General features: G+C 42.1%; 4 protein-coding genes, 3 long non-coding RNA genes and 1 other non-coding gene across 14 annotated transcripts; 3 read left to right on the forward strand and 5 right to left on the reverse strand.

The window, feature by feature from the left end:
* Window positions 1-63,723: 63,723 nt before the first annotated feature.
* LOC125153087 (non-histone chromosomal protein HMG-17-like) lies at window positions 63,724-69,507 on the forward strand. The gene is made up of 2 exons (XM_047835991.1): window positions 63,724-63,852; window positions 69,196-69,507. The coding sequence occupies exons 1-2, from the start codon at window positions 63,724-63,726 to the stop codon at window positions 69,505-69,507; spliced, it is 441 nt and encodes a 146-aa protein (XP_047691947.1).
* A 53,461-nt stretch (window positions 69,508-122,968) lies between these two features.
* PTPRG (protein tyrosine phosphatase receptor type G) lies at window positions 122,969-836,473 on the forward strand. 4 transcript variants are annotated; one of them, XR_007150245.1, is made up of 31 exons: window positions 122,969-123,790; window positions 301,228-301,332; window positions 536,015-536,194; window positions 549,410-549,558; window positions 618,792-618,887; window positions 669,801-669,867; window positions 691,796-691,953; window positions 703,652-703,844; window positions 727,285-727,469; window positions 730,652-730,760; window positions 737,227-737,276; window positions 739,024-739,801; window positions 754,629-754,761; window positions 767,922-768,008; window positions 781,254-781,345; window positions 794,584-794,675; window positions 802,356-802,452; window positions 806,987-807,069; window positions 807,258-807,392; window positions 808,395-808,529; window positions 810,514-810,686; window positions 812,502-812,637; window positions 813,208-813,354; window positions 815,764-815,857; window positions 816,750-816,826; window positions 817,316-817,444; window positions 820,618-820,764; window positions 821,502-821,644; window positions 834,603-834,738; window positions 835,331-836,178; window positions 836,295-836,305. XR_007150245.1 is itself a non-coding variant. In XM_047849347.1 (30 exons), exons 1-30 carry the CDS (start codon window positions 123,706-123,708, stop codon window positions 835,475-835,477), a joined length of 4,338 nt encoding a protein of 1,445 aa, XP_047705303.1. In that variant the 5' UTR covers window positions 122,969-123,705; the 3' UTR covers window positions 835,478-836,473. The 4 variants fall into 4 exon arrangements, 3 of the variants coding, with proteins under 3 accessions (XP_047705303.1, XP_047705304.1, XP_047705306.1); XM_047849347.1 differs by having other exon boundaries at window positions 835,331-836,473; XM_047849348.1 differs by having other exon boundaries at window positions 754,632-754,761; window positions 835,331-836,473.
* On the reverse strand, window positions 200,241-200,343 carry LOC125161353 (U6 spliceosomal RNA). The gene has a single exon (XR_007150568.1). It is a non-coding gene; the product is annotated as a U6 spliceosomal RNA (small nuclear RNA).
* LOC125160413 (uncharacterized) lies at window positions 810,091-813,254 on the reverse strand. Its single transcript, XR_007150247.1, has 4 exons — window positions 813,170-813,254; window positions 812,425-812,547; window positions 812,142-812,254; window positions 810,091-810,208 (listed from the first exon to the last, which is right to left on the reverse strand). It is a non-coding gene; the product is annotated as an uncharacterized LOC125160413 (long non-coding RNA).
* On the reverse strand, window positions 813,251-816,733 carry LOC125160412 (uncharacterized). Its single transcript, XR_007150246.1, has 3 exons — window positions 816,453-816,733; window positions 814,813-814,930; window positions 813,251-813,336 (listed from the first exon to the last, which is right to left on the reverse strand). It is a non-coding gene; the product is annotated as an uncharacterized LOC125160412 (long non-coding RNA).
* LOC125160414 (uncharacterized) lies at window positions 820,913-822,936 on the reverse strand. Its single transcript, XR_007150248.1, has 3 exons — window positions 822,831-822,936; window positions 822,393-822,503; window positions 820,913-820,993 (listed from the first exon to the last, which is right to left on the reverse strand). It is a non-coding gene; the product is annotated as an uncharacterized LOC125160414 (long non-coding RNA).
* Window positions 836,474-866,422: 29,949 nt separating the features above from the next.
* On the forward strand, window positions 866,423-881,161 carry CA2H3orf14 (chromosome A2 C3orf14 homolog). Of its 4 annotated transcripts, none has more exons than XM_047849015.1 (5): window positions 866,423-866,576; window positions 867,157-867,268; window positions 869,280-869,403; window positions 878,771-878,845; window positions 880,759-881,161. In XM_047849015.1, exons 2-5 carry the CDS (start codon window positions 867,189-867,191, stop codon window positions 880,879-880,881), a joined length of 402 nt encoding a protein of 133 aa, XP_047704971.1. In that variant the 5' UTR covers window positions 866,423-866,576; window positions 867,157-867,188; the 3' UTR covers window positions 880,882-881,161. The 4 variants fall into 4 exon arrangements, with proteins under 4 accessions (XP_047704971.1, XP_047704970.1, XP_047704972.1 ...); XM_047849014.1 differs by having other exon boundaries at window positions 866,423-866,511; XM_047849016.1 differs by lacking the exon at window positions 866,423-866,576 and adding an exon at window positions 867,889-867,972.
* Window positions 881,162-920,160: 38,999 nt separating this feature from the next.
* FEZF2 (FEZ family zinc finger 2) lies at window positions 920,161-923,056 on the reverse strand. The gene is made up of 4 exons (XM_047850648.1): window positions 922,193-923,056; window positions 921,705-921,839; window positions 921,381-921,513; window positions 920,161-920,460 (listed from the first exon to the last, which is right to left on the reverse strand). The coding sequence occupies exons 1-4, from the start codon at window positions 923,054-923,056 to the stop codon at window positions 920,201-920,203; spliced, it is 1,392 nt and encodes a 463-aa protein (XP_047706604.1). The 3' UTR covers window positions 920,161-920,200.
* Between the last annotated feature and the right edge of the window lie 25,501 nt (window positions 923,057-948,557).

Here is a 948,557-nt window from a genome sequence, read left to right on the forward strand (position 1 = left end):
AAAATTAAAATTCAGTTTTTTCCTTACCAAGACTATACCCCAAATCATCAAGAAAAAATAACATTTATTAGGTCTCATGATGATTGGTAACACACCTGTGAGAACTAAGAGTGAGGAGAGTAGTAGCAAAGATTCCAGAATTAAGGAGGAGTGGGAGGGATCCTAAGATAGTCTTTATTTACATTTTTAATTTTTCTCACTGGCCAGGAGAAATAGAAAAAGCAGAAGGGGAAAAAAGGAAAAACAAGCTTGTTATTGGGTAATTTGGAAACGTTACACAGGAAGGAAAGATTCCAGTGAAAATATTTTAAATGCGTTATTCTGGAGTCTTCTACTTCCGGACCCATTTTATTTCCCTACTCATCTGTATACATTTGTTTCAGCACCTCTAACACAAACATAATTTGTCATAAATTAAGGTCTGTTCAGGAAATTTAAAAATCTTACCATAAAGAATTAAGATGAAAAGAGACTTGAGAAACCAATCACAGGAGACTGTCTCATGCTGTTTCTCAGCTGCTTCCAGCCTCAGGTTAAGACCCTCCAACTCCCAACCAGGATTAATGCTGGTGCCCATTGGCCACTTGAAATGGGGAAGGTGCCAGCATGGCATTCTTGCCCTCCCACACCTCCCCCTTTCTCTGCCAGCACTGGAAATTCGGACTGACCTGAAGCGTGGGTGGTGGTGAAATGGGAGGTGTGAACCCAATCTCCCTCCCCCACCTTCTGCAGGTGCCCAGGGTACATTTCAACACGAAGTGGCTCCCCACACCAGCCAAGGGGAGAGATAGAGAGGGAGAGAGAAAGGGAGAGAGAGCAAGCATATGGAGCTTCTCCATGTGTTTTCATTCATTTCTCCCTTCTTTCTCGCACTTAGAAGGAAATGGGTAAGGTTAGATAAAATTGCTACTTAATAAGGGGTTACTGAGTGTGTAATTGCTCCCAGAGTGTCTTTAAAGTGATAGTCCGCTGGTAGGAGCCAAGCTTCCTTCAAAGAATCTCACTAAACTGCCCAAAGACTGCAATTCCATTCATTTGTGGTTCTTTGAATAACACGCCAAAGATCAAGGAGCATCATTTACTAAAAGCCTTTTCCACTCACCTCATCTCAAACAGGTCAGCAAATTCAGAAGTCCCAGGTTTTAATCCTTGAGTTGTGGCATGAACAGGTCTGAAGTTAGTCCAGAACCTTCTTTCGCACACATGGAAATTTCCCAGCAGGCCAATGTGATCTTTGACAGGGTTGTGGGCAGATCACGGCAATATATAATCTTTTTAGAGCCTAAGAGACCTTAAGGATCACGTTCATGTGCCCTATTTCACAAAGTAGGTCACTCAGCTGGGAGTGGCAGTTAGTTCTACTGAGTGCTAAGCTACTGGTCTTTCTGTTTTCTCCCAGGACACAGGCACGGCACGACCAGAGCTAAGTGCGTGGTGGTCCAGGAGGGATGGGCACAGTCTGACTTGGTAGGTCGGCTTCTACTCAAGTTGACACGATTCCCAAGTGGTATGAGTGCTTCTCTTGATGAAAGCTGTGCCAGTTTTCCTACTGTCCCAGAATCGGTGAGTTCCTTCCCCCCCACCACTCCCCCACACCTTGTTCTTGGCATGGCTTTCCCTTCAAAGCTATGGCCTGAGGCTGCCAGGTGGAGAGAGTGCAGGCCTCACCCTTTTCACCTGGATGCTCACGGAGTCAATGCAGGGCCGCCATTAGAATCCCTGAGCTGTGCATTCTTCTCTGATGTGGTTAAATTACCTGAACTCCACTTCACAGTTCTACCAGAGGAACTCAGCTCACCCCAGAAGTGAGTGCAGCCAGACTTCTGGTTGTTACCTCACTGACTCTTGGTCGTGGGACGTTCACTTCTTAAGGGAGGCAACCTGGCCAGTCACATCCAATTCAGCTGTCTTCCCAGCGCCATTTCCAAAGAGCTTTAGTCAGTAAAGCAACAAAGGCAAGAACTTTTGGGGTATCTGTGTCTCCGGGTTGGGGTGTCCATGAGAAGTCTCAGGTTTTGTCCACTCAACAGTTTCTGGGGAGCCAGACAGGATTAGGGATTGGACACCCCCCACCACACACACCCCTCCATCTTTCCATTCTCTCTAGAATCTTGGAGGGGTTTTTCTTGTTGTTGGGTTTTGCCTTTGGTTTTGTTTGATTTGGTTTTTGCTTTTTATTTTGTTCTGTTTTTCCCTCTGGAGCCACCATTCCAGGAATTTTGTTACCTTTGCTTAAGCTCCTCTGTTTGGTTGTTATAGGTGAATTGCTGTTGTTCATTTTTGCCATAATATATTCTTTGGGCCTTGGGGAAGGAATTGGCTGTGGGTCAGCTCCTAGGTAGCCATCTTTACTAGGGCACCATTCACAAGGGAAATAATACCATCATGTGCCTGATGAGGCACAATAATATCATCCTTTTTCTTGTATCCATTCTGTGAACCATCCACATACATTTTTAATCCTTCTCTGTGACTTGGTTTGACTCTAGACTACCACCCATGGGAGAGCTCACTGAAGGCAGGGAACCACCTGTTTATCTCATCTTTCCAGGATAATGGATACTTTCTGAAATAAGCAGGTAGTCAACAAGTGTTTGTTGAATGAATAATAGTGAAATGTTCAGAGGATACAAATGTTCAGAGGATTGTTTTCTCAACGTTTATTTATTTTTGGGACAGAGAGAGACAGAGCATGAACGGGGGAGGGGCAGAGAGAGAGGGAGACACAGAATCAGAAACAGGCTCCAGGCTCTGAGCCATCAGCCCAGAGCCCGACGCGGGGCTCGAACTCACGGACCGCGAGATCGTGACCTGGCTGAAGTCGGACGCTTAACCGAATGTGCCACCCAGGCGCCCCCAGAGGATTGTTTTCTAATCAGTACAAAGGGAGCTATGAAAATTGATGGGGTGCTTATCTGGCTCAGTCAGTAGAGCATGTGACTCTTGATCTCAGGGTTGTGAGTTTGAGCCCCACACTGCGCGTAGAGATTATTAAAAAAAAAAGAGAGAGAGCTATGAAATTTGAAAGGAGGAAGAGGTGATCTAGTGATTTGGCTTACACATTTCACTGTTTACCATTATTAATATAGAGAATTAAACACTATCTGTGGGACCATAGTAAGAAAGAAGTGATAAATTATGGTCACTTGGAAAGGCCTATTTACAATAACTTAAGAGTGAGAATGCTCACAAAATGATTATGAGTTAAGAGGCATGTGGGTATCTCAGTAGGTTGAGTGTCTGACTCTTGATTTCAGCTCAGGTCATGATCCCAAGGTCATGAGATTGAGTCGCACATTGGGCTCTGCACTGACAGCATGGAGTCTGCTTAGGCTTCTCTCTCTCTCTCCCTCTCTCTCTCTCTGTCCCTTCCTGCCCAAAATAAATAAATAAACACTCTTTTGAAAAAAGGTTCTCTCTCTCTCTCTCTCTCCTACTGCTCCTCCCTCCCTCTCATGCACTCTCTCTAAAATTAAAAAAAAAAATTTTAATTTTTTAATGTTTATTTATTTTTGAGAGAGAGAGAGAAACAGAGTGTGAGTCAGGGAGGGGCAGAGAGAGAGGGAGACAGAATCTGAGGCAGGCTCCAGGCTCTGAGCTGTCAGCACAGAGCCCTACACGGGGCTCAAACCCATGAACCATGACCTGAGCCGAAGTCGGATGCTTAACTGACTAGGCCTCCCAGGTGCCACCCCCTCCCAAAAAATTTTTAAATGATCATGAGTTAACTTTATAGCCTTTTTCCTCAAAGCTCTTTCGATTATAAGCAGTGGAAACCTACTCAAAGTAGCTCAAATGAAAATGAGAGGTGGGGGTTCATTGTAATGCTCTAACAATCGCACAAAATCCGAAAAGAGGAAACAAAGTTTAGCTGGGCGTTATGCAAACCGGAGCACAAAGAAGAAAACAACCAAGAGTTCTCCACCTGGCTTTTCTCATTTCTGCATCTCAGAATCAGCTCCACCCCCTTGCCGTGGCCTAGCTTCCTCCACCTTCTCACCTGAGGCACGGTCCAGCAGTGACATCCTCAGACCCATGAAGTCATTGCCCATCTTCTATGACAACCTCTCTGAGAGGATATCTGAGTAATCAAACTCATGTGACTTTGATGGTGCCTTAGCAATGGCAGGCAGGTGGCCTGACAATGTTGTGGGCCAGGTGCTGTTTGTGGTCCAACGTTTAGTGGCAGAGGGCATGGAAGGAGAAATATGTATTACCTAGAAATAGTCAAATGTGGGAAAGGCAATGTAATATATCTAGGCCTTTTAAACTTCTAGTAGTCTATGAACTTCTCAGTGTTAAAGATGCTGCTTCACGAAATAAGTCAGTCACAGAAAGACAAATACCATATGTTCTCAGTCATATGTGGAATTTAAGAAACAAAATGAAGAAGCAAAAGGGAAAAGAAATGAGAGAGGCAAAGCCAGAAACACTTACCTATCGAGGACAAACTGACGGTTATCAGAAAGGAAGTGGGCAGGAGGATGGGTGAGACAGGTGATGGGGATTAAGGCATATACTCATCACGATGAACACCTGGTGATGTATGAAAGCCTCGAATCACTATCTTGTACACCTGAGACTAGTATTACCCTGTATGTTAACGATACTGGAATTGAAATTAAAACTTAAAAAAAAAAAGATGTTGCTTTATTCTTGTTCAAACACTCGGTGCCTAGAATAGGGACTAGTACATAGTAAATATTCAGCAGTTGTCTGATGAATGACTGAAGGATGCACGGGTGAGAATGAATGCCCCTTAAACTTTATGAGAGACCGTGTTACTCGTACAAGAATATCTGTAATCAAGATGACACACAATAACCAGTGTTGACAGGGTGGAGAGAAACTGGAACCCTCACACAGACTGCTAGTGAGAAGATCAAATGGTACCGCCTCTTTGGAAAACAGTTTGGAAGTTTCTTAAAATGTTAATTATAAGTTTACTGTGCGACACAGCAAACTCATTCTTAGGTATCTAACCGGCGGAAGAAAACGTATGTCCACATAACGGCTGGCACACAAATGTTCATAACAGCATTATTCATGGTAGCTCAAAGGTGGAAACAACTCACACATCTCTCAACCGGCGCGTGGATAAACAAAATGTGGGGTGTTCATACAATAGAATACTATAAAAATGAATAAAGTATTAATAAATGCTACGATGTGGATGAACCCAAAAAATACTGGACTGAGTGAAACAAGCCAAATACAAAAGACAACATATTGTATGATTCCCTTTATGTGAAATGTTCAGAAAAGGCAAATCTGTAGAAACAGAAAGTAGATTAATGGTTGCCTGAGGGTAGGGTGGAAACAAGAAGAGACTGCAAATGAGCATTTTTGGGTAGTGATAAAAATATTCAAAAATTAGATTGTTGTGCTGGTCACACAACTGTATACTGGTTAAAAATCACTGAATTATATGCTTTAAATGAGTGGACTGCATGGTTTATAAATTATACCTCAATAACACTGTTTTTAAAAATCTATGAGACTAAAAATGGCTATATAGGTTATGTTAGATAACCAAAACCCTTTGACTGATTTTTAATTTTCTCTTCCTCTGTTTTCTGAATAATTCGCACCCAATCCACTGTTAGTTTCACATCCTCCTGGCAATCTAGCTTGTACAAAAATGATCTAAGCAGCATCAAAGGGGTCAACCAATTCATTGTGTAACAGAATTGTGTCCAGATAACATCACTGCTAAAGCTAAGATGATATGGGTTGTAGTCTCCTCCTCCTCCTCTCCATGGCCTGGATGACCAGTAAAACCATTCCCCTCAATATAGACAATTTACTCCTCTGGGGAGGTATTACACACTGTTATATGGGCTGTTTGCTTGGTCCAGAAAATAGAGCCAGCTGGTCGTTTTAGGTACCCATAAAAACTGTAATGTAATTGTTTAATACAGAATGTAACATCGCTGTATGGAGAGTGACTCATGTTGCATTCTTCAACAATACATATTGCCATGCTGCTTCTAAAGTCCCTTGAACATAATCTTGCCATATGGAAGAGGTTAAGGCTGGAAACAACATGGGGATATAGGAATAGTCAAAATGTTTCTCAGCCACCAGTATCCTCCTGTCTCCCGAGTGATAAAGAAGGGATGATGTTGAGTAAGTAACAATTAAAATAATAACAGGGGTGCCTGGGTGGCTCAGTCAGGTGAGTGTCAGACTCTTAATTTTGGCTCAGGTCATGGGGATCAAGCAGGCTCGCTCCACATTGGGCTCCACACTGAGTGTGGAACCTGCTTAGTATTCTCTCTTTATCCCTCTGCCTCTCTCCCCCACTCATGTGTGCTCTCTCTCTACAAATATAAAAATTGATTAATTAATTAAAATAAATTGAGGTTTACATTTAAAAACAATATCATAGCTAGATGTTTTGTAGATACTTTTCTAAGTCAATATAAAAACTAATCTTATACATTTAAGTGACTATAATTCCACCCTGGCCATTAAGATGTTGCTTGAATACATGATTTGAAGTAATGAACCACCCAACTGGTCTACCATTTTCCAAAGAGACTTGTGCTCTAAAAAAAAGGTTTATGTTTCGCCCATCTCCTGGATGGGTCATAAATAATGTAAGCTATGATTCAAAAAAAAACTGACTTCTTTATTTTTTTCTAATAAAGAAGTGGATTACCTAGACAAGCTGATTGGTTAGTTAAAAATTTTTATGCATGTATAAACACGCATTAAATATATATACGTAAATGTTTGTATTTTCTTTCCACAACTGCTCCAATTAGTTTGATATGGGTACCTTCTCTGATGATCAAATTGAGCCAATAAATGTTTGATTCATCTCTATGGCAAACCCTTAGCACAATAAAGTACAGTCATAGACAGGATAATGATAGGAACTGCTAGTCAAGGAGATTTTTCAAGGCAATAGAGCAGGGTCTAGAGTCAGGTAATAGGACCAAAAGAGAGTGAAAATCCAAAAGTAGTGGCCATAGTTTCTAGAAATTCACAGGGGAAAAAATGGATTAAGGATTCTTAAGTGCAAAGTCAAATGATAAAATGTTTCCCAATTAACCAGAGCACCTTGTGAGTATTGAGTATAACTTACAAAAATAATAAAGTTGTGCATCATAAATCAGGCAGAACATATTCCTCAAGGCAGGATGGATGGAAAACAATGGGTTGAACTTATTATTATTTTTAAACTTATTGAATAATTATTTTTAACAGTTCATTAAAAAATGAAACATTTTCTATAGTAAGCTGTTCATACTTCCTGTTCATCATATGATCTTCCTAAATGAAACAGATCTTGAAACACATTTTTCAGAAGCCAAGATACTGATCTTTCTGCATTAATAGGGAAAAAAAAGGGGAAAAAACATCAATCAGTCCAAAACATGACATGACTCAATGTCTTAGGAACATAATGGGATTATAAACAATGAGGATTTGATACTGTTTTTTTTTTTTTTTTTGGCTGCAAACAGAAAAAATTCTGGAATTGAGGTGTCTGTCTTTAAGGGTTTATATGCAAGATATTTATCTTTATCTTTGTCCATTTAAAAGATACCTGAACTTAAAGTGGAAGAGCTGGAAATAAGCACACTTTGGGAACACTAATGTAAGAAAACTGTTTTTCAACAGTGTGGGAAGAGAAGAATAAGTATTCAAGAGTGTGTGCACTCTCAAATGACACTAATTTGTATTAATGAGGATAAGACTGGTCAAACTTAGTAAAATATAAACCAGAAAATATTCGAAAACAAAATAATTGTTGTTGGTTTTCTAGTACCTGCCCCTGAAATGAAAAAAATGGCTAACAAAGTCCTGGACCTGATGTTAGGGCCAGTTTTAATTGGTGAATGAGAGCCATTTGTAAATGTTCATTAATTGCTTCTTTTTACCTGTATTAATCAACAAGGTTTTAGTGCTCCTTACTGCATACCCACCCGTGTGCAAAATGCTGAGGAAGACACCAAAGGAACACAAAGAGGACTAACAAATCTGGCTGTCTTAGAGATCAATTAATTTATAAAGCAGCCTACCCAATAGAGGCTAAATATTTCTAAACAGTCAGACACCCCTCTAACATTGTGAAAGTACATCTTTCACCAAGAATGCTTTTTATGGGCATTTTCATGGTTGGCCCGTACTATCATTCAAGGATACTCAGGAACTGTCAAGGAGCAAAGAGTTCTGGAATATTTTCAGTCATTTTCACTGACCATTTTCTGTAACTACTGCTGGTCTGCCTTCGGTAACAACCTTCTTCCTTCTAATTTCCTGCTTCTCTTCTCCAAACTTCTCTGACAGGAAACCAATTGTTTCCCATTTTATTTTTATTTTAATCATTTCATTATTTTAATCAAACCAGGATTCCATGATTTCATGATTTAATTTCTCTTTAATTTAATCATTTTCAATGTAATCATTATAATAATAATAATAAATAATTCTCCATGTTAACCCACTTGTGGGTACACCTACTCTCTGTCTACTGGCATCTATTTCCTTTTCTTTTGGAAATAACATCCAGATTTTACTTTGAAGAGCTTCTTTCACTTCCCATGCCTACACACATGCACACACACACACACACACACACGCACACACACACTTATAGTCCATTTGGTTTAGCTGAGTGGGCATGTGATCCAGTCTGGGCTTCTCAAAATACTCCATCTCCCTGACTATTGTCATTGGTCAGGATTGACCCAAGTTGAACCAATAAGAACTGGTGATACTTTGGCTGAAACTTTTGGGAGGAAATGGCCTCTTTCTTCTGTGGTGATTAGCCCTAAGGTTGATAATGTAAAACTGGAGAGGTCTCTTAAGAATGATGCCAACACAGAAAGAAGCAAAACCTAGAGATGGAAAAAATAAGCTGAACCCCATGATATTAAGTGTCCTGGATCCAGCTATCCCTGAAATCCACTTCTAGACTTTCCAAGTATCTGACCCACTGTAGCCTCTTTTTTGCCTTGTGCCATTGTTTACTCTGTGTCTGAACCTTGCAACTAGAAATACCCGCTTAATTCACTCACGGTTTCACCTGATTTCTGTCACAATTCTCTGGAGAAGATATTATGCTTCTCTACATTTTATGCCTCAGAAATCTGAGACCACAGAGATTAAGAACTTTGCCTAGCAACCTAACCATTAAGTGACAGAGCCAGGACTCAAAGCCATGTGCATCTAACACCCATGTCCATGCTTTAAATCTGTGAGGTCATCTTCTGCCATGCCTCTTTTCTCTCTGTGTCTCCAGCATTTAACACAGACTGACTCCTGCTCAGCGTTCTGTTAATGTTTTATTAATTGCCTGGCACTAGAAGACAAAGGAACAGGATTTCCTGCCTAAGGGTCAAAGACATATAATAAAATAACATGGAAAAAATACACGGGGGAGTGGGGACCATAGCAGGTGGGAGAGAGGAATGAGACAAATTTAGACCAGAAAAAAAGAAAGGGGGCGAATGCCTGGCAACTGGTCCAGTTAAACCATTTAATAGCAGTTGATTCTCAAAAAGTGGGTTCAACATTACCTGAACTCTCTTATTTATCTGATTCATTTACTTTATAACCCCATACTTCATAGATAATACAAAGGTAAACTTCAGAATGGTTAAACCGGCCCAAATTTCTAATGAGGAAAGACAAATCAACATATTCTTCTCTATAGTTAGGACAAGCTTTAACATTTTGCTCCTATATCATGACATAGTTTTTTTTTTTTAACTCACACTAGTTAATGATCTCAAAAGGGCCTACTTCCTGCTCATGTTCCAAGGGTTGTGATGCTTATCTGAGGACAGACCTCTCGCAGAGTTCAACGGGAACTCTGCCCTCAGATACGCTCTGTGGAATTGTATAGCAAGACAAGAAACAGCTTCCTAAATGGGCATGGAGACACATCTGTCCTAATTAAATAATACCCTGTGCAGCCTCTGCCTTAATCATATCACAAAGCACACCCCAAATATCATTAGCCCCCGTGTACACACAGACATACAGGGACCAGCACTGCAGTGCGAGGCAGAAATGCGCGGTATGAAAACGGCTGCTAAATTATATCCGTGTCGTGGATCTCTGCCAAGGATGGCTGACAAGCCTCACCTGTCTAGCTCACTCATCCTTTGCAGGTCTGAGTCCATTAGGCAGATGATGGGGGAGTGAGGCTAAAGCAAACTGAAGATATTAAGACTCCATACGTCCATGAAAATGGATGATTGCACAGAGATTCCATCCCAAGTGATAGCCCGGGAGGCAAAGAACCCATTGAGAAACTCCATAAATTGTACTTATTATTTAGCATATGTAAAATATGTGAAACCACACTAATGGCTTCGGCTCACAGAAGGCTTGCTGTAGTCCAGACACTTTGCCAAGCTTCCTGCCTTCCTCATCTCATCATGATAACTGCCCATGACGCTGTCACCGTTCATAACCATGCTGATTCCACAGCTAGGGAGAGTGAGACACATTGAAGGACGTAACTGGCCCAAGGTCACATAATTCATAAGTGATGAGGCTGGGGTTCGATCTTATGGCTGGCTGTCTTTCTCTGGAATGAGGGTACTCAACCACCATGTTATACCACCGCTACAAGAGACTGCACAGAACATTAGAGATGTCCTCTGCAATGCAATTTGGCTCAACAGCAGCTCTTGTAATTTTTTTTTTGGTGGTAAAATACACAAAACATAAAATTTACCATTATACCTAAAGTTAACAATCCAGTGGCATTAAGGACATTGACTCTGTTGTGCAACCATCACCACTATCCATCTTCAGAACTTTTTAAAAAATTTTTTTAACATTCATTCATTTTTGAGAGACAGAACATGAATAGGGGAGGAGCAGAGAGAGAGGGAGACACAGAATCCGAAGGAGGCTCCAGGCTCTCAGCTGTCAGCACAGAGCCCAGTGTGGGGCTTGAACTCAGGGAGCATGAGATCATGACCTGAGCCAAAGTCAGAAGCTTAACGGACTGAGCCACCCAGGTGCCCCTCATCTTCAGAACTTTGTATCCTTCCACACTGGAACTCTGTGCCCGCTTAGCAATGGCTCCCCATTATTCCCCCCACAAACCATGATAACCACTCCTCAACTTTCTGAATTTGATTTCCCTATGTATCTCATGTAAGTGGAAATACACAATAATTGTCCTTTTGTGTCTGCATTATTTACCTGACCTAATGTCTTCAAGACTCACTCATTTTGTAACATGTATCAGAATTCCATTCCTTTTTCAAGGCTGAATAATATTTGACTATATATATATATTTATATATATATACATATTATACATATTGTATATAATATATACAATATATACATATACATATGTATATACATATACATATGTATATACATATATACATATGGTATATACATATTATATATATAAATATATATATATTATATATATATATATGCGCCACGTTTTGTTTATCTATTCATCTGTCAGTGGACATTTGGGTTGTTTTCATCTTTCAGCTGTTGTGAATAACACTGCTATGAACATCAGCAGGCAAATACTTATCCAAATCCCTGCTCTCAGTTCTTTGGGGGATATACCCAGATGTGAAACTGATGGATCATATGGTAATTCTATGTTCAATTTTTTGAGGAACCATCCTTACTGTTTTCTACCATGGCTGCACCATTTTTTATTGCCACCAGCAATGCACAAGGGTTCCAATTTCTCCCCATGCTCATCAATACTTGTTATTTTCTGGGTTGTCTTTGTTATTTTTTGGTTTTTGGTTTTTAAATAGCCATCCTAATGAGTATGAAGTAGTATCTCATTATGGTTTTGATTCTCACTTCCCTAATGATTAGTTAGGTTGAGCATCTTTTCATGTGCTTATTCACCATTTACCTATCTTCATTCAGAAAATGTCCATTCAAATCTTTTGTCCATATTTTAGTCGGGTTGTTTGTTTTGTTGTTGTTGTTGAGTTGTAGGAACTCTTTATATATTTTGGATATTAATCCCTTATCAGATAGATGACTTATAAATCTTTTCTACTAGTCTATGGGTTGCTTTTTTACCCCGCTGATAGTGTCTTTAGGTGCACAAAAGTTTTGTGGGTTTTTTTTTTTGAGAAAAAGAGAGTGCAAGTGGAGGAGAAGTAGAGGGAGAGAGAAAGAATCTCAAGCAGGCTACACGCCCAGTCTGGAGCCCAATGTGGGGCTCGTGCCCATAACCGTGAGATCATGACCTGAGCTGAAATCAAGAGTCAAACACTGAATGAACTGAGCCACCCAGCAGCCCCAATACACAAACGTTTTTAAGTTTAATTGCATGGTAATGAAAAAATGTTTACCTCCTAGGCATACAGCAATGTAGTCAGAAAGTGAAGCTAAGGCAGGCAGGGGGGTGGGGGGGCGGGATGTGACTGAAATTTTCTGCATCAGGGAATGAGGCATACAGGAGACATTATATGATTAAAGCCATATGTGGATATTAAAAAATTATGGAAGTCATGGTACAGAGAGAGTGATGGCTCATATCAACAACAGAGACCTGGAAAGCCTTGTAAGAGTCATCTCAAGTAGGAATTATTGCCCAAGAAATGAAATTCCTGGAGAAAGTACAGGTCCTTCATGACCGCCTGGTAAAACAGGACCCAGCCAGGGAGACTGAGAAGTTAGAAGAAAAGGAAGAGATGGACTGATTGCTATAAGAGATCGGCATTTACACTGAGCAAGAAGTCTTAGTGTCAAAAGACTAGCAATCAAGTCCTAGCTTTGTTGGATATTGAGGATGTAGAACTGTGAAACAAGTCACTTAACATTTCTGAGCGTCGGTCTCAATCTAAAGTGGGGACAACAAGACCTACCCTTTCTATCTTCACATTTGCGCTAAGGATTCAGTGAGATAATGTAGTTGTCATAAACTGCAATGCACTGCAATGCACCTTACAGAATTATGAAAACCAAGAAGAGGCATCAAGTGGGAGCGTATGCTCAGCTTCTAAAATTTGGTGGCCTATTTAAGAACTTAAGACAAAGATGTAGCAATCTGGAGATTCTTGGTGTCCAAGAAAGCCTCTTTGGTGACAGAGGAAGAGTAGAGATGCCAAATTGCCACTGGCTGTAAAGGAACTGGGAGCAGAAGGAGTCAGCTACGCAAAAATGGAGAATGCCTTCGAGCTTTTGGGCAGTGGTAATTTGAAAGAGAAAGGACATGGGAAGGTCATGTGGGTCTGATGGGGATGGCAAGTTTATGGGATCCACTCTCCACAGCTGCCACAGGAGTACATGTCTCCAAGACTTTGCCCTGGCTGACTAATCAGAACATCCCACCTATTTATCTACAGTGGTTGAACCATGGTAAACACGTAAGCCAGATCCATACGGTCCAACAGGATTATAGTTGAGATAGTAGAAGACAGAAGAGACACTCTTTCCTCGGAGGTAACCAAATTAGAGTGGTAAAGTGAGAATTCTCATTGATCTTACTCCTCATCCCACCTCCACTCACCTGGTCATGTGGAGAAGTCTATCTATAGTTAAAAAGAATAAGATCAACACCAAAGGAGGAACAGAGCCATGTGGGAGAGAAACACGCACACTGACACCAGGACCTGATAATGCCTTCTGGGTCTAGAACATGAGTCATCAAACTGATATCCAAAGGTCAAATCCAGCCCTCCACCTCTTTTTGAATGGCCTGTGAGCTAAATATGACTTTTACAATTTTTTTTAATGTTTCTTTTTGCAGGGAGGATCTCCAAGGGGGGGCAGAGGATCTAAAGCGGGTTCTGTGATAAAAGCAGAGAGCTCAATGCAGTGCTCGAACTCATGAGATCATGACATGAGCCGAAGTCAGATGCTTAACCAACTGAGTCACCCAGGCACCCATAGCTTTTACATTTTTATATGGTTCAGGAAAAAAATCAAAAGAAGAATATTTTGTGACACATGAAAATTTTATGAAACTCATATATAGTGTCCATAAAGTTTTATTAGAACACGGCCATGTTCATTCATTTGCATCTTGTCTGTGGCTTTTGTGCTTCAACAACACATAGGGCACCTGGGTGGCTCAGTCAGTTAAGCCTCCAACTTTGGCTCAGATCATGATCTTGTGGTTCATGGGTTTGAGCCCCATGTCGGGCTCTGTGCTGACAGCCCTTCTCTCTCTGCCCCTCCCCTGGTTGTGCTCTGTCTCGCTCTGTCTCAGAAAATAAATAAACATTAAAAACAAAACAAAACACAGTTGAGTAGTTGTGACAGAGATCATAAGGCAGACAAAGCTGAAAATATTTACTCTCCTGCTGTTTACAGAAAAAGTTCACAGATTCCTGCTCTAGAGTAAGGCCAGTGTCAGCCCTGGACTGTTTCATGAACCCCCCCAAATCTTCAGCTAATTGGAGTTGAACTTCTATCACTCACAACCAAGTGTTTCCCCAGAAATATCTTTTTTATTTTAAAGATGAGAAGCAGGAAGTTTTGAGGGAATAAGTGACTGGGTTGGTCATATAGTTAGTGACAAAACTGGACCAGTGTCCTGGTATTCTGTCTCTAGGCTCATTGCCACAGAGGCTGGCCTCATGGGTGTGCGACTTGAGCAGTCATACAAATCTCCCCCTACCCACCGCCACCCCCACTTAAGAAGGGCTCTGCACTGGGATTAATGCTCTGTTTTGACAATCTTGAGATTCCTTTTTTGAAATATTCTTTAAGTTTGTTTATTTACTTAATCTCTACCCCCAACGTGGGGCTCAAACTCATGCCCCTGAGATCAAGAATCACATGCTCTTCCAACTGAGTCAGTCAGGCACCCTGACACTCTGGGGGTTTTTAATACATTTTGAACAAAGGGTTCTACCCTTTCATTTCGCACTGGACCCAGTCCTGGTGCCAGCTACCCAGCCTCCCCAACCCTGTAAGATGTAACATTTTTTATTTTTTATTTTTTTATGAATACAATTTATTGTCAAATTGGCTTACATACAACACCCAGGGCTCATCCCAAAAAGTGCCCTCCTCAACCCCATTGCCCATTGTCCCTCTCCCCCACCTCCTCAAAACATAACATTTTTAAATCATTTTCCACATCCACATTGTAATTCTGTACCACCCTAGCACATTCGTATTAGAGAAAGTAAGATTGTAACAGCATGCATGTTTTAATTCCAACATTATATATATATAGTTAAAAGCACACATTTGCCCACTTTTATACCACAATTAAGTTTCTCCAAGGTTCAGATAAAATAGCAATAATTTTATTTTTCTTGTGATTTAGTCATTATCCTCACCCTAATTGTTTTGTATTTATTTTTGTTTTTCACTTGTACTCCAGGAGTGATATGGCACAAGGACTGGATTCAGTAATTCCACAAGTTCATAAATTGTGAACAGAATTTCCAAAATGGTGCCTGTTATTGAAGCATCTGGCTGTGATGATAATTAAAGTGAAAACATTCATGAAGTGCTTCGATATCCCCATAGCAGAGCAAGGTATGGGTCAAGAAATTTATAGCACAGGGCAAACCACAAGGCTTAGTTGCCTAGTCAAACCTAAATCTCTGTCTAAAACAACTGGGTCCACAAAAGAGGAACCAAACATATACAAGAGAAAGGAACAGTTGGATCACATCATATAATGTTGCTGTCCATTGTTTCAAACATTAACCTATTCAGGCTATGTTCAGTTTTTGTTTCCTGTACTCAGTTGACTTAAAAGCCTTTAACTAGCTTTTCCTTCCTTCCTTTCTTCTTCCCTTTCTCCCTCCTTCCCCCCTCTCATTCTTTTCTCGTTCTTTTCTTTTTTTCTTTCCTTCCTTCCTTCTTTTCTTCTTCCTTCATTCCTCCCTTCCTCTCTCTCTCCTTTTCTTTCTTTCTTTCTTTCTTTCTTTCTTTCTCATACCCTCTCTGTCTCCTATCCTTTCTGGCTCTTTATCATAAATTTTATCATTTTTGCAAATTACCAAAGTAATACATGTTTATTGTAGGATATTTTTTTAAGTAAAGGTAAGAAAAATTAGAATGGAAAACCACTATCATTTCACTACCCCCAGATACCCATGGCTAACATTAATTTTTGTCATTGCTAACATTTAGAATACGCCTTTCTTAATCAATTTTCTATGCATACACAAAACTTTAAAAAATAAAATTTCGCTGTATTCCATGTTAGGAATTTGCTTGGGAGCATTTCCCCATGTCTTCATTATTCTTCCTGTTTGCCATTTTAATGACTACATTCTATATCCGTGTGATGATTAATTTTATGTGTCATCTTGACTGGGCTGAGGGATGCCCAGATAGCTGGTATAACATTATTTCTGGTTGTGTTTGTGAGGGTGTTCCTGGAAGAGATTAGCACTTGAATCAATAGACTGAGTGGAAAAGCTCCCCCTTCACCAATGTGGGGGGCATCATCCAATCCGTTGCAGACTCAAAAAGAACAAAAAGACAGAGGAAGGGCAAATTCTCTTTCTGTCTCTTTCTTTTCTTAAATCTTCTTTTTTTCACCATAAGTGCATTCATTCCTCCCCATCTCCTAGTTCCCCCATCTTCCCACCCACCTCGCCTCTGTAACCATCAGTTTGTTCTCTATAGTTAAGAGTCTGTCTCTTGGTTTATCTCTCTTTTTTTTCCCTCTGCTCATTTGTTTTGTTTCTTAAATTCCACATATGACTCAGATCATATGGTATTTGTACTACTCTGAGTGACTTATTTCGCTCAACATTGTACTCTCTAGCTGCATCCATTTTGTTGCAAAAGATAAGATTTCATTCTTTTTGTGGCTATATAATATTCCATTTTATATCACCTTTTCTTTATCCATTCATCTGTCAGTGTACACTTGGGCTGCTTCGGTCGTCTGGCTATTGTAAATAATGCTGCAACAAACATAGAGGTGCATGTATCCCTTTGAATTAGTGTTTGTATTTTTTGGGTTAATACTCAGTAATGTAGTTCCTGGATTGTAGGATAGTTCTATTCTTATTTTTTTGACGAAGCTCCATACAGTTTTCCACAGTGACTGTGCCAGTTTGCGTTCCCACCAACAATGCAAGAGAGTTCCTTTTTCTCCACATCCTCATATTCCTTGACTTGTTGTTTCATGATTTTAGTCATTCTGATAGGTGTGAGGTTATACCTCATTATGGTTTTGATCTGCATTTCCCTGATGGTAAATGATAATGAACATCTTCTCATGAGTCTATTGATCATCTGTATGTCTTGTTTGGAGAAATGTCTATTCATGTCTTCTGTCCATTTTTTTAAAAAAATTTTTTTGGGGCGCCTGGGTGGCACAGTCGGTTAAGCGTCCGACTTCAGCCAGGTCACGATCTCGTGGTCCATGAGTTCGAGCCCCGCGTCAGGCTCTGGGCTGATGGCTCAGAGCCTGGAGCCTATTTACGATTCTGTGTCTCCCTCTCTCTCTGCCCCTCCCCCGTTCATGCTCTGTCTCTCTCTGTCCCAAAAATAAATAGAAAACGTTGAAAAAAAAATTTTTTTTAATGTTTTTATGTTCATTTACTTTTAAGAGAGAGAGAGAGAGACAGAGCATGAGCCGGGGAGGGGCAGAGAGAGAGGGAGACACAGAATCCAAAGCAGGCTCCAGGCTCTGAGCTGTCAGAACAGAGCCCAACAAGGGGCTCAAACCCACAAACTGTGAGATCATGACCTGAGCCAAAGTCAGACACTTAACTGACTGAGCCACCCAGGTGCCCCTTGTGTCCATTTGTTTAATTGGATTATTTGTTTTTTAGGCATTGAGTTGCATCAGATCTTTATATATTATAGACACTAACCCTTTATTAGATATGTCATTGGCAAATATCTTGTCTTATTCAGTAGGTTGTCTTTTAGTTTTGTTGATTATTTCCTTCACCGTGCAAAAACTTTTTGTTTTGATGTAGTCCCAATAGTTTATTTTTGCTTTTGTTTCCCTTGCCTCAGGAGATATATCTAGAAAAATGTAGCTATGGCCAATGTCAGAGATTACTGCCTGTGTTCTCTCCTAGGATTTTTATGGTTTCAGGTCTCACATTTAGGTCTTTAATCTATTTTGAGTTAATTTTTGTGTGTGGTGAAAGAAAGTGGTCCAGCTTCATTCTGTTGCATGTAGCTGTCCAGTTTTCCCAATACCATTTGTTGAAAAGGTTTTTTCCCATTGTATATTCATTCCTCCTTTGTCAAGGTTAATTGACTGTATAACTGTGGGTTTATTTCTGGGTTTTCTCTTTTATTCTATTGATCTATGTGTCTACTTTTATGGCAGCACCATACTGTTTAAATTACTACCACTTTGTAATATAACTTGAAATTTGGAATTACAATACCTCCAGTTGTGGTTTGTTTTGTTCTGTTTTGTTTTTTCTTTTTCAATAGTTCTTTGGCTATTCGAGGTCTTTCATGATTCCATGCAAATTTTGGGATTGTTTGTTCTAGTTCTGTGAAACATGCTGTTGGTATTTTGATAGAGATTGCATTAAATCTGTAGATTGCTTTGGATAGCATAGAATTTTAATAATATTTGTTCCTCCAATTCATGAGCATGGAATGTCTTTCCATTTCTTTTTTTTTCAATATATTAAGTTTATTGTCAAATTGGTTTCCATACAATGCCCAGTGCTCATCCTGAAAGGTGCCCTCTTCAATACCCTTCACCCACCCTCCCCTCCCTCCCACCCCCCATCAACCCTAGTTTGTTCTCAGTTTTTAACAGTGTCTTATGCTTTGGCTCTCTCCCACTCTAACCTCTTTTTTTTTTTTTCCTTCCCTTCCCCCATGGGTTTCTGTTAAGTTTCTCAGGATCCACCTAAGAGTGAAAACATATGGTATCTGTCTTTCTCTGTATGGCTTATTTCACTTAGCATCACACTCTCCAGTTCCATCCATGTTGCTACAAAGAGCCATATTTCATTCTTTCTCATTGCCACGTAGTACTCCATTGTGTATATAAACCACAATTTCTTTATCCATTCATCAGTTGATGGACATTTAGGCTCTTTCCATAATTTGGCTATTGTTGAGAGTGCTGCTATAAACATTGGGGTACAAGTGCCCCTATGCATCAGTACTCCTGTATCCCTTGGGTAAATTCCTAGCAGTGCTATTGCTGGGTCATAGGGTAGATCTATTTTTAATTTTTTGAGGAACCTCCACACTGTTTTCCAGAGAGGCTGCACCAATTTGCATTCCCACCAACAGTGCAAGACGGTTCCCATTTCTCCACATCCTCTCCAGCATCTATAGTCTCCTGATTTGTTCATTTTGGCCACTCTGACTGGCATGAGGTAATATCTGAGTGTGGTTTTGATTTGTATTTTCCTGATGAGGAGTGACGTTGAAGAGCGACATCTTTTCATGTGCCTGTTGGCCATCTGGATGTCTTATTTAGAGAAGTGTCTATTCATGTGTTCTGCCCATTTCTTCACTGAGTTATTTGTTTTTCAGGTGTGGAGTTTGGTGAGCTCTTTATAGATTTTGGATACTAGCCCTTTGTCCGATATGTCATTTGCAAATATCTTTTCCCATTCCATTGGTTGCCTTTTAGTTTTGTTGGTTGTTTCCTTTGCTGTGCAGAAGTTTTTTAGCTTCATAAGGTCCCAGTAGTTCATTTTTGCTTTTAATTCCCTTGCCTTTGGGGATGTGTCAAGTAAGAAATTCCTATGGCTGGGGTCAGAGAGGTCTTTTCCTGCTTTCTCCTCTAGGGTTTTGATGGTTTCCTGTCTCACATTCAGGTCCTTTATCCATTTTGAGTTTATTTTTGTGAATGGTGTGAGAAAGTGGTCTAGTTTCAATCTTCTGCATGTTGCTGTCCAGTTCTCCAAGCACCATTTGTTAAAGAGACTTTTTTCCATTGGATGTTCTTTCCTGCTTTGTCAAAGATGAGTTGGCCATACGTTTGTGGGTCTAGTTCGGGGGTTTATATTCTATTCCATTAGTCTATGTGTCTGTTTTTGTGCCAATACCATGCTGTCTTGATGATTACAGCTTTGTAGTAGACACTAAAATCTGAGATTGTGATGCCTCCTGCTTTGGTCTTCTTCAAAATTCCTTTGGCTATTCGGGGCCTTTTGTGGTTCCATATGAATTTTAGGATTGCTTGTTCTAGTTTCGAGAAGAATGCTGGTGCAGTTTTGATTGGGATTGCATTGAATGTGTAGATAGCTTTGGGTAGCATTGACATTTTGACAATATTTATTCTTCCAATCCATGAGCACGGAATGTTTTTCCATTTCTTTATATCTTCTTCAATTTCCTTCATAAGCTTTCTATAGTTTTCAGCATACAGATCTTGTACATCTTTGGTTAGATTTATTCCTAGGTATTTTATGCTTCTTGGTGCAATTGTGAATGGGATCAGTTTCTTTATTTCTCTTTCTGTTGCCTCATTATTAGTGCATAAGAATGCAATATTTCTGTACATTGATTTTGTATCCTGGAACTTTGCTAAATTCATGTATCAGTTCTAGCAGACTTTTGGTGGAGTCTGTCGGATTTTCCATGTATAATATCATGTCATCTGCAAAAAGTGAAAGCTTAACTTCATCTTTGCCAATTTTGATGCCTTTGATTTCCTTTTGTTGTCTGATTGCTGATGCTAGAACTTCCAACACTATGTTAAACAAACAGCGGTGAGAGTGGACATCCCTGTCGTGTTCCTGATCTCAGGGAAAAAGCTCTCAGTTTTTCTCCATTGAGGATGATGTTAGCTGTGGGCTTTTCATAAATGGCTTTTATGATCTTTCAGTATGTTCCTTCTATCCCAGCTTTCTCAAGGGTTTTTATTAAGAAAGGTTGCTGAATTTTGTCAAAGGCCTGTTCTGCATCGATTGACAGGATCATATGGTTCTTATCTTTTCTTTTATTAATGTGATGTATCACATTGATTGATTTGTGAATGTTGAACCAGCCCTGCATCCCAGGAATGAATCCCACTTGATCATGGTGAATAATTCTTTTTATATGCCGTTGAATTCGATTTGCTAGTATCTTATTGAGAATTTTTGCATCCATATTCATCAGGGATATTGGCCTGTAGTTCTCTTTTTTTACTGGGTCTCTGTCTGGTTTAGGAATCAAAGTAATACTGGCTTCATAGAATGAGTCTGGAAGTTTTTCTTCCCTTTCTATTTCTTGGAATAGCTTGAGAAGGATAGGTATTATCTCTGCTTTAAACGTTTGGTAGAACTCCCCTGGGAAGCCATCTGGTCCTGGACTCTTATTTGTTGGGAGATTTTTGATGGCTGATTCAATTTCTTCACTGGTTATGGGTCTGTTCAAGCTTTCTATTTCCTCCTGATTGAGTTTTGGAAGCATGTGGGTGTTTAGGAACTTGTCCATTTCTTCCAGGTTGTCCAATTTGTTGGCATATAATTTTTCATAGTATTCCCTGATAATTGCTTGTATCTCTGAGGGATTGGTTGTAATAATTCCATTTTCATTCATGATTTTATCTATTTGGGTCCTCTCCCTTTTCTTTTTGAGAAGCCTGGCTAGAGGTTTATCAATTTTGTTTATTTTTCAAAAAACCAACTCTTGGTTTCGTTTATCTGCTCTACAGTTTTTTTTAGATTCTATATTGTTTATTTCTGCTCTGATCTTTATTATTTCTCTTCTTCTGCTGGGTTTAGGCTGCCTTTGCTGTTCTGCATCTATTTCCTTTAGGTGTGCTGTTAGATTTTGTATTTGGGATTTTTCTTGTTTCTTGAGATAGGCCTGGATTGCAATGTATTTTCCTCTCAGGACTGCCTTCACTGCATCCCAAAGCGTTTGGATTGTTGTATTTTCATTTTCGTTTGTTTCCATATATTTTTTAATTTCTTCTCTAATTGCCTGGTTGACCCACTCATTCTTTCATAGGGTGTTCTTTAACCTCCATGCTTTTGGAGGTTTTCCAGACTTTTTCCTGTGGTTGATTTCAAGCTTCATAGCATTGTGGTCTGAAAGTATGCATGGTATGATTTCAATTCTTGTATACTTATGAAGGGCTGTTTTGTGACCCAGTAGGTGATCTATCTTGGAGAATGTTCCATGTGCACTCGAGAAGAAAGTATATTCTGTTGCTTTGGGATGCAGAGTTCTAAATATATCTGTCAAGTCCATCTGATCCAATGTACCATTCAGGGCCCTTGTTTCTTTATTGACCGTGCGTCTAGATGATCTATCCATTTCTGTAAGTGGAGTGTTAAAGTCCCCTGCAATTACCACATTCTTATCAATAAGGTTGCTTATGTTTGTGAGTAATTGTTTTATATATTTGGGAGCTCCTGTATTCGGCGCATAGACATTTATAATTGTTAGCTCTTCCTGATGGATAGACCCTGTAATTATTATATAATGCCCTTCTTCATCTCTTGTTACAGCCTTTAATTTAAAGTCTAGTTTGTCTGATATAAGTATGGCTACTCCAGCTTTCTTTTGACTTCCAGGGCATGATAAATAGTTCTCCATCCCCTCACTCTCAATCTGAAGGTGTCCTCAGGTTTAAAATGAGTCTCTTGTAGACAACAAATAGGTGGGTCTTGTTTCTTTATCCATTCTGATACCCTATGTCTTTTGGTTGGTGCATTTAGACCATTTACATTCAGTGTTATTATAGAAAGATATGGGTTTAGAGTCATTGTGATGTCCGTAGGTTTCATGCTTGTAGCGATGTCTCTGGTACTTTGTCTCACAGGATCCCCCTTAGGATCTCTTGTAGGGCTGGTTTAGTGGTGATGAATTCCTTCAGTTTTTGTTTGTTTGGGAAGACCTTTATCTCTCCTTCTATTCTAAATGACAGACTTGCTGGATAAAGGATTCTTGGCTGCATATTTTTTCTGTTCATCACATTGAAGATCTCCTGCCATTCCTTTCTGGCCTGCCAAGTTTCAGTAGAGAGATTGGTCACGAGTCTTATAGGTCTCCCTTTATATGTTAGAGCACATTTATCTCTAGCTGCTTTCAGAATTTTCTCTTTATCCTTGTATTTTGCCAGTTTCACTATGATATGTCGTGCAGAAGATCGATTCAAGTTACGTCTGAAGGGAGTTCTCTGTGCCTCTTGGATTTCAATGTCTTTTTCCTTCCCCAGATCCGGGAAGTTCTCAGCTATGATTTCTTCAAGTACACCTTCAGCACCTTTCCCTCTCTCTTCCTCCTCTGGAATACCAATAATGCGTATATTATTTCTCTTTAGTGCATCACTTAGTTCTCTAATTTTGCCCTCATACTCCTGGGGTTTTTTTATCTCTCTTTTTCTCAGCTTCTTCCTTTTCCATAATTTTATCTTCTAGCACCTATTCTCTCCTCTGCCTCTTCAATCCGAGCCATGGTTGTCTCCATTTTATTTTGCAACTCGTTGATAGCATTTTTTAGCTCCTCCTGGCTGTTCCTTAGTCCCTTGATCTCTGTAGCAAGAGATTCTCTGCTGTCTTTTATACTGTTTTCAAGCCCAGCGATTCTTTTTATGACTATTATTCTAAACTCACTTTCTGTTATATTGTTTAAATCATTTTTGATCAGTTCATTAGCTGTTGTTAATTCCTGGACGTTTTTCTGAGGGGAATTCTTCTGTTTCGTCATTTTGGATAGTCCCTGGAGTGGTGCGGGACTGCACCACTGTGCTGTCTTGAATAACTTGCGTTGGTGGGCAGGGCCGCAGTCAGACCCGATGTTTGCCCCCAGCCCACCGCTGGGGCCACAGTCAGACTGGTGTGTGCCTTCTCTTCCCCTCTCCTAGGGGTGGGACTCACTGTGGGGTGGCATGGCCCGTCTGGGCTACTTGCACACTGCCAGGCTTGTGGTGCTGGGGATCTGGCATATTAGCCGGGGTGGATCGGCAAGGTGCACAGGGGTGGGAGGGGCAGGCTCAGCTCGCTTTTCCTTCAGAGATCCGCTTCAGGAGGGGCCCTGCGGCACCGGGAGGGAGTCAGACCCGCCGGAGAACGGATCCACAGAAGCACAGCGTTGGGTGTTTGCGCAGTGCAAGCAAGTTCCCTGGCAGGAACCGGTTCCCTTTGGGATTTTTGCTGGGGGATGGGCGAGGGAGATGGTGCTGGCAAGTGCCCTTGTTCCCCGCCAAACTGTGCTCTGTCGTCCGGGGCTCAACAACTCTCCCTCCCGTTGTCTTCCAGCCCTCCCGCTCTCCTAGCAGAGCTGTTAGTTTATAACTTTCCAGATGTTAAGTCCCGCTTGCTGTCGGAACACACTCCTTCCGGCCCCTCCACTTTTGCAAGCCAGACTCGGGGGCTCTGCTTGGCCGGCGAGCCGCCCCTCCGCCCCGGCTCCCTCCCGCCAGTCCGTGGAGCGCGCACCGCCTCGCCACCCTTCCTACCCTCTTCCGTGGGCCTCTCGTCTGCGCTTGGCTCCGGAGACTCCGTTCTGCTAGTCTTCTGGCGGTTTTCTGGGTTATTTAGGCAGGTGTGGGTGGAATCTAAGTATTCCTCAGGATGCGTTGAGCCCAGCGTCCTCCTACGCCGCCATCTTCCCAGGATCCTGTCTTTCCATTTCTTTTCATTGTCTTAAATTTCTTTCATCAGTGTTCTATAGTTTGCAGAGTACATATCTTTCACCCCTTTGGTTATGTTTATTCTTAGATATTTTATTGTTTTTGGTGCAATTGTAAGTGGGATTCTTTTCTTAATTTCACTCTCTGCAGCTTCATGATTAGTGTATAGGAAGGCAACATATTTCTTTTTTTTTAATGTTTTATTATTTTTGAGAGAGACAGAGAGAGAGACAGAGTGCAAGCAAGAAAGGAACAGAGAGAGAGGGAAACACAGAATCTGAAGCAGGCTCCAGGCTCTGAGCTGTCAGCACAGAGCCCGACGCGGTGCTTGAACTCACGACCCGTGAGATCACGACCAGAGCTGAAGTCGATGCTTAACCGACTGAGCCACCCAGGCACCCCAACAACTAAAATTTTATTGAATAAATGAATGAGTCCATGTTATCAGATATTGCCTTTGACCATTAACATCCAGGACTTTTATTTCTTCCCTTTATTTACGATCACCATTGATTCATAACTTCCCTTGGTTCCCTCATCTATAAAATGGGAACAGCAACAGAGCTCTGTACGATTGTGAGGATCCAATAATGTCATGGACAGAAAGCATCCAGCAGCAAGCATGGAACTTGATAAGCCCTCAACAAATATTAGCTGTTCCCATTAACAGTAGCATCATCTCATCATTATCATTCTGGAATGTGAATGCCATCTGGCCTGCTCTCTCTTCATGCAGGCATGGGCCTTATTTTTTCCTTGAGAAAAAGATGTTTACTACAGTTGAGTGTCCAATGCATTCCCCACCAGAGGGTATGATGTGGAAGGGAGTCAGAGTGTGAGGGCCGGAGGAGAAAGGGAGCCGTTTAATTTAGAAAAAGCAACATGTTCCAGAAAACCTTGGCCTAGTATATGAGAAAAATGGACTTAGCAATTACAACTGTTATGAAACTTGTGTTTTATGAAGCCAGAGGCTGGGACTGTACAATGAAACAACTAAAAATATCAGAAGACCACTTTGGGTGGCCTGCCAGTGGATTATAGACATGACTTTTATATTGAGAGGGATTGTCTGGCATTGAATCAGAGGAACTATACTGTTTGAGCAGCGGGATATCAGTAGCTAGTTTGGGCTTAAAAACAAAAATCAAAAGTGGCAAATCAGTACAGCATAAGCCAGACCTAAGAGATTTGTTATGTGCAGTGTAAAGGAAGAGGGAGTTCTCTAAATATCCAATTCTGGAAGAAAATGCTGCAGGTTTTTTTGTGTGGTTTTTTTTTTTTTTTAAACCCTCTCTCTCAGTGCACTGAAACTTTTAAGGACTTAATTGATTTTTAGGAAGACATTTAACATTGGAATCTGTATGGGAACATTCGTCAAGTTAATTTAAGAACAAATTTATCATAAAAGCTCATTTTTCTAATTATGAAGGGAGAGTAAAAAGATTACAGGTTGGAGAGAGACATGGCAGAACCCGGGGGCGGGGGGGGGGGGGGGAATCTCTCCAATTTCCTCACACAAAAGGAGAAGAGAAGAGGACAGAAATTGTCCTTTGCTGAAAACCACACCTGCAAAAGCTAATGAGAGCAAGGCATAGATAGCTCTGTCTGTCAACTGCCGATGGTTGATAAGTAGCTCATCTTATGAATGTTGCCGGTTGAAAACGGAAACAAAAACATATGTGAGTTTTAGCTTATAATTGGTGGGAAAGACTACTGCTGTTTCTAGAACTCAGCACTGGCTGCTCCCTGTTTCCAAGACAGATTACTGAACCAGGTGCCATTCAATTGCTAAATTCATTTTTGCAGCTGCTATGGCCATTTCTCATCCACTAATGTGCAACATAGACCAATGTGCAAGGCGCCAAAGTGGAGTTTTAGCATTTTAGGATGCTTGGGACCCACACCTTCCGTTAAAGCGAGTAAATAATGAAACAGAAGAGGGCGTAAGTGCTGAAACTGAACACAAACAACCCATCATTTCTCCCTGGAAACTTTCAAAATGATTTTGCCGATGAGTTAGTCCATTCTAACAAAGAGGACGCTTCAGGGCATTGTAAATAATGTCACTACATGTGCAGAAAGCCATCTTCAAGAAATAGATTTTTATAATACTAATACATTTTAAGTGTTCATAATTGGAGTCTGGTTTATCTAGGGGGTTAAAAATAGAAGGCTTCTTTGTGTTAGAATCTTGTGTAGTACCCGTCCTACAACAAAGCCCGTTTGACTGGAGATCCGGCCATTGGCCTCCAGGCTTTCTAGAGACCATTTCTGAATGCCTCCTTGATTGCAGCTAATTATCTCAGCTCCAACCAGTATTTATATACATATCTGGTCCAGACTGTACTATCGGTCTAGGGAAAATCAGAATTCTCTGTCTAAACTGACTAATCTTGCTGTCACCAACCGTACCTTATTGGATCAAGCCTCCACAGAGACACCTTTCTAAAACATAAACCTAATATTGTCAGGACCCTGTTTTAAAAATCTTGAATGACAAACTGCTTTCCTACTGGATTAAGTCCAAAATCCTTATAGTAATCATTAGAAAAACCTATAGGCTGAGCATTGTATATGCAATTCATTTAACAGCATAACAATTACAACATGTTATAAATGATTAAAGATTTTTAAAAATTTCTCTTCAAGAATGTGCCCCATGGCGTTTTGTCTACTGAGTGAATGGTTTCAATTTTTCCTGAGTAGAGCGGATAGATACACAGCAGAGCAGGGGTTTCCAACTCACGACAATGTGTCCCCCAGGGGACCTTTGACAAAATCTGGAGACATTTTTGACCATCACAACAGGGAAGGGATGTATCTAGTAGGTGGAGGTCAAGGAAGCTGCTCCACATCCTACTGCACACGGGATGGCCCCCCACAACAGAGTTACCCAGACCGAAATGTGAATCATGCCAAGGTTGAGAAACCCTGGGCTAAGACAGTAAAATATACTGCTCAGCTATGACCATGAAATTCAGGGTTGGAGTCTTGTGTTACAAGAGTGGATCTCAGAGGGGCACGTGGGTGGCTCAGTCAGTTAAACGTCTGACTTTGACTCAGGTCATGATCTCATGGTCCGTGACTTCGAGCACTGCATCGGGCTCTGTGCTGACAGCTCAGAGCCTGGAGCCTACTTCAGATTCCGTGTCTCCCTCTCTCTCTGCCCCTCCCCCGTTCACATTCTGTCGCTCTCTCTCTCTCTCTCTCTCAAATATAAATAAACATTAAAAAAAAAAAAAAAAGAACGGACCTCAGAGGCTGAAGTGTGGGTCCTTGTGGGAAGGGACCTTCACTTCAGTCAGGGTTACAGTGAACACTAAGGAAGGAGTCAGGACTGTATTGCTCCAATACGTATGGCATACCTGGTGTGCCAGAATCTCCAGATAAGGCAGGCAGGATAGAACAGACGAGCAAAGTGAAAAGGCAGAGAGAGAGAGAGAGAAAGAGAGAGAGAGACATCAAGAAACAGAGTCTTAATTACAGAGAACAAACTGATGGTTACCAGAGGGGAGGGCAGTGAGGGACAGGTGAAATAGAAGACAGGCACCCGATTACAAATGGCACGATAGTGACAGTATACACCTGAAAGCAACAAAGCACTATGTTAAAAAAAAAAAAAAAGGCAGGAAAAAAGGCTAGAGGAGCTTAGAGAAAAAACAAAAACAAACAAACAAAAAAAGAATGGCAAAAGAACCTCATACCTGGCAGAGTCCTCAGCACAGGTGATAAGTTTCATTGCTGTAGGTCCTTATGGAGGACTTCAGGGACCGGAGAAGCCATCCCACCAAGACCCTGCAGGAACAAATTGTGCTATAACAGTCTGTCTCTATATTCTTTGCCATTTAAGATTCTTGCATTCTCCAACTTCATCTGTTGGCGTTTCTATTAATCACCATCTCTTTAGGACAATGACGCATTGTGAAACAATGATTTTGGAAGCTAGACTGAGTGGAGAAAGAAAAAGCGATTCTAAAATCTCCCTTGAATATATCAAAGGCAAAGCTTTAAGATCTGAATGTACTTACCCCCCCCCCCCCCCCGCCCACCACCACCACCGCGCCCAACACTACCACCACCACAAGCCAGAGGAACCTGGAAATCAAAGTAGGACAAAAGGAAATTTCCCACCTGCCCAGGCAGGAAGCAGAGAATATTTGCTCGGTAAGGGAGTCTAGAGCAGACTGTGCAGGAAGAGGAAAGGTGGCCGGAGGTCAGGCACAAGGATACTGACATCCCTTCAGGGTCAAGAGCTTGGGTGGGCAAGTGAAAGACAGCAAAAACACCAGAAAGCATGAGATGGGAGCTGAAAGCCTCAGAGATTTGAGCCCTACCTTCTACTTGTAATTATGGAAAGAGCCCATGCTTCCCTCTAACAAATACGTAGCAACAGAGGAAAAGGAAGCATGGCCTGTTTGGGGCAGAAGTGGCATGGGAGGAATCCAGATGTTTCCACATGCACCTCGTGAGGAATACAAAAAGACTGAGAGTCAGCAATGCACTGAGAGGTGACTTTGTCGCAGAGGCTAGGGGTGGACAACCAGAGTGTGGGCTCAGAGGCAGGATGTGGCTGAGATTCACGGCATCTGCAGCAAGAATGCCCACATCAGCGTGGGAGGGGAGGAAAACACACCGAAGAAAACTAACCAAGAAAATAAGTCTTGCCATCTCTGAACTTCAGTGGCAGTTACCCAGAGGGACCAAGGACATGTTCACAAGGCCAGTAAACACTTGGAGGTGTGGACCAACAAGTGGTCCAGGCCCCCGGCCCTGGCAATACACGTGATTTATATACACAGGCACCAGCTGAGGAGAGAGAGAAAGAAAGGCAACTCTTGGAGAGCAGCAGAACTGAAGGTCTATGCAAATGTGTAAGCAACGTTTAGGGAAAGGGCACTCAAGATGTTTAGATGAGGTATGGAAATAAAGAAGCTGTAATTTTTGGCACATCGAAATTGTAGTACATCAAAGCGAGTTTCAAGAACCACTGGCTCAGTTATGATCATGTGATGTTCAGCATCACGAACGACTCATATTGCAAGACTTCACTCATTTATCAAGTTAAAACGTATTAGAAATGTTTGCTCGTCTTGCAGAACACTGGCAGAACAAGTTACTCGCCCCCCAAAGTTTTACTGAATTTAAAATGTTGCTACTCATTTTAGTAGGAAATTCCTACTTACAGGGGGTGATTACGAGGAAACTGCAGCACAAAAAGTAGCAACTCGCCCCAGTTCACAGAGCCAGCAGGTGGGAGGGCTCCGGCTCCAAAGATCACAATCTTTCACTGTGCCTCCCACTGTCACCACATTCCAGCAGACCCTGGGCAGTCCTGTCCCATTTACCCGCCTCATTGACCACTACCTTCCTCATATGCTCTTTGTTTCAGTCACAGGATTGTGTCCCAAACGTGCCCTGCATTTTCCCCCTTCGTGCCTTTAAACAAGTTTTCCGGGCTTCTTCAATCCACATCCAAACCTCCCACGCAAATGAACACCTCTGGCTAGGCTGCACCCCTCTTTGCTGGTAGCGAAAGGGGGGAAGTCCCGAAACAAGCTGACAAAACTCCGTTAGCCGAGCCAATTCCCGGAGAAAGAGTGCGACTGTCTCGGCCGGTCCTGCTTCCCCTGCCCAGAGGCTGCCGGGTCCACAGGCAAGGGCAGCCTGGGTTTACAACCACCTTCTGGATTTCTGCTGGCCGCCCCGGAGTCAGCACTCACGCCACATCCCAAAGCGCTGGTAAGTTCTCCAGCTCAGAGCCTTCGTTCGACCACTCTGTTTACTACGGCCCCACTGCCCCCCACTGCCCCCTGACGCGTCATCTTGCTCCTCTGGCACGCAACCCTCCCCACGTATTCCCGCAAATATTCCCCGACTTCCCTCTGCAACCAAATCAGCCAGACCACACACTCTTCCTGTTCATCTCATTTGCATGTGACTTTTCTCCCTACTACGTCATTAACGGGAGACCAAAACCCCCTCCAGTGCCTCAGGCAAATCCATTGCGATCTTTGGTTAATCTCCAACTGGTTTAGCTCATTCGTTGGTCAGGAGAAGCTGAACAAACTACGACCTCTTCTCTTACCAACCCTTACTGACGTGTTCCTAGAACTACTCTGATCAAATCATGTTCTCCTAAACCCAAGTAGGACAGCACTTTCCAATAGGACTTTCCATGATGAGGGAATATTCTATGTCTGTGCTGCCCAGTATGGTACCCACTAAGACACCTGGGGCTATGGAGATTGTAGAGTGAGACTACTGTTGCTGAGGAACTGTGTTGTTGTTTTTTTAATTTTTAGTTAATTTTAAGTGATGTAAATATAAACAGCCATAAATGATTGATGACTACCACACTGGACAAACACAGGGTTAGAACATTCCATTTCAAACAATGTGCCGTGCAGAACTTTTCCCAGCATACGCTTAAAACATACATGATGTGGGACGCCTGGGTGTTTCAGTCGTTTGAGCGTCCGACTTTGGCTCAGGTCATGATCTCATGGTTTGGGGATTTGAGCCCCACGTCAGGCTCTGTGCTGACAGCTCAGGGCCTGGAGCCTGCTTCGGATTCTGTGTCTCCCTCTCTCTCTGGCCCTCCCCCGCTTGTGCTCTGTTTCTCTCAAAAATAAACAAATAAACACTTAAAAATAAATAAATAAATAAATAAATAAATAAATAAAACATGCATGATGTATGTATATTTCACTAGCCAAATACGTCTTCCATACTTCATATTTAAACTAAAATATTTTCTTCCTCTAATACAGATTTCCTTTTTCTTCAGTTATAACTCAGAGCTGCCATAACCAAGCCCAAAACGGCCCCCTCAGCAAAGCCTTCGCTGTCACCTTCCCCATCACCTCCCTTTCCAAGGCTTGCACATCATTGTGGACACAGATCTATCATACAACCCACCACGGTGCATTAGTTCATTGTTCCTATTTTGATCTCTCCTCCTGTCAGTATGTGCTCTCTCTGGAGGAGGGAAGAGACTTTCTCATTCATCTTTGGCTCCCCAGCACCTAGAGCAAGAACGGGCATAGGAAGAATGAAACTGTTGGATAAGTGAATGAACGAACAATCACTGAACGCAAGATGGGTAGAACAGTCGCAAATACTTTTCTAAATGACCATGGGAAGGATTAAACCTAGCTGGGGCCGAGAGAATCGAAGTATCATCTTTTTTTTTATCTTTTTCTTTCATGTTATAGAAGTCCCTGTGATCTACTGGGAAGATACAGGAACCTACCTGCTACCGAGGCCTCTGCAGAGCCCAGCATTCAGCAGTGTTTGAGCTGTCAGCTCTCAAATGTGGGTGATAGACGGGAGGCGACATGCCTGCTGGGACGGTTCTTACCACACTTGTCATCTGCTACACACACCAACCCGAGACATGTCTCAGCAGAGTTCTGAGTCACAATTAATACACCGCAGTGTTGCCATCACCCCCGCCCCTCTGATCCTCTTTCCAAGCCACAGCTTCACTCGTCTTTTTAAGCGCACATGGTACTGGGTCACGTCCATGATCAAAATCCATTGCTGACCAAACTCCTTAACGTGACCCGCAAGACCCTGTGCGATCTGGCACTCGACCAACTCTCCAGACGCAACCCACACTGCATTCCTCACTTCGCTGCTTCCGCTACCCTGGCCTTTCCTCTGTCTTCCACCGGCAAGTTCCTTCTGACCTCAGAGCGTGCACACATTCAGCTCATGCTCCCTGAAACTCCCTCTCCTTTTTGCCAAGTGAATGCCGGCCCATCCATCAGCTCTCAGCTCAAGAATCACTTAGTGGGAGAAGACATTCCTAATATCCAGACAAGACCAGAGCCCCTTTTACAAACAACACATACCTCTCTTTAATAACAACTCATCACAGTTGGTTTTATATGTATTTGTGAGTGTTTGATTCATGTCAAATACCAAACGTTTAGTTCCACATGGACCTGAGTGCGTTTACTTTTTCTCAAGTCGTTTTATTTTATTATTTTTTAAGTAAACACTAACACCCAACGTGGGACTCAAATCCACCACCCCGAGACCAAGAGTCACAGGCTCCACTGACTGAGCCAGCCAGGCACCCCGTGAGTGTGTTTACTTTTGTTCATCATGTGACTGTCTGGCCGTCAGCACTGATGCTGGCACAAAGTGGACACTCAATAAATACTGGTTGGCTGAATCCAAGAATGCGTGAATGATTGGCACAAAAAAATCTCCCTTAAGAGTAGAAGCCCAACAATTAAATATTATTAAAGATCACAACTCAAGTACCTAAGGATCATAACTCAAGTATCTAAAGATCACAGAGATTGGGTCCCTGATAAAGAAGCAGCACATCAACCATGGCCTGACTTCTGTATAGTTAAAAACAGCAATCATAATGACTCTCAAACAAAAGATAAGGTGTGAAGATGAGCTAACAGATTTCATTCTAGGAAGTGACCCATCTAGCAGTCATTAATTCAGTGCCATTAGAAGCACTGATGTTAAAATGTCCAGAGATTATCATTAGGGAATTTACCTCAGGGGTCAAGGATATGAATTTTTAAAACTATTTCCTAATTGTTAAAACAAACAAAAAGCAATGGTAAGTTTCACTTTTTCACATTTTATCTGGTTTTATCCAAAACTATACTATGTACTTTATAAATATACAATAGAACACATTGATTATACAATAACACACACTGATTACATACTCATTCATTCATGCAACAACTATTTAGTGACTTACTGATATTGTCCACTAGGGGTGGACAAACACAGACACAGCATCTGGCCTCATGGAGCCCACACCCCAGTGGATGGTAACAGCTAATATTTATTGAGTGTCTAGTCTTGTTCCAAGCCCCACGCAAAGAGCTTAACATACGTGATCTCATTCTAATGCTCACAAAAGTCATGTAAATTCATACAATGAGCATTTTTTGTTTGGGGACCACCCCAAATCTACAATTCTTAACATTCGCTCTTTTCCTTGAGAAATTATTCTTCTCAGGGAATACTCTCCAGCTGAGACTTTTACACAAAGGCTCAGGTGTCAAGGTGTATGCAGCCCAGACTTCTAGGCTAAGCCAGTGCTTCCTAGAGTCTGAATATGGGGCAGAGACAGAATGGGACTGAATTCAGACCGGATGTCTATGACCGGGAGACCACTGAGAGCTGCCTTCTTCCTAACATTCCATGTATGCTGCCTTCAAATCCATGAGCCCCTGATAACCTTCTAATTACCTATTTTTGCTTAAGCTAGAGTCAGTTTCTGTTGCTTACAACTCATGAATATTGTCACTGAAAGGATGACAACATGGGTTGAGAAATGCATCCAAAGTCATACAGCTAGAAAATGGTCGAGTTGGATTAGAATCCAATCATGCACTCTGATTCTAGAGTTTTCCTCACTACTGAAAAAGAAGAAATGTCCACAGGTGCCATGGCTCATAGGGTAAATTTAGCAGATGCTGTGCTGCCCCACCTTGATCTAGGCTTTATGAATGTACTACTATCAGCCTATAATGAATCCATGTCTCACATTCTTTATTTGAAGTGTGGGAAGAGCCTCCTAGAGCAGAAACATGGAGGTTGCCTACAAGCAATGGCTTGGTGAAGGTTTGTGTGTAGAACTAGGCAGAATTTCTAGGTCACCTGGAGATTTCACTTCAAAATGAACACATTGGCAGACAGGCTGGCTACCGGTACTTAGGGGTTTTGCCTGGATAGCAACAAAATGACTTCAGAACTGAGTCAGCTTCCAGTTCGAATGGTGCCCCCAGCAGCTCTCCCCTCTTCCACTTATCTCATTTTGGGGAGTAGGAAAACTTACCCCAGAAACCTGCATTTAAAATCTTTGGGCCAGAAGCCTTTTTCTCTGAGTATTAAAGTCTCTGTTGCAGCTTTTAAATTGAATGACTCAAGCCTGGGGGAAGAAAAAGGCCCTCAGATAATCACTGAGAAAGCACAGGGGGAGGGAAAGCAACAAACTGGGGTTATAATTCTGCCCCATGACCTCGCTCCAAAGAAGGGCAACGGTAAATGACCCCTGTAAACTCACGGGAGAATGAAATGTATATAAATACATTGTTGGAGTCCAGTGAGTGCAAGAACGTTTCTTTGACTGTGTTGGTTGTGGATTTCTCACACATACAATAACAAGTTTCTGGCTTCCCTAGCACATATGCTTGAGCAATGTGTTGCTGTATCTCTGACAGTTGGTGACATTTCCTTTGCAGTCAGCAAGATTCATACAGAGGCTGTGTGTCCAATGAAGAAATTAACATCCCAAGTCCCTCTAGTTTCTACAACTCATCATCTGTGCCTTCGTCCAAACACCATTTATTGAATACCTACTGTGTGCTCAGTCTTAGGGGACACAAAGATGAACCCGAAGCAGGGACAGCTTCATCCCTTAAGGACGAACATGTACTTAAATAAGTATATCGCCCAGAGATATTAATTAGAACAATTGCAGTAAACATTTATCTGAGAACTAACATCGTGCCAGGAACTGTTCTGAAATATTTTACATGCCCTATCTCCTCTAATCCTTGCAGGATTCTGTTATTTTATGCACTTTAGAGATGAGAAGCATGGAGAAATTATATAATTTCCCCAAGATCACATTAGTAAAATAAGAATGCGGGCAAAGTACTTCTGAATTCCAGAAGAGCAATGTTAGGTGCACAGAAGAGTACCAGGAAGGTGTTGTAGAGAGACGGTGTGTGAGTTGATGCAGTTACTCTACGGTCTATTAAGCTGATGTTAAGAAAATGTGATCATATTTCTCTTGTAATTCCAACCCGTAAGTATCATTCTTACACATCCCTCGTCTGAGAATTGCTTATGAATCTGCAGGTACTGATAACAGACTTAACATGAGGACCTCAGGCTTATATTGATCTCTTTTCAAAGCTTGAAAAAGTTCATTCTATTGGACTGTTGTGTTTAAGATCTGAGAATTCAGTAAGTCGGTTTAAAAATTGCCGCAGCGTTACAAGATCAATTGAAGAAACTGATATCTTGATGGATTTACCTATTGGCCCAAAGGCCATTAAACAATCAGAATTTTTCAACAGAGTGAGGCTTTGGACGTAAACTGATCTATCACTTTCAGTTTAGAAATGAAAGGACGAAGACACATAGAATTAAAACAGAGTTGTCTAAGGGCACACACAGACTTAGGCACAGGGGCTGGTATGGCACCCTTGCCTTTTAATTCCTAATCCAATGTTCCTTTTTATTAAAACAACAGCAACACCTTTACTGGAGTATAATTGAAATACACTCAATCACATAGGTTTAAAATGTGTGATTTGATGGGCACCTGGTAGCTCAGTTGATTATGCCTCCAACTCTTGATTTCTGCCCAGGTCGTGGTGTCACAGTTCATGGGATCGAACCCTGTGTTGGGCTCTGCACTCACAGTGTGCAGCCTGCTTGGGATTCCCTCTCCCTCTCTTTCTCTCTCTCTCTCTCTCAAAATAAATAAATAAACATTGAAAAAATAAAATAAAATGTACAACTTGACCCACTTTGACATATGTATTCACTTGTCAAACCAATACTGGAATAAAGACAAATATTTCCATCACCCTCAAAAGTTTCCTTACGCTTCTTTATTCCTTTCTATACTCCTGTTCCAAGGCAACTGCTGATCTGCTTTCTAGAAGTTTGCACTTTTGATAGTGTCATATAAATGGAACCATACAGTATGAAAGTACGCTTTGGGATTGGCTTCCTTCACTCACATAATTATTCTGAGATTCATCTGTGTTATGTGTGTCTCCATAGTCCACCCCTTTTTACTGGGGAGTAGTCTTCCCTTGTATGGATATAACATAGATTGTAGCCATTTATTGTAGCCATTCCAGTTTTGAGCTATTATAAATAAATCCTTAATAAACATTCTTGTGCACGTGTTTGTGTGGACATGTGCTTTCATTTCTCCAGACTAGATACCTAGGAGAAGACTGGCTGGAGCGTGTGGTAAGTAGATGTTTATCTTTTTCAGAAACTGCCAAACTACTTTCCAAAGTTGTGTCATTTTACATTCCACCAGCAGTGTATGTAAATTCTAGTTACTCCACATTCTCCCCAGCATTTAGTACCAGTTTTCTTTTCTCTACTATTTTTATTAGCTAGTAATGATTCCCATCACCAATAAGCGGTACATTCTTCAATGCTGCACTGGTAGAGGAATGCCTTTCAATGGTCTGAGGTTGAGGTGACTTTCTTACCCTCACACCCTCTTTGGTTCCCCTCCTAGCCAGTTTTGGTGGGAGATAGTCTTTGCTCAAGCAGAGCAAAAGAATAGATGGTTTTAGAGGAGATGTCAGTGTAAAACACAGGAAGGTCTGACTTCCTTAGAGACGCTCCCTTTGGTGACTATGGAGGATGTGCCATTACCGCCAGGCTGGAGGGGAGCAACACTCAGAAGACCAACGCCAGGACCCCAAAGGGTCCAATAAAGGGAAAGAAGACTGAGGGAAACCAATGAGAAGGCTTTCCTCTCCCTTTAAGGCCACATGTGGCTCCTTTAAGACCATATGTGACCTTCTCATTCTTTCCCTAAACTCTTTGAGAATGGACATGTTCTGTTGGTCACACCTGTAGGAAATCCACAAATACCTCGTCTTACTTATGGAATCATCACAGCTGCTATTAATTTAGCAGAGACCTTGTGCCAGGAACTGCACTAAGAATTCACATCCATTTTCTTCATTTTAATTCTCAGAACAGCCGTGTGAGGTTGGTATTACTAGTTTCATTTCACATGTAAGGAAAACGAAATGTAGAGATGTTAAGTTATTTGTCCCATGATCACCAAACTAGTAACTGGAAGAATAGAATTTGAACCCAGTTCTGTCTGATTTCAAAACCCAAACTCTCATGCACTCAACTCTACCACCTTTTCAATGACTGAATATGAATGTTGTGAGTGTAAGTGAATAGTGAATGAAGGGGAAAACCCCTTCCAAGCCTAACCCTCAATGAGTCTATTCTGTAATATCACGGACTGATTGCAGGCATTGCATGCCAAATATTCAAGGAATTTCTGCAATCCGTAAATGTTCGCCAAGAGTAAGTCCTTCATGCTCCCTAACAGATTCTGGAGGGAAGGGGGAATCCATATTTAGAATTTTGGTTACAAACTGTACCCGTCTTTTCTGCTCCGCCATTTGAGTTGATGTTACAGCAATTGCTACAGGTTTTTCAGATGTGTGTACATGCACGTACCCCTGCCCACAGTGTCCAGTGGTCATCCAACCTTGGTGTACCTTGGGAGCTGGTTAAAAATAGAAATGGCAGGGCTTCGCATTCAGACATTCTGATTCAACAAGATTGGTTTTGAACCCAGCATCTCTATTTCCAACAAGCATCCTAGGGGGAAAGATACTTGTCCCTCTGCAGCTGCCCACCATCCATTCCCTGACCTAAAGTCAACCCAGTTTTCCCCGGGGGGATTGCCCCCTCCCTAGTTGGACTTGATCCTGGGGGATGGGAAATTCCAGGCACTCACCTCCACAGAAGCCAAACCCCTTTCCCACCAACTGGTTTAGCCAAGGGACTGGCATGTGAACTACGCCTAACTAACCATATGTCCACAGACCGCGAGATCATGACCTGAGCCAAAGTCGATGCTTAACTGACTATGCCATACAGGTGTCCCAAAGAGATATTCCTTAATACCTCAGGCAGTTCTGATGCAAAATATCCAAAGGCCAGCCTTTGAGAGACACTGCCCTTAATTTTCAGTAATTCTTTACTTCACTATTCCGGGAAAGGGTACATTAGCAACACTGGTTCTCTCTAGTCATCATTCCCACATGAGTAAACTTGTCAGATCTTTTCAAAAGCATAAGGAAACCCTATTTTCACAAGGTTTTGTTGTGTATATTTTATTCTCCCTCTATTGCATACCACACTGGTAGTCTCTGCATGTAATAAGGGTGGGGTTTTTTTTTTGCCCCTCTTCATGATTAAATTAGAGCTCCAAAATACTGTTCTCAGGCTAGCAAACTCTGAATTACCAGCCTTTCTTTATATCTGTGCACCTCAGAGGCCTCTGCTAGTCCAAAGTACCACAAGAAGTTGCTAGAGCCAACTGGACATCTGACAAGCCACTAATTAGCTGCTTGGTAATGTGTTGATGCCGGCCATGACCTCAGGGAACTGACTGCATAGGAAGATCCATAGGAAAGCGTGGAAAACCAAAAGAGCACCATTATTAGCAATTCCTGATGAAATGATGACATTCCAATGATAACAATAGATGCTAATCGTCCCCTCCAATAAAGTTTCTATTATAATAAGCCTTTGGTCACAGACTTCTGGCTAAGGAGTTAGTCACTGTAGAGCAAACTACAGCAGAACAGGCTAAGGGCTGCGACCCCCTCTTTTCTCTGCTATGGCAATCTCATGTACTTTGTTGTTATGTAGTGTTGTCAACAAACTAGTTCTAGATGCTGGAGTTATCTTGATCTTTGGAAGCGTGGACTTCTGGTGGGAGAGGAGACCTCTGTGGCTTTCCACTGGACAGCGCCATTATCGTTCCCCTTCTCTGAGGATGGCCGCCCAGCATGCCTCTGGGAAATCATTTCTCCATCTCAGTCTGCATAGTTTCAGGGGGGGTTGACACCAGTTCCTTAGCTTCAGAGCACAGAACGTAGGCCTGGCCAGTCAGGACTTTCAGTCTTGCTGGCCACAGTGTTAGATCCCAGATGGACATACGACACAAGCCAGACCAGCAAGACTCACACCCAGATTTTTGCGGGAGCCACCAGGAAGAAGGTGCTTTCTGCCGAGTTTTTAAGGTAGTTAGATCCAGGCCATTTTTGCCACCATTAAGGGACAGCCAGTTTAAGAATTGAACCAATTCAGAGGAAAGCAAACTAAGGAAGACAGATTCCTGATGTCCCTATGCGAGCCCCTGAATCCAGCCATGACACCACCCACTGGGCTTTTCAATTACAGCAGCCAATAAAGTCCTTTTGGGTTTAGCGTAAGTTATTTTAGGATTGGGTTTCTGTCACTTGCAACCACAAAGATCTTGAGCCATACCTATGGGAAGCAATAGATTGACCCCCGCAAAGATTACTCCATGAGTTTGTTAATCCATTCATCTGACACTTTATAAACTACTCTTTCTGGTCTAGGAGGGAAAGTGATCAGGCATAAGGGAAGGACAGGAAGCCCTTATAATTGAATCCTCCTGCTACAAACACGTTCCCACACATTTCCTAAGCTATGCGGCAAAAATCTTGTTTCCTTGCCTTCCTTCTGCACAATGTTTTCAAATTCAGAACATATGCTGCCACATTCCAAATGAACTTGACTTCCACTGTTTCTCTTTCTATAGGAAACCATCTCACTTTGTGTGGCCTCCCCTATCACCTTGATGATTTTCTTCCAGTTGTAATTTCTTTAAGAAGCAAGAACACCTCCATACCAGGCCAAGGTCATTAGCCCTAGCACTGCCATCCAACACCTGGAGCGAGTTCTTCATCAGAATGAATCACAGACAGAAGACTCAGAGCAGGCAGGTCAGGGTTGCCTCCTCGAACTCTTCCCATTGTGCCCATTGTGTACACTCTACTTCTTTATGCCTTCACACCTCAGTGGGGGACTGTGGTCTATTAATATTTAATGGCCTTTCTGATGTGATTGGATGGAAGTACTGAGTATCCCAACATGCCTCACTCGTGTGAAGTTATAAAATCCTTATCCTTATCCTTATCCTCATCCTCGACTCCTCACAAGTAATTTATTGCCTAATGCTGTGATCTCTGTCCTCAAGGAGCTTAAAAATGAAACTCAGATTGCTTAAAAGAAAACACACAAGGATTTTCAACACCACTGCACCAGGATGTAGATACCCCAAAGATCCTCTGCTTTTAAATACGCGACAAAAATTCAGGTCTAAAACCTCACAGAGAAAGACTAGAGACAAAAGATGGGAGGAAATGTGAAGGAAAAAATAGTAAAATCTAGCAAAAACTGAACTGTGAATACAGAGAAAAAGACAAATTGGAAATTGTGTTAGAGCTGCTTGCTCAGGAAGTTAGACATCAAATAGAAAACAGCCATGGATTAGAATCAGTAAATTAAAAATTATTACTTTTTTTCTTTTACAAAAATAATACTGCGAATTGTAGATATAGGACCTGTAACGGTTGATGAGCTCAAGCCCCACATCGGGCTCTGTGCTGACAGCTTGGAGCCTGGAGCCTGCTTTGGATTCTGTGTCTCCCCCTCTTTCTGCCCCTCCCCACTCATGCTCTGTCTCTCTCTGTCTCAAAACTAAAATAAACATTAAAAATTTTTTTAAGTTTATTGTGTTCTTTTTATACCTAAATATTCATTGATTTAGAAAAGTGGGATTTTATTCATATTATTTATTACAACCCATTTATTTAAACACAGTATTTACAATCATTCTTCTACATACTTATAATTCTAAACTTGATTTTTAAAATTTATTTTTTTCAGTTAATTACTCAATATTTCAAACACAGGAAAAGGTATAAGAAATAATATCATGGGCACCCTATACTCACCACCCAGCTTAAGAAATAAATTATCACATGGGAATGCAAGCTGGTGCAGCCACTCTGGAAAACAGTATGGAGTTTCCTCAAAAAACTAAAAATAGAACCACCCTATGACCCAGCAATTGCACTACTAGGCATTTATCCACGGGATACAGGTGTGATGTTTCGAAGGGACACATGAACCCCCATGTTTATAGCAGCACTATCAACAATAGCCAAAGTCTGGAAAGAGCCCAAATGTCCATCAATGGATGAATGGATAAAGAAGATGTGGTATATATATACAATGGAGTATTACTTGGCAATCAAAAAGAATGAAATCTTGCCATTTGCAACTACGTGGATGGAACTGGAGGGTATTACGCTAAGTGAAATTAGTCAGTCAGAGAAAGACAAAAATCATATGACTTCACTCATATGAGGAGTTTAAGAGACAAAACAGATGAACATAAGGGAAGGGAAACAAAACTAATATAAAAACAGGGAGGGGGACAAAACAGAAGAGACTCATAAATATGGAGAACAAACTGAGGGTTGCTAGAGGTGTTTGTGGGAGGGGGGATGGGCTAAATGGGTAAGGGGCACTAAGGAATCTACCCCTGAAATCATTGTTGTACTATACGCTAACTAATTTGGATGTAAATTTTAAAAAATAAAAAATAAAATTAAAAAAAGAAATTATCACAAACACGAACACAGTTGAACCTTTCTGTGTGTAGCTCTGGAGTGACACTCTCCTCCCCACTTGCCCGTTAAGTTTGATTTTTTTCCTGGATGACCAATGTTCCCTTATAGAAATGTATCATAATCGACCTAATTCTTTATTGTTAAGCATTTAGACTGTTGCAAATTTTTTTAAGTTTATTTATTTATTTTGAGAGAAAGATAGCACAGGCAGGGAAGGGGCAGAGAGAAGGGGACACAGAATCCTGTGTATTTATTTATTTTGAGAGAAAGAGAGAGCACAAGCAGGGAAGGGGGCGAGAGAAGGAAAGACAGAATCCCAAGCATTTGTTTATTTTGAGAGAAAGAGAAAGAGAGAGAGAGAGAGAGAGAACGAACAAGCAGGGAAGGGGCAGAGAGAAGGAAAGACAGAATCCCAGGCATTTGTTTATTTTGAGAGAAAGAAAGAGAGAGAGAGAGAGAGAGAGAGAGAGAGAGAGAACAAGCAGGGAAGGGGCAGAGAGAAGGAAAAACAGAATCCCAAGCAGTCTCCATGCCATCAGCAGGCTCCGTGCCATCAGCACAGAGCCCGATATAGGGCTCAAACTCACCAACTGTGAGATCATGACCTGCGCTGAGATCAAGAGTCAGATGCTTAAACCAAGTAGGCCACTCGGGTGCCTTGACTGTTGCCAATTTTTCATTATTATAAATAACACTGCAAAGAAGATCATTACATGTACATTTTTACACACACATCTGTGATTATTTCCTTAAATCAAATTCCTAAAAGTAAAATCGCCCTTGCCGTGTTGCCAAACAGTGAGAACATTTTGTTACATATTGCCAAGTGACCCTCCGTAAAGTTCCAACCAAGTACACCCCATCCTACCCCAAGCATTGTTGGGCAGAGCTTAGGAAATAGCTGCACATGGCGCACTGGAGAAGCTTCATAAAGTTTGTTTCTAGTTCATCTTTGCAACCAGCTGCCAGGTGTCCGTTCCTGGGTGCGGGCTTTGTGCTGGGCACTGAGGGTACAGAGTCCAGCAAAACCCCGACAATCTAGCCAAGAAGGATAGGTATACAATGTGTGTGCTGAATAAGCAGACCAACCAAGTGGTTGGATCACTGCTGTGGGCGCCAGACTTACCCCGTGGGCAAGGGGTTTAACCTCTCTGTGCCCCGGTTTCCTGATCTATAAAACAGGCGTCGTCCAGCACAATCCATAAATGGAAAGCTAAAAAGATACGATGCACGGTGCCGCTCGCTTGGAAGGCAGTGTTACTACCTCAACTACACGCACGGTATGTGATGGGGAAAGCAAGGGATAGAAAAGGAGGGCAGAGCCGCAAGTCAGAAGATAGAAACAAATAGGAGAACATGGCAGCAGGGAGAGCAACAAGGTTTGAGCTCACCGAACGGAAGTGCAATTAGTCTCCTGAGTAAGAGAGCCTGGGAAGGGCTCTATGCCTGTCCTTCTTCGTCCCTGCCTGTGCAGCTGCCCCCAAAACAGATTAACTAAATGCTTTGGGACTGTGATCCACTCCCCCTGCCTGAGGCTACATCTGAGCCATTTAGAGGCAAGTTACTACAAGGGCCTTGGATCCCGCAGAGAGGGGTGTGTTTTCTGTCGCCAAGAAAAAAGGAAAATGCTCTCTCTCATCACGTTGTCGGCATAATCTCAGTGTATTGATGTACCCGCTGTATCATGTAGAAAAAAGCATACTACAGGGGCACCTGAGTGGCTCAGTCAGCTGAGCGTCCGACTCTCGATGTTGGCTCGGGTCACGATCCCTGCATCGAAGGATTGAGCCCCGCATCGGGCGGGGTCTGTGCTGAGTGTCGAGCTGCTTAAGATTCTCCCTCTCTTAATCTCCCTCTCCCCCAACTCTCTCTCTGTCTCTCTAAAACAACAATTAAAAGCAAAAGGAAAGAAAAGAAAAAAAGCACACTACAGACAGTATGTTGCATGAGATCCCATTTTTACACACACACATATATAAAACTATGATTCACGAAAAGGCTTTATTGAAAAACAAAACAAACGAACAAACAGAAAAACAGAAACAGATTCCTAAATACAGAGAACAAACCGGCAGTTGCCAAAGGGGAAGGGAGTGAGGGGATGGGTGAAAGGGGATTAAGACCTTACAAACTTCCAGTCATAGAATAAAAAAGCCCTAAGGATAAAAAGTACAGCACAGGGAATATAGTCAATGATATTGTTTGGTGACAGACAGTGCGTGCACTAATCGTGGTGAGCATTGCATAATGCATAGAATTGTGGAATCATTATGTTGTACGCTAGAACTAATATACCATTGTATGTGGGGAAAAAAAAAAAGTGTTTGAGTGCTGATTCTGTGCCAGGCCCTGTGCTACAAGCTGGGGTATGTAATGAGGAGACGGTCAGTGCCATGGGGGAGTTTCTGTTCCAGCAGCAGAGACTGGCATTGGTTATATCATATGCTTCCATATTGTTTGGTTTCTGTAAAAAATAGTGGTTAGGTATTACCAGACTAATAAAAAAAAAAAAAACTAACTTTTTTGGTTTCAGAATAACGAATGATCTGTAGCAGCTGTAGGACAGAGACAGCTAAGCAAATGAAAACACAACAAAGCAAATACGAAATGAACCAGGTCAAAAGAAAGCACTGAAAACCACGGTCAAAAGGAAGATCACAGACGCTTCAAGAAGGACAGCGGACTGAGAGGAAACTGCTGTTCCTAAGAACCTCATTCAATCTGTTCCAGAGCAGGGGTCGGTAGATGTTTTCTATAAAGGGCCCAATAGTAAATATTTTAGGCTTTTCGGGCCACGTGGTCTCCGCCACAACTACTCAAGTCTGCCAACGCAGCACGAAAGCAGCCAGCGACAGACAATACATTGATGAATAGGCGTGGCTGTGTGCCAAAAAACTTTATTTATGGATACAAGAGTTTGAATTCCATGTGATTTCATGCATTGTGAATTACTCTTCTAATTTTTTTAACCGTTTAAATAAAAATCATTCTTATCCGGTAGATTTGGCTCATGCACCACAGATCCCCAACCCCTGACTTAAACAGCTATGTAAGGGGCACCTGGGTGGCTCAGTCGGTTAAGCAGCCGACTTCGGCTCCGGTCATGATCTCGAGGTCCATGAGTTCGAGCCCCGCGTCGGGCTCTGTGCTGGCAGCTCAGAGCCTGGAGCCTGTTTCGGATTCTGTGTCTCCCTCTCTCTCTGACCCTCCCCCGTTCATGCTCTGTCTCTGTCTCAAAAATAAATAAACGTTTAAAAAAATAAATAAAAAATAAACAGCTATGTAACAGTCCATTCCATGGATATTTCAAACTATTTTTTTAGTGTTTATTTATTTATTTGAGAGAGAGAAAGAGAGAGAGAGAATGCTTGTGCATGCGCACAAGCAGGGGAGGGGCAGAGAGAGAGAGAGAGAGAGAAAGAAGAGAGAGATTCCCAAGCAGGCTCCACACTGTAGCACAGAGCCAGCCCGATGCAGGGCTCAAACTCATGAAGCCCTAAGATCATGACCTGAGTCGAAATCAAGAGTCAGATGCTTAACCAACTGAGCCACCCAGGCACCCCCCCCCACCCCGCCCAAATATTTTTAATGAATCCTCAATGGGGGACATTTGGTTCATTTCCAAATAGTTTTTCCCTATGACACACAGCACTATGATGAACCTCTTTGTACGTGCGTCTTTGCATCCTTGAGTGTAGAAATGACTATTTTCTACCTGTCTCTGAATCCACGCCCATGGCCCCAGCATGAGCCCATTTGAAAAAACTGTATGAGATGGATTCTTGAAACAGTCCTGCTGAGCTCCCAATGCAGAGGATAATATCACCTCTTTCATTCACCAACCTAATAATTCTATTTATAAAGGGCTGTCAAATTGCCTGCTACGAGTTATTGCATATGAACCCTGCTGCTTGTTTTCAGTGATCTACTGTGCTCAGTTTTTGAAGAATTTCAAGATGGCCTTCGCAGATTCATCCGGGAGGCTGTCAGAAACACTCAACAGTCATTTGCCAGGCCACCCTGCCTCGCTGAGAGACCGCTGCTCCCCATGTCCCTCACCAGTTTCCTTCCCTATCTTTGTTTTAGACATTCAGTCAGTTTGATGTGAGATTTCCTCCCTACCTCCCCTGAAATGCAAACACTTAGATGGGGGGTGGGTATGTTTGTAGATTTTTTTTTTTTTTACCAAACGATCCTCAACTTCTATTTATACATGGCTATCACCATCCTGTCTACACAATTCCTACTTTTTCCCTTTGTTTGTATCACTGCAAGTTTGTACAGAAAAGGTTTGTTTTATTTTTTGCAAAAGGAAGGTAGGCTTACTGAAGAAAAACAAATAGAAGCTCATTAAACTCTATAAAGTAGACTGTGAAAGTCTTCCCTTGTATGCCCCCACGCCCAGAGGTAGCTATTATTCTCAGACAGATTGGGGCTCTAGCTACAGAATTGCTTCTCTGTATGGCCTTAAACAAGTTACTTAACTTCTCTAAGATTTAGGGCCCTCCTCTGTAAAATGAGGGCGATAATTCCTGTTACTTCAGGTGGAAATCATGCTCACAAGCATTTAACGCTTAGCACAGTGCCTAAACATAATAAATGCTCAAGAAACACTTGCTAGGTTAGTCTTATTATTTTTTTAAGTTTAATTATTTTGAGAGAGAGAGAGAGAGAGGCAGTATGAGCAGGGGAGGCGCAGAGAGAAGGAGAAAGAAAGAATCCCAAGCAGGCTCCACACTGTCAGTACACAGCCCCATGTGGGGCTCGAACCTATGAACTGTAAGTTCATGACCTGGACCAAAGTCAAACACTTAACTGATTGAGCCACCCAGGCAGCTCTGTTAGTCTTATTACTAACAGCTTTGTGTTATCATTTCCTCTGTGCAAATGCAGTCATAATTTTTTAACATCATGTAAAACTGGTAACATATATGGCATCTTCCTGTATATAAACTTTTGTAATTTCTTTAACCGATTAATTTATCTGGAACATCTAGCTTATTCTTAAGCTTATTCTTGTAAATAAATTTATGGAATTCCAAGGCATTGGTATCCCATTATTTGTGTAATCATTTCCTTATTGCAGTTTATTTAGGTTTGCAGTCGAGTCTCATGCCTACAAAAAGTAAGTGAAAGAGCCTCCTTGGTATAGCACTTTTGCAACTTTTCTTAATTTTACAGATCTTTCCTTTAGTCTTATTAGAGGTGATCAATAGAAAAAGGTGTGTGATGCCTCAGCTACTTACCAAGGCTTTCTTAATTTCACCTCCTTATTTATTAGGAAGTCCCATTTTTTATTCAGAACTACCCTGCCATGCTAACATACAACTAAAAGCCCCTCTCATGTTCTTTAATTGTTTTTTCTTCCCCAACATTATCTAATTCCCTTTTTCTGGCATCATCTTCTGTTCACCAGCTTTAACAAGTGTGCCATAATCCCATTCATGTTTTGCCTCACCATCTTGATTTCCACAAGAGACTTTTTCCCCCTCATAGAGAATGAGCAGTCACTCTATTTCATATGCAATTATATTGACTGGTCCCTTTGAAAAAAAAAAAAAATCACATTACAACTCCATATCTCCTACCTTTATTTTTGACAAGGGGGGGATAAATGTAGGTGTGGATTCAAAACCTGCCTTTAGCTTTAAGAAGGAGCTTAAATGCATGTACCTCACGAAGCCGGCCCTCATCATCCTCAGCTCAAGGTCATGACTTCCTCCTCTAAATACCCATGTACTTTTCCACGACCATTTCTCAACATTCACTTTGCAGCATGGCAGATAGAGGGATCCGCTTTGGGAACTAACCTTTCTGGCTTCACTTTTACAATCACATCCTGCATTTATTTGCAACATAGTTTGTTTGCTACCATGAATTACAAAGTTATTCATTGGGTAGCAGCTCTCACTGGGTGTCTGGGGACCATGTGATCAGAACACCACTGTGAAAGCAAGACCTTCCGAAAAGGTGTTTGGAAAAAGCCTAGAAGCCTTAAAATCTGAATGCTCAAACTCTCAAACCCCTGATGCATTACTGTGTTTGTTTGTCTACAAGTTAAATGATTCTTCTACTGAGAAAATTCAGGAAGAAAGGAAACAAGGGATGTATTTTATGATAACCATTGGCATCTGAGCAAACTCTCTACTGGGACGTATCTATCTTGCTTGGAAGGATGTAGTATGACAGTGTGAACTGACTTGGACCAGTCTGGTTAAGTACAAACTACTAGGTTTTGTTTTGTTTTGTTTTGTTTCCAAGATTTTATTTAAATTTGAGTTAGTTAACATATCGTGTAGTATTGGTTTCAGGAGTAGAATTTAGTGATTCGTCACTTACGTACAACACCCAGTGCCCATCCTATCAAGTGCCCTCCTTAATGCCCATCGCCCATTTAGCCCACCCCCCACCCGCTTCTCTCCATCAACCCTGTTTGTTCTCTATAGCTAAGAGTCAGTTAGCTGCCTAGCAAGCATAAGGCAACCAGCATCCTCCAACTTAGTGAATGGTGGTAGGCTCATGTTGGAATCAAGCCGCCATTCCAAAAGTGGGAAGGTAAAAGGCTCACTAGAGTTGTATGGCCCATTCCTGTAAGATTGAGAAGTAAGTGTCTCTAAAAATTCTTAGTCAATCTACAAATCTTGAACACCACTTTACCAATGAAAACCCCTGCTAACATTTAATATGAGATTAACAAGACCTTTGGTATTGGACAGGATAAATATCATTGAAGCACTTGTGGTTAAATTCATCTGGCATGTGGTCTTACCAATGAATGCAAACTGGAGCACATTCCTAATCAGAGAGACTGTCCCTGGGGTGTAGCTTAAAACTAATCAGCCACATATTTAGTTCATATTATCTCTGCTAGCATAATTTAAAATCAATTGCGGACATCAAAACACAAGAGGTCACTCACATAAAGAGTTTAAAGCATAAAAATTAGGATGTTTAAGCCAGCCTTTGAAGCCTGGAGTGGAGGTGAACACTCAGCTCAGTAGACACCTCTCTGTGTATCTCTGGTCATACCAACTTTTGTGGCAGTGTAGTGCAAAGAATTTGATTCACCAGGAAGACATTTCTCCTGGTAGACTGAGTGTACTTAGTGGGAACAGCAGAGAGGTGATGTCAGCTGTCCAAATTTGTCAGGGACACCCTGCCCCATATGTTTCTTCTCACCCCTGTCTCCTTACAGGCATCTAACAAGTTCTAACACACCACTCTAAGATGGGGCCTAAACAGCAAAAGATCCTTCACTCCTTTTTGTTGCCTTAAGAAGAACACCTAAGAGGCAAGAGCTATTCTTGGCCCTTCACGCAACGGCTCCTTCTCACCCCCATCCGTATCTCACTTCCACAGCACAGAGGTGGAGTTGACACAGCCGTAGAGTTGAAAGAGGTGACCCTGGATGGTCCTCATTCCCCTCTTTCCTCCTCCCCCTTGTCACTGCTCTCATCTAAGGATACACTTTTTCTGGCCCTGGTGTTTTGTGCAGCATCTCACTGTGTCCCTGTCACTCCTCCACCAAGCCAAGGGGCAACATTTTAAGGTACAGATACTTGCATGTGGCCTTTTATTATTCCTTCCGTATTTACATAATGTGTTTTAAGTGTTTTTGAAATGTGTTTTAGGTCAGTGTTAATGGGTAAAAAGTGTTGAATGATAAAGTTCTGAGTACGAAGCTCGATTTTTTTGTAATAATTCTTATGGAAATAATTTCCCATTATAAGTCTTTGTACTGCCAGTTGCATTTTTCCTGAGAGGTAGCCTTGACACGTGATAAGGACTCCCCGTGTTTGCAGACCTGTTTATCTACCCCATTAGAGCACACCAAGCACATGATCAACACCTCTTTCGCCTTTGTATGCCCAGCAGTCAGCTCAATGCAAAAGAACAGAATAGGCCTTCGCTATGAGTTCTGTAAGTAGGTTTTTACGATGGGTGGGTACTTCCGTGATCACAAACAATTAGCGGTTATTTGTACATAGTTTCACTGTAATCCTGGCTGCGTACAGGCTTAACTTTGCTCGGAGATTATTTTTACAGCTCAATGTGTTTCATTGTATCCTGAGTACACATAGAAGAAGCTTAAAATGTAGTTTATTTTATTTTTTTTCCCTAGTACTATTTCTACATTTTTACAGAAGGATGGTAGGCTTTGCACCAACCCTACAGAATTTTTGCATAAAATTAAGTCAGTAGTTGCCATTTTTTTTAAAGACTCCAAATTTTAGGGACGATTGGTAGCTAAGCAATTTTGTAATTAGAATAAACCTTGGAGATAACTTAATAATCCCGGTGTAAATTTATTGTATACTTACTACATGAAAGGCTTTGAGCCAAGTACCGTACAAGCATGTTCTCATTTAACCTTTTTATTTTTTTGGCCTCAGACTCCAATGTGTCTTGGCAGAGTGCTCTCGCTGATCCTGTCTTCATTGAGAAGGCTGATATTTTGTTCATCGTGAATTTTTTTGCACTAATTTTGACTTTTTACAGATAGGGTATTAAAACATTATTTATCTTGAGGGCTGAGTTTTTGGCATCCCCTTAAATTTTGTACCCTATTTCTGGCAACAGCTTTAAAAGATCGGGGCTATTCTTTTTCTCCCTTTAGAGATGAGAGCACTGGAAGTCAGAGGAATTGCATTTGGCCAAGGCTTACAGATGCCAGTAACGGTAGAACCAAAATTGGAATCCAGATGACTTGATACATCAGCTCTCAGCTCAGGCACTTATTTTCACAGATGGAGAAAATGAGAAGCAGAGGGGTGTGAGGATGCCAGGACTCATTCAATAGCTCTGCAGCAGAACCAAACTAGAACCCAGAGTTCCTCACCTGTCATTAAAATAGCACCATGAGCTTTTCATTGTGGATGCATCATACTTATTCTCCAGGTTGCACCAAGTTGCAGAAGGCATTATTTCGGTAACTGTGTATTAAGTAACTCCTAGGTGCTACACACTATGTACTTGGTATAATGATGGCTGACCTCCTGGGCATGGAAGCTGGGAAAAGGTAGCCTCAAAATGCATTCATTCATTCATTCATTCTGCTAAGCTCTGGGCTACAGGGAAGAATAAAATTCCAAGAGGTCCATGGCGAAGAGAAGTATGGAGGTACACAACTAAAAATTTGGGATAAAGTATAATGTACTCAACCATGGAGAGACTCAAAAGTTACAGAACCTCTATCCCAGATTCTGAAAGCTGGGTAGTTTTGGTTTAAGGAGCACCTCCAGAATTTGAAATGTTATGTTATATGCTGGCAGAAGAGAGAAATTAAAGTAAGCTTCCTGCCTTTTAGAAGTTCATAGTCACCTCGAAGAAAAGGATCATGTGCACAAAACGTGCCCCGTATTTACCTCACTCCTTAATTTGGTAGTTGACCCTTTTAAGGATTCTCATAGTTTATAGCACTTTTTTGTCAGGTAATCATCCATTCATTCCTTCAATAATTAAGATGTATTGCTACCTACTATGTGCCAGGCATTTTTATACATGTTGGAGATGTAAGCATACATAAAATGAGCAGGGCCTCTGTTCTTATGGAGCTATATTAACAAAGAAACTAACTTTGCATAGCAATGAACACCTAAAACAGGGTGATGGGACAGTTTGGTAAAGCAAGTCTTCTTCAAGTCATTGGCATTTGAGTGGAGACCCAAATACTGAGAGAATCCATCAAGCAATGATGTGGAGCAAGAACACAGGAAGCAGCAAAGGGAAAGACCCTAAGTAGAATGGCCATGGCTGGGCTGGTAAGAGAAGGGAGGAGAGTTCAAAACAAGGGAAGAGATACAAAAAACCAGACCGCAGGGTGCCTCATAGGCCAAGGTAAGAGGTTAAGATTTTATTATTTTTTTAATTTTTTAAAAATGTCTATTTATTTTTGAGAGGGGGAGAGGAGCAGAGGGGCAGAGAGAGAAGGAGACACAGAATCCGAAGCAGGCTCCAAGCTCTGAGCTGTCAGCACAGAGCCCGACGCAGGGGTTGAACCCACGAACTGTGAGATCATGACCTGAACCAAAGTTCGACGCAGACGCTTAACCAACTGAGCCACCCAGGCGCCCCAAAAAGTTAAGATTTTAGCCAAAACGTGTCCATCATGTATTTATCTCCCTTCCAAACTAGAAAATAAGATGTGTGAGGAAAGGGCTTCTTTCCTTTTGTTCTCCATGGTATTGCCAACACACAGAGTAACAAATGGCAGACAACAGAGTAGAATTGGTGCTCCATGAGTATTGCTGGAGCAATGAAGAATAAACAGAAACAAGTCTTTTAAGTACGGTGTCATTCTGGATGAATTTTGGATAGATATTGTCTCTCTTAAAGTTCATTTTGACATATTTATTTTTAACGTCTTTTTCTTCTCCTCAACTCCCAACTTTAATTATCCATCTGTGTCTCTCTATAAAAGATGGATGGTGGTAGGATAAGGGGTCCTTGCTGGAAAGTTTGTCTTCGAATGTGACCTAAGTAAGGAAATGGATAGTTCTCTCTAAGGTTTTAAGAGTCTAATAAATACTCAGTCCGTGGGTTAAGGTAATCTAGTGTAATAACGCCCCAGAGCTGGGGAGTCAGAAAGATCTAGATATATATCCTGGCTCCACCGCTTGGGCAAATTACTTGACCCTTCTAACTCACAGTTTTTTTCATACAAAAAGTGAGAAGATTGGGGCACCTGGGTGGCTCAGTCAAACATCTGACTTCGGCTCAGGTCATGATCTCATGGTTTAGGAGTTCCAGCCCTGCATCAGGCTCTGCACTCACAGTGTGAAGCCTGCTCGGGATTCTCTCTCTCCCTCTCTCTGCCCCTTCTGCTTGCTCTCTATCTCTCAAAATAAACAAATAAACTTTAAAAAAAGCGAGAAGATAAACGGCATCCAGCGTATAGACCTGTTGTGCCGATTAAATCCAATAACTTACCACAGTGAACTTGGCAACGGGCTACCCGCAGCCCCCTTCAGGGAAGAAGTTACCAGCTGGCTGCAGGGAGTGCCCGCAGCAGACGCTTCCACTGTTGCTTCCCTTTGAGTTGGCCTCAGAGCAGAGAGCCCCTCGTTCAAGGTCATGCCCTTCCTGGGACAGCCCACACCTTGTGACTCAAGCATGGAGCTTGGCTACTTCAGCCTGATGCAGGAGACCGTGATGGCTAATACTCACCTCAGAACTCTCCCATCATGTTGGCTGAGAATGCAGGGTTGTGGGGGCGAGGGGGAGGGGGACTTCTTCCTCTGCACTGTCCTGCTTTCCTCTCCTTCCTTTCACACTACTGATCCCTAATAAACATCTTGAACCCCAAAATCCAGCTTAGTGTCTGTTCTGGGAGAACTGAGCCCGAGGCATATGGCAAGTGCTCAACACTGTCCCTAACATCTGGATCGTAAACACTCAAAAATGTTGTTGTTTATTGTTATTATTATTAATAGTAGGAGTATTAATGGCCCTAATGAAGACAAGACTAAAACTGCTTGCTTGTTCTCAATATGATATTCTACAGTGGTACTGAGATTAAAATTTTTCAGTGTCAAGGCTCCTGGGTGGCTCAGTCAGTTGAGATTCTGACTCTTGATTTCAGCTCAGGTCATGATCCCAGGGTCGTGGGATTGAGCCACGTGTCCAACTCTGTGCTGGCAGCATGGGGCCTGCTTGGGGTTCTCTCTCTCTCTCTCTCTCTCTCTCTCTCCTTCTCTCTCTGCCCTTCCCCCACTCACATCAGCACTTGCTCTGTCTCAGTCTCTTTGTCTCTCAAAATAAATAAACTTAAAAAAATTTTTTTCAATGTCATTGCTTTCACTTTTGAACCTAATACTCTGTCTGCCTGTCTCTGCCTCATGCATGTGGATCCATTCATTTATCCCAAATCATGAGTGACTACAACGGGCCAGTCTAAATTCTGGGAATGAGAATAATATAACCAGCATCGCAAGAACATTTTAATTGGCCTCAGCTAGCCACGAAGGTAAGGGTGGGACTTACTGCCCCTGGTAAATGACCTTGCAAATGGATGGCTGTCTGTCCCTGTAACAGGGGCTACATTAAGGAATGGGAAGGAGGAGGCAATCCAGGGGTCCCACAGAGCCTGGCAACAGCAAAACACCCCGTTGGCAGAAAGGGAAGAGTTATAGTCAACCGACCCTGGTGCATCTACTCCCACTCCTATTGGTTTTTCTCTCAAACTGCTTCAGAGGTGACAGGAGGGGCGCCTGCGTGGCTCAGTCGGCTGAGTGTCTGACTTCGGCTCAGGTCATGATCTCACACTCCATGAGTTCGAGCCCCACATTGGGCTCTGTGCTGACAGCTCAGAGCCTGGAGCCTGCTTCAGATTCTGTGTCTCCCCCTCTCTCTGCCCCTCCCCTGCTCATGCTCTGCCTCTCTCTGTCTCAAAAATAAATTAAAAAACATTTAAAAACTTAAAAAAAAAAACTTCTTCATAGGTGACAGGAGAAACATGTGACTCCCTGAGGGGATGGAAATTCTGGCTTCAACTATGGCCAAAGCTGATGACGACTAACACGCGAATAGTCAAGAACACACAAACGCAACAGGGAACCAGAGACACTTCTAAGGTCATTTTAGTCAATCATTTCCTGAGTTTGCTGGATGCAAAGCCCAGCTAGATGCCGGGAGCGAGAGACACAGAAGGACAGTCTCTAGCCTTCGAGTAGAGCCTAATACAGGCCAGCTATATGGAAAGTAGAGCGTTCTTATGAGTGTTGGTGTGAGACACCACATGGGCATGCATATAACCTCATTTTTACTTTCTCATTTTTCCACCAGAAGAAGAGATTTGCCTTACCTCTGAGTCCTTACCGTTTCTCTCGTTACAGGACAGAAGCTCAAATAGCTTAATTTGAAGAATGAATCATTGAACCAAAACCGACTGCAACAATGCTGGTTTGGGATAATGACAGAGGTCACCTGATATTGCTTTAAAAAACAGATAAAAAGAGAGATTTAAGACAGATGCAGAAAGTATTCCTGAATGTGTGACCTCACATACCCACAAGTCATATTATTTGTAAACAGACCTTAGAAAGACCATTTTAGAAAGCAATTCAGGACTTTCATGTCAGCAGGGCAGACACTAGATAAACACCACTGCTGAACGAGACAAGTAAAAAGCTGGATTAAAAACATAAAAATGTCTGTTTAAGTGCTTTGCTGGGCTGGGCCGGAAAGAAGGATTCTCCAGGGGCCAGGAACAGAAGAGCATGCTTCCTGGGAGACATTCTTCCCACACTCGAGACCTTGAACTTAGGCACTGGCAGCTGCTCCAGAGTGGGTGCCAAAGGGGTAGGGTTGAGGGTTCAGAGGGGTGCTAATTTGGTGTTCTTACATAAAGTAGAAACCCAGTTTGTAACCTCGGTGCTAGAAGCAAGGAAAATAAACCTCCTGTACTGAAAGCAATCAGAATAAAACAGCTCCGGATGAAGGCAGGGGAAAAAAAAAAATTCCCCTGAGAATTTGTAACCACAAACCAGCCTTTGCCTGGGTTTGCAATCCGAATTCTGTGTGATCACACAACATTTCCAGAATAAAATTTAATACAAAGGAAGACAGGATCATTTAAAGGCTGTGTCTTTTCATCCATAGAACTGTAACCATTTTTTAAAAAGCCATTTAGGTGCCTGGGTGGCTCAGTCAGGTAAGCATTCGACTCTTGATTTCAGCTCAGGTTGAGATCTCATGGTCCTGAGATTAAGCCCCACATTGGGCTCCGTGCTGAGTGTGGACCTGCTTAAGATATTCTCTCTCTCTCTCTCTCTCTCTCTCTCTCTCTCTCTCTCCCCTGCCCCTCCCCCAGCTCTCACCCTCTCTCTCTAAATACCCCCACATCATTCATCTCTTTATTATACAGGTACACTTAATTATCATATTTAAAAAAAAATACAAAAACTTAAAAAATTTTTTTCAACAAACTCTATGTATTCTACTGTGAATGAATAAGAAATCATAGAGAGTTTTAAGAATAGCAACCAAAGCTAGCTCTGAGGGCAGAAGACTTCCAAGGAGGATACCGTAAAACATGACTTGTTCTAACTAATTCGTTTAACTTTTACTTTTTTTTTTCTTTTGCCTTTCTGTGAGAATATTGAGATAAAGCTTTGGAAGACATTTTGGACAGAACAAAGTGATATGATGCTACTGTTAATTTATTCAAGAAATGACAGCCAGTAGCTTTCTTTAATTGTATCAATATCGAAGCTTACCAGGAATGATATTAGACTTCCCCTGGATGGCAGGGGACTTAGCCCAGAAGATCTCAAATGCCTTTACAAGACAAATTAGGAACAGGAAAAAAGTTCTTGGTACTGGTAAGTATTCAGGTAACCAGGGAAAAGTAGTATAAAGACAATAATTGTCTGGCATGCCAATGTTTTCCTCTGGTAATCAACCTCACTCTTCCAGATGTTCAAATCTGCTTTATTTGATCAAAGGGAACCAAAGAAGGCCACAAAGCACAGGGCTTAAATAGTCAGCCTCCAAATTTCATCCAAGTTGTTTTGTTCCTCCACTATATGATTTTTCCCACCCCTCAACATCCCTTTTTTGCAGACATCCCTACTACATATAATTTCAAATAATTCAGACATTGCCTGAAGTTTAGCTATTGACAGACAATGAGATGAGACTACTGGTCATCAACGCCTAAATAATTAGTAGTAGCTCTACTATGGGAACAGGGCTTGGTAGTCAGGCTGGAACTATTTCAAATCCCAAATCAAGATGTCTCAGCATGATTCCCTTCAACCTATGAGAATAGATCTGCATAGTATTTCATTAAACAGAAAGGTACTTCCTTAATGAATCAGAAATAATCTCATTCTGATAGGTGTCTCCAAAAAGAAAAGCTAGAGCCTACCCTGTTCATCCATTTCTGAGGCAGTCCGTGATGAATGAATAGAAGGATGATTGTTCTCTCACTAAAGTCAGACATGTAGCTGCACTCATCCAAAATTGGCAAAAAGATGACAGTGCATTGCAATCTAGGGAAGAATGTAAAATGAGTATGCCTTGAAATAAAAAGAATGTTGGAGAGGACATTTGTTGGTTGTCTCCCCTGTCTACCTTCTAAGTCTTTTCCCTTTTTAACCGGACCTCAGACTTCTCAGGCATGAGGTTTGGCTAGAATTAAATTCTCCCAAGAGTCCAAGGTTAGGCCCTGACTGGCCTTTGTCAGCAAATGTTTCCCTCTAACCAGAGTGAATGGCTTTTTGGAGCAGGTCTGAGAAAGAAGTATCCTCTCTTCTCTGTGAAAGCTACCAAAAGAATTCTTTCTCTTGTCCACTAAAACGGAAAAGTGTCGCCATTATTCCTGATGCTAGCCTTTCGTGGCCATGAAAGATGCTAATCTTTAAGTGAAACTGATGACAGAGAAGTATGTGTCTCAGAAGAGAGTATGGAGAAACAAAAAGAAACAGGGCTTCTAGTGACATGGTTTAGCCCCTAGATCAATACATACCCGAAGCCTACCATACCACAGGACTTTTCAGTAAGATAAGATGGTAAATTCCCCTTATTGTTTCAATTACTTTAAAGGGGTTATCTGTTACTTGTAACCAAATGTTTGTAAATAAAAGATACTTGCAACCTCGTTAATTATTAATGGGAGCTGGAATTAGACTAGAAGATAAACATCCTTGAAAAACCAGACTTGAATAAAATTATCCAGATATCAGAGAGTCACAGCTTAGACAGGGTAGGGCATCTTACTGGACAAGAAAATGTAGCCCGGTATTTAGTAGTGAAGTTGAATCCATTACAAGGAAAAGGTTTTAACATTAACATGTAGAGAAGTCTACTGTTGCTGATAAAAGTGGCAGATTTTGTTAAAACACTTCAGTTCACTGTGGAAAAAAGAGCTGAGGCTAATACCTCAGTCCATCCCTATGCATAGATTGTGAAGAAAAAAAAAGACTGAGTGCATAATTTCCTCCATCGTCTCCATGGCAATTTGCAAAGTCTCCATCATGAAATGTTTAATCTAAGAACACGATTTTGCTTTGCTTTGCTTCGTGTTTTAGTAGAAAGATGAGAATTCAGAGATATTCTTTGGACATCCCAGATAAAACAAAGATTGGGGGGGGGTTGTTTCATTCTTCTTTGGTTTTCTGGTTTTATTACTGTTTTCTCCCCCCTTTTCCTGTTAAACACCACTAAGAAGAAGCACAGTCAGAGGTTCCTGACTGTGTGTATTGTGTGTTCCTCAGTTTGTCTGACCAGTGTCTATCACCTGTTCCCCTTTGCTCCCTCCACGTGGTTATAACAGTGGGTGCCTGGCAACCATGATTAGTTAATAGGTCCCTGGCTACTGGATTCAGTTTGTCAATCCAGGATGGATGCCTATGCCACTAAGCCAAACAATGTCTTCTCTACAAATGTGGATTGGGAACAAAGACAGTGTCAGGTTAATTTGTTCCCTGAAACTGGGGTCGAGTGGCCATTCTTAACGATGTAGACTGGAAAGTTAGGAAATCAACTCTGCAGTGACATATTGCAATAATAAGGAGGATATAAAAACTAACAGTTATTGAGTGTTTACTAAGTAGCAGGCACTGTGATAAGTCCTTTAAGACTCATTACTGCTTAATGCTCAGAACCACCTATGAGGAAGCTGTTGTTATTATAGTTATTGTACAGATCAGCACAATGAGTGGGTGAGTAAATTGTCCAAGAACAGAGGGCTCATGTCAGAGCGAAGATGCAGACAATCTGTCTGACAATCTGTCTTCAGAGCATTTGCTCTAAACTTCCAAAACCCATCCCCGATGCCATTTGGTGCCTAAGGTCCTCTCTCTTTGAAACCTGTAAAACCACCCAGTATTTCTGTCATAAAGTACCCCCCCCCAACTTTTTCTTTTCTTAGTTGAAGCTGTTTTCTGTTTCTTACAACCAAACATGTCTTCAGGAGCACATTAGTGACAATCAGGAATCAACCTTTACAGCTCCTAGGAACTCCATAAACAGTGAGTAAATGGATAAATAAGCAAGCGAAGTTCTCATTACCACAAAGCTGTCTCTGCAGTGGGCTACTGGGCATCTTAATTCCTGGACCACTTCAGATGCAGATTCCCTGAGCGATGCCTCTCATCTGCACCCTGTACACAGCAGATGCTCCATCCGAGGGCATTTTGGTGGTAGGTGGATAATTTCCTGGAAATGAAGCAAGTTCTTCATGTTCTTGGGAGGTAACACAGACAACACCCTCCTTTGCAGTCTTGGCATTTTGAAGGCCAGATGTAGAACGCAAACAGTAGTTAAAATTGAGGGGGGAAATTATGCATTTAGGTCGAATCTATGAAAAATAAAATGTATCACTTATGCCAAGATTAACTCAAGGCCGAGAAAGTGAGTTTTGGAGTCAAGCAAATCTGGATTTGACAACTGCCAACCCTCCCCTCTTCTCTGCCCCCCCCCCCTTCGCCCCCCACCAAGGACTCCACTTCTCACTAGAGGTGCTTTGGGACACTGGGAAACTTTCTTAATGTTTCTCTAAGTTTTAAAAATTTTTAAAATATTACCTTGGGGATTGAAAAGTATCACAATAAAAGTCCAAAAAAAGAAATAACAATTGACCTTATTTTCTCCAGAATTAATCACCATGATGGCCTATTTGCCTCAACCTTCTGTGTTTGCTTATAGGCTCATTGATTGGTTTAAGAAAAATCACATAAGATGTTCCTAAAAATCGGGGTGCCTGGGTAGCTCAGTTGGTTGTGAGTTCAAGCCCTGTGTTGGGCTCTGTGCTGACAGTTCAGAGCCTGGAGCCTGCTTCAGATTCTGTCTCTATCTCTCTCTACCCCTCTCCTGCTCGTGCCCTCTCTCTCTGTCTCTCTCTGTCTCTCTCTCTCAAATATAAACAAACATTTTAAAAATTAAAAAAAAAAGATGTTCCTAAAAATCGTGTGTTCAATATAAAGAATCCAAGCAATGCAGAAAAACATGAGGGAAGCTTGTTTTAATCAACCCAAATTCCACCATCTAGAAATTCCCATTATATACATCAGGTGAATATTATCATGGAATTTTTTCTATGTATGTGCAGAAAGAAGGTTGTCTACATAGGTAAACAAATTTTTTGATAAATAGATTAGATTGATGGGTTGAAAAGCATTGGTAAAGACAGATACTTTTTTTAATTTTTTAAATGTTTATTATTGAGAGACAGAGACAGAGCACGCGCGGGGGAGGGGCAGAGGGAGAGGGAGACAGACTCGGCAGTAGGCTCTAGGCTCTGAGCTGTCAGCACAGAGCTCGATGCAGAGCTCGAACCCACAGACCACAAGATCATGACCTGAGCCAATGTCGAACGCTTAACCGACTGAGGCACCCAGGCACCCCAAGACAGATACTTTTAAAATCAACTGGCTTTCTAAAAGATCAGATGGTTGGAGGGTATTATGCCAAGTGAACTAAGTCAGAGAAAGACGGATATCATATGTTTTCACTCCTAGGTGGAACTTGAGAAAGTTAACAGAAGACCATGGGGGAAGGGAAGGGGAAAAAATAGTTACAAACAGAGAGGGAGGGAAGCAAACCATAAGAGACTCTTAAATACGGAGAACAAACGGAGGGTTGGTGGGGTGGGGGGCGTGGGGGAATGGGTGATAGGCAATGAGGAGGGCACCTGTTGGGATGAGCACTGGATGTGGTATGTAAGCAATGAATCATGGGAATCTACCCCAAAACCAAGAGCACACTGTATACACTGTATGTTAACCAACTTGACAATAAATTATATTAAAAAAATAAAATAAAAGAGCAGATGGATTTTAAATAAAATATTAAATTTATTTTTATTTGACTTTAATAGAAAAAAAATCTGAAGGACATTATTCTTGAATGTTTTAAGATCTAATATTCTTAGATCAAGACCCCAAGCTCCCGTTAGTGCTTATGCAAATATCACCATACCCACTTACATCCATGTATCCTAAATTTCATAAGATCATCCCATGTTTGTTTGTTTGTTTCAATTGTGGTAAAGTACACATACCATAAAATTCACCATCGTAACCGTTTTGAAGGCTAAATTCAGTAACATTCACAATGTCGTACAAACACCACCTCTATCTAGTTCCAAAACATTTTTATCACCTTGAAAGAAAATGGAGCATTCACTCTTCCCTCCCTCCTTCCCTCAGTCCCTGACAACCACTAATCTACCTTCTGTCTCTATGGATTTGTCTGTTATAGAGCCTTCCTAAAAACTGAATCATGTAATATGTCGCCATTTGTGTCTGGCTTCTTTCACTTAGCGGAGTGTTTTGAGGTTCATTTGTGTTGGAGCATGAATCAGCACTTAGTTGCTTTTTTGTGACTGAATACTATTCCCCTGCACGGATACCCCACGTTTTGTTCATCCCTTTATCAGTTGATGGGTATGGGGCTTTTCCACATTTTGGCTCTGGACGGTAATGCTGATCAGAATGTTTGTGTACAAACTGCTGTTGGGAGACCCATTCTCAGTTCTTTGGGGTATATACCCAGGGGTGGGATTGCTGCATCACGTGGTAATTCTGTGTTTAACTTTTAGAGAAACCACCAAACGATTTTCCATACAAGCTGCACCGTTTCATCTCGTTTTAATTCTCGTCACTCACTCCACATCTTCAAAGGCTTCCTTGTGAAAGAGGTTAAAACACCCTAAGGCCAGTTCTAATATCTTCCCAACCGTATTCTGCCAGTTGCTCTGTATTTTGCCTGAAGGATGCAGTCAGTCATACAGGCAATTCTTACGTGAATGCATAACTCTGCGTCAGAGTTCCCAAGCTAGAACCACAAAATTAAACATTTTGTCCTCTTTGCCTTAAGCCTCCTCTCATCTCTTATGTGCATAGGCCATCTTGCTAACTTGGAAAAGCCTACCCATTTCCATCTCTGATGGCTACTCATTTTTAAGACCCAGCTCAGACCCATTTTCCATTATTCTAGTTCCCCTACTGTGAACTCCCAGAACTTATTGTCAGTGCCCCATAGTTTGTGCTTATTTTGTATTGCTTGTTATTATCATTATATGCATAGAATTCTCTCCATAGCTCATATGCCCCTTCAAGATAATGGGTGAAAAGCACACACCGTCGAATGGACAGAAAGTGGGTCGTGTAAGTCAGACAGAGCAGGCCTGAGTTCACACTGTATTTAGCTGTGAACTCCCAAGCCTACCTCCATTTCCTCTCCTAGGGAATCAGGGGAAACGCTGATATCACAGGCTCATTATGATGATTAGAGATAATGCCTATAAAGCGTACAGGAGGTGACTGGTAAATTGCAAACATACAGTCTACATTGTTTTGTATACCTCATATCTCCCATGTGTCACTGACAAGCACTGCACGTTGTAGGAGCTCAGAAAATGTTAGTGGATTGTTGTTTTCATTCCACACTTACCTGTCCGCTTTGAGTGAAGCGTGAGCACCAGGCAGAAACCTTCCTTTGTTGTATTTGTTAGTATTTTGTGCATATTCATTTTCCTATCTATTTACACTCACCACTTTCCAAAAAGTTGTTGAGACATATTCTCTTTTCTAGATAGGCTCTGCCCCCCAAATCCCCTCAAAATAGTCATGGACACAGGAAAGTGCCAGAAGGCCTATTTTTACACTCATATTAGCTAATAGATAATAATTCAATTGGACAAATGTTAGCTCCCCTTTACTAAGTGGTCAGTGTGGACGAGGCTCTGACTCTGCCTTTCACGGTGTTCTCCCTGAACCCTCACCATAACCCTATGACTGACAGGTACAATTATCGTTCTTCTCAGGTAAGGAAACCAAGGCACAGGGCAGGCACAGAGCTTCTCAGTGAGTGACAGAGGTGGAGTTTGAACATGCTATCTGATGATTGCCAAATCCATGCTCTTAACTCTGATGTTACACACTCTCGCTCCAACCCATAACTGACCTTCCAGAAGGAGCAAGTTTTAAATCCCATGGGTGTATCAAGCACCTATGAAAGTGATTAAAAAGGCCTCAGAGAAATTGGGTTGAGTCTATTAACAAGGAAGAGCTGAAATAAAATGCCATACAAGCTTCGCCAGAAGTTGGCGGGCACGGGTCAAAACGCATCGTCCCCAAATAAATGACAAATGAAGCAACCAACCGCTTTCAGCCCCATCTCCTGCCATCATATTTCAACATAATAAAACCTGATGTGATCATGGCAGGCTTCAATATTCATGGAACACTACTCTGTGCCAGGCACTGTGCTGATTCACGTGATGCTTTCGAATCTGTTGAAAGAGGATTTATCCCACATGTTTAACCGTTAGATGTGTTGTACATTTCAGGACGAGCACTGAAGCAGTTTTGTCCTTCTGCACAAACCTGGTAATTAGCTACTCAGAAGGAGCTTCAAGAGGAACTTGAGTTTGTGTGAAAATCTCTATCACTTTCTCCATCAATATTACTATAATTTGAGTAATTCTTACCACTTTGCTAATGTGAAAATTAAATGTCAGCTAAGCCTAAGAATTTCACCTGTTTAAAAACAATGAAGTCAAGATGGAACCATTCAAGCATGCTGTCGGAATGAGACGGCACATCCCACACGTGCTTATACTCTGGCTGTGGGAAACAGAGTAATGACACCCTCCCCCAGAGCTGCCCATCCTAATCTCTGGAACCTGGGAATAGGTCACCTTACATGGCAAAGGGGACTTTGCAGATGGGATTAAATATCTTGAGATGGAGAGACTGTCCTGGATTATTCAGGTGGGCCCAAAGCAACCACAAACGTCCTTATTTAGAGAGCATGCTCATGCATGAGCAAGGAAGGAGCAGAGAAAGAGGGAGAGAGCGAATCCCAAGAAGGCTCTGTGCTGTCAGAGCGAAGCCCGATGTGGGGCTGAATTCCACCAACCACGAGATCATGACCTGAGCTGAAATCAAGAGTCAGAAAGGTAACTGAATGAGCCACCCAGGCGCCCCACAAGTGTCCTTAATAAGAGGGAGGCAGGCAGAACACAGAGAAGAGAGAGGATAAAAGAAACAGGTTCAAGTGATACAGGGCCATGGGTCGAGCATGCACATGGCCTCCACAAGCTGGAAAGGCAAGGAAACAGCATCTCCCCCCAGGGTCCCCAAAACGAAAGCAGAGGTCAGCCCACACTTGGATTTTAGTCCACTGACTGTGAGTCTCCAGAACAGTAAGGTAAGCAGTTTGTATTGTTTTAGGCCACTAATTTATGGTAGTTTTTAGGGTAGTCGTAACAAACTTGCAGACAGACCTTTTAGAATCATGGGATGGCCGGAGAGTAAATTACCTCTGAATGTAAAATATGGCATCGTTTAAAAAGAGAAAAGGATGTGTCTTTTCATACCATTCTTTTTTAAATCTTGAGAAAACTAGGCATGTTCCCTTTCAGGAAGGCAAAGGGAAGAGAGAAGGGAGAACGGTACACTGTGCAGCCTGACCTTACGGAGAGGTCAGGGTATGGTTTGTAAGAAGGAGGAAAATGCAAATTCAAAAGACTGTTAGAAGCGTAATCCTCATGAAATCTCACAAACCCTTACTATGTGGGCCGGTTTCTAACCCACAATCCCATTCAAACAAACAACAACCAGGTATGAAAAAGCATGAGTCGGAGAATCTCGATCCAAACTTTCAAGAAAATTATAAAGGGGAACGTTCATTCTTGACAGATAATTTCTCAAAAATCCTTTTGGGGCTTCTCTCATTCTCTGCCTGTAGCAGTAGCTCCAAACCACCCCCCTCCCACCCCCACCCCTGCAGCTTGCTTTCTCTCTCTCTCCCCCAGGCAAGCCTCATCCTTTGAACGTGTATAATATTCGACTCTCAAGCAGGGACTGCTAACTAACCATCCTACAATGCACAGGCTAGCTTCCCAAACAAAGAATGATTTGCCACAAAGTATCAAGGTGCCAGAGGGGTAGATGGACTGAATGTCTCCATCTTGATTTTCATTTAGGAACACCTGGATCTTGCACAATAAAGGTAGCTCTTTGATGTATCAGCAAGATGCCTTCCTTTTTAGAAATGAAGGAGGGAAAACACTTGCTATCTCTCATAATTCAATATATTGTTCCATCCTTGTGTCATAAGAATTAAATGCAATAACATATACAAAGTGTCCAGCATGACTGCTAAAACCATGGATGCTAATAGGTGCTCAAAAACAAGTTAGTTCCCATCTCTTTTCCCAGAAGGGAATGAAGAATCCAATTTATTCTTAATATGGTATCCCCAAGATAATAGCATCTCTACCTACTGTGTCCTCCCACTGCATAGAGGCCTCAAATTTTTGAATATTGAAGTTATAGAAATTGTTCACCTGCCGTAAGAAAGTACTACATTCCCCAGGAGAGTTGGGTTTTAGAAATAAGAACATCAGAAAAACAGCAAAGAGGATTATTGAAACCCAGTGTTCAACTGCGGAATATTGAAGGTTCCAATTAATGTTTCGGTGTTTAAAATAAAATTGTTTATCAAGTAGCTTGTGCCATGTCTAAGAAAGGAAATGACTTCTACCTGTTTTTCAAAAATAGCTCATTTTTATTATGGTGACCATGGAACCCTCTGCACATATGTATCGAACATAAAGGATTGAAATACTGAAAATTGGAAATATAGGTTGTGTATATAGGATTTCAATTTTTCCGTACATATGCTTTTTCAAAACTGTGGTAAAATACCCGTATCATAAAAGTTACCATTATAACCATTTAAGCGCACAATTCAGTGGCACCAAGTACATGGACTTTGCTGTATAACTGTGACCATCCTTCATCTCCCGAACTTTGTTCATCTTGCAAAACTAAAACTCTGCCGAGGAAACAGTAACTCCTCATTTCCCCTTCCCTCCAGCCCCCAGCAGCCACCATGCTACCTTCTGTCTCTCTGAACTTCACTACTCTGAGCACCTCATGTAAATTGAATCATACAGTATTTGTCCTTTTATGACTCACTTATTTCACTTAGCATTATATCCTCCAGGCTCACTCATATGGTAGCATGTGATAGGATTTCCTTCCTTTATGAGACTGGATGATATGCCATTGTACCTCTCCATAATATTTTGTGTATCCATTCATTCATCGGTGGACAAGGTTGCTTCCATCTTTACCTATTAAAAATAATGCTGTTATAAACATGGGTGCGCCATATGTTTTTTTAAATGCTCAAGTCATGGCGGCTAACATGTTCACGTTAGATTCGTACATGTTTAACATGGAACTCATTTTACTTCTACTGGCCTCTGAAAATATTGCAACAAGTTACACTTCCTAAGGTGGCATTAAATAAAGCAACAAAAAAAGATGACATAATCACTGTAAAGCTGAGATTATCTATACAGTCTTATGAGGGTTGAAAGCGTGGTGCTGTGGAACAAGCAAGTCTGGGCAAGTAACTTAATATTTCAATAATAGTTTTTATCATTTATTGAGTACTTACAAATGTAAGTACAGTACAAATGACATGATCACAATAATGCTATGAGAGGTAGACCATTATTATTCTAGTTTACTAGGTACTAGTTTAGTATCTCGCAGTTGAGAGTATGTGCTAAAGCCACATTGCCTAGCTACAAATCCTGGCTTCTCGAGCTACTCGCTACGGTACCTTGGTCAAATTAATTAACTGGGCATTAATTTCCTTGTAAAATAATAATGATAGTATCCACTTCAGAGTGCTGTTAATAAAGATTGAGATGATGTATGGGAACTTTCACTTCAGGACCTTGCATGTAGTAAGTACTCAATAAATATTATATGTTAATATTTGCATCTACTTTGTACTCAAAACAATCCAGGTATGTTTGTTCCCCATTCTTAATGGTCATATCTGAAGAGTGAGTACCGAATTTGCAGCTAGTGTTAGTATCAGCTTAAGGCAAACATAATTAAGAAATGCTGGGGCACCCGGTTGGCTCAGTTGGTTAGGAATCCAACTTCAGCCCAGGTCATGATCTCACAGTTGGTGAGTTTGAGCCCCATTTCAACTTCTGTGCTGACAGCTTAATGACCTGGATGGAGCCTGCTTTGGATTCTGTGTCTCCCTCTCTCTCTCTCTGCCCCTCCCCTGCTCGTGTGTGTGTGCATGCTCTCTCTCTTTCTGTCTCTCAAAAATAAATAAACATAAAAAAAAAGAAATGCTATGATTCACAAAGTTGATATTTGTATCAAACACCAATCATCAAAGCTATATCAAACCCATTTTTTGGATAGCTCTTCACCTTTGGGTCCAACGTAACAAGATCCTACTTAAGTCGGTTCCCTCAATGCTGTTCAACAGACAGGAAACATATGCCCACTATATTATCTGCATGCAAGGCAAAATCTTTGATATGGATTAATTCTACTGAGTAAACTATTTTTTGAAAAAAATCTACTTAAAAATTTTTTTAATGTTTATTTTATTTTTGAGAGAGAGAGAGAGAGAGAGACGACATGAGCAGGGGAGGAGCAGAGAGAGAGGGAGACACAGAATCTAAAACAGGCTCCAGGCTTTGAGCTGTCAGCACAGAGCCCGACACGGGGCTCGAACTCACGAACTGTCGAACTCACGAACTGTCGAACTCACGAACTGTGAGTTCATGTCCTGAACCAAAATCGGATGCTCAACTGACTGAGCCACCCAGGCACCCCTGAAATCTACTTCTAATAAGAAATACCTAAGTGGCTTCTGTACAGAGGTGACTTTTGGCCAAGTATATCAACTGCTTCCTACCTCTTCACCATTATGAATGAAACAGCTGACATACTGAAGTTTTGCTAACCAGAAGACCGTGCACATAGTCCATGACGGATGGATTTGGCCCCTTTCTGACTTTCTAATTTCTGGGCTTTTGCATGTACCATTTTTATCCACCTGGCATATGCTTCCTTCCCAATGGAACTATAATTCATCCTTCAGGGACTAGTTCAAATACCATGTTCCTCCATGAAATCGTCTAGAGTCTAATCAACTGTATGTTTCCTTCACCCTTCATCTTCAATAGTATTAATTCATACATTTTTAATGATCCTTATCATATATTTCTTTGCTTTATTTGCATACCAATGTCATGGAAACTTACCTTTTTCATCTCTGGAATCTTTGTAGCACTTAACACTGCCCAGGACAAATGCTCAACAAACACTGACCGGTTGGATGCTACCTACAGCCTATAGCATGTCCCTGTAGATGCTACCTGTGAGATTGAATCTGATCATTTAAAGTATAGGCCATGGTTGTGTCTCCCACAACCACCCTCAGAGTGACAATGTTGGATCAATTTATCTGAACAGATAATTTTTTTGCCTTACCTTCACAGTATTTCAATACTCTAAGTCAGAAAATGTGAGGAGAAACCCAGGAAATCAAAGAGAAGCAGCTTTGTTTATTACAGAAGGACAAAGCTACTTCTTTTTTTTTAATGTTTATTTATTTTTGAGACAATGCAAGAGACAGGGTGTAAGTGGAGGAGGGGCAGACAGAGGGAGACACAGAATCTGAAGTGGGCTCCAGGCTCTGGGCTGTCAGCACAGAGCCCGACACGGGGCTCGAACTCATGAACCATGAGATCATGACCTGAGCCCAAGTCAGATGCTTAACTGACTGAGCCACTCAGGTGCCCCAGAAAAAGCTACTTCTTATACTTGATCCGGTACTGTCCTTAATGACCTAATAGAAAGAAAAACAGGTGTTGACTGGGTCGACTCCAATAGTGTGCTGTGAAGTTTCCCAAAGATAAACAATCAAACAAAAAACAATTTCAAAAGCCATTATGGAACACTAAACTGGACCAAATCTCATTGCAAACAAACAATTTTGGGTAGGAAGAATAGTTGGAAATACACAAACATGGACCAATACCAATTTGCAACTTCTGTGAAGAGAAAGCAGATGGACTTTTGAATTTATCAAAGCTATTTGTAAAAGTCCACAGGGCTGTGGATTAAGAATAAAGTGTTCAAGAACTGGTGAGATACAAAATGGCTGATGTAACTGGCTGATGTTACTCAGAACTAAGGAGTTCACCTTAAATGTTGAAAGGGGTCCCTCTGTTTCACCTTGAAAAACTGAGTGATACATATTCAGAATCATCGGATCCAATATAAACAAAGATGTCAATTGGCAAGCAGTATTTTCTAGGAATAATTAATCTGGGACTGGCTAAGGCCAGACTCCAGGTAATTCCTTGATGTAAAACCAAACTCATTGAATTACCTCCAGGAAAGTTCCCCGTGTGTTAAATGGAAACCAGAGTTCTAAGATTCTGGACCTTGCTCTTGGAAAGACAAAAAGCTGGCTACATTTCTGATGTTATCACCAGAAATTCCTGCCCACCTGCTTAGTGATTTACATGCCCCATCTTTCTTTCTTTTTTTTCCTCAAATTTAAGTCATATAAATATAAAATGGTCATTATTTTAACTAGCTCAACACATTTTACCAAACACATCTATGCTCTGTTAAGACAAGAGATGATTAAGACAGAGATGACTGGCGCAGTGTGAAGAAGATGAGAGAAGGACCCCTGGACCAATAAAAGCCGGCATCCCTGTGTCCAACGACTCCATGCTGTGTCCCTCCATCACCACCATGCCCAAAAAAGGCTGAAAGTGATGCTACAGGTGATAAAGCCAGGGTGAAGGATGAGCCACAGAGAAGTTCTGCAAGTTTATCTGCTAAAACCCACTCTCCAGAGCCAGAGCCCAAGCCTAAGAAGGCCCCTACAAAGAAGGGAGAGAAGGTACCAAAAGGGAAAAGGGGATGCTGCAAGGGTGGGAATAACCCTGCAGAAAACAGAGATGCCCAAACAGACCAGGCACCGAAAGCTGAAGGTGCTGGAGATGCCAACTGAAGTGTGCACAGTCTTGTACTTCTGGTGACTGTACAGTTTAAAATTCTATTCTTAACAAGTTCTATAAATGTGCAGAATTTTGTTTGACTTTTTTTTTTAATCTATGTTGTTAGCACACAGAACACTTCACTGGGGGAAGGGCATATGTCCCTATTAGAATATCACTGAAGCTAGATTGATACAGGGGGGAAACACCTTTCTCTTCTAGTTTTGAGAGACTTCTTCTTGGTTCCCAGGAGGAGGGATTCCTTGATGTGGAAGCACATTAGCCACCGTAGCCCAAATGCCTTGTGGTGCAGAAAACCTAAAATTCATTTTTTATGTCCCCTTCTCCCCTCTCTGCCTTCACCTTAGACTTGACTCCCTTAAACCCAGGGAGCTGTGGGAACCTGACCCCCAAACACAGTTCCCAGTATGTTGGGCAGTCTGGACTTCACATGGAGATGGCATCCCTCAAAAGAGCTCCTTTTTTAGCTTGTGGAGCTTCAGACTGATAATTCTGCTATCTTCATTTCATTTCCTGAAAATCGGGATCCACTTGTGAAAAGTTGTTGAACAATATGCTAAATGGGAAATGTCAACCCTCACTCTAAACTTTCCCTGTTCAGAGCATCAGAAGAAGACTTCATCAGGTTTTAGAGTGGCTTTCCCATTTTGGTAGTCCATCGAAGAAGGGAGTTTGAAAGTTGTACACTGTTAACGATTGTCTGCCCCATGTCCTGCCTGAAATACCATGATTGTTTATGAAAAGTATCTTTTTTTAAGAGAGAGAGAGAGCACACAGGTGGGGAAGAGGAGCAGAGGGAGAGAGAGAGAATCTCAAGCAGGGTCTACGCTCAGCGAGGAGCCTCACATGAGGCTCGATCCCATGATCCTGGGATCATGAACTGAGCCAAAACCAAGAGTCGGATGCTCAACTGGACTGAGCCACCCACCTGCCCTGAAAAATGTCTTTAATAAAGCTGGATACAGCTGGAAAAAGAAAAGACAGAGATGATTAAGACATGGTCCCTGTTCTGAAGGAGTATATATTATAGTAACAATTATTACAGTAAAACATGAATACAATAATAGAAATAGCATAGAAGCACTCTTATCCAGTGAGGAGTGAGGCCTCCAATCTTGGTGGGTTTTTTTTTTTATTGCCTTGACGACTCTAGGGCATTTGCATCAACATTTAATTTTGGAGGAGTGTTTATCAATTTCTATAAAAAAGGGGACTGAAATTTAGATTGGGATTTTGTTGAATCTGTAGATCAACTTGGAATGAATTGATATCTTAGCAACATTTAGTTTTATAACCCACGAATATGGTATATATATCTGCATTTACTTGGGTCTTCTTTAAAATTTCATCTATATTTTCAGTGTAAAAGTCTTGGATATCACTGGAAGATTTTTAAGTATTTTGTGTTTGGAGCACTACTATACAAGGAATTTAATTTTATTTTCTTATTTGCAGCTCACATATAAAATACCTCTTACATATATAACATATATTATAAATATATTTTATGTATTATATACTATATATTATAAATTTATATTAAAATTTTTCTCTAATAGTTTGTTGATAGTGGTAGATTATATTGATTAATTTTCAAATGTTGAATCAGCCTTGCATAACTGGAATAAAACTAGCCACGAAACGTAATTATTTTTCATATATATTGTTGGATTTGGTTTGATAACATTTTGCTGAGGATTTTTACATCTAAGTTCATGAGAGATAGTGGTTTGTAGTTTTCCTTTTTGTTTATATCTGGTTTTGGTATCAGGTAATATTGGCCTCATAAAATGCATTGGGAAGCGTTTTGTCTTCCACTTTCTGGAATAGATTGTATAAAATTTGGGTTAATTCTTCTTCAAATGTTTCATAGACTTTTCCAGGGAAACTATCTGGGTCTGCAGATTTCTTTTTCAGAAGCTTTAAACTATGAGTTCGATTTCTTTAATGCTTACAGGGTTATTCAGATTGTCTAATGGTTGAGTTTAGGGTTATTCAGATTGTGTAATGGTTGAGTTTTGGTGGTTTGTGGTTTCTAAAAATTGGTCCATTTCTTCTAAATTGTCAAATTTTTGAAGATAATGGTGTTTGCAGTATTCTTATTATCTTTCTAATGGCTACAGGATCTGTAATGATATCCCCTTTTTCATTCCTAATGTAGGGATTTCTTTCATGCACACACACACACACACACACACACACGGCTTGAACTCACAATCCCAACTTCAAGAGTCCCGTACTCCATCAACTGAGCCAGACAGGTACCACTCTTTCTTGTATATTTTTATTTTTGTCAGTCTTAACAAAGGTTTATCCATTCTGTTGATTTCTTTTAAGTTCATTTATTTATTTTGAGAGAGAGAGAGTGTGTGAACAGGGGAGGAGCAGAGAGAGAGAGAGAGAGAGAGAGAGAATCCTAAGCAGGCTCAATGTTCTCAGCACTGAGCCTGACGCAGAGCTCCATCCCACAAACTGTGAGATCATGACCTGAGCTGAAATCAAGAGTCAGATGCTCAACCAATTGAGCTACCCTGGTACCCCCATTTTATTGAGTTTTTAAAGGATGAGCTTTTTCTTTTTTTCATTGATTTTCTCTATTGTTTTTCTACTTCCTTTTTTAAAAATTTTTTTTAATGTTTATTTATTTTTGAGAGAGAGAGACACAGAGATAGTTTCCAAGTGGGGGAGGGGCAGGGACAGAGGAAGATGCAGAATCTGAAGCAGTTCCAAGCTCTGAGCTGTCAGCACAGAGCCAGACTCAGGGCTCGAACTCACAAACTGCGAGATCATGACCTGAGCCAAAGTCTGATGCTTAACCGACTGAGCCACCCAGGCACCCCATATTGTTTTTCTACTTTCAATGTCACTGATATCTGCTCCTTTTGTATTTGCTTGTATTCACTTATATTGAGTTTATTTTGCTCTTTTTATTTGAATTGCTTGAGGTAGGAATGTAGTTTATTGATTTCAGACCTTTCTTCATTTCTAGTATAAATATTAGTACTATAAATTTCCCTCCCAAAACTGCTTTATCTTCATTCCATATGCTTTGCTTTGTTGTTTTTATTTTCATGGAGTTAGTTTTTTTTTCCCCTTTGAGACTTCTTTTTTGAGTCATGAATTATTTAAAAGTGTGTTGTTTAATTTCTGCGTGTTTGCAGTTTTTTCTATGTGTTTGATTTTTGTTTGATTCAGTTATGGGCAGAGATTACACTCTGTATGATTTCAGTTCTTTTAAATGTGTTGAGGGTTTTGTTTTGTTTTGTTTTGATTTGATTTGTTCTTAAGGCCAAGATATGGCCTCTCTTGATGAATGTTCTATAGACTCTTCTGCTGTTTGTGGGTAGAGTGTTCTCTGTACATCAATAAGATCCTGTTGTTTGATTATGTTGTTGAAATAGCATGTGTAGCATTTGCCAAAAGGGGATATAATCATGGAGTTGTCTATTTCTCCTTTCAACTCTGTCAGTTTTTAGTCCACGTGTTCTGAGCCTCTGTTGTTAGGTGCATATACAATTGAAGATCATTATGTCTTCCTAGTGGATTCATTCATTTATCAGTATGTAATGTCCTTTTTGTCTCTAGTAACTTTCTTTTTCCAAAATCTACCTTATCAGATAATATTGACACTCCTGCCACTATTGATTATTTGCATGATATAACTTTTTTCATCTTTTTGCTTTCATCCTATCGAATGGCAATGTTTTGAAATGAGTCTCTTATAATTGGCTCCTATACACTCTACCAATCTTTTTATTGGTGTATTTAGATCATTTACATTTAAGGTAATTATGTTATCACATAAGTCTTTTTTTATTATTTCTTTATGTTTCCTCTAGATCTCATTTCTGTTTCTTGTGTTTTGATTTCCTGTGCATTACTTGAAATTGGGGGCGGGGGGCAGTCAATCCTGACTCATTTACAGTATTTTTTAATTTGTACCATTTATAGTTTCCTTAATGCTTACTCTTGGTATTTTACTATACATATGTGATTTATAACATTTATCAGTATCAATATTTTACCTTTTGGAGGGCAGAAATCTTAATTCATTTAGAAACTTTTATTTCCCCCACTTTTAAATATCATTGCTTTGGACATCATGTGGTGTAATAATTTTTTTTCAATCATCAAATATTACTTATTAAACTCATGAGGAAAGGATAGTCTATTGTGTGTATTTCTGCTCTGTCCTTTCATTATTCTTCCTTCCTGATAATCCAAAATTCTTTCTTTTATCATTTCCTTTCCATCAGAAGAAATTCCTTTAGCCGGTAGGTCCTTTAAGGGTAGGTCTGCAAGTCACACGTTTGTTTTGTTTTCCTTTGACTGAGAATACTTTTATTTCCCCATTAATCATGAATGATAGCTTCACTGGATCTAGAATTCCTGGTTGACAGTTGTTTTCTTTCGGCACCTCAGAAATAATGACATACTTCCTTTTGACTGCCATGGTTTCAGATGAGAAATCTGCTGTCATTCAAATTGGTGTCTCCCTATATATAAAGCATTTTTTCTCACCAGCTACATAAAATTTTTTTTTCTATATCTTCAGCTTTCAAAGTTTAATTATATGTGTCTTGGAATGGATTTCTTTGGGTTTGTCATACTTGGGTTTCCTCAACTTCTTGCATCTTATACAAATATAGTTTGTGTCTTCAAATTTGAGAGGTTTCCAACCATTATTTCTTCAAATACCTTTTCTGTCTTCTATTCCCTTTCTCCTTATGGGCCTCTGCTGATACAAATGCCAAATTTTTAATCATTTGGTGAATCCTATTGTTTTGTCCTCACGTTCACTAATTTTGTTGTCACTGCCACTCAACTCCTGAGCCCATCCAGCAAGTTTTTAAAATTTGGGACATTGTATTTTTTTAATTCTGTGATTCCCAATTTGCTTAATATTTTTTTTAAAGTTTATTTATTTTGAGAGAGAGAGTGGAGAAGGGGCAGACAGAGAGAGATAGAGAGAGAATCCCAAGCAGGCTCCAAACTGCCAGTGCAGAACCTGACCCGAGGCTTGAATTCACAAACCGCAAGATCATGACCTGAGCTGAAATCAAGCCTTGACACTCAATCAACTGAGCCATCGAGGTACCCCTCATTTTGTTTTCTTATAGCTTCTATTTTTTCATTGAGATCTCATATCTTTTTATTTTCATTTGTTTCAAGAGAATTTGTAATTGGTCGTTGAAATCTTTTTTATGATGAATGTTTTAAAATCTGATTTATCTCAGTGTTGGTGTCAGTTGGTTGTTGCTTCTCGGTCAAATTGTGATAGTCTCGGTTCTTGGTATATTAGGTGACTTTCAGTTGTATTCTGCACATTTTGTCCATTTTATTAACAGACTATAGGTCCTATGTCAATTTTATTTTGATAGTCAGTCGCCTTAATTAGGTTTAGTGTGTGGGTCTTGGATGACATCTGTGGGCTGTGCTTTCAACGGCAGTTTAATTTCCGAGAATCTGTGATGTTATTTTGATTTGCTTGGTTTATCAGGTACCTCTGGTGCCATCTGACAGGACAAAAGCAGTTGCCCCAGGCCAGGCCACCAGATAGCTACTAGTAAGTGAGAGATGTGGTTAGGATCTCCCTATTGGTGACCCCTAGCTACCTTGGTGTCTTTGAGTGAGGGAGGAAGGGAGAGTTTTGAGCCCATGGGGGACAAAGAAGCTTCCTGAACCAGGCCACCTGATGTATTTGAGGCTCTCCTGCAAGGCTCAACCTACTTGCGTTGGTATATCTTGGCAGAAATGGAAGATATCAGGTCTGGCAAGAAAAAAGAGACATCAAGTAAGTTTTAACATTAAACCAATCTTACATTCCTGGAATAAACACTACTTGGTCGTGGTATCCCATCCTTTTTATGCCGTTGCATTTGATTTGCTAATTTTTTGCTAAGGATTTTTGTATCAGTGCTTCTGAGCTTTGCATCAGTGCATCTGAGTCTGAATGTTAGGGTTATACTGGCCTCATAAAATGAGTGAGGAAGTATTCTGTCCTCTGTTTCTTAGTAAAGATTGTGTGATAGTGATTTTATATCTTCCTTGAGTGTTTGGTAGATTTCACATGCGAAACCATCTGTTCCTGGTAGGGGTTTATGTGTGGGAAGATTTTTTATAATGTATTTAATTTCTAATAGATATGACTCTAATAGATATGACCTATTGGTTTAGGTAAGTTGTATATTTTAAATTTGTCAGTTTCAGCCACCTTGTTGAATGTTGGCATAAAGTGGTTTATAACATTATATTGTCCTTTGAATGCCTATAGGATCTGTAACAAAAACACCTATTTAGTTCCTGATATTGGTGATTTCTGTTTTGTTTTTTTCCCTTGATCATTCTAGCTAGACGTTTGTGGATTTTGTAGATCATTTCAAAGAGCCAACTTTTTGATTGGTTAAAATCCCTTATTGTTATCTGTTTTTATCACCTTGATCTGCTCTTACGCTTATTTTTTTCTCTTTCTTCTTCTTATTTGGATTTACTCTGCTCTTACTCTAGCTTCTTGTAAATGTACAACCTTTGGTCACTGATTTAAGCATTTAAAGTTTTATGTTTCCTTCTACATGCTGTTTTAGCTTCATCTAACCAATTCTGACACGTTATATGTTCTTTATCATATAGTTCAAAATATTTTCTAATTTTCCCTGTGATTCCTTTGATTCACGAATTATTTAGAAGTAGTTGTTTAATTTCTAAGTGTTGAGGGTTTTTTCTAAATATTTTATTGTTACTAATTTTAAATTTAATGCCTCTGCAGTCAGAAAACAAACTTCGTATGATTTAATTTCCTTCAAACTTATCAAACTTGTTTTATGACCTTGCATATGGTATATTTTTATGAACATATCATAAAAAAAATATGTATTCTGTCGTTCCTGGTATAATGACCTGTAAATATCAATCAGGTCAAAGTGGTTGATAGTGTTGTTGAAGTTTTCCACATCTTCACTAATTTTGCTTTTGAACTAGTTTTTCTGTCAGTTCTTGTGATGGGCTATTAAAATCTAGCACTGCAGTTGTGGAATTGCCTTTTTCCTTGCAATTCTGTCAATTTTTCCTCATGTATTTTGAAGGTGAGAAGTACGAAACAGCAGGACATAGTCAAGAAGCCTACATTCAAAGTTATGGAAGGCTGGGCACGAGGTAATGCTGGAGCTATTATTTTTCATCTTTATGAAATAATAATTGTGTGGGTAGTAATAACAACATTATCATGCTGTTCCCAGCTCATAGTGTAAGACTTTATTACGATAAAAATAACGTTATCAGGAGAATCTACAGGCATTTTCAGAACAAAATATCATCAGATGGAGTTTAAATGAGATCCTTTATGGAAAATGATCTTAAAATGTATAAACACAAGTAGGAGTTGTCATAATCATCATCATTATAAAATCATAAATAGAGTCTTCTTATACCCAGTTCCATGCTAGAGAAGGTTGTGTTCTATTAAGACATTAGTACTCCTAAAGTTTATTAGAGCTGTGTTAAAGACTCTTTAAAAAGTCATTATGAAATCTTTTCGATGAAAGTCAACATGAAATCTTTTCTATGAAAAAAAAAGGGGGAGTGGGGAGATGAAAATACTTTGAAAATTACAAAATGTACATTATATGGAATATAATATGATAAAAAATAAGTCTGGAGTACCTACGTGGCTCAGTCAGTTGAGCGTCCGACTTTGGCTCAGGTCATGATCTTATGGTTTGTGAGTTGGAGCCACATGTTAGGCTTCATGCTGACAGCACAGAGCCTGCTTCAGCTTCTCTGTCTCCCTCTCTCTCTGCCCTTCCCCTACTCATGTGCACACGCTCTCTCAAAAATAAATAAACATTAAAAGAAATTAAATAAGTCTGTGCGTAAGCATATGGAAAGTTGAGTAGAGCACATTGTTAAATGAAAAAAGTTGTAGAACAATGTATAATAAGGGGTTTTTTTAATGCATAAGTGTATAGCTGCATATGTTTATTTGTACATGCCTAGATCCAGAATGAAATTGTTAACTGTGCACAACTCTGGGGAGGGGTATTCCAGGATAGGGAATTGGCTGGGCGGTGGGGGTGGGGGATAAGAGAGGGGCGTTTTCACTCTGTACTTTCTATAGTGTCTATCATTTGTATCTTCTTTGAAAACCAATGTGAATTATTAAACAGCATATATTTTTAAGTCTGAGCAAAAAACAACTGATCGAAAAAGTGGAAACTATGCAAAAAAGAAATAAAGGTTAAATTTCCTAATATTGGGACAGAGGAGAACAGTGAGAAGGAGGAGCTCGCTGGAGAATTGGCCTTTATAATGTAAGGCGGGGTGAGATTACTGGAGTATTTTTTTTTCATAAGTGCATGAAAATAATTTTCTCTGAGATTAATGATAATTATACATTGTAACTTGTTTGTTTTATTGGATTTTTAATCAAACTTAAAAAAAAAAAAACTAAGCAAATACAAAGCTACCTCCAGGGTACTGCAACACAATAGCAGCCTTCTTCTGTGCTGTCCTTTATGAGATTAATTAAATTAGATTGCCTCTTAGGGGATCAGGAATTCTCCAGAAGCCTAAAGGAAGAAGACACATAGGGCTCCCTAGCCACAGCAACGTTGAATCAGGACTCAGTTTGAGGGGGTGGTCAGTGAGACACATGAGGATTTGCTTACAGCCTGTAGCATTTTTAAGAAAATTCCTTTTGTCCTAATAAGATATGCCAGCCTGCTCAAGCGTGGTCATTTAGAATGTACAGCTATATGTACATAATGGAAAACGGCTTTGGGTCTGAAAGCAGACACTTTTAGTTGGCAACCTAAAAACTATTTTCTTACCCAAATTTTCTGCCAGCATAGCCTTCCTCACGTTCCAAGAAAAGTTGAAAATCCCCATACTCAATTTCTAAGCCTCCTTGAAGTCAGGGTGTGGATATGTGGCCCAGTCCTGTCCAATGGGAGTTGAAGGGGAAATTTCCTGGAATAAAGAGAGGCATGAGTGAGTGAAATCTCTTTCTCCCTTCTGCTTTTGGACACTGTCGCTTTTTGCTACTGCAGCAGCCATCTTGTACCCTGAGGCAATATAAGTCCCTGCTAACACTGTGGATGAGAGAGCAGAAAGATGGAAAAAATCTAAGTCTATCAGTCACCTGGGAACCCCACCAGGGAGTCCCCTACTTCCGTACTATTGCTTCTTTGCCTTGGGGTCTGGAGGGGTCTGCTCTGGGGTGGAACAGAATATGGGAGCAAAGAAGAGAGGTCAGGTGTTATTCATATCTTTGGCATAGCCAAGAGGATGGCAACAGTTGCAGCAGAAATTTTAGGCATGTGAACAAGAAAACATTTTTAAATCATCCACTGTAGTCTCAAAGGTACTGGACCCATGAGAGCTGGAAATGGACGATAAAATCCCTTTGGGAAGCCTACTGCCCCGTCCTCAGGCAGAGTCACATTTATGTGGGGGGTTGAGGGGGGGGGGGATTGCATCTACCAGACCAATCAGCAGTGGGATAGAATCTACCTTCTTTGTTGTTAAAAGCAGCTGCCTCATCCACCCAATTTACCTCCTGTGCAAGTTATTCTTTGTGCAGAATCTCTCACTGTTAGCCTCAAGACTACGCATCCTCCATGGTTCCTGTCAGAACTGTTTTTCAGAGACTTCCTCTGCTGGAGTCCTGAAAACTTCTTGCCTCACTCTTACTCCAGCTGAGGACTCTAACGCCTGGGCAATACTAACAACATAATAATGAACAGCTAACATTCATGGAGCACTCAGTCTATGCCAGGTGTTATTTTAGCTACTTTCGTGTATTTACTCATAATAGTTCTGTAAAGAGGATACTATCCTTTCCCCCATTTTATAGGCAAGGAAACTATGGTGCTGAGTGACTTGCCGAGCTCATATGTAGTAGGAGATAGCAAAGCTGGGCTACAGTCCCTGACAGTTTGGCTCCAAAGCCTGTGTACCCAATCCTTACATAAAACAAGTCACGATCTCACCGTCTGTGAGTTTGAGACCCACATGGGGCTCTGTGCTGACAGCTCAGAGCCTGGAGCCTGCTTCAAATTCTATGTCTCTTTCTCTCTCTGCCCCTCCCCCACTCACACTCTGTTTCTCTCTCTCTGTCTCAAAAATAAACATTTAAAAAATGTTTTTTTAAAAAAAGGATAATTAAAAAAAAAAAAAAAGAAACAACCTTCCTGAAGAGGCTAAGGGAAGAGGCAGAAGAAAGGAATTAACCTGAAGAAAAGATGTGAAGAAGGGACCACCTGGAAGAGGGAGAGCACGAGCCGAAGAGGAACCCTGGAAAGGTGATCGCTAACCTGAGAGGCTTTCCTTGTGCCGCCAAATCATTCCAAACCCAGTCTTCCTGTCTTTCCATCTTTTTTTCTGAAAGCTTCAGTGTAGTGAAAATACCTCCCTCACTGGCTTGCCAGGGTTACAGACCTCTTCTCTCAAACCCCCTCCTTTCACTCTGTTCATTTCTCCGTGGCTTCTTACTTGTTCGTTAAACAGTATGTTTACTCCCTGACAGACTTGAGCTGTGGGTTTTTGCTTCACTTGTCATGGCTTTGGAGACAACAGACTGTGTCACCCTGATGGTGGCCTCTAACAAGGACTCACTGTCACTTTTCTTAAACGGAAAGGAGCCACAGAGGTAGGAAGATAGATAAGAAAAAATAGCCCTTTTTCCTAGTGTTCCTGTCACCTAAAGGTGCTCATAGTCAGCAGACGACTGTGTTCCCAACATGACATCTCCTCAGTGACATCCCCCTCATAGCCACCTTTCCCAGTGAGGATCCTGAAGGACCAGTGAGAACAAATCAGAAGTGATTTCACTAGAACTTCCCATAATACTGTGATTCTCAACACTGAGGGCAGTTAGAATCACCTGGACAGCTTTAAAAGAAGATCCAACGCCCACGCTATGCCCTAGACTAATGACAGCAGAATCTCCATTAAGTGGGACCCAGGAACAGCTTTGTGTAAAGCTGCCCCAATGATTCCAATGTGCTGGAAACCACATCCCTAAATAATTTGTGACCTCATTGTTATGATATAATTTTCAAACAGGTAACATAAAACCTGTACTGTATGCAGATATAAAATGTATGTGTCAGATTTGTTCAACTCCTCAATAAGGGAGCCAGTAATAATGGTAAAGCCAGTTCAAAGCACATTTGAAAAGATAGATATTTTTAAGTAATAGTAGTATAAGACTGTTGTGTTAGAATCAAAACTAGTTTAAGGTCACTCCCCAAAGCAATCTGTAGATCCAATGCAATCCCCATCAAAATCTCAATGGCCTTTTTTTTGCAGAAACAGAAAAGGCAATCCTTAAGTTCATATAGAATTACAAGAGACCCTGAATAAGCAAAACAATTTTGAAAAAGAAGAATACCATTAGAGGACCCATGCTTGCTGATTCTAAAACGTACTACAAAGCTATGGTAATCAAAACAGTGTGGGGCTGGCATATAGATCTATAGATATAGATATATCATGGATATATATATATATATATATATATCAATTAACTCAAAATTGAAGCACCTGCCTGGCTTTGTCAGTGAAGCATGTGGCTCTTAATCTCAAAGTCTTGAGTTCAAACCCCACGTTGGGCACAGAGTTTATGTTAAAAAAAAAAATTAACTCAAAATGGATCAAAGACTGAAAGACTAAAACTATAAAATTTAGAAGAAAACAACCTTGGAATTTGAAGTGATTTCTTAAATATGACACAAAAAGCACAAGCAACAAAAGACAAAATAGATAAATTAGACTTTATCAAGAGAGTGAGAAGAACAGGAGAAAATATTTGCAGATTGTATATCTGATAAAGGTTATCTAACATTCAGAATATATAAAGAATACCTACAGCACATAAATGATGAGTCGTTAAATTCTCCTGAAATCATTATTACACTATATGTTAGCTCACATAGATTTAAATAAAATTAAATAAAAGTTAAAAAAAATACAACACAACAATAAAAAGAGAAGTGATCCAATTTAAAAATGGGCAAAGGACTTCAATGGACATTTCTCCAAAGAAGATCTACAAATGGCCAATAAGCACATGAAAAGATGTTCAATGTCATTAGTTATTAAGTAAATGCAAATCAAAACTATAATAAGATCACACCCATTAGTCTGGCCATAACAACAACAACAACAACCCCCCAAACAAACAAAAATGGAAAGTAAGTGTTGACAAGAAGGTAGAGGTATTAGAACCCTTGTGTGTCACTGTTGGGAATGTAAAATGGTATAGCCACTATGGACACCAGTTTGGAGCTCCATTAAAAAGTTAAACATAAATTTCCTGTATGACCCAGCAATTCCACTCCTAGGTATATACCCAAAAGAATTAAAAACAGGTATTCAAACAAATACTTACATAAGAATGGTCATAGTATCCCTGTTCTCAATAGCCAAACCATGGAAACAATTCAAATGTCCATCAGCAATGAATGGACACACCGAATGTTGTAAATCCATACAGTGGAATACATATTATTTGGCCATAAAAAGAAGGAAGTACCAATACCTGCTACAACATGGATGAACCTCAAAAACTTTACGCTGAATGAAAGAATCCAGACATGAAAAGCCATATACTGCATGATTCCAGGTATGTGAAACATCCAAAATAAACAAACCCATGAAACAGCAGATATGTGGTCACCAGAAGCTCAGAGTGTGGAGTGGAGAATAACTGCCTAAAGGGTAGACTTTCCTTTTGGCATGATGAAAATGTTTTGGATAGCTAGAGGTGATGATTGCACAACATTCTGAATGTACTAAATGCCTCTAGACTGTACACTTTGAAATAGCCAATGGTTAATTTTATGTCTTGTGAAGTTTCCTCATTTTAGTTAATGTCCAACAGAATCATAAAAGTATAACCTTTATGGTTACCTATTCCACCAGACAGAACTTAATTTCATCTGGCTAAGCCCTATCAGACAAAAATCTACAAGTTAACCTCTGCCTCCCATGAGTTATAATAAAATGGAAAGCTGACCCAATACTGCATTGAAGAACACCCAGCAAGCTCTTGCTTATTTTTAAGTTTTGGATATTTTTTTCTGACATCACATAGAGTCTGAATTACCAGTTTGGACTTTACACTTCCTGAGGGTTACTTTCATCTTTGGAGAGGGTTCCCTTTTTTTCCCCCCCTTTCTTTCAGTCGGCATGCCTTATCCATCAGGGACTCCTTCGCCCACTACAAATGCTGTATTAAACTGGAAAAGAAAAGTGGTGGAATCTAGATGTCTTTCCTTTCTGGAGATTTCTTAACCCTTATGCCAATTTGCCAAACCATTCCCAGCAATCAAAGCCATGTGCATGTGGGTCTGTCAGTCTACTTCCTTATAGGGTATATTTTATCTGTGTCACCAATGGGAAAGCAGTAAAGAATAGTGTCCTCTCTGCTTACAGAGTTGGATTTTCAGCCCTTTGCAAACAAAGGAAACCGAAGTCCCTACCAACCCCTCTTGCCAAAAGATTAGAGAGAGACAGAGACAGAGAACTTTTCTGTAGCACTTCAATTTGTACTAAACGTTTTGAGGGGTGTTGAAGTTCAAGAATTTCCTGTCCCTTTCATGATCCTTCTTGCTGGATTAAGAATCAGATTAACATGAGACAGTTTAACAGGAGAAAAATCAAATCTAATAGTGTGAGTACAAGGATTTCACACAAACATGGAAATTCCAAAGACAGGCATAGTGAGGTTAATGTGTCATTCTGAACTAAGGACAGGGGTGTTGGGGTCTGGGAATGCAATGGGAAGGAATGCAATTCACAGGAAGATGAAAAAGAGGAAATGTTTGGTAAATAAATGTTTGCTGGGCCACTCGGAAACAATGGGACATAAGGGACACCTGGGTGGCTCAGTCAGTGAAGTGTCCAACTTCAGTTCAGGTCATGATCTCAGGGTTCCTGACTTTGAGCCCCACATCAGACTCTCTGCTGTCAGCACAGAGCCCAGTTCAGATCCTCTGTCCGCCCCCTGCCGCCACTCCCCTGCTTGTACTATTGCCCTCTCAAAAATAAATAAAACATAAAAATAAATTTTAAAAAGATATTTTAAAAAAAGAAACAATGGGACATAGAGGACTTTGATCAAACAGGCTTCACTAGGCTTCTCCCTGTTTCCTACACCTATTTTCTATCATAATGCAGTTATCTGTGGTGATAGCTCTTTTCCTGGAGCAGGTTCTCTATCTAAACTTTTTTTTTTTTTTGGCAGTGGAGAGGGGAGGTAAAGAACTTTTTCCTGAATCTGCTGGGTTTCAAATTGTTTTTTTTTTAATCTTTAATTTTTATTAGAGAGAGAGAGAGAGCACATATGTGAGCAGGGGAGAGGGGCAGAGGGGAGAGAATCTTAAGCAGGCTGCAGGCTCCAGGCTCAGCACAGAGCTGGATGTGGGGCTTGATCCCACGACCCTGGAATCATGATCTGAGCTGGAATCAAGAGTCCCATGCTCAACCCACTGAGCCACCCAGGCACTCCTCAAATTGCTTTAAATTTTTTTTAGATGTTTATTTATTTTTGAGAGAGAGAGAGACAGAGTGTGAGTGGGGGAGGGACAGAGAGAGGAAACACAGAATCTGAAGCAGGCTCCAGGCTCTGAGCTGTCAGCACAGAGCCTGATGTGGGGCTTGAACTCACAAACTGTGAGATCATGACCTAAGCCAAAGTCAGACGCTTAATGAACTGAGCCCCCCAGGTGCCCCTCAGATTGCTTTTTAACTCAAAATAATCTTTGCACCAAAGGGGCCATCTTGGGCTGCCTGTCCTCGTCTACTGTAGGAGCGACAGAACTCTCTGAAAATTCGAAGAAAATAGAGGACTTTGGGGGCATCCAGGTGGCTCAGTCAGTTGAGTGTCCAGTTCTTGATTTTGGCTCAGGTCATGAACCCAGGGTCATAAGGTCAAGCCCTGCATGGGCTCCATGCTGAATGTGGAGCCTGCTTGGGGTTGTCTCTCTTTCCCCCTCTGTCCCTTCCCGGTTCGCATGCTCACTCTCTCGCTCTCGCTCTCTCTCCCTCAAAAGAAAAAAATAAAAAATTAATTTAAAAAGTAAAACTGAGGACTTTTTCTGCAGGAAAACACACATAGCTACATAAACCCAAAACTTTGCAGACAGCTTCTACATTTTAGATGGTCTTGTACTTCCAGAAAATTTTCCAGCTAAAAAATTCCTACTCTGGGTGCCCCAAACCATCAGAAATGGCCAAAGTAAACCATTTTAAAATGTTCTGTGTCATCTAGCTAACCCATCTGTATACAAAGCCTCCAGTCTGTAGCTTTCATCTTTTTGTAAAGATCCGCAGAATATATGAAATTGCTTCCTTTATTTGTAGGTTCCTGAAATGAGGAAATAAAATTGTGAATAGGAGAAAAAAGGCATCAAAGAGGAAAACTTCTTCACAGGCTTGCTTTCTGAAGTTGTTTGTTATTTTAACTAAGTAGCCCACTACTGTTAAAAGAGATTTATTTTGAAAAACTTCTTTATTTTGTTCTACCACATTTTATTTGCACGGTGTCACTCTTGTACACAGATCACGGGTCAATAAAGTCTAGAACAGCCTTCTTCAGCATGCATTTCTCTTTGAGGCTGAAAATGACATGAGCCCTCTGTATCAGCTTCTCACTGAAATTAATCTTTACTTTTGTCTCAGCTTGAGTACTTTTTGTAGGCCTTTCCTCCTCTCACACTCACAAACTCATTATTTTCATCTGCTAATTTGCTTTTTAATTACTTACTTCTATCATACTATACAATTGTATTCAGTGATTCCTGACTTAGTAAACTTTGGCCCATTTCAGAAAAAAAAACTGTCAGAATGGTACATTTTCTTTCTGAATCTACAGTTGAAAATAAGATTTACTTTGCATGCACCATTAAAGGTGATAAATCTCCCAGCTTCAGTTAAGAACATAACAGCGTCAAATGTCATAGAAATTCCTTCTTTATGCCACTTATTTCATTATGAAAGTTAAAGTAGAATTTAAGGTCTTTTTAAAAATGTCATAGAGTCGATGAACAATGCTTCTGGAAAGATGAGGGAAAAGCTTTAATACCAAGGCTTCTAATCAGTTGCCAGGCACCATTACCCAGTATGGCTTTTTACATCAAGTATCCCTTTTCATTGGGTCAGTATCCATTCTAAATGAGCAGGCATCTCTCTTTGCATTGGGTTTCCCGTCTTAGCACTGAAAAGTCCAGCCTCCTGGAAACCCTTTCAGTTCTAGGGACACTGGAACAGCCTGTCACCCCAATGAACCCTTTCAGCGAAATCCAACATTATTCATTTAAAAGCACCTCGAGTCCACATTTTGTAAACAATTCACCCTCTTCCGGTTTGTAACACACCCCAGAGCTTTTTTGTTGTTGTTATTGTTTTTAATATTCAACTTAAAACATATTTAAGACCAGAATGGAAATTACATGAGTATCGTGTCAGAGAAGCCTGGTAGCAGAAAGACTAATTTGCATTGGCATTTATAATGGAGATAATTTACATATTACTTGTGAAATTGAAAATAAAGATTTTTTTTAAAGGAGACAGATTTGGAAATATGCCTAAAATGTGTTAATCTGAGAAGAGTATAGAATTTCTTCTGCAGCTATTTGTTATTGTTTTTAAACTTGAGTGTTATTGGTTGGAATAGGTAAAAATTTGAACAGAAGTTCAAGAGGAACAAAAAGTGTTCGTGCAATGAAGTACCTTTCTCCCACCGTGTCCTCCAGCCATTCAATTGCCCAAACAATGGTTATTAATTTTTAATACATTGTCCAGAAACCTTCTGTGGAAATGTAAACAAAGAAATAGAATTTTTAAGGAGTAAAGTGATCATTACTGAAGACGAGATCAGAGGGGTGCAGAGAGGCTGAGTTTGGAACGGAAGGGAAGGAGTCAGCCAAGCCAACAAGACTAGGAAGAACAAGGGAACAGCAATGGGTAAAGGCACAGAGTATGGAGTGGCTTGGAGCATTTGTGGAAGGACAGACAATACAGGTCAGAGCTAAGGATGCATGAACGGTGGGGGCAGTTGAGAGAGGAACTAAAGAGACAGGGCCAGCACAATTTTTTCAAGATGGAAGCACAATTTTTCTTTTAAATCAATGGGAGTCAAAGAAAAGCAAATTAAGCCTCCAGGGCGGGGAGATTTGGTGGAGGGGGAAGTCAAATCAAAGGTCTTGATGCGCAATTGTCTTCACACCAAGCCCCTTTCGAACCAACCTCTGGATAATGGTTTAGATCACATGGTTGGGAGGGGAAAAGATACGTACATTCAAGACCAAACTGCATTTCTTTGAAAACCTATGTTTCATCTCTAGTAAGTGAACCATAAGCAAAGCTTTGACAAGGGTAGACTTTAGAGGGAACAGTTTCGGCCAGGGCCCCTGCTTCCACCTAGTACTGCCTTGAGAAGCTCTATTTGTCTTTACATTGTTGGAAAGTTCTGCTTTCGACAGCCCTCATCAGTCCCGCCTCCCACAAATCTTAGCTCAACAGATGTCATAGCTTCTAAGAAGGCGTTCTCTGTGGCTGAAACTCTCTCTACTGGAGAAGCCTAAGGAACACTGTCCTCACTTGTGCATTCCTTCTGCGTGTCAGTAAACTTCTGGCAACTGTAAACATGTTCCCAGTTGCTGAGCCAATAAATAGAAATACCCTTTCTAGAGAGAGAAACTTGCACTATCACATAGTAAATTCTAAGGAAGAAAAGAGACAGTGCAAGATAGGAGTTTCCCAACATGGCTTTTGAGAATTAAAAGAGAGAGAGAGAGAGAGAGAGAGAGAGATTCAGGACACCAACCTTGACTTATTAGGTCAGAATGGGGAAGAAATAATAACAGAAACTGAGTTTTTTTAAAAAGCACCACAGGGGTTGTGATCAATAAGGTTGGGGAGACTCCATTTGCTAATCGAAAAATGGGACAGAACCCTCAATGTTTTGTAATCATAGACTCCTTTCAGACGAATCTAATTGTATAGTGAGTGTTGAAAAGTTTCTAATCACTCCACTTGGGAGACTCTTTAACTCCCTGGCAGTTTGTTAGTCTCCAAGCAGAGGAAATGGTCGGTGGAGAAGAAAGTCCTTATTGAAAGCCATTGGCAATGGGTCATTTAACTGTATTGGTGTACCTTAAAGCAGTAGATGTGTTCCAAAAAGTGAATAAATCAGATTTTTATAAATGGAATGTTTTTAGTGTACTAGGAGACCCAGAGGGATCTTGTGAGGGCAGTTTTCAAATCAGTATTTTATTTTAAATGTACTGCATGCTCGTAGTTTAAAACAAATCCACACATGGCAGAGAGGAAAATAATATGAAAGGTAGAATCACTCCTCTCTTTCCTTACTCCACCCAAATAATCACTTTCTACCCTTTCTTGTCCCCCAGCCATTTTTGCTACATATTCCATCATGATTTTATAAAATGTTTGCCCTTTTTTTAAAAAAAACTTATCAATACATGATGGACTCTACTCCGTGTTACAACATAGAGAATCCCCCTCATTCTTGCAATCGCTGAATGGAGGTACCAGGCATCTATGATCTACATAAATATTCCTCTACTTATGGAAAATTAGGTGATGTCTTCTCTTCCTCTCTCTCTCTCTCTCTCTCTCTCTCTCTCACACACACACCCCAATATTCCAATGAACATCTCTGCACATATATACAAGTGTATCTGTAGGGTAATTTCCAAGTGAAATTTCTGGGTGAAAGAGGATATGCATTTTAATTTCGGCACAGAAGTATTCCCTAAAACAGTGCACAACTTCCATCCCCAACAGCAGAGTGTGACAGTGCCTCACTCCCACTGCCTCATCTCTGCTCCATATAATCCAACTGCTTCATCTAGGTCAATCTCATTGGCAAAAAAAAAAAACAAAAAAACAAAAAAACAAAAAAAACAAAAAAACAAAAAACAAAACTACAACACAAAGAACAAAAACAAAACTGTACCTCATTCTTACTGTAACTAGCATTTATTTTATTATAAGGGAAACTGAGTAGATCTTTCTGTGTTTATTGATCGCTTGGATTTTTTTTCCCAGTCTATTGAGAATTTTTCTGCAAAGCAGAGAATCCCTTTTCATGGCAATCCTTCATCGGCCACGATTTATCCCTTTCTGAATTGGGGTCGTCAAAAATCAGCCTGAACAAGTCATTTCCAAAGGATAGCCATACACGGGTCATTCTTATTTTGAAAAGGCCATTACTTGATCCTGCTAGCATCCCATTTCTCTCCTTTGCTTTGCTGTCAACAGATAGACTCTTATTTCCTCTCCATTCATACCTTTCTCAGTCCCCTAGATTTGGTGCCTGTCTCCACCACACTAATGAATGTGCTCTCTAGAAGTTCGCTGAGGGCCTCCTATCACTAAACCCACAAACGCTGCTCTGTAATCATTTTCCTCGATTTACCGGGTACTTAGATGCTCCTATGCTTCCTATCTCCTCTGCATCTCAGATTCCTGGGGAGATACTAATAATGCCCTTTCTGTCTTGGGTTTGTTGGGAGGTTTAAATGCAAACCTATGGATGTATTTTGTAAGCTATAAATTACTACCTAAATACAAGTCGTCACTATCGTTCACTGTGACCCCTGGAGTCTCCAGCATAGGCTTCCTGCTGAAGAAGGGATCCCTCATTCTTACTGGTCAACTCATGCATGGCCTTCTGTAGTTCCTTCTCTCTGTCTCTCTCATCCTGAGAGATCGACTTTTATTAAGCACCTACTGTGTGCCAAGCAGCATTCAGGTGCTGGGGAAACAGCAGTAACCACTTTGGGGAAAACTTCATTAAGTGTTAACGGGGTGCCAGCACGGTGCATAGAAAGCCCTCAGGAATAATAATGTTTCATTCTCCTATAGATTCTCTGAGGCAAGTATTATTTTTACTTAGTTTTAAAGGTAGGAATCTCAAACACAAAGAGGTTGAGTAATTTCTCCAAAGCTACACAGCTGGTAAGTGGGAAAGTCGGGGTTTGAACCCAGATCTCTTCAGCTGCTCTGTGTAATGCTCATTATATTACCTCCCGTGTCACATGGCTATTGGAAGAGTTAAGCGAGATCATGTAGATACTTAATGAGATGATGTAGATGGGGAGGTGGGTTAAGGGGGTGCTTAATAAAGACAGACTCTTATCACTGCAGGACCAAGAATGTCAACACGGTCAACTGGAGGAAGAGCAGAATCTAGACGGGACTGATACGAGCCAGGCACAGGCCTCAGGGTGCTTTGATTTTCCAGGTGAGCACAACAGCCGCCCTGCATGATGATCAGTCTTACCACAACCGAGTACCTATTTCTGCCTTCGCCCCAGGGGTCCATAACAACTCTGTCTCATCCACTCATTTATTGGCCTCTTGCTGGAGGGAACACCAAGGGATTAGGTGTCACATCACAGTCCTGAGTCCCAAGAAAGACTTCTGAAACACGTCCCTGCAGGCAGAGAACAGTGTGCTTTCTTGGGAGAGGAACTAGCCCTTCAGCGTGTGGATAGTATTCTCTTGAAGCAGGCACCCACGATTAGGAATTCTGGGTCACCTTGCAGATTCACCTGATAGAGCAAGGAGAGACAGAGCTCACTGGCCAGCCATGATTCCAAAGCATTTTTTAAATGAACTACACGTTGCTAAATGGTTTCATCAGAGAACACACATGGTCCCGTGGTACATAATCCAGGCGCTATTATGACAACGATGGCTACTGCCATTTTCCATTCTACCAGCCGGGCAGTCTTCCAGGTGCTTTGCGTACCTTGTGTTATTCAGTCTTGAGAACCTCGTGAAGGAGGCTCTCCTCCCTCTTGTGCCAGGGCTTGGAAACCTCCCTACTGTACACACAAGATCACAGAAGCACCGCTGGAACCCAGGTCTGTCCAGGCCCGGGTGCAATTTCTGTCACCACCCTCCATCAGTTCAGAAAAGGTCAGCGTGTCCTTTGCAGTGCCCAGCAGGCAATGTGGAGTCTCTGAGACCAAGCTCCATAATAAGTGGTGGTGGGAACCGTGCCCAGAGCTGCCACCTGCCAAATGAGCCTGGGATGTGAACTGCAGAAGACATGTGTGGTTCCCCAAATAGTTTCACCAAGGTCATCTAACATCAAAGAGCATGAGAAAAGGTCAACACCAGTGCTGGCATGGACTTTACCTAGGGCCATTATTCATCTCAAGCAATGAGCTGATAGAACGAGGGTGACAGGCAGCACAGTGGGTGGGAGGGACTCGCTCAACCCATCCTACCTTCACTTACTGTAGCTTAATTCTGGAATGTTAGGAGCATCCACAGACGAGAATGGCTGGCCAAATCGGAAACAGAAGGAACAGAATATTCTCTGAGAAACCTCCAATGAATGCTCAAAAAGCTCTTGTCAAAATGTGAATGCTTTTATTATTTAAAAAAAAATATTTTTAATGTTTATTTTTGAAGAAGAGAGAGACAGTGTATGAGTGGGGAGGGAGAAGAGTGAGGGAGACACAGAATTGGAAGCAGGGTCCAGGCTCTGAGCTGTCAGCACAGACCCCGATGCAGGGCTCGAACCCATGAACCGTGAGATCATGACCTGAGCCAAAGTCGGATGCTCAACTGACTGAGCCACCCAGGCACCCTTGAATGCTTTTATTATTAAACACCTACTCTTAGCTCAACCTCTTCACACCCTTGCATGGAGCCACCTTATCCCCATTTTCACAGCTGAGAAAATACACAAGAACAAGGTCATCCAAAGTCAGCCCCCGGGCTGCCCAGTCCCATCCAAACCAGTCTGTATGGAGAAGAAAACAGCTGGATATTTTTACAACGGAAATCAGTGTTGTGATTAGTAAGGGACAGCAACGCCCTCAGGCAACGCTCCCAACCTGACCCAGTCTTAGGACTCCCTTGCGGATTCTCATTTAAAATTCTGATGCCAGTACCTCTCTTCCCAGACATATTAAATCAGATTATCTAAGAATAGATCCAAAATTTGTATTTTAAAAAGTGGCATAAGTGCCAGATTGTTTGGAAAACCCTGCCCTGAGAGCAGATCTAATGTCAATGTTTGGAGAACCATTGAAATAGATATTACATGGGTGGGTGAGTTGCTGGAACACATATGACCCCTTGAGACAAATGGATAAGTGAAAGGTTATTGGTTCTTACCTATCATTTTCTCTTTAAAAATCATCTTTCAGCCAATTGCCTGGACATCATTGAGGATGAGTTGGACCCTTGGTGCCTATAGTATAAGAGGGAAATTGAAGACGGCAAATCAGAGATGTTTTAGTTTCTATTGTTAATCCATGAAAACAGTGGTTGGTATGTCTGTAATTATTCCCACTTTACAGATGAGGATTCCAAAGCCCAAATAGGTTGGTGATTTGGTGAAGAGTCAGGTATAAATGAGACCAAGGGGAGCCGAAGAGGTAGCAAGGAGTATAAGGGTGAACTTGGCATTTAAGGAAATCTGATCTCAATTTAGAAATAATCTCAGGTCTTTTAAAAATCATTAGGCTTTGAGTTCGGAGGAATAAATCCTACTCGAAAGGAAATTAGGTTCCAACTTCTGCCATTCAAACTCAACTGAGAGGAGTTATCAAAGCCCAATATCAATATATCCGGGTATTCCAAATAGTCTACCACTGTCACATGATGAGATTTAAAAAAAAAATTAGTCCATTGCCTTATCATCCTTATTAATAAGGATGGAAAAAATATTTCTTGCAATTCAGCCACACCCATTTGTGCTTCTAATTGCAAAGGGACACACTTACAAGAAGGACCTGTAACTGCTACACCAATCCAAACAAGATTACTCCGTCCTTGTGAATGTCATTAAAACAGTTCCCTAGTTCTGTTGATCAAAATTCAGTGGGCAGGAGAGCCTGTTGTGTGGCTTGTTAAAAATGCATATTCCTGGCCCCAGTCCCTGAGATTTTAATTTAATATATTAGGTTTGGGCTGAGGCCCAGAAATGTGCATTTCAGTAAACTGCCCAGTTGAATCTTGTACTGGGGACCCATTTATGAGATTCTGTCTTAGTAAAACTTATTTGTATCTACTTTCCATTATTACTGTTTCTTTTCACTGCAAGGGTGCTTGTTTTTTCATTCAACTCAGAATTGTCAGAGGTGGCTGACAGAGCTCCGAGTTTCAACAAAAACAGGTGAATTAGCAGCAGAGTGATTTATGAAGTGAAATAATTTACTCATTTAGGCAGATCGGCTCCCCCTTGTGGAATGTGTTCTATGGCAGGGACGGACCTCACAAATGAACCAGAGGTCTTGGGGCTGAGCTTGTCGACACAACTCAACCAAGACTATTCGTGTGGTTGTCGAAGCTGAATTCTGGGAAAGCCATTTGGTTTCCTGAGTCCTGCTTCGCTTGATTTCTTGCATCTGATATGAATGCTCGGAGTTTCTGTCTCACTGATGGCATGGGTAGAAATTAATTGAATTAGCCAGTCTCCAATTTTCATTTTCACAAACCCTCTTAGAATTTAATTCTGCAATGTCTGCTTTCCTGAAAGCCCTGTCTTTTTAGAGGTAGAATCCCTAGATAAACAAACCACCAACAAAAAGTTTCTCCCTTGGTTATTTCCAAAGATAGATTAGCTAAATGAATTCTGTAGAATAGGTTTCCATCATCATTTCTAAAACCAATATTTTTTTCAAAATCTCTTAATTCTATGATAATCTCTTGTAATGTGTGTTTGCTGTATTATTTAAGATTATTCACTTCTGCGATGGAAAATAAGAGAAGCAAATAGGGAAAGGAGATGAAACCAAGCAAAGAAGCAAGTAGCTTATGAGTCACATGAGATGTAGATTAGGTAGAGGAATACATGTGCCAACATAGACAGGAAAGGTTGGAAAAACCAAGAGGCACCAAATATTTCTGCTATACACATTAAGAATAAGATTTTTTAAAAGGATATTGTGTAGGGAAATTACATTAATGCATTGGTTGCCTCCAAGTACGTGAATCATGTAGTATTCAATCTATGAGGTCTTACATTGGCTCCCACTGGTGACAGTCATCCTGATACCAGGGTTTCTGCCCAAGAAACAGTAATGGCTGCTCATGTGGCTTTGGGCAAGGTACAGATGTTGACCAGGGGTACTTGCTGGTGTGTCTCCAATAGAGCAAATATGTGTTATGATTGCACCTTGCTCAAACCTCACTTCTTGTCCCTGTAAACGCACCATCACTGGGAAGACTAATGTGGCAGACAGAGAGAGAATATGTGAGCATCCCCAGAATTCAGATAGTGTGGGCATCTTGCCCCAACGGTACCCTGTATTAAATATGTTAATCTCTTCCATTTCTTCTTCCTTGCTTTGCAATGAGGATTTTAAATTGCCTCAATAAACCATATGATTTGAACATCTTCATTTGTCTGTAAGCATTTCAGGTAAGTCACTTCTGAGTTTCCTTGCCTGGTAGTTTCCTTGGAGGCTATCACTGACCACCTCAGAGTGTTTTCTCGCACAACATCTCTTATTTTTATATTGTCCATAACTTGTTTTAAAATACGTCAGCAGAGATATAGCGGTGTGAAAGATTTGGGCCCAGGCTCTGGGGCAGCTTTTGGAGGGAAGAGGAATTTTGAATAACAGCCTCAGACATCAAGAAGGAAGCCCCAAAGACTCAGGGCACAACAGATATCCTCCCACATGAAGAGGGAAGCAGAAGTACTGAGAGCCTAGAGAGTGTAGATCGAGGGTACTGTAATAGCGTTACATGGTGACAGATGGTACATACACTTGTGGTGAGCACGGCAAAAGGTTCAGACTTGTGGAATCACTATGTTGTACACCTGAAACGAATGTAGCATTGTGTTTAAATTATACTCCAATTAAAAAAAAACACGTAATAAGATGAAACACCTTTGCCTGAAACACAGGGTGAATACTGGAAACATATATTGTTTACAAAAAAAGAACACCAAGAAAACCCCTGGAAACCTATTCCTTCTCAAAAGCGTCCATAGCGGCTCCTGGGTTCTGTCTCTATTCTTACCAAGACTGACTTGGCACATACGAACAGGGGCCATTCTATCATTTCTTCACTGATGGCCAAGCTTTCACCAGGTGGACTATCAGAGACAAACCTCCCTACTTTCACCAGCAGCCCAAGACCAGCAGGAGGATTCACAGTGTTCCGGACAGCATAGTGAGCCATATGGTTTCCTTTTTCATCTAAGAATATGTAGTCCCCAGCATTGTTTGTAAATTGGATTTCCTGAGAAATGGGTGAAGAGACAAGTGAGGTACAATTTAGAAATGAGAAATGCATTCAGATTAGAGGTGGCAGGTCCATATTTACCAAGCTAGCCTTACTCCCCCCACCCCCCACCTTTTTTTCTTTTCAGCAGGGACTCAGTTTTGTTTGTGTGCCCACAGTGTCATGAACTCAGCGAGGCAAACTCCTTATAGGAGCAATGAGGGAGTAATCTAATGGAATCAGCAAGAGTCTATGGTGTTGCCAAGAGAATGGCTTAGACATGGGTTCTGGTGAAAATCTGAATGAGGTCTTAGGAACAACAACAACAAAACCCAACAACACTATCTTACACCACACACACACACACACACACACACAATAATAAAAATAAATAACTCAAAACCTAAAGACTTGAATGTAAGACCTGAAACCATAAAACTTCTAGAAGAAAACATAGGTGGTAAGCTCCCTGACATACGTCTTGGCAACGATTTTTTTTTTTAATCTGACGCGAAAAGCAAAAATAAACAAGTGGGACGACATCAAAACTATAAAGCTTCTGGGGCGCCTGGGTGGCTCAGTCGGTTAAGCATCCGACTTCAGCTCAGGTCATGATCTCACAGTCTGTGAGTTCGAGCCCCGCGTCAGGCTCTGGGCTGACAGCTCGGAGCCTGGAGCCTGCTTCAGATTCTGTGTCTCCCTCTCTCTCTGCCCCTCCCCTGCTCATGCTCTGTCTCTCTCTGTCTCAAAAATAAATAAAAACATTTAAAAAAATAAATAAAATAAAAAGCTTCTGCACAGCAAAGGACACCATTAACAAAACAAAAAGGCAACCTGAAGAATGGGAGAAAATATTTACAAATCAGTTGTATCTGATAAGGGGCTAACATCCAAAATATACAAAACGCAGTAGCAAAAACCACAAGCAATCTGATTTAAAAATGGACAAAATCTGAACACACGTTTTTTCCAAAGAACACATACAGATGGCCAACAGGTACATGAAAAGACATTCTGCATCATGAGTCAGCAGGGAAATGCAGATCAAAGCCACACTGAGATATCACCTCACACCTGTTAGAATAACTATTATCAAGAAGACAAGAAATAACAACTGTTGGCAAGGTTGTGGAGAAAAGAGAATGCTTGTGCACTATTACTGGGAATGTGAATTGGTGCAGCCGCTATGGAAAACAGTACGGAATTTCCTCCAAGAATTAAAAATAGAACTGTCATATGATCCAGCAACTCCACTTCTTGGTATCTATCCAAAGAAAACAAAAAACACTAACTAGAAAAGATATCTGTACCCCCATGTTTATTGCAGCATTATTTACAATAGCCAAGAGAAGGAAACAACTTAAATGTCCATCATTGGTTGGATGGATAAAGAAATCGTGGCATATAAATACAAAGGAATATTATTCAGTCATAAGAAGAGGAAATTTTGCCATTTGCAACAACATGGACAGACATTAAGGGCACTACGCTAAGTAAAATAAGACAGACACAGAAAGACAAGTACCATATGATCTCACTTATATGTAGAATCAATCAATCAATCAACAAATAAAATAAGCTCGCAGATACAGAGAACAGATTGGTGGTTGCCAGCGATGGGTGTGGGAGGTAGGAGGATGGGAGAAATGGGTGAACTTTCTTTTTCTTTTTAGTTTAAATAAATCGAATGTAAAAAGACATAACACAGAGGATGAACTTTGGAGTAAAACAAATGTCATTTCAAATCCTGACTCTAACAATAGTTACGTGAGTTTGGGAACGTTACTTAAGGAAGAGAAAGAGAGACATTGAGACACATGTGTTGTGTATGCGCACCACATTAGGTGTGGTGCATTAATAGTCAAAATGTCCTAATCAAGAATCTACATTCAGTCACCGTCTACAGGACCTCAATCAGGAATCAAACACAGCAGAGAAGCCCCTTCCCCAACAGCTTCAAATATCTCTATCTGAAACTGCACCAGAAGTTTTATTAATTAGCATAAAAGATGTTAAAAATAAGTTTCCATGTGTGAAATGATGTGAAGTTGGCAGGAAATTTTGTGCAGGCTTCTTCATTCTGGCATGGATGAGGTATAATTATCTGGTGAGCCCAGAAGCCTAACGCCTCCTGAGTGACACCTAAAGTTGATAATTCAGTTCAGTTCTGTGTCATCTCGACTTAACTTACTAGAGGATTCTTTCACCTGATTCAAGAAGGTTAGTAGATCCTGCCATTGCAACATGGTCACACTTGCCTGGTAAAGAGCCTTTTATGCACAAAGCTATCAAAGGGCCTAAAACATCAGGGTCCTAATGGACTTCATGAGACTAGGGACGTGATTGTTTTGTTGTCTGCTTGTTTGCATAGCAGAATGAGATCTGACACTTGCCGTTGTTTTTTCATTCAGTGATAGTGTCAGGAAGAATCAGAGCTCTCACCTACCCTAATTCCTGGAGGTTATCAATATCCATTAAAAATAACATACTAATTGTGAATAACCACATTGACTTTGGTTATTTGAAGTCTGTATTAGTTTCCTATTGCTGTATAACAAATTAGCCTAACAGTGGCTTAAGAAAATAAGCATTTATTATCTTACAGTTTCCTTGAGTCAGGAATTCAGGAGGGGCTTAAATGGGTGGTTCCGGCTTAGGGTATCTTATGAGGTACTCACTACCTAGTTGTCAGGGTGAATATGGTCTCAGTATATCCAGAACTTCTGATTTTTCAAGAGAAGGCGGGACATATGTACATGCGTGTAAAATTTCCGGAACATAACACTATGAGGGAAAAAGAAAGTCACTGAGCCTCGTTCAAAGTTTGCCATTTTACCATGTCTAAACTTTTCAGAAAAAAACAAAATCCTGATGATTCCAGGAAAGTAGCAAAAGTAAGGAAGCAAGGTCTAAAAAAAAAAGTAAGGAAGCAAGTAAGGAAAAAGTAAGGAAGCAAGGTCTAAATAATAAAGTAACGCTTAACTAAGGGTTGAAGGATGAGACCTTCACATATAGATATCAAAGAGACAAAAATACTTACCGAATGCTCCACTATTATCTTAGTGTTACTGATGAACTTGAATACTAACAGATTCTGTACTTTAAAATGATGTTTTAAGGCTTAAAACAAAGATCTGTGAGAAATAGAGTGGAAAAGAAAAGGTACAGTGGAGGAAGTTGGAACTGTCGGCATTTAAAGAAAATGAACTTATACTCAAGTATGAATTATCCTGGATAACTTTTGGCTGTTTCCTCTTACTGAAAAGAAAGCAATTTTTGTGTTAAAAAAATAGACTGATATATGGGAATAAAAATAAAGATATTGAGATACAGATATGCCCTAAACTCAGCTTATTGCTTTTGGTGATTTAAAAATAAATGCTATCAGGGCAACGGACTGGCTCCATCATAGAGCATGCAATGTTTTGTTTTGTTTTGTTTTGTTTTGTTTTGTTTTGTTTTGTTTTGTGTCAAGTTTTTATTTAAATTCTAGTTAGTAACATAGAGTGTAATACTGGCTTAAGGAATAGAATTTAGTGATTCATCACTCACCTGTAATACCCAATGTTCATCACAAGTGCCCTCCTTAATGACCATCACCCATCTAGCCCATCCTCTGCCCACCTCCTTCCATCAACCCTCAGTTTGTCCGCTATAGTTAAGAGTCTCTTATGGTTTGCTTTCCTCTCTCTCTTTCTCTCTTTTTCCCCTTCCCATAAGTTCATCTGTTTTGTTTCTTAAATTCCACACATGAATGAAATCATATGATATTTATCTTTCTCTGACTGACTTATTTTGCTTAGCATAATACACTCTAGTTCCATCCACGTTGTTGTGAATGGCAAGATTTAATTCTTTTTGATGGCTGAGTAATATTCCTCTGTGTGTGTGTGTGTGTGTAAACATATATACCACATCTTTTTTATTCTTTCATCAGTCAATGGACATTTGGGCTCTTTCCGTAGTTTGGCTGTTGTGGATAATGCTGCTGTAAACATCAGGGTGCATGTGTCCCTTCGAATCAGTATTTTTGTATCCTTTGGGTAAATACATAGTAGTGTAATTGCTGGACTGTAGGATAGTTCTATTTTTAACTTTTTCAGGAACCTCCATATTGTTTTCCAGAGTGGCTGCACCAGTTTGCATTCCCACCAATGTCTGTTGTTTCCTGTGTTATTAATTTTAGCCATTCTGACATGTGGGAGGTAGGATCTCACCATGGTTTTGATTTGTATTTCCCTGATGATGAGTGATGTTGAGCATCTTTTCATGTGTCTGTTGCCCATCTGGATGTCTTTCTTTGAAAAAATGTCGATTCATGTCTCTGCCTATTTCTTAACTGAATTATTTATTTTTTAGGTGTTGAGTTTAATAAGTTCTTTATATTTTACAAATTTATATCTATAATGATATATATTTATGTTTATATTTTGGACACTAACCCTTATGTCCAATATGTCATTTGCAAATATCTTCTCCCATACTGTAGGCTGCTTTTGGTCTTGCTGATTGTATCCTTTGCCACGCAGAAGCTTTTTATCTTGATGAGGTCCCAATAGTTCATTTTTGCTTTTGTTTCCCTTGCCTCCGGTGACGTGTCTAGTAAGAAGTTGCTGTGGCTGAGCTTAAAAAAGTTGCTGCCTGTTTTCTCCTCTAGGATTGTAATGGCTTCCTGTCTCACATCTAGGTCTTTCAACCATTTTGAGTTTATTTTTGTGTATGGTGTAAGAAAGTGGTCCATGGGGCGCTTGGGTGGCTCAGTCGGTTAAGTGGCCGACTTCAGCTCAGGTCATGATCTCTCGGTCCCTGAGTTCGAGCCCCGCATCGGGCTCTGTGCTGACCACTCGGAGCCTGGAGCCTGTTTCGGATTCTGTGTCTCCCTCTCTCTGACCCCCCCCCCCATTCATGCTCTGTCTCTCCCTGTCTCAAAAAAAAATAAAAAACGTTAAAAAAAAAAAAAAGAAAGAAAGAAAGTGGTCCAGGCTCATTCTTCTGCATGTCGCTGTCCAGTTTTCCCAGCACCATTTGTTCAAGAGACTGTCTTTTTTCCATTGGATATTCTTTCCTGTTTTGTTGGAGATTATTTGGCCATATAGTTGTGGGTCCATTTCTGGGTTCTCTATTCTGTTCCATTGGTCTATGTGTCTGTTTTTGTGCCAGTACCACACTGTCTTCATGACTACAGCTTTGTAATACAGCTTTAAGTTCAGAATTGGAGCATGCAACTCTTGATCTTGGGGTTGTAAGTGTGAGCCTCGCATTGTGTATGGAGTTTACTTAAATAAATAAAAATGAGAGCTATAGATACTCATAATTGATCAATGCCCTTGTCTTTCATTTTATTCCCAAATTATTTATTCTGTTTTAAGTTGCAGATTACAACTGAGAAGTAGAAATAATGATGTAGCATGTCTTGCTTTAATAATGTGAGCTTTAAAGTCAGTAAAACTTAATCTGCTAGGCTTTCATATTTAAATAAGAAATCATGACTAACGGTCTTGAAATGAAGCAGAGCAGGTGTGGATATTTGGTTTAAGAAGGTGAATGACTTCTGTAGATATAATCACACAGTTAACATCAGGAGGGTATTGAGTTTTTAGTTTCAGATTCTTGGTTCAAATTTTAGCCTTTGATCTTAGACAAGTTATTAGATCTCTCTAAGGTTTTTATTTTTTAATCTGCACAATGGAGATAATAAGATACACACTTTAACATGTTAGAGAGATAATAAGATCGTATAAGTAAATTCCTATGCTTATGGTCTGTGCTCAAGAAATGTCGTCCACTTGCCTTCCATATGGCTGCCTCCTGGTAGAGAAGTCTATCTAGCTCACACAGATCTCCCTCACCCTTAAAATCCACAGGGTTCCTTGTGGGCCTCAATTTGGGCCAACAGCTGCTTTCTTCAAAGACAGTTGAACATCACCACGTGGGTATTTGTTAAATTCCTGAAAAATTGCCATCATGGTCTTTGTACAGGTTTAAATCCCGGAATTCTGGCCATGACCTCCTCTTAGAAAGGGTAAATCACTTAAACTCTCAGCTTGTTTGCCTGGAGAAAAGAATAAAAAGTCAGTTTCCCAACTGTGATATTAATTAGCAGAGGTAAAGTGTTTGGGAAATGTAGACTATGGTTAATTTTTAAAGGGTAAAATATAAATGTTAAGTGCAAGGGATTTTATCACGCTGTGGAAGAAAACATTTCAATGTTTTTTTTTTGCGGGAAAACATTACACGGTGATGATAATGCTTAGCTTTCAGAGGCCTGAGTTCATTGTGAGCAAAGCTAAGAAGAGCCTTGGGAGATGAGGCAAGTTTTTAAAATTGGAGGGGAAAAAAAAGACACTAGGAATTTTATAGGACCACTTTCTCCATGAGATCCCTTTAGTGAAAATGAATTTGTTTCCAGTTTCCAAAGATTTCCACTGCAGACTATCTCTAGCTTTAATACAGGTATAATAGCACTCAGATTTTCTCTTTGTCACGAAGGGGCTCTCTGTTGAGTATTAAATTGCTCATTTCACTTGTGGAAGTGAGGGTCCTTGAGTCACTAAATCAATGTAATGGATTTTACGAGCTGGTTTAGATCAGTGAGGTGTTCTAGAATAACGACTTGCTTAAAGAACTATTTAGCTTTTCAAGATGGAGGTATTATCCATTTGACCAATAAAGTACACATAGAAATCCCAAACAGGGGAATAGTTGTCATGGCCCACATTGGAAATAATGTTCATGTCGCTCATGAACAAGGAAACTGGCTTGTTTTCTGGTGTTCTAAGGGTGCTGACTTTGTCTTTGTCCCAGTCTTTAGAAATCCTCGGTGGGGGTGGGGCACCTGGCTGGCTCTGTTGGTGGAGTATGTGATTCTTGATCTTATGTTCGAGCCCCACGTGGGGTGTAGAGATTACTTGAAAATAAAATCTTTAAATAAATAAACATAAAATAAAATAAAATAAAATAAGATAAGATAAGATAAAATAAAATAAAAATTGTCTGTGGGGTAGAAGAGTAACATTGTCCCCCATTGACTGGAGGAAATTGGGGCAGCTGGACTTGACGACTTTTTCTGAGCTTGTGACTTAAGCTAACAAAAGCCAAAATTAGAATCACTAACTTCCTGCACCTTCTCCTTCTCCACTGGACCCACTCCATCCCAGGCAAGAGCATTTCACTTCCCTGTTTACTGTTTGGTCTTGGAGGAGTTCAGCCCTTCCCTATTCTTTTTTCCTTTGTCTGCCCTTCCAAAGACAGGAACATTAATAAAGTCTTCTCTCAGAATGACCTGCCTGGCACTCGCCATTTTCAGACTCACCATAAAGAACAGGCTGGTGACACCCCAGCACTTAGTGAATTCTTTTGAGGGGGACAGCATGCCTCCAAAAAGGTGGCTGACCATGATGGGAAGAGCTTGGAAATGGTTCCTATGAGACATGGATAGAGTCAGATGAAAATAGGGCAACAAAATCTGAAGAAGGCCTGGAAGAGGAAGCATTAAGGGAAAGGACAAATAGTAACGGGTGTTCTGCAGTGATTGAGAAGAGCCGGAAGGCAAAACACGTGAACTGCAGGAAGGAGGTGAAATGGGGAGGAATCTTCCATCTCCTGGCTATGCCCAGAAAGGTGGGTAACTTGATGATGGGAGCGATGATGGACTTAGAGAATCTGAGCGCATTGCTGTCTGGAGCAGGGAAATGAACTAATAAGTTTGTTGGGTCTCTTTGAGCCACAGTGTTTCAGACAATGCAAAAAACTAAAGAAATCACAGCCTGAAAGGCAGGCAGAGTCTGAAGGATCTTAGTCAAATGCAGATTTTGACTGAGTCCTAGATGGGGCTCAAGTCTACATCTCTAACAAGCTCGTAGAGGACACTGTTGCTGCTGGACAGTCTGGATCATATTTTGAGTATCAAAGTCCTAGAGTTACAACATTAAATGGAGCTATAATACGAGCCACAATTGTAATTTCAAACTTTATAGTAGCCATCTTACCAAAAAAAATTAATTTTAATAGATTTTACTTAACCCTATATACCTAAAATATTATATTTTACCATGTAATCAATATAAAAAGTATTTATGAGATAGTTTACTTTTTTCCCCTAAACTAAGTCTTTGGAATCTGGTATGTATTTTACACTCTACAGAACAAGTAATTTCTATATTGGGCAGTACAAGGGTAGACAACCCCAGCAAAAACTTACAAGGGCCCAATGCTATTGGCAAGCTGAACCCACTTGAGTGAGAACCAGCAGAGCCCTGGGCATCATTAATTCCTTGCTATAGAGCAGGAGACCTCAAAGTTTAGTTATTCACCAGGATCCCCTGTAGACAGGGTTAAAATGCTTTAACCTGGGCTTTAACCCCAAAGACTTTAAAAAAATCCTTTTAATTATTTTTAAAAATGTGAACATCTGTACCCTAAAATAGAGAAAGTAGAATATTGCCTGTCTTCTCCTTTTTTAATGCCTTTGATGTGTTTGTTAGAGAAACTGGGCCGTGACTTTTTGATTTGGCTTATTGCTTCCCCATGGTGTTATTTCACTTGTTCTTCTGTTCCTTTTATTTCCTGCAAACTGGCATTTAGTGCTGGAGAACTGATGAGATTCAGGTCCCAGAGATTCTGATTGGAGCGGGAGGTTTCCATCCTGGCTCTACATGGGAAACACGGGAGGGCTTTACCAATGACAGATGCTGGGGTCCCTCCCCCTGAACTTCCAATTTGATTGGTATAGTGTATGCCCTGCACATCAGGATTTTTAAAAGCTTCTGATGGGAAAACCACCAGATTAGACAAACACTGTCTTGAAAAAGCAGGGCGCCTGGGTAGCTCAGTCGGTTAAGCGTCCCACTCAGTTTCCACTCAGGGTGTGATCTTATGGTTTGTGAGTTTGAGCCCTGCGTTGGGCTCTGTTCTGACAGTGCGGAGCCTGCTTGGGATTCTCTCTCTCCCCCCACCCTCTCTCTTCTCTCTGTCTCTCAAAATAAATAAACTTAAAAAAAAAAGGATGGGGCGCCTAGGTGGCTCAGTTGGTTAGGCGACCGACTTCAGCTCAGGTCATGATCTCACAGTTCATGAGTTTGAACCTCGCATCAGGCTCTGTGCTGACAACTCAGAGCCTGGAGCCTACTTCAGATTCTGTGTCTCCCCTCTCTCTACCCCTCCCCTGCTCACACTCTGTGTCTCTCTGCCTCTCAATAATAAATAAACTTTAAAAAAAATTTAAAAAAAAAAGGCAAGTACTCAACCTCCTTCTCGCTCTGCCCTAAACAACTTTGCCAAAGGAGCTTCAGTGACTGCACCTGCTAAGAATTAGAGTCTCCGGAGGAGCTGAAAACACTACCAATGTCAGACTCTATGCCCCTGCCGCCTGCAAAGAATCTGATATAATTGTTATGGTTGAGCCTTGGTATCTTTGGTTTTAAACTCTCCCCACTGGTGATTCGAAAGTATAGCAAGGTTATAGATAGCAAGGACTGGTGGTGCTTCTCAAATTTTCAAGAGCATATAAATCATCTGAGGATCCTGTTAAAATGCAGGTTCTGATTTTGCAGGTCTGGATTGAGCCTTGGGTCCTTCATTCCTACTGAACTTCCAGCTAATGCCACTGCTGCTGGGACCACCATTTGAGCAGCCAGAGTGTAGATGGACACTGAGCTTATGGAGTCAGAAAAAACTGCCAATGAATTACTTTTTAGCAACTTACTAGTTGTGTGGCTTTCAGCAAGTCACTTCACCTCTGAGCCTTTTTCCTCACCCACAAAGTTGGGCTAATAAAGCCTATCTTTAGCCCATCCCATGCCAGTGCTCAGAAATGGGGCCTCATCATTGGCTGATGTGGACAGCACAGGAGATCTAGGTGGACGTAGAGACCTTAGGTTCTTTTCCCATTGATGCTACATCATTTCCAGGGATATTTGACCATCTAGCCTATCCTTTGTTAAAACCTGACAGATCGGGGCATTTAAATCAGTATTCTGAGGCCAGCATCCATATTCCCCTGCTTGGTGCCAGACTTTCTGCTTGGCAAAGCAGAATTTGAGGTTATCTGTGACCTGTCTCCTCACTTCTAGTCCTCATTACCTGTGATCATTTCCCTCCCACTTTGCTTCCCCCGGTGCTTTGGATTAATTGTCTTTATGCCGTCGTAAATCACAGCCAGCACCACGTGTTTTTACGACTATGTTGAAATAAAAACGCTCTTTTCTCACCATCTGCCTGGCTTGCCCCCACGTCTGAACCTCAGCGGGATCCCCATGCTGACTTTCAGCACTCAGAGCACACGCCAAGAAGAAATGCATCTATCCTGAAGTTGAGAAAAGAAACTCTCCTGTTAACATAACGTATGAACTACAAGTTCACATCCTCTATTTTTAGCCATATGGAACAATTTGGAAGTCTATAAATCACATGACTCTGCAAACTAAACCAAAACCACCTCTTTTTTGCATTTTCAGAAAAGCTTATGTTTACTGTTTTCCAAAGTTGACAGACAAAAACAAAACACGACAAAAAAAACCTGTTGGCTGTCGCTTCCTGACTTCACTAATGTGTCTTCCCGGTGCTTTCAGCATTGTTCTGAGTGTTAATGGCACACAGTGGAAGCTGATTAACACCATTAATAGTTTTCCAGTTCAACAGCCCTCTCCTAACTGAATTATTTTCAATATTTGTCTGTTTCTTTCTATGTGCTTCTCATTCAGGCACCTAACTTCCTCTCAATTTCAAGTTCCTGTTATGTCTTCTGAGGATCAAATAAATTAGAGAACTTTTTATTTGTTTCCCAGTAGAGATGTTCTCATGCTAAGTAAAATGACTGAAAATGCATTTTCTATTCAAATTAAAGGGGGAAAAAGATACTTTCCATATCAGTATTTTAAAAGCAACTATTTAGTCATTGATTCAATAAGCAATTATTGGGTGTTTGCTGTATTAAAAACACCATGCTGAGTTCTGAGGAGGGCACCTACAGAGATGAAAATAACGAAAACATAAAGTCTCTGTCTTGACGGGCCTGAAAATCTAGAAAGGGAGAGAAATCTACATATATGAGTGCCTATGATATGAGCACAATGTGAAAGATGTTTTTCAAAGCCTTCCCAGGTCATTGTACCCTGAGCTCACAATGCAACTTTATCCGTTGTCTTATAATTTTAATTAGTTGCCTACTGTCTGTCTCCTTGGCAGGGCTCTAAAGGCTCTCGGGCTAAGCAGGGCCTAGTACTCAAAAGGCGCTTGATGAATGAATGAAAGGGAAGAGAAGAAAGAGAGAGAAAGAGAGACACAGAGAAGGAGCATTAACTTGGAAATGATCTTAAGGCTAAGAAATGGTGCCTGTGCTACAGACATTCAGAGCCTGTAGAGGGAGGTGACATTTAACTCAGATCTTCCAACCTGGTAAGAATAACATTGGGTATAAATGAGGCAGAAGAATGGATCTAGAGGGTGTAATGCTAAGTAGAATAAATCAGAGAAAGACAAATACCATATGATTTCACTCCTATGTGGAATTTGAGAAACAGAAGCAAACAAAGACAAAAAGGAGACAAAAAAACAGAATCTTCACTGTGGAGAACACACTGATGGTTACTAGAGGGGAGGTGTGTGGGTGGAATAAGTGATGGGGACTGAGAGTAGACTTATCATGATGAGCACTGAGTAATGTTGTTGAATCACCATATTGTACACCTGAAACCAATGTAACACTGTATATTAACTAGAATTTTAAAAATGAAGCAGAAGACAGACTTCAGAAATGATATACGGTGAGGGGTTGAGGCAGGAAAGGCAGGCCAATCTGAGGAATAGTTTGTGTGTTTCCTGCTCCTCCTAAGTCCGAGATAGGGACTCCGAGAAATTTTAAGAGGGAGAGTAAGGAATAGAAACCCTCAACAGTGGAAATGACAATGACAGCTGGTAAAAGGCCTGGCATCAAAGCCATCCCTCTTTTGTGAATTAACCTAACATGTTTGATTGTATGTATTGAACCCTAGTTATGTGCACATTCTAATCCACGTTCTGGGAACCCAGCAGTGAGAAATGCAGATAGGTAAGCTTGCTGTCTGCATGAGGCTCATACTCCAATGGAGGAGAACCCAGTGAGTGACTGAAGCAACAAAAACATGCACATATGCGATGTAATAATTTACTAAGAAGGGGATAGTGTGCCGCGATAGAAAGTGACCAGTTGGATAAGGTGGTCAGGGAGAGCTTCCCCGAAGCTGGGTTCAGAGTGATGAAAATAGTATGGCCACACCAAGAGTTGAAAGAAATGACTCCACAGAGCAGTGATCTCAACCTGGGGTGATGTTGCCCCCCAGGGGGACAATGGCAATGTCTGTAGACATTTTTGGTGGTCACCTCTAGGTAGATGGGGGAGTGCTACTGGCATCCATTGGGTAGAGGCCAGACATGCTGTTAGACATCTATGGTGCATAGGACAGTCCTTACAGCAAGGAATTGTCAGGACCCAAATGCCAATAGTGCCCAGGTTAAGGAACCCTGAGCTAGAGGGATGGGTAACTGCAAAGACCTTGATGCAGGAATTAACTGTTAAGCCTGAGAAACAGACAAAAGGCAGCGTGGATGGGATGTTCTGAGACCTGGGAGAATAGAAAGTGACAAGGAAAATAGAGCCTTGAGGGGCAAATCATGGGAGCATGTTGGCTGTGGCAGTGAATGCACCTAAATTGTGATGCTTCAGAACAATTAACCTGGACCCCATAAGCTGCTTCAAATGATGATATTAGGCAAACAAAGTACTTCCATTAATAAACCCATCACTGTTTGGGGTTGCTTTTTCTGGCTCACTGCTATCTCAACAACAGAGCAAAAAGTGATTTCAGTACCATCTTCTGGGAGCGTAAAGAAGAAACTCCCAAACAATTGGCCCCTTCATCCTGTGGATCAACAGAATTCCTGCAGCAAAAACGGACCCAGAAAATGGAAATCTTGTTTAACCTTGTTTAATCCAATTCACCAGTCTTCTGTCATACATCTTTATGGCTCTTTTGCCCACCCAAATTGCTAATGTGGAAAGAAAGACACCTTCATTACCGAGAACTCAGACATGATGGATGATGATGTAATGATTGATTTGCCGTTGTTGGAGAACTGAGCTGTACGTGTTAAAACCTCAGTAGAGAGAAGCAAGATTGAACAGGAACGTGGCTATTAATGTGGTTGCAGAGAAACATGAAAAAATGTGTCTTTAGAGGCTTTTGATGTATGTACACAAATGTATAGTTTTATAGGCATACCCATATATACTCAGTTATCACTTACTCTATCATTCATGCGTGCTGCTAATACTATTGATCACCTACTATGTGGGGAAAAATGTATATGGCATTGAAAACTAAAAAAAAAAGTCAGTCTTTGTTTGCAAACATTTATGGTTTGGAGGTAAAATATCACATAGTCAACAGAGTATAATATAATTCAGAATTAAAGAAATATTAGGTAGAAGCCACAGACACCCATTGTTTCTACCCGTCTAGCATATATTCCTTTTATTCTAGGAACAGCAACCTGATTTTTCTAGGAGCAACAACATCTCCCACATTCTTAGTCCTGTGGCTTGGATCACTTTTGACCCTGGGGGAGGGCGGAGGCACATAACCCAGGCCTGAACAATCAGCATACCCCGTTTCTCTGGCCTTGATGGGTGGCACAGTCCAGGTCCGCCATGCCAGGATAGCACATGACTAGAGCTGGTGCAATGAATCAGTTCCATCAGTGCAAAGGCCAGGCTTGAAACAAATCCAGCCAAGAGTAAGAGACACAAGAATTGGGGAGAGGCTAATTATTGCTGACATTGTTTAAGCCCCTGAATTCAGCTATTCCTGAAGTTAGTCAACATGAACCAGCATTTAAAAACATTGTTTTTATAATTTACATACAGTGGGGTGCCTGGGTGGCTCAGTTGGTTATGCCTCCAACTCTTCATCTCAGCTCTGGCCTTGATCTCAGGGTCCTGAGGTCAAGCCCAGCCTTTAGCTCTGCACTGGGCATGAAGACTACATAAAAAATAAAAATTAAAAACTAAATAAATAAAATAAAATAAAATAAAATAAAATAAAATAAAATAAAATTTTATTGAAAATTGACTTTTTGGTGCATAGTTCTGTGTTTTAACACATGCGCATTAATATGTATAAACACCATCTCAATCAGGTTACAAACAATTACATCACCTCAAAACCTCTCTCCTTCATGCTGCCCCTTTATAGTCAGACTTTCTCCACATCCCTCAGCCTTGGCAATCACTATCTGTTCTCTATCTTCACAGTTTTATCTTTTCCAGAATGTTACTTAAATGGAACTATACAAATGTAAATTTTGAAACTGGCTTTTTTTACTTGGACTTTGAAATTCATCCAGGTTGTAGCATGTATCAATAGCTCATACCTTTATATTGATGAGTAATATTTTACTGTTTAGATGCACCACAATTTTGTTTATGCATTTTCCCACTGAGGGCACTTGGGTTATTCCAAGTTCTGGTGATGATGAATGCAGCCTCTATAAACATTCATACATAGGGTTTTGTGCAAACATAAGTTGTATTTCACTTAGGTAAATACCTGAAGTGGAATTGCTAGGTCCTATGGCAAGCATATGTTTAACTTTATAATATTTTCCATAGTGGCTGTACCATTTTATATCCCTACCAGCAATGAATGAGAGTTCCATCTGCCTTGTATCCTACCCAGCATTTGGTATTGTCTTTTTAAAAAAGCCATTCTAATAGGTGTGCAGTGATATCTTAGTGTAATTTAACTTGCATTTTCATAATACCGTATGATGTTGAACAACTTTTCACATTTGTCATCCATGTATCCTCTTGGTGAAGGGTCTGTTTATATATTTTGCCCATTGTTACTTGTTTTCTTATTGTTGAATTTTGAGAGTTTCTTTAAATATTTTAGATACAAATCATTTGTTGGATATGGGATTTGCAAATATTTTCTCTGCATCTGTAGCTTTTCAGTCTCTTAACAATGTCTTTTGCAGAGCAATTTTTTTTTTATTTGGCTGAAGTCAGATATATTGTTTTTTTCTTTGGTAGATTGTGCTTTTGGTATATTATTTAACACTTTGTCTAACCCAAGATCATAAAGATGTTCTCCTATGACTTCTAATTTTTAAATTGTTTTATGTATTAAATTTAGATTTATGATTCATTTTCAGTTAATTTTGGGGTAAGGTATAAGGTGTAGATTGAGGATTATTTTTTTGTAATGAATATCCAATTGTTCCAATACTATTTGTTGAAAAAAAATCCTAATTATATTAAATTGCCTTTGCACTTTACTAAAAATCAATCGGCCATATTTGTGTGGGTCTGAGTTGTCTTTTCTATTTCATTGTTTTATGTGTCTATACCTCCACCAACACCATATTGACTTGATTGATGTAGCTTTATAGTTTGTCTTCCCATCATGTAACATGTGAGACTTCCAACTTCATTTTTTCATAATTGCTTGGCTATTTTAGTCTTCTTTCTTTTCCATAAATTTAGTATGAGCTTGCCTCTATCTAGAAAAAGTCCTCCTAGGATTTTGACTAGAAATGCATTAAGTCTATAGATTTACTGAGAGTTGACATCTCATCTATAATGAATCTCCCAATCCATTGACATGGTATATCTCTCATATATTTAGCTCTTCTTTTATTTCTTTCATCAGCGTTGTATAGTTTTCAGCACACTGATCCTGCACATATTTTGTGAGGTTTATACTTAAGTATTTCTTTTTTTTTGGATGTATTATAAGTTAGTTTTTTGACTTTCAGTTTTCAAATATTTACTGCCTATATATAGGGCATACAAATTATTTTTGTAGGCCAACCTTGTATCCTAGAACCTTGCTAAACTCACTTATTAGTATTAAGAATTTGAGGGGCGCCTGGGTGGCGCAGTCGGTTAAGCGTCCGACTTCAGCCAGGTCACGATCTCGTGGTCCGGGAGTTCGAGCCCCGCGTCAGGCTCTGGGCTGATGGCTCGGAGCCTGGAGCCTGTTTCCGATTCTGTGTCTCCCTCTCTCTCTGCCCCTCCCCCGTTCATGCTCTGTCTCTCTCTGTCCCCCAAAAAATAAATGTTGAAAAAAAAATTAAAAAAAAAAAGAATTTGATAGGGATTGCATTGAATCTATAGTTGGTTTAGGTAGTATGGACATTTTAACAATATTAATTCTTCTCATCCATGAATATGGGATATCTTTCCATTTACTTGTATCTTCTTCAATTTATTTCATCAAAGTCTTATAGTTTTCAGTGTACATATCTTTCATCTCCTTGGTTAAATTCGTTCCTAAGTATTTTATTGTTTTTTATGCTGTTGTGGGTGGGATTGTTTTATTTCTTTTTCACATATTTCATTCTTAGTGTATAGATATGCAATTAATTCCTGTATGTTGATTTTGAATTCTATTGGTTAGTTCTAACAGTTTTTTAGTGTAGTGTTTAAAAATTTCTATATATGAGATCATATATAGAAAATTTTACTCTCTCATTTCTGATTTGGGTGCCTTTTATTTCCTTTTCCTTTCAAACTCAAAGTGTGGTTAACATACAGTGTTATATTAGTTTCAGGTGCACAATATAGTGATTCAACAATTCCATACATCACCTAGTGCTTATCATGACAAGTATGCTCCTTAATCCCCATCACTTATTTCACCCATCCCCTCCCTCCCTCCCTCTGGTAACCATGAGTTTGTCCTCTACAGTTAAGAGTCTGTTTCCTGGTCTCTCTCTCTTTCTCCTTTTTCTCTTTGCTCATTTGTTTCTTAAATGCCACATATGAATGAAATCATATGGTATTTGATTTCTTTCTTTTATTTCTTTTTCATGTCTGATTGCTCTGGCTAGGGCTTAGAGTACTATATTTAATGGGAGTGGTAAGAGTATGAACTCTTTCTTGTTCCTAATCTTAGAAGGAAAGCTTTCAGTCTTTCACTGTTGATTATGATGTTAGCTGTGGGCTTATCATACATGGCTTTCATATATTGAGGTTTGTTCTTTCTATGCCCAATTTGTTGAGTGTTTTCACATGAAAGGCTATTATATTTTGTCAAATGCTTTTTCTGTATCTATAGACATAATATGATTTTTATCTTTCCTTCTATTAAAGTGGTGTATCACATGAACTGATTTGTATGTACTGACCATCCCTGTATCCCAGGGATAAACCTCATTTTATCATGTTGTATAATCCTTTATATGCTATTGAGTTTGGTTTGCTATTGTTTTATTGAGGGTTTTTGATTATATTCATCAGGGATATTGGCCTATAGTTTTCTTTTTTTGTATCAGGGATATCGGCCTATAGTTTTCTTTTTTCGTGATGTCCTTATCTGACTTTGGTATGAGGGTAATGCTGGCTTTGTGAAATAAGTTTGAAAGTGTTCCATCCTCTTCATTTTTTGGGAAGTGTTTGAGAATGATTCGTGTTAATGCTTCTTTAAATGCTTGATAGATATCAGAAGGAAAACCATCTAGTCCTGGGCTTTTCTCTGTTGGGAGGTTTTTGATTACTGATTGAATCACGTTACTCATTATCAGTCTGTTCATATTTTCTATTTCTTCGTGATTCAGTCTTGGCAGGTTGTATGTTTCCAGGAATTTATCCACTTCTTCCAGGTTATTCAACTTGGTGTTGTACTACTGTTCATGGTAGCCTCTTATGATCCTTTGTAGACCTGTAGTGTCAGTTGTATGTCTCTTTCATGTCTGATTTTATTTGAGTCTTTCTCTTTTTCTAAAGTCTTGTCAATTTTATTTGCCTTTTCAAAAAAAAACAGCTCTTTCATTGATTGTTTCTATTGTTTTTCTGGTTTCTATTTCATTTATTTCTTCTCTGATCTTTGATATTTTTTTTCCTTCCACTAACTTTGGGTTTAGTTTGTTCATCTTTTTCTAGATCCTTGAGTTGTAAATTATATTGTTTATTTGAGATATTTTTTAAAACATTTTTTAGGGACACCTGGGTGGCTCATTCTGTTAAATGTCCGACTTCAGCTCGGATCATGATTTTGTGGCTTCTATGTTCGAGCCCTGCTTTGGGTTCTGTGCTGACAGCTCAGAGCCTGAAGCCTGCTTTGGATTCTGGGTCTCCCTCTCTCTCTCTCTGTGCCTCACCCACTCATACTCTGTCTCTCTCTCTCTCAAAAATAAATAAAACATTAAAAAAATTTTTTAATGCTTTTTACATTCTATCCCTGTAAACTTCCCTCTTAGTACTGCTTTTGTATCATCCCATAGGTTTGAGCATGTTGTGTTTCCTTTTTTTCAAGCTATTTTAAAATTTCCCTTTTTATTTCTTCTTGGACCAATTGGTTGTTCAGAAGTATGTTGTTTAATTTCCATATATTTGTGAATTTTCCAGCTTCTCTCCTGTTACTGATTTCTGGTTTCATACCATTGTGGTCATACAAGATATTTGGTATGATTTTAATCTCAAATTTGCTAAGACTTGTTTTGTGACCTATCATATGATCTATCTTGGAGAATGATCAAGGCACACTTGAGAATAATATGTATTCTGCTGCGGTGTGATGGAGTATTCTATATATGTCTGCTGGCCCATTAGGTCTAAAGTATGGTTCAAGTCCAATATTTCCTTGATATTCTGTGTGGTTGATCTATCCATTGTTAAAAGTGGGGTGTGGAAGTTCCATACTGTTCTTCATGTTTGTGGGTTTCATTACTGGAAGATTATTGTGATCCTCTGGTCGTATCATAGCACCTTGATTTTTCATGTTCCTTGAAGTTTTGCATTGCTGTCTTTGCATTTTGAGGTAGCAGTCACATCCTCTAGTCTTTACTAACTACCCATTCTAATGTGTCCAAAGTCATTTTCCCCCCTCCAGTGATGTGCTGGAACTTCTCCTCTGGAAACCTTGATTTCCACAAAGGTTCTCTTGTCCACAAGTGATTGTCCAAGATGATGTTTTTCATGGGCTTTCAGACTGTGGCCAAGAGGGGCTGGGGCCAGTTTGCAGGCCACTGCAGGGTGCACAAATGGAGATGAAGTGTGTCTATTTATCGCCCAATGCATGAGTGGGCAATTCCTTCTGGGCTGCTTTGTGTATGGTGCTGAATCCTATAGCTCCATCAAAGGCATTTTGGTGGATGAATGCCAAGGTTTTTTTGTGTGTATGGAGGAGACAAAAACAAGGAACATCTTATGCTACCATGATGTTGATATCACTGTAAATGTTTCTTTTTTTAAAATAAGTTTATTGTAGAAAATTTTAAATGTGTAAAAAATATAAAGAAGGAAATAAAAATCACTGGTAATTTTACCATTCTAAGATAACCATTTAAAATATTTTAGTGTATTTTCTTCCAATAACTTTCACGTATATATATATTTTTAAAGTTAAGGTAAGAGTATGCATTTGTGTTCCCATTTTTACACCTTACAAAGCAAGGTAAGGGGGTGCCTAGGTGGTTTTGTTTGGGGGTACCTGGGTGGCTCAGTCAGTTAAGTGTTAAGATAAGTTAAGTTAGTTAAGCTGTGCTGACTGCTCAGAGCCTGGAGCCTGCTTTGGATTCTCTGTCTCCTTCTCTCTCTGCCCCTCCCCTGCTCATGCTCTCTCAAAAATAAATAAATGTTTAAAAAAAAGCAAGGTATGGGGCGCCTGGGTGGCTCAGTCGGTTAAGCGTCCGACTTCGGCTCAGGTCACGATCTCGTGGTCCGCGAGTTCGAGCCCCGCGTCGGGCTCTGGGCTGATGGCTCAGAGCCTGGAGCTTGCTTCCGACTCTGTGTCTCCCTGTCTCTCTATCCCTCCCCCGGTCATGCTGTGTCTCTCTCTGTTTCAAAAATAAATAAACGTAAAAAAAAATTAAAATAAAAAAAGCAAGGTAAGCATTGTTTACCATGTCTTTACAAGCATCATTTAAATTCCCATGCAGTAATCTGTTATATCAATGATAGGTTTTTCAAAATGTCATTTTTATGTATAATTTCCTATTATAAATATTATTGCAAGGAACACCTTTGTAAACATTTTTGAGGGATTTTCTCTGCTGATTATCTCTCTCTCTCTTTTGTTTTTTAAATAATTTCTTTCTTCTTAAGGATGGATAACACTTTCCCATAATCCCTCATGAATTTTTCTCTATTATTTTATTGTATTCTTTATTTTTATTCAAGTATTGTATTTTATTCTTTATTTTTTTATTCAAGTATAATTGACACTTATTATCTGTTTTTTTTTAAATTTTTAATTTGAGAGAGAGAGAGAGAGAGAGAGAGAGAGCACACCTGAGCAGGAGAGAGGGGCAGAGAGGGGGAAAGAGAGAACCTTAAGCAGACTCCACGTTCAGCAAGGAGCCTGACATGGGATTGGACCCCACACACCTGGATCATGACCTGAGCTGAAATCAAGAGTCAGATGCTCAACCAAGCAAGCCACCCAGGTGCCCCCATCTCTGTTTTAAGAGATTACTAAAAGTTAAATTTCCACGCCAAAAGACATAAATATTTTTGAGGTTCTTGTTATATACTGACCAATATTTTTTCAGGACATTTATACCAAATCATATTCCACTGGCAGCATATAAGTAACCATTTCACTGCATGTTTACCAGCATTTAGTATTATCAAGGACAATTTGCAGGTAAATTTCCTTCCTTCCTTCCTTTTTCTTTCTTGTTTGCTTTTTTTAGGGGGTTAGGTTGTCAAGACATTGTATATGTGAAAAAGATCAGCCCCTTCAGAACATTTCAGAGCTTCCTTCACACAGAAATCCTAAACAGAAAACTTAAATCCACTGCGTTGAAATATTTCATATTTATTGAAAGTCCCCTTATTTTCTGCAATTGTGGAAAATAGTATGTCTGTGAAAACTGGTTTAGGTTTTAACACTTTTCATTTCAAAAGCATCGTTGTAAATAGCAGCGTAATATTCCACTGAATAGCTATGTCATTATCTAATTGATCCCTACACTTGAACATTTATTTTTTCCCCACATTTTAGCTGGAAATGCTGTGATGAAGATCCCTATTCATGAATTGTTAGCACCTCTGATTACTCTGGACCTACAAAATTTGTTTTTTAATTTTTTTTTATGTTTATTTTTGAGACAGAGAGAGACAGAGCATGAACGGGGGAGGGTCAGAGAGAGGGAGACACAGAATCTGAAACAGGCTCCAGGCTCTGAGCTGTCAGCACAGAGCCCGACGCGGGGCTCGAACTCACGGACCGCGAGATCATGACCTGAGCCGAAGTTGGCCACTTAACCGACTGAGCCACCCAGGCGCCCCTGGCCCTACAAAACTTGTGAATCATGTTACTGTGATTTTGGCTTTGACTCTAGCATTTAGGTCTGGTAACTAGGCTTCAGGTCTTACTCCCTGAGCCTAGGGTTCTCCAGAGACTGAGCCCCTCCCTTACTTCACAGTCCTTGGTAGCATCACTTCAAATTGCCCAACCTATCGATGCCTTAGTTTTTACTTCTTGAAAATAGGAATAATAACAGTTCCCACCTCCAAAGACTGTTGTCAAGGCTTGAATGAGATTATAGCTACTTTTTTGCTGCCTGTCCTTCTCCTAGTCCTTATTCTTCTAACGTGTTGAAAATCAAGTATAAGCCCGGCACTAGGTCCGGCAAGTGTCTGGCCCTAGTCCGGGCAGAGGTACAGGACCCAAGCAAGGGCAATCAAAATACATTTTGGGGAGTCATGGACATTGGGAAAGATTTCTATCTGAGAACAGGTATCACCAGGAGCCAGACAAGAAAGTCAAAGGAAAGGTAAGCAGAGCCAACAGAGCTCAAGAGGGAATTTGGAGCCATCGCTGGAGCCCCTGGATACAGTTTTCCCAAAGTCTTACACTACCCACTGGTGAGATAAATCAGTAACTTCCTTTCTTTGCTCCAATTGGTTCGTTTAGTGCTTCTGCTGCTCGTAACCAAAACAGCTTTATCGGTCATTTTTGCTGTGAGCATTTAATCCTACTTTACCATAGCGTATTAAAATACTACCACTATTAGTTCACTGAATATAGGGCATTATGTGATCACAAGTATCATTATTATTAGAGGACTTGGAGGCTTTTCTTTTGTACATTTTTTTCAGAGTAAACATATTTTGTTGTCTTTATCCTTTTACCCTAAAATAAACATTGCCCCAGAACCTGAAGTCAGAATGACTAAGTTTTCTGTTGTTACTGTTTTGTAAGGATTCACCCGTGAGGTTGGCAACGTAGTCACAAGTGTGGTTCCTCTACGCATGAGGACGCTCTAAGGGAAGAGGTTAATGGCCAATGTACAGTTTCCCACAGCTGCTGTAACAAAGTACCACAGACTGGGTATCTTCACACAGCAGGTATTTATTGTTGCACAGTTCTGGATGCTACAAGTCCAAAATCAAAGCAGTGCCTGGGCCACACTCCCTCTGAAACATGTAGGAAAAGTCTTCCTTGTTTCTTCCCAGTTTCTGCTGTTTGCCATCAATCCATGGCATTCCTTAGCTTATAAATGTGTCACTTCAGTCAACTGGCCATCTATTTCCCACACGTTTGCATATTGTCTTCGCTCTGTGCTGGTCTGTATCTGTGTCCAAATTTCTCCTTTTTGTAAAGACACCGATTGTATTGGATTAGAGCCCACGCTAATTACCTCATTTTAACTTTCCTCTGTAGAGACCGTGTTTCCAAATAAGACCATATTCTGAGGTACCAAGGGTGAGGACTTCAACATGTCTTTCTTTGGGGGGACACAAGTCAACCGACACGGTAACCATTTCGCTTTAACGAAAGCTTAACGAGAGGCTGTTTGCAAAGGCCACAATTCCTCTCATCCTTGTTTTCCTGCTCCCATTTGCAATGGAAGTTTGCTACTCTTCCCCACAAAAGCTGGAGTCTGTTTCTCCTTCTCCCTGAACTGGGGCTTTTGGACTTGCTGGGACCAATAAAACGCAACGGTCAGTCTAGATTTCAAGATAGTTTACAGCCTCCGCTCTCATTCCTTCTAGCCTGAGACCATTTTGCGAAGTCCGAGGTAGGCTGTTGTAAACGTCAGTGAACGAGAACTGAGGAGCCCCAGCCAACGGCACTAATTGCTGGGCATGTAAGTGAGGCCATCTTGGACCGGGCAGACCCAGCTGAGCTCTGGCAGCTGGTGCTATAGCTGCATGAAGGACCTCAGACGTGACCAGCAGAAGTACTGTCTCACGGAGCCCAAACTACTGGCCTCCAAAAAAAAAAAAAAGGTTATTTCAAGTTACTACATTTTGGAGTGATTTGTTACATAATAATAAATGATTGACACAGTAGATCTGAGTCCTCTTTTACTATCTCAAACACCTTGGTTAAATCACTTACTTCCACTTACGTCTAGGAGCTCCTGCTTCTTTCTTTGTAAAATGTGGGTACCTTACTGATCTTTCGCCATCAGTTCCAAGTTTCAAGTTGTTCATTTCCATTCAATAAAACCCCAACTCAGGGGCCCCTGGGTGGCTCAATCAGTTAAGCATCTGACTCTTGATTTCGGCTCAGGTCGTGATCTCACGGTTCGTGAGGTCAAACTGTGCCTCAGGCTCCACACTGACAGTGCAGAGCCTGCTTGGGTTTCTCTTTCTCTCTCCCCTTCTGTGCACTCTCTCAAAATAAATACACTTAACAACAGCAACAAAAACAACCCAAAGAGGTAAAAGGCATAAAAGGAACTTATCAGCTCAAGTAACTGAAAAGTCCAGGGGTCTGGTCTGGCTTCCAGTAAGACTTAATTGAAGGACTCAAGTGATGAAATTAGGGTTCTGCTGGCCTCTTCCTTTCCACTCTGTTTTCCTCTGGGCATCAGTTTTATTCTCAAGCAGTCTCTTCCCGAGTGGAGCCCTTCTTTCTTGTCAAAGCTTAAGGTCATCCAGCTTGGTAGGTCCAGAAGGGTCTCGCTCTCATTGTACCAAGTGGAAACAGGTGGCTGTTATTAACCGAATCAGGCCAGGGGGCTGAGAGGCTCCAAATGGTCGGGGTTGGGACACGTGCCGATGCTTCACCAGTGAGGTGGAAAGGCAGAGGGTAGCACTGGAGGAAGAAAGATCAAGACTGTCGGTAAAGATTAGCACAAAGGAAAACCAGGGTGCTGTTAGTGGAAGAAAAGACATGGGAGTTGAGTAGGCAGAGAGTAACATGTTCACTCTCTCTTGCATAGGCTTGTTGAACAGATAACAGTAATAGCTTACATTTATTAAATGCTTATTAGATGCTCCACACTAAATACTTCACTCTTTTTTCTCTATTTTTTAAAAAAATCTTTACTTATTTTTGTTTAAAAAATTTTTTTTCAACGTTTTTTATTTATTTTTGGGACAGAGAGAGACAGAGCATGAACGGGGGAGGGGCAGAGAGAGAGGGAGACACAGAATCGGAAACAGGCTCCAGGCTCCGAGCCATCAGCCCAGAGCCTGACGCGGGGCTCGAACTCACGGACCGCGAGATCGTGACCTGGCTGAAGTCGGACGCTTAACCGACTGCGCCACCCAGGCGCCCCAAGATCTTTATTTATTTTTGAGAGAGAGACAGAGACAGAACTCGAGTAGGGGAGGAGCAGAGAGAGACAGAGAGAAAGAATCTGAAGCAGGCTTCAGGCTCTGAGCTGTCAGCACAGAGCCCGACGCAAGGCTCGAACTCACGGAGTGTGAGATCATGGCCTGAGCCGAAGACGGATGCTCAACCAACTGAGCCACCCAGGTGCCCCACCATGCTCTGTTTAACTCCTTTTAATCTCCTCAATTTAGAAGTAGGTGCACTTATTACTTCTGCTTTACAAATGAGAAGACTGAGGCATGAAGTGGTTAAGTTGCCCATGGTCAAACAGATAGGAGCCAACTAGACTGGTTTGAGAGCGATCACCTTTAACGAACAGTCTCTACACACAATAGACCACCAGCACTATGGCAGGCAGAACCCTGAGATGGTCCCCAAGATTCCCACACCCTGGTGTATTATCCCGTCTTCTGAGAGTGAGTGAGACCTATAAATGTGTTGGGATACGCACTTCATTAGGTTACGTTTTGTGGCAAAAGTGATGGGATGCTCACTCCCAAAACTCCTACATAGCTGCCTGTAGGGAGATTCTCTGTCGCTAGAGACGAGCTGTCGTTATGTGAGAGGACTGAATGGGTTGGCCCTGAAGACGGTCTCCAGCTGACATCTACCTCCAGCCAACAAGCAGAAAGAAAATGGGGATCTCTGTCCTACAGGGACAAAGATCTGAATTCTGTCAATAATCTGAATGGGTTTTGAAGAGGACTCTGAAACGCAGATGAGTATGCCTGGCAGACACCTTGATTTCAGTCTAGGGAGACTCTGAGCAGAAGACCCAGTTATGCTGTACCCCAACTTTGGAACTACAAAGCGGTGACATAATAAAGGTGTATTGTCGTAAGCTGCTAAGTTTGGGGGTAATTTATCACCAACACCAGCCCTTTCTCTTTGTAGACTTATCTTCCCATGGGGGATCCCTTCCCTCTTTTGGCACTCCCACGGCCCCTCACACCCAGTATCTTGGGGTGCTCACCATATTGTGCAGCCCCCACATCTCCTGGGAGGTGGATTGTAATCATCAGGTGGGGGCACTGTCAGGTTCACTGCCTGGTCATTCTATACTGTCAACACTTGATATGATGTCCGGTATATATGAGCTGTTCTATAATTGGTTGTAGAATGAATGAATGAAAACGCATCCTGTGTGGTAGCCATTTAAAATTCTATTTTATAGGGGCGCCTGGGTGACTTACAACCGACTCTTGGTTTTGGCTCAGGTCATGATCTCGCAATTCGTGGGTTTGAGGCCCATGTCAGGCTCTGTGCTGACAGTGCTGAGCCTGCTTGGGATTTTCTCTGTATCCCTCTCTCTCTGACCCTCTTCTTTGGGCGGTCTCTTTCTCTCTGTCGTGCTCAAAATAAATAAAGTCACAAAAAAATTCTATTTTATTATGGCACCTGGTAAGGCCTGGGTTCAGCCTAGGGCCTCAGAAAAGTCACCAGCCTGGATCTAATTCAATGTTACTTTTTAGTGTGCGGCATCCTAAGGGTAGTGGTGATTTACTCTCCAAACCCACGCGAACTTTCCCCCACTAAGCCACTTCTCCCACCCACGTGTCAGTGTCTTCTCAAACCATCATTTCTTTGCCTCTGCACATGGGTGGAGGCAGACAGGCCTCAGAATCCCAGCTCTACTACTCACTAGCTGGGGATCCATTATTTGACTCCTCTGAACATGTTTCTTTGTCGATAAAATAGGGAAAATAATCCCTACTGCTGGCAGACTCTTGTAAGGACTCTATGTACTTTGGAAGGTAAACACGAAGGTCACAGGCCTTGCCTTTTTGCATCCTGGGCGGGTTCCCACCATGCCCGCACAGTAAATGCTCAATGAATTTGTTGAATGAACAGTTTCTGGAAAAAAATTCAGCACAGTGCCTGGTAGATGATAGCCATTTCACAAATCGCAGTTTTTATTACCTACATTTTGCAAAGGAGGAAACTCACCTGGGGATGTCTTCTAGCCTACAGTTCTAATTCAAATCCCAGGGAGTTTACCATTCATTCCTTAGTAAGGTAGCCAGACACACAGGGGTCATTTAACCTCTTTCGAAGCTCCAACTGACAACTGGACAGCCCTTAAATACGACACTCCCAAGAAAACTGACCCTCCAGCATTTACGGGGGAGTCAGGATTCCAACAAAACCAGGAAGGACCAAATTCCAAAGCAAACAAACTCATTACTGAGGGAGGGTGTTCCCCTCTGTTCATCTAAAGATAGGGCGCGGGCCCTCCCCAGGAACTTCCTGGCTTTTATTAGTTTGTAATCCCAAACGTAACTTTTCAAAGGTTTTTCTTTTGGAAGTGTGGGTGTGAAACTGCTTCCCTAATCACATCTTGCAGGAGGATCTCTGAACATCTGTACATTATTTGAAAACCTAGCATCCGGTTGGGATGTTTGGGTGGCTGGGTGGGTGGGTGGAGGACCCTGCGTGGTGGGATGGAATAGCAGGAGCACGTTAAAAACATGTCAAAATGGCTTTTAAACAGAGGCAGAAAAATTAGGCAAAAATTACAAATGGCAAATTACCTTGGCTTAATTACACGTTTAATCAAAAGCCTGCCCCCCCCACTTTTAGCACCCGCGTAAGAGGGGAAAATAGGGCGCTTAGAAGTCTGAGCGATAAAGATCTTCTCACCGAGAGCCAAGGGACAAAACTCATTACAGATAAGCCTAGTCCTCCCATTTCCCCCGGACGCCTCTCCCGGATTGCTAAAGAGGCAGCCGCTCCCCGGGTAGCTGCCAGGAAATCGGTCCTGCCCCGCGGCGCTGCTTTCACCCAGCCGGGGGTGAGAGGCGCATTTCCTGCGCCCTCCCCACCACCCAGCCAGAGCGCGGGAACCTTCCCTCCTCCCGCGGAGCTTGGAGTTGGAAAAACTCAGCCACCGATCCTCGGTGGCGAGGGGGAAGGGGGTGTGGGGCTCGGAAGGGCTGGATTTTGCAAGCCTCGGATCGATATCCCTCCCCTCCCCTCCCCCCCCTCCCTAGCCGCGGACTCCGCCAATGGAAGCCTGAAAGGGGGAAAAAAAACATTAAATCCCAACGCAGCCCCAGAGCAAAGGCCTCTCGGCTTTGTTTCCAGGCGGGGGAATGCGCCGGGCTGGGGGCACGAGCAGGGACTGAGGCAGGGCGCGCCCCGCTGCGGCGCTGCTAGGGCGCTGGGGCCGAACTGGAACGCCCCCCTCGCCTAAAAAGGCGGGCAATCGACTGTCCCCTTCCTCTCCTTTCCTCAGACCCGAACCAGGTCCTCCTCCCCCCAGGTCCGGGATCTCCGAGCAAAGCAGACGACGGAGGGGAGATCTCGCCAAACCCGCGCTAAGCGCGGCGTCTTTAAGAGCTCGCAGAACTGGGAGCTGGCAAAGACTCGCCAGCCCAAGAAGGCAGCCGTCCTCCTCCCTCTCTCCGAGACTGGGCCAGAGCCGTCCCCAGGCCCCAAACTGCCTCAGCCGAGCCCGCAGTACCCCTGGCTGTGCGGGGGCCGCGGGACCGCTCGGAGGCGGGAGCCGAGCGCGGCTGCTTTAAGAGCGCGGTGAGCGCGCTCCCGCTGCCCGCAGCCCGGCTGCGCGCCCCCGTGCCCGCCGCGCGCCCCCTGCTCGCGCGCCGCCGCGCCCGCCGCCGCGCGCCCCCTGCTCGCTCGCTCGCTCGCTCGCCGGCTTTAAAGTCTCTGCCAGGATCCATGCTCACATGTTACTTCCTGTATGGAGGCATGGCCAGTTTCCAGCCCCGCGCTCCTCGTTCCTCCCCAGCCTGCGCTGGAGCCACAACTTTCAGGAGCATGGACTGAAGGCGCCCTCGCCCCAGCGCCCCTCTGAGATCCTTTGTGTTTTCCTCCGTTTCCTCCGGCCGTTTCTATTTTGGGGGGCTCTTCGCTCCCCCCGCCTCTCCCCTCCCCTTCCCCGCTCGCAAACATGCCTCCTTCCTTCCCCGGGCCCTGGAAGGAGCTGCCTGCCTGAAGCCCGGAGACGCCGCGCCGCGCTCAGCCCCGCCGCCGCCCGCCGGCTCTCGGGCTGCGCCGCGCCGCCGACTCAAGTTGGGGATCTTCGGCTGCTCGCCGCCGCCGCCGCCTGCGGTCCCTGCCTGCCCCGGGCCCCCGGCATCGCCGCCGCCCGCCGACTACTCACTGGCCCTGCTCGCTCGGCTTGCTCTTTTTTTGAACGGAAAGCAGCCCTTCTCCGCCGAGGATCGTCCCCAGCGTGGCTCCGCGTTCCCGGTCACTTTTTGAGATTTTCCGGGGGGCGCTCGGCGGCTTCCCAGATTCCAGGGGGACTCGGGCCGCCGAGCGCGGGGGGCCCGTAGAGCGGGCGAGCAGGGGAAGAGCCCGGGCTTAGCGGAGGCTCACACGGAGGCAAGAACTTATTCAACAAGTTTACCCCCCCTGCCTTCCTCTTTTCGATGTGCGTTTTCGGACATGCGGAGGTTACTGGAACCGTGTTGGTGGATTTTGTTCCTGAAAATCACCAGTTCCGTGCTCCATTATGTCGTGTGCTTCCCCGGTGAGTGCCGGCCGCTGAGGGGACCCGGCCCTGGCCGGCGCGCGCGGGGGGATGCGGAGTTGTCGCCGCGGCACGGAGCTCGGGCGCCCGTCCCGAGGACCCTGGAGAGGGCGAAGGGGGGCCGGGCGCCCGGGAAGGAGAGAGAGGGATCCGCTCGGCTGGTTCTGGCGGCGTTTAGGGAGGCTGATGGTTGGGGAGGATGGAAGCAAGGGCTGGCGGGGGGGACAAGGGGCCGTAGAGGTCTGCTCTTGCTCAGGTTTGGCGGGGGGGGGGGGGGGTTCTGAGGGAGCCGGAGTAGGAAGAAAAGCTCGCTTTGCTGACACGCCGCGGTTCGGGAGAGAGCGAGCTCTGGAGCGATTGAGGAGACTGGGGCCAGGGGAGGATGCCTCTGTGGGTTTGGGGGGGCCCAGGGTGCGCCCCTCGCCTAGGAGAGGATTGAAGGAGCTCGGAATTGGGGGACTTGCTTTGCGGCTTCCCGACCCTTTGGAGAGGCTGGTGGTGGAGGCTTGGGGATGTTGGGAGCCGCCTGCGTTCTGGTGTCCGGAGCCAGGGGCGACCCCCGTTCGGGGCTGGGGGGCAGGCTGCTCTTCCGTGCTGGAGCGAGACAGCTTTCCCGGGCGCTGGGGCCCGGGAGCGGTAGGAGAGCTGGGAGCAGGCGGTTTAGGGAGATCCGTGGCTCCCCCAACCGTGACCCCGCGGCGCCTTTGCCCAGCAACTCTGCTCCGCGGGGCTCCAGTAGGGGCGCCGGGGGCGGGGGGCGGGGGGTGGTCGGCAGCTGGATTCCAGTTCGCAACGGGGCGGATTTTTTTTCTGTCTCGCGCGCCCTGCCTACCTTCATCTTTGCCCTTTTGCAGGCTGTTCGCGGCTGGCAGACCTAGACCCGCTCCTTTCTGGCCAGGTTAAGACGGGAACAATATTGGCTATCGATGACGATAATAAATCACCGCACGTAGCAGTGTGCGGCTCGGCGACCCTCCACATCCAGCCCTCCACTGGCGGACCCTTTTTCCTCTCCGGGAGAGCAGAGGCCAGCCGCCTCCCTTGCCTCTCTTGCAGGATCCCCCCAACCCCCCGCGCCCGGGGCTACAGCTACACAGCTCCGAGCTCCTTGGAGTCTGTCCGACCCTGCTCCCCGGGGGTGGAGGCCACGTCCTCTGCCCTAGCATGAGGAAGGGATGGGAAGGGGGCGATTCGCTTTTTTATCACTCGCTCTCGTAAGGATGGAGGACCCCCCTCCCCCCGTTTCTGCCCTCTCATCCATTAGCTCTTGGCTACCCAGAGGTGGGGGTTATCTGAATGAAGGAAAAAAGGAACGTGCCCTGATGTTTCAGGCGGTCACAGCCGCCTGTCCCTGAGCGGCCTGAGCGCAAGGTTTTGGTGCAGCGGGTCTCCCAGCTCCATCGTGCGCCCTGCAACAGGGCGCGGACGCTCTCGCTGCCCTCAGGGACCTGCTCCGGGAGTGGCAGCGAGTGTCCCTTTTGCAGGCACGGGGTGCCCTCGAGGGGCAGAGAGACAAGGCACTGTCTTCTCTACGGCACCCCCTTTCCCCTCTGCGCATCCTCCTGCCCCCGGAACCGCAGGGAGCTCCTGCCACTGCCCCGAAACCTAGCTCGGATGGTGAGCGAGGACGCGGGTCCACAGCTAACACTGAGGCCTGGGGTTTGCCCACCGGGGTTCCGTCTCCACGGGGCTAGGGGCGGTGCGGACATTTCTCCTTAAGAATGCCCTCTCTCTCTTAAAAGACTCCGTGTTTGTGTTTCCCATTTGCTGCTTCTAGACTTTCTCTGCCGTAGACTTGCTGGCTGAGTGGGCTCAGGTGCATAGTGGGGTCGAGCGTTGTAAGGGTCACGCTTTAATGGGGGCAGTGGGAGGCAGCAGAAGAGCAGCCCTGCGAAAGAAGAGGAATTTCTCCTTCCACTTCTGGCCGCCCCTTTGCTCGGCTGTGCAGCCAGTGGGCTGGCCGTGGTTTTCTTTTTCCTGGTGTCTCAGGAAGCTTGAAATCCAAAATGGGACCTCCAGTGATGCCGCCTTCGTTGGGCTTGGACAGTTTGCACCTTCCACGTTTTCTTTTCGTGCCCACGCGGGGAGGTAAATAGCACATTTCCTCGCCCCGGAGCCCAAGACTGTCGGAAAGGGAAGGTGCAATGGTGTGAGGCTCGGGGAAGAGGGGCTGTGGTTCGGAAAAGTACCTTTTGGAGAGGGTGCAGCAAGCAGCCTCTGGAACCAGGCAAAGTTAAAATGTCAGAACCGTGGGAGACGCCGGCTTTCGGTTTTCCGAAGGTGCCGCGACGCCGCTGGACCTCAGGGGGCGCCCCCGAGCCACTGGTGGGGCTCCTACCACCTCAGCTCGGCGGGCTCGGCCTCCTGGGTGCGGTGGGGCCGCGGTGGGAGCGGGGTTGGGGAGCACGCGGCCGGGTTCCCTGGCTCGGGGGCCTGCGGGTGCGCCCTGGGGCGAGGAGGCAGCCTCAGCTGGGAGCTTCTGCTCCTGGTTCGCTCCAAACCCAGTGGGGGCCCTCATTTGCTTTGGGGACCCCCCCCTTGCCCTCCATAACCTCGGAAGCTTTTATCTGGTTGACAGGAGGGATAAAAATGCTTCTGGTGTTTGGTAGGGTCCTCCTTGAGAGGTTTTAACCCCAATCCCTTATTTTGTTTCCTCTCAGAGTGACCAACTTTCCATTTGTATTTGTCCTCTGCTCGTGTTTCGGATGCAGGGTAGCTGTAATTTGGGAGGATTTTGGAAACAGCCCTGCCATGGATCTTTCCCCAGCTGGTCGGAAACAGTGGCTTTTTAGTCTTCCAACAAAAGTACAGTATATGGCAGGTGTGGGACCCGCATCTCGGTCAGTGTTTCAAGAGATGTTTCCACTTTCCAGAGCAGAAGTGTTATCAAACATGTTTTAGTGCCTAGTACGTTCTTTTCCTACGTGCTTTAGAAAATACGCTGTTACAGAAAGATTTATGAAAATAGGAAAATGCAATGGATCCCTGTGGGTCCCGCCACCCAGTTACAGCGATGATCAATTCAATCTTTTCTATACCCTTCCACCCTCCCTAACAGCTCGTTATTTAAAAGCAAACCCGGTACATACTTCACTTAAGCGTGTCGCATATATAGCTCATCTTTGAGAATTTAAGTGCTTGCAACAGGATATAAAATGTTACGTGAGAGGGTTAACATTTTATGTATTTTACATTTGTAAGCTATTCAGCAGAAACATAAAATTTTTTTTTTATTGATTTCTTCTCTCTTTCCACCCTCAGAGTGAAACTGTTCTCTTTGATTCTGATATGTTTTGTACCATAATTACATTACATCTAGGAGGCCGTCGTTGGAAACACTTCAGATGGATAAGCTCTGTGTACTTTGGATGTGTCAGAATCAGACGATCCGTGATTGATGTCCAGTGAATCTCCCTCTCCTGCTGTAGGATCATTTGCATGTACTTGCTTATTGGTGATGGACATCCTTTATGGCCTTCTTAAAGATACTTTTTAAAAAACTTTTATTTATTTTGAGAGAGCATGCACGTGGGAGGGGCAGAGAGAGGGAGAGAGAATCCCAAGCAGGCCTGGGGGCTCAAATCCATGAAGTGCAGCACCATGACCCCAGCTGAAATCAAGTGTCTGTTGCCTAACCGATTGAACCACCCTGGCACCCCATTTACGGCCTTAGAAAAACGCAGAGGTAATATTTGTACGCTGGCAATCTTACTCTTTAGGAATGGAGTGAGAAATCATTCAGGTCCCTTCACCCCCTACACCCCGCTTCATGTGTCTTGTTTGAACCTGAATCTTTGTCCAGTCTTGAAACTTGGTCTCTTGGACACAGTTGTGGAATACAGCCTTCCATGTTTCCTTCTAAAGTGTTCTTCTTCCAGAGTTGATGAAGTTAGAACATGAATACAAATAGGCGTATCAGGATTTTTTGGAAATGGGAAGTTGCTGCTGCCAGAGGCAGAAAGTTTTAAGGAAAAGTTGGCTGAAATGAGAAAAAAACCCCACAACTGTTCAATAGTGAAACACCTCCCCGTAATCATGGACTTGTTTTCACTGAGTAAAAGATTATATTGTTTACATGAAGCAGTGCAGGGACAGCAAAAGGAAACAAAACCCCTTTCACATTCCTCTTTGTTTTCTGAAACTCCCCAAGTTAATGTATATAATCAGTTACATATTGCTGCGCCAATTGGAATGGACTTTCTTGCCATTCAGGTAAGATCATTAAAAATGCCCCATAGCAATTGTTCCTGCGGACCTCCCTCCCATCTCCTTACCCCCTCCCTTGTTTTTCTGGAAACTTCTTGATGCAAAGGACAGTCTGGACACTTAGATTAGCTTTACCTAGGTGAAGACATTAAATTTTGCTAATGCTTTGCTGCTTTACCTCTTGACCTTTATGGTGGATGGTTTTTTTTTTTTAATTTGAATTTCCACTCAACATTTTACTTGTATAGTATGCAGGCAGTGTAGTGGTATTTCTAATCAGGTGAAGATTCTAAGATGGCTGTACATTCTGAATTGCAAGATTAAAAAAAAAATAGGATTAACATTTTCATCCTGGGCACAACTTCCCTGTGGTCACATTTCATGAATCAGAACTTTCAGGACAAATTCAGGGCATCTGAAGTTATCTAACGAATTCTGGATTCTCCCCATCTGCTCCCCTCCCCAATAAGCCTTTGATGTACCTTGGTACGGGTTGATCGCTATCAGGTGATCAGTGGTAATCACTGAAACTGCATTTTTGGCTGTATGTGTGGAAAATCAGAGGTCTGTGTATCTAATAATATAAAGGAAGCCAAGGAAATGTGTCTGGCTCCCCACCAGAGCTTGATGTAGGTAAAAAGCTAGTGAATACAGAGGCAGGGCGGGGGTGGGAGGGGCTCCAGAAAGTAAGAAATGTTCTCTTGGTAAGAGCCTGCCCCCAGCAGGCAGTGGGAGTTGCTTGTGGAATTTGTCCTGGAACGAGATTGCCTGGGCACACATTAGGTCCACGCTAAATATTTGCAAAGGATTAAAGGATCAGATACTTCAGGTTCTCTTCCTGAGAAATTGGAGTGACCACCTTGCTTGTAAAGAACTAAACCCAGGTCTATGGCAATGCTATGTGCATGTAAAAAATCAGAGGCACCATTGTAAGGAAAAGGGTTATCTGTTACAGACTTTGATTTGACATTTTTGGGGGAAAGGGGGTTGTGTCTGTGAGGAATTGTAACCAAGAAAAATCACTCCAAAAATAATGTGTTTTAAAATGCCTTGTTTACCTCTCCCTACTTTTTCCTACAGTTCCCTTTTGTCTCAAATTTCCGAGACCACAGAATTGTTAACGTTTCTTTAAAAAAAATAAATCTGGAAGCAATGTGGGTGAATTTCATTTTCAGAAGCATCTGATGGTTGAAATCTATAACAGATAAATTTGTGGTTTGCTCCGGTTCTAAAAAGTATGAAGTTTCTAAGAGATGGCTGTGTAAGATTGCTTGAAGTAAGCTAGAGGGCTCCGTGTGCCATTGTCTGCTCCTATGTCACAGGGACACCTGTGACTGGAGGGGCCCTTTCACCTGGTATCATTTGCAGCAAAATGTTTGGTGTTTTGACAGAAAAAAATATAATCTATGTGAGATGGTTTGTCAGGCCTATGCAGGTTCATAGATTTTATGAGTATAATATCTGATATACTTATTTTGAAAAACATTGTAAAAAGTGCTTTTAGGGCTATGCGGAGGAAAGACAGCTGACTAGGTTTCAGATGTGCTTCTCTTTTTGAAGCCCCTCTAATTGAATTGGGTGGTGTTACTGTTGTACCGAGGGTGGGGGCTGGGAGGTGGGAGGCAACTGTCACATTGAAGGAGAAGTTGTGTTCTCATGAAGGTCACTGTACTGTTGGGTCTGCATATAGCAAGAAGTCTTGTAGGAGCCTGGAACTTGTTAATGCCTTTTGTTTTTGTTTTTAAGCCAGGTAACTGTGGAGAGTTATACTGAATATATTGAAGTACGTAAGAGTCTTTGCAGCCAGCCCCCCTCTCCCATTACTAGCTGTGCTGCTTTAGATAAGTTACTTCACCTCTCTGTGCCCCTCTTTATCTCTCTCTCTCTTTTTCTCTCTCTCTCTGCGAAATGTCACAGTGATAGTACCCTGACTCCTAAGGTCTTTGCATGGCCTGAGCAAGAATGCATGCTAAAGGGCTTAGAACTTTGCATGGTGAATGAGAGGTACTCAGTACAGTAGCCATTTTTATTTTATGTGTATTAAAGAGAGTTGGACAGGAGTATATGGAAAGAGGACAATGGAACTGAAAAAGACAAGGGTGTGTAAAATAAAAAAAAAACATTTTAAAAGTGTTTACATAAACTTGCACGATGGGTTTTGTGCCTGGCTTTGCTGTTGAGGGCAAGGAGGAAGAGGACGGGCATGGGGACATCCCATGTAAAATTAGTGAAATGGTTACTTTGAGGTTTAAGGAAATAAGAAAGTCTCAATGAAGTCTGAGATATCTCATCACTCACAGGACAAAGGAGGGTCTCCCCGTTACCAACTTAAAAGTCTTTTTCTTTTTTAATGTTTATTTATTTTGAGAGCCAGAGGGAGAAAGAGAGGGAGGGAAGAAGGGATAGAGAGAATCCCAAGCAGACCCTGTGCTGTGAGCAGAGCCCGACCGGACATGGGGCTCTAGAGATCATGACCTGAGCGGAAATGAAGAGTCAGACCCTTATCCGACTGAGCCCCCCCCTCAGGCGCCCCTCCCAACTTTAAATGGAAAAAATGTTTTCCACCGTTTTAAAAGGTGCTATGTGAATCTCCAGGATCCATGTGTGGTGTTATCCTTGGTAGAAAGAGTTGCCTGGCCCTGCACCCTGCCGATTCTTCTAAGGCCTTCTGGACTGTGTTGTTACCAAAGGGGAAGGGTCTGCCTGTTACTGGCATTCCTGGGTTTTAATTTTGTGCTGCTAAGGGGAAGCAAGCCGTGCTATTTGGGTATTGCTTTTATTTTGTACTCATATGGCACTTGGACACCGTCACATCCCTGGCTCCCCGTCTTCATAGATTCAGACCTGCCGAGCATGCAGGGGAGAGCCACACACGGTGCGTAGCTCCTGCCCTCGAATCAATTTCTTGCAAACTGAAATCAGCATGATGGTTTTTTGGCCAAACAACAAAATGCGATTTTAAACCACTCGACTTAGCTATTTTTGGGCTGTGGCAAAGTGACACAGTTGGCTGCTAAAATCGAGCAGCTAAAAAAGAAGAAATGAAAGCATAGTTCATGGAATATGTAACACTTCCATGCAAGAAAATAGGACAACTGGTCTTATTTTTGGGTCTGTGATACTATTTTTCTAAGGAGAATGAAACAGGTTTGTCAATTGATACCGCAATGGGTATACTTTTGAGGAATTCACGCTGGTTGTAGGACTCCAAGAGGTATTTGAATTTTCACACCATTGCAGCCACGTAAGCTCCACAGTGTACTTAAATCAGATAAATGCATCATCAGTTTGGAATAGTTTGGATAGAGGAGACCTCCATAAACGGTTTACCAAATGTAAATGCATAGGCCGGATTAATAAGGAAATGTTGACTTTTTGCAGGTCATGTTAGTTACACATTGTCAAAAGGATTTCTTTACAAAGCAATTGTTATTTATAAGTGGTTTCTGTTTATTAAAAAAAAATTATTTTTCCTGAAGTGTGCCCATTCTGCGAGTGTGGAGGCTACAAACTAGGGGTGAATTACCCAACATCTTGTGGAGGTGGGATTGAGGGGCCGGCATCGGTGAACTGTCAGACCCAGACGGAGGTACCTCTTCTTCAGGAACCACTGTAGGACCCCAGAGGCGCAGGTTGAAATTCTTGTTCTATTATGGCAGTGTTACCTTGGGCAAATGGGCCTCAGTTTTTTAATCCATAAAATGAGAACAGTGGTGCTTGCCATTATCTAGGCGCTGTGCCTGAGCTTTGACCTACCTGGATGCAGACACTGTAAATATCTCTGCTTTAGGTTGAAGAAACTAAAGCTGAAGGAAGCTGTCCCTTGGCCACGGTGTCACCCCTTGGAGTAAGTGGGGTTGGCTAGATGATGCCTCTCTAATCATTTCTCAGGATACTTTTGAATTTCAGACTGGTTGCTGTTTGTTTGAAAACTGTTTTTCCTAATTGCATAGGAAGGCCAATTAAGAGACAGACCCAGCCTTGTATATTTCACCTTGGTACTTTTCCCATATAAGCAAGGACCATAAACACTAGGTGAAGTAAAGGTGTCTTTCTGTGTATTTACCACAAATAAATAAGGAAATAATGCAATTAGTATAGGACTTTCTTTGGCTTCATTGAAGAGATGACCTTTCAGCAAATTACTTTAGCTTCTCAATAAGGTGATAATAACTGTGGGCAGAGTGAGTTTGTTGGTGGTAAGTTTTTTTGATTCCTCGTCAGAATGATCTCATGTAGTTTATTGTTTGAGAACTTTTGTTTGTGGCATCGAATATGGTTATGTTAGAATAATGTGGTATTATTATCCCATATATCATTCAAGTGTGGGCTGCAGGCTCTGGAGCTCAGCTGTCCTGGTTGTGTCCTTTTTTTGACTTGATGAAAAGGTCCGAGGGAGTTGTATTTGGGGGCAAGAGATGGTGTGGGTTCTGGATTTTTCCACTGGGGTTTAGAAGTAGCCAAGGGAGCCAGCCAAGCCAGGCATGGGATCTGAGCAAGACCCTGCGCTCCTTTGGGGTTGTTTTCCCCACCCTTAACTGAAATTCGCCTGGGATTTTAGGGGTTGTTGGTGCCAGGCTGGGCAGTTGGGAAGGTTGTATCCTTTCTGCAGGATGCAAGTCAGATGCTCATTGCATATTGTGATTTCTGAGGTGTACATCTTGTTAACATTCCTCTGAGAGTTTGCTTCCTAAGGCTCTAAGAACCCTTTGATTATGTTGCTAACCTTGCTACAGAATATCCTGAGGGAACAGCCAACAAGGTGGTGAGTGGATCTTGGTTCATGGAATGCCTATAAGCTATTTTTTGTTTTTAAACATTAAACCTTATTTTTCCTGGAGTCCAGGTGAAAAATGGAGGCTTGTTGGTGCCAATGAGGTTACATAAAGGGCCTTTAAAACTAATGTGATTTGTGATTATGGGGCAGGATTCTTTGTCTAAATAGAGAACACAAAGCTAGTTCTTGATCTTACTCTGGAAAAGAGAAATAGAGAAGGACAGTCATTCGTGTTATCTGGAGTTCTGTGGGGGGCATCTGGCCATACTGTGTTGACAAGAAAAAAATGAAATGAAAAATTGGGGCATTTTGTATCTATGCCCTTAACAAGTGGATCCTGAGTATTTACAGCATGCCGGGCACTGTTCCAGGCACTTGGGGGACAGTGGTGACCCAAATGGGTGGAAACTCCTGTCCTCATGGTAGCTTCCCAGAGACGTCTCAGTTACTCCTGGAAAATTGGACGCACTGCAGCTTAGTGCCTATATTCTTGCTTGGCAACAGGGTAAGCTTGAATTAAATAGTGGCTGCCCCCTGAGATGGGGCAGTCACCGGGCCCATAGCGGTTATTTACAATATCCAGCTGGTCCCTGGAGGTGTTTGCCATCTGTGTAGGGGAGACTTGTAAGTTTCTGCCTGAGGGCAAGTTTTTTTTTGTTTTGTTTTTTTGTCTTTTTTTGGTTATTGCTTGCTTGAGGTTTTGTATTACCTGGATTGGAGGTGCGTAAGTGCGTGTGTATGTGCGTGTCATGCTGTGAGGACAAACACCACTGGCTGACAGAGTGCCTTCATTCCTGTCAGTCTGGCCTATACAAGCTGGAGCTCAGCCATCCTGGCTGGCTGTGTCCTTTTTGGCTGTGTAGGTGGCCTGCTGCTTGGGCGTTTCAGGGTATTGTGACTTCTGTGGCCCCATCTAAATTGCTGTTGGCTTGTTCAGTTTCAAAAAAGTTGTTTTGAAAAATGTTATCATTTGGTATAAGAACCAGCTCTCTTGGTCACCTCCTTCTTACCCAACTATAGAGGAAGGCGATGAGGGAAGGACGGTGACCAGTCTGGAAGGATCCAAGTCAGTTAATACTGGAGATGTCATTTTAGTGGGTCCTTTGCCAAGTATCTTAATTTTTTCATAGAGCATCCCTGAGCCATTAACTTTTTTGTGTATGATACCTATACATGGTTTAATGTATGGTGGAAATAGCACATCTTAATTTTTCCAAAAACAACATATGAAAACCTGAACTTTGAGTTAAGCAGAATGGCCAGCTTTTGGCATAGACAGAAGATTTGAGTAGGTGATTCCTTCGCCCTAATTCTAGCACATTCTTCAAGTGGCCATTATGATATGTGGTATATTCACCTGAATTCCTTATGTATGATTCAGATCCTAATTAGGCTCTTTGAGGCCAGGACGTCATTCCTCCTTCCATCTGGTCTATCTTCAGCATCGGTGGGGTGTTAGTCATTTTTGAGGACTGACAGAATGAGTAGATGCTCCCTTAAACAAGACATTACCAGACATTTGATAGCATTGTAATTGGTTTCCAGAAATCTCACATTGTATATTGTATCCTTATAAGAGGTAGGGTATTCACATTTAACGTCTTCTTTAAGAGAATTAAGAGTATACATATTTTCATGGTGTTTGCAGTCCATCCTTAAAAAGGGAGAAGCTGGGCATCTGGGTGGCTCAGTCAGTTGAGCATCCGACTCTTGATTTTGGCTCAGGTCATGATCCCAGGGTCATTGGGATGGAGCCTTGCATCCTTCTCCCACTGGCATGTGCCCTCGCTCTCAAATAAGTAAATAAATAAAATGAAAATAAAATAACATAATAGAGAAGATAAATTTGTATTTTCTGTTGCTGGCCACCAAGGTATCTTTTGCTGGAAACAAAATACATTCTAATTAGAGTTGAATGTCCTCAGGGGCAGCAGGGGTATATTTTGATGATCACAAACTTTTCTCTTTTGGAATAACTTAGGCTACATTCTGTGAGGCTGGTGTTCATTTACACCAGTAGTCCCCTTGGTTTTAGGGTTGATTAAGGAGAAATGGGTATTCGCATGTCTGCTTTGGTTCTGGTAACAGTGACATGAGGTATCCAGAGGGCTGCAGAGTTTGCTTGCACGGACCATAGAGTCTGAAGATGAATGTTGATCTAGTACCTTGTGACAAGGCTTTGGGCAGGTTGGTCTAGGAAAAGGGCTTGCCCGAACTGACCATTTTTGCTTGCTTCACAAGTATTGGTTGATCACCTTGTCGAATGGCCTTGGCTGGTACAGCATGGTGATTCTTTGCTTAGAAACGAAGTTTTCTAGAATTCATTGCTAGTCGACGCCACCCTGTTTTATTCTTCTTCCATCCAGTTGTTTTCTCTTCTAAAACTACTCATTTTCTCTGCTTACATGCATGCAAAGGCCACGTGGAGGGTGAGGACAATAGAAAAAACTTGGTAGTTTTAGGTATCAGCTCATTTTCCCAACTGATCAGATTGTGCAGCAGCTGCTAAAATTATCTCGTGGGCTAGAGGGTGGGTAACTCTGGCATTCATTTTTTCTGAACCCCTTTGAAGATGTGCTTTTTTCTTTTTAGTTGTGTTTTTAATGTTTATTTTTGAGAGAGACAGAGACAGAGCACCAGCAGGGGAGGGGCAGAAAGAGAGAGACACACAGAATCCAAAGCAGGCTCCAGGCTGTGAACTGTCAGCACAGAGCCCGACATGAGGCTCGAACCCACCAACAGTGAGATCATGACCTAAGCCAAAGTCAGAGGCTTAACCGACTGAGCCACCCAGGTGCCCCTCAGGATGTGCTTTTTAAAAGAGAAACTTCTCAGTTGTTACTGAGGCATAGCAACTGATGCAAAGGGGGGTGGTGGTGCTGCTGATTCTAGAGGTTCCTGTCTTCACTGGGGATGCCAAGTGGAGGAAAAATTGATTTCTGGAGATGTAAGCACTCTGACCAGAGAAACAAAGGAGTTTGGGGAAATAATTCTTCACGTGCCTTGGGACCTTTAAGAGTTTTGACGAAGTGAGACTTGGGACAGGTGCATTCTGATGAAAGGGGCCACTGGCAAATGCGTTTGGTTTTTGAATTGCACAGGTCTGTCCATCAACTTAAGTAAGTGGCCCACTTTCGTGAATCCTCGCTTTGTTCTTTACTTACTTGGGCCAGTTACTTGAATTAGCTTTCTCATCTATGAAATGGGGGATGATGAGAGTTTTAACCTCCTGGAGTCCTTGCGGGATGAAATGGGACTGTGAGTGCAAAGTACCAGAAAAGCATCAGGTGCACAGGGCATTATAAATGGTGCCTAGCCGTTTTTAATATCTGTTGCTTAACATTTATGAAAGAAATGCTTGCATACATACGAACTCACTTAGTGCCATGTGACCTTATGAAGAGGTGGGAGACTGGGAACTCAGGGAGAGCGGAGATCCCACAGTTAACAAAATGGCCGGATTGGAATTCCAACTTGCCTTTCTAGATGGTGTCATGTTCCCTCTCCGCTAACAGAGTAGGTGGTGGATGAATTAAAGTGCATGTGGCACCGGAACATTTTTTATTGACAGAGATTTACCAAAGATGGCTATTAGGTTTCAATTTGCCCTATCTGCCCCCACCTTAAAGGAACAGGTTTATAGTTACCCTTGGTATCTCATTACTGAAATTACCTGCGTGGGTAGGATGTACGTGTCTTACTCTCTCCCTTCCTTCTTTCCTTTCTCCTGTCTATCTGTCTATCTATCTATCTATCTATCTATCTATCTATCTATATCTGTTAATGTGGGACCTGTCCTATCCCTTGGGTGCACACGGATGGGAATACTCAGTGCAAGTCTGTAGCATGTACGTGTTCATGTGTTTGTCTCCGTGTTATTTTGCAGGTGTTCTACACAGGGATTGGAAATTGGCATTTGAGGTGAGGGTCCTCATTGCCCTAGCTTGACAGACATTGCTATTTGATCACAGAGCTTTTTCCTGCGAACACCTAAACTAGGTCTTGAAGTTCTTTGCAAGATTTGGCCTGGGAGAGGACTTCTGTGCTGTCTCTGTGCTATTCTGAGACACGTTAGCCAGCCTTAGAGGATAGCATAAGGAAAAGCATTTCCAAGGGGCTTTTATATTCTTGCTACTGCAGGGGCAATTTTTAAACCATGGAGCTCTTTTGAAATGGACCTGAAAGAGTACGTATCAATAGCAAGTATCATGAGCACAGGTTTCGTGATTCACAACATTGATTTTGGCTCATATTTGACTCACATTCATTTATTCACAAGGAAAAAAAAATCCAAATCTCTTGGTGGTGGTTACATCATATTCTAATTGGTGAGCTTTACTAATGCAGGTTTAGGGACTTAAATTTAGTTGCTTAGTTTTCCTTTTCTTCAAAGCCCAAAGGTTTTGCATCAGATTAAGGCTCCTGTGGGACTGTTTGTATTCCAAAGTGACACCTTTCTGAATTCTTAGCTATTTAAGTAAGTGTTAAGTATGGGCTTGGTGACAGCAGTCTTTAAAACTGTGACTGGCTAAATGGATCCTTTCCCCTGTTGTTTATATCTGGTAAAGTGTCTCGTGTTTACTCTGAATAAATTCATTGTTACCTTTTAGGTAGCTTGTTTCTCAAAATTTGAGCGGTCCCCTGATCAGTGTTATTTTTGCTACTGAAATTGGAGAGCGGGGATAAAAGGTGAAAGGAGTTCTTTTGTGAAGCTGATGTCAGATGACTTTTTGGTATTTGGTAATACACCAAGTACTTGGATGACGACGGCAGGTAATCCCTTATCTGTTCCCTGGATATGAGCTTTTCCCCCCTAAAGGTTGAGCCTTTGCTTAGCTATGAACTGTCTGTGGAGCTGAGCTGTCCCACATGGTAGCTGCCAGCCACAGGTGGCTAGTGACCACTCAAAATGTGGCTTGTCCGAATTGAGACACGCTTTAAGTCTAAGATACACACGGAGTTTCAAAGACCTATGGAAAAAGTTTGTAAAATAGCTCATTAAAATTGTACATTGATTGTTGAAATGATAAATTTTCAATACTTTGGGTTAAGTGGAATATATTACTAAAATTTATATTGCCTGTTTCTTTTTACTGTTTCGTGTGATGTGACCATTGTAAAACTTAAAAGTACGTATGTGGCTCGCTTTCCTGGCTTGTATTGTAGTTTTATCTGATAGCACTGGGGTAGAGTGCTCTTTCCAGCCTTATCTTGCCTTCCAGAAGAGCGTTTCACAGCTGTACCCCCCTGCATGACAATGATCACCTCTCCTCCCTTCCGTACCCTTTTGACACATGGGACCAGGAGACTCTAGTCCTTGGTGGAGAGGCTTGCCTCCTGGAAGGCTCTGTCACTAGAAAGCAAGAGTCTGGGTATCACGAAAGAGAGTTGAGATCATTTATCTCTGAGGTCATTTATTTATTTTTAAAAATGTGTATTCATTTTTGAGGGACAGCACACGTGAGCGGGGGAGGGGCAGAGAGCGAGGGGGAGAGGATCGGAAGCAGGCTCTGCACTGATAGGAGTGAGCCCCACGTGGGGCTTGAACTCCCCAACTGCGAGATCGTGACCTGAGCTGAAGTCAGACGCTCAACCTGCTGAGCCACCCAGGTGGCCCATAGCTCTGAGGTCATTTAGCTCTGCCTGGCTGTGAAGGGGGGTGTAGCAGTCCTGCTCTGTGAAGTCATTGAAGGACTAAATGAGGAGGGCTCCGTAAGGCAATTAACACAGGCCTGGTGGATAGTTAGCATTTGAAAATATTAGCCATTGTTGTTATTTTACCAGCTCCTGAGTGGGCATTTGGCAGAGTTCCTGGCTTTGATTTCTCCCTCTTCTGGTTTTAGTTGGTGATGCACTGTGGGGTCTCTGGAGGGTTTCCAGCCGGCCTGCATGGTTTTAAAATGCCAGCCTCTGCTTCCTTGGACACCTAGGACAGTGGAGGAGACCTTGAGCATTCAGACTGAGCTTGCACTAAGCAACTTGAAAGGCAGAAAGGACTTTGGAGAGCTTCAGGCATTGCCAGCTGCTTGCTCGTAGAAGCTCGTTGACCAGAGTGCTAATCCATCCCCCAATACCTGTTCCCTCCTGCCTGTGGGACCTCTCGTCATGCAACACCCCAGGCCCTTGCATTTGTCCTCCTGTGTATTTGGTTTACTGAGGCCGAAGTTTCCATTTCTAGTGAATAGCCAAGTCTGTACCAGATCCAAGGACTGCACTCTAGTTATGACCAGCGGTCCGGGCGTTATTAACACAGCTGTGGATCCAGTGAGGTGGAGCAGGTGCATCTACAGAGTGCAGAGATGTCCAAACCTTTTCTAAAGATGTTTGGTTTCTTTCTCCAACAGAATATGAAAACGAGAGGCTCTTCCAAGCAGAGTCAATATTCCAGACTTGCCAACCTGCTTCTTAACTATGAAGGGGACAATGGGGAAAATGGGAGAGACGAACACACATATCAGACGGCTCAGATCCACCTAGAAGGTTCTTGACGTTGGGTCCTGTGTGTCGGTGCACATCGGCAGGCCAAGAACTTGGGTAAGGGTGGCCGATGCTGGAAGGAAGCGGCAGATTGGCTGGGAAGGCCCATCCGTCTTTAATTGTTCTTCAGGCTCTGGATGGGAATGCTTCCTTCCCAGGGAAGGTTTGGCAGGGTGGACACACGCCCTTTGTTTGGTGCAGGTGGTAAGAATCGGAGTTTCAGTTGTTAAGTTCTTTTGCGAGGGATAAAGGAGGATGTTGAAGTCTTCAAGTTAGGGTGTCGGAGACGCGTTAGTAAGTAGGTCCTTAGGCCCCATCCAGCGTCTGTCTTGGAAACCCAGGGGAGGGGCTGTGAGAGCAGCTGTTCGTGCTCACGTGGGAAGGGGAAGGAAAGGACTTCTCTGAGGACTTTCTCATCTTCAGCACAACGAGATTTCAGGGTGACTCATAAAGGAAAATGGTCCTCCAGACCTTTCTGTCCACACAGAGCTTTAGTGTTTCTGTTGCCAAATTATCAAGCTACCTCCCTTTGCAGGTTGCCTGTGATCACCTGTGTCTGCTGCTTCTGCCAGTTGCCTCCCTCCTGGCCTTTCAGTGGGTCTGGGAGTTTTATACTCCTGCATAGTGATTTCTGCTATAATCCCTGATTTTTGGGAAGAATACTTCCCTTCCAGGCCATTCTTGGCAGGGGAGAGTGAGGGTATCCAGACATTTGGCTCTTCCTCCTTCTCCAGGTGTTGTATAGTGTTGCATCGCTAACATAAACCTCTGTTGGTTGAGCACCCACTCCGAGCAGGTGGGCCTCATGTGAGGGGCCACACACACACACCCTATCTGAAGTTTTGCTCAGTTAAGAAACTTGCCCAGCATCAGACACATTTGAAAGCAAGGATCCAAGTCTCTGACTCCAAAGCTAGGACAACACGGTGCTTCTAATAGATAATTGGCTCTGCCCATCTTGGTTGAACTCTTGGTTCATTCTGAAAAGTCAAGAGTGAGCAAGGACTGAAGGCTAAGTTGAACAGATGTCTTCATTCTCTCACACTTTGCCAATGTAAGGAGACACGGAATAGGGTCAAGTATTTATGTGTATTTCTGACTTCTGACTCAGGTTGGTGAAATGCTAGAATGCATTTTCAGCTCAATAAATGATGTGTGTGTTAATAAAAATAAGGAAAAAAGCCTTATTGGGTAAGTGTGTTTTGTTCCTGTGGCCAAGAATAAAGTCAAAGGATTTAAAGATTATTATTTTCTTTTGGCTATAGAAACCTTTCAGGAACTCTTGGTAAATTACCTTGGATAACAGGATATAATTACACCTTTCGTCTGCAGAAGTCATGTTTGCAAGGGACTGTGTGATTTGTATAGGTTTCTGGAGGTTTCTGAGTAGCTCCAGAGAAGTAATGTCTTTGGTGGAGGGAAAATACTTGTGTTTCCTTCCTTGTTATCTCAGTACACAGCAAGCACACATCTTCACTCTGACTTTTCTAAGGCTTTGGGACTCGGTCCACTCAGGTATTTTTGTCAATATTTTTGGCATCATCTGTAGCCAAGGAAGCAACCAGCTCCTTAGGGATGAATTTTTAAAAAATTTTTTAATTTCTTTTTTTTGAGACAGAGAGAGACAGAGCATGAGCGGGGGATGGGCAGAGAGAGACTCTGAAGCAGGCTGCAGGCCCCAAGCTGTCAGCACAGAGCCTGACGTGGGGCTTGAACTCACGGACCGTAAGATCATGACCTGAGCCGAAGTCAGACGCTTAACTGATTAAGCCACCCAGGTGCCCCAGGGATGAATTTTTAACTCTACTTTTTTGGTGGTGGATACTTTTAAAAGCAGAATAGGTGGACACGCTTTGAGTAATGAACCCACCTCACTGAGTTCTCTCTGTTAGTTCTGTCCTCGAGGAGCCATTGTAAATCTAAAGCCATCAATTCCCTGGGAGGAAGTTGCCAAGGTTTGTTTTCTTCTTTCTTTCTTGCCACACCTGTTAATTAGTTCCAGACACTAGCTAATCAGATGGCAAGCCTGAAAGCTCAAGGGTGAGAAGCAAGGTCAAATCAGTTGTCTTTCTCCCTACAACCGAAGCCCTTGTGTTAACAGCATTCCCAGGTTTGCAGCATTGTTTTTACTGTGTTCCCAAACTCTGTGTTTGTCATTTGTGAGTGCAGCCTGCACACAGCTACGGGGCTCTTTGTCTCCTGTGATGTTAGATTTGTGTTTATCTATTTGAGAGTATGTGGTTACAATAATGTGAGAGGGCAAAACAGTGGCCAAGAGGGGCAGAGAAGAAATGGGAGAACCTAGAGTTGCTGCTTCATCCTGGCAGTTGCTATAGCCTTAAGTTTTTTGGATAGGAGTGTGTGTGTGTGTGTGTGTGTGTGTAAATGATACAAATTACAAAGATAGCAACATAAGTGGCCAAAGTGGTAAGTTGTTTTCAATATGTCATTTCTCATCATGGCATGGCTCTTTAGATAGATACTGCTTTTCTAGGGGGTTATGGATGAGAAATTGAATAGTTTAGCTAGGGTAGTGAATGCAGCTAGAAAGTACTGTAATTTGAACCCAGGGAGCCTTTGCTTCTGTTTGGTAAGAGCAGGGTCAGTGTTGAATTTAACCATATGCCTGTTGGATGTTGGAAGGGAAGGGAAGGGTGACCAGGTTCACTGCTGGGTGAGGCTCTTGACTTCTGGACTTTACTCCTTCCAATCTATAGACAGAAACAAATGCCTGAACTGACCAGTGGGACATCATTGTTTTTACATAGAAAGGGAGGGTATCCTCTTGTACATTATTGCAAGGAAAGTAATGGATTCACATCAAATAATAGTGGAAACTCCTTGTGGGTAGCACTTGGCTTTGGCGTTCTAAAAATATGTGTGAATTGAGGAAATAAGGTGAAAGCCCATAAAACACTGTGCCTAGCTGTTTGGGGCTTAAGATGTAACATGGTGAAATACTGATTCATCCCCTAAATGTTCAGGAGCAATAGAGATGAGAAAGATACCTTCCTGGGAGATGTTCTATAAACCTGGGACAGGCTGCCTGATATTTTATATGTGCACATTCAGCAGGGGGAGCTAGTGAGCAGAGGCAGTAATGATCCTGTTAAGGTGGGTTGACTAGTGGGTAAATGGGCTTATTCCAAGAGCCAGAGCGATGCCATTCTGGAATGTGGACCCATATCCACGTGTTATCTGAGCTGCTTCCTCATGGCATAAAGCCATTGGTGACTGCTTGCAGATGGACACTGCAGAGATTTGAGAGACCTGGGAGGCAATGCTGAGGCATTGACTGGCCCTTGAATGCCAGGCTGAGGCATTTGGACCTGATTTGGTTGTTTGTGGAGACTGTAAAATTGCACAGGGCAAGACTGGACAATTTTCTCACAGTGGTCTTATAAACTGAGACTGTAGCGTCTTGCTTTGTCCTGGGCTAGCTTTGTGTTCACAGTCCCCAATTTTCTCATCCGTAAGATGGCATGATGCTCTGTCTTATAAAGTTGACGTAAGAATTAAGTGTGAATATAAGTAAGGTACTGTCCCCTGCAAACACACAGCTATGCTTATTATTCTTATACCACTCTTGATTTTTTTTTAATTTTTAAAAATATTTTAGGGAGAGAGAACACACAAGTGGGGGGGGGGCAGAGAGAAAGAGAGAGAATCTTAAGCAGTGCACAGCCTGATGTGGGACTTGATCCCATGATCTTGGTTTCATGACCTGAGCCAGAATCAAGAGTCGGATACTGAATTGACTGAGCCCCCCAGGTGCCCCTATACCACTCTTGATTTTGCCTGCCCAGCATCTTTTTATCCTTTTTGGTTATTAGTATCCTTGCTACTTTTGGGTATTGATTCCTCTGGGGCCTTCTGCTGATCAGGGGGCTCTATCCAGCCCTGTTTGACGGAGGGGCTGGTGGCGGGGGGGGGGGGGGGGGGGGCGGGTTACAAAACCCAGGCTAGGCCGGTCATGGTCATACTTTTTCTCCCTGGAATTGGAGGCTTAAGTCAAGTGACCTAAGAATACTGACATCTCTCTTAGTTCCTTCTGTCTGAATTCCCAGAGCTGCTTTGATCCTTGCCCTTTCAGAAGCTGGATTGTTTGGCTGTTGATTGGACTCTTTGAAATGTTCCAAATCCTTTCAATACATTCTTTTTCTGCCTATGTTAACCAAGGGTTGATTTTGGTCATTGTCAATCAAAGAGCACCAGTATCAGCCGGAAATAGGGTAGGTAACCAGGTGTATTGAGAAGGACTGGAAAGGTCTCCCCTGCTTGCCCACAATAGTCCTTTAATAATGTTTCATTCCTCCGTTAGTTTTTTTTTTTTCTTAGTTCATTCATTTTGAGCTTTTTTTTTTAAATTTTTCTTTTTTTTTTTTTTAACGTTTATTTATTTTGAGACAGAGAGAGACAGAGCATGAACGGGGGAGGGGCAGAGAGAGAGGGAGACACAGAATCGGAAACAGGCTCCAGGCTCTGAGCTATCAGCCCAGAGCCTGACGCGGGGCTCGAACTCCCGGACCGCGAGATCGTGACCTGGCTGAAGTCGGACGCTTAACCAACTGCGCCACCCAGGCGCCCCCATTTTGAGCTTTTTATCTCCAGGAATGCGAAGACTTTTATTTTGGTGCGTGGGACAGCTTCTCTCGAGGAGACATGCTGATAACACTTAGCCTTAACTGCTTCTCTTGATTTTATTTGTAAATGAGAATCCTAAGGATCTGTAAGGAAACGAGTAAAACTTAATTGAACAACATTTAGAGACGGAATTAAAAAAAATAATGATAAAAAGAGTCCATAATGGTAAGAGGCCCTGGAGGCTGAGATTAACGAGGAGCGGTGAGTCTGGGTGTATATTGAGCCAACACCTCATCCTCTCTCAAGCCTTAGCTACTGCGTAGACCGGAGGTCAGCAGAGTGTCTGATGGCCTCCAGAGCTCTCTCTTATCATATCTTGTCCCTGCTCACAGCCTTCTGTGCTGGCATTATTGGACAGCGAATGCTCCAGCCTAAATTAAAATCAATAAGAAGCAATTTCGTTTGTTTTTAACTACGAAGACAAGCACTTCCAGAGGAGCACTGTACTTTCAAGTAAAGTTCAGGTTTGTTTTGTTTTGTTTTCCCTCTCTCTGGCTGGGGCCCCAGGTGCATTAATTTTTCAGTATAAGACGTCGCTGGTGTTGCCCTGCTTTGATTCAAGGCCTTGTTATCATCATCATCTTTTTACAACCGGGATGGTTGGCATCTGAGTCGCATTTGTGTGTTGTAGCTCCTTGGCAATCAGAGCGCCATCGGGTTTGTCTCGCTGTCACTGGAGAGCTTGTTAGAAATGCAGGACCTCCGCCTTGCCCCAGACCGATGACACCGGAATTTCTTTCCGGCAAGAGCCCCAGGTTGATTCCCAGCACCTTTGGAGTTTGAGGATTGCTCTCTGTGTTTGAATGGGAATGTTACCTTAATGTCCTCAGAGTTCATGATTTTTTTTCTGTGGAAGTGTAACAAATGTTCCTTGTAGAAAATAGGGGAATTCATGTTCATTCATAGAGGAGAATGTAATCATCTGTAACCCCAACACCCTGTCATACATAACTAATGACTGACCATTAAGTCATTGGTCTGTGGCCTTTTGGTGGGTTGTTGGAATGAACATTAAAAAAGAAAAAAAAAAAGCAATATTAGAATCATATTGTGAAAGATATTAAAACATCTTTTATTCAACATAAAGCTTAATTCTCAGGAGAAGAGAGATGAGCCAAGATCTCCTTTGGTCGATGACAGAAGACTCTTAGAGACCTTCTTTTCTCCCCAGACTTTGCCATTTGTTAGGGACTTGGTATGTGGCAGGTACTGCTACCTGCCCATGGGACCTTAAGTCAGTAATCACAGAAGATGAAAATTGAGACACTACCTGGGCTTTTGATTCCTAACATGTGTTTTCTGGATAGTTGAGATAAAGGAAGGTTGTTCATATGGCTAGTTTTGTTTATTGAATTTCCCTCCTTTTTATATATTAATTTGTTTTGCTTGGCTACCATGGATTTTGAATTGTTACTTTAATTGCTTTCATTAGGCGGTAGATTCCTCTGATTGAGCAGACCTTTCCATCCAAAAATATCTAGGATTTGAAAGGTCGGAGAGGACAACTTCTTCAGGGGGGGTTGGGGGGGTGGGAAGGATGGTTGTCTTGGCAGCTAAATCTCGCTAATTACTCTGCCAGTTGTAATGTCTATTTATGATGGAGGCACTGGGGACCCAATTAGCAGGTCATTTTCATGTAAGGGTTTTGGGATGGGACTGTGGTGTGTGAAGATGATGTGGCAACTAGCAAGCACCTTTTCTGTGCAGGGGAATTGGGGGTGGTTTTAGATCGCGTCACCAGGGATTGCCCCAGGTCATGGATAGGAAACTACAGCCCTGCTGTTCTCTTTGTTCCCTTGAAATCAACAGTTTCTAAAGTTGTCTTGCCTGCGGGGTCAACAACACTAAAAGGTTGCTACTCTTAAGAAAGGCTGGCTTCCGGGGAAGGAACTGGCCATGGTGATGAGGCCAGGAGGATGGTAAGAATCAGCGAACTAGAAACAGAGGGATGTCAGAGGGCGTGGGACCATCTCTGTGATTTCCATTTACCATGTATATTATGGAGGGTGTTTTCCTTCCCTGGAGAGAACCTACTTGGATACTGTCACTAGTGATGATATGGAAATGACAGGGTACCAAGAGACAGACTAGGCAGCCTTTTCTACCTGTTTATTCCTTATCATTTGTAGAGCCAAGTATCACCTTGGTAGGTCTTCCTTCGCCCAGGTATGTCTGTGCCCAGGTATATCTTCCTGCTTCCAGTCCTGTGACACTTGGTGTGTGTCAAGGGCAGAGAGGTTGCTTGTGACCAGGCCACTGAAAGGGTCACTGCTAGTGGGTATGGGGAGTATTTTGCTTCTTTTTTATCTTAACCCAGAGCAGAAATTCGGGTCCCGCAGTGATATTAGACAGCGTCTTGATTTTATATAAACATAATACAATCATCAGTAGAAAATTAACATAGATACAGTTCTGTTCTCTAATCTATTCACCTCACTCAAATATAGTTATGCCATCAATGTCCTTTGTAGGAAAACAAGAAATTTTAAGGTTTTTTTTTTCTTTTGAACTTTTTCCTGGTCCAGGATCCAAATACATGATCACATGTTGCATGGGGTTATCTTGTCTCTATAGTTTTCTTAAATCTGAAGCTTTCTTTGGGTTTCATGAACTTGCCCTTTGAAGAGTATAGGCCACTTATTGCATAAAATCTCTCTCACCTTGAATTTGTGTGATGTTTATTCATGAATAGATTCAGGTTATTCGTTCTTTATTCCAGTTAGATGCCCTGTTTCTTTCTCTCTCTCTGTCTTTTTTGAACGTTCATTCAGTTTTGAGAGACAGAGACGGAATGTGAGCAGGGGATGGGCAGAGAAAGAAGGAAACACAGAATCTGAAGCAGGCTCTAGGCTCTGAGCTGCCAGCGCAGAGGCCACCTCGGGCTCAAACTCATGAACCGTGAGATCAAGACCTGAGCCAAAGTTGTACACTCAACCAACTGAGCCACCCAGGCACCCCTAGATGCCCTGTTTTTGAGAAGAACATGTAGAACTTGCCTCGGCTTTTATTCTGCAACCCCCAACTTCATGTCTCAGCTTTTTTTGATCCAATACTTGTACTGAGGGCAGAAAATTTTGAGCATACACCTCTAATGTACTTTATTTTTCTGAATATCTTAGCTTGGGCTGCTTTCACAAACTTTCATAGACTGTGTGGCTTAAACAACAGAAATTTATTTCTTCTAGTTCTGGAACCTAGGAAGTCCAAGATCAAGGGGCTGGCCAATTTGGTTCCTGATGAGGACTCTTCCTTGCTGTGTGAACATGGCAGAAAGAGAGAGAGAGAGAGAGAGAGGGAAAACGTGAGGGAGCCCTCTTACGTCTCTTCTCATAAGGGCACTAATTCCATCATGGAGGGTCCACCTTTGTGACCTAATTACCTACTAAAGGCCTCCCCTCCAAAAACTTTCACGTCGCAGGTTAGGCCTTCAACATACAAATTTTGGGAAACAGAATTCATTCCATAGCACAGATGTACTATTATACTAATGTATCATAAAACGTTTCCAAAGTACAAATTATGAAGGATGAATGAATATGTACATACTCATGTACACACACATACACGCTCACATATATACATACATGTATATGAGTGCATAGGTGTTGTGTTTTACTTCAAGTAGCCCAGTGCTGCTGGGTGTTGTATGTAAGTGATGAATCACTGAATTCTGCTCCTGAAACCAGTATGGCCTGTATGTTAACTGGAATTATTTTATTTTTTTTATTTTTTTTATAAATATTTTTTTCAACGTTTTTTTTTTTTTTTGGGGACAGAGAGAGACAGAGCATGAATGGGGGAGGGGCAGAGAGAGAGAGAGAGGGAGACACAGAATCGGAAACAGGCTCCAGGCTCTGAGCCATCAGCCCAGAGCCTGACGCGGGGCTCGAACTCCCGGACCGCGAGATCGTGACCTGGCTGAAGTCGGACGCTTAACTGACTGCGCCACCCAGGCGCCCCTAACTGGAATTATTTAAAAAAAATCTTTTACGGTTATTTATTTTGAGAGAGAGCATGTGTGAGTGAGCAGGGGAGGGGTGGGGCAGAGAGGGAGGGAGACAGAGAATCCCAAGCAGGCTCTGAGCTGTCAGCACAGCCCAGTGTGGGGGGGAAGGGGGGAAGGAGTGGGGGGGGGGGCTCAAACTCATAAACCTGGGCGAAATCCAGTCGGATGCTTAACTGACTGAGCAACCCAGGTGACCCCTAACTAGAATTTAAATAAAAATGTAAAAAGAAAAAAAAAACAGCTCAGTGCTGGAGAGGAGACTCCAGCAACAGGCAGCAGCTACAGTCTGCTGTCTACAGGCAGGAGGGATTAGTTGCACAACAGGTTGGGATTCCTTGGTCTGTTTGGGTGGTAGGATTTCCTCTAACACAGGGGTCAGCAGACTGTAACTTGGGACCAAATCAGACCTATTGCCTGTTTGTGTACAGTCAGTGAGCTTCAGAATGTTTTACATTTTTAGGGACGCCCGGGTGGCTCAGTCGGTTAAGTGTCCGACTCTTTGATGTTGGCTCAGGTCATGATCTCATGGTTGTGGGATTGAGCCCTATGTGGGGCTCCGCACTGAGCTTGGAGTCTGCTTGGGATTCTGTTTGCCTCTCTCTCTATCCCTCTGTCCCTCCCCTGAAGGCTTGCACACACTCTCTTTCAAAAATAAATAAACATTGGGGGCGCCTGGGTCGGCTCGGTTGGTTACGTGTCTGACTTCAGGTAGGTCATATTCTCGTACTTCATGTGTTCGAGCCCCGTGTGGAGCTGCCAGTGCAGAACCTGCCTCGGAACCTCTGTGTCCTTCTCCCTGCCTGTCCCCCACTCACTGTCTTTATCTCTCGCAAAAATAAACACTTAAACAAAAAATTAAAAAAAATTAAAAAAAATGTTTCACATTTTTAAATTGTTGAAAAGATTAAAAAAAGATCATTACTGAAGGCAGGTAAAAATCATGGCATTCAAATTTAAGGTCCATAAATAAAGTTTTATTGGAACACAGCTACACTCACTTTATTTTTTGCAAGCAGGAGAGTCATGTATGACCTGCACGCAGAGATGAGGCCGGAAGTCCCAAAAGTGTCCCAAAAATCCTGGTGAGTGGTAGTTGCATATGGCACAGTGCTTTGGGAATGCCTAGGCTTCATCTCTGTGTCCCGCGGGCATGTGTCTTCTTAGGAGGATATCGTTTGTTTCTGATAGAGATGATGGGTCAAGCAAGGGGTCACCTACTATTGGGGTAAGCACTCCTGGCATTAATTGTTTTCTTCAGTTGAAATCACATAGAGCATATGAATATATTTTTTCTTAGATCATTTTAGCTAAGGCTTAAATCTGTTGTCTACTTCTCTTCATTCTGCCTCCCCAGAGTGTGAAGCTGTTTTAATAGGTTTACATACAGACTTATACAAATACATAGATTATTTAAGGTACACCGTTTACTGGGGGTGCCTAGGTGGCTCAGTGAGTTACAAGTTGGACTTTGGCTCAAGTCATATGCTCACAGCTCATGGGTTTGAGCCCTGCATCGAGCTCTGTGCTGACAGCTCAGAGCCCAGAGCCTTCTTCGGGTTCTCTGCTTTAGAGTTTATGTCTTCCTTTCTCACTGCCTCTCCCCTGCTTGTTTTCTCTCTCAAAAATAAATAAGCATTAAAAAAAAAAGACAAATTATACCATATAGAGACTACTGTTTTTTTTTCCCCATAAGCACAGCCCTTTTACTTGCTGTATAGTATTCCATTTTAAAAGACTGTGCTGCAGAAGGCAGTAGCTATTTTCCAGCTGATGGTCATCAGGGTTACTTCACAGAGAACAACTTTATACGTATCTTCTGGTGCACAATTGCCAGTATTTGTTTACAGTCCACTGGGAGAATTAGAACTTCCGGGTCATGGGGTCATGGAAACGGGAGTCTTAGCTAGCGTGTTGCCCCCTTCTGGCCCTGGACACCCGAGGGTATGATTCAGTTTTCCCTAGCTGGGTCACTTAGTCTTGGTATTTGTGTGTATTGTTTCAACTTTTTGGAAGCTGAGAGGTCGGGAGGATGAGCTTGCTGTGGCATTTGCAGGCCAGGTGTTCATGAATCTAAGGATGCCCCAATTACGGCGTTACAGGTTTACTTCCCTTGGTTTGTTGCGAAGTGACAGAAAGGATGTGTTAAGTTTTCCAGCGCATCCTCGCCTTAATGCTAAACTGTCTTAGCAGAGGGGGCCAGTGGCATCAACCTCCAGGTCAGTAGTGTGAAAACCACCGCGCGACAAGGCGGTAGGAAGAGGGGAGGGTGGCGAGTGTCTGAGGGGCTGGAGAGGACCTGCCGATGGCAGGTTTTGAACTTGGCAGTGGACACGTGATGTGCTTCTATTTAGAAGCTGAGGGGCGTTTAGGTGGCTCAGTTGGTCAAGCGTCCAATTCTTTTTTTTTTTTTAAGTTTATTTAGTTTGAGAGAGAGAGAAAAAGAATGAGCAGGGGACGGGCGGAGAGAGAGAGGAAGAGAATGAGAATCCCAAGCAGACTCTGTACTTGGCGCTGAGATTGTTCAGCTCCCCGCAGGGCGTGAAGCCTACTTAAAATTTTTTTCCCTGAAGCACCACAATGTGTAGCTGGCAGGTGGTGGGGGTGTGGCTGGGGAGGGCATAGCCTTTGGAACTGGGGAGACAGATTTGGTTCGAATCTTGTTTCTAGGCTGAACCAGCTAAATTAGTCTGCTCTGAACGTGGGTTTCTGTAAGGATCCTGGAGAATATCCCTGAAGACAATGGATAATGAAGGGCTAAATGCAGTGCCTTACCCTTACTAGGTGCTAGTTGTTAAGTCTCTTTTTTTTTTTTTTTTTTTTGAGAGGGGGAGAGAGAGCACGTGCTCAAGTGAGCCGGGGCAGAGAGAGAGAGGGAAAGAGCATCCCAAGCAGACTCCGTGCCGTCAGCCTAGAGCCAGATATGGGGATTGAACTCATGAACCATGAGATCATGACCTGAGCAGAAGTCCGATGCTTAACCAACTGAACCACCCAGGAGCCCCTCTTATTTCTCTACTTTGTCCCAATTAAGTGAGTGTGGTGCTTGGACTAGAAAGGATAAGATGTGGACTTATTCTCAACAGCATTCAAAGGCTAGAAACTGACACGTATGTAAATACACGCATGAGGAAAATGTCGGATGAGCCCAAAAGAGACAGGAGGAACTGTTTGGAGTTTCCTCCGTAAGAGCCATTAAAAAAACAAAACTGGGGGTGCCTGGGTGACCCAGTCGGCTAAGTGTCCGACTCTTGATTTCAGTTCAGGTCATGATCTCACGGTTCGTGGGTTGGAGCTGACAGCACAGAGCCTGCTTGGGATTCTCTCCCTCTCTCTGTGCCCCTCCTCCATTCACTCTTGCACTCTCCTTTCTCTCTCTTAAAATAAATAAATAAACCTAAAAAAATAAACTGAAGAAAAAAAGAAAAACTGAGTCTTTCCTTTTTCTGGAGCTTAAACTGCTCGAGCAAGTAGATACTGCAGCAAACCATTTTTGCTTTTATATAAAGTGTGTAGGTAACCGAAATGATTTCAAATTTTTTTTTAGTAGTAATTGTAAGAAATACCCATTTGGGGGAGGGGCGGGGAAGGTGGTGGATGTGCGCATCTGTGAACTTGATACAGTCTCTTTGAAAGTCACCTCTTTGTCAATTGTAGCTCACTAGAGCTGGGGACGGAAAAGGGGAAAAAAATCATCCTCCGCTTCCTGAAGTCTGGTTGGTGCTCTTCGGTCCCACCGTGGACGCTGGGCGTGCAGACACAACGCAGGTTCTGAGTGGGCCTAGGGCATTTGTTCTGGGATATTCTAGATCTTGCTGTTTGAAGTGTCAGCCCCTGACCAACAGCATGAGTATCACCTGGGCACTTGTTAGAAATGCAGGATCTCGAGAGTCTCAGACCCCCCTCGGTGCCCCCTGTGCACATGGATGTAGGAGAAACCATGGGCCGAGAGAGGTCCGGGACAGCTTGGCCACATCTGTACACCCATCCTCGTTGCAGCTTTTCCTCACACACACACCAGGCACCTCTGCTCCCCATCAGGACAGATACCTTTGGAACCCTAAAGCTGTCTCTCAAGACGGGCCCCACGGTGGTGAATTGCTTTTTGGAAGCTCTCCATTTTACTTTCAGCCCAGGAATCAGCATTTCCTTTGTTAACTAAGTAAACGTTATGAGATTAAAAAAAGGAAGAAGGTGAGGGTGGTCTGCTGGCTCAGCTGGTAGTGCCTTCGACCCTTGACCTTAGGGTTGTGAGTTCAAGCCCCACGTTGGGTGTAGAGATTACTTAATAAAACCTTAAAAATAAAATGAAGAAGGTGATCAAAATTTTGCTCGCAGTCAAAACAGCTGTGGTAACATGGGTGGGAATTACTGCTGAAGGCTTAAAGTCTTCCTTCGAAGGAAGCTGTGTATACAGTTTTCCTTTCCTTAGCCAAACAAAATGAAATGGGTTTTGAAAATTAGAGATAGATGAATGAGGTTTTTATAATAATCACTTGCATTTACTCATCAGCTCTTGTTCTCTTCATTTCCTTTCAGATCGAGGCATTTTTAATGAGGAGAGGAATTAGAAAAGGGGCCAGGAAAACCAAAACACAGAAAGAAAAATTCTGCTGAGCTCTGTAGCTGTTCTCCGTTCTTTAAAGTGCTGGAGAAGTATTATTTTGTTGCTCCTAAATCTAATTAATAGCTAGCTGGTACTCATCAAGACTTCATTTCTTTCAACCTTGAAGGCAATTGGAAAGATACACAGATCTGTGTATTATCACGGCAAACAAATTCTCTTTTTTTCCTTAATCATTTAGAGCTTTATCAGCAATGTAGGCAGTGGATGGACAGCTGTGTTTAAAGAAAAAAAAAAGAGATGCATCTCAGGGTGTTCACTGTGGCATGTAATGAATGTGTATTGATTTATAAAATTACTTTAAAAAAATATAACTTTGAAACCAGAGTCTAAACTGTGTACTAGGCATGGTTCTTAACGGAGTATCCAGCCTATTCCTGAGTACTAGGGTGGGATCAACAAGTCTTTGCAAGCCTGTTCTCTGCCCAGCATGGGCTAGTCAGAATGCTGTGGACCAAAATGGATTTAAACACAAAGAGAGGATGAAAATGCTCATCTGGGAGGAGGCAACTGCAGGATTACAGTGCAGAGCTCTGCATTATAGCCCATGCAGGGTGCAGCTGTGGGCTGTGAGTTACATGGACATTTCTTCCATTCTGAGCGGACCAAGTATGAATTGACTTGTTGGCTGGCATGTTAATGGGCTCAAGTAAAGTAGGTCAAGCCTTAATTGTAGCTATCAGACATTGGGAGTCCAAGCAAAAGAGAGGCAGAGATTGCAAATGCAGCTTATGTAGAGGACAAGAGACGCTTCTGAAGGCCCTCCGTGCGTCCCTTTTATACTCTCTCCTGTGTCCAAATCAATTATTTCTATTGAAGCACACCCAAGACTTGATGATGTTTTGTGTTTGTTAGGTAGAGTGTTGCTGGCTTTGGCAAATACTTACTAAGTATCTACTTTGTGCCAGGTCCTTGGGACAGCAGTTTAAGCCTCAAATCTACCTTTTGGCTGGTGGGGTCAGTGGAGCCAACATCCAAAAGCGCTTTGCATGGCTGTAATTTATACTATGCTAATAATCTGGCAGTCCTCCTTTCAAGCCTGACTCTTACCAATAAAGCATGACAGAAAAATCTGCACAGTGTGTTTGGGGAAATAGCTTGCAGGAAGAAACACGATGTTACAACAGAACTGGTCTGATATAAGCATGGCTAAGGTCTGAAATCGACAGGGAATTGTTACAATTAGTGCATTTTTTTTCTTTTGACCGTTTTTAATCTGTTGTGGGAAAATGAAGTTTTTCTTAATCCCGATGAAAAGTGAGAAAGCCTGTCTGTTTGTTTACAGATGTTTGTCATTTAGTCAAAACACAGATGAGAGTATGGTTTTTGGTTTCCATCTGGTCATGCGGCATGTGGCTGGGTACACAGAGCAGGGATAATCTCCCACCTCCCCGGATGGAACCGAGCAAGGCATGGGGTATTTCCTTTGTACCCTGAACCTAGAAGCTTTGCTGTCTGTGTTTTTGCTGATGAATGTTTGTTTCCGCTATAGGTGGATGGTAGGATCCGCCCAGTCATATTCACATTACAATCAATTTATTAAATTGTACTTCCTATCACTTGCAGATGGGAAGGAAAATTGGATTGTATAGTGTTAACGTAGCTGCTCAAAGAAGTTGCCTGAACTAAAACTAAAAAGTCCAAGGTGTCCTTTCTTCGACCTGGGAATGTGTCCTCTACCTTTGGGCGCTCTACAAGATGTGTGAACAATGTTGCAGTTCTAGTAAAAGGATTGAGGTCAGAAGTAGGGTAAAGGGGTATTTTCTTATGGGTATGCGAGGGAAGGTGTCAGGGAATTTTATTTATAACTTGGCAGTTTGGCCCTAGGCCTTGACTCTTCTAAATGAAACAATTAGTGTCATGTTCATAAGGAGTAGGTGGAGTACCATTTATATACACACAGCAGCTGGGAAGCTGTAGGTGGGACGGAGTCTCAGATTTCCATACATGACTGGATATGGGTCTTAGAGTCCATCAGGTTTATAGCTGGTTTATACAGAGGGCAAGAAATCCAGCTAGTGTTCCTATGAGGGTCAAAGATTAGAAAATTGATATGTTGTATTTCTTTTTATACTTAAGTTTCTGTAAGTAAACAAAGTCTGAGGCAGCTACTGACTAAAATGTTAGTGCCATTGTATTCTTTAGCAAAGCTTGAAAAATTGAAAATATTTTTTGAAAAGAAAGCTTTTTTTTTAATCCACTTAATTTATACAGAGCTCACTTTTTTTTTTTTTTTTTTGAGAGAGAGAGAGAGAGAGAGAGACAGAGACAGAGAGACAAATATGTGGGGGGAGGGAGGGGAGAGAATCTTAGGCAGGCTCTATGCCCAGCACAGAGCCAGATATAGGGCTCCATCCCACGACCCTGGGATCATGACCTGAGCTGAAATCAAGAGTTGGATGCTCAACTAAGTCACCCAGGTGCCCCTATACATAGCTCACTTTTAAAGCAAAATCTATTTAGGCAGGGAGACCATTAATTTTGAAAAAATACTTGAACATCTCAATTTCTGTTTGGTTTCAGCATATGGAAAATGTATACCTTTTATTTTATTTTTTTTAATATTTATTTTTGAGAAAGTGCAAGACAGAGTGTGAGAGGGGGAGGGGCAGAGAGACTGAGACATAGAATCTGAAGCAGACTCCAGGCTCTGAGCTGCCAGCACAGAGCCCGACATGGGGCTTGAACCTAAGAACTGTGAAATTGTGACCTGAGCTGAAGTTGGATGCTTAACTGACTGAGCCACCCAGGTGCCCCAAAATGTATGCCTTTTAGATCACTTTTCGGGTACCTTTCTCCAAAAGACATATTCAGACAGAATTATTCTTCATAAGTTGCTTCTTTTGAAATGCTTAGATAGGGCAAACATTTATCTGTGATTACCTTCTTACTTGTGAACTCCCTAAAATTGGTCTCAACCCTGTTTTTCCTTTGTATGTGAAAACACTGGATATCTGCATTTAGCTTAAAAATAAGTGGAATTTTACTTTAAGTTCACATTAGTTGTGAGTGTGGAACAACATACATAATTAATTCATTTCTACAAGTAACAGGACTATTTTGGAAAAAAAAAAACAAACCCAAAACAGAAACAAAAAGACCAAATTTCACCAGTGTTTTTCAGACTTTGTTTTTTAAGCATAGAATCTGTTCTTCAAATCTGATTTCTCTGATTAAAGCACAGAATGTGCAGCACATGGAATGCCTTATTTATTTGACAAATAATTGGGGGGCAGTGCATAAGACTCTTGCCACCTTAGATTTTATTTATTTTATTTTTTAATTTTAATGTTTATTTAATTTTGAGAGAGAGAGCATGAGCACCAGTGCAAGTCGGGGAGGGGGAGACAAAGAGGGAGAGCACAATCTGAAGCAGGCTCCAGGCTCCAGGCTCTGAGCCATCAGCACAGATCCCCACGCAGGTCTCCAACCCGTGTACTGTGAGATCATGACCTGAGCTGAAATTGGCCTCTTAACTGACTGAACCACCTTAGGTTTTAAAATGAGGTCTTTGTTTTTGATGGAGTCCAACCCTTGTTATTCCTGATGAGAATACCCGTTCAGGGTCACAGTGAGTTAGTAGTGGAATGGTTTGAAATCCGTGCCTCTTGAGTTCCTACCTAGCTCCTGATTGTTTTTTCTTTGAAAGATAGAATGATGATCAAAAATGGTAATTGCATACATGTGAATTTATGGTCTCAACTGTTTTTCAGAATTGAATAATTTGCTCAAGGTTTGTGGGTTTGTTTGTTTTTTTTTTTCTGCTCAAGGTTTTTATGCTACTTAATCCAACTTTTAGTAACTGTATATGGGATTGAAGAAAATAATGGTGTAGAACATTTAATGTCAAATTTCACTTTCCCTATCTGTTAACTATAGAATACTGCCAACTGACCACATTTTCTAAGGCAGCCGAGTTGTTAAAGGGTCTGATTTATTTAGTGCTCTTACCATGTTGAGTTTGGTGTTAAGTCATTAATAAATTTAACAAGCCTACGTATTATTTGACTATATCATGTTTAATTTAATCAGTTATGATGGATAAATCTGCAAAGACATTGAAGATCCTGTATTTCTTTGACAGGTTTTGTGATTCATTTAATCATTTTATTTTGCCATGTATTGATATTTATGTGAAAATGGAGAGACAGTGGTTTGTGTTAGTTGTAATTAGAGTCATTTTACTAATAAGAACTTTATCCCCTTAAAGCATTTGGAACCATTATCTTGGAGTATAAAACAAAACAAAACATTATCCTAGCATGAAAAATCCACTTAAAGGGCACAGTTGTTGCTACAGTTTGCTTTTCTTTACCAGCGAAGATAGGGCTTTGAAACCAAGGGGCATTGGCCATGGGAAGGAGCTATTGGCATGGAATGAATAGAAATTTTGCACATGCTTGTTTTGAAACTCGGCTACTTCTGTTCAGGGTTGACTGGTCTCGGTGGTAACAAGCTTAAAATGAAATAATGCCTTTATGCCAACACCATCTTGATTCTTCTTGTATGGACTGCTTGAGCCAATGTAACACATAATGTAGAGCAAAACAAGGGATCGATAAAGCCATTAAGTGGCTCACTGTCTGGCTAGGAATGTTGATGAATGGGTCCGCATTTCCCCTTGGGTGTTTTTATTCACCATGGGAAGAAAAGGAGTGGGCCAACAAAGTAGAGGAATTGAGAAGAACGGTTTTTCATGCTTGAGCAAGGCAGTTCAGCTAGTGTCTCTTTTTAGTTTGGAGACTTTTTTTTTTTTTTTTATCTGTGAATCAAGACTTGCAGTTGGTCATCCTGTGCTGTCCCCTTCCTGTCTCTTATTTTTGGGTTTATTGTTAGTTGATGATAGGGTGGAGAGATACCAGACACGTTCCAAAAACTCAGGCATCAGTTAAGTTGTAACGCCACTTAAGAGTCATGAGACCGGTGCCCGAGAACATGGGTGCAGTGGCATCTACTGGGGCCACGGGAGAAAATGTGAGCTTCTGTGTGATATTAGTTTGCTAGGGCTGTCGTAACAAGCTACCGCAGGCTGGGTAACTTAAACAGGAATGTACTGTCTTACGATTTTGGAGGCTACAAGTCCAAGATCAAGATGTGGACAGGACTGCTTCCTTCTGAGGGCTGTGAGGGAGAATGTCTCCCATGCCTCTCTCCTTAGCTTCTGGTGATTTGCTGGCACTCTTTGGTGTTCTTGGCTTGTAGAAGCATCACTCTGATCTCTGTTTTTATGTTCACCTGGCGTTCTTCCTGTGTGCCTGTCTGTGGGTACATTTCCCCTTTTTCGTAAGGACACTGGTCATATTAGATTAGGGTTCACCCTAATGACTGCCTCTTAACTAATTACTTCTGAGATGACTCTGTTTCTAACTAAGGTCATATTCCAAGGCACTGGGGGTTAGGTACCGGGGCTAGGATATATATGATTTTGAGACTTCAGTTCCTAACAGATAGATTTTATGGCTGATTTTGTGTGTTTCTAAAATCTCAAGAGTGGTTTCAAGTCTGCAATCTACAGATTCAAACTTAGTAAACACTTAACTGCATTTTACGGTTTTTTTCTAGGTGCTTTCACATCTCTTGTGTTTCTTATCACAGCAAACAAATGTTTTCATGTTTGTGCAGGCTGTAGAGATTTTATAATAGAATAAAATAGAGCAAACCCTGCAGATGATCAGAACATTTTAGAATCTTATACTCCTGTTTTCTTCTGGGTATGGAAAATCATAAATCCCAGTCACCTGCATGAAAACTTTAATTTACCTTAATCCAGCTCAGTGGGTGGCAGCTGTTGGCATTACACAATCTGTGTACTGTATTTTGACATAAAATATAGATTGTACTTTTTGAGTGATTCAAGGGATTTGTCAAGGGTAATTTTGGCTCTTGCTAAAACCTTGTACACTGACTTTTGAACCTGACCTCCTCACTACCCCAGATGGTAATCTCTAATTAGATGAAAGTGGTCAGATGGGTTTTGTTTGTTTGTTTGTTTGTTTGTTTGTTTTGGCAAAAGAAAAAAAAATGTCTTCATATCGAGTTCTTTTCTTTTTTTTTTTTAAATTCTTTTTTTTAATGTTTTATTTATTTTTGAGACAGGGAGAGACAGAGGATGAACAGGGGAGGGTCAGAGAGAGAGAGGGAGACACAGAATCTGAAACAGGCTCCAGGTTCTGAGCTGTCAGCACAGAGCCCGACGCGGGGCTCGAACTCACGGACCGCAAGATCATGACCTGAGCCGAGGTCAGCCACTTAACCGAATGAGCCACCCAGGCGCCCCATATCGAGTTATTTTCAAGTTACCTTCAGCAGTGGAAATTATTTTGCAAATGTTGCTTAAGTTTATTTATTTATTTTGAGAGAGAGAGAGTGAGCATGAGCAGGGGAGGGGCAGAGAGAGGGAGAGAGAGAATCCCAAGCGGGCTCTGCATTGAGCCTGAGGTGGGGCTTGAACTCACGAACTGTGAGATCATGAGCAGAGCCGAAATCCAGAGTCTGAAGCCTCCTTTAACTGACTGAGCCACCCCGGTGTCCCACTTGATGAAAACTTGTAAGATTTATTCACTTAGCAATTGTCAGATACACAATACTGTGCTATTAACTGTAGTCACCATGCTCTGCGTTACATCCCCGCAATTTACTGATTTTATAACTGGAAGTTTGTATCTTTTGACTCCCTTCACCTATTTGGTCCTCTCCCTCAGCCCCATCTCTGTTAACCACCAGTCTGTTCTCTGTACCTATTAGCTTTGGGGGGTTTGTTGCTGTTATTGTTGTTATTTATTTATGTGAAGGTTTTATTTTTAAGTAATCTCTACACCCAACGTGGGGCTCGAATTTAAAATCTAAGATCGAGAGTTGCACGCTCTATTGACTGCGCCAGTCAGGCACCCCTGTTAGTGTTGTTTTTTAGATTCCATACATGTCAGGTATACCTCAAGTCAGTGTGCACGGTATATTCTTCTGTTCATTTCTTCAACAGAAGTTGGGAGTAAGTAATCTGTAAGGTGTTGGAGATTTAAAGATCCATGCGATATAAGCTCTTCCATAAGAGTTTTTAGTTTTCATTCATTCATGCATCCGTCCATTGTTCCTGCTTATTGAGTGCCTCCTTTGTGCTATGCCCTGTTCTTTGTATTTGAAAAAGTGATGTAACTAAGAATACCTGTCTTTGCGGGCTTGTGTTTGATTGCAGGGGGTGGCAGGGTGGGTGGGGGGAAACAACATGCTAGAAGGTGATGAGTGTCAAGAAAAAGGAAAATATGATTAAGAAGAATCAGGTGTTGTTGGAGGTGGGGAGTTGGGTTGGGTGCTACCTATTATATTCATTTGATTTATTATTTTTTAAAAGATTTTTATTTTTCGGTAATCTCTGCACCCAACACGGGGCTCAAACTCACAACCCCGAGATCAAGAATTGCACGCTCCGGCAACTGAGCCAGCCAGGTGCCACATTGTGTCACCTATTTTAAATAGACCTACTGTAGAAAACTGACATGGAGTAAAGCGAAGCGTGTGGTGTCTGGGACGCAGGGGACAGACAACCTGCTCTCCTGCATATCTCAGTTGGACCCAACAGTAGCCCTCTAAGAGCAGGTACTGTTAGGACCTATAGTAAGCTAAGGCTCAAGTTGTCCAGGGTCATGTGACTAGGAAATAGTGGTGGAATTTCCAGCATTTCGATGCAGCGTGAAGTTGCCTAATTGGACAGAGGTCTCTCTGTGACTTTGTTAATAAGAACCCGCATTAGGCTCCTTTTTCAGGCCCTCCTAGCCTTTTGCCAGCCTGTGTGTCCCAGAGAGGCTGTGGCTGTATCTTTTCTTGTTCTCTTGGCTCTCCACAGTGCCTAGTGCATGTCTGTGGTTCACTATACATGTGTTGGCCGAATAAGAAGGATAAAATACGGTCGCCGCCACCTTGTAAAGAGAGGGGTTCAGGCACCCAAGCCTGTGGTGGAACGCAGTTCCGAGGGGAATAAGACCACCTTCCACAGGGTGGTACCAGGCACGTGTCCAGCTTTGGGTTGGAGTCGTGGAGCGCCCTGCAGCCGGGGCTCACGTACGTGGGCTTCTAATTTTCTCTGGGGGTCACACTAAATGGTCCATTGTTCATCAAGGAGAGGGGAAATTGATTTCAAATCACTCCTGTATTGGTTAAAAACCAAACTGCCACAAATGCTTTATGGGATCAGCGAGAAGATAGGCCCAGGGTTTTAGCTGCACTAAAACCTGCTTAATTAACCGAACGCTGTCTATTACCATCTGACAGCAAGCGTGACCCCACTTCTGCAGAGGGGCTTGGTTTTGATGACCATACTCCCAGGGCCAGGAGTAGTTTAGACCTGTAAGGGTGGAAGATTCATGCTTTGTGGGCTTCTCGTGCACTCTGATAAGCAACCTTTCCCTGGTCAGGGAGCCCTTTGTGCAGGCTCATGAGAACGGATTGCTACATTACCAGGAATTTTGTGAGCTGGTTATGAAATTAAACATCATCTTTTTAAAGGATAAACTTACGTAAACTTATAATTAAGTTACACTTAGAAGTAATAAATACCTCAGACTCCTCATTTCCTAATTATGTTAATACATCTCACTGTTATATCTGTGGTCTTGAGTTTTTGTCTGTTGTATTTGTGTGGTAGAAATGCTGTACGATGAGGGGCGCCTGGGTGGCTCAGTCGGTTAAGTGTCTTGACTCTTGATTGCGGCTCAGGTCATGATCTCGTGGTTCTTGAGTTCGAGCCCCGCATCGGGCTCTGTGCTGACAATGCGGAACCTACTTGGAATTCTCTCTCTCCCTCTCTGTGCCCATCTCCTGCTCCTGTTCTCTCTCCCTCTCTCTTTCAAAGTAAATAAAGTTAAAAACAATGCTGTACGATGATGTGCTTTGGTCATCCTTTACCTGTTTCACATTTAGTGATGTCACATTGGTAGTTTGAAATGAGCTGTTCTGGGAATGTTTATACCATGGTAATCAGCAAATGGTACAGACCCACCCCCTCTCCCGGAGCTGGATGGCAAAATCTTTACAAATGTACCGCTGGTTGGGGCCCTGCTCTACTCGTTTGCTAGGGCTGCCATAACAAAGTACCATAAACTAGGTGGTTGAAAACAGCAGAAAATGATTGCCTCATAGTTCTGGAGACTAGACGTCCAAAGTCAAGTTGTTAGCCGGGTTGGTTCCTTTTTTAAGGCTCTGAGGGAGACTCTGTTCCTTGCCACTTCCTAGTTTCTGGTCCTTGCTGACAGTCCTTGGCTTGTACGTGAATCATTCTGTTCTCTGCCTTCATCTGCACGTGGCCTTCTCCCTGAGTCTGTGTGTGTTTTCACATGGCCATCTTCCTTCTGTGCCTCTTGCTGCTTATTATAGGGATACCAGTCATATTGGATCGAGGGTCCTTCCAGTAGGAAGTATGAACTCCAATGATCCTAGTTCCAAATAAGGCCACATTCTGGAATGCTGGGTGTTGGGACTTTAACATATCGTTTTGTGGGGACACAATTCAACCCCTCATGGCCTCCAGTGGCTCTACATTGAGTTTTGGGACACCTTGCATTTGGCAGCTCAAATAATAAAAGTAAACATAAGAGCCCACATATATAATAACTTAGTGGCTTACTGTATACTAGGGTTCCCCCCTCACCACATGTGTTCTCATTGAACCCTTTCAGCCACCCTGTAATGTAAGTACCATTATTCCCATTGAACAAGTTAGGAGTTTGGCTCTGGGCGAATTGGAGCTGTTGTCCTAGATAGCATATCAGGTATTTGAATCCAAATACCACTGGCTTCAGTCAACTTACTTGTCATGAATCTGATTTCCCCAGAGCCCTATTAGCTGTGCCAAATCCATGTGGAGGGTTAATTGTGGCATAGTAGGAGAGAAGAAGGATGTGCAAAATGTTTTATAAACTTTACAGAATCAGGCACCAAGGCTTGTGTAGATGAGAAAATGGGACCATAGGGTGATACAATGACTTTTGTGTACTGACCAGGAGCACAGAGCCGGTAAAGGGAATGACTGAGATAGGAGCCCATGTCCCTCTGGACCAAAGACCCTTCTCATTGCACGCTCCCATGTTGTCCTTCCAGCAAAGTCCACATCTGATACATGGGCACATACCATTCCTCATCCTTCTTGTTGGTTGAGGTGTTAGACCTGTGCGTATTCATTTTCTCATTCAGTTAGAAAGTATTGAGAGAGCCCTAGTGATGTACCAAAGACTGGGCTAAGAGATGGTTTATGACTTGTCAATCGATACTGACAGCTCAGCTCTCAGACCTAGAAGGCTCTAGAATCCTCCATGGCCAGGCTTCCTTAAAAAGTCACAAGGTCCTCTGTCTCCACCATTTTCCTAGTTGGTGACAACCCTGAGCCTGTCTGGTGTATTTTGTTTTCTATTGCGGTGTAATAAATCACCACAAACTCAGTGACTTAAAACTGAGTGACCTAAAACTTATTATCTCACAGTAACCATGGAATAGGAGCCCGGGAATTAGTTGGGTCCTCTGCTCCAGCTGAAATCAAGGAAGTGGGCCAGGGCTGTGGTCTCATTTGAAGCTGAAGGTCGTCTTCCAAGCTTGCTAATAGTTGGCTGAATTCAGTTCTTTGTGGTTGTAGGACTGAGGCCTTAGCTTCTTTCTTTTTTTAAAAACATTTATTTTTGAGAGACAGACTGAGCACGAGCAGGGGAGGGGAAGAGAGAGAGGGAGGCACAGAATCCAAAGCAGGCTCCAGGCTCCAGCTATCAGTACAGAGCCTGACGTGGGGCTTGAACCCACAAACCTTGAGATCGTGACCTGAGCTGAAGTCAGATGCTTAACTGACTGAACCACCCAGGTGCCCCTGAGGCCGTAGCTTCTAAAAGCTGCCTGCCTTTGCCTGCTCTGTGGCCATCTCTACAACATTGGATGTTTGCTTCTTCAAGGCCAACAGGAGAGTGACTGCTTCTAGTCTCTCAAAAATTCACCTGATTAGGTCAGGCCCACATAGGATAAATTCCCTATTCATTAATCTACAGTCAGCTGATAAGAGAGATTAAATTACATCTACAAAATCCATTTTCCTGTTGCCATTTGTAATGGCTAGAAGAAAGTTTTCGGTTTCACTTCTGCCCAAGGGAAGGGGATTCTGCAGGGCACAACACAAGGATGAGGTCACAGAGGCCATCTTGGAATTCTTTTACCTTATCTGGTAAAATAATTTATCCACCCTTTTGGGTTTGGACCCATGTTATTCCCCCGTATTCCCTCCCTTACCTTAGCTAAATATCTCCACATAGTTCATGAACAAGTCACAGTTTGAGTTCACTGAGTGTTCAAACTGTGGCTGGCTTTGTATGATTTTCATCTGCTTCACCAGTCCTCATGATTAGTATAAAGCTATGTAGGTTCCTCATGTAGAGTCCCAGTCCTCTGGCTTCATCTCTGATGCCTCTGTTTTCTATTATTTGAATATTCTGAATTTCAAAAAAAAAAAATTGCGTTTTCATTTGGAAGGAAGAGAAGTCAACACAAAGTAGTTCAAGCAGATAGAACCTACTAGTGCCACAGCACCAGGGTGTAGTGGGTTCAGGCATGGCCGGATACAGGTTTTCAAACCATGTTATGAGGGCCCCCTCCGTCCCTTTTTAATATCCCCTTCTGGTAGCTCTTGTGGTGTTGACAGATAGCCACCCTCACACCCCTAACACCTACAGACTTACAGTCTCCTTATTTCTGAGGAAGGAAACTTAGTTCCTGAGTCTAGACACCATATTATCATGCCTTACGCTTAATTATCAAGACTTGGGTCAGATTTGGCTAGACCAGTAATTGGCCAGGCTCAGATAATGTCCCCACCACTGTGACTGAGGCAAGAGTAAGAGCCTAAAAGGCTCTTGCAATAGCTTCCTCTTAGGAAAGAGGGGGCTTTGCCAAGGGAAGAGAGAGGGAACATTGTCAGGTGAAAATAACAAATACCCAGTTTGGAACCTGGAGTGATAGATAACAGCCTAATGGATCATCTTGGTATAATTTCAGGGGTCATTTTTGGTATAATTGGTATTCCTTATCCTTCCCTCCTCAACACCACAGCTGGTGAAACAGAAGTGGTATGGACAGCCATCGGTGACATAACAAAAGCTTTGGGTAAGTGGCAGTCCCCGGTAGGTTTTCATATTAGCGTAAAATCCTCTGTCTTCTTGACACGGGTCTCCTTTGAAGACTTCTGAATATTGTCCTGAGAAAATGCCACGTGAATTCAAGAAATCGGATCAAAACTGTGTTCTTTGGGATTCATTAAAACTGAAATGCCTGGGGCCAAATGCTAGCCAGATGCATCAAACGCACTAAATCTGAGACAGCACTGAGCTGGATCACTTGGATGTTCTCATTTTATAGGATTTTTCTTTACCACAGAAAGGCAGCTCCATAAACTCTTTAAATCTTATATGACTTTTTTGGGGGAGAGGGATCTGAGATGTGGCTAGAAATTTTTTATTATTAACCTGCCTTTCCCCCTGCTTCTCCTTGGAATTGAATGGTCCTTGAAGAGGCCCCGAGGTGGACATTCCTCCAGGTTGAGGGCTTACTTTCTCCCCTTGGTTTCTGTGATGGCTGATGTTGAGATTGCAAACGCAAATAGATGCCATCTGGGCTCGGGAAGCTAAAGTAAAGGAGGGAGCAGAGCCAGAGGGAGTGGCAGGACTATGGACATGTGCACACCACTTGCCTTTCCTCTGGGGCCAGCTCTGTTCCGCTTGATTGTGGCCCTGAGGGAATCGGAGCCAGTGTTAGAACATTCCAATGTTTCAAGAGAAGCTAGAGATCTTACATTTTACTGAATTACTTCTGACTTAAAAATTTTCAAATGACTTCAGTTTTTATTACAGCATGAAGGCTGAAGTAATTTGTCTTTTGGCCAGGGTCGTCCTCTCAGTGGCCAATTTTGGTCTCTGGTGTGCGTCTTGCCCAGGTCAGAAGGCCTGTTGTGGATGCTGTTTGATGCCTTGCAGCATCCAAGTCCTTCTTCCTAATGGAGCCTCAGTTTTTTACAGGGTCCACCCTCCTCTCTGGACCCTCAGAGCTGGGGAAAAGACAAGCTCTAGCTCCAGGGCTCGGTTTATTTGGTTTCCATCCCTTATTAGTGATTGGTTCAGGGTTGGCCATGTGATCGGACTCTGTCCAATGGGAGGGGAAGATGTGTCTGCGGGGCCCTCTCATGGAAAGCTGCATTTTACCTTGAAGCCAGAGAAGCTGTGGACTCTCCGTGCTCTGGGTAGGGTTGGGATGTCGCACCTCCTACTGCTGCAGGTGTCTTGCTTTCAGCCTGAGGATGAAGTCAGCTTTGAGGCCCTACCTGGAAAAGAAGGGAAGAACCTGGATTTTTGTTAACATCCTTGGAGGGCTGAATCCACCAGCCCTGAAGCCTAGTCTTCCACTGAAGTTCTTTTGTTTGACATAAAGAATTCTTTCTTGGTTAAGGCAGCATGACTTGGCCTGAGAGGACTAGGACTAGGGGAGAGACCCCCTCCATTTGTAGACCCCCTGAACTATTGGTCATAAAGAATGCCTTCCCTGATGCTGGGCTGGGCTGTCACTGCCTCGGGGCTAGATGATGGAAGGGGTTTCTTCTTCTGTCTTTACTCTGATCCCTTGCTACTGCTCCCTTGGAATAGTATCTTAGGAGAATACGCCATCTTTCTCTTGAGAAGGAGGGGCTCACGGGGAAGAAAGAGAAACCTCATCAATTACAATTGTCATGGGTGCCCTGAGTGGTGAGCAGACCTTGTGTTTGCTGTCAGTGGTTTGTGGTCAGATTCCTCCTGAACACGAACTGAGGCCTTTACTCTCTGTAGAAGATTAGAGAAGGATTAATAATAACTAAACTATGGCCTTGACCATTTATGAAAATTGTTCTTCAGGTCGCTACATCTTTATTATGGAAAGAGCGTCACCCTTCAAGGAAGGGCCAAGTTGTGTTTGGTGTAAAGAGTTTTAGGCTCTTAGACGAGGGCAAAACAGAAAGGAGTTCCTGCTTGACCTGTGCTCTGAAGGTAAATCCACTGGAAGCAACCCACCATCTCTAAAAGTTCCAGATGTTATTTTTTTCTTGTTCTCCTCCTCCTCCTCCTCCTCCTCCTCCTCCTCCTCCTCCTCCTCCTCTTTCTTGGTTTAATAAGGACTAATCTTGTACTTTAAGATGTTTTCTTATTTCTGTCAGTTTATGCAGATTATTCTTCCCAACGTTTTTCCAGTTGTTAAAAATTAAAGACCGCCCTTGTGTTATTGATAATATAGGTAGGCTTGCTCATGCACAATTGATATTCACACTATTATTATCATTATTATTATTATTATTATTATTATTATTTTGATTTAGCACAGAGAGGCACTGAGTAATGTGGTAAGCAGTGTGAGCCCTGTTGCCACACTTCTGGGTTCAAATCCCAGCTCTGCCACCTACTGGCTGTGGGTCCTTGGCAAATTGCTGGATTTCTTGGTGCCTCCATTTCCTGATCTATAAAATAAAAGTAATTATAGTGCTGCCCTCGTAAGGATGTTAGGATTAACAGTTTAATGCATGGGCCCTTTTAAAGCACTTGGAACAGTGCCTGACACACTATACGTGCTGTGTATGTGTGCTATTAGACAGCATCACAAGAATGGTAATAAAACCTATAATGCTACCACTGGCTGTGGCATCAGGCTTTCGTAAGAGATTTTGGAAGACCTGAACCATTTGGTAGGTGTAGTGTCAATGGCTCTGAGATTACAAGTGATTTATTACCGGGTATAAAAAATTGCCCTAGGAGGTGAGCATGGGGGATGGAGTCTCCATGGGGCAAGGATGCTGGGCTGTAGCCAGCAGTCTTCAGAGCAGATGGATAAAGATATTATATAGTGTGTTTGCCTAGATGGGTTCGGCCGTACTCAGGGTGATAGTAAGTACAGGAACTGATTGTTACTTACGAGCCCAACACCAAAGCATGCAGCATTTAATAAGACAAACATTTCTCCGTTAAATGACCATTCCTTTCGAAGGCAGGTAGTTCTCTCATTTCCTTCACTTAAATGTTGTTTATTGCCTTACTGTCTCATTCTTTTTTTCTGAAGTACAAAGACAGTATGAGTATGTGAACAGAAATTCCAAACATTTTGAAATTGTTACAAGTATGGGGTTTAGAGCCATTGAAACCTGGGCTGGACCTCCGAAGACGCCATCTATGGCCGTGACCTTGTGAGGACCTCATGAGGACCATGGACAAGTTCTCTGGGGCTCAATCTGTTCATCTGTAAAATGGGGGTAACCGTTCCTCAGAACCCGGCTCTGCGGATGAAATGGAATCATGTACACAAACTGGCCAATGCAGTGCGTTCATCATCATTTTTTATTTTCATCTTTTTCCTGCTTTGTTTCTAACCACTGTCTTGGCTACCAAGTCAGCAAACTTGAAAGCTTTTCTGGGGGACTTTATGTACGTTGTGTCATTGCTGCTGAGTTTTCTGAGAAGGGAGCCTATTTAGAAGGTAAAGAACAATTTCTTTGATTAGTAACTACATTTTTCTAGTGGGCCTTTAGTTTATTTGGAACTGTTTTCTTGAAATTTGCGGATGAATTTGTGGCAGGGTTTGGCAAACTTTGCTATAAGAGCCAGAGAGTAGACATCTTTGGCTTTGCACACCATATATCTCGTTTGTATTACAGCTCAGGGGTGGTCATGGACCATACGTCAGTGAACGGGCATGGCTGTGTTCCAATGAAACTTTATTTATGGACACTGAAATTTGAATTTCACATATTTTTCATGTGTCACAAGATATTCTTTTTTTTTACCCCAACCATTAAAATTATAAAAACCGTTCTTAGCTTGAAGACCATACAGAAAGGGGCTGTGAATTGGAATTTGCCAACCCCACCATTAAGGTTTTGATGAACTGCCTTATATAATCCAACCACCAGAGAAGGCTCTCCTTTACAAAGCTTGTCTGGCCAGCGTCTTGGAATCGGAAGCTTCTTCCTGTAACATTGGTAGTGACTTTGCAATTTGGTCAGGTTCAGATGCTGTTTTCTTGGATGGCCTTTGCCCAAAGTGAGGTGCATCCTGCTTCCGGTTCAGTGTAGCCTGGGGCCTGTTTCCAATTAGAAATGTTAATGCCTCGAGGCTTTGGTAGCTGCTGGGCATGAATTGCTTGATTGCCTCCTTGAAAAGCTGTTAACTTCTCCACTGCTTTTGAAAGGAACTTCAGCTTGATGCATTCTCCAGCCTATTTTGTTCCTTAGGTGTTTTTGTTCCCCCTCTGTCTTCTCTGCATTAAAGGTGCATTAGTGTATTCTCAGTGCAACACTTTAGAGTTCTTGGAACAGGCAGAGAGCAGTTATATCCCATAATAGCAGGATAATCAATGGAAAGAGATAGATTGCCAGGTTGTAAATCATGTGAGAGAATTTGATGATATCAGCTTGGGGGGGGGGGGAATGGGATCCTATTACTCGTTCTGAATTCTCTGGTTCCTGGAATTAATTTTTTTTTGTACTTGTAATCGTTTGATGGAGCAGCCTTTGTCGTGAACGTGAGGATGACACAGAAGGGGTCAGCTGTGTCCCTCCATTCTTCGCTGTCCTGCTCACCCCTGTATAATTTCCGACCTGCGGTGTGAAATGCTGTTTCTATTACCCAGAGTCCGCACTGCAGAGTGGGATACACTTAGAACTGTCAAAGATTTGAAAGAGCATTTATGCCTCCATATTCAAAAGTGAAGAAAATCACAACCTTTAGACCAGGACACTCAAAAAACCTAGTGGCATTCTAGCAGATGCAATTACTGGCAGTAGAAAGCAAAGAGCTTTTTTTTTTTTTTCATGTTTAAGAGAAATCAACTGTACCTTTTACTTTCTGACTTAATGCAAAGAGATGAAAATATGCTAAAGACACGTTTTTTTTTTTTTTTAAAGGCATAGACCAGAGACATTTTGGAACCTTTCATCTCGCAAATCTGGCTTCCCTTTAAGCAGAGCATCAGGATTGCTTCAATATTTAGGTATTAATATTCCCTTGTGGCTCAATTAGCTCCTTGAAATAAATTTCTCGGCACTGCTGTCACAATGAAAGAAAGACATGCTGAAGTGAAAGAGAATTTGTGTGTTTCTTAGATTGGAAGGATGTGTTGAGTCAAATGAACATCCTCTCAAGGTTAAATTATCTATTTAAAACCCTCCCAATTACAGTGCCAGGTACAATCTTTGATGAGATTCAGAGAGAACAAATGACTTCATCGGTGGGAGAGAGATTCTCTTTGGATAGAGGAAAGCTATGAAATCAGAATGAACTGGACGTTGTTTATTATGGGGGGAAATGGTTACTTAAACTGAACGTGGTGTAGCCTCACTAAAACATGAACCATTACTGGGTGACTGAAGGCCTTGTAATAGAAGAGGGTAGGGGTGAGTTCTTTGCTCTCCGTACTTTAAAAAACGGGGGGGTGGGGGAGGTGCCAGGGTGGCTCACTCAGTTGAGCGTCTGACTGTTGATTTTTGCTCAGGTCATGATCTCATGGTTGGTGAGTTTGAAGCCCTGCATCAGGCTCTGTGCTGACAGTGCTTGGGATTCTCTCTCTCTCTCTCTCTCTCTCTCTCTCTGCCTACTCTCCACCATCCAGAAGGAAGGGAGGAAGGAAGGAATTGTGAGTTGACCAGAACAGAAAACCACCGGCACTGTACTGTGACTTTTCTGTCTCTGTATGCAATGTGATCCAAGGAATTTGGATGGTGATTGCATGGTGAATACAGTTTTGTTTAAACGGAGGTTTCATGGGCTGGCTGTCTAGAATAGTCACCCAAGTGCTGTTGCCTTTACTCCAAATTATAAATCTTTCCTCTCTCTGGCCAGCGTTCTCCATCTCTTCTTTTACTGACTTTGTCCTGCCAGAATTCAAATACAGTGACAGCCTTTTAAGGGTCTCCCTGATTTCAGAAACATCTTCCCATCATGCGTGGCAAAATCCAGACTCTCACCTGTAGACTTGCCTACTCCAGTCTTCGAGGCTGGGGTGGTCCCACAGTCCTGCTCCATGCTGCCTCAGCACCTCATGCAGTTACTTGCTTGGGGTAACCTTGGTGATGTAGTTGTTGAGTCTAGATCCTGGAGCCAAGACTAGTAGGTTCAGATCCTAGCTGTGTTACTAACCATTCTGTGACCCAGGTGAGTTAGTGGAAATCTGTGTTTCAGTTTCCTCATCTTTAAACTGGGTGTAGTAATAATTCTGGTTGGTAATACTTAATTCTATGTAAAGTTGTCGTGAGGAATCAGTGAGTGAAGATATGGAAAGAACCTAGACCATTGCTTTGCACTCAGTAAACATTGTGTAAGAGTCACATGGTGATGGTACTGTTTGTTCTAAAATTAGCTTCAAAATTATTATTCCGGCTGGTTTGTGTGGTGGCTTCTTCTCTTGTACATCGCAACTTCAGTGTCCTTTCTGAGTGACTGTCCCCATCCACCTTCCGAAGGACCCAGCCCTTTCAGCAGCCTCCTTGCACCCTTCACATTACAGGTTAAAGAAGCCTTTTTTTCTTTTTTAAATTAGAAAAAAATAGCAATAACAAGTAAAAGAACTACCCCCCACCCTGAACCAGTTTGAATTCTTTGCCAACCCGGTGCCTTGTCATTTTTGAACACCTGTACGTATAGTTCCTGTATGTGTATTTCCTCAACAAGGACATCCTCCTGTAATGTCACGGTACATCCATCAAAATCAGGAAGTCAGCTTTGATAACAGCCCTCCTGTCTACTCCTCAGACCCCATTCAGATTTGCTGTGATTGTCCCCATAGAAAAAGGAGCCATTTGGGATCATGTGCTAGTTGTTAGCGTCCTTTTTTTCTGCAACAGTTTCTTAGATTTTCCCGGACTTTTATGACCCTGATAATTTGGGAGGTAACAAACCAATTATTTTGTATATTGCCCATCAATTTGGGTGTTTTGAGGCTTCCTCACAATTAGATTTAGGTTATGTGTCAGGGCAGAAATATCAACAGAAGTGATGCTCTGTTCCTTTCTCTGCACCTTATCAGGTGGCCCATGATTTCCACATGTCCCTTGCTGGTGATGTTAACTTTAATCACTCTGGTAAAGGCAGCAGGTGCCAGGCTTCTCCGGGGTAAAGTCACTCTTTTTTCTCCTTTGTACTGTTTTGTGGATAGATCCTTTAAGATCCTTCTTAAACTTTCAGCTTATTTTTTTATCATGCCACTTTTGGACACATGGATTTCAGTTTTATTTAGTAGGTTATAATATGTTACTACCATCATTTTGATCCTCAAATTTCCCCCACCTTTAGATAGTGGGAGTTCCTTTCAGCCGATTCCTGTGTCCTTTGATATGTGTCGCCATCATTATTTGAATGCTTCCTTACTGGAACAAGAAGTTCTGGGTTCATCTTGTGCTTTGCTGGCCCCAGGTCTGGATTTAGCTAAGGAGCAGAGGAGCCATGGAGCTTTGATTCCTTTTAGAGGAGAATGGCATTTAGAAACCAAGATCTGGGCATTTGATGTGTTCATTGCTTGTGAGATGTTACAGCTTCTAGATCTGTTCATTCAGCAGAACTATTTAGGGATTATGTATGTGTGTGTGTGTGTGTGTGTGTGTGTGTGTGTATATATATATGTATATATATATACACACACATATATCAGTATGTATATATGCACACACACATACATTTACATCTCTATTTCTGTATTTTTATGTATTAAAAATCACAAGTTCATTACCTCTAATTCCATTTCAGCAACACATGGTTCAACTTTGTTTTCTCCTTTATTTGTAACTCCCTGCTTTTGACAGTGAGTATCCTGGCTCCCACTGTCTTGAATATATTTCCTTAATCAATCATCCCACCCCTTGTGGGGCCACTCTTGCATGTAGACATGCTTCTCAACTATCTGAGATACACTCCATGCCAAGCCCTTCTCCCCCTCAGGTATAGATGCCCTCCTTGCCATACTTGGTGCCCCTTCTGGACAGATGGTGCTTTCGTGCAAGGAAAATGGTACCTCCTCCCCCGGCAGAGAGCAGCCTCATGCCAAGTCACCTAGCTTGGCAAGTGACATGTGTAGGCTGCATTTCACTTCTCTTGATTGACTTTTATGCTGTGTGTCAAGTACCCACATTTTTTGTGGCTATGCCGGATTGGTTGATGGTGGGCTCCTCACTCACCTTGGGACTTAGGTGCTACAGCTGCTCTAGCTAGTTTGCTGCTGTATTGAACCAAGGAGGTTTAAGAGAGGATGCTGCTGGTAGTTGATTTCCTGCCATTGGCACTGGAAGACAGAGAAAGCTTGGTGCAGTAAGAGGGACTAGGGTAGATGGACAGAGGGGATGGAGAAAGAAGACTGTTGAGACTTCATAGAAGGATTGAGAGCCTGATCCTAGCTTGTGTCTGAGGCTAGATGCATCCCTGCCCTTGATATTTCAGTGATAGGCTCACATTCTTATACTAAATTCACTCTTGAAGTTCAGCTGCCAACCTAAGCCACGTCACATGGCCAAACGCCAAGTCAAGAGACAGAGAAGTCCACCCTAGAAGGAATTGCAAAGTTGACTGGCAGAGGACCTGGATGAGGGGCCAATTATCTGGTCTACGACGGGGAGGTCAAATTGTTTGCCAAAGGCTAACTCGTCAATAAGTGGCAGAGCTAGGAATCGAATGAGGTCTGTCGAGTTAGGACGTCGACATTTAATTACTCTTCGGTTGCTTCTGGATCAAATAGGGGCTTGATCTGCGTGTGGTTTTATCACAGTGTATAGGCATAGGCAGTTTAAAAGGGTGTTCCCCTCCTTGCTTTCTCCTGCCCTCTTGTACATAGGAAGTTTACTTTCAAGAAGATGGTGTTAATCAGATACAGAGCTTCTTCCAAGAACCAGATGGCCTTCATTTCTTTCTTCCTGATTAGCTATATAAAGCTAATTGTCCAACTGAGAGAGGCTTAATTTTACAGGCTTTCATGGGAGGCACACTTATTGTTTACAGCTTTCTACCCCCCTCTTGCCTTCTTTGCCAGAGGCTCTGCTCCAGCAGGGGAGCCTGACTCTAACACTAACAAATTTTGGAAGAAGTTTGATTTTTACAAGGAGTCACTGAATAGGGGATAGATAATGAGAACCCTTCTCTTCAATCCTGCAGGTTAAAGGTGTGCCCGTATTGTTCCCAGGCCCTCCATTCTCTGTCTTCTCTGTATTTATCTTATTTTACACGGTTTTGACAGACAACAGGAGTTTGTATGGTGGTTTTCGGATAATGTCTGCATTAATGTTCTGTAGGCAGAGGGCCGATTGTGCTGGAGACCGTATTAAGGAATTGTAATATAAAAATTACACTGAATTATAAACGTTATTATTATAATTAATTATTAAGCTTACAAAGAGGCCAAGTGGTACTTGGTAAATCTTATTATTTCGTGTGGTGGAAAACTATTTTGCATCAGTGGAAATATTACACTGCAGCATTGTGCCTTTTTTGCGGAGTAAAGATAATAGTGGCTGTAATACAGGATCAGCCATGTGCTGTGTGAAAGATGGCAGGCTTAAAAAATCCATTTGTGTTTCTGGCAAATTGTCTTAACATAATCCACATGCTTTTCTAATTTAAAATATGAAAAGTTAAAGTTTATACTGAAGTTACATCCAGTAGGAAACTGGTAAAACAGTCAAGTCTCCCAAGCTGAGACTCCAGCTTTAGATGTGTGTGTGTGTGTCTCCTGCTCACACTGAATTGTGAATTCACGTTGCATTCCCTTGCAAGGATGTGCCATTTTTAATTAAGACTAAAACATGGTGGGGTATTCTAAATTAGGCCTGATTATAATTGCAGATGGCAATTGAGCTTTTGGAAGCTGGTTTCTTTAACTGTTAAATAAAAATTGTCTTTTTTAGTGTTGGTTTGCTGAAGTTCAGCAGTAGTTGTTTAGGGGGAAAAAACCCCCAAAACCTTCCATCTATCTCTGTGTTTCCAATTAAGTAAATATCACAGCGTATCCATCCGTCTTCTCTTGGGGGGTTTGACTCTGAAGAAATTTTTCTTAAGGGTTCCTTGACAAGTGAGGAAGTGAAAAATTTCGGCCTCTAAAGCTGAACTTTCTGGAGGCTTTCTGTTGATGAATATGGAAAACCTGTGACAGATAGTTTTCAGGTGTTGTTTTCTGCCTAGTCCTTGAGCTAATGCAGTAAGAGTGACAGCCTTTTTTTTTTTTTTTAAATAAAAAGAGTACTTTTGACTAGTAGTAGACTTTTAATGGTCAAAATCAGTACCTCTGCATACCTGCTTCTTTTTGTAGGCTACCTTGACTTTGTTCAGTGTCCCAGAAAGGCTTATGGGCATTGATAGACTATTACCTAGGTGTTGAGTGGATTTATGGATGTTGTTCCCTGCTTATACGAACCATATACGTACAATTTTTGGCTGTTGATGGGCATGTAGACCCAGTAGACCAGTGGTTTGCAACCAGGGCTTCACAGTTTTGTCTCCTGCAAGGGGACATCTGTCATTGTCTGGAAACATTTTTGATTGTCAGGACTGGGAGGAGGTGCTGCTGTCATTTGGTCGTAGAGGTCAGGGAGGCTGCTAAACATCCTGTAGTGCACAGGACAGCCTCCCACAGGAAAGAATTACCTGGTGCCAAATGTCAATGGTGAGGCTGTTGAGAAACCCAGCAACAAACAATGAACTCATCATGCCTCCCTTTGTCTCCCACCGTAAAAATGGTCATGGATTCACCATTGATCTCCTTGTATTTTATCCTTCCGTTACAGTGCCAGTGGGTAGTATATTGAATTAAACACGAATTGATAAAAAATGTGTTTTCTGGAAGAATTCAATAAGGAAGTCAAAGGTGAGCCACGTGTTCATTCGGTAAGAACCAGAAGTTTGCAACAGGCCAGGTAGTGGATTTGCTTATGGGCCTTGGTGAAAGCGGGTGGCTCTGTCCCACCCGGGAAGTCTGCCTTTGTTGGAGTAGATGCCGCCCTTCAGTGTTTGCTCTCGTAAGTGATAGGTTCATAAAAAGCTGGTGATGAAAACGTCTTAATAAACAACATCATGCAATTGTGTTATGCCTTCACACCGAATTCTGCCTAATGAAGATTGGCTGTGTACAGCCACCACTGCTTAATTTTGTTGCATTTTATGTACACACCTCAGAAAATTAAGAGACCGGGGAACTCATATTGAGTAGAATAATAAAAGGACCTTCTTGAATGGTGGCACTTTTGATGTTTTTTTTTTCCCCCTGCCTTACATGACTGGAGGAATAAGGGAGAAGGACATCATGGGGCTTATAAACAGCTGATAACAACAGGCTTCATTTACATTTTGTAGCTTGAATGGCCCCCCTCCTCCAAGCACATGTGTAGGGAATTGAAATTGCAGTTTGCCTATTATGTGTTGGCAGTAATCTTTCAAAAAAATTTTATGTTTCAAAATCAGGCAGCCAACAGCAGTAGCCAGTGATATATAGGGCTATTGATGTGAATTGAATTTGCAGAGGGAAAATGGGATTTGGTTGCAGTATGAACTCGTAATGAGGTGGCCCCATAGATTTGTAATGGTCAGCCATTGTTTGTGCCCAGAATCAGCCAGGAATCAAATACCTTTCAAAGAGAGACTGAAACGAAACTTGAGTTTTTGTTGTTGCTGTTTTTCTCTCCTCTAGTTAATGGAATGGTTCCAAAGTTGTGTCATTTAATTTGGTTATTGTGAGGGGACTGGAAGGTAACAGGTTCCCCTTTTAATACGTGTGTAGATCAGTGTCTTCATTGGTCATATTCACTGTCTTATCAGTAAAAAAAAAAAAGTGGACCCATGCCCCCAATATATGCATATTTATTGAATTTGCATGTGTGGTTTTATACTAAAATATTATGTAAATTCTAAAACAAAAATGTAAACCATGAAGTAAAAACTGTTATGATAGAGGGTACATTTTTTTTTCTCCCCCCAAGGAATCATGTTGTGCAGCCTTTGGGTGCTCACTGTTGGAAATGGCAGGTGCTAGTGTTGCATTAGGTGACATTGTCAGGTTATGGAGAACATTGGGCTGCCTTTCTTTCCACCTAAGTGTCTTTCTTTTTTAAATGGTTATTTTTGAGAGAGAGAGTGCACGCATGAGCGCACGAGCTGGGGAGGGACAGAGAGAGAGGAAGACAGAGGATCTGAAGTGGGCTCTGTGCTGAGAGCAGAGAGCCTGATGTAGGGCTCAAAGTCACCAAAGGTGAGGTAATGACCCGAGCCGAAGTCGGATGCTCAACCCACTGAACCACCCAGGTGCCCTCCATGTGAGTGTCTTAATCTTGAACCTTTACTGTGATTGTGTGGTGTGAACTACAGATGGGATTGGATTGATGCTAGACATTCAGAAGTGACTTTCTTCCCTGGGTGCAGAGTGTAGGATAGAGTAGAGTAAGTCAGTGACAGCTGACATCTCATGGTTGTATCTGGATGCTGTGCCTTAGAAGTTTACTTTCTGATTTATTTCAGTTATTTTTCTTCTTTTTTCCCCCCTCCCTCCCTTTCTTTTGCTTTAGTGCCAGGGAAAACTGGGACACATTATTTTCCATATATAGATGTTTTCCTCTAAGGTCTTCTCTCTGTGTGGGGGTTGAAGTTAGAATAATTATAGTATTTGAATGAGTGAATGAAAGAATCAATAGATTTATCCCTTAGTCTGAACTATACTGGTTAGGTGATCTTGGTGGGTGAGCTGAAACTCCTCTGATTCTCTCTTTTCCTGTCTGTGCAATGGGGATCAATGCTGATCCATGTTGTTCTCTGTGGGATTAAGGAGGGTACCCTTCCCAGGGCTTAGCATCAAGATAAATGCCCATTTCATTATGATGCACTTACAATCCCAGCAGCCCCCATCCTTCTTGGAATTCTTTTTTTTTCTTTTTAAGATTTTATTTTATTTTATTTGAAGTGTTTAGTTTTGAGAGAGAGGTGGGCAGAGCCTATGGGAGCGGGGGAAGGTCAGGGAGAGAGGACAGAGAATCCGAAGCGGGCTCTGCGCTGACAGCAGAGAACCTGATGTGGAGCTTGAACCCATGAGCCACGAAATCACGACCTGAGCCAAAGTTGGACATGTAATCGACTGAGCCACCAAGGCGCCCTGAAGATTTTATTTTTAAGTGATCTCTACACTCAACGTGGGGCTCAAATTTATAACCCTGAGATGAAGAGTTGCACACTCTACCAACTGAGCCAGCCAGGTACCCCTTGCTTGGTTTTCTTGAAAGTATTTCTTGGATGTCTTCACTTAACTGTGGCCAACACTGATTTCCGTGGCCTCAGAGCCCTTAGATACCACGGTGACCATTGATACAATATTTCCTGGGCCCAGTGGTATGATCATTCACTTGGGTGTTCTTTCACTTTCCTTTTCCCCAAGCAAATTTGGTTTCTGGAGGATGGAAACCAAATCTTAACTTTCTTTTGTGATTGCTTGCCTTTTCTTGCCTCCCTGTGCAACACCATGCTGAGTGACTAATCAAAGAGCTAATTCTTCGTTGACAGGTTAAAAGGCATTTTCATGCTTTACTGTGCTTTTGGTTGACTCAGAAGACTTTGGAATCAGGGAAGGTGTAGGAGGAAGAGGGAGCTGGAAGGATGTCAGAAATGAGATTTTGCTAATTGTAATTAGCGCCAAACAGAAGTTGGTACACTTCTGTAGTTTTCTGTTGTCAGTCACTTTGGATGACATTTTTTTTCCCCATTATTTGTAAGTGACAGATTGCAGTACATATTTTAGGACCTGCCACCCATTTTGATTCGAAAGATTCTGTTGTTGGAATTTTAGACACTGCAGGTAAAGATCCAATTTTACCAAATAACAGGGACTTATGAATCTTGTAAATTACTTTGCTCTTGCAACTGAAAGTGTTTTTCTCTGATTTATTATGCAAATAATTATAAATCCTGTAACTGAACAGAGTAAAACTTTTCATGTCTTTTAGAATCTGTTTTCTGGTTTTGCTCATTCTGTAACAGTCTTACCTTAATAGGCAAGAAGTATAAATTGTGTGGTTTACTGAGCAAAGATGAAAGGTAATATATTTTGGTTATTTCCAGTTAGCAGACTGCCTCTTAATGAATCAGATTAAGTGCCTCAATCACTTCCTTTTACAAGTTGTCTTCCGGAAGGCACATTTGCATCCTAAATGCAATTCAGGGAGATTATTATTTTGCTACTTTTACTAAAAGTAATAATATCCTATTTTCCTGTTCCAGAATTCCAGGTATGACCTCCTGAAGCATAAGGAGAGACTGAGTTTCAACTGTGTGTCTTAATATCAGGGAACTATCTTACATGCACATCACACTGATGCAAGAGGGTTTTCTTAATTGCTAGCAGTGTGGTGGATTCTGACTGACTTAGTTCACAATTTGGCTTTGGAAGGGTTCTATTGTATAGGTTTATTTACAGGAACCAGGAAAAATGGGATAATTTGGAAAGCGCAGGAACCAGGATAGGGGGAGCTAATGGCCAACTGGTTTTAGAATGAGTTGGGCCCAACCATGTCTTGTTTTTAGGGATGATACTCCACTCAAGAACGAGATCCTTCCCTGGTAAGATTCTGCTTTGCTCGGTTAGGGAGGAACGTTCAATGGAGCATGCAGAACAAAGTGGAGCGATTGTAACCTGGAGAAGATGGGGAAGGACCGTGAAGTTAACCATAGCCAAGATCTCTTGAGATTGTCCCTTATGTGGCTTCCAGCATGCAATGGTTGACCAAATGTTGGAGCAGGAAGGGGCTCCAGATTCCTCATGAAAGCCCCGATGAGTGAGTGATGTGTGTAGGGGGTCCTCCAACTGTGGGTATGTAGGCTAGTTTTTGTCATCTTTGCACCAGGCTAGAGAATTTGGTTCCCGAATGATGCTATCTCACATTGGGAAAGAAAATCTCTTTTCAATTAGGAGAGACAAAGTATTGACAATGAAGTCGAGCGGATGCCTATAAATATAGGCGTTCTTTAATTGGAAAGGAGCAATTAAAGACAACTTGAAGACAACTTCTAGCTGTTGTTTGTAGAAGCCAAGTAAATGACTATCTGTGAAAGCCTTCACCTGTTTGAGGATTATAAATATCACTTGAACAAACAAATACCTGAGGGGATAGTAGCAGGCAGTGTAAGTCTATTCTTAAATTTTATTGCCATGCACCAAGTGCATCCTCTAGAATTTCCTCAGAAAATGCTCTTTTGGGGCCACATCAGCGGCTCTGTTGGCCTGACTGCTTTCTTGGGTGCTCAGAGGTGCTCAGTTTATCTAGAAATATAAAAGGAGACACTGCTGTAGTCAGGAGGAGCTCCTGAGAGGCCAGACCCTCTCCAACTCTTTTTCAGTTAGGAGCACTCCTTCACAAGGTCTTGGGTTTGCCAAGGGTACGGAACAACATGGCGGTTCCAAGTATGGATTAAAATGAGACTGGATTTAAATCTCAACTCTCCCCACTTCATAGCTGTGAACTTGGGTAAGTTTTGAACCTCTTTCAGCCTCTGGTAGATTTGCTTAATCAGGATCGAGTCCCTCCTTCCTTCTAATTGGATCCTTGTATTATTGGGGATACCAATAAATCTGACTGAAAAACTATATTCCCCAGCTTCCAGGGCTGCAAATAGGGATGGTTGATGAGTTACAAACAGAATGGTTAGGGGCTTCCAGGAAAGCTGTTCTGAAGAGATTTAGTCAGGTTGGAAGTAGGCTGGTTTTTGATTTTTTTTTTCACATTTTGCATTTGAGATATGAGGTACAGATGTTATGGCTTGGAGCTACAGTAGCCATTTTGGGATCATGTGGAGAAGGTCAAGGGAACTGCAGAGATAGGGGCATCTTTGAGCTGTTAAGTATCTACCTGTAGTCACTTACCTCCGGACGTCTTGCTATATAGGAAAGAAATCAACCCTTATGTGTTTAAAGCCACTGTAATGGTCTCTGATGGCAGCATTAGAATGCAGTTCTTGATCCCAGACTTCAGATACAGTTTAAACCAGTATCCGAACATATATATGTAGCATATTACTAATGAAGTTGTATTCTTTCCCCTTTTTTTTCATCGCAAAAGTTCTTCATAAAAACATCAAATGCTTCTTTCTGAAAAATTGCCCTCCCCCCAAAAAGTATCTTGTTTTGTAAATGACTTTTAACTTACACTTTTAGATTCTAGAATCAGTAAGTGCTTGTGAAAGGGCCCTTTGTTGTAATTTTAGGGCAGTGACTCTGCTCTTAGGGCACTCTTGGATGTGAGTATTCACTTGGGTAGTTTTCAAGCCCATGGCTAAGAAATCTAAGAGTCTGTTGTTTGCTATTCCATATTCTTTAGAATTCTTTGGAGTGAAGTATTAGTGTGGTCACAGTCATGCATGTTATGGATCATTGGGTGCTGTTGGTGAGTCACATGACAGTGATGCTCAGGCATGTCCTCCCACAGTGTGCCCAGAACACAGCACCTCAGGCTATTTAAAGTGTTTCTAATGATGCTGCCAAACATCTCGGCCTCCAGTGCAAGTTCCGTAGGGTGGGACTTGTTTAAATCACATTCTGATTACAAACATTAAGAAAAAAATGCTGAAGTTTCTATTATTGGAGAGTTTTTTCAACTCTGTTTAAATCTGGAAGGAAAAAAAAAGACATTAACGCAGTGTTCTTACAGCTCCTTTCTTTTCCTTTCCAAATATTTCAAGCAGTGAGACTGTTCCCTCCTGAGTAAAGCAGAGTAGTTTATGTATTAAATAAATAACTTTCCTGTCCCGATATGTGGTGTTTTTTTTTTGTTGTTGTTTTTTTGTTTTTTTTTTTTTTTGAAGATCACTTTTAGGCAACATTATGTATTTGTAGGGGCTTGTCTTCAAATAAAAGGCATAATTGAAATACAGCCGGATAGGAATCAAGAGTGTGATTCAAGTATAAGGTAAAATTGATGACATCCCTTATTGCTTTATAGATGAATTACTTTATAGTGGCCTGTTTCCCGATAAAGCTTTTTTAAAAACCAAAAATGCATTTTTCTACACTCTAATCATCCATACTGACAGCAGCGAAAAAGAAAAGCTGTTTCCCCCCCATCCCTTAGCAGTGATAGTAGAAATTGCTTATTGCTTGAAAATCTATATTTGCCTGCTGGTGTGCCATTAGAAAGGGATTTTGTAGCCTGAATTCCATTTTTTTTATTTAACATAAGACATAAGGGGTTGCATTTTCCATATTGGCAGACTGTGGAATGGGTGGGTGACTTGATTATGGTCTTTTCCACGTGGAGTGTTCAAAACCTACGTGTGCCAGAGAACTGGGCCTGTTACATGGGAGATTGAACAAAGATGACCTTGGGGTTATTTTTCTCTGTATCCACCAAATTATTAACCTTCTTAGAGTCAGTAGCTCAGCCCAGGAAAGAAGAGGACCACTCTTGAACTGGTGCTGCTGATTCCCTGTACTGGATGCCAATCCCCCAACAAAGCCTGCAGAGGAGGAAGTCTGGTTGGGAAATCATTACATTGTCAACCAGATTATTTCACGTGGCCTGTCTCACCACCTGCGATGTATTCTTGGAAAAAAGAAACATAATTTGAGTCAGATCAAACCTCTTGATCGAATTCTGAGGATAAAGCATAATGTAAAAGGACATACGTGGAATTCAATCAGCAAAACCCAGAACGAGAGGAATTCTGTACTTCACATGACCCCATTTATTCAGTAAATGTATCGATCAGTTTAAAGAGTCAGAAAAGAACCTTTAGATGAAAAAGGATTAAAGAGACATTGCCACTAAATGTAATGTGTGGACTTTGGATCCTGATTCGATCAAATCAATGTTAAAAGTTTTTTTTTAAATTTTTTTATTTTTTAAATGTTTATTTATTTTTGAGAGGGAGAGAGAGAGAGAGAGCATGAGAAGGAGAGGAGCACAGAGAGAGGGAAGCACAGAATCCGAAGCAGGGTCCAGACTCTGAGCTGTTAGCGCAGAGCCTGACACGGGGCTCCAACTCACAAACTGTGAGATCATAACCTGAGTCGAAGTCAGATGTTTAACCAACTGAGCCTCCCAGACGTCCCCATTTATTTATTTATTTATTTATTTATTTATTCATTTGTTTTTTATTTTTATTTTTTTTAAATTTTTTTTTTAAATGCTTATTTATTTTTGAGACAGAGGGAGATAGAGCATGAGCAGGGAAGGGGCAGAGAGAGAGGGAGACACAGAATGTGAAGCAGGCTCCAGGCTCTGAGCTGTCAGCACAGAGCCCCATGCGGGGCTCAAACTCACGAACTGTGAGATCATGACCTGAGCAGAAGTCGGACGCTTAACCGACTGAGCCACCCAGGTGCCCCATTCATTTGTTTTTTAGATAGGGAAATTTGAATACTGATTATTTGACTCACGGCATTATTATTAATTACTTTTTAGGTATAGGCAAGATAGCAGTTATGGAATGATATTTAAAAAAGAGTCCTTATCTTTTGGTGATAGATACTGAGTTAGTTATGGGAGAAATCGTGATGCCTGGGACTTTAGAATTCTTTAGAGTGAAGTATCATTGTGATCACAGTCAGAGACCAGGTTGAGTCGGGAGGGAGTTAGGGTAAAAAGAAATAAGATTTTCCATCCATGATAATTGTCGAAATTGGGAAATAGTTACATGGGAATTCTATTTTTGAATGTTTGAAATTTTCAATAGAAAATTAAAATATAGGAAATTATAATAATGGCCTACCTCTGTTCTATTTTTCATCTTGAGTGCTGACTTTACCAGAGCAACTTCTTTTTAAGTATTCTTAGGGCAATAAATATTTTAATATATAACCTTTCACCTCATTGTGATCTAAATATAAATATGGTCACTGACTTGGAGCAACCAAGCCTTAAAGAATTGACAGGTTTTATTTAATGACCCATTTTCCTTTATTTGAACTCAGCCCTGTGGAATAAAAGGGGATGTTTTATTCATCAGACTTTTAACTTTTTTTTAATCTTAGAATGCCTTTGTAGGAATTAGCAGGTGTTTAATTATCAATGGGAGGATTCTTGATATGCTGAACGCGGTAGAAAGTCATTAAAAGAAGTTTAAAATATGAAAAAATCCAATGGGAGAACTTGGGGAGAAATGAATAAATCTGTTCTCCCGTGTCCTGGGTTTATTAAGGTCAAATGAGGTGCGGTTTAATGTTTTCCAGCTTCATTGTAAACTAAGCCAGAGGAAAATCTTTCTGCCCTTTGGTCAAACATTCCTGTGTGAAGAGAACACCAGCTACAGTGGAACACTGCCAAGGTTTTTTGGGGTCATACCTTAGCCCTCCAGTTTAGATAGTTGAGATAAGCCAGGATTTATGGATAGATTTATCACCGGTCTCAGCATTGAGCCATGACTTCCTCTTTGGCATTTTCTTTCATGCTACGAGAAATTTTGGAGTGCCCATCTAGGAACAAAGGTAACCAGAGTTTCATGGTTTTGTTTTTTTGTCTGACTGGAGCGTCAACTGTCCCCTGCTCCCTCTTATCTCTCCCCTAACTTTCTCTTTTTCTAGCAACATTGCCCCATCAACTTCTAATGATGTAATGCGCACGGTGATGGTAAATTATTTGGATCTGGGAAAAAGGTGTCATTAAGTTGAGGCAGTTTGGAGGTGGAGGGATGAAGGGTGGGGAGAATAGCTACCATTGATCCGGCTCTGACCCTGTGCCAGGTACTGCATGAAGAAATGTCTGGTTTATTCTGCCCAAAATGTCTGCAAGGTAGGAATCACTCCTACTTTACAAGGAAGGAAGGAAGCTCATAGAGCTTGGATAACTTGCTCAGGGTTTCATCGCTCCTAAGCATCTTTGACGGTTAATGCACCAACAAAGTTGTGTTGTAACCAACATGCCACGTGCGTTCTCCAGGGTGTAGGTAATGAGGGTAGTTTTTAGTGAAACATTGACTGTTTTCACAGCGATGTTGCTTCTTATTGACTCCATATGGGACGTTGAGGGGCAAGAGGAGGGACACTGGGAGATGGGCATTTGTGCCTTTGTGTAGTTCACATCGCATGTGTACAGACTTCAAGACTGCCTAAATTAGACCTGTAACTTAACATATTTTCTATATAAAAGAGGGCCACAGGAAGGACAGAAAGACACCGGCAGTTTGGTTACCATGAAATGGCTTTGTTGGCTTTTTGTCTGCATTGCTGCTTTGTTTTAACCTCAAAGGTGAAAAGGTCTCCTTGATGTAATCCAGAGAGATCTTTGTGAATGAAGCTGCTTAGAAGCCCCACTCATCGACAGGAAAGCAGTATCTTCTTAAAGCTTGCAACTGACATTACTTTTGTGGTCTCTGGTAAGAGGGAAATAAAAAGGGTCATGGTTTGCTCTAGATTCTTTTGAAGGCACATGGAGTTTGTGAAGTGATAATAAATGGTGGATCTCAGTTGTTCTGGAGGCTCTCCAGGTCGACCAGTGTTGTAAGTGTGCCCGTCTTTGGCTTTGGGTTCCTTTTCCCTTCAGGAGCTGTTCTGTCGGGCTGCTAAGGAGCACCATGCCAGGAGGAAAACATTGGAAAACAGTTGGAAGGTGGATGGAGAACAGCAATTTCAAGTAATGGACAGGAAATCATAGGATTGCAGAAATTACTCAGGCTGCGGTAGTGTGCCCAAAGATGCTGAGTAGGGCTGGTGACTGAGGCGTGCATTTAAGTGGTATTTCTTGGCCACGGGGCAGTGGGAATTGGTCAGCTCGATGTGTGCTTTAAATGGATGATCTTATTGGTGGGAAAGTAATGATGGGGTGAGAACTGTAGGCTTGCTTCCTGCACTCTATTCCAGATCTTTTTTATGGAGTTGTTGGCCGGGGCATTTTTTGAGATGGAGAGGTTGGCATGATCTTCATTCTGAAGAAGTTTACTTGAGCTAACTCAGTATGAACAAAGTCCAGTATTTATGGTGTTCTGCCTTTTTATATGAACAGGAGAGCCATATAGAAATAAAACATACATATTTTTCTTCAGTGTTTTAGGTTAATACCTGGTTAATACTTTAGCATTCCATGCTTTACTATTAATAGCGAGTTTTTTTCTTAGTCATATATTTTGTCCTGTCGTCCACCCCCAATCAGAAAAAAATGTTTACTGTCTTTCTTTCAAGAGCTCTTTGGGGGATCTTTTTAAAGATTGGCTCAAGCTGAAGGAATTTTCCAGTTCAGTTGACATGCTTTGCAGTGTTTGTGGTTTCACATGGCTCAAAATATTTATCATCTCAAGTTTCTTTGACAACAAGGGTAGAAAGAAATATTAGCGTCCTTTCCCCAAAGTAGTATAATAATTGTCAGATGCTTAGAAAATGTATCTTAATGAGGGAGGAGGACATCCTGCCATTTGTAACAACATGGATGGACCTTGAACATGTTATGCTAAATGAGATAACATCCGACAGAGAAAAACAAGTACTGTATGACATCACTTATATGTGGAATCTAAAAATTCCCGAAACCTTTATCTCTGTTACTTATCCTGACAAGTAATAGCCTTTAGAGCATGGGTACTACTATGTATAAGAAAATTAAATTGACGACTTGTCTATGGACACAAGTATTTATCCAGAAGTTTTAAGAACCAAGTACATGGAAGTTAACTCATGCCAGCTCTTTTTTTCTGATTCGGCCCTTTAACCATATTATACTGCTATCTTATAGGTTGTTGCTTTGCTGTTTTTTTTTAATGTTTATTTATTTATTTTGAGAGAGAGAGAGAGAGAGACAGACAGACAGACAGACAGAATTCTTAGCAGGCTCCTTGCTGTCAGTGCAGAGCCCAGTGTGGGGCTCAAACTCAGGAACCATCTCAGAAACTGTGAGATCATGACCTGAGCTGAAATTAAGAGTCAGGCCCTTTACTGACTGAGCTACCCAGGTGCTCCTGGCTTCCCTGCTTTGTTTTCTAGATATTTCTGTGTATCCTTCAGAGTGGGTAAGGACTTAACCAGGAAGTTCTGCAAACCAGATCAAGAGCAAAGGATTCTATAGATAGTGTAAAACGTCAGCTATGGCCCTTGTATCTTGCATATGGCTTCACTGAAACTTAACTGTTTTCACAATTATTTTCCTTAAAGTCTGTAAGTTCTATGGAGAGGCTATTTGTATTTATTTTTGTTTTTTGCTTTATTTATTTATTTTGAGAGAAAGAGAGAAAGCGCAGGTTGAGGAGGGGCAGAGAGACAGGGAGACGCAGAATCAGAAGAGAGCTCCAGGCTCTGAGCTGTTAGAATAGAGCCCAACGCAGGGCTCGAACTCCTGAGCCGTGAGATCATGACCTGAGCCAAAGTTAGACGCTTAACCAGCTGAGCCACCCAGTTGCCCATGGAAAGGCTATTTTTTAATCTGCATAGCACAGTAGTTCTCAAACTTTGCTCATCAGAATTGTCAGAATCATCTAGGACTCCTTATAACACAGATTGCTGAGCCCTCCCCGCTAGAGGTTCTGATTCAGTAGGTCTCTGGTGGGGCCTGTGAACATTTCTAACCAGATTACTATTGATGTTGATACTGCTGGCCTGGACCACACTTTGAGAACCACTCCTCTGTCAGCTGACTAAAACTTAACAAGTTATATGAGCAGCTTACTCCACACTGCTGTATATCCCTCAGAACAAGTTGTTCATAATTTTTCAGTAGATAGAGTGATAAACTAGTGATCTCAGGTAGGAAACTGATTCGCACACAGAACAGAGGATCAGAAGAGCTTACAGAAACAGACTGCAGGCTTTGTCTTGCCCTCTAGTCCTCTTAACCAGTTCTTTGGAAGGGAGAGGAAGAAATAGAAATGCAGACTTTTAACTTTGAAAGAAAAAAGGAACTTCCGATTTTCTGTGTCTTCTTCCTTGAGTCTTTAGGTACTTCTATGTATTTATCAAAAAGACGAAAGCTAATTTTAATTTGCATTAGTTTGGTAAATTGGATATTGTGCAGTAGGGATTAGACTTGGATCATAAGCACTTTTTGGGAACCGTTAGATTTAAAATAGTTGTCTGGGCCTACATGTAATCAAATTAATTCACTGGTGTTCAATAAGATAATTTTACATTTTGTAGTATAAAAAACTTTAAATGAGTAAGGCAAACTCATAAAAACAGAGAGTAAAATGGTGGCCACTAGAGTATGAAGGGGGGGTGTGGAGGGTTAGGGCAGGTGTTTAAGGGTACAGACGTACACTGTGTAGAAAATAAGCCTTAGAGTTAATGCACACTGTAGTGGATATGGACAATATCCTATTATAATTAACAAATTTGCTAAGAGACTAGAACTTAATTACTCCCACCACTAAAAAAAGAATAAGTAGTGTAGCAGAGGTGTTAATTATCACTATAATTATTAATTGTAATCATATTACAGTATAGAAATGTAAAAAATTACCATCTTGTATGCCTTAAGTTTATGTTATTTGTCAAAAATATTTCAGTAAAAAGGAAAATGTGTCTTGAGGATCTCCTTACTTCAAATCTTGAGACTCTTTGGGGCAGGCACTGTTACTGGGTTGAGGAATCCAGGTTAATGGTTCTGGTTTGACTGCCTTGAAATTGCACTGTGGGAAAAAAAAATGGGCGACAACTTTTTGCCAGATGTAAAGATCCCCCCAGAGTTTGGTGTGTGAGTATATTATTTTCTAAAAATTGCATTTGTTATATACAAATACATGTTGCCAAAGTTTTCCTAAGTCTTTTGTTTTTGAAAATAGTCTAAATTCTGTAAGGGTGTTTATTTTACTCACATGTTGAGATTTTCGAGCAGTAGCGAAAAGGGAAATTGCAAACACATGCAAAGCTTCCCCGTTTTCAGTGATGTGGGCACTGGCAGTATAGATAGGAAGAAGATAAGGAAACTCTTTTCAGAGGACTTACAATCTAGTGACAGAGATGGGCATGTAGATAATCAATTGCAGTAAAATGATGTAGATGCTCTGATTGTGGTGTGGAATGGGGACAGTGGAAGCCAGTAAAAGGCAGTGATCAATTCTGCAGAGGTGAGATTTGAGTCTACTGTCTAGAGGAAGTGATCAGATACACAGATAATGCTCATAATACTGAATGGAAAGTGATAAGTGTAAAAGTGCTCTTTGTTTCTAGAGAAAGAAATTCCTTCTGTTTTAGGCAGTTAGGTAAGGCCTGAGTAAGGATGATGATAATTTTGCTGCACTTTTCAGCAGCAAATTTCATTTTGCAAAGAGTTTTCAAATGTGTCATCTGGGAGGCAGTTGAGATAATAATCGGTATTGGTTCAGAGAGGTAGGGTGACGTACCCACATTCACACAGCAGGTGATGACCCAAGCATGTGTTGCGTTCAGCGTTTCTGACCATTTATTCCACAAAGAAGCCGAGTGAGCACATCTTATCACTTCCTTTCTTCCTTCTTCCTCCTTCCTTCCCTTAACCACTGGCTTCCCAGCACATATTAGGATAAAGCTTTCACTCTGGACCCTAGCCTGCAAGGTCCCACACGATTTAGGCCTCTGCCTCCCACCACCACTGCCCCCGCCCAGCCTGGGCCTGGCTTTGGCTGAGCCCCCTTGCTTGCCCTGCACTCTGGCTGTTTCGAGAACACACTAAGGTTGTTTTCAGCCCAGGATTCTTACATATGCTCTGTAGTTGTATAGAAACCAACCACACAGAAACCAACCCCCCACCCCATGCTCCTTCTTGATTTTGGTTTATTCTTAGAATATTACCACCTCAGAGAGACTTCCTTGGCCTCTGCATCTAAGGCACACCCCACCTTCCCATTAGCCTCCACCTCTCTTCTTTGTGTTACTTGTTGTGAAATAATAGCATCAGAAGTCATTGGTTTTTTGTTCCTGTTTATTGTCTCGTATGCCTAGCCAGAATGTGAGTTTCATGGAGGGAGGCAGTAGGGAATATTTTTATACACTGCCATTTCCCTAAAGCTTGGGATATAAGTAGCACTTGATAAGTATTTATCAAATGAACAAATGTGACTTTAAGTGCTTAAAGAGCAATTGAGATACTTAAATTGATATAGTTTTCTGAGAGCCAGAAATGAACATCATTGGAATGACTATAATTTCCCAGCGTATAGGTCAGAGATCTGGAATTTATTTGAGACAAAGCTGATGTGAAACGCAAATTTTAATTTCATTCTTGGATTGTTCATTGCTAACGTATAGAAATATGATTGATTTTTGTATATTCATTTTGTATCCTGCCACCTTGCCGAACTTCAACTCTGTTGAATTTTTAGCTCATGTAGGTTTTTTGATGGATTCCTAAGAATTTTCTGTATACAAGATCATGACATCTGCAAACAGAGGTAGTTTTACTTTTTCTTTTGAAATCTGGATGCCTTTTATTTCTTTTTATTACTTAATTGCCCTGGTTAGAACCTCCAGTGTAGAAGTGGACAGAAGTGGTCCCCAGAACAGAAGTGGTGAGAGCAGACACCCTTACCCAGTTCTTGATGTTAGTGGGAAGACGGATAGTCTTTTACCAGTGATGGTGAGGTCAGCTTTTGGGTTTTTTAGACGCCCTTTATTATTAGGTTGAAGAAGTTCCTTTTTACTCATTTGTCAAGTGTTTTTATATGAAAGTGTGCTGGGTTATTGTCAAATGACTTTCTGCAGGAAAATAAAGTTTTAGACTAAATTTTTCTTATTTATTTATTTATTTATTTATTTATTATTTTTAAAGACATCTTATTTTTTTATTTGAGAGAGAATGAGTGGGGAGAGGGGCAGAAGGAGAGAGAGAAAGAATGAGCTGGGAGAGGGGCAGAGGGTGGGAGAGGGGCAAAGGGAGAGGGAGGGAGTCTTCAGTTATTTCTTTGAAAAAATGTTTATTTTGAGAAAGAGAGAATGTGAGTGGGAGAGGGGCAGAGGGAGAAGGGGGGGGGAGAGAGAGAGAGAGAGAGAGAGAGAGAGAGAGAGAGAGAGAGAGAGAATGAATCCTAGGCAGGCTCTTTGCTGTCAGTGCAGAGCCCAACCTGAGGCTTGATCCCACGAACTGTGCGGTCATGACTTGAGTCGGATGCTTAACCCGCTGAGCCACCCAGGCGCGCCCAGATCTTTCTTTTTAAAGCACAGATTGCAAGGCAGAAGGTTTCTTCTTGACCCGCATGCTGGAGATGTTTGGGAGTTTCCGCCTTTCTCCCGTGAGCTCCCTATGTATTCGGAGAAGCATTTGTCAAAAGGTGAACTGTCTGAGAAGGAAGCCAGTGACTGTCCTCTTGGAACAACTCTGATGACAGGATGTTTCCCTGTAAGTCTCAGGTACAAACTGCTGGAATGTGATGCCGTACCTGACACGCGCACCATTTCCATGTTTGTTTTGCGGGTGTAATACTGTCAACGCACTGTTGAATGAGCTGATTTCAAGCTGTTGATATAGTTCAGACCTTGGCAGTTCTCTAATCTCCTTGAAGCTTTAGTGTTTGATTGCATTCGTTTGCCCTGCAAATAGTCAACGGTGTAAGTGATCTCAAAGTGAGAATATATCTAAAGCCTGTATTTATAATAGACAAGGTTCGAAGGAGAGCTGAGACCTTGTAAAATACACATATGGACTTCGTGAGCATGTAATGAAGACTTAACTTCCACTCGTTGGGGCCTGTCAAACAGCCATATTACAAGCATGATTTGGTGGCATGGGACTTCTATTCTTGATGTTAAAATAACATCCAGCAAAGGGAGTTGGTGGAAAAACAAGCTGTCAGCTAGGAGAATGAAGGGTAAGTAAGGTGGGATATCCCTAAAGTTGTATTGTGTTAATTTAGCAAGTTCAGAACTTTGAAGCATATTAGTTTTTTCTTGGGAGGGTCCTACTGTCCAATATTGTACTATACCTTCACGAAGCTATGAAAATAGTACTGACATTTCTTGGAAGTTTTGGATATTTTTATTTAAAAATTTTTTTTTTCAACGTTTATTTATTTTTGGGACAGAGAGAGACAGAGCATGAACGGGGGAGGGGCAGAGAGAGAGGGAGACACAGAATGTGAAGCAGGCTCCAGGCTCTGAGCCATCAGCCCAGAGCCCGACGCAGGGCTCGAACTCCTGGACCGCGAGATCGTGACCTGGCTGAAGTCGGACGCTTAACTGACTGCGCCACCCAGGTGCCCCAGAAGTTTTGGATATTTATTGGCAACAATGTATATGCTGGGGTCTCTGTTTGGGAGAGGGTCCTGCACCCCCCCCCTTTTTTTTTAATACTTATTTTTGAGAGAGAGAGAGACAGAGTGTGAGCAGGGGAGGGGCAGAGAGAGAGGGAGACACCGAATCCAAAACAGGCTCCGGGCTCTGAGCTGTCAGCAGAGAGCCTGACGCGGGGCTTAAACCCATGAACCATGAGATCATGACCTGAGATGAAATCGGACGCTCAACCAACTGAGCCACCGAGGTGCCCTGGGTCCTGCCCCTTTTGATCAGTGAATGCTACTGGGTGGTATTTTAGTTTTAGTTGGAAGTTACTATTTTCTGTTCCATGTGGTGTCACTAAAAATGCTGAGATGCTATGGCTTTGTCTCATAAGAGCCAAGAGTCCGATGAGATCCAGTGAGGAGGGCCTCATCATTTTGTTGTTGAATCTTACCAATTAGTCTGTAAAGTACTGATTTATGTTATTATTACTGACTCCATTATACAAGACAAAAAGCTGAATCTTGTGCTGATGGCTTCCCTAAGGGCATATTTTGAAATGGTAGAGAATGGATTTGATTGCAGGGAACCTACCGCCACATTCTGTGCTCTCATACATACCCCAATGCAATGATAAATTTTTCAGTTACTTAACTGTCATCTGTGACAAATATGAGCATTTTAGTTTCTTAGAGAAAGTCTTTTTGAACTTTTATCCCACAGGTGAAATAAGTCCCTTTGGTTGTTTTCTTCACGAAAAAGTCAGGTGGTCTCTGCTTGAATGCTTCCAGCACCAAAGAGTTCACTACTTCACGTTGGCAAACTTTTTTCTTCTTTTTTTTGTTTTTTATTTTTAATGTTCATTTATTTTTGAGAGAGAGAGTGGGAAAGGGGCAGAGAGAGAGGGAGACAGCTGTCCGTGTAGAGACCCCTGTGGGGCTCGAACACACAAACCATGAGATCATGACCTGAGCCCAAGTCTGCCACTTAACCGGTTGAGCCACCCAGATGCCCCGTGTTAGCAGACTTTTTCCTTGTTCTTCCTTATTTTGAGCCAATCTGAAGGTCAGATCGTTTTCCTAGAATTACGGTATACAAGATTCTCCTGCTTTCCCAAAGTCAGGTACTCAGAGGAACCTTTGGTAAGCTGAGATGGCATAAAGCCAAGAAGCAATTGTCATTAATTATGTGGAAAATTTTTTGAGCATTCCCAGACCCCCCAAAAATTATCTTAAGTTTTTCTAATACTTTAGGACACATCTTGCTAATGGATGCACAGAATAAATCGAGAGAAAGCACAGATGCTCGCAGACGCATTTCAAAGCTATGGCGGTTTGATGCTGAGTTGCTGAGTGTAGTTCAGGGAAGAGCTTGGTGGGGCCGCTCTTCAGCCTCCGTAAGGCTCGCTGGAGAACAGACCCTGAATGCTATTTTCGCTTTTCACCTTTTTCTTTTTTTATAAAAGTGAAAATCCTCTTTGGATTTCTTTCGGTTAGTAAAAATAGGTACTAATGCAGGTCTCTTTTGAGAGCAAAGTGGTGTAAGGCCAACTTCTAAAAAGCAGGATATATCTATATTGCTATCTCTGTTTAAACATACAGGCAACTATGGGGCGCCTGGGTGGCTCGACCGGTTAAGCGTCTGACTTTGGCTCAGGTCATGATCTTGCGGTTCATGGGTTCAAGCCCTGCGTCGAGCTCTGTGCTGACAGATCAGAGCCTGGAGCCTGCTTCGGATTCTGTGTCTCCCTCTCTCTCTGCCCCTTCCCCACTTGTGTTGTGAGTCTCTCTCTCTCTCAAAAATAAATAAACATTAAACATACAGGCAACTAAATGCTCTAGATGTTTTCTTTTTGTTTTTGGGAACAGCTTTATTGAGATAGATTCATATACCATACGGTTCACCCATCTAATATCCACAGAGCTGTGCAACCATTATAAGAGTCAGTGTTAGAACGTTTTCAGCACCCTCAAAAGAAACCCCATACTGATAACAGAAACCTCCCCGTTTCCCCTCAACTCCCCCTAGCCCCAGGCATTACTAATCTGCTTACTCTTTGTATAAGTTTTCCCATTCTGGACACTTCATAGAAATGAAATCATATAACATGTGGCCTTTTGTGACTGGCTTCTTTCACTTAGCATAATGCTTTCAAGCTTCATTCATCGTCTATGTATCAGAACTTCATTCCTTTTTATGGACAAATAGGAATAGTCCACTTATGAATATACCACATTATGTTTATGCATTCATCACTTGATAGACATGGGAGTCATTTCCATTTTTTGGATATTATGAATAATGCTGGTATAAACGTCTGTTCCAAATTATTTCCGATGGAACCGTCTGGTGTGTCCCTGGTCCTGCATTTTATGTACTTGGTGGTTAATCTGAGCCTCATATTTTACATGGTAAAATCTCGTGTTGTTGCTTTTAGCCCGGCTCCACCTCGCTGGATGTTTGGAATTTGGTTTCTTTGATCTACTGTGTGATCTGTTCATTCCAACCTTGTACACTGGGTCAGTTGATTAAATCTCCACTGAATCTTCACTGAAATCCTAGATCAAAATGCTGTTCAGTATAGGGTGGCTTCTCGGCCACATGGCTTGTTACTGTGGGGGAGGCAGGGCCACCTCCTTCCAGCCACTGGTCTCCGTACAGTTTGGGGACTAACACACTTTCATGTTAGTATCAAGTATTTTAAGTCATAAAAACACTTTTTAAAAATTTCTGCCAGCACCCAGATGGTCTGGTGTTACAGGATCATCTTTGTCATTTTCTTATCTCTTGTGAAGTTTGTTAGTTGTTTCATGTTCTAGCTCAGACCAGAATTTGAATTCTGGCTTTTGCACTAACTACTTAGTGCCAGAACGACGTTGGGCACGTTACTTGAAGTTCAGTTAATTTTCTCATCTGGAAAATGAGGATAATAGTAGCACTGACCTCACAAGGTTGCTGAGAGGGTGGAATGAAGACAGAAATCCATGCAGAGGACTCGTCGTGGGCCAGGCACACTGGTGAGGGCTGTATTTCAGGGAAGAAAATGGAGGCCAGGGAATTTTCTGTGACTTTCTCAGTGCCAAAGCCAGAGCGACATGGATCCAGTCGAACACTTCTGTTCCTTTGGCGCCTTGTTCCGGTTTCAGTTTCTGAAGGAAATGAAGCTCTTTGTGATCTTGGAGCACACACCTGTGGAACTTGAGATTTCTTAGGAATTGACCCGGCTCTGCCCTGCCTCTTCCTCAGCATTTCTGTGTGTGAGTTTAGTTTATCATTGTTGGCCCTACGCCACAAAGATGTCAGTCACATCTGAAACTGTGCTGGTCACCCGATAGAGAAAACTGCACAGGAACACAGCCCAGCCCTTTGAGGATCTGCCTGCCTAGCTGATGGTGATAAGTGACGATAGCCATCTTATCATTCAACTCTGTGAATTATTATTTATTTAGACTGGAATAATCTCATTAAGAGAACTGTGTGTAATCTCTGCATCATAATCAGATTTCAGTTTATCACTTGGAGCTGTGACTCAGTCTTGTGGAATTTTAAGGACATAATTTAAAGACAACATTCCTGCTTGCTTTTTTAGAAGGGCGTTTGTTGGACTTACATTTGTCAAACCTTTAGCTACTATTTTCAAAGTTGTGGTACCGAGTTATTATTTCCAGATATTCACATAGCCTGGCCCTTTGAGGCCTTAGAACAACTAAAAAGGCTGAGGGAAGAGCGGCATCTGGTTACTAATTCTCTTCAGATACTGTTAAGGAACGGATGACTGATATTTTTGGTATTCAAGATGAAGGATATTCAAGTCAATATTAGTATGTCATTATTTTCTTTCTGTTACACTGAGCAAAATGTCAGCACTGTACCATAGACCAGTGTTTCTCAAATTTATGTATAGACATCTTATCAAAGGGAGAAGCATCTTGCAAGAACTCTGTGAATTTATCCAAGCCCCACAAACACAAGATATTTCAGTTTTGTTGCATGAAAGTGTCTCTTGACTGCCAGTTATCAGGTTTTTTGCCTGGTTTGTATTTGGGAGTATTTTATTTTTAGTTATTCATAGAAATAAAAACAAATCTTGAACTTTTGACTTTTGAGAAGACTATACTGTTCTTCTAATTCCGTTTTGAGAGACCTTGCCCTAGAGCTGAGCCCACCCGTAGGAAGTGAGGGAACTCTGATGGTCTCCAGGAGGTTGTAGTTTGTAGTAGATTGATAAAGTTCTAGATCAAATCGTATGATGCTGTCTTCTGAGATTTTGTTTGCTTGCAAAGATGCAGATAATTTTTTAAAAATTGCATATGTGTAACTTAAATATATGTGTGATTTGTCAACTTCAAATATTAGGCAATCTTATTTAGAGTGGACATGCATGTTGTTCTTTAACACCTGGTATTTGTGCTATACTGTCCTTGTGTTTTTTTAAAGTTTATTATCTTTTAGTGATCTCTATGCCCAACGCGGGGCTCAAATTTATGACCTCGAAATCAAGAGTCACACGCTCTTCCGACTGAGCCATCCAGGTGCGCTGTCCTTGCATTTTTGCCTTGGCCCGACCTCCTTGAACTACACCGTTGCTTCGTCACTTTCTGACATGGCTTCTTACCTGGCACCTGCCTGTCCTATTTGTGGCTTTGGGACAACTTAAGAAGGAGAAGATGTGTGTTACCTGGATTTGTACTTACTGTGAGTGAGGAAGCTGTATTAGTTTCCTAGGGGTGCCACAGCAAAACGTCAAACTTAAAAGGAGAATCTATTCTTTACCTCTTTTTCCTTCTGATGGCTATCAGTATCCCTGGACCCTGTGACTCCATCTCTGTCCGGTGGTCGAGCTGCCTCTGCCTCTTCTGCCTGTCAAATCTCCCCTTGGCCTCACTCTCCTAAGGATACTTGTCGCTGGATTTAGAACTCACCTGGATCATCGAGGATCAATATCTCCTGTTAGAATCCTTAACTTAATCACACCGAGGCTTGTAAGGGAGAGTTTGCTCTTGACCATACAACGTGGTGTTCGCAAGTTCTGGGCATTAGGACATAGACTTCCTCTCTTTTGGAGGGGGGAGTCAAGGGTCACTCTTTAGCCCCCTACTGTAACCTAAAGCTCTAGATTTCTTCTAGCTGACAGAAACACCAGTGCAGAATGCCGGATGCTCAGCAGTCTCAAGAGCTGCCGCTTTGCTTTCCAGGAAACTGGGTGATATACTGGTCTGTTGCATCCTTCTCTGTTTTTTTGTTCACTAAAAACTTGGCACGTACCAGGCACCGGGTAGGCGTGGAGGGATACCCTTCAAAGCATTACAGATGCCATGTCTGTCTTTAATTGGGTTTGCATTCCACTGGAGACTTGCAGGGGGTTCTTCCTTCTTTGAACTCTTACCACCCGCTAACCCGTATGGACGTCTCTCTCCCTCTGTCTGCCCTCTCAGAGAGTCCTGCCCAGCGTCCACTGTTGACAGCTTCGTTTCTGGTTGAGCACTTTATGTGAACATGAAAATTCATAGCAGCCCTAGCGGAGGAAATGAAGCTGATGTGGTTGGTGGGCAAGGGACAGCCATCACTGTCTCGCCACTTGCCCAAAATGAAAGCTACCCTCTGGAGAACTCAGAGTAGAACGTGGGGTATGTGACATGACTGTATTTCCAACACTAAAATGGGCTATATCTCTTCATCGTGTACTGTAAGTTGATCATTGTCAGCATGACCGTCACTGTGGTCGTCATTCTCTTTGTCTTCATCATTCTCTTCCTTCTCATGATCACAACTTGTAGAGCATATTTGAAAGCTCAGACCCTGTGCCAAGTATGTTTTGTGCATTACCATATTTGATTCCCTTACAATTCCCAAAGGGAGCTCCTATTATCATTCCACTTAACAGATGAGGCAAATGAGTCCCAGAGGAGAGGTTACCTGTTTATATTCCTGTGGCTAGCCCACGTCTGAGCTTTTTGATCCAGAGCCTGAGTTTTGCCAGTAAACAGCCTGCCTCTTCACTCATCCTGCACTATGGGCTTTCAGGTTTTAAGGAAATGAAGGCTAACAACAGACGGTAGTTATTTGAAAGGCAGTGCAATGATGTATTCAAGGTCCATTTGCTTTGGGATAGTTCATGTCTCGTCTGGTTTCTTCCTAGTTCACTTTCAGAATATAATGGATCTGGAATGAACAGGGGCCCAGTGTTTGGAGTTTCTTTTCTCTCCCTTCACTGCTTTAAATGGGAAGGTCTTTGCGGATCGGAGGAGAGGTTAATGGATTGCGTGGTATCCCTCAATGTTTGGGGGTTTCCAAAGAGCTTGCTATGGAGATGTGGGGAAATCAGGGGGGTGCTCTGCTAGCTTTGACGGGAGGAGGTCCAAGCAGGTTGTTTTCTGATGAAGTGCAATTAGGGGCATATTTACAGAGAAGGAGCTGAAGCTTAACTGTTTGGTCATCTCCTTGGAGTAACCTGTTGGCTCTGAAATACCCCTGGTTCTAGTGGAATGAATGGAATTACTTTCCTCCTTCAAATAGATACAGAACACCTACCATAAAGCATTGTTCTTGGTGTTGGAGATACAGCAGTGACCAGAAATAGCTGAAATCTCTTGTGTCCAAGGGTGCTCATAGAAGTGGGACAAAATGGAAACCAAAGGAAAGCAAGAAGCCACGGCACATGGTTATCCTGTGGACTACAGCTGTGGCGTGAGTAGTTTGTTAGGCAGTGATTATTTTTATTAATGTGGGGGAGAGACATTTTACAAACGTTAATTTCCCCTTGCTTTCTGTATTAATGTATTTTTTAAAGGAAAATCCCTGAGTTAGTCCTGACTCTCATTTAGGTAAATGTTTCCAATTCATTTAAAGCTTATCAGCTTCTGTGTTTTGTACCACTGCAGATGGGTTTGTGGTTCTGTTTAAAAGCTGGGCCAGGAGTACTTATATAGAAACTTAATCCGGGTTTAGAAGTGTCAACAGATGCCTCATGAAATCTGACAGGGATTAAGAAACAAAAGTAATTTCTTTGTTTGGTTTGGGGAAGGGTGGGACCCAAATCTAGGTGCTTGGTCATGAGCAGTGGTGATTTCAGTGCTTATGCCTTTTAGAAAAATTAAAAGCAGGGAGTAAACCTTTCCTGCTACAGAGATCTGAGATTTAGAATGGATGGGTCTAATTTTGTTTTGCATTTATATTTAATGGTCCAGGTCTCTTTCCCGTGGGCCAGTGCACATTTAGCTAATGAATGCAATTCTGAGGAGACCTTGCCGGCAGTAAGGAGGTCTTCCCAGCCTCCCCATCTGGAAGCCCCAGAGGGAAATCTGGCGCAGTGACCTGCGGGCCATGCAAGGCTTACCTGCGGACTTGCTTCCGCACTCTCCACTCGCCTGGATTGTTAGTTTATAAAAATCAAAGGCCCAGGCAGAAGCCCAAGTGCCGACCCTGAGTTATTAAATCGGCTCTTCTGGCCGTTTTTTTTTTTTTTTTTTTTGTTTCGCAGCCACAGAGCTGCCCACCAGCCACAGACCCTGACCCCGTGCTGTGGTGTGTGCCTTTCTCCGCCTCGGGCCGTCAGCCTTCCAATTTGTAAAGCCATCGTTAAATTGAGTTCAGACTGTTGATTCCATTTTTCTCCTGCACAGTTTGTCAGTTCTCTCCGCTTTGCTGCCTGGTGTGAGGACTTTCCTTGGCCGGCCTCGAGGGAACTTCGGTTCAGTTCCCTGATGCCCGCTTCGGGTTTCGGGGCAGCCCGCGGCCCTCCGCTGGCGTTGGGAAAGTAACCTGGGCATGCGCAGTGAGGTGGCCTGCCACTCCCACGACAGGTGCCCCTGTGCCAAGGGCGCTGCCGGGTAAAGGGCGGTCTGAGCTCTCTGGAGGCTCCACTGTGTTGGCCTTGCTGCACTTTGTACGGATCGGGCCCCTCCTGACCTGGGGAACTCTTGAGCTCCAGATCTGGCTGGAAAATAAGGAGGCTTTTGCTTGTGGCTTCTGGTTATTCTATACGTAGTGGAAGCTTAAATCTACAAGCATGTATGTATTTAAAAATTAAGAATAGCTTTTGATCCTGAGTAACCAGGGAGCAGATGGGTGGAAGTTTTTCTTTATTAATTTTAATTTTTTTTTTTTTTTTTAAGAGAGAGAGAGAGAGAGCAAGAGAACCTACGAGTAGGGGACAGGCAGGGAGAGAATCCCAAGCAGGTTCCACACTCAGTGCTAAGCCTAGTTTGGGGCTATAGCTCCTGAATGATAAGATCATAACCTGAGTTGAAATCAAGAGTGTGGCGCTTAACTGACTGAGCAACCCAGGCATCTCAGAAGTTTTTCCTTTATGAAATTATTGTAACAACGAAAGCGAAGTGGAGGACTGCCATTTTGCATCCACTAATGAATTAATTGCCAAATGTAGGCATAGGCATTAACAGTGAGTTAATCCTATCACAAAAAGACAACCAGGTATCTTGAGCCCCCGGTGATAGAACACATTACCTCTTAGGAAATAGTCTTCCAACACCCTACTCCCTTCTACCTTCCACTCCTCCCCCTAGAAAAACCCCACATAAGGCTGTTCAAGTGTCCAAATATCCATTTTTTTCCCCTAAACTATATAAGAAGCATGGAACACTTCACAAATTTGCCTGTCATCCCTGTGCAGGGGCCATGACAATCTTCTATCATTCCAATTTTAGTATATGTGTTGCTGAAGTGAGCACTGTCCAACCACCAATTTAAAGGCATTACAGAGGTCTGGCTGGAAAACGTGGTGAACAGCACCATAGGAATACAAAAGGCAAATTCCAGACTGACCAAAGGTCTGGATTTTTGAATGAGTAAATTGCAAGGGGGAAATAGAGAGGAAGAGGAAAACCATAAAGATTTTAAAAGATATACTGGTCAAGCTCTGTGTGGACCTTATCTGGATCCTGATTCAGATGAATTAACAAGTAAAAACTAGGCATTTGGAGGGACACCTGGTTGGCTCAGTTGGTTAAGTGTACAACTCTTGATTTTGGCTCAGGTCCTGATCTCACGGTTTGTGAGATCGAGCCCTGAGTTGGGTTCTGTGATGACAGCATGGAACCTGCTTGGACAGACAGGTGCTCTCTCTCTCTCTCTCTTTCTCTCTAAATAAATAAACTTTAAAAATAAACAAAAAAACCCAGGCATTTGGAAGCTTGGGCATCGTGTATGGGATTGCGGCTTCTCTGTGGGGTCTTTGTGTTTGTTGGAAATTTTCCAGACTTAGAGATAAAAAAGGGAGCTAGGGTAAGGTATCTCCAAAAAAGCTTTTCCTAATATAAAAGCCACATGTGTTCATTGTAACAAACACAGATAATATAAACATGCTTCTGAGTTAGTTACTTTGAATACCTTAGTGCATTTTTGTATATACTTGTCTTAGATTTTTTTTTTTTGATGAAAATTGTATTCTGTTGTAATGTGCCCTTTTCATTGAAGTATTCATTTTACGTGTTTTAGGCCATTACTCTTCTAAAACCTTTAGAATTGACCATTGAGAAGTGTTTAGTTTAATGCTTGTACCATGATTTTATTTAACTATTTCTTTATTGTTAAATATAGGGTGCTTACAGTTTTAGATATTATAATGAGTTCTGTGATGAAAATCCTTCTAACCAAATCCCAACACTTGGCCTACTTTCCTAAAATAAATTCCTCGGAAATCTCAGGCAGTATTTGTCCCTAGTGTTTTGGATAGCTTTTGCTTGCACACTTTGCTCATGAAATGTTCTTAGCTTTCTTTCAGAATAGTAAGCCCCATATTTTCGATAACCTTCCTGTTTCATAAACGTGTCAAGATGTCCATGGGTATTCACACCTGCCTGTTGTTCCCTTGATCTTTGAAAGACACCCTATTCTCATTGGAGCTTGGAAGGAAGATACCATCCTTATTAGTTAGGTGTGGCCTTGTGGTGTCTGTGAAATAACATGAATATTCAGCATTTCACCAAACTAAAAACAGTGAGGCCTGCGCTGTACTTTGACATTAATTAGTCTGAAGGGGAAATTTCCTTGGTAAGCACGGTAGAGTGTTGGAAAGGCAGTAGCTCCAGACTGTGCAATATAGACATTCCAGGCAGATTTGGGGGAAGAACATAATCCTGCCCTCACTAGTGTTTTAAAATGCTTGTGTTGGGTAGCTTGGGTGTAGTCAGCAGCTAGGGTTGTTCAGAGACCTTGTAGAAACATCTATTTTGTGATCAGGGGTCCCCTCCCGTATCTCCGTCCTATTTTTCTCGTCCTCACCCTGGCAGCGAGAGACTGGACCATCCTTGAAACGATGGGCATGAAATTGCATCATGTTTCTGAATTCCATACGGGAGTTTATCTATTTCTTGTCTCTGGATGAGGGGACTTTGGTAACTAAAGAGTGAGATGTTTGGTGTTGGAGGTGGGTAAATGAGGGAGTGGTAGGAAAGGTCTTTTTGTGCCTATAGATAACAGAAATATGAGTCAGATTTTAAAAGCTCGAGGTGAAGTCGCTCATCTGATTTCACAGTGCTCATGAAAACAAGACTCCACGTAGGCCTTCTGTGAAGGCAGCAAACCGAAGTGCTTAGGACCCCCTCTTAGCCTTGTGTAATCCCAATGATGTGGAGGGTTTTTGGTACAGGCCTTGGAGAAAAGTGATTAACTCTAGCTTGGTGGTTAAAAGCAAAGGTTTTGTCATGCCGACAGGACTGAGTTTGCATCATAGCCATGCCACACGTAGTTTTGTGATCTTTGGCAGATGATGTGAACTTGTGCCTCCATTTTCCCATTTGTAAAATGGTGGGCAGTAATCTCACAGGGTGGCTGTGAGGGGTAAATGAAATAAAAGTGAAGTAATAGATATGTTTACAGTGATCAGAGCAGTGCCTGGTGTGTAATAATGGCTTAATAAATAATAATTACTGATATGCTAGCTCTTTTAGAGGCATTTTAAGGCATCTGAGCTAGCGCGATGATTGCATATAGTTGGCTAATGCTTGTTACACTGTCAGTTTGGTTGTATAATAGGTTTTATTCAACTCTTCCAGATGGACTGGGATACCCTTTGGTTTGAGTTGACCCGTTTACACCCTACAGAAAGGAACAGATGAGGCTTCCAGTTTTTCCCCTTATCGGGCTCTGCGGAATCCAATCCATTATGTATATGGCACCTACCCTAGTAGGGGATGATCACGCTCATGTTTAAATTATACTGCGCACCTACAGAGTTCGAGCAGATGTGTGAATATTAAGTTATTAATAACTAATTGGGTGCTAATTACGTTCCCTGGAGTTCTTGGAGCTGATAAAGAGGTGTCATCTACTGTGTCAGGCCTCTGTTCAGACCTGGAAAATCGTTTTTGGCAGAGGTGCCGAAGTAAACTTTGAGCTCTAGCTTTCCAACGTCATCTCCCACAAGCCTTGGTTTTATTTTTATGTGTGGCGTGAAAGCTTCCCGATGAAATTGATGTGGCTTCTGGTAAGTGGGAGCTCCATTTGCAAAGAGGGGATAGCCAATACGCAACCCTAGTGTTTCAACAGTGAGGAGATGAGCAAGAACTAAGAGTCATCTCGGGGAAGAACTAAACAGTGTTGCAGGGAATTCAGGAGTGTGTGGGTTTTTGGTGTAGTTGGGGAGATGCCTCTAGTTTTGAAGGGCCTTGAACTTGGATCTTGCAGGATTTAGTTTCAGCCCTAAGGATGTGCATCTCACACTTGCCTCCCCAAATCCCATCAGTCGTTCCACCTCCATTCCAATTGGTAATTGTCTGGCTTTTGTTAACTGGAAGGAAGCTTTGCGTTAGAAATCCTGGATGCAAGTCTGCATGCTAGGAATATGTTCCACGACATCTAACATTTATGGAACCTTATTGAGTTAAAGGAACTATTTTTTTTTTTTTTGAGAAAGCAAGAGAGAGGAATGTGTGTGTGCTTGTGCACAAGTGGGGGAGGGGCAGAAGGAGAGGGAGAGAGAATCTCAAGCAGGCTCTGTGCCCAGTGTGGAGCCCAGCTCCGTGCTCCATCTCACAACTGTGAGATACGACTTGAGCTGAAATCAAGAGTTGGATGCTTACGTGACTGAGATACCCAGTTGCCCCGAAAGGAGCTATTTTTTTATTGTTTATTTTTGAGACAGAGAGAAAGCAGGTGCACGTGTGAGCGGGAGAGGGGCAGAGAGAGAGAGAGGGAGAGAGAGGATCCGAAGCAGGTTCTGTGCTGACAGCAGAGAGTCTGATACGGGGCTCGAACTCACAAACCATGAGATCATGATCCGAGCTGAAGTAGAGAGCTTAACTGACTGAGCCACCCGATCGCCCCTAAAGGTGTTGTTTTTAATGTGATAATCATTGAAAATACTACCCTCTCTTCATTTTATCTTTCATTACGTGTCCGCGTTAGATTGCTAGAACTTTTGCCTCCTACTCTGGAAAGGCAAGATACTCATTTGTCTTAAAATCAATACAATGAGAGAAGGTGTTGCCCTATGATCGACAGAACCCATTTGCTGCTAGGGAGTTGTTAGAATATTAGGGTTGCCTGGTTTGCTTTGTCTTTTAAAATTAGCTTCATCGGGGCGCCTGGGTGGCGCAGTCGGTTAAGCGTCCGACTTCAGCCAGGTCACGATCTCGCGGTCCGGGAGTTTGAGCCCCGCGTCGGGCTCTGGGCTGATGGCTCAGAGCCTGGAGCCTGTTTCCGATTCTGTGTCTCCCTCTCTCTCTGCCCCTCCCCCGTTCATGCTCTGTCTCTCTCTGTCCCAAAAATAAATAAACGTTGAAAAAAAAAATAAAATTAGCTTCATAAATGCACACAACTGAAGAGACTCCCAAGCTTCGGTTCTTACTTTTCCTCCTACGCAACTAAGAGCATTTAAAAAAAATCAAAGCATGTCTAGACCAGGGGTAAAAGTATACTTTCAGTGATATAAGGGCAAACTGAAGATGAAAGTCAACAAATGGAAGCCTGGGTTTAGCAAATATTGACAGCGATTAACACCTCTTATTGGTCAAATTGGCAGAAAACCCCGTGTTTGGGTTGAACCACAGAAAGTAAAAACTACCCAGTTGGGCTGTGGTTGATGGCTTTGTCCACACTACACATAGCACTTCCATCCTGTGTGTTCTGCTGTCTGAAATCCCTTTCTGGTTGGGGCCTTGTTGGCTCTGAGTCGTAGTGGAAGAAAGGTGTGTCTGATGTTCAGGTTTCCAGCTTCCCTTGCAGCTAATACGGGGGCATTGACCTGGATGCCACTAGTTACATACATCTGCCTCGGACTTTGGATCTGTTTGTTGCTCATATTGCGAAGACACAGGGACAGAGGAAAAGCCATTTGGGCAGTGGCTAAAACATCCTGTTGACAGGCGGCAGTGGTGGTTGGAGGACCTCTTTTGCCTTAACTGGCTTGGCTCCTGAGCTTCGTTATCTAGCCCAGAGGTTGGCACTTATTTATTTATTTATTTTTTCTTTTGATAGTAAATATTTTGGGCCCTGGGGGATATACAGTCTTGTTTGGAACTACTCAACTCTGCCGTTGTAGCGAAAGCAGCCATGGATGATATATGGATTTGGATATAGTTTGCCAGTTCCTGGTCTAGCCTCCCTGGTGGTTCTGGGGCTCATCTACCTCTTACTTGCTGTAACTTCTTTTTCTTACATTGGGCAGAGTTGGTTTATTTTTCTTGTCTCTAGGATGCTCATTTCTACTTGGAGACTCCTTAGTCCTAATTTACTGTGTGGAGTGGCTGTAAAATCCCACCTTCTTTATATAGACACAAATAGGAGCTGTTCCTACCTCCAAAGAGATTGCAGCTCTTTCCAGGTGAAATATGGCTCACTCCTTCTCTGCAGTAGATCATTTAATTCTTAACTGAACTTCTACTCTTCGTCTAAAACTCTCCTGCCCATTCAGAAATACTTTCATTTGAAACTCCCTGCCCCCTCCTCCCAGGGTTTCTGTGTACCCCTTACTCAGTCTCCTCCAGTGGTTCCTTCTGTGTAATTGTAGTATGATATCAAAATTAGGAGATTGGCATTGTCACATTCATAGACTGTGTTCAGATCTCACCAGTTTTGCACACACTCAATTGTGTATGTGGTATGCTTGTGTGTGTATTTCTGTGCATGTAAAAAAAAACATTTTTTTAATTCTTTCTTTATTTTTGAGACAGACATATAGAGAGAGCACAAGGAGGGGAGGAACAGAGAGAGAGGGAGACACAGAATCCAAAGCAGGCTCCAGGCTCTGAGCTGTTAGCACAGAGCCTGACGCAGGGCCCAAACTCATGAACCGTGGGTTTGTAACCTGAGCCGAAGTCAGATGCTTAACCGACTGAGCCAACCAGGCCCCCCTCTGTGCATTTTTATCATATGTTTAGATTCTGGCACTAGAACAGTCCTGCATCTTTACTGTGGTAGTGGCTACATGAATCTAAAGAAGATGATGCCATGCGCTACCCCTTTATTAGCTACATTGAGCCCACCCCTAACCCCTGGCTATCATTAATTCATGGTCATTTCAAGAATATTATATGAATGGAATTACACAGTATATAACCGTCTGGGGTTGGCTTTCTTCACTCAACAGAATTCCCCGGACCCATCCAAGTTGTTGGTCCCTTTTTTTTTTTTTTTTATTAAATTTTTTTTTTTCAACGTTTATTTATTTTTGGGACAGAGAGAGACAGAGCATGAACGGGGGAGGGGCAGAGAGAGAGGGAGACACAGAATCGGAAACAGGCTCCAGGCTCCGAGCCATCAGCCCATAGCCTGACGCGGGGCTCGAACTCACGGACCGCGAGATCGTGACCTGGCTGAAGTCGGACGCTTAACCGACTGCGCCACCCAGGCGCCCCTGTTGGTCCCTTTTTGTTGCTAAGTCATATTCCGTGAGATGGATGTAGTCTGGTTTGTTACACAGTTTATCTGTTAAAGGACTTCTGGGTTCTTACAGTCTGGGTATATTCCAAATAAAGCTGCTATGAATGTTCATGTACAGGCTTTTGAGTGAATCTAAGTTTTCATTTCTCTGAGATAAACACCCAAGAGTGTACTTGCTCGGTTGTGTGGTAAGTGCATGCTTAGTTTTATAGGAAACCAACCAACTATTTTCCTTAACTGGGTGCACGACAGCATGGATTGCTAGTGTTGGAAGCGTTCTTGGTTATCTATCTTTCTTTTTTTTCAAGTTTACTTATTTTGAGAGAGAGAGAGAGAGAGCCAGGGAGGGGCAGACAGAGTCAGAGAGAGAGGGAGGGAGAGAGAGAGAATCCCAAGCAGGATCCCCATGGAGCCCCATGCGGGGCTCAGTCTCACGACCCTGAGATCATGACCTCAGCTGAAATCAAGAGTCGAGTCAGACACTTAACGGGTTGAGCTACCCAGCTGCCCCCATCTTTCATTTTGTTCTTTTTCAAACCATTATCTGGGTTAATTTTACTAAAACAATAATTGCAGCTGTCTGATATGCCTGATATTATACTAAGCACCATGCGCATAGTATCTTATTTAATCTGCATAACAACTCCTCAAGGGAAGGCCGATACAATTTCTCTAGCGAGGGAAACTGAGTCACAGTGTAATTGTTCAAGTTAACCCAGGACATTAAGAGGCAGATCCCACAATGCAAATTCTGTCTTTGGAGCTAGTGCTGTTAACCACCACACTAGATGGCTTTTCTAAAACACTACTGAATGTTTCACGCGCTCAACGTTGGGATGTTACCTTATGAAGTATTTCAGTTCTGATGATGGCGTTTTTGAAGCCTATTACAGCCTGCCCATCTGCAAGCACTGTCTTGCACCCCTCATGACTCTTCTACTGCTTTGGCTTGTATTTGCCCTCTTGGCTTTTGATATACCCGAAGCCCCAAGAGTTTCCACACCTTCATGGTAAGTGAGGGCTTAATGTTTGACTAAATGGATCCTGTGGCATTGGTCACCCGAGAATATTCTAAAAGTGCAAGTGGTGAAGGAAACTTTTGCAGAGTGTGGAGATGAAGGCTTTCTGAGATTCAAATAACCCAACACATTTGTGTAGCTGTCGGTTCATCACCATGCAAATTTGTTCCTTAACCAAGCCCTCACAATGGAATCGTAGCTGGGCTTAACAGAGCCTAACCATTAAGGAATCCATCCTTTTCTTCCTTGAATGCCTGCATGTATTCCAGGCACAGGCCTTGGCTCTAAGGATCCATCTGTAAGACACTTAGCCTGCCGCCTATCAGGGTACACACATTCACCACAAGGAGGAAGAAAACTGGGTGGCAAGAGAGAGTATCCAAGGAAATAATGAAATACTCTAATATACTTTTGTGGTATAGAGAAGTTTTCTCCTAGAGCATACATCTTGAAGTATCTAAATTCTTCTGTTCTGACACAAAAAGCATTTCCTTTTGTGCCAGTGGCTGACTGCAGGGTGTTTATTGGGGTGACCCTAGGCTAACGTACCAAGGGGATGCCTGCACCTCCTAGGCTTTTCTGCAGAAACACATACTCACGACACACTCATTTGGCAGCCATCTGGAATACACTTCTTTCAAAGAGAGGGGATAGAAAATGTTCTATTAGGTTCTGTTACCCTGTATTGCAAGAATAATGGCATATTGCTTGAATGTTTCCCAAGAGAATGTTTTCATGTGCTCCTTGTGTATTTCAAACTCCAAATAGGAAGAAGAGTAATGATGGCGGTGTGTGGGTTGGGTAGCGACTCTCCACTTTAAAGACTCTGATCTTTGTTGAAGCAATTATTTATTTACATGAGAAAATAGAAGATGTCTTTTCCTTGAATTGTCTCCGCAAGCCCACGAGCTAAGAAACGCATACAGATTTAATATAGTGTAGTGACACTCTGAAGCAGCCACATGTGAGTTTACTACCCAAGTGAAAAAAAGCCTAGTGGAAACTTTGGGCTCAATCAGAGTAACAACTAGGTTATTGTGTTAAGTGTAGTGCAAGGCTCTTTGTGTCTTGACTGCTCTCCGAAGTCCATTGCCCTATTTTACACATAAGCAAACTGACAATGTTTTACTTAAGATCACGTGGCTGATGATAGGGCTTATAATTGGCCGAGCCTGAGTTTGGGGTTTGGTCTCTGCTTTATTTATTATGTCCCAAAGCCCGTTATTTTAGCCAGCATGCCATGTTCTGTCTTGCCAAAAGCAGGCTGTAAAAAATACAAATGGTAGCCGGGAGGTCCCAATCTATTAACCCTAATCAGGGACATCTTTCTTTCTTTCTTTTTTCTTTTTCCCCCCTGATTTCTCTTTGTCCTTAATTCTCTCTTCTTTTCTTCTGAAAAGGAAAAATAAAACCTTTAGACACCAGGGGTTGCCATGCCTGGTCATTTTGGTTTTCCCTGTAGAAATGCCGTGATGGCGTGGTGCCAGCGTGAAAAGCACAGCTCTGTGCTGCTGTCAGGAAGTGATCGTTTGATGCCTGAGAGTTTCAAAACTGAACCAAGGCAGCCAAGGGTGGAGGCTACATATACCGGAATCCCGAAAACGTTGAATGCCAGCAAGGTCTTACGGAACGGGCCATTGCCACGTTCCCGGGAACATTAGTGGGAATGTGTAATACAAGATTTTTGTGGAATGAGACTCATGTTCGAAGCGCAGAGTGGAGAGCTCTGCACAAAACTGCTGAGAAGCAGCCAGAAAAGAGCTCATGAATGATGGAGCCCTGGCCAGGAGAAAGGATATTTGGCACCTGACTTAATAGGATGCACTGTCATCCAGCCATTGGATGCGTCTGCTGTTTTCACGAGGAGAACTGTGGGACCTCACTGTGGGACCTCACTCTGGGTGATCACGGAGTAAGGAAGTTTTGTGTTTGAGCCTGTGTGTGTTCTCTACTGTGGAATGAATGTTTCTGAGTACTGGTGTGAACATTTGATCAAATAAAATAAACATTCCATCATCAAACACAGTCAAGTTTTATTTTAGTTTATTAATGCAACCATTTTCGGCCGATTTGTGTTCTTTTAACTCTTGAATTGCAAATGAGCTCTTTTGTCAGATGTATGCATTTGGAGGGGGCTTTCACCAGGATTTGGCTTTATGGCCCGCTTTTCTTGTTTACGTTATGTTATAAACGAATTTTAATGACCAATAAAAGTTTTAGGAATCCTATTTACATCTGAACAATGATTCAGCAACTTGAACCTATATTTTTTGCTGTGGAGTTGTCTAGTAAAAAGTTTATATGATTCTGCTGACTCTAATGGCTCAGATAAATTATACATTTATCTGTGTGTGTGTTTATATTTCTTTCCTCACTACCTACACTTTTAGAACCCTATTCATCAACCTCAATTACACCGGTGTATTTGGACACTCTTTCTCAGTATTTTTTAAAGGAAAAATATAACTTCTATATGCTACCAGATGGGTGTGTTGGCTATAAGATAAAAATCCCAAAATACCTAACAGACCATCTGGTGTCTTGGTAGGGTTTAGTTGATTAAGTTCTTACGAACTGACTTCCAGGCTCATCAGAGGTAGCAATCTTGCCCCCTTTGGATTTTTATTTTTAAAAAGTTGTTTCTGTTTTGTCCTATTGTGAATCTTTCTTTAGAACATTCACACAAGTTATTGGTGTAGATGGTACCTGCCATTTTTTTCGTGTTCACGTAGTTACCAGTTGGTCAGTAATAGGGTGTCCTGAACAAACCTGATGAGGCTGGGGGTGGTTAGGCTTAGTTCGGGGGACACAGCTTTCTCCAGGAGATGGTAACTGGTTCATACGGGAACTGCCTTTCCTGGTTTCATTGGCATTGAACTTGAAGCTAGGCAGTTTCCATGCACAAACACGATGGAAGTTTTTGGGTATGTGGGTTATACATAGCAGTTCAGGTCACCTCTTGCAAGCCATCCCTTTGGCTCTTGTGTATCTTGGGCAGTGTTAAAAGCGTCATACGCTTTGGCCAGTGGAAGTCATATAAGAGTTAAGTATGGCCTTGTAATCCTCACTTTGGAGATGCACAGTATGTTTAGTATGTTAGCCGTTGGCAGAGCTGATCTCTAAGTCTGTCTGCATCCGACTTTGCAGTTGGAATTTCTTCCACAGTGCAGCTCTGTGTTCCCTGATGGATGGCACACTGGCTAAGCCACCTCTCTGTGCCATGAACACTGCTAGGATGAAGGGATCTTCAGAGGAACAAGTGTTCCCCATCTCTGCCCTTCTGGAAATTTGTTCCTCTGGTACAAAACATTTTAAATAAGGTTAATAAGTTTTCTTCTCCTCTTGTTTGTGTTTAGGATAAGCATTCAGGCTCCCCACAGTATGATTTTTATCCTAATGTTTTATTTATTTCTAAAATGTTTATTTGGAGAGGTGGGGGAGGGGCAGAGAGAGAGGGAGAGAGAATCCCAAGCCGGCTCTGCGCTGACAACCGGGAGCTCCATCCCACGAGCCGTGAGACCATGACCTGAGCCGAAATCAGGAGTCCGATGCTTAACTGACTGAGTCAACCAGGCACCCTGGTTTTTATCCTAATACTTACATTTTTTTTTAATGTTTCTTTTTTTTTTTTTTTAACGTTTATTTATTTTTGGGACAGAGAGAGACAGAGCACGAACGGGGGAGGGGCAGAGAGAGAGGGAGACACAGAATCGGAAACAGGCTCCAGGCTCTGAGCCACCAGCCCAGAGCCTGACGCGGGGCTCGAACTCACGGACCGCGAGATCGTGACCTGGCTGAAGTCGGACGCTTAACCGACTGCGCCACCCAGGCGCCCCTAATGTTTCTTTTTGAGAGAGACAGAGCGAGAGCTGGGGAGGGACAGAGAGAGAGACATACACACAATCCGAAGTAGGCTTCAGGCTCTGTGTCAGCACAGAGCCCGACACGGAGCTTGAACCCACGAACCGTGAGATCATGACCTGAGCCGACCGAGCCACCCAGGTGCCCCTATCCTAGTACTTTGAAGCAGGGTTTTTCAACCTCAGCACTATTGATGTTTGGGGCCAAATAATTCTGTGTTGTGGGGGGCTGTCTTGTGCATTGTGGGAATGAACGGCACTAGCACCCCGCCCCCGCCAAGATGAGACAACCAGAAGTTTCTTCAGACATTGCCTCATGTCCTCTGGGGGCCAATTCCCCCCATTTGAGAGCCACTCTTCTAAAGTAACTGCCGACTATTTGTCACTGGGTAAAAGTTCAGAAGCCCATTTTGGCAGATGCAGAATCTTCCTGTCAGAGGAGAGGAGATTTACAGTACAGCCACCGACGTCATGAAGGTAGAAATTATGTCAAGCAACAAATTTGTATTGTAGAACATTTTATAAATACATATAAGATAGAGGAAGGGCAATTTTTAAAAAGTGCTTATCAGCAAAACAGGAAAGAACATTTAAAAAATCATCTCACAATCCAGAGATAATGCTGACTTGATATTTTGTTCTTTGTTCTCGTAGTTTTTTAATCTATACATCTCACGTATAGGAAAGACATAGTATACTTATAGGGATAGATCTGCTGTCCATGATGTTTTGCTGTTTCCCTGTATATCATGAACATTTCCCATGTTTTTCATTCCCCTTCTCCAGCATGGTTCAAAATGGACACCTTCTCTGCTAGTCCTCATCCATCCTTTTTAGCAGCTGCAATAGTAATCTTCAATTAATGGAATAATATCTATTTTTGTATAATTCTGATGTTGGACATTTAATTTGTTTTAGGTTTTTATTTATTTTTTCTGTTCCAAAAAATGTTTTGATTTATTCCCCAAGTATTTATTTATAATGTGCTGTGTCCCAAGCATTCCTGTTTGAGGTCCCTGGGGTAAAACAAATGAACCAAACAGAGCCCTGTCCTCATGGTTCTGACAGTCCAGCAGATCACTTACAGGTGAGTCGTTGTATATATATCTTTGCTTTGTCTTATTGGGATTCATTGTGCCCTGCTGTGGTCTCAGATGTGTTGGCTCCCCCTCCAACCTTCTTTGCTCATCTGGACAACCTCTTCCCAGTGTAGAAATCCTAAATCGGCTTGCCTGTGAGATTAGAATTATCCTTGGCTCAGACTGCTCCCAGTTTTCTAGCAAAATCACTGTGAGCCAGAATACACTAGAAACAGCATGTGTGTGCTTTGTTAACTGGGGGAACTGTCAAGGAACATGTAAAGCTAATTAAGGAATTTAATGTTACACAAAGTGTTGACTGAATGCTATCTTTCTTGTGCTGGTTTTCGTGGCTGGCCTCGTGGGAAACCCAGTTCGGCATAGGAGACGCATTAAAGGGGTATGAGATTTCGCACCTTTCCTGAATATTTGACCTTGGTGAATTATTACTTAATCTCTTTGGGCCTCAGTTTACTCTTGTACCTCAGAGTCATTGATAGAAGTAGATCAGATGTGTGGGCAGCATTTGGCATAGAGTCTGGGGGTAGGGTGGTGCTTACTCAAGAGAATGGAGGCTGCTCCTATTCGACAGCCTTTTGAATCACTTTCTAAGCACCTATTGTATACCTCCCATTTGCCAAATAACTTGACATGCATTCTCAAGTTTTTAATAGTATGCTCAGTTGATAGATGTAGGTGGAATTCTGTCAGTTTTTGCTTCATTTGTTTTGAGGTTCCAGTTTGAGGTGAATGTACATTTCTAAGGTCTTTCTGGTCTCTTGACCATTCTATCCTGGGTTCTTGCACATGGCCTGGAATTTGCATGGCCATGCAAAGGAGAGTTTGTCTGTGCCTTGTTACCAGCTTGCTGAGATGTGGGGCAGAAGGGTCTCTACCTGCCTAGTGAGTCCTCCTGCAGGTGGGGTGGTGGAGCCTCTGAGTCCCATGTCACATCTGTCCAGAGTTGCACATGTGCTCAGCGCTGCCTCTCAGTGATAGAAATAAGTATTCTGTCCTTCTCCTGCTTCTCTTTATTTCATCACCGATGATTATCTTCCCAGCAGTCAGCCACATTTGCAAGTTACACCTTTCGTGTATTTGTTGACCTGTTCATGACCTTCCCTTACTCTGGATTAAGGTAAGATTGACGAGGGCTGCATCATTTTCATTCATTCTTACACAGGCACAGCTCATTGTATGGCGCTTCATTTTATTGCACTTGGCAGATACTGTGTTGTTGCAATTGAAGTTGTGTGGCAACCCTGCATCCAGCAAGCCTATGGGGGCCATGTTTTGCAGCAACATTTGTTCACTTTGGGTCCCTGTGTCACACGCTGGTGATGCTTGTCATATTTCAGACTTTTTCGTTATTGTATCTGTTACGGTGATCCGTGATCATTGGTTGTTTTTAAAAGAAGTATAGTTGACACATAACGTTCTATCAGTTTCAGGTGTACGATCTAATTATTCAGCAAGCCTGTGTATTATGTGATGCTCACAAGTGTAGCTACCATCTGTAGTCAGTGATCCCTGATGTTACTATTGTAGTTGTTTCGGGGGCACCTCGAGCCACGCCCGTGTAAGATGTTCCACTGCTTCACCATAAGGCTGTTCCCCCGTCTCTTTCCTTCTCCCCGGGCCTTCCTACTCCCTGAGACATAACACGATTGAAATTCGGCCCTTAACCCCACAATTAATAACACCACAGTGGCCTCCAGGTGTTCAAGTGGAAGAAACCATTTGCGTGTGTCTCATTTTAAATCAAAAGCTAGAAAGGATTACGTTTCGTGAGCAAGGCCTGTCGAAAGCCGAGATAGGTTACAAACTGGCACCAAACAGCCAAGCTGTGAATGCAGAGGAAAAGTTCTTGAAGGACATTAAAGGTGCTTCTCCAGGGAGCACACAAAAGGTAAGAAGGCAGAGCAGCTGTATCGCTGATACAGAGAAGGTTTTAGTGGTTTGGATAGAAGATCAAACCAGCCACAACATTCCTTTCACAAGCTAAAGCCTGATCCAGAGCCGGGCCCTAACTCTTTAATTCTGTGAAGGCTGAGAGAGGTGGGGAAGCTGCACGAGAGAGGTTGGAAGCTAGCGGAGTTTGGCTCGTAATCTTTAAGGGAGGAAGCCATCTCTGTAGCAACATAGTGCACGGTGATGCTGTGATGATTGTTGAAATGACACAAAGGATTTAGAATATTACATAAACCTAGTTAATAAAGCAGCGGCAGGGTTTGAGAGGATTGACTCTAGTTTTGAAAGAAGTTCTGTGGGTACAATGCCCCCCAACGGCACCACATGCTACAGGGAAATCGTTCGTGAAGGGAAGAGTCCATTAATTAAGTCATTGTTGTCTTATTTTAAGAGACTGCCCCAGCCACCCCAATCTTTTGCAACCACCACCTGATGCCTCAGCAGGCATCAATATCAAGCAAGACCCTCCACCAGCAAAAAGATTTACAACTCACAGAAAGTTCAGATGATGGTTAGCACTTTTTAGCATGAAGTATTTAAAAAAAATTTTTTTTAATGTTTATTTATTTTTGAGACAATGTGAGAGACAGAGTGCAAGCAGCCGAGGGGCAGACAGAGGGAGACACAGAATCCGAAGCGGGCTCCAGACTCTGAGCTATCAGCACAGAACCTGACGCGGGGCTCGAACTCAACGAACTGTGAGATCATGACCTTAGCTGAAGTCGGACGCTTAACTGACCGAGCCACTCAGGTGCCCCCGCATGAAGTATTTTTAAAATAAGGTGTATATACATTGTTCCTTGAGACATATGTTATTGCCCACTTAAGACACTACAATATTAGTGTAAAACTAAAACACTAATAACTAATACACTGGGTAACCAAAACATTAATTTGGTTCACTTCATTGTGGTTTTTGCTTTACTGCAGTGGTTGGGAACTGAACCCACCATATCTCTGAGGTATACCTGTATTACATGTTCCTAGAGCAATGACTAGCATGCAGCAGGTGCTTAAAAACAGATTAAATGGATATTATTATTGAAACATCTTAGTTAAGGAATGTCAGTTATACTCAGTTTTTCTTAAAGGCATATTCAGGTTGATATGTGCTAATACGTGCTTACGCAGTTTGGCTGTTTCACTCTTTTAACTGTTGATGTCATTTGTTTCCTGAAAGGTTTTCCTTTCTTTTGAGTTTGTGTTTCCTGAGCATCCTGAAGACACAGATACAGAATTGGCCTAGTCTCAGTGGTTAGCAAAAGTAGAATTGAAACGCTTGCATAGTCCCCAGTTTACATGTGAATAATTAGGAGCTGGCTGATGGTTTCACAAGATAGGAGATGGCTGGGCTGGGTCATGTTCTCAATTCTCGAATATTGAAGACACTTTCTGTGTTTTTTTTGATCTGTTTCTGGTTTCATAGCGTTTAATTTGTGCCTTTTTTCCTTTTTTCTTTTTTTTTTCCTATTTTAAGCAATATTTTTATTTATTCCCCAGATCTTATTTACAACCCACTCTGTGCTTCAGGCACCCACCCTAGAACAGTGAACAAAACATCCCTGCCCTCCTGAAGCTTACATACTTGTAGCTACCTCATTGTATATGTATCTTTGGTTTGTTTTCTTGGGATTCATTGTGCCCTAGTGTTGTTTGTGCTGTTTCCCAGCCCTCCGCCTTTCTTAGCTCAAAATGAAATCAAATGACTACACATGAAATGAGTACAGGAGGCTTTAAAGCAGTTATTCACTGCGAGCATTTGGGTTTTCCTTCTCAAAGAGTGCTGTTCACATGGCTCTTGAGCGCTGTGCACTCCTCTCTGTCCTTAGGTGATGGGGAGCAAGCCTCAGCAAGGAAGGAAGGGGCTCCTGCTTCGCGTGATAAGAAGTGGGCAGCGGATCAGCTGGGGTCCGCTTGGCCGGGCCTCGCAGCTGTTGGTGCTGTGAGGGTGCTTACTGTACTTTCCTGGGCACGCACGCTAGGTACTGACCCCATGGGCAGACAGCTCTTTGAGAAAGACGTTTGGCAAATGCAAGAGCTCCAGGCTCCAGGACAGGAGGGGAAGAGGACCTAACTAAATGTTAGGGGCTGCAAAAGCTGCCAGAATAGGACTGTTTAGCCTGGGCTAAGCACATACCAATGCCTCTGTGTTTGGGGCTGGTCGCACTGCAGCTGGACTTTGTGAATCCAGATGTCCCTCTGAGGGGGTGTTCCAGGAGAGTCACTAGGTGAGTTCTCCAGACCTCAAGACACAGGGTTAGAGGAGGGCAGCGTGTCATCATGACTAAGAGCTTGGATTGGCTCTACGGCCGGGAACCATTCTGTGTGGCCTTGGCAAAGTTGGATGACAATTTGAGCTCATTCCTCCATCTCCAAAATACGAGTCAAATGTCTAACTTCGTCCCCTGCCCCATCCCCATCACACTTGTGCTTTCAAATTTTGTTTTCTTTTTATCACTTATCACTGAGATGAAGGTTTGTTTTGTTGTGGATTTCCCCAACTAGGATGCTACTTTGAGAGTCAGGTATTTGATTCTTTTTTTTTTTTTTTTTTCCATTGCTCTATTCCAACAGCCAGAACCTAATAGATGAAATATTTGTAGAATGAAAGGGTGAGTTTACTAGAGTCTGTTCAGTAGAGTGAGTCTCATGGTCATTATCCTGTGCTCTGTGGCCTGTATTTCTTTGCCGCAGCCAGGAAAAGATCATCTCCAATTAAGAGCTCAGTGTATGTTGTAGACATCGTGGATTCTGCCCATCATGCCCTTGGCACTTAACTTTTGAGTCTGTTTTCAGACCAAGAATGAAACACTTGTTCCCGTGGTCTGCCTTGGAAGATGTCTTTGCGAATTGCTGCCGACAGCCTTCTACTTGGGATCATGAGCTCGGCTGTGTTTTTCCTGCCCCCGTCCTGGTCCTTGCTCCCCTTTCTCTGATGGTGCCCAAGGCCTGGCAGGGGTACCCTGGGGCTCCTGCAGCCTTAAAGACTGTCTGATCCCTGCTTTTAAGGGTTCTGAGCCATGGCCTGGTGAACATCAAAGACAGGATGCTGGTTGTTTTATTTTTTAGCTCCACAGCTGTCAGTTTGATTAGATGTTCTCAGGGCTTCATAGAGGCATATAAAATGTATGTTTGCTTTCATCGACAAAGGCTATGATTGTGCAAGTCCAAACAGTGCCGTTCAGCTCAGTATTTTCTAGTTCAATTTTCGGTAGCTCTTGACGGACTGCATTCTGCTTCATTGGAGAGGAAGATGGTTTCACGGTACTATGTATGCTTCTTTAAGTGAAAACGCCTTTGCAGATAGTTTCTCCAGGCAGTAGGATGCAGCAGGAAGGCGAGCTAAAAAATGGGAGTCTGAATTCTGATTTTGAGCATCTGCTACCCCCCCAAAAAACCTTTTTTTTTTTAAAACCTTGACTGTCAAGTTCTACCTCTGTCCCAAAGTGGATTCGATTCAGTGTAATATGGCCAGCAGATTTAATTTTGAGTGTCGTGAGTGATTAATGGGTTGAGACTGCTTGGATTACCGTGTTGAGAAGGATTCTGAAGTTGTGTCAGGGCTCCCTGGGAAAGCGTCGCGATCGACTTATTTTCAGTAGCCTATTTACCTAAAGCAAATGACACCATTTTTCATTCCTGGATATGTAATGTAAAATTTCGTTTAAAAATAAGTAGTTCACTTGAAAGAATTGAATGGATTTTTACAATAAGAGTCAATTGGTGTATAGAGGGCACAGCATGGGTATGGCAGATACCATGAGCATAGCATGAGAAAGAATGAAATTCTGGAAATATGAAGTAGATCAGTGTGAACCTGCCCGACAGGATTGTTTCGGGGATTTTAGTGCAGGTGGGAAGTTCATTGTGATATCTGAAGGCAGTGCAGGGGTAGTAAGTGGTGTGTGTTGAGTTTCTTTTTTTGACTGAGAGGTAGATCTAACCCAGAGCCTGCCCACGCGCTCTCCAAGACAGGCCTTGCGTGTAGGATGTAAGTTGCAGTATAGAATGCAGAAGAGTATAGAATAGAATGGCCTGTACTCCGAACCTGGATTGCCTAACATTTATATAACTAGTGGGAGGGAAAGTTATTTGGCTTCTCTGAGCCCCATTTCCTCTTCATTAAAATTGGGGCGATAGTCATACCTGGCTCATGGTATTGACACGAGAATTAAATGGGTCAATCCAGGGGAGCCTCTAAGTAGCATCTTGTTTAGTACAACACAGTATACACATGTTGATGGTGATAATAATTATTGGACGTAGAGAACTTTAAATAATTCATTAAACATGTGTTTGAATATTTTCCTCCTCATCGTAAAAAGGGGATGGCTGGACTTACTGATTGCCGAGACTACTCAGGTCTGAAGTTTTATTATTTTTATGAAGGTTTGCTTTTATTGTTTTTTAAAAGAGAAGTTATTTCTGGCTGGAGGAGTGACAAATCTTGACTTGGGTGAATATCTTATTCTTCCCCTAGTTTCTATATGCTCTTTCTTGTGCCTGTGTATATGTTATTTATCTGGCTGCCTAAGGCAGTTTAGAATATGTAAGCATTTATGCGACTGAGTATTTCTTAGAATTATGGCATCTTTGGTGAATGACTGTATCTTGGCTGAGACATTTTATCATGCTTTAAATATCAGAAACACTAGAAATTAAAAAGAAGTTTATTTCATTTTTGTTTCTAAATCCAACCCCTTTTATTTTGCAGGGCATGAAGTATTTTGTTTTTAAACTTCTTGCTTCTCCACCCCTCCCCCATATAGCAAGTCAAGGGTAAATCCTCGTTTGTGCATAGATATTAATATTTTTATGTAAAGATTGCAGCCCTAGACGCATAAAATCCCAGCACCTATTAGCTAGTTTTGAAATGTAATTGTGGAAAAGAGAATGATGATTTAAGAACACCGGTCTGTCAAAACAACAAAACAAAAAACAAAAGAAAACAAAACTCCAGTCCCTTACAGTTTCTTTCCAAATATTGATAATTTAAATTTTAATAAGCACCAGGACTAACGGCCTCATCACGTAAGGTTCTCTTTCCTTATGATCATATACACTTTGGTGTAGCTCACCTACATCTGGTGAGCAGATCATTTCATTCGTGTTTAAGGGAGCCCTGGAGCACCGCCCTGGAAGAGCAAGCAAAGCGAGGTGCTCCAGGTATCAGCCCCTCCCTTGTCATGTGATCGCATGCGGGGTTGGTCTGTCGGCAGGAGGGTGGGGGGACGGGGTTTTTGGGGGGGGTTTGCTGTGGAGGGACTGGAATCTTTTAAAATCTACCTCAGCTGTCTGGGATGCTGCCCCAACATGGGGTCTGTTGCTTCCTTTGGGAAGTCAGTTCCTGCCAATTTCCTGAGGGGTGGGGTACACTGAGAACATTCCTTAGGCCAGGGGTCAGCGAGAGGACCAATCCCGAGTGACCTTCAGGGCTCACACAGCTCTGTCAAGTACCTGGTCTGTACCAAGTGGGCTGAGCCGTTCTAAACTCAGGTGGACTCCCTGTATCTCCTCCTTGTGGAGCTTGAGCACCAGAAGGATGCCACCTCTGAAGGAAAGTCTGGGTTCTGACCTGTGTGGAAGGAATAAGTCTACCCTAATTAGAACAAGCTATCCGGGAGTAGAGGATGTACCAGCAAGAGAGGGGCAGCAGGTCGTAGGAAATGGCACCTGTCCACTCAACCTGTTCCTGGGGCCACACCCACTGGACATGGGGGAGCCTCTGTAGAGAAGATGCAGGACCTTCCCTGGAGTGACAGCCTTTGTCTGGAGCAAGAGGAGAGGAGTTGTTACCTTGGATTGTCCCCAAAATGAGAGTAGAGAGCAGGCACCAAAGCCTGACCTGCCCTCCTCCCCAGACTGTGGGAAACCGAGGTCAGGGGGCTGTCCCTGACTGAGAGTATGGAGGACTGTGGAAGGTCCTTGTGAATAAAAGGTCCCAGTGGGCAAGACCTTGGAGGGAAAAAACAAAAACAAAAACAAAAAAAATCTAAATTTACCTTCCAGGTCTAGATTTGTGGTTAATAAGCCTGAACTCTCCTGAAGGCCTGATTTCTTCTTGTTTTGGATAGAATTATAAGGTAATAGTCATGTTAAGTATACCCACAAATTCTTAGATATTCTTTTCAGAAGCTGGAGCTGAATTCTTCTGTTGATTCTGGGCTAGACTCAGTGACTCACTTCTAATGGACAGAATAAGGGAAAAGTGATAGTGACTTTAGCAACTAGGTATCTGAAGAGACTTCCTCCCTTGGGTCATTCACTCTGGGGGAAACCACCCACCATGTTGTAAGGATACTCAAGCGGCCGCTGGGAGAAGCCCAAGTGGTGAGGAACTGAGTGAGCTTCATGTGAGTGAGTTTGGAAGTACATCTAACATCCCAAGTCAGATACTCACACGACTATAGCCTGATACTTTGATTGAAGCCTTAGGAGGGATCCTGTTGCCAGAATTTCTGGCCCAGCTGTGCTGGAATCCCTGGACCACAGAAATGGTGAGATAATGAATGTTGTTAGAGGCAGCTATGTTAGGGGATAATTTTTTACACAGTAATAGATAGCTAACACAATAGGAGCAATTAATCATCACTGAAGCCCTAAGCCCGTTCCTCTACTTGGCCTTCCCTTTGGGTACTAACAGTGGTGGAAACCCTGGGAAAGGTGTTTCTAGGAACAGAAAGGGTAAAATGGTGGTGTTAGAATTGGTAGTTTCTAAGCATAAGGAAGATCTGTTACAATAGCAGTTTTTTTTTAATGTTTATTTTATTTTTAGAGACAGAGCGTAAGTGGGGGAGGGGCAGAGAGACACAAACAGAATCCGAAGTGGGCTCCAGGCTCTGAGCTGTCAGCACAGAGCCTGCTGATGTGGGGCTCGAGCCCACAAACCGTGAGATCATGACCTGAGCTGAAGTCGGACGCCCAACCGACTGAGCCACTCAGGTGCCCCACAACAGCAGTTTTTAAAGACCTCCCAACTGAGACTTCTTGATGGAGACTTGTTTCACAGGACTGTCAGTTGGCAGGAGGAGTGCGGGTAAGCAAGGGAGGGCAAAGCAGGTGCCGTAGATGTGCAATACGGAAATTGGCTTCTGATTAATTTCCAAGTCTGTTGTGACTCACTTACTTAGTTTTCAAAACCATTGGAAAGAGCAAGGACACTGGCATTCCACTAAATTTGCTCTGAAATCTGGCTTTGCCAGATCTGTGTCATTCCCTTCTGAAGGCCTGATGTTGTAGAACATGGAAGGTTTTCCGTGGATATTTGTTGAGTGAATGAATGAACATCATCGTGTGATTTGTGAGCAGATGATAATCTTTTTTGAGCCTCAGTAACCTCTCTATAATGGGGATAAATCATCTCTATCTTACAAGGTTATTGTAAGAGCTGGAGATAGTAAACATCCTAAAATGTCTGGTCTCTGGGAGGTGGGCTTGTATTTTACCAAATCCTCAGAATTAATTTTGGTTGTGGGGGTCAGAGAACGAATGTGAACGTGTGGTCAGGTCCTTTCTGTTGTGACGAAATTAGCCTGCGTAATTTAGTTCCTTCAGTTTGTTGGGGATGAATGCAGAAAGTGAAATGCTGGATTTGACTTCGTGTCTGGATCTTATGAAGTGGAATATCACCAAGTTCCCACTCTCCATGCTCTTTGTAGTCAAGCTGATGTCACACCCCTCATTTCCAAGAAGATAATGTTGCAGCTACCCAGCAGGAAGCCCCATTCCTAGGTCTCCCTGGAGTGGCCTTGAGCAGAGTTCTGGATACTGATGGACCATGACTCCTCATTTGTCGTCTGTCCAAGAACACCTCCACATTCTTTATTTCTTTCACTAAGATGGTTTCAATAAAGTGACCTAGGACAAATCCGTATATTCAATAAAAACAGTTCTCCCTTTGTGCTGTACATAGTACTTAGGAGTGATTGTTGGTGGGGCGGGGGGGGGTTGGGTAAAAGAAGCACATTGGGAAGATATTGAGTAGGAATTTTCTGTCTGTACCCTTTTTTGTGTGCCTTTCTTTCTTTCTTTCTTTCTTTCTTTCTTTCTTTCTTTCGACAAATGGAATTTTCTGATAAATCTTAGTGCTGTTATCAATATCACTCTGGTTTGGGTGGGGACTCTTGGGGAAATTCAGATTTAATGTCAGTTTTTGTTCTGTTTTGAATCTTTGCGCTTGTGGTTGGGGGTGGAATTCTGAAGAAACAAAATACTGTGTGGTAGGTGGGGCAGTAATCTTTTAATTGTTTGTTTAATGTTTATTTATTTTTGAGACAGAGAGACAGAGCATGAATGGGGGAGGGTCAGAGAAAGAGGGAGACAGAGAATCTGAAACAGGCTCCGGTCTCTGAGCTGTCAGCACAGAGCCCGACGCGGGGCTCGAACCCACGGACCATGAGATCATGACCTGAGCCGAAGTCGGACGCTTAACCGACTGAGCCACCCGGGTGCCGGTGGGGCAGTAATCTTGACCATGTGAGCCCCTACCTTCCCACCATTCAGAACTTGAGACCTAGAAGAGGTAAGAAATGGGGATCAAAAAAATACGTGGTCTGGCCTCCTGCAGTACTTGCATATATGTATTTATGTCTATAAATGAAAGGTTTTATTTTTCTAAAAGCTGAAATGTGCAGATGAAGCTGCTTCAGTGGAAATTTTGTATGTGGATTGGATAAGTCCTGAAACTGGAAAGGACTAGAAGTCTGGCTCTTAGAGACTTAACGTACTTTTGCCAAACGCAACGGCTAATTATGCTGGGAACCAGAGACAGGTGGCTGTGTATCTTACTTGGTAAATAAAGAATGATGTTAACCTCTCCAGAATGCTGGTGGCTATTGAGTTTGGGCAGAAAATCCTATAAAGGAGAACGAGCTGCAGAGTGTAATAAACTCCCAGGTGCTCAATAAAACTCCTGTTCCTCTTACGCTGGCTGGTCAAGATCAAGGGCGCTGCTGCAGCTCTGCAGAAGTCTCCTTACCAGTGGGAAGGTGATGAGATTTCTCCTCTCCTGCTATCTGTCTGAATTACTTCTGGGCCTGACAGAGACAGGGACTCGCTTTTGATAGCAGTTCAGGACTTTGGATATCTTATTTCCTTTAAGTTAAACCCACCAGTCTTCATTTGCCAAATAATTTCCACTCCTGGGAAGGGCAGGTGGTAAACCTGACAAGCTTATATTCAGTTCTCTGCTGATACTTAGAGGCCGCGGGGCCTGGAGCAGGCATCTGAGCCTCTGTGCCGTCTTTTTTTGTGTGTGAGCCAGTGGACAGAAAGGAAAACCAGCTTTGCAGAGTTATTGGAGAGCTGAAATTAAATGATACGCCCAGGGTACCTGGCTGCTGATATTCTAGCTACTGTCTTTTCCTACGTTTAAGGCAGTCAGCACAACCTCACCACCACTGCTATTTTGGACTGCGTATTTCTTTGTTGCAGGGCTCTCTCTGTGCACTGTAGGATAGTTAGCATCCCTGACCTCTGCCAAGTAGGTGCCCCTAGCGTCTCGCCCCACCTCCCTACCTGTGACACCAAGGATGCCTCCAGACACATTTGCCATTGGTAGAAAGGTACATAACAAAGCCTAATGTTAGATTTTTCCTTTGACCAAAAATGGAATGAAGGAATGACTTCAATGTAATGTTATCTCTTAAAAAATTTTTAAAAAAATGTTTATTTATTTTTGAGAGAGAGAGACAGAGTGCGAGTGGGGGAGGAGCAGAGAGAGACGGATACACAGAATCTGAAATAGGCTGCAGGCTCTGAGCTGTCAGCACTGAGCCCATTGTGGGGCTCAAACTCATGAACCGTGAGATCATCATGCCGGAGCCAAAGTTGGACACTTAACCGACTCAGCCACCCAGGCACCCCAATGTAATATTATCTTATACTTAATAAAAAATTGTATTATGATAGTGTCTTTCTCTCCCCCTTTTAACTCATTGAATCAATGCTCTGAAAGGTACTTCTTACATTGAAGCCCAGCTGTCTGTTCCTTCTTTTCGGCTTAAACCAATGTTAATCGCTTTAGGATGGGCTTGGAAACAATAGCAGAATGGTCTCCTGTGACTACCAATAATAGTAGAAGACCTCGAATCCTAAGGGAATCACCAGTGAGCTCCAAAGTTTCTGTGTGTCCCCAGCAAGCTGAATTTGGATTGCACAGGTGATGTATTTGACTTAACCCTTTAAACCTCTATTAATCTCTACAAATTTCTGTTTCGAACATGCATAAGCATTAACATAGGGATGGGCAGAAAATCTCTTTCTAACTTTCACTGTAAAGTCTGATATCTTTGACATAAGCATACTAGAAATAAAAATGTAAATATTTTTTTTTTAAATTTTTTTAATGTTTGTTTATTTTTGAGAGAGAGAGAGAGAGAGAGAGAGAGAGAGCGAGCAGGGGAGGAGCAGAGAGAGAGGGAGACACAGAATCCGAAGCAGGCTCCAGGCTCTGAGCTGCCAGCACAGAGCCCGATGCGGGGCTCGAACTCATGAACTGTGAGATCATGACCTGAGCCGAAGTAGGACGCTCAGCCAACTGAGCCACCCAGGCACCCCCAAAATATAAATATTTGATGCTGGTTGTTGGATGAGATCGGTCATATTAAAAATAATGCTCATAGCCAACTTACGGTACTTAACATGTGCCAGCTACTGTTCTAAGCACTTTCCCTCTGTTAATTTACTTGCTTCTCAGAACAATCCTATGAGGTAGGTTCTGTCATGCCTGCCACAATCTTGCATTTTATCATCAAGGAAACTGAAGCAAAGTTAAGTCACTTGCACAGAATTATCCAGCTAATAAGTGGCACTTTGGCTATTCTTTTTTTAACCTCATTTCTGCTGATTCCAAGACTTGTTCCACAAGACCCAGGCTTGGCAAATCTTAGTCCCAACGAACAAACATCTGGGCCACTGTGTATTTTTATAAATGCAGTTTTACTGGAATACAGCCATGCCTGTTGACTTACTGTCTGTGGCTGTTTTCCTTCCTAAAATGGCAGAGTTGAGTGGTCGCGACAAACACATTGGCCATCCGTGCCTAAAATATTTAACGTCTGGCCCACCCTGGCACAAGACCGTCTTCATCCACATGTGTAGTCCAAAAAGCTTGTGTGGGTAAATAAAAATCATCATAATTCTGTAAACTTGCGAGTATGATTTAGTTAACATTTATCTCATACGTTGAGGGCCCAAGTATTTGGTGTCGTTCTCAGTGTTATGGTGGATGTTAAGACATTTCTAGGACACCCCTCTTCCTTGGGGCATTCTAGCAATTCTGGGAGCCGGGAGAGGGACAGGTAAACACATGAAAAATTGGAGAGAGCGTTAGCAAAGTAGATCGAGGGACACTTGTCAGTGAACGTACAGTTCAGATGCTGCAGAGGTAGAAAATGACCGTGGACGGTATTACTCTACAAAGTGGGCTTTAACTCCTTGCAAAAGTTGGAAATGGTGCTCTGAAGCACCTGAAGCTCGGAAGGTTCCATTCTTCTTCCTACTTTTCTGTAATAGCTTCAGAATAGAAACAGAAGGGCCCAGTTTTGTAGAAGGCAAATAGCAACGTGTGGGGTGGCTCCTTACAACACAGTGGCCCAAGGTGGGGTGGGGGGAGGGGGAGAAAACAAGAAAGGGGTTTCTTTTGTAGAATCAGAAATTACGCACATTTTAAAAAAGTATTAGAGGGGTTGTCTATGGCTTTAATTGGTTTTATGGTTTTATCATTTTCTTTAAAATGTTACTTGACGAGTATTACCCTCTGCTGAACGTTGTAGACACTTCCTGAAGTTTTATGAGATCTTGGAGTAAAGTCACAACAAGTGTGATTTTCTAACATTTTCAAGCGATGATATTATTTTAGACTCTAAGTATGCTACACTAGGCTGTCATTTACTAGGAGGATTCACTCCACCACACAGGTGCAGTACCGTGAACTGCAACATAAAGCTTTTTGGGCACACCTAATTCGCAGAGTACTCAGTGTATATTAAGTCAATGGTGGCCTAGTTTTTTTAGGCTCACTGATTATGCTGAACCTTAGTTAATATAGAGATGCTTTATAATTATGGTTTTGTCCCCTGGTAAAACTAGTATTACCCATTGCATCTTTATTATTGACACATCATTCTAGGTACTCATGAGTGAAGGTGGCCGGCCGCTCTCTGGGATTGGTTATTTAAAATTTTGACTTTTAGGTTAACAGGGGACTGAGCTTGTGTAATCAAAACAGAAAGCAGCAGCAGAAGTGTTTGTTTCATAGATTTTTCAGCGCTTCATTTCCGTTGGGATTGATGGATGGTTTCTGTGGGGTGGAATCGCTCACCGAGACCCAGCATTGGGTCAGAAGGCCCAATTCTGGAGTGGCATGTAGGCATGCTGTTCTCCATGTGAAGGGCCCAGAAGGAGTATTGAGCACACTCACAGCGATGACTGCAGTCACGGTCCACGGCGTGCCCATGGCCTACAGTGTCTGTAGGGGCGCCTACGCCTGTCCTTCCTTCCTTCAGGCCTTCACAGACTCAGTGCCACAGTTAATTACAGTTTGGTGTCTATTTCAGTTAGCCTATTTTACTAGTTTACACTGGGACCTACAGTATACTGTTGAATGATTGAATGTCTTGCCCTTTTCTTCTCCTTGGAAGCAAGGGGTTTCCTGATTGGAACCACACTGTGCAGGTTATCTTCCCATTCCGCAGGACACATAGTCTTGTTTGAGGTCTATGTCCTCCATTGTCACAGCAGTCGTCTGTGCTGGACACAGACTGGCATGTGGCCCACCCTGGCATCCAGACGGCTGTTGGGGTGATGTGAAGAGGTAGCAGGTAGGACTGGGAGGGAGCTCTCAGTGAATGAAGGTAGACTTCAGCGAAAGTGGTGAGATGGGGCTGCTCCTTTTGGGGAAGAGGAAGCTTGATAGGGAGGTCACAGGTCTCACTTTTGGAGCCCAGCTGACCTAGATTTCTGTCCAAATCCTGGCTCACTGGCTGTTGACCTTGGACAACTTTATTCAACCTTGTTGAGTAGTAGTCTCTGTTTCAGTCCCTTTAGGTTGCCCTAACAGATACCATAAACTGGATGGCTTATAAACAGATTATTTTCTGTCAGTTCTGGAGGCCAGGGAGTGCAAGCTGTGCTCCTAGATGCCCTGCACTGTCTGCTGAGGATGATTTTCTGGTTCATAGTGCTTTATGGAGTTCTCACATGATGGAAGGGATGAACCCGGGTGCCAGGGTCTCTTTTTTATTTTTGTTTATTTTTTTAAATGTTTATTTATTTGTTTTCAGAGAGAGGAGAGCGAGCAGGTGAGGAGCAGAGAGAGAGGGAGAGACAGAATCCCAAACAGGCTCTGTGCTGTCAGCATGGGGCCTGATGTGGGGCTCGATCTCATGAACCCTAAGATCATGACCTGAGCCAAAATCAACAGCTGGATGCTTAATCAGTTGAGCCACCCAGGCGCCGCCCCCAGCCCCCCTTCTCTTTTTTTAAAGGCACTAATCTGGGTCATGAGGGCTCTGCCTTTTTGACCAAATCACCTCCCTGCAGCCCCACCTCTTAATACATTATCTCACCTTGGGGGGTAGAATTTCAACATAAGAATTTTGGGTGCACACAAACATTCAGACCAAAGCAGTCTCCACATTTCTTTGATGGGGATAAATACCTGGTTGTACATAGGGTCTTGGGAAGGTGTTGAAAAACTTAGCCCTGGGCTTGGTATGCAGTAAACTCTTTAAGTGTTAGCTTTTCTTCAGTTGGATCTGAATGGATTGAGTTGCACGGGGACTCAGTATGTAGGTTAGTGGCTAATGTTTAGAAACTTGGGAGAGACCCTGGAGGGGATTGACTTATCCTGAAATGAAGTTTTTTATTTTTATTTTTTGTAATTTGTTAACCTCTTTGAGGCCAGCAAGGTATCATCTAAAGATGTTAGAGAATTAACGAGTTCCCAGGGATCTCAAAATGTCACTGTGGCTTTCAGACACACCCAAGTTATTTTTAAGAGCACCTTGCCTGGTCGGAGTCCATTTTGTTATATTTGTTTAAATTATGTTACAAAGTACCGTGGACTTGTAATCAGTGTTCAAAATGGCATTATCTGCCGCCATATTGATCAGCCCCACCTCTTTTACTTGCTTATCTCTGCTTCACATATGGTGAAACTCCAAAGCTAGACCAAGTGGAGAGCCACTAAACTCATTAACCTCTCTGACACAAAATATAAACCTTCCAGAAGGGGACTAGCTGTGGGAGGCAGAGTGTTTAAAATCTCTTTCAGCCCCACTGAGTTTTTTTTCTGTGTCCCCGTCAGAGGCCTTAGTATTGGTGCAAGTTTTCACAACATGGAGGAATTTGACATTTTTTTGTGTTGCGGCCACTGAAATCCCAGCCCTCTGTAGGCTTGCCCTAACTTGGAAGAGGTGTGAAGTAGAAACTTCCTAAAACCAGAAGACTCAGGCCAGGTAAGGCAGTGCTTAAGTTGGCATCACTTTGAGAACACGATTCAATTGAGAACATGATGGATTGTGGTTTAATTACCGTGTTTCGGGTCTTAGGATTTTCCCTGATGTGATGAGGTGAATGCTTCACTGAGAAACTGTTTCTTGCAGTTCGTCCTATTTTGGAGTCTAAAAAGTTATGTCACCTTTGCAACTAAAACAGAAGTTGTCCCTGCATGGAAAGCCAGTGTTTTGTGCTTTCTGGAAGTAATTGACATTTCTGTGGGTTCACACCTTGACTAAGGTTCTTGCCAAACCTCTGGTTTAGATTTTTTTTTTTTTTTTTTGTAAATAACCAAGAACCTGAATGGTCCCATGGGATAAAATACCAGGTTGAGACTTTACAAAGTTGGGCTCCCATTGTGATCTTTCAGTCTTCAAAGTGAGGATAGTATATTATAGATGTTCCTGTAATTCATTGCTATTATTGAGTTCAAACTCAGCATTAGGCATCAGACTGACTATAAAACATATGCCTCCTTGTTCTTCTGTTCAGATATGAAGTCTGAGCAACACTTGGTTGGATGGGAGGGTTGGAGTAAGTAGCGTGTATATTCCTTAGGTTAAGTAGTAGTAGCAGGAAAAACAAACAGGAGTTTGCGCATGACCAAAATCAACCCATTGTGCATCTCTTGAGATAGACATGCAAATGTTGACTTGCATGGAAAGACCTGGATACTGAGCTCCATTTCCTTCCTGTCTCATTTTTGGATTTTACTATTACCTAATGTATTTCAAGCCATATTGGAATACCATACTGTGTTTTTTTTTTTTTTTTAATTAAGGTGCAGTAGTAGAAGATCCTTTAATTCCCCACAAAGTTAGACTGATGTGCTGCTGGATTCTGTTTGTTTAGCCAACTGAGCGCTTGCTTGTTGAATTTGTTACAAATGAATTTAAAATAATTTTATCCTGACCTTTCCTTTTTGCACCTTTCGTATCCCCTCATGAGGTAGCTGGAGAAGTCCTGGGATGTCTTTCAAACTCTGAATGGGAATTACTGTTTAGAAGTTGTCAGCCAGTGTCACTAGGTGATAATTCCCCTCCGTGTGAATGTCATGGTTACAGTCTGCTTTTTTGCCTCTAAAAGAACAATCATATTCAAGAAATTTCCTAGTGCATTTAAAAACAGCTGGGTGAAAGTCATTTTAAATCCCCAAATCCAACACATTAGTTCTTTTATGCATTTAATTAAGCAGAAGTTAAAATAAATTAGAACAGAAGACATTCAGTGCTGATTGTTGAATCAACAAAGCAAGAAACAGCCTAGCATTACCCTACCACAGATGTCTGTCACTCAGCACCGTTGCCCTATAAATTTGCATCAACTCTTAACATTTTTGGAATAATGATTTCCTTTTTAGTAAAAACTGGCACGTGATACACAGCAAGCACTGTTCTTGATACAGACTTGTGCGTGTGCATGTGTACACGCGTGTGTGTATGATTTCTTCTCTTTTATGTTAACTTTGCGTTGCTGGCTTGGATCATGTTTGGGGAAGGAGGAGCCTAGACTAGATTGGTAAAGTTTAGGAAAATACAGAAAACTGAAAAAAAATAAAAAAGATTTGGTAGTAAATGTGGATGGCTATTAGTGGAGTAAATGTGGATAGGACTGTGGAAATTGTTTTATTTTTAGTACTAAACTGTAAGGACAGGGTGAGAATGAGTTTAAGTTGTCTTTATAATGTGAGTAATAGATGGCTGGTTCATTGTAGAAGTAGTCGATTAAAAACACGTTAGCCGGAAACTTAGCTATGTAATCTTATCACCCAAATATATATTCCTGTTGCCTTTTAAATATAGAGATTTTTTTCCTAGTATGTATATACTTTTCTTCTTTTTTAAAAATAAGAGTATGTTTGGTAGGCGGTCTTCTGTTGTCTTTTTTTTTTTTAGTTTGATAGAATATCATGCTCGATGTGGTGTCCAGTGTTGACCTCCAAATAGTCCAGGGGAGAGGTGAGGGTGTGGCTAGTGTTTCCACTGAAACAAGATTACACCGTAAATTTTGGATGCTTTTTGCAGCCGGATAATGGGTACATAAGGTTCACTGTATTCTTGCTTTTGTATAAATTTTGTATTGCCCTTCATAAAGAATTTATATATGTATGTGTCAATCAGTCCTCAACATCTTCCCAGGTCTACAGATGAACATTGCTCTCATTATTCTTAGGAGCCATGTGTCATGCCCTTGCAGCATGGACCATGACTGGTAACACAGTCATAATGGAAACCATTATTCTTTTGTTATATCTCTATTTTTTAGACTATTCTTGCAAATGGATTCAAACTTGTTTGAACATTTCCTTTTTCTTTCTTTCTTTCTTTCTTTCTTTCTTTCTTTCTTTCTTTCTTTCTTTCTCCCTTCCTTCCTTTCTTTCTTTCTTTCTTTCTTTCTTTCTTTCTTTCTTTCTTTCTATGCTTATTTCTTTTTGAGGGAGAGACAGCACGAGCGGGGAAGGGGCAGAGAGAGAGGGAGACACAGAATCTGAAGCAGGTTCCAGGCTCCGAGCTGTCAGCACAGAGCCCAACATGGGGCTCAAACCCACAAACAGTGAGATCATGACCTGAGCCGAAGTCGGATGCCCAAATGATAAGCCATCCAGATGCCCCTGTTTGATCATTTTCTTAAGAATTTGTTGGTTAAATTTTGTTTTTGTTTCATTATTCAATAAGGAGTCTTGAATTACTGAAGAGAGGAGAACCAGAAACTGTTATTTAGCAATTACTAAAGTTTGTGAAATCGGTACATTCTCTGAACGCTTAGTTGTAATCAGATGAATCTTACAGCTTTGCACACACAGACATGCATACACACACACACACACACACACACACACACACACACACTTTACTCCCCCAAATAATTTTTATTGTCAGATATCTCAGTGTCTTGAAATATTTTAACACATGATGCAGTTTCCCTTGGGGTTTCTGGAGACATTTTTGGGTACAGGGGGATTGCATAGTTTGGTGTGGTCTGTCATCTTTGTGCTGTTTATTCATCACAGGCTACTAATTCCCATTTTTCAGCTGAGGGCTATTCTAGACTTTCCCCTGGCTGGGGGGCAGTGGAGCCAAAAAGAATAGAGACTGGGTAACTGTGTGATTGTGGGCCAATTATTTTCCTATCTCATTCTATAGTTAGTTAGATTGGGAATCCTGAGTGAGGAGTATTAACTGTTCTGTGAGCCACAAGTGAATTTGGGTAAGTTAATTTTGGGTTAATTTAATATCAATCACTTTCTCTTATGTGACCTTACATATAGAGCAGGTTCTGTGTTATAGCCAGTACCTTCTTTATTCAGCTGAATCTTTATAGCAGCGTTCAGTATAACAGCAGTTTCTTTTATTTTTTCCCATTTTACGAGTGTGGAAATGAGGCCTAGGGAGATAAGCTTGCACAGAGAAGATCCCACTGCTAGGTAGAGATTTTTGGACACTATAGTCATTCCATTTAGTAGCTAGGATCAAGATCCAAATGGACCAGCGGTGTATTTACTTATTAATTGTACTGCATGCCGATGGAAAGTCTTAGGTATAGACCTGGGATTCAAATCAGCTCATTGGTTATATGTCTAAATGTTTCTTTTCTATCCATGCCTCAGTAGCTGAATTTTACCGACTTTCCATTTTCAGCCCTCTTAATTTGATTTGGAATAAACCATGTTTCTTTTTTGTTTGTTTGTTTAATTTTTTATTTTAGAGGGAGTGAGGGAGAGGGGCAGAAAGGGAGAGAGAGACAGAATGAATCTGAAGCAGGTTCTATGCTCAATGTGGAGCCCAATGTGGGGCTTGATCCCACGACCCTTGGGATCATGACCTGAGCCAAAATCAAGAGTCTGATGCTCAACTGACTGAGCCACCCAGGTGCACCCAAACCTAATTGCTTTTTTGTTTTACCCCCAAACCAGATTTCTAATGTGTGGGGTCCCAGAGTGGTAAAGTGGCTTGTTTATTTGACATACATTTTTTAAGTTAGCAATTTCTGAAAATTGGCAGCCTCTTTTGTTGGGCAACACTTAGAGCATGAGTCACTTACAAAGAATGCTTTTGATTTATGGGCTGTGGCATGGGGGAGGGACAGGGAAGGGACTAGTAGAGTTTTGAAAGGTAGTTTTTGTACAGCTCTTCCGTATGGATTAGAATTTATGAAAGCTTTTTGGGGAAATTCAATACCCAGAGGTACAGACATCTCGTTTGGCAACACAACATGCTGTGTGTAGAGGCTGAGCAGAGAAACTCGATGTTGAGTAGATTAGGATGCTTTATCATCATTAGTCCAAGGGTGCAGGCCAGCCGGGAAGGAGGAGGGGGCTGTGTCAGGGATGAGCAGGCCCCACTCAGCAGCTTCCCTTTGCAGATTCATGAGCAAGCCAGAGATGTGGGTGCAATTCCTCCCCCCATGTCCAAGGAATATGGATGATGAATGTAAAATGATGGTCTCTTTGAAAGACCCTTGAAAACCAGCAGCTGAGAAAGGCTTTAGGAATACCTGAAGGGGTAGCCTGATTAACTTTAAAAACTGAAGAATGGGATAGATATTCATGTTTGGCCCAGGGAAGAAGTCATCAACATGTGTTTTAAATCGTCTGCTTAGTGGTCTGGTCTTAAGAGATGAAGTAGTCTGAATACACAAAGAAGGGGGTTCAAGAACAGGGAGGAGCCAGGTAGTATTGAAATGATCAGGTAAGACCTGATGGTATTTTCTCTTATCTGCACCCCTCCTTTAATGTTTACTTATTTTTGAGAGAGAGAGACCGACAGACTTGATAGAGTGCGAGTGGGCAAAGGGCACAGAGTGAGGGAGACACAATCCAAAGCAGGTTGCAGGCTCTGAGCTGTCAGCACAGAGCTCGATGGGGGGCTCGAACCCACAAACCGTGAGATCATGACCTGAACCGAAGTCAGACACTTAACCGACTGGGCCACCCACGTTCCCCTTTTATCCCCCCTTCACTCTGTCTTCACATCTTTGATCTCTCTAGCATGGAGCGTCCCAGACAAGATGGCCACCTCCGTGGTAAAATGTTTAGTGGCTGAGAGCCACCAAATTTCCCATCCTGGCTTCCAGGATAACTTTTAAAAATGACTTCAGGGGCGCCTGGGTGGCTCAGTGGGTTGAGCATCCGATTCTTGATTTGGGCTCATGTCATGATCCCAGAGTCATGGGATTGAGCCCCAAGTTGAACTCTGTGCTGGGTGTGGAGCCTGCTTAAGATTCTCTCTGCCCCTCCCTTGTGTGCTCACTCTTTTTCACTCTCCTCCTCTCTCAAAAAACAAACAAAACATGGGGCGCCTGGGTGGCGCAGTCGGTTAAGCGTCCGACTTCAGCCAGGTCACCATCTCGCGGTCCGTGAGTTCGAGCCCCGCGTCAGGCTCTGGGCTGATGGCTCGGAGCCTGGAGCCTGTTTCCGATTCTGTGTCTCCCTCTCTCTCTGCCCCTCTCCCGTTCATGCTCTGTCTCTCTCTGTCCCAAAAATAAATAAAAAACGTTGAAAAAAAAATTAAAAACAAACAAACAAACAAAACAAAACAAAACCAAAAACAACCCAAACTCATCCACTTTCTGAGGGTTCCTTGACTGAAACTTTGTTCTCCAAAAATAAATGCCTATTGTAGCACCCAATATGTTCTTTTAGATTGTATCCCCACCCCTAAATTTTGGGATGCCCTTGAATGCCCACCCTTATTAAGGATCTCTGTGTTAGTTAATTATTCTTCCTCATAAACTTTTCTGGAACAGTGTTTTCATTTTGTTCTGTTTTTCCTTAAGTGAGACAGTCGCCCCTAAGCTGAGTTTATGTGACCCTGAGAAGGAGAGACCATTCATGGAGACCACTAGCTCGATGTGATTGGAAAGACTGATAGAGACACTGAAAGTCTGTGCCATAGTCAGACTGGATAGTTTGGAAAGCTTGCTGCCTCAGGGATGAATGTATATACAGAGTCCCAAATGGTACATTAATTGATTTTGATTATATGACTCCAAAGCTTGAGCATTTCAAACTGTTTTCAAACTAATGGCCGCCACATTTGGCAGGCAGCCCAACTGTGCCTTGGGTTCATTATAAAAGGAGATCTTGACAGCTCATCAGGAGGACAGAATGCCTGCTAGGTTTTTGAGTAGTTGCTCAGTTTCAGAGGAACTTGTTCTTCTTCCTTAAATGGGACTAGAAATTTAGGACCCCTACCACCTGCCAGGCCAGAGTGACTCCAGTAAGCACTCACAGAACCTTAACAGTATGGTCTCAAGGTCTCATTAGATTCCAGCTACTAAAACCTCTGATGATCAGAGGTTCGCACAGTTTAATGGAACTCGATGAGAAGAATTTTCCCCAGGAGAAGTAAAATCCATGACATTTTGCCCCCTTCAACTTGTCCCACTTTTCCTCAACTGCCCCGCTCCTGGTACATTTTCTCTTTCTCAATTTCAGTTGTCCCCTTAAGCAATTTACTAATTAGACATTAAAATTTTCCAGCCTCTCACTCCCAAAGCAAAACTGATGAACACAGCAAACCAAAGCATTTGAGTTAGAAAAGAACAAAGACCTACGTGCTGCAGAGATTTGAAGCTGGAGCCCAAATTGGTAACCTGACTAGGGTGCCTTTATGTCCCATTAATACCAGCCTGTCTTAGTGCGATTATGAACAGTGCCCCCCCTTCACTCTCAAAAGCGTCCCATTTTAGACAGTTAATTAAGAGGTCACCTTAGGAATGGGTGGGATGAGTGACGGGTGGTGGCGGTGAGGGGTGAGGTGAGCGATGGGCTCTCATCTCAGGAGGTGTCTGGTGCTCCGATCCACCGGCCGTGCCTTGGGTTGGACGTGAACCCTCTGTTGTCCCAGTTGCACCTTAAGAGAAGCAGGAACTCCGGACTGTTAGGGGAATGTCCCAATTTTGAAAAGTTGGCAATTATTCAGCCTAATAATACACACTGTGGGGCAGGCAAAATAGGTGGGTGATCCATTGGTCGCTTTTGAAGTTCTTGCTTTCAAAATACAAAACCAAAACCCAAATAGGCAATAAAGGGGGGCAAAGGGTAGACATGGAGAGATACCAGCCCCCTCGAATGGGATATATGGGCGAGCAAACTTTTCCTACATCCAGTCATAAATTTCCTGTGAAGGGTGCTGGGTGGGATGACTAGGGATGCAGGGTGCAAGAGAATGATTATTGTCAACTGGCTTGTGTTTGCCGTCTTCAGCATAACTGGCCGGGTGATGGAAATCTGTACGTGGCACATGTCAAGTGCAGCATGGGATGTATTTAATGGGAAACAAGGGTGGTGTAGAGATCATTATTTTCAAATGCAGTCATGGCTTTTAGGTCATGATTTTTTGTTCTTTTTCCACAGCCAGTTTAGACGAACAGCTCTGGGTTTGAGTCAGGTTGAGTTAATCTTATATCTTTATGTTCTCCTAAAAAATGTAATAATGTCCAAGCTTCCCTGGAGCCATTTCTGTCTTTGTGAAGTAGGCAATTTAAGGTCCATCCCATCCTAAAAGCTTTTAGCTTGTGAAAAGCTTCTTTTCTGGCGTTTAAAACCTTCACTCTGTGTTTAGAAAAAATGGCATTCCTGGATCTATTAAATAGGCAGTTAATAATGCCACAGAAGCTGCCCACGGCACAACCAACCATAAAACTTGCTCAGGGGGCAAGACATGTATTGGAATATTCTATAATGATCAGATGCTGAAACATTCTAATCAGCCGTGACCCTGCAATCTGCATGCTTAATTACAGTCTTCATTTACAGTGGAGTATTGATCTACACTTAGTTTGTCCTGAGGGTTGACTGGATCTCAGTAATCTATTCATGTCAGACTGCTTGCTGGGACCAGCTTGAATTCAGCTCTTTAGAGAAGCATTGTCATAGGGAGAAGTCTGGGTGGTTTGTTTCTCCTTGACATATTTTTCAATATATGCTTCATTCCCGGGAGATGCCTTTTCATTCCTCTTTTTTCAAAGTGTGGATTATAGGGTCGCCTGGGTGGCTCAGTTGATTGGGTGTCCTGAGTCTTGATCTCAGCTCTAGTCTTGATCTCAGGGTCATGAGTTCAGGCTCCGTGTTGGGCTTTGTGCTGGGCATGAAACCTACTTAAAAAACATTAAAGTGTGGATCATAAGGACTCATGCTCCATGGAATTTTTATGAGGTTTAATTGAGACAATTCATTTAAAATGCTTGATAGGAGAACATAATAAGTACCAAATAAATGATAGCTGTTATGATTTTTCTTACTCCAGATTTCAGTTCTTTAAAATCCTGAATTTTGGGGGCACTTGGGTGGCTCAGTCGGTTGAGCGTCCGATTTTGGCTGAGGTCATGATCTTGCAGATCGTGGGTTCGAGCCCCACATCCGGCTTACTGCTGTCAGCCTGTCAGCACAGAGCCCACTCGAATCCTCTGCCCCCCTCTCTCTGCCCCTCCCCCACTTGCACTCTCTCAAAACATAAATATTTAAAAAATTCTGAATTTTGGGTTACTAATCTTGTTAACTATTGACAAGAGTTGAAAAACTATGTTTGGCTTCATTTTCTTGATTACTAAAAAGTGAACTAAAAATGAAAGCAAATGACAAAAGAAATTAGTGGCATAATTGGTGAAAGTCAAATGTGGACTGTAAATTAGATCATATTACAGCAATACTAACTTTTCTGAATTTGATTGCTGTACTATAGTTATGAAAGAGAATATCCTTGTTCTTAAGAAATTTGCTGAAGAGGGGTGCCTGGCTGGCTCAGTAGGTGGAGCATGAAACTTGATCTTGGGGTTGTGAGTTTGAGCCCCACGTTGGGTATAGAGATGATTTAAAAATAAAATCTTAAAAAAAAAAGAAAATTGCTGAAGAATTTGGGGTGGAAGGGGCATGATGCTTGCAACTTGCTCACAAATAGTTGAGGAAAAAATTCTGTGAGAGAATTAGAAAGCAGATGTGGCTAAATGTCGACAAGGATGGGTATGGGTGAAGAAAATACAGGAATTGTATCATTTCATCTCAGTTTTTCTTTCTTTCTTTCTTTCTTTCTTTCTTTCTTTCTTTCTTTCTTTCTTTCTCTCTCTCTCTCTTTCTCTCGTTCTTTCTCTTTCTTTCTCTCTTTCTTTCTCTCTTTCTTTCTCTCTCTCTTTCTTTCTCCCTCCCCTCCCCTCCCCTTCCCCCTTCCCCCTTTTCTTCTTCTTTTTTTTTTTTTTTAACAATGGCTGGTGAGGAAACAGGTAGCAGGTGAACGTTCCATATTTGTCATCAGGCGAAACTACTGACTGGTTTAGTTGTCTTAGAGCTTCCTGTCAAGTGATGGGTTTCTTCCCAATTTGGTCCAGCCATCCTCTCCCACCCTCCAAATCTTGATTCCTGGGTATGGTTATTTGCAAAGAAGAACTGCTTTGCCCAGCAGTCAGTGTAGTGCCCCTGCTGTTTCCTTTCCAACTCCCAAGTCATAATCCTTTGTTCATGACATTATAATCATCACCACAAGTGGCTAATTGTGATGTCACAAACAGAGGATTATGACTCAAATGAGGACTAAACAGCAGGGGTGGATTAATTTCTAAGCAACAGAAGAAGGTTCTGTTTGGTGCAAATGCCCCAGGGTAATAAAATTTAAAACCAGAAATAGGCAAGAGAAAGACAAAGCTGAACATATGTGATCTATTAGCCAAATTGCCTTTAAGTGGAGAGCTTCTCCCCCCTCTGCCCTCCCCTCCTTGCTTAATTTTCCATGTGGTATGAATAGCTCCTCCATGGCAGATAAATGGATTTGTTTTTAAGGTCTAACAAAGCTCAAGGTGTCTTGCTGACTAATTACAGGGATGTCACACCTGGTCTGAAAAGGGAGTCATTACGGAACCATCGAGGTGTTTTTATTTTCTGAAACGTGTCGAATTGCTCTTTGCAGTCAGCATTGCAAAAGTCAGGCTATAAAGATCAGCACAATGGCTGCTGACAGCTGGGCGGGTAATTGACAGCAATCCCAACCTGGGGACCCTGGGTGAAGCTAGAGCCGGATGAGACCAGCCTCAGTGGCTCCCGTTCAGGACAGTTTTCTGAACGGCTTCCATGTCCGTGAAGCCGCGGTAACAGCTGTTGCGATGGGTTGGGCTAGACTTCGTAGTCAGTTCTCCGTGGAACTGTAATTTTCAATTCCAAGTCAAGGATATACTTTTTTCCCCTTTTAGGAAATGTGTAGTTCCCACACTATTTGGTTAACCAAATACCCCAATTCTCTGCTGCAAGTGACACTTAACAGCTTCTTTATCCCTGGGGTTATTTGGCCGTCTCAGGAGTACTTTTGAATTGGTGGCCTTTTCTCAAACCATGGTTTCTGTAGCCAAACTAAACTGGAAATCCCTTTGAATTGTTTTCCTCTTCACAGGACACAGTGTTCCCTTCTCCCGTCTGTTATATTTAGTTCTCTCGCCTAGTGCTGTTGGAGCCCTCGCTCGACTTATGACTTACCCCTCGCTTGAATTTTGGAAGCCTTCTGGAAAAACACGGGTGGAAGGAAGACTTGAGGCTCCAGTTTGGCATTTGGCGGAGAGCAAATAAACCCACGTTTTAAAAAACATGGGAAATTTAGTTATAAGGGAGATTTCCCATTTGAGTCTAGGCATTTAATAATAGCCTTGATGCCCAAAGTGGAAATTATGTGATTATTATCTCGAGGCTGTGATTAGAACGTGGTGTTACATTGGTAGCACTGAGAGATGTGTAACTTCATCCATAGTGTAGATGGAGCCGCTTCGTGGTACCAGTCAGCACGACGGAACGTGGTCCTGTTGTTGCGCGCTGGTTTGAGGTTCCCCGGAGAAAGTCATGCCTCCATTTGCCACTGTTTTCTCCTTTGTTTCCTGAAGCCACCAGAGCTGTTTTCTGTGTTTTTAAGCATAGCTCAGACAGCAACGTTGCCTTGCTTGTGAGGCAGTCACACATGGGTGTGTGTGTGTATGTGGTGGTAGGGGAGTTGTTTTTCTGGCTCTTTCCGTGTTAGGACACTGTGGCTAGCTCTTCTCCAGGAGGTGCTGTCTGGATGCAGGTATGTGGCTGTGTGTGACCTTCCGGGACTTTCAAGGTGAGCAGACATTCAGTTTTTCCTTTGAGAATCTTATTTGGAGCATTTACAGCCCTTCAAAAATGCAGTCATTTTCGTGTGGGTTTTCTCTGAGCCAGTAATTGCCACACTCCAGTGATATTGGGAGAAACAAAAGGAACACGTCCAGGCCCAGAGGGGCTCTTTCAACATGTGACAGGAGCTCCCAAGCCTGGTGTGGTTGTTATTGTGGGAAGTCTCACACCGAGTGCTGTGGGAAACACAAAAGTCATAAAAATGGGGGCTTAGGGTCCTGGGGGCATTTACAACTTAGTTGGGGAGCCAAAACCAGACCATGTGAAATCGATTAGAGCAGTTTCAAAACCAAGAATCGACCAATATGGATTAATATAGATTAAAACTTGCCTGTATGATTTCAAGGGAGTTGTGGATTTAAGTTTTATAGTTGACTGGAGGAGGCTTCCTGGAATAGTTGAGGTTTGGGAACCAGATCTGAAAAGAACCAATGTAGTGTGTGGTGAACGTGACCGTGATCTATGTCCTCAGAGGCACCTGTGTGTGAATTGCTTTCCTGTGTGGACTGACCTTGGAAGCAACGATTTAACCTAAGTCTGGTCTCCTAGACATGGATCTTCTCTCTGACTCTGGCTCTGCCCTTTCTCTTTCATTCTTTTTCCTAAATACAAGAGTTCCTGCCTTGTAGGTCACATTTATGAGGATTAATTGGGGGCAGAGCTTATGAGGAGTTGGGCAAAGTGCCTGCTCTTATTAAATTGAGAATTTGGAATTATTGATGCAGGCAGAAAGAATGCAAGATGGGGAAGCTGCCATGTGCAAACGAGTACTGATGGACATTGGTTTGACTGAGAGCCTTGTCGAGGGCAGGATGGCTTGGTTAGAAAGGAAGGTCTGATGAGGGAGGTGAGAAGGGTTTGGATAAGTTTAAGAGTCCTCTTGATGATCCCAACATGGTGGTCTATCCACATGAGTTTACGAGGGAGGCAGACATTGAGTTATCGGGTGTAAGGGGGCTTATCAGGGGTTCATGCCCATGACAAGTGAAGGTGGTGAGGGAGGCAAGATTGGACAAGGATTACGTCAGAACATGCTGCAGATTTGACACCATCTCAGCCAGCCCCCTGGGAAGCTCTGAAGCAAAGTTTGCCCATTTTCGTGAGGTGGGCTTTGGGCAGAAACATCCAGTCCCCAGTACTTCTGAACCCTTTGTAGTCTTTGCCTGGGAGATGCTTGGGAAGAGCTTCATCTTGGCCCAAAGCCTCTTGGATTCGGAAGTTGCCTTGCAGCGGAGCAGCAAGATCTTTCCCGAAAGGAGATCCGAGTCCTTCTCCTGCCCAAGGTGTGGCCCTTACCTGTGTAATTGGCTGTCAGCAAACCAACAGGTAGAGAAGAGGGCATTTGCTGCCAGCCTGGCATATGACAGCATCAGGTCTCGCACTGCCATGATCTCTCATTTGGCCTCGGAAAGGTTGCTCACCTCTTGTTGGATTTGAGTGGGAACACGGTCATTGTGAACATTTGCTAAACATTCATGGAGGCCGTGCATTGTGGTTATCTCCTTTGGTCTTTCCTGCATTCTGGCAGCGGGAAGGACTAGCTTCGGTTTGTTTAATGGGAGGATGCACGTATGCATGCGCAGCCACCGTATGGATGAGGAAACAGCTTTTGAGAACTTAGATATTTAATATTTAGACTCTACAGGGTCTCTCGGCTCAAGAGCAGAAGAGACTGAACTTCATGCCTACGATCCTCATTACTCTGCTACCATGCTACAGGTAGAGTTGGGAGCTAGGGGAACGAATGGAAGGAGGGTTTGGCCCACACCAGGGCCCTGACCATTCTCAGTGCTTTCTGTGCCAGGTTTAATGGCCTCTTAGAATTGGTTTGTGCTGTAAATAGTTGGTAAGGCTGTGGGGAGTTGGGGAAGCCTTAGCCGTCAGTAGTGGGGACTTGAAATTGGTACAGCTTCTGTGAAAGTATTAGGCTATGTCCGCCGTAATTACACATATGCATCACCTTTGATCCAGCAACTTTGTCCCCAGGTGAGTATTCTGCAGATGAACTTCCACAAATGCCAAATGACTTGTGTCAAGGTTATGCATTGCAGCAGCGTTTGGATTTGGAAGCAATTGGGAACAACCTGACAGCCCATTAATAGGGTCTGTTTAATAAATTATGGTATGCTAAATAATGGCATATGTGCAGCTGTTATAATCAGTGAAACAACTCTATCTGAACTGATGCATATGTTTTTCTATATATCCATATTTCCCTGAATATCTTGTTAATTTGGTGGGGGAAAGGCAGGGTGCACAACAGTATCTAGATCAGGCTACTTGGTTGTGGGACACATACAGGGATATCGTTAGATTTGCAGTAATAGGTGTTGCCTTAGGAGGTGTGGGGAGGAGGTGAGGGAATAAGATGTAGTCTCCACCGTGCATCTTTTTGTACCTTTGACTTTACCTTTTATAGTATATGCATGTGTTATCAATTCAGAAAATTCAATAAGGAGATCACCTCAAACCGATGGAAAATGAATAAGGCATTGACCATTCAGACCAGGGAGAAGAGATCATATAAAGTTTACCAGTTAGACAACATCTACATTGAAATGAAACACAGAATCTCTGTTTATTTCCTTTTGAGAAGAAAACCCCAAGGAGATTTTCAACAAATTTGGAGGAGACATGGTGGGAATAGTTCCACTTGAAAATCTTACTCTCTGGCTTATCTGGAATTTGCTTTGGGGGCCTTCACGGCACCTCAAATTGGTACGTAGCCATTTGCCAGGTCACCCACTGACCCAGATTTGCGGCGAAGGGCACATGTGCAGCTGTGTTAGCTCTGTTGGGAGTGACAGCCAACAATCATTGATGTAACAACCATTATTAATTTTTCCGGGCAGTATGAGGGAATCCACCATCCAGATGTATTTGTCAAGTCCGTACTGGGACTCTGGGGCTGGACAATAGGGGACCTGGTCTGACCTGACGCAATCTGGCTTTGGGATCCTTTTGGAAGTTATTGGTTGATGTTCCTTTTTTTTCTTCTTCCAAACAAAGTGATTTGCAATGAAAAGAAAATGAAACCGTTAACTTTAATATTTATACAAAAGTATGAAAAAGAATGAGAAGTTAGGAAAGCGTGAATTATTTCTTAAGTAGGACTTTGTAGCTTCGTTGGTCATAGACATCTTTTTATTAACACATTAGACAAATTCTTTAGAGGCCAATTTGCATTCACTTAGAGAAACATTTGTGGGGGTGGTGTATAATATACAGCAATACCTGCTCCTTTTTGGGAAATCAATTTGTTAAATAGCCCTCAAAAAATGACAGCTTTATGGTAGGATTATGACTTTTTTTGTTTTCATGTCTGCTAAAGGGCTAACAGAATAAGACAGTTTAATCACATGCCATTATGTGGATAGGGGTGTGGGGGGCTGAGTTGAGCTTCCTGAAGTGGAATTAGGTACCTGTTTTTTTGCAAGCTGCTTCTTAGCAGAAATCGTTTAAGCAGAGCTCCTTAATAATTACATGGTTTGGAGGCATGCCCACTGAGCCCCTTCTAAGGGTGGCTGACCTTCCTGAGCCACGGCTGACATCACCTTCTCTACCTGGGTCCCATTGAGGTGGTTGTCAGGGAAGATGTGTTGCTAGGTAGGGATGTTGTCTCCAGAGGATGGGGGGTGGGGCGGTGGAGGGAGAGAGGCCTCCCCTGGAGTCATCCATGTTTCCAGCCAGATTTATATTATTTCCAGGGGATTAGGCAGGGACCAGGATTTAGACCAGCGTTGTCCTGGAAAATTGTTTTCTGACCTCAAACCTAAAAAAGGGTGCGTGCTGACCAGCCTAGGGAGCAGGTCTCCGCGGGGCAACCTGTACTCAGTATTCAGCGCTAGAGGAATCAGAGCTGGATACAGCATGAGCTCATCAGCGGCCCCCTTTCCTGGGCCACCTCCATCTTTGCAGAGATGCAGAGGCCCCCAGCTGCGGAAGCGGTCTTGAGCTTTGTCGGTGATTAGCTGCGCCGCAGGGAGGCTCTTTGCATTTCCCTTGGTCCTGGAGCTCTTTGGTGGATGGGAGCAGTCTAATCTGGCTCCTCACTGAGTGGGCTGCGGGCAACTCTGAGTCCAAGAAAGGAGCCAGTGTCCCACCCTCCCCCCAACCTTGTGTTTCCATACCAAAGGACTTAACACTTAGGCTTGCAAAACTCAACTTTAGTGCCCTTGTCAGCCGCTACTTTAAATTCAGTGTCCTTTTCTGTTTCTGGGTCACTGCCTGGTAAATGGTAAACATAGCCATATCCTGCCTTCCCTTTTCTAGGTTATCTTGTGTGAGGCTTGTCAGTGGCAGAACCTTCGATAGGGTGGCTTGACCTTGACTTGCCTGCCAAACTCGTGGACTGCCCTACCTCAGATCTCACCACATCAGGGAAAATATCCTAACGTGTCTCGTGTAACCTTTTACTTCGCAGAACGGGCAGAGGCTGAGGTTTGGCGATGGTCCTGCAATTGTTTAAGGAGCCCAGGCTGACGAATCAGACGTTAGCTCGAGCATCCTGGCTTCTGTTTGAGGACTCCTTTTACCCAAAGAATCCAGCACTGTGGGTTTTATGTACTAGGAATGAAAATTAGATTTTCCTGTTAGCTTACGGAGAACATTTTGCAGTTCCTATTTGGAGCTGCTGTAACAAAGTTCCCTAATGCCAGCCAGAAGTGACTTGAGGATTGGAATGACCTATTGGGGGAAGGATTCATATAACTGCTCCTCTCTCATCATATGTAGGGAGAAGTTGAAACCTCAGATGGTCCCTGACTTAGGATGGTTCGACTTAACATATTGCAGCTTTACTGTGGTGCGAAAGGGATCCACATTCAGTAGAAACTGTACTTCGAATTTTGAATCTGGGTCTTTTGAATCTGGGCTGGCGATCTATGGAAGATCTTCTCTCCCGATGCCTGGCAGTGGGAGCCTGGTTCCTAGTCAGCCCCGTGATCGTGAGGGTCAGCCACTGACATACTTACAGCCATTCTGTACCCACAAACCTATGCTGTTTTTACAACAGTTGTACAGTTGCACTGTTTGTACAGTACTCAAATTATATGAGGTGTTCAGCTGTTTGTCATAAACTAGACTTGGTGTTAGGTGATCAGACCCTCAAGGTAGGCTAGGCTGAACTATGATTTTGGTAGGTGAGGCATATTAAATACGTTTTTGACTTACAGTATTTTCAGCTTATGGTGGGTTCATCATGATGTAAGCCAGTCGTTAAGTCTGGAGGATCTGTATATGTGTACGTTAACACTTCTATGCACGTGCACGTGTGCGCGCACACACACACACACACACACACACACGATCATTTGTTTACTGGATCTTAACTCTGGAAGAATTTTCAACAAGACGATGCATATCTGTGATGGTCTAACTTAAAATGTGGACTATGTGGCATATAAGAAATTCACTTCGAAGGGGCCTAGGGAGAGCACCCTAAATAAAGAAATAAGTTGTCACTCTCTTCTAGAGCAGCTGGAACTGAGTGAGACACAGTGAGAGGCGAATGTGGCTATCCACCTGGGAAGGCCTAATCTCCATTATAGGATGCTGAGCAGCATGGACTCCTTGGAAACTTGGAGCCAGATCTGAAGTGGCAAGGGCAAGTATGAATTACAGGCATTGATTTGCATCAGATCTGCTTCTCTTGGGGGCATTTCTGTGTAGTGCGGGGGACAGCATTAGAAATACTGGTTTTCCTATTTATTGATGGTGAGTAAATTTTCTCAAGAAATGGAGAACATTCTAGCATGTCATAATAACGACAAAAAGAAATCCATGCCATTTTCAAGTACGCTTATCCCATTGTCGAGATTAGTTGATCAGAGAAATTGAGGGGTTAGCCATCTTCCACTTATTTTCCACTGGAAGAGTTCTGGGGATATCAGTTTATGTTCTGAAAATTCTCCAGCTACTAAGCTTTAGTAGAGTTAGAAGCAGTGTGCGTCTTAAGTGCTCTGGAATGAAAGCACATCCGGGGAAAGACTGCCAGTCAGACAAAGGGCATCCCTTCTAGCAAGTCTCCTTGTTCTTCCCATAGGATTGTTTCCAATACGATTGTTCTTCTCTTTTTCTTCCCACCCTCTTCCTCTGGGCACTGTCTAAGCTGTCCCCTGGGTTCTCTGATGAGGGAGCTTTGCCAGATTTTGTTCTGGCATTAGCCCGAACCCGACAGTGGACCTGACTTGTTATGACAACTTCACCAGCCCTCATTGTTTGTAGCAGATGGCTTGGGAGGCAAATGCTGTCATTGGGGTGATCCTGCTCAATTCTTGGAGGAGCAGAGGCTTCGTGGTTCTTCAAGGCCACTAAACCCGAAAAGGGAGCGAGTGTGACATGACAGAATCACTAAGGGTCACGATCAGATCCCTTTTGAGTGTTTGTTCCAGGGTAACTTGTTTCCTGATGCTCTCCAGGACAAAGGCGAACGTTTAATTGTCCCTGTGCTTGACGGAGACATGTGTTACATACAACAGCTGTTTCAGGACCCTGTCTGAATTGCTTTCCATCTCTTGGACATCTGATACATGCAAAGTGTGCACTGGATTGGGGGACAGGTTGAACAAAATGCACACAACCAGGGAAAGCCTGGGACCCTAAACATTCAGTGTGTTTGCCCTGCAGGTCTATGAAGTGATAAATTCATCTTCCCTCCCTGTCAGCACACATTAAAGCCAACATTGTGCCATTTATAGATTCCACATCCTAAGAAAACCGTTCACTCAAATGGTTTCTGGTAGTCGACTCCCATTCTCTTTCAAATGCCCTTCTAAGTATTTGACTGGAAACAAAGCTCTCTGAATAACAGCAACCCTCTGTTGGCTTTTGAGCTTGTGTCAGAAAGCTAGAGAATGTTTTTTTTTTTCCAAGGAAATTAATAGACAAGACATTCATTGCCTGGAAGTATTAGATCTCAGCACTTTCTTCCTTGAAACTTACCTTCCTTGAAAGGCACGTTAGTATTTCTCCACATGTCTCAGATGAAACTGCTTAGGAATAGCTGATTTTTGGAGTGAATTGCTGTGTATTTACATGGACAAAAGAAAATCACATTATCTGTTGATAGAGTCACATTATCTGTTGATAGAAGATTGGTTAAATAAAGCACGGCACCCCAGAAATATGGAATATTAGGTACCCTCAAATGACATAAGCCTATGTATACTGACACGGAAAAATGTTTACTATGTTGTTGGGTAATAAAAGCAAGTTGCAGGACAATATGTAGTATGATTCTATGTGGTTTTTTTTTTTAAGTTTATTTATTTGGGGGTGGAGGAGGGGCAGAGGGAGAGGAAGAGAGAGAGAATCCTAAGGAAGCTCTGCCCTGCCAGCATAGAGCCTGACGCAGGGCTCAAACGAATGAAACTGCGAGATCATGACCTGAGCCGAAAATAAGAGTCAGACACTTAACTCACTGAACCACCCAGGCATCCCTCTATGTGTGCTTTTTAAATAAGTGGAAGGAGCAGGGGAACCTGGGTGGCTCAGTCTGGTAAGTGTCTGACTCTTGATTTTGGCTCAGGTCATGATCTCACAGTTTGTGAGCAGTATTGGACCTTGCAGCGGCCTCTGTGCCGGGAGTGGAGCCTGCTTGGGATTCTCTCTCTCCCTCTCTCTAAGCCCCTCCCCTGCTTGTGCTCTTGGTCACTCTCAAAAAAAGAACAAAGTGAAAGGACCAGCCTTTATATATGTAGGAGCATCTGTGTGTGTGTGTGTGTGTGTGTGTGTGTGTGTGTGTGTAATCACTTAGGAAAACGACTGAAGAGCTATAAACCAAACTGGGTTTCCTTCAAGGGATATGTGACAGCACTGAGGGGAAGGAGACAAAGGTGACCATTGTGCTTTGTCTGGACACATGTGTGTCCTAATGTCATGCGGAGGATGGCTTTATACAATATGGACTTACAAATTCTGGAAAATATCCCAACAAGGTTAGTGCAGACTACTTTGTCTGAGGTTACCGTTAGGGTTTCCACCAAGTACAGATATAACATCAGATATTTCAGTAAAATTTTAAGACTGTGAAGGGCAGATGGGGCTTCCTTAAGGGCTGGTAGGTAGGTGCAGTGGAGTCACATTGAGTAAAGGGGACTTTCATTTGAACCCTGACTCATAAAGAACCTAGTGATGGGAGCATGGAAAGGGCATGTTTCATTATATAAGGGGTTGAAGATAGTACATTTTAGGTTATGGAGAGTAACTAGGTAAGTAGGATGAAGGGTGAACAGTCCATGCTATATTTAGTTGTATGCTTTTGTACAGTCCAGTGCTAAACTGTCCTATGTGATAAGTAATGAATTTTCTGGTATTACTCTGTGGTGTCCCGTTTAAGGGTTCAGGTGCCCTTGGGTATATATGGTGCCAGTTAATGGTTTGATGAAGAGTTTTGTGTTGCTCATACATCTCAAATGACATTTATAGAAGTTTAAAACACGACATTAGCAATTTTTATGCCACGCAGAGTAGAAGTTGGGTGGTGATAAAGACCATGCCTCAGGGAATTGGACAAACCAGTATTCAAGTCTCCGTTGCACAACTTGGTAGTAACACCTCCTTGCGTGAAGCTTTCAGCTCAAGGTATTCAGCTATAAAATGTGAATAACAAAATTAGTCGACTCCACACAGTTGATGTGAATGTTAAGTTTGTAAAATAGTGTGCAAAAGTGACCTAACTATAGTTTGTGGCACCTGTTGTTTGATAGCTGTTACCTGCTCTTACTGTGATAGGGTTCATTCCCTGAGGAATGAAGACAAAAACCAAAAAACCTGAAGGCAACCTGGCTATATACACACATGACAACATCCCTCATGACCTTGTGACATGAGACCACTTAATCGGGTTGCATGTTTGTGTGTTCCCATATATGGGAGACAAAGAAATAGAAGATGTATAAAAAACTATGCCATGTAGCTTGGGGCTCAGTTCATGGGGTACGAACCCAACCGAGCTGTGCTGGCACGAATAAAGTTGCTTCCTGGAAAGAAAATCCTCAGTGACCTGACTCTCTCTGTGAGAATCCTGCTACATTACTACCTATTATACTGTGGAAATGATCAGAAGTGAAAAATTCATGGTAAAAGATAGCCATTTCTATGTAAGCACATATAAAACTTTTTAGTATGTTGTACATTTTATTCAACATCCTCCCAACTCTTTTATGAACAGTTGTTTTTATAGCAATTGGATATGATATAAGAGCAAGATTTTTTATTAATTGGTTGCTATTCCTTGGAATAGAAATGAAAAAAAGATTAACAATGGAAGAATATTAAAAACGCAATTTGCCCATTCATTATACCAGACAATTCAGTTTTATGGAGAGGTAGGCATCATATTAACATCCAACTATTTAGCAAGATGTATAAATGATTAATATGTGAGAAATTCTGAATTTAATACCTGTCCCAAATTTGTTAGAATAAATGATTTTTATGTTTCCATTAGGTTTTGTGATGGGAAATAATATATTTTATGTAAGGGAATATTCAAATGCTTCTACTTATTACCCATGAGATGTTCTTAAACTTGGCACTGTATTCCTTTCTGCTAATGTATTCTGAACTTTTCTGGTTGAATGCCCTGGTAATGTGGTATAACCAAATGCACGCCCGTATCAGTACTGTCTGTCAGCCAGGATCCAGTAGATTCAGCTGACATTTCCTGCCCAGTAAGTCACTGGACTTAGTGCTAATGAGGACCAAAAGATGATTGAGTCCTTGCCCTGGAAGGGTATGTACAAATACTCCAAGACACGAAGACATGATCTGTTACAGAACAGAGATGTTAAAAGGCATGTGTGTTGGGGGGTAAGGAGACAGAAGAAGAGAATACAATGAAATCTGACTCTGTTTGGGCTCCTGTGTGGAGAGGAGATAAGAGAGGCAAGACTTTGAAAAGTAGGTGGTGTTTGAGTTGAGTAGGGGATGACCCAGTTGGGCCTGAAGGTCAGCATGGGCATTACAGAGAGAAGGAACAACATCTTAGGTAGAGGGAAGAGTGTGTGTTAAGATATGTGGGCATAAATATGCCAGCTCTTTAGGGAGTGGCTAAGGATGTAACAGAGACAAAACTGGACCAGGAAGATAGGCAAGAGGCCAATTCATGAGGGCCCTTGTGAGTCTTATGAAAGCATTAAGATTGTAGCTAGTAAATGGGAGAGGTTGGTAAAGGGTACAATCTCTCAGCAATAACATGAATAAGGTGTAAGGATCTAATAGAAGATACGGTGACCACAGATGATAGCACTGTATTGTACAATGGAAATTTGCCAAGAGAGTGGAATTTAAATGTTTTCATACTCTCCCTCCCTCCTCTCCCCCGCCACCCCAATTAAAAATCTGTGAGGTGATGGATGTATTAATGAACTAGATGTGGGAATTTTTTTTTTTTACAATATATACATATATCAAATCACCATGATGCACGCTTTAAATATCTTACAGTTTTATGTGTCAGTCATACCTTAAGAAAGCTTAAATAACAAAAAGTAAAAGAACTGCTTGGTAGGTAGGATTTTCCACGGTCCTGAGTGTTTACTTTGTAGTTCCTTATTCCTACCAGTATGGTAGTCTGTGCTTCCTGCAGTCTCTTCTTCTCCAAACTAGTATTTAAAAAGAATGAGAACTTTTTTTTTCTTCCTTTCTACTAAAGTTGAGTCCTAATGTACTGTTTAACCATATCATTCTAACTTTTTATTCCATCCAATCACATAAAGATTGCTTTTAGTAATTAATATGAACCCTTTTTAGACCATGTTAAAAGCTGGAGAGAACAGAATGAAGCCATAAGAAGGTTAGGTATTTATACTTTATTTCAAGCCAACAGTCTGTTGATTCAATGCTCCGTTTTACACACATACACACCAACACACACACACACCCACACACCCACACCCCTCCTACACTCATTTACCTACATCTTTCTGATGACTGGTTACATTCATGTATTCCAACTCTCCTTTTCTCTGATTTCACTTTTTCTCTTCTTATCCAAAACTGACCAGTGGGTTAAGGACTCCAAGATATCACATACACCAAGGATTTCTTTACAATGCGGTTAATATTACACATGCTTTAGTGAATCAAAAGGGCCAAAACTGATTAACATGATCTTTTTTACTGCCTTGGTCCTTAATAATAATTTAGGAAGGATTATAGCTAGTAAGGAGCCATTTTGGGAATAGGTATCATAAAGTCCCTTACATATTAAAACCAGAATGACATAACATTTTATGTTGATTGGCAGAGATTAACATGTTTGACAAAGCACCAAATTAGTAAGGGTATGGATCAAAGTACTATCTACTACTGGACCACAACCATGTTAGTGGGAATACATGCTTGGTTCAGTAGTCTTCGGAAGGCAATCTGTAAGTTTCGAAGGAAAAAGAATACATACCTTTTGACTCCCATTCCCACTTGTGAGGATTTATTCTGTGGAGAAACTTGCACATCTGTACCAAGATTGAGGTATGGGGATAGTAAATGCAGCAGGCATTGGGTAGCCTGAACTGGGAACAACCTAAGTATGCATAATTAGAATTCTTACTTGTGAAGTATTTGCATGATGGTGCATTGTGTAGCCTTTTATAAGAAAAGAGGCGACCGTATATATATTAAGAATTATTTCTGATTTGGATACTTAGTGAAAAAAGGTTAGATACAGAATTTGTATGGATTCCATTTAAGTGTTTTCCTGTGTGGGTGGGCAAAAGGAACATTCTCGTTCTCTCTCTCTCTCTCTCTCTCTCTCTCTCTCTCTCTCTCCCTCCCCCTGTCTTAGTCATTCAAACGTGCATGCACGCGCGCGCGCGCACACACACACACACACAGTCTTAGGATGTGGAAGATCTATTTCAAAGGTAACTTCTGGGGACTGGGGAGGGATCCCAAATTTTCACTGCATACTTTTTTTGAACTATTTGAAGTTTGGTTATAGAATACTCCCATTTTTTTTTTTTCAAAATTTAAAAATAAAATGCCTAGACTGGTATGAGGTTCCCTCATGTCCTAAGAGCATTGGACTGGATGGACCAGTTATATCACAGGCTGTGCTACTTAATTGAGTTTCTGGATCTCAGTTTTCTTCCTTTGAAAACAAGTTTCTCTTACTACAGTAAAGGGTCTCTCTGTTCCCTTGCCATCACTGAAACCCAGTGCTTCCATGGCCCCATGTACCTCCTGCATTTTAAGCTTTACTTTGAGATTTTACAGCTGATTTGACTTGCTTTTGTTTTGTTTATTCGACTCCTGACTATTCAGGAGATTGTTTTAAAGCCAGACATTTCTATTAAAGGCATGATGAGTTCTGTGGCCAGTATGATTTGTTCCAGGTTGCAGTAGTATAATTCAGAAAGTACTTTTCTATTTGTTTTAATAGTATGGTCTGTGCCAAATCAACAATAATTGTCATAATCAAAGATTATATGATATACAGAGTCTGTTTTGAGATTGATAAGACACTAGTATATTAAATATACATTGGTTCTTATACAAATACACCCCTAATTCAAAAACGTTAGAGAGAATGAGTGACTGGGTGTGTATTTTGGCAAAGGGGATGGTGTCAGAATTAAGGAAAAGCTTTGAGAACATTCTGTGGCACCATCAATATTAGACTGAAGCGATTGGAATGTAAATACAGGTTATTAAAACTACGACTTTGAGGGTATTGCCATGAGAACAAACCTCATAGCTGCTTTTTTTTTTCAGTGTAGTACCCATAAATTCCCCCTAATGCTTATGTGGTCATGTTAAGTATTTCTTGTTGTTGTTATTGTAAAGGGCCACAAATTGACATCTTAAGTGCATAGCCATTTAAGAAACTCTAACCACATGCTCATTTCTTTTTCCTTTCTTTTTCTTCTTCTTTTTTTCTTTTTCTTTTTTCCTTTTCCTTTTCCTTTTTCACGGTAGATGGAACTTTTATTAACCTAATAAACAGCACCTACCAAAAATCTGCAGCAGACATACTCGATGGCTAATGTTGAAGCTTTTCTTCTGGGGTCAGGAAGGATGAAAGGATTCCCGTTATTATTATTTCTACTTCTTCTGGTTCTCCCCCCCCCCCCCCTTCACCTCCTCCTCCCTCTAGCTTTATTGAGATGCAGTCGATGTACAAAAAAGCACCCAGTCATTTCCAATGTAATCCCATATTTGGTTTCATGCGGCTTTTTGCAGATGGGTTGTGCGAAGACACCTCCTTGTACACTAGGTAGGCACTTCGGTGTAAGTGTGCACGTGAGCAGGGCATGGACTGGAGAAGTAGCCAGTGGTAGAAACAACTGGAATCCTGTGCTCTCTTCAGTAGAAAATACCTTGTCTGAGTTTTGTTAGGAGGTTGTTCTTTTTTTTCCTGGGGGTCTTTTGAAAAGTTACTATGTTTATTTTTCTTGCTTCATTCAGGCCATGGTTGATCCTCCAGTCACACCTGGTTTTGAATATTGCCTGCTCCACTGGTAAAACCTTGTGTCCTGAACATCCTTGAAACTGAGTTTTAAACTTTTCCTCTGTACAATGGGGTGTGGTGGCCTTGCCCCGCTGGAGTTAACTGGGAAGATGGAATTGATCCACGTAAGGTGCTGCTGGCACAGGGCCTGGCACATGGGAGGTGGCTGGTTAAGACTGGTCATGGGTGCCACCATCCTCTTTTTCTGTAAAAGGCCAGATGGTGACTATTTTAGGCTTTTCAGGTCATACCGTCTCTGACTACTACTCACCTCTGCCCTTGTAGCAGGAAAGTAGTCGTGGATGATGTGGAACCAATGGGGTATGACTTCGTCTCAATAAAATTTTATTAATAAAAACATTTATAGAAACGGGTTGGACTTAGCTCCTATACAGTCTGCAAACATAGCTGTTTGCCAACAAAACCTTACAAAACCAGGCAGGTTGGATTCGGCCCGTGGGGCTTAGTTGCTGATTGCGGTTCTATAGTGGTGGTTCTCAAACCTTTTAATCTGTGGTATCCTTTGCACTCTTAAACGTTACGGAGAACCCCTGATAGCTTTTGTGTATATGGGTTTATGTTTCATTTACCCTATTGAAATTTTAAACAGACACTTAAAAACGATTAAATCACTAAAAATAAAACTAATAAAACCGTAGCATGTTAACATAAATAACACTTCTGTGAAAAGTAACTGTTTTCCAAATCCAGAAATGTTAGTGGGAAGAATGGCATTTCTTTACTTTTTTTTTTTTTTTCAAATCTCTTTAATGTCTGGCTCAACAGAAAACAGCTGGATTTTCCTCACTGCTTTTGCATTCATTCTGTTGTGATGTTCCAAGTCATAGGGTCTCTGGGAAACTCCCACTTTATGTCCTGAAAGCATCTTGACGACCCCCAGGGGTCTGTGGACTACACTTTGAGAATCCTTGTCTTGTAGACATCATGAAGGGAAATTGAATTAGGTATTACCCTAAAAGTACCAGCTGCTTCTACCTTCCATTTCCAAGTCCCTTTGTCCTCTTATTCTGAGCTAAAAGTGAAGGTTGCACCGTTCTTCCCTTCCCCCCACTGCAGAAGGCATATTTAGTCACGTGGTAAGAGTTTATGAAAGCAGGTTTGCTTTATTTTCTGAAATGATTGTCACCTTAGCTTAAATTGTCTGCTGCTGCATTGCAATAGAGTGTTACTACTGTAGAGAAACAAAAACCAGGAGAGAGTCTGAATTCATTGGAGTAAAGGGAACAAAAGAAGGGAGCTTCAGAACAGGAAAATGCTTCTGATGACAAAGAAGTCTAAAAGAATGATTTGCATAAAATTTAAACACTTGAAAAACTAGAAAATAAGGTTAAATGCAAAAGGAGGCTCAACCCTGGAGTGGCTGCTTTTGAAGTAAGTTTTACAGTATTTTTAGGAACAAATGTCTCATATGTTAGTGTTGAGGGCCCTTGAATTCTAGAGCAAAGATGCTTGGAGCTTTGAATTATTTGAGGGGGGAGAATATTGTCTCCGTGGTCCTCTTGGAATTGATCGCTATTTAGTGACCAGGTGTCTGTGAATATCTTTTGGGTTTCTCATACCCATGTGTCCTATTCCTTTGTATATATTCCCTCCCCGCAAGGATTGCCATCGGCTGATGGAACTTGACATTTCAACCAAGAAATAAGTTGACTCACGCTTTACTAAAACCATACTGTGAAATCCCAATATAAACCCATGTATGTGTGATTTTCCTCATCAAGAAAGGGAAAATTACTTCATCCAGATCTATTTTGTTCATAGATACCTGCAAGCCAATAGACTGGGGGATAAAACTGCACATAAGCTCAGAATGTGCATCATCAAAATTTTGTGTAGCCCTGACTCGATAGAAATGAATATTAAAGTAATTCAACACAGTGCTAAAAGCTTGTGCCTAATTGCCTTTTCTTGATATTTAGCTTAACTTTAAGGGAAATTTATAACTAAATTGGGCTCAATGAATTCCCTGGTTGCCTACTTTTATTACACATGATAACACAGTTGGGTTTAATTTACCTCTTAGCACAATGATACTTCGATGAGACGACTGTATCTGGAAGGTGGTGAAGTGAACTTGACTGCCTTTGGAGGGTGAATGCTAGGGCTTCTCAAAAATAAAAAAAAGTAAGAAAGAGAAAAAAATGAATGGCAATGCAACACTCCTCCCTTGTTCTAGGACGCTCACATTTTGGGTTTTCTGCGTGTAGAAGGATAAATACCCCTCTTTTCTCAGAGTCCTAGTCGGCTCTGTCACTTTCATTCTGTGTACACCCCTATTCCCCATTTATGACATCTGTTACTTGTATTCCCCAGTGCCCCCGTGAATCTTAAATTGCACACTTTTATACTCCGCAGGAAATACAAGTAAAACATCTTAACATGTCTGATGGAAACAAATCTGCATCCCTGTCGTTAATGCCATCAAGGTCAAAGGGCCCTTCCACGTAGGGAGCCCCGGCAGTTAGTAACAGAGTGAGACCGGTCAGGGAGGATAAGGCTCCTGGTTTTGTGGCAACATTTGTAGTGGGAGAGGAATTGCTATCCACCTTCCCCCTCCACCCCCACCCCCCGCCCTGCCCCGTCACTGCCCCCTTTGCTTGCCCCTTTGTCTGTTTATTGCTGGCTACATGTTTCTTCCTGTGTGTTCACGCAGCACTCCACCATCGCGCCATATGGGCTTTTTCCTCCGGTGATTAATCAGGCTGCATGCTGGGCTCTCTGATTCTTTGGGGACCGCGCTTCCTCCTGGTCTTGTCAGAACATGCAGAGTACCAGTGTGATACTTCTCGCATTTGCACCCACTGCTAACAAGGTACCTGACGGGCTCCTCTGCGGCACCTGGGAGGCAGGATGTGGGATGTGGCTGGATGCGCGTCTCATTTACAGATCTCTGGTAGGGCTGGGTCTCAGGAGGCCCCAGGTCACCTCTTACTTATGCTGCGTCTCGAGTTGCATACTATTATCAGAAGAATTTGTTTGTTCTCTTCGTGTGGGGTTTTGTGGGCCAGACGATTGGGGTTTTATTTTATTTTATTTTATTACATTTTATTTTATTTTTTTATTTTTTTTAATTTAATTTAATTTTATTTTATTTTTCTAAATTTTTTTTTTCAACGTTTATTTATTTTTGGGACAGAGAGAGACAGAGCATGAACGGGGGAGGGGCAGAGAGAGAGGGAGACACAGAATCTGAAACAGGCTCCAGCCTCTGAGCCATCAGCCCAGAGCCCGACGCGGGGCTCGAACTCACGGACCGTGAGATCGTGACCTGGCTGAAGTCGGACGCTTAACCGACTGCGCCACCCAGGCGCCCCTAATTTTATTTTTCAAATGATGGGGGTTTAAAACAACCAAAAGCCCACACGGACGGTTCTTACCTCCACGGCATGTCAATAAAGAAAGAAGGGCAGAACTAGCTGGAAGAGTTATCACAGTGTGGATGGTAGAAATAAAAGCGGCGATGCGTTTTGAGGAGTGGTGGTAAGAGTTCCCCTGTCCTTACCTTCTCCGCTATTTTTACCACAACTTGGTGAGAAAACGGGCTATTGGCTCCGTTTTCAAGAAGAGAAATTTGAGGCCCAGGAAGAGAGGTGTCTGGCCTTCAGTACCTGAGCTAGTTAGTGGCAGAGGTGGATTTTTGTCTCTTTACTATTTTTTTTTTTTTTTTTGAGAGGGAGGGAGGGGGAGAGAGAGAGAGAGATTGAGTGAGAGTAAGTCTCTAGCTGGCTCCACCCTCAGCACAGAGTGCAACACAGGGCTTGGTTATCACCACCATAAGAGATCATGACCCGAACTGAAATCCAGAGTGGGGTGTTGAGCTGACTGAGCCAGTCAGGCTCCCTGTCTTTTTACTTTTCTTTAAGTAATTAAAAACGTTTTTGGTAGTTGAATTAGAATATAAGTTAATACACAAATAAGTTTACATATTAATATGAACTTAGTTGATATTAATGATAATATTTACTATATTAAATATATACGTATATTGGGGTGCCTGGGTGGCTTAGTCGGTTAGGCATCTGGCTTTGGTTCAGGTCGTGATCTCGCGGTCCATGAGTTCAAGCCCCGCGTCGGGCTCTAGGCTGACAGCTCAGAGCCTGGAGCCTGTTGCGGATTCTGTGTCTCCCCCTCTCTCTGACCCTCCCCCGTTCATGCTCTGTCTCTCCCTGTCTCAAAAATAAATAAACGTTAAAAAAAATTACAAAAAAATAAATACATACATATATGGTAGATTAAAACAAACAATATCTTAAACTTTAATTTTATTAAATTATCATATTTAATACACATGCATGCATAAATCCTAAGTGTGTGGCTAGATACATTACCATAGGGGCGTTTCTGTTTTCACCTTCACCATAGAGCCCTCCAGGCACACCATGTTGGACTTCTTTTATGCAAAGTCGTGTCTCTGAGATTCGTTCGTGACGCTGTGTGCGTTCCTTGGTTTTCATCAGTGATGTGAATACACCACAGTTGACCCGCTTTCCTATTTGTAGACCTTTGGGTTCCTTCTAGTTTTAGGCTTGTAGGAATAAGTGGTAAAGAGCATTCTTGTATTTGCCTATTGGTGCATATTTCTAGATAATTCCCTTGGGTCCCTACTGTAAGGGAATCCTAAGGTAAGTACAGAGTTTGAATTTGAGACTTGGTCCTTTATCCTCAGGGTGTTGATACTTTACCACTACCCTTTGCCACTGCCTGTAGTTTAGAAATCTCCTCAGGTGATGAAGTTATATAGGTTCTTTGTCAAAGCTCACTGGATTGGTACTTTGAGATGTGAAAAGAAAAATTCCACACTCTCTCTCTTTCTCTCTCTGTCTTCAGATGACAGTTTCATGATGGGTCCCCAGGTTACCCAGAACTTCTCTCTGACTTGGTTACAAATCAGAGGTACCCCTAGTCCTTTCCTCAGATTCAGTCAGTTGCTAGAATGACCCAGAACTTGAGAAGACAGTTTACTTACTAGATTACTGGCTTATTACAAAAGGTCTATTAAAGGATGTAAACGGAGAGCCAGATGAAGAGATACCTAGGGCCAAGTCTGGCATTTCTGTCCCTGCGAAGCTTTGAGGTGCATCCTCACCCACCTGACACTTGCATGTGTTCTGGTTCAAACCTGAAAATTTCTCCCAGCCCTGTGTTTTTGGGGTTTTTTATTGTGGCTTTTAATTTTTTTTATTTTATTTTTTTATTTATTTTTGGGACAGAGAGAGACAGAGCATGAACGGGGGAGGGGCAGAGAGAGAGGGAGACACAGAATCGGAAACAGGCTCCAGCCCAGAGCCCGACGCGGGGCTCGAACTCCCGGACCGCGAGATCGTGACCTGGCTGAAGTCGGAAGCTTAACCGACTGCGCCACCCAGTCGCCCCTATTGTGGCTTTTTAAAAGTCACCTCATTAACATACAATGAGGTGTGGTTGCAAGGGGCTTGTTCATTTTTATAGCTGTTAACACTTAGGAAATTGCCAGGGTTTCGGGAGCTTGGTGTCAGGAACTGGGGCAAAGACCAAACACATTTCTTCCTATAGGTCACTGTATCACAAGACGTTTCTTAGCAGCTTGTGTTTGCCCCACGTATCCAGGCACCCAATCATTAAGCTGCCCATTATTTCAGTTTGTTTTCAGACTTGTGCTTTTTTGTAAAAATAGATAAAGGACTCCAGAAGAATGCATCTTCTCAGTATTGCTGGCTTAAAAGGTTTTGAAGAAGTTTCAGTTACGATTGGGGTTGAGAGTCACTATGTGTAACTAGGCTGGTACCTTTTCTATTTTAGCTTTATTTTATTTAATATGGAGGCTGGGTAACAAAGTTTGAGTGATCTAAATTCAGAAACCAGAAATAGCGTTTCTAACACATTCTGCAGCTTCGGGGCGTTGACACCATTTTTTCTGGGCTCCCCTTGTGTTAATTGGTTGTGTGGCTTTGGGAAAGCCACTGTCTCATGCCTTACTTTGTTTAATTTTAAAATGGGATGTATAGGATTGCTTCACAGTTTCTTAACCTTTTCTTGGTTCCTGCGATCCCTGTGGTAATCTGAAGGATCACTCTCTCCTTTGAGAAACAAATACAGATTTATGTCCAAGTTGGTATGGACCTGTTCATGCCTATTTCCTCCCGATTCCTTGATTGTAAAGGGTGTTTCCAATTGTAATACTAGATGAAAACTCACCTGTCTGCATTTTGGAGGAGGAATCTTGTATTGTGTTAGGTTTATTGTTTGGATGCTGGTATATACTGTCAGAGTCCAGATGACCATGGTACTCTGCGGTCACCCTGTAACAAAAATGAGCTGGGGGCACATTTGGTTATGTGGTAAGTAACATCTCTGTGGATTGCCTCTGTGAGATAACCTTGTGCTGTGAGGATGGAGAAGTGAGTAAGTCAGACTCCAGCCCTCCTATGAATGACGTTAGGGTTGGAGGACGGGGGAACAGGAATCAGATATGGTGAAGAGCTGCTGGAGAGGAGGAGCAAAAATCGGTTGTCTGGGAAGTCAGGTGATAATGATGGTGAGTAGTGTAGGTTCTAGAGGTAGACTGGATTGGAATCTCAGGTCTACTTGGGCCAGTTATTTAACTCTCTCTGCGTATTGTTTGTCCTTCTGTGAAAAGAGTATACGGAATGGGGCGCCTGGGTGGCTCAGTCGGTTAAGCGTCTGACTTCTGCCCAGGTCATGATCTCACAGTTTGTGAGTTCGAGCCCCGCGTCGGGCTCCATACTGACAGCTTGGAGCCTGGAGCCTGCTTTGGGTTCTGTGTCTTCCTCTCTCTCTGCCCCCCTCCCCCCCCCCCGCCCCCAGCTCATGCCCGCACTCTGTCTCTGTCAAAAATAAAGACACTTAAAAAAAAAGTATATGTAATAACTGTACCCACCATTGAGGATCGTTGGGGTTTTTAAATGAGTCAAGGCAGTGACTCAGCCTTGGCACTGTTTGACACTTCAGACCAGGTCATGTATTGTTTTGGGATGACTGTCCTGTGCATTGTAGGAGGGTTGGCAGCATTTTGGGCCTCTCTCCACTAGATTCCTCCACTTGTAGCAACCAAAAATGTCTCTAGGCATTGCCAAATGTCGTGGAGGAGGTAACATCCCCTACCCGTCCTCGCCCCTTGAGAACCATTGGCCATAGGTTAAATTTGATTTTCTAAATGCTCTGGAAAAAGTCTTGGTGACTAGTGCCTTGAAGAAAAAACTTTTTTGAATGCGCCACAGTTCCCTCCCGGATGCCCCACTGATGGAAACAAAAACAAAATGCTAACAAAACCCAGGTAACAAAGGTCTGTTTTCTTCCCTGCTTACTGAATTATTGATGTTCCCTCTGAGACGAACTACATTCATTCAGGTAGGATTAATACCCACCTGCTTCCTGAAGAACCATAGCGATTGCCTGGCTCCTGCCCCTGGCTGCTGTGATGTGACAGTTTCCGCTACCTGCCCATTTGCAGCCCAGCTTCCTGCGAACAGGCTCTGTTCTCGTGGTCCTTGTTCAGCGCGGACCTGCTAATAATGATAAAGCCAGGCCGCTCTGCCCAGAGCGCTAGCCCGCTGCAGGTGTGGGCACAGGTGCCAGGCCGTGGGTGAGCTTAGTGGGACGGTGATAAAAGACACATGCAGGAAGGGCTTTGGGTGTCCGAGACACAAGCCCGGGTATTATCTCCTCACCTGTTAATGACCACACACCCCGGAGGTATCAACTAAGAAGTGGTGTGCAGGGGTGGGGGGGGCGCCTGAGGCTCAGAGTTGCATTGGTGAGGATGTCCGTGATGGGTGTGGAGAGTAGGTGGCGGTAACCCTGCTGGGAAAGCTCTTGTACACTAGGGAGTGAGCCCAGTATCTGTCTCTAGTGGGTTTGGTTGGTGGGGGAGGGAGTTGGGGGGAGGTTGGTAGATCTGATTCTTTCTTTATTCTCCATTTCTTTGTTCTAGGGTGTTATTTGGTTTCCTGCTTTGGATTTTATGGGCCGGTTTAAAATAAAATTTGAGGGCTGATGTAAAGTAGCTGACCTTTAAATTTGTCCATTAAGGGTGTGTAAAGCAAAAAAAAAAAAAAAAACCAAGAAACCATTTACTGGCACTGGCATTGCATTAGAAAGAAAAAGATGTTTTGTCACGAAAGAAGTAGGAGGGACGTAACAGTGGCATAGAGGAGTCGTTTATGTGGAATAAATTTGGGGTTAGGGAAGGTAGTCAGTGGTCCGTCGTTTCCGTTCTTTCCCCAGGGCGGGGAGAAAGAGGTGGTGAAAGGCCCACCCCAGTGTTTTACTGCATGTAGGAGGGACTCAGGGAATGATGTTGAAGGGTGGCTGAATTAGTGAACGGTGCTCTCGCACATTTGCCCGCCCTAGTGGGGACTGGTGGGCGGGCACACGCTGCGGTGCCCCTTCTATAGGAGGTGCCCTCCTGAGGGCCTTTATCTCCTTTCTCCTGCCCTCCTTTCCCTTCCCCGTCCTTTTGACCTTCCTCTAAATGGCTGGTGAGGGCATAGCAGGTGCACAGGCATATTCCTGCTCCTAAGATGTGGTCCCTCTGGTTTGTTCTTTGTTTCCTATTGTTTCTGTGTGCCCTAGTGGGCAGGTGTGTTGTGTCTCCCCCTACCCCCCAGGGCCTGGAGAGGGATGGCTGATTGAAAGTGCAGAATGTGACTGCCGTTAATGCAGGCAAGATTAAACACTTGGAATTCACTGACGTCCTCAAATGCTTTGGGCACTAAGGGTTAAAGAGAGCTTTTAGAATTGGGGGCTCCCTGTCATTAAATAAAAGAACAACTCTGTGAAAATTAAAAAAAACCAAAAAACAAAAAAGGAAGCAGAAAGCCTGGGAGAATGCAAGAATGCACAGGACCCAGCTGGGAGTTGTCCCATTGAATAAGGGCCCAGTATGTGCTACGTCTTTAATACAAGTCAAGGCCCTGACCAGTTGCTTCTACTAATAATCAGGCAGTACTGTATCTGTAAAGCTGTCAGTGAAGGGAGCCCCTAATTTCTTGCTTTGGACAGTGAGTGTAGAAATTGCATTTTGTCAATTTCTTTCCTTGGTTTTTATCTCATTTCTGTCAGTGTGTTATTATTTTTATTTTCTTTTAGTTAAAAAACAGTAGATGAATCCATTGTGGTTTTAAAATTCTAACACTACAGAAAAACTTGACCTGCCCCTCCTAATTCTAGACCCCTTTGAAAGATAGATGTAATGAATTTTGTGCATTTACTGTGTTTTACGTGTGGGAAACGTCTAGTTTTTATATTACACGAATGATACACAGCTAACCCTTGAACAGCATCGGTTAGAACTGCAAGTGCTCACTTACATGTGGCTCTTTTGTGATGAATATACCGTAGTAGTAAATGTATTTTCTCTTCCTTATGATTTTCTTGATAACATTTTATTTTCCCTAGCAAACTTTGTTATAAGAATATAGTATCTAATACATATAACATACAAAATATATGTTAATTATTATGTTGTGGGTAAGGCTTTTGGTGAGTAGTAGGCTATTTGTACTTAAATTTCTGGGGACTCAAAAGTTATGTGCCGAGTTTTGACTGTGCGGTGAGGGGGGCGGTCAGTGTCCCTAACCCCTGTGTTGTTCAAGAGGTAGCTGTATGTGTATTGTTAGACAACCTACTTTTTTTGTATCTCATATATCTTGGAGATCTACACAGGTCATTCCATAAATAACGTCCACACCCTTATTCATGGCTGCATGGTATTCCCAATGTAGCCATGCCATAGCATATAGAGCTGTTTGTAGTTGTACGCTACTACAAATAATGCTGCGGTGAAAACATAAGACATAATACATGCATCTTCTTGCATGTGTGCATTTATATCTATATATTTATATATTTAAAGTTTATTTTGAGAGAGATTGTGTGAGTGCACAAGCAGGGGAGGGGCAGAGAGAGAGAGAGAGAGAGAGAGAGAGAGAGAGAAAGAGAGAATCCCAAGGAGGTTCAGCACTTTTAGTGCAGAGCCTGATGCGGGGATCGATCTCACAAACTGCAAGATCATGACCTGGGTTGAAATCCATAGTTGGATGCTTAACCGACTGAGCCACCCAGGTGCCCCTGCACATGTGCATTTTTACCTATGGTTAAATACATAGAACTTTACTTAGTATTAGGGTATTTTAAACTTTAATGTATATTTTTTTCCTCCTGGCAATACTATGTCACTTTGTGTTACTGTCCTCAACAATGAATGAGAAGACACTCGTACTTGTCTCACTGCTGCAGAAGCCAAGGGACACTTTTATTCACCAACAGGTAGAACATTTAAGTCCCCCAAACCTCTGCTCATTAGATCTTTTCCTAATGAGCTGGCTCTTTTAATTAAGTTGCATAGTATGTATACATTTAATTCTGAATGGAGACCGCTGGTCTGGGTTTCTTAAAAGATGTTTGGGGGAACATATTATTTTTCATGGGGCTATTTCCAAGTCACCTTTGAGTTGACTTGCCCTAAGAATACAAATCAAACAGGGTAATTTTAGAAATCGTCACAAGGTCTGGCACATTTGGATTCTGACTCTGTCAGAAGGAAGTAAACACTAGTAGAAAGACTGCAGTTAAAGCAAAACATCCAGCAGCGGGTTGGTTACCTGAGCACCGTGCATCTGTAGGGCTGGGGCCTTTGTGCTGGAAGTCCGTTCAGTGTTTAGTCCTTCCCACAGCCACAGCCCCATGGATCAGAGCTATTATGATCTTCGTTTTGCAGATGGGCCCTCTAAGGTACATGGGAAGGAAGCATGTTGGGGATACAGCCAGTAAGGGGATAAACCAGAAAATGCAGGTGACAAAAGTCAGCCTGAGTCCCAACTCCTGACTAGGGGTCAGCCAATGTGACCTGCCACCTGCTTTTCCAGTCCACCAGCTAGGAGTAATTTTTACCTTTTACTTATTTATCATTTATTTTTATTTATTTATTTATTTTATTTTTTAATTTTTACCTTTTTAAATGGTTGCATTTTAAAGGATTCCATAAGTAACTACATAACCTTGATTTTTGCCTCTTGGCCTGCAAAGCTTAAGATGTTTATTATATAGGGGTGCCTGGACGGCTCAGTTGGTTAAGTCCAACTCTTGATTTCGACCTCGGGTCATGATCTTGCAGTTCTTGAGATCAAGCCCCAAGTTGGGCTCTGTGCTGACAGCATCGAGCTTGCTTGGGATTCTCTCTCTTCCCTGGTCACGTGCGCTCTCTCTCTCTCTCTCTCTCAGTAAATAAATTTAAAAAAGATGTTTACTATTTAGCCCTTTATGAAAAAATTTTGCAACCCCTGCTCTCGACTACTAACTCAACTCCCTAAGACCGAAAAGGACTCTTTGTACTCAGATGGGAGTGTCAGGTAGGCCAGTGGTTCTCCAACATTAGCATGGGTCAGAATCATGGCGAGGCTTGTGGCAACACACATCACTGGGCCTTGTCCCTGATGTCTGCAGTGGGACCAGAGCAGTGGCATTTTTAACCACCTCCCAGGGGGCCTGATGCCCCTGTTCCTCGGAACGCATGACAAGCGTTGACTGAGTGAGGGAAATGGGAAGGAGAAATGGATGTTGGCCGCGTGACTGCAAGAATGTCTCCCTTCAGTCACTGACAGGAGCAGGCCCTGCAAGTTTGAGCCACAGGTTTGTAGAATGACAAAATTGTGCCTTAAGTGCAGAGCACTCCTGTGTTGACAGTGAAGAATTTTAAAATGCGGGGACAAAAGCTGCATGAAAATGGAGATGGCTATACTTCAGAACTTTACTTTTTCCTCTTAAATATTTTCATCATTAATGTGGTTGACTATATACATTTAAACCCATTACTTATTTAAATGGTAGTAATTGGTATCAATTATTGATAACTTACTGTGTGTCAGTCTCTGTGTTAAACTCTTAAAATAATCCTATGGGGTTAGATAATAGTACCTCCATTTTAAAAGCAACTAAATGGAGAGCTAAGAACATGTTAAGAGCTGGAGAAGTAATTTCCCATCAAAGTCACTTGGCTGGTAAGTGGCCCCCGATCATTTAGACCCTTGTTCGTCATATAATGTCCCCATTACTCTCTTCACATCCCACCTTCACCCTCCTCCATGGCAACCACATGTGAATCCTGTCTTTCTTTTCAAGCTTAGAAACATATTACTCTGGGAAAAAATGGCTCATTAGGTAAATTGTTATTAATGTTATTTTCCTAGCAAAAGCTTTTGATTCTAGTTTAACTGTCATGATTATTTTTAAAATTTGAATTATGGAAAAATTTTGCATAGAGAAAACACACCACTCACATTGGACAGATGCTAATGTTTTTATCACCGCTGCTCAAGAGATTTTTTTTTTTTTTTTTTTTTTTAAGGAGAAAACACTAGAGAATTGCTAAGTTCCTAAATGTCTTCAGTCCTTCCTTTCCCACTCAGGATAATGCCTTGCTTTGTTTATGCATACTTATATATGTAGTAAAGGTACGAAAACTTGCAAGGGAAATCATCTATATCAGCTGCAGCAGGTGACATTATAATCAGTTATGTGTTGACAATTTATTAAGTACCCTGTGGAAATCAGATGAGAGAATGGTGTCCCTTGATGTTCCTGGGGATTTGCAGGCAGCCGATTAATAACATTTCCCACCTTCAGGAATTCCTGTTGGCACTCTAATTCCCCCACTTTCATCATCCAGGTATTTGTTGTTGTTTGCTTTGGTTTGATTCTCCAACGTCTTGGAAATTCCTAGGACACGTCTTTGGGTTTGGATCTTTAAGTTGCTATCAGAGTTTGATAGATTCTTTGAAGCAGCAGATATTTTTTAAGTCTCTGTAGCAGCCAGGCATTTTGCTAGGCATGAGGGACCTAGTAGAGAAAGAGACAGATAAGTAACACTTGCCCATGGAGTTTATACTCAGGTTCTTCCTGCATGTAATAATCAATAGGATTGGTTTGTGTAAAAGTTAGTAAGACCAGTAGTTCAGTGAGCCCCAGGTTTTACAAGCTGGCCTCATCATTCATTAGTGGTTACCATCATCCCTGTGAGTATGGCAGAAGAGTGCCCCAGTTTTTGGTTTGTAGAAGGTGGTCACCTTATCTATTATGTGGCAATGAGGCATCCGCACTCTTATTAAATGGCCTGCAAAAGTTATGTGCCCATTTCCATTTGTTATTAGACAATGTGCTAATTGCATGGATGATTTAAATGTTAAAAAGGCTTTAAAGCATTTGTTGTAATAATTAACAAAGGATTGGTAGGTTACAAATGAATGATAATGCCATATTTTAAAAATACAGTGTTCCATATCTGTGTAAAGTGGTATATGTCATGAAACATTAATATTCAAATGAGAGATTTGAACTGAATGATCTCTAAAATCCTTTCTAGTGAGTTCTTTCTGGTTTTCTAAAGTACGGACGCTACATCTATTAATATATTTCGTGAAGTATCAACTATGTCGCTTCTGAAAACCTCAAGGAGAGGCCACAGCCTACCTTTTGTCATATATCTGTGTATTAACTCACCCTTGGTTAGTGGACTAAAGATTGCTGATTTTCTTCTCTTCCTTCTCAACAATAAGAGCTCAGTTTTTCTAGGTAGACACAAAGCTGCATGGAATAAAATCCAGCCTTTAGCCTCTGTAGTTCTGTTATGATTTAAATTTTGGCTGGTGGGATGTAAGTGGAAATGGCATGCAATGTCTAGGAAGTTTCCTTAAAGGGCAAGAAGCATGTCTTTAATTCTTTCTTTCTTGTTGGTTGGAATGGAGGTCGGTATTCTGTACAGAAATGGCAGAGCCACAAAGATAGAAGTAGTCTGGGTAGACTGTAGTATGTGTTTGTGTATATGTGTATGTGTAAATATGTGTGTATATATAGTTGCATACATATAGTGTGTGTGTGTGTGTGTGTGTGTGTGTGTGTGTGTGTGTGTATACACACTGAAAGGTTGATTAAGGGGCTGAAATTCAATCCGGGCTGTGCTTCCTGAGGTGTGTGTCTGGAGAAATGTTGGGCCTTACTTTCTACAAAAGCATCATGTGCTTGCTAAGCCTTGTACCTACAGGGCTGCTTTCACCCAGAGGGGTAACTTTTCTTAAGGTATTAAAGGTGCCACATGAAGCTTGTTACTGTGGATTGTCTCACCACCCCCAGACCTCCCCATCCTTGCACTTGATTAATGGTAGAGAGAAGTAACCCATTATCTTGTTTTAGCCACTGTTGTTTTGGTATTTTCTACGACTAGTGTCTTCACCTAAATATAAATAAATCACTTGTTTGCAAGGATTACTTTGGATTTTTTGTTTGTTTTCTTTGCTTCGAACAACAGAAACCATATCTGGGCAGGTTAAGTCAACTGGAGTTCTGTGGAAGGTTATCACAAGCTCATGCAATGGAGAGGTCGTGGGCAAGGAGCAAAGAAATGTCCGGAGGCTGGGCAGAGGGAGAGTCTGCTCAGAGGTGCAACTCGCACCACAGGGAACTGTGATCTCCAGCCTTGTCTTTTCTCCTTACGGAGCTCGTTGGTGATTCAGTGGTGGCATGAGACCAGAGTGTCCACTTGGTGGAGCATAGGTCCCTGTGTCCTGACCCCTTGGTGTCCAGTTCCTGTAATGGGAGCATACCCACCTGGGTTGACTTCAGTGAAGGAAGCATGCTTTTCCAAAATGGAATGGAAGCTTCTGGGAGGAAGTGGGGTGGATGCTGAGCACCAAAAGAGGAATCAAAGGGAGCTAAATAGAAGAGGAAGACAGAAGGGGTGCCGGGCTGGCTCAGTCGGTGGAGCATGCGACACTTGATCTCGGGGTCGTGAGTTCACACCCCACCTTGGGTGTAGAGAATCCTTAAAGATAAAATACCTCAAAAAAAAAAGAGAAGAGGGTGACAACAGGTGATCACACCACGGGGTTCTTTCAAAATAGGAGATGGAATGGAGTGAATACTAGTTTCCCACCAAAGTTCGTTTTTTCTTTTTGGTGCTTAATTCTCCACCATGTAGAAGGGAGTGCTGTTTCTGTATTTATGAGTCCACCCAGTGATCTCCAGATCCTCACTGCCTGCCTGCCATGCAGTACGTAAGAGATGAGAGGGACATAATGACATTATAGGTGGAGAGGGCCCTCGCTGTGGGGGTGGAGGCCAGGAGCACGTAGAAGCTGAAGAAATGGCTTTGCAGTCACCGCCACCTGCCCCTCTTCTCCCCTTTATAACTCTTTAGGGAATGGGTTATTTGCTTTTTTTCCCAGAATTGGGGCTGATGTCTCAAGTCTGAGGGTCTCACATCATCTTGAACCCTGCGGAGGTATGTGTCTGCCTCTGAAGTGCTATTTTGCGGTAATTTTATGGGTTTTCTTTATGAATAATTTACTCGTAGAGTCCTAATATCTTTGTACGACAGTGAATTTTGGTGTTCATCAAGGATATGTCTCCACTAGAAGAGAGAAATCAATTTCTTATTACAAAGCACAGCAGAACATGAGATCATCTACCCTATGGGAAAGCGGTATATTTTGTAAGCATGTAGATTATTATTATTTAAGTCAGGAACCCTTGGATATATAAACAAATCATCGTTCCTTCTCATAAAGAAAATGGTATATTTATTACTCTCCTATGTATGTGGTCACCATCTATTCTTGCTATTGGGTTGTGGAGACTGTGCTTTAAACCCTCTTGTAAAAATATCTGCATAATCTGTTTATAAAAATTCCCAGGGACCTAGATTCCATAACCTATTTCGGTGACTTATTTCTTTCTTTAACCCTTCCAGCCCTATTGCAAGAGAAATATTGGTGCTCTCGTCCACTTTTCATAAATGTTCCTTAGAATCCCACGCCGTGAAAAGTTTTTGTGCCTCTCAAATTCAACAGTCCATATTTTTCTCTGCTTCTTGTGATTAATCTCTGATTGCCCAAAGGAAAGAAGAATAGTAATAATAATAGTAATGGTTACGATTAAGTGCTTCTTAAATGTCATACATAATCCTGACCATGACGCTGTGAGGTACAGACAGTTACTATCCCCATTTTAGAGATGAGGAAACCAAGGCCCAAATTCTCAGGGCCAAAGGCAAGGGAACCAGAGCTTGCCTGTGGGAACTCAAAATCACTTTTATGTTTTCCGACAAACTGTAAATTGATGTATACTTTACTTTTTTAAAATGTTCATTTATGTATTTAAACAAAGTTTCTTTTTAATATTTATTTTTGAGAGAGACAGAGACAGAGTGTGAGTGGGGGAGGGGCAGAGAGAGAGGGAGACACAGAATCCAAAACAGGCTCCAGGCTCTGAGCTGTCAGCACAGAGCCCGATGCAGGGCTTGAACTCATGAACTGCAAGATCATGACCTGAGCTGAAGTTGGACGCCCAACTGACGGAGCCACCAGGCACCCCAGATGTTTATTTATTTTTGAGAGAGAGAGACAGAGTGTGAGCCAGGGAGGGGCAGAGAGAGAGGCAGACCCAGAATATGAATAGGCTTCAGGCTCTGAGCTGTCAGCACAAAGCCTGATGTGTGGCTTGAACTCACGAACTGTGAGATCATGACCTGAACCAAAGTTGGATGCTTAACCGACTGAACCACCCAGGTGCCCCCGTATACTTGACTTTTATAGTAGATGTTACTGTAAGGAGTGGTTTGTGTTTTCTTATAGGTATTAGAATATGTTAGCTCTTGTTTGACCCAAACACAATTTGTAGAAAAATAAGACTCAGGAAGTCATCACCAATTTTGAAATACCAAATTCCTTCTCCTAGTGTTGACCTGTTATATTCAGGAAAGAATTTGTTAGTGACATTACTTGTTATCCTTAACTACATTTTGCTCTAGCCCACTGTAATAGGACATTCTAGAAGGTGCAATGAAAAATGCCAGGTAGATTTGTACTGCATGCTCAAGAAGATGGGGACCCATGTGACATCTCTTCTTGAATGCATTTTTCGCATTAGCAAGTTAAAAGGGTGTTTGGTACTGTCCTTTAGTTTTAAAACCCATGGCTGTCTTAATATTCATTATTGGGGTTGAAAGGAAGGTGGGAAGGTGGAAATTTTGCCAGTGTCTCTGTTGCTTTGAAATAAACCAGGGAAATTCGGTGTGCCTCAAATAGCAGCTTGGGTACCAAGCTCAGTGCTCCCGTGACTTAGTAGCTTTTCTTTGGCAATTAGATACCGGGGCATTCTGGAAGCAGAGGGAACTGAAGTGTCCCAGAGACTCAATAGGGCAGCTTGATGAGCTCACCAAGGGGAGCCAGATTTTGCAGCAAGGTTGTGATAACCTTTTGGCTTGGCGCTCTGTCACCTCACGTCCTTTCCCATTTGTAATAGAAGCATGGGTTTCAATGCTATTGACTTCAAGCAGTCATTGAATCGTGATGCACACAGTGAATTTGAAGTTTGGGTCTTAAGTTGAAAGGGGATAAGCAATCCACATTGAATCCCTACCTGGTTATGGGTTTGTTGGCTTCATAAATTGTCCCTAATGATCCCTCATGAGTGGTACAGGTACCAGCCATCACCTGGTTTACTAAAAGCCATGAAAATCCCTAAACCTCATTTTAGGCAAGGATTTCCACTTTGGCTCTCACGAAAGCTTTCTCAAACAGCAAGGATTCCATATGTGAAACACTGTGTTGCTTTTCCTGCTATTGAACCATAAAATCTTACCAGAGGGAGAAAAAAGGGCAATAGAGTATGAATCACAGAAACCTTTAGGAAGGAATTTGTCTATTGACTTGTGTACATGAAGGTGTAATCGAGGAGTGGCCCTGGAGTTAGTTTCTTTCATTAGAACAAAGATTCCAGTATTCTCTAGCAGTTACCAAGTACCTGCAGCCTTGGGCCTTGACCAGAGGCTATGGGGATGACTGAGGTGTAGAGCCTTTTCCTTTCAAAGCATCTGGAGAGTGGCATCCTCAGAGCTCGGGCCCTGCTGTCTGGCCTAGCTGCTGTAGGCTCTTCTGGGCCCCCATGCCTCCTTGTCTTCCATAGTGGAGCCTGAGGTAGGGTCTTTGGTGGTCTCTTTGGTAGTGGCAGAGGAAGGGAAGCAGGAGGAGGAGGTGGAATAAATCTGTGGGGTACCCACTCATCCCGTTGTGATTCCATACCCGTTTTCCCCTTCTCAGTCTCTTATCCCATTTCCTCCTCATGGCAGGTTCAGCATTCCAGATCTGAAGTCTTGTCTCTGCATTGAGTCAGTGTGTGTGTAAGGCTTAGGAAAAGCGGGGCTAACCATTGGGTTGAGTTCGCTGATCGTCACTTTTCCAGTTCTTTGTAGAATGATGCAAAGGCGTCATGGGGCAGGAAGTGCAGCACATTCTCCCTTCGCATGCTTCTGTGCTTCCTAGTATTCCTTCCAGCACTACAAAAGGTCTGTGGTTTCCTCTCCACTGCAGTGCTTCTCCACTGGGGGGCATTTTTTTACTAAGGAGGTCTGGCAATGTCTTGACATGTTGTCACATCTCTAGGGGAGGGGCTGGCTAACGGCACCTAGTGGGTGGAGGCCAGCAATGCTGCTGTATATCCTGCAGTGTACAGGATGGACCCCTCCCAGCATCCCCACCCCCGTGAGATGTTGTCCTGCCCCAAATGTCAGAAATCCTGCTCTCCTGAAACATCTCTCTGGCTACCCCGTGAGCCCGTCTTGCCTGGCACAAGGATTACTTGTTGATTTATCTGTCTGAAATGTATCCAACAGGTTTTCTAATCCATTGACTCATTTTCCCTTTAATATGTACGGCAAACTCTTTCTCTACACAGGGTCAAACTAATCACTGCCCTAAAGGATCACAGGTTCCAAAATAGGGGAGTCATAATTAGAGATTCTGTTCCTTGGAAGTAATGCCAATCATCAACCAGTTACAGAAAGATGTTTGAGTAATCTCAGCGTAGCTCACCAGCGTTATATGGGCTGGTAGGAGTAGGGATTTTGAAGTTACGTGGTGGTCCAGCTAGCAGTTGTCATCATTTAGGTTGATCACTTATTTTGTGCCAAGCCATGTGCTATGGTTTTTCTCTGGCCTCTCTTACACCAAGCCATTTGTCTTGTGGGCCTCGTCTTGGCTATCATCACTTCCTCCAGGAAGCCTTCCTTCATGCCTCAAGCTCAGAGTCACGTGCCCCTTCCAGGTACCTGTTCCTCTGGTAACAACTCTCAACTCCTTGAATCAAGTGGCTTGTTGATATGGAGGCCCAGTACCTTCCACCTTATAATTTATGTCTGCTGGGCACGTAGTAGGGCTTCTCTAAATACTTGTGGAATAACTATATCAAGGAAAACTAACAGCCAGCACTTTTAGTGGGAAAAAAATAGAAACCCAGAGTCAGAGAACATGTGTTTTGATGTTGGTTCTCTGACTCTCATTTATCAACTAAGTGGATAAGTAAGTGGGCCTAATGAACTGATTCTAAACAGGGAGCCTCTGGGTTTCTCGTAAGCACGCTAATGTGTGTGGTGCTCTCAATAGGACACTTGATCTGTATTATTAAAAACAAATGGGTTTGTGTTGCTGTTGGGCTCACTAGCAAGCAGAGTATTGTGAGATTGTTAGCACAGATCTTGCCACTCCTGATTGACATCCCTCTTCTCATGCTAGAGTTCTTACGGGAGCATCCAGTAAGTACCTCGACATCTTTCACCTTTGCCCGTCGCTCGCTCTGCTGCAGCCACACTGGCCTTCTCGTTCTTCCTCCCACTTCTCAGATGCACACCTACCTCCGTGTTTTGTAATTACTTTTCCCTTTGCCTGGCGTATTCTTTTCCCGGAGGCTGCCATGCTTTGTTCTTGACTGCCTGTGGGTCTCTGCTCAGATGTCAGGTTTTCGTAAGGCCGTCTCTGGCCACCCTGTCTCAGATTATAGCCCATTCCTGACTTGTTCTGTCGCCTCTCCCTGATTATTTCTTTCACCAGAGCACAGTTTGGCATTCCATATATTTTATTTTAATTTAGCTCATTCGTGTTTTTTTTTTTCTCTGCACCTCTACTCCCCTTAGAATGTAAAGCACCATGATGGCAGAGGGATTTCTTGTTCATTTTTATTGAGTTGGTAACATGCATATGCAAAAGTGCAGATGTGATAGTGAACTGCCCGGTGAATGATTACAGTCTGAACACACCCATGTAACCAGTCCCCAGATCAAGAAACAGAATGTCACCAGCACTTCAGAAGCTCCCTGGCCATTTTTTTTTTTCATTTCAAGGGCTACAATTATCTGACCTCATTGATGAGGTTTGGATGGTAGGGACTTTGTTGGTTGCTTTCACTGCGGTCTATACAACTCATGCATGAAGTGAGCACTAGCTGAGCGAATGAAAACAATATCGGAAGTGAAACCAGCACATCTAACGTAGCTAGATGTCTAATGCCAATCTACTTTTGTGGATTAATCCCAGTCATTGGGAAATGCAATTAGAGGCTTTTGAAGTATCCAGTTGCATGGTACTGGCTGCTATAACTTAGCCAATTAGATTTGTCACTTGTTTCTGCTGTGTTGGCCTTGATTATTTAAGTATTTTACCTGTGATCTCTTTAAGTCCACTCTTCTTGCTCGTAATTTTAATTCATTGTCTATTCTGTTTGCTAGGCACTTAATCAGACCTCTCTCTGGTGATTGTCTTACAGGATTATTTAACTTCTTCTTGCCTTTCAACTACATTGTAAATTCAGCCAGGCATAATAAACTTGCATCAGATTTTACCTTCAGTCTTGATTCTTTCCTAGCTGGAATTATCGTACATTTCTGTTCCTGGTCACTGACCACTGTCTGAGATTCATGGAGTATTAGTTACTTTTCCAGTTGGATGCCTACATTGGAACTGCAACTGAATTGTTTTAGTGCTTTAAGTAATAGAGGGTCATCAGATTTGATTGTACTGCTAACCATTTGAGATTTGATAATGAATTTAAGGATACAAGGCTTCAATTTAAGCCACCGAGTTTGAGCTATCTCTAGCTGTAGAGGTGTCTAGAAACTCAAGGCTGTGCCTTTCACTTCAGAGACACTGTGTAATTGACAAACAAAGTTATTGGGGTTTTATCTTGGCAGATGGCAGAGAAATGTCCAGAAGAGTTACCAGTTTTAGCTCACACACGTTACCACATCATCTGATGCTGGGCTTGACTATCACGTGATGGGATATTATGCAGTCATTAAAAATTAAGAAGATGTCTGGGGTGCCTGGGTGGCGCAGTCGGTTAAGCGTCCGACTTCAGCCAGGTCACGATCTCGCCGTCCGTGAGTTCAAGCCCCGCGTCGGGCTCTGGGCTGATGGCTCGGAGCCTGGAGCCTGTTTCCGATTCTGTGTATCCCTCTCTCTCTGCCCCTCTCCCGTTCATGCTCTGTCTCTCTCTGTCCCAAAAATAAATAAAAAACGTTGAAAAAAATTTTTTTTAAATAAAAAAAAAATTACGAAGATGACTGTTACATTTTAGGACATGTTTTGTGTTCTGTTTTTCATATTTAATGCCATGCCATGGCCATGCCATGCCATGCCATGCCATGTATATTTCCCTAAGTTAGGAAGTGCCTGGAAGACTTAGTTTTGTTAAAACCCACAGAGACCACACACTGGGTAGGGCGGTCTTGTAAGCAAGACCCATGTGTTACTTCTGATGCTGTCAGCTGCAAGTGAGCAGAGACCCAACTCTGAGTGATGAGGAAAGAGAAATGTTACCATCTGTAGTAGAGATCTGGTGGTAGTAGATTTCCAGGCATCAGTGGCCAACCACCTTCACTGAGAACTCAGGTGGTTTTCAGATTTCTGCTCTGTCATCTGTGCACCAGATTTGTCCTCAGAAGGTTCTGCCCAAGGTGGCAAGATGGAGCTACCCAAAGTGTCTCATCCAGACCTGCAGAGAGGGGGTTCCGTTTGACCCATTTGGGCTACTTATCTGGTGCTGTGAATTGAGGCAGCCCTCTTGAGGCTCACAGCTGAGTGGAGGGGCCATCAGGACTGAATGTGGGTTCTGATCTGGAGGAGGAATCAGGGCAGGTAAGGGTGGGGAGCAGATACAGGACGGGCATCTGACCCACGTGCTGGAATTTGAGTTGTGTTTTTGGAGCCCTGTTTGCAAAGGGTCTCCCCTGCATGTTTCAAATTCTAAGCAACTATATGAGATATGAAAGTCAACATCAAATTCATACACCCGTTTTCTCTAAAGTTATAATGATCACAACTTCAAAGGGAAACTGTTGGTATCATTGGGTAATTAATAATGGCGAATATTTTAACATTAAGTCTGTTTATTTTGGTGAAACTTTAAAACTTTAAACAGATTGCTTTTTCCTTTTTTAAGATTTAGTATACTGTCTGGCACACCGATGCTTAATACATAGTTATTTAATGCCAGCCCGCATTTTGGAGTTATGACAGCGGCATTTTAATTTGGATGAGTTGAGAGATAGAAAAGGAATTTCTTTAAATTTTTTTTTAATGTTTTTATTTATTTTTGAGGCAGAGAGAGACAGAGCATGAGCAGGGGCGGGGCAGAGAGAGAGGGAGACACAGAATCTGAAGCAGGCTCCAGGCTTCGAGCTGTCAGCACAGAGACCTACACGGGGCTCTTAACTCATGGACTGTGAGATCATGACCTGAGCTGAAGTCAGACGCTTAACTGACCGAGCTACCCAGGCACCCTAGAAAAGGAATTTCTAAAGGATTGTTTGGGGAGGGGGTTCGTGGGGGTGGGCAGATGTGGATGATTACTTTCCAGGAGATGGTTTTGTAATCTGTCCCCATGTTAGAACTATTTGGTATTCACCCTAGGCCAAATATTTGGGACTATGGTTTTGCTCTTTCCTTTCTTTTCAGGAAATGTCTTTGTTTTAGAAATGATATGATCTGTTCCTTAATTGGTACATTGTTCAAAGGCCTGGTAATGTGGGTTAACAAACTCTTGTTTTATTTCTCAAGTATTTTATCAGATGATCAACAGGAAATTACACATTTAAAATCATGGTGGCTTTTCCACTTTTTTCTCTATCACATTGTTAATTTTCATGATGAGATTATCTGTGGGGATATCTTTCTAAGAAGTTGCTGACCTTCACCTGCTGTCCCACCCCCGCCCCCTCCCACAAATGACTATAGTAAGTGGGATGTGTGTGTAAATTTGGGGCAGAATAAGAAACGAGTGGGAACTCTCATGGTCTTATTGTCTGTAACATACATTTCTCCTGATAGGATTTCCTTATTTCCATGTGAAGTCATTAAAATGGTTTGGCTGGAAAGCAGAAATTATGGCTCTTGTTAGATTGTCTAAAGTATTCTCCTTTTGTAACTTCTTATTTTTTATTTTTTTGGAGAGAGAGAGTGCAAGCATGTACATGCACGGAGGAGGGGGGTGTGTGGAGGGAGAATCCCAAGCAGGCTCCACACTCTGCTCAGAGCCCAACGCGGGGCTCAATCCCAGGACCTTCGTATCATGACCTGAGCCAAAATCCAGTCGGACCCTCAACCAACTGAGCCACCCAGGTCTGCCTTTTTTAACTTCTAGTTTTAAAATAATTCTAGATTGATGCAAAGGTGCAAACCTGGTACAAAGAGGTCTCATGTACTCTTTACCCACTTTCCATCATTGGTTCCATCTTTTGTGATTGTAGCACATTATCAAAACCAGGAGTTTGACGTGGTACAATGTGTGTGTACATTTCTGTGCCATTTTATCGCATATGTTTATTGGTGTATCCATTCCTGAAATCGAGATATAGAATGGTTCCTTGTCCGGTGAGCATTGCATATAGAATTGTCGAATCCCTCTGTTGTACAGCTGAAACTAATGCATGGATTGATGTACCCATCACTGAAATCAAGATACAGAATGATTCCTTATCGTGGTGAGCATTGCATGTACATTCTTCGAATCACTGTGTTGCACAGCTGAAACTGATCTAACCTTGTCTGTCAACTATATTTCAATAAGAGAAATGTAAAAAGAAATTATACAGAATGATGCCATCACTACAAAGATTTCCCTCATTTTACCCCGTTATAATCACATCCCCTTCCTTCCTCTCCCATCTCTAATTGGAGGCATCCACTAGTCTTTTTTATATAATTCTGTCATTTTAAGAGTGTTACATACATCAAATCATACAGTATGTTACCTTTTTAAAAAATGTTTATTTATTTATTTTGAGAGAGAGAAGAGAGAGTGAGGGATGGGTGCAGAGAGACGGAGACAGAATCTCAAGCAGGTTCGATGCTGTCAAGGGAGAGCCCGACACGGGGCTCGAACTCACAAAACCAGGAGATCATGACCTGAGCCAAGATGAAGAGTCAGACACTTAACTGACTGAGCCACGCAGGTGCCCCTAGTATGTGACCTTTTGAGATTTGCTTTTTCGCCCCCTTTCTTTAAAAGGAATAATTGACACACAATAATATATTAGTTTCAGGTATACAGTGTTAGTGATCCTATTTCATATACATTATGAAATGGTCACCACAATAGGTCTAATTACCATCTGTTACCATACAGAGTTGTAACAACAATATTGACTATATTCCCTGTGCTGTACATTACATCTCCATGTCTTAATTTATTTTATAACTAGAAGATTATATACTTCTTAATCCCCTTCACCTATTTCATCTATCCCCCCTCACCCCAAGTCTGTGTTTTATTTTGTTGGTTTTGTTTCTCAGATTCTACTTATAAATGAAGGCATTATAATTTGTGTTTCTGTGTGTGACTTATTTCACTTAGCATGGTATGCTGTAGGTCCAACCATATTGTCACAAATGGCAAGATTTCTTTCTTTTTTATGTCCAAGTAATATTCCATTGTGTGCATATACCACATCTTTATCCATTCTTCTTTTGCGGTTGCTTCCGTATCTTGGCTATTGTAAATAACTAATGTTGCAGTGGACAAAGAGGTGCACAGTTCTTTTCAAGTCAGTGTTTTTTCTTTTTTTCAGGCAATTACTTAGAAGTGGAATTAGTGGATCATAGGGTAGTTCTAGTTTTAATTTTTTGAGGAAGCTCCATACTGTTTTCCAGAGTGGCTGCACCAATTTATATTCCCACCAAGAGTGCACGAGGATTCCCTCTTCTCTGCATCCTCATCAACAGTTGTTAGTTCTTGCTTTTTGGGTAATAACCTTTCTGACAGGTGTGAGGTGATGCCTCATTGTGGTTTTGATTTATTTTTCCCTAATGGTGAGGTGTTAGTGATGTTGGCTTTTTTTTTTTTAAGATTCATTTTACTTTGTTTTTTAGAGAGAAAGAGAGAGACAATGTGTGTGGGGAAGAAGGGCAGATGGAGAGGGACAGAGAATCTTAAGCAGGTTCCACGTTCAGCATGGAGACTGATGCAGGGCTCAAGCCCACAAACCTGGGATCGTGACCTGAGCCAAAATCAACAGTCAGAGGCTCAACCGGACTGAGCCACCCAGGCACTGCCCACTCCCCCCAATGTTGGCTTTTTTTTCTCAGCATAAAGTCCCTGACCTCTGTCCCCATTGTTGGGGGCACCAGTAGTTCCTCAGCCTTATTTTAGAGGTATTTCATGGCACGGGCACACCACCATTTCTATAACCGCTCGCCTTTTGAGGGAGGTTTTGTTTTTTTCCACTTGTTTCAAAACAAAGTCAGTTATTAATAGTGATGCAGAGTTTTTTGAATGGGCATTAGTTTTCACTTTTCTGGGATAAATACCAGGCAGTATAATTGCTGGGTCACATAGTAAATGCATGGGTTTTTGTTGTTGTTGTTTGTTTGTTTGTTTTTAAGAAACTCTTTTCCAGAATACCTGTACCATTCTACGGGCTCACCTCAATGTATGAGAGATCTAGCTTTTCTGCATTCCCATGAGATGTTAGTGGGCGCCACTGTTTTTTATTTTAGCTATTCTGACAGGTGTGCAGTGAGAGCTCATTGTGGTCTCAATTTGCATTTCCCTGATGGATAATGATGCTGAATATTCTGAATATTCATGTGTCTTCATGTCCCTTGCTCAGTTTCTCATTGGGTTTTTCTTTTTCTTTCTCTTTTTTTCTTTTTCTTTTTCTTTTTCTTTTTCTTTTTCTTTTTCTTTTTTTTTTTTTTTTTTTTTTTTACTGTTTAGTAAAGAGAGTAAGAGAGTTCTCCATATAGTCTAGATAGTAGTTTCCTACCGAATATGTGGTTTGCAGATAGTTTTCTCAGTCTGTATCCTGTCTCCTCATCCCATCAACAAGGCTCTTTACAGGACAGAAGTTCTTATTTTTGATAAAGCGTAATTTACTCATTTCTTCCTGTCTGGATCCTGCTTTTGGTGTCCTCTCTGAGAACTCTTCACTGAGCCCCTGGTCCAGAAGATTTCCTCCTATTCAATCCCCTAAAAGTTTTATAGTTCTACATTATACATTAAAATTTATGATCCATTTTGAGTTAGTATTTGTAATAAGGTATGAGGTTTGGGTCAAGATTCTTTCTATTTTGCCTGAGGACATTCAATTGCTCTGTAGAGCATCATTTGATTTAAAAAAGACTGTCCTTCTTCCGTTGAATTGCTTTTTGCACTTTTGTCAAAACTCAGTTGTCTGTGCTGTGCAGGTCTCTTTCTAGGCTGTCTCTTCTGTTCCATTGATCTTTGTGTCTCTTTGTGTCCTAGTACCGCACAGTCTTGATTACTGGATATGTATTACCAGTCTTAAGATTGGGTCAAGTGATCCTCACTCTATTCCTTTTGATAGTATTCTCTTTTGAAGACTTGATTCTCTGCCCATCCCCTGCTTTGTTGTTGCTTGGAGTGATCACTGTGTTCAATGTAAATGACCTCACGGGCCCTTCAAGAACTCTGCCCTTTTGGGGTGCCTGGCTGGCTCAGTCAGAAGAGCATGTGACTCTTGATCTTGGAGTCATGAGTTCAAACCCCACGTTGGGTGCAGAGATTACTAAAATAAATAAATTTAAAAAGAATAAACAAGTCTGCACTTTAACGTGGCACATTTTATCCTTAGGGTCAACTCCAATGGATTGGTGATGTCCACTTATAATCTGTTTTATTCTCTTTCTGGAATCCAATTTTGAACAGGACTGAGAGGACAAGGTCTGGCTCAATGGAGAGGCCTGTGAAATGTGAGTGATAATTAACCTTGGGCTGAGGATAGGCACATGATGGCAACAGTGTCCGGTGTTTGCCTTATTGGTACCATGTAAGGCACTGTTGAGTTTACCTGGAGAAGAGCCAGAAGTTTATGACTCTGGCTGGGATGGGTGGGAGAGGATAAGCCTTCCCCACACATTTAACCTAACCTCTCCAGTTTAATCTTTCCAGTGAATCATCATACTCTATGACCTTGTAACATAAATCTGAGAAGAGCTGCATTTCTGATTTGGTGGGATTTTTTTCCACCATGGATAGAGATATGCATGGATTAATGGTTGTAATATGAAGGATTTGATTGTTAGAATATATCTAGAAAAATTGGATGACTGGGGCATCTGGGTGGCTCAGTTGGTTAAGTGTCGAACTCTTGATTTTGGCTTAGGTCATGATCTTCACGATTTGTGGGATCAAGACCCCGTGTCGTCGGGCTGTGTACTGACAGTATGGAGCCTGCTTGGGATTCTTTCCCTCTGTCTCTATTCCTCCTCTGCTTTCTTTCTCTCCCTCTCTCAAAATAAATAAATAAACTTTAAAAAGAAAAAGAAAAATCGAATGAGTAATTTTTGGAGAATATGTTATTAAAATCTCAATTTTTATAATGGACATTAGTACCATTAGATGGAAAACACCAAAATATTGCTAAACATAATTATTACATATATCTTTTCCTACATAGGATATTGAAGATGTCTACAAGACCATTTTATAATCCATTAAAGACCAGTGGTGGAATTAAATCTTTTTCAGTGCCTGTCCTCCAAATCACCTGTTCTGATGCCTGAGGTTTCAGCATCAGGGTCATTATTGTTGTATATTTGCATCTCCAGAAATCTTCTATATTAGATTGTGTGTTCCCTTGAGTTCGTGGTATGTTAAGCTTCACCCACTTATTAAGGTTGAACTATAGAATTTAATTTGATTTTCCATGGCATGTTTCTGAGTGCACTTGTTTGGAAATGGAAGGGAAGAAAAGGATAGGCCTGGGGCTCAGGTTGTTTGGGAGGGTGGTTTACATTATTGCAGTGTCAGATCATCATTTTCAGAAGTTAAAAACATGACTCTTACACAAACAGAATTAGTATATATCAAGTTCAAATCATTAATATGGTAAAGCTGGTTAGAAGAGCTTTTAGAGGAACTAGGTATTTTAAGCTAATAAAGGACGCCAGAATATGATTCCTAGGTTAGCTCCAACACTGGTTAATATCCCACAGAGTTACAAAACCATAAACTAATTCTTTTGCTTCCCTTCCCCCCCCCCCCCCCCTTGAACCGCATTGAAATCTCCAGGTTAATGTGTAACTTAACCAAATCTGGCCTTTAATCTTAGTGAATAGTAAGTTAAACAGTGGTACATTCCCATAGTTACTTAAATTATTTTGGGTGAGTTCAGCTCCAGTGTGAAATTGAAAGGGACTTTCTGCATTCTCTTTACCTAATTTCTATGTTTTGGATAATTTTTCTCATCAATGGTTTGTGAAGCTTCAGGGAGACCAGCAATGCTTGAGTTTTATTTTTATCTACTTTACAGTTTTGCTTTTGGCTAGTGTTGATGGCTGGTCTGCCTGGTTGCACTTGAACTCTTTGTGATATTTTCATTGCTTCTCTCCTTCTCTGTTAGCATTTGGCACGTCCATTCTCCCCTCCCTCCTCACTTTCTTCCATCCTGTTAGAATGCATTTATGCCTTTCCTATTTACTGTGCATGCCAGCAAAAAGGAATGGGTGATTGGAGAAGACTCAATTACAGATTCCTGAACAAATTCAATTACTTAGCTGTCCTGGGCTTGGACCTACCTACCATGCCATGTCTGCCATGTCTTACCTACGTGACCTTGAGCATATCTCTTAACCTCTAAACCTCTATTTTGGCCACCTAAAATGGGGTGAATGGTGGTGCTTACTTTGTACGATGCTCTGAAGATTAGAAGATTAAAGAATAAAAATGTCCTGTAATAAGAATAAAAATGTACCTGTAATTGTATCTTATCATTTTACTTACTAGATATTTGCTAAAGGAACGCAAACCCACTTGCTTAAAAGAACTAGAGAGGCACGCTGCAAATAACTGAAGGGTCTTACAGTATTAAGCATAGAAGCAGGGACAACTGGCATCTAACACCTGGCATCCCAGCTGGGGAAAGAGTAGTGGTTGGTAGGGACCGTGGCAAGATTTACAACTGTCCATCTCAAGCCAGTTACGGTTCAGTACGGCTTTATATTAAAATTTTTTAAAGACAAGACTAAAGTCTGAATTGTGCTAAGTCATTTCCCTTTGTCAGTGTTGGCAACTGATTGGCATACTATGTTTATGGGCTCCATAGAGTGGGCCATGTTGGCTCTTAGTCAATTTAGATGATTTAAGCAAGGCAACATTGTTCACGTTAGACCATGTCCGAATTTGAAGTGACCATAGTAGTCATTTTTGCCAGTCCCCTGCTTTGATAGATGGGACAGTTTGGTTAGGGCAAAGTCTCAGGACTTTGGTGGTGGTTCTTTTAATTTTTATGGAAATGAGTGTTACTTTTACCTATGGGAGTTAAAAGGTTTAACACAATTTTGTTTTTATTGAAGTGTAATTGACATACAATGTTATATTAGCTTCAGGTGTACAACCTATTGATTGGACAATTCTGTACATTACTCATTACTCATCATTGTAAGTGTGGTCACCATCTGTCACCATACAATGTTATTACAATGTTATTGACTGTATTCCCTGTGCTCTACTTTTTATCTATGTGACTTACTTATTTTATAACTGAAAGATTGTTCTTTTTACTCCCCTTCATCTAGTTCATTCATCCCTCCATGTGCCTCTCTTCGGGCAACCACAAGTTTGTTCTTTGTATTTAAGAGTCTTTATTTTTGTGTGTGTTTGGGTTTTTTTTTTTGGATTCCACATTTAAGTAAAATCATATGTCTTTTTCTGTCTTATTTCACTAAGCATTATACCCTCTAGGTCCATCCATGCTGTCCTTAATATTGACCCTTTTTTGAAAGATGACTATGCGTTAAAAAAAAATGATCCTATTGATTATTGCAACAGAGGAGAGAAATATACCAAATTTTCACATTGGTTATGGTCATGTTTATTTTCTTGTTTATGCATTTTATGTACTGTCTTGCCTATTTAATGTACTCTGCTCATTAATGCACTTCACCTAATGAGCTCATACAATGAGTATTTATTGCTTTTCTAATCAGGAAAAGCAATAAATGCTATTAAAAACAGACTTCATTGTGGAAATGCCTAGGTATGTGATCATATGATTATTGATCAGTTTCATGGTTCCAGGATTTTTGCCAGCAAAGTAAAGGTTCATGCGTTATTTCATTTGCTCCAAGAAAATGATGGTGTGGTGCATCTTACTATGCTATTTAGATACGTTTAGACAGGTCTTCTTCAGGTCTGCAGGGATTTCTTTGATGGAATGGGTTTCTGACCACCTTGGGGCAAATAAGTTGCTGGTTCTAAGCTTGGGCAGCTTGCCTGCAAGGGATGCCGTCTGTTTTGGCAGAGCCGGGGGCTTGCCCTGCTGGGCTGGAGCCCACCAACTGTTGCAGCCATGGTGGCTCAGCTGTTGTGCTTTCATACTAACTGTTATTAGCCATGCAGACCTTTATGGTTCAAACCAGGCCACATCTGTTGTGAGTCTCATGACCTTCAAAACCCAGAGCAGAAAGAAATGCAGAACACACTTTTTAACTCCAGGCTTTCTGCAGACAGGTCTGTTTAGAGGGCTTCATTAAAAAGATTTTTCTGAAGTTATTTTGTAAAAGATTTTCATTTTCCTCGTTCTGCATTAGCAGTGGATTTACAGTATTGGAGATTTGAGCAAATTGGTGTCGTTCAGAATGTGGTTTGTTGACAACCTGTGTCTGATCCCAGAAGGAATTGGTTTAAAAATTTATTCTGGAATTTCACTGTAGACCAAGACATTCAGTTTCTCAGGGGTGTATTCTTGCAACAACAGTTAAACCAGTGATTTGGGCATTTAGGGCAGAGTGTCCAAAGGGACGTCCTATTCTCTTATAAAGAGGTGGGCACAGGGGCGCCTGGGTGGCTCAGCCGGTTAGGCATCTGACTTCTGCTTAGGCCATGATCTCACGGTTCATAAGTTCGAGCCCTGCGTCAGGCTCTGGGTGGACAGCTCAGAACCTGGAGCCTGCTTCAGATTCTGTGTCTCCTCTCTCTCTGCCCCTCCCCTGCTCACACTCTATCAATAAATGTTAAAAAAAAAAAATTAAAGAGGTGGGCACAGAGTTAGCTGATGTAAGATCAATGGTGAATTGAGCACTCCCAGGAATGCCTCGGTTTTTTAGTAAGTTTGGTTTTGGGTGTAAGGTTTTGGGAAAGGTCCTAAAATCTTGCTACCTGGAAAATGTTCATGGTCATTGTAAGATGGAAACTGTATTTCCAGTTGAACATGGTGATTTGTTTGGTTATGTTTTCCAGAAATAATATGTTTAAAATGAAATTGTTCCCTTTGTATATGCTGTATGTTCTCGAAACTTAGTCCCTTCTGTGAAATAGAATGGCCAGAATGCCAAATACTACAATGATAATTGTTCCTGCAGTGTTCAACTTCAAGCCATTAGACCTCCTGATGCATTTACGAGCCTTCTATTGCCATTGCTAAAGCAATGGAGAGACCATTGGACCATATGTCTTTATGCAACCCCCCCCCCCCCCAACCGAATTAACAGTTTCTTGAATAGAAGAATGAAAAAAAAGAAGTTGAATTTTTATATTTTGGGGGAATGAAGTAGCTAGAAAGAAGAAGGAGGGTTTCACTAAAGTATTCTAGGTCACATTTTGTCCTTCGCACAGGAGCAAAAGGGACTAAAACTGATTCTCACTGTGCTTTTGAAATGTTTAAAGCAGTACGTTTCAAACATTTTAGATGGAGCAGATTTATTTTATCCAGTATATCCAAAATATTTGAACGTGTAATTAAAATGAAAAATATTAATGAGGCGGTTTGCAGTCATTTCTTCCTACTCTGTGTCCAAATCCTGTGTGAATTTCATCCGTACAGCACCGCCCAGGGTAGCCCTGTGTGGCTGGTGGCTGCTCTATGGGACATGCTTCTTCTAATCCCCACATCTCCGTTTAAATGTGAACATATGCTTACATGGAACATTCTTCTTTTCTGTTTTAGAGAAAGTGAATTGTTTTCTCAGCAGTCAGTTGCTGTTAGTGTAATGCCTTCCTGTGTAGGCTGTAGTGTTAGAATTCTCCTTGCAAGCCTCGTAATAATTTTGAGGAATTATCACTTTTATTATAGTATTTTTAGTGGCAACTAGAAAGTTTTTATAGTGGGAATTCTTTCACTGTGAAATCTCTTAAAAAGGACAGTCAAAAAAAAAAAAACATTGTTGCTTCTGGGACTCAGGGTTGGGGCATCTAACTAACACTAAGCGGGAGACAGAATATGTATAATTAGATTCTAGATTTGTCCAGGAGAGTACTGGTTCAGAGGTCACTTGGTGTCAGTGCAGAACGTTCTGTGTTCATGTTTTATGTTTGAGCCTTTGTATTTTTTTTTTTTTTTCGGAAAGGACCTAATATGCATGTTGCTTATTTCCACGTTGCAGGCCCCCAGACTTGAGAGGGGTGCCTCAGTTATTTTTCCTGTCCGCTACCTGTTCAGGGTGTCTGAGTTTGAATTCCTTCTGCGTGGACAGTGTAATGTGACTTGGAGGAAGTACTTTGCCATTCTGTGCCTCTGGAAAGGGTAGTTGTGGGAGGATTGACCCCTCAGAGTCTGGTGAGGGCTGAGTGAGATAATCCACCTGGGGAGCCTGGCCACCCCGTATGTAGTAGGGGCTATGGACCCAATAGCTATCCTCTGCGTCTTCGCTAATTACCTTAATTTTAGAAACTGAAGCCACACGGGGGACTTTTAGGAATGAATGGGTTTCTTTGACATTGAGATAAGGTTTAAAAAAACACTTCCTTCAGGGCACCTGGGTGGCTCAGTCGGTTAAGCATTTGACTTCTGCTCAGGTTATGATCTCGCGGTCCATGAGTTCCAGACCTGCGTCGGGCTCTGTGCTGACAGCTCAGGGCCTGGAGCCTGCTTCGGATTCTGTGTCACCCTCTCTCTCTGCCCCTAACCCATTCGCATTCTGTCTCTCTCTCTCTGAAAAATAAACATTAAAAAAAAGTAAAAAAAAATACTTTCTTTTTCTTGAAACATATTAAAATTATCTTTGTTTCTGCCGTGAGGTCTTTTGCCTCATCGTTCCATTTCCTCCAGTGTCCTGTCCTGGAATTGAGCAGCTCTTCACTTTGAGTAAAAATATTTTAATAAGTACTCTGGTCAGCGTGCCTGTATTAAAGGAACTTTCAACCCCCACGTCCTTGCAGGGTGGAAAGTCCTAAATGGATTTCACAGAGTACCTTTCCTGTTTCTGAAACATTGGTTCCTGAACAAGCCTCAAATGTCATGCATGATTTCTGAAAAACCTGAAATCTGCAGCTTTTCTGGCTCCATTGTGTTAAATATCAAAGAATGGATTAACCTGAACGTGGGCCTGGCACAAAAGAAAAACCCGGAGGTTTCCAGCAGCTTCTAATACCATTCTTTGCTCTCACCTTTTCACTTAATACTCACTTACTCATTATGCAGAGGCGATATTTAAGAGCAAATGTGCTTAATAAAACTTTGTAAGTAATATTTAAAGCAGTGTTTGTTTTTCAAAATTCACTCAGAATTTCTGTAATCTGCAGTCCTGTAGTTTGGGTACATGTGTTGTACCAATTTGTTCCAGAGTTTTCTACTGCCTATGCTACATCGTTCTTATCGGTTGTCTGAAAATCAGAGGAACAATTTGTTTCATTCATTTTTTAAATTAAAAAAAAATTTTTTTTAACGTTTATTTATTTTTGAGAGACGGAGACAGAGCGCGAGCAGAGGGGGACACAGAGAGAAGGAGACACAGAATCCAAAGCAGTCTCCAGGCTCTAAGCTGTGAGCACAGAGCCCGATGTGGGGTTCGAACCCATGAACTGTGAGATCGTGACTTGAGCCGAAGTCAGACACTTAACTGACTGAGCCACCCAGGCGCCCCTGTTTCGTTCAGTTTTGCCTAATAGGGAAGCCTCCAAAGATACATAATTCCTTTTGACTTTATTATATTTATTTAAAAAAGAAAAAAAGAAAGAAAACTGTCCTTCTGTTCTCCTTCCCAGTCCCAGTTTGATTGACTGTATTGCAGAGTCGTAAAAGGATTTAAATTCAGAGTTGAAAAGTCTCCTTGCAATTGATTTCAACGCCTTGTATACAAATAGATATTGAGAGGGAAAAAAGCAATATTGAACTGAAACTTTCAATTTTAGATTTGAGCTTTTTGAAGTCATAAAACTGCTGTTCCATTTGATGCTTCAAAAGGATCTTGGGGTATAACTGGTCAGAGTCATAGAAGGCTTTAGAAAAAGCACAACCAAAACAAAAAAGGAAAACAAAAAAAACTCTACTTATTTAATAGCTGCCATTTCTTCACCAGAAAAAGACCATTGGTTAAATAGCTCCTTTTCCAAACAAGGGAAAAATTTCTCCCATATAATTAGTTTAAGCAACTGCTTTTAAAGCTAGTTAAAGCAGAATCAGACAGATATGCTTTTGCCATCTTGATGTGATCTGGTGACAATTTTTATGTGGTTAGAATTTTTAATTAAATCATTTTATTTAAGATTGTAATAGCCCTTTCAAATTACTCTCGTTGAGACTTGCATTGTGTTATTTCTAGTTAATAACTCCTCTTCAAGCAAGCAGAATGCAGGATATTTCTTCTGATTTCTTTCTTCAATTGAAGAGAACAAAGCAAACCTCATTCTTGCTGGAAAGGAAGCAAAACGAACACCTAACAAAAATGGAGATAACAAAAATGAATTTGTAGCCCTGGGATATTCTGACCAGCAACATTAAATTCCTTGGATTATTTTTTACTTTAAAAACCCCAAGTCCAGTCTAGTTGGCTGAATCAAATAAAGCTGATCGGAGGCCTGTGTCCCAGTGTTTTAGGAGGGAGAAGTCATCCTATGCACGTTGAATAACAGAGAGAAGGGTATATTTGGTAATATATCTGCCTACCACCCACAAAGCATATTTGTCCCTGAATACATTTTCGTGATGATAGACATTCCAGGACAGTTGCTAAAAACCAAAATCTTTGTCATTTTGCAGAGATGAATTAATTCATTAATTATCTTTTACTTAGGTTCTTCATTGCTTGTACGTAACTGGGTGGAAGAGAGAGGTTTCTTGTAAGAATTGTTTGGCGAGGCAGAGAGAAGTCAAATTGGGTTTAAAGCCACTCACGTGTCCATGTTTAAGCAGTAATAAAATTGTCCGTAAAAAAAAAAAAAACCCACCTAAGTCTCTCCTGACATCCATAATAGTATGCTTTGTAGTTCTACAAGTATCACGTGGGCAGATAGTTATTTTTCTTATGTGATACTGAGGGTATAATTTGGTGCAGCATATAGCTCCAAGAGAAAATACATTATAATGCGTATTCTTGCCTTCTTTTCCTCATTTTGTTTGCAAATAGTTGTATCTGGTTTGCTTCTCATTAACTGTTAATCTATTTTTATTGACAGGTACTGTATAAGCAATTAGTTGCTTCATCACATTAGTGCAAATCCTAATTCAGGTGAAAAAGGCAAAGGGGAGGGTTTAGAAGACATTAGCAAAATAAAACTAGAAGAGTCAAGAAGGATTTTGGCCAGGTAACTGTAAATATTAAGCTACTGTTTGCTCTCCTAAATGTTGCCTCCAGCAGCACCGCCCCCCTGCACACAGGTGCAGGTACACAATTAATGAATGATTTGTCTCGCCTCACCCTGGGGGCCCCGCTGATGAGCTGCTGTTTTCTGCTCTTGCCCGCTTCCAATCTGTTCCCCGCGCAGCACAGTCACCTTTTGAAAACGTTGATAAAAATACTCTAAAATTAGATTATGGTAACAGTTGCATGAATCTGTAAATACACTAAAAACTATTACATTTCAATAAAGGCATGTTAGAGGAAAGCATATATCAGACCTCTTTGCCTCCTTGGAGCCCTTGGGTGCCTCTCCAAGCTCATTTCAAAGCCCCTTATGGTTCTGTAGGATTCTGCCATTCCTTATCCTCAACCTCCTTATTATCCCTCAACTAGCTCCCCAAGCTTTGGCCTGGTTGGCCTTCTTATCCCGTACTCTTGCCTGCCTCAAAATCCTACTTTCTGTTCCTCGACCTTGGACGCTATCCTCTCGTCTTGCCAGTGTCTTCAGCTAAAATGATGTCTCCTTCCTTGACTATTCTAAGTACATTTCTTCTCTACTTGTGTTCTCAATGACTGTACTGTGTGTGTTTCTTTTAATTTTCATATTTGTTTTACCATGCATTTCACTTACAACTTTTAAATGTTTTTTAAAACTTATTTTTGAGAGAGAAAGAGACCGAGACTGTGAGTGAGCGCACAAGCAAGGGAGGGGCAGAGAGAGAGGGAGACACAGAATCCCAAGCAGGCTCCAGGCTCTGAGCTGTCAGCACAGAGCCTGACCTGGGTTCACGAACCATGAGATCATGACGTGAGCTGAAGCCAGATGCTTAACGGAGCCACCTAAGCGCCCCTAACTTGTGTGTTTATTGATTGGCCCCACTACTTGACTGGAAACTCCCAGAGGGCAGGAGCAATGTGGGGCATGCATTATTGAATGTCTTGATGTAGTAGCATCCTACTACAATGAATACTTGCCCACATCTTACCAAACTCCTGAGAAACTCTCTTTTTAGCCAGAGGAGTTAAGAACAGCCTAAATATATCATGAGTGTGAAGATGGAGTAGACACTTTGAGGATCAGAAGCAGAAAGCTCTGGCGAATAGATAACTACAGGCCACTGCGTGGCTGGCTGGCAGGATTTTACATGGTTCCAGAAGTTACAGGTTTCTGGGTTTACTAAGCCAGTCAGGTTTGTCCCCACTGTGATTGGTGTGTTCAGCAAAAGGGTGTGATGGTTCGAGTGCCTTCTGTATTTAATCCTCAAGCCCAGGACTTAGGGCTTATGCCTACAGTGTATTTTCTTTTCTTTTCTTTTCTTTTCTTTTCTTTTCTTTTCTTTTCTTTCCCTCCATATTTATTTATTTATTTTGAGAGAGAATGTGTACATGTGCACACATATGAATGGAGGAGGGATGGAAAGAGAGAATCTCCATGCTCAGCACAGAGCCAGACATGGGACTCGATTCCATGAACCATGAGATAACCACCTGAGCTGAAATCAAGAGTCGGATGGTCCACTGACTGAGCCACCCAGGTGCCCCTACAATGTGTTTTCAACAGTCTACCATGGTTACATATTATCTTCATTAGTATTTTTGTTACTGGGCACATTATGCAGGGTTTGGTTTAGAAATAGGCACTCAGTAGCATTTAAGTAAGCTTTCTTTGATTATTTATTTTTGTTCTATAAAAAAATACCCATTTCCTTCGATATTTTTTTTGATATTTCATAGGGACTGTGTGTTTATAAATGAGTCAACTACTGAAAAGACCCAAGTTAGGAGGTTTATTTTTTATTTCTCAAGGATAAAAAATTTTCAGGCAGTCATGATGACAAGTTTTAAACAAAGGAAAATATGAATGAAGAGAGCTTAGTAATCTGTATCACTTTGTTTCCCAACTCAAGTTGTAACTTCATTTCTGCCTGAATAGAAGTGACTTTCTTTTTTATAGACAATGACCAATGTTTATATAACTGTAATTGGATATTCTCCACATCATGTTAGAAAAATCACTATGTTTTCTGTTAGTATTATTGGAACGTGATTTTATCTTAGACATTTGCCAATAGTAGTGGGAAGAATAGCCTAGAAAACTTCTTTCTTTTAAAATTATTATGTTTTTAGGGGTGCCTGGCTGGCTCAGTCGATAGAACATATGACTTTTTATAAAATTTTTTTAATGTTTATTTATTTTTGAGAGAGAGAGACAGAGAGAGAGACAGAGCTCGAAAGGGGAAGGGCCAGAGAGAGAGGGAGACACAGAATCTGAACCAGGCTCCAGGCTCCGAGCTGTCTGCACAGACCCTGATACAGGGTTCCGACTCACATCATGACCTGACCTGAGCTGAAGTCGGACGCTTGACCGATTGAGCCACCCAGGCGCCCCGATAGAGCATATGACTCTTGATCTTGGGATCATGAGTTCAGGCTTCATGATGGCGTAGAGCTTACATTAAAAAAATAAGAAAAATAAAATTAGTATGTTTTGAGTTTTCTGAGACCCACGTAGAAAAAGCCGTTTTTCACTTTTGAGCAAGTATACATTAGCTGTTAACTCACAGGTACTTTTATGATGAGTAAAATTCAATTTCGTGCAGAATAATTGAAGTCTAGTGTTAATTTTGTGGGTTTGAGAGTAATGTCCAGTTCAGGGCTTTGTGTTCTTGGGTATGTTATACACCTTTTCTGAGTAATTGTATGTAAGCCACAAGGTTATTGGAAGAAATGAAGGAGCCTATGTATTTATTGATGGTGCTTTTAATAGTGTCTGCCACATAGGCAATAGGGGAGTTAGCGAAAAGCTTCTAATTGGGTGAGGCATTGGGTGGCAAACTTAGGTGGCCCTAGAGACTAGAGAGGAAATATAAATGATAAAAGAGGATTGGGTGGGGTTATGGTTCTTTGGAAAGAGCTACTTGCTCTTCACAAAACGTATTGTTGCTATTTGGGAACAAAGCCCAGAGAAACGTATTGTTGGTATTTGGGAACCAAGCCCAGATGGCGTTAAAAAATACAGATCTTGGGGTTCTTTCAGGATTTCCCCATGTTGGCAAACACTTAAACACAAACACACCATAGGTGAAACCAACTATCTGGAGGGATTGGTGGCTGTATTCAACATAGTGGCCAACAGGGTATAATCTCTGATCTGTGTTTGCCAATTCTGTTGACCATTAAGGATTCAGAGTGATGGCACGTTGTAAAATTGGAAGTTCAGATTTGTGGCAGTTGACATTACCACAGCCCTATCTGTGACTAACTCTCGTTTTCTTGATAATCTTGTAGAATCAAGAGGCTTGGTTCTTTGAGAACCAAACACTATTAAAGTGGATCAGAAGAGGCAGTTGATTTATTGCTGTCTTACGCTGTAAGATATTTGAAACCAGGAGTCCAGTTCTGTTTTAGAAGGGTGGTTCTAAGGAGGAGTGAACCTTGGTATTTTTCAGATTTTTATCACAAATGTATAAGGACCCTTTGTATAAATCTGTTCTCTAAGTGTACCTCTCCTTGGACTTGTTCAAAGCATCTATTTTTATTTCTGAAGTTTTTAAATTAGGATATAGTCAGTAGTAGAGAGATGGCTCTAATTTTTTTGACTCTTTTCGTCTTGTCTGGTTAAAAAAATTGGTTCTGCTTTGGGACACCTGGGCGGCTCAGTCAGTAAAGTGTCCCGACTTCGGCTCAGGTCACAATCTCACGGTGTGAGTTTGAGCCCCACATCGGGCTCTGTGCTGGCAGCCCAAGAGCCTGGAAGCCTGCTTTGGATTCTGTCTCCCCCCCCTCTCTCTGTCCTTTTCCTGCTCACACTCTGTCTTGCTGTCTCTCAAAAATAAAGAAAAACATTAAAAAAATAGATTATGTCTTTTTAAAAAAAATTTTTTTACTGTTTATCTTTGAGAGACAGTGAGAGAGAGACAGCGCGTGTAAGCAGGGGAGGGACAGAGAGAAGGAGATAAAGAATCCAAAGCAGGCTCCAGGCTCTGAGCCATCAGCACAGAGCCCATCACGGGACTTGAACCCATGAGCTGAGCTGAAGTTGGACACTCAACTGACTGAGCCATCCCGGCATCCCTAGATTCTGCCTTTTGTAATCAGTGTTATTTGAGAGTAAAATAACAAAGAGAAGATCAGTCTTTTGCTTCTCTACGTGACTTAAGTAGCAAGGTCATTTTTATAACCTACTTTGTATCCTTTTTTCCCCTAGGATACTACATTGCTGTGCAATTCCTCTTTCTCTTGTAATCTGTTCTATTTAAAAAAAAAAAAAGAAAGAAAAAGTCATGGCTCTATATTAGGTCTCTTTATCACTTTAGATGGTGAAGAAAATATATATTTTTGTAGCTGGGACAATAAGTACATTTGAATATGATAAAATGGGTAATCTACTGTAATATAGTCTATTGTGTTTGAGGTGAGCTCAGTATCACAAACAACTGGAGGGACCATTTGTAATGCCGTAGTTACAAAAGGACGTACTTCTTGATTCTACCATTTGGGACACTCACCAGGTACATTTTACTACGATTAATTGGAATACAGGCACAAAGGAGATGAAAGGCTGATGAGAATATTTAATTATTTTAACTATGATTTGATACTTTTGCCCATTGTAGGCACAAAAAAGATAAAGATTTATTCATTTTAGACTATTGTGTGGGATTTAATGTTCTTAAATGCTTTTTAAAATTCAGAGAAAATTATGCTTGTTAGAGATTTTGCCATCCTTGAGGGATCTTTAATTTGTTTGTTGTATGAGCTGTTATAATAGATATAAACAGCCCGCTTAACTGCTTGTCTGCCATTATGGAAATATGCATTCTGGATGTGAAAATGTGAGTGCCTGTACTTATTTTTAGTTGGCTTATTTTTGGCAGTAACTCTGGCAGAGAATTAGGACTCTTTATGTGAGAGCCATCCATCCATCATCTTAAGTAATTTTCATTCCGGCACTAGAGAACCAGAATTTCTTTGTTCTGATGTTTTCAATTTTGGATGGAAACAGACTGATTCTTCTAGGCTTCTGAGTCCTTTGGAATGACCTAGAACTGGACATACATTTAAGTGGAAATACCCTCAAGGGTCACTAAACTATTTTGCTTCGGGTACAAGATGTGTGACCACGTTGTAGGTGGAACTTTGGCCTGTTCTCATCATAAATCTTTGGTCTCACCCGCACGTAACCTCTGCGCCTGTAGGAGATCATGATAGAGCTGGCATCCAGTAACACTGTTGGCTCAGTATGGTCAGATGATAACCGTCATCTGAAGGAATGCTGCGGATGTGCTGAAATGCCTAGTGACTGTGTGTCTTTCTCGGTGGGCGTCTCAGACTTCCACTCATTTTCGGAGACACAAATGCATGTGTAAATGTATCATCTTTGTCAAAAAACAAGACGTTGGCTGTACTGTGGGATTTCAATTCACACATTTGCAGTATTGGAAGAAAACGGTCTCCATCATTACATAGCTGCATTTAGTTTTCTCCCATGTAGATTTAGTGACCCTTCTCTTTGACAGTAGAACCTAAGGAAAGACACTATGTCAGGAATGTTATTTAATGTAGTGTTTAGAGGGGCTGGTCTCTTTGTATGAAAAATGTTCTGCCTGCAAATTAACACAGTAGAGTTCAGACAGCTTGAAACTCTTTTTATTTCCCCCAAGTCAAAATTTCTGGGAAATGCTGAGAGTCAAGATTACATAGAATCCTCCTGAAGATATAGTTAAGGCAGATGGGATACACATCTGCTTTTATAATCCCAGAATACAAACATTTATTGTTATAAACTATGTCCGGTGGCTCTGGGAAATTAAATCATGCACATAGGAAACAGTTCCGTTGATATCTTCAGTGGTAGGTAACTCTTTGGATATTTTTATAGGAAAGGATTGGGCCTTTGGGTCTGGAAACATTTTTATCTTTTTTGCTTCAGGCTGGAAATGAGGTAGGCTCCGGAGAAGTTCTGAGAGGGGGTAGAGTTTATGAAATCTCCCTGATGAAAATACCTGTCACTCATTTCCCGCTCTGCATAGCAACCGACCTGACTTAAAGCTTCCTCCTGCTGAGTGAGGCGTAAGCATCATTGGCTAGTTAATGCTATTGGTTTTGAAATCTACACTTTCATCCTGTCAAAATTGAGAGGCTCAAATTCTCCTGGATGATGGGAGTAGCTGGGTATTAACTGTCTAAACTCATTTCATTATTATACCATTCAGACCCTCGAAGGCTGCGCGGGTTTGATATTCCTCTTGCCCAGGTGTGTTAGCCGTGTGTGTGTGTGTGTGTGTGTGTGTGTGTGTGTGTGTGTTGGTTGAAGTCGCACTGGAGACTATCTCTTTGAGGTGGAGTCTGCAGCATTGTGCACTATTGGATGTCCTTTTTGTCTTCTACACTTGTTCCATCACGGTGATCCCAATTCCTTGAAGCATTATCACAGCATTAAAAGCCCTCCTGAGCTTTCTGCTGACAGATGACTTCAGCTCCATTAACCATAGTGGGCTTGGTGCTGTAGAACTTGATAGAATACATGTTTGCACAACACTGACTCCTCCCTCTTATTAGTCACAGGATACCCATAGGCAGATTTATACTTCTTGTCTGTTCTGAAGAATGAAAATACATATTTTCGTAAGCATGCTCCATTTTTAATTGTGTAATTAAGTTGCTGACATAAGCAAGTATGTAATTTCGCATTAAGGTAAGGATCCGTAAAGGCATGCATTTGCATAATTTAATTTTCTGCACAGAAGATATTGAAAATCAATAGCATGATTCATAGCCTTACCATATCATTGCCATGCTGCTGTTGGTTGGCTGTTTGAGTTTAAAGAACACAAAGAGTATTAAAATTGATTGAATTTGGGGTGCTGAGTCTGTATCTTTACTTGGGAACCTCAGATTGTTTCTTTTGCAAATCTCTGCTCCTTGCCAGTAATACATTATGTTGCTTAGTATACTCAATTCACATCTTTGAGTGCTGTTCAAATAATTTCTAAAAATTGTTTTTTAAAAAACACCTTATTATATGATGAAAATACATTTGAAGAGGGGAGTAAAATTCTTTTGTTTTAAATTATAGAAGTGCCATTCGTACATGCTTATGTTCTTAGAGAAAAAGAAATCACACATTACTGACGTGGATGGAATAAAAGGGAAAACTAAATATAGTCATCTTTAATGAATAGTTTATGTGTTAAAAAGAAATCTGGTGTTGGGGTGATAAAGTCCTTTGCCTCCCTGTTCATTTCTGAGTTGCCTCCCTAAACAGTCGCTTATGAGGAACTCCAGATCATTCCCTCCAACTTCATGTTTTAGATGTTTGCTATTGTGATAACTGGGCAGCGACTAGAAAGTGAGGCAGTGGGAAGGTCGTGGTTTTGCTTCTGGCTGATATGAATACACACATGTACATATACACAGATAGACGCACCCACTCTTATCCCCCCCCCCCCCAACACAGACACTATTAGCCTTTTTGTTGTTCATGTGTGTGCGTAGTCATTCGCTCACTCATGATCGAATACCTACCATATTCCAGATGCCGTCATGGATGGTAGGTTGAGAGCTCCTTATCTCTGGGGAGCTTGGAGCCCGTCCTAGGCCACACAGCATGTCCTTCAGAAGCAGGCTTTTTGCCCATTCTTCACCTTGCTGTGTGCAGCTCACATTGTACCTCCGTACTTTTGGGGGTGTGATGAAGACGGGGTTAGCCCGCCTTCCTTGGGATAGCCCTGCCCTCTGCGTTACCTCTTGTCAGTTGGCCTGTTTCCAGCAAATACACACGGCTTGTTTTTTGTCCCAAGTGAACTCCCTTTAGACAGCTCTGCCCCTCAGCTGAGGCCCCTTAGTTCACAGTGTGCTGCATATGGATGGCTGGGAAGGCAACTGCTCTTTGGGGTATGGATTCCATTACTTTGCAGTGCCAGGGGAGGACCTTCTGACGGTTATACCTCCCTTGTTTCTTGAATTGGATACGTCTTTGTAGGTTTGCTTTTTCCACTAATAGTTCAGTGGGCTTGGGAAGCTGGCAGGTGTGGGATCCCCAAACCTGCTTACCTGACGAAGCTCTGGGCTCCGTTGCTTTGCTTTTCCTGCAGGATGGCTAACATCGCTGCCCACACGAAAGCAACACCCATGAGAGATGGTTCTGGCAGCCCTTGTCCTCCTTTGTTCCCCACCCGAGTCTTCTCAAAGGTTCTGGAAAATGACAAGCACCTCCTTTTCAGGACAAAAGGGGGATTGGTTGTAGAGATTGTGATTTCAGATAACACCTTCTGTAAAAGGTATAAATGAATATCCTTGAGGATGATTCCATTCCTCCTTTCCTTTTACATCTGGCTCATTTGTGTGTGAGCTTTCCTGGTTGAGTTCAGATTTAGCCGCATTCTGAGGTTGATGCTACACCCGTGTGATTTCTGTAGTAAGCGGTTCATCCTTGCCTGGCCAGCCTTTCCCCAGGGTTAACTTAGCCAGTCAGGTTCCTGGCTGTGAGGGTGAGTTGAGAGAATGTCAGAATTGAAGGGGGTCTCTCTGGTCTAGCTCAGCAGGGAAGTTTGTATTTTTATCTCTGACTTCAAAATTGAATCACCTGGAGAACTTCCTTTAAGAAAAGTACCTGTATGCTGTATCTTGGTGCCACCCCAGATCAAGTGAATCTGAATCTTTTTTTTTTTCCCAACGTTTATTTATTTTTGGGACAGAGAGATACAGAGCATAAACGGGCGAGGGGCAGAGAGAGAGGGAGACACAGAATCGGAAATAGGCTCCAGGCTCTGAGCCATCAGCCCAGAGCCCGACGCGGGGCTCGAACTCACGGACCACGAGATTGTGACCTGGCTGAAGTCGGACGCTTAACTGACTGCACCACCCAGGCGCCCCAAGTGAAACAGAATCTTAAGTGGTAGCCTCCAGGGCATAGATTATTTGTTTTGCTTTTATTTTGTTTTTAAAGCATCCAAGTTGAGAATTAGAGCTCTAGTCCAACAATGACCTTTTATGCATGGAGAAATTGATGATCAGGTGTAGAATTGACTCATTTGAAGGTCACCAAGGTCACCTTTATAGTGTCAGTTGGGGATCTTTTGTATACAAGGGACAGAAAAGGGAGCTTTGGCAGGTAATTTGTTCATGTAAATATAAAGCTTCCCACAGGAACAGTTTCAAATTACCTTTGTCATGGGCTTTAATTTTGTCAGCAGAATTGATCTATAGATTTTGCTTCCCCTGGTGTGGTTGTATTTTTGAGCTCCTCTCCTGATCTTCTCCTTGACCCCTAGCTAGGCTCCTGAGGCTTTCTGGATCCTGCCCTAACCCCGCCAGGAAGAAGGAAGAATCTCTCTGATTGACTGATGTCCCCATTGCCAAACATGTCACTGGGACCAAGGGCATGGTTTACAATGATTGGCTGGTTTAAGCCAAACAAGGCCCCCTTGGAGCTGGCAGGGATGGAGTGACAGGATAGACTGTCCATTACATGACTTAACAGGTAGACTTATGGGGCGTGGGTATGATAATGACAACATCAGAGTCTCTGTAACAAATTTTTTCTCTATTATTTGGTATTTTTGAATCACTCTGTGCCCAGTGCTTAGCTGCTCTGCTTACAGTATCTTGTGGTGGTGTTGTAACAATGCTATGAAGCTGCTACTTTTAGCTTCATTTAACAGGCAAGGAAATTCAGGCTCAACCACATACCCTAATGGAGGTCACATTTCTGTGTTCAAGGCAGTGTTTTGCTCATTGCCTTGACAGAAAGAGGAAGGATTATTTGGGAATAATTATTTAGAGTGAACTAGCTCTAAGAAGCATATTAAACAGATACATAAAAAAGTTTCCCACATGCACAGAAAACAAATAAGCCGAACAATTATTTATGTAGTGTGCTTTAATGCAGGGAAAAAATAGGAGTATAGGAGATGGAAAATTTTATTTTTGATCTCTAGAAGTTTAAAATGGTCAACTTCCTGGATCTCTGCATGGCTTATCTGCAAAATAGTAGGATGGATTGCATGGTGGCTACCTAAACCTTTATCAACAAAAATTTTAATTTTTGTTGTTCAGGACCAACGAACAAACATAAATGGTATCAGTATCAGGTTTACTTTTCAAGCATTTTTTTTTTTAAACCAGTGTTTGGAGTTGACATGCAATCCTAAAGCACAGATCTCCTCGACTTTCGATGGGGTTATGTTCTCATAAACTTGTCGTAAGTGGAAAATACCTTGCACTGAGAATGTATTTATACAGCTAACCTACTGAATGCCCTAGCTTAGCCCAGCCTGCCTTAAACATGTTCAGAATGCTTACATTAGCCTACAGTTGGGCTGAATCATCAAACACAAAGCCTAGCTTATAATAATGTGTTGAATGTTTCATTTAATTCATTGGATATTCTACGGAATGTGAAAAACAATGGCTGTGTGAGTACAGATGGTTGGAGGTGTGTTGGCTGGTGATCCTCGTGGTCGTGGGGTTGATTGGTAGCTGTGCCCTCTGCTGCCCAGCATAAGGGCAAGAAGATCTTACCCGGCATATTGCCAGCCTGGGGAAAAGATCCAAATCCAACGTCCGAGGTTCGGTTCCCACTGACTGCATATGGTTTTTGCACCATTAGTAAAGCTGAAAAATTGGTAGGTCGGTCCGTCGTAAGTTGGGGACTGTCTGTACTTTACATGTTTCCTAATATGCCATCATGGTGACATCATTATCATTACTTTGACAAATTCAGAATGAAGAATGTACTGTTTTCTTAGTGCCTTCCTAATCTTAAATTGAATCTTCCGTTCTCCTAACCATTGTCCCTGCTTTTTAAAAGCACACTTGATTTTGTTTGGGTGCCTTTAAATATTAACATAGATAGCTGGGATGTATTGTTTGAAGTGTAATTCCATTTCATTTTGGATTCTGGACACCTGTGGTATTTGTGTTCTTACATGTCAGTGCATTCGGGTGTGGGCTCACAAGAAGGGAAATTTACATTCATGAATTGGTTGGGAGGGGAGGAGTTTGAACACTGTAGCAGGCTCTCTGTAATGGCATAGAAGATTGGAATCATTATGAGTTTTCCAAAGATATATCATGAAACAGGTTTCTTTTCTGAGCATTGTTGACCTTGCGGGTTTCGCGTTTCATATCTTCAGGTATAACAGGTGACTGTTTAGGGTCTAAAGGATGTGGAGGATGTGTACTCACCATGGGATGTCTCCCAGGCCTTAGACTGTGATGTGTTTGGATGGCAGAAGCCGTGGCTTTGATGCAGGCACGCTCATGTTCAGTTCCCCGATGGCTGCGTGCTTATCTGTGTTACCTCGGACCAGTTACTTAGTGTCCCTGAGCCTTAATTCCTCCAGTTGTAAAAGAGACCAAATGACCCCTTGCTCTGTGAAGATCAAATAAGGCTTAGAGGCCTTTCGAAGCTAGGACCTAGGCTTATCTACCTAGCCGGAATAAAAACCGTGGATTCCAAGTCTACTAGTTGAGGGACATTGGGCAAGTTAAAGTTATTTAACTTCTGTAAGGTTCAGTTTGCTTATCTATAGAATGTTCTCATTACTGGGACCACCGGATGTATTGTCTAGTAGTGTTCTGCGGACTGTGTAAGATACTATATGTCAGGGGCTTAGTGCACCATGCTTGGTGACTCAAAGGAAAGGCTCATTGTAAACTACTCTTCGTAGTAATCCTGATAATCTGGTTATATAGGTTATCCTAACCTATATTATAGGTAATATAGGTTATCCTATAGTTGTGTTTCTGTAAGTCAAGAGGTTCTATTCCATTATCCCTGAGGTGTGTGCTTCTGGGAAGTCACCCGAGGTGTGTTGGACACCCTTCCTATGTCCAGTGAACTCACTGTGCTCTCCCTCTCTTCCAGCCTTGACAGAAGGCTACGTCGGGGCCCTGCACGAGAGCAGACACGGCAGCTCAGCGCAGATCCGCAGGCGTAAGGCTTCAGGTGACCCGTACTGGGCCTACTCCGGTGAGTTGATGTGTTCCGACCAGGATCACACAGGCCAGTCACCAACCCCGTGAAACTCACCGGAGAGTACTCTTTCAATCAGTTTCACACCTAACTTGTTTGTTCAAACCTTTGGTAGTTCATTACAAGTTGCAACACCGGAGCCTGTTTTTCCTCAAGGTTATATAAGTACCTTAATTTATCTCTCCCACCTGTTTTCTCAACCTGCTTCCCCCCCCCCTCAATTTGCATTTATTTCTGAACTTTACTTGTTAATGAGTTATTGTACCAAACATGTAATTTCCCAAAAGACACAGCCTTTTCTTTTCTGTCTTTTCAGTGGCTGTGATTTCAGAAAGCAGCAAATACAAGGCTAGTCTTCAGCTGCTAAATGTCTGCTAAATATTACAAAGCGTCACATATCAAAATGATCTGTTGTGCTTTAATCTAAAAAAAAATGCAACTTTATTTTCAAGTCAGATCTTGTTAGTTGAATATATTTCAGCCCTCTATGGCATTCTGGAGTTCTTTTCATTTTTGCTTTTAAACTTTTAGCCTTCAAGCCAGTGGAGACAAGAGAGCATTATTAAAATTATGTTGAATGTTACACTGCAAATAATTTTCTTACATTCTAAGGGGGGAATAAAAATGAACACCTACAAGAATATACAGGCATTTCTGGATGATGCTTCCAGCAACCATCAAAAGTAAGATAGGTGGATTATTAGTTCCAAACGAGATTTTGATGCTTACAAATATATGGAAAATGTATTGTAGCCAATTAAGGAGGAAAGGCTGAGGAAGATAGACAACTTTGGAAATTATGGTGGCACTGAATAATTCAAATAATTTGTAGGAAAAGGCTTGAAGGCATGGGGTATTAGTATTAATAATAAATCTGTGTTTATGCAATGTCATTGCATATAGAATTGCAAGGCATTATTTTCATCATGATGCTCTGGTTTTCAATCCTGAATTTCCACCTGCAAATCTTGTTAAATTTATGTCACTGTAAAATTTATAGGCTTGATCTTTAATTACACCTTATCTATTGGCTTTTTGCATCCTTTTGTCTATTGATAAATCTCCTGCCCCTACGGGGAGAATAGCCTATCTGTTTTGTTTTGCAAGGAACAGATAGCGATTCTGAAGTCTTCCATCACACCCAACTCCTTGTGATTAGAATTATCTAATTAGAGCCTTTTTGTCACCATCTCTGATAAATGAAGGAAATTGCGCGATGAAGGCCAGAGTTACATATATACGTAGCTTCTTGCCAAGAAACGCGAAGAAAATTTATCATTTTGTACCCTGTGGCTCCCATATCAGTTAGGAGGAGGCGTAAAGTGGCCTGCTATTTACAGTTCATCAATCTAGAATAATAATGCTGTTAGGCAGGAAATTGGAAGTTCTATCCCATCAGCATCTCTGATTGCAAGTGGCAGCGAAGAAATGAAAGACCTAAAACTTTTGCCATCACTCAGTTAAGAATGGATGCATGTGGTGCAGTCTTTGGAATGGAGCAGTTGTTGACATCCTTAACTCCAGTGGACCTAATGAGTCTCCGTTTTGCATTTCCGGAATGCATTTCTGGAATGGATCTGGGAACTGCCTCTATCAGCAGAAGGGCTAGTAGTTCAGTGGCAGGCTTTTGGCACCTCTTTTCTGTAAAAACTCCAGACAGTAAATATCTTAGGCTTTGTAGGCTACGTGTGGTCTCTCTTCCACTGTCGTGCAGAGGCAGCCATCGGTAATCCTAGATAAACTGGCTGGGTTTCCAGAAAAATTTATTTATGAGCACTTAAATTTGAGTTGTGTACAATTTTCATGTTTCAGGAAATATTATACTTCCTTTTATATTTTTTCCCCTCAATCATTTAAAAATAGAAGAACCATTCTTATTTCACAGGCTGTATTAAACTAGGTGGCCAGTTGGGTAGGGTTGGATAAGGTCCACAGGCTGTAGTTTGTCAACTCCTCTCCTAGTTGGTTTTTTTTTTTTTCCTGGGTGGGATAGGACAGTCATACGAGGAATCTCCCAGAAGGCTATAGAGTGGTTTGGAAGAAACAGAGAAGTTACTTCCTTAAGGGGAAAATGGAGAAAATAAAAAGTAAAAGAAGAAAAAAAGATTGAGACAGATATCAATTGATGGTATATAGTCCATATGCTTTAACTTAGTTCTTCCTGAAAATTCTATGGTATCCATGGTTGCTTCACTCCAAAGTGCTGGAATATCGATTTTCATGTCAACAAGACTTTGGGTCCATCAGAGACACTTCTTAGCATTTGGCCAATAGACAAAGACAGATCAGGAAGGGGTTGTTGTCTGTCACTTTGGGCACTTGAGACCAAGGCCTTGAAACCACAGTAGACCAGAGGTCTGCTCTGAGATACAGGTATATACACCTCTAGGTATAAATGCTGCTTCGAAAGCTGGTGTGCCAAGGGAAAGGCTCGTTGTTTGTAGAGGGAATTGTTTTTAAATTTAGCAAAAGTGAAGCAGGCCATTTCTAAAAGGTTGGTTTGATGGTCTAGATTTTAATTTCATGCCTCTAATTCACAGATTTGTCTTACTTCCTCTTAAGATAATATCATTGGTGCTTTGGGGGTATGGTGTGTGAGAGTATGAATTTTGAAGTCATGTAGACTGTGGCTCAAATAGGAGTTTTATCTCCTAACACTTAAAAAAAATTTTTTTTTAATGTTTATTTATTTTTGAGAGAGAGTGAGAGACAGAGACAGAGCATGAGCATGGGAGGGGCAGAGAGAGAGAGGGAGACACAGAATCCGAAGCAGGCTCCAGGCTCTGAGCTGTCAGTACAGAGCCCGACGTGAGGCCCAAACCCATGAACCGTGAGATCATGACCTGAGCCGAAGTCAGATGCTTAACCGACTGAGCCACCCAGGCGCCCCTGTCTCCTAATATTTTTGTGACATTGGGAGGACATTTAATTTCTTGTAGATTGAGGTTCTCCATTTTTGAAATGGGGATAATTAAGAACGATTCCCTCATAGAGTTGTTTTGGGGATGAAATGAGATGATATGTGTGAAAAGTAACATAGTCTCTTGCATCCAGTACCTAATATTCCTGCTGTTTTTGACATGATTATTAACTACTTTTGGTGCTGTTGATGTTGTTAATTGCAATTCTCAGTGGGTACCTGTGACGGGCCACTGGGTGATCGCTTGGTTATACTGGGAGCTGAGTAAGCTAAATTTTGTCAGTTATATTCACAAGAACTCCCCATTTGGGATTTGGGAATGAGGGTTTAAACAAACTATCCTCAACTGTACTATACAAAGCATGGCTGTTTTTGTGTATAAAGTTTTACTGAAACACAACCATGCCCACTCCTTTGGGTATTGCCTACGGCCCCTTACGTGGTGGGGTTGAGTAGGTGCTACAGACTGACCAAAAGACCTAGGATATCTTTATCTGGCCCTTTAGAGAAAAGGTTTACCAACTCCTGCTCACATTGAGATAGCTTGGGTTTTTGAGCAGATATTAGCCTGACTTATAAACAGAACTGTTCAGAGATTTGGAAAATGTATTCTTTTTAAAAAATTTTTTTCCTCCCTTGCATTTTCCCTTGAGCTGCAGTGTCCTCAGCAAGTCTAGTTAGCATTCAGAAGGGAGTCTGGTGGAAAGGACTGGGGAGGAAGAAAGAGATGAATGGAGAAGGATGTGCTACAGGAGCTGGATCAGGGAGAGGGTTGGGTGTTGGCGCTTCTGGGGCCCCGTGCCCCTGGGTTACTACGTCCTGCTCAGTAGGCTGCCTTTGTGGAGGTGGGGTTTGGTGCCTGATGCTGACCCAGTTACTCTGCTGGCATCCCACCACGTTCACTTTAGGAGAGTTGTGCAAGTTTTCGAACTGGGGATATTGTCACGACAGTAGTTCATTAATGTTAGTGTAACTTTCGCATTAGGACTAACCAGGTTATTTCCGTTTGTCCGTATCACTTTGGGTAATGCACACTTCCTCGTTACATTTGAGATGCTAAAATCTTTACTTCTGTAGGCTTATCAGACAGTGCCACTGTGAACATCTAGCATAGAGGACTGTTTATTGAGGAGCCTGGAAATATGTGCTCTGGTCCCATTGGGATCATCTGAAGATTGGTTATATCTCTGGGTTTTATTTTTATCTACTGTAAAAAGGGGGGGGGGTCATAATATCTGAGTCCAATGTGAAAGTCTCATGCATAAGAGATACGAAGTGGAACATAAATGTAAGATATTATTATTGTTAAATGTTAACAATAGCTTTGTAATTTCAAGATTACTTTCTATCTTTGGGTTTATTTTCCTTATTCCAAGATAGGGACAAAAGGGGAAAGACCTCTTTATGTATTTCAGAATTATACTGGAAAAAAAAACCCCCAAAGATTGAATAAGAGTATCTCACTGGAAATATTAAAATAATCTCTGTTAGTTTTACTTGACTAAGACACAGATATTTTTCTGTGTTACTTGAAGTGATGACAGCTCATGAATTTTGGAATTCGCCCAGAACTTCTGTAATTATTACACAAAAAGTAACAAATGCTAGGTAGGTCATTGTTGCCGGAAAGGGAAATGAGAAACAAATCTGGAGCAAGTTCAAGGGGAAATTGGAGGCATTTTTATAAAGCTATCTGTTTTTTCTCTTCCCCCTTAGAGACTTGGGGAAATGTAAGTTGCGGTTTCTTCTACCCTTTTTTTACTTACCCTGTTTGATTTTCTGCATTTCGGGTAATCCATACCTCATGTTCCTTCTGCGTAGAAAGTGTCTATCAACCAGTACAAGGGGGGACAATTCTCATTGTTAGAGGCATCCAAAATTGAGATGAGTGATGCCAAAACTGCCTGCAAGAAGTGTCTGGTGTTGTGCTGAGCAGTGGTCAAGCAGGATTATTCTAAGAGGCATTCCAGCTGTGGCCAGGACATCATAGGAGGAGGCATCCAAGGTCCCTTTTCATTGTCCTGGTTGTTGACTTACTCGGCTGTACAATGGAGACCAAAAGAGGACATATCTTGCAGGATGGCTTTTTGAGGGTTATATGTAACATATGTAAGCACCTGCTATAATTCTTGGCCCCCGCTCTGGAGTGGAATACGCATTACCCATTTGGCTCTTAATTATATGCCACCCCACTACATTCTTCATATAGACATCTTGTTTTAGAATGCACGTGCGTGTGAGTATGTGGTGCATGGAGGTGTATGTTTCATTTCCCTAGCGAAATGTAGAATCCTTGAGGATGAGGATTATAAGTCCTTTTTTTTTTCCCTGCTGTGTGCCTGAGTATCTCATTTTGTGCCTATTTGGTGCATATTTTTCAAGTGGGTGAATGGATGTACAGATAAATGAACTCCTGTCAGAGTCTGGGCTTGAGGACTCACTAAGGGGATCCTGCCATGAAATTCAGATAAATTAGTGGGTGATTTACAAAAGGCTTCCCCATTGGATCCTTTTAATCAGCTCCCCTGGTGAACTTAAGATATAATTAAATTCCTAAAATATAATTTCCATGCCTCTTTTTAATAATGCCTATGAAGGGTAAAGCAAAATATACCTGCCTGTAGAAGTCTGCTCTTGTGATTGGGAGAATGGAAGCCACATTAGAACCTCAGAGTTTCATATTAATATTGTATTGTGTGCTCTTCTTCTAAAGCCTCCTGTGAAGTTTCTGAAGGGAATCATTACCCTAGAGACATTGCATTTGCAATAGAGAGCTTCTTACCTGATGGAACCGGACCGTTGGGGAGGAATCAGTCTTGAGATTCATGTTCCAAGTCCCAGCTCAATGTTCCCTCCACTTTGATGCCTAGCCTGAACCCCCTCTCCCTTATCAGTCTCCCTTTGTTTTTCTTTTTCTTAAATTAATTAAAAAAAAAAAGCTTATTTATTTTTGAGAGAGAGGGAGAGAATGAACAGGGGAGGGGCAGAGAGCAAGGAGGAGATAGAATCCCAAGCAGGATCCAGGCTGTCAGCACAGAGCCCGATCTCACCAACCCTGAGATCATGACCTGGACTGAAATCAAGAGTCAAATGCTTAGCTGACTGAGCCACCCAGGCACCCCAACCTCTCTTTGTTTTTTACACTTTATTTCTCTCTTTATAACTCCCTATTACTCTATGTACCATTCTAAGTAGAAGATACTTATTCACTGAACACACTTATTAATTACTTACTGTATGTCAGGTGTTGTGCTATAATGGGAGGGGTCAGAGAGGCTCCCAGAATTATTGCTGCCTGATCCCAGCCGTTAAAGACGGGCAGGTGTTTTCCAGGACATGAGGAGGCCTTGAGGCGTGAAATGACCTGGCAGTGACTGGGGAAACGAAAGGAGCTCAGTAAGTGTAGAGCATATGGTAGGGTGGAGGAAGCTGAGGGAATATTTAGAGTATTGGACCATGAAGAGGCTTTCAGTATTCTACCAGTGACCTAGAACATCTATCTGAGAGTGATGGGGAAGCATTTAAAGGTTTCGTGGTGGAAATGGAGTATGTTGGCTTTATATTTGAAGAAGACCACTGGTTGTAGGGTTAAGGATTGGTCAGTGGGAGAAGTAGGCAGGATGAAAAATGGTGAAGTTGTATTCTCAGAGATTTGAGAGATAAAAGGAAAGAGTTCATGGGAATTCATTACCATTAGTATCTGGAAGAGAATGCAAAAGAAATCGTCTAGGATAATCCCCCGGATGATCGAAGATGGCATTGCATTTAATTTAAAATGAGTCAAGAGGAGTGATGGGCTGGGTATGAAGGTAAAAAATTTGGACTTGAGTATTAAGATATGGTGTAGTGTTTTGTATTTCCTGCTCTCTTAAACCTTATGTTGCTTGAACAGAACCTTTGTGTGTAATTAATCTTGGTATTTCCCAGTTCTTAGTTAAATGTTTTGAAATAGGAGGGCCTCAAGGTAGGGAACACATTGAAGAACAAACTGTTTCTTCCTATAGGTACTTTTTTCTTTTACACTTGATCTGTGATTACAAGGATAGATAGGGTGAGAAAAAAACACATATGGTCACACACTAATCAGGACTTTATGTATAAAAGAGAAAAGTGTGTTGCCATATGCTTAAGATACCTTGAGCATTTTTCAATACTTGGCCAAGTTTGGCTTTTTCTTTCCATCCCTCCCCCCCTCCACTGTTGGAAAGAGACTGTTCTCATATCTTAAAGATGCCTTCTTTTTCTTTTCTTTCTTTCTTTTTTTTTTTAAACCTTCTTGTAATCTTTGCCACCTGAGTATTTAAATTTCTTGGCATCTTCTCCCTGGAGATGGTTTCATGAGTGTTTGCCAAGTTCATGGATGCTATTGTATGCTGTAAAGGACATCAGTAAATTCCTTAGGGTCCTTGTGACCCTTGGAAAAGCCTCTTAGGAAGATGAAATATTGTTCAGTGCTGTGTTCGTGTCAAGTAATATATATCAGTGATAAACACTTTCAATTGTTGCTCTGATGGGACATTTAAAATATGGTTAAATGGAAGCCTGAGAGTGTGGGTTTTCAACTGACTCTGAAGGTAGGTTGGTGGAGCCTTTTTGGAGGGTTCTCTGGCAATATGTGTGAAAATGTTAAATATTTACAGTCTTTGGTCCAGCACTTCTGTTTCTAGGAATTTGTGTTTTAGAAACACTTGTGAACATCCCCAATGTGACATTGTGTTTAACAGACGAAGTAATCATAACGAGGGACTTGGGTAATTATACTACATTCTTACGATGAAACTCATACTCTACGCATCCACCAAAGTGAAATAGGCAGAAGATACTAGAATAATGTGGGTAATAAGGTCCTATTAATGATTAGAGCTGAGAGGTCTGGAGACTATAGACAGAAGTTAATTGTGGTTATTATTGAAAAATGAGGGATATTTCCTTTTTTTACATTTATATCTATAATACTTTAACATGTTACAGAATTATATCTAGAATATTTTAATTTCTTATACCAGTACATTCATAATATTTCCTAAAGTAATCCTTTTATTTTAGAGTAGATGGCTGAATGGTATTAAATGTAGGCAGTTGCCTTTGTAACAATTTTGAGGAGAGAGAAAGAAAGGAACAACTAAAAGGAAATCCAGAAGGGAGGTAAAAGCTCTTTTGTCTCTGTATCCAAACTTTTTAGGTGGAACAGTCCACTGGCATTTCAAATTTTGTAAAATGCTGATATGAACTGTGCAGAAATTAATGAACTGATATTGACTCAGTTTGAAAATGAACATCAAGATTTATTGAACAAAGCAGTAAATATTGAGCCAGGCAGAGATAAGGTCAATATTTGCTTTGATACAACATAAATCTTAATATTCAATAATCTATAAATTTAGTGTCTACAGAAGGCATACGGAGTTATCTATAAGTATATATCTTTTCATATCTGTGATGGATCAGAGTCAAGTATCTTTTTTCCTGGTTATAAATTTGAACGGATGATGTTCTCTCCTTTGAAACTAGCTTGTTGGGGGCAAAGGTGGGGGGAGTGTGGGTTAGTGGAAAGACATTATTACTTTAAAATTTCAAAAGAAAGATATTCCTAGCCTCATACATGCCTAAAAAAAAAAGCTAGAAAGCAATTATCCGAATGTGCTGTGTGATTTACTTAAAGGCTGGTCATCTTTTTTCTGACCTAACACTATGTGCTCATTTATTATATCTGATTTGGTTCATAAAACCCACTACCCTGACTCCCTGAATAGGGAAATATTCTACCATTCCCTTTGGATATTGGTAAGCTATGTTATGTGGAATTTCTTTTTTTCTTTCTTTTTTTTGGGGGGGGGCAGGAAAAATGTCATTGATACATATTATGATGAGTAACACTTTATTGGCCATTCTCTTTATTGAAATATTAAGTTGAACTGCACTCTTTATCTTGTTGTCTCTTTTATTCATGGGGTGGGCATGGTGGCTGGATTGTGAACTTTTATTACTGCTCATATGTAGCTGGTATGAGTGTCTCATGTGCTTAAAGACTGAATTTACTCAGTCCACAAGTTCAAGTGTAATTAATCTGTACAGGAGCAAAAAGTCTTATATGGTTCAGTTGATGTCAGGCTACCTTCTGTATTCTTCCAGTCTGAGGACAGTGTACCGTGGCAGTGTTAGCCTTGAGTGGTTTCTTTTCTTTTTTTTAATGTTTATTTATTTTTGAGACAGAGGGAGACAGAGCGTGAGTAGGGGAGGGGCAGAGAGAGAGGAAGACAACAGAGTCTGACACAGGCTCCGGGCTCTGAGCTGTCAGCACAGAGCCTGATGCGGGGCTTGAACCCATGAACCGTGAGATCATGACCTGAGCCGAAGTCGGACGCTTAACTGACAGAGCCACCCAGGGGCCGTAGCCTTCAGTGGTTTCTTAAGTGATCCTGAAATTAACCACACCTCCACCTTTCAGCTGGTAATTTCACATGACTCTTTGAAATCAGTAGCATCAAGGGTAGTACATATTCCTGGTTGTCGTTCTTGCTACTAAAATTTAACCTGTCTTCTTTTTAATTTATATTCACCCATACACATACATACCATGGAACCTTACCTTCTTATGTAATACTTTGTAGTAACTCTAGGAATTGTTACTTTTCATTAATCTTACTATAGTATTAATAAATAGTGTTTTCCCTGAGTGTAGTATTGAATGTGATATGATGTCATGAGAAATGACTCTACCCCTATATAAGAAACTGACGTTTAACATAATAAAGTCCTGTTTATCAAGGAGAACGTCATAGTTTGGTGCTAATAAATTTTTAATACTTCTGTCACTTACCAGTATCTCTTTTTAATGGAGATAGTTCTTGTCCAGAGCCTTCAGCTGGGGGAGAGTATTTTAGAATTTGATCTTGTGGGTTTTACTATATCCTGGTACCCTTAATATTTGGCAGGCTATGCTAATTTTCCATTCTGGGCTGGTTAAATTTCCTATTATATATTTAAGATTTTATAAAAAGTGAACCAGTTTGAAGAAAAATTTAAACTTAGCATTTATACAATTGGTGTTCCAATATGGCAAAATAAATCTTCTTCTCTAGGAAGTATTATTATCATCACGGAAGAATTGAAAGCCTCTTCTTGTATGCCATACGATCAACCTGTATCTGTGACGTGAAAAGTCACAGAGGGTAAAGAGTTTCTTTGAATTGGCTTAAAAATTAGGGAAAATATTCAGTGGCCTAATTTAAAAAGTATGACTCACTGTGTGTCCTGCTTCTAGCATAGCCATATAGATGATTAAAAATCTTAAAATACACATTGGGGCCAAGCCCCGTGAGTTTCTCCTCCATAACCTTCTTGGCCACTCCTCCTATTTTTGAGACCTCCCCAGGATCAAACAGTGGACATCTGTACACATCCTCCACTAGCCATTGTTACTGGCTATTGCCTCTGATTTATTAAATATTTTAAATTGATGGAGGGAATTTCATAGTGAAAGAGTGGGGTGTGGTGAGGTATGCATTATGTTCTTATATAATAAGAGCATTATTATGCTCTTCAGCCCACTTAGTGAATTTAGTTGACCTTGACATCTTTCCTGGACTTGGGAAACCACTTGATCCAGATTTCCTGTTTGTGTTGATCTACATTCTCCCAGTTGGAAGGCCATTTTCTGGGAGGAAAAGAGCTCCTTCTTGAAGCTGCGTGAAACTTTGCTACTCCCAAAGGGATCATTAAGTTGCCCTGCCCCAATTATTGTTGGCCTCTTTCCCCCCTGGAACCCATTTTTCTCTGTCCCACCCTTACCCTAGTTCCAAGTGTGAGGACAGTGTTCTTCCTTCTAGCAGGGTGTGCATGCCATTAGTACATTTGGTAGTAGTGATTGGTTGTTGAGAAATTTGAGCAGGAAAATGAAACCTGAACTTCTTCTAGGCTGTTTGAGTAGTATCTGCAAAGATGAGAGAAGCCATTTGTAGCATGTTTCTGCTTCTGGGGCTCACTGTGATAATGGAGGTATTTTCTCCTCACTGTTGTGAAATACATAGTCCACACTCTTGGGGAATGATTTTGACACTTTTTGAAGTCCTGTGGCTTTTACATTCTTATACCACCTCTTAATGAGCTATCTTACAACATCCTCTTCATATAAAGATTGCCCTTTCTCTCACCATCCACTAGGGTGTGAAAAGGAAATTTCAACACTCAGGGCCAATTGGACCACATACCCGCTGTGCCAGAAAGAACTAGTCAAGATTTGCCTCCCTTTGTCTTATGAGTAGTCCTGGCTGCTGGCAGTATTACGAGGATTTTTCTCCTATATTCACACAGAAGTTATTTCCAAGAGCATGTCTTCATATAAAGATTTGTTTTAGCATCCATTTCCAAGTTTTAGCCTCTGGAAAAGATCTGACTGTCCAGGCTTAATAATAAGGGCAATTTATGATCTAAGATAGCCCTCTAGAGGTAGGGCACTTCTGGGCAGTATCTTTTATTCTGCCGTCTTTAAAGTGTACTCCATGTTGTTTATGCTTTACCATCAATGGGCTTGTTCCTCAGAATCACTTATCTCATGACTTGAATACAGCTTGAGCAGTTCCAGAAGTCACATGCTGAGGTACAAAGGCCAGAGAAAGAAGAGAAGGTATCCTTTTCTTGTGTCTCTAGTTAAGTGCCTGTAACATGTTCCTCTAGGCACTCAATTCCTGGCCAATCAACCCTTCTGTCCCATTGGTCAGAACTGGGTCACATGTTCATGCTTAATCCAGTCACTGCAAGAGATTCAGACCTATCAGGATCTACCTAAGAATAGCAGGGGGAATGGCTGGCTGTTGGCAAAATACCCCATGATGCTTGCTACCCTCCTTACCTTCCGGATCTTGAAAGCTAAGCAACCATGTGATGCTGAATAAGGGAAGAAATTATAAGAAAGAAATTTTTTTCCTTTTGAAGTGAAAATTTGATTCTAGAAGCCTGACATGGTTGCAAATAAGATAATAAAGTTTCATGAATGTAGGGTATTTCACAGTGTTCATGGTTGCACTTTCCAGTTCTGTCACCATTGGTGATACATGGCTATTTACATTTAAATTCATTAAAGCTAGATTTCGAGTTCTCAGTAGCCACAAGTTGCTAATGACTACCCTTTGGTACGACAGCGATATAGAACTTCACTATCCTTGTAGAAAGCCCTATTGGACAGTGCTATTCAGGGGATTTAGACATTATAGAGAAGCCAGCAGGTACATTTACTGAGTACAGACTGTCTCAGACACTGGGCATATTGCTCTGTCTTAACTGATGTTCAAACCAGCAATCTGAGATAATGCCCCCCCCCTTTTTTTCCCCAGAAACCTTGGTGGGGAAGTGGCTTCCTAGGGAGCAAGTTAGAGACCTCTCCTGAGCAATGATATAACCTGTCTGTCTGTCCCCCTTCCCCAGGCTGTGAGTCACTGGAACCACGTTTGGAAAGAGGACAACCCTATACATGCAAACATTCTCTTAAATGCAAAGCGTTAGGTACACATGCTGATTTAAGATCTTCCTGAAAAACTTGTATACACTCCCAAGTATACAAGCTGCTCAATTCCAGAAAGGCCCCTTATAGGTCCCTCTTCCCCTTGGTGGTCTTGGGGAATTGTACTACTTCAGGACCTAAACATTATTTTTGCTGAGGTTCTATGTTTTTGGCTAAAGAAATCAGGGACTTTAGTGAATATTGTGTGTGTGTGTGTGTGTGTGTGTGTGTGTGTGTGTCTGTCTGTCTGTCTGTCTTCCTTCCTCTAGTCTTCAATTCATTGAGGCATTTGCCAAAAGAGTATTTGTCAAACACTGGCCATGAGGCCGGCTGAGTCCTAGGAACTAGGGCTACAACAGAGAACAAAAGAAACAAATGCCATTCCTATGTGGTGGAGGCTGACAGGGAAGCATACACAAAATAATATGTAATCTCATCAAATAATGCTGTAACAAAAAAAGTAAAATAAGGCAGTTGAGGGTGATGAAGGGCAGAGAGGTGCTATTTCAAAAGGAGAAGCCAGAGATGGCTTCTCTGATAAGGTGGTATTTGGGAAGAGACTTGAGTATAACAAGGGATTAAGCCCTGTGGATGTGCGGGCAGGCATTCTGGGTGAGGTTATGAAAGGAAATAGTAGAATTCAGAAAACTTAAATGTTGGACCTAAAATCACACTGCTGACTTCAGCTGGGCCTTATTCTAGCATCTAGAATCTTGATTGGCCCAGGTTGCTCTAACAGTGCCTACAGTGCTCACAACAGCCTCCATAACAAAGAATTATCTGGCCCAAAATGTCAATAGTGCCAAGGCTGAGAAACCCTCTGGGAGGGGCTTGCCAGAGCTCATTGCGTTTACACAGATGGTTGCCATGATGTGATGAGAATTCCACTTTCTAGTTAGTTGTTGATCCAAATCCTCAAAGTTGGACAACTGAGTCAGGTTTCTGTGGCAAGAATGCAACAGGATGAGTCATGAAGTGTGGCTAAGGTATTCCAGAGTCCATTGAGCAGCTTGGTATTCAATCCTCTGTGGAGACTGGAAGGGAGAAATGGAAAGCTTGGCAAGCTGACCATTCTAGGAGTCGAGGCATAGAATTGTAAAGGAATGAATCACAACATGGGTTGGGTGAAAAGCCCACCTCTCATGTCTTGTGAAGGCAATGAGTGATAGCCACACCACAGTAAAGAGGCGGTGAGATTGCTTTTATTATTATTGTTTTATTTTTGAGGTCCCTGGTGACTACTCCATGTGTCAACCCTTTGATCTAAGAGGCTGCTGTGAAATATTATCTGTCTTCGTATTGCTAACCATGAAGGACCTTCCAGCATAGCTGATCAAGCCATTGCAGCACCATGAGAAAATTTATAGTTATCCAGTGTGAAACTTGACAAGTCACTTCAATGCTGGGCAGGGCGTAGCACACGTTCTTAAGTGATCACTTTTAACAAAGGGAGTGGAAAGGAAAATAGAGCTATAAATGATGACTGATAGGTCATCATGATCCAACATTTTGTCAAGTGTCAGCAGCTTAATATTTGATACGAGTTATAATAATGTTATAATAGTGGCCATGGATTCCTCATCTTCTGTGTATGGATTAAACAAAAATTACATTGCATGTGGGGGAGGGTTATAAATGCATGTGTATTTATCTAGACAAATCATGGTACCCTGAGCTTTCCACAGAGCAGATGGCTATTATGTACTTTTCTGTCCCAAGCCCTCTTACACATGTTTAGATATAAAGACAGATTTATAGGGTCACTGCTCCCAGGAGCTCAAAGTTTTTTCTCCTTTCTCTTTTGAAAGTGAATTATCAATGTTAATGATGCCCATGGTTAAACATACCAAGAGGTAATATATGTATCTTGATACTCCTATGGTCCTATGGTTGGTCTACTGAGAGTTTGAAAAGTTGGGGAATCACTTTTATGTCAGACTGGCCCAGAAATATTTTTCTTTTAATTGGAATGATAGCACCTTATTAAAGTATTGACACATCCGTTTAAATTATGTTTGGATGTGTGTTATTCCAGCTCCCTTAGTCCCCACAATTTGAAGTTCAAGTCCAGAAACCTGTTGATGGTGAAGGTAATGTGAGAAGCACTTGTCTGTTCCAAAGAAAATGTGTAATTACTGTAGCTTCTTTTTCCTACCTTGGATTCACATCCCCGACTAATTCCAAGGGGCTCTCTTTAGTCACTGATATTGACAACAGACTTCATTTTTGGAGTATTTTTTTCTTTTAATTTTTTTCTCTTAGATTTTGAGTCTAACATTTCTGATTGGTTTCACATTTTCTGGGTCTCCATCTGCATATGAAAAGGAGTATATTTGGGATTTTAAATCTCTCTAGTGAAAATATAAACTGTGTTATAAAAGGGAAAGTATGTCCCTATCACAAATGTATTATTTAACACCGTTATTATACTGAAATATGTTTTCCTAATTTAAAATCCTTGATATAAAACAGCTATTCATTAAAAAAAAATTTTTTTTAATGTTTATTTTTAAGAGAGAGAGACAGAGACAGAACATGAATGAGGGAGGAGCAGAGAGAGAGAGGGAGACACAGAATCTGAAGCAGGCTCCAGGGTCTGAGCTGTCGGCACAAAGCCCGATGTGGGGATCAAACTCACGAACCTTGAGATCATGACCTGAACTGAAGTCGGACGCTCAACTGACTGAGCCACCCAGATGCCCCAACAACTACTCCTTTTTAAAATGTGACTAGAGGGGCGCCTGGGTGGCGCAGTCGGTTGAGCGTCCGACTTCAGCCAGGTCACGATCTCGCGGTCCGGGAGTTCGAGCCCCGCATCAGGCTCTGGGCTGATGGCTCGGAGCCTGGAGCCTGTTTCCGATTCTGTGTCTCCCTTTCTCTCTGCCCCTCCCCCGTTCAAGCTCTGTCTCTCTCTGTCCCAAAAATAGGTAAACGTTGAAAAAAAAAAAAAATTAAAATGTGACTAGAATAAGACAATCGACATTTTTTTTTGCCACACTTCCTTTTTTTAAATAAGTATTTTTTTAGTGTTAAAGAAAGTTACAGTGTGTACTCTTACTCTGTTTTCTGGTGGCTTATTCAAACACATAATAATTTCACTATAGTAAATAATTTCTCCTAATTTTCCCTTAGGTAGACAACCCCCCAAATATATAGATTCTCATTTAAGTAATTTGTCTAAAGGTTGTTTCACTGAGTGCTGCTCTTTGCACAATGTATTTTACAGGATATTAAGAGCATTTAAAGTATTCTTTCACATTAATTGCTTGGCATTTAGGTGGTTTAAGTTACTTTAATAAATTAAGTACAGCTATAATATAAAGAGTGGAAAGTACAGACTTCCAGGGTTCAAAGACACTCACTACATTGTTGAAGGCTTAAAATACAAGTTCAGGTGAATATTTGCTATTTGATTTTGAGGCCTCATTGTAGAACCGAATAGATTTATGCATTGGGAGGACAGGAAGTATAATAATTAGACATATATTAATTGATTTCAGATTTTTGTCTGTAAAATACTAGTCATAAATATGGTTATTAGAATCCATGTTTATAGTCTTGGAATTTGATTCAGGGAGTGAGTTATTCATCAAAAAAGACACTAGTCCTACCATTTATCACAACGAATCGTGAATTTATATCTCTGTAACTCATAGGTGTGATGTATGTCTCTTTTCGGTAGGGACGTTTACTACAGGAATTAATTTTAGACATTGGGAGACTTTTATGGCCATTTTAACTGTTACTTAAAGATTTAAACAACGTCACTGATATCTTGTCTTTATCAAGATATCTGGGAGTTGAGTTTCTGTGAGCAAAAAGATTATCATTAGAACACAATTGTTGGAGGATCTCTGTGTTTACCTCAGAACCGAGTCTCGGGGTAAGAAGTCCTCGTCAAGGGGCTGATAGGCTAAGGTGGTTGCTCAGAAAGCGTTGTTCCAAAGTCTGTGCTTGGAACATGAATGCAGCGGCCTGTTAATAGGCTTTCTATGGCAGAAGAGTCCCGTGGGCCAAGGAAGATGGGGAATTGCTGCGGTAAACACAGGGATTCAAGTTTTCTTATTGCAGGACCTATCAGAAACTTTAATATCCCACTCTTGGGCGCTTCACCTTCACTGTGCACTCAGAAGAGAAGCAAAGGTATGTGGGGAAGAGTGTCGGTAGGTTAGGTAGGACATTGGTTCTTGGGAGCTGGATCTTCTATCGTTATTTCCTAACAGCTTTGAAAGGGCTATGCTGGTATTCTAGAGTATGGTTACAGGGAAATTGGAGAGGATGAGTTTCACATGATTCATACATCTACTGGGAAGTGCAGAGATATGCTTGATTAAAAGGAAAAGCCATGCCCATGTACATCAGAAATTTTTTCCTCTTTCTTCCTTACTTAGTGGAAATGGAACATTTGTGTGTAAGAGAATTCCTTGGAGGATGAATTGCCATTTAGTTTAATGTGATGAAAATATGTATTCCAGTCACTGTAAATGAAAATATTTACAAGACATGACTACATTTAAATTTATGGACATGTGCTTTGTATAATACCTTCCTTAAGAGGGTGATGATGTATGGGAGTGTGGGATGGTTTTATTTCGTATTGAATTTGGGAATAATAGAATTGTCACCAACAAATGGGTAGATGAACCCCATAAGAAGGGAATCCGCAGTAACACGGAATTAAAGATTTTTGTCAAACCAGATGACGCGTGATTGGGCCTTAGCAGTGAAGGTACCTACAGAGTTTAAGTTTGGAAATTAAATTTTAAGACGAAAGAAGGGATGAATAGTATGGAGAGAGGAAAAAGAAGTGGGGATTGAGAGTATGGAGAGAAAGAAGCAGGGTGTCATGATTCTGTCGTTGTCCTTTTGTTTTTCCTAAGTGTGAAGAGTCACACATCCCCCACTGGGAACTCAAAACGTGTTTCCAGACATTGCCACATGTCCCTTGGGAGCAGGCAGAGCAAAATCGCTCTTGGTTGAGAGTGTGCAAGACGTAATAATAATGGGTAGTAACACTGCGCAGTAGTATAGATTATTAGATGGTAAAGTTGGCCATGATGTTTGACCTGAAAAATTTATTTAGGTAGCTGTCAAAGGTTCCCTATTGCAAGTGGGCGATTTTAAGTGTTTCTTCCCATTTGTTCTAACAAATGGGTAGCCTGGGTTTTATTTCCCTTTGATTTGTGCTTTGTCAGCCCTGGAGAGCATGGATGAAGTGGATTGTAACTCAGATTGAAGATGAAGAACATTACAGGGTTGCCTTGTTAATGGGATATATGTTTGCCTCTGATTTGTACAATTTATTGTTTAAGATTCATATTTAGGGATGAATGATTGGGTGGGTTTTTAGACCTTGTCCACCTTAGCAGGATTATAGTTCTAACACTTAATCTCACGTTTGCTAGTATAAGGAATTCAAGATGCTGCCTGAATTAAATCAAAACGGTAGACAAGGTCATAATGTTAATTAGCTGAATATGTTAGCTTGCAGAATATATATGCACACATACAGACATATCATATATAGGTATATGCACATACACACACATACAGTTTTTTATGTCTGGGGGTGTGAGGACTAATGTCTGAATGATTTTCTTAACTTCGCATCTACTTTTCCTCCCCCAGCATTCAATTTCATTCCGTTCAGATCATCTCTAATTTCTGTGGAAATGGCTTCATGAAGTATTTAAAATGAGCCGTGATTTGAGATCTTCTTTAAAAAAAAAAATGGAAATTGGATTTATCTGGGTTAGAATTTTATCGAGAATTACAGCTTAATAACTCTTCATATTATTTTCAAATTCATATCTAACACAATTAAAAGTTGGGTTGTTAAATTTCAGAGCAGAAAGCAAGCTTTTTAAACTTTTCCTTTGCCTGCCAAGGAATGTTTTTCTTTTTTTCCCTTGGCGTGGATGACAGTGTCCTTTGTCACACCTCTTTTTACCTTCTACTCTGTGTCCTGGGCTTTTAAATTCTGTTCGGCAGAGTTTTACCTCTTTCCTCTTATCTCCCCCTGGACCTAGAGAAGTTGTCCCCACCCCTGGCTTTTGTTTCTCTCCTGGGACAGCTGCCATCTCATTGGCCATGGCCTCCTTTATTTCTGTAACTTTTTGTGTTTCATGTTTGGGGAGGTTGGGGAGGTAGAGAGCGTCAAATTCAATGAAAGAAAAGAGGACTCTTATCTGTTTCACACTGTACAATGCCTTAAAAAAAACAGAACAAGAGAATAAGAGAACAAGAGAAAATAAGATGCATTATGATGAAACTTTGACACTTGATCATAATGAAGCTTTTAGTTCTCATAATGTTGAGTGGAGGCTGGAAAATCTGCCAAACCTCTTATTCTGTGTTCAAGCTCAAGTTTGCTCTGACACCTAAGACGCAGAAAAAAAAGGGTTGTGGGAACTTGAGCACTTTATCTTTTTGTCTTTAAAAAAAAAAAACTTTCTATGTCAGTGGAAAGGCATATTAGTTTCATATTCTGGTAGTTGTCTGAGTTTCACTGACACCATACAAGCTGACCTTTACATGTGACTTCTGTTTATGTGTTAACTCACATCTAAAGATCATTTGGATGCTCAGGGTTATTACTTGTATCCATTGGCTTCTCTCATAACTTACTTTGTTTTGCAGTTTAATTACCATGGAGATGATATATAAATCCAATACCAAAAAATAATTATTGTACCTACACAACTCATTTTTCATACTTTGGCTTAGTGTGTTCCTATTCCAGTGAACTTTTGGAACAGTGTTAAAATGATACCCCTTCTTCCCTATCCTCCTTTTTCCCTTGTTGAATCATAGTAAGGTTGGGCAGATGTGAAAACTGTGGTAACTATTCTACCTTTTACACACACACACACACACACACACACACACACACACACAGCATTTTCTTTTTTGAAGCCATTTGCTTTTTTGCTAACATTCTCTTAACAATGTTGAACAGATATTCGTCTGAGTCAGTACATAAAGATCATATATTTTAATAACCACATTTCATTCCGTAATACAAATATGGATGTGCCATGTTATTCAAACATTTCCTTAATAATGGACATTGGCACTGTGTCTAGATTTCGGACACTCCCAAAGGACTTCACAATTTATACCTAACATGCTTGTGCTTTTATTTTTGCTAAAGAGATCATCAAAAATAAGCGTACAAGATCAAGGAATATGGTGTCAGTTCTTCCCATGCACTTCAGCACAGGGCTTTTCAGATTTGATTATTTCTCTATCACCAAGAATGGGAGAAATGAATGGGACAACTCCATTATATATAGACTGAAAATAAATGAATTGATCAACCATGAAAGAATTTCTTTTACAGGCAAGGGCAGCATTTAAAACATCAGATGTTGGTTTGCTGAGCTTAAATTCAAAACATGCAGGTGCATATCTTAAAAAATATGTATGTTGGGGGCTGGTGTAGGGTCGGGTGTGATAGGATTGTGTTTGGAGAGAATTAATCTATTCTATAAAATCTTAAGGAGGATTTCTGGATAAATGTAGTCATGTGGAAAAGCTACAAGGACCATACTCTAACAATTACTTAAAATTAGAGACTGAGGTGATGGAAATTTACCAGATACGGTAGTGGAGAAATGAAGGCAATCCAGCGTTTTGCTTGCCCTGGTATATATTGTTTATAGGTTTGAGAACTAATTTTTGCTTGAGCTAAAGAAAGGGAGGGAGGAAGAGGGCAGATTGATACCTAACTATTGAGCAGTGATAGCAAAGTGGGAGCGGACTCCCGTGTGATGGAAAGTTACAGGGACACCTAGACTTAGAAGTTTGATACATGTGGCCAAAATGAGATACTTTGATTGGCAGTGGTCAGTGGATAAGTAATACTTTATTGGATGCTTCCTTGTATCAAAATATTTTAGGTGAATAGTTTCTTTTGATTTCTCCCATCCATCCTGAGATGAGGGTATGGCTATCATTGCTATTTATAGGTGTGAAAATCAAGGTACTTAGGGTTAAGTAAGTTGCCTTCTGCTCGCTGCTGTATCGTGAGATCCTAGAAAAGGGTCTATCTAGCACAGAGCATGTAGTTAATAAAAATTTGTTCCATGAGTAAAAATACTTCAGAGCTTCTCTACTTGTCTGTCTGTCCATCCCAGGCTTTGAGAGTATCAAGGAGATTGGAATCCGTCCCCCAAATGTGACCACACAGAACACAGCAAAACATGACACTGAAGGAAGATTTAAAAACAAAAACTAAAGACTAGGTCATTCATTAGGGGAAAGTCTAAATGAGTTTGGTGACCAAGGGGTCCAAAGCGAGAGATCTTCATGCTGGTCTGGCTGGTACACTGGGAAAAGTGTGCCCAGGACCAGACGGCATGGCTATTCATTTGTATGCTTCAGCTAATCATTTTTGCAGAAAATAGTACAGATATAAATACTCCATTTGGAATTTGTTTCCTGGCCCTTGGAAGTTTGGCTTTTTATATAAGTAATGTGACAGTTGGTGCCGGAGCTGTTGCGTAAGGAGTCCTACCCAGAGCAGAGCCAGCGGACATCAGGGCACGTGGATTCTGGCAGGCTCCCTTGGATGCAGAACTCAAATCTGTTCCACTTTGTGTTTTGCGTGTGAGACTGAATCTGTCTTGACCGCTTCCTTGGGAGATTCCAAAGTTCACGTTGTTGTTTCACAATTAGCACCGATATAATCGACTCAAGAGGAACCCTCCGTGGATTTGTGCCTACAGGCGGTGGAGAGTGAAGGGCACGTGTCCTCGGGGATCCGAGCCCCACTTTGTGTCCACGTGTGGCTGTTGAGCAGCTTCTCAGGTTACTATGAAAACACAACCCTAAGAAAGGTTATTGGTTAGGACAAGATTGAAATGGATGCCAAAGTGACCCAGGGATTACTGGGCTGACCCATTCCCTACAATGGAGAACTTATTCTTTCCTGACCCCCGTTTTCATACAGTTCCAAGTTGGTTCCCTTTCCTGCACTTTCTATAGTTCTTAATTCCCAGCAGGTGCCCTCTGTCCTTAGCACCCCAGCCCATTAGTAGTTTTAACCAGTTTGCTACTTGTGTGACATTTTGTCTTTCAAAGAAAATTCTTTGAACATTTAAAATTTTCAAGAGTGTAGTTGTGCTTGCATAGCAACATGGCCTGCCTAATTTCTTGAATATGGGTGTATCTTTTTTTTAAAGTTTATTTATTTATTTTGAGAGAGAGAGAGAGAGAGAGCGTGCGTGCGCATCAAGAGAGAGAGCATCAACAGGGGAGGGACAGAGAGAGAGGGAGAGAAAGAATCCTAAGCAGGTTCCGCCCTCTCCAGCATGGGACTTGAACCCACAAACTGAGATCATGACCTGAGTGGAAACCAAGAGTTGGATGTTTAACTGACTGAGCCATCCAGGAACCCCAAAGGTGTATGTTTTTAATAGTACTAAAATAATGTTGTGAGAGAAATGTTTACCTCATAAAGGATATCTTTCTTTTGATAATTTAGTTGATATAAAGAGAGAAACTGAGCCTTATCAAATGCCCAACACTCTTGAAAATATTTTACATATACAGCTCATTTCTGTGTAAAACAAACATTGAAGATCTTGGCTAAGAGTTGAAGGTTTTGATATCAGTAGATTACGTTGGTCTGACAAGTTCACATTTCCAGGTTCTTCTCTTTGTCTTGGGGAGTGGTTTGGAGACCAAGGGATACTATTGGATAAGGGACTGGAACTAGTCTCTAATTCAAAGGCGTTTTGCCATTTTCTTCTTTGGATGAATGAGAGCCATGGGGATGACTTGGTGCCTTCAAAGGGAGATGATTTCTTTGAGTCCAGGTTCGCCTTATTATTGGAATTTTAAATTTAGTTTTATTGAACACACGCGTATCAACACAGGTGATTTCCCCTTTGTCAAACATGAGTAGAAATCCCAGACACCACTTGATGGTTATGGAACAAACAAGTTCATGTCTGTTAATTATTTTCTCTTGACGGGACTAGTTCCTCAGCCTCACAACTGGGGGAAGCTCCCATCAGTAGTGAGCCGTCTACCAGTGGGCCTTGCTAGGGCGGCTCCACATTTTCTATTCAGGAAATTCTTTCCTTTTAACTAGAGGCTCCAATTCTCTCCATGTTCCCTGGTTGCAGTCATCTATAGCCTTATATTTGCCATACTCTCTCTGTCTTAGACTTTGTACTTCGGCGCCAGGAACATTTTTTATTCCTCAACATTCTCTGACTTTTCCTGTAGCTGAATTCTCATTTATACAGATTTTGAATCTGGGATGGCCTCTTGTTGTCTGTGAAAATCCTCCCCGTTTTTAAGCCGTATTTCAGAAACCACTTCTTTGCCTAAATGTTGCCAGATATTTCACTTTGCTCTGTCCTCCGATTTGAGTTACTTATTGTATGCTTCTATGACTTCCTTGTTTATTAGTTCCGTGCTAAAGTTTAGCTAACCACTGACTGATGGGTCTTGCCTTGTGAGATTCTGGAGGGGTGAGCGTTAGGCTTCGTTCCCCTCTGAATCTCTGTTGGGCCTCGCCTGGTATTGCACATAGAGAAGTTCCTAAATAAATATTTGAAGTATTTTATTGAATTACGTGTCTCTGTGGAACACAGAAATAACATTTCTTCTAGTCAATAAATAATAAAGTGTTTACTTGGTAGCTTTATTTTGTAAAGATCCAAAGCAGTGCCGTCCAAGAGGTCTTTACAATGATGGAAATGTTCTCTTTTGTGCTTCCTAACATGGTGGCCACTAACCAAATGTGGCCATTGAACATTTGAAATATGACTAGTGAGGCTGAGCCATTGAATTTAAATTTCATTTAATTTCAATTTCAATGTAAATAGCTACGTGTGGCTAATGGCTGTTGTACCATGCAGGCAGCAAAATGAGCTGTTTTAATCAGGATCTTTTCCTCTTTGATTTCAGCGATCTTTTTTATTTATTTATGTTTTAAGTTTATTTATTTATTTTGAGAGAGAGAGAGAGAGAGAGAGCGCGCGCGAGCACGCACACAGGAGGGGCAGAGAGAGTGAGAGAGACAGAGAGAATCCAAAGCAGGCTCTTCAGTGATATGGGGCTGGAATTCATGACCTATGAGATCATAACCCGATCTGAAATCAAGAGTCAGGCACTTGACCTATTGAGCCACCCAGGCACCCCTCAGCAGTCTTTTTAAAGCACCTGTTAGGTGACAATACATTGTTTAGGCCCTGTTGATACCAAGAATATGTGTTACTTCTAGGACTTGGGAAGCTCTCATGGTTCTGCAGAGAGACTGACAAGATCCCGGCACTCATTCATGCAGGACAGTAAGTGTGCTACTGCCAGGATAAACACAGAATGAGGTACACATCGAAGAGGGTGGTATAAAGCCAAGATTGTGTGCAGCTAAATGTGTGGAATTGGGGGTGGATCTTGCGAGATCAAGTCCTTCATCCATTTCTTTGACTCTAAGCCCTGACATTTAAATTTCCAAGGTTTTCAAGTATCAGGTGTATTTGGCTTTTCTTTGAATCTCCAGTGCCTACTACAACACCTGCCATGTGGAAGGCACACGGGAAACTTACATTCATTCATTTATTTATATATAGAAAATACTTGATGATTTGGTCGTGGCTCCACTGGATAATGTGACCCTTTTGGTCCCTGGTTCCATGAGACCCATCTTAGTGGGCCAGTCAGGCAAGAAACTGGTAAATATCAATAGATAGAACTCATCTGTTGTAGCCATGAAGGAAATGAATGGGTCTATGGTAGATAACAGCCATATGGTTCTGTTTTGGGTAGATGGTGAGTGAAGGTCTCTCAGTCATGTGATGCATCAGGCAGAAAGAATTCCAGGCAGAAAGAACAGCAGGGACAACAAAGAACATGTGGTGGGAAGAGTGCTTGGCTTGCTCTAGGATCTGGCCAGGGATCATGGAACTTGGAGTAAGGTAAGAGATGGAAGTCCTGTGAGATGAGATCCCAGAGGGAGGGAAGGAGGAAGGCAGGGGTCAGAGGCTACAGAATATTGTGGGATATAGAAAGAGCATAGAATCCTGAGGATCGTGAGAAATCAATAAAGGTGAACAATATTTACATTTATTTCAAGAAGATTTACTGAGAGAAACACACACTCAACACATTTTAAGGGAAGGAAGTTTGTAGAGTTTGAGCCCATCTGAGAAGTTACTGAACACTTATGGTCAGTTCCACTGCTATTTTGAGATCCCCTCCTTTGGGCCGTAGATTAAAATCCACTAAGAAACTGCAGAGGGTTCTATATTCTCGTGGGAGTGCTTGAAGCAAAGTAAACTGGGGGAACATCTGATGAATCCTCAGAGAGAAAAAGTAGAGGACATAATGCTGCACAAGTAGGTTTCGACGGCAGGTCTCATTTTAAGAGCGAGCCCCCCTGCCAGAGGCAGTAATTGGCCAGAAGAGTGTGATTGCTCCTAATTGCCTCCCTAATTGCACATGCGGGTGTTGGGGACCGAAGGCCTGGTGCTTGGCACTGTACATCACAAATGACTTGTCCCTGAAGACACAAGACTAAAATATCTCTCAAGGATGAGCCTTTATTTCGTAGGCCCCCGCACGCAGTGGGGATGGAGACAGGAGAGGTTGAGGGATGTAGGTTAGTGAAGGGGGCTAGGTAGGTAGCACCAGCCAGCTAAGAGAGCACACATCCCACCAAACCTTTCAGCCTTAGGAAGATTGATTTCTTAACTTATTTAACCCCTTGCTCATTATCTATAGGGGATGGCAAGATGTTGAGGTAGCACAACAAGCTGTTAGGATTCTGCCTGTATTTCCTTTTCTCCTGTGTGCGGGCACCTGCAAATCTTTGCTTGCGGGTCCCCCAGGGCCACAGAATCCTTTGCATTGCAGTCAGGAAGAGCCAAGGGAAATTCACACCCCTTGCCAACAGCTTTCAGTCGTTGGTTGATCAGAGTTGGGTAATACTTTCCTGTGTCCTTCCCTCTCGCCTATTGTTCCTTGGGTCACCTCCCAAATAAAGTATTGGCACTTGAATCGTTGCCACAGGGTCATTTCCTGGGGAGCCCCAAACTAAGATACCTTATGTTAGGAAAAGTAGGCATAACAACTCAACGGTCACAAAGCATCATTACCAGACAGGGAAGACACACATGAAAGCTAATAACTAAGTATGTTTCTGGGAATCAGACAAAGTCAGAGCTATCATATAAAATGTAATCCAGTGATGACAATTTAACTTGAAATCAGTCATTTAATCAGGAGCTCTGGACAATGACATTCAGATTTTGCTTTTTGAAGCAGGGCACACCATTTTATGAAGCTAGAAAATATCAGAATATTGAGTGGGGGACAGGCAAGGACAGTAAGGCCCTCAGTGAAATTTTTGGGAATGCTCCATGAAACTATTGCGAATTTCCTTCATGAGACTACATCAGAGGCAAATTAGATTCGTCTCTGATTCGGTCAGCAAATATTTTATTTGTATGTCTTTGAATTAATTTTCGACTTATAAACAGAGGGTTTCATTATTTTTTCAAGCTTATTTATTTCTTTTAAGAGAGAGAGAGAGAGGCAGGGAGATTGGGAGACAGAATCCCAATGCAGGGCTCGATCGCACAAACTGTGAGATCATGACCTGAGCCCAAACCAAGATTCAGACGCGTAACTAACTGAGCTATCCAGGTGCCCCACATTGGGGATTTTAATTTAAAAGGCCAGTATTAATATCTTCCTTAAATTCAATGCACAGTACACACAGTCTAAATGAAACTGTAAAATCAGGCAGTCTGGAAACGCTGAGCCCGCATTCCTGCCTGACAGTGGTACCTCCTTTCAGTCAGTCGGCTGCTGTGTAATTTCTTGCACTCTGCCATTTATATTATCTGCCTGGCCCTGTGAGAGTTGAATTTGCATCCATGATCTAAGAATTTGTTTTCAGTTCATTAACTGTTTGAAAAACTTAATTCTTAGGCAGTCTTGCCATTTAGCTTTAAATATGAAGATAAAAGATCCAAGAAATTAAACTGGGTGCCTGTGTCCATCCTCTTTGTTTTAGAGGGTGATCTACTTGATGGTGTGATATTATAAGCTAATGGGATTTTGTTAACAAAAACATTGATTAGCTCGGATCTCTCCCAGAACGTGCCTCTGGAGGGAATAGGGAAGAATTTTTGTAATTATGTAGCTCTTAGAGCATCTGACTTGGGTCTCTTTAGTTATGTTAGCTAATTTCAGGTAACTTCTGAGCGTCTGCCAAAAAGTTGAGGGGGAGATGTAGATATTAAACGGATTTGGGTAGGAATTTCTGCTCAGTGATGACCTCTGTAGGAGGAAGGATTCCCTGTCTTTGTATATCTATTAGGAAATTCATGATTCATTCCGTCCTCCCACGTACGTTTAAGAAGTTCATAAACTTTTAGTAGTAGAAGAGCCAGTGAGATGAAATTGCTAGTGTTTCATATAAAATAGGTTTATTTATGTGCGCTTTTCAGTTAAAACGTGGAAGGGTGACTGGGCATTTGCATGAATAGGGTTTGTTTTTCTAGGAATAAATGGAAGGTAAAAACTATACATCTTCAGTTTGATGACTGTCCTTTGAGCACTATTTTAAGTCTGTTCAAAATTTTTTTTCTTCTTTGAAATTCATGAGAAATATTCTGTGCTGTGTGGAAAAATGAATTTAGCTCATGTTATCTCTTCCCACATTCTGACCACTCTGTGCAGAAAATTTTGTCCATGACCATGGTAGGCTTTTGTCAGCATGCTAACACCATCCAGTTCTAGGTATGGCAAACAGTTGATTTTTGATTGGATTATTACGAGGATGTCAATTATTTAAGTGAATTTATTAAGTCATTAATTATCCTCATTTTCCTTAATAAACAGGATTTAAATTGTTCAGAACTGCTACCTCACTGAATGAATAAAATTCCACTTGTAAGCAAAGGCCACAATAGGCAGTTATTATTTGTAAGCTCTCTGTAATATTGGGAATCAAGGTCTCTTCTTTATGATTCACTAAAACTTATTTTAATTTTTTTAAGTTTATGTATTTATTTTGAGAGAGAGAGAGAGAGAGAGAGAGAGAGAGAGAGAGAGAGATTGGTCATGAGTGGGATAGGGGCAGAGAAAGAGTAGGGGAGAGAGAGAATCCCAAGCAGACTTTGCGCTGTCAGCACAGAGCCTGATGTGGGGCTTGAGCTCACGAACTGTGAGATCGTAACCTGCGCCAAAGTCAAGAGTAGGAAGCTTAACCACCTGAGCCACCCAGGTGCTTCTGTTAAAACTGATTTTAAATGAAAGAAGTGTGCCTGTTTCCTCTACCATCTCTTCAATGTCAGATGTTTATTTTCCAGAGTATCTCTAGTCTAATTTGACAGACCAACCAATGCTAATTTAATAATAGATGAGGGCAGTGCTTTATTCATCAATCGAGTCATGTGTTAAATCAATCAATAAGTGTGAACTGTCAGCCTGGCTAATGAACCCTGCCTTTACTTGGTATGAAAAACAGACATGAGGCAAATAATTTCCCCAGTTACTGATTTACAAGTGTGATGTGTGCAAAGAAGTTTGGTGTGTGGCTAAACAAGGGTAGTCGGTGAGCCAGAAACTGAGATTTTAAGGAGGGGAGTGGCATTAACTGAGACAGAGTGGTCTAGAGAGACCAGGTCCAAAGAGCTTGTTTAAGAAGAGTACATAATGTAGTTGACCTAGAGCATCATAGAGCCTTCTCTTGCCAATTAATATTTAAGCTGAAGGTTATATCCAGGATCTGCTCTTTCTTCCAAGGTAGTGATTACATGAGTGTGGTTGTGTATTTCATTTTGTCATTCACAGTTTAAAATAAATTTGTCGGTTGTCCACTTTGCGTTAAGCACTGTCTCGGGCACTTTAAACACTTAAAGGGTGCTCATTGTAGTTAGGGTATGAGAGACACAGGTGACAATTCACATAATATAATCCTGTGGTAACTGCAGTAGTAGGCAGGTGTATATTTGGTTGTGGGACCTAGCTATAATCTCTCCTGAGGTGTGGTAGGGTGGAGAGGGAACGTTTTTTTGGGCGGGTGGTGGTGCTTGTACTGAGCCGTATTCGTGTTTCTTTACCTTTTTTCCTTTTTTAAAAAAAATATAATTTATTGTCAAGTTGGCTAACATACAGTGTATACAGTGTGCTCTTGGTTTTGCGGGTAGATTCCCGTGATGTGTGGCTTACATACAACACCCAGTGCTCATCCCAACAAGTGCCTTCCTCAGTGCCCATCACCCAACCCCCTGACCCCCCATCAACCCTCAGTTTGTTCTCTGTATTTAAGAGTCTCTTATGGTTTGCCTCCCTCCCTCTCTGTTTTAACTATTTTTTTACCTTTTTTGAGAGAGAGACAAAGTGCGCGCCAGGGAGGGACAGAGAGAGAGGGAGACACAGGATCCAAAGCAGGCTCCAGGCTCTCAGCTGTCAACACAGAGCCCGACACGGGGCTCGAACTCAAACTGCAAGATCATGACCTGAGCTGAAGTCAGACACTTAACTGACTGAGCCACCCAGGTACCCCTGAACCGTATTCAATAAATCAAGGCCATGTGGCTAAGGAAGGGTAGGTGGAGTGTGTTGAGGGTAGATTAACATTGTTTGGGTTGGGGTGGGGTTGTTGATGCAGTGGGCAGAGAGTGAGCAAGGTGTGGGGACCAGACTGGTCTCGATCATTTCTGGGCAGCCCCAGGCAGATCCTGAGCCCTGAAGGAACTTGAGGGCAGGCAGTGGAGGTAGATGAGCTTGGACTGTCAAGCAAGGGCCTCCATATTGAGAGCCTTTGTGTCACATTTTGGAATTCGAAATGGAGAGCCAGGAAAGGGATCTGTGCAAGGGACTGACCCAGTTCATCTGGAGTGCTAGAGGACATCTTGCTGGAAAAGTCCAGCGAGTCACTGGCTATTTGAGCCTGTACGTTAGGGTGGGATGAAGATTGGGGATTCGCCGAGATGGCTGAAGGAGAGTTTATAGAGCAATAGACCCCTGAGAAATGCCGATTTAAAAAAATTTTTTTTTAACGTTTATTTATTTTTGAGACAGAGAGAGAGCATGAACGGGGGAGGGGCAGAGAGAGAGGGAGACACAGAATTGGAAGCAGGCTCCAGGCTCTGAGCCATCAGCCCAGAGCCCGACGCGGGGCTTGAACTCACGGACTGCGAGATCGTGACCTGAGCTGAAGTCGGACGCCCAACCGACTGAGCCACCCAGGCGCCCGGGAAATGCTGATTTTTAAGGAGGTGAGAAGGGAGTAGGAACCTTCCCAAAAGAAGGCGAGGGATGGTGTCATGTGTACAATGTGTTGAGGTGCCAGGAACTGCTTGGGAAGTTTTAAGGAGGAGAGGAATTGATGGTGTCAGCAGTGTCTCACTCACAGGAGACGGTCCCCTTATTCTCAGTGGCCAACTGGGCTGCCTGCTCCATGCTGGTGGGGCAGGGGTGGGGCCAACTGGGCAAGAGGAGGATGTCCTTTAACTATCAGTTTTCTTAATGTGTGCCACAATACATAAATGATGTCGATTCTACGAGGACATATTTTTAACCTCAGAAGTATGTGTGTGCATGTGTGAGAGAGTGTGTGTTTGCGAGTGTGTGTGTGAGAGAGAAGGAGTGTGTGAAAGTGTGTGTGTGTGAGAATGTGTGTGAGAGGGAGGGTGTTAGTGTGTGTGTGTGTGTGTGTGTGTGTGTAAGATAGAGAGGGAGTGTTTGAAAATGTGTGTGAGAGTGTGAGGATGTGTGTGAGAGAGTGTGTATGAGGGAGGGTGTGTGTGTGTGTGTGTGTGTGTGTGTGTGTGTGTGTGTAAAGGAATCATAGAGTTTATTCCTGGAGGGGGTACTCTGGATGGGGACATTGAGGCTGTGTTAAAAGCTATCTGTCAAATAAATAAATAAATAAATAAATAAATAAATAAATAAATAAAGTAAAATACAATAAGATAAAATGAAATAAAATAAAAGCTATCTGTCAGCTTCTGTGAGGCATGAGCTAGTCTAACTAGTTGATCTTCTAAGTAATCTTTTTAAGTTTCTTGTGCATGGTATTGGGAAACTGGGAGCTTGATTAATTTCATTTAGTGATCGTGATCTGTTTCTTCTGCCTTTCCCATTTTACGCGTAGAAGCAAATATCATTAACAACCAAAAGGACCTGCACGCTCTCATTATGAGATACAGTTCTTTGGAAGAATTTAGTATGCATATCCTTGACCTTTTTTGGAATTAAAAATTATCTTGAAAATTTACCTCTCCATCTGTAATTTCGGTGGTGTGCTCAAGAACAGTTTAATAGTCTGAAAACGGATGAATTTAAAATTAGAGAGTTGAAGGTCGTAACCCAGCAGTGATAACTCAGCTAATGAAATATTCATTTCCAACTACGAAGTGGCACTGTATATCAATATGTTGTCACTGTCTGTCATCGTTACGTAGCGCCCAGGTATATTTATGCATTTATAAATAGCTGAGGGGAAAAAAAAGAGGCTAATTACATGCAGAAGCTCGACAGAAATGATCATGGCTGTGCTTCAAACAGGCACTGGCTAACCATTTTTCCAAGCCATATTTGTGAATTAAGTATAGCTTCTGCACATTAACCTCTGCCGTGTTTGGTTTTTAGAATGTTGTAATTAGAGGGAGGACAGAACAGGAGATATACGTGCTTTTTTAGGTCATGTTCACATCAGGGGTTTGTTTATACAAGTGTGAAATGAAGTGCAGAATTTAGCACTTACCTAGAAAAATCAAACAGAAGACCCTTTGGATCGAATAATCTAGAAAATTGTAGAAGAGATATATATTTACATAATTAGCTTTACCAATTAAGAGTGAATTTACTTTAGCAAAAATCAATGTCATTATCCAGATAATTCAGGCTAATTAAAGTCCTTCCCCAATCCTTAGACTTTCATTAGCGGCACGTTTCTGGTTAAAGTGGTATTTTTGGGTGTTAAAGTCGTGTTATAATTTGTGTCGGTCTTGCTCTATTTTGCGGGTGTAGACCTGGCTTCAGTTGACAGTGCACACTTGATGAACCAATGTCCTTCAGGGAGAACATACAATGGGAAATATAAAATGTTACCCATGAAGTTGAAAGCGTGCTGGCACTCATTGACAAATCTTGGAATTCAGCATTTATATCCAGGTATGCATAGACAACAATAAAGATTTCAGTAGAAGTCATGTGAACAGGTGTGAACATATATGGAGAATCATGATGATAATATCCTAGTGAACAGTCTTTTGCATATACACACACGTACGCACACACATGCACACGGTTCGTTTCTCTCCCACCTCTTCCCTTCCTTCGATGTCTGTACTACCCCTTCTTATTTTGGTGACCCATTAGCCCTTTCCTAAATGGAAAGTGATTCACTAATTAGATTTATAAATAAATGCCACTTTAAATGAACATCACGTGTAGGTTCCCCAAATCATTATATGTGTCTTGCTTCCCCCCCGCATTCGCTGTAGAATTGAAAAAAAAAACAAACAAACCGTTTTTTCCCTTGTTATCTGAAGGAGGTGGAGTAGGTGGCATCAGATGTGCCCGTCAGAGTAGTTGCTCAGAAATTAAAAGAGGAAGATTTGCCTTGGGCAATTGGCACTTTATTTTAGCTCCGAAAAAATTCATTTTGTTCCTTTTCTCCTTCCTTGTTTGTTCCTAGCTTTTAATGTGAGAAAAGAACACAGATGGCAGGTTAGGGTAATCACCTCATGACCAGGAAGGCACGTGAGACACCCAAGCTTAGTTTGGCCAGTGTTTGGTGGCCGTGGGTTGACTTGATAGCTGAACCTCAGGTGGCGTTATCTCATTATCACTTTGTCACTAGATGTAGTCCTTTATCTTTAGAGAGCTTTAAGAAAAGTTTTGAACAGACCAGGGCGGTAGTCATATTTTTGTAGGAATTTAAGAGTGGTTGGAGAGTTAAAGTAGGGAAAGTCTGGAAAAGGGCAAAGAAATCCTTGCTAAAGATGGTGGGGTCAGGAATAGGCAGAAGTGTTATTTTATGGGGAGAGGACTGCTTTTACCTTTTGTGGTCTTTTTGTTATGATATTTGTCTAATAATTTTTTCAAACACTAGAAATGACATATCTATCAAGTTTTGTGAGTAATATATTTTATTTTTTATTTTTTGAGAGAGAGAGTGAGCATGAGCGAGGGAGAGGGGCCAAAGGAAAGTGAGAGAGAGAGAGAGAGAGACAGAGAGGGAGAGAGAATGAGAATCCCAAGCAGGGTCCACGCTCAGCATGGGCCCCGAGGTGGGCCCCCATCTCATGACCCTGGGATCATGACTTGAGCCAAAATCAAGAGTCAGATGCTCAATTGACTGAGCCACCCAGGGGCCCCAGAACGAATATACTTTAAAACTATTATTCTCTCTCTGATTAGATCATGTAGATTTAGAATATCCTAAATCTGGGGACAATTGAGCATGGTTATCTTTGAAATGTCCCAGTGGGACCGAAGCCGTACACACTGCACCTATGCCTAAGTGACAAGGGAAAAAATAGATGTGTTCTGCATTTTTTCTGAATCACCACTCTGGTGTTCCCCCATCCCACTGCTGGTTTTTCTCAGCAAAGTACAGTTTCCGTCTTTAATGTATATCCCAAAAGGGAAAAGAGTAGGTGACCTAATGTGCTTCTTCAAATGTGTTTTATAACACAGGCTGAAAGAATCTCTTAATTTCTTCCCAAGAGCTGCATTGTTTGTGTGGAAAAGGGGGAGAGGGGAAGAAAAAGAGTTCTTTAAGAAACAAGTAACTTGTTGAGTTGAACATTTAATGTGTCCCTCCCCGCCCCCCTTTTCTAATATGGAGCTTGTTGAAGAGGGGATCACAGTGATGAATAATTCATAGTGGCTTTTCAGTGTTCATTTATATTTCCTGTTGATGATTAAAGTTAAGGAAATTATTTTGGAAAGAATCCAGAAACAAGAAAAACTCCCTACAAGGAATTATTTAAATTGGGCGGTTACTCTCTTCTGCCTTGCTCTTAGTGGCCCTAAGGCAGCTTTGGTAGAATCACACTGTCTCAGTTTGAGAAACCTTTCCTGTGTTTGGTTTCAGTGGATGAGCTACCTCATTGGTGTTTGAAACTGGGGAGGTTGGGAGTGGTATTGCGCCTGCTTTGGTTTGCAGTGATCTCTTAAGTAAAAGCCCCCTCCCGCTCTTAACACAGGATTTTTTACTTGGACAGACAGTAACCAGATCTCCATGGTCTGCTTTTATTAGGTTCTTCTGGAGAGCTGATAATTGCTCCATCACTGACCCCGTGGACCATAAATGTCTCTCTTTGCCTGTTCTGGACCTTAATGTTCATTCCTTATTTGAAGCCTTTAATTTTTGGTGTGATGGACACAATTATATCACAATGGTTCCTATGGAGTTGTTAAAATCAATTTGTTCCTAGAAACTTCTTAAAAGGCCGATTTATTGACTTGATGGGCTGTAAAGCTATTTCCGCTTATTAGGAGAATTGCCTTTTTAGGTAGGCACTCGTGCCCACAATGGCTGTCGTAATACCCCTCGTTACCCAGTGGAGTCCCGTTCAAAGTACTGAAATTAGGCCATCGATTCCCCAAGGACACTGTCTCCACTGTTGTACTTTCTTCTTGAAGATGGCGCCTGATGTGGGGGAAACTGCCAACATGTGGGTTTGTATGAAAAAAAGAAAGACTCTGTAGCAATAGCCAGAGTATCTAAAGATAGTAGTTCCGAGTTTGGGAGCCTCCTGCCGCTTACTTCTTCCTCTGTCCTCAAAATTGGCCACGTTGGCCAACTTCTTTTCCTTTCCCAGTTTAATAGCGATTCATTCCCATGGTCCCGAGTGCTATTTTCAGCCTCCAGCTGTACTGCATGGGGTAGTTTAAGTATCCAGACAAAGACTCCCGTTTCTCCTGGGGATTAGAAAGCATTTCAGGTGCCTAGGACTACTGTATTTATAATCGCCATTTTAACTGCATGTATCAGAGTACATAGGATCACGGAGAGAAGTAATTGTTGAGATAGCTACCAAAATATGACCGTTTGTGACTTGATCTTACATGAGCGTTTTATTACTATGTTACACAGCAAGATGCCAGTAGCAGGGTCTCACGGCTGTCACCATCTTGAAGTTGCAGTGAATGTCGGTGGTGTTTTGAGATACCTGCAGCAACCATAATGTGAGTGATTTCTGTTGATAAATTCTCAGGTACTGCTCATTGTGCTGTGGTTTTGTCGACATGTGGGAACCGAAGGAAATACTGAATGCCCAGTTCAACAACCAATTTGAGCTTGTTGAGAATAAAACCAATTTCCTGGTTTCATGTCAAGTCCATGGGTCCACCAAATTCTAGCTACAGGTTGCACTAGACCAGGGGTCACACACTTTTTCTGTGAAGAGCCACAGGGTATAAATACTTCCGGTTTTGTAGGGCATCGAATTTCCATGGCATCTGTTAGCAGAGCTGCTTTGCGGGAGCACCTGTAGACAGTTCCTAAATGAATGGTCAGGGCTGTGTTCCAGGAAAACTTAAAAAAAAAAAAATTATAATTTTCAGGGAGAGAGCGAGCACGAGAGAGCATGAGCTTGCAGATGTGAGCCTGGGGAGGGGCATAGGGAGAAAGAGAGACGGAGATAAAGAACACACTGACAGCTCAGAGCCTGATGCGGGGCTCCACCTTCCAAACTGTGAGATCATGACCTGAGTTGAAATCTGGAGGCAGGTGCTTACCTGACTGAGCCACGAAGGCGTCCCTGGGAAAATTTTATTTAGAAAAAGAGAGACCTATATTTGGCCATGGGCCACGGTGACTGACTTTTCTAGATGAAGGCTCTTGCCAGATCAGCTGTCTGCCTTGGCTGACGAATTGTCACTTTGGGATGTAATCGTTAATACCCCTCTTTGTTATTTTGCATGTGTCTTTCTCCTCGCTCATGTTTGGGTGCTGTGTCTTATACTCATTGCATTAAATTCAGTTAACAGGCATATGTCTTGAGCACTGGTATGTTTGTCTTTTCACAATACAAAGATGATTAAGACATACTCCTTGTCTTTGCTGAACCTCCTCCTGGTTAGGGAGACCACAAATGGGCAACTACATATACAGTGTTACCAGTGCTACAGTAGTAAAGCATGAAACGTTCCTGGGACAATGTTCTTGGGACCATGAGGAAGACGAAAACAATACCATATTCCTCCTTCACAAAGACCTGTTAGCGCTTTTCACTTTTTTTTTATATTGATGATTTTCTTTTCTTTTCAAATGACCCCACGTATCTGAAAGTCGCCATGTCTTCATTTAAATAAGTATTTTATTTGAAAATGGCAGAGAGCTCAGAAATCCTAAATGTTTATTATGGTAATGTACATTTGTTCACAGATAACGTACTACTTCGGATATACTTTGTTCCATAGGAGCTGGTATTATTTTAGGCTTCTGTTTTAAGTGAGGCAAGGTAAAGATAATGCTGGGAAAGTAGTTCTTTCATCTGGGGGAGTGAGTTTTGTGCATAAAGTGAGTTTTTGCAAGTGGGCATGTGTTGCCCTAGTTGAGATTCTGTACATCAAGTTTTATAGGACTTCATTTTCCTGAGCTCTTTCCTGGTACTTCAGGGGTCAGCATGGTCAACGTGTTTGTCATTTGCTGCATTTACTTGGATGGATGATGCCTACCTGAGTTTGCCGAGTTCACAGACTGCACCTGTGTGTGTGTGTCCACTGAGCACTGAACCATGACTGTCACGGCCAGTGGAGGGCAGGGGGCTGCTGCCCTCTCCCCATCTCACACCCGCACCAGGGGAACCCTGAGGGCCCATTCTTTTTCCATTAATTTAGAAATTCCTTATCTTCTGCAGTTGCTCGTACCATTTTTCTCGGGAGAGCTATCCCGAGAGCCTCTTTATTATGAACTTGCATTTGAGTGAAAAATTTCTTAGCCCAGTGCTTTAGATTAAAATCAAGCTTTATGGCAAAACTCAGACCAGATGCTATTTGACTGCAAACATCAATAGTGACTTTATTTGAGCTTTTAGAGTTAGATAAGAATTGTCATAAAGAACCGAATTGCTATTGATGTGTTGCTGACCTTCATGGATTAAAGTATGGATAAAATTTCTTTGGTAAGATTATAAATGTATACTTTCCCTACATAGACATGGGACAAATATAGCTGTAGAAGCTTTGTTGCACTTTGCTTTGCTGTTGGTTTTTTCAGTTAGTTTCATTAAGGCAACTTCTCAGTCTCAAAATCCCTTCCGTCTCTAAAGTTCTTTGATTTGCCTGATTTTTTTTTTTTTTTGGTAAGTTTTTTCCTGAAATTCAGTTATTCACTTCGTGGTTTAATTATTTTATCTAGTAAAATATGCCTGAATAAGCCATTCATCTCTGCCATTGGTAGGTACAATGATTGATTTGTAGATAAGTCTTTGTATATCAATAAGATAGAATATATGTAAAATCTGATCTTTTGATCTGTTGTATATTACCAAAGGAATTCTTGCTTGAAACGAATTATAAATCAACACTGCTTTTTTCCTCTTACTGTGCTAAGATGAGGCATGGGTCATCAGTTTAAAACAACAACAATCCAATCAGTTATTGCCATGTTGCTCAATTATTCATGAAACAGGGGAAGAAGCATGATGTAATTTTTATTATTTGACTTTACTTCTCTCCATATATTTATATATAATTAATCCAGAGCTATTAGCTCTCAAGCTTTGAGGATAGTTTTGGGAAGCCAGAAACCATCGTTTCTCAGTAGGCAGGACAAGCAAGAACATTTACCTAGGACACTTAGTATGTCTTGTTTCTTAGATTTGTAATTCAGGCTTGCTCCCACAGAGGCTGGGAAATTATTTCCTCTTGTAAAGATGAGTTCCTTGAGACATGTCGTTCCAGTCTTTGATTCAACCTCATCAAGTAACTTGAGGAACTAAACTGATCCTATTATGTAGATAATCTGCTTGAGGCAGAGATTGGGCAGATATTTGTAACAGTTTTAGACACCCAGGACTGCTATATTTATAATAAATTTATTTGTAATCCTTTCTTGGTGATTATTCTACAAACCACAAATCTCTGTGCTAGCTGGAACATTGTTTAAGGTACTCTTTTGTGTTCAGAGGAATTATTTATTAATGAATTAATTTTAATCTCTTCTCACTTTTTTGGTTTTGTTAATGATTTGCAGAGCTTTAAGAGAAGAAGGCAGAAAAATACATATTTGATGCATGTTCATGAATAATAAGCAGGACTCTGAGTTCTAAAGGCTGGAATATTTTAGATTTTTTTTTTTTGATGTTTGTTTATTTTTGAGAGAGAGGGGGAGCGAGCAAGAGAGAGAGAGAGAGAGAGAGAGAGAGAGAGCCAGCGTGCGCGTGCAAGTGGGGGAGAGTGTAGAGAGAAATGAAGACACAGGATCCAAAGCCTGCTCCAGGCTCTGAGCTGTCAGCATAGAGCCTGTCTTGGGGCTCAAACTCACAAACAGTGAGATCATGAACTGAGCCAAAGTCAGATGCTTAACCGACTGAGCCACCCAGGTGCCCCTGGAATACTTCAGTTATTAAAGCTCAACTTTCTGCTTGGGTTGCTGTGACCTCAGAGCACCGACCTTTTTGGGGGGAAGGACAGGAGAGGTGAGAGGGTCTGTAGTCTTACAGTTGGTACAATGTAACCAGAGGGGCCTCTGGCAAACTCAGGGATGCTGAGCCCCTCCCCTTCCTCAGCACAGGAGACTTACGGCTTTCCTTTGCCCATCAGACTACTTTTAGGGGCCTCATGTTGGCACATGCCACATCGTTCTCAATTCTAGGCCCATTCCCACCAAAGAATTCAGGAATTTGGTTTCAAAAAATCTTAGGTGTGCTTTTCCCATTTCCTTAATTCTTTTTTCCATGGAATGTTTTCTCCTCTCTTTTCTTCTCCCCTCCCACAGCGTACCGTTCACTGGCTAAAGAGAGGCTTTGAGGGTGGCACAAGAAATATAACCCCAGGGAGGAAAAGGTCTCCAAGGCTGAACAGGCGTGAGAGTACTGGAGGCATCTCAAGAATTGTCCTTCTTGGTCCAGCCCATCCCTTCCCCAGGTCCACTCTGCACCCCACTCTACACAGTGCTCGTAGGGTTGTCCATCCCGGTGATCAGAACGGGTGTGGGCCAGTTACCCAGATGGTTGCCTTTCACATGGATGGGGTAGATGTCCCCCAGGCTTGTCAGAGTACCTGGCCTGTACCACCATAGTGGCAGTTTGAAGGCTGGCTCTGTGTCCCCAGCAAAATTCATGAGTTTCTTCCTAGGTTTGCTAGGTGGACCCCTCCAAATGGAAAGTTCTTCTTGTTCATTCATTCATTCATTCATCCATTCATTCATTTTAAGTAGGCTCTGTGTCCAATGTGGGGCCTGAAGACACCACCCTGAGATCAAGAGTCGAACACTCTACTGAATGAGCCAGCCGGTTGGTCCCAGAGAGTTTTCTCTTCTTTTCAATGTGTTTGTCATCCAAAGGGAGAGTGTGTTGCGGTTTTGGCTTTGTGAGGACAACATTTTGGTCTGAAAATTAGAAAAAGAATCAGAGCCATTATGATACCTCTGTAGTCCCTGAAGCCCTATTCCTTAAACTTTCCAATTAGTTAAGCTATTCAGTTCCTTGGTTCTTTCCTTTGTCCACCTAGATTTATGCTCCTCTCAATTAAAAGTTACCCAGGTCATACACAGGGGAAGAGGGCCACAAAAAGTCACTGATTTAATAATAACCAGAAGCTACTGTTATTAGCACAGGGCTTTAACCTCCAAATTGAAAGGAGTTGAGCTGCAGCTGTCTCAGTGCGGTCTACTTGTCTTCTCTCTGGCCCCCCCCCCACACCCTTGCCGGTTTCCTTTTAGCTAAAAGAATCAAAATTAATTCCTGGTTTGGCTACATTGTAAAAAAGGACTTGTGTGAATCATCTGTTCTCTGGTTTCTCGTGCGTTACAGAAGTAAAAAGCTTTTCGATTATTCAGTTAAAGCAAAACTGATGTTTATCCATGGCCTGTTAAAGTCGTTCCCACCAGTTAGCTTGTTGGAGTAAACTGATCAACATAGAGGAGGCGACGTCCCCCAAAGTGGATAATGACACAGTTTTGGTATATCTGCTTCATGCTAGAGGACTACTTTGTGTTTAGTTTGTTCAAGTATGAGCACAGAAAATGATTTTGGATAAATGCTTTTATGTACATCCTTTCTTCTACTTTCCCCTGATTCTATCCCCACCTGCATTTTACTTTTTAAAAATAAGAATAAGATTTATTTTGCTTAATTATTATGGACTTGTGGGGCGTCTGGGTGGCTCACTTGGTTAAGCATCCTGACTTCGGCTCAGGTCATGATCTCACGGTTCATGGTTTCGATTCCCACATCGGGCTCTGTGCTGACCGCTTAGAGCCTGGAGCCTGCTTTGGATTCTGTGTCTCCCTCTCTTTCTGCCCCTCCCCTGCTTGCACTCTGTCTCTCAAAAAATAAATAAACACTAAAAAAAAATCATTATGGATTCGTGTTTGGGGTATCTTTTTTTTTTTTCTTCCTAAGGGATATGTTAGATTTACTGTTTTTTAAAAATTCTCCTTGTCTTTATTTTCCTGTTGCCATCTGTTCATTTAAATTTTCTCAGATTGTTTATGGTTTCAGTTTTTCCCTCCATACATTTCCTGGCATTTGGCTCTCCTTTTCTGACACAATAGGTCAGGCCTTCGAAAATCTGGCCCCTATGTAATTTGACTTTTTCTGCAGTCAACACACTGCCTATGCCTTCCGAAGTTTTTCATCTCCTAGGTCTTTGAGCAGATGTTAACTGTTTAAATATTTTGTTGTTTGGGTGTAAAGAAAATTGAAATGTAGACGTCAGTGATAGCATGCTTTGTTATACCAGAAGCAGATTGCTGCCTGCTAGTTGAATATGTAAACGTCTTTAAAACATGGAGCGTTCCCCTTATGCATTTTAACCATAATCTACAGGTTGTGTACTTTGAGAACTGAGTTAAATTCATCAGGTTGTGTCTAGAGCATATCTAAAAACTGGTGTTTGTATTCTTCGAATTGGTTTACAACAGCTCTCTCGCTGGTGATGGGCTGAGTCTTCTCTGTGGCTGAGAAAGGAATCTGGTGTGCTTTATGCTGTATCATTTCTGGCTCATGTTGTATCAGTGATGGTGTTGGGACTCATTTGGTTATACCACGGATGGCTAAAATAAATTAATAGTAAGTAAATGATGTTGTAAAATCAAGCAGGAAAGTGGGGGCTTGAGTAGTAGCATCAGTGACTAGCCTGGTATAGTCTGACACCCTGCCAGGTGTCCCGTTTAATCCTTCAGCCAACTCTGGACATTGATCCACATGATGGTCCTATTTTACAGACAAGGGAACTGAGGCCGGGAATGGTTAACTGGCTATCCGAGGTCATGCGACTAACCAGTAGGGGAGCTGGGATGTTCGATCTTGGTGGTCTGAGTGCAACTGCTCATGGACTGAGCCTCTGAATTGCATTTCCTTGTGGTCTAGGCCTTAAGAGTGCAGGCTGTGGAGGTCATGAGGATTGAACATCACTAAATATTAAGGTTGTTTTTTTTTTCCCCATCCGTAAAAATAGATGGAAACAATATCTACCTTCAAAATGTTGAGAAGTCGGGGTGCTTGGGTGGCTCAGTCGTTTGAGCGTCCGACTTCAGCTCAGGTCATGATCTCACGGTTTGTGGGTTTGAGCCCCGTGTCGGGCTCTGTGCTGAGAGCTCTGAGCCTAGAGCTTGCTTCAGAGTCTGTGTCCCTCTTTTACTCTACCCCTCCCCTGCTCATACTCTCTCTCTCTCTCTCTCTCTCTCTCAAGAATAAATAGAACATTAAAAAAATTTAAAACAAAACAAAATGTCAAGAGGTTATATGGCAAAATACAGATGCCTGGCTGGTAAGTGCTCAGTAGATACCAACTATTATCATTTTTACTGAGGCCATTAATTCGTGTTACACTGTAGAACTTGAAGCTTACTGTGCTGACCCCTCCCTCCACCCACCGTCTCTGGATAGCAAACGTTCATTGTGGCTTTGCGGGTAATCATTGTTAAAAAACAAAATTCAGCCGAGTAAATGGGAAGATCTTGTTGGCTTTATTCAGTGATTCATGAATTGGGCAGCATCCCATCTAGCCAACAGAAAAAAGCTCCCAGGAGCTGTGCAAAATGATGGCTTTTTTCGGCAGAAGGAGTGTTGGGACAAGGGAATTGAAAAGACTGGATTGTTTTAGGCAAGGTTACCTTCCTTTAGGGGAAGGCAGGGGAGCTTATCAGACTGATTACCTCGCTAGTGCCAACCAGGAAATTCCAGACTGATTGGTTTAAAATTCCACCCCTTGGGAGAGGCTGAAACTGTAATTAGGGTAGATACTCAGTCTTGGTTTGCTGGCGTGGGGTTTAGCACAGCTGGCTTCATTTTGGCCCTATTGTTTCTTTCTTTCTTTTTTTTTTTTTAACACTACCTTTGGGTAGGTAATAAGTCACCACCTCTGCCTTTCGTGACATATTAAATAATTGAACAGCAGCAGCTTTCTCCTTAACTTTATTCAGGTTTCGTCCTTGGCCTACTCCCCACCAGCCAAAATGAGAAGAAATTTGTAGCTCGGGCCCTCAAGTTGAAAGTGGGCATTAATATAGCAAATTCTCTTTAATAATCATCACATTAAATTTGATAACCAGAGGGGACGTCCTCATAGCTTATAACTGAAAGTAATGTCTCCGGGAGGCGAGGGAGCGTTTCCCAGATGTTAACCACTGAGCAAGATTAAAGAGAGTGATGACCCGGGAGTGCGATGGTTGGTACTATTATTCGTGCAGTCCATACTCAGGTAACTTGACTTAGGTTTCCTGAGCATCCGTGGCCTTTTAATCTTAGCTGCAGAAATAGAAAAGAAGTTTGTGGAAACCAGTCCCAAAGCAAAGATTATCGATAGGTTTTCCTCTTAAATGACTGAAAACAAAAAAGGACAGAAATAATGAATGGCCCTGACCCTTGGGGTAACTAACGATGCGCCATTAAATCCAGCAGCCAGGAGAACCAAGAGCTGCCCGTACCAGAGCCTGAACAAGCAGAACTTGGTTCCTGGGGCAAATGAAGAGGTGTAGTTGCTTAGAAAGGATTGACACCTGCATGGCCTCTTGTGTGTGGGATGAACCTTTTGGCAAGAGCCAGAGCGTTGTTGTTCTTCCATGCTTCTTGACCATACCATTGGATGCTTGTGTGCATGGTCTTCTCTGCTTCCTTCTTCAGGCCTGAATCCCCTCTCCCTGAATCAACCAGTTACATGTTGATTCATAGGTGTGGCCCCTCCAGAGCTGTCTCACCTCAATCTGTCACCTTGTGTTATTGCTACTAACTTGTTTATTGTTTTCTCTCTCTTATTAGACCCCATAGTGAGGATTTTGTTTCTCTGCTGGCTACTCGGTTTTCACATAGGGCCTCCTGGCACATAATGAGTATTCACAACTCCTCGGAGAACAAACACCAGTGATGGGGTTACTACATACGGTTTTATGTAATCGTTGTTTTCACTAAGGTGAAGGGCTAGTTTTTGGACCCATCTTTACGTGCCTGGAAATAAGAAATCAAGAAGGACTTCAGGGAAAGGTCGAAAGCCTGCTCCTGATCCGTCAGACTATTAAAGGTTGGGGATCGTGTGAATGTTCCTATGATTCCCAGGGGCTAGGATGTCCATCGCTTACTCTTTGAGCCTCGCTTCCATTTTGTCTGAAATGCAGAGCGGATGCTTACCGTGTTAGAGGCTTACCCTGTGGATTATGTGATGCTGTAGATCTCCTCGATAGTGAGATTTTTTTCCTTCTTCACATTTTAACATCTCTGAAATCAGAATGTAATTTTCATTTAGTAGTGTTTGAAAATGGTTATTGGGTGTTTTTCCCCCCACATATGAACATCCCTGAAAATGGGATGAGTCTTTATAATCAGTGGTGTCTTCCACCTCACGAAATAAGGTCATTATGGAGGTATATCCGCGTTGGGTGTAGACTAAATGTTTCCATATCTCTTTCACTCTGTAACAAAGGAGAGGAAAGCCTTGGTACGAATATCACTGTGAGAAAGAAAGGCAGCTTCTTGTAGAAGCAGAAGCACGGGCCTGGGGACTGGCAGGCTGGGTTCTTTTAGTTCTAGTGTTAGCCTTATATAGTAGACATTTCAGCTCTCTCAGCCCTCCTGTGTCAGTCGAGGTTTTGGTTTTCTGGAGTGGCGAATAGGTTTCCTGTCTGGTGCCATTTATTGCCAGTGGCTCCTTGGAGCTTTGCGTTCAGAGTTGGTAAGCCAAGCCCTGGGTCTGTAGGCAGAGGCCAGGATCGTGTAGTGCCACTTGCTGTGAGCAAGGTGTGGAGGGGTGTCTTACCAGGATTCCCGCTCCTGCGGTCCCTGATCTTCAGTTCTAATTGTCAGTGTCAAAAAAAAGAGGATGAGTGGGGGAAGGAAGGAAAGAAGGAAGAAGAGAAAGAAAAAAAAAAAAGAGAAAAACCAGGTCAGTGGGATTTTCTTCCTAGCATTCAGACTGTCTACTGAATGAATCCAAACATACAGTTCTTCTTCCTTTTTATTAAAAAGTTTTTTTTTTTTAAATATCCATTTGTTTTTGAGAGAGAGAGCATAAGCAGGAGAGGGGCAGAGAGAGAGAGGGAAAGAGAGAATCCCAAGGGGGATGGATGTGGGGCTCCATCCCATGAACTGTGTGATCAGGACCTAAGCTGAGATTTAAGAGTCGGACACCCAACCAACTGAGCCCCCCAGGCGTCCCCCAAATATGTAGTTCTTCTTTTGGGACAATATGGCTACGTACTTTTCTTCTTTCGTCTTAAATTATTTGTCTACATTTTAACACAGACGATTGAATGAATCATTTCTCAAAGGAATAAGCTTTTTTCCACAAAGGCTCACCATGCCCAGCACTGTCAAGAGCTTTTAAAGAGTTTAGTAGCTGGGCTGTAGGAACGAAACCCATCAGATAATTGTGGAAGGTAATGGATATAACTGTAACTGTAGATTCCAACTCAACATTTCAGGCTGCTCACCCCCACCCGTAAGTTCGCACCAGAACACTGTATGCTACGGTAAGTAACCAATCGCTTATTCTTTCCATAGGTTAGGAAGGATTCTTTGGGCATTGTAAATAATATCAATGTAATGATCAACGTAGTGCTGGTCAAAATCCTTTGCAATTTATGTCTCTTTCTCTGAGACTTCTGTACAAAACAGTTCCCAGAAAAGAATGAAAATTTTCAGTCACTTTGCTTTTTAAAAAGCTTGTTCTTTACCATCCTCGTAAGACATTCAAAGTGTTCTGGTAGTTACTGTTTTTTTTTTTTTTTTAACCTTTGTATGATTTTGAATTCTCTCATTCTTATCTTTGCATTGAAGGGGCCCTTAACGAAGGAGTATTTTTGTTTTTGTTTTTTTTTGTAAATGTTTGTAGGTTTGTTTTTGTTTTTGTTTTTTTTTGTAAATGTTTGTAGGTTTGTTTTTGTTTTTGTTTTTGTTTTTTTCGTGAATGTTTTCAGTTAGTAGCTGGCTGAAAAAATACCCAGCATGATAGCTGAGATAGTTCAAGAGTGGGAATTAAATAATCTGCTTCTATCATTGAGTGCAACTAGAGAATGAAGCAGTCCGTGGAACAAAGTAGAAGCATGACAACTTTTTGGGTTCCTGTTGATGAGGCAGAGCTTTATAGCCTGGGGCCGGCATTCTGTTTCTGAGCGCAGTTCCCTTCATTGCTAGAACTGGAAACTGAAAGTTTCTTGATCTTTCACACCTTTCCTCAACTATTAGGGGCATAAACATTTTTAAAAAATAAACCATTTATGTCAAATAGTTTTTTTTTTTAATTTTTTTTTCAACGTTTATTTATTTTTGGGACAGAGAGAGACAGAGCATGAACGGGGGAGGGGCAGAGAGAGAGGGAGACACAGAATCGGAAACAGGCTCCAGGCTCTGAGCCATCAGCCCAGAGCCCGACGCGGGGCTCCAACTCATGGACCGCGAGATTGTGACCTGGCTGAAGTCGGACGCTTAACCGACTGCGCCACCCAGGCGCCCCTATGTCAAATAGTTTTAGATTTGTGGAAAAAATTGCAGAGAAAGTACAGAAAGTTTCCATATATCCTATATCCAATTTCTGCTCTTACCGATCTCTTACAGTTTGGTACACTTGTCATACTTAAGGGCCACAATTGATGCATTGTTATTAAAGTTCACATTTACTCATCATATTTCCTTAGTTTATTCCTAATGTTATGTCCTGTTCCAGGATGCCATCCAGGAGACCACATTACATTTAGTTGTCATGTCTCCTTAGGTTCTCTGGATTGTGACAGTTTCTCTGACTTTGCTTGTTTTTTGATGCTCTTGACATAAGGGGTATTCATTCAATACTTTGTAGAATATCCTTCAATTTGTGTTTGATTTTTTTTTTTTAAGTTTGTTTACTTTTGAGGGAGAGAGAGAGAGAGAGAGAGAGTGAGCACATATGAGCAGAGGAGGGACAGAGACAGAGGGAGAGTGAGAATCCCAAGCTGGCTCCTTTCTCTAAGTGCAGAACCTGACGTGGGGCTCGATCTCATAAACCGATCTCACAAACCGTGAGATCACGACCTGAGCCAAAGTCAAGAATCAGATGTTTAACTGACTGAGCCACCCAGGTGCCCCTGATTTTTTTCTTTTAATGTTTATTCTTGAGAGAGTGAGAGAGACAGAGCATGAGCAGGGGAGGGGCAGAGCAACAGAAGGACACAGAATCTGAAACAGTCTCCAGACTCTGAGCTGTCAGCACAGAGCCCAATGTGGGGCTTGAACTCACGAGCCGTGAGATCATGACCTGAGTTGAGGTCGGACACTTAACCGACTGAGCCACACAGGCGCCCCTGATTTTTTTTTTCTCACGATGAGCCTGGGGTTGTAGGTTTCTGGGTAGAACAGAGCAGATGTAAAGTGGCATTGTCATCATATCATATCCACAGGTGCATGCTATCAACACAATTTATGCCTGTTGATGTTGACCTTGATCACCTGGCTTGCGGTATTAGTTTTTAACTTTCTTTACTGTAAAGTAACAACTTCCCACCCCCAGCTTTCCCACATTGTATGGATCAGAGGATAATCACTATGAGCAGCCATATCTAAAGAGTAGGGAGTTAGGCTCTGTTCCCTCGAGGGCATGAGATAATGTTTTCCTCTCCAGAACAATAAGTGTATTTATTAGCAACGAATTGAATTTCTAATTTGAAATAGTATATACTTCTCAATTTGGAAGATGGTACATGACTCACATTGGAGTGTGGACCCTGAAGCCAGACCAGCCTGGGTGTGGATTCCAGCTCTTCTGCTTCCTAGCTGTGTACCCTGCAGAAGTTGCTTAAACCCTCCGTGTCTCCGTTTCCTCCTCTGTAATAGGGGGCTAACGATGGGAACATAGTAAACATTAAATGCAGTAATCCATGGTGCAATGTTGAGTCCGATGCCTGGCAAACTGTAGTTGCTTAATAAATATTGCCGAGATTATGCAAACGAATTAGTTTGTGTATGTGTGTGTCTGGGGGTGGGGTGGGAGGGCAGGTACTGTTGGTTTGACATTTATTTGATGTGTTTTTTTTCATAGAGCCATCTTTGTGGAAGGTGCTAGGGCTTCCCGGTGAGTTAGAGACGGATGTCCTGCTGCTCCAGCACCAATTTCAAAAATAAGAACAATCAAACACGAAACCATATGGCTTGAAACTATCCTGAGCCCTGGTAGAGGATGAAAGAGTTTTTACTAGCAGGGTCGTAGGCGTAGAGACGTGTAGAGATTCTCAGGGTTGCATTTTGGCATCTTTGTCGCTCTAGAGGTGCTCCTGCTGGATGATGTCCACGTTGTCTCTGAAGCCTGAGCTCCCCGAGAGGGTGTCCCAGGGCTTACTCCTGCCTCTCAGGGTTGGTGTGTCCGAGCTAAATGAAGAAAAGTATGTTTTCCTGAGGTGATAGGAGTGGGGAATGGAGAGTCACCTGCGGTGTGGACGTAGCTCTCAACAGTTCTCTTGAGGAAGGAGCAAGGTGGGAAGCAGATATCTGTTAAAAGCTTCATTTGCAGTGTTGTTCCGGTGGAGCCCCCGACCCGGCACTGGCAGTTTCAGTGTCCCTGTGGGAAGTGACTTCCTGGTGAGGTAAAAACTGTGTAACCAGCTGCTTCCACAAAACAGATGCACTGGCAGCTCAGGGGAGTGCTTGTGAGGTGGGAAATGGCTTCTGACTGCTTAATTTTGCTTCAAAAGCACACAAATTTTCATGATTACTCCCCAGTGGTCTGTATACCTGGAGGGTGTGTGCGTGTGTGTGTGTGTGTGTGTGTGTGTGTGTGTGTGTACACTTTTACACTCACACAGAGAGAAGAGGAGTGGGAGGGCACCCTGGGCAAGAAGGTGATGGTTAGATGAATAATCTCCATCAGGTGCAAGCAATGGAAACTCAACTCAAGTTGATTTCCACAGTAAAGGAAATGAATCAAGTTTGTGTTGTACTCGGTTTTGGTTGCGTCCGGCTGCCCAAGACTGCGGTCAGGGATGCTGTGATGTTGTTTATTTCTGTATCTGGGCTCTGCCACTCACAGCGACAGCATTATCTTAATGCTGGCTCCCCATCATCAACGGAGAGGCAGCTGTCCACAGCACAGGAGGCAGGGAGGGCTGTTTGGGAGCAAGAACTTTCTCAAAACACCTGGTGGCTCAGGCTTCCAGACTTGTCAGGCGCATCCTTGCTCTATTATGTGCGCAGCTGGTTATCTGAAGCTTATTGAGTTTCGTGCTACAGCCCTAAAGTCTGAGGGGAACCTGAAAAGATTTTTTTTGTGGATACTATGCCAAAGTAGAGTAGTGTATATACCCCGATGTATTCATTACCCAGCTTAGGTGGAACTTTTAAAAATCGGTAGTTCATGATTTGGATAGGGAAGGCATGACCCTCCCAGACTGAATCCAGGATTGTTCCCCAGGGATGTTGAAATAGAGCCTAGGTAGCTGACTGAAAAGGTGAGGCCCATACAGTGTTCATTGGAGAGATGGTAAGGGAGGTCAGCCCTGAGATAGGTGCAGTGTGTGTGTTTAGTAGTAACACGACGTGCTACAGAGGAAATGGCACGGGCCGTTCCCTTCTTTGTTTATGTCTGCAATTTGGAGAAAGTTTTCCAGTATATTTGTTGTAGGCCTCGTTTCTTTTATCAGTAGGGTAACTATACATTCTGGTGGAAGCCTGTTATCCAGATACAATTATTAATTATGCCTACGTTCGTTCTCAAGATTGATTTTGTTTGTTTGGATGATCAATTATATGGTCAATTCACTTATCAGCTCCTGATAGGAACGCCCGTGCCATGATCTGATTCTTCCTTATAATACCAATTTTACAGCCGGAATGCTGAATGCACATGGCCATCATGTGAAGGCCAGACCTGGGGAGTGATGGGGGAGCGGGGCTGTGGGAGCTGGAACCTCCTTGCCCAGGCTAAAGGCATTCACGTTCAGATTTGTTCACAACCCATGATGGATACGAAAACATAGTTGCAAGCTGAATTCATATCCCAGGACCTTGTTGTATTCATTTTCCTCTTCATCGGGAACTGTTAATGATCTAGACCTCGTGTAGGCAAACTGGAGTTCATGGGCCAAATTCTCATCTTTCTGCCTGTTTTGTAAATAACATGTTGTTGGGACACAGCCACACAGATTTGTTTACATATTTTCCATGGCTTCTTTATACCGAGACAGAGCCTGAAATATCTACCATTAGGCCCTTACAGACAGTTTGCTGACTCCTGTTCTAGAGTAGGGCTGTCCATTCAAAATACCGTACGAGTCTCATATGTATTGAGATGTCCTCAGTGATTACATTAAAAAAGTAAAAATTGGGGTGCCTGGGTGGCTCGGTCGGTTAAGCGTCCGATTTCGGCTCAGGTCATGATCTCACAGTCCATGAGTTCGAGCCCCGTGTCAAGCTCTGTGCTGACCGCTCAGAGCCTGGAGCCTGTTTCGGATTCTGTGTCTCCCTCTCTCTCTGCCCCTCCCCTGTTCATGGTCTGTCTCTCTCTGTCTCAAAAATAAATAAACGTTAAAATTAAAAAAAAAAAAGGAAAAATTAACAAGTGAAACTAAATTTAAGAGTATATTCAACCCAATGTCTCTATAATACTGTCATTTTAAACATGTCAACAAAATAATTATTAGTGAGATATTTTATGTTCTCTTTTTCCTGCTAAGGCTTTGAGATCCAGTGTGTATTACATACCGTAAGCACATCTCAATTCCGACTAAGCCACATTTCAAGCGCCTAACTGGCCACATATGGCTAGTAGCCACTGTGTTGGATACTGCTTCTAGAAGGTCTGTTTGATACAGTTCTCTAAGCATACTGCAAACTCAGAATACCTTTTCAAATGAAGTTCATGTTTTATGGCACACCTGATGAGATTTTTTCTTTTCCCACTGAAAGAATTTTTCTTCTTGTGTCTTGAATGTGGCTCTTTTACAAGAGCCCAGCATTGGGATGGGAGTGGTGGTCGACTAGGCTCTCTCTTCCTGGGTGACATGACACCCTGCACTAGCTCTCATGTCCTTTCTTTCTCAAGAGATTCAAAATTAGCTATTGGCTGTGGATCTTCCAGGTCTGTTAGAATAATTGCCAGGCATTTGGAAAGTTAAAAGTTGCAGTTCCGGGTCTTTTGTACTTCCTCTAAGACATGACTGTCAGGTGTGAAAAATCTACTGTGGCTAGATCCATTTGTTGTATTAATCACTACCTTCCCTTGAGGTTGATTTACGGTTCCGTGAGAAATTCTGAAAAACGCTTAGTGCCAACGAGACCCCCGTTCATTCACAGAGAAAGACCGGAATGTAGGTTTGAAGTAAAGAAAAATAAGTTTCCAAGGCCCCTGGGAAAAAGTGTTTGGTCACTTAAATTGTCATCAGTTTTCTGTGAGTAACATCAAACCTGCTATTCTGTGTATGGGTCTGGTAGCATCTTCCACACAAAGAACAGGAGAGCAGTGTTAATTACCACCCCCCCCCCCGGGGGGGGCACTTACTATTAAAAGTATTTGTAGGTTAGTTTTAGTTTCGCATTGTAATTTGAAGTTTGATACATAAAGACTTCTGGCCCAGAATACATTTATTCTCTTGTTAGAAAGATGTGGACTTTGTGCGTGGGGAGGGGGTGGAATCTGGATTTTATGGTTAGAACTAGATTGGCACCCTCTTCACTGGGGCAGGAGCCTTGTCCCCTGAATAACCCAACGTAGGGGACAAGGATGGTGATCTTAGGTTTTTAGCTTTCAAATTGCCAGACGTGGTTTGCTTTTATATTCCCTAAATGGTACTGGAATCTTCTTTATTCCAGTGATACCTTGTGGTAGACTGTATTCGGCAACCTCTCCTACCAAGGGGTTAAAATGAATCTGTCTCATCAGTGTCTTTTTGTTTAAGGAGAGCGTAAAAGTGCTGATGGTTAGCTTTACTTCCTCGTATGCTCATTTTTTATTTTTACTGCAGGAGTTACTGACTTTTCCCCCCTGTCTCTTTCTCTCTCTTTTAACAAAACAAAACAAAACAAAACTTCGTTGATATGTCAAAAAGATGAAAAGATGTTATCAACATACGTTGACTTTTCTGTTTCTTTGCTTTCCTGCCCACCTCCTCCCCACCCCCACTTTTAAAAATAGATCTTATAAAATCAGGCATTTGCCAAAGCTGCAGTTTTGAAGCATAAGGTTTTCCCCTTTTCTGATGTATAAATGCTAACCCTCCTCCCTCCTTTGCAGACACAGGCATTTTCCTTTTTTGGGTTTTAGTTTTATGATTGCACATTATGAAGGGTTTGACAGATCCTTTAAAATATAGGTCTATTGATATATGTGCTGGTGATCTTGGCTGCCAGCTTCATTGGTGATGGGGACACATACATGCACTGGAAACTCACAGAGGCTGGACAGACCTCTGTCCTCCAATATTGCATCATTATTTTCCACCAATAATGCCAGGGCCAACCTTAATAATTTTACAGGGGCTATCTCTTGATGTAAAGCAGTGGTTCTCCACTGGGGTCAGTTTTATCTGCAAGGAGCCATTTGGCAATGTCTGGAGACCCGTTTCCTTGTTGGCACATGCCTGGAGCTACCAGCATCCAATGGGTAGAGGCCAGGGATGTGACTAAACATGCTACACTCTACAGGACAGACTCCCACCCATAACAGATTATTCACTCAAAATGTTAGTGGTGTTGAGGCTGAGGAACTCAACGATAAGGGATGCTTTCTAGGATTGAGCTGTGGCCAGTGTATTTCTTTCTCCTGTTATTAAAAAATACGCCAACAAATGAAAAGCCACCAACTGTATTCATCATAAATGGTCTCTTAAAGAAAATCCCAGGGCTACTCTTCCCGCAAAAAGGAAAGAAAACAAAATCAAAGGGACCCCCTGGTATGAGTTACCCACTGATGATATTCCCTCTGAGGACTGTTTTCTGGGTTAGAGTAATTAACAGAGCCCAGAAGGTTGTGAAGTCTAAGTTAAAGGGTGTCAGAGATTCAGTCCCCAGATGGGCCATCCCGCTGAGATGTATGACAGTATAAACTACAATTAAATCTTGTAGTGTATTTACTTTTTGATGGGAGGAAAAGGAAGGAATGCTCTTTAGTCATTCTTACCAGAGGAAAACTCCTATTTTTCATTTTAATGTGATTTCTTATGAAGTGTAGATGCTAGATAGTGAAAAGGGGGGTGGAAATGAATTTACAAATCTTGCTGTTCGCAAAGTGTGACATGACCTTTTATTTTTATATTGTGGATTGTGTTTTCTATTAAGCCGTCGATCATATTTTCTCTTTGCCATTTCAAAAAAGGAAAACACGGCCTTTTTGCAGATTTTAGTACATGGGGACAACATTTGTTACGATAATGGCTAAGGTTGTGGGCTAGGCTTTTGGTGCTAATTTTTTTTTTCTAATTCAAAAAATTTGTTTTTATATTTTTATTTAACTTGAGAGAGAGATAGAGAGCAAGGGGGGAGGGGCAGAGAGAGAGGGAGAGAGAATTCCAAGCAGGCTCAGACCACAATGAAGGGCTTGAACCCATGAACCGTGAGATCATAACCCGAGCCGAAATCAAGAGTCGGTGCTTAACTGACTGAGCCACCTAGGCGCCCCTGAAGCTAATTTCTTTTGAATTGACCAGTATCAAGTGCACTGAACACGGTTTTGTGTGCCTAGGTCTCTGCTAGAGCTTGTGGGCACCATTTTTAGCCTGAACTTATGAGATGTGGTCACTGAGATGATACCTGAGCATTATCGTTTTGGTCCTTCAACGTGGAGGGAGAGAGAAAATCCAATTATATCAAGCATACTGGATTGAATAATCTTAGAATGGACTTTGTGGGCAATAATGGTGTTGACAAGAAACAGAGGTTTCTGAAGTTAGTGAACCCCATTCACCTGTTGGCACGAGTGCATCTGGGCAGTGTGTCCCCAGTATAATCGAAGGGTATTTGCAGTGGATGGCTTAAAGACTCTCTTTTACCATCCTACTCATCCAAGTTCTAAATACATAATGTCCTGTCCACTCTGTGACTCATTTTAGATGCACCTGGTGGAAAATTGAATTTAATGATCAAGTCCTTCTGATTTCTGAGTCGTGGAAATTCTTGTGATTTTTGCGATTCTGGATCTGCAGCGCATCTTAACGAATATCTTTTTTCTTCCTAAGTTATCTTTAACATGCGATAGCGTGGTGAGTGGGGTTGGGCCGGTTATGTCAGTGGGCAAACGAAGGAAAGGAAATGACAATCTAGGTTCCGATAGGCTGAATCTCACCAGAGTGGTAATTATTCTTTAAATACTAAAATAGAGTTTTACCTATTAGAAGGCTCATAAAACCCGCATCCACCATCTATCTGATTTTGCCGTTGATGTAATTTTAGGAAATCAAATGAACTGAGATGGAAATTAGGTTTCATCCTCAGTGGCTTGTGTACCCCTCTAAGTTCTATTAGATTTAATAGGAGTTTTGCAGGTGGAAACACAGCAGGACCACAGCTTTTATCCCTCCAGAGAGCAGGTCTTTCATAAACAGAATATAAAATCATGCCTTTTATCTCGCCATTTAAAAATCTCTGCATTTTCTGCACCCAAGTTATTTATCACATGCACGGAGAGGACAATCCAGGATTGTATTTTGAAAAAGGGGAAAGGGAAGCCATTCAGATTCCTATTAAAATGAATTGTACAAGCTGTACATCACTTTCTAATTTCTGAGACTACTTGTAAATCATAGGGAGAGAGGGCATTCTACCATTGGTCAGGGGAAAAATGGGAAATTTAATAGTTTGTCAAAGATTAATAAGAAAGGATTACCGCTTGGAAAGACCCCGACTTGGTGAGCAAGTACGTTTTGAAGTTCATCAAGCTTATAAGCAGATGGAGGGGTTTAATTAAAGTTACTTGTCATTACTCAAGTTTGCTTCTGCTCTGTCCCTGGGACAGAAGTGTATGTTATGCCAGTGCCATTGTCAAAACTTAGATGTGGCCTCGAGAGCTGGGTGTTTTTCTTTCACGCTCTCCCTATTCCTCTTTCATCATTTAGGAGCTGATGAATATCTTTTACTTGTGGTCCATTCTATGTCTTGATCAGTAGAAATTCTAGGAGTTGATTCTGTTCATTTATTGTGCCCTATTTTATGTTTTAATTAACTTTTTAGTGATACTGATTTAAGTGGAAATAGTGTAAGACTGCCAGGAATAAGGAGTGTGTGTGTGTGTGTGTGTGTGTGTGTGTGTGTGTGTGTTAAATACCATGTTGATAGCAGAGTTAAATGTGTGTGTACCTATATATGTGAGAGCGTGTGTGCACATATTGCATATGTATGTGTCTGTGTTTATATATTATTGAATGTTATCAGGATGACATTTACCCTTTCAAACTCTGAGCTGCACATTTATACCACTCTTGTAAGCAAAGCCCTTTCTTTCCCTCTTGTTCCGGCAAGAAGCTCGGAGAATGACTTTATCTGGGAGACCGCATTTTTGATCTCATGTAGAGCTAGGAGCACTCTGACATATGGTTCAACAAAGGCACCCGGGCTCAGGCATTCAGCACTTGGGGTGCTTCTGTTAACGCCTGTTTATCAGATTATTGAAAGGCAAGCTGCTTTCCTCGGAATGTGCTTCCTACTCCCTGAGTATCTGTAATCCTACCTGGATACCGGCCTGATATCATTATATAAACAGAACTCTCAACAGACACTGCAGAAACTCATAGAATGTGTTCTTTACGATCAGGCCTTTTGTGTGGATGCAACAAAATATGTAGGAGACTTATATTGTTAACAGTCTGGAGCTTTTCAAAATTGTAGTTGTTGAAGATGAAAGCCACAAACGATGACAAAATCCACTGATTTCTTTTCATGGTTGTTATTATTATTACTTTTTACATTCTTAAAGTATTTATTTATTTTGAGCAAGACAGAGAGCACAAGCGGGGAAGGGGCAGAGAGAAAGAGAGAGGGAGAGCAAGACACAGAATCCAAAGCAGGCTCCAGGCTCTGAGCTGTGAGCTCAGAGTCTTATGTGTGGCCTGGACTCATGAACTGTTGAGATTGTGACCCGAGCCAAAGTTGGTTGCTCAACGGACTGAGCCACCCAGGCACCCCTGTATAGTTATTTTTAAACTGGTAAGGTACAGAAGTATTAATAGTTGAGGTATGGAGTAGACTGGAATCCAGGGGTTCTCAAATCATGCAGCTCAGCAGAAACCCCAAGGTCCTTTGTAAGGGGTACCTGTCCCTATTTAACTGTGAAATCTATTTTTTTTCAAGCACCCCAGATAATTCTTATGCAAGTGGTCCCTTGATCCAGTTTGAGAACCCCTTATGTAGGTTATCAACCTCATCATAACCTTCCCAGGCAGGAATAAATTTCTTTGAATGTAAGATGAACTATCCTTTCCATAAAACACAGAGATTTCAAGTTAGGCCTAAATCTTTGGAACATATAGTCCATTGGGCACAGATCCACTGGCCTAGATAATACTGAATTAAACTCCTCCCTTTCCTGCCCTCCCACGTAGAAATTGGCCAGGGTACCACAGTGAAGGTTATTCTCAAAACCAAGCCTGTTGTTCAAATCTGGCAGTGAATAAAGCTTTTAAACTTGGGTCCACTCCTAATGGAACCTTTTGATCCAAATGCTTTAGCATTAGACCTTTTGTTATCTTAGTTGATGAAAACTGAGGCGTAATGTAACATTAAACATATTTTATTATTCCTTTTTGGACCTCTTGGATTCTAATCTGGTTTTGCTACCTATTGGGTATGTGACCTTAGACAGGTGCCTCAATCTTGCCCCACTTTGTTGTCTAACCTATAAAGCGAGGGTAATAGAATTCATAAAGCTAACGCAGGACTAACTGAAAGAGTGTGCAAGGTATTAGCTCATCGTCTTCCACATAGTAGAGGCTCAGTAAATATTGTCTCTTAAAATTATCACAGGGGTCAAAAAAGTTACAAAATGCATGAGTGGCAGATCTTACCCTAGTCAAGGGCTTGCAGCCTCAAATTTGGCATAAGGTGTAGTTAAATACCATAGTACAAGTAGGAAGGACAGAAGGCTATAAGGGAAGAAAGGAAAAATGATTGCAATGTTTTCAGAGGAGAACGGGATTACTTAGTACTTTCTGCTGCATCTTGATAGGAAGCATCTTTTGTGCCTTTTTGAACTGAGCCTCGAGGAAGCAGCCTAAAGGAGTAGGACAGATAGAAGAGTGCACTCGAAGAGGAAACTGGATGTAGAGTAAAATAGCATGTGGCACACAGAAAACACCCAGGAAATAATGGTTGAAAGGCGTGGGCTTTATGGAGAGCAACTTGCTTGTGAATTCTGGTCCTGTTGTCTTTTGTAAGATGGGTTTGATAACACTGACCACATAGGGCTGCGTGGATTGAGTGAATATTATCCGAAACTTGCTTAGCAGGCTATTTGGCACGTCGTAAGCACCCAATACCAGGGGCTAGTTGTGTAATTATTCTCTCCTGGTATGAACAGGAATAGGAAGATTTCAGCTGGCAGTTCAAATGTACACCAGATGATGAAGACATTTTAATACTGAGCTAAGGCGTTTAGATTTTATTCACTTGACAGTTGGGAACCATGGAAGCGTTTTGATCAGATGCACAGACATTGAAGGTATTTCCTCTCCTGGTTTCATTACAGTGCCTCAGGGAATAGCAGAAAAAGAAGTTTCCATACCCCCCTTTCTGTCAGGGAGTTAGACCTTTTCCAGGGGCTCCATTGCTCACTTCACCTTAGACCTTTCCCCTTGGGAGTGGGTCCCGTGTCTATTCTGTAGCTGCATGTGTCTGGAAATGTGGTAGCTGGAAGATGGCTCTCTGTGTTCACTGGGAATGGCTCTTGGAGTGTGGCCAGGCCAGGCAACCAGCAATATCTGTCACTGGGAATATAATGGTATGTTGGAGCCCCAGGTGTGCTCAGTAGGAGGCACAAGAGATAATAAGAAAAATAGCAGGATATGGAAAATAGAGGAAGAGGTAAAAGATGTGTGTAAAAAGCTGTTAAATTCAGCTCTCGACCCAACGTAAATTCGAGGTGCAAGTATAATGTCAAGGAAGAAGTGATCCACAGGCAGGAGGAATTTAGGATTCGACTGCAAGGCTGAAAGTATTGACTTGGTAATCATTTGCTTGGAAGGTTGCAAAGAGCTCCTGAGATTCCCAAAGTAAGGAAAAAGGAGTGAGGAATGGACAAAAACCAACTAAAGGCTAAAGGAATGATTTCTTCTTGGGGGGGCTTGTCACCGGCAGTGCCAGCCAAGGGAGACCTTATTTACCATTGTGAAAACCACCCCCCTTGGTATTCGCCATTAGCCTCCATATCCTCTAAGGCATGTGACCTTGGTGAAAACAGCCATCTGCTTGTTACACACAACCAGCTAGAAGGCAAGTTCCAGTCTAGCTGCCCACCCCTCCTCCCACCTCTTCTGAGTGGATTTCTCCTCTCAGCTCCATCTGAGAAACTGAGTTGTCTCTATGGTGGCCACTCCACTGGCAAGTGACAGTCTCCCTTAGCTTGTCACCTGCCTGTGGTAGGGACTGGAGACTGTCAGGAGGGCAAGTGTGGTGGACCCAATTATTGTGCTGATGTGATATATGCCTCCTGCAACTGCTCTAGTGCCCCTTAGCTGTGTAACTCTGCTATGCCTGCCGGTGGGTGGACACCTCACTGCCCCACTAGCTTTGGGCTGACCTCTGTGATTCTCTTTGGTCAGCGGAATGTAGTAGATGTGTGTGAGTAGAGGGCTTGAACGTGCTTGCATGGTTTAACTTGGCCTTTCTGCTCCACCACCTGCCATGAGAATAGCATGTTCCAGGTTCCCTGGCAGGTGCTGGTCCCAGAATGAGAGATGTGTGGAGCATCCTGGCCCCAACCTGCAGCTTATGCTCAGTTATCCAGTGTACCTGAACTCCATTGAGAGAGTAAGTCCTTATTGCTGTCCATCACCAAAATACTTTTACTTTTTTTTGGGGGGGGGGGGGGGTCATAGTTTTTTTTGTAGCAGAAATCTGACCTATACAGCTGCCACATGGACTTACATATTTGCTCTTCGTCCAGAAAACCTAGGAGCTAGAGTGGTCAGCAATGTGAGAAAGGAATCCATTGCTTCCAGGGTCACGTAATCAGCCATCCGTTTGACCAAAGCTGAATTCCAGGGAAGCGCCCTATTCAATCATGCCTGCGTTCAGTATTGTAAAATGATATGCTTTTTCACAAAACAACTTCAGCTTTCATATTCTGATTAATAAGGGCCATATACATTATTAGACTTAATTTAAAGGTGTAATCAGCTGTGTCAGTCACAGGAAGAAAAAATAGTACCATGGACCTTTTCCAAATTACCAGAGGCTTAAAAAATACAAAGTCCTGCAAGAGTGCTGACGGCACACCTTGCCCACTATTATAGCTCGGACTTTGTTGTGTCCCTCTGCCAAGTACCAGAATATCATTAGGTTACAAATCAGATCTAACGGTTTAGATTATTGTTCATCTTGAGCTCTGCGCTTTCTCTCCATTAGTTGTGACATAACAGAAATAATTTAATTTATTTGTAGGCCTGTCTTCAAAAGAAGCTTTTATTTCAAATGTGCTTGAGGACATACTGGGGGGAACTGAGGGTTTATCCTCTGGGTCTCAGGAGGGAAAATTGCTAGGCTATAGCAGGTTTTGAAATACATGTGCTTTTGCAGGATAAAGAGTTGCTTGTACCCTGATACAGCGCATCCTTGCTGCAAAGAATAGATTTTCTAGCAACTTCTTTTTGGTAGCTTTAGGTGTGTGTGTGTGTGTGTGTGTGTGTGTGTGTGTGTGTGTGTTTTAAGTGTGTCCTAACCGTACTTTCAGATTTACAGTCTCAAAGATAAGAGAGCAGTGGTCCTGACATTCATTCATTCATTCATTCATTCATTCATTCATTCAACTTTGTCAACTCATCTGTCAGCCATTCAACAAATATTTATTCTCTACCTACATTTCAGGGTGTGATTAATTTTCCTTTTGTATATAATAATCTTTCACACAAGGTTGAAGATTATTCAAAATGGATATGTACAATTTTTTGCATTGCATTGCATTTTTACAATTCGGTGACAACTCACCAATATTAACTCAGATGTGTTTCCGATTTGTCAGCTTAAATTTCCTAAGTTCCCACATAATGCCTCGATTAGCTGCTTTCTACAGTAGGAGCTGAGGATTATTCTCAAACGCATGTATATGCCTGCGCTTATCAACTTAAACTCAGATTCATCATTAAATTTGCTAGGTTTCAGGGTACCTCCTCAATTAGCTGCTTTCCACGGTAGAGGTTCTTCAGGGCCCGCGATATTAACAAAATGGCGCTGGGTCTTTAAAGAAGTGCTGTGCTCTTAGGGTCCTTCTGATATCTACCCTCAGTAGCCCTGTGTGTTGGTCCAGCCCTGAGGTAAATCTCGTGTTAGGAATGGGAGGATAGGAAGTATTTGAGGGCATTGTGGTGGATAAAAAATATGCTGTGAACAACTGTTTTGCTGGTGTGATGAATATTTAATGTGCACCTACTGGTTTAGGATGCTGGATTCATTTAAATGTACATACCTGTCTTAGTGTCTTAAATGCCCCATGTTTTATGGAGACATTTAAATTTTAAATCCTATAGGCAGTTCTGTTACACACAATGAATAATAGCTTAGATTGCCTTAAATAGATTTCTATCCATTATTGTTTAGCAAAAACTAGGGTCTGGAGAAACTAGGACAGGACAGTGAGGTAGACCATAGTAAAAATCTGACATGAGGTATTGCATGAGAATCAACTTAATGGCGGAATATGGTGTTCAAGCCTTCAGACAGAGTGAGGAAAATACAAACTAAAATCTGGTTGTGTGTGTGTGTGTGTGTGCGCGTGCGTGTGCACGCATGCAAGTATGTGTGTAATTATATTGGTTTGGTTTTTAGCCATCATGGTTTGAAGAGTTCTGGATGCCTTTAATACAATAGTAATAGCTGAGTTGTAGTTGTGATATTAGTAGACATTTATTGAATGCATACCATATTTGTGGTCTAGTGCTATACTCTTTACATGGAGTATCTTGTTTGATGTATCTCAACAATCTTAGGATGAACCGTTGGCTGTTAACATTCTCATAGAGTGTCCCAAATATTTATGTAGTTTTTGTTGTTTTTTTTTCATTTATTTATTTATTTTTAAAAAATTTTTTTCAACGTTTTTTATTTATTTTTGGGACAGAGAGAGACAGAGCATGAACGGGGGAGGGGCAGAGAGAGAGGGAGACACAGAATGGGAAACAGGCTCCAGGCTCCGAGCCATCAGCCCAGAGCCTGACGCGGGGCTCGAACTCACGGACCGCGAGATCGTGACCTGGCTGATGTCGGACGCTTAACCGACTGCGCCACCCAGGCGCCCCGTTTTGTTTTTAAGAGAGAGTGAGAGCATGTGCACACATACCTCAGGTCGGGGGGGGGGGGGTGCTGAAGGGAGGAGTAGAGGGGGAGGGAGACAGGGAGAGAATCTTAGGCTCCACTCCCAATTTGGAGCCCGACATGGGGCTCAATCTCATGGACCGTAAGATCATGACCTGAGTTGAAATCAAGTGTCAGACACTTAACTGACTGAGCCACCCAGGCGTACCTCATGTAATGTTTTAATATGTGCCAAGCATTCTTCTAAGTGCCTCTCAGTTGTCACCTTAATCCTTACATAAATCTTAAGAGAGATTATTTTTACAGATGAAGAAACTGAGGTGGAAAAAGTCACAGGACTTGTCACCACTACTAAGTGGTGGGGTAGGATTTGAACTTAGGCCCTCTGGTTGTAGAGTGGGCTCCTTAACTGTTCCCAGTGATAACCTGTCACTAACCCATAGTCATGGCCCTAGGACACACTCTGGAACCATCTTGCTTAGGAGCTTGTGTTCAGTAGCCATTATGTTATTCTGCTTTTTGTATAAAAGAACAGATCCAAAGATAGGGTTTGCTTGTTCTTAACAGATTGCAAATCTGAAATCCACCGGGAGAACTATGTTTGGTGGTAACTTGATTTTTGGGGTTTGACTTGGTGGTACTTTGGCCTCAGCCTAGTAACCCCGTATGTTTTCCACTTGTTTTTTTGTTTGCTTGTTTTATAATTTAAGATCTGCTCTTAGAGTATTCTCAGACCTCAGGGAACTAAGTTAAATGGAGGCTGCTTAAAATTCTGTAACTTAGCATTTAGCTACCTGAGGGTGTCTAGTCTTTATGTATGAAGCAAAAGGAGAAAGAACATGTGTAAAAACTTAGGTGCCCTTGTAGGCTATCTCTTTTGTTTTCTTCCTCAGTATTACTTTTTTCTTCTTTGTTTTATTTATCTAGGATGACTGGGAGGGGCTTGAGAAAATAGAATTCATTACATGACCGCTCTGTGTCTAGTAAGTTGCTAAGTGCTTTGCATACCTGATCTCATTTACTCCAGGCAGCAACTCTATCCAGGAATGACAGTTTTTAGCCCTAATTTATAAATAAAGATGCTGAAACTTAGGGTGACCAAAGTAGAAATGGAATTTAAACTCAAATCTGCCTAACTCCAATTCTGGTACTTTTTTTTTTTTTCTCTGGAGGGCTGCCTCAGTCTCAGTTCTATGTGACCTGCCTGCTAGTTTGGTCCTTAACGGCTACGGCTTTCTCAGATTTAGTTTTGTTTATTATTGAAAGAAATCCCATTGTTTCATTTTGCTGACTGTAATCTTGTTTCCAGTGCAGCCTAGAGATGGCATACATTACAGTGGGGATCACCATTTCCCAATGTCATCTCTCATTTGAGCTAATAGAAGAATACGAGCTTATATTGGCAAGATTGTAGGGACCCAGATGATGGGGCTTCATCGTTTTACTGAGCGAAAATAGTTTATCCATTCTCTATTGCCAGTGCTTATTGAGAACCATATTCCTCTACAGTGTCAGTCATTACCAAGCAAGATGAAAGATACAGTGACTGTTTATTAGGTTAAGGGAGGCCCATGTATCCATGCAACAAATATTTATAAAGCTCGTGTTACATGCTGGCACTGTTATAGGCACTGGGATACAACAGTGCACAAAGCAGATCAGGTTCCTGATTGGTCTTAAAACTGTAACTAGAATCGGGGATTCTAGAAGGGACCTCTCATTATTTTAGTTTTATTTAGTCGTAGGCTATTTTAGTTTATAAAGGCACTAGTTACTGACTGTTTTAACCCCTGAAAATATCACTGCAAATGAAGATTTTCAGCAGCCGAACTGATCCCTTTGGTTGGCTCAGTGTTCGTTCGTTGCCTAATGAATAAGCTTTTTTAAGTTTGTTAGGAAATCTGAAGGTTGACTTCAAGATCATCCATAGTCAGACTCTCATTGGGGAAATTGAGGCCCAGGGAGGTGAAACTCAAATAGCAATGTGACTTAGTTCCGAGTAGGGATCTTCCCTTATGTTCTTTTGTGTCTTGAAATTCCTGAACGGAATTCAGGAACCTAGAGCAAATGGTAGACTATTCACTATGTCCCATCTAACTTGTAGACAATTCCAGCTTTACTGGTGTTGACTGTATCCCCTATAACTACTAAACAAGTTATAGCTCTATTGGTTCTTAAAGTTTTGGGGGCCAAGGACTCCTTGGACATCCTCTCCCTAGAAATCTACCCTTGGCATGTATATTCAAAATGTTTATACGTTATTCGAAAATGGTTTGAAGAGGGACATAGGCTGTTTTCGCAGATGCGAAACAGATGGCTGTTTTCGCAGTGGCCATGGTGAGACATGATGAGGGTTGATTGGGGATAGTAATGCGGAGGTAGGAGTGATGAGATTTGAAGGCTTTGGTGGGACACAGTTTACACAGTGCTGTGCCAGTTGGAAGTTTCACTTGTAAATCCTAATGGAAATAGAGCCTTTTGGGGGAGATAATTTATTTTTTATTTTTATTAAAAAAAATTTTTTTTTAGCGTTTATTTATTTTTGAGAAAGAGAGAGACAGAGCATGAACGGGGGAGGGTCAGAGAGAGAGGAAGACACAGAATCCGAAACAGGCTCCAGGCTCTGAGCGGTCAGCACAGAGCCCGACGCGGGGCTCGAACTCACGGACCGCGAGATCATGACCTGAGCCGAAGTCTGACGCTTAACCGACTGAGCCACCCAGGCACCCCGGGAGATAATTTATTGATAAAATTAATTTAAATTTAGTGCTGGGAAGCTCTTGGTAAGTACATGAGGGTTTCATTAATCAACTCTCTTTTTTGCATATATATTTTATGACATGTTTACAAAGAACTAATGATAATCTAAGAAGAAAGTATTGCTAAACCCTTTTCATTTAAATCATTAAAGTTATTTCATGCAAAACAACAAAAACAGTGGTTGAAAATTTACAGAAAACATTGGTAGGTGGGACTATTTGGTTTGGGGGGAGTTGGAGTCTTTTCATGTACTTACTAGTATTTTAAGTAATATAAAAATGTTAACTGATTGTTTTGGCTCTAGAAGTATTATAAGTTGAGTTTGCAGTGAATTCTGGGAAGAGACCACCAGTGGTGACAGTTTTTAAAGCTCAAATTTCTCCATGAAAAAAAAAAAAACATAGAGCAATGGAAAAGCTAAACTCCAAAGGCACACCTAATGTCTGCATTAAAACCAGGTTGTAAGGTATGCCTGCCATTCTCAGCATACGTGTGGACAAGACAAACGACTGGACAGCTGTAAGACCTGTATAGAAGTAGTCCTAGAAGGAGGTGAGGGAAGATCTGAGCACCCCGAATCAGCCACAGATACCCATCAGAAAGTATGGAGGGCCCAGTTGGAATGTGCATCCCTACCAGAGAGTGGTTCCATAGGATGTCTCGTTCCTGGGTGAGGGCGGGCAGCCTGTGATGTTTGGGCACTAACTATCATTGTGTACTTTTAATACACTGAATGTCCCTTCCAAGGTAGAACTCCACACCCAGGAGAAAGTACTAGGAGTAGAGCCCAGACTGAGCAAGATGGGGTAGTGAGAGTCCAGGGAAGAGAAGGTTCAGATAGATGTGTGGGATCTGAAAAGACAGACCTATGAAGGTAAGTCAGTTTTTGGAATGACTCTGTGGGAACAGTGAAAGCAAGCGGAGCCAGACCTTAACAAGAGAATATCAGCTACCAACTCCCCTCTCCACAAAGTTGGGGATTATCTATTTTATGTATGTATGTATGTATGTATTTATGTATGTATTTATTTATTTGTTCATTCATTTATTAAAATTTGTTTTGAGGGAGAGTGTGCATGTGCATGCAAGCAGAGGGAAGGGGCAGAGAGAGAGGGAGAGAGAATCCCAAGCAGGCTCTGTCAGCACAGAGGCTGATATGGGGCTTGGACCCACGAACAGTGAGATCATGACCTGAGCTGAAACCAAGAGTCAGATACTCAGTGGACCGAGCCACCCAGGCACCCCAGGGAATATTTATTTTAAATAAGACATGAGCAATAGGATTATAGTTGAACTCCTCACAAATTTATTATAATTTAAAGAGAAAATAAGGAACAGTGCTCACAAGAGCTGACAACTACAGACCTGATATTTTAATTAATTAATTAAAAAAATATTTTACTTTTAAGTAATCTCTACACCCAGTGTGGGGTTCGAACTCACAACCCCAAGGTCAAGAGTTACACACTCCACTGACTGAGCCAGGCAGGTGTTCCTATTTTAAAAGGAGACAAGGGGCACCTGGGTGGCTCAGTCATTTAAGCTTCTGACTCTTGGTTTCAGCTCAGGTTGTGATCTCTCGGTTTCTTGAGTTTGAGCCTTGCATCAGGGTCCGCACTGACAGTGTGAAGCCTGCTTGGGATTCTGTCTCCCCCCCACCCCATCCCTCCCTTGTTTGTGCTTTCTCTCAATATAAATAAAGTAAACTTAAATGAGACACAAAGATTAAGAACATGGTGGGAGGTATGAAGGAGCCTTATGTAGCGGTAGTAGAGAAACTCAGAAGTGAAGATTAGAAAGGAAAGATGGCAGACTTCCGCAAAAAGTAGAAATAAAATAATGATTTTAAGAGTAGGTGGAAATTAAGAGTAGGTGGAAAAAATGCAAGAGCAAGTAAGGTAAATGCAATTGTTAATGCTTCGAGAAAAGCAGAAGAGGTGGAACATTTTACTAATCAAAAGTATGGGAATGAAAAAGATTTCAGAAGTTGTAGAGAGGCTATCTAAAAGAGAACCAACTATGTATAACAGAAGTCCCATAAAAGGTAATTGAAATTAATCAGAAAAAAAAAAGAAAACTGTATTGAAAGAGGACTCCTTGAAGCTAACAATTGAAAAGGCCACTTTGTTCCTCATAAAATCATCTCAGATCATCGCTGAGATATATAGTAGAGTAAAAGTATGGTCCTTCATGAAAGGGGAAAAAAAACCTTTGAACATCCAGGGAAAAAAACTTTATTGTTATAAGGGAAAGAAAATGAGATTCCTGTGAGACTTTTTTTTTTTTTTGACAGTAGTGCTTTATGCCACAAAACTATGGAGTATCATGTATAAGGAAATCATGAGAAAAAAAAAGTTAGCCATGAAATTTATAACCAGCCAAACTGATCTTCAGATATAAACCAGCAGACAAGTTACTGTGAATGTGCTAGAAATCAGGGAATGTTATTCTTAATGAGCTCTTCTTAGAGAATTTAGCAGAGAATAAGCTTCAGGAAGCCTTAAAATGTGGAGAAGTATTGATGATATGCATACAGGCAAGTAACTGAATGGTTGATGTAAGCTCTTTCTCATAAGAGAAGTATTTTGGGTAATAAAGCCACAGTTCTGCCTTTGAGATCATCATGATTTTCGTGTTCAGTGGGTTCAGGGAAGATTGCACCAGTGCATCTAGTGTGACCACCTTGAATCCATTTAAGGAGAATCCTAGACATGATGTACTTCTTTATAGGTGTATATACAACACTACCTGTGAAGTAGTTTTCCCAGAGAGCTATGCAACTTTAATTTGATCAGACTTCTCGGTCTATGTATAAATTAACAGAAAATAAGTAGGGTGACCTGTTAAATCATACCATGGGGGATGTAATGGGCAAAATTGACAACATCCAGACCATGGAAAACTTGACAGTACAAAAAAGGGGAATCCGTAGATGTAGGAGGACATTGATTTGTTTTAAAGTATGAACAATTTTTGGATCCTGAGTCAAACAAGCAAATACATTGTAAAATAGAAAAAACTGTAATGTTAATTTGAAATTGTGAATGTGAAATTGGATTTTTCCGAATTGACAGTTCATATTTATTAAGAGTTTTAGGTGTTTTGATTTTTATTACTAATAATGAAAAAGAATAAAGAGAAAAAAAAGGTTTGAAGGCCAATTAGTGAACATGGGATGTTGAATAACTCAGTTGAGATTTTAGAGTCTGTATTAGGGTTCTCCAGAGAACAGAACCAGTAGGATATATATAAGTCAAAATAAAACAAGGCAAGCAAATCAAAACAGAGATTACTTATATTGAATTGGCTCATGTGATTATGGGGGCTAAAAAGTCTCATGAGACCCTGTGGAGAACCAGTGGTGTAAGTTCCATCTGAGTCAGAAGGCGTTAAGAAGACCAGTGTCACAGGTCATGAGTCAGACTGAGCTGGACTTTTCATTCCTCCCCCTTGTTGCCCTAGCCAGACCCGCATCAGATTGGCTGATGTTCACTCACATTGGGGAGGGCCCTCTGCTTTAGTCAGTCTACTGATTTAAATGCTAATCTCATCTAGAAACACCCTTGCAGACACACCCAGAAGTAATGTACCAAATTCTGGGTCAGTCAAGTTGACACATCTAAAGTTACCCATCCCAGTAGAAAGCACTTTTTTAAAATTTCTCATCAGTGTGCTCCTTTTGTCCTCTTGGCTGTAGGTGATCAAAGGGTAATTATTGGTGTTGAATCACTGTGGTCTTCAAAACGGAAAAAAAGTGAGTCTTGCTGTTGAGTAGATTGAGGCTCCTGGTCGCTGGGGATCATTCAAGGAATAGCTGCAGTATTCATTTTCAGGGGCTTCGTTTTGCGCTAAGTCTGTGAGGGTAGTGGGAAATCGTTTGTGAGATTTCCTAGTGTTCTTGGCCCCTAGGAGCACTTGAGTTCTTATTACCTCTAACACCTTTTTAAGACACGACTTTGTTGTTGTTGTTTTTTTTTTTTTTTTTTTTTTTTTGGATTCACTGTTAAGTTTCATGGACTTCCTGTTTTTAGTATACCAGGCATTTCAAATGTTGCTTTCCTGAGAACTTTTAAAGGCTGTGCTTTCTTATGGACTTTGTCTCTCTGTTACAGTATTCATCTCAATATAAATTTACTACAGCCGTTGACAGTTACATCTTAGCCTTAAGCATCTTAACTTGTTTTTTTAGTAATATTAACAATAATAAATAACAACAAAATCACCCTGGTTTTGCCCTCAATCAGTTCCCATATGGACGCTCTCCTCAGGTTGATAGAAAACCTGAGAAGTTTTACATTTTTTGTATTCTTGAACCCCTTATGGTGGGTGTTATTTCTTTTATTTTGAATGCCAGAAAACCAAGGCTTCCATGATAAGTGACTTGCTATAGGAAGGTTAGAATGTCCCTACGCATGTAAGAAAGAGGCATAAGAAGAGGGAAAAGACAGAATCAAGTGGTAAGGATAGTAGAGCGTGATGAGTTGTGAGGTATGTATATGAATGACAAATGAATGATGATCGTACTAATGATTGTAAGCATGGAGAACATTCTCCCAGGAAGCCTGCTAAGAGCTTTTGTAGCATTGCACCATAGGATTTCATGGCACCTTTTTGAGGTAGCCACCACTCTTTCTTCCATCTTCTAGGTGAGTAGACAGAGCCTTGCACTGGGCCGACCTAACCAGTCAGTGTGGGACTGTGACCCCATAATTTAACTGCCTCCCACGCATCGTAGTAATGTGTCTCACTCCTTCTCACAGGGATTAGGTAACTGTACCCCAGACAGGTTAAGTAACTTCCCTCAGCACTTACGTTTCAATCAATGGCAGAGCCAAGAAAAGAATGTCTGTTTACTGACTGGGAAACGTTATATTATGACTTTGCTCAGTGAGTCTTTTTTTGTAATAGCTTCTCTAAGGCTTGTCTTTTCAGTAGTGTTTCTTTGACTTCCCTGCCTGTTTCCCATAGTTCACCCCTTCACTTTCCACCCACATTCCCAAGTATGAAGGAAGTAATGATGGAATTTCACATTATAATCAGAAAAGATAAAAGGCTGCCTGAAAATAATCCTGGCCTGTTGGGAATGTTGGCTTGATCTTTAGAGAAATTTTTACTTGTCCGTGACTTTAGACTTAACTTTTCCGTTAATGAGGACTAACACGTTAATGTTGTCCCTGAACTTTATTTGCAATAATTCACCGATGGAAGCAATCACAGCCAGCTCTGCTAATGAATGTAGAACAGCGACCTTCTGTAGAAAAGGAAAGAAAAAAAAAATCTTTTCTGTTCTCACAGGGATCCTTTCTTGTTTGGAAACACCAAGTAGACAAGAAAAATAAATCAGGCACTTGAAGGAAAGGAGCTACATCCTTGAGAGTGTTATATTTGTAAAAATTCTACTAGCCCAGAGATTTTCTTTCCAGTTTAAGCAATGAGGAATTTTCCAACATGAAAGTGGCCATTAATAGGGTATGTTTTGCTGCTAAAATAGTTGCTGGTCTGTGGTGTAGCGGTCTTTACTCTTCCAGCCATACACAGTAGGAGAATTTCCTCTGTGGCTATGTTCTTAGACCTTTCCCCCAAAAAGACAAGGGAAGGCAGTGTTTGTCTGAGATCCTTTACATGGCTGAGCATGACTGAGAACACCCTCCGTGTGTTTATCTTCAAGGGAAAACGAGGAACAAGGGGGAGACCGCTCTTGAGAGTCAGCATCCCTGTGGTGATCTTTGTGTTGCATATCTTAGGAGATCTCGAGGCTTTAGATAACCTCAGGTTGAATATCTTCCACCATCCACCCCATCCCATTTTGTGCTCTTTGCTCCTTAAAGTTTGGTTACCATAAGAGATTGATGGAGCTGGAGTTAATGAATCAATTGCTCAGGGGTTATTAATTAGTGAAATCATTATTTAATGCAAAGCGGTAAGTAGAACTCAACTGCTGTGCGTTTTTTTGTATCGGAAATCTGTAGAATTAAAATAGGATAGATTTTAACTTAGCAGAAGTAGTGGAAAACTTAAAGGTTATTGTCATTATTTATATTATTTTTATTTTGCAGATCGGTATTAAGGTGCTACAGAATGGAACCACCTCTTTCCCCAAATCTCTGTGCTTAATGGAGATAAAATTCACATGGATTCATAATACAATTAGAAATGAATAAAGTAGGACAGTGGAAAAAATATCTTTAATTCTTGAATTTGTCTGATTTACTGTTGGTCTATTTCAGTGTTTTAAAAGAATTTATTAAAAAATTTCTGCTTTGTTGAGGCATAATTGACATAAAATTATAAGATACTGAAAGTGTACATTGTGGTGATTTGATATACACATTTATGGTTTTTTAATGGTTATGAAAAATTAGTTGTCGTCATGAGATTTGGGTCAGAGACCTTAAATAGTTTCACAAGCTAGACTAAAATATTCCTGTTGAGTTATTTGGAAATACTTCTGGAGCTTTCTGTAGAAAACATTTGTCGTGTTTACAGACGAACATGTTCATTCTGCCTGGGAAGCCAGGCTGAATTTTCAATTGGTTGTTTCCTTGGCTGGTAAGATTATATTTCATAAGGCAGGAAGCCTCTTTCACCCATAAACCCCATAGAGCCTTCTATAACCAGGTTGTCCAGGTAGGATAGTTATGTAGAAGAAGCAAACCAAGGATTCCATTGATGATGGCTCCCCCTTGAAGCAAGGAAAACTAGCTGCACATTCATTCCCTGTGAGGATTTTCAGTCTCAGTGAGAAACTTAAATAAATTTGTGATTTCTCTGTAGTCAAGAAAATTTTGCACAAGGCTAGTTGAAACGCCTTGGGTATACTGCTTGTCATGTTCATAACCCATGCAATGTCTAACTGGCTCTTAGGTTGGTTTAACAACCCACTTAAGATACAACCTAGGATGAGGAAGGAACTGTACTTGGCGTCCAGTTACTTTCCTTAGGTGTGTCCCAGAGGCCTATCTATCACAGCAGGTGGAAGGAGACAGGATGGCAAGGCTAATGGAGACATTCCAGAGTAGAGATAAGAGATTGCCTTCTAACCCTGCCTCTCCATCTGCTCTCAGTGTGATTTGTGAGAAGGGTCAGAACACGGAAGATGTACCACAAAGCTTACCACTGATTTTTACGTGGGCCTGCAGAGACTTTCTGGGTTATTTGTCAGAACTCACATACCTGTCACATCCATGTGTCTCAACACTTTTGGGGATCACCAATTAAGAGCAATCCAGTGGGCTTACTATCTTTCCAGATTTTAGTTTGAAGCCCAGTAAATTAAAAACATTTTTTAATGTTTATGTTTATTTATTTATCATGCTCAGAGCGTGAGTGAGGAAGGTCCAGAGAGAGAGAGAAGGAGGGAAACACAGAATCCGAATGAAGCAGGCCCCAGGCTCTGGGCTGGGAGCACAGAGCCTGAAGTGGGTCTCGAACCCATGAACCACGAGATCATGACCTGAGCCGAAGTCAGCTGCTTAACCAACTGAGCCACCAACGTGCCCCTGAAGTTCAGTAAATTAAATGTTTCATGTAGAAGACTGATCATAGTGAACATGGAATCAATAGAACAACTACAAAGCAAATGCATGTCGGTACTGGAGGTCATTTAAGAGATTAATTTGCTTCTGATTATGATCTCTAGAAACGGGAAAGACCAGAATATACAAAGGGGGAATGTGGACATTGCGATATTCCATATGTATTGACCTTGTGACTTTATAATATATATTACATTTAAAAATATTTTTTAAATAAGAGATAATATTATGTGATAGCTGAGTTTCACAAAGTTGGGACTAAGACCAGATTTGACGCAAGTTAATTCCACGGTCTTGCTAATAAAATGAAGAGAATAGTAACAATTTTGTAAGATTCACAGAAATAATCCATGTAAATTATTTAGCTATGTGCAGGGTGCAGCTAGTGCTTAAAATTTCTCAGCCATTATTATCATTAACAACTATCTCTATAGTTTTGAGAGGATAAGAATTTGTTCTGAAGATTTCCTTTTTTTTTTTTTTTTTTTTTTAATTTTTTTTATTGGTGGGTGTGGATTTTGGATGGTGTGGCCTGCTCAGGCCTCTTCATTTATTTCTCTCCTAGAGATTTAGAGTCTGTATGGACTAAAAACATTCATCCTTTTGCTGTCAAAGGGTCCCTTCTCCCCCATGGTGTGTTGCACATGGTGAATATCAATGCAAATACATTCAAATCATGGAGGCACCAGGAGACTAGTGGGCAGTGATGCTAAGTAGATCCGACATGATAATGACATGGAGATTATTGGTGATTAATGCAAGTCACTGAGGATCATGGGAAATGCATGTGTCCTTTTACCTGACCCTCCCACACAAAAGTTTTTGACAGTAATCTTGGGGTCACTCAGCCCATCTCTCCGCTTCTTTCAGAACTTCAAAATCTCCTGTCTGTACAGTTTTCCCCCCTTCCTACTTTTGGCGGTAGCTAATTTGTTAAAAGTGGAAGAATGGCTCGATGTTTAATGTTTGTGTTAGTAGCAGCCTGGAGTTAAGTATAGCATTTTCTGAAAAGGGAAAGCTTTATTTTAGTTTTTTTTAATTGGTCATACGGTGGCAAAATGTAACCTGTCTTGACATCATTTGGGGACCAAAGTAGTCATGACTGTGCTTCAAAAAATGACTTTCACTCTCCACCTCCAGGCAGTTGGTAGTGTTACCCCGCCCTGCCCTTTTTAACGTCCATGTGGCCCTGAGACTTAGCCCAGCCAATTGCCATGGGAGTGGGTATGAGTAGTGTTACCGTAGGTGGAAGCCTTAAGCGTGAGCACACACTTTGCTCCCTGCCCTTTTCTGTCCCCTGCAGGCAGGAAGTGTGAGGGTACAGCTTCCCTCAGCCTGTGTACCTGAATGAGCGAGATCAGTCTCCTCTCCTAGGTGGTACATTTGCATCATTAGCAAGAGAACACCGCGTTGTGTGAAGTTTGTGTTTTGGAGGACTGTTTGTTTCTGTAGCATAACCCATTCCTCCTGAGAAATGTGGGGTAAAAATAAGACTTCTGCTTTTAGTCTCTAATGTAATTCAGTACACGTTTGGAGAAATGTTTTGATTCCTGGTTCCCATTGTGATCTTGTTATACTTGGTTCCTGGTTGGGTTCCATCTTCTTCCTCCGCTCACCACCATAGCAGCCCCCGGCCTATGGGAGGAGGACAGAATCTAGAGGTGCAAGGGTCACTCGTGGATCCAAGAACAGACATCTTTTGGGTGCCATCTAACCTGAAGACATTCTTCCTGTGACTTCTTGGCACCTGTGACATCCTTGAGTTGCCCTTCAGTACATGGAAATGTCCCTGGCTGTAGGGGAAGTTTCTTGACATATTTATGTGTATATGTATGTACTTATGTGTGTATGTATATATTTATATATTTTAATATATCTAGAAGGATCTATGTATTATCTAAGTCTATCAGTCATCTATCTTTCCCCCAGAATTTGATTGTATAATTTTCAAAATGATATAAATATTAAAATCAAGTAGATAAAATACAAAGATCTTCTATTCAAAAATACAGGTTGTCACCGGCAGTCCTATCTTTACATAGCTTGTTTAGAGGTCTAAGGAGGTACTATCTACTTTATAGAATTATTTCAAGAATAGAGCACATGCTGTGCTCATTAATATGGTACTTTAAGAATGCCTATATTAAAAGATAATGAGATAGCTCATTATCTCATGTGTACTGCTTGAAGAGAGGTACTTAGTCTTTATTTATTTGCAAATATTAGGTACTGTTCTTACCACTAAAATATATTTTTCCTTAAATCATTTCTTTAAATCAACCCATGACCCTTGGATCAAGTCAATTATGCATTATCTGCTTATGTTCCATAGGCGATAACTAGTTTTTGTTTGCTGTTAGGAGTGAGTCATTGCCACATTTTTGTAGTAAGTGTATGATTTTATTCTTCTACATACCATTTCTTCTTAGTATATGAAGTCATGCCACAGGGGTTTTATATTCTAAACATTGCTATGAAATAAAATAATTGTCATTCACATTTTAAAAGTTTAAAATTCTGGGCTTGCAAAGTTGTGAAGTCACTTTGCAATATGCAGTAATCAAACCTGGGTGACACGGTTGGGAAGATATTTATTTATTTTGAGAGAGAAAGAGAGCACAAGCAGGTGGTGGGGGTGGTCAGAGAGAGAGGGAGAGAGAGATCCTAAACAGGATCCATGCTGTCAGTGCAGAGCCAAATATGGGGCTTGATCTCATGAACTGTGAGATCGTGACCTGAGCCAAAATCAAGAGTAGGACGCTTAACCAACCGAGCCACCCAGGTGCCCTGGAAAGATGTTTAATATCTGTATATGCATCTGTCCATCCTTTCATAGAGCAACACGTGTTGTACTACTACAGTGTATCAGGCGTTCCTAGCAGCATCTGGAAGTATGTAAATGAAAAAGTCGTTGAGTCTTTGCTGTTCCGTGGGGATCAGCAGCTGTACTGGCACAGGGTGGACAAGGTCTGATTTGCACACGACCTGACCCTTGCACGTGCACAGTGCTGGCAGTTGGTCAGTACCAATAGTGAGTGAAGGAACGCATGGACCTGTGACTGATAGTTGCCATGCCTTCCAACAGGTGCTTTCTGTAGCCTCTCACGGGGTTACTGTGTGAACCCAGAGGAGGGAATGACTTAGCATGCATGGTTGGGGTAGGATGTGTTGGAACAGCTTCAAGTAAGGTGGTATTGGACTTGAGCCAGGAGCAGTTAGCTTGGTGAAGAATTCTAGGTGTGTGCCTGGAGTGGGGGAGAGTGACAAGTCTTGCCTGCAGTGACAGCAGCTTGTGTGAAGAGGCAGTGGCAAGGATTATGTGAAAAGAGGTGAGCAGTGGTTTTCATTTCCCCGAGGGATCTCTCTCTTTGGGCCAATATCTTCTATATTTCCTTCCCCGCCCCCCCTTGGTCATAGGTAAATATAGTTACCTATGTGACTGAGCCTCTGCTCAGAGAGGGTCAAAGCCCAGACCACTTCTCCAATATTTATGGGATTCAGTTCGGTTAGTATCTGCTTGCTTTGATACAGATATACATCCTTTGCACATCGTGTGTGGTGTGTGTGTGTGTGCACGGGCATTTGAAAGAGGAGGAACAGACTCTATATGCAGCATGAGAATAAAAGATCCTTGGTGGGGCACCTGAGTGGCTCAGTCTGTTAAGCGCCCGACTTCGGCTCAGGTCATGATCTCATGGGTTTTGAGTTCGAGCCCTGCGTCAGTCTCTGTGCTGACAGCTCGGAGCCTGGAGCCTGCTTCGGATTCTGTGTCTCTCTCTCTCTCTCTGCCCCTCCCCAGCTTGTCCTCTGTCTCTCCCTCTATGTCTCTCAAAAAATAAGTAAACGTTTAAAAAAAAAAGATCCTTGGTGTTTGTTCAGATACATGTGTCCCAACAAAGGAGAAGTAAATGTCTCCGTGGTATCCCACATAAAACACGAAGTACTAAATAATATTGAGAGCGTCTCGCCGAGCCCTCCATGAATAGTACATTAATGTCAAGGAAGTGTTGAGGAATTCCCAGAGAGCATTGTAGTTCAATAATGACCGTTATTTATCACAAACGTGCATTCTGTTTGTTCACATTGGGTAATGAATGACCTTTCTGTTTCCGTGGCCAGGGCCAAATGGACCCGTGTCTCCGCTGGTGCAGGCCGGGGGCCATTCATCACGCCTCACTTAGCCGATCACTGCCTTAAACGACACCACCAGGGAAATACTCTGGCTTAAAGGATCATTCCAAACGAAAGCCTTCGTGGGTTAACTACTCCAAAAGCAAATACTGTCTGACCCTCCCCGCTGCCTCTTTGTCTTTCTTCCTCCCCCTCTCTCTCCCTCTCTGTCTCTCAGATTTGACTCTACTAGACCTTGAATCAAATCACTTGACATTGTTGTCAGGGAGAGTGTACTAATCCACAAGAAAAGTGTATTTTCAACATTAAAAAAAATTTTTTTTAACGTTTATTTATATCTGAGTGAGAGAGACAGAGTGCGAATGGGGGAGGTACAGAGATGGAGACAGAGTCTGAAGCAGGCTCCAGGCTCTGAGCTGTCAATACAGAGCCCTATGCGGGGCTCGAACTCGTGAACTGTGAGATCATTACTTGAGCTGAAGTTGGACACTTAACCGACTGAGCCACCCAGGAGCCCCTCTAACATTTTTCTTTTAAATTTTATTTATTTATTTTGAGAGAGAGACATGGGAAGGACAGAGAGGGAATCCCAAGCAGGCTCTGCACCATCAGAGGAGAGCATGGCACGGGGATTGAACTCACAAACCGTGAGATCATGACCTGAGCAGAAACCAAGAGTTGGACGCTTAACCGACTGAGCCACCCTGGCACCCCTATTTCCAACATTGATGATTCTTGCAAGATTTTGTTATTGTTCTGTTTTTGTATGGCATAGCTTCTTCTTCTTCTTTTTCTTCCCTGAACCTTTTTACCATCCTTCAAGCGAGAAGCCTGCAGTCCAGACCATCACTTTGATCAGCCAGCCTGTCATGCTCCTGAAGGTGGCGTAAACCGTTGCCTTGCTCGTGGGGTGCTTGGTTCTGTTGGTTTAGCATGCAACGAGGGAAGGCCATTTCATCCATTTTAGTTGGTAATGCCCATGAGCTTCTCGTAGCCTCCAGATGGGGCATGGCTTCCAGAAAAGAAGGCAAAACCCTTTGCTGGGGACAATGATAATACAGCGGTGTGGAGCTGGCAGCTTGGTTACATGCAGTAGCTGTCCCTAAAAGTTAGATTTACATGAAAGGCCAGTCAGATTTGTTCACTTAAGAACGTCTTTAAGGGCCGGCTCTGAGAAGTGCTGTAATGTCATCTGGTGTAACCCCGGGAACACTGCCAGTTCTGGCAAGCAGTGCAGCGAATCAGAATTGCCGTATTTTTGGAAACATCACCGTGTGAATTTTGAGACTGCTATGCTTTGGAATTGTACGTCGTGAGCTGTTACTCTCTCATAATGCTCTCTCAACTCTCTTTGAGGTTGATAATGTTTCATTTAGTTGGCATGACTTTATTCCAGCCAGGACACAGAAAGGAAAACATATATGGATGCGTGCGTGTGTTTTAAAAGGTGGAAAACTGACTTTTGGGTCTCCCTAGGCTTGCTGATCCTCAACAGGTCTGTTGACAATTTTCTCTTCATTTCCCCCCCTCCCCCCCAACCAATCAATCTGAACTTCTTCGGAGGCCCAGTATTAAATGCTGGCTTGTTTTCTGGGGAAACTTGGATCTCTTCAACTTTGACTCTGTTATTTAAAACTGGTGGTGGTTCTCCTCATCAGGAGCTAACAGCACATCATGATTTGTGAAGCCAAAGTGAAATTTGTGCTTAATTTTACATAGTGGTTTTCCTTCAGTTTTAAGACCTAATGAGAATGTTTGAGTAGCAAGCATTCTGGTTCAACATGTGAAACCTTAATTCACATAGTCTATCTAGTATTCTCACGTTATTGAGGCAGATCAGGAGCATTATGGACATTAAGCTGCAAAGTTTTTTGTTTTGTTTTGTTTTGTTTTTTTGTGGTTAGGTACTGAAAGCTGAGGTAATGCATACATACATATATAATGTATGTATATATATATTGTGTATATATGTATAGATACACACACACATAAATGTTGTTTATTTTTTCTTTTTAAATTTATTTTGAGGGAGACAGAGAGAGAGCATGAGCAGGGCAGGTGCAGAGAGAGAGAGGCAGAGAATCCCAAGCAGGCCAGAGGCTGATGAGGGTCTTGATCTCACAAACCATGAGATTAGGACCTGAGGCAACATTAAGAGTCTGATGCTTAAGTGACTGAGCCACCCAGGTGCTCCTCTTTTTTTTTTTTTTTAAAGATAGAGCAAGAGAGCACAAGTGGGGGGGGGGGCAAAGGGGAGTGTAGAGAAAAAGAGAATCTCAAGCAGGCTCCACGCTCAGTGCAGAGCCCAATGTGGGGCTCAATCCCAGGATTGTGAGATCATGACCTGAGCTGAAATCGAGTCAGATATTTAACCAACTGAGCCACCCAGGCACCCCTCTATTAGATTTTTATGGAGGGATCAATTGATGCATAGCTCAGACTATTCCTAGCTAACGTTGCAGACTTTTACATGGAAACGTATTAATAATGCGTATAAACATCTGTCTCACAAAACTTCATGAGAGAACAAATAACCCACTTATGCTGAAGAAAAGGCATTAAAAAGTAAAGCAATGAAATGAGCAATTTTAATTCCTGTAACTTACGTAGAACCATTGGGATACTTTTTACCTAATATCAATATATCATGAACAGAATGGACCCTTTTAAGTTTCATTTTAGGTGACACCTGTTTTCTGTCCATATCACTCCCCTTGCTTGATGCCCACCACAGGTGAAAGTGGAATTGGACCCAAGCTACCATTGTCCCATGGATTCCATCCATCTGTTATCTTTTATTATGTTAATCCGGTTTTTTCCATGTAAAAGTGTTTCCCCCATTAAGAACTTGGGAAATTCAGGAATGGATGAGTTGGCATAATGCCAGTGGTCATTGAAACCAGGACAAAGTACTTCCAAATTTGGGGTATTTTTTGACTTATCTCTTTGCTGGGAAATGATATTTTTGAGGCTTTCTCCCCTATTGAGAAAAGGATTTTTAATAGGAATTGTTGGTTCGAATAGCATGTATATATACATATGTGTCTACCTGTATATACACGCACACACATCTTTATGGTGGATATTTTTGGTGGTAAAATTTTCTAAATGCTTCGGATGAGCTGACTAAAAGAATTACTTATTCAAGGAGAAAAGAGGCTAAACCCACATCCTAATTGTTTATAGCTCTTGTTGGTGGAGTATTTGTTTTAAAAAACAATTTAATAATTTACAAAGTATTTCCAGATGAAGAATTTCACCTGTGCATTGATTTATACATTTGTATCTTATAAAATATCCCAGAAAGAGTCAATCACGAAATTATATCTGGCAGAAGAAATGTAATCATGTTGTTGAGCCTAACAAGAAGGAGGTGCTCTGCATGCACAACTCCATGCAAATAAATTCGCATTTCCATGTAGCTGGAGCGGGGCATTTTCTCTCCACAGCTGTGCTTTTAGTTTTCACGTGGTAATGGAAGCTCCACTTGCAAAATTATTGGATTTGGAAATAGGGCTTGGAATATTGAATTTGCTGCCTAACGTAATGACGATCATTTTTTTTTTTTCCCAAATGTTACATGTGCCAGGCACTGCTCATCCTTGGCCTGTACTAACTCATTCAGTTCTCTTAACGATCCTCTGGGGTTGGTATTGTTAACAGTCTCGTTTTGGGTGGGAATCTTGAGGCATAGAGAGGTGGCCCATTTTTGGTGCAGGCTCACACAGCTGGTGAGAGACTGATCTGGACTCGAACCCAGGCTTTCTGGCACTGTTAACCACCTGGCACGCTGCCTTCAGGGTAGCCGGCCCTTCCTTCACATCACGGTGCCTGTTATCCCCGGTGCTACTGCAGGGGGATATTGCTGTCTTCATTGCACAGCTCACAAAACTGAAGCTCAGTGTAATTCCCCGGGACAAGAGCATTGGTATTCTTACCTTTATTTTCCTGCTTCTTTCGATGAGACAGATGGAATGGAGTTGGCCTGAGATATAGGTGGAGTCTCTTGACTGAAAGTTTTAAATGAATTCCACACAAGACCCTAAATATTCTAGAAGGCGTCCACTTTCATACCCACATTTATGCCGGGCAGTTTGCGGCATCTATCGAAATTAAGCACGAGTCTTTGGATATAGCAAATCTACTTAAAAACTAGCAGAAGAAATCATAAGAGCTTTTTAGCAGCATTTACTGGTGTAATCTAGTTTATTTCAGACATTTAGATTTTATGCTTGAGATCGTATTTGCGGGTATACTACACCTCATCGAAAGAGAGGCTGTGCGAGGTTGTACCGAACGCGTGTACCCAGGTGTGTCCTTTATTTCTGCCTCTTTTCCTCGATTCCTCATTCCTTCAGTGTTGAAGTGTTTCCCATAGAAGCACATCTATAGAAGGAGAGCTGTGTCTAAATGTTAGGTATTATTATCCCCAAGGTTATAGGTTTTTTTTCTTTCTCATCTACATTACTGCTTCAATTAGATGCTACGTGGTTGTGGCTTAATATGATTAATGATGTGAAGGTCAGCTTTAGGACTTAGGAAGTTTTTTTTTTTTGGCAAATAAACATTACGGAGAGTTTATTCTTATATTCTTTCTTTTAGCTTGTCAAAAAAGACATTTGCCTTGAAAGGAAATTATTTGTGGTAGCCTCTGCTTTTGACGTGTTTCCTCCCTCAAGTCATTTCTTCACAAAAAATATCTCCTGTGGTTACAATAGTTGGACAGAGCTTTGTTAAAAATCGGTCTTAGAGTCATCTGGAATATTTTTATTGTCAAGTTTGTTCATAAAAATTTCTCTTTTGGCCTTAAGATGATTTCTTTCTCACAAACATTCTCCCCGGTAAGGAGGCCAGTTTACAGCTCAGAACTTTCTTTACTATTGAGCTTGAATTATTTAAAAATCCGGCTCTGATGTGTGATGCTGATTTTTGGCTTCTCATCCTGAAAGTTATTCCGAATGGACATTTCAGGAATCCAGGGCTCAGCGCTCAAACGCTTGGATTTTATTTCAGCCAGATTGTCATCCCAAGCCAATGAAGGCTTAATTTATAGGCTTATTATTTTTTCGTATTTGGGGCTTTGTTTTATATTGACATTCCTTTTGACTGTCCTTTCCATCTTTAGTACAGTTAAAGACAGAAATACACCTAAGGTCCAGCATCATAAAGGTCAGGTCCCTGGAAAGATCATTTACAGTTGTGTTGTTCAGAATTATGCTAGCTGGGTTGGTACTTTCCAGGCCTCTCTTGCATGGGCAGAGATAGGCAGCTGTTTTGCTTACAGTGGTTGTATTACTGTGACTCTACCTCAGGGTTCTCTTTTGAAGAAAATGTTAAGTTACTACACCAGCTTCTGGTCAGTCCTTCCTGCGTCTGCTGTTCTAACATGAAGTTCCTTAACTGGATCAGGTCATTGCTGCCATTCAAGTCCTTGATGGTCTGACCTTGTTGAGCTCCTGAAATCTACGTCAGCGCTTCTCAAACCTGGCTTTCCGTGAGGATTACTGTCGAGCAAAATGCAGATACCCAGGCCCCGCTGCAAGTTCATGGCTCTTTGGATGTTTTCAGGTATTATTCTGAGAGCTATGGCTGGGATCCATTCATGAGTGAGACCTTCCCAGTCTTCCTTTCTTTCCAGAGCCTTGTTCTTTGTGTGTTTGCCTTTGTTTGAGTATGTACCTTTTGTCTGTTTCCTCCTCTCTGGTATGGGCACCCCTCACCTTATGTGTTACTGTTATGTAGCACATAGTGAGCACTTGGAAATAGATGGTGGAAGTGAATGTGGGTCTAGCATTGTAACATTCTGGGATCTGGTGTTGGTGCGCAAGGGTGGTAGGCTGGATTCTAGAACAGGCCACTCAAATTTCATCTCTTCTGCCTCCCAGCTTCATTTGGGGATAGTGTTTCTAAGTACAGAAGCTGCTATTTACTATGCTGTTAATATCTTCCACGCACCTTGCTTAATGCCTTTTTAGTTTTCAATGACACGATGCTTTCAGTGTTTGATTTTTGAGGGATCATCAAAAGATAGGTGAAGGAACTGCGGCTGGGTGCCTTAGCGTGCTAGGGTTGCGATACCAAAGTAACAAACACTGGAGGGCTTAATCGATAGATTTTTTTTTTTTTTTTTGCTCATAGTTAAAGGGGCTGGAAGTCCAGGATCCAGGTGTGGTCAGCTTCAGTTTCTCTCCCTGCATTTCTCTTCTTGACTTGCTGACTGCCTTCAAAGTGCTGTGTCCTCCTGTGTTCTTGCCTCAGTCTGTTCTCTTATAGGGACATCAGTCCTGCTGGATTCGGGCTCCACCCATATTACCTCAATTGTTCTTAATTAGTTCTTTAGATCCCTGTCTTCAAGTACCATCACATCAGGGGTTAGGCCTTCAACAGACACATTTTGGAGGGGACACGATGCAGTCCATAACCAGGCAAGGTTAAATGACTGGCCTGAAATTCCAGATTTGGTAACTGGGAGGGAACCGGACCAAGACCCAGGAATCTACAACGAACGGTAAAGGTACCACAACCACTGTCTTCCACTTAGTATGTGAGGAGCAGTGAACTTGGAAAGGTGGTGCTATTGAGTGTGGCCTCAGTTCAATGGGAGACTTGTTCTTTGTGTAAAACGATTAATTCTAGAGATTGGTTACATTAATTAATGTAAACTACAGCCACCTAAGTATATATACTTCTTACTTTTTCTTTGTAAGATCCCTTTTAGATTTACTTACAGAATAACATTGCCAGATTTAACTTCCTAGTACGTTTTAACATGCCCTTGAGTTTGCCACTAACTGCTTTGCAGGCCTGGCCTAACATGACACAACAGAGAACTTTGGATGTACTATGCTGGCCTGCATGGCGACTGAAACCTTTTTTTCTTTAAAACTCTACATAGAGCTGGGTGGCTCAGTGGGTTGAGTGCCTGACTCTTGATTTTGGCTCAGGTCATGATCACAGGGCTGTGGGATCGAGCCCTATGTCAGGCTCCTGTGCTGAGTGTGGAGAAAATTTCTATCTCTCTTTGTCTCTCTCTCTTCCCCCTCCTTCCCCCCTCCCCTCTCTAAGATAAAACAACAACAACAACAACAAAACTACATAGCAGTTAAGGACTATGCATCCCTTAAGTAAAGATCAGATCCCGTAAGTAAGTGATGTACTTACATTTGCTGGTGTGGACTGAACTTTTTGAACCAGATACCAAGTTGGAAAAGCTTTTTAAAAATCGTTGACTCTGTTTTGTTTCAGTAGCACCGTGATACTCTTTTATCAAATGGCTGGTCAAAAGTGAGAAATGGAGTGTATCTTACCATTCTCCCTGAGGATTTTTTTTTTTTTTCATTTGCTTTCTCCTGCTAAAACTGTCATTTGGAATTAGTTCCTGTCTTGTGTTTCTGTAAATAAAATTGATAGCATGTTATTAGTGTCTTTGTTTCCAGAATTCAGAGATTGCATTTAAAAAGGAACTATATAAAATCCAAGCTTTTCATGCTTAATGGGCTAGTCTTTAAGTGAACAATAGTGTGAAGTTAGCACATACTAATTAAAATGTCTGGGAACCTAGTGGTTTACGAATTCCATAAAGATTGAGAGAAGTATGCAGGTTTCTGATATGTACGTTATACTATCAGGGCATTTTTAATGTTGTAAGCAAATCTAAAACCCACAAGGTAAATCTTGTGTGTAAGATAATAAGTAACTTTCATTGATGGGTTTTAAAAAGCTGAATTGTAGTAAGAAACATCACTGGTGAAAGAAATAAGGATGTTTGTTTCACAGGAAATTATCATTTTTATTGGTGCTAGGAAAAACTTATTTGATGCATTCGCTCTGTTAAATACTCTTGAGTTGATTACACCTAAAATGTATTTACTGTTACTTGGATCTGGAGGGAGATTGGCCTCTGTAGAATAAATAGAAGCAAGACTGTTATTTCAGGTGCACAGACAGCAGTGGACAGAAGAGAATGTTCTGTGATCTTGTTCTGTGTCTTTAAAAATATGTCCGGCTGCTCCTGGACGCCCCAGGTCAGCAAGGAAAATAAATTCAGAAACAAACTATAGTGAAACAGTAAATATTCTCCAGCTGCCAGAAGAGGGGAATGTTGAGGATGGACCAGCTCCAAGAGCCTCGGCCAGAGAGGTTTTAAACCTAGCTTGACAGAGTTGTGGCTTGAAAGGAAAAGATAGGAATTTGCCTAACACAACTTTACCTAGCAACATGACTTTCTGGTTTGAAAAAATGCTGTAAAAATATCTTTTGATGAAGTTTATTTTTAAGATTATAGAGGCAATGTGTGCTCACTATAGAGAAGTTGGAAAATAAAGAAAAACTTACAGAGATAAAAATAACAATTAATTACATTAAGGAAACAGAATGGCTTCTGATTTTTTGTGGATTTTATTCTGGTGCTGTTCTCTGGCTGGGTCCTCCCTCAGCTCTCACCCCCATATCCTGACCTCCACATAGCGTTTCCTTCATTGTAAAACTCACTGTCCTCACACATTTGCCTTATTTTGTAATCTGAATGCATTCTAAAACCGTGTGTATTTTATGTGCTGCTATTTCTTTTTCTTCCAAAAAAGCTGCTATTAAAATGACTGTATATTTCAGAATTCATGGAGTCTTAGAATTTAGGGAATATGGCACACATATATTTATATATACACTTAACAATTTATATGCATATGTATATTTGGATATGCATCTGCATTTCCCTCATGAGGTCATAGCATTTCCTAGTTGTATTAAGGTGCTTTATTGGCTAAACCACATGAATTTGTGTGACTGTGTCTTAATTGAGAAGATTTTGCTGTGGTCATTTAGATAGCTTTTAAAATTTTTTGACTACACATAATTAATTTTCTTAACATTCTTTGTGAAGTCTCTAAATATCCAGAAACCATTTTGATCTGTATTCATTGAGTTACTGAGACTTTGAAGTTTGAATATTGAGGGTTGTAAGCTCATATTATCTAAAAAGTGAGTGCCTTACATATCGAATTATGATTTGGGCATATGTATCTTACTGTTCTAAGGCAACAAAAGATAGGCGCTCATCTGTTAAACTTAAGTGATTTAATAAGCATTTAATGAGTGTGTAATGAGGATGATTTGGGGTTTATTAGAAATGATGTCAGAGTGTGAATTGTATAACCATTTCTTGCTTTGCTCATGTTGATTTGAGCATGGGATACATATTTTTATTCATCAAAGAACCGTTGAGTGCCTAATCCTGGCCAGGCACTTTTTGGGTGTAGATGAATGGGACAGAGAAGGTGTTTTATTTTTCAGAGTTTGCCTTGGAGGAGGGAGGATTAGTGTTGAGACAGACAATATGTGAGTAAACAAATATACAGAATATAGTTAATTTCAGATAGTATCTCTTTTGTTTTTCCCATAATATCTTTTATCCATCCATTGATTGTTTTACTACATACAACACAAATGGAAAAAATAAAAAGGCATCAGCTCAAACATTGCGACTGTTATATAAGTTAAATCCAAAAGTGTTAAGGAGGTGTTTTGTATGTAGTCAGATAGTCGTAGTGAGGGTTATTAGACTTTCCAACTCAGATGGTTGTTGAAAAGACATGAATTGGGGCACCTGGGTGGCTCAGTCGGTTAAGCGTCTGACTTCAGCTCAGGTCATGATCTCACGGTTCGTGGGTTCGAGCCTCATGTCGGGTTCTGTGCTGACAGCTCAGAGCCTGGAGCCTGCTTCGGATTCTGTGTCTCCCTCTCTCTCTGCCCCTCCCCCAGTCACACTCTGTCTCTCTGTCTCTCTCTAAAAAATAAACATTTAAAAAAAAAAAAAAGAAAGAAAAGACACGAATTAAAGTGAGGACTTCCAGTGCATGCTCCAGATGCAGAAATTAAGAGCCTGTTGCTTTCTTTAAAGTGATTTTAGTTTTGGGAGTTTTTTTTTTTTTTCTTTTTAAAAGGAGGAAAAAAAAATCTTTGTCCTGTAGGTATAAAGTCATTACTCAGACTAATGGGGCATCGAACTAACTGGAGGTACAAGGTAGACTCTTTTTAAACCTTTTTATTGAATCCTTGAGTGTCAAGTCAAACATGTGATTAAAGTTAGCCCTCCTTCCCCAACCCTGTTGCCTCCGAGAAATGTTTTCATGCTTAGGAAATGGCACCAAAAAAGAAGAATTGGGTGGTTCTCTCCATTGGCGTTTTACTAATTGAAATGAAGTAAAGGAAAAGGATAAAGAGAACAGTATGGATTGGTGAAGGGGGCTCACTGTGCTAGGACTGTGTAGTCCTCCTCCCTCCTCACTGCCTCAGTGTGAGATCGAGGTAGGTGATGTGATCTCCCTGAGAAGATATTCCCAGGTGCTGAAGACAGAGGACCCAGAGCCTATGGGAGCTACCTGAGATGCAGTTTGGGGTGCATCGAGTATTTCTGGTGGACCCAAGAAGGAAGTGTGAGCTGCCACCACGTTAAAGGCAAAGGCTCTGTAGCTGGGAAGGTGCAGGAGTCCTGTGGAAGGCTTGGACCAGCCTTATGGAAGTCTTGGAGAGCTGAAAGGGAAGGGCCCAGCCCTCTGGGATGCCCCAAACTACCCTTACTCCATGCCGGCCTGGGGGTTTAGGAGCTCTGTCTAAAATGTAAGCGATAGTAATCAAAACAGTGAGGCCCACCAGAAAGTTGTATGTGAGTGTTCATAATTGTCAGAAACTGGAGACAGCTCAGTGCCCGACAACTAGCGAGTACATCAACAGCGTGTGGTGCATCCATACAGGAAATTCAGCTCAGCAGTAGGAAGAAATGTACCACAGATACGTGCAGCAGCATAGCTGAAGGAATGAAGCCAGGCGTAAAAGATGATGTCCTGTGTGATTCGGTTCTACAAAATTCTAGGAAGGATAAAACTCTAATGATGAAAATCAGATGTGTTGTCTACAGCTACCAGGGAGAAAATTAACCACAAGGGGCACGAGGGTACGTGCTGGGGTTATGGAAATGTTCTGTAACTTGATTGCGGTGCTGGTTATACAATTGTGTGATTTCGTTAAATAATCAAATTGTATCCTTAGCAATGAGTGGATTTTATCTTATGTAAATTGTATATTAAATAAATTGGCTTAAAATAAAAGTGAGAGGTAGTTAGACTTCCCACCTTCCTCTTTGAAGTTACGCCTGAAAAGAAGATTTAGAATGGTATTCCATAATAGACATGAATAGGAATTTCTTAAGTGATCCATAACATGGACATAAACCACAAGGTTATTTTATGTTGCCTGAGTTTTGCAGCATTCTAAGTGAATGGAATTGATAGGTTGGGGAACTTTATTATTATTTTTTTAAGGAAATATTCCACTTTTTATTTTATTTTATTTTATTTTATTTTATTTTATTTTATTTTATTTTATTTTATTTTATTTTATTAATGTTTATTTATTTTTGAGACTGAGAGAGACAGAGCATGAACAGGGGAGGAGCAGAGAGAGAGGGAGACACAGAATCTGAAACAGGCTCCAGGCTCTGAGCTGTCCACACACAGCCCGACGCGGGGCTCGAACTCACAGACCGTGAGATCATGACCTGAGCCGAAGTCAGACGCTTAACCGACCAAGCCACCCGGGCGCCCCAACATTCCACTTTTTAAGAGATTTTCTGCTGGAGTACCTTGGGTATCAGCTGTTGTCATCAACTGATAATGTATTTCACTTTAGTTCTGTTAGGGAAGGATTTGAGCTAAGATTTCAGACTTCTTGAGGGGAAAAAAATGTTTTCTAGTGGATGGAATCCCACCAATAAAGTAAATATTTTTGGTATGGTAATAAAGAGAGGGAAACTGCCCCAGGGATATACCTCCTGGATTAGGCAAGGGCTGACAAATTTGGGAACTGCCAAAATTATTGAAATCACCTTACATACCAGTCTAATCAGCATTTTAGCTTCTTCACCAAAACATTTTAGTTAATTTTCCTTGTGAGTTGTCTCAAAATACTCCCCGATGGTAGGTACTATCCTATATTCATTTGTATCTTTCATAGTTTCCATTTGGACTTCAGTCCATTGTTAGGCCTTTATCTAATCTTTATCTAATGTTTTGACAGTATCTCATGTTGAGAGTATTTGCATTTTGTTGTAATGCCGACCCATGATGTTTATTTTCTTTCTTTCAAATTCTTCCTGGTGATTCTTGTTCCAGATGAACTGTAGACTTAGCTTCCAAACAGTGGTAGTAAGCTGGCCGGTGAAAATTTGAATCGACATGTGTAGCAGAACAGGATTTTCACTGCAGAGTTGAGTCCCTATGAAACTGAGATAAAAGAGATTTTTTTTTTTCCCGTCTAACGTAGAGAAGTGTTCTAATTCAGGCCGGGTGAGAGAATGATACAGGGGTTTCATTAAATTTCATTTCATTAAATGTAATTTGGATTTCGATTTGCATTGCAAGGACTTGGGAATGTCTTAATAATGCTGGTGGCTATAACAGGTTCTCAAATGTCAGGAGTTCAACAGAAGATGACAATTTGCTTTCAGCTCATGTAGAGTTAGTAATGCAGGTCCGGCTTTTTCATTCGCGGACCCAGACTCCTTCTGTCTTGTAGCTCTGTGTCCCCATCTAGCTTGGCAGGATATTATGGATCAGCCCAGAAGTGGTGCATTTGACTTCTGCCACGTTCCATTGAGCTACAGGATTTCTTTTGTCTGCTCCTGCACTGCAGTGAGGGAGTTTGGGAAATGTCCCGTATTTGGGTCATCAGGAAGAAAAGGAAACACGTTTCATTGTAGCAGAAGTCTATGCTGCAGGCTGTAAGTGAATGCCTGTGCATATACCAAATCTACATTGGATTGCTTGAATGTGGACCCTCTGAATATTGCCTGTCTGTCCATGGAATACAAGAGACACATGCAGTGAAGGTAGATTTGGACCATCCTCTCTTGTTGATATTTCTGGTACCGACTAGGGTCAAGACTGAAGATGTGAGCCAAAGAATGCTGCTCACCCAGCTGGTGAGAGAATGTTAAGAGTGTGTTATTGGCTAGGTATGCACATAGATGTCGGAGTTAATCCGTTGCCTTTCAAGCGTGTGGCGTTCCCTCTAGACACAATAAGAAATTGTCCTGCTACTGAGTGATGGATGCACGTAGAATTGACAGATGTTTGGAGGGACAGATTTCTAACCTTGACTTTTTTGGATTAGATGTGGTACAGGGTATGATAGCATACTCAAAGACAGACTTATTTATCTCTCCCCATCTTCAACACTGCATTGTTTCCTGTAACTACACTTACCAAATAAAACCAGAAACTGCAACTTCATAAAAAAAATTTTAGTGATGTGCCTCTCATTTTGTGTTCACCTGGGGGGGTTGCCATTCACAACAACTGTCCTGTTCACATTTCCACACTCAAACATGAGAATTGCTACCTGGTGATTTGCCTGAAGTTATTAACTATAAGAGCTCTGGAGCAGAAATCTATATTTCATATTTATTTTGCAACTTAACATTATTGGCCAAACAGTATGTTTGGTTTGCCAGATAAAATATAGGACATACTTAGTGCTAAAAAAAGATATTTGTCTTTTATCTGAAGTTCAGATTTTAACTGGTCATCTGCATTTTATTTGCTAACTCTGATGACCCTAGTTTCTGGAACTATATCGCTGTGTAACTTAAAAAGGATATTAAGTGGCCTGATAGTTTGGAGATAAAGCCACAATAAATATTGTGATGTTGAAAGATCTTTAAGCCTGTGTAAACTAGGGTAAGGCTGTATCTGACTTCTTTGCTGCTCTCTTCCTAATCTTGTTACGGTGTTTGTCACCTAGTAAGTGCTCAATATCCATTTCTTACATGATTGTTTATGACTAAAGCGGAAATTGATCCATTCATTTTGACATTCTGTTTCTTTTAGGGTTGTCACACCTTCTCTGGCAGCCCATTTTAAGCATCTTGTGGGTAGAGGTTGTTTCATATCTTCTTTTGTTGTTTTCAAAGTAACAGTGATTTGAAAGGCACCTTGTAGGTAACTGGTAGGAGCTCCGTGAATGAACAGTTACCGATCAAGGTTTTTTAATGGGTGCAAAATGCTGAGAGAGAGAGGTCGACTATTTGGGAGAGCAGCTTGTGGTTACCATGTTGGAATTTAACAGAAAGAATTTAAGCTATAGATGAGGACAAAAAACCTAACAGTGAGGACGATTAAACTGTGGGGTGGCCTCTTGAGGCAAACTGCAGAGACTGTTGCTTTAGTTAGTCAAAGGCAAATGCCTCCACTGGGAAGTTGTCTATTGATCTTATTATCTGGGGACTTGAAATAACGTTTCAAATTTTCCCCTTGAAAAGCCATGATGTCGTTTTTTTAAAATCACATACTTCATCCTTAAACTCTCATGCAAAGCCAGTACTTGAGCTAAACCTCCCTCACCAGAAATATCTTCAAGGAACACTCTCGGTGCAAAGGATGTGTATTGTGGAAGATTAGAAAAGAAAGTGTTTTGGTTCTCTGTGGCATGTGGCTGGGCTCTTTGTAAGGTGAGCCCCTTTGGAGGCTGTGAAAAACTTCCTGTCGTACAGTGCAGTGTTTTCCATTATATTATTGGCACATAAGCGTATTAATAAGTTGTATGAAATCCTATGACAGTGTGGTTTGGGGAGAGAATTTTGGAATCTAGAAAAGATGTGAGTTGGGGACCATTCATTGGCTCTGCAAACTGAAGCCAGTCACTTGACCTTTGAAAGCCTCAGTTTGCTCATCTTTTAAATAGGAATAATACTACTAATTAATGTCAGGATTGGAGAATGTCTGCACTCATTTCAGTGTATAATGTCTGATAAATGTTGGAAAAATTTGAATTGCTATATTTTATTATTTACACATGTACTATTTAAGAGAGAATTATTGTTACATTGTTAAGACCTAAAGCTACAATAGCAAGTAATTAATCCCTATAATAGCAGTTAATATCTGAGTGATGAATTGTCTTCCCAAAAGAGGCAGCTAGGAGTGTAGTCATTCATGTGACTGTAGAGTGTCCCAGGAGAGTTACAGAAGTTAATTTGTAATGGAAACAGCTGTTGGACGAGCTCAAGGCACAGGCTTTGGAGTTGAAATATTCCACATCCTGATTCATCCTGACTTAGAGGCTCTTTGACCTTGAAAAAAGTACAAGTACTTAGCCTCTCTGAATTTAGAGAAGATACTTTGGGGCTATGCTGTCCAGTACAGTAGCTGCCATATGTGGTTATTTAAATTCAAATAAATTAGAATGAAATAAAATTAAAAATGAGTTCCTCAGTTCTTTGGTTTGAGTTTTATTTCTTCAGGATTTATATGTTGAAGTCCTCACCCCCACTACCTGAGATTATAATATTAATTGGAAATAGGGTCATCGTAGGTGTAATTACCTAAGATGAGAACGTACTGGTGCAGGATGAACCCCTAATCCAGTATGACTAGTGTCCTTATAAAAGGGGAAATTTGGACACAGATATATACACGGGGGGGGGGGGGGGGGGGGCGGGGAAGGAGGCCATGTGGATGCGAAGGCAGAGACCAGGGTGATGCTTCTAAAAGCCACAGAATGCTGAAGATGGCCAGCAAACCACCAGACCCTGGGAGAGAGGCATGGAACAGATTCTTCTAGCGGCCCGCACAAGAAACCAGCCCTACCCACACCTTGATCTCTGGACCTGTAGCTTCCAGAACCTCGACACTAAGTAGAGTTCAGTGTCTTCAGCGGTCTGGTTTGTGATAGTTTGTTACACAGTCCTCGCAGAGGACTTCAGGGAGTCTCCCTAACCATGTTCCAAAGCATGAAATAGCCCCAATGGGCGTGTGGCTCCTGTATTGGATGGTGAAGATGGAGAACGTGGCTCTCATTGCAGAAAGTTCACGTGGACAGTGCTCCTTGGAGGATTCCAGGCTGCCCACAGCCCCTAAAGTTTAAACTTTAAAAAGCTTACAAAAGGTTGGATGAGTTTTATGAAGTATGTTCTTTGTCCTGATATCCAGGGCAAGACGCATAAAGGATTTATAAGGGGGGGGGGGAGGGGGGAAAAGCTCTCCCTCAAAACTGGGCTGGTCAGACAGCCAGATATTCAGGAGGACTTCCTGTTCTGGCAGAGATGGAGAAAGAAGCCAAGACGCCCTTGTCTAATGTGCAGGACGACTCTGCTTCTGCTTCCACCGTTACACTCTTACATAATCGTGCTCTATATATAGAGCTTCCCTTTGTATCCAGCCCTGCCTTTCCCCCTTGCTGTCTTGTTCAGACTTCTGAAAGTGTTGGGATGACTGCTCGCCCCCCACCACAGGCTGTCAATACGCCGGCAGCCGCGGGTTTGCAGCTCTCTCTGGGTTTATCGCTGCTTCTCCGCGTGTGAAGGCCACAGAGCCCTTCCCGCCCGGTTCTTGGCCATGGCCTGGGACGTACTACGAAACTCTCGTGCACCCTTTGCTTTGGCCGGAGAACCTGTCCTGGGAGTGGCTCAAGTCACCCGGCTGGCAGGGGAGAGCCTCCCAGCTCCGGACTAGACATGAACACCACCCTGCCTGTCCTCCGGGATAGGGCTTGAGGTTTGCCAGAGGTGGCTGTGACCTCCGAGGGGGCGAAGTCACCATCCTTTCTGCGCGCTTTGTCCACTTTTCAAGAGGCTGTACCTTGGATGCTAGTCAGCCTCTTTGGGTCCTCGGTCAAGTGAAAACAGTCTGTTCACCTGACCTCAGAGCGGCAGCTCCCCGCCCTGAAGCGCCTCTGTTGGCAAACCTGGCCTTCAGTGAGTCAGAATTGAAGGGGAAATGCTGGAGGAATATTTGCATTTTTTTTAACCTGTTTAAGGGTGTTCTTTTAGGAGTGGGTTATCCTTTAGAATATCTTTAATACACCTTTTATAGCAGCTAATATCTTGAAAAGTTACTTTATCTTTTCATATTAGAATTGTTATTTCAGACTATTTTTGTTCATTTAGGATTTTGTTACGCCGAAGTCCTTGCAATAATGAACATAGAACATCAAGAACTGCTCTATTTTAAGTAGCTCAGTATAGCGTTTCTTGAGTTGTTTTATACCCAATCCTAATACTCTATTTATAATGATACATACATCTATGTCATAAATGAAACCATTATTGTGCCCTACTGTGGGCCAGGCATTCTGGTAGGCACAATGCATTCATTTTAACCCTTATACTAAATCCTATAAAGAGGGAGGTGTATTCCTCACTTTGTAACAAAGATGAGGAAACTGAGGTTGAGGGAAGTCTCCTAAACAGATCCGACTGGCTGGAGAACAGTGGGAAGCTTATCTGACATCACAGCCCAGGCCCCCTCGTAGAGAGCTTGCGGAAGAATGATTTCATTAAACATTGTTAAAACCAAAATTGTGTTTGTTCTTGCAGTCTTGGGAGCACACGGGGCCTTTTGCAGTCAGGACAAGCCCATTTCCTTTCTCAGCGGGAACCACTCCAAGTATTCCTCTCGAAACAAAAACGCCGAGGATTATTTTTGCAGACTTCTGTGGACTCGTTTTTGGACAACACCCTGGAACAGGAAACCACAGTTTCTCCTAAATTTGTACAGGATGGAAATAGATAACATTCTTTATAAAACCACTGCCACAATTGGTGCTTTCAAAGGAGTGTAATGGTGGATGGTTTCATTTATGGATTTCTTACCTGCATAAATTATTGGAACCTGCTGCCTGGGAAATTCATGAATAATTTTATAGGGCTTTATTTTATAAACTGGAAATGCAGCAAAAAGCTAGGTGTCGTTGAGGAAAAAGCACCATGTGATTTAAGGTATTTGGAAGCTTTCCTTGGGAAATGGCTTTGACATAAAATAGGATACGGCACCTTTAGTGAGGAGAACGTGATTTCCTGTGGCCACCTGAAGCCTGGGTACAGCTAATTTTGACTGGACTGAATGTGGAAACTTAGTGAGATAGGGCATGATAGGTGAGAGAAGGCCACACGGTAATCAAAAAGTAACTCCACTTAGACGTCAAATTTTTCTCTGTTACAGAACGGTAGCCAGAAGTATTCCTAGAACAAATCCCAGGCATACCCACGGCAGATCCGGAAGGATTGGGGTGCTTCACCACTTAACCCCAGTCCTTGTGCTGGAGTCGTGCCTCCGTAGCGGTAACGCCTTGTGTATTTTGGGTCTGTTTCTACAAAGTTCCAGTAGCTGAATTGACTTAAGCTGAATTGAGTTTTTTCTTGGGGGGGGGGGGGCTATTCTCTTTTTATGATTAATTTTAAATTATTAGGAGCAATGCATGGTTATATTCTCCTGGGGAGGGGGGAAATGAAATGTTTTGTACAAACCTCATCCTCTCACTCGCTCCCTAATACCAGACCCTTGTCTTTCTTACTCGCAAATAAAAGATAGGACTGGTTTTGTGACTATAACTAACTCCTAGGATGCATTTAATATGCATAATGTGTATCTTCATAACCCCTTGGGAAATATTCCATATCCTTGTTTTTTATTTTTAAGTTTGTGTGTGTGTGTGTGTGTGTGTGTGTGTGTGTGTGTATAGGTGTGTATAATAAATATTATACTTTTAAAAACTGCCCTGGGTGTGCCTTGCATAGGTTGTCCACATTAGTTTGTATTTGCTTGTGTTTCCATTACTAAATGTTTAGCTTGTTTGTATTTTATTAAGAATTGTACTTGACTGAACTTTTGTCTCCATGCCTCCTTGTACACTTGCGGTATTGTTTATGGTAGACACATTAAAAATTTCAATAGTGCAAAAAATTTTTAATTGTATAAAAATGAGAGCGCCATCTGGAAGCAAATTTTAGAGACGTTTTTGCAAAGTAAAACCTGCCATTGTGTGAAATAGGATATATATAAAGGTAGGACTCAGTTTTGCTTCCCCATTTAATGTGTTATCTGTAGGGATATCTTCCAAGGTTCTAAACCCTATATATACTATCTTTCTTCCTATAAATTTTTTTTAACGTTTATTTATTTTTGAGAGAGAGGGAGAGAGACAGAATGCGAGCTGGGGAGGGGCAGAGACAGAGAGGGAGACAGAATCTGGAGCAGACTCCAGGCTCTGAGCTGTCAGCACAGAGCCTGATGCAGAGCTCGAACCCATGAACCGTGAGATCATGACCTGAGCTGAAGATGGACACTTAACTGAGTGAGTCGCCCAGGTGCCCCATCTTTTTTCCTATACCTACATACATACATACTGTGATAAAATTTAACTTATAAATTAGGCACAGTAAGAGATTCATAGCAACAGCCATAATAAAATAGAACAATTAGAACAATATACTGTCCTAAAAGTTAAATGAATGTGGACTACTCATCTCTCAAAATATCTTAGCGTACTGTGCTCCCCCTTCTTACAATGTGATAAGATGATAAAACGCCTACGTGAAGTGAGCTGAATGCTGTAGGTATGGCGATGTGGTTACTGTTGACCTTCTGATGCTGTGTCAGAAGGCGGATCATCTGTTACTGGATTGCACTTGACCATGGGTAGCTGAAACTGCAGATAAGGGAGGGCGACTGTACAAGGTTTCTTAGAGCTTAACGCACCAAGGAGCTCGGGGCCACGTGAGATGGGCTTCTCAGATAGCTGGCCCTCTTGCTGTCTGCTCACTGGCAGCAGAGATCCCTGGCTGTTTTTCACCGAATAACCCTGAGTTCACAAATAATACAAAAATTAACTTACAATGTGTTCTTGTCGCAGAAACCAAAAGGCTAGTCTGGCTGAGCTTTAGGAAAGATGGACTTTATTGTAGAAAGATAGGGGAGCTGGGGAACCCTCTGGGATAGCTGAAAAACCCAGCTCAGAAAGGATTCGATTCAGGGATGCATCTTCTCCAAACTTACTTTCACTGTTGTGTCTGAAAGTCTCTTGGTGGTATCATGGGGCTAGTGTAGGGTAAGGTGAATACCTTGCTTAAGTGGTCCGTCAAGAAAAGATCTGGTTGTGAAAACATAGTCGTGCCCGAAGAAATCCGGCTGCTTTTAGCAGAAGGCAGAACACAGAGCTGGGCTGTTGGAAGACACATAGTATCTGCTGCCACTGAAGAAATATACTGATATATTTCCTAACTTATTTTATCAGTACCCACCATTTTCACAGTTTGGCTTTCACCTCGGTGAGGGAACTGGTTGTTTGAATGAAAGTATCCATTTTTCAAGAGTTAGACTAAGGTGAAGTATATGTGTACACATTTGAAATTTAGGGGCGCCTGGGTGGCTCAGCTGGTTAGGCGTCCAACTTCGGCTCAGGTTGTGATCACAAGGTTAGTGATCTCGAGCCCGCTTCAGACTCCACACTCTCTCTCCCTCTCTGTCTGCCCCTCATAGGATTCTCTCTCTCCCCCTCTCTCTTTGGCCCTCACTCACTCATGCTCTTTCTCTCTCTCTCAGAAATAAATAATAATAATAATAATAATAATAATAATAATAATAATAAAAAACGACATTTGAATTTTGAAATGGTTGAGAATTGGCATCAGGAGGCTGGGAATTATTAGACTATTTTTGATGGGTTTCTGGTTACTTATTTATAAAGATAGAAAACTATTCTGATTGGGGATCTCAAAAGGTTAGCACAATCAGTTCTTTCTCTTTTGCCTTCAGTAGCATAATTTTTAAAGTAAAAAATTAAAAGGTGTGGCTTTAAATTGGAGTCACATAATTTTCCAATGTTTCAGATCATGGTGATCCAGACACCTGATCCTCAGAAACTGAGATGTAATAAATGTTAGTGGCTTCAAGTTTCTTTGTGATGCAATAACTGATGATATACAGTATCAGTATCGATTGAGCCTGTATTTTTGATTGATGGAAAAAGATTTCTGATGATCTGGGGACTGGATTTTAGAGAATTTAACAAAACCTTCGGTATTTTGCCTTCTTTCTAAGATGTTTAAATACAGTACTAGATAGTAGTTTTCTCTCTCTGCCTCTACCCTTCTCCGAGCATAATCGTTGAAAAGAAGGCATTTTGCTTGTTGTTCCTTGTGCTTTAACAAGAGGCCTGACTTTCTGTTTTTATGGTCAGTTTTAAAGTTGTAATGAGGATTACGTTGACCTTTCGTGAGAAGCTGTCATGGCGGGTTATATTTCCAGCATGTTGTACAATGATTAGAAGATGGGCCTGCTACTTGGGTAACGACTTAAAAACTGAATCTGACATTAAGATGCAGGTCTAGACTTAGCTGTATCTAGTTCCACAATTCTTACCTCCTTACCTGAACAATTTAAAAATAAGCTCGTATACTGTCAGCTTCTAGCTTCAGTGATGTTATAAGTATTCCGATGAGTACTTAGGTACAAATAGGTTGTTCCTTATGAGCACCGATGGGTCCCAGAGAGGTGAGTGGAAGAGACTTCCGTTCTATTAAATGTCATACACTGTCACATGTGCCACTGACTACTGATCACACAACCTAGTGCCACTTCACTGTGCGAAAATACTAGCAAAGGGTGTGAAAACCAGGAGGTGAGGATCACTGGGGGCCCTTTTAAGGCTGACACACGTTACCCACAATTTCAGCTTTCTCATACTTCTGCTTTAAATTTTTCTCCTTAGAAGTTGTATCTATCTGTCTATCTCTATCTGAAGTTTATTTTGAGAGAGAGAGACAGAGAGAAAGAGACAGAGAGAGAGAGCGAACATGCAGATGAGTAGGGGAGGAGTGGAGAGAGAGGGAGAAAGAGAATCCCAAGGAGGCTTCATGTTGTCAGTGCAGAACCCATCTCGGGGCTCAATCTCACAAACCAGGAGATCATGATCTGAGTTGAAATCGAGTTGAATGCCTAACTGACTGAGCCACCCGGATACCCCAGAACTTAACACTATTTAAATTATCTTACTCATTTATCTTACTCACTGTCCACTTCCTACAGCAGGATGTCAACCATAAAAGGTCGGGGATTTTTAAAGTTGTGTTCACTGCTCTGTCCCTTCTAAGAGCAGGCCATGAAGGCATTGTGGCTTCTGCCTTAGCCTCCTGTGGAGCAAGCTGACCGCCCTATCATGAGGCATTGAGGGAGAATCGAGTCTCCCGCCAACAACCAGCCCTGTTTTGCCAGTTGTGTGACTGAACCATTTGAGAAATTGGACCTCCAGTTCAAGTTAAGCTTCGAGTGACTACAGGCCCAGCTGTCATCTTATCTGCAATCTCATTAAGAAACCCCCAGCCAGAGCCAACTAGCTAAGCCCTCGCTAAATACCGACCTGGAGAGACTGTGGCAGACCATGAATGTTTATTGATGTTTTAAGCTACTGAGTTTTGGGGGATTTTGCTATAGAGCAATTGACAACCAATATAGGGTGCCAGGAAAGCCCTTACATAAAAAAGCTTTGGGGAAATCTCTGTGCCTTTTTCTCCTTTTCTTTCCAAGTTGATGGGTTCTAGGCCATGCTGTTTCCTCTCCCTGGGCTCAAAGAACACCTGTGTGACCCAGGAATGAGCATTTAGGGTCTTATGACTGCTTTGACTGGTTCAGAGATAGATGTGTGGCCCAAGCCCATCCAAGAAGACTTGGTTCTATACTTTTCTTCCAAACCACCATGACAAAAAGGCCTTTCTATGCTGAGGCTCCTGTGCTGATAGGAACATAAGCTAGGCACGCCTGGTGGGGAAGACCCGCTCGATAGCAAAGCCAGCCCTGGGAAGCAAAACTGAGTTGCAGGGAAGAGGGAGAGGGGCTCTGTGATGAGACACTTGGATTCTGTATTTAGTAGGACTGTACACGTATACACAAGGTGTACCCCTAGACATTTCAGGGGTGTGAGTCAATGAACTCCGTGCCCCTTAGTTTTGTTTTCTTTAAGACACTTTGAAGAAGATTTGTTTCATTTTGGTTTCCTCATCTATAAAATGGGTCTCACTTTTTAAAAAAATAAATATGAGCATTTCTTTGGCACCCGAAGGCAGTAGGATCAAATCCTGGCAGTGCGAAGGGGGAAGGTTCTATCACTCAGATACGTCCACAGGATGCTGACCCAAGATCAGGACTCGGCTTTAAGTTTCTGAACCACCCAGTTTACATAACCGGTATTTATTGAGCACCTGAACTACCCCAGGCCGAGCACTGTGCTGCAGCACTATGGGAGACGTGGGGAAGTTGTCTCACACGTGGCATCTGTCTTCCTGAGTTAATAATGCCAGCAGAGGGGCACCTGGGTGGCTTGGTCGGTTGAGCGTCCGACTTCGGCTCAGGTCATGATCTCGAGGTTCTTGGGTTCGAGCCCCGCGTCGGGCTCTGTGCTGACACCTCAGAGCCTGGAGCCTGTTTCAGATTCTGTGTCTCCCTCTCTCTGACCCTCCCCTGTTCATGCTCTGTCTCTCCTGTCTCAAAAATAAATAAACGTTAAAAAAAAAATAATGCCAGTAGATAAAACAAACTCATGGAAAAATCCAGAGTATAAATACTAAGCCGTGTGTATTATTAAAGGGAAATTTTGTCCAAAAGTAGGATTCCAGCTAGAGTTGGTTTCTTCCTTCCTTCCCCAAATGGGTCTGATTGTACCTACTTCTGTCTGTCCTGAGAAGTTGGTGGGGGAAGGTAGGCAAAGATCTTCCTCTGTCCATTCTCTTTCCTCTGTTTCCCCTCCCGTAGCCCTGTACTCCATTTCAAAACATGGAGATATTTTTCCTATTAAGATCTGCACTTCTTGAAAAAGAAAATAATATGAGGCGCCTGGGTGGCTCAGTCGGTTAAGTATCCGACTTCGGCACAGGTCATGATCTCATGGTCCATGAGCTCGAGCCCCATGTCAGGCTCTGGGCTGTCAGTTCAGAGCCTGGAGCTTGCATCAGATTCTATGTCTCCTCTCTCTGCCCCTCCCCCACTCACTCTCTGTCTCCCTCTGTCTCTCAAAAAATTAATAAACGTAAAAAAAAATTGTTGAAAAAGAAAACAATATGTAAAACCTGTGTATCTATCTATATGTATAATGCATAAATATGTGTATACACACACCCACTTTTTTTTTTTTTACCTTGCCCTATTAGGAAGACTGTATTAGCACACTATAATATATGTATAGCATTAGCAATTTGCAGGTGTATCAAGAGCCATGCTAGTGGAGGGACAATGATAAGACACAAACAGGTGTTTTTCTGTAATATGAGCCATCTGAATGGGCAGTACTGACCTGAGGTTTAAATCAGGCGACAGGTGAGACCACCATATACCCTATCAATCTGTGATGTGGGGTGTGTGGAGAAAGAGGATGTTTACTGCGCTATTCGAAGGGGTACTTTGTACTTCTGGTTTACCAGAAAAGATTGCAGGCATATCTGCATGGTACACCTGTAAGTCTGAAATTCAAAACTCCATCTGTTTTAGATTTTTTCCCCCCTTTACTGACCAAATCAAATATTTGCATTTCTTTTTGTAGTAAAACTAGAGAGCTGTTGGTTTATAGGGGTATAAAATGGCTGTGATTTAGATTTTTCTTATTTTCAGTGCATTGGAAGGAACGCATAGTTACTGTACAATTTTCTCGTTTGAAGGCATGCATGCCCTTACCTGTTATGTGCCCAGACTCGTGTTTAGGGCCCTAAAAAAGATTGCTAAACTAGCCCTACACCTTCTGACCTTAAGGCATGGTCACTTAGAGGACTATAGAAGTAGTAGCATTTAAAGCTTTCATAGCTGGGCAACTGGACTCTTCTCATAGTTTATCTCTTCCCTTTTATTTCCCGTAGGGAATTTTTTCCCAAGTGGTTCTCTGAAAACCACAGGTTTTGTGATCATCTCATTGCAATTCACAAGGTTAAGTCTTTTGTAATTAATCCCCTCTAGGCTTTCATGGTGTAGATAGAGATGCTGTCATACCCCTTCTCAAAGAACAGGGTTTTTTTTGTCCAAGCCTGATGGTTTTTCCAAGTGTGTTCTGGAATTATCTGGCTTCTTGGAGTCTTAACAGAATTTTACTTTCTATATTTTGGTCTTCCATGTAAAACTTCAAAACTCAGTTTGAAGAAAGACTTGAAATAGCTTTAAAAAGTTTATGTTCAAGTAGACTTTATAATTCTGTAATATTTTACTTAGTGGTAGGGTAGACTTTTTTGAAGTAAAGCACATACATAATTATAATAATTTCTTACTTTTATTTCTCATGTATTTGGTTTCAATAGTGCTTCAGGCCTCATAATAGGAAGCTTGCTGAGGTTGAAAGCCTCAGGTCATATGAACACAGTCTTGCAGGGGGTTCTGGAAGACCCTGCGGGGAGGTGACAGGCATTAAACCAAGAAAGCTTAGGGAGAGATACCTGTTGGAGATCAGGGTGTTGTAGAACCTGGCATTGGGTTTCCCTTGAGTTAGGGAGAAGCAAATGTCTCTATACTCCTCTGGGCACACCTGGGCGTACCTCTTCTTCTTTTGTTTTTTTAAATTTTTTAATGTTTATTTATTTTTGAGAGAGACCGAGCACGAGTGTGGGAGGGGCAGAGAGAGAGGGAGACATAGAATCTGAAACAGGCTTCAGGCTCTGAGCTGTCAGCACAGAGGGGCTCAAACTCACGAACCGTGAGATCATGACCTGAGCTGAAGTCGGACGCTAAACTGACTGAGCCTCCCAGGAGCCCCTGGGCATATCTCTTCTTACCCCTGGAAGGGCTTTTAGGGTCCCTTTCCTTTGTTCCCACCACTGTGGCCTTTGTTGCTTCAAGTCTACCAGTGGTGTTACCGGTGACCGTGGTCAAGCATGATGGTCTCAATCTCTTCTACTCATGCAGAACATTAAGACCAAGAATGATGTTAATCGTAAAAATACACATCACATAAAAATTGCCATTTTAACCGTTATAAATTGTACACTTCCGTGGCATTAAGTACATTCACAGTATGATGCAACCAGCACCATTACCTAGTTCCAGAACTTTTTCATTACCCCAAATGGAGCCTCTGTGCCCATTAAGCAGTCATTCTCAACTGCCCGCTCCCCCGGCTTCTGGCAACCTCTAATCTACTTTCTAAGACCAAGGATTTTTACAGGTATTTTTAAAAATGTGAGATTTCTCTTTTCAAGCTATAGATAGCCCACAAACAAGCCAAAAGGATGAGTTATGCTGAAGCGAAGCCCACAGTCGAACCCACAATTATATGCTTCTTCTTTACCACCCCAGCTTTAGTGCTAAATATCTTAGGGTGTTTCCTTCCCCACTTTTTCTCATTGCATGCACACTTGAATTCACATATCGTTGATGCATTATCTTATTGCTTATGGATATAGGGTGATACTGAGCACATTCCCCTCAACTGGCTTTTTTTGAACATATTTGATGCATCTCTCTCCAGATCGGTGCAAACAGCTTTAACTGAGTTACTCTGCAGCTTTGTAATATTTTGTCATGTGGATAGTCCATAAATTACTCAGTCATGCTGCTCTTGGGAGCTCTTTGAAGATTTAGTAATTAATTTAAAGGAAGTCCCATGAGGAAGGGCCAGGCAGGTAGAATTAGCCTCTTTTGTATATCAGGACACTGAACCTCAGAGAGGGGTGAGATCATTTATCGTAAGTCAGGTGTAGTACTGTTCTGTGATGTGATGCTCTTACTTACTTTGAAATCTTAAGAATCTTTTTTCTTAAATTTTTTTTTAGTGTTTATTTATTATTGACAGAGAGAGAGAGAGAGACAGAGCGTTGAGTAGGGGAGGGTCAGAGAGAGAGGGAGACACAGAATCTGAAACAGGCTCCAGGCTCTGAGCTGTCAGCACAGAGCCTGATGTGGGGCTCAAACTCATGGACAGCGAGATCATGACCTCAGCTGAAGTTGGACACTCAACCGACTGAGCCACCTAGGTGCCCTGAAGTCTTAAGAATCTAATTCCAGTGTGTGTGTGTGCGCGTGTGTGTGTGTGTGTGTGTGTGCGTGCGCGTGTGTATGTGTGTGTACGCGTGCGCACTATTACATGCTTTCTCCTTGGTTTTAAAGATATGAAATGTCCTTTGTTTGTTGACCATTTCCTTTTCTCGTCATTTCTCACCCTATTCTCATCTTCCTGTGTGCATCTAATACCTCTTCTTCATATCCCGCCAGAGAGCCACAGACATTTAATGTTTTGCAGTTTGCAGATACTGCCACAAATACCTCATTACTCCAAAAATCTCACACTGTGACATCTTGCTTAGAGTTAGAATTAGAAAGCCCCCTTTAAGATTCCTTAATGTGTGTCATATACCTGAAGGAAGTAGACTCAAAGAGGTCAAGTGACTTGCTTAAGTTCATACAGCCCTCCAGTGGCCAAGGCAAGACTTGAACACCCCCTCCTGAAATCATATTGTCATGAATGCCAGATAGCATCTCCCATGCCAGTGCCAATGACTGGAGCACCACGTGAGAAAGATTCTGAAACTCTGATTCGTTAATATCTGCCATGAATGAAAGAGGCGGGATGACTAAGTGGTGGTACATGTGTCATGTACTTCCTGTCCCCAGTGTACTGTACTCATGGTGATGATTCTTGAGTATGACTAGAGAATTATGATACTTCAAGGGTTGCAAGAGTTAGTTTGGGGAGAAGTCATAAACTCATGTTGTGGTCTTATGTGTGATAAGGCTTTGAGACTAGTTATATTTGCTTAAAATTTTTTTTTTAATTAGAGAGAATGAATGAATGAATGAATCTTTTTTTTTTAAATTTTTAACGTTTTTATTTATTTTTGAGACAGAGAGAGACAGAGCTTGAATGGGGGAGGGTCAGAGAGAGAGGGAGACCCAGAATCTGAAACAGGCTCCAGGCTCTGAGCTGTCAGCACAGAGCATGATGCGGGGCTTGAACCCACGGACTGCGAAATCATGACCTGAGCCTAACTTGGACGCTTAACCGACTGAGCCACCCAGGCACCCTGAGAATGAATGAATGAATCTTAAGCAGGCTCCACACTCAGTGTGGAGCTCGATTGATTCCATGACCCTGGGATCATGACCTGAGCCGAAATCAAGAGCCGATGCTCAATTGACTGAGCTACCCAGGTGTCCCCACTTTAATTTTTTAAAAGTGGTTGAATTATAAGTTGCTAATTGGTGCTGTTACTTGTGTCTTTTTACTCATCTTGGGAAGACTGATGTAATTCCTAACATTTTTTTCCACTTTTAATTAGTATATTCCTCTTGAATGCTGTGTTTGTGGAATTTGCTTCTTCACTTTTTCCTGCAATCAGGTAAGACTTTCTTTGGAAGAAATGACACTGGTTGTAGTTAAACCTGGCTGCCTGAACCTCAGCACTGTGGACGTTGGGGCTGGATCATTCTTGATCGTGAGGGTTTGGCCTGTGTATTGTAAGATACTCAGCAGCATCCCTGGCCTTTGCACACTAGAGACCAGTACCCCCACACGTCAGTCTTGACAACTGTGAATTTCTACAGACAGTGCCAAATATCTCAGGGGCAAAATCACCCCTGTATGAGATCTACTAGCTTAAACTCCTTCCTGCGTGCTTTCATTGGGTTGTAATGGTTTTTTAAAAAGGTTATTTTCTCTGGTCCATTTGTATGTTGGGTGTTAGAACCGACAGGACAACTTGGAGGAAAATAAACTCGTTATCCTTAGAAAGACAGTAGGACGACGCTTTGCTTTACTGTAGTACTGAATCAGAACACCTCAAATACAAAAGCTCATTTTGCGACAATAGGTGGCACACTACTACCAGAAGCTACTTCAGAAAGTGGATGGAGGACACTGGTTCATGAGCCAATGTGTTTCGATCCATTTTTATTAACAACATGGCCAACTTCTTTCAACTTATTTCCTTTAAGAGGATATTCGACTATCACGGTGCTTCTGCAGCCAATTTTATTCTTAAAAAATGAGTACAAATTTGCCACTTAGTGTAAAAAACAAACCTATAATCACTCTGGTGTTTATAATAGAAAGATCATATCATCATGGGAATAAACCAAATTAACTTCGATGTGTCAATTATTTTCGCAGTGCAGTAGAGAAAGAGACAGTTTTTATTTTTTCTAGGATATTAGCGTTCCATGTATATTTTTTCAGCAGGTAAATGACTCTTTACTCTCTGTTGATGCTTTAATGAAGAAGCTTACTTTTATGTCTGGCTTCTGTTGAAAACAGGTCATGAGATGCCAGCAGTGGGTGGGTGGGGAGCGGAAATTATGGCAGCCCAACGCCTACTTTACTAGTAAAATATCCTGTTTTATTATGATGTCTTCACGTGCAGTTGCAGAAGACTATAAACTGAATTTTAAAGATTATAACCATGGTGCTTATATTTAGCCTGATAGACTAGTTCATTATAAACTCCTTTTAATAAACTGTCCACCAATAAATTTAAAAATAAATACTGTCTTTTCCCTATTTCCGTAAACATGACTTCCAATGTTTTGCGTATCCAGGCTGTGATGAGACAACAATTTTCTGAATGAATACAGAATATAGAGACACAATTTTCTGAATGAATATTTACATTTTTATGATGGTGTCCAATGACTTGATTTGGGGTTGGCTTTTAAAAACTTTATAAGTGGAGGGGCGCCTGGGTGGCTCAGTCAGTTACGCATCTGACTTCGGCTCAGGTCATGATCCTGCGGTTCACAAGTTCGAGCCCTGCGTCGGGCTCAGGGCTGACAGCTCAGAGCCTGGAGCCTGCTTTGGATTCTGTGTCTCCCTCTCTCTCTGCCCCTCCCCTGCTCACACTCTCTGTCTGTCTGTCTGTCTCTCTCTCTCAAAAATAAATAATAAAACACTAAAAAAATTAAAAAAAAAACTGTTAAAAACTTTAAGTGGAATGAAGGTTAATCTAGTGGAGACTTTCAAAAAGAGTGATAATCTTCTTTTTCAGAATAATTACACTTTAAATACATTTTAGTATTACTGTTTTAAAATATTTAAAGATGCTTGTGTGTTTTAATCATTAGAATACTATTGATAATTTATTATGTACCTGCCGTGTGCCAGGCATTGTTTAAGACCATACGGACATTTTCTTTCCGTAAATCATAGAATAATTTTGTAGGAATGAGTAAATTGAGTTCAAGGCAGGATTATCTAGGAGCTCACATCACATTGTTACTGAATCACAGAGCTGAGATTCAAACTCAGGTCTGATTTTTAAATTAGTTTTTATCTAAAATCATAGAATGTCACAGGCAAGGGAAAAACACAGCCATCATGAAATAAAATCTTGTTGTTTTTTGTTTTTTTTTTGAAGTAGAACATCATTGTCTGTTTACCCCTAAGGATCCTAACGATAGTCATCAATACATATTTATAGCATTAGGTGAAAATTTTATGGGGAACTTCAAAATGAATGTATGGATAGTGCTAACACCAACTAAGGTACAGATCAATCTTGAAATTGTTTTTATGATTTATTGAAGTATCGTTGGCATACAATTTTATATTAGTTTCAGGTGTATAGCAGTGATTTGACAATTGTGTACATTACGAAATGGCCAGCATGGTGAGCATAGTTACCACCTTTCACTATATAAGGTCATTGCAGTATTATTGACTATATTCCTTAGGTTCTACTTTTCATCTCTGTGACTTATTTATTTTGTCACTGGAAGTTTGTACCTGTTTACCTTCCTCATCTATTTAACTCATCCTCCCAACCCACCTCCCCTATAGCAACCAGCATTTTGTTCTCTGTTTTTGTGAATCTATTTTGGCTTTGTGTTTGTTGGCTTTGTTTTTGTTTTTTAGATTTCACGTGTAAGTGACATCATGTGGTACTTGTCCTTCTCCATCTGACTTCTTTCACTTAGCATAATATGCTCTAGGTCCATCCATGGTTTTGCAAATGGCAAGAATAAAATTTTACTTCTTTCCATACCTCTGTCCCCATTTTTCTCCTTCCTTTAGCTATGGAAACTTTGTTCAAGTAAAATCTTATAGGAGCCCCAACAGACAAAAGGAGAGCTTCTTGCTTGAGGCTATGGTAGGCAGTCTATACTAATAGCCAGTAGACCCCGAGGGGTTTGATTTGTCAACCACTGAACTGGTTAAGACTTTTTGGTTTGTTTTCTTTTTTTTTTAATGAGCAAGGAAATTTAAGAATGGCCAGGCTGGTGAACGACCAGCATCTTGAATAGTTGTAGAACTAATGACCTGAACACAACGATTTATCTTGTTTTGTGTCCTCAATTTTGATCAATAGAACACATCATTTGTGACTTCCATTCCTTTTAAAATTTAGTAAACTCCGGAAGAACAGGGAAACATTTCCGTTTGTAGATCAGTTCATAAAATCGTGCATGGGTGCTTTGTCATGTTACTAAAGATGTGGAGACCCAAGAGAAGATACTGTATGTCTATCTTGGAGTGAAAAATTCTGCCTCGAGGCAGGATGTGAAATTGAAACAGTTGGGCAGAGTGCTGGGTTGAGAAGAGGATCCTTTCCTACATTTTAATTATGCACTCCCCCTGCCCCCCATCATCATATCCCATCTTGTTGATATTTGGTCTTGTCCTTTCAGCTGTCACGGACTCATGATTCTGCTCTACCATTGGTTTTTTTCCCCCTAGGGCATAGAAGTATAGCTGATTTTTTTAAATTAAAATATTTGAGATAACTAATACTTCACATGTCATCGTACTCTTTTCCTGGTTAACTGAGAAATAGTTTTCTCCAGTAGGTAACATTTTTGCAGAACTGTAGGGTAATATCACAACCAGGGTAGTGACATTGATACAACACACCTATCTTAACCCAGGTTTCCCTGGAGTTGTTGTACTCGTTGCTGTGTGCCTGTGTGTGTCCACATGCACACGTGTGCATATTATATTCTGTCCAATTTTATCACCTGTGTAGGTTCATGTATCCACCACCGTAGTGAACAGTTCCCACACCAGATGGATCCCTTGTTTTGCCCTCTTTTTTATCCACACCCACCCACCTCCTATACTCCTACCCTTATCCCTAACTAACCCCTGTCCCCAGCAACCACCACATTTCTAAAATTTGTCATTTCAAAATGGTGTAGGAATAGGATCATAGAATAAGTACTCTTTTGAAATTGGCTTTTTTCACGCAGTCTGGTTTTCTAGTGAATCACCCAAATTATTGAATATATCAATAAGTGGTTTGTTTTCATTGCCAATTAAAAAAATAGGGACTGTTGTTTTAAGACGATCCATTAGGAAGCAAGCTTTCATTATAGTAGTTTCAGTGACATAAGGTGTCAAAGGCAGGTTTTTTGCTATAATTATTGTTCTCCAGAGTGTCCACTGAGCAGCCTTTTTTTTTTTTTTTTTAAGTTTAAAAAGAAAGCTGCACAGACATTTCTCCTTGAAGCTTTTGTCAAACTGGGGGCCTAAAACAAAATCCCACAAAGACATCGATCAAAGATACCATTGTAAGAGGAAGTCCTTGAGGGCAGAAAATGCTGTCTTCCTTTTACTGGCTTGCCATAGTTGGCTGTTAGTGAAGTCCTGTCCTTTGTCTTCAGAGCTTTGGAGAAATGCTCCACATAAAAGAAAATGATGCAGGGCCACCAAAGGGGCTTGTCTTTGTTTTTTGTTTATGAGGGAAAGTATTGTTCTCTGCTATTGGCAAAGTAATTTTCAGCTCCAGGTGAGCCCAGATCAGTCACAGTGTTTTTCACAGGCCTTATAGGAAGGGCTAGTGTGGTGTTAATTAGTCAGGGAGAGTGTGTGTTGGCATATTGGATCAGTTTGGAAGTTCCTTCAGTAGGCTGGGGCACTCCTCAGCTGTCATGGCATTAAAAGGCAGTTAGTGCACGTGGGTGCCTGGTGCTTTTATTGTGTTACTTAAATTTTCTGCTTCTGCTATGTATCCTGATGGTACGGTGCATTGCTGCTTGAGACGTGCATTATGAGTTGTGAAATTAGATGGAAAGAATTTTATAGGGGCAGAATTAAGATAGGACACAAGCAGAGGGTGAAGGGGGTAAATGTTCTTTAAAGTTGTATCATCGTGTAATAAATGCACTGAAACTTTTTTGTATGGTCACCTAGAATAATGGTCTCCCTTGAACTTTTGCCAAGGAGCCATAATTAGTATAAGGGTCTAATTAGAGTCTAATGCTAATTACTGGCGATATTGGTAATGCGGGTGTGGCCCAGACTGAAAAGAACGGCAGAATACTATTACCATTTACTTACCTGGGCTTCGTTTTCTAGGTCTGCTCATAAAAACCCATTTCAAGGGATTTCCTTCCTATTTCCTTAGCTTCTGCCTGCTCCCGGCTCAGTTTGTATCTCTGCAAAGACTCAAGGTGGTTTATGAGTAAGTTCTAAGCTCTTTGAGCCTGATATTTAACCTCTCTGGGTCTTAATTCCCTCCCTTGTAAAGTACAAGATGAGATTTCACTTGATGACCCCCAACTCCCCTCCCAGTTTTAGCGGTCGACAAAATCTGTGAGTCTAAATTCTAAGACCGGCCGCCTTTCTCTGGCCTTAGAGCCGTGAGACAGTGGAAGCCTGGAATTTCTTGTTTGGACTCAGGAACTGCCTGTGTGATGAAAGGGGCCAGTCTCCTTTGGTTTCTGGTGTTTAGGGTCAGGCACAGGCGAGGTGCTTCACACCAGCTGTGGGATGAGCTGCCAGTGGACCGGTGCTGTGGACTCACCTTCCTTCACCGTCTGCCTTAGGATGCTTTCACCTGTCTCACCTGCCTCGGTGATGTCAACGCAAGCATTTAGGTGGTGGGCATGGAAGTGTTCACTAGCAAATTCTTCCAACGTTGTATGTTTGAACACTTTTATAAAAACACATAGGAAAAAGATCAAGGGGAAATGTCATTGCTTACACTTCGGGAGCAGATCAAAGTGTGTGTTTCGCTGCAGGTCCCTATAGCCCCCGCTCGATTCCTGGCCTTCTCAGGCTCTTCTCCAGGGTTTTCCTGTGGAGTGACAGATGTCTACGGGGCAGGAATTTGTAGTGAGGGAGGGAGGCCCCCATCTTTACCATCTCTGCTTCTTTGCTGTGCGAGGCCGTTTGTCCCTGTTTGTCAGCATGGGGGCTTGGATTCTCCGTCACACCTTCGGCAGTATGACCCTGGGCTCCTGAGACAGGGCTCTCCTCCCTCCTGCTCTTTGCAAGCCTTGTATGAGTTTTTGTTGTTGTTGTTGTTGTTTGTTTGTTCAGGTAACCGTTCGATTCTAAACATATCACTTAAATCAGTAAAAGGAAAGGCCAGCTCTGTGTGTGTAGTGAGCACACGATTCACCTTTCCCCCCACTTGCATTCAAAGAGAATTCAGCAGGTTAAGGGAATTACCCAGAGTGAACCTCAGAGTTGCCTGGTGTACCGAGCAGAATTCATTTATCAATGCCAAGTCTGAACAAGCTGCCCAAGGTTGGGTTCATGCTGGTTAAGGAAGATAGCAGTGGGGGCAGATAGCTCAGGGTTGGAATCCGTAACCTCACCCTCTCCTAAGAACTGAACCCCCAGTTCTTCTCATTTGTAAAATGTAAGTAAAATTACTTGCCACATGGGATTTTTACGGGAACAAAATAAATAGTTCCTATAATATTCTTTTGCACCTGCACTGATAATGACCAGTAAATGTTACCTGGAGTGGTAGAATTCTTCCTGGCACTTAATTAACACCTATTCGATCATTTCGCTCCTTTATTTATTTACCTAGAATTTCATTCAACACCCCAGGAGACCAAGGTGTTCTATCTCACAGACACATGGGGACTTTGTCCTGTGACACTGATCTACAAAGATGTCCATCTTTGATTGGTAAGTAGATCGTGCTTCTCTCGACCCTTGATTGCTGGGTGTGGAGGTTCTCAGCCCAATTGTAAGCAAAAGATCTAAGCTGAGCATCTCAAGGATTCTAGGAGAATTAAGGCAAATCCCAGGAGTATTAGGAAACCAGAGTCATTTGCTTATCACTTGATCTTTCTCTAACCAACTATCAAGTTCAGCTTTGCCTGGTGAACGAAATTTGTTTCAGCTCTTAATTTTTCACCTTGTCGCCATAATCCTCTGGGTGCCATTGGCATCTTTAAACTGGTTCACCAGTCACCCAGAGTGTTTAATAACCCAGGCATTGTAAGGTTTCCTCTTCAACATCTGTGCTTTGGAAATTGAGAGGAGACCACAGTTTAGGAAATCACTCAGAAGGAGGCAGGGAGGATCACGGGATCCAGCTCTTTGTAATGTGTAGTGACTGTGTTCTCATTTTTACCAGATTGTTCCACGGCTATTTGATGGTTCTGCAGAAGCTCTGTCATGAGATTTTGGTGTCTTGGAAGGGTCCTCCGTGTCAGCATGCCACTGTCACACAGGCACATTCATTTGTTCCGTTTACCCACGCTGAGACCATTTTCCGTTTTCTCCATGCAATGCAGTGTGCTCAAGCATTAGCTGCATCTGGGCATCCAGAGACCAGAGGTCACTTTGGTGACCATTGGGGATGATGGTGCTTTCGTGCAGAGGGAGCCTGGGGAATGTGTATATAAGTAGCGTATTTGTGGGGTCAGATTTGATGCAGATCAGAATGCTGGCGTTCAGTGTCTGTTCTCCACTCTATCCTTGTCAATCATATCCGTATACAACAGTAGTGATGGTTAACAGTAATGATAAAAACAGCTACCAGTTAAAGAGCTCTGTGGTTTGATCATCTCATTTAATTCTCCAGAAATCCCATGAGGAAAGTACTATTTCCCACCCCCCACCCCCCATTCTCTAGTGGAGAAAACTGAGTACTAGCGGTCTCAGTCCAAAGCACCTGTCTTGTAAGTGGTGAAGCCAAGATTCAAACCCAGCCCGTCTCTACCTGGTACTCGAGTTTGTACTGACTGAGCATCATCCCTATTATTCTCAGCGGTGGCATAGGCAGAGTTAGGAGTGATGTCCTCATACAGATGGCCTCCTACCTGAGCATAATAAAATCATCGTATTTTGGACGTGGGCACCCCCCATGCTGACAGGGCAGGTGGCAGCAAGCTGTTTCCACCATGTGAGTGTGGCAGAGCCGCTTGCCTTGTCACTGACTACATTCTCCTTTCTTCCCGCTTGTGCGGCCCCTCTACTGTGACCAGATTTCCTAGCCCACTGCCCCACGATAAGATGTATTTCCTCCGACAGCCATGTAGCCAGAGCACTGCAGAAGGCGTGGGGTGTTGGAGCGGGGTTATTTTCTTCTGGCTTTATCTGTACTCCTCTAGGAAATGCCTTGATTCCGCAGTTGTTCGGAAGGCACTGACATCTAATTATCATCCTGTGGGCTACTGCCATAACAAGCTGCAGAGTCAAGTGAGCCCTGATATGGGCTTCCTTTGCCAGTCAGAGCCACTCTGGTTTGTTGATAGGTGTCATCGTTAACTCTTTTTTTTTTTTTAACGTTTATTTTTGAGACAGAGAGAAACAGAGCATGAATGGGGGAGGGTCAGAGAGAGGGAGACACAGAATCTGAAACAGGCTCCAGGCTCTGAGCTGTCAGCACAGAGCCCGACGCGGGGCTCGAACTCACGGACCACGAGATCATGACCTGAGCCGAAGTCGGCCACTTAACCAACTGAGCCACCCAGGCGCCCCATGTCATCGTTAACTCTTTTGATCGGCCAACATAAGGACATTGCAGAGGTCAGTTATAAATGAACGAGGAAACACCTGTGGTACAGGTGATTCATATAAATACCACCTCCACTACACCCAGACTGTCCCCCATCCCTTTTAGGGACATTGCCTCCCATTACTTTCATTGGATATCATTTTATTATTCTGCACTGTCTATTGAACACCTGTACTTCCCTTTCTCCGTTTTGATGCACACCTAGAAATGCTGTTCATTTGCCCACGGTAACACACACTTCTAATCCCACTTCACCATGGGTCTGGAGTCATGGAGGAGCAGAAGGTGACGCCGGTTTGGAATTGGAAGTCTTCTGAACCCCTATCCAGGCTGGCGTGCGATTGGGGCTGTGGCTGAGGACCAGAAGGAGAAAGGGGGAGCGTGTCCCCATTTTAGAACACCTGGCTGGGGGTTGGGGGGGAGAGGTGGGCATAGTTCCTTCTGTACAAATGACATTTATTCAGAGTTTTCCCCTCTGGAACGGGTTGCTCTTTTTTTCCTGGAGGAGACTTGTGTTTGTATGGACGAGATACCCAGGGAGTGCCAGGGCCTGAGTTCAGAGGAAGGTTTGACAGGAGATTCAAGGCTTCCTGGTGGCCGTGAAGAGCCATCTGCCTTTGAGGCAGACGTCGCTCTTTCTCAGGTTGCCCGGGATTGCGAAGGAAGCTCTCCAGATGGCCTCCTGGCCCCAGAAGTTCCTTCTGGAGCTGAGCTGGGTTTTCTTGTCGCTGTGATTCAGCAACAGCAGGACTTGATGGCGCCCCCACTGGGTGCCTGGCATGGCCTCATACCTCCTGCCTCCCACAGTCTGCAGCCCTCCTCCGTGGCCAAGGAGGGACTACATGTGGAGGCAAAGCAGCGGCCCCCATTGAGCTGCGTGGTTGCCTGAAGAGAGACTGGTTAAATGGGTAATTGACGGAAACAAAAAGCCAAGGGAAGTGGGTCCCTGCTGAGTAGCTGGTGAGTTAAGGGGCTGTGTGGAGACAATGGGGCTGAGGTTGGTAACCTTTCCAAAAGGTGAGTCTCTCCCCATCTCTCCTTTCTCCTCATTGTGTTTCATAATAATAACTGTTGGCTTTTTATGAGCTATAACTAAGCTCTTTACACCCAGTATTCATTTGATCTTTTCATGACAATTGAATTCATATTAAAAACAGGGGAATTGAGGCCCAAGGATATTAAGGGAAGTGTTCATGGTCATGCATTTTGGTAGGTGACGAGGCCTTGGGGCAGCTCTCTGGAACTCTACCCTGGCCCTCTTCCGCGTCTTTCTCTGTCGCTCTCTCTTCCTCCCTTCCTTGGAGATTCCTGAGTACCCGTCCTGAGGCAGGTGGTAAGGGCGTTCCAGACATAGGGGGCATAGGTCTTTCCTTAAGAAACTCAAGATACATTTGCTGGGGACAAACAAATGCTTCTGACCCTTTGTAAGGTGAGGGCAGCCCAGAGCTGTGTTGGACCCCTTTGGTGAATTCCCACCTGAGCCTGCTGCCTGCAGTTGGGTTATAAAGTTTGAGTGCTGCAGGGAGTCTGAGGACCTGGAACCGAGGTGGCTTGAAGCACCGTTCTCCAGGTAACCCAGAGCACGAGATGCTGGTGTGGTTCCCTTCCTCTGTGGCTGTCCTGTAGATGTAGGGCTGGTTAGGTACACCCTTGTGCTCCAGGTCTCCTGTTTCTCTCCGTCTTCTTCTCTCTGCCCCCTGCTGTCTCTCTCCCCGAAATGAAGAAGTACAAAGGAGAAGAGAAGGGACGTGTCTCGAGACCTGGGTTTGTGCCAAGTGCTGGACTGGGCATTTAAAATGTCGTGTCCCATCATCCTCGCACAAACTCTGTGCGCTGGATCATGTTCTATCTTGTCTCGTGGTGAAAGAGTCCTGGGATCAGAGAGGCTGAGGCAGCTTTTATGTCTTTCTTTGTTCCCAATCCTCTCGTGGTTCCTTGCCTCTCAGAATAGATTCCAGAATCCCCGAGTTCCAGAAGAAAGGCCTTATATAATCTTGCCCGTGGTTATCTGACTTCGTTTCCTACCGCTGTGCCCCAGCACCCTGGCCTCTCTGCTGATCCCGGATTTGCGGTACGCTTCCACCTGGGGCCTTGGCTTTCTGCACCCTCTCTTGCCTCCGTCTCTTTTTCCTTGCTCATCGCCCCGTTTCAAACTCTGTCCTCCTTCTGTTAAACGTTTCTCGTGTGAGTTTGATTTTGAAGGTTTTGATGGGCAAAGCGAACACATTTGGCTTACAGAATTACCCTGAGGCTAATTTGTAACAGAACATTGTTTGTGAAGGGATGGATTTTTTGTATGAGTAAGCACAAATAAGGCAAACAATCCAGGGTCAATGTCAAATACTGTTTCTTACAGCCTTTAGAACTTCCTAGGGCCAGGCTGTCTAGTTCTCGTATTTAGTATTTTAGATTCCTTTGGGCATCAGTCTTCGTACCTGAAATAGACTCATATTTAATTCAACATGCACATTTATACCAAGGTCTTATTTGACGACTCACTTAGGTTTTTTTTTTTTTTTTAAAGATTTCAGCAGAATCATAGGGTCTCTGGTCTTCGGGTTGGTAACCAAGACTTCTCCAAGATCTTTTTTTGGCAGAGCAAGTCTGGTCTCTTGTGTGGCCTCCCTGCTTTGCAGACTGTGAGGAAGATGGGACGTCGCTTGCTAGTGGTTGTGGCCTTTACTGCAGCAAATTTCAGTTTTGGTCCGAGGTATCTGTCTGTAGTTGGTCCGTTATCACAGCTTACCTGTCAGTTCCATGTCAAGCGATGATGCTGTTCATGAGGGACTGGGTTCAGATGATGGACATCACCCACATCTCTGTACATACAGGCTTCCCGCTTCTTTGAAGCATCTCCATGTAATTCAGAATTTGTTTTTCTGTTTTGACTTAGGGGTGTCCTTGCACAGATCCCTGGGTGTGGTCCTGTTTTGCAGGCGGCACAGAACAAAACAAACGTCTTGCGGTCCGTGTGCAGACCAATCTTTTTGAGAGATTAAATCATGTTTCGGTTTTTCGGCTGGGTGATTAAAAAAATGTCGAAACCGAGAATGGATATTTGCTTTTCAGTCAGGCGACTGCACGCTTTTCAGAGTATGCCAGTAGAGTTTTTAATGTGTTTACCTGGGAACGTTTCAGAGCTATCTGTGGTGTGCTCGATGCCCTGGGTACCATTCTTGATGTTGTCACTTTAACGTTCCTCGTGACACTCTTCTTCTTTTCTATCCCTGGTGCCACCGTAGCCCCCTCCTGCTCCTCGGCCCCTCCTCCTCCTCCTCATCGCTGATTACTAACCAGGAATTGGTCAACCTTCCCTGGAAAGGGCCAGATGGAAAATACAGTAGTCCCCCTTCTCGGTGGTTTCACTTCATCTTATCCCGCAGGGATTTTAGCATCTCACATCATCATAAGAAGAAAAGTAAATACAGTACGATAAGGTATTTTGAGAAAGAGAGAGACCACATTCACATATCTTTTATTATAGGGTCCTGTTACAGTCATCCTATTTTATTATTTTTGTTGTGAATTTCTCACTGTGCCTAACTTAGAAATTCAGCTGTATCATAGGTATGTATGGGTAGGAAAAAGCACAGTATATATAGGGTTTGGTACGATCTATGGTGTCAGGCATTTACTGGGGCTTGGAACATAGCCCTCAGGGGTGAGGACCACTGTTATTTTAGATTTCGTGCCCCCATGGTTTCGGTTCCAGCTACTTAACTCTGCTCCCGTGGCACCAAAGTAGCCACGAGACAACACATACATGAATGAGGGGGCTGGATTTGGCTTGTAGATTGCAGTTTGCTGAGTTCTGACTTGGGGGAATGAAGTAACTTATCCTAGAATATATAGCTAGTAGTGCCGGGGCTAAGATTTGAATCCTTGCTACCCAATTCTTAAGACTCTGTGTTGAACCTCTGTGCACTTTGCAGAAGACCTTTTGGACTGTTCATCAGCTCATCTGAGCCTTCCCCTTTTCTCCTAAGAAAATGTGGTTAATAGTATTTTTTAGGGTTATTTTAATAATCAAATAATACAGTATAGGAAAGGCGCTATTACTTGAATGAATAGCGCCATTATGTAGAAACTAAAACAAGTCTTAGATAACTATTAAATAAAACTTTTAATATGACTTATAATTATTGAAATGCTAATTAGTGGATGGAATTTCACTTATTAATGTTATTGAATAAAAACACAGATGTGCCTATTTATTAGCCTTTGTACATCAAGGAATATGTTGATCAAATAAATGTTTCAACTGTTTACAGAGATCTTTCTAGCTTTTCAGAGTTTATTCCTTCACTGAGCTCAGACTTGTTACCCCCTCCCTTGTCCCAGGGATCAATCAGGTAATGTAAAAATATATGCCGCTTACAGCATTCTTATGCAAATTAATGTTGTTATTATTATTTTTTAATGAAAGGGTAGCAGCTGTGTGGGTAAAGTGTCTCACTGCTGTTCAGCTCGATGAGACATATGCTAATATGTAACCACTACCCAGGTAGATATAGAGAATATTTCTAGCACCTTGCAATGATTTCCTTGCACATCTTCCTTATCTATAAGCTGCCCTCTCCCAGAGGCCACCCCTGCTCTAATTTCTGTGACCACTGATAAATGTCTGTTCTCGATCTTCCTATAAATGGAATCATATGATAGGTACTTTCGTGTGCCTGGATTTTTCTCTCAGCCTATCTGTGAGATTTGTTTATGCAGTTATGTGTACCAGTAATTTGTTCTCTCTTTTTTCTCTGTTCTATTTCATTGTATGTTTGTACTACAATTTATTTATCTGTTCTTCTGTTGATGGGCATTTGGGTTGTTTCTGGTTGGAGGCTATAGTGAATAAAGCTGCTATGAATTTAAGTGTAAATACTATTTTTGTGGACATGTGCATATTTATTTCTCTTCGATATATAAATGTTATTTATTAGAGGACATTGGAGTGTTTGTATTTGTGGGTGTTTAAGTGCCATTGTGAGAGTTTTATTCCAATTATGTCCATATTAGGGCTTTAAGGATAAAAGCGTCTAAATATGTAATTCTGAGTTATTTCAAGTATGTATTTTTTATTTTTATTTTTATTTTCTTAGAGAGAGTGAGGAGATGGGGCAGATGGAGAGAGAGAGAGAGAATCTTTTTTCTAAGTTTATTTATTTATTTTGAGAGAGTGAGAGAGAGAGAGAGAGAGAGCGCAAGTGTGTGAGCGGGGAAGGGGCAGAGAGAGAGAGAGAGGGAGGGAGGGAAGGATAGACAGAATCCCAGGCAGGCTCCATGCTGTCCATGCAGGCCCGATGTGGGGCTCAGTCAGTTCCACAGACTGCAAGATCATGACCTGAGCTGAAATCCAGAGTCGGATGCTTAACCTAGGTGCCCCTCAAGTATCTTTTTATCTTTTTATATTTATTATTTAAAAAAATTTTTTAAATGTTTATTTTTGAAGGAGAGAGAGACCAAGCGTGACTGGGGGGAGGGTCAGAGAGAGGGGGAGACATAGGATCCAAAGCAGGCTCCAGGCTCCAAGCTGTCAGCACAGAGCCCGATGCGGGGCTCGAACCCACACACCATGAGATATGACCCAAGCTGAAGTCGAATGCTTAACCGACTGAGCCACGCAGACGCCCCTCAAGTATCTTTTTTTTTTTTTTTAAATTTATTTATTTATTTTTGGGACAGAGAGAGACAGAGCATGAACGGGGGAGGGGCAGAGAGAGAGGGAGACACACAGAATCGGAAACAGGCTCCAGGCTCTGAGCCATCAGCCCAGAGCCCGACGCGGGGCTCGAACTCACGGACTGCGAGATGGTGACCTGGCTGAAGTCGGACGCCCAACCGACTGCGCCACCCAGGCGCCCCTCAAGTATCTTTTTAAAGGAGGGTGTGAACAGTGATGATGCATATTGTCTTAGTTAACTGCAATATGATATAATGATTTAAAATCATCTAAGCAAGAATATATGTGAAGTACAAAATGCCCTGCAGTATCATTTCCATCATTTTAGAAAAGAAAGTGTTCATGCTATTGTATAAATATCATTGTTTCCCTTTTGATGGGAATAGTTTTTTACACAATGTGCTTTGCTGATGCTAAATTTCCCATTGCAGAGTGGGAAAAACGATTCTTACGTCTCCATTTTGAGTATCAGATGATCGTAGAAAGTCTGCGAAAGTGCCGTATAAACCACAAAGTTCTATTGAAATGTTGGTTAAAATAGAGGCAATCATAACAGTAATAACTAGGTTGTGTGAGGCTTCCATTTGTGAAATAAATTAGATCATTTACCGAAAGCTCCACTAATGATTATGACTGTCAAGTTTTTTTTAAAACCACTGGTTAGAAATTAGCAGTGGAATATGGTTGCAAAGGAAGATTCCTATCAGGGGTTTTGGGGAAAACTGAGATGACCGTTTTTCAGATTGTCAGTCTCTCTGTGCTTCAGTTTCCTCGTTTCTAGAATGAAGGAGCCGTAAGTAGAGTATCTTGGGTTCCTTCCAGCCCTCCACTTTCCCCACATTCCCTTTTTATTGTTAAAAAGCATAAAAATGCTGACTCTCCACTGGGCATTTGATCCTAATAGAAAAAATTTCTCCTCTGGGCCCAATTGGATCATGGGATGGATTGTTTGACAGAATCTGTAGTAACTTGCTTGAAAAGAAGAAAGATTTGTTGATGTATTAAAAAATTTATTTTATCCCCTCTGCCAGGATCTGACTGTTCTGTGCAGAGCCACTGGGTTTCAGGTTAGTTACCTTAAAAGTGACAAGTTTGCACTGGGGAAAAGGAGAAAGACTTGTTTCTCTCTAGCCTTCTATTTTAGAATTCATCTTGTGCCCCACTTTCCTTTGATTCGGGGGGTAGTAGCTTTGGTAGTCAGGGCAGCAGGTTCTAGAAATCAACCGAGGCCTTTTTGGAATCACAGCTCCCAAGCAACACAGCCTGCTTGCCTTCTCTTTTGAAGGAGATAAATGGCTCTCTCTCTCTCTCTCTCTTTCTCTCTTTCTCTTTCTGTCTGTCTCTCAGCAAGGCTGTTTAACTTTAAAGGCCAGAGGCATTAAGGATCCAGGGATCTGTGTTTTAAAGCCGGGTGTTCTTGCCCAACATTTCAGAAGCCAAGCTCAAAGCTCTCGACAGCTGAAAATACCCCCTTGCTCTATTCAGCCAACGCAGGCGCAGCAGATTCTGGGATAACAGACCTTTTCTCATATACTCTGCTTACTGCTGAAACCTTGGTAGAGGGAAACACTTTTAAAATGTCTTGTTATGGAGAGGATTGGGCCAAATAAATACATTGCCTGTGGAAAATAACATACACTTGTAGTAAAGGGCAGTCTCGGTATCATAGCTGGTATTTGAAATGCAAGAAGAAGAATATTGGTTCTAGAGGGAGAATCAGTGGCTTTTCCAGTGCTTGCCTCTGCAGCCAGCTAGGTCTGTAAATTACTTATCTGAGCCCCCATCTGTAAAAATGGGGATGACATCTAGCTCTAGGGATGGCTTGCTAATGCAGGCAGTGTTTGCTTTGCCTGGCTCACTCAGCATTATCACAGTTTGCACCCCCTTGCCTATCTGTGAAATGTATCATCCTGTATGTATGTATATATATATATATATATATATATATATATATATTTAAAGGGTCCCAGAAATTTCTCCTGGGGAGCCTTTCAAGTGGTCTGCCTCAGTGAGCCCACAGTACTGTGCTCTTCCCCAGAGGTGAACAGTCTCTGGGCCAGTTTCTATGGGAGACTTCTGCACGGCCAGTCTGTGTGTGCCCAGAAGAGTCCAGAAGTCATAGCAGAACAAAAAGACCCAACCTGTCAAAACATCTAGGTTTGGGAAGGCAGATTCTTCCCTTGAAAGTCTCTTCCTCATTTGAGATCCATCTTCAGAAAATCTGAGGGGTTGGTTTTGGATCCGACTCATCCATCACTGGAATGATGAAGAGTCCAAAAATGAAATTAAATAGAATTACAAAATGCAGTTCTCACCCCCTCCCTTTCCTCAGAAGACTTATTGGATGGCAGAAAATGGATGCAGCCGTTTGGGGAAGCTGTTCAGTAAAGTGGAAGATGTATATGCTTTATGATCAGGTAATTCTATTGGTAGTTAAAAAAAAAAAAACTTGGTACATGTAGCTTGGGTGATTCGTACAAGAATCTTCATAACAGCACAGTTTGTGATAGAGAAATACTGGCTAAAACCTAAAATGTTTTTCACCAGGCGGTAGGTAAATATATGTGGTGTATTTCTCCCTTGGGGAACCATGCAGCTGCTAAAATGAATAAACAGGAACAGTTTATCAATGTGGACACATTTCCAGCTTTACCTGTAGCATTTCATATCTTTACTATTAAAAGAGATCTAAGGCAGGTATAGCAAAGCATTCAGTCTTGTTAAATAATGGTGGTGGCTGAATGGCTGTCAGTCATATTGTTTGTGCGTATTCAAAACACTTGTTAATTTTAGATAGCTGGTAAAAAAGAAAAGAACCGATGTCATAGGATGGTTATGGGTTACTTTTGGCATTTATTTTTATGCTAGAGAACATCATTTTACTTGAGGGAAATAATGGCAATGTGTGGCAGAAGGGAAGTGTTTGTGTGAACGTGGGTATTTTTTGTATTGGGGGTAGTTCCTCTTTTGACCCCTAGGTCTACTTAGCCATGAAGGCATTTTTCCCCACGTCAGCCCTCTAATGTGAGAAAAAGTGAGTGGCAGTTTAGCAGGCAGCGTATGTGAGTGGCTAAGTGGTCAGGGTGCCGAGGCGGCCTCCCTGGGTATACGTCTCTGCTCCTGTGGTGTGTGAGGAAGAGATTGACCTTCTGCCCTGTTGCCTCCCTACAAAACAACGTCTAGTGGCATAGTAGGCAGTAAATGGGTTGTTTCTGTTGACTCAAACACTAGACAGTGTGTGACTCCGAATGAATGTTAGCTGGTTTTATTATTCTAGTTTGCTGTGGCCAAGGAACTCTAGAATTCCATGTCAGGGCTGGAGCCTCAGTCTCTGTCACAGCTCCATGAATCCAGAACCTTCAGCACTGAGCCTGGCCGTTTCCTCAATATTGAGCTTGTCTTTGCACTGCAAGCTCTCCCTGGGCACTATCTTAAATAGCTGCTGCCCGTTTTCTGTCTGTTCCCTGCCTTGGGATGTGGGGTTGGCCTGGCAGCCTTTGCCGGACTCCATCTACCAACTCAGGCAAGCTCATGATCTCCAGTTTGATCACGGTTCATCAAATGTGTTTCTTTCCAGAATTTGATCTAGCCTGTGCAAATACGTTTTCAGTGTTGGTGATGGAACACACACACACACACTCACTTTTTTTTTTTTTTTTAGAGAGAGAAAAAAAGAAAAAGTGCATAAGCAGGGGAGAGGAGCAGAGGGAGAAAATGAATCTTAAGGAGGCTCCGTGCTCAGCGAGGAGCCAGCTGCAGGGCTCAGTTCCATGACTCTGGGATCATGACCTGAGCTGAAATCCGTGCTTGGACACTTGGGGCGCCTGAGTGGCTCAGTCGGTTAAGTGTCTGACTTTTGGTTTGGGCTTGGGCCATAGTCTCATGGTTCGTGGGATCTATCTAGCCCTGTGTTGTGCTCTGTGCTGACAGCAGGGAGGCTGTTTGATGTTCTCTCTCTGTGTTCCTTACCTCCTCATAGGCTCTCTCTCAAAACAGATAAATAAACTTTGGAAAAAAAAGAGTTAGACGCCCAACTGACTGAACCACCCAGTTGCCCCCCAACACACACACTCACTTTAAATTTCTTGGACTTGGTCTGAGACAGAGGGAGTTCTTGATCAGATGTTGCTATGTCCCTAGCAGATGCTTGGCAATGTCTGAAGACAATTTTGATTGTTACCGCTTGAAGTGAGGGAGTGCGCTATTTTCATCTAGCGCATAGAAGCCAGGGATGCTGCTGTTAAACACCTTAGGGGCCCCATTACAAAGAGTTCTCCATCCCCAAATTCAGTTGTGCTGAGGTTATGAAACTCTGCCTTTGGCCTAATGAGGGCTGTAGACTGAGGGTCCTCATGGAAGTTGAAAGGCTTCACGACTTTAGTGTTGTTTCAGTGTGGAAAAAATCTGGCATCAAAGACTTACTCTTATGTAGAGGGAAAGACAAAGCAGGTTGGGGCAGGAGCAAACCTGTTAAGCCCCTCATGGCCTAGGTCTCCTAACAGGTGTAGAAGATAAGCCCGAATAGAAAATTATTAACGTTTAGAAATTCTTCTCCCTCTTTTCCCTCTGCCTTGCGCCCTTATCTGGAGAAGGGAGATTCAGAGTGGATAATGATCTTGAGAAATCTGTTGCTCTGGCTTTTGATCCCTCTTCTCATTTTCTTCTTCTCTTTTCAGAGTGTAGAAATCATATGTCAAAGCACAGACCTGCTTAGAATATTGAGTGTTAATAGAGGCTGGAGCTTTCTTTTTGCTGCATTCTGGTTCAGCAACTGACACTTGAGGAAGTACTTCCTATTGATATCGTTCAGGGAACGGTTTCAGAAGGGCCCTGAGCTGCATGGGGATGGTATCAGAAGCACTTGAATCCCATCTGCAAGGCTAAAGGCTTTGAGAGAGAGAGGATCCTCTTTTAAAGGAATCATAATGTCTTTAATGTTAATTATACAGGCTACCTGATTAATCAGTAAACTCCCATCTTTATGTATAAAGGGAACCGCACGATGTTCAAAATGAAGGTTACCTAGTGGCTTGAAAGAGCTGTTTGCTCTGTTTATATTTTGGGACTTGGATAGCTAATGCTTCAGACATCTATCAGATGGAGGGCTGTCTGCTTGGAGCTGTGCCTTAGCTGCACACACACACACACACACACACACACACACACGCTTACATGTGCACGTGCACGCACGCACACACACACAGATGCACAGATTTTATAGACTGGCTTCACACTTTGCTGAAGTCCTTCTATTCCTACTTTTATTTTATTTAATTAATTAATTTATTTATTTATTTAAAAAAATTTTTTTAACGTTTATTTATTTTTTTGAGACAGAGACAGAGCATGAACAGGGGAGGAGCAGAGAGAGAGGGAGACACAGAATCCGAAACAGGCTCCAGGCTCTGAGCTGTCAGCACAGAGCCCGACGCGGGGCTCGAACTCACGGACCGTGAGATCATGAGCTGAGCCGAAGTTCGACGCTTAACCGACCAAGCCACCCAGGCACCCCTTCTATTCCTACTTTTAAAAGAGCCATCGTTTCTCGCACGGATGTAACTAGAGAACAAACCTCGCAGAGATGGTTGAATTTGTTTTCACTTCTATCCTCTGCCTAGAATCAAGATCAAGGAGAGGCCAGATTTTATTTCATTCTTGACTCACTTTGATAAGAGCCCAAGGTGAGGGACACAAATGGCAATGGGGAAACCTTAGAACTGAAATCCAGTCCCTGCTTTAAAAAGTCTTACTCATGATTGACCAAAAGCAGTTTTTCTTCACAGAAAGCATTATAAATAATGTTTAAAATTGTTACTTTTTGAGGCATCCGGTGGCTGAGGCAGTTGAGCATCCGACTCTTGATTTTGGCTCAGGTCATGATCCCAGGGTCATGGGATCGAGCTCCCCTTGGGGTTCTGTGCTGAATGTGAAGCCTGCTTAAGAGGCTCTCTTTCTCTCTCACCTCCCTCTCTGCTCTGCTCATTCTCTCTGTAAAATAAAAAAAAATTTTTTTTAATGTTTATTTATTTTTTGAGAGACAGAGAGAGATAGAGAAACAGAGCATGAGTGGGAGAGGGGCAGAGAGAGAGGGAGACACAGAATCCAAAGCAGGCTCCCCAGGCTCCTAGCTGTCAGCACAGAGCCCGATGCGGGGCTCGAGTTCATGGACTTCAAGATCATAACCTGAACCAAAGTCGTCGGACACTTAACCGACTGAGCCACCCAGGCGCCCCCTAATTTTTTTTTTTTTAAGTTTTTCAGAGCCCTATGTCAATGAAAGAGGTTTTTACAATGAAAATCAGTAATTAGGAAGAATGCAACATTACTTACCTGGCTCTCCTGCCAAAAAAGTATAATCTCATTCCAATCTTGGGATGACATCAGACACCCCAACATGAGAAACCTTCTACAGTTAACTGATTGAGGACACATTTTTTTTTAAGATCAGGAAGACTGAGGAACTGTCACAGACTGGAGGAGGCTATGGAGACATAACTAAGCGCGATACGGGATTGGAAACTGTAAAAAGACATTAAGGGAAAACCTGGTACACTTCAAATAATGTCTGTTGTTCTACTTAATAGCATCATGCCAATGTTAATTTCCTGGTTTTGATCACTGTATTATGGTTATGCAAGATGTCAGCATTGGGGGAAGCTGAGTGAGGGCTATGTGAAAACTCTGTGCTGTTTTTGGAACTTTTCTGTAATTCTGCAATTTTTTCAATACAAATTTGTTTTTTCAAAAGCAGTAATTACTATGTGTAACCAAACCAAGTTAAACAGTTCCCATTGTTCCCTTATCCTGCTAGCAGTTTAAATAGCACTTCACAGAAATAGTTTACAAGGGTGTTTTATGAATAACAAAGCCACGAAAGTATTGGTTGCACATACTAAATGGCAAATTTAGTTTTTAAATTGAGATGATACATTAAACTTTTTCAGGTTAGTACTTGGCCTTTAAAAAACTATTATAAAAGTAATTAGGCTTACTGTAAACATTTCAGTAATATAAAGCAGAGAGGGGTATTCTTCTTAACTCCTATCTCTACTTCCCCTGCCATTATCAAGGTGATGCCTCCCACTGTGAAAAGTTAGGTGAAAAGTTCGTGTGTCTAGGTCACCAAGTCCAGACCACAGAATATCTATTAAGCAGAATGTGGTCATGTTGCCAAAGCCCTTCCATAACTTATCCCGCCCCCCCCCCCCCCCCCCCCCCCCCCCCCCCCGCCTTCAACCTAACAGGAACTCAGGGCTTTCTTCAGGACATGTGTTTCTCCCTTACCTGCTATAAAATATCTTTTACATCTGCCATAATGTGTTCATTTAGCTACTCCTATATGAAAATTTCACCTGTCTTCCAGATTTCATCCATCAAGTGTTTAACATCTCCTCTCTTGACATTCCTCTTTTTTTTTTTTTAACGTGTAGCCTTTAATTCAGGCCTACATTTTTCTACCAGAAAGAGAGTATGGCGTCTGCCTTGTGCAAGCTCTGCTTTCGTTTTTTTAATTATTTTGTATCTGTAATGTAACTTCCTAGACACCAAATGTCTGGGTCCAAATATAATAATGTTTTGCGTTTAATCTGCAAAGAAGAAAAGTCATATTTAAATTCTGTGGTTTCCAGCTTGTATTTAATTTTTAGACCAGTGTGGCCCTGCAGGGAGCTCAGAAGTGTGACTTTGTGTTTGGATATTTATTCCTTAGTACTGAGAAGGCGGATGTTGTACAGCATAGAGAAGTATGTGAGCAAGCTGGCCTGGCCTTCAGAAGTTAATTTTGTGTTTTTAAACCCTGGTGTAAGTGCATCGCCTCCCAGCAGGGGGTTAATAAGTAACCCACAGAGAAGTGGCACAGGTGCCTAGATTTAGTTGTTCTGTAGTTTATCATGAGACCCGAAAGGAGGGGGAAACAGCTGAATAAACAGTTCAAAGAAGTTTATCATATTTGAGTGGTTAATAAAAATATACTAAAGAGAACGAATTTCGGTAGTTGTGTGTAGGCCTCGAGTAGAAAAAGCAGTAATGGTTTAGTGCACTTGAGAAACATGTAGGTGGGATGCTCATATGTTTACATATAGGAGTTTCTGAGACAGTGGGACGGAAATAATGGAAATGATGGCAGTACCGGGGAGAAAAAGATAAACGGGATCCTGGTTGGTGAAGGAAGATAGCTCTTTGGTTCCAAAATATTTAACCCCCAAACAAGCTGTGGGTGTTGTGGATTTATTGTGTTAGCGGTGACACCTTTCAAAATTAGGAAGAACGAGTTATGTTCTCGAATACAGTAGGCTGGCATAATTACTGAAAGTACAGTAAATGTCCCTATCATTCTTTGGGTTTAATCTTAACATAATTAGCTGCTTGCACAATGGAGTATTTAATTTGAAATGCTGCCAACGCTTATTAAGTGAGGAAAGTGCTTCCTGAGATCTCTGTTGTTACATTTGGGACTTTGTAGATGAGATCACTTTCCCCAGAATTGCTGGGGTATCAGAATTGTTGCTCATATTCTGGCCTTGGTCACCCAAACTCACCGAAACGCTTACCATTTTCAGTTCTATTGATGGCATCTTTTATGAATATCAGTGATTTTGCCCAATTGTTTGGAAAGAAATTAATTTCTGGAGACCTGACAAACCCATTTGCCCTGCAGCACCTTGCTGGTTCAGCGACTTGGTAGTAAATGGGCACCAGTAGAATTTCTTTCTTTCATCTCTTGTTTTGGATTTTCTTTGTTTATGGCTGAGTCAGGGCAAGAAATAGGAAACGTGAATATCCGTTTTCTTTGGTTTGCATGTCTCTTTTGGTTGTGACTTGACATTTCCCCAGGTTTGTAAAACACAGTGGAATCCTCTGACGACTTTGGGGTTGGAGTGCAGGATATTTTAATATGCTTTCATAGTTTGTAGATATATCAAGTGACAATAACCAATAGTGCAAGTTATTCCCTAAGATCACTCACCTGTGTATACTAGAATTCCTTGGTGTTTTTAACCTACTTCCATATAGTAATAGAATATCTAATCAAGAGTATAAAAAATTGGAAAGTTATCATCATTAAGAATCAGCATAGGTTCAACCAGGAATAAATCCTGTGTAATTTGCCTCATTTCCTTTTTTGGTCAGAGACAAACCTCGTTTGTCTAAAAAATTCCTTATAAAAATGAATGGGAAATGTGGGCTCTAGGATGATAAGGGTTCACATGGCAATTTAACAACTAGTGTGATGATTAAGAAGGCAGTGAAAACCTGCATAAGGCCTAGATAATTGCCCTGACTCAGCAATAAATACTAGGACAGTTTTAAGTCTTCTGATATGAACATGAGCTGTCTTGTTTATGTAGGTCCTTCATTTCTTTCCATGATACTTTCTAGTTTTTAGTATACGCATTTTTTACTTGTCTTGTAAAATACATTTATCTATTTAATTTTTATCTTTTATTTTTAACTTTAAATTTTTAAAGTTTATTTATTTAGAGAGAGCACAAGTAGGGGAGAGGCAGAGAGAGGGGGGAGAGAGAATCCCAAGCAGGCTCCACATTGTCAACATGGAACCCGATGTGGGGCTCAAACTCCTGAACCATGAGATCATGACCTGAGCTGAAACCAAGAGTCAAGACGCTTAACCAACTGAACCACCTGGGCATCCCTGTAAAAGATGTTTCTAAGGGTCTTATATTTTTTTTATGTTCTTTTAAAGGGAATTGTTTCCTTAATTTCCTGTTTGTTCATTGCTAGTGTATAGAACAACCCCTGAGTTCTGTATATCGATCTGTCTCCTGTAGTCCCGCCAGTTTCCTCAATTCATTTGTTAACTCTGTTCGGTTTTGGTGGTTCTCGTTGGGATGTTTCTTTCTATAACATCATGTCATCTGCAAGTGGAGACAGTTTCACTTACTCATTTCCAATCCACTGACTTTTATTTCTTTTTCTGGCCTATTGCTCTACCACCTCCAGTAGAGTGTTGAATAGACGTGGTGAGGGGTGACATTTTTGGCTCCTTAATGTATTTTAGGGAGCGTTTTCTTCTTCTTGGACTGAATATATACTCATACGTAATGCCTTGTCGGTCTTTGTATTATAATGAAACAAACTGAAATCCATTTTACAGCTGAAGATGTGGAAGGGTGAACCAGTGGTGGTTTCCACTGCAGCTCACTGCCCTTTGTTCTGAATTTGCTTGTTATGTGGTCACATGAAAACTGACCCAGTGCTAGTTCCAAGGACAGATTCTTTTCTATGGCATCTTCATTATAGCGTAAAAAAGAACTTCGTACTCTCTGGCTCTATAAAAAGAATAGGCACATCAGGCAAACGCATAATTTAATTCACTTATTCAAATATTTAATGAGTGCTTACCAAATACCAGCTGTAATTGGTGTTCTGGAGAAATAGCAGTTCATAAGAAGTTGAGAGTCTAGTTGCTTAGAGGCAGACCAATTAGCAATCAGATTGATAAATACAAAATTTGTTTAGACTATTTGTCTCCTCTCCACCACCTTTCCTAGAATTCCTATTTTATTTTGTTTTTACATTTCTTTTAATCTTTGTTTTTGAGAGAGAGAGAGAGAGAGAGAGAGAGAGGGAGAGAGAGAGAGAGAGAAGCAGAGTGTGAATGGGGGAAGGGCAAAGAGAGGGAGACACAGAATGTGAAGCAGGCTCTAGGCTCTGAGCTGTCAGCACAGAGCCTGACGTGGGGCTCGAACCCACAAACCATGCTACCATGACCTGAGGTGAAGTCAGATGCTTAACTGATTGAGCCACCCAGGCGCCCCTAGAATTCCTATTTTAAAATGCATTCAGAGACTGACATACAGCATAGTTAGAAGGTCTAAAACCATGGAATATGCAGAACAGCTAAAAAAGTCAGGGAGTGACTGTATGATGTTTAGCCAAGAGTTTTGGGATATGAATGAGGAAAGAAGGAAGTTACATGTTAATGGTTGCTATTATTTGTCCTCTGGATACAGTGACGTGTTGGTTCGCATTCAGATGGTACTCAGCCGATGGAAGTTGAAGCGAGAGAGATTTTAAATGTCTTTATACCAAGAGATTTTCACTGGATCGATGTTTCTTTCATTGGAACATGTTAGACTGGGTAGTCACTACCCCCTTTAGACAGAGCATGCATGCTGGTGTTTTGTTTTGTTTTGTTTTGTTTTGTTTTGTTTTGTTTTGTTTTTGCCACCGTCCCTAAAACTCCCTACTCTGTATTTGGCTTGTTTCACTTATTTGTTATCTTCTTGGCATCCTTATATCATTTGTGTCCTTATCATATCATTTTACAGTGGGATTCTTCTAGCAATTTGAGATGTCCATAAGCAGAATAGGGAGGAAGTCAGTGCTAGCAAAAGTGATAGCTACTTTCTTTAAAGGAAAGTTGTAGGTATTTTTCTTAGTAATATAGAGTTGGCTAGATTTGTTATTTTTAGGTACAGAACACTTCACTCAAATACTCTTTCACATCACCCTCTTTCCCCCAATATATAGACTTGAAGAGAGGCTCGGAATCTACAGCCCTATCCTCTTGGCTTCCTTTACATTCCTTAAATAGTTCCTGATGGGCCACTTAAGGACCATGGGACACAGTGGTTAAATCACTAGCTTTGATAATCGTTGGAAATCTGCATTTGTCTAGTGTTTCTCAGAACTGGCACCATTGACATTTTGGGCTGTGTAATTCACTGGAGTACCTATGGGGCTGGACTGTATGTCCTGGGATGTTTAGCGGCATTGCTGGCCTCTGTCCACTAGATGCCAGTGTCACTTCCCTTCCCAAGTTGTGACAATCAAAAATGTGTCTAGACATTGCAAATCTCCAGGGAGCTGCTGGGGTGTCAAAATTGGCCCTGGTTGAGAATCACTGGCTCTACCTTAGTTTGGTTGTATCTCTTTAGTCTTATGTACACATCTGAGAGTATTTACTGGGCTTTCATGATGACGCATCAACTTTAGAGAACTGTGTATTTGACTCCTCCATAATTTATTTGTAAAATGGGTTTTATTAAGACCTTTCTCACAGGACTTAGGAAAGTAAATGTGGACAAAAAGATGTAGCAGTATAGAGCTTGGAGACAGACTATAAACCTTACAGTAGATTAATGTTTATTTATTTTTGAGAGAGAGAGCGAGAGCATGCATGCATGAGTGGGAGAGGGGCAGAGAGAGAGGGAGACACAGAAACTGAAGCGGGCTCCAGGCTTTGAGCTGTCAGCACAGACCCCGACGCAGGGCTCCCACTCGTGAACCACACGATCATGACCTTAGCAGAAGTCGGGTGCTTTAACTGACTGAGCCATTCAGTTGCCCCAACATTACGGCAGATTAGACTGTTGATTAGAGTGTTTGTTTCTGAAGTTGTTTTGTGCAGGCTGTTTCTAAACATTCTTCTAATTCCTTTGAAATAAATACTTATTTCAGAGTATTAATCACCTTTCATGGTACCCACTGCTGTGAACTTTCTTCTTACTACCTCCTACTCCCACCCTCAATCACCACACATATAACAGCACACACATATAACAGACCTGTTGCTTTCCTCCTTAATGTCTCATATGCCAGGGGTAAGAGCTTTGTGGGATGGGCATTCCACATTTGATTAACTCTCAGATAGCATCAGGACCGGCACTGTCCCTCCTTCCTTCTACTTGCCAAATCTTTAATTTCCTGAGAATATAAGCTGGGAACAATTTTCCAAATGGAAAAATCATTTGGCATTTTGAAACATAATTAGAGAGCGTCTGAGTAACTCATAAATCGTGGGTCAGTGAACTGCATGGGCTGGTTACACAATGCCAGTGACTAGTTGGAAAGCCGTCTCCGTTGAACCAAATGGTTTGCTCAGATGGATTTACCTTCTGTAAGACGGGGTTTGTTAAAATAGGTTTATACCCTTTAGGTAATCAGAATGTCCTGCAAAATGGGCTGTTCTGATATGACGAACTTTGAAGTTATGTTAATGCACTTACTGTGGTGTTACTTCTCCTTGCATTAGACAGATGAGTTGCTGATCTCCGTCCTGAGGGTTTGGCGTGGTGCCATGTTGGTGACACAGTTGGTATGAGATACTAAGGGTTCCCAGCCATGTGCCATTTCACTTACCTGTATTTTTCCAGAGAACTTTGGAGGTCACACACACTCCCATGAATGTCAACATTCATAAGTCAAGGATTTGTGTATCTAAATATACCTCATGCTAGTTGACATCTTAGTTTTTAGAGTGTTCCTCTGTGGATTCAGGCTGCTCTGGGTTTACCTCTGTCAGACTCTTAGTTACACTGTGTTGCAATCACCTGTTCACTTCTTTGTCTTTCCTGCTAGATTGTATAGATTTGAGCACTAGTTTTTGTGCTTGTTCTTGTCTATTTCTTTTTTTTTATTAAAAAATTTTTTTCTTAACATTTATTTATTATTGAGAGACAGAGCATGAGCATGGCAGGGGCAGAGAGAAGAGGAGACACAGAATGTGAAGCAGGCTCCAGTCTCTGAGCTGTCAACACAGAGACTGACGCGGGGCTCGAACTCACAAGCCGCGGGATCATGACCTGAGCTGAAGTCAGTCGGGTGCTTAACCGGCTGAGCCATGCAGGTGCCCCGTTTTTGTCTATTTCTGTATCAAGTATGACCCTAAATAAAGTAGACAGACAGGAGATGTTTGATGGCTATGACTGGCCCAGTGTCCTCTGATTATTCCTCTAAAATCTCTTCCAGTATTCACCCTCCATTTTGCATTTCCTTTGCTGCCCTCTCGAGGATTTACCATCTTGACTGGGCGATTCTAGGAGATGCTTGATGATCACCCTATTGCCACTTTTCCTCTTAGAAGACAGAACTCATTTTGTTACCTTCAATGTTCTGATTTTGTCAAGGCCACTAATGTCCATAGGTGGTTGCCCGCAGTAGAATGCCTTGGCAATTTATTATATGGACAGGTTTTTTGAGGCTGGGCCTTCTTCTTCTTGGGGATTTAACTTTTTTTTTTAAATTATCACTGTAAAGGTAATAAAGCCTTGGGGAAGAAAAGAAAAATGATATAAAATTGACATGCTGAACTACATTCCTATCTTTTAACCAAATGATCCCTCAGCTTCTTTTTGTTCTGTTTAACGTATCAGGCTCTTTGCCACTTATGTACTGGTGAGGGTCCTTCTGTTCCAGGTTCCTGTCTGCCTTTCCCTGTGGTTCTCCATCCGGGGTGCTCTGGCCCATTGCACAAAGCCTATGAAGTACAAAAGTCCTGTCATCTGGAAATCTTTCCCTGATTTCTCCAGGCAGCATAATCTCCCCTACTAGAATGTCCTTTCAAAATACCTCTAAAATGATATTCCACATTTAGCAATTCAGAGCTCACCTTGTTCCAGAAAAGGTAGTTTATGGGATATGGAAGAGTCTGTAAGAATTCCATGGGGACAAAAACCCGTGTCTTTGAGGGTTAGGATCTAAAGGATGGCCAGAAATGAGATTAATATAAAAAATGCACATCATAAAACCGGAAATATTTTTTAATGCGTTGAAATAGTACTTTTCTTGTTGTATTCTTTATTTTTTCTTTGCTGTGTTTGGTATGAATTTGTGTATGTATGTAGTTTCCCAGTTTCATTGAGATAGGACAAAGAGCTCTAAGAACAGGTTGTATAGCATGATGATTTGTCTTACATGTATCATACAATGGTTACCACAATAGGTTTAGCTGATTCCATCATCTCCTATAGATCCAAAAGCATGTATAGTTATATTCTTTTCCTTATGATGAAAACCCTTAGGATCTGGTCTCTTAACAACTTCCCTTTATATCCTACAGCAGTGTTAGCTAAAGTCATCATGTTGTACATGGCAGCCGTAGTATTTATTTCTTTTATAACTGGAAATCTTCACCTTTTGACCACGTTCTTACATCTTACTTGTATTCTTGTCTTCACTTACAGGTTTTTGGTGATTAAAATGGTAGAAGACAATAAAAAATGTATGACATCTTTGGGACATTTGTAGCCCCTTCCCTCCTCTTACTTCCTAATAAATTGTTTTGGGAGTTTCCCATTTTTTTTCCCCCTGACTTCCCATCTGACACTTACCTGTAGGGTTGCTGCATTGATATTTATGTTATTGCAATGAAATGCTGTAGGAGACAGAACATGGATTTAGTAAATGAGTTGAAGGTGGTACCATTCAGTTACACATGGTGTGCCAGTGAGGTGTGGTGAGTGTTGAGGTTATCTGAGATGCTGGGCTGTGCTCAGAAGCTGAGAGCGTAGTCTAGTTGGAGGTGTAGACTGCAGAAGGTAAGAAACATGCATGAAATGGTTAGAAATTGTGTTAAGTCCTCTGGAGGAAAGGAAGTTTGAGACAGTTGATCTGCCTTGAATAGAGGTTGCAGGAGGTCTTTTCAGGATTACATTTAAGCTGAACCATGGGAAAGTGTGAAAACTTGAGATTTTCTTGTCTGTTGAGGTAGGGTGTTGTTTCTGGCAGAGAGAACTGTTTACCCAAAGGCCTTAAGGCAAATGATACCTTGGTTATGTTTGAAGAAGTGAAGAGTGTTCATGTAATTGGAATAATAATTAAAATGTTTTTCTTGGAAAAAGTTGAAATTGTCCTTAAAGGCAGGAACTTTTTTTCTTTTAATTTTTTTTTTAACGTTTATTTATTTTTGAGACAGAGAGAGACAGAGCATGAACGGGGGAGGGTCACAGAGAGAGGGAGACACAGGATCTGAAACAGGCTCCAGGCTCTGAGCTGTCAGCACAGAGCCCAACGCGGGGCTCGAACCCACAGACCGTGAGATCATGACCTGAGCCGAAGTCGGATGCTTAACCGACCGAGCCACCCAGGCCCCCCAGGAACTTTTTTTTTTAAACGTTTATTTATTTTTGAGAGATGGAGCATGAGCAGGGGAGAGGCAGAGAGAGAGAGAGAGAGGGAGCCACAGAATCTGAAGCAGGCTCCAGGCTCTGAGCTGTCAGCACAGAGCCCGACGCGGGGCTCGAATTCATGGACTTTGAGATCATGACCTGAGACTAAGTCAGACGCTTAACCAACTGAGCCACCCAGGCGCCCCATGAAAGTTTTTATCTTTGAAGGTCTTCATCTCTTTTTGATTTAAAGAAGCAGGTATTTATACAAGGCTACATGATGCTGCAAGGTTTCCATATGCCACTTCAACTAAACTCTAAGGGAATGATCTTCAGATTTGATTCCTGACAGATTTTAAATGCCCCTAGCAAAAGAAAACCCCAAAGGAAACCATGGTTAAAGCTTGGGAAAGTGGGATGCTTCAGGTTTAATCAGAATACCTCCTCTTAATGCCCAGAGCCGCATATAGATCTGTCCTGCATTTGTAGTCAGTAAATAATGTTGACATGTAGTGTTGGCTTTCATTGTTGGCTGGAGCAAAATGTCATTTATTTTACTCTGCCAACTTGAAAACCATGCTCTTTTATGAAAATACAAGTAGATGAGGTGTAGAGGTGGGGTTTTTGCTGTCTTTTCAACCATTTTGTGAATTTCATAGATCATCTAACAGGGTAAACTGACAGTTTTGCTCAGAGTCACACAATGGGCAAAATATGTTCTGAGGTTTGCCTGTAAACCTCAATTTTTCTGTGCTTTTTCAAAAACAAAGCAAAACAAAACAACAACAACAAAAAGACAAAGCCCAACTCACCTGTGTGGGTTTCTTTTGAATACCGTGGCGTATTTGAAAACTACACTCAAGGCTAAAGAAGCAAAAATTATTAGCCATTCTCCTGCTGCCAAGAACTAGCTGTTACTGGTCTGTTCTTTCCTGGATTCTTTTTCTCTATGTGCGTGTTCACCTTGATTTATGCAGGAACTCTAATATGTGCAGTTTTATTATCCTGCCTTGTTCTTACCTCTTACCTGTCCCTCAGTGTCCATTAATTGAGAAAAAAAAACTAGGTGTCAAATCAGACTGTCCGTTTCATCATTGGTAGTGCTGAACTGAACAGCACTTCTTAGATCTACAGTGAACCATCTTTATACTTTTTTTTTGAGTCTACACCTTGGGATGTATCCATGGGGCAATGGGCCATAAAAGGTGGTTTTAAAGCATTTAGAGGGGCATCTGGGTGGTTCAGTCGGTTAAGCGTCCAACTTCAATCAGATCATGATCTCACGGTCTGTGGGTTCAAGCCCTGCGTCAGGCTCTGTGCTGACATCTAGAAGCCTGGAGCCTGCTTTGGATTCTCTGTCTCCCTCTCTCTGTACCCCTCCCCTGCTCATGCTCTGTCTCTCTCTCTCTTTCTCAAAAATAAATAGGTGTTAAAAAAAATTAAAGCAATTAGATAGTTAGAGGACTAGCCTACAGGGGCAGGTTGCATACCAGTTAGAGTTGGGGGGGGCGGGCACTTATCATAGACAAATTATCCCTAGAGAACCTATAAGATACTTCACTGTACCCACTGGGTCCTCCTTCCAGTTCCGAATCAGAAAAGCCATCTCCTTCCTTGGGAGAATAGTAGATTAGGGGATTGAGATGGAGAAATTATTACTCCCCTCTTACAGGGAATGGAGTATAAAACCATTTCCTTCCAGGCCACTTGAGCATACACATAAAAATAAGCACTTCCTCTTTGAATTTTCAAATCTTAATGTTATGTTGAATGACTGCCTAATAGCGCATTTATTTATCTGTAGTTTTATGTCTTTTTATGGGGCGTGGTGTGTTTGTTTTATTGAATATTTTGGTTTGAGATCCCAAGGAAGCCTTTACAAAGATGGGTGTGGCCTGGCATAAGTAGGATAGCGTTCAAGGACATTGACATCTGGTGTTGGTTGTTCTACATCTTGTCCTGTGTGCCTGCTTAGAGCCCACCGATAGCTGTCAGGATCCATACAAGAGGATCTTACCAGAGGGAGAGGTAGAACACTTGAACCAGGTAATCTGGAAGCTGATGGGAAAGGTTATTTGACACAAGACATGTTGCTGGGGAAATACTTCCTAGTTAGTCATGACCCACAATCATTTTGAGCTACCTTAACTAGCCCTTCCATTTTATGTTTCTTTGCAGATTTGTGTTTTATAGATAATCTTCTTCCAAATAGAAGGGTTTTATTTTCTGCTTAATTGAGTGTAAACAATTGATTACATGTTTGCTTCACAGACTCTGAGTGTTGTGGCATTTTTCTGCTGTTGGAGCATTGATCAGCAAGAGAACTGGACTTCTCTCTCTCTCTTCTTTTTTTTTTTTAAGTGAAGTTTTGATTAGAGATGAAGTCAAACAGTGCTCAGTGTTCATGGACGATCAAGCAAAGCAATGAAGCATCCTGTGTGCTCTGCTAATAAGAGGAAAAACTCTCCAGTTCCCATTTTCTGATTGTCTTCCACTTAAACATTATCTGTAAATACTATTTTTAAAGTATAAATAACCATAACATCTTATTTTTAAATGCCATCATTAAATACTCATTTCAGCCTGGTAAAACAAATTCAGCCCTTTCTGAGGAGAGAAAGGAAAGTCGAAAACAAATCTATCGGATGAAACTCTGCTGTGATTGCTAAACCCCTGGCAGTCATTTCTTTACCTAACCAACAGCCATTAAACCAATTTTAACAAGACCTCTAGATACAGTGAAAAACACATGGTAAGAATAAAGAGTCTAGCAAAACTTTGAAGATTTTCTCACTTAGAGATTTCCCAATTCACTATTTACAGTCATGTCCCCAGTCTTAAAGTGTATTCAGATTTCTTCAGGCTAGGAAAAAATAAACACACACATACCATAAGGGAAATTTATTTACCACATTAATGAAAGTCTTGGAACTTTGGATGTAAGTTGCTCTTTAACCCGTCTGTGTGCTATGTGGCGGCACAGTATATGGTTGGACTATTGTTGTTGTGCAAATTCACCACGTATTACAAGCTTTAGTTGCGGATGATGGCTTTCAGTAAGCTAAAAACTAGTGAGAAAAAAAAATCTGACAGTTAAATCATCCATATTTATATAGAGCAAAAAAGGGGACCCCGGAGTATCTTTGCATATAATCTTTACTCTTAAACAAAAATTAATACAACCCTTATCTAAATAGTGCTGAGGTAACATTCCTGGAAATGCAGAGATATTAGAGGAACATTACTCAATCTAATTTGTCATAGGAACAATGTTAATAGATTCAATCAGAGGGTTCTGGAGAATACCAAAATGGATTAAGGTGATACCAAATAAGGGAGATACATTTATAAAGACAGAGAGAGAGTCAGAAATATAGATGATACTCAAATACGTGGTTTTGTGACTGAGTGGATTATTCATGTCTTTGTTTACACCCGTAAGAATTTTAGGGGGTAACTTTGTATTTTTACATAATTTCAAACTTCAAAAATGAGTTGAAAAAACAGTGCAAAACTATCTGTGTGTCTTTAACTCAGACTCATCAGTATTTAAGTCATTTTTCCCTCTGTATTTATTTGAGAAAGTTTCGAGCATTATGCCCCGTAACATAAATATTTCACTATCTATATCCTCAGAAAAAAGGACATTTTTTACATACCAACAGTAAATTGTCTGAATCTGGAAATTCTCTGTTGATGTGATCCTGTTATCTAAATCCACATTCCATCTTCATATCCCACCATTTTGTCCCTATTATGTCCTTTATGGTCGTTTTCGCTCAAGATCCAGGATCATGCAATGTAGCAGTTGTAAAGTTCTTGTAATGTCCTTTAATTTGGAACGTTCCTCAGTTTGTCATTGCATTTTATGAAATTGGCATCTCAAGCAGAAGGGGCTAGTTTTTTTGCAAACTGTTCCTCATATAGGTTTCTCTGATATTTCCTTATGGCTAAATTTAGGTTATGCATTTTTGGCTGGAACAAACATAGGCGATATTGTGTTTTTCTCAGTGCGTCAAATTAGGAGGCGTTGGTCGTCAAATGATATTTTTTAAAACTGAAGGTTAAATCTGGCGTCCACCGGATTTCTTAACTTTGAACCTGTTATTTTCTCATGTTATTAATAAGTGATTTGTTGGTTGCTAACTGCGCATCTGGGTAAATTTGCGCTTTTTCATCAAAACTTTACCCACTAGCTTTAACATCCCTTGATAATTGTTGATGATACTGTGACAGTTGCCAAAAAGTGATTTTCTAACTCTGTGGTTCCTTTACGTTTATTTCTCTACATTAGCTGGCATTCTCCTGGAAGGAAGTACTTCCTTTTCTCCTCTGGTTACGTTTTCTCAGTCACTGATGTTTATCATTAGGACTCCTATATTATTGCTTTTTTTTTTACGTTTATTTATTTTGAGAGAGAGAGAGAGAGAGAGAGAGAGAGAGAGAGAGAGAGAGAACGTGGAAGGGGCAGAGAAGGAAGGAGAGAGAGAGAGAACCCAAGCAGGCCCTGCTCCATCAGCCCAGAACCAAACGTGGGGCTTGAATTCACGAACCGCAAGAACATGAACTAGCCCAAGTCCAATGCCCAACAGACTGAGACACCCAGGTGCCCCTATATTCTTGCTTTTATTCAGTGGCTAAAACCCCCTGTTTTGGTGTTCAAATTGATTGTCCCAGATTTGGCTAGTGGGATCCCTTCAAGCTAATTCCTGGATCATTTGAACATGTTCCTATTATGTCTAACTTGATTAGGAGGGTTCAATTTTAACACAATAGTAGAATATTGATATACCCCGCGATGTGGAAACTTTAACCGTTATAATGTTGTTCTGTTCTATCAGTGTTTTTTTTTTAATTTTTTTTTTTCAACATTTATTTATTTTTTGGGACAGAGAGAGACAGAGCATGAACGGGGGAGGGGCAGAGAGAGAGGGAGACACAGAATCGGAAACAGGCTCCAGGCTCTGAGCCATCAGCCCAGAGCCCGACGCGGGGCTCGAACTCACGGACCGCGAGATCGTGACCTGGCTGAAGTCGGACGCTTAACTGACTGCGCCACCCAGGCGCCCCTCTATCAGTGTTTTTATGTTGCTCACATGAGAGGCTGTTGTTCTTATTTCTGGTCTATATATTTGAATTGTTAGCTGGTGTAGATATTACAGTCTACTTACAGTTAATTAATATCATCTTAAAATGGAATCTTCCAATAAGTGGATGATTCTTAGGGGGATGGCATCATCCTCTACTCAGAAATCAGTCATGCCCAGCTAAACTATTTCCATAATGAACTGTAGATGTGATTTAGTATTTCCTTCTTGTTATTTTAATATTTAGCTTATTTCCCTTGTCACTTCTGTAGCTGTCCCATATTCATAATCTAGATTTAATTAAAAACAGAGCCTTCTAATATAGTGCCATACCTGCAAACAAGAATCAATGTCAGAGACACTGAGGATTGGGAGAGTTCTCTTTAAAGCACATGGAATCAACAGCAAGTGTTCTACTAAGGGACAGCCAAATCATTCGATTTTGCACATAACTATTCTCATACTTATTGAAGAAAGATATTTTCAGTTTTTCCCACTTAAGCTTTTCTGCAGGGTATATGGGGACAGCTGTTGCATTCTTTTTAGTAGCAGAATATGATTCATTTTGCAGTCTGAAGATCAAACTGAAAATCAGACTCAATTATTATCCTTAAGGTGTTTATTGGATGGAAAATAATCCACAGCTTGGTATGTAAGGTTAACTGGATTGCCAAATTTAACTACAGGAACAGTTTAGCAAAGGATGTTATCATTTCTATTCTTCGATTCTCCTTATCTCCCTTCTCCGTTAATATGTAATATCTTGGATTAACCAAGCCCTGCATATTCCCACATAAGGCTATGGGTTATGCAAATATTTGTGGGTTTTGTGGTTTTTCTTTCTTTTTCTACTACTTCTCTCTCTCTCTCTATTTTTTTTTTCTTTCCCTTGTCATAGCTTGGTTTTGTCAATTCTCTTTTCAGGTCCTAACTCAATAACTCTGTAGTATTTGAGCTAAGACATCTGGAAGCCTTAGCAGCAATGAAATTATAGGCATTCCTTGAAATAGCTATGTTACTACGTTTCATCCCTTCTTGTTCTAAATGAGCAGAGGGTTGAAATCGAGTCTCCCTTTTCCAGCTTGCAAGTTTGAGAAAGGGTGTTTGGTATAAAAATTGGCATTTTAAATCTAAATCTGACGTGAACCCCATTGCAGCAGGAGTTTTAGGCGCAAAACATTTGTTTCTGTCCATGTGAGAGAAAATGGGGTGAGTTTCACAGTGTTTACACTGTTACTTTTCACAGGTGTCCAAAGATGGCTTAGAATTAGTAATGTACTTATACAAACTTTGACCACTTGAAAATCATTACATTGGTTCTTGAAAATTCAGTGGTTTTATGGGTAGGAAATGTTGGTTTCAGGTGTCTAGTTTTTTTTTTTAAATTTTTTTTCCTTTTTTGATGTTTATTTATTTTGAGAGAGAGAGAGCATGAGCGGGGGAGGTTTGTGGGGGGGGTGGCAGAGAGAGGGAAACACAGAATCCAAAGCAGGCTCCAGGTTCCAGGCTTTGAGCTGTCAGCACAGAGCCCAACATGGGGTTTGAATCCACGAACAGCTGGATCATGACCTGACCCAAAATCGAATGCTTAACCAACTGAGCCACCCAGGTGCCCTTTCAGGTGTCTGTTTTATCTGTTTAAAATATTTTAAATTTAATACCTCCATTACCTTTCTTGTCCTCTGTTCTACCCTGTGTTTCATACCAGTTGGCTCAAAACTACTCCCTAAAAGACCTTTTTTCTGAACCCTTCAAATGACATGAGTCTACATGGAGATTGTCAAGGTGCAAAGCATTTAATTTTTGTCTTTCAGTGTAAACATAGCTCTGTAGACTTAAAAAAACAAAACAAAACAAAACCTTTCAGTCAACTATTTGTTTTTCTTTTTTGAGTCAACCTGGCATTCACCTAATAGTGGTGAACAGATACACAGTTCAGAAAATAAAATTCTAGGTCATAAAATGTTTCTATGTAGATGTTTACCTTTTGGAAAGCACATGGAGTAACAGAGAGATTAACCAACCAGAGGTTGGTTTTACGGTAGAAACAGTCATATTGCCTAGGTTCTTAAAGAGATGATTGTAGGACAGGTCAGTGTGATTTATTACACATTAGGTACTTGCTAAAACTTCTTCGACCTTTAGCTTACTATGGTCATTTCCTCACTTCAGAAACAGTAGTTGGTGTAAGATGTTCACCCACGCACGTGTCAATCCTTCTGGAACTTAGCACTTTTCAAAGAACAGTTGTGTGATTTCACTGAATTGTTAACACAAACTGGTAATTCTTTTTCAGTATAAACGGATTTAGCTGAAGTTTTAAAATTTCATGGCTGTCACTATGAAAGTAAGAATAACTTAAGTTTTTTACTGAGTGCTGATAACGTGCTAGGCATTGTGCTATTTTTATGAAAGTTTTTCATTCAGGAGTCTCAGTTGCTTTGGGAAGTGGTGAGTATTTTTGCTATACATTTTTTAGGTGAGAAAGCATATCTCAGCCTAAGGGACACTCTTTAATCTACCCAGCTGAAGTGAAAGTAGTAGAAACTTGGGGTGCCTGGGTGGCTCAGTCAGTTAAGCGTCCGACTTCGGCGCGGTCCGTGGGTTCAAGCCCCGTGTCGGGCTCTGTGCTGACAGCTCAGAGCCTGGAGCCTGTTTCAGATTCTGTGTCGCCCTCTTTGTGTGACCCTCCCCTGTTCATGCTCTCTCTCTGCCTCAAAAATAAATAAATGTTAAAAAAAAATTTAAAAAATGGGCTAAATTAAAAAAAAAAGTAGTAGAAACTAGATTTCCAACTCCCATAGTGTGAGTGCAACGCTGAGGTAAGGACCCAGCCTTCTCTAGCTGATTATCAGTATCTGCATGTATCACCTACTGAAATAATGAACCAGGCGTATTTTGTTCAGTTTTAAACAAGATGGCTTTAAGGGTCTAGGCTGGCTAATGACTAAAGAGAGGGTCTGATACAGACTATGAACCCAACTTGATGTGCTCAAAGCCTCCATTTCAGTTTCTAACAGGGATGTAACAGACGTTATTGCATTTGTTCCATTATCTTGATAGGTGGCATGTCATTATCAGCAATAACTGATGAAGTGCTGACGGCTGCTGTTGGGAGCCTTGGGCCATCTGGGAGGGAGATCTAATCGGAGTGCTCTGAGTGCAAAAAATGGAAGAACTTATCAAGGTGTTAGGAGGTAGCATGTTTTGAGAAAGCGAGTCCACACGCTGCTGAAAGATCTTGTGGTAGGGCCTGCTGAAGAATCCGGAACTGTAAGACACGAGGTTGTAACATTCAGATTCCTTTGCTGTTAAGGATAACAACAGCACTATTAATCGAGCACCAGGTCCTGTTCAGTTGCATTGTCCGTAGTAAGTAAGTGAATCCTCACGAGAACCCCACGAGGTAGACACTGTTTTATCTCTTATTAACATTCTGAGCAGCTAAGACTAAGAGTGCTTCAGTTCTATTGATTGTAGATGGAAGAGCCGTTTGGTGTTCATGTTCTCGACTGCTCCAGGTCAGCCGCCTCTGTGGTTTGATGCCCCCTGCAAAGATGCGTTTGCAGATTGGATAATATTCCTTTTAACAGAAAGGTTTTCCTTCATCCAATTAGTTACCTGAGTGTTTTTGGAGACTTTAGGGGCAAACATTTCCTGTTAAGCCTTGAAGGAGCCAAGTTTGTGAGTTTACCGTATTATTCTTTGTATCCACCATAGCCAGGTTCTCCGTGGTGTGCCACTTTTTTGGCCAGACTTAGATTCCTGAGCTGATGTATCTGGTTTGTGTGAGGAGGGGCCAAAAGAAACATTTTGTTTACCCAAAGACCTCTCAAGGCGTGTGTGTATATCTGGCAAACATTTCTTTGGTGTCAGCCTCATGAACTACTGCTTAGGTAATGGGAAACGTGGTTGCCTCAGAGTTAAGGTTTCCCTTATATGAGTAGTAGTGGAGTGAGGGGAAGTGGCTGATGAAGGTGCTGGTCAGATTTTCCACAGAGAAAGCGACTGGCACCTAGTGTCCAGACTAATTATATCTCCTGCCACAGGAGAGGAGGCCAGTTAAGAGTAACCAAATTTAACCTGAGAAGGATGTAGAATCAGAAGTGGTTCACTCCAGGGGCACCCGGGTGGCTCAATGGGCTTGGTTTCAGCTCAGGTCATGCTCTCATGGGTCGTGAGTTCAAGCCCCAGGTCAGGCTTTGTGCAGACAGTGTGGAGCCTGCTTGAGATCTTCTCTCTCTGCCCCTTCCCTGCTCATGCTTTCTCTCTCTCTCTCTCTCTCTCTCTCTCTCTCTCTCTCTCTCTCTCTCAAAATGAATAAAGAAACTTAAAAACAACAAAAAAAGAAGTGGTTCACTCCATTGACAGCTGGGAAATAATCGATGGAGGTGAATGGGAGAGAATCCATTAACAGTAACAAAGCACCTTCCTTGGCTGGGATCTGTGCCGAGTCCCAAGACAGCCGTATCTTAAATATTTTCATTTTCCCAACAGCTCTTAGAGAGAAGAGCAGTTATGAATCCTCCTTTACAGATAGTAAACTGAGACTCACCAAAAGTAATTATCCAGTTGAAAGTCACCCAGATATTAAGTTACAAAACTGGGATTCTGACTTGGCCTTTGTGACTCCTGAATTGATACTGTTAAAGCATAGTGATCACAAAGAAAATCTTCTTTCTTGGGATGAATCAGACTTAAGAGGATGAAGGGAGTAAGAGCTTCCTTTGCCCTTGGAGGCTCACTCCACCTTAGCTCTACGTTTGTTCCCACATGAGTGTTCCTTTTATTAAACCCAACACAAGTCTTCTCTATGTCAGGGAGACTGATCGGCATGACTGATGCATTGGGCCCAATAATTCCGTGTCATGGGGGCCTGTCCTCAGTATTGTAGGAATTTTAGTGCCATCCATGGTCTCAACCCACTAGAGGCCAGTAGTGCAGCGACCCCCACTGCAGTCCCCATTTGTAACAACCAAAATGTCTCCAGACTGTATGATGAAGAGAGCAATAAATTGTTAAGAGAGGAATTATTGCATCCTGGGTTCTGAGACTTCCGTGTGTAGAAAGTCAATTGATACTTTGTTTTCAGTGGCTTTTTCTTTTCTTTGTTTCTTTTTCTTTTTAAAGGGTATCTGCCTTAGTAAGTCTGGACAGGAGCCTAGGAATCTGCAAAGTGATTGATGTGGGTTAACTCATGGACCACTCTTTTAGAGGAAGCGGTCACAAAGAGATGACACTCACATCCTTTGCTGCAAGCCAGCCATGCTTCCTACTTAGCAAGGGAATGTAGTACCTTTGTGGATATTTAAATGCTTTTCTCCCTGTCCTTTTAATCTTCTTTTGATCTGCTGGCCTATCTTGCCAGTGATTAAGTTTACAGTTCAGCTAATGATTTGCTTCAGGTTTTCTAGCTTGTAAAATCACATGCCTTGCATATTAATGTGTAGGATTTTGACCTTATAAACCAAGGAGCAATTATCCGCATATCTTAAGAAGGGGAGGCCACCTTTTGACTTTGAAAATATCACCAGGAAGCCATTTTATTTCAGGAAGTCAAGTTTTGTGTTCCCAAATATCTGTTTATTGGGCTTCTTGGTAGCAATTCAAGGCAAAGTTTTATTGTGAATAGGGGCCGAAACAACTGATAAAAATGAAGTTTGGGATTTAGTGATGTAATTTAGATTTTATGTGTTACTTATCTCTTATTGCAAGAGTTGTTTCTCTGGGTGAATTCTGTATTCAGTGTTTCTATCAAACTCTCAGTTGGGAAAGCATTGTATTGAGAGGTGATCCTTCACATTAAAAAGGTATCCTTTTGCTTTTCAAAACACTATTTTGGAAAAACAAAAAAGGGAAAACAACTCTGCCCTTTCCCCCCCTCCCCCCCGCCCCGCCTCCCGACTATTTTGGGCTTGCCTTTGCTAACTTTAAAAGTGATGCCACAGAGAGATCTCTTATATACTTTGCCCAATTTGTCCCATGGTAACATCTCACAAAAGTACAGTGTGTTACAGAATATTGACATTGATACAATCCACCGATTTTATACAGATGTCCAGAGTTTAATGCATGGTGTGTGTGTGTGTGTGTGTGTGTGTGTGTGTGTGTGTGTGTGTGTATTATGGTCTGTATGATTTCATCACCCATGTAGGTTCATGGGTCTACTACCATAGTCAAAATAACTTAACAGCTCCAACACCATAAAGATCCCTCAAGATTCCCTTCCATGGCCACACTCACCTCTTTCTGACCTCCATCCCCAACACCTGGAAACTCCTAATCTGCCCTCCATTTCTAGAAAGGTTGTCATTTCAAGAATGTTATATATATATGTATATTAGAGTATGTAATCTTTAAGGATTGGCTTTTTTCACTCAGAGTAAATTTGGGGGGATTCATCTAAATTGTATGTGTCAACACTTTTTCTCTTTTTACTGTAGGGTAATAGTCCAAAGTATGCACGTGCTGAAGTTTAACCTTTTACCAGTTGAAGGCTATCTGGGCTGATGTTGGGTTGGGGCTATTGCAAATAAAGCTGCTTTGAACATTCATGTGCAGTTTTTTGTGTGAACCTAATTTTCATTTCTCTGGGATAAATGTCCAAGAGTGCAATCGCTGGCTTTGGTGGTGGTTGCAGTTGTATAAGATAGTGGCAAATGGCTTTCTGGAAGGACTGTAGCATTTTCCATTGGTACAGCATTGTACAACTGATCTAGTTTCTCTACATTCTCACTAGTTTTTGTGTTGTCACTTTTTTTATTTTGCCTACGCTGGTAGATGTGTAGAGATCATCTTGCTGTGGTTTTAATTTGCATTTTCTTGATGGTTAATGATGTCGATATCTTTTCATATGCTTATTTTCCATCTGTGTACTCTCTTCCATGAGGCATCTTTTCATGTCTTCTGACCATTTTCTCTTCCAATTGAACTTCTTTTCTTTTTACTTCTGAATTTTGAGAGTGCTTTATGTATGCTAAATACTAGTCCTTTGTTGGAGTTTTGATTTGCAAATGTTTTTTTCCCCCACTCTGTAACTTGTCTTTTTATCCTTTTCATGTGGGCTTTCACAGAGCAAACGTTTTAAATTTTGATTAGCTTCAATTTATCAGCTTTTCCTTTACAGATTATGTTTTTCATTTCAAGTCTAAGAACTCTGTGCTCAGCCCTGGATTCCCAAGGATTTTTCTCCTGTGTGTGTGTGTGTGTGTGTGTGTGTGTGTGTGTGTGTGTGTGTTTTAATTGTTTAAAATGTTTGTTTGTTTATTTATTTATTTATTTATTTATTTGAGAGAGAGAGAGGGAGAGAGTGAGCGCACAGGCAATCAGGAGAAGGGCAGAGAGATTGGAGAGAGAGAATCCCAAGCAGGCTCCCACTGTCAGGCTATCAGCGCAGAGCCTGACATGGGGGGCTGATCTCATAGAACTTGAGATCCTGACCTGAGCCAAAATGAAGGGTTGGATGCTTAACCTACTGAGCCACCCATGCATCCCTCTCCTGTGTTGTTTCTTAAAAGTTTTAGTATGTTACATTTTACATTGAAGTCTGTGATTCATTTTGAGTTAATTTTTTTGTGTAAAGTGTGAAGTGTAGGTCAGTGTTCTTTTTTTTTTTTCCCATGGATATCTAGTTATTCCAGCACCATCTGTTGAAAAGGGTATCCCTCCTTTATCAATTTTAAGTCTTCATTAGAAAGAGTTGAGCATATTTGTGTAGGTCTGTTTCTGGATTCTTCCTTCCGTTCCATTGCTTTATGTGTCTGTCCCTCCACACTGTCTTGATTACTGTGACTAGCATAGTAAGTCTTAATATCAGGCAGAGTGATTCTTCACACTTTATTCTTCTTTGTCAAGATTGTTGTAGCTATTCTTGGGCTTGTGCCTTTCCATATAAATTTTGGAATAAGGTATTTTATGTCTACAAAAAGTTTGCTGGGATTTTTATAGGAATTTGATTAACACTGTAGATCAGTTTGTGAAGCACTGACATCTTTACTGTGTTGTGTCATACAGTCTATGAACACCGTCTCTGTTTATTTAGGTCTTCTTTGATTTCTTTCAACATCATTGAGGTTTTCAGCATACAGATCCTGTACACGCTTTGTTCAGTGTGTACCTAAGTATTTCATTGTCTTTAGTGTAATTGCGAATGGTATCATTTTCATTTAGGTTTGTTCACTGTTAGGATATAGAAATGTGATTTATTTTTTTTTGTGTGTGTGCCCATCATTTAATTCTATGATCTTGCTAAACTCACTTATTAGTTCTAGGGTGGTTTCTTTTGTAGATTCCTTGGGAATTTCTGTGTAGACAGTCATGACATCTGCAAAGAGAAATAGTTTCCTTCCTTCCTTCCTTCCTTCCTTCCTTCCTTCCTTCCTTCCCTCTTTCTCTCTTTCTTTCTTCTCTGTACGCCTTTCTTTTCATGCCTGATTTTAGTGGCAACAACTTGTAGTTCTGTGTTAAGAGTGACGATAGCAGACATCCTATCCTCCATCTTAGGGCAGTGGATTCAGTCCTTCTTCAATAAGTATGATGTAGGCTTTTTGTAGATGCCATTTTCACATTGCAGTATTTTTTCTCTATTTTTAAGTTCCCGAGAATTTTTAGCACGAATGGATATTGGATTTTGTCAAATGCTTTTTCTATAGCAATTGATACGATTGTATGATTTTTCTTACATAGCTTGTTGATAGTGGAAGATTGCATGCCTATGTGGTTTTTTTTAAATCATTCAATTTCACATTTAATTTTCATGACATTGGGTTTGTAGAACGAAAGGAAGAAGTCAGGAAGCCTACCTCTTTGGAAGCATTACACAGAGCTACACTTGCTTCGTTGTTTGCCCTCATGCCCCTTCTGTTTCTCTGTCTTCCCCTTGTTCTGACTTTATCTTTGCTTCTCTTGTTAATGTGTACAAATAATGCTTCACGTAGTCCGGGTCAAAAAAGTTGGATTAGGTACCGTTGGTTCATACATTTGAATCATCTGAGTTCATATTTAAGCCTAGTTTTCTGGGTTGGCAGTAGAAATAGGTGTGCCATATCTCATTGCATGTTATTCTCAGATAATTGTTATTCCTCAGCATATGATTTTTCAACATACTCTCTTCCGGATTGGCCAAAGCATACGGGCAAGGACTTTATATGGAAAGAGGTTCTTTTGATGGTTCATGTGCTGCAAAGTGAGTAAATACTGGGGAATAGAGAGCCAAAAGAGGAATTCTTAAAAAAAAAAACAGAGAAAAATATAAAAAATGATTGTGTTGATTCTAGGGTTAGATTAATCTAGCTTCAACCTGAGTTCTGGGAACTTAGTAATTGTAGGTCCCTGGGCAACATATTCAACCTTTTATAAGTTTTTTTTTTTTTTTTTAATCTATGAAATGGGGACATCTCTCTCAGGCGGATCAAATGAAATAATATCAGTCAACTGTTGCCTGGTCCCTAGGTACCTTGTATGCCATCCATAAATGGTGGCTAGTTCTGTCCTAGTATTGCTGGACATGGAATTGAGTAGATAATTCTAGCAGGAAAGAAGAATGAAAAGTAGAAGGTGGTTCTAGAATGAATGCCAAAATGGAATTGCTACTATCATAAGGTAAAAGAAACAAAAAGGGAATTTTTTCACAAAAAAGGCCAAAATGCCCCCAAACAGTTGCTTTTGAGAGTGAGTATGGTCAGAACCTGTGACTTCAAAGTAATATCTAATGTTGTTTTTTTTTAATGTTTATTTATTTTTGAGAGAGAGACAGAGCTTGAGCAGGGGAGGGACACAGAGAGAGGGAGACAGAATCTGAAGCAGACTCCAGGCTTCCAAGCTGTCCACAAACAGCCCCACGTGGGGCTCGACCCATGGACTGTGAGATCATGACCTGAGCCGAAGTTGGATACTTAACTGACTGAGCCACCAGGCGCCCCATTATCTAATGGGTTGTTAAAGGCAACTTCTTTCAGGAGAGCTGCCAGTTTTGGTTTTGGTGTGTTTTAGTCCAGGTCCTACCTGTGGGGGGCTGGGGGGGTGCCTTCCAAAACACCCACCAGTAGCAGATCCTAAACTAGTCGTTCCTTCAGGCGCATCTGGGGAAACCTGTTATGTGAACAGGTAGGTTTGGAGGAGGGCCCAGGAATAGGGATGGATTCTTTGTGACAAAGATCCTAGGGAATTCTGAAATTGAGCTGAAAGGGGAAGGAGAGCCACTGGGAAGAAGTCCCTACTTCAGGTGCAGCAGCTACAGTAGCTTTTTAAGTTCTGCTACCAATTTTGTGTGCAACCCCAGGTAAAACACCTAACCTTTTTGTGTGTTCCTTGATTCATCCTTTTGAAAAAGTAGGCATATGGGGCGCCTGGCTGGCTCGGTAAAGCATGAGACTCTTGATCTCGGGGTCATGAGTTTGAGCCCCATGTTGGACATAGAGCTCACTTTAAAAAAATAAAAAAAAAAGAGGAGACATAGGGGTTAAAAACTCTGACCCACTTAACATGGTTGTTGTTAACAATTCCTTAAAAAATCGACAACAACTGGAAAGCACTTTGCAAATAGAAATTGCTCTATAAATGTCTTTTTAAAGAAATGTAATTTTCCAACACGGTATTAAACACAAATAGTCTTGTTGAGTGCATTGGCTCAAATTACAAGTATCAGATGACATGGTATCTTGATGGCCGGAACCCAAAGTTGGAGGCAATAAGGAAACAACACAAGGTTGTAATGTCTTCTTTTTATCCAGAGCATCGTTTAAAAATAATGCTGACGCTACCCTCCAAAATCTACATTTGCCCATTTGGTTTGTTTTGTGTTTTTAATAGGCTACTCCCACCAAGTTGAGAATTTAATTAGAAAAATAAAAGACTTTTACCATGGCTCCTGGATTGTTCATCCTCCCTCCCCCAGTCTCTCAATTAGAGGCCAACTCCTCCTGTCACAGACACATGTGTGGATCTGTTAGAAGTCTGTAAATGGATGCACACCTTCAGAGTTGGCGAGGATTCTGTTAGTCTGGTCCCCTGATGGAAAGTGTACTCTCCTGTCATTCAGGCATCCCCATAGGCGTTCCTGAATCTGTTCCCCTTCAGATCTGCCACCGTGCGGTTCCCAAGCCACCTTTCTCCAGGGCTAGGACGAATGGAGTCCCATCAACGCAGAAGTACCTGACGTAGGTTTGGGATTTATGGATTATAAACTCATTTCTCTCCTCAAAAATCTGTGGTGGTGTTTTTAAGGTGGGAATGAAAGACAGGTTAGAGGGGAGAGTCCATGGGAATTCAGAACGTGTAATTTTAGGCACTTGTCACCATATTTATGTGTTGTAGTATAAAAAAAATGTAGGTGGCAATATAGGGTGATTGTTCTGGAGCTGGACTGGCCAGGTACAAGTCCTGGACCTCTCATGGCCTTAGCCAAGGGATCTGGTCTCACCAAGCCTCTGTTACCTTATCTTTAATCTGGGGATGCTAGTAGTAATAATCTCATAGAGGTGCTGTGAAGGTCGGTGGAAATCAGCATAAGCTTAGTTTGGGTCCTGCCTCACACAGTTGAGCATCTTATCTGCTGATAAAGGCATTGATGCCATGTAGCAATGGAAGGCAAATCAGGAGAATGGTTGTGGATCTCAGAGGTTGGAGTAGCCTGTATTTAAACATGTTAAGCCCCGGAACCAATACATTTATCTGTATGTGTTGTTTACCCTTTGTGGGATTTTCTCTTAAATTGTATTCTGTGACCCATGCTGGTGCACATTTGTACTTCTTGGTACATGTAAACCCACACAGAGTTATGATACTATGTGGCTATTCACAGTATGTTTTTATAAGGCAATGAGAAGGAAGATTGGAATGGAGTGCTGCCTCCATTTTTAATTTTTGGTGTACAAAATGTTATTGGATGTCTGTATTGACTGCTGAATACAGGAAAGTGTTGTCTTAATCAGTGGAGTTCTGTTCTGACTGCTGACGACAGGAAAATGTTGTCAGTTGCTCACTCTGCGTGATATACATTGAGATTAGGTAGAACTGGAAATAAGATAAGAAAAACTTTGAATGTGGTGCTTTAGCTCCCTTGAAGGTATAACTCAGAAGGTAAATAGGCATGATGTTTATGACACAGTTTATATACCCCCAGTTTCAACTGGAGATCCCTCAACCCACAGAAGAATGATCTCCTTTTGCATTGTCCATTGAGACTAGACTAGAGTATTAATAGCATTCCAGAATCTTCTGTCCAGGAATCTTAGAGCCTTTCATACTGCCTCTGAGATAAGCCGATTGGCCAGCTGCTCTCCGAGGGTGGCCACCTGCTCCTGGGGTCTGAACCATCCCATTTTAGACAAATTGAGGATTCAGTTTTTGTAGAATACCTTTTTCTTTCATTTTTTTTTTAAACAGTGATATTATTGCCAGATACTGGCACTATTAGAAAGCAGAAGGAATCAATTTAACAAAAATGACAAATTAAAATACTATTACCTTGTGGTTACGAGTGCCTATTTTTATGCTCCTCCTTCTTTCCTCAGTGAAGATTTTTCTCTTGTAAGGAAACATGGTGGTAAAGAACCGATTGGATGAGAAGGTACTGTATTTTCCTACCAGCTTGGTTTGGAGAGATTGAAAATGCAAAGTCTATATAGGTTGGTGGGCTATCACCCAGTGTAGATGGCTCTGTCTCACCCACCCTGGGGTATACCACATGTTGACCACTTAGCCGGCTCTGTAGGCCTGGGGAGAGTGATCCGTTCTTTTCCCTGTCTCCCGGGTTGGTTGAGATGGGAGAGGGATGGCATGGCTATCAGGATGGCCTCAGAGAGTCTTTCTACCTGCTTGGGAGGAAAGGATTATGGAGGAGAAGGTCCAGAGAGTGTGGTGTGATGGTAGGACTGCAGAGCTGAGTGCCATCAGACACAGGAGTGTGCTTGGAGACAGGTGCATCTAGACCCAAGGGGACGGACTTAGCTTCATCGAGCCCTAGTCTCCATCACCTGTTCTTGAGATTTTTGGTTGATACTTTTACTTCACCATTGTGTACAAACAATCTGTTTATATACTACTACTGTATAGTAAGTATATTCATATACTAATATAGTATATACATTCTAAACCATATGTTTATGTACTATTCTTTTGTGTACCACTAAAGAATAATTCTCATTCCCAATTTAACTATGATGTATTGCTTAGGGTACCATCAGTTTTAGGATCTATCCTCATTGCAGAGAGATGAAGATATGAGTTGTAAAATACGGAAGCACTTCTCATCATAAACATGTGAGGACTATAGTCGTTAATACCTGTGGTGTTGGAGTGGTTGTCCGAACATACAGTGAGCACCTAGTAATCATTAACTTGGTCCTCTTACTCCTGTCTCCCAGTACTGTTTTCTTCCTGATCAATTGGTGAATCTTGTCTGGGACGTAAGACATATCTGAGCTTGTTTTTTTTTTTGTTTTTTTTTGTTTTTTTTTAATTTTTTTTTCAACGTTTATTTATTTTTGGGACAGAGAGAGACAGAGCATGAACAGGGGAGGGGCAGAGAGAGAGGGAGACACAGAATCGAAAGCAGGCTCCAGGCTCCGAGCCATCAGCCCAGAGCCTGACGCGGGGCTCGAACTCACGGACCGCGAGATCGTGACCTGGCTGAAGTCGGACGCTTAACCGACTGCGCCACCCAGGCGCCCCTTGAGCTTGTTTTTTGTGTGTGGGACCTATCAATGAACAAGTGGTCATCAACCCTAGTGCTGGTAAAGCTTGTACTCTACCTTGTGGCCATCAGAAGGGACCTGCCATCATCATAACCAGCAGCAACGCCCTTCAGCTCAGCTCTCTTTCCCACCAGCAAGAGCTGCTTTTCTTGGCCCTGTCGTTGGGTTGGATGTATCAGTAGCACATTCACATACAAGATCTGCCAAACTCCTTACAGTTCCAGTACCCTCCAGCATTTTCCGTGGGCCTTGTGTTCTGGCTAAGCAGATAGCTTATCTCAGATCCCTCAAACCCTTCCATGCCCCACCTCCTGCTTCTGCCTGTGCTAGTTGTGTTCTCTCCATCTGGTGTTTCCCGCCCTTGGCTAGGAACGTGCAACTTCCCTAGCAGTGGTGGAAGTTAACCTCTTTTCTGATGCCTTTCCTAGCCCTTCCGACCCAATATAATGTATCTTCTTAGACCTCTCCCCCAGCGCTTCTTTGCATTTGCTTTGTGTTCCTCTCTGAATGCAATACAGCAGCCATTGGGATGTAGGCTCCGTAAGGAAGCCCTGTGAACAATAATTTTAGGCCAAATATACCTGTTTTTATTAATGCATATCAGCACATCACCCTGAATTACACAAATGCGTGTTTCTCTTTCAAACACATTAAGTCCAGGGCCCTCTAGTTGGGTCGTATGGCAACCCTGCCCTTGCTCAGTTATTTTTATATTTTATTAACAGGAAGCATGTCATTAAAATCTGAAGACTCTCCCCACCTCTCTCCTTTTTATATGTCTCTCTTTTATCTTCTCACATTGCTGGACCGTCTTACACTCGTCAGCCGGAAAGATGGATGTCATTCAGGTATTGGCAGGAAGAGAGGCTTCTGTAAATAGCCTTTTTCACATCTGGGTGTTCAGTTTCTCCTGCCGGGGCTGAGGGAATCTGATGAGCCTTGGGTATTTTTTTCCATGCCCGGGACCGATGCAGCCTGGGCCGCTCTGTGCCTCTGCTCTGGCATAACCTCATCCTGTTCTTCCTCGTTTCCACACCCCGTGCAGCTGTGGGGCCCTTCATCCGCTGCAGACTTGCCACTACGCACTACTTGAAACTGGGCCCTGCTGTGATTCTAAGTCTCCATCCAGAAGGAGTTGGGTTCCACCCCCCCCCCCCCGCCCCCGCCTCAGGACTCAAGAGACTGTGAATGTCTCATGAAAAGGAAGAATTTTGTGCCAAGAGAGAGAAATGCAAACACCCTCTGTTTTCTGCCTCTAAAGCCGGGCCAGTGGTTTCTGCTGCCGTGGTTTTTTATGTCGTTTGACTAACCATCTCCCTCGAGGCCCAAGCAAATATGGGCAGCGCCGATCCAGCCTCCCAGGATCCTTTGAGAGTTCCTGTGATAGAGTATTTTACTGCTTTGCAGGATGGCTACAGACTGCCTCCTTTATAGGACTGAAAACTTTCCTCTCAGATGCCCACAAGCCTCCGGCTCCTATCTACCAAGTTTTGTGGTCAGCTTTGTGACTCTGACACGATCCCCAAGCATACGGCTGAGTTTTTCACTGCATTTAAAGTCTTCCTCAGATTTGAATGTAGTCTTTTTAAAAAGCCATCCCCTAGGTGGCTTAAAAAAGGTGTAAATCCAGTCTGTAAAAGCTTCAAGAGGCATATATATATATATATATATATATATATATATATGGCTGGCATTTAAATATGTGTATTGGCATTTCACGGATGTATTCTTTTTCAGCGGACACGAATCAAGTAATTTTACACTGAGTTTTCAATCCTGGAAAGTAAATTGTTAAATATTACCAAAGTATAAAGTGATCTTTGATTTTAATCAGAAAGACTTTCTTTTTGATGCTCAAGTTGTAAATGGATAGAAAATTGTACATTTGGCTCCTGCTGTCTGCCTCTTTCAGCCCTTTGATGAAGGAAGGGCTTTTATCAGCACATAGGAGACCTCAAAGGAACTGCTTTTTTTCAGGAACAGGCCCCAAGATGGCCACACTGTAGATAATTGAAGACCAGATGTAGCAATTAGAAGGTTGTTCTGATCATCTGACCCCAGTGACCCATATAGTTTACATTACACTCACATATATGTTAGTTCATGAGAGCTAGGCAGGGCACCTAGACTTCAGTGGGGTAAACTGAGGTGGAGAGAGGTATAGGAGCCGGGACATGGTGAACCCCAGACTCCCAAGATTCATTTCCCTGCCTTTTAATGGACTCACCATGCACTTTCCACGAGTCGCATTAGTATCTGCTAACACGGTATTTAGGCTGGTTAAGTCCTTCAGGATCACTTTTCCTTAGCATCTTTTGACGCCATTTCTTCAATCCTCAGAATTCTTTGCCTTCCAGACTTCGTTTCTTGGAATGGACTTTCATCTTCTCAGGTGTAGGTGGTCTTCTCACAGTTGCTTGGCATAGTTTACTAGTTGATCCATTTCTTTTTTTTTTTTTAATTTTTTTTTTCAACGTTTATTTATTTTTGGGACAGAGAGAGACAGAGCATGAACGGGGGAGGGGCAGAGAGAGAGGGAGACACAGAATCGGAAACAGGCTCCAGGCTCTGAGCCATCAGCCCAGAGCCCGACGCGGGGCTCGAACTCACTGACCGCGAGATCGTGACCTGGCTGAAGTCAGATGCTTAACCGACTGCGCCACCCAGGCGCCCCTTGATCCATTTCTTTGATAGACACCGAGCACAAATCCCAGGACTCAAAAGTGTCTTAAAAGTAAATATTAATTTTTTTTATCAGTGTGTTTAATTTTAGGGATCTGTGAATACAGTTATTGTCTTTGTTTTCATTTACTTCCACAATTGATGCATCTTCATTAAAGTAAAGTTTGAGGAATTCTTTACCACCATGGAGAAAGTGAAGTCCTATTTGTGGAAACCGTGTGAAGACCTGAGTGAGATTCAGTAACAATGGTTTTGTATTCCTGTTGTAGAAATCTAACATACTTGAATTAGGTTTTAAAGTTCTGACTGCTGTTGCTCCTGGCTAAAACTGTAAGGAAAGCATTCAGCTCTTTCTTTGGCAAAGAGCTGTGTTGTTTTTCTTCCTTAACAGAAAACAGAATTACTTGAACCAAGAAATGAAATTATTGCACTTTTGATTTGGCCAACTTAAAACCTACAGTGTTTGAAATTATAAGGCATTTTCTGGAGCAGTTGGGTTTTTTTTTGGTGGGGTGGGTAACATTGTCAGAGTACGCTTCCTAGGTTCTGCCTCCTTCCTTGTTTCCCTCTCTTCTTTTTTACATTAATGGTACTTCAGAAGAAATATACCCATTATAGAGTATGTCTGGTTTGTACTGTTAATACAAAAAGCTCAAGGGTGACACTCAAACCTAAGACTCAGTGATCGGAGCGGCGCCTGGGTGACTCAGTTGGTTAAGCGTCTGACTTCAGCTCAGGTCATGATCTCACAGTTTACAAGTTCAAACCCAGCGTCAGGCTCTGTACTGACAGCTCAGAGCCTAGAGCCTGCTTCAGACTCTGTGTCTGTGACTTTGTCTATCTCTCTCAAAAATTAAAAAAAAAAACACAACACCAAAACTCAGTGATTGGAAAGCCTGCATTCTGGATCTCCAGGCACTCATCTCTTGCCATGTTCATGGAAGACATTGCCAATGGATCAGTCTTCCTAGTAGAGCCCAGATATGCACCCTCCTGGGTCTTTTTAGCACATCTCTGCAAGCTGCCTCCATCAGTCGTGTTAAGATGAAATCTGTTTTCTTTGAATACTCTTTGAGAGTATCTTTTGATTGTCTTTGAGAGTATCTTTACTGAAGGTCCTTTGATGGGCAAACCCCAGTGCCAAAGGGAGGTATTCTGTATTCTAGGAATTTATATTTCTGGTTTGGAAGGTTACTCCAACATCACAGCACAGTGGAACTGTATCACCATAGTAGAACCATAAGCAAAGCCTACATCGAAGCTCCTGTAATTGAGAGGATACATATGGTCGCTATCTGCCCAGGAAAATGCTGAGTTAGTTAGATTTTGTCTGAAGTCAGCCCGTCACTGGCACTTCTTTCTCAGTTGTGGTAAAGCTGAAGAATTTGTTTCCTTTGCACATTTTGAACAGAGACCCAGGTATGGTGTTGAATCGACATTTTGAGATCAATGTTTGGAGGCCACTGGCTGACTTAGGCTCCAGTGATGCACCTAAACTTTGTAGGACATGGTTAGAGTTTTGAGTAATTTAGGATCAACAGTCGAATCCTGTATAATTTAGTGACTCAGCACAGTAATAAACCCAGGAACCTTCTGCTTCTGTTTCTTCTCTGCAGGAATTAAGGGCAGATAGGAAGAATGCAAACATGAATTAATTTGATTTTATGTGCTTAAACAGACATAATGAGAATCTGTTGGTGTGGCAGAAGTTACCACCAATCTACATAAAAATGAATAATACTGACATTAAAAGAAAGAGCATTAATTATGTTACTCTGGCTGTAGACTTAAATGATTTCAGGGGCTTATGCCTACACCTAAGAGTGTCAGGTGTCTGAATTTGTTGGGACATTACGGGGAAGCTGATGCGGTGTAAGGGTTTGAAATGTTGCCTGCCTGTCCCAAGTGCAGTTTTCCTGGTGTTCCTTTTCATGGACTTCCTCTTTCACTAAATAATGCCATCTTTTCTCAGAAAGACTAAAAAAAGGCTTTTGTGTTTTCTAAGAGTAGAAATGAAATGGGTTTTCCCACCCCTTTTGATAACCAGGCATTTTAAATAGCAAGGCTATTCTTGCCTTCATTTCTTGGCCAATTTCGTGATAGTTTTTTGAGCACTTTGGAATCCACGTGCTCCGTGGCAGTTCTTCAGTAGAAAATTCAAAGATCAGTTACCAAGAATTCCAGATCCCTTGCTATAAGAGGTCAAACAAATGGTAGAAATTACGTATTTCTTGGAAGGTAATGATGCTGTTCTCTTAGGCTAAGTGTGCCCTTTCCAGCCTGCTAATATGAATCTCTGACAACTCAGGTTTTTAGATCTTTAGGACTGTACAGTTTAAATGGAAAGGTAGCACAGTCATTTAAAGAAAAACTATATACACACAACTAGCATTGATAAGACCTATTAGAAAAAATATAATTGCTAAACTGCTATTATGATATTTGTATATGATAAAATGTCAAGTGAGGTTTTTATCACTGCTAAAAATCAAAGTATGTTTAGAAATCACTTAGAAATTTTATTTTTAAAAGATTGGGCATAAGAGGGGTGCCTGGGTGGTTCCGTCGGTTGAGCATCCGACTTTGCCTTGGGTCATGATCTCACAGTCGTGAGTTTGAGCCCCACGTTGGGCTCACTGCTGTCAGCATAGAGCCTGTTTTTGATCCTGTGTCTTCTCTCTCTGCCCTTTCTCTGCTTGTGCACGTGCACTCTCTCTGTCTCTTTCTCTCTCAAAAATAAAAACATTTAAAAAAGTATTTAAAAAATTGGGCATGAGATTCAGAAGGTATTTATGGTATATTCACATCCTTGGTTTGTGAAGAGGCCCCTAATGGGTTTGTTTGTTTGTTTTTTAATGTTACTTCATTATTTTTCTCCTGTAGTCTGATTCCATTCTTTTTTTCCCTCAAAGATGCTTACTAGCAATGTCTTTAACTCACCTGGATTTTTTTGTGCTACCGAATTATTGTAGTTTTAATCAACACCATCTTTGAAAATCTATCTGTATGTTTAAAAAAATTTTTTTTAATGTTTACTTATTTTTGAAAGACAGAGAGAGACAGAACGTGAGCGGGGAAGGGGCAGAGAAAGAGAGAGGGAGACATAGAATCCAAAGCAGGCTCCAGGTTCTGAGTTGTCAGCACAGAGCCTGACACGGGGCTTAAACTCACAAGCTGTGAGGGGCGCCTGGGTGGCGCAGTCGGTTAAGTGTCCGACTTCAGCCAGGTCACGATCTCGTGGTCCGGGAGTTCGAGCCCCGCGTCAGGTTCTGGGCTGATGGCTCAGAGCCTGGAGCCAGTTTCCGATTCTGTGTCTCCCTCTCTCTCTGCCCCTCCCCCGTTCATGCTCTGTCTCTCTCTGTCCCAAAAATAAATAAACGTTGAAAAAAAAAAAACACCTCACAAGCTATGAGATCATGCCGTGAGCTGAAGTTGGACGTTTGACTGAGCCACTCAGGTGCCCCTCTATCTACATGTTTTAATGTACATCCTGTTCATTACTTTTGATATTGTATACTATTTCATGCATCTATCCGTCCCATCCTACTTACCCATTTGCACAGGGAAGGACACCTTGGTTGTCTGTAACCTGTTGCTTTTATCTACAGTATTAACATGAACATCTTCACACCTGTTGCTTTGTGGGTCTTTATCTATCAAGCTGTGTGTATATGTGTATACAGGTGATTATATATGCGTGTGGATGTTTGTGCATTTGCGTATGTATCCCTCCCTCCCTCCATCCATCCACCCAAAATGTGTTTTTTGAATTTTGCAAGTATAGTGAATTTGGTAGTTAGTGAATCCCACCAAAATCTGTTCTTTCAGCTCCTGGAATGGCTGTACCGTTTTACATCACCAGTGTTTCTGTATGGGATTTGCATGATCTTCCCAATAATTCACATCGCTTGATATTCTAATCTTTGCCAATCCAGTGGGTATAAAATGCTGACTAATTCTTTTAATTTTGCCTTTCTGTTATTGCTGCGTCGGTTGAGCGTCATTTTATATATTTAACCGTTAGCGTTTCCCCTTCTGGCAATTGGATTTCCCTTTCTTTTCTTGTGGTTTGCATGAAGTCATTCTGCTGTACTTGGAGCAGACTCCGTGACTGGGCGATGCCACCTGAGGTTACTGCTTGCGTTTCCTTTCACCTTTTAACCACCTCAAGACTTGCTTGCCCCGTGAAGTTGTTCCTCCCCAGCTGTTTCCACATGAGTCCCTGCCTCCCTGCAATGCAGTCCAGCAAACTGAAGCAAACCCTGTCCGGTCACAGCTTTGCTTCAGACCTTCATTGGCTTCCCTTGGCTTTTAGGATCAAAGCTGAATCTGCTGGGCCAAGGCCCGCCTGTGGTTTAATCCTTGACTCTGGTCCTCCCTTGTGCTCTCTGTGTTCCAGCCACAGAAGACTTCTTCCTCACCTTTCCAGGCTCAGGAAGATTGAGCTCTGGCTCAGCCCAGCCTGTTCTCTCTGCTCCCGTGGCTGCCCTTCTCTCCCTGGAGCTTTCCATGGCATCTTCAGGGAAACTTCCCTGATCTTCTTCACGCTAGGTTAGGTCCCTTCATGGCCCCTGTGGCCCCCTCTGCTCTTCTTTGAAACTTTCTCTACTGAAATATTTAATAAATTTTTTGTTTAAAAGCAAAAGGGTTGGGCAGAGGCATTTCCCTCGGGAACTCCATGAGGTCAGTATCTGTATCTATTTTTTTCTACTGTATCCCAAGCATCTAGCTTAGCACTTGAGATATAGAAGCATAAATGTATTTAATTGCATTTTTCTTGTTGGTTAAATAGACATATTTAAGTACATTTCTCTCTGCTAACATTGTCTACAGGTTTATTTTTAATAGGGTTGTATGTACAAGTTATTAGCTTAAATATCATTATATACTGAGCTGCTGTGTCATGATTTGTATAATTGTTCCCTTATTTTGAAGCATTAGGTTGTTTTCAGTTTTATTACATTATAATGAAATAATATTTCTTGGTATAAATTAATTTCTTTTTCCCCAAGTTATTTCTTTGGAATTACTGGTTTTGAACAGCTCTTATTAAAGGCTGCTAGATTGTGGAGAAAGATTGAAGTTGGTTTCATTGCTAGGCAGTATGTACCTGTTTATCTAGAGCTCCACCAAAATTGAGTTTTATAATTTCATTGTATTTTAATAGCGCTAAAGTGTAACTTTAAGGTTGTTTCAATTTGCGTTTCTTTCCCTGCCAGTAAATCTGTGCATTTTTTACCACCAATGATTTACGCCTTCAATTTCCTCTGCTTAAATTGTCAGAGTGTATCCTTTGATGTCCTCCTAATGTAATCACATCTTTTCTTTTTGTGAGTGGTATAAGAGGCAGGTCGTCAGGATCTTACCTTCCTGCTTACTATTTTTGGTAGTATTTTTTTTTTTTTGAACCTTACATGATTTGCATCTGAGAATATTCTTTGATACTCTAAGAAAATACGCAACAAAATAAAGTCAGCTTTAGCAGTACCCCTTCTTTATAAGCAATTCCCACTTAAATGTTTTGGCCCCGGAGCACTGCTGAAATGAAGCCAAACCAGTAACACTTCTCTTCATTTGAGTGAGAAATATTACATGGGAAAGACAGGAATACATGTAATGGAGAGTGTATTTCTTGGTTCCCTTTTAAATTTAAAAGTTATTTATGGATTTATATTCCATGGTGTCCCAGCATCATTTAAAATTAGGCTTTGCTTATTGAACTCCAACTACACAACTTCACTTAAGCGTGACTCAATTACCCTTTAATGTATCAAAAAAAAAAAAAAGCAAAGAAAAAAAATCCATCAGAATTTGTCATTATGATTGATTCTTGTGCACAGAAGACTGGCGGTCTTTTCCAAAACTTTCATGGCTGTTTTTTTTTTTTTGATCCTTTGCCTTTTTGTTTGATATACTTGAATAATCTGCATAGTTTTGATATTTAATTCCCCTTATTCTTGTCAACTGGGAGCTCAGATTGGGAGGTTGGCATTTCTTTATTCTCCATGCAGTTAGAGGTTTCTTCTAAAGCATTGAAATTATGCAGAGCCTAGAATTATTTTAAGAGTGGTTTGATAAGGGTAGTTTGGTTTTGGGGGGAAAAAAGGAATGCATGGTCTCAAAGCAAGTCCTAGCTTGATGTTTAGGCCTTAAGTTATATTTTTCAGTATATAAAAATATTTTCTTTTGTTCGAATTTCATTTCTCCCTACTGGTTTTTCTCATGCTGAAAATAGCATGCATTTTTTTTTTTTCATGGGAAGTGCCACAGTGAACAGCTGAGCTGGATGTTGACTGTGCAGGAGCACTGATCAAGGGCACAATGGTAGCTGCATTCCAGAGCTAGGGGTACCTTTTCCTAAATCACAGATACTCTCTCTGAGGTGGCAGTCATCTATGCTGGCACATTTGCGTTTTTTTCACAATGATGAAAGTAGTTCTAAGTAATACCTTAGTAGTTGCTAAGAGTTATCTAAGTTTTGTATTTCTACGTGGGTTTCTTTCTTTTGTCTTTTTTTTAAATTATTATTTTTTTTATGTTTATCTATTTTTGAGAGAGAGAGACAGAGACAGAGACAGAGACAGAGTACAAGCAGGGGAGGGGAAGAGAGAGAGAGGAAAACACAGAATCTGAAGCAGTCTCCAGGCTTGGAGCTGTCAGTGCAGAGCGCGAAACGGGGTTCGAACTCATGGACTGCAAGATCACGACCTGAGCTGAAGTCGGACGCTCAACTGACTGAGCCACCAGATGCCCCTTCTTTTGTCCATTTATAATCTTGCTTTTCTGATCTTCAAGAAGGGATATCCAGTGTTCTGGGCCTTTTTTTTTTTTTTCTTTTTCTTCGTATTTATAGCATATTCCTCAATAAGTCAGCACCCTTGGCTGGATCAGTGTTCTCCTGTCCATTTAAGCTCAAATGGGCATATGCCATTATGTTACTAACCGGAGGGAATACTTCCTAGCTTTTAGTTCTTTCTGGTGCTTTCTTCTCACCAATGGGAATGTCTGGGTTTTCAAAGCGTTGTAAACCTAGAAGCGTGGTCTTAGTGAAGAGCTTGGCTGTCAGAGATTAGTAGAAGTTTGCTAAAGAGTGTTCTTTTGTGTCTGTGCTATCACAAAAGAACTTCCCCCTTTTCTCGGCCTAATTGAGTTTCACAGTGAACTCGCAAAGGATCTGGTCTATTTTCCATCTGAATGGAAACCTTGGGTCAAGGAGCTGCTTTGCTTCTCATTTGGAGCTCGCCACCAGTGTCTGTCTTGAGTGGAACTGGATTTGGGGCACATGGTCCCATAACGGACGTCACGATCAGAAATCAGATGATGGTCATGATGAATACTCCACTGGCTTCCAGCTTTTTAAATTCTTTGACCCGGTTTTCATGTGTTGGAAAGATTCATCCCACTTGACATACCATTTCTTCCTTGTGATTCCGTGTTGGTGTCAGATACAAAGCTCATTGATGTTCTTGGAGATGAGCCTTTCTCCTTAAGATCCAGTTTCAGTCAACGCTGTCTTTGGGAACTTTAGATTTCTGCTCTCTGCTCATTTTTAGAGAAATGTGCCAGAGGCCCTTAGCCATCATATTTGGCATTTCCTTGCCATCCGGTAGTCATCCCTGTCTAGGTCTCTTTCATGCTATGAAGATGGCAGTGTGGGAGAGGGATATCTGCCTCATCCAAGTTTAAGCATTTGTAAGTATTCCTCATAAGTGAGCCAGAACGGTCTTTTGTCTTTATGGATAAAGACCGTGTACTGAAAGGACATTAGTTTCTCCTTTTTAGAGTGAAATCTCTGCCCCATTTCATTAGCTTAATCTGCTTCCTAACTAATTACCAAGGAAGTAAAAGGTTGATCCTACAGAGCAGGCATGATTACCTGGGTGTATAAATTAGAAGACAAGAACCAGAAGGGTATGCATAAGCCTAAGACATCATTACCTCTCCTCTGAAGAGGAGTGCCTGGGTCAGGAAGGATGTAAGGGGTGAATTGTGTTTCACCAAACGTGACTGTATTGTTTGGGTCTTCTACAATGAGAATCTGTTACTTACAAAACAGTTTAAGTGAACACAATTTAAAAAATTATTCGGTGTTTTCTGAATGTTTCAGGACATCTCTTGGTTCTGTCCTCTTGGCTTGAATATGGCAGTGGCAGGGGATTTGAGCTAAAATCCTGATTAATGTGGAATTATTCGTGTTTCTTTACTGGTTTTGAGCAAAATTGGCTTCCAGTTGGAGGAAGGCGCTGTTGTTCTGTAAATAGAGCTACAAAATAGAGCTGACTTGTCATCATCTTCTTATTCTTTGGCCTCTCGCTAGAAAGCACCAGAAAGTTTGTGAATCCTTCTTTAGAAATTATCCTTTAGCCTTTGCTGAGGGAGACCTTATAAGAACTTTTTTTTTTTCCTCCTGAGAAGTTCAGGAAGTGTTTATGTCTGGTTTGTTTTCAGATAGTCTATGTAAATGGAAATTAATTTTTCAGCAAGAGTGCTCTATCTTAACGGTATTATTAGAGTTTACGAAGCACCATGTTATCACTTGATTTAGCATGAAATATCTGAAGCTGCATCATAAAAGAAAGGCCAAATAGTGACACCAAATTTGAGACCGCTTGGGTTGCATTTATATCTCCTGGCTGAACAGAGTGAATAATTCCAGCCCGTTCTTGAATTAATGTGTCTGGGCCTGTGAAATTTAGCACATATGAGGGAAAAGTCACCATGTAAACTATTCAACTGTTGTGAATTCTTATGAATAGAAAATATACAAGGGCACTGTTAAGTCAGACATTCATATTATGGCACTTTAACCCCCCAGCCCAAATGGAGTGGGTTGTATTTGACATGGGACATGGGAGAAATTTTAATTTGCTCTTTAGTCAGGAAGCTGAAGGAACATTCTCCTCTTGAGCCATTAAAAGTGGGCTCTGTATTTTTCTTCATTGGCATTTGTAAATTGAGTTTTTCACAGCATTCTAGACTTATTTTTGGCTGTATATATAAAACCATAATATTTATTGAAAATATAGCTCGACTCAGAAATAGGGCAGTATTAAAAATTATTTTAGTAACAAGATTATCATAGTCATAAATTAATTTTGAAAATCTTAATTTTAGTGCTAGATGGCACCCAAGAGACCATCTCTCTGACCCCCTGGGTTTTTTTATAAGTGATTTCTAGAAGTGAAGCCATGGCAGAATAAATCTCACTTTCGAATTGGGTACCTTTTTACGTCTAATATGAGATAGTGATAATTTAGGCTAAAGATGGGGCTCCATAGATGCCTATTTACCTCTCTTTAAATCTGTTCTGGAAGAAAACTAATAAGTATACATTATTGTTATTGTGTGTGTGTGTGTTTACATATTTTAATCATTGCATATTTCTAATTACTTAATTTGTATTGGGCTCCATACATGCTCAAAACTCCTTTGTATATTTAATCATCATACCAGTCATGTGACATGTAGGTACTGTTATCAGGCTCATTTTTACTTTTTTAAAAATGTTTGCTTGTTTATTTTGAGAGAGAGCGAGTGCTAGTGGGGCAGGGGCAGAGAGAGAGAGAGACAGACAGACAGACAGCCCATCGCGGGGCTCCATCTTCCCAATGTGAGATCAAGACCTGAGCCCAAATCAAGAGTTGGACGCTTCGCTGACTCAGCCACCCGGGCGCCCCAGGCCGATTTTTAAAATGAAGAAAGTGAGGTACGAGAACATTACATGACCTGCCTTGGGGTCAGTTAACTGGTATGTGGTAGATCCATTTCCCTTCAAGATCCCAAGCTTTTTAATCACTGTTTAGAAAACTCTAGCCAGCGCCTTGATAAGTTTAAACATGACTACCTTCTACAAATGTCAAAATAATGGAACCAAAGCAATGGTGAAGGGTGCCCATTCTTGTGGATAATTTTTTCTTGTATTCTGAGCCGTTCTCCTATTGAGCCTTCGACCTATCTTTGTCCCAGTGACGCCGGAGCTGGAAAGCTACGGAATCAGCTGTACTGGCTGATGGCAGATGCATTTTGGGTCAAGGTGGCAGCCAATGCTTTTTGTGTCCCCCGCAGCTGTTGAGACAATATGAATCTGTGCGGTGGAGGTCTGCCAAGTTAGACTCGCAGCTCCTCATTATGCCTCGGGAACTCACACTTTCCGCAAACCTCCTGCCCTACAGCGGCTCACATCAGCGCATTGCTATGTCAGGCTGAATAATTCGCAGCATTTAGCACTTAAATTGGCTCATTGCAGACAATCCAATTAGAATAAAGTCTATTATCGTTTTGGTACCTTGGAATGAAATGGAGTGTTTAAGCGATGAACATGCCACGTTGCTGGCACTTGCTCCGTGTCTAACTCATCGTCTTGCAGGTCCTTAGCATCTTGCTGAAATGACGCCCTGCCTTCGTGTGAGCCTTCGTATGAAGTTTGGTAACACACCTGTCTCGTGCAAGTTTTCTTTTGATATGTCAGTATTTGGAGACTCCTTACTGCTCAACAAACACCTCCTAAAACCTTGGTTATGTGTCCTGCTAACAAGGGATGTTTAGTTGACATGTGGTTGCGTTTCAGATCCAAGTGAAGAACACAAGGAGGCATTGATGCAGGAGGTGGGAGCATCCTGTAAGGAGCAGAGCTCCTGAAAGAGACATCAGTAAAATAAAAGTTTGAAGGAGGACCCAAGTTAGGGAATCCTTGATTCCCCCCGCCTCCCCCTCTCATAAGGTGGCAGGTCATCAACCAGAAGAGGGGGAGCGAGGGTGTCAGGGCAGCCTGGTGGAGATTGTCCAAGAAAGATGCTGAACAGAAAGTCCCTGCGTGGAGTCCAGGGGGAATGATGGTTTCTAGATGCGGTGGTGGGTTTGTGAGCTGAAGTCGTGATGTGGATGGAAAGTGAGACATTCTCGGGGGACCAACTCAGGAGGAAACAACCATTTGTTCCTAACTGATGCCCTGAGGACACAGAATCATTTGGACTCATCAGGCTTATAAATTATGGAATGGAGATGTGTATTTTTATTTATTTTTATTGCCCTAAGATGCGTCAGGGTGCTCTGAACGTACCTCTGTGTTCCAGACCTGGATTTGAGACTTAGCTGCACCGTTTTCTGTTGTGTGACATAGCAACTAAAGACACATCGATTCATTTTTCCGAACTTCATGTGAACATTTGAGTAACGGCCCCTGTACAAATAGCAGAGAGGATAAGGAGATAGTCAGTAGATGCCACTTGCATTTAGTAAATCCATAAATGGTGACTGTTTATTTGTGCTGTAAGCACGGAAAGTACATGGACCAGGAAGGAGCCTGGAACAGCTTCCTCTGCCCCTTTAAGGTTTTGAAAGGACTGTATTTGAATTAGACACCATGAATGGATTGAGGGGCAGGGGCGGGAAATGCCCTTGCCATGCACTGAATATGGTGGTGATTTAAGCCATCTCTCTCTACCTCTCCTTCCTTTTTGTCTAACATACGTTTTATAGAGCTAGCCAACTGATCCTCATTGATTTCTTTTACACTGTGAGTCAAAAAGCCTACCTCATTTCCTGGGGAAAGCCTGGTTCTGTAAATATCCTTTTATCCATCTGCAAATGCTGTTAATGGCTTCTTGAGAACTCAGTGTGTGTGGGAATGGGACCCGGAATTCTCTGTAGTCCTCTCCCACACGGTAGGAGGCGAGTTGGTTTTTAACTTGGTTCCCAGTGGCAGAAACGCTCCCAAAGGTCTGGGCGTTAGCGCTTGTAATTCCTGTGATCGCCCGCATTTGAAGTCCCACACCTGATGTGGACTCAGTGTTGTCCTCAGTAAGCACAGCTTTCCAGCTGCAAGCAGAGTGTTGATTTTGCATCAGATGGTCGGTCGGCTCCTGCTCTGTTCCAGGTGCTGTGTGGAGGGTGCGTGATGCAAATGTGGTTGATCATGCATGGTGGAATGAGGGAGTGTTTCGGGCCTCGCCAAACGAAGAAAGTGACAGTAGTAGCAGGACGTCTAGACAAGGGTCAAACCATTCCTGTTTATGTTGCAACAAATGGAAAGCAAATAAAAAGCCAGACAATGTCCAGATTCATTTGTCGATGGACCTAGTTAGCCACTAACCTCTTAAGTTAATTAAACAAGGAGGCCATTAGACTGAGGTGACTCTCCTGTCCTGGCGGCCTACATCATAAACCTGTAAATGCCTCGAAGTTATGAAATTGGAACCTGAGGACCACGAGTCACAAGCAGCTAACCAGGCTTTAAGCTGTAGCCAGTCAATGATTTCCTTACTTTGCTTCCTCCTTTTCTATACCAAAGTGTCTCTCCAGCTGTTAATGGACTGTTCGTAACCACTTCTGGTTTGGTGTATCCCCATCGGAATAGACTTTCGCTCCAATAAACTCTTTAGGCCTTGGTTGATATTTGAACACTATCTACGTATTGTATGAAAGCAGCATCTTTCAAGCAAAAGTACTTCGGAAATGGGATAAAAATTTGTTACCCATGCTTCCCGTCACCCATCCTTCTTCCCCTCTGCAGCCTGTCCTTAGCACAGGGGCAAAGTCCTCTTCCTGGGACCTGCCTTAAGAGTGGTCACCGGCGAGTAGTTGCAGTCTGTTCATCCCTTTAGTTCCCCATGAGGAGAAGAAAAAATGGTTGTACCAGCATCACAGGCACCAGTTAGGAAATTCTCTTGATTCTCGCCCATAACAGGAGGTGCTGTTGGTGTGAAACTCAGCTATGTTCCAGCCATAGGGTAGTCAGGAGGTGTGACCATCTGTGTTGTGAGAGAGGGAGATGTTCCCTTGAGGAGGAGAGGTTTCCCTCCATAAGGAGATAATGCGTGCCTGGACATGTCTGCACATCTCAGTTGTAGAGCAGACCTCTCCTCCCTTGTCAAATGTGCTTTCCAGAGTATTTCCAACACCGTGCCTATAGGAGGCCATGTCTGGAGATGTTCTACATCCTTCATCACATACTCCTCTTCTGAGTGTGTGTATATATATGTGTGTGTGTGTGTGTGTGTGTGTGTGTGTGTGCTGCACCCAAGGATAGCCTTCCTTTGGAACAGGCTCAGAGGCTTGCACTTACTATTTACCATCTAGAACATGCTCCTCTCTCCACTCTCTACCTCAACCCCCAGCCCCAAAGCATCTAACTTGCTTTTTCACTCCATTCTGGTCTTTTCTTCAAATTTCACTTTCCCAGGGAGACCTACAAATAAGCTTCTGTAAAACAGTACTTTTATCATGTTTATTCCTTTCTCTCAGCTTCCTTTAATTTTCTCCAGAAGAATGATCCTGTTGGCCATTGTTGTCATATTCCTCCGTTAGAACTTAACCCTTGGAGGGGCGCCTGGGCGGCTCAGTTGGATAGGCATCCAACTTTGGCTCAGGTCATGATCTTGCGGTTTGTGAGTTCGAGCCCCTGCTTTGGATTCTGTGGCTCCCTCTCTTTCTCTGCCCCTCCCCTGCTCGCACTCTCTCTGTCTCTCAAAAATCAATAAAAACATTAATAATAATAATTTTTTAAAACTTAACCCTTTGAACCCTATTGTTTTCCTAGCATCTAGAGCTTAGTAAGACCTGATTAAAATTTGTTAAGTTTGTTAATGCTTACATATCAGGGGAGTCTTTTTCATAAATTGGAACCCTTTAACTATTTGCCTCTTCCCCCAGTCATCACAAAACTAACTTCCATTTTATAGGTGTGTAGATGGAGACTCCGAGCTACATAATGGCTTTACAGCAGTACTAAGAGTAGACTTAAAGATACATGATATTTGCTGTTCTCACGTATTTCTTTATTTGCTGCGTGAAGTTGTCAGGCTTTTCCTAAAAGGGGAGACCTCCTATTGCAAATGTTTCTCTTTTTTTTTCTTGATAATTAAAAAAAAAATCTCCTTGCATAATCTCTAAGACCAACATGGGGCTCAAACTCATGACCCTGAGATCAAGAGTCACGTGCTCTACTAACTGAGCCAGCCAGGGGCCCCAGCTATCTTATTTGTGTTTCCTAGAGGAAGAATATTCAGACACAGCCTGTAATAGATGGGTAATGATCAGCTTATGTACTACCTATAATATCTTTTCCATGAACAAGCAAATAGTGTAGGATGGGAAAGATTCTAATACAGCAAACAAGAAATTTGGTGTCAAAATAGTGTGTGGGAGGAGTGGTGCCTGGCTGGTTTGGTCGGTAGAGCATGCAACTCCTGATCCCAGAGCCATGAGTTCAAGCCCACACTGGGTGTAGCGATTACTGAAGAAAACTAGTGTTTGGGGAAAGGGAATTAAATTTTAAAAAGTAAAATTGTTAGGTAATGTATTTGGATGATTTTCTGTATTTTCACTTTATAATGAAACCACAAGAATACCTTATCAGCCAGTAGGTATTCACCTGGCAAACGTGTAAGAGAGGTTATTAGTATTACACCTATTTTATGGATTAGAAGCTGAGGCTTAGAAAGGCAAAATGATTTATGTAGGTCCCCAAGCTGGAATTCTAACCACGTTTTGATTCTGTGGTCCATGTTTTTTTGTTTCATCGTTGTGCTGTCCTACTATGAAATAGCATAGAAGAGGATGTATCAACTCCCAGTTTTATCAAGGAAACGCTTCATCTTTAAAAATAACTGGTAAGCATCCATTTCCACCATGCTAGTTTGCTATAGACAGTTTTATGAAATGTTTAGAGGTCTTTTTAAGATATCCTGTAGTAGCTCTTACGCTACAGGAAGTTGGGGCTTTGATTGTCCTCAGATCTTCTGCTCCCTTTTCCTTTACTTCCTTTATTCAAAATTTATGTTTCCTATTGGGTTTATAAAAGGCAGCCGGCTCCTGTGTGTTCTCTCCGCTGTGGACTCAAGTTGGCTTGAAAACGGGCTGTCCACTGTGCGTTGGCCCAGGGTCTAGGGGTCATGCAGTTTCTGACCTGGATTTCCAGGTCTCAGGGTCTCCTGCTTCTGGATATGACAAGTCCTGATTTGGAAACTCCATTCTGTCCTGCCTGTAAGCAGTCTTAAGAGGAAGGAAATGGAATTTGTAAGGGACAAAGAGTGGGTTATTGTTACTAATTGGAGGCTATAGGAGGAACTGAGATTTTTAGCATCTTCTAAATATTCTGAATGCCTTACATTAAAGAGTTAGAGAAGGGAACGAAGCTTCGAAACATCTTGATTAAAAACCAAGGGCTTAATTACAACTTGCTTAACTTGTTGAGTGTCTCCTGTATGCTTCGGACTGTGCTAAGGAGCCGTATCTGGTAATAAGCAAGAGGGCTAAGGAGCCTACTGTCCCAACCGGGAAGACACCTCTTGAAGAAGTAATTACGAGTTCTGGAAGTGCTGTCAAGGTAAAATGGAGGATGAATAATGCATGTGGATAGGTGCTTTCATGATCTAGGCCAAGGGTCAGCAAAGTTCTTCCAAGAAGGGCCAGATAGTAAATATTTTAGGCTTCAAGAGCCAGCCTTCTGCTGCAGATACTTGTGTTTGCTGCTGTAGTATACAAGCAAGCACAAACAGTCAGTGAACTCTTGGATGTGGTTGTGCTCCAGTATCACTTTATTTACAAAAACAGCGGTTTGGATTTGGCCTGTGGGTCATAGCTTCCTGACCCCTGATTTGGGCTCTGCTTCTGCTTTCCTTTTGTTGTTGTGCACGCACTTCTTCAGCCTCGTGCTTCTTTCTCTGTGCTTTTAAGATGGCTCCCTCAGCCTCCTATAGCCCAGCTTCCCATGGCAGACACCAAAGCAGGAGTTCAGGGAGTGAGGAGAGCAACTCTTTCATAGCAAGAAGTTTAGTTAACCTCCCCTTCCAAATTGTTGGCCAATGTTGGATCATCTTCCCAGCCCTATATCAGGATTTAGCAGAGAGAGACTCGGATTCCCACCACTGGCTTGGCTGGAGCATGACGCATCCCCTAGGTTGAGTACATTGCTGTTCCAGTGATATCAAGGTTCTTTGAGAGAGAAGAAAGGGGAAGGCTGATAGTGAGGTAGCCCACAGTGTTTCCCCAAGAACCAGGCCCCGGGCTACTCTCAGGTAGATCCTCTGACCAGGGACATCACAGCACCTGGAAGCATGTTAGAACTGCAGAACCTCTCACGTCACTACTGACTCAGAATCGAATCGGCATTTTAATAGGATCCTCAGGTGATCAGCAGAAGCATTAAAATTGGAGAAGTGCTAGTCTAAAGGGCCATTTTAAGGATGGTTAAACTGAGACTTGGAGAAAGTGTTTGGAATGGTTGGTAGCCCTACCTTGACTCGTGTTCATAGAATGCCATCGTAATTCTTGTTTGTAACGGCATTTCCCATTTAAAATCTTAGTACACGTCATGGTATTCTGTGTTCAAAGTGAACCACAGTTATTTAGAGGACCCATCTCATTCCCTGTCTCTCCCCAGCATGTCCTAGCTGTGTTCGTGGTGTTAGGAGATTGAAGCAAACAAAACAAAGCAAAACAAAAACCCAAAGTCCGGGGGAGTAAAGCAGTCTAAACGTCATTCTGTTTTGCCCATATTATTGTGCCTGTAGGTGACGGGGCATTTCCTCATCTTTATGTTGCATATAATCCCCCATCATTCATTATGGGCAACTGCATGAGTGCATATGACTGTCAAGTGTCCGGATTCTATTTTTGACTACAGGAAACTCTGCAGTTAGGCAACCCAATTCCATTTCAGAATCCTGTTTCTTTTTTTGTTCTTGTTCATTTGATCTTTTCCATCGGTAGGCACATTAGCTTCCAAAGCATGAAGAGTGTTTTTCTTCCAGCTGTATTCTGCTCCAAGGGCGGAGGGCTTCCCCAGGAAATAAAAGCCTGACTAACTGGAAATGTGGTTGGTCTCATGGTACATCTTTGGGTCCCAGCCAGCAGGTCTGTCTGTGCCTACAGTCTTCTGTGCGAGACCTGCCGTGCATTCTGAGGGAGACCTCTCAACTGTCCCCTGGAATTTCATTAACTGCTGCGCTGTCGTGAACTAAATACAGGGAGAGGCCTATTGAAGAGCGTTCTTGCCAGCTGGGCAGGTCTCCCACTTGGCTGTTTTGAGAGCAGTTATATCCTGTCCTGTTGAAACAGGATGAACTTGGCCACGAGTGTCGGCCAGGAGCCCTCTATCCCATTTATGCGGCCATGCTGGCTGGGTTCTGAGAAGCGCATGATTTCATTTGGGAACTCACTGTGGCTCGCTGGTAACCATCCGAGTCTGCAAAATGATGCTTTTTAAGCATGACCGGGACAAAATAACCCTGGGGCTGTATTTGGTGTGGTTTGTCTGTAAGGTTTAAAAGCTCACTATAGGATTTTCTTGCTTTATAAAATTGAGGCCTCCTTTAAAGTTGTGTCGCTTCTATGGTTTATAAATCGGATTATCTTCCTGTCGGAATGGTGGCAGCTTAATATTTCATAGAAACCGGAGATAAGATGCCACTGTAAAGATTTCATAAGTGTTTGTTTTTGGTGACGTTGGCCATTTTCTCCCTCTCCAGGTGGAGTATAACTTTACTCAAAGAGGGAGCGCCATGATGGGGTGGGGTGGGAAAGGGGTTGTCAGGAAGCCATCTGTAACTTGGGCATGTTTTCTGTGTTGGCCACGCATCTGATTCTGAAGGTTCAGGTCTTCATGACCGTGTGTAGGAAGGTAAGAGTCAGGTGATAGGTTAGACACCATGCCATCCTTCTCCTGCTATAAGGAGCATGGCACGACAGGTTAAGTGGTAGACGTATGGTCCCTTCATTTGTCAGCAGGACAGAGCAGGTTGCTTGGCCTTTGGATCTCGCTCTGATAGGTCGCACCTTCACTGCTTAAGTTACCCTCGGTGGCTCTTTCCCCCTTGTCTAGGCCTGGGAACATGCCCTAGGCCCCTTGAAACTATGATAGCCCGGGATTCCTAGCCTCACCTCCTGAATGAGGCAGGCTGACCGTGAGAGCTCAGGAAACACTGAGGCAATGGGAATGTGTTTGTTAACCACACAGAACGTGACAATTTTCCATCTCCAGTGAATGTAGAGTGTAACCCAATCCCATTCTCTAAATCAAATGTGTTCTTTTGCCTCCGTGTCCATTTTGTATCCCTTCCTTTCTGTTGAGAAGATTAAATTACATGAATTTGCTGAAAGAGAAATCATAGCAATTGTCATACTGCATGAAGAGGGGATTTCTATCTTTCATGGATGGGACCAGTATTTCTTAGAATAAGTTGCTGAAGTGTATGAGCTTTTCAGTTCGAGAATGTTGTCTGGGAGTCTCCATAAAACTAAACCTTTTCTACTCTTGTGATAATGTGACCCTGAAAAGACCATGACACTGGTGGTTTAATTGTTTGTTTGTTTCCATTTTAGTTTTTGCTTCTATTTAAAAAGTTTAAGATTTCTTTTTGGAATTGCAAAGATGTCGGTGATAAAGGGGTTGAAAATGTCTTATCTCTCTTCAGACTTGATATGTTTATGTAAAGATATCAACTAGATTGTGACAGTCTCTAGAGGTAATAAAATGCCATTCTGTGCAAACCAGAGCAATTGGAGTAGAGCACTGGTTCTCAAGTAAAGGTGATTTTTAGTCCACCCCCCTCCCCAGTGGGGGGTGACATTTGGCTCTGTGTGGGGACATTTGTCGTTGTCACAACAGGGGAGGATGTCGCTGCTGGCATCTCATGGGTAAAGGCCAGAGATGCTGCCAGCCATCCTACAATGCATAGGACGGATCCCACATCAATGAATTCTATGATGAAACACACCAGTAGTGCTGCTGTTGAGAAGCCTTAGAACAGCATAACCCAGACCAAATGTTCCGCCCCTCAGCTCTTTGTTATTTCACGTGATATTTAAGACTTCGCCAAAAACATGTCAGAAACGTGTCAGCCATTTATCCCATGCAAAAAGCATTGTGTCAAAATAACAAGTGTGAGTCTTCTGAGCCAAATTGTCTCCCAGAGGTTGTTCTCTCTACTTTTCAAAAACTGCGTTGCTTTGCACGATGGACTCTTTCTTTAGTGATTTTCCTTTTTAAACTGAGTGGTTTTTCGAATGATCCCATATTTAGTCCTGACTGGAACTCAACCTTTAATTGTAAAATGAATAGCCCATTCTGGTTCCATATGCTTTTCATTGTGCGCTTCCTTTGAGAAAAGCCCATTAATTGGGTCAAATTGTCCTTCAGTGTGGGTTTTGCATTGTGGATCACTGCCCAAAAGATGATGAATTAAATTGTTAGATTCATTTTAGTTGTGACCTGAGATGAACAGAAATGCATTTGAAAAATGAGGAACAGGTTGTTTATTAGACACACGGAGTGCCACGCCTCAGACTCATTACAGACATTTAGGGCATGCTCTTGTCTGTTCAGCCTGCAGTGTTTGAGGACAAAGAGGGATGAGTGGGTTCTTTGCAAAGTGGCATCCGTTTGACCTTGAACACCATTAAAGTTTTCATGTGTTTAGTTTCAGCTTCTCGAGTTTTAGTTTCTTTGTGTGTATCCTATGAATACAGATTCGTGTATACCCATTTCTATTAAATAAAAGGCACTGAATTGTCAGTAATGAAATATCAGGTTTTAATTAATCAGTAATGCCCTTTCTTGTGCTTGGCACTTGCATATTGACATACTTAGTGATGAATAACAGAGAATGTGGTATTTTTTTGTTGTTGTTCCCACAAATTGCTTTTAATTCTCCATGATCAGGTTGACAATTGCCAGTGTAAGTATTTATAGAGAAAGATAAAGATGGAGCTACCTACACTGTGTCTATAAATACAGCCGTACATAAGAAATGTGACGGTGACAGCCATCTTGGCTGTAGCAGATGCGTGTGTTTTTAGGAGGATTTGAATATAAAAGATTTATATTTATATAAATTAGTTCGCATAGTTTATGCCACTTCTGACTTTCAAGGGTGACTTTGATAGAAATTTCGACCCAGTGAATTAGTCCCAACAAATTTCATTTGGAGGAATGTTGGCAGTTTTCTGGAGATCAGAGTTGTTGTGCTGCCCCCCCCCCCCCCCGCCACTTTAGGAATGAGGAACGTGCTGAGGAGTTACCAGCCCAAGGAGGATCACACATCAGTTCACGTTGGGGTACAGGAATGGGTTTTTCATGATACCTCTTTCTTTTTACCCACTATTAAGAAATATTTTCCTCCTCAGTTAGGGACAAATTATAAGCAGAAAAGGAGGGAGAATATTGAATGTTATTTGAAAAACAAAAGACCTCAACACTCTGAATGTATAGTAGCCCGTGGGTCTTTTTTTTCTTTTTTCTTTTTTTTTTTTTTGGAAATGGGCGAAATGTCTGGGTGTCTCAAAAGTAAAATCATAGTAAAAAAGTAATGCTGGTAATTGTGCTCTTGAATCACTACAAAGGAGACCATAAAAGAAGGCAGTGCCAGTGTAATCCATTGCTTAGCAAGGGCGCATAACTTTCCTTTGCTCCAGGGACCCTGTGATCCATCTGGCTCCCACTGGCCACTCTGACTTGGTTCCCCCCCCCCCCGCCTCCGACTCGGTCTTCCACTGCCCTGTCTCTTCCTCGTTGTGCTTCACCTGTGCTTCCAGCTGCTTCACCAGGCAGAGTTCCGATCTGCCCTTGGTCTCTCCTGTCCATGCCTGGAAGGCTCTACTCCTGGCTCTTGCTGTGTTGAGCACATTGTCACTCCCAGTGACTCTGCTTGAAGGTTCATTTGTAGTTGTAGCTAACTCCAGGTTATCTTGTTTTGGTTGCTTTAAAATTATTTGTTACACTGCTGCCTCGTGAAGGTAAATTCTTAGAGGAGAGACCTTGTCTCAGTCATTGCTCTATCCGCTATCCCCATGGCCTACCACCACCCACCCCACGGAGTGAGCATTTAGTAAATGTTTATTGAATGGATGACTAATTTTTTTTACCCCAGTTATATAAATCATTACAATTTTAATGTTTAAAGGAGTAGACATCCATTTTTTCTGGAATTCTGCTTGACAGTATTTGATGAATAAATTATTGTTCAGCATAGATAATATTGCTTTTCCATTCCATTTTATACTACGGGGTGATGGCATGTCCACAGTCATTGGAATTTCTTTCTTAACTAAGTTGTGACTACATTGCCTTCCTTGCCACCTCTGGAGCTAAGGTAAGCTAAACTCACTGGATTTTCTTCTTATTATTATTTTTTTAAATTCTCAAGTTACTTAACATACAGTGTTGTCTTGGCTTCAGGAGTAGAACCCAGTGATTCGTCACTTACATATAACACCCAGTGCCCATCCCAACAAATGCCCTCCTTAATGTCAGTCACCCTTTTAGCACTCCCCACACCCTCCCACCCCCATCAACCCTCAATTTGTTCTATTTAAGAGTCTCTTATGGTTTGCCTTCCTCTCTCTTTTTACCTTATTTTTCCTTCCCTTCCCCTATGTTCATCCATTAAATTTCTCAAACTCCACATATAAGTGAAATCATATGGTGATATCTTTCTCTGACTAATTTCACTTAGCATAATACACTCTAGTATCATCCACATTGTTGCAAATGGCAAGATTTCATTCTTTTTCATCGCCAAGTAGTACTCCATTGTATGTATATACCATATCTTCGTAATCTACTCATCAATTGATGGATATTTGGGATTTTTCCATAATTTGGCTATTGTTGATAGTGCTGCTGTAAACATTGGGGTGCATCTACCCCTTCAAATAAGCATTTTTGTATCCTTTAGATAGATTCCTCGTAGTGCAATTGCTGGGTTGTAGGGTAGTTCTATTTTAATTTTTTGAGGAACCTCCACACTCTTTTCCAGAGTGGCTGGACCAGTTTGCATTCCCACCAACAGTGCAAGAGGGTTCCCGTTTCTCCACATCCTCGCCAGCATCTATAGTCTCCTGATTTGTTCATTTTAGCCACTCTGACTGGCATGAGGTGATATCTCAGTGTGGTTTTGATTTGTATTTCCCTGATGAGGAGTGACGTTGAGCATCTTTTCATGTGCCTGTTGGCCATCTGGATGTCTTCTCTGGAAAAGTGTCTATTCATGTCTTCTGCCCATTTCTTCACTGGATTATTTGTTTTTTGGGTGTTGAGTTTGGTAAGTTCTTAAACCCACTGGATTTTCTGGAAAGGTACTATGTGTGCTTGGTTCCAAAGGGTTACTGCTCAAAGGACAAGCCCTCCCTCTTCTGGCCTTCCCGGCCACCTCTCACCAGCTGCACACTCACTTCCCTCAGCCCAGGCAGATATTTAAGTTTATGATCTACCTTGATTATGTTTTTTGAGGACTGCCTAACTAGCAACGGAGTTGGCTCTTAACTTTTGGTAGCTCTAAGAAAGAGAGAAAGAAAGAAAAGAAAAGGAAAGGGGAAAAAAAGAGAAGAGGAAACAAAAGAAAATAAAAATAACGACAAAACAAAACAATGCCAGTACATTGTCCAAGAATGATGGTCATCCTATCATTTTTCATGGTTTAATCCACAGATGGCTATAATAACAAACTCTCATCTCTATTCACAGCATGGCGTTCCCATTCTTAGCTCCAAAGTGAGATCTTGGGGCCGCACGGATTCTAAGGAAACCCTGCTCTTCTTTGTTGTCTTCCTTTCTTATCAACTGGCAAAATTATTTTACCCCCCATACAGCAATTATTCTTCATTCGTAGTTTCATTTTGTCACTTCTTGTTTTGTTATTGGAAACATATTTCTTTGAGAAAAGTACTTCCACCTTCAAAATCTGCTTGCTTTTTAAAAATGAATACGGTTGGATTTACTCTGAAGGTCAGTTAAAGAGCTCCTGCTAAATATGTGTAAATATGGGGGCGCCTGGGCAGCCCGGTGTTTGGGCATCCGACTTCGGCTCAGGTCATGATCTCGCGGTTCGTGAATTCAGGCTCCGTGTTGGGCTCTGTGCTGATGGCTCGGAGCCTGGCGCCTGCTTCCGATTCTGTGTCTCCCTCTCTCTGCTCCTCCCCCACTCACACTCTGTCTTTCTCTCTCTCAAAAATAAAATAAACATGAGGGACCCCTGGGTGGCTCAGTCTGTCAAGCGTCTGACTTCAGCTCAGGTCATGATCTCACAGAGTGAGTTCAAGGCCTGTGTCGGGCTCTGTGCTGACGGCTCAGAGCCTGGAGCCTGCTTCCAATTCTGTGTGTCCCTCTCTATCTGCCCCTCCCCTTCTCACGCTCTGTTTCTCTCTCTCTCTCTCTCTCTCTCTCTCTCTCTCTCTCTCTCTCATAAATAAATACATATTTAAAAAAAGTTAATATATGTAAATATGAAGTCTACGGAGATAGGGCTGGCTGGCTTCCTTATTCAGCTGATAGTCTGGTAAAGATGTGCTGGCCTGGGAGCTGCATCTTTTGGTTGGATATTGCATAAATTCTTGTTACACAGTACTGCATGGAATTATCCCAACGTGCACATTGGTGTTGAACACAGCAGACCATAAAATTCCATTTCGTTTCTGTTGCATAAACATAGGATCACAAATAGTGTGATTATTTCTGGCAGCCTCGGGCATCTTAGCTAGGAGGAAGATGTGGGAAAATATGAATACTTAAATGTATTATGAGCTTCCCAGCATGAGCTGACCAAGGGCCTTTGGCACTAGCCTTTAAAAGGGTCAAATACAAAAACACTGACTACCATCATTTGCTGAGTTCTTACAGAGCGCAAGGCACTGTTTTCATGGTTTCATTTGCCTTAAAACAGTGAGTCTTCAACATTGTGGTGTGTTATATTCTCATTCTACAGCTGAGCACTTGGAGGCCCAGAGAGGTCATGAGAATTGGCAAAGTTGCACAGGAAGAAAAAGAGGTGGATTTTGAACCCATGTCCTTTGAACCCAAAACTTGGGTTTTTTTAATCTATTACTTTTATTAATTTTTTCATTTTTGAGAGAGAGAGCATGAATAGGGGAGACAGGTAGAGGTGGGGAGAGAGAGAATCTTAAGCAGGTTCCATACTTAGTGCAGAGCCTGATGCAGGCCTCAATCCCACAACCCTGGGATCGGACCTCAGCTGAAACCAAGAATCAGACGCTCTACGTACTGAGCCACCCAGGCACCCCTGAACCCAAAACTTATAACCACCGTCCCCATAGAAATCTTGGTCATGTAGTTAGAAGCAATTCCCTTGTCTCACTGTTTCTTTGATCTTCATTGGCTTTCCTTTGCAGATTTTCAGGTATAACATGTCTCAGCATCTCTTGAGAGGAAGGCTGTCCCTGAGAGCCAGGAGGAAGCCTCATCTTGACCAAGATTAGAACTAGTAGAAAATAATTACCACCCCCTCACACACACTTGCTATTTTACTTTTAGCTAAAGGAGCAAAAGTCCAGAATGGTTATGCTGGCCGTCTGGAGAGGGGATTGCCAATTATGAAACCCATATGGCTACGAATTTGTGGCCCGACAAGCAAAATTGTTTGAGCAGAGCCTCTGCTATAATTCTATGGTTGGGGTCCCAAAAGCAAGTATCCGCAGGAAGCCAGGCAGGGATCATAAATACATAAAACAGGGGAGGTATAAGATAGCAGGAGATGATGGGGCCTCAGTCCGCACAGACAGGTGCCATTCTCTCTTCATGTTGGAAGAGTAACCATAATAAAAATTTAAAAACTTGATGGCCTAGCATAATGGTGCTGGAGTATGAGTTTGTGTTCTCTGTAGTTAGAATGCCAGTCTTTGAAGTCAGAGACCTTGTCTTTTTTTTTTTTTTTCCTCTTATATGTCCTTCAGTAATTATTGTACAGGGCGCCCTGTAGGTACTCATTGAGTATGTTGTGAATAAATTGTGGGCCACAGTTTCCTAATCTGCAAAATGGCCACAATAATTACTGGCCAGTTCACAGCTCTGGTTTGTTCAGGAGATAAAACAAGATTCTGTACAAAGTGTGTTTTGCTTATAGTGTCTACTGATTGCAAGTGATAGCTGAAATGTTGGCTGTTAGTAATAATAGTTTCCACTTACTGATTGATTGATTCCTGCCATGTCCCCCCTTGCTTAACTTGGTAGCGATAAACTTTTGGAAAAGATCACCTAAGATTATCAAAGTATGATTCACGTTGACAGTGATGACCATCACCCATCTTCTGCTTCTCTTTTAGTCCTTTTGTTTCTCTACAGTTCTGTAACTTTTCAGACTCTGTATCTCGCTAGTAGCAATAGGACATGATGAGATAATCCAGCAGATTTCCCCCCTTGTCTCCTCAATGATGCCAGTCTTTTCTTGCTTTGGCATTTATATCAAACATGTAATCAGTAGATCAGCTAGTTTGAAAATAGTCTCCACTGTAGAAATTCCCTCCATTAGATATCTGTGCCATCAAGCCCAGGGAAAGCAAATTTCCTCTCTGCAAGTGAGCCACATGTGGATTGGGCTGGGGCCCCATCTTTCATTCCTGCACCTGTGTTTTCGCGCCTAAATATTTTATGGATGCAGTTATAACTACCTCGCTTTGGGAGAACATTTAGCTTGTTCTATTGGGTGTTTGATTCTTAGTGGTGGTGGGGAATGTATCCAAGTTACATGTCTTCGTTAGAGTAAAAAGTAGTGTCAGTCTTAAAAACAGCTCTCATCAGTCTAAGTTCTGTATCTGCACATACGTAGATGTGTGTATATATATTTATGTATTTTATATATGAATTAGAATCACTGACATTGCATATTCTGATGTAGGTCGGAATGCCCCCTGGTGATGGATGCTTAAGTGATCTAGCATGGATTATATACATTCTTGCATTTGCCTTACCACTGGGATTTTCTAATACCGTTTTCCCCGCTTTCTGAAATAGAATGTTCCTATGAAATCTGTTGTAAGCCAAAAGTGGCCTAAAATGAAGAAGCAATTACCATTAATTTATATGGTAAAAGTTTTTGAGCATTCCCAGACCCCCAAAATAACCTCTCTTGGGCTTTTCTGATACCTTAGGATACATCTTGCTAACAGATGCAAAGAATAAAGCACATTCACTCACGGACACAGTTCAAATCTCTGGCAGCTTGAGCTGAGGTGAAGCTCTGTTGTTCCCAGGGCGGGGGTCTGGAGGGACCCCTCTAGCTGCACGGGGTGTGTGCTGCTTAGAGTGGCTTGCTGCAGCACAAACATTGGACACTATTTTCACTTCTCACCTTTTATCGGTGAAAGCGAAAATCCTCTTTGAACTTTTTTTGGTTAGCAAAAACAGGTACTAATGTAGGTCTTTTGTAAATGGGAAGTATTGGAACACAAACTTTTGAAAAGCAGGGGATTCCTGTATTAATCTGACAGTCACAAAATCGAACTATCTTTTTTAGGCGTGTGTATTTGTTATTTTCTGGGAATTGTATTATGCCACTCAGCTGCTATGACAATGGCCCGTGTAACAGTGGCTTAAACAACATAGTGAATTTGGTTCTCATGTAATCATTTGCACTCAAAGCAATTTAGCACCGATACGACACTGTTAGAGACTCAGGCTGATTCTTTCTTGTTACTCTGCCATACATAGTATGTCTGGTGACCTCAGGTGGGTGCCCCACCTCCTGCCATCATACCAGTCTTCTGGCCAGGAAGGTATGTCAGCGAGTTGAAGCTATGCCCCATTCCCTTTAAGAGCAAGCACTTTAAGCTATCCATACTGTTCCTGCTTTTGTCCTATTGGTCACAGTTTATTTTCATGTGCACACCTGGCTGCAAGGGAAGCTGGGAAACATAGTCTTGACCTTGAGTGGCCATTTGCCCAGGTAAAACTTAGGGGCTCTTTCTTTCTTTCTTTCTTTCTTTCTTTCTTTCTTTCTTTCTCTCTCTCTCTTTTTTCCTTTCTTTTTCTTTCTTTGTTTCTTTTCTTTTCTTTTCTTTTCTTTTCTTTTCTTTTCTTTTCTTTCTTTCTTTCTTTCTTTTCCTTCCTTCCTTCCTTCCTTCCTTCCTTCCCTCCCTCCCTCCCTCCCTCCCTCCCTCCCTCCCTTCCCTCCTTTCAAGTAGGCGCCACACTGGGTGTGGAGTCTAGCAGCAGGCTTGAACTCATGACCCTGAGATCAAGACTTGAGCTGAGATCAACAGCCGGACACTTAACTGACTGAGCCACCCAGGTGCCCCATGTTATTCGTTTCTTTCAGTTGAGTAGACATAGTTTATAATCTTCTCGCTGTGAGGAATCTGTTTGTCCTGTTGAATGCCACGTCCCTGGTGTTCAGATCAGTGGCTGACATATCGCCAATACATGACATGTGTTACTTGAATGCGTGGGTAAAATGGAGCCTGTTTCAGCTTTGCAACCTGAGTGTAGTGCTCCACCCGAATCTTTCACCTTCCTTTCATTGTTTCTCTTTCTGTCCTAAGGGTTTACACAACAACCCCTTTCCCCATCCCATGTATGTGCCTTTAGTTGGTTTCAAGATAGCTGCCAAGTGCAGTTCTCCCTATCTCCCCCCACCTCCACCAGGCCCAGCACCCACATTTCTTTTTAGTGTTGCACATTTTCATAAGCTGAGGTCCTTCCCCCATACTTGTCTCTCACCTCCAAGCACATTCCAGTTTTGCTCATTTCTCATTTAGAAGTGTGATCTACAGAATGGAGCACAGCTTCTCAGTTTTGCAAGTAACAGATGGACAGAAAGCACTCTGCTTCATGTGCTTTTGATGGACACCCTGTCTTCCCCAAACTTTTCCCTGCAGCTTCTTTCTGTGTGGCACAGGAGTGGCCAAGACATGCGTGTGCATATATACCCGCCCACACATGCTGCCCCTCCAAAAATACGCATTAATTACATTTCACAGCAAGTGGAAGGTTTGAACTTTCCCGATCCTTCTCTACAAGCTGGAAGAAGCACTGCCTAAGCAGTGCAGGTCTAGGCTTAATTGGCCTGGTTCATTGATACATTTTGAACCACTGTTGGCACAGGAGCACCACTGGAGGGTTTTGACCTCCAGCTTACTGCTAATTTCATCTTTTTTTCCCCCTACCTTCATTCTCAGATGCCCCCCCCCTTTAAAATATGTTACATTCTCTACATATTTGCAAGCTGAAATCCAAGGAGGTGCTCTTTATATTAAATATGTATATCTGAAAATTGTATTAATATTTGCCACCCACATCTAACCCTTGGTCAGACCAGGGCGTTGTTCTAAGTGCTTCTTTTAGAATATTTTAATAGCCCTTTGGAGTAGGTGCCTCTTCCATCCGCAAGACAGCTGACGCTAAGGGATCACGTAACTTGCCCATTTTTCCTTTTCAGAGACGACATTCAGTACTAGGAGGTCTGGTTGCAGACTCCATGCTCTTGAGCAAACATGACTCTCTACTGTATTCCCTTGTGACCTTGAAGCTCAGCTTGTACCAAGGTAGTCCGTGGCTGTCCTCACAGTTGGGTGTACATTAAGTAAATGATGAGTGAAAGGCAGAAAAGAGGAAACTCCCTTCACCCACCCCGACGTGCATACATGAGCACGCACGTATGAGCGTGCACACAAACACACCCCGGTCAAAACAGAATCTAGCCCAGTCTGTTGGGAGATACCGGGCCGCCCAGCGTGGAGAGCTGTGTGTTGAGGTGTTCGGATTTCCACCGCAGCTGTATGTTATTTTGCATTTCTTTTCGGTGTCTGCTACAGGATGGGGCTGATCACCTTCGTGCTCTTTGTAACACCGTGAGGGGCTCTGGGTTAGATCTCAAGAGCCTTAAGTTCTGGGTGTGGAAATCACGTGTTATTTACAGCTGACTTGTGAAGAGAATTTCCAGAAGCGATACTAGGGAGGGAATTCCTTGTGTGATTTTCCTTTATACAAAAACAACCGCCATGCAAACATCCCCTTTAAAAAGCCACAGGGAGGTATGTTTGGTTTAGAAGCGAAACTTGATCCTTGAAGAAGTTCAGAGAATGAGGTGCCCTTAAGAAATTCTTGCTTTTAGCCTCACAGGTATCTCGCGAATCAAGTGGCCAGACAGCCTGAGGCTTCCTTTTTAGACATTCCTCAGCATGTTCTGAACTAAAATAGGAACCTTCTCTAAAGACAGTGCATTGTTGCCTCCTGTCGCTTAGATAAGATGTAGAATTAAAAAAAAAAAAAAAAAAGCAGTGAGGATATTTCATTTGCAAAAGCCTTTCATTGAAAGTCACCGAGTTTTGGAGGACGCCTAATCTGGGAAAGGAACGACATTCTTGGGAGTCAGCGAGTATGGGGTTGAATATGCCCACCAGAATTGCCTTCCTGCCAGTTCCTTTTGGTGAAGAATCACCGGCCCTTCCATTTTTACCCTGGGCTCAGCACTGTTGCGCACAGTCCTTTTCAATCTGGAAGGCGTGCACACAAGGCTTGCCCCGTTCTCACGTCATGGACATTCTGAGCTGCTGTCCTATAAGCCAAACTCAGATCCTGGGCCAGACCACCCTTAGAAACTGGATGTCCGCTCCAAAGTCTCAGAAGCCATTTGAAAATACTCTTCTCCTCATTGAGGATTTCCAGCTGATCCAATCTCTTTCGTTCAGAGCAAATGCTTAAAAATGCAAAACCAACTTGCCTTTGATAAAGGCAGCTGAAGAAATTTCCCTTTATGGGTTCTCTGTTCTCTTCTTTGAGGCCTGGAAACTTGGAAACATTTTCACAGCTTCTTGCTTATTTTAGAGGCAAGAAACATGCAGCCGGAGTGATCACAGTTTTAGATTTATAACAGGTGACGGCAAAAGGAGAACATGGTGCTCATGAAACCGCTGGTAGTGCTTCCAACTCCAAGCTCCAGTATATTTATTAACATCTTTTGAGTAAAGTCTTAAAATTATCTATTAAGCGCAATTTTTCACCCTTTCTGACAGATTACCGGTGCTGCCAAGAGGCTTTTAAGCTGTAAAGGCAAAGGAAAAACAATCCTGCATTCGATCTTGGGTTCCCCTCCCCTTCTGTGAATTTATCTCAGACGAGAATTTCGCCATGAGCACTTTCATTGGAATTTAAACTCCAGTACCACCCTTTCCTTCTGTCTGGAGTTAAGGTTTCCCACTGTTCTAAGACTGCATTTGAAGTTGTCTGACTTATCCTAGGAAAGGTTTTTAAAATAACGGTTCCTTTTAATCTAAATTTCTTTTCTCTGTAGTTAACCAAATCTGAATGATTCATTTTAACAAAGCTTTAATGTGGTGTTTTCCCCCCCTCCCCCTTCTGGACAGCTTTTCCATCCTCTTTTCCTGTCTTTTCCCTTTTTTTTTCTTTTTCTTTTTCTTTTTTTCTTTTTTTTTTTAAGTTTTAAATCATTTTCCAGACTTGCTTGGGTAACCATATGGTATGGGTGTATAAACTTTTTCGTATGGCCATAAACTTGGAAAATGGGTTTTAAGAGAGTATTTGCATCATCTTACCCTGAAAATCAGACACTTTATGATTTGGAAAAGGGCTTTCGGTATGCCTCCTATATTTCTCTGGAGTTTTATGTAAATTGAAATTTATTATGGATCAGGTTCTATTTTTGTTGTTTTGGGGGAATCTGTAAATGCCAGTGGAGAAGGGAAACTGATACAGCATTCGGCACTCTATGATGAATAGAGTATGAAATGTGTAACTATACATTATAAGTACTGTTAATTTATAGTCTCTAATACCCCCTCAGAAGAGCCTGCTAATGAAAGCTGTTACCAATTTTCCATTTAGGGTGTGGTCAGTTGAAATATTTGCCGTTGCTCTATGCTTTATACACAATAGAAAGTGACAATTTTTATCATTGTGATCTACTCATCGAGAAGAAAGGAAGAGGGAGCTCTCCTGGAATGAGAAGAATTATTAGCATTGGCTAACATTGTCATCATTGACTATCCAGCTGTCACTGGTGTCCAGATTATTGCTTTGGGTATGAAAACTTTTATGAGTGGCTTTTAATTCCTACTGTATTTCTATGAATGGAAAGTAAATTCAGACATCAATAATAATTACTTGAAATGGCCCACTGAAGTTCAGTGTAAATGTGTCATTGCAATGATAATATGTAGAAATGAGCTGAGGCTGTTGGCAAACCAGAAGCTGGTACAGCTGCCGTGTTCCCACTTGCCATTTTCGCAGGTGTTTGGATGCTGTGTAGGTTAGACCAAACTGGTCATCACACTTGCAGTGCATGTGAGAGTAATTTTTGCACAAATTAAGGAAACTTTCAAAAGTAAAACATTGTTTTCTGATGCAAAGCAGCTCTATATTTGCTCAGACTGGGATCACAAAGCTTCGTGGAATAACTTGACATCAGGTGCCTCTGAGCAGATGTCAAACAAGCTCTTTACCTCCAATAAGTTTAAAAAGGGATGCTTACATAGCAAAACTGAGTAAATATGTGCAGAGCTCATAAAAAGCCATAAGCGATTGAACCTAAAGAAAAAGCCAGTGCTTAATGAAATTACAGTGTGATGATCACACTGCTAAAGCTATCGTTATAACAAAGTGCCAGGCAGATACAGAAAAATTGCCTAAGATTTTCTAAGATTTTTTTTTTCTTTTTTGAAGTATAGGCTTGGAAAAGAAGTAAGGCACCACAGAGTAATCCATACTCCTTTCTGAAGTCATGGACTTCTAGTTTTTATTAATAGTACATAAAATGGTTTGAGAGGTAGATTTCACTTTGTTTTCTTGTGGCTGAGAGCAGATCTGCTGGCCAGATGCAGAATGTTGACTTCCCTTTGCAACATTGGGAGAGGTATGTTTAACTTTACTCGAAGGTGTGAGTAATGCGGACTTTTATTCATTAGGAAATAATAATTATCGATTTTGGAAAGCTAAATAGGAAACTCTGACTTGCCTTTTCATGCCGAGGTGGAGTTTATGCACCTAGAATTGTAGGTGCAGCTCCAGGTCCTGCCTCCTGACCAACATGCCTCTGGTGTGTGTCTGCCTGTGGTAGGTAAAGAAGTAAAGCAAAAGAAAATGCTGGACACCTTTTGATCGCATGAAAAGAGGTCTGGCTTGGGTCCCAGTCTTGTCTTCATCACCTGCTTGTTTTGGATGTGGTTTTATTACTTAATTCCTCTGTACCTCCTTTAAATTCTGAACAAGTCATTTTATAGGAAAATACGGAGGAAATAATATCATACAGGTGATAGGTTATTATGGTAACCTAAGTGTCATGCATGAATGAATGAAATTTGAGTAATGCTGGACTTCAGAACCTCTAACCTTAATTCTTTGAGAATACTTTGAAAGCAGTTTTGACATTGTTTTCTACACTTAGCAGTTGCTCGTTTCTGTCCTAATTGTTTCTGCATCTGATTTGGCGTATCCTTCCGTGCCTTGTGATTATTTCCAGTTTTGTTAGATCAGTAGGATTTTGCATTTTTTTTTTTTCAGGAAGAGACCAGATTTTATTTTGTTATTTACTGAACCCTGTGGATTCCACAGATGCTTATGATATGGTGGTCAAACAGATGTGGACTGATGGAAGCGATTCTGTACCTGAGGTTGGACAGATTGACAGTCTGGTCCTAACAGCAGCTATTTGTACTTCTTTGGCAAATTAATTGACAGCCCTGTAAATCCTTTGCGTACCAAATGGGAAAGAAAAGTCCTCTAGTTCACAAACTTGCAGGGATCAGAGATGACAATCAATTATGTCTCTGTAGGCACCATTGTCCTGTGATCTCCTACAGTGTTTCATTCGTACGTGACTCTCATCTTTATGATTCTCTACAGGGATTTTCTCAGGGAGCCAGATGATCAATCAAGATGCCAGTGATTTGGGGGTGCCATAAAATATGCCTTTGTGCTCCACTTAAATTTAGCCAGCACCCTCTCCCCACTTCCTGTTCTTGTTCTTCTTTTTGCCTTTTGCAGTGATTTTTAAATTGTCCCTTCTTGGCTGTTTATGGTTCAACAGTGTGGCTCATGCTTTGTTGATTTACACTTTGTTTTTAACGAAATGTTTGATAGGCTATCTAGCACATAAAAACCATAGATCTTTTTTTTTTCTGAAAAAAATCAGAACACTTTGCATCATGACACAAATTAGCCAGAGCCAAGTTGGTACTGTTCTCTTTCCCTGGATGTGTCTTCTTCTGTTAGCTGTGGTCCCCATCTGTCTCTATTGCCTTCTGACTCAGAGGCCAGATGTAAATTGCTGCTTGTTGATATTCATTTGCTGTTGTTTTCCAAATACAAGAAAGAAATAAAATACCTGCTACCTTCACATACCTATTAAATGAAGGAAAACAAAAATTAGGCCGATATCAGCCAGTATTTCCCTTGACCCTACTGAGTTAAATAGGTTTACCACATGGCCCCTTTGGTCATTTTCAGTTTATAGACATTATTTGTGGGTGAAAATCCAGCCTAACAAATATTTTGTTATTGTAACACACTTTATGCTAAGTAGTGTGCTAGGTACATTCACATATGTAGTTCAGTTTTCCCAACCAGTTTTTGAGATGATGATTATTATTATTTCTATTTTTTTTAAGAGATGAGGAAGTTAAGACTCAAGTGTTTAAATTAGCCTCCACCAACACAGCTATTGTTTAGAAGAGCTAGGCATTACACCCAGACCTGGGTAGTTCTCGGTTACTTTTATTTCAGTTTCACCAAATCTGCCCCAAATCTTGAGACAAAGATAGAGTCAGTTTTCATTACGTTGAAGATAATCAAGAAAAACATTACTTCTCCTTCCGTTAAATATATATTTTTTAAAACTGTCCCGGGGTGTAGAAAAAGTGACTTTTTTAAAAGACTTGGAGCAAGTTTTCTTCTCAATTAGGAATTCTGTATAAAGGAAGTGAAATGTCCTTCAGGAAGACACTTCAGGCTTCCAGAATATTGTTTGCCAGTAGTAAGAGGGGCAGTGATGGGAATGTGGAGGGTGGTGTGCACAGAATTTTGTCACGTGACCAGTAGCATATCTGCTGGCCAGATGCAGAATGTTGATTTTGCTTTGTAGCATCAAATATTCTAGCTGCACTGACAGATCATTTCAGAGTTCACGTGATCTGTGTATAAGCAATTGTGTTTTCGTTTCAAGTTTTTTCGTGATGTTTAGGCACCAGAGGATGAAAAATCCCCATGTAAAAAACATGCATCGAAAATGATTATTCATAGTGCAAAGAGAACTGAATTGGGGGATGGAGTTTTAGGGTTTTTGGTTTAACCCTGTCCCAGTCTGGGACTTGGTTTCATTTCATTGTTCTAAGTCTCCTTTTTATATATAAATGCTAATATATAACGTTTTTCTCCTTTAAGGTTTAATTGCCTGTGCAATATTGATGAACAAAAAGCAATTAACAAATTTTTATTTTTTAACTTATTATTATTTTTTAGGGATTTTATTTTTAAGTAACATCCACACCCAGTGTAGAACTTGAACTTACAACCCCGAGATCAAGAGTCGCATGCTCTACCGACTGAGCCAGCCAGATGCCCCAATAAATATTTAATAAAGGGTAGTTTTTGTCATGTCATTGATTTGCCACCATCATCATCTTGCCCTAAAATACTTTTTTTATTTTTTTTTAATTTTGTAATTTACATCCAAGTTAGTTAGCATATAGTCCAACAATGATTTCAGGAGTAGATTCTAGTGATTCATCCCCTATGTATAACACCCAGTGCTCATCCCAACAAGTGTCTTCCTTAATGCCCCTTACCCATTTAGCGCATCCCCCCTCTCACAGTCCCTCTAGTAACCCACTGTGTGTTCTCCATAATTAAGACTCTCTTATGTTTTGCCCCCTCCCTTGCCCTAAAATACTTTGTTCCCTTGATGGGATACTTGGTGACTTTTTATACTAGTCACTTAGTGTGTGTCCTTTTTTTTAAAAATTTTTTTCACGTTTATTTGTTTTTTTTTGAGAGCAAGAGCGACCATGAGCAGGGGAGGGTCAGAGAGAGAGAGAGAGAGAGAGAGAGACAGAGGATATGAAGCAGGCTCCATGCTGTGAGCGTAGATCCTGACGCAGGTCTTGAATGTAATGGCCATGAGATAACGACCTGAGCTGAAATCAAGAGTCGGCCTCTAATCCAACTGAGCCACCCGGACGCCCCAATGTGTGAGTCCCTTTAAACAAAGCATGAATGAAATGGGCAGACTTCCACTATGAGACAGTTGGATAGCTGATATTTAGCTCATGGGGTAGAGATCATCACCAGTCCCAGTGTAGACACTGGAGAAATCGAGAAGCAGGAGTTTCAGTGGCAGCCTCAAATCTGGGGTTATCTTTTTATATTTCCCTTAGTTCCCTTACACTAACTTAATATAACTGCTGTGTGCCCGGGAAACGGAAGCAAACAAAATAGCCATATTTCATCCGTAATATCCGGGTTTCTCAACCTCAGTGCTAATAACATTTTGTGGGTGCTGTCCTGTTCATTCTGGGAGGTTGAAACAGCATCCTTGGCCTCTACCCGCTAGATGCTAGGAGTAGTGCCTCCCAATTGTGACCATCAAAAATCTCTCCGATGACCTCTGGGAACACACAACCTTGGGTCGAGACCCACCGTATTTATGATACACAGTTTTTCTGTATTAGTGTCCCTGTCATTGGGATGCTTCTTACAACTGCTGACCTCCTGTAATCGGGAGCAGGCAGGAGTGAATTTTCCTGTTGTGTGAGTGGCTTCGTATAGGAACAAGCTGACTCTTTGTCATCATCAGCCATCATCATTTACACAGGCTCTGTTCTCAGCTCACAACAGTCTTGACTGCAGTGCAAGTCTGGATACCAGATTAAGGTGAATTTAAGTGCCTCCCCATTTGGAGAACTTTGCGACTCTATGACAGAATGAACCTCCCTGTTGCAAAGGGCCAGCTTCATGCCCCACAATAATCAAATTGCCTGATTTCAAGCCCTTTAAATTCATCAAGGGATGGTTTTGGGAGAGTTGTCAACCTCTGCCTTGCCAGAGTATAATCTTGAAAAATAAATGTTTCAGCTTGAATCTGCAGTCTTTTCCTCTGGAATGTGCTGTTAGTGACAATACCCTGGCTCTGGTTAAAACTTTTTTTTTTCTTTTTACTTACGTGACTAGTGTTTATCTCTACCTTTGGGGGCCCAGTTGGCCCCACCCCTGCTCCCTAACTGAAATTCCCTTTGGTGTTAAAGGCATTTTGTAACATGCTCCCTGAGATCTAACGGACAGAGCGCAATGGTTGCTAAGAAAGAAAAGAAGTATATTTAAGCTATGGTGTATGTCATGAGGGCTTCCATAGAGTGGATGTGTTTCTCTTGTTATCTTCACTTGGCTCTTCCATAAAATGGGTCTGCAGTGGATGGCAAAAGGGCACAGCTGAGTTTGAGACCCACTGTGAAACGGAATACGTGTATATGTTCTAAAGTATACAGTCTCGGTCCACAAATTGTAAGCAAAGTACCAGGAAAGTTTTTCCATACTTTGACACATATCTGGTGAGACGTCTATTGCGGCTGATGCTCAAAGTCCTAGAAGGAAAACCTTAAGTGGAGGGACATCTGAGAGATTGCATGAACTCACCTGAACCACCTAAGATTCATCTGTAGATTTCTCAGGGAAGCTATGACCTTGTGCTGTAAATATACATTTATTTATGTTTACAGCAAATGTAAACAAATGTGATTTGTTGCTAAATTAATAAAGCTAAGAGGGGCTAGTATTGAGCACTTAGTGTATACCCAGGCACGGTCCTGAGAGCCCTGAATATGAAATTAAAACTGACAGTGGGGGAAAAACAAAAAAACAAAAAACAAAAACTGACGGTGACCGTGGAGGACTGACCAGATACTACCCACGATTGCTATTCCTCCCTCATAGGTGAGAGGCCTGAAGCACAGAGAGGTCAAGTGGCTTGCCCATCCTGTGTGGTTAAAACGTCATTGTCGAAATGAGCTCTCCTCGGCCTAACCACCTGTTTTGATGGAATGAATTCCTTCATTCGTTGTATTTTCAGTACTGTCTCACCCCTTGTTATCAAACTCTAAATTGTTACCTAGAATACTGGGCTTGTGATTCAGTTATGGAATATTCAGACAGCACAAAATTTTAAAACCTATTTTGCTGGAAGGTTCTTAAGGTGCAGCTGGGGATTAGTGTTTTCTGGCTTCCTCATCCAGTCCCAAGGTCCACTCCACCCTCACAAGCAGGAAATAAAATCCCACTGGATAAGAAGTTGCAGATTTTTCTGTCTCTCAGATATGTGGTCAAGGCTGTGCTCTGAGAGTAATACTACAACTGGCAGAAGCTGAGAAACTAAATACATTTTTTCACACGATATATAAAGTTTATCATATTTTAATGTTGATAAATAAAAATGTTAATGCCTGTGGCACCTGGGTGGCTCCATTGGTTAAGTGTCAGACTCTTGGTTTCAGCTCAGGTCCTGATCCCACGGTTTCGTGAGTTCGAGCTCCGGATTGGAGTCTGTGCCGACAGCATGGAGCCTGCTTGCGATTCTCTCTCTTCCTCTCTCTCTCTCTGCACCCCCCCCCCCGACGTGTGCTATCTCTATCTCTCTCAAAATAAGTAAGTAAACCTAAAAAAATGTTAATGCCTGCCTTGCCTAAGAAGTTTGGAATGGGGAACAGAGAAGGATTGTAATTTAGAAATGATTTCATGAAGACTTAGGTTCGAATTAAGAAGAATGAAGGGAGCACCGTCCCGTACTTTTCTGGGGGACTATTTGATGGCGAGTCTGCTACACCTTCTCAAGCATTCTCTCTTGCCACCTGAATGGCAACGTGCCTGTTTCCCCCAGATGGGATGCTTATCCAAAGGTAAGGCAAGTGCAGGTACATTCCACTGCCGTGGAAGGGAATTAGCACTGTCTTGATTTTGTAAATGAAGAGGCCAAAAATACCTGCGCTCAGTCATGAGTACTGCTTAGTGCATCAGTGTGCTATTTTGGCACTGCTCTTTTCTTTTGCTGAAATTTGAAGTCATCTGTTTATTTTCAACTCGGAAAGACCTTTTCAAGCCTGTTAAATTGGTAAGACATGAGCTTGCGCTTACGTTAGAGTTCCTTTCGGTATCTTACCTCTTCTAGAATACTTTTACTGGATGATCGAAAATTAGTGAAAACATTTGAACAAATTTAGACACGGGATGATGAGAAATGACAGCTCCTAATACAGGCGAGAGTGTTGTGCTGAAATCCCTTCTTGGGGGGATGTGTGCTCTGGTTAAGTCAGGTAGACTTTCAGAGTTTTCAGCAGAGATCTATCCCTTTGTAGAAAAGGCTCATGTTTCTTTCAAAAACCACCAAAGTGGACTGACTAGGGTGACATTGCTTTTATTACTGGTGATAATTAGTCCACCTTAATCATGTCAGCATTTGGGTTTTTGATCCCTTGCTAATTTGTGGGCCTGTAAAGGAGATAAACTTTTGCAGACTAAAGGTCAGTTTTGTGGATGGCCTGTGTCACGAGCATCTCTTCAAGGTATGTGGAATGATTGTTGAAAAAAATCCCCAACAGGTAATGAAGCTACCTTTCAGTGGAAGGGACTCGTACCTGCAGACAGCTGAGGTACTCAAGAGAAAAATGTCAGTGATGGTTGGGAAATCTTCAAGTTGGGGATTGCCCAGATGAAGGTCAGGAGGTACATGTATCCATTAGGACTTGTTCTGGAAGATATAACAAAATCCAGGATGAATAGTACTGATGCAGAAATTGGAATTTATAGGCTAAAGTCATTGGAAAGTCTGGACTTAGTTCTGGGTTTCTGGACTTAGACTAGGTCTGTGTGCCTCTGCCTGGATTGGCTTCCTTTCTTTGTGGGTGTTTTCCTTGTAAAGGTCTTTAGCATTCAGAGGCTTAAAACATCCTTATGGTTAGCAATACTAATGGAACAAGAACTCCTTTTCGTAACATTTCCTATAAGGGTCTTATCCTTGAACCAGTCCCTCTCTGCATTCAGAGAGATAAATATCTCTAATGACTAGTTCTGGATTTCTGCCTGCCTCCTTTTTCAGAGGAGGTCCTGACACCTTGCTTGCCTTTTGCAAAAAGATGGAGTATGGATTGAAGAGAGTTCCCCCAATGGAAACCTGAGTGTGTCATCAGAGAGAGAGAATTGATGCAGGCTAGGCAAGAACAACACCTGTTCTACAAGGGATCAAGAAGGAAACTGTGGTCTGGTCATTCATTCCTTTACTCATCTTTTCAACAAAGAATTATTGGGCATTTCTTAATGGCCAGGGGTTGTTTGAGATGCTGGGAGTTCCAACAGTACACAAAACATCCCCCCAAACTCTTTCTTCATAGAGCTTATTACATTTTCATACTATTGTTGCCAGGATCAAGAATGGAGTAAGTTCTCCAAATATGGAGTGATAGTTGCTATAGATACAATAAAGGGCAGAGGAGTTGATTGGATCTGGAGTGGCAAAGGTAATCGAGGGAACTAGAGACTGCGTGTATTAGAGAAAGGGAGAAAAAAGGTGGAAAGGTTTGAATACCTCTCAAGTGGAAGCTGAGGGCGGATACCTGGAGCATTTTATAAGGCACAGAGGGATTTAGCGTATGTGTGCAAAGAGTCTTTTTGTTAATTGGGAGTGAGAGCTTAATGTATTTACCTTTGAGGATGCAGTCATGATACTGTGTTATTTTAGATGCTTCGCCTGGCCTGGAAGAAGCACTGAGTTGATGATCTAATAGCTTGTTACCCTGTTAATGTCTATGATTATCTTTGTCACAGTGGGAATACAGCTGTCAGGGAAAGAGAAAGTCATTTCTTCTTCACTTTCAGTAATGGAGCTCAACTTGCTAGCACTCCAAAGAAATAGCAAAGGTTCTGAACAAAAAATATAAGCAAAATAATGCCGTGGGACCCTAACGTATGGTAGATTTTATTTTTAATGTTATTTATTTATTTTGAGAGAGAGCATGCAAGCAGGGGTGGGGCAGAGAGAGAGAGAGAGAGGTTGAGAGAGAGAATCCCAAGCAGGCTTCACACTGTCAGCGCAGAGCCTGATACAGGGATCCATCTCATTAACTGTGAGATCCTGACATGAGCCCAAATCAAGAGTCGGATGCTTAACCGACTGAGCCACCCAGGTACCCCCATGTGGTAGATTTTAATGGCAATGCTCAAATGGTCTCGCCAGTGGCTTGCCATCCCCCCCCCCCCCCCCCCGCCAAAGGTCTCTGTTGTGTAGAGCATGGCCTGATGGCTTTACAAACAACAACTAAAACAGGTGTGATAGGGCTTTCTGTAACTGAGAAATAAAAAAGGGGGGGGGATTTAAGTGAGCAAATGGAAAATTAAAAAGAATATAGTTTTTCTTGTTGATGGAGACAGAATGAGGATTCTGGTGCTCTTTATTTTTGGAGGGGTACAAATATGGGAAGGATGTGGTATAGGCTGTCTGAATAAAGAATAGTAGCATCAGAAATCAGGTCTGTGGAGGAGAATCAGGATCTGGGCATTGTTAGGGCAGAAACAGTAATTAAGGTGAGGCTTTGTGTGACGCTTAGTTCACAAGGGCCCCGGGTATCTTAACCTTTGGCACAGCTCACCCTTCCTGGGAACCAGCAGTGTCCTAATTTTACATTTGAGGAATTTGTAACAGAGCTAAGTTTCCACAGCTGGTTAAAGGCAGTTCAGGCAGTGAAACCGAGGACATTGCCCCTTTCTGAGCCTTTGGTTTTTAACCATTGCCTTGAATATCTCATATCATCTGGTTAAACCTTGCAAAGGTGGTCAGGACCCTGCCTCTAAGGGTTCCCTTGAATGGTTTTGCATGGTCTGTAAGATAAAGTCTTAAATTACTTCGCATGGATTACAAAGTTCTTTCTGAACCAGCTCCTGCAGGTACTTCCCATGCTTGCACTGAATTGTTCCATCCTTCCTGACATTCATTTAGTTCACCTCCCTCCCCAGTCCCAGTGGCTGCCATCTTGTTTCCTGTTGTGCCCATGTGATTTTGCTTTATACCTCTGTTATGAAAATTATGCCTCCACTTGTCTTTTTCCATATGCTTGGCTGTTGGAGCTGTGGGGAGTTTCAGTCTTGCAGAAGTTGTATCTTATTTTTTTCCCCTATAGTAGGTATTTGATGAAGTAAATGCTGAAAGAAAACGTGTCAATGGTAGGTTTGAGAGGGTAATTGTTGGTATTTCTTGTTGGATTGAAGCCTCCAGAAGAACTTCAGGAGCAGCAATCATGCCTTTAATGTTTTATATTAATATTTAAAAAAATCATTGACTCAGGGTTCTTTGGGTATGGTTGTGTTAGGGACAGGTTGCACTTCCTTTCTTGCACGTCTGGTAATTGGATGAAAAAATCTTCGTTCACCTGGGAAATCTTGATTCGTACCTGAACTGGCTGATTCAGCCCTTGTAATTACTTCACCGTATTGGTGCTTGCCACAGGAAATGTGAAATTGGGTATTTTTAGAACCTTAGGTTTAAATTATTAATATAAGGAGTCAAAAACTAGAAAGAGCTCAGGTGCTACATGGCATGATGTATTCATAAACATTTTCATGTTGAAGAGTGGAATGTCCTGGGATGAATCATGTGGGTTTGCGATAATCCTTTGTCCCGTGGTGTGGACAAGTACTTCCTGTGGGGATGAACCCAAGAGTCTCCAAGCCTTGCCATCTTTCCCTTCCGGCTCACTGTATGTGCAAGACTTGCACTGCGGGAACTTGGAACAGGATAAAAACTCCTTTTCGTCCCTAGTGCAAGAGGCCATGGATTGTACCATAGTTCTTAAAGATAGTAACCGTTGTCAGATGTGATAACGCAGAATTTAGGAATGCTTCAGTCATTGTTCGCCTATCATGATCTTATCTTTCCTATTGGGAGAGTCTTCTTCCCCTCCCATTTGAGCTCGTTCAACTAGTTCCTAGAAATAGAAGTGACATTTTTTTACATTTATTTTTGAGAAACAGAGTGAGACAAAGCATGAGCGGGGGAGGGGCAGAGAGAGAAGGAGACACAGAATCCGAAGCAGGGTCCAGACTCTGAGCAAGCGATCAGCACAGAGCCTGATGGGGGCTCAAACCCGCAAACCGTGAGATCGTGACCTGAGCTGAAGTCGGATGCTCAACCGACTGAGCCACCCAGGTAGCCCTAGAAGTGACAATCACTTCTAATCTAGAGTGGCCAGTGTTTTCTATGGGGGGCCTCTTCTCTGACAATTGAGGAAGTGTTCCTGTTGGACGAGGGATAGTTCCTCCAACTGTGGCTTTTCGTGTTCTTGGTTTCATAACAATTCTGTCTTTTCAAAATTTGCTTGGAATACGTGTTTCTTTAACCTATTTAGGCTATATCTTTGTGCTATTTTGGAAATCTATCCTTTCACTTAGTATTATAGATGTCACATCAAGGCTGCAAATTTCCCTCAGGCAACCCTTTCAGAAACCTTCTTTATCTTTGTATAGTGGCGGGAATTCTTTACATGTTTAGATCTGGATCATTTAGCAGCAGGATGCCTCCCAGTCTGCCCTCCTAGGCCTTCCTGAGAGCAGAGAACTCACCGACTTTTCCTTGGTCTCCCCAGAGCCCATTTCGTTGACTGTCTTCTGTAGGCAATCTACAGAAAGTGTTTGCAGGGGATTGAATGGGCAAGGGTATCTTCTGCGCGACAGTTTACTAACGACTGGGACTGGTTTTTTACTAAGTGCCTGAAGCGTGTGCTCTGCTGAATAGAATTGTTTTCGTGAAGTCCACTATGTCTGATTGAATTAGCAAATAACTCAAACCAAATTAAAAAATGGTAGCAGCAGAACCTCCTCATTCCTTAGACCTCAAAAGTGGAGGTAGGCCATGCTTAGCACGTTTAGGAAGGACTGCAACCCCCAGTGCCCTGCAGGCAGCCACCAGTGACCTCACAGGACCATCTTGGCATCTGGCCTGTCAGCCAGGATTGTCAAGTTTTTGTGGGCACTTCTGCTTTGCGCAGTGAAGGGGAATTCTTTGCAGTTTTGTGATCTGGGAGTGACAGGCCGTCATTGTAACCACATCAAGGCTCTGGATGATAAAAGGGTCGAATCATTGTCATTCATTAAATTCGTTTAACTGTTGGAATTCCTCTAAGGATCCAGATGGAGGTCCCTTCTCCTCTCACTCTGTGCTCTATCTCCCCAGGCAACCTTATAATGGCTTAAATTACCATTTATTCCAGCAGCACACTCAAATTGATATTTCTGGCTGAGATCTCCTCTGTGATCTTAGGGCCTGGAGAGCCTACTTCTTCCCCAAGACACCTTGACACCTTAAAACCCAGCTCGGTATTTGCCCCCATCGTGCCTCTTTACCTTCAGCCCACTCACTTCCAGTCCTTCCTGTCTCACGGAGTTGCAGAACCACAGGTCCATTAGTCCATTTGCGTCAAGTTCAAGCCTGGGCTTCCTTTCTCCCTGTCTTCATTCACCATCACCTAATACCCCTGAATGTCTCTCTTAAATCCATTTTTCTTCTCACCACCACTCTATGATTGATAATCTCTGGCTTAGATGACTGTAGAAGTCTTCGGACATCTCTCAGGGTTCGCTTTCTTGTGATCCCACTGTGCTGTGCACAGAAATCTGGAACGGTGTTTAAAATGGAAATGTGATTGTGTTACCGTCATAGTGACTGCCTTTTAGTGGCTTTCTGTCAGTCTGAGTATACCTTCTAGGATGCAGCAATGGCTTTTCTTTGGGATCTCTCCCTGCCTACTTCCTTTGGCCCATGTCAGGTCCACAGTTTCCCCTACAAGCCCTAAACCTGCAGCTGATCCTACTTGAAACTCCTTCACCACCACCCCCACCTCTGGTTTTGCCTTTCCACTAACTCATGCATCAGGACTCACCTTCCTTCACCACCCCCATATAGGCCAGAGCCTTACACTTTCTTCCCAAACTGTGCACCACCTTTTTTCTGCTACTGACTGTTAAGGATGGCTTATGAGGGGTATAAAAGAGAAGGAAGGTAGTGACATAGGCATTTGTGTGAAAGGAATGGCTAGACAAGGAGTTGAGGGTATGCCTTGCTATTGTTGACTTTGTCCTTTAGTATTTGAAAACTTGGACCTGATCTGATAAGGCTACATACGGTATGGTTCCACATGTATGATATTCTGGAAAAGACAAAACTATGGAGACAGTTAAAATTCCAGTGTAGAGGGGCTCCTGTGTGGCTCCATTGGTTAAGTGGTTGACTCTTAATTTCGGCCCAGGTCATGATCTTATGGTCCGTGAGTTGGAGCCCTGCATCGGGCTTTGCACCGGCGTGTGGAGCCTACTTGGGATTCTCTCTCTCTCTCCCTCTCTTTTTCTGTCCCCCACCCACCTTTCTCTCAAAATAAATAAGTAAACATTAAATATATATATATATATATATACATATATATATACATATATATATACATACATATATATATACATATATATATATATATATACACATATATATATAGTATAGATTAGGGGTCACCAGGGTCTGGCAGGTGGTGAAGGGATGAGTGGTGGAGCAGAGAATTTTTAGGGCAATGAAATTACTTTGCGTGATACCTTGATGGTAGATACAGGTTATTGTATATTCATCCCAACCCACAGACTGTGCAACACCACGAGTGACCCCTAAGGTAAACTGTGGACTTCGGGGTGATTATGATGTTATCAGCATAGATTAGATTCATCAGCTATAACAAACACACCACTCTGCTACAGGATGTTGATAATGGGAGAGCCTATGCATGTGTGGGGACAGGGGATATATAGGAAATCTCTGTACCTTTTTCCCAATTTTGCTGTGAACGAAACTGCTCTAACCTCCCTCCTGCGTTCCCCCGCAAAAAACTCTGGGCAGAACCCCTATTATCAGTGCCTCTGTAGAAATGTGAACCCTTCTGGATACCAGGCAGCATAAAGGTTTACTTAAGGGCACCCTAGTAATTAATGTTGGCTATTGCAGCGCAGTAATCAAGCAGGGAAATACACGTGATTGTTGTGGTTGTTCTGTAGGGGAGGAGAGATTCTTCTCATGGGCTGGGTGTCTTCCCTGCTGCTCTTCTAGTTAACATAATTTCTAGCCCCAAGGCTCACTGCTGAACTTTCTCCTCCAGTGTAGAAGGACTGTGGAGATGTACGCTCTTTTAACTCATCCCATTCAACTACGCTGAGAGTGGGGGGAAAGGGAACAAACATTCATGCATTTAAATAGCACATATGGGGGCGCCTGGGTGGCTCAGTCAGTTAAGCGGCCGACGTCAGCTCCAGTCGTGATCTCACGGTTCGTGGGTTTGAGCCCCACATCAGGCTCTGTGCCCACAGCTCAGAGCCTGGAGCCTGCTTCGTATCCTATGTCTCCCTCTGTCTCTGCCCTTCCCCTGTTTGCACTCTGTCTCTCACTCTCTCTCTGTCATAAATAAAATAACTAAAAATTAAAAAAAATTTTTTTTAAACAGCACATGTAATTCCACTGGCTACGATGCTCTAAAGCACACGTTCTCCAGAAAAAGGATGAGGGGTCATGTATAAATCTGCTGCTTTCCTACATGCTGCATCTTCTTCCTATGGTGACTCTCTGCAAGTGATTCTGAGATTCAAGCTACGTCTCTTTCCCACCCAAGGCCAAGTTGTAAGCCAACTATTGTATTGAATGCTCCCTGGATAAAGAGAGATGGGTTGGAACCCTTTGTAGAAGACAGGCTGATGGGCCTTCCAGTTGTCTCTCTAAGGGATTTTGGAGGGTGCTTTTGACGATACTCTATTTGGTTTCACATTTTGTGCTGACATTGGCACCTACATCCCATCCATGCCTAGACTTCCCACCCCCACCAAATATACTGGTCCACTGCCCAGGTGTGAGTGCATGCGCAAATCCCTCCTGAACTCTTGTTTGATTCTCATTGTGTATAATCTGTAATGATGATATGTTGGAAAAAGTATCAGTGCTAAATGTGCACATGTTTGTTTTCAGTGTTGAAAGAGGCTGGGCAGGCAAGAGTGTTGAATTACAGGTTCCCTGACTCTTAGGGCTGGGAAAGCCATAAATACGATATGTTCCCATCACCTTGATGGACTGTATATGATAAAATGATAGATAAAGGCAAGGTTGGCTTGTAGAGCTTTTTTATTTAATGAAGTAAGCAATAGGGACCTGCAGAGATTCATGGAGGAGACGTTTCTTATAACCCTGAAAAATGGCACACTTTGGGCAGACGAGATTGGAGAGAGGAGACTGGACTAAAGAGAAGCAAGGGGGAGAATTCAAGATGATTTTTCAGATACTGACACTCATAAGATACTTCCCTTTATCCCTTACGAAATCCATTACTTTTCCTTGAGCTAGGTTATAGCAGTGATCCACTGGAAATATTTTGTGGTGAAATTATGAGATTCTGCAGCATGAAGTAGAAAGATCAGGAGATGTACAGGGAACAACATCTCAATGAGATGTGGAGCGGAAGACTTAACAAATCAGATGGGCAAAGGAGATGCTTGAAGAGAAATCAATTCAGGTAGAAGCGATGCAGACATCAGCGTTTGATTGAACATCACCAACCTATCCTGGGAAACTTCCCTAATAATGGTCGAATCAAATCAACTTTTGATACACTCTTATAATCATAGTATTATTTCAATTTAATGACCATAGGTACTGGCATCTCCCGGCAATTAATCTAACATTAACCCCATCTTAGTTCTTGGATATAAGCTACAAGTTTAGGCATTAAACATGATGGATAAGAATGACTGACTGCTCCGTACCTGTGTATACATGTCTTATCCATGAACTTTATTAGTTTTTTCCTACTTCAGTCGTTTTCAGACCTTCATCTAGAAGACCCAAGTCTTTATTATTTGTGACCTGATAGGATGCTAGATGTTTCTAACTGGGAAATGTTAATGACCACTTTTTTTTATAAGAAGTAAATGTTGTACAAATTGAATTTTAATGCTTTCCTTGTCCCAGAGGAAGCTAGAAACCATTAGCTAATGACGATGGTAATGTTCAAATTGTTTTTAATTTTAAAATAATATTTATAACGTGCAATACTATGGTGCCTCATTTTGGACCTAGGAGAAATTTATCAACATCTACATAAATGTGTGTGAATTAGGCACTAGGAATAAACCAGCTTAAAAGTACAGCTATGGCTTAAGTCTGTTTATATGTATGTGTGAAACTTGAACGATATAGGTATCTGGCTAGAAATATGCCTGCTCAATTATAAATGAATGTCAAATTCCCCTACAGTTAGTTACCCATTATTGAAAATATCCTTGTCTTAAATTTACTTTGGCAGGGGAATGTGCTGGGTGATTATCATATGGGGTTACTCTGGGGAGTTAAAGATTTATATTATGTTTTAGTTTCGCTGAAATCATAGCACTCATAGGCACACACGTATCTGTATGTATATACAAAAGTGCTTGAGAAGTTCTTTTTTTAACAATAGATGTTTTTAATATTGTCTGAAATAAAATAAAAATGTTCTGTTTCCTATCACTGTGGAATGTCACAGGATTCATATCTTTTTCTTCACTCCCAAAATAGGTAACACAACATAATATGTTATACTCATTAAAGAACAGATTTCAGTTTCAGAGATAGTTGCCAAGTTCATTATTTCTGGGAAAAGGAACAAATACTAACCCCGTAGTTTTAACCTGAAGACAAAAGAGCGTATGAACTAATGAAACGTATTTATTAAAATGGAAGTTTCTGTCTTAGATCGTCTTGTATGTTTTTATTTCCAACAGACATAGGATTCCCACCCTCCAAACAGTGCCATGAGGGATTTTTTTTTTTTTTTAACTGTAAGAGAGACAGCATGAGTAGGGGAGAGGCAGCAAGGGACGCAGAGAGAGAATCCCAAGCAGGCTCTATGCTGGCAACACAGAGCCCAGTGCGATACTCGAACCCACGAACCATGAAATCATGACCTGAGCTGAAACCAAGAGTCGGATGCTTAACCCACTGAGGCACCAGGCACCCCACCCATGCCCACCACGAGGAATTATTTTCAGTTTTTGTTGCATTAGTTATTCACATTGCATATATAACCATAACATTCAACCCTCAAACACACATACACACATGCTCACTGCGTACTCACACATTTGTTCTACAGGGACGGAGGGTAATAGAAGAAGAGACAGTTATTAATACTCATGTTCCAGCTGTGTACAGAATCCTCTCAGAACCTTCTTACTGCAACGTTCGGTCAGACTTACTGCGTATCATTTCCCCTCAGCCCTGCTATTCGTTGCAAAAATATTTAACAAGGATCTAGTAGGTCACAATGTGGTTGGTATAGAGAGACCCAGTAGGACTGATCACTTACCAATTCCTATTTTAACAATCACCTCAACATTCAACTCTGTGGATGTACCGGACACTGAATCTGGAGGTTGAATGTAGGGATATAGCAAATAACCTAAGGGCCAAAAAGCATGGTTACTGGTATGTTAAAGTGAGAAATATACTAAAACTTCTGTATCTGTATGTTGAGATTTTTTACTGGTCAGCAGTCTAAGAGTGCACTTAACCGATCTTTCTTTTCAGAGCCCTGGCAGGAGATAGTGACGTTTCCGATCGGGCTGGTTATGGGACATCCGGGAGGGGTTTTTAGTTACTGGTGATTTAACCATCCCTTTGTCCTCGTCTCGGTGTGCCTCTTGCTCTTTTTAAACATTCATTAATGAAATCGCTCTGTGTCATACCCATCTCTATGATTTGCTTCTTGTGTTCTGTTGACTAGTTGAAGGTATATAGGAAGTTGGGTTGAAAACTTGTTAGCATTGCACATTAATATTACCTCGAAGTCTCTCCCTTGTATTGCTAAATCACTACAAATAAAAACTTGTATGGTGATGCATGTTGCTCGCCTATAAATATCACCTGAAACAGAACAAATAAAGCTGTGTATGTTTTCCTGGGAAGAGTTGAGGATTAATGCTAAATTAAAATATTGTCACACAGATTAGTGTAGTCATACCCACCGACAGTCAGTCTCTGATGCCTCTCTCTTTATGGTGAACACTGAATAATAATTATTTTATGAAGGTAGTGCATTGTAAATATTTATAAACAGAAATGTAAAACAGTGAGACCACAGTGAATAAATTATTTTGAAATATTTTAAAATCCAGTTTTTCTACGCTTTTTAGTAAAAAATTATTCATGGTAATCAATATTTCTTTCTCACTTGCCATCTGCTCTGCCTCTTTGGCTGCGCAGTTCTAGGTGAATGATGCACTGTGCTGTATGTATAATGCGCTCCGCAAATTTATTGACTCGGATGCAGCGGGTTTACGGAGAGCATGCAAACATGCAATCACTCAGCGCAGGTCTTCTGATGTAGGTAATTGCCAATTCTTTCCCATCCCTGAGAACAATTAGGTCACCATCAGACTTACAGCAGGATGCTTTGCATTCTGTCTACATGTAGGTGGCATTCAGAAACGTCTCCACCAGAAGGTGGAAGAAGTGCATCCCGCATCTTCCTGGAGTGACGGGTCCGGAGAATTTTGTTTTGTCTTTTGGAAGCAATTTCGTACTTTCCCTTTGCATCTGGGTGAAGATCCTCTATTGTCCTGCAGTTCCGTTTGAATGGATGTTTCAGCAGTTAAGTTTTTGCACTATCGAATCCGCTCCCCCGGAAGCCTCAGATAAGGTCTTGGGGGTGAAGCGATGGCACTTAGGTGGTTTGGCTACCCCTCTCTGAATCCGAAAGCAGATGTCTGCAGCCAGTTAATAACCTGTGACTCTTGTACTTTCCTTTTCGTATCAGGCTTGGAGGATTTGCCTTAATGAAGTTTACGTGTTTTGTTGGTTTTTTGGATACGCTTTCCCTTCCCCCAAGCAAACCATTATAGGCATTGTTATTATTAATTAATTAATTAATTGATTTCTGGCATGTTGTTGGACCGGTTATAAATAGTCAAGGAATTTTCTTGAATCAGGTAAAATAATAGCTACCTAGGGATATCGCTTGCGTGTGAGGACAGTTGAGGGTCAACGTCTTAATGCTTAATGCTGCCTCTCCTTGTGACGCCATCCTTGCTTCTCCTAGTTTGAACTGATCACCCTGTTTTGTATGCTTCCCTGGTTACGGTTTATCATTGGCTGTTTTCTTTTATGAGTCTGCCTGGCTTACCTTGACTTTATGATTGCCTCGCTACTGGATGGCAAGGCCTTCAGAGACAGGAACTGAGTCTTATTCATCTTGGCTTCGCTTTGCAGAACACGGAATATGAACTTGATTATTACTTGTTCAGTTGGAGATGGTCAAATTTTCTAGACTAAATGCCCTCTGAACCCTCCTTGTATTAGTCAAGGACTATTGGGTAGCAAGAAAGGAAATCTGCGTAAACATGCTTTAGGCACAAGTGGGAATTTCTTTGGAGACGGTGGCTGTGTCTCTGAGACCCAAGCGGCAGGTGTCTTTCTCTCTTCCTAAGCTCCCGGAGCCCAGAATGATCTTGCCTTTTATTATTTAGAGAATTCTGCATTCCATTCATTTAATGTGTGCTTGAGCTGAGCCCTGCCCTGCTCCCCACCTTCCAGCATTCTCCTTGTATATTCTATACTGTAGGTTTTCTTCAAGCTGTTCTGTGTGCCCAGACTGCCCCTCCCTGAGGCACCTGGGTGGCTCAGTTGGTTAAGCGTCCAACTCTTAGTTTCAGCACAGGTCACCATCTCACAGTTCATGGGTTCGAGCCCCATGTCAGGCTCTGTGCTGACAGTGTAGAGTCTGCTTGGGATTCTCTCTCCCTCTCTCTCTGGACCTCGCCTGCTCATGCGCTCTCTCTCTCTCTCTCTCTTTCTCTCTCTCTCTCTCAAAAATATAAATAAACTTAAAGGGGCGCTTGGGTGGCGCAGTTGGTTAAGCGTCCGACTTCACCAGGTCACGATCTCGCGGTCCGTGAGTTCGAGCCCCGCGTTGGGCTCTGGGCTGATGGCTCAGAGGCTGGAGCCTGTTTCCGATTCTGTGTCTCCCTCTCTCTCTGCCCCTCCCCCGTTCATGCTCTATCTCTCTCTGTCCCAAAAATAAATAAACGTTGAAAAAAAAAATTAAAAAAAAAAAAAAAAGAAAGGAAAAGACAGACTGCCCCTCCCTCACTGTTATGTATGGGTCAGGGCTTAGCTAAAATGCCCACCTCCTCCAGAGGCCCTGTACAGTGGGGAGCTCCGCTGAGAGCTCTGCTTCGCATTCAACTTATTTCCGAAGTGTTTTCCTTCAGTGTGGTTGCCTATGTTTGCGCTTGCTTGTGTACTGCTGCCCTCCTCCACTAGAATGCAAGCCCCCAAAGCCTTAGACCTTCTCTGCCTTGTCCAACTTGGATGCCAGTGCTTGGGTTGCAGCGGGAGCCTCATAAATGCCTCCTTAACATGCAGTTGTCGGGTTGGCATACATCTCCCTGAGGTGCGACACAGCCTCCTTTTGAGCAACTGAAACGGAACCCTGCATTAGGCATCTGCATCAGGGTGATAAATTTCCCGTGTGTATAGTCAGCTGCCCTGCCATGAACATAGCGCTCCATAATGTGCATAATATAATCATTTAGCTTTTGGGGTTGTTTTTCTGCATCATTTGATCAAGTCATAAACTTAAGTTATGAAGTCAACTCTCGAGACTGAGTCTAAGTAAAACAGATCAATGGGATCTGTCTCAGGAACAAGAAATGTAATATACTCTGTTTGACAGCCGACTGGAGTCATTGTTTTTGCTTCCCAAATGCAGGACTAATCATCCAGATATGACAAAGGTGTTTGTTTTTTGCTCTTGTTTTTTGTTGAGCAAGATAGAATTTTGTGAACCTCCCTTCTGGATTAGAGGATGAGATGGTTTGGGGCCCTTTACTTTTAGAAGTAAGAAATTATAGCTTTGGGGCGCCTGGGTGGCTCAGTTGGCTGAGCGTCTGACTTCAGATCAGCTCAAGTCGTGATCTCTCGGTTCGTGGGTTCCAGCCCCACGTCAGGCTCTGTGCTGACAGCTCAGAGCCTAGAGCCTGCTTTGGATTCTGTGTCTCCCTCTCTCTCTGTCCCTCCCCTGCTCACACTCTGTTTCTGTCTCTCAAAAACGAATAAATGTTAAAACAAATTTTTTAAATAAATAAAAACAAATACACATTAAAAAAATAAAATTAAAAAACAATTATAGCTTTATAGTGGGACTTGGGAGGTATCACACATCCCTATGTGCCAACTAGTGTCTTGTACCAACTCAGGTACCCAGTTTCTCAAATCCCTACAAGGAATTTGAAGGGCAGCCAGTGGTGTGGGTAAAAACTGGCACTCTAGAGACTAGGTTCAAGATCTTGCCCCTTCATTAATCAGCTCTGTTAGCTTGGGCAAGTTATTTCATTTATTAGCCTCTGTTTTTCATATGTAAAATAGGAAGAATAATATTATTGCTTGAGCAAGGATCCAGTAAGGATTCATTAAGATGCTGTGGGTTCTCGAGGTGCCTGGCTGGCTCAGTCAGTAGAACATGTGACTCTTAATCTCAGTGTCTTGAGTTCAAGCCCCACGTTGGGTATAGAGCCTCCTTTAAAGACGAAGAAGGAGAAGGAGAAGGAAAAGCAGCAGCAGTTCTATATTCTGGACACAAAGCCAGACAGTGAAGTGTTTTATAAACTTTGTTATCACTGTCCTCATCTTTGTCTCCCCAGGAGACCTTTAAAAGGTGCTACAGATGTTACCTGGAAGGAGGCCAGGAACAGGGAAAGGTGGTACTTATTTATACACACAAATACTATTTTGGGGCAAGATAAACGTCCATAAACATGGATTGATTCATTTGTTATTTATTGCTTTGAATTATTTCCAAATGATGTCTTTGGGGTTAGTGCCTGGGGACAGGCTGGTGTGTGGTTTTCCCTCAGCAGTGGGGATACCTTATGGCTTCCGTACAAACAGACATCTCAAAAGTCTAAAATTGACTTGACTAACCAAAGCAAAAATAAACCACCTCACATCACTTTACTGCCCACCTCAGATTGTGTTCTGTTTTCCTGGGGGGAAATGTGGCTTAATGCTTTGTTTTGGCCCCTAAACAATAAAATTTAGGCACATACCACCCTTCAAGGGTTGAGCACTATTCATCTTGACGGCTTCTGTTTGATTCACATACTAGAATAAGATGGAAAAACCCAGCCTTGTTTGAAAAGTCTTCGGTTTTTCTGGATCTGCCTGCCTTTCTTAATTTCAGCAATGACCTGGAGAGTGAAGTTGCTCTCCTTAGACCAACTGTTTTCAAAGTGTGGTCCCTGGACCAGCAGATCAGCATCACCTGCGATCTTAAAAGGAACACATACTCAAGATCCCACTCCAAGGCTTCTAAGTTAGAAACTGTGCAGCAACCTTTATGAAACCTTTTTGATGTTGCTTACTCGGGAGTGTTTGAGAAGCTCTATTTGAGCTTGTGCTTTGAAGTTCTCCACAGTCCCCACCCTTCCTTGTAATCATGCCCCCAGCTCCACTCACTGAAGTTCAATTACATTCCTGGTACCTACAGGCAATTTTATCTGGGGACTTGTATGGATTTCAGAGTAGGTTTGTGTGTGTGTTGATTTCTGTTTTGCTTCAAACAGATCTGACACCTTAAGCTTTTGAGTTCCCAAGTGTCTCTAAACCTGAGTGAGAAATACACAGTAAGAAGGATATGCCCCTAAGAGTATGTTTAACATTGTGGAAGACTTTGACAGCTGTGTTGACTCTCAACACAAGATCAAGGATAATAGACTATCTAAAAGGCATATATTAATTTTATTCCTTAAAACAGGAGGGAATCATCTCTTCCTAAGTACACTAGAAAACTGGGGTTTAGATTCAGGCTTTCCCTAGCTGTAGAATCTCAGGAGCTTTGCTCCTGAGTGTGTGGTTGGAGTGAACATATTTAACCTCTCTAAGCACAGCTTTCCACATCGGTGAAATGGGTATAAGATAGCCTGTCTCAAAGAGAAATGGTGAGGGTTAAGTGATGTGTCCACAGGAAACTTCGCCTTAGCTTCAAGGTTCATTTGCAGTCATGTGTATCTGGCTTTTCTGAAGCATAAATACCCACATTAGAAAGTATGGTCAAAACTGGTGAGCTTATTAATTGATTAATCAATATGCTATATATTTATTAATTCATACATTAATCATTTATGTGTATATAGTAAGGCATATATGACTCACTTTGAGTTAATCTTTTTTGAGTGCTTATTGTATATCAGGCAGTCATCTAGGGACGGGAACAACACAGAACCACCCAGACTATTCATAGTTTTATGGTCCTCATGTTCTAATTTGGAGATGAAGAGAAGAGACAGTAAGCAATCATATGAATAAATGGATTTTGTGATTTCACTTATTCTTTCAAATAGCATTCTATACAGTACTTTAACCACAGTAGTTCATTGAATGCATCCAGGGAACATATAAATAGCTGGAAAACAAACTTTATTAATATAAACGGGGAGTGGCACCTGGGTGGCTCAGTCGGTTGAGCATCCATCCGACTTTGGCTCAGGTCATGATCTCAAGGTCCATGAGTTCGAACCCCGTTGTTTTGTGCTGACAGCTCGGAACCTGGAGCCTTCAGATTCTATGTCTCCCCCTCTTTCTGCCCCACCCCTGCTCACTCGCTCTCTCTCTCTCTCTCTCTCTCTCTCACACACACACACACACACACACACACACATTTTAAAAAAAGATATTAAAATATAAATGGAATTGCAAATATCATGCTGAACCTGCTTCAGGAGGCATAGACCACAACGATTAATGTGTTATCTTTTCAGGAATAAAAAACTAAGTTGATGGGACAAAGAGAACAGTTTTATTCTATAATCGCTAAAGTGGTTTGGAGACTTTCCCAAAGATATTGGCAGGATGGCTTTATAACATAAACCATGACTTCAAGAGGATAAAATTAATCCGTAATCCTCACCGAGATATAAAATGGTGAATGATGTAGGAAATGTCATGGGGAAGATCCCTTTTGTACATTTGGGGACTTTCTTGAGTGGTACCCTCCCCGCTTGGTATCCTCTCCTGGGCAGCATTATCCTATGTCTTTATTTATTGTGGGGTTATGAGTTAATCACCCACCCCTGCTGCCATTGTCATAGCAAAATGTTAGTTGGAGAGCAAAACCCCATATCCAATGTTGGTGAGTTCCAAATTGCTAAACTGCCCTTCTCTGCAAGGAAAGTGATACGACCCATTCTGTGTTTCTCCAGGCGCCTATAAAACCAATAATTCTCCATTCATGTGAATCTCCTCTTGTCTTTATTGCCTCAACCCCCTTTTTCCACTTTTTATTATAGTTCCTTTGTCCTTCCTTGTTGTGTCAGGGCTTTATACGCGTGGCTCAGCCTGAGCTTGAGGCTTTGTTCTCTCTGCTTTTTTAAAGCCTTTTTGATGAGTCGCTGGGTAGTTCCAACCCACACTGTTGTCATTTGATCACATACCGTCTCACTGACCTAGAATTTTAGAAGAAAATGTAGTCTAGATTAGGTGTGTTTGAATTATTCAGCCTTTTAAAAAAAGAAATCTAGGTAAAATGAAATAATTGTGTCTTTAGTAAAGAATCCAGGATAAATAAATACGATGCTAAGTTAAAGCTTTTAGGAGGGACCCATACTCATGAGTAGAAAATGTACGAGTTGGGGGCGACTGCATGGCTCAGTCGGTTAAGCATCCAGATCTTGATTTTGACTCGGGTCATGATCTCACATTTCGTGAGATCGCGCCTCATGTCTGGCTCCGTGCTGTCAGCACAGCCTGCTTGGGATTCTCTGTCTCCCTTTCTCTCTCTCTTTCCGCCTCTACCTTGCTCATACGCACGAACAATCTCCTCCCTCTCAAATTAAATAAATAAACATTAAAAAAAAAAAGGAAAATGTACAAGTTGTTTTTAAGTGGGTTCCTTCTAAGAAGGGGTTTCCTACCTATAAAAATAGGGGTTTTGGTATGCTCAGTCATCTCACGGGCCTCCTGTGTGTTCTGTACAGTGTAATCATAGTGTTTAGAGTATTAATAGGTGATACTCAGTATTTCATTCTTTGCAAGGCAGTGTTGTAAACAGTTCCCTTTATTCTACTCCTATGAGGTAGGTGCTATTATTATCCCCATTTCTACAAACAAGGAAAATGAGAAAGTGCAGAGAGTTTAGGATACTTTCCAGGGTCACTCACCCACCAAGTGGCACAGTTGAGATTCATGGTCTGGCTTTAAAAGTCATGGTCTTTATCACTAGGCTATGCACTTCTTCTTTCCTTATGGAACTTCTCATCTAGGGGAACCTCATCCATAGAGTTGTATTTTCAGGACTCACAAAGCAAACCTGTCCAGAGCAAAAGGCAATCCTTTGTTCTAGCTCTTTCTGCATTACCACCGACTCTGAATTAATGGAGTTCAAAGGAAAGAGATTTAACCGTAGTTACCAGGCCTCTGCACCTGACATGTGACTTCGTGTCAATAAGGTCTTCCATATTGACTGACACTTACATGTGATATTTGGTTACGTAGTTTAACTTGGGAAGCAGCTTGCATGCTTAACTACCTGCTGGTGAAATTTTCGATGCCGTGGAATGTGTCAGAACCAGTGGAGCGTTGCAAGTTAATTACTTGTGTGTGCAGCGGGCCGTGCTGCAAACAGGCAGCCACCAGCCATTGGAGAATGAGACATTACTTGAGACACCAACATTGGGCTGTTAATGAGTCATCTTGAGGAGCAGGGGATGGGGAATGTCAAGAAGGTCACATATGGCCTTGTTCTGATGGCACGTTTAGGCTGTGAACCAAACCATTGTTTTAAGTAGGGTGCACTGATGGGAGGTTGACTTCTGGTGGCACCGGTGGAGTTATGTGACAGGGATTCGGTATTCATAATGCCACATCAATTTCATAAGAAGAACATGTGGTAAGATGATTAGAGCCACTGGCTTAGCTCCCATTCATTTGTCAGTTTGTTTTTCACTTATTCATTCAAGAAAGATTTACTGGGTGCCTCTTACGTGCGAGAGACTTCTGCTATACTCTATGGAAACAATGGGGAGCAAAATGGACAGGTGGCTCTAGAATTTCTATAGAAGATTCAGCTACTACACTCTGGGTGGATGTTGGAGCTAGCAGGATTTGTCTTGTGGCAGCATGGCTATAGCAAACACTTTGCTTTCACTTGGCTTCTATGTTTATTTAGATGGCTTTGGGGAGAGCCATGGCCAGTGTTCTCTCTTAGATGTTTCTTGGAGATGCCATGAAACATACTCTTGGTTCTGATGGGAAGTAGTTGTCACAAACACGATAGACTCCCATTCTTGCAACCGAATGAATGAAACTAGGTTTAGTGGTCCCAAAGGAAAGCAGTGTGGTTTTTCCAGAGCTTATGGCAAAGTAACCTGACCTAGAATGGAGGACCAGGGGGGTTTTCCTTGAGGACGTGATTCCTCTGCTGTAATTCAAACATGTGATACAGAGCCTGGGCTTGACCTGGGTCATTATGAGGTCAGACACAAGGCCTACTGCAGGTATCACAGGGCTGACCTCTTTCCATTTTCCTAGTAGGGAAGTGGGCTCGCCCATGGGGGCTGCTGATTGTCTCTCACATTGAACTGTAAAGCCTTTCTAACAAACAAGGCAGAATGGAGTGTTAAAAACCTCCATTAGAAAAATTGTATTATTACTCATGTTATCAGCAAGACTTTTAATTCATCTCAGCTTTTCCAACTCGCTAATATCTGCTCTACTTGTCAGAAGTAGCAAGAAATATTAACCTACCTTAGGAATGGTCTCAAGCCTCATTTCAAATATTAGTGGTGCAACTAAACCCTCAGTGTTGTCTTAACTGAATCGTAGATGTCTAAATTCATTCCCTTGCTGAGAAGGAAAGGTACACAGTTAAAAGCAGAAAAGGGCTAATGACATAATACTTGATAAGCATGGCCTTCTGATTAGAAGTGAGTAACAGTCTTCCAGATTTATGCATATGACTGTCACCGAACACTGATTATAAATTTACCTAACTTCAACAAGTTCTTTCCGTATTGGTTAAGATATCTTGTGTAGGGATGCCTGGCTGGCTTGGTTGGTGGGGCGTGAGCCTCTTGATCTCGAGGTTGTGAGTTCAAGCCCCATGTTGACATAAAGTCTACTTAAAAAAACAAAAAACAAAAAAGATAGCTTGTGTATCCTGTCTATTGTTGTAGGAACATACTCTTTGAAGTGGAATTTTGGGTCAAAGCGAATGGATGTTTTTAAAGATGTATATGTAAACAAGAGATTGTGTGTGTTTCGTGAATACATGTGTATGTGTGTATATACAGATGGCTCTTAGATTTTCTCTAGTGGGCATGTAAATGAAGTATTTTCAGTAATAATAAAAATGTATACGACTAACTTCAGATATAGGATCATCATCTTCCATGGAGAACTAGGAATGGGAAATAGGTATGTTAGAATATATCAAGCCTATTTTATTTGAAGTTGAGTCTGATTACGGAAGGATCCCTGGACATCTTATTCTTCCATGAAGTAACTGCTTCTGACATTGAGCTAAGTGATCGATACTGTTTGATCATAAGCAAGTACTGCATTTGGTTATTTCAACGTTTATTTATTTTTGGGACAGAGAGAGACAGAGCATGAACGGGGGAGGGGCAGAGAGAGAGGGAGACACAGAGTCGGAAACAGGCTCCAGGCTCTGAGCCATCAGCCCAGAGCCTGACGCGGGGCTCGAACTCACAGACCGCGAGATGGTGACCTGGCTGAAGTCGGACGCTTAACCGACTGCGCCACCCAGGCGCCCCTGCATTTGGTTATTAAAATGAACCCCTTAAAGGTAAAGAATTTTATTTTGTCACACCTTCTTGGTTGCAGCTGGTGTTATAATCATTGTAGATATTTGACTTCGTATCGTGCTTTTCCTGCTTGGTGTAATCATTGCCTCTGTTTCCGAGTTACGTTCTACTCCACCAGATGATGAGACTGGCTCATTTTGGGATAGGCAGTTGGTATTCCCTTTTTGTCATTAAGACAAAGGACATGAAGCATATGTGTGCCTCGCTGTCTTTCTTTACTGAACTGGGTTTTCTTGAGTGCTTAGATTCCCACATATGGACTCCCTGGGTTTAACTGTGAAACCTGTGAAGACATTAATACATATTGTGAGAATTCCACCCAAAATATTTGTGCTAAATTGTAGTGCCTCTAGCATTGTCTAAGAGCACTCTGCCCTTGTGGTGGTGGCGGTGGTGGTGGAAGTCACTAGTGGTGTCTTGTGTGGGAACATCCGTTTGATAGAAATTCTGAACATGGTAAAATCAAGGTGCTATTTTTGAGTTGTCTTCGGGCTGTTCGTTTAAGCTCTCTCAACTTTCCTTTCCTCACCTGTTAAACAGGTGGTGAGGGAGGGTATGGTAAAGGATGATTGTGGTGGAACTGCCAGGGATGGGTGATGCGATTTCAGGGGAATTACTCAAAGAAAATAGATGGTCCACGGCTGGTCCACCTTCAAGAACGTTTGTAGGTTAGTTATTCTCACAGCTCACTTTCATTTAAACTCGTAAGTCCTTCTGAGACATGGTGTCTTCTCTGCACATTTTATTGAAAAGTTGATGTCATGTATGATGAAGAGTACAAATGAGTCTCCGATTCACCAGAACTCGTATTCTTACTCCGTGTGACTTTGATTTCTTCGTGTATCAGTTTTCACGTCTATATAATGGGAACGTAATACCATATTTGACACAGGGCAGGATGAAGAGTAAAATGAAATGTTACAGGCCAGTTGCCTTGTTCAGTGAATGGTTCATTAACGGTAGGTAGCGATAGCCACAGCAAGGCTGGCGGTGGTTGTATGCACAAGAATTGTGTTCTCCATCGTGGCAGAGAGTCTCATCCCTCAGTAGTGTTCCAGTGTACTATGGACCAGAGCGTGGAAAAAAGGGGCCCTGGAAGAAACCTGGAATGAATATTTGCATCAGTGAATGCATAATAAGAGTAGTAAATGATTATTGACGTGTGGTGAGTGAATTAATTATTCTTCTTGGGGAATTTTAATTAAATACGTGAAATAAGAAGTAACAGTTGGGCACACAGTAGTCCAATGCTGAATTGCGTGATACAGTTTCTCTTTCTCGGAAGAAGTACTGGAGAAGACGAAGAAGGAGAGGGGCAGGACATGGGCAAGTTGGTGAGTGGCGTGTGATCAGGGAATGATTCTTTTCCACAGATACAATGCAGACTCAGTGCCCTTCATTCCCTCCATCTTGCACGTGCTTTGCGGCCCCTGGTGAGCACATCTGGCCTTCCAGGACTAAAACATGTGGCATCTTCCAGCTGCACATAGCCAACCTGGGGAGCAAACCACCTGGCCTAGTGTGTTTCCTGGCTGCCGCAGGGGAGGAAAGATACAGAATGTTTTTCTCCTTGGAAAGCTGCAGTGGGGAGATGTACATGGTTCTGTGCTCCTCAGTTATATCTGTGCGGTAGATTTGTTTACATGGTTGTGCAAATTAATATGAAACCAATATGAGATGGTTTGGGGGATTACATTTCAAAGTAATTTGGGGATAATTTTGAGGCCAGCCTATCTCCAGCCTTAGATAGATTCCTGTCGTTTCTTTTTAGCATAGATAATTGTTCATTTGACTCCAGTCGTAAATATTCTTAAACAAGTTAGTGAAATGACAGTTTGGGGAACCATGTGAGGTGTATCTTCTGGTTGTTAATGTTTATAATGTCAATTCAAGTTAATTGGACTCACCAGCGTGGAGTATCTGGGTGACTTGACTTTTGGATGGTGTTGACAAACTTCATTTCTTATGCGAAAAAGGAAAGAATGATTTTGGCTTCTTTGTCATCTCCTGACTTCTGTGTTTTTGTGTTAAGAAGACCATACTTAAGGTGTTTTCTTTTTCTTCCTTGCTTTTAAGAATTACCAACAAAGAAATGCAGACCGCAGAGAGTAACATCTAGTGAGGTCTGAAGAAAACACTGCCACCTTATTTTCAAATGTGGTATTAAGGTTTGCCACTTTTAGAAGCTGGTTTAATATCTGCCTCTGTAAGTTATAAGCAATATTTGAAAGGACAGACACCCCGTGTGTGTTTTGTTTTGAAATCCTAGTGGTTACTGTGTAACAGATTTTCCCTAAATATGCAAAGGGAAAACACCTTTGGGATTGGAAGGGGTTGTTTGATATAATGAATAGTAAAGGTAGATTATTCGTGGTATCTTCATTGTGATTTTTAAGGTGGGTGTTTAGAATTTATTTTGAATTCTCCGTGAAAATTTGAGGAGCTGGATCTAAATCTCAAAGTAATAACTTAAATCTTGGCTTTGAACTTGGTAGGTCTGCACTGGCAGGTTAGAGGGGGAAAACCCCAATAAAGGAATAGGACCCAAGTTAGCTCATGTATGGGAAGTTATACCTGCCACTTGTGCTAAGTTTCCTGAAACCTTCTGAAATCCTAAGGGTAACCGTTTGATGGTGATTAACTTTCTGTTTATTTTCTGTCCTGCTGTTAGTTTATTCATGTGCCAGGGTGATTTGAATATTAGCATGTGGTAGCTTCAAGGAGTCCTTGGTTTCTAAAAGTGAAGGTTGCTAATTTGAAGGTTCACCATCATGGAAGGACACAGCTGGGCATATTTGAATGAGAGCCCATGACGGAACCTGGGTCCCACTGGTACTAGATCAAGAAGGGAAGATGTTTCCCGCAATGTGTAGAGGCAATGCTGGGAACCCCATATTTGTGTATTGGTTTTCTACGTCTGTTACTCAGTGTTTCTGGTAAAAGAGCAGGATTCAGGTTCTACCTATGTGTTCTTTCCATTGATCTTGTGGTGCTGTGTATAAACGAGAAAACTCTGGTGTCTCGAAACAAAAGGAAATCATAAAATGCTGAGTAACGGTGGTCCGTGACCAAGCTACTTTTATTAAAAACCATATTCCTATGAGTTTGATGACCTTGCATCACAAGGGAGAAGTAATGTAGGTACTTTCCAGTTTAAAATTTCTCTCCGAATCATTTGATATAATGGAAGCATTCTGCAGCTGGGATGTGGCGATGGTTGTACAGCTCAATAAATTGACTAAAAATCATTGAATCGTATGCTTGAAATGCTTGAATGTAAGCGTATATCGTAAACCTCAATAAAGTTGTTTAAAACCCTCTAAAAATTTTTAATGTTTATTTGTTTTTGAGAGAGAGAGACAGAGTATGAGTGGGAGAGGGTCAGAGAGAGAGGGAGACACAGAATCCGAAGCAGGCTCCAGGCTCTGAGCTGTCAGCACAGAGCCAGTGCGGGACTTGAACTCACAAACCATGAGATCATGACCTGATCCGAAGTTGGTCGCTTAACCGATTGAGCCACCCAGGCAACCCAAATCCTTTCTATTTTAATTTGAAACCACATTGTTGTTTATGTTTGCAAGAATATTTACTGACCTGTGTATATATACAGTGCACGTAACAGGCACACCACTGTCCTTATGGAGTGTGCATTCCACTGGGGGCAGTGAGTAGATAGCCGGCAATGTACAAAACAATTATGTAAAATGTTAACAGGCGAGTGCTACGGAGGAAAAAATAAAAGGAAGAAATCACATTGAGTTAGGGACATAATTTGAGTGGTGGAGCAGGTCTTCTTGAAAAAGTGACAGTTAAGTAATGATCTCAAGGAGGTGAGGGGTTACCTGTTACCCTGGAGAGGCAGAGGGGATAGCAGGAAAATGCTGGTTATGTTCAGGGACATAAAGAAGCCCATTTGGCTTATATTGTGGGATCAAGGGGGACAGAGGTGGGAGCTGTGGTCAGGGAGGTAATTGGGGTCAGGAAGCTGATGTGTGGTGCCTTGTAGACAATTTTTCAGGTCTTTGGCTTTTCCTCTGGATAAGGAAGGATGCTGTGGGAGGGTTTTAAGTATATGGCTTATGTTTTAACAAGATTATTGGCTGCTGATGGTGGGGAAGGAGAATCAAGGAGTCAGGGGTGGAAACAGTTGCAGTGATTCATAGGGCAGATGATGGCAGTTTGGGTGCAAGTGGGAGCAGTGGAAGACATCGGCTTCTGGATGTGCTGTGAAGGTGAAGTCAAAGATCCCCTCCTGTATCTGAGGAAGAAGATAAAGAAGGTGTGAGGGTTGACACCAAAACTTTTGTCCTGAGCACTCGAAGGATGCTAGGAAGATAGTGAAGACCACACTGAATGAAGTTCAGGATGGAAGAAAGTTCTGGAACTTCAGGTTTGCACACGAGAAATGTGAGATGCTCACTAATCACGAGCAAAGATGTGGAGTAGACAAACGGATATAAGACTAGGGTTTTGTGATTCAACGTCCATATGGACCTGCAGCTTCTGACCAAGGATGTCATGTGGGGTCAGAATAAATACCTGTTTTTCAGAACATTGGCCTTCCAAACTTGCAGAGAAGTGTTAGGCTGAAAGGTACTGATGATTCCTTTATCCACCCCAGTCTCAGAAGGAGCATGCTTGCCCTTTGGGGCTCTGGACTTTTTGGTGAAATGAGGCCAAAAGCAATATGGGTGTTAAGTTTAACTTGCTTCTAATTTTGATAGAGTATGAACAGCCAGTGGAGTAGTTTGATTGCTTTCTCTTTTTTGTCCTGACACTTTGCTTCTTTTTAGAATCATACCCAAAGAGAGGGGAACAGCCCTAGTTTGACGTATTGGAAAACAAATTCAGAATAGATATTAAGTACAGAAGTTTTGCCCAGAAACATAGTGGTTGAGAGGCCTGTTCATACAACCCAGTAAGCATGGATAAGAACCTACTGCTTAAAGAAATGTCTGTGCTTGATCAAATGCTTGTTTTCCCTTGTTTCTCTGAGTTCAGTGTTTTTGGAGGGAGTTGGGGAGAATATTTAACACTAATAAATGAAAACAACCTCTCCTACCTAGATACTCTAAAAGTCTAGATTCCCCCTTAAAGAGTGGTCCTATGGTTGAGTATGAAGGCTACAAAGAGAATGAAAGCTGATTAGAGCACATTTTCTCCTCTTTGTCCAGCATCTTCTGAATATGATTATTTTATACTGAGGCTTTGTCTGCATTAGCAGTTTTATCTGCAAGGAAGGGACTTCTAATTTGCTAATTAGAGAGCTTGTTTTTCACAACCAGGATCCCACTGTTTTGGAAATCACTAAGCGTTTTCTCTGGGATGTGAGAGCTCCTAAACTAAAAACAATTTCAGCAAAGTTCATCAATATGGTGGACGGGCTTTGGCATATACTTACCTCGTGCGTTGCTGTAGTTCTTGAACTCAGAAGGGAAATGTATGTTCTCTCTCCTGCTTAGTCACAGCCCATGGATCCTTACTTCAGCTTCTTTTTAATCCTGTTATTAATGCATCTTACCAGATATGATTCTTCATTGTATTATCTAAACAATGTCTAGTTTCTTCTTTTTTCTTGAAAGAGCCCCAGATATAGGAGTCCCACCATACAACTGTAAAATTGTGCTTTGCTTTCTGGATATCATACCTAGTATACCTCATGGTATTAATAACTTAACTAGTGGAAGAATTACAGAACCAACACCATTCAGCCACACCATGGCCAAGCCTTTTCTTTTCATCTAAGTGTTAACTGCAGTTATTTACTTTGATGTCTCAGCACTGTTTTCTTTAAAGTGGGTTAATATGGTTGTTAAATATTTTTAAATCTTTTGTTACCTTAACTAGGGAAAACCCTCTTTGTACAAATGGAGGTGTGATTTTAATTGGTTGTACATGTAATTTTTTCCATCGGCTTTTCCTTCCATCTTGATTCTGCAGTGTTTATGGTATTTGGTATGGTAATGATGGGCCCTCTGTGCTTCTGTAAATGACTGTCTGAAGACAACAGAAGTCCCTGCTAGCTCACTTCATTTACCTTTATCTGCCAACTTAGCTTTGTGCTCCAACTACAAACACATGGTTTTATTGAAAATGTTAATGCTTTGATAGAAACAAATATTTTATTTTCTGATTATGAGGAGCCAAGGTCAAAGCTACCAGTAGGCTTTTCTCCCTAACCTATGGCCTTGGCTGAGAGATTCAGTCCTTTGTGGAGTAGCTTTTTGGATCTAGCCATGCAAACTGAGCTGAAATTGACATCCAGATTTGGTTTACATCAGAACTACCCAGAAGTCTCTACCCATTTATATATTACTATAGCAGGATATTTAAAGGGGGAGAGGAGTCCTTGGAGCCAAGTGTCTGAGTTTGAATATTGGTTCCACTTTTTGCTTAACGGTGTGATCTAAATATGAAACAAATTAACCTTTGCAGGCATAATACCTTCATCCATAAACTGGGAATAGTATTGTCAGAAACAACAACAGAATAACCCAGGGACTTTGGTCCACTGTCAGTGGCCTGTAAATATTAGCTATATATAAAGAATGGGTGTAAAGTAGGTAAGTCCAAAGCTGTTTACTAGGGAAGTGGTCTTGGACCACTGAGACCCTCCATGCATCATCTGTATGACAGCGGCAATAGTGAAGTTTACAGCTTATGGTGGATTTGAGAATTAAGTGAGACGATTCTTGTAAAGCATGTCGCACAACGTCTGGAAACAGTACTCATTGTCATGTCTTAGGACTGTTCGTGGCTGTTTTCACTATTCTCAAAACAGTTTCCTTGGCCCCACTCAGTGCTGATATTAGAAGCTCAGGAATGTGGATTTTATTTCTTTTTTTTAACTTCTCCACTACATAAAGCCCAGCACTTGCCTTTGGTTCAGTATTTAGGAACCATGGCCATTGGTGGACTGCCACATCATGCCTGAGATGAAATCCTGAGGTGAAATTGTAGTCCACTTGCAAATAAAATTATTGATATTTTTCTACAGGATACTTTTTTTTTTGAATGGTGACCCCTGTCTTCACTGTCAGTAGAAATAGCTCACATCTATAACTCTCATAATTACATTATCTTCATCGGTGATCGGTTTCATTCCTAAAAATAAATGCTTCTTAAGGTTTATGAAATTTTCCATCAGACATTTTATTTTGATCACACATTGTTGACAGAGTGAAAAAGAAGAGAGCTGACCATTTCTGGGTTTTTGCTGATTTGTTCTTTTTAATATTCCCCTTGTATGCCCAGTTTATCTCCTGCGACCTTTACTTATCCAATGCCTGCACTGCCAGTTGTGGGTAACGAGGGTGAGGAAATTCAAGTGTCCTGCCCTCGTACATTCTAATCTTCTGCAATGGAGGTTCCTTGTTGCTCCCTGTTTTAAAACTCTGCAGTGTGTTGCAAATATTACTAGATTTTCAAGTGCAACCAATATGGGTACCGGATTTCAGAGAAAGCCTTGACAGAATGTCTCATGATTTTCTCAGAGTTGAGATGGAGAAATGAGGATTCATAGTAGATTGAAAAGCTCTTCCCAGGGAATTCTGGATAATGCACCACTGTCATGATGGAAAGTTTTATATTTGGCCATGGCCTTTGGAGTATTTTTATCAACAACTTGACGGAGGAGATGGATTTATTAAATTTGCGAATGGCATGTTGCTGGGAGGCCGAGTTCTGAGATTAGATGACAGAATCAGGATCCCCCTAGTTCCTGAGGGGCAGGGATGATGGGCAAAGATTAAATATGATGTAGTAGAGAAGCCACAGGTGGGGCAGCCAAATGGAAGCATTGTACAGACTGTTGTTCAGATCACAACTTGAGTGTTGGCACAGCCAGTGCAGAGGACGGTCAGGAATGGAATGACTTCTCAGTGATATTGACTCTTCCTATATTCATCTCATTTTAAGGTTAAAGTAGAATATTTGCTTTAATAAGGATCTCACTTAACAATCACAAGAAAAAGACCCAAGGGTCTTCTTTGCCCACATAATTGCATAATACGTACTTCCTTTCTAAACCTTGTTTTCTATTACTACCTCCTTCCTCAGCCTTTTTAGACATTTGGCCCTAATCACACCTAACCCATGAAATTCTAATAACATAGATAGACAGACTGTATATCTGATCATGGGTTTTATGTATATCTGTGCTTTAAGGCTAGGAAAAAAAGTAACATATTCTGCCCCCCCCCAAAACATATGCTCACCCCTGTTGAGAGTGCATGCCATAATGTATTAAGACCACAGGAGTTCCAGAGTCTATAGAGAATATTCTCAGGTCAAGGTCTCAGACGTGTAAGTGTCAAAATTTTTTAAATATGTTTTTTGTTGTTGTTGTCAATTACAAAAGTACTATACATTCTCTCAAAATAAATATCTTCCTAGGTCATAAGGGAGTAAGTAGTGAAAAATCTCCCATCCCTATTTCCTCTTCATCTGCTAGTGTTAATGGTTTCTTACATATGCTTCCAAACGTATCTTATGTACATACAATAAATATATATATGGCCTTCTCATTTTTCAAACAAGATTGGTATATATCAGTTTTGTCACTAAAAAAAGTCACTTGTGGGGTTCCTGGTTGCTAGTTGCTATAGCATATGACTCTTGATCTTGGGGTCATTAGTTTGAGCCCCACATTGTGGGTAGAGTTTTCTTTAAAAAAAATAACTTGAAAGTTTTACCATTTTAAAGAGCTCTCTTTTTCTTATCCGTTGTTTCCCATTCCACATGTGCCATTGCATTGATTTCCCCTAGTTTCGTTAACTATCCCTTTGGAGATGGATGTTTATTATGTTTCCAGTCTTAGATATTACCAACAATGCTTCCATGACTAACCTTAACCTTGTGCCAATGCAAATATATCTGTGGAATTAATACTAGGGTCCAAGGAATGCACGTTTGTTATTTTAATTGTTATTGCCAAATTTTCTTTGATACAGATTGTATCAGTCTCTCAGTAGCCATAAATGAAAGTGCTTATTTGTATACATCCTTGCTAATAGTGTGTAATCAAACATCTTGATGTTTACTAATTTAGTAGGTGAAAGAATACATCCATAAAATTTTAATTTGTATTTCTCATTATTAATGAGGCACAGCAACTTTTCCTACATTAAGGGTCCATTTGTATTTCCTTTTTTTGAACTCTTGGTTCTTATCCTTTGACCATTTTTTATTTTGATTTTGATTTTAAAGTTTATTTTTAAGAGAGCATGAGAGGGGGAGAGGCAGAGAGAGAGGGAGGTAGAGAATCCCAAGCAGACTCCCAGCTATCTGCACGCAAAGCCCAATATGGGGCTCGAACTCATGAATCATGACATCATGACCTGAGCTGAAACCAAGAGTTGGACCGAGCCACCCAGGTGCCCCCTTTGCCCATTTTTATATGGGATTTTGGGTCTTTGATTTCTAGAATCTCGATATACTGAAGGTGATATATACTAAATGGTTTTCCCTTTTGTGGTATAAATTGCAAATGTCTTGATGGCTGTTCATCTCTTTTGTGTTTCTTGTGGTGCTTTCTGCAATCAGAAAATTAAATATTTCTTTAACGTATATGATTTCATCAGTCTTTTCAGAGTTTGGGCTACTACATGATATATAGAAATGCTTTTCCTACTACAGATTTCCCTGCAACTGCTTCTTGTGTCTTTACTTATTTAATTGTTTAAATCTTGGATCCGTTTGGAATTTATACTTGAATAGGATTATCTACTCTTGAACCATTGTATAGTATTAAGTAATGGATGTAGTTTCCTTAGCACATCTCCACTGATGGATATTTGTACCACTGCCAATTCTTTCATCTTATAAACAAAAGGTCAGATGGCAAATATTTTATGTTGTGTTGTCTCTTTCATAACTACTCAACTCTGGTTTTATAGCATAAAAGAAGCCATAGCTAATATGTAATGAATGAATGTGGCTGTGTTCCAATAAAACTTTATTTACAAAAATAACTGATGGGCCAGATTTGGCCTGCATACTGTACTACACAAGCCCTTGTAATTTGTAGGTCAGTCCCATAGATCTGGAATTGACTCTTTGTTCTGTCCCTTACTATGTGAGGGCAAGCCTCCTAGCCTCTAAGCCTCAACTTCCTTATCTGTTAAATGGGAGAAATGAGCACATCCTTGACACAAGTTGTTGAAAGGATCTAAGAAGATGAAACGTAGAAAGTTGTCATCACAATGGCTGATGTACGTTTTAAACTTTAAAAGATTGCATTAAAATGTTATTTAACTTGATAACTGAGGTTTTGGTGAATGTCTCAACCTAATCCTAGTCCATTCAAGCAGGTACTTATTTATTGGACCCTCTATGTGTTGTATGAACAAAATAGACAAGTATCTGACATCAAGGAGCTTCTTTCCTAATGGACTATCTACAAGGAAGGGAAGTAAACAAGGTTACGGAAATTGGATGTGATTGCTAAGCTGGCGGAGACACCTCTGACTAGGTGAAATGGAGTTGATGTTCTGTTTGTCACTGTCCCGTCTGCTAAATCTCTCCAATTTTCTTTCTAGATACCCTTTATGGGAAGTTACTTACACTATAAATTTAATGAAATAGAGAAAAGTACAAGTTACAGTGAACTGTTCACAGTGTGACAGACACAGGATCCGTCATGTTGTTTTGGCTTCACCTCATAAATGTGTCGCTTTATGTCTAGACATTCCCCCAGATAGCGTTTAATAGTTAATACATTTTAGAGCATACATTCCTCCTTTTATAGTTGCCACAGGAAGCGTGTTAATCATCCTGTCTGCACCCTCTGAAGTGCCGTCCAATGCCACAGACCCCCTCCACTCCAGGCCCCTCAGCTGTTGAGTGAATGCCTCATAAAACTGTTTTTAATTTCTTTTTTTTTTCTCTCAGCCCTTAGGTTGGTGGGTTGTTACATAGACCGTTAGCCCTCCCTAACACCAAACTCTGGGAATGTTTCCTCTTCCTACCCGTGCTCCATAACATACTGTGGGTCATGACACTGGATGAGAAAGTAATGGTGAGAAAAAGGGCCCTCCAGCCCAAGACAGGAAATGAGGTCTGAGCCAGACCTCAACTATCAGTTTTGTCTCCTTCCCCTTTGTGACCTGTGGGATTAAGACACGATCTCCTCAGTGCACCTTTCCTACCTAACACCTTGTGCTGTGGCTTGTGTCTGAGGCAGAAGCCTTTGGTGAGAGGCAGCTGTTCCACTTGGGGCTCTTGGGGATTCTTATCCCCTGACCCCTCTGTTCCCAAGAGTAAGAATTTACAGCAAGGACTTCAGAGTTTGTTCCCTGTGCTTCTGTCTAAATGAAATCTTTAAACTCTTCCTCAAGTTTATCCCTCTCCTGTGTAGGGAAAGAGGAGAGCTAGACACACAGAAAGGAAGGGGAATCAGGAGATGTTATCCTTTATAATAGTCCATCCAGCAAGCATATCTGATCTTTATCTTTATAATTTAACATTTTCATGTTAGTGAAGAATGAGAAAGCATTGAATACTTTGTCTTTTTAAACAAATATTCTGATTATATCATATATATGTATGTATTTTAAGTTTATTTATTTATTTAGAGAGAGAGAGACAGAGAGTGAGCAGGGGAGGGGCAGAGAGAGAGAGGGAGAGAGAATCACAAGCAGGCTCTGTGCTGTCAGCGTGGAGCCTGATGGCGGGGCTCGAACTCACAAACTGTGAGATCATGACCTGAGCCAAAACCAAGAGTCAGATGCTCAACTGACTGAGCCACCCAGAAGCCCCTATATCATGTATTTTTTAGTCACCAATAGCAGAAGGCATACTCAAGCTGTTTTAACTACAAAGACATTTAAAATGGAAAAGCGTAGAGATGAAAGTTAAATTTCAGGAATGTTTGATCAGGTTTCCTCTCTTCCTCCTTCCTTCCTTCCCTCCTTTCCCTCTTTCCTTCCTTCCTTCCTTCTTTCTTTCCTTCCTTCCTTCCTTCCTTCCTTCCTTCCTTCCTCCTTTCCTCCCTCCCTCCCTCCCTCCCTGCCTTCCTCTTTCCTTCTGCCTTTTTACCTACCAGCTTTAGCCTCTGGTTGATTTCCCTTTCATTGCAGTCCAGTCCACTTTCTTCCTCTTGTTCATTCATATTCTGGGAGGAGGGTAGATCTTCCCTCAGAGCCCCATATTGAATAACACCAACCTAAAACATTCCCTCTGACCAGGGAAATTCCATGTGCTAATTGACTTAGTCCTGGGTTAACACCCCTTCCCAAGCCAATTACATGTCAAGGAGGATGAAATTAAGCTGATAGCCAAATACCAATCAGACATTATTTCCAGAGCCAGAAGCCGGGTCAGACCATCCAGAATTTAGGGTTTGAAAGTAGTTTCCAGAAGAAAGTATAAATAATCATGTTTATTGAGCCTTAGTATGTGCCAAGTACTGTTGGACATGCTTTATCAGTAAGAATTTACTTAATGCTCATCACATCTCTGTGGTTTCTTGTAGGAATGTATTCAGCGAGGGTGAATGTTGGTAGGATATTAACAAATATTTTATATACCTAGTTCATTCTTCCTCAGTGTGAAAAGAACTGTTCTTGTTCTTACTCTTACATGTTTTGGGGTGCCTGGGTAGCTCAGTTGGTTGAGCCTCTGACTCTTTTTTTTTTTTTTTTTAATTTTTTTTTTCAACGTTTATTTATTTTTGGGACAGAGAGAGACAGAGCATGAACAGGGGAGGGGCAGAGAGAGAGGAAGACACAGAATCGGAAACAGGCTCCAGGCTCTGAGCCATCAGCCCAGAGCCCGACGCGGGGCTCGAACTCATGGACCGCGAGATCGTGACCTGGCTGAAGTCGGACGCCTAACCGACTGCGCCACCCAGGCGCCCCTTTTTTTTTTTTTTTTTAAATTTTTTTTTTTCAACGTTTATTTATTTTTTGGGACAGAGAGAGACAGAGCATGAACGGGGGAGGGGCAGAGAGAGAGGGAGACACAGAATCGGAAACAGGCTCCAGGCTCTGAGCCATCAGCCCAGAGCCCGACGCGGGGCTCGAACTCACGAACCGCGAGATCTGACCTGGCTGAAGTCGGACGCTTAACCGACTGCGCCACCCAGGCGCCCCGAGCCTCTGACTCTTGATTTTGGTTCAGGTTATGATTCCAGGGTTGTGGGATTGAGCCCTGCGTTGGGCTCCACACTGAGTGTGGAGCCTGCCTAAAACTTCCTCTCTCCTCTGCCCCTCTCCCCTGCTTGCACTCTCTCTCTAAGATAAAAATAAATAAATAACACTAAAAAAGAAAAGAATTCTTACAAGTTTTAGAGACGATCCAATATTTCATGTGTAAGGAAGGTGAATCATTTTAAGGCTTGACCACTGCCACATCCATGTCTATCTTGCAGAGTTGAGAATGGAGTGAAAAGAGCAATATTGTGGCAGGACTGTCACCACCTGCCTCTCTGATGTGCTTGACATGCATTGCTAATTGTTCTGGACTTTACTGATAAATAATCGTAGAGTCATTTGAGGCTATCATGTGAGTTAAAGCTTCTTGGCCATGTTTGATCTAGAATTCAAGTGTCAAGTCTCATTGCCCCATGCTTTTTCCACTATGCCATGTGACCATTTTAATCCTTGGATGATTGTTTGTGTTAAGTTTTGTGGAGGCAGTCAGAATTCCCGAAGATAAGATTGTTGTCGTGTGAAGTGTACTGAGTGCTTCCCTGGAAGGTTGAAAGCTTCGGGTCTGGAGCAAACTTACCTGTAGCTTCTAAACACTTCAGATGTTTGGCATTGGGCAGTAAGAATTGTGACTTTTTTTGTTAATATCTCAGATGTTCTTTGTAATCAATTCCTTGTTGTATCTACAAAAAGCAAAATTAAAATTTGCCTGTGGGGTGCCTGGGTGGCTCAGTTGGTTAAGCATTCGACTCTTGATTTCAGCTCTGTCATGATCCTGGGGTTGTGAGATCGAGCCCCTTGTTGGGCTCCACGTTGGACACAGAGCCTGCTTAAGATTCTCTCTCTCTTTCTCTGCCCCTCTCCCCCACTTGTGCTCTGTCTCAAAAACAAACAAACAAACAAGTAAATAAATAAATTTGGCCCAACTTTAAACATTATTTGTTCCGGTTGCCTGGTTGGCTCAGTCAAACGTCTGACTTTGGCTCAGGTCATGATCTCACAGTTTGTGAGTTTGATCCCCGTGTGGGGCTCTGGGCTGACAGCTCAGAGCCTGGAGCCTGCCTCAGACTCAGTGTCTCCCTCTTTCTCTCTGCCCCTCCCCTGCTCACACTCTGTCTCTCAAAGATTAAAAAAATTAAACATTACTTGCCAGATTTTGAGTGAATCAACTATCTCATTATTAGTAGGAATTTTGACTGCATGTTTGGATGAGGGTAGATTCCTCCTGAAAGATACAATTTTTTAGTCCCAGATACTTCTAAACAGGCATCATCATAGACTTTGTCTTTGAAGGACCTTCAGAACTCCCTAGTCTGTGAATTGCATCGTGCTCATAGTGCATGCATTATTCCTGTCATCCCACATACCCATGCAGACATCACTAATTAATCACCCAGTCCTCTTAACTCCTGGGTAGTCACCACCGGTATTGTCATTTTATGCAATACCCTCTTTTTTAAGGACAATATAATAGTCTCCAGAGAGATCTTCAGCATCAAGATTAGAATCTGGGGCCTTCATTTTAAATACTTGTGCTCTTTCATATTTTACCTAATATTAGTTTTAACATCCAGTCCTAAGACAGAGATCCTGCAAAATAAAATGAATAATAGTTGGTACTAAAGAATGAATAATGTAGTTGCCACGTCTGGTGTTAGTGTCTGATACTGTATCTGGTATTATGGTTAGTTATTGATAATTACCTTAAAAGCACACCATTGATGTGAAATAGGGGGATGAAGGTTTTATACCCAAAATTTGAAAACAAAAAATTTGCCCAACTCTTTTAGTCAATCGGAAGGAAAATTTCCATTTTCTTAACTGGCTTAAAAATTAGAAAACTCCTTTGAACAATGTTGAACAACTTCATAATTATACACGAATAAAAGGAAAACACTGGGGATCAGCAATGTGAATGCTTTTTAGCGCTTCCTTTTTCTTTTTTTCATATGTCCAGCAATAAATGCAGAAAAAGGTAATTAAGTTACTGGTAGTGGAGAATGCAAAAGAATCATAAGCTGAATCCCATAGAGCTTTTTAATTAAAAAATGGAATAGTTTTAAGATGTGTTTTAGATTTGGTAGAAAAAGCATTAATTATAATATTAGGTAAAAAAATGAATACTAATATTTTTGGGTTGTTGCTGTTGGTTAAAAGTAGACCACAAGATGCAGGGTAATAACCCTGGATTCAGGTCATACTTTTAATATAAGTTCCTTGAGGGAGGCATTAATAAGCATATTTGACTAGCAACAGCACATAACATGTATATTAGTTTTGTTTTTAATTAGATTTAGACAGAATTCATTATTTTTAATGGCTTTTCATTAGTGAACAGAAACCGTTATTTGGATGTATTATGGTAAAATAAATTCAAGGTGTATGCTTATTTTCTACAAAGAATCTCCTAGGTATTTAAAGAAATCATCGTTTGGAACACAAATCCTAGGTATTTGAAATTCCTTGCTTTTAAACAAAAGTATGATTTATATGCTCTAAAAATAGTACTTTTCTTTCTTTCTCAAGTCAGGTGTTAATAATGAACAATAATTAAATGAGGTAGTTTACTTAAATTGTTGAAAAGTCTTATTGCTAAACATTTATATTGGTTCACATTGGACTTTTCAAATAATATTGCTGGACGTGGGGGGCAAAATTGAGATGTTTCTCTGGGATTTGTATTTTCTTTGAACACAATAGCTTAGTTTTGTTCCAAAATTTATGCATGTCGACCAGGTTCTGTGGGTTAAATCTGCCTTAAAAAAACACTGTGAAGTGGGGTCTCAGAGAGGAGCCCAGATTTACAGTATTTGCCATCATTTTCACATAGGGAATTCTATCTACCTTAAACAGGCCAGTCGGAATTAAACTCCAATTGTGTGATTTATTCGCCTTACTGTAGAAATATGTCTTCCTGATGTCTACTGAATTGTAGCATCTCAAAATGAGAGAAATACAGTGGCTTGTTAATGGTACACCAGGGAGGTAAAAGCAGTTTTTTTTAATGCACAAATGAGCCGTAAATTAAGTAATAATGTTCTTCCTTAACTATAGTTTTTAAAGGTGAATTTCTCCCAACTTTGTAACGTTTTTATATAAGCTTAAATAATGAAATATCACCCACACGTTTGCTGTGTTTTCTTCAAGCCAGTCTCTCTCTTCCTTTGGTTTTGTTCAGTGGAAATTCCTTTCATGCAAAGAGGTTATGACAACAATCCCAGTATTATCTATAAATCAATACCCATCTCCTTTATCTTTTGGGCCATAGACCTACCCCCAGATACGTAACAGTAAATCCAATAAAATTTGGATATTAACAACACTTAGATTTTATTTGGCTTCTGAGTAGTTTCATTTATATTTCTTCATCTTATTTTCAGTGTAACCACAGAATGGCCCTATAGACAAAGAACAGTCAGGAAACCACCGCTGGTGTGTTACTGTTAACTCGCTAAACTTTATTCGGAGCTCATGACTTTTCACACTCATTTTTATATTTTGTTTCACTTCCTAATCTAGAATCCCACAATGCATTTTTTTTTTGGTCACCACTCCTTGGTCTTTGGTCTGTGACAGATTTTCAGGTTTTCCTGGGTTTTCATGACCTTGACACTTTTGAGGTCATGGGGAGTATCGGCCAAGTATTTCATAGAATGTTCCTCAGTTTGGATTCGTTTGATGTTTTTCTCACGACCAGACAGAGGTTATGGAATTTTAGAAAGAATCCCACAGAGGTGATGCTCCCTTCTTATCACATCCGTCAAGATGTGCATGGTAGTCCGTGGTATTCCAGGTGACCGTAACCTTCACCGCTTGGTTAAGGTGGGATTACCAGGCTTCTCCATGGGGAAGTTGTTATTTTTCTCTTTTCCTTTCCTGTTCTTTGAAAGCTAGGCACTAAATCCAGCTGGTGCTGGGATTAAACTCCAAGTCTGGGAGGATCAACTATACTTTTGACTCTTGTGGTCTACAAATGGGAAGTACCAGGGCCTAGTAAACTTCTTAGCATTTCAAAGAGTGACTCCCCTAAACTGTCAACTTCAAAGTCCTACCCCTGGGGACGCGAGGGCCCCTCCTCTCTCTCTGTATATCATAAAACGCCTTCATCCCCCTGCCTTAGCTCTTGGTTGGACTACACATTTGTTTCCTCCATTAAATAGTCAAGTTCTTGAGGGCTTGCTACATGTTTTTTAACACAGTAGCAATGGCAAAATAGCAGCCACCATTTACTGGGTTTTTATCCACTGATTATCTCGTATAATCCTCAAAACTACCCTTTATTGTGGATACCACTAATATTTCCCATTGTGTGGATGAGAAAATTGAATCACCTTCCTCTTAAGTTGTCCTGGAGACCCCCAGGGCAACTGGCAGCTCCGTTTGCTGGCCCCCATTTCTTAGCACTGTGCCTGATACTGAGCAGATGTCAGTTCAATATTTAAATGTCTACAGTGATAAGTTGATGAAACAAGACTATTTTTCTGCCTTAGTTGACCTTCTTTGATTAGAGAACACTGTTAAGGCATAGAAAAAAGAAGAGAGCCTTAAAAATAATCATGCTTCAACAAAGGCGTTGAAAGCAAAGTTCTGTCACATTCCTTTCTTTAAAAAACTGTAATTGCATTTAGTGGGCTTGTTAAATTTGCACACGATTCCATCATGCACATCACATACCTGCAGCTTATTTTATCTCATCCCCGTTCAGGCTAATTTAACATATAAGTGATGAAAGGAAGGAGTATTTATCTCTGAGGTTGATATCCTGACTCTTGAGTCAGGGAGACTTAATAAGGCCAGCAGATAGAAGTATAAAATGAAAACCAAAATAGCACCATAGTGTCATTGGAAGACAGACAGAAGTATGCAACTCGTTAAAATCATCTTCTAATTCATAAAAAAATATGTATTAGCAATCCGCTGTAGGTAGGACCCTGTGCTAGGCATAGGAATAAAACAACACAAGACAGAGAAGGAACCTATTCCCAGAGAGTAATGAACTAATGGGGAAGACAGACACCAAGAAATAAACAACAAATTATATTAGTGATAGGATGTTCCAGGGAAAACAGGAGCCCACTGCCAGGATAACACACAACCCTGTACGTGCCTCGTGGAAGCCTCCCTGCCAGGGGTACCTTTACACTGACATCAAACCTTTAGCCAGGAATTTCAAATGCATCCACTGAATTCATTAAAAAGAAAATATTTTTCATCACAAGTTGAGTGGGATTCCACAGCCACTGTTTGATCCTCTAGCTGCAAATATGTTGGCAGTGTGTCTCCATTAAGGTGTGATTCCTCCAACGGCAACTGGGTGGTTCAGCCAGTTGAGAGTCCAACTCTTGATTTCAGCTCAAGTCAAAAATCTCACGGTTGTGAGATTGAGTCCCACGTCGGGCTCTGCACTGAATGTGGAGCCTGCTTGGGATTCTCTCTCGCACTCTCTCTGTCCCTCCTCTGTTCATGCTCTCTTTGTCTCTCTCAAACATAACTAAATAAACATTTTTTAAAAAATAACTCATTCCTACAAGACTCTTAACAGGTGAATGGCGGGTTTCTTTTGGCAACCTAACTGCCCTGTGGTTTCTACCCCTGTGCTCTACCCTGCCCCTTTTAGGAAGGTATCCTCGTACATTAGTTTGTCATGTCAGAGTTGGTGAGCTGTTGAAAATGGATCTAACTGCCAACTGCTCATTCTAAGAAAGAGTCAGTAGGGGGAAACTGAAGCGCAAATGACTTTTCCTTCTTGTTTTCGATGGGTAATGTCATCCCTGAGGGCGGAAGGCTTCTTGCTGATGGTTTTTGCCTCCAAAACTAGGTTTGAAGTTAACCACAGTCTTTATTTAGAGTCATGTTTTTTATTCAACAGCGTTTATCCCAAGTTCTGAAAAACAAAGCATTCACTCCTGTGAGATTGTACAGCTGCAAATGATTAATGATATAATTCTCAGTCCTTTATAAAGTGTCTCAACACTGAAGAGGTTTATCCAGTGTGGAATGGTAATGGTGCTTCAATGTGAGAATAGGTAATCAATACCTCCGAGCTTGGAAAAGTGTTCTGTTTCCTCCACTAATGACATAGGGGTTTTTGTAAGGCAAGGGTGTCTGGAGCATGAAGCACTCCAAAGAAAAATTAATTTAAAATCCGAAGTGGAAGATCAGTTTCAATTAAACTTGCACTTGAATGTACATTGGGTGGAAGTGTGAAAGCAAGCATGTCGTTGGCTTAAATCTTCAGATTGTTACCAGTGAATAAATGGATCCCACTGGTATGAACCCTGATTATATTTTCATAGAGTGCTAAATTATATTTCACCCATGTCTGGAAGGTTTTGAGATCTAATATGAATGGCAAGTACTTTTAAGAGGTCGCAGAGTACTTTTCTTTATTAGTAGGATAATGATCAGGTGTCTGTATTTACAAATGATGGCTTGCATTCTCACTTCTTCGGAGTCGTACATGTTTGGAGTTATTTTACTGTGCACGTTTTTCCCACCGAGTATAATTTTATTGTACTAGTGAGATCCTAAAAGGCATTGCACACACACACATATGTACGATATTACAACATTAGTTTCCATAATTTGAACCTATAGGCTCATGAGACACATCGACAATCACTTTATTCGCCTATAAGAATATTTAAAGAATGGATCGGAAAATTGGAGCCATTCCTTATGTCCCCTTTCCCCTCCTTTTTTCCTTCAAATGTAGTGCTGCAAGATGAAAGTGAAGTTTGGCTAGAATATATGCGAATGCACGCTCTGTTCCTTTATGACTCATCATAGTCTTAGGAGATTTGACCAAGAGATGAAACAACGGGAGTGAAAAGCCCTTGATGTGTCTTCTGTTAGTAGAAGTCCCAACAGTAAAGACAATGGTGATGTTAGCTTTTTCTAGAAAGCCTTATGACACTTGTAAATGATTTTGAAAAGTGCCCTGAGGTTGCTAAACCTTTGCCAAGCGGTGAGCATGTTCTTCCTGATAGTCTCTTTTATCTTACTGTTTGGGATGAGAATTCGGGAAAATGACCCAGGCATAGGAAGAAGCCAAGTTACTTGCCAGACAGCAAGAATAGGGATCATTTTTAGAGTGTCACCTCAATTGCTTTTGCAGCCATGAAGCTTCCATGACCATGAGTGAAAAGATTTTCTTTGTCTCTTTTTTCATGGTACCATTGTTTATATTAGCTGTAAGCTGTATAGACACAGGGAGATGGGGACCTTTGTGGCCCATAGTGGATGGCAGTGGGTTGGGGACAAATGTGTAGGCTTTTATTCAGTAGTAGAGAGACTTATGGTGTCTCTGTTCCTCCATCACACAAAGCTAGGTATAGAATGAGGTGTGAAAATACTGGTTCATGGGTGGATTGGTCTCTTGAAATCACTTTGGCTGTTTGTCCTCTTCTATCTGATACGTGAAGAAATTTGAAGCTATAAAACCTAGGTTGGAATCCATGTATGTATGTATGTATGTATACACATTATACTTTACTGATTGGGAAACCTAAAAATTATAAGATTTAGACTTATTTTATATCTGATTCTCAAGAACAGATGTATCTTTCTAGCAAAAGACGTGTCCATTCAACAGGCCCCTCCTGCTTTATCGTGTCTAGAAGGGCAAAGGCCGGGAACAGAACAGTCTCAGATATTGGTTTAATTGTTTGATATCAATTTAATAGATATCACCCCCCCAGATCATTTCATGTCCAAGTATAGCAGAGAGGCAGGTGCAGTATGTTTTCTCTGCCTGTGCCTGATTGATACCCAGTAGGATTCGGCATTATAGTTGCATTCCATTTTATTCCTGCTGCGTGTATCCCCAAGAAGCCTGTCTTTATATGAGTGCTGCATTCAGTCTGAAGGCACCTTTATACACCCATCTCCTAGGCCAGAGAGGGATTCGGAAAGAGAGGGAGTACCTGAATATGCAAGTTTACATCAGGCCAAACCAAAAAATCTTTCACAATTAACCTAAAAACCCTGCCTCATTGCCTCTTTGTAGTGACTCTCATCCCGTGTTACACTGCTTTTGATTTTTGATTTTTCCCTTTTCCAGTTCAAAAACTCCTGGGAACTAAGAAGAAAGTTGTGTTTGTTACACTGTTGGTGATAGCAAAATATGCTAAACTGATGAAGGTGTTTTCTTGTGAATCAATGCTTTGCTTATTTTGGGAAACTTATGTAAATTTTCTTAAAAATGTGAACGACTCTGACAGCCCGTCTGCTCAACTTCCTTAATCTGATTTCAGAGAAAGTTAGCAAATGTTTGATTACAAATCAAACAAAACAAAACTGTATTAAGGGACATATCCTTTCTTAAATCTTCTCACCCCATCAAGCAAGTGGCTTGGATCCATAGTTTCCACTGGACTGACATCTTTGGAGTGGGCACATGGGGGAAAATGTACCTTCGGAGACATCATGCTTAGCTTCCTACTTCCTGTTCATTCCATCCTTGATCCTTGAACCATGAGGATTGAAGTATCGTTTTCTTTTAACAGGTGCCTATGGTCCTGAGCACTGGGTCACATCAAGCATTAGCTGCAAGGGCCGTCATCAGTCTCCCATAGACATTTTAGACCAGCATGCACAGGTTGGCGAAGAGTACCAGGAGCTACAACTTGATGGCTTTGACAATGAGTCTTCAAACAAAACCTGGATGAAAAACACAGGGAAAACAGGTAGAGTCTGTCTTTTTTTTACTAGTCCACAAAACACTGTGAAATATTTTTGGATGTCTCTAGTATTTACCTTACCTACGACTTGTTCCTTAGGTAGTGCATGTTGCTATAGGGGACATAGAGCTGAATGAGAGCTTTGGGATCAGCTCTTGGTGTGAGAACCAGCCACTTGCTCTACTAGCTGTGTGATTTTGGGCAAATTACTTAACCACTCTCTGTGCCTCAGATTTTAGAAGTATAATAAAGGTACCTAATAAAATACTGTCAACCTCATAAAGTCATAAGGATTACGTGAATCAACATTTGTAAAGTGTATAGAATGGACTTTCAGAAATCTGCTCTATCCGTGATGATGGCCACTAGCCACATGTGGCTTTTTAAGTTTAACTATTAATTAATTAAAAGCAAATAAGATTAAAGTTCACTCCCTCTGTTGTAATAGCCACATATCTTTTTTTTCCCCCACCCTGAGTTCATTAGGTTGTCCATGTTCAGTGTTTGAAAGCAGAAGATACATTTTCAGATCTTTGTGGGGAGAATTTTATTTATTTTTGACTTTTATTTATTGTATTTATTGTTTATTTTTTGAATTATTTTTTATTTTATCATTTATTTTTTTTACTTTTATTTTTCCAGCTTTATTGAGAAGTAATTGACTTATTACATTATGTAAGTTTAATATATACAATGTGATGATTTGATACATGCATATATTGCCAGGTGATTACTGTAATTAGGTTCATTAATATTCCTATCACCTCACATTGTCCTTTCTTTCCTTCCCTCCCTCCCTCCTTCCTTTCTCCCACCCTTCTTCCCTCCCTCCCTTCCTTCCTTTTTTCTTTCCTTCTCTCCTTCCCTCCTTCTCTCTTTCCTCCTTCCTTCCTTCCTTCCTTCCCTCCTTCCTTCCTTCCTTCCCTCCTTCCTTCCTTCCCTCCTTCCTTCCTTCCTTCCTTCCTTCCTTCCTTCCTTCCTTCTTTCCAGTGAGAATATTTAAGACATACTTTCTTAGAAACTGTGAAATACACAATATAGTACTGTTGACCTTAGTCACCATGATATACATCCCCAGGACTTACTTCTCTTAAAGTGGAAGTTTATACCCTTGACCACATCTTCTCATTTACCACATCTTCAGCCCCTGGCAACCACCATTCTACTGTTTCTCTAAGTTCAGCTTTTTTAGATTCCATATATAAGTGAGAACATACAGTATTTGTCTTCCTCTGACTTACTTGACTGAGTATAGTGCCCTTGAGGTCCATCCATATTCTCATAAAAGGCAGGATTTCATTCTTTTTTATGGATAGTATTCCATTGTGTGTGCACACACGTGTGTGTGTGTGTGTGTGTGTGTGTGTGTGTGTGTAACATTTTATTTAATCATTCATGTATTGATGGACACTTAGGTTGTTTCCATGTTTTGGCTATTGTAAATAATGCAATGAACATGGGGGTATGTATATATTTTCAAGGTAATGATTTCGTTTCCTTTAGATACATACCCAGAAGTAGAATTGCTGGGTCATTGGGTAGTTGTATTTTTAGTATTTTGACGAACTGCCATATTCTTTTCTATAGCAGCTGCACCAATTTACATTCCCATCATGAGTGCACAAGGGGTCCCTTTTCTGTGCATCCTCATCAATACTTTTTGTCTCTTGTCATCTTGATAATAGGCATTCTAACAAGTGTGAGGTGACATCTCATTGTAGTTTTGATTTGCATTTCCCTGAAAATAAGTGATGCTCACCCCTTTCCATATACCTCTTCGCCCTTTGTGTATCTTTGGAAAAATGCTTATGGTCTTTTGCCAAGTTTTAACCAGCGCTATTTAGTTGTTTGGTTTTTTGGATTATTTTCAGTGGGTTTTGGTTATTGTTTTTTGTTATTGTAGTTGTTGTTTGCTATTAATGAGTTACATAAGTTCATTATGTATCTTGGGTATGGAAATCTTTATCACGTGTAGTTTGCGGATTTTTTTTCATATTCATTGGATTGCCTTTTCATTTTTTTAATTATTTCTTTTGCGTGGAGAAAGAAGCTTTTTAGTTCAATGTGATATCACCTCTTTATTTTTGCTTTTGTGGTTTGTGCTTTTGGTGTTATGTCCAGAAAAATCATCCCTTAGATCGCTAAGACCAATGTCTGGGAGCTTTCTCCTCATATTTTCTTCCCGAAATTTTATGGTTTCAGGTCTTAGATTTATGTCTTTATTTCATTTCAAGTTACTTTTTGTGAGTGATGTAAGGTAGGAGCCCACCTTCATTCTTTTGCATATGAACCTTTAGTTTCCCCAGCACCATTTATTGAAGAGATCCATTCCCTTTGAGTGTTCTTGGCTCTCATGCCAAATATTAGTTGATCGTATATTGTATATGTGTGGACTTATTTCTGGGTTCTAGATTCTGTTCATTGGTCTATGTGTCTGTTTGTATGCCTGTTTCATACTGTTTTGATTACTATAGCTTTGTAGCATAGTTTGAATTTGAAGATCATGGGTAGTATTGTGCTAGCCACATTTCAAATACTTAGTAGCCACATATGGGCAGCAGTTACCATGCTGAGGCAACACAGATAGAGTGTGTGCTATCACTGCAGAAAGTTCTCTTGGGCAGCTCTGTGCCGAATGCACAAATGGAAATAAAGTTCTTACCTTCCTTGGGTTTTTGCTGTGTTAATATTTCCTATTGTATTAGAGCACAGAGGAACACTTTCTCGCTTTTTTGTATATCAGGTCAGCAACTCTAGTCTCCTCTTTCATTTTAACACAATCACCCTCACTTGTCATTTGAAATTTATGAATATGAAACATTCTATTTTCGCCATTGCTAATGCAAGGAGCTATCTCCCTCTTAATCACTATTGTGCCATTATCAGTTTTAGATTATCCATGGAATTAGAGAACGCTTTGCTGTGCCCCACTGCCTGATCTGAAAAATAAACACAGGGCTATTATATTACATCTCTACCTCATGCTACCTGGGATTCTATTGGTACTAAATATATTTTTCATATCTTATTTTTGAACTCTTATAACTTTCAACGATTAAAACAAACTCTCTCTCTCTTTCTTCCTTCTTTTTGAAATGATCCCTTTGTAACCAAGGATATCACTACAAACCACTCTTAGTAATCCCTTTCAAGAGCCTTGGCTGGCCAGAGCCCTAGTGCTAAGCTAAAATGACTTCACTGTCAGCCCTTTTTGACCCACAATAAGAATGAAACCAGAGTTGTCTTTTCTTTTAACCTAAGTGGCTGTATGTACAACTTTGGGAGGATTCATTTTCTTTCTCCAAATCAGCATTTGTCTGAGATTATTCATGGCTGATGGTTTGGGGTTGGCCTCATTTGTTCGTAAATTGCTTCTCACTTGTCAGCACAGTGATTCCTGGCTTTGGGCTCTTTGTCATAATGTTCTCATAATCAGTGGTCCTCTTGCCTTAGAGTAGGTAGGCTACCCTCTCTTGCACCTGAGTCATCCATTTGCATAGCTGTGCAGGAAACATGTGGGACTAGTAATGTTATCTGTACACATGCTTTTTCACCCCCATTTCTCTCCTCCAATGTAGACAATATATATTTTTTATTACAATTCAGAATTTCTCTATCAGTGGTCCTGCTTTGTATTTCAAGCGTGAGTAACCTTTGGAGAACCGTGATGGGAATATTAACTCTTCCGACCATCTGAATTTGGTGGACGGGAACATTGCCATACTAGGTGTTATCAGCTGTTGGCATGGAGTGCCACCTCGGTGCCACATTCCGGAAACCTGCCAAAGGCAATTCGCTGGGCTCTCTGATACGCTTTTCTACCTGACTCGCAACGTTTGACAGCCTTCTGCAAAGATAACACGTTTCAGTGACAGCTTTCAGCTTGGTATCACCAATGACAGGTTTTAGATGAGTGTGGGGTTCACTCAATGCACGTTGATTCATGACCTTGGTCTTCCAGAAGCTGATTATCAATCTCTGTCACTGTGCTGACTTCCTAGAGTCATCAACAACTTGTTGTAGATCCATGAGTGCGCGCGCCTGAATTTAGAGCGCAGCCATCCAAATACGAGCACATCTGTCTCAGAGAGTCTAGAAGAAGCATGCCTTTCTGAGAAGCAGAAATAAATCCCCATTACTTCTCACACTGTACTTACTACTGTAAAATTCATGACATCATCCTCGATAGGCCATATTTCAAATAATCTTAAGATGATTCCATAGGGCTGGTTTTTAAAAAGTGACAACCACGTCTAGGCAATGTTAAACAAGAACATGGAATTGTTTCTCTGTTCTCTTAAGTTTCAGTTTATGGTGGTTTAGGAACAGGGGTGCAGAAATCTTCTTGTGTTATTGATTTTCTTTTTTCTTTGTCTTCTTTTTTTTGTTGTTGTTGATAAGCACAAACCTAGAAACTTATTTCATTCTGTAGTTGTTAAAATGTCAGATGAATTCATAAATTTTCCAGTATTTTGGAGAAATGAAGATCAGTTGCTTTATCTCCCATGCATGAATCTTATAAATTAAACTGAAAAACAGTATACGTACTGTGCAGGGTGCCGTGCGTCTAAATTAAGGGCGAGTATTGACAGTATCCACTGTGAATAGTACTGATAGGTACCCCAGATAACATCAGTTTTCGAAAACACACATATCATCAGCCCTAACTAAAGAGGAAGTGGACCTACAGCTAGTGGTATTCCAGCAAAGGGATCTGGACCCCCAAAAGGAAGAGAATCCAGAGTGTGAGAAGAAAGTGGTCAGCAGAGTATAAGTACAAAGTACCAGAAACATCTGAAGATTAAATCCTTCTGCTGGTACCAAAACTCCAGGAAAGAAAGCATACATATAAAACATGCCATAGGAAAGTCTCCCAAATTCACTTCTGGTTCCAGAAGAGCTCACGGGAAGAAGAGAAAGGCCTTCCCCTGTTTGGTGACCTGAAACCTGCAGAGCCCAAGACCCCAGGTAAAGGCCCAGGGAAGAAGCCGAGAATCGAAGAAAAAGTAGAGAAACAATGACATTCTTCATTGGGGAAAAAGGACTCTCAAAAATGAGAGGCCAAGATCTTCACTACTAGTAAATCTGTAAGAAATGCGTCCCATACCCCCAAACCATGGCCTAGAAAACCTAAAATTCCCTAGTCAACCTAAAATTAGAGAGTCAACCAGAAGGAAACATCTAAACTCCCTAAGGAGCTTTAAAAATGCCCAGGTCTTGACCCCTGTTGCAACCTTCTCCAAAAGTGAGCTCCGGACTTAAATCTTTTTTAAAAGCCTCAACAAGTTTTATGGATGTATGTTCATGGGTGTAAGAACTTGCAGTTTGAAGTAAATCATTTGTTCTTCTATGTACTTGGTAATGTAATGGGGAAAACGGGACGCTTCTCTACAGTTGTTTTTTATTATTAAACTGCAACATTTGCTTCTGAGTGAATTACTGGCATTCCAAAAAAATTGTTAAAAATAAAAAACAGGGGCACCTGGGTAGCTCAGTCGGTTAAGCCTCCAACTTCGGCTCAGGTCATGATCTCACAGTTCATGGGTTCGAGCCCTGTGTCAGACTGTGCTGACAGCTCAGAGTCTGGAGCCTGCTTCGGATTCTGTGTCTCTCTCTCTCTCTCTCTCTCTCTCTGCCCCTTCCCTGCTCGTGCCCTGTCTCTCTTTCTTTCTCAAAAATAAATAAACATTTAAAAAATTTTTTTAAATAATAAAAATTAAAAAATAAAAAACAAAAACATGGATGTCATTTTACTGCAGTTTTGCAAGCTGTTACCATTTTGGGGAACTGGACAAAGGGGACACAGGACCACTGTATTATTTCTTACAACTGCACGTAAATCTATAATTATCAGAAAAATTATAAGCTTCATGAAAGAAAAGCCCCCCCATAAGCCACATGGTCTTTCTTTGTTTTACTTGTTCATTTTATACATACCTTGAATACCTAGATGAAGAAAAATGTCTTTTTCCTTCATCATTAATTTTTAACCAACACATGTTTTTTTTTTTTTATTCCCCAGAAGTCTTTTTTTGAATTTAGTTCTTCCACAAAATAAATTCAGGAGAGAGAATTTATTTTTTTGTGATGGAAATTTACAGGTCACTTACCTGTAAAATAGACTGCCTTTTGGATATTAAAATATGAATATAGAAAGTTAATATTTAAAGCAGCCTATTATGTACAGACAGTAACTTTCCCATAAAACAGTTTTAATGTTCTTATGAGTCTTAACCCCCTGAGAGGGCTATATATCCAATCCAGCATAATCAATAAAGCAAGTTGGTTGTATGTAGCCCACTTCTCAAAAGTTGTCTAAAATACCTTTGCAAGACAGATAGCATCTCTCTTTTTCTTCCTGAGGAGCCATAACTGTCTATTGTGCCAGTTCTCATTTGATTTCATCTAAAGTTATTTCCCTTTCTTTCATTTTTGTAGAATGAATAGATAATGCATTCATCAAGAACATTTCAAGATAATCTTGCTGTTCCTAGTGTTAGCTTCAAGCTAAATGATCAGAATTTAAGAGTTAGACGGTGCTTCTGATGTATGTTAATAAGCCACGTTCTCCTATGAATTTGAACTATTGGAATGGCTTTTGGTGTTTCTCTACTTTTTCTTTCCTCCCACACCAAGGACAGATAGGAAAAGCATTTATCACCATGCTTTTACTTCCATTTTCCCACTTTATATGTGTTCACTGTGTAGTTTTTTCTTTGCCCACGTTCTTTCTTATTTGTCTGGATATGCCACAGTGTCTGGCCTAGGTGGATTCAAGAAAAGGTTGTTAAGTTAAGCAAAGTAGATAGATTACAATAGCCAAAGTATGGAAGCCGCCCAAACGTCCATCGAAAGATGATTGCATAAAAAAGAGGTGTTGTGTGTGTGTGTGTGTGTGTGTGCATACAACAGAATATTACTCAGCCATAAAAAAGAATGCAGTCTTGTCATTTGCAACAACACAGATAGAGCTAGTGAGTATAATGCTGAGTGAAATAAGTCAGAGAAAGACCAATACCATGTGATCTCACTCATATGTGGAATCTTAGAAACAAAACAGGTGAACAAAGAAACAAAGGGACAAAACAAAAAAATGGACTCTTAACTATAGAGAACACACTGATGGTTACCATAGGAGAGGTGGGTGAGAGGTATGGGTGAAATAGGTGATGGGGATTAAGAGCACACCTATCCTGGTGAATACTAAGTAATGTATGGAAGTGTCGAATCACTATATTGTACACCTGAAACTAATACAACTGTGCGTTAACTAACCGGAATTAAAATAAAGACTTAATAAATTTTAAAAAAATAAAATTTTTCCTATTTTAGAGGTCCAAATTCTTGGGTTCTTGCATCCTGTTACGATTCCGTCTTGCCTGATCTCTGGAATTCAAGTCAGAGCGATTTCACTGGGTCTGTCTTTGGTACACTACAAGTTCTGTGTCACATCCGCTCTGCTCCATTTCTTTTCTCTGAATCCCACAGTCCCAGCCCCTGTGCCATGGTGGTAGAAACTAGTTTTGGGAAAGACAGAAGCCAATTACACACCAATTACCTGGTGGGAAGACTAGTGCTGTTTTACACAGACTTGAGTAAATTTTGAATTTTGAGGGTCATTTTTGAAGCCCGCCTTTATTTTTTTAGGGCACAGGACTCTGTGCTAGATTGACATGTCATATCTTGTACTAGTAAATGGTCAACTGATCTACTTTGTTCATCTAGCTCAGTTTAGCGGTGAGTTAACTGAGACCCAGGATAATCTTATGACTTGACAGCTCTTGGATGTCTGATACTGTACCGACCTAACATGTCCCATCTGTCTTTAGCAGATGAATGCAGTAACCTCCCAACTTTTGTTCCTACCAACTAGTGTTGCTTCCTTCCCAGGCCTTCTTCCTTTCTAACCAGAATAGTTTTATTTCCCAAATCTGATCGTGTCTGTCTTTCTGTCTCCCCCTCTTTCTTTCTTGGTCTCTCTCTCAGCATATCAAGGAGTTTCCATTTCTCCTGAGGGTAAAGACAGACTGCTCACTGTCCCTGACTCATTCCCTAGCCTCTGTGTCACACCCTGCTCTCTGGACACCAACCACCCTGGCTTCCTCTTACTTACTCCCATTACCACAGGGCCTTTGCATGTGCTTCTTTTCCCTTGATGTGTTCTCCTCTTGTCAGCACTTTCCAAGGTTGCTCCTTTAAGTCTCTGCTCAGGTCATTTCATCAGTCTTTGAAGATACCCACTCCCCTTCTCCTCTCTGGGGTTGGCTTCTCATCTGTTACCACTTGTCCCACTTGCTAGGTTATTTCGGGTTATTTCAGGTTATTTCTGCTATTATTTCAGTTACCAGGACCTGCCTTTCCACCAAATGTACCATCCATGGAGGCAGGAGCTAGGTCTGATTTACTTACCTTTTCTTCCCTGATAATAACTTGATAAATATTTGAAGAAATAAATGCTAGTGCCTACAGAGAAGTTAGAACTCTAAAACTAGAGGTCCTGTTTCTTCACTTGCAGACCAGAACATTTCCCTTTTTTGTTTGTTAGTTTTAAAGTTTATTTATTTACTTTGAGAGAGCCCATGAGCAGGGGAGGGGCTGAGAGAGAGGCAGAGCAAGAATCCCAAGGAGGGTCCTCACTGTCAGGAGCCCAGTGCGGGGCTCGAACCCACGAACCGTGAGATCATGACCTGAGCCGAAACCAACAGCCTGCCACTTAACCTACTGAGCTATCCAGGTGCCCCAGAACATTTCCCTTTTACCAAGGGCCAAAGCATCCCCTAATGGACACCTGTATTGTGGGTGGTCTGGGGGATCCCACCATTAAGATCCAATCCTGGAAGTCTTTTCTCATTTTATAGTGTTAAACAATTGCTTGGAGGTAGTGGAGGTAAGATAGCAAACAGCTAGCTTCCCTCCCATCCATTTTTATTTATTTAACTTTTGGCGCCTACTGCTGTTTACTCAGATTTTGGTGCGAACATTTGCTTTAGCCCAGCATTATATAGACATGTTGAGCTTTATTTATACACAGTGCGTGGATGTCCTGCAAACAGTGCTGTGAATGCCAGGTACTCCGTTATTCCTACAAGCTCGGAAGAAAATGAATCCCTTACCCGTGGTGTAACTTCCCCGTCCCCACTCCTTGTGGACAATCTGGGATGTTGTTACACTTTAGGGAGCCTCAGACACAGGGGGAGTCTGTAAAAGCTGTGGCTCCTCTCCCTACGGTAATAACCTTTATAAATAACACTTGCACAGTTCTACCATGCTGTCTTTATGCTCTCATGTCATATAGGAATTACTGTTCTGAACATTCTTCATCTGTCATTCCTGCCATCTCCTCACAAGCCTATGAAGCTGCTATTGTAGAATTCCAGTTTTATAGAATGGGAACCCGGGCACCAAGAGGTACAATGCCTTTCCCACAGTTGGGAGTGTGACAGATGATGCTTTTCAATTCAGGCTCCCCTGGCTCCAGAGTCTGGCTCCGTGTATGCACCCACGCTCAGAATTTTACTTCCTGTATCAGGAGGGTGCAAGACCCCAAAGCCCATGGGTGGCTACTACCGTGGACTATAGACTCTAGGTTAAGAAACCCCAAATTTGAAGCCCCAGTTCGCTCCTTCCACTGTCTCAAACATTCAGCTGTGATTCCATCCCAGTCCATGATAGCAGTTCAACAACCAGTGGGCCTTGGTCTAGAAAGTCTACTCCCAGGGTGTCAGTTGAGCATCCGACTCTTGATTTCGGCTTACATCATGGTCTCATGGTTTGTGAGATCAAGCCCTGCATTGAGCTCTGTGCTGACAGCATGGAGCCTGCTTGGGATTCTCTCTCCCTTCCCCCCCCCCGCCCCTTCCCGGTTTGTGCGCACTCGTGTGTGTGTGTGTGTGTGTGTGTGTGTGTGTGTGTGTGTGAGAACACGTGTGTGCACGTGCTCACTCACAAATAAATTAAAAAAAAAAAAAAGAAAGTCCACTCCTGTATATCTTTCCCATTTACCCCTCCTATCCTAGAAGTCTCCATTCTTTAGCTGTTATTTTCTACCTTCCTAATTGTCCCCTTATCCAGATTCAACTTACTGCTCTTGTTTTAGAATTTAAAATTTCTTTCTTTCTTTCTTTCTTTCTTTCTATATAGTATAATCTACTTACTATTTTTCTTTCGATTGATTCTATTTTAATTAAATGAACTGATTATAAAGGAAATCTTTTTACTAACACCTTAACAGGAAGACCAGTGCCGTCTGACATGGATAGACATCTGTAAACATGTATGTCTGTGATCTATGAAAATAAATCAAAATTGCCACAGTTATTAAATTCAGCATAATACTTACTCTAGGGTACAAGGGGGAAATGAATGAATATCAGGGAAGTGTGGAGAGCATATCAGCACTAAACTGAGATCTTTTTTTCCCCTTGATGTGACCAAAGCATAGAAATAATCAAGAAAAGGGAATCCCTTTTTATTCTGTGTTGTAATGAATTCAAAGCATCAACTCAGCACTTACGATCTTCTCTCAAGTATTTGGGGCACAGTTACCCTTGCCTGTCCTGGTTCACTTTTTATTTTGTGGGGAAGCCAGTATTGCTTTGAAATGGAAGTCTGTCTGAAAATGGAGAGTTAGCACCTGTGTGGGAGCCCCTCTGTGTTCTACATTAGCTCCATCCATATCTCTACAAAGGAGTTTGACAATAGTCTCCAGTGCATGTGTCCTTCCTGGGTTTCTGGCACTGCTTTGTTAAGGGCTTTCCAGGTGTGATCTCCTTCAGGCGTCAAAACAGCCTTGCTATGTAGGCGCTGTTACTGCCATTTGACCAGTGGTGGAAACTGAGGTGGAGAGGGGTCAGGTAACTTGCCCAAGGTCATGCTGCCGTGAAGTGTCAGAACTGGATTCCAACCTAGGTCTGTCCATCTTCTGAGCTCATGGCTCCGGAGACATTCTGTGTTTTGTAGTAAGTACTTTTGGTTTATTTTGTTTTGAAATGGCTCTGTGTCATCAGTGGTAATCCGAAAATGGTGACGTGGTAGTTTGGGGAAAGTTGTCACTTCTCACTCCTATAGGTAAACACGACTGACTATAAGCCACGTTCAGAGTTGGGGCAGGGGTGCGTGCACATAGCATGCTGTGTGCTCTAGTGAGGAATACAGTAATATGAAAAATGAGATGAATGTTTCAGATTGTACAGTTCCCTAATTATGCTTTTAATTATTCATATAAAACAAGTAAAATGACCCCTGACAGAGACATAAATGATTTAGGTAAAATCAAATATTTATAATATGCTGTTGAGTCCCTGGGTGTATTGTAACAGATGCACTCAAAGTGCTTTGGCTTCGTTCTTTGGATGCAAAGTGGTAGGTATAGAATTGGTAACAGGCTGAGGGTCATCAACAGTATTTAAGACAATACCGAGCTAATTCATATGTATTTTGGCTTTAGAACTAAAGGCGTGTGATTGGTTTAATGTATTTTATCTTCTAAAACCTCTTACTGCATTTTAGGGGTCACCACATGACAGTCCCTGATAGTTTCTGTGTTCTTAAGGATTGAAAAACAATCAAGGGGAGAGTAAGATTCCATGGCCTGTGAAAATTATATCCACATTTTAGTTTGGATAAAGTTTTACTGGAACATAGCTTTTCGCATTCATTTACGTATCGTGTGTGGCTGCCTCTGGCTATAAGGACTAGGTTGGGTTGTTGCAGCAGGGACCAGAGGCCCAACATTTACTGTCTTGTCTTTACTGTCTTGTCTTTCACAGAGAAAGTTTGCCAACCCCTGCTAAAACACGCCTAACATACACCAAAGTGAGACAGTGCTGTAGCATGTTTAATCAGCGCAAGAAGCACTTGCTTTCACTTTGTTTCATCTTTTAATTCGCTGTCCCACTAACTGAACATTCACTGTATATTTTTCAGAAGTTGGAGAAAAATTGTCCTTTGAATGCAATAAAAAGGGATTTATATGCGAAGGTTTCCTTTACTTGCTTTTAATGCTTCCTTTATATAGAGAAATACTGAAACTAATTGCACTCTTTTAGAGATGGGTCATTAGTCTAGTCCCTATCTTTTATGGAAACCTAATTTTCATGCAGGATTTCTCTCTGAAGCTCAAACTAGGATCACTTTAGGAAGAAGAGACAGTGAGGATACAAGAGCTTTTCTGTGGCTTCTACAAGTTTGGCTGTTCACAAACCATGAAGTATATTGGTTGGCGTCTCACCTGTGTTTAGCACCCGATAAGTGTTTGTTGAATGAATGAATGAATTCACTTTACAAAACAAACAGAAAAAGGAATGTATCACTTACAAAATGAAATCCGTTATGCATTTGGATATTACATTCCTTTGGGGAAAATAATTGTTATGCTAGTATAAATCCAACGTATTTGCTCTCAATTTCTCCTTCCTGTGTTTCAAGGAAGAGGGCTATGTGTTGGAAAGTTAGGGTTTAAATTGACTAAGTTTCCCTGTGTTATGGAATTCTTAGGTGTTCTTTTGGATGGGCCAAGTAAAATTTTTCTATACATGGAATAAAAAGAAGCATTAAATTAAATATGGTTATCTGCAATAATTTGAGTGACTTAATGAATACAATTTTCCCAGCATTTTCCTGTGCACCGTTATCAAATACAATGAATATAACCCTAACTCTGGCTGTGTGCCCACTGATATTGCCTTAAAATTGGAAGAAGCTGCAAATTTTATTTAACGATATCTTTGCCTAAATTTTCTAATTAAAGAGTCGTGCCTCTTACATCTGTCTTCTCATATGTTTTTCCCATCTCGTTCCAGACCTTGAACCTTAGGGTAGCCCCAGGAATCCAAGCTTACAAAAAGAACGATCTCACTCTCCAGATAATTTGGGTTGTCAGGCAGACTTAGACAATTCTCATTCAGAGCGACTTACTCTCTTCCTGTCTCCATTCTTTTTCTTTCTTTTCTTTTCTTTTTTTCTGTCTATGAAATGCATAAGAAATTCTGAGATCATTCCCTGGGAATTTTCATGATTTAGAGTGAACTGGTGCTTGAGAACATTCTGCAGCTAGATTGTGCTAATTTATTCAAACTAGTGTTTTTGACTTGTTTTTCAAACAGGAGCGTGAGGAAATAATTCACATCATGTAATCATGGACTTTATTTGCAGCGGTGGAAGATGTCATTCAAGTTTTGTTTTGAAACTCACTTTGTTTCCCTTCCCTTCCGTTTTATACAGTTGCCATCCTTCTAAAGGACGACTATTTTGTCAGTGGTGCTGGCCTGCCTGGCAGATTCAAAGCCGAGAAGGTGGAATTTCACTGGGGCCATAGCAATGGCTCTGCAGGTTCTGAACACAGCATCAATGGGAGGCGCTTTCCTGTGGAGGTGAGAACAAGATGTCAAGTGTAGCCCTGCTTTGGGTCTTCACGTTAATGAGGTGCTTTGGGTTTACCCCCAGTGACTTTGCAAATCAAACTTGCACCCTCCATACCTTTGTCTCTGGCAATCTTTTAAATGCAGCATGACACGTGTATAGCCCTCCACAAGCTTCTCATCTTTGTTTACTGGAGAAGCATGGGGAAGTCCCGGATGGGGAAGTCCCAGGCCTCATGGTTTGAGGAGACTCCCCCCCCCCCCCCCCCCCCCCCGCCCCAGGCTGAGGATTTTTCAACCATTTGTTTCCTTTGACACAAGTGTCTTTACTCTGTTTCTGAAGTCCCACTTTCTAAAGGTGAAATTCTCTATGAAACTCAGGGGACTGTTTTCACCCTTTAGAAAAGAGAAAAGTTAGTTGATGTGTGAAGCGGAGTCTCAGAACCTTTTGTCGGTAGGGCAGTTGTTGTAAGGTTTCTTTGCTCCTGCCGGCTGTCAAGAAAGAGGCTGTGGCCATTGGTGGTGTAACTCGCGGATAGCATTGCTGGGATCAGTGATGACATTTTGCCTTTCCTGTGTCCGTTTTCTCAAAGATCCATGCTGCTAGACAGAAGATGTGGGTACGTACAGTAGATGGTTTGTATCTTTTGGGGGAGGGCGGGAGGGAACAAGTCTCCAAACTCCTTCATTAATATTGGGTGGGGACAGCTCACCCCTTTTATTGCTAACTTGATTTTTACTTTTCATCATGATCAAGTCTGGTGGCTGTTTGGCTCCCCATGTGGTAAGCTGTACACGTTTGTGGAAGAAATGAATGGGCTCAAGCCTCTGACTAGATTCTTAGTGTTTGGCACCTTCTATTAAGTCATGACCTACTTTGATAATCAGATGAATACTTGAGATCCCCTTCCATACAGGGAAAGTACGTGGCTATACACACAGATTTGCATATCGTTTATAGGATTTCGTCATTCACCTTAGCTCCTCAAGCCCATTTCTGGGCCATTTAGGCATCCTTGAAGCTTAAGTGAAGAATCCCTATAAACTGAGAGAAGCAATAGTATTTCTTTTTTCGGAGATGCTCATATTCCCATATAACCTTGTCTCTTATCTGTGATCGCTGGAGAAACCAGACAACTATTCTGAGAAAACGCTTCCCGTTTTTTCTTGTCCAGCTGACACATTTTTGGTATTAAGACCCTTCTATCTGTGGGGCTTCCTGTGCTAGTCACACGTGTTAAAGGACTCCTGAGTAGGGTTTCTGCTTAATGGGCTCTCCTCCTCCTGTATACTGAATGAATCATTTCTTAGAAATCTTAGCTTTATTTGTACTTGAAAACGTGATTCCTAAAGGCAAAATTACAGCGTCCTTTTAAAAGTTTGGGGTTTCCCTTCTGTTCTTGCTGACCGCAGCGTGAGTTGAACGGATGGTTTGTGTCCAGTTGGTTTTTCTTTACAACCTCTTTCTCTTAGAATTAGGTTGTCATTTATTTAGCTAGTGTTGTTGGGACAAAAGACCTGTGCTTTGAAAGATTGAAAACTTATTCTGGCGGCTGCCTTGGTAGAGGAGAGCTTGAGAGATAGGAACTGGAAACTTCTGCCTTGTTCTAGTTACATCCCTTAATGCAGAGACGGGCCTGGCTCTTCCTCCTGGTCCATTCAGATTTGGAAAAATGCATGGACTAGATGCATTAAACTAGTGCTACTTTATCAAACTTACTACTTTAAATGAATATTTCAGTTTTCTTTTACTCAAAGAGTGCCCTGAAATTCAGAAGCTAATTAGAAATGGCAGCTACAATGCACAGATTTATTATTCCACCAAGTCGTTTGAATTTATTTCTGTCAAGTAATGTCAGATGGTAAGGCTGCCTGTATTAATTGGGTTTCTCATTGAGGTCCATCTGGTTCGTAGCTTGTTTTGTTTTTTGGTTTTTGTTGTTGTTTTGTTTTCAATGTGATAAACGTGTTAAATTACTTAGTGGGTATATTTAAAGGAACTTGAATTTCAAGAGGTCAAAGGTAATGGGATTGGATTTAACCTTAAAATATGCAAGGAAAGTTGCTCACCTTTGCTTGAAACACGTCTATAATATTTTAACGTTAAATTGCCTTATTTGAGCTCTTTATCAATAGGAACGCTCTCTGATGTTCTTACAGTTTGAACATCTCAGACTTGGTTTATTTTGTTCCCTATAACTATATTGTTTTCTAAGAAATTAAAATGAAAATAAATAATTGTCATGTATCCTGTAGTCATTTGTCAGCATGGGGGAAATTACTTATCTGCCTTGCATACAGAGTCAGAGAAGAGATGTGGTTGAAGATTGCAGTGGGATTGGTTCTCAACTAGAGACCATGTTCCCCACCCATGGGGACATTACGCATTGTCAGGGGACGTTTTTGGTTGTCGCTGTTAGGGCCAGTGGTATGCTACTGGAATCTAGTGAGTAGAGGCCAGGGATGCTGTTAAACATCCCATTCATAGCACAGCCCCCAAAGAATTACGCCACCCAAAATGTGGCTGTTAGGAGGCTTTGAAGTAGAGAAAGTGGTATGTTTAGCTGTAACTGACCTTCCTTCTTTTCCCTGTGTGGCATCATTGTAAGTACATTTGAATATTGAGGACTTTGTGCCTGAGAAGTCCTTCTATCCTCTTGTGGACTTTAGAGAGAAATGTACCTTGCCTGTTGGGTGAGAACATTGCTGGTACCAGTTCCTTTGGGCTCCGCTGGGAGCTAAGTCACGACCTCAGGTATTTATTTCAGCAGCTGCCTCAGTGCTCCAGCCCCGCAGGCTGAATTATAAGCCTGTGGCCCGCAAGAATCGGGACCTGCTCCCTGAGGCTCAGTTGCAACAAACCCAACTTTGTAGGTTTTGCTGCCCACCCCCCCACTCCCCTCCAGGAATGCCTTGAGGTCACCTACAACAGCTTCCTACACATCCAGAAGTCAGACCTCCCCACGTTGTCCTGGCTGGAGTCCTGGACTTGGTCTTGGAATTCCTACACTTGAAAACATCCTAATAGAAAAATAAATGGCCTTGTAAAAATGAAATAAGAGCTCTTCAGTAGCCACCAATAATTACAGCTCAGTGTAAGTTAGGGAACAAAGTCGGAATCCGATTACAATGCCATGCTTAGGAGGTGAGACCCAACTTGGATCCTCCCATGCCCTCACCTCCTATATATATGCAGCTTTATTCCTTGCCTAGCAGCAAACTTTACTTGAGTGCCTTCTGTCATGTAAGCACTGGGTTATAAAGGTAAACCGGTAAGTCGGGACCCCTACCCTTAAGGTACTTACACTCTGGTAATGACACAGAAATTGAACAAGCGGTCACATAAGTAGCTGTGTGATAGCAGTTGGGATATTGTCTCTGAAGGAGAGGGATATTTTGTCATGAGCTATGGAAGGCCTCTAGACAGATATTTATTAAGCTACGAGGTATTTATTAAGTGATATTAATTAAGAGAGAAGAGATACATTGGAGCTACTCCATAGAACAGGGGCATGCAAAGGCCTAAGGCAGGAGATACTTGGTAGGTTGAAGGAATAAAGAGAGATCATTGCGGGTTTCGATATTCAGGATGGTGCCCCCCTCCAGATGTCCCCTCAGTAATCCCTGAAACCTAAGAATATATATATTACCTTATATGGCAAAAAGGATTTTGCAGATGTGATTAAGTATTCTTCAAGTGTAAAGGCTCACAACATTCCAGTGATTAAAACAGTGGTATGTCCTGTTCCCGTTCTTCCATGGCTACACAACTTTGTGTTATCTCTGCAACCACAGTTATCTATATCAGCTTCTACCCTATCCTACGCTTTCCCTTTGCACACTCTCATCCCCTGTTCTGTGATTGGTAACTTAAATAAAGGTTCATGTAACACTAATAGGATTGAATCATGCAGTGTTTCTACTAATAGCTGAAGTTGGAGTTAATGCAAAGAGAAATCTCCAGATAAAACCTCTGATAGCTCCATTAAAGTGGAGGTTCATTGCATACTTGTTGTGTAAGGTAATTAAAATCTTGTTTATTACAATAAGAGATCGCAGGAGTTGTTGATTCAGACTTATTGGTACTTTATGAGTTGGAGTCTTCAGTAAGCTTAAATGATCCAAACTGATTATGTGTGCCCTTTCCAAGGAAACTCACAGCTGGTTCATTTCGGCACTGCTTAGAGCATCCCGGCAAGTGAATGGAAGAAAAGGCATTTTTCCTAATACACACCACGTACATATATATCACCGTATGGTACAGGTCTGCAGTCCCTTAGCTGAAACCCTTGAGGCCAGATGTTTTAGAATTCAGGATTTTTTTCGGGAAAGGTATTAGGATACGCATGCTATACATATTACTGAGGACCCTAGTCGGGTCTGCCACTCTACTCCTTGAATGCGTTAATTTTTCTGGAGCATGGAGGTGAATGAAATCTCAGTATTCTAAATGGCTCCATATCTCTTCACTTCGGGTTTTACCACCAAATTGGCTTTTGCACCCGAATCATAAATAACTGTAATAACAAAACACCTTTGGTCTTGCAAGCTTTTGAGATTTCATCACCACTGATCACTTACGGTCCTGTGTTTTAAAAACTGGGTCCATAGCATGGCACCACTGGTTTATGTTCCCAGGAGTGTGGGTTAGTTCCAGCCATGACACAGACACGTTGTCACCTTGGTGGGCCCAGTGAGTACAGGAACGATCTGGTGTTGGTAAACGACATTCTTAGAGCTAAGTTTTGTTCAGGGAGCAAGAAGTTGCTTGTTTTAGGCTGACCTTGCTCTGTGATCTCTTTCCCCCTTTAACATTCTGCCTGGGGGCTCTACCTTGACCTTCGCTTGTCTTCCCTCTGTCTGCCCAGCTTCCCTCTGCCTGCCTAGAGTCAGGCTCATGTTCTGCCTTTTATTTTGTGAAATGGATCTCGGTTCTTCCATCGTTCCTGTTACATCCTGGTTAGACGGCTCTCTTTCTGTTGGGCCTTCAGATTAACGTCCTAGGTGATGTGCATCGACCTTCCTTCACCCAGGTGAGCTCGTGCACTTGTGACCCACACAGAGGCCTGCCACATTGTCACTCGCTACACTCCTGCAAACGTGGCAGGATGCTACATGAGTCAGATGTGGGCCTGTCCACCAGAGGCTAAGTTCTCATATTGGTCCCTGGCTTCAGTAGTGTGATTTTCTGAATTTTTTTTTAATGTTTATTTTATTTTTGAGAGAAAGACAGACAGAGCGTCAGCAGGGGGAGGGGGGGAGCAGAGAGAGAGGGAGACACAGGATCCAAAGCAGGCTCCAGGCCCTGAGCTGTCAGCAAAGAGAGGGGTTTGAAATCATGAACCATGAGATCGTGACCTGAGCCAAAGTCGGCACTTAACCAGCTGAGCCCAGCCACCCAGGTGCCCCAGTAGTATGACTTTCTAGAAGACTAAATGTTCACTTTGGCTCCTACTCCTTTATGTATCCCTTCTTTTCTGCTGGAAATAAATTTATACACAAAATGCCTTCTTGAAGATGTATTTTAAATATTAGCATATTAAAGACATTTGAAGAGTCTTCCACTGAAGAAATGTATTTACCTTTATTTAACTCCATTTTCCCCCAGACTTTTATAAGCCCACTGTCCCACTCCTTCCTCAGTTTAAGTTAAGCAATTTGGTAACAATTCCCCCTTTTTTGGAAATGAGGTTTAAAATTTTCTCCTGTCCTCCTTTATTCCCTATTCCGTAAGAAATGGAGTCCCATTCAGGTAAGTTTTTCCAGAAGACACTAATGGTAATTTTTATTTCTCTTATCTTAACAATTATAAAACCACCTTGGCTTGTTCATAAAACAATGGTCATTATGAACCTGATAGTATCTTGCTTCGTCTGTCATTAGAACTGTCATTAAAGGAAGATTGAGACATTTTCTTTTTTTCATTTTTTATTTTTATTTATTTTGGGAGAGATAGAGAGCAAGCAGAGGAGAGGCAGAGAGAGGGGAAGAGAATCACAAGCAGCTTCGGTGCTGTGGGCGCAGAGCCCGATGCAGGGCCCGAACTCACAAACCATGAGATTGTGACTGGAGCCAAAGTCAAGAGTCAGACACTTAACCAGCTGAGCCACCCAGGCACCCAGAGACATCTTCTATGAAAAATAAGTTTTGCCACATCATGGTGATTCTTTCACCCTGCCTTGTACTTTACTGAAATTCCCAAAATTGTGCAGTTTCTCTGAAACGTTGCTTTGTGCGTTGGAGAGCCCTTTGTGGATGTGTTCAAGGCAGTGCCTGTTTTCCTTGTCACTCTTCCTCACGGAACATTGGAAGCGTCAAGGAGATTGTCCCTGGTTATCTGGTGTTTGCTGCTCCATGGTGTGGCCAGTCGGGTTTTTCTCTGTAGTGACTGCCATCAAATGGTGAGGGAATTGGTTAAAATTTAATGAATGACTTTATTGAAATACAGATTCCATTTCTGAGCAGAATGTTTCATCCTTTGCCGGTGAAATACTTCATTTCCATCTGGCTGATCTTTTATGTGTCTATCCTGTGTTAAGAAGAACATGGGAGGAGGCCCCAGGACTTAGAGGATGCTCCGTGGAGAAGTGAATGCCTTGGTTGTACAAAGCCAGAGAACTGATTTGGCGAAGCAGAAAAGTCTTGCCCCTGGCGTGGTAAATGTCCATAATGTCTGACAGCCCTCATCACACACGGTCTTCTTTAGATGTGAACTTGGCTCGGGGCTGTTTGATGGTGTGTCAGTGACACATAGTGTGTTGATACCTGGTTGAATTGCCCTGAGAATCACAGAAAGGCAGAGGACATCGCGAAAAGAAAACCCAGGTAAATTGGAGATAATGTCAACCTAGAAACTTGATGACTCCGGCAGAGCCCTCAGACAACCAAAAAGAAGGCTTGCGGTGTTGGTGCTGGTGGTTTTCATCATAATGATGATACTGTAGACACCAGTTAGTAAGCATTACCTGTGTCAGCAACATTCTAGATATTCTTCCTTTAATTTTCTCACCTACCTTATGAGGGAGGTGCCCTTGCTGTGCTCTAAGTTGGGACAGCTGAGTTTCTGGAAAGGTAAGTGGCTTGGCTGAGATTTATTGTTAGGACTTCAGAATCTAGGCTCCAGTGTCTACAAAATCTTAACCAGCATTCCTTTTATTTGATAAATCATTTTCTCGTTGTTCTTGCCATTGCTTTAGGTTGTTTTTAGAATCACTGATGCAGTAGAAATAATTTTGTTGGAATCTTAACTGCTGTTTATTGGATTACAGGAAGGAAAAAGTATCAAAGGGCTTTAAATGTTCAAACATGGCTGAACCACTGATAAAACATACAGAGAGGAAAGAGAGAAACAGGAAGTGCCATCAGCTCTTTGCCTAGAGGTATTGTAGAAAACACTGGATTTTGTGTGGATTGGCCACTTCTGTCTATTTTCAATCATGTAAGGCAGCACTTGTCTGATAGAAAACAGAATGGGAGCCATTCAGTGTACTTTGAAATTTTTGGCAACCACATTAAGAGAGGCAAAAAGAAACAAGTGATTTTATTTGACTTTACTAACTTACCTTATATAATTTATGTTATATAATAATAATTGTTAGAAAATCAATTACATTTTAATTGATTTTAACAATCTATTATTGTTACCCTAATACATTATAATATTACTATTTCAACATGTAATCGATATAAAAAATTATTACCAAGCTATTCTACTTTCTTTTTTTGGTACTTTCTTTGAAATCTGGTATTTTACACTTAGACTGGCCAGTGATCATATGCTCAGGAACCACATGCATGTAGTGGCTCCTATGACTAAAACATGTACACTTAAGGGTTCCAGACCACACTAATGGAGTTTATTTATTTTTTTAATTTATACCCAACTTAGTTAGCATATGGTTTCAGTCAGCAGTGGTTTCAGGAGTAGATTCCTTAATGCCCCTTACCCATTTAACCCATCCCTCCTCCCACAACCCCTTCAGCAACCCTCTGTTCTCCATATTTAAGAGTCTCTTATGTTTTGTCTCCCTCCATGTTTTTATATTATTTTTGCTTCCCTTCCCCTATGTTCATCTGTTTGGTATGTTAAAGTCCTCATATGAGTGTGAAGTCCTATGATATTTGTCTTTCTCTGACTAATTTCACTTAACATAATACTCTCTAGGTCCAGCCACATAGTTGCAAATGGCAAGATTTCATTCTTTTTGATTGCCAAGTAATACTCCATTGTGTTTATATATATATATATATATATATATATATATATATACACACACACACCACATCTTCTTTATCCATTCATCCATCGATGGACATTTGGGCTCTTTCCATACTTTGGCTTTTGTTGATAGTGCTGCTATAGACATGGGGGTGCATGTGTCCCTTCAAAACAGCACACCTGTATCCCTAGTAGCAAATGCCTAGTAGCGCAATTGCTGGGTCGTAGGGTAGTTCTATTTTTAGTTTTTTGAGGAACCTCCATACTCTTTTCCAGAGTGGCTGCACCAGTTTGCATTCCCACCAGCAGTGCAAAAGGGATCCTCTCTCTCCGCATCCTCGCCAACATCTGTTGTTGCCTGAGTTGTTAATGTTAGCCATTCTGACAGGTGTGAGGTGTATCTCATTGTGGTTTTGATTTGTATTTCCCTGATGATGAGTGATGTTGAGCATTTTTTCATGTGTCGGTTGGCCATCTGGATGTCTTCTTTGGAGAAGTGTCTATTCATGTCTTCTGCCCATTTCTTCTCTGGATTATTTGTTTTTTTGGTATTGAGTTTGATATGTTCTTTATACATTTTGGATACTAACCCTTTGTCTGATATGTCATTTGGAAATATCTTCTCCCATTCCGTTGGTTGCCTTTTAGTTTTTCTGATTGTTTCCGTCGCTGTGCAGAAGCTTTTTATTTTGATGCAGTCCCAATAGTTCATTTTTACTTTTGTTGCCCTTGCCTCCGGAGACCAGTAAGAAGTTGCTGTGGCCAAGGTCAAAGAGGTTTTTGCCTGCTTTCTCCTTGAGGATTTTGATGGCTTCCTGTCTTACATTGAGGTCTTTCATCCATTTCGAGTTTATTTTTGTGTGTGGTGTAAGAAAGTGTGGTCCAGGATCATTTTTCTGCTTGTTGCTGTCCAGTTTTCCCAGCACCACTTGCTTAAGAGACTGTCTTCATTCCATTGAATATTCTTTCCTGCTTTGTCAAAGATCAGTTGGCCATAGGTTTCACACTAATGGAATTTAGACACTAAACTAGCCAAAGGACTTACAGAAATTTTAAAGAGGGATTTTTATGCTGAATTTGTAATAATTTTCACCTTTTTTTTCCTTTCCCAACCAAAAAATATGTACAATTCAGTTTTCTATTGGGATCTGACCTGGTTGTTGAAAGTCTTCACCTGGATGTGATTCAGGGTTTTCTTTTTCTGTTTCTGTTTCCCCTTCTTCTTCTTCTTCTTCTTCTTCTTCTTCTTCTTCTTTCTCTTTCTTCTTCTTCTTCTTCTTCTTCTTTCTCTTTCTTCTTCTTCTTTTTCTTCCCCTCCTCCTCCTTCTTTTTTTATAAGCATTCCTTCTTCCACCTTCTTTTTTTATAAGCATTCAGTATTTCCCCCTTACTTATTTATTTATTTTTATAACATTTGTTCCCAGGGCTTTGAGGCTTTGAATACTATTTTTCTCAGAGTCTGTTTCCAAGCTGAGGAACTCAAATAACACTGGCTCAGAGAGACCTTTGTGCACTGAAGGTAGAGATCTCAGGCGGCCAGATCAGATGTATTGTAAGTTCAGGTCAGGAGGATTTATGGGCATAAGGCTCAGAAACATCGCCCCTGCACTTTTTTTTCCCCTGTCCTGTCAAATATTTGAGCAGGAAGGTTTCAAGCCATCTTAAATCTAAAGCTTTTAGCAAATTCTTTAGTGCCACCGCCACTCAGAAAGAACAGTGAAGAAGATTTATAAGGAACAGAAAGAAGTCAGGATTGAAAGAAAGTCTATTTCCTCACTCCCCTTTAAATCCCCAGCATGGAATTTCATAGTACCCCTCCACCCCCCATTTAATGGAAGGGAGAGGAAACTCCTAAAGCTTCCTTCCCCGGGTGCGTGGCCTGGCTCTGTGTTGAGCACAGATACCGCTCTGGGTACATTTACTGTGATAAATGGAGACACCAGCTGGGCAAATTCACCAAAACCTTATTTTACTTAGAAATATGAATTTCATCTCTTGAATGTTTGAGGATGTCTTAGAAGACAGGGCTTTAAAACTCAGGTTAACACATGAAAGATATTTGGGTTAATGATAAAATGACTCCTAAACCCCAGCTCTTACTCTACGGATAGAGCTTCGATTTCCGAATCTCCCTGTTAAAACCTTTACTGCATCGGTTTATAAAGTTCAGTATTTCAGGGAATCTTCTTACTGTATTGCTTCAGGGTTCACCATCCCCTGATCCAAGGAGGCTAGGGGTGAAAGAAAACTCATTCCGTGCTCTGCCATTTCTCAGCCTGGTTCTGCCTTTGCAATTGCTCCTGTTTCTGTCTCTGTCTCTCTGTCTCTCTCTGTCGTCACTGTATTTATTCGCATTTATGTGTTGGCAGAGTACCTGTGGGTTGAAACATCATAACCATGTGTGGCAGCCCCTGGTACATTTTCTGGATTCTGTTAGTTGGTCTAAATGATCTGCACAAAAAGTGATCTGGGGTCAGATACGTTTAGGAAACGTTGCCTACTATACCTTCCTCTTGTTGCTTGATAATGGGCCAACGTAGTAAAATTTTTGAGAGAAACTTGCTTGTAACCAGGAATCTCCCAAGCTCAGTTGACCTTGGAACTGTTTTTTTTTTTTTTTTTGTTTTTTGTTTTTTGTAACATCCTGAGAGGTTAATGATGAGAATTTTCTACATAGGGGAAATGCTGTCCCACGTAATTCGGTGGGGAGTTCTTTTCCATACCTTGATGCTGTGTAAAATGTTTAAATTACGTTTTGACACTCATCTTTCATTTCTAAATTATCAGTGATGTTCATTCAGTTGCTTAATAGAGCCTTCTCTGTGTAGGACACAGAATGCCCTGGCCTCAAGTGGCTTTTGTTTTAGTAGGTGCTAAGGCCCTGAGGCAGAAGCTTGCCCTGCATGTTTGAGCAAGCAAAGGGCAGAGTGACAGTAATATAGTCTACAAAATAGTTGGAGTCCTGATGATACAAGGCCTGGTGGACCATGGGCAGCCCAGTCGCTTTTGCCCCGGCCAAGATAGCCCTTGGAATGTCCTCAGCAGAAAGTGGACGTTATCTGGCTTAGATTTTAGAAGGATCCTTCTGGCTACACATGGCCATAGGAAACACTTGTGGCCACTGAAGTCAGAAGATAATTATGATATTTCAGGAAAGGTGATGGTGGCTTGTGCCTGAATTCTGAATGAATTCTGAGTATATTGAGGGAAGAGCATGCTAATTGAGGGAGATAGGATAGGGATGCTTATCTCTTATGATAAGTTTATATTTCTTGGTTTTAGAAGATCACGGAGAACTGACTACTCTGTATTATTTTATAGCATTTTCTTTCACTTTTTAAAATTCTTTTAAATTTTTGATTATGTAATATTTAGATTTTGTGTTGTACGTATTATATGCGAGTTTTGATTACATACTATTTGTTGTACATTAAAGAAGAGTGTAACGTGGGGTGCTGGGGTGGCCCAGGCCTCGGTTAAGTGTCTGACCCTTGGTTTCAGCTTAGGTCATGATCTCACGGTTTCATGAGTTCGAGCCCCGCATTGGGCTCTGTGCTGACAGTGCGGAGCCTGCTTGGGATTCTCTCTCTCCCTCTCTCTCTGCACCCCTGCATCTGTCTCTCTCAAAATAAATAAATAAACTTAAAAAAGAAGAAGAACATAACATAGTGCAGTGATGAAACACAACAATAATGAAACAAACCCCCTTTTGGAAGGCTTACTCTGAGATAGTAGAGGTCAGTGCTTCCACCAGCACCTGGCACATTCTAAGAGCTTCCTTGATGTTAGCCATTATTATTGTATCCCGATCCTCCAGTTACATTGGACGGCACACTCCCAATTCATCAGTTTCTTTTCTTTTCTACTCTTCCCAGCCTGGTTCAAGCCATCACCAGGTCGGCCTTTGACCATTGCTATAGATTCCTGAGAGCTCTCTCTTGCCCCCGACAGTCCACTCATCTAGTGACCGGAGTGTTCTTCTAAATGCTTGCATCGCAATATGTTTTTCCTTTGTTTAAAAATCTTCCAGTGGTTTCTAGTCCCATGTTGAATAAATCCAAAGATCCTACTTGGCCCTATAAGGCCTTGCTGGACGTGGCTCTCACTCTTCCCACCCCTCAAGCTCCCTACCTCATTTCCACCAGCTGTGTCCTCAGTCCAGAATGTTCTCTCCCCGATTATCCCTTCTCATGGCTCATTCCTTTCTAAATCCTACCCATTAATATATTCCATGCTCTCTCCTTTCAACTCAATCCCTTTCTTTCCTATTACCCAGCTTCATTTTCTTCATAGCAATCATCAGTTTTTGAAATTACTTATTGATTTGTTTACTTGTTTATGAACTCGCCTCCTCTCCCCCCCCCCACATGCACACACTGCATGTCAACTGCTGGAGGAGAGCAGGGCCTGTCTGTCTTGTTCGCTGCTGAACCTCGGTTGCTGATGGACACAGTCCCCTAAAAGAGTAAGCAGTAATACCTGTTAAGAAACCCCCATTCTCATAGAATATCTTCATTTTCTTGTCTCAGTGGTCTTAAAGGGTAAAGAGCTCTAAATCCCGAGAAGGATATAAATCCCGAGAATGTAATTCATTTAAAGCAGCAAATCCTCCCCTAAAACTACCTCTTGTCTTAAGGATGTGAAAGACCCAAATAAATTATTTACTCCCAAATAAACACATTCATCCTGTTGCCTCATGCTGTGAGGCTGAGGGTTAGTTGCAGTTTACAAAAATGATATTTTTAAGGTCTGTTCTTCCAGAGTATAGCTCTTATATTAACAACCATTACATCTACATATCAAGACAGATTGTTCCAATTAGTCAATGAGGTCCAGGTCTTTGAGAGCTGTTAATATGTACATGAGCAATTACAGTAGCAGAGTTAAAAGGCATGCCTTTGGAAATTTTAGATTGAGATTATCAGTTTCATTCATGAGCTAAGGCAGGGGCCCTGAGAATTATGTGCTGCATTTCTCCGCAGATTCATTCGCTGGAAGGTTCTCCAGTGCCTATACATGATAGTTTATGAAGTTGCCAGATTCCTCTCCTCTGCCCAGCCCTCACCCCATCCCAGACCAGTGCCTTCCTCTGTAATCATAGAGAACCAGGCATTGTGATAAGCGTTTGGGAACTTCAGTGTGAACAAAATACATAAGCCCCGTGACTTCATGACCCCTTAAGAGACCAGCAGGGTGAATCTTAACCAGAAGTTACTTCAAAATCAAGCGGGCATTTAAAAATTTTTTTCTAAACTCACATTTATGTGATTTTCACTTGTTCCTTATTATTGGTGAATAGAAACAAAACACAACAAAAATACTCAATTATCAGCCTGTTTTTCCACGTTCAAATAAAATGCCCTGTATTTTTAACATGAACACTGTGCCTCTCCACTGCGCTCGGTCTTGCTGTTTCCTTTCCAGAGTTTACTAGAATTTCATGATTTAAGCAGGAACTGGATTTGGAGTCAAATACTAGATGATTTGTAGACTCTGGGGAATGTCCCCCTCTTTCCAGTAGACCAGTCTCGTTGAATGACTGAGGCTAACCAAGTCAGTGTCAAATGTGCCTGAAATTCTTCCCTTTTAGTTAAGGTATTGCTGCCTCTTCAAGTGCTAATGTAAGGGAAAGAGCAAATTATAAGAGTTCCTATCTCTGTTCAACACATTAATAAAACTCATCAGATCCACTCCTCACTTGGAGTAAGAGGGATCGGCAATAGACTCTGAGGGGACACAGTGGGCTGGACGAGACACTTCCCAGGGAAGAAGGAGGCCCCAGATACAGGGTGAATGGATTGAGGAGACGAAGCATCAGATCTCAAAGACATACTGGGTTTATTCATGTTGGTACATGAGCATGCCTCATCTGGAGAGCAGATGATTGGAATGAACAACGGTGTGCAGATAGAGTGTGATCATGGGTCTTGATAGTTTTAAAGGGATTCTCATGGAAAAAGGAATCCCTTAGTCTTTGGAGGCCCAAAGTAGAACCAGGAACTACAGAAGCAGACTCCACTGAAGAAGCTGGTTACAGCTGGGTCATATCACCCAAGCCACAAAATTCAGAAGAGATTTTCAAAATCACATTCCCTCAGTCCCTCTGGGGGCCTCCTGGATTTGGTATCGAGAAGTTAAAGGTACCCTCCGCCCCCCATAGTCCTTCTATGAAAACAACTCCTGGGATAATAATGATAGGTAAACTCTTCAACAGGTACTGACTTCATGTACTTAGAGCACTCTATACATATCGTATCATTTCATCAAAACATATTCGAAACACCTGTCCATAAAAACAGCAGTTAATAATCAGTATCTTTTCCTCTCAGATGAGAAAACTAATGTAAGAGAGTTACTGTGATCGAAATCTCAGTAAAGCCTTACACTGTCTTTTAAGGAGCTTAGGAGTCTCTGTTCAAGTGATGACAGAATGATCCCTGTTACCATTTTGATCTACTTCCTTCCAATATTGGATGGGGGGCCGGGGGCGGATAAAAGTATAGTCAGTATCGAAGTGAATCATAGCACGCTTCGTCACTTCACATGTTATGAATATTTTCCATGTTTTGAAAGATTCTTCACTCCTGCAAAAATGAAATCAAAATCAAATTTTCTTACTTGAACCTTGCTGCGTTCTACAAATTTTTCACAATTAGCAGATTTTACTTTAAGATCAGGGAAGAAAATAACAGAACAGTGAGTAAAATTAATGTCATTTCTGAGACCTTATTTTTTACAAGCAGAAGAAAATACAAAGGCAGCATATGAAAACGTACAGAATAATTTTTTCTGAAATTGCAAAAGTTGCATAGTCTTTTGATTATCAAAGTAATATATGTTCATTATAAAATGATTCAGACATTATATGAGCGAAGAAGAAAGGATGTGTGTTTTTTGCAAATACAGAACACTCCTTGGAAATGCCACTATGTGCTACGTAGTTTTATGGGCTCATTCCCACTTACTAGATGATGGAAATCTTCCATTGTCAGTAAGTAACTGTCTACATCATGATATTTAAATGCCGCATAGCTTAGGCTCTGAGCCAGATTCCTGGAGTTCAAATCTCATCACTGCCATTTGTGAGTTCTGTGACTTTGGGCATCTCTTTAACCTCTTCCTATATCTGTAAACTGTCATTTAATACTAATTTCTACCTCATGAGCGTTTTTGGAGGATCTAGAAATACAGTATTTATAAAGTACCTCATTTAGTATCACGTAGTAGATCATTTGATAAATTTTTGCTTCTCTTTCTGATATGGATGTGACATAATTTATTTTAGCAATGCTTCATTGATGGACGTTTTGGCTCTTTCCATTTTTCCCTGCTATAACCATCACAGCTCTGTTGAGCGCACATTTGGGATAAACTGAGGTTCTCTGGGGACCAGCCCTATGACATGAGGTGAAAGGTAGGTATTGTCGAAATGCTTTTTGGCTTATTGACATTTGGGAATATAAACTAACATTAGTCAGAACTTACAGCTTTTTCAAAAGAAGCTGGAAATCTGTGTTTGCAAAAACCAAAAATCTCTGTATTCATTTGCATACCGCATCCTTAATATAAAATACACTGTTCTGGCTTTCACAATTTATTGGTGGTGTAGAATTGGTGATCCGTTAGGGTTTCATATCCAGGGTGCTTAATCTCAAAGCTAAAGTTTTTTGTGTTACAGTTCATTGTGTCTGCCTTTACCTTCATGAACTAAGAATGTTCAGGATGGTATACAAAGTCAGATTATTATTATATGATAATATAATTTGGTGGCTTTACATATAAATTCTGAAACTGTCTATAATATTAATAACAGGGTGTAAGTTCCTAATATGGGACTAATAAGCCTCCTAAAATTACATTTAACATTTTGTGTATTTAAGTGTCTTTTGTTTTTCTTTTCTCTCTCTCTCTCTCTCTCTTTTTATCTAGTGCTACATTCAGATTCTGGTATTATTTTCTGTTCTTCCCTGAATCCCCCTCCAAAATAGTAAAGAACCTGGGAAGAAAGGAACAATTTTTTTTTCTACAGAACTAATTTGTCTTTTACTTTCTAATGTACAGAATATATGAAAGTTTACATAAAATTTCATTCATAACCTCATTACCAGTCTCATGAATTTTCTAGAGTCCTGAAACTCACTGTGAAGGCTGATGTAAGTGTCTTTTCTCCCAGCCTCAATGGGCATGGACCATCGCTGTCTTGTTAATTTCCATAACCTCAGTGCCAAGCGCAGAACCTTGTATGTTGCTGGTGACCTATTTAAATTTCTTGAAAAATAAAATAATGCATCCGCTACTCTCTATGTTAGTTAATTTAGACCTATAAGGAGATTTTGAGCTTAGGTTCACAAGAACCAGCTCATAAAATGTCTCTATCTTTTAGTGAAATCTAGTCCTAGGACCTAGCTGGCACACCAGAATCAGTATTGATGGGCATTTTGTTTTGACATACTGACTGGCAGGCACAATGCTTGTCACCTTCTCTTGGCTCAGGAGAGGGTGGAGAGTTCAGCAGGTCTAACCCAACAGGCTTTGTTCCATTTAAGTAGCTTACAGTGTGAACGATGGAGGTGGAGATGAGAGCTGGCAGGGAGCTGAGATTTGAATAGGACCTTCAATTTATTTGACATGTCTAATGATCTTATGAATGGGGATGGAACCCTGGTTTTGGGTGATAGGTAGAAAGATTGGCTTCAGGATTGATAGAGTCTTGGGTGGATTAGTAAATCGATTTGCTAAGAGCTAGAATGATACACCTTTTGGGTCTGAAATTCACCCCAGCAACTGCTTAAGATAACAAAACTAGTGGCAATAGCTTTTCAAAGGTATTTTCACATAAGCTGTAAGTGGCTTTTCTGTAGAACTATTATTTCTACAGAAATAAAAGCTATTATTTTTGTTCATAAAAATAGGTAATTGATTGCTTGGTAATATATTATCTGAAGCCTTTTATTTTTCTTGGCTGTTCTTTTTAAAAAAATTGTTCTTCAGCCTTCTTATTGCGTGTTTATTAAAATAATATGATAAGTAAGTTCAAAACAAAACTATCTCATTACTGAGGAAGATGCTCCACTAATTAATTAAATTTGACCTCAAAAGGCTGCTGCTTAACTTTACTGCTACATGTTTGTGGTTTAAATTACCTGTTGTAAATAGTTCGGTAAAACAGAAAAAACCATTAACAATGCCTGTTTTCTATTCAGTAAATTGCACTTCTCTGTTACATTTACACATAATTCTGAATCAACCTCAGATATGAATATATTACCAAGCAGATATTAAGGTTTTTACCTTCATATCCCATCAGGAAATGAGAAATTTTCCTCTGCTAACGATGGAATTGATCAAAATCAGTTATGATGACATTCACCTCAACTGTCCTTTAGTGCTACTAATATAAATGTATATTTTTCCCGTGTGTAGCCATTTGGAAATTTTAGCCAGACCTCCTCTCCCCACCCCACCTCCGGTCTCTTCCAGTTCTCTTTACATCTTCGTGCTGGGATTTCCCTAGCCATTTTTCTTTTTGTTTTTTTTCTTTTTAATATTTATTTTTTTAGTAATCTCTACCCCCAACATGGAGCTCAGAGTCAAGACTCTGAGATCAAGAGTCGCATGCTTTTCCGACTAAGCCAGCCAGGACGCCCCATCCAGTAATAATTTTCCTTTAAAGTTATTAGTAAGGGCTCCATCTAGTTCAGAATATTTCTGATTTGTTATGCATTTCTCCAAGTATTGTTTTTGAGTACATATTACTTTCCTCTCTCATCATTATCCTTGTTTACTTATATATACAAATAAACAAAAAACCAAAAAATCATTTCTAAGCAAAGTTACCAAAAACGACTAAAATTTCTGAATTTTAGATGGCACAAAAATCTGCCTTTTTTAACTGATACAGAAACTGACTGTTCTGAGATCCCAGGGCCACTTGGGCAATGCCAAGTCTTGAATATGAAGAAGTTACAATCTACTTTCCTGGTCTGTGGTAAACATTAAGGAATATACTGGTTATCATTGTGTCTTAGAACATACTAGAACCTGGGCGCCTGACTGGCTCAGTCAGTAGAGCATGTGACTCTCGATCTCAGGGTTGTGAGTTCGAGCGCCACATTGGGTATAGAGATTACTTAAAGATAAAATGTTAAAAAAAAGAGAGAGAGAGAGAGAGAGAGAGAGAGCATACTAGAACCTGGATAAATGTAAGGTTTATCAAAAATACAGACAAGATTACAAGATACCATGCAATAATCCTTCAATAACAGTGTTATTAACCACATTCCTATTGGGAAATACTTGAATCCTCTGTGAAGAGTTTATCTTAGGACATACCATAATTGTCTTCTCAGGCATGAGGAGGTTCAAAGAAGTCTAAGTGTAGTCATTACTGAAAAGACAAAGGAAGCAAGAGTGTTAAGAGAAGAGTCTGTTCAGTGTTTCACCAACCCTTTCTCGACATTGTCTTTCATCGTTTTCCAAGTCCTTTGTGCCTTAATTCAGTACTTTGATTTAACTGAACCTGGTGGTAGTAATGAATGAATTTCTTTTTCTATCAAGACACTGTTACTGATCTCCCGTCGTCATCTTTCCGTGACATCGTCTATTTTGGCAAAAAACTATAATGAAAGTGCACTACTTTATCTTTGTGGTGTGTTTACTAGATGAAAGTTTTGGAACTTACAGTTTGTTTGTTTGTTTGTTTGTTTGTTTGTTTGTTTGAATGCCAGGCAACTTCAAAAGTGCATTTGGCTCTGTTTCTGTCATGAACCATTTTTGATTTCCCATTCCATCAAACTTAGGTAGCCTGCACCATCTGCATTTCAGCAGATGGGGTGGAAGGTGGATTCAAATCTGAGCTGAGCTGAGTTTCATTAGCTGTGTGTGGATTTTCCAGTTTACCCACTTCTCTGGAATCTTTCTGGCATCTCCCCGCCTGTTACCTTTTACATCAAATGGGTATTTGAAGAAAGAAAGTAAACATTTTTGGATGCAAGTCTTCTTGAACCCCAACTGCATTATCTAATAAAAATTGATTGGTTAATGAATGAATTTAAACTGAGTAGATCTGATAAATGCTTTACACTCGAATTCTTCTTACTGGGGTTAGGATCATGAATTAGGCTTCGCTCTGTGGGGGATTTTTTGACATGAGATTTTCCTACTTGCCGGTATCAGGTGATGAGAACTTATTTGTGACAATTTCAGCAATTATTGGCCTTTAAACACGGGTTGCTACCTTTGTCTTAAGACCTACACCTAGAGCACTTTCTTATTATTAGTATGAAAGTGATCTTCCTGGGAGTGTGAAAGTCATGCTTGTGACCCCAGTTAGGAGGGAGATGTTTATGTAATAGACTGGGAGTTAGACCAGAAGGTTTTGGTATGTGGGTAGTGAAGCCGGAGTTAGATGCTGTAGCAGGCAGTGGGATGAAGCACTAAAAATTTTTAATACGTGGTGTCTTAGCTGTCACTACCCACCTCTGTACTTAAGGGAAGAACGTATTTAAAAAAAAAATTATAGGTCTGAATGCATATATATAGCAGCACACATATTCCTGATGCAGATGTACTAATGTTACGGGGAACTTTGCTTTTATGTTTTGCTTTGCCCTTCAAGAATTTAGTTTCGCAGCCTTGGCAGAAGCCCTGGGAAGTACTTTCAGCATGTGCGGTGCTTGGTTTTCTTCTTCCTACAGTTATTTTTTAGGAATTCTCAATTCCATAGGATGGAAAACCATGTTTTCTAGTTCTATTAATGACGTTTTTTCCTACATTACGGTAACCAAACTTTCATGTATTATGTTTGCATTGGGATGATTTGGTTTTAAATTACTGGGACTTCAAAAGGGAGCCAAGAGTTTTATTTTCTTGACAAATGTAAAATGTAGCCATTCTGGAGTAATTTTTTCCCCTTTGAATTCTTTTCCAATGACCTCACTCATTCTAAAGTTTTTCTCCTCTAGGGTCTACGCATCCTTAAAGATCAAGTTTCAGAACAATGTTCTTTTGAACAGTGTAAAAATTATCCATGTTTTAGCATGAGAGCACAATAAAACTAATCTGATTAGAAACATAGTTGGGATAGGCTATTAAGAATCTTCAGGGATAACCTAATTAATTTTTATCCGAGTTATAAGAGAAAACCTTAAGTATTGGCTTTTAAAAGGCAAAACCATTTTTATATCCTTTCTCATATTTTACCGATATATTTATAATCACAGGTTTTTCAAAAGGTTAATAGAAATTGCAATGCTGTATTGTCACAGTGCTTCAATGATTCCTTTTTCAATAGGGTATGTTATTAAAGAAAAAAAATGATTTTGCTACTCATGCATTAAAGACTGCAATGATATCTGTCTTAAGGCTTGGTAATCAATGGTGTAAGTGAGGCCGGTTTATTTCTCATAGATTTACCAGCGTCACTGCATAAATAGCCATAATGGAATTGATCTGTTAAGCTGAAGCAGCTTTTATCACATACAAGGGTTTGATGATGACTGTGTTAAACATTGGCCTTTGATTAGCACAGTCTTTCTTAGAATCAGAGGTTTCAGAAACTTCATACTCAGAAGACTGAAAAGGCAATGCTTTTGACATTAATTTTTCTTTTTTACATTAACTACCTGTCTGTATCTTTTCCTTCTTAGACAAGTCCTTATCTTGTATGTATCTTTTCTGTAGCTCAGGAGGGTGTTGTGGTTTCCAGCCATACACCCTCTGTGTTCATCTCAGAGGCACAGAGAACAATGTGGTGAGGAAGCACCAAAGATGCGAACTTGGACGTGGGCCTGGGTTTGAATGGTGGCCCCTTCCCACCTGCCTGTTTGACCTGGACACACACCGTGACTTCTGCAAGTCTCAGTTTTCTCATCTTCAAAATGGGAATGAAACTACTGGGAAGATTGTTGTGTAAAACGGAGCAAAGTGTGTGTTGATGGTACTTGGCAGTGGGCCTGACAGACAAATAAATAATAGTGATTGTTACTAGTATCTTCTCTTATTATTCCTAGTACTGAGTTGACATAAGACAGCCACAGCAAGCATTGAGAGTCAGCATGGGTGTTGCATTCCCTTAAGGAAAATTTAAATTCTGGAGTAGTTTTCCTTTTATCATAGTGTTTTCCGCCAGGAGCTATTTAACAGGGTGAATTGGGGATGAAGCTTATTCTATTCATCCCAAATGGGTTTTCTGCAAAATATTAAAAAGTCACTAATTAATAGGGCAGAGAAGACCTACCTTCTGGGCAGATCTAGCCCCGAAGTGCCTCGGGAGGGTGAGGATGTCTGTGTACCGTCCAGAGCCCTCACTGTCGCAGAACAGTCCCTTAAGCCGGCCTGTACTTTATCCTGATTCTGGTCGTAGAAGGTGACTGACAGCTTCACCTCAGAGCCACAGCAATTCTATTGCCACCCGTACCCCTCTCCTGGGAAATGCAGTTCTCACCCACTGGGCTTGTGTCAGAGTGTATCAGCTCCTCAGACACCCATTCAGCAGACAGTCTTAGATGTTCAGGATCTTTGCTGCAAGCCAATGCCTGCCTAAAAATAATTTGTTCCTTACCTGAGAAGGCCTCTATGCCATGCTAAATCTAATTTCTCCAAACATTTTCAAGTGCCAATTCATATTTTAAGCCAAGCATCTGACAAAAATTTACCTGTAGGCTAGCTTAATCTGATTTTAACCTAGTCAGAGGCCTAGCCAAAGAAATAAACTGACTTTGTGAGCACAGATTTCCAAATCTGTCAAAAAAAAAAAAAAAAAAAGTGCCCCACAGCCAATGTGATTTAAAAAAAAAAAGGATTTGCTAAATGTTCACCCGGGGAGTGTGTGTGTGTGTCTATAGGACAAGGCCAGGGGTTAGAAGACAGGCACATTTTTGTGTTTCAGTAAGTAATTTTCCTTGTTATAATAAAAAATCACATCCCTTGTTGGAAATCTGGTTGGTGCCCAAATGCTCCGGGCAAGTGTTTGCAACTCGTGATTATTTATTCCCCAGATCTTTTTAGATGTGCTATGTGTGAATCAGCTCAGCCTGCATTTAAGGCTTGAAAAATGTTCTTTAGGATTCCTTAGTATCAAAGCATCCATTAATTACCGAAAGGATAAGACAGTGGCTTACTGGAAGTCAGAATCTACATGGCTCTTTGTTCTGAGGGGGAGAAAAGGAGTCCTCCGTAGAAAGGAGAACCACTTTTAACGATACCCTTTTAATATCCTGTTGAAAAACATGCTTTTTTTTTTTATTATGAGAGTTCTTTCAAAGTGATCTTTTTCTGGTGACATCCACATTATACTGGAAAATATTCTTGTGTTTCTGGCAGTGATACACTAATTACTGCCTATACATTTTTAATAGTTTAATCTGTCATATTCTAGGAGAGAAGTGATTCTGATTCCAAACAAAACCGAAATGCATGACCAACCACATTATGAAATATGTGGTTTCATTAAATCCTGTTGTTAATTCAGTCAGAAGAAAATTATTTAGTTCAAACAGAGGAACAGGAGTGCCGAGGTATTACGATTGCATTTCCAAATGTGCATGTATCTTACTATTTGTAGTCAGACCTCACCACCATATTATATTATGTTGCCTAGTAGCCATCAAAAAAAGGAAGTCGTGTCACAATTTGAAATCAGAACGTTGTCATACGCTATGGCTTTGTTTGCACAAAGTGATAGCTTATCGTTAATATAGAGTGTCTCATGGAACTCAAGAGCACTGCTGTGGCAAGAAGGGGGCTAGAAAGTGGCCAGATTTGTTGTTGTTATTGTTGTTGTTGTTGTTGTTTTACATCCTTAGTTTCTGTTTGTGCTTTCCTGGTTTCTTCTTTTGTATCTTCTGACGTAAATAGGTTCTCTCAGTCAGTGTGTTACATACCGGTTCCAGAGACTTCTTAAGTTCATCGATTCCAGAGACATCTTAAGTTCATCGATTAGAGGTTGATACTGGCAGTCCCTAAGGCCAAAGACCCAGGAAAGAGAAACTAATTGGTCCAGTTGGCTCAGGTAGTTCATACCTGGTCCAGTTGGCTCTGTCCATGGAATACCGAACAATATGGCAGACCTAGGTCTATCCTGTGATCCCTGTGTGGATGTTTCCAGAGAAAAGGGGGCCGGCAGAGTCCCTGTAGTGTCCCCTCTCTCATACGTTAAGAATTTTTTCATTTTTTCCTCCGGAAGATGATGTGCATCTGGGCCGGCAACAGATCTTGAGGGCTGGTCTTGCAGAACTCTCTATGTATCATCTAGACATGGCTTAGCAAGCATGACTGGCACAGGTCTGAGTTAGAGTTTATCTGGAGACACTTCATTCTCCCATTTTCACATGCTTCACATGTGCCGCCTAGAACCAAAGAGAAGGGTGTCTATTATTTAAAGCTGGGCTTATTATCAAACGGTGACCAGGGGTGTCCTAGCTACCATTCACATTCCCAGCACGCTCTGAAAAACTGCTAAAACACTAGGTATTATTTATGAACAAGTCAAAATAGCAGCATGTCCTCTGAAGGGATGCCTGGGTTATTTATTTATTAATTTATCCCATCTCCGTTGGAAAACTTACCATCTGGATGCTGTCCGCATGTAAAAAATACATAAATTAAAATCCCAGGCAAGTTGACTATAATGTGAATGACCTTCAAACCCCCTCTTATCCCAGACAGCCATTTCCTATTCTGATGGCACAGAAAGGGGGGAGGAAAAAGGCAAAATGCATGCACATAGACTTATCTGCTCCTGTTTACTCGGTGAGATCAGGTCTTCCTTCATAAGACCTTGCATTTACTTTAAACTTCGTATTATAGGAGATGATAACATGTGAGTAATGAATGCAAGTGTGAGGTTCACGTTCCTAAAATAACACAGTGCATTTCCTCTTGCCCAGCCACCTTCCACCTGTCGGAAGGCATTGTCCAGTCTGATTTTCCAACTTGCATTTTCTAGCTCTGCTTGAATGACTTCATAAATTGCTTTCGTGATTACCCTTATGTTGTGTTAAAGGATATGGGTTAGATGGGTAAATACATTGTTTACAATTTGCCTCTATCATTTGTATCTTCGGAGTTATTCAAGTTTTAAATTACGTGAGGCTTTCAGGGAAATCATGTGTATCTGAACACAGGTTTAACTTCTATGCAGGTACATGTTTTACGTAGACACACAGTTCTGAAATGGTGGAAACATTTTCCCTTTTTTTTTTTTTTAATGTGACTTTCTGTACTTCTTTTACTTAAGTCTGCTTTGGCCATTACCAAAAAATAGTTTATTAAAAAATGTTTTTGTTGTTATTGAGAGTTATGTAGTAACCTAATGTCACCCTGTCAGAATCCTCATGGATTGGTTGCTTGTGAAAACAGTCTAATTGAGATAGTGCTTTAGGGAATTCAAGGTAGGTAGGAGGATAAAATATACATAAGACTAATTAGTGTTTTTTAATAGATGGCACAACATTTCTATAAATTAAAACTTTCAGCCTGGGGATTTATTGTACAATTGTGGTTAAATGGGTATTAGTCAGCGTGAGCATTTTCATAATTATGGGTAAAAGGAATCAAGCTTTTACTGGAAATGCCATCATTGATCAATCAGTTGACTTTCAAATGAGTATTGAGGAGGAGTGGTGGGGGTTTCATAAATCATAAAGGCCAGTTTGGGATGGGAGGTGAACTCATGAGCGGTGAATGAACAGCAAACAGTATGAAGACTGTTGAGTTGCACACAAATCCAAGAATATGACATGAGTGTCTGTAATGGGATTAGTGGTGCAACCATCTGAACAAGACAGGACATGGTCGCTGACTTCATTCAGGGTGAAGGTTGAGTCAGCTCTGGAATGGGGCGGGAATTTAGACTGACCTGCGCTGACTCTATGCCGGTCTGTGTGTTGGGTGAACAGAATGGAACTAGTGGCCTACTAGCAGTCAGAGGGCAACAGGTGAGCTACAGGCTGTGGGGAGAAAAGCGAGATGAGTGGTTTCTCTGGCCCGGAAGTTCAGGGATGACTTCTGGACAGGAGTTACAGGCTCCCTGAAATCTCAAGAATATGGAGGAGTTGGATGGGGGAACCTGCAGAATGAGGTGTTTCAGGCAAAGGGAACAGCACATCAGGACCCAGAGAATAGGGAGAGAATGGTACATTTGAGGGAGAGGTCCAGGATAGCTAATGGACAGAGTGAAAGCATAAGAGGGAAGACTCGAGATGTCAACAGTCAGGAGTCTGTGTTTTATCCTAAGAGAAATGAGAATCCCTTAAAGTGTCCTGAGGAGGGAGAGCATCTGTTAGGTAGTGACCGGGGCTGTGGCATGGATGGTGGAATGGATTGAGGAAGCCTGCAGCCTGAGATCACCTTGGGAGGCTCCTAAAGTAATACAGGTAAGCAGTGATGGTTTCTTACCTAGATCTGATTGGAGACAGGGGTCAGGGAAAGAAGTAGACTGCTTTGAAGGATGTTTGGGACAAGAGACTGACAAGACTTGGTGCTGGATGTGAAGAGAAGATAGAGAGATGACATCAAGGGTTTTGATTTGCATAAGTGGATCCAAGGTAGTGGTCCATTGAGACCGCGTGCCCTGCGGAAGGGGCAGGATTCGTTCTGTTTTAGACGTACCAGAGCATATCCAATGGGAGAGGTCTAAGAAACCAATCAGTTAATTGGTGACAAGTCAGAACTGGAAGTAAAGATTCAAGAAGCATTCGCGTGCCTACACTAATTAATGCCTTAGTGCCAATGAAAGTGGCCAGGAACACTTGGGTTGGGTGAAAACTGCTCGTCCTGAGCCATGAGTGACACAAGCCTTTAGGAGACAGTCGGAGAGGAGGGCCCTGTTGAGAAGACTGAGGTGGAATCGTCAGAGACGTCGAAGGGAAACCTGTGTTCGCAAGGGCAAGGGACACATTTGTTTTGAGAAATGCAGGAGGACCCAGCAGTATCAGGTGTTTTCTTCAAAGTCACATGGGGATACGGGCTGCGATGGAATTCAGCTACAAGAAAGCTTATTGGTGACCATTCCCCAAGCAGTTGCTTTAGATTTAATCAGTATGGGTTTATTTTTTTTTACTTTATTTATTTATTTACTTACTTACTTATTTATTTATTTGTTTTCCTTTTAAAAAATATTTACTTTTGAGAGAGAAACAGTGCAAATGGGGAAGAGCATGAGTGGGGGGGGAGGGGGGTTGGCAGAGAGAGAGGGAGACACAGATTCCGAAGCAAGCTCCAGGCTCTGAGCTGTCAGCACAGAGCCCAACACAGGGCTTGAACTCCCGAACCGTGAGATCATGACCTGAGCCGAAATCGGATGCTTAACCGACTGAGCCACCCAGGTGCCCGTAATCAGTATGGATTTAAATGGGAATATTCAACATACCATTTGCTGGACAAATCTGAACACACTGTTAGAGGAGATTCTGGAGCTTCCAGTGACCCACAGACCCTTTGTGGCCAGGACGAAATGGGACAACTGAATTTTATTGAATAGCATTCCAATTTTACAGAAGTATTGAAGGAAGGAGGGAAGCAACAAATCTGATTTAGTGAAGACATTTTCCTTGACAGCAAGATTTACTCCTGGGTTATAAATTTGCCATGATCGAGACTAAAATGCAGTGAAAGTTAAATTTCACCTATATCTCATTCAACGCCTAACGTGATTTAAATGACAAGATTTCAGAAGTGACATGTAGCCTTGGATCTAAATATATTTTTTATGGCTGGAAATTTTAATTTCAGATCAGTGAAAAATCATGACGCCTCTTCATGTATAAGAGACTTAGAGTAGAGTGTTAGGCCAGTGCAGATGGTTTTGTCAGGCAGAACTATTAATGCTAAAGGGAATCAGATGGCAGAATTTGCACAGGCTTATCTATAAATTCGCTCCTGCAAGATAATATTGAAATGGTTGAATGACCGACCGAGTTCTAAGATAGAGACACGATGAGTTCATCTTGTTTTAATCTCACATTGGATGTTCAATTTGCCTGTGACATGCTGGCATAGACATCCTATAAAAGTATTATATGTGCCTGACCCCCATTCCTGCTTCCCATCCCTACTGCCACTGGGAATACTCTTTCACTTGCTCTCTCTGTTCGTTTCAGTGACCTTTTTCCTTTCAAACGGCCTTGCCTTTTCCTGCCCCAGGACCTTTGCATCTACCCTCCTGGCTTGTCCTACTTCTGACCAGACTTCTCTTTTTATATAGTCTCAATGGACACGTCACTTTTGGAGGAAGCCTTCCTTGCTGAGATCTAGTGTCCCCTGTTCCCTACTCTTATTGTCCCCAATCCTTTTTTGAGTGAATGCATATTAGGGAGAGAGGGAGGAAAGGAGAGAATTTGGCAACAACCACTTTGACTACTCCTGAGGTTTCTTTCCGGTGACCATTCTTGTTAACTGATGATTCTCCTGAGAAGATGATTTCACAAGCTAATGTTTATTGAGTGCTCATTATTTGCGAAATACATGGTTCATTTTAATTCGCATGGGACCCTTGTGACGTCAGTGTTGTCTTCATGCACATCTCACAAGGAAACCGAGATACAAAGAGATTAGATCACCCAGCTGCCCTGGCTGGTGTAGATGCAGTTCAGACCCTGGAGCGGCTTCCTCTGAGCTCTGATGGTGCATGTTGAGTCTTTTGAAAGGCAGCTGCCCGCAGCTGAGTGCAAACGCAAACCCCCCTTTTCTAGACTTCTTAGTTTGTCAGTTACACTTACTTAGCGGTAGACAATCCATTAAAAGTTGTTAACAGCTAGTGTAGGTTTCTCTCTTCTGATAGTGACCAGTCTGGTCAAGTGATTGAGAGAAAGGAATTTCTGCAGCACTAAGTCCGTACTCCCTACCCCTCCAAAAGAAAGTTTAAAAGTTTCCATCCCAGCAGAAGAAAACTATAAATGATTTAAAAATAAATAACATCTGTGCTTTGGCTTTGCTGTGTTTTCTGGATGATTGTCTGCAATGGGCTTGGCCTCCACAGCAGCCAGTAGCTGGAGATGCTGGTTCGATGAATATAATGGGAGCTATCTAACTCTGTTACTTTTAAATTAACTTAGTCTAAGGGCTGTCCTCATCCATGGCTCCTTTTTGGGGAGCAGGACTGCTTCGTACTGATTCAGGTGATGGATGAGAATATTAAGCGTTCTGAGACAGGACAGGAACCCTACATTGTGGGCTCCTCCAAGGGAGGCCCCCAGCTTCTGAATAAGTTAAGTGCCCCTAGATCGGAACAACAAAACCCTGGGGCAGATTTAACGTTGAAATCTGAACATCAAAGCTCCGCTTAGAGCTTGAAAACGGCACTGTATTCAGACTCTGCATTTTGAAGATCATTTTCTCTTCTCCACGTACAAGTCAAAGCTAGAATAGAGTGACATGAATTCCTGGTCATCAGTCAAGGCTGATATTTCAAACAACCTTTGCAGTACCTGGAAACAGGGAGGTAGTTCCTTGAAACATAAAAACATAAAAACTTGAAAAGTTCCTTGCAATCAAAAAGGTTGCAGTCCAGCTTTCATGCCCTGACAAATAGATGGGGCGGGGTAAGAAGATATAGATTCTTCCGGGACATTTCAGAGTAATTGTAACAATAATGCATTAAAGTGTCAGGAGGGGAAATGATTAATTGAATTTGCCCTCATTTTTCTCACTTATTTGCTTTCGGTCTTGTCTTCACTATCCTCTGTTAAAAAAAAAAACAAGTATTCCTATTCTGCCCAGTCCCCAGCACTCTCTTTGAAGTCCTTTATTATTGCAAAGTGACATATGTGAAACCTTGCCACTGACATTCATAGACTTACAATCCTACCCCTTCCATTGCTTTATTAATGCTTTGGCTTTCAGCATAAAAGCCAGCATATTGAAAACCACGGAAAATTTCTGATGATGACAATGACATTTATCATTCTCTAATGGAGGAGCTATAGCTTCTAGGTGGAACGTTGGCAGGTGCACCCGATGCAGAGTTCCTCATTTTAAGTGCAGTGCTTGCCGGGAGTAGCCGTTCTCTCGGGCACCGGATACTCTACATCTCACACAGTTGTAGGTGCATGTCCGGCAATTGGTGGGAGCCCTCTAATTTTTAACTGTGGGTTTTGTGGGTGAGGAATCGATATTAATGCTAATTCAGTGATGCATCCTACATATGAAATGCTCTCTGTGTGCCAGACGCTGTCTACGCAGTTGGGATGTGTCAGTGACTAGACATGATTTCTTCTCATCGAGGAACTTAAATTCCTAGCAAGGGGAGGGCAGACCAGAAACCTAGATTGCAAATGATGATATGTTAGAAGGTGAAAAGTACTTTGGAAAAAAATAGGGGACACTAAGGGAAATCGGTTGGGCCAGGGATTTGTTGGGGGTCAGGGGTTACAGCTTAATAGGCCTCGTTGAGAAAGTGACATTTAAGCAAAGTCTTGAAGGAGCGGAGTCTGGCCTGGAATATTAAAGAACTGTCACCAGGAATTCCGGAGTAGGTGGGAAAAGAATCTGTATTGGAGAATACTAAAAATCCTGGATTTCTGGAAATGAAAAATGCTTTCCTTTTTTTCCTTAACAACTTCTCTTTTTTTTTAAGATTTATTTATTTTTTAGAGAGAGCATGCACACTGTTTTGAGAGAGGGGGGCTGAGGGTGGGGGAGGGCAGTGGGGACAGAGGATCCGAAGCTGGCTCTGCTGACAGCAGAGAGCCTAATGTGGGGCTTGAACTCATGAACGGGGAGATTATGACCTGAGCTGAAGTCAGACGCTTAGCTGACTGAGCCACCCAGGCACCCCTTCTTTCCAACTTGTGAGTCCTCTTTCCTTCTATCTAAGCCCCAGCAATATTTCAGGGCAGTGGCCAACCCTCCTGTCACTCCTCACTTTAAGGGGAATTGGATGAAACTGGGAGACTCCAGAATGTGACATTTGTATGTGATGCTTTCAGTTTGTCATGAGCTCCAGTCAAGAGTTAAACAAATGGAGGGTGTTGGCTTCAGGCACGCGTTTGCCTCGCTTTTATTGGCGTTCCCTGTGATTCACTGACCTGATTCAGTTCTAATGGTTCACTTATATATGCAACTTTGTAGGAAGGAAAAAGATAAAAATGTCCCCAGAGCAATTTTCCTGAGATTTGGGTCCAAAAAGAAACAGCGTAAATAAACAGCAAGAAAAGCAGTAGCTGAGGCAATGTGTTACAGAATGAACCAGAAGACAAATGCTGGGTAATTTGTACCATCCTCTGATTAAATGGCCATGAGCAAATCATCGGGGCCTCCAGGGCGCTCTCCATTCCCCTTTGCTGGGGCTACGGGACCACACGCGCATGTGCATAGATCTGCGCTCAGTAACTCAGGCTTAATTGCCACCACTCCCCGCCACCCTAGGTACCTCACGCGTCGTGTTTCCTGAGATACAGGAGCTGGTAATGGTAATTATTTAATGATCCTAATCTTTCTGTGCATTGTCTCATCTCACAGTAACCTCATTAGAGAAGTGCTTGTTCAAATCCGCAGTTTCCAGATCTGGAAGTGGAGGCCACGGGTACCGAAATTAGTGATGCGAACCATACACAGCTAGTTAAGCGAAGGGGCCAGAGTGGGAACCCAGTCATTCTGGCCCCAGGGGTCATGGAAGAATACATTCGGTTATAGCCAGATAAATCCTGGTGCCAGATTATAGGGCTGATGGCATGTCTCTTGATGTTGTAAATTAACATCTCCAATCTTAACTTTAATCTGCCTCTCCTTGTCCCATGTGTCTTCCATACTTGGATATCTCCTTTCTCTGGAGAGTTTATACTACTTGTAAAGTAGGTCACCCCTACCTGACTCTTCTCTGGTGCTTCTGGGAGATTCATTTCCTTTTGTGGAATGTGAACGCACCTGCAGAAGGACCAGGGCCTGGTTTTACTTACAGCCAAAGGCATTGCCTGACAGAGAAGGTGCTCGAAAGCATACCCACGCGACAGTGTTTCTTGAGGACATAATATATGCCAGGCAATGCCCCCAGTGCAGGGGTTTCTGAACTTAACACTCTACTGATATTTGGGGCCAGGTAATTTTTGTTTTTTAGATTTCCCCCTTTTTTTAATTTAATTTTTTAAAATGTACATCCAAATTAGTTAGCATATAGTGCAACAATGCTTTCAGGAGTAGATTCCTTAGTGCCCCTTACCCATTTAGCCCATCCCCCCTCCCACACCCCCTCCAGTAACCCTCTGTTTGTTCTCCATATTTGTGAGTCTCTTATTCTTTGTCCCCCTCCCTGTTTTTATGTTATTTTTGTTTTCCTTCCCTTATGTTCATCTGTTTTGTCTCTTAAAGTCCTCGTATGAGTGAAGTCATATGATTTTTGTCTTTCTCTGACTGACTAATTTCACTTATCATAATACCCTCCAGTTCCATCCACATGGTTGCAAATGGGAAGGTATCATTCTTTTTGATTGCCAAGTATTACTCCATTGTGTATATATACCACATCTTCTTTATCTGTTCATCCATTGATGGACATGTGGGCTCTTTCCATACTTTGGCTATTGTTGATACTGCTGCTATAAACTTGGGGGTGCATGTGCCCCTTTGAAACAGCATACCTGTATCCCTTGGATAAATACCTAGTAGTGCAATTGCTGGGTCGTAGGGTAGTTTTATTTTTAATTTTTTGAGGAACCTCCATACTGTTTTCCAGAGTGGCTGCACCAGCTTGCATTCCCATGGGCCAGGTAATTCTAGGTCGTGGGAGCTGTCCTGTGATTTGTGGGATGTTTAGTAGCATCTCTGGCCTCTTCTCACTAGATGCCAGTAGCATTTCCTCCCATGTTTTGACAGATACACTAAATGTTCATCGCGGGGCAAGATGGCCTCCTTTTGAGAACCTCTGGTCTAGATGCTCAGGTTTCCTAGACTTGCTCTCGTGCACTCAAGTCAGACTCTTCCATCTCTAATCAAATTTCCAATCCATCTAGGAATTTTCACCTGTGGCTGTGTGTATTACTCAGCCCAGGCTGCCATGACAAAATATCAGTAGCTGAGTGACTTAAATAAGAGAAATTTATTTCTCACAGTTCTGGAGGCTGGAAGGCCAAGATCAAGGTGCTGGCAAGGTAGGTTCCATTTAGAGACCCCTTCTCTTGGCTTTGTAAATAGCAGCCATCTTGCTATGTGTTCGAACGATCCCTTCTTTGTACACTGGGAGAGAGAGAGAGCAAGCTCTCTGCTGTCTTTATATAAGAACGAAAATCCCATCATGAGAGCACATACTCTTCATTACCTCCCGTTGGCCCCATCTCTAAAACCTGTCCTAGTGTCTGCTTCAACATAAGAATTTTGAAGGGGCACAAACGTTCAGTCTACAGCACTGAGCCTTGACATGTTGGAACAGTAAAGAGAGAGGATGAAGTCAAAAAGATAAGAGTTCACTCCTGTTCCAGCTTAACCTTTCTTAGCCTCTTTCTCATCCTGCTAAATAGGGATGAAACTATTTGCCTCATGGGTTTGCTTTGGAGATTAAAAGAGGCAATCTGTCCCAAGATGTGTAATTTTTTTTTCAATATATGAAATGTATTGTCAAATTGGTTTCCATACAACACCCAGTGCTCATCCCAAAAGGTGCCCTCCTCAATACCCATCACCCACCCTCCCCTCCCTCCCACCCCCCATCAACCCTCAGTTTGTTCTCAATTTTTAAGAGTCTCTTATGCTTTGGCTCTCTCCCACTCTAACCTCTTTTTTTTTTCCTTCCCCTCCCCCATGGGTTTCTGTTCAGTTTCTCAGGATCCACATAAGAGTGAAACCATATGGTATCTGTCTTTCTCTGTATGGCTTATTTCACTTAGCATCACACTCTCCAGTTCCATCCACGTTGCTACAAAGGGCCATATTTCATTCTTTCTCATTGCCACATAGTACTCCATTGTGTATATAAACCACAATTTCTTTATCCATTCATCAGTTGATGGACATTGAGGCTCTTTCCATAATTTGGCTATTGTTGAGAGTGCTGCTATAAACATTGGGGTACAAGTGCCCCTATGCATCAGTACTCCTGTATCCCTTGGGTAAATTCCTAGCAGTGCTATTGCTGGGTCATAGGGTAGATCTGTTTTTAATTTTTTGAGGAACCTCCACACTTTTCCAGAGTGGCTGTACCAGTTTGCATTCCTACCGGCAGTGCAAGAGGGTTCCCGTTTCTCCACATCCTCTCCGGCATCTATAGTCTCCTGATTTGTTCTTTTTTGCCACTCTGACCGGCATGAGGTGGTATCTGAGTGTAGTTTTGACTTGTATTTCCCTGATGAGGAGCGACATTGAGCATCTTTTCATGTGCCTGTTGGCCATCTGGATGTCTTCTTTAGAGAAGTGTCTCCAAGATGTGTAATTTTTAACAGAAAGGGATTTTTGTTCTTTTCTTTTTCTTCAGAAGTCTGTCTTGCCACAGATAACCTTGTAGGTGGTGATACAGGACTACCTTCAAAATTGGGGAAACACCCTGAAATAGAAGTTTGTAGAGCATTTGATTAAATGTGTGATTAAATGTGTTAGAATTTATCCAATGAATAGTTATGCTTTAATACCTTGTCACCAGAACTGTCACAACTGAAATAAGGCAAAGGTATACGTATGTAGATGCATCGATCTATCTATAGGTGTGTCTAGATCTAGATAGAGTGATTTTTTTTCCTGATAGAGTGATGTTTTTTAAAAAAAAGAAGAGAAGTGTTTACATGTACAACTTAAGTAAAATGGATTTTTTTTAAGCTAGTAAGAAACTCCTGGAAAGTTCCTTACCATAAAGAATCAGTGTTTTCATGTGATAAGAGAGGGAAATCTCTTTTTCCTTTAATAAAATTGTGGAAGCAAGATGAGTAGTAGCTATGTGAAAACATAGGTTTTCCAAATACTTTGGGGCTTGTGCCACATTTTCCTTCTGTTAAGGCAAATCATAGTCATGTCACAAATTTGAACTTCAGATTGATATTGTGGTAGATGTGAAGAGAGTCTATGTATAGAACTATTGTTTAGCATTCCAAGAAATTAATTTCAGGTATGATAGAAACAGATGTGCCTGTGTGTTAACTTGATTTGAGAATATGTTTGGGGTGATTGTCTTTGTAGGGACAGGACGCCTCCAGCTGGCGATCCTTAAATACGCTTTATAAGGAGTCCAGTCTGCTGTCGGCACAGCTATAAACACTCAGCGCCTTTGCTTTGTAATAGTTACAACGCTTGCCTCTTTCCCCAGCGTTAGAGTAGTGCTAATCATTAAGTATGTTTAATAAAAAATACCTTCTCAGACTCCGAGTGACTCTATGTGTTAAATATTTTAAAAAGTTATTCTACTCAGTGAAACACTCTTGACATTAAATAGATTTAATAAGAAATCGTTGGTTTTGATGGTTTTCAGTGTTAAGTATTTTTTATAGGTAGTTACATTTCCAGCCGACAACCAGCTCCAAGTGTTTAATATTTAAAAAGTTGCTTTTATAGCTGCTTGGTGCATCTGTGTATGAAACATAACATGAGGATTGCCTCTAAATTTTGAAAGACTCCTCCTAATGAACATAAGAAGAAAGCGTTTTCATTTTCTAAACATATTTATATTTCATACACCAAAGTAGATTCCAAGTTTCACAAATTGGAGGCAATTTTCCCCCAAATATCAGTTTTAATATCTTGTAAGATGCCAGACACAAAGGCACGCTTGAAGAAATGTATTTATCTAGCATTGAGCACCTACAGGGAATGTGTTGTGGGTAGTGATTAAGACATATAATTTTCTTTCCCATGGAAGCTCTCTGAGACCTTACAGACACGTCATTTTGTCTACTCTGAGTTTATCTGAAGTTGCACATGGTTCCCATGAGTGGAGTTTTAGAGTGGAATGTAGGGAAGCAGAGTTCAGGAATTGAGATCTTGGTCAGCGACATCAGGTAGGAATGAGTCCACATGTTGATTTGTGTTTTGAGAGAGCCTTATTGTAGGCTTCTGCGGTTTATAGCTCTTAAAGCCATCGTGTGCCCTCTGTGTACAGTAGCTTCGAGAATCTTACTGACTCTGATCAGATGGCTCACTCAGGCTAAGTGCTGGTGTTGACATGCTGCAGGAGACAGATGTAGAGAGTAGGCAGAGGTGATGATGTTCCACAGACTGAGCTTGGAGGCCTGGCCCCACCCACTTGGCTTAGTCTGGGTCAAGACACTTAACCTTTTCTCTTTTTTTTTTAAATGTATTTATTTTTGAGAGAGAGGGAAGGAACACAAGTCGGGGAGGGGCAGAGAGAGAGAGAGAAGACAGAATCCCAAGCAGACTCCACGCTGTCAGCACAGACCCGACGCAGGGCTCAAACTCACAAACTGCAAGTTCATGACCCGAGACGAAGTCAAGACTCAGACTAACCTACTGAGCCACCCAGGTGCCCCTAACCTTTTCTTAGATCATTTTCTTCCTCTATCAAAGGGAGATGGTCATGTCTGATTCTTGTGGTTGTTGTGAGAGTCAGATGAGCTGATGTATATGGAGTTTTCTGCTGGGCATCCACGACATACTAAATATTCATTAAATATTTGCTATGTTTGTATTTTTGTGTATATGTGCATTTGAATAGCAGAGTTCCTTCTTTGCAGCGCTGTTTCAGAGAACGGTTGACTTGGAGACTTCAAAGGCTTTGGGGATGCCAGGACACAGAAGGCTGTTTCTTCTCTTGTAGCACTTGAAGAACACCGTCATATTTTCCCATGTGTGAGTCGTTGTGGTCAAATGGTGGAGATGATACCATATGTGAAACAGATAGGCCTCTGTGTCTGAAACCGACAAACGATTGAGGGTGTCTTTGGATTCCTTCCCCTTTGTAGTGCAAGGAGATTCTCCAAAATCTCTCCCTTCAGATAAAAGCTATGATCCCTTGCTTGGAATATCCAGATTTCTCCCACTTTGCTTAGAAGTCACCTTTGGCCCTCCCTCACACCATCTGATGTTCTGGGAAATTCTCCTCTATTAAAGTGGTGAGTTAAAAGGAATTTCTCATTTCGGCCTGCAAAATCTTCCATTAGATGTTTTTGCTCCTACATGGCGATGTCGGTGATTTGGGTGATGGAGATGATAGTGGTGATGATGATGGTGATAGTGATGATGATGCAGGTGGTGATGAGGGTTTTGATGATAATGATAGTGGAGAATATGATGACAGTAGCTCTCTTGTATTAACTATTACCATGTGATAGACACAGTGCTAAATACTTTGCCTGCATTATGTCGTTTAACCCAATTCTTAATTTTGTATGGTCATCGTCCCTCTTAACTGGACAGAATTTAGTTTACCCAGGGCTTTGACCCAGGAAACTGGTGAGCTGAGGTCAGAATCCAGACCTGCCTCAGCTCCTTACTGCTTTGTGAACTGACTCTCAGAGTCACTGCATGTCTGGCCTGGCTGCCAGTTACTGCTGGAGCTCCTGGGATTCCTGGGCACATTTCACCTGGAGCTTCCCCTGCAGTTATGGAGGCAGAGATGTAAACAGTGTTCCCAGCACTAACGTGGCCTTACCCTTGTAAAGCCATGGCCAGGGATTGGTGTGAAATTGGCCGAGGCTTTGAAGGCGGGATCCAAATGACTATGTGCCTTCAGAACAAGCCCCAGGGTGGTTTACTGTCCATGTTTTAAAAACCTGGGAGTTCTACAATATGTCCTTCTTAGACTAAAACTGTTGCTGTACTTAATCTTTCTGATCATCTGTCAGTTATTCCAGGCCTCATGCTCTCTTTCTACATTACTGGTCTTTAAGGCCAATTATTTCTTCGCCTGAAATTTTCTTCCCTACTCCATATGGCCTCTCTAGCCTGTTAGTTTTCTTCTACATCTCATCTTAGTTGCTTTGTTCTGGAAACCTTTAGACCTCCACCTGCCTACTCGGATGCCTCTTCTAGGTGTTCCTGGGTCACCTTGTCCTTTCAAAGCTTCTGTCCCAGTGTGCCTCCTTTCCTCCTTGTCTTTCTCTTGAGACCATGACCTTTCTGGCGATGCTGATGCTTGTGGCCCCGTTCATTGTGTGCTCAGCATTCAGCACTTACCTTGGTACACGGTAGGTGCTAGGTAAGTATCAGTTGCCTCCTTGAATGAATCGTGTTTGCATCTCAGAACCACATCAGGCAGCGTAGGCTACAGAGTTAAGGTTGTGACCTTTTGTCTTTGGCCCACATTGTAAAAGGGTCAAACCCTTTACTTGCATACAATTAACCACACTGTAGTACAAATAAATTTCTAGTTGGAAGATACTCTTCAGGGCATATTTTTTTTTCTTCATTGAGCAACATGTGTCAAGGAGTTTATTAGGCTAGATGGGGATAATAAGTTCATCAGTTTGAAATTTTCTTTTTTAACAGAAGGCATAAGGAAGGCAAAACTCATTTTTCTGTTCTGTTTAATTTGATCATAGAAGATTATCTCCACAAATGCAAGGAAGCCCAATATGTTTTTTCATTAGGCTTCTATATTTATTTTGTAGAATCAACGCTACAGGTACACCTCCAGCATTTTGCCTTCCAAAACGCAATATTGTTTATTTTCATATTCTATTTTCTCTCTCCAGCAGCACACATCAAGACTTTTTAAATCAACATTCAATTATCACCAAATGACTTTTCTGCCTATTCCAGAATGATTTTAATGTGCCGGTGTTTATTTTATTAAAGAATTTTTATATCTGCCTTGGGATCATGCAATTAGAATTTGTCCTCTTATGCAACCACTATAGAACCCTTTGCAGGAGAGAATAAAGAAACCCAACAGGGGAGAAGAGTGGCTTTGTTTTATTTTTAAAGGACAGATAAGATTGTCCTAGGTTTTAAAAGGTCTTTTTCCGCCCTTTGTTAAAAATGCAGCAACTTGGGGGATTCATGTGTGCAGAATGTAGGGCATCTTGATGTAGGCGTAGAAAAACAAGCTTACGTCAGGGCTCGGTTTTATTTCTAAAGTTCTGCCAGTTTTATATTATGGGGATCATGACAGCCTCTCGTATAGGTTCCAAAAAAGTGAAAGACCCAACTCCTGTCCAAGGGGTGGTATGATTTAGTTAAAAAGTATATGAAAGAGGAAATAGAATTATCGATGAAATGCAGCTTTAAAATCTCTGTCAGAGCCCGTTAGGAAAACCAGGAAGCTTTTCAAAAATTATAGTGGTTAGTGTGCAGCTGACTAATGTGTACCAAGAGCTAGAAGGAATATTGAGACTAAGGTGGAAATCTTCACATTTCTTGGGGGGATTCCATTGCCACTGATCATTATCACCCTCTTACCCGGCCACGAGCCCCTCTTCCTTTCCTCTGGCTGTCTCTTTACAGCCTTTCGAAATGACTATCAGATTTCAAATGCTGACCATTTGCAGAGGCAGTATTGCCAGAATCTGATTATATGCAGATTCCCACCTTTGCTGCTTAGTAGCCGTGTGGTAGGGTGTAGGGAGCAAATCACCTCCCTGTGGCCAGTGTCCCCATCCTTAAAGTTAATAGTGATGCTTCCCTCCTGAGATGACTGTGGGATTAAATGAGCTGTCAGTTTGGGGCCAGCCACACAGTAAATACTCCTGAAATCTTAGTTGGGGCTATTAATAAAAAGTAAAAATAATCAATAACATATATTATGCAGCCATATTGTCATTATTGTTAATATCCTTCTAATCTCAGATACGTCATTGCTCAGCCCAAATGCCAGCTCTTCCATTAAGCTTTCCTTCATCACCCATTGGAATTAATTACCCTTCTGTATTCTTATTTACTTTCTCTTATATGTTTATTATAGCCCTTAATACTTAATGGAGTTTATTATGTATGTCCTGGAAACTTGGGGCCATTTCTTACCCTTTCTTTTAATCAAGCCTGAGCAAGGTAATTTATTTTAAATTAAACAGCATGGTGGTGGAGGAGATGCTAAAAGAGTGTGACCCGGGTGAGTGTTTTTTATTTGCTTTCGTTGCAAAAATGGGGAGGGGGCGGTGTTGGGGTTGGAGGCGGCCATTTTGTGAAGCCCTCAAGAGTTGTCCAGAATGCTGCCATGATTCTTAGCTATGTGTTTGCACATTAGCTTAGATTTCAGTTGTTGCTTTTCAAATGATGCAAGCTCTGTCTTAGGTCGAATATTCATTATCCAATTCAGGAAGAAGTTTCCCCAGATGGAAAGCCTTGAATTATTTATGCAGTGTTTATCTCTGAGTTTACTTCCCATCACAACCAATTAAGGCTATTTGGTTTCATTAAAAATAGCATTTTCTCATTTGGGAAAACATTTATCTGAAGGAAATTTAAATTTCCCCATTTGGAGGCTCCAAAGCCGGTGTCGGGTTAGCCGTACAGCCCTTAGCCAAGAAACAGAAAAGGAAACGGATACATTTTTTCTCCTCACTGGACTTTTTCATTCTTTTTGATTCTTCAAAAGACATGAATTGCATAGCGTCCAACCTCATTTTGTCCAATTTTTAGATTCGAAGCTCTACAAATCAGAAAGCATATAAATGACACGCGTAATTAGGTTGCATGACCCTGAAAGCTGCTGTTCTCTGTACCATGTCAAGTGCCCTTAGTCATGAGTTGTCATACCTTAACACGTGTAGAGTAGGGACAGTCACTAAGCATTCACCATTGTTCCCTAGTCATTATCTTGAATGAAATACGTTAAGTCTTCTCTTAGTAGGTCATGACCTATATAACTCATGGTTCTCAGCTCCTCCCTCCCCATAAACCTCGTGGAAGTCCATTGAACGTGAAACTCAAGCTTTACCTTTTAGAGTGCAAGCTTGGCATTCATTCATAGATGCCATTTTTGAAATGTGACTGTTGAATTTTGGTGGGGCAAGGTGAGACAAAGGGTAGGGCCGAAGACTGGATGACTGTTTAGCCAGGCCATCTCAAGGACAGTGTTCCAGCTGGACCAGTGCACCCTCTAGGTGAATTCATTAGGTGGCTGACTCTTGAGAGGTGCTGTCTTCCCTCACCTTCCCCACATGAGATGGTTGCATTGCCTCTCACAGGTGTTACGAAGGCCATAACTATCAAGTATGGGAAGCTCCATTTGCCTCACCAGGGTACCTTCCGTTATAAACCTTGTGCAGGAGGCCAGTTATAATCTGTTAGGTAAGAATGGTATTGCAGCACTACGTAGAATTGGAGGATGTTGCTGTCTCCCCCAAAAGATGTCCTTGTGCATTTGCATCTACTCTGCTCTATCCATGCATCGAAGGTACATGGAGGGGTACACCCTGCAGGAGCTCATCTGTTTTTCTCCCTTCAGTGTGACCGTCCACCCTCCACAGACTTTTCGTTTTTTTTCCGGGAGGATGACAGCAGTGTATAGTGCAGGAATTATAAGTGCCTTCTGTATAGCTCCTGAGCCCGTGCTAGATCCCACTAACTGATCACACAATCCTTTCCCCTGAGTCGAAGAAACTTCCTTCATCCTTCTGGAAGATTGGAGCCAAGAAGCCACCACCAATTACTCAGCATTCACATGCAAGATTAAACCTATTTGCTACCTTTGATTTAAGTTCATGTCTTTTCTTCTCTATGTTTAGCCTGGTGGGAGCTTTCTGTCTCTTATGGCTATGTGCTGACTTAAAAAAAAAAAAATCAGACTTTCAGAATTCATTTATCACCTACAATCTGAACTAGTCACATTTCTCATAGTCAAAGATTTCCCAAAAATCTCTGTATATGTCAACTGTACCTCAAAAAAATAAATCTTTGTGTGATTTCACTCAAAGGAAGAATGTTGAATAAACCTTTTGGGAAGATCATCTTTAGGTTTCGTGGTAGATATTTGTTACTTAACCTGGATTGTTTTGACCCCTCCTTGAAGGATGTTTTAGACCTACTGTATGCATTGGAAAACTATCCCAATAATAACCACTAGCCTTTATTGGGCACTGATTGGGTGCTGAGCTAATTACGAACATCGTGTCATTAAATCTCACAAATGTGCGAAGTAGGTAATAATAAATCCGTATTCTGGATGATACCTTGGAGAGGGTAACCTGCCCATGTGTATAAGTGCCAGAGTCACAGAGCCCAGAATTAAAACGCATATCTGCTGGGTTTGCAAGCATCATCTCGAGTTTAAATCCTGGTCTTTGTGTTTAAAATACGCTGCCTGCACAGCCCCATCGACTTCTATCTAATTGCCTTGTGCCGAATGTAGGGATTGTTTGGGTTTCTTGTTGCACGTGCACAACTCCCTGAGTGCCTTGCTCACAGTTTCAGACTTACATGAAGTTCAAGTTCTTTCTCCCCCATTCAGCTGTCCCCTTATGTAATATGCATTTGCTTCTCTCTAATTCTGGGCGTCAATGCTGACTTCTACAGAGATGGCTCATGCCTCAAGATGGAAGGCCCCTTTTGTCCCAGATAGAAATCATTGCAGCAGAGGCCTTCGGGTTCATAAATTCAGTAAGCCTTACTCTTTTCCTGTCCTTACTATTCCCTCTCCTGCCTTTTTAAAACAGATTTCAGGTTGAGATTTACATGAATGCAAAAAACAAGCCAGCATGTTTCTTTAGCTCCAGTCTGCAGTTAAAACAGTGGGATGCATAGCTAATTTCACTCATATTTTTTTAAATGTGCATTAGTAACCTGACACTCCATTAATTACTATATTTCATATTGGGAAGCTAAACTTGCTTTTCTTAGAAGCCTGCTGAAAGTAAGACAATTACCTCTGCAAGCCGCCTCTGAGTGTTTCATATTTAATATAACATGTTAACATAATAATGTTGTTTTATGGAGAAAAGAGGGTGAATTATGTAGTGATGATAAAAAAGCCCGATTTAAAATTTTTTTTTAACATTTATTTTGAGACAGAGAGAGACAGAGCATGAACAGGGGAGGGGCAGAGAGAGAGACACAGAATCTGAAACAGGCTCCAGGCTCTGAGCGGTCAGCACAGAGCCTGACGCGGGGCTCAAACTCCCAGACCGTGAGATCATGACCTGAGCCGAAGTCGGACGCTTAACCGACCGAGCCACCCAGGCGCCCCGAAAAAGCCCGATTTTAAAAAGAAAGAAAAGAAAGTGACAGTGAATGTTGCTCTTTTCCAGGATTAGACAAAACACGCCCCTATGAAGCAGTGTCTTTACAGCCAAAAAAACTAGTCAAGTTGAGGTGGGTAATGGGGGTTGTGACGCGCTCGTTTGGCAATTTATAACTTTTCTGCTACCTGCCTTTGACTTAGTTGGTGGGGGTAAAGGGAACAGAACAGTCTAAGTCCCCCTATTTCTCCCAAGATATATTTTGTGACCACTAAGTGCAGACATGATAGGTAGGAGTAAATCCTCCCATCTATTCAACGGAAAACGACAGTAGCTTTTAATTACTTCTTGTAAAGTTGGGAGGTAGGAAAACACTGTAATGTTATCAACAGGAAGAACAACTTTTACAAATTTATGTCTCCTTACTACCTTTTTCATGTACCATCCGGTCTCTTTGAGTCTGTGGAAGCCTTGGAACACCACAGACCGACACTGAAGGAGAATGTTGTGGTCCATTATTCTCCATCTAGAATCATGCGGGTTACCGACATTCCCTAATTGCTGTGTCATCATATTTTATTTGATCTGTAAAGGTGAACACGTTCTTTTTCCCCTCTTGCAGGGAACAAAGGAAAAGAATATGTATAATTCAAAAACTGGTCCAGTGAAGGCACATAACTTTCATTTAATTAAAGGTTCTGAGTAAAGGAAGTTTGAGATAAGCTTGAACAAGTGGCCGGCTGCCTGTTTCTCTCTCTGGCCTTTTCAGACGAGATACAATGTATAACTGAATTTTTATGAACTAAAAGGAGAAATGACTTTGACACAAATTTGAAGTTGATAACCTTGAAAAACAGTGTGAGAAGGGACGATCTTAAAGAGTGTTTAAGTTTTTTTTGAAGTTTATTTATTTTGAGAGAGAGTGTGTGCGCACGCACACACACACACACACGTACAAGCAAGCAGGGGAGGAACAGAGAGAGAGGGAGAGAGAGAATCCTAAGCAGGTTCCTCCCTGTCCGCTCAGAGCCTGGCTTGGGGCTTGAACCCACCAACTGTGAGATCATGACCTGAACCGAAATCAAGAGTCAGATAGATGCTTAGCCAACTGAGCCACCCAGGAGCCCCTAAGAAGTATTTTCAAAAATAAAACAGGATCTAGGGAAAGAAAATCTCTCATTGTACCTTTTTTGTATCCTTCAACTAACTCAGTGCTAAGCAACTTCCTGTCCATTTGAGGTCTATATACGGTAGTCTCCCCTTATTCATTGAGGATACATCCCAGGACACTCAGTGGATCCCTGAGACCACGGACAGTACTAATCTCTATATATACTAAGTTTTTTCCCATACCTACATACCTATGATACAGTTTAATTCATAAACTAGGCACAGTGAAAGATTTACCACGGCAATAAAATAGAACAGTTATTAACAATATACCATAATAAAAGTTATGTGGATGTGGTTTCTCTCAAAAAGTCTAATGGTACTGTATTCTGCTCATGTGATGAGATGAAGTAAGGTAAATGACATAGGCACTGTGACGTAGCATTAGGCTACTACTGACAACAGAGGGAGGATCATTTGCTTTGGACTGTGGTTGACCGCAGGTAACTGGAAAGCAAAATGGTGAATAAGGAGGGAAGACTATACACTTGATCTTAGCCAAAAGGCCGAGAAGCGATTAGGAGGGAAGGCTATAATGTGAACAGCGTGTTTGGTTTTTAAAAGTGATGCCCCAGATTATGCGTGCTTCTTTTTGCCTTGAAAATGAGATTTAGTTTATAGAATTTCTCCATTTCCAAATACATTAATGAGGTGCTTAGCCATTTGGTATACTGGATATAGAAGGGCTTTTTAGAAGTAATTTTCAGCGTTTCAGTCTGGTAAAAAATATCTTTCCCATTTGAAATATTTACACGGCAGTGCATGTTTAATAAGTTTACTTTGAAGATGCTTGTTTCACGTGATCAAATGCACCTTTACTCAGTAACTTTCTAAGTGATGTGCAGGATTTTCATTGTCTTGTGCCCATTAAAATTATCAACTGGATTGTTAGATTTTTGCCTATCTTTTCTAGATAAGTAGCAAAAAAAATGCTGGGAGGTAATTTGTTCTTTAACTTTCATGGGTTCACAATACCATAACAGTTTGATGGGAAAACTTGTAGGGAAATTTACACTTAGAACACTTTATGAACTCTGCAGTACTCAGCTTGCATGGTAAGTCAAAAGGAATTCAAAGCAGGGAAGAAAAATATTCCTGAGCTGTTTAGATAAATTCTGAGGAAAGCTAAATTTTGTTGGCTGAAGTACAGTGGTTTTGGGAAGTAATTTTCATGTGACTTCTTATTAAAGGTTTATTTATTTTTGAGAGAGAGAGAGAGAGAGAGAGAGAGAGAGAGAGACAGAGCGAGAGCCCGGGGAGAGGCAGAGAGGGAGAGGAAGACACAGAATCTGAAACCGGCTTCAGGCTCTGAGCTGTCAGCACAGAACCTAATGTAGGGCTTGAACTTGGGAACAGGGAGATCATGACCTGAACCGAAGTTGGATGCTTAACCAACTGAGCCACCCAGGCACCCCTCATGTGACTTTTCATAGAATTTATCTTGTTTCTCCTGGACATTGAAAACCATCAAAAATGGTCTTAAAGTGGGAAAATATTAGAAATAATTGAATGTGTGACTAAGTTGACACCAAGGAGGTTTTTTTTTTTAAGTTGTCAATGGACTGAAAAATGAAGCCTGTGGTAGTGTTTTAGTGGACGTCAATAATATTAGGAAAAAGATAGTATCTGAAAAGGGAAATTGTTAAAACAGGTACAACAGGTAAAACATAAATGTAGTGATTCTTGACTTATGTAAAGTAATAGAAATACAGACTTGGCAGGTGCATGAGAAAACACAGTGGCTTTGTTTTTTTACAGAAGAAAATGGAGGAACAGGGATAATAATGCCTTGCACAGCTGTGTTAGTATTGTTTTGATTGGGAACTACAGAATCCTTGAGAAAAATGTGGGAACTTAGTGGCCCACATAAGTGCAAAGTCCAGGGGTAGGATTGATTTATGACCATAAAGACAAGTTATCAGGAATCTCTGTGGCCCGGCTCCCCTTCTCAAGCAGGCAGTCAGTCTTCTTGGCATTGCCTACAGCAACTCCAGCTAATATCTTCCTAGGTTCAAATCCCATGGAAAAGAGAATACTTCCTGGACTATTTCTAGGAAATTTTCCATTTAATTTTGACTTCTTCTGAATGAATCACATGTCCATCAGCCCAAGGCTCCATAGAAAGCTTTTCTTCTAAAGGTGGGGAAGGAGTTGCTACCCACAGAAAATCAGAACTTAGTTACCAGAGGTGGGGGTGGGGGGTGTCAAACCTCCAGGTGTGCCATAGGCAGTAAATAAAGCAACTTAGGAGCACAACTCAGGCACACCTTCACGTGTCCTGATGGTAAGACATCAGGCTCCCATTCTTTCCATTGGCCATGAATCCTACAAACACTTAACTGCATATGTCCTGTGAACAAGGTGTAGGTGGTAGCAGGCCTCCCAAATTGAGGCCAGTTTGGATGGGAGAGGTGCTAGGGTAGTAGTGTCCAAAGCTGGCTGCCATGCGACTCTCCTCTGGACTTACTGGATGGGATGGGAGCCCAGACGTGTGCCTTCCTGATGAGGAACTGTTGTACTAGAAAGCAGGTTCTAAGCATTGAACGATGTCTGCTAATAGTCATTTGCAAATTACTTCCTGTCATATTTGCAAACCCGTTTGGAGTTTCTCAAAGCACAGAATGCCTGATTTGGAATTAAACTCTTGAGATTCCAGGGCTTCACCCTGGATCTAATGGAATTTCTGATTTCAGGCTTAGGGATCTATATTTTCTCTAAGCTATTCTGGGGAATTCTGATACATGATAAAATTATTCTCCAACGTGAGCTGCATAACCTTGAACCATTGGGGCTCAGGGAAGACTGTTTGCTAAAATGTTGTTTTTTATGTTTTTTTAAAAGAAAGCTTTATTGATATTTGATATATACATGGCAGCTGGCGCCCTCACGTGGTCTGTGTGCCAGGTGGTCATGTCTTCTGTGGCAGATATCCAGTGGAAAGAAAGGTGTGCTGAAAGGCGTGAGCATTCAATTGCTCTCAGCGTATTACAGTCAGTTGCATTTTACGTATCCCTGTGTAAGCGAATCTATGTGTTAATATTATGTTTGTAACTAAACCATTATTCCCAAAATAGACAAATGGCTTGATCAACATGCTCTCTGTCAGCCATCTTATGGGTAAAAACTAATGAGGATCTGATGGGATCAGACATGAAAACTGTAAGTTATCAAGATAATTTGATAGGTGCTTTTGTGTCTCTTACCATTAACTATCAATCTCACCTAAAATTATATTTTGTGAAGTTACAAAATAGTAATGTAAAGATTAGCATCATATTTTGAAAGTGTTTATTTCACCCTTATTCCATTCATTTTTTGTTTTCGCTTCTGTGTGTGTTTAGAATGAACACATTATATTATTTAGTACAGGAATACAGGTGTACCATTTTTTTTTTTTTAGAGGGAGAGAGAAAGAGCGTGAATGGAGGAGAGGGACAGAGGGAGACACACGCACAGGGACAGAGAGAGAGAGAGAGATTGAATCTTAAGCAGACTCCATGCTCAGCACAGAGCCTGATGCAGGGCTCGATCCCACCACCCTGGAATCATGACCTGAGCCCAAATCAAGATTCGGACGCTTAACCAACTGAGCCACCCAGGAACCCCCAGGTGTATCATTTATCAGTGAACAAAAAGACTGGTGATGCATGCGCACAAAAAAATTTGTACCAGCGGGGTAGGTGCATGATCTAAAAAATATAGAGAGCGCTGTCTGTATAACAAGAAATGACCAGTCTTTAGAACTCTGGCTAGCCCTTCACTTCCTTATTGCATGACTTTAAATAAAGACAAAAGAGAAGAATTAAACATCAACTGCTATTGAGTGTTAGATTTAAGCCATAAGGAAAATACTTCATCCGTATTTACATGTTAATAAATTGCCTTCACTCTGTCAGATTCATTTGCATGTTGCTTTGTTGCTAGAGAAGGGGGAGATACCCAGAGTAGCCAAGGAGCTCAGCTTAGGCCACACATTAATTTTTAAACTATTCTTTAGATCAGAGTCTCTTAAATCCATTTGCTTTTCTAGTTTCAATGCCATTTGACAAAAGGATGTGTTAGTGTGCATTCTCTGGCTTAAAAAAAAAAATTTTTTTTTCCTAAGGGTACATCAAACTCTTGACAGATATTTGAGTGTCATTTTTCTTGGTTTAATATAGACTGTATTCATATTTATAAATGTAATTGCTCTCCAAAGGAAATCAGTAATTTGTAAGCGATTATCTGCATTTTGAACTTCACTGCCTTGCTTTTAATATATTTGAAATTTCTCTAGCTAGTGCTTAATATTCTGAAGGCATGAGTTTGTTTGCTGTGGGAAAGATAAGCATGACATCTGCTTCACACCTGTGGTGTTGGGGATAAAAAGTATGCAGTAAGTTATATTCAGGGCCCTCCGGGTCTTCGGGGAATGGTCTCCGTTCTGAGATTCCTTCTCATCTAAATGTAAACTAAAATATAGATGCTGCTTCTCTCTCCTATTCTCCCTCTCTTCCAAGGCTTTTAAAGGGTCAGAGGGCTCAAACTGGTGGTGAGGTAATTGGCTTTCTAGCTTGGCCAAGCTAGCTGCTCATTCAGTGCTGAATTTTTGAGACTTTCTATTGAGTATAACATACCTACAGTAAAGTTTTTAGGTGGTGAGTGTGCAGCTTGATGGGTTTTACGTGTGTAAACCACCATCCCAATCTAGTTATGGAATATTTCTATCCCCCTTGATATCTCCCGCGTGTGCCTTCCCATTCAAGAACCTGTCTTCACCCCAAAGCTATCACGGTGCTCACATGGGTCCTCTTCTGTCCCCTTTTGCCTGTTTATGATCAAAGTTAGTTGCTGCTGCTATCCTAGTTCTTATTGCATTAGAGTAAGATTTCTGAGATACTAAAACTTCCATGGCATCTATAGCTCTGAGCAAGGAAAAGTCCTACCTGTCTCCAGAATCTTACAGTAGGCCTTCTGTAGTTGTCAGACATCTCTTATTAGCTACTATTTTATTTTATTTTATTTTATTTTATTTTATTTTATTTTATGTTACTTTATTTTATTATTTTATTTTATTTTATGTTATGTTATGTTATTTTGTTTTATTTTATTTTATGTTATGTTATTTTATTTTATTTTATATTCTGTCAAGAGACAGAATGCAAGCAGGGGAGGGGCAGAGAGAGGGGGAGACACAGAATATGAAGCAGGCTCCAGGCTCTGAGCTGTCAGCACAGAGCCCAACACGGGGCTCGAACCCATGAATCAGGAGATCATGACCTGAGCCGAAGTCAGACACTTAACCGACTGAGCCAACCAGATGCCCCAGTTAGCTACCATTTAAAAAAAAATTTTTTTTTTTACATTTATTTATTTTTGAGAGACAGAGACAGAGCACTAGTTGGGGAGGGATAGAGAGAGAGAGAGAGACACAGAATCCAAAGCAGGATCCAGGCTCTGAGTTGTCAGTACAGAGCCCAACGCGGGGCTTGAACTCACAAACTGTGAGATCACTACCTGAGCCGAAGTCAGACGCTTAACTGACTGAGCCACCCAGGCGCCCCTCAGTTAGCTACTATTTTAGATTCTAGTTTTATCCCTCTTTTGGTCTTCTTTCTCTCCAGTTGTCTTGAATATACTTGTCCCCTGTTTGTCAAGATATTTGTATCTGCAAGCCCATCAGTGAGGGTCACTTGATGTTGGTCCTCCAGGGAGAGAGACATGGGCCAGGTAATTTGATGATGAGAGTCAGGAAAGTCCGTGGTTCTTCAGAGTGTCTCTTGACTTCACCTGTCTGCCAAGGAGGACTGTATAGGGAGGAAGAGCCAGAGTTAACAGTGTAGGTTGAGGCAGCTCCCTAATCACGTGTCTCTTTGGGATATATGAATTCTTCCAAGTGTATGGAAATGGAAACAAAAACGGGGAACTCCATTATATTTGTACTTTTTAAAAATCCCATGTCACGGTCTTAACAGAACTTCGTAGTTCTTCGTTTATTAAGCATGTGGCAGCCTATGACAGGGCATTCCAAGATGAAAAGGATGTGGTTTCTGTCTGTGTGGTGCTTACTTGCATATGGCTTGTATGTTGCCAACTAAGTTTATAGACAAATTATAAAGGCTGAATGATAGCCTGTATCGGAAGCAGAAAGCAGTCCCCGCCCCCGGGGGTCTCTGGTGAAGTAGGGAGGGGAATGATTGCTTGCTGCTCTGGAAATAATTCATGTAGCAGGTAACATTTCATTGGAATCCTGACAGATGCTGAGTAGGGCTTCTCCGGGTAGAAGTAGATCTGAGGCTTTCCTGTTGCTGGTTGTTCTGAACTGGTATGCTGATGACACAAATTGCTGTTGTGGTTAGTATTGTCATTAAGGCCCAATTATGGTCCAAGTGTTAGTGGACTTGAGTCCATACTTCTACTGTATGGCAAAATTTGAGGCAGCAATTAATAGAGGACGGTTATTAGAGCATTGCACACATTTTAAAGATGACACTGTACTTCTAAAATTTTGGATTAGAATCGCAAAATGTGGTAGAAAAAAAGGTGACGGTGCAAGCGAAGTCAAGCTAACATGGCTGATGGCATTGAGGAAGGCATGCTAACCTTGCTGCCCGCTAATGGTGGGAGGGAGGACGGGCATGCTGCTTTGAGGTGTCACTTTGCGTCCCACTGCATCTCATGGCAGCCTTAGACCTAGATGCTACTTGGGGCTCCTGGGTGGCTCAGTCAGTCAAGTGTCCGACTCTGGCTCAAGTCATGATCTCAGGGTCCATGGGTTCAAGCCCCACGTCGGTCTCTGTGCTGACAGCTCGGAGCCTGGACGCTGCTTGACATTCTGTGTCTCCCACTCTCTTTGTCCCTTCCGCATTCGCACGCTGTCTCTCTCTCAAGTATAAATAAACATTAAAAAAAATTTTTTTTTAAGAAGAACCAGATGCTACTCTGTTTGGTCCCACTTCACAGACACCTCGACACTTGTGGAGTTCCCTTACCAGTTTTGTAGAGCTGCCGTAACAAGGTAGCATAAATGAGAGAGCTTAAAACAACAAATAATTTCAGGACCTCATGGAGGTCCAGATCAAGATGTTGGCCATGTTGGATTCTTCTGACAGCTGTGAAGAAGAAATCTGTTTAGTGCTGCTCTCTCTGCTTCTGGTGCTTTGGTGTCAATCTGGCATTCTTTGGCTTGTAGACACATCAACTGCTGTCATCTTCATACGACATTCTCACTGTGTGTGTCTTTGTGCCCAAATTTCTCCTTTTTTTTATAGACATAGCCATATTGGTTAGAGCCCTTCCTAATGACCTCATCCTAACATCATCATTTGCAAAGACCCAGTTTCCAAATGAGTTCATATTTCACAGGTACCGCTGGTTAGGACCTCAGCATCTTTTGTGGGAGACACAATTCAAACCATAACATTGTTTAAGCTCACACAGCTAGAAAGCAATAAACATAGAATTCAAATTCAAGTCCATGTGGCTCCATAGCCGAAGGCTCTAGCATACATTTGGGAAATGCATTCATACCCAAGTAGATCATGCACTTCTGAATTCAGCAGTCAGCTAGCAAACATCATGATATTAACATCTTATCCAGACACGATTGACCTGGGAATGTGTCCTGGTAAGAAGTGTTTGTCCAGTGGTCATGGACTTGGAGGGTTTTGATCTCTACTCAGTATACGTTATGTGCTGTATTCTGTGTGCAAAGGACAAATGAGTCACTTAGCCTGTTAGCCTAAATGGAACAGAGCATCTCAACCTTGGCACTGACATTTTGGGCTGGATAATTTTCTATTGTGTCACATGCATCGGAAGGTGTTTACTAGCATCCTAAGCCTCCACCTGTATGCCAATAGCACCCCTGCCACAGTTGTGACCACTAACAATGTCTGCAAACATCACCAAATGTTTCCTGGGGAGCAGCATCACCTCCGTTTAAGAATCACTGGTTTAGGATGGGAGGAAATAGCATGTGGCCTGGCACTTGCTTTGCTTTACCTAGACTTAATGTTTATTTACGTGGTTGCCAGTGGAGAGAGGGAGGAAGGCAAGACATTTTTGCTGAACTTATTCGAAGCTCTGTGGCATCTGTGGGCAGGCGAAGGAAGACAGGAGACCCAAAGCACATTGTGTGCTCTCTGAATGGTTTGATATTTTTTTTCAAAGCAAGATGGTGGTTTTAAGCGATAGATCGCTAAATTCTCTTCCTGCAATCATTAAAAATAAATAAATAAAAATAAATAAATAAATAAATAAATAAATAAATGGATGAATGAATGAATAATAGTAGTTTTGAAATAAATTTGAGATAAAAAGAAATCTGTTTTATCTGAACAAGAAGGGGTTATCCGCGTTTCCAGAAAAAAGCAAAGGACTCTAATGGCAGACCGGAAGTTAGTGTGTTTACTTGCTATTTTGGGAGATACTTGCAATTGAGATCAGGGTTTTAATGGGCCTTCTGTCTTAGGGAAAGTGGGTGTCTTGAGAGACAGAGAGGACATTTGTGAAGTCTTCGTCTTTGTGGTGAGAAGCCATAGTCATTCTGGACTGGACACTGGAGCAGATTGTCAGGATATTCTGACTTAAGGCCTGCCCATATCCTTCAGCCTCCGGTTTGCACTGTTTTCTACTGCTCAAGAAGAGGAGTATTGCTCTCCTTTTCAGAGAAATGCTTCTTTGTGGTCACTTTGCTGGATACTGACAGATCACCATTTCCCAAGTGTGTTGGGTGTTATACCCTAGGGAGTTATCATGACCCACATCAACCAGAGCATTTTCTCTTGGCCCCAACCATTAACATGGTTGTGGACCCTCGTAACAACTCAAAAAACTGGAAAATGAACTCTGAGCTCTCTTGAAAGGAATACCAACTAACAAAGATAGCTCTGCCAAAGCGGTACCGGGACAGGTTTATGGCTCCCAGAGCCACCGTGTTGGTGGCCTACAAAGCCCAGTAGGATGCTTTTGAAAAACGAAAAAAAATCCATCTGCTATGCGGTTAGCATTACCAGAAGGTAATGCCTGAGAACTTCTGAGGGTTGCTAATGTGCTGCTTAAGACTCAGAAAACTCAGAGAGCTATATGTTATACACCACCCTGTGCTCCCAGACTAGGAACAAAAACCCGGGTATCTCCGTGAGGCACAAATAGACAATCACATGGAGGGATCCGTGGGAAGGTATTATTGAGCCAGCATGTTAAAAATACTTGAGGTGTAGGCGTTTCAAGAAATAATAAAGCCCAAAACTCCAACCTTTAGACCAGAACATGGGGCTATATTAAGATGGAATACAATACTCTGAATAAAAATATAACCCCACCCGTGACCCCTTTGAAAACCCAACAATGCATGTGCAGATGTGTCTCTCCTAGCATTGCAATCTTCACTGATCCAGCCTTTCTCCATGCAGTTCAGGAAGCAGCATGGAAAATTGGGTTTACTGGCCATAGTTCTTCACATAAGCTATGTATCTTTGCTGTGCCCTGTCTAGAAAGACTCCATTCCTAACCTCTGCTTAGTAACTTCGGACATGAGCATAAGTTGCCTTATGGTTGGGAGGAGCTTGACAGCATGATGACATTTGAACGTTCAGTTTAAATGTGTCTCATCTTTTATTTTGAAGCCCGCCCCCTCTCGCACATTTTGTTAGCATCCGGATAATATCTCCTGTAGATTCTGCTGGTCCGTGTTCTCGTCCTCCATTTATGGCTCTGGGAAGTTTGTGTGCTGGGTCTTTGGGCAACGTGTCTGGGCATGTGCACATGCCCAGATACTGTTGGTGAAGGTGACCTTAGTAGGGGGCAAGGACCAGGCTGAATTCAGAGTCACTAACAGCATCTAGCAGATGGGAGAGAATTTGAATTCCAGCCAAAACTGTTACTGAGACAAACTAGACTGAGGGTCCCTAAAGAAAGAGAACAGAGTCCCAGTATTAGAACCTCCTGAAGTGGAGATGTGATCTCAAGGCAAGGGCTCTTTCCTGCTCTGGACGGCATTATGGTGGCATCTGACTGGCCCAGTGAGGTATGCCTTGTCTCCAGGTGTCTGATCTGTTGAGGAGGACCAAGTCTGGGTCCCTGACTGCTTGCTGGCTGTTCTCACACTTTTCTAACCTTCCCGTTCCCAGCCTTTAAGATGGGGTAAGAGCAGCACCTCCCTCACAGAAGTGCCGCAAAGATAAAATTCCCTTAGCTTTGGAAAGTACATGACCTCGTGGCTTTTTCATACGCGGAGCTTACAAAAATGTAGATTATGACTTTTAGAGTGGGAGGTTCTCAAATTCTTGTTCCTCCAACCTCATTCCGTCTACCTCTTGGCAATCACCTTGAAAATAGCTCCACAAGTTGCCTCTGAAGACCCTGCTACCACCCCAGCCCCCTGTCTAACTCCCAGCATCCATAAAACAAGAGCTCACTGATCTCATAAAAAATGTTGTTTTTAACATTTATTCATTTTTGAGAGACAGAGAGAGACAGAACATGAGCGGGGAAAGGGCAGAGAGAGGGGGAGACACACGAATCCGAAGCAGGCTCCAGGCTCTGAGGCACAGAGTCCGACGTGGGGCTCAAACTCCCAAACTGTGAGATCCTGAACTGAGCCCAAGTCAGACACTCAACCGACTGAGCCACCCAGGAGCCTCAAGCTCACTGGTCTTATCGTTGTCAACCTTGTGAAAATATGGACAGAGGCCTGATAGGAGATGATGACCTCAAAACCATGGAATCTCATGCGTAGAATGACCTTAAAAGGAAATTGAGGAAGATGAATCTCTGCTGTTGAAAGTCAGGAGACGGTTATTCTTGGTTGATAGTGGTGACCCTGTGGGAACACATGGGGCTTCTGGAGGGCCGGAAGGTTTGCATGGATGTGCTCAATCTAAAACTTCATCCGGATTGCCTACGAGTGCCCTCAGGTGGGACACTGTCATGGTTTCATAAGGTTTGATAAGTCTTGTCTTCCACACGCTCTTTGGTGTCCATTTTAGTCTCTCTTTGTGGTTGTTGTCTTTCACTTATTCTTTCAACTACCTACGGAAGAAGTTCTTCTCATCGACAGATCTCTAAAAAGTACTGAACGGTAGTAGGGAGTGAAAATGGAAGCTGCTGTTTTGTCCCTACCTACATTTTTAATTCTCAGAGGGAACCACAGTTAAATTTCTTGTAGACTCTTCCAGTTTTTTCCCCTCCCTGTGCGTGCTTCGGTATTTTTTCCGCTACTTGAAAAATGAGACAGTCGGTGTACCGTAACTTACCTGTTTAACTCCATGATATATCATGGGCGTCCTTGCGTATCAGATACAGAATCAACATCATTCATTTTAATAGCTGTGTAATATTCCACAGTGCAGATGTACTGTGATTTATTTAGTCATTCTCCTACTGATTGACAGTGAACTTGTCTACAGTATTTTGATATCGTAAATAATGCTTCTGGAATGCCATGAATCACCCTTGTAACATCTGTGACGCTGCTCAAATCACAGACAAGGAGGCCACGTAAGCTCCTTTTGATTTAGAACACCTTCTTCATTAAGATTTTGGGCTAGGGTTTTTGTGAGGATGGCTCTGGAGATAATGAACCAGGTTTCCCGGGTAAACATCTGAATGTATTCACTGTTCCGTCACATGTTAGCAGGTTCAAGACAAGTAACGCAAACAAGTGTTTGAGCACAATTACATTTAATGTATAGTCTTTCTGGATGCGTTTTGGTATTAGCTAATCAGGGGCATGCATGAAGCCACTGAATAACGTGATTATTGGCTGACACGCTCCTGTAGATTCTTGACTTCATAAAGCCATTGTTTTGATATTTTGTTGTTTTCATCCCATCCCTTAAACTCTGTCTTTATTCCCAATTATTAACATTTCCCTGCTGACACATAGCTATCAGCATCTCACAATGTTCTCACTAATAGCATTATTAACCCCCTTGTAAGCCAGCAAGGCATTCTCTGGCTAGGTCCTAAAGCTTGGAATATATTTCTTGGCTTCCTCTTCCTGTTGAGGTTACTAGTTTGACAATGGCTGACTGTTGGAGAATGACAATATGTGTTTTCCTTGAAAACTCAGCACCTGATTAAATGGATGGGTAGATGAATGGACTGTTGGCTTGATGAAGCAAGTGTATTAAAATGTTAATGGTAGGATCTAGGTGCCGATATACAGGTGTTAACAGTAATATTCTTTCCACCCTCATCCAAAATCGTACTCTGGGCAATTCACGGAAAGGAGGATCTCACTCAGCCAAGATGGGGTCTATACTCACAGTGATGTTGGTGGCAGAGCTCTGTCCTTCTCACCACTGAGACTGACAACCATTTCCTAAAAGCCTCTCCCCACATCATCCCTTCAGGGTTGTACCCAGCAAGTACATCAGCAAAACTTTGCCTGGCTTTGGGCAACTCTGTTTTTCTCTCTAATTTGCTGGTGTCTCTCTGACCAAAGGTATGGTCGGAGAGAATTAGTACTTGGTGTTTACTAAGTGTGCATGCTGTAATTTTATGGCTAAGTAGGTGGAAAACTATTCGTCCACATAAATATACCTTTCAGCAGAGTGGCTCAGTTGAATAGTCTGTGCAGATCAGAAACAGGAGCTCAGACTTTTCTTTCTTTCACACCCCCCCCCCCCCACACCTCCCTGTTTGGAGTGTTAGCTTGAATAGTTGTGTGTTTCATTGCAGGCAGAAATAAATGAGGAGTGAATTGTGTCCAAGGGATACCAGGAATAAAGCAGGATCACAGCCTGTGTGATGGCGTGCTGTCTGTCACTAGGGGCTGAGGGATTCATTCTTTTGGAGCACTTTGCTGATAAGGCTGGTTTTCTGAGTTGGGTTCCCTAATGGCTCCAGTAGCTTCAGTTTCTTGCTCTGCAGCAGTGGTGGGGATTTGGGCCCTGTTCCTTTCTTTTCCAACTTTTCTTCTCTCTCCTTCTCCCTCTCTCTCTCTCTCTCTCTCTCTCTCTCTCTCTCTCTCTCTGTCATTTTAAAGGAGATTCTTTTCCCTCTAGATGTGCTATTAGTTAGAGCCACCAAGTATTTTCAACAGTTGCATTAAACCAAACCACCTATCTCGGGCCCAAACCAATTTGAAGCCCCCTCCCCGGAGAAAACCACTGTTAATAGTTTGTGTTATTCTCCAGACCCTTTGCTCCCCCTTTCCTTAGTTCTGTACATCTGTGCAGATACATTCGCAACAAATAAAGTATTTTGACTTACAGCATTTTTTAAGTTAAATGTGTATTTATTTTGCATCTTGGCTTTCTCCATCAGCAAAATATCTTCGAGAACTTTCAATGTCAGTGCCTATTGGTCAACTTGTGTTCTCCCCTCCATGTTCTCCCCCTCTCTTCCAGGAGAAGACCACTTCTCCTGTTTATTATGCATTCTCATTTTTTCCCCGATGCCAACAATAGTGGGGCAAATGCATTTGTATTTATAACACTTGTGGCTAGGTCATAATTTTCTTAATTAAAGAGCCTTCCTAAATTATAAAAAGGAAAATCATTAGAGAAAAATCTGAGTAGCGATCTTCATTCTTAATGGTTATTGGAAAAACTAAAGATGAGAACACATGTGTCCATCCAATGTATAAAACATAAGAAGGAATCATAACTCCCCCGTTAGCAATGATGTAGGAAGAGTGGTATCTCGAACATTGCTGACTACAATTTAAAAGGTGTGTGCAATTTTCAGAGGATGGTTTGAACCGTTTCTAGGGTATCTGTCTTAGGAAAGGATTTTGTGCTTACAGAGGCATGTTCCCTTTTTTTTTTCCTTGTAGCTCTGATCTTAACCTTTCTGGCTTGCAGAGCCCTTGAAGATGTTGACAAAAGCCATAGGCCACGTGAGATCAGGGCTGAAAATGTATCTTGAAGAGGTATCAGCACATGGTAGTAGATGGAACCATAAGAGTTCATCTGATGGAAAATGAAAGACGCTGTCCAGTGCACACATGTACATCTTCTGGTGGTATTTCGGGAGCGTGCAGCCCTTCTGGAAGCCAAAGCCATGGCTCCATAAATGTGGTTTCCATACTCTACTACTAATCTTCCCAAAGGTGTTGGCTGTTAGGGAGACCCAATAATGAGAAAGGCTGTGAATGGAGCAGGTGCAGTACATTTCCTCCAATATCAGAAATAACATCCATTCATTCATTCCACAATCACTGCATGGGCACCTACTATGTGCTTGGTCCTGGGGTCAGCACCACTCACTGGGTGTGGTCCCAGCCTACTGTATCCAAAAGAGTTCATTAGAAGGGAACCTCCAACAGAATTAAAGTTGACTAGAAAAGCAAAGAGCTCTTTCATAAAATCAGTATTCCAATTGGGTTGACCCAGCCAATCTCAAAAAAACCTTCAATGTGGGGATTGTCCCAATGACATTAGCAGATTTGATTTTGATTTATAGAACGCAAAAGCTTTTGGGAAGCATCCAGCATGCCTTGCATGTGTGTTCTCAGAAATGTTTTTCATAAACCTTTTTCTTACAGGTACTCAGATTTGGCAACATTAGCTCTGTAGGGCGAATTGGGAGTTTTCTGGATAAAACTGCGTAACTTGTCTTTGTGCACAAGCTTTGTTGCAGGGTTCTGGCTAGGAGAAAGGGAGGAATACCACCAACTCTAAACCTGTGTTAATTTTGTTTAGCTTAATTGGAAATTCTTGGCATCATCATTTTTGCAACACCTATTATGGGGTAGAAAATGCAATATCAGAAGTGAGGAAAGAACTGTAATGGGAACTTTGGGTGAGTAAGTAACAAATAAACTATATTTCAGGTTTCTTGTATTTCAAAGCGAAAGCGGTATTGCTGATTCCTAGTTGGTTTTGAATGATTTATAACCTTTTATTTGTGGTTGAGTGTTGCAGTCTATGTTGTCATGGAAATTCTATTGAATTTATAGGTCCATTTATCCAGAATGATTTTCCAGACTTCATTTCATGGTGAATCATGTGGCTGTTACTACCAAGTACAAAGCAATTTCTAAAAAGTTTCATATTACAAAGAGCACAAACAGTGCGGTGGTTATTTTCGTGTTTTTGAAATACAAATGAGTTCCAGATGCACCTAGGGATCCCCTCCCCCGCCACTGTGTCCAAGGTGTTAAGCTCCACTGCATTTTAGAACCCAACCTTATGTGTAACGTAGTTACGCAGGCAAGGAACGGTTGTTTTAATTGAAAAGAAAAGTTATTACCATAACTCCAAGAGCAGGTGAAAGTGGTCTTGAACTTACTGGTTTACGTGTAGGGGTGAAACTGCTCTCCTAGTCTTTGAGCCCCATCACAGCAGACATGTTTGTCTCCCTTTAAATTTTTTTTTTTCAACGTTTATTTATTTTTGGGACAGAGAGAGACACAGCATGAACGGGCGAGGGCAGAGAGAGAGGGAGACACAGAATCGGAAACAGGCTCCAGGCTCTGAGCCATCAGCCCAGAGCCTGACGCGGGGCTCGAACTCACAGACTGCGAGATCGTGACCTGGCTGAAGTCGGACGCTTAACCGACTGCGCCACCCAGGCGCCCCTGTTTGTCTCCCTTTAGAGATCAGTCGCAGCAGGAAAAGGGAAGGAAAGACAAAATGCTTTACCACATCTGTGGGCCAGGTTTCCCACCACAGTGGGTAGAGACAAGGTCTCTACACCTCAGCACTACTGACATTTTGGGCAGGATAATTCTTTGCATTTGGGGGGCTTTCCTATGCATTGTAGGGAGTCCAGCAGCATCCTTGGCCTCTACCCACTAAATGCCTGTAGCACCCCTTCCAGAACGGACAACCAAACATGACTTTAGACCTGGCCAATGTCCCCTAGAGTCTGAAGTCACCCATGGTTGAGAGCACCAGTACTCTGGAAACGTTGTGCTGAATCCTGGAGATAACTAACAGGGGCTTCTCATTGCTGGTGGGAATTCTGATCCAGATGTTCTATGGAGAGGATTTTAAACGTGTGGGTTCTGGGTCCAATGCCTGGGTTTGAATCCCAGCCTTCTTACCACTTAGACAAGACCTAGTATCACAGCTTTAATTTCCTTTTCTATAAAATGGGGATATAAATAGTACCCCTGTCAAAAAGCAATGGTGAGGATAAAAGGCATTAATTCATGTAAAGCAGGCTAAGAATCGGCTCCATTTAAGCCACCCTTGGGGAATGTTTCCCTGGACATGCTACCGTGGCTTCATCTGCCATGTCTGTCTTGAGGGAATGGGTGGGGAAGAGGGGACGCTTAGTCTAGGCTGGCGAGGTTCTACATGCTCAGGGACTGTCACCTCAACTTGCTTGTCAAGCAGGTGAGTTCTCTCTATCCTTACCCTCAGGTTTAGAGTGGTCCCCATGGAAGAGAATGGGTCCCACAGAGGGATGCAAACTCTTTCCTGCTCATATGATTAGGTGGCATTATACTCTTGTTTATTCTAGTTTCAAAAGCAGCAGGTCATGAGTTTTATGTATTATTGAAAAATCATATACAAAGAGGAAAGTGAACAAATAATATAGCTGAATGCATTTTCATACTCTTGCAACCAGGCCTCAGATGAAGAAAGAGCACTGATTAGCACCCCCAGAATCCCTTTTCCGCTTACTGCCCCCCAGTGGGTAACCACTGTGTTGGCTTCTAACTGCATGAGTTTTTCCTGGCTTTGTACTTCATTTTAATGGAATCACACCATTTACCCTTTTTAAAACTTTTAATGCTTTGAAAAAATTGTTTTGTTATCTCCCTTATTTGGCTCAGCACTGTTTGTGAGATTTGTCTATATTGTTACTGATAGTTGTGCCTATGCCATGGTGTGACTGTGTCACAGTTTATTGATTCCATTAATGATCAGTGTTTGGTTTCCGGTTTGGGGTGATTGCAAATAATCCTTTCACTAACTTTTTACATTTTTTTTTCCTGTTAACTAACTGTTAAAGATATGTGCATCAGTTGGGAGTCCGCAATATGCCAGAACTTGGGTGGTGCTTGACTTATTTTGTTTACTGTTCACTGTACCCCACTGGCGTGTTTCTTACCCTCCATTTACTCATGGGGATGTTAAGGCTCAGAGAAGGCGGCTGATTTCCACTGGGTCACACAGCTAATTCAGTGGGAGAGCTGTAGCTCCCCATTCCCTTTCCTGAGTACATGAAAAGGGTAGCTGGCCAACATATAGGTGGATGTTGAACCTGCCTCATTTGTGCCCAAACTGACACCAAACGGTAAGAAATAATTGATGAATCATGTGTAGCAAATCCCTGAAAAACTGAATTTACTACTATAAGCAAGAAAGAGCCTGAATGCGTCCTTACTGAGGGAAAAATGCAAAGATGAAATATTTACGTGACTAATCAGATGCAGCATTGAACCAGAAATTCTAAAAATCAGCTGATAAATACTTGGAATGGCTCAAACAGGTAACACACAGAGACTTTTGGAAGAGGTCCCTGACACCATCCCCGCACCTCATTGTATGTGAGTCACAGCCCTCGTGTGCACTTTGGATTCTTCTGCCCCAAAATGTGGATTCCTGCTGTACAGTAGTTGAAGATGATACCATGTTGCAGGGAAAATAAGAAAACAAAGGAAATAATTAAGGATTAGTGTACTCTGTGATTAATGATATTGTATAAAGCAAATGTTTTAGAACGTTTATTTAAATGCTACCTTGCCTGCAAAGGTGCTGAATACCTACTATTTCTTTGGAACACCTTTCTTCTAAAAATAGTCTGCCTGTGAAAGCTGGCTGTTTCTTTGTTACACTTTGTGGCAAAGACTCATTGGGATGTTGGCTGGTCTTTGGAAACAATTTATCTTCACCTTAGTTCATCTATCCCTTCTGTTATTTCTGGTCATAAAGAAATAAAGATACATAATAATAAAAAGGGAGAGCGCTCATCTGTTCTTACTTTACCAAAGCATGTGCTTCGTGATGGGATGAGGGAAGTAATACCCCTGTTGGACAGAAGGGGACACTGAGTCTTGGAGCTCCCAAGTGTCTTCAGTATACAAATCAGGTCTGACTCTACAGCCCAAGCTCTTGGATCTCCATTTATGTCCCCCAGTCATGTTGTCTTTGCTATAAGCCACAGGAGTGTGAACTGGATTGTAACAGGTGCTACATTCTCCAGCCTGTTTGAAGGAACTGAATGAAGATGATAGAACTCAGAGCTCAAGGAAGCTCAAAAAATAACTGGCTTGCAGAATGGTTTTAGAATGTGATACATAGTCACATATACACGTATCCTACATAGGTGCTTAAAGTCGGTCCTGACCTTTGGGGGTGTATTTCTCATTCAATTTTGGGGGCTGGCAAGTCTGAAATTTGTAGAGCAGGGGTGGCTCAGTCAGTTAAGCATCTGACTCTTGATTTCAGCTTAGGTCATGATCTCAGGGTTCATGGGATTGAGCCCCACGTAGGAGTCTGTGCTGACAGTGCAGAGCCTGCTTGGGATTCTGTCTCTGTCCCCTCTCTCTCTGCCACTCCCCTGCTTATACTCTCTCTCTCTTTCTCTCTAAAATAAATAAACTTTCAAAAAAAATGTATATAAAAAAAGAAATGAGGATGCACGAATTACTTGACAAGGAATTAAAAGTATTTTAAAAAAATTTGCAGAGGGGACTGGAAATTCTAACAAGAGTTGACATTGTAGTCTCGAGTCCAAAGGCTGGGCAGTTAGGCAGAATTTCTGTGTCAAAATCTGGAGGCAGAATTCCTTCCTGTTAGGAACACCTCACACTTTCACCTGATTGGATGAGACCCACCACATTATGGAGGGTAATCAGCTTTACTCAAAGTCTACTGATTTAAATAATTAATCACATTTATGGGGTGGCTGGGTGGCTCAGTCAGTTGAGCCTCCAGCTCTTGATTTCAACTCAGGTCGTGATCTTATGGCTGTGTAATCGAGCCCCAGATTGGCTCGGCACGGAGCATGGAGCCTGGTTAGGATTCTCTCTCTCCCTCTCTCTCTGCCCATCCCCAGCTCACTCTTGCTCTCTCTCTCTCTCTCTCTCTCTCTCTCTCTCTCTCTGTCTCTGTCTCTCAAACTAAGTAAGTAAACTTTAAAAAAAACAAAAAGCCACTAGGGATAAAAATTTCATTAATGCAAAGCAAAATACCCATATATTGGTTCTGAATTCAGAGTATTTGTCATGTATTTTTGTATAATATATAGTGTGTATTTATCATGCTTTCCATAATTTAAATGACTAGATTAAGTTTTGTTGGGGTATCAAAATTTCAGACTAGTTACTTGGGTGCAAAGACTTTGAATTTCTTGTTGATTAAAAAGGAAGTAGTATAATCTGTGTTTAGCAGACCCATACCTGGAGCCACTTAGCTTTTCACAGTTGATTTTGGTGTATATTTGCACTTTCCTGAGCATTTTCTCCAGTGGTTTAGATCCATTCATTCTCTTAGCTAATTCTGACCCCTCCTTGCTATTCATTTAGTTACTTATTCCTATAGATAGGAAGAACCTCATTTTAGTCTTTTTGGCTTTATCATTACTGTGTCCTTGCTTCTAGCCACTCCGAGCCCTCACTCATGTTATTCACACCAAAATAACTTACTGTTGATGATGAAAAGCACTCTTAAAGACACAGCTCTGGGGGCGCCTGGGTGGCGCAGTTGGTTGAGCGTCCGACTTCAGCCAGGTCACCATCTCGCGGTCCGTGAGTTCGAGCCCCGCGTCAGGCTCCGGGCTGATGGCTCGGAGCCTGGAGCCTGTTTCTGATTCTGTGTCTCCCTCTCTCTCTGTCCCTCCCCCGTTCATGCTCTGTCTCTCTCTGTCCCAAAAAAAAAAAAAAAAAAAAAAAGACACAGCTCTGACTCGGCAGATGTACTTCCTGCCTGCATCGGTCTTCCTATGTGATGGCAATGGCAGAATTAAAGACCTAGCAGGTGCATTGTTGAGTGTGTATGATCCTGCTTAAGTGCAGTTATGGGTCAGTGCAATCCAAAAGTCAAGTTGGATTAAGAACCTATTATGCCCAGACTTCAATTCCGGTATCATCCCATCGGAGCGATCCAACAAGTGGAACCAGCAGATCATTAACTGGGCTTGGAATTATACTTTGCTTTTACTGTACATTTTTATACTTGAGCAAGTGTTTCTGGTCCACGACCATGTTCTCAGCTGGCTTATTCCAGATTGGTGCCAAGCGTGATCAGAAAACTCCCATTTCTCCTCTTGGGTTGTGTGATACCTTCTGTGTGGTTTTTAATTGCGCTGCTGCCTTTCTCATTACCATCTTTATCTCCTCCCGTTTACGTTTCATCTCTAGCAGTTCCTGTGTGTTCTTCCACTCTCTAAACGATGCCCAGCAGTATCTGGAAATGTCTAGTGAATCTTTCAGTAGGTTGCCTTTCGTCTGAACTGTGTGCTCCTTCCTTACTTATCACAATGTTTTTTCTTGGGCATTGTTGGTACGGGGGTGAAGGTGCATGCTGAAGAGATACAAGTTGTTTGAAATTAAAATGTGGAGCTTTCTTTTTTTTTTATTTTAATTTTTTTTTTTCAACGTTTATTTATTTTTCGGACAGAGAGAGACAGAGCATGAACGGGGGAGGGGCAGAGAGAGAGGGAGACACAGAATCGGAAACAGGCTCCAGGCTCCGAGCCATCAGCCCAGAGCCTGATGCGGGGCTCGAACTCCCGGACCGCGAGATCGTGACCTGGCTGAAGTCGGACGCTTAACCGACTGCGCCACCCAGGCGCCCCAAAAATGTGGAGCTTTCTGAATCACCGAAGAAGTTTCTGCTGGATTTTTCTACTCGCAGAATTTTGGGATCATTGCCTCTTGCCTCCATTATCATGGAGATGTGAGAGCTGACTTAGGCACGCAACTGTAACATTAGGTGATAGAAACTCCACCTTAAAAGAAATGTCCCCTCCCACCCATCACCACATTACTTTAGTATTTATTTACTGTATGCCCCATTTGTCCAAGAGCCATTCATTGCCTTACATGTTTTGTGATACATTTAACTACAACTCTAACTTTGGCATTCAAAAAAAAGAAAGAGTTAACTTTCTCTAATTATTAATATTTCAGTCTTTCTAAGCACAGACTGGGTCTTCATCTGTCATAGGGCCTTATACATAATGGGTAGTAAGCAAATATTCTTGTCCTTCGTAAGGAAGCACAGTAATTAAGACCTTGAACTCTAAGATTAGAAAGATGAGGTTCCTATCCTAACCCCTCCCTCCCTCCTTTACAGCTTTGTAAATTTTGGAAATCCTTGGTTTCTTTGGCTATAAAATGAGGATCATGGTGGTTCTTACCTCAGTGAGTATTAATGAATGATACTGTAGTACCTGGCATACGGTAAGCACTCACTAAATGTTTAGAATATAACAACATTAATGAAAATATAGAAGGCTCTAGTTTTCACTTATGTTGTTTGTGTTCATTCAGCTTAACACAACTAGTGATGTAGTGATTCAAGTTGGAAGGCAAGCATTAAGATAGTTTTTATACCAAATTGCAACTAGACTCATTTTAAATACAAGGTGGAAAATGGCGCAAGGCAGGAGGAACGGAAAGTTAAGTGAACCTTTTGTTGGCAACTCTGTATGTTCCTTGCTTGTGCCCTACAACAATAGAGCATTGACCTTGGTTAACCTTATGCTCACACTATCCATTTCATCCCCCTCCCATTACTTGGTAATGTTACTATTCATCCAGGCAGTGTCTATATCTATATCTATATCTTAGCGTATGCCTCCTGGTCACTGGTAGGGCATTTTATTTTTGTGCAATTCTTTTTTCCAAATGTCAGGTTATGCCATGTGATACCCTATGTTATCTATCACCTTGATCTGACCAGAGACATGCCTGGATATTTTTCCAGCCCAGCCATTCCACAGTGTAGACTTGTAGAATCATCCATCCAGGTCTGTGAGGCTTGTGCATGATTTTGAAGGATTTTGTAGAACTGGTCCCTTGATTGTGTGCTGCTATATATGGTCTACCAGTGACTTTTTAGTTGATGTTAATATAGTTTGTTTCTATGGGTGAGAGGACTTACATGTCTATGGCACTCTGCATGGTGGAGGCACATCCATTTATACAAAGTTGATCTAGCTTTCCTTCCCTTGCAAAGAAGGTCCTGGTTGGGATAGACTCACTCACTTTAAGCTGTAGGTTTTCTTGAAGAACCAAATGCTCTAATCTCAAACATATTTGGAAAATAGTGACTTTAGGATATAATGTCCTTAAATACCATTCCTTATTCAAAGGAACAGAACCCACCCAAGTTATGGCCAATTTGAGGGCTGGAGCAGGGAAAAGACAAGATTGAGTCTAGAACATCTGTGACCGCTAATAAGGAGATGCTAACAAATACAAAATGACAGGGATATAGCAGAATGACAGAGGAATCCATTTGAAGGGTTTCCTACTGTGCAAAAGACCTCCTATTGAGACAGTTTGAATGTTAAAATAAATAATCCTAATGGATTATAACCCATTGAGTAAAACAAAATAAATGAGTACATATGGATTTAAATAAATGAATGAATGAATGAATGAACTGTGGAGAAGGGTAAGCTGTTTCTCACTCTAGAATCCCATTACTGCACATAGAATGGATAATACAGTTAGAAAATCATCAATAGACACTAACATTAGTGGATGAAAGTTAGATGATGAACAATATATGTAATTTCAAATAGCTCCATACAAAGTACTTTTCAATTATAGAAGGAATATTAATGCCTGTATAGTGGAGAGGCCTGGTAGACATCAACTTAACCGTAAGATCAAGTTAAACACCCCTAATGTTGGGAGGAATCCACACAATGCACTTCCTGATATGATGCACTGTGAAGACAATGTTAACTACTGTGGAACCCTTTCCCAAATGCATCACCTGAATCTAACCCTGAGAAACCATGAGACAGACCCCTCGTTCTACCTAACAACTGACCTATGCACTTCATTCGCACTGTTCAAATTAAAAAAAAAAAAAAAAAAAAAGGACTGAGTAACTGTTCCAGATGAAAGTGGGAGCTAGAGGGGTCAGTAGAAAGAGACAAGAAAACGAAATGCCAAGCTTGATCCTAAATTGGATTCCTGGACTAAGAACCAGAATAATGATCTATAATGGACTTTATTTGGGCATTTGCCAAAATTCAAAATGGACTGTGAATAAGATAATAGTATTGTATCAATGTGAAATTTGCTAATTTGAATAATTGTACTGTGCTTATATAAGAGAGTGTCCTTATTCTTAGAAATTATACACTTAAGTATTTAGTGGTAAAGGGGCATATTTCTCTCAGTTACTACCCAGTGATTCATAAAAAGAAATTGTGTATCTATGTGCGCACACACAGAGAGAAAGGATGCAAATGGGATAAAGGGTACATAATTGGTGCTGGTAAAGGCTGTGTGGAACAGTTTGTAGATCTCTCTGTTGCCAGATTTTCTGGATCTTTTCCTTCAGTTTATGTGTGCCATGATTCTTCAGCAAGACGACTGACGCACTAAGCATGCCTTAGATTCACTTTATTAGGAAGCACACGCTGGGGAATAGGCTCTGGGGATGGCTTTTGGGAGCAGATACAGAAAGCCGATGGGCTACTCAGGATATTTATCTGCTGGCCCAACACCTTCCAAAGATATTCGTGGGAGATAGTTTTCCAGCTTCTGCCCAAATTTGTCTCAACAAGAACAACACAACATTTTAAAGTCCAGTTCACTCAGCAAAGCTTCATCCACTTATTACTCTCATATTTAACATAGTTTCCAAAGTTAACATAATTCAAGAGACTACAACTTGAGAGAAATAGCAAGGAAAATTGATATTTCAGAATTCTGCTACTGTTCTCTTTATGAGACATTTTATTATCCTGATGGGTGGAGGCATGACTCAAAGACATTTTCTGAAAATGAATTTCCTCACCCGGTCGTAAATGAAAATGCCCTTGAAGAGGTCTTAAAGTATTTTGTATCAGACACTATTCAGGTGATGCATTAAACAATTCCACCCCTGCTCATGGGCTGTAGAATAAGAAAAACTTCTGTGAACTTACTTAATTTGAGGGCCCGACTTTTCAAAGGAAAATGAAGTGTATTTTCTGAATGTACTTGTGTACCAAGTTTCTTTCTTGGGTTAGTAGCATTGTACATGAAACCATTCACCTAGTATTAGACTGTTTTAGTCTGCAACTCACTGAATGGATTTTTCTCCACGTAAACGCATGATGTCTAAAACGGTCCAAACCTAAAGGCAACACATTTGTTAAGAGGCCACCAGAATGGGTGAGAATTCACAGTGTAAAAATAATTCACTGTAAGGAAGAAAATCCTCCAAAGGAATCTACCCATCTTTCTTTCATCCATTTAGGTGCCTGACTTTTCCAAGAAAGTATCCTGATTGGGCTACCTCATTTTACCTTTGAGAACAGAAATGTCCCCTTATTCTTAACATCTTAGGTAATTCAGGCAACATGGCTCTGTTTACCTTCGACCTATACGTCAGCTAGTTTTTCTAGTTTTCTGACTTAGCTTCCCCTCTGGGAATTCATCATTCAGCATCATATTTCCAAACTCCATCTGGACATCTCTACACTCTATTGTGGAGAATAGCATCGCGTCATTTGGAAAAGTGGAAACATAGAGGTCACAGCAGAGAGCTAATGAGTGATGTAGGACATCTGATTTTCTGTAAGGAGTAGGATCATTCCAGAATTAGTGGAATGACATTCTTATTAGAAATTTTAAATGTCTGTCGAATGCTAACTTTAAAATGTGATGATATTGGTGGTGATGATGATGATGATAGTGATTGGCTGCGCAGAGAGATGAGGTCTAGGCATGGGGCTACTATATACTACACATTGACTCATTTGTCCCCCACCTCCCCCCTACCAATGGTAAATTTTGATTCCATAGATGAAGAAGCTGATGCTTTGAAATAAGACTGTTTGAGGTCTCACAGACAAGTAAATGAAGAAGCTAGAATTGGAACCCAAATCTGTTATTTTTATCATATATGTAGTCTTTCAAGAACATTCTATGGTCCATTTTCGTTCTCTGAATTGTATTAAATATCAAGGAGTGTTCAAGCATTAAGATGATATAAGGATTTTGAGTTGATTTGTCTGTGTTCTGCTTTTTGAATAAGAAACTCTAACTAGATGTAAGAGAAGGATTTAAGGTTGAAAGGAGAGCACTTGGATTTTACACTCTTCCTCTGATGTTTAATCTTAGCCAGGTTCACATCAACTTTCTGAAGCTCTGTTTCTTCATCTGTAACTGAGGGTAGTCATTTCTGCCCTGTCTTCATAGAGGTTATCAAATGACCTAAGTGAAATAATGTATGGTACAATTTTGCAAGCTGTAAAAATGTAACGCGTTATTATCACCATCATTATGTTTCTTGTGGATTCGCTGAAATATTCCATTTGGGCTATTTATCAAAGCCACTGAGAGACCCCTTCAAATTCGTCTGAAAGAGTATTGCTTATAAAGATGTGCCCAATTAAGCATTTGTAATTTTAATGTGTACATGGAATGAATCTCACAGGCGCACTTTTTTTTTTTTTTTTTTTTTTTTACTACTTCAGAATGTTTCAGTTCATTAAAATTTTGCTTCCTGAAAGGGAACTTTCACCATGACATGAATATCAGGCAATCAGAAGGTGTCAGTGTTATTTGCTTTGGGTAGCATGAAGACACAATAGCTATGTGAGAAGATGTGTGCTTGTATGGTATGTAGGGGTAAAATGATCTGACGCGTGAGGTTTGCTCTCAGATACTTTAGCAAAGAAAAAATACAGATAGATGGACACATTTGGCAAAATCTTAAGAAGTGAGGAATCTGGGTACCTTGTGCTATTCTGTCTACTTTCATGTAGGTTTGAAATTTTTCCTAATACATATTTCAATTGTTCTTTTACAGATGCAGATTTTCTTTTATAATCCAGATGACTTTGACAGCTTTCAAACCGCAATTTCTGAAAACAGAATAATCGGAGCCATGGCCATATTTTTTCAAGTAAGCTAACGGTGATTCAAGTACTTGAACCAGAGAGTTCTCTGAGTATTTTTTTTTAATTCGCCGAATTGTTCTATGTTTAATGAATGCATCTGTTTTCTCGTTTGCACCTGTCTAAATGAAAGATATTTCATATTGTCTAATGTGTGATTTAAAATGTAAATAAGTATGTTTAGAAACATAATGAAAATTTTTGCATGAATTATTCTGATTTTATTGCTACTTGACTGGTGCACAGATTGAAGAACACATTTATCATCTAAGTTACTTCACTGCTGAAGCGTTTTGAACAGGTTCCTTCAGCATGTTAAGAGACTGATGTTAAAAAAAAAGGTGATTTTCTTTGGAGCAACTTTTAACTTTACATTACTTACAAGTAGATTAATAAATAGCATCAGTCACTTCTCTGAAGAGACCCCTTCTCTTTCCCTCCCCCAAATCCCCATGGTAACTAAAGTTTTCCCTAAGACCATTTCCAAATTAGTACAGTCATGAACCCGCATGCTTTCTTTTTTTGTTGTTTGTATTGAGCGTTCCTAATTCATGTGCTGCTTCTACAGCTAGAAGCCACAGTTTGCGTCCTTCCATAGATAAGGCCATCCAGGCTTTTTAATAAGTCACATCAAATTAAAGTAGTGTTAACCATCAAGTGTCTTTAAAAAGTAGCTGAGAGGAGATCTGGCGCTTTTTTGTGTGGAAAGTAACCTGAGTAGTAGGTATGTGACTTGTCTTTCCGTCTTAAAATGTGCCTGAAGACCACATACCAGTGTTTCTTCCATCAGTGAGCCATTGTTGGACAATGTCTTTCTGACAACTCAAAGGGATGTGGGAGACATCAGAACCTTTTCCACCATGGGTCTTTAACCCCTGCCTTAAAGGGGCAAGCTTCTTTGTCTTTGAGAAGGAGCCAGTCTTGTTTGGGATATGTTAATTTCACTACTCTTTTTAGCTTGTGACCCATGATGGACAGTTTTGTCCACTGCTGTCTCTCCCTCTTAACCACCCTCTCTCCCTTTCCTTTCTTGGGTAAAAGCCTCAAATGGGAGATTATATGTGAGAAATTGAAAAACTTAATATTCTGCTTCAACCTCAGAAACAGTGAGCGTGGTGGTCGTTAGGGTTGGTTATGGCACTGTTTTTCAAACTGTGGGTTCTGACCTAGCAATGGGCCATGAAATAATTTCAGCAAATCCTGCCAGCAGTTTTAAAATAATGAAACAGAATAGAAAAAAAATAAATCAGAAAATATCAGAGTGGATGACACATAGTAAGGGTAAATATTTCTGTAGGACTTTTTTTTTTTGGTAGAACGTTTTTTTTAGTTGTTTCCACACAGAGAGGCATAGTGGGTATGTACTTGGTAATGTTATTAAACATACTTCTTACTGTGGCTCATGGTCTAATATTTTGGAAGTTGTCTGTTTATGTATTTGCTTGGTATCTCTCGTTCTTCCACACATCTCTTTTCTATGATTATTTCATAAACCACAGGTGAGCATAGTGTTTTAAGAGCTCACTCACTGGAGTCAAAACTCTTTGCTTTTGGGGCGCCTCGGTGGCTTAGTTGGTTAAGCATCCAACTCTTGATTTCAGCTCAGGTCATGATCTCATGGTTCATGAGTTCAAGCCCCACATTGAGCTCTGTGCTGATAGCACTGAGTCTGCTTGGGATTCTCTCCCTCTCTCTCTGTCCCTTCCCTCCCCTGCTCTCAAAATAAATAAACATTTAGGGAAAAAAATAATAAAAAAAAAAACTATTTGCTTTTGAGTCCCTTCTCTTCTACTTAACAGGTGCATACTGGTGATAGAGTTATTTAAACTTTCCAACCTCAGTATTCTTTTTTTACTTGCATTTTTATATGTTTTTATTTATTTCTTTTGACTTCCAGTAGCATGATAGATAGTTCTCCATCCCCTCACCTTCAATCTGAAGATGTCCTCAGGTCTAAAATGGGTCTCTTGTAGACAGCAAATAGATGGGTCTTGTTTTTTTATCCATTCTGATATCCTATGTCTTTTGATGGGAGCATTTAGTCCACTTAAATTCAGTGTTAATATTGAAAAATATGGGTTTAGAGCCATTGTGTTATCTGTAGGTTTCATGCTTGTAGTGATGTCTCTGGTACTTTGTGGTCCTTGCAACATTTTCCTCACAGAATCCCCCATAGGAGCTCTTGTAGGGCTGGTTTAGTGGTGATGAATTCCTTCGTTTTTGTTTGAGAAAACCTTAATCTCTCCTTCTATTCTGAATGACAGGCTTGCTGGGTAAAGGATTCTTGGCTGCATATTTTTTCTGTTCATCACGTTGAAGATTTCCTGCCATTCCTTTCTGGCCTGCCCAGTTTCAGTAGATAGGTCTGCGACTACCCTTATGTGTCTACCTTTGTATGTTAGGGCCTGTTTATCCCTAGCTGCTTTCAGAATTCTCTTTTTATCTTTGTATTTTGCCAGTTTCGCTAGGATATGTCGTGTGGAAGATAGGTTCAAGTTACGTCTGAAGGGAGCTCTCTGTGCCTCCTGGATTCCAATGTCTGTTTCCTTCCCCAGATTGGGGAAGTTCTCAGCTATGATTTGTTCAAGTACACCTTCAGCTCCTGTCTCTCTCTTCTTCTGGAATTCCTATGATGTGGATATTGTTCCATTTGATTGGAGCATTTAGTTCTCTAATTCTCCCCTCGTGATCCAGGGTTTTTTTTATCTCTCTTTTTCTCAGCATCCTCTTTTTCCATGATTTTATCTTCTGATTCACCTTTTCTCCCCTCTGCCTCTTCAATCTGCGCTGTGGCCACCTCCATTTTATTTTGCCCCTCATTTATAGCATTTTTTATCTCCTCATGACTAATTTTTAGTTCCTTGATCTCTGCAGCAACATATTCTCTGCTGTCTTTTATGCTTTTTTCAAGCCCAGTGATTAATCTTATGACTATTATTCTAAATTCTTGTTCCATTATATTGCTTATATCTGTTTCGATCAATTCTTTAGCTGTCATTTCTTCTTGTAATTTCTTTTGAGGAGAATTCTTCTGTTTCATCATTTTGGCTACTTTTCTGTCACTTATGCGTTTTAAAAGCTTGTTGTGTGCTCTGCACCTGCGATCACTGCTATATTAAAGGAGGGTGATACACTCTCTGGGGCCTGGCCCATCAGGAGGTGTTTTTTTGGAAAGTGTTACTTGCTCTCCCTTGTTGTGACTTTGGTTATCTTATTTCCCTACTCGCAGTGATGTTTTAGACCCTCCACCAGGTGTGCTCTGATTTTTTCCTTCAAGTAGCCCTATGGCCTGTCAGATTGTCCCAGTGTATCCCTGGTAGTGACTCAGTCTCCTTTCCTCCCAGCCTCTTGGAGTTCAAAGCCCTTTGGCTTTAGCCCTTCTTTGTTTGAGAGATATCAGAAGTTCAGATTCCCCTACTTCTTCATTATGTTGGCCTCTCTCTGTTTTTATTTATTTTTGAGACAGAGAGACACAGAGCATGAGCAGGGGAGGGGTAGAGAGAGCGGGAGACACAGAATCTGAAGTAGGCTTCAGGCTCTGAGCTGTCAGCACAGAGCCCGATGCAGGGCTCAAACTCACAGATTGTGAGATCATGACCTGAGCTGAAGTTGGGTGCTTAACTGACTGAGCCACCCAGGTGCCCCCCACCCCCCACCCAACCTCAGTATTCTTATCTGTGAAATGAAGATAGCAACTTCTACACCATCAAGATTAAAGTAGTCATTAAATGAAGCCCCTAACGTGGGTCCTGGCACATAGTAGACATTTGATCGATGCCAAATAAAACATGTATCCATATCCATGCAATTCTTTATCTGTGAGATGGAGACCTATGGTGTATGTGTCTTCTTTGCGTGAACAGAAGTCTATTTTGGGCACTGCCCTGTGGGCAGGTCACTTGCATCTAAACCATGATTGGTTTGCCTTCCACAATACTTGAGGTCACTTGAGCCATTTTTAAACAATACCCACTTCCATGGTTAATCCCTTGTTTTCTGTTATTGTCCTCTTGGCCTGCTGTTTTTCTTGTAGTTGAACCTCTACTCCTATAGCCTCACCGTCAGATCTACCCTCTCCTCCTTCTCTGTCATGGCCACTCATGCCCAGCCCAACCATGTCCTACTTTATAGGGCACCTTCCTTGGAGGAAAACAGATTTTAAAAATGTTTTTATGAGTTCTGAAAGAACCAGTTCACAATATGTGCTACCCAATAGCTTTCTATTTTTCTAGCTCTGTTAACTCTTGTGAAATGTGAGACCAATTAGAGTCTTAGGCAGGCAAAGCACATTGGTATACAAACCAGCAAAATGGTTCAGTGTGAAATCTAGGGTTTGAATTGTTAAATTATTTCTAGGACATGACTACTACTTTACGCACAGAGATATACTTTCTCTGATAAGTCCTCTTCAAAATTTTGGCTTGCTGCCCTGTGTACACAAAATACAGGATGGATAATATAAAATAGAACAGAAATTTTATTTAGAGACCAGCTGTGTTGAGCTGCTTCCTTTGTTTTCCTTATAAGCCACAGATGCATTTATACATTGCAGCTAACACTACGTTGAGCAGCGGAGAGGAGGAGAGTATTATTATCACTTTAATTTGGCCCTCTAATTAGATTCCATACTTTGAGATCATTGTAGTTTGCATCTTTCTATAAGAATGTTAAATTGGGAGGCCACCTTGGTGGGTCAGTTGGTTAAACGTCTGACTTCAGCTCAGATCATGATCTCAGGGGTCGTGGATTCAAGTTCCAAATAGGGCTCTGTGCTGACAGCTTGGAGTCAGGGGCCTGCTTCGGATTCTGTGTCTCCCTCTCTCTCTGTCCCTCTCTCTCTCCATCTCTCTCTCCCTCTCCCTCTCCCTCTCTCTCTCTCTCTCTCTCTCTCCCTCTCCCTCTCCCTCTCCCTCTCCCTCTCTCTCTCAAAAATGAATAAACATTAAGAAATTTTTAAAAAATGAATGTTAAATCAGGGAGTTTGGTATTTCCCCCCAAGTAGTCAGATAAATCTTGATATATATTTTCAAATTCAAGCCTGGGATCTCACATTTTGTTATTGAAAAAGTATTTGTCATCTGTTCAGCACAGATTCAGTGCCAGGAAGGGCATTAGTTGCTACATTAGGCTACAATAAATGCGATCAGCTCCTGCCCACTAGGACCTCACTGTCACAGTCGCATGTGATAATGGCTAGAAAGAGGTGAGTGGAGAAACTGTTCCATTTGTAAAGAGGCTATATGCTGACTTAGTGCTTATAAACACACATATTACTTATCCAGAGTGACATGACGTGAATGACAAGTGCAGGTCTAGGCGAGGCTCCTAGTTCCATGTAGATGGTATAGCCTTGATGTTAGCTCACTCCTTACACTAGAATAATTTTCTTATGGATTCAAATTGTTGTTATCTTTGTTTCTTTTTCCTTCCTTATTATGTGCCTGTTATTCTGAGTAATTTCAGCTCTCCCACGGCCTTTGCTGTGATTGGATATTATGAAGTTCATAATGTTTCCAAAACACTGAAACAAGCACAGACCTGGTGGGCACATGGTTGACCAAGGGACCTTAGGTTGGCTTAGACTAGAGGTTGCCTGCAGGTGCGCCTCTTGTAGCTCACAGGCATGATTGTTGAACCTACAGAGTGTTTATAGTTCTTCAGTTGAATATGGCAGATATTACATAAAATGTCCTGATGATGTGGCAATAATCAAGATGTGAGTAGTGGCTGGCTGTCTGCTCTGGAGGGGGCATACATTCCCATTGCAACACAATCTCCAGTCAATCTCTTCATGCTTTCGTGTCAACATGATCTTAAGATCACGACCCCATCCTGAACCCCAGTAACCTTGAATGGTGGCTGACATCTTTTGATTACAGACAGAGTTGAAGGTCACTGTCAATGCTGAAAGACGGTGAGCCATGTCTCCCCCAAGTGCTTTGTATGAACACCACTGTGGGAAGGAAGGTTCACTTCCATGCAGGGGAAATGATGAATCATGGCAGCCACATACGCTTGTGTACATTTGAGCCCACATGTTCTAGATGGTACATTCGTTTCATCGCCACTGGGGAGTAATGTACCTAGAGGAGAGAACATCTATTTTATACTTCACACACACCTTTGGATCAACAGCCCTCTAGCAGATCTAGGGGCACGGCAAGACGGTAGGTTGTTGAAAGGCTTTTTTAGATAAATTAATTAGAATAAGAAATTGGCAAGAGATGGAGATATGTGTTGATAAACCACTAAAGGGAATAAGTGCTTGTGTAGCTAATTTATGTCAGTACAAAAATTAAAATAATTGTTTTCTGTTTGTTAAAGTAGAACCTCTGCTATTCTTTGCTGTTAGCTTGATACGAATTCCTGTAAAAATATAAAATACCAAATGTCATTAAAATACTCCTTCAAAATAAAATATTCCGTTTTTCTGATAACAATCTACATAGCTTTTCTGTTTAAAGAAAGAAATATGAAAAGTTTATGCTGACAGGAAAGTTGAAATATCAGTGGAATGATTAGATAATTTGTAGAAGGATGCTTTACTTTGAAAGCAAGGCACAAAAGACTTTGATTGGCTCCAGCGTAAGTTTATTCAGTAGAGAGTACCAGGTGCTCAGAATGACTTTACCCCAATTTGGCCTGTATTTTTTAAGACCAAGAAATCTTCCGTCATCCCTGGTGGAATTGGTATTTCTTTCAATATGTCTCTTCACTGTTTGTCATTGAACACTTCCCTCCATTCCTGTCAGAATCCAAGTGGCTTCTGTCTGTGCAGCCTTCTCAATGGCTTTCCATCTGATGCCCATACAAAGTTGGTATCCCCAAGCTTTTTGTAGTTTTGATTATTGTAGGTTTGCACGTTTGATTGTGTTTTTCTCCAGGAAGCACATGATTATTGTCGAATTTACCATTTGGGGGGAACGTCTCGTTTGTTTTACTGCCTAGTTGCCATTGTTATTGGAATGCCTAAAATTTTATTTGTATTTCCTGATTCCCTTGAACTGTGGAATTACAAACACATGATTTTTAGAAGAGCGTCTACATGTAGAAAGTCTCTTAACGTGATGTTCTTGCCAGCCTCCTTGCTAGACTTTTTAGGGCCTATAGTCTCTTCTGAATCTTTGCATCAGACGAAAAGATGTAAAATTTTTATTATGTCTGTATCCAAAGGTCCAGTCAATGGCATATGCCTTGTACATTTAAGAAATAAATAAATTCCATCCTTATTTATTTATGGTTCTTTTTGACAACCTATCTTCAACAACCTTGTTGAGATTTCTTTATTTAAGGTTTCATTTTTGCTCCTCCTGGGAAAGTTCATCCCCCTTGGGCCAGTATTTTCTTTTTCTGTTTCTATTTCCATTTCTACCCAGAATATAATCCCGGTCATTTGGTTTTCCCCGACGTCTCCAGTTCTGTCGTTTGCTCCTTCTTCATTTCTGCCCTTACTTCATTGTTGAAAGCAAACTTCAAAACTCAAACGTTTCACAAGTTGCTAACCCATCCTTTATATCATGTCGGTGGTACAGACTGCTTAATTATATTTCTCCATCTGGAGAGGCTGAGTAATTAAATGAAATGGCAGCACCTGGGATTATTTATAGACCTTGAGAAGGCAGGAGGAGTTCTCGATGACTCATCTGTCTAGGGCCTGGAAGGAAGGCCTTTTCTCCACTTCCCTGCATTTTGCCTTCCCTCCCCCACCACAGGTAGATGTGATACGTCTGTCCTTCCGTTAACCCGCTGTTTCTCTTAGCATTCCATCTTGCATTAAAACTGTTACTTTACTTTCTCCTGTCTATACTGTGAGATCATTGAGGACTGGGAGTCTTCACTTGCTCATCACCGCATCTCTTGCAGATGACTAGCACTGTGGGTTGGCTGTGCAAATATTTCACCGAATGCGGTGGAGACACACGGGCTCTATAGTCCTGAATGCAAAGGAACAACCCATAGCCTGTGAGCTGAGGAGTATCAGAAACAGCCACTAGGAGACATAGGACCTGAGAATACTAGAATGTAAATTCTTTGAGACTGAGGTCAATGTCCTGGTCCTGTTCTGTTTGTACCCCACCACCCACTGTTGCCTCACCCTCACCCCAGTGTCTTGACCTCAGTTACCGTTCAGGAAATATACACCGAGTAGGACTAAGTTATGCGACACCTCTCGGGGTCCTACCACAACATCAGTCATTTGGGTTTTTTGAAAGAGCATATGTAGGTGGTTGTGTAAGCTTCACCTAAAAGGGTCTGTGGTTACATAGAGGTTTGAGACCATCTCTTGAGATGGTCAAGGACATGAACATGAAGGCTATGAGTCTCCTGATTCACTGAGGTTGGTAACCCTCTGAGAATGGTCACCTGGGGCTCCATTGGGTCCAACATACTATCAGAGGGATGTATCTCCATTTATGCCCGTGGTTGTGAAAAGGCAACAGGGCTTTACAAATTTTAAAGTGGCATTCAGTGGCCTCAAAGGAGTGTTTTAGTGCCAAGAATATTGGGATGTATCTGTATGAGAGAATGTTTTTTTATAAGATCTCCTACCAGAATGCTTTTATCTCAGTAGAAGGTGGATGGAGAAGCTTTTGTGGATTATTTTACTATATTTCTTTCTGGCTTGCCTCTGACTGTTTCTTATTTATAGCCTCCCTACGGTCTCTTTGTGATGTTGGTGAGTTAGTGTGTGTGTGTGTGTGTGTGTGTGTGTGTGTGTGCGCGCGCGCGCACACGCGCGTGTGTGTCAGGGCATCTATGTACACATTTCTTTGAGTTTCTTGTTCTTGCTCTTCTTTGCATGTGTGTGTTTTTCTTCCTCTGTCCCTCCTTTCTCCTTCAGATTCCTTAAGTGAACAAAATGTCATATTTTCTCATTTATTTATTCATACCCTCATTTGCTAACTCATTTGTTCATTCTGCAATATTTATTAAGCACCTTCTCTGTGTCTTTCTCTATGAAAATTGTCAGTGTATCCTCAGATTTCTAGCCTGCCCTTAGAGTAGCTGGGGAACTGTAGGTTTTTAAGAGTTTGCCTTTCAATCCTTTCTTCCAAGGTGGCATCATTTTATCATTGGGGTAGGGAAGACGGATCAGGTAAGGGAGGTGAAATATCAAGGAAAGAATATGCAATTCCATCTTGTGCACATTTTCAACATAGTAAATATGTCATTTTCAAGTATGAAGTTCCTATTTGTGAATTTTAGAACTGGGCTGTCCTTTCTCCTTTAAAACAAAAAAAATTATTTATTTACTTTGAGAGAGAGAGAATGCGTGCTTGCGCGAGCAGGTGGGGGTGATAGAGAGAGAGAGAGGGAGAAATAGAATCCCAAGTAGGCTCTGTGGTGTCAGCCCAGCCCAGAACCCCATGCAGGGCTGTGTCTCACGAATCATGAGATCATGACCTGAGCTGAAATCAAGAGTCTGTGGCGTTACTGACTGAACCACCCAGGCGTGCCTCCATTTCTTTTTCTTTCTTCCATCTTTTTGCAGACCAAAACACCACTGTGAAAGTATAAATCATCTCTTTTATGCATGGTGACGTAAATCAATCTTTTTATTTTTTTAACCATCCTCTAGGAATCTTTTTCTTTTTTAAATGAAGAATACATTTGCTATCCTTGCTATAGATAGTTCTAGTTTTTTTCTTATGTTTTAAAAAAAGTTTATTTATTTTTGAGAGAAAGAGCATATACGTGAGTGGGGGAGGAGCAGAGAAGGGGGGTGGGGGCGGACAGAATCCCAAGCAGGCTACATGCTGTTAGCATGGAGTCCAGCTCAGGGCTCAATCCTACGATCTGAGATGAAACCAAGAGTCCTACACTCAGGACTCTCAAATGACTGAGCCCCACAGGCACCCCAGATCTTTTTATTTTTGTAACCATCCCCTGGGAGTCTTTTTTTTTTAAATGAAGAATACATTTGCTATCATTCCTAGAGATACCTCTAAGCTTTTTTTTGTTTTCACTTTAGACCAGATCTGTTGGGAATGTGAAACAGGGCCCCCACTGCATAGAAAAAAAAAAGGGAGGGAGGGAGGAAAGAGGGAATGAAGGAAGTCAAGGAAGAAAGGAAGGAAGGAGGGAGAGACAGAGACAGGGAGAAAAAAGAAGAGGGAGGGAAGAACTACAAGAGAAAAGAAATTAGTAGTTATACCCAGTAACAATTTTTTAGTGGGAGAACACATGAGTTGGTGTGAGCGAGTAGTGGTGAATTGTTAAAACTTCCTTCTGAGATGCTTTTCAGTATAATTGCAGTATACTAATTTGGTTCTTAATTTCTTCCTTTCCAGTTGCCGCTGTTTGAGTGTCATCCTTCTCCCATTTTCCACATCCTTGGTTTTATCCAGTTATAAGTTCACTTCTTTCACTACATTACCTAGAAGTGTAATTTCCGAATGTTTGGGGTTGATTAGGAAGACTTTTTTTCTACACACACACAAATTAAAATACATATGTTCCAATTAAACTATTTTAACAGCTAATTGATTTCATAGGACCTACCGTTCGGTGAAGGCTAGAGTCATTTTTAATGTTCAGATGCAATTTCGGAGTAGATTTGTGGATGTACAACGTTGAATTTATAGCCTCTCAGGTGTTTTCAGTACATCTCTGGTCTGCAAATGGGCTGTAATTCAAATTTCCTCTTAGTGGACATTATGGAGGACAATTTAATAATTGGCAAAGCATCACATAATTAAGAGACTTTGAAAAAGACCACGTGCAAATCTTCTTTAATTAAATCACTGCACTTCAAGGATGGTTACCAAGTACTTTGCCTGTGTACGTCCCTAAATGAAGAGTGTAGAAGCTGTCATTTAGTTTACATTTGCGTTCTTTGGGCCAGTTCTAATAGAAGTCACAGAATCTGCATGTCATAGTCTCAGAGAAAATATGAGGAATTGTATAGCGATCCCCCAAACAGGTGTCTCTGTCCACAGTAGAGACACCCAGCTGTGAGGAGTTATGAGGCTGACCAGGATCCTCTAGCTCTTTGGGATCTGCCAAGGCGAGAATTGTAGTTTCATGACTTCCAATCCAGGCCTTATTTTTCCTAGCCTTGCTCTCCCTGAAGTGAGATCTAGTGGACGCTTTAGCTAGACCCTTTGGGAGATACAGTTAAAGTACTTTGCATCCCAAGAAGAGAAGCGAGTGGCACTTCTCCGCGCGCTGCACGCCCCCCCACCCCCAGTGCTTTCCCCTCCTCCCCCAGGTCAACTATTACAAGGTGCTTTTAAGTAGACTGCAAATGATGCTAATAAAAGTGAACATTTATTGTGGATGTAACTCATAAAATGCCCAAATAAAGTGCCCTATACTAACTATTATCTTACTTAATTTTTACTGGGGCCCCTCAAGGTATTATTGAGTCCATTTTACAGATGCAGACGCTTGAGGCGTGGAGGTTTTTTTTTTTTTCCAATATAAATTTCTCAAGATTACACAGGCCAGTACATGTTGGAGCCAGTGTTTGACAACAACAGTCCATCTCCAGGGTCTGTGCTCTTACTGGATTTCGCCTTGTGCTGTGTCTGGCGACCCTTGCTGGTCACACTGGGGTGACGGTGCTACCTGCATATAGTGGACAGAGATCAGGAACAGTGCCCAACATCCTCCAGTGCACAGGACAACCCCCACAGCAGAAGAGCCTCCGGCCCAAAGTGTCAGTGCTGAGATTGAGAAACCCTGTCTCATGGTTAGCTAGTAAGTATTTGAGGACACTTGGACGTTTTAATCTCAGTGGATGGGGAAGCTGTTCGCATTACTCGTCCGTTAGTCAATGGCCATAGGAATAACTAAAAGCTTCATACCTGAGAGGTCCCCAGTCCCTGGCCAACCAAGGTTTAATCAACTGGGATTTAAAGACAAGGCATGAAGATTTACATGGCAGAATCTTTAAATTGGCCCTACTTTAAATCCGCCCAGGTATTCCGGGTTCAGCCCTTTAAATTAAAGAGCTCACATGGGTGTTTATTCCCAGATACGATAATAGTTTGTGAAAGAAGCACCAATTTGATAAAACATTCCCTCAGCCATAGAAAAGTAAACATAGGTAAGAACATGTGCAAATGCCTTTGAACTTAAAATCAGCAGGAGCTGGTTTGAAAAACTCAAAGATCTACGAACCTCCCTTGTGGAGGTTATAGGGGAATCTGCCTTTGCAAAGCCCAGCTGCAATCCCATGGCACCGTAGAAGTAATTTCCCAGGGCAGCATTTTAAAACTATTAATGCTGGTTTTATTTTAGAGGTTTGTTATTGTCTCTTTGAAAATCTTGTTACTCTCTGTGCAACTAGGCATCGTCCCAGAGGAATGATTAACCATCCTTATCCGTGTGGAATCCTGGTGCTACTCACCTGTGGTGCTGAAACACACAGTTGCCCGTTGGAGAAGAAGCTTGCAACTTTCTTTTGTATTTGGGGGATACATTGAAACTATTGTTTTGTTTTCTCTTTCTGTAGCGTCTGAATACATATGGCATGTCTGTACCCACCTGAGGCCCAGAGCTTTTGTTTCTTTGTTCAGGATGATTGATGTCGGTCTCTGGAGGGTGCCTCTGACCCACACTTTCAAAGCACGTGCCCTGTACCACTTGGATAGTATTTGAAGACAGACCAGTTCGCATAGATCTTTCCTATTTGATGGAAATCCATGCAACCATTTTTACATGGTGTGAGAGCAAACCAGTGAGAAACTGAATTTCATGTATCTGTGGGAGACTTTTTATGATTTTCCAGCAATCTCCTTTCCTCTAACACCTTGATCTTGGGAAGACCTTTTAGCCAATTCTTGGGAATACCGTTGTGGTATTTTCTGGGAATGTGTCTCCTTTGATGTGTGAGGGACTAGGAGACAGACAATGGGGAGAACTTCCAAAATAGAAATATTTTTTCCTCCTGCCTTTTCACTTGCAACAAATAAGTGCCCAAATGGGATATAGGAAAAGGCACAGTAGTTAGGGCTCACATCATGTCTTTGTTAGGACTGCCCAGGTGTGTTTCGAGAAAATCCTTACCATTGGATCCCCCCCTGCTATGAAACATAACTATGCGTTGACTCGCCTGGACACATCTGTACAGCAGATGCTGTTTTTCTTAGCCTTTTGTGTTTTCTGGATATGTGTTAAGTTACGTGATTTTGGTGTGCATGCAAATTCCCAGGTAGCTGTATACAGAATAATATGATAGCACTCATTAATTTAGAGCGTGCTTGTTTGGAATTTGGGTTTGCCCAAAGTTGAGGTAAGCCAAGACTTAAACTGAAGAAAGTCTGAATTAAGCAGATCAGTACTATGGACAACAGTGAATGAGAAGGGTTACTCCATCTGCGTTTATTAGTTGAGTGTTATCAACCGATTTTGTGTAGTATGCGTTTGATATCAGTCCTTTGGTTCTAATAGACAACTTTCATAAACGTATGTATATGTAAATGGGTTTGGTGAGGAGGAGTCTTAAAGTCACACTACCAGTAATTGGTTTGCACCACATACATGAAATAAAATTCTGTGTCTCTGAAACAGTACCCAGTTCTGACTCTTTGGTGATTCACTTCCTAGAACTTCTAGATTCTGTTACTAGGGTCTTACTTGACCTTAGCAGTGTTTTCTCTGGTAACTTGGCATCCTTGAGCACCATTCTAATGAGGTTTCAGTGCATTATTTCTATTTTTAGGCACTCTCCAAAGGTGACTGCCAGGCACTGGTTCTATTTAAAAAAAAAAAAAAAAACACTAACAACAACCAATTACAGGGTTTAGCGCCAGATGTCTCAGAAATGCAAGCAGCTAACTAACACGAAGCCAATTCCTAAATCTTTCAGGAAAGGAAATGAATATTTAGGGCCACATCTGAACTTGGTAGGCTGGCTCCCCCCAACACCTCCCCCCCCCTTTTTAATGGCAAGCAGCCTAAAGCTTTGATTCTTCTATATTTTACATTGTACAGATGTCCTCATCCCGCTAAAACGGTTCAGACAGGTAAAATCACAAGGTTTCTTGAAAGAGATTTACAGGGGCGCCTGGGTGGCTCAGTCAGTTAAGCGGCCGACTTCAGCTCAGGTCATGATCTTGCGGCCCGTGAGTTCGAGCCCCGCGTCAGGCTCTGTGCTGACAGCTCAGAGCCTGGACCCTGTTTCGGATTCTGTGTCTCCCTCTCTCTGACCCTCCCCCGTTCATGCTCTGTCTCTCTCTGTCTCAAAAATAAATAAACGTTAAACAAAAAAAATTAAAAAAAAAAGAGATTTCCAGTTTTGGATTCTTTTTGAATATAAACACTGGTTAAAAAAAAAAAATAGGTGACAGTTGTAGACTCTGGTCCAGGACCTCTGTCAAACATTCTACATACATTATTCCACTTAATTCGCCTGACAGCCCCCTGAGAAGGAAATTCTGATTCTAGAACCTTCCCCAGATACTTAGATTCCCTTTGATTATGAAATCATTGTCTAGGAAAACCACTAAAAAGGGTTGGGATATTGGAGTGAAAAGTTCTATGCTAAAATTCTGACTTATCACTTACTGGCACGTTCCTCTGGACAAATCTATTTTATTTCCCTCGCTGCCTCAATTCCCTTGTCCATCAGATGGACATACTGATATCTGATTGGTTTATTGTGAACTTCAAATGAGTCATATATATGAAAGCACTGTGGAGCACACTTTGAAGCCCTCCATAAAATTTGTTATAATAATAATAGTTTTGGGGCACCTGGGTGGCTCATTCAGTTCAGCGTCCAGCTCTTGACTTCGTCTCAGGTCATGATCTCACGGCCCCTGAGATTGAACCCCACGTGAGACTCTGTGCTGACAGCACAAAGCCTTCTTGGGATTCTCTCTCTCCATCTCTCTCTGCCCCTCCCCGGCTTGGGTACACACACGCACTCTCTCAAAATAAGCAAACATTTTAAAATAAATAAATAAGTGAAAATAATAGTTTTGGTGATGGTGGCAGTTAGTAACAACTCGAGTTGCCATGTCAAAAGGGGGGGGTGGCGCCTGGGTGTCTCAGTCAGCTGGGCGTCCGACTTCGGCTCAGGTCATGATCTCGCAGTTGGTGGGTTCGTGCCCCACGTTGGGCTCCGGGCTGACAGGTCGGAGCCTGAAGCCTGCTTCAAATTCTGTGTCTCCTCCTCTCTCTGCCCCTCCCATGCTCATGCTCTGTCTCACTCTGTCTCTCAATAATAAATAAATGTTAAACAAATTTAAAAAACAAAATAAAAGGGAATGCTTTGAACCATTGCTTTTGCTTATCCGGAAGCCTGGCCCGGAATAGATGCATTAAAATAAACATACTGCTTTTGGTGCATCAAATCTGTGCACCTTCCCAGTCCATCTCCTTGCATTTTGGAGGAGGGTGCTTCTGTTCTCTGAGGGCCTTGGCTGTGAGACAAGGTTCTGAAGTCTCAGTGGTTGTTATTGGTGCTGCCACTCAGTAATTCAGGAGGAGGTAACCAAATTCAAATTTCCTCGAGGAGCATCTACACGTCTCTCTTACCACTTTAAAGAGGAGCTAAAGTAATTAGTTTTAGCACCTTGGATGGTGAAATAAATAGTTATTTAATTGGAGCAGCCAGTCATCTGGGAGAGAGACAAGTAACATATGACATGGGCCCAGATGCCTGCAGATAGTGGGGAGGCCCTTTGGAAGCAAAAGGGCCCTCATCAGATTTCCCGCTGCCCCCCCCCCCCCCGCCACCAGAGTCTGCTTAATTCCTAGTAGTGAGTTACTCCCCAGCGTCAAGGTTGTAAAGTAGGCAGCCTTTACGTGGCCTTATTTGTCCTAGAAATGTATCCTCTTTTATGAGATCCCTTATTAGTGCCTTCTTGGTCAGAGGCACTGCCAGCAATAATGATGTGATCATTACAGATTTTTAAATAGTATGGCCTGTGGATTATTGCCGGTTCTGGAAATTCATGCCATTCAGCCTTGTGTTTCATGTGCCCCAAAGATTGGGGTTGTGGGCAGGGGATGCCTTCCCTTCTGCAACTGTGACTGTGTCCCCCCTCATCGAAGGGGAATGAGATAACCCTGTACACACGGCCTGCTCTCCTCTCTTGTGGCCTTTCTCTTGCCTTGCTTGTTAATTCCCTTTGCAAAGTCATGGAGCCACTATGTGTGGCCACTATGTGCCGTCAGCACTGTGTCTAGTGGACAGAATGAAGCATCGTCTCTGTTGTCAAGGAGGTTAATCCATACTCACTCTCCCTCAACACACCTGTGCACACACAGGCACATGCACACACCTGCAGGCTCCTTAAGACAAGACCTTTGCTTGTTTGGTGTTAATATTCTCAGTGCTTACCATAAAGATATTGAATAAAAGCAGTGAGAGTCTTTTTTTATGTTTATTCATTTTTGAAAGACAGAGAGAGACAGAGCACAAGCAGGGTGGGGCGGAGAGCGAAGGGGACACAGAATCTGAAGCAGGCTCCAGGCTCTGAGCTGTCAGCACAGAGCCCGACATGGGGCTCAAACTCACAAACGGTGAGATCATGACCTGAACCAAAGCCAGACGCTCAACCGACTGAACCACCCAGGTGCCCCAGCAGTGAGAGGCTTGATTGATAAAGGTGATGGACTCTAAGGTCAGACTGCTTGATGAAATCCCACTTCTACCCATAAGTAGCAATACACTTCAGTTTACTTAGCCTTTCCGGCCCTCAGTTTTCTTCTCTGGGAAATGGAGCCAATAATAAGAGACCTTCTTGGAGGGTTGTTGTGCGGTTTGTGCTAGTTAACACAGGTGAAATGAATATGTGCCCAGCACATAGTAAGTCCTCAAGAAGCGTTAGCTTTCATTATAATTTAAGCAACAGCATGCATTGTCGTTTATGCAGTGGTAACAATGAGCTAACCAAGTGTAGCACTTATATGGATGCTGGGGAGCTTAGCCTGCATCGTGTGGGAGAGGAAAGGTGTTCTCGCCTGAAGAGGGTTTGTGAAATGTTATCTGTGGGGGTTTTTTCCCCTTCTTTTCTAGACTTATGGGGCTGAGAGGGCAGGGACAATTGTCCTCCACGGTAGCTGCACAGTGGGATCGCTGAGCAAGTGTTAAATAACACTGATGTTTGGGTCCCCCTCCTGGGACTTAGATGTCATTGGTCTGGGAGGTGGCCTGAGTGTCAGTATTTTTAACAGTTTCTCATGTGATTCTTCTCTTTTTTCTCTTAATGTTTATTTATTTTTGAGAGAGAGACAGAGCACAAGCAGGGGAGGGGCAGAGAGAGAGGGAGACACAGAATCCAAAGCAGGCTCCAGGCTCTGAGCTGCTAGCACAGAGCCCAATGCAGGGCTCGAACTCACAGACTGAGATCATGACCTGAGCGGAAATTGGACGCTTAACTGACTGGGCCACCCAGGCGTCCCTATCTGATGTGATTTTAAGTACAGCACAGGTTGATAACTATCACCATAGCCGGTGACTGCCTCTTGGGCTGTCTTGGGCTCCCGTGATTAAATCGTTCACCCCTACTTCTCCCCTGCCAGCCCTCTGCTTAGCTGGTGGTGATTCGTGTACGCCTTCCTCTGTGGTGGTCTCTCTTTCTTGAGAGACTCCTGAGACCCCGATGAGCCTCCCTTCCTCCACTTCTCAGAATAACACCGGTCCCACTTGGATTCGCTTCTCCTCTTGTAGACAACGGTTTCAGAAGGTGCCGTTGTCTGGTGGTGACTCCATCTTGTCATCTTATCCAAAGTAGTAAAATTCTCAGAGGGGTGGACAAGCCTGGTCATTTGCGCCTCCTGCTAGTTGGAGCCAGAGGAAGCACAAGCGTGAGAGTTGCTGGTGATAAGGCAGCTTGAGCCTTACGGCTGGGACCGGAGGCTCACATGAGTCTACCCCTGGAGAGGTGAGCAGACAGAGTAAGGCCAACCTGCCCATTAACCTGGGAACCAGGGGTTAGGACTGGGGTCTTGGCTTGGCCAGCTGGGCATGCTTGATGTTAGAGGCTGGAAGCAAGGACAGCACTCCCCACCCCCCACCCCCTGGCATGGGTATGGAAGGGTATGGCTGGGGAATTGGAAGGGCAGCTCCAGGGGAGAGGGCTGTGCTCACTTTTCTTAAAGAAGCCCGGCATGAGGGAGGGCTGTCCCTGCCTTGGGGAGGAGGCTGTGGAGGACAGCTGGGAATAGGGAGCTGGAAAGAAAAAAGCTTCACTAGCACTTGTGGGTAGATGCTTGTTGGTACAAATTTCCACTTCTGGTAAGCCCTGGAGGCAATGTGGGGGAGAGAAAGAGCAAGTTCATACGTCCCCTCCTGGTCTTCCTGCTCCCTCTGTTATGAATAACATCGCGCGGGGGAGTTTTCTGTTTCCACGTGCCTATTATCCGTACCTTTTATCTCCTTTCATGCCTCAGATTTGTACAGCAGGAACATCTGTCCCTACCTGACCAATGAGGAAACCAAGGAACAGCCATATTTGATGATTTACCCAAAGTCACAGGACTGGAAAATGGTGGTATTTTAACCCAGGTCTTCCTTACTCTGGAAGTTCTTCCTCGCTTGTCAACCTCAGTATTACACCGCTTCCTACCATCCTGTAAACTCCCTAGCCTCCCAGGAGTGTAGACCTGGGGAGGGGGCCTTAGCGGCAGTACTCGGGACCTAAGCCAATTAGCACCTCAAGGGACAGTCTTCGTCGTGGAAACCTGTATTTTTGAATGACTCCTCCTGCCAGCAGCCCTCTTAAAATTTGGATGATGGTAGGATTGTGATAGCTTTGAGTTTCCCATTAGCCTGCCTCCAGAGCACATGATTTTAATTAGCTGCCTATGGAACCTCGCTTCAAGCTCATCAAAAGTGGGTTTTTATGGTTGTTGCCACAGAGCTCCCTCAGTCCTGTTGCTTCAGTAAAAGATTTTGGATGTTTGTGCTAGAAAGTTCCATGCTCTGGCAGCAACGTCTAGACATCTCAGTACCAGAGCCAGGCCTCCCACGACCCCACATCCCTGCTGAGGCCGTCCAGGGCCGATGCCAAGAACTCACTAACGCACGGGGCCAGGACGGGGTTTGTCTTGTGAGACCGGGGAGGCTTGGGGTGGGGTGGTCCTCAATGGGTTGACCGGCCTCTTGGCTGCTGATGAAACTTTTTGGAAGCCCAGAAGCGGTTCTGCTCACGTCTAGCCGTGTTCTGCCAACAGGCATTTTTTGACATTTCCAGATCAGGAAGGCTGTGACCTGCTGCAAAGGAGTATTTCCATCCACGAGCTGACTCTGCTCATCAGAATGATAATCTACCTTCCGTGCCTTTATCCGCCAGCACCCCAATGTAATAATCTGCTCCTCTCTGGCTTTTTAAATGATGAGATGTTGCAGTGTTTTTCTGTCAGGCACATGTGTACAACCAGCCCGGACACCCAGCAAAGCGCTATGCCTTCAATTACATGCTTGTTGTAAAAGCTTCATTTAAAAATTCTTGGGCCATAAAGCAAAGTGAGAGCAGTGTTTACCATCACGAGTTGTTAAACAGACGGTCCTGGTGTCAGAGGGGACTCTGTTAGGCAGCGATGTCATCAGTTATCGAGAATGTCAAAGCTACATCCCCTGTGTGGCCTTCAGCAAGGCAAAGAAAGGATGTCTAAAAAGATTTTTACGATTTGGTTTGGATGCAGCCTGAGGACTTGCAGGGCTCGTCCGCATACAAATGACAGGAGTGGTCGTTACGCCAGCACGGCGAATCACGGACCATCCTATACCTCAGCGACGGAACGGTGTTCGTATCTAGCCCTTTCCAGGTTATGCCTGTAGAATTATCTGACCCCTTTCAGTTTTCATTTACCAAATATTTCTTGTAGCCAAATGTATGCCAGTCTCGCTGATAGGCCCTGGGGCTATCCTGGTAAAGACAAAACCATGTCTTTGTCCTTGTAGAAACCATAGTCTGTTAGAGGAATAGATACTAATCATATGAATGTGTTAGTGGATGCATAATTAAGCTCATGTTAAGTCCAGCAGAGGAAAGAGGTAGTCAGAGCTCTGAGAGCAGATGATGGGGGTCAGGCCCAGGTTCGAGGTCAGGAAAGGCTACTGGAAGTAGACACAATCAAGGAGAAGTTAGCTAGGTCAAGAAGTTCTCAGCTCCTAGGGAGTAGCAGCCATGTGTGAACACTCCATTGTGGGAGAACGGAGTACCCGTGGACCTACAGAAAGCTGCGAGGGCTGGAGCTGGACTCCACAGAGCCTTGAGGCCGGCAAATCTGGGCTTTTATCTGGGAACCATTGAAAAACTGTCCGGGCAAGGGGGCTAACTTGGTTAGCATTTCGGAGCCGATGAGGAAGGCTGTGGTGAGAGGGCCAAGCTGGCGAGGAGCCGAGGACAATGCACTGTCATCCGTTTGTCATAAAGAAAAGAGATGGCGGTAGCTGGAACCTGGGGAAAAATGATGTCTTTCTATTACCAAGATTGTGGGAATTTTATGTTCTTATGTAGGAGGAAGAAAATTAGTTTCAGGCTCTGGGAGCATGCATTTGAAGCAACTTGGTGACTAATGAAAATAACACTTCTGGGGTAAGAAAGCAGGTCAGAGGGGTTTTATAAATGCTGCTCACGATCAGGTTTGGAGAAACATCCTCATTGTTGTTTTGATACTGGCAATTTTTCTGCGCTCACTTTTCACTGCTTTTCGCATTTGATGTTTTCTCCTGTTGTGTTTATTTCTTTACTTGTTTTATGGGCGTCGTACAAGTGGATTGAATGGGCCTTCTGTCTTCTTTGGGTTCCATTTTAATTTTGGAGAGCTGGACAGGGGTGTGGTTATGATTATCAGCCCCTGTGTGCATTTCCCTGCGTGTTGTCATTGCGAATTCAACTGACTGCTTTCCGCTGTGAGAGTTAATTTTGCAGCCATATTGCAAAACCTGTAAACCCGCAGATCAAACTTCTTGCGGGGATTTCATTCATGTGTTTTGCAAATAGTTCTTAAATGTCTAATATATAAAAATTATAGTCACCATTCATAATATCATATTATCTCTCTACCCTCTGTGTTTCAGGACAGATTGATAACCACGGGCTGAAACCTGATTATAATTATCAGAATAAAAGAACAAATTAGGTGGATGGTCCTTAGCTACCGTGGCCTTTAATGCCAATCACAATTATACTCCGTTACAACTTACAGTTCAAAAGACCTTCCATTTAGGATTCTTTTATAGAGCACAGAAGGATTTTTAAACACACAGTTTACCAACTGATCTTAAAAGCACAAAGCAAAAAGCCATCCATCTGAAAAGTGAAATTAGGGGGCTAAACTGGTTTAAGGTGACACCATTAGGAACCCACTGTCAGAAACACAAAGAAACCCCTAGCCAGTCATTACTATTATCGTGCATTTAAGCAAAGGGCAAACTCAGATTCTCTTTGTGACTGATTGCCTTGTTCCACTTAGTACTATAAAGGAGATATTGGTTGTAAAACCTAATGGTATCAAATAGACTTGGTAAAGGATGGCCTTCCCAGTTCCTTTAGATCTTGCTCATGTAATCTTCCCACTGCGAAGTGAGAATGTGAGTCCTATTAAATGCAGTTCAGGACGTCCTGCCAAAGGCGATATTACCCCAGACCTGTGACTGTTCCGGCAAATGAAAACCTAAATAAACCCCACAACAGCACCTAGTGTTCTTTAAAGGACTCATGGTCTAAGGGAGCATTTCCACATAAATAAAAGAACACTCTCATGAGTAATGGTGCATTTCTGACTTGCTCATGTTACTGGTATATGAATGTGAAATGGGGGGGGGGCATGCCTCTTTTAGGGGAAAAGAGGACTCCTCTGCACCCCTCCCCCAAATTAGAAAGTATCATAGATAGCATAGGTAGGGATCTGTTCAGAAAACAGAGTTCTAGATGGTATCCCTTGTATGATGGTATCCCTGCACTCAGTGTTTTTGGACCATCAGTATCCAGAATGCTCAGAAAATAGAATTTTCAAGAACAGTAACAGTCCCAAAGTTAAATGCACTGTTATGTTATTAAATAATAATTGAAACGATATTAAATCATATGTTTAATTAAGAATAAATACGAACTAATATGGTCAGAAAATACTTTAAATATTTTAGGTTTTAAAACTAGAGGGGCACCTGGGTGGCTCAGTCGGTTAAGCATCAGACTCTTGGTTTCTGCTCAGGTCATGATCTCATGATTTCATGAGTTCAAGCCCAGAGTCATGCTCTGAGCTGGCAGCACAGAGCCTGTGTCCGATTCTGTGTCTCCCTCTCTCTCTGTCCCTCTCCTGCTCGTGGTCTCTCTCTCTCTTCCAAAAAATAAATAAACATTAAAAGAATTTTTAAAAACTAGAAATTCATTTTCCTAAGATCTCTTCCATGGAGTTTCTATTCTATGATACTCTTTCTATTTTGAAACGTGGGCTAAATTAAATTTTCTATATTTAATACAGAGAAATGATGAGGATCTTCCTCATCAGTCCTCTTCCAGTGTTCAATTATTTTATAAAGGACACAAAGTACATTATTTGTGTTTTTAGAAATGCTGTTAAAGTGGAATGGTGAGTGTGGCCAAACGTCATTATCTTAGAAATCACTCTCGGGGCGCCTGGGTGGCACAGTCGGTTAAGCGTCCGACTTCAGCCAGGTCACGATCTCACGGTCCGTGGGTTCGAGCCCCGCGTCAGGCTCTGGGCTGATGGCTCGGAGCCTGGAGCCTGTTTCCGATTCTGTGTCTCCCTCTCTCTCTGCTCCTCTCCTGTTCATGCTCTGTCTCTCTCTGTCCCAAAAATAAATTAAAACGTTAAAAAAATAAAAATAAAAATAAAAAATAAAAAAAAAAAGAAATCACTCTCTAGAAGAGGAGCCATTGGGGATTCTCAAAAGTACTTTCAGTAAAAAAATTTTTAGATGCATAATACGATGCTAGGAAGTTAACTTTAGTCATTAAAGCAGACAATAAATATCTCAGAGTAGTAATTACCACATCATACTTTCCCAGGTCTGAATGGCCGCTATCTTAGAGATTTACTAATCCTAATTAGAGATTATATTTTTTATGGATACTAAACTTTTGAGAGATGATACAACTAATTGATGAAAGAACTAGAACAAATATTTTAACATTAATTTACTTTTCTGCAGGGCTTGACAATTTGTCACGTGCCTTTACTTACACGGATTCTTAAGACAAGTAGGCAAATAAGGTATTTGTGGATTTCATTCTGCCTCCCATGGTGATTTCAACCTTCCATGCCTCTGTCATCATTAACACATGGCAGAACTGAAATGAATCTGTGCTCCTAAAGGGTTGCAGCCAGAGTGTATTCTGACCATAGGGAGGAGAGACTTGGAATGTCGAATGTCTTACCAACAGAAGTACATATTTCATTGTCACTGAACAAAATCTGAGATGATAAATTTTCATTCAGATTTAGAATTTAGTGTTGTGTGAGACAGAGAGGGCCTCTGGCAGCCATCAGCCTACACACATAGCTGTGTTTTCTGATTTACTCCTAAAATCCCCGCATTTAAAAATTCTCACCAATGGTGGTAGAGTTGGGATCCTTGTCTGGAATTTGACTACGAGGATTTGCTTATACTTGTGACTCAGAGTAAAGCATGAGCATTCACAGTTAGATTCATTTAAGGTTTCCATAACCATTTCTACTTTTACAAGCTTTTGGCGTGGAATCTTTTTTTTTTTTTTAATTCCTTACCACCCATCACTGCTTACATTTGTTTTTCAAAATGGTATTTTAGGCCTGAAATTTAATCCTGAGAAAGGAATTCAAATCTTGGAAAGCCTTTGGGCACAGAAGTGTTCACTGTTAGTTACGATAGTTAAAATTATTTATGATAGTAAACAACAAATCCGTACACCCAATATTTTGGAAACGATGACATAAATTAGGCCCATCCTGAAGTGGGAATATTATGTAGCCATTAAAAGTTATACCTTAATGGGATGCCCGGGTGGCTCAGTTGGATGAGCGTCCGACTTTGGCTCAGGTCATGATCTCACAGTTCATGGGTTCGAGCCCGCGTCGGGTCCTGTGCTGACTAGTCAGAGCCTGGAGACTGTTTCGGATTCTGTGTCTCCGTCTCCCTCTGCCCCTTCCCTGCTCATTCTCTGTCTCTCAGAAATAAATAAACGTTTAAAAAAAGTTTAAAAAAAAGTTATACTTTATGGAAACTTCTAACGACATAAATGACAAAAATCACATTGTTAAATAATACTATTACTGATAAAACATTATTATCATGACTACACAGAGCAAATACAAGGAGCAGACACACATGTGGTACCCATTATGAGGTGCTCGTGTAACTCCTTTACACTTACTATGAGCAGCAAGCACTCATAGTACTTACGAGGCAAATACTTTTGGTAAGTTCATTTTTTAAAATTTTTATTTTATTTTCTATTTTTAGAATTTTTTTTAAGTTTATTCATTTTCGGAGAGAGAGAGAGAGAGAGAGAGAGAGAGAGAGCCGGGGAGGGGCAGAGAGAGAGGGAGAGAGAATCTCAAGCAGGCTCCACGCTGTCAGCAAAGAGCCTGACACTGGGCTCAATCCCACAGTCCGTGAGATGGTGACCTGATCAGAAACCAAGAGTAGGACGCTCAACTGACTGAGCCACCCAGGTGCCCCAAGTTCATTTTTTAAATGAGGAAACTGGTGTCCAGATGTTAGGTCACACACCTAATAAGTGGAGGAGTGGGGATTTGAACCCCTGAACTCAGCCACTCTGCTGTTCGTCCCAATGTAATGTGTATAACAAATGATCTCATCCACACTATGATGTGTATGTATGTGTGTATGGAAAATTTGGAAGGGCATATGACCCACTTTCCAGCACTGGTGACCTGTGTGGTAGGAATTTGGATGGCTTACTCTTTTCATAGTTTTTCTGTATCTTCTACAGGGCATGTGCTATTTTTGTTATTAAAATATAATGCAGTTTTAAATAAATGAATAAGTGAGAGCTCTCTTTATACTTTCCAGAATTTTCTGTCACTGAATGAAAACCCACCCCTACTCTGTCATTTCTGTGTCTCCCAGTTTCTGTGCAGTCAAACCACAGAGGCCAGGCTTCCTCTTCCATGATTTGGCAACACTTGAGTGTATTTGGACACATTCCAAATTTGCCTGGACATTTTTCTGCTCCCTGATCATATGCAAACCTCCAAGTGGCACAGGGGAGTGTGTGATCTGAGTCCTGGATCCCTCGGTTCCCATCTCGTAATTTTTAGTTGATTTGGCTAGAGGCATGGGCAGTTTAGCCATGGAACAAATACTAGTAAAGACTTTATGGAATAAATAATGGGAAGCATTTTCAAATGGTGCACTGTTTCCATTGAATTATGGACAGATGGGTTGTTTATGCTCTTTCAGATGCAGACTTTTTTTTTTTTTTTTGGTCTTTTGCTGGTAAGAAAGTAGAATCAGAGTTCTTTTGTTTCTTCATTGAGTTCCTGCTAAATATTTATTTATTTATTTATTTATTTATTTATTTTTATTTTATTTTATTTAGAGAAGGAGCACATAAGCAGGGCAGGGGAGAGAAAGAATCTAAGCAGAGCCCACACTGTCAGCACAGAGCCTGATGTGGGGCTGGAACTCACAAACTGGGAGACCCTGACCTGAGCCGAGATCAAGAGTCAGATGCTTAACCGACTGAGCCACCGAGGCGCCCCAAACCATATTTAAATGTTTACCTTTATAAACTATAGTTTGCAATGATCAAGTAGTACCCCGAGTGCTAAAGGAATCTGTTAAAAGACATTCGAAAGAGGCCCCTTCTTTTAAAGATACATATGAGGGGTGCCTGGGTAGCTCAGTCGGTTAAGCATTTAACTCTTGATTTCAGCTCAGGTCGTGGTATCAGTTTCTTGAGTTCGAGCCTCGTGTCAGTCCCTGCAGTGACAGCGTGTAGCCTGCTTGGGATTCTCTCTGTTTCTCTGTTCCTCTCTCCCCCTCGCACTGTCTCTGTCTCTCTCAAAGGAAACTTAAAAAATACGTGGAAAAATAGTTACCAATAAAATAGGATTGAAAATTTACAGATATAGGTGAGAGAAGACTGCTCGTGAAGCTCAGTGGTGGGCACATGGGAGCTCATATTACTCTTCCCACTTCCGTTTATGTTGAAATATTATCATCATCAAAAAAATGAATCAGACACTTAACTGCTATCTCAGCTATTCTATTGTATCATGAGATGCAACAAATGCAGTTCGAAAGGGAAATTTTCTGGGAAGTTACATAGAATTTTAGTCTATAAAATGATAAAGCAATAAATTGAAATGTGAAAAATCATGACAGTCGATCACATAGTCTGCATATAACCATGTCATATAACCATATAACATTGTCTGCATATAACCATGTCATGCCTAACAATGTCAAAGTATAATTTGGCTGGCTTTTTTCAGCTCAGCTACTCTTATAGTAATAGTATTAATGGGTTTTGATATATGTTTGTATGGTTTTTGAGCTGTAAGCTTTTTATAAGCCCCTACTCTCTTACCCATGGACTTTTGTAAGAGTACCTGAAAACGTTCACTTCGATTTCAGACCCTCGGCCCTTCGGGCCATCCTCCCTGTTGTCTCGAGGCTGGTAGCACATTTCCTTCATCTTTATCCCTGCCTAGAACTTGGCAGTGGATCTCTGGTTACCTGTGAATAAAATCCGTGTTTTATTCTGACCCAAACCTACCCTGTAGATTGATTTCTTCTAGTACAAAACATTTCCTAGAAATGGAACCATACAGTCAAAAGAGAATGAGCTTTTTGAAAGCTCTTGATGCAGAGTTTCAAATAATCTTCTGAAATACCTACGCCAACTGCGTTTCCACCAAGTCCGTAACTGTGCCCGTTTCACCATACACGAAGAAGCGGTGGGCATTATTATTTTCCAAGATCTTTCCTGATACGAAGGGGAGTGGTATCTCCTTTAAAAAAAAAAAAACTTATCACGGAGGATGGCTATTTCCCAAGTTTTCATTATCATTCACTTTTTCCATTTAAAATGGATTTGTTCCTAACTTCGTGTATTTTTTATTATCATATTAATAGTAACATTTTATAGCGGGATGCAGGTGCATCCTGTGTTCTCAGATGTTCTCAAACTTCCCGAGAGGGTCCTGTCATCTCACCATTTTGCGTTCTCCGTACCTGGTCTCGTGCCTGGTGCAACGTTGGTAGCACGCAAAGGTGTATACAATGGAATAGCATCCACTTTGATTAAGAATGTCTATACTACTCATCATTAGGAAATCTTTTTTTTTTTTTCATCACTGCTTCCTAGAAGTAACGCTTGGAGGGTTCTCAGAGGCCAGTGGCTGTGATGCAGGAATAATTGCCCTTCTGATTAATAAGCTGTGCTCCCCATACCAGTAGCATCATGGTAGGAAAAAAGGACAAGTGCTGTGCTGAGATGTGCAAATTGATTGTATGACATCACACTCATGAGTAATTTCTCTTGCACTCGTGCTATCATCTAAATTAAAGACTTAGTATGATTAACAGATCTTGAGAAGCCTTTTTTAGCTTGTTGGTCTAGATTATTTTAGTGACTTTTTTTTTCCGTCTCCCAATCTTGGTATTAAAAATGAAGAGTTAAATCAGAAGCTTTTTGTTATTTCTTTCTTTGTTGTTGTTGTTAAGATTTTTTTCAACATGTTTATTTATTTATTTTGAGAAAGAGAGAGCACGAGCAGGGAGAGGCAGAGAGGGAGGGGGAGAGAGAGAGAGAGAGAGAGAGAGAGAGAGAGAGAGAGAGAGAGAATCCCAAATAGGCTCCACGTACTGTCAGCACAGAGGCAGTGCAGGGCTTGAACTCACGAACTGAGAGATCATGAGCTGAGCCGAAATCAAGAGTCAGACACTTAACGGACTGAGCCACCCGTTGAGCTCTACGCCCGATATGGGACTAGAACTCACAACCCTTCAGGATCCAGAGTCACACGTTCCACCGACTGAGCCAGCCAGGGTGCCTCTTTTGTTGTTCTTTCTTACTAGCCTATCTTTTTTTGTGTCCTGCCTTATCTTCTTTACCTTGTGATTTTTGGTCCTATAAAAATCCCCTTCTTAGAGAGATTTTTTTCATCTTGTTTCTCAGCTATTTCTCATCAAATTTCCTTCATTTTGTATTTCTAGCTTCTGAACACTGAAGTTAAAGACTGTGATCTTCTTGGGGCACCTGGGTGGCTCATTTGGTTAAGTTCAACTTCAGCTGAGATCATGATCTCAAAGTCCATGAGTTCGAGCCCTGCGTCAGGCTTTGTGCTGACAGCTCAGAGCCTGGAGCCTGCTTCAGATTCTATATCTCCCTCTCTCCCTGCTTCTTACCCACTTGTGCGCGCGCTCTCTCTCTCTCTCTCTCTCTCTCTCTCTCTCTCTCTCTCCATCAAAAATAAACATTAAAAAAATCTTTTAGGGGCATCTGGGTGGTTCAGTCAGTTAAGCATCCGACTTCGGCTCAGGTCATGATCTCAAGGTTCATGAGTTTGAGCCCTACATCGGGCTCTGTGCTGACAGCTCAGAGCCTGGAGCCTGCTTCGGATTCTGTGTCTCCCTCTCTCTGCCCTTCCCCCACTCATACTCTGTCTCTCTGTTCGTCTCTTAAAAATAAATAAACATTAAATTTTTTTTTTTAATTTTTAAAAAATTTTTAATGAAATTTATTGTCAAATTGGTTTCCATACAACACCCAGTGCTCATCCCAACAGGTGCCCTCCTCAATGCCCATCACCCACTTTCCCCTCCCTCCCACCCCCCCCATCAACCCTCAGTTTATTCTCAGTTTTTAAGAGTCTCTCTCTCTCTCTTTTCTTTTTTTAATTTTTTTAAAAAGACTGTGATCTTCCTGTGGCATGCCTGGAGAATCTCATATCATGAGGAAGCCAGTCTTTTAGGTTCTGACTCTTCTGGGTAGATGTCCATTACCTCACAGTGTGAGTGACATTTTGTCGCACTCACCTCTCACCAGGTCACCGCCACTTACAGAACGAAGCGAAGTTTTGCCTTCCACTCCCCATGTCTGCATGTAATTCCTCTGAATGAGTAAAATAAAGAGTCATCCATTTCAAACACTTCAGATTCCAATCTTACTTTTTCAAAAGCATTTACTTGTTCCCACAGTCTGAGATGCAGCTAGAAAGGCCAACCCTCGAAAGGAATATTTGATTACCCCCCCCGGTTCATGCCATCTCCTTGGTTCCTATGAAGGAAGGCAAGCCTCTGATGCTTCCTCCTTTTCATTCTGGTGTCATTTTGTGACAGATGGTGAATAAAAGCAGCAATCCCAGGCCAGGTGGCAGAGTATCTGTGTCTGCATTTTGACAACACCTGTCACTGGAGAATCTAGGCACACAGACTGAGATAGTGTCCAGGGACAAGGTGGAGAAAGTGGGCAACCTGGAAGGAAGCCCCACCAGCTGAGGAGTCTACCGGGGTCTCAAGACCTTATGTTGATGTGATTTTGTACTAAGACCCAAATTTTTAAGCAACCTGCATTTCACAGGAGTTGCTCATAATTTAGCTCATGTTTTCTCTTGCTTGACTTTCCCACCATGAGGTGCAGAATTCTGTGCAATAAAGTCATCAGTGAAATAAAAGTGCAGTCAGCCTTATGCCACCCCTGTGATTAACCAATGCTGTTAGTTCAGGTTCTAGAATATTGGGTATATTTTTTCTTCCCCGGCCTGACTGCTTAGAACTATGCTTTGGTAAAGAGAAGAAGCTGGAATTGTTTCCCTAGGTGATCTGTTATATCTGCATGTCATTTTCAAGTCAGCTGGACTATCCAGCCTAAAGTAGAGATCTACCCCTAACTTCGTCCAAGCTAACATTCTGGAGGGGACTGCAGAAACAGAAGAACTGATCATTCTGACCTCTTGAGAGTATAGTCTTTTTTTGTTTGTTTTTTTTTTGTTTTGTTTTTCAACGTTTATTTATTTTTGGGACAGAGAGAGACAGAGCATGAACGGGGGAGGGGCAGAGAGAGAGGGAGACACAGAATCGGAAACAGGCTCCAGGCTCTGAGCCATCAGCCCAGAGCCCGACGCGGGGCTCGAACTCACGGACCGCGAGATCGTGACCTGGCTGAAGTCGGACGCTTAACCGACTGCGCCACCCAGGCGCCCCATTGTTTTTAATGTTTATTTACTTTTGAGAGAGAGAGAGAGAGAGTGCACGGCGGAAAGAGAGGGGGACAGAAGATCTGAAGCCAGCTCGGTGCCGACAAGCAGAGAGCCCAATTGTGAGACTCAAACTCAAGAACCAATCATGACCTGAGCCAGTCAGACGCTTAACCAACTAAGCCACCCAGGCGCGCCTATAGGCTTTTTTGATAACAGGCAAAAAGAGGAAGAATATGCTTAAAGCTTCTCTAGGATCAGCTGTCTTTCTCTTGGCCTCCTAATACTTTTTGTTCTGACATATACAGAGAGACATGAAAGAGAGAAATATAGGTATATATGCGTATGTGTCTGCATATAATTTTAGCTACTTACTGTCTCTCGAATGTCACCAACAGCCCATTCTGAGATTCCCAAATTATAACAAAGCTTTCCAACTCTTACTGGTAAAACTGATTCATCAGGGCTGCTGTACTCTGGCCATATCAGCAGAGAATACGCCTTGCCTCATTTTGAATGTGAAGCTTTGTGTCTTGTTTATCTCATCTCCCTCAAGTTACCGTTTGTATGATGTCCTCTCTGCTTCATTCAGGTCACAACACTGTGCGACAGCCTACACTTTGTACTACGTGGGCAGAGGCTCCACTCGCTTTATTTCTGCCCAAACACAAAATGCACTTTATGGCAACAGTAGTTTGGAACCTTCCAGGGATTTTTTTTTTTTTTTTTAACAAATGGCAGGACATAGGGCATTGTTCTGGTGCTGTTTCGTCCAACTCGTTGACCCAGGAACAGTGTCATCGTGATATGATAATGTATATGCACCATTTTACCTTTACCCATTACCACTTCCATGATGTACAGGCAGTGTCTTGCTTCGTTTTGTTTTGTGAGCCAAAAATGAGATTTGGGCATGAACTACTACAGCTTTAGAAATTCCAGAATCCCTCTCTAATAGTCCAAATCAAGTCGCAATTCTAAATGATACTGAGAAGTCCAGCGTAAAGAGCTTTTAGTTCTTTGTCTTGTTATCTGGAAATTGTCATTCTCTTGGTAATGATCTTGGCTTTATTCACTTGTTCAAGTCGGTCATTCACTTAGTAAATTATGATGAAATACTTGGCATGCCCCAGACACTATTAGACTATTTCATAGCAATTTCAGTGTGCAGTGGAGAAATGGGGACTGATGTTTATGTTTATGGCATTAAGGACCATAGAAAATGGTGGATTTGAGCACAATTCTCTCTTTCCTCATAATTCTCTGTTGCTTTTGGTGAGAAACAGAATTCACTTAAACATATCATTGGAAAAAGGCCCTGCCATGCTCTGTGGGAGTGAAATCTGGAACTGACTGTCTATAATGCCATGTGTGACCAGGAGCCCAAAATTGGAGAGCTTTACAGTGTTCATAACCTGGCAATTCTGCTTCTAGAAGTTTATCCTAAGGAAATTAACCTGGATATGTATATAGCTGTAAAGATGTTCCTTCATACTTTCAAAAAAAACCCAGTGAAATATTGAATAGAATCTATATGTCTGATAGTGGAATGAGTTATATACACTATGGTGTCTCTGTGCAGTGGGATCATAAGCAGCCACTAAAAGTGATATTGAAGAATATTTAATAACTGGAAAAAATAAAGCTGTTTTGTGCATGGGCTTTTCACACATTGGAGAAATGGGAAAATGTTGGGGGCACCTGAAAATCCGACTTTGACTTATCAATTGCATAAATTGCATATCATTGTGAAAATTAGTGGTCTAATTCAGGTAAAGTGCCTAGCCCAATATTTGTCACATAATAAATGTGACCTGTAGTAATGTCAATGACAACAATGACCGGAGATTGCATTGAATGAAGACTGAGTCTTTGTACCAAAATATTATCATTGTTTATAGCTACATGATGCAATAAACTTTGATTTCAATTTTTTTTAATGTGCTTATAAGTATGTTTTAAATTTTCTGCAACTAATAGTGGGAAACACCTCAATGAAAGAAGTGTGGTCACTTTGGTGTTAGGAGCACCAATATTTTCCATTAACAGATATAGGAACTTCATTGTTCCAATGGAATTGAGGAGAATGAAACAATTGTGCGCAGATATTTATGGCTGAAGTTTCACCAAGACAAATAGCATGCATTAGTCATTGTCAGTGGGAAAATTCATTGTATTTCTAGGGCATCTGTATTAGCAGCGGTGGCCAAATAGCTATATTAATGTTCTGGTATGTGATTTGGGTTAATTATTGTCACAGTTTTATTAGGCTTTGACATGACTTTTTTTTTCTCCCCAGTAAGTAAAATTTGAGGATATTCAAGATTGGCATTAACTGTCTTGCTGCAAATGCATTTATAATACGGACAACTAAAATCAACAGCTATAAAACCACAGTGTCTATAGCAGAGTGAAGATTTCCTAATATAGACATCGAGTAGAAAGCCTAATTTGATTTCAGTTTCCTTTGGACATCTGTTAGTTTACTTACCTAGAGAGGCATTTAAGACCAGAGGTTCTGGGAAGACTTTCTGGAGAAGGGACTGGTTGCATTTGCTTGTTTTGTTACCCTTGGAACCCTTTTTTTCCCCCCTTTAACTTTATGGTAGTTAATCATCTCTTACTCATTAACTGTTCTTATGTATGTATGTATGTATGTATGTATGTATGTATTTAGAACAGGCGAGCACAAGCAGAGGAGGGGCAGAGAGAGGGGGAGAGAGAGAATACAAAGCAGGCTCCATGCTGTCAGCACATGACGTGGGGCTCAATCTCACAAACCATGGGACCGTGTCCTGAGCCACAATGAAGAGTCAGACACTTAACCGACTGAGCCACTCAGGCACCCTTCGCCATTCTTTCTATTAAAGTCTCCCTGTTCAAATTACTGATGAGGCTTCTGTCTCCTGACTGGAACCTGAGTGAAAGAGAAGAGACCAGAGAAAGCCATCTGCAAAATGAATTAATTGCTACTGAATTGCCAACTCATGACCAACACTCTATATTCTTCAACATGCTTAATAACTGATTTTATTTTAGTATGGATTACATCAGACATCCCATAATCAGGTGCCGACTATTCCCATCAGCATTACTGCATTGAGTACAAAATAAGTAAATACCCTTTATGCCTCCATAATATGAAGGCATTTATCCACTCAGCAGAGATTTATTCAGCAGTGTTGGCATGGTTGGCACTGGAGTAGGTGCTAAAAAAAGGAATAGTACTCTGGCCTTGCCTTGCCAGCTTGTCGGGGAGACGGGACCTGGGTGTGTGAAAAGTTAACCAGCAATGCAGTAAGAGTTTGCGAGGCAGCATACAGTCCCATTAGCATTTGTATTGCTTCATATTTCCAGACTAAGTAATGTTGCAGAACACAGGTATTCTGTTCTGTACAACCTGCTCACATTTCTAAGTACATGGGCATTCATTTGTCTTTTCAATTGTTTTCCATTTTCCCTACATACTCGATACTTGCTGGCAGGAATTTCAAGGGCTGCAAATTGGTAGGTCCTCTGTAATCAATGAAAATAGTTTATGACACCAGATCTTTGAAATGGTGTCTGAGAATGCACACTTTGGGACTTGAGGAGGTATCTCTTTTACTGTATAAATTACTGGAAGCCAGCTGTGTAGGATGGAACAAGAGCGCTTTGTGGAACGTCAGTGGTTTGGAGGTTGTAGGCCTCCGTGGGAAGTGATTCGAGTTTTGGAACGTTTATGCAGGCAAAAGTCACAGTGCCAGAGTGAGAACCCGGTGCCCCTTCATACGTGTGCACAGCACAGAATAATATTTAAGGTGTCCTCTTCTCAAAATAGTTGTAGTGAGTCCCTCGAGTGGAATTGTGTGCCCTTCTCTCTGTGGTTCTTGCAGAGAAGTTAAATCATGTTGACAGACGTCTCGAACTCTGAACTGTTGCTAAAGGTAAAGCTCAGAAAAGCGCTAGGCCAGCCTTTCCCAGCACATACTTTGAGGAGCACCAGTCCTGGAAGATGCTCGACGTTGGTCAGGTCCTGGGATATACTATCTAGTCTAGAATATCCTCCTCCTCTTAGAGACTGACAGTACAGTTTAGCATCACAAAGGCTCTCTGACAAGTCCTGAAGTAAAAGGAACCTGTCATTTTCTAACAGGGTATTCTTAAAATTTTGTCCACACTGGATCCTTTTTTTCCTTTAAATATTTATTGCCCCACTAAAATGTTTTCTCTATACTAATTAGGGAATCTGGCTATTGTTTTGAATATCTATGTTTAGAGCCTTCACTCCTGTGCGTGTGTGTGTGTGTGTGCGCGCACACACATGTGTGTATGTGAACCTATGTGGCTTTTTAAAAAGATTTTGGTGGCTCTTGTCATCCTTAAGAATTAGAAGGACTGGATAAATGGTCATGGGGCCTGGAAGGGGAACCATGCATAGGAGGTACAGGAATTACGATGATGTAGGTAAATGGCTTAGATTGTGCCAGAAAGACTGTGGCCTCAAGTTTGAGCCCTACCACGTTCTAGCTGTAACTTTGACAAACCACTTGTTCTCTGAAAGCCTTACCTGCCAAATCTGTCATGTGAGCATGATTACTCGTTCTTACCTCGGAGGTTTGGGCAAAGTGAAATAATGTGCGGTGCATTAGTACCTCCGGCTGGATACTAACTTACTACTTTGAAGAAGATTGTGGCCAGCATTCGGGATGGTCCTCTGCAGACTCTATCCGGGAGTGATTGAGGCGGTGACTGAAACCATTTTGAACTAGGTTTGCAGAGGTGCTGCCGGTGAAATGGCACAGGTGATGACTGATAACAGGGTCAGCCGGCAACATTGCCGTGTGTGTGTGTGTGTGTGTGTGTGTGTGTGTGTGTGTGTGTGTGTGGTCATGTCTGCAGGGAGGGGTCCCTGCGGAATGGAAACAGAAACCAGCACCTCACGCAAAGGCTGCTGTCTTCCAGCTCGGCCTCACTGCTTTCTCACGCCTGTACTCTCTGCATCTTTCAGCTGTTACTTTGGCGGGGGGGGGGGGGGGGGGGGTTGCTTCCCCAGGTCTTACCTGCCTTTCTTCCTCATTTCTATCTGTAGCACCTAATTGCTTCACCCGTTTTAGCTGTTGAAAGTACATAAGGTAGTCAGTAGGAAACAACAACAACAAAATGATCTCTGAACATGCTAAGTTAATTTTAAAAGTGACCAATTTTTTATTCCAAAATAAATATGGCAGTTTATACCCTTGGGCTTGTACTAGCGGATATAACCCTGTTTACATGGGATCCAACTAAATGCTTTAGTTGCACAGAGGCACAGGCAAAGCTTAGAGATTTTCAAGCCATTAGGAAAATAAAGATTTCTAGGCCATGGTCACGTTTGTCTCTTCTCTTATCATCCTGCCTCCTACTTATTCTGTACCCCAGTGTCCTGACTTTCAACCAGACAGAATTTTAATCTCCCTTCGGTTTTGTGGGAGGTGGTATACAGAATATCTAAAATTCATAGATAAACCTGCTGTGGGTTTATCTCCCCAACACTAATGCAAATGACTAAAAATCACAAATGAAAACTTTTCCTTTCCCTCAGGAGATTAAAAAGAATGTTTATCTCTGACACAGACTCCCAACTAAAATTGTGTTCTTTAGTTTTTAGTTGTATCAACAGATTTTCAAGGGTTTGGGACCATAGGTAGGTGGGTTACTGCTCTGTGAAAAATGATTGATCATGGAGGAAAGACTCTGAAACTCATGTTTGCCCTTCACTGACAGCCAAGCCCAAAGAGGAGAATTAATATGTCACTTACATATGTGCTTGAAGTATTATTAATTTCTCTTTATTATCTGAGAATTCCAACTTAGATTATAGAGTGTAACCTCACCAAGAGCATGTTGATGGATTCGAGACGCACTGTCAGAGTCAGAGAGAATGTAAGTGGGAGGGTTAAAAAAAATAAGCAACTGTGATCTTTTTAATTAGCCAAATTTGTGTATATTGTAAGCAACTTTTCCAAGTATATTTTATCTGCTGTATTATCATGGCACAGTGATAATCGTATGTAGGGTTGCTTATTCCCTAAGCGATTATCACATCAGCCCTCGTGACAGCTGGAAGAGGTTATTGAAGCTGTCTTTATTTTGAGGTTGAGGGAACTGAATTACATTGAGGGTAAATGACTTGCCCAAAGTCAGCCTGGTATCCAGAACTGAAACCCAAAGATCTGCCCAACTCTCAAAGACCTTGGACATGGCCATGATGCTCTGCTGACTCCCATGGTCGTGGGACAGATTATGAATCTGTCATGGTACTGGCCGTGCCTTTTGGTGTCATTTGAATACAGTTCACATTCAGTGTCGTTGCTGTGCTGGCTGCTTTCCCGAGATATTGACCCCCCTCTTAGGTGTTTTGTTGGCTAAAAACCTTCCCATAAACTACATTAAGTTGGTCATGGTTTATATGACAGCAAGAGAGATAATCTTCCGCTAAGACAGCAAATGTTGGATGAATAAATCATGAAATATTCATATGATTGTGTTCTCTACGGTAATAAAAAAGAACAAAACTATTTGCTACATGGAACACAGATGAATCTCACAGATACTGTGATGCATGAAAGCAGGTGAAACAAAAGTGATGCATGAAAGCAGGTGAAAGCAGGTGACTGGATGATTCCATTTATATGTATATGGTGTATGGGAGTATCAACTGGTGCCGAGATCCTTCTGGAATCCAGAAGGGAACCTTCTGGAATACTGGAAATGTTTTGTCTTCACCAGGACTGAGATGACCTGGATGTGTTTCTCATGCATGTGTTTCTCAAAATAAATAAATAAATTTTTAAAAATAGAAATAATTTTGGGGCGCCTGGGTGGCGCAGTCAGTTAAGCGTCCGACTTCAGCCAGGTCACGATCTCGCGGTCCGTGAGTTCGAGCCCCGCGTCAGGCTCTGGGCTGATGGCTCGGAGCCTGGAGCCTGGAACCTGTTTCCGATTCTGTGTCTCCCTCTCTCTCTGCCCCTCCCCCGTTCATGCTCTGTCTCTCTCTGTCCCAAAAATAAATAAACGTTGAAAAAAAAATTAAAAAAAAAAAAGAAATAATTTTGAAGATTCAGAGGAATCTATCTCTATGTCGCTGCAGCCATATGCTGGAACACACGCACACATTCATGGGAGAACTCTCTGATGCTTGACCTTCTAGTGACACGTAGCAGGGGGCCAGACACCCTTTGCTTTATTAGAACCTGGTCACCTAATCATTATTTGAAAGATCTGGCTTTAATCACTTACTGTGGCTTAGATTATGTTGAAGGAAGCAATGAAGCGGGCAGTATATTTTATAAAGGTTTCATCTGAAATTGTAAGCAAGTTTGAGAACTAAAAGGGGATGCTCACATTGGCTGACAAACCACTTTCTGTAGCGCATTCTCTGTACTCTTCTGCCAACCGAATTACTGCTCTGCATCTCATAGAGCAGTGTTGGACTTCGCAGATTTAACATCCTAAGGCACCTCTCACGTTTCCCAGTGAACTGTTAGCCTTTTTGAATTACTTTCGCAGTGATATTAAGACCTGAGTAGCACAACACCTGCAAAAAGCTGTTCCTGGATGTTAAATTTTCATGTGACGTTTACAGAGAGACACAGTTCATTTCCTGTGTCATAAAATGTGGGCGGTTTTTGTGCCGTCATTGGAAACCTTCCTGCTTTGTCAACTCTTTGTAACCACCATCAATCAATCAGCCATTCCTCAAAGATTTCTTTGAAGGCTTAATGTGGGAGAGGCACTGGGCTTCCTAGTGTACCTTTTCAAACGAAACAAAGCTCAGAGTCTGGTTGACATAGTACTAATACTCTACCTGCTAATACTCATGTCACTGTTGAATAGCTCATAGGCTTTGAGAAGATTACGGACAGAAAAATTTCACATTCATGTGTTTTGTTTGCTTTTGTTCATCTAATAGGTATATCGACAGTAAAATATATCCTACTTATCAGGTACTTTCTGAATATTTGTCGATTTAGTTTTTTTTTTAGGTAGGCTCCATGCCCAACATGGGGCTTGAACTCACAACCCTGAGAACAACATTTGTACGCTCTACATACTGAGCCAGCTAGGTGCCCCAATATTTGTTGGTTATATAAGTTAGTGAATTGATGAATAGGCAAGTGGTTGGTTGATTGGATAGAGTTTAGCACGGATAATTTAACAAAAATATTTACTATTCAAAATGTCTCAAATTCTGCGTATATACCTGGCACCGCGCTAAGTATTTTATGTGGATTATCTCAATTTAACTTTCTCAACAGCCCTACGAGGGAAATATGATTAGTGTCTCCATTTCTTAGATGGAGGACAGTGAGGCTTAGAGAAGTAAAGTGATTTATTTGCCTAAAACCAGGATTGGCAGGATTTCTCTAGAAAGGTCAGATAATAAGTATTTTTGGCTTTGCTGCTCAACTCTGTCTTTATGGCAGGAAAGCAGCCACAGACGATATGTAAACCGTAGATGTGTCCCAATAAAACTTTATTTACAAAAACAGTCAGTGGGTACAATTTTCCCAGTGACCATCGTTTGCTGATCCCCGTCACACGACTTTGATTTGAACCACGGCAGTGTGACTTTGAAGACCATGTATTTAACCAATAAGGAACAAATTACGATCCATTTTTAAAAAGGTAGGAAGTTTGCTTTGGCAGTCTTTATTAACAATTGTTTGTTTCGTTTTGTTTTGTTTCTGCGTTTCCTTCCAAAGTCTTCCTTTGTCAGCCATACCACTTTTCGGTGGTGAAACTGAAAGAAAAGAAAACCGAAGCTCACCTCATTGCGATAGTCCCCGGGTGTGTACACTGTGGAATGTAATGCCTGTTGCCACACACATGCTTTCAGTCTGCCCCTGTGGGTCCGCCCCGGGGGGGGGGGGGGGGGGTGTGCACTTGTCCACCTGCCCAGAGGGATCAAGTCACATACCTGAGGTCACACGACCAGTACACAGCCAGGACTTGAATCAGATTCTCTGGACATAAATCCGAGAATCCTTGGCTGAAATTTTCTTTTATCTGTTTTTCTTCTATTTCTTTCCTCCTTCTCACCCCTTTTATAGCTACCTATTGTTCTTTCAGAAAACAAACATGTGTTAGTGTCTGTTCTGTGCTGGTACTGAGGTGCATGGTGCTGGGAATATAAAATCAAATTAAATAAAGTACGAACCCTGCCTTCAGGAAGCTGTCAGCCCAATCAGGGGACAGGTGTTTCAACAGGTCATTAAAAGGAAGGGTAGGAGATGCCATGACAGAGGATGTGTTACAGGTGCTAGCTAACCTGGTGACGCTGGAGTGGATGAGGACCCTCTGACTTGCTTAAACTTTGAGGACCCCCTCCCCCCGCCGCCAGGATATGCTCAGGTGCACCAAGCCCCTGGGCTGCCCTCCAGACTTCAGGTATTGACAGGCAGAGGCTGGTGCTGGGGAGGAACTGAGAGTGATAAGTTAACAGGTATTTGGGACGGGCCAGTTTGGATGGGGTGGTCGGGGAAAGCCTCTTGTAGCTGCGATCTGAAGAGTGAGAACCGGCCCTTCAAGGATCTGATTGAAGGGCATTGTAGGCAGAGGGGACAGCGCCATGGCCAAAGTAAAAAGGCCCAAGAGTATCCGAGGAAGAAGGAGGAGGGAGGCCGGTGCTGCTGAACTATAGCGAACCGCGAGAGTCACGGCAGTAAGAATCTGCAGAGGACCTCAGCCCGATCCTGGGGAACCGCTAAGCAGGCATGTATTGTGATTAAGTGTACTTTTTGAAGGATCATTCTAACTCAGTGGTTCTGTCAGAATCATTTAGGCAGTTTCAAATGCCTAGGTGCCCAGATCATGTCTCAGGTCAGTCAGAACAGTGTTTCATCATTGTTGTCTGATTTTTCTTTTACTTTTAAAGCTGATTAAAGGTGGTGCCGGTGCTTAGCAGTTACAGTAGAGAAAGTAGGGAAGCCAGTTAGGCAAGGCTGTTGGAGGTTACTTAGGTTTAGAGTGATGGTGGGGTAGGCAGCAGAATGGAGAAGCTGGAGGGAGGTGGTCTGTGGATTTGGATTCGAGGTATATTTAGGAGGTAGGATCTTCTGGACTTTCTGATACATCGTATGTGGCTGTGGAAAGAAAACGATTCCTGGGTTTGGGGTCTGGTCTGCTGGGTGGAAAGATGTTACCATGCTATTGTAATCAAAGATTGGGGTGCAGGTAGGGGAGTTCGTGCTTCACTGGATTTAGCTTAGAGCCCTGATACTGTCGGTCTGTTTGTAACTAGAGGTAGTAGTATTTGTGTCTTTATGTGTGTTCGTGTATGCCTGGTTGGGTACCAGCAGGGCATGCCTGCCCCTTTGGCGAAAGAGTGGCTGTGGCTAGTTTTGAAGAATCCTGGGTGTGTTAGGCACTGCGCTGAACATTCATTTAATCCTCTTAATAACCCTGTGTCATTGAGGGGCAGTGACCTCGTTTTTCCAGATGAGGAACTGAGGCATAGTGCGGTTGTAATTCACTTTCATCCAGCTAATTAGCTGTCAAGTCGAAGAGTAGGGTTTTGAACCTGGGTCTACCAACCTGGTTTCAAAAACTCTGCTTAACCCCTCTGCCAGTCGTACGCACCCAAGTTTCACATGAGCTCATCACAGGAGATGCATGCTCGTCATTTTCTAAGAAGTGACTTATTCGCAGGTTATTATCCATGGCAGGATTCACGAGATAAACCTCTTCCTGGTTAAATATTACCTATACCTCCCCTACTGGGGCTGTTTTGTTCAAGAGAGCTGCTGGAGGAAGTGGAAGATCCTGAGCACTGTTGCTTAAATAAGTAGACTACATGCTCTATGAAGAAATCATATTATTTTCTCAAAGGAGAGAAAGTTGGCCCAGTGAGACAATGATTGCTAGGAACAAACTTTCTGGTTTTCCATTTTGTTCTGCTACAAATAACACGTTCTATCAATCAAGGCCTGCTGGGAAAGATTTTGTCTTTCCTCATTGCAATTTAATTTTATCCTCTGTTGAACTCAGGTGCATTTTCCATACAAAGCTGAACTCTTCAGTTACCATTAATCTGTGTCCTCCTTGAGATGGGGCTGGCCCTTGTGTAGACTACCAGGTACTTAAAAGGAATCTTCCTAGTTGGTAGATTTGAAGACCTTTGTACACTTCAATAATTTTTTTGTATCCCCCAAAACATTACTTAACTAAAGCTCTTAAGTCAGATGCTCCAACTTTAATGATTGTACACTGAAAATAACTATCACTGGGTTGTTGGCTGAAATGGTATGTTTAGATGAGTTAATGGATTGATTTCAGAGGACCGTGACAGGGGCATAAAGTCCCCCTTATGGTATCGAGCACCAAAGCCTTCACATAAGCGTGTGGTTTGGAATAGGGAATACCCTGTGACGTATTGCTTGGGAAAAGTGACACTTAATCAATCTTCAGAAGCCACACTATGGAGGCAATCATTCAGTGCTCTACAGGAGGCACAGAGTGGAAATACCCCTTCCAAAAGGAAAAATAAGAGTATGGAATGTGTAATTAGTCTTCACTTAGCTTGGTTGCTATGAATCAGAAACAGCAGCTGCTCGCACCAGTGTGTTGTGCTATGTACCTTGCCCAGGGACATCTTTCTTTGAGAAGGACTCGGATTTGGTGCTGCAATGTATCGGTTTCCTATGTTTATTCAAAATAAAAGCCACTGAAAACACTTTATCTCAGAATTAATGATTGATGTCTGTTTGCCCCATTTGGGGTTTACGCACTATTTTTGCCAAATTTTCCTTGTTGGAATTTGGATTTTATTTTATTTTATTATAATTTTATTTATTTTTTTTTAATGTTTATTTTTGAGAAAGAGAGAAGGAGGGGCAGAGAGAGAGGGAGACACAGAATGTGAAGCAGGCTTCAGGCTCTGAGCTATCAGTACAGAGCCTGATGTGGGGCTTGAACCCACAGACATTGAGATTATGACCTGAGCCAAAGTCAGATGCTTAACCATGTGAGCCACCCCAGTGCCCCAATTTTATTATAATTTTAGAAAGAGAGAGTGAGTGTGAGCTGAGGAGAGGGGCAAGGATGAGAGAGAGTCTCACCCAAGCTTCACACTGAGTGTGGAGCCTGATGTGGGACTCGATCCCATGACCCTGGGATCATGACCTGAGTTGAAATCAAGAGTCAGACACTCAGTCAACTGAGCCACCCAGGTCACCCATTGGAACTTGGATTTTAAACGTATTGCTTCCCCTCAAACTCTAGAAGTTATGATGTAACATAGCAATTTAGGTCTGTGAGAGGCAAGAGCCTATTTAGAGTGATGGGAACTACCTTGAATAGCTGAAGCACCAGTATCAAGAAAATGGTGGTATGTGGATTCTTTAAGGAGGCCAGGGCCCTCGTCTCCCTGTGGGAACAAGCAGTAGACTGTCAGGTCTGTGATTCATTCAGTTCCATATCCCAGCACCCAGTTCTTGCCATGTGGTTATCTATTGACCTATAACATTACCACAAGCTTAACAGCTAAAACCACACACATTTACCATCTCCCAGTTTCTCTGGGTCCCCTCCTTCATGGTTTCTCACTTGGCTGCAATCAAAGTGTCAGCCAGAGTTGAGGTCGTATCTGAAAGTTCAGCTGGGGAAGGATCCATTTCCACATTCACTCAGATTGTTGACAGAATTCAGTTCCTCAAGGGCTGTTTGACTGAGGGCCTCAGTTTCCCTCTGGCTGTTGGCCAGAGACCACCTTCAGGGTCTCACTGTATGGGCTTCTCTAGCATGGCCATTTACTTTACCAAAGTGTGCAAGCAAAGTACACAACGTGCGAATCCGCTAGCAAGATGGGCGTTAGAGTCTCTTGTAACCTGATCATCAAAGGGGTGTCTCTGACTTTGCTCCCTTCTACTTGTTAAAAGCAAGCCGCTAGATCCAGCCCATCCCCAGAAGGAGTTAATTCCACAAGGGCCTGAAGACCTGGGATTGGGAATCACTGAGGGCCCTCTTAGTGTCAGCCCACCACAGCATGCCCTTGGCACTCAGGGCATATCTGTTGAATAAATGAGCAGAAGACCTGGGGTTTTGCCATGTAGGCCAAAGGCACCATTTTTTTTTTTCCGCCATCACCTCTTTATACAACCGTAAGATGAGCAAGGTCATTTTAATATTTGATATATGATAGCTACATGGTATTTAGAGAGGATTCCCCATCCCTCATAATGCCATCTGGATGCTTCAGTTTTATCCAAGGTGATGACCTTACCCATGGAGGAATGTTTTCAAGGGAAGGATCAATCTGGTGACCCCTTTGGCCTGATATGCCTCATCTTTTATATTTTTCTTGCTGCACACATGGCGGGGATTTAAAGCAGTCCCCACACAGTGCTTTCTGGATTCCGAGTCTTTTGTAAATGGAGAGCCCTGAGCAGCGTTTTGCTTCGAGGGAAAGAGAAAGCAAGGGTGAAGGTTCACATCTAATGTGTTTTGGTTGAAGCCACTTGCTCCCTGTGGAAGCAGTCAGCTCTCCTTTCTCCCCCAAGACTTTGATATTGTTGGGGCTTTTCAGTGCATGGCAGGATTATTAACAAAAGAAAGGCAAAGTTGTCCAGCACTGCCACACTGAATCGAGAGAAACTTGCAGCCAAGTCACTGAACCTGAAATAAGCTTTTCTTGCCCCAGGCTTCCCCAGATTGCATGCCTTTTTTTTTTTTTTTTCTTTTAATTCAAAAAATCATAACAGTATCTGTGTGAAATGGTTGGCACTATAGCCTAAGACTCTCAGTCATACTTTGCTAGGTTGGAATTTCTTTTTTGCCTCTTTCCAGTTCAAGAGCAGCCTTTACTTTGAGAAGTCTGGCCGGGGTGGGACAGGCAGGTTCTGGGTCTCTGTCTGGAACTGCTGGAAAGGCTTTCCCACTCCCTTCTTGGCTCTGAAACACAATGCATTAAAAAGACAAAGAAGGACAGAAATCACCATGTGGAAGTTCCATTTGTCAGGTGCCCCAGCCTGCCCATTTTCTCTCTTTCTCTCTCGCTCCTGCCTTGGCTTTGAAATTGAGTTTTTGAGAGAGTCCAAAGCCAGAGGAAATGGCATTGTGTACTCAGTCCGGGACAGTTTGATCCTCGTGAAAAGGAGAAATCGCCTGTATTGACAATAGGCGAGGCTGCTGCTGGCAAGGTCCGCAGTTGTGCGGATTTGCTACTGGGCCTCACTGTCACCCTGCTGGGTTGGTTTTTCCAGTAATAGACTCCTCCAAGCCAAGTCTGACAATTAAGTGGTAAATACTCTGGTGAGCGGGAGTAGTGGGAGCAAAGGGATAGAGAAGGTCAGTCGAAATAGACCAAGAGCATTAAATTCATTTCCTCTGCGGCCTTCTCTGGCCACGAATCTCAATTCTCTGGAGATGAATAACTTGTGAATTGACTGGTTTCCACTAACATTATGAATTAACAGTAAGTAAGCTGTGTCAATGCTCAAACTCCTGTTGAAGCGGGGAGGGTGAATCCTATTAGCATTTATAATTGTGTTGCCTTTTCATATTAATCCCTTCCCATGGCTGAGGAATTAGGCGTTTTCTCATCTGTGGACGGAAACCAGTCCCAGGAGGGTGTCCTGTCAAGTGCCAGAAAATAGATGATGATACGGGGCCATACCCTTCCCCCCAACAGGAGCTCTTGCCTCTTTTGTGAGATGCGCCTGTGATGTTCTGCATATCTATGAGATCGGGCTTACGGTATGATTCTGGAAATTTATTACTCAAAGTGAAGCCAAGCCTCCTGGCCAGGAATCCACACTTGGTGAGTTGCCTTTAGCTGACGGGGAGGCTAAAATCCCTCCTTTCGTGAAAAGCAGTACACCTTCACAGAACTCCTTTTTCCTCTGTCATGCCTCATTCTGGATTGTGTCCCTTGTTTTCTCTCGGACTTTATTCCATGGCAGTTTGGGATGCTCAATGCACCACGACCTCTGATTCTGCCTGTCGTAATCCCGTGGCAGCAGTGACAGTCAGGAGAGAATAGAAAGCATCGTTGGGATGTCCAAAGGGAAAAAAGAAATTTCTCCCAACAGAACAGGGAGAGGCTGTGGGCTGTCCAAGAAGAAAAGCCATATTTGTGAGTATTTACAAAGACAGTCAAGAGAAGAACGGTGTTTTCAATGTGGATCTGTGTGGTTAGTGGCTTGATGCTATGCTTGTGTCCTTGCACATAGACACGTTTCCTAAATTATTGACCAGTATTTCATTTATTAATAAAGGAAGCTGGTTGGTATCCTGTCTCTGGGTCAGGCCTAACTGAAATGCAGTGGTACAAAGGTAACCAAGTTGTGAATGGTTTGAGCCAGGAAGTTCTTGACAGTAACTTGACTCTGAATGTGGTGAGTGATGACCAGGGTGTTGGAGTCAGAATGAAAGGAGCTGCAGCGTCCTTGCCACATGGCTCTTGAGGTAAGAGCCGTGGGAGGAAGAGGAGAATCAGATCTGAGATCAGATCTCATGAGAAGTGCTTGCCCTTGTCCTGATCGGACACTTCAGCTTCTGAGTACACAGTGGCCCACTAACCTTTGGAGTGGATGGCTCATCACCTCTGCAGTTCAGGAAGGCCATGTGGAGTCTCTGGTCCTGCTGTTTGACACTTTCCTTCACAGGCGTGGTTTAATCATGTAGCCATTCACTCTCAGTGGGCATAAATCCTTTTTCCCACAAGAGGATATTGGCTGGATGTGACGTTTATAGGACGAAAGGAGCAGCTGGTGATGTCGGATTCAAGGCAAGTAGGTTGTCTTGGCCATCCTAGTTAGCAGATGGCCAGGACTTGATAGATTGAAGATTATTAGGATCGAAGTCAAGGGCCAAATGGCACGAGGGACTGGAAAATGGCAGCTGATATCTGAACAGAGGCACATGCAGTCTGCTGGGGCCTCTCTACTTGCATTTCATTTTGCTTCAAGCAGGAAAGACCTCAGGTCCTCGTAAGGCCCTGGCTTGCAGACGCATCTCTAGCGATTATTGACACCGTGGTTATGAATCTGATAGTTGGCTCAATCCTTATCATGGTCTATTATTCGGAAAGATAATTTTATGAAGATTAGATTTCATCAGCATTTATATGAATTTGGCCTTTTGCCCAAACCTACGTGTCATGGTTTCCTACGTGGCTAAAGTCTCTGTGTCGCTTGTTATATCTAAAGACAACTTAAAGGCTTTCGCTCAGGGCCCTCTGTCGCGTTGGCATGCCATCCTTTTGACGATGACTCATGCCACAAAAGCTGCTCCGAGTTAGAAGGGCCAGGAGCTGAGCTTTGCAACAAGAGCGCCAACTGCAGGGCAAGGGGATGTCCGTTTCTCCGAGGCCATTTTAAGCTCATTTGTGTAATTGCCACCTTCTCAGTATTACTGCATAACTCCTTTGATCTCAGAGGAGAAGGTGGCGAATTTCAAGATCCAGGAAAACTCGTGTGGCTTTCAAAGGAGCAGCGTATTACGAAACTGAGTGGATGTCAAATAAAACATAAATTTGGATCTTTTGAAATTTGAGCTCAAGTAGGTATTACTTTTAGAGCCAAGCACACTGACAAGTTCAGGGATGAAACTGCTGTCGTTTGACATTCATTTAAATTTGAGTGTTTGGGTCAAGTTGTTGCCCAGTCACATCCATCCTTCTTGAATGTTGCGTTTGTACTCAGCATTATACTCCAAGCTTTACACATTTAATCCTTAGGACAGCATTAGGAAATTGTAACCCCATTTTTAGGTGAGGACACTGACGCTCTAAGCATTCATCCCTGACTCAAAATTTCATTGTTTTCCCCCACCCTCTGGCCTCCTCTACTCTGGATGAGTCCAGGATGTAAATATGGGTTGCTCAAACAGCCTTCTTCACCGTAGGCATATTTCAGAGCTATCCAAATTGCTTAGCTTGTGTTCATGATTTTTTTTTTAAGTGGCAAATTGATTGAAACAGTAAATGGAAGGGATTATTTCAGACAGGGTTGTGCCTTTACTGGAACAAACCCACTTATTAGCATGCTATTTGGATTCCCACCCTGAGCTTTAGAACCAACACATAGACTGGAGAGTGAGCTCAGTATTACTAGTAAGTTATTTGGACCAGCCAATGATCTCCATTTTCTCTCCCTTTCTCCTGATCTATTTTCCTTAACCCCAGCCATGGAAACTAGCAATGGGGGCTGTGGAGGCAAATGGGCATTGTAGGTTTTCTCATTTATGGGGTTACTTAGAATATAGGGTCAGGCCCTGGAACTTGAATGGGATCTGACTTGAGTAGAGATATTGTAGTCAGAAGTGGTCAAAAAGTCAACCTGGATTAGGTTGCCTGGTTATTTTCCTCTTGCATGAGCTACAAATGTTATTGGTGAGTGGAAGAAATGGGGGACTAGAGCTTTCTCTGAGCTTTCTTTTCATGAAATAAGACTGAATGCATTAAAGGGTCCCCCAACAATAAAACATCCCCCCACAGTTGGGATTGAAAATCAAAAGCATCTGAAATGTTGCCCTGGTAGAGGAGGGGTAACACAGTTTTGGAGAAGCACATGAGTTGATTGGGTTAACAGCCAATGCTGTGTCTTGGTATGTGGAGTCTCATTGAGAAACCTTTATGACAAACCAGAAGCAGAGTATATTGGTCAAGAAAATTATTGGTCAGGTGCCTGGATGGCTCAATCGGTTGAGTGTCCAGCTCTTGATTTCGGCTCAGGTCATGATCTCACAGTTCATGGGATCGAGGCCCGGGTCTGACTCTGTGCTGACAACATGGAGCCTACTTGGGATTCTCTCCCTCCCTCCCTCCCTCCCTCCCTCCCTCCCTCCCTCCCTCCCTCTCTTTGCCCCTCCCCCCACCCTCTCAAAATAAATAAATGAACATTAAAAAAAAAAATAAGAAAATTCTTGGTTTCTTAGTCTGTCCCAAATCTTCCACCTCTGTACACACTCTGAAACCCTAACAGTTATTTTATGCTGTAACAAATGATCCCAACTAATTAAAAGAACAATTATTTTATTGCTTTATGGTTCTGTAGGTTAGCTGGGCAGTTTATCTGGTTGGGACCAGCTCGGGTGGTCTCTGGGGCCTTCAGGTAGTTCATGTGAGGCTGGATAGTCTGGGAGAGACTCACTGTCCTATCTGATAGTTGGCAAGCTGGCTAGTCTAGAACTACCTCAGTGGGGACGGCCTATCTGCCCCATGTCATCTTGTCCTCCGAGAGTCTAGCTTGGGATTCTTCACCTGGTGGTCTCGAAATTTCAGAGTCCCAGGAGAGGTTAAAACTCTACATGCAAGCCCTGTGTAAGCTGCTCCCTATACAGGTTCGCTCATGTCCCATTGGCCAAAGCAAGTCACGGGGTCAAGCCCAGTTTCAAAGAGTGGAGAAGTTGGTATACACTTGTGATGGGAGGGGTGGCCAAGTCAGATTGCAAAGGTGCATGTGACAGGCATGACACAAGTTTGTGGCCCTTTTGCCATTTCCCACAGATATTAGGGTAACTACGGGTGGTTGAGGTAGCATAAACTTCTCTACCAGCCTAAATCTGGAGAAGGAGAAGGAAGACCATGTTTTTGTCTATACCTTCAATTTGATATGAGATAGTTCTCTCCACTCATATTTATTCTTTCTCTTCTAAAATTTGGCCACATTTACCAGTAGACTCTCTTATCTTGCATTCTTGAGTTGTGATTCCAGTTTTGAGCATCTTTGTAAAATGTTGGTGAGTATTTGCTAGGGTGTAAATATGAGGTCTTCATTTTGGTGTCTTTTTTTGTGGATGTTTACCTCTCAAGAATGCTTTGTGCTCATCCAATCTGTCAAACCCTTGGCTAGAGCTTCCTGTCAGGCAATTCAGAGGTATGCTAATGGTAACTCCCAGAATTCCACCTTTGTGACCTGGTATACTGGGTTCCTATTCACTGATCCTTTCTGAAGTGTCTGTAGTGTTTATGGTGTAGTACCAAATTCCGCCTCACTTTATTAGTCTATAAATGTGACACCATACATAATGACACCTGTGTTTTAATTTCACCGTAACTCCAGGCTCCTGTCATCAATATGTAATGACATTATTAATCACTGTTAACTCACAGTGCCTGCAACTAGAATTTCTCAACCTCACCTTATGCCCCATTGACATCTTGGGGCAGATAATTCTGTGCTGTGGGGGGGCTATTCGGAATTCTGTGGAATTTTTGGCAGCAGCCTTGCTTCTAACCACGTGATGCTGGTAGCCCCTCTTCTTCGTCCCTACTTGTGACAACCGACAATGTCTGCAGACGTGGCTCAGTGACCTCAGGATGGGTGTGGGCAGTGGGAGATAGGTAAAATCACCTCCAGGTGAGAACCACTGTGCTAACATGGAGATGCTGAAGCAGAAAACAGAAGGAAACGTGTGAAGTATGGGTATTGTCCGAATGTACACTAGGAGTGGCAGTCCAGTGGATGATTTGTTAACAGGGAGAAGGAATGTGGGAGATTTTCAGTTACCCTAAAATTTTGACCTCCGATGACCCTAAATTAACTAGGAAACATCCAGCTGGGTCTTGCTACACCTTGAAAGATTCACCAATATCTGAACTTCATTATGTTAGAAGTGGGTTAAATATAAATACCCACCTGGGGGCGCCTGGGTGGCTCATTCGGTTAAGCATCCAACTTCAGCTCGTGTCGTGATCTTACGGTTCGTGGGTTCGAGCCCCGCGTCGGGCTCTGCGCTAATGCTTGGAGCCTGGAGCTGCTTCGGATTCTGTGTCTCCCTGTCTCTCTGCTCCTCCCCTGCTCACTCTCTCTCTCTCTCTCTCAAAAATAAATAAACATTAAAAATAACTAAAAATATAAATACCATTTCTGAAAAAAAAACTCAGGAGATAGGCTGACCACATAGATAAGGGATTTGGGAAAAGTTAAACACACACTCTAAACACACACTCTAAAAAGTATAGAGAAAATTGTATCATGACCCATTTGATACTCATCACCTAAGGTCATCAATGATTGATTGATTGCCAGTCTTGTTGCATCTTTTCGAACTGCTATCCACTGTTGGATTATTTTGAAGTAAAATCTAGATGTCGTTGCATTTCATTTGTAACTATTTTAATTAGTGTCTACAAGAAAGTACCTAAAAACCAAAATTATAATACGCTGGTGGAATTTTAGTCTTCTGGAAAGGGCAAGAATGAGAATTTATGCTGAGTAATAATCAGAAACTTAAGGGAAAGAATGGGAAAGAGGCTTGACTTTGGGGGGAATTAAAAACCCCAGAGGGAAGTGAAGTTGGGAGGTACTGTCTCTTCAAGCTCCTCTCCTGCCCTGTCCTCCCCTCTCCTACTCCGAGGTAGTCTTAGAAATTCCTCTTATAGTATGGTGGTGGTAAAGCACAGGAGACTGGGATCCTCAGAAAGGAGAGCAGGCTGGCAGGGCACAGATCCATTTTCCAAAAAGAAGCGGGGGGGAAAAACACATCACTAGAAGGTACTGAAATATTCAGTCAATGATGAATCACTCTTTGATGACTTTCAGTGACTTTTTAGCAGATCAGGGTGTACTTTTAATAAAACAAAAGCAAGAAGAAAGTCTTACCGTTGCTTTTTAAGATTTTAGTAGGACTGTGGTATTTCTCTCCTGTTCTAATGTATTCTGAGAAGTTTCTTTCTTTTGATTTAGACTTCCTCACTTGATTTTATTATGTCATAAATCTTCTGTGTTTGGTGAGAGCCATGGTATATGTAAGACCTAAGCAGCTTGCTAGATAACATCTATTTCCCCCACCCCCTTCTCTTCAGAAGATTAAACTGAGGCTGTTGTGTCTGATGCCAGAATAGATTTAACCAATCATGTTTCCTTTACATGTAGGTCAGTCCAAGGGACAATTCCGCACTGGATCCTATTATCCATGGGTTGAAGGGCGTCGTACATCATGGTAAGTAAGCCATGTACACTTATTTTTGCTGGTATGTGAAGAGCTAAGGTCTCCACCTAAAGGAATGGGGTTATCTTGCAGAGGACACAGGGTGACACCGATTCCTCATCCACTGATGTTGAAGGGCGTTAGAGCCATTATTTGATGGGTAAAGAGGATGCCCATTTATTACCTGAAAATGGATCTGGGTTAACAGTAAGCCATTTGTTTCTCTTCAGGTACCACTTTGAATGCATGTGTTATAAATCAAAATGCCCTAAGATGTACCGTTTGTATGCGTTGAACCTGCCACTGTCTCATGTCTCTCTTAAAAATACTCTTCTTTCAAGTGTATTTGCATTAATAAATTTCTTGATTTGCCGCTCAGATTTAGGGAAAAAATTTAAGTAGCTGTGACAAGTCATTAAACTTTGCTGCATGTGAGCAAGCATCACGAGCCACTAGCATGGAAAAAGCTAGGCCGTGTTCTATGTAGCAGACGTCTTATCCTCAGGCATAAAACTGGGAGAGAAAGTAAGATAAATGGGTTCTGTCTTTCCCAACTGGTTTTTATTGGAAGAATTTCCCCGCAACTTTATTATCGGCAATGCATCATTAGCTATGACATCAGGATCCTCTAATTTCAAAAGTACCCTTGTCACAGGGAGGTATGGAGTCTAGAGGTAGTGTCATGATTTGCAAAGTTTTAATAATCTAATTAGAATTCCAAAGACATTGACAGAAATAGCATTAGTAACCATAATAAATCTACCCTTCATCTCCACAGCTGTGATAAAACATCGTCACACCTTTCTGGGAGGATTGTCTTTCAACATTAGCCAACTCTGCAGACCTTAACAGACATCTTCCCCCATTTCTCTCAGGGAAACTAAAACCACTTGTCAGGGTACAGTTGAAGCCAGCAGGATTCTGGATTAATTGTCCTTCTCTTACAACCATTCAATCGTGCAGCAGTGAACAATAATAAACGTATGAAAAGTAGGAAAATAAGGTGGCTGAAAACACCCCCGTAGAGGTTTTCATTGTGAGAAATTTCCACGGCTTCTTCAAAATTTCAGTTTGCCCCAAAGCAAACCCCTCACATGGAGCTGGGAAGTAGGCTTTGTGACAGTTTCTCTAGAGAACAGAGCAACTTTGCCACAACTGTTTCTGCCTGCGCATTTGTTTGTGTTTTGATGTTGGTCACAACGGTGGTGGTTTTGGACAGTAGGGATATTTGCATTGTTCTCTGGACACCTCAAAAGTGCAAAGAAAGCTGGTATTTGGGCAACATGTTGTGCATTCTGAGCTCCTTTCCCATAAGATCCCCTTGGACATTCAGTTGACCAAACCCTTCCAGAAATTCCAGTTCGTGGTGTAGATTGAGTTTTGGGGCCTGAAACGTAGTAAATGATGACTAGATCGTTTCCTTCCTTCCCTCTGACTTATTCATGTTTGAAAACAAAAACACCATGAAGAGCTCTAGAATCTTCGAAACAGGTACCTATTCTTCAGTTAGAGAGGAAGCATTCCACCAGCTAAGGCAGATCATGTTCTTATTTCCACAATGATAATTGAAGGAGATTCCATATGTTAAAGATAAGCGGAGGCTTCTGTTAGCTCTCAGATCCCCAAATCTCAGTAAACTCACTGCCTAGTCATCATTTGGTTCACGAGCTCTGTGCTGCCATAATCGTGTTATATCCTTCCTCATTATCCACAATTACCCTCCAAGAGGCTATTACGTGTTTGCTCTTATATGTTTACCTGGCACTGGGCGGGAGACAAAGATGCCTGAGTTGTGGTTTCAACACACTTTCTAATGGAGAAGTCAGAGGAGATCTGCCAGGAATAATTCCCTGCAGGAGGAAGTTTACTTATTTGTACAGCAGAAGTGTGGCATGCCCACTGTGTGCGATGAAAGTTCTTTTTTAATTATCCTATCCCATGGCCCACCCACTCCCCACCACATCATCCTAGGCTCCTTTCTTGGAACCGTTTGAAGGTATCAAAAATAACCTTGTCTTTTATTCACTCGTGTATTACCCACTGAAGTGTCCGCGTCATGAGGGCAAGAACCCCTGCGTGTGTGGTGAGTAATAGACGTTCAGTAAATGTCCGCCAACTCAGTGGATCAAGCAGACATACAAATAAGTGAAAATATCAAAATATGAAACCTGAAGAAGAGGAGAAGAAACTAAGGCTCCTTGAGTTTTGCTCTGACTGGGAAGAGAAAGGAGTCAGAGAACATCTTGGAAATGTGACTGCACCCTCCGTTCTCAGGCTGTCACGGGTTTTCCCTGTGACAAGGGGATTGTGAAAACACACATCTCTTTTGTCATTCTTCCAGAAGAGAATGAACATTTGCAATCGCTAGAACAACTTTTGGTGGAACTGGAAGCATTTTCAGTTGAAGGTCCTGTGAGGGATTTGAATGATCTGTTAATTTGATGGGACATAAATAATTGTGCCCTTCACAGAATCTCTGGCTTGGAAATGACAATAGAAATGTGTAAAAAGGAAAAGATCAATATGGATTTCTGTTACAGTTCAGAATTGGTTTTATTTCTTCAGCTCTGGGAGTCATATCTTAGAATATTAATTCCTCATTAAATGAAAGGTTTTTTTTTTTTTTAATAGGAAGAATCTTGTATGTTCTTCCAGTTGAAATGCCAGTGAGAAATCTGGTCATACTGGCCATTCCTACTTGGCATTTGGTCATCGGGGTTCTCTGTGAGGCAGACAGCAAGGTGGAGTTTTAAGTGCAGGTGAATTTTTTGGCAGGAGAGGGATAAAGAGGGGCAGGTCTGGATGGGGAGAGCGTTGGGATGACAGTACAGGTCTGACATCTCTGAATGAGGAGGGAATCTAGGAGGACTGGATGAAGGCAGCTCTCAAGAAGTCTTGGCCAGTGTGGAGTTTCCTCAAAAAATTAAAACTAGAACTATGACCCGGCAATAACACTACCAGGAACTTATAGCAATAACCCTATGACCCAGCAATAACACTACTAGGAATTTATCCAAAGGATACAGGAGTGCTGATTCATAGGAGCACATTTACCACAATGTTTATAGCAGCACTTTCAACAATAGCCACATTATGGAAAGAGCCTAAATGTCCATCAACTGATGAATGGATAAAGAAGATGTGGTTTATATATACAATGGAATACTGCTTGGCCATGAGAAAGAATGAAATCTGGCCTTTTGTAGCAACGTGGATGAAACTGGAGGGTATTATGCTGAGTGAAATAAGTCAGTCAGAGAAAGACAGATACCATATTTTTTTAATATAATTTATTGTCAAATTGGTTTCTGTGCAACACCCAGTGCTTATCTCAACAAGTGCCCTCCTCGATGCCCATCGCCCACTTTCCCCTCTAAGACAGATACCATATGTTTTCGCTCATACGTGGCTCCTGAGACACTCAACAGAAGACCATGGGGGAGGGGAAGGGGGAAAAAGGTTACAAACAGAGAGGGAGGGAGGCAAACCAGAAGAGACTCTGAAATACAGAGAACAAACTGAGGGTTGATGGGAGGTTGGGGACAGGGGAAAATGGGTGATGGGCATGGAGGAGGACACTTGTTGGGATGAGCACTGGGTGTTGTATGGAAGTCACTTTGACAATAAATTATATTTAATTAATTAATTAACTTAAAAAGAAGAAGAACAAGAACAGAAACAAGAAGAAGTGTTGGCCAGGCCATCGGAGCACCTCAGAGCCAAGACTGCCTGGGAGAGACGTCCTGCATTGGGCAGGAGTGGCCCAGCCTGGGTTCCCCTGTCGTGGGCAGTCACCGGCTAGAGTGTGCCAGCAAGGCCAGCCTCCGTGAGCACACCATGGTCAATCCTGAAGGTGCAGCAGCTGGAGGCTGCCGGGTAATAAGGCTCCTGCTGGCAGTTTGTCTCTGGAAGGAAGACCTTAGGCCTGCCCTCCCTTGGCTGGCACGGAGGTTCTCGTCTTCCTTCCAAAGACGTTCTCCTAGTCCCATTTCCCAAGAATTTTTTTTTATTGGTGCTCTCACTTTTAAAATGCTCAGAGGTTCTTAGAAGCAGTGCTTATTCCTTTTGTGCCTAGTTATTAAGTGCCTGATATTTTTGTTTTTGTTTTTTTTTTAGTTTATTTTGAGAGAAAGAGAAAGAGAGAGAGAAAGTGAGAACAAACTGGGGAGGGACAGAGAGAGAAGGGGATGGAAAATCCAAAGCGGGCTCTGTTCTGACAACAGAGAGCCTGATGCAGGGCTCGAACTCACAAACCGTGAGATTGTGGCCTGAGCCCACATCAGACACTTAACCAACTGAGCCACCCCTTAAGTGCCTAATCTAAGCATACTACTAAGCTAGGCAGAGAGAGCACAGCAGACAGACCTGCCCTCCTTGCATTTATAAAGTCTTGGGGGAAACATACGATTAAGCATTGTCATTGCATTAGAAAGTGGGGAGCAGCAGGTTTAACGTATTTGGGGGTACAGAGGAGACATCTCAGACAGAATGACCACTCAGACCTAAAGAGTACATAGAAACTGTCCAGGCGGAGAGGGGAATGTTTCAGGGTTTTAAGCAGCATCCCTGTAGACGAAGGTCTCTAGTGGTGAGTGCATGTAGCATGTCGGAGCTCTGAGCTCAGCAACATTGCTTCTTCGTTGATGGGGAGAGAGATCTAGAAACCCAATGGCAACATGAAGTGTTGTTTCTTATGTGTTCATTTTTTAGGTGAATTGTGATTTTTATAAACTTGAGAGCCATGCAGAAATAGAAATAGAGGGGCGCCTGGGTGGCCCAGTTGGTTGGGCAACCGACTTCAGCTTAGGTCATGATCTCACAGTTCGTGGGTTCGAGCCCTGCATCAGGCTCTGTGCTGACAGCTCAGAGCCTGGAGCCTGTTTCACATTCTGTGTCTCACCCTGTCTCTGCCCCTCCCCTGCTCATGCTCTGTGTCTCTCTGTCTCTCAATAATAAATAAACATTTAAAAAAAAAAAAAGAAATAGAAATAGAGAGCTGTGATTCGCCATTGATTCTCGCCCCATCTATCCAAAGAGCAGTACATGGATGCAGTAAAACATATCTATAGTCAGGTGTTTTATTCACACACCACCACCAATATCCACTGGGGGGGGGGGGGGAAGATTTCGGGAGATATTGTGAATCCTGTTCACAGCATGGACTCAGTCACGTACGCTGCTTTCTGTATTCAGGAACCAGCCCTCAATAGTAGCCACACCTGATAGAAATATTGGTTCTGAAAAACTTAATCTAGTTCTGTTTTTTTTTAACGCATTTAAGAAAAAAGAGAAAAAAAGAAACTCGTATGTGAGTAGGTATAGAAATGTACCCTTCTCTTACAACTAGTTTTACCCAATTGACCAGTGCTCAGAAATGTATATTATATCCTGTGTCAATTAAAAAGTTTTTTTTTCTTTCATTTTTTTGGATTACCTACTCCTCTGTTCCTTTTTTATAATATCCACACAAAATCCAGCAGCCTGTTTATGTACATATTCTAGAATACTGTCAAAAGGCATCGCGACACTCCCCACTCTCTCTTGTCTCTCTTGTCCCCAATTTTTTGTTTTTGCAAGGAAACGTGCTCGTAGTGATTGCTTGGTTGTTGAGCTTTGACTCTCTGTCCCTCTTTTCCTGTTACCCTCCTCACTGTCCTTTCCATCTTCTGTTGGATGTACTACCTTAGTGAGCAGGATGGTATCTTTCCCCTTCAGAGGAACTGTGAGGAAGACAGTTAGAAATCGACTCAGACACCACGCAGAGCCAGAAGGCTCCTCCCCCTGTCCTCTCTGGCCAGCCTCTTCCGAGAAAGCTCTCTGTGAAAGTACAAATGAATGATCACCTGAGAACACCCTTCAATTAAAGGAAAAAAACAAGGCTCTTCCAAGTTTTTCAGTGATGGAAGTTGGGGCTATGACAAGATCAAAACTTTCTTTGCAAAATAGCTTCCCCGATTGACTAGTTTTCTACTGGGTTCATTTCTGGAATGTTTGACACCCATTTTCTCCCCTGCCCTGGAATGTTCATCAGCTGTCCGAATGTATGGACAATGTCGAATCACTGGAGTCACCCAGGCGTTCGGCAGAAAGGGAGAGATAAAGGAAATTTGCAAATATAAGTGACTCCCTGGCCAAGTGTTTCCGTGTGATGGTAGGAGCAGGTACGTTTGCATCTGTTTTTTTTTTTTTTTCCCATATTCCACCTGCTAGGATTGAGGTTTCTGCCCCTCAAGAAGAACTGGAAAGGGACTCCGGGCCTTGAGCAATCTGAATTTCCTCTAAAGGATGGGGGGGGGGGGGGGCTTTGTTTTTTACACCTGCTGATATGTTATGCACATCATATGTGACATGTATGTGATATGTTAAACATACACTGTTTTAGAAGAAAGAGCCCGGGGCATGGCACCCTTGCCACTTGAGGACAGCTGCTGTGGAGATGCCAATGGTTCAGCCTCTCTGAAAGCCATGTGGCCATTTCTTCTGTTCGTTTTTCTTTTTTTAATGTTTATTTATTTTTGACAGAGAGGGGGACGGAATGTGAGCAGGGGAGGGGCAGAGAGAGAGGGAGACACAGAATCGGAAGCAGGCTCCAAGCTTTGAGCTGTCAGCACAGACCCCAACACGGGGTTCAAACTCATGGACTGCAAGATCACGACCTGAGCTGAAGTCGGATGCTTAACTGACTGAGCCACCCAGGCGCCCCACTCCCCCCACCTTTTTTTTTCTTTTTTTCTTTTTCTTTTTTTTGCCATTTGGCCGTTTCTGCCAGAGCTGTACATACGCCTTATCCTCTGAGCTGGCAAGCCCCCATGTGGGTATACACCCAAGAGAAATGTCCACAGAAAGACTTGCCCATGGGAACTTTGTGTATATTAGCCACAAAGTGGAAACAACCCAAATGTCCACCAATGGAAGCCTGAATATGCAAGTTGTAGTATGGCCAGACAGTGGAGTATTATGCAGCAATTAAAAGTAACCAGCTGCTTGACTTACTTGAAAACAGGAGAGCACATACAGCTTAGTTCCATTTCTCTCAAGTTCAAGAACAGAAAAAAACCTAATCTTGGATGGTAAAAGCCAAAATAGTGAGATGGAGGGGTATAGTAAATGAGAGGAGACATGAGGGAATTTTCTCAGGTGATAAAAGTATTATGTATCTTGATCTGGAGGATGATTACATAAGGTATAATATAAAAATTCACCACACTGTCCCCGTAGATTTGCTCACATGACTGTAAATTAAAGAATGACCCGTGTATATTGCATATTGATTTCTCAAAGGTAATACATTCACAAAACCCAAAAATAATCTGGCAATATGCACCAGATAGCCAAATATTAAAAATCCTGACGGTATACCAGCTCCTGTATGTGTATGTGCCCTAGAGAACGCAGATGAAAGTGTACCGTGAGATGCGTACAAGAACGTCAGTGACGTTTTTTCTGACTGCCCAAACCTAGAAATGCCTCACATGCCTATCGTCAGCAAGCTAGATAAACACGGTACAGTTTTACAATAGAACATTCCACCCTGATGGAAAGGGGTGGGATCCTATACCTCTCAACAACCTGGGCACATATGAGAACCACAACGTACAGCAAGAATCTGAAGAATGTGTAAAGCATTCCTCCATGTCAAGTTCAAATCCGGAGAAAACTTAGCCTATATTGTTTAGGGGTGCATCTGTAGGTGGTAATACTAAAAGAAAAACAAAGTAACAATGACTTGTAAAAAGAGGATGCCGGTTACTTATTGGGGCAGGATGGGAAAGTGATGAGGCACCGGTCCAGGGAGGGTGCAAAGGGCTGCCCCTGTTCTGGTCACCCCAGGTTTCACTTTAGGATGATTTGTCAACAGTGTATTTATGTTTTGTGCACCCTTCTGCGTGTGTGTTAAATTTCACAATCAAAGAAGACAGTCATTAGCTTTAGAAAGTAAGAGATTCCGACAGCACTTTCCTGTGGGACACATCAGGTACCAAGTGGCCTTACAACAAGCAAAGAGGGGAGTGACAGCACCTTTTAAAAAACGCTTCACCGTAAGTACCCCTGACAGACTGTTTGTTCTCTCTGCAAATTGATTGCAGGCCAAAGAAAGAACTGTGGCCACCTTGGGATTCTATCATTAAGAGATGACTTTGAGAGGCAACGACTCCTTTTGGAATTTGGAAAAAGGAAATCAGAAACAAAGGGGATGGGGAATCAGGTCTCAGGTTTAAAAACAAAGGCTCCCCACTGCTACTGTGCTGGTGCAGGCTGTCTCTGCACCAGGCCAGGGTCTAATTATCTGGACAGGCACCAGTGAATGCTCCAGAAAGCCTCTGAGATACAGTTATCCTGTCCCCCTTTATATAGAAAGGTAAGCAAAGCAGGCATTGCCTGAGTGGCTTGAATCAAGGTCTTTGTGACTTGAGATTGGCCCCCTTTACTCCCAGACCATCTCCCCCTCTGTTCTCTGCCAGGGTCACCACCTGCCTCTTTCAGCCTTGATTTAGGTTTGTTATACACACTGTAGAAAGGACATGCAAAGAAATGCTTAATGGGACCATGTTCTGCCATCATCATTCTTGCACCATTGTGATTATCCCTGGGGTCAAGATCTTGGCATAAACTTTCTGTCTGTGGCTAAATGGCTCAAGTTCCTAAAAAGAGTCTTGCATGAACTTTGGAAGAAAAGGACAAATCCCAGGGCAAGGGACCTTTGGGGGGAAATTCAGCTACTAGACAGAAATAGTATTATGTGTCATTACAGTCCAGCAGCAAGAAGATGGGGCAGAGATGATTTGATGTGGTTTGAGGGCTTCTTGCCTGTTTTGTGTATGTGAACTTTAAGCTTCTTTAATCATAGAGTTTATGCGTCCTGTCATCCTTGGAGGGCCTACAAAGTGCTAGTGAAGGTGTTGAGGATAAAATGATGAACGAGATTTTCCCTGCCTTTAGGGCAATTTTAATATCATGAGGAAACTTTTGTGTGTGTGTGGTGGGGGGGGGGGGCATCCCATTCTTGGTGGTGAAGATTAAAAAGACTAATATTCTTCACCTGCAGAGTAATCTCCTGTGTTCATATGAATAAGCAATTAGAACATTGGAATGAATTTTCTGAAAAGTCTGTGTTATAGAATATTTTTAAAGAAATAGTGTTTGTTATTTTTCACATATAATGTGACTTTAGGAACACTGGATTCTGAAACAGTGCTTCAGAATGTAGTCTGTCTTGGGTTTGAATTCTGGCTTGCCCCATTGGGAGCTTTGTGATCCTGGAACAAATCGTCGCATTTCTCTGTCACTGGGGTTCCACCTTGTAAGATGGGGATAAGGCCCCATAGGTGTTAATGCTACATGCATTCCAATAAGGAAATACCTAAGAAGAAAGGGTGGCTGGCACCTGTCCACTGTCCTCTAAATCATCGACCAGCAAGTGCAATCTGTGAGCCAAATCTTCCCTGCTGCCCATTTTTGTAAATAAAGTTTTACTGGAACACAGCCACATTCATTTGTGTACATATTGTCTGTGACAGCTTCTGCACCATGACAGCAGAGTTCAGTGGCTGTAACACAGAGAGTTAAGGCCCACAAAGCCTTAAACACTTACTCTCTGGCCCTTTATAGAAAAAGTTTGCCAACCCTGCCTTAACTAAATGGTAGCTATTACGGTCACTGTGCTAGTACAGTTAGTGGCTTGTTCATGTTGGGATGATGTAAGTGTCTACTCATGTCATTACTTACCATTTGATAGACTTCTCAGAGATGGGCTTCACTTTTGATCTCACCCAAATCGCCATGTAATCCGAATGTGTTTCAAGTGAATTAATTAGAGTTCCGGTTTAATGTTTACCTTAAAGAAATCAAATTATTTTCTCCCTTTTCAATAGGAAACCCGATGCTATATCATCTAGCAGCCCACTGATAGTTTTGAACATCTTAACATGCGACAAAATTTCCTGTTTGAAGTTTATGTCTCTGGCATTTAATTACATGGAACTTTCCTGAAGTGTGCTATAAATATTCAGTACCCTGGTCTTGGCTAATTGGCTCACATCTGTTATGGATCCAGGAAGGGCAGATGCTTATCTGAACACTTTTGATCTCAAAATCTTCGAGAAACAGGCGCACTTAAGCCATTTCCACAGTTTCCTGGACTTCAACGTGTCAGAACTACCACCATAGATGGGAGCTATTTCCATTTCTTTTCTTAGCCAGGGCCAGGAAATGGGATGCTGTGCGGCTTCTATCTTATCACTCACAGTGTTGTTACCAATAATGTTAAGACAGAAAATGACTTCAAAAGTGATTCCCTTTACATTGGATTTGAATTTGAGGCTAGGTGTCATTTGGCCCAACCTTCTCTGTCAGTATTTGATCATTTGCACAGGATCATGGGAGCCCAAGGAAATGCCCTTTTCCTGGTTGTTTCAATGGGATGTGGAAAGCAAGAGAAAAGTTTAAATTATGTCTCCTGTCATCTACTGCAAAGGTGCTCACTGAAGTACCTGGGGCTACTTTGTGTGGTTTTCCCACCGTGCTATACCAATGTCACCTTGGCACGGGAGAGGCGCCACGGTGGCATGGCCAAGAGCAAGGCTCCGGAATTAATACCAGGATTGTTTGGACTAGGCACAGCCTGCACAAGTCACATAAGCTTTTTGTGGCTCTGGTTTCTCAGCTGTATAATGAGGTAATAATAATGCCAACCTTACTGGTTTGTCCCGAGGAGTCAGTGACTTCTTGTACCTGCTGTGCCTAGCACACGGTCAGCGTCAACCTCAGCTGCTGTCACTGCCCCCTTCCCCGTCACCATTCCCATTACTGTTGTTACTTGTTGATGTGAGTATGGAGGTGACGGGATATGATTGCGGATCCCTGAGTGCTGCTTCCGTCACTACCTGGGTGTTGAAATAGAATGTACGTTGCTGGAGTGAGTTGAGTCATGCAAAATAAAACCACATGAGGAAGAAAATGGTCACAAAGTGATTGGGGTAGCCAGTCCCTTTGACATCAGGGGAAGGGGTCATGGGCAAGGAATCAGAAAGTGTGGGAAACGAAGAAGATCCTCTCATCTGGTAATGCCTGGGTGTGGGCCTAACCCTGCCCAGATGTTCTGCACGTATAATCCTAATGAATCCTACCCGACAGCGCAGTGAGGTAAAATTCTTAACCTTGTGCTACAGATGGGTCAACTGAGGTTCAGAGGCCTCGGCTGATTTGTCCCAGCTCATGGAGTGGAACAGTAATTTGATCCCAGTTTTATTAGATCCTAAAATACATTCTTTTGCCAGCTCTGCTCGGCCAGTTCCTATTTCCATCATTGATTAACTTCCGGACTTTTGTCAAAATCAAAATTCATTCTTGTGAGCCTCACTTTCTCCTCTGTGAATTAGGTCTGATTGAGCATCAGAAGGACGCTAAAACAATGTACATACCCGGTCAGTTACAACCACTGGGTAGGGGAGAGAGGCGAGCAGTGGACCTGTTCAGTGACAGTACTGGGTTTTTGTCACTGTATGACTCTATAATTTAAATATCCTGTTCATTTCCTTAATTGTTGACAAGACTCTGCTTTTTGTGTTTCTTTGGAAATATTCATGTCAACATACGTTTTACTCAAATGCCAACCCTTAAATCAAAATGCCACGTTCGGCCAAATGACAGGACCAGTAAACTCAAGGAGCCTAGATGTCTTTGAACCAGGCTGGAGTGGCTGTTGCATGCCCTTGGAGTGGGTCTTTGGGCGCTTGAATTCAAGAATTCGATTAATCAGGTGGGCTCTTTCCCAGTCAAGCAGCCTTTGCTCAGAACTTGGAATAACACCAGCTCTTCATGTTATGGTCATGAGCCTATAGGAAGGGCCAGTGGGCAGAGAATTACATTCTCTGGTGGAGAGTTGAATGCCCACTGGTGGAGAATGTCTAAGAAGCAGAAGTAACAGTCACACCTCTATAGCCTTGTGTAGGTTGCCCCATTCATTCTCAAATGGGATTGCTTGTTGCCCCCTCTTTTAAATATCCTACTCCTCTTCATACAGGCACAGGGATCAGCAAACTCTCTCTGTAAAGGGATTGATAGCAAGATTTTAGGCATCGCTGGCCATATGTTCTCTGCTGCAACAATTCGGTTGTTTGGTTGTAACCTGGAAGCGGGCATAGACAGTTTGTATACAAATGGCCATGGCTATGTTCCAATAAAACTTCATTTACAAAAACCGGTGCTAGGTTAGATCTGGCCCCTGGGCCACTTTTGACTTAGAGTTACTTCGTGATTTAGTTTGATCAAAAATGTTTTTTTCAGCCATGTATAAATGACCTACTCTTTAAGGCACTGTGTTATGTACTGAGGGTATAGTTGGGAGCCACAGTCTGGCCATAATGGAGCCTCCAGCCTGCTAAAGAGAAGAGACCACTATTAAGCCATTACACAGACTGTAATGAGACCGAGGTCTGTACAGCCATGACTTTGGGCAGATTATCAGCCCTCCTCAGGATGATGATACCTACTTCACCGAGTTGTGAAGCCTCATTTAGAGAACATCTACAGCAGTGCCTGACCCTGAGGTCATACATATAAATGTGCTCTGGTAAGAAGAGGTGATCTGTAGAACATCCTACACTGTGGAATGCAGTCCAGGGGTTCAGGTCATTGAAGGGTAAACTGAGGTTAGAGAACCTAGTCAGGATAAACAGATGGGAGTCAATGCTGCTGCCTGGTCCCATGAGCACTCTGTACTGTGGTCACATAAAATAGGCCCCGACCCGGCTTCTAGTAGGCTCATAAAGACGATGGAGTCCTTTCATGTGACTCTTGTTGAAAATGTCATGTCAATATCCTAATGTCATCAATTGTGTGACTCTCATTTCTTCATATATTTTTGGTCCTATATTTGTGTCCTGACATTATATCAGTTTCAGGTATACAGTCTAATGATTTAATGTATGTGTACATTGTGAAGTGATCACCACACCAAGTCTGGTTAATATCCATCCTCACACATAGTTACAGGTTTTGTTGGGTTTTTTTTTCCATTTTCTTCATATTTTAACAACTCTAAAGTCAGGATGCATCTTACACATGATGTCATGTCATTGTTTAATTAGCGGCCTGTTGCCTTGAAATAATGATGTGTCTTATAGTTGTCAGTGACTTAGATATGAAAGAGACACAATACCTAGGATGCGCTGGTTATTTAAGATATCCCAACTACCATGCTTGTTTGTTCCTTCATTCTCTTTTCACATAACTATTAGGCACCTGCTATGTTCCAGGCAGTGTTTTAGTTATTGGGTATATGGGGTGGACGGGAAAGGCGAGGTGTTCGCCCTTGTGGAGCAATCAGTCTCTTGGGGAAGACAGACAGTAAACAAGTAAAAGCAGAGTGGGAAGGAAATGAACTAGGTGTGATACAGTGAATGCAGCAGGAACATACCAAGAGGGGTGTCTGGGGTAGGCTCTGAGGAGATAACCTTTCACCTTGCAGGACTCAGGGTGAAAAGAAATCCCCCATATGGAGTGATGCTGGGGAGGAGCATTCGAGCAAGGTGGGTGAGGAACAGCAAGGTGAGGAGACAGGTGGGTTGTCAGCAAAGGCGAGCGCAGAGGTGAAGGGCTGCAGAGGTAGATAGATCATATAGGGCCTCGTGGCCACGGTAAGCAGTTTGGATTTTATTCTAATTGAAGTGAGAAACCACTGGAAGATTTGACCTGGGCAGTGTCAGGGTTAGACTTATGTTTATAAAAGCCAAGTTCTTCATTCTTCAGTGAGATTTCCTCCCGTCATTTTTACATCAGGGCGAGGGAGGAACTCAGAGCCCAGGGACCCAGAATAGGATAAGAAAGAGCCTGGCGCTGGGCATCTGAGACCCAGATTCACTTCTACTTCACTGTGTGGTCGTGGTTCAGTCACTGTCCCCCTTTGGACCTCCTTGTCCTCAATTGTAAAATGAAATGGAACCAACGTCCTCTGTAACTCTTTGGAATCCCTCAGTTCTTTGTGATTCTTGGGGGACTTCCCCAGGATCCCCTTGTTGTAACTTTAGGCTTGTTCCCTAAAATCATCTATCATGAAGCCTCTTACGGGCCAGGCGCATTTCCATTGCTCCATCTTTCCCATTCCTTCCTCCTTGCTGATGTCAGGGAGATGACCTGCCTAATAACCAACATCCATTTATACAGAGCAGGTATCATTGCTTGTATTTAGATCATAAAATTAATTCCTCAGCTCCTTCTAGGAGGCCTCTGCCACCATCTTAATTATAATCCAATGTTTTCTGACTTCCATGAGGGCATCTAGATGCCATGCTCCTAAATCCCCTGGATTCAGGTCCTCAGGCTCTTTATTTCTATCATGACCTCCATTTTCCATTCCTGTGGTCAACAGGCCCTTTGGTCACCAGCTTGTCACACGAAAGCCATTCTCAAATCATACAGCCCATTCATGGCTGATCCAGACTTAACCCAGGATCAGACTCTGGGTTTCTAGACTCATAGACTCATGTTTCTAGACTCATAGAGTCATTGATGGCATCTTCACAATTTTTAGCCTAATTCCAGATTGTACTTTAACCAACAGCTGATCTTTTTCCTCCTAGAGCCTATCAAATTTGGGGCTCTTGAACTTTTCCTTCTGTCTTCCCTCTTGTTCACTTCACCCCAGCCACACACCAGGAAGAATCCCTTTGCACTTTTCTCTCTGCCTGGAATGTTCTCTCTAGGTTGCTGCATGGCTCATTTCTGCCTTCAGGTTTTTAATCAAATGCTTCCTTCATGAGCCTGCTCTGAAAATTGTCATTTTCAAAATAGTAGTCAGGGAAGACCTCACTGAGAAATGTGTCATTCAAATCGGACTAAGTTATTAGCAGTTGAAAGGCATTTGCTCTAAAATTAGCCATGAATAGAGCAGTGAGGAAATGTTTCAGAGCAAAGAGCCAGTGCAAAGGCCCTGGGTAATGTGATCATGTGTGGCTGTACCTAAGAGTCAGAAAGTAGCAGTGGATGATGCTGCGGACACTGTGGGGGCCCATTAATACAGTCCGTACAGAAACTGACTACTCTAATATACTCAGTATTGTGAAAAACGCAGATTCTCCACTCGAACCCAGACTTACCGGATGAGAATCTACATTTTAACAAGCTCCCCAGGTGGTGTCCATGAACATTAACTCTGAGCAGCAGTGTCATAAATCTTCTTCCCCCGTGTAGAGTGACCTGTGACCCAGTGTTTTCCAATGTCACTCTCTCCCTACGCTTCCCAGCAGGAAGCAGAAGACCAGTCCTACCCCAGTGACTTTAAGCGGTTAAGGGAAACATAATAGCTTTTCCTTACAAAAAGTTTTGGGAAATCCTGAAGAAACTCAGCAGTCATTGGGCTAAAGACAGAAGCTTGGACTCTCTTTGATTTGTTTATCTTACACACTTCCCTAAAATTGATTGACTGCTCATTTGAAGAGTGGCACAGATATCCCTCCCTTAGGGTCCGCCACATTCTGCCCCATGTGACACTGTGTTCCTCGGGGTAGGTCTGCTTGTTTGTGTTTCAGTCTCATTCCATAATTCCTGGTTACTGTATAGGTCTCATCTGTATTTTGATTGTTCATCCTACCTTCTAAAGGGATTTCTTCCTTCCTATATAACCAAAGCATTGAAAATATTAGGTTATTAACGCACTGAAAAATGCAATCAATCAGATGATTATCATCTAATGTTTTAATGATCACATTTTTAATCCAATTATGCATGTTTGAATCTTTCAAATTTTCTTTAATTAAAGATTGCCTCCTGGCACTGCTATCAGAAATAAGAAATTGAACAGAATCGAGCCAGTTCTAATTTAGTGTTGAAAAGGATAACTGGGCTGCGCTGGGTTTAATGGTTGACCATGACTTTAAAGCCCTCATACAAAATTTTCTAATTGATAAGGAAAATTTAATCATCTTCGGATATACTCCGTTTGCATTCAAATAAGGTATTTCTTTTTCTAAATAAACCTCCCCTAACTGATTATTCATATTGTCGTGCAAAATGCTTAAAAATGAAAGACAGAGTTGGGTGAAATGTAGACTACTTAATACAGTGTGTATTTAATATAAAAGTCATACATTATTCATTTCTGCAATTTGAATAACTTTGAATTTAGCATCCCTGTTCTTCATCTTTTTCTTTGATGAACAATTAATTATTAAAATATAATATTGTCTGCATACAGCACTGGGATCCTTGAAAGTGGAATATGAGATTCATTCCCTTTCAATTCTTTTATCTAGTAATGCACAGAACCTTCTTATTATGGTTTAATGGAATGAATGGTGGTATAAATAGTGTTTCAAATATTTTTCTCAACTAGGTAAGTGGCTGGGAAAGGAATGTTTTGAATTCAAATTACTAATTTGGATCAGAGTTGGAGGCAGCATGCCCTAATCAGGATGGGTTTGGAGTCACACTGCCCTTTGATAACAAGAGTCAGGTAACGAGTACTTAAATAGGTACTTATGCTGTGCCAGACAACCTCCTCAGCCCTTAACTAATGTTAATTCACTTAATACTCATTTATTCATCTAACCTACTTAAGCGCCTGACACTGTTAAAATCCCATTTTGCAGATATTGGGAGAGTTTATGTTTTCACCTGAAAAGTACATCCTTCCTTCCTTCTCTGTGGCTGTACTCAGGAATTCCCCGTCTTGGGTCCAGCCAGTTACGTACCTTGTGGCTTATGTGGGCTTCGTGGGCAGTGTGAGAAAGAGAGTGCCACCGTCTCTAAAATTATTTCTAACTTACAACGGAGCATTATGAGCACCCCATTTGTCAGTGGAACATTCCCTATGGGACTGAGCAGGAAATGGAATGTTCAGGAAGATCAGTAAAAATTATTGTTCGGTGTTAACTAGAAAACTCAAGGAGGAAAGACAACAACTCAAGAGTTAATTCTGGAATGTCTATTCACCAAGGAAATGATCACTAATGGTAGAGACACTTGAACATGTAAAGTTCTGCTCCCCCCAAGTTGTAGCCCTGGTTATCAGGGTGACTTTCTAACACTTGCCCCCTACCCCCATCAACGTAAGGGTAGAGAAGAATGTGGCCTGATGGCAAAATCCATTTCACTGACTATCATTGTATGGCCCTTGACCTAAGACTGGTTTTTACATTCAAACTCTAAGTGAAATGTTATTCCCCACAAAACAATTCATTCTTCTTATAATAGATGTATCAATTTAAAATTGTTCTCTGTTATTAGTGTTTTGAATATCATTAATAAGGTTGTGCAAAAAAAAAAATAATAAGGTGGTGGAAATGTATTTGTTAATATAAGTACTTGTGTGACATCTTTGATTTTGCCTCTTGGCCTGCAAAACCTAAAATATTTACTATCTGGCACTTTACAGAAAACATTTGCCAATCCCTGGCTTAAAACACAAAATGAGCTGGTCTGCTTTCAGCCAAGTGCTTGCCTTGATAAATCAGGGCTCCCAAGGCGCTGTGCTAAGCCCCTTATATTTATGAGCTTGCTTAATTATCACAACAATCCCAAAGAGTAAATACTCTCAGAATTCCCATTTTACAGATAAGGGAAGTAGCTCAGAGAGCTTAAGACCTTTCCCTAAAGTCACACAGCTATTAAATATCCATTGGTTCCAAAGCTTTTACTAGAGCATTGGCAAAGAAAATTCTAACCTGTGTTGCCCAGGTTGATGGGGCATATGTCAGACGTGATGCACCTTTAAGGCACTAGTAATCAAGGTTAAAAAAAAAAAAAAAAAGACATGTGCAAGCATTAAAGGAACTACATAGCTATGTAAGGTGTAGGTGGCCAGGCCTTGGTAGTTTAAAAAAGTAATAATAATACAAGTATTAAGAATTAGAATAAGAACGATATCTGTCATTTATGAGATGCTTACTGTGTTCTAAGGTCACAACAGCCTGGGAAGCTTTAGTAACTAAGATCACACAGCTTACAGGTCAGGGAGTTGAGATTTGAACCCTACGGGCTGGGAATCTTCTCTCCTCCCCAACTCCTTAGGGACGGAGACATGAGGGACTGAAGAGGGCAGTGGTTGGATTTTGGTTTTCAGCTCCTACTCCTAGGCTTACTGTCCCAGATCCTGAGCAGTTTCTTTGAAGAAAGGATCCCATCTGAATTTCTGTGTTCTCAAGTGTTTGACCATCCCTCTGGTCTTCTATTTCCCCAGCCGTAAAATTAAAGAATTGGACTAAATTGGTGGTTTCCAAGATGTCCCTGGGTTCCCAGCTCAACGTTAACCACAGGGGCTGCACTTGAACTTGTTGAGTTGGCTGCTTCCCGTGTGAGATTTTGTTTGAATAAAGGGTTCCTTGACTCCCAAAGCCTCTGAACTAGGGTGGTCTAAGCCCCTTCCAGGTCTCAGAATCTGACCCAATTGTGGTGACTGTGGCGTAGTCAACAAGCAGCAAAGCTGCTTCTCTGTCCCTGTCACCATGTCTGCCTGCCCTGCCACCCATTTGATGGCACCTGCTCATCAGTTAATGCTAGAACCTACCTCTGAAGCCCTTGGGTTTGGTCAAGGACAAAAAAAAAAAAAAGCCCTTCTGCACTTAAGCAATGGTCACACCTGCAGTTTCCATCAGTCCCTGCCGAATTCATAAGCCCGTACAGGAACTTGTGTATGTTTCAGAGTCCCAGTCCTGCTGAAACAGTGTGCCCTTGTGAAATCCGGCCACCTCAGGTTGGCGGGGCAGGTGTTTCTGCTCTATCTTTTCATGTTCCTTAAAGCCACCACCTGTTCCTGGACTGGATGCTGTAGGTGGGGCTTCACCCCTGTGGGTGTGCAAGTGTGGAGGGATTTTCTCGTCTCTACCTGTCTACCCGCAGCATGCTGAACTGCAGGCCACATATTGGATCAGGCTCCTAGGGAAAAACTCGAAAGATTTTCTGGTCGTTCAGTCTGGAGCCCTTGATCCTAAGGCAGCTCGGTGGGCTGTGGTGTGATGCCAAGTTCACCTACCATGAAGATGGTGATGTTGTGGCTTGTGATGCCAGGCCCTATGCCCCCTATATTGCTTGGGGCCTCGTGTTGTCTATTTACACAGCCCAGGAGGCACAGAGGCGGCAAGCAAAGGCCAACATGTTTCCTGCTCCCAGCCAACCCGGTCCCAGCCAAGCTCGCTTGCAGACATTTACCCCATCATTAGGCTGCTGGTAACCAGGTTGAAATTAAAACCCACACTTGCCAGCGGGTGGAGGAGCAATTCGGTGATTTCCGGCCTTTTGTCCAAACAGAAACCGCTTTTGTCATTTTGGTTATAGAACCCTATAATTTGAAGACTTTTGCCTCTATTAGTTAATATTTAATTTTTCTTTAAAAAAAATGGAATTGAAAACCTGTATGAGAATCGGCCAAGTTTTCTGAGTCTCATGAATAAGTGCTTCTGTTTCTGCAGTCACTAGTGACCTTGGGCTTGGTTATTTAAACTCTCTGTGCCTTGATTTCCACATCTGTAAATTTGGATTATTAAAAGCACATACACAGAGTGCTGTAAATTAAAAGCATATAGTGATGGTTTCAGAACAATGGAAGCCTAGGGCATCTGGCTGACTCAGTCACTTGAGAGATTCTTGATTGCAGCTCAGGTCATGGTCTCAGGGTCGGGAGACTGAGCCCTGCGTTGGGCTCTGCGATGAGCATGAAGCCTGATTAAGTCTCTGTCTCTGTCTCTCTCTTTCTCTCTCTTTTTCTCTCTCTCCCTCTGCCCCTCTCCCCACTCGTGGTCTCTCATAAAATAAAATAAAATAAAATAAAATAAAATAAAGTAAAGTAAAATAAAATAAAATAAAATGAAAGAATAAAAAAGAATAATAAAAGCCTGGACTCTAAACCCAACTACCTGGCTGTGCATTCCAGCTCTGAAAATTGGGAATAGTAGGACTACTTTGTGGGGCTATATTAAGAATTAAATAAATTAATCATTGTAAAGTTCTAAGAAAAAGACCGGACACATACAGTGAGTACTGCTTAAATGTTTACAACATGTAAATATTTAGAATAGTGCCTGGCATACAGTAAAAGTTAAATAAGTGTGGAGTGTTATTCAGTTAATCTCTACCAAAAGGAAATTGCCACTTTAATTATTTTAAAAGAGTCGTTTGGAGCACCTAGGTCCCACTTCGGCTCAGGTCATGATCACATGATTCGTGGGTTCAAGCCTTGTGTCGGGCTGTGTGCTGACAGCTCAGAGCCTGAAGCCTGTTTCAGATTCTGTGTCTCCCTCTCTGTCTGTCCCTCCCCTACTTGTGCACTCGCTCTCTCTTTCTCGCTCTCTCTCTCTCTCAAAAACAAGTAAACATTAAAGAAAAAATTTTTTTAGTTTTTTTAATGTTTGTTTTTGAGAGAGAGAGAGATAGAGCATGAGTGGGGGAGGGGCAGAAAGAGAGGGAGACACAGAATCCAAAGCAGGCTCCAGCCTCTGAGCTGTCAGCACAGAGCCCAATGTGGGGCTCGAACCCATGAACCGTGAGATCATGACCTGAGCTGAAGTCGGATGCGGAACTGACGGAGCCACCCCGGCAAAAAAAAAAAAAAAAAAAAAAAAAAATTCCTTTGAAGAGTTGATTTCTGTTGGGGTTTTGCATTATCCCCCAGTTACAGAGATCTCTCGAGTCTATGGATACACAGTTGCCCAAATACCTGTACTGATTGTTCTACATAAAAGAAGAAGAAAGAGGGGTGGGAGCCTGGAAAGAATATTCCTGTGGGCACAGATGTGTCCAGAAAGTAACCTGGGGCCCTCAGGGTGCCCCCAGTAATGTCCTTGGGCCCATGGTGAAGGCCATCAGGGAGCTAAGGCAAACGACTAACAGGACTATAATAGCTTACTATATCCCTAAAAGGTATAAGAAAGGAATCCCAGACTTAAATTCAGGGAGGGCTAAACCTTTGGAGACCCAGGAAGAGAGCAGAGCCTTCTCTGATTTGGGAAAGAGGCTGGATGATCTACTGTGCCTGATTGGGAGAACTGTAACACCGTGCCCTAATCTCTGCTGCACTGTTTCTTACTGCCTCTGGACCTTTGCATGTGCTGTTTGCACAGCCACAAATGCTTTTCTTCTGTTTTGCCCCCACCCTTCAATATTCACATAGTTAACTTCAGCTTCATCTTTAGCTGAGTCAGTCCAAGTTTTGGTGTCAACGTGCCTGGGTTCATATCCCAGTTTTGCCACTTAGGAGCTATGTGATCTCGGGCAGGCACTATTCCCTTCCACACCTTGTTTTTCTCATAGAGTTATCGTGAGATAATATTTTTAGGTCTCAACTGAAAATATCATTTCTCCTACTTACAGAAAGACTCCTCTGCTTTTGTAAGAAGAAGGAGCCTATTTTCAGGGCCATCGTACAACCCATTCACCTCAGGGTTGTTTGTTGGTTAGATTTCACTTTGATTTGGGTAGGCACTGGGTGAAACTGTAATGAGATGTAACCAACTTTGGAATTGAGCTTTACCGTTGGCTTATAGTTTTCTTTTCATGCTGAGTTTCTCCTGGGCGTCCCAGAGTTCATTTCACTGACTTTTAGTTCATAAGTATCAGATGGGGAAGGGTTCAGTGGTGAAGCAAGACTGGGAAGGGGTGGGTTACATAAAATCAAGTCCGTTTGTTTCCTGCAGGACTTCTCAGAGACTTCACTGTGCTAGTGTTGTGGCTCTTACCTGGGGGATGAGGGAGGGACTGCAGATTGCCCTGCGTTGCTCATCATGGAACGTGTTTTTCATGAAATACAGTGCACTGTGGTGTCTCAGAACACACCCTGGGAAACACTGCTTTGTTTTCTGTGGCCCTCCCACCACCAAATGTTAGTGCTTCTCAGGATGTAAACAAACATAAGGCTTGTGATGTGGCACCAGCATGCCGAGGGTTTGACTGTGTGTCTGCAGCATAATACGACTTACCATTGTGCCTTTCTTTTCCCTCTTCCTCCAAACAGAGAAGGAGACCTTTCTGGATCCTTTCGTCCTCCGGGACCTCCTGCCTGCATCCCTGGGCAGCTATTACCGGTATACAGGTTCTCTGACCACCCCACCATGTAGTGAAATTGTGGAGTGGATAGTCTTCCGGAAGCCTGTCCCCATCTCTTACCATCAGGTAGATATTCAGCCCCAAATGGGGCCTCTGTGTTTACTTGTTTGTTTATGTTGACTGAACTGTCTAACATTGTTACAGAACACCAGTAAGGATTTTTTTTTTAATTTTGATCCTCTGCTCCCCGTTGATTCCTTCATTCTTTCCAACAAACATATTTTTGAAACCAAGAATTGTAAACTATGAAACATGGCCTCTCAGCCGCAAATTAACTGGCTGAGCAGAGCTGCAGCTATGAAATCGGGTATTATGTAAGTATCGATCTTGAGGAGAGAATAGCTACCCTCTATGATGATGACAGCTTGTGCCAGAAACTCTTCTAAGCTCTTTATATGTGTTGACCCATTTAATCCTCGTGAACAACAGTCCTACGCGGTAAGTACCCTTTTGTACCCCCATTTAATAGACACAGAAGTGAACTAACTTGCCGAAGGCCACACAGCCAGTGACTAAGCCATGGTGTCCGACCCCAGAGAGCATGCTCTGACCCATTAAACGTACCCAGAGTTCAGAAAAGAGAGGGATTGTATACACAATGAAATGAAAGAATAAATAGCATCGATTGAACTCTTTCTGTGTGCAAACACTTTAGTTATAGCCAACTTAGTGGGCAAACACAGTTGAGAGACGGCTCTTGGGCTAAGATGTATACATAAGGACATCGTGGCCTGGAGGGATTGGGTAACATGCCCAAGAATTCATGGCTAATGAATGTTGAAGCCAGAAACCAAGCCCAGGTTTGTCTGATTCCAAAACCCACATTGGTGACCACGACACTGACCGCTTCTCTCCCAGTGTGACCTGGGCTGATTTCACGGGAGGATGCATTTAGCAATTGGTGAAATGGAGATGGGGTTGGGGGCCATGTCAGAGGAATAGGAACCACCAGGCAGGTGGGAGTGAGAAGGGACAGGGAACCTTGGAATCACCTCATGAAGGATAATAGATAGAAGAAAATTCTTAGAGGGGATATATGTGAGACATCGAAATACAGCATGCACTGGAGTAGAAGATTATGTTTCTTCTCCATAATTTCAGAAACGAGAACCAACAACAATGGATAGGATTTGTAAGAAAAGGGATTTGAGCCATTAACCTGGATGGTCTAAAAATGGAAGGTTCTTACTAGAGCTGCTCACAGAAATGTCTTCCCAGAGCGTGACAGCTAGGACTAAGGAATGTTGTAGTGGGCAAGGGGAGGTTCTGGAATTATGTGATAATATCAGTGGTAAAACTGAACACAGACAACAAGATTGTGGACCTGGCTGCCATGGGGAATAGTCCAAAGATTTTCCTAATAAGGGCAGAGAGTACAGAATAGAGACCGGGGGAAATAGGGTTGGATGGTGTCGTGGTCAGGTCTGTTTTGGATTTAAGAAACAGAAACCCACTTAAGGTAGCTCACATAAGGGGGTATTTTAAAGAAACAGTAGTCGAGGCATCCTGAGACGGAGCTGTCATAACCAGGACCGTAACTAGAAAATGAAGCACATTCTATCTTTCAGGGGCCACACAGGGTCTTAAGTCTTGGAGTTTCTGCCACAGCTCTGTGATTCTGTACTTCCACAAGATTCTCATCCCTTCTCTCTCCCAGTTTGTTTTCTTTTGGTTACTTGGCCAAATATGGTTACTCTCATACCTATTTACCTTTCGACTCAAATGCCAGCTGCCAGCTAACAATACTGTGGGTCCTACTTCAAGTATTCAAGAAGATGAATCTGAATAGATGTTGGCTGGCCAACACATTGGCTGGCCTTGGGTCCCGTGTCCATCCTGAAGTAAATCATCAAAGGTACCAGGTAGCATTCTAAAGCTATAGGTGTTGTCCCTCTGGGGGTAAATGGAGCACGTTTAGAAGGAACTATGTGCAGGAGACACACGTTACAGCTAGGCCACACAGACTTATTTGGCTTCACTGCTGTTGACGTTGTACTTTGAGAATTTTGTTTTCTCTTACTTCTTCTCTGATGAACAAAGAAGTACTAGAAATTTGGTTGCCAGACAGGATTTACAGCCCTAAGAAGACAATGAATTAGGAAATGAGTTTTCTTCTTCATGGTGAAGTCAGCATTGTTTTATTAGAATAAAGTAAAATCGTAATCCAAATTTTTATCTCCCCTGGGTTGGGGCAGGGCATTTTGAAAAGGGATCCTTTTTTTTTGTCCCTTAAGATAGATGCTTTTGTTTTCAAAGATACAAGGGCTTGAGAGAACAAGGTTAAGACATGCAAGTCTGGTTACTTTTTTTGTAGGACACTGTGAAGGGGAGAGGCAAAGAGTAGTAATTGTTTAGTACTGGCTTTTATTAGAATTTCTGATATCTCATGGGTCCAAACAAAAGGCGGAGGTGTAGGCTTGGGTGTCTTGTCAAGTGCTGTCAGTGAGAAGCATTTTGACATCCGGTGACTGGGGGTCTTAGAAAGTGTTTGGTTAACAGCTGTTTGCTCTTCACTGCCTGCCACTGAGACCCTCAGAGAGAAGAAGCAGTGAAAGAGTTTTGCTCTGTGACTTCCAATATATGACTTTTCTGTAGGTAGTGTTTTTTCAAGGAAATAGTGAAGAAATAAATTAATCGTATTGGCTTCCCAGTTTCTTTACTAGAAACCGCCCTTAGATAATCCTTTTATCAGACACAGCTTCATCTGTTCCTCTCCTTCCCTTTCTCTCTCTCTCCCCCAGGGGAGGAAAACAGCTCATTTTCATGTGGCCAAACAGAATCCTTTCTGGCTCACTGCTTGGAGGTCACGGCGGTGTCAGCCCTTGGAAAGGAAGCCATTAGCCATCCAAGTATTATCGCTTCAGACCTTCCCACCCTGACCCTGCCAACATTCTTTCGGAAGCTAGCACAGAATGTTCGTTGCAGAAAGGCAGACAGCCAGTGCGGAAGACCAAGTAGACAGAATCCCATGTCTGCTTCTGTCAGAAGGAAAACAATCCTAGTTCCTCATCCTTCCCTTTCTCCAAAGACTGTTTCCTGTTCTCTCCTGTCTTACGCAGAGTGAGTGCCCGTAGGTGATGGAGACGAGAGTGTGTTCGCCGTAAAATGCAATGGTTAGCACTTGTATCATGTGGATTCTTTGAAGCCTTCTGGATATGAACAACTGCTTATTTTGCCTCTTTTGTGAGCCTCCTTGGATATTCAAACCAGCCCTGTAGCCAGTGAGCTCTGACTCCGGCCTGTGTGATAATCTAGATCTCAATTCATTGTTGCTAATGGAATCGCACGTTGGCTTGGTTGGCCAGCAGTCAGCATGGCTTAGGTGTTTGGTTCCACTGAACATCTACTGTAAGTAATAGGCACGCATCGTGCCATGACTTTGTCACCCAAACAAAATGGTGGCACTCTTCAGTGCTGGTGTAAGAGTTCAAAGGAACAGGACTAGCACATTGAGATGGTGCCTGTGTTATACTTGTGATCATTCAGAGAACATGATCATTTGAGTTCAGTATACTAGGATGTGTTTTATTCTAGAACAGTGGCTCCCAAATGACGGTGCTTTGGCCATTGGAAACTATCCCAACCTTCCCTTTCCCAGGACTATTTGCTTCCAGTAGTCTAAAATACGATACTACCTATAATTTTCCCTAGCATGAATTTTGTTTAAGTGCTTCTTAGAGGTTCTGTCAAAAAAGCAATCAATAAACAGGAAGATGTCTAGTTTGTTTGCTTTTGGATGTTTGATTTTTTTTTTTTTTTCTAACAATAAGCTGGAGTGGATAGAAAAGGCTTATTTGCATACCTTTTTTTTTTTTTAACCAATGTTATCTCTGTCATAAAGAGCAGAGAAACTTTTTTGAAACAAGACCATGTTCTGGGGCACCTGGGTGGCTCAGTCAGTTAAGCATCCAATTCTTGATTTTGGCTCAGGTCATGATCTTACAGTTCATGAGTTCAAGCCCCACATTGGGCTCCATGCTGACATGGCTGAGCCTGCTTGGGGACTGTCTCTCTCTCTCTCTCTCTCTCTCTCTCTCTCTCTCTGTCTCAAAATAAGTAAATAAACTTAAAAAAATAAAAAAGACCATGTTCCATTTCAAGCCAAACTCCCTGGGTTTCATTCCTGGCTCCCATTTTTCAGCCAAATTACTGAGCTACTCAACGGCTTACTCTGTGCCACAGTTTTCATCTGTAAAATGGGGATGATAATAACATACCTACTTCATGGAGCCATTATAAAGATTACATGATGGAATCTGAGTGGAACGCCTAGACTAGCGCCTGGCGCTGCGGGACATAGTAGGTGGGTTTTTTGTTGCTATTGTTAAATAATCACCAAGGCTCTGGGGCAACGTTGTCCAGTAGAAATAAAACACAAGCCACATACATTATTTAAAATTTTCTAGCAGCCATATTAAAAAATGGAAAAAGAAACTCATTGTAATATTATATTTTATTCGACCCAATATATCCAAATTATTATCATTTTAACATATGGGCCTGGCCACATTTCTGGTGGGACAGCTGCATTTGGCTACTGGCTATTAATAGCCCTGACGTTTACCTCAAGGCCACAACAACTAATGAATTACATAATTCAGAAAGTTTCTATTCCAACACCACATAAGGCACAATGCATGTGAATAGAGGTTTTTTAAATGGCGGGGTGAGGTGTCATTATTAATCCCAACAGATAGTTTTCTTTGGTAATTATGGTTTAATTTGTTTCTTTCTGTAGAAGGCCTTTCTGTTATTGTCTTCATGCAAAACTATCTGTAGCTACAGGAGGGACATGTCCGTGTAGTTAGCTAGCTATTCTCGGATTTTATTTTTGTAGCCATGGTTCAATAAGTAAAACTTTGGATGCTCCAGGCTACTGGGAATTTAATATTGCATCACTTTTGTTTAATAACAAGGCAGCAAAACAGGGCCTGCCCTGTCACCCCTCAAATGCGTTCTGACACTGAAGTGTCTCATGACCTTAGGTGTGACATTTCAGTTCTTAATGCTTACCCTGGAGTTTATTATTATGTTTATAATGGACTCTGGCTTTGTTTCACTGCCATTATATACCCGTCCTATAAAATATTGTGCACATGAGCCTTTTACTGGTTCATAATTATATTACTTTTGATTTTCTCTCATTTTCCCCCTTCAGCCATGATGGTCCCTTCCCCACATCTCGTGGATGAGAGCTCTTTTTGCACAAGAATAGCATGAATAGATTTCAACTTTCCTTTGATTTGAACCGACAGATTAAAAACTAATTATTCTCTGTAATATTTTTATAATAAAAACTAAGTTGAAATGATTTATATACACTTCCAGCCAACACATTTGCAATTCAAGGTTAAAATTGTTCTTGAAACAGCACCAGTTAAAATGCAATTACAACTCCCCAAGCAGGGATAAAAGAAAGAAATGTTTTACATGTTCACTTCAAAAGTTAAAAAGTCAATTTTACATTATAGAAATAAAAACTTTCATTTATTTTTACTAAATGATAAAGACTTCATTAGTTATATTAAAGTAAAGATAAATCCAAGTGTGTTTATTACTTGCCTCTGGAAAAGAATAGGTGAATAAAAGTGTGGGCTTTGTGTGGTACACAGCTGCTTTTTCTTGGGTCCGCCATCTTGCTCATGGTTTCCAGTTCCTTCTGTGTCGAGCCGTAGGCTGTTTCTTTCCAGAGTACAGAAAAGTGCAAATAGATTTCTGTTGCCAGTGGTGGGTGCCCTGCGTGAGTGGTCTTTCAGGGTCAGCTAAAAGGAACAGTTTGGGGACTTCTATTATCGCATTCAGATCTCCACTGCAATGTTACTCTTTCGGTGAATAATGCTGCAGGCCATTCTGCGTGTGACAGGAAGTGGCTGAGAGCATGACACAGTCATATAGACCTAGGTTTCTAATCCTCACTTCCATTCTATGATCTTGGGAAAGTCATGTAAAGTCTCTAAGTGCAGTTTCCTCATCAGCCAAAAATAATAATAATGATCTGACAATACCACCAACCGTATGAGATTCCTGTGAGGATTAAAGGAAAGCACAAAGCACTCTTATCACAATGCCTTGCATGTAATAAACACTCAATAAATAGTAGCTGCTAGTGTAATGATATAATAGTGTTGTTAATAATGCTACTTGAATGATATTATTTTGTTTTTTTAATTTTTAAAACTTTATTCATTTTGGGGAGAGGGCAGAGAATGGCAGAGAGATGGGGACAGAGGATCCGAAGTGGGCTGTGCGCTGACAGGCTGACAGCAGTGAACCCAAAGCGGGGCTCAGACTCACGAACCATGCGATCATGACCTGAGCCGAAGTCAGATGTTCAACCGATTGAGCCACCCAGGTGCCCCTAATGTGATTATTTTAAACTAAAACAAGTTAGAAACCAAAGTAATGTTTGTAAATTCCATGACAAAGTGCCTGTCACATAATGGGTTGGATGAATATACATTACAAGGGAGAAAGGAGGGAGAAGCAGAGAGAACATCTTACAGTTGTTGGAAGCATATAATACAATCCTAGTTCCCACATTCCTCATAAAATAAGACTAATAGTAATGATAATAATACTTAGTGAATATCTACTGTATGCCAGGAATTATTCCTAACACATTATATATAGTAACTCATTTAATAGTAACAAGGACTACATGGGGTAGGTATTGATGTTATCTCTGTTGTACAAGTAAGAATACCAAAACACAGAAACATCAAATACTTTGACCAAAGGTCACCCATGTAGCAAGTAGGAATTGAAAACAGGGTTTTGAACCCAGATAGCAAGAGTAAGAGTTATGAGTTTAGGGCCCCACCATTAGAATTGGAGTCCCTAGAAAGCTTTGAACGGAGGCATGATCTTTTCTAAAAGATCGCTGTGCAGCTGTCAACCAGGTCTAGAAGGGTTGACAGTTTGTCCTGTGGCTTCCATGTTGGGCATTGCTGCCGTGTGGTACAATCCTAGAGGACACCTTCTCATTGTAGTCTCTGTAAATAGTGTTTCTTATTGTAGTCTCTGTAAATAGTGTTGCTTGGATTCAAAAAGTGGAGGTCCAGGTGGTGGCCGGGCTCCCCTTTATCGAGCATGGTTACAAAGCCAGGGTAAGGGCCGAGGGACAATCTGCAGTGGATTTCTCACCCAGAGTATCACTGTTCACCTGCCAAAGTGAAAACATAGACTCCCTTTGCCAACCCAGGGATCATGGCGGTTTCCACTCAATGGCCAAACATGCCAGGTACCAACAAGAGAGGCCACTGGCAACTTTCATTCAACGTAGAGGAATGACAGGGTTCTAGTGAATGCTGCCAACCTACCAAAGGACATTTGATGAGTCTGCTAAGCTTGACCTCCTTTTCCTCTTTTGTGTGACTGTCCAGTGAAGCTATGATCCAGGTGACAGTATAATATCGTTCAGGTCATCAGTTCACTCCGTGAACCGTCACATCCTCCCTTGGAAATCTCTGGGCAAGTTGAGGTAATGACAAGGAAGCTACCGAGCTTTTAAGCCATGGCATGTCATTAAACTGTAAAAGCAATTTAAGCAAAAGCATTTTTGTGTTAAATTCAGAACCTGCCTCTTCTTACAGTTATATGACTAATTCTTGAGGCATCAGAAATAAACTTTGTAGGAGAACTAAATGCTAGCTGTGAAAGAGGCAAGTCTTCTAGAGAATAAACAAATCTTAGATTGCCGAGACAGTCTCCAAGGCCATCCTTTTCTGGCATCTCAGAGATTATGCTATTTCAGGACAGAAGGCTGCTCTTCCAGAAGATTTCCAGTATACCTTGCTACGTATGGCAGCCCGGCCATTAAAAAAAAAAAAAAAAAAAAAAAAAAAAATCACCCTGAGAGTTAAGAAATTCTTCCTTTTATTCAACTCACGTCTCTAAGGCTTTAATTTAAACCAGTTGCCTCTTTTTGGCCTTCTCTGGACATGGAGAAGAGCTGTTCAGCATCTTCCACATACAAGGGCCTTTAATCAAATTACTCCTAACTTGCCTTTTCTTCAGGCTAAACAATTCCACTTCCTTTAACCTTTCCACATGGGATTTATCCTCCATCCTTTTAATCATTTTGGTTGGTCTTTCCCTCGATGGTCTCCAGAGGCTCTTTGTTAATTCCTTCCATGTAATTTTAAGTTATTTTCTCTAAGAAAAACCTGAAACTTTCTCTCACAGGTGGATGTGTTCGGTTCTGGTTTGGGCAGTCCTATCAGAAGCATCTACATTGCCAGGTTGGGGCAATTTGATTTTTCAATACCTCCAGTTATCTGAGTGGGTCCCATTTGGCAGAGTAAACAGTCCAATTTTCTTAATTTTTCTGGTTTTATTGCCTCTCTTCACTGTAAATAAAGAAGGAGCATCAGAAGGAAGAGTGGGAAGAGAGGCAATTCTGAACAGCCGCCACATGAGTTATTTAGAAGTTACGTGACCAGGGGCGCCTGGGTGGCGCAGTCGGTTGAGCGTCCGACTTCAGCCAGGTCACGATCTCGCGGCCCGTGAGTTCGAGCCCCGCGTCAGGCTCTGGGCTGATGGCTCAGAGCCTGGAGCCTGTTTCCGATGCTGTGTCTCCCTCTCTCTCTGCCCCTCCCCCGTTCATGCTCTCTCTCTGTCCCAAAAATAAATAAATGTTGAAAAAAAAAAAATTTAAAAAAAAAAAAGAAGTTACGTGACCAGCAGAAAATGGGAATAACACCACAGTACCAGGCTACTTTTGCTTCTGGGCTCGTTGAGAGACCATCCTGACTCTATTACCTTGATGAAAAAGCAGGGAAGTTTTCATGGTTTATTATCACTTTACATTTGCAGGAGAATTGGAGGGGAGGTGGACTGATAGGTGAATCCAGGTACTTAAATGATTTCTCTTGGCTACGGTCACTATGATCATTGCTTTCTCATGCAAAGAGAGTGAGTTTCAGATCAAGCAGGTCAATTTTTGTGACATTCTCTGAAGCGGTTTGAGAAGCACTGGGGTTAGTTCCAGACCTCGAGATTACCATCCAGAAACCCAGATTGGGGAGGCCTGGCCGGCTCAGTCAGTAGAGCATGTGACTCTTGATCTCAGGGTTGTGAGTTCAAGCCACGTGTTGGGCATGGAGCCTACATTAAAAAAAGGGGAAGGGGGCACAGAAAGACACCCGGTCATATTGTTCTTGTTTATTTTACACATTGGTATTGGCCACCTTCTTGTCCCCCAAAGCCTAGGACAGCCACTCAGTGCCCGCTTGGGAAGCATCTAACATCTTCCACGTTGTAATTCTGTCCTAAGAAAGCATTCTGATTTGGTATTCAGGGAGCCAAATGGGCCAGGAAGAGTTCATTCAGTGTCTCTGTTTTTCATTCCATCCCTCAGGCGTTAGTATTTTCCATGGCTGGACATTTTAGATTAACTTTATTTCTTTGGTGACCAGGATAACTTTCTGGTCCACTGAGAACACATCTCTGTTACCCATTCTCAGCTTCATTTCTCTTATATCATAAAATTGCTTTTTTTTTTTAAATCCTTTAAAAAAAATCTTTTTAATGTTTATTTATTTATTTTCACAATTTTGTTTTAATTTTATTTTTTATTTTTTTAAAATTTACATCCAAATTGGTTAGCATATAGTGCAATAATGCTTTCAGGAGTAGATTCCTTAATCTTCTCCCATTTAGCCCACCCCCTCCCACACTCCCTCCAGTAACACTCTGTTTGCTCTCCATATTTATGAGTCTCTTGTGTTTTGTCCCCCTCCCTGTTTTTATATTATTTTTGTTTCCCTTCCCTTATGTTCATCTGTTTTGTCTCTTAAAGTCCTCATATGAGTGAAGTCATGATTTTTGTCTTTCTCTGACTGACTAATTTCACTTAGCATAATACCCTCCAGTTCCATCCATGTAGTTGCAAATGGCAAGATTTCATTCTTTTTGATTGCCGAGTAATACTCCATTGTATATGTATACCACATCTTCTTTATCCATTCATCGATTGATGGACATTTGGGCTCTTTCCATACTTTGGCTGTTGTTGATAGTGCTGCTAGAAACATGGGGGTGCTTGTGTCCCTTCGAAACAGCACACCTGTATCCCGTGGATAAATGCCTAGTAGTGCCATTGCTGGGTCGTAGGGTAGTTCAATTTTTAGTTTTTTGAGGAACCTCCATACTGTTTTCCAGAGTGGCTGCACCAACTTGCATTCCCACCAACAATGCAAGAGAGATCCTCTTTCTCTGCATCCTTGCCAACATCTGTCGTTGCCTGAGTTGTTAATGTTAGCCATTCTGACAGGTGTAAGGTGGTATCTCATTGTGGTTTTGATTTGTATGTTTATTCTTATTATTTTTTTAATGTTCATTTTTGAGAGAGAGAGACAGAGACAGAGTATGAGCAGGAGAGGGGCAGAGAGAGCCAGAGACACAGACATTGCAAGCAGGCTCCAGGCTTTGAGCTGTCACCACAGAGCCCGATGTGGGGCTTGAACTCACGAACCATGAGATCATGACCTGAGCCAAAGTCGGACACTCAACCAACTGAGCCACCCAGGCGCCCCAGTGTTTATTTATTTTTGAGAGAGAGAGAGAGATTGAGTGAGCAGGAGGTCAGAGAGAGAGGGAGACACAGAATCAGAAGCAGGTTCCAGACTCTGAGCTGTCAGCACAGAACCTGACATGGGGCTCGAACTCACAGACCGTGAGATGATGACCTGAGCCAAAGTTGGATGCTTAAAGGACTGAGCCAGCCAGGTACCCCTGAAATTACTTTTTTTTTTTTTAATGAACAGAAGATTGATGGCCACAGAAAATCCTTTTTGATAATGGACGTATGATCCTGGAGTCCTGATTATTTTTTCTTTGCTTTTCCATGAAAGTGTGGCCGGTAATCTTGTCGAGAGTGTTTTTTAATAATATTAATGAAAATGATAGCAGCTAACCTTTCCTATGGGCTTACTGGCTGCTAAATAATTTCCAGACATTTTAATCCTTTCCATAATTTTATAAGATAGCTACTAGTAATAGATGTCTTTTACAGATATGGAAACTTGAGTTACAGAAACCTTTAAGAGTTTGACTATGATTACCCATCTGGTAAATGTTGAAACTGGGCAGTTTACTTCACAAGCCTTGCATCCAGCAGCTTTAAGCCTTAGCAGCTTTGCTGTGTACTCGATCTCTAGTACGTATGTAAGAAGATGCTTAGTAAGAATTCAGTCACTAGTGTTTATCGAGTCTTACGTGCCAGGAACTGTTTTAAGCACTGCACACAGATTATCTCATTTAGTCCTGGCACACACCCGATCGGGGTAGATGCTGCTATAATTATCACGACTTTATTGAGGAACACTTGAGGCTCGGAGCAGTTAGGCAACTTTCTCGGGGCCACAGAGTGGTTGAGCTGTGGAGTCAGAATTGCCATCCGGGTAGTCTGGCTCCAGAACCTGCCAGCTTCACCGTAACTTTGTGCTCCTCCCCAGAATACTAACGGTCTTGCCAGGGGGCACAGCAGAGAGACCGGAACTCTTTTCCGAGACCCCAACTAAAAGAGTTCCGTACAGCCCTCCGGTGGAGTGTTCCACTGGTTGGCTGGCAGGACAGAAACCGCAGCCAGATAAGCCTGTCGACAGTGACTCCATCAGGCAACCTGGGTCCTGCTGGGCTTGTCCGACTCGGCCTTGGGCAAGTCCTGGCATTTGGTGTTCTTGTCACCCCCACCCACCTTGTACCACTTAGCTTTTCTCATCGGTGGTCTTGTTTTCCCTTCCCTCTCTGGTTCTCGGTTCAGCTCGAGGCTTTTTATTCCATCTTCACTACGGAGCAGCAGGACCACGTCAAGTCGGTGGAGTATCTGAGAAATAACTTCCGACCGCAGCAAGGGCTGAATGACAGGGTGGTGTCCAAGTCTGCGGTCCGTGACGCCTGGAACCATGACATGACAGACTTCTTAGAAAACCCACTGGGGACAGAAGCTTCTAAAGGTATGTTTGGATTACACGCTCTTGCCCAGAGCAAGATTCCTTATCCTAAATTACTTCGAATGAAAAGGAGTTCGCCAACAGCCAAGAGTTGGAACTCAGTATCGAGAGCATATGTTGCTCTGCGAAAAGAGACTTGTCTGGGTGATAAATAGAAGCATTTGTGGCAATAACTCCCCGGTTAAGTAGCTGTATGTTCAAAACTGCCCTTTTGACTAGCGCTATGTCAGTCATTCTGTCAGTATTTTTATCTCGTAACGTCAACACTAACGGGTTAATGTCTACAGAAAGCTTTGGGGTGTCTTACTTTTTACCCGTCTGCCCATTGAGATCGGGATATTGCCTCAATAGCCTTTGACTTGCCCCCAGCACTCCACTCTACGGTGTCCTTACCCACCTCCACACCAGGCAAGACCTCCCTCCCCCTCAGGTTCTCCACCCCTACCAGACATCAGGTGGCCTTTTTGAAACCATTATTTTACAGCTTGATTCCCGTATCTGATACACATGAGTTTATTGTTTTCAGGCATCTTCCTCCTTTCCATTGCTACATTCTCTTGGGAACTGAAGATATATTTCTCTCCCAGGAGACGAAAAAGTCTGATTCTGCCCTCACGGCTCAACCTCGGGCTCTGTGACTTGTCCTCATTGTGACTTAGAGCTCGGGAAACACTCAGAGAATAAGGCTGATCCAAGTCCCAATACTTGGGAGGGAGGAAGGAATAAGAAGGAATTTTCTTGGGGTGTGAAGAACTGCCTCTTTCCCAAGCCAGTGCTCTCCTCACAAGTTGTGAGCTTGGGTCGCATGGGAAGGGCTGGTGTCTCTTATCAACACTGGACAGACTGTGGTATTTTTAGTGGGGTAAGTTACACGGGAATGTTTTGTTTTAAGAGTGCCCCCACCCCCAATAAGAAGGACCAGTTTACTGGCATATGACCTTTGTAGGCACAAAGGGGGAATTTGTAGGGGGAATGCGATTATATTCCACAAATAACCACATTGATGTGCGCTTTGATGATAAGAATGAGCCCATTTTCCCGGCTCATATGTCTGAAAAGGAGCTAAAAGAAGAGGAAAGGGAGCTTAAGAATGTGATCATTTCCTTCCTGTCTGTGTGATTTTGTCTGAGGATGGTGAGAGAAGCTAGTGTGTGGCCAGATCCCATCAAGAAACGCTTGAGATTCAAGTAATTTGGAGCCGACACTTTGTCAAGGGCACCGTTTGTCGGCTGGGAACAATGGGAGGGTTAGGAAGCATGCAAACCTGTAAAACTTCTCAGGTTGGCTGGCATAGCAGACCTCACTTGGGCTCATTTTGTTTTTTAACCAAGCTAAAAATAAAACGACCAAACTCAAAAGCTTTTATCCAAGAGAACTTGCTTGGGAAAAGAAGAATCTCTTTGGGATTTTGTGAGAGGTGAATGCCGAGGATGTGTAGGGGATGATGAATTTATATCACAAGTGAATACAAGGTCTGGTAGCTACAGTTGCTGAGGTTATGACAGTTACAAAGTTTTTTGCTAAAAAACAGGCCGGAGGGCACCTGGGTGGCTCAGATGGTTAAGCCTCCGACTTCAGCTCAGGTCGTGATCTCACAGCTTGTGGGTTCAAGTTCTGTGTTGGGCCCTGTGCTGACAACTCAGAGCCTGGAGCCTGCTTTGGGTTTGTTTTCTCTCTCTCTCTCTCTCTCTCTCTCTCTCTCAAAAATAAGTAAACATTAAAAAAAAATTGTTTTAATGAGCTGAGTTATACGATATATCACCTGTGCAGAGCGAATGCATGGCCCTTACTACCCAAAAAAGTTAGAGAAGATCATGGTTTCTGTCACATTAAATTGTCAAAGGGAGCAAGATCTTCTATGAAATGGACTTTCTCTGAATTTGAGCAGAGACATGGACCCGTCCTTAAATCAGGGAATCAGTTTTTCATTCTACAAGGCTTTGTTGCAATTATCCTAGGGTCTATTGCTTAATCCTAAAATGTGTGACTATTAAAATGTTTTTTGATCGCTGTGGAGGCAGAGAAAGATGTAGGTGCAGTCCTATTTGTGTTTTAGACATGTTATTGGAGTGTAACATACAGAAAAGTGCACACATAACACATACACAGCCTGATGCATGTTCACAAACCGAATACACTAGAATAGCAACACCCAGGTCAGGAGGCTAACACCAACAGCTTCCCAGGAACGTCTCCATCTCCTTGCTAGTAACTGTCCATTCCCAAGGGTAACCAAGACCATGAATTAGCTTTGCCTATTGTTCAGTTTCATAGCAATAGAATTATCTGTTCTGTCCTTTTTTGTGTCTTGCTTCTTTTTTTTTTGCTCTGCAGTGGTTTTGAGGGTCATCTGTGCTGTTCCCTGTAGTTGTGGTTTGTTCTTAACTGCCGAATTTCACTGTGAGACTCCACCTGAATTTATTCATCCACTTTAGTATCCATGAGTGTGTGGATTGTTTCCACAGTTTGATGATGATGAAAATTCTCGACCATGCCTTTTGATCAGCATACAGACATACCTCTCTTCGGTATGAACCTGGGGGTAGAATGGAGGCAGCCTGGAGTACACATACGTGTTCGGATTCGGTTACATACCGCTACACGGGGTCCCGGAGTGACTGTATGTACCATGTTCCGCTTCTGGTTGCAGTCTGTCAGGGTTTCCTGGGTTTTTTGATGGGGTAATGTACATGCCGTAAAATCCAGCGGTTATAGATGTACAATTCAATAATTTTTACTAAATGTATAGCTACAGTTATGTAGCTATGTAATCCAGTTTTTGAACGTTTTCATCACCCCAGAAAGTTCCTTCACAACCCTTTGCAGTCACTTCTTTCTCCTATCCTCAACTTGAAGCAACCTCTCTCTGATCTGCTTTTATCTTTCACTTACTTGACATTAAGATTTTAAAATTTATCCATGTTATAGCATGTGTCATGGGCTCATTCCTTTTTATCACTCAGTAACAATAAAACCTATTTGTTTGTTTTTTTTTTGGTTTTTTTTTTTTAGTAACAGCTTTATTGAGATTTAATTCACATATTATAATATTCGGCGGGGGGTGTTGTTTTGTTTGATTTTTTAAAAATCTTTATTTGTTTTTGAGACAGAGACAGAGCATGAGTGGGAAAGGGGCAGAGAGAGAGGGAGACACAGAATCCGAAGCAGGCTCTGGGCTCTGAGCTGTCAGCACAGAGCCCGACGTGGGGCTCAAACTCATGAAGCATGAGGTCATGACCTGAGCCGACTGAGGCTGACTGAGCCACCCAGGCGCCCCTGACATTCATTTTTTTTAAGTGCGCACTTCACATAAAAGCTGAGCCTGAGCGGCTCAGTTGGTTAAGCTTCTGACTCTTGATTTCTGCTCAGGTCATGATCTTATGGTTCATGAGTTTAAGCCCCCTGTTGGGCTCCATGCTGACAGCGCTGTGCCTGCTTGGAATTCTTCTTTCTCTCTCTGTCCTTCTCCCACTTGCACATGCGTTGTCTGTCTCTCACTCTCTCTCTCTCTCTCTCTCTCTCTCTCTCAAAATAAATGAACTTAAAAAAAAATTAAAGTGTGCCCTTCATTGGTTTTTAGTATATTCACAGAGTTGTGCAGTCGTCACTACTATCTACTTCCAGAACATTATTATCACCCCCCAAACGAAACTCCATACCCAGTAGCAGTCACTCCTTCTTCCCTTTCTTTCTCCTGCCCCGCCCGCATTCCCAGCACATACAACCACTCATGTGCTTTCTGTCTCTATGGATTTGCCTGTTCTAAGTATTTCATACAAACGCAATCATACAATATATGGTTTTTTGTCTCGGGCTTCTTTTAAATGTTTTTTTTTTTTTAATTTTTTTAACGTTTATTTTTGAGAGACAGAGACAGAGCGTGAGTAAGGGAAGAGCAGAGAGAGAGGAAGACACAGAATCCGAAGCAGGCTCCAGGCTCTGAGCTGCCAGCACAAAGCCTGACGCAGGGCTCTTACTCACGAACTGTGAGATCATGACCTGAGCCGAAGTCGGACACTTAACTGACTAAACCACCCAGGCGCCCCTATCTCAGGCTTCTTTTAGCATAATAGTTCAGCATACTATTTTTCAGGTTCATCCATGGTGGAATATGTATCAGAATTTTCCATTTTATGGCCAAATAATATATCATTATACGGATATACCACATTTTGTTTACCTGCTGATCAATTGATAGATGTTTGAATTTTTTTCTACTTTTTGGCCGTTGTCGGTAATGCTGCTGTGAACGTTCACGTTCAGGTTCTTGTGTGGACGTGTGTTTTCAGTTCTCTTGGGTATATACCCTGGAGTAGGTAACGGAGTCGTATGGTAACTCCAGTTTTCAAGTTTGGAGGAAATGCAAACTAATTTTCCAAATCCAGTGCATCAGTTTGCATTCCCATCCGCAGTGTATGGGATTTCTGCACATCCTCACCAACAGGTGCTATGTGTCTTTTTTTACGTTAGCCATCCCAGTGGATGTGAAGTAGTGTTGATTTGCATTTCCCCAGTGACTATTGACGTCCCTGTTTGTTTTTGAATGCACATTTCATGGAATCGTAGTCTACATAACCAAATGCTCCTCCTTTTTTTTCCCCAAGAAAATTCACCTAATTCCATGGCACTATGGGCCGAAAGCCAGGCACAAATACTGGCCGTCAGTAGGCAGCCTAGAGGACTTAGATTGACCTTAGACCTTTGACATGTATGCAGTAAAGAGTCCCAATACACAGGCAGAGTCCCTTTCTCTTCTCTAGTCTTCTGCAAAAAAGATTCAAAAAGAGACGGATGGTGTTCTGTAATCTTCTGGTAATTAAAAAAATAAATAAAGCCTGTCTGATTGGCATTCTCTATCTAATCACTATTGGAAACTTCCAATGCCTAAGAGAGCTACAGTGTTGATTACGGAGCTGTGTGTTTATTGTGCTGTTATTACAGAAGAAGGGAAAATAAATTAATTACAGAAGGGAAGGGTCAGTAAGCTTTCTTTGTTAAGGACCGGATAGAGGCCATTTACTCAGCTCTGCCTCTCTGGCATGAAGGCAGCCATGGACAATATGCAAATGAATGGGTGTAGAAAATGTCTTCCCAAAACATCTTGTTCACGAGAATAGGCAGCAGGCCAGATTTTTATTTTAATTTTTTTTAATGTTCATTTATTTTTGAGAGAGAGAGAGACAGAGAGACAGAGTGTGAGTAGGGGAGGGGCAGAGAGGGACATACAGAATCGGAAGCAGGCTCCCGGCTCTGAACTGTCAGCACAGAGCCTGACACGGTACTTGAACTCACGAACCACGAGATCACGACCTGAGCCAAAGTCAGATGCTTAACTGACTGAGCCACTCAGGCACCCCAGCAGCAGACCAGATTTACCAACTGGTGCTCTAGAGGATGGCTCAAACTAAGGTGGAAAAACTCACTCACAGGCTTAGTTTGACATAAATATTTTCTGTCTTAAAGATGGCTGTGACCATGATCGTGAGGCATGGGTTGGTTCTATTTTCCCATTCCACTGCAAGACCTTAGGGCCAATTAGATATTTATTGACTCAGTGACCAACCACTTACCAAGTCACCTTAACACCTGGTCATCTTTCACGGCCACGATGTAAGAGAACCTTAGTGAACTGATTATAGCCCTGTACCTCCCTCATTCCCCTGGCTGTGATCATTACCTGGTGTTCATTGAGCAGCACCGTGAGGAGTGCCTGAGTTAATGCGTCCCCATCATGCCCTGCTGTCAGGATGATTGGACATACTGGAACAGAGAAAACAGAATCAAGCTTTTCAGTGCCAGCACTAGACGCATGGCCATGTACAACACCAAAGGAAAGGAGGAAAAGTCATCTCAATATTGTATTGTTGCTGAAGAAAGACTTATAATGGATGTCACCCATAAAAAATATAAAGCTTTAAGTTCCAGTAAATGGAAACAATATTTAGGCTCGGTGGATTGTTCAAGGGACATCCAATTCTCCACTCTGCCCTTTGTCGGTAAATAACTTGGACGGACTTTAGGATTTAATGGGCTGTCATTTCAGTTATTCTGCAGCACATCCCGGACACATGGAAGAACATTCGGTGATTAAGTGCTGAATACTATCTATTGTGAAGACTTTTGGAACAGTGAACGGAGGAAAAATAACTTTCCTTCCAACAACATGAAACATATGGTTTATTAATTTAACGAAACCTGTTCAAACCACAGTGGAATCAAAACCACTTGATCTGATAATTTGATTTGATGGCTTAATTAAAGTGACACTGCCTAATGTAATAAAAGCAAAGGAAATGGTGAGGGCACTGGACTGCCTGTGTGCCCTCCAGTCTCCTGAGCTGATGCCATGTTTTTTGAAGAATGGTCTTTGCTTTTGCTGATGGAGGGATCTCTTTTTTAGCTACATTTTCAATGGTAAAGATTGCTTCCTGTTTTGTTCAAAAGCAGTTTTTAAGAACATATAGGACTGTGTGAGAATGTCTCAGTAAGTAGCCTATTTTAAATCCGAATACGTTGAGAAAGAGCATCACATTACCCACCCAAATTAGCAAACAAAGAAGTAAAGCCATGATTGCTCTTAAAAAGTTTGACATTGAAATTTGTGGGTTTTTTTGCTATTTTGGGAGAAAATATTAATATTGTTCTATTTTCAGTTTAATCATTTCTACATACCAAATTAATGAGCTTGAATTACTTTATCTTATTAAAAGAAGCTCTGACATGGGCATTAAATTCCTTTGTACACAGCTGTCCTCCCAGAAACTGTTCCAAAAAGTTATCTTGTTACTTCCAGAAATTTCCAGCGAAGAAAAGTGCTAAGAAAAACACATTTTTAACACTTTAAAAAATGGAGTGTTTTTAACCTCCTTCTTTTAAAAATAGCTATCATTAACCATTACTTTTTAACCTGAGAAGTGATTAAAAAATAAGGCAAAAAAGTAGGGCTGTTTTTAGGATTCTCCAGCATCCGAGGTTCTCATACTTTTGAAGGTCATGCCCATGCTGTCTCAGACATTTTTACATGCTTAGGCATCCCATGATTACTGTCACTTTATGTAAATATGTAAAGGGTTGGTACCAGTTGCCTTTGATTGGTTGACATGAAGTTGATATTCGTAGCCATTTAATGTAGCATTGACTACTTTTGCTTACGTAGCCAGTGAATTTCTTTCCATATGTTAGCCATCTTCATCCACCTTTGGGGAGCTTGTTGACTCTAGAAGCCAAGCGCCAGAAACACCTGTGGTTAAGCAGGCTATGTGGGTTTCTTTTAATGTTCATTATTTATTTTTGAGAGAGAGAGAGCATGTGCACACTCATGCGTGTGCATGAGCAGAAGAGGGGCAGAAAGAGAGGGAGAGAGAGAATCCCAAGCAGACTCTATGCTGTCAGCACAGAGCCCGACACAGGGCTTGAACCCACAAAACCTTGAGATCATGACCTGAGCCGAAATCAAGAGTCAGGCGCTTAACCCAATGAGCCCCCCAGCTGCCCCAATATGTGGGGGTTTTTATGTGCCAAATGTTAGGTTGGCTTCTTGCATTCATATGTTGTTTTAATCCTGAAAACAGCCTCAGCCACTTTTTATTTCACTTTTCATTTATCAAATATTCGTTGATCATGTACAATGAACAAGTTCTAGGCACTAGAAATAAAGGTAACAAGGGAGAAGAGTCCCTCATCATGGAACTTATGTTTTAATGTGGAGAAAGAAATAAACAAGTCAGCTGACAATGATAAAGCTTCAGTGTTCTGAGGATCAAATTAGGTAGTATTCTAAGAGTAGTAGAGTGTGGGGAGGCAGTGGGGATGAGATCTTCCCTGGGTAGGACACAAGGTGATAAGGAGCCAGCCCTGCAAAATTCTCAGAGGGAAAGGTCATTTGTGAAGGCTCTGAGGCATGGGAACCAGCGTGGAGAGATGGGCAAGGGTCAAGTCTGGAAAAGACTTCTCTTGGTATTCGTATGGCAGTGGGAAGCCTTTGGAGGGTTTGAAGAAGGGCTGTGGAATGATCCGAACAGGTTTTTAAGCCTGTCTCTCTGCTATGTGAAAAATGTTTGCAGAAGGCTTAGGATATAACTTGTAAGACCAAGAGGTGACAAATAGACATATTCCCTGCAGGATAACAGTGGTTGCATGATGGTGATCCTGGTAGAGGTTGAAGTGATCCATTGGGAATGGATTTTGGAGTAGAGCCTCTGAGATTTACTAATCATTAGGATGGAGATTGGGTGGGGGTGAGCAAAAAAGAGAAACACACTCTTGTGTGTTTTAACACATTTGAGGGTTCTGAGACTCAGAGCAAGGAAGCATCCAGAGCCTCTCAGCCAGGAAGTGGGAGAGCTGAGATGCGAACCAGGATTTTCATATGTCCAAATGCAGCAGTCTTTGCCGCAAGGGATTTCCAGCTTCAAAATGAATCTACAAGCAGTGGCCTCTTTGTTTTAAATGTCATGAGGTGGCTTGAAAACACAGTGTATTACTCCCTCTCTGAACAAAATAGCTTCAAAAAAAAACATTCTTGTGGGTATTGGGTATTCTTCCTAAACATCGGATTTATCATCCTAAAAGAAATCATTGGGCTCTGTCTTTATCTGCTCTGCTTGTTTTGGTGGATTTTCTTTGGTGTTTAGGGCATAGGCTACTGAGGCTTTGATCACAGGGTTATTCCCTGGGTGGGTCAGTACACCCGCTTGATCTGGATGCTAGGGCCTCCTAGGCTGAGGGTGTTGTGTATCCTTGGATCAACAGAGCCTGACACAGTACCTAGGACATAGTGGGTGGATAGTCATCTTTCGCTCATTAAAGGAATGAATGAATGAATGAATGAATGAATGAGACAATATAAAGCGGTGGGTAAAAGTGTAGATTTTGGAGTTCAGCAAACCTGGACTCAAAACCATTTACTCTCGTGCATGCTTGCTCAAGTTAATACCCAAGTCTTGGCTTCTTTTTCTGTAAAATAGAAATAATAATCATAACCCCTTCCTTGGCTTTGACCTTTAAAATGAAATAATTTAGGGAAGAAAGAGTATACAGGCTGCAGTGGAAGGTTCTCTGCAAATAATTATACTTTCTTGTCTGTAGGTCAGCAGTGGCTTCTTTGGATGCTCAGGACAAACTATTATATGTGACATGATCACCGGAGAACACATTTCAAAATAAGGGGACCAGGCTCTCTTCCTGGTACAAATGCAAACCCAGGCTGCCGGAATGTCTTCACACCTTTCCAGTGAAATCCACAATCCTTACACGGTGCCCGTCCAGGCCCCCTCTCCAGCCCCATCTTGCACTTCATTTCCCTTGGCGTCCTGCATATCAGTTCACCCCCATACCCAGTCCCAACAGCCTGTACCCCTTCCCTCACCTCTGTACCTAATCCACCCCTCCTCAGCCTCCATAGCCCAGCTGTAGGGTACTTTCCCCATGGAAGTTTCCTGACTGCCTTGGTCCAGCTGCTTGTAACAGGGTGTTAGTCCCTTTCTCTTTCACACTTATCTCAGTTGGAGTTTTACATTAAGTTGTATGTTTCTCCCCCTAATGTCTAGCTCTTTTTATTTCTTTTTTGCTAGAGAGGGTGCAGTGCTCACTGTTGGCTCCTCAATCAGTATTTAACTAGATGGGTGGATGGATGGAAGATTGGATGGGAGGGGGGGGGGTGGGAGGATGGATGGATGGATGGGAGGAAGGGTGGGAGGATGTATGGATGAATGGGAGGATGGATGAATGGGTGGATGGATGGAAGATGGGATGGGAGGGAGGGTGGATGGATGCAAGAATGGATGGGAAGGAGGGTAGGAGGATGGATGGATGGATGGATGGAAGATGGGGTGGGAGGGAGGTGGATGGATGCAAGAATGGATGGGAGGATGGATGGATGGATGGATGGATGGATGGATGGATGGAAGATGGGATGGGAGGGAGGGTGGATGGATGGAAGAATGGATGGGAGGAAGGGTGGGTGGATGGATGGATGGATGGATGGATGGATGGATGGATGGAAGATGGGATGGGAGGGAGGGTGGATGGATGGAAGAATGGATGGGAGGAAGGGTGGGAGGATGGATGAATGGGTGGATGGATGGAAGATGGGATGGGAGGGAGGGTGGATGGATGCAAGAATGGATGGGAAGGAGGGTAGGAGGATGGATGGATGGATGGATGGAAGATGGGGTGGGAGGGAGGTGGATGGATGCAAGAATGGATGGGAGGATGGATGGATGGATGGATGGATGGATGGATGGATGGATGGAAGATGGGATGGGAGGGAGGGTGGATGGATGGAAGAATGGATGGGAGGAAGGGTGGGTGGATGGATGGATGGATGGATGGATGGATGGATGGATGGAAGATGGGATGGGAGGGAGGGTGGATGGATGGAAGAATGGATGGGAGGAAGGGTGGGAGGATGGATGAATGGGTGGATGGATGGAAGATGGGATGGGAGGGAGGGTGGATGGATGCAAGAATGGATGGGAAGGAGGGTAGGAGGATGGATGGATGGATGGATGGATGGAGGGATGGATGGAAGGAAGGAAGGAAGATGGGATCGGAGGGAGGATGGATGGATGCAAGAATGGATGGGAGGAAGGGTGGGTGGATGGATGGATGGATGGATGGATGGATGGGAAGGAGGGAAGGATGATTAAATGGACTAAGCTAATCCATACATGCCAGGTGGCCAGGAATTAAAGGATTCTTACCACAAGGGTTGGTACAGTTGGAGCATTTATGATCTAGGCCAGGTTAGGTCCTCTAACAGGAGGAGCATAGCTAGACATTGACATTTGATGTAGGATTCCACACCACCCCCCACCCCCGGCCCTGAAATCAGAGAGGCCCCTGAGATTTGGGAAGCCATCTCCTGCTTTGACCATAAACTATTTGGATGGAAGTGTTCATCTCAACAAAACATGGACAGAGGGCTTTCCTCTCCGTCCTGAGAAACAAGCACTCTACCCACACCTAAAAGCAGAGAACGGTGGCACTTAACATGGCAGGCACTCGTGTCAAGATGCTTCCAGGCACAACTGCTGTTATGGCTTGAGAGCTAGTGAGCAGATACTGGTAACAGACACCAGGGGCTGTCTGTCGTTTTCACACTTTATAAATATTACCTAATTACTTAATCCTCTCTGTTTCCAGGCAGATAGGCATAGTTTGATCTTAAAGGCCAACTTAGCAACCCTCCTACAGCTTCAGCTTTTCTTTGCTCTCTAGAAAAATCTTCCCTGACATTGTGTTTATTTGTGTGGACACTGTGGAGCTTGTGAACAGTAATCTGGAAATTAATAAAGGCCACCAGCATCCTTCCTCCCAGAGCGACAAGCTTCCCCTTTCTGTCGCTAACTAGCATTCACAACCCGTGAAGCATGAGGCTCTGAGGTGTTTGCGAGCATCTCCGTGGAGTCACAGAAGGAATGTAGTGGGGAGACAGACTTTCTTCCCCATCCTTCCCACTGACTATTCCACAAACAAACATGCTTTAGTTGAGGCTGTTTCTTCTCAGATACAAGGAACGTGGGCAGACCCTTGGATTTCTCGGGGTGTAAGAAACCTCTTACCTCCCCAGTCCCTGGGGCCTGATAATCAAAGATCATGTGTAAAGGCACAGTAGTGAGAGGCTTCCTGTGGAGGCGTCTTTTTCTGTTACTTTCCTGGCATAGCCAGTGGTCCTTCTGGCTGTGGGCTTCACTCCTGGGCCCTCTCTTGACTGGCTTTGTGATTCCAAAGCAATGGTCTGAGCAGTTGTAATGAGCGTCTTGGCTGTGCCATTTCAAATCTGTGTCTATGATGAAAAGATGCTACCTACACATCTGACACTAAATGTTAATAGGTATCATCAAGTGTGTGGAGCCCTGTGGTTTCTATGCTTATGGGCTGGCGTCAGCAAAGCCTTCTCAGTAAGGAGTGTACCGATCACTTAAAACTGTTGGTTCCCGCAACCAGCTAGAAGCCCGGTCTCCTCAGGGCATGTGGATCCTTACGCCAAGGGCAGCCAAGAGACCGGGTAGCTTAGTCCTTCCTGTGTGTTGAAGAGGTCATTTCCCCCTGGGGTGCTACCTGTTCATAGCCTGGTCTCTCTCTCCTTGCAAGTGGCAGGCTCCCTGTTCTCCTCTTGGGTCCTCTTGGCCAGGCCCACCAGTGGCTACTTGAGGCCAGTGCCCAGGTCTGGGAGCCCCTGGTGCCATCCCATAGAGGACCGTCCTAACCACATGGCCAGTTGGTGCAGATGCCACATCTGGGGTTTTAAAATGAGGTTGAAAGCCAAACAGTGGAGCTCATGCCCTGAGCCAGAACTGAGCTCAAATAAGAGAAACAGATGCCAAGGAAGAGTCAGAGATTTAAAGCGTCGGAAATCAACGAGGCCGTAACAGCATTTCAGTGATAGGAAGTAGGAGGCCAGGCCAGAGAAAACCCAGCTCCAACACTTTTGTTTCCCCTAGAGCTGCATGCTGGTAATCTGGTGCAGACCTCCATCGGGAGCCCAGGACTAGAGCAGGGCAGAGGGAGAAGCGAGAGTTAAGTGGTACTGTGTGGAAAGGATGCTGTGCTCAATTCAAGTGGGACAGGTCCACTTTGCCCTTTTGGCAGGAAATCACAGCGTCTTACACTTGAAAGGGAGGGAAGTACCTGGAGTCTGGTCTCCCACCCAGTGTCTGAGAAGCTACTGTTGTCAAGTGGAGCTGGGAATATGCATCATTCTGAACTTTGCCACCTCCCTTAGCGCCAAGCTGAACAATGCTTTTTCCTGCATAGGACATGGACACCTCCCGTGGCCTTTAAACTCTCAGAGGAAGAGGGATATCACATAGGAAAAAAGACTCCGAGGAGGTGGGAGAGGTCGGGAACAGCATAATATGGGAAAGTCAAAACCGCGTGCTTGGAGGACTGGAGAATTGAATTTCTCCTTCTGCCTTCCGGAACACTGGCTGCTCCCGTTGTATTTTGAGCGTGTGGCTCTGTTACATGCACAGCAGAGACAAGCTGATGGGATAAGAATGCTTGCGAATTTGCTGTCTTCCACAGTAGTTCTGCCTAATACTCAGTTGGTAGCTGAGAAACTGACTTGCATACCAGGGCTCGTTCATGGGAACAGAAGGGATGCCATTGGGTGGTGTGGAAAAGAATTCCACAGATACAATAGAAAATTTTGCTCTCCCTCCTGCTTAGGGGAAACCCAGTTCTCTACCTCCTGTGTGTGTGTGTGTGTGTGTGTGTGTGTGTGTGTGTGTGTGCGCGCGCGCGTGCCTCTTACTTTTACACAGAATACCTTACTTTGGGCACTTCTGGTCACCAAATGTGGGGTGGCTTTTCCCCAATCAGTCAATTCTGCGACACCAGCTAGATGTCCTACAAACTTAACTCGGTTCTGATGCTGTCTACCTGGAGATACACTGTCAGATCCCACAGATTGAGGGCTCAGTCCCAAAAGATATACACACCCCGCTTCAGATGCCAGTCACAAGTAGTAGATCCCCAGGTTACCCACAGCTTCTGTCCAACTTGGCCTCAAATCACAGGTTCCTACTACCCCCTCTTTGGTTTGATTGATTTGCTAGAGTGCCTCACTAGGGGAAACACCTAATTATGCTTACCAATTTATGAAAGCATGTGATAAAGGATACAGATGAGCAGCCAGATGAAGAGATACATAGGGTGAGGCCTGGGAGGGTCCCCAGTGGAGGAGTTTCTATCCCAGTGGAGTTAGGAGCATGTTATCACTTAGATGTTTACAAGAGTATCAGGAGCCCTCTGTCAGGGATGAGGTCAGAAACAAACGTTAGAACAAGAGATCCTCTCCGTGTTCTTACCACTTGGAAAGTTGCAAGGGTTTTAGGAGCTCTGTGTCAGGACCCAGGGGTAGAGACGAATGTACATGTTTTCTGTTATCTCGCAACAGGTTACTGTTTGCTTTAGTTAAGACACCATAGAATGTCAGGGCCACTGTGCCCCTGAGTCTCTCACCTCATAAGAAAGTGGCCGTCCAGCAAAGTCTGGCCTCTAGTGAGACCCACCCAGGGGTGAACTCTGGCTCCAACACTACTAGCTTTGAGACCTGGTCTTGGACCATTCTCTTCATCCCCTACTTGCCAGCCATACTAGTTTTCTTTCCAATTTTTCAACTGCAGGGCCTTTGCACAAGCTGTGTTTTTTATTTTTTTCTGTTTGACGTATCTATGCCTCCTTCCTTCCTGTTCACTTTATAAACCCTACTCTTGTTCAGATTTCAGTCCAAACATCACTCTTCTCAGTAAATCTTTGCTAACCCATCCCCCAAACCTGGGTCAGGGTCCCTTATTAAATCTTTGTGCAGAATAATATTTTTGTAATTACGTTTAACCTGTGAATGCCATGGACCCCTTCAGCCATCTGGTGAATCCCATAGACTTCTTCTCATATTGATGGTTTTTAGATGCATAAAATAAAGTAAAATAGATTACCAAGGAAGCCAATTATCCTCAAAAATTTAATTATAATATAGTAATTTATCTGCTTCTTGATGAAGGCATTAAATTATAAAATCTAGCAGCAGGTCTAATAACCATTGTAATTTTGAAATAATAACGAGCATGAGGAAGATTTGAGATATTGGCAACAACTGTAATCTAGCAGAAATAGATCTGTGATTTCTATTGGTGATGTCCTCCAGGTCCTGCTAATTACTACTACTATACTTTGTTGCCAGCATTTGAAATGGAAGGAAATGCTAAATTTTAGATAGAGATCAGTGAAAATAAAAGTATATTTTTTCCCATCCAAGTTCACAGATTTCTGTGCATTCTATCTAGAGCCACTAAGAAGCCCTAAATTAAGAACTCTCTTTTAGGGGGATTAAGTGGTTGATGTGTTTCTCCCTCTGGGATGTAATCTCCAGGAGGTCAAGGACCATGTCCACTTGTGTTCACCTCTATCCCTAGTTCCTGGTCAGTGTCCTGGTACATAATAGGTGCTCAGTAAATATTTAACAGTAGCGATTTCTTATAGCACACTTTCTATACATCAGTTAGCACGTGCTTGTGCATTTCCTGCACTTACCCAAAAGCTTCACCATGTGTTACCCAAGACTATACAGCTGGTCTGTCTAGAACCAAAGCAGTCTGCCTCCAAAGTGAAAAAGTGAATGGATGACCATTTTGGATCTCTGATTCTAAAACGGGGGTAACATGGGGCACCTGGGTGGCTCAGTCGGTTGAGCATCTGACTTCGGCCCAGGTCATGATCTCACAGCTCGTGAGTTCGAGCCCCCTGTCGGGCTCTGTGTTGACAAGCACAGAGCCTGGAGCCTGCTTCAGATTCTGTGTCTCCCTCTCTCTCTGCCCCTCCCCTGCTCATGCTCTGTCTCTCTCACACACACACACAAATAAATAAACAGAAAATAAAATAAAACAAAACAGGGGTGTAACAATGGGGCCAGGGGCCCCATAGAATTACAGAGAGGATTTCATGACATGGTTTGTGAAATACACGAACTCAGCCCAGCGCCAGGCTCATCAGATAGGACTTGTTATACTGCAATGGCAGCACCGAAACGCACAGAGTAAAGGCCCTGGTGGTGGACAGCTTGCACCACCCCACATAGTTCCAGCATCCCCATGATGGTTTGGGGGACCACAAATGTAGGCTGCATTTTTCTGATAGGGAGAGTGGGGATTGGGCTCCATCCATCCATTCATCCATTCTCAAAGGAGTTGGAAGCTGCTCTGGAACTTGTCAAGAGACCTTACACTCTCATGTGTCATTGAGAACAAGGAGGGGAGGGAAAGGGGAGTGGAGGAGGAAGTCACAGCCCTGAGGCTGCAGTAGCCACGCCTCGTGCCTGTGTGCAACCGGTTTCACCTCTTAAGCCTTGAATAGCCCTCCTGACTTTTTACTACCATCTCGTAGAAGAGAGAGCCGATGTGGGAGGTGTCTGTGGCTAGGACGTACGTGAGCTTCCCGTCGCTCACCCACTCTGGTTTGGAATCAGACAGACTGGGTTCCAGTTCTCAGCCCTCCTCTCTCTCTGTGGCGTTGACCCAGCCCGGTGACTTGGTGTCTCTGGACCCCGTGTCCTCATTCATCTTTAATGGGGAGAATAATTGAACCCACCTCTTGGATTCAGTTACGTATGCATGGGTTATCAAGATGAAGGCATGGAGCCTGGCCCTCGCATGTGCTTGGCAGCCGGCAGCTCCAAATGGACATTATTCGGATGCCATAAAACCCAAAAATGCCAGAGCTAGGGCTCTGCTTTAATTCATCCTTCCCGGTTCTGCCACTTTGGCCAAACAGTTTCTCATTCATAAGCCCTTGGTGAGGGCGGGGGAGGTGACACCCCCAGAGCACCAAGATACTGGGTTTGAAGTCCTGCATAGCCTGCTTTGGGGGATTTGTGTTTACCTAGACCTCTTTGATTCAACCCTTCAAAAAGAAAACTCCTTCCCTGAGGCCATTTCTTTGGAAATTTCCCCTAAAGGACTCCATATTCAAGGATTCTTGAGCTGGGCTGGGGCCATAAAGAAATGACAGGCGCTTAAGTTGTCAGAGGCGAGGCTCCATGGCTCTGTGCCACTTGAGTGCGTCCCTTCTGCTCAAGAGGACATCGTAGTACTGTCCGCTCTCCCTGCCTGGCAGGTCCCCGGGGCAGGGATCTTGAGACCCCGTGATCCTCAGCCAGTTTGGGCTAAGCTGGTACCACCCTCTGTGGTAGAGGATGCCACAGAGTCCCCCTGCCTCAGCCCCTGGCCCCAGGCAGCTGTTTCATTTCTGTTGAAAACATCGTGAAATAGTGAATGTGTACCACGTTGCTGTGTTTTGAGCAGTGCTGCCCCTTTGATTCCTGATCAGTAATCAGCCTATTGCCTCGGGTGTGAAACTCAGGTGGGGGGGGGGTGCAGGGAGGAGGTCCCTCAATAGTTTCAGGCCCTTGCAAGTTACCACCGACCTCGAAACAGAGCCTGTCACATTAGTTTATCAAACACCCAGAATGAAGAGGGGTGGGGGTGGGAATGGGGGAGACTACCATTTTGTAAGAACCACTGAGAAGATATCCTTGACATTGATTTAGCATCAGAGGACCTTGGGTGCTCTGCTAAGAAGCCTCTTCATTATTTAACGAAGTCTGGGATCATAATTAAAGGTGGTTGAGAACGAAGGCAGAAATTCTCAGAGCTGGCACCGAACATCATCCGAGCTGCCTGTGAAAAAGCAATCAGACATAATCAGGCCCCCGAGAAGGGGAAGGGTGGTGTCGGGAGCACCTCACAGGGGAGTATTTGTTTAGAGAGCCGGGTGTGGTACCTCCCCCATGGTTAACAGGCTTTGATTTTGTGTAAAAGACAACTGGCCGACTCCCTGTGTTAGGTGCAGTTTGCCATGGCCATTGTCAAGGGTGCCGGGCTGGGCGCCTGTTGCGTGCCTAGGACGGTGCTCCTGGTGCTCATTTTAGACCAGGGGAAAACTCACCTGGCCTTGGGGGCCCGGCAGCTGTGGGTGAAGTGAGCTGGGCCAAGGCCGTGGGGAGAGGCAGGGACTGGGGCAAAACTGAGCACACACACCCCCACTCTGCAGGGGAGGCGGCTGTGGTCTTCATGTGGATGGAGACTCGGTATAAAAATCCAGCTGTGCATGTAAAATAGGCCAATTTTTAAAAATGTTTATTTATTTTTGGGGCGCCTGGGCGGCTCAGTCGGCTAAGCATCTGCCTTCAGCTCAGGTCATGATCTCACGGTTCATGGGTTTGAGCCCCGTGTCGGGTTCTGTGCTGACAGCTCAGAGCCTGGAGCCTGCTTCGGATTCTGCATCTCCCTCTCTATCTGACCCTCCCCCATTCATGCTCTGTCTCTCTCTGTCTCAAAAATAAATAAACATTTAAAAAAAATGGGGGCGCCTGGGTGGCGCAGTCGGTTAAGCGTCCGACTTCAGCCAGGTCACGATCTCGCGGTCCGTGAGTTCAAGCCCCGCGTCAGGCTCTGGGCTGATGGCTCAGAGCCTGGAGCCTGTTTCCGATTCTGTGTCTCCCTCTCTCTCTGCCCCTCCCCCGTTCATGCTCTGTCTCTCTCTGTCCCAAAAATAAATAAACGTTGAAAAAAAAAAAACATTTTAAAAAAAAAATGGCACTGATTCTGTACATGGGAACTTTACCAGTGGTCCTGACTGGAGAGCAGAATGCCTTCCTTCATTCTGTGAATGAAATTTGAGGCCCTGCTGAGGGCATTAGTGATGAAGAGTGCAGTCCATGCCCTGGAGGTACTTACAGTCCTGTCACAGGGATGGAGAAGTGGGCAGCTGATGGGGACACACGTGATGGGCAAGTTGAAATGGGGAGCAGAGGGACCCTGGGAGCACAGAGATGTCAGAGGGGAACTGTGAGGTTGGATCAAGACCCTCAGGGAGGCCGGGTGGGGGGCAGAGGGGTTGCTGGCCAGAGAGAAGAGTGGAAGAAGATGGCAGGCATGGCGGGGGTGATGGCACACGGGACACGGACAGCAGAGGAGCCCACCCACCCAACATGCCACTCATTCTGGTAGTATTTATTGAGGGCCTGCTCTGTGTCAGGCTCTGTGCTTTGTGAGTTTATTTATTAATTTTGAGAGAGAGAATGCAAGCAGGGGAAGGACAGAGAGAGAGAATCCCAAGCAGGCTGCACACTATTCGTGCAGATCCCGACGCAGGGCTCGATCCCCCAGGAACCGTGAGATCATGACCTGAGCCGAAATCAAGAGCCAGACATTCAACGGACCGAACTACCAGGCACCCTGGGTCAAGCTCTGTCTTCACCACCAGGGATAATGCGGCAGACAAGACAGGAAAGATGCTAGCCTCTTGGAGTTTCCATTCTGGTGGGCAGGTAGATTACTTACCAAAGACATTCAGCAAAGTAAATAATATAATTGCACACAGAAGAGTCTCCACTCTGAGGCCGAGTGGACCTCTCAGGCTGTGTTGAGAGGCGGAATTCAGTGCTAAGAACGCAAGCGTCTTCAGATAAAAGCTTGGCCTCCCTTTATTTTCCAGATCAAGGATCAGCAAACCAGTGACCTACAGGCCAGAACTTGACCACTACCTTTTGTACAACCATGAGTTAGGAATAATTTTTTTTTTTTAATTTTGAACAGTTGAAAAAACACCCAACATTTCCTAACGCCTGAAAATCAAATGTGTGAACTATTTTTTAAAAATTTTTTTATTGTTTGTTTATTTATTTATTTATTGGTAAAAAAAGGTGATTTTATTTATTTTTTTAATATGAAATTTATTGTCAAATTGGTTTCCATACAACACCCAGTGAACTATTTTTAAGTTTAAATAAATTGAATTAAAAATGAGTAATATAGACGACTTGGTATCTAGCTCTGCAGATAAAAAGAAAAGAAAGAAGAAAGTCCTGTGAAATTGGAATGTAGTGTCCGGGAATAAAGGTTTACTGGAGCACAGCCACACTCGTTCCTCTGCATACCGCCTGAGCTGGTTTTGCACTTCAAAGGCTGAGTTTACTATTTGCAACAGAGACTGTGCGGTTGGAAAAGCTGGAAACATTTGCTGTCTGGCCCTTGACCAAAAAAGTTTGCCAACTCCTGTTGTTGGTCCTTCTAGTACTCTGCAAATCTGGCCCAGAAAAACCCTCCCTCTCGGGGCGGTGGTGGAGATAGATGGAGAGAGAAAATTCCCTCTCTGCCTGCTCGTCTCAGGTGGGACAGAGCTCCTCAGCCTGTAAATGCTACTGCGTGCTTCAGTATGTAGTCTGGGACAAGCGGGGGCCCTCTGGAGGCGCCTCAGTGAGGTTCCATCTGAGTGGGTGGTCTCATTAGAGGTCTGACCTGCCTCCTTTGTGAGCCTCACTCAGTACATTGTCTAGTACGTTGTCATATACCTGAAATTGATGTAACATAGTATGTCAGTTGCACTCACGTAATTTTTTTTTTTAGGAAGGTCCTATTGGACAAAGATTCTCCCTAGTTGTCAACGTGACCCACAGATTCTCCAAAATGGGATGTTAACTGATAATCTCAGTATTTAAAAACGTAAAGTGCTAGTTTCAAATAAAAGGTTTTGACTTTAAGTGTACATACATTTTTTTTCTCGTACATTGAGACAGTGGGCTTCTGTACCTCTGCACGTTCATTCAAAACAGTGAAAACCGCAAGCTCTCTTTATTGACAAGGAAATATTTCCATGACTTAGTGGGTTAAACACAACAGCAATGTAACAACTATAATGTAAAACCATATCCCATTTACATCAAATTGCATGCATGTGCTTTTACATGTGCACGAAGAGATACGGGAATGTGAGATCCCCAGAAAGTTAACAGTGGTTATCTCTAGATTCTGGGATTTGAGGTGATTTTTTTTTTAGCTTTCTTCTTTTTGTATTACTTGGGTTTCCTTTTAAAAACATTAACATGAATCATCTTAATCAGCAAAGAAAAACTGAGCTATTTTAATTTGAAAGAATAAATAAGAAGAATGGTTGCATCCGCATGTGGGTGATAGAATTATTTATGTGATTATGATGTAACTCTTGGAGATATATGCATCCCCATACAGCTCACCACTAATTGGAGCAGAGGAGTGATGTCTTCAGAATAAGGGAGTTTAAATAAGAACATGGTAGGAGGTGAGAAGAGATGTAGAAATCAGGAAATTTGACATGGTCATCACTGTAAGATACGGAAGCTTTCCAATATATGAATCTCCTGGGTTCATTATTGGCACCTGGAAAGATGGGGTGTAGATCTTTCCTTGATTCCTCTCTCTCCCCCCTCCCCCGCCCATGCTCTGTCTTGAGAAACTACCAGCCACATAGGCAGTTGGGGTATTTAAAAGCGGTATGTTAGCGCCACCTAGTGTCCTCCTGCTGTCACTGCACCCTAGCGTCTCGCTGCGGGCCTCCCTTTCAGATTGCTTGTTTGATGTCCCTGTGCTGGTGGCATTTGCACGGTAGGCAGCAAGATGCCTCCCGGGGTTCTGAGGGGCAGTGGGAATGCCTCATCAATTTATCCCTTCCTTCCTGTCTCAGTCGCACAAAGTGAATCTCTCCGGCTGAAGCGTGATTTGGCAGTTGCAGAGCAAAAGGGTGCCTCCCTGTCAAAACCAATCTCCGCTTTTCTCCAGCAGCCAGGTCCTCAAAGCTGGGCCCGTGCATCTCTGGCAGGAAAGCCATCCTGCTCCCCTGGGCAGCCTTGGGCTTGGGGCTCTCGGTTGGAAAATAGGGGAGTGTGGCTCGCAGTAGGCTGCTGGCCATGTAATTGTGTCTCTGGGAGATGCCAGAACCAAGCCCTGGAGCCTGACCCATCTCCTCCGGTGTTGCTCACCTCCTGCACCCCAAGGCGGAGTATGGTCCTCACTGCCCTCCTCTCCCTCACACCCTTCCTAGGCCAGCACCTCACTGGGCCTCTCAGTTTTACCTCTTTGCTCTAGATCCCGCCATTCTCGGATCCTCTCTCTGGTCTGCAAGCCTGGCCACCCACAGCACCTCTTCACTGCCTCCCCCCTTCCCTCCTGGCTCCTCCAGGTTCTTCTACCGGGAGGTGGAAGCTCAAGGGATCTTGAAGAGTGCAAACCTGCTTGCGTCGTTCTCTGGTTTAGATCTTTCTCGTTTCCCGGTGCCCATAGGATCAAGACCAGACTTGGCTTTTGGGGTATGAGGTCTTTCCAGCTCCACCAGTTAATGCTTGCCTCTTGCCTAGTTCTCTGTGCCTCCATCCAGCCCCTCAGGCCTTCCCCCTGCTGTGGTCCCTCGACCTGCCCTCCCTCCCTCCCCTTAATCTCCACTTCTCTGTCAGCTCTCAGGCAGATGTACCTCCCTCAAGGGAGTCTCTACCAAAGCCTGGGCCACATCCTCCCATAATATGCTTGGAAAACACTGCGTACTTCTCCTCCTGACCATCCATTCCATCCGGGCGTGTGATACCAGCTGCACATGTGTCTTTCTTTGACGAATCTCCATCGCCCCCTTTAGACCAGTGGTTTTTAGCTGGGGGCGACTGGCCTTCCAGGGGACATTTGGCATTATCTGAGGACCATCTTGGTTGTCATAACTGGGGAAGGAAGTACTCCCAGCGTCTACTGGATGCAGCCAGGGATGCTGCTAAACATCCAGCAGCGCACACGACAGCCCCCCAGGAGCAGAGAATTGTCTGGCCCGAGGTCAGTACTGCTGAGGCTCAGAAACCCTGCCGTAGACTCTAAGCCCCACGGAGACAGGAATCATGGCCACTGGAAAGGACCCATTTGAAAACCTAAAATGTTGCACTATTAATGCTACTGTCGACTTGGCTTTGTCTACCGATGGATGTAGAACCACCACATCCCTTCAAACGTGCCGGCCACAAGGAGTGAAAAAGAGAAGTAGCCTGACTTTTCCTTATGCCCTGCATCCGTATAAATACACAGGGTCCTGCTGGTCCAGAGGAAACCCATCCCTGTTTTGTGGCTTTGCTTCAAAATTAAAGTCTCGTTTTAAATTATATCGGTTGACACTCTGGTGTATTTACAGTAAAATTTCATCTACAGTTTCACTGTGTCGGGATAGCCCACACATCAGATGGCCTGGCTTCTTCAAAAAAGTCATCAGGAAAAAAGGCCAGGGACTGTAATAGATTTAAAGGGCTAAAGCATTGTGATAACTAACTGCAATATGGGATGGGGGGGGGGGGTGGGGAATGGCCGTAAATTATCATAGGACATGACTGGGGAAATCTGAATATGGACTATATATCAGATAATATTATTGAATTAATGTTTATTTTCTTAAGTATGATAATGCTGTGACGGTTATTGCCTTAGCTCAGGCTGCTACCACAAACTACCATAGCCTGGGAGGTTTGTCAACCACAGAAATTTTGTTTTCTCACAGTCCCAGAGGCTTGGGACCCTGGGGTAAGGCACCGGCAGATTTGCTGTCTGGTAAGAGCCTGCTTCCTGGTCCGTAAGACGGCTGTCTGCTTGCATGGTGAATGGGTGAGGGGGTGCCTCTGGGGTCTCTTTTACAGAAAAACTAATCCCCTTCATAATGAGGGTTCCATCCTCATGACTCAGTTGCCTTCCAAAGACCCCACCTTCAAATACTGTGACATTGGGGATCAGATTTCAGCATATGAATTTGCAGAGGGGGACGCAAGTGTGCAGTCCAATGCAATTATATAAGAGAATGCCCTTATTCTGAGGAGATGAAGGCCAAAGTATTAAGGAGGGAAGCATCAGCATGTTTGCAACTTGCTTTCAGTGATTTTGCAAGAAAACAATTGCGTGTGTGTGTGTGTGTGTGTGTGTGTGTGTGTGTGTGTGAGTGGGAGGTGCAAAATGTTAGCAGTGGGTGAAACTCGGTAAAAGGAGTACGGATATTTCCTGTACTACGATGCCAGCTTTGGGGGGTTAGAATCTTTAAGAACTCGGGCACGTGGTGGAATCGCGTGTTGTCCCGGGAGCCCCTGAGCTTGGCCGTGTGTTGTCTTCAGTTTGCAGCTCTCCGCCCATCCACATGAAGGTGCAGCCTCTGAACCAGACGGCGCTGCAGGTGTCCTGGAGCCAGCCGGAGACCGTCTACCACCCACCCATCATGAACTACATGATCTCCTACAGCTGGACCAAGAACGAGGACGAGAAGGAGAAGACGTTTACAAAGGACAGCGACAAAGACTTGGTAAAACCTCGCTGTGTTCATAACTGCCCTTGCAGTTACGAGGGGAGCCCCTGCCGCGTCTCTTACCATCCGCGCACTGCACGGCGTGCCTTATCTGTGCCTGCTGAGGGCGCTGTGCTGCGCATCGCCGTGGCTATCCCTGGGAGCCGTGGCTGGGACCCCCCCTGGGCTCCTTCCACCCTTCCATTTCCTGGCTACACCACCGGAAAAAGCTAGGTAGTTTCTTTGTAATCAGGCTCTTCAAAACTGACTGCTTATTCTTACATTATTTCCAAAAAACAACCAACAGGGGCTTCTGGGTGGCTCAGTCGGTTGAGCGTCCAGCTTCAGCTCAGGTAGCAGTCTCATGGTGGTGAGTTCGAGCCCTACATCGGGCTCTCTCCTGTCAGCCCAGAACCCTCTTCCAATCATCTGTCCCCTCTGTCTCTGTGCCCCTCTCCCACTCATGCGCCCTCTCTCTCTGGCTCTCTTAAAAATAAATAAAACATTAAAAAACAAAACAAAAAAAAAAGCCAACCAACAAAAAACCAGAAAGCTTCCATTAAGCCCTTTTTTAAATCTGATGTGGCTGTTGTAAGTATGAGGTGTGCAAATGTACAACAGGTCCTGGCACATAAGTGCTGGATAAGCCCCAAGCTATTACTATTATAGTTCTTCCTTTTCCTCTCCTCCTCCTCCCCCTCCTCCTCCTCCTCCTCCTCCCCCTCCTCTTCCCCACTAGTACTCTAGTCACCTGCACCGTTAGCTGCCCAGAGTCCCCACCACTCCCTCGGTCACAAATGATCAGCCTCACACATTACCATTTCACACTGGACCCCTGTGGCCATGTGATTTTTAACCTGTGTTCTCAGACTCTCAGATGCTCTAATATCTGACGTCACTCTAAGCTGTCTCTGCCCTGCCCAGCCCAGCTTCTCGTCCTAACGTTTACAGAAGTGTTTAGAGGCCAACACCCACCGAGGCCCTTCAGAACAGGTGCTTGCAGATGCCATCTTCTTCGCTATGAAAGCAAACCCTCCAGCAAGCACGAGGCTTGAAGTCTTTGCATAGAAACTCAAAGTGACACATTTGGTTTAAAAGCCTTCCACTTATTGTTAATGAAAAAAAAAGGCTGTGGAATAATGAAACCGTAATTGTATGTGCACATGAAAAATACAGTAGCACCAAGTGGGATTCTTAATGACTGTTATCACTTTTTTTTTTCTTTCCCGTACAGAGTCCCCAGGGCCCATTCAATCAGTTACAGAATAATACTTTTCATATTCTTTTAGATGAAGATTCTTTTACTTCATTTCCATTTATATTTTCAATTTCCCCACTAGACATTGTTATCTGGGTCACATTAGGGAATGATGAGCCTCATGAAATCAGAGGGAAATCTATTGAAAGGCACCCAAGGTTATGATGTGTTTTAACCTTTCTCTTGTCACTATTGGAAGTCCGTAAAGGGTTTTTCTCATTCTCGAGTACAGATGACTTACATTAATCAGCAGAAACTAGGCACTTACGCGGTTTCTTGTTCTAAGTGGAAAATAATTAAACACACAAAGATAAATAGATACCGGCTGGGAGTGAATTCTGATAAACCCCTGCATAGATGGAGCAAAGATTTCGCTCTGAACAAAGACAGACCAGGGGGTCAGAGGTTTAGAGAATGAGGCATTAATTAGTTTATGAGAGAAAGAGAGAGAAAAACCTGCTTTGACAGCAAGGTTTTTTTTTCTTTTTTTAAGCAGAATTTTCTGGGGGTGGTTATTTTCTTTGGGGACACAAAATTAATTTTCTTAATTCCTCAAGAAGTTGAGAGTGCTGATGTAGTGGGAGCAAAGCTGTTCTCTACCTTACGGCTACTGGGGTTAGAAACCTAAAAGGAACACTTTTTTTTTTTTTGAATTTTAAAAAATTTATTTATTGTTTATTTATTTATTTTTGAGAAAGAGAGAACACAAGTGATCAAGAGGCAGAGAGAGAGGGACAGAGAGTGAATCCCACGAGGGGCAGAGAGAGAGAAAGAGAGAGAGAGAGAGAGAGTGCAGAGCCTGAAGCAGGGCTCAAACTCACAAATCGTGAGATCACGACCTGAGCTGAAGTTGGACTCTTAACCGACTGAGCCACCCAGGCGCCCCCAATTCTCTCATTTTCAAAGACTCTTAGAATAAAGCTTTGAGGAACAGGGATTTGGATTTGGCTGGTGATGCTTGACCAGGGATTGACAAGACGTTCTCTAGAAAGAGCCGGATAGCAAAATGGGGGGGGGGGGGTGCTCTCCAGGCCATTAGGTCTTTATGGCAGCTACTCAGCTCTGCCGTCGTAGGCTGAAAGCTGCCACAGACAACATGAAAATGAGTGGGCATGGCTGTATGCTAATAAAACTTTATTTAAAAAAAGGAAACAGTAGGATTTGGCCTGTGGGCTGTGGCTTGCTGGGCTCTGTGTTAGACCAGGGGCATTCTTTACGTTATGTGGTGCGGAATGCCTGCGGACAAGGTTTGCATGGCGTGTGTGCTACAGGACTCACAAGCATCCTGTGAGGTAGCTACTGCTTTTTGCATTTAACAGTGGAAGGTAGCAGAGGCTGGAAGACATTAAGCAACTCACTTGGAATCACACGGCCAGCGAGTGGTGTGACAGGGGTGGGTCTCGTGTCATCTGGACTCTAATCAAGTGTTCTGACCTAGCCTCGTGCCCCATAGTATCCATCCATCAAGTACAACGAGGCCTCTGAACTGCCAAGAAATGTATACGCCAAGATTTTGTTGTTGATATTAAAAACTCTGCCTGCTTCTGGAAGTTTAGTATACTTGGTAATTCTAGAGGCTGCCTAGGGTAAATAATTACAGTCTACAACTGGACTAAAGGAAAGAATCCCAAGCCTTGTGAGGACGAAGATGGCTGAAGACATGTTCCAGGCCGGTCAAGGATGAGTCCGGACTGATTTTGTTACATCTGCTCTCCTGCATGCTTCAGTGTTGAAAACAGATTCCCAGCCAGTTATTTCGAAACGTTCTTTCCCTTCAAACTGAGCCTTCGGTCAGCAGGGGAGCATCGTGTCTGTCAGGCTTTGCCATGGTACCCAGAAACCTAAAAGGAATGCTTAACATTATTTTAGGTTTGGTTTTAGAAGGTCAGGCGTGTACCAGCCCTCAAAACCAACTCACTGCCTTTTCTTGCTTCACCTGCAGAAAGCCACCATTAGCCACGTGTCACCGGATAGCCTTTACCTGTTCCGTGTCCAAGCCGTCTGTAGGAATGACATGCGCAGTGACTTCAGCCAGACTATGCTCTTTCAAGGTAAGGCCAGTTCCCCTCTTCTCTGGCCCCAAGTGCCCCTGCACCCCTCCTTTGTTATGCTTTATCTTTTTTCTTCTTAACGTGCCTGGTCAGAAGAAATAAGCCTGGCCTAAGAATCAACATGGAGTTTTAAATCACGCCTGAAAAGCCTGAGGAATTTAAGCCTGTCTTTTAGGTTGAGGGTTTCATAGGCCAGAAGACGGGGAACAAGAGCAGAGTGTTGATCATTTTGTTTATTATTATTGTCATATTCCAACTGTGGGGAACCAAATATTTGTCTAACACTGCGTCATCACAAAAATCACATCCTAGTCGTGTTATGGAATATCGCTTTTGGATTTTTAGCATGATTCACTTAGCTATTCTCTTAGGAACTACAGCCCAAACATATAGCACACTCCTTTTTTTTTTTAAGTTTATTTATTTATTTTGAGAGAGACAGAGACAGCATGAGTAGAGGAGGAGCAGAAAGAGAGGGAGAGAGACAGAGAGAGGGAGGATCCCAAGCAGGCTCCACACTGGCAGTGCACAGCCTGATGCAGGCCTCAAACCCGTGAAACCGTGAGATTGTGATCTGAGCCGAAACCGAGAGTTGGATGCTTAACTGACTGAGCCACCCAGGCGCTCCTACAGCATGCCCTTCTCGCTTACAAGCCACATAAATGAGCCTTTGCTTGCAGGATCCTTGGGTTTCTGGAGAAATAGCTCTATGCTCCTGCTGAGATAGGGTCTGGTAGAACGTTCCAGAGTCAGGACTAGGGTCAGTCAAAGGAAGCATTTACCTTCGTGCAAAATTTAAGAGTACCAAAAAACTCCGTACTCAAGGTATGTTGTATTTTACCAGAACTTTTTTTCGAAGCAAAATCCGTGCAAAATGTTCGTGGAGAAAATACACAAATTCTAAATAAAGATAGGCTCCACTCTGTCTTAACTTGCCCCAACCTGGGGCGCCTGGGTGGCGCAGTCAGTTAAGCGTCCGACTTCAGCCAGGTCACGATCTCGCGGTCCGGGAGTTCGAGCCCCGCGTCGGGCTCTGGGCTGATGGCTCAGAGCCTGGAGCCTGTTTCCGATTCTGTGTCTCCTTCTCTCTCTGCCCCTCCCCCGTTCGTGCTCTGTCTCTCTCTGTCCCAAAAATAAATAAACGTTGGAAAAAAAAAAAAAAAAAAACTTGCCCCAACCTAATCCCAGTCATGGTTCCAGTGAAACTTTATTTTGTGACTTTATTTGGTGACTGAGTTTGGGGACGTGCACCAAGACCAACATGGCGGGAGGCACCAGGGCACTGGACCTTGCTGTCCTAGGCTGAGGTCCTCACTGATAAAGTTCTTCACACCTGGGATCCTCAGTTTCAGAGAAACCTACTCCCCAGGCCAGTGGCTCTTTAACTTTTTTGAGTCATGTATCTGATGAAGTCTTTGGACCCTTCCCATAGAAAAATCCAGAGTTTTGAGTACAACTTCAGGGGCCCCATCAAGCCCGTAGGTCCTGAACCAGCAGCATCAATCAGCATCATCTGGAAGCCAGTGAGAAATGCACATTTATGGGCCTCTCCCTGAACAGTTGCCTCAGAATCTCTGATGGTGGGGCCAGGAATCTCAGTTCTAAGCAGATGGCCCACCTGGCATGCGCAGTGAACACTGAGAGGCACTGGTGTAGAGCTGGGGCCCTGGAGTGAGGCCCCCGGCTTTGAGTCCACCTGCCACTCGGTGTTTCCGGAACTCAGAGAATGGTTATTAGCTCCCCCAAGCTGCAGCATCCCCGTCCGAAAAGCGGCGGTATCGAAGGTACCAACTCACAGGGACCTTGTGGAATGGCGTGTGGTGAAACATGCAAAGTAATTAGCAGAGTGCCTGGTACCAACTATAAATATCACCTTAGTACTAGGTTTGATATAAAAAGAAAGGGTGAACTCAGGCTAAGAAACCCTCCAGCTTTAGATTCCCTCTAAGGATCCCTTCTAGCTTTACAGTTCGGCATTTAGCATTTAAATACTCTTTGCTAGTGTTCACATTATGTCATCCTTCCATTTAAACTAATTGAAATGAGCATCGCTGTGTTTTTTTCACGCGACCCCCTGTGCCCTGCGTGTTTTGGCCCCTCTGCCTGTGTTGACGAGGGTCCACAGGCCAGAGCCAGGTCTGTGCGGCCCAGGGGAGAGAGAATAGGAGGCCACAGTGGGAGTTTGCTGAGGCCAGGGCCCTGGAACTTTGGACGCATAAATCATGATTAGGCCTCCCGTGTGCTCCGACCAAGAACCTAAAATCTGCAGAACTGCCTGTCCTGATTAATAGGCCCCTGAGTTTGCTGGCTTCTGTGTGGACTTTGAAAAATTAAATGTTTGTAATGTAGTGTAATTCAAAAAGGCCTTGTCAGCTATAAATTCCAAGCATGGAATATTTAACATGTCTGATCACAGAGACTTGTTGGAAATGGCCAATGTCTCCTTTGTCTAGAAAGACTCACTTTGTTCAGAGGTGGACGTGCGTTTCCTCGTTTTCTATATTGTTGCTTGTCCCTGTACGTTGACAGAGGGGCGTGGATCCTCTGGGCCTCCCCACGATGGCTTTTGCGTCTTCCCTAAATTAGGCATCCGGTGGGCAGCGTACGAACTAACTCTTCGGGGAGGCTAGCACACCTCATCTTGAGAGCCAAGGATGCGTTTGTGAGCAGTGGAGCCAGCGTGCAAAACTGATCAACTGTTAGGACTCAAGTCTTAAAAGGGAGTGGAAAAAAGCTTAAGGAATTTCACAGAGGCCTAGTTCAGAATAATTAGGTTTCCCAGTGATGAAGTTTACATCTGGTTTGGGAGCATGAGGAAGCCATGTTGGAATGTGTACATTATGGTAAATACACTATTAAGTGTTACATATTGACTTGAGTGTGACAAATATAATAGTAATAATACCAAGCAGTATCCATGAATGGCTCACAGTTACAGAGCCTTTTCCCATAAGTTAGTAAGTTATTTCATTTGACCCCATGACAGTGGCAGCTTGTAAGGTACATGTTATTTTACTGATGGAGAGATGATGTTCCAGGCAGTCAAGTGACTTGCAGAAAAAAAACAACAGCAACAAGAAGAAAAAACCACTTGGCCACTAAGCAGTGTCTTGATTTCTTATTCCAAATCCAGATCGTTTATACATAGCAACAGACCACCCCTAAATATTACCCTATGGCCCCCGTAATTCAACAAAAATGGGTGGAAAGATCAATTGCTTCGTGTTCAAAGCCTGTCTGCAGTTCACAACGGTCATAGAAAATAGTGGTTCTTGAGCTTTTCTCTGAGCCACAGACCCATTAGGCAGCCTGAAGCCAATGGATCCCATCTCACAATCACTTAAAATAAATAAGTAAAATACACAGAAGAGGGAACCAATTATGCTCAAATACAGTTGTCAAAATATTTTAAACACATAAATTTGGGAATATAGTCATAGATGCTTTTTCCTTTTTTTATTAAGGCATCAAAGGACAAGCATTGGGTCGGCTTGCTACCTTGATGTCTGAGTGGCGACAAACATAAATGTTGCGGCAGAATAGCTACGACAATTATAAGGGAATACAAAAATACCTGACTTCAGTCAAAGTCACAGGTCCTACTGGGGCTGCTGAGATATGTTGGCTGCTCTCATGGCAGAAGGAGAGCCTTGGTTTCACGTCAGTGAGAGCTTAGTGGGAAAAAACAGATGCCTTTTGCCTGTCCCTGAATCCCCCTGGGCCCATGGGTGCCAGGTTAAGCATTTCTGATACCAACGGTCCCCCGGAGAAACTTCCTGGTCACCGCAGCTTGAACCAGCCCAGTAGAAACTGTCAAACGTTAATGAGAAGTATGTGTGCTGAGTTGCTGCTTCCTTTCTGGGCCTTAATCAGAGCCCTTTGTAAAGGGCAGGTGACACAGGTCTCTTTAGATGACCCGCTTTAACGAAGGGAGGTGAGTACACCTTTCTGAGACAGCACCGTATCGATCCTAGAGCAACTAAAAGATGGTAGGAGGTTATAGTTAGTCCCGGGAAAGAGCTGTTCACTTCCTAGGCTGCTCTGTTTGACTTGGTTGCATTGACTTCTAAATGGGTCTCCTCTCCACGTTCATCTCTTTCCCACTATGCATCTCTTTCCAAAGTCGAGAGTTCATCTCGACTTTCCAACTATGCAAAATGAATGTGTCATTAGGCTGGGGGTTGCAGACTCAGGTGCCCCTGGGGCCGTGCAAGGCACATGCATAGACACGGGGAGGGTTATCCACGGGAAGCTGGACATCCACCATCCACTGAGGGATGCTCAGTCCCTGCAGGGAGGAGAGTTCAGTTTTACTGAATATTGTGACTTTACAGGAGAAGTAGGAAATTGGGATTTTTAGTTTGAAAGCTATTGCAACAAATTCAGTTTTAAAAAAGGTTGCAGGCCAAACAAAAATTATGCCAGTCATTTGCCACTCCTGGTTTAGGTAAAAACTTACAACAGACACGCATATTGTATACTTTGGTATTTAGCTTTTTTTTTTTTTTTTCTGATTTTTCAGTGCCATGTGTATATAGGAAGCGAACTTTTAGTTTATATAACACTCCTATTTGGAGATAACCACAAAGAAGCACTTTGCTGTTTTCTTTAATTAGACTGTTTGGCATTATTCACAGTAGTGAAGCAACCCAAGTGTCCACTAACAATGAATAGATAAACAAAATGCTATGTGTGTATACAGTGGAATATTATTCAGCCTTGAAAAGCATGGAAATTCTGACACATGGCCCAGCATGGATGAACCTCGAAGACCTTGTGCTAAATGAAATAAGCCAGTCACAAAAAGGCAAATATATATGATTCCACTTATGTGAAGTATCTAGAGTAGTCAAACATATAGAAACATCAAATAGAATGGTGGTTGCCAGAGGCTGAGAGAGGAGTGAATGGGTACAGAGTTTCAGTTTTGGAAGATGAAAAATTCCGAGATTGGTTGCACACCAATGAAAACATACTTAACACTACTGAACTGCACACTTAAAAGTGGTTAAGATGGGGCACTTGGGTGGCTCGGTTGAGCATTCGACTCTGGATTTCAGCTCAGGCCATGATCCCAGGGTCATAGGATCAAGCCCTTCGTCGGGCTCTGTCCTGATCATGGAGCCTTCTCTCTCTCTCTCTCTCTCTCTCTCTCTCTCTCTCTCTCTCTCAAAAATTAAAAAAAAAATTGTAATTGGTTAAGATGGTAAGTTTATGTGTATTTTACCACAATTAAACATTTTCTAGAGTTATATTGTTTAACAACAATAAGAGGCAGAACCACAGGAAGGAACGAACATCAGAACGAATGTTGTGTGGGTCATATCAGAATTTGTCAATTTAAAGCAATGAAGCAATGAAGGCGGTATCTTATGGGGCTTTAAAACTGAATAGAAATAAAATATAAAATATATGACAGCACACAAAAGGCGAGGCAGGCAAATAGGGTTAAACTGTTGTACAGTTCTTATGTTTTCAGGAAGTGGTACAAGTGCTAGTTTAAGGTAAACTATAGTAAGTTCAGGATTCATGTTATAATCACGGAATTGATAATGTAGGAAATTATAAACAAAAAGATGGTAGGTAGGGGGTTGTCTGGCTGGCTCAGTCAGAAGAGCATGTGACTCTCGGGGCGCCTGGGTGGCGCAGTCGGTTAAGCGTCCGACTTCAGCCAGGTCACGATCTCGCAGTCTGGGAGTTCGAGCCCTGCATCGGGCTCTGGGCTGATGGCTCAGAGCCTGGAGCCTGTTTCCGATTCTGTGTCTCCCTCTCTCTCTGCCCCTCCCCCGTTCATGCTCTGTCTCTCTCTGTCCCAAAAATAAATAAACGTTGAAAAAAAAAAATTAAAAAAAAAAAAAAGAAGAGCATGTGACTCTTGATCCGAGGGTCATGCGTTTGAGCCCCAAGTTGGGTACAGAGATTACTAAAAAAATAAATAGACTTGAAAAGAAAGATGATAGGTAGGAACAGTGCAATAATGATTCCATTTATATGAAATCAGAGATAGACAAAACAGAGGTCAGAATTGTGGGTTACCTTTTGGAAAGGTGGGGTCAGTATTGTGTGGGGCTTATGCAAACCTTCTGGAGTGCTGGCCAACATCTATATATGTCTCAATATGGGTAGTAGTTACACAGGTGTTTATAGAGAAAATTACTTGGACAGTACACCTAAAATTTGTAGATTTACTTATGTAAGTTTTACTTCAAAACAGAAAACAATTAATTTTTTTTTAAAAATTTAACTAATACCGTAAGACAAGAGTCAGCAGGCAAGCTACATAGCCCTGTGAAAGGTTTTTTAATGACTCACAAGCTAAGAAGGGTTTTACATTTTTAAATGGTTGGGAAAAAATCTACAAAGGAATAATATCTCATGACATGTGAAAATTATATGTAAATCAAAAGTTTTATTGGAACAACAAAAAAAGGTATATTGTTCACGATGTAATTTCTTTGTTTCTCAGCTAACACTACTCGAATATTCCAAGGGACCAGAATTGTTAAAACAGGAGTGGTAAGTAGCAAACGGTAATTGCTTTGTTCTGGCTGGTTGTTAACTCGCATGCAGTTAAAACCGTGACCACGAGGTGGCAGTAGGATGTTGTTAAACTGCTCTTGAAGAGGTGAAAATACAGAAAAAAATCACATTTCTCCCTCTTTATAATTCAATGTGTTATGAAAAGAAGCTTGGCGATAGTTAAAGCAGTTGTGTTGTACTGTATAGTTCCTATCAAGGTAAAAACTCTCCATATTTTAAATTATTTATAATCTATGGGATCGTACAAAGTAAGAGTGCAAATGATTGCAGAAGGTCTGTTCCAAGCCCTTCGTTGAACATATGCTAAAATTCAGAGGTTGTCATTTCCCCAGAGTTACGTGGATTTGCAAGTTTCTGGAGCCTCGATTAATATCTAAGCTTTCCCATTCCTAGTGTAACTAACAATCATAATATTAATCACAGTGTTGGTAATAACAGTAGTAGTCTAAAATTTACTAGCATTCCCTGGGTTTTAGATGATTTTATTATTTTATTTACTGCTTGCAGCATCCCATAAGACTAGTGTTACTACTGTTTCCATTTTACAGAGGAAACTGAGGCTTAGTGAGTTAAAACAATGTGCTCAGCATCACCCAGACAAGAGTTTGTCAACTCAAGCCCAGACCATCTGACCTCTATGTCCTGGATGCTTTGTCTTATGTGGCATTTAGCATTAGAAACGAACATGTGCTAACATTGGCCTTCCTTAGACTACAAAGTTTCCCAAGTGAAATATGGTGACGACGTTAAAGAACCAAAGTGGCTCTGGCTGTATTGTTTTGAACTATATAAGTGAGGGGATGGCATTCTGGATGCTGTATACCGGGTTATAAGAACTAAAACCGGTAACTTAGAGCAACATCTCTTGTTTTTCCAAGATACCATTATCTGCTTCTCACACAGAAGCCCCAGTTTAGGATGGTGGGAAGAATGCGTTGAGGCTTGAACACAGGCGGCCCTGCCTCTAGCCCTTAACATCTCTGTGCCTTGGTTTCCTGACCTGTAAAATGGGGTGATGATCCTGTGCGCCTCATGTACCTGGGCGTAGAGGTCCCCATGGATAGACCCAGAGACTCCGGAAGCGGCAGCGGCTATACGGGACCCACAGGGAAGACGCAGGGCTGTAAGCCACTTCCCAGAGCGTGCAGGGTTGAGCGTGGCTCCTCCCGCTGCGGACGTGGACAGCCACGTGCCCTTTCTGTCCATCCGCTTCCTCACTTTGAGACGGAGGAACCAGACCCTGGAGGGCTTTTCTAGACCTGGTTGCTGTGTGTTCTCCATGAGAGCCAGTGATACATATGAAAAAGCAGGGACTCCTGCCTCTGGCAGGGTCAGCCCAGGATCATGTGACCATCTGATGTTGCTGATTTATTACTTAGCGGATATTGGTCTTTACCCCAACTTTAATGGTACTTACTTTTCTTTTTTTCTTTTCTTTTTTTTTTTTTTTTTTTTTTTTGCCACTCACTGAGCTTCTTCCTAAGCAAAAGTGGTGAAGAGTTGGTTTGATACACTAGTTGAATTTTTTAATGCGCTCAAAGTGATTGTAAAACTGTTGAGACCGGAGGTGGTCATGTGACCATGGACCACCTCATGTCAGCCTTGGTACCATAAAAACCTACTGAGGGTCATAAGCAGGGCCTTTTTCCCCATCCTGATGACTGACATGGCTCTGCTTTCTCTTCTGTCCCTTCCCCTGACCTCCCCGGGTGACCCTTTGAAGCCCACAGCGTCTCCTGCCTCTTCGGCCGACATGGCCCCCATCAGCTCGGGGTCCTCTACCTGGACGTCGTCTGGCATCCCCTTCTCATTTGTCTCCATGGCGACCGGGATGGGCCCCTCCTCCAGCGGCAGCCAGGCCACCGTGGCCTCGGTGGTCACCAGCACGCTCCTGGCGGGCCTGGGGTTCAGCGGTGGTGGCATCCCGTCCTTCCCCAGCACCGTGTGGCCCACGCGCCTGCCCACGGCCGCCTCTGCCAGCAAGCAGGCCAGCAGGCCCATCCTAGCCACCACAGAGGCCTTGGCCTCCCCGGGCCCCGACGGCGACTCGGCGCCCACCAGGGACAGCGAGGGCGCGGAGGAAGGGGAAAAGGATGAGGAGAGCGAGAGCGAGGACGGAGAGCGGGAGCATGAGGAGGAGGGGGAGAAGGACTCCGAGAAGAAAAAGAGCGGGGTGACCCACGCCACCCAGGAACGGAGCCAGGACGAGCCCACCCCCACCCCCTCGTCTCCCGACAGGACTGCGGAGGCCGGTGGGCGTCAGACTCTGCCTGGGCACGGGCGAGACCACACTGCCGTCCCTACAGCCCGGCCCGATGATGGGAGGGATGCCCTCCCGGGCCTGGACCCCGGCTCGGTCACCTCCACCCAAGTGCCCGCCACAGTCACAGAGGAGCGTTTCGAAGGGAGTGATCCTGGGAGGCCCCAGATGCCATCGAAAAAGCCTATGTCCCGAGGGGACAGATTTTCTGAGGATAGCAAATTTATCACTGTCAATCCAGGTAAGTGGCCCGGTCCTCCTGTGAGGCTCCGTGCTGCCGTGAGCAGTCTCCCCCTTTAAGAAAAACCGGGATAGGGAACTTCATGTTCCTGGAAGTATATGTGTCCCTGGCGTAAGAGACGTGTGTGTGCCTGTATCTGTCTGTCTCTCTTGCTCTCTGGTTTGTTCTAATAAGAAGACTTTCTCACTTATTGTTGCTCGAGGAAGTCTTGCCTTGATGTTTGTTTGTTGGTAAAATCCACTTACCTCAGGGTACCTCCGAGGACTTGGACACAGTGAAGTAAATGAATTAAAAAAGACATTGATCTTAAGTTTATTCATTGAGATTTCACTCTTTTTCTTTTCTTAAGTTAATCTTGAGAGAGAGAGAGAGCATGAGTGGGGAAGGGGCAGAAGGAGAGGGAGAGAGAATCCCCCAAGCAGACTCTGCACTATTAGAGTGGAGCCCCTTGTGACGCTCAGACCCATGAACCACGAAATCATGACCTGAGCCAAAATCAGGAGTCGGATGCTTAACCAACTGAGCCACCCAGGAGCCCCTCTTTAAGATTTCATTCTTTTATTTTTTTTAATGTTTATTTTTGCAAGAGAGAGAGACAGACAGAGTACAAATGGGAGAGGGGGAGAGAGAGAAGGAGACACAGAATTGGAAGCAGGTTCTAGGCTTTGAGCTATCACAGCACAGAGCCCAATGCGGGGCTTGAAGTCACAGGCTGTGAGATCATGACCTGAGCTGAAGTCAGACGCTTAACCAACTGAGCCACCCAGGCGCCCCAAGATTTCATTCTTTTTTTTAAAAAAAAATTTTTTTTAACGTTTATTTATTTTTGAGACAGAGAGAGACAGAGCATGAACGGGGGAGGGGCAGAGAGAGAGAGGGAGACACAGAATCTGAAACAGGCTCCAGGCTCTGAGCTGTCAGCCCAGAGCCCGACGCAGGGCTTGAACTCATGAACCGCGAGATCATGACCTGAGCCAAAGTCGGACGCTTAACCGACTGAGCCACCCAGGCGCCCCAAGATTTCTTTCTGTATTCACTTAGCGCCTGTGTTTATGGACCGACTGTTTGGTGCCAGGCCCTGGGTGGGTGCGAACCGAGGTAAGCACAGCCTCTGCCTCTTGAGGCTCACTGTATAAAGGACTCCGCGACGATGGCACTCAGCTAGAGTGCCCACGGGGAAGCGAGGAAGCAGGGTGTCAACACAGCAAGCAAGCAGGTCCGCTAGCTAGCCAGGAAACTGCCAACTAAAATTGGAGTCTGTGAAACGGTCATAGAGGGAATAAACAGGGTGCCGTTGAAGAGAATCATGAGGAGGTCAGGGACCTCTCTTAACTAAGATAGGCCCTGCTGGGGAAGTGACATTCACGTCGAAACCAAAAGCCTGAGACCCTCCAGCGTGCAGCAGGCTGCTAATAGCTCACCGTCCGAGCCCGGAGATTAGGGCTCTCTGTCCCAGAGCCCTGTTTGCTGCATGAATCACCCAGCTCATGGATGGTGAGAGCAGGGCATGGTTGGTGTGGCCTCCGCCGTGAGGCAACGGTCCCCGTCATCCTGACCAGTGAGATGTGCTGCTCTCTCCAACGCTCAGAGCCTAACGAACCATCCTGTTCGTCTCTGCGAGGCAGCCGTGAGCATGAGGGGTTGTTATTGTTGTGAGGGGTTTTCTTAATAAGAAATTCTTCTTTTTGCCAGACTACAAGATGTTTAGCAACAATTTTTTTTGCATCTAAGCTGTTGTGGAGTTATAAGAGTGCAAAAAAAAAAAAGCAACTGGTAAATATTTATTTGCTTTTGCACTTGTAAACATTAAAATTCATCTAAAGCTGAGATCTCGTATGTTAAGATACAACTTAGAATAAATTTTCATGTTTTGAATTACGTTCCTCCTTAAAGCTGGTATGGACTCGTTTTTTGAAGTTTGGGTTTCCTATGGGTGTTGCTCAGTTTGTCTTGATTTTAGGGAAAGGTACAGAGTAGCCTTCCGTGGAGTTGAGTGAAGGAAATACTGGGCCACTTATAAAGCCGTTTGAAGCCATTCCTACATGAATCATGACATTCCCTCTAGGAATGGCTGTGAAACAGAATTTCTTGCATTTGAAGATATTAAAGAAATATTTATGGAGTGCCCGCTGTGTTCTGGGCACTGCACGAAGCATTGGGAATAGAACACAGATCAAGGCGGGCTTCTGTTCTCCAGGGGTTTATGTTTTAGTGGAGAAGCTTGAGAATATTGCAAGGAAGAAATGCATAACTTCAAATAGTGCCAGAGTTGGGGGAGGGGGGGCAGTACGGCATCGAGTGTTCAAGGGATGACATTAGTGGAGAGACCCAAGCGGTGAGGAGGTAGCCATGCGGAGATCCATCAGAGAGCATTCTAGGCTGCAGGGGTAGCCGGTCTAGAGACCCAACGTGGGGATTCATTTAGAGCAGTTTAAGAGCTATCCGCAGGCCAGTGGGGAGAGTTGGGAGGAGGGATGACGGATGAGTTCACAGATGGGCAGAGCTCAGGCCAGGAGGGGGGCTCATCGTCCGTGCTGAGGGTTTGATTGTAGCTGAAATGGAAGACCGGTGATGGATTTCAGTGGAGATCCCCTCATCTGATTAACCTTTTGCAAAGACCACTCTGGCCTCTCTGTGGAGATTGCACAGGGAAGGTGAGAGCGGACACGAGAAGCCCGGTTGGGAGGTGATGGCAGGGGTGGCTTGGACCAATGGGGTTTCTCCAAAGACCAGTGGTGGACCTTGTTGAAAACGGATTTTCAAACTTGAGCAGCTCCGCCTGGGGACTGAAGGCTCCAACAAAGGAGTATTCTCAGTGTGCTCCTCTTGAACATGTCTTTGCCCACCTTCTGATCAAGGTGACTGTTGAGAGCTTAGGCTGGGAGTGTTTACAGCTCAGAAGACTGGAGAGCAGTGGGGACCTGGGGCACGTTCCAGGTGAGTGGAACTGAGTCAGATTCCAGCTAAAGGGACGAGAAACAGATGGTGAGCACTGTGCGTTTCCAGCCCCAGGGCTGGCGTGTGTGGGTCCCCAGCTTCCGCCATCAGTGTCCACATGTGCAATGGCAGAGTGGCTTTTGGAGGCTCGTCACCCTAGTAGTGTGTACCCCATATTCGCTCTGGCTCCTCAGGCGGTCTTTGCTCAGTGTTCTCGTCTGGAAGGTGGGGATAACAGGAGCTCTCGGTGCAGACAGGTGCAGATAAATGAAGTCACTCTTGCTGTCAGTCATAAGGAAGGAGGAGCTGTCTATAATTCAAAGGCCACAAAATCACAATGGTGACTCTGAGGAGGCCCCGTGCAGGTCTTTCTTTTGTAATCATCCCTGGACATTAAGGAGCAGGCCAAGACTGTGGTCCCCAATTAGCTGGCATTCAAACTGGCCTCCAGGATCTCTGCCTCTGCCCCCAAACCGGTAAAACCAGAGTGACTCCCTCCCCAGTTCCCTTCAGCGGGAAGGTTCATGTCGCAAAGCCTTGCAGGCCACAGGTCTCCGTCGAAACTTCTCAACCTGGCCAGGTAGCACAAAAGCAGCCAAAGACAATATGTAAGTGAGCAGATGTGGTTGAGTTCCAACAAAACTGTTTACAAAAACAGACCCAACGGACCTGGGTTGATATGCGAGGCAGCATTTGCCAACCCCTGGTTTAAGAAGAAATATGTGAGGGGCACCTGGGTGGCTCAGTCGGTTGAGTGTCCGACTTTGGCTCAGGTCATGATCTCACGGTTTGTGGGTTCAAGCCCTGCATCGGGCTCTGTGCTGACAGCTCAGGACCTGGAGCCTATTTTGGATTCTGTGTCTCCCTCTCTCTCTGCCCCTCCCCCCCTCAAAAATAAATAAACATGAAAACATTTTTAAAAAGATATTTGTTTACAAACTAGAAGAGTTTTTAGGAACTGAACAGAACTCAGGTTCCTGAGTTTGAGCCCCACATCGGGCTCTGTGCTGTCAGTGCAGAGCCTATGGGGAATTCTCTGTCCCCGTCTCTCTCAAAAATAAATAAAACATTAAAAAAATTTTTTTTTTATTTTTTTTTCAACGTTTATTTATTTTGGGGACAGAGAGAGACAGAGCATGAACGGGCAAGGGGCAGAGAGAGAGGGAGACACAGAATTGGAAACAGGCTCCAGGCTCTGAGCCATCAGCCCAGAGCCCGACGCGGGGCTCGAACTCACAGACCGCGAGATCGTGACCTGGCTGAAGTCGGACGCTTAACCGACTGCGCCACCCAGGCGCCCCTAAAAAAATTTTTTAAAAGAAATATACGTGTGCTTGTTGGTTAATGAAGGCTTTGAGTGACTTGAGGATAAAACCCACGACCCCACATCATCCTGTGATCCCCAAGACCTTCCTTTGCTTCCAGCCGTCCCAGCCTTTCCCTGTCTGCCTCCTCCAGTGTGGCATTTACTCTTTATTTATTTTTTTTACTGTTTATTTATTTATTTTGAAAGAGAGAAAGAGAGAGCTTGTGGGGGGAGGGAGGGATAGAGAGAGAGAGCATCCTAAGCAGGCTGTGCGCTGTCCGTGCAGAGCTGGATGAGGGGCTCGAACTCACCAACCCTGAGATCACAACCTGAGCAGAAATCAAGAGTAGGATGCTTAACTGACTGAGCCACTTAGGCATCCCCAAGGCATTTGCTCTTTAGATAAAGTCACCATCATCTTCATGTTAGTTCTGACTTATTTCAAAGGCTTTGCATGTACATTTGTTTAAATTGGTCTCATATTTTCTTCATAGTAAAGTAAAAGCAAGTACTTTAGTCTCTTGGACATAAGCATTAATGTTTAAAGTTACAGACTATGTTGTATTTTGACCAACATCTCCAAAAGGCTTTTTTAAAATTCCTCTGATGTTCAATAACCTCTTTTTAAGTCCTGTGACTGCTACAGCTTTGGTACTGACTCACAAGGAAGGAGAAGAGGGGAGTCCTTCTGTGGAAGAAGTGGCAAAGTCAGACAACTGTGGAAGTCAGACAGGTGTTATCAGTGAGAGGAGAGGACCAGGTGGTGGACGTTAGGGAGCAGTAAGGACCACAGCAAATCAAGAGCACGTGTCCTTTCTAAAGAAGGCCGCCTCACTCAGTTCCCGCTGGTGGTAGCCCCTGAGGCTGCCTCATGAGCCAAAACTCCCAGTCTTTGTGCAGAATCTCCTAGGTTTTAAGTGAGTTCCAATTTTTAAAACATCTTCACGTTTTTCTTCCTTTCTTGTTTTTGTTTTCACTGAGGCCAAATGAAACCCATGCCTGGGCCGGGTACTTGGCCTCTACTTGCAGAGTTGATTGCTATAGTTACCGCTGCCCTGGAGGCCCACCCAAAGGATTAGAAGCCTCAGTGCAGCCACTCTGTTTGCTGACCTCTGTGGGTGTGAAAGCCCTTGATGGGTTGCGTGCTGCATGGAAATCCAACATGGCGCCTCTCTCGGGAGCCACAGCCAGGTTGCGGTGGAGGCACCCCCAGTAACCATTTGATGCGATGAAATGTGTGCAGTACGGCGTGCCCTAGCAGGAGCATTTCAGGGTGTGCATGGTTGATGAAGTGATCGTTTAGTGCTAGGGTTTTCCATTTTCCTTTCCTTGAATCAGGGAAAGTCCTTTTTCAGACTGTTCCTGCTCAGAACCCCAGTGTGTCAACACTCAATCACTGAAAGCTCACCGCTGCCTCCTCTGCTTCAGCCCTGGGCCAGGCGCTAAAAGGGTGGTCCGGTTCAGGGGTCAGCATTCCACAGTCTCCAGACCAGAGCTGGACCGTGCTGTCCTTACCACCTTTGGCCAGTGAGGAAACTGAGGCTCAGAAGCCTAAGGAACGTGCCCAGGCAACACAGCACGTGATGAGATGGAGCTCGGACACAGGCCCTGACTCCCAGATCCAGGGGAACCCACCTCAAGCTGTGCTCCCTTCCTTCTGGCTTTGGACTTATCCTGAGTGGGCAACACAAGATAATTTCAGATGAAATTTTGATTACTAAGTGAATATTTGAATGTGTGCTTTAGAAAAAATACTAGTTTTCTGTTGATGGCAGAGGTTCTCAACCATCAAGGATTTGATCCCCCCTTCTTCCCAAAAGCATTTGGCCATATCTGGAAACATTTCTGGTTGTCACACCTAGGGAGGGGGCTGCTCCTGACATCTAGTTGTGCAGAAGACAGGGATGCTGTTGAACATCCTACACTAACACAGACTCTCCCCTCACCACAGAGAACTACCTGGTCCCAAATGTTCAGCAGTGCTGGGGTTGAGAAACTGATTTATCCTCTTAATACAAAGTTTCCTTTTCAAAGTATACTTGAGGAAAGAAATAATTAAGGACAAAAATAAGTACTAGGAAGGGCTCGTGAAGATAGGACAGAAATCATGTGTGTGATACCCAGCCGTAGTATACGGAGGTCGAGGGAGCAGAGGATGTAACACAACTATATTAAAAAAAAAAAATTATGGCGGCACTTGTATGGACTCTTGTATGGACTCTCCAAAGCAATCTGCAGCCAGGGCTAGCTTTCTTGGTCAGGCTTCTTTCTTCGGAGGTGTTTTCTAGATCATCTTGATCACACCTGTTCTTGGCTATCACCTTCCTAGGAGTGTCCCAGGAAATTAGCTTGGAGTGGCTTCAAGGGGTTTACTCAGTGCTGCTGTGGTTTCGTCGACTCCCACAAAGTGTCTGGGCCCTTGGATGTTGGTGTTCCCCACTGAGGGATCTTTGAACTAGGACAGATTATGTATCTCTTGGTGTGGGAAACGAGAATGGGTGGGTTTCCAAAGAGACTGGAGTTGGGAATTCAGGTTGTAGGGTGGTGTCTTTGACAAGGTAGGGTGTACAGCCTGTGTCCCAGCTGACGGCAGAGGCACATGATGTTGGCAACAAAGCGTCTATGGCGATGGTTTGGAAGATCAGGACCAGCCCGTGTATAGGGCTTAGAATTAAATTGGGATTTATCAAACGCCCTCAATTTTCCAACACCTAATTGAAATAGACATGACAGACTATTGTTTGATTGTTTGTGATGAAAGGAGCTCTCTGTGAGGGGGTAAGGAGTGCTTATTCACAAGAACTCCGGGTGGTAATATAAATGGAAATACATGATGCGCTAATCTAGCTCAAGCATGGTAATAGGAACACAGAGCCAGGGCCCCTTGCAGGAGAATATGTGTGTTTGTAACTGACAGTCATGTCTTTGCAGCCATGGTGTAGATGATGTCAGGGCTCAAGAAGAATAAAGACAAATTTTGTAACCCCGTAAAAAACCAGCCACCTTTTCACTTCACATCTGCTTGGCTACCATCAAAAAAAAACAAAACAGAAAATAACAAAATGTTGGCGAAGACATAGAGAATTTGGAATGCTTGTGCCCTGTTGGTGGGAATGTAAAATGGGACAGCCGCTGTAGAAAACAATATGGTGGTTCCTAAAAGAATTACAAATAGAACTTACCATGTGATCCAGCAAACCCACTGCCGGGTATATACCCAAAAGAATTGAAAGCAGGGTCTCAAAGAGATATGTATACATTCCTGCTCATTGCAGCATTTTCGCAGTAGCCAAGGGATGCCCATTTGGGTTGTTACCCAAACAAATGAATGGATGAATAAAATGTGGTATCTACATACAATGGAATGTTATTCAACCTCAACAAGGAAGGGCATTCTGATTCTTGTCACAATGTACGTGAGCTTTGAGGACATTATGCTAAATGAAATAAGCCAGGCACAAAAAGACAAATACATGATCTCACTTGCGCGAAGTGCCTACAGTCAGTCAAAGTCATAGAGACGGAGAAGGAAAGACAGACACCAAAGGCTGGGGAATGGGGGGGTGGGGGTGGGAAGTTGTTGTTTAATGGGTATTGAGTTTCCATTTTGCTGATGAAAAACAGATTCCGGAGGTTGGTTGCACAACAGTGCGAATGTACTTGACATTGCTGAACTGTACTCTTAGAAATGGTTAAGATGGTAAATTTTATGTTTCATTTTTTTTATCATAGACTTTTTCTTAAGCGTCTGAATTCACAAATGTGGGTGGTTTTTAATGAGTGGTGTTACCCAGAGCAAACGTAGTCAAGTCGCCCACAGTTGAACCAGGCTGAATTATGAGTGTGCCGTTTGTCCTTCTCTTGACCTTTCCTAAATGGTGAAAGAGTCCCACTTTCCCGTACTCCTGATGGCGGTCCTTGGATCCAAGCTCATTGTCATCTTGACAGCGTAGGGGTTTTGTCCTGCTGCAGAGGGTGAGCGCTAACCGTGGGGTAGGAAGCGCTTCACATGGGTCCGTCTGATGTATCACTGCCTGTAGCATTTATAGTACATTGTACTCCGTTTTTATTTGCTTCTACTGGGATGGGAGCCAAGCCAGTAAAAGGCAAACAGCATTAATTCAGTGATGACATATGCCACTGAAAACTGTTTTTCTTTTCTTTTTTTTTTTTTTAATTTTTTTAAAAAGCAGAATGGAGGCACTTTACTCAGATTCTCCTGGACGCTGAAATAAAACCTGAGGGGAGAGAGGGATACGGGGAGGTCATTAATCCTTGCCTCGCTCTTGTGAATGCTCAGAGAGGGTTAGTTTGCATCTTGCTCTAAGTTTTATCTGGAAGGCATTTCAGAAGCAGGCTCCTTCTCCTGGCCTCCGTCTTCTTACCTTCCTGGCAGCCCTTTATCTGCACGTTGCAGCCATGGCGCTGCAGGGACAGGTGGGTGTAAGTTGTGACCCCCGTCCCATTTCTTCCTGGTACACATGCGCCAGCAAGATGCGGCTCTGGAAAGAGGATGGGAAAGGTCCAAGTTCACGGGGGGGGGGGGGGCGGCCGCCATTGTACAGTTGGAGCCAAAGCCTGGTCAGTTTCGAATGGGTTGAAAAATAAAATCTCTTCGGAAATAAATCTTGAATTGGGAAAGGGGCCTTGTACAGAAACAGCTTCTTCCCTTGAGCCAGGTTCGTGATTGTCAAATCCTGGTCAGGAGTTTCTTACACCATAATTCTTGCGTTTGATGATGAGGCCCTTTAAAATTACCCGAGTCCGTGTTGTTCTGCTCTTCCTCGGGTCAGAGTGCCCCCCTGCAGCCTGAAATTAGGCTGGCTAGAGTGAGCTGGCAGCAGGGGCAGGGGTGAGGGCGGCAGGTCTGGTGTGTGACATGAGGGAGCAGTGAGGACTGTGGCAAACTCGTGACACATGCCCTGTCTGGAAAAAGAGTGTTCTGCTCACTTCCAGCTGACGTTTGCCGTGTGATGATTCAGGCCTGTGCTGCCAACCTTAAACACTTCTGGTAGGAGCTTCCATTGTTGATTTTTTTTTTTTTTTTCATGCGAACCGAATCGCTTATTCAATGTTGGCAGCAAACTCAGTCCAATAATAATCAGTGGGGGAGGGGCGCCAAGCCAGGCCCACGGATGGGCTGCGGGTTCACACAACCCGTGGCAGGCAGGGATCGAAGGCCGGTTCTGCTGGGAACACCGGCCCTTCTGGATAAATCAGAGATAGAGGTGAGCAGAAAGAAGCTCCATGAGCCCCAAAAGGGGCTGGACTCCTTCTGGCGTCAGGATTTGAGCATCGGGGAGGGGGCACGCTCTCCAGGATTGGGGCAGCCAAGTTCGGCTCGGCCCTTTCAGTAGGCAGCTGGGCCACGAGTGCAGCACTGAAGGAAGGTGAGCTGCTCCCAGCCACGGGGAGGGTCTGATTTTACCCCATCGGCAGCACTGGTGCTGGGTTTCATAGAAAGGAAAAGAAGAATGACTGTTCCCTGGAGGATGTCTCCTCTGTGACCGGTCAGGCCCGCTTCAGGAGCATGGGACCTGGGCAGGCACACAAAGCCCTGTGCTCAGAAGGCCCTGTACTTGCCCTCACCCTCCCCCGCCCCCATCTTGAAACTCCTTAATAACTTTCAATCAGGAACCCCCCTCCCGATTTCATCTTGCATCTGGCTCTGTCAATTAGCTAGCCATAATTTGCATCATCTGCTTCACATTGGTTTATCTCATTTAATCCTGGGAAGTCCTCTGAGAGGTGAATGAGCATTATCATGTCTCCCTTTGATAGGGGAGGGACCCGAGGCTCAGAGACGGGCAGTCACTTATCCAAATTCACACAGCTAGAAAGGCCTGAGCCAGAATTTGTAATCAGGTCTGCCTGACTCTGAAATGGAGGATGTTTGTTGGTTGTGCTGAAATTTCATAGTATGTTCCAGTCTCTGGGGGCTGTAGCGTGGGGAAGATTGTCAGGGGACTGAAGAAGCCACGGGAGCAAGAGAGTGTGTATCCAGCCCAGGCAGCATGTTATATGTGCCTGGTAGTTTCTGGTAGTTCACTGTGTTGTTAGACTTTGTCCTCCGAGGGCCACGGGTTGAGTCAGGCAGCGGGACAGGCGTTTCTCCCGAAGGACAGCAAGAAGTGTCGTGCGGTCGTATCTCAGGGCAAACTTTGAGGTTGTGCCTTCTCACAGGCAGCCTCTTGTGTGATTGCCACTTAGGCTTTCAGATATGACGTGGGGATCACATGCTGCAGACACCCAGGGAGCCCTCAGTATCCGCGTGGTGCTGCTGGGGTGTTGAGGAGGGAGAGGATAGGGATGGTGATGACGATAATCCCGCCGATAACATCAACGAGGTGCTGATGGCTGCCAGGCAACCTTCTAAGTGTTCTGTATGCACTAGTTCACATAATCCTCACGCTCCGAAGCATAGTAGGCAATATTCTCTCCATTCACAGATGAGGAAACTGATGCACAGAGAGGTTAAGTCACGTGCCCAGAGTTGCACAGCTGGTAGGAGACAGAGCTTCACTGCTGTTCTTCCACATACAGATGGCAGTCAGCCCTCCCTTTGGGGACCTTCTAGTAATGAGAAGAGCAGTTATAACGGGAGTGTGGCGTGTGCAGTAAGAGAAGTGCATGATGAAGGTTTTGGTGAGAACGACGGTAGGTGCACAGCATTGCTCAATGCCAGGCACACTCCTAGGCGTTCTGTGTGTATCTTCCCAATGAATGTTGCACCCTGCCCCATGAAGCAGGGTTATTTTAGCCCTTTTCATAGATGAAGAACTCCAGGCCTGAAATGATTCAGGTTATTGGTTAGAAGTCACATAGTGGCGCCTGGGTGGCTCAGTCAGTTGAGCATCCGACTCTTGATGTAGGCTCAGGTGGTGATCCCAGGGTGTGGGATGGAGACCTGTGCTCGGAATTCTCTCTCTCTCTCTCTCTCTCTCTCTCTCTCTCTCATTCCCTCTGCTCCTCCTCCACTCACGTGTGCATTCTTTCTCTCTCTCTGAAATTAAAAAAAAAAAAAAAAAGGTCACATAGAAAGTAGCAGAGCCAGGATTTGAACCTGTGATCTCAAACTCTGTTCTGCCTTCCAGAGATAGCACAGACTGAGGGCCTGGGGAGGCCTCATGGAGAAGGTAGTCCCTGAGCCCAGATTTAGGGAGCAATGGGAGCTTCTGGGGGCAGAGGGGGAACGGCATTCCTGGCAGTGGGAAGGCAAGGCAGGGACAAAGGTGGAAAGGTGGGACTGTGGCCCAGCATGGTCCCTGGTTGGATGGGTGCTCCTGGAGCACAGTGGTGGGGAGCAGCAGGAGGTCATGGGTGGGCAGGAAGGCCATGGTGTCCCTGAGAGCAGTGAGGAATTCCTGAGGACAGGGCACACGGTTTCACATGGTTGTGTGCACATGGGATGAAATTCCGGGCTCCTGGTACCATGAGGACAAAGCAATCCCGTAAATAGGACAATCAAGTCAACTTTATCATGCCTCTCATGGCAGTCCAACAGCACTTGTATTTTTGCCTGGCCTTTAGAGGAGAGACCTGGACAAATCCAGCTGCTGTCAGGACGGCATTGTCTTAGAGGTCTCTCACCCGGCAAGGTGTTGCGAATGAGGGTCACTTCCCCACCCCCTCGAACAAAATTCTCACGCAAGCACTATGAGATGTCAGAGGAATGACTCAGCCGTGAAAGCGGAGATTGAGCCTCGCCCGGCCCCAGGCCGGCTGTGACTTCAAGACCCCTACTCTGCAGACCTCCATTCTCTCCTCTGGCAAGACTTTTCTGAGATTTGAGGCTCCCCAACAGCATGATGAAAACTTGCCCTCTCACTTTGTGGGGGATGAGGGAGGGACAGACACAACCACCAACACATGAGATTTCTGGGGCAACGGGATATGCCATTGACCCTCACAGCTAGACCAGGACTTAGAAGGCTGAGAAATTCTGGGGTGGCCATTGTTTACTGGTTTTAGGTTGGCAGAGATGCCCCAGAGCTGGTGTTTCCAATGACTGTTGGAACTGGAATGGGTGTCGCAGTGACAGACGGGCGTGAGGGGCTGTTTCGGCCCAGCATCCTTTTCAGTGTCTCAGGATAAACAGGACCTGGTGTTAGCATTTGGCCTCCTCCCCTGCCTGCCTACCTTGTAGTAGTAGCCCAGGCAAAGGGTACTTTTTTGTCAAGAGGCACAGAGAGAAATAAGATATTGGGGGTTCACCCGGTTTGCACAGGCCTCCCAGGGAGGATACTGAATTCACTTGGACACGTGGCCTGTAATGCAACCCTCCCGCCACGTTTTCCACGAACAGGACCTTCCGGTTTTTAAGATATTCCCGGCCATCAGCCAGAGAATTGCCTGGCTGGGCTGCCCCCTGCTGTAGCCCAGCAAAATTCTTCTCATTTGTGACTGTGGTTCTTTCAGCCTCACCAGAGCTTTGCTATTAAAGCTTTATGTCCAGGGAGGGGTGGCACATAGGATCTTTGTAAGCCTCAGCTCACAACCCTGCTTCCAATCCTCTTGGGACTAGAACCTGTTCCTAATTCAGCATATAGGGCCTGGCTGATGTGGCCTCTGCCTCTCTATTTTGGTTCCCCTCGTTCTCATGCTCTCGGTCCAGAACACACTTCTCCCCCTGGGCTCAGCCTGGCTAACTCCCCTTCACCCTTCAGGTGTCCGTGTCAAGGAGCCCCCTCCAGAATCCCAAAGACAGGACAGCTCCTCCCCTGTTCAGACCCCCTGGGCTCTCCTTAGCATCACATCCATTTTATCCTAATTACATGTTCTTATGTCTGCTTCTCCGCCTTTATGTGATGCCTGCCCCACGGCGCTGGGCTGTTTTCATCTGACACCCTGCTGTGTCTCCATCCCCTAGGACCACGTCTGGCACGCACTAGGGACTTGGCAAATAGCTATCTATTTGAACTGTGGAGCGAGGGGTCAAGAGAAATGGGCTGGCACAGTGAGGAAGATACTTTACAAACCGTGAAGTGCCGTGTTACGGTTTTTCATCACAGTGCGCCTCACCTGCCTGCCTCTGTCTTCTTACCTGTGAGCTGGCATCAGGCTGGCCCTGCGTGTTGACAGGCCCGTGCGGGAAACAAAAGAGGGGACCAAAGTAAACCAGAGGAAGCCAGTGAAAAGCTCGCTAACATGCGTCTTCATTACTCAGGAGACTTGCCTCTTTATAAATCTGGTCCCAGGGCCAATTCCTTCTTTCCTGGGCAGCCCACCTTCTATGACTTGGAAACCCAGCCTGATGAGCCCTGCATTTAAGCCACCCTGCAGAGGGACACTCTGGGCTGGCTGAACGCTGGCCTACTTTTTGCAGAGCAGAAGGATCCTTGCTGAGAACAAGTCAGCCTGCAGCCAGCTGTAGATTTTTCCAGGGGCTTCTCCCTGCAATCACAGTTAACCTTTGCTTTCTCGCCACCTGCCTCCCATGATTGGCTGCGGGCACCCCTGCTCTTCCCAGCCCCACGAGGCATCTGAGCTCCATTTGCGCCACCTGGAGATTTCCAGGCATCTCCCCCGCGGTCTAAAGGAGAGTAGGTTTCTTCTGGAGCCTCCTGGGGACTTGTGAAGATCCTCCGGGGCCTGCAAGAACCAGCGGAAAGAGCTGCTTGGGTAAGAGGTATCTGTGGACCAGAGAAAAGCCTACGTCATTTCAGACTTTCCTTTGAACCCCTAGACAGGCTGCTCTTCAGAGGCAGATGTGTGCTGGGACGAGAGCGAGGCATGGCTTCCTATCCCCACTTGTCCTTGAACTTTTAGAAGGATGGGGATAAGAGGAGAACCTGGAGAAACGGGATCTCGGGGCATCCGGGTGGCAGGAACTGCTGGGTAGGTGGCCTCTGGGTGTTCCTGCTGGATTGTTCTATAATTCAGTCTTGTGAGTCGTGGGCTGGGACTCCAGGGTGAGAGCTGTTGCTCTGCCTGGAGTTCCATGCCCAGTCGCCCCCCTTGCCTGGGAGACTGGGAGTCCCATGCTTGGTTGGTTGTCCCACTATGACTCTATCTTTCAGGGAGAGGTGGTTTGGCAAAACAGAATGGGGTACAGGTACTAGAGGAAGCGGTGATGGGTGCTGAGCAAGTGAAGAATATAACCATTGTTGCTGTAGCTGCTTATCTTAGTAAAACCCCTCAGGCCCTCCCTCCGGCCCTGGCAGTTTGGACCCTGAGAGGCTCTCAGCCACCTCCCCCAGCCCTGGTCCCTTTCTAGAGGCAAGTGCGATGCTGCCTTCAGACTGGAGCACCTTTCTTCGGTGTATCCAAATGCTGCTGTGGGTCACCATGCTCTCGGAGTGAGGCTGGATGTGTGTCTTTTACACAACTCTGTGTCAGAACACCTTGACCTCTACCCGCGAGTCCGTCCCACAGGCAGTGCCAGAAAAAGCGCCTTTTGGGTTGGGACTTGGTAAGAAGTGGTGCCAGCTACAGGTGACCACTCTTATCCTAGGGTAGCCGAAGCAGGCAACTCCGTCCTCTGGAAACCACCCCAAACTGGAACAGAGCTCCGTATCTTATTCTGGCTCCCTGTTCCCCGTCTCCACCAGCCCCTCCTCTAACTGCCATGGTTTCTCTTTGCAGCAGAAAAGAACACCTCTGGAATGATAAGCCGTCCTTCTCCAGGGAGGATGGAGTGGATCATCCCTCTGATTGTGGTATCAGCCTTGACCTTCGTGTGCCTCATCCTTCTCATTGCTGTGCTAGTTTATTGGAGGTGAGTAAGCCAGGCTGCACCCACAGAGGGGAAGTGTGGGCTGGATTCTGCCGCAAGCACGCTGCCCGGGGAGGGGAGCCCGTGGCTTCTCATTCAGTAAGGTGAGGCAGCTGGGGTGTTGCTGGGGTCACCATCGGGGGGATCCGCTCTATCTGGAAGCAGCTGCTGGGCTGGAGCCTCTTCTGAGATCAAGGCACTTAGGATGAGCTTGAGATTTAGTGCCACAGGAGCTTTCGATTGGGAATCCGGCAGATCCGGGTTCGGATCCCAGCGTTGGTATTTTCTAGATTGAAATCCCATTTCCACCTGAAGTTTTAGTTTATGGGAAATGAGTTAATGAGGTTCGTAGCGTTTCCAGCTTCTCAGGGGCCATGTTTCACTTTGCTGTATCTACCTAATGACCTTCCTTGACCTGAAAATTTTTGTCACAGCCTTTTGCTGAAAATCCGGTGGTAGGGAAACCTTTAGCATATTCCGTGGCATTTAATACATGGAATATAAAAACGGCTGATTTTAAGCCCTCCCTGTATTATCGTTGTCCTTGAACTAGTTCTCACTACTTCCCCTGGGAAGCCTTCTTGCAGCTTCTGCTTAACAGTTCTGCATTTTTCAGCTACCTTCTCCAAGCCAGCTTAACTGAGCAAGGTAGGTTGGCCTGGCTACCTTAACCTTTCAGACTAGTGTAGGAGGCTTCTGGCCTTGAACAAGCTTCCTCCATGATGAGCAGGCTTCCTGTTTCCATCCCTTGCTTCCTTCTTGCCTTTCCTGCAATTAATTTTGAGCTACTGTTATATGCCAGACATTCTTCTCTCCCGGAGGTTACTTTTTAGTGGGGGAGACAGACCATAAACAAAGCCCATAAGTAAAATCTAGGATACTTAAGATGGTGTCCAGTGTGTAAAGGAGAAAACTAAATCTGGAAAGAGGGGAGGCATTCTGGGATTGATGGTGAGTGTTCAGAGTAGTTAAGCCCTAAGTGGCAAGGGATATTTCAGCTAAGATCTAAAAGGGACTAAGATCCAAAGACACTCAAATGGGCTCCATGTAGGGCAAGTTGCAAGTGGAGGAACCAACATGTGCAAAGACCCTGAGGCAGGATGTGCCTGATATTTTTCAGGAATAGCTAAGAGGTCAGTGTGGCCAGAAGCACGTGAACATGGGGGAGAGTGGTCGGAGAGGGCATCAGGAAGAAATGGGGTAGAGGGGAGTCCTGTCAAGTACAACCTTGTGGGTTATTCTGAATACATTGCCTTTCACCCTGAGATAAGTAGGATTTGCTGCAGAAGGATGTTATGATCTAACTTCTGGATTACTTAGCTGCTATGTTGCAAAAAGTTTGGAGAGGATCAGGGGCAGAAGCAGAGAGACCATCTGAGGGACTGATTGAACTAGTCCAGAAGGAGGTGATGAGGGTAGCAATGCAGATGGTAGGAATCCATTGGATTTAGATACATTTTGAAGGTGGGATGGACAGAATCTGCTGGCAGATAGGCCGTATGTTCAAATTCAGTAGAACCAGAAGATAAGGATTCATCTGCAGCTTCCTTGAGTGTCTGATGGCACCTATAACACTCTTAGTTCTGCAGACCTGCTGGATCACAAATTTCATGGTGTCAGGGATAAGCCCCGGAACGCTAGACCCACCTCCACGTTGCTCCTTCTCCAGGACAAGTGGTTTGCAAACACACACTGGTCTGGAGCCCATTGGTGTATTGGAAGCTGCCGAACACGGGTCTGCATATGTAGAAGTAACAAAAGATGTGCGCACTCCTGTCTTGGCTGTGCTCGGGACTGTGTGGTTTGAGTTGCACACCCTCCCCACGGAGGAGCAGAGACTGTGCACGGCTGCCCCACGCCGGTGACCATTGTATACCAGCTGCAGTGTGAAACGGTTCCCGTGCTGAGCACTTGTAGCAAAAACCTCAGGGCTGCTTGCGATTGGCCCGTCTTGGTCCTATGCACCCCTCCCCCCTGCTGAGAATAGATCACTGTGACCAAGAAAGGCCCTGGGATATGTGGCCAAGCCTGCAAGGGAACCGGGCCAGCCAAAACACACAGGTCCACACTACAAGCTACGTGGAGGAAAGGACTGTATATTCGGGTAAAGACAGCTTTACAGCCCTTCCATTCAAGATGCATTTTCCCATCAGAAAAGGATAATACTCCTTAGAAAAACTCAGTCTGAATAGAAAATGTATTGAATAATAATGATTTGTGTATAAAAATTAGGTCTTCCTTCTATATGTGTATGTATTGAAAGCTAGATTAACCAGAAGTGGGGCACCTGGGTGGCTCAGGCAGTTAAGCATCTGACTTCGGCTCAGGTCATGATCTTGCAGTTCATGAGTTCGAGCCCCGCCTTGGGCTTTGCTGATAGCACAGATCTTCTCTCTCTGCCCCTCCCCTACTCATGCTCTCCCCCTCTCCCCCCCTCCCTCCCTCTCTCCCCCTCAAAAATAACATTTAAAAAATAAATAAATTAAAAAAAAATAACCAGAAGTTTAAACTTGAGCAGACTGTGCACGTGATCTTTTGCTAGACTCTGAGTGCCCGTATACAAAAGTGAATGCGACGGAGAAAAATTCTTAGAGATGAAGGAAAGTAACATTGAATTAGCATTAGAACGGATGAGTCGGCTAAGCAGGAGAACAGCCTAGAGGAGACCAGGACCTGTTTTCTGTCCCAACTTTTTTGTGTTTTATTCATGTGAAAGAAGGAAGCATTGGGGAGCTCACACAGAAAATGGGTCAATGCGGGAGAGACAGGCATTTCCTGCCGGCAATGTGGTTTTGACAGTGTTGCTTTTCTGCCTTTTGAGGCACAGTGAGAGCGGGTGATTGGCAAGCTGACTTGACGTAAGTGGAGCATTGAGGCAGATCAACACCTTCTGGATCGTTTCCTCAGTGGCAGGCCTGGCACCCAGGGGTTACAGCCGGCTCAGTGTGGTGGCAGTTTCTGCACCGAGGGACTGTTTGCAGCTCTTGTTCTGGTCCCTGAGTGTGGTCACTCGGAGTCGTGGACCTTGCAGTTGAATGCATCCAGGATGAAAGCTGAGGTCTCTGATTTCTTTTCTCCACGAGTGCTGGCTAAGGTTTTCCGAGTCCCCTTTTAGTGCCAGAAACCATGCCGAGCACTTGGGGGGCACCGTCTTAGGTGATTCTCCAAAGAAGTCTTAGGGCAGGTACTATTATCCCACTTAAAAAACCAGGGACTGGGAATTCAGGGAGGTCAAGCGACTGGCCCAGAGTGCTGGAGGAAGTGGGGTGAACCCTGGTTTTGAATACAGGGCATTTTCATTCTAGAATCCATAACCTTCCTTGGGGCACCCAGGTGGCTCAGTCCGACGTCGGCTCAGGTCATGATCTTGCGGCTTATGGGTTCCAGCCCCGCGTCAGGCTCTTTGCTGACAGCTTGGAGCCTGGAACCTGCTTCGGATTCTGTGTCTCCCTCTCTTTCTGCCCCTCCCCTGCTCATTCTCTCTCTCTCTTTCTGTCAAAAATAAACAAACATTAGAATCCATAACCTTCTTGAACCACTAAGATGCATGTCTCACACATACATCCCATGATAGCTTAGCACAACTGACATTCGGCCAAATCCACGGGAGGTGGGGTCAGTGGGCCTGTTGTGCCAGCGCCTTCCTGTTGAGCGTCCCCTGCTGTCTTTGGCCAGGGAAGGTAGAGGAGCCAGTGTTGGTTGAGTGCCCACTATGGGCCAAGCAGTGAGCAGCAGCAGCATCCACAGTGTTGGACTTGACAAAAACCAATTTCAAGCAGCCTTACGCTCACAGGGAAAAAATCCGTTGATTCATGGAATTAAAAAGTTTGGCGCACGAGGCCCCGCTAGATTGGCGAGAAGGAACCAGACAGAACAGCAGGGCTCAGCTTGTGTTGTGTGCCTGTGTTTCTCTCCCTCTTGTCTCAGATTTGCTCTCCCCGTGTGGGCTTTTCTCTGAGGCCCTCTGTTTCCACATGGTGGCCTCTGGGCCACATGAGACATACACCCTCCCATCCCTGTGGAAGGGAAGAGAAATTCCCTTAAGTGTTCCATCTCAGCCCCAACATGGTGTCTCTTAGAACTGACTCAGGTCATTTGTTCACCCCTTGAACCTGCTGGAGGCGTTAAGGACTTTTGTCAGGCCTGGCTCTTAAATGAACTGTAAAGCCCAGAAGTGAGGTCTCTGCCATCAGAATCACATGCACAAAACTGGACAATGGGTGTTTTCCCAAAGGACCTCCAGGGCCCAGAAAGTGACCAGATGCAGGTGCCAGGTAGACAGAAGCAGCCAGTGTCTCAACCTTCAAAAGAAGTGGCAAAATTAGAACCAGGGGGAGAGGGGTGTCTGTTAAGAAAAAAGAATTCTGACTTGGATAGCAAAGAAATACACACGTGGGTAGTAGGAAAGAAACAAAGCAGGCATGCGAGCTCAGCCCGGCCAGCTGAGGGTTCTCAGCAAGGACTCTGCTGTCATGCATGCATGTGCCATGGACTGGAAGAAGGGCCACTCCCCTTTCCTCCCAACTATGGAGGACGTTTGGAGGCTTATGTCCAGAGCACCAGGAGAGCACAAAAGCAGGGCTGCATGGAGGCCTGATGCCCAGGCTGGGTCTTAAAGATTAAGCCTAGTGAATAAGGTGAGCAGGCATGGGGCCAGAGAGAATCTGGCGGATCGTAAGCAGGCATCTGGGGTTCACTGTCACTGGAGTTGGGGGACAGCGAGAGCCAGATCATGAAACACTTGGGGTGCCGCCCGAAGGGATATGTGCCTTAGCCTAAGCGTGATGGAAGGGCGTGAAGGAACCACAGCTACAGAAAGGCAAGATGAGAAAGAGGCAGTCTTGGGGAGCGGTGAGGGAGCGGCCTGGGCCCAGAGGCAGACAGCCTGGATTTGGAGCCAGGATCCACTGCTCACGACCCATGGCCTCAGAGCATGTGTTGTTAGCAGGGGCTCAGTTATGCCCAAGTGGGTGAACATGAGTTCTTGGGAGGTGAAAAAACGTACTCTTTTAAGGCACAGATACACATGTAGCACACAAAAGCACAGCACGTTATTGGTGTTAAAATTTCACTGGGGGGTAGCGACGGGGGAGGGCGGGAAGGCTTATTTATAGGCCCCTTAGGAAGTGCACTTGGTCATGATGAGCCCCAGGTGATGTGAGGAAGGGTCAACCACTATATTGTACACCTGAAACTAATAGAACACTGTGAACCAACTTTTTGAAAAGGCCCCTTAGGAGAGGTGCCAGCGGGAAGAAGAACTGAGAATTTCTTCATCTGCAATATAGTCCAGAAATGGGCCCATTGGGCTCCCGTGAGGAGTAGGTGTGTGCTCTGGAAAATGGTTATCCCAGGGCCTGGTGCATGATAAACAAGCAATGATAGCTGTGTTATCCCCGACTTTAGTGAAAAATAAAAATTCACTTCTGGGTCCTGGTGTGCCAGAAAAGAAGTTCTTTAACAAAACCAGATTTACAGATCTAAATGAATGCTGTCCCTCACACGTAATCAGTGTGTGGCTGTATACTTTCCAGTCATGTGTCATTGCTTAAAACATGGCTTGAAAATAGCTTTTGGAACTTCCTTCTAGAGTTCATTCTTCGGAATGCTCTCAGAAGTGCCAAGTATTTATCCTAGAAATAGCTCAAAGTCATGTGTTTGGAGCTCAGTAGAGTATAAATGTAGGTGAACCAACTGAGGAGAACAGAACCACGTTGGACCAAAAAGGAAAGGTTAATGAAATGGGTTTGGGGGATGCTCCCAGTGGGCCTAAAAGCAATTCCAGAAGAGCAGATCCCTAAGTAACTAGGTTAAAGGCATGACTCAGCCAGCCCACTCTTCTTGAAGCCCAGTGGTCAGCCTCATTAACTCATGACCGGCTTCATCAGAGCAAGGTTCATTAGCTGCCACAGACACTCTCCAACACCCTAGTGGTCTAAAACACAGAGTTCATTGGTCATCAGTATGTAGACTGATGGACCTGGGCAGCTCTCTTGCACTTGGGGCTTCTTTTTCTGGGACACATGTTTCCCAAGGGGCTTTAGCAGGGATTAAAAAAAAAAATCAAGGAGGCACCTCGTTCTCAATTGCATAGCCCAGAAGTGGAATCCTTCAGGACCGTTGGCCAGAGGTAGTCCCACAGCCCCCAGGATACATGGTAAGGTGGAGAGCACATGGATATTCCTTGAGTGCTGCCAGAAGTATCTTTAAATATTCAGACCCACTGGCATCATTTGGCCAAGAGGATGTTTCCTTGAAGGAACAACTTTGGAGGCCAACCATCAGATTCATCTCATTATTTCACATTTGGCCCGAACGAAAAAAATATGGCAGCGACCTGATTTGTATTTTTTAATTTTTTTCAATGAAAAGATTCCCAGAGGGCCACTAGGGTCTCTTTGAGCAGTATTTTTATAGGCGGCAACACGGATTTGTGGGAGAAACTTACCTTTTGATACTGGTTCGCTCAGATAGATATTAGAGATAGGATGCTACAGTTCTTTGTTAAATGCTCCTTGCAAAGGGCTGTATTGAAGAGCTATAGGAACCCACATCCATAGCAATGCAGAAGTCGCTGTGAAGTTCGGAAGAAATAAATGTTTTGGAACAAAGGTCAGGGTTATAGGGCAGCTAATAAAGACGAAACCAATGAAAAATCCACTAACAGGCACAGCTTGCCGCCTTTTGAAAACGGTGCCCTGTGTGTGCCTTTTAAATATCGTAATCCATATCAACCGGGCAATGGTTCCTAGCGGTAATCATTTATGTAGAAGTGAGGGAGAGCCAATACGTGGAAGAATTTTTAAAGTGGGCCATTTTGGCCTTACTACTCAGGATGGCAACAAAATGCACCTTTGAATTACTAACAGTCAGGAAACGCATTCCAAGAGCTCCCGATGCCCTGTCTTCCCAAGACAAGCTGTTTACATGGCACCAATGTGCTGACGTTCCTGAAAAGACAGGGAGCCTCACAGCTGCTACCACTCAGAAGGAAGGGGGAGTTTTTGGAAGGTTTCATTTTGATTTGCATAATTCGAGGTGGATGCCGGGCGAAGAGCTCTGTGCAGGCTGTCCAGTTCCTGTGCTTGGGCACACCACTTGTTTATTTATGAACTTGCTCTGTAGCGTAGCTTAACTATTGTGAGCAAGACGTCAGTGTCCATTTAGGATTGTGAGTATTGGCCGAGATCATTAAAAAATTTTTTTCTGCAATCCAGAGGACAACTTCTTTGAAGGTAGCTCTTTTCTCTTTGAGCCAAATCTCCCCCCTCTACAGTAGCTATCGTAAGGTCTTGAGAGCCAAGAATCTTTGGAGTTTTTACCATACTGCACAAGTGCTAAGCAGATTACATTGCCCCCTAATCAGCGTTCAAATCCTGGGAGTTACTACGTTTTGCACATCAGAAAACCAAGGCTTGGTGAAATCAGGTAGACGTGCCCAAGTCACAGGGTTAATCTTTGGTGGATTCTGGATTTAAACCACCATCTCATAGCCCACTGTCATAATCACTTTATTTTGGGGCACCTGAGTGGCTCAGTCAGATGAGTTCTAACTCTTGATTTTGGCTCAGGTCATGATCCCAGCGCCGTGGGATCTACCCCCTTGTTGGGCTCTGTGCTGGACATAAAGCCTGCTTAAAATTCTCTCACCGTCTCCCTCTCCCACATGTGCTCTCTCTCTAAAAATGAAAAAAAAAATTTTTTTAAAGGCTTAATCATTACATTATTTTGCCCTAAATGAGGAGTAGCCTGTCAGGAGGCATTTACTTCCTTCCATAGCCTGTTTTCATAACACATACTTGTTGAAAAGATCCTGTGGTTTGGATTTGCCAGAATCACATGGAAGAAACTTTACAGGACCAACTGTAATTTCAGGGGTTGGAGAAACAGAGTCAGTTTTGGTATTGAATCAGATAACCTATTTGTTCTTTCTTATCCCAGCTAATCAGTGCTATCTTACCTTGATGACAAGTTGAACATCAATATTATGGAACATAATTCTAGCTTAAAGAACTTTCCAGAAACGTAGAGCAACGTTAATTCTCAGATTCAGATAGGGCTGAGCTAACTGCATGGACTCTGGAGCAGAAAAAATGGAAACTCCAAGGGGCAATATTAACATCTGACCCATGTTTGTTTATTTGGTGTTAGAATTTCATGCTCTGATCTGAGAAATTGATGTCCCCCTTGAGCACATGGTTGAGTCATCTATAAATTCTGCGGTAGATGAGTCAACACTGATTTAGCGCTGCGGGCAGATTAAAAGATCTCTTTTACGCCCACCTTTTACACTTGAAGAAATTTTGCCATGTGTTGATCCCTCCTCATTAAGAATGCCATTCAAGGGGCACCTGGGTGGCTCGGTTGAGTGTCCAACTTCAGCTTAGGTTATGATCTCATGGTTTGTGAGTTCATGTCCTACATCGGGCTTGCTGCTGTCAGCACAGAGTCTGCTTCAGATCCTCTGTTCTCTGTCTCTCCCCTGCTCGCTCGCTCCCTCGCTCTCTCTCTCAAAAATGAATAAACATTTACTTTTATAAAATGCTATTCACAAAAACAAGTGAATTTTTTTTTATTGACATGATTTTTTGCTTTGTTCTTTGGAAGACAGCGTAATAAGAGGGGATGTGGGGTGACTGGGTGTCTTAGTCACTTGGGCACCCGACTTGAGCTCAGGTCATGATCTCATGGTTTGTGAGTTCGAGCCCCACATCAGGCTCACTGCTGTCAGCACAGAGCCCTCTTTGGATCCTCTGTCCCCATCTATCAAAAATAAAAATATGAGGGAGGAGATGCAAACCCTAATTGAGGGGGTTGTGTTGGCATAATGGAGGCTCCACCAAACAGATACAGGTGAACACTGAGTGTGGGCGTGTGGTAATGCCCCTCTCCTGCTCAAAGAATGACTGACCACATGTGCCCCAGTAGAACGTGGATCCCTCCTGTAGTCCCACAGAAACAATGACAGAGCTGCCATGAGCCTGGGTACATGCTCTCTACCCACCTGCTCTAGCAGCCAATACTTCCCAGTTTACTCTCCAGTAACTTGATTTGATTTAGGCATACATCCCCCTCCATCCCAGGGAGGTCACAAAGGAGACAGATACCATTAAGAGTGATTTCTCCCATGCATGTGCCTGTGCACAGATAGCAAAGGGTCATCCCCATACCCGATAACTGTTGAGTTGCTACAAAGCAAATGCTATATTATTTAACCCTAGAGCTGAAGCAGGTGGTAGCCAGGGTGTTAGGACTGCGTCCACCTTCTTCCCAAGGGAGGAGACCATTTCCAGGAAGGGAATGACTTTTCCGGCATCACAGAGCTTGAATGTTTTAGAGGGACTCATACCTAGGGTTGGCTTTTGTTCACCGGAGACCCTTTATGGCTGGCCTGTTTATTCCTTCCTTTGTTGTTTGTTCATTCAAAGACCTTTCTTAAGCATCTAGTTTGTACCAGGCACTGGCCATCCAGCAAGGAGGCAGAGTTCCAGTCTTCAGAAAGCATGTAGGCTAATGGGGTAAATAAGCAGGTAAAGAAAGGTAATCCCAAATCGAGGTCAAAAACAGGTGGCCCCTACACCTGTTTTATTTTGCAGATACACTGTTCTTAGAAGTCTGGATTCTTTTGGGGTGCCTGGGTGGCTCAATTGGTTGGGCATCCAACTTCGGCTCAAGTCATGATCTCACGGCTTATGAGTTCAAGCCCCGCATCGGACTCTGTGCTGACAGCTCAAGAGCCTGGAGCCTGCTTAGGATTCTGTGTCTCCCTCTGTCTCTGCCCCTCTCCTGCTCATGTTCTGACTGTCTCTCTCTCTCTCTCTCTCTCTCAAAAATAAATAAACATTAATTTTTTTTAATCTGGATTGTTTTGAAAATGGGAAGATATTTCTTAAAACTCCAGCTATCTGGGTTCTCATGTTAAATGTGGTAACATTGTTGTCATGTTCTTTTGTGGCATTAGTGGGCTGGATAGAGCTAAGAGTGGGGAATCTTTGCGGGGAGAGGGCCACCAGCTCTCCAGTCTGTCTGTCTCTGCCCTCCCTGCAGCCTCCTGCCTGGGCCCCCTGCATTTGGGCTCCCCCGCGTTGCAGTAGTGACTTAGGGTATGTGCTCTGGAACGGGCTCTGACCACTGCCAGGGTGGGGTGGGAAGGAGACAGAGTCAGGAAAGGCTCCTTGTAGGAAGGATGTTGAGCTGTGATTTTCACAGAACAGAGAATAGCCACAAATGCTTGGGGCAGAGCTCTGTGTCCGAGCGGACATAGAGGCACTCAGTCATGGCATGATCAGTACTGCCAGAGGGAAAATGCTGTCAGATTGCCCTTCATCCATGCAAAATAAAGTCTACTTTTGTGGGTGGAATCAGATTCTTTTCCAGGGGATTTGGCATGTACAATGGCACTGGGTCAGTCCAAGATGCTCTTACGTGGCTTGTGTGTGGAAGGGAATAGGAATGAAAAGCAGGTTTATATTCTTTTCTCCAGTCTAGAAAAATCCAGGTTTGCAACTCAGGTTTTATGGTGGCTTTGTGGGATCACCTTGGTCTTTTCTGCAAACAGGCTGCTCATGGGACCGCTGGTATTCCAGGCATCCCTTTTGCTTTTGAAACTGTCGATTGCCCCTGCCACTCATCCCTTCCTGGGACCTGCGTCTGTGGCCGTATTTCAAGACTATTTTTTTTTTAATCATTAGGAATAATTTTTACAGTTCAACCCTTCAGATCCTGACGATGTGTCAAGCCAGTGGGGAGAGCTAACGTGCGTTGCATGATGCCAGAATACGGCTCGCCTCGGAGGGCTTGAGTTTAAGATACGGTGGAGCTAAACTGTCTTGCTCTGAGATGCTAAAAGGCATGGGGGTGGGGAGCCTTCTGAGGTCCCCAGCTGTTCCTTGAGGTGGGCACTGTTTTTTTCTTTCTCCCTGCAGCTGTGTGCCAGGAGATCTGGGTCACGTGCCCGCTAATGCTGCCGATCCCAGGCAACTTTTTGCTCAATAACTGTTTCCCAAATGGCTACTCGGGGCCTTTTCAGAATTTACAAGAACTGTCAGTTGTTATAGTAACCGGCCCCCTGCTGTCGAGTTTGGCCCTGAGATGCCAGTCGAAGCTCTTGGAACAGGCTAACACTTAGTCATTAGACAAAAGCAGGGAGGGATTCACTGCTGAAGGTTGCCATTTAAACGTACTCCATGATCCTTCAAAGAAGGGATTGGTTCTGTTAAGGAGGAAGTGGATGCATCCATTTTTAAAGCAAATGGACTTTTCAGGAAAGGGAGATTCCTGCGTTGAGTCTCTCCTACGTAACCAACGCCTGTCTTTGGGTTTCTCAGAATTAAGTGTCCTCTCTCCCAGGGTTGACTGTGTCTGTTCTTTGGGTTTGCTCAGGTGGCCCCCTCGATTATTCGAGGTATTAGTTATTGGTTTTATGGCATTTGCTTCTCAGTGAAGTGTTGTCAGTTTACGGGTGGTAGTTAGAAGCGCCTGTGATTGTGTGTGAGGAAAAGCTGCGGAGATCGCCGGCTCTGCTCCAAAATTCCCGAAAGAGTGAATCTGGCAGAATTCAGAGTAGGGCTAAGGGTTGAGAAGAAGTCTAAATATTTTAGAAAGCTGCAAATTTCAAGTTTCTATGAAGATTTGCAAAAACACTCCAACACACTCGTGATTTCCTCAGTTAATGTTCATCGCTGCACTGAGTATGTTCGTGATGTTTTGCGGACAGTTGCAGTTCCAGAATGTTCTCAATAGAGGGAGAGAAGTTCTGAATTACAGCACACTGCTCCCCCCCACCCCCACTTTTTAGTCCTGTTCCCAACTTGGGACTTCTCCAAATTTTGGTTCCTGTGGCAAGCCCTTGTATCCAATATAGAAGCCAATAATTATCAAAATAAATAAAAGTTTGTATTAAAGGAGAAGAGAGGGGTGCCTGAGTGGCTCAGTCAGTTGAGCATCTGACTCCTGGTTTCAGCTCAGGTCGTGATCTCATGTGGTCTGTGGGATCAAGCCCCACATCTGATTAGGGCTGAGCATGCTTGGGATTCTCTCTCTCTCTATCTCTCTCTCTCTCTCTCTCCCCCCTCCCTCCCCCTCTCCTCCCCCCCCCCCCCGCCCCCTGCTTCTTACCCCCCGCTCCTGCTCGCTCTCGTGCTCTCTCTCTCTCAAAATAAAAAAATAAATATTAAAAAAAACAAAGGAGAAGAGAAACCTAACACGTATTCAAGGATGTTCATGTCTGGAAATAAAAACTACCAAGTAAATCAGAAGCCCTCAAATGTTCTTTGGAATTACATACCTGAATTTAGAGTTCTACGTGGGATTCAGCAGAACTTCCAAAGAAAGAGAACCTCACTATTAAGCAAGTTTGTCTTTGCTTTTCTATCAAGAGTTTGGAAAGAATAGGCGTCATTCTGTTGTGAAATCCTGAAGCTCAGGTAGTTAGGGGATTAAATGTAATCAAGTCAACACCTTCTTGTGTGGCAGAAGTGTATCTTTCAAATGCCAGAAGCAAGACTCAGATGCTGCAAATATTTAAGTTCTAATGGGAAACTAAATATGGGACATCGTATGTGGTAGTAACTTGATGACTGCCCCACCTGCTCTGAGTTGCCTCTCCCACATGTTCTCCAATCTGGGTTATGAGTCAGGAAACTGTCCTGAGATGAGAGGAATGAATGAAGAAAGGACAAAAACCCAGATTGATCTAACAACACCACATTCACATACGTGGGTGGCGGATGGCAGGTTCACATAACCCCCCGGTACGTTCCGGCTGAGTTCTGTTTATGTCAGAGGTGTTTCAAACGATCCTCTTGGCCAAAGCTTCGTGTCAAGGTGGAAGGTTAGATACGTGAATGGGAAAATCCAGTAGTGATTGGACTTGGGATATCTTCTACCATTAACACCAGGAGTGATAAAGGTTTCTAACAAGTGAAGACCGCTTTTAAGAGCAAAGTTCCCATTTCATATTAATTAGCTAGAAGCACAAACAAACCTTGATAAACCAGTCACCTTTGTGTGTAAGCTTTCTCTTTTGAAAATGTCCCAACTGGAGCCCCATAATGGGTGTGTGTGTGTGTTAAGTGGGAGGGAGGACTTGGGTGTGGAACTCTTGGTAGCGATTGAAAGTACTGTCTTCTACACCTGTTCTCTTTTGTTTTTTGTCTATTTAGAGGGTGTAACAAAATAAAGTCCAAGGGCTTTCCCAGACGTTTCCGTGAAGTGCCTTCTTCTGGGGAGAGAGGAGAGAAGGGGAGCAGGTGAGGGGCGGTCAAGCTTAGGGGGGTGGGGGTGCCTCTTTGGCCGGGACTGGCTTGCCAGAGTTTTGTTTGTTGCCCTGGGGATTAAACTCCTCTAGACCCCACAATGCTGCAACTTACCTGTCCTACCCCAGCTCCCAAAAGGAAGGATTGGAAATACCAACACAGAGTGTGGGGTAGCTGGTAGCAATGAAAGTATGACCTGTGTGTGCCTGCTTTGCATTATTTGGTGATCTGGGCGGGGGGGGGGGGGGGGCGGTTTTATTTCTAGAACGGGACATACTGGGAATTTTCTATGTCGGTTTGTCTGTATGTCAGTTGCATCCATTATCTTTCCAGAATTTCAGATGCTTGCATGTTTTAGAGCTTTAAAAAAAAATGCATGCATTTAGCCTTACAAGTGAAAGATAGCTTTTAGAAACCTAAATGTATAAATAAGGAAGAAGAGTAGGAAGGGGAGAGAGAAATGAGCAAATGGGGACACAGCATGTGTTTTTCCCTAAGAGTGAAATTTTTCAAAAACGAAAGCACGTGAGTTCTAGGTAGCTTGAATGCTGGGAAGAATTATTGTTCTGTAATGATCTGTAATAAATCTTGAGAAGTCCTGATCACGCGATCTTAATCACCCCACATTACCACCTATTGTAATATTTCTGTGTGGCTTATAGAAGGTAAACTCCACTTAATATGGTAATATTTTAATATTGCCAATTAAGATAATTCAGTAATCAGTATCCTGTGGTGAGTAGTCCCTTATTACTTTCAATGAAGCAATTTATAGAATTTACAGTAAGAATTTTTACATGGAATGATTTCTCTCCCATGGTTGAGGCTAAGTATTGAGATGAAATTTTAGATACCCATCGACTCTAATCAAGTACACTTACGAGATCTGAGAAGGTACGTTACAAGGGAATTGAGGAAGATGAATGAGAAACTCTGTGATCTATCTTTTTTAAGCCCTATGATGTAATTTTGCCTTGAAGGGAAAAGTGGTCACTGCTGACACCAGAAATGTAATTTCTTCCTAAGATCTCTTTTTATGTACTCAGGTCCTCAATTTTTTTTTTTTTCAACGTTTATTTATTTTTGGGACAGAGAGAGACAGAGCATGAACGGGGGAGGGGCAGAGAGAGAGGGAGACACAGAATCGGAAACAGGCTCCAGGCTCCGAGCCATCAGCCCAGAGCCCGACGCGGGGCTCGAACTCCCGGACCACGAGATCATGACCTGGCTGAAGTCGGACGCTTAACCGACTGCGCCACCCAGGCGCCCCTCAGGTCCTCAATTTTTAATCTGTTTTCAACATGCCAAAGTTAAAACTGAATGAGAAACCCCTCTGTATAGCTTCAGATTCAAAGATCTAATCTTGGAGAGGACACTGGATGTCACATAAACGCCTCATATTCATGCCCAGTCTGTTATAAATACAATGTGGTTTTGACTGTAACACATTGAAAGTTGTCAGCACCTCATGGACACCACAGAGATAATGCACATCTCCATTCTGTGTTCTCCCCAGAAGTGATGCCATCGCTGGGTGGCCCGTGATTTATTCTAATTTATGCTCCTGGCCCTAGATGTGGGCGTGGGCTTATGAGAGATGTGTTTTAGTTCCTGGGAGGATGTACTTTGTCACGAGGTGCTCAGGATCTCTCGTTTCTTCTGTGCTTCTAAGTGCCTGAAGCTCGGTGGCGAGGGGGGGGGGGCGGGGGGGGGGGCGGGGGGGGGAGCACAGTGACTTTCATTTAGATCTACAAGTTGAGAACAATCTTGGGAAGCTGTAAGTATTAACAGAATCCGCCTGATTATGAAGTGCATCTTTTACTTGCCTTTTTTGACAGTGTAGTAGCAAGAGAAAGACAGACCTTGGCTCAGAGAGAGACAGGTTCTGCTGGAGCTTGGCCTGTTCCTGGTTGTGTGGCCTTGAGCAACTTAACAAAGCCCTCTGAGCCTGGATGTCCTCCTCAAAGAGTGGGTCCAGTGATGGTTCCTTTTCATGGGGTTGTCCTAAAGAGGTAATGAGGTAGCATTTGTGAAATGTTTAGTGGACGTGATATATTACCCCATCAAGAGGATGAGGAGAGAGATGCTCTGGGAAGTTGCTTGTCTGGTCTACTCCGTGGGGATGGCTGAGCGGGGACAGCCACATGGCAGTCCGAGTCCGGAGCGTGGCCCCTTCACACTGTGCTGCGCTCATCAATCCATGATGGGGAGTGGGCCGGATAGACATCCTGTCCTCAAATCTCTCCTGCTCCTTATGTGGGCCGCCCTGCCGTACTCTGTTGACAGGGCTTGAAGACCACCAGCCCACTCTCCCCTCTCCTCCCTCCTTCTTTATCCCAGGAGCCTTGGCAGCAGCCTCCTGACCCAGTTCTGTCCTCTTGCTGCTCTATAAAAAGCCCTGCAGAGGACAGGGGCCCTGCCCTCCTCTACCAGGCTGCGGATGCAACAGGGAAGCCAGGCCAGACAGCCATCTCCTGCGTTGGCCTCTTTTTATCCACTCCCGTTTCCCGTTCTGGTCCGCATCCCGTCCAAAATGTGGCAGGGATTGGGAAAAGAGCCCAAAAAGCTGCCTGAATAGCGAGCCTTCAAATGGTTAAAAATAGCTGTTGCAAAGTCTCTGCACAGAAACCTAAAGGTAATTTCCATTTCCCCATTTGGTCTGACCTCATTTGCCTTAAACAGTCTCCGCCCCAGTGGGAGGAAAAGGCCTGTATAGTCTCAAGGTGGACAGAACCCATAAAAGCGGGACAGTGGCTGCAAGAAGTGACCACTGATTAGTTCCCCAGAACGTAGGAGAAAAAAAATTAATAATAATAAAAATGAGATCCAAGTATTTAGTTTTTCAAAACAAGTAGTTGATTTAAATTTTGAATTAGGTAATATTTGACACGGTTCAAAATCAAAAAGGTTAATATTATATATACCATTACATCTCCATTCCGTCACCTACCCACCGGGCTCCCTACCTCGTTATAGGTAGGTAAGCATGATTGCTGGTTTGTTGTCTCTTCTTCCAGACCTTGGAGGTGGGGTGTGTGTGTGTGTGTGTGTGTGTGTGTGTGTGTGTGTGTGTGTGTAAGCAAATATGAATCTATATCACCAGATCTCCTTTTATACAGTAGAACACCACATACACTATCCTACACCTTGCTTTTTTCACTTAACATGATTTTTTTCTCTGCGCATATGGTTTCCTCCTCCTTTTTTTTTTTTTTCTTTTACAGAAGCACAGTATTCCTTTGTATAGTTGTCATGGTTTATTTAACCAGTCCTCTATATGGCTGTCATTTTGGGCTGTTCCTAGTCTCTTGTTATTACAATCAATACTAGGGTGAATAACTTTATGTCATTCTGCAAGTGGACAAGTCTGTCTGAGGATAAAGTTCGGAAATGGGCTGTGCCAGGAGCTACATGCATTTGTAATTTTGACGGATGGCGTCAAATTGACCTCCCCGGTGCCATACCCAGGGCAGTTTCTATCAGCGACACCGTGAGCACCTGTTTCTCTCTGGCTTCCCCAGGAGAGAGTGTTGTCAAATGGGAGCGATTATTCCAACCACCCAGGGGAAAACGATGGTGTCTTCGTGTAGCTGGAGTGTGTTTTCTCTAATCCTGAGTGAGGTGGGGCATCTTTCTTCGTCTCCTTTTTGTTTTTTAATGTTTTATTTTTTGACAGCGAGAAAGGGCATGAGTGGGGAAGGAGCAGAGGGAGAGGGAGACACAGAATCGGAAGCAAGCTCCAGGCTGAGCTGTCAGCACAGAGCCTGATGCGGGGCTCGAATCCACAAACCGTGAGATCATGACCTGAGCCGAAGTCAGAGGCTCTGCTCCATGGACTGATGCCCCCACATCTTTCGTGTTTGTGCCATTTGCATTTGTTAAGCTCTAAACTCTTGGTCTTTTGCTCCTTTTTCCTTTGCATTGTTGGTCTTTATCTAATCAAGAGAGACATTATTGTCAGCAGTAAGTGTGGCAAATACTTTTTTTCCATAATCTGTGGTTTGTTAACTATGTTCATGTTGCTTCTTGGACTTCTTATAATCAAATTTATCCGTAAACTTCTCTTTTTTTTTTTTGGCTTCTGGATTTTGAGTCATCATTAGAAAGTCTTTCTCCATTCCAAAATGATCTATTTTGGTACTTTTATGGTTTCAAATTTTCATGTTAAATTCTTAAATCATTTGGAATTGAACGTGGTTGATGGTGGGATGTCTAAATCAACTTTTCTCTTTCCCAGATGTATTTTAAAAGGACTATCACGGGGCTGGTTAGTGAAGAGGCATGTGATACCTCGCTAGATCCTTAAAATAGCACACTTCCAGCTAGAGTCTGACCGACTTATTAGTTCAGTCGGCATGTTAATGACACAGATAGTTGCCAGAAAATTTTTACCAGAATATTTTATGATACAGATGTTGGATCATATGTGCAGTGAATTAAATGTGAGTTTTCATTTCCTACCTCCTGTCCAAAATGGGTTGGGCTGTCATGTCCCCATTAACCACCTCCATCAGTGGGGGATTCTGTGTTGATGCCTTAAAATAGTGGAAAGCGGAGGCAGAGAGTCCCTTAAGCCTTAGGCCAGAAATTCAGAACATTCCAGGCCAGGGTCCTAACTCAGTGTGGGACAGCTAATTAAAAAGCCCCTGACTTCAAGCCTTCTTTTCTGGGTAATAGCTCGGAAGACTGAGTACTGTCTAGAGCTCACATCCATAAAGGCAGCCACAACATAAAAACTGCCAGTTCAGGTTCTTGGTCTGTTGAGATGTGGTTGACAAAATGACCCCTGCTGTCTTATCCCCTGGAAAATACTAACCAGCACTTCAGTCATTCCTAAGAGTCTCCAAGGATTGCTTGGCAAACTTAATGTTTAGCATGAAAGTGTATTGCTCGGAGGTGACTTTTGTCACCTACATTCCTTGGATGCTATTGGCAGGCAGTTTGTATCCTCCAGTGAAATTCTCACTGCAAAAATCAGATTTTTGTCACATCTAGCTCTAACAAGAGTTGAATGGGCCATCTCTCCTAGCCATGTGAAGACCCAAGATATTTAGAAACATTTTCTCCTCATTGATTGGTGTACCCTCTCTCATGCCTCATCTGTCTTCACGGTTTGGTTCGCTTTTCTCTCCCCTTCCCCTCATCTCCTCCTCGCCTCTGACGGGCCCTAACTTATCCACAGTATAACAACCATATGTCCCAGGATTTGCAGAATTGTCCTGAGGTGAAATATGTCATTTGATTATTCCCAAAAGGACTTTGATATTTGTCAGAACACATGTCCTTTTCTTTCCCGGTTTGGAGAATATGAAAATGAGAAGTGCAATTATGACTTCTTCCGACTTTTTCTTTCTAGAAGATTCCTTCCTGTAGAGACTATAAAACTCAGCTAGCAATCATTTCACATACAGTAGAGGAAACCGAACGGCAAGTGAATGGTTGCCTATGAGAAATCTCAACTCAGAGTGGGCTCTTTTCCAAGTGAGACCCCTGAGTTATTTCAAGCAGACATTCCTCTTTGAGGAAAAGCCCGACAACACCCACAGCCTTTTCCTTCTATTGTTGTCTTTGTCACTTGAATTTCTAGAAACATTTTGCCCTAATAAATCAACCCACATCTTTTTAACACAGCTCTCAATCATCTTCTTTGAAGGCACATGAATGTTTTCAACTTTCTATTTATAAGTGGCTCTTGATTCATACATTGTTTACTACGACGGATCCATACACAAAAGTAAATATTAATGTGATTTCTGTACTCCACGACATGAAAACAAATGGGATTATTAGCAGGCATGGCACTAAATTTAAATGAGGGCAGTATATAAATCAGTTAAGATTGCTTAATGAATATTCAACAGCAGTTCAGCCAACTGCCCATTCTTCCCTGCAATTAGCATTTTGAGCTGCACACTGCTGACAAACCCCTTGTCACCCTGATATGATTATAAAACCATTGAGCTTAATTGAAAGACAGTGACTGGGTTTCTGATCCGCACACATCATTTGGTTATTTGGTCATCCGAGGTTTCTGTGGGACTGCAGAGGTGGTGTTGTGATCCTGCCCTTGCGTGGGCCCCAGCAATCGTGATGTGGAGGGCGGTGTTGTTGTAATAAGCCAGAGACCCTGGATAAGAACAAGGGGACCTCTCAGGCTTGTCAAAAGGGATGTACGTTTTGACCCAGATGTCTGTACATCTCAGGAACCTCCGCTTCTATAAGCAAGGCTGGAGATGGTGTCTTTGGAGGACCCCTTTCGGTATACAGTGGTGCTGAGTGGGGTTCCAGACCTTCCTGCTTTCTGGACTCAAGGTCAGCATCTTTGCTTCTGAAAAGTATCCATCACCTAAATTCTTCCCAGATCCTTGTCAGAGGGGCAGGAAGAGACGGAAGTAAGAACACAGATAGCAAAGATTACCTTTGCAAGTACCTGGAAAATGGGGAGCAACAGAGAGGAAAGCTTTCCTGTAGAACTCTGATCCTAACGGGTGTTCCATGTTAAGGGGGTGTCCTTATTCCTGGAAGGACACAGGGTGGGAGAATGGCCAGTCTAGAGATTTCTCCCTCATCTTCCTAGTTTCCTGCATTTTATTTGAATAGTAAGTCTCTGTAACTTGAGTGATTATTGATACTGACACAGTACCGTCAGCACAGCTGACATCCGGGTATGTGTGTGCGCGTGTGTCTGTCTGTCTGTCTCTCTCGTTAGGAGAACCAATTAAATACTAGGCCTGCCATGTGCTGGCAAGTGTGTGCACACTGCAGCGGGGAGCTCAGAGAATTTACATTGATGGCTTACTGATCGTGGTCGATATTTACTGCCTCCTGACTAGATCATGCGCTGTGACATGGGCAGTGATTTTCCTTTTTTTTTTTTTTTTTAATTTTTTTTTTAATGTTTATTTCTGAGACAGAGAAAGACAGAGCATGAGTGGGGGAGGGCAGAGAGAGAGGGATGGAGACGCAGAATCAGAAGCAGGCTCCAAGCTGTCCGCACAGAGCTGACATGGGGTGACATGGGGCTCGAACTCACAAACCATGAGATCATGACCTGAGCCAAAGTCGGTCGCTCAACCGACTGAGGCACCGAGGCACCCCGCACAGTGCTTTTTCAAGCACGGAATTCTTGGTTTTTGAAAAAGCCTCTCTCTTCGAAGTATCTCCCCTATCTAAAAGGACGAGAGGTTATTTTCAGAAATTTTAGTCAAAGACCAAATGTTCATGACTGTGCACTTAACATGTCCGTGGGCTTCTTACAAGTTCGACTGGTCCATCCATGTGCCTTCCTACCACAAGGCCTCAGGCACCATACCGGCCTGGACCACACAGATCATGGGTTGGGCTTGAGGCCAAGGGAGCTGCTCGCCAGCATCCGTATCGATTCGATCGGCTACTAGAGAGGATATCACCCGCTACCCTCCTGACTTCCCGTCAAGGCTTTCCTAGAAATCTTAAAATTTTAGAGCCCACGTTAGTTTTCTAAAAATGGATGAGTGAATGGAGAGTGATAAAGCGTGTTGGCATGTTGCTACTGAGAACTTTCCATGAGATGCACATATATCTAATAGGTTGGCCATCTTCGGTCAAGCACCAGAAATACTGGGCTTGGATTTAGGAGAGGTGTTGTATGAAAAATGTAAATGTTTAAACAGTAGACTGTCAGGCAGTGTGGAGAAGTACTTTCTCAGTGAACATGGCACAAAAGGAGTGCTTCCAACTCAGGGACCAGCAAACGCACATCTCCCCTTCTGTTTGCATTCTGGCCTATGGGCCCATTGAGTTGGACCTGAGGAAAAACTGCCTTCCTGCCAGCTGGGATGTCTCTTCCTTGCTCCCCTCTAGAAGCATTCAGTGAATCCTTGATGTAGTTCTATCTTGCTATTTCTTCATTGCGATGAGTTTTAGAGAGCCATCTGACTCCGTGGTTTTCAGATTTGTGCAAGCGGCAGATGCTTGGAATCAGGACGTCAGAACATCCGTGAACTTAGAAGTAAATATTGACCAATTCAGTTGCATGAGAAAAATGACAATTTAATTTGCTGGCAGATAAGCAGAGCAGCCCACAAAGGTGGTTTGAAGAGTAGCTTTAGGAGGAGAAACTTGAATTTGAGAAATCTGTGATCTGAGAAAACACTTCCTCAGTATGGATGGCAGAACACTCCACTCCACCTTCGAGAAATGCCAGCCTATTTCTGAGAACTGAGGTTCCAACAGAAATGGAGCAGAAGACCTTTCAGATTCTTATTTAAGTATGTGAAATACAGTTTATTTTTTCTGTATTTGAGAGGATTATGTTAACATCCTTGAATTCTTAACTACAGTTTTTTAGCCCATCTGGGACCCTATAAATTCTAGGCTTACTTTTATGGTCCCTTGTATGGTACGTGCCGTTTGAGATTATTTTATTTCTTCAGTGGCTTTCTTAGAGCACTGGAGGGTCTGGAACCATTTTCCCTGTATCACAGTGCTTCTTAACTGGGGGCACTACATACCAGCCTCCATGGGGCGGGGTGGTTCTTCTAGATGACACAGGACTTTGCCACACCCTGGAACTGTTCAGCTGGAATCAGTAGGAGTGGGGCTCATCCAGCATGGGTGCTTTAAAAGCTCCCCAAACCATGGGGCACGTGGGTAGCTCAGTTGGTTAAACACTCAACTCTTGATTTCGGCTCAGGTCGTGATCTCACAGTTCATGAGATCGAACCTCGTGTCAGGCTCCAAACTGATGGCTCAGAGCCTGCTTGGGATTCTCTCTCTCCCTTCTCTCCGCCCCTGCCCCACTCCTGCTTGTTCTTTCTCTCCCCCACCCCCATCTCTCTCAAAATAAATAAACTTTTTTTAAAAAAGCTTCCCAAACCAAAGAGATACATATGTACTGTTCATTGATAACCATCACTTGATTGAAACCTTACTGGTGTGCGTGTGTGTGCGTGTGTGTGTATGCACACACACGCACACACACGCATGCATCTGAGAGAGAGAGAGACTGACTGATTTAAGGACCCGCCCCCCCCCCCAAAGCTGAGGTGTACCTAAACTGGGGAATCTATGTTTCAGGAGAATATATGTTGCAAAGTAGATTAGGGGAAGCAGAAGTTACCTAATTTGAATCATTATTAAGCCAGTCAGGTCAATGAAAAAAAAAAAATCTATCGTCACTTCCTTAAAGGGTGCATGTTAGTTATGGGGGTGGGGAGGGGGAGTGTGCAGCATGGAAGGGAAGAAAAAAGGGGGAAAGGTAAGAATATAAGGTATATGGTGAGGACCCAGCATACTATAAGTGGTAATTAAACTTGTAAATATATTTTTCATTCCAAACATGGTCCACTTCATTGTTTTCCCTTTTTTAAGGTATTTGCATAAACCAGTGTTCATTGTGAAGAAATCATACTTTTAGAAAATGGCCCTTTCTGATCCACAATCTTTGATTCAGGGAGGCATTTTTAGAGTGAATTGGACCTGCCCAGAAATTGGAAATTGCATGCACAGGGACACACGTGAGCATTTTCAGAAATTTTATCTCCATTCTCCAAAACTAGAGACAGTACTGACTCTTCGAACACATCGCAGTTGAAACATTTAAGAGGCATTAAAATTTGAGTTTCTTTTCCTTCTTTTTCAAAATCCCTACCTTTACTTGTTTATCCCTGGACACTACTAAAGGCCAAAAACAGTCTCTCATGGGACTTCTCTGAAAGGAGCGAGTTAAGATACAATGTCATGTGATGTTGACCCTGAACCGACTGCTTTTCTTCATCATTAAACCCACAGTGTATGATTTGTACACAAACAGAATTCACACCAGTGTGGTCAATGGTAGTGAAAAGTTGACACTAAACTAGAACCTGAATCAGTCCCTCACTGAAAGTAGACCTCCGGTAATTAGTGATTAAGGGACTAAATCTCTAACCATGTGGTTCATCCATAAAATGGAGGATGAAGCAAGCATTAATGAGTTTATTAGTTCCTATTTGTTATAGAAGAGTCAGGTACAGTATGATTGATTTTTTATTACGGACAAAAGAGAAAACGGCCTGTGCGTCTGTATTTGAGTGAGATGTAGCCCCTGAGGGATCTCCCCGCGCCATTCTTGCTGCCCTATTCCCCACTCATCACATAGCAGCCCAAACGAGCACCTGGAAGGAGGCAGGTCGGACGGTGCCCCTCCACTGACTAAAGCCCTTTGTTAGCTTTCCATTTTCCAAAGATGCCAGTGAAGCTTGCGGTCTTGGATCAGGTATGATCTGCTCTTGCCCACTCGTCCCCCCCCTTTCCTCTTACCGCCCTTCCCTACTCTTACCTCTGGTTTCCATTCAGTTCCTACAACACGCAAGCTCACTCCGTTGTATGGCTCCAGCTACTTGATCTGCCTAGAAAGTCTTCCCCTATGGCTTCCCAAGGCTAATCTTCTTCAGGCAGGTCTCCACCCCAGTGGCACCTCATCCTGTTTTACCTTCTTCATCGCCCTGGACTGTTTGAAATCACTTGCTTACTTGTTAGTTGCAGATTTTCACCCTGAGAACGAGGCACCTTGTCTGTCTTGTTGGTCAGACTGCCCTGACCCCTCACCACCAATGATCAAGGGACAGTAATAAGAGAGGAAAAGCATGGAAGGTTGTACCCCAAAAGGTTAATAGTAATGATCCCTAGGCGGAGGATGTGGAGTCATTTTAATTGATTTCTTTCCCTTTTGTTCATGTGTATTTCCTAATTTTTCTGCTGACATCATGTATTATGTATGTACTTCGAATGCTTAGCCAGGCTTAAGGAAGTGGTTTTAAAGCTTCTAGGCAAGAGAGCTTTATTGCAGAGCTTCTATTGCAGAGAAGGCATTATCTGCACGCGCCACACTGTGCAGTAGGTGCTGAATAAATGTTTGCTCAGTCTGCTGAAACCATTATTCTAAGGGAAGGCATTTCCCCGAAGGTCTGTAGGTAGTTACGCGCCCCCCCCCCCCAGTTCCTGTGTGGGAAGAAAGAATGTATGACGTGCATCAAGGTACTTAGATGTGAAGACCCGTGTCTCCCAGGTTTCTGACCTTCATCCGCAGGGCTGTGCTTGTGTCTGATAATCACGGGGTTATTTTGCTCCAGGGAAAATCCATTATAAACAGCACATGGGGCACTAGGGTGTGATGTGCTTCAGTACACGCTGCTTTCATTTATTTATTTATTTTTCCCAAAGAGAATGTGGAGCCGCATGTAACAGTGAGTGAACAGTCTGCCTGCCTTCTTCCAGAAAAAGAATCTACAATATAGTTTTTCCTTTCTAAGTCACTTGGCTTGAACAGTCCCTTGGCCGATAACAGTTCTTTCTACTAATAGCTTTGTATGTTAGTAGTTGAATAGGTATGGTAATTATGTCTTAAAACAGGAGACTTATTTGGGGTGTGTGTGTGTGTGTGTGTGTGTGTGTGTGTGTGTGTGTGTGTTTCTAGTTGAAGTCTGACCTGGTAAATTGAATGTCATTTGTTTCAGTGTTAGCACTTCTTGGGGCTAGTAAATACTTGAATGGTCTAGTATCTCAACAAAAGCAGGTTTTTTTCAGCTAGGACACTGGGTCATTAAGGTTCTATCTCATTGCTGAATCTGTCACCTTTGTTTAACTTTAACGCTGCCTTCTGGAAATCTGCAAATTTGGGAGAGGGAGGAATCCAAGACTAGAAAACTTGATGACTAATTTAGAAACAGAAAGAAGCTACTCCCTCAGACAAGAAAATCATGTGGGTTTTTTTTTTACATGGGTTTCCATCATTTTCACCTTCAGTAGAAGATTCAGTTATTACTAGAGCCCTAAAATACTTTGTTCATTTCATATCCACGTAGCTGAAATCAAACTGACTGGCATTCTTTCCAAATTTAAGTAAAGGCAGCTAACGATGCATAATGGAAACTTGTTTTATTATTTCTAGTACAAATGCCGGCAAGTCATAGAAAAAAAAAATCATTGTTTGAGCCTTCCGCAAGAGCAGTCCTGCAAGACATGTGCCGAGTAGGAGTGACTTATGTTCAGAACCCCCTAATGGCGTGGAACAGCCATCCAGATTGCTTCTAGAACAGTGCCCAAATGTACAATTGGTTAGAGCTTCTTTCCGTCTGGAAACAGGCACTGCTTAAAGAAAAATGCTGTGCCCAACAGAATCGTCCCAGGATACTTTGGATTAGATGAGCAGAGACAACTCTGAAGAAAAGTTGACTTAACTCTAGCGATTGGAATGCAGCCCCCAGGAAAAGCAAAGCTGTGGTGTGTATAAACAGGGCTTGGTGCGAGGCGCCAGAGGAGCGGGCTGGATCCCAGGGACACCGAGCACCAGAAGGATGCCGCCTGCTTGGCTAAAAGACCCAGCAGCAGGGCCAGCTATTGTGAAGCCCCTCCGCCAGATGAACAGGGACCCTTCTCTGGTCACAATAGCCATTCACGCTGAGCAGCCTCATTAAATATTCAGCCTGTGCTTCCGGCAGCTCATTAGGGCAGCAATGAGCGGTGACGTGGATGCTGGAAAGCCGAGGGCCAGCCAGCATCAGTAGGCAGAGGCTGAGTAAGCTGCCGATGGCTTTTCTGTTCACTGCCTGTCCTATGATGACCAGTGTTTGCTCCCTGCTTTGCCTGAAGTACAGGTAAAATAAAAGCGAAAACAGGCAGGTGGCACCTAAGAGCTGCAGGTTTTTCCCTCTGAGGTGGTCTGGCAGGGACCTCGGATAGTGAGTGCTTGCCCCCTTAAAGCCCTCTGACCCTCTTACAGCGCTGACTGCAGCTTTGGGGGGCCTTTGCTAAGCACTAACAATGTGGTGCTATTGTGTACTTGGGCTGTTTGATGACTGCATTCGGGAGGGTTTGAGGTTTGGTTTTGAACTTGGTGCTAGAGGTTTCGAATACCAAATTACTCTTCTGTAACAGGTCAAACTCAGAAATATTTGGGGGTAATCCAAACAGTTTGTGCAGCAGGTTTACGACATTGATGCCAAGTTCTCATGTATTTGAGTGGTTCACCACTGAGACTTTGCCTTTTGACTATCAGGGTAGATCTGGTACAATAAAAAGTAAATATTCTGCAGCTATCGGGGGTTCTTCCAATAGACTGAATGTTGTCCTTAAATCTTGTTACTTTTCCATGGGTTTGCACTCAGTGCTGTGTGATATTTAAAGCTGCTGAAATCTGTGAAAGAAGAATTGAAAAATGAACTCAAAGTGTATTTTCTCTGGTCTCACTGTTTGCATGTTTTTCTCTTCCCTACACAGAAAATGTTTTCAGACAGCTCATTTCTATGTGGAAGATAGCAATTCACCTCGGGTGGTCCCCAATGAAAGTATCCCTATCATTCCTATTCCCGGTAAGTAAGACACCCTCTTATTTCCAATAGGCTAATTGTTTTTCTCTTCTGCTTGTACTTGTGTGTGACAGCCATGACAAAATATTATTTTCATAGCCTTTTAAAGCTTGCCCTAAGAGATCCTTAACTCAGGGTGCTTTAATGAAATCTTTGCTTCTTTACATATCTGCGGCGTGATGGAAGTCCCCTTTAAGAGGAACGAATACCTAGGAGTTAATCCACAGAATAGACTCCCGTGCAGGGAGGGGAAGTAACAGTAGACAAAAGGGAGAGCAGAGATACTGGCAAGCCACTTGGACTGAGTTTCATTTTGATAGGCAATTTGTGCTTACGTTTTTTGTTTTTTTTTTTTAATCACGATTTGTTGGTACATTTCTCTTGCGTTTTCTCCTAAGATTCCTTACTCTGAAAATACTTAATCTTAGCGTTGGCAGTTTGGGTTCTTAAGATTTGGGGTGGAAGTCTAGGGATACATTCTTGGTCCAGGACGTATTTCGTTTGTCCTCAGGTGAAAAGGTGAAACGCTCAGTCAGCGTGAGGGGTAGGGACTGGTGGAATGCACTGGAGTAAATCCTAACAAATGACATAAATCTTGAGGAGGTCAGGAGCCGGTTCGTTGTAACAGAGGAGACGTGGGAATTGGAGATGGCTCCCACCGTGTTTATCTGGTGTCCCTTCCTTTTTGCCAGATTTGAACTCTCTTCCTCTGGGTTTCATTACGTCCTTGTGAATATCTGTCTTTAGATCTCTCAGACATCCATCCTCCTGACGTTATATCTTTGTAAACTGAGGCACTGCTTGTAGTAGTGTCCCACACGCCTGCAGCTCCCCTCTTTCTCCAGAATGGTCTTCACCGTCGAATATCCCATGTATTGTCCTTGTTGGTGCATCGTCTCTTCCACCTACACTGAGAGCTTCATAAAGGCAAGTGGATGTCTCCTTGGTGTGAGAATAATAGCTGGCATATAGTAAGCATTCTTTAACTCTCTGAATGAATGAATAAGTGAATTAACATCAGCAGACCTTTCTTCGGGTTCTTGAAAGGCTCTATCTGCGAAGCTCAGAGGTACAGTCATTCTCTCGGTACCAAGGAATGCTTCTGTTGTTTAAAAATCTTCACGAGGTGCAGTTATGGTTGGGGATTTAATTGGACCTTTACGTGTCCATATATGTTAAGTCATTAGCTATTGTTGAGCTTGGCCGTGTTTTCTCCATTCTGGTCAGCTTCTGTCCCTAAAGCTTGTCACACAGAAACAAGGGGTAGCCGAAGAGTCTCTGGTTAAGTTCCGACTGGGTTATTTCATGGCTGCTAAACAATTCCTAGACAAACAGGACAGGTGTTGTGTCACCCTCCTTTCTTGACTGACCGTCACCCTTGGGTCTCGTTGGAGGAAATTGCACTCTTGCCTTTGAGAGGAGAAGCAGCAGACAGCAAGCCTTAGTCTTCTACTTGCATGGAGTAAGTAGTTTTGTTGACACCACGGGATTTGTGCACTGGCATGTATATAATCATTTTCCTCTTGCATCACCTAGAGTACATGTTGAACTCTGGAAAATTCCTAGGAGCCTCTCTCCCTATGAACTGATTTTCATCTGACAAACACAGCCGTTGGGTAGCTGTGCGGTTGAAATCTGTTTTAAAATTTTTTTTAATGTTTGTTACTCATTTTTGAGAGAGAGAGAGAGAGAGACAGAGCATGAGTGGGGGAGGGGCAGAGAGAGGGGGAGACACAGAATCCGAAGCAGGTTCCAGGCTCTGAGCTGTCAGCACAGAGCCTGATGTGGGGCTTGAACTCACGAACCATGAGATCACGACCTGAGCCGAAGGCAGACGTTCAACCCACTGAGCCACCCAGGCGCCCCGAAATCTGTTTTAAAAGGCTAAATCATGAGATACTTCTTGGGGCTGTTCTTCAGTTTTTATTTTATTTTCTCACTGGATAGGGAATCAGAAAATCTACAGTCCCCCCCCCCCCGCTGCCTCCACCATGAAACCTTTGGTCAGTGCATTGACCTCTGTGAGCCTTAGTTCCCAGAAATCTGTAAAGTGAACAGGATACTTGATCTCCTTGCACTTGAGGCAGTGGTAAAAATCACACGAGATACTATGTTGTAAAAGCATTTTGGACACTATAAGCCAGAAACATCCGTTGTTGAAGCTTTCCTTCCCAAATTATGGTATTATTCATCCCAGGAGCCTTGGAGAGTGAGCGTTTGCATGGTACTCAGGTTAAGATGGTCCCAAACACTGAACCACGCCCACTGGGTGTGGTCTGCCACACCTTGCTCTTTGCCTTGGACTTGAGGGTGTTCCGTTCACCGGAAGCCTCACAAAATGCCATCAGTCGTGCCTGCCTTGCCACACCTCTGGGTAAGGTGTTTCACACCGGAAAGGCTTTCGAGAGTTTTCTGCCTCGTTTCCCAGCTACCTGTTGAGTCACCAAGGTAAATAGAGTAGTCCCCCTGCCCCCCTTCACCGTGGGGTATATGCCCTGCAACTCCCAGTGGATGCCCGGAACTGCAGATCTCCTCAAACCCTATATATACTGTTTTTTCCTACACATACATAGCTGTGATAAAGTTTAATTTATAAATCAGGCATAGGAAGAGATGAACAATAGTAACTGATAATAAAATAGGACAGCTATCACAATACACTGTAATAAGGGTTAGGCAGTCTCTCTCAAAATACTCTGCGCTACTCACCGTCCTTGTGATGGTGTGAGCTGATAAAATACCTGTGTGACAAGACGAAGCGAGGTGAATGACCTCGCATTCCGCTACTACTGTCCTTCTAACCAGACCTCAGGAGAAGGATCACCTGCTTCTGGACCACGGCCGACGGCAGGTAACAAACCTCGGATGAGGGGGCACTTCTGTACTCAGAACCCGAGGGCGTTTTTTAACTGGGAGTTTTTCCTGATTCATACTGGTAGTGTAAGTACATGGGATGAAAATTGCTTTAGATTCTCCACTGGTTGAGAAATCCATGGAGGTCAGTGGTACCTCACTTGACATAGGAAACGCATCCTTGAGGAGCTGGAACACCTCTGTACAAATGAATTAGTTTAAATCTGCAGGGCGGTGTGATGGTGAAGGACCTGGAGAACCCGAGAGTGAGACCAGTCTTTCTGTTTTCACAGACCACACAGCCTTCCCTGGTCACATGCCAATACAGATCAACGCGTGTCTGTCTCCCTTAACTGGGAAAGAGTTATTTTACATAACCTTTCTTGAAAGAGTTTTTAAGTTAATCACATTCTCTAATTTTCCTTAAACAAAACCCCCACTGTTCCGTTGAGTAGTTATATTTGTAAAATATTTTGTAATTTATGATTCACGTTAACAATCCATTATTCTGTTTATTCTTATGGTTTCTTCTGGTTATTAGCATACAACTGTGTCCTGCGTAAGAAATTCAATGTAAGAAAAACGCAGTTTTTAATAAATTCGTGAGTTATTTTCACTCTGATGAAGCTTTCAACCCAACTTTTCCCTAGTGGAGACCCTCATGGGGTCATTCCGAATGGTTTACCCTAGGAATTATCTCATCGTTCATATTTCCAAAAATAGTAGGATATTTATAGAACTCATATGGAATGTTTGTTCTCCCCCAGTAGACCTGTTAGATTTTCTTCTTGTTCAAAACCTAATAACAGGACACCTTGCCCTCTGATTTATGAACTTTATCACCTGAACTCCTTATGTCCTATAACTGATTATTTAAAAAATGAGTTTTTCAGATATTTTCCAGGTACTGGTTTTTCCAGTATTTCCAGGGGCACCTTAGGTTCAGCGATCAACTCTTCATTTCAGCTCAGGTCATGATCTCATGGTTCGTAAGATCGAGCCCTTGCTGGCCTGAGGGCTGACAGCATGGAGCCTGCTTGGGATTCTCTCTCTCTCTCTCTCTCTCTCTCTCTCTCTCTCTCTCTCTCTCTTTCTCTGTGCTCCCCCCCTTCTCTCTCTGCCCCTCTCCCACTCACACTCTTTCTCTAAATAAACTTAAATTTATTTATTTGTTTACTTATTGATTTATTTCCAGGCAAACACTATAGTAAACTGAGCCATTATGCTGGTTAAAAACGTATGCCACAGGGTACGATTGAAAAGCCATCAGGCACCAAACTGTTACAAAATAAAACTTGTGCGTCAGCACTGTAGACTATGGAATGAGGTCTGCTCCTAGAACTTCCTTTACATTGAACCTCTTTAAGAAACCATCATCACATGGGGCGCCTGGGTGGCTCAGTCAGTTAAGGGTCCCGACTTCAGCTCAGGTTGTGATCTCATGGTCAGTGAGTTCGAGCCCCGCATCCGGCACTGTGCTGACAGCTCAGAGCCTGGAGCCTGCTTCGAATTCTGTGTCTCCCTCTCTCTCTGCCCCTCCCCCGCTCATGTTCTGTCTCTCTCTGTTTCTTAAAAAAATGAATAAACTTTAAAAAAAATTTTTTTTAAATCATCATCATGTAACGTGTATTGAGCATTTACTGACAACATGGTTTATTTTCACTGCAATCCTAGAGAGACCAGTGCCATTGATATCCTTCCCTTAGAGATGAGGAAACTGAGGCTCAGAGACACTGTTAATTCGCTCAAGGTTACACAGAGTTAGCATTGGAATGCATTGGAGTCAGCATTGGAATCGGCTGTGTGGCTTCAAAGGACAGATGCCTAGAAAAGGCTCCACCCCTGTTGGCATGCTCTTCTGACAGTTCTGATCTCTCAAGACTTCAGGCTCCTCATTTGGATGTTGCTTCATGAAATCAAGGCCTTTTCAAATATTCATGTGTAGTTTTTCTGAGCTCTTGATCCTTATCTTCTTTCACCAGCACTGACCATTTGCTTCTCCATTAAGTTCTCCTTCATCCCCCTGAACAGTTTCATTATTTTGCTGAAGTTTCTTCCATATCAAAAACTCATCTGCACTTTTGTCCTGTAGTCATTTCTATTTTCTTCCTATGAAAAAGACACTCCACCCACTGATACCTCCACTCCCTGTGCAAAAAGAGGCCTGTGTGTTTTAATGACTTGGGGAGAAATTCACAAATAGATTCAAACTTTTGGATGAATCTGCTGTGGTTAAAATTCATAAACAAAGAGTTCTGGCCTTTAAATCCCAAAGCATAAGTGGGATCACTAAGTTACACTAACTTTGTGAGAAGTATTACAAAATAGGCAAATGGTTAAGGAAAGCTTTGCTAATTGATAATCATCCCTGGGAGATAGCCATTTATAGGACTTTTTGAAGAATTCTGAGTTATTGTACTCATCTCATTGAAATTTTAGGAGTTTAGAATCTTCAGTGTGTTCTTCTGATTTAACATAGCAAAGATAGTCTCGTAAGGATGAAGGCATTTTTTCCTGATCTCCCCTGGACTTCTGTACAACATGGAAATGCTACAGAATGTGAATATGGTGGCTAAGGTGGGTTAGCATTAGAAAGCACTCCTCTAGGGGCGCCTGGGTGGCCTAATCGGTTAACTGTCTGACTCTTAATTTCAGCTCAGGTCATGATCTCACAGTTTGTGAGATTGAGCCGCATGTCAGGCTCTGTACTGAGCACAGACCCTGCTTGGCAATATCTCCCTCTCTCTGCCCTTCTCCCACATGCACAAGCGCGCACTTGCTCTCTCTCTCAAACATTAATAAAAAACGGGCACCTGGGTGGCTCAGTCGGTTGAGCATCTGACTTCAGCTCAGGTCATGATCTCATGGTCTGTGAGTTCGAGTCCCACATCAGACTCTGTGCTGACAGCTCAGAGCCTGGAGCCTGCTTCCGATTCTGTGTCTCCCTCTCTCTCTGCCTCTCGCCTGCTCATGCTCTGTTTCTCTCTGTCTCAAAAATAAATAAAAACATTAGAAAAATTTTTTTAAACATTAATAAAAAACAACAAAAACTCCTCTAATGCAAGAGTATCCAACATGAAAGAAATTAAGGAAGTGTTTTTTTTTTTTTTTTAAGTGTATTTATTTTAGGAGAAAGAGAGCAGGGGAGAGGCAGAGAGAGAGGGAAAGAGAGAATCCTAAGCAGGCTCCATGCTAACAAGACAGAGCCCAACTCAGGGCTCGACCCCATGAACCACGATCATGACCTGAGCCAAGATCAAGAGTTGGTCACTTAACCAACTGAACCACCCATGTGCCCCAGAAGTGTTTTTGAAGTTATGTTCCAGTCACTACAGAAGTGTCATCAATTCTTTCATCAGGAAAATTGGAATTATAGTGCCTATTCCATATATGATATTTGGGAAAAGTGGTTGGTTTGTTGGCCAGTTGGTTGGTTTTCCAGGTAGGCTGAACTCTGACTTGTGCAGAATGAAAGGGGCGTTGACTCTTGGGGCACCTGGGTGGCTCAGTCAGTTGAGTGTCGTCCAACTCTTGATTTTGGCTCAGGTCATGATCTCATTGGTCATGAGTCAAACCCCACATTGGGCTCTGCACTGGTAGCTCAGAGACTGCTTGGGATTCTCTGTCTCCTCTCTCTCTCTCTGCCCCTCCCCCACTCATGCTTGCTCTGGCATGCACTTGTTCTCTCTCTCTCTCTCTCTCTCTCAAAAACAAACTTTAAAAAAAGGGGGAAGCTTTGACTCAGTATTTTTTTTTCACTAATTGTTTTCCAATATCGAATGGTTCTCCATTGTCACCCTGGGAGAGTTAAGCATAATAGAATGCAGTAACTTAGCTGTCCGTCCTCTCAAAATGCTTTCTCAGGTAGTTACTTCTAAGACATTTTTAAGATACTAAAGTGATCGATCACACATTTCCATTAAGATCCATATTATCCTTAACCTCTGCAACTACTTTTAAAAATCTAGAGTTTCCAATCTTGAGATACTCTTTTTAAATGACAAACTTCAATAATATTTTCATTGCAGCTATTGAAGTGTTACGTACATACGTCATCTGTAATTTATTTCCACTGTATTGCATTATTCTTTTAGACTTTCTTTACATTATAGCTTTTTAAAATCAAAACATACTTCATTAAATTAACCTGATTAGAGAGAATGTTGTAAGGGCTTTTCCAAATCTGCATATTGTCAAGCACAAATGTCCTTAGAAATGCGTTTTTTTCTGGAAATTAGAACATCCAACTTGCTAATAAGAGCATTAGAAAACAAAATGTTGCTGCTAACCAGTAGCTTGGAAATCCAGAAATGATTCATGCCTTTCCAGCAGTTAAAATACATCTTAATAATTTGAAGGTCACTTGCTACAGCAGGGTGCCAGCATATAAAGGGATTTTAAACATGCAGTTTAAAACCCTTGGGATTAAACCAACCTTGTTGGCATATTTTATTTATACAGAGATTATCTCCAAAGGAGATTCATTGGTCTTTTGACTATAATGAAGCCTTTTCTTTATTGACTTCATTGTGTCATAAATGAAAAGAGATTTCTTTTTATGGCAGGAAATAAAATGTTCCAATCTCTGCAACACTCCTTGCATCCAAAGAGTCTGATTTAGACAAAAATCTATTTGTTGTGCTCTAACTCGGAAACTAAAATCGCAGTAATGTTCCTTTATTTCATGTTTGCTTTATCTTCCTAAGTGGACACAGAGGTATTACCAAGTGCAGACAGAGACCCGAACTTGGCTTCTGGGAACTGAGAGCACAGACACAAGAAGGGACTGAGTTGTTCCTGAAATCCGGGACTGTCCACTAGAGAGGTGGTTGACAATCCTGTTGTGGGACTTGGGGGACCTGGGGTAAGGTCTGAGCAGGAGTGACTTGATCCAGTGACTCTGCTGGGGCTTTATAGGTTCTTCTTATAAATTTGCCAGAGGACAGATTGGGTTGGGATTTGACATAGGGTTGCAGGAACTTGAATGGATTAAACAAACTTCACTGAGATTGGTGGCAGAGTAGGTGACGTAAGGCCCTCTGGAATGTTCATTGTAATTCTTTATGTACCCACACCCTGCCAGTACGGTATTTTCTAAAATAGACGTTAAGCCAGTTGACCCCAGCACTGAGCATCTTGGCAGGAAGGTAAACACTACAACACTTTTTTTTTTTTTTTTACTTGACATCATCAAGGTGACCAGAATATTAGTGTGAATTCTCCAGGTTTACGGAAGCTTACTCTTCAAGCCAAAGTGTATCATTTCATTTGTTATAAGTCAAAGTTTCTTTAAAATGCATTATTGTGGTTTTCTGCCCTCTAGCCGTGTACGTTCAATTGAAGGTCGAGAGACTTGAAATAAGGTAGAAGAGATGAGACTTTGGAGTTGGCCTGGGCCCCACCAGTTGATAATGACAGTGGACATTGGCCAAGCTCTTTGGTCTCTTGTAGTCAGTTTGCCTGTCTATAAAATGGGTAATCACCCCCAGAAATCATAGGGCTGTGCACATAAAGCAATTCGCACACAACAATAAATGAGTTACGAAGCATTTAGTAAATGCCAAGCACTCATCTGCTTTTTGTAACACTATGAGTTAGGTAGTTATTCGCATTTCACAGATGAGGAAAAAGAACCGCAGAGAGTTTGAAGTACCACCACCAGGCCATCTTGCTCTGGCCACCATTTCCCCCAGGTGCCTGATACACGCAGAATGCTTTCCATCATCAGTAACCGAGAAGAAGGACGCTACACAATCTTACCGAGTTACAGGCTAAATACCTGCCACAGAGCTGCTGCCTGAGCCCTGTCTGCAGCACCTCCCTGTGGCTGATGTTCAGTTCAAGAAGTCTTGGCTACTGACTTTTTCTTTCTTTTTTCAAAATGTTTGTTTATTTACTTGTGCGAAGACAGACAAGAAAGTGAAGTTTTTCCCTTTTTGTGTATCTGTTATTCCTGAAGAATAAGAGAAGGCAGACTAAGATTATGAAAGTAGCTTAGAACCATACACCAATGTAAGAGTGATTTTCCACTAATGGCTCCAAAGATGCAAGTACAACAGAGACATAACTAGATTTGGAAGTAGCCTCTCTCTGTGTTCCGTGTGTTCTTTGTTCCTTACAGTGTTGTATTCAAGGTCAACAGTCTTGAGTCTTCCAACGCTCTGCTTTGGGTACCTACAAACCAGACACCAATTCCAGGCTTCCTCAGAAGTGGTACATGAGGATGTTTCGTTGTGGACTGCCCAAAATAAAAGGTCTCTTGTATATGAAGTTTAATTCCAGCCACCAAAGGCCGAAATCTTGGAACAAAGTATAAATAGTAATATCACATAACAATCTCACCCTTAAGGTGCTGATTCTCAGCTGACTGTACCAAGCACTTTATAACAGGACGATTTAATGATAAAAGCAGTACTCTCATTTTTGCTGAATTTAAATCTTCGCTATATGAAAATTCTATAAGTAAATAGGAGGAGGGGAAAAAAGGGAAGCAAACCACAAGAGACTTTTTTTTTTTTTAAAGTTTATTTCTTTGGAGAGAGGGAGAGAGAGGGAGAATCCCAAGCAGGCTCTTTGCCGTCAGGGCAAAGCCCACGCAGGGCTTGATCTCACGAACCTGAGCCAAAATCAAGAGTCAGATGCTTAACCAACTAAGCCACCCAGGTGCCCCAATAGACTGTTAACTATAGAGAACAAACCAAAGGTTGACGGAGGGAGGTGGGCAAGGCCTGAGCTAGGTGTATGATGGATATTAAGGACGGCACTTGCGTGTTACAGGTGAGTGATGAATCACTAAATTCTCCTCCAGAGGCCAATATTACCCTATATGTTAACTAACTGGAACTTAAAAACTTGAAACAAAAAACGCTGGCACAAAATTTAAACATAACATTTTATCCAAGGGACTCTAATTAAACCAAGATACTCAATTTAACTCCTTGTTCTTCCTTGAAATTGGAGAATGTAGACAAGTTAGGTATCACAGCACATAGGAGAAAGAGCTTTGCATTCAGTGCACCAGGGTTCAGATCTCAGCTCTGCCTACTGAGTTATCGGTCGCTTTGGACATGTTGCTTCCGTTACCTCCTGTGTAACGTGAGGATAACAATGTCCCCTTCACGTAGTTCTGGTAAAGGTAAATGTACTGAAAGCATTTAGCACAGTCCCTGGTAACCAGTCTAGGGCTTAATAAACAGTGATTCTGTTTTCATTATACCCACTCTATCTTGAGACCGTTTCATTATATATCCTAACAATCTCCCATTTAACCTGGAGGTCAAACCTCTTCCCTTTGATGCCAGCTCATAGTTTTCTTTATCAGCACTACATCGGTAACATTTATTTTTGCCTGAGTCATCAAACCCCTCCCTTTCATGGCACTTGGAGTCTTCACCATGTAATTACAAGCTGTTCTTGCCCCCACCTGCTTACGTTCATTGCTTCTCCAACACAAATGTGCCCTTGGGCGGAGACCATCTCCCTAATGTCCGGCCGAGTCCTGGGTGCTCAGGAAATGCCTCCTCCAGTGGTTTCCCATTCACTCGGACCATATACACAGACAGCAGCCATCTCTCTTGACCTTGGATCCGCGACCCGCTTCCCCTTCCATGGTCCAGCTTTTAGTTAATCTTTCTGAGCTTATTTTCCCAACTGTGAGATGGGTAGGAAAATAGCCTCTATCTCCCAGGGTTGTTGAGAGGATTTGAGTACATGTTAATGCACCTAAAGGGCATAGAAAAGTGCCTCGTCCATAGTTAGTGCTGCTAATGTCCTCTGCGTTCAGCAACGGAACATACTTCGGTGAAAAAGCATCTTTCATATGGATGACCTCTAACACCACAGGGTTTTTCCAGATAAAAGCTGAGATCAGGTCTATGCTGCTGTCCTAATTGCTTGGCCTTCTGCTAGTTACGGTAATTTTCTAATTACCTGGTTCTTGCTGAGAGAAATTTAAGAGGAAAACTATTAGGACTTTGAATTAGTCATAGCCTTATATTCATCGTAATATTGACCAAAAAAAGATTTATGACCCTTCAGCTTCATTTATCTTGATTGAAAGACAAATACCATGTTACCTGGGTAGCTGGTGGTGGTCCGTGCTGAGCGTGTGTAGGTGTGTGTGTGTGTGTGTGTGTGTGTGTGTGTGTGTGTGTGCCTGCCTGTTGGTAGTTTCATGACGTTACTGGTGGTGCCTGGAAATGCAGAGGGGTGTGGTTACACTTCCTTGGATGAAGAAGCTAATTGGAGACACTAGTGAGTCATATATTTCCATGATTATCATACTGAGCTCTGCTGGATTTCTCCTGCATCTAGCCACGGGGGATAGCAGGCAGACTGATTGCTGAGCACGTATGGCATTAGCTTGAATACTATACCTGAGCAATTGGCAGAAAAGAAAAAAATGATAGTTACCCTAAAAACATTTTTTTTTTTAATGACTTGAGGTGGGCTTTGGCCTTTGAAATGCTGTGGGTTTTGCCCTTTTTTGTTTTTTGACTCTGCAGAGTAAAATAGCTCTAAAGCTGACCTGTTGTTTTTTCTTTCTTTAAACTACAGTCCCTGTGCCCCGTAAATGTATTGGAATTCTAAAATTCTAAGCTATCATGGGATAAATGTTGCCCTCAGCCTATTGTGCTGTTAATGATGTCCCCCTCGGAAAGGGGTGTCTTTGGGTTTCTAAATAAAGTGGGAGGCTGCATTCTATAGTGTTCGCAGGGTTACGTTGTATCTCATGTCGCTCCTTTTGCCCCTTGTCCAAAGATGAGTGTCTTTGGGTTAATCTTCTTGAGACTCCGGTTTTGTACATATTAACCCTTCAGCCTCAGCTTAATTTCTCTGCCACTTGATCTTAATTGTAGAATTTGCTTACTCCTAAACATTTGAAGGGAAGTCAGTCAGATAATTTTGGAAATTTTTCTTGAACTGTGCATTCTGCTCAATATTCTGGAGAAACGTTTTGGCTCTGCTTACTTTGTTAATGCTGGTTACATCATTATGGGAGCTATAGATTTCTTGGGCGTGCAAAATGATTGCATATTCATGAACATCTTCAATCCTGAAATATTTGTAAATAACTTGGCAATTTTTTTCATAAGGTGGCCTATTAAAATGATTAGGTCTTTAATTGTTCACACAGAAAGAATTTGTGCTTACAGAGCACCACCTATTTGATAAATAACGTGTCTATGCGAAGCAATTTGGATTATGAACATATAAGTCACCTTCCTTAAACAAAGTATAAGAGATGCTATTTTCCACTTAAGAATGATTCAAGTTTGAAAATGTCAATAGATGCAAAAAGCCACCCTGGAGCTTTGCTCTCTCGAGAGAAAGTAGAGAAGGAATGACATAGTCAATGTTAACTGTCACCAGATGAAGAGAAATCAGATTGTCAGGCCTGGATCTATAACATTCTTGCCAAAGTAGGACCTCATTTACACATACAGATCTTCATACCCTTTGCTAAGAAAAGCATCTGTGGCAGTTTAGATGTTTGTGCGTTTGCCAAAGATCTTTCACTCTGAATAAAGTAAATGTCATGTCTGTTGTTTATCTCAAATTCAGCAGAGTATTTTTAAAAGGAAATATTTGCGGGGGAGGGTCGAGGGAAGGAGGTTGGGGAGCTCCAGTTAGTGGGGTGTGGCAGTTTTACGGCCAGTACTCAAGTATCAGGCTGGATCTGGACAAAGCAGCTTAAAACACACTTTGGGCTCGTATAGCCGAAAGCATCCCTCTGAAGTGACAACGTTGCAATAAATTGGAAAGTGGAGTCTTCCTGAATCTCTACCTAGTCTGTCAACACCCAAAAAATCCAGTTAATTCAGTCAAACTGATTATTTGGCATCGTGTAGACACAGCTGTCTTGAACTCAAATTTTGAACATTTAAACATAGATGGCATTGTACCCGAAGCCAGCTGGTACAATGGCATCGATCTGTAATTGTGTATAAAGATTGCTTCGACTTGAGAGATGCTCCAAGTTCAAGCTGGACCCCACTGCAGAGCAATTTTTGAGAAATCTTAGGTTGTGATAAAATTTCTTGACAAATGATGTACCTTAGGTAGGTTCAGACTTTCAGTTGAGAGTATGGTGCGGTCATTTAACTATGTAAATTGCCTAAAACATTTAAAAAAAAAAAAAAAGTAATTCCCTACATACTTGAAAAGGAAACAAACCTGTATTTTACCTTGCTTCTCGACATTCAAAACCATGAGATAGAAATGTAAAATACATCCTGAGACTCTTCTTGAGGACCTCTACTTCAGGTGACCGAATTACAGCACTCTTTGCAAAAGTCAAATGTTTGTCTTTAATAATCCCTTGTCCGTGTTACTTGTTTTATTGAAGTGTATTCTGTGTGACTCTGAATTTCATTTTATCCCCACAGATGACATGGAAGCCATTCCTGTCAAACAGTTTGTTAAACACATCGGTGAGCTGTATTCTAATAACCAGCATGGGTTCTCCGAGGATTTTGAGGTAGGTTTCGAGACTGAAAAGTAACTTCCGGAGACCCAACCCTTACTGTGTGAGGCTTGTTAGAAACTCGAGCTGAGTTCATTCTGGCATAACAAAACAATGGTGGGAAAAGTGGAGACCGGTTTTCTGCTGCTGCTGCTGCTTTTCTGCGTCACGCTTACAACTGTGACAAGCACTCTCATCCCAGTAAACATTAGGCGAGAGGGAGTTGGTCACCCATGTCCTGAACGTGCGTTTCTACGGAAGAGCGGACTTGGGGGTAGAGAGGAGGCAGGGGTAGAGAGGAGGCAAGCGCCCCCCGGTCCTGTCTTCATCTTAATCCTGAGCAGGCCAGTAGTTCTCACACCGAGGGTAGGGTTCGTGTCTCTGGGTGCACGAGGTGTTGAGGGGGTCGAGTGCACGGTAGGTAGGGTGCCTCCTCATCCTCGGGCCAGTCACCTCCTCTCCGATTGCCTGGGTCCCTCGCTTTTAACAGTGGCGCTCGCGTCACGGACGGCCCCACAGTGGGAAGAGGTGAATGCTGAACGTCTGTGAAAGCGCCGGGTGAACCGTGAAGCCCGTGCGAAGGTTGATGGTTGTCGTTCTTGTGACTGTCACTCCCTGGAGAGAAGACACGGGTTAACGCAGCCCTTGTGATTGTAAGAACTGTTGTGCGGGGAGCAAGGTAGAGCGGGGCGCGCACCGCCCTGCCAGCTCCGGGTTCCGTGCCAGTTCAGCAGTGACAGGGCGTCAATGAGGAGCTATTAAACAGACTGCCCTTTTCTTCACCGAGGCGCTTAACTAAGGCACATCTCTGGCAGCAAGAGTTGTGCCAAGGGGGCCAAGTTTTCGTGGCAGCTCAGCTGTCTTCTAGCTTTGTGGGTGAGTCGGTTCTTTTCTCTGTCTCATTCTTCCTTTAAAATGGAAACGATGATGATGATGCTTTACGGCCCATCTCTTTTCCCAAAATGGGTGATGGGGATTAAATGATGTGATGGAAAGGACACACAATGAGGAATAAACACAGGACCCAAAGCCCCTGTCTCCGTGCAAGGCCAGAGTCCCCAGAGGCCATCATAAAGGCAGTTATACTGACAACTATTTCTCTTGGTTTTTTGTTTTGTTGTGTTGTGTTTTTCTGGGCAAAACCAAAGCAAAGGTAGTAGAGAGAAGGGACCCTCTGATTTATTCGTCAAAGTCCTGTGTATCATGGAACAAACAAAAATATGTCGAGTACTTAATGCGGCTGTTAGATGCTTACCAAAAAAGGTGCCTATTCAACTACAGAGAACATGGTTTAAAGTCAAACATTTTGTATTCATGAGGACAGCAAATGTGTGTGCTGTTGAAGTGATTTAGTTCAATTGACTGTTGGCTGGATGACTGAGCAAGAATATTGAGGCATTTAACAATGTTGATGGTATTCAGGACAAACATTTATCCTCTGGAGAACAGAATTTGATCAGGATGACCAAATGCAACTCCAGTTTCTCAATTATTTATGATTTGAGACCCCCAGTGCTATTCATCACAGCTGGTTTTGACACCATTTAATTATTCAAAATAATCAGCTACACCTCTATAAACTTGATCTGACTTAAAATGGGCTTTGCTGCATCACAGTCAAGCCTGTTAACAAATTCTGGGCATCTGCACCCTATTTCTGTCCTAAAACAAAACAAAACAAAAAAATCCACTCTGGCTGGAAGCTTTTGTCTCCTGTATTGAACTTTATAGCTTAAATCTTATTAGCTGGTGGTTAAGGGAGGGGCCCAAAAGGGCAGGGACAGGGGAGGCATTGTTCTGCCCTTGTCCCTTCACAATCCCTCCTGGTTCGAATGGTTTAAAATCAGGGCTATTCAGAATAGGAAGATTATCCTTTCTTCTGAAAAGAACAATAAGGCAGCGACATAATGGGAGGAATGAGACAGGAAAACTTGTTAATCTACCGTCCTCTTCTAATTGAGGGAGATTTTGAACTATTTTAGAACAGTGGTAGTAGTCCTTTTTGGCTGCTCTGCTAAAAGGGACAACTGGTAACAGGCTATTTAAGAAATTATTAAGGCTGTTTTACAAATGAGATAGTAAAAGACTGTAAAAGAAGGTCAGGAAAAGAGATTTTGTGCAATTCAAAACAAAACAAAACAAAACAACTGGGGCACCTGGCTGGCTCTGTCAGTGGAGAGTATATGACTCTTGATCTTGTAGGTTTGAGCTGCACAATGGGTGTAGAGATTACTTTAAAAAAAAAAAAAAAAGTCCTGGGGCACCTGGGCGGCTCAGTCAGTTAAGCCTCGACTTCGGCTCAGGTCATGATCCCACAGTTCATGAGTTCAGGCCCCGCATCAGGTCTGTGCTGACCGCTCGGAGCCTGGAGCCTGCTTCAGGTTCTGTCTCCCTCTCTCTCTGCCCCTCCCCCACTGATGCTGTCTTTCTCTCTCTCTCAAAGATGAGTAAACATTAAAAATAAATCTTTTTGGGGCGCCTGGGTGGCGCAGTCGGTTAAGCGTCCGACTTCAGCCAGGTCATGATCTCGCGGTCCGGGAGTTCGAGCCCCGCGTCAGGCTCTGGGCTGATGGCTCAGAGCCTGGAGCCTGTTTCCGATTCTGTGTCTCCCTCTCTCTCTCTGCCCCTCCCCCGTTCATGCTCTGTCTCTCTCTGTCCCAAAAATAAATAAACGTTGAAAAAAAAAAATTTTAAAAATAAATCTTTTTAAAAAGCCAAAACAGCACCCTCATTATGATAGGAGACTAAAAAAGTCAACCCCAGATTTCCACATCTTTTTAAGTGGAATAACGGTGGCCGGCATTTTCTTAGCACTGCACTTGGATTATTTCACTCGTTTCCCAGAACTGCCCTTCGTAGAGGTACTATTCTGTTGTCCCCATTTTACAAATGAGGAAACTTTACCCATAGGAAAACTGAGGCTTTGAGTGGCTCAGATGTGAAATGGCAGAAGTCAGGTTTTAGGACCAGGATATGTGACTCAAGCCCACATGTTTTACCTCAGTGCTCTCCGGACTCTCATTAAGTAGTATCCTATGGTGACCTGGAGTCAGAAGGAAAAAAAATCAAGACTACCAGTGACTGTCTAAAACTGATCAGGCAGCTGATAAGCCAACAATTGTCTTGGCAGGAAAAAAAAAGGGGGGGGGGGCAGGGGAAGGCAAGAGAGGAAACCACCAAAATAAGGAATCCCCCCCCATTAAAAATACTGGGAGCCCATTACATGGTCTTTATGGTCCAGAGCCTACCAGATAGCTGAGAATCTGACTTAAGAAAATTTTATACAGCATCTGAATAGAGGCCTAAAGTTAGTCAAAGAACTAACCTGAAAATTATAAATACCACTTAACAATTGATGTGTGGCTATTAAGAGAGCAAACAATTCATCTGACAGTTATTCATGAGAACCTTTTATTCTGTGGACATAACATAAAGCACAGAGGTAAATTTGAGACCTTGCCCTCTAGGAGTTTCACCTCCTGGTGGCAGTGGAGACCACGGTGGGCAAAGCAAAATAAGTGATAATACTGATAAAGTTCTGGATAGAAGAGGGCAAAGAAGAAGAAAAGCTTCCATGAATTTTTTTGTTATTTCACCAGAATTTCTATTTGCCCCATCTTGTTTAAAAATCTTGGATGGAAATGAAAAAAAAAAATGGTGAATAGCTGTCCTATTTTCAGAATTTTGCTGCTTGGAGGAGAATGAGAAAAACAATTCCCCGGTAATTTTGAGTCTTTGTCTAGAGGTGATGCAGCAAGCATTTTGTCCTTGTCAGATAAATTTTGGAGACTGTTAAAAGCTGGCAACATTATACCTCTAGCAGATTTTGCAGTCACCGGAAATAACATCAATCCTTGTCTCAGGATGGCGTTCGATGCCTCTGTTCCCTTGGCTACCTGCGTTGACTTCAACCTCACTCTTCCCCGGCCTCCACAGTCCTAATCCAGGAGGCTTCCAAAGGCGCAGTGCTAGCATTATCTTTCAAACGGAGAGAGCTCTGAGGCTGTGTGGGTCGACAGAATTAATAGGCAGGGGTCAGGAGCATCACGAGGTGAAAGGCTGAGTGCAGAGATGAGGCCAGAGGTCCAATACCCCTTGACAAGATCCTTTGGGGGAATTACCTCTGTTACCATTAACTCCAGCTGAGCTAAATTTGGGCGGGTTGCTCATCTTAAATCAGGAGAACAAAGCTTTGTCCACCTGAGCCCATGCACTCCAGGGATCAGTGGCCACTATCACTTTATGTAAGATGCAGCGTTCCGATGTTGCCAGTGACACGTTAAGAGGGCATCGCCAGATAGAGGGGTGGATGCTCCATGAGGCTGCGGCCTGCAAAATGGCAGAAGCCCGTGACAGAATGCCACTTAAGGTCTGAAAGGTCTTTAAAACATCTCTAAACCCTTAGCAAGAAGAAAACCATAGTTGCGTTGAGGTTTTTGTGAAGGGTGAGGAGAGAGGGAATTAGCCCAATTCACAAATAGTGTGCACAAGGTCATTTTATTTTATAGATCTGCTGCAGGATAATAGGTGCTGTGATAAAAATGGGTGGTTTTTCTGGAAGGGTTAGGCAGTCACTGTATATAAAGACAGATGGATTCAGACCAGGGGTGAGTAGGACAGGCATTCTTGCCAAGGCAGATGGCAGTGAAGCAAAGAGCAGGAGATCCTACGGTCTTGTCAAAGGGCACAGAGGTAAAACTGTCCGGAAGGAGAAGGGAGCTGGTGGAAGATGGCAGATCTGGGCTGGGATCGTGAAAGCCTGGCTAAGGAATCCGGGATCTATCCAGAGATTTCCGAGTAAGAGAATAACAAAGTCCAGGCAGCACAGGAAGAAATTTGGCATGGCAGCTGTTTGTAGCCCGAGAGGCAGGAAGATGGCATGTCACCGGTATCCAACGAGGGCCAGCTCTGTGCCGGACGCTAGGCAAGCACCAGACCGTAGCAATGACCTAAACTAATCAGTCTTTCGTGGCCCCTGTCCCTAATACAACTGTAGGCTGTCTGAACTCCCACACCAAGAATGTTCTGTATACTCGGGTCTCACACTTGGTCACCTGGTCCAAAATGTGTTCTTCTTGGCTTTCTTTGTGAAGCTGAATAATCTGGAAGATTTCCAGATGTATTTTTATTCTGTCAGTTTCAAATTGAGCCATAGAATGGTAGGGCAGTAGGTCTCCATGTGCCTTTTCAGTAGCTTCTCACATCACTGACTCCAGGCAGCAGGAGATTTCCCCTGTTCTGTCTGTCAGGAATTCTGGATATGTCAACTTGGGGCGTTTTGTTTCAGTTTTACTTTATTTTTAAGTCTCTTGTTTTTACTCGGCTTTCTTCTGTGGTGGTGTGCCTGTCGGTACTCAGAATACTCATTTTGAGAATTTCAACTCTGTTACATGGACAGGAAAATGCAAATAAGCTTAAATCTTAAAACTATATATCAGAGTGCCCAATAGGTAACTTTGCTATACACACTCCGTCAGCCAGTGTCTCTTCAAAGGGTTTTAACACCTATTAAAATCACATTAACTTTGGAATTCCAGTTCTGATGGGGAAAAGCCACTCCAGGATCAGATCGTAGTATCAGCATCTAAATGAGCCACACAGTTTTGCAAGGAATTACAGATGGCGTTATTATCCACAAGACAAAATCAGAAGGCCTTAGGCACACCCCTCGGGTTCTAATAAAATCAGATTTAACATTATTTATGACTATTCTTTGTTTTCTGTCATTCACATAATTGGAAAAGTGAAATAGAGGCAATGGATCAGACCAGGGATTTTAGATAACAGAGAGTTTCATTGGCGATATCGAATGACTGCTTTAAACAGTGCAGACAGATGCTTCCAAGCAGTCGTGGTCAATTGCATTATATTATAATAGAGGCCCACACTAGGGTGGTCAGATCCACACGCTGAGAGACAAAAAGCAATAAACCGAGTGAATCTCAAAGTGACTTAATGCTGTAATCTCTTATCACAAGATGTTTTAGCAACCCAGCCCATGCTAAAAGTATGACCTTCAAAACCCAGAAACAGGGATGTCAACTTATTTCAGGGATTTCCGTATAGATTGAACTAATGTCTTCCAGAATACAAATCCATCTTCAAAGGTATTCTGTCCCTGGAACTATTGAAGAATAGACCTCAGGCTTTCAGGGCAATTCTAAGCGGCCAGTATCCCCAACACTTTGAGTATGGGTAGCACTGCTTAAGTGTTTGTAGATGTTTAAGATCTCAGACTCATCGCTTTGGGCCTATACTTTTTCTCATTCTAGAGAAAAGTACCAAAGCCTGGAGTCCCTTTAAACCAGCATTTGCAAAACCACAGATCATACACCATTTTAGAATAGAAAATAGAGGAGTTTATCACGTTTAGGAAGAGTAAGGAAAGGGTAAGAACTGCTGTGAAACAAACACACTTTCCCGAGAGAAGCGTGTGGCATTAGTGCCTCTGGGCTTTTTTTTTTTTTTTTTTTCTTTTAATGGACAACAGGGCAGGTCTACAATTAAAAAAAAAAATTGAATGTCCATCTGCCAAGAATCAGGAGTTCATGAGCATGGTCTCTTTGAATAGATAATGACCCCACTGTTTTTAGACTTTAAATTCTTGGATTAGAGTGAGTTAGTTCCTCCTTGGAAAGAAGAGAGGGACTCCTCACTGGGAAGTACTTTGTGAATCTAAAAGACAACCAGTTCCTTGTTTTCATTATGCCTCATGTAAATGCTATGGAAAACATCGATAATTGCTATGCATCTCCTTCATGGAAAAAAAAAAATCTGCACGCTCCTAAACTCTGTTACATCTGTCACGTGTAAAACATTTCTCCTGATAATTTTCTGTCACTTGCTCCTGCTCTTTGCAACAGCTGTGTGCTGCTAATCACTTCCCTTATTAGTTAGCCCCAGTACTTTCTTGGGTTTGAACCGTACACTGTAGAAAATGTTGACTTTACAGCCATCGTGCAGGAGGCTAATGGATGATGTTTACCATACGTGGCTAAGGTCCTGAAGAGGTCCCTCTTCCACTGTTGCTTTTGTAAAGAAGGATAATGTAAATGAAACTAAGAGTTCACAAATAATTCAGCAAATCTGGATCTATTTGAGCCACATAAGGACAAGTCACCAGGCTAATACAGTGTCACTTCATGACGGAATATAATCAATTTGCACTCAGGCAGTTATAAAACAAGCTATGTGGCCTGTAAGCATTTTGCAAATGATGGTGGAGATTGTACCTCTGACTGGGAAATTGCTGTTCATCCTCTAAGACTGAGGTAAATGATCTGCCAGGAGCCTTTCTTTGTGCTCCTGCAACAGTATCTTCAGGCCTCTTTTCTGTGAATCACATTTGACTGTCTTTATCCTTTTGTGTGTGTTCCACCCCCATCAGACTGGGACATACTCAAGAAGAGATCATGTTTTGTAATCCCCCATGCCTAGGTCACCAGTTTGGAATGAAGTAGATGATTGATGAATTAGTAAAACATGAAATCCTTTTATCTTCTTCACATCCTTCGTACGTTTGTTATGAATACATCAATTATTTCTGAAGCTGAGTTTGGGGAGGTAATGGCGGCTATCCTAGGGAGTGAGTAAATACTTCATGCTTTGGAGTATATAGTTCTTTTCTTCCTATACCCTTGCTAGACATCTAAAGTGCGTCTAAAATCTTTGAAATCTTGATGTTTTTTTCACTAGGAAGTCCAACGCTGTACGGCCGATATGAACATCACTGCAGAACATTCCAATCATCCAGATAACAAGCACAAAAACAGATACATCAACATTTTAGCATGTAAGTAATAAACTTGAAACTATCTTCAGCTGTGAGGAAATTAAATCTTCATGCTGGGTAGAAGCCTAAAGCCAAGCAATCAGAATCAGGATGCCAAGAGAGAATTACACTCGCAAGTTAACCTCTCATTAGCCCATCTTCAACCGTGTCTAGGAAGAAGTGGGGACATTGACTGCCCCCTGAGTCTTTCCTTAAGCCGGCAGATCTCAGCTTGTGAGTAAGGTGATTGAAAAAAATGTTCCTTGCCTCACTGTTCTCACATGAAGTGATTGCACACCCGATGCTGGGAACCAAAGTTTGAATGTCCTATGGCTATCCTGACATTGCTTTTAAGTGGCGAGGAGCCAAGGTTTTAAATACAAATAGGAATACTGAAAATTGAATCATATAAGTGAATGCCAAAGTTGTCTAAGACTAGGTAGTTGGTCTACACCGCAAGTGATAGAGTCACCATTCCTTGTGGCCCATGTGCTCAGTTCTCTATACCGTATTTCCAAGGTCGAGTACTCTGGTGGTTAGGGACACAAACAAACATCCGTCTTACAGAGCCTTATGGAATACGCTAGGAGCACAGGCTACTTCTGTGGCTCTAATGCTACTTCTGATAGACAGTGGGGTTTGGGTCACTGGCAGATAATACATGCTTTGCTATTAAGGTCAGGGACATGCATGTTTATGGCTAACATACACTATGGTAAGGAACACATTCCATAGGCTTTTATAGTGCATTAAATTGAACCATTTAAATTTGAACACTACTGTAGATAAAGCTTTTTATAATGCTTTAGCGAGATAAAAATCACATACCATATGAAATTCACCCATTTAAAGTTAACTTATATTTAAATGGGAATTTAAATATAAACTGAATTTCAGTGGTTTTTAGTATATTCACAGTTGTACAGTCATCACCACTAATGTTAGAACACTTTCAGCACCCCAACAAAAAACCCCAAACCCATTAGCAGTCATTCCCAACTCCTCCTTTCCCCCAACCCCTACAAAAACACCTACTTTTTGTTTCTGTGTATTTGCCAATTCCGGGCATTGGATGTAAATGGAATCCTAGACTCTGTGGCCTTTTGTGTCTGGTTTCTTGCACTTAGCATGACGTTTTCAAGATTCATCCATCTCGTAGCTTCTATCGGCACTTCATTCCTTTTTATGGCTGAAAAATCCTCTGTGGTATGGATATGCCACATTGTGTTTATTCATTTGTCATTTGATGGACACTTGGGTTGTTTCTACTTTTTGGCTATTATGAATAATGCTGCTATGAACATTTGTGCAGACATATATTTTCAATTCTCTTGGATATATACTTAGGAGTAGAATAGCTAGGTCATATGGTAACTCTATGTTTAACATTTTGAAGAACTGCCATACTATCTTCCAAAGTGGCTATACCATTTTACATTCCCACCAGGAATATATGAGAGTTCCATTGTCCATAATCTCATCAACACTGGCTACATATATATATATTATATATGTATATATGCATATATGTGTGTGTGTGTGTGTGTGTGTGTATGTATATATATATATATATATATATATATATATGTATTACAAAATATATACATAATCCCTAATGATGACTAATGTTGAGCATCTTTTCATGTATTGGCCACCTGTGTATCTTCTTTGGGGAAATATTTTTTCAGATCCTTTGCACATTTTTTAAATAGGATTACTTGTCTTTTTGCAGCTGATCCTGGATACAAGTCCATTGTATAGATAAATAGTACACAAATATTTTCTCCCATTCCGTGCATTGTCTTTACACTTTCTTACTGGTGTCCTTTGAAGCAAAAATTATTTTAATTCTGGTGAAATACTATTTTTCTTTTGTTTCCTGTGTTTTTGGTGTTCTATGTATGAAACCACAGCCTAAGCCAAGATCATGAAGATTTACACCTGTGTTTTTATCAAAGCGTTCTATGGCTTTAGCTCTTACATATAGGTCTTTTATCCAAATGACTTTTACACATGATGCGAGGCAGGGTCCAAGTTTATTCTTCCGCGTGTTGATAGCTGGTTGTCCTAGCACGCTTTGCAGATTGAATTGTCTTAGTGCCCCTATTGAAAATCAGCTGACCATAAATGTAGGAGTTTATTTCTATTCTGTCACTTCTCTTCCATTGATAGCTCTATCCTCAGGCCAGTATCAGTTTGTCTTGATTGCAGACTATAGCTTTGTAGTTGATTTTGAATCTGGAAATGGTGAATGCTCCAACTTTGTTCTTCTTCAAGATTGTTTTAGTTTTTCTGGGTCCCATGTGTTTCCATATCAATTTTGGGCTCGACTTTTATATTACTGCAAAAGGTGTAGCTGGGATTTTGGTAGGGATTGCATTGAATCTGTGGATTAATCTTAATATTGTCTTCCATCCATGAAGATGGGATGTCTTTCCATGTATTTATATCTTTTACTCTTTTCAGTGTTCTACATTTATAGTTTTCCTTTTGTTGTGCTTCTTTTGTTAAATTCATTTAAGTATTCTTTTTGATGCTATGGCAAATGGGATTGTTTACTTAATTTTGAGACCTTGCAATGCTCATGTGTAGAAATAGAATCTTTTTAAAATATTGCTCATGTATCCCACAATCTTTGCTGAATTTATTTATCCTAATAGTTCTCCTTTGTGGACTCCTTAGAATTTTTATATACAAGATCATATCATTTACTATTACAGTTTCACTTCTAACTCTAGATAAAGTTTTTAAAGAACCACAAGTCATTTTTGAATCAGAGTACTGGTTTCACTTACGTGAGAGAATGAGGTAAACAGGACAAGGAAGAAGAATCACACTGTGCTTTTCTCTCCCTTCTTTGAATGGATGGACTCTTGACAGTATTTGTTGGCCAACCCAGTAAAGGCTCATTTTGCTGAGATTATAAGGATTTGCCAATCAATATACCTTATTTCTAACCATGAAAGGCAGGGATATAGACACATGTGTGTCTTGAGTACGTCCACACATACCATTCTCTCCACCTTGACAGTCCTTACTTCTGGTGACCTCAGTTCTTGGCTACAAGTATGTGGCAGAAAAGAGGGAGGAAATCGCAGCAGCTTCTGGGTGGTATGCCCAAGGGTCATGCTATTTCCTGGAAAGTTTACCACCTGTGCTTCGATGTGGTTGTACTTTGACCAGTTCATTTGTGGTTTCGCTTTCACAAATTCACATTAGATACAGTTTTATTTCCATAGGTTCAGAAAGTTGGGTTCTGATGTTCATGACATTTTGTCAGATTCTGGGCACATAAATACCCATCATCTTGGTCTACCCCTATATTAAGGGCTAATTTAGCATGGCAAAAAATGGGACAGAAATGTCATCAAACAACTAAACTTAATGTGCCAGAAACACAATGTAGGAAAAGGCTTCTCTCACAGAGCCGTTACAACTCTTAGGTATATATGGATGCTACCATACCCCCTCCTATACTCCTCTATTTTCCCAAGGCTATTGCCTTTCAGATTAAATATGAATTTTGCCACTTGGAATACGTGTTCTTGTCAGTCTGAAAAATATACAATATAGTGGTACCGAACTAGGACATAGCCGTAGGTGTCCAGATAACTTGGGGGAAAATTTTCATTTGGAGCCTGTTTCTATCAGGCAGCCCCCGTGCCTATCAAATGTACTCTCAGCCTCTGTCAGAACAACTGAAACAATTCACGGTTCCAAGGATGGAGAGTGCTTTCAAAAAGTGCTTGATATATAGTCTGAGGTCATTAATGTCTAGGCTAATTAAACCACTCATTGGACTTGTTTTTGGAATAGCCTTTTATGATTATGACTATAACCAGAAATGTAAACTTACTTTTGCCCATTCTGTTCCTAGCTAGGGAAGATAAAATTATGACCTTCGCTTCATTTCATTGGCTGTCCTAAAAATTCAAGCTATACTTTGCTAGGTAACAAGAGGCATATAACCCATTCCCCTGTTTTGTGTTCATAAGCTGAAGTTAAGTGGTTCCTAAAATCTGATTGCTGGCCAGATTGCTGCAATGAGATTACTTTTAGGAATAGCTCTGGGTTCCCTCAGTTACTTAGGTTCTGTTGGGGTGACAGGGACTCTGAATTTAGCAGAGGAATCTCCTGAAAATAGATATTTGATGTTCTGGACCTAATAGAACAATATGCCTTTTTATATTTGTATCACTGGAAAAGAGGGCAATGGATAGTCAAAAGCCTCAGTTTTAAAATACAGGACAAGGAAATTTTGGAGGGTTACAACTTGAAATCATTTTACACGAACTAATAAGGACTCCAGTTTGTATTTCGTGGGCACTCACAGGTCAGAGCATGAGGTAGAAATGTCCCTGTGTTTTAAGATGGGTTTCAACGCTGTATCTTTGAAGTTTTACTTGTTGTTCTGGCCAAAGTTCTCTGGGGGCACTCTGGGAGATGCCGCACTGCCTGTTTGCCTTGTTCTCTGCTTTAGAATGCTGGTAGTTTTTGAATTACACATTTTGTTTTTGCTTTTTTTTTTTCTTTTTTTTTTTTTTGTCCTCTATAGATGATCACAGTAGGGTGAAGTTAAGACCTTTACCAGGAAAAGACTCTAAGCACAGCGACTACATTAATGCAAACTATGTCGATGTAAGTCAGAAATGTTTTTATAAACCTGCTTCTGATAATTGAAGAGTTGCCACAGAGACTGTTGAACGTGTTTTAATACTGCACAGAGCTTTTACTAAAACACAGCCTATTCAATCTGGAAGGCACTTGAATTATTAACTGGTGTGTGGTACCCTTGCATCTTACTTTGTGCTGTGTCATCTTTGAAGGGCTACAACAAAGCGAAAGCCTATATCGCCACCCAGGGACCTTTAAAGTCTACATTTGAAGATTTCTGGAGGATGATTTGGGAACAAAACACTGGAATCATTATCATGATTACGAACCTTGTGGAAAAAGGAAGAGTAAGAGCCTCTTGGCTTAATATCTTAAATCATGTACCTTCATTCAAAACCTATTTATGGAGTACCTGCCATAGGGTAGGAGCTTGACCAGGTGTAAAGAGTTAAGGCGATGAAAGGCATCCTCTCTGCCCGTACCTTGCTTGTAGTCTGGTGGGAAAGAGCTCAGCACTTAGAAGAGTGAATTAAATGTGGCAGTAGGAATGAACAGAACGTTATAATGGGGATGCTGCAGAATGGATGAATACATCCTCTGGGGCTGAGATTTGTAAAGGAGCTCTTGTTTGCGGTGAGATGTGAACAGTGAGGGACGAGAAGGAGTTAGGGAAGGACCTTCTAAGCCCAGGGAACACAGGGAAGCTGGAGGAAACCCAGTGTAGTGGGGGAACTACTGATAGTTCAGGCAGGGGACAGCAGCACTGCTGAAACACCCTAGCATTGAGAGAACCTTTGTTTAAGATGATGAATATTTGAGTTATTAGATTATGAGCTTACATTACATGATGGTAATGTAGGCTGGAATAAAGGCTAAGCCTCAAGTTCATTAGGTAGAGTCGCTTCAAGTTCACTTTGACTGTGGAGTCCCCGTTTCACCTTTGGTGACCCAAGTTGTGAAATGAAGATTTGCATTGTTATAAGACTCTCTTGCAACTCTGAATGCAGCCCAGACTCCTAAACGATAAGTAAACTCCTTTATAATGTAGCCAGCCCTATTTCTTACTGGCCAAATACAGGTTTCTTTCTTTGGCCCTCTTTAAAGCGCACTGTGTGTTGAAAGACGGTCACGAATACTAGACCCATTTCTCAAAGGATCTTGCCCACACTTGTCCCACGATTAACCACTTCAGAGGTATGTCTGCCTGTAAGCCATTGGGCCCGTAGGTTTCTTTCTCGGTCAACTACATGGCCAGAGTACTGGTTTTAAAGACTTATGAAATCACTTCATCGACAGTACAACCGTGGCATAAATTGCAGTTGCAGTTAACAACTTTTTCCTTTTTGCAGCGAAAATGCGATCAGTATTGGCCAACAGAGAATAGTGAGGAGTACGGAAACATTATTGTCACACTGAAGAGCACAAAAGTACACGCCTGCTACACTGTGCGTCGTTTTTCAGTCAGAAATACAAAAGTGAAGAAGGTACTGAAGGAATCGGGTGGGCTGCCAGGGCATCTCTCTTTAAACTTGTACGAAAAACGGCACAACCAAGGCCAATTCTCATAACCAGCTTGGCTTTAAAAAAGTATTTCTAAAAAGCGTTTTTTCACAACTCGTTTGATTGACATCAATGTATGCTGTGAAAGATACTGGCAAAGCACATAATAGAATTTAACTGGCCTGATTAAATGCTGTAATCTCCCAGTGAAGGCATCGCTTTTTGTTTTGTTTTGTTTTGTTTTTTTAAAAAAGGTCCTCTTCGGTTTTGGTGACCAGTAACTATATAGCAGCATCTGCTTGTTGACTGAGCTTTTTAATAGCAATTTTCTGACAGTTTTAAAGCATTATTTCCCAAAGTGTGCTCCAAGGAATGCTAACCCTGCAAGATGCTTGCAAAAATCAGATTCTGCTGTTTAATAGGTATGGAAAATGAATGCTAGGTAATAAATATTCTCCGTTAGAAATGAACAGGGCACGCAAGTGACCAAAGTGCTAGTGAAGAAACCTCTTCAACTTTGTTTTGCCTAGTGCTTCCTAAAGTGCCTTAATACAACCCTTGTCTAACTGTTAACATCCTGAGATTCACACCCTGTGGAAAATGCTTTCAAGTTATCTCTTGTTCAAAAGCTGCTATTGCACCAAGACTCCTAGACCACTGCAACATTACTAGGAACTCTAGGTAGATGTTCATTAAGAAAATGTATAGTTGCTCTAGAGACTTAGGAATGGCTGTTGTTTGTAGCAATGGGTATAATGTGGTGTTTTGTTGTTGTTGTTTTTAGTCTTGAACATCTTTGAGAAGGTGTTAAAACTCCAGCCTTCCTCCCCCAGAAGAATTCACCTTTATTCAAACTTTTATATACAATGTCATTGGCTCTGAAACCTATCTGTGCTCCAAGGTTAACAGTCCTTTGTACATGTAGTTTTTTCCCAGAATGGCAGAAGCATATAATAATCAAGTAGCATTGTATTTATCTGTGTTCTGATAGAGCTGTTACAAAGCCCATTTGTAAAAAGCCCATGGGAACCCTGCAGGGATTTAAGCATCGCCCACTTACTCTTATTTTGGAAGCAGCTTAGAGGGAGGAGGAAGTCAAATGGGAATGTTAGGTGTCTTGTGCAAGAGGAAAAAGTAGTAACTAAAAATAAGAAAGAAATAGGAAAATGAGAGTTAACAGAGGATTTCAGAAATGAAAGTCATCAGGCCTTGGTAGTACAGGGCCGAACACCTAACATGCTCCAGTGTTGAGTAATGAGCCCGAGTCATTCAAAAAAAAAAAAAGTTAACTTTTCAGAGGTATTTGTGGTAAGAAGAAAACATATAACAGCTAGTTACCCATTTGGGGAAATTTTTCATCCAAGTAGTTAAAATGGAAACAAAAAGAAAAGCTGAGCCACTTAAAGGAAAACTACTCTGAAAAATTCATTTATGAAAGTGACAGATAAATTTATTAGTGCTTTGACTCTGGAGATTGACCATCATTTGGCACTTAGGATCTTCCCCACAGCTGGTGAAGAATGTAAAGCAAGGACCAGCACTTAGGTTCCTGAAGGTTCACCCTGGACAGTGGAGAAAGGATGGGAATCCGGGCCCACTGTCAGATGAAAGCAAAGGACCAAAGCCTTCTGGAGTTGGGGCAGGAAGTCAGAAAATGGAGACCCTGTAGGCAAATTACAGTGTTTGAGATGGTTCTAAATCCAAAAAACTAGCGTCAAGTGTTCGTACCTGGTACAGTCTTAAGCCATACTCTCCCCCAGGAGAGGTCTGATACTTGCCATCCAGCTAGGTGGTATCTCCCATTTGTGGCCTGAGACAGCCACCAAGAGGAAAGTACCTCGTTCAGGAACAGTAGTTAAGGCAAATAAAATGGAAGGTCCTGTTTCCTGGATCCTTACATTATTTCCTTATACCAGAATGCCTACCCTCTGCTTAAAGACCTCTTTTTTTTCCCCACCTTTCTCATAGGGTCAGAAGGGAAACCCCAAGGGTCGTCAAAATGAAAGGGTAGTGATCCAGTATCACTACACACAGTGGCCTGACATGGGAGTTCCTGAGTATGCCCTCCCGGTCTTGACCTTTGTGAGGAGGTCCTCAGCAGCCCGCACGCCGGAAATGGGCCCTGTGTTGGTGCACTGCAGGTGGGGCCAACATCCTTCTCTTTCTTGTGCCTGGGACACAAGACATTGGAGGTGGGCAAAGTAGGGAAATGTGGACCTCACAGGCATGGACTACTGGGGTCCTGCTTTGTTGCTTCAGAAACGGAGTCTTGCTCCGTCACCCGGGACCAGTACAACCTGTTACAGTTAGATAAAAATCACTATATATTCTCCACATGTTCAGAAATCATGTGCTATTTCTGAGGTTAAAACAAAATGTGGTCTTAGAGAATCAATCTCCAGTTTTATAACATCTACGATTAATAAAATCCCCATTGTTTATAGGGAATCTTTAAGCTGCTCCTATTAATAAAAATCTGACCTTAAACACAAGTCCAGGGCTTTCTACACTAGAGAGTTTGAGATTTAATATATGGCTTTTCTGTAGGGTTCCTCTAAATAATAAAATGTATTGTGAGAGTAAAAAGGCTTTTTTTTTTAATGTTTATTTACTTATTTTGAGAGAGAAAGAACACAACCAGAGGAAGGGCAGAGAGAAAAGGAGAGACAGAATCCCAACCAGGCTTTGTGCTGCCAGAGTGAAGCCCGACTTGGGGCTTGAACTCATGAACCACGAGGCCATGACCTGAGCCAAAACAACCGACTGAGCCACCCAGGCACCCCGAGCAGCGAAAATATTTTTTCACTTTTTATCTTTGGTATTCAAATAGATGCTGCTTATTCTGCGAGTTAGAAAATGCCGTGCAGCTAAGCATTTCTTCTGGGCTGTTGTTAATTACATGCGCTCACAAAGCAAGTCCTTTGCAGATGTTGGAACCCATCTCCTGTTTAAAACCCCGTGAAAACTACATTTTTCACTTAACCCATTGAGGAATCACTAAAACAGACAAAAGTCTGTCAAAGAGCTCGGGTATCAGTGGAGTTGTGTGAGACAGGGAACCCACGGCGGGGGCAGGGAGAGGCGGTTCTTACAGAAGCAGCTTGTTAATCAGAACTCTGATCCTCCTTAGTGTTGTTTTTCTAATAACAATTAAGAAGTGTGAATAAAAGAGGCCACATTTTCCAGGTGTGCCATTCTGATTCTAGACCTGGGTAACTAAAGGAAGGCACCCCTTTAGGTAGGAACTTTCTAATACTGCGCAGACTAGGGAGGTGTGCAGAAAGGGGGCTTAATGAAAGGATAGTGGGTGGGGCACCTGGGTGGCTCAGTCGGTTGAGTGTCTGACCTTCAAGCTCAGGTCACTATCTCACGGTTTGTGGGTTCGAGCCCCGGGTCGGGCTCTGTGCGGACAGTTCCCAGCCTGAAGCCTGCTGCGGGTTCTGTGTCTCCCTCTCTCTGTGTCCCTCCCCCACTTGTGCTCTCTTCATCAAAAATAAGTGAACATTAAAAAAATGAAAAGATAATGGGTGCTTCCAGAATTACGGGGAGTTGGAAGAGCAGGCGTGAACTTAGACACCAAGGACATAACTGCCTACCTGGGGCCTCAGCGGACACAGTTCTGGTGTGGGGACAGCTCTGCCGAGAGGGGCCACTCTCTGTCCCTCGCAGATCCCCGACTGAACATCCTTTGCTTGAGCTGCAAGTGAGGCTGAGAAAGCAAATACATAATGCAGCCTTTTTATAAAGGCTGTCTCTTCTCCCCATCAAGACTCCTGAGGTGGGAAATGTCCTAATGTAGTTTTTGGATGCTGTCCACAACGAATAACTTGTGTCAACTCTACTAGGTTATCTAAATGGCAAGGTTATTTCTCCGCTCACTCAATATTTAGATGGTAACTTTTCCAGGTTACTGTAAACGAATGACCGTCCTAGTTGGGTGTCCTCATTTCTTCTAGCGCTGGTGTGGGCAGGACAGGCACCTACATTGTAATAGACAGCATGCTGCAACAGATAAAAGACAAAAGCACAGTTAACGTCCTTGGATTCCTGAAGCATATCAGGACACAGCGTAACTACCTCGTCCAGACTGAGGTAAGGGGCACCTTCACGTGCTCTCACGAGATTTCTAGCACATGCCGTAACTGAAAGTTAAATGATTCCAAGGAGGCAAATTCCTCTCGTGGGGCTTGAAGGCATTTACAGGTTTGTATTGGAAGATGTCCTGACCATGATAGTACTCATTGGCTCAGTTTCCCATTTCTGGGTGGCGCTCACGTGTGGATTTCTCAGGAACTACACCAGCACTCAGGAAGCAGACACAGCTGTATCTAGTGCTGTGTTTGATGCCGTGGGGAACTAAACATGCAGTCTGGCGTGAGAAGTAGAATGGTTCTAAAAGGTGATCATTAAACACATGTCTCCATTGCATGCTCCCTTGAACCTACTGTTTTGGGCCTAGTATGGAAAACACAGTCTTGACCCTAAAATAAGTAATAAGGGATAAACCAGTAAGAAATGGAGCAGGCCACCTAGCGGTAAGTGCAGGAGGAATTTATAGGGAGGTCCTGTTAGAAGAGTTGCTCTGAGGTCGATTGCCTGACGGATCGAGGCGGCTACCCCTTACCAGCTCTTCTCAGTGATGACATATACTGTCCCTTACAGGAGCAGTACATTTTCATCCACGATGCCTTGTTGGAAGCCATTCTAGGAAAGGAGACTGAAGTATCTTCAAATCAGCTGCATAGCTATGTTAACAGCATCCTCATACCAGGAGTAGGAGGAAAGACGCGGCTGGAAAAACAATTCAAGGTAGTGTTCCGAGTAAATTTCTTGGGTAAAAAAACAAACAAACCAAGAAGTAAAGAAACATCTTCAATATGGGAGTCATGTCTTTTTTCCATGAATGTATGGACCAAAAGGGATTATCATCTGTATTCTTCAAATGTAATAGGAAGGAAATAGTTTTGACCTGGGTATGAATTGTTGGTATCCAAGTAGACAGTGCAGTGCTAGATTTCCCTCTGAGCAACTTAGGACTTGATCTGAGTGTAAACATGAGCAGCCTTTGGCCACAAAGACCTAATACTCAGTCAATCACTCCAGGCCAAAAAATATCTTCTGTATTCTTTTTGAATTAATTTATCTTACCCTTATTAAGAATGGCTATTTGTTGGCACACTGTCCCCAAAATAAAGCTATCCGAAAGACTATCAGATAATCCAGAAACTAAAAAAGTTACTAAGGAATACTAGAGAGAAGTTAACTTTCCCCAAAGGATTATTCTTTTGCTTGGATAGAGGCATGAAGTTTACAGGTAGGTAAAGTTTATATGGAATTGACTGAGGAAAAGGTGAAAAACCAGACTATTAGGACCTTAAAGTAATTAAGATCGTAAGACCTCAGTCTTTTATTCTAACTTTCAAACACTGTCCTTCCACATTCTTCTATGTCTCTCATTAGTCTTTTAAATTCCTTTTTTTGCATAATTCTATATGTAATTTCTCATTTTGTATGAAAATGGAAAGAATGACGTGAACCTGTGCAATTTTAGTTTTCAATGTAAAACTTTCCATGGATTTGGGGTGCCTGGATGGCTCAGTTGGTTAAGTGTTCAACTCTTGATTTCAGCTCAGGTCTTGATCTCACAGTTGGTGAGTTTGAGCCGCATATCAGGCTCTGCACTGACAATGTGGAGCATGCTTGGGATTCTGTCTCCCTCTTTCTTTGCCCCCTTTCCCATTTGCTCTCTATCTCTGTCTACAAATAAATAAAAATAAACGTAAAAAAAAAATACTTTCCATAGATTCTGAAACCATCGTTTGAGATTGTCAAGCAGAGTAACCAGCAAAATTAATCTTATTTTTCATTCCATAACAATTTCAAATTTCTGGCTCTCCTTTTATATCATCCTAACTATTCTAAAAACCATTTGAGGTCATTAATAATGAGGACACAGTAGTAGCTCGTTTTCAATGTTTAAAATAAATTTTTTAAGAATTAAAGTGCCGGGGCACCTGGGTGGCTCAGTTGGTTAAGCCTCCCACTCCGGCTCAGGTCATGATCTCGTGGTTTATGGGTTTGAGCCCCACATCGGGCTCTGTGCCAACATCTCAGAGGTTGGAGCCTGCTTCAGATTCTGTGTCTCCCTCTCTCTCTCTGCCCCTCCCCCACTCATGCTCTGTTTCTCTCTTCTTCCAAAATAAACAAACATCAAAAAAACCATTTTTTAATAAAAATAAATAAGTGCCAACATTTCTTAAATCCTACCTTTTCTATTCCTGCAATATTTGTTTCCACATACTTTAAAAAAATTCATCAAAGAAATCTCTCCATTCCATTGGAAACCAAGTCATTGGTTCTTTTATAAGCACTAATCACTTGAGAACTTAAGAACAAGAGAAAAAAAAACAAGTATCAGAAACTTGAAAACTACATCCAGGGCCCTTGACAATAGTCCTAAAGCATTTGGTGGAGGCCATTCCCATATGTTCCATTAAGATATGTACCGCAGCCCTCCAAAAAAAAGGGGATTGACAAAGTATTCAACCAAGCTATATAAGAACAGGAAGAATAACCAAACTTCTGGGCTAATTACTTATAATGGCCTTAGAACAATGTTAGTTTAGTTCAACAGAAATGTACTGAGAACCTAGTGAGTTAGGTTCAAGAAACACGGTTAGCTCTTATGACCACATAGCAGTCTTTTCTAGTGTAGGCCCACCCAAATCTCATGTGCCTGTGAGAAATTACAGAGGGGAACTTCCAAAAATCAGTGACACTGTCAGCCAAAAAGTCTACATTGACTCAGTAAACATCTACTACCCACACAGAACCTGTTATCAGAAGCCTGTGGCCTGATAGTAGAAATGAGACAGGTGTGCACATCACCAAGGGAATGGACAGAAGTAACCACTACTGAAACACAACAATGCGTTCTTTGAGGTAGAAAAAATGTTTTTTTTCTTCAGTAATCTGATTATTGATGGACCTTTTTCACCAGATCATCAAATGCTGTCAATTGTAATTTCTGTTTCATTGGTTTGTTGTTTTCCAGCTCTTCTGACATTCAAATGCTATATAACACTGTATACATTTAAGGTGTAGAAAGGAATGACTGGATGCCTGCATTATATTATGAAATGATTGTCATGTTACGGTCAGTTAACATGTCCACAGTTACACCTTTGAATGAAGACTAAAGCGTTACTTTTCTTTCAGCTGGTCACGCAATGTAATGCGAAGTATGTGGAATGCTTTAGTGCTCAGAAAGAGTGTAACAAAGAAAAGAACAGAAACTCTTCGGTCGTGCCATGTAAGATCTTAAAATCCATTTGACTTGGTGGAATGTGTTAGTATTTTTTCATTGCATTTTATGTATTCTGTAAAGAGGCAGCTACTACCAAGGGGAAGAGTTCTGCCAGGAAAATTCAGGCACATCGATCAGACTAGCAGGGGCGGCTGTCAGTGCCAGCAAACGGCTGCCTCGGTGCCACGTGAAGTCTAGCTTCGGTTCACCTCGAAAGCCCAGAGTTGTGGGACTTCCACATCCTAACTAAAAAAATGAATAAAGCCATTATCACTGTGGCATGAATACTCCTAGAAAGCATAAGGATCTCTGACTAATCCGTCCAACCGGAATACATTATTACATTATCCTGGCTATTGAGGTCAAGGCACTATGCAGACGGGGCCCTTTGGATCCATAGCTTGGGACACGGCAGAGGATACTACGTGTTTGCTGAGACACAGGCGTGTCTGATCGCTGGAAAGATGATCTTTCCTTGACAAAGGCCACTGTTTTCTAAGCCCTTTGCCAGGAGAAAGATACGGATAAGGCTATGGCAAAACAGCAGAAGTACAATGTGTGGGTATAATGGAAAGAATATCAAACCGGGGCTAAAAATTACCTGAAATCGTGTCATCTCTGCACAGAGTGTTCTTTTCATGCTCTGCTGTGAAAACCTCTCCGACAGTAAAATTTGATTCCTATGTTGCCTCTGCCCTCCTGGGACTGTGCAGCAAAATTCCATTGACATTCTCCCTAGCGGAGAACACTTGAGCTTAGTTAAAAATATAGGTAAGTTTTAACCTGAAAGGGGATCCAGGGGAATAGGTGACGCACCGAGTTAATCTCAGAAAGCACTATGCGTTCTGTGTGTATAATAAGGCAAACGTGGCGTTTTTGTTTTGTTTCCATACCATAGCCGAGCGTGCTCGAGTGGGTCTTGCACCATTGCCTGGAATGAAAGGAACAGATTACATTAATGCTTCTTATATCATGGTGAGAATCAACAGTTAATTATAAATAAATTCAATTAAACTAAAAGGTGCTAAAGAGCAGATACCACCTATGTGGCTGATTTCACTTTTCAAATAATTTCTCGATGTGTAATATCAAAATTAGCTTTTTGTATCCGGAGACCTCTGACAAAGGACTCCTAGCCAGTGGGGGTACAAAAATACTTTAAGAGAAGTGTTCATTAAGAAATTAATTTTATTGTTAATTTCACCCATCTAGCGTTTGAATAAATGTTGAAATTGCCGTTAAGTAAAAACAGCAGGGGTAACTAGGAGGAAATTTATGTGGAGCGAAAAATATCTACACATGTTAGCATATACAGCTAAAAATTAGCCAAATGTACTGACTGCCTTTTTCAATTGTTTTCGTGTGGTCAAAACAATGCCATCTTATTTCGTGAACATATTTTACTTACCCTGGCGTCAGAATAAAATGTTTGTAACTGCTGATTTTCCGTCTTCCTAACTGAAGGGCTATTATAGGAGCAATGAATTTATTATAACCCAGCATCCTCTGCCACATACTACGAAAGATTTCTGGCGAATGATTTGGGATCATAATGCACAGATCATTGTCATGCTGCCAGACAACCAGAGCTTGGTAAGCAAAGCACATCTGCTATATATTAATGAGCCTGTGAGGCCAGAAGCATAAATCATTTTGATACCTTAGCACAGGGCTGCACTGTCTGTATGTGCTAGGGAGGGTATTGAGACTTCGCTTCTTGAAGTTGGAGCAAGTTCCTTTTGTAGTCTCACAGTTAAGTGTCGCCATCGGTTCCATTACTTGATTCTCTAATGCTGTACATGGCAGGGCCATGGAAGGTTTTGTAAAGCCTTTTTTTTTTTTTTTTTTTTTTTTTTTTTTTTAGTAACGTCATTAATATAGGATCTTAACCTCTGAGCTGCTATATGTCCCTTGGGAAAAATAAAATAGCATCTAACTATGTAACTGTGTTTACACGTACTAACTTGTTTAGTCCTCTCTACCACTTTATGACATAGATACTATCATCATCTAACAGCGAAGAAAATCAAGGGAAGTAACTTGCCTAAAGGGCATACATGAATAATTGGAGGCAGGATTTAAACCGGAGTGACCTTTTAATCCTTTTCTATGATGTGGCATGGGACAAATATCATAGCAAAGTTTTCTCAGTCCTTCCCCCAAAAATTCGTATCTAAAGTACTAATTATCATTATCTTTCCCCCATACCTTAGGCAAGGCAGATCCATTACAGGGAAGGAGATACAGAAAAGGCTATTTTGTTCCAGTTTAAAGGTGCTTCTAAGACCTTGGCTGAGCTACAGCCCTTTTCTCCTCTAGTTAGTCCTTCCCTGCTGTGGTCCCTAAGACCATATAAAAGAAGGGTTAAGTTTATCGAAATAAACTTAATGGCAGAATTCATTGGGTCTTCAGAAGTTATGAGGACACGTAAGCCCACAAAACAAAAACGGAAATAAGAAACAATGAGGAGCTGCTTCGACAAGTATCAGATCAGTGAATTTTTTCGTCGAGAAAGAACAGCCTGTGATTGAACCCCTAGTCTTGACGACATGCATTTGACTGTGTGCCCAGTCAGTAGGAAGTTCACTTTGTCGCATTTTGCTCCAGTTTCAGAATACCAAGACTGCTTCTGTAGGAGAGAATGGCAACAAAATTGAGAATCTTCAACTCAAAACTGGAGTGTAAATTTTCAAATTAGCTGGCAATAGGGGTCTATTCTGTTTGGCGTGTGGAAATTGGAGGCATTTAGGGTTGTTAAAACGTTCATTTGTTGGATGAGTCAGTGTTTTGGTATTGTCACTTATCACAGGACAGTCACCAAAAGCCTCTACCCACAGGTTCGTTTGTATGGGGAGGCTGGACCAACAGAGTCCACGCGTGTTATGCAGACAGTGAGGACACAGGACTGCCCTGGAACAGGTCACCTCGGGCTGAGGGAGACGGGGCTAGAATCCTGAATGTCTGCCTTCTCAGCTCTGGGGTCGAAAGTCAGTGCACATTTTTCCTAAAAAATGTCTGCAGATTCTCTTTGTTTGCTTTATTTCTTACTGCTGTAATTTTACAAGACCATGATTCTGTGACTAGCCCAAAGTCACGGGTTCCTAGGTCAGAATGCACTGTTCTAGATATGCCTAGGCATCTTTGATCTACAAATGTATTTGTAAGCAAAATAACCATGAGACCAGAGGTCCTACTGAATTAAGTAGCAGCATGTATTTTTCATAGCATTTGAAGATGATCAGTTTCTCCCTAATTTGCTTTCTGTAGTCAGATGTTTTGGTGTGTGTGTGTGTGTGTGTGTTTGCTTATTAAAATCCCCTTGGCAGTCATTAGGCCAATTTGATAATTTACTATTCAAGTTAATTTCTTACAGGTACATAATGTTATTCCCACTTTTCAGATATGGAAATTAAGGCCCAGATAAATTTATTCAATCCTAAAACCCGTGTTTAATCTCTGCGCATTGGTTAAATTTATAGGCCTTGTCCATTATTACCTTACATCTTTAGTATCTGTTAGAAGGGTCTTAACTTCCATTTCCTTGGACAAAATGTATTAAAACCCCTGACAGTTACAGACTGTCTTTTGTATAGCCTAAACCCAATTGCTAATCTGTTTCCCCTTATGCTGAGCTTTAAAAATAAAAATGTACTTGGCAATAAGCTATATTGAAACTTGAAAGGGTGATAAGTCTTATTGGACTGTTGGCTCATTTCTGATGCAACAATGTAAGATTAAACAAAACCTTCTTTGTTTTGAACATTATTCAGAATTATTTCTGACTTCACTAGTAGTATCTAAGCATTTTCAGGCAAATGCCCATGGAAGTGTAGCTATTCCAGGCAAAGCAGAGTTTGCCATTTGGACTGATGAGAAAAAGAGGGATGGGGGGGTCAGGGGTCTTACCCTAATCGTTGTATTTCTCACAAAGACTCCCACCTCTACATCTCTTCACTTTTTCTTCGGCCTCTGCAGTTTTCAGGGATGGAATTCAAGTAAAGAGCCTGAATATTTATTTTTAATGCTAAAATAGATGAACATTTAAAGCTTGCCTGACTCAAGGCTGAAAGCCTTTTTCTGTGTTCATCTCCTTTTGACACCTAACATGGTTAGATTAACTTTTCTTTGAAAAGGCACTTTGTACTTAGAACCAACATAAGCTTATTTATGCACAGCCTCTTTCCAGACAGGTTCTGTTGCTTACCATTTAGTAGCAAGTGTGATTTGAGACAACTTACAGGCTTCTCTGAGTCTTGATGTCCTCGTCTGTAAAGACAGATGATAAAAATCCCTCACCTCCCTAGTATATTGTAAAAATTAAGACCACATTTATGAAATCCCTATGCAAAATGCTAATCAACTGTAGAAATGTTAAGCCACAGAAAGTAACAACTAGGATGTCTTCGTTGCTTAAGCAATTGTGAAATAATATATTAGCCCCAGTTGAGAGATATTCTGTAATACATCATAGTAAACAAGACAGGATCCAAGTCGATTAATTTTAATATGTCCCCTCTAGGGGGAGCATTTTTGGTTGTTACAGTGATGTAGGGAGGCAAGTCTAGAATACGGTTATTATCAATTACAATTTACAGTGACCACTGAACTTGGGATGATTACAGGGGGATATAATTCTATGTGCCCAAGTTAAAAGGTGACTCGGGAGGTATGGGAAATGACAGGATACATCAATTTGCAAGAAAATTCAAAAACAAATGTTTGACAGCACTGCAGAGGAATTTTTTCTTTGGGGGCGGTTCCCACAGGCAGAAGATGAGTTTGTATACTGGCCAAGTCGAGAAGAATCCATGAACTGTGAGGCCTTTACCGTCACCCTTATCAGCAAAGACAGACTGTGCCTCTCAAATGAAGAACAAATTATCATCCATGACTTTATCCTTGAAGCCACACAGGTAACCTAAAGCTGCCTTTCTCAGTCACAGCCCTACCTGGGCCCTGCATCATCCAAGTAATAACAGAGTAACTTACCACCTGAAGTCGGGCCCAGGCATTTGAGTATGACTTCATTATAAATACGTACACTTCCCTTTTTCCTTCCTTCAAATATTTGCTTTTTCCAGCTGGGTAGATGAAATGTAACCGTTCCTCTAATTGAGCATGCATACAAATAGGTCTGTTGACCTAATTATAAAAACAATATACTAGAGCTCAGTATTTTCTTTGCCACCAGAAATGTAAACATTGCAATGTGTTGCAGATGATAAGATTTTTTTTTTGTTTTTTTTCTTTTTTTTTTTTTTTTTAGTAAACGACATTTTGATGTATAACAACTGCCTTTTTATGGGGTGGATATGAAAGGACGAGGAGGATAAGTTATTATAACTTAAATGATGATTTAACCTCTCATTTTTTTCCTTTCAATTTATAGACGATAGAGTAGGATACAAAGTCTCATAATTTATTGGCACTTGCAATTTTGTCACCTGAATGAAACAGAATTTTACTGTTTCACTAACATGACCTGGTCATTTTTTAATGGCAGGCAGGCCTCCCTACTATTTTTCTTCTTACCAGCCCCATTTTGGTTAATGGGGCATTCTTCAATTCTATGCTATCTCAGGAACAAGTTCTAGTCATTAGATTACAGACCTAATGGGCTGGGCTGTGACTTCTGTCGTATTGGTTACAGGATGACTATGTCCTAGAAGTTCGGCACTTCCAGTGTCCCAAATGGCCTAACCCAGATGCCCCCATCAGCAGTACTTTCGAACTTATCAATGTCATCAAGGAAGAGGCCTTAACAAGGGACGGCCCCACCATTGTTCATGATGAGTATGTATCTATTTCTTAATTATAAAATTCAAACATGTTTCTTGTGGAATTGCTATAGGAGTAGAAAGGCAAAGACAGACTCTATCTGCTTGTGACCATTCTGAGTTTTTTCCAGTGTCTACAGGGGCAGGTTGTAGATCTGTTTGAGTTTTAATGTGTCCCACCCTTCCAAGGCTTCAGGTACTCCTGGAGTGTATGTTCTAGAAAGGTGAAAGCACTGTATCAGCCTACAAAAGTACACTTGAAAGCTTTCTGAGGTTTTATGTTTCAAAAACAATTTTAAATTATTTCCATTATTTAAACAATTATTTTTATACCCTACACTGAATTTCAGCAAAAATTATTAGGAAAGAAGACTTTTAATTTTTTTTAGAAGGATGTTTGTTTCTTTATTTTGAGAGAGCACGCACACCCAAGTTGGGGGCGGGGCAGAGAATCCCAAGCAGGCTCCACACTGTCAGCCCAGAGCCCGACACTCAACCAGCTGAGCCACCCAGGTGCCCCTAGAAGAAAAATTTTTAAATATGGTTTCATTGATTAGGAGTGAGAAAGTTACTTATTAATGATAAATTTAGAGTTTGCAGTCTGTTTGGACATGGTATTCAAACCTAGATACTTTCCTTCTTACTAAAGTAGAAAGGATCATAGGTAAACTTTATGGTATATGAATATTTGGGGTCAAACGTAATGACTGGCATTGACCTGTAAATCACTTGTGTAATTCCAGATTGTTCAGAATCTCACAGACCTTTAGTTAATGTGGCACCAATTAGATATCTTCATTTCTGTTTTATTTCCAAGGTAGCTCCTTTCGTCAGCAAACAGTGCATCCATTACATTCATTAAATCAGCAGCCACTCTGGAAGCATAGATACTAATCAATTTGAAAGTAAAGCTTATGGTTAAGTCTTTCAATTTTTTCTGCAACATGAAGTGACCACAGACTTCCAGTTTAGGTCAACACCTGTACCTCAAATCATGGTTCTCTTTTATTTGAAGAAAGCCATATTAATGGCTGCTTCCAAAGAGTTTTCTGGAGTTTATTTTAGGAAATAATGACTGTTTCAAAGTAACTGGGCAGCCGTTACAGGTCTATGAAAATTTAGGGTATGCAGTTATAGTATAAAATTAAGGCTGCTTCTAGAGATTTTTTTTCCCCACTAATCTGTATTGGCTTTTCAAATACCTTTGGGGTCTGCCAGCTGCTATCAATTCAGACTGAATTCTAATTGTTGCTGCCCAGGTCTGTGATTTTGCTGTTCTTTTGTATTCAGGTTCGTAATGGAGCTAAACTTACATTTCATGGGTAAGGGATGAGGGAAAGAGAAAAAACAGGAACTTGGTACGTCATTTAAAAAGAACTGTTTGATTCTTTTGTCTAGATTCAATTTGGGGATATATTGTCTTACTCAGTGATTTTCATTTTATGCCTCATGCTGAATATGTCACCTCTGAAATTAATCAAATGTAGTTCGCAGGCCCACACAAGAAAAGAGTAAATTAATTCTGAACTAGATCAGCACATACCATGTAGGTGAGCTAGATTAAAAACCTCCTAAAGACATGTGTTCCTGTATCCACTCTTTAGGAGATAAGGGATTCCAGAGAAATTACTTTTCCACATTACTCAAGCAAATTTGAACTATTTAAACACCTGCTAGCAGTAATACAATCTTGTGAACACCAGTTACCTTTCAGTTTCCATCTTACCTACTTTTTGTGCCTCTTAGTATCCCTTCCTGGTGGCTGACAGACACCTCTAATTTAGCATGTCTAAGACCAAACTCATCCTCGCAGCCTGCCTCCAGCCACTGAGTTGTGCAAAGCAGAGCCCTTTTTGTGTGTCCCTTCACCTCCACCTGGCCACGAGTCTTACTGATGTCACCCATTCTTTCAGTACACTTTCCAAATTCCTTTGCAGTCTGGCCAAAGTTTACTCATGCAGCTGTCATCCGAGTCCTCAGTCCATTCCTTCCTGTAGACCACCTTGCCCCTGCAAATGTTACTTCCTTTGAGTGCTCTGTCAGTCAAAGTCATTCTCCTTGAAACTATTGGTGACTCATCCCAGTGGTCATCATTTATCTTTTAAAAATATTTATTTTGAGAGACGGCTGGGGGGGGGGGGGGCGGGTGTTGGGAGTGCAGGGAGAGAGAGGATCCCAAGCAGGCTCATGTCAGCACAGAGCCCGATGCCGGGCTCAATCTCGGGAATGGGGAGATCCTGACCCGAGCCGAAATCAAGACTCAGACACTTAACTGACCAAACCACCCAGGGCGCCCCTAGAGGTAATCATTTAAAATCACTGACAGACATCACATTCTTAGCTGTGCTGTTCTTGTGTATCATGTTGCACCCACTTGTTCACAGGACTGACACCCCCTACACTGCTGACACTGGCAGTAATAACTTATTTGTCCCAGTCTCTACAGAGTGAAGCTTAATGCCTGGCACATAGCAGGTTCCGTGCTTCAGAGTATGATGACCTACAAATGAAGGATACATACATACAATATCCTTAGTGTGAACCTTTCCCAGAGAGCCTTGTGCTTTGCGTTTTGTTTTATCATCATCTTACCTGCTTAAAAATGTTTAAGTGAGCAGGCTTGGAGGCCCAAGTGTTTGCACTTAAGTCAAAGAGTTGAACTTCGAATGCACAAACTAGATATTTATCTGGTCTTCACAGAGATCTCTTAACACCTACTCTCAGGGCTGTCAGCTGTGTTGTGAGGTGGACGAAGTTCCTAGAAAAATGATCTAAGGATAAAATTCCTCGCCCAAAAGCAAACTGATTGTATCTGAGCACAAGCACCACTTATAAAGGCAAACTGCTTTATTCACAGCATCCTGTATTCAAGATTCAGAGGCTGATCTGTAGCATTACTGTCAAAGTTTTTAAGCAGACCCTATGTTCCTTCCGACAGAAGAGGATTAGAACATAAGCGCAGTTTTTACCATCTTGTGGGACAATAGATTAGACATTCACTCACAGAAAAACAGTTTCTTGTGCAAATAGTTATTCACTCTGCATATAGCTCTATCATCCTATTAGATACCATAGAAGGCTAATTTGATTAATAATTCTCAAAGAATGATCCAAGGGCTGCTGGTTGGGAAGGAGGCCCTTCCGGGGAATTCAAAAAGTCAAAACCATTTTCATAATAATACAAAGATACCATTTGCTTTGTTCATTCGCACTCTGACAGCTTCTGTAACAGGTGCTTGCATGGTCTTGTGTTTTGACATTTTCTCAGTTCTAATTTTTCATAAGATAAATAGAGGGGCTATAGCCCAAATAAGCAAGAGCTCTTTGAGTATCACCAGTAATCTTTTAATTTGATCCTGAGATACTCCATAGGAGATGCATAAATATATGGACTGCTTTCTATACCCACTGCTGCAAAGACCCCCAGAAATAATTCTGGTTTTCCTTTGAACCTTACCACTACCCCACTAAGAGGGTAAGTTTGGGATCCCTTCTTCACATAAGAAAAAAATAGGTAGTGTGAAGCTAATGGCCTGCATACACATATATAGTGTCAGAGCCAGGACCAGCTACATAATTTATGGAGCCCTATGGAAAAATTAAGAATTTCCAGATGAAAAGTTTGAGGTCATAAAGTTGCTCACCAGACTTGAGAGAACAGTGGATGTACTCAGGACCTCAACAAAGAAAGAAAAAATACAAAGAAGAACCAATAACTGAAATGAAAAATACACTTGAGGAAATCAACAGCATGTCCTCATACACTAACATTACTGGTATCGGGGTCCCACAAAGAGAACAGAGACAGAAAGGAGCAGAAAACTTCCCTAACCTGGGGACGGAAACACACATATCCAAGTCCCAGAAGCAGAGAGCCTCAAACAAGATGAATAAAGCAAGACACATAATAATAATAAAGATAAATCGAGGATTCTACAAGTATCAAGAGAGAAGCACTAGTTATTTACAAAGGAAAGCTCTCAGCTGATTTTTCATCAGAAACGTGCAAGCCAGAAGGAAGTGGCATGATATATTCAAAGTGTAGAAAGGAAAAAAACCCATAACCAAGAATACTATACCCACTTACCATTCACAGTTGAAGAAGAGATACAGCATTTACCACACAAAAATTAAATGAGCTCATCACCACTAATCCAGCCTCAGAAGAAAATTAAAGACTCCCCTTTGGAAAAGAAAAGGCTGTAAGTAAAAAATTATTTTAAAAAAAAAATTCACTAGTAAAACCAACATAGTAAACATAGTAAATCAATCTTAAAACTAGTATAAAGATTAAAAGACCAAAGCAGTAAAATCAATTATATCTTAAAAAAAAAATTGTCTATTTTGTGACTCCTTTAAGATGTACAATGACATCATATATATATACATATATATATATGTATATATATACATGGAGAGGATAAGTCAAAGTGCAGTTTTTAGAATGTGTTCAAACTTTAAGCAACCATTGAAATACACTGCTATATATTTAGGATGTTATATATGAACCTTACAGAAACCACAAACCTAAAACCTATAATAGATATAAAAAAGCAGAAAGAAATCAACACATAACACTAAACAAAGTCCTCAGTCACAAGGGAGAAGAGCAAGAGAAGAAAAGACATAGAAGAACTACAAAAATAACCAGAAAACAATGAACAAAATGACAGTTAAAGTACATACCTCTTAAATAAGTAAGTGGTTTAAGTGCTCCACTCAAAAGACATAGATTAAATGGATAAAAAAACAAGACCCAGATGTTGCCTACAAAAGACTCCCTAAATAGATATACAGACTGAAAGCTGAAGGGATGGAAAAAGATATTCCACAGAAATGAAAAAAGAAAAAAAAAAAAAAGCTGGGGTAGCAGTATTTATAGCAGACAAAATGGACTTTAAAATAAAGAATAGGGGCACCTGGGTGGCTCTGTCAGGTAAGTGTCTGGCTCTTGACTTTGTTCAGTTCAGGTCATGATCTCAAGGTTTGTGAGATCAGGCTCTGCACTCAAGTGCATAGCTTGCTTGGTATTCTCTCTCCCCTTGTCTCTCTCTGCCCCTCCCCTGCTCATGTGCTCTGTTTCTCTCAAAAAAAAAAAAAAAAAAATTTTTTTTACAAGGTCAGGACATTACATATGGTAAAATGATCCATCTAAGAAGAGGATACAACAACTGTAAATATCTATGCACCCAACATAGAAGCATCTAAAGGGGTAAATTGATGGTAAGAAAATAGCAGGGAATTTTAACACCCACTTATGTCAATGGATAGATCATCCAGATCGAAAATTAATAAGGAAACACTGGCCTTGAACAAGACATTAGACCAGATGGATTTAACAGATACATACAGAACATTCCATCCAAAACAGCATAATACACATTCTTTTCAAGTACAGATGGGACTATTCTCCAGGATCACATATTAGGCCATTAAGCAAATCTCCATAAATTTAAGAAGACTGTAATCACATCAAGCATTTTTTCTGACCATAATAGTATGAAACTAGAAATAAATTACAAGAAAACCTGGAAAAAATACAAACATATGGAGGATAAATAACATGCTATTAAACAACCAATGTCTCAATGAAGAAATCCAAGAGGAAATTAAAAAATACCTGGAGGCAAATGAACACGCAAAAATCTTTTGAGATGTGGCAAAAGCAGTTCTAAGAAGGAAATTTATAGCAATACAGGCCTACCTCAAGAAATAAAACTCTCGGGGCGCCTGGGTGGCGCAGTCGGTTAAGCGTCCGACTTCAGCCAGGTCACGATCTCGCGGTCCGGGAGTTCGAGCCCCGCGTCGGGCTCTGGGCTGATGGCTCAGAGCCTGGAGCTTGTTTCCGATTCTGTGTCTCCCTCTCTCTGCCCCTCCCCCGTTCATGCTCTGTCTCTCTCTGTCCCAAAAATAAATAAATAAATGTTGAAAAAAAATTTTTTAAAAAAAAGAAATAAAACTCTCAAGCAGTCTATCCTTAGGAACCTAAAGGAACTAGAAAAAGAAGAACAAACAGAGCCAAAATTTAGGAGAAGAAAAGAAAAAAGATCAGAGTAGAAATAAATGGAGACTAAAAAAACCATAGAAAATATCAACGAAGGGGCGCCTGGATGGCTCAGTTGGCATCCCACTTGGTTTCAGCTCAGGTCATGATCTCATGAGTTCATGGGTTTGAGGCCCCACAGTGGACTCTGCGCTGGCAACACAGAGCCTGCTTGGGATTCTCACTCTCACCTTCTCTCTCTGCCACTCTCACAATAAACAAATAAGCTTAAAAAAAAAAAAAATCAATGAAACCAAGACCTGGTTCTTTGAAAAGATAAGCAAGACTAAGAAACTTTTAACCAGACTCCTCCAGAAAGAAAGCAGACTGAAATAACATTACAAATGGAAAAGAAGTTACAGCCAACACCAAGGAAATACAAAGGATAATGAGAGTGTACTATTAAAAATTCTAAGCTAACAAGTTAGACAAACCTAGAAGAAATGGAAAAAATAAATCCGTGCAGCCACTATGTAAAACAGCGCTGAAGCTACTCAACAAAGTAAAACTAGAAATACCATATGATCAGTAATTCCATTTATGGGCATTTATCAGAAGAAAACAAAAACACTAATTGAAAAGGAGGCATGCACCCCTATGTTCACTGCAGTGGTATTTACAATAATAATACATAAGAAATCTAAATGTCCGTAAATAGATGAGTGGATACAGAAAATGTGATGTATGTATACAATGGAATATTACTCAGGCATTAAAAAAAAAAAAAAGAAATCACATCAACATGGGTAGAACTAGAATGTATCGGGCTAAGTGCAGTAATCAGATAAAGACAAATACAAGTGATTTCACTTCTATGTGGAATCTTAAATAAAAACAAAGAACAGAAGTAAACTAAGATAAACAGAACAAACTGGTGATTGTCAGTAGTAGGGAGAGGGGTGAAATAGGTGAAGGGGGTTAGTAACTACAGACTTCCAGTTATAAATAAATCACAGAGATGACAAGTATAGCATAGGAAATATACTTAATAATGTAATAACTTGGGTCACTATCATGGTGAATATTTCATAACATACATACTTGTCAAATCATTGTTACACACCTGAAACTAATACGGTCTATCAACTATACGTCAGTAAAAAAAAGTTCCAGATGGCAACAGCACAGCATTAAACTAAGCGCAGGACTCTTGTGAGCAGGAGACCCATCAGACCGTAGCCAGGAAGCTGGCCCTGACTGCAGTCAGATCCAGATCTATCTAATCCTGCTGGTTAACACTGCCTCCCACTGGTTGTCACAGGAAGCACTCTGGCATTCATGTCCCTCAGTTCTCCAGACCATGTTTCCCTACTTTATTTTCTCATTCACTTCCAAAGTTTTAAATTTTTTTTAAGTACTATTTTAGAGAGAGATTGGGGGAGGGGACAGAGAGAGAGAATCTCAAGCAGTCTCCAGGCTCTCTGAGGAACCCGGTATGGGGTTCAGTCCTACGACCCTGAGACCACAACCTGACCTGAAATCAAGAGTCGGACACTCAAGCAACTTAGCCACGCAGGCACTCCCCAAAGTGTTAATTTCTTAAAGTGCTGTGGAAGGCTTTCATGTTGCCTTGATTCCCCCGGACCGCTGCATATTCAAACTTTAACTCTGTTTTCCTTTTTGCCCTAATGATTTCTACGGGAAGCTTTTAGTTTCTTAATAGTGACAGAGTTATAACTCTGGATTGTATTTTTGGTTATGATTTTTAAAACTTTTTTTTTAATGTTTATTGGAGCAATAAAGTGATTGTTAAAACCTCTTAAAAGCGAAGGTACAATAATTATATGGAAGAGTAAAAAATATAATTAAGTGGGCAGAGGTATTATACACACTGACAATACAAGGAATCCCACTGTGGTTTAAAATGAATATAGAGCACTTACCATTACTGTACATCAGGAACTTCAAGGACTTCTATTTCTTTGAGGTATAGGCAAGGAAAGATGAAAACACATTTTGCTTTCTTCTTAACTGCACTAAATAAACATTCCTCTCAATGGGGCCCTTTGAGAAAGGCAAACAGTGAATCTGTACACTACTCTTGTTTTATATATGTTATAAAATTACTAATATCACTTTTTCACCAAGTTCTTATAGTCTGAAGGGCAAATCCATGAAACTCAATAAATATCCTCTAATTCTATCTAATTCCTAATCTGAGAATGGCCTCTATTTTTTCAGTCTTTACCCTTTCACTATCATGTTTGGCATGTAGAAAATATTTAAATGATCTGTGGATTTGATTAATTTGACTTAGTTTCTGGTCCTGTTTGAAATCTTACTGTGTAGGTGCTTCCTTTTAATTTAGGTGCTTATTTAAGAGAGGCTAAATCTAAGAAAGGCAATCCAAGGACAGGCGAGAGTACATCCACATAGAGTACACACTATAATAAGATATGTAATACGGGACTTTTCTATCTGAAAGGCTATGGAGAGCTTTAACAAAGAGATTGGTTTGGGGGACAGGGGGAGGTTGGGGAAAGGGTCCCGAGTCTAACAGTTTCACTAGAACATATTAAGCAAAGGTTAGATTTTGGTCCTACTGGAAAAAATAATAATTAGTACAGAGGATTAAAAAAAAACGCTAGTCATGCTAAATAAGAAGGTAAACTGAGTACAATTTAGAATCTGCGGAAAGTTAACATAATGATCAAAGCAAGAAGAACAACAACAAAGTGTAAATCAGTTACTGGAGCAGTTACAATAGAACACATGCTCAGAGATCTAACAGAAGACTAGGACATTAACCAGAAACATGTATAATCAAACAGGAACAAATGAGAGAGTCCAAGATAGGGGAAAAACAAGAGACAGGCTAGTAGTAGTAGAATGGACAGAAGTGAAATCAAACTTAGTTACGGACTAGATAGGTGAGTTCTAACATACGTCTCAGAAGTGATCCATGTTGACAAAAGAGATTAAAGAAATAACGGCTGAGATTTTCTAAGAACTTAAGTCTCATAAAACATACAGTTTTGGAAAATGGTGAAGAAAAAGTAGGGAGGGCATAAATTGCCATTGGGAAGAAAAGCATCTACCATGTATCTGCAGTTACACTCAAAATATTTGGTAACTGTTCATTTGCTGAGGTGTGATAATGTTTATATATATATTTTTTAATTTTATCTTTCATACTAAAATATTAACGAATAAAATACCTGGGATTTACTTCAAAGGATATGCAGGAAGAAGTAGATGTGAAAAAAGATTGGCCATGAGCCAGTGACGGCTGTAATTGAGTAATGACTACATCAAAGTTATAGTACTTTCAAGTGTTTGATGTTTTCTAATAATAAAAGGTTAAAATAGAAATATTTTAAAATAAACACTTGAAATTGTTTATACCAATACATGTTTAAGTCTCAATAATAAGTATAATAAATGGTGTTTACTGAACATATTGTATATACTAGCTTCTATTATGAGCCATTAACATGTATCAGCTCAAACTAAACTCGTCTGGCAAACTGTGAGGCCGTGGCCAGTTACGTCACTGGAACGTACCTTGTTTCTTCAGCTTTGGAAGGGGAATAACAACGGTCATAGCACAGGATTATTGTGACGATTAAGTTGGTATGCTTAATACCTGCAAGAGATCCTGGCACATAGTAAGAGCATAACACACCTTAGTGATCACCAAGAACTGAATAAACAGACGAGTTCCCAAACTGTTAAGGCCCACCAAGTCCTCACTAGGCTATACTTAAACAGTAACAAACACAAGAGATTTAATGTAACCTTGATTAAAAAAAAAAAAGGAGAACACCAGAATGGAAAAGTATAGGCCAATCTTACTTATTTGATTATGGGTACAAAAATCTAAATAAAATACTGTCAAAATCCAGTATGTTGGATTAAAAGAAATAGGTATCATTAAAAGTAAGATGGTTTCATGTATCATGAAAAGGGTGTAGAGCTGGTTAAGTGTTACCACTGCTCTCTCAAGTGAATTCAGGGCATTAAAGGAATTGCTAAAAGAGTCAATAGGTGTTGGGAAGCACAGGATAAAATAACATTCACTCGTGATCTCCCTCCCCAAAAGAAAACACTCTTAGCAAACAAAGTCGCAAGTATCTTCTTTAACTTGATAAATGTTATTTGTCAGAAGCCCACAGCAAACATCTTTATTTAACACGAAACACTTAGGGGCTTTACCATGAAAGACAACAATATGAGACCCCCGTGCAGTGTTACAATGCACAACTACCGGGTCCTAGCCAATGCAATAAAAGCAAAAGATGTAAGAAATACAAAAGCTGAAAAGAGACAAAACTAACATTATTGGCAGATAAAGATGAAGCCAACTTCCTAGATAACCCACAAATTATTAGAACTTAAAAAGAGTTCTGCATGGCAGGATACAAGTTCACCATGTGAAAATCACTAATGTTCCTATGTATCAACTGAAACCAAACAAAAGATCATAAAAAGAGGCCATTCTTAGGAGTGACAGACTCTAAAAAGGCACCTAGAAATTACCCTAAAATTAAACTGGCAAAGACAATGAAGGAAAACTGTAAAATGTAAATGATAACTACAAAAGACCTGAAAAAGGGAGAAAAGATATCATGTTCATGAACAGAAAAACTCAAAAAGAGGTTACTGTCCTCTAACCAATCTATGTATTGAGGGCAAACCAAGCAAAACCCCAGTAAAACTTTTTGTGTTCCTTGAGCATTCAGTTTCAAGACTAATATGAAACAGGACAGGAAGGAATCACGGAGTAGAGGTATTTGGAAATGAGTGTACAAGTAAAAATGAAAATACAGATGTTTGAAGCACAAAAAAACATGAAACAATGAATGTAGAGACAGCCAAGACTACAGGAACTTGCTCTTTCGGATGTCAGAACATTAAAAATCTATAGGAGTTAAATGTAGGGAAATACAAAAAATAGATTAAAGGGCCAAACAGATTTCAGAAACTATATGACAATTTAGTATTTGATACAAAGGAAACTCAATGAGAAAAGAGGAGACTATCCAATAAAAAAAAAAGTCATCCATTAGAAAAATAAGTAAAATCCAACCATAACCTTATACCAAAACAGGATTCAGATGAAATATACAATGAAATGTAAAAAATAAAAATAGAAAAATGTAGGAGAATGTTTTTAAAGTGCTGAGTTAGAAAAAGCATTCTCAAGATTCCAAAAAAGTCAAAAATAAAAGATGAAGCCATTTGATTACATGTAACAAAAGTACCTATAAACAATGTTAAGGGAAACTGAGACACTGGACGAAATATTTACAACCTATGCTACAAATAACAGAGAGCTAAGAGAAATGGCCAAAGTATATTAACACACAATTTCAGAAGAGGAAACACAGGCCATAAACACAAAAGATTCTCAAACTTCCTGGTAATCAAGAAAATGCAAATTAAACTAACATTAGGATACAATTTTTCACCCATCAGATTAGGAGAAGCTTTTCAACTTTAAAATAACGAGAAGATGGGGGCACCTGGGTAGCTCAGTCAGTTAAGCATCCAACTCCCTATTTCAGCTCAGGTCATAATCTCACAGTTTGTGAGTTCAAGCCCCATGTCAGATTCTGTGTCAACGGCGTAGAGCCTGCTTGGGATTCTCTCTCTCCCTCTCCCCCATCCCCTCTTCACTCTCTCGATCTCACAATAAATAAACTTTAAAAAAATTCAAATAAAATGATGTCAGAGAAACAAGTATTCTCATGCTGGGAGGGGGATAAACCGGTAACAACCACTAGGAGAGAAACATTGCAGTATCTTTAAAACTAAAAATGGGCATACCTGTGAGCCAATTTTTCTACTCATGGTAATTCCACTGGTATGCCCAAGATACGAACCACGTAAATGCCCACCTACAGGGAAGTCAGCGAGTCCAGTATGCATACAGTACGGAAGTAATGAACCAGACGGAAATGTACCAACAAACTGGACTCTGGGCGACTGGACCTAAATGTAGAACAGTTTTTACCTCTAGCTAGCTGACCTCTATAGTTGGGAGCTTTGGTCTTATTTGTATTAAAGATGTAAAACATCTGTAATGTTTCAATTTCATATAACGATAAACTCAGAAACTGCACATAAACTGCACTATAAACTGCACATTTAATAGTTTTTAATAGAACAGTGGGCACAAGCCATATAAATATGCAAGCCATATAAATATGCAAGCCATATAAATTCTAGTTTCATTTCTACCAGCATCATCACCTGGAACAATTCATTCAATCCCTGTGTTTTCTTAACACTAATGTGCCACCAGAGGTTCCTGGAAAAAAATGGGATTTCCATTCTAAATGTGTGTGTGTGTGTGTGTGTGTGAGAGAGAGAGAGAGAGAGAGAAAGAGAGAGAGACTGTGTGTGTCAAAAACAACCATATTTTTCCAAGACTTTTATCAGAGGTACTCTGGCAAAATTCCACTTCAGTGCCAAAAACAATGACCTAATGTGAAATTCATTTTGAAACTTTTCTGACTGCATTTTGAGCCACACATTTCAAGTCACGTTTTTTAAGTTTGATTTAGCTGGGGTTTTTTTGGGGGGGTGGGGGGGTATTTTTTTTTTCAGATCCTTTCCCTACCTCTGCACATCCAGGAGCTTGTAGTTAGGGTTCTCGTATTTTTCCCACCTGATCCCCAGCATTAAGTCTTCTATAGCTATCCCCAGTCTAATTTTAAACCTCTGATTTCATCTGGAGTATCAAGCTGAGCATCTGATAAGCCAGTTTGGGAGCTTTCACATTCATGAATAAATGGCACCTTGGTGCTAGTCTCTACATCTTCTCCCCCTGTCCAGCATTTCACTGATTTCAAGAAGAGAGGTCACTGCAGTCCGTGTGCGGACTATGCAAACATATGCCACCATGCAAATATATGGTGTTAATTTCATTCCAGTAAATTTAATCCCTAAGCAAATCTGAAATAGCATTTTTTTTTTCCTCCCCAAGGTATGGAGCAGTTTCAGCAGGAATGCTGTGTGCCCTTACCACCCTGTCCCAGCAACTGGAGAATGAAAATGCTGTGGATGTTTTCCAGGTTGCAAAAATGATCAATCTTATGAGGCCTGGAGTATTCACAGACATTGTAAGTACTTTGCTTCTTTGTGAAACCTGTTCCTCCATCAACCGAAACTCAGGCAAACACTTGAATTAGAGCAGCGGTTGTCAGTGAGGGGTAGTTTTGCCCCGCCTCCCTGCCCCCAGGGGATGTTTGGCAACATCTGGAGACTTTTTTTTTTTTGGTCGTCACAACTGGCGATGAAGACCAGTGCTCTGGCACCGACTGAGCAGAGCCCAGGGAAGCTGCTAAACATCTTGGCACGCAGCAGACACACCTCTCCAACAAAGAATCATCTTCCTGAAAACATCATTAGTGTTGAGAGTGAGAAACTCTGCTTTCTAGAGTATGGTATTCTCCAGTGCTAGCACGGGGATATTCCATTCTCTTAATTCACTGTCTGTACTGAGAATGAGTTCCCAACTAACAACAATCAAAGTGACATGCAGAAGGCAAAGGTCTCCACTATGAAAGGATTCAAGTCATTTTTTAAAGTTTCTTAGCATAAATGTATATTCTTGTTTTTTTATAATTACCTTTTTAAAAAATTGGTCTTTCTACCTTAGATGAAATGACTAAGCTGTTCTTTGTCTCAAACTGTCTTCTCCTTGTTTTTCAGGAACAATACCAGTTTGTCTATAAAGCAATGCTCAGCCTGGTCAGCACTAAAGAAAATGGAAATGGTCCCATGACAGTGGACAAAAATGGTGCTGTTCTCATTGCAGATGAATCAGACCCTGCCGAGAGTATGGAATCTCTAGTGTGATTGGAATCCCGAACAGGCACTTAATTTGTAAAACTTCTGAAGACTGAGAACTTTTTTGAGGCCTTTTTTGCCAGACTCTAGGTTATACAATAACCCAGTTACTTTTTTACACTGATAAAAGTTTTGATATTTATTTTTTGCCATTTTATGTCTTAATGGTATCCTACTGAGCATTTGCACCTCTGTTCATTTCACACAGTGAAACGCAATTTTACCTAGTTTGCACTATATGATCAGTGTTACTGCCTATAATCTAATCCTAAAGCAAGCCCTGATGTGACATTCCATGAGAACACACATGCTACTTTTTAGTTCAGTACAGTGAAGGTTTTGTCAGGACAGTGGATCTTGGTTTTTTTATTATTATTGCGAAAGCAGCTGCATCCTCCTAGCAGGCAATGCTGAGCTTTTCCTCGGTCCTCTCCTCTGTTTGTTTTAGGCACTGCTCAATACTGTCTGCCTTCTGTACTTTAATGGAGTGGATGGGCATTGTTTTCTTCTAAAGAATAGCAGGTTCCTGGGAGCTGCTGAGACAGTCTGTTAACCTCATGGCCTTGAAACAGTTCCATTTATGACGGTAAAGGTATCCATTAAGAAATTAGAAGGCTTAAGAGCTTTATGTGAACATCACTTATTAGTTGAAGTTATATTCATAGCTTAAAAAAAAATTCCCCAACTGTGTCAAAATAAAGGATATCTCTGTATTACAGTTTTCACAGTAGCTATGTGGACGGTGTGTGTTATTTCCATCTTGACCCTCTGAAATAGCTACACCTTGCAGTCAGGGCTATCTTTTACAATAGGGATATGGCAATAGTTTACACATCTCCGCTATCCCTTTAGTAACTCTCCATTAATGCTTCTTGGTTTCTAATACCATACATCATGGCAGGTCGAACAATGAAAATTTCTGCAGGTGTGTAACTTTGAAATTAGCCCTCTAAAATATCCCTATTACTCGTCTAGCACTCTAATAAAAACTACCTAAATAGTTAACATTCTTTTCTTTCCTTTTTTGCCAAATATTTCCTGATAAATTCCATGATGACATATATTCTTGTACTTAGGATAAAACTGAAAATACTTTATTAGCAAAAGTCTTGGGACTATGTAGATTCCCACACATGGAGAAGTCTGATTTGGAGAGATGAAATCAGAATCTTGAATAAAAGAGGATATGGACATTTTCAAATAGATTTTCAAAGACGGGGATGGCTTGGTGTGGTTTAGCCCCCAGAACAGACACAATTCCCTCAAAGAGGCTAATAATCATTACACAGAGTCCAAGGAACTTATCTGATCTAGCCTCTGGAGCCATATTCACCCTGCCGTAAGTACACAATTGGGAAATTAGAAGCATTAATAAGAAATTTCAGTTAAGTTAGAAAAATAAGCTCCTTACTGAGATCTGTTCTATTACGTATTTGTGTTTACGGGATGACTTCTGTTAGAAGTGAAGTCATCACCAGAACTGGGCGTGTCAAGAAGAAAAGAGTTTTGGTTAATTTTTATGTCAATAAACTTCAACAACAACTCCATACTGGCTACTATCATACTATCTGGGTAGGTTCTGTGACATTAATGATAATCAGCACTGAGGTTCTCTTTCTCTTAAGTTGGCTTTCTGTGAAGTCTGTCAGAGTGGTGCTGAGGAAGCAAAGCCACTAAGGAGAGGCTACCGGCCAAGTTTGGGAGTTCCGATGCATAGGCCAGGTTGATGGCGTTTTCATGAACTGTGTCACTTGCCAGGGTTAATCTCATGTTTTCATCACATAAATTCTACAACATGGCAATAGTCCACTGTTCACGAACCATGTAGGTGAGGCTTAAGGAAAGGTGCGCAAGTGAGCGAAGTCGCTAAACTGTACGTGCTACAGGAAAGAACACCTCTGCGGCCCCTCCGCTGCCGTCAGAGGTAACACCAGGAAGCTCTATCTACACAGAAGGAGAGAAGCTTGAACACAGAAACACCACAGCTGCTGGAAGGCTGAGGGGAATCAGGAAGGGCAAGGTTGCAGATCATGGCAAGAGCTAGATCCTTTTCAGTCAATCAAGCAGATTATACTGAATTTATATAGAGCATTGATAGGAGTGAACTCTTTTTTAGTAGTTGGCACAGGTTTGGCTGTGAGAAGTAATGTTGGGGTTCATGGTCCCTTGGTAATTTTTTCTGAGACAAGTGAACACTGCTTAGAAAACAGCACGTGTTTCCTTCTGTGCTATTTATAGAGGGCTCAATTCGTGAAAACCGTTAAGTTCCAACACAATTCTGTGACCATTTCTTACATGGGTATCGTAGTTATAATAAAAGAAAGATCGCGAGTAAACAGAAGCATTGAAAAGGGTGGCTTGAAGTTCTCAGAGAAATTGTGTGTCTATAGTGGGCTTGAGCCAAAGTCTGCAAATCCTCACACACTGGAACATGAGCAGTTGCTGTTTGCCCATCTTGCCTAAGTGGTCCAAACACACTTCAGTGAGGACAGCTCTGGTCAGCAGTTCTTTCCTCACTTGCCCCAGAGAGTGTATCCTGAATATGATCCTTCATTTGTTATCAGTAGAAATATGCTTGCATCTTTCCAGAGGCAGAGAGTTTCAAAGATGGTGTTTTGTTTGAGACATGAACACACTGCTTAACTACACAACAAGGTTATTACCATTTGCACTCAGGGGGGAAGGAAATAGCTATTGCAAACGATCATGTGCTATTTTATAAAATAAGCTGGTGGGTGTATGAATTTAGCTCTAGGTGAACAGAATGCACACATCATACAACACTGGACTGCAGTGATCAGAACAAGTGGCCATACTGGGCATCAGAGGAGACCCCTTACTGGCATCAGGAGAACTCTTTTTGCATCCAAAAGCCACAATGTCTTCTTTTATATACGCGTGTGTTAAAAAGTTAACTTCTGAATTTCAAAAGTAAGATCATTGAATTGGTTTTCCTAAATTGTTATGCCTTGGAGCTTTAAGAGTCTATTTCAAGTTGAAGAGTCCAGCACGGTCAGAGAAGTTGATGGTGTTCAAGGTTTGGCTGTTGGAAATTTTAGCCCAGAGTGACATACTGAAATCAACAAATAACCTTAATTATTTTATAATGACACAGCACAACTGCCTTGTTAGGAATTTTTTTCTTAAAATGCATATATATTTAAAAATTAAAATATAGATACCAATTTACCAAAGATACATATTACTAATTCTAAGCAAAAAATAAACCCAAACTCATCACAATTTAAGAAATAATAATCAAAATGTAGTTTGTCTTAAGAATTTAGCAATTATACTGGAAAATGCATTTTCAACTCCTGTGTTCTAAAGATTATGTTCAAAAGGTGCCAGTGAATTTTTATATGAAGGGAAAATGCCTGCTTTTTTTTTTTTAAACAGCTATAATTTCACTTACCCCTTTGCGCTTTCCCTTAGTTGCCATTTAACATGCGATACTGGCTTTACTTATCTCTAGAAAGAAGGCATGCTACAAAATAGGAAGGAATTGTACTAATATTTGGCCTCTACTTTGTCTTAGCTGTTAAACTGTTTTTAGTATTTTTGTTAAATATTTGCAAAGGGAAGCATTTTCTACAGAGGATAATTAATTTCAAGAAAAATCTTGAGTTTTAAGAAATAAACATCTCCAGAAAAGGAGACAGCCGATTTTATAAAATGTTGCAACTCTCCAACATTTGGGGTAGTGACTCCTTTTTTGTTAGGACATTTGAAACTAGCAAGCAGCCATTGTTTCTAAAAAAGAAAAAAGAAAAAAAAACCTCAGCCTTCATGTTAATTCATGTTTCTTTCACTTCATTTTGAAATAGCTAAAATCATTAAAACTGTAAATATTTTGTTGCTTGGATAAGCATCTTCTGGAAACTTTGTATCTATGGTATATAATCATAGAATTTTATATTTTCATATAAAGCTAATTTTTTTCTAGTTTCAACTCCGTCATAGTTTTGTTTTGTTTTGTTTTTGTTTTAGTTTTTTGGGTTTTTCTTTGTGGTGGATATGTGAATTCAACTTTCTGTATATTGAAGTAGCAAGAACTATATCTTTGCATTCCAAAAGAATCCAACACGTGTTATTTCTTTGAGGCAGTGATTGTGAAAATTGGGTTTTCTTTCTTAATTCCATTGACCATTTGTGCAATAGGAATTAGACATAATTAGTCACTGAATACATTCGTTGCATTGACCCATTTGGAAAAAGTGATTGTTGTTTTGTTTTGTTTTTTTAATTTGTTCAGGGGGGAGGGGTTTTGTAACCTGAAATTTTTCCCTTTTTTCTTCTGTTTAAAACTATATCAAATCATTCTATTATAGTGTTATTTAATATGTAAATTGTATTGCTATACATAAAATAAAGTATGGTTTTTGATGTAATCATTAGTGCTGAGCATTTCTATGAAAGTATCTCCAATAAAATTAAGTTACTAGTCTCCCTTAACAGATAACATTTATTTTACTACCATGAAAACTAAGACAGAGGGTTGGCAGGTATAAATGTAAAGAGTCATCTTCACATAGGCAGCAAACCAAAAGAAATGTCTGTTCTGAATTCTACCTTTCTCAAAGAGTGAAGAATGACAAATGTTTACCTACATATGGAATCAAACTTGATTTGCATTATGAATCTGCTAAGGTGTAAGCAGAATTATTACTTCCTCCAGTATACCAACTAGATTTATAGCAACTTCTACCTCTTATTTACGATGTTGGATGAAGGATGTATCCTGCCAACACTTTTGGAGACTCTATGAGATGTATGTAGGATCCCTACAATTGCTTCTACTTATGAGCAATTTTGACATTTCCAAACAGGGAGGGGTACGCAGGTCTCAAACCTGACGGCTTGGGCCCGCCATGCCCTGTGAACTTTCGGTGGGTTCACATCAGGAGCTCAGTACTACCAGGGCCCCCATTTTTCTTTCCACAGACAACAAGAGCTGACGTTTCATTCTCCCTAAGTAACTAGGAATTTAAGAAAAAACATGTTAATCTATTCCAGGGCTCTCTTAGACCAACTCCAGCACAAAATAATGAATCTCTCAGATGATAAAAACCCTAGCCTTACTCAAATTACACCCTCAGAGACTTAATACTCTGTATCACAGAGCGCAACAGGTCACAAATTGATCGTCTACAGATACAGGTTATTCGGCCCATAATTTTAAAAAGTCACATGAGCGATCTACCAACATCTTAAGAAATAAAAGCTTTGACATCAAGATTCAAACTCTTTTCAAAAATGTGGGCAGTGTTATAACACCAGGCTCACATTTTCACATGGCATTAACAAGCTGGAACCGAGTCACCGTTGCGCCTTTTAGGTGCTGCTTGTATGGTCCGGTTCACCTGAGTCTGTCTCTCCTGTCAACTCACGTCTGCCCCCTGTCAGCCATTTAAGGAACCTGCATGGACTCTATCAGCAGTTGCATAAGAATTCTGAGGTCACCTTCCATCATTAAAATCCCAAGAAGCCAGGATGGGCAAAGAGGGCTTCCACATTCCTAATTACTTCTAAGTCCACCCAAGCTGCCACCATGCAGCAGCAGTTATAACTGTTCAAAGTAATTAACCAAATTAACTTATAAACTTATAAACTTGGTTTTCACGGTTCAGAATAGAATATGGACAAAGAAGCTTCATTTCTGCTACCAAGAATGGGGCTAAGAAACAAGAATGCAAAAAGCTACTGGTTAAAAACTCCACTTTCTAACAGCTAAAATTCTGACTGTTAAGAGCTGTAAGATTTAGCAGCAAGTTACAGGCAGCCGTGTCCTGATTCAGAGACAGGATTAAGGACATTGGCTTTACCTTTATGCCTGTGTCGGTAAGAGAGCATAATGGCACCAGCAAATAAGAACTAAAAGTTGGGAACTAGCAAGGTGAAATTGGCTTTTGAGATTAAGAAGTTTGGCAAGAAAGATAATCAGAAAAAAAAAAAAAAAAAAAAGATAATTAGAGCGGCAGTTTATCTGAACCTAACAGTTACATTATGTTGCTCAAAAACTGAAAAATAGGAAATTAACTTTATCTGATTTGTGGTCATTTGAAAAGCATTCGACTTGAATAGTTACTGGCCTATAACTAATTATCTTCCTTCCCTTCCCAACACTCCACTTCTGTAAGAGTCAGGCTTTGTGGAGAGAGCCAATGGGCCTTGCAAAGCTTAGGGGAACATTCTAACTTGTAGATAAATTTAGTATTCTGTCAGAATTCTTCCCAAAAGCATTTGCTAAATGACTACGACAGGGCACAGGTTAGCCATACCCTGGACAGAATGTAAAGTTGTTGGCAGAGGCATTTCAAGTCAGAGAAGTCAAAAATTACAACTTAATCCTAAAAACTCGTTCTTCAGTCTATTCAAAAATACTTACTTGGCTCTACAGTACACACGGATCTCAGGAAAAGAGTACAAAAGACAACTGTGCAACATTGGTAGCAAAGAAAGACAATCTGTAACCACCGGCTCCCTAACTTACTGTTCACACAACTCTGTTATTTTATACTAAACTTGCTGCTAGAACTTAGAAAGCATTTCCCCACAGGGGAAAAAAATGTTAAAGAATAAGGACGACAGTTCAAACAGCCAACGGGTCTAGTCAAGGTTGCCACTGACAGTGATCCGGGGGGAGTTGCTTGGCTTGTCTCTAAGTGCCATCTTCCTCAGCTGTCAGAGCAATCAGTGTCTACCTCCCAGGACTGCTGGAAGGAGCACATGACGTGGTACACGCAAAGCTCTTAGGAGAGTCAATTAGTAATAGCCATTATAACAACCCTATCATCTAGCTTTATTAATGTATTAATTGCTTAGCAGACCTTTTGTCAATCATGAAACAAAAAGTCAACTACCTGAGCTTACCCAATTAAATAGTAATCCTGAGAAATTTCCTTCCCTGATGAAGAAGCTCACCGAATCACAGTAGATCTGAGGGAGGCGGACAGAGAGGAAGGGGAACAATGAGAGTAGCCCATGTGTCACAATGTCCAAAAACAAGAGTGCCAAACACATATACATATACATATATACACATATACTAACACATATACACAATGCCCCACACCTTGAATATTTCTCTTCTAATGGTTTAAATCCCTTAGTGCATTCTAAGATCTTTTTTTTTTTTAAGAAAAAGCTTCATAAGCTCAGAAAAGTCAAGCATATTTGTTAATGTCAAACGCCAGTACAGAGTAAAAAGAATAAAAGATAAATATTATTTGTATCACTAACTACAGTGCCCTATTTCAACTCCCAAGCCCTATAAACTAATACAAACGGTGATAATTTCTTTTTCCTCAGCCAATTTTTATCTCCTCTAGCTCTCATTACTTTTAATAAATCCATGTCATTATCAACCATCATCTTCCCTCACCATAGACATACTTGGCCTCTTTAGTCACTCACTATTATACAGTGAAGAAATGGCCATCAATTAGAGACATTTCCTGGTTTTGCAACAGATTCTTAAAGCCTATCAACGTTACTCCAGAGTGTCCCCCAACATAAATAAGATCATTTGTTTCCTCTGCCAAAATGTCGATTATTGAAGGAAGAAACATTAAGAATAAATACTGATTACTTAATATTACAACCTTGGGTATTTTAACAATGCATTAAAATATATATTACAATATCTAACATTTTCATGACTCACACATGCTATAAATGTTGCAAAATTAGTGATTTAAAAAATAGTATGGGATGGGCTGTTACAACGAGATACTAAGTATGAAACATCATTTTTCATGGAAAGCTGCACAATAATCATGTAAATTTAAGCTCAATTTATTCATATTCATTGTTTATTAGGACACCTCTTGTTGGGACTAAGTTCTCACATTGCTTAAGAATATTTGAACTGGTGGGGTGCCTGTGTGGCTCAGTCAGTTAAGCAACCAACTTCAGCTCAGGGCATGATCTCATGGTTCTTGAGTTCGAGTCCTGCATCGGGCTCTCTGCTGTCAGTGCAGAGCCTGCTTTAGATCCTCTGTCCCCCTCTCTCTCTCTGCCCCTCCCCCACTTGCTCTCGCTCTCATGTTCTCTCTCTCTCTCAAAAATAAACAAACACTAAATTAAAAACAAAAAAAAGAGTATTTGAACTGGGGGCTCCTGGCAGGCTCAGGTGGTACAGCATGCAACTCTTGATCTCAGGGTTAGAAATTCAAGCCCCACACTGGGTGTAGAGATTACTTAAAAAATAAAAATCTTAAAAAAACAAAAAAAAGAATATTTGAACTGGATTTTGTGCAGGACATCCCAAAAGGTTGGCCAGGATTCTTCATTTTTTAAATTTTTTTAAAATGTTTATTTATTTTGAGAAAAGAGAGTGCACACACATGTGCAAGTTGGGGGAGGGGCAAAGAGAGGAGAGAGAATCCTAAGCAGGCTCCGCACTGAGAGCTCAAAGCCTGACATGGGGCTCCATCCCACAAACCGGGAAACCATGACCTGAGCTTAAATCAAGAGTCGGGTGCTTAACAGACTGAGCCACCTAGGTGCCCCCAGATTCTCTACTTTTAGAGATAGAGTCCTATTTGCCTCCTTGGTCTAATTTTTTAAATGCCTCATGCACATGCATGCATGTGAGCACTGGGGCCATACAGTTCCCAAACCATCCCATGGCTTTTAACAGTTATCCCAGGCTTTAAAAACTGATAAAGGGGGGGCCCCTGGTGGCTCAGTCAGTTAAGCATCTGACTTCAGCTCAGGCCATGATCTTGCAGCTCATGAATTCGAACCCCGCATCAGGCTCTGTGCTGAAAGACCAGAGCCTGAAGCCTGCTCTGGATTCTGTGTCTCCCTCTCTCTCTGCCTTTCTCCCACTCATGCTCTCTCTCTCCCTCTCTCAAAAATAATTATTAAAAAAAAATTTTTTTTTAATGATAAAGGAGGGGGCCCAGGGGGCTCAGTCAGTTAAGCATCTGACTCAATTCTGGCTCATGTCATGCATGCTCTCCAGGTCAGGAGGTCGAGACCCATGTCCTCGGGCTCTGTGCTGGGCATGGAGCCTGCTTAACATTCTTTCTCTCCCTCTCCCTCTGCCTCTCCCCTGCTCACACATGGTAAAGGAGGTTTTTGCTATTTTCAAAAGGGATTTGGGCCTAAATATTCCCTAAAATTCTTAGTACTGAGGAAAACTTAAAAAGCTGCAGCACCTGACCTCACCACCATCTCCCTCAAGAGCTCCCCTCTTTTTCAGTGCTCTAAAATTTCTCAGGGTTAGATTAATAGGGAACCCACATCTCTCAATAAAGTTGTACACTGGAGCAGGTGAATTACGACCACTCAGCGGGCAGTAGGTGTAATCTGTTTTTCGCATCCCCATCATATTCCCTGGTTTTTTTTTTTAAGTTTATTTATTTTGAGAGAGGGAGACAGAGTGCATGTGCATACAGGTGTAAGTGGGGGAGGGGCAGAGAGAGAGAGAGAAAGAGAGAGAGAGAGAGAGAGAGAGAGAGAGAGAGAGAGAGAATCCCAAGCAGGCTCCAGCTGTCATCGCAGAGCCTGACACAGGGCTCAATCCCACAAACCTTGAGTGAGATCATGACCTGAGGCAATACCAAGAGTCCAATGCTCAACCAACTGAGCCACCAAGGTGCCCCTATATTCTCTACAAAACATCAATACCATGGAAAGCATGGTTTTGGTTACTGCAAAGACAGTCCAAATAAAAATACAATCTCTAGAACTTTATGGTGTACTATAACACCTTCACTGTTTACGTTAAAAAAAAAAAAAAACCTTAAAGGACTTAGGGCTGCTATATCCCAATAATTCAGGAAAAAGACAACTACTATCAACTTCCCTATATGTGTAACTCATGATCTTTACCTCCCTCCTGTTACATCAGAAAGTGTCCCTGCTCCTATATAAGACCAGCCCTTCCCTCTTCCATGACTTGTAGATGGCCCATCCTTCTTGCCCTCTCCAGGACTTCATTTGCATTAGCTTTCCTATTACTTGAGTCAGATGGTACCACGACTTCTGTACTGAATCATTCATTTTGGCATACGAATACACTCTATTATCACCAACTTAGAAAAACCTCCTGATGCCAAGAATCCTTTGACTGGCAACTCAGTCGTGTTTCCCTCTGATTATAAAACTTCCTGAGAGCTGACTATAGTCACAAGATCCATTCTTTTCTTCCATTCTCTCGACCTGTGTCAGTGGGGATTCCAGCAGCAGCATCCCACAACTCAAAGTTCTCCAAATACCTTGTTCTCTCCCCTCGACTCCACTAAGTTGTTAGCAATTGACCACACCACTTTCTTCTTTCAGCACTCAACAAATACTCACACAGCCACCACTATGCACCAGGAGAACAAGAATTATAGCAGACTTCTCATCATAAACCATTCAAGTCATAAAACAACGGAGTGACATTTTTGAAGTGTTGAAAGAAAAAACCTGCCAACCACAAATTGTGTATCTAGTGAACAGGTTATTCTTCCACAATTATTTACGTAAATAGATACAACTTATTTTCTATTTAGAGTTATATTCTCATAGGCTTTTTTTATTTTCCAAATGAAAGTCAACACATGCTGAGGGTACGTTTTCCTAATGATGTTCACCAAATGTGATTTAATGATAACCTAATTAGGAGCTGTCAAAGTGTTCTGTTTAGGAAAAATCTTAGGAGAGGAGTACAAACCCTATGTAAAATTACTGACTAAAAACTGAGCTAAAATTAGCAGAGAGAACATTATCATATTATCACAGTTATCCTTAGCCATTAAAATAAGATTATGTTGCTTTGTTAAAGAGTCTACGAGACCACAGAAAGCTATACTCAGATTCATGTCTGTATTAGGCAAGCAAGAGAAATCGAAATTTTTTTAAAAAAATTTTAAAAGATTAAATCCATTATTGGAGAGGGGTGATTGGCTGGCTGTCAGGAGAGCATGACCTTGATCTCTCAGTCATGAGTTCAAGTCCCATGCTGGATAGAGAGATTACAAAAAAAAAAATAAATTAAACTTTTTAAAAAATCCATTATTTGAGAATACCAGTGTGTTTTCAAAAAAAAAAAAAAAAAAAAGAAACACTTCGGCAGAGATCTGAAAAAAGGAAAGTACATTGTTAAGTTTGCATGAGGCAGGTTACAAACAAGCCACGTGAGATATGGGACAAAAGGGATAAAAGAGAGTATGTTTAACAAATCTATTCAAAAAAAAACAGTTTTAGAAAATTCAAGAACAAATCTCTGTTAATTAATCTCTTTTAAAAACCAACCAATTTAGGGGCGCCTGGGTGGCACAGTCGGTTAAGCGTCCGACTTCAGCCAGGTCACGATCTCGCGGTCCGTGAGTTCGAGCCCCGCATCAGGCTCTGGGCTGATGGCTCAGAGCCTGGAGCCTGTTTCCAATTCTGTGTCTCCCTCTCTCTCTGCCCTTCCCCCATTCATGCTCTGTCTCTCTCTGTCCCAAAAATAAATAAACGTTAAAAAAATAAATAAATAAATAAATAAATAAATAAATAAATAAATAAAAATAAAAACCAACCAATTTAATCTCGTCAATCTTCCTTGGACTATTCAATTGTTTCCTTCCTGTATCACATCAAACATTAACTCCTGGCTTTCAAGACGTCATCATTCCTCCTGTTACTACTACTACCATTTATCCAACCTTCTATTTCTTCTCCTCTTCCTCTCACAGCTCTATGTTAACAAAGTCCAATCTATCTACTCCTTGGTGCAGAGGCGGTTTCATTCCTACACTCAGACATTTGCTAGTCACTCCTGTCACCTGGAATGCCCTCCCCTTCCTTCCTTCCAGTGCTCAGATTTCGCCTGGAAACTGTTTCTGATTAGTTAATTTGGAAGTTTTAATAGTAAGATGAACCATTTCGTTTCTATGCTCTTGCTTTGACAGCCTGTCCTAAATCTGTTCTTCAGCTTGTTAAATAAGAGTTGTTCCTGAGACATTAAAGTGGTGGTGAAGAATGAGAACATGAGATATGTCTTACCCTGTAAGGAGAAACAAGCACAAAAAGGTACAATGGCCAACACCCCTCAAAAAGCCCTGGATAGAGTGTGTCCATTTGACATTATAAGTCAATGAGTAGCTAACCTCTCATTATGACTTTATGAGCTGGGGCTTTCAGTAACTCGGAGTTTTATTTATTTATTTTTTTTTTAATTTTTTTTTTCAACCTTTATTTATTTTTTGGGGGACAGAGAGAGACAGAGCATGAACGGGGGAGGGGCAGAGAGAGAGGGAGACACAGAATCGGAAACAGGCTCCAGGCTCTGAGCCATCAGCCCAGAGCCTGACGCGGGGCTCGAACTCACGGACCGCAAGATCGTGACCTGGTTGAAGTCAGACGCTTAACCGACTGCGCCACCCAGGCGCCCCAGTAACTCGGAGTTTTATAAAGAGAATGTATGATGACTAAAGAGATTTATTTTCCTAAATAATCTTTTTAACATATTTTTGTCAGAGTTTTTTCAAAATAAGAGTAATGTTCTGCATAGAGAACACTCATGCTCAAAGAGTCTATGCCGTAGGAGTGGACTGGAGGGCAGTCCATCTTTTCAATGTTAAGCCAGACTTCAACCAAGAACTACAATACTAGGAAAACTATCGTAAGTTTTTTTTATTTTTAATGTTTTATTTATTTTTGAGAGAGCATCAGTGGGGGAGGGGCAGAGAGAGACAAGGACAGAAGAGCCAAAGCGGGCTCTGCACTGAGAGCAGGGAGTCCAGGGCGGGGCTAGAACTCACAACTGTGCAATCATGGCCTGAGCCAAAGTCGATCGCTCAACCAACTGACCCAGGAACCCCAACTATCAAAAGTTTTAACATTTATTGAACATTTTTTTAAGCTTATTTATTTTGAGAGAGAGAGAGCACCCAAGCGGGGTAGGGGCAGAGAAAGAGGGAGACAGAATCTGAATCACAAGCAGGCTCCACGCTATCAGCACAGAGCCTGATGGGGGGCTCCAACTTACAAACTGTGATATCATGACTTGAGCCGAAATCAAGAGTCAGATGCTTAACCAACTGAGCCACCCAAGCACCCCTACTGGACATGTTTTATATGCCTATCCCTACATATTCTAAGCCCTGTAGAACACAGAAAAAATTAAGATAACATGCAGTCTCTCTATATACGCACACACCAAAAATACATACAGACCTGAATGTTAAATAACAACACATGACAATTTATCATTAGGTTCCAAACAGACTAGGATTATTAACATAAACTAGTGCAATGAAGTTCAGAGGAAAAGTTTAAGAAGAAAATGACCCTAAAGCTGAACCTTAAGAGATGAATAGATTTTGAGGGACAAAATAAATAATTAAGGACCTTCTGTTAATGTGAATGTTGGTGCAAGTCTTGAATAAACAAAATTTTCATCTAAAAAAAATGAGACAAACTTGGAAAAGGAAGATGTGGTCTACACCATGGAATGCCTTAAATATCAGGCTAAACAGTTAGAACTGGACTTTGCCTGAAGGTGAGAGCCACTGAAGATTTAGGTATATCAATAACATTATCTCCAGGACACCTGGGTGGCTCAGTCGATTAAGCGTCCGACTCCTAATTCTGGCTCAGGTCACGATCTCACGGTTTGTGGGATCAAGCCCCACAAGGGGCTTTATGCTGACAGTACAGAGCCTGCTTGGGATTCTCTCTCCCGCTCCCGCACCCGCTTTTTCTCAAAATAAGCATTTTTTTTTAAATAACAGTACTGCCAAAAAGAGTACACAACAGACTATTTTTCTAGCTCAGTCCAGTTTACTCACATAATTTTCCTGAAAATACAGCTCTTCTCAAAATAGATCTGTATTTTCTCATACAGTTTTAGAAAAGGCTCACTCTATTTAAAAGTGTCCCTGGGAGTGATTGTCAATTTTAAATACAAATAGTATGGCTCTCTTTTCCACGGTAAGTCAGAAATAACTCAATCTTTTCATACATCTGGGGGTTAAATATTATAATTTTGTCCTTTCAGGAACTACCTCCAAATACAATAGATCTGTCAATTTTACTCTCCTGAGAAACTTAATTCTGTAGGCTTAAAAACATTTTAAAATTAAGTTTATTTATTATCAGTGACTTTTGAGAATTTTTTTAAGTTCCAGAATGAAAAATACACAATAATTCTGAGTCTACAAAGAAGAGGAAAATTAGTTCACAAAGCCTAATAAAAAATGTAAAGGACAAAGGGACCCTATTGCAAGATTTATTTCAAGAAAATTTACTTTTATTTGCATGTTAAATAAATGTGTAAATACCTTTATTCACCTGCTAAATGAGCTTAGAATTCATCAGTCTTTACAGCTCAGGTAATCTCAGAGATGAGAGAAAATATTATATTTGAAAAGACATTAACTGGACATTCATAGAATAAATCAGAACTAAAATAGACCAGACAGACCCTTGCTGTCTTCATGAGAAAGAACCACATTCTAAGTTAAACAATTTACAAGACTTTTACCACACTTTACAAGACTATGTATGATACTAAATAAGAACAGTCTAACAAAATACATCTAACTTTATCATTAGTGCCACTCAAAAGTGAAAATTTTACATTTCACAGTACCTTTCAATTCTGAAAGCACTTTCACAGGTATGATTTCATTTGGCCTCACAAGTCTCCAGTGAATTAGAGAAAGAAAGTAGTATCTTCCCTTCTTGCCAACGATGAAACAGTTTGCAGCAAATCCAGAACTACAATGCATGGGTTCTAACTCTGCAGGGTCACCATTTCACCACCCTGCTTCTCCAGCACCTATCCGTGCAGATATCCAGTGCATCTCAGTCGTAAAAAGTCAGACTTTTCAGACTTATTCACAACATCAGCTGGTTCAAAACTTCCATGAAGTCTGGGATTGGAAGAGGAGTTTACTATCTTCATATTCCTTTTCCATGCATACTTTGTTTAAAGGTGATCTACTTTGAGTCAGGTGGAAATTTTATGTGGATCTATTTATGTATATAGCAAAGTTGGTAGAGAAATAAATTTATATAAAAGAGGTTTTTTTTATCCCCCACAGAATTTTTTTAAGGTCACACAAGTACTCTCAACAGACTAAATTTAAACTATCAATGAAAACAAAATAGTGCTCTTAAAAGGAATTTGAATGCATTCACAGTTGTCAGAAATTCATTTGAACCATAAAATTATATTATAGTTTGGAGAAATAAATAAAATTGGGGCACAGGACATAACTGAATGTTCCATTGCCAGGCTCTCAAATCACCTTTTTTTAAGGAAACTTACATCACAGGAATAGACAACAAGTTCATGTTCAAAACAAAATTATAGAACAAAAACTACTCAAGAAAATCTTGATTTCAACAGTGGTAAAAACACTTTAAAGTTTAACAAATTCTTGGGGCACTTGGGTGGCTCAATTGGTTGAGCGCCTGACTTGATTTCAGCTCAGGTCATGATCTTACAGTTTGTGAGTTCGAGCCTTGCATCAGGCTCCATGCTGAAAGCACAGAGCCTGTTTAACATTCTTTCTCCCTCTCTGCCTGCCCCCCCCACCCTGTCTCAAAATAAATAAACTTAAAAAAAAAAAAGTACAGCCATGAGGGACCTGAGTCACAACTTGCAGTATTTTCTTAGCTTTGTCCCTGCACCCCTTTCTAAACTTGGAATTTCTCTTCTGCCACCAAATACTACAGTGGCTGCCAAGATCTTACTTATTTTACAATTCTGTTACACAGAATAGGAGTGGATGCTGTTCTAGGTATTGAATGCACAGCTGTCAGCAAGATAAATAGGGTTCCTGCTCTTGTGAAATTTATATCCTAGTGGGAGAGGAAGACAGCATACATGTAAGCAAATGTGTTAGATACATACACAAACACACACACACACGCGCGCGCGCGCGTGCAAATTTGTATCTGGTAAAGGTAAGAACTATAAAAAAAAAAATAAAGCAAGGTAAGAGGACAGAGAATGATGGGGAGGGGGATTATTTTTGACCAGGTGGACAAAAAAAGACTCTCTCAGGGAGTGACATTTACAGAACATAGAAAGCTCTGTGGAAGATGTTCCAGGCAGAGTGAACATCTGGTGCAAACGTTCTTAAGATGGGGTGAGGTTGGTGTGCATCAGCAAGATCAGAGCAAATGAGGGGGAACCTGGGGTAAGAAGGAAGTCAGTTAAGCAGTGCATGCAGTCCTCCTCTGCCAAGGAGTATGGATTTTACCCTAAGGGCAATGGAAAGCCACTCAGGATTTGAGGAAGAGAGTTGAGAGTTCTGATTTATGTTTAAAAAAAAAATCACTCAGACTGTAGAGAAGATTATAGGAAGGGAAAATGTAGAAAAAGAAAAATTAATGAAGAAGTGATCATACATTTCTTTAGTACTTGCATTTTTGGACTCAAAGTGGATGGTGCATGGTAACTACATCAAAGCACCCGTAAAACATAAGGCTATTCTTTGAGAATGAAATTTAAAAGAATCAAAATGCAAAGAACGGGAACAGATATCCATAGAGAATATTCAGGAGTCTGACAGTAGGTATGAAATTGACAACTTTCAGAAAGACCCCCAAATCTAATTTAAGATAACTAAAGTGTAACCTCAAATAAGTACAACTATCACTAAAATATTTAAGTTAATCTTACAGATCAGAGTGAAGAAGGTAGAGACTGAGGGGGACCCTGGCCTTTCCCAGTCCCTCACACACAGCTGTATTGAGATCAGATCACTTGGAACACCCAGGAAATCAATCTGTGGGCTGACAGAAGGATCTCCACGGTTGAAGGGAAACAGCATGGCTGGTGCAAGGTGCATGGGAGTGAATTAGGGGAGAGGGAACCCTTTCCATGGAGAGACAAAAGGGAGAGAAAGAAAGAGGGGTTAAGAGAGTGTGGCATCGGTTCACACAAGAGGCAAGTGTCTCCAGACCACGGATTGGGGAACGAAACTAGTGAGTGTCATAGGGTTTTTTTGCTAACAGCTTTTGGAGCTAAAACTCTGAGGATTTCCAAATGTGCAACTTTCTCTGGAGTGGAGCTGTGGCGTGCACTCCTGGGGAGGAGGCAGCTGGCCCCTGAGTGCATAGCATGATGTAGAGATCTCCAGGGCATGTTGGGAGGGAATGTTTCCCTTCCTGGAGTACTTTTGGAAGAGGATATACTGCCTCCCCAAGGACAAAAGACCCTGCAGGCGCCAGCAAAAGGCGTTTCATAGATGCACCAAGAGGGAATGTAACCTTTGCTGCTTTTAGCAGCACTACACCATAGACTCCATGCCCTGCGCAGGTGTGGGACTGTTTTTCAGGGACAAAGGACTTGGGACAAAGCATGGAGAGGGTCTACTCTGGAGGAGGTGGGTGGATCCAAATGGTGCCGGGTCCTTTAAGGCTTTGGGTTTTGAATCCCGGTCTGGCAACAAAGAAAAAACGCAGGACACTTGTGGCACAGGGAAAGCTGTCTGTCCTATTAGGTGAGGGCTGCCTGAATGGGAGTGTGTGAGATTCCCCCTGTCTGGGGATAAGAGATTGTGGTGGTGCCATCCCCCCACCCCCAAATCACCACACTGGGGCTTCAGAGAGCAACACAGTGGCCCCCAGTGGAGGCAGGACCTGCTTACACCAAACTCTGCCACCTCTTGCCTGGCAACTGCTTAATTACTGGAGCAAGACCAAATCTGAGCCAGTGCAATGGGCCTCTCCTCCAGACCAGCACAGCCAGCAACCGCTGTACCCCCACCCCCACCCCCCCCACCCCCCACCATGCACCAAGTGTACTGAAAGTCAAGTGCTTCAAAATAACACCTGCAGCTCTGGTGGAAAAAGGACAAGGCTTACTTTTGGAATGAGGGTCATAGTTTCTTGTGTATTTGTCTTTTCATTTCCTTTTCTTTTTTTGTTTTTTAACGTTTACTTATTATTGAGAGACAAAGTGTGAGCAGGGGAGGGGGCAGAGAGAGAGGGGGAGACACAGAATCCAAAGCAGGCTCCAGGCTCCGAGCTGTCAGCACAGAGCCCGATGCGGGGCTCGAACTCACAAACTGCAAGATCATGACCTGAGCCGAAGTCGGTCGCCTAACCAAATGAGCCACCCAGGCACCCCTCTTTTTTTTTTTTTTTTGATCAGTCTTCTTAATTCTTTTTTTTTCCTTCTTTTTCTTTTCCTTTTTCTTCAGAATCAGCCTTATAGTTTTTTGATTCTATGGGGGTTTTTTGTTCCCTTTTCTTTTCTCTTTTTTTTACAGACCAGGGTTTCCCCCCTTTTTTCCAGGCTTATTTTACCAAGCAAACCAAAGCATAGCTACTTAGAGGTCCAAATACTCCCCACTGCAAGTGAGGGGGGGCTCTGCAGAAGACTGACCAGTGGGAAAGAGCAGCAAAACACAGCAGCAGAGAGCACACAGCATACACCAGAAACACTTCTGGAAGTGCCAGGCACTGGAGAGTGTATGACGCCTTTCGAATACAGCTTTACTCTCAGGTGCAGGAAATATAACAAGCTTTTAAAACACAAAAGACAGAAACTTAGCCAAAATAACAAGCTGGAGGAATTCTCCTCCCCCAAAAAAAGGTCAAGAAGAAATCACAGCCAGGGACTTGCTCAAAACAGATATAAGCAATATACCTGAACAAGAATTTAGAACAAGAGTCATAAAACTACCACCTGGGCTTGAAAAAAGCATGGAAGCTACCAGAGAAACCCTTGCTGCAGAGATTAAAGACCTAAAAACTAGTCAGGCTGAAATAAAAAATGCTATAACTGAGATGCAAAATCGACTGGATATAGTCACAACAAGGACCAAAGAAACAGAGGAGAGAATAGGTGATGTAGAAGATAAAATTATGGAAAATCATGAGGCTGAAAAGCAGAGGGAAAGGAAACTATTATATCACCAGGGAATACTTGGAGAACTTACAGATTCCACAAAATGAAACAATATCCGTATCACAGGAGTCTCAGAAGACAAAGAGCGGGGAAAGGGGGCAGAAGATTTATTTGAACAAATTATAGCTGAGAACCTCCCTAATTTGGGGAAGGAAAAAGCATTCAAGTCCAAAAGGCTCAGAGAACTCCCCTCAAAATTAACAAAAACAGGTTAACATCATGACATATCATAATAAAACTAGCAAAATACAAAGATAAAGAGAGAATCCTGAAGGCAGCTAGGGACAAAAGGTCCTTAACCCACAGGGGTAGACACATAAGTTTCACAGCAGACCTGTCCACTAGATTTGGCAGGCCAGAAGAGAGTGGCAGGAAATATTCAATGTGCTGAATGGGAAAAATATGCAGACACAAATTCTGTATCCAGCAAAGCTGCATTTAGAATAGGAGAGATACCCGTCTCTCTCTGCCCCTCCCCCATTCATGCTCTGTCTCTCTCTGTCCCAAAAATAAATAAACGTTGAAAAAAAAAATAGAATAGGAGAGATAAAGAGTTTCCTAGACAAACAAAAACTAAAGAAGTTTGTGAACATTAAAACAGCCCTGCAAGAAATTTTAAGGGGGACTCTTTGAGTGGAGAAAAAAAAAAAAAAAAAAAAAAAAGAAGACCAAAGCAACAAAGACCACAAAAGACCAGAGAACATCACTAGAAACACCCACTCTACAGGTAACACGATGGCACTAAATTCATATCTTTCAATAATCACTCTGAACATAAATGGACTAAATGCTCCAATCAAAAGACAAAGGGTATCAGAATGGATTAAAAAACAAGATCCATCTATATGTTGCCTACAAGAGACTCATTTTAGATGTAAAGACACCAGCAGATTGAAAGTGAGGGGATGGAGAACCATCTATCATGCTAACGGAGATCAAAATAAAGCCAGAGTAGCCATACTTCTATCAGAGAAACGAGATTTTTTAAAACAAAGACTATAACAGGAGATGAAGAAGGACATTAAGTCACAATTAAGGGGTCTATCAAGAAGAGCTTTTATAAATATTTATGCCTCCAACTTGAAAGCACCCAAATACATGAAACAGTTAATAGCAAACATAAAGAAACTCCTTGATAATAATACCATACTAGTCAGGGACTTTACCCCACTTACAGCAATGGACAGATGATCTAAGCAGAAAATCAACAAGGAAACAGTGACTTTGAATGACACACTGGACCAGATTGACTTAACAGATATATTCAGAACATTTAATCCTAAAGCAGCAGAAAACACATTCTCCTCAGTGCACATAGAACATTATCCAAAACAGACCATATACTGGGTCACAAATCAGACCTCAACAGGTACAAAAGGATCAAGATCGTATCATGCATATTTTCAGGTCATAACACTATGAAACTTGAAATCAACCACAAGAAAAAATTTGGAAAGCACTCAAATACATGGAGGTTAACGAGCATCCTACTAAAGAATGAATAGGTTAACCAGAAAATTAAAGGAGAAAAAAAAAACCACATGGAAGCAAATGAAAATGAAAACTCAGCAGTCCAAACCCTCTGGGATACAGCAAAGACAGTGCAAAAGCAAAGTATATTATAATTCGGGCCTATCTGAAGAAGCAAGAAAGGTTCTGAATACACAATCTAACCTTATACCTAATGGAGCTAGAAAAAGAAGAGCAAATAAAGCCTAAAGCCAGCAGAAGGGAAATAAGGTTAAAACATAAATAAATTATATAAAAAAAAAAAACCAAAAGCAGTAGAATAGCTCAACAGAATGAAACGTTGGTTCTTTGAAAGAATAAACAAAATTGAGCAGCGCGTGGGTGACTCAGTTGGTTAAGCATCCAACTTCGCCTCAGGTCACGATCTCATGGTTTGTGAGTTCGAGCCCCATGTCAGGCTGTCTGCTGTCAGCAGAGAGCCCAGTTCAGATCCTCTGCCCCCCTCCTACTCTCTCGTGCATTCTCCTTCAAAATAAATAAATAAACATTAAAGAAAAGAATAAATTTGATAAACCCCTAGCCAGACTTATCAAAAAGAGAAAAGACCCAAATAGATAAAATCATGAATGAAAGAGGAGAGATAACAACACAGAAATACAAACAATTATAAGAGAATACTATGAAAAATTATATGCCAACAAACTGAGCAATCTAGAAGAGATGAACAAATTCCTAGAAACATACAAACTACAAAAAATGAAACAGAAGAAATAGAAAACTTGAACAGACCCATAACCAGCGAAGATATTGAATTAGGAGTCAAAAGTCTCCCAACAAATGAAAGTCCTGGGCCAGATGGCTTCCCAGGGGAATTCTACTGGACATTTAAAGAAAAGATACCTATTCTTCTCAAACTGTTCCAAAAAATAGAAATGGAAGGAAAGCTTCCACACTTTTTCTATGAAATCAGCATTACCTTGACTCCAAGACCAGACAAAGATGCCACTAAAAAGGAGAATTATAGGCTAATATCCCTGATGAACCCAGATGCAAAAATTCTCAATAAGATACTAGCAAATCAAATTCAACAGTACATTAAAATAATTCTTCACCATGATCAAGTGGGATTTATTCCTGGGCAACAGGGCTGGTTCAATATTCACAAATCAATCAACATGATATACCACATTAATAAAAGAAAGATAAGGACCATATGATCCTCTCAATAGATGCAGAAAAAGCAGTTGACAAAATACAGCATTGTTTCTTCATAAAAACCCTCAGGAAAGTAGAGAGAGTAGGAACATACCTCAACATCATAAAGGCCATATACAAATGACCCACAGCTAATACCACCCTCAATGAGTAAAAACGGAGATCTTTCCCCCTAGGGTCGGGAACACTCTCATCACTGTTGTTAAACATAGTACTGGAAGTCCTAGCTTCAGCAATCAGACAACAAAAAGAAATTAAAGGCATACCAACTGGCAAGGAAGAAGTCAAACTTTCACTCTTTGCAGATGACATGATACTCTATGTAGAAAACCAAAAGACTACCAAAAAACTGCTTGAACTGATACATGAATTCAGGAAAATCACAAGATATAAAATCAACGTGCAGAAACTGATTGTATTCCTACAATCAGTACACCAACAATGAAGCAGCAGAAAGAGAAATCAAGGAATAGATTCCATTTACCACTGCACCAAAAATCATAAGATCCCTAGGAATAAACCTAACCAAAAAGGTAAAAGATCTATAGGCTGAAAACTATAGAAAGCTTGTGAAAGAAATTGAAGACACAAAGAAATGGAAAAACATTCCATGCTCATGGACTGAAAGAATATTGTTAAGATGTCAATAGTACCCAAGGCAATCTATATATTCAATGCAATCTCTATCAAAGTAACACGAGTATTCTTCACAGAGCTAGAACAAACAATTCTAAAATTTGTATGGAACCAGGAAAGCCCCCAAATAGCCAAAGTAACATTGAAACGCAAAAACCAAAGCTGGAGCTATCACAATTTCAGACTTCAAGCTGTGTAACAAAGCTGTAATAATCAAGACAGTATGATACTGACACAAAACCGACACATACGTTAATGGAACAGAATAGAGAACCCAGAAATGGACCCACAAAGATATGGCCAACGAATATTCAACAAAGCAGGAAAGAATATCCAATGAAAAAAAAGACAGTTCCTTCAGCAAATGGTGCTGGGAAAAATGGACAGCAACATACAGAAGAACGAACGTGGACGACTTTCTTACACCATACACAAAAATAAACTCAAAATGGATTAGAGAACTAAATGCAAGACAGGAAACCATCAAAATCCTAGAGGAGAAAACAGGCAGCAACCTCTTTGACCTCAGCTTCAGCAACTTCTACTTCGACATGTCTCCAAAGGCAAGGAAAACAAAAGCAAAAATGAACTCTTAGCACCTCATCAAGATAAAAAGCTTCTGCACAGCAAAGGAAACAATCAATAAAACTAACAGGCAACTGACAGAATAGGAGAGGGTATTTGCAAATGACATATCAGATGAAGGGTTACTATCCAAAATCTATAAAGAACTTATCAAACTAAACACCCAAAACACAAATAATCCAGTGAAGAAATGGGCAGAAGACATAAAAAGACACTTTTCAAAAGAAGGCAGTCAGATGGCTGACATGAAAAGATACTCAACATCACTCATCATCCGGGAAATATACATCAAAACCGCAGTGAGATACCACCTCACACCTGTCAGAAAGGCTAAAATTAACAACTCAGGCAACAATAGATGCTGGCGAGGATGTGGAGAAAGGGAACCCTTTTGCACTGTTGGTGGGAATGCAAACTGGTGCAGCCGCTCTGGAAAATAGTATGGAGGTTACTTAAAAAACTAAAAATGGAATTACCCTATGACCCAGCTATTGCACTATGAGGTATTTATCCAAAGGATATAAAAATGCTGATTTGAAGGGGCACATGCACCCCAATGTTTATAGCAGCCCTATCAACAATAGCCAAATCATGGAAAGAGCCCAAATGTTCATCCACTGATGAATGGGTAAAAAAGATGTAATATATACATACAATGAAATGTTACTCAGCCATCAACAAGAATGAAATCTTACCATTTGCAACAATGTGGATGAAACCAGAGTATATTATGCTAAGCAAAATAAGTTAGAGAAAAGACAACTATTACAATTTCACTCATAAGTGGAATTTAAGAAACAAAACAGAGAACATAGGGGAAACGAAGAAAAAATAAGACAAAAAGAGAGAGTGGGCCTAACCATAAGAGACTATTAAATATGGAGAACAAACTGAGAGTTGCTGGAGGGGGGGGGGGGGGGGATGGGCATTAAGGAGGGCACTTGTTGGGATGAGCACTGGGTGTTGTATGTAAGTGATGAATCCCTGGGTTCTACTCCTGAAACCAATACTACACAGTATGTTAACTAACTTGAATTTAAATAAATACATTTTTAAAAATCAATTTTAGAACATCTTATAAAAAAATAATGAGCGGGTCACCAGGTGGCTCAGTCCGTTAAGCATCCAACTCTTGATTTTGGTTCAGGTCATGATCTCATGGTTCATGAGTTAGAGCCCTGCCTGGCTCTCTGTGCTGACAGTGGAAAACCTTAGGATTCTCTCTCTCCCTCTCTCTCCGTCTCTCCTCAGTTTGTGTGCACGCACACACTCTCTCTTTCTCTCTCTCTCAAAATACACCATTAAAAAAAATTATGAGCTAAAAAATTAGAGTGCTCTACATTGAAGTCTACAAACCATTGGTTTGATGTTGTATTTTTTTCTTTGTTGTTTTTTTTATTTCAAACAGTGACTGACAATGATTACGCAGAAGATTTCACATCAACATCCAAATTTCCATCTTCCCTGGAAACCTCAGCAGCTCTGGCAACTCTGTATCCATGCAAGGCAACAATCTGTTATAAATAGGCAGCAATTACGTTAATTGTGATAAAATTCTAGCAGAAACTTCTCTAAAATAAATGGAAAAATTCTTTTACTATTTTTTAAGTTTATTTATTTTGAAAGAGAGAGAGAGAATGTGTGTCTGTGTGCACATGCGAGCAGGGCAGAGGCAAAGAGGGAGGGGGAGAGAGAGAATCCTAAGCAGGCTCTGCACCGTCAGCCGGGAGCCTGACACAAGGCTCAATCCCACAAACCGATGGGTTCATGACCTAGGCCAAAATCGAGTCAGATGCTCATCCAACTGAGCCACCCAGGCGCCCCTAAATTCTTTCACTTCTATTTTTGAGTAACACGGGACTGTTTTTATGCTGTTTGAAAAGAAAAGAGAAAAATTTATCCTGTTGCCAACTGAAATATATTCAACAAGCATTTATCAAAAGCCTACTAGGAACCAACCCTCGCTATTAGGAGTCTGGGGTCTAACCAGAGAGTTCTTATGAACTCTCTACAATGTGATCACAGACATCTCTTGGAGAGCCCACTGAACATTTATTCTGCCAACTGAAAAGGCAAACGCTCATTTCAAGATCTGAGGTGTTCAAACTCCAGTTTCCATTAGGCTGCCCCAAACCTCTACACCTTTCTGGCTGAGAAGCACTTCACCCCCACCTCCCCGAATGCAAGGCCACCGAGGTTTTAGAACTATATGGTCTGGGTGCTCACATACAGGCCCTTTGATACCCTGGGTAGTGGCTGCTGCCTATGCCATAATCTACTGTGTGAAAACAGACTCAGGTCATAAATTGCTAAATACAAGAAACAAAAATCAATCAAGTAAGTCCTCTCGAAAGAATTTAGTTATTTCATATAAATCTGCAAAAAAAATTTTTTTTAAAAGAGGCCGCATCCTTTCCTCTTCTAAGCTACCTGAGATGTCCTTTAAGTCCTTTTTATTCTCTTCACCAATCGCCCTATCACCATACAGTCATCATGTATCAGAGGTAGCTGTGCTCTACGAATGTATACGACGTACAGTCTACTCCAAGAGCTGAGACCATGAGAGGAGAACAAGGTATGATCTGACAATCTTCTGCTTTCTCTTATAAATACTATGAGAAATATTATTTGGTAACTTCCAAACACCAAGCTAATGAATTAAATACTTATAGGTAAAAATATATATAAAGTAAAATGCAGTTGCAAATGTACACGAGGGGATATCTATGCCAGCTTTTGGAATGGACTTATAGAGAACACATTTCCTCATGAAAATAGGCTTTACTTATATTTTAACATTTCGAGACATTAAATATGTAATAGTTTTCCCAATGGCATATGGCTTGAATTGATATTGGTAAATAATTGTACATAAAATAAACTACACTGAATGAGATGTTAGTAAAAATGACAAAACAGAGGCAGTAGAAGCCATTGCACAGGTGTATGCCATATTACAAGTTGAAAAAAAAAATCTTGCAATTACAGGCCGACACTATTTATTTCACTTGTGTGTAATTACATTTTGTACATGTTTGTTTAGGAATATCAATCCAAGACATCGTTTTGAGAATATAATTAACTGGATGGTAGAACAGAACGTGTGTGTGTTTCTACTATTTTTGTGTTTCTGTATTTCAAACAAGTTGGTCTTTGTTAGCTGTGTTTAACTGCCATCTAGAGTTAAAATGAATCCATTTCTTTTCCCTTCTACTACTTTTCTTCAAAATTTTAGGCATATAAGCCAACATGTTTACTATTTCACATCAAACAAATACAACAAAATTGTAAAAGGACAACTTTATCCAATTTTTCAAAGTACCATTAACATTTCCACCAGCTGCAAATATTTTAAGTTGACTAAAACTTGAGGCTCCCATTTAATCTAATTAAAACATTATTTTTTGAATGTATAAACAAACTAGTAATCAACGTCGTACACATTTGAACTTGGGGAAATACATTCGAAACTTGCAGAAAATTAATTTGCCATCTATCTCTTTGGCTTTTTACTTGTATTTTTTTCAGAGCCCAAGAAAAGCATACCCGTATATAAAGATATTCAGGAATCATTTCATGTTGTTAACCTCGCTGAAAAATATGATTCTAAAAATGAGCCAAATCCCAAGTGTATATTTAACTAGGGTTTTCAAAATTCTTACATTAAAAGTAACATTCATTTTCAAATATGAGGTTTCTAAGAACAAGCCATCAATAGAATCAAACTCAGCTTTCAATTTAATAAAGTCATTTCTGAAAAGCAATACCCAAAAGAAAAAAAAAAAATCAGGTTTGAAAGTAAGACCCAATGCTCTAGCAAAAGAAGAAATGTATTCATACAAAAGTCTCAAAAAACTAGATAAGACATCATCTCATGCTTTTCTCATGTAAATGTAAATGAAGGATATGGGTGATTTTTTTTAAAAATTATCTGTCTCAAAAGCATTAATCAACAACAGACTATCTCACAATATTTTAACATACCATCAGATCTTGAAACAAAGAAGTGGCAATGTAGAAAGACTGCAACTCTTATTCTTTCAAAGGAAATTTTAAGTTTTCAAGGAGAGATAGCAAACAATAATAATGAGAAACAGGCTAGTGCCAAGAGCCTCCAATTTTTTTAGTAAACAGATGCAGAGCATCACAAAAAGATGGAAACTGCAGAATGCAGTGCTCCAAGTCATCAAGTATGCATTAAGAAGGTTTTTAATTGCTTACTCAAGAGTGGACTCATACAGTTGTTACTGAATTCTAAGAGCAAGGCCCGGGGTGGGGGTGGGGCAGGAAGAGACATGGAGAAAATAAACAGGCAGAACTATACAAAATTCCCACTTCAAGAAAAGCCTGAGTTACAGAGTTAGAGAGACTAGTGAGTAAACTGAAAGCTGCTGGGAAATCAAGGAGCCAGGATTAAAGTGGGGGTGGGGGGGGGGGGAGGCTTTTAAATTATACACAGCTGGAAGGGTGTCAATTTAAGACAAAAGGATTGTGTGAGCTTTAAATTGCCGAAATTTGGGGAGGAGAAAATATACGTATTTTACTATGTATACAAAACACAAGTGATTTGCTAAGAATTATCATGTGTGCTTTCAATTTAAAAATTCTAATGCGTTCCAAGTGAATTTTAGAACCAGTGAGGTTTTTAATTTGCTCTCGCAGGAAGGAAAAAGCTTATGCAAATTCTCACTGGAAATCTCTAGGAATGAGCATAGTTTTATCAGCACAGTCTTATTCTCTCAGCCAAGAATGTCTACAATGCAGGCACCAGCTGTGATAATGACTTCTCTATTGCACAGTTTTATCTGACTAGACCTAGATTGAAAGCTGATTCGTTGACAAAAGATCCTAAAGAAGTATCTGGTTGTAAATTCTCTTTGGTCAAAACCCATCCAGGACCAATTTAAAGCATTTCAGAGATATTCTGAGCATAGAGTATTTTTCCATAGTGAAATGGACCATCTACAACTCTGGAAAAAGATAAAAGTCCAATGATTATATTTCAGAGTGAAGAAAAGCAGAAAGACAAGCAATTGGACCCACTGCACCAAATTTCATCTGGGATTTCCTGAAACAAGGGAGAAAGAAAAAAACCACGAACTCCATTTCAGGCATGAGTGCTTCATTTTCTTATTATTTGTCTACCCAAAGTACACCCAAAGGATGTCTAAAAAAGATGGCCTCTGTGTAAACCATAACTGCAAACCTCTGTATAAACTGTATACGTTACTGTTAGTAATTTCAAGTCTGAAACTGTCAAGGTTTCTGGGATTCTTTTAATTATTTCTTAGTCTCCAAAGCTTGTCCTTTCTTTTCCATCAAGTCTCCTACTTCTATTCTTTACTTATCAGTCTCACCTTTTCCAATCCTTCCTTCTCTTTGTTACTGTCAAACCTCTATTTTCTAAGTCTCTGACACCAGATATGAAATCTTCAAAACTGGGGGAAATGAGGAGAAACATTCTTCTCAATGCTTTCCTTTCCACGGCTCCTCACCCCAGACCTATTCTCATGCACACACTTCCATAAGGGCTCCTTCACTTACAAGAGTTCACACCCCATCTTGCCACCTGATACCCCCAATTACAAAAGCACACCTCCAAATTCCACCCAGTTTGCAAAACTCAATTTAGCCTTCCAAAGTGTTATGTAGGGGTGCCTGGGTGGCTCAGTCGGTTGAGCGTCCAGCTTCAGCTCAGGTCAACATATCATGGTTCATGAGTTCGAGCCCCCCATCTGGCTTGCTGCTCTCAGCACAGAGCCCACTTCAGATCTTCTGTCTCCCTCTCTCTCTGACCCTCTCTTGCTCACGCTCTCTCTCTCAAAAATATATGGACTTTTTAAATGTTACCTAGACTATTCCTGCTCTTGGTGCTCTTTCTTCTCTAGCACCCTCACAATCTGCAGGATACGTTTTAGTGACACATTATTGACATACTGTACACAATTACTTACAATACTAACATCAAGCTGGGACTCATTTACTTACAATATGGTCATAAATCAGGTCTCTAAACCTCAGTTTTCTCAGCTATAAGAATGGGGATAGTAAGTCAAGCAACCCTGTCTTGCTCACAGGGCTGTTACGAGGATTAGATGAGGTAAATCACACACAGCGCCTAGTACAGAATGAACAGTCAATGAAAAGGAGTCATTATTATGTTGTCAGCCAAAATCCTCTAGCTTTCTGTATATACCTTAAGAGCCCTGTAGGCTTTTGAGGGCAGAAACTATATCTGAGAGATATTTAATAAATGCATCTTTATAGAATTTATGGCTAAAGAGCACAGGGCTTTCTAAATGATGAGGCTAAGGAACAATTTTAGCACAGTGGTGGGCAGAACTATACCAGGGTTAGGAAATACTAACTTCACTGCACATTTACAGAATGCCCCATTATGAGCCAGGCATCACTTACAAGGTTCCCATAATCTGTGTGGTAGACCAAGAATATCTCACTCCAAGAAGTACCCAAACCTACCTAATAGAGAAGCTGTGTAGAGACAAACTGTGCAATTGCCACAGATACTTTTTCCCCAGCCAAGTGTCTCACAGAAAAGATCAACTGGGGGCTGTCATGAAGAGCGGAGCTATCACAGCAGATCTTTGAGTAGAGCAAGTGCTTTTACAGGATGCTACAAAATAATCCGTCTCTCTAGATAACTTTTAAGTGTCTGTGAGGTATTCCTGATTACTGTCCCCCTAAAAATTCCAAGACAATTCTAAGGTATTCCTTGATTCACTCCTAGGGAAGACGATGACCTAAAGAAGCGAGATTCCAAGTCAAAAGAGCTGGGTCTGTCCCAATTATGTCACTATGCAAACCATGCATAAAGCAGGAGAGGCGAACAAAGTTTGTTTTAAACAACATACAAATGCTTTCATGTGCAGCCTCAAGGTTCATGCAACCCATTGCCAATTAAAAAAAAAAATTCTTACTTGTAAATTTACATAAAAGGTAAGAATGCCTTGTACCCATGCAAAAGCTCTATTTCATTCCTAGAACAAAGGGCCATTCAAAGGTTTATTTTTCATGTTTACTAAGGAAGGCTATGGGACAGCTAAATCGAAGGTCCTATCAACTGAAGACAGAGCTCTCTTAAATTATGATGCAAATTCAATCCCAGATTATTTCAAGGCCATTTTAGTTGCTGAGGATACAGCAGCAAATAAGAATCGAAAATACCTGTTCTTAGGGTGAAGAACAGTGGTACAGTGTTGTGTTCTGGAGAGAAATACAGCAGGAGGAGGACAAAGAAGAAATGGAACTCCTCTCTTATATTGGAGGTCCAGGGGAATGCTTCCTTGAGGAGGCAGCATTGAAAGATAAGGAACTGAGTCTACGTGAGTTTCTAAGGAATGGGTTTTCCAATCAAAGGAACCATAAAGCGCCATAGTCCTGAAGCATCAGCGGAGTTTCATGGAGATATTCTGGGAAGAAAAAAATACGAGACACCGGGACTAGAGTCTGGCACTTCGCCCTTGACCAACTCAGTAACTTTAGGAAGAAAACAACTTTACCTCTCTTGAACCTCAGTTTCTACCTCTGAAACTAAGGAATAGTACCTCGTGTCTCACCAATTTATTTCAAAGGGGAAAAAAAGGTTTAAGAATGCGCTTCACAGCACAAAAGGATTATTTCTAAGTGCGGGGTCCTGAGGGCCGTGGGAAATTTCATTAAACCTCTGCGGGCTTCAAACCACAACCTAGATAAACGGCCAAGCTTGTCTGCTCCTCTGTTAAATGAGGACAGTGGGACCTACCCAACCCAGCATTGTGGGAAAGGGCCGAGATAATCCACATAACACCGCGACCCGCATGCAGACCCCTCAAAACGTCACCGATTAATGTTACTTTCCCTAGTGGGTGCGAACAGGGGCTCCGCTCCCCCGCTCAGCAACGGAACACCAGGGTGAAGCTCTTTGAATTAAAGTGCTTTTACTCACTGTAAAGACCATTCAATCTCTTTGGAGTACCTTGAAGGGGGCTTCCCCATTTCCATACTCCGTGACTTTCTAGCTTCCCTCTCTGAAGCCTTTTGAACGGAAACAGGTCTCATTTTAAAAGGCCTTGAAATTGAGCTACCGCCAAACGCTTTCGCAAGGCTCGCAGCTACCGCTTTGGGAAAACTCCCGCGCCAGAGGTCCGCCTTTTATAGCAACGTGATTACGCCACCTCGTTGCGCGTGCGCAATCATGGCGGCGTGACCACGCCCAGGCTTGTGCTGGGACCCAGCGTCCTCACTGTAGCGGACGCCTTTACTGAAAAGGTGTAAGCGCGGCTAAGTGAGTGGAGTCCCACGGCGTTACGGGCCGCGGGTGGGGGCCCTGACTGTCCGAGAACGGCGCAGGTGTCCGCAGGGCCGGCGGGTGGGGGGAGAATGTTGTTAACGGGGAAGGGCTGGGGTGATGAGGAAAGGTCGTTGAGTCCTGAGCAGGAGTTGGAGTGGTCGGAGGATTGAGGACTCTCAGACCATGGGGATCTTCGGTTCGAAAGGCAGCATTTATCTTGGGGTTTGCCTGGAGTGCTGATGGCGGGCTTACGGAAGAGAAGTTACCATTGACTAACTTTCCGGGATTTCCTTGACGCTGCAATGGAAAGTGGGAGGAATGCGGCGAGGAGTGGCCTGCAGTGATCTTAGAGGAACGTATCTGTAACTAGATCCTTGCGGGCGGGCCTGGAGAGGTTGCTGTCCGCGGTGCTGAGCAAAACACAGCGGTTCCTTTAGAAGGAAACCCGATGAGGGCAGGGCAGTGTTTCCTTGGCTGGGCTCAGGGCCCTACACCTCCGTGCATGTACACAGAAAGAAGAGCTCAGTCTGTCAGCGCTGGACACTCCGAGATTAGCGACAGTGTTTAATTCATAAAATTTAGGAAAGCCAGTGCTTCGCCCGAGGAAAGAATTTCATTCCTGTTTTTTTTCTCCCTTAGGACAGTCACCTTTGGCTTTTGCACCCAGCCAGATGATTTGCCTTCGGGCTCCCAGCCTTCAAAGTACTGCACTTGATCTTTTATCAGTATTGATCCAGGCTCTTCAGTCAAGGTGAGCTTGCTCATGTGCCATTAAAATGGGCTTTCCCAAACTCCCCAAACAGGACTCCTGAGCACGCAGGGTACAGTGAAGGGAACAATTGTGCTTTTCCACCGCAGTTACACATGAAAAATACTTTCTTATTTGGAAAAGAGATGGTAGAACTGGGCAGTCTTCCAATAAAAGAAAGACCATGAGTTTCCAGTTGGTTCTCATACTTGTTTGCCTTTCTATGTGTGTATGCACATGCATGAGAGATGGTGTTCCTGTGTTGAATTTTACAGAGTGGATTTTTTTTCTTTCTGTTGATTCAATAAAATGTTTACTAGTCTTAGTACCAGCTGCTTGTTTGTTTTCAATTCAGATTAAGGTTAAAGTGTGAGGAAATAAGAGGAAGAAATGTGAAATGTTTAGTTTACCTGATTCATGGTGTTTGGGGATGCACCTGGCATAGAAAAGCTGCGCATCGTAAATAAAAATGGTTTTAAGTGCATTCTCTCATTTTATGCATTACATCTCAATTTTTATTTTTCAATTCTGAGAGAATCAATGGGTTGAGGTAATAAAACCATCAACTCTTGAAAAGCTGAGGATATGTAGTAGAAGTAACTGTACATGTTTTTATTATTTAGCAGAAAGCTTTTAAGGCAGCTTTGACTAAGGATGACTTCGTTGCTTGCTCAAGAAATTCGCCTTTCTAAAAGACATGAAGAAATGTAAGGTTTTTTTTTTAAAGGCTTATCTAAATGAATACATTGTGCTGGCTTTCTTAGTGAAATATTGTGTGAACAGACTTAAAAATCTGAAAATGTGTCATTTAAATTTTCTAACACTTGAGAGATTTGGTATTAGGGAACATCACTGTCTCTTAAGAATAATAAAGATTAAAAGGGTTATTTATGTTCTTTTTACTTTGCTTTGCTATTACCTAGATAAATTTACCCTTCTCACCTTTCTAGATTCCTCACTGGTATTTAATGGACTTCTCTAAACCTCTTACCCATAGCAGGCTTGGTTTAATGGTCTAATGTTGCTGTCTTCAAACGTGTAATACTTTTTTTTTTTAAAAGGAGCCCCATATTTTCATTTTGCATTAGGCCTTACAAATTATATAACCAGTCCAGTACTTATATTGAGATCAACCATCTCCACCTCTTTCTGTGGGCTCTCATGTTTTCTTTAATTAATTTCTTTTCTTCAGTTCGTTACCAGGCCCCCTTCCTTGGCTTTCTAAGGTATTTTCCTTATAAAAAATGTTCAAATTACTCAATTTTAATTCTACCCTCATGTATTTTTTATCATCTGACATTTTTTTAATTAATCATTTAAGAGGGCCAAAAAACTTGTAAAATGATGACTTGACCAATGAGACACTTTTAAAATACATAAAACAAAGCAGTTTGATAATTTACTTACAACTTTTTACATCTTTCTTCAATTACTGTTTCACCTTGTTGTGAGTATGCATACATACACACAGCCTCTCACTCATATATGGAACCATCATCTTTCTCTTGGAAAAAGAGGAAAAAAATATTTTTATTGCTTCTTCAAACATATGGAAGTTTAGCGCAATTCTAAATGTGTAACATGAGATTCAGGGGTATTGAAGTGTTAAGCAGAAGGTTTCGTATAGCAAGTTATATCAATGTATGTGTGTGGGGAGGTATATATAAGTATGTGTACAAAGGGATATGTATTACAGTTTGCATTTTCACCAAAAAATTAAAACATGTTTTAACACTCTAAAATAATTGCAAAGACCATAGAGGCTAAAAAAAAAAAAAAAAAAAAAAACAGAAGCATGTACTTACAGTAGATACGTTAATGAAAATAATTTTACCCATATTTAAGACTTACTGAACTATCTTAATTTTCTACTGTCTTAATAATGGACATAGTAGTTGGCTTTCAAAATACGTTGAACTTGAATTGAGGTGTAATTAAGAAATGTACTTCCATACTGAACAAGCTAAAATGTTCCCTTAAAAAAAAAACTTTATATAATCTTCCTTTTTTCTAGAGTATCACAAAGATTAATGTTACTTCAACAAATGGAGAATAAACTTCTAGATGAAAACAAGGAAAAGGCATCTCAGATACAAGCAGCTCAAACTGCTCTTAAAAGGAACCTTAGTCTTTTAAAGGTAAGTTTCATTGATTTTAGATATCTTCCCTCACCTATGCAAAAAAGGTTTTAAGTGAATTTCATAATTTTGATGTATATAATTTGTTTTGAATAAAATTAACGAAGTACCATCTAGTTTTTAAACCCATGTTAGATAAGTTACATATGGATTCTCATTTTTTTAATGAAAAAAAATGGAAGTTTGCTTAAGCTGTTTTTAATCAACGAGAAAAATCAGTGACCACGGAAGGAATTTAAAGGTCACCTTTGTGCAAGACATAATAAATTTAAGATACAGCTCTCTATCTTCTTTTATTTATCGGGAGATTCTAAAACCCCATGAAGTACCTATAATGTTTTTAGATCCAGCTCAAAACTATCCTCATAAAAACGAGAACAATTTGATTTTGCCCTATTGGGGCCACAGTCAACACACAGAATTCATATCTAACAGATAACAGATTTCCCAGATCTCTCTTGATAGTGATGGAGGAGGTGGTCAAAGTATGTGATTGCGCAGGGCCTCACCATTTGGCCAATGTGCCCATTTGGAGTAAAATCATATGTGTAACATTTTTGGCTGCTTGCTATACTTTGCTTCCAGAATTGTATGGCTTCATCCATAATTAAAACCCTAAAGTTTGCTTCCATTCAAGCTTCCAAGAGATCCTATGACTAAAACATTTGGTAGTAAGGCTATATTATTTAAGTTATAAAGCAGTGTTTTCAGTTTTTTATTGTTAAATATTTTCATCGATAGGCATGATATAGTTATCTTCTGTAGTCACTAGAGGATAAAGGAAGAGGGAAATTCAGTTATCTTCTCAGCTTCTGGCAGTTTGATCCACAGTAATTTAAGTCACAGCCATAGTGCTACCAAAGCATTCTATGTTGCCATATGTCTTACTTGCCCAATGGTGTTTGCAATATTTATTTTTAAATGGAAATATATAGGATAATCTGGAATTTGCTGTGAAAATTCAGAAAAACTAAATTAGAAGGCTTGAAGGCTTGACTGCTACCTACCTGCAACAAGTACAGGTGTTATTCGGATTTTTCAAGTTTGTCTTCCTTTTAGTGAGCAAGTATTTGGTGAATGCCCGGAGTCCTTACTACTAAGCTAGTTCTCAGCAGAAGGTGGAGTCAACAAAAGAATTCAGAGTTCTTTACATCCAGTAGCTCATAGGCTTAACTGATAACCTAAGGTTGAGGTTGTCACACACAAAATAGGAGACCTTAGGAGATCAAACATTCAGTTACGTGGAATCCTCAGCACTGCGGGACTAAGTATAAAAACTCATCAAAAGCTAAAATATTCTAACAAGTCTGACAGTGGAAGCTAAGCTGGAACGGTGTTTGAATAGGCACAAGGTAAGGTATTCCACTGCATTCTTACAGAAGAACCAAGCCCAGAAGAATGAACAGCCCAATTAATGTTCACGGGACCCTGAGCTAACTACCTCGTAAAGCCACAGGAAGCAAGGTTGGATAGATTTTGTGAGACCCAACTGAAGAATCTGAGACTTGATATATAGGGATAATACAGTACTAGACATGTTTGAGCAAAAGAAAACTAGAGACTTACATAAAAAACATGGGTATTTAAGAAAAGATTCATCTCCTATTCCGATGTAATGTGATTTGAAGAATGGAGAGCTTAGATTAAAGAAGAATAACTAAGAAATCATTGTCCTGTCTAGAAGGAAGATAATGAACCTAGTTTCATAGTCTTTTGGTATGGTTTTTCTCCCCCCAATAAAATATATTCTCACTGTAATAAACTTGAAAGCGTAAAGAAGATGAGCTAGCATAGTTGTTGTTATTGTTTTTTTAATCTTTATTTTGAGAGAGCATGAGCAGGGGAGGGCAGACAAAGGGGGGGGGAAGAGAGAGAGAGAGAGAGAGAGAGAGAGAGAGAGAGAGAGAATGAATCCCAAGCAGTCTCTGCACTGTCAGCACAGAGCCCAATGAGGGGCTCGATCCCATGAACTATGAGATCATGACCTGACCCAAAGTCAAGAGTCAAATGCTTAACTGACTGAGCCACTCAGAGCCCCTGAAATAGCTTTTTTTCCATATCACCCCACCCAGCTAGAAATTAGTATTTTTTTGTATTTTTCCTGTCAGTCTTTTCATAAACAGATACAGTGTGTTTGCTGTTAGACATGCAGTCTCTTCACTTTTTTTTAAAACATACTTTGAATATTTGTATATGCAATTTTTTTTATCCTGCTTTCCCTCTTATTATTTTGTTTGAAACTCTGTAAAGAGATTATTGTGCAAGTGACATAAATAAGACTTGATCACAGAATATTCAGTTGGGAGCAACTTTTAAAAGCATATAGATTCACTTCTCATTGAAGGTTATACTTCTTTTTTTTTTTTAGCATAAAAACTTTTCTTCAAGATTAAAGTAAAAATGGACCTGCTTTGGCCTAAAGCCCCACCCATTTTGCCCTTCCTTGTCTGCTCTATTGTCACTCTAAGGAATGGTGAAAAACACTGACCACTGCTATTGCCTTAATTTAGAGCTGAGGAAACCATAAGGTAACTAACTACTCCTAATACCCCTGGTCAAGAACAGTTTCAGTTACATCACCATATGTACTTAAGACCAGAATACACTTTAAAAATGGTTCCACTAAAACTTGGAAGCATTCTTGTAAAGACACTAATAACAATATAAGGATGAGCTCTATCAGCATCCATTATTTGACCTTAGTGTTTCTTATATTGGTCAGAGCATCCAAATAACAGGGAGTAAGCCTTGATTTTTGGAAAGGAAGATATAACACTAGTATTTTTAAACGATATGGCTGTATATGTAGACAAGCCCAAGTTGTTTTCAAACTAGTATTAGTTGAGTAAAATTAATGGATAGAAAGTAAACATAAAAATATCAGTAACAATCCTATAGATATACTTGGAAAATAGGAGATCACTTTCACATTAGCAATGAAATTATAAAATACTTGGGAATGCTCTTAACAAGGGACGTACATGACTGTTACAATTACTATATTTCAATGGGAGATTCAAGAGAAAATTTAAATGGAGACATATGCCTTAATCCTGATGGGAAAACTATTATTTTTTTAACTATTATTTTTATAACACCAGTTGTCACAAAGTTATGTTTTTTAAGGTTTATTATTGAGAGAGGGAGAGAGAGGGAGCATGAGTGGGGGAGGGGCAGAGACAGTGAGGGGACAGAGGATCTGAAGTGGGCTCCTCACTGACAGCAGTGAGCCCAATGTAGGGCTCGAAATCATCAACTGTGACATCACAACCTGAGCTAAAGTCGGAGGGTTAACCGACTGAGCAACCCAGGCACCCCACAATGTTATTTTTAGATCCAATAGAACCCCACAAAAATTTCACATCAAACCCAACAAATTTCTCTAAATGCATTTGGAAAAATAAATTAGCAAGAGTATCAAAGAATGTCTTTAAAATGGGATGATAATGAAAAGACTAATCCCAAACTGTTCAAGCATATTAGTAAAAGAATGAACATGAATTTAAGTAGAGAATAAAACTCACACTGAGGGTTTAGTCAGTAAGTATCATAGATGATAATGGATTGTTAGCTTGTTAGTTTCCAGAAATGAAATAAAATGAAATTTATCTGCCTTTTAAAAACAAAATCGATTTAGAAGAGAGAATTGTTTCCATAAATACTTCCAGGATGTAAAAGGTCATCTCTTTCCACCTCCTTCCTTACTCCCACCACCAGTGACAAAATTGTTTAACCCAAAAAGTCAGTTTTGTGGTAGCAAACATCATCTTGTGAAGAAAATGAACAAACATTCCAGGGTGAGAAGGAACAGGAGTGTGCTACAGCAGACTAGAGATATGGCAGATGCTTCCTGTAAGGTGCATCCCGGAAGCCTTCTTGGGGTGGCTGCCGGTTAGAGCCTTGAACCAGCTGCCCCCCAGGATGGCCAATAACTTACAGGACCCCATCTCTCCTCTTCCCTACTCACATTTCTCACTTTCTCCAAATCCAGTGAAGAGCGAGTTTAACAAATGCTTACGTGCTGCTTGTACCAGTAACCCTGTATCTCATGCCTAAGTATCTTCTTTTTGCAATCCCAGAAATTGCACCTTGAGCACATTAAACGATTAGACCCAGCCCAGCCAGAGCTGGCATCACTGCATAGATTTATAGGGAGATATCCATTGCTGGGTTGAGAGGGAGGGACAGGTCTAGTGAGGGGCAAAGAAAGAAATCGCAGTACATGACTTTTTGTGCTCACAGTTTACCTTTCCTAATCATGAGTCAACTCATTTATAGAGGCTGCTGAATACTGCCACAGAGTAACGTTTACACCACCATCCATACTGGAAACTTGTTTTTTAATTGTTATGAAAAATTGCGAACCTATGTAGAAGAGGAAATGGAAGAATGAACTTCCATGTGCTTATCACCCAGATTCAGTAATTATCAAAACACAGCCAATCTTGTTTCATCTACACTCCTCACCTTCACCCCCAGCCCGCCCCTCAAATTATTTTGAAGCTAATCTTCAGGCATGCCATTGTGTCATCTATAAACACTTTGGTGTACATCTATTTCAGTGTTTATCAAAGATAAGGGCTATTTCAAAGTATAATCACAATACCACGGTCAACTTAAGAAATTGACAATTCCTCACATATTCAGTTGAGATGCCCGTCTCCCATATTAACTTTTTAAATATTTTTAAGTTTACATATTTTTTTTGAGAAAGAAAGAGAGAGCACGAACAGGGAAGGAGGGAGAGGGAGAGAGAATCCCAAGCAAGCTCCTTGCTGTCAGTGCAGAGCCTGATGAAGAGCTCGAAACTCAGACCCTGAGATAACCTGAGCAGAAACCAGAAGTCAGACGCTTGACAGACTGAGCCACCCAGATGTCCCTCCCTTATTAACTTATCAACATGGTTTTACATTTGTTTGAATCAGGATCCAAATAAAATCCAGTATGTAATTGACAGATAGGTTTCTCTAATCTCTAGAAGTTCCCTCTGCCCCACCCCTTTCTTTTCTAACCCCCTTTAAATTTCTTTGTTGAAGGAATTGGCTCATTTCTCCTATAGAGCTTCTCACAATCTGGATATTACTAATTACATTGCTGAAGTATCATTTAGTATGTTCCTCTATTCCCCATAATTGACATAGATTGATAGGATGAAGTTGTGCTGTGCAACAGAAATATAACGCAAGTATTATAAAATTTCCTAGTAACCATTTTTAATAAGGTTAAAAGAAACATTAAACGAAACATTAAAATTTTCATATTTCAAATATATTGCTCCTGAAAGTTAGTACATACCTTGTTCTTTTTTCTTACTGAGCCTTCAAAATTCAGTGTGTATTTTACATTTCCAGCGCTTCTCGACTCAGACTTGTCACATTTCAAATTCTCAGCAACCACATGTTAATGCTCTGCATTTCTAGAGACCTGGTCACATTCAGGTTCAGTGTTTTGGGGGAAGAACACTTTTGTAATGACTGGTTGTCTCTCCTTCTGGAATGTTAGTAGTCACTGGTGATCGTGGCCTACATATGCTTATCAGGGCTTGCAAAAAGTGATATTTGCATTCTTCTATTCCTTCTTATTCGATTACTGATCATTTACAAGAAGATGAACCTGCCCTCAGCAGATAGTTGGTTATACTGAAGTACATTTCCTATAGGAACAAGCATGATGAGTGCTTGATTCTTTTCTCTGTACTTAGTTTTCAAAAGTAACAGGTTGATTCTCTAGTATCCTCCAAAAGTGACAAATTGGTGTTTTTAAATATGGCTGCAGTGTTCAATCTGTATTCCCACTGATGCTCCAACTGTCCCATTTTTACGAAGTGGAAACCTCCAAGGTAGCTCGTGAATGCCTCTGACCTGATCTTAACAGTCCTTGGTAGTTTACTTTCTTTCTGGTACGATGATATCTATCAGGTTAATCATACGCATTTGGAATTGGCCTTTGCTCCAAGGAGCCCTGGACCCTTTTGATAGGAATGTGTATTTAGAGCCCTTGATCGGGTGTTTCTTACAACTTTTTTTAAAGATAAAATTGAAAAAAAAAGATAAAAGTCAGCAAGAGCTCGTATCAATAATTCCATTCCGATCACATGATTCCAAGACTTTTAACTTAAAATCATCAACCTTTAACTCTTTTTTCCCCCTCAAACCAAAAATCTCAGTTCGCAAGTAATTTCCCAGTACCAACCTCATAGTCATTTACTTTATCCCATGATATAGACAGCACTACCAGCAACAGTATGATTACATACTATAGCTCTCAGTCAGAAACTTTTTACAATTGGGGTATATCTCACTATGATGCTCAGTCAAAATACCGTGTTCTAAGACCACCTGATGTACTTTTTCTTGATGTGGCTATGCCACCAAATAGACAACAGGTTTGTTTCCTTTTGTTTTCAACTTTTAGGGATTGCTTTTTCATTTGTTCTGTAACTATATCAATTTTTCAATGATATGTATCAAGTGACAAGTCTGTAAAAAACAAGATAAAAAGGTCTAGTCAGGTAAGTCTACCCTCTTTTCACCTGCTTTTTTTCTTCTTCCCCCCAACCCCCTTGGGTACTTTTTTTTTTTTAAGCTTTTCATTTATACTCAGGAAACTTTTGACACCTTAATCATTTATTTATGTAGTGAATATTTAAGTGTTTAGTACATGCCCTGCACTTTATAAGATTCTCGGATGCTTAAAGGTAGTAGCAAACATAGTCCTTATCATCTCGCAGTGTATAGTCAAAGAGAAGGTTCTTCATTGAAAATAATATGATATAACTTGCTACAGAAGGTAGAGATTTTTCAGTCAGGCTGAGGAATTCATATTTTGTCCTCTGTGTAGTGGGTATGTTTTTTTTTTAAGTAGGTAAAGACATATTTAAAGTAGTAATTTTAGCAAAACTAATCAATTTCATATGAGGTTGAAATGAGACATAGTCTAAGCCTGGGTCCAAGTCATATTTGTTGAACAAGTAAGTAATAATAAGGCCATAGCACAGGATGGCATGGACAGATTAGAGGAGACATCCTGAAGGATCAGTCTACGGACCTTTGCATTTTTAAATGTCAGGGATAAGAAGAGTTGAAGATAGAAGATGCAGCATCGGTGTCCGGGGGAGGAGAACTCCCACTATTGTATATTCAGTACAGTCAGAAGGACTGTTTTATTAGGTTGAGGAATAAGGGCTAGGAAGATAAGTTATGTCCCTCTACATTACAAGCTGAAGCTAGATAAGAGGCAGTCTTGGAGAGAGCAAAAGTAAAAAGATGAGGACAGATGTCACAAATCTTAAGAAAGCCCACACTTCAGATTAAGAAGAGAAAAAAGGAGCCAGCTAAGGAGAAAGAGAAGTAGGAGGCAGAGAGGTAAGCAAAACAGCTAAGAAAGTAAAATCTCACTTGAGAAAGAAGTTCTCTGGAAGGGTGATAATCCCTTGTCGAAATGCTTCGGAGCTGACAGTCAAGTTACTCACAACAGGCCTGTCTTACCAGGCCACAGATCCCTGCTCATGTCTACTCTTTCATTGCAAATCTGCTCTTCTAGGAGAGAGATTCAATATCCTTACTTTCTGGTCTTTAAGGCAAAGGTTTATAATCTTGTCTATAGGTGCAAGTGGCACCTAGATCTACCACTAACAGTAAATTTATAACTATTCTAATAATGGTGTAAATGGAGTTAGGATTCTTTTGTTTGATTTATAACAGTTCCAGGACCTTGTACAATCTCAGTGCAATCACAGAAGAGTTAATCTTCACTATTCAGTGTAGCATCGGCATCAAAAGCTCTTTAGCATGTGTCTCAGCTACAAACTTCTGGTGGGGAATAGACAGGGCTATTAGATGGGCTTTTGATCCCTAAATTGCTGGTTTTCCCCTTCAAATCACCTTCTTCTAGACAGCAGGTGCATTAATGGTTGTGCAACTTTGGGGAGTCCCTTTAGGGAATTTCCTGTTTTTCCCTTTTACATTTCACACCCATTCCTTGCTCCCGCCGCTACCATCTGCTCGCTCTTTTCTCCTGTTCAGCATTGGATTCTTCACACCCCACTCCCACGCCCTTTTCCATCGCTCTCCGTCTGTCCAACAGCCCTGTACTTGGATTGCTCCAATGCTTGTACATGGATCAGAGAACTTTCTCTTTTCGATCAACTCACTAAGCTCAAAGGAGAGACAAAATTTACACAGCCTTGAGCCAAGGCCTCTGTGAACTTGACAAACATAAGCAAGCACAAGACAACATAGGTGCCAATGTGGGGAGCATGAAACAGAGCTCAGCATTTCACTAACGACTTGGAATGTTCTACATTTCTGGGCATACACTTCATCCACATATCAAGGTAACATCTTTACCAGAGTATGAATTAAGTGTAATTAATTACCCTTGTGTTTCTACAACCATAAGAGCAAATGCACACACCCACGAATTAAACTACAAATTAAAGCCCAGTGCTTAAAAGCCATCAGATGAATGATGCACAACGTAGCAGTAAAGCTGGCCATCGAGACTGCCCTAGAAATCTAGTACTAAAAATCTAGAGTGTAGTGAAAAGGCTTTTGCTGCAAAGTACGGAGGTGCCTCATGGTCTTTCTTTTCAATATGTGGAGAATTTGCATGAATATAAAATAAAAAGAACACCGAACAAATGAAATGTGTGACATTAATATACCACTTCCATGATCTGGCCCAGAACACTTCACTTTTAAGGTTAGTGCAGTGTCAAAATATCTGTTTTTAGGGGCGCCTGGGTGGCTCAGTCGGTTGAGCGTCTGACTTCGGCTCAGGTCACGATCTCGCCGTCCATGAGTTTGAGCCCCGCTTCGGGCTCTGGGCTGATGGCTCAGAGCCTGGAGCCTGCTTCTGATTCTGTGTCTCCCTCTCTCTCTGCCCCTCCCCCATTCATGCTCTGTCTCTGTCTCAAAAATAAATAAATGTTAAAAGAAAATTTAAAAAAAAAAAAACACAAAATATCTGTTTTTAGTGTCGGAATATTTGACCGCTTTATCCACCTGGCAGTTTTGAATGGTATTAGGGCTAAGGCAGTTATTGAGCAGTTACTGAGCAGTTCTATAAGAAAGTCCATTTTTCAAGAATTATTGCCATTTACTGTTTTAAATGAAATGGAAGACCTTGAAAGTGCTCTCGACACTACCCCCACTTTTTATTTTAAGATAAGAAATGCTCTGTTCTCCATCTGAAACTGGTTGCCTAGCCAGTGATCAGTCTCCTACCTCAATGACCTTCCTTCAGTTCAGACTGTATATCCAGAGAAGAGTTGAGAGATTTGGGATATAGATGTTGCTATTACAGGTGTCATTTGTATGTGTTATGTAAATACATTTTGTTTCTATAACATTGATACCTATCACAGGATATAGAAGCAGCAGAAAAGTCTCTACAGACCCGGAGTCACCCAATTCCATCACCAGAGGTGGTTTCTCTTGAGGTGAGAATCTTAAAGATCAAAAGTATAAGAAGAGACCCCATGCTGTTATGAGTACATTGTAAATTAACTGTGGTTCTATGTATGTATTTCCCAGACTTATTTATTCAGTAAAATAAACAAGATATGTCTGATTGATCCTTACATGTCCACAGTGCTGTGCTTTGTATGTAGGTGACTGATAAGTATCTTGATGTTAAGAAAAAAAAAGCGTCACATGAAAATTTTCTTAAAATCCTGTATCTTTTCATCTAGAAACAACTACACTGTTAAACCATGAGAGACACTATGCACTAAATCTTAAGATGACAGCATTCCTAACCAAAGTGCTTTTCCTGTTGGCTAATGTTAGTAGTTTAGTCCCTTCACCAATTTTCAACCAATGCTATTTCAATGCATATTATCATGCAGTATAGTGTGGCTTTTGTCTGTTTTATTTTGCTCAGTTCAAGAACAGATTGGGAAGATTGTTGGCCAAAATAAATCCTACTTGGTATATGAATATATCTGTGATGAAAGGAAATTTACTCCATATAGAATAGTTTAATTTTATATTCCTAATGACCTTTTTCAAATACAGTTTGCTTGCTGCCTAACCAGAGATGTGAATAGACTCAAAATTAAAGGATGAGAATTTGCCCTTCAATTTTCTGTGTCATCTAGAGTAATAAGAAGAGGCAGTGATCAAGGATAGAAAGAACTCTGGTACAAAGTTGTGCCTTGGGCATGTCTTTTTCTTTGTTGAATTCTCCAATACCTTGCTCTGGCCTATACGGGGCCCACACAATAGGGGTTAATCCAGCCATGAATGGTGGAGAAACTCCCAACCACAGGCGATGGTTGGTATTTTTCTGAGCTAGTCTTGCACAGCAGGATGACCTCTATTTTAAGTGTTTCAGGCTACTTCTCAGACCACATGCATAGATAGATAGATATGTAGAACCGCTCACCATTTTCAACTTTCAGAACTCCTGTACCTTGTTAATGTGCAGAGTGGATCATTATGTATTCTTAATGCTATGGAATTCTTTGGTTGAATTTCCCAAAATGAGATTCATAGTGATAATCTCCTATAAAATGCCCTGCAAGGATAGAGATTTTTGGTAGTTTACTTTTATTTGGCTTTGTTAGAGCAGTCATGCAAAAAAACATCAAAGCTTCTAGAAACTATATGGTGATCTTTGCATGAGCCTCTGTAGCTTACAGACTTGCTATAGGCAGGCCATTAATACAGTATCTCAATTTCTAAGCCATTTAAATGAAAAGTGGTTACATTATATTATTTTTTCTCAATATAAAAAAAAATGGGAAGAAATTACAATTTACCATAACGAGTGCTCTTCTAAAAGGTATAATGGATGCATATTTTAAATGTTTCTCCCCTTACAATTAAGGAGTCCATTCACCTGAATCCTGTACTGGTTACATTTCAGTTCCTGAGCTCATCGCAGGTCCAATCTTTTTAGGTCAACTATAAATCAGTTGTTCATGTTTAATCATTTCATTGTAATAACTTCAGTACACATAATCATTTGGTAGGAGATTTGGAACAGTAACCGAAAACATTTAATGATTGTAGCCATAAATGATTCCACTGGTAATAATCACAAGGTTGGCCACAAGAGGGCGTGTAAAATCACAATAAAATCCTAAAACCTGTAATTCTGCCAGGCTCTGGTTTTACTGAGAAATTTGAAAATTAACACTAGTAAGTAGCCAGATTTCTTTCTAAAATTAACATAAAATATTCTGTAGAGGAAGTGCATTCTACGTCTATGTGTGCATGTGTGTGTGTGTACACGCATACACACACTTCAGTGAATAAACATTTAGACTATTATGAAGAGCCAAGTTCAATTGCTTGATATGCTTTTTTACTTTTGGATGTTGTTTTTTTTTTTTTTTTTTTTTTCCAGACTCTTTACTGGGCATCAGTAGAAGAATATATTCCCAAGTGGGAACAGTTTCTTTTAGGAAGAGCACCATATCCGATCGGTGTTGAAAATGAAAATGAAGCAGAAAAATACCACTCAAAATGAGGCGCAGTGATAACTCCTTCACATGCTCTTTCAAAAGAACCTGTTTAGTACAGCTGAATATTAAAGAATATGCAGATCGTTTCAGGAACTTTAGGAATCGGGTACGTTCCCAGTGTCCCATTACCTTCTCAATGATGGTCAGGATCTGACAATCTGCTGAGTCTCAGGTTGTCACTTTGAGACCTACTAGTAGTTCCAGGTCAAGAATTTGCCTTCTGCCAAATCCATGGAAGTGTTAGTGTCAAAAGCTCATACTGAAAGGTGGACTGTTTATTAAACAAGTTGCTAAATAAGTGTGTGTGTCTCGTTTTAAGAAAAAAAAAAATCATTTACAGCCATTCTCATCTAAACAGTAAATACCGGTTGTTCTGATGTTACATTTTCTAGAATCATTTTGGTTATTTTATTATGGGGATCATGTTCAGCACAGGATCAAAGTGGGTGTTGGTCCATTATTAGAGTTTCTTCTAACAAGTAGAAAAAATAGAGACACTTAAGCTGCTTCAATATAATATTTATTAGAGAATGGATTTATAGGATTTTGTCCTTCATAGATAATCAAACCTCTGAAAGTTCCGGGGGAAAGAACTAAACCATCAAGCATTTGATAAGTAGCCAGTTTCAGGAAGGCTCAGACTTGGTTCTGAAAAGGTCCCCTGTTAGAGCTGAGAATGGTTATTGGATTTTGACTTGGTTATTTAAGGACTGCCAACCCTGTGAATGTCGATAACTCCTCTCATCTTCTCATCTTTAAACTTGCCCTTCCCTCTCCCTTCTATTTTCATTATTTCTGAAACTGTCAGAAAGCTTTGAGGTTCCTCAGTCTTCCACTGCTTGAACACTCAAAAAAATTTGTTTTTCTAATTATAGAGGCAGCTCCTGCTAGCAAGGGGAGTCTATACGTTCATTGCCATTCAAGCATTTAAATTTCAAACTGGTTTGTGTTTTTAAAAGAAAATAGGATAAGCTAAAAAAAAAAAAAAAAAAAAAAAAAAAAAAAAAAAAAAACACTATATTGAAACGTCCATTGTGCTGATAAGTTCCTTTCAACTACCATCTTGGAAATATCCTGTTGAGTGGGTGGTTGGTGTGGGTAACAATAACGTTGTTTTCATAATATGCGCTGGCAGATTAACATACTTCTCTACAGTGTTAACAGTTGTAATTAAGGAATAAACAGCACAGAGTGTCAGTCCGATGACAATTTCATCTATAGTGTCACAATACAAAATGTCACAAAATATTAGAACTGTTATATAACTATAAAAAGTATCCGCTTAAAAGCTGAAAGCCTTTTTTAAAAAGACAGAGAAAGGAAGAAAAAAGAAAACTGGCATAGAGACCAGAACAATTTATACCTTCTCAAGAATGTTCTGACATGAAAATAAATTGATAATTTTTTTTTTTTCCTGTTACATCACAGTTTGGTTTCTAGCCATCCAGTTGATTTAGCAGGAGAATGCATGGCTTTTTAGCAGCTTTGAATTGGTAAACAGATTTAGATGTAGTAGAAAGGAACATGAGGAAGTTTTTTTTTTTTTTTTTAACATCCAATCTTTCCCAGCATATGCACATAAGAAGGTGAATGAAGCGATGTGAAACTTATATCTCTTTAGTCAAGTGGAAAAAAAAGGCTAAACATTTGTTGAGATAGTAAAATATTGTGTCAAGCAAGTAGGCACATTCCAAAATTAAACAGTGGTTGATACGTTAACATCCTCAAATATTTGAGTGCACACTTCCTTTGAGTTCTGTAAATTAAATCACCAGTAGGTTCGATTAAAATACAAAATGAATAGCAATTTAACCATGTCAGAAAAGGTTGTTTTTTTCCTCCCCTAAGTTGACTGACGTGCTAAATAGTTTCTAAAAAGAGCATATATTTAATATACCCTGGGTTACCACTTAGGGAAGCGGGATGGATGTCATTTCTAGGCTTTAGCTGTATCATTTGCCCTGTTACTAGAGAATACCTCAAAAACTCCCAGAGATGACTTTATTCCTGGCCCCCACAGAACTCCCTCCCCTTCTCTCCTTGTAGACTGTAACAGATTGCACCACATGGTGTATGTTTAAAAAAAATATATCCATAGGGACCTAGATACCCCATTAAAGGGCTTTATATTCCTCATGGCAAATTAGCTTTACATAGGAATTTCCAAGTACCGTTTTCTGTAAGGAGGGAAGAAATACCGTATCTAACGTGTATTTTGTATTTGCTATCACTAGGAATCAGACAAGGAAACAGGTCATCTACTCATACTCCCCCTGCCCCCTACCACTGTTATGATTCAGCGTCCTTCCCGTTCACTCCATCATACCTACTATTCATGAAAAACATGAATTCGGTATTTGGGGGTTTGGATTTTGGTTTTTGTCTGTTTACAATAATGGGATTTTCAAAATAAAGGTCATTTCAAGATTTTCTTCACACAGCCTTGCTTGGATTGTTGCAAACACAGAGGTGCATAAATACTCAAACTCATTTTATGCTGGAAGACTTTTAGTAGATGAATTTATTAAACTATAAAATACTAAGGTCAGAAAGAGCTGCAGTTTTTCTCCACGCTTGGTAAAATAAACTTGACTAAGGAAAAGCCCAACACTCTAGAAACCAGACATCTGGTCTTTCCCAGGAAGGGGGGCGGGGGGGGGGGCAGCAGGAGCAGTGCCAATGAAAGGGAGGTCAAATGGACAGTTTTTCCTGTGCGTTATGTCCAAGGTGCTTTCACGTGTCGGCTGAAAACTTGAAGGACTATAATAATCTAACTTTTTTCACAATTTGGTCTTGTCTGTTCCAATCCCTTTTCCATCAAAAAAAAAAAATACAATGGATATGTGGACATACTTATTTTTGAACCAGAATTAAAGTGAGTTGGTGATTTTCTCACTTCTACAATAACTGGAGACAGGCCAGGGGGCGGGGAGTCTATGAAAAGCCAGGGTTTGCAATCACAAGAGTAAGGTAGGAAGCTTTAAACCCCGTCAGGTAGGTTTTAGAGTATAAAATTAAATGCACAAGGCCACGAACTTGGCTTATCCACAAAATGTATTCTTTTCCTTCCTTATTCTGTTAGTCTTTATTAAATAAACAAAGGTGAATTGGTTTAAAGTCTTTTTTTAAAAAAAAAAAATAAAGTTTTAAATCTAGAGTTACCACCCTCCCCGTTTCAAGAATTGTCCAAACATTATAGCTACATGGCTTAAAAAAACTCTCCATTTTAACAGTCTACTTGACCTCTTCTACTTTGATTAGGAGGCTAAGATGCCTTTTTTTAAGTTTCTGACTAAAAACTTACTCATCAGAGAAGGTATGAAGTATATAGTGAGTTCCAACAGAGGAAGGAAGGAAAAGAGGGAAGGAGGGAGGGAGGGAGGGAGGGAGGGAGATCAATCTGTGGAAAATACGGAGAAGGCAAAGAGAAATTACTTTGAGAAAGCTTTAAGTTGAAGCAAGAAGTACGCCCACTTCTTGTGTTTTATTTGTTTATCTTATAATTTAGAAGTTAATTTGTCTACATAGGAAATTTAATTCCCTATGGCTAATACAAGAACATTTAGAGTTTTCTGGGACAAACACAGAGACGTGTCAAACTTCAGCAATTAAGGAGAGGATTGATATGTGGATTTGACGGCTGGCATTGTGATCTCCTTTTCTAACTGGAACTGAGATTATATCCTTACTAAAATCCAAGACAAGGAAAATGACTCAAACAAAGACAGAGGCAAAAAAACACTTCCGGACATCATCTTACCTCTCAGAGTCGAGTTTCCTTGCCTACAAGAGAGAAAGGACCGGGTTCCCTACCTTCACAGTTAATGTTTCAGAGTTCCTGCCATTTTAAAAACTCTAACTGGTGTCTCAAAGAGAGACTGAGACTCGGCTAGAGCAGTATCTAGATTGACTAGTATAAATCAATAAATACTGGCATTAAGAGGAAACAATGGAGTGTTCTTATTTTAGAAAGATGATTTAGTTTGTATTTTTTAATTTTTATTACTTTTTTAATGTTTTTATTGATTTTTTTTAAATTTTTTTTTTAATTTTTGTTTTTGAGACAGAGAGAGACACAGCATGAGCGGGGGAGGGGCAGAGAGAGAGGGAGACACAGAATCAGAAGCAGGCTCCAGGCTCTGAGCCATCAGCCCAGAGCCCGAAGCGGGGCTTGAACTCGCAGACCGCAAGATCGTGACCTGAGCTGAAGTCGGACGCTTAACTGACTCAGCCACCCAGGCGCCCCTAATGTTTTTATTTTTGAGAGAGCGAGAGTGTGCGCACTCACACACACACACACACACACACACACACACACACACACACACACACACGAGTGGGGGAGGGGCAGAGAGAAGGGGAGACACAGAATCCGAAACAGGCGCCAGGCTCCTCGCTGTCAACACAGAGCCCAACACAGGGCTCGAACCCTCAAGATCATGACCTGAGCCAAAGTCAGACGCTTAACCAACTCAGCTACCCAGGCACCCCTGTTTCTGTATTTTTGATGACAGCTGGATCATTTATTTTTTTTTTTAATTTACAATTGGTGACATTTTAATGACTGAAAATTGTTGATGATTGAGAACTGCAAAGATACCATCAGATCTCCCAGGTTAAGGTCTCAGTCCCACAGATGCCAATCATAAGTCCAGGCGGTGTTACCTATGCTTCTGACCAAACTGTTTGTTATAAATCAAAGGCTCCCAGAAACCCTTCATTGGGTTCAGTTAATTTACTAGAGTGGCTTGCAGAACTCAGGAGAACAGTTTACTTCCTAGATTATCAATTTATTATAAAAGGACACAACTGAGGAATAGTCAGATGGCAAGGTGTAGGGGAAGGGGCATGCAGCTTCCATACCCTCTTGGGAGTGACACTCTCCTAGCACCTTCATGTGTTTACCAACCTAGAAACTCTCCAAACCCTATAGTTCAGGGATTTTTCTGGAAGCTTCATTATGGTAGGCACAATTGATGAAATCATTGGCCGCTGGCGACTAATAAGTTCAGTCTGTAGCTTCTGTCCACTCCCCGGAGGTGGAGTGGGGGGGACAGCTGGATCATTTAACCTCCACTGTCAGAAAAACTAAGGGGCCCCTGGGTGGCTCAGTTGGTTAAGCATCCGACTTCAGCTGAGGTCATGATCTCATGGTTCGTGGACCCAAGCCCAAAAATAAATAAATGTTAAAAAAAAATCTTTTTTAACTAAATACATAATTTGACTCCCCCCCCCCATAAGTCTGGGCTATCAATGTATGAGTGTCTCTGATGTTTTACATGTTACCGCTTTGAGGACAATTCAGTCAAATTAGAGACGGACAAAATTCCAAGTATATCTTTGTCTAATCCAGCTCTATCTTCTTTCCTTTCCCAATGCAACATAATCATTTTTCATGTCTTATTCTCCATTTAGAAGATCTATAAAATAGACATTTTGTATTGGACGCTCTTCCTCAGGAAAACCATTAATACTAATATGTTCAAAAGAAGCTAAATACAGAGCCTTTGAAAATGATACACAGGAAAACAAAGCTGGGTAACATTTAAGCATCATTCATTCATTCATTCCAACAGATCTTTCTGACTGTCCATCGTGTAGCAGGCACAGCTTTAAGCACCAAAAATACAGAACACAAAACTGCCCTCTAAATCCATGTCCTTACATAATTTACATTCTGGAGGGGCACTGGGTGAAGAGGATTGAAGGTAGTGATTAAAAAACACAAACAGGTACCTGGCTGACTCAGTTGGTGGAGTTTGCTACTCTTGATTTCAGGGCCATGAGTTCAGGCCCCACACTAGGCATGGAGCCTACTTTAAATAAGATAAAATATGGGGCAACTAGGTAGCTCAGTCGGTTAAGCATCAGACTTCAGCTCAGGTCATGATCCCGTGGCTCATGGGTTCAAGCCCCATGTCAGGCTCTGTGCTGACAGCTCAGAGCCTCGAGCCTATTTCAGATTCTGTGTCATCCTCTCTCTCTGCCTCTCTCCTACTCGTGCTCTATGTCTCAAAAATAAATAAACATTTAAAAAATAGTAAGAATAAATGAATAAGTGAAATAAGTAATTATAAGATTTTTTTTAAACTTGAAAAATACCTAATATATTAGATGGTAATAAGGTCTAATACAGTATGAACATCTAAAATATCTGCTCAAAGCAAGAAAACAAAGCACATTTCATAGTTTCTTAGAAAATAGGACTAGAAGACTTTGTCCCCCCATTCAAAAATCTTGAGGTTTTCCAATGAAGCAACATTTTTCATTGCCACTAATTTGGATACTGTGTAAGCTTAATAGATAGATTTGCAATAAAGAATGAAAAAAAAAATCCTCACTACTTCAACACATAATTTGTTACATCAATATTCACAGCAGCATTATTCACAATAGCCAAAAAGTGGAAAGAATCCAAATGCCCACCACTGATTGAATAAACAAAATATGGCATACAAAGGAAGGGGAGGATCTATCCTTCCATCAAAGAAAACAGACTTGAATCCAAAAATAGTACCCAGAGACAAAAAAGTCATTATATAATAAAGGGGTCAATTCATCAAAAAAATATATCCTAAATATATATACACCCAACATCACAGCACCTAAATATATTAAGTATATTCTAACCAATCTGAAGAGAGAAACAGACAGCAATAATAGTAGGAATTTCAACACCCACTTCCACCAATGGATAGATCATCAAGACAGAAAATCAACAAGACAACACTGGACATGAATCCTTTATCAGACCAAATGGGGCTAACAGACATTTATAGGACATTAAACCCAAGGGCAGCAGAATACACATTCTCCTCAAGTGCACACTAAACATTCTCCAGGATAGATCATTTGATAGGCCACAAAACAAGTCATAACAAATTTAAGAAGATGGAAATCATATCAAGTATCTTTTCTGACCACAATGGGACAAAACTGGAAATCAACAAAAGGAAAGCTGGAAATTTTATGATCACCTGTAAACTAAACAACACACTCCTGGACAATCTGTGTGCCAAAGAAGAAATCAAAGGGGAAACATAAAAACATCTCAAAACAATAAAAACAAATATACAATACAGCCAGACCTATAGGATGCTGCAATAGCAATTCTTAGAGGGCTATAGTGATAAATGAGTATGTTAATATAGAGATCTCAAGTAAACCATCTAACCTCAAGAACTAGAAAGAGAACAAACTAAGCCCAAAGTTAGCAGAAGGAAGGAAATAACAAAGATCAGAGCAGAAATAGAGACCAGATAAACAATAGAAAAGATCAATGAAAATAAGACCTGTTTTTTGTTTTTGTTTTTGTTTTTTTCTGAAAGATAAATTAACAAAATTTTGGCTAGATGAAGAAAAAAAACTCAGTCAGAAATTAAAGAGGAGACACTACAACTCAACTAATACTACAGACATACACAGGTTCATAAGAGATTACTATGAGCAATTCTATGCCAACAAATTGGATAACCTAAAAGAAATGGATAAATTCCTAGAAACATACAACCTACCAAGACTGAATCACGAAGAAATAGAAAATCTTAATCAGTAATCATTAAGGAATTTAAATCCTTATTCTAAAATGTATTCACTGGTGAATTCTATCACACATTAAAGACTAACATCAATCATTCTCAAACTCTTCCCAAATGTCTAAGAGAAGGGAACTCTCGCAAATTTATTTTACAGGGCCAGCATTACCCTGATATCAAAGCCAGATAAAGATATACAAGAAAACTATAGACCACTATCCCTGATGAATATAGATGCAAAAATTCTCAACAAAATATTAGCAAACCAAATTCAGCAACATATTAAAATTATCATACACAATGAACAAGAAGGATTTATTCTGGGATGAAAAGATGATTCAATACACACAAATCAATAAATGTAATACACATTAATAGAATGAAAGATAAACCATATTATCACCTCACTAGATGCAGAAAAAAGCCTTTTACAAATAAAACATCCTTTCATGATAAAAATCCTTAACAAACCAAGTATAGAAAAACATACTTTGACATAATAAGGCCATATATGACAAACCTACAATGAACATCATATTTGATAAGATTAAAAGTTTTTCCTCTAAAAGCAGGAACAAGACAAGGATGCCCACTCTCACAAGTCCTAGCTAGAGCAAGTAGGCAAGACAAAGAAATAGAAAGCAGCGAAATTGGAAAAGAAGTAGTAAAAATGTCATTATTTGTAGATAAGATCTTATAGACAAAATCCGAAGGACTCAACCAAAACCCGTTGCAGGATATTAAATCAACATACAAAAATCCATTGCATTTCTGCATAGTCACAATGACATATCTTAAAAAAAAAGAAAGAAAATTTTCCCATTCACAACAGCATCAAAAATAAGCAAATAGGAATAAATTTGATCAAAGTGAAAGACCTTAACACTAAAAACTCCAGGACTTTGATGGAAGAAAGTGAAGACACAAAAAAATGGAAAGATATCCCATGTTCATGGATTAGAGCAATGAATATTGTTAAAATGTCCAAAGTACTCAAAGCCATCTACAGATTCAAAGCAATCTCTATCAAAATTCCAATGACATTTTTCAGAGAAGTACAAACAATCCTAAAATTTGAATGGAACCACAAAAGACCATGAATAGCCAAATGATCCTAAGAAAGAACAAAACCAGAGGTATCACACTTCCTGATAAAAAAAAACCTATGTAATTAAAACAATATGGTATTGGCATAAAAATAGACACATGGACCAATAGAACAGACCTGACATCCCAGAAATAAACTCCGAAATTTAGGGTCAACTAACATTTGACAATGGAGCCAAGAAAACCCAAGAGGGAAAGGATGGTCTCTTCAACAAATGGTGCTAGGAAAAGTGAATAACTATATGCAGAGAAATGAAATTGAACCCCAATCTTACACCACTCACAAAAATTTACTTAAAATGGATCAAAGACTTAAATATCAGACCTGACATAGTAAAACTCCTAGAAAAAAACACAGAGAAAAAGCTTCCTGACATTAGTCTCAGCAACATTTTTTTTTTCTCGGATATGACACCAAAAGCAAAAGAAATACAATACTCAACAAGTGGGACTACACCAAACTAAAAAGCTTCTGCACAGCAAATGAAACAAAAAGGCAACATATAGAATGGAAGGAAATATTTGCAAACCACATACTGGTTAAAATGTTAACATCCAAAATACATAAATTCATACAACTCAATGACACCACCACCCCACCAACAAAGGCAATTTGATTCTAAAATGGGCAGAAAAATTGAATAGACATTTTCTCAGAGAAGACATCCATGTGGCCAACAGGTACATGAAAAGGTGCTTAACATCAATAGTCATAAAGGAAACGCAAATCAAACCCATAGTGAGATATCACCTCATGCCTGATAGGCTATCATTAAGGAGACAAACAGTGGCAAGTGTTGGACAGGATGTGGAGAAAAGGAACCGCTGTACGCTTTTCATGGGAATGTAAGGTGGTTCTGCCACTGGAAAACAGTAAGGAGTTTCTATCAAGAAATCCTACTTCTGATTATATGCCCAAAATAACTGAAAAAAACATTATCAAAAAGATATCTGCACTCCCATGTGCACTGCAGCATTATTCACAATAGCCAAGATATTCCAGCAACCCAAGTGTCCATCAACAGATGAATGGATAAACAAAATGTGGCGTGTGTATATAGATATATGTATACATACATACACACATATATACACATATACATGCTATATATACACATATACACATACACACGTGTGGGCATGTGTACACATGTATATATCCATGTGAATGTATTCATACACACAATTAATTAATTATTCACCCTTAAAAAAAAAAAAGAAACCCTGCTATCTGTGACAACATGGATAGGCCTTGAGGACATTATGCTTAGTGAGAGAAGCCCAAGGTAAATATTGTATGGTATCACTTCTGTGTAGAATCTAAAAAAGCCAAACTCACAGAAACAGTGGAATGGTAGTTACCAGGTCTTGGGGTGCAGGAAGGAGAATGGTGGGAAGATATTATTAAATATTGAAAACTTGAAAATGAAAGGGAAGGAAGTTCTGAGGATCTAATGCACAGCACAGTGATCACTGTCAACAACATCGTATTATATGCTTCAAAACTGCTAAGAGACAATATCTTAAACGTTCTCACATTAAAAGGCAATGAAAATTATGTGAGGTGATAGAGGTATTAGCTCAAGTGGGGTGGTAATCATACTCGACTATATAAATGTATCAAATCAACATGTTATACACATAAAACTTACACAATGTTTATGTCAATTTCAATAAACAATGTGGTGTACACATAGAATGAAATATTATCTAGCCTTAAAAAGGAAACTGACACATGCCTCAACATGGGTGAACCTTGAAGACATTATGCTAATTCAATTAAGCCAGAGAGACAAGGACAAATACTGTATGATTCCGCTTATATGACGTAACAAAATTCATAGAGACATACAGTAGAATGGTGGTGGCCAGGAGCCGGGGAGTTCGAGTTTAAGGAGCACAGAGTTTCAGTTTGGGAAGATACGTCAATTCCAGAGATGGATGGTGATGACGGTTTTACAACAATGTGGATGTGCTTAGTGCCACTGAAATGTACACTCAACAAAGGTCAATTAAAATGGTTAAGTTTTATGTGATGTATATGTTGCCACAACTGACACATTCTTCACTAAACATCACTGGAGCACTTCCACTGTGTAAGCTATTTAAATCTCATGTGTAACAACCCAACATATACAAGGGGGTTCATTCCTCCTAGAAAACTTCTCCACGTATTCCAATCCATTTGACCGCTTGTCTTTGGAAGGTTGGTATTGCAGAGGATTCAATGCCTATGAAACTCCTTACAAACAAGGTTCTAGTCCCTGGTCTGCTACTGCCACTCCGTTTTCTCAGTGAGTTCAAGTTGTCTCGTGTTTTTATGGTGATAGAAATGTTTTCCATCTGCACTGTCTAAAAATGGCAGCTACTAGCCTCACGTGGTTACTGAGCACTTAAAACATGGAGCTAGCTTAACTGAGAAACTTAATTTTTATCTAATTTCGATTGCTGGAAAAATTTTAAGTATGTTTGGAACAACCTGGCTATGTGGATGTACTCTTTCAAGTAAGTTTTATGAAATCTAAGTAGAGATCAAAGTATTTTCCATGTAAAACTTAGCATCCAAATGGATATATGCTGTAACAGTAAAATGCACACTGGATTTTAAAGACAGTAGGAAACAAACAAAAGTAGTTTAATTTGTGTACTGATCACATACTGAAATGTTCTTTTCAATGTATCAGATTAAATGTATTGGATTAAACATATTATTAAAATTAACTTCATTTGTTTCTGCTTTTTCTAAAGTAGCTACTAGGAAATTCAAATGACAAATGATACTTGCATTATATTTTACTAAGCAACATTAAACTAGAAGATTTCTAAGAGCCCTAGTAATTCCCTGAATCATAAACTTTATAAGCATTTTTAAAAATCCACTCTCAGGGCGCCTGGGTGGCTCAGTCGGTTAATCACCTGATTCTTGCTTTCAGCTCAAGTCATGATCCCAGGATCATGAGATCAAGCCCTGTGTCTGTCTTCATGCTGGCAGCACAGAATCTGCTTAGGATTTTCTTTCTCTTTCTTTCTCTCCCTGCTCCTCCCCCTCTCACGCTCTTTCAAAATAAACTTTTAAAAAAATCTAGTCTCATATTTAACAATGAAGACTATAATTATTGGATTTGGGGGAAATTTTCTCTCTTGAGAAAGAGAGAGAGAGGGACAGAGTGCTAGTGGGGGAGGGACAGAGAGAGAGGGAGACACAGAATCCAAACGGGGTCTAGGCTCTGAGCTTTCAGCACAGAGCCCAACACGGGGCTCAAACTCACGGACCACAAGATCATGACCCGAGTCGAAATCGGATGCTTAATCGACTGAGCCACCAAGGCTCCCCAAATTTGGGGGAAATCTTTTAAGTTACATAGTTAATTGACCTTTCCATACTTCACTTCCAACAGAATACTTCAAAAGTTAGGTGAAAGCTTACAAGAGCAGAGTAGGATACAGTTTTGTCCTTAGAGTTGTATTAAGATGTGTGTTTAGGGGCACCTGGATGGCTCAGTCAATACTGAGGTCATCATCTCACAGCTCATGAGTTCGAGCCTCACATCTGGCTCCATGCTGACAGCTCAGAGCATAGAACCTGCTTCAGATTCTGTCTCCCTCTCTCTCTGCCCCTCCCCCAGTTGCACTCTCTCAAAAATAAACATTAAAAAGCATTTTTTAAGGTGGGTTGGTTTTTTTTTAATCCCAAGTCCAAGCACAATGGCTGGGAGATATCAGATGCTCAATAGTTTTTTATGAATATTAAAACTAGGACTTGAATTTTGACCAGATTCTTAATTAAAGTAAATTTGATGAGAACATTTATTAAAGATGCAACAGCATGAGGCCGCTAGCCGGATGAAATAATTTGGCGTTGGTTTCCTTACAGTACAAGATAAAAAGAAGCTGGATATGGAAATCAACGGTTTGTTTTTTTCTCAGAGGACCCTGCTCATCACTGGAGGCAAGATTAATACTTGGTGATAACAAAGCATCTCTTATGGGCAAAGTACAATACAGACAAATACTATTAATCATCAAATTATAGACGGTGAAACGGAAGCAGTATATGACATAGCATATGACATTAGTGACTGTCAAAGTCACACCAGGGGATCCACTCTTATACCTGGGGACTCAGCATTCTTATTCTCTGCTTCTCCCCTGTCTCCAGGACCACACCAACAGGTTCTCCAGAGGAACCATCGAAAAGCAATTACCAGTTAAAATTAGGTTGAGAGGAAACACTGCTTTCACAAAACATATATTTTAACTTCGTAAACTACATAGGCTGAGTCCAAAATGGAATTCACATCATTGTCACTCACTAGTAAAAGGGTCTGAGCAGACTTCTGTATTAACCTTCATTCAAAATTAAATTTTTAAAAAATACATACACCAGGTCCTTGAAGTGTTCTGCCCGTTATCGGCAATACCCGTATCATGAGAAATGGTGCAGTTTCTGCACAATTATGTAGTCATTTGCTCACCTAATAGAACTTATTTACTCCCCTACATGCCCTTCAAATTCAGACTCCCCTCTAATTATGGCAAAGCTTCCTTCTATCTCACTCTCCCATTTAAAACTGAATCAGAAATAAGGTGCACGGGTGCCTGGGTGGCTCAGTCAGTTAAGAGTCTCTTTTCAGCTCAGGTCATGATCTCATGGTTCATGCGTTTGAGCCCCACATTGGGTTCTATGCTGACAGCTCAGAGCCTAGAGCCCGCTTCGATCCTGTCTCCGTGTCTCTCTCTGCCCCTCTCCCACTTAAACTCTCTCTCTCAAAAATAAACATTTAAAAATTAAAAAAAAAAAAAAAAAGAAGTGAGGTACGATTCAACAAATATTTACTCCTGAGATTCAGAACGGGCTAGGAATTATGGAGATCAACAATGTGGCTGCCTCTGAGCCTCTTGTCTGTGAGCCATCAGCCATATATACAGATAAAGTAGAAGCATGTCGGTGGCTCAGTAGGTTAAGTGTCCTACTCTTGATTTTGGCTCAGGTCATGATCTCATGGTTCCTGAGTTCAAACCCCAGGTCAGGCTCTAAAGAGCACACAGCTTCTCTCTCTCCCTCTCACTCTCTGCCCCTACCCCACCCGTGCCCTCTCTCACTCAAAATAAACAAACACATATTTAAAAGGCAGAGTAGAAAGACCCAGGTAAGCCATCTATCACAGCCTGGGAAGGGTGGGCAGCCGTGTGGAGAGTTTAGGAGAGAGACAAAGAAACTAGTTCTACATCTTAAGGATCTTTGACAGAAGAATAGAAATTAGCCAAGAGACTTTCAACTTCAAGATCCCAGAGAGACAATGCTGACAGCGCTCTGGCTACGGTAGGATGTAAGTGTATGCCCCTCATTTACATGATCACTTTCTCACCTCAGATTTTCTCTCCAACTCTCGCCACTGAGACTGCTCCACTGGAGCTCAGCAATGCTTCTATCATACTATGTCCAATGTCTGTCCTAAATACACATCCTCCTCAATCATTCCACAGCATCTGACACACTCCCTCACTCTTGAGTGAGTCTTCATTTGGTTTCCAGAGCCCTCAAAACTCCTGCCTACTGGCTCTCTTCCAAGTCCCTTGACCCTCAGCTTTGGGTGACCTTCGGTTCAGTCTTTGACCTTATTCCTCTCTCCAACTATTCCCTCACTGATATCAAGCAGCCCATGGTGTTAAATATGATCCCTAAAGGGGAAAATTCCCAAATATGTATTCTCAGTTCTGATTTCTCCCTTGAGCTGAATGCCCACTCAACACTTGGATATCCAATAAGCACCTCAAATTTAAATATCCAAAATGGAACTCTGGATTTCTCCCCATCACGCTTATTCTGCCCAGTCTACTCCATCCATTTTAGGGGCCCTCACTACCTGTCCAATAGCACAGGTCAAAATCTTCAGCTCACCCAACTCTTCCCCCACCCCCTTACCCACCATACATATAATCCACCAACAAGTCATACTGGCTCCACCTTCAAAATATATCCCCCACCTATTCCTCACCACCTCAATCACCATGAGCCTGAACACCCTTGCCTGGACTAGAGCAATAGCTACTTGAGGATTCTCTAGCTTCCGCACTTGTCATTCTTTTCACTAGAGACCAACCAGAATAATCTAAATGATACTCTCCCACCCACAAAACTCCAAGGCTTTCCATTACCCTGGAAATAAAATGAACATTCTTTATCATGTCCTCCAAAGTCTTTCATGATCTGGATTCTGGCTGCCTTTTTTGGTATTTAGTTTATTTATTTTGAGAGAGAGCCAGAACCCCGGGGGTGGGGGGTTGGCAGGGGCAGGTGGGCAGGGGCAGAGAGAGAGAGAGAGAGAGAGAGAGAGAGAGAGAGAGAGAGAGAGAGGATCTGAAGCGGGCTCCATGCTGACAGCAGAGAACCCAATGTGGGGCTTGAACTCAGGAACTGTCAGATCATGACCTGATCCGAAGTCAGAGGCTTAACCCACTGAGCCACCCAGGCGCCCCCTGGTTGCCTTTTCAACATAATTTCCTGCACTCTGCCCCTTGACCTGTGAACTCCAGCCACACCAACTTTCTTTCCATCCCTCCCTGTTACTGTGGTGTTTTTGCACTTGCTAAAGCATCTCCTTGAAAGGCTTTTCACATCCTCATTTCATGCAGGTCTCTGCTCACATCTCACTTCGGTGTAGAGGCCTTCCCTGACCACCTTCTTTAAAATACATTCCCTTCCTAATGCCTCCTGATTTCTATCCTCTTACCTGCATTATCTTCATAGTATTTGACTTTGTACTACATACCACTTATTGCTATGTCTATTTCTTCCACTGAAACGCAAGCCTTGTGACAGCAGAGACTCTGTCTTGTCACCACATCATCAGCCCTTATCACGTTACCTGGCACCTACCAGGCACTTGATGAATGTAGTTTGAATAAGTGAAAAGAGAGGGGCGCCTCGGTGACTCAGTGGGTTGAGCGTCCGACTCTTGATTTCGGCTCAGGTCATATTGGCAGGGTCATGAGATTAAGTCCTGTGCTGGGCTCCTCCCTGAAGGGTCTGCTTAAGATATTCTCTCTCTCTCTCTCTCTCTCTCTCTCTCTGTCCTCTGCCCCTCTCCCCAGCTCATGCTCTCTAAAACAAACAAAAAATTAAAAAAGAAAGAAGTTAATACCTGTATAGCCCTGCTCAGAAACAGAAAGAAAGCCCAGCAAATAGCCCCAAACAGTGAGAGCAAAGAAAACACAGCAGTGAACCAGGGCCTGAACAAGAGGCAACCAGAGAGGACAGACAGAAGCAAGAGATTCACGGAAAAGAAAATGACAACGCCACTCAAGGGAAGAAATAATGTCAAATTTCAACGACATTCATCAGAATCAGGTAGAAATAATCAGGAAATAATAACAAGCATCAGGAAATCAGGTCGAAAAAATTAACAAAGGTTAAGATCATGCAGTGTTGGTAAAGCTAAGGAGAAAATGTCCTCTTGCCTGCTGCTGGGAGGGTGTCAACAGGGGCAGGCCACGCTGCAGGGCAGTTTCATAGGATCTATAAAACCCCCAAATTCACACACCCTAAGACCCAATATCTCCATTCATATCCTACGCAAACATTCACACAGCCGGACAATGAGGCAAACAGAAGAAAGCTTACTGAAGCCTGGTTTGTAGTATTACAAGAATTAGGAGCAACACGGATAGCCTCAGTAGAGAAATGAATAAAAAGTCTACCATCTGTTCATACAAAGGAACAGTACACACTAGTTAACAGGCATAAGATATATGTACATGTAATACTCTGGACTCCTGTCAGAGACATACTTTTAAGTGAAAAAGGCAATATGCGGAATTATTCAACGTATCATCTCTATTAAAAATAGGAGCATGCGGTGTTACTGTAGGTCTTACAAGGAGACAATGTGCGTGTGTACGCTGGAGGCCATAGAAACAAGTAAACTGCCAAAGAGGACCTTATCTTCATAGGTAACACTTCAATAGCTCACAGGTAATGTATGGGAAAAAATGTGTTTAGAAAATATTTTTAGTGTTTATTTATTTTTGAGAGACAAAGCATGAGCAGGGGAGGGGCAGAGAGAGAGGGAGCCACAGAATCTGAAGCAGGCTCCAGGCTCCAAACTGTCAGCCCAGAGCCCGATGTGGGGCTTGAACCCACGAACCGTGATATCATGACCTGAGCTAAAGTTGGATGCTTAACTGACTGAGCCACTTGGGTGCCTTGGGAAAAATGCATTTTAAAGTATAAGGAAATTAGGGCCGGTGTTTGGAACACAGCTAATAACCAGAAATCATGAAATAGGCTTATCTGAAAAACAAATAGGTCTATATTGTTGGAGCATTAAGAATGAATCAAGAAGTGGCAGAAATTGAGACTAGAGGGGGCTGCCTAGAACAAGCTGAACAGTCCTGTGGGCCAGGCTAAGTCTCATGGACCCTACACATTTTTAAATGTATCTCAAATGATTCAATTCTTTTATAGCCTTGCAAAAGTGTCATTACCTATAAAGTCCCTCTCATAATTTACAAAAGTTGCCCTGCTAAAATCATTATATTAGTTGGAACATCTTAAACAACAGAGACAGGCTTTGCACCTAATGAATTAACCATGCCCCACTACTTTAAAATTCCAGGAAAACTCCTAAGTTGAAAAAAAAAAAAAAAAAGACAAGGATGCTTAATTATAAAAACATTTTCAGCCTGAATATTTAACCGCTTTATGGTGAAAGCATTCAGTTCAGTCATCTTGTCATCCAATCATCAAATTTCTACTGAGTTCAAGTGTTTTAGGTGCTAAGGTTACAAGGATAAGCAATGATACTCCCCACTCTTGTGGAGCTTACAAACTAGGCAAGTAAAGAGATACTAGGTAAATTACCACAAGAGAGAAATGTGAAATCACAACACTAATAACTTCTATGGCAGAATATAACTTAAGAAGGTCAGGGGAGGAGCTCGTGGGTAGCTCAGGTGGTTAAGCGTCTGACTCTTGGTTTTAGCTCAGGTCCTGATCTCATGGATTCTGAGCTGACAGCCTGGAGCCTGCTTGAGATTTTCTCTCAAAATAAATAAATCAACATAAATAAAAAAACAGGGGGCCAGGGAAGGCTTTGCTAGGGAAGGGGGGATTGAAATTGAAAGGAAGAAAAGAAAAAACCAGGAGAAACAGCAATGCATAAAGTTGCATAAACCACAAAAAGAAGTTACTTCTTCTTGACAAATGAAATAGCATATGCAAAGGTCCTGTAGCTAGAAGGTAGAAAGCAGATGTTTCAGTGGACCTTTGAGAACACAGTTGCTAAGAAAACTTTATATCATGCTATTCTCTAATTTGTCAACCTGAAGAAAGATGGAGTTTAACTGTATCACATAACTAAACATTTGACCATGCCATCTTGCCCCACATAATGTTTTGGTTTTGGTTTTCAGTGGTGAGCAAGGTTCTAAATCCATTATTTGGGGAGAGACTCTTAAACCTGAGGCTACATCTCCGATAGTCTAAACTACTTATTCAAGTACCACAAATAGTTACACCAATAGCCTCTTTTGAATGAATGGCTTGTGTATTCATAAAGTAAGAAAATTATAAAACTTCAGTTGAGAAAATAAAAAAAAAGTCAAAGCATTTCTGTAGCTCTGCTTAGAAGAAATGAGCAATTGATGGCTAAAATTTTTACATTATGGGATCTTCACACATCTATTTGTTCCTGAGTCCCCAACAAAAACTTGTCAATGCCCTCAGCAATGTTTTTAATTAGAATCTACATTTAAAAATTGATTTCATCACAGATATATACACACATAAACAAAAGTTTTAGGTTTCAAATAAACTAACTGTAAAATGATTCATTTTTAAAAAACAGTCCAGGGGCGCCTGGGTGGCGCAGTCGGTTAAGCGTCCGACTTCAGCCAGGTCACGATCTCGCGGTCCGTGAGTTCGAGCCCCGCGTCAGGCTCTGGGCTGATGGCTCAGAGCCTGGAGCCTGTTTCCGATTCTGTGTCTCCCTCTCTCTCTGCCCCTCCCCCGTTCATGCTCTGTCTCTCTCTGTCCCAAAAATAAATAAACGTTGAAAAAAAAATTTTTTTTTAATAAAAAAATAATAAATAAATAAATAACAGTCCATTGTGGGAGGCACCTGGGTGGTTCAGTTGGTTAAACATCCAGCTCAATTTCAGCTCAGGTCATGAGCTCATGGTTCCTGAGATTGAGCCACATGCACCGCCATGCATCAGGCTCGTACTAACAGTGCAGAGCCTGCTGAGGATTCTCTCTCCTTCCTTCTCTCTCCGCACTTACCCTGCTTGCATGCACGCACACATGCATGTACTCTTTCTCTCTTAAAATAAATAAAGTTAAAAAAAAAAGAGTCCATAGAACCAGAAAAGACCCTGAATAGCCAAAGCAATCCTGAAGAAGAAAACCAAAAGCTGGAGGTATCACAATTACAGACTTCAAGACGTATTACAAAGCTGTAATCAAGACAGTGTGATGCTGGCACAAAAACAGACACTTAGATCACTGGAGAATAGAGAACCCAGAAATGCACCCACAAACGTATGGCCAACTAATCTTTGGCAAAGCAGGAAAGAATATCCACTGGAATAAAGACAGTCTCTTCAGCAAATGATGTTGGGGAAACTGGACAGCGACATGCAAAAAAACGAACCTGGACCACTTTCTTACACCATACACAAAAATAAGCTCAAAATGGATGAAAGACCTAAATGTAAGACAGGAAGGCATCAAAATCCTAGAAGAGAAAGCAGGCAAAAACCTCTTTGACCTTGGCCACAACTTCTTACTCGTCTCCAGAGGCCAGGGAAACAAAAGCAAAAATGAACTATTAGGACCTCATCAAAATAAAAAGCTTCTGCACGGCAACGGAAACAATCAGAAAAACTAAAAGGCAACCAACGGAATTGGAGAAGATATTTGCAAATGACATATCAGATAAAGGGTTAGTCTCTAAAACCTACATATATAAAAAAAGAAACTTATTAGACTCAACACCCAAAAAAACAAATAATCCAGTGAAGAAATAGGCAAAAGACATGAGCACTTTCCCAAGAAGACATCCAGATGGCCAACTGACACATGAAAAAAATGCTCAACATCACTCATCATCAAGGAAATACAAATTAAAACCACAATAAAATACCACCTCACACCTGTCAGAATAGCTAACATTAACAACTCAGTCAACAACAGATGTTGGTGAGGATTCAGAGAAAGAGAATCTCTTTTGTACTGTTGGTGGGAATGCAAACTGGTGCAGCCACTCTGGAAAACAGTATGGAGGCTCCTCAAAAAATTAAAAATAGAACTACCCTATGACCCAACAATTGCACTACTAGGTATTTACCCAAAGGACACAAGTGTATTGTTTCAAAGGGACACATGCACCCCAATATTTACAGCAGCACTATCGACAATAGCCAAAGTATGGAAAGAGCTCAAATGTCCATCGACAGAGGAATGGATAAAGATGTGCTGTGTGCGTGTGTGTGTGTGTGTGTGTGTGTGTGTATATATATATATTCCATTGTGTGTGTATATATATATACACATACACACTATATATATATATACACACACACATACACACTATACACACACACACACACACACAATGGAGTACTAGTCAGCAATCAAAAAGAATGAAATCTTGCCATTTGCAACCACACGTACGGAACTAGAGTATATTGTGCTAAATTAGTCAGAGAAAGACAAATATCATATGACTTCACTCATATGTGGAATTAAAGATACAAAACAGATGAGGAGAAGCAAAAATAATATAAAAACAAGGAGGGGACAAAAAATAAGAGACTCAAATATAGAGAACAAACTGAGGGGTGCTGGAGAGGTTGTGGTTGGGGGGATAGGCTAAACGGGTAAGGGGCATTAAGCAAGACACTTGTTGGGATAAGCAGCAAGTTGGGATAAGGGTGTTCTATGTAGGGGATGAATCATTGGATTCTCCTGAAATCATGGTTTTACTTTATGCTACCTGACTTGGATGTAAATTAAATAATAATAAGAAGAAGAAGAAGAAGAATAAATATAAATTTTAAAAAGAACATTAAAAAATTATTTTTAAAAAAGTCCATTGGGTAGAGTATTTTGTTATTTTGGAGACTGGATATTATATAATATTAAATAACTTAATTTTATTAATATTGATAACAATTACACTGTGGTAATATAAGAAAATGTTTATCATTTTTTAAAAGTACATCCTAAAATATTTGGGAGTGAAATGAAGTCGTGTCCTACATTCACTTTACAATATATCAGCAAAATCAGTCTCATAAAATATATCAGCAAAATAAGATTAAGAGGATACAGCCCAAATCTTAATAATTTTTGGATCTGGGGGATGGGTATACGTGGGTTCATTCTACTATTCTCTCTACTGTCCATATACGCTTGAAATTTTTCATAATAGAAACATTAAGTTCAAATGAAATGAATCCACTCTTTCCCCTAGTGTATATAATGCTGTTTGATATTTTCTATTCTTTATTTTTAAATTAAATGGGGGGGGAGAGGCTAGTAATGACCCCTAAATTGATTTCCTGATACACTACAGGTTTGTGGTACATGGTTTAAGATTGCTGGTTACTTTGGTCTTTGCTCTGCGCATACAAGTTATTCTCACACAGAAGACACTCTTTGGTCACTTGAATGCAAATTAAAAACGAAAAGCCTAATTCTCCTCAATGTTTCTAACTTCTAAAAATGTAATGCTTCTTGACATTTCCATAGTTGTCTATTTAAGTTCAATGTAAATAGCTGCTGCTACTTTGGGAGTGCCTGATAATGTCTATCACAGTACAAGGATATATGTCTCTCTGGTGACATCTAAATGTTGATCTTGTAAATTCTACAGCAACACATAATGTAGTACAAAGTTATGCCAAGTAGCATCAAAAACATTTTTTTTTCATAATCTGGGTTTAATATAAATGTCAAATCAAATTTAGAGGCAAACAAATTACAAAGTATTTCAGATGACTTCAGCTAATTAATTATCTCCACTGATTATATTCTGAACTTTGGACACAGAGGTTATTAAATGCTTTCTGTTGTTAATTATAGTTGCTAATTTACAAAACAAATTAATTGTATAAGCTAATTTTTTTTAAAGACTGATTCTATTTTTGTACCAAGTGGGAATTTCTAGCATTAAATAAACCTATGTATACCCAGTGTTATCATTGTGCTAAGAGGTGGGGGGGGGGGGGAACCTATGATCAAAAATATAGATAGATTATAAAGTCACACTCTACCTTCCTTCTGCTAACCCAGGGAAATCAACCCTAAGTTCTACAATGCCACTCTGACTTTGTAAATATCTTTCTTGCCTTCTTGTTCAAATTCATGTGTAGCAGACGTTGCTGGCTGGCTATCTAGCACTCATATCACTGCTTCCTCTGCCTCCTTTTTAACTGAACCTTGATTTTATTCAGATATTTTATTGCTCCAAGAATTAAGTACCGCAGGGAAGTTGCCCTACCCCAATAGGTAGTTCCAGGGATTATATTCCAATTTATCTAAAGGAGCCACGCTAATCCCCTTCTTCTTGCCATTGATTGGTTTAGGAATGAACTAGGTGATAAAATTCTGGCCAATGACACAGGACAGCAAGTCAACTGGGAGGGCTTCTAGGAAATCTTTTCCTGCTCCTAAGAGACAGAGATTGTTTGGACATCATCTGGCCTACACATGAGGCTGGGACTCCTACAGCATCTTTCTATCAGCCTCAAAGGAAACTTCACATAGGAGAATCACAAACAGACCTGAGGCTCCTACTTCTGAGTTTCTTGTAATATGAAATGATCAATTTCCTTTTCAGTTAAACCACCTGCATGTAACCTGTAGGTAACAACTCTAAATGATACATCAGCTCTTTAGAATGTGGGGCAAACATTATGTGTTAATCATTTGTGAGCTTCAGCTGATAGTGGATCTGTGTGACTCCAAAACAGTCAGTCTTTTCAGCTCAACAACAACAAGTCAGTATACAAGCTGGTAAGGTATCACTGGAAAAAGCCCTGATGGCAAACTCTCTGAGAAGTCTAAGGGTGTTCAAGCAAATGGGGTGAAGTTAAATACAGCAAAAAGGGTAGACAAGATACAAAACAGATGAACTTAAGGGAAGGGAAGCAAAAATAATATAAAAACAGGGAGGGGGACAAAACATAAGAGACTCTTAAATATGGAGAACAAACAGAGGGTTATCGGAGGGGTTGTGGGAGGGGCGATGGGCTAAATGGGTCAGGGGCATTAAGGAATCTACTCCTGAAAATCATTGTTGCACTATGATAACTAACTTAAATATAAAGTTAAAAAAAATAAATTAAAAAAAAAGGTAAACAAGAAAACTGATGCCTCAGTTAACCCTATTAGAACAAGAGGGAAAAAAGAACTCTCACACATCTGAATTTCACACATCATTATCCCTCATACGTTTGGAGGCATGACTATAAGGTGTCAGCTGCTACGGAAAGATCCCAGAATTCTGGCTAATTATGAGACAAGCTGTATGCTTACAAGGATGTCCAAATGGCTAAAGTTCTGAAGAGACACAACATGGGCTGACCTATTTCATTACAAGGTATTACTGCACAGTGTATATAAGCAGGTAATTGCTGAGGCGAGATATCAGCAGAAGGAGAGACACAGATCTCGTCTTGTAGAGCCAGAAGGAAAAGACTGAATATTGACAACAGATCTTTTTGTGGGGAGGGGCAGGCTAGGCCATCCTCGTTTTGCAGTTGATGAGAGCTCACCGGGCAAGGAAATAATCGTTCCTTTTCATTTTTAACTTTTAGAGAAGCATGCCTGGTACAAGAAAAGGTAGGTAGCTCTTGGTTTCCATGAACTGCAGGAGAGTAATATGAAGATAGTGGTTTTGACTCTAAAAAAAAAAAAAAAAAAAAAAAATCTTGGGCTCCTTGAAAGAAAGGAGCTATGTAATTTTAAAATAAGAGTAATTATGTATTTCATGTAAAAGAGATATATGCTTGGCTTATGGTATTTAAAGCAAAATGATCATAGCATATGTTTGTTTTACATTATTTGAGAAGTGACATTCGAATTTAGAACATTGCCTAGCACATAGTAGGCACACAGATCCTGGCTCAATTTCTTGACTAATTACTAGAAAAAAAGTTGAAAAGGATAAAGGCAAACTGTTTATTCATCTGAACGGGGGGCGGGCATTTTTTAACTTTTAAAACTTTTAAGGAAGTTTAAAGTCATTTTGTATGATGCACCTCTAGAATAAACTATTTCTATTATTACCTTTGGGGTTTTTTTTAGTCTGACAATTTTTTAAACTAGCAATTATATTTTTAAACAGTTTCTAAAACTAAATGAAGCTTGATAATTAGGTGTAAATTGAGACGTGAGTGGCAATTCTATTTAAACTTTCGAATCCATTCTCTACTTGTTAGTATTCTTAATATAACATTTGAATTTTACAAGAATTTGAATGGAGATAACGTATAGGCATATCTGCTAGGGAGGCTCCCATAGATTTCTTTCAAAGGTTTTTGTTTTATTTTTTAAAATTTCCTGGGTCTAGTCGAATAACTTAGTAGCATTTTCATTAATAGGGGCAAGGCATTATACACATTTCAAACATGTACAAAGTAAATTTTAATGTGACCCACACATGTACTATTTCTTAGAAGCTTATCAAATCTAAGCCTTTGAAAATGCATACACTGTAACAGATTTTTCAAAAACATGATGGAAAATATATACCACCCAGCTAAACACTCTCTTGATTTAGAATCGAGGCCTATATGTTTCTATTTCCATAGTGACTATTGCTGTGGAATCGACATGTTTTAATTTAGATTTGAGATTATAAACATCATTTGGAGACAGAATTTATTTTCTCTCCTACAACTTCTGAAAATTGATCAGTCTAAGTGCGACAGAACAGAAGCAAATTCTGGAGCAGGATTTAGAAATTATCTGGCTCAAGGGCCACTGTGACTCACAAAAGGTGAGTATTTACAGAAACTCAAAGCTCTTTAATTCTTCAATTTTTTTTTAATTTCATACTTAAAAAAAAAAAAAGCCACGAAGTGATTAGGTAAGTACAGATTCTGTAAAGATTTCTGTCTACAATTCCTGAAAAGTTGAAATGAGACATTTTATCTCTACCCATTTATCTAAGAAGACTAGCGAGGATGTGGCTCATATTTGGGTCAAATAAAAGTTAGCAAACCAAATTGCTAATGAAGGGAAAAGGGGAGAGCAAATTATATTCATTTACTCATTTTTTCAGTGACCTTTTGGGGAACCCCTACAATCCCTGTATTCGGGGAGCTTGCAAAGGAGGGTGGGCAGAGAGGAGGAAGCCAGCACGTGAAGCAGAGGCTGGTAAGTGACAGAGAGCAGCTTCAGTGACAGAGCAGAAAGCACACAGGGGGTGGTAGCACAGTGTCCTGCGACCTCTGCAAAAGGAAAAGCATTCCTACAGTCAGAGGAGGGGCTGTTTCCTAAAACTCAAAAAAACAAAAAGCAAAACAATACCTCAGATGACTCTATTTAATATGGCAGAATCATGCCACCCAGCTGGTACAAAAGCAGGCACCATCCCACACGGTGTGATGCACAGTTATTAAAAAGCCATACTAGGGGCACCTGGGTGGCTCCGTTGGTTGAGCGATCCAGGCGGCTCTTGATTTCAGCTCAGGTCACGATCTTACGGTTTGCGGAATCGAACCCCGCATCAGGCTCTGCACAGACGGTGCAGGGTGCAGCCTGCTTGGGATTCTTGCTCCCTCTCTCTTACTGCCCCTCCCCCATGCTCACACACCCACACGCTCTATATAAATAAATAAATAAGTTAACAAAGATTTAAAAAAAAAAAAAAGCCATGCTGAGTGCCTGGGTGGCTCAGTTGGTTAAGCATCCAACTTTTGGGTTCGACTACAGTCATGAACTCACCGTTTTGTGGGTTCAAGCCCAGTGTCAGGCTCTGTGCTTGAGGGCGCAGAGCCTGCTTGGGATTCATTCATTCATTCATTCATTCATTCTCTCTCTCTCTCTCTCTCTCTCTCTGGTTCTCTGCGCCCCTCCCCCACTTGTGCTGTCTCTCTCTCAAAAAAAAAAAAAAAAAGCCACACTAATTAAGGCAACAATTGAACAGCAGCATTTAACTTTGGATGAATAAGGATGAAATATGCTTCATAAATCCGTTCTCTTCAACTCCTTGTAAATGCTTTTTTCTTTTCTCTATTAAGAACAGAGATAAATCTACGGGTGTATACTTACACTGAGGATTACTAGACGACTCACATGGGGCATCTGGAAAAAGGAAGCAGTGTTGAGCCAAGCCTTAAGGGTGCACACAAATCAGCCACCTCCAGGAGGGGAGGAGAGCTCCTGAAGGGCAAAGTTGGATGTGGCTTCTAATGCCTACTCAGCTAGTAACAGTCGGGCAAAACTGGAGCCTTTTCCCCAAGTGATAGGACAATATGCCTTGCAGGATGGAGAGAAATAAAAATCGTGTTGATAAAATTCCCTGTGCCTAATAGATGCCAAATAAATCCAAATTCTCAGGGTAGAATATCAATTCTGTTGGGTTTCTGCTCCCCACTTTGAGTGAGAGCATACAAGCAGAGACAACGGCAACCCGAACCTTGTACATCATTTTCCTCACGATTTTTTCAAGGAGAAGGCATGTAACTTTATCCTCCCCCCCCCCCCCCCCGATGTGATGAGTGCCTACAACATGCCAGGCACGGACCTGGGCACTGGACATATGCTGATGACAATGTGGCCCCCCACTGTGGTACTTCCAGTGTATCTGGGAGGAAACAAGAAAGGAACAAGTACATACGTGATTTGTGTAAGTACTAGGAAGGGAAGGAAAGGAAGAATCATGGAGTCAGTGAGTGGGGAAGAACATCTAGGATAATGAGGGGAGTGAGGGGAGACACAGGCTCTTTCCCAGGGTAAGTTTTTTTCTTTTTAGGTTTATTTATTTTGAGAGAGAGAATGTGCACGTGGGCACGTGCACAAGTGGGGCAGGGGCAGGGATAGAGGGAGACAGGGAATCCCAAACAGACTTCATGCTGTCAGCAGAGCCGCACGCGGGGCTTGATCCCACCAATGTGTGATCACGACCTGAGCCAAAATCAAGAGTTGAACTGAGCCACCTAGGCGCCCCCAGGATAAGCTTCTTTGTAGGTCAAACCCACCCCTAGTGTTACTACGCGGTCTGTATTATTGAGCCCATTCCTTCCCGAGAAAGGCCATTCCGAAATAAGCTTCACAGGGTGGATGAGAAGGAACCAGCCACAAGAAGAATGAGGTAGAGGAGGGGCAAAGGACCCCCCCTCCATGGGCTGAGTACAGGGAACAGCATGTGCAAAATCCCAGACATAGGAAAGCTCAAACAGAGGAAGATACCAGCCACTATTAAAACACAAAACAAACAAATAACCACAGAGGGAAAATGAAAGTCTCCCAAATCTCTTCTCTCTACCAGACACGTTGGCACTTATTTTCCCAGAGGATGGCACGTAAAACACTGCCTTGCAAAGCTATCGATTTCCCATGATCTAACCAGAAGTGATGTGATGAGTACTTTAAGCTTAGAGCAGCCACTTGTATGTTCTACAAAGCCCCCCTTGAGGGATGCAAGTGCAAACATCAGCACCTTCTTTCTCCAACACGACACTCCTTTGCAGTAGACAGTCAGTGGTCTTATGTCAATTTTATAGATCTGAGAGAAAACCCCACAGACGCTGTGCATCTTCTTCAAATTAATCTTAGATCTACAGTTAAATCCCACATTTACTCTGGCTCGCTCAAGGCATCCAACATTGCTCTGCCCTCATCCCCAGAGAAAACCTGCAAATTTATTTTATTATAGATGTATAACATATGAGACATTTATAGGAGAGAAAACTCTGGCCAAGAGGACACTTTTACTAAAAGCCATGCATTTTCATGAACCAGATGAACCAGCCACAGTAGTCAGAGGGCTTGGGCTTCCCGTATTTCTTTTTCCATGAACCCTGTGCCATGACTGAAGTTGGCTGGCACCTTCTAGTCACAACCCAAGCGATGCTAACCTATAACAACTTGATCAATATGTGGGCTTGTGAGCACATACTTCACAAGATTCAAAATTGAAGGGCTAATTTGCAAGGAAATCTATAAGAAAATCAGATCAAGGAAGCAGTTCTATTTGTGTTCTGGTGTCTCTTGAAGACAGCAGCTGAATAACCCCCCCCCCCCCCCCACCATTTCCTTTTCGCCTTAGCTACCAGAAAATTCAGGGTCTATCTAAGCCAGTCTTCTAAGTAACCCTTGTAGCTTGCCTATTTTTCTATTTGTTACCTCGATTTTCTACTTGATGACCTTATTCAATATATAGTGTCTGGGGTAAAATTATATTGTGGTTTTTTTTTTTTCGAAAAGAACAGATAATAATGCTTCCTGCCCCAAATGTGCACTAGGTTTTAGGATCTGTCTTCTTCCAGGCTCAGAACCCCCAGGAATTAAAACCAGCCTTCTTCCCATCTCACTGCTTGACCCCAGCCAACTTTCTTCCTTCAGTCTATGTTAAGACATCCTCTTGTCTTGTGTACTACACTCAACAAATTGTTCCTACATTATAGGAATGCTGGGGAAAAATAACGAGATCATATCTTGAGTACTCTTCCTTCCTTTTCGGGGGGAACGAGAGGGGAGGTTTTTGTTTATTTCCCCAGCTTTAGTGAGATATAACTGACATATAACATTGCATACAACTCGTCGATTGGCTACACGTATATTTTGCCATAGGATTACCACCAAAGCCTTAGCTAACACCTCCATCAAGTCACATAATTAACATTTTGTGCATGTGTGGGGTGGGGGAGGTGAGAATATTTGAGATCTACTCTCCTAGCAACTTTCAAGTATAAAATACACTATTATTAACGATATTCATAATGCTGTGTATGAGATCCCTAGAACTTATTCATCGTCTAACTGTAAGCTTGCAACTTTTGACAAACCTCTGCCCATCCGCTCTTCCTCACCACCAAGAAGTCCTTCTACACAAAATAATCTACATCTCAACACTGTTGTGCTGTATTTTTAACGTCTTTCTTCCCCAAATTGTTTGAGGCAGCCTCAGTCCCATCTCACTCTGAATACCCTATTCTGAATATAAAAATGTGGGGTGTAGGTAGGGTTATAGGGTTTCCTTCCTCCCAAACTTTTTCAGGTAGCAAAGCAGGCCATAGCTACTTGAAAGGTTCTCAAAATTAAGCGATGAAATTCAGGTAGCAATAAAAACGCTAGACAAGAAAATCTAATCTTGGACTTCCGATATTCTAGGGACTATAAGGGGAAGGTGAGTCACGGGTGGGAAGATTACTAGCCAGCACCTTGGGTTGTAAGTCACAGAAAACAACTCTAGCCAATTTATGTGGAAAATTAATTCATTGGAATGTTATGTGGGAGCTGATAAAGAAAAAGTTGTAATACCAGGTTTGGAAAAAGTTGTAATTCCAAGGCAACTGTATGTGTAATTAGGGCAACTCAGGATGTGTTTAAGTAGCAGGCTGATCCATAGTCCCCTTGGAATGAATGACCATCAGTTACATGTAACAGTATCCCTCGGCTCAAGGGTCAAATTCTAAACAAATCATCTACATGACCTGGTTTATGCCCCCTGTTTGTCCCTTAGCCAGTGGATGAGACACAGGGAGCTTTCTTCACAGTTCCAATGGTCTGTGCTCAGCGAAGGGCAGCTCCTTCAAAGCAAAATCAGAACGCTGATAACCAAAAGAAGGGAAAAGGGATGATGGTCAGGCAAAAACGAACAAATGAACCATCTTTCTGCTTCTGAGCCGTTCACTAGTGACAGTGATGGGCACCAAGAAATCGTACAGACCTCATCATTCCATGAGCCGTGTAACACTTCACTCTTATCGTTCCGCCTCTCCTGACACCACAGCTAGGTCTCTGACTCCTGTGACTTCAGGAAGTGTGACAGAAAGAGTGGTATCCTGGAAAGCTCTCACCCAAAAGTCTGTTAAGAGTCTCAAGTTCCTAAGACAAGCAACTACCTCCTTGTGGAAAAATATGGCCTACCCAATATAACTGTTAAACAGTCACATTTAAGTCAAGGATGTGTTGCTTCGGTGATTCCATCTGGAGACTTGGCTGGGAAACACATGCTTTAAAAACATGGCAGCAGTATCTCTTTCTATAAATTTTTTCACTTTGATCAATTACCATGCCATTCAGTGGGAAAAACTGTATGTGGGTCAATGGCCTATAGCACCCACTGCCCAGGGATGCTCTTTGTTTTCCGTAGCATACCTTGGAAAACTCTTTTTTGGAGTCCCAGGCAGATTTGAGCTGGTCCAACCAATGGGCACTTTGGATCTGTGGGGAAGAGACTCTTTTTTTAAAAGTCCAAGTGGATTAATTCTAGGGTCCAACTCGAGTTGTGTTGATGCTTCTTGTAGTTTCTGGGCACAAGAGGTGTGCCACACTGGTGCTGACCACCTATTTCAAGTACTCTTGTCCCCCGTTAAGTCCTATTAGGTCACTCTCTTCTAGTTCCTTCCTGGTGTTTCCCATCCTCTGATATTATTTCTTGACCCCTGGTTTATTCGTCTTCTGTCTTCCACCACTAGGATAAAGATCCTCCAGGATCAAGTCTGCCTTGTTTACAGTTCTTTCCCCACAAGTCCTGGCACACGGCTTTCAATAAATATTTGTTTTATGACTGAACCAGTGCACAATGGAGTGCAAGCGGCTGCCCAGAAGACTGAGCGGGGTAACCTTCTAGCACACAGGGAGGAGAACGAGAGGATAACCTCCTTGTAATGCTAGTATACCTACTATGGGCCAAGCTTTGGGCACACAGCAGTGAACAAAGCAGACAATCCTTGCCCTTGTAAAGCATCCAGCGCTCTATTTGTTAAAGAATACTGCAGTCCTGGATGAGCGCTGGGTGATACACGAACTGTTGAATCGCTATAATGTACACCTGAAACTAACGTAACACCGTATGTTAACTAGACCGAAATTAAAATAAAGAATACTGCAGTCCTACTTGCTCTGCTGATCAAGGATCTCAAGATTATTTCAGTGATTATAATTCTAACAGTAGTACTTAGGAGTAAGAGAAAAAGCTATAATTTATTGAACATCTACATTGTGCCCGGCACTTTACACATATTATCTCATTTAAATCCTTCTAAGAAACAGGTTAATGTTAAAGATGAGGCCACCTGGTCTCAGAATGTTAAGAGGAATTACACCTACAACTGGTGATCGCAATCAGCTGGTCTAGGGGATGCCAAAGCCTACAATGTTGCATCTACATCCTGTTTCACTCAGAAAAAGGCAGGCTTTGGCGGCCAGGCAGATGCTGATAGGGTACTACAGTCGAAATCTCTGCCCTGAGATATCTCTAGCTCCCGTAGATCGCTCCATTGAACGACACAGGACTCAGAATGCCAACCAGTCACCAAGGTGTCTTACCTTCAGGTGATAACAACTGCAGTCATTCACCTCAATGCCTGCAGTGGAACCGGGTGTCTGACTTGCCCCACTGCACTGAAACCTAACAGCTCACTTGGCAGAAACGCAATCTGAGGCTCAGAGAGGGCAAGCCTCCAGCCCGGAGAGCTCCAGCTGCTCAGAAGCACAACTAGGTTTCAAAGTCACACCTACCAATATTAAACCCAGCCATACCCACGCCCACCTACATGCATTTTAACCTGTGGGCTTTCACTTAGGCACCTTGAGATAGCTCTCGTTCCCATTCCGCCAGCTAACAAACACCTCCTGGTCTCTGAAGACTCAAATCAGGCATCGCTGCCCCTAGAGTGGCAACTCAGACTTCCCTTTTTTTCTGCCCACCATCAGTCAGAAGTTTTGGGGGAGAGAAGAGACTCTGTATTAAAGCAAATAGTTATGAAGTCCACGTGTGCTTCAGACTTCAGTCACATCAGGGTCTAAGGAGGTCTTTAGGGTACCTCTAATACTCACAGTTCACGACGGTCTCTGCAAACATCGTAGCAAATATGCCTCCACCAGATCCCCAAACTGCCGTCCAGCCTTCTTCGAAACCCAAAGGAAAAGCTTCTGCTGTGGCAAAAGCCCCGGGCAGGACTTTTATTGGCCCTATTTAGGTCAGGTGCCCGGTCCTGAGCCATTCACTTCGGCCAGGAGGATGTTGTGCTCCGATTGGCCAAGCCTGTGTCACATGACCACCATGTAGGGACGGACTAGCCCCCACCTTAACCATATGGACTGAGAATGGGGGAGGGGTGACGTCTCCAAAGGAAATGTTGGATGTTGTTACCAGACGGGGAAATGATGATCAGCAGGCAAAAATAACAGATGTCCACTGCACACCCAAACCCAGGCTGGATTGAATGCCCAATTTCATCTTCAGAACCAAGTTTCGTGTGGGGATCTTTGTTACATGTAATTTTTCTCCTCCAGTAAACCGTGAACTCTGGAGCACACGCTCTGTCCTTCTCTTCCTTTAACTCCAGCACCCCGCCTTAGTGTTGGACACGCTGGAGGTATTCACATCATATTTGTTGAATGAATGATCAAATGTATTCATTAATTTATGAAAAGCTGATGGTGTTATTTCATCTACCAAAGACAGCGTTGTGGTGAGGTGGAAAGAACACAGATGCGAAATCAGTGTTTCTTAAAATGTCATCTGGGAAATCAACGACTTCAGGTTAAAATACAGATTTCTGGGTCACAGAGCAGATCTGTTGACCCGGCAGCTCAGTAAATGGGGCTCAGGTGAATTTTTGGCCAAAACCTTTTGTGATTCTTGCGCTCATTCCTGCCAGAACCGTGGCACTGGCATAGTCAGACACAATCACCTGAGTGAGTCTGCACTCCATTGAGTTCCGGTGTGTGAGCTAAAGGGGACCATACCTACTCAAGCAACTTCTTCTGTTTAACTGCTCCTTAAAATGGGGCTAAGATAACCTACCAAATAAATGCGTAATGAGCCAACAAGATAACATGGGTAATGTTTCTTTATAAACATTTAAAACATTTAAAACATTTACTACTTGGGTTTTTGTAACCATAATCTCGAACTTCTGGAATTCTTACTATGTATGTTCCAGGTGCTGTTCCAAGTTCTAGTTATATGTGTTAGCTCATGTTAGCCTCATATCGGCCCTGTGAGATAAGGTGCTCTCTCTTGCTTTTTTGAGATATAATTGACATACAACATTATATTAGTCTCAAGTGTGCTAGGTACACCTAATATTCCTATTTTGCAGATGAGTAAAAAGAGAGAACGTCATTTTTCCTGATGAACGGCTGAGCTAGCTAGGATTTGAACTCAGCTGGTTTGATGCCAGACCCAGGCTCCTAACCACTGACTCCACTTTCATTGATAGATAATAGCTTATCAGTCCCTAGGCATGTACCACCACCATGCACTTTGGGAGGGGGACAAAATGCGGACAATTGAAACTCCTGGAGGAAACGGAGCTCTAAATATGGCCTAGGACTGAAAAAACACTGAAGAGAAAACACAAACAATGACAATTGTGTGGCAGGTCATGCGGCCTTGCTAGGATGCCTCGGCGAAGAGCGAATTATTTCAGTCTCTGGTTCATCTGCAATCGAAACGTCTCATTTTCTCTCCTTTCCTTAAATGCACCTTTCTAGATTTTATAACACTTCTGCGCTTTGAAAACCAGACCTAGTCTCAAACCTTAGATGACTGTTTTTATTTTTATTTTGAATCGGTATACTTCTTCTTCCTCATTCTTTACTTCCAGACAGCAATATATTTTTTCCATGAAGCATGAGCACAGCCTGAAGTGCAAGCCAAGCCCTCAGAAATGTGATAGCTGTTACCAAGGATTTGAGAGTAAGAATACAAAACCTAGAATCAAGTTTTAAATGCTGCACTCTAGTATCTGAGATGGCACTGGTCCCACGTCAAAGATGGAATAAATAAGGCATTAAAAAAAAAAACCCACAAGATTTGTTCTGTGTTCCTTAGCTGGTGGACTGAGCTGAAAACCCCATCTCACTGCTAGATTCTGTTTACCTGGCTCTGGACAGACACTGCGTGTAGGAGAACCTCCAAACACTTCTGCTGTTAGGAAGCCTGGATGCTTAGGTTTAATTAAAATGTAATACATGTCTCATATAGACACATACCACTGACCTACTTTGTTCAAAAAAGGAAACATTAAAACGAACTGGTTTCTTAAAGACAGATGAACAACTATGAGAAACAATTTTAAAACTTCATAACCAGTTTCAGGAAGCCCTGCGTGTGTTCAGTGTCTTCAGTTCCTTGCCACCTCTGCCCTATGCAAAATTAGGAAGGCAATTACCTGGCAGGGGTGAGGCGGTGGGGGGGGGGGGTGGGGGTGGGGTTGAATGGTCACTAGGAGGGAGCTCGGGGAAAACTGAATATGAACTGGTGACATATGGTGCTCTTGGGGGGCCCATGACTGTAGAAGAGAGAAGTCGTTCGGCGAATGCCAGGGACTAATTACCAGATTACCAGAACTTTTAGGGAACCCTCAAAGGCTAGCCTGATACATTTTTCACTCATGAAAGAAACATCCAGAGGGTAGGGGGTGGGCGCCGGGAGCTTCTGATCAGCATCTTCAAAGCCCGGGGCGGTGGCTGGAGTTTGCTCTGGGGTGGAGGGCCCACCTTTCTGCCTATTTCCGAGCTCTTGGCCCGTCGAGTTCTGTGTCCGGTGTCCAACAAGGGGCCTGGCCGCGGCTCCTTTTTCTTGGGCTATGTACTTTCAACCACTTTTGAGCAGCCCCATTTCAGATTGGCCTTTTTATGTTTGATATAAAGAATAGTTGTTGGCCAATTTCATCTTTTCATCGCTGTTCTCTAGGCCTGAATCCAAGCAGTTTGTCAGATGCTCATTAACTCCCCCTTTGGCTCTTTCTAGAGTGTCTCCTAAGCTCATTGTGCCAAGAACTAACGCTTTCTTTTACACGATTCTCTTTCTCTGCTCCATCAGGGAGACAAATTACTTTCCAAAAGGGATCGCCAGGGATGGTTTAATGAGAATTTCTTTGGGGCTAGGCATGGAACGCAATGTAGTTAACATTCGGTGGACTTAATTGGACTTTTCTTTTCTGCCTCTTTTTAAAAAAATCTGAAGCTATCCTGTTAATCTCTCATTTGTAATCAATTGTGTTGACTAAACAAAAGTCTAGGTCGTCTTTTCTTCCTGTCCCAGACAATCCTTTGTTGCCTCTAAATGCCTCATTCTTGAGTGATCCCGGTCGTAGATGGGCCCGATTGTTGACAGTTCATTATTGCGCTTTTGTCCATTTAATCTTTCTTGCTGTGTTTTGCATGTGCATGCCTTAATGAGCTCCGTTGGCAATTAACATGTTTCTAGGAGCAAACTGGTTGCTCAGACGTTTGAGAGGGAAGTGCAGGGAAAAGGGCAACGCAGCTGCCTTGAGGTTGTTTATTTCCCAGCGTTTTCTCAAGACTGCTATCCTCCCTTTAGCAGCGCCCCCACCCTGACTCTCCTTCCCTCCCTCCTGCGTTTCTCCCCGAGCCCATCCACCACCAGCACACCTGGATGCCTCAGTGCTGTAACTCACGCACCGGCCTCAGGCAGCCTCCGACCCTCTTGGGAGCCAGACAGCAAAACGGGGACCACATAGATCCACTTCTGCAGCCAAGGCAAGAACGAGCACAGTGCCCCCCAAAATGTGTCTGGATGCTGGCAACTTCTCTGTGTCGCTCTTTGCAGAGAGGAACCTCTAACCCGCCTAAGGCAATAGGACTGTACAATCTGTTATGTACAAGGCTGTGGCTTTGGAAGAAGGAGGGTTTTTTTTTTTTTTTTTGAGTCTTGCTGGCAAGATTGCTGAAGTGTGAGCAGTCATGGACAGAACAAACATCTTGAAGGGGAAAAGATAATTGGAGTCTTTTTTGTGTCTGTGACAGGATTCCCCTCCCCCGCAATTTGATTTTTTTTAAATATTTTTTAAGGGCCGGCCTCTTCAATTTAATCAAGGTTAGCATATTAATATGCAGCTGATGACTACCTTGTTTAAGTCATTTACTAATACTGCAAACTACAAGTCATGCAAACAGTTTAATATTAAGAGGGGAAAAAACCCAGAAAACAGAGCCTTTCACCCATCAATTCCGATGCATGGTGAATAAGCTAAAGGATCCCAGTGGAGACGGTGACTGAAAGTTAGTGTTGGCTTCCGACCCTTCACTGGCTGTGAAAGGTGTTCAGTCACTCACGCAGAAGGTTCCTGTTTCTCTTTGTACTCCTTTTCGGGTGAAGGCATCCTTTCTTGAATCCCACACCTGAAGGAAGCAGACAACTTAAACCCGGGAGCAGTGACTTCCAACCTGTGGAAAGCGGAGCTGCGCCCTACAGATACAGAACTCTCTGTTTATCTGCAATTACCGCCAGATGTGAAGTAACACCTTCTCAGGTGAGAGCGATTGACAGGAGCTGGTGTGAAGGTGAAGTTAAGAATCAGGTTATGAGGAAACAACCTCAAGGAGGTTGGATCATGCCAGACACGCTGCTCAGGTGTACCCCAGAAGTCACAGGGACTCACTTCGCCCCTGACTGCAGAGATGAGCAGTCCAGGAGAGAAATGCCTCCTGCTCTCCCCGTTACTTTGATTTCATTTGCTGCCTCGTTTGCAAGCACGCCATCTTCAGAACTGTCACCCGGAAACCAATTTCTCCCGTCGTAGGAGATGGGCAACCCTTTTGGTCTTCCTCCTGGGAAAACTTGCTACAGAAGAATTTCTCAAAGTTCTCTCACTTGAAGGTTAGAAAGTTCTTTTCCTGGGTGGGGGTGCCCCGTCTATTTTTTTTTTTTTAATCATTATTTCTCTTCTCTTCTTAAAGGGAAAGAAGACTTGATCACGATTTCCACATTCAGGCCAACTTTTTAACCCAATTCTCTAAGCGGATGCTTTCCACTAAATTTGATGGTGTCTGCCCCTTGTCCCAAGTTCTGGAACTATTTAAAAAGAAGGTGGGCTCACCCTGACCAGTATCTGGTCTCCAAGAAGTGAATCTGCAAAGGATCCTTTCAGGAATGCAAGAAGGAAAGGATTTTGGTTAAGAGGACTGTCGTAGGGTGTCCGGGATCTCCCAGAAATGGAGAAGGGTGTGTGTGTGTGTGTGTGTGTGTGTAAGGAGGGGCTAATAAAACCCGGTATGAGAACCCTGGGGGAAAGCTGACTCCTCAAACCAGCTCGCAATACCCCTGGGGATAGATGTGTGGGAAAAGCAAGGCGATATTTCCATATCCTTGGCCGCCAAGTCCTCCTCGCCCATCCTGGGGTTTCCTGGGGTTTGTGGCATCCATGGAGATTTCGGAGTTAAATCTGCATATCCCTCTGGGTCCCAATCTCCCCTCAGCGAACTGCAGCCAGAACGAGCTAACATTTAAATTCCTCCTCGCTTCCTCATTCCCCCTCCCCTGACTGCGTCTTCCCAGACTTGGGAGGGGGGGGGGGATTACAAAAACGAGGACGCTCTCCTTTCAGGAAATGGAATTCTAATGTACACGTTCCTATTTCTGAATCGGAGGTACTAAAAATACTCCCGCGACAGCCTGAGGAAGCTGTCGCCGTCCTCTGTGCAAACAAAATCGACAATTCTCCTTCCCCGCGCAATGGGTCTGCGAATTGGGCGGGGGCCGGAACCCAACCTTTGGCTGTGACCAGGACTGAGCCTCCACGCAGCAGCCTAACGTCTTTGCGCGGGTCCCAACCTGGAGATTCCTCCCCCACCCACGAGGACTGAAGGCAGTTTGGGTTCCCTGAAAGCCTCCCGGAGTTCGAATCCCAGCCCTACCTAGTCCCGTGACCCGAGGCATGTCGTTTGGCTTATCTCTGCCTCAATGTCTCTGTCCGTCCATAAATCGTCCCCAGCTTGAGGGCTGTTGTGAACATTCGAAAGCACCTGTGCCTGGAAACGGAGCAAGCGTTGGGGAAACGTGAGCAGTTTTGATCGTGGAAGCCCCTGGCGCCGGCAGCACTGAGCTCCTACTGTATACCGGGTGTTGGGATAACCCGCACCCAAGTCACTTGCAGAGTTAGGAGGGGGTTTCCTTTTGCATTAACGAAGCAAATAACCTCCACTCGCAGTGGAAATCCGCGTGGGATCAACGCCCGGCTGCCGCCGCCCTATTCCTTGCAATGGCAAGGCTGCGTGGAAGCGCGCTCTCCGGCCCGGCGCCGCCTTTCCTCTCCACGCTGGGGAATATTGTTCCAGAAGACGTGGGCTGAATCTCGGCGCGAATATTAAGAGTGTGTGTATGGAGTCGGGGGGGGGGGGGGGGAGGTCCGGCGCGCCGAGCCAGTAATCTGAGCTCTTGATTATCCAGATTCGGATCAAACGGGGCGGCGGCGGCCGACCCCCTCCTGGGAATGATTAGATGATTAATGTAATGCTGTTTGAAGGGTCTCTGTTTTCTCTCTTAATTTGGGTCATTACTTAGGAAGCAAGCGTGAGATCATTTCATCAGCGTGCTCGGCGGCGGAGATAGCTATTCAGAAAATGGGCTAACTGCGCGGTAATCGGGGCGCGGGAGGCGGCGGCTGCGAGCTCCGAGAGTCCGGGTGCGCCCTCCCGCGGCAGGGCGCACAGCACCCGGAGGCTGGCCCCAGATCAGCAGCACCGGCCAGGGAGCCCCGGAGCCCCAGAGCTCCGGCTGGGCTGGGGACCCTTGGCCTCCAGCTCTCGTCTCCAGGAAAAACTGGGAGGAAGAGTCCACCCCCCCACCCCCCGCCCGTCAGGTCGCCCAGAAAAGGAGACATGCTCAGAAGCTCCCCAGAGGGGCATTGCCCTGGCCGTTTACCCTTGCGCGGCAAGGCAATTTGCTGAAAGATGCACCCAAACCAGCTCCCCAACACCCAGCGACTTTTAACCCCTCCTTTTTTTTTTTTTTTTAATTTTCTCACCCAAATAAGGCAACACCCAGAATCCCAAGCGTCGGAAGAGTCACCAAATAAAAACTTGGCACCACGTGTAGGCCGACGTAGACCTTTGCTCCCTGGATTCCGGGGCGGGGGGGGGGGGGGGCGCGGGGAGGGAGGGTCTTCACAAGCAAGCGCCGCAGGAACACCGGTTTGGCCTCACCCTGGTCCCAGCACCCCAAAGGAAGCAGCATTTGGGCAAGGAAATGCTATAAACGCCTATTCCCTTCTCATTCTTTGGGGTTGCTGAGCTGACCTATCGGCGAGGGGAGAGGGGGGAAAGAAAACGCGCACTAGTGATTCTGTTTATTGAGTTAGATATGTATATATTCCGAGTTCGCTTGTACAGGAGGATTTACATGGCTGTATAAAGATGGCTGGGGGCGCCGCGCTCTTCCGGGGCGTTCACGTGACAGGCTGGGGTGAAAACCCACGGCCGGAGGAGAAGCGGAGGCCTGGAGGGAAATACGTTTCAGCGCACTGGGTTTAAATAAGTTTCCCGAATACACAAAGGTGGGAGCCACGCGTTTGCTGCCAGTCATCGAGGAAACGTTTAGCTTTCCAAAAAATATGCTGGTTTCGATAAATAGATTTTAGCCTCTCTGCTATAGTTTTTATTTTCTTTTAATTTTAGAAATAAGTTTATACGTGTGATCTGTTTGGGGGCTGGATGGGGCTGGAAGGGAGGGCGAGGCAGTAGCTCTCAGCTCTGCACTGTCCGAGTCAGGTCCTTTGTAGAGGGGGCGGCAGGCCCCACGCTATCGTGGAGTTTGCGCACGTGTTTCTTTAAGTCAAAGTTTCTGCAAAACCCTTTGCCGCAAGTGGCGCACGTGAAAGGCTTCTTGTCGTTGTGGGTGTGCATGTGGAAGGTCAGGTTGTAGACCTGGTGGAAGGCCTTGTTGCAGATGGTGCATTTGTACTGCTTCTCGCCGCTGTGGGTCAGCTTGTGATTCTTGTAGTTCCCTACGGGAGACCAAAAACAAAAAAAAGGAGGGGGGGAGGGAATGTATTGGAACTGGGGGGGGGGGGGGGGTGCCGGGCGTCCCGGGGTTGGCTCAGGTGCCCGCGCAAAGAAGGCGACGCTTGGCTAGGCGGGCGCGACCTCTCCGAGTGAAGAAGTTGTCAAACTTCGTCTGCGTCAAGCCGGAGGCTCTCACGACAGGATGGAGGGCCGAGTCCCGCGTAGCCTCCCCGCGCCCCTGCCCCGCCCGGTGCACAGGCCCGCGCAGCGTCCCTCCCGCTGTGCTCGGCTGGCCGGGAAACTTTTGCACAGCCCAGAGACGCATCGGGTCCTTCTCCTGGCTGCTGCCTCGCTGGAAGAAATTCGCACGAACCCGGGCTTCGTCCCTCATTTTCTGTTTTTCTTCTCATTTTAAAAGTTACTCCCTCTGCCCCTCCACCCCCACCAAGATACCACCCGGAGATCCAAAAGCGCCTTGAAAAACCCAAGCGGGGCGCCGGGCCTGGAGGTGCTGGGGACAGTAATGGTTTCCCCCGGTCTTGTTATTCCCAGGAGGTGGAGTTTGCCTCGATTTTTTTTTTTTTTTTTTCATTTGAAAGGGGTGTCCCGGCTACAAAGACAAGCTTTTTCTATAGAGCAATAGGCTTTCTTTCTCCTACTTCCTTTCCCTCTGTCCCTTCCTTCCATCCCACCTCCCAAATTCGGAGTCTCCCCGTGCATCCAGGCTGAATCCAGCGAGGTCTACTAACCCGGCCCGGAGAGCTTCCACCCAAACCGGGCACAACCCGATTCCAAAGAAATGCTCTGCCCGCGCTTGCAGCTCTCACGCTCCCTCTCTCCGGATCCTTCTTTGCCTTCCCGCTAGCAGTGACCCGCCGAGTCCGGAGGTGAGGTGAGGAGAGGGCCTCGCCCCGCACATTACCTTTTTGGTGAAAGCCTTTGCCGCAAAACTCGCAGACGAAGGGCTTGTAGCCCGCGTGGATGCGGATGTGCGTGTTGAGCGTGGAACTGCGGTTGAAGGCTTTGCCGCACTGGTTGCATTTATGCGGCTTTTCCTGCGAAAAGGGGCGCGCGCACAATGAGGCCAAGGCCCCGGCTAGGGGAGGCCACCTCGGGGGCACCTTGAAGGGGCATGGGCTCCCCGGGAGGGGTAAGGGGAGCCCTTGCCATCCTCTCCCCAACACCGTCGCTCAGGCACGGGGTGTTGCGGGGGTGGGGGGCCGAGCTCGACCCGGGGGCCACGTACCTGGGTGTGGATAATTTTGTGTCTGCAGAGCGTGCTGGCCTGGCGGAAGCCTTTGCCGCAGACTTTGCACACGAACGGTCTGGCTCCGGTGTGGACCGGCATGTGGCGGGTGAGGTTATAGTGAGCATTAAACACCTATGGGAGGACACGAGGGGCCTTGTGGTGTGTCCGTCCGCGAGGGTCTAGAATCAGACTGGGGAGGCCAGCGCCTTACATCCCCCAACCAACACTCCCTTCAGAAACCAACAAGAGCCCTGTTCATTTTGCCAAGCGCTTCCCAACCCACTGCTCACGCGTCTCGTGTGGCCGCGGACAACGACATCCCCATTTTACAGAATGGGAAACTGAGGCCCAGCTGGGCCCCCCAATGTGAGAAGTACATAGCTACCGGGGAGCTCCTAAACTTGGGAAAGGGGCGGTCCGGGCTGCCTCAGCCAAGCTGCTGTTCTGCTCATCCCTCCCAGCCCCCCGCGGACCCGGGGCCTCACCTTGCCGCACACCTCGCAGGTGAAGTTTTTGGGCTTGCCGTCCGCAGAGCCCCCGGGCAGCTTGCCGTGGCCCTTGACGCCGCCGCGTTCGGCGGTCAGGGCCGAGTTCTCCTTCAGCACTTGCTCCAGCGGCGCGGGCAAGCGCTCCTTATGGGCATAGGGGGCCGGATGGGGGAACTTGTCCGCGGCCAGGCCGGCCAACTTGGCGTTCTCCAGCAAAAAGAGTTTGGGGTGCGCGGCCAGGGCGGCGGGGGCCTGTGCGTTGAGGAGGCCGGACGGGAAGAGGTGGCCTCCGAGGAGCTCAGACGGCGGGTACGCGGCAGAGTCCAGGTAGTTGAAATAGTAGAGCGAGCCGCTGGCCGGCAGCCCCACCGCCTGGTTGATGACCTGCGGCTTGATGACCCTGCCCGCCGGCAGCGCAGACGGCGCCAGGCCCAGATCGGCCTTGCAGCACACGCCACAGTTGGTTTTGCACAAGCCGCTGGCGCCGCACACCGGGGCCCCCCCGCCGCCGCCGCCGCCGCCGCCGCCTCCTCCTCCTCCTCCTCCTCCACCGCCGCCCGCCCGGAGGCTGCTTTTCCAGAGCTCGGAGTAACTGAGCAGCGTCTTGGACGGCACCTCGTAGCCTAGGGGCTGGAGGGGGATCATACAGGGCAGCGGCGAGCAAAGGTTGAGCAATTTCTTGCCCTGGCCGCCGTCTGCCTCCAGCGTCCCCGGCCGGGGCTCAAAGGGCGCACGGGGCTCCGACGTCTTGGCCATGATGCGCTCGATGGAGAAGGCCAGCGTCTTGGAAGTGGCCGGCGACGCTCCAGCGCGCGGGCAGGCCGGGGGCACCATGGTCTCCAGGGAAGCCGAACTGGCCATGGCGCGCCGAGCCGAGCTTTGCCGTGCGGGACTGGGCCAGGGCGCAGCCTCTCTCCTCTAAGTCTGCATTCCGGAAAAGGCAGGGAGGGAAACCGCAATTTAATAAGCACCTTGTCGGGTCCAGGTCACCCATTTGCATTCAAATGAACAGGGGCAGAACAAAGTGCACCCAAGGGGACCAAATTACCTCCCATTAACCCGGCGCGCAAAGGAACCCACCAGCCCCTGCCCTGAGACTTTGAAAGGGGGAAGACGGGGGAGGGTTTACAAAGGAAAAGGAGAGAGAGAAAAAAAGAAAGAAAAGAGCCTCAAATTAACCCCCCCTGAGCCGTTCCCTGGACCCTGGCCTCCGCCACGCGTGCGGGGAGCTGGACGGTGAAGGGGCAAAGTTAGAGGACCAGGAGAGCCACCTCGCATTTACCTCTTTCCCCCACCGCCAAGGAGATGCGTTCCGAGCCATGCAGCGTGTCTCCTCTGTCACATTTTGATGGCAAACATCTTCCCCTCCGCGTGAGATCACTGTCTTTTACATTCAGCTGACATCACATGAAGTCACTTGAAGTGGAATGACATGGGCGGCGGCGCGGCTCCCGTAGCGGCCCCTGTGTTCCCCCGCGCCTGCCGGCCGCCGCCGCCACCGCCCCTCAAACTTTAAAAGGAGGCAACTGGCGCCCGCGCTCCCCTCGGGAAAGTGCGAGCGGTTCGCGAATCGGGAAGGAGGGAAGAGACGGGAGGGGGAGGGGGAGGAATCGTGATGGTTTTGCCGGTGGAAAGAAGGTGGGGGGAGCCCAAACCCAGGCAGAGTTCTGTGCGTGATTCACAACTTTGGGGGCCTGTAGGTTTGAGGGACGCGGGGAGGGCAGAGGGTCCCGCACGCGCCGCCCCAAAGGGCCCCTGGGTGTCCGTCTAGTCGCTGAACTATCCCTTAGCCCTCTGCAGCCGAGCTGGGCATGGTGCTAATAAACTGCCATTTACCCACGGAGCCGGCGCCAGCCCCGAACACGCGCAAATGATAATTACCTCATTAGGATGTGGCGCATGGACGCGGGCGCCGCGTTTGGAGGGGGGAACTTGTTAATGGGGAAATATTAATTTATGCAAAAACAACGAGCTCGCCTTGGCTGGCGTCGGAGGTCGGGAGAGAGCTCCCGCCGCTCAAGGACGACCCTGAAGCGTCCCGAAGAGCAAGGCCGCGCGCCCAGACCCCGGGGGCCTCGGCGCCCGGTGGGCGCGCCTCCCCCTCTCTGGCCGAACTCCTCGCCTGCGGCTGGGGGAGACTGCACAGCAAGCTAGAGGACTGCTTGAGAACCTAATCGATCAGAATCGCTGATTTGTGATCGGGTTTCTGAGGCAAAGCCCGGCTCTGCTGCTGGTTTCGGGCTGCGTGCGGGGAGGATTCGGAGGGCAGCTCTCCCTGCTGATGGGTACTTACTGTTTGTATAATTGAGAAGGTCCAATCTCCACCTGTTTAAGGAGCAGATTGAAACAGCAGAACCTCCCCTGGATCCTATTAAAACGTTTTTCCTCCTAAGGCCATTCAGTCGAACCAATTTTCCGAAGTGATTCATAGAGCTGAATTCTGCCAAGGCAGCTCTTTCACTTCTAGCCACTAAAGCACCGCGTGGAACCGGGTTTTGTGTTTTTCTAAAATAAAGAGAAGGATTATCAGAGGGGAGAGGGAGGGGGCTTGAAGGGGGGCGGGCAGGGACTTAGTGTGGCCAGAGGTACAAGCAGAGGGAAGAAAAGGCCCTTTTCTAGACAGGCCCCAAGTAAGTTCGGAGGAATTCAGCGTTTTGTGCCTGGCGCACAAAAGCAGCGCGCTCCACGCTCGGTTTGGAGGGGCTGAATTCATCTGTTTGCAGACCATTCTACCTGCGTATCACAACAAACTGCTCAAAGACGCTCCAGCACTTTCAACAGGCCGGGTGCTCTTGGCGACAACAAAAGTGGTCGAGGCTGAGGGTTCTTGGGGGGTGGGGGGGCGGCTAGCAAGAGAGAGAGCGAGAGAATTAGGTTTAGGAAGGAGGAGGGGGGGTGCAGGGGTTTTTAAAAACTTTTGGACGGTTTTGTTTGCGGGACAATTATATCTTGCCAGCCGGCTTTTGCAAGACCACGAGCTTTGTAGCCGCAACCACAGTTTAAGAGGATTACGGTGGGTATAATATGAGCAAACAGGGTTGAGGGTTTGATAGTGAATTTCATCTCCAAAGATACAGGGGCTTGTGGAGCCCAAGAAAATGCTACTGAAAGCAAACCTTTTCCTTTTTCACTCAGGAACAGGTCTTGAGAAACTGAGTATCTTGCCTGAGGCCTCTCAGCTGCAAAACATCCCAGAAAGCCATCAGGGAAAGGACGGGGGGAAAGGTCTAGTTTTAACTGAAGGCAAAGCATTCCTTTTCCCCTTCAGAACTTCTCTCTACTACCCACTCCCCCTCTGACGTGCAATTTCAAACCGGATATTGACCTGGCAGGTAAGGGAACAGAAAAGTGTACTTGGAAAGCAAGGGGAGGGAACAAAGAGATGTCTGAGGGAAAGTGGCCTGGAGGGTGACATCAGTGGGTGGATTTTCTCACCCTGCTAAGGCTGGAGAACTGCTTCTACTTTCCCCTAAATTCAGCAGGCGCAAGTCTATTCCCCAAAGAACCCTTCTCCCCAAACTTCCAGATTTCAAAGCTAGAAGAAAGAAGATGGCTTGTCTGAAAAATATTTCCATATACAACCCATTGAATTTAGATGTTCAAAGAGGTGGTATTCCAGACCCACTCTACCCCCCTCCCTGTGTTAATGTGCAAACAACACAAATGAACCCGCACCCCCCCCCAACAGGAAACAAACCAACAACTCACCCCAACATTGAAACAGTATCAATACACCCGGAGGGGCTCAACACCCGAATTTCTATACCGACTTTCCTGCGGGTCTCCTTCAGTCACCGGCACCGCACCCCAACCCCCTTTCCAAATTGGGTAATTGTTGATCTCGGCAGCGCGAAATATCTGCTGGTTTGAAAGCTCCATCAGGCTGAAAGGCTTCCAAAGGCTTCCCGTGAACCTGTCTTGCCATCCCTAGCGCTTTTTGCAACTGCACAAGCCATCCCGCTCTCCCCGGCATCACAAAGGAGTGTTACCTCCACGGAAAGAAAACATTTGGGTAAAAACAAGTTGCCCCTAATGTGCCTCTCTTTCCAAATGTTGGGTGAATACACTGGCTTTTAGAAAAGTATTTAATTAGCTTCACAAACTTCTCCTTCCCTCGCCTGCAGATTATATTGAAGTGGAGGGTTGGAGACTATTTTACACCTTGCCACTCACATGTTAATTAATCTCTATCTAACCCTAATTGCAGTTTATTCAAGCACCGCTCAACAGCTCACCCACACAATAAACACTGATCCTACTTTTATACATATTACTTCACGTTAACACATTGAGTAATTAACTCCAGTACCAACTAATAGTGCAAACAAATATTTTCTGTAAACGAGATGATTTCAGGCAGAATGAAAGAGGACTAGGGGAGCATGGCACTTGGTGGAGGGAGGGCTGAGATTTCCAATCGCTGCCCCCCCCTTCAAATTCATTCTCATTTGCAGGAATTTTTTAAAAAAATTTTAAATGTTTATTTATTTTTGAGAGAAAGACAAAGTGTGAGCAGGGGAAGAGCAGAGAGAGAGTCAGACACAGAACCCAAAGCAGGCTCCGGGCTCTGAGCTGTCAGCACAGAGCCCGTCGCGGGGCTCGAACTCCCGAACTGAGATCGAGAGGTGAGCCAAAGTCCGTCGCTCAACCGACTGAGCCACCCAGGTGCCTCAGTAATTTTTTTTTTTTTTTTTACGCTGAAATGTCAAAACAAAGAGGGAGGACCATAGGAATTAAAATTTGACAATTTTATGAAGTTGGTGGCGGAGTTCTGGGAGACTAGGGGTAACTTTTTTCTACCTACACATTTTCAGTGAGAGCGGGGAAATCCAAAATAACTCCACATGAAGGGCAACAACAGGAGGCTCCGGGGATGCACAGATGTTTGAGGGATGTGAAGCCATCTCTGGAAAATAAAGTTCTACAAAGCTTCCCGCTCTAAAGAAGTCTTGTCCTTTAAAGCCAGGGTACAAGTGGGCCGAGGGATATATGAGAAATCCTCTCTCTCTCTCTCCCAGTCCAGACTGCTACAAAAGCTCCACTTTGGGGGTGCAGGGGCCTTGGGTCAGCAGCTTGACCAAGCAAGCCACCTTACGTGGAGGCACGCGGTCTGCGCCCAAGCGAGGCCCACTAGGCCTCAGCGCGCGGTGCTACACGCCAGCGGCCCAATCGGGAGGCTGCCCTCCTCCTATCCCCGGGCGCCCAGGCCCGTGCTGGCCAACCTCACTGGACGGCGCACACTGCAGCCCATCGCTCTTGGCATGCCAGGCCTGGACCCACCGTGGGGCCTTCCTCTGCCCTGAGGTCTCAGCCCCTCGCCCGTCAGCCCGTCAACTTCCGGGGCCTCAGCCGAAAGCCAGCCGCTTTCGCCTCGACCCATCTGGCCCACGCTCGGTCCTCCACACCTCGGCCGCGGTGGGGAAACACTGCCAGCCCGACGCCCCTCCGCGGCCTGTGCTCTTCCCACGCTGCAGAGCAGGGTGCCAAGGCCGGGGGCTGCTTCGGCTCCGCTGGGCCTGACCCACGCCGCGACCTCGGGGATCAGCGGCTGTGGGGCGCCGCACCCGTGCCAAGCCACTCGCACACCACTGATTGGGGATCCAGGCTCAACCCCAAGGACTGGAGCGCAAGGTTTTAATTGAAATCGCAGGTTTAAGCACAGCTGGCGGCTGTCTATTGATTTTGCAAGGGCTTCTCTTGTGGGAAGCATATTAAATATGACTGGCGCTGCTGGAGGAGCCCCCTCCCTCTGGCCTTTTTATGGTCACTAACCCGAACACTGTAATGATGACTTTTGCTTAAAATTTTTTGTTGTTGTTGTTTAATGCCAGAAATCGCCTTCACGTTAGGACAAATTACTTAGCAGACGCCTGCCTGGGGTGTAGACAACCTCAGAGGAAAATCCCTTTCTGGAGCAAAAGCTCACACTTTGCACCACCTCTGGCTTCGCCGAGGGGAAAGGCAAACGTTTCTACTACAAAAAGGTGTTGCAGCTCAGGTGGCTCGTCTCTGTCGCTTCTAGGTGACGAGAGGCACTATGATTTTCAATATTATTACTATTTTCTCTCCGGTTAGGTTGCAGTACTTAATAACTCGTCCTGCCATCTCCCCGGGAAGCTGAGCAGCTTGGGGGCGGCCGGCGAGCTCGAGGCTGCCGGGTTTGGGGAAACACCCACCCGGCAGATTTGAGGTTTTTTCCGCGCTCCTTCGCTCCTCCGTAACTTGTTTGGAAAACAATACAAAAACCCCAAACCAAACTTAAGGGTGTAAGGACTCTCCCTCCCGTCTTTGCTTCTTTCTAAGGGGATATTTAGGATCTGATTAACATGGTGCCACGTTTAACCGCTGAAAATAGATGAACTTCAGAAGAGAAAATTTTCTGCGATCCTCCTCCCCCCACCCCCTCCCCTCCAGGAAGCATTTTATTGAAAACATTCGGACTGGCTTGCCAGTAGCTGGCTTGTCCAAGGCTCAGGGGCCTCCGCCTTCGGTGCGCGCGGTTTGCAGGATTAGTGCGGCCGGGAGACAAAGAGCCCCAGAGACCCGGGCCAGGCGAGGCCGGGCGCGCCCGGGGAGCTCCCGGGTTCCGGATACCCGCACGCAGCGCTCGAGCACAGTCTGGGGCCCGGGCCTCCAGGCACAGATGGGCCAGAGCCGTCTGCATCTGCCGGCGTCCTCGGGGAGGCTGCGGCGCCCACAGCCGGGGTGGCCGAGCGCCCTTCCCACCGCACCGGCGGCGGTTTTGCAGCACCCGTTGCATTCAGGGACCGGTTTGCAAGCCTCGGTGCACCCACAGCCTCGTATTCACCCTTGAACACGAGAGGCGCTGATAAAGCCAAGGGCGGCCGGCTTTGCAGCCAAGGGGAGAACGGGGCGGTGGTGCAAACCTACCATGATTTCCAGAATCCTCCCAGCCTCTTCTGCAATCACATCAGAGGACATTAGCTGCCTATTTGGAAATCTGGAAACACGCGCTCCTAGGCCACAAGGGTTCTCCCCAAAGAGCAGATCTGCAGTCTCTACCCACTCAAGTTTAGTGCGCTCTTCTCTCTGACTACTGGATGCATATATAATCACAAATTAAATATATATGTTTAAATATGTATGTAACAATTATGTACATATTTAAACATATATAACTATATACATATTTAAATATATATATGCCTTATGTATGAACATTGTGTATATATGTATGTGTATATGTATATATATTCACCGCTATCGACAACCCTTCACTTAGAAATGCCATTTAATTAGGAATCTGATCCAATACCCTCGCGCAGCAATTTGTCAGCGGACTTGTCATTTCGCGAGGCGCGGTGGGCAAGACAGTCGTCTCGCGCAAATGCGTTTTCCTCTCGCCACGCGGTTTGGGTGTGCAATCCAAAGGAAACAATTATTTATAAAGAACAATTTATACATACGTATACATACAATACATGTAATATATATATAATCTCCACGTGTATATATTATACACACATACACACATATATAAATGAAATAAAAAGGCCTTTTGGTGAGTGACTGGCCCTGCCTAGTTCGGGTGATGTCGATCTCTGACTCCCTGGGAAGACGGCTTAGGATCCTCCGCGTTATTTAACTTGGCAGCTAGTTAAACTCCGCGGTGGAGCCTGCCTAAAGGTATTAGCGTTAAGTGCTGAGAGCTGGAGTTAAGCCGGCAGAGAAAAGGAAGGACTGGAAGGGGCAAAGGGGTGAGAGGAACTGATTTCAGGGTCGGCCAAACTTCTGGAAATTTGCTGGACAGAGGTCTGCGTAGGATCGCCCACTGGATACGAACCGGAAACGCTGTGATCCCTTTACAGGGGAATCTCTCCGTTGTATTGTTTGGTTGGTGATTTGGTTTGGTTTTGATAGGCACTTCCCAGCTATGCAGGTGAAAAGTTCTTTCCAGCCTGGGTTTCTTGAGGTCTCCCTATTCAGCTGAAGCCCATCTTCTCCACTCCTGGGTCCAGCTTTCTGTCTGAATGCCCCACCTGGGGAGTTTCTAGATTGACTTGGGTAAAGACAAAATGGCAACCGCAAAAATGCTGAGCAGCGCACTCCATGAAGAATGAACCAGCCCTTGGCTGCCTCTGTTGCTGTCTCCCTCACACACAGACCCTCTCTCTTTGGGGATAAAGCTAGGGTGGCAATCTGTAGGTGATTACTTATCACTGAGGACCCATCACATGTCAGGCACGATACTAAGCTAATACCCACTCTAGTCCGTTCTCACTTCGTCCTATGAAGTCATATGCCCATTATACAGATTTGAAAATTGAGGCTCTTGAAGGCTAGCTAACATGCCCAGGGCCACACACCTGGGAAGAGTTTGTTTTCAGCACCTGTGCTCCTAACCGCCATACTAAAAACCCAGAGCTTAAACAGCTCGCCCGAATGGCTGGCAGAATGTAAATTGGGACAACACTTTGACAAACTGGTTGCCAGTATCTACTAAAGTGGAATATTTGCATTCCTGATGACCCAGCAATTTCACTGCTAAATATATACTCAACAGTGAGCCTATGTTCACCAAAAGACATGGATTAGAATGTCCATAGCAGTGCTATTTATCATAGTCCTAAATTGGAAGTCAAATAACCATCAAGTGTGGCACTCATAAATTAATAAATCATGGCATGTTCACAAAGTGAAATGCTCTATACATCAATACAAATCCACAAATTACTGGTACACCAAATAGCATCAATGAATGTCACAAACAATATTGAACAAAAACAGAGCCAAAAGACTGCATATTACATGATTCCATTTTTTAGAGTTCAAAGGTAGGCAAAAGTGGGGGCTTCTGAGGTGCTCGTAAGGGTTTATTTCCTGACTTGGGTGCTAATTTGTGAATATTTATCAAGCTGTGCACACTTATTTGAATATTTTTCTATTTATTTGTTTTACTTCTGTTAAATAGAAGTATTTGGCCATATTTCTATAGATCTATTATAATACCTCTATGTCTGTTAAATAAATGAATACTTGGTAAGAAGTTGTCTGACTCGCCCCCTCCCCTACCCTAGTTCCCCAAAGAGACACGGGTCCCCTGCCTCTTGAGTAATGCTCTTTGAATTTCTCCCCCTGAACCAGACAACCGCATTGCTTAACTGGCCTCTCGTATAGACGTTTAAAAACAAGCTGCATCCAAACTCCTAACACAGTCGTCTTTGGAGCCTGGAACACTGACCCAGCTTCCCAGAGACCCTGAAGTGGGCTCAAGACTTAATCAGGGGAGCTCACTTGAAGCATTTTTCTCACCCAAGACCTCAGAAGAAGGATGGCAGCTTTGAACTTGGACCTGTGCTCTTTGCCCCGGGGCACCAGTTGAAGAACATCAGGCCAGGAACTGCCTCAAACTTTCCAGAGACACAATCTGGCAAGCTGCCTTGGGAGGTGGAGGGTCTGGTTGAAGGCGGGAGGGTGGGGTCGGGATGTTCCTAGGAACTGGCATTAATAGAAAGCCTTGGCCAGGCTTTAGAGCTCAACTCACTGGGTCTTGGCCCTAGACGAGACCAGGGGCAAAAAGACAGAATCTTGGCTCTCTGGCAAGTGACCCAGTTAGCAGAACTAGCAGTTTTGCTCTGGGAGAGGGTGGTGAAGTTTATTTTAGCAAGAAAAAGCCTTGGGATACAGAAATCAAACCAAATACTTGACAATCCCTTTGTGCAAATCCATGGTGAATCCTGCCAGTGGCAGTGGTTGCAAATCTCATCTCAACACTTTAAGAAAGATACCAAGAACCTATAAGTAAAGCAATTAAGGTAGGACTCAGGCGGTAAGAACTGATGCTCTAGATAGCATAAAAATAATTCTCTGGTCCTGAGAGAGACCCAAGCTGATATAATTAATTCGTGAGTTAGCCAGAGAACCTACCTTAAGATTTGCTGTATCGGGCACCCTTTAGATGCCCGTGATGTAATGCTTACCAACATAGAAATGATCCCCGTCCTGATGCAGCTTACATTCCTTCATTCAACCAACAGGCATGCGTAAATACCTTCTGTAAACCAGGCTTTGTACCTAGAAATGAAGAATGGATAACGGGCGTGGCCCGGGTGGTCCAAGATTCTCAAAGAGGGCAGCCGAAGGGAAAAAAGGATAAAGCAAAAACACACCCAAAGAACTCCCTGACAGCAAAGTTCGAAAATTTAAGACACTTTTCATTTCAACAGAGGTGGCAGGCTGAACTAATAAAGAACAGGTTTCTAGAGGCATTGATTGCTGTGATGGGTGGGTAAATTTCCCCCTTGGCAGCTCACGGCCTGGTGACTTTTCTAGAGGTAGGATTCCGGTCTGGGTGGACGTGGGTCTCCCAGTGCATGGTATTATGGCACAATATTGAACTCCTTTCTGGGTTTTGTGAGGCTGAGTGTCTTTGTGGCAATATGGGTTCTAGAATCAGATCAAGTTAGAAGCCTGGCAGCTGTGTGTCCACAGGCAGGTTGGAAAACCTCTCTACAAGTCTTTGCCCGTCTTTGACAGCGGTCAGCTACTTTGTCACAGGGTGGTGGGGACTAAATGAGAAAACACGGAAGTTTACACAACAGTGACTGGCCAAAGGAAAGCACTTGATGCACGTTTGCTATTGTTATTACAATAATGATTGTTATTGTTAACCATGGTCCTTCAGTCTGACAGGAGGAGGAAGAGGGGAAAACAAAAACGATTTTTCTGTTTTTAGATTTTATTTTTACAGAATCCCTACACCCAAGGTGGGGTTGAACTCACAGCCCCAAGATCAAGAGTCCCATGTTGCTGGGCATCTGGGTGGCTCAGTCAGTAAGCGTTGGACTTCAGGTCATGATCTCACGGTTTGTGAGTTCGAGCCCCGCGTCGGGCTCTGTGCTGACAGCTCAGAGTCTGGAGCCTTCTTCGGATTCTGTGTCTCCCTCTCTCTCTCTGCTCCTCCCCCACTTACACTGTCTCTCTCTCTCAAAAAATAAATTTTAAAAAAACATTTAAAATTTTTTTTTAAAAATTAAAAAAAAGAGTCCCATGTTGCAACAACTGAGCCAGCCAGGAGCCCCGCGAAAATTACTTTCTTATCCTGCTCTTTACTTGTTTCCTTGTTTTTGCACACAAAAGGTTTGTGTTTTTTTTTTTCTGATTTAAAAAGTAATCAATGAAGAAATTTTGGGGAAAGCAGAGGATTACAAAGAAGAGTTTAAAATTGTGCAAAATCCTCCTACACAGAAATCACAACCACATTAGCATATATTCTTTCTACGCACTGACAAGGTTGACATCATATGATATCTACTGTTTTATAATCTGCTTTGCCATTTAATATAGGATGAACTATGTCCCCATGTATTAAATGTGTTACTAAGACATAATTTTAACGTCTCTGGAGTATTCCACTATACGGCTTTAACATGAGTTAAACAGTCCTTCGTCGTTGGCTATTTAAGTTGTTCACATTTTTTTTTCTTTTGCAATAGTTCCATCAGGAACATTCTCATACATAAATTTTGTGCATAGTTAATTCCCACAGGACAAATTCCCAGAAGTAGAGTTACTATAGCAAATGATATGCACATTTTAAAAGCTTTAAATACCAACTGACGAATTGCCTTTCAGAAGTAGGTAGAATGCCTCTTTCCCAACACCTTCACTGACACTGGGCATTATCACTGAAAAAACCCTTAGAAACTTGATGGGCCCCAAATGCTCTCTCATTGCTATTTCTGCCCATATGTTCTTGCCCAGGACAGACTTAGGTGCCAAATTATGGAGAACTTGGAATATAGAAATGATGGTACAGACCTAGGCGGCAGAAAAGGTGAAGAAATATGGAAAAGGACACCCCAGGGAGAGAAATTTCCAGAGAAAGGGGAGACCAGTGTCACATATTTTGTGGCATCTGAACGGTTCTAGATTGCTTTAGGTTTTGAACATTTCCTTGACAAGACCCCTTACTTCCCTGCTCTTCAGAAGTCTCTGGTCAGAAAGTGAGCCGCTGTCCCCTCCATGTGTTCTAGACCCTCTGTCCCTTCCTGGGTGAACTCACCCCTAGGTCCTGCATATGCGTGCTGACCGGTAGCTGGAGGTGCAGCCCCCTGACTGGGAGCCTCAGGCTAATGAGGTCAAGGTGGTCTGTGACAGTCGTGGAAGTCTCCCAAAGGACTGTGCCCTGACCTTGGACAGATGTTTGTAAATGCAAGCTGGCTGGTCAGGAGACTCCTGAGAACAGGTAGACTAGTGCAAATGTCTCACCATGCCTAGAAAAAGAATCAGAAGCGGCACCTGGGTGGCTCAGTTGGGTAAGAATCTGACTTTGGCTCAGGTCATGATCTCACGGACTGTGAGTTCAAACCCCGCGTAAGGCTCTGGGCTGACATCTCGGGGCCTGGAGCCTGCTTCAGATTCTGTGTCTCCCTTTCTCTCTGCCCCTCTCCTGCCCACACTCTGTCTCTGTCTCTGCCTCTCTCAAAAATAAATAAACATTAACAAATTTTTTAGAATAATAAAAATAAACCTCACCAATCTGCAATCAAGAGTCGCATGCTCTATCAATTGAGGCAGCTAGATGCCCCCACCCCTTGTCTCTCTCCTTAATTCTCTTACCTATAAAATGGAAAGAGTGTCCTGTTTTCATACACACATGTAAGCTATCCACTTTTAACCCCTGGAAAGAAAGTCAAACCAATACAAATGACAGTCTACAGTTTGCTGCTGGAGGATATGAATATGTCATATTTTTGCACTTCTCAGAAAACGAGATCATAGCTAACTAAGAGCAAGAAGGCTGAGGTCCCACTCTGGGTAGCCAGAAGTTTGCATCACGCCGCTAAACATGTGGCCTTAGACTGATCACTGATGCCCGGCAAGCCTTGTTTATTTCATCTGAAGATAGGGAGAACCAGTCCACCAACTTTATAGGCTCACACTGGTGAGGTAATAATAATTGCTAATAATGACTCATGGCACCCGGCACATAGTAAGAAATCAGTAAGAGTGGTTGCCCCCTGGGGAAAAAGACTAGAGATGTGGCCCGAAAGGAGACTTGATTTCCACTCTATTGCAGACAACATACTATATTACGTTGTGCCAATGCAGCAAGTGGTAGCAATTGTTATTATTACGTCCAAAGAGCCATTGCCACAGGAAACACAAGAGTCTGATGGAACTAATTAACACCCTAGGTGACCAGTATTAATTTATTTACTCCTTTAGGTTCTCTGGGTGAAAACTTCATCTTATCTGCAAACACAAATCAAAAGATAATACTTCCCACACTGCACTATGTTAAATAAGCATATGCTCCAGTTTAATTTAACAAGAGGGATAGAAATTGACTTGCTATGGCTCTCCTTTCATTCCCCAAGCAAGCTCTTATTTATAGAATGTCAAGTTTCTCCCGTACATAAATTTGTACCACCCCCACTCCCACCCCCAAGGAACCTATGGAGGTGTGGGTGGGAGAGAGAATAAGATCTAGAGGAAATCTTTATTCTGGAATGAAAATAAATATCTTCCCGATACCCGAGGGAAAGTCTGGGAAAGCTTCCTTTAGTTAAAAACTAGACATTGAAAATATATATTAGTAAGGAGAATAAAAGCACCAGTATACATTCCAGAACTACAGAGGATGAAAAGTCAGTCTGCTTGTTAAGTCGTCAGGAACTACGAATCTTGATCTGTGCTGAGCATCATTACGGGACAGTAGGGAGAAGGTCTGTGTTTTTAAACCGACACGAGGCTTACCCTGTCCTTAGGAAGCGCAGGTGGAAGAGAAGTACAAGTAGTCCAAAATGCAGTGCTGCAAGCTGAGTTCAAGGGTGTGCGTGGCAGAGACATAAAGAAAAGAGCGCGTAATTCTCCCAGTTGTTTGATTCATCCAACAAATCGAGTGTGCTTGCTGTCCAGTGGCGGCTGTGACTGCAGCGACCAAAGCTGTTCTGAACAAGAGAGGCCCCTGCCCTCCAGGGGTTCCCAGGCCAGGGGGGTGGGGGTTAAACAAAAATTTACTCTCAAAGGAATGTTCAAGAAGGATGGCAGAAACAAGGGCACCATCTTCAGAAGTGAGTTTTTTAAATTGCCAACACCATGGGGATGCTGTCGGCAAAATTCAGACTACGAAAACTATAAAACAAACAAACAAAACCTGATTTTTTTTTTCAGTAAGTAAATTGCGAGGGGAGAAAAAAAGAGAGACATCTATACACTAAAAGAGACTTAAAAGTCATGATGACCATTCATAACGTATGGACCTTGTTTAAGTTCTAATTTCAACAAAAGATTACTTGAAATTATGGCATTTATAAGAAAACTGGAAATCTGAACACGGGGTATTTGCTGGTATTAGGGAATTATTGTTACTATTTTAGGTAATGCTAGTTAAATTACTTACGGATGACAAAATTTTATTCCTGGGACTTGCTTTAGAAAAATAGGAGGGCAGAGTAGATTGGGATGTAGAGGAACCAGGATGCGCCTTGGGCTGATTTTATTGGGGTTAGGTATATGGGTTCATTATATTATTCTGTGCTTCCATTGAAAACCCCTCATATTAAGGTTTGGTTATTTTTTAATTAGCAGGAAAGATTCAGAAGTTGCGAAGGTAACAAAAAGCGTGAAGTTCGCTGGCTAGGGAGAAGCTCAAATTCTAGCTCAAAATCTAGCTCTAGTAAGTAAACAATCCTCCACTGTGCGCCTTCTCCTCTATTTATGTGGTATGGGCTGGACCACTCTTCTCATTTTCTACAATTTCTTTTTCCCTGGAGCTTCTGATTCTTTTTTTTTAAAATCTATTTTTTATGCTTATTTAGTTTTGAGAGAGACAGAGTGTGAGTGGAGGAGGGGGAGAGAGAGAGGGGAGACACAGAATCTGTGGCTTGAACTTACCTGGGGCTTGAACTTGTTGCATCCACATGACTCCTGAAACAATGCTACAGGCACCAGTGACAGTTGCAACAAAGTTTATTACAATGAGAGGCAAGGCCGACCGATCGGGACCAACACTCTTGATAAGAGCGCGGCCCCGAACAGCCGGGGTACATCGTTTTATCGTTATCTGGGAACAGAACAGAGAAACAGTTGCCAGATGAGTCAGAAACAGTTATCGAATGAGGTGATTATTTTAGACTTTCTGCCGCTAAGTTGCAACCAGTGGACCTCCTTGACCTTGTCTCTGATGCTCTTTTTTGAGCTTTTGTTTCCTTCATTGGTAAAGCCTGATTCACAAGAGTATGAAGTATGATTTACAAGAGTAAAAGCAAGGTTGTTATCTTTTGACCTTCAGTGTCAGAACAAAGTTGTTATCTTTCAAGCTAAGTGTTAGCCCTACAGTACAATTTAACCCTTACAAACTCACAAACCGTGAGATCATGACCTGGGTTGAAGTCAGACACTTAACCGACTGAGCCACCCAGGTGCCCCTGAGGTTTTTATTTATTTATTTGATTTTTTATTATTTAATTTATTTTGAGAGACAGAGAATATGATCAGGGGAGGGGCAAAGAGAGGAGAGAATCCCAAGCAGGCTCCACACTGTCAGCGCAAAGCCTGATGTGGGGCTCTGTCGCACGAACTGTGAGATCATGACCTAAGCTGACATCAAGAGTGGGACGCATAACTGACTGAGCCCCCCCAGGTGCCCCTCAGGTTGGTGAGTTTGAGTCCCATGTGGGGGTATTTTTATTTTTTAAAAATAACCAAATAAAACCTTAATTTCTATAACAAAAAGAGAGAGAGAGACAATAGGTAATAGGTAAAGCAAGGAATGGGATGAGGAAGTGAAAGATGAAGAGATCTGGCAGAGGTTCTCACCCTTCTGTGTGAATTGGCAGGGGGAGCAGTGGCAAACATATACCATAGATGCGGACCCCTTCTCAGAATAAAGCTTTTAAACGTATAAGATAACATATGCACAGTTCCAACGGAGACCGTTCATATTAATATACAATTATCAAAACCTTTAAAAAAAAATTTTTTTTTCAACGTTTATTTATTTTTGGGACAGAGAGAGACAGAGCATGAACGGGGGAGGGGCAGAGAGAGAGGGAGACACAGAATCGGAAACAGGCTCCAGGCTCAGAGCCATCAGCCCAGAGCCTGACGCGGGGCTCGAGCTCACGGACCGCGAGATCGTGACCTGGCTGAAGTCGGACGCTTAACCGACTGAGCCACCCAGGCGCCCCACAAAACCTTTTTTATTTTTTTTTTTTAAATTTTTATTTTTTCCAACGTTTTTTATTTATTTTTGGGACAGAGAGAGACAGAGCATGAACGGGGGAGGGGCAGAGAGAGAGGGAGACACAGAATCAGAAACAGGCTCCAGGCTCTGAGCCATCAGCCCAGAGCCCGACGCGGGGCTCGAACCCACAGACCGTGAGATCGTGCCCTGGCTGAAGTCGGACGCTTAACCGACTGCGCCACCCAGGTGCCCCACAAAACCTTTTTTAAAAAGTGTGATATAGTGATATATCTACTTTTTTCTTAATGCTTCAAATAAGATCAATGGCAGGTCTAATAACTAAGGTAATTTAGAAGTACTGATAAGTGATATTTCGAGAGATGGCAACAACTATAATGTGATATGAAAAGTTCTAAGATTGGGGCGCCTGAGGGGCTCAGTCGGTTAAACATCTGACTTTGGCTCAGGTCATGATCTCGCGGTTTGTGAGTTCAAGCCCCGCATTGGGCCTGTGCTGACAGCTCAGAGCCTGGAGCCTGCTTCCGATTCTGTGTCTCCCTCTCTCTGTCTGCTCCTCCCCGCCCTCAAAAATAAATAAACATTAAAAAATTAAAAAAATAAGATGTTTGTTTAAAAACTAGAAGAGTTCTAGGGGCGCCTGGGTGGCTTCACTGGTTAAGCATCCACTTTGGCTCAGGTCATGATCTCGTGGTTCACGAGTTCGAGCCCCACATCAGGCTCTGTGCTGACAGCTTAGACCTTGGAGCCTGCTTCTGTCTGTCTCTCTCTCTGCCCCTCCCCTTCTCATACTCTCTCTCTCTCTCTCAAAAATAAACAAACAAAAAAAAAACATTAAAAAAATTTAAAGACTAGAAGAGTTCTAAGATATCAGCTAGGGAAAAGGTCACAGATACTGCAGATGTTAATATGGTTTGCTACCCCCTTTTCCCACCCCCCCCCCCCTTCAAGGTCCAGACCCCCTGAATTCTAGACAAACACTCTGGGTTAAGATTCTCTCCCTGGTAAGAGCACCTGAGCAGAAGGGAGGGTAATACTTAACCTTTCATCCTGTGCCTGTGACTGGAACTGAAACCAGATTCTCCATGTCCAGATGCTGCTCTCTTGGGACACTTTAAAAAGTAAATTATTTAAAAAACACTCCTTTACAATATTTTTAATTTGAGGGGCACCTGGCTGGCTCAGTCAGTACAGCGTGTGACTCTTGATCTCGGGGTCATGAGCTCCAGCCCCATGTTGGGCATAGAGATTACTTTAGAAAAATAAAGTATTTTTCATTTGAAAAAGTAATAAATACACATGGTTAACGTAATCAAACAACGGAAAACGGTATGTGCTGAAAAATGCCTCCTTTCCATCCAAAGTCGGCTGTCCCCTTCCCCAGAGGTAACCACTCTTCCCAGTTTCTTCTGAGACCCTTCCATGTTGATCAGTGTTCTTGGTCACCAACAGAAACACGACAGAAAAGGAGTTTATGAATTGCTCATAGAATCTACTGAGGGCTGGGAAAACAGGCTCAGGGAGGAACCAAGGGACGAGTGATATAAGGCACAGCCAAAAGAGCCACAGACACAGCTGTGTGTGGGCTGCAGCTCCCTCTGGCTCTGCTGCCCCGTCCTCTGGGTGCCCTGAACAGTCCTGCAGCCCCAGTGGGAGTCCCCTCGTGCTGCCATGCTTTTGGGTCCTTCTTAAGAGTCAAAGTTCTGAGCTAGGGATCTCTCAGCCACATCCTAGTAGTCGGGGGCACACAGAGGGAACATTTCTTCCCCTTCGATTTCCATGGGTTTTTGGATTTGGATTCTGGGAAGCCAAAATGACAAATGTCCGGGGCACCTGGGTGGCTCAGTTGGTTGAGCTTCCGACTTTGGCTCAGGTCACGATCTCACCGTCTGTGAGTTCGAGCCCCGCGTCGGGCTCTGTGCTGACGGCTCAGAGCCTGGAGCCTGCTTCGGATTCTGTGTCTCCCTCTCTCTCTAACCCTCCCCGCTCATGCTCTGTCTCTGTCTCAAAAATAAAATAAAACATTAAAAAAAATTTAAAAACAAAATGACAAATGTCCATTGAATCTTTTGAAAATATGTGTGTATAAAAATACACACACATATTTGCATAGCTTTGCCTATTACTTTTTCATTCTTTTAAGTGCTGGTCTGTTTTTGTTTTTAAAGACCAAACTGTGTATCTTGGACATTCTACAGTATCAGCGCAAATAAACATACTTTATTTTACCTGTAAATACTGAGAATAAACTGACGGCTGCCGGAAGGGAGGGGAGTGGGAGATACAGGCTTGCTTCCAGCTACGACGTAAATTACGGGATAAAAGGCGCAGCATAGGGATTATAGTCAGTGGTATTGTAATAGTGCTGTTTGGTGACAGATGGTGGCTACACTGTGGCAATCATAGCATAAGGTGCAGAGAAGTTGAATCACTATGTTGTACACCTGAAACTAACGAAATGTTGTGTGTCAATGACACTCAAGTAAAAAAAGGAAAATAAACCTGTACGATGAGAGTAACTATTACATGAAAATCAAAACAACCAACCCTACTTGATTCTTTTTCCTGGCTCCATTGTATTCCACTGTAGTAAAGGCAAGAATTTATTTCACTGCTCTTAAAAGGCTTCCAGGTCTAGCCTGGTGAGGCGGTGTTCCTGGCATGAGAAATGCTGATTCTGTCTTGCTGTCCTCGGCACCGACACTGACTACAGTCTCTGCCCTGGGTAGCAGAAGGGTGATTTTGTAGCAGACGATGTTGGTGTCCTGCCCGCTCTCCCTGGTCCTTAACCCCTTCCTTGCAACCAGGCCTGATTTCCTACTGCCTTTCTTGTGTTTATTTGCCTGAAGGCTTTCTTCGAGGACCAGGGGTTTTCTTTGTCCGCTGGCCCTGCGGGTCTGAAGGGCCGGAGAAATCCCCTTCCCTATCCTCATCTCCCAGCTGCCTTCAGCCAAAGGCAACCAAGATTTGGGCTAGCAGCCTTCTGCCAGCCCTCACACACCTCAAGGGGGTAACTCTGAGACGTCTGTTCTGTGCTGGCTCCTGGACTTCTCCAGGCTGATCAAACGCCAGCTCCCCTCAGTGGCTGACCCTCCTCCCCATCTCCCTTCCTCATTTGCACTGGAATCCTTGTCTCAGGGTCTGTTTCTAGGGAAACCCAGATTAAAGCAGTGATGATGAAAAAGGGGAGACATGGAGAGAAAGTTATTTGTTCATTAATTAATTCCTTCAATAATTATTTACTGAGGTCCAGAGTCAGAGGAAAGTAGAGAGTGCAAATCAATGCAGGCAAGAAAGACAAATCTTCCTTTCCAGGGCACAGAAGCAAATGCTAAGAAAAAAGTGGGTCATAAGAAGACCTTGTTTGACACACTGCTGCGCAACCCACAGCTGATCAGTTGTTCTGTCCGCAAGAGGTGCACCAGGAACAGGTAGTAATGGAACCCAGCTTCTAAAGGGCAGTGACCTACCTAGCCATACCCGAGATCTGTTCAGAGCCTGAGACGTGGCAACCTCTTAAGAACTTAAGAAATTAACAGTAAAATCTTAGCTAACATTTATTGAGCACTTAGCATGTATGCTGTTTTCTAGTGCTTGACACATTTTGTCTTGATGGTAACCCAGTGAGCTTCTAGCAGTAGGTAAAGCTTAGGGGATTCTTCTGGTTCTTTCTCTTTTACAGTTGAGAAAATTGAGGCCTAGGGAAATTCGTAATTGGTCCAAGGTCACACGGCTAGCGATGACCACCAATCGTCTGAAATCTGGACCAAGTTCAGCCTGACTCCAGAACCTGTTTTTTTTTTTCCACTTGGCTACATTTTATTCTTTCTTTGCTCTTGAGGCTATTTACATCTATTGCCTCAAATTGGCTCCCAGCACATCTTTTGGAAAGCCCAATGGGCTGTTGAGTCCTTCCTCTTGACGGCAGGCATTGTTTTGTAGACCCCATGCCTGTGTCTTCTCCTGGGAGGCCACTTCACTTTGACACTGAATGCTCCATCAACGAGCACCTTCCCACCGCTGGGGGCAAGGGGCCCCTCCGGAGTGCACGTGCAGGAGCACACTCCGTGGTCTGCCTTCTCCAGGTGGGAGGGGAAGGAGGTGCCCCAGCCTCCCTGGAGGGCTTGGCCAGCTTCAGCCACCCGAGATGGAAACCTTCAATGTGGAAGGGACCAGAGCCTGTGCCTTGAGCTCCACCTTCTATTCTGTTCTGTTATCCCTGTCACCCATTGTCAACAAATCCCGAGGCTCCAGCTTCCACCTTTAACATTTAACTAGGGTGGCTCGAAGCCCCTTCCTTTGTAATACTGGATCTTGGTCTCTCCCCACCTCAGGATGACCTTTCTTTTGTGTATTGGGGAGAAATGGGCACTTCTTACATATCCACCCGAGTCGGTTCCTGGTTCTGCCCCTGTTCTCAGTTCACTGTGTGGAAGGCTCTTCCCTTGCATTGTCCACAGGAATATTACCCCGAGACTGTGTGCACAGCAGCCTCATTACAGAGGTGGATGGTGGCGACAGAGATGTTAAAACTGAAAAGAAAAAAATTTCTTTTGTCTGAGAAGCAATGAAGTATGGTATCAGAACTGATGACTCAAAGTTGGACAAGAAATGGATGGGAGATGGTTTTGCTTGTTGTCAATGCAGAAAGAAACCCATTGCCTTGATTGGGAAATCACTCGTCTACGTTAACGTGCCCACGATCATTTTCTCATAACTACTCTCTGAGTTTCGGAGAGAAAGAGTTCTCCCTGTCCTGCCAAAAATCATCTCATAGGAGCTCAGCTTTCGGTATCACAAAAGAAGAGGTTGTCGTTTAATCACAGTGGCCTCTGAGAAGTTCAACTTTCCAAATACATTGTGACGTCAATACTCTCCATATGCTCTGGAATTTTTAGTCTATAGTCTTTATGCTTGATTTTCTTGAAGGGTACTTTGTATTCAGAATGAAAGTAAGAGCACCAAGGAATACTGTGGAGGAACTTATCCTGCTCAAAGCCCCTGAAACTGTAGCTGTTTGAAGGTGGGGGTGAGGGATGGAGGGGACGGGGGGGCGGGGCGGGATAGTTCAGCTGTCCTGCTTACAATACTATAGCGACATTAGAATTTGAAACCTTGTCATTGCTTCCACATAAACTGTAGTTTTCTTTGCACCAAATACCAGCCGTATTTGTCTTCTCCTGTGGCCCCTGATTTCCTTCTAAGTACATCCCCAAATTTCCAACACTTTCTCTGAAATTCGTACTGTCTTCAATTACATTTCCTGCTTGGATATTTAAGCAAAGCCGTGTTTATTCTTTGCAATTGTATTCACCAGCCAGGAAGCAAGCCAACTTGTTCTGATGGACAGAGGGAAATATGCCAACTTAATCATGTTTACAATTCTTTGTACCATTGCACCAGCAATTCCTAGGGAACAAGAAGAAAATTTATTTGTGTACTTTTGGCTTATTGTTTCCTTTGCATTCCTGTTATGTTGTGGTTGGTGTATTAATTGTGATCACTTTATCCCCCTGTGAGCTGGTGGCTGAGATGATCAGGGCAGAGGGCTCGCTGGCAGATTGCGCCATCACGGCCCTTTCCTTGTGTTTTGCTTACTTACAACAAACGCAGATTCACAACTTTAGATGAAATGCATGGTTTCATAAGAAGGAAAACAGATGACAATTTTAGGGTTTCGATGACGAAGCAAAACAACCTGGAATAAAAGATGAATATTGATTTTTAAAAATTTGTTGAGGAGATACGGCATGATGGTGCATAATTTGATTTCATTTCAGGTTCTGTTAATCGTTAATCGTGTACCGAGAAGCCCAGGCCACAAAGAGCATGCTTAGTTTGGACTCTAAAATGTAAGGAAAATAAACTTCATTAATGTTTGCGCAGAAGCACTAATGAGCCAACTCTCGTTGGTTGACTTCCTAAAATTCCCACAGAAAGCCAAATTTATGACAGTGTGATTTAATGCCTGTGCTGGGAATTCAAGTCCTGTTAGTGGTGGGGTAGATGCTTTTCCTAAAGCCCTTGAGCTTCTTCACCTTATTTAGTGATTCTTTCTTTCCAGGCAGAGTATATTGCAGTCCATTTAGTTTATGCTTTCTTGGCCCTGATCATACTCAGGTGTAATTTTCTGAGGCTCATCCATTCAATTCAGCCAACATTTACTGAATGCCTACTAGATCCCAGGCACCAGACTGGCACACCCAAATGGACACAGTCCCTGACTTCAAGAAGTTGGCAGTCTAGCAGAGAGAGAGACACCTAAACAGATAATTCTAATACGGTTCAGTTAGGCTGTGATTAGATCGGGGGTGTTTCAGAAAAGCTTTAGCCACTTATTTCAAACAGTCCCACGGGTCACTTGTACAGATGGCTCATTTCCTCCAGTATGTTTTGTCCGTCCGCATTTCACCCTGGACTTTCAGTTTACCTAACTTCACTCTCCATTGGCCGGAAAACCTCTTTAAATACAGTGCAACCATTAAAAGTAATACAGAAAATCTCTATGTGCAGATACAAAAATGATCCCACACTGATAAATGAAAAATGTGATTTGCCTTAGTATGCTCAGGATGAATCCCACTTGTGAAAATATATTTTAAAAATATATAAATATATAAAATATATAAATATATCCAATTGGATATTGGATATGATTTGAACATATTTGGAAGAATATATGCCCATCTGTTAGCAATGGCTACTTTGGGGAAATGGGTTGGGGAAGGGAGAGGCTTCAACTTTTTGTTTCATGAATTCGACTTTATTTGATTTTTTTTAACCGAACAAACTTCTTTAAATATTTGGAAAAAAATAAAAATACTGCTTAGCCCTGTTATTTAGCCCAATAAACCCAAGCTAAATGAAAGTAAAAGTCCTTCTTTGGAACCTTAATCCACTCTTCCCATCTTATTCTCTCCACACCCCCTGCATAAATGTCTTTATGAAACCAGGCTCCCCTAACATACCGAGCATATCCATTGATGTGTTGCGTCAACATGTGTTTGTTGAGTGTTTACTACGTGCACTGGGAATTTATCAAGAGAAGAAAAGAGCATTGGCCAAGAGGCACAGCCCCCTCCCCTCCCTCTGCTTTGGTCCATGTCCTTTCTCGTCCTCTCTTTGTGCTCTTCAAGGCCCACCTCCTCCAGGAAGTCTTCCCTTTCTTCTCCCTCCTCTGCATCTTACAGGATACAGTCTATACAAAGCTTTTGAAGATTTATATCATCTAGACTAAAGGTTTGAAGAGAACAGTAACCACATCATCTATGATTTGTGTGTTCAGTCCTCACTTATGAACCATATATTTAGTGAATACAATAAGGATAGAATAGGGAAGATGGTGCAACCACAGCCTCCCAAAGTGGAGAAAAGCTGCAAAGAACCCATTCATGAGTAGTGAGATGAATACTAAGGAACGGAAGTAGGGAGTGTTATGAGACTATGTACCAGGGACGTGGATGCTGAACTGAGGGTAGGGTTTGGAGGGGCTTCTTTGGGGAAGTCAAATTTAGCTGAGATTTGAAGGGTGAGATGAGGTGCTTGGCGGGAGGCCCCCATGGGGACAGAACCGAGGTGCACAGGTGGAAGTGAAGGTTGGCAGGTGTAGCTGAAACCCAGGGAGCCAGAGGGGCAGAGTTAACAGAGGAGGCTGGAGGGCTAGGTGAGGGTCAGGTCGTGTATTGCCGTGCATGGCACCTTAGAGAATTCGAGCTTCATTCTGTGACCAAGGGGAGCCACTGGATGCTATTAACTGGAGGAGGAACAAAATCACACTTGCCTTTTAGAAAAGTCCCCCTGGCTGATGAAGGGGAAAGCACTAGAGAGAGCCTGGGTGTCTCTAGCACTGCTTGGCCAGTATGTACTCAACTATTTGTGGGCTGATTGATAATACAGTGAGTGCTTTTCCATCAGGTTAACATTTCTCTCTACGTTTCCATGTCTCACCATCCATCTGGCACTTTTTCCTATGGCCTCTTCCCTACCAGTCCTTCAAATAACTCTGGAATTTTCCTCTTGTAAGAAAAAGGAAAAAAAAAAGATTTAAACACGCACTTCACAAGAGAAGCTAACCAAATTGTCAATACACATGTTAAGAGGCAATCAACTCTATTTTCGTAATCAGCGAACCATAGTCATAAACCACTACACCACTTAGCAGAACAATGTAGATTAAAAGAGTGGCCATACCTGCTGTTTTATGGGATTCTGATACTCTGCCGATGAGAGTAGTCTGTGATTTACCCTCTGTGGAAAACGGGCAGTTTTTCCTAAAAGTGAACATATATTTACCCTATAACCCTGCAACTGTGCTGAAAGATATATACAAAGAAATTCATGGTAACATTATGAATGTGTGAACATGTTGAACTAAATACATGTGAACATGGACAAATCGTGGTATATTCATATTATAGAGCACTGAAAAGAAATAACTTATAGCTACACCAACAATATAACGTAGAGCAAAAAGAAGCCAGACTTGAAAGAATAAATACCGTGATTCTAATTACATAAGGGCTTCAATTCAATTGACACTATGAGAAATCAGGATAGTGGTTACCTTTGTTGAGTTAGGGAGGAGGTGGAGACTGAGAAGGGCCACAGGCATGGGTATGTCTGGAAGTGTTCATTATGTCCTATTTCTTGACCTGCAGGCTTAGGATTTGTGCGCTCTTCTGTATGTTTGTTGCGTTTTAATGAAAAACAAACAGGAAGGAAGAGAACACTTAAGATTCTATCCCAAAGAAATAAAAAAAGAAGGCTCAAGATATCAAAATGGTCTCCTTCTCAGCTTTAAATTTGTGGCAAGGATAACCTGAGACTTAAAAAACTTGGGGAGTTCTCTCTTTCTGATCTTACCTGATATCATTTCCTTCTGCATAGCCTTTCCCCCAGGGATGCACCTGGGGGATACTGTTCAACAGGATCCTCAGCGCTAGGCTGTTGGGGGGGGGTGAATTTTCCTTTTGAAGGAACCTTTTTTTTTTTTTAACTTTGGTTTTGAAGGCACAATCTTTTCACACTTGCTTCTTTCTCTTTCTGCCTTTTGGGTCATGCCCTTTCATTAGTTCTCTAACTCACTTAGCTCCCCCCCCCCCCCCCCCCCCCGCCCAGGGCTCTGGAGCATTTCTTCCTCTTCTCAACTATACTATACACTGGGCAGGCTCTCTCTCTTTACTTTGCACATTTTTGAATTGTTTGTAATTGTCGCAAAAACTATATCATAGCTTTGGAATTAAAAATGCAAATATATTTTTCTGAAATTCTGGCTTTGCCATGCGGACTTATCTTGGTGCCATTGGGCAATCAAAGATATCTCACACCCGAATGATATACCCCCACCATCTGTATTACCAACTCTATGCTAGTGTCTCTGGAATATTGTTTCTGTAGGGAGATGTGTAACCACTGGGCAAGTGGCCTTAACCTTCCTGACCTCAATTTGTTTGTTTCTAATGAGGATCATAACAATCCTTTCCTCTTGCGGTTGTTGTGAGATTTGAATGAGGTATTATATAGAGAATGTCTGGTGCGGAATAGTTGCTCAATAAATGGGAGTTATCCTTGCAATCCCACTAAGGGCAGGAAGTACTATTGATTTGTACCTGCAGACCTGAAGGATTAAAAAAAGTAGGACGTACTATTTAGAGGAATTCATTTGTAGACAGCCACTGGTCTACCTGGTCCTAATGAAAAAATTCATCACTTCTCTAAAACACCCATCAGCCCCAAGGAAAGGTCAGCTTGATTTAGTGACAGATGCAAATAAGACAGGTAAGGCTGCAAAATGTTTGATTTCTTTCACACCTACGTGATTATATCTGCTGACAAGAACTGGGGGGCAAGAAGAGAGCTCCATATCTTAGAGAATCTTGTAAGATGCTTTAACAAATCTATAAGAATCGTATATAATTGGCACACGCTTTGTTTGGATGCAAACACTGCTGTTAAAGTAGCGCTTAAAAACAGTTTGTTGGCCTTCTTTTCGTACAGGAGAAACATTTCTCTCGTTTACACTCCTCTCTTGCATAGCAGACCCTTATTTATCCTATAATGGAAGCATAATCTGCCCAACATGTCCAAATGCCCACTGTGCTGACTGAGTGGAGTCCGACTCCGTGGGACTTTGGGCTGCCTTTTGTGGAGACAAGCATTTGAAAACCACCCCTCCAAGAGTTTCAAGGAAGT

The sequence above is a fragment of the Prionailurus viverrinus genome, chromosome A2, assembly GCF_022837055.1.
Source record: "Prionailurus viverrinus isolate Anna chromosome A2, UM_Priviv_1.0, whole genome shotgun sequence".
NCBI classification, from domain to species: Eukaryota; Metazoa; Chordata; class Mammalia; order Carnivora; family Felidae; genus Prionailurus; species Prionailurus viverrinus.

Coding starts and splice junctions, on each gene's coding strand:
- LOC125153087 (XM_047835991.1), top strand. CDS start 63,724: ATGCACATGGCCTCCACAAGCTGGAAAGGCAAGGAAACAGCATCTCCC. Junction 63,853..69,195: donor TGAGTCTCCAGAACAGTAAG/GTAAGCAGTTTG, acceptor GACCAATAAAAG/CCGGCATCCCTGTGTCCAAC.
- PTPRG (XM_047849347.1), top strand. CDS start 123,706: ATGCGGAGGTTACTGGAACCGTGTTGGTGGATTTTGTTCCTGAAAATC. Junction 618,888..669,800: donor CCATGGCCATATTTTTTCAA/GTAAGCTAACGG, acceptor CTTTACATGTAG/GTCAGTCCAAGGGACAATTC. Junction 768,009..781,253: donor AGAGGAGAGAAGGGGAGCAG/GTGAGGGGCGGT, acceptor TTCCCTACACAG/AAAATGTTTTCAGACAGCTC.
- CA2H3orf14 (XM_047849015.1), top strand. CDS start 867,189: ATGATTTGCCTTCGGGCTCCCAGCCTTCAAAGTACTGCACTTGATCTT. Junction 867,269..869,279: donor ATCCAGGCTCTTCAGTCAAG/GTGAGCTTGCTC, acceptor CCTTTTTTCTAG/AGTATCACAAAGATTAATGT. Junction 878,846..880,758: donor CAGAGGTGGTTTCTCTTGAG/GTGAGAATCTTA, acceptor TTTTTTTTCCAG/ACTCTTTACTGGGCATCAGT.
- FEZF2 (XM_047850648.1), bottom strand. CDS start 923,056: ATGGCCAGTTCGGCTTCCCTGGAGACCATGGTGCCCCCGGCCTGCCCG. Junction 921,840..922,192: donor CCTGCGAGGTGTGCGGCAAG/GTGAGGCCCCGG, acceptor GTCCTCCCATAG/GTGTTTAATGCTCACTATAA. Junction 921,514..921,704: donor ACAAAATTATCCACACCCAG/GTACGTGGCCCC, acceptor CCCTTTTCGCAG/GAAAAGCCGCATAAATGCAA.